Source organism: Paramacrobiotus metropolitanus, unplaced genomic scaffold (assembly GCF_019649055.1).
Source record: "Paramacrobiotus metropolitanus isolate TYO unplaced genomic scaffold, Prichtersi_v1.0 Parri_scaffold0000049, whole genome shotgun sequence".
In the NCBI taxonomy this organism is placed as follows: Eukaryota; Metazoa; Tardigrada; class Eutardigrada; order Parachela; family Macrobiotidae; genus Paramacrobiotus; species Paramacrobiotus metropolitanus.
In genome coordinates this window covers 1-1,043,520 of record NW_026570269.1, presented here as the reverse complement: position 1 = coordinate 1,043,520, position 1,043,520 = coordinate 1, and the positions used below count along the sequence as shown (strand labels likewise).

The 1,043,520-nt window shown below is 41.6% G+C and overlaps 185 protein-coding genes, 15 long non-coding RNA genes and 3 pseudogenes across 340 annotated transcripts; 91 read left to right on the top strand and 112 right to left on the bottom strand.

The window, feature by feature from the left end:
- The first annotated feature begins 3,511 nt into the window (after positions 1-3,511).
- LOC129591846 (uncharacterized) lies at positions 3,512-8,498 on the top strand. Its single transcript, XM_055487679.1, has 2 exons — positions 3,512-6,565; positions 6,649-8,498. The coding sequence occupies exon 1, from the start codon at positions 3,774-3,776 to the stop codon at positions 6,513-6,515; it is 2,742 nt and encodes a 913-aa protein (XP_055343654.1). The 5' UTR covers positions 3,512-3,773; the 3' UTR covers positions 6,516-6,565; positions 6,649-8,498.
- A 421-nt stretch (positions 8,499-8,919) lies between these two features.
- LOC129591847 (anaphase-promoting complex subunit 4-like) lies at positions 8,920-13,816 on the top strand. Its single transcript, XM_055487680.1, has 16 exons — positions 8,920-9,013; positions 9,289-9,542; positions 9,607-9,712; positions 9,844-10,057; positions 10,307-10,327; positions 10,381-10,431; positions 10,545-10,650; positions 10,706-10,798; positions 10,861-10,944; positions 11,011-11,336; positions 11,555-11,708; positions 11,778-12,140; positions 12,221-12,642; positions 12,861-12,995; positions 13,166-13,268; positions 13,325-13,816. Exons 2-16 carry the CDS (start codon positions 9,396-9,398, stop codon positions 13,448-13,450), a joined length of 2,451 nt encoding a protein of 816 aa, XP_055343655.1. The 5' UTR covers positions 8,920-9,013; positions 9,289-9,395; the 3' UTR covers positions 13,451-13,816.
- Positions 13,817-14,329: 513 nt separating this feature from the next.
- Positions 14,330-17,295, bottom strand: LOC129591848 (sarcoplasmic calcium-binding proteins II, V, VI, and VII-like). 2 transcript variants are annotated; one of them, XM_055487681.1, is made up of 4 exons: positions 17,126-17,295; positions 15,905-15,968; positions 15,433-15,812; positions 14,330-14,465 (listed from the first exon to the last, which is right to left on the bottom strand). In XM_055487681.1, the coding sequence occupies exons 2-4, from the start codon at positions 15,960-15,962 to the stop codon at positions 14,352-14,354; spliced, it is 552 nt and encodes a 183-aa protein (XP_055343656.1). In that variant the 5' UTR covers positions 15,963-15,968; positions 17,126-17,295; the 3' UTR covers positions 14,330-14,351. The 2 variants fall into 2 exon arrangements, with proteins under 2 accessions (XP_055343656.1, XP_055343657.1); XM_055487682.1 differs by lacking the exon at positions 17,126-17,295 and having other exon boundaries at positions 15,905-16,189.
- A 1,884-nt stretch (positions 17,296-19,179) lies between these two features.
- On the top strand, positions 19,180-21,484 carry LOC129592015 (solute carrier family 2, facilitated glucose transporter member 2-like). Its single transcript, XM_055487955.1, is given in 3 exon segments — positions 19,180-19,454; positions 19,818-20,115; positions 20,117-21,484. Coding segments are annotated over 3 exon segments (1,278 nt in total). The 5' UTR covers positions 19,180-19,297; the 3' UTR covers positions 20,940-21,484.
- Positions 21,485-22,958: 1,474 nt separating this feature from the next.
- Positions 22,959-25,434, top strand: LOC129591939 (zinc finger protein 26-like). Its single transcript, XM_055487830.1, has 2 exons — positions 22,959-23,899; positions 24,151-25,434. Exons 1-2 carry the CDS (start codon positions 23,147-23,149, stop codon positions 25,210-25,212), a joined length of 1,815 nt encoding a protein of 604 aa, XP_055343805.1. The 5' UTR covers positions 22,959-23,146; the 3' UTR covers positions 25,213-25,434.
- A 1,538-nt stretch (positions 25,435-26,972) lies between these two features.
- LOC129591954 (solute carrier family 2, facilitated glucose transporter member 3-like) lies at positions 26,973-29,998 on the top strand. The gene is made up of 2 exons (XM_055487851.1): positions 26,973-28,005; positions 28,557-29,998. The coding sequence occupies exons 1-2, from the start codon at positions 27,525-27,527 to the stop codon at positions 29,705-29,707; spliced, it is 1,632 nt and encodes a 543-aa protein (XP_055343826.1). The 5' UTR covers positions 26,973-27,524; the 3' UTR covers positions 29,708-29,998.
- A 1,635-nt stretch (positions 29,999-31,633) lies between these two features.
- LOC129591976 (solute carrier family 2, facilitated glucose transporter member 3-like) lies at positions 31,634-33,936 on the top strand. 2 transcript variants are annotated; one of them, XM_055487885.1, is made up of 2 exons: positions 31,634-32,314; positions 32,521-33,936. In XM_055487885.1, exons 1-2 carry the CDS (start codon positions 31,819-31,821, stop codon positions 33,705-33,707), a joined length of 1,683 nt encoding a protein of 560 aa, XP_055343860.1. In that variant the 5' UTR covers positions 31,634-31,818; the 3' UTR covers positions 33,708-33,936. The 2 variants fall into 2 exon arrangements, with proteins under 2 accessions (XP_055343860.1, XP_055343859.1); XM_055487884.1 differs by having other exon boundaries at positions 32,512-33,936.
- Positions 33,937-34,075: 139 nt separating this feature from the next.
- Positions 34,076-35,984, bottom strand: LOC129591977 (solute carrier family 2, facilitated glucose transporter member 5-like). Its single transcript, XM_055487886.1, has 2 exons — positions 35,396-35,984; positions 34,076-35,319 (listed from the first exon to the last, which is right to left on the bottom strand). The coding sequence occupies exons 1-2, from the start codon at positions 35,883-35,885 to the stop codon at positions 34,217-34,219; spliced, it is 1,593 nt and encodes a 530-aa protein (XP_055343861.1). The 5' UTR covers positions 35,886-35,984; the 3' UTR covers positions 34,076-34,216.
- A 477-nt stretch (positions 35,985-36,461) lies between these two features.
- Positions 36,462-39,146, bottom strand: LOC129591978 (uncharacterized). Of its 2 annotated transcripts, XM_055487888.1 has the most exons (4): positions 38,723-39,146; positions 37,438-37,931; positions 36,851-37,355; positions 36,462-36,608 (listed from the first exon to the last, which is right to left on the bottom strand). In XM_055487888.1, exons 2-4 carry the CDS (start codon positions 37,914-37,916, stop codon positions 36,534-36,536), a joined length of 1,059 nt encoding a protein of 352 aa, XP_055343863.1. In that variant the 5' UTR covers positions 37,917-37,931; positions 38,723-39,146; the 3' UTR covers positions 36,462-36,533. The 2 variants fall into 2 exon arrangements, with proteins under 2 accessions (XP_055343863.1, XP_055343862.1); XM_055487887.1 differs by having other exon boundaries at positions 37,438-39,146.
- Positions 39,147-40,799: 1,653 nt separating this feature from the next.
- On the bottom strand, positions 40,800-43,502 carry LOC129591870 (shematrin-like protein 2). Its single transcript, XM_055487718.1, has 5 exons — positions 42,299-43,502; positions 41,745-41,879; positions 41,122-41,636; positions 40,939-41,061; positions 40,800-40,871 (listed from the first exon to the last, which is right to left on the bottom strand). The coding sequence occupies exons 1-5, from the start codon at positions 43,287-43,289 to the stop codon at positions 40,800-40,802; spliced, it is 1,836 nt and encodes a 611-aa protein (XP_055343693.1). The 5' UTR covers positions 43,290-43,502.
- A 188-nt stretch (positions 43,503-43,690) lies between these two features.
- On the bottom strand, positions 43,691-47,919 carry LOC129591937 (nuclear protein localization protein 4 homolog). The gene is made up of 14 exons (XM_055487828.1): positions 47,776-47,919; positions 47,577-47,698; positions 47,434-47,514; positions 47,255-47,376; positions 46,571-46,843; positions 46,365-46,508; positions 46,185-46,308; positions 45,944-46,123; positions 45,518-45,676; positions 45,267-45,393; positions 44,624-44,952; positions 44,376-44,486; positions 44,176-44,293; positions 43,691-44,023 (listed from the first exon to the last, which is right to left on the bottom strand). The coding sequence occupies exons 2-14, from the start codon at positions 47,598-47,600 to the stop codon at positions 43,893-43,895; spliced, it is 1,923 nt and encodes a 640-aa protein (XP_055343803.1). The 5' UTR covers positions 47,601-47,698; positions 47,776-47,919; the 3' UTR covers positions 43,691-43,892.
- Positions 47,920-49,539: 1,620 nt separating this feature from the next.
- LOC129591938 (streptavidin-like) lies at positions 49,540-51,630 on the bottom strand. Its single transcript, XM_055487829.1, has 6 exons — positions 51,242-51,630; positions 50,974-51,139; positions 50,511-50,578; positions 50,399-50,438; positions 49,924-50,014; positions 49,540-49,847 (listed from the first exon to the last, which is right to left on the bottom strand). The coding sequence occupies exons 1-6, from the start codon at positions 51,332-51,334 to the stop codon at positions 49,796-49,798; spliced, it is 510 nt and encodes a 169-aa protein (XP_055343804.1). The 5' UTR covers positions 51,335-51,630; the 3' UTR covers positions 49,540-49,795.
- Positions 51,631-56,650: 5,020 nt separating this feature from the next.
- Positions 56,651-58,122, bottom strand: LOC129592052 (uncharacterized). The gene is made up of 3 exons (XM_055487991.1): positions 57,581-58,122; positions 57,331-57,401; positions 56,651-56,997 (listed from the first exon to the last, which is right to left on the bottom strand). The coding sequence occupies exons 1-3, from the start codon at positions 57,863-57,865 to the stop codon at positions 56,946-56,948; spliced, it is 408 nt and encodes a 135-aa protein (XP_055343966.1). The 5' UTR covers positions 57,866-58,122; the 3' UTR covers positions 56,651-56,945.
- Positions 58,123-60,010: 1,888 nt separating this feature from the next.
- On the top strand, positions 60,011-61,512 carry LOC129591996 (uncharacterized). Its single transcript, XM_055487924.1, has one exon. It carries the CDS (start codon positions 60,163-60,165, stop codon positions 61,249-61,251), a length of 1,089 nt encoding a protein of 362 aa, XP_055343899.1. The 5' UTR covers positions 60,011-60,162; the 3' UTR covers positions 61,252-61,512.
- Positions 61,513-62,339: 827 nt separating this feature from the next.
- Positions 62,340-63,842, bottom strand: LOC129592048 (uncharacterized). Its single transcript, XR_008690918.1, has 3 exons — positions 63,495-63,842; positions 63,101-63,235; positions 62,340-62,764 (listed from the first exon to the last, which is right to left on the bottom strand). It is a non-coding gene; the product is annotated as an uncharacterized LOC129592048 (long non-coding RNA).
- An 834-nt stretch (positions 63,843-64,676) lies between these two features.
- LOC129591931 (ubiquitin domain-containing protein 1-like) lies at positions 64,677-68,828 on the bottom strand. 2 transcript variants are annotated; one of them, XM_055487815.1, is made up of 7 exons: positions 68,592-68,828; positions 68,181-68,530; positions 67,527-67,706; positions 67,074-67,133; positions 66,661-66,795; positions 66,457-66,595; positions 64,677-65,230 (listed from the first exon to the last, which is right to left on the bottom strand). In XM_055487815.1, exons 2-7 carry the CDS (start codon positions 68,317-68,319, stop codon positions 65,107-65,109), a joined length of 777 nt encoding a protein of 258 aa, XP_055343790.1. In that variant the 5' UTR covers positions 68,320-68,530; positions 68,592-68,828; the 3' UTR covers positions 64,677-65,106. The 2 variants fall into 2 exon arrangements, with proteins under 2 accessions (XP_055343790.1, XP_055343791.1); XM_055487816.1 differs by having other exon boundaries at positions 68,619-68,828.
- Positions 68,829-69,543: 715 nt separating this feature from the next.
- LOC129591911 (uncharacterized) lies at positions 69,544-81,623 on the bottom strand. The gene is given in 19 exon segments (XM_055487786.1): positions 69,544-70,334; positions 70,393-70,718; positions 70,859-70,993; positions 70,996-71,123; positions 71,201-71,263; positions 71,439-71,525; positions 71,631-71,737; positions 72,002-72,140; positions 72,229-72,351; positions 72,469-72,599; positions 72,663-72,783; positions 72,997-73,077; positions 73,229-73,414; positions 73,518-73,722; positions 73,788-73,936; positions 74,079-74,170; positions 74,250-80,394; positions 80,694-80,855; positions 81,160-81,623. Coding segments are annotated over 17 exon segments (5,874 nt in total). The 5' UTR covers positions 77,919-80,394; positions 80,694-80,855; positions 81,160-81,623; the 3' UTR covers positions 69,544-70,202.
- Positions 81,624-82,845: 1,222 nt separating this feature from the next.
- On the top strand, positions 82,846-85,931 carry LOC129592043 (homeobox protein ceh-30-like). Its single transcript, XM_055487986.1, has 6 exons — positions 82,846-83,548; positions 83,993-84,136; positions 84,666-84,883; positions 85,228-85,257; positions 85,359-85,399; positions 85,629-85,931. The coding sequence occupies exons 1-6, from the start codon at positions 83,359-83,361 to the stop codon at positions 85,714-85,716; spliced, it is 711 nt and encodes a 236-aa protein (XP_055343961.1). The 5' UTR covers positions 82,846-83,358; the 3' UTR covers positions 85,717-85,931.
- Positions 85,932-86,746: 815 nt separating this feature from the next.
- Positions 86,747-89,161, top strand: LOC129591983 (glutaminyl-peptide cyclotransferase-like). Its single transcript, XM_055487896.1, is given in 4 exon segments — positions 86,747-86,966; positions 87,698-88,010; positions 88,238-88,841; positions 88,844-89,161. Coding segments are annotated over 4 exon segments (1,191 nt in total). The 5' UTR covers positions 86,747-86,919; the 3' UTR covers positions 89,071-89,161.
- A 1,260-nt stretch (positions 89,162-90,421) lies between these two features.
- Positions 90,422-94,073, bottom strand: LOC129591948 (protein AF-9-like). Of its 3 annotated transcripts, XM_055487839.1 has the most exons (5): positions 93,995-94,073; positions 93,824-93,935; positions 92,946-93,746; positions 91,274-91,834; positions 90,422-91,143 (listed from the first exon to the last, which is right to left on the bottom strand). In XM_055487839.1, the coding sequence occupies exons 2-5, from the start codon at positions 93,885-93,887 to the stop codon at positions 90,563-90,565; spliced, it is 2,007 nt and encodes a 668-aa protein (XP_055343814.1). In that variant the 5' UTR covers positions 93,888-93,935; positions 93,995-94,073; the 3' UTR covers positions 90,422-90,562. The 3 variants fall into 3 exon arrangements, with proteins under 3 accessions (XP_055343814.1, XP_055343813.1, XP_055343815.1); XM_055487838.1 differs by having other exon boundaries at positions 93,824-94,059; XM_055487840.1 differs by having other exon boundaries at positions 91,274-91,717; positions 93,824-94,059.
- A 4,081-nt stretch (positions 94,074-98,154) lies between these two features.
- Positions 98,155-104,055, top strand: LOC129591875 (flotillin-2-like). Its single transcript, XM_055487723.1, has 18 exons — positions 98,155-98,447; positions 98,549-98,575; positions 98,686-98,760; positions 98,992-99,060; positions 99,888-99,925; positions 100,070-100,106; positions 100,279-100,362; positions 100,446-100,507; positions 100,641-100,698; positions 100,813-100,862; positions 101,474-101,536; positions 101,597-101,638; positions 101,696-101,773; positions 101,974-102,161; positions 102,267-102,346; positions 102,423-102,553; positions 103,035-103,184; positions 103,656-104,055. The coding sequence occupies exons 1-18, from the start codon at positions 98,426-98,428 to the stop codon at positions 103,701-103,703; spliced, it is 1,302 nt and encodes a 433-aa protein (XP_055343698.1). The 5' UTR covers positions 98,155-98,425; the 3' UTR covers positions 103,704-104,055.
- Positions 104,056-104,060: 5 nt separating this feature from the next.
- Positions 104,061-108,575, bottom strand: LOC129591876 (calcium/calmodulin-dependent protein kinase kinase-like). The gene is made up of 6 exons (XM_055487725.1): positions 107,677-108,575; positions 106,514-106,717; positions 106,283-106,452; positions 106,072-106,115; positions 104,791-105,188; positions 104,061-104,536 (listed from the first exon to the last, which is right to left on the bottom strand). The coding sequence occupies exons 1-6, from the start codon at positions 107,883-107,885 to the stop codon at positions 104,383-104,385; spliced, it is 1,179 nt and encodes a 392-aa protein (XP_055343700.1). The 5' UTR covers positions 107,886-108,575; the 3' UTR covers positions 104,061-104,382.
- Positions 108,576-110,650: 2,075 nt separating this feature from the next.
- LOC129592030 (sodium- and chloride-dependent transporter XTRP3-like) lies at positions 110,651-115,868 on the bottom strand. The gene is given in 11 exon segments (XM_055487969.1): positions 110,651-111,014; positions 111,213-111,375; positions 111,502-111,661; positions 111,740-111,941; positions 112,060-112,079; positions 112,082-112,248; positions 112,443-112,795; positions 113,053-113,475; positions 113,632-113,672; positions 114,282-114,332; positions 115,263-115,868. Coding segments are annotated over 11 exon segments (2,115 nt in total). The 5' UTR covers positions 115,519-115,868; the 3' UTR covers positions 110,651-110,735.
- Positions 115,869-117,565: 1,697 nt separating this feature from the next.
- LOC129592029 (programmed cell death 6-interacting protein-like) lies at positions 117,566-123,227 on the bottom strand. The gene is made up of 12 exons (XM_055487968.1): positions 122,729-123,227; positions 122,171-122,289; positions 121,501-121,782; positions 121,285-121,394; positions 121,086-121,202; positions 120,608-120,833; positions 120,421-120,544; positions 120,178-120,355; positions 119,724-120,105; positions 118,968-119,248; positions 118,722-118,890; positions 117,566-118,419 (listed from the first exon to the last, which is right to left on the bottom strand). Exons 1-12 carry the CDS (start codon positions 122,935-122,937, stop codon positions 117,986-117,988), a joined length of 2,631 nt encoding a protein of 876 aa, XP_055343943.1. The 5' UTR covers positions 122,938-123,227; the 3' UTR covers positions 117,566-117,985.
- A 228-nt stretch (positions 123,228-123,455) lies between these two features.
- LOC129592031 (E3 ubiquitin ligase Rnf157-like) lies at positions 123,456-127,427 on the top strand. Of its 2 annotated transcripts, none has more exons than XM_055487971.1 (11): positions 123,456-123,587; positions 124,262-124,382; positions 124,477-124,595; positions 124,691-124,779; positions 125,133-125,255; positions 125,319-125,436; positions 125,514-125,580; positions 125,696-125,853; positions 126,033-126,427; positions 126,573-126,765; positions 126,843-127,427. In XM_055487971.1, exons 2-11 carry the CDS (start codon positions 124,292-124,294, stop codon positions 127,086-127,088), a joined length of 1,599 nt encoding a protein of 532 aa, XP_055343946.1. In that variant the 5' UTR covers positions 123,456-123,587; positions 124,262-124,291; the 3' UTR covers positions 127,089-127,427. The 2 variants fall into 2 exon arrangements, with proteins under 2 accessions (XP_055343946.1, XP_055343945.1); XM_055487970.1 differs by lacking the exon at positions 123,456-123,587 and adding an exon at positions 123,687-123,992.
- A 274-nt stretch (positions 127,428-127,701) lies between these two features.
- LOC129591869 (oviduct-specific glycoprotein-like) lies at positions 127,702-132,319 on the top strand. The gene is made up of 11 exons (XM_055487717.1): positions 127,702-128,137; positions 128,229-128,459; positions 128,533-128,657; positions 128,979-129,105; positions 129,208-129,393; positions 129,739-129,861; positions 130,032-130,065; positions 130,154-130,452; positions 130,753-131,166; positions 131,198-131,443; positions 131,730-132,319. The coding sequence occupies exons 1-11, from the start codon at positions 127,835-127,837 to the stop codon at positions 132,156-132,158; spliced, it is 2,517 nt and encodes an 838-aa protein (XP_055343692.1). The 5' UTR covers positions 127,702-127,834; the 3' UTR covers positions 132,159-132,319.
- Positions 132,320-132,335: 16 nt separating this feature from the next.
- On the bottom strand, positions 132,336-137,666 carry LOC129592032 (lipoma-preferred partner homolog). Its single transcript, XM_055487972.1, has 10 exons — positions 137,396-137,666; positions 136,465-136,743; positions 135,152-135,367; positions 134,889-134,990; positions 134,144-134,211; positions 133,956-134,003; positions 133,435-133,521; positions 133,118-133,161; positions 132,801-132,905; positions 132,336-132,720 (listed from the first exon to the last, which is right to left on the bottom strand). Exons 1-10 carry the CDS (start codon positions 137,544-137,546, stop codon positions 132,591-132,593), a joined length of 1,230 nt encoding a protein of 409 aa, XP_055343947.1. The 5' UTR covers positions 137,547-137,666; the 3' UTR covers positions 132,336-132,590.
- Positions 137,667-139,339: 1,673 nt separating this feature from the next.
- LOC129591896 (medium-chain acyl-CoA ligase ACSF2, mitochondrial-like) lies at positions 139,340-145,076 on the bottom strand. The gene is made up of 12 exons (XM_055487756.1): positions 144,757-145,076; positions 144,539-144,692; positions 144,303-144,440; positions 143,842-144,110; positions 142,973-143,216; positions 142,405-142,672; positions 142,152-142,317; positions 140,852-141,003; positions 140,666-140,773; positions 140,394-140,542; positions 139,897-140,173; positions 139,340-139,834 (listed from the first exon to the last, which is right to left on the bottom strand). The coding sequence occupies exons 3-12, from the start codon at positions 144,386-144,388 to the stop codon at positions 139,637-139,639; spliced, it is 1,917 nt and encodes a 638-aa protein (XP_055343731.1). The 5' UTR covers positions 144,389-144,440; positions 144,539-144,692; positions 144,757-145,076; the 3' UTR covers positions 139,340-139,636.
- Positions 144,956-149,122, top strand: LOC129591898 (sterol-4-alpha-carboxylate 3-dehydrogenase, decarboxylating-like). Of its 13 annotated transcripts, none has more exons than XM_055487762.1 (7): positions 144,976-145,102; positions 145,326-145,418; positions 145,509-145,613; positions 145,893-146,312; positions 146,715-147,090; positions 147,489-148,816; positions 148,893-149,121. In XM_055487762.1, exons 4-6 carry the CDS (start codon positions 145,917-145,919, stop codon positions 147,827-147,829), a joined length of 1,113 nt encoding a protein of 370 aa, XP_055343737.1. In that variant the 5' UTR covers positions 144,976-145,102; positions 145,326-145,418; positions 145,509-145,613; positions 145,893-145,916; the 3' UTR covers positions 147,830-148,816; positions 148,893-149,121. The 13 variants fall into 13 exon arrangements, with proteins under 13 accessions (XP_055343746.1, XP_055343737.1, XP_055343733.1 ...); XM_055487763.1 differs by having other exon boundaries at positions 145,017-145,154; XM_055487758.1 differs by having other exon boundaries at positions 145,326-145,613.
- A 193-nt stretch (positions 149,123-149,315) lies between these two features.
- On the top strand, positions 149,316-153,339 carry LOC129591897 (uncharacterized). Its single transcript, XM_055487757.1, has 6 exons — positions 149,316-149,783; positions 149,933-150,122; positions 151,626-151,829; positions 151,964-152,260; positions 152,407-152,494; positions 152,555-153,339. Exons 1-6 carry the CDS (start codon positions 149,605-149,607, stop codon positions 153,007-153,009), a joined length of 1,413 nt encoding a protein of 470 aa, XP_055343732.1. The 5' UTR covers positions 149,316-149,604; the 3' UTR covers positions 153,010-153,339.
- Positions 153,340-157,435: 4,096 nt separating this feature from the next.
- Positions 157,436-160,390, top strand: LOC129591985 (probable proline--tRNA ligase, mitochondrial). The gene is made up of 11 exons (XM_055487903.1): positions 157,436-157,863; positions 157,963-158,143; positions 158,207-158,280; positions 158,634-158,717; positions 158,772-158,844; positions 158,920-159,027; positions 159,090-159,221; positions 159,315-159,471; positions 159,541-159,676; positions 159,741-159,923; positions 160,012-160,390. The coding sequence occupies exons 1-11, from the start codon at positions 157,657-157,659 to the stop codon at positions 160,180-160,182; spliced, it is 1,506 nt and encodes a 501-aa protein (XP_055343878.1). The 5' UTR covers positions 157,436-157,656; the 3' UTR covers positions 160,183-160,390.
- On the bottom strand, positions 160,217-161,682 carry LOC129591986 (uncharacterized). Its single transcript, XM_055487904.1, has 4 exons — positions 161,460-161,682; positions 161,140-161,217; positions 160,850-161,039; positions 160,217-160,570 (listed from the first exon to the last, which is right to left on the bottom strand). Exons 1-4 carry the CDS (start codon positions 161,609-161,611, stop codon positions 160,406-160,408), a joined length of 585 nt encoding a protein of 194 aa, XP_055343879.1. The 5' UTR covers positions 161,612-161,682; the 3' UTR covers positions 160,217-160,405.
- A 1,085-nt stretch (positions 161,683-162,767) lies between these two features.
- Positions 162,768-164,418, bottom strand: LOC129592027 (uncharacterized). The gene is made up of 4 exons (XM_055487966.1): positions 163,963-164,418; positions 163,788-163,900; positions 163,217-163,323; positions 162,768-163,079 (listed from the first exon to the last, which is right to left on the bottom strand). The coding sequence occupies exons 1-4, from the start codon at positions 164,226-164,228 to the stop codon at positions 162,972-162,974; spliced, it is 594 nt and encodes a 197-aa protein (XP_055343941.1). The 5' UTR covers positions 164,229-164,418; the 3' UTR covers positions 162,768-162,971.
- A 1,703-nt stretch (positions 164,419-166,121) lies between these two features.
- LOC129591960 (uncharacterized) lies at positions 166,122-168,566 on the bottom strand. Its single transcript, XM_055487858.1, has 4 exons — positions 168,204-168,566; positions 168,022-168,083; positions 166,781-167,884; positions 166,122-166,559 (listed from the first exon to the last, which is right to left on the bottom strand). The coding sequence occupies exons 1-4, from the start codon at positions 168,229-168,231 to the stop codon at positions 166,413-166,415; spliced, it is 1,341 nt and encodes a 446-aa protein (XP_055343833.1). The 5' UTR covers positions 168,232-168,566; the 3' UTR covers positions 166,122-166,412.
- A 323-nt stretch (positions 168,567-168,889) lies between these two features.
- LOC129591961 (uncharacterized) lies at positions 168,890-170,035 on the bottom strand. Its single transcript, XM_055487859.1, has 3 exons — positions 169,801-170,035; positions 169,384-169,566; positions 168,890-169,230 (listed from the first exon to the last, which is right to left on the bottom strand). The coding sequence occupies exons 1-3, from the start codon at positions 169,856-169,858 to the stop codon at positions 168,938-168,940; spliced, it is 534 nt and encodes a 177-aa protein (XP_055343834.1). The 5' UTR covers positions 169,859-170,035; the 3' UTR covers positions 168,890-168,937.
- A 1,516-nt stretch (positions 170,036-171,551) lies between these two features.
- LOC129592023 (uncharacterized) lies at positions 171,552-173,032 on the bottom strand. The gene is made up of 3 exons (XM_055487963.1): positions 172,822-173,032; positions 172,344-172,526; positions 171,552-171,980 (listed from the first exon to the last, which is right to left on the bottom strand). The coding sequence occupies exons 1-3, from the start codon at positions 172,883-172,885 to the stop codon at positions 171,724-171,726; spliced, it is 504 nt and encodes a 167-aa protein (XP_055343938.1). The 5' UTR covers positions 172,886-173,032; the 3' UTR covers positions 171,552-171,723.
- Positions 173,033-175,930: 2,898 nt separating this feature from the next.
- Positions 175,931-177,341, bottom strand: LOC129592005 (uncharacterized). The gene is made up of 2 exons (XM_055487941.1): positions 176,657-177,341; positions 175,931-176,573 (listed from the first exon to the last, which is right to left on the bottom strand). The coding sequence occupies exons 1-2, from the start codon at positions 177,062-177,064 to the stop codon at positions 176,142-176,144; spliced, it is 840 nt and encodes a 279-aa protein (XP_055343916.1). The 5' UTR covers positions 177,065-177,341; the 3' UTR covers positions 175,931-176,141.
- Positions 177,342-178,039: 698 nt separating this feature from the next.
- Positions 178,040-180,812, bottom strand: LOC129591934 (heat shock 70 kDa protein 1-like). The gene is made up of 2 exons (XM_055487824.1): positions 180,638-180,812; positions 178,040-180,554 (listed from the first exon to the last, which is right to left on the bottom strand). The coding sequence occupies exon 2, from the start codon at positions 180,548-180,550 to the stop codon at positions 178,415-178,417; it is 2,136 nt and encodes a 711-aa protein (XP_055343799.1). The 5' UTR covers positions 180,551-180,554; positions 180,638-180,812; the 3' UTR covers positions 178,040-178,414.
- A 2,854-nt stretch (positions 180,813-183,666) lies between these two features.
- Positions 183,667-185,764, bottom strand: LOC129591953 (uncharacterized). The gene has a single exon (XM_055487850.1). The coding sequence runs from the start codon at positions 185,477-185,479 to the stop codon at positions 183,881-183,883; it is 1,599 nt and encodes a 532-aa protein (XP_055343825.1). The 5' UTR covers positions 185,480-185,764; the 3' UTR covers positions 183,667-183,880.
- Positions 185,765-186,894: 1,130 nt separating this feature from the next.
- On the bottom strand, positions 186,895-191,163 carry LOC129591944 (heat shock protein 70 B2-like). Of its 2 annotated transcripts, XM_055487834.1 has the most exons (8): positions 189,472-191,163; positions 189,222-189,395; positions 188,889-188,981; positions 188,477-188,629; positions 188,098-188,364; positions 187,725-187,944; positions 187,352-187,485; positions 186,895-187,276 (listed from the first exon to the last, which is right to left on the bottom strand). In XM_055487834.1, exons 1-8 carry the CDS (start codon positions 190,924-190,926, stop codon positions 187,112-187,114), a joined length of 2,661 nt encoding a protein of 886 aa, XP_055343809.1. In that variant the 5' UTR covers positions 190,927-191,163; the 3' UTR covers positions 186,895-187,111. The 2 variants fall into 2 exon arrangements, with proteins under 2 accessions (XP_055343809.1, XP_055343810.1); XM_055487835.1 differs by lacking the exons at positions 186,895-187,276; positions 187,352-187,485 and having other exon boundaries at positions 187,792-187,944; positions 188,240-188,364.
- A 169-nt stretch (positions 191,164-191,332) lies between these two features.
- On the top strand, positions 191,333-201,500 carry LOC129591932 (atrial natriuretic peptide receptor 1-like). Of its 6 annotated transcripts, none has more exons than XM_055487819.1 (16): positions 191,333-191,405; positions 192,293-192,984; positions 193,081-193,122; positions 193,314-193,338; positions 194,094-194,404; positions 194,486-194,529; positions 194,896-194,934; positions 195,045-195,122; positions 195,255-195,392; positions 195,470-195,520; positions 195,746-195,937; positions 196,094-196,232; positions 196,354-196,435; positions 196,613-196,748; positions 196,874-197,040; positions 197,116-197,253. In XM_055487819.1, the coding sequence occupies exons 2-15, from the start codon at positions 192,627-192,629 to the stop codon at positions 197,030-197,032; spliced, it is 1,794 nt and encodes a 597-aa protein (XP_055343794.1). In that variant the 5' UTR covers positions 191,333-191,405; positions 192,293-192,626; the 3' UTR covers positions 197,033-197,040; positions 197,116-197,253. The 6 variants fall into 6 exon arrangements, 5 of the variants coding, with proteins under 5 accessions (XP_055343794.1, XP_055343796.1, XP_055343792.1 ...); XM_055487821.1 differs by lacking the exon at positions 191,333-191,405 and adding an exon at positions 191,735-192,013 and having other exon boundaries at positions 192,689-192,984; XM_055487817.1 differs by lacking the exon at positions 191,333-191,405 and having other exon boundaries at positions 192,073-192,984.
- A 99-nt stretch (positions 201,501-201,599) lies between these two features.
- On the bottom strand, positions 201,600-204,035 carry LOC129592017 (decapping and exoribonuclease protein-like). Of its 2 annotated transcripts, none has more exons than XM_055487956.1 (7): positions 203,492-204,035; positions 203,354-203,427; positions 203,156-203,276; positions 202,667-202,912; positions 202,461-202,599; positions 202,126-202,220; positions 201,600-202,026 (listed from the first exon to the last, which is right to left on the bottom strand). In XM_055487956.1, exons 1-7 carry the CDS (start codon positions 203,878-203,880, stop codon positions 201,900-201,902), a joined length of 1,191 nt encoding a protein of 396 aa, XP_055343931.1. In that variant the 5' UTR covers positions 203,881-204,035; the 3' UTR covers positions 201,600-201,899. The 2 variants fall into 2 exon arrangements, with proteins under 2 accessions (XP_055343931.1, XP_055343932.1); XM_055487957.1 differs by having other exon boundaries at positions 201,887-202,026; positions 202,387-202,599.
- Positions 204,036-204,205: 170 nt separating this feature from the next.
- On the top strand, positions 204,206-206,244 carry LOC129591884 (NAD-dependent protein deacylase-like). Its single transcript, XM_055487736.1, is given in 4 exon segments — positions 204,206-204,903; positions 205,298-205,480; positions 205,482-205,513; positions 205,691-206,244. Coding segments are annotated over 4 exon segments (1,023 nt in total). The 5' UTR covers positions 204,206-204,492; the 3' UTR covers positions 206,088-206,244.
- Positions 206,245-206,561: 317 nt separating this feature from the next.
- LOC129591883 (cytoplasmic dynein 2 heavy chain 1-like) lies at positions 206,562-225,012 on the bottom strand. Its single transcript, XM_055487735.1, is given in 49 exon segments — positions 206,562-206,880; positions 206,883-206,950; positions 207,108-207,307; positions 207,373-207,576; positions 207,790-208,445; positions 208,749-208,989; positions 209,192-210,280; positions 210,387-210,642; positions 210,719-210,913; positions 211,201-211,334; positions 211,396-211,609; positions 212,009-212,251; positions 212,321-212,626; positions 212,889-213,205; positions 213,269-213,411; positions 213,475-213,703; positions 213,874-214,106; positions 214,165-214,555; positions 214,626-214,770; positions 214,841-214,983; positions 215,081-215,461; positions 215,620-215,718; positions 215,779-215,934; positions 216,000-216,129; positions 216,189-216,484; positions 216,591-216,767; positions 216,825-217,149; positions 217,203-217,609; positions 217,667-217,785; positions 217,855-217,994; positions 218,051-218,214; positions 218,290-218,394; positions 218,467-218,577; positions 218,711-219,295; positions 219,479-219,869; positions 219,947-220,150; positions 220,224-220,429; positions 220,869-221,018; positions 221,109-221,352; positions 221,419-221,546; positions 221,722-222,093; positions 222,162-222,321; positions 222,448-222,840; positions 222,922-223,097; positions 223,198-223,407; positions 223,477-223,716; positions 224,019-224,251; positions 224,313-224,597; positions 224,894-225,012. Coding segments are annotated over 49 exon segments (12,156 nt in total). The 5' UTR covers positions 224,904-225,012; the 3' UTR covers positions 206,562-206,728.
- A 458-nt stretch (positions 225,013-225,470) lies between these two features.
- LOC129592018 (zinc finger protein 593-like) lies at positions 225,471-226,442 on the bottom strand. Its single transcript, XM_055487958.1, has 3 exons — positions 226,093-226,442; positions 225,913-225,975; positions 225,471-225,854 (listed from the first exon to the last, which is right to left on the bottom strand). Exons 1-3 carry the CDS (start codon positions 226,290-226,292, stop codon positions 225,656-225,658), a joined length of 462 nt encoding a protein of 153 aa, XP_055343933.1. The 5' UTR covers positions 226,293-226,442; the 3' UTR covers positions 225,471-225,655.
- Positions 226,443-227,394: 952 nt separating this feature from the next.
- Positions 227,395-236,171, bottom strand: LOC129591979 (beta-1,4-N-acetylgalactosaminyltransferase bre-4-like). Of its 6 annotated transcripts, none has more exons than XM_055487889.1 (7): positions 235,047-236,166; positions 232,865-233,026; positions 231,611-231,961; positions 230,199-230,803; positions 229,971-230,069; positions 228,661-228,918; positions 227,395-228,328 (listed from the first exon to the last, which is right to left on the bottom strand). In XM_055487889.1, the coding sequence occupies exons 4-7, from the start codon at positions 230,779-230,781 to the stop codon at positions 228,063-228,065; spliced, it is 1,206 nt and encodes a 401-aa protein (XP_055343864.1). In that variant the 5' UTR covers positions 230,782-230,803; positions 231,611-231,961; positions 232,865-233,026; positions 235,047-236,166; the 3' UTR covers positions 227,395-228,062. The 6 variants fall into 6 exon arrangements, with proteins under 6 accessions (XP_055343864.1, XP_055343865.1, XP_055343867.1 ...); XM_055487890.1 differs by lacking the exon at positions 235,047-236,166 and adding an exon at positions 233,308-233,524; XM_055487892.1 differs by lacking the exon at positions 231,611-231,961 and having other exon boundaries at positions 235,047-236,171.
- On the top strand, positions 235,533-236,306 carry LOC129591980 (uncharacterized). The gene is made up of 2 exons (XM_055487895.1): positions 235,533-235,659; positions 235,718-236,306. Exon 2 carries the CDS (start codon positions 235,719-235,721, stop codon positions 236,103-236,105), a length of 387 nt encoding a protein of 128 aa, XP_055343870.1. The 5' UTR covers positions 235,533-235,659; position 235,718; the 3' UTR covers positions 236,106-236,306.
- An 860-nt stretch (positions 236,307-237,166) lies between these two features.
- Positions 237,167-239,154, bottom strand: LOC129591913 (uncharacterized). Its single transcript, XR_008690893.1, has 6 exons — positions 238,688-239,154; positions 238,484-238,589; positions 238,278-238,346; positions 238,059-238,112; positions 237,774-237,841; positions 237,167-237,451 (listed from the first exon to the last, which is right to left on the bottom strand). It is a non-coding gene; the product is annotated as an uncharacterized LOC129591913 (long non-coding RNA).
- An 804-nt stretch (positions 239,155-239,958) lies between these two features.
- LOC129591912 (testican-1-like) lies at positions 239,959-241,360 on the bottom strand. Of its 2 annotated transcripts, XM_055487788.1 has the most exons (4): positions 241,154-241,360; positions 240,624-240,859; positions 240,458-240,539; positions 239,959-240,281 (listed from the first exon to the last, which is right to left on the bottom strand). In XM_055487788.1, the coding sequence occupies exons 2-4, from the start codon at positions 240,814-240,816 to the stop codon at positions 240,209-240,211; spliced, it is 348 nt and encodes a 115-aa protein (XP_055343763.1). In that variant the 5' UTR covers positions 240,817-240,859; positions 241,154-241,360; the 3' UTR covers positions 239,959-240,208. The 2 variants fall into 2 exon arrangements, with proteins under 2 accessions (XP_055343763.1, XP_055343762.1); XM_055487787.1 differs by lacking the exon at positions 241,154-241,360 and having other exon boundaries at positions 240,624-240,957.
- Positions 241,361-242,205: 845 nt separating this feature from the next.
- Positions 242,206-243,295, bottom strand: LOC129592026 (equistatin-like). Its single transcript, XM_055487965.1, has 3 exons — positions 243,005-243,295; positions 242,641-242,722; positions 242,206-242,470 (listed from the first exon to the last, which is right to left on the bottom strand). The coding sequence occupies exons 1-3, from the start codon at positions 243,279-243,281 to the stop codon at positions 242,392-242,394; spliced, it is 438 nt and encodes a 145-aa protein (XP_055343940.1). The 5' UTR covers positions 243,282-243,295; the 3' UTR covers positions 242,206-242,391.
- An 838-nt stretch (positions 243,296-244,133) lies between these two features.
- On the bottom strand, positions 244,134-247,184 carry LOC129591955 (uncharacterized). The gene is made up of 3 exons (XR_008690902.1): positions 246,707-247,184; positions 244,944-246,492; positions 244,134-244,621 (listed from the first exon to the last, which is right to left on the bottom strand). It is a non-coding gene; the product is annotated as an uncharacterized LOC129591955 (long non-coding RNA).
- Positions 247,185-248,419: 1,235 nt separating this feature from the next.
- Positions 248,420-249,942, top strand: LOC129591959 (uncharacterized). The gene is made up of 4 exons (XM_055487857.1): positions 248,420-248,691; positions 248,755-248,907; positions 248,988-249,068; positions 249,158-249,942. Exons 1-4 carry the CDS (start codon positions 248,640-248,642, stop codon positions 249,235-249,237), a joined length of 366 nt encoding a protein of 121 aa, XP_055343832.1. The 5' UTR covers positions 248,420-248,639; the 3' UTR covers positions 249,238-249,942.
- Positions 249,943-250,284: 342 nt separating this feature from the next.
- Positions 250,285-254,939, top strand: LOC129591957 (annexin A5-like). Its single transcript, XM_055487855.1, has 8 exons — positions 250,285-251,612; positions 252,127-252,221; positions 253,421-253,534; positions 253,601-253,679; positions 253,776-253,855; positions 254,069-254,306; positions 254,383-254,573; positions 254,691-254,939. Exons 1-8 carry the CDS (start codon positions 251,423-251,425, stop codon positions 254,832-254,834), a joined length of 1,131 nt encoding a protein of 376 aa, XP_055343830.1. The 5' UTR covers positions 250,285-251,422; the 3' UTR covers positions 254,835-254,939.
- Positions 254,636-256,498, bottom strand: LOC129591958 (LITAF domain-containing protein-like). Its single transcript, XM_055487856.1, has 5 exons — positions 256,215-256,498; positions 255,579-255,750; positions 255,320-255,411; positions 255,214-255,247; positions 254,636-255,136 (listed from the first exon to the last, which is right to left on the bottom strand). The coding sequence occupies exons 1-5, from the start codon at positions 256,228-256,230 to the stop codon at positions 255,061-255,063; spliced, it is 390 nt and encodes a 129-aa protein (XP_055343831.1). The 5' UTR covers positions 256,231-256,498; the 3' UTR covers positions 254,636-255,060.
- A 1,717-nt stretch (positions 256,499-258,215) lies between these two features.
- On the bottom strand, positions 258,216-262,103 carry LOC129591885 (phospholipid scramblase 2-like). Of its 2 annotated transcripts, none has more exons than XM_055487738.1 (7): positions 261,656-262,103; positions 260,592-260,791; positions 260,059-260,283; positions 259,695-259,912; positions 258,992-259,159; positions 258,729-258,887; positions 258,216-258,568 (listed from the first exon to the last, which is right to left on the bottom strand). In XM_055487738.1, exons 2-7 carry the CDS (start codon positions 260,728-260,730, stop codon positions 258,527-258,529), a joined length of 951 nt encoding a protein of 316 aa, XP_055343713.1. In that variant the 5' UTR covers positions 260,731-260,791; positions 261,656-262,103; the 3' UTR covers positions 258,216-258,526. The 2 variants fall into 2 exon arrangements, with proteins under 2 accessions (XP_055343713.1, XP_055343714.1); XM_055487739.1 differs by lacking the exon at positions 261,656-262,103 and adding an exon at positions 260,888-261,130.
- A 2,705-nt stretch (positions 262,104-264,808) lies between these two features.
- On the top strand, positions 264,809-273,680 carry LOC129591987 (thyrotropin-releasing hormone receptor-like). Of its 7 annotated transcripts, none has more exons than XM_055487908.1 (10): positions 264,809-265,024; positions 265,085-265,192; positions 269,132-269,637; positions 270,183-270,340; positions 270,432-270,463; positions 270,963-271,423; positions 271,974-272,111; positions 272,262-272,281; positions 272,908-273,197; positions 273,412-273,680. In XM_055487908.1, the coding sequence occupies exons 3-10, from the start codon at positions 269,413-269,415 to the stop codon at positions 273,477-273,479; spliced, it is 1,392 nt and encodes a 463-aa protein (XP_055343883.1). In that variant the 5' UTR covers positions 264,809-265,024; positions 265,085-265,192; positions 269,132-269,412; the 3' UTR covers positions 273,480-273,680. The 7 variants fall into 7 exon arrangements, with proteins under 7 accessions (XP_055343883.1, XP_055343880.1, XP_055343882.1 ...); XM_055487907.1 differs by lacking the exons at positions 264,809-265,024; positions 265,085-265,192 and adding exons at positions 268,334-268,533; positions 268,855-268,978 and having other exon boundaries at positions 269,135-269,637; XM_055487910.1 differs by lacking the exons at positions 264,809-265,024; positions 265,085-265,192 and adding exons at positions 268,334-268,533; positions 268,855-268,978.
- Positions 273,681-280,620: 6,940 nt separating this feature from the next.
- Positions 280,621-285,653, bottom strand: LOC129591871 (VPS35 endosomal protein-sorting factor-like). The gene is given in 7 exon segments (XM_055487719.1): positions 280,621-281,303; positions 281,682-282,232; positions 282,708-283,205; positions 283,440-283,521; positions 283,523-283,895; positions 284,072-284,538; positions 284,806-285,653. Coding segments are annotated over 7 exon segments (2,844 nt in total). The 5' UTR covers positions 285,280-285,653; the 3' UTR covers positions 280,621-280,904.
- Positions 285,654-291,855: 6,202 nt separating this feature from the next.
- On the top strand, positions 291,856-294,015 carry LOC129591872 (proteasome subunit alpha type-7-like). Its single transcript, XM_055487720.1, has 7 exons — positions 291,856-292,011; positions 292,163-292,302; positions 292,652-292,778; positions 292,863-292,987; positions 293,117-293,239; positions 293,425-293,607; positions 293,759-294,015. The coding sequence occupies exons 2-7, from the start codon at positions 292,198-292,200 to the stop codon at positions 293,858-293,860; spliced, it is 765 nt and encodes a 254-aa protein (XP_055343695.1). The 5' UTR covers positions 291,856-292,011; positions 292,163-292,197; the 3' UTR covers positions 293,861-294,015.
- A 43-nt stretch (positions 294,016-294,058) lies between these two features.
- LOC129591874 (probable nuclear transport factor 2) lies at positions 294,059-296,001 on the bottom strand. 2 transcript variants are annotated; one of them, XM_055487722.1, is made up of 6 exons: positions 295,987-296,001; positions 295,750-295,861; positions 295,302-295,562; positions 294,889-294,960; positions 294,678-294,773; positions 294,059-294,474 (listed from the first exon to the last, which is right to left on the bottom strand). In XM_055487722.1, the coding sequence occupies exons 3-6, from the start codon at positions 295,413-295,415 to the stop codon at positions 294,364-294,366; spliced, it is 393 nt and encodes a 130-aa protein (XP_055343697.1). In that variant the 5' UTR covers positions 295,416-295,562; positions 295,750-295,861; positions 295,987-296,001; the 3' UTR covers positions 294,059-294,363. The 2 variants fall into 2 exon arrangements, with proteins under 2 accessions (XP_055343697.1, XP_055343696.1); XM_055487721.1 differs by lacking the exons at positions 295,750-295,861; positions 295,987-296,001 and having other exon boundaries at positions 295,302-295,743.
- A 9,289-nt stretch (positions 296,002-305,290) lies between these two features.
- Positions 305,291-308,323, bottom strand: LOC129591991 (tumor necrosis factor alpha-induced protein 8-like protein). The gene is made up of 3 exons (XM_055487915.1): positions 307,934-308,323; positions 307,533-307,613; positions 305,291-306,127 (listed from the first exon to the last, which is right to left on the bottom strand). Coding segments are annotated over exons 2-3 (603 nt in total). The 5' UTR covers positions 307,534-307,613; positions 307,934-308,323; the 3' UTR covers positions 305,291-305,525.
- Positions 308,324-309,000: 677 nt separating this feature from the next.
- On the bottom strand, positions 309,001-309,407 carry LOC129592059 (uncharacterized). Its single transcript, XR_008690924.1, has 3 exons — positions 309,277-309,407; positions 309,153-309,203; positions 309,001-309,093 (listed from the first exon to the last, which is right to left on the bottom strand). It is a non-coding gene; the product is annotated as an uncharacterized LOC129592059 (long non-coding RNA).
- A 599-nt stretch (positions 309,408-310,006) lies between these two features.
- On the bottom strand, positions 310,007-311,992 carry LOC129592020 (uncharacterized). Of its 2 annotated transcripts, none has more exons than XR_008690908.1 (6): positions 311,576-311,992; positions 311,071-311,152; positions 310,823-310,905; positions 310,635-310,706; positions 310,427-310,487; positions 310,007-310,338 (listed from the first exon to the last, which is right to left on the bottom strand). It is a non-coding gene; the product is annotated as an uncharacterized LOC129592020 (long non-coding RNA). The 2 variants fall into 2 exon arrangements; XR_008690907.1 differs by lacking the exon at positions 311,576-311,992 and adding an exon at positions 311,210-311,504.
- A 165-nt stretch (positions 311,993-312,157) lies between these two features.
- On the bottom strand, positions 312,158-314,570 carry LOC129591990 (coiled-coil domain-containing protein 130 homolog). The gene is made up of 5 exons (XM_055487913.1): positions 314,242-314,570; positions 314,036-314,169; positions 313,694-313,868; positions 313,240-313,497; positions 312,158-312,942 (listed from the first exon to the last, which is right to left on the bottom strand). The coding sequence occupies exons 1-5, from the start codon at positions 314,242-314,244 to the stop codon at positions 312,502-312,504; spliced, it is 1,011 nt and encodes a 336-aa protein (XP_055343888.1). The 5' UTR covers positions 314,245-314,570; the 3' UTR covers positions 312,158-312,501.
- A 597-nt stretch (positions 314,571-315,167) lies between these two features.
- Positions 315,168-322,424, top strand: LOC129591984 (P2X purinoceptor 4-like). 5 transcript variants are annotated; one of them, XM_055487898.1, is made up of 11 exons: positions 315,168-316,464; positions 316,565-316,657; positions 317,716-317,860; positions 318,979-319,065; positions 319,138-319,313; positions 319,403-319,483; positions 319,964-320,111; positions 320,430-320,560; positions 321,278-321,437; positions 321,608-321,700; positions 321,806-322,424. In XM_055487898.1, the coding sequence occupies exons 1-11, from the start codon at positions 316,397-316,399 to the stop codon at positions 322,226-322,228; spliced, it is 1,605 nt and encodes a 534-aa protein (XP_055343873.1). In that variant the 5' UTR covers positions 315,168-316,396; the 3' UTR covers positions 322,229-322,424. The 5 variants fall into 5 exon arrangements, with proteins under 5 accessions (XP_055343873.1, XP_055343872.1, XP_055343874.1 ...); XM_055487897.1 differs by having other exon boundaries at positions 318,979-319,077; positions 319,144-319,313; XM_055487899.1 differs by lacking the exon at positions 318,979-319,065 and adding an exon at positions 318,873-318,944 and having other exon boundaries at positions 315,169-316,464.
- Positions 322,425-323,286: 862 nt separating this feature from the next.
- Positions 323,287-324,520, top strand: LOC129592014 (uncharacterized). The gene is made up of 3 exons (XM_055487954.1): positions 323,287-323,447; positions 323,576-323,843; positions 324,007-324,520. Exons 1-3 carry the CDS (start codon positions 323,334-323,336, stop codon positions 324,327-324,329), a joined length of 705 nt encoding a protein of 234 aa, XP_055343929.1. The 5' UTR covers positions 323,287-323,333; the 3' UTR covers positions 324,330-324,520.
- A 512-nt stretch (positions 324,521-325,032) lies between these two features.
- LOC129591868 (solute carrier family 2, facilitated glucose transporter member 2-like) lies at positions 325,033-326,871 on the top strand. Its single transcript, XM_055487716.1, has 2 exons — positions 325,033-325,519; positions 325,733-326,871. The coding sequence occupies exons 1-2, from the start codon at positions 325,033-325,035 to the stop codon at positions 326,869-326,871; spliced, it is 1,626 nt and encodes a 541-aa protein (XP_055343691.1).
- A 664-nt stretch (positions 326,872-327,535) lies between these two features.
- LOC129591964 (out at first protein-like) lies at positions 327,536-331,464 on the top strand. Of its 2 annotated transcripts, none has more exons than XM_055487865.1 (4): positions 327,536-327,877; positions 328,072-328,230; positions 328,641-329,259; positions 329,566-329,689. In XM_055487865.1, exons 1-3 carry the CDS (start codon positions 327,743-327,745, stop codon positions 329,130-329,132), a joined length of 786 nt encoding a protein of 261 aa, XP_055343840.1. In that variant the 5' UTR covers positions 327,536-327,742; the 3' UTR covers positions 329,133-329,259; positions 329,566-329,689. The 2 variants fall into 2 exon arrangements, with proteins under 2 accessions (XP_055343840.1, XP_055343839.1); XM_055487864.1 differs by lacking the exons at positions 327,536-327,877; positions 328,072-328,230 and adding exons at positions 330,333-330,705; positions 330,990-331,464 and having other exon boundaries at positions 329,122-329,259; positions 329,566-329,984.
- Positions 331,465-331,882: 418 nt separating this feature from the next.
- LOC129591867 (uncharacterized) lies at positions 331,883-333,379 on the top strand. The gene is made up of 3 exons (XM_055487715.1): positions 331,883-332,263; positions 332,365-332,623; positions 332,873-333,379. The coding sequence occupies exons 1-3, from the start codon at positions 331,883-331,885 to the stop codon at positions 333,295-333,297; spliced, it is 1,065 nt and encodes a 354-aa protein (XP_055343690.1). The 3' UTR covers positions 333,298-333,379.
- Positions 333,380-334,032: 653 nt separating this feature from the next.
- LOC129591963 (metaxin-1-like) lies at positions 334,033-336,556 on the top strand. 3 transcript variants are annotated; one of them, XM_055487861.1, is made up of 9 exons: positions 334,033-334,049; positions 334,232-334,592; positions 334,691-334,840; positions 334,899-335,000; positions 335,076-335,261; positions 335,324-335,400; positions 335,466-335,632; positions 335,859-336,013; positions 336,153-336,556. In XM_055487861.1, exons 2-9 carry the CDS (start codon positions 334,503-334,505, stop codon positions 336,237-336,239), a joined length of 1,014 nt encoding a protein of 337 aa, XP_055343836.1. In that variant the 5' UTR covers positions 334,033-334,049; positions 334,232-334,502; the 3' UTR covers positions 336,240-336,556. The 3 variants fall into 3 exon arrangements, with proteins under 3 accessions (XP_055343836.1, XP_055343835.1, XP_055343837.1); XM_055487860.1 differs by lacking the exon at positions 334,033-334,049 and adding an exon at positions 334,133-334,151; XM_055487862.1 differs by lacking the exon at positions 334,033-334,049 and adding an exon at positions 334,133-334,151 and having other exon boundaries at positions 335,859-336,046.
- Positions 336,557-336,598: 42 nt separating this feature from the next.
- On the bottom strand, positions 336,599-337,434 carry LOC129591965 (acanthoscurrin-1-like). Its single transcript, XM_055487866.1, has 2 exons — positions 337,294-337,434; positions 336,599-337,035 (listed from the first exon to the last, which is right to left on the bottom strand). Exons 1-2 carry the CDS (start codon positions 337,343-337,345, stop codon positions 336,731-336,733), a joined length of 357 nt encoding a protein of 118 aa, XP_055343841.1. The 5' UTR covers positions 337,346-337,434; the 3' UTR covers positions 336,599-336,730.
- Positions 337,435-338,216: 782 nt separating this feature from the next.
- On the bottom strand, positions 338,217-339,530 carry LOC129591866 (uncharacterized). Its single transcript, XM_055487713.1, has 3 exons — positions 338,970-339,530; positions 338,446-338,610; positions 338,217-338,369 (listed from the first exon to the last, which is right to left on the bottom strand). The coding sequence occupies exons 1-3, from the start codon at positions 339,456-339,458 to the stop codon at positions 338,217-338,219; spliced, it is 807 nt and encodes a 268-aa protein (XP_055343688.1). The 5' UTR covers positions 339,459-339,530.
- Positions 339,531-341,438: 1,908 nt separating this feature from the next.
- Positions 341,439-349,204, bottom strand: LOC129591877 (GTP-binding protein RAD-like). Of its 4 annotated transcripts, XM_055487729.1 has the most exons (6): positions 349,067-349,204; positions 348,821-348,921; positions 346,729-347,477; positions 345,110-345,207; positions 343,341-343,536; positions 341,439-342,659 (listed from the first exon to the last, which is right to left on the bottom strand). In XM_055487729.1, exons 3-6 carry the CDS (start codon positions 347,468-347,470, stop codon positions 342,376-342,378), a joined length of 1,320 nt encoding a protein of 439 aa, XP_055343704.1. In that variant the 5' UTR covers positions 347,471-347,477; positions 348,821-348,921; positions 349,067-349,204; the 3' UTR covers positions 341,439-342,375. The 4 variants fall into 4 exon arrangements, with proteins under 4 accessions (XP_055343704.1, XP_055343703.1, XP_055343702.1 ...); XM_055487728.1 differs by having other exon boundaries at positions 348,821-349,195; XM_055487727.1 differs by lacking the exons at positions 348,821-348,921; positions 349,067-349,204 and adding an exon at positions 348,523-348,675 and having other exon boundaries at positions 345,110-345,204.
- Positions 349,205-358,387: 9,183 nt separating this feature from the next.
- Positions 358,388-360,755, top strand: LOC129591909 (uncharacterized). Its single transcript, XM_055487783.1, has 3 exons — positions 358,388-359,004; positions 359,277-360,097; positions 360,162-360,755. Exons 1-3 carry the CDS (start codon positions 358,576-358,578, stop codon positions 360,679-360,681), a joined length of 1,770 nt encoding a protein of 589 aa, XP_055343758.1. The 5' UTR covers positions 358,388-358,575; the 3' UTR covers positions 360,682-360,755.
- LOC129591910 (charged multivesicular body protein 4b-like) lies at positions 360,730-363,172 on the bottom strand. 2 transcript variants are annotated; one of them, XM_055487784.1, is made up of 6 exons: positions 362,904-363,172; positions 362,514-362,722; positions 362,276-362,453; positions 361,590-361,704; positions 361,381-361,504; positions 360,730-361,205 (listed from the first exon to the last, which is right to left on the bottom strand). In XM_055487784.1, exons 2-6 carry the CDS (start codon positions 362,695-362,697, stop codon positions 361,120-361,122), a joined length of 687 nt encoding a protein of 228 aa, XP_055343759.1. In that variant the 5' UTR covers positions 362,698-362,722; positions 362,904-363,172; the 3' UTR covers positions 360,730-361,119. The 2 variants fall into 2 exon arrangements, with proteins under 2 accessions (XP_055343759.1, XP_055343760.1); XM_055487785.1 differs by having other exon boundaries at positions 362,514-362,701; positions 362,904-363,171.
- A 1,408-nt stretch (positions 363,173-364,580) lies between these two features.
- Positions 364,581-367,586, top strand: LOC129591889 (solute carrier family 35 member C2-like). Its single transcript, XM_055487743.1, has 6 exons — positions 364,581-365,479; positions 365,682-365,896; positions 365,956-366,028; positions 366,115-366,367; positions 366,737-366,903; positions 366,983-367,586. Exons 1-6 carry the CDS (start codon positions 365,165-365,167, stop codon positions 367,292-367,294), a joined length of 1,335 nt encoding a protein of 444 aa, XP_055343718.1. The 5' UTR covers positions 364,581-365,164; the 3' UTR covers positions 367,295-367,586.
- A 1,012-nt stretch (positions 367,587-368,598) lies between these two features.
- On the bottom strand, positions 368,599-369,664 carry LOC129591890 (39S ribosomal protein L52, mitochondrial-like). Its single transcript, XM_055487744.1, has 3 exons — positions 369,454-369,664; positions 369,209-369,314; positions 368,599-369,064 (listed from the first exon to the last, which is right to left on the bottom strand). The coding sequence occupies exons 1-3, from the start codon at positions 369,494-369,496 to the stop codon at positions 368,734-368,736; spliced, it is 480 nt and encodes a 159-aa protein (XP_055343719.1). The 5' UTR covers positions 369,497-369,664; the 3' UTR covers positions 368,599-368,733.
- Positions 369,665-369,954: 290 nt separating this feature from the next.
- LOC129591851 (probable cysteine--tRNA ligase, mitochondrial) lies at positions 369,955-373,256 on the top strand. Its single transcript, XM_055487689.1, is given in 7 exon segments — positions 369,955-370,668; positions 370,932-371,109; positions 371,229-371,326; positions 371,328-371,471; positions 371,809-372,050; positions 372,219-372,768; positions 372,771-373,256. Coding segments are annotated over 7 exon segments (1,860 nt in total). The 5' UTR covers positions 369,955-370,287; the 3' UTR covers positions 373,038-373,256.
- LOC129591852 (ran-binding protein 9-like) lies at positions 373,256-377,839 on the bottom strand. Of its 7 annotated transcripts, XM_055487697.1 has the most exons (10): positions 377,366-377,839; positions 377,116-377,167; positions 376,910-376,937; positions 376,688-376,838; positions 375,897-376,354; positions 375,635-375,717; positions 374,972-375,480; positions 374,695-374,906; positions 374,507-374,618; positions 373,256-373,834 (listed from the first exon to the last, which is right to left on the bottom strand). In XM_055487697.1, the coding sequence occupies exons 4-10, from the start codon at positions 376,821-376,823 to the stop codon at positions 373,584-373,586; spliced, it is 1,761 nt and encodes a 586-aa protein (XP_055343672.1). In that variant the 5' UTR covers positions 376,824-376,838; positions 376,910-376,937; positions 377,116-377,167; positions 377,366-377,839; the 3' UTR covers positions 373,256-373,583. The 7 variants fall into 7 exon arrangements, with proteins under 7 accessions (XP_055343672.1, XP_055343671.1, XP_055343673.1 ...); XM_055487696.1 differs by lacking the exon at positions 376,910-376,937 and having other exon boundaries at positions 376,688-376,867; positions 377,153-377,167; XM_055487698.1 differs by lacking the exon at positions 377,116-377,167.
- A 270-nt stretch (positions 377,840-378,109) lies between these two features.
- On the bottom strand, positions 378,110-380,386 carry LOC129591853 (RWD domain-containing protein 1-like). Its single transcript, XM_055487699.1, has 7 exons — positions 380,176-380,386; positions 379,917-380,033; positions 379,333-379,472; positions 379,100-379,243; positions 378,776-378,896; positions 378,609-378,671; positions 378,110-378,400 (listed from the first exon to the last, which is right to left on the bottom strand). The coding sequence occupies exons 1-7, from the start codon at positions 380,243-380,245 to the stop codon at positions 378,291-378,293; spliced, it is 765 nt and encodes a 254-aa protein (XP_055343674.1). The 5' UTR covers positions 380,246-380,386; the 3' UTR covers positions 378,110-378,290.
- Positions 380,387-384,924: 4,538 nt separating this feature from the next.
- LOC129591920 (carboxyl-terminal PDZ ligand of neuronal nitric oxide synthase protein-like) lies at positions 384,925-391,837 on the top strand. Of its 2 annotated transcripts, none has more exons than XM_055487800.1 (8): positions 384,925-385,349; positions 387,175-387,418; positions 388,467-388,538; positions 388,698-388,888; positions 389,389-389,497; positions 389,783-390,149; positions 390,362-390,654; positions 391,133-391,837. In XM_055487800.1, the coding sequence occupies exons 2-8, from the start codon at positions 387,230-387,232 to the stop codon at positions 391,451-391,453; spliced, it is 1,542 nt and encodes a 513-aa protein (XP_055343775.1). In that variant the 5' UTR covers positions 384,925-385,349; positions 387,175-387,229; the 3' UTR covers positions 391,454-391,837. The 2 variants fall into 2 exon arrangements, with proteins under 2 accessions (XP_055343775.1, XP_055343774.1); XM_055487799.1 differs by having other exon boundaries at positions 384,925-385,577.
- LOC129591921 (uncharacterized) lies at positions 391,826-393,246 on the bottom strand. Its single transcript, XM_055487801.1, has 2 exons — positions 393,087-393,246; positions 391,826-392,614 (listed from the first exon to the last, which is right to left on the bottom strand). The coding sequence occupies exons 1-2, from the start codon at positions 393,130-393,132 to the stop codon at positions 392,016-392,018; spliced, it is 645 nt and encodes a 214-aa protein (XP_055343776.1). The 5' UTR covers positions 393,133-393,246; the 3' UTR covers positions 391,826-392,015.
- Positions 393,247-395,153: 1,907 nt separating this feature from the next.
- On the top strand, positions 395,154-400,323 carry LOC129591908 (rab3 GTPase-activating protein catalytic subunit-like). Its single transcript, XM_055487782.1, has 16 exons — positions 395,154-395,363; positions 395,431-395,483; positions 395,639-395,714; positions 395,954-396,143; positions 396,365-396,464; positions 396,540-396,665; positions 396,732-396,897; positions 397,094-397,254; positions 397,331-397,399; positions 397,478-397,551; positions 397,728-398,044; positions 398,109-398,801; positions 398,907-398,994; positions 399,124-399,245; positions 399,299-399,493; positions 399,700-400,323. Exons 1-16 carry the CDS (start codon positions 395,307-395,309, stop codon positions 400,123-400,125), a joined length of 2,913 nt encoding a protein of 970 aa, XP_055343757.1. The 5' UTR covers positions 395,154-395,306; the 3' UTR covers positions 400,126-400,323.
- Positions 400,324-403,498: 3,175 nt separating this feature from the next.
- LOC129591850 (ubiquitin-conjugating enzyme E2 J2-like) lies at positions 403,499-405,807 on the top strand. Of its 2 annotated transcripts, XM_055487688.1 has the most exons (6): positions 403,499-403,741; positions 403,809-404,003; positions 404,352-404,638; positions 404,864-404,902; positions 404,983-405,072; positions 405,373-405,807. In XM_055487688.1, the coding sequence occupies exons 2-6, from the start codon at positions 403,946-403,948 to the stop codon at positions 405,424-405,426; spliced, it is 528 nt and encodes a 175-aa protein (XP_055343663.1). In that variant the 5' UTR covers positions 403,499-403,741; positions 403,809-403,945; the 3' UTR covers positions 405,427-405,807. The 2 variants fall into 2 exon arrangements, with proteins under 2 accessions (XP_055343663.1, XP_055343662.1); XM_055487687.1 differs by having other exon boundaries at positions 403,499-404,003.
- A 104-nt stretch (positions 405,808-405,911) lies between these two features.
- On the bottom strand, positions 405,912-410,097 carry LOC129591849 (zinc finger CCCH domain-containing protein 18-like). 3 transcript variants are annotated; one of them, XM_055487686.1, is made up of 11 exons: positions 409,974-410,097; positions 409,650-409,726; positions 409,336-409,425; positions 408,960-409,084; positions 408,099-408,673; positions 407,889-408,014; positions 407,562-407,831; positions 407,234-407,450; positions 406,599-407,012; positions 406,439-406,532; positions 405,912-406,344 (listed from the first exon to the last, which is right to left on the bottom strand). In XM_055487686.1, the coding sequence occupies exons 3-11, from the start codon at positions 409,373-409,375 to the stop codon at positions 406,145-406,147; spliced, it is 2,061 nt and encodes a 686-aa protein (XP_055343661.1). In that variant the 5' UTR covers positions 409,376-409,425; positions 409,650-409,726; positions 409,974-410,097; the 3' UTR covers positions 405,912-406,144. The 3 variants fall into 3 exon arrangements, with proteins under 3 accessions (XP_055343661.1, XP_055343660.1, XP_055343659.1); XM_055487685.1 differs by lacking the exon at positions 409,650-409,726; XM_055487684.1 differs by having other exon boundaries at positions 409,650-410,088.
- Positions 410,098-415,502: 5,405 nt separating this feature from the next.
- On the top strand, positions 415,503-418,131 carry LOC129591935 (mucin-2-like). 2 transcript variants are annotated; one of them, XM_055487826.1, is made up of 8 exons: positions 415,530-415,634; positions 415,692-415,819; positions 415,930-416,118; positions 416,207-416,537; positions 416,597-416,984; positions 417,158-417,187; positions 417,266-417,335; positions 417,394-418,131. In XM_055487826.1, the coding sequence occupies exons 2-8, from the start codon at positions 415,754-415,756 to the stop codon at positions 418,009-418,011; spliced, it is 1,692 nt and encodes a 563-aa protein (XP_055343801.1). In that variant the 5' UTR covers positions 415,530-415,634; positions 415,692-415,753; the 3' UTR covers positions 418,012-418,131. The 2 variants fall into 2 exon arrangements, with proteins under 2 accessions (XP_055343800.1, XP_055343801.1); XM_055487825.1 differs by having other exon boundaries at positions 415,503-415,819.
- On the bottom strand, positions 418,109-420,251 carry LOC129591936 (elongator complex protein 4-like). Its single transcript, XM_055487827.1, has 2 exons — positions 419,619-420,251; positions 418,109-419,202 (listed from the first exon to the last, which is right to left on the bottom strand). Exons 1-2 carry the CDS (start codon positions 420,034-420,036, stop codon positions 418,457-418,459), a joined length of 1,164 nt encoding a protein of 387 aa, XP_055343802.1. The 5' UTR covers positions 420,037-420,251; the 3' UTR covers positions 418,109-418,456.
- Positions 420,252-421,722: 1,471 nt separating this feature from the next.
- LOC129592022 (uncharacterized) lies at positions 421,723-422,704 on the bottom strand. 2 transcript variants are annotated; one of them, XR_008690909.1, is made up of 2 exons: positions 422,424-422,704; positions 421,723-422,302 (listed from the first exon to the last, which is right to left on the bottom strand). It is a non-coding gene; the product is annotated as an uncharacterized LOC129592022 (long non-coding RNA). The 2 variants fall into 2 exon arrangements; XR_008690910.1 differs by having other exon boundaries at positions 421,723-422,263.
- A 1,989-nt stretch (positions 422,705-424,693) lies between these two features.
- LOC129591892 (uncharacterized) lies at positions 424,694-426,086 on the top strand. Its single transcript, XM_055487747.1, has 3 exons — positions 424,694-425,095; positions 425,374-425,506; positions 425,621-426,086. The coding sequence occupies exons 1-3, from the start codon at positions 424,831-424,833 to the stop codon at positions 425,718-425,720; spliced, it is 498 nt and encodes a 165-aa protein (XP_055343722.1). The 5' UTR covers positions 424,694-424,830; the 3' UTR covers positions 425,721-426,086.
- LOC129591891 (beta-catenin-like protein 1) lies at positions 425,762-429,220 on the bottom strand. The gene is made up of 12 exons (XM_055487746.1): positions 428,843-429,220; positions 428,436-428,621; positions 428,228-428,334; positions 428,004-428,143; positions 427,749-427,846; positions 427,503-427,688; positions 427,271-427,420; positions 427,059-427,207; positions 426,763-426,944; positions 426,382-426,698; positions 426,087-426,159; positions 425,762-426,029 (listed from the first exon to the last, which is right to left on the bottom strand). Exons 1-12 carry the CDS (start codon positions 428,870-428,872, stop codon positions 425,926-425,928), a joined length of 1,722 nt encoding a protein of 573 aa, XP_055343721.1. The 5' UTR covers positions 428,873-429,220; the 3' UTR covers positions 425,762-425,925.
- A 1,596-nt stretch (positions 429,221-430,816) lies between these two features.
- LOC129592010 (tectonin-1-like) lies at positions 430,817-432,050 on the top strand. The gene has a single exon (XM_055487950.1). The coding sequence runs from the start codon at positions 430,988-430,990 to the stop codon at positions 431,783-431,785; it is 798 nt and encodes a 265-aa protein (XP_055343925.1). The 5' UTR covers positions 430,817-430,987; the 3' UTR covers positions 431,786-432,050.
- A 693-nt stretch (positions 432,051-432,743) lies between these two features.
- Positions 432,744-433,667, bottom strand: LOC129591865 (uncharacterized). The gene has a single exon (XM_055487712.1). The coding sequence runs from the start codon at positions 433,665-433,667 to the stop codon at positions 432,744-432,746; it is 924 nt and encodes a 307-aa protein (XP_055343687.1).
- A 2,395-nt stretch (positions 433,668-436,062) lies between these two features.
- Positions 436,063-440,735, top strand: LOC129591858 (ectonucleotide pyrophosphatase/phosphodiesterase family member 3-like). Its single transcript, XM_055487704.1, has 10 exons — positions 436,063-436,751; positions 437,000-437,354; positions 437,555-437,711; positions 437,921-438,126; positions 438,267-438,821; positions 439,002-439,211; positions 439,338-439,476; positions 439,612-439,816; positions 439,905-440,076; positions 440,336-440,735. The coding sequence occupies exons 1-10, from the start codon at positions 436,576-436,578 to the stop codon at positions 440,489-440,491; spliced, it is 2,331 nt and encodes a 776-aa protein (XP_055343679.1). The 5' UTR covers positions 436,063-436,575; the 3' UTR covers positions 440,492-440,735.
- LOC129591859 (uncharacterized) lies at positions 440,571-443,407 on the bottom strand. The gene is made up of 6 exons (XM_055487705.1): positions 443,393-443,407; positions 442,942-443,177; positions 442,566-442,784; positions 442,260-442,386; positions 441,980-442,161; positions 440,571-441,780 (listed from the first exon to the last, which is right to left on the bottom strand). Exons 2-6 carry the CDS (start codon positions 443,048-443,050, stop codon positions 440,699-440,701), a joined length of 1,719 nt encoding a protein of 572 aa, XP_055343680.1. The 5' UTR covers positions 443,051-443,177; positions 443,393-443,407; the 3' UTR covers positions 440,571-440,698.
- Positions 443,408-444,586: 1,179 nt separating this feature from the next.
- LOC129591998 (very-long-chain 3-oxoacyl-CoA reductase-like) lies at positions 444,587-446,994 on the bottom strand. The gene is made up of 8 exons (XM_055487926.1): positions 446,606-446,994; positions 446,481-446,527; positions 446,204-446,279; positions 445,905-446,015; positions 445,703-445,812; positions 445,213-445,395; positions 444,982-445,131; positions 444,587-444,916 (listed from the first exon to the last, which is right to left on the bottom strand). The coding sequence occupies exons 1-8, from the start codon at positions 446,793-446,795 to the stop codon at positions 444,794-444,796; spliced, it is 990 nt and encodes a 329-aa protein (XP_055343901.1). The 5' UTR covers positions 446,796-446,994; the 3' UTR covers positions 444,587-444,793.
- A 487-nt stretch (positions 446,995-447,481) lies between these two features.
- Positions 447,482-449,699, bottom strand: LOC129591855 (dnaJ homolog subfamily B member 12-like). Its single transcript, XM_055487702.1, has 3 exons — positions 449,220-449,699; positions 448,195-449,164; positions 447,482-447,963 (listed from the first exon to the last, which is right to left on the bottom strand). The coding sequence occupies exons 1-3, from the start codon at positions 449,356-449,358 to the stop codon at positions 447,861-447,863; spliced, it is 1,212 nt and encodes a 403-aa protein (XP_055343677.1). The 5' UTR covers positions 449,359-449,699; the 3' UTR covers positions 447,482-447,860.
- A 154-nt stretch (positions 449,700-449,853) lies between these two features.
- On the top strand, positions 449,854-455,616 carry LOC129591854 (vesicle-fusing ATPase 1-like). Of its 2 annotated transcripts, none has more exons than XM_055487700.1 (10): positions 449,854-450,147; positions 450,247-450,362; positions 451,612-451,708; positions 451,769-451,884; positions 452,173-452,318; positions 452,662-452,717; positions 452,819-452,913; positions 453,527-453,983; positions 454,095-454,421; positions 454,536-455,616. In XM_055487700.1, exons 2-10 carry the CDS (start codon positions 450,259-450,261, stop codon positions 455,376-455,378), a joined length of 2,241 nt encoding a protein of 746 aa, XP_055343675.1. In that variant the 5' UTR covers positions 449,854-450,147; positions 450,247-450,258; the 3' UTR covers positions 455,379-455,616. The 2 variants fall into 2 exon arrangements, with proteins under 2 accessions (XP_055343675.1, XP_055343676.1); XM_055487701.1 differs by having other exon boundaries at positions 449,854-450,151.
- Positions 455,617-458,195: 2,579 nt separating this feature from the next.
- Positions 458,196-460,381, bottom strand: LOC129592011 (uncharacterized). Its single transcript, XM_055487951.1, has 3 exons — positions 459,886-460,381; positions 459,326-459,490; positions 458,196-459,035 (listed from the first exon to the last, which is right to left on the bottom strand). The coding sequence occupies exons 1-3, from the start codon at positions 460,025-460,027 to the stop codon at positions 458,911-458,913; spliced, it is 432 nt and encodes a 143-aa protein (XP_055343926.1). The 5' UTR covers positions 460,028-460,381; the 3' UTR covers positions 458,196-458,910.
- Positions 460,382-461,343: 962 nt separating this feature from the next.
- Positions 461,344-465,966, top strand: LOC129591922 (5-aminolevulinate synthase, non-specific, mitochondrial-like). Of its 2 annotated transcripts, none has more exons than XM_055487803.1 (7): positions 461,344-461,525; positions 462,664-463,069; positions 463,896-464,080; positions 464,281-464,460; positions 464,584-464,748; positions 464,934-465,202; positions 465,326-465,966. In XM_055487803.1, exons 1-7 carry the CDS (start codon positions 461,495-461,497, stop codon positions 465,605-465,607), a joined length of 1,518 nt encoding a protein of 505 aa, XP_055343778.1. In that variant the 5' UTR covers positions 461,344-461,494; the 3' UTR covers positions 465,608-465,966. The 2 variants fall into 2 exon arrangements, with proteins under 2 accessions (XP_055343778.1, XP_055343777.1); XM_055487802.1 differs by lacking the exon at positions 461,344-461,525 and adding an exon at positions 462,234-462,508.
- Positions 465,967-466,129: 163 nt separating this feature from the next.
- LOC129591970 (atrial natriuretic peptide receptor 1-like) lies at positions 466,130-475,088 on the bottom strand. The gene is made up of 23 exons (XM_055487874.1): positions 474,903-475,088; positions 473,035-473,866; positions 472,192-472,216; positions 471,804-472,108; positions 471,445-471,488; positions 471,344-471,382; positions 471,199-471,279; positions 470,974-471,117; positions 470,830-470,880; positions 470,476-470,664; positions 469,876-470,029; positions 469,519-469,609; positions 469,141-469,441; positions 468,742-468,930; positions 468,336-468,663; positions 467,707-468,025; positions 467,403-467,595; positions 467,318-467,344; positions 466,978-467,125; positions 466,808-466,856; positions 466,677-466,726; positions 466,404-466,501; positions 466,130-466,268 (listed from the first exon to the last, which is right to left on the bottom strand). The coding sequence occupies exons 2-23, from the start codon at positions 473,420-473,422 to the stop codon at positions 466,218-466,220; spliced, it is 3,264 nt and encodes a 1,087-aa protein (XP_055343849.1). The 5' UTR covers positions 473,423-473,866; positions 474,903-475,088; the 3' UTR covers positions 466,130-466,217.
- On the top strand, positions 475,072-480,547 carry LOC129591971 (uncharacterized). 2 transcript variants are annotated; one of them, XM_055487877.1, is made up of 13 exons: positions 475,072-475,805; positions 477,322-477,398; positions 477,521-477,589; positions 477,721-478,013; positions 478,098-478,202; positions 478,266-478,520; positions 478,583-478,815; positions 478,886-478,966; positions 479,045-479,094; positions 479,156-479,454; positions 479,520-479,763; positions 479,827-479,980; positions 480,047-480,547. In XM_055487877.1, exons 1-13 carry the CDS (start codon positions 475,179-475,181, stop codon positions 480,224-480,226), a joined length of 2,667 nt encoding a protein of 888 aa, XP_055343852.1. In that variant the 5' UTR covers positions 475,072-475,178; the 3' UTR covers positions 480,227-480,547. The 2 variants fall into 2 exon arrangements, with proteins under 2 accessions (XP_055343852.1, XP_055343850.1); XM_055487875.1 differs by having other exon boundaries at positions 478,098-478,520.
- Positions 480,548-480,608: 61 nt separating this feature from the next.
- LOC129591974 (uncharacterized) lies at positions 480,609-482,699 on the bottom strand. The gene is made up of 4 exons (XR_008690903.1): positions 482,304-482,699; positions 481,863-481,986; positions 481,534-481,670; positions 480,609-480,996 (listed from the first exon to the last, which is right to left on the bottom strand). It is a non-coding gene; the product is annotated as an uncharacterized LOC129591974 (long non-coding RNA).
- Positions 482,700-483,121: 422 nt separating this feature from the next.
- On the top strand, positions 483,122-489,339 carry LOC129591972 (ileal sodium/bile acid cotransporter-like). Of its 5 annotated transcripts, none has more exons than XM_055487880.1 (6): positions 483,122-483,292; positions 483,613-483,641; positions 483,828-483,909; positions 486,419-487,097; positions 487,286-487,457; positions 488,318-489,339. In XM_055487880.1, exons 4-6 carry the CDS (start codon positions 486,486-486,488, stop codon positions 489,043-489,045), a joined length of 1,512 nt encoding a protein of 503 aa, XP_055343855.1. In that variant the 5' UTR covers positions 483,122-483,292; positions 483,613-483,641; positions 483,828-483,909; positions 486,419-486,485; the 3' UTR covers positions 489,046-489,339. The 5 variants fall into 5 exon arrangements, with proteins under 5 accessions (XP_055343855.1, XP_055343854.1, XP_055343856.1 ...); XM_055487879.1 differs by lacking the exon at positions 483,122-483,292 and adding an exon at positions 484,058-484,178 and having other exon boundaries at positions 483,361-483,641; XM_055487881.1 differs by lacking the exons at positions 483,122-483,292; positions 483,613-483,641; positions 483,828-483,909 and adding an exon at positions 484,711-485,022.
- Positions 489,275-505,182, bottom strand: LOC129591973 (zinc finger protein 236-like; annotated as a pseudogene).
- A 4,062-nt stretch (positions 505,183-509,244) lies between these two features.
- Positions 509,245-511,737, bottom strand: LOC129591857 (uncharacterized). The gene is made up of 4 exons (XM_055487703.1): positions 511,512-511,737; positions 511,073-511,299; positions 510,628-511,010; positions 509,245-510,561 (listed from the first exon to the last, which is right to left on the bottom strand). The coding sequence occupies exons 1-4, from the start codon at positions 511,655-511,657 to the stop codon at positions 509,401-509,403; spliced, it is 1,917 nt and encodes a 638-aa protein (XP_055343678.1). The 5' UTR covers positions 511,658-511,737; the 3' UTR covers positions 509,245-509,400.
- Positions 511,738-513,778: 2,041 nt separating this feature from the next.
- LOC129591997 (uncharacterized) lies at positions 513,779-516,172 on the top strand. Its single transcript, XM_055487925.1, has 7 exons — positions 513,779-513,967; positions 514,079-514,157; positions 514,442-514,587; positions 514,749-514,823; positions 514,913-515,298; positions 515,418-515,618; positions 515,822-516,172. Exons 1-7 carry the CDS (start codon positions 513,889-513,891, stop codon positions 515,912-515,914), a joined length of 1,059 nt encoding a protein of 352 aa, XP_055343900.1. The 5' UTR covers positions 513,779-513,888; the 3' UTR covers positions 515,915-516,172.
- Positions 516,173-516,309: 137 nt separating this feature from the next.
- Positions 516,310-517,433, top strand: LOC129592049 (uncharacterized). Its single transcript, XR_008690919.1, has 3 exons — positions 516,310-516,782; positions 517,214-517,282; positions 517,381-517,433. It is a non-coding gene; the product is annotated as an uncharacterized LOC129592049 (long non-coding RNA).
- Positions 517,434-517,556: 123 nt separating this feature from the next.
- LOC129592050 (uncharacterized) lies at positions 517,557-518,574 on the top strand. 2 transcript variants are annotated; one of them, XR_008690920.1, is made up of 4 exons: positions 517,557-517,691; positions 517,853-517,906; positions 518,124-518,191; positions 518,512-518,574. It is a non-coding gene; the product is annotated as an uncharacterized LOC129592050 (long non-coding RNA). The 2 variants fall into 2 exon arrangements; XR_008690921.1 differs by lacking the exon at positions 518,512-518,574 and adding an exon at positions 518,328-518,342 and having other exon boundaries at positions 517,853-518,191.
- Positions 518,575-519,349: 775 nt separating this feature from the next.
- On the top strand, positions 519,350-521,121 carry LOC129592070 (uncharacterized). Its single transcript, XM_055488015.1, has 7 exons — positions 519,350-519,532; positions 519,641-519,871; positions 519,962-520,036; positions 520,108-520,217; positions 520,470-520,562; positions 520,714-520,848; positions 520,936-521,121. Exons 1-7 carry the CDS (start codon positions 519,460-519,462, stop codon positions 521,002-521,004), a joined length of 786 nt encoding a protein of 261 aa, XP_055343990.1. The 5' UTR covers positions 519,350-519,459; the 3' UTR covers positions 521,005-521,121.
- On the bottom strand, positions 520,982-526,205 carry LOC129592071 (quinone reductase-like). Of its 3 annotated transcripts, none has more exons than XM_055488016.1 (8): positions 524,186-526,205; positions 523,101-523,271; positions 522,993-523,044; positions 522,675-522,882; positions 522,067-522,303; positions 521,663-521,746; positions 521,451-521,584; positions 520,982-521,319 (listed from the first exon to the last, which is right to left on the bottom strand). In XM_055488016.1, the coding sequence occupies exons 4-8, from the start codon at positions 522,814-522,816 to the stop codon at positions 521,281-521,283; spliced, it is 636 nt and encodes a 211-aa protein (XP_055343991.1). In that variant the 5' UTR covers positions 522,817-522,882; positions 522,993-523,044; positions 523,101-523,271; positions 524,186-526,205; the 3' UTR covers positions 520,982-521,280. The 3 variants fall into 3 exon arrangements, with proteins under 3 accessions (XP_055343991.1, XP_055343993.1, XP_055343992.1); XM_055488018.1 differs by having other exon boundaries at positions 523,105-523,271; XM_055488017.1 differs by lacking the exon at positions 524,186-526,205 and adding an exon at positions 523,680-523,889.
- LOC129592069 (inositol oxygenase-like) lies at positions 524,239-526,244 on the top strand. The gene is made up of 2 exons (XM_055488014.1): positions 524,239-524,894; positions 525,544-526,244. The coding sequence occupies exons 1-2, from the start codon at positions 524,436-524,438 to the stop codon at positions 525,964-525,966; spliced, it is 882 nt and encodes a 293-aa protein (XP_055343989.1). The 5' UTR covers positions 524,239-524,435; the 3' UTR covers positions 525,967-526,244.
- Positions 526,245-526,321: 77 nt separating this feature from the next.
- Positions 526,322-529,429, bottom strand: LOC129592072 (ubiquitin-conjugating enzyme E2 variant 2-like). Of its 3 annotated transcripts, XM_055488020.1 has the most exons (8): positions 529,308-529,429; positions 528,922-528,949; positions 528,708-528,836; positions 528,199-528,252; positions 527,632-527,795; positions 527,399-527,524; positions 527,147-527,331; positions 526,322-526,794 (listed from the first exon to the last, which is right to left on the bottom strand). In XM_055488020.1, the coding sequence occupies exons 4-7, from the start codon at positions 528,218-528,220 to the stop codon at positions 527,191-527,193; spliced, it is 453 nt and encodes a 150-aa protein (XP_055343995.1). In that variant the 5' UTR covers positions 528,221-528,252; positions 528,708-528,836; positions 528,922-528,949; positions 529,308-529,429; the 3' UTR covers positions 526,322-526,794; positions 527,147-527,190. The 3 variants fall into 3 exon arrangements, with proteins under 3 accessions (XP_055343995.1, XP_055343994.1, XP_055343996.1); XM_055488019.1 differs by lacking the exon at positions 529,308-529,429 and having other exon boundaries at positions 528,922-529,013; XM_055488021.1 differs by lacking the exon at positions 529,308-529,429 and having other exon boundaries at positions 528,915-528,991.
- On the top strand, positions 529,155-531,086 carry LOC129592068 (uncharacterized). Its single transcript, XM_055488012.1, has 5 exons — positions 529,155-529,353; positions 529,563-529,682; positions 529,779-529,893; positions 529,982-530,105; positions 530,273-531,086. Exons 1-5 carry the CDS (start codon positions 529,276-529,278, stop codon positions 530,730-530,732), a joined length of 897 nt encoding a protein of 298 aa, XP_055343987.1. The 5' UTR covers positions 529,155-529,275; the 3' UTR covers positions 530,733-531,086.
- A 3,533-nt stretch (positions 531,087-534,619) lies between these two features.
- LOC129591952 (T-box protein 12-like) lies at positions 534,620-542,483 on the top strand. Its single transcript, XM_055487849.1, has 7 exons — positions 534,620-535,886; positions 535,958-536,216; positions 539,119-539,392; positions 539,452-539,589; positions 539,677-539,715; positions 540,060-540,139; positions 541,783-542,483. Exons 1-7 carry the CDS (start codon positions 535,769-535,771, stop codon positions 542,228-542,230), a joined length of 1,356 nt encoding a protein of 451 aa, XP_055343824.1. The 5' UTR covers positions 534,620-535,768; the 3' UTR covers positions 542,231-542,483.
- A 3,909-nt stretch (positions 542,484-546,392) lies between these two features.
- On the top strand, positions 546,393-549,967 carry LOC129591914 (beta-alanyl-dopamine/carcinine hydrolase-like). Its single transcript, XM_055487790.1, has 7 exons — positions 546,393-546,838; positions 547,058-547,255; positions 548,086-548,187; positions 548,374-548,593; positions 548,854-548,950; positions 549,040-549,213; positions 549,533-549,967. Exons 1-7 carry the CDS (start codon positions 546,482-546,484, stop codon positions 549,822-549,824), a joined length of 1,440 nt encoding a protein of 479 aa, XP_055343765.1. The 5' UTR covers positions 546,393-546,481; the 3' UTR covers positions 549,825-549,967.
- LOC129591915 (translin-like) lies at positions 549,861-551,765 on the bottom strand. 2 transcript variants are annotated; one of them, XM_055487791.1, is made up of 6 exons: positions 551,470-551,765; positions 551,313-551,406; positions 551,084-551,183; positions 550,735-550,850; positions 550,473-550,552; positions 549,861-550,369 (listed from the first exon to the last, which is right to left on the bottom strand). In XM_055487791.1, exons 1-6 carry the CDS (start codon positions 551,554-551,556, stop codon positions 550,103-550,105), a joined length of 744 nt encoding a protein of 247 aa, XP_055343766.1. In that variant the 5' UTR covers positions 551,557-551,765; the 3' UTR covers positions 549,861-550,102. The 2 variants fall into 2 exon arrangements, with proteins under 2 accessions (XP_055343766.1, XP_055343767.1); XM_055487792.1 differs by having other exon boundaries at positions 551,084-551,180.
- Positions 551,766-551,884: 119 nt separating this feature from the next.
- Positions 551,885-555,141, top strand: LOC129591989 (phosphatidylinositol glycan anchor biosynthesis class U protein-like). Its single transcript, XM_055487912.1, has 12 exons — positions 551,885-552,316; positions 552,451-552,515; positions 552,748-552,819; positions 552,912-552,974; positions 553,119-553,222; positions 553,291-553,391; positions 553,475-553,581; positions 553,787-553,947; positions 554,007-554,150; positions 554,214-554,338; positions 554,397-554,539; positions 554,652-555,141. The coding sequence occupies exons 1-12, from the start codon at positions 552,187-552,189 to the stop codon at positions 554,763-554,765; spliced, it is 1,329 nt and encodes a 442-aa protein (XP_055343887.1). The 5' UTR covers positions 551,885-552,186; the 3' UTR covers positions 554,766-555,141.
- A 73-nt stretch (positions 555,142-555,214) lies between these two features.
- Positions 555,215-559,234, bottom strand: LOC129592001 (uncharacterized). 6 transcript variants are annotated; one of them, XM_055487930.1, is made up of 3 exons: positions 559,096-559,214; positions 558,582-558,912; positions 555,215-556,855 (listed from the first exon to the last, which is right to left on the bottom strand). In XM_055487930.1, the coding sequence occupies exon 3, from the start codon at positions 556,722-556,724 to the stop codon at positions 555,954-555,956; it is 771 nt and encodes a 256-aa protein (XP_055343905.1). In that variant the 5' UTR covers positions 556,725-556,855; positions 558,582-558,912; positions 559,096-559,214; the 3' UTR covers positions 555,215-555,953. The 6 variants fall into 6 exon arrangements, with proteins under 6 accessions (XP_055343905.1, XP_055343907.1, XP_055343904.1 ...); XM_055487932.1 differs by lacking the exon at positions 558,582-558,912 and having other exon boundaries at positions 559,115-559,234; XM_055487929.1 differs by having other exon boundaries at positions 558,582-559,195.
- Positions 559,235-561,164: 1,930 nt separating this feature from the next.
- Positions 561,165-572,240, bottom strand: LOC129591956 (xylosyl- and glucuronyltransferase LARGE2-like). 2 transcript variants are annotated; one of them, XM_055487853.1, is made up of 15 exons: positions 571,246-572,240; positions 570,352-570,505; positions 568,835-568,937; positions 567,933-568,050; positions 567,147-567,318; positions 566,132-566,262; positions 565,694-565,855; positions 565,156-565,278; positions 564,706-564,849; positions 564,415-564,564; positions 563,850-564,045; positions 563,151-563,275; positions 562,670-562,861; positions 561,854-562,158; positions 561,165-561,730 (listed from the first exon to the last, which is right to left on the bottom strand). In XM_055487853.1, exons 2-15 carry the CDS (start codon positions 570,467-570,469, stop codon positions 561,538-561,540), a joined length of 2,232 nt encoding a protein of 743 aa, XP_055343828.1. In that variant the 5' UTR covers positions 570,470-570,505; positions 571,246-572,240; the 3' UTR covers positions 561,165-561,537. The 2 variants fall into 2 exon arrangements, with proteins under 2 accessions (XP_055343828.1, XP_055343829.1); XM_055487854.1 differs by lacking the exon at positions 571,246-572,240 and adding an exon at positions 571,008-571,157.
- A 513-nt stretch (positions 572,241-572,753) lies between these two features.
- On the bottom strand, positions 572,754-577,144 carry LOC129591895 ((Lyso)-N-acylphosphatidylethanolamine lipase-like). Of its 5 annotated transcripts, none has more exons than XM_055487752.1 (7): positions 577,083-577,144; positions 576,664-576,759; positions 575,616-575,707; positions 574,249-574,818; positions 573,698-573,812; positions 573,313-573,499; positions 572,754-573,242 (listed from the first exon to the last, which is right to left on the bottom strand). In XM_055487752.1, exons 1-7 carry the CDS (start codon positions 577,103-577,105, stop codon positions 573,141-573,143), a joined length of 1,185 nt encoding a protein of 394 aa, XP_055343727.1. In that variant the 5' UTR covers positions 577,106-577,144; the 3' UTR covers positions 572,754-573,140. The 5 variants fall into 5 exon arrangements, with proteins under 5 accessions (XP_055343727.1, XP_055343730.1, XP_055343725.1 ...); XM_055487755.1 differs by having other exon boundaries at positions 577,079-577,105; XM_055487750.1 differs by having other exon boundaries at positions 575,616-575,793; positions 577,083-577,099.
- Positions 577,145-577,727: 583 nt separating this feature from the next.
- On the bottom strand, positions 577,728-579,313 carry LOC129592013 (uncharacterized). Its single transcript, XM_055487953.1, has 5 exons — positions 578,882-579,313; positions 578,649-578,731; positions 578,428-578,512; positions 578,308-578,368; positions 577,728-578,191 (listed from the first exon to the last, which is right to left on the bottom strand). The coding sequence occupies exons 1-5, from the start codon at positions 578,968-578,970 to the stop codon at positions 578,030-578,032; spliced, it is 480 nt and encodes a 159-aa protein (XP_055343928.1). The 5' UTR covers positions 578,971-579,313; the 3' UTR covers positions 577,728-578,029.
- A 558-nt stretch (positions 579,314-579,871) lies between these two features.
- Positions 579,872-584,689, top strand: LOC129592003 (putative gamma-glutamylcyclotransferase CG2811). Of its 4 annotated transcripts, XM_055487936.1 has the most exons (5): positions 579,872-580,074; positions 580,675-580,825; positions 581,204-581,466; positions 583,812-583,890; positions 584,130-584,689. In XM_055487936.1, the coding sequence occupies exons 1-5, from the start codon at positions 579,956-579,958 to the stop codon at positions 584,157-584,159; spliced, it is 642 nt and encodes a 213-aa protein (XP_055343911.1). In that variant the 5' UTR covers positions 579,872-579,955; the 3' UTR covers positions 584,160-584,689. The 4 variants fall into 4 exon arrangements, with proteins under 4 accessions (XP_055343911.1, XP_055343910.1, XP_055343913.1 ...); XM_055487935.1 differs by lacking the exon at positions 583,812-583,890 and having other exon boundaries at positions 579,880-580,074; positions 584,130-584,686; XM_055487938.1 differs by lacking the exons at positions 579,872-580,074; positions 583,812-583,890 and adding an exon at positions 580,323-580,441 and having other exon boundaries at positions 584,130-584,684.
- Positions 584,690-585,576: 887 nt separating this feature from the next.
- On the top strand, positions 585,577-587,840 carry LOC129591917 (uncharacterized). The gene is given in 4 exon segments (XM_055487795.1): positions 585,577-585,769; positions 585,920-586,129; positions 586,585-587,079; positions 587,082-587,840. Coding segments are annotated over 2 exon segments (966 nt in total). The 5' UTR covers positions 585,577-585,769; positions 585,920-586,129; positions 586,585-586,646; the 3' UTR covers positions 587,615-587,840.
- A 64-nt stretch (positions 587,841-587,904) lies between these two features.
- Positions 587,905-597,432, bottom strand: LOC129591916 (polyamine-transporting ATPase 13A3-like). Of its 2 annotated transcripts, XM_055487793.1 has the most exons (26): positions 596,267-597,432; positions 595,737-595,904; positions 595,210-595,274; positions 594,991-595,048; positions 594,650-594,816; positions 594,285-594,354; positions 593,715-593,773; positions 593,364-593,638; positions 592,685-592,846; positions 592,434-592,579; positions 592,288-592,360; positions 591,861-592,050; positions 591,573-591,738; positions 591,258-591,353; positions 591,018-591,177; positions 590,775-590,892; positions 590,371-590,632; positions 590,178-590,300; positions 589,972-590,066; positions 589,882-589,909; positions 589,647-589,790; positions 589,440-589,502; positions 588,940-589,333; positions 588,779-588,867; positions 588,600-588,683; positions 587,905-588,354 (listed from the first exon to the last, which is right to left on the bottom strand). In XM_055487793.1, exons 1-26 carry the CDS (start codon positions 596,312-596,314, stop codon positions 588,097-588,099), a joined length of 3,561 nt encoding a protein of 1,186 aa, XP_055343768.1. In that variant the 5' UTR covers positions 596,315-597,432; the 3' UTR covers positions 587,905-588,096. The 2 variants fall into 2 exon arrangements, with proteins under 2 accessions (XP_055343768.1, XP_055343769.1); XM_055487794.1 differs by lacking the exons at positions 595,737-595,904; positions 596,267-597,432 and having other exon boundaries at positions 594,977-595,048; positions 595,210-595,256.
- Positions 597,433-599,386: 1,954 nt separating this feature from the next.
- Positions 599,387-603,795, top strand: LOC129591888 (calbindin-32-like). The gene is made up of 11 exons (XM_055487742.1): positions 599,387-599,948; positions 600,474-600,592; positions 600,829-600,924; positions 601,379-601,465; positions 601,697-601,753; positions 601,918-602,001; positions 602,289-602,344; positions 602,440-602,485; positions 602,585-602,647; positions 602,926-603,136; positions 603,278-603,795. The coding sequence occupies exons 1-11, from the start codon at positions 599,816-599,818 to the stop codon at positions 603,346-603,348; spliced, it is 1,023 nt and encodes a 340-aa protein (XP_055343717.1). The 5' UTR covers positions 599,387-599,815; the 3' UTR covers positions 603,349-603,795.
- On the bottom strand, positions 603,698-611,766 carry LOC129591887 (polyamine-transporting ATPase 13A3-like). The gene is made up of 27 exons (XM_055487741.1): positions 610,963-611,766; positions 610,187-610,357; positions 610,056-610,120; positions 609,798-609,861; positions 609,392-609,558; positions 609,184-609,253; positions 609,054-609,112; positions 608,924-608,981; positions 608,619-608,835; positions 608,343-608,504; positions 608,101-608,246; positions 607,928-608,030; positions 607,738-607,865; positions 607,604-607,680; positions 607,350-607,521; positions 607,178-607,267; positions 606,960-607,113; positions 606,707-606,824; positions 606,283-606,556; positions 606,105-606,221; positions 605,883-606,005; positions 605,675-605,818; positions 605,557-605,619; positions 605,001-605,493; positions 604,672-604,760; positions 604,341-604,430; positions 603,698-604,199 (listed from the first exon to the last, which is right to left on the bottom strand). The coding sequence occupies exons 1-27, from the start codon at positions 611,041-611,043 to the stop codon at positions 603,975-603,977; spliced, it is 3,720 nt and encodes a 1,239-aa protein (XP_055343716.1). The 5' UTR covers positions 611,044-611,766; the 3' UTR covers positions 603,698-603,974.
- A 3,389-nt stretch (positions 611,767-615,155) lies between these two features.
- LOC129591941 (uncharacterized) lies at positions 615,156-618,010 on the bottom strand. 7 transcript variants are annotated; one of them, XR_008690896.1, is made up of 6 exons: positions 617,941-618,010; positions 617,589-617,855; positions 616,567-617,514; positions 616,396-616,498; positions 616,133-616,327; positions 615,156-616,051 (listed from the first exon to the last, which is right to left on the bottom strand). It is a non-coding gene; the product is annotated as an uncharacterized LOC129591941 (long non-coding RNA). The 7 variants fall into 7 exon arrangements; XR_008690898.1 differs by having other exon boundaries at positions 615,156-615,717; positions 615,782-616,051; positions 617,589-617,990; XR_008690899.1 differs by having other exon boundaries at positions 616,567-616,818; positions 616,926-617,514; positions 617,589-617,990.
- A 99-nt stretch (positions 618,011-618,109) lies between these two features.
- On the top strand, positions 618,110-623,713 carry LOC129591903 (histone-lysine N-methyltransferase met-2-like). Of its 3 annotated transcripts, none has more exons than XM_055487777.1 (6): positions 618,110-618,247; positions 618,317-618,483; positions 618,793-619,108; positions 621,610-621,967; positions 622,207-622,484; positions 622,781-623,713. In XM_055487777.1, exons 2-6 carry the CDS (start codon positions 618,345-618,347, stop codon positions 623,355-623,357), a joined length of 1,668 nt encoding a protein of 555 aa, XP_055343752.1. In that variant the 5' UTR covers positions 618,110-618,247; positions 618,317-618,344; the 3' UTR covers positions 623,358-623,713. The 3 variants fall into 3 exon arrangements, with proteins under 3 accessions (XP_055343752.1, XP_055343753.1, XP_055343751.1); XM_055487778.1 differs by having other exon boundaries at positions 618,127-618,247; positions 618,324-618,483; XM_055487776.1 differs by having other exon boundaries at positions 618,143-618,483.
- LOC129591902 (fas-binding factor 1 homolog) lies at positions 623,698-629,764 on the bottom strand. Of its 2 annotated transcripts, XM_055487774.1 has the most exons (6): positions 629,259-629,764; positions 627,602-627,646; positions 626,546-627,304; positions 625,637-626,072; positions 624,950-625,348; positions 623,698-624,804 (listed from the first exon to the last, which is right to left on the bottom strand). In XM_055487774.1, exons 2-6 carry the CDS (start codon positions 627,620-627,622, stop codon positions 623,861-623,863), a joined length of 2,559 nt encoding a protein of 852 aa, XP_055343749.1. In that variant the 5' UTR covers positions 627,623-627,646; positions 629,259-629,764; the 3' UTR covers positions 623,698-623,860. The 2 variants fall into 2 exon arrangements, with proteins under 2 accessions (XP_055343749.1, XP_055343750.1); XM_055487775.1 differs by lacking the exon at positions 627,602-627,646.
- LOC129591907 (gamma-glutamylaminecyclotransferase-like) lies at positions 628,842-630,570 on the top strand. Of its 2 annotated transcripts, XM_055487779.1 has the most exons (3): positions 628,842-629,202; positions 629,295-629,496; positions 629,764-630,567. In XM_055487779.1, the coding sequence occupies exons 2-3, from the start codon at positions 629,299-629,301 to the stop codon at positions 630,109-630,111; spliced, it is 546 nt and encodes a 181-aa protein (XP_055343754.1). In that variant the 5' UTR covers positions 628,842-629,202; positions 629,295-629,298; the 3' UTR covers positions 630,112-630,567. The 2 variants fall into 2 exon arrangements, with proteins under 2 accessions (XP_055343754.1, XP_055343755.1); XM_055487780.1 differs by lacking the exon at positions 628,842-629,202 and having other exon boundaries at positions 629,209-629,496; positions 629,764-630,570.
- Positions 630,571-634,205: 3,635 nt separating this feature from the next.
- On the bottom strand, positions 634,206-635,512 carry LOC129592009 (uncharacterized). Its single transcript, XM_055487949.1, has 2 exons — positions 635,271-635,512; positions 634,206-634,909 (listed from the first exon to the last, which is right to left on the bottom strand). The coding sequence occupies exons 1-2, from the start codon at positions 635,439-635,441 to the stop codon at positions 634,424-634,426; spliced, it is 657 nt and encodes a 218-aa protein (XP_055343924.1). The 5' UTR covers positions 635,442-635,512; the 3' UTR covers positions 634,206-634,423.
- Positions 635,513-636,523: 1,011 nt separating this feature from the next.
- On the bottom strand, positions 636,524-639,227 carry LOC129591968 (uncharacterized). 2 transcript variants are annotated; one of them, XM_055487872.1, is made up of 3 exons: positions 638,830-639,227; positions 637,980-638,310; positions 636,524-637,195 (listed from the first exon to the last, which is right to left on the bottom strand). In XM_055487872.1, exons 2-3 carry the CDS (start codon positions 638,290-638,292, stop codon positions 636,882-636,884), a joined length of 627 nt encoding a protein of 208 aa, XP_055343847.1. In that variant the 5' UTR covers positions 638,293-638,310; positions 638,830-639,227; the 3' UTR covers positions 636,524-636,881. The 2 variants fall into 2 exon arrangements, with proteins under 2 accessions (XP_055343847.1, XP_055343848.1); XM_055487873.1 differs by lacking the exon at positions 638,830-639,227 and adding an exon at positions 638,445-638,816.
- A 315-nt stretch (positions 639,228-639,542) lies between these two features.
- On the bottom strand, positions 639,543-650,570 carry LOC129591864 (uncharacterized). The gene is made up of 15 exons (XM_055487711.1): positions 650,117-650,570; positions 649,688-649,830; positions 649,346-649,390; positions 649,134-649,243; positions 648,796-648,864; positions 648,506-648,566; positions 647,218-648,153; positions 646,936-647,059; positions 643,784-643,926; positions 643,670-643,714; positions 643,201-643,310; positions 642,700-642,768; positions 642,534-642,594; positions 640,101-641,024; positions 639,543-639,819 (listed from the first exon to the last, which is right to left on the bottom strand). Exons 1-15 carry the CDS (start codon positions 650,187-650,189, stop codon positions 639,667-639,669), a joined length of 3,066 nt encoding a protein of 1,021 aa, XP_055343686.1. The 5' UTR covers positions 650,190-650,570; the 3' UTR covers positions 639,543-639,666.
- Positions 650,571-652,091: 1,521 nt separating this feature from the next.
- On the bottom strand, positions 652,092-654,175 carry LOC129592044 (uncharacterized). The gene is made up of 4 exons (XM_055487987.1): positions 653,295-654,175; positions 653,038-653,160; positions 652,881-652,978; positions 652,092-652,421 (listed from the first exon to the last, which is right to left on the bottom strand). Exons 1-4 carry the CDS (start codon positions 653,393-653,395, stop codon positions 652,297-652,299), a joined length of 447 nt encoding a protein of 148 aa, XP_055343962.1. The 5' UTR covers positions 653,396-654,175; the 3' UTR covers positions 652,092-652,296.
- A 182-nt stretch (positions 654,176-654,357) lies between these two features.
- On the top strand, positions 654,358-656,151 carry LOC129592039 (uncharacterized). The gene is made up of 3 exons (XR_008690916.1): positions 654,358-654,571; positions 654,670-654,789; positions 655,172-656,151. It is a non-coding gene; the product is annotated as an uncharacterized LOC129592039 (long non-coding RNA).
- A 2,161-nt stretch (positions 656,152-658,312) lies between these two features.
- On the top strand, positions 658,313-665,800 carry LOC129591975 (inhibin beta C chain-like). Its single transcript, XM_055487883.1, has 8 exons — positions 658,313-659,638; positions 661,435-661,644; positions 662,105-662,281; positions 663,032-663,104; positions 663,269-663,322; positions 664,184-664,271; positions 664,713-664,815; positions 664,886-665,800. Exons 1-8 carry the CDS (start codon positions 659,299-659,301, stop codon positions 664,945-664,947), a joined length of 1,107 nt encoding a protein of 368 aa, XP_055343858.1. The 5' UTR covers positions 658,313-659,298; the 3' UTR covers positions 664,948-665,800.
- A 4,160-nt stretch (positions 665,801-669,960) lies between these two features.
- On the top strand, positions 669,961-672,106 carry LOC129592067 (Golgi apparatus membrane protein TVP23 homolog B-like). Its single transcript, XM_055488011.1, has 7 exons — positions 669,961-670,272; positions 670,361-670,502; positions 670,564-670,653; positions 670,967-671,035; positions 671,117-671,173; positions 671,243-671,368; positions 671,643-672,106. The coding sequence occupies exons 1-7, from the start codon at positions 670,205-670,207 to the stop codon at positions 671,733-671,735; spliced, it is 645 nt and encodes a 214-aa protein (XP_055343986.1). The 5' UTR covers positions 669,961-670,204; the 3' UTR covers positions 671,736-672,106.
- Positions 672,029-677,478, bottom strand: LOC129592066 (exocyst complex component 7-like). The gene is made up of 20 exons (XM_055488010.1): positions 676,514-677,478; positions 676,000-676,165; positions 675,787-675,871; positions 675,501-675,606; positions 675,154-675,431; positions 674,812-675,093; positions 674,566-674,600; positions 674,424-674,509; positions 674,242-674,346; positions 674,007-674,186; positions 673,849-673,944; positions 673,711-673,774; positions 673,527-673,631; positions 673,348-673,468; positions 673,092-673,187; positions 672,940-673,027; positions 672,841-672,870; positions 672,732-672,773; positions 672,534-672,667; positions 672,029-672,433 (listed from the first exon to the last, which is right to left on the bottom strand). The coding sequence occupies exons 1-20, from the start codon at positions 677,177-677,179 to the stop codon at positions 672,280-672,282; spliced, it is 2,919 nt and encodes a 972-aa protein (XP_055343985.1). The 5' UTR covers positions 677,180-677,478; the 3' UTR covers positions 672,029-672,279.
- A 1,939-nt stretch (positions 677,479-679,417) lies between these two features.
- On the top strand, positions 679,418-685,340 carry LOC129591863 (nuclear receptor subfamily 2 group F member 6-like). The gene is made up of 5 exons (XM_055487710.1): positions 679,418-679,740; positions 681,228-681,617; positions 683,571-684,143; positions 684,527-684,661; positions 685,102-685,340. Exons 1-5 carry the CDS (start codon positions 679,701-679,703, stop codon positions 685,338-685,340), a joined length of 1,377 nt encoding a protein of 458 aa, XP_055343685.1. The 5' UTR covers positions 679,418-679,700.
- Positions 685,341-687,755: 2,415 nt separating this feature from the next.
- On the top strand, positions 687,756-689,402 carry LOC129591930 (uncharacterized). The gene is made up of 3 exons (XM_055487814.1): positions 687,756-688,217; positions 688,297-688,662; positions 688,898-689,402. The coding sequence occupies exons 1-3, from the start codon at positions 688,107-688,109 to the stop codon at positions 689,279-689,281; spliced, it is 861 nt and encodes a 286-aa protein (XP_055343789.1). The 5' UTR covers positions 687,756-688,106; the 3' UTR covers positions 689,282-689,402.
- Positions 689,403-689,434: 32 nt separating this feature from the next.
- On the bottom strand, positions 689,435-691,927 carry LOC129591929 (NADH dehydrogenase (ubiquinone) complex I, assembly factor 6-like). The gene is made up of 4 exons (XM_055487813.1): positions 691,083-691,927; positions 690,915-691,022; positions 690,348-690,784; positions 689,435-689,959 (listed from the first exon to the last, which is right to left on the bottom strand). The coding sequence occupies exons 1-4, from the start codon at positions 691,166-691,168 to the stop codon at positions 689,544-689,546; spliced, it is 1,047 nt and encodes a 348-aa protein (XP_055343788.1). The 5' UTR covers positions 691,169-691,927; the 3' UTR covers positions 689,435-689,543.
- Positions 691,545-694,554, top strand: LOC129591928 (uncharacterized protein F21D5.5-like). Its single transcript, XM_055487812.1, has 6 exons — positions 691,545-692,091; positions 692,173-692,542; positions 692,948-693,012; positions 693,082-693,174; positions 693,237-693,605; positions 693,848-694,554. The coding sequence occupies exons 1-6, from the start codon at positions 691,909-691,911 to the stop codon at positions 694,031-694,033; spliced, it is 1,266 nt and encodes a 421-aa protein (XP_055343787.1). The 5' UTR covers positions 691,545-691,908; the 3' UTR covers positions 694,034-694,554.
- An 876-nt stretch (positions 694,555-695,430) lies between these two features.
- On the top strand, positions 695,431-698,185 carry LOC129592004 (uncharacterized). Its single transcript, XM_055487940.1, has 3 exons — positions 695,431-695,767; positions 696,036-696,206; positions 697,402-698,185. Exons 1-3 carry the CDS (start codon positions 695,698-695,700, stop codon positions 697,740-697,742), a joined length of 582 nt encoding a protein of 193 aa, XP_055343915.1. The 5' UTR covers positions 695,431-695,697; the 3' UTR covers positions 697,743-698,185.
- Positions 698,186-698,628: 443 nt separating this feature from the next.
- Positions 698,629-700,067, bottom strand: LOC129592038 (uncharacterized). 2 transcript variants are annotated; one of them, XR_008690915.1, is made up of 4 exons: positions 699,821-700,067; positions 699,532-699,714; positions 699,079-699,363; positions 698,629-698,969 (listed from the first exon to the last, which is right to left on the bottom strand). XR_008690915.1 is itself a non-coding variant. In XM_055487981.1 (3 exons), exons 1-3 carry the CDS (start codon positions 699,900-699,902, stop codon positions 699,116-699,118), a joined length of 513 nt encoding a protein of 170 aa, XP_055343956.1. In that variant the 5' UTR covers positions 699,903-700,060; the 3' UTR covers positions 698,629-699,115. The 2 variants fall into 2 exon arrangements, 1 of the variants encoding a protein (XP_055343956.1); XM_055487981.1 differs by having other exon boundaries at positions 698,629-699,363; positions 699,821-700,060.
- Positions 700,068-700,668: 601 nt separating this feature from the next.
- LOC129591923 (protein catecholamines up-like) lies at positions 700,669-703,787 on the bottom strand. Its single transcript, XM_055487804.1, has 5 exons — positions 702,899-703,787; positions 702,282-702,688; positions 701,851-702,046; positions 701,507-701,792; positions 700,669-701,236 (listed from the first exon to the last, which is right to left on the bottom strand). Exons 1-5 carry the CDS (start codon positions 703,377-703,379, stop codon positions 700,909-700,911), a joined length of 1,698 nt encoding a protein of 565 aa, XP_055343779.1. The 5' UTR covers positions 703,380-703,787; the 3' UTR covers positions 700,669-700,908.
- A 368-nt stretch (positions 703,788-704,155) lies between these two features.
- Positions 704,156-707,779, top strand: LOC129591882 (Golgi phosphoprotein 3 homolog sauron-like). 2 transcript variants are annotated; one of them, XM_055487734.1, is made up of 4 exons: positions 704,156-704,777; positions 704,883-704,931; positions 705,630-706,188; positions 706,994-707,779. In XM_055487734.1, the coding sequence occupies exons 3-4, from the start codon at positions 705,631-705,633 to the stop codon at positions 707,474-707,476; spliced, it is 1,041 nt and encodes a 346-aa protein (XP_055343709.1). In that variant the 5' UTR covers positions 704,156-704,777; positions 704,883-704,931; position 705,630; the 3' UTR covers positions 707,477-707,779. The 2 variants fall into 2 exon arrangements, with proteins under 2 accessions (XP_055343709.1, XP_055343708.1); XM_055487733.1 differs by lacking the exon at positions 704,883-704,931.
- Positions 707,780-708,568: 789 nt separating this feature from the next.
- On the bottom strand, positions 708,569-713,402 carry LOC129592057 (uncharacterized). Of its 2 annotated transcripts, XR_008690923.1 has the most exons (11): positions 713,151-713,402; positions 712,891-713,060; positions 712,764-712,823; positions 712,252-712,476; positions 712,130-712,178; positions 711,165-711,247; positions 710,644-710,820; positions 710,425-710,559; positions 709,940-710,134; positions 709,269-709,469; positions 708,868-709,008 (listed from the first exon to the last, which is right to left on the bottom strand). XR_008690923.1 is itself a non-coding variant. In XM_055488001.1 (10 exons), the coding sequence occupies exons 1-10, from the start codon at positions 713,218-713,220 to the stop codon at positions 708,754-708,756; spliced, it is 1,419 nt and encodes a 472-aa protein (XP_055343976.1). In that variant the 5' UTR covers positions 713,221-713,402; the 3' UTR covers positions 708,569-708,753. The 2 variants fall into 2 exon arrangements, 1 of the variants encoding a protein (XP_055343976.1); XM_055488001.1 differs by lacking the exon at positions 709,269-709,469 and having other exon boundaries at positions 708,569-709,008.
- Positions 713,403-713,609: 207 nt separating this feature from the next.
- LOC129592058 (dihydroorotate dehydrogenase (quinone), mitochondrial-like) lies at positions 713,610-717,492 on the top strand. 2 transcript variants are annotated; one of them, XM_055488003.1, is made up of 8 exons: positions 713,611-713,999; positions 714,114-714,286; positions 714,760-714,972; positions 715,803-716,002; positions 716,196-716,448; positions 716,536-716,646; positions 716,791-716,941; positions 717,009-717,492. In XM_055488003.1, the coding sequence occupies exons 2-8, from the start codon at positions 714,275-714,277 to the stop codon at positions 717,287-717,289; spliced, it is 1,221 nt and encodes a 406-aa protein (XP_055343978.1). In that variant the 5' UTR covers positions 713,611-713,999; positions 714,114-714,274; the 3' UTR covers positions 717,290-717,492. The 2 variants fall into 2 exon arrangements, with proteins under 2 accessions (XP_055343979.1, XP_055343978.1); XM_055488004.1 differs by having other exon boundaries at positions 713,610-714,286; positions 714,791-714,972.
- Positions 717,493-717,623: 131 nt separating this feature from the next.
- Positions 717,624-735,463, bottom strand: LOC129592056 (protein spire homolog 1-like). 5 transcript variants are annotated; one of them, XM_055487997.1, is made up of 15 exons: positions 734,828-735,463; positions 734,065-734,530; positions 728,296-728,354; positions 727,866-728,108; positions 727,571-727,696; positions 727,250-727,330; positions 726,981-727,139; positions 726,496-726,576; positions 726,120-726,249; positions 719,767-720,026; positions 719,375-719,524; positions 719,206-719,316; positions 718,968-719,101; positions 718,315-718,725; positions 717,624-718,250 (listed from the first exon to the last, which is right to left on the bottom strand). In XM_055487997.1, exons 2-15 carry the CDS (start codon positions 734,429-734,431, stop codon positions 717,872-717,874), a joined length of 2,691 nt encoding a protein of 896 aa, XP_055343972.1. In that variant the 5' UTR covers positions 734,432-734,530; positions 734,828-735,463; the 3' UTR covers positions 717,624-717,871. The 5 variants fall into 5 exon arrangements, with proteins under 5 accessions (XP_055343972.1, XP_055343973.1, XP_055343971.1 ...); XM_055487998.1 differs by having other exon boundaries at positions 734,065-734,525; XM_055487996.1 differs by having other exon boundaries at positions 734,926-735,463.
- A 768-nt stretch (positions 735,464-736,231) lies between these two features.
- On the bottom strand, positions 736,232-739,172 carry LOC129591992 (regulator of chromosome condensation-like). 2 transcript variants are annotated; one of them, XM_055487916.1, is made up of 4 exons: positions 738,959-739,066; positions 738,233-738,902; positions 737,405-737,823; positions 736,232-737,079 (listed from the first exon to the last, which is right to left on the bottom strand). In XM_055487916.1, the coding sequence occupies exons 1-4, from the start codon at positions 739,019-739,021 to the stop codon at positions 736,573-736,575; spliced, it is 1,659 nt and encodes a 552-aa protein (XP_055343891.1). In that variant the 5' UTR covers positions 739,022-739,066; the 3' UTR covers positions 736,232-736,572. The 2 variants fall into 2 exon arrangements, with proteins under 2 accessions (XP_055343891.1, XP_055343892.1); XM_055487917.1 differs by having other exon boundaries at positions 736,234-737,079; positions 739,031-739,172.
- An 84-nt stretch (positions 739,173-739,256) lies between these two features.
- Positions 739,257-741,608, top strand: LOC129591993 (uncharacterized; annotated as a pseudogene).
- Positions 741,609-744,361: 2,753 nt separating this feature from the next.
- LOC129592053 (neural-cadherin-like) lies at positions 744,362-764,880 on the top strand. Of its 2 annotated transcripts, XM_055487992.1 has the most exons (26): positions 744,362-745,053; positions 746,903-747,093; positions 747,537-747,913; positions 752,436-752,704; positions 753,370-753,530; positions 753,920-754,146; positions 754,204-754,247; positions 754,320-754,365; positions 754,426-754,827; positions 755,191-755,438; positions 755,517-755,856; positions 756,074-756,171; positions 756,314-756,501; positions 756,561-756,950; positions 757,082-757,914; positions 758,245-759,029; positions 759,105-759,462; positions 759,557-759,977; positions 760,193-760,625; positions 760,876-761,374; positions 761,795-762,602; positions 762,818-763,222; positions 763,279-763,511; positions 763,571-763,846; positions 763,911-764,131; positions 764,301-764,880. In XM_055487992.1, the coding sequence occupies exons 2-26, from the start codon at positions 746,939-746,941 to the stop codon at positions 764,349-764,351; spliced, it is 8,268 nt and encodes a 2,755-aa protein (XP_055343967.1). In that variant the 5' UTR covers positions 744,362-745,053; positions 746,903-746,938; the 3' UTR covers positions 764,352-764,880. The 2 variants fall into 2 exon arrangements, with proteins under 2 accessions (XP_055343967.1, XP_055343968.1); XM_055487993.1 differs by lacking the exons at positions 744,362-745,053; positions 746,903-747,093; positions 747,537-747,913 and adding an exon at positions 751,704-752,305.
- A 581-nt stretch (positions 764,881-765,461) lies between these two features.
- LOC129591994 (alpha-(1,6)-fucosyltransferase-like) lies at positions 765,462-769,209 on the top strand. 4 transcript variants are annotated; one of them, XM_055487919.1, is made up of 7 exons: positions 765,462-766,090; positions 766,628-766,830; positions 767,195-767,303; positions 767,583-768,070; positions 768,287-768,460; positions 768,533-768,674; positions 768,814-769,209. In XM_055487919.1, exons 2-7 carry the CDS (start codon positions 766,691-766,693, stop codon positions 769,099-769,101), a joined length of 1,341 nt encoding a protein of 446 aa, XP_055343894.1. In that variant the 5' UTR covers positions 765,462-766,090; positions 766,628-766,690; the 3' UTR covers positions 769,102-769,209. The 4 variants fall into 4 exon arrangements, with proteins under 4 accessions (XP_055343894.1, XP_055343893.1, XP_055343895.1 ...); XM_055487918.1 differs by having other exon boundaries at positions 765,462-766,094; XM_055487920.1 differs by having other exon boundaries at positions 765,462-766,117.
- A 27-nt stretch (positions 769,210-769,236) lies between these two features.
- On the bottom strand, positions 769,237-774,159 carry LOC129591995 (uncharacterized). The gene is made up of 8 exons (XM_055487923.1): positions 773,963-774,159; positions 773,360-773,691; positions 772,577-772,745; positions 771,980-772,164; positions 771,065-771,251; positions 770,276-770,662; positions 769,942-770,126; positions 769,237-769,863 (listed from the first exon to the last, which is right to left on the bottom strand). The coding sequence occupies exons 1-8, from the start codon at positions 773,985-773,987 to the stop codon at positions 769,765-769,767; spliced, it is 1,569 nt and encodes a 522-aa protein (XP_055343898.1). The 5' UTR covers positions 773,988-774,159; the 3' UTR covers positions 769,237-769,764.
- A 3,513-nt stretch (positions 774,160-777,672) lies between these two features.
- Positions 777,673-780,719, top strand: LOC129592000 (uncharacterized). The gene is made up of 12 exons (XM_055487928.1): positions 777,673-777,813; positions 777,872-777,943; positions 778,267-778,287; positions 778,357-778,439; positions 778,658-778,950; positions 779,117-779,190; positions 779,271-779,690; positions 779,790-779,950; positions 780,048-780,186; positions 780,255-780,322; positions 780,390-780,503; positions 780,568-780,719. Coding segments are annotated over exons 1-12 (1,497 nt in total). The 5' UTR covers positions 777,673-777,812; the 3' UTR covers positions 780,619-780,719.
- A 94-nt stretch (positions 780,720-780,813) lies between these two features.
- LOC129591999 (glutamate receptor ionotropic, NMDA 3A-like) lies at positions 780,814-792,625 on the bottom strand. Its single transcript, XM_055487927.1, is given in 16 exon segments — positions 780,814-781,838; positions 782,013-782,331; positions 782,675-782,715; positions 782,784-782,810; positions 782,894-783,041; positions 783,135-783,203; positions 783,269-783,342; positions 783,422-783,497; positions 783,580-783,625; positions 783,738-783,876; positions 784,091-784,432; positions 784,673-784,830; positions 784,833-784,871; positions 784,931-785,148; positions 785,506-786,107; positions 791,362-792,625. Coding segments are annotated over 16 exon segments (3,576 nt in total). The 5' UTR covers positions 791,779-792,625; the 3' UTR covers positions 780,814-780,977.
- A 2,511-nt stretch (positions 792,626-795,136) lies between these two features.
- On the bottom strand, positions 795,137-799,954 carry LOC129592006 (long-chain fatty acid transport protein 4-like). Its single transcript, XM_055487942.1, is given in 9 exon segments — positions 795,137-795,540; positions 795,651-795,797; positions 796,370-796,464; positions 796,880-797,421; positions 797,768-797,882; positions 798,141-798,623; positions 799,014-799,044; positions 799,047-799,254; positions 799,555-799,954. Coding segments are annotated over 8 exon segments (1,668 nt in total). The 5' UTR covers positions 799,144-799,254; positions 799,555-799,954; the 3' UTR covers positions 795,137-795,382.
- A 398-nt stretch (positions 799,955-800,352) lies between these two features.
- LOC129591947 (long-chain fatty acid transport protein 4-like) lies at positions 800,353-804,384 on the bottom strand. The gene is made up of 9 exons (XM_055487837.1): positions 803,738-804,384; positions 803,198-803,440; positions 802,881-803,057; positions 802,579-802,848; positions 801,897-802,011; positions 801,287-801,828; positions 801,050-801,144; positions 800,823-800,969; positions 800,353-800,714 (listed from the first exon to the last, which is right to left on the bottom strand). The coding sequence occupies exons 1-9, from the start codon at positions 803,932-803,934 to the stop codon at positions 800,557-800,559; spliced, it is 1,944 nt and encodes a 647-aa protein (XP_055343812.1). The 5' UTR covers positions 803,935-804,384; the 3' UTR covers positions 800,353-800,556.
- Positions 804,385-804,643: 259 nt separating this feature from the next.
- LOC129591946 (striatin-interacting protein 1 homolog) lies at positions 804,644-810,282 on the bottom strand. The gene is given in 16 exon segments (XM_055487836.1): positions 804,644-805,211; positions 805,358-805,731; positions 805,859-805,959; positions 806,050-806,176; positions 806,344-806,441; positions 806,495-806,569; positions 807,123-807,181; positions 807,184-807,550; positions 807,795-807,986; positions 808,044-808,338; positions 808,400-808,517; positions 808,596-808,724; positions 808,804-808,956; positions 809,016-809,091; positions 809,477-809,839; positions 810,084-810,282. Coding segments are annotated over 15 exon segments (2,814 nt in total). The 5' UTR covers positions 809,831-809,839; positions 810,084-810,282; the 3' UTR covers positions 804,644-804,915.
- A 2,130-nt stretch (positions 810,283-812,412) lies between these two features.
- On the bottom strand, positions 812,413-815,126 carry LOC129592012 (uncharacterized). Its single transcript, XM_055487952.1, has 4 exons — positions 814,444-815,126; positions 814,114-814,204; positions 813,258-814,048; positions 812,413-813,049 (listed from the first exon to the last, which is right to left on the bottom strand). The coding sequence occupies exons 1-4, from the start codon at positions 815,017-815,019 to the stop codon at positions 812,870-812,872; spliced, it is 1,638 nt and encodes a 545-aa protein (XP_055343927.1). The 5' UTR covers positions 815,020-815,126; the 3' UTR covers positions 812,413-812,869.
- A 239-nt stretch (positions 815,127-815,365) lies between these two features.
- On the top strand, positions 815,366-820,393 carry LOC129592061 (diacylglycerol O-acyltransferase 1-like). The gene is made up of 11 exons (XM_055488006.1): positions 815,366-815,916; positions 816,320-816,407; positions 816,540-816,580; positions 816,645-816,783; positions 817,111-817,213; positions 817,506-817,673; positions 817,731-817,894; positions 818,703-818,828; positions 818,896-819,074; positions 819,202-819,289; positions 819,848-820,393. Exons 1-11 carry the CDS (start codon positions 815,753-815,755, stop codon positions 820,070-820,072), a joined length of 1,485 nt encoding a protein of 494 aa, XP_055343981.1. The 5' UTR covers positions 815,366-815,752; the 3' UTR covers positions 820,073-820,393.
- Positions 820,394-820,661: 268 nt separating this feature from the next.
- Positions 820,662-824,546, top strand: LOC129592062 (putative ammonium transporter 1). Of its 2 annotated transcripts, none has more exons than XM_055488008.1 (6): positions 820,662-821,528; positions 821,717-821,806; positions 821,899-822,135; positions 822,676-823,118; positions 823,209-823,472; positions 823,871-823,993. In XM_055488008.1, the coding sequence occupies exons 1-6, from the start codon at positions 821,375-821,377 to the stop codon at positions 823,901-823,903; spliced, it is 1,221 nt and encodes a 406-aa protein (XP_055343983.1). In that variant the 5' UTR covers positions 820,662-821,374; the 3' UTR covers positions 823,904-823,993. The 2 variants fall into 2 exon arrangements, with proteins under 2 accessions (XP_055343983.1, XP_055343982.1); XM_055488007.1 differs by lacking the exon at positions 823,871-823,993 and adding an exon at positions 824,004-824,546 and having other exon boundaries at positions 820,666-821,528; positions 823,209-823,439.
- A 1,285-nt stretch (positions 824,547-825,831) lies between these two features.
- On the bottom strand, positions 825,832-828,243 carry LOC129592063 (RNA-binding protein with serine-rich domain 1-like). Its single transcript, XM_055488009.1, has 3 exons — positions 827,512-828,243; positions 826,578-826,950; positions 825,832-826,114 (listed from the first exon to the last, which is right to left on the bottom strand). The coding sequence occupies exons 1-3, from the start codon at positions 827,950-827,952 to the stop codon at positions 826,002-826,004; spliced, it is 927 nt and encodes a 308-aa protein (XP_055343984.1). The 5' UTR covers positions 827,953-828,243; the 3' UTR covers positions 825,832-826,001.
- Positions 828,244-829,253: 1,010 nt separating this feature from the next.
- On the bottom strand, positions 829,254-833,408 carry LOC129591966 (arylsulfatase B-like). Of its 2 annotated transcripts, XM_055487868.1 has the most exons (10): positions 833,268-833,408; positions 832,911-833,156; positions 832,197-832,359; positions 831,862-831,974; positions 831,747-831,783; positions 831,602-831,675; positions 830,946-831,231; positions 830,300-830,785; positions 830,170-830,203; positions 829,254-829,939 (listed from the first exon to the last, which is right to left on the bottom strand). In XM_055487868.1, the coding sequence occupies exons 2-10, from the start codon at positions 833,154-833,156 to the stop codon at positions 829,567-829,569; spliced, it is 1,812 nt and encodes a 603-aa protein (XP_055343843.1). In that variant the 5' UTR covers positions 833,268-833,408; the 3' UTR covers positions 829,254-829,566. The 2 variants fall into 2 exon arrangements, with proteins under 2 accessions (XP_055343843.1, XP_055343842.1); XM_055487867.1 differs by lacking the exon at positions 833,268-833,408 and having other exon boundaries at positions 832,911-833,256.
- Positions 833,409-834,815: 1,407 nt separating this feature from the next.
- Positions 834,816-836,756, top strand: LOC129591880 (uncharacterized). The gene is made up of 2 exons (XM_055487732.1): positions 834,816-835,648; positions 836,223-836,756. The coding sequence occupies exons 1-2, from the start codon at positions 835,321-835,323 to the stop codon at positions 836,426-836,428; spliced, it is 534 nt and encodes a 177-aa protein (XP_055343707.1). The 5' UTR covers positions 834,816-835,320; the 3' UTR covers positions 836,429-836,756.
- Positions 836,757-838,372: 1,616 nt separating this feature from the next.
- Positions 838,373-840,416, top strand: LOC129591879 (uncharacterized). The gene is made up of 3 exons (XM_055487731.1): positions 838,373-838,741; positions 838,905-839,324; positions 839,710-840,416. Exons 1-3 carry the CDS (start codon positions 838,630-838,632, stop codon positions 840,249-840,251), a joined length of 1,074 nt encoding a protein of 357 aa, XP_055343706.1. The 5' UTR covers positions 838,373-838,629; the 3' UTR covers positions 840,252-840,416.
- Positions 840,417-841,062: 646 nt separating this feature from the next.
- On the top strand, positions 841,063-843,462 carry LOC129591862 (pancreatic triacylglycerol lipase-like). The gene is made up of 12 exons (XM_055487709.1): positions 841,063-841,172; positions 841,303-841,507; positions 841,565-841,622; positions 841,712-841,850; positions 842,046-842,134; positions 842,231-842,298; positions 842,372-842,441; positions 842,520-842,565; positions 842,694-842,731; positions 842,843-842,920; positions 843,038-843,096; positions 843,157-843,462. The coding sequence occupies exons 1-12, from the start codon at positions 841,063-841,065 to the stop codon at positions 843,355-843,357; spliced, it is 1,161 nt and encodes a 386-aa protein (XP_055343684.1). The 3' UTR covers positions 843,358-843,462.
- A 1,419-nt stretch (positions 843,463-844,881) lies between these two features.
- LOC129591878 (pancreatic triacylglycerol lipase-like) lies at positions 844,882-847,687 on the top strand. The gene is made up of 12 exons (XM_055487730.1): positions 844,882-845,129; positions 845,226-845,430; positions 845,521-845,578; positions 845,667-845,811; positions 846,147-846,235; positions 846,332-846,399; positions 846,527-846,593; positions 846,664-846,709; positions 846,774-846,811; positions 846,935-847,012; positions 847,161-847,219; positions 847,299-847,687. The coding sequence occupies exons 1-12, from the start codon at positions 844,906-844,908 to the stop codon at positions 847,515-847,517; spliced, it is 1,296 nt and encodes a 431-aa protein (XP_055343705.1). The 5' UTR covers positions 844,882-844,905; the 3' UTR covers positions 847,518-847,687.
- Positions 847,688-848,663: 976 nt separating this feature from the next.
- LOC129592034 (uncharacterized) lies at positions 848,664-849,844 on the bottom strand. Its single transcript, XM_055487974.1, has 2 exons — positions 849,454-849,844; positions 848,664-849,052 (listed from the first exon to the last, which is right to left on the bottom strand). Exons 1-2 carry the CDS (start codon positions 849,722-849,724, stop codon positions 848,856-848,858), a joined length of 468 nt encoding a protein of 155 aa, XP_055343949.1. The 5' UTR covers positions 849,725-849,844; the 3' UTR covers positions 848,664-848,855.
- A 563-nt stretch (positions 849,845-850,407) lies between these two features.
- LOC129592036 (equistatin-like) lies at positions 850,408-851,504 on the bottom strand. The gene is made up of 2 exons (XM_055487978.1): positions 851,196-851,504; positions 850,408-850,872 (listed from the first exon to the last, which is right to left on the bottom strand). Exons 1-2 carry the CDS (start codon positions 851,380-851,382, stop codon positions 850,715-850,717), a joined length of 345 nt encoding a protein of 114 aa, XP_055343953.1. The 5' UTR covers positions 851,383-851,504; the 3' UTR covers positions 850,408-850,714.
- A 1,267-nt stretch (positions 851,505-852,771) lies between these two features.
- LOC129591894 (uncharacterized) lies at positions 852,772-855,598 on the top strand. Its single transcript, XM_055487749.1, has 3 exons — positions 852,772-853,395; positions 854,019-854,593; positions 854,975-855,598. The coding sequence occupies exons 1-3, from the start codon at positions 853,055-853,057 to the stop codon at positions 855,316-855,318; spliced, it is 1,260 nt and encodes a 419-aa protein (XP_055343724.1). The 5' UTR covers positions 852,772-853,054; the 3' UTR covers positions 855,319-855,598.
- Positions 855,599-855,617: 19 nt separating this feature from the next.
- Positions 855,618-858,657, bottom strand: LOC129591893 (uncharacterized). Its single transcript, XM_055487748.1, has 4 exons — positions 857,920-858,657; positions 857,515-857,596; positions 856,575-857,446; positions 855,618-856,428 (listed from the first exon to the last, which is right to left on the bottom strand). Exons 1-4 carry the CDS (start codon positions 858,514-858,516, stop codon positions 856,297-856,299), a joined length of 1,683 nt encoding a protein of 560 aa, XP_055343723.1. The 5' UTR covers positions 858,517-858,657; the 3' UTR covers positions 855,618-856,296.
- Positions 858,658-858,853: 196 nt separating this feature from the next.
- LOC129591919 (DNA repair protein REV1-like) lies at positions 858,854-865,283 on the top strand. The gene is given in 9 exon segments (XM_055487798.1): positions 858,854-859,715; positions 859,994-860,644; positions 860,647-860,697; positions 860,859-861,140; positions 861,590-861,845; positions 862,567-862,846; positions 863,000-863,952; positions 863,954-863,978; positions 864,272-865,283. Coding segments are annotated over 9 exon segments (3,753 nt in total). The 5' UTR covers positions 858,854-859,129; the 3' UTR covers positions 864,941-865,283.
- Positions 865,284-865,335: 52 nt separating this feature from the next.
- Positions 865,336-866,367, bottom strand: LOC129591918 (saxiphilin-like). The gene is made up of 2 exons (XM_055487796.1): positions 866,084-866,367; positions 865,336-865,928 (listed from the first exon to the last, which is right to left on the bottom strand). The coding sequence occupies exons 1-2, from the start codon at positions 866,271-866,273 to the stop codon at positions 865,729-865,731; spliced, it is 390 nt and encodes a 129-aa protein (XP_055343771.1). The 5' UTR covers positions 866,274-866,367; the 3' UTR covers positions 865,336-865,728.
- A 704-nt stretch (positions 866,368-867,071) lies between these two features.
- LOC129591950 (uncharacterized) lies at positions 867,072-873,049 on the bottom strand. 6 transcript variants are annotated; one of them, XM_055487847.1, is made up of 6 exons: positions 871,232-873,049; positions 869,268-869,666; positions 869,106-869,176; positions 868,874-869,041; positions 868,524-868,714; positions 867,072-867,873 (listed from the first exon to the last, which is right to left on the bottom strand). In XM_055487847.1, the coding sequence occupies exons 5-6, from the start codon at positions 868,621-868,623 to the stop codon at positions 867,263-867,265; spliced, it is 711 nt and encodes a 236-aa protein (XP_055343822.1). In that variant the 5' UTR covers positions 868,624-868,714; positions 868,874-869,041; positions 869,106-869,176; positions 869,268-869,666; positions 871,232-873,049; the 3' UTR covers positions 867,072-867,262. The 6 variants fall into 6 exon arrangements, with proteins under 6 accessions (XP_055343822.1, XP_055343821.1, XP_055343819.1 ...); XM_055487846.1 differs by having other exon boundaries at positions 868,874-869,176; positions 869,268-869,304; positions 869,381-869,666; XM_055487844.1 differs by having other exon boundaries at positions 868,874-869,176; positions 869,268-869,538; positions 869,615-869,666.
- A 1,950-nt stretch (positions 873,050-874,999) lies between these two features.
- LOC129592037 (uncharacterized) lies at positions 875,000-876,831 on the bottom strand. Of its 2 annotated transcripts, none has more exons than XM_055487979.1 (2): positions 876,043-876,831; positions 875,000-875,854 (listed from the first exon to the last, which is right to left on the bottom strand). In XM_055487979.1, exons 1-2 carry the CDS (start codon positions 876,177-876,179, stop codon positions 875,365-875,367), a joined length of 627 nt encoding a protein of 208 aa, XP_055343954.1. In that variant the 5' UTR covers positions 876,180-876,831; the 3' UTR covers positions 875,000-875,364. The 2 variants fall into 2 exon arrangements, with proteins under 2 accessions (XP_055343954.1, XP_055343955.1); XM_055487980.1 differs by having other exon boundaries at positions 876,092-876,831.
- Positions 876,832-877,228: 397 nt separating this feature from the next.
- Positions 877,229-884,628, bottom strand: LOC129591886 (protein unc-45 homolog B-like). Its single transcript, XM_055487740.1, has 11 exons — positions 884,035-884,628; positions 883,592-883,767; positions 883,046-883,309; positions 882,775-882,940; positions 880,344-880,757; positions 879,998-880,209; positions 879,218-879,610; positions 878,606-879,018; positions 878,205-878,322; positions 877,993-878,142; positions 877,229-877,753 (listed from the first exon to the last, which is right to left on the bottom strand). The coding sequence occupies exons 1-11, from the start codon at positions 884,255-884,257 to the stop codon at positions 877,460-877,462; spliced, it is 2,823 nt and encodes a 940-aa protein (XP_055343715.1). The 5' UTR covers positions 884,258-884,628; the 3' UTR covers positions 877,229-877,459.
- A 443-nt stretch (positions 884,629-885,071) lies between these two features.
- LOC129592008 (uncharacterized) lies at positions 885,072-887,669 on the bottom strand. Of its 5 annotated transcripts, none has more exons than XM_055487945.1 (4): positions 887,113-887,669; positions 886,877-886,920; positions 886,161-886,647; positions 885,072-885,814 (listed from the first exon to the last, which is right to left on the bottom strand). In XM_055487945.1, the coding sequence occupies exons 2-4, from the start codon at positions 886,883-886,885 to the stop codon at positions 885,564-885,566; spliced, it is 747 nt and encodes a 248-aa protein (XP_055343920.1). In that variant the 5' UTR covers positions 886,886-886,920; positions 887,113-887,669; the 3' UTR covers positions 885,072-885,563. The 5 variants fall into 5 exon arrangements, with proteins under 5 accessions (XP_055343920.1, XP_055343921.1, XP_055343919.1 ...); XM_055487946.1 differs by having other exon boundaries at positions 886,877-886,952; positions 887,161-887,669; XM_055487944.1 differs by having other exon boundaries at positions 885,072-885,867; positions 887,161-887,669.
- A 138-nt stretch (positions 887,670-887,807) lies between these two features.
- LOC129592019 (uncharacterized) lies at positions 887,808-890,096 on the top strand. Its single transcript, XR_008690906.1, has 4 exons — positions 887,808-887,950; positions 888,221-888,293; positions 888,610-888,682; positions 889,222-890,096. It is a non-coding gene; the product is annotated as an uncharacterized LOC129592019 (long non-coding RNA).
- A 790-nt stretch (positions 890,097-890,886) lies between these two features.
- LOC129591900 (retinal homeobox protein Rx1-like) lies at positions 890,887-894,985 on the bottom strand. Its single transcript, XM_055487772.1, has 3 exons — positions 894,597-894,985; positions 894,211-894,488; positions 890,887-891,680 (listed from the first exon to the last, which is right to left on the bottom strand). The coding sequence occupies exons 1-3, from the start codon at positions 894,748-894,750 to the stop codon at positions 891,186-891,188; spliced, it is 927 nt and encodes a 308-aa protein (XP_055343747.1). The 5' UTR covers positions 894,751-894,985; the 3' UTR covers positions 890,887-891,185.
- Positions 894,986-897,664: 2,679 nt separating this feature from the next.
- On the bottom strand, positions 897,665-901,342 carry LOC129591901 (retinal homeobox protein Rx1-like). Its single transcript, XM_055487773.1, has 3 exons — positions 900,983-901,342; positions 900,500-900,837; positions 897,665-898,409 (listed from the first exon to the last, which is right to left on the bottom strand). Exons 1-3 carry the CDS (start codon positions 901,098-901,100, stop codon positions 897,963-897,965), a joined length of 903 nt encoding a protein of 300 aa, XP_055343748.1. The 5' UTR covers positions 901,101-901,342; the 3' UTR covers positions 897,665-897,962.
- Positions 901,343-905,325: 3,983 nt separating this feature from the next.
- On the bottom strand, positions 905,326-906,258 carry LOC129592024 (ctenidin-3-like). The gene is made up of 2 exons (XM_055487964.1): positions 906,156-906,258; positions 905,326-906,012 (listed from the first exon to the last, which is right to left on the bottom strand). Exons 1-2 carry the CDS (start codon positions 906,208-906,210, stop codon positions 905,558-905,560), a joined length of 510 nt encoding a protein of 169 aa, XP_055343939.1. The 5' UTR covers positions 906,211-906,258; the 3' UTR covers positions 905,326-905,557.
- Positions 906,259-907,654: 1,396 nt separating this feature from the next.
- On the top strand, positions 907,655-908,911 carry LOC129592021 (uncharacterized). Of its 3 annotated transcripts, none has more exons than XM_055487961.1 (3): positions 907,655-907,793; positions 908,002-908,113; positions 908,186-908,911. In XM_055487961.1, the coding sequence occupies exons 2-3, from the start codon at positions 908,068-908,070 to the stop codon at positions 908,755-908,757; spliced, it is 618 nt and encodes a 205-aa protein (XP_055343936.1). In that variant the 5' UTR covers positions 907,655-907,793; positions 908,002-908,067; the 3' UTR covers positions 908,758-908,911. The 3 variants fall into 3 exon arrangements, with proteins under 3 accessions (XP_055343936.1, XP_055343937.1, XP_055343935.1); XM_055487962.1 differs by lacking the exon at positions 907,655-907,793 and adding an exon at positions 907,796-907,871; XM_055487960.1 differs by lacking the exon at positions 907,655-907,793 and having other exon boundaries at positions 907,878-908,113.
- A 186-nt stretch (positions 908,912-909,097) lies between these two features.
- Positions 909,098-912,889, bottom strand: LOC129591942 (aspartate aminotransferase, cytoplasmic-like). The gene is made up of 5 exons (XM_055487831.1): positions 912,661-912,889; positions 912,443-912,548; positions 910,849-911,274; positions 910,021-910,137; positions 909,098-909,943 (listed from the first exon to the last, which is right to left on the bottom strand). Exons 1-5 carry the CDS (start codon positions 912,706-912,708, stop codon positions 909,411-909,413), a joined length of 1,230 nt encoding a protein of 409 aa, XP_055343806.1. The 5' UTR covers positions 912,709-912,889; the 3' UTR covers positions 909,098-909,410.
- Positions 912,890-914,453: 1,564 nt separating this feature from the next.
- On the top strand, positions 914,454-916,198 carry LOC129591943 (group 3 late-embryogenesis abundant protein, mitochondrial-like). Its single transcript, XM_055487833.1, has 2 exons — positions 914,454-914,789; positions 915,443-916,198. The coding sequence occupies exons 1-2, from the start codon at positions 914,616-914,618 to the stop codon at positions 915,887-915,889; spliced, it is 621 nt and encodes a 206-aa protein (XP_055343808.1). The 5' UTR covers positions 914,454-914,615; the 3' UTR covers positions 915,890-916,198.
- Positions 916,199-917,343: 1,145 nt separating this feature from the next.
- On the top strand, positions 917,344-938,866 carry LOC129592045 (ATP-dependent RNA helicase A-like). The gene is made up of 3 exons (XM_055487988.1): positions 917,344-917,792; positions 917,973-918,216; positions 938,511-938,866. The coding sequence occupies exons 1-3, from the start codon at positions 917,747-917,749 to the stop codon at positions 938,617-938,619; spliced, it is 399 nt and encodes a 132-aa protein (XP_055343963.1). The 5' UTR covers positions 917,344-917,746; the 3' UTR covers positions 938,620-938,866.
- On the top strand, positions 924,892-925,581 carry LOC129592046 (uncharacterized). 2 transcript variants are annotated; one of them, XM_055487990.1, is made up of 3 exons: positions 924,892-925,171; positions 925,235-925,378; positions 925,484-925,581. In XM_055487990.1, exons 1-3 carry the CDS (start codon positions 925,061-925,063, stop codon positions 925,499-925,501), a joined length of 273 nt encoding a protein of 90 aa, XP_055343965.1. In that variant the 5' UTR covers positions 924,892-925,060; the 3' UTR covers positions 925,502-925,581. The 2 variants fall into 2 exon arrangements, with proteins under 2 accessions (XP_055343965.1, XP_055343964.1); XM_055487989.1 differs by having other exon boundaries at positions 924,892-925,378.
- Positions 938,867-939,407: 541 nt separating the features above from the next.
- LOC129591924 (protein CBFA2T3-like) lies at positions 939,408-944,000 on the bottom strand. Of its 3 annotated transcripts, none has more exons than XM_055487805.1 (6): positions 943,374-944,000; positions 941,537-941,826; positions 940,799-941,046; positions 940,345-940,697; positions 939,927-940,135; positions 939,408-939,785 (listed from the first exon to the last, which is right to left on the bottom strand). In XM_055487805.1, the coding sequence occupies exons 1-6, from the start codon at positions 943,552-943,554 to the stop codon at positions 939,612-939,614; spliced, it is 1,455 nt and encodes a 484-aa protein (XP_055343780.1). In that variant the 5' UTR covers positions 943,555-944,000; the 3' UTR covers positions 939,408-939,611. The 3 variants fall into 3 exon arrangements, with proteins under 3 accessions (XP_055343780.1, XP_055343782.1, XP_055343781.1); XM_055487807.1 differs by having other exon boundaries at positions 940,799-941,004; XM_055487806.1 differs by having other exon boundaries at positions 941,537-941,820.
- Positions 944,001-945,276: 1,276 nt separating this feature from the next.
- On the top strand, positions 945,277-950,036 carry LOC129591926 (sodium/potassium-transporting ATPase subunit beta-2-like). Its single transcript, XM_055487808.1, has 4 exons — positions 945,277-945,937; positions 948,286-948,408; positions 948,658-948,839; positions 949,243-950,036. Exons 1-4 carry the CDS (start codon positions 945,658-945,660, stop codon positions 949,618-949,620), a joined length of 963 nt encoding a protein of 320 aa, XP_055343783.1. The 5' UTR covers positions 945,277-945,657; the 3' UTR covers positions 949,621-950,036.
- LOC129591927 (uncharacterized) lies at positions 949,963-953,129 on the bottom strand. Of its 2 annotated transcripts, XM_055487810.1 has the most exons (4): positions 952,189-952,284; positions 952,043-952,114; positions 951,758-951,975; positions 949,963-950,839 (listed from the first exon to the last, which is right to left on the bottom strand). In XM_055487810.1, the coding sequence occupies exons 3-4, from the start codon at positions 951,825-951,827 to the stop codon at positions 950,328-950,330; spliced, it is 582 nt and encodes a 193-aa protein (XP_055343785.1). In that variant the 5' UTR covers positions 951,828-951,975; positions 952,043-952,114; positions 952,189-952,284; the 3' UTR covers positions 949,963-950,327. The 2 variants fall into 2 exon arrangements, with proteins under 2 accessions (XP_055343785.1, XP_055343786.1); XM_055487811.1 differs by lacking the exons at positions 951,758-951,975; positions 952,043-952,114; positions 952,189-952,284 and adding an exon at positions 952,940-953,129.
- Positions 953,130-955,116: 1,987 nt separating this feature from the next.
- On the bottom strand, positions 955,117-956,676 carry LOC129592041 (uncharacterized). The gene is made up of 2 exons (XM_055487982.1): positions 956,212-956,676; positions 955,117-955,905 (listed from the first exon to the last, which is right to left on the bottom strand). The coding sequence occupies exons 1-2, from the start codon at positions 956,462-956,464 to the stop codon at positions 955,325-955,327; spliced, it is 834 nt and encodes a 277-aa protein (XP_055343957.1). The 5' UTR covers positions 956,465-956,676; the 3' UTR covers positions 955,117-955,324.
- Positions 956,677-956,815: 139 nt separating this feature from the next.
- On the bottom strand, positions 956,816-965,862 carry LOC129592060 (chromodomain-helicase-DNA-binding protein 4-like). The gene is given in 6 exon segments (XM_055488005.1): positions 956,816-957,507; positions 957,752-958,088; positions 959,950-962,583; positions 962,866-963,724; positions 963,726-964,302; positions 965,703-965,862. Coding segments are annotated over 6 exon segments (4,794 nt in total). The 5' UTR covers positions 965,824-965,862; the 3' UTR covers positions 956,816-957,241.
- Positions 965,863-966,840: 978 nt separating this feature from the next.
- On the bottom strand, positions 966,841-968,215 carry LOC129591861 (uncharacterized). The gene is made up of 2 exons (XM_055487708.1): positions 967,670-968,215; positions 966,841-967,074 (listed from the first exon to the last, which is right to left on the bottom strand). Exons 1-2 carry the CDS (start codon positions 967,937-967,939, stop codon positions 966,841-966,843), a joined length of 504 nt encoding a protein of 167 aa, XP_055343683.1. The 5' UTR covers positions 967,940-968,215.
- Positions 968,216-969,964: 1,749 nt separating this feature from the next.
- LOC129592042 (uncharacterized) lies at positions 969,965-973,890 on the top strand. Of its 2 annotated transcripts, XM_055487984.1 has the most exons (3): positions 969,965-969,984; positions 972,354-972,533; positions 972,946-973,890. In XM_055487984.1, the coding sequence occupies exons 2-3, from the start codon at positions 972,401-972,403 to the stop codon at positions 973,521-973,523; spliced, it is 711 nt and encodes a 236-aa protein (XP_055343959.1). In that variant the 5' UTR covers positions 969,965-969,984; positions 972,354-972,400; the 3' UTR covers positions 973,524-973,890. The 2 variants fall into 2 exon arrangements, with proteins under 2 accessions (XP_055343959.1, XP_055343958.1); XM_055487983.1 differs by lacking the exon at positions 969,965-969,984 and having other exon boundaries at positions 972,133-972,533.
- Positions 973,891-974,690: 800 nt separating this feature from the next.
- LOC129592055 (uncharacterized) lies at positions 974,691-975,476 on the top strand. Its single transcript, XR_008690922.1, has 3 exons — positions 974,691-974,792; positions 974,925-975,243; positions 975,329-975,476. It is a non-coding gene; the product is annotated as an uncharacterized LOC129592055 (long non-coding RNA).
- An 8,494-nt stretch (positions 975,477-983,970) lies between these two features.
- On the top strand, positions 983,971-985,267 carry LOC129591860 (uncharacterized). Its single transcript, XM_055487707.1, has 2 exons — positions 983,971-984,975; positions 985,088-985,267. Exons 1-2 carry the CDS (start codon positions 983,971-983,973, stop codon positions 985,265-985,267), a joined length of 1,185 nt encoding a protein of 394 aa, XP_055343682.1.
- A 3,235-nt stretch (positions 985,268-988,502) lies between these two features.
- Positions 988,503-989,687, top strand: LOC129592028 (uncharacterized). The gene is made up of 2 exons (XR_008690911.1): positions 988,503-988,987; positions 989,235-989,687. It is a non-coding gene; the product is annotated as an uncharacterized LOC129592028 (long non-coding RNA).
- Positions 989,688-990,611: 924 nt separating this feature from the next.
- On the top strand, positions 990,612-994,021 carry LOC129591951 (uncharacterized). Its single transcript, XM_055487848.1, has 4 exons — positions 990,612-991,460; positions 992,067-992,174; positions 992,244-993,014; positions 993,446-994,021. Exons 1-4 carry the CDS (start codon positions 990,894-990,896, stop codon positions 993,788-993,790), a joined length of 1,791 nt encoding a protein of 596 aa, XP_055343823.1. The 5' UTR covers positions 990,612-990,893; the 3' UTR covers positions 993,791-994,021.
- Positions 994,022-994,303: 282 nt separating this feature from the next.
- On the top strand, positions 994,304-997,181 carry LOC129591967 (uncharacterized). Of its 3 annotated transcripts, none has more exons than XM_055487870.1 (4): positions 994,304-995,286; positions 995,534-995,704; positions 995,787-996,481; positions 996,602-997,181. In XM_055487870.1, the coding sequence occupies exons 1-4, from the start codon at positions 995,065-995,067 to the stop codon at positions 996,756-996,758; spliced, it is 1,245 nt and encodes a 414-aa protein (XP_055343845.1). In that variant the 5' UTR covers positions 994,304-995,064; the 3' UTR covers positions 996,759-997,181. The 3 variants fall into 3 exon arrangements, with proteins under 3 accessions (XP_055343845.1, XP_055343846.1, XP_055343844.1); XM_055487871.1 differs by having other exon boundaries at positions 994,306-995,286; positions 995,534-995,635; XM_055487869.1 differs by having other exon boundaries at positions 994,308-995,286; positions 995,534-995,635; positions 995,718-996,481.
- A 219-nt stretch (positions 997,182-997,400) lies between these two features.
- On the bottom strand, positions 997,401-1,018,688 carry LOC129592035 (cAMP-dependent protein kinase catalytic subunit alpha). 5 transcript variants are annotated; one of them, XR_008690914.1, is made up of 10 exons: positions 1,017,743-1,018,688; positions 1,002,983-1,003,044; positions 1,001,450-1,001,581; positions 1,001,082-1,001,180; positions 1,000,932-1,001,014; positions 1,000,369-1,000,591; positions 999,860-999,982; positions 999,625-999,789; positions 998,939-999,275; positions 998,203-998,343 (listed from the first exon to the last, which is right to left on the bottom strand). XR_008690914.1 is itself a non-coding variant. In XM_055487977.1 (9 exons), exons 1-9 carry the CDS (start codon positions 1,017,786-1,017,788, stop codon positions 998,215-998,217), a joined length of 1,062 nt encoding a protein of 353 aa, XP_055343952.1. In that variant the 5' UTR covers positions 1,017,789-1,018,686; the 3' UTR covers positions 997,401-998,214. The 5 variants fall into 5 exon arrangements, 2 of the variants coding, with proteins under 2 accessions (XP_055343952.1, XP_055343951.1); XR_008690913.1 differs by lacking the exon at positions 1,017,743-1,018,688 and adding an exon at positions 1,010,802-1,011,090; XR_008690912.1 differs by lacking the exon at positions 1,017,743-1,018,688 and adding an exon at positions 1,005,536-1,006,153.
- Positions 1,018,689-1,025,882: 7,194 nt separating this feature from the next.
- On the bottom strand, positions 1,025,883-1,027,318 carry LOC129592047 (uncharacterized). Its single transcript, XR_008690917.1, has 3 exons — positions 1,027,188-1,027,318; positions 1,026,737-1,027,055; positions 1,025,883-1,026,647 (listed from the first exon to the last, which is right to left on the bottom strand). It is a non-coding gene; the product is annotated as an uncharacterized LOC129592047 (long non-coding RNA).
- A 3,130-nt stretch (positions 1,027,319-1,030,448) lies between these two features.
- Positions 1,030,449-1,031,777, bottom strand: LOC129592033 (uncharacterized). Its single transcript, XM_055487973.1, has 3 exons — positions 1,031,338-1,031,777; positions 1,030,661-1,030,929; positions 1,030,449-1,030,616 (listed from the first exon to the last, which is right to left on the bottom strand). The coding sequence occupies exons 1-3, from the start codon at positions 1,031,468-1,031,470 to the stop codon at positions 1,030,449-1,030,451; spliced, it is 570 nt and encodes a 189-aa protein (XP_055343948.1). The 5' UTR covers positions 1,031,471-1,031,777.
- A 1,670-nt stretch (positions 1,031,778-1,033,447) lies between these two features.
- On the top strand, positions 1,033,448-1,034,804 carry LOC129592054 (uncharacterized). The gene is made up of 3 exons (XM_055487995.1): positions 1,033,448-1,033,723; positions 1,033,878-1,034,456; positions 1,034,643-1,034,804. The coding sequence occupies exons 1-3, from the start codon at positions 1,033,565-1,033,567 to the stop codon at positions 1,034,727-1,034,729; spliced, it is 825 nt and encodes a 274-aa protein (XP_055343970.1). The 5' UTR covers positions 1,033,448-1,033,564; the 3' UTR covers positions 1,034,730-1,034,804.
- Positions 1,034,805-1,036,828: 2,024 nt separating this feature from the next.
- Positions 1,036,829-1,042,995, top strand: LOC129591945 (chromodomain-helicase-DNA-binding protein 3-like; annotated as a pseudogene).
- The last annotated feature ends 525 nt before the right edge of the window (positions 1,042,996-1,043,520 follow it).

Genomic DNA, 1,043,520 nt, shown 5'->3' with positions numbered 1-1,043,520 from the left:
TCAGGTAAAGCAACACCAGCTGAGCCGGCAAAGCCACAAGGCCAGTCAGTGGGTGAAAGAGCGCGCCACCACACCAGCTGGAACAGAAGGTCAATTCGATTTCAAGTGTAGAAGCTACGGCCAAGTACACTGGCGAAGATATAGAACGAAAAGGTCACCGCACGAATAGTCGATAAGAAAACGAACAAAGAGATCGACTCGTATAATCCCCTCGCGAGATAGGTCAGTCAAGGATGCCATTGGAAAAGAGTCAAAAACGATAGTCAATGAGGCGCTACAGTTTATTCCCCAGAAGAACGTCATAACCCAAAGTTATCGTTCAGATGATGAAGCACGTGGTATCTAAAGTTGCAACCGAAGAAGACGCATGGATCCGTATCCAAAGTGGGCACAGATGATGACCACGTGGCATATACATACACAACGGACGGCAAACTGTTGATCAAAGAGAGAACTCGCTCAAAACCGACGGCGGATCCAGATCCGAAGAAACGATCGTCAGATGATTATGAGTCGGTCTGAGATACAGAGGCGACAAGCAGAAAGGTCACCCTCAGACTTTTCGGTGGTAATGGAAGCTGTGCAAACCATAACTGCAGTGATAGTCGATCCAATAACAGGAGACCCGGTTCCATATGCTCCATGGGACGTATCAGAAGAGCGCCCGAAATGCGAATCAGGCAGCCGTTGAGCAGTTATGGGATCTGATACGAAAGTGACCGGACAGATGCCGTGGTTCAAGCGAGTACACTGATCAGCATGATGCGGCATCGAGCGGAAATCGATGGAGCACATTCCGACTCACAAGACAGATGGAAGACGGATCGTACAAAACGGTATTTTACGACGCTAAGAAGAACCCTTTGTGGGAGGTCGCCTCACAGGGACAGCTGACAGAGACACTACATTTGGAAATCCAGCCCCCGGCACAAGAAGGCGGAGCCGGAGAGACGGAAGAGCGCAAGGCACGTCGGCAAATGTAACTGAAACGAGGGCCAGACGCTCTCTACAAAGAGTGTTAGAGATTGCCCAGGGAAGTCATGAGCACCTTCAGTGTGATAGACAAACTGTGCCCATTATGTAATCCACCTGGTGACGACAGACCAGAGTCGGAAGACGAGGACCCACCTGAGGAAGAAGGCTCAGACAGAAGAAACGGCCGATAAGCATAAAAAGCCCTTAAAGGTCAAGCCCTCAAAAGTCAAACCGAGAAAGCGCCCAGATTGGAAGAGGCCATGAACCGTGACAAGGTTAAGAAGGCGATTTCCTCAAGAAACGACAGGAGGAAGAAGATAAGAAGAAAACAGGAGGAAGAAGATAAGAAGAGCGGTGACGAAAGCGATAGCACAAGCACCAGGAAGAAAAGATGAACCAGCGTCGCATGATGTCAGATGGACGAGTCAGTTGGCGAAGTTGAAGAAAGGTCATCGACACCTACGAAGTCAAGAAAGTTATTCAATCAGCTACAGCAGAACCGTAAAACTCAAAGGAAAGGTCATAGCGGTGAAACAAGCTGTCCCCATGTCATTTCCGCATCCGCCAAAGGCGCAAGGACAAACAGATTCGCGAAAAAGCGAAACAGGAGACGTCGCGTGAATCAGGCATCGGAAGTGAGCCTTCAAGCACTTCGACGGTCAGTGCAAGGTCACATACAGATTCGAAAACAACGATCAAGGACTACTGAGCCAAGAAGCTTGGAGGCAGGATAAAGACAAAAAGCAAAGAAACGAAGCCCGTTAAGACCGAAGAAGAGTCAAAACAACCATGAAAGTTGATGCAATGGCAATGATCAATACGCCGAACCAGATGGAGAGAGTGAATTGGACTTCACCTCAGACGAAGAATTTGATGGTCAGATGATGATAATTTGAACACGGTCGATGAAATAATCAAAGCGTATAACGGGCGGAAAATTTCATACGAATAGGAACAGCATCGGTGACATCAAATTTAAATCAGGCCTGAAGACGTATTTGAAGAAACAACATCGTAGCTTCACTAAACAAAAGTTCGACGTCGTATTGGAATTCGCGCGGAACGCAGGAAAACTTATACAGAAACGCGAGTTTCTCGTATGAGGCTAAGTTGTTCAGACCAGCCAGTTCGGATAAGGCGCTGACAACCCCGAATGAAGCGGTCCCAATGCGAGTAGAAAGGGCAATCGCAGGAATGACAAGCCCATTAGGGTCAACGAGTCACCGGATTAGCCAATATATCAACGCAGTTTGGAACGACGGAAATGGAATGATAAAGGAGATCGACACGGCAACCGAGCGCGTATTGCAAAGTTGATTAAACAGAACGTCCTTACGACAAATGCACATAAAGGACACCCGATCCGATATACGAGAGTCGGTCTAATACCACCGGAAAGACAGATCCACTGTAATATGTCCGACAGTCAGGACATGGAAAAGGTCACAGTTTCATCGAAGACAAAAGGCCCAATGGATTCGGAATCGGAAGGCGACGATGACGCTACTATAACGGCTCCTTCTGGACCTGCGACAGAAAAAGGCGAACAACCGAAAGGTCAAGAGACATCTGAAACTACCGCAGAAGTTCAACCGAAAGGTCATGAAGCTTCAGACAAACGGGAGAAAGAAAAGGTCATGCTCCCGATGGATAAGGCAGCGGCAGAAGCTGAAGCGGATTCGGCGCGCCAGGTGTTTCACAAATCACTGTTCATACCATTAAAGGACGTCTTTGAGAAGGAACGATCGAAGTCGGTCGGCGATCTAAAGGTCAAGAGACTTTGCCACAAGAGGAAAGAAGACAGCGAACCAAAATCGGCGGGGTCATCATCAGGATCACTGGCAAAGCTGAGGATCGACGAGACAGCGACGGCTGACCCAACGGACTCGACATCCTCCCAGAAAGTAGCGGTACACCGGCAAAGGAGGCTACAGATTACATGTTAGGGCCGGCATTGGACGTGAATAATCGTACATGGAACGAAGTCCAAGCTGCACTCCAGATTATTCGGGAAAAGGAAATGCTTGGGACAGACCTGAAAAGACAAGTGGCGATAAATACGAACGGAAGGTCGTCACTTAACATGACTGAACGAGTCTTGAAACGAGCTTATAAGGAAGGAAAGTTGGGATGTAAATATAACAAGGACAACAAAGTCGTCTACTACCTTCCGAAACAGGGCACGGAACGAACGCCCAGACTGAAAATGGAACTGGAGGCCTGGAAGATAGCCATCACAGATGTAGCTCTGGACGCCATTGGCGGTACCAATGGAGCGTCATGGAATGACCTTTCAAACTTCATGGCCGTCAATTACGAATTGGGAGATTTGAATATTGAAAGCGATAAAGAGTGGATTAGGAACGCCGTCGAAGCCTTGATCGCGGACGAAGTGCTTCATATTAAGCCAGATGGCCGAATCGATTTCAAGCCGTATAAACCATCATAAAACAGAATCCGAAAATATAGTGTAATATGCAGCGAGTAATGAACCCTGCATATTACAGAAAAAGCATAAAACAGTTTAAAACGAAAGCGAAAAGTGTTACGAAAGGTCAACTGAAAACAGTACTAGGACTAATAGAAAAGGTCACAGTAGTCAGAAAGTGCTGATAACGTGAGAAAGGTCACCACGTTACAGTGATAGAAAAGGCAGCAGGAGCTAGGAAAGTCTCAGCTCAGAAACGGAATAGGCGTAAAAATGATAGAAAAGCCTTGATATGGATAGGAAATGGAAGGATTAACGTGGAAAAGTTAATATGACGGATTGTTTTATAATTACAGACTGAAGCGGAAAAATGGCACAGAAAGGTCAAGCCACTCCTAAACGTACGGGAACGGCGGCAGACATCGATCGGTTTACGGGCTACAATCCAAAGTGTCCGGACTGTCTACGCAATAACAAAAAGGTTGACAAGAGATTTCCGTGCTACGCATGCATTCACAAGCTGGATGACCCACATATCGTCTCACTTGTTGGAGTCTCGGAAGCCAAACGCGGGAACCTGGATGTCTTCCGCAATCTGATAAGCGCAAGGAATTACGGCAGCATCCCAGTGGAAGAGCGAATGCTACTCGAGGATCGCTACCAGGAAGCGATCCGGAACAACGAACCTGGTTGGGATGACACCTTGGAGCCGTTGAAGTGTCCACATACGGACGCGTATCGGAAGAAATTCGCAGAGGACCAGGAAAAGATGCGAGCTCAGCAAATGGAAGACGAACTCCGCGCGAAAATTAATGCGCAAAATAAGAAGGCAAGCGAACAGGCCGCACGGGAGGCGTTGCCCAGTACGTCGGGTCTAGCTGCACCCCCGGGCATGGCCAGCCTTAACGAAGACGAAATGCAACTCGTACGACAGTCGCTTATCATTCAGATTGAAACCTTAACGAAAGATCCGGCTGCTATGTCAGACGAGATATTCAAAATGCTGTTGCGGGAGAAGAAACGATTGCAAGACGGGTTCGCGCCGGCGCCATACATAAAGAAGGAAGTCGAAAGACGTATGGATAATCTACGTAAATCTCGCCGAACTGAAAGCGATGTGCTGCAAGCACTCAGAAGCTTCAAACGGGATGAAGGCTTCATACGGCCACGATCCCCTCCGCATAGAGAAAGGTCACGCGGACATTCACGTGAACATGAACGGATTTCTGAAAGACGGAGCGAAAGGTCACGTGAACACTCTCGTGAAAGGACACGTGACTACCACAGTGAAAGGTCACGCGAACGGTCCCGCGACAGGGATTACCGTGGCGGAAGAGGATGGGTACGCCACGGCGATGAAGTAACAGAGATGAGCATTCAGAGGAAGATCGACACAACGAAGTTATTGGCAGCGACCAGAGAACGTGAAGACAAACGGCGCGCGGAGACATTCCGTACAGAACCTGAAAAGGAAGGACATCAGGTGCCGACGGAAGTTGCTTTCCGTAATCGTAACGTTAGGATGTCAACACCCGAAAGGTCATGGGATAGAAGACGCGAACATACGCGAAATCGAACGCCCGACCCACGCGATAAAAGATGGCAACAGAGGGCTGCATTCTACGCGACCTTTGACTCGGGCGCAAATAAAAGGTCATCAAGCACTGAACGGGAAGATTCACCCCCAAAGTATCAGCGGGTGGAGTCAGTGGTTCATGTAGTGGATCCAATTGTGAGCGTCGTACAAGAAGACGATGCGATGGAAGGGACTAGCTCGATTGCGGAAACGTCTCAAGAGAACGTGACCCATCGACGAAATGTAATTCTGGATAGTGACCTTCAACCGGAACAACCGGCGAGTAACGAACCGTCGCAGCCTGAGTCAGGAGAGCGACGGGAACCAGAAGGTCAACGAGAACCGGATAATCATCGCCGGGCTGATCAGCGACAGAACTCCAGATTTGATAACCGACAACCGGATACCATCGACATGGAATATAATACGACTGATATTGATGAACAAACGGTCGAAATTTGTCGATACTTTGGACTTGAGCCGGATTCGGTTGAAGCCAACAAAATTGGCACAATTCTGAGACAGTTGAGCCAATTCCTACTCGACTCGGGTTATGCGAGAGAGATTAAACAAGGAGTGGAACAAGGACTTTTCCGTCAGTTATTCATCCACCGCGACTCAGTACGGGACTGTTATCTCCCTATTCGACGGAATGGACTACATAGTTTGGTGGATTTGAGTTTATTGGATGTACCGCTGGACACAACTGATCCAATCGGGATGACACAGTTCTATTATAGAGACTATCCCGAACGCCAAGAATACGTGGCTCAGTTTGTTCTACGACATGTGAACCCAGCTTTCAAGTTGCTTGCAGCAAGGGCGTCGATAGGACTACAGGTGGATCCTAAGGACTATGCCGCAAAAAGGATGGGGCAAAAGGTCTTTGCTGCGAGACTGGCACATTACAAGACACAAAACCAATTGGTGTCTAATACCATGAAGGACGACATTCCACCGTTCTTCCGAGCTCATGTCGCTAAATTGGGACAACCGATGGAACATATCAGCATAGCGCATACGGCTCGCAAGGCGCTGAAAAAGTGCAAGACACGAATGGAAAAGGGCAACTTGACACAGCGCCACGCATCCCAAGTAGAAGAAAGGATTAATAAGATTAAAGATTCCCTGGGAAGCGACTACGTCGAGCCGGTGGACGGAATCGAAACTTACATTGATGATTTCTTAGTGAAGAAAAGTGACCGTCGTCCAGACCGTGCGCCTAACCAGATGGGACGACGCGGCATCCGAAACCAACAGCTGCGGGATAATCTCGCCGACGTGCAGCGTCGATTGGCGGAAGACCCTGATAACCGCAGACTGCGACTCGAAGAGAATGACGCACGCCATCGACTTGAGGCGGTTAGGCGCAGCCGCCAAGGTAAAGGTCGTGGCCAGCGCGAAGTTGACCCGACAAAGGTCATGGAAGTTGACTCGACGGAACCAGTTGACCGAACTTCCGACCGAAACCAACCGGAAAGCGCTAAGAAACGCCCGCCGAGAAATGATGAGGGCGATTCAAATGAAATGGAATAGTGTTGACCTTTAGGATCACACTATTAAAAGGACGTCTACGGCATTTGTCGGTACGTCACAAAGATGCAAATGGTGTTGTATAAAGGACGTGACATGTTAACATAAACTGTATTTGTGTATTTGTTGTTTGCAGCGTTTATAGCACAGAATTGCCTAAAAGAAATCATGTGGAGTATCTATTGGGGTTGAAATTGATTCGGTCTATAAAGCCGGCCCCAAGGGAGTAGTTACGGCAGTTAGCCGGCTCTCCTCTCTAAGCGACTCAGTGTTATAAATGCACAAGAGAAACAACGGTAATCAAGCCGGATCTCTTGAATACGAAACGGGGCCACAAGCGGCGAAAAAGAGAAAGACAACAGGTGGAATATTGATGAGGTTAACTTAATGCGGCAATCAGCCGGCCTCATTAGAGTTGTTACGGTAAACTGCGCCGGCACTCTTCTTAAGCGATTCAGTGTTAAAGGTGAAACGAGAAAAACTACGGTAATCGAGCCGGATTTCTCGTAATAACGTAAGCCACAAGCGGCGAACAAGAGTAAAAGATTAAATGTGGAAATTTCATGGGGTAAATTCAATGCGGTAACTAGCCGGCCCCATCAGAGATGCTACGGTAAACTTGCCGGCACTCTGGCCGCTCGAGGCATACTGAAGTTGGATGTGCGACGGAAAGGTCAAACTGCAAGTTTTACCAGGGAGGCAAGCGAAGAAGTGCTTGAAAGCCGCAGGAAATTGGCTAAGTCCCTCCATGACCTTTAACGGAAATTTTGACGAGTGGGGTGACCTTTGGGATCATCAATTGCCCAACAGAGTCACCGTATTGGAAGTTAAGTCGCATGACCTTTGGGACCATTAACCCAAAATGAGTCGCACATCTCAACGGATCATCTCAACAAAGGATGACCTTTACTAGGGAGGAAGCGAACTACGCTTGTCTTCATTGACGTCCCTCCATGACCTTTATGGATCTCATTTTGAAGTCGTACAATTGATACGCACCATATTCCAAAGATGAAGCAGTATTCTTAAGTCGTACTTGATACGCACCTGATTCTCAAGCGGATTGTGATGAAGTCGCATTACGGATGCGCAGGATTGCTCAACGGAGCGGAATGGGCCAAAGTGCGGAGAACGGTGGACAGGACCTGTGACCTTTACGAGTCAGAAATGGAGGATCCTAGTCTACAATTTGATTAATACTTTTGTTGATCTGTTACTGTTGATCTGTTCTAATGATTTGATAGTATTTTTATAATTGGATCTCTTTATTCACATCGTATTAAAATGAAATTGTGCCTTTATGTAATTGATGTGATAAAAATGGATTAAGAGAATTTGATGTTTTTGAGCACACACAGACACCGGCGACCGTCGTCTTCTCGTGGATTCGGGAGTGTGTCCAGCCTCACAGGAGCTCGGCATCCCCCCAGAGGCATGTGAGACCGGGATCACTAGCGTTCACGTCAGTGGCGCTAGGCGCTACGCCTTTGGATTATGGCCTGTGTGTGTCTCTCTTCTGATTGGCTTGTGTTTTGTTAGTGGGCGCGGCATAGCACGTGCTGCACAGCGTTGCACGCTGTTGAATGGGCTCCACGCTTTACGATCGAGCTGCGCCGATCAGTGTTGATTTTCTGTTGTCGGAATTTTCAATATTATTAAAAGTCAGCGATTACGGTGCGACGTTTTGTGTTTCCGCATAGCTCGCGACCCAGATCGTGTCGCTCACTCCACGGGATAGATTCCGTTTCTGTCTCCGTCTGTGGATCCATTCTGGATCTACCATTAGACTACGATTGTTGTAGAAAGGAAGAAAAGCCCCTCCCTCCTACCACATCAATCTACAACAAATTTTCCGAAATACAACATTTTTCCTGGAACTGTCGCGTCCATACTTTCGAGAATTACAACAAAAAATGCTACAACAAAGCTGACTGTCGTGCATACTTTTTCTACGATTGTTGTAAGATTTCTATTGTATTCCGAATTACAACTGAAGTATGGACCTAGCATAACCGGGTGGGGGTAGTAAAGCACCAGATCTAGATTTCTGATACCGTCTACCCAATCTCCGCCGCAAAATTTAAACGTCGCCGGGACGAAATGCCATCTTTAAGACCACAGAGCCAGCTGTATTTTGTCTGTCTTTCCCTTGGACTTGCTCTAGACGGCTTCAGTGTTGAAACTTGACACGGGTGCGGTAAACAGAATTATGAGCCCGCGAGTGTGTCTACGCAGGTGGCATCCAAGGATAGAGGTTTACCGCTTTCTCATGAAACCGCGTGATGACGTCCGGCATTTTGTGATCTTTCACGAACAGGCCTGCAAAATGCAAGTAAAGACTTATTTTTAGTAATGCTTATTGCTTGTACACTCGTACTACTACTAGTACTCGATTAGTCCTTTAGTTTCGGAGATATTCCATATTAAAGCAGTCCGGCAGTCAGTCCGCTCAACAAAATGTCAAAGCCTAACATGGTTTATTACAACTTGAAATGTAAAAGGTATGTAGTTGTTTTGGCTATTTAAATCTACAAACTACAATGTATAAAATCTACAATATTTCGGCGGCATATCGATGTCGCCGAAATGTATGTACATGACGTCACTGCGGAGGCGAGCCCCACCCGGAAATGGTATTAAACCCCGGTCATATTGTAGAGTGCCGATGCCCGAGGGCGGTCAGCTTTCGCGGTACATATGTTGTAAAGAATTTATCAATCATACGAGTAAAACTGTAAAAATGTAAAATATTAAAGTAATGATGTTTATTGTTTAGGTTTTAAATTTCCTATCCGTACTTTGTTTAAATTCGTTTGGAACTTTGGACAGTCGCGATTGTCACGGATTGTGCATCTATATCTTTGACCTAATACAGTTGATCGCATGATGGAGGAGGCAGAAACTGAACCTGTTCTGCCACCAAAGGAGGTTTTGTTGCTCGTTCAGGATCGGAATGCTGGCCAAAGCATCACCAAAGTTGCTCTTTCCACACAGCAAGATCTGATCGCGTACGCCACTGCCAAAGGAGAAGTAAAAACTTTATTTTTGCGAAAACCTTTTATAGTGGTGGAGGCTGACACTTGGTTTGTTACAGGTCAACGTTTATAATAACGACTGGATGAAAGTTGCCAACTACAAACCAGTAAATTTCCTCTCTGGCGATACCGTGGCTTGTATGACTTGGCGTCCCGACGGACGAGGTATGTGAATTAATAGTTTTAGAGTTTTTGCTTATTAATTCCACAAAAGCAGCTTTTGTTACTCGAGCATGTTGCGTAATTGCAGTATGAGTTTGACGGTATTTATAATTGAAGTGCATTCCCCTTTGCAGCCTTAGCCATTGCATATTCCAGTGGGAAAATCGTAATAAAAAATGTGGAAACACATGAGACGACCGTGGAGTTGAATGTTGACGATAAAATCGAATGGATTGATTGGTCGCCACCGTTTTGGACACCAGAGGAGATGACGGCAATGCAGGATAAGCGGCAATTTGAGGATCACATTGAGCGCTATGTCCAGGATGTTTTTGTCCCGAAAACAGCGTAAGTGGAAAGTTGTGATTTTCGGATCACTACTTCGACCGCACATTTCCGGTCGACCGTTTATTAGCGACTTGCTGTCACTTGCATGTCATTTTGCGTCGAGCACATTAATTATGCATCAGTAAATTTGGAGGGAAAGTTTTTTTGCACCCAGGTTCGTTGAGTTGTTTGGGCTGTCCCCAATTGAAATTGTAGGTAACGTTCTGTGAGTACCTTGTTCACTTTGGTAAATTGTTGTTTTTCTTTCAGAAGCCAAACAAGCGAAGCTAGGTAACTTGCATGCATTTGCTGCACGGGAAAGCGTTTGACGGATATCGTTGTAGCAAAGACCGGGAACGAATTAATCCGACGTTGCAAATGAAAAGCCAAAAGACGTAAGTCAGCAAATGTGTTTTTGTAGGCTCTGGTAGTGATTGTGATGAAGTCCAGGTTATAACGTGATAACTCACTGCTACAGTGGTTAATAATGTAAAAGGGTTCACTTCAGATTGTCTATTCTGTCAATCGTTACATCTTCCTACAATCTTCATATGTACGCCTATGGATTCTTACCCGTGGCATTTGTGGATCTCCAAGAATATCTGCCATGCAAGGTATTTCAAAAATATGTATGTTGTCTTTTTCAGTGTTAACCCCGACTTTATGCAGATTGCCCATATGTGTGCTTTCCATTTGAATAAAAATTTTGAAGCCGCGGTGATTGTTATACGAGATGAAACCGGCATGTATCAGGAGCTCGTCGTAAGCTATTTGAACACTTGTTTAACTCGTAATTCTGTTTCGTTGATTGCCAATGATTGCAGTACGATACCTCTATAATTAATCGCCATTTCGAAGAGATCGAAATCTTAGCCAAACACAGCGATTACTTGTGGTCATATAGACGAGTGAGTACGGTTTTCGTTTTTTTTTTGCCTCCGAGTTTTAATTTGACCGTTTGTATGATGTGCTAGGCTATCGAAAATTATTTTAAACGCTTAAGCTCCGTAAAGGACGAAAATCGTCAGGAACTTGAGGAGAAAGTACGGAGTCTGTTGAAGGAATTTGAACGAGAATGCAGTCGCTCCCAAGAAATACGTCCTGATTTAGCTACACAAGAATCCGCAGCACATTTCCTGCTGGCTGCTCTAATGGAGCAGCTTGTGTTGGGAACACTACATCCGGCCTTGGAACATTTCTTCGAGCACATTGCTACCACGCAGGACCTGCTGAAGTATGAAGCAGCCCTGGACCAGTCGTTAAAAACTTTTCGGGTCGATGTGATGCTTCCATTACGCAAGTGAGTTTAGGGTTTTCGTATTCGTAATCAGCAGGATAAACAATTCAATATAGATTCACATTCGGCATATGCAGTCCCCAGCGATGATAAATTCAGTTGGTTATGACTTCTAGTACGTAGTTAGATGTGTACGATATGTTGATTCTGTTCGTAATGATGCGAGTCTTATGGTTAGTTTTACTGGTAGTGATCATTGGAGAAAACTTTTTTATTCTTAGAGCGCTTGAATGCTGTATGGTATCGCTTGTGATGCTGGGCCGCTGGATTGCAAACGGTGAACGCTTTGGCGCGGTTGGAGCAGTGGAAAGCCACTTCGATCAAGTGCTTCAAAACTGTGCATCTTTCATGCTCAAAATGTTTGAGCTCCAGTACGTAAGTTATTCGCCCATTTTCTTGGCGATTTGATAGTATCTTCCTGGCTCTTGCATTATTTTACGTCAGATGATGGAAACGGAATCTAAGCGCTGCTTTACAGCCATTCAGTGGTTGATTATGCAGTCTGAATATATTAACCATGAATCGGTGAGCACGGTGCGTCGACTGAGCGAAGAGGATCTGGATGACGTCGTATCTGTGTTGCAAGACCTTTTTGGACCGCTCGTCATGCCATCAACCAATGATATAGAGATAAGCGAGCCGCCCGAGTGGCGGATGAAGTTCTTTGGGGTCGATGCGTACTTTCTGGATAGTGATTTGCCGGAACCGTTAAATCTTAGTCGCAGTGATTTCCAGCCTTACTATAAGGAATGGCTCACGGCAGATTGCGAGGATATGCGAGGGCCGTTTCTGCAGGCGCACGCACAGGTAAAAATCTTATATTAGATGAAACTTGTCAGCAATGGTTGTCGGTTGGTTGTCCTTATGGGGTCGAATTTCAATTGTAGATTGCCTATCGACCACCACCGAAAGCCCTGTACATCCATCGGCCAGAAAAATCGGCCAAACAGGAGCTAATGGCTTTCATCAGTTCGCTGGAGTTAGCCTTTTTCAATATTGCCACTGTGGTGTCGCGGGAAATCGTAATGATCCGCAAATATGACGTTTATAAAGCGGACGGCCCAGATGACAGAATAAATTTCGCCTATATTTATCCTGTTGCCTGTGATAAAGCCAACAACGAGACGACTCCGGCAAACATTCCATACAAATCCGCTGCACAAATTATCTACGCTACCGCCCAACATCCTGCGAAAATTGTTATTCGCCAACATTATTTACATAATACTGATGAAGAGCAAGATCTGGAGCTTTCGCTTACTGTCGATGCCGGCACCGTGCATTCTTCGAATAATCAGCCTAACGAAGCGTAAGCATAACTATTCATTTAATTGGCATAGAAGTGGTTTCAGGGTGGTCATGTTGTATGAAAATCAGTAGCTGTGGAGTAAATTAGCAGCCTAAACACATTGCGTTTCGAAACATATTTTAGTCTACTGCCGTTATTTTTGAAAATGCATTTAAACCCCGGAGAAAAGCATGAGAACTATTTGTCGGATGCCAGTTAACGGCATGTCGCATTTTCAGCTCCCCGGGTATCAACCTTCTAGGATTTATTAGAACTCGAGCCGCCGACGTCCTTCTGCTATCTGGTTTAACTGATGGAGAAATCTGTATGCTTCCTTGTGAAAAACAGGCATTTATCGCCAGCAAGGAAGAAAGGTACTGAGGCTTTAAAAATGTGGATTGTAATTAGCCGACTAAATTATCGAGTCGGGCGTTCTGTAAAAGCGAACTGATGGTCAGGCCACAGTTGTACGTGTTCGTTATTCGCTGTCTGTTATGTCAGCGTATGTATATTTTTTATGTCTTTATGCATCTTTTATTGTCAGGATTCTCATGTTTCCGGAAATCAGTTCGGCCATGAAAAGCATCAGCTTAACATCGAAAATGGATTTCTTCTGTACCAATGCTTTGGGAACAGTGGTAGCATTGGTAAGGATAAGTGCGCGGGAACGCTGTTCATGTTTAAAAATGGTGTTCTATTGCAGGTCAGTAATGATACCAGAATACGCATCTTTCGTATTTCCGGCGTACCGGATGTGGAACTTATGGACGACACAGATGTCATTGCTCAAGAAATGCGACCCGATCTCAATGCGGTACCAACTGTGTAAATGGCATCTATGTATATGCACTGCAAACAGTTGAATTCTGGGGGTAGAGTTCAGTAGCACCTGCCATAAACTGTAGAAGTACAGTATAGGCAGGCGACAGTATTTGCATGTGAATTTTTCCTACCGTAGTTTTCTAAATGCTATTTGGGTCGTGCTTTTATTACGAAAAAATGGAATATGTAGAAAAACGTAAAATGCTGGATAGTGGTAAAATAAAATTAAGCAGTGGAAGTGTGAATCGTTTGTTGCTTTGGATTGTCTGGGTTCTGGTGATCGATGCATTGTTTGGCGTGCACGTAGAAGCAACGTTAGTCGCTGGATTATGTTCAGACTCAGATACGCCTGCGCCGGGGGACGTTATAAAAAATTTATTATTTGCTCAGAAATCGGACTTCTTTGATTGATTTTCTAAGTTTTCTGATCCATCCGCTGGAATCTCCCTTGTCCGCTGGCTCAATGAGTAAATCACATAAGTCTATTCTTCAAACATTCTCCAAGTGATCATTGCTTCAAGAAGGGACCAGAACGGTGTAATATGCATCTTCTAGCCCGGCAACAAGGGGTTGTGGTAGAAATATTGTATGACATAACACAGGCGAACGCACATACACTTCTGCGTTTGCCCAAGCAGAATGAATTCCTATTTTAAATCTTTAACCGGATAAACTGCCGGAGATCGATTTTATATCGGAAACCGTTAGTCACAAAATCATCATCGACTTGCACTGTATCTGTGCCGGTCGCAAGCGTGTACAATGGTATAATGAGTTGTCGCTACAAAAAAATCGTTGAACATCCATGTAACACTTCGTTCGGGCCATTTTCCACGGTAAACCAAACGTAATTTTATTTAGTCAGTGTAAAGTAAATTGTCAAGAAACTAATCAGGCATTTATTAGCTTTAAAAATTAGTCGAACCAAAAATAGAATTTCCCGGCGCGCTCACGTCGCTAGAGGAAATAAACTCCTGGAAGCGCTTAACGAAGAGGTCCTTCGTGATAACCGGCGATCCACCCTGAAATAAAACATAAATGGATTTACTAAATTCAAAAAAATTGTTGGATTAGTTGCGTCTATCGTCCATCATACCGTATTCTTAGTAAGATGAATCATGCATGAAGCCTTTTTAATGTTTTTACTTTTAACAGTTTCAGTTATGTCCACTGGTGTGATATGTTTTAGTCAGGAATGGGAATAAGATGCACCTTGAAAAAACCTCAAGTTGTTCAGTTTCTTTAAATTTCAGCAAAATTATCTAACGGTGAACTCTATTCAATAAAACCAAACGCAACCTTAAATTATTTTAATGCAGCAAAACTCTGATATCGCAGACCTGGTGCACAGTAAGTATTGTGCATTTTTTACTGATGGGACATGGATGGCATAGCATCATTACCGGCTTATTCATTTATCATGTGCCTGTGCAGCCGAAAATAGACATCATAAATACGTATGTACTGTCAAAGATTGCGAACAATGCCTAATACAATGATGTTGTAATTTAATAACAACATCTAAAACGGATTTCAACACTTGAGCTTGAGAATAAAAAACACTCTCCCATCTGTTAAGTGCTAACCCCTGCAATCAAGCATGCCTGCAAGGCTCAGACAGGGCGCATAATATACGTATCTGCAGTTGACTGAATACGAAACAGCAGCGAACATACGTATATATGCATATATGTCACATCTACACTAAATGCTACTCACTCACTTAAGAAATAATAGAAAGTAGCTTAGAAATAAAACATTTTCATAACGAATGAAACGGTTGTAAAATTGCATTATCTTAATATGTGCTCTGAGCTGCACACGAGTTATGATCGAATCTGATCTATACTTATGCACATTTTTGCCGACGTTGCGCCAGCCTGAATTTTATGCTTTGGCACACACTAAAGTAGCCAGCCTTATTCAAAATTGTTTTACAAAGATAATAATTAAAAGGTTTTTGGGAAAAAATTTTTAGAAGTTACTCACAGCAGTCACGGTTTTGAACGCGTTGGAGCATTGATCCGCCGGTACACCTAGCGACGTGAATAAGGCACTGAATTCGCCTTCGTCAACATTTCCATCCCCGCTCGTATCCTGAGCGTCAAAAATGAAATCCTGATACAACTGAATCCACTGGCCGTTGGACTTGTTGAAAATGACATCTGACCACAGCTTCAGCCATTCCTTTTCGGAAATCTGCCCATCACCATCCACATCGGCTTTCTTTAGTTCATTCCAAATACCGTCTAGGCGCTGCTGTAGGGTCGCGTACTGGCTGCTACCCGCTGACCAGCCGCGGAGTTTGCTGATCTTGCTGAGAAGCAGGTCAAAGTCGTCCTTCTCAATGGTACCATTGTTGTCAGTATCTGCATAAGTAATGCCAGTTACATGGATATTTCACAAAGGTCACTATCAAGAACGGCTATATACAGCCTAACCGATGTGCATACATACATACCGAAAAAAGTTCTGTACAAGTAGATGAGCTTCTTTGTCTGGAAGTCGGACAGGGCCATATTGAACTATAATGAAATTTGTCCGTGAATTCTATGTGATCGACGAACACCAGAACAACGTTAACGGCAAACTGTGGTTGCGGATGAAAATGCGGATAGTAGCGCTACGGTTATGGTTGAACCTGGCAGCCCGCTCTTTGCATATGGTAATGTGTATTGCCGCCGAAGCAAAGGGAGAATCACGAAACGGCACAAACTGATACAGCCTGTCTGGAGTTTCAAGCAGCTTCGGACTTTTATATGGATCATCCAGCCGTTTATGCCCCTCTGTCACTTTATGCCGGGAGCGTGCTTTGTTAAACGCGTACGTGAGGTATGCATAGTGTTTTTGTTTTTTGTGCGCTGAAGTGGCAAATTTTGTCGATTGCTAATTTCTCAAACGCAGGGAACAATGTAACCAAATACCATATTACGAAATATCCCACTACAATATTCGCGCAAATGCTGAAATTCAAAAAGTTTTGAACATAATTTTTGTGTCTGTTTGTGCTATCAGTGTACGGCATCACTTAACTAAATTTATGTCTAGTTTGTGTCAGCACAGCTGCACCGTGTGGTCAGCAGTATAAAGCGGAACTGTTTTAGAAAATGCTGAAAGAATTAAATCCAGCACTATGGTTCGTCCTAACCATAGTACTGGATTAAAGGAAACGAGTACAAAAGTGCGGTGGTTATATTATATTAAAACTTTCACCGAATGGTTTTCTGCCTGGCTAAGAACGAAAATCAGAATCCGATGCATAACATATAAAAACACCATACTTGCACAGGCATGGTCGTTTTTTGTCCCATCACGCTGTGCCAGAAAAAAATCGAATACATTATGAGAAACGCTGCATTGTCAACTCAACATCCTTCAACAACGGATAATCATGATCATATCACTGTGGTTTTTCATCGTTTTTTTCAATTGTAAGCCCAAGTATCATCCAAACAAGCGATTCGAATTCACACAAATCAATAAGCCTGATCCCATAAACGTCGTACATTACGGAAGGCTTGAAATTAGGTATGTATGATAGCGCACATTGTTGTCGACAAATGCAATTATTAAAATTATTAAATGCTGTAGCTGTTCAATTATATATTGAGGACATATTATATCTTCAAAGTCAAAATATTGAACTCTACACATCATAATGGTATAATACTGGAGTACTTACCTGAACAACAGTTTAGCGCGACGCTAAAGCACTACAAACTGAGTGTGCGATGTCAGATATTATAACGAGTATACAAATTACTGGATGAAACTGCAACGCAATGTTATCAGTATTGCTGCTACTGAATCTTTGATGTAACAAACCCATAATATTATGAGTTTATATATGTAAGGGTTAAAAGGATTTCTATCCAGCAAACGTAATGTACGTTGTACAGCTGTGCGTTGCGTGGCGGAGTCACGGACACTAGAAATAAAACCGGTCTTATCGAATTCATTCTTCGTAATATCCATATCCCGACGATAAAATGTACTTACAGTAATTCCATACACCTCATTTACCGGTAAATTCAAAGGTCAATTCAAATTAGCGCCGATAAATCAAAAATAACGCGTCAATTTATGCTGTGTTTACCATTATAAGGGTACTATGCTTTGACACGTTATCACAGAGTTGGTGGTCAAGGGGGAAAATACGACGTACCTGGAAGCAACAGGAGGTCCTGCTGACAATATGACTTATCAGACTTGTAGCAGACGGATTTGTTTTACAAATGTTGATAAGTACTGGCAAAGTCTAATATTATTACAGCATGTGTCGTCACTTATAACAGCTTGCTGTCAGAACTTTGAATTCGTTACTGGCAAAAGAAAATGTTAAAATTTGTTACACAAGTGGTATTGAAGTAAATACTCGTATAATATTGTATCAGATTACTGAAGAGTAACTGCTACATCAATTTAATTGTCATAAATTTTCAAAAGTATATATTGCGCTTGATTCGGCAACAACGAACAAAAATTTCGTGGCGCATAACTACAGATACGCTTGTTGAAAATAATTTGTCGTTATTTGCCAAACAGCAATTGTGTTACCAGCCGAAAGTCTGAAAGTTATTCTTGTATGGCAAAATCTGAATATTAAGCCGATTTAATTAATCCCGCTTTGAATATTCCGCTGTCATTTTTTGGGTTTATATTTTTTCATGGCAGTTGAGGCGCTAATTGCTAAAGGCAGTAAGCAACGCACCGTTAAATCTATTAGGAAGTAGCTGCTAACAAGAAAATAAGTTTCAGCGAAATAGTTCATGTACGTAAGTTCTGCTGTGGCTTCAGGATGTGCTGCAAGAATAATACTCGAAATCAGAACAGTCCATTGAAATACAGATTGAGCAGTCATCTACAGGTGCGTACTGCGTAGTACTACTAATTTTCAAGTAGCTGTACATACCTATAATTACAAACTCTACGTAGAAAAATGCAGTTCCTGCACATTTGCGCGTATGATCTGACCAAGAAAGTGTTTGCCAAACAAAACAAAGCTGATGACGACACTAATATGCTACTACTATAGTTACCTACTCAGAGTCACCTTCGTCTACAATTATAAGCAAGTATATGTTGAATCCGAAGGGTGGTGCGTAATCGTTGCCGGTTTTGCCGGTGACATGACGAACTTATTATAGTGGCAAATCTGATCCAGCCATAAGCACAACATACATACTGTCATGCACCATGACACGGTAATTTACTTTTCTGCATGCGGTAGTCTTACCACGGATTACATAACTAGTGAATATTACCACTAGAGCCGCCTGTAGCAGATTCCTAGTACACAGGATAATAATCATTACAACTATTGTCCACTGGGACAATGGACAATTATACAGCGGTATTTGTATTTTTAAAATGGTGCCTATATACGTAGCTATACTAATTAAAGCAGGAGTGTTTGTATACATATTTGTGTTTGTTTGTGTACCAGTTTTGTAAAAGTATAACACGGGGAACTTTAAAAACTGCAGTCAGGATGTCTGCACTAAAGGTCACCACCAGCGCCAGTTCTTGTCTGAAATCACATAATTCCTTAACTGCAACGACCTTTCTCTCGACACTGATTGCGGCATTGACCACATGGTTCAATGCTGGCTACAGTTTTGCGCAAATTAACGTCCCGCAGAATCTGATCATACGATGGATTCGACAGATTCAGTGTTTGCGTACTTCAACATCAACCGTTGCTTCTGGGCAACAAAGCTGGGTGTTAACCTCTAACTTAACACATCCCGAAAACTTGTTATGGTGCTCTTTTGTCCCAGACAATGAACTATCTTTGCATCTGCGTCATAATAGTAGTCTGAGTGCTATTTGGGGTCTGACAGGATCTTCGGTGATGCTAGGAGTGTCCGTTGGAGCACTATTGACGAACAACTTGGTCGAACGGTTCGGATTTCGCAAAACCTTTTTGATCAGCAACGTAGTTGGAGTTATTGGAAGTGCTGCCGCTGCATGTATTGTATTTGCCCCGTCATATGAAATGTTCATTATAGGTATAATCGTATGCTTACAGATAGATATTTTTTCATTGCTCGTACATCTTCTCATGTTTCTGCTAGTGATTAACAGTTACAGAACTTACAGTAACTACTCGTTGTAAGTGCGCAAACGAATTATACGAGTTATATACGAATTATACGAGTTATGCGCAAACGAATTATACGAATTATATCGTACAAAACACTTTATATATAGGGGGAAAAATGTGTCTAGCCGAACTGGAGGTTGGAGAAGCATTTTATCCATTATAGTTCTGTGCAACTCAAACAGCAACAGCAGAGCTAAATTATTACCTGCTTAAATCAAATTTTTGCAGCAGAATATTTTCCTAGTTTGTTGATCAATACATTTTGTAGGACGTTTAATTTTCGGAGTGGGAGCCGGTTTCGGAAGTTCAGCCTGTGTGGTGTACGCTGCCGAGATCAGCCCAATAAAATATCGCGGTGTGCTGAGCGTCCTCATCGCCTCTTCACTCAGTTGCGGGATGTTAGTGGCCGACGTGCTCGGGCTGCCGGCGTTCCTGGGAAATGACAATTACTGGAAGCACATGACTTGGATACTTCTGTCACCCAATATCATATTTTTCTTGTTGTACGTGCTGTTACCGGAAAGTCCGCGTTGGCTGGGCCGAAATGTACGCGGCACTGCAGAATTGACAGCAACTCTTAAAGCGTCTGCGTCATACGGACAACGTGGACACTGAAGTCGCCATTATCGAAAACGAAGTGCAACACGCAAAAAAACTATCGCAGAAGCGCGTATCGATTCTTGGTCTGTTTCGCGATCCATTTCTGCGCAGGAATATTGCGGTGTGTTTACTGGCTATCACTGCCCAACGGCTTACTGGGTATCCCGCAATTTATGTCTATTCAACAGAAATCTTTCGCACGTGTGGTTTAGCCAAAGAGATCTCGTCGTATGGATCAGTAGCATTGGCGGGACTTCAAGTTCTGGTGGCCATCCTTGGTTCACTATTGTTGGATAAAGTCGGGCGGCGACCGGTTCTGTTAACCGGTCTATTCGGTTGTGCCCTTTGTACAGTTGCTATGGTCATCTTTGCGGCATTATCTGCATCCAACATCTGCACTGAGTGCCGTTATGGAAATCTAGCAGCGTTGATGTTCTTCATGGTTTTCTTCGTTATTGGACCGGCCAGTGTGCCCTATCTGCTGCCGGCTGAGATGTTCGGACTGACATCGCGACAATCCGCATCCGCCTTGGTGCTGGTCGTCAGCCTGGCCTTGTCAACAATTGTCACGGCGGTCTTTCCTATTATGCAGGTGTATTTGATGGAGTGGACCTTCGCGATTTTCAGCGGCATTACGCTAGTGCTGGCACTTTTCCTTTCGGTTACACTGACCGAAACGAAAGGGGAATCGTTTCTGGAAATACAGAAAAAACTCGAGGACAATTTTTTCGGGAACAAGGGATCTTTAGCGCCTAGCAGCAATGACAGTACTATTGCACAGTCTGTTTGACCGGTTAATCCTGGAGTTACATACACAAACAACAGCAACCAGGATGCCCAACGCTACACGGCGCTCGTGCTTTACCGCCCACGATAATTTAATTGACACATCATAATTTTTACCATAGATATTTACTCTAGGTGAACGCGCCTTCCACCTATGGTAGTTATTTCGATTTTTCTCTTCGAGTTGGAACTTTAAATCTTCGCTACGAACTTTAAGCGAATTTGCACAGGGTTTTGTATATTCTGTGAACACGCTACTTGTTGCTGTGTACGATTGGTGGTTAATTCTTGTTTAGACAAGTTTCTAATCGAAACGCAACGATGTACAGTACTCGTACATATGCCTAGAGATGTTTACGTATAGATATGCATTTTTGCTGGTGGTATTCTTGGTGGTCAGTTGTTTTATTTTCGATGCGCCGGCACATATACAAATTCGGTCGAGCTAGAGTCACGTTAATGAAAAGTTATGAAAATATGGAAAAATAGCGTGGCACACTTATGTACTGTAATGCAATCTTCCGCTGCTCGATATCGAACCAAGTAAGTACGTAACCTGACAATTTGGAGACTGGAATCAATGGTATTTACCGGCCAAATTCGTTCCGTGTCAGAGGCGCAGGAATACTAGCTGGTGAATCCAGATTCACTGCAGAACCAACCTGCTGCAATATGCAGGCTGCTAGACCATTTTTTTTCGCTACGTCCTTAGTCCTTACAATTCCTCACTTAATGAAGCAAGTACCGGTAGTCCGGTACTTTAAGCAATGCGTTTTGTCCTTAAACACCGTGTGGCAGTTGCAACCACCACGCTGACCACGGTCGGCGGTGTTTAAGTACTCGTACTCAATTTTTTGGTCCGGTGATAAGGCAGTAGCTACCAGACCTGGGCAGTTAATTTTAACTATTTAACTTAACGCGAGTTTTTTTCGAGTTAACGAGTTATAACTTAACTTTGAAGCTTAACTCGCCAGGATGAAAACTTAACTCTAGCGCAACTCAAAAATAATATAGCGCAACTCGAGTTTAACGTAACTCTGGAGGTTTCAGTTGAAAGCAAAAATGAAATTAAAAAATAGAAAATATCAGAAAAAATGTTATGTTAACCGTGGATCGCATAAATTGCCATAATTACAAAAGTATCTGTACAAAATTTCTCGAGCAGACGTACACTACGACCGCCCAAGGCTTTGACTAGACTAGGAAAAATGCACGTTGGCGTGCATTTGACAGACCGGAGCGCAGCATTTCCTTTGAGTACAGTATACTACATTTTATATTACAAACTGTTTAAGTATTTTAATACTATTTTTATATGTTGAATAATGAAATTTTATATTATTTTGCAAAACGACTTAGGAACATAAGCATAGACTTCCAGTTACTCGTTGGAAATGGCTTACGTGACAACCTTTCGTAACGACCTTTCGTAACGGACACAAATCAACGAAAGTATGTATTAATCTACCTTCGCTACGCTTCGGTCGATGAATATGCATCGGAGAGTCCATGCTGACAGTGAGTGTGATCGTTCAATTTGAGCTCAATTAACAGCGTGCAGAGAACGTAATTTTTTGCGGAGCAAAATTTTGTCAACGAGAGGACAAATCATGTTCCGCACCAAAATCACACGGGAACTGATCGTCTGTGCGCTACCTGCTACCTGTAATTGTTCGCTACCTGCCCATTAGGGAAGCGTAATAATGCGGTCAACGCTGTCAAACAGCTACACTAACTTCGGTAGCCATGTGAAGCGAAATCTTAGTAAAAAGTTCAGCGTTGCCGGCGCTCGGTCATTCCTTTCTTAAAAGCCAGGGTCAAACATGAGGGAGAATTTATGTCAGATAAGTCTCAAATCTATCGGTATATGTTGAAGATGATTCATGAAGAAGGTTAACTCTAGTTAGCAGCTAACTTAACTCGTAGCGTAACTCGCGAGCTGCGATTAACTCTTAACTCTAACTATGAGTCGAAATCTCATAACTGCCCAGGTCTGGTAGCTACGAGTAGTCAGCCTCAGGGGGGTACGTACTTAAAAAATTATGACTGCGGTATTTGTAAAAGTGGTTTGTTCCTCTACATACTGCGAACTTTTCAAACTGTCTCCATGAATTTTTTAATGTATCTTTGCAACCATAATGAAGATTGGGGCTTAACGTGGTATACTGCCTAACGGCCAGCATCTTCTTGTTGATTGCCTGGTAGTCAGTCATGTTGGGCGTCCGACGAAGTCAGCGCTTATCCAAACTCCAGCAAAACCACCCGACGTCCAGCGACGACTTCGAGGTAACCAGTGGGCAGTCCATTTTGTTATCTTTACTTTCCCAGCCAATTATACCAAAGAACGTTTTATGGGATCTGGGAGATATTGTGGATGCTGGCAGCAAGAGAACTCAGAAGAAAGGGAAAACGGATAGATCTCATTTCTCTGCTTGTGCATCTAGAAATAATGCACACTGGGATTTGTCACAACAATCGAAGAGTGGAAAAAAGAGAGGTACGAGGGAGAAAAGAGGGCGAAAGCGTCGAGTGAAATCCGTGGACGTTCCGGATAATGGTTTGCCATCTTCGGAGCAGGACGCGAAGGATGTTTGGACTGCACTGTTCACCAACGAATCCCCTGCCACTCAAGCAGACGCACTATTAGATATCACTGAACCCACTGCAAGTCAAACTGTTGCATTTGGGGTTATTGCTGCTGGTTTGGTAACCGCTGGCGCTGATCAACACAATGCAACATCAGATGCACCAGGAAAGCCAAAAGAAGGCTTACCAAAAGGACAGGAGAAAACTGATCCCCGACGGCGAAAAAGCTGTCCTGTTTGTGGGATATCCACTGTTGGATTGACTAAGCATCTTATAACGCAACATCAAGAATATTCAAAAGAAACCATGAATCACGTTTGCAGCCAGTGTAATGCTATTTTCCGTGGCGATGAAGGATTAAGAAATCATATCAGTCAGGTGAGATGTACTTACGTGTTTTTGTCTTTACTTTTTTACTTACAAATTACATTTAGACGATTTAGTGTTTCTGGCCTTATGGTTCTGTGGATACAGCATAAACGGTATTAATTATTTATTTTTACAGTTTTTATTTTTATTGTTTTATTTTTAGACGTTGGGTATTGATTATTGAATGTTTTGTCAATGGTACATTAACACTGAATGGTGCATCAGCGTTTGTTTTTGGTTTTAAAATTTCTATTGTACAGATGCATCCGACATTTGCCTTCGTTCCTACCGAATCCGATCGGGCGGCAGCTATTGATTATATCAAAACTACGGGATTTTCCAAATATTTTTGTTCAACTTGCAAGAAAACGTTTCCTAGCCAGTCATTATTGGAATTGCATTTTTATAAGCACGATGGGTTGCTCGAAGACGAAGCTAAGCAGATGGATCTGGCATGTCCGGGATGTGAATTCTCGGGAAAGAACTTCGCAGACTTAGTGGAACATGTGTCGACCCATGTCTTGCAAAGAAAAGCCGAAGTTGCCTGTCTGATATGCGGACAGTATGCCGATAAATTAGGCCGGGGGAAAATGAAAACCCACATGGAAAAATCTCATGCCGAGGAGCTGAAGTTCATCCAGGAAGACTGGCATCATGAGTGTGATGCATGCGGAGAGAAGTTCTTAAGTAGTTCCCACTTGAAGCTCCATGCGTCGGCTGCCCATAAACGATGCTGTTACTGCAATGTTTTCATGGATAAAGGGTTTACGTCGCACACCAAGCAGCACGCAGTCAATGGTTTGTATCCGTGCACTGTCTGTGAAGAGTCATTCCCAACGTACCGTCAGGTCGGCCGGCACTGCGCCAACTGGCACAATAACGATCCATCCCGGAAATGTCTTTTGTGTGGTCGTTTGTGTCGCAATGCCCAGAGACTGGAGGTTCATGTGAGGACATGCGTGAATGGTGTTAAGCCCCGCAGAGCTAAAGTTTCGATAAGAGTGAAAGGGCCGTACACTGCCACTTCTCTGGCGGAGCGACTGCCGTGTGATCAGTGTGGCAGGCTGTTGTCGGGTACGGGATCTTTGCGCAACCATATCCGCACTGTCCATGGAGATTATAAGCAGAAGCTGGCTAAAGTTAAGGAGGAAAAGAAGCGTCTGGGCCTCCTCTCTAAATATGTCCCACCGCAAAACCGCATGAAGTTTGAAGAGTTTCCGTATGGATGCTCCGAATGCCGTATGGGATATATGTTCAAAATCGGTCTGCTTAAGCACAATCAAGCTAAACATCCCGAAAAATCCAAGTTCTCAGAGGGTTAATTGAGTTTTTTAATTTTGTTACAAGATGTGACAGACACGTCTATGTCATTATCTTGTCCACTTTAAGTTTTCTATTTATAGTTTCTTTTCCGGTGTGTGCGGTTAACGAAGATATCGAAAATTTCTGGCTAGTCATTTCTTCTCTTTATGGGAAACGTTTTAATTACAAACTCGTGAAGTGTCGATCTCATAAAAAACTGGTGCTTTACGAAACACAATGCTTAATTGTGGTTTTTTCCGATTTAGCAAGAAAAACGAAAAATAGGTCTTGTTGGAGTGTAGTACAAAGCGGTGAGTCGGCGACATCGTTCAGAGTCCAGATTTGCCAGACTGGTATGGTAAAAAGGCTTTGACAGAAGGCTGGAACAATGGAAGAATTTCGTGGTGTGGGATTGCAAGCACATCCTTATTAGCCTCGGAATATTTAAATGCAATAATAATATTCCCATAATCGCGTTATCCAAATGCACATTTTACGGAAGATTGTGATCCTGCGAGCGCGTAAAAGATTTGTTTGATTTGCCGGTTGAAATTCATTTTATTAGCATTTTATTAGCAACCAAACTTCTTACCGTCAGGCCATCCCACACTTCGTATTCTTCCGTTATCATGAAAACGCTCTTCCAATGGAACAAACCATCACTGCAAACGCTAAGAAAAGCGCAATGGTTAGTATCGGAAACATAACTGCACGCCGTAAGTTTAGCAGACTTCGACCAGAAATCAAAATCCTCCAGGCTTTGTACAGACTGTAGTGTAATTTGGGAGAGTGTCGTTCTTTATGTTGTGGTATTTCAGAACTTTCGTTCGGAAATATCAAGCTAATTTCTGCTGTGATTATAGGTAATTAACTTTTGAAAGCACAAGCCACGTTTTGAAGCGTTCGTAAGATATCAGAAAATTCCACCGTAAAGCTAAAAATATAGCTTGCGCAATCCTGGGTTCAGTACATGCTGTACCTTTGAAGTCTGCACGAGCAGAGACAACCAATAATTGTGTTAAAATGCGTATAAACAACATGTACTACATTGCCGCACCCTAAGGCAAATTGCAAAAAAATTACCAGTTGCTTCTATTATTTTATTTTCCATTGGACTGATTGGCGTGAAGTTGTGAACTGCCTGTGTACGTACAGTACGTAGTCGCATACTACATAATATTTAAAATGTGTCCGCACTTTGCACGTTACTGTAAAGGTCACAATCACTCTCCTGCAAGTGTGACGCTTTGCAATTATGGCCGAGTTCGAAGTGGCAAAACAGGGCGTGTTAATGGCTCAGATGCTCTGTACGCTTTGTTCTCAGATCGAGATGTATTGGAATGGCACTTACATACATTGTATTAATGTTAGCACAAAATATGGTACCTATAAAAGGACAAGGTTACAAACAAAAGCTGATCGAAAAAAAGTTGAAATTTTTTGGGAAGATGGCTTTAGGCAGTTCTGGTCGATAAAGCGCTGTATTTCACAAAAGATATGGATTTGTGGACTTAATATCCATTGCGAAAAATTCACTTATCGTAATCTTGACAATGCCGCAAACCTACCTAGATGACTCGGTATACGTAGTTTGTGCAGTATATCTGAAACTGATGCATGAAAGTGAAAGGCTAATTGTAACGATAACGTCGTACAGGATGAACGTTATCAAGAGGATACTTGAGCCAAATTGCCATACCTCTGCAGAAAATCACCTTGCAATTTTTTTCCCGCTGTGTAAGACTGCAAAGTGCAAATGCAAACAACAACAATGTGATATGCGTAAAAACATAGCAAACATCCGGCTGGAAGTCGTGGCGGTGTACTTGATGTTTCCAGGCACATCGAAGGCTATCTCTGCTCTACGCCTTCGAATTGATCTAACCTTATAATTGGATTTAATAGAAGCGCATTCAAGAAAACACTGGATTATTGGATCTACATATTTTTCCATTGTATGCCGCATAGTCACGTACCGGCCAGGCAGGTGAACAGCATAAAAAAGGCATTGTCATAAGTGTCAGAAATGTCAGGAGGCAAATATCGTTCAACAATTGGGGTGTTTTTTTCGTCAGTTAAAGTTTGCCAATGTTCTTATTGACAGTTTTCGACACGTACTTATTAAGTAATTGTGACAGTTGGCTGTTGTAAGAAATTGGCTACATATATATCGGAGATAGATTACGTTCTATTACTGTTTATTTATATTTACACCGCTGTTGCCATCGTATGAAGTATCTTTACCTGCAGTGGAAGGATCAGCGAGACGCTTGACTTTAATTAATGCGCTGACTACAACATATGCATTGTTTTATTAAAGAAGTCATTTTTCATGGCACCCATCAGCACTCAACACCATGGTCAGTTGACCCCCGTTGTATTTATGTCTACCATTATCGTTTCCGGTTTAGTGTGGTTCTCAGCCGGATACAGCGTTGTCCAAATTAACATACCACAAAGTTTAATTTTACGCTGGATTCGTCAAACCGAATGCAATCGCTTAGGCCCAACGGTTGGTCTGTATTCTGCGGTCAACAGAAGTGACCATGATCCGGCTTATTTGTGGTGTAAAATTGTTGCCGAAAACGAAACATCCGTGCAGTTGCGTGAAAACGGCCGGCTGAACGCCATATGGGCACTCATAGGTTCCGGGATTACTTTGGGTGCCACATTCGGTGTTTGGATTGCCAACTATTTTGTCAACTGGCTCGGATTCAGAAAGATCTTTTTGTTGACAAGTGTGCTGGAGATTGTGGGGATTGTGCTCAGCGGGATCACAGTTGCAACACAATCATACGAAATTTTCATTATTGGTATGCACTCATACAGAGTAATTTTCATAGTGTACAATACAACATGTTATAATGCATTGGTACGACATCATTGTGCTAGTCTGTAATTCGTAACAGTAACGATTATTTGTTTAAAACTACTTGCAGGTGGCCAATTGCACTTTTTGGACGTTTTCGATTTTTCAATTACAACGCTGCCTTCTTTTGCAATAAACATTTTTAGCTTTATTACGACCGCCGTTCTTTAATTTTGTCTGAGGGAAGCATCGGGGACTCAGTATTTTTCTAAACATTAACAAAAAATAATGATTTTTCAGCCCTTTTTGGCAAACTGGGGACAACTTCTCACGTACTTCGTAGTTCGTACACCACGTGCATTTGAAAAGACCGGCCTACAAAATGAATATTTTTATCACCATATGCATACAACCAGTTCTACATATACATAATTATATGTTTCATCTTACATATTATCATCATTTTTAATAAAAGATAGGGAATGTAGGGAAAGCGCAGGCTTTTTATGAATAGACGTAAAATTTATTCATTCTTGCAAAAATTCTTTGTTTTAGGACGATTAATTTTGGGATTCGCCTGTGGTTTTGGCAGCGCTGCCGGTGGGGTCTACGTGGCGGAAATCAGTCCAACAAACTTTCGAGGAGCACTAGGTGTTATCAATATCGTGCTGTTTAGTACAGCTATGCTTACGGCAGCAATTTTTGGCTTACCTCAGCTACTAGGAACCGAAGCCCGCTGGACCCATTTGTCTTGGATAATGTTACTGCCAAACCTGACCTTTCTTACCGCCTACCTGTTCCTCCCCGAAAGTCCAAGATGGTATTTTAAGAAGACCCACGATATAGACAGAACAAGCCAAATACTTCAAAAATTACGCGGAAATCCGAATGTCCAAGCGGATATGCGATTAATCGAAAAAGAAGACGAAGCAGCAAAGGAGGATGGAGCGTCCGTTAAAGTGTCCATCAGTGGACTTTTCCGGAATGGCTTTCTCCGGCAGAACATTATAGTCTGCATTGCCGCAATCTGTGCGCAGCGTCTAACAGCCTACGCAGCCGTGTATTCCTATTCAACGGATATTTTTCGCCAGTGTGGTTTATCCAGGGAAATCGCAGCGTACGGAACAATTGCACTTTTGATACTACAAATGTTGTTTGCCATACTGGGTTCGTTTCTGGTCGACAAGGCGGGGCGACGAACATTGCTGTTGGTTGGACTATTCGGATGCATGGTGACCTTATCATTCATGGTACTCTTTGCTGTCTTAACAAAATATGGAGTCTGCATTGGATGTCAGTACGGAAATTTGGTGGCCTTGTTCCTGTTTATCATGTTCTACACAACCGGCCCGGCCAGTGTGCCCTTTGTGCTCGTGGCGGAAATGTTCAGTCTTACATCGCGGCAGTCCGCAGCTACACTGGTGATGATCTTTTGCCAAGCCGTATCCGCCATAGTTGCTGCTGTCTTTCCGGTGATGCAAGTCAATCTCATGGAATGGACGTTTACTGTCTTTGCTGGAATCATTCTTGCCTTGGCTACATATCTGGCGACGGCGCTTGTGGAAACGAAAGGGAAAACCTTTTTGGAAATACAGGCGCTCTTGGAGAAGCGATACTACAGTAAAATGAAGGGCGATAAAGGAAATGGCTTCGATGCACCTTTGACAGGAAACAATTTACCTAAAATTCATCCACACCAGAATTAATTGCCCAATTTCTCTTCCCCTTTTCGAGTTAGTTAGTTTAATCATAAGTAGCTCTGGTGAATTTTTTTGACGTAGTAATGTTCTGTTTCGCATTGATCTGAGTAAGAGTACCTTTAATAAGCAGCCCAGTAGTTACTTTATGTCACAATCAACTGAATCCGTTGTGTCGAACAGAGTATCGATTGACGAATTGTAATTACAAAGTCGCGCGCCAGGTTAATGATAAACGAGCTCTGTAACCGGCCAGTAAAAATGTGATTAATGATGGGTGTGGGTCTGCTAAGCATAAAATAATTTTTACCACCAAAGGCGATCGGGAGCTTCGTTTATATTGTATTCATTGTTTTAGATATCAAAATAATAAATTTTTAAAATAAAATGTCATAATATACAGATATATTATGCCGATGCTGTGCGTAAAATTATAAATTTTTGCAACGGTTAACAAAATCGAGTCAAGACCGGAAGTTGAGAAATCCTTCACGGCCCCGCCCGGAATATCATTATAATTGATTTGAGCTCAGTTTTCTAAATTTGAGATAAATTTGCAATCTGTCTAGCACAAATTTAATGGTTTCGTTCTACTTACCATTAGTGCTTTTGCTGACTGGTGAGTGTTGCATCGATCTTGTGCATTGTGCAGTACTAGTACAGTACTGTACGTCGATTAATCATACTATATTAACTGACTGTAAGCGCTGTGTTTAAGTTTAACAATGGAAGTAATTCACAACGAGTCGTCGTGAAGAAGTAAAGAAGATGTTTTAAAACTTAGAACAAGCAAGAGAAAGACGCATTAAAAATCAACGCATTACTACAGCACTATCACATAACCGCTTGAGACAGAAAATTTACCTGTTTTTTTCCTCGGTGGTGTTTTTAAATGTTCCCAGAACGGATACGGAACCCGTAGGATTTCTGTGCTAATCCGCTGGCAGAACCGCATAGGCAAAGCCTCACCGGTCTCAAGCCGCGCAATTGCAGATTACCCAGTTTCGTGTTCCAGAGCTAGCGTCCAAAAGTACCTCGCTGTGGCTAGATTATGTATGCTATTGTTTTTCATGTTTCTGACAATTAGATCCACGGTGGCAATTTAACTATAGCCGAATCCAGCCGTTGCAGAATTTAAGAGTGGGACTGGATTGGCCAAGCGTACAGCACTGATCCCGCTTTCTTAAAATCCAGACTTAGCTTAAAATGACAAAAAAATTTCTAAATGTTTTCTCTACCTAGTAAACCCTTTTGCAACATCAGTATGAGACACTTATTCATTTTTTCACATTTCTCCGTACACTGCGTCTCGCCTGCCTAGACATCATCTCAATGAAAAATCCATTATGTTCATTCATTTTTCCGTATCTGCAGATTACTTAACAATAATTAGAGTAAACAATATAATTACGAGGATAATCGGAAGTAATGCTATGGAAAATTGGAATAGTTGATATCACGAGTACTGATGTCATCCTTTAGCATGATGATATCATTCTTTTCTCGTGCTTGAATCTACTGCGTAAAAAATGTGATTTTGCGCATGCTACAAAACGGCACAATCAGGTACTAGCACTGCACAAATACTCGTACGACTGATTATTACAATTAATCACTAATAATGAGTTTAAGCACGATAACTAGACGGGCAAGCTACGGTACGAAGCGACGGAATGTCGATATTCGGGTCAAGATTCGCTACACTACAGTACAGTAGCCTACTGCAGCTACACTAGAGCAGTTTTACTACTCGCGCGTACTGATTTCGCAAGTCATGATATCCTAGAATGACAAAAAAAGCGCCAAACGGTTTAGTGGAAAATCTGAAAACGCTATAATTGAAGCAGACGACTGCGACTGGTACGAGTATCCGTACCAATGCGTGCAATATAGAGATACCACAACAAAGGCACATGTTTGTCCGTGCTACCTAACACTACTTAAGTAAGCTGACGACTAAAACAGCGAGATATTGTTGCATATCGGCACAAACGTTCTAGATCATTTACTTTTTTAAGCAAATTTTTTCAATGCGCGCATGGAAGAGTTGATTTTGCATATCATTTGGCTATAACTTTTGATGGTAGTAGTACATAGCCGTTCACTGTAGAGTATTAACCATGACAGGGATCAGCACGAAACATTATGGTCATTTAACTGGCGTCGTTGTGTTTTCCACCATTGTTCTCGCCTTCTCCATATGGTTTCCGGCGGGTTACAGTGTTGTCCAAATCAACATCCCCCAAAACCTCATTCTCAGCTGGATCCGGCAAACACAGTGTGCTCGTTTAGGTGGGCGTATAGAAAACATCAGCAGCGCGGAACATGGTGCTGAAGGGAGCGGTTTTGCGAATCGCTCGAACTTGTGGTGTACTATCATCCCTGAAGATGAAGTGTCGGGTCAGTTACGCGAAAACAGCCACCTGAACGCTGTATGGGCCCTAATCGGTGCAGCTGTTACACTGGGTGGGACATTTGGCGTATGGACCGCCAATATGCTGATTGACCGGTTGGGATTCCGTAGAATGTTTTTCATCACCAATTTGTTCCTCACGATCGGAGTGGCGCTGAGCTCGCTTGTGGTAGCCATTGGATCGTACGAGATATTTATAATAGGTGATTTAATTTTTTGTATTTATGTGTTAAATGGTCGGCACACTATTTTTGTTTAGCGAAGACGCACGCTAACGTTAATACAAAATTATTTTTCTAGAATGAAATGGTATCAGGTTTCCTGGCCTAAATCTTTGTTTAAGTATTCCGGAAAGTACGCGACGATTTACTTGTATTCATCATTTATTTTGTCGGTGTAGGCACTGTAGGGCGCTTCCTTTTGGGTTTCGGTACTGGATTCGGCAGCGCCATCTCCTTTACGTATATCGCCGAAATTACTCCGGCCAATTTCCGTGGCGCACTGGGCGTGGCTCCGATTATTTCCTTTAGCATCGGGATGCTGTTGGCGGCAGTATTCAGTCTACCCCAAATCCTGGGAACTGATGACTACTGGTCATATTTAACGCTGATTTTGATTGCCCCCTGTGTCTGCTTCTTCGCTTCGTACGCCTTCCTTCTGGAAAGTCCCCGTTGGGTTTTTAAAAAGTCCCACGATGTCCAGAAGACTACGCAGATTCTCCAGCGGCTGCGCAACGTATTCAATGTGCAAGCGGATCTGCAGATGATTGAGGAGGAAAACCGTGTAGCTAAGGAAAAGGGCACCAAAGTATCAATTATCGGGTTGTTCCGTAACGGCTTTCTCCGCTATAACGTGCTGATTTGTTGTACGGCTGTCATTGCACAGCGGCTCACCGCCTATCCAGGAGTGTACACGTATTCGTCCAATATTTTCCGTCAGTGTGGCCTTTCAAAGGACGTTGCCGCTTATGGAACTATTGGTCTACTTGGACTGCAAGCGGCATCTGCAGTCATCGGGTCGCTGTTAATGGATAAAGCCGGACGGAAACCGCTGATGCTAATCGGATTATTCGGGTGCGCGATGAGCTTGATCGCCATGGTGACCTTTGCAGCTTTAACAAGTTACCGGATTTGTGTTGGGTGTGAGTATGGAAATTTAGCGGCATTGTTCGTTTTCATCATGGTGTACGTTTGTGGGCCAGCTAGTGTTCCTTTTATCCTGCCAGCGGAAATGTTCGGACTACTGACCAGGCAGTCGGCCACCACACTAATCATGATGCTGTGTCAAGGCGTAACAGCCGTCGTATCCGCCGTCTTTCCGGTTATGCAAGTGTACTTATCGCAATGGACCTTTGTAATTTTTGCCGGTGTCACTCTGATATTGGCGGTAATCCTGTCCCTGACCTTGATGGAAACGAAGGGAAAGACCTTTCTTGAAATTCAGGCATCGCTGGAGAAACGTTATTTTAGCGGGCACAGAAAACGTTATAATAACACTGCAGTTCCGATTACAATACCCAGTATCGCAGACCTAAAAGCTTTACCACGATCCATCAGCAACATGAGCACAAATTCTGGAATGAAAAGATTGTACTGATTGTTTTTTTTTTTATTGCACAAAAATTCATTTGAACTATGATACATAACGCACCACTGCGAAATGGCTGTATTTTCTTGTTAGCCCCATTATTTCAAATCCTTCTTTACTGTGATTGTTAATCGCCTACGAGTAATGTATATAATTATATCTTACAGATTGCGACTCGATTTTTAGAATTGTACTTGGTGTACTAGTTTGTCCATTTATTCAGTATTGTATGCTCATACTTGTTGTCACCATTATGACGAATAAACGCAGTGCATTTCTGCCTTGCAGCTGTTTACGAGATTTCTCCGTTTCAGGAAAACTACAGTATGTGGCGTATACCAGCAAAAAACTTTATTAATAATAATTGTACACGTGAGTGCCGCTGACAGAAATACGTACAACTGTACAAGTACTCGTACAAAACTTTAATCGCACACAGTACAACGCAGTACTTTTCCGGTGGTTTGCCAGTGTCTAAATTTTGATGAATAATTGTTTATGAAGGCTTATCGCCTACTCTACGAGATACTTGGCACAGTCTGCGGTTTCGCCACTGATTCCCCGTAGTATCGTTTCTCGAGTTTGGCTTGGATTTCCAAGAATGTTTTCCCTTTGGTTTCAATGGTGACTTTCGATAAAAACAGCGTCAACACGATGGTCCCTCCCGCAAAAATGGCGAACGTCCATTCCAGCAGATGCGCTCGCATAATGGGGAACACGCCCACAATCAACGCCGTACTTCCCTGTATGATGACCATGATGAACGTTGTGGCTGATTCGCGTGAGGTCATTCCAAACAATTCAGCGCTCAGCAGAATGGGAATAATGGCCGGACCGCATGCATAGCACACCATAAACATAAACATCGCCACCAGACTACCGTACGCACACCGGTCACATAAACCGTATGTGAAAAGAGTGGTAAGTATAACAATGGCTGTCAAGGTCAGCGCGCATCCGCTCAGGCCAACTAACAGGAGCGGACGTCGACCCACTTTGTCGATTATAAGCGCTCCCACAGTGGCCGCCACAGCCTGCACACTTACCAGAGCAGTTGTCCCGTAGATGGCGATTTCGGTGGATAAACCACACTGCTGAAATATGTCATATGAGTAAACACACAATGGGGAGAAGCCGGTGAACCGTTGTGCCATCACGCCGGCGATGCAGATGAGAGTAATGTAGCGCAGAAATGGATCGCGAAACAACCCGATTATGGACACTTTAGCGCCCTGCTCCTGTGCTCGTCGGTCCTCTGCTTCGATTAACTCCATATCTGGTCGCACATTTGTGTTGTTCCGCAGTCGCTGGAGAATCGCTGTTGTTTTGTCCACGTTATGTGTTGTGCGGTACTGCCAACGCGGGCTTTCTGGCAGAAGAGGGTAAAACAGAAAAAACGCTGCACAGGGTGCCAGTAACGGCCATGAAATATACGGCCAACGTGACGCTGTCCCCAACACCTGTGGAAAGCCCATGATGGTCGCCAACAGTGTTCCTACGCTGAAAAATGCTAACGGAAACGCCCCCAAAACGCCACGATGATTGGCCGGTGAAATCTCAGCGATGTAAGAAACCGTTAGAGCGGTAGAAAGTCCATATCCAATGCCAATGAATAGTCTCCCTAATCATAAATCACTGAGTCAATTACAAACATAAGTCATAAGCACTCAGTATACCTATATGCGATGTGACCTTACCTACAATAAACACTTCATACGACACTATCGTTGCAATTAATCCAGACAGAATCGCTCCGATGGTGCACGAGACGTTGGCGATAAAGAAGATCTTTCGGAAACCTAGTTTAGGAATAAGAGCGTTGGCTATAAATCCAGCAGGAGTTCCACCCAAAAGCGGAGCGCTTCCAATTAGTCCCCATATAATGCTTAAAACTGTATTGGTGCGAAACTGAGATGACACACTGGGCAGGTATTTGCACCACAGCGCGACTTTGGGATCGTCATAAAACTGACTAAAATTGGATGTGACGGAAAAAGGAATTTCTGGGATTCCATACAAACGGATACAGTATGTTTGGCGTATCCATCGCAGGATGAGTTCTTGGGGGATGTTGATCTGCACCACAGCGTAACCGGCCGAGAACCAGCAGAAGAATGCAACAATGGAAACGCTGGAAATGACTAGCGCGGTTAAGTGACCGTGGTGTGGTGTGCTTACAGTTGTCATTATGAGTTAGTTATGGCTTTTGCTATGGAATCAAAAAAATATTGTGATGCTTCGAATTCATCTCTACACAATCAGTGTGTGGCATTTTCTTCCAAAATATTGTTGTTGTACGGTAAGCGCATTTTAATGTATTTACGGATAGAAGCTCAGGGAGCCGTGCATTTTCTGCTTCCAAAAAGATTTCGCACTATCTGACCAGTAAAATTGTTTTATGCTCGCGATAACAAGGTTGTTAATGCAGCCACCCACATGTCCTCATATAATACGTTATAGTCTGCAGTTGCGTTACGATTACTTATGGCACTATCCGTATGTACCGGTACTCGGTCTATCATGTTTTATGTGAGTACATTGTAGGTGGGCTCCATTTTGAGATGCTTTTAATTTACTGTACAGCTTAATAAATTAATATTAATCTAGAGTTTCGTTTCCTTTGTACTGCATTGTAAATATTGCCGAATCTGCAGGTGTGTTTTTGGTACTTTGAGATAGTGATTCCTCTTAGTTGGTATGGTGCTGTCGAAAAACAACGATTTTTAAGACATTTCGATCTATTTTGCATGATTAGTACGCCGAATTTGTTAAATATTAGCATGGATTAAATTAGGTCTAACTACATCTAGAACAGAAGAGCGTCCGATATTAATATTATCTGCAGATAACTGTCCAAAGCAAATCCCGTATTCTGTGTCGGTATTCGCGATTCATGGACAACAGGATAATCTAAAAATAAAACCAGTTTGTAGTTATGAAAATTACTACTCGTACTAAAATGTATCTTTTGCAATCAATATGCAAACTAACCTGCACATAGTTTTCTGATGCAGTACTTGATCAATGATACATGCAACGACACTTCAGGATGTTCAAGGAAAAGTTACTGAACTCAACCAACCATCCGCACTCAATTGCAGCAAAAAATTTGTGTTGATTCTTTTAATTTTTTCAACTCGTTACGAACTTACCGGAATAAGAATATGAGCCATTTGCGTTAACGTTCTCATCAACAACTGCAGCCAAGTATGAGTGAGGAAATATTCGGCCATTGTGGACTGCACAAGCGGCATTGGCAAAATACAAACGGTGTAACAGCAGAACATCACAAGAATCGTAATGAACATGCGATGGCACCGTTTCAGTTTGGATGCATGGTAATGAGCCAGTTCTGATCCATGCTCTGTCACTGTCTTGATCACCTCCTGATCGATTAGATGACCTTTCCATCTTTTCCGTAAGAGATGGACCACCGCTATTAAGTACAGTATGGCCGTAATCGACACAGGAGCAAGTAATGAGACCACACCGGAAAGCAAGGCGGCTTTGCCAAAAATGGCGAAAGCGCACATATTGGCCGGTGGGATCTGTTTGTAACTCCCGCGAAAATCAAAAATGGGGAGAATGGCGCTGGCGAAGGCGGCACTCCATGCCACTGTTAGAAATGCGGCCACTGTTGCTCGCTTCTTAAATATTCTGATAAATTAAAGATTATGAAGACTGATATACCGAATTTTGATAGAATATAATAATTATACTCAGTTTTCTCGTCGCTTACCTGTAGTATTGGGGTACGCATAGTGCAACGAAGCGATTAATGCACAAAATGAGATCCGACCAAGTTATGGCATCGTACGATAACATGTGGAAAAACATGATACTTTTGCATACGATTTCCGAATGACTGTAGACGACCTTCCCCGAGTACAGGGTAATCACAAACAATTTCGACGAGCTCTGCATCAGCACAGCGGAAACTAAGTTGAAAATCAATGCCTCAGAGGCTGATGGCTTAACTTTCTTTGATAGAAATGACAGCAGTACCAGAGTATTCAAAATTATCGCACAAGAACTCAAGGAAATTAGCAATGCAAACCAGCCGGTATCTATTGGCGCTTGAGAAAGGTTACTATGCCCGAATACTTTGGTATAGCTGTGTCCGTCCGACACATTCAAGGATTCATTTATCTTGTGCCACGGCCTTCGAAAAGGGTAAAGGGCATGCTGTCCGGGGTTGTCAGTTAATTGTAGAGACATGGCATACTTGTAAAGCTGAAAGGTCAGCAAAGCTAAAGCATTCACAGATCACGTTTGCTCTATAGAATGTTTAAAAAGCTAGAATCTCATAAGGACATCCATCTACAAAATCCTAACTGACACTAACACATGGTATTATAGTATCTGGCGGTACATTCATTTTATATCCCGACCACAATAAATAAAAGGAGGAAATAAAGTACAGCTTAGGACAAAATGGTCGCATAGGCCCAAAACCCGAAACAATGCGTAAACGGCCATTCGCTGTTCAAAAGTACGCAGTGCGCAATCGGCCGTTCTCTGTTCAAAACTACTTCCGGCTGTCGACTGACCGTCGGCTCAAGCAAATTAAATATAATAATAATGTTGATTTTATTAAACTTCTAACTTCCGTTTCTGCTTTGTTTTCTTTTTGTTTATTTCACTCGTTCCGTAAAATATGGCGGTAGAATGGTTCGCGGCAGATATGTTGATGCAGATTTAGTCAAAACTGTTTTTACGTTGTACGAGAAAGAAGGCAGTTCAGCCAAAGTCAGCAAATATGTCCGAAAATCGCAAAGCTGGGTGATCAGGGTGCTGCATCAATACGACAAGGAAACGGGTGAACGCAAGGTGAAACATAAGAAAGGAAGACCGAGAAAAACAACAGCCGAAGAAGACCAAGCAGCCATAAATTTTTTGAAAGAAAACCGAACACTGAGTGCAGTTAAAGCAGCAGCAACTCTTCAACTCCCGCACAAAACCCTCCTGCGAAGACTGCAAGAATACGGTGCACGGAGAAGTCAAGCAGTTGCTGATGAACTAACCTCAAAGCATAAAGAAGACCGAATCTATTGGTGCCTGTGGAAGCGGGAACAGCTCCTTGAAAATCCTGCTTTTTTCCACTCGGTGATCTTCTCGGACGAATGTACGTTCAAGTTGTCAGGGGGGCGAGTCGAGGTATGTATGAAGTGGTGTTCACACTTACGAATACGTACGTAGGGCTGACTAGCACTTCCAGGCACTGAAAGATTCCGTTCAAAGTTTTTGCTTTTTAAACAGATATGGCTCTTTCCTAAAGAAAGCAGATTCTCCGAAAACCTCCAAATCAAACAGTCACGCCAAAACAAGGGAGGAATCGCAGTGTGGGGTGCGATCTGCGCTGCAGGCCCAGTTGCGTTGGTGCGATTCCAGGGGACAATGAATTCCGAGAAGTACGAAGAGGTGTTGTTTGATCAACTCCTTCCTTACCTGGACGAAAACGGTCGCGATCTCACCTATCAGCAGGATAACGCACCGTGTCACACCTCCGCAGCCATGAAAAAGTTCTTCGAGACGGAAGACATCAACGTGATGCCGTGGCCAGCAAGATCGCCTGACTTGAATCCGATCGAAAATGTGTGGGGACAAATGAAAGACGTTATGGCGCAGAAATTCCCGAAAAATTTAAGAGAACTAGAACCTCTGATAAAAGATGCTTGGGAAGAAGTGTGCACTCCAGAATATTGCGATTCGTTCCATGAAAAATCGCCTAAACGCGTGTCTCTATAATGGCGGGGCACGCCGCAAGTACTAAAATGTGATACTGTGATTTGCACCTGTTGCGGTGGTAGAGTTAGTATACGAGTCAATGGAGATTTATTTGTGCGCAGTGGTTGTTTTTCTGTCGTACTCTGTTTGGTTTTGTTATTAAATTTTGGGTGGGTATGTGACCATTTTGTCCTAAGCTGTAAGCAGAAAAAGGGCATTATGATTACCTGCTGTCTTATTCCAAAGGTGATTGTGCGCAGTTGACTTTGCCTAAAGTCAGCGATATTAAGGACTAATATCTTCACAGTCTTCTGTGTACATTTAGTGTCAATTTAAGCGAAATTCTTATTTCTGTCCTTTTATTATTACAATGTTGTTACTAAGAAATATTTGCACAGATTAGTTATGTTTACCGGGAATCTGTCCACCAGTAATTATACGGGTACGTCAAGCTGTCTCTGCCTGTTTCCTCCTCTTTCAATAGAGAATAATCGAGTTTGCTTCATGTGCCAATTCCAATCGGTCTACCTTTGCCGATGGTAAACAGGGACCATATTAAACTAGACTGTGGAAACCCCTGTGGAGCTGTAACCGATGGTTATAAGTTACCGTAATTATCGAATTTGAAGCCCCCCCCCAAAATACAAGCCCCCCCCCGTAATTAGAGCCCACCCCTAAGGCCGTTTGAAAGTTATAAGCCCCCCCCGAAATAGAGGCCCATGGGCTTAATTAAATACCGTAAACCCCATATTAAAAAATGCCAAAAAGCTGGTTTGAAAAATTGAAGCCCCCCCTAAATACAAGCCCATGCCCGTAATTGGAGCCCACCCCGTGGGTCATTTGTATATTTGTAACCCTGGGCTTCTAATTCGATAAATACGGTATCAAGCAATCCCGACACTAGTGTCAAGCAAGGGCTTTATAAACGCGTAACTTTAAGCAGAATGGCAAAGAATACGTAACTGATAGATGGCTCTTAAGAAAACAACTTTGTTAAAAAACAGAGTTTTTAAACACGTTTAGACGTAGCGTAATTAATTAGCCCTGCTATTTTGTAGAAAATTATGCAGAAGTAGTGAAATTTCGAATAGAATAATTGGTCTATTCAGATTCGTTTGCTTATGCTGGTACAAAAAGATTGTTTGAATGCAGAAATAACATAAAAAAGCTGATGTAAAAAGTAGTTTTGTGTGCGTGATTCTGGCTACAGTTTCTGCATTTTTTTCCTGCATTCAATTTTCGGTCAGTATTTGTGCAGTTCCAAGAAAAAGGAAAGAAGAGAGAATTTCCATCCGGCGGAAATTACTAACTCTACAATTGCACGCGCATTGCTCACGCCAGTAAATAGTATCACTATACATTTAACAAGTAAAATCATTGGCTTTTTAAAAGCTTCTGCAGACAGCTGGTGGTCAAATCCGGCATATTGGTTGCATCATCGCAAACCTAAAAAAATGCAAGAGAACCTGAATTTTTTCTTGTAACTGGTAAAAAGATCACCTTTCCTGCTCACCGGTACTCGCGGATTAAAAACTGTTTTTGGTGGACATTTAAAATAGTAACCAGTGATATCCCCGCTGGTCGATTTCCAGCACTGAGCAAACTGAGTGCAGTCAAAAGGGTGCGCAAAAAAGCCCTAAGCCACAACAACGCAAAATATATAATCACGTCGTCGAATTATTATCTCCCGACTTACCACACCCAAGCAGCGGGGTCTAAAGGTGGCTGTATCTTCCCCTCCTGTGATAGCCAAAACTTTTTTCCTTGGCTTTCTGGTGGTAAACTCATCTCCGTTGAAATCGATATCCAAATTCTTATTGCGATCGTCGTCGTTGTATGACGAGCCGTATGAACCGGCGGATGACGCATAAGTTCCGCTCCCAAGGACCGCGCCCACACTGTACCCGCTACTACTGCCACCATAGCTCCCACCACCACCCCCATTGTAGCCACCACCGGTGCCGCCGTAATTCCCACCACCCCCACCGTAGTTACCACCACCACCTCCGTAACTACCACCACCGCCACCATAAGCGCCACCGGAATAACTGGCACCGTTATATCCCGCTCCGTGACCAATGCCCACTGGACCGGGGATTGCAACGGGCACCGCCGGCACCGGAAGTGGAAGAGGTGCTGCGACGTAGCATGTGCCGGCTTCTCGTTGATACGGCCATACGCAAACCCATACCATAATGGAATATACGGTACCTGTTGAAAGTACAGATGCATCATGCATGTAACACGCAATGTGGTAAACATCAAAATTAATCATTGGATTTATAGTACATAACTGGACATGGTGGTACCAAGCAATACCTGCGGGACAGTTAAATTCATACACTTTGAAGGCAGTTCCGGTTAATGTCTGCGACACGTCCACGCATCGATAGAATCGATTACAGTCTACTGGATGGCGGTAATAGCCAGCACCGCGAGGACAAGGAAGTGAACCTAAGCGCGAGAAGCTGTTGTCAGTTGTCACGTATACTAATGTACTAGTACACGTTTTCCTAATCGGTCACAACAATTGAAAATTGTTGCGAGAACATTAATTGATTAATAATAACCAGCTTCAATCGCCAACCACTGCAGCCGGGAATAATAACTTTTTGTACGACATATTATACAGAGGTATATTTTTTAGATATATACTTTAATTTCAGATAATTAAGCTCATATATCACTGTTTACGATACAGGCTTACAATCTGTATTCTTGATATATAAACCCTACCACAGGCGTAATTATTCAATGTAGAAGCTACGAAGCGTTTAAAAGTACAATTACTATGAACAAACCGGATACCGTAATTACTGAAAGAGCTAACTACTAGTTTCCTAACGACGATGTCAAAACATTGACAGTTTTACCGGCAATAACGGGCGGCGGAGCGACCAATGTGGGTGGTGGCGGTGCCACTGCCGACGTGACAACCGCCAATCCACCACCACCATAGTTTCCTGCGCCTCCGCCCGTGGCAAACGAATTTCCACCAGCACCGTAACTGCCACCTGTCGTTCCAATGTAACCCCCTGCTCCGGCACCATAACTGCCGGTGTCGAAATCAACTACCCGGTTGTAATCGCCTCCACCACCGTACGTCCCTGGCCCGGCTATATTCCCTCCGAACGTCAGCACCGGTCCAACTGAAAGTCCGTTACCATTGTATCCACCGCCTCCACCATAAGTTCCCCCTCCTCCCGCATACGTGTTACCCCCACCAAGGCCTCCCACCGGTGCAACCAGTGGAGGTGGCGGTGGTACGGCTGCCGGCACAGATATCACAGCCGCGCCGTTACCGTTGTAACCACTGCTACCGCCCACCGTCCCAATGACTCCCACACCGCCACCGTAGTCCGTGCTGCCACTAAAACTATTGCCACTACCGTATGCCGATGATCCCCCGAAACCTCTGGAACCGAACGATGGAAGCGCCGGGAAGATACTGCCGAATCCTACACTGCTTAGCTGACCAGTGGACAACAGTGCCGTTAGAGCATTCAGTGGTACAGCAATATATATCACTTTCTGGAATGACTGTCGGTAGCTGTTGGAATATGCACCGTTGCCACCGGAATAGGTGCTGTCCGTATTATCACCTGGATAAGGAGGATAGTCATCCAGCTTCTCACTGAAATTCAGAGGGGGAGCGGGAGCAGACGAGCTCTTTTTGTTGCCAACAAGCATATTGCCCAACGTGTTGAACATATTTCTAGTGCGCTGGGAGACCGACGATGGCTTCGGGGTGCGTACCGGAAGGTCATACGGCCGGTCATCGTCGTCTGCGGTATCGGAATGGTCGGCAATCACAGAATTTGATAATATCGAAAATAATATAAAAGCGCAACATACTATTTCCATTTTTAGATGCGAAATCTTGAGAAACCTACAGATTCATAAACATTCACCCAAAAGGGGCATGATCACAATATTACAAAATCTGGATCTATGTTATCGGCCACTAGTATATACTAATGAATGTGCAAGATTTTGCGACTAAATGATATTAAATCGAAAAGAGATCCTATTTGAACGGCGAAGACGCCACCATGATGATCTCAGCACAGCCGACGATGCTCTTTGGCATCGTTCGCCGTTCCACATATCACATTACTGGATGAGACGGATGCAACCGGACACAGGCCAAGACCATCTCACCTAGTCCACGCACCACCTGAACCTTCACCGTAACAAAAAGCTCTTTTCACCTGATAAACTGACGACCACGCCAAGTGGATGCGGATGATTGCACGGCAAAGCAGTTCTTCAACGCATCATCTATCTTCTTGAAATCGCAAGCAAAATCAAACCATGAACATAAACCTCCACGGAGGTAGTTATATTTTACAAAGATAAATCTAATTCAGAAAGTATCAAAATACAAAGAACTAGCATAAAGATTCCAGGATACTATTATAGAAGACAAGACACATTATAAGGCATCTGTATTTTAAGCACCGATCATCACTGCGGAAGTCCACACATCTCACACGTGCCGCCAGTTCCGCTGTTGAGAAAGGTACAGTGTCTGCACATCCATTCACCATTCGATGTCGTTCCATTATACTGCGACGAAGGTCCAGCAGCTTCTTGTCCTACACAAAATATGCCAAAGCAAATTTATTCGTCCACTTTTTCCAGTATAGTTAATAAAAACAAAACTAGAATACCAATACATAAAAAGTTCAGCCATAATCAACTGCAATTTCATGTCATTACAAGTTCGTGCAGTATTTCGTGCCCAAACCTGGAGTAACAACGAAACGCTGAACCGCCTGCCAATATGCACTTCCGGCGGCCCAATCATTCGCAACTGAAGCATCCTTATTTATCACAGCAGCAGCCAGAATCTCTAATTCATCATCCTGCGCACACAAAACAACAGCAACATTACAACACATCCTAAATCTCTGGAAGCAGCTTCTTTATGAGATTAATACAAGTTACCTGCAGCGTAATGTCCTCCGTGGTAGCCATAAAAAGTAACACATGGAAGTCGGAAATCACATCCAAGAACGAACGGAACTGAGATGCATATCTGATCAACGTGGCGAAGTCCTATGTACATAATAATTTATTCAAACTTGTTTCAGCTGTTTCTTACAAAATTAAACATCATCAAACCTATTTAACATAATTAAAATAAGTCCCCAAATACACATTGATATTTTCGTCTACGTCTTGTTTAGACCCACCTGTTTCTGATCAAGGCGATTTTCGACGGGAAATGGCGTCTTCCCATCATTCAACTTGAAGGTATATTTGGGTTCCTTAGGCATGGAAACGGGTAGATCCACGATCAGGTACTCAACAGGCAGCGGGCGTGCCAAGCGTGTCACCTCATTGCCGTAATTGTCCTTCTCCTTATAAAACACATCCGGGACATACTGTTGACTAGTAGATTCTTTCACATAGGCTAATTCCGGCGCATCATACGTGGGCACGAGACAGTTATCCCGCACGAGAGACATACACTGCTCCGACACCTGGTAGCCCTCGAAATGGATATGATTCGTATTATCACCTGGCGAAGATCAATAAAAAACGAATACGTAAAAAAGGAGACGACTGTAACATCCTGTAATATAACATACATGTATACCGTGACTATAACATAACAAATTATAATATTATAGCTACAATATAACACAGCATAACATTACATAACATACTGTAAAACGAACAGAACTACGTTGAGTCACAACACAACGTTTAAAACAGGGACAGGTATTATGGTTAATTTACCGATTCGAAATAACCAGAATTTAGCCATCACTTATTCAGCTCATCCGTAATTCATCTACAGTAGGGTACATATCGCTGTCAAATCTTGCGCACCTGTTACGACAACTGTGACGAACTTGGATCCAAATTGTCCAGTTGGAGACAGCTTACAGGGGTTGGGATTCTGGCACTGTAATGTTCCGGCGGTAATGCATTCTTCTGCGGTTAAGAAATAAGTATCCTGCAATAAAACTGTCATCAATGGCCGCACAATATAATTATCGTGTAACAGCATTAAATACGACAGATTACATTCCGACTTCAATTCAGGTATTTAGAGCGCCTTATTTCTCAAGTTAGAGCACCTTATTTCTCAAGAATTTCACTGTTCCGGCGCGCACATCTTCCGCCACCAAATCCGTAAAAATCCAGCCAACACGGCGCAACCCCATCTTTCCAGCCACGCAATCTATAACTTCCCCATTGGGATCCTCCTGAAGTTCTAAACTGTTTTCCGAATTCAACTGAAAAAATTACTATTCATCAACGCCGGCAAAAATGTTATGTGAAATACACTGATTAGTTGATTGCAGTGCATTGTTGTAAAAATCTGAACAAAGTTCAACAAATCCGACTCCGCAGTTAAAGAGTGGAAATGGAAAGACAGCAGCAGAGGGTATGGAGGATATATTTTACGCTCATTTAAGCCGATAAACGCTGAACAATGTCTCAATATCGAATTATTAATTTTGGTATTTTTACAAATGCTTAGTGGAAATCAGAAATTTTACCTGAGGTGGTTCGTAAACAGCAGCCACCGTGGCTCGAATTCCTAAAGGCACATCCTTATGCTGTTCATATTTTCCATACAGGATTCCAACACGTTGCAGTCCAGTTCGCCGCCAATAATCCAAAAATCTCTCCACTAATTCCGCGTTTTCGAACATAATACTATCGACATGACGGTATCGCTGCAATAGCCAAATCTCAATCTTAAACCACGCTGCGCTACAAACAAATAATAATACGCACCTGACGATTCAACGTCAAAGCACTGGGCTGGCATTTAGTACAAATTCCTTCTGGCCAAGGTAAATGGCTCGGACAACCTGGCTTAATTCGACAGGAGACTTCACTCAAAGCCGCAAACTTTCCCCTAGAAATTGCTGCATTTTTTAACTGGGGACATCAACATATACACTGTAAACCAACTTGGTAGCTCCACTGGTTAATTTCCTTAGATAGGCATGGAAAGACATGTGCTTAATGGGTGGATTTCGACTCTGGAGATACTCCTCATCAAACGGCTCAATGGGAATACAATAAATGCACTTGCCACTCGCTCCGTGCTTGCACCTGTAACGAAAACAATCAGCTGGGCAATCCCATCAAGACCAACAAGAATCCGACCGACGCACATGCGCTCGTCTTTTGGTCGTTCAATGGCACCGCTCTGCTGCCAGAGCAACTGATCCACTTCGTCCTCCACAATATCCGCTGTCGGCGCGCTCTCCGACGAACGCGGACTACCCGCTTCACTAATGAGGCGGTCCTTCGTCAGTGGCGATACTCCCAAGGCTGAAGAGAAACTAGAACCCGTTCGCTGACGGGCAATTTCTAACGGCGACAGTCCACTGCTCACATCCATCTTGGCATCGGGAAGAAAATCCAGGTACAGCATGTCGCCTTGCCTATTTCAGATCCAACCAAACAGAGTATAACCACCAATTCGTTCAAAAAATATAATTTTATACTACAAAGTAAGATAAAAAATACAGTAAAAATACTGCACTGAAAAATTTAAAAGCCAATTTCCTTCGAAAAAAAGGATATAGAGCTATATATCTGTAAGTAGTAAACTATATGCGATTTTTTTAAAATAAATGGAAATGTTAGCAGCCAGTTTAACTCTTACACACTTATAAGAAATAAATTAAGTGCCAAATTAAGAACAACAAAACTGCAGTGCAGCATGAATACCTCTATACTTAAAAGATTCGCAAAAAATCTGCGTCCAATTCCATTTCGCCAAAACAAGTAAAAAATCCCACTAGATGTCTGGTACCGAGAAACATTCTTGACAAGTTCACCAAGTGACTCACCGTAAGCCCAGCTGCTGAAGCATTTGGCGACCCATGAAGATCTGCGACTGAGGAGTTTTCGCGCGATCTCGAAACAGGCGCCATGTGGAACCACTTCCGGGCAAACCGAACGCTTCCCCAACCTGGAAGTAGTCGTAATACATACACGCTCCGTTTTTGAAAGTATTTTGCGGGCTTACCAAGCGAAGAAGGAACTCCGAGTTGGACAGTTCTGGAACTTCGATTCGTTTGGTTCCATCGGGAGACTGCACTCGTAACAGCTACACAGAAAAACGCGAATAACGAACCAGCTCAAATAATTCAGAGCACATGGCACACTAACTATCTTCTGTTCCCGATAAGCCATGTCTTGTTAAGAATACTGGCAGAAGATGGATCTTCCAGTTACGATTCCAGTACGCCAGGACTCCTTGACGACGGGATCAGACCCGGACTGATTTGAAACTGGAAGGCACACTGATGATTACTCGCAGGCTCAGAATTCGTGGAATACTGTCGCTGTCCAAGTTGAGCTTACATACCTTCTGTGGCTGTTAAACTTCAAATAAATGGTCTGTTTCTAGTCTCTACTATCCAAGCGGGCGCTTTTAACTTCAAACTGTATCATTGGGAGTTTCTGGAAGAAACCGTAAACCAAGTAAACCGTAATGTGTGTGAAACGAAAGTTGCCAGATCATGCATGATTCATTTAATACGGATCAACTTGTTACGTATTCTTCACGTAATTGCCAACTGGAGTGTCAAGGCCTGAATAGTACACGTAACTGCGCTGCGCAGTGCACATTAGCGTTACCGCATTGTTGGTGAAATTACTGTATTAAACTAATTAAAGTTACTTTTAGTTCAAATTCTTGTAGTTTCAGTAGAAGTAGCATTTTCGTCACTTCGTAACCTAAGTATTTATATTTTGATGGATTTTTTTTATCAGTCTTCATAAAATATTTCCATATTCAGTTATTACGCATCTGCTTCTGCTACTTTAAGCGCAGGTCCCTGTGACCGAAACTCCGTCACCTCATTAATTTGCCTTAAATAATTTGCAAAACCACTTTGTTCGGTAACTCTAATAATGCTCTAATAATCATCGCTCGAAAATAATGAATGAATGAAGAATCTGTCCCAGAATCCCGTTGGCATGAGAGGGGACTGCTCATTCGGTATCTGAGACTTAAGACGGCACGCGCGATGTGCGGCATCTTTTAAGGGCGCACAGGCACGCGACACGTCACAAGACGTTCTGTTCTGCAAGGACGAACTTAAACCATGACTAAAGTATAACTGTAACAATTATCTCATTGAAAAAATACTAGTTAATAGAGCAGATTTTTCGCTTCACAACGATGTCCTGCTTGTGTTCACACACAAATATGCGCAAGGAAATATTATTTAGCTTATTAGCAGCACACACCGCAACCTGCCGACTACAGAATTTTATAACAGCCGCCGGTATGACTTCTGTTCTGATGAGTTGGTTAGTCCATCTTACCACGGTCTGTCGGCTGTTATTTTGTAAAGGCTGGCATGGGCGATGGTGATGCTGCCCGGAAGCTGGCTAACGTTTACAGGGTGATAACGGCTGGGATGGACGATTATCACATTGCGCTTTTAAGTAATGTGACGCAAGGTCATCGCAAGAGTTGTTAGCAACTGCAAGTAGGCAAAGCATAATTCAAGGAAGAAACGCATAAACACGGGATAAAAAGCGCAAAATTAATGGCGCGGTTAAAGAACTAATTAGCAAGATTCGGAGCAAGCTGTAGCAAGACTAATTTAAGGGAACTGGCCCGGTACGTGGTGCCAAATTTGTGTATAGGCTGCATGAAAACTTTCACTTTCGTGCACCCCCAAACACTTTTTTGCCTTGTTTTATGACATTTCTCCCCAGACGTTTAGTATACATATTGGCGTGAAAACCATTTGTGCGCGCAACATAAAGTTTTCGTACATGATATGCACACGAATTTGGTACCATGTCAGGGTCATCTGACCGTGTACGGTGTAATGTGGTTGGTAAATGTTGGAAAATTAAGATCCTGATCTTTAATAACATAAAAACCAATACAATTGAAAAAAATTGCGATGTTTTAAATTATTGCGTCATAAGTTGTACACTCACTTGTACGACAAGGGAATAAAACAATCATTAGATTCATTACCTTTTGTATGGCATTTTCGTTTACGATCTTGCGGTTGCGATTGACGTTAAATCAACAAAATGAGTGCTACTTAGAATTGTGCACCTTTCAGACAAACCTGATCCATTGGAATTGTGCATAATACCTTTACATCGATGTGGCCAGCATTTTAATTTACTACAAACTAATTGTCCTTCGCGTACGTACGTACGTAGATTTGCACTGAGTTTTACTCATTGCCCAAACCTGCAACGCAGGCGCTGCTTACGATTTTCATAAGAACAGCACCCATTGAAAAATAGCTTAATGACCAGCAAAAGGAAACACTAAAAACTCGAAGTCTTTATGTTACTTCAGCTTTTTTCGCGTGGTGTGCTGCCGTGGTGCGCTTAGTTTTACCAAAGGACTAACTGAAGTGGTGGAGCCGCTTGCGCCTTGTAAAAATATCTTGCCCCGATCTAAAAATCACAAAAGCGAAATGTAAGAGTGAAGCAGTTCCGTTTATAGTGAATATCGTCTGTATGTGGTGTGTACCTAAAACCTTTCCATGCATCTCCGATGGAATGTTGTTTTTCAGCAAGATGCCATGCTGCTATAAGGATTTCTCCGTTTTCATCAGGATAACCTACACATTTTTTCAAGATTAGGGCGTTCTATGAGACGCCTAGTGTTATTCCCAAAATTTCTGTAATAGCGGACTTTTTTGTGCACGCCATGATAATCAATCATCAGTTTTGAACTCAGTTTTAAGTCGACAGTGCACAAAACTGTTTTACACGAATACGCGAAAGCACACTGTACAACTAAGTACAGATCTAAAGCCGCATACTGTACATGTTATACCTACCTAGTTTTGTGTAAGCTTAAGGCTACTGTAGGGCAATTGCTTCGCCATCGCCGGGTGAATTACCACACATTGCCGATCGTCGAAGCATAATTGTAATTAGGGTTTAAGTTGGTTAATCCAAAAACCAAATCTACTGCAAAAATTTAACTTTAAAGTACTTACAATTTCCGGAATAAGCTGTGGTCTGGTTAGACGCGTTGTCCTACGATATAAAAAACTGTGCATATGGGTTTTGCTGAACTTTTTTTACCTCCTCATTTCGTAATTATGGTACCCAAATGACGGCAAATCCGAATGAACCGTCCCTTTGGAGATACCCAACCAGCTTTCCGTTCACCGGATCTGCATATAAAGCGAGCTTAAGCTTGCAGTTAGTTAATTCGAACGTCACAATAATATCTTATCAAAATTCGCACTGCACATTCATTTAATCCACCTCCACGTGTATGCACCCCAGCGTTTTTCGCATTATGATAAAAGGTCATAATAAATTTTACTGTGTATATTCTAATTTACAACCTTCTTTCCTGATGGTGCTGTGTACAGTGGTATGCGTAGTAAATAAATTAATTAATTATTAAATTAATTAGTTAAACTGCTTATGCACGGGCAAACTTTGACTTTGTAAACGTCTTCGCTCTAACCGTAACAAATGTAGGCTAATGCAGTCATTACACTGAACTTCTTTCCGCTGCACACTATTGATGATGCTTTAACAATTTTACTTCGGTTACTACCTGCGGTGGGCCTTTTGTTCTTGTAAAGGCTAACAGTGGAAGCAAATGTTCCAGAAAGTGAAGATTTGGCACCAGGAGTAAAAATTATTTCCGATCCATGTTGGTTGTACCAGTTTCCGGAGATATCTGAACAAGCGGCGTTAGTTGCACGGTTCGATTTTCCGCTCTAAAGATTCCGTATAATTTAACTATCATTAAGATAATTATTTTACTTCACGTACAGTAAATCCCAGACCTGTTAACAATAATGTAGAAAGGTCAGGCTTACGGATAACAAATCTTTGAGGGAATTTGATTCTTGATGTGCCGTAATTGTGGTCAGACTGACAGACAACGCAATAAACAGTAAAAAAAGATCCATTTCCAACAAGTCGAGAATCGGACCCTGTTAATTCTATACCCAATAAAAAAACAATAATGATGTTCTATGCTAGAATTAGAGAAATATCAATATGATTTCGGGGTTTGCGCATTGCAAAAACCATAGTACCCTCAAAACCAGAAGCGCTATTTTATGTGACAAATCTTTTGTATATTTTGTGTGGTAAATTTTGACTGTACAGCTAAATAGTGCGAATACGGAAGATGTTAGATCAGCCGATCATTAGCGCTAGACTGTTTACTGGTGAAAAGCAACCGGTGAAACTGTTTACTGTAGTTCAATGGTCCCCTTTGGTGCTACTACACAGTACACACAATGCAATTTTTATCTTCGCGATCGGTTCATGTTATCGGGATCAAGCTATACGTACTCTGTACACGGATAATAGCATTCAGCAATGGAGGGATTTGTTATACTTCTACTGGTTGGCAATGACTGTGTTTTCGAACGTCGGAAACGTTCTCGGAATAATTTATTCAGTGAGTAATTTGCACCTGTAATTGTTAAATTCATTATTTACCGCACCTTTCACAGTGATTGATATAATTACTATGACTAATAAGACAAAAACAGTAAGCAAAAATTAATGCGCATGGGAATTCTTCTATGATAATGATAATAAAAAATTTCGGAAATTTGCTAGACAATGATCACGTACTCATGACAGTCAAGCAAACCATAATTAGGTTATATAAAAAATTATATCAAACATTATTATTAAGTACTTGCAGTACTTCATACGTTACACAATAGAAAACAATTACTGGTTAGTTTGTAGAAGCTTTATTTATTTAGATATCTATTGCACTAGGGCGATGCAAGTATCGCGATTCAGTGGCGCATGTAGAATATTAGCGCTTTCGTTTCGCATATCTTCAAAGTGCATCATTCAGCACATGTACAGTACAAGGATCATTTAGTACAAGCCAATTATTATTACACTTGTAATAGTTTATTTATTGCTCCGACATCCCTCCGTCACAATTTTTAGTCAGTTTACAGCACAAGTACGAATAAAAATTCCTTCCTCCACCAAAGTGACGACTACGCAGATGACATGCGCAGCATATGCCCATACATCTCTTATGTATACATTCACGTCCGCTCTAAGCAATGGCGTGTTAATGTTGTCGACGGCAGCAACGGTAGGATGAGAAATTACATTACACAGTCAAATGTACAGTGCACACTAATCATTCTTAGTCCAACAGAGTCCCTCGACATTTTATGATGCTTGACAAAAACGAGTTTTTCATAACATTCTTCATAAAATCATCAATAAAAATGTCAGCTGGATGGTGCTGTATATAGATAGCCGTGGCCAACGTATTCCACAAATGCCGCTTATCCGGTCCGCACACGCAGGATTTTATGACCTAACCAATGCCCGTGCGTAATGATCCAGATCATATAAATTATTAACTATCATACGTATCTGTTATAAAGCGTCCAAAATTTCTGTCATGGAATTATGCCGGCTGTTAGTATTTTGCATCGGGTTGTATTGCGGAAATGCCGGTTTATATGTGTACAGCGATCATATTGAAGATTATCACCTGATTCTTACTAATAATACACACAGACCGGAAGAAAGGTTACTCTGCTCTTCTCAGTATGCTGCACTACTACCAGGCAGTGTTTCGCAGCCAGAGTGCATCTTGCAAACAATGTTTTCGGCCAATACTCTCCGGGATTATCATGCCATTACTTGTACGAATCCATCGTACGACGCTTTGCAACAAAGTCTAGCATTTTATTTGCAGCATGACTGCCAAAAAAATATCTCCTTGTATATAAATCAAGTATTTTTCCCATTGCACCGCCATTTACTTTCGCCTATTGCTTCCCGCCTAATTGCTTTAACCATAAAGGATATATCTCCGGAAAACTTGTGCGCATACGAGCAAGATAGTCCGTTTGCCGATTTGGGCAGTTTAGAAATTCTGGATGTATCATTCTTGCGTAATGGTTATGACAGTGTATTAATGCCAATGGATGCTGGTTGTTTTTATGGCTTACATTATCTACGGGCATTGCAGTTCGAGCACTTACCAGTTACGGCCGTGTTTGACCCCAATCTGTTCTTTTCTCTTACCAACTTGGAATGCTTTGGGATTTTTCAGTCGGCACTCAACTGTTCGTGCGATGCCGGCGGATTTCGGATGTTGAGCGAGTGGTTGCGCAACGGCCACCGGAGAGTATGGGCCGGAGAGGGGATAAACTACATAGATCAAATGTCCGGAACGGTTTACTTTTGTCGAGTCGATGCGATCTGCCATTTGAATGTTCTCGGATCGGCAGTGCAGAAAAATTTGGACGAAAGATTGTTAATGGACTTGTGTCCCTATGTGCCACCGAGCACAACCACCGACAGCACAACGACAACCGTGACCTTTGCACAGACATCCAAACAGCTGACTGTAAACAGTAGAGTGCCACTTTCGTCGGCTGTGCCGGTTGATTCGGCGGGTCAGGAAAACATGACCAGCCCAGTGAAACAGCGGGTGCAACTACCAGAACCAACCGTTTCTTCAACCGACCGTGGAAGCTCCAGTTTTGCCTCCAGAATAAACAAAGCGGTCAGCAGGTTGAGCATTTATTTATTTCTGATCACGATGATCTTGGTTTAATTAAAAATCTTAATGTTCGGAAAGCTCAGCCGCACTCAATCGTGTTATACCTCGTATCTACTTGTTTCACGCTGTAGCTGGATCCTTTACATTTATTGGTATTTCCACATGCCACAGCCGTAATCGGTTTTGTTACTTTTGTACATGTGCTATAATACCTGCAAACTGTTTATAAAAAAATTAATAGCTAGTCCGGAAATAACATTCGCGGAATGAATGACACCAGCCGTATTGCTGTGATTATTTCAAGGACAGTATAAAGTTGAATAATTTAGTAAGTTCGGTATAGATATATACACCAATCCAAATTTTATAGTCAGTATTAAAAGCATAATATTATATTGTAGTACGTAAAAAAATACTAACCATATGAAACCCAGTTAGATGTGCAACTGGGAACTGGATCTATGCGGCTAGCAATTTAAGATGATCTGAAGTTCTGAACGTTATTAATTTCAAATCGACTCGAGACAAACGTGTTAATATCATCAATATTTTAAGTCTGCGTAAAACAGATGTGCGGGAAAAATTAATTCGGTTTTTTAGATACTTAACGATGTTGCCCGCATTTTAAACCATTATTTGATTACTAGCCCGCATTTCAGACGATCCCATTATATTAGCCTACATTCAAAAATACAAATTTGCCGGCACAGGCTTTAAACAAAAAGTATACTTCAGCATTCAGCAAACTCGTCGCATATTACTGTTCATTAACCATATAGCAAATTTACAAAATGTAACAAATTTCTGTACGTAGCAATTCAAAAAAATGAATTTTGCAAGTGCAAAAGCGGAGCAGTAGTCGCGAGTCGTTGGTTTCCATGCAGCCCACGCGCTACTGACAATGAGTAGGATGTATACCAATGCAACCTGCGAGTAATAATATTATCTGAAATGCCGGCTTATAAATTTAAGTTGTTCAATATGGCTGCAAAATCGGAGTCGCTGAGGCCTTCTGCCATATGCTGCTTGCAGTGAAAGAAGAGCATGGAGGGTGATGTTACGAAGGGTTAAAAAATTAAATCCCAACGGAAAACTTGGAGGAAGTGCGATGTCTGGAGGAACTTGTGAATCACTAGTCTACCATTTCCGCAATACCTGCGCGTACGCCAAGCAATGTTTCAAAAAATGTATTAAAGGAGTAGAAATATATTTCTATTCCTTTAATACATTTTTTGAAACATTGCTTGGCGTACGTACGTACAATTTTTTGTAATTAGTTTACAATTTACAATGAATTTAATTATTAGAGGACCTTCGCTGTGCTCAGGTCGATAATAATTAATCGTCTTTCGCTTGCATGCAACATTATTGTGTTGTATATATAATTGTAAATTAAATACAATATATATTGTACAGACTGTTAAGTGTACGTTAGTACTAGTACTGCTACTGCCCAGAGGTGTATGTACATGTAGTTACAGTGGAACCTCCCGACCCTGAACACCCTCGGTACGCAGTTTCTTGTTCAGGGTTCAGAGGTGTTCATGGTTCGGAGGTACTGCCCCGGGGCAGAGACTTTCTTAGGGGGCCCCTGAATTCGTATAATATATATGTAGCTAGCTAATAAGCTTAATGTATGATTTGTGTCGTGTTGGGGAAGATAAAAGCTTAAGACGTCAATTACAATTCAAAAAAATTAAAATTTAATATTCGTCGGCCGAAAAATTAGCGAGAATAGATTTTTTTTATCAGAATGAGCAGCGGTAAACTTGTCTGGGGCGTACTTGCCTTGATGTTCATTTAAAAGCTAAAAATTTGTTCACGAAATAAAAATACCGAACGGCAGACGAATGGTTACCGATGATCTAAGTGAACACCTTGAACACTTGATCTTCCCGGATGTTTTGCTTAACTGCTCTGTTCATGTCTGGAGGTCTAATTTACTATGTAAGCATACTGCGGTACATAGCCGAGTGTTCAGGGTTCAGAGGTCCCCCCTAATGCTATACATTACGAGAAGCGCCGGTACGAAAAAAGTTGTTCAAGATTCAGAGGTGTTCAGCGTTCGGGGTTGTTCAAAGTAGGAGGTTCCACTGTACTTACTACTCACGTCTGTAGTTCTATCACATGTACGCAATAATAATATTATGCAATGTAATATATTTGTATTTTTTATCCACACAATTATATCTGCCCCGATCCCAAGCGAATCTGCCCCGATCCCAAGGCATGATTTCGTAGGCTCGCCTAGCGAGCACAAACGGATACAGATTTCGAGCACTCAGCGGATCGCTTGGCGAATACGCAAAACTGTTTGATTCAAAATGGCTATAACTTTATTCTGCCATCATGCAAGACAACTTCTTTGGTATCAAAAATCTTCCCACAATTTTCCTCATCTTTTGACGCATTGGTTCGCAGACTTCATCCAGAACTAGATCCTGTTTTAACGGGATCTGGTTCTGGATGAAATCTTTTGTTATAACAGGATCTGATTCATGAAATCTGTCAACCAAAGCGTCAAAAGACGAAGAAACATTTGGGAAGATTTTTGATACCTGAGAAGTTGTCGTGTATGACGGCAGAATAAAGTTATAGCCATTTTGAATCAAACAGTTTTGTGTATTCGCCAAGCGATCCGCTGGGTGCTCGAAATCTGTATCCGCTTGTGCTCGCTAGGCGCGCGTACGAAATCAAGCCTTGGGATCGGGTGCCGGAGCATTCAAAAAGGTCAGCAGCCCATACAGCACGGCACGGTGTGCAATCATAACCGTCGGAATTCGGATTTTTCTGCTTTTAAAATGGACGATATGACAAGATGAGGCTGATGGCTCGTGGTGTCTTCGGGATCACTCCCGGTGATTCAGTTGTAGTCTCCACAGCCGTAAGGTCAACTGCCTGCTCAGGTCGGCGCTTAATCGGTTCGACGGTGCAGTTCCAAAAGCGACTCACACGCGATACCTTCAGCTGGTCTATGGTTTAGCGCATGGAGAAATGACACAACTTCCGATATTTTAGGTCCAGCGGCAGAAAGTCAACAGAATATTCCAAAAAATCGACGTAACCCTAAAATTTCAATCATTTAGGTATTGGACAATAGAAGGTTTAGCCGGAAAAGCTGCGGTCGTAGCAGTCAGCTGTGGCAGAAACAATCGCCATAGAAGTGTTGTGCCTACGATTAAATTAATGTTCCAGGCTCACTTCCAGCCATACTCATAGCCATATATTGCATTGGTGATAGTATGGTTAAAACTGCCAAACTTGACTGTTATACATTGTATGAGGTGACTGCTGTAAATTTTAGTTGTAGTTATAGAGGCTGCGTATAATACTCGTAATCCTATGGTTCTTTGAAATAATTCGAAATTAATAATATGTATATTATTTTAATCGTTTTACCAAATTATACGGCCGAGTTGGCACGTTCCTGGGAATAAGCTCGTCGTCATCATTTCGGACAGTAGATTTTCCTAACACAATAACAATACACTTGTGACTGAATTTATTTACTTGAACGTACCGTAATTACGAGTCTTTAAACCATCAGTAAAATTTATGGAAACCATACAGTAGTAATAAGTACGTAAATCAGATTTTAAACGTAAAAATACCAAAAATTATGCAATAAAACCAGCAAACCCCCTCTTACCCATGCAATTCCAGTTTCGTCAACATTTTTGCAGAGGACGAGATGTAAGTCCAGTGTCCTTCGTTTTTTCCCACACTGATGGTCTTTGTTGCTCGATACCATAACGAGCGAAAATTCTTTCTCGTTACCACAACCAGCAAGTCCTTGTTCGTTGGAAGCTCTACAGTGTGCTTTCGGAACTGATGCCGCCACTGCAATGTCGTCCAGGCAGCCGCCGGTAACACCTGCTCCCACTTTCTGACATCCAAAGTCCATTTTTTGCCGGCCTTGATCTTCGCCCCACATACGTCAGAGCCCATCGCAAGAACTTTAGGAGGATACTAACACCATGGCCGAGGCGGGCTGTCCTGCCACAGCGCCTGCACTGTCTCGCCGACATTTGCCCGGAAGCGACCCTTTCTGAATACTGAATCGACACATGTGCCAAAGGGAACACTTTCTGAGCGGCAGTGAAGGCAACCAAAATTAACCACAAAGCCGTTTTCGGGATCCACATAGATGACTACGCCGCGGCGTATACGTCGATTTAAGAACAAGGTCTGCTAGTTTGACATCAATTGCGCCATAATACCAAAGGTCACTACTCTGTTTAAGCATTTTTCACTATCGCTGTTTGAGGACCTAGAAGCAGTTTAACTAAGGTCACCTCCAACTCTTCAGGTATGCTGTTGCCGATGAAATTTAAGGCTCTGAAGGCCAGTAAACTGCCTAAATACCTTGCAAGTTTTGATTTAAATCAAATGGATTTAAATCAAGTTTTGGTTTTGATTTAATTTTTTGATTTGATTGGTCGCCAAATTTGGCGACCAATATGGCTTGTTCACATCCTTATTTTTACATACTGCCATAACGCGGCACCAAAGTTTTCCAACAAGTTGGATAATAACTTAAATGGATCCGGCATTTAAAACAAATACGAGGGTACTGGAATTATTTTTTTTTGTTGGCATGAAAAATAATGAAAGGTGTTTTTCATAAACTGCTGTAGTCATTATTACGATAGCTAGTTTTCAGCAGTTGTGTAAAGTCATACGCCATTCACTGCCCATCTTTGTGCAAGTCGTATCTACAGGACAACTCGTGCACTTGGCAAATAACTACAGTATGGATGCATAATAATATTTCACAAAACATTGAATTCCACTATGTATGTCAACAAGCATAAATTCGAACAAGCTTATCAAGTGGCCTGCACAAAGCCCTAAATCTGTCACGATGAGCCGATACCTTTTCGATTTTGATACCGCGTACGTAATATACAGAGTAGAACGTGAAACATGATATCGGAAAGGTCAACCATGGAAAATTTGATTTCAGATAATACTTTACCTTTCGCTATGCATATCGGTTTATCAATATGTTTTGCAATTACCATGGAGCAGCCGAAATTATTACTTCCTAATACGAGCATAACGAGATCGATGCCAATTTAAAAAACAATTTAAAAACCCCTATAAAAAATAATACCATTGCGCGAGTATTAAGGTCACATTCACTTCACTGGTGCTTGACTGGTTTATTACAAAATTTGCTAATTAAATGTCCATACCATCTTTCAAATTTGCAAACAAAATTAACGCGTTATATGGTTTGCAATACAGATATGTAGTACTAGTTATAAGTCATACTCCAAAACGGATTAACAGTATAAAGTAAAACCTGGCACCAGTTGTTACGCGCTGCTTTGTTGCTAACTGCAGGCAAGCCGTGAAGCATTCAGTCTACTAAATGTAAACTCACTCCTTGAATACTTTTGTTATAAGTGATTCTGCATCCAAACGTAATTAATTACAAATACTAAAATACAGTACGAGTTCATTTTGCACTGTGGCAAAGCGCTACAAACTGTCGAACTCCAAGATCTGATTAACTGTTTTGACAAATTAAATATTTTTCTGGCAGTTCCGTTGTACAGAGGACTACAGAGCGAACGAACAATCAATTCGCTGCATCTTCCTGTGCAGAGTGAAGCGGTGAATAATAGTTTTCTCAATGGTTACACTCAAATTGCGTGCACACTCGTATTCAAAAGAAGGAAGTTTTATTCATTTTATGCTTAAAGCCTTAATGCTAGCTGCAGCCTGCAGGTAATGTTTAAAAAAATTACCTTTTCACATTTTTAACATCATAACAGTTACCTGGTAAGTGGTAAAATTTTTTTGAGGTACTGTAATTACACGGTACATGCAAGCCTCTACAGATTCGTACAGAGTACGCCACTGTTTTAGCAAGTAAGTCGTGTTGTTACAGAATACAGTATGTATCACTTATTTAACTCGAATTATATCAGGTTCGGCTCCGGTTGGCGCATGTTCAGGTACCTGGATTATTTATCTAACGGTACTTATCTAAGCTTTTGAGATTATAATTCCCAACCGCAAACAATAAAGTTTAAATTTCGCACAACTAGCAGGTCATGCATTCAACGGATGGAGGCTGCTTTCGCAAAAATTAATCTAACGATTCCAGTACACATTTGTACCGTAGCTCAACACTGTTGATCGTTACCAATAATACTAGAGTTCGCAGTTGCTTTTAACAATGTGTTGGCTCTAACGTACACACAAGGTTTAGTCTTAACCATGGATTCGTCTTGTAAATTTCGTATTTTAGTGTTTATTCTTACGGTTTCAGTAATCATGATCTCGCGTTTTCGTATGGTGACTTCAGTACCGGTTGACCCGTGTACGAATACGAACCAAGAAGGAACGTATTTGGCGGAAATGTTAAGCGACGCTTGTATTTTATTCGATCAAATAAGGGAAGTGGACAACGCTCCGTACCATAGTATATTTTGCAACAACCTGTCCTACGATGACCTGAAGAATTCCTTCAGATTGTACAAAGATCGCCCATGTAAATTGCCGGTCAAACTGTACATTCCGCGGTTGAATTTCCTCATCGACCAGTACTTGTTTGAAGATGTGGCGGAATACATCCATACGCTGATCATTAAACACTGGAACCCGTTTCCGGAAGCTAACGGGACCAGACCGGCAAAACTGGATCTGGGAAGTCCGTTTATAAACATGAACAACCTCAAGTTACTGGACATAGCCTTTGACTACTTGGCCAGTTTCCCAAAAATCCCTAAGGAATTTTTAGACGGCTTAAATGGATTGGAAGCTGTTTTGTTTGAACACTTTCCCTCGGGCACAGTGCTCGAGCAGGGATTATTCGACCACGTCATGCGCACGGAGTCACTGCAATGTGTCGGGCTGCTCGGTTCCACCATTCCCTGTTCGTGCGATAACAATGATCCCGGTCACTGGCTACACACATGGCTACATCATCATCAAGAGTTATGGGGCTCTGCTGGGCGTGGCTTTGTTTCGTACTCCGATCGCACAACGTCCAACGGTGACTTTTTTCTTTGTGAAGTCAAGATCAAGTGTAAGGTCACCGATCTAACGGATTCGGACAACCCGACAAAAATAATTCCTTTTCATGATTTTCGCTGGAAGGAACGCTGCACCAAAACCACCACGGAAAGCATTACCCCTGAGATCCTGGAACTGACACACCTTCCGGTTCAGGAGCACGACTATCACATTCAGAACGAGAATGGCGAGATTGTCGTTATCGCACAGGCGGTTAGGTCAGCAGCGGTTCAAATGTTCGTTCCAACGGTTATGACCTTTATTGTTTATGGCATACACCATTTCCTTTAATTGATCGGTGGAGAATGTTGTCCAATTAGCAGCGGAATGTACAGCAATGATAAGGCGCTCTGAGAATGTGCATTACCTAGTCCTGAATGCGTCACGATCCATTGTGGAAGGATGCCGTATTCATTATGATCTCATGGTACAGCTGGACACTGTCCAGATTTATATTGGTGAATGAGGATAGTATTTTGGTAATATGGATTTTATTCCGTTTGTTCCGATATTTTGACTCTCATATTCCGAAGCAATAAAGTATTTCAATGTTTTGATTATGGTATACGTATTAATTATTCGTTTTTACTGCGTTCGAACAACAATAGTTTGTTTGAATACTGCACCGTTCTCTTCAATATATAGATATTTGTGGTACGTAAATGCAGAATATAAATAGTGCTTACAACTCCAAATACAAGACATTCATACACAAACCGTTTTTTTCAAGTAAAATCGTTCATTAGCTTTCAGATCAGAAATTAATTACAGCAAAGTTGGAGCATTATAACTACGTAGTTATATTGCCCTAACTTTGCTGTAATTAATTTTAATGCTGTATTAAATTGCAAACAGTCTCAGTATTATTTTGCACTGGCTGTAATCTTGACCCCGGAAGCTGTCGCGGACAAAGTGACCTTTGACAGCTTTTAGCTGTTTTCTGCATACATTATAGATTTTGAATAAGTTTGGTTGCACATATTGATTTACTCAACAGTCCAAAATCCACCAGCAACTCTTTGAAAATATTGTTATCAGCGAAAATTTATGAGCTTACGCAGTATTAGCGGATACTGATAGTCCCTAAGCGATACGTGTCACGAATCACGATGTACATACACAGTATCTACGTTTTCAATGCTGAGAACATACGAGCGCCTTAAATCAGACGAAATAATAAAACCGTATAGGCATGTCATACTAGGACCTACAATTGTTAGGTAGATAAGACTACGTTAAGCGCTACAAGAAAACATGCAAGGAAAAAAGGACTAAAACCTCTTCGTGTATGTAGTAGTCGCGGTTATTATTGTTTTAAAATTACGAGAAACATGCGCTTACAGTACTTTGAAATGTCTGCCAAATTTTTAATTGCTAAGTTCACTTGAGGCTTTCTCTCAACACTTCACGTACTAAGTTATAGTTTCCTTATAGCAAGCACAACAGTTACAAGTTCTTACGAGTAGCCTAAAATTTTGGTACGTATGCAAGTGTAACTTTTAAAGCAGAGTAAACGCCAAGGGACTAACGAAATGAAAGCTGCAAATTACAAGTGCCTTGCACCTTTTGTATTATAAATAAACATAGTACAACAACGACTGTGAGCGCTGCGGTATTTTCCACAACAGTCAGTAATTTGTTTAACACCTATGTGAGCCATCAACGATGCTTTAACGTGGTAGAACCAGATGTATTCACCAAATTTGCTCAATTCACCTGCCGGGGAGGCAGATTCCGCAGTTTTGTATGCAATACACCGATATGCCGACGACTTTCTCGAGTTCCTGGGTTAGTGAACATTGTGCTACAAACAGACAAAATTTACGTCACAAGGCATTAATTACAATGGAAAATATGTAAAATGTTATGAATTATATAGATATATAGTTTCGGCTTAGCGAATGAAAGCATAGGAACTAAATATCTTTGCCGTTGAATTATTTTGACGAGAAACGCACTAGAGCGTACTGCTAGGCGGAGCACTACGTAATGATCATCAGTTTGATTTGGATTAATGGTAAAGCGATACGTAAACCCAGGGTAAATCATAAAAATTATTTTTGGAGCAAATATGGGCCTTCTCTGTATGAAAAATGTAAAACGTTTACAGTAGCTATGCAGTGCAGTGCCGGATACTGACCACAGATGGAAGTTTGGCAGTTGGAAGGCACACCGCTACCACCAACCATCGGATCGACGCGAGAGGCAGCATTTCCGGTGCCTGCACTGGTACTACCTGATGGATTAGCACCGATAGAAGGGACTGGATTTGCAACTAAAACCCAAACGATTATAATTATACGGTTTCCAACATTGTAGGGTATATTGTCTGGTCCAGTACGTGGGAATCAAATGTACCGGTAGCACAATAAGCCCTTGCATGAACAGTACGTACTCATATCTACGAGTTGCGTTTAGGTACCTATCAGCGTAACTTACAGAACTCAAGATTGATTAAGTAAAGAAAGTGTAACATACAGAAAGCTTTAAAAACTTTCCCAACATAAAAATTAATATTTTCAAATATTTCTTACCCAGTACAGGAGTCGCACTGTTTGCGGGCAGTGGCACCGCATTAACCATCGTAGATTTTGTCATAGTCAGAATTACCATTGAGGGAACGATAAAATTCTTTACGATAGAAGTACTCATTCTAACGATTGGTTTTCAATAAGGAAGAAGTACTCACCACTCATATAAAAAGCGCAAAATAAAAGAGCTACGTTGCCTCTCAAAGTGAAATTTAATATTAGCGGAGCAGCTTTTGCTGTAAAAAAAACTTGATTCTACAGATTTTGTACGGGAACGTCATGTCAACGTGACGGACATCAAACCGCAGCAGTACCTTCGAATTCACTATCAGCATCATGACAAATTATAACTATGTCAAACATGTGGCACTCGTTTTCTTTGTTTACACAGACACTGGCGCCAGTGTCAAAAAATTTTTTGAAGAAGTTTTCATCGACCACTCACGTAATTACGTATGACCACGAGAAATATGCGGTGTTGCTACACAATAATAAGCCGTATTAGGTATAAATTACAGTTGCACACCGGGATTGACAACAATAGCGAGCAGTATGTACGGTATGTTCGTAAATTTCTATAGCACTTCACTTGTCCACATTGTATTACTCCAAACGAATTCGGTTTCTGTTTTTGAAATAATTGATGGCTACTCGCAGTTGATGGTATTATCGCGGCTCCGAACAAGTACGAGTATGTAATAACAGTGCGCTACACGCATTGAGTGTGTTAATTAGCTGCAAATCACTTAAAGAATTTGAACACAAAAACGAAATATCTCTACTTCAAGTACTTACTTGTAAAAGTAAAATATATAACGTAACATCGTCACGTCGCGCTCCTCGTGGTAAGTAAAGAAGTGAATCGGTACTGCGCCCCGGCACCGCCCACTGTAAACGTAGAACACACATGTATAAAAATGAAAAATCGGATATACAATTTACACTGTCCGAATATTGCACGCTTTATTGTTAAGCTCATCAGATAATATTTATACTCATACCCTACTACAGGGTGGTAATTTATCGTATAATTATTGAAACTATGCTTTTTTCTTTTTGTACACTTTCCCAGAGTGGCTTGCTTGGCCCCAGTGGCTGGACAGAAACAGCGTCCATTACTCGACGAATTGAGATTTTTTTAATAGCATACATGACTGCGTATTTGAGTTCACACGAATGCCTAGCCGAGACACTGAAATATCTACTGCAGATATCAACAAATCAAATTAACATCGACGGCAACACTGACCATAAATCTGGCCAGCTTAAAGCCAACCAACTGTAATTGTACAACAGATCCATGATAAAATTTCAAAGTGATGAGACATTTGATAAATATGTGCTACCTTAAAACGGAACACATTCCAGTCAGTAACAACCTAAGCATTCAAAATCAAAAACAGTTCCAAAACATTTATACCATTAAAACAAAAACAGAACACAAGCGAATATCATAATACGACGAATGAAAACGACTGGGGAATTACTGTACAAGAAAACTGCTAGAAAGAAAGCACCATCGAGGACTAATGGAAGAAATCCATTTCCAAGCATTACCAGAAGGATTCTGCGTGTAAGCGAACAGCAGCCAACGCATAAACGCAACAAAACCATATCACGACAAAGGAGAAGAGGCTGGTTTGGGAGCTTTAACAATAATTTGTATCACATATCCTGGTCGGATTTTAAACTCTGACAGTCGGGACCGATCCTGTAATAGTTTACCCCCGAAAAACCACCTAAAGACATAACAAACAGAGTCAACATTCATCCCAGTTTTCAAGAAAATTCCAGGCTATGTCATACCACATCCCCGAAAAAATATTGTTTCTTTTTGCAAACATCAGCTCTGAACATTCAAGGGCAAACAGCACAGAGTTTAATTAAAATCAATATCTCATGTTGCTGATATCGTGGCACTTCCAATAAGAACTACAGGTAGAGTATTGATACGAAAATGCACCAAACTACCGGTAATTGTGCAACAGGAGACCACCATTTAATTCAAAGCCATGTACTGTATTAGAACGTAAACGCTAGCACAACCACACACTAACAATACGATTACTGATTCAAAGTTTCTGTTTTAAAGTAGGGGTAAAAATAACCGATATCACACCATACTTTTTGTTGGATACAAATATTTTTTATAACTCTGATCCCATATCGGGTAAAACTGTCAGTAGAAAACGATATAGAAAATGATATGCTAACATGCCCCAGAAAATTTCACCAAAACAATCTGAATATCACGATCGTGTTCGTCATCACTTATACAGTTATTCCCATTAAAGCATCCAATGGCTTTATCTGCGTAATCGATATGTAATAAGCCAGCAACATTAGATCGATTAGTTTTCTGCTATGTATGTGTCACTAGTACTTGAATAAGGCGTCAAGCAGTAGTCTTACGTGTACAGAGATATGCCAGTGCACCACATCATGATTGCGCAATAAAATTCGTGACGGTGAAGATTTGACGCTGGCCCATAGACACATATGCTATAACTCAAATTTTCAAAAATTCATAACTTTGTTAATTTTCGCGTTAATGTTTTTGAATATGCTTTAAAATACAGAATAATATATACTAGTAGGCATAACAAATGTTTTTCGATTTTATTTTAGGGTTGCGCACTATGTGCCTACGTAATTAGCATGGCTGTCTATGGAGAAGTCATTTAATTTGATTTAAAGATTTCGTAGGCGGCTATGTTAACCACGCTCTCAGTGCCAAACCTTAAGACGGAAACAGAAAAAAATCGTTTTGCCTAATAGTAGATATTATTCTATATTTTTAAAGCATACTCACAAAACATTAACGCGAAAATTAACAAAGTTATGAATTTTTGAAAATTTAAGTTATAGCATATGTGTCTATGGGCCAGCGTCAAATCTTCACCGTCACGAATTTTATTGCGCAATCATGATGTGGTGCACTGGCATATCTCTGTACACGTCTTACCGCTGATCGAGTGGATCGACATTCCGTACAGACTGATGCACGCGTTTCTTCAACGACGCAATAGATTCTTCCGTATTAACGGGGAACTTCACATCTTTATCAGAATCGGAGAAGCGCAGCTTGATAGCCACATCTTTTCCTACAAAATAGAATTCTTCGAACTGGATTCCGCAATTCCCAAAACTCATACAGGGCATTCTTTACCAGTTTTAACGGGAGTGGATTTATTTTCATCTTTGCCGAGATCAGCGTCGGATATCAAATTAAGCGGAGATGAGAGACAATACGGAGGAATCTGGTAGCGAGTTCCCAACTCGTCATAGCAGTCCAAAAGCGTACCTACAAAAGACCAAACGCTATTAAGGTTATTAAGATACAAAATGCTGCACCGTACTGCCACGCGCGAAAACAGAAAACTATCAGCATTATGGATGTTCACTTAATCCCAGCATGACTGATTTTAACGCATGACGTTATGTTCCTGCTAAACGCGGCGCGATTGATTCAACAGGAAGTACACGATAAATAAAAGAAAAGGCTAATTACACACTGTGTACCGGTACAGTTCCTTTATGTGACATCGATCTAGTCCTGTTCAGACATGCTTGAATGCTCACCAGAAGGTATTGAAACTCCCACGCCATCGATAATTGCCTGTGCGAGAGCCCAGTCGTTGGCTGCAACAGACCGAAGATTACTGTACTGCACTTCCGCAACTATTCAGCCATTTCGCATAACGAAAGATCAAACTCCTAGCATGTCGTGTTCAATTTATTGCGAAATGTCCTACAAAATACTCATGAGGGAAAGTGGATCACGAAAAGGACAGAAAAACATCAACAGCAAAATGCCGATTTAATCCAGCGTTTTGTGCAAGTATTTTGAACAGGGAAAAGCTAAATAAATAGCAAAAATCGTTTGAGAAAAAATCAATTATTCATTCAGAAATGGACTTTTCTTAAAAAACTGATATTTTTCATATTTTCAAACTCACGTTTTAATTTTTTTGCGGAAAATCTTCTCAAAACTGCACAGGCATATACCCTAAATATCTGGCATAACAGGCTTACTTTCAGCAGCTTGGGCTGCGGCCCGGAGAGCGTCCCATACTTCTTTCTTTCCTTCGTAAGCTGGAGCCGTTTCCCAAAATATCTCACGCTTCTGCTTCAGTTGACCTTCCGTCATAGCCACTTGACTGCGCCACCGCAGACGCTCTTTCTTCAGAGACTGATTCTTACCAATAGCTACAGCTGCAAGATAAGATAAACCATGTACACGTACGCCATAAAAGAATGTCAACATGTTACATGCCCGGAAAGATCATAACAATGATCATACAGAAAATCAGAAATCAGAACAGATGTAGTGCATCGCAGCACCATAGATTCACAATGCACAATTTCACAAATAAAATTGCAGATCCATGAACCATTAAAAAAATCGGGAAAAATCAATTACGTCAAATAAAGTACGAACATGTTAAAATCAATTACGCACAGTAAATCCTGAAAAGGCAATCTGCTACCTCCGGCCATCAAAATTTAAAAGATCGAAAATCAAAAAGGTGTCTGATGATATCATGATTTGCAGAAAACAGTGCCCCCTTGATCTTAAAGCGTATGCTTCTTCGAAAATCATGAAAGCAGTAAGAAATCAGGATAGATTAAGTGGTTCATATTTGTGGAGGGGACATATTAATTATTACTCCCGAAATCTGAAGTTACCTCCTTCATAGCGACTTCCATTGGTGACTTCCCGACTTTCGGAGTTTGCGCTGAAGTTGTTGGCTGACTGAGATTCTGAGACTACTCGTCGAACAGGCTGAGGACTGCGTTCCCTTTGCGATGTTATACACCCACCCATAATCCAGCGAAAACAGTGCCCGCGATCCCTCTGGCTCGATGGGCCAGCTGCAGCATTAGCAATCGCCAGCTCGAATTCGCAACACAAACCAAAGGCTGCCTCAAAATCTCTTCACACCACCGTTCACCACAAACCAAATCGCGGGCAATCTCTCAGTGCACGTGTTTTGCAAGTGTGGTGTAATTGTCACTGATGAATAATCAGCACATGGCTACAATTAGACGGTCATTACAGTAACAACAAATGAAAATCAGCAAATCGCACACCCGTACCCAAAGGGCCACAAGCTAGCACCGTACTTCGTAGTGAAAGTTTAGAATCGTAATAGACGATAACAAAACCGTGCCATCAATCATAACAGGCACTTTCTTTCGACAGCAAGATAATACTGACAACTAACTAAACTGCTGATCTTGAAAATTTTCACGAGTTATGGACTTAATGGCGCTCATCTTTCAGATAAAATTAAAAATGTAAAATGCCACAAACTGGAAAAACTACCACTGCACTAGCTAGTGTGTAAAATAGTGTAAACCCTGGCAAGCAAGCCCGCTGGCAGCTGATAATGGTTATCCACACGTGAGTTTTGGCATGTGGTTGTACTGTACGTAAGTGGGGCTGTGTCTGTGGTCTGCCAGAAGGCTGTCGTTCCAGACTCCATGGCCAGTACGTGTACTTTGTACGAAGTTACGAATATGGCAGCAGGCGGCCTGTCAGGAGTAGGGAGTGTAGAGACACGCTGTCCTTATGGATAGTTGCTATCTAGTTTTTTAATTTAAGAATTTATTCATACATTTCACAAACTTAAATAATTTTTAAATTCTGAGGGAAAATTTGCATACTGTACCAATCCAATAGTTCACTGTTGTACAACGAGGCAGTACAAGTTGTGCAACCAATATTATTGGTGTCCATAATCTCTCTGGATTCTCTCAAGTACTGTACTTACAGTGTGAAGTTGCAATTCAACTTGTAATATGTTTTTTGTTGTTGTAATAGATAGCCTAATAGAATGTCAGTATAAAAGTAAAGTATAAAAGTACAGTTAGATTACTATATGCTCACAAGTCACAAAGCAAATGACACATCACAATTCTTAAGCCGATGTTATACTTCCATATGACGGCCAAAATGATGGCGCGTCATAAGCAGCATACGACATAATCATATTCAACATTTAAAACACGAAACCAAAAATGATTATGCCGTATGTTAAATGGCAATATGCTATCACCAGTAAAATGAAACGGAAGTATGAACCAACTCGTCAGAAATGTGTTAACAAACCGTTAACCGCCCGTGGTGGTGATATCGCCACCTACATGGGGCGACAGCTTTTACCTAGCATATTGTTGACATAAAAATATGTCGAAATGAGCAGGTTCATTATGACATTTTTTATGTAGCATAGTCAACATGCGAGCATCATGCGCTCATGTTAACATTTTTTATGCAAACGATTCATACTTTTATGTTCAGCATAAAAAATGTGCAGCATAAAAGTATGAATGCCGATCACATATATGACAGCGTATGCTAGACATATTGGCCGTCATGTGGAAGTATAACATGGGCTTTAGTATTGTAACAACGAATTTAAGCAATTAATTGTACTTAATTTGTATCGTACTTACCGGCGATGTGCCGCGTAGCACTAATAATATATTTTACACAGCAGATGAACTACCATCAAAATGCAGGTGGTGCAGTAGATAACTGCCCACGAAATTGGAATAAATTTAAGAATATTTTTATATGCCCGCAAAATTGGCACTGGAATACAATGAACTGGAATATATTTAGGCAAATTTAAAAATAAGTAATAAGAATAAAAACATAATAATAAGAATAAGATATACGTAATTTAAGAATAAGACATTAATTTAATCTGGCAAAGGGGGAGAAGATTCTCGCCACGACGAATGTCGCTTGGATGTTAAAGGTCGTAATAGTTCGTACCGGCGCAGGATGGGAGCTTCGTATGCTTGTGATTCGGCCATGGGATCAAATGAGCCCTGTAAACGTATCTCTATTCAGATTTCAAGCTATCGACAGAGTACAACCAATCCTGACCTCATCATCGTCTTCGTCAATGTGTACCAGAAATTTGCTTCCAATGGCTGTCGAATGGATTTTTTGAAATTTACCAAACTCCTCCCGCCAGGAAATGTATAGTAGAACAATTGTGTACACAATGGCGGCAAGTAACATAACTCCAGTGCCAACGTTTCCGACACGGATGGCAGTAAAAAATATCATCATGATCAGCTGTAGCAGCACACAAAATAAAAATATATTAACTGCACTCCGGTGGACGGGATTTGGTGTTTCGGAGCGCCGGTTAATGAAAAAGATGCTGTATCGTTCCGCGACATGGTTCATCATTAATGCCAACAATCCTATAAAGTGCACAGGATGTAAAACTGCATAATACGTTGCTGAATAAATACAGCTAACATAATTATTTCAAGAACTTGAGCGTTAAGAAAAATATTCTTTCTTCGATAGAAAAGACGACATTATTAATGTGTTGCCGTACCTAATGGCGAAACGTAAGGTGAAACAAAAGCAAAAACAATCGTGACGGCAAAGAGCACCAAATTTCGAGAGTATCCCGCCGTAAATGTGAATGGTTGTTTTCGTTGGGATAGAAGCCAACGTTCGGCGTTGAGCGAGCATTGCATCGCTTCAACACCAGTATTTGCAGTTCCAATATTCGGGAAAAAACCAGGCTGGAGCCGAATAGCGACTGGAATATAAGAAAGGTCACGAAAACCATCCCGTAATCAGGAAGGAACAAACAACTGCAAAATAACGAAGGGTACATGAATTGTTTTAATTTGAACAAAAATTATTAATCACTTTATATACAAGCACTTACGCCCAGTTGAACTGTCCGGAAGAACTGCTGGACTGTTTTAAATAGTCATAAAGGGCCTTCGCACTAGAAACAGACGGCACAATGTATCAATTTGATACGAAAATATTTGTTTTACAGACAACTCTGTAGAATATAGCTCACTTTTGGAACAAATTGAATACAGATACAACATTTAAATAATATATGCCACTAAGCTTGCTCGGTATATATCGTTTTAAAAATAAGAGAAGTTTGTTACCTTGTTAGACCAAACGTTGGCAGAAGAAGCTGCGCAATTAAGGTGTAGCTGAAGGTTCCTTTCAATGCAACCATAAATTCGCGAATTCTAAAATTCCAGAATGTTTTTGAAAGCCTTTAATTATTCTTGTATCTGGTACAATACAAATGTCGCAAACTGGTTATGGTCAAAGTTACAATACATATGGTTTACTTGTCATGGTAGCGGGTCTGCATAGTCACAGATTTCATAAGAGCGCCAATAATGAATCCCAGCTCCACCATTAAGATGCCCGGAATAACTTGATTCAAAATAACGAGCTGCAAAATAAAACGTTTAGTAAATTCATAAAAGTATACAAAATGATAAAGATACGGTATTTACTGCACAAACATCGTCAGCTAATGTAGTTTTAAGAATATTAATGAATCGGTCAATCGGCAATTAACTAACAAGTAAAGTGGGTTATTTATATATTCTGATCAAACTGAGACTACTATGCCCGAGAAAAGATGTGGATGTGTGCGAAAAGTGAACAAGTATGAAAAATCCTACAACAATCCTGGGCTCGATTAAGGACTTACATTCTTTGCCCACTGACTAACGCCAAGAGCATTTAGGATAATGATCGGGCTGGTAATGAAAAAGAGAAACAAGAACAGGAGAACGTTCAAAACAATCGCCCTAATCCACCAATGTAAGCCTCCAGTTTCCAAATTTTGCCTAGCGGCATCAAAGGAAACGCATAATTATAATTTACCACTTTTGTGTGCGCACTCTGTATAAACAGTTTAATGTAAGTTCCGGCTACCATTTTATTAGATCCGGAAAAGGTGCAAACTGAGCAGACCACGATTTAGTTTGCAATTCCTTGGAGAATTCCGTCCGTGGACTGTGCAGTGCTTTCATCGGGTTACGATATTGTTTTGCGACTCTGTCAGCATAAACAGGTTTGTGACCTTCTCAAATTACTGTACTTGAATGATGCGTTTTAAAAAAAATACTCGATAATTACCGGATTTTCACCTTAAGATTACTGCATATCACTTACTTTTCTGCCATTTCTTCTTCCTCGAAAGTAACAAAGAAAGTTGCGTTGGGAAGTCTGGGTCGATCAATCAGTTGTTCAATCCGTATTTCCAGCTCTGCAGCTCGATTTTTGTAATATTCAACAGCATCAATCTGTGGAAAAAATGGAAAATTAGCGTTCTTAAAAGCAGAGTTATTCCAGACGAGGCTTCTTACCGCAACGTCACAGCAGCAGCAACAACATCGCGTGCACAAGTTATCTCTAGAATATACCGGCGGCTCCGACCCCGGTCTTAAAGTTTTCTCATAGTACTTCGAACAAGAGATGCACAGTTGTCTGTAATTAACAGAAATATGCTTACTGGATCAAACGCATCGTATTAACAGCAAACAACAATTCTTTTCACCAGTAACTGGTACGCTTTCGAAAAGGTTCATGTAGTAAATTAAATAAATACTTGCGGTCGATATTGGTTAGGCTAGCGAAAATTCCCATAAAAACCTGACATATGGTGCGCACAATATGTGCCGGTTAAACTAAAAAACTTACAGTTCTTTATCCAACCGGTGAAGTTTATTAGTATGATAAGATAGGTTAATCTTGGAGACTTCAACGTCCGGATGACCCTCCCTAAACACAAAGCCCCTCTAAATATTAATACAAAACGTCTTACGTTTACTTGTACATGTTTAGCTATAGAGATGGTACTCGTACATAAGAACTGCAAAAGCAAACTCTAAATATAGGGAGTAGACTTACATGTTAGATCTAGCAAACTTACTCGAAATGTCTCCGGATTTTGTCTTCCGACGCGTACCGCGTTCCCAAGTTAGTTATCATCAATGTCTTTGTTGACCGATCCGGTTTACCGTACCCGCGAAACGTCTGAACGAACCTCGTGGCAAACAATAACGCCAGCGGAAACAAAAAGATCGAAAAGATCACATGGATCCATAAAATATTTGATCTGCAATTTCCCCATAAATAACATTACAGCAGTTTCGAGCATCCAGGTGCGATAGTTTGACACTTTTAACTCAACTAGCTTCTGATGTGGTTATCAAACTCACTGCGGATCAATGTTGATAATAGTTGTCCGGCCAAACTCCAACCTGGTGGTAATCAAGGATCCGTGAAGATTGATCGGGAGAATGATAAGCGTGGAAGCAATGACCACTAAGGATGCATAGGCAATCAAGTACTCCGAAAACCGAAGATACTGAGTTGCCGATTTGCCACAGCGTCGCTCCATCTCTTCAGTTCTCCAAAACCAAACTGCGGAACAAACGTTGAAACGATTAATATTCACTTTGCTAGCTTGTTGACTGAATGTTTCTTACAGACGGGAAGGAAAAATCCGAGTTCCGCTGAAGACGCATCATTGACAACATCGCTAGCAGATTCCGAGCTGGTTCTTGTCGATGTAGCTCGTGTCACCCCGGTTGGTTTCTCTTCTACCATCTTTTGAGAATAAAATGTTTTTACCCAGCTGCAAACAGAAATGATTAGTCTGAATAAGCCAAATTCGGATAATTTTTTTATTAATACTTATAACCATTAAGCATGGCGGATCGCTAGGAGTGGAAACGGAACTACTGTTACGGAAGATGACCTTTACTTTGTCCACTTACTCAGAGCCAGTGCTCATGCGTCGCTCCAGAAGCTGCTTTCGCTCTTGTTTATTGGCGCCTCTTGTTGCAAAATAAAATATAGCCATTCCAATCTGCAATAAATTTCTCAAGTTAAAAGCGTCACTAAGTTCAAAATGAAACACGTTTGTATGGATTTAATTTATCACCTACCAAAAATAAAACAAAGGACACCATTAAATTGTAGCCAATCATGGAAGTTCCGACGGTAGAACTGTGGCTCATGGAGCACTGCATTAATTCCTGGAGCGACTGTGAGGACTGTGTGGACATGTCCATTTTACTGGACATGGAGGTCGCATTTGGATTGTGTTTGTACAGGTCAGTTACAAAAGGGGACGACATCGCTGCCAGTGCTGGTAAAGCACCTTTCCACGTTTTATTCCCCCATGCAGCCGTGGCATCGGGGGGAGGATTTGGGTACTCGGTATACGCGTACGGCTGATACGCAGCTGCATCACCACCAGCCGATGCGGGAGAGACTGGTCGTTGGTCTGCCTCAGGTTCGGAGCGACGGGACTTTGCTCTTTCCGTATTCGAAGATTTCAAAGGGAAGAACGCTCCGCCGGCGAGTGGTGTTTTCGAATCAGCTTTTTGCGAGGGAGTCGCGTCTCGGTGTCTGCCGATCGCATCTTCATTGTTTGGCTTCGCTCGGCCACTATGACCTTTCACATCATCGCGGGGACTCACTCGGTTGTTCGGTGCAGTTTGAAACGCAGCGTCTGCCGTGCGGTCAAGATCTTGTCCTGATTGACGGTCATGAGTTAAACCGGCGCTGTCATCGCCCTGGAACGCGGAAACGATGGATGGATGTCCACCGAAATCTACCGGTTTAATTATTGGAGCTTGCGTCCAGGTAATTTTCTCATTGAAAGGTTGACGATACGGGTGGAATTTCGGATCAGGATTCCTTAGTACTGGGTTATCTTCTCCATACAATCTGTCCACATTCCCTTTATCCGGTAACATCCCATGACCTTCTAGTCCTGAAGCCCCTTTGGGCACCTCTGGATTCGGGTACTCTGCTTGCATGCCCGGACTCTGATATCCTGGTTCTCGATCGATATCTCGAAATTTGTTGTCCATAATATTCTTGGTATAGTCTGGAGAGGTGTGGCCAACGAAAACGTTTCTTGGATGATCCTGTGCCCAGTGTTCGTCTGACGGTGAGACGACGAATTTTCTATGGTCAGGCTCGAATGGCGGATGGCCGTTCTCTTCAGATATCGCAGTAGCACCATGCACGTCCCAAGGTCGAGCGGAGGGAGCAGTGTTCAGTCTTTGGTTTACGTGGTGCATTTCGTTATCGAAATAATTCGGGTTTTCCAGCGCAGGTTTGGCGTCTTGTGGTCCGCGTTGATTAACTGGCACATTTCCCGGCCTTGGCTGAAAATGTGGAAAATCTTCCTCCGAAAACAATGGCTCGGAATCTGCTTCACCAGCAGAAGGTGCGGCTGATTGCGGAAATACAATAGGCGCAAAAATTGTATTTCTTGTTTTTTCTGTTTTGCCGAAGGAGTCAGTAGGATAATCAGCAAAGTTCTCTCCCTGACCATGGTGCAAGTAAGGTGGTATATGTTGATATCCATATGAAAGAGACGCATCGAAGGCCCGTGGCTCGTGAGCGACCGCTGGCTGTTCTTCAAGTTTCCTGGGAGAAACTGGATAGCGTTGACCTGCCGGCAATTGAGGCGGGGTAATCGTCCTTCCCTGTTCGTGGTGAGAATTTGGATTAGCTCTTGGATGTTCCGAGTTATAAATGTTTGGTGGAAAGGCGGATAGTCCTGCTTTGTGAGTTGACAATGGGTAACCGTTAATGTGTGATGAACCGCCTTCCGGTTGGGTATTTTCATGTAACGAACTCTCCAAAAGTTGACCATGAGGACGATGTTTATAAGTGCCTGCAGCTGGATAATTGTTAGACGAGCCGATCTGCTGTAATTCTTCGTCAGCTGTCGGATCTGGTGAAAATCCCGCCGGCTGCGTAAAATGATTCGGTGTTCCTAAGTTTTCCATTCTTTCATCAGCTGCAGTATTGATGTTTTCGTCCCCACTGGGATTAGGTAGTCCCGTGTTCTGGAGCATGAAGTTGGACATTGGCTGGTGATGGTGATGCGGAGTTAGTGGTAGCTGATCAGGAGTTTCTTCTTCAGCCCTGTTCTCAGTTGCACCAGGCTTGTCAGGAAGTCTTTGGCCAGGAGGTACATTTTTTAACTGATCAGGAGCCATTTTAAAGGAACGATCCGGAGGAGCATGTGCGTTGCTGTAATCTGCAGGATATCTGGCTAGGTTGGCTAAATTATCAGGCTCGCTATACGGTTCATTGTTGGCTACGAAAGCAGGGTGGCTAGCGCCGCCATTGAGATTGCGCTTGTGCTGATAAGGGTCAGTCGGTGGACCCATATGTCGGGGTGGATGAAGAAGCTTCTGACCATGTTGCGCGTCCTTGTCGTTCTGGTTTTCATTGGGCAGCTTGAATATATCTGCTGTCTGGGGAACTGGCTGTACTGGGATCGCTTTCGCATCGCTGTAATTATCATTTTTGTTTGGAAAATGCCGTGATTGAGGATTTGGTGTGTGATATTCAGCGTTATCATTTCCACGAGGGAAAAGCGGCAAAGCCGACATGGAAACTAATGAACCTTGATCTTCAGATGCCTCAGGCATTGCTTCGGTATCTTCGCGATGCCCTGCTATCGGCCCAAACCGAAGTTGCTTATTTGCAGGAATCTCTTCGTAGTCCATTTCAGGAGCTTTCCAGCCAGTAATAGGTTTCGCATGCCGATGTCTATAATGATCAACTGGTTCATTTACATATGGCGAGTCGTTCATTTGCTCGATAGCCGGCATATATGCGATGGGAATTGGCAATACGACTGTCCCTTTTGGCCCGCTTTGACCCTTTCCATCCATTGTCGCATGGGAATTTTTGCTGTTGTCTCCTATCCCGTTGAATGGTTGCCTGTCACTTGCGACCGAACGGTGGTGATAGTGGTCGGCATTTGGCACGCTATATGCAGGGCGATCGAACTCATTGGAATTCATGTAACTATTGTCATTTGGTAAAGGTCGCGAAAAACTTAGTCGTTGCTGCTTGTATTCTGGAATAAAATTGGTAGTGCGATGGCCGTTACTCTGATTCCAATTCCCAAAGGATGTAATTGGCGGAGGCGGCGAAATTTCTTCTTCGTTAACTGACAGGTTTGGCTTGTAATTAGCACTCTGGCCGTGGGGTTTGTGCTGATACGCGTCTGCTCTGACTGCTGGAGTAAAAGCCCCTAAAAACGGACGGTTGCTTTCTTGGAATTCCTCGTCATTTCTCGCGAATTTTCTGGGTAGCTCATTGGTTGGTATCACACCAACCGTATCGTGCTCGCCTGCTGGTTCCGACGAAGCCAGATTTCGATGCCGATTCACGTTGCCGTTTTCGTTTGCCGGTAAAACAAGTGGCCGAGCTCCATCTTGTGGCATATTACTCAATCTTTTACTGAGTACGTTTTGGTTCATGGTACCAGTTTCCTTTGGCATATCTTTAAACTCTTCGTCACTGTGATCAAAATCAGCTTCCTCTGGTTGAATTCCTTGATCAGAGTCATAGCCGGTTAGTGTAGCACCAGGTACAACAGTCGGATGACTGTTGGCCAGCTTACGATTTTCAGTTCCAGTCCACGCTTCATTGGCCAAGCTGTTTTTAGCGTTACCTTTAGGCTCGAGATGAAAAGAGTCATCCCAGATGTTTGATGCAGATTCCTGCCCAAAGTTGTTGCCTTCGTTGTTGCCAATTACGCTTGATTCGGAAAATTGTGGTGGAGGAAAAGTCATCTCTGGAGCAGCCGCAAAATGTTTATTCGTTTGTCTTCCGGCCAGTGCTGCAGTATTTTTCTCACCTGCTCCAAACACATCGTGGTCGAGTTGGCTTCCTGACGGTGAGTTCGGTTTAATGCGATGACGATATAAATCGGGTTCGTCATGTATCGTATGCCCTAGCGGAAAACCCGTCTCATGCGGAATTTCGCCCTTTTTGCGCTGACTCAGATTTTTATCCGGAAAATACACAAATTCATTGTTGTACTGCTCGGTATCGCCACCAAATGGGCGATTCAGTTGTTCATGGTCCGATATGGTTGGGAAAATTGCTGCAGCGACATGTTGACCTTTCGCCCGCTCTTGATTTTTGGGATAATGAACCCTGACACTGTGCGGTCGTTCGTTCCATAATTCATCGTCCTGATTATTCTGCGCTCTGTGATGATGATCGTCGAAAAGCGGAACATTCTTCACCGATGCTAACTGCGTGCTTAATGTATTTTGAGCTTGGGGCCGACTGGGTACAACTGGGGAAATGCCAGCACTCCCGGTTGTGTCTCAGACTGCGGCTCAGCGGCAACAGGTTTCTTGTCGTGGCTTGGTTTGTGCTCTTGATCCATCGCAATCCCTTCATCGGATGGAAAATTTCTGGCCCTGTGATGATAGTGGTCGACAAAAGAAACTTCGGGTTTCGTTCGGGAAGGTCGCGCATTATTCTGCGGCATACTATCCGCTGTAGGATGGTCTGCGTTAAGATACGCTATACCTATTTCCCCTGGGAAATTTGAAAACTCTGCAGTTTGCTGATTTTGATTTGGAAAATCAGTATTATTGACTTTATGATGCGGTTTTTGCCCAGCAGCCGATGTAGCGTTATCAAATGGAGGGGATTTATGATGATGAGCAGTTTTGTCATTAATCTTCTTTTCCGGCCAGAAATTATCGTTTTCTAGCGGCGAAGTAAGTGACATCGGTAAAACTAGCGGTTTCGCAGACGGTGTCTGTTTGCCACTCTTACCGTAATCGGGTATCATTTCTCTTCCGCCTTGGGGCAACTTGTTTAAAAATTTGTTTTCATCTGGACGGCTATCATGTTGCGTGGTTTTAGGGGGAGCACGTTTTGCATCGAAAATTTGTGACATTCCGCCGTCGCCAATTTCTTTTCGTGATGGATTTTGGTCGATCTTTTCCTGATTACCGGTGCCCAGTGCATGATCGGCAAATTCATCGACAGCTGCTTCTCCAGGCGGGATATCAGGTGTGTTTCTGTCTAGCTCTACTTCATCGTGTTTTGGAAAATTTTGGGCATGTTCGTTGAATCCGTGGAGGTTTTTGTGGTGATAAGGATGGCGTTGCCTTGGAGGCTCAGAAATTTTGTTCCCATTGTTAGTATTTTCTGTATGCACTAGCGTTCCTACAGTTTGCACTGGAAACTCAGCAACAGGATGACTTATTGCATTTTCTCTCTCTGATAATCCCCCCTTCTGGACAGGTTTTTCTGGCTGCAGATTTGATGCACTGTTTTTGAAATCGTCCGATATCATATTCTTTCCTTCCGGCGGTAATTCGTGCGCTGTTAGTTTGCCGTTGTCGTAAGCTATACCATGTGTTGGATTCTTTGGAGGTATGGCATGGAATTGATCCCGATGGCCATGCCCTTTTACCGGTTCTGATTCAGATTTTGCTGGTTGGTTTGACGCATGCCAAGGCGCGTCCACTGCATTTTCTGGTATTTCTTTGTTTGTTACAGGAACCGGAAACGCTTTGCCGTTATCTTCACGAACATTTGCTGGCTTGACCAGTTCAGGCTGTGAACCATCGTGAGCAAACTGCGAAATGTTCCCAATTTTGCGCACTGCTTGCGGCTTTTCTAGAACTGACCGTTCTGTCATTATCGGCTTTGGCATATTTCCATGTTGGTTATTTTTAATTTCCACGCTGTTAGTGTCTTCCAGTGCTTCAGGTTTACCGCTAACGTAAGGAACAGCAGTCTCGTAGCGCTGAGAATATGGTGATTCCTGCTGGTTGGCATTCGCAGCAGTTGCCACTGTTGTCGGCCTCGCATTGCCAGGCTGGACTGCAGTATTTATGTTGTTTACATGGCCACCAATATCGCTCTCCTGCCCGAGGGCATTAGTGTTCCCGAAGCCTGCCGGCCTATCTCCACCCATATTTGGAATATTCATATGGTCGCGATAAAAAATCCTTGAACCGGGCGGTGGCTGTTGGTTCGAGATTTTAGGCGGATGCGCTGGGAAAGAGCTGGAAGCTTCTGAAGTCTCGGCGGCATTTTGAACAGGAGCGGAAATCGTGTGCTCTGTCGTTACCGCTTCCCCTTGAAAGTAGCCTTTTCTTTCCCCGGTTATCGCAGCAGGGACGCCAAAGAGTTGTGGAGCATTTTCAGGTGATGGAGCAAAATGTGGTGGAATTTCTGAACTGGCAGAAACTGCGCCCAGAAAACCATTCTTATTTGGTGAATTGGCTGATCCCACTGCAGAAAGAAATATTTGCGAAAAGGAGAATACTGCAAAATGCATGCGAGCATACGTATACTGTATAGTGTGTACTGATAATAACATGCATATTATATATTTGATAGTAACAAAATATTTTATCTATATACATAAATAAGTACGAGCAAATGAAGTAGTTTATTTAATATTTCATGATCTACAGATTTGTAATTATTAACAATATGAACAACATTTTGCGGAATTCAACGCCTGCATCAATAGAAAATACTAATCCTTTAGCCTTTTCATTACAGTATATTAACGGTTCTGGAAATACCGGGAACTTGCTCCTTTCGCGGCCCGTTGGTGTTTGCTCGATCTGGGACAGAGTGCCTCATTGGACTGTGTCCTGGCAGGAATACAACCGAAGGAAGGTTTACCACGTTCGGATTTTCTGTCTCCTTTTCGCTAGCCCCGGTATTCTTTTCAGCGGATGCATCTGTTCGAGGAAGTAATATTGTGTTACTTATTAATCTCAAGTTTTATCTTCAAAATGCGCAAGGAAATGAATACTACATGAGTACTTAGGGAGTTTATCAAGCGTTATTTGCGCCTTAAATTTGTAATACTGTATTTTTGGTCGCAACGTGCGTATTTAGTCGTCAGTTTAAGACTTGCAAGTGCTAGTAAGGGTTATATCTGTTTTTCTTGATTATCTCTTTACGCAGTTAACCGAAATTAGGATTTAATAGCTATTCCTCAGCCAACAGCTCACTGTATATCTTTTGCATTTGAAATCTCACCGCCAGGGTGCTGTCGTTCGTCTTCCCATGATGCAGCAACATCGTCTTCATGGCGTATGCCATTCTTTTCCGGTACCACATTCCCGATAATATTTCCCGGAACATTTTCAAAACTGCTTGCAGGAATAGTTCCGCCAACAAAAACCGGCGCTTGAGAAAGTCCTGGAGAGTTCAGTTGGTGATTATTCGGAGCAAGATAATCGTGTTTTCCGTGTACATCCGTATGCTGGACGGTGATGGAAGACGTGTCATTGTGTCCATTAATTATGGTGCTGTGTGACACCGTCTTCTCTATCGTGTCTACCTCAACCATTTTCTAATCTGCAAAAACCTGCAATTTCCACAACCGTAGTTCCTACATTGTAATCACTAACTTATCGAGGATCTGAACACGGAAAAATGCATTCTCGAATTCGAACTAAACCGGTCGATTATGATATCGCCCTAACAGTCCATGCGAGGATGCGCAACTTCCTAATACCACACAAAAATAAAACTGTAAAGAACGCAAAGCACTGCCTAAAGGTTTATGCTTCAGGGTCTCTGCCGTAGACGCAACTGCATTTTTCAGACATGATGCTAAATAAAATCATAGCGGCAACTGGCAAGCATAGCTGCAGGTATAAAACAACCGCTTTATGATATTCGAAAATAAACTAGGGAATATATAGTATATACCATTGTGGCACTATGTTACCGGCGGCAGTTGCGTCAGTTCAGCGCCTTATTGAAAATCTTGTTACATATACTATCCTAGTGGACCAGTAGTGGTGGTTGTTAACTATGTTAAATACTTTTGAAAGTGAAAATCGTTCCAGAACTATTTAAGTTCACAATCACAACCGACATTTGTATTAAATTTGGCAACTTTAAACTCACCAACATGAAACGGGGCAAACTAGAGTTTCTGTATGATGACACAGAATCGACTGTACAACCTACGTATTGTATAGTACATATAAATATTCAGTAATTCTCGATGTCGTTCCCGCGCATGTATGTAAGTACGGTACTCGTAGTAAATTACTGAAAAACTTTCACCTGCATGACATGTATTGTAATTCAACAAAACCGTTAGCAAACTCCGCTTTTTTTAGATACCATACACAATGATTGTGTTTTACTTGATAGATTACGGAGGCAATAAGACAATTAAAAAACTTTGAATACTCTTGCTTTAAATTAATATTGTGTGCATGAAACTTCCCTTTTACTATTGCAGATATGGCACCTATTACATATTTGATTGCAGTTTTGGTACTTACCCGTGCTTGGTATTTACTCAAACTGTCATTTACAATATGGAATGTGAACATACACGTATAGTGACAGCCCAAAGACGACGAATACGGTTCTATTATGTTATCCGGCACTAGGTTACAGTCCTTGCTTCTTGCGGTCACCTCTTACAATTTACCCAGGAATCTTTAAAAATCCATGATGAAATTTGAAGTGTTGCAATACCAGAGCTATCAGCAGTGCTCTCGCCAAACTTTTCCAGGCAGGGAAAATAAAGATCATGATAGCTTAATGTATAATCCTAATATTGCTTTGCCGTTTGCTTCTGGCCAACAGATGGAAGTGACAACAACGCTAATAGTTTTAGCGTTAGCGCAAATGGGAGGCTTCCACAATGATTTGCCGTAGCTGTGATTGTACAACAAATTGCCATTTACACAAGGAGCTGTATGTATGCATGATCTGAACATTCATGCATACTTCATCTCAGAATAAGTTTGTAGATACCAGCAAGTTCGAGCAAATTCGAAATGCAACATATAAACTTCAGATCTTCCTTACAAGTGCAATAATTTATTAAGATCAACATTCTAGTTTTATTGGTAATCGATCTTGTTGGGAGAACCGCTTACTTTACTACACCCTAATTTGTTTGTATGCGATGTGAATGCGGCAAACTGATACTGTCGAAATTATGCACACTAAATGCATTGATGTTCTCGTATGCTGTACAAACAAGCATAAATAGTTTACTGCTTAAATGGTTGCTGTGTTGTGAAAGTTAAGGAGAATGTCAAATGCGAATTTGTTATTTGGTGGAGATTTGTACGGCTACGAGTTTGAGTGGTTTGAAGATGTCGCGCAAGAAGAAACTGTTTCGGGATCTCGTTCTTCGTTGTGTATTCCGGCTGACATGGATCTGCCAATGAATAATAATCTGCAGGTACCGCTTCCTGTTAAATGGCCCGTTGGTGCACATTTCCTGGCATTTCTATCTCAAGCGTCAACGTTGTGAAGCCAGAAATTCGACATGGTGACGTAAAGGTCATCACTGCTCTACAGCAGCATTTGGCGCGCCATAATGCGCTGCAAGACGCGTTTGATAGCAGTTTAGTGCTAAACAGAAATCCTATTCCTTCCGGATTGAGAAGTAAGTTACTATGCGTATTATTAATAACTCGTACAGTACTTCACCATACAAACTAATGAGGTACAATCATCTTGATCTGATAACAGTTTCATTTTTAAAAAAGCGCTGAAGTTTGGTTTTCGGTAATCTTTAAAATATTGCATATTTTTTCTGCCCATTGTCTTCAGGTTAATCCTTTATGTGTCCAGTTCTAAACCCCCAAAAGGAATAAAATCAATAAATTTGAAAATTTAGGCAGTGTCTTTTATCCTATGTTTTACAATGGTGAGCGCACTGCAAGTGTAACAACATGTACAATACACATTGCGCCAGAGTAACCTCCTTACTGTCAAACCGTCTCCTCCTACGTAAACTTAATACGATTGCAAAAGTATATATATGCGCTTTGCACTTGCAATATTCTAATAAGTCGGCTGGTAAAATAGCAGATGAATTGTTTTACAGAGCATGGAGCATTTACAATACTCCCAAACACAAAACTGTCCACAATTACAGCGCTTGACGATCTTATGCTTCATACAAACTTGGAATATAGTTCAGAGTTAAATGATTCCGCTCAACATTTGTCGTCTCCAAAACACTGTCCAGGTAACGTTTCTTTTCAAAACACATGTACTATAAATTGCAGTCAAGAAACGCATGATACCCTAAGTAGTTATACAAATTAAACTCAACTGCGTTTTCTTTATTTATTAAACTAATCAAGAATCTGAGCTCAATCATTACATTTTAATAAAGTCAGACACATAAGGATCGAGCCGTAACATAACCGGTACGCGTATACTGTTTCTTTACCAGCGCACTCCAGCACTAACTACTACCTAGTAGTTGTAATGCTAAAATTGTAGGAACCGGGACGCACATAAGCTTTGAAAACTATAGCAGTTAAGTACATGAACTCTGTGTATCGAAATATTTTTTTTATGTAATTGCTAGTTTTCATGGCTTATGACTTATGTAGGTACTGGTTTCTACAATTTTTGCATAAAAATTACTAAATAGTTAGTGTCACCTTCGTTCTACAGCAGTTAATTTTTCGGGTACGGATAGTGTGTGCAAAGTTATAGTTTCAACGCTATTGGAAATAATTATTAGGAACGGTAATTTGTTTCCTTAGACTTAGTGCGGCCAGTGGTGACCTCAACGACTTCATGGACGCGCAATCCAATGTTATGGTCTAATAAAACACCAAAGCCCAGGCGTGGAATATCCCGCAGAGCGGTATTTTCTGATCTACAACGTCAGCGTCTGGAAGATCGATTTCAGACGCAAAAATATATCAGCAAACCAGACAGAAAAAAGCTATCCGAGACACTGGGGTTAAAAGATTCCCAGGTAAACCAATGTACAGTTTTAAATCCAATATAAACGTGTGCTACACAAACAAGAACTACTAACTCGAGCGCATTTTTTGTTTATCCTTTGGGCGTATGACAGGAGGCGCGTGTCCTTTGGGCGTGTACAGGAGTATAAAAAATATTTCATGCACGTACAGTTTACTAGTCATTGCTACAGAAAACTAAACAATTTTGCAGCCATTATTTTTGAAAGTAATATTAAGATACATACCAGTTAAAAATAAATTTCTGGAAATCGCATTTGTTGTTATTTAGCAGTTGCTCTGACGTAAAATAAGCGGACCAATTATTAATGTATTCCATCATGGCTTGCTTTTCTAGGTTAAAGTTTGGTTTCAAAACCGCCGAATGGTAAGATTAAATTATCGTGACTTCTGCATTCGGGTGTTCGGCAGCAAAAATTTGGTAAATACTTAATTAAATGTGTCTTTTCCTGCCAATTTTTGACTCAGAAGTGGAGAAATAGCCAAGAAAGGGAACTACTAATTTGCCGGTAAGAAAGCATTTAAAACCACTGCTTGCAATTTTTAAGGTCTTTTAGGTTGTTGCAGCCTCAACAATCAGTATTAAACAATAATATCGTCACCAAAACTGTGAACAGTTATTGGCTGCGCTATTCTAAAATTATATAATTATAATGACGGTATTCCCTTGTCCTTGCCGATAGGAAAGGAATCAATGACCAGCTACTGTAATTATGGCAAAGTAATTTCTGGCTATAGAAATCGTGCTAAAAACACTGACGAAAACACCAGAAAACTGCTAAAGAAAGGTCACCATGATTTTGAGGATCAACCACAATGGAACTGATAATACTTATGACCAAGTCTGGCTTTGGACCGTATTGAATGAATAGAAAGGAGGATAACCAGAAGAATCCAAGCTTTGAATTGCTACGGTGTTGCACTTGCCACTAACTTTGGAGTTTCAGGAAGAGGCCATAGTAACTTAATAATAAATAAAGCTAAGTTAGGATTTGGACCGTTTTGTGTTTATGTACTAACTCTCACAGTCAGTATAATATACTCTCCATACTACCATACTGTAGTTCTTCGCATATGTTCTTTTAAACTTTTTGTGATTAGTTTTCAGACTGGCTGGATAAACAAATAAATAAAACAACTTTGTTAAATACACGCGACTCGCCGCGTGTATTCGCTAAATTTCGAAAGACTGATAACACGATCTTTTGAATTTTCTATAGTGTTATACGTAATCAATTATAGTTTAACCACCACAAAGCAAAAAGGGCATAACAAAAGTTAACGCGGAACAAACAAGCGGTTCATTAAACGGTACTCCTTCTAGCTATACCAATATAATATTGCTCACTGCATCCTATAATAATTGTGTAATCAAATTGTACAGTAAGCATGCTTTACACGACGACAAGAACAGGAGCACGGTTTGATTCCTGCAACTTGTACAGTAATACGTACATACTACAGAGTACTAGATTTTCTGCGGTGCAGTAACTGAATACAGGGGCTTGAAACACGTTAATAACTGCTTTTTACACCAATGTTAATGTAGCAGTTAATACCGAATTTCATTTCGCTAAATATTTTCAAAAGCTTTTAACATAATAACCTTTACACCGTCAACTATTATTACGGTACTTACTTATATGAAAACTCATTATTAACTTAAGAAAACTGCTTAATTCCCTTAGTTTATGCATAGCAATTTCTGTGCCGTACGTTGTCCTTTCTTATGGCTTTCGTACCATGTTTAACAAAAAATTAGTCAGCAGAAATTATTGCTTTCCATGTCGATATGCAAAACGCGTGCTACGCAAAAATTTTGCAATATTAATTGGATTTCGCAAAGGTAAGGTCGAAACTTTCGTGTTATTAACTCTCGATAGAGCAAGGGTTAGTAGCATTATAGTATGGTTGTTGTACTCGGAGCGTTACAAGTCTTAAGCCAAAAAAATTCTGCTGCCATCGTTTATCGGGAGACAACGGGATTTACAATCGGATCTAAAAGTCAGCCGCCCAAAGTGTACAGATAATGGAGTTTCTCGCCTTCTACGCTGATTATAAGGGGCAAGTTGCTAGGTATGCCAAAAATACGTCTGCGATGCATATACGTGCTCTAAAGGTTTGGGAATCAATTCCTGTAAGAAAAAACAATTTATAATAAAAGACTAACAGCGGTTCTAAAATTTTTTTAGTTTCAGTTTTCGTGTAAATGGCGCACTATAGCGTTCATACCATAACAGAAGAATCTACTAACTTTAACACCGTCAACTGTTATTACGGTACTTGTCATACAGCTATGATTTTAAAAGTGCTACCAACAGTGCTACCACTGCATAGCAGCGTAAACCGTAGTCTAGAATGTCAATTTAGGAATTTGGGAAAGCTTTTTTGTTATTAGTATTAGGACTGCTTTTGACTTCCCGCTTTTTGGTTAATTGTACATACCGTTATAATCTTTTTTGTACTCCCTTTCCAGATTCTTTCGTATGATACCTGCTGTAAATCAATGTGTACTACGCATACTACCTTTAAGGTGACAGGGTGAATATGCCGGGTATTTAGAAGTGAAACGTTTATTCGGGTACAATAGTTTCATATTTCATTTCGAATGAGAAAATGGTAATGTAGTTATCTGAGTGAAAAGCTTATTCTGTTTGCAAATACAGCTGACAAAAATTTGTTATTGTTTATATGCACGTTGAAATTTAATTTTGAAAAACAATGAAAATATAAGTTATGCGAAGTGAACTAAATAGCGAAGTAAAACTACTGCGAAGTGAAATAAACAGCTGCGTCCGGTGTTGCAGGATCATAATCATTTTATTATGTGCGTCGTCTCTTCGTGCCCACACGTACCAACACGATCTGGAGAACTCCGAGAAGCTGAGACCGCAAGAACATAGCGTCCATGAGGACAAAGCAACACTGCGTAAAGTCCTTCGTTCCTTGCTGCGTGCGGCACCGGAATGGGTGGCGGCACAGAAGGTCCACGCACCAGCCACCGTGGACGATGCGGACACTCTCAGGATCCTCAGTGACCTTTCAAATCAGGAACGCTTTATGAATTATCTGAAACCGATCGCCATTCCGCGATTTTCTGGCAGTGCTAATAATGCAAAAGTACAAAGGTACGAGTACAATATTTACCAGAAAATATTTGCAACACACAAGTATTTAGCTCAATTAACATGTTTTTCACTAATCGAAAAACAATCGTAAAATCTAAATATAGAATCTAAGTTTTACTGCGAGATTAATTTGATTTAAGTGTATGTATCAAAACACTGTGCATGGTGCATACCACCTGTAAACTTGCGTGTATTACACTAAGAAAACGCTTTTGACAGTTTTTGATATCAACAATGGAAGGTTTAGGATACACTGTGGAGCAGCACAATTTCATGGCGAGTCCACCGGCATGGTTTGGTGGAGCTCGCAACATGACCAATATCTACGCGACACTGGATCCCAGTGCGCCGCGGCGTCTCGTTCTGGCTTGTCATTTCGACTCCAAATACGATCCATATTATCAGTTTATCGGAGCCACGGATTCCGCCGTGCCGTGTGCACAGATAATCGACACCGCGGCCGTTCTCCAACCGTTCCTGAAACAGCGCGATAAGAAACTCGATGTGACCTTACAGATACTGTTTCTCGACGGCGAAGAGGCGTTCGGCGAGTGGAGCGCCACTGATTCCCTGTACGGTGCCAGAAAGTTATCGGAAAAGCTGAAAAACACTCGTAACCGTTTTGCTCCGAATGATGCCAGCATGGACGAACTGGATAGCATGGATTTGCTAGTTTTGTTGGATTTGTTGGGTACAAAGGACACAACATTGCGGAATTTCTATTACAATGCTCGCGGACAGTTTGCCCGATTGAATGCGGCAGAGACACGGCTGACGCAATTGAGTTTGATAAAAACGTGGGGAAGAAAATCGGTGTATTTTGACACGACCCATTGCCGGCCAAGACCTGGGTGGACGACGATTATCGGCCGTTTGTGGAGAAGGGCGTAAGAGTATTGCACTTAATTTCGACACCATTTCCCAGCGTATGGCACAAGAACTCTGATAACCTGGCAAACATTCATTATGACACCATTAATGATTTGAATAAGATTTTCCGTGTTTATGTATGCGAATACCTACATTGTCAATTTATTAAGAAATTCTACTGAAGCAGCCTTTCGATTGACTTTTGGTAGCTGGACTGATTTATATGCGTTTTTCAACGCTACGGACTATGATATTAAACAGTTGTGTTATATGACTTCCATTAAAAAAATGGTTTTTGGTATCGTGAATCTCGCTTATTTGACATTCTTGATCCGATAATTCACAGAATTATTAGCATTCACATGCGATTATTGGGAACATGCAGAGTCTTACAATATTTCTTTATTGATGTTCATATCGCGACATAACAGTCGTAATTCATATCACTACCGCACAACCGCAGTAATGTCACTCATTTGTCATAATTATTACCTTTTAGCATTCTGTATTTCCACAAACACTGCATGCAGTATAACAATGTACATATTATATTCTACAGCTTCTCTCCTAATAAACATTCCTTATCCGAGACAATCTGGCCTACAGTAACATTATGACGCAAAATAAATTATACAACACGGCAGTGCTTGCAATTTTCACAAAGTCATATCACTGGAATCAGTCCACTTCCGCTTTCGGACATATAATTAAAGCGGCAATTACGTGACAATGGAGGAAGGGTAAACTTCATGCTGGTACTGTAGGTTCGAAGATGAGAGATATCCAGTTTTCAAATCCTTAACTGGACACACTGTTTAGTTTTACGTACTTTCTCGTGGTTTGAGCCATTCGACTGCCCATCGATACTAAAGCTAGTTTTGTTCGGAGAATTCTTCTAAATTTTAAATACAGCTTTTGTGGTGTATTAATTATATTTGATCAGTTACTGATCAGAATGTCGGCAATTAAAGTGATGATTCTTGGACTTACACTACAGCTGGCCACAGGTACTATAAGCTGTTACGTCTTCTAACTAATCCAGATGCATTATCTATGTTTCCAGCATTGGCTATCTAGTGATGCTATTTTGCCAAAACGCATCCATTTTTTGCTGACATTATTTACATTCCAGCAATTCGGTGTGAGGCTGGATGCGCACCTGCATTCGGGCTCCGCCATTGCACCGGATGGACTGTGGCTGGATGGGCATTACCCAGGGGATGCGAACAGCGAGGCTGCTGTTGGCAGAATTTCAGCCATCACATTCGCTGCTACCTCCCTACTTCCAAATAACTTGTTTCCAATTAGGCAGGGTGTTCACATACAATCTGGCGATGAAATTACAACTGCTTTATGACTTTCTAGTGCTTAATCTTAACAGCGTGCGCAACATCGTGACCTTTGTAACCAGCCTATTTCAGACATTCATAAATTCTTCCGTACCGTTCATTTAATTTTAATATTAACAATAGATAACAGCTACCTCGGTGTATTCTCAAAATGTTTATTCCTGCATTTTAAACAAAACTAATAATCTGTAAGTACAAGTATCTACAAAACAACAAAATACCCTGACACCAACTGAGCAGGACCGACTGAAACGGCAGAACCAGCTCGATCAAAACAGATCCTCACGTGTAGCAGGCAATACCATTGTGCAATAAGGCAGCAGGGTTATTCCTCCGTTTCAAAGGTATACTCCTCAAACCGCGCCAATTTCTTGATAATCTCCACGGTCGGCTTTTCCAGCATGGAGGTGTTAAACGTCAGAACCCCCTCCTTTTCGTCAACATTGAAGGCTCCTAGAGGGACTAACACGTCCACAATACTTTGAATCATTGTGCGATCAGTCAACTGGCTCAGCACCACCTGCAGCTTATACCGCTCCAACTCCTCAGCCGGCGACAGAGCCCGCGGCTTTATATCGTTCACCCTAACGGGGTCCAATGCTACATCGTCTCGTCCATCCACCGGACTGATGGGTTTATGATTAATCTGGACATCGCGTAAATCCGACTCCACTGCGCTGAGACTAACGGTTGCTGGTGTGGTTTTAGAAGAGTTCTTTTGTTTAGATTTCACCGGTGGTCGGTGTTGCGGGGACGGTTCAGGAGATGTGTCACTAGGATCGGATATACCGGAGATGAAGCCATCGTTGGTCAGATCGAGGAGATAACTGTCAGGATTATGAAGGGAAGAACCATCTTTTGGCAATCCTTGCGCGGGAGAGAAGCCCGTAGAATCGCGTCGAGGGCCTAAAAAATGCAGTGGCCTAAAGCTAAATAAAGCTCCATACGTATTTCTCTCAGTAAAAAAAAAAATTATAAAAAAGCTGCCATACTGAAGTATCAGCAACATTCTGTCGAACGGTCACGGGCAACTTACCAGGAGTCAGCGCTAAATCCTCATCCACGGATGAACCATCATTGGGATAGTCTTCCGGTGGCGATAACGGTGACAACATCCGCGGCACACTCGTCTGCTGCCGAATTTCGTCATTCATTTCATCGGACAAGTAGGGAGTGTGAGGTGTTAACGGTTGGCTGGAGCCCCTCGGTGTGGTTTTCCTACTTGGCGGAGTCATAATGCCCAGTAAGGAAGCGGATGCAGGATTAGCCACACTATCCGCTGAGGAAGCGGCAACGTTGTGTGGCGATGGTGATACATCGGATTCCGCGGGAATATTAACATTATTATCAGGCCGCGAATAACTGTTCGATGATGGTGCAGGCACTTGAGCAGTGTGAGAGTGATTGGAGGTGTTCGTATCAGGTTGCAGCAGTACGGACTTGGCAGTTCTGGTTGCGCTTGCTGCCGATGTGTTGATGCCTGAAGGAGATAATGCTGTTTTGTTACCCTTTCTATTGGATTTGCTGCTTAGCGGCTGGTCGGAACCGCTTATTGGACGCTGCACTTCACTTTTCGCTGGTAGTGCACCGATAGAACCTAAATTACAATTAAGAAGATTAGTGGCAAATTGACAAACAATAATAATTATTGGCGCGTCCAGGGCTGCGACGATACATAGCAAAACAACCGATGTGGCGTTCCGCATTGCTCATGGCCTCATATTCGCAATTAAACTTCACTTAAGACATTAAAGAACGTGCTTTAAACTAAAAACAAGTCCACGTTATGTACAACTATTTTGGCATTACCACAGCCTGCAAGTACAATTGTAATCGCATTTATTTACTTATTGGAAATAAAATTCAGCAAGCATGTCTGTTGATAATAAAATTCAATTCATTTTACCGAAGTTAATCAAAGAATGAAGACGTTCACGGTAAAGGAAACATGAAAACATCAACTTTCGAGAATCCTCACTAAAACATTTCTGATAAAGTTTTGTCACACTAGAATGCTATTACAACCATTTTGCACTAACTGCAATTTAAAAGAACAGATTTAAAGAAACGATCCATGAGCCTTTCAGTAATTATTGTACCATTTACGGGGCATTACAACAACATCGAAGTCAAATTTGACACAAACTAAACCTCGATAGTGCCCTATCAATAGCTACAACAGTGCGGGACGACTTAGATCGGAAGCGCGTATACGGAATATAGGCCTAATTCCATGTTAAATCGCAGCGCCATCGCATATCAGTACCTCTATCGTCAACTCATTATCGCAAACATTACCAGCCTGACTTCACAGATAAGCAATTGTTGCAGAACCATAATTATCCTATCAAATGTTTCCAACCGCGTTTTCCTTATGGAGAGTAAAACTTGAGTTAGGAGGGTCTCATTGAATCCCCATTCAATAAATTTGAAAGACTGATAGAGATAATTATTACGAATAAAAGAAAAATTCTTGAATCATTCTTGAACTTGGAAATTTAACAACCGATAAAATAAAACACAAAGCAAAACACTTTTTTCCACCCATTGGGAGCAAGCATAAGCAAACCAAAAAAGAGGATTTCCTAGCGCAAACCCCATTTAAAAATCACTGCTGTTGTTCGATCGCTAAATTACATGAAAAAAGGAAACTAATTCTGCGGAAAATTAATGTTCGTACAAGAATTGATTATCCACGTTTCGCTCACCTGGAGGACGATGATTTTCCCCCTTGGAAATCTTCACCGTTTTCCCCACTGACTCCAGCGCAGCAGCCTTTTTCTCTCCTTCGTTTTTCTTTTCAGCAACAGGCGCATTTGGCACCGGGCTTCGCACTGCCGCGGCCGTCGTCTCCACGTTCTTCTCCCTTTTCGCCTTTTCCTCCGCAGGCGCCAGCAGACGCTTGGCTTTCTCTCCCGCCGTCGAACTGGCACTCGACCCACTACTGGCCTTCCGTATGCGCTTTCCGTCGGCCGTCTTCGCTTGATTTTTCTGCGTGGAAGACAGCGTCATCTTGAAGAGCCGGGCAAACTCCTCAAACGACGGAATCCCTTCCAGCTTCCCGGCGTGCATCCCGTGTCCCGCGGCCGGATTCTTGAACATCTGCACCAACCGTTTGCCCGGCATCACGGCGTCCAGATCCGTCTCCAGTACCCCGCATCCCCCGCCTTCCAGCAGTTTCCTCCGAAAGTCCACCGAGGGATTGCGGAAGGTGATCTTCTCCGTCTGCAGACTGTTGATGGATTCGTTAGGCGGAATGGTTAGATCGTAATCGAAACGGATCCGGTACGGCATGTCATCGCTGCGTCCCTTGAAGTAGATATCAATGGGTAGGATGAAACCCGCATAACCGGATTCGCGGATCTCATACGGAGGTTTATCCACCACGCGGATCGGATTCTGGAATGACGGGTGCAGCGTGAAGACCACCTTGCGGATGATGGTCTGGATGGCGCTGGGATTCTCTTTTGGTCCGCGCAGAAATACCACCCAGTCGTGGGTCAAATGGCCTGCATTGGAGAGCAAAATTCAGTGCCTATCTAAGCGCGATAGGGAATTTCGTTTATCTGTTGATGCTTACAATTACCTTCTTGACGACACAGGGCTGTGTGGCCTAATTCCAAGACCACTTGAATGTTGTTTGTGGCCATAATAATCAGATTTTCCAAACGTACATGATCAGATAGTTTATCCAAAATCTGTGCTGATTTCAATGAAGTTACAAAATTATTAATATTATAAAAAACTGTCCACTCACGTTCGTCTTGTCAAAAGGTTTTGGAGTTCGCTCAGTAATAGTTCCTCTGCTTCTACAATGCCAAGGTGTCAACAGAGGATGAAATTCCTCAAAAATTAAATCAGCACACAATTAACCAACAAGTATAGAAGGTCGTAACCGCCCTTAGTGCAAGCGAGCGAGCGTGTAATTTTTTTGTTGTAAAAGACTTGGCAGGGTGAGACAACAACCTAACCAAGTAGTTGAGAGTCTACCTAGCTTTTTTGTATCTTTTGCATATGCCGAGTTATCAACAGATCTGCTCAGATATCTGCGGATGCAATTGCACAACGATTTACAAAAGAAGACGCGAATGCCGATGGAACCGCACTGGTTCTGAAACGCACCGGCGGAGATTTCAAATTTCTGTGTCCAATAATTTTCCACTAATTTGCTGCGGAAACGATTTATCGTTTCAGTACTTCATTCAGTGCTTGGTGGCAATAATCCAGGAATGGGAGTTTTACCAATTTTTCTTTTTTCGTGAAAAGTGACTATTAAATGCGACGCTTTCTATAATAATAAAAACCCTTGACATGGATCTTTATTATTTTTTCTCAGTAAAGAAAAAAAATTTTATCAATTAGGTTTATCTTATTAATTTTCAAAATAAACTGATATGCAATTCTATAAATGAGCTCATGTTAGAAGTTGAAAATTAATGGTGTAGCACAAAATGAGAAACTTTGATCAATCACTCAAAAAATTCCCATTTTATTTGCAAGAATTCAAGTTTGCACTTTGATAGAGTTATCTTTAAAATCTTGTTTTTTTTTAAAACAAAGGCTAAAAGAAAGCGAAAAGAAAAAGAAAAAATTCGTTACGTTTTACTTGCTGCTTTGCTTCCAGCGCCTAGTCTCTCTCGCGCTTACTTTTGCCGCTAGGCGTCGCTTCGGCCCCGCTTCCGATTTCTTTAGAAACAATTACTCGCTACTGTACAGTATCATGACGAAAAGTAAACATTTGAACTGAACTGTAGACAAAACCGTTTCCGAAGCCTTTGTTTTTATAAATAATAATCCTTTGTTTTACTTGCTTGCTGCTCCGCTCGCTGCTGCGCTATCACGCCGCAGCTCTGCGTCGCCTTCGGCTCCGCCTTCGATTCCCGTAGAAACGGTTATTCGCCTCTGTCCCATCGCTACAATGGAACGTTTGAACTACACCGTAAAATCTTTTGGAAGAAAGACTTTGGTTTTACTTGCCATCGCTCGCTGCGCTACGCTTGCTCACGCCGCAGCTCGGCGTCGCCTTCGGCTCCGCCTTCGATTTCCGTAGAAACGGTTATTCGCCTCTGTCCCATCGCTACAATGGAACGTTTGAACTACACCGTAAAAAATCTTTTTGGAAGAAAGACTTTGGTTTTACTTGCTGCTCCGCTCGCTGCGCTACGCTTGCTCACGCCGCAGCTCGGCGTCGCCTTCGGCTCCGCCTTCGATTTCCGTAGAAACGTCTATTCGCTTCTGTATCATCGCGATAATGAAACGTTCGAAATACACCATAAAAAATGTTTTTGGAAAAAGAAGAATCGAGCCGTTTGGTTTCACTTGTTGCTCCGCTCTCTACGCTGGGCTTGCTTAGGCCGCTGCTCGGCCATTGGCTACGCTTTCAGTTTCAACAGCAAGGGTAACGGCAATCCGCTAACAATAGTTGTTACGGTAGCCCTTACGGTAAAAGAAACTGAGATAGTTACGATAACATGTTATAGTTATGGTAGCGTAACGTTTATTATTGGTAACGCAACAATTAGAGTGGTGAAAGCTGGTAACGCGTTACCAGCTTTCACCACTCGAGTCATTACAAAATGAAGGCAGTTCAATTGGTCCTGTAAAGTCAGCGCTAATGTAGGTAAAAATTGCTAACGATAGTGGCGGTAGTAACGGTTCCTGACTTCGATTAGCATGGTTTGCTACGTCATCGTTTCAAGGTAATGTTACTCGGTATGATCTTATGGTGACGTTTGGCTTGAATGACCGGACTCAACTCCACTGGTCTACAAAGTTATATATTGGTTGAGGACCTTCGAGTATTTCCAACATTTGCTGAAGGCCTTATAATGTTGTGAATCATGTTACAAAGGTTTCCATCGCAGGAATGCGTTTCTTAGCCGTATCTCTACAACTACACACACAACATGCAGGCTTCGGCAGGGCGCAAGCCGCAAAATTCCCCTTTAATGAATACCGTGGTTGTACATTCAGTTAACTTTTTGGGTTTCGTATTAGTTTTTTAGAAACAAAATTTGCTAATGCCAGCGAAAAGAAATCAAATGTATTTCTAAAAAAGGAGAAACGAAGTGGTTCCGCTGTACTTACTGCGCCAGGTGCTTTGCTGCGCTTATTCATGTTTGGCGTCGCCTTGAGCCCTTTCTATAAAAACGGTCAATTCTTAAAGCATCAGCATTTTATCGCTGTATCTCCTTACGCTAACTGTAACAGTTACGGTAATACGTACGGTAAACCGTTACGGTAACGGTAACAGGTAACAGTATAGCGTATCAGGGTAACCGTAGAAACGGTTATCTCTTACGCTAGCAAAAAATCGTTACAACAATTTAGAAATGGTACTCCGTTGCGAATAGTGGTTGCCCGTTACAATGCACGATAATCCGCGGCAACTGCAAATGTACTGCGGATACGTTAGCGGTAGTGACTGAACCGCTACGGTAACAGCGATAAATAACTTTTCACGGGTACGATATTAGCAACAGTGTTTAGGTAATGATAATATAAATCCGTTACGCTAACTCTTATACTGAAAATGTACCGAGAGGGCCGGATAAATTTCCGGACAGGGTCCTAAATATCTGACGCCCTATTCATATGTACGGAAGGTTCGACAAAAATGCCCCGGTGGTTCCCCGCATGTCGGTTCCCCAAAAACGCACCAACCGGGGCGGGCAAAAATCCCGGACCGGGTTCTCAAAAACGGACCCACCATACTATATGTATGGCGGGTTCGTGAAAAATGCCGCGGTGGTTCCCCGCATGTCGGTTCCCCAAAAACGCACCAAGCAGGGAAGGCAAAATTCCCGGACCGGGTTCTAAAAAACGGACCCACCATACTATCTGTATGGCGGGTTCGTGAAAAATGCCCAGGTGGTTCCCCGCATGTCGGTTTCCAAAAAACGATCCACCCAGGCCGGTCTGTATGAGTGTACCGGGTCCAAATTTACGATCCCCTATGCATTTACTGCACCAGGTGCGTCAAAAATAACCCGGTTAGTTTTCGATTTTTCGACTACCTTCTCAATTGCTTCAGCGGGGGCTGCGCCCCCCCGCACCCCTGCTCATTGGGGCTCTGCCCCAAACCCCTGGACCCCGGGTACCCAGCTCTCCGCATGTCGCACCGCAAATTAAAAATGCTCGCTCGCTTCGCTCGCTCGCTTGATTACTACGGCGGGTTCGTCAATAATGACCGGGTTATAATTTACGTCACGGTTCCCCAAAATCGCTCCAATTGGGGCTCTAAAAAAATCCGGACCGGGTCCAAATTTCCGGACCCACCGTACATTACTACGGCGGGTTCGTCAAAAATGACCCGGTTGAAATTTACGTCACGGTTCCCCAAAACCGCTCCACCCGGGTGCCGCTAAAAAAATCCGGCTTGGGTCCAAATTTCCGGAACCCTTGTATATTACTACGGCGGGTTCGTTAATAATGACCGGGTTATAATTTACGTCACGGTTCCCCAAAACCGCTCCACCTGGAGGTCGCTCAAAGAATCCGCCCCGGGTCAAAATTTCCGGACGCCCCGTACATTACTACGGCGGGTTCGTCAAAAATGACCCGGTTAGGTTTTGAATTTTAAACTACCTTCTCAGTTGTTTCAGCGGGGGCTGCCTGCATATTGGGGCTCCGCCCCGACCCAACCAGGGGCTTTGCCCCTGGACCCCGGGAACCCGGCTCTTCGGTTCGTCACGTCACACATTTTAAATTAAAAAGGCTTCGCTCGCTCGCTTGACAAGAAGACGCTTTCGTAGCGCGTCGAGCAGTAAACTCTCGGCGGATTACCGAGGGGGTTAAAAGCGATATTACCCCCACTAAAAGTTACGTACGTAGCTCGAGGCGGCTGGCTACCGTACTGCAATTGAACGTACCGTACGAGAGCTCTCGCAAAATATCCTGACGGCGTTTCAACTTATTTACCATTAGGTAGGTGGCTGTAATAAGCGTAAGTACTGCATCGCACTTCGCGTTGGCTTCGCTTGCGCTATTTTTCGCCATTTGTTTGAGAAGCATTTAATTTGATCTCAATTTACAACTTCGGGCATCTGTAAACAAGGTTTCGGTTGTGGACGTTTTGCTGCATCCAAAAAACTTGCGGATTGTTGCTTCTTTTGAAGTTCAGTACGATCACTTTGACTCTGACCAATCAGTCAGTCATAAGCGAACGTTCCACTTTTTAGTCAACGAAATGGGAAATATTCACACCACAGGTAAGAACCGGCTGATGAAATTAATGCATTTTTTCTACGCGTATGTTTTGCCGCTTAATTTCTTACAATATCGAATGCTTGTTCATGTGGCTTTCTTGCAGGTCCTAACGAGCTCCTCGTTGTTTCTGGTATGTGACGCAAATTCGATTACACCATTTCCGGGCGTTTTTGCTCATCGATGCAGGCATTGGATTAGTGCCATACATAGTAACATACCTTTGAATGTGTTGTCCTACAGGTGGATGCTGCGGCGCTGAGCGGCGCACGGTTATTCGCGAAAGTGGATGGGCTTGGGCTTGGTGGTGGGTGTCAGGTAAAGTTGGCTTTGAATTAGCTCCGGAGATAAATTATCGTTAAAAATAATAAATTACTGCGATTTTCTCTGGGACACATTTGTATATCGGGTTTCGCGGCTGTTAAAATCATTAAATCACTGTGTAAATTTATGTCAGTTATTAGATTTCGCAGTTTTGTTTGGTTGCCTTTGTATTTCGACTCATTTTGATTTTTTTTATTCCATGCACTTGCAATATTATTAATATAGACGTTTCGCGTCTGACACTGGAAGTGATGACACTTAAACCCCAGTGTAACGCCGTGGAAACTAGCCAAGGTAAGTGCGACATGCATGCAGTCATTTTGTGCTCATCGATTGACGTCATTACGCAGTGATGTCAGATAGTTCTGAAAAGAGAGTAGCGGCAAGCTGTGTGGCTATGAATTGTAATCTGTCGCCTGAATTTCGGTAGTGACAAGCGGTTGGTTGAAATCTCTGTCGGTATTTGCACTGTTTGATCAGTTGTTATCAGATTAGATTGGATTCGGTTAACAACGTTTTCCAGGCCTTTTCCAAAGCGATCAATACTTCGTACATAATTATGTACTTTAACCATTATTTGCTGAAGGTTTTATCATTGGCAGTATTAAAAATGAGAATTATTACTTCCTTTTCAGTTGAATTTTTGCTTTGGTTCGAGCTTGTTATTTATTAACGGATATCACACTCTATTCAATGGGCGTAGAATTGTGAATTCCATAATATTTACAGTTTGTCTGGCTAACTGATAGTTTTACTTACTAAGAAGTTTAGTTTTAGTTTAGTCTAGTTTAGTTTAGTTTAGTTTAGTTTAGTCTGATAGTTTTTTAGTTGATAGTTTTTATAGTACTCTTAAGGTTGTGCTGGGACGGTCGCGCCACATTTGTGGCTTCGTTTTTGCAGAGTTTTGAGTGTTGATGTTGAGCTGCAGCAGATGCTGTGGTATTAACGCATACGATAGTGTTTGTAGCATTTATGACAAGCCGTACTTCAAGTAGATTGCCGGCACACTCCGCTTATTATGGTAAACAGAGAGTGTCGGTTACCCCAAAATTGGGGATCATAAGTTCCAAGCGATCGATAAAAACTGCTTGTGGCTTACGCGTTTTCGTGCCTGGTTGTAGGTGTCCAGCTGACAGTGACGGGCGTAGCGCAAGTCAAAGTAAGTACATACACACTGGCTTCCGCTCTGTTTTGTTAACGGATTAAATTTGGTAGCTAGAATGCTACGGGATAGAAACTGGAGCATGGTTTAATGAGTTTTCCCACACTGTACATATTCTGTATGTTATTTCCTGTTTGACAGGTTATGACGCGATCGGAAGAGCTTCTAGGAAACGCAAGTAAGACTCCCAGTCACTGTAACTATAAAAAATTAATAATATGGTCTGCAAAATTTTTCAAGTAGCGTCTATCAAATTTCGTGTCAAAATTATTGTGTTTCTGTGAAAAATAAATTTAAGTGTGCCCGGTTTCAGAAATATTTTTCCCTTTGCTTAAATCAGTGTTTTGCAGTTGTGCAGTTTTTGGGACGCTCTGTTGAGGAGATTAAAGAGGTCATTCTTCAGACTATGGAAGGTCATTTACGCGCTATCTTGGGTACGTTTTGCAAAACTTTTTTCACTTACCTGTAAACAAATATAGGTTTTGGTTTGTGAAACATGTTTTGTTCGTCTTTGTAGGTAGCTTAACCGTGGAAGCGATCTATCAAGACCGAGAAAGTTTTGCTGCCCAGGTCACGGAAGTAAGTAGCGCGCATAATTACTTAAAGCGCAAAGCGCGTTGAGCGTACATACGCAGATGGGAAACTGGGAGCACGGTGTTCTGGAATGCACGCTTTCTGTGAAGTTGGTTCTAGGAAGTTTCTATATTCTTAGGTAGCGGCCCCGGACGTGGCAAAAATGGGCATCGAAATCCTTTCTTTCACGATCAAAGGTAGATTAATACTTGTTGCCAGTTGTTGGCTGCGTATCAATTACGGCGACTGCAGAATTGTTTAACCCTTCCGTGTACCATCTCGTCATTTCATTTTAAAACTGCTGTTTTTAGAAATTTTCGATCACGTCAACTACCTGTCATCACTGGGTCGTGCGCAAACGGTAAGTTATCGTTGTGGCGATTAACTAACATTATTGTCTTTTTTTGTTGTGGCAGTTAATTAACATTATTGTCTTTTTTGTTGTGGCAATTAATTAACATAATATTGTCTTTTTTGTTGTGGCAATTAATTAACATTATGGTCTTTTTTTGTTGTGGCAATTAACTAACATTATTGTCTTTTTTGTTGTGGCAGTTAATTAACATTATTGTCTTTTTTGTTGTGGCAATTAACTAACATTATTGTCTTTTTTGTTGTGGCAATTAATTAACATTATTGTCTTTTTTGTTGTGGCAATTAACTAACATTACTGTCTTTTTTGTTGTGGCAATTAACTAACATTATTGTCTTTTTTGTTGTGGCAATTAATTAACATTATTGTCTTTTTTGTAGTGGCAATTAACTAACATTATTGTCTTTTTTGTTGTGGCAATTAATTAACATTATTGTCTTTTTTGTTGTGGCATTAACTAACTTTATTATTGTCTTTTTTGTTGTGGCAATTAACTAACATTATTGTCTTTTTTGTTGTGGCAATTAATTAACATTATTGTCTTTTTTTGTTGTGGCAATTAACTAACATTATTGTCTTTTTTGTTGTGGCAATTAAAGGCTATTGTGAAAAGGGATGCTAACATCGGTGTGGCGGAGGCGGAGAGGGACGCTGGTATCCAGGTGCGGGATAAAGCAGTATAATCCATATCGTTGGGGCCGATCTGATATATTTCTCATTAGGAAGCGGAAAACGAACGATTGGCATTGGACGTCAAATTCAAAGTACTCTGTTGTCTTCGTGTGCAAGATTGCGTGGTTATACGCGATGTTTTGTAATAGGCTAGCACGAATATTGAAAACGCCGGACGTCTGTACCAGCTGCAGAAGGCAGTCTTCGAACAGGAAGTTAACACGAAGGTCAGCAGCGCCTACTGTCTCGCAATCAGCCCAGAAATGAAAAAATGTTTGGTTGTCCGTCGTTCTCATGCGTGGGGGCTGTATAGTTAATAGTATCTATATATCTCTGCCGTTCTGCTCTGCGTCCATTTTATGCGTTCGTGTTTATTTTTTTGTTCAGATTGTTATAAGTCGTTGAAACTGAATTTTGATCGTTTCAGAAAGCCGAGTCTCAGCTGGCGTACGAATTGCAAGCGGCTCGTGAAAAGCAGAAGATTCGCTCGGAAGAAATCAACATTGAAGTGGTGGAACGTAGGAAGCAAATTGAAATCGAAGAAAAGGAAATTCTTCGTCGGGAAAAGGAGCTGAAAACGGTAGTCACGTTGCCCGCTGACTACGAAGCCAAACGGTTCGTTGTGACAACTACTAACATTAAATTAATTAATATTATATAATATATACTAACATAAATTAATTAATAAATATAATATTGTAATATACGTCCGAACTTTAGAGTGGCTTTAATCGCTGAAGGAGACCGTAACGGACGCTTTCGTGTAGCCGAAGCTGAAGCTCACCGGATTCGTGCTATTGGTAAAATATTATTTGTCAGAATGCAATCGCAAAGATCTGCAGAATTTCTCAATAACAACGCTCTTTCTTTTGTCAGGTGGGGCGGAAGCTTCCACAATTCATGCGAAAGGTCAAGCCGAGGCTGAAGCCATGAAGATGCGTGCCTACGCTTACAAAGAGTACGGAAATGCGGCTACAGTTAGTCTGATACTGGATGCACTGCCGAAGGTAAGCAGCGATACAGACAATTTGTTACGTGGTCGCCATTATTTTAAATCAACTGACTTTAATACTGGCTACATCAATCCTGAGCTGATGTTAAGGAACAAGCTGGTATGCTACCATGCATCTATCTTACCGTATCGTAGTGCAAGTAGCTTCGGTTCAGTCAGGGCCTGGTTAGTGGTGGACAACTTTGAGTTTTGTAGACACTATTCAAATAATTGTGAGACAGTGCTGTATTGAAAGCCTCTTCGAAAGTTGCAAAAAGAATTGTTTTACTGTTTCAAAAAATGTTTACGTAGCGCTCTATTTGCGGAACTGCCATCCGTATGTTTCGATGTTTTTTTTTCACTTTTGGACAATCCTCACAGTGTCCATGCAGCTCGACGACGAAAACTTACTTATGCTACCTCTTCGTAGAAATATACTCGGTGATTTTACGACCAATATTAAGTTTATGAGCCGTGATTCTGAGTTTTATTTGTAGATCGCGCACGAAATTGCCGCACCGCTGGCCAAAACCAATGAAATTGTGGTTCTGGGTGGTGCTAACGGGGATTTATTAACGGGTTTAACGAAGGCTATCGCCCAAATTCCACCGGCTATCCATGCCATCAACGGTATCGATTTGTCCCAGGTAATAACATGAAATTTATTTTCCCTTGGATACTCGTACAATTTGCTACGTTAAACTTTTACGACGCAGCCGAAAGTTTATTCACTTGGAATGCTGTTATTTGCAATAATTATTGGCATTTTAACCATGTGTAACACGATGAGTGTGTCTTGTTTCAGTTTACGCGATGATCCAAACTTACGCGATTATTATATAGAGATTATATAGTGCTTTCTCTCTTACAATGGCAGTTATCAATCGAGAGCAAAATTTTTGAAACCATTCCCAACCTACATTTTCTTGAAGGTGTATATTTATTTATTATCATCCCTGATATCGACGGATTGATTGGCTCGCAATAAAAACTTTATAGTATTTTTGTGACAAGTAACCAAGTATATGCAGTAACATCCATATTCGTTGCGACAACTATTATCATAAAATAATTAATATTCCATATACGTTCCGTTGTGACAACTATAAAACTTGCAGACTCTGGCGAAAGTCCCCGGCGCGAAGGTCAGCCCGCAACCCCACTGACGCTGAGTACGGTCAGGAGTTTGCTTTATGTCTTCTCCTACATGTCGGCGAGACGTAGTATCTTCAAAAATCAATTACAGTTTTGTTTTGTAGAAGTTTTGTTTTGATTTTTATGAGTATTCACTAGTGTGGCTGTCGTTGCGCACATTCAGTTAACTGGTCACTGCTGGCCTCGTCAGCATGTTTCCGGTGATTTTTCACGTTTTTTTCTTCTGCGTACAATCACTACAGCGTCATTGCCTAAAGGTTCGTTCCAAGTCTAAATTCATTGTTGCAGTTTTTTTGGATTTTTGCTGCTTGTATCTTTGTATTCTTCGTTTACAATCAGGCGCAGATAAACACTCTAAAAATGTTCTGCTATTCGTTTTAATAATGTTTTTTCACGAAATGTATTCCATATCACAAATTATAAATTCAAACAAACTTAAAAATTTTACGGTTGACTAAAGAGATATACATTCTGCAGATAAAGTTAACTCTAATCAGGCAAAATTATCCAGATCTGAAAAATAAAAGCTAAAAAGTATCGATTTAAGCCGAAAACGTCAGGTTGCACATTGTTATCTTAATCGTTTCGCAACCGTCACAATAAAACAGCTGTCTGAATTTGGAAAGACTGAATGAAACACATGAATAAATGATCTGAATAAACTCGAAGTTGATTCCATATGAAGCGCACTCATACCGGAACCGGATGGCAAGATTTAGGACTATAATACTGGCAGGTCGTACAACGCTCCGGAAGATAATAGGATGAATTTTTCCAAAGGAACACCGTCGAAGACAAGATATCCTTCAACTTTAAGCGCTCTTTAACATTCTTTTCCAGCATCCTGCAACAACAACGACGCATCAAGAGATCAGTTGCAACTATATCATCTCGAAAGTGCAAAAATTGCATCCTCCTCCCAAACAGTCTGTGACGAAAGGAAGATTCAGTGACGGCAATGGAATTTTAACAGAACAAAAACAAAGGCAATTACTAATTTTCCACAAGCTTGCAAGCTAGTATTAACGGGGACAGTATTAACAGAACTGCATAATTACTAATTAGCAATACTCATGATATTCAATCATCACTTCTCACCCTCTTAACAAAACACGGACATTCAGCGAGATGTGACAACATGTTTTGGTGGGAGTAACAACCGGGTCTTCCTGGATCATCCGGTAGAGTTCAAAGAGATTATCGTGATAGAAGGGCACCTGTCCAAACAGCAGTGCAAACAACGTGACACCCAACGCCCACATTTCCATGGCTCGTGCCGAATAGCCTTCCGGTAATTCTCCATCCAGACATTCCGGAGCAGTAAACGACGGCGTACCGTAGGGTAGACGAGTGATGTCATTTCCCTCTTCATGGACGAAACTCAATCCAAAATCGATTAACTTTACCCTCCCAAAGGAATTCAACAACATGTTTTCCGGTTTGAGATCGCGATGGATGATATTCTTCGAATGCAGATATTCCACGCCGTACAAAGCCTGAGAAAACAACCTCTTCACAACGGGAATCATGCAATGGAATTACGTATTTTTAATTAAAATGGAACTGACGTGATCCTCAATTAAAGGCCACTTCCATCGTCGGTATTGACGTTCGCAAGTAATTAACTCACGTGACTTTTGATAGGTATCAGCATGATCATGAAAAGTCACCCGGCTTACAACACGCCTCTGGCAAAGCCTAACGCTCGGTATTGCTCGCTCTAGGAGGAAAATCGTATGTGCTTTCGCGAAGTACACCATTAGTTTTCCACAAAATTATCTCAAATCCAGACGATTTTTGCCTACACTGACTTATAAAATTACAGCCAATCAAATCCACCCTGTCTCATGCAGTCATGCTAACCAGGCTGCACAACCACGGTCGATACTGGGATAATGTGACGCGTCACCTTGTCCCTTCGATATGCTAAAGCCCGCAAACTAAACAAGTAAATCGCCAAAATCGTATGACTTCCGGTGTGGCACTATCCACTACGTAAAAGATCCCTTTTAGTGAGTCTCTACAGAGAAGCACTTAAAATTCGAAATGCTGATCGTCCGACTTGGGAGGAAAAATCGATACCTCCGGCGATAGTAAAACATCAAATAAACTTTAGTTCCGCTAAAGAGGACTCACGCTCGCGTGAATGCAAATCTATCCCAAGCCGTAAACAATATCAAGCTGCTGCCAGCGACTTCTTAATAATATTTCTTTGTTAACCAGTTTCAAGTATCACTGTATCACTATTAATACCTGATGGCTGATGGCATCCAATACGATTACTGTAACTTAATTTAGGTACCACCATAATACCACTGTTTAGTAATATTACGGTACCACATAATCGCAAATATCATAACGGGTGTAATAAGTACTTACATCGCGCATGTACGATATGGCCACTGATTCTTTCAATGGAGTATCTATAAATACACCAAGGGAAGTTTATTGCTCTATATTAAATACTGAGAACACGTCTAACAACGTTTCCAGTTACCACCACTCGAACGCTTCCGCGAATACATCTGGTCCGCTGATCAGTGCTCGCTACAATGCGGCATGCATGCAATAGTTTAAGAAGCTTGCTTACCAGTTGGAATGGTTAAAATGCAACCACGGTCCATGTATTCGAATACAAAATACATATTGTCTTCTTCCGGATCGTCCATAATCTCGAATAGTTTGACGATGTTCGGATGATAGATTTTCTTTAGTATCGATGTTTCCCTCTCAATGTTCAAAAACGGATTTTTTGACTGTCTGAAAATTGGTCGTAATGAGTGACATGCATTCTTATCATAAAATGTCAGGCAATGCTTACTTGAATAGCATGGAGTTTTTCTGAGCTTTTCGTTTGGAAATTGACTTGATAGCATACAGCCCATGATCTTTTGTAGAAGATGCCAAACGAAACGTATAAAACGATCCACACCCTAAATCGCTATCCGGCTCAATAAGGAAATCATTAATCTGAATAGTTCCGACGTCAGCATCGCGGACCACAAGGCGATCCGTACAAATAACCCTACATTATAAATTTGATAAATTAAACAACACCAAAAATCAAAACATCCTCGCAGTCTAGTGACAGCTCATGTGACATTTCGCAGTAATTAACGGGCTGAAAAGAAATCTTTGTTTAACGATGTCATTCCTTAGGCGATAGATTCTGCGCACTGTGGTGTCATGGGCAAATTGCCCAGAAGTGTTTTTTTATTAATCGTGCTCAACGTCACATTCACATGACAGCGTAAAAACAAAATCCTTTTTCTTGCCGAACACATTGATGTTCCAACTAACAATACAACCATACAACACATTCAACAACCGTACTCGAAAAAGGTTTTAACATCCAAAATAATAAAGAAACCAGATGAACGCAGAAACTAATATCACAAAAAAATATGTAACTGGGTTCTTATAAAGCATCAAGCACATCAAGACAAGAAACATGCTCGATATGCAGTTCACATAACAACTTTCTCTTGATCACTAATGTTGTTTAGCACTTATTGTTAATTACGAAATTCAGCATGTCGAAGTCCAAAATACTTCACAAATTGTTGACAGAAGTTGCTTAACTTTGTTGTTACGTTACAACCTCATGCGTAAACAACGGAATTTCGGGAAAAATAAGTATCCCTTCAGGTAAATCCAATTTTAAAATGGAAGATTGCTCCATTTTTAACTTTTTTTGCTTGCAGTTTCGGCATCGTTAATGCACCCGTCTTAATACCAACACAGTCATAAATCAATATAAAACTCTAAATATTTTAAAAGTTTGCAAAAAGATATCTATCAAAAAACAAAGCGTACAAATTTGGCAATGTGTAACACTTCTTTAATAGCCTTAGCCATATCCCAGTATATTAGAGTGCAGTGTATGAATAGTTGGCGGCGTCAGCGCATTTACAATTTTGACACAAATTACCAAAATTAAATACCAAGAAATACGAGAGGAATTAAGTGTTTACGCCTACTTACTCGGGTTTTCTATCAACGAAAATCTGCACCTCCCATCCACAGGACTCAATGGCCACATCACCTCCAGCGGGCCCCGTAAAGATTTCCGTATCCGACGGCGCATCCTCATACACCTTATAGCGCGGACAAAGGAATTTCGCCACATGGGCCCGCGGCGTCGGTGAGGATGACGATTCCCTCGCGGACAGCCACGACGTCGGTCGCAGCATCTCCACTGCACTCAACACATTAGCCCCGTCCTCAAAGTCAACACCGTCAAAATTATCATCAAACTCTATACCATCGATATCCCCGTCAAAATCCACACCCTCAATATTCCCTTCAAATTCCACATAATCAAAGTGGTCGGTACCAGGCTGCGATGATCCCGACTCGTAGCCGGATTCCCCGTTGGAACAGTGGGGAACCGCGCGGCAGGCGCAACTGCCCCGCACTCGGACTGGACACTGGTATCGGCGGTCATTCTGCAGGGCGCACTGCCACTGCAGCCAGCATCGCTGCAGACCTGCTTCCGGGAGCACTGGCAACGATCGCCGTCGATACCCTTAACGGGACTATCCAAGCACATTTTTGAGCGCATGGACATCGGGAAATAGCTGTTACACTTTGCAAGACATCCTCCCGACTACACACGTCCGGTCGACTGAATCCCAGCCGAAAGCGCGTCGGTTGTGTTGCGGTGGTGAAGTTATTTCGGGAATAACTGGCTGGGTTATGAAACATCGATCGTCGCTGGTGGCGTGATTGGTGCGCCTTAACGCCGATGGGAAGGGTAATCGATCTTCGATGCGAAATCGCAAGGCAGCAATTAAACAATAATGTCCCTTATTTGCAAAAAGAACTGGTTTTGAAATAATAGCGGATGCATATTGGTTTAAGAAAAACATCTAGAAAACTGATTGTCTCTGATATTTAACTGATCTTATAAACCTGTGTTTACGCTTTTGTGGATGTACATTGTACACTCATATCGTACAAGTTAGAGTGCAGTGATCGATGCAGGGCGTAGCGTGACGTAATACGTGATGCGTACGCCCTAAGTTCCTAACGAAAATGTACAGCGAGACAATAGTTAGGCTCAAAATTCAGTTATGAAGATATCAGCGAAGGAAATCTGTGACACACGCTTAAAAAAATCGAACTTTGAACCTTAACAAACATCAAATAACTGCACGGCAATGATGCATCACATATCTGCATCGAGCGGGCAATTTTGGGAGCGCAAAACCGTGCGACATTTTGCTTTATGGTGTGTTTTCATTCCAGTCTGTAATTTTACTTTGCAGTTTGCACTTTACCTATAAAATATGTATTGCCTACCGAATTCAGTGCTTCAAATTAATGAAAAAAATAAAAAAGTTCCTGTAATTAACGATTAATTTAAAACAGTTAATTAACGCTACAGTTGCAAGTTAATAAACGTCAGCCGGTCAGCGAATTAATCAATACTCTATACAGTGCACACCATTTATCTGCAAAATTTTAAATTCTAATGAGCCCGTTATTAATTAATTAATTTTAATTAGACATTTTAACATGTCGTGGTAACTTATAAGTTATGTTAGAGACTTATGCGCCCTACGCGCACTTTCTGGTTTACGCTACCAGAATGTGTTCGCATGAGCAATTAACACTAATTATAATGTTATTAATTACTTAGTTATTACGATTGTGGACGTAGCAATGCCGACGATACCCGATAGGCGTTAGAGTACTTATTAATGGATAATTACGGAGGTGTACGATTACGGAATATCGCGGTGAAATGTAAGCATTAAAATGTGTGCACAGGAGTCTGCATGAGAAATATCCAAATTGGCGACTTTGACGCTCGAATATTCTACTCTCGAGTAGCTTTTTCTAGAGCAACATTTACGAATATTTGCGGCGTGGATACAAACATGCAAAAGACACCTCATCGCAATTTGGACCAGTTATGAGCGCTTATCTTATCTCGTGCGTTACTCAGCTTTTGCAGAATTCTCACAATTGTCAGGATTTACTAAATTTCCGGTCTATTTTGAACCGGACTAATACCAAAAACAAAAATTTCTAGCCGGCTTTTATTGTTTTAATACTTACCGGATCGCCGTTCTTTTACTTTACTTTTTGTGTTTCTTTCTGTAAGGTTTGCTGTTTAATTTGCTGTTTACTGCTGATCCGATTCAGTAAACTTAGTATTACTTAGTAAACCCCTTAGGCTCCCAATTTCGCCGGCATGAGGCGATGAGAGTACTTTCACGGTGCTGATCGCCTCCACGCTCTTGCGCTTATCTCAATGGACAAATTGATGCTGATGGTTAAAACGGCGCTAGCTCAACTGTCGCGTTCATGTATTTTCTTATTATTGTATGTTACGGATGTTGCCCAACTGGACACTGCGTCTTGTAAAAATGGAATGAAATGAGTTAAGTGAAAAAGTGTGCAATTGGCAAGTAATCATCGTTGTGCTTGCTTTGTAAATTTTTGGGAGTTGAAAAAATTGTGCATGCAACGTTATTTAACGGACTGCAGCCGATATAGGGAGTTTGATTTTAGGGCTGGAATCGAACGTCAAACGGGATTCGTTTCCCTCTCTACGAGGACGGGAATCGGGCCGGTCGTGGCTTAGGCCATCATTGTGAGACTTGTAATTACGGCACACGGGCCGGGATATACCGGAAAGTGGGTCCCGCTATGGGACCGGCGGGGAATTCGAAGGACTCAGCCGTATTGTGTACAAACGGTGGCCGGCTGTTCACTTTTGGGAGAAACTCCTGAGCTAACTTGTAAGCTAACAATATATTTGAGAGTTTAGCCTTTTTAAGTACTGCTATCATTGTTGCGCCAATTAATAAAATTTTAAGCGTTGAGTATTATGAAGAGTCGAAGAGTCTTCGACTCGATGACTACAATTTATGTCGGCTTATATGCAAAACGGAACTCATATCTATATAGGTACATATATATAGGGTAACCTTTAATATAATCTCCGCCAAATCTTTGCATAACTTCGCTCCAATTAATTATACTTTGTTTATCGCAGTGAATTGTGAAAAAAAGCGCTTGCAGTTGTTAATCTAGTGAAGCTGGTCCGCAGTGCCTGTTGTTGTGGGAAACAAGTAAGTCCCATACGTCCGAGGCTCATTGTCAAGGTCATCTAGTCCACTGCGCACAAACATGGTTGTGGAAGCTGACGTGTTGAAGCCGGCATTGACTAGACTGGGATCTGGCTCGTACTTGATCAGTCCAGTCATCCGGAAGAGTGCCACGAGCACAATCGGACCTACGCCCACGATGACCAGTAGGGCGCACATGCACTGTGCCCACGTGGGGTACGCCGTGGAGTGCATTAAGCCCTACCATAAAAATTCATTGTTCAATCTGTGACGTTAGGTACTTGATTTGTACCCAGTTGTGTAAGCTTCCAACAGAAGGTTTATGTTTATGTGATTGTTGAGGATGACAGACTTACGTGTACAATAATAGTGATAGCACCTTATATTATAGGTATACCGCATGATTATTGAAATTACTGGCCAAAAGTGGTAACTCACATCTTCCGGACTGTATACCAAATACGAAACGCCGTTTATAAAACGCATGGCAATAGATGCTCCAAGCACGACAATTATCAATGCCGGGGCGATGAATCGAAGGGTTACGGACCAATACCAACTTAGTGCTTGACCGGTCATATCCTTTACGTCAGCAGCAAATCTGTCATAAAATATTTAATAGGTCACCAGCGTAGACAATAGTGCATCCATCGTAATCGAAGCAAATTGAACAGTCAATGTTGTTCTACAACTCTTAATTAATTTCCCAGTATACCATGCTGCATACCTTGAGTATTTAAAAATCCAACAAACTCCAATCATTTCCAATAAAGCAATAATAAGCAGCGAAAAGGATCCGACAAAACTGTCAAACAATCCGATCCAATACATACCGGCTCGGCTTACAAATATCAGTCCAATTAGAAAAGAGATCGCGCAACTGATGGCTGCAAAACAGTCGTTAGGATTATCTGTAGTGTTTATAATCAGGTTGCGTGTGCCAGTGCTAAAAAGCATAATCATACCTGATTTGACTTCTCTTCTCATCCACGGAAGCAGTTTGAGATCCTCAATACTGGCCTGGATACCGGCAACGTTGCCGAACATGGAGCCCATGCCCAGAGCCAGCAGCATCATAAAAAATATCACTGACCAGAAAGGGCCACCGGGTAGCTGGACCATTACTTCTGTAAAGACGATGAACGCTAAGCCCGTTCCTTCAGAAGCCTGCAAAACATTCACGAAATAAACAATCAATGCCGCTAGATTAATTATTGCGGTACCAGTAATATTTCACGGTGACACAGGTAAAAGACAAAGCTGTGTTTACTGTTGGAACACTCACCTCATTCAGAAACTTTTGTTGGTGCATGTAGCATTTGTAAATGAATCTTTGGAAATTCCGTAGGTAGCTGGATTCGATTCTAACAGATGGTAGTATTCGACACACAAATCTGAAGTGCTAATTATGTTCTGGTACTCGACGGCTGGCCACGGGGTCATCGTCAGCGATGGTCCAATATCGGAAAGAAATCTAAACAGACAACAAGATCGAGCGTGTGGTGAAAATCTTAGAACATTACGCTATGTCGCACCTCTCATGCGAAACGTACTATATTACAATGAGAGCAATTTAAGGTCTTATTCGTTCAAATTTAATCTATTAAGCGCAGACAATTTTAAATACTCGTACAATATATCCAATTTCTGTTTGCTTCGGAAACTTACCGGCAAGCACAGTTTTCAACGGATAATGCAGCTTTGAATCCCAACACAGCAAACACAACAAAACTAGCAAATATCCCAGTAAAGGCATTGGTCAGCGAAACAACCACCGCATCTTTAACAAAGTTGTTTTTGGTCGGATTGTATGAACCAAAAGCAATAAGAGAGCCAAATCCCAGTCCAAGACTGTAAAATATCTGCGTGGCAGCATCCAGCCACACGATGGGATCCTGCAGCTTATCCATTTGCGGGGTGACCAAATGCATAATTCCTTGCGATGCCCCTTTCAACGTAATGGCGCGCCCGAAAAAGATTAGTAAGACCAAATACGGAAATCCGGCAGTAAAGTACATGATCTGAAATTTTTTACAAAGTTGCTTAAGGTGTAATTTATTATTAACATTCTTTGTCAACAAAGCTCCGACGTAAGGTCACCACTATTTGCATGCAACTTAATATGCAAAAGCATCCATCGTTTGCAGAAGAAAGAATTAAGTCACGATTGTCACGCCACGATTATTGTAAATACTCGTGGCATATGCATGTTGAATTACATTACGAAGCGCACGTACGACATAGTCATTGCATAGAATGCCTGTATGGCTGCATGTACCTTGCCAGAATTTTCGATTCCCCTCGCCATACACGCCCATATCGTGATCCAGGATAAGGCTAGCGTTCCCACCAACTTCCATTGTATTCCTCCAAAGTCGTCGATCCCGTTGGTGATATTCAGTGCCTGGCGGTACCAAAAGTACGATGTCGGAGACGTTCGTTCGCATTCCGGCTCGATGGTGTTATTGGTACCGGGTACCACTGGGCACTCCGCCCACTGGAGATCCGTACGGAAAGAACTGAGGAAATAGAAGAAACACCAGCCGATAATACTGGTGTAGTACATTCCAACAAGGAAGGCCACGATCGCACTGGCTATGCCCAGCCCACCCAAGTACGGATGGATTTTGTTCCATACACCGATACTGCCCAACCGCAGACGCTGCCCGATGCCCAGTTCCAAAACGCACAACGGAATTCCCTATTACAAAATAAATTAACTGCAAGAAAACGATTTTGCGTCTGCTCGAGAAACATAATTTTCATATCATAAAAAGACATCCGGATCCTTATCTTTGGATATAGACAACCTGAGAAAAGTTTGACCTTTCTCTCCCTCAAAAACAGTGCCACGAACCTCGATAGCGAGCATGATGAAATAAGGTATCAGAAAAGCGCCTACAAATATAAAAAGTGCCAAATGCAAAATTTATAATGAATGTATAATAAATAGCAGCATATGGTAGAGATAGATCGCCGTGTGCAGATGATATTCTTACCGGCTGTTCAAAACCTTTCGTGACGGGCCATTTATTATTTATTACTTATAAGTATTGTACAATTGTACGTGTATTATGTCGTATGTGATCATCGATCTTGAACGTGATCTTTTAATCATGGCTCCCGTTCCCGCATAAACTACTTATAACACAATCTAAACGATTATGTTGAAAAACAGTATCGAAAACAGGACCTGCGAAGTTCAGTACAACACATAAACATGAAAGTTAATCGTATCTACTCCCAAAACATCCTTGCATAATCACATTCGATACACTAAACATCGTCTTAGTCATTTGGAGCGGCTTCTTCGCCGCGTGAATACAACTTATTTCTGTAGCGGAAGAGTTATTGTGAGTAAATTGGTTTTTTAATGTGTACTTTGGGGCATAAAGTACTGCTTTAAAAGGCTGTCAATTGAAATCTTTGTATGTTTAGCGGTATTGATTATCGCTCAAACACCTTTTTTACACTGTTTAATGTTGCACGCATCGCCGTTTGCCTTACCTCCTCCATTCTGTTGACAGAGGTACGGAAATCTCCAAACATTTCCCAAACCTGTGCATAAAAGTATACAGTATCAGCAAACAAACCAGAGTATAGAATGCATTACGTAATATGAAGCATTATTTATGATAATTAACTGCCCGCCTAATTTTCTTGATATGCTGTGCAAATCTGCGATCCCAGAAGTCAATTAACCGGATCTTTGGCTACAGTTCTCGAATACGTTCAGACACCGCGTGGTGCAATTGGAGCACATTTGTCATTGTTTTGACTGTCTCCGGTTGCATTAGCCGTCTCGCTGCCAGGGTTCGCATGCTTATGTCCCGACTCCCTTAAACATGCTGCGTTTTCCCGTTACTCCATATTTCAAAATGCCCTATAACGCCCTGGCTTGCTAAACCGAGCCGGGGGTTATCAGCGAAGCCGTCCAAATTTGGACAGCTTTGCTGTAATATTCCAAATCCAAAGCAAAAACGCACTCTACAATACAGTATTACTGTACTTATACTAGCCTTAAAATGCAGTCATATCAGCGACACAGGCTTTAAAAAAGTATCACCAGTTTATGTGGAGTATTCTACCTGTCTGGAGAATACCTTGTGTCCTTGTACATATATATGTATACCGAGACACCCAAAGTTTATATTTTATTCATAAACTATCTTTAAAAATAAGCGGTTAACGTTATATTCCGCTTATTTCACAAGCAAGAAGCTAGTTTAAATCGAATATCATGTATGTGCTTTTATTTTTGATTAAGCATACTTTTACAGGTAATCTAATCTTGATTACTCTTTGCAGGAAACAATATATTACAGAATAAAAAATTGGTTAGGCTCTGCTACAGCTATAACAGAAGATACCTGATTTAACACAAATTTTTCAGTAGGTGCATTTGACACAATATATATATGTGTATATATGCCGCAATCGTTATGGTCTGTTGTTATAATTATTCTACCATATAACTATTATACTCACCCACTGCATAGGCGATAACACTCAGCAGAAACTGCACTTTGCTGTCCCACCCTTCGCGGTCATCCTCACCCGGTGACCCTCCATTCTCCACCACATCCAGCTGTTGGGCCAGCACTGCTTTATCATCGACTGCGGTATTACTGAGTTGGAAATTCAGTCCATTGGCCTGTTTGAGGATATCGTTTTTCAGTGGCGTAATCTCCACCGGCGAGTGCTGATCCTCCTTAAGCCGCTGTTTCTTCCCCGTGGACGTCATGATCTCCCCAATAAAATAATTGGCCTATATCCGTACACTTATAACCAATCCTCCAAAAAGTACTGGTTTGGCTTTCCTCCGTCTACGTTAGCCGTATCCATAGACGTCCCTCACTCACGATCGCTCTCCTTCACTGCCCGACAAATAAGACGTTCGTTGCAGTAAAGTCACGGAAATGTATTTTATCGATCCCGCGAATATACCGTACAAAAGTTTTTTATAATGCTTTATGCGCGAAACGCGTCACCAGCAGCTGCTATAATGATGGATTGCAGTCGAGTCGGCAGCGACGTCCGACGTGGATATTAACGCTATTAAATGTGAATCAAAGTGCTGCCGTTCGCAGCATTTCTTTTGATTCGGCGGGAAGCAATTAAAGAAAATAATTTGCTGCGACGGGAAGTGGCGGCTTTAAGAGGATTCACTGCAAACCGGCAAAATACATTGGTTGCGTATTTCGTATGGAACGGTGATGCGTTGAGCAGTGCTTGCGCAATAATTGTCTCGCTATGTGCACTCAAGTGCATATTAAGTATAATTAAATTGGCTCACTTGGATATCCAACGGTAGACGATTCCTAATGTCAGACGCTGATAATGTTAATTGCTAATTAGATGGCGATGTCGCGCGTACGCGGTAGTTAATGTGTTACATCAGTTTAACTTTTTCTAACCTCGACGTTCCAAAGCCGATTAAAATTTCGTTACATTGTATGATTCTGGTATAATCCCGATGCTGCGTGAGCATTGTACAGCGTAAATAAGATTGGCATTTCGTGGGTTCGCCGTTACGAACACTTCCGCTAAGTGGGTTACTTGATACAGGAAATGCTCGATCACTTTTTTATTTTGTTGACTACCGCATGATAGGCGATTAGCATATGTTCATGTAATCAGCGGAATTGACCTTAATGACAAAAAATGCACCAGCGAAATGCGCGAGTGTTAAAGCAAGATTCAGAGAACACCGAAGCAGCTGTTTTCTCGTATATAATCAGCAACTTGTAAAATATCCGCGGAATTACTTAAAAAGATTGATCATCTCAGTGGACCAAGATTACTGCGGCAATATAATTCCGAAACGGCTGTGCTTTGCCGGTTTTGTTTTTTGCCGGACCTTTTTAATGTGTTAGCGAATATCAAAAGGCGGGTGTTCGTTGCCATTCGTGCTTTTAGAAGATTACTAAATCGCACAGTGCGCAGAATGGCATATAAATTGTCAACAAATTAATGAATTTATATGCTGTGCAAAAATGTTAAGCAAAGGACCTGGCACTGTTAAGTGTTAAGGACTAACTAAGATCGTGTTGTGCCTCACAGAACATTTCTGCATATACAGATGTAAAGAAGTATCCAAGAAACTAAAGCCTAACATTCAAATATGTATATTGTATATCTGCACAAAATCTAAAATATCCATTCTTTCGGAAATCTTTAGACTTTTGAAACGTAGAACTTACAGTATTGTGCACAGTTTCGTTGATCTGTGATTGCATTTCCCATTTATGTGTTTATACACAGCCTCTGAAGTTCTGAACATATTGAAATAATGAAAATGAGTAAAACGAACGTTACTTCACATTATCGCATTACCGTTTTGTGCCGGAAGATATGGGTCTAAAAAGTTATTCATCGGAAATAACCAATATAAGAAGAATAATGCTTTATCGTATTTGCACTGCGAAGTTAAATTACATGTATACAGATATCCGTAAATTAATTTTTTTGATTGCACATAGTTGTAGAAATAGCAAAAAAGCTTGAACTTCTACTACCACGATGCAACAATGCTGTATATGAAATTTAACGGCTACCCGAGTAGGTGATTTTATCGGACCGGAAAACTCATTCAACTACTCCCAAGTATTCCAGAAAAGAAAGTACTGGAAAACAGACAATCCCTAAATCTAGTAAAGGTTGTGCGTGACCTTTACTCTCGTACCCGTTCTCTGACGTCTACATCTGAAATGCACGCTGTGCGGAATCAGAATTTCGCCCACCTAGTTTAGTAGTATACAGAAGTTTCGTACACACGACATTTTTTCCAGATTATCACAATTTTATCGGGTTAGCTCATTCGCCATCGGTGGTCGGCTGTAATCTGTAATTATACGCATACATTCAAGCGCTATAAATCTAGTCTGCAATTTTCCATGCTGAGTTAAATAACGGTAACTAGACAATAAGAGCAACAATATGTGAAGTGAATCACGAAAAAGCATTCAAAATTCAAAATTATGGCAAACGATTAAAACATTAGTTACGACGAACGGTTAACAATAATTAGCTTAAAAATCCACTCTGAATAACTATTTAGCACCGCTAATTAAAAAGGAAACGAAGCGAACTAAAAAAATAAACCAAACCGCGCCGCCAGTCAAACCAAACAAACAGTACTGGAATATATAACCAAAATCCAACCCATCCTCCCCATAAACACCAAGAAAAAATGATCCATTATCAGCATCTCACGATGGCCGGTATCCTCCCTGCTGCTGACCTTGCTGCCAGTGTTCCATTCCCGGTTGGGCCGGGGGGTAACCCGGTGGATAAGGGTTTTGGTAAGGATACGCCGGCGCCGGTGGATAAGGATAGGCCTGTCCGCCCGCTCCCGGATACGTCATATTATACGCCATATTCGGATTGAAAGAAGGCGGATTATACGCGCCAAAAGCCGGATAGGGCGCTCCAGGAGCCCCGGCGTAGGGATTGTAACCCTGATTGGGATAGTTCTGTGGCGGATAGCCTGGCGGCATACCGCCCTGATGAGGTGGATATGAGGGAGGTGAGCTTGTGGCGTTTGGTGGTGGATTAGTGGGCTGGCCAGGAGCCGAGGCGCCGGGGCCGCTGCTGGGCGGAGGAGGTCGTGGCGGTGGAGCAGTTTTTGGCTGACCTCCGTCCCTGTTGACAGAAGCAAACGTTTATTGGTTAAAATATGAAAATCATTCTAAAAAATTTAAAATGTGAACGAACGATGAAGCATAACTAAAACAAGGCAATGGTCGATGTCGCCAGAAATATAAACAGGCGAACGCAAAAATCTCGCATCCATCATTTGGCATGTATTTCATAATAATCTTCATCACTAAATGATAAGCACTTAACCCAACCTTAGAACTTGGTCGGAACTGCATGAAGCCATCAACATTTCATACTGGATTTATTACAGGGCTATTCCAACAAGCTTGAAGGAGTTTTGTTTACCTTCATGGAACGATGGCGCTTTAGGAACGCCTGAATCACTTGTGGGCTTGTTGATGATATTAGCCTGCACTGCCCGCAGCAGTTCCTCTTTCTCGGCATTCCGCGCAAAGCAGAAATCACCAATCTTGCTTTGGAATTTCAGCAACAATTCGGTCAAGTCACCGTAAAACTGTAACAAGTCCATTAACATTCGTCATGGATAAAGTAAACATTACTGACAAGTTAGTTAATCCCCACTCAACATACTTTGGCTCCTTCATTCAGGTTGGCCTTCAACTCCATAAATGCATCGTAAGCGGCAGCCAGGTCCTTGAGTACGGTCTCGCGCTGTTCAGCGCTTTTGTTGGCGCTCTTCTGTTGACAGAATTCAGCATTCAGTTGTTGTATTTCCGGCATTATTGTCTGCTGTAGGGTGAAGGTCTCGTGGATGCTCTTTTGAATAGGCCCCAGGACACGGTTCAACTCCTCCACCGACAAAGCATATACGGCATCTGCCGGCATACTGGGCTCTTGAAGAAGACGTGGTTCTGCAATACAACGGGATTATCATCATGATTATAATTTATAGCGATAGTTTATTTTTCTGCACCATCCATTACCGTGCAACCTGCTAGATAGTGAAGCCACATTATTGACCTGTTGAACACTGCTCCACAAGTTGACAAAAGAAATTACAAACAGAACCACTGAACTCCACATAGAGCAACAAGCGCATTACTCATAGGTGCGTTACAGACTATGACTCACATTTTCCAATGAAAAATTAACTTGCGGCGCGCAAGCCATTTTTCTTATGACTAACCCAATTCGCGCCGACTTCGACTGCGTTTCTGTAACCATTGTTTGCACAAAAAATACACCTAACAAGGCAGCAACTACTGATGCAAGACCTCTACCGAACAACTAGTAATTAAAAAGATCGATGACGAAAGCCATTCAAAGTATTGCAGAATTCTTAGTAAACATGATACTTTTGCTCAACTTCTTAACCGGTCAACTTACTGATTTCAACAACAGCAGCCTTTAGATCGTTCTCCGCATTCTCCCGCGTCAATTTAATAGCATCGACAGTGTCCAACAATAGGCGCAGTTTACTGACCACCGGGCTACTCAGCAGGCCCTTAACGGGATTGGCCGATGGAACATTCTGCACCAGCTCTTGATCTGAGCAACTCAACAAGTACATGGCGCGTTCGTGCTTTTGAAATTTGTCTCGCACAATGGCATCGGCTTTCTCCGCATTGGAAACGATGGCGCGATACTTGGCTGATTCCGTTCGCAGTGGTTCACTCAACTGGCTCGATGGCATTCGATTCCAACGTTGACCAAACTGCGATTTGAGCTGTTCATCGGAAGTCAGTTCCTCTTGCAGAAGACGATCACACTAAAAAAAATCGTTAAATTACTGTTTACATCCCAATTCCATATTAAACGCGCCACCATCAGCATTACAAACCTCATTTAGTATATCCTTGTTACGCTGCAGCATATCAGGTAAAGAGTTCATGGTGGCCTTTAGTGTATCCAATCCGCCTTCTTGTTTGATATTAGCCGCCTTCTGACGAACACTTTCGGGTACATCAACACCTGAAGAGTCCTCCAACGCAGCCGGCAAGTTCAACGAAGCCAACAAACTGTGACGTCGAACATGGGTCCGTTACATCACTGACTACGAGGTGTAAAATGGTCAGTCACTTACGCATTCATCAACTGCGTTTGTTCGCGCAAGTTAGCCACTTCGCGGTTAACCAGCTCCTGCTTTCGCGTGTTATGTGCGGTAGTAGCTTGCTGAATTGCCACTGGCACCAAAGCGCCAAATAAATCTAGAACAGAATTTTGTCAATACCGACACTGGCAAAGTATATATTCAGAAAACGAAAGCTCACCAACAAATTTATCTGAAAGCGGAAAAGAAGGAAGAATTGGTTTCGCCAGTGGAGCACGGCCAATCGGCTGCAGGCTTTTCATATCAGGAACACGTGCATGGTAAATGAAATCGTTATCCTTGCGCGCCGCATCGTAATCCCGCTGAATGATTGTTTCAGCGTACTTAAAGGGAAAAGCCGGTGTGTCGTACTTCTTCCGTGCATATTGAATCAATTCCAGCGCTTGCTGCATAAAACATAAATCAACTGCCACAGATTTCAATGGAACATTAGAAAACACTTTCAAATGCCGCTCAAAAATGAACAATTCCTTAGTCATATTTTTATCACACAACAATACACGACTATCTGTTCGCCTATTGTAGAATGAGCAAACGTGACAAAGTGACATATCGCACATGTAGAATCCATTTCACGGTTCACTGATTATACTAACGGAACTGATGCGTAATTCATGTTCATCGTCTGACAGACTTACTTTCAAACGTGCTACCTCCTCGCCGACTTCCTTGTTGGCTTTGTGGACCAGAGCCTGATAATACTCGGCAATGGCGTGATATCCAGCTTGTTTGCAAGCGATAATGTTCAACCAGTCCTGTGGCGACGCAAACTGTCAGTGTGTAGTGTACTTGTCACATTCCATAAACTTCCTATAAAATTGTCATTAATTTTAATACCTTCTCCCAGCACATACGAATGCTTTCCCGTTGCATCAGTTTCATGGCATCGGCATAATAATCCTCTGTCTGTGCCGCGACCTTGGCAATTACACCATCCTTCATCTTCTCTGTAACATTATCAACAAATGCTGAAATTTTAGTGATAAAATTATACAGTAACAAAAAATTATTACCAGAGTATATATTATGACTTTACTGCGGAATCGCTGATACCTTTAGTGGCCTTCATGAACAGGACTTCTTGTGCTTGAGCGGTCATTAGAGTGATCAAAGCACTCAGGCAATCTGGGTACAGATCTGGAGTGGGATCCTGCTGAATGGCAGCCAACACATGATCTTTCACGTAGTTGAATACTCCAGCCGCCTGCTGGAAATATTTGGTGGCAGTTTTAAGACCGTCATCGAATTCCACATTTTGATTCGCCCCAATCTGACTCAACATGGCTCCGATGTTGAACATAACACAGATTTTTTCAAATCCCAGAGACGCCTGAGCTGTAAAACCATGAGAATAAAAAGATTAAAATATGTAAATTAATAACAACTCCTTTCAAAATGTTTATAAAAACCACATCTTCCTTTATCAGAAATAATAATTTTAAATAAGATAAAGACCCAAACAGTGTCATTTTTAAGGCAGTTTCAGCCAGAAGCTAATTAGTCCTCATGAAAACAGATTCAGTATTTTCGATATTATCATTAAAATTTTATTTAGTCATCATAACTAGTCAAAATATCCGTCCACAGACCAGAATAAGTTTGGACTTCTGCTAAATGTCACACCAACAGATGTATGCGACACGATCAGGTCAAGGTACTGTTTACTGATCGCGACCTGGCACAGATTATCCTGATCAGACTATCAGAGGCCCGTTCCACCTACTCAGCGACATCCGGCCGACAAACAATCCTCCCTTATCGAACGCATCCTTCCACTTAAAGGGTATCTGATGCTCCGCTGATGGGAGTTTCATCTCCAGTGAATGTAACTGATCATAATACCTACAACCATAATAATTTTTTACTGTTTACAAGTACACGTTATTCACACAGTTAATTAGTAAACATTAATACACTACACATCACACAATTAATTAACAAACATTCCGCAATTCGATATACCGTGCATATGTGGAAAAAGTATGCTGCTAATTAAGTTTATACACTATCTGAAGCATACTCTTAATGAGAGGACAAAACAATTTGCACAATTTGAATTGTTTAACTGCCACAACAGTTTGTTTCTCTCCACGTTAACTAACCGCTAATCCTAGGAAATCTTGGAAACGTAACGTTATGTGTAAAATCATCACATATTATTTGTAAGTTAACTTATTCATATCATTTGCGTGTAAAGTAAAAGGTATTTAAAATATACAATCGTATGTACAAAAAAATTAATAAGCAATGATCTGTGATCATGTTTTTACCCCTTGCTTACTTGTACAAGATTTCAAGGGATGACTCATGGCGGTCCAGAATGCGACACACAGCATTTTTCCTCAGTTTATCCAGTTCATCCAAGGACTGGTTTATATCCTGGATACTCTCGCCAGAATACACTGCTGTTATGGCATTAGATAGAGGTTTTTTCAGCTCCGCTTCTATCGTCGGCTTGGTTGGAATGGTGATGAAGCATTTATCCACCATCGTAGTTGTTGAACTGTAACAACAGGTGAAGACGGACGAGGAACAGCTCTACTGTAAGACAATCGCTGATAGCCGCGAACTAACCACAAAAACAATATCTATCACGCGATCACTGTTTTCAGACACACTGAACGTTTGGAATCCAGAAGCAACTATAAACCTTTTCACCTTGTTCGCTCTCGAGCAAAATCAAAAACGACGAAAGAAATCAAATCAGCACCTCATCGGGTTTATAAACCCCGAAGCATACGTAGTGGCGGCACTGCTAAACTGGGCTGGAAAATCTCGTCATCGTTCGAATCGGCGCTTGGTGCGGTGGCTGTACTGCCTGTACATGTAGATCACGCCTCACGGCACGTACACTACAATAATGAGTACATACGCGCTCTACCGTACCATAACGTCGAAGTACGCGCTCCTTCGGCTTTACTGATCAATATTTTTCGCCCAAGTAGAGTCTACCTACGGTGCAAATTATTTGTTGGTAAAGCACACCTACAGGACAGATACAAAAACCGCGGAAAACCGGTTATGATAATTTTGTTTGATTCATAAATAACTACGAGTCTGTGACTGTGACTTGTGAAAACGCAGAAAATTGTGGAATTATCATGCGCCGTCGGTCGGTGTTATTTTCAGGTGACTCAGTGGTATGACTCATCATCTATATAGTATACTCTGTATGCGCAATATGCTCTGCTAGAATGGACAGAAGGAATGAATTAACATTCATTCATCCATTCATTCATTCCTTTTGTATTCCTAGAGCGCGGTTCTGGGCCTGTACTAGCAATAAGTATAATATAAAGTCTTTTTACTACCCATTGTATTAATAAATAAATAAAATATACCATAAGCCATAAGGCATAAGTGCAGACTGCAGAGTAGAGAATATTATTATCAATAGAGGAATAGGCTAAACCATTTCTAATTTTTTTGCGCACCGGAAGTTCAGCATCCTGGCGGGAAACTTTCGGCTGTTCTGACGAGAACGGATAACAATGAATGAAACTATTTAAACGTTGTGACGTCATCGCGAAATCCACCAAGCAAAGGCAGGTATTCACCTGGTAGTATAATAATGCAGTCAATGCTTTTCGGTCTTCCGGTTCGTAGTTCAACGGCAGGCACTTTCAAGTCTGTTGGTTTTACTGAGAGCGCTGAATTATACCAGCATGCGTCTGCAGCATCGCTCGCACGAGTGTTTTTCCTGATCGATTAGCATTCCGTGTTAAAATTAATGAAAGAAAGATGATGTTATTGTTATGATTGTTAGAGGTTGGGTTGCTTGTGTTTTGCATCAAATTCGCTAGTGTTGTTGCAGCGTTAAAACGTTCTGGCTCAGTAATCCACAATGGGAGCCATATTATCTAGAACTTCCAGAAATCCCGAAAGCAGCGATCCTGGATCTTTGGCTAATGCTTTCCGTTATCCACCAAAAGCTGGTAAGCAGAAGCAATACTTTCCAGCAAGCTGCAATTCGTTTGTACGAAAGTTGGTTATTCTGCTGTGCCTTAACGTTTGTTGGTTTGCTTGTAGGCTCATACTTTGCTACGCAGTTCATAATGGGAGGGGAACGGTTTGACTCTCCCCAGCCAGAAGCATACTTGTTTGGAGATAACAACGATTTGAATTTTCTAAATACAAAACCAGTGCCAGTAGGTTTTCGCTTTGAAATACGGATAAGCATGCTTTTTCTGGTATTGGCCGTATCGCTCCGAAACGAAAGATGCAGTTTTTACTTATTTGCTAGTTTCCTTATGTGATGCCATCGACTAACGATCTTGCGAAACCGTTGAAATGCGTCGTGAATATCCGACGGGAAAGTTTACGTCTTGTGAGGTAAGCGCTCACAATTATCAATGATAAATAATAACTGCTCAGTTGATTTCAAAACCTGATTTCTGGTACAAACTGCGGTCAGATACATAGTAGTTATTATTGAAAATTGTTCAGAAATTTGTGGTACAGTTGTTTTAGTTTGGCATTCTAAAAAAAGTGCCAAATTAAAAACTAGCACAAATTAAAATTTAGATTTTCATTTCCTAGTACAGTTGTATACTTTAAACATTTACGATGAAATGCAGCCATGTCGTCTATATTTTTTATTAGAGCAGGTTGCAGTGATAATGATGTCTGTGTGTTTTATTCTTTTAATCATTTTTGGAATTTCTGAAAATGTCTTTGGTTTTCAGAATTCTTAATGATTACGGCATGGGAACTGGATACAACTTGGAATTCAATTTCGATGTGGATGTTCCCTGTTATGTGCGGATTATGTATTTTGCCAAAGAGGACGCCACGAATCATTCGCTATCGTACGTTCGTATTTCCTTTGAATCCAGCGTCAAGTTGATATTTTCGATTGCTTGTCTTTGCAGTTACACATCCCGTGATACGTCGCTGAATTCCGAGAAGTTTTACTATAAAGCCGGAGCTAACCAGCTGTTCAACCAAGTATCCCACGTTTTTGATCCGAGTAGATTTTCGGAAGATGAGGTGCGCTTCAAGTGGGCTACTAAAGAGCCAGTCTGTCGTAGTTTGTCCGATGTACAGTTGTCTGTTGTTCCGTTTAGCTGCTCTATAACGAGGAAACAGAGGTTATTCCTGTGGTAATTCAATGCGCAACTGAGGATGAAGAAGGTACGCACCGCTACAACTGTTTCAGTGATCGGCGATTAGCACAAAGCTGTTCAACTTAAAAGGAGCCTATGCACTCTGATGATTGATGATTGAAAAAACATCTTCTCTGATCTAGATGGGCGGCAGTGCCATGCAACTCTTGCCGTCATTGAGAAATCTTCGGACGGAACATATTCGTTGAAGGCCTTAAAGCAAAAGTTGTACATCCAAGGCTTAGTTTATCTTCTACAGGAAGTTTATGGAATTGAGAATAAAACTGCTGGCAGCACTGAGGTATGTAAGTTTTATGGCAGTTGGTACGGCGTATGCGATGGGACCACAAAATATTTCTGAAAGTACAGATCGATCCGATCAGCAGGCGGAATTAATAGCGCATGCCAGTTGCACTTTCACTGATATATTTTACTGGATCAGAATTTCGATGTTTTATGCGCTGGTGTTTGTTTTTGTAGTATGACTCTGGTGATGAGGAATACGAAGACAGCAGTGGAGATTGTGTGGTGTGCATGTCGGACACAAGAGATACGTTAATTCTTCCCTGTCGACATCTGTGCTTGTGTAATGGGTGCGCAGAATCTTTGCGATATCAAGCCAACAATTGTCCAATATGCCGAGCGCCTTTCCGAGCGCTCTTACAGATAAGAGCCTTGCAGAAGAAAGAATTGGGCGCAGGTGATCACGGAGATGCCGATGAGAACGTCCCTTCGGGTTACGAAGTGGTCTCCTTGATTGAAGCTTTAAATGGCCCCAACGCAGTGCACCCTACCAGACATCAGCGCAGCTCTCTGGATTCGCCGACCCTGTCACCGAAAGGCAGTGGACCACGGCACCGAAAAAGATCGAAAAAGTATAATGTCGTTTATCGTGTCCAGTAATAATTGCTGTGTTTACTCGCATCTTTTAAAACGAAGAATTCCCTTTCGGTATAGCTTTAATTTTAATTCCTGCACATGAACGCCACTTTGTTTACCAGACGACTTCTGTTTTTCTAGGCCATCTATTCCGAAAATTGTGGCAGCTGGCCCATCGGGCGATGCTGGTGGACCGGTTTCACCTGGTGCATCGAGTTTGAAGTCCAGTGGTGGGAAACATGTTACTGTTGTGCACGAGACGGAGCCTCAGTTGGAACCAGGCAGTCCGACACAGCCTCAACGACTGCGTGATCATATCGAAGTTATTACGGAGGTATTATTACATCGGCGTTGTTATAACAAATTTCTTTCGGGTAGACGATTCGCGTTCAGCACGATCATTTGTTGCAGATTCCAAGTAGAAGCATCATTCCTGTTCGGCATATGGACGATGAGGAAGACAACGGAAAAGATTCTGATCAGACGACTGACAGTAATTCCAGTGCACGGAGTTTCAATACTCTTCTCCGGCATGGCTCACGGGAATCCATTAATGAACCGGATGACGACAAAGATCAACCGGATGATGAAAAAGAAACTGAGAATCTCCCGAAGATATCCTCTCCCGTAGCAAAGAAAGGGGATAAAGATCTGTGAAAACCTGGTTGTGAGGTTTGATCAATGAAATTTGAAATGCTGCTTGATTCTGATCTAACATTGCTTACAGCATCTCATACTCTGTGCTTGGCTTTCAGTTTATTCCAGTTCTGTATTAATGGGCACTTTATGGCAGCTGTTTTATTATTATGGATTTCATTCAGGTGCGCGCTGGTTACATCGCAGTGTACAAAAGTTTAATGCGTGGAATATCCGTCCGGTTTTTAGTAAACATACAGAATATGTCACTTGTTTGTCGACAGTTTTTGAGCATCACACCGCTATGTAAGGTAACAGATATGTGATTATGGCATTTCCTACATATAACTAATGTGTACTCTAGTCTCTAGGAAATGAATAATTGAGTGGAATATTAAAGGAAGTCCAAGTCGCTTAATTAGTGAGTGTACACTGTTAATTTTGAACGTTAAAAACAGCCAATCGTTTGTACGATAAATAAATGGAGCGAGTCTTTTAGGTCAGCGTTGAAATTAACGTGGTCGGTCAGTTGGTTTCTAGCCGATTCTGTGAAGTCGTGACATTATGAGTATGAGTACATGCAACCTCAGTACATTATGAGTTGATTGTTCTGCTACAACCAGAAATTTTTGAATGTTATCGAGCGTTAACGCAAAACCCGCCACACACGCAGGATGCGTTCGTTCTAATAAAGGGCACATTTTAAATTGAAATTCTCTCTGAACAAGGATGCTGCGATTTGGCAATTATCGAGGATTAATCGCAAGATGAATTGTCGGCAAAATGGAGCTAAAATTTATCAGTCTGTTGCATGTTTACTGACGGTATCGTTTTCTTTGGTTTTTGTTAATGCATCATATAAAACCGTGTGCTATTATGAATCCTGGGCGGTGTATCGCCGAGTCGATTCCAGACTGGGTGCAGAGTTTTCCCTCAGCCCACCACCATGCACGCACTTAATTTATGCTTTCGCCATTATTAAAGACGGAGAAATTATTTCTTTTGATCCACAAGTTGACCTGGATGGGACGGGTCAGTATGGCGGATACCAGAAGTTTAATCAAATTAACGTAAGTGAATGCTGCAACAAAACTGGTGGTTATTCTATTGAGTAGGCTAAATGAGCCTAAATCCCCATTTGAGAGTGAATGTTAACTTCAGAGAGGGTCAAAACCGATAAAAACATTACTGGCGGTGGGCGGGTGGAATGCCGGCTCGAAAGAGTTTTCCGACATGGCCAGTTCGTCTGACACGCGCGAAGCTTTTGCTCAACAAGCTATTACGTTTCTGCGGAAGTACGGCTTTCAAGGATTAGATCTCGACTGGGAATATCCGGCTGACCGTGAAGGATCGCGTCCGGAAGATAAGGATAACTTTTCTGATCTGCTGCAAGTGGGTTTTTCTACAAAGTTCCAGGGGAAGTGCCCTTCCCACGGCACAATAATATCATACCATTTGTACACAGGATTTGCGCAATGCTTTTGATGCCGAGCAGCTGGAGAATGGACAAGAACGACTTCTCCTAACAGCAGCCATTTCGCCACATCCGGATAAATTTGACAAATCTTACGATTTGAAATCTCTCGGAAAGTAAGTTTGATACCGCTATAATGCTATCTCACGTTGTTTTTATTAACGTATGCAAGGTACTCTTTTGTTTTATGTACCTGTAGCTTTGTATTAGTTTTGGTTTTATTGTATTCTGTACCTTGTACAACTTTGATTTATTTTGTTAAGTTTAATTAACCCTTCCACATATTAAAAAGTTCAGTGAATACGTATTATATTTATTCAACACTAAAACTACTCTAGAGTTTTAGCGTTGAACCAAATGGTAAATAACAGAAATATATCTGTGTAATGATAATTCAGTCATGAAAACGAACATAAACCTTGTGACCTTTGTGTTAGGTACGTAGACTTTGTGAATTTAATGACGTATGACTACGCGCGAGCGTCGTGGTCATCGGAAATCAAGCCCCATAATCCACTGACGAAACGACCGGAAGATACATCGTGGCAGTCGCAGCTGAACGCGGTAAGGCTTATATCTGGGAAGAAGCACGAGGGATAATTTTATTTGTCGTGTTTGTCTTGTGACTGCGGTTGGTAAAACAGGATTATCCTTTCGATGCGCTAGGAATGGGCGTGCCAGCGTATGCTGCAGGAGGGAGTACCCAGTGAAAAGATAATTTTGGGAATTCCCACATATGCCGTTACATTTCGAGTGTCACGCGATGCAGCGCCCGTCGTGCACGGCTCACACGAGGGATCTGGCGATGCCGGACCGGTCACCAAGGAGAAGGGTTATTTGGCGTTTTATGAGGTGCGTACTCAGCAGTCTTAAAACCCTAATCACTGTCCTTGTCGCGACTCGCTGCAAGTCTGTAACAACAATTACTTTTAAGTGTATCATAAAGTTAAGAAATGTATGAATTTTAATTCACTTTTGATACCGTTGGTAAAGGATTAATGTCGGCAAAATTCTTGTTGCCTTCGACATGAGACGTATATAGCTGCCTTTTATGATAAGGTCAATTTGAACCAAACGGAACCGTAAAAGCACCCATATAAAAGTAGCTACCAAATTTTTTAGAGTGTTTCAGTGGATTTTGTATATTATGCTTTATGAAAGGCATCCAGATATTTTTAACAACATGGATTATTGTAGATATGCAGAAGAATGAAATTGGAAAAGGGTTGGATTAGTGCCATGGATCCATCGGGTGTGCCTGTTTGTTACCGAAAAAATGAGTGGGTCTCGTATGAAAACCCGAAATCAGCCCGCTCTAAGGTATAACTCTATAATTATGTTGTAGCGTTAAGCAGTTTACAGGATTTCTACATTGCCAATGGTCAGACAACTATATTGTACAGAAAATGTATCATTTTGCACTTGACATTTTAGTACACACTGTGCATGACAGTGGTATAAGTATTAAGTGTCGGTCGTTTTTTGTGTAGGCTCTGTATATCATGCGGAACAAACTGGGCGGAGGTACGGCAAGGCACACATAGATTCTAACCGTTCTACTTTCTATTCAGATCAAACTGTTTTCCGGTTTGACCACTGTCACTTTTCATAGCTATGATATGGTCATTAACGACTGATGATTTCAATGGATTCTGTTATGGAAAGAAGTTCCCGCTGGTTCAAACGTTACGTGATACATTCGATGCCGGCTCGAAATTAATGAATCGTGCTTATGGGAATGCGTATGATTATTCCGAAACATCGAGCAGCCAAAATATTCCGCAGTACTGTGTTGCGGATATTACAAAAAAGAAGGCAACTAGTGCGCCGGAAACAGGCGCATGTACAACGCAGGTCTACTGCCCAAAAATCAAGAAGCCGTTCCTTCCTTACGAATATTCATGTGTTCAGGTAAACTACGGTCTACATACTCACAGTATGCTGACGAGATACAGACAGCGGTTTTAACGATCTGTTTTTTGGACTTGCTTTTATGTGTTTACGTGATATTTGCATAAGTACTTTTAGGGAAAGGGGATGCATCGAAAATGTTTAAAACTGCTTTCTCGTATCTTCAGTTTTCAAAAAATCTGCAGTTAATTTTGTCGATTTTTTTTCACTTTAGACTTTCCATACTATTATGCAAAACAAATGAAATATTTCTGCACGTACATATATCCATTTACCGCTAGGGTTTTATTTCATTTCCAGGTATTAGGAAAGTGTTCGTATCCTAAAATGCAAATTTGTGATGTACCGCGACTTGCAGCGTCAACTGCGCCTAAATACGCTTTATATCTGGACACCGGGAAGCCTGTAAATATTACTTGCCGCATTAGTGCATCGACCACTCCTAGCGCAGAGGTCACTGCAGTGACTGTAGTTGAAAAGTGCGGGAAGCGGAACTTTGTCTGCGAATCCAATCAGCTCGGTGGTTTTAACATCATCGATTATTTCTGTCCTCCGTATTCCGACTTTGACACGACTTTGCGAGTATGCAAACTATCCGAATCAGCAGACCCCGATATGGAAGATGATTCGTGCCAACTCCGCGGAAAGCATTACGCCACCTGTTGTCAAGCCCAAGTACAAAGAAGTGATTCCGCCAAAATCTGGATATTACGGTTATGCTGCTATGATGGATAAGAGCCGGTATCGAACGACGACCGGTATGTCCGTGTTGCCGCCACAACAGCGACTAATATTCAAAGGTGACCGCAATGATGATGCATTTTCGAAACTAAATGGCAACGATAACGGTGACAACCGATTGCAACAAACTGGAGATGATGAGCTCGGCCCAAAACAGCTTCCACCGGCAAAGATCGTACCATCTACAGTTGTGAAAAGTGTACAAAGAATTCCCATTACGCCACCACCAGTACCGTTCATGAAGAAGAATGTAAGAGCTCAAGCCGCAATATGCATAAATTACAAAGGACTGAAAATTTAAAATTGTTATTATTACTAAATTTGAAGATTAGTGTATAAATCATAATAAATTAATTATGTAGTTTAGTTGTTTACCAAGTGATGGAATTACGTTCAATTAACGATTTTGTAAAAGCTGTCTAGACTGAGATTAATTAGCTGTAGTGTACTGAAGTATATATATTCAAGTACTCTGAATCTAATTTTATTTCTTGTTTTCAAGCACTGCTTAATTAAAGTCGCGTTTTTTCTAATAGAATGTCATAAGCCTCGAAGAACAACTGCGCCGCAGTAATCTAGAAGACCAGCTTCAAGGAAACAGTGCATCCATACCTCAACTGCCACCACCGGAGACCGCTACCGAAGCGGCAGATTCTGCACCTGTAATTCCGGAGACTTTAGAACCTCCATTGCTTCCGCCGCCACCGCGGAAGTCTGTACCGAAACTTTTCCTCCGCGAAAAGTCGCAGCGCGTGCAGTACGTGAAAGCACCCGGCAGTAAACAACAATCCTTCGGTACCTGCTCTCCCATCGGCAGCCGACTACAGAATCCAGCCAAACCATGCAGTTCCAGTTTCCTGCTGTGCTTGACGCCTTTCACTCAGCTAGAGTTTAACTGTGCTAAAGGTTTGATATTTGACCAGAGTCAGCAGATTTGTGTTCCTAAAGGTTTGGTGCCTTGTTAATTTTTGAAGAAGAATACCGTACTTGTTTTCTCACATTATAAAGGCCGTTCGTGTTTATAAACATTTGATAATTTATAGTTTCAAACAGCCAACAAAATACAGCAGTCTGATTTTATTTGTTTTCATTCGGCACATTATATGACTGTGCAATATGCATAAACCTTTTTACTGCCCCAGACCGACCCCGCTTTATATAAATCCACATCACAGTACACCAAGAATATGGTCAAAGCGAATAAAGTATAGTATAATTGTAATTTCGATAAAGAGTTAAGTTAAATTCTGTAAGTGCAAATATAAATTCTCTCGCAGCATTTTATACAGCAGTCAAGTTAATCATAAGGCATGACATAATAATTATGGTTTAGCGCAAGTTTTATTCTCAGGCACAAATTAAAAACCGCCAAATAAAAGTAATTAAAAATCGGGTACTCAGTAGTTTAGGGCTTGGACACGCTTGATGTTGCAGTTGTGGCACAACACTTGTCCATCCATGGGATAACATCCACGGCCTTCTTCTTCCGAACTCAGAGTTGTCTTGCAGTCCACACAACGATAACACCTACAACGAATTTGGCAATCTGTTTAATATACAGACACAGACCCCATACAGTCAAGGTAAAATAAGTGATCCATGCTTACTTGGGATGGAAATTACGATCCATACAAACTATCCTCACGGTCTCTTCTTGACCTTGTTCCGGTACGATTGGATCACTGCATACTGAACATCGCGGAGCAAATTTTCTGCAGCAAAGGAAACGTAAGCCCATTTTATTTCTCTAATACTATAACTCTGTAAGATCACATTATTTACTACCAGGTTCAATATTTTTACTGTAATCAACTTATACATTTTTTACCCAGCGTGCAGTTTAGGTTCATATATTATTATTTTAGGTTAATACTATGTGTATTTAATTCTATGTAATAATGTCTCGTGAAATTATTACACTTACCGATGGAAATCGTCTATGCAATGAATCTGGTTGTTGGCATCAACCTGTTGTTAACAAACAAATCAAAGATATACTGTACCCGCGAACACCAATAAATATTGACACAAACTGGAATGTGTCTGTACACAACACAACATAGAATATAATTGTACTGTAGCTATTACAATCGATCTCGCAGTTGTAGCATACGCTACTGTAGTGGTATTTGAGCAACAAATACCAATTGTCATGCAACTTGTCTTAACGATAGTCAATTCGTCATCCATAAATTAACCAGTGAAAAAAAGCTGAAGACTGATCGCCTGCCAATAACTCACCGTAAACGGTATGCCATCCAAGCACTGCTTGCACGCAACGCACACAAAACACTTCGGATGAAAGGGCTTCCCGGTAGCGCGAAGAATCTAAATCAACCGGCAAAGGCGCTTAGCGGGCAACATTTCTCCTTTAGTATAACTAAAAGAGACTCACGAAATGTGCTTCCGTTTTCATTTTAACAACACTACAGTACCCAATATAGCCACGCTTTCAAAAACCAGCTGGCAACTTTTCTCACGCCATTCCGCCGGTTGCACAGGCGACAATTTTAGCCTTATGTTTGCTCTATTTACTATCTGTTTAAATTTGCTGTTCCTTTGCTGACGTCGTCGGATGAGAGAAGTTCACCCCAAGATATATCTCTTGCGCAATCGCTGATGTTCATCACAAAGGCAGTTATTGTAAACGTTCATTAGAATATTTTAACGATTTCTAAATGGCCATAATTGGTTTCAAAATAGCGCTGATTGTTTATGTAATTATGTAAGAGATGCATATGTTTGTTTGAAGATGCACTTACGCGCTCTGTAATGGGCTTTTTGCAGGCTGCACACTTTTCAAGGCTGTCCTGTGGATATTTAAGAAATTCAGTAAACAAATGGCTACATTAGCTTACACAGCAGATCTATAATCTTAAGAAGTTCATGATCAAGGGCAACTTAAGACAGGAAATCGACTTCGAAAATACTTTTAGTGACTATTCCTTACCATGTAGTCAGCTTCGCACATAGCCTTCCCATCGATCACATAAAAACTACTTCCTCTAAGGGCTTTTCCTGCAACATACGACGTAAATATTACTAAAAGAATCGCTACAATAAGCAATACATCTCCCATCCCCTTGAAAATGGTCAAAATAGATCGTTGAAATAAAGGTCACAGAAACAGCAAATCACGGTAGGTGTACTTGCAAGTCGCACCAAAAGCATGACTACCCTGCTCACACGCATTTCAAGCTGTGGACAAAGGCGCAACCCGGTGCAAACTTACATATGCATAGTAATCGAAAATTTGCGAGGGTAAAGTGACGCGGAAAAATTTACACACGGGAAACTGTACATTTTGAATTTCAACGAAAGAAGAACCATAAACGTCAATTTGTTCAACTGTTCGCTGCATTAAGTTTCAGGCACAGAATAAAACATATTAATTGTCATGCAGTAGAGGCGGCGCGTTTTCGGGAAAATAGAAACGTCTCCCAAACAAACTGTATCTCGGGTGAGCAGTGCCCTCCGGCACCGCTAAGTGAGCGGTGAGTGGTCTCTCGACTAAAAAAACACTACACTCCAATAAACCGCGCTATCCCCTCGTAGAACACATTATTATGGTAATTCCCGTCCCTGGGCAGTCGTGCGTCATCAGTGGAATAAACTGATAATCTACATGCAAATTAGCCCGGCAACCCGATAAAGACGCGTAACCATCCATAATTAAAAACCTTCATGCGACTCACCACACTTTTCACAGCAGAAGCAGCGGGTATGGTATAACGACTCCAGTGCCGTACATCCTTCCTCTTCGAATCTAACCGATCGCAGACACTTTGTGCACAGACCTACAAAAACACACACGGTGTCGCGGTTTAAATAGTGCAATGGAACAACACCGGACACGCCAAGTGAACATTGATCATTGGGCACCTAATAATTAGCGCATCATGCGCTACTGCGCTGTGTTACGTCTAGAGGCGGATAATGTGTAATTATTCGGGCGCACCGTAAGAGTTGGGATCCAGTGGGATGTTCATCTTCGTGACCATAAGATTGGTCAATGCATTCACTTCCGCTTCTTTCTCAAACACCGACCGTTCCAGTTGTTTTTTCTTCGTACCGGGCGCCGGTAGTGAGACGGGCCCGATAGTTGGTGTACTGCGTGAGTACGCCGTACGAATGTCGGAGATTTTTTGTGGGGTTCTAATTCCGCCTTGCAGACCTACAAATCATATTTAATTACTACTGTAATCTCACCAGCATGCTTGTAAGGCGGTTCAGTCACTGATTTACATTTTACATACTGACGCAGTCGCGATCGGATACTTTGCGTTGCCATAAACATGCTATCAAATATTACATATATAGTATAACAGTGCACTTTCGGTAAAATGACGATAAATTAAAATTAATGTAGCACGCAATACCTAAAAGAGTTTTTATATAATGCCATCATTTCAGTATCTACCGAATGTGCGCGGACCCTGTTCTACAGATATAAGCAATTTACCTGAACTGTATTCAGAAACTTCCGTAACTTCGGAATAATACATTTTTCAAATGATTAGTGGAATAACTGGACTTTTGAAAGCACAGATCGAGCGTCGGCAGAATGAATTAGAGTATATTTTAGCAATTAATAAGGAAACCAAGATTCCGACGAAACCACGGTATATCAAACACGTATTAAACTATACAGCTACAAAGGATCAACATTTAAAAGCGACCAAATTTAATGGAAAACGTTGGGGCGGATTCAGTAACGACCACAGAAAACTGTACAATGTCTGTTGGATTTTGTATAACGTACACATCGAGCGTCGTAATAGAATTACAACCGCAGTATTGTTCATTTGTTTTTGCTCGGAGCCGTGCAGGAGTAAACAATAAACATATAAGGAAATGTTTTGGCGCGAGCGCAGGGTACATAAATTAGCACTCGAAAGCGACATGTGCGGTTACTTCTTATTACAGAAATAAAGCGTCGGTTACTGTATCTTGCGGTCACAGGTTTAACATAATTACGACAACTGTTAAAAGCGCAATATATATTCTGTCATTAATTGTACCAGGCATAAATGTTTTTTTGCAAGAGTTTTTAAATAATGTTTTTATAATTCTAAGAAAACGACTGTTATCAATTGGGTTGAATTCTTTTATGCAATAGTAGAAACCCTATCCTAATTCATAATCGGCAACTACAATTTCACAAGCCAAATCGCTCCATTTTGATATTGACGCAATTATGCAAAATAGTGGCACATTGGTAAAATCAATTACACCCTAATCCACGCTAAGCAGCGGCATTAAAAAACTCACTTGTCCCATTTCCGGCTGGATAGACATTCCGCCGGGTGGTGCGTTCCGTTTCCCATCGTTCAATATTCCGTTCCAATCGTTCGCGATCCGTGGCAGAGCGATTAGATCCTGTCGGTGATGGACTGGCCGGAATGGAGAAATACTCGTACGTTAATCCATTCTGCGACGGTGATCGGGCCATCTCCCGATTAGCCGCGACATTATTGCCCAATACCATGGTCATCGTGGCTGGATTAGGGTGATAATCGTCGTCCGCGGAATTATATTGCGATATTGGTCCTGGGGAAAAAAGCCCGTGTGAGCATAAAAACGCTTGAGTTTGACTGCCGCTTAGTAGGTGGTCCCCGTATAGATGGCAAGTGCATAAACACACACAAAGTCAAAAACCTCTTCAGTCTTTACTATGCAGCCACAGGTCTATTTTTGGCTTTTGTGTTTTTTTGGCACTTTCTTTTTATTATATGGTAACGTAACGTCAAGCGAGCAAAAAGTGGGCTGGGAAGCCGTGGTTACGCTACACTCATCGGCACTACCGCTGTTTTTTAAATATACCATCGTTGTCGCCGTACGCGTGAGTCATCGCTATCCAGCCAATAAAACTGTAGCAAATTCTAACTAATATTTTAAAGCCAGTATATAAATGCTAAACGATTTGGACACAGTGCACAGTTCACAGATACAAAAATGTATTTTAAAACGTTTAAGAATAGCTCTACGGAAACTGTTTAGATGTTTCCATTCCGATCTAATTTCACGCATACTACTAGCCTACTAGCTGGTCCACGCATCCTTTTTTACGGATGTCGGTCAATCGCATAACTGACGATTGATATTACGCGCAATGACAGGAACATCCCGCTAATGTGAAGCGATGAAATTCTCTTCCCGCTCACAAACAAATCGACAAGTTTCGTGCGTAGATCTACTTTACCTGGACCCGTCCGCGGCGCAGAGGGATTCCTGTTGGATGCGGTCATGGTTTGATTGGTGAAGACGGGAAAACAGTCCGGCTGCTTTGTACGAATGATAGAGAATGAGGCGGCCGTTGGTGGCGGTTTTACATTGCCGCTATAAACAGCCATGATAATTATTTCATCAACTCAAGCGCAAACAAAATCACTGGAGAGAAAAATCTTGAAGAAAAACGCCAACGACAAGAACCTCTCAAGCGCGCACTGCCGCGGTTTATACTTTATAGTGCAGTATGCAGTTGTGTTTGTGTCGAGGAATGTACGCTGGCGATTACTGCTGTCTTGAATACAAAAGCCAAAAGGGAAGAACAAGTGTGCGTCCATAGCCATGAGGCAGATAACCGCGGCAGTCTTGCGCAGCAGTCTTTTACGGCCAAATTTGTACTATTTTGTAAGCATTGTCTTGCAGCTGCCCGGGCGCCGGGCCGTACACATGTACAGCGACATTCATAATTATCATTCTGACTCTTGAAAGACGTTTACGCGCATTTCATGCACTCTTTGCTATAACTTTTCATTTTATAGTAGCCAGTTGCTGTGCTATCCACAATACGAGATAACATAATTATGCGAGATTCTTTTTACTGTGTACGAGATTCTGGTATTCTGTTTATTACGATTTACTGAGATTTGTACGATCCTATTGTCAACTGTGGCACTGTCACAGGAACAGATCCATCATTTATTTGCAGTCATTTCGACTATTTCTACGAAAATTGCTGTGGGATGCACAGCATTTATGGGTTATTTGCTCACCGATGTGTAGGCGAATACTCTTTAATTTTCGCATTACCAGGCTACTTGAATGTCGCAGTTCACGCTCTAGTTGTGGCTTTTAGCACTTTTCTCAATGGAGAAAGAATGGTCAATAAGCGGATATCATCGTGTCATAATCGAATAACATTTTAAAACTGATTACCCGGCATCAGAGAATAACTGACAATATGCACAGCAGTCCAACAGACGCAACATTAAATGACATGAAATGTGTACCGACCGCAAAACGCGGAAGGTCGGTTCCCTAAAACTCTATTAGGATAATACTATATGTATTGTACTCTAAACCGTACAGTGGTATAAACTATAAAGCATAGCAATGTTCCATTAATTTTGACAAATTCAACACTATCTTCCTGTACAACTGACCGGCTTTCGATATTACTAAACCTTCATTTAGTATCTTAGGCGAAAAATATCGCAGTTACTTCATATGACAAAAACGCACAAAAAATACAGAATGACGTAATTATTGGTCTCTAACGCAAAACACACCGTTAATACCAATAAAGTGTTGTTGGAAGAACAAAAACTTTCTTTTGCCACTTTATTCATTATTTGTCAGCATCGATATCATTCCAAAGCTTGTGGTGCAGTACCCGCGAAGTTTTATTTTCAGTATGCCGTATTTGAGCAAAGATGTCCTGTGAGAACCAAGATATATAAAACTTATTTTGTAATACTTGCCGTGAAAAAAAGAAAAATCCTGCAAACTTTGAAACATGTGATAATTTTATTACTGCACAGATTATCAAACAAAAGTTTACAACACAAGTTCATGGCTAACATGAAAGCCGGAAACCAATATAGTTGTATATTTGTACATAAGCATAATATAGATATATCTACGTATAGCAGTATAGTGCACTTCCAGACACGCACCGTTTATAATTCACTACGGCTCAAATGCTGTATGTTTGCCTAAGCAATTTTGTCATTTCGCAATCTTTGGCGAAGTCCATCGATTATTGTCTAGTGATATGAGTCGAGCAGCTCAACTTGCTGAAATCGAAAAACAAATCAAAAAAGGAATACGGAACCGGTGATTTGATTTCCGTTTGACATCTCACCAATGGCTGACGTATCAGTCAGCCCACGCGACACTTCCGAACACTTGTCACGCATAATCCACTCATTCCGCTCAGCAGTTTTTAGCGGACCTTTTTATTCCCACTTGGAATGTGAACAATTCGGGTGCATTACTTCATGGCAATGATTCTTGTACAGCAAAAATGATACCACAGAAAACCAAAATTTCTATCATAGCTCAAGTACTGGGTAAAACAACCAAATAGCGGAATTAATAATGTCTTTTTAGTAATACTATAAGTGAATCAATGACAAAATAAAAGACTGAAAAAATAAAATTTATACACTTTTGGAGCAATTGATTGGCATGCAGTATGAGTACTTCAGTATACGTGTTAATTAACTGCAGCGACCTTTTCTGGCGCAGCTGTTTTGTTCTCTGCATCCGATTTTTCAGCTAGCTTATCCAATCCAAGCTTTGGGATCGCCAGTTCCGTCAAACGGAATTTCTTCACCTTTCCGGTAACGGTCATGGGAATATCCTCATTTGATTTGAAAAATACGAAGTATTTTGGCGTTTTGTAATTCGCCAGCTGCAACATCACGAACAAAATTAAAAGAAATTTATCATAAGTCTCGGAAAAAAACAACTCACGTGTTTCTGACAGAAGCACCGCATCTCGTGTTCAATAATTTCTCGGTTTTTGGGATCGTGTTGATATTCACCCGGTGTCAGTCGGATCCATGCACAAATTTCTTCGCCCATTCGCTCGTCCGGCACACCGCACACATGCACATCGTCCACGAGACCACACTCGTGAAGAACATTTTCGATTTCCACAGGGTAGACGTTCTCTCCTCCGCGAATAATCATATCTTTTACTCGACCAACGATTTTCAAATATCCGTCCACGGTAAGGGTTGCCAAATCCCTGCAAGAATAATTACGTACACTTCGATAATGCAGTACAGTTCGATGATCAGGAGAATAAATAAACTTACACCAGGTAGAATCGTGAGAATAAATTGATCACCAGGTATAACCGCGAAAATAAACTGACCCCCAGGTATAATTGCATAACATGGAGACTCATTTCTCGTGTCTGCTACCGTATTCAATAAAACATTTAAAATAAATTATAGGCTGTTTACCCGGAATACATCCATCTATCAGGCCGTATGGTCTCACTAGTTTTTTCTTGATCCCCCCAGTAACCCAGCATTGTGCCGAACGACCGTGTGAGAAGTTCTCCAGTCATACCAATAGGCACAACTTTTCCATCGGCATCCACAACTTTCGCCTAGACAAAAATTGTCACATTATCGTTTGTTCCTTTCTTGAAAATACAACAAAAATATTTCACAGTGTCAGTGGCGTTGTCGCTTTTACTTGTGGCTCCTGTAGTATGGTTTCGTGAACTCACCTCAACGTGGTCTAAGGGAAAGCCTGTCGTGGTTGTGTACACTTCCGGTGGATCTCCCAAGTAACCAACGAAAGTCGACAGTCCTTGTTCGGTTGAGCCATAACCACACTTTGAAGTGGGTAAATAAGCAGAAAGCAAACGACTGAATTTCATGCTTTCATAAAACATAAAACTGATCAAACTTACCGTAAAATGTTCAATGCCCATTTTCTGCTTAGCTTCCCTAACCAACTCAGGAGGACAAGGGGCACCGCCCATAACGCCAAATTTCAAAGACGTTAAATCCAATTTCGCTAATTCCGGATGGTCCAACATATCACGCCACATTGTTGGGACACCTGCAATAATAAAAACTCATTTATCCCAAGGCCACATCCTGGCACCCACTACAAAGTGTATCTGATACTAACTCAGGGGCTCCACGAGACCCCTGACGACCTCGGGACATTTTTTTAGAGCAAATCTGACCTCGGGATAATTTTCAGCGCATTTTTCTGATATAGAAACCATTTCTCAAAATTTTTTTCGGAAGAAAAAATTTCTGACTGCCGGGGCCCCACACGCCCCTCAAATACCTTGGGCGGTTGCAATGGCGGCACAAAAACATCTTTTATTTTGGCCTTTTGAACACTTTTTCTAGGTAAATCGATATCGCTGATTCTGAATATGTTGTCAGAAAAATTGTTTTAGTTATACGAAAGAAGAATTTTAAGTTTTAAAATTTTTGGATTGATTTCGCAAAATTTTGTTTTTATCGAAAAAATATTATTTTCTTCGAATTAAACCATTTTTCTGATAGCATATTCAGAATCAGCGATATCGATTTAAATAGAAAAAGTGTTCAGAAGGCCAAAATAAAAGATATTTTTGTGGCGCCATTGCAACCGCCCAAGGTATTTGAGGGGCGTGTGGGGCCCCGGCAGTCAGAAATTTTTTCTTCCGAAAAAAATTTTGAGAAATGGTTTCTATATCAGAAAAATGCGCTGAAAATTATCCCGAGGTCAGATTTGCTCTAAAAAAATGTCCCGAGGTCGTCAGGGGTCTCGTGGAGCCCCTGTACTAACTCACCAAAATGAAGACTGCAAATGAGCAGCCACTGAAAGCTATGATTACCGTATTAAATATTTATCAACTAGTGTTCTGGAGTTACCAGTGTATATTTTCAACCCCTCAAGTATGGGACCCTATTTAGATCTTCCAAATAGGGGACCCTCGTGAGGGTAGTTTTTGCAGACCCTATTCGAATGGAAGGGGGAAACTATTTGATAAAGTACGGGGTCAATGCCGTTAAAGGTGACCCGCTTATGCAACTAATGCGCTGACCGGTGTGCATACAGTCCAGTCTGTAGCCGCGGTTTACAGCAGCAAGAAAACGTTCATATCTGCCGCACTGGCCGAACATAGGGTAGTAAGTTAGTAACGGTAAATACTAAATACCACTATACAACAAATTGTAAACTGAAAAATAATAATGACATTTCATTACCTGAAACCGTGTTTCCTTCCTGATCCTGAATGGCTTTCAGTGTTGCGCCTGCTTCAAATTTTTCAGTAGGGAACACAACTTTTACTCCAAATATTGTCGCCAATACCAGATTCCCAACACAGCCAAACACGTGATACAACGGTAGGGGGCAGACAATTGAGCGCGACTGAAAACATTAACATAAATCTATCGCAAAATAAGCAATCAAAATACAATTATGTACGTTAATACGGAACCCACAAAATAACTTTACCTCAGTTCCAGCACCGAGGCGATGACCGGAAAAATATGCAGCATTCATCAAGCCGAACGAAGATAATGTAGCGCCTTTCGGTGATCCTGTCGTCCCGGAAGTGAATTGAACGTTGAATGCAGCATCAGGCTGCAGTTCCTGATTGATTTTATGCACCACTTGCGTATATTCGTGCGTTGCCATCTTCTGAACTTCGGAGTAAGGAATCGTTCCCGGGAAGTCCCTTGGACGGTTGGTCATCATGATGACGTGTTTAAGATGAGGAGCTCTACCAATATAAAATACAATCCGTATTCTATACGGCGTATGCATTTGGTTATTATGAACTTACGGACGAAAGCAAAGAAGCCTTTACAAATTTATCCTCGAATCAGCATTCTTCTATATTCAACGTTTTCGTGAAAGATACACGACAAAATTTCGCTAGACAGCTATATTTGTCATTATCTGCAAATGATCAATCTATCCTTTTGTACATTACATTCTGCCTGACAATATGGCCATGAAGGCATTCCTGCTTGAACCGTTAACACGTCGCTTGTAAGAGATCACTGCTCCCGGTTTTTACCTCGTGCTTCGTAACTTGTGAGGATCACTTTTTTCAATATCGGGGAAGATTTTTTTCAAATGATCGTAATACTTTAGTGTGGCCACACCTTCTGCCGCGACAATAGCTTTCACTTGGACCTTGTTCAAGCAGTACTCCAACTCGGAGACTTTGTACGCTGGATTAATGTTGACTAATATCAAACCGGCTTTGGATGCCGCAAACATCGTAACGATCCATTCGTACGAATTGGGACCCCAGATGCCTGACAACATAAATAATTATAATCAATCAGCACTTCAGCAGTCAGCTGCAATAAAGTCAACTACACTTGACCGATAAGCAGCGTATCTGTATGTGCGATACTGCGATAGCGTAATACAACGTATACAAACTACCGGTAGTGTATTTCGGTCAAAGCTATACAACTCAAAAAATTTTGCGAGTCATGCAGAATTAATTGTAAAGTAGTTGTTTTTGGTAAAGCAAACATCACGGAATAATGCAGAAACCCCATACGCGTTCCAGTGTGCAATTGTGACTTGTTTACCGAACCATGCGCTCTTTACTCAGAAGGCAAACGATTCGTTGGCACATGAAATTACTTTTCGTAGAGGTGTTTTAATATTTCAACGGTAATTAAAATCGCAAACGCTAGCCCACTCTGAACGGGGCATCATGTAAAGTTTTATAATATCGAAAGAAATAAGATTAAAATTCTATACAACGCAAGTACGTATGTAAATAATTATAACAACATCATTAACACCATTTCAGCGCAATTAAGTACTCTATAGTGATAACCAAAACAATGAGCAAACAGCATGAAATTGCATTAAAAATTAGAAACATGCTTTACATGACTTGATATAAACACCTGTTTTACTTACCCAGTCGATCGCCTGGGCTGAGCCCCAGCGCAAGCAGTCCACTGGCCAGCTGTTCTGCATCCTGTTGCAACTGGGCGTAGGTCCTTTCCACGTTCTGGTAACTCACGACATAACCAATCTGATCTCCGATTTTTTCCGCTTGATAATCAATTAATCGACCCAATGTAGTCGCCAGGTAAGGAATTTCAGAGGGCTGATGAATATAGCTCTCTTTCAGCTTGATGTCAGGACGCTTTTTGTATTCTTGTGGAATGCAAATATGGAGAGAGCTACAATTATGAAAAAGATTTGCACTACACTTAAAATCTCCAACTGCCCTGTGGAATCTAGAAATCCAATGCAATACATAAGCATGCAATACATAGTTATTAGTAACTGTTATGCACCTGTTGCGTTGCGAACTCGTTACGATGATTAGCACAGTTACTTTAGGCTTGCTTCACATTAAATGTATTTCTTACCGAGCTTGAGGTATCAGCTGGGCTCTGTGTTGGTTCCAGATCAAATCCGCGGTTCTAAATACTCTCAGCACGCTTGACTGCCGCATTTCTTTGTGTCCACTTTAACTTGGAAATGACCAAATTTCGGTTGGATTGGGCCTGAAATAATTAGAAGCGCAACTGGAGTAAGAATTGTGATCCGCGAAAAACTGCCCAAATCCTAAACCAACGAGTAAAGCTAATGCGTGCCTGCATACCGTGGTGGATCCTGTGGGTAGGATTTGTACGATGAATGCTGGACACAGTAATAATATAACAACGGAAAATGAAACTATGAAATATTAAAGAAATGAGTGTACATCATCAAAAAAGTATGAGCAAAAGCCAGGAAATTACATTTCTGTCTTTAACCTAAAAGATAAAACAATTTTATCGTAATCTTATCGTAGCGCAAACAAAAAAGTGTCGTACATACCTGCAGCTAGAGAAGAATGACACGTTCACAAAATTGTTATCGTAGCGCATTCTATGGATGCAAGCTACGGTATGATACAAGCAGAGCAGCTGTTTCATATTTATTTTGTACAATATGTTAAGTGTATTGTGTATGCGCTGCGGGTAGGTGTGTCTCACTCACTGTCCCAGCACCGCGATATTATTACAATAGTTAACAAAGCGTGCTTATTGGCGGTTTCCAACTTTTCAAATACACAAAATCTGGTATTATTACAGCTTATGGTTAGTTAATTGAGCTCAAAGGGTTTGCCCAGCAGGATATATTTTTGCAAAGATTTCCGCAAGGAAAATAAGTACTTCGTAAAGTAAGTGTAATCGAAAGAATGCTTGCGATTATGGCCCTTCCGGCATGCTGCTGTAAGTACTTATGGCATATCGTAAAGCGACCTGTCAAAATTTTCACCTTATTTTATTCTGTTGAATGCATCCGGTGTCGTATTAGTTGCAGTTGGTACATGTACTCGTACTATTATTCGATCTTTGAAGTTTGAGCCATAGCGGCATATTATTAAGGGTTACACTTCACAGGAAGTGAATCGAAACAGCTGATCTGTCTCATCGACTTCTTGGCTGCCGCGCTGTAGTCGAGCGGCGCATGCAATTCACAACTTAAACGAATAGGTACGAGTACTGAAATTTTGAGTAAGTAGTATTAGGCGCGAATTCTCGCATTTTTCTACTAGTAATCTGATTACCTGCTACCTGCATTAGGTATGGTTCTACGTTCCTTGAAGTAAGAAAAGCGTCAACGTTTTATGAAGTAAATCTTGTGATTATACGGGATACCGGGATAGCATAATTTGCCAGAGAAATTAAGTAAGTGCTTAGTAAGTCAACAGCTTGTTGCACTCACTTGTCAAGTATTTTTGACGGATCCGATTCAGTGCATTCGTGCTTATCCTGCAAAGTATTCCAGGTCTTCCCTTTTTTCGACAATTCTTGTCGCTGCTTAAAATGCGATGCTTCGTTGCGATGAACGACCGACTCGCATTGTCGATGCGAGATTCTGTCACGGCAGTCACGCTAATTCCTTATTTCGTTACTGTGTTAAAGTGTGTTTTCCTTTCAGTGTCTGCTTAGCTCTGCATTCTGCAGTTTTAGATACCGGTGACGGCTGAAATGACTCGACCACGGAAAGATCGCGGCGATGAAGCAGCACTGCCAGCAGACCGACAGCCGACTTCGTCAAATCGTCGAACATCCAGCAGTCACTCGGATGAGTCTTGCTTGGTAATCGGAGGCTGCGGATTTCTCGGGAGGCATCTCGTAGAGGAGCTGAAGGAGCGCGGCTGGCATGTGCGCGTATTTGACATTGTGCAGTCCTTTGAGGACGATAAAGTGGAGTTCCACGTGGGAGATCTCTGTGATAAGGCCCTTCTCGTGCATGCCATGCACGGCTGCTCCGTCGTTTTTCACTGCGCGTCTCCTTCTCCGGCCAGTAATAACGAGGAGTTGTTCAGGAAGGTTAATGTTGAAGGAACGATTTCGGTGATCGCGGCTTGCGAAGCAGCACAGGTACGACGGCTATGTAGATAAAATTTGATAGCTATGTGCTGTGGATTTTAATTTAGTGGTATTAGAATCCGCGCACTTTTATGCGCGCTCGAACATGAGTGTTTAAGTTTTTTATTAATGTTTGACGAATTTACATTTGGTAGATTCACCTTGTCCTTGATTAAAATACAGATATATGGAAAAAATTGTTAGTTGTTAATTAAAAACGAGTAGTGAAAATTGCAGAAATTCAACTTTTATTTTCCTTCTGTTTTTGATACAATTTTTATTCCGTAAAGTTGAAGGCTGAAAATTGATTTCTTATGAGTGAATCGAAATTGTTTGCTAACTTTGCTCAACAAACAGATAATTCTGTTTTTGCGACTTGAAATGCGATCTGAAATTTTCGCCTGTAAACCACAGGTTAGTCGACTCGTCCTTACGAGCAGTGCTAGCGTCGTGTACGAAGGAAAAGATATCCTCGGGGATGATGAAGATACTCCCTACGCCGTCCATCCCATTGACGCCTATACAGCAACCAAAATTCACCAGGAACAGTTGATTTTGCGAGCGAACATGTACAACTACGGTCGTCTTTTGACGATCGCCGTCCGACCGCATGGAATTTTCGGTCCACGGGATCCCAATCTTGTTCCGGTGCTGATTAATGCGGCAAAAGCCGGGAAAATGAAATATATAGTTGGGGATGGGCATAATGTTGTGGATTTTACTTATGTGAAGAATGTGGTGCATGGATTAGTTCTGGCCGCGGAAAAGTTGCGGGAAAATCCTTCCTTGGGTAATTATGAGACTTGAGAATTACTCTCTTCGCTTCTTGAATATTTATCGTTTGATGAATTAACTTCCTTTATCTCAGATCTCCGTAAAATTCTAAATGTATCACTTTTGGAAATCTGGTTTAGTAAACAGTAAACCTTTTCCGTAGTCATTCGTTCATAATATCCATACATATTTTCATAATCATTACCCTGAGTACGTTACATCGGTACAATAACCTATTGTTCAGCACTATATTTACTTGATAAAAATTTAAAATTGTGTGCCGTGTGGGGTATTCATTATTCATAGCTTCGCATTTCGTTCCTTTCTCCTTGTAATATTCTCTGATAGTTTTCTTTTTGTGTCGATGTTGTTTAATTTTTATATTTGTTATATTTTGTTTTTTTAACTTGTTAGGTGGCCACGCATTCCATATAACAAATGACGAGCCGATCCTGTTTTGGGAGTTCATGTCGCGCATTTTAAATGGCCTTGGGTATGAATCGCCAAAGCTGTGCATTCCCCGGTGGATCGTGTATTTTATTGCTACGATTCTGTCGTTCTTCAGCCGGCTGATCAGTCCTTTCGTCAGCTGGCAGCCCACCTTTACGCCTATGCGAGTGGCACTTATTAGCACCCACCATACTTATTCATGCGAAAAAGCGAAGACACTACTGGGATACCAGCCAGTGTATACCTTGGACCAAGGAATAAAGTTGACTCTAGACCATTTTTCTTATTTGAAAAAGCTTTTATGACCTTTTTGTGTTTTTTTCTTAAGGTTCCTGCTTTGCTCAAAAATTGCATACTTGATACTGAGCGACACTTACAGTTGTAGTTCCATTTGGTTCAAAATGACATTTTAAACGAAGCTTGAAGTACGGATTAAATTTTTACGCTAAAGAAAAAGGTTAAACAGCAGGGGAACCATCGTTCTTTATGGTAGTACAGCAACAAATAACGAAAGAATCACTTATTATAGAACTGAATACTTAATAGATGTAAATACTTCAGGAATGATACTTACTTACAATTTAATTACTGTAACCAGCAAGTGCCAGAAACCCAGTAGTCTTAAAAGACTGGAACTTCTCAATTTAAACTCCGAAGGTCAGAAGTCCGATAAAAAGAAATTGGGAAAGTTATTCAAAGTGGCAGTATGTTTCGTAGCTTTGCCTAAAGAAAATGACGGGAATAAGCGCAAATTCTCTTTATTACCGTACTTGTGCAGTCATTACGATGGAGTATGTAAAAAATATAATAATACTAAGGATTGTTTGGGATTTTACGTGAACGGTTTCGTTCCGGCCATGGAGGCATTGATCAAGGGAAAGCAGTATTCTGTGATCCGGTGGAATTCACAGGCTTGCTTGTTCCGGAAAATTGCGATAAAAATTTATACAAGTCGCAGAAATGAATCTGTTTTAAAATTAATGGACTTCTTTCACTGTGGCATGATTGTGTTCTTGATGTATTAGCTCTTCATACTACTATTCGATCCGAGTGGGCAGTGCTGTGCATGGAAGTTTGGCAGATGAACGCGTCTTGTTGCCAGTTGTTGGTATCCATGGAATCCATGGCATGGCATGGATGTTGCCAATCCTGAAGCCGGTGGTGATCCATCCAATATTGCGGATGTTACTGACATTTTAAAACATCGCCGCGATCTGTAATCCGATCATAAAAGGAAACTGGACAGTACGGAGTTTAAGACGCCACCACCGGCGATGCCACTGCCTGTAACTGTAAGTACCGTCTCTAATTTCAGTTCCGTTACCGATAAGTTATGTTAACATGCCATAGTCGGTCATCTCATCATAGGCACCTTTGACGCCGGCGTCGTCGTGCAGTGCTCTGGAACGGGGCGAAGCTGAAGAGCCCACAAAGACACCAGCTCTGACCTCCGCTGTCGATCTCGAGCAAACTGAACAGTTTGTTTACAGGCTGTATGCCCGCTATGGTTTTACGCGTAATATTTCTCTATTCAGAATTCGGTATTCTTTTTCGTCCTTGTTGGGATGATGTGCTTTAAATTTACTTTCCCAGTTTTTTAAATGAGTTTTTGGTTTCCGTGTAACTTCAGTAAACTGCCACCCTTTGGGTGTGTGGATTATTACTGTATTTACAAGGATTATTCGGCACCATGCGGTAATGAACGTTGAGGCGGTTGTGCAAATTATAGAGCGCATTCACATCAGCACCTGTATTTTCCAGAATGCATCAGGAGCCGGTAAGGAAATCTTTTCACAAAAAACACGGACCACAGAAATTGTGACAGAATCACAGATACGACTGTTTGGACCGTGCTTTGTGCAGCGTTTGTGTCGTTTGTGAACTCACTGAACTGCCTCGGCTTTCTGTTTCGTCCTTACAGTCCTGGGTGAAATAAATTGAACATACAAATATATTGTTAAATATACGTTTTGTGCTGCTTTTAGCCTTGCCTTTTGCAACAATAGAATTCTTCTTTCTGGTATTTTATTAAGAGGCAGTTCACTGCTGGACAGGTTTTGTCACATTTTCCCATCTTCACATGGATACCTTGATTGTGGACGTCAAGCAGTGGTCGGGAGTTTCAGAGTTTCAGAAAGAATGTTACCGCGAAGGAACCCTCCATGACTTAATCATTGTTGCAAACACCAGAAAGACTCAAGGGGAATATGGCAGTGCAGCTGACGATGCGCCGATGACCACGGAGATCTTGTGTCACAAGTAAGCCGTAAGCAGACGCAACCTCAAGCTGCACCAGAATGCACTCATTATATAATTTATATTGATGCAGAATACCGCGCATTGGGATCTCAGACAATCAACAACCTCATCTTCGCATGTTTTTCATCCAACGACTGCTTGTGTTCTAGGTTGGTTGTTGCGTCCTGCTCGAAGTACTTGAAACCCTTTTGTCGTTCGACGCTATCACGAACCGTGGACTTGGACGATCACGTTCCGTATGAGCAGGCTAGATCGTGGATCGATGCCATGTATTTTGGATTTCTACGTGCCAAATATGCCGATATACCGCTGTTGATTAATGCTGCTAAGTTTTTAGAGGTGGGTAGGCCGATTTTTGAATTTATTTAGGCGGCGAGTGTTGTCACTAAAGGTAGAACTTTCTCTGGTTCTATGCATAATCAGTACACTGCTCAGTATCATTTGTAGGCATTATTATTACGACAGTGCTATGCGGCATATGCGCCCCAAAATTTTAAGGCGCATAGTTAATTTGCTATATGCCCCAAAAATTGCAGTTAGAATTTGTTATTTCATTGTTTACCTTTTTGTTACCTCTGTTAGTAAAAAAAATTAATTTTGCCGCTGGAATCTATTTTTGGAATTTTTTGTTACTGTGTTTAAGTTTTCCGCGAAATTTGATGCATTTTTTCAGATTCAGTTTATTAATCGTGGTTAGTATGTCGTTAACTGAGATTTACCAAACTTACTGGCACATTTCGGATTCATGCTACTGTATTAGTGGTACACCGTTGACATCTTCTGACTGAACTTTAACCGGTACGATTACATTTCGTTTTACGCGAATGTTATAAGTTTCTTTTGTTGTTACTATTATTGATGATTTTCTGAGTCCTGAGATCAGGTTTTTCGTGGTTATTTGGGACGCGCTTTCGACTCCGAGGCGGTTTCCGTATTTATTCAGCGTGAATGATCTCGCTGGTACACTGCCGCAACTATAGAGGTTTATTCAGTCAAGTGTTTTCTGGTTTTGGGGAAATTAATTGTAGCAATCTCCGCACCGATTTCGTTTCCTCTGCTGTTGTATCTGATCGTGAAAGAACAGTTTTCCCTGCTGTCAGCTTTATTGGTTTTCGCGAAACCCAAACTGGTCTGCAAAATACAGGAATTTTTAAGACTAAGCCATTTATGGTGTAGGTAATTAACTGGCGGAGTGGTTGATCACCCTTTCAGTATAAAATTTGATTCATTTTGTAATTTGCGCATGCATATTACAAAATTTTAACATAGAGATTGAGTGAAATTTCATGGTCATCGCGGAAAATTAAAGCATTTGTATGTTTTGTTAAAAAAAGTAAGCGTTTTCTCTTTTTGTTTTCCTTAATGCGGCAGTAAACCTCGCAAATTCACTCAATAATCGTGGAACATTACGATTTTCTTGCCTTGTATCAGATTAACTAAGAAATACTGCAGTAATTTCTATTGAATTAAAAACGTATTACGCCTGGCTAGTGGGCCATACTAATTATAATGTTTTGCACTGCATTGTACTAGTACAAGATTTGTCATTTTGCAATGCAGAGTACTTGCTTCGTCTGTACTTCTATCACGTTTACACCAACATTACGGATTCGTTGCTACTATGTTTTACCGTACTATAACACTTTAAATTATTGACCATTTTATTTAGACCGGAAATTTTTGGGGCGCATAGAAGTGACTTTATTATTATTGTTCCTTGATTTAGTTTGGTTTGATTATTCATGTGCCGAAATGCCCTTTGGCATTCCACCCCTGGTTTATGGCTTCGTGATTACCGTTGATAAGTTATATTTTTGTAAATGCTGCCAACTTTCATTTTAGATTGATGATGAAGTTCTTGTTGCATTTGCGGTATCTTTGGGCAATTATCGAGCCAGAGCCTGTTCTCCTTTGGAATATCCTGCACTGATCCAAGTTTTGGACTTATTGGACACTTTAGCTACGGACGACGCGAAAGGACAGTTTGGACTCGCTTGCAAAACAGCCGCCTACGGCGTCGCTGTGGAATTGGCCAGTGTTTTAGCTGTAAGAGGATGCAGTCAAATTGAACTTGTACTTTATGCTGTCGTTTGGGGTGGAATGATTTGACGAAAAAGTCTTATCGCACATTTGCTTACCATGAATGTGTTTTGGAATTTAGTGAAATTTTGTGATTTTAGGCCCAGGAGAAACATGTGCTGAGCGATCTGAACAGCGTATCCTGGAAATACATTCTGGAAGTATTTAGTGAAAATTTCCCTACGAAAGGGGCACTGCCCGTTGCTTTGGCTGAAGCATTTCCTTACACCGTGAAGGACGAAGGAGCCGTGCGAACATTCAGTGTCGGCGATTCTGCTTCGAAAAACGCGGAAACCGCCAGTGTCAGCACCGATGGCGGCTTGGTGGATGATACGTGGACGTTTTCCTGTTCCCCTGGCATCATCCTGTTAAAGTTTGCAAAATGGACCCTGGCGCAGGTACGTGCATGCTAATTGCAAAGACTTCAAAAATTACGGAACTTTTTTTGTAGTCTGATGAGGTTTCATTTTTGTCAGTTTTTTGTTTATTACGTAGTTTATTGCAGCTATAGAATTATAGTTTGGACTGAACTGAAGTTTTGCAGAGCCTGGAGGACGAAAAAGTTGTGGAGTGCTTGCAATACGCAGTGCAAAAACTCGCGGTTTCACCAGAAGAAAAACTTGCGGCTTTTGGTATTTATAAACAGCATTGGTTTTGACTCGGTCACGTGTTAAACGCTAAATGGTTTGTAGAAGCCTATTCGCAACGACCTGGTCTGGGGCCGAATTTAGTGTGGGCTGCAAGTTTTAAAAAGGTTGGTGAAGTTTCGGCCAATAAGAAATTAATTCCGGACAACACATTATCATTATCCACCGTCTCACCGTCGTCTCGTGGCACAGTGGATTCGCGGGAGGATGTCACTGTCACACCGGCTGAACGGGAAAACAAGCGGAAGCGGTCTGCACCTGCTGAAGTGCCGGTAGCCTTGAATCCCAGAAAGCGTCTGACACTCGGAAGCGGTTCGCCTGCCGTAGTACAACGCTTTCATTCCGTTGCTTCCAGTATTCCGCTGCGGTCTACGAACATGAAAAGCGAGAGTGTTCCGACTGAAGTAGTTAGCGCGCGGCCAGTTCGTCGAGCCAAAGAGCAAGCCTTGAAAGTGAACAAAGTTAGTCTGCGAGCGACTGGACGCAAGACGATGGCTTAAAAAGCAACTTCCTTGTTTTGGTTGACGTGAGGGAAATAGAGGGTTCGATTGCCTTTGATGATTTCTGACTACCCAGTAGTAATTTTTATACCTGATGCGAAAGTTAATTTCGGCTCATGTGGATAGGCTTTTTATTAGAGTTTCTAATTTTACGGACAGTGAATTGAGTGATAATTAGGATCTTGCGTTTACAGTATTTTTTATGGCGAATCTTTTACAAATCATGGATATCTTCAGTTCATTTTCTTTTATAATTTTTATGGTGCTATTGGTATTCGGTTTTTTTTAAATGCGAGAATGGTATACTGGCAAGAAATAATAAAAACAATGATCTGATTTTTGAAGTGGTTTTTATTTTTTAAGGTAGAAGATAGCGAATTAAATGATCTCGGCGTTGTTGTTTGAACTTGTTTCCACATTGTCGCGTCGCCCGCTCGGGTTACCGGAAATCTAGTGAACACTACTGTCTACAGTATTGTAACAGTGGCCTATCTGGCTACTGTTCTAGTGGGGTGGCGATCAGCCTTTACCACGATTAAACGGCTGTTGGTGTGAAAGGTGGCACGGCCGGCAACGATGCTGGCCGAGGACGCTCTTACTGATGTACACAATTACACAGGTGGCTCCGATTGGGATGACGCTAGTTCATCCCAAGCGGTCAAACGCAACAACGTAACTCAAGGCATGTTTAATGACAAGGGAATCAAGAACACAGCAAGGTTGTAAGCAAGGGTTTCAGCAAGAGGAACAATCAAGTAGATGCAAGCTGTAGCAAGCTGAGCACAAGACTGAATTCTAGAAGTCCATGAGAAAGGAAACTAGCCGGTAAAGTGGACAAATTCATAACGCGATGGAATGATTCATCATAACTGGGCGGTCTTATCGTTCGTACAAATACTATCGCTACATCCCTCACGGTAGCGATGAGATATACCTGTCTCATCAAGACAACAAAACAAAAGAATAAGAAAACAGGAAAATAAAGCGTTAGGAATTAGTAAGTATACAACACAATGGTCCGGGATGATCCTTAACGTACGGCGTGGTGGTCCCTCACGTTGAACTACCACGAGAATCCATCCGGCGATCGGAAGAATCCTACAATCAGGTTCCGCTGGATATGTCCGGGATTGGGAAGGGGTCCCTCACGGTATCCGGAAATTTTCCGCGTTTATCCGGTGCTGTGGGGAAGTAGTGGAGGTTTCGTGCGATGTCGGTGCAGTTGCGTTTGGGAAAATAATATGCGTTTGTCTCATTAATCGCTGGTAAAATGAAGACAAGCGAATACTTTGTATTATGGAAACCATTTCCTTTAATTTTTCTTTTAATATCATTGGTGGCGAATATTTAATGTTTGGCACTTCTTGCAGAACGGAAGTGTGTGTTGACTGCGAAGATGCTTTAGTCTCGGTTGTCGGTTGTAATGTAGGCGTTAACAGTTCCGTTAAAATTTCACTCAGTAATGTCTCACATAATTCCACCTTCTGCGGAATTCGTCGAATGTGATACATTTTGGTTTAATTTTGTGATGTAGGGTGTCCGCGGTTTTAACAGATCAGGTTTGTTCATTTCTGCTTTTTGTTCGGCTAACAATTTTCTGCAGCGAGATGCCGGGTTATCTGAGCGGCTGCTGTAGAGATTAATTTCCGTAACACTGTAAAACACGGGAGGTACATAGTCATATCCGTACGTTTCTCCTTTCCTGTAGGTGTTCATTCTTTCCACTGCCTACTAAATAGAAATGAAGTTCCTTTGCGTTCCACCGTGCAGTTAATGTAATCGTCATATTCTCCTTGAACATTAACTTTAATGTCATCAGGGCATATACGCGGTATGGTATATTTGTCATTGGTGCTGTAGTTGGTGCATTCTCCATACGAATGGAAGAAATCCAGACATTTAGGACAAAACAATTTTCCATTATTTAATCTGTAGCTGTCGAAGTCAATAAATTTAGGATGTATTCTCTTTTCCGCATTGTAATTTTTTCGATTACAGTATTTTGTGTAGTCACGTTTGGGCGAAGGACTACGGTGCTGGTCACGATAATGTGTGTAACGACGATCACTCTCGAGTGTGTGGTTGTGGTGTTCCCGGTAATGTGTACGGCGATTATCAGCGCTGTAATCGCTGTCGGGCGAGCAGGGACGGCGCTGAGCACGGTAATTCGGGGAACGTGAGCGGCGGCGGTGCGCACTGGGTGACCGGTTGCCATTAGTATTTCTACGGCTGTGATAGGAATCAGCACGTACAAGATGCCGTCTCGGGCTGGATGACCGATGGTCATCTGAAGCATTATAATGTTCCTGGCGAGTACGGTGTCGCTGGGCGTCGGTAACCCTGTTGTCACTGTGACGGTTACAAGTGTCGGAGAGTTTAATTTCAGTCTGATCGGATTGTACAGTAATGTTTACTGCGGTGTCGGCAGCAGCTACTTTTTCAAGTACAGAACGAGCTTCAGAGAAGGTAACTGCGCGAGAAACTATAAGATATTTCCTGTATTCTGGCATACTGTAAAATGCGCGGTGAAGTTCAACAAGTTTATGCGAATCAGACATTTGAGGATCTATTTCGTTAAACAGAATTTCCAAATCAATCAGAAATGTCTTTATATCCGACCCTTTCTTAAACACCTTTTTTGATAATTCAATGCGTTTCTTCATTAAGTAATCTATAGGGAAAAAGCGGTCAATTAATTTGCATTTCCACTCTTCATAATTTAATTTCGAACATGTGGGCCAACTGCGCTCAAAATACAGACGTGCTTTATCACCAAAGTATGTAGGTAAGATACAAATTCTATCTTCTGAACTCCATCCAATTGCGTCAGCAGCTCTTTCGAATTGTTGAAAGAACGCAGTGATAATATAATCAGGAGTATCATTAAAGACTTTAATATTGAAATCTTTTGCAGTATATCCGTAACGCGACTGTAACGCGAGCACTTGTACCAAGCGGTTAATATCAAGCGGCAGTTGTACAGTAGTAATGTTTGTATCGGTATGAGCGGATGCGGCGTGCTGCGCGGCTGTGTGCGCGGCATGCTCTCTCTGTGCGGTTGCTAACGGAGCGCTGTGCAAAGCAGTTTGAGTGAGTGACTCATCGGAAGGCTCATCATCTGAAAAGGTAATTATTGTTTCTTCCTGTTTATAACGTTGCTCCAGTCTGTCGTGTCGAAGCACCGGTTCTGTGTGGCTGATGTGAGTGCATGCTGTATTCCCACGCACTGCGCTCTGTCCACTGTTTTCCCTTGACGGTGCATGTGTAAGGCTGCGGGCCGGTTGGGCAGAGGACCAAGACTGGACAGCAGACGTTGACGCTGCGTGTAATGTCGACAGGAAAGCGCGTTAATCTTTCCAGTGTTATCATTGTTGATACAAGTGTTCGGCAAAGTAATGTTGTGCTTTAACATGTAGGAAGATAATTTATCAACATAACCTGACCTAGAGACTTTCCGATTAATGTACACGTTTAGACTGTTGCTGATGTCCTGCAACTGCGCCTTGGTGAGTTCACCAAGCTGAGACTGCAAATTTATTTCCTCAGATTCCATTGAACTGGTGGACCATGACAGTTAATGTTGTGCTCTCAGAGCATCTAGACCAGTGTTTACGATACACAAGGAAGTTTTGGCGCGAACCAGACCACGGCGGCACAGCGGCGCCGGGTGAACAACGGTAATATAACGGTTAGCCAAAGCGCGAACAAATAATGCAGCAAAAATTATTTTTCTATATTTGCAGTTTTAATATATTCTGATAAAATGGCATCGCAACAGGAACAGTGATGTTAATTAATTTAGCGTTCGGAAAATTAATATAAACTTTGATGTTATTAATGTATCAAGACCAAACAAAGCAAATTTCACGGCTTTAACTGTCACTGTAACACTCACGAAACGGCTATCCGTTCCGGGACTTCCGCTGGTTGGTGTCGGAAGTGGCGATGTTACGAAAATCGCTGGTACAGGCTGCAGGCGTCCAGGTGGAATGGTTCTTTACAGGAGCGCCATGTAACAGTGGCCTATCTGGCTACTGTTCTAGTGGGGTGGCGATCAGCCTTTACCACGATTAAACGGCTGTTGGTGTGAAAGGTGGCACGGCCGGCAACGATGCTGGCCGAGGACGCTCTTACTGATGTACACAATTACACAGGTGGCTCCGATTGGGATGACGCTAGTTCATCCCAAGCGGTCAAACGCAACAACGTAACTCAAGGCATGTTTAATGACAAGGGAATCAAGAACACAGCAAGGTTGTAAGCAAGGGTTTCAGCAAGAGGAACAATCAAGTAGATGCAAGCTGTAGCAAGCTGAGCACAAGACTGAATTCTAGAAGTCCATGAGAAAGGAAACTAGCCGGTAAAGTGGACAAATTCATAACGCGATGGAATGATTCATCATAACTGGGCGGTCTTATCGTTCGTACAAATACTATCGCTACAGTATGTACTGTAGAGTTTCATTTTATGGACTACTAACCATGGTAAAGTACGTTTTTCACTAAAACTGAAAATTTTAATCATCGGATGAAACACGAGTAACTACCACGGATTCACATTATATAATTTGTTGATTTGATGATCCTTATTTCGCATTTTTATGCGCAAATCTTTTGAACTGATTAGTGGTTGGTTGCCGTAATTTGTATGCATCCTAACAACGCTGCGATGGTTGCTCGTGCCTCGTTTGGAGTGTCTGTATGCCAAAACTTCCGTGCCTCACGAAATGCATTCACGAACTCTCGCAGATTGCATTATGCACGGATGTCGGAGACCTTCCAGCCGTGCATTGCTCCAGAATACGGAAAATCCCTTGAAAGTGCTCCGGGTGGTATGGTTTCCAAAAGTCAGAAGGTAGTCAGAGACTCAGAGGGCTGCAGTAAATTGTCCTGGGTGTGCATTGTGCAGTATTGGTAACTACAGTTGCAGTTCTGGTAATCTGGTTTCTCACAGCTTTTACTGGAGACCGGCATGATCTGTCCCGCGCATTCAACCGGAACTTTCAATCTGCTACCATTATTTATGAGATCGTTGGAGAAGCTCATTCGTATCATCGATGAGGAGATGCGCGCGATTGGATGCCAGAAATTGTGGATGCCTTGTCTGCAGGATGCCTCCATTTGGAAAACGTCTGGTTGGTTGGGATAATGTGGAGCGCCGAAGAGTGATTTTGGATTATTTGCTTGTGATTCTGCAGGCAGGTGGCAGACGTTTGGTGGGGAGCTTTTCCGAGCGAAGGATCGTGTAGGAAGGGATTTGTGTGTAGCACCTGTAAGTAAATTAATAATGGATGTTTCTTAAGTAACACATTTGTGTCACTTGCTTTGCTACTGTATTTTTATTTGGAAAAATCGGTCATTATTCTTACAATTACGGGCTTGAGTTCACCTTCCTTTACGTCAATGATAGCGCTTTTTAACGTACATTATCAGATTTAATTTTGTGTGCTAACCAGATTTTGACGGAAATTTGACACTTGATTCAGTAATCAGTAAAATTCCCTTGAAAATTATATCGTTAATTGTTTTTGACTTTAAATATTTAGCTGAGATTTAATGCGAGTATTCGAATAAAATGCTCCGTGTGTTTTATGATTTTTACGATGTCTTATATCTGCATTGCAGACACACGAGGAATGCATCACTTCACTTGTTGCTTCTAGCTTGCACCATCCATCGCGAAAGCGCTTCCCATTACGTCTGTATCAGGTATTGTGGCTGGCTTTATTGATGATGACTTCAGTGGTCCAACAAATGTGATAGATTTCCACAAAATTCCGAGATGAAATGAAGCCCAAGCATGGGGTTTTGCGAGCGCGAGAGTTTTTGATGAAAGGTGTGCTGGTTCAAAGTTTTCGTAGATTTTCTGGAAGTACCCCATTGTGTATTATTTTTTGTATTCTTTTTCTAGATTTATATACTTTTGATACGTCCGAAACCAGCGCAAGGGAAAGTTATAACGCAGTTTGTTCTGCCTATGAAAGGATTTTGAAAACATTGAGTGTCCAGTATATTAAAGGTTGGCGAGCGGATTTTCGTTTTTTGCTGGCTGCATGTGCGCTCCATACATATGTTTTGTAGCTTCCGCCAGCACCGGTGCCATGGGGGGTTCGGAGTCCCACGAATTCCTTCTTCCCTGTGAGTCTGTCGGCGAAGATCTGCTTTGGATCTGTCAGAGGTGCAATGCGGCATGCAACGAAGAAATTGTCATAGGTGGGACTGTACGAGCATGTTTTGCTCTGGAATAACTACGTAGCTTGTAAAACCATTGAACGCTGAACATTTTACATTATTTTTTAACAATAGATTCCGCTAAATCAGGCCCCGTGAAATGCCCCTCTTGTTCCATTGAGAACAGCTTTAACAAAGTGCACGCAATGGAGGTAGCCCATGCTTTCCTCTTGGGCGAACGGTACTCGAAAGCATTCAAAGCTAATTTCGTCGACGTCGACGGAAAATCCCGGTATCATTTCCCATGCTGTGCGGTTACGAAAGAAAATTTACACGGACTGCTTTTCTTTTCTCTGTTTAGGCCGCTTATTATGGGATGCTTTGGGATCGGTGTTACGCGGTTAGTGGCTAGTGCGGTGGAATGTCTTTCGTCGGCGGAACAGGTCCGATGGCCACTACGCATTGCGCCGTATAAAGTGTGCGTTGTTTCGCCTAAAGTACGCACGCGCGTTCGCTTAGACAGTGTTGACAAACATCGATTACCAGATCTTGTTGTCTTAGTCCGGCAGTAAAGAAGCAAGTGCCATTGGCCCATTGACTCAAATCTTGTGCGATACTTTGAGCGAATTGCCGGAAATCGCCGGAGATGTTCTATGTGATGATCGGGATGATTTGACCATTGGACGGCGTTTGAATGATGCTAATAAAACGGGATATCCGGTTGTTGTTATTGTTGGCAAAGAGGTGAGTGGCTGATTCGTTGCCACTGCATTTTGTTAATTAAATTTTTGTCACAGATTTCTGGCCTGATCATTGGGTATTATCCTTACAGGCAATGGCGCAGCAGCCAAAATTTGAGGTTCATTGTGGTCACGATCCGCGACAAAGATTTACGTTTCTCTTGCAGGAACTGATTAGTTTTCTGCGATACAGTAGTGATCTCACCAACCATGGTGCGGCAGAACGCGCAAATGAGCCGGTTAATTTTAGTAAAATAAGGTAGAGGTCACCAGCTCTTTTGTGATGTTTACAACTGATTGTTGACTTTCGGGGATTTTTTATCTGTATAAAATGCTTTTTCACAGCAAAACATGTCGAACACTCGTTACCTGATTGAGCAAATATGAAAGGGTTTGTGTGTAAAACGGTTTGCGACGATTTAAATAATGTTCGTCGAAAAGCCCAGCGTGTTGTTGCATTTGAAAGTAAAAAACATAAAAAACCGTTTATCGTCGGCGTCGATACTGGCTTCGCGATCCACCGTAGTCGCTGCGACGGCCGCTGTATCCTTGTTGCTCACCATATCCGCCTTGTTCGTAGTTCTGCGATCCATAACTGTTTCCGTTGTAACTGTACTCCTCTTTGTATAAGGGCATGCAAGTGCGGTCAATCTGTTGAAAGAGAAAAAGCGTGTCGAATATTGAAAATTTGGAAACACATTTGCTTTAAATTATTGTGAATATGGCGATGCGTACAGTTCATCCCTAAAATTTCATATTTACGAGCCACGGTTTTCTCAGACCACGAGAAAAAAACTATCTGTACAGATAAGTATGCGTATGCGAGCACCCATCCGTTGTATCCTTACCAATTAGAGCCGTAAAATAAAATTAACTTATTATTATGAATGTATTGGGAATACAATAGAAATTCCTACGTTTACTCCGTACCTTGTCTTCCCAATCGCACACGCCGAGGTAATTATTGAAACGGGTCTTTTTCGGACAGTACAAGGTGTCTTGGCGTCCATCAGCTTGGCACACATGGAAGATGCGGCAATCGTAATTCCCATCACCATACAGCGCCGGTGCTCGTCCATAACAATTAAATCCGTAAGCGAGAGGGGATGATTCGTAACCTCTAAATACATTCCACTTTGGAGTTTTTCATGACAGGTTGCAGACTCGGATATCATTTGTTTATACTACGACTGATATTTGTAACATCTGCATGAGCGTACCCATTTCCACCGTAGCTGTCAGAATTTCCGCCATAATTCTGCAGGGAACCGTAATTCTGCATGCTGTACCCTCCAGATCTGAAATATTTTATATGCACGTTTCCATATTTTAGCCTCATAACCTTTACGTTCGGCAGAATTTTAATCAAATCCACACACAAAAGGTCAAGCCACTAGCTATCAAAATGAGATATGATAAATAAAATAAATACCTAGCAGAAATACTGTTAGTATGGGCTTCCTCAAGTGAAAGTCTACAGGGATATTTCTAATGAAAAACTCGTTAAGTGCTTAAATTAAGGTAAATAGCACTACAATACCTCAGCTGTTTGGAATGGCTGCTGGCCGCTGCCTGTAGAGGTATCTCCATATTGGGCTGCGCCGACCCCGCATTGCCGTTGCTGGTTTTACCTTCCGACCGTACACTGGACATAGTCGCCAGGCATAACGTGAGCACTATAATGGACCGCATCTTCTAAAAATCTACGAACCGTTGCGACGGAAGCTGCACTACCGAAAACGTTTGCAACGAAATAGTTATGCTGATAAGACAACGGTGGCGAGACATTCTAACCGGCCCCCGGTTTAAGTACTTCCTGGTTGTGCGTAATGCTAACCAGGTGTTGACTAAACAAATTCTAAAATTGATATATGGACATTGTCAAGAGGCTGACGAGTGTTAAGTTGTGCTAATGCGCAACAGCTTAATGCCCATTCGAGGAGAGCTACGGTCGTCGGAATAAACAGTTTGTATATATGGTTAAACCGTGCAGATACTCATAATCATAATTGACGTAAAATTCATTGGCTCATCAGTAAGGTAACTTTTGTTTTGCGGTCCTACGGGGTGCGCTTACAATGACACCTAAATATATAACAGACCGTGCAAGGATAAGGACGTTGTCTTAAAGATTATTCGTCCGTTCTAACCAGTTAGACTTTACTGCGGTCGCATCCATGCTCACAGTCTCAGATGATCATGGCCAGCATTGTTTTGTATAAAAGCTGGCATCTGTTTTGGATTGAATTAGTGGCTTATTTAGTTTATAATGCTACTACCCGAGTCGACATCTTGCATATCTAACTTAGCCAATTTAATGCAAAACTGAATGGCAAGGATAAGTTAGTACACAGGTGCATGGATATAATGCGATCTTCCGCAGTGACCTTTTTCATATGTCACAGAACAATTTCACAGTTTTTTGTTGCTGTTTTGAAAGGCTCTGTAGTGCATAGGAAATTTAACACAAGGTGCAAAAATGCGACCAACATGAAATCAACTACATCAGTTACCTGTATTATCATTTTGCAGTGATTGTTTAATCAGATGTACGGTAGCTTCTTTAAAGTGACCGCTGACCGTACCACAGTTTGATCGGTGCGCTCCTTTCGAAATTTGGTGCACTTAATATTATACTCCTAAATTTAAAGTAAAGAAATTATTTTGGTGATACATCATTCATATAATTTATGACCTTGCGTAACACCATTGCATACAGAATATATCGCACAATTATTGTAATTTAAAAGTATCTGCATATATAAGCAACTGTGTAAGTAACTTTGTAATTGTGTGATGCACACAAGGATGCGATCCTGTTAGCAATCAATCATGCATGCTGTTTTACAATTGTTGATTTATCACATATGCCTGACAAATAAATTACCGAAATCTTTTCGGGTGACGGCAGTTAGACGCAGATTTTGGTAAGTAACGTACACCGATAGTGAAACGCATATCAAAAAAATTCGCTACTACAAAAGAGACTATTTCGGCTTTTAGGAATGACCACATAATATTTTGGCAGTGAGATCAAGTGAAAACCACATAATTAATATCCACCGCCGCCTTGTTGATAGCCTCCAGAACCGCCTTGGCTGTAGCCAGATCCATAACCATCACCTTTGTAATCGGGCAGAGGGTTGCAGTAATTGTCCACCTAAAAAAAACCAAAAGTTATTTGAATATTATGATAATATTGCTGAAATCGTGACACCGTCTTGACCTTTCTCAAGCACATATTAACTGAGTCAATAAATGCAAACATCTCCACACAAGAGCTAATAACACTTGTACCTTAAAGTGCCAGTCACAGATGCCCAGGTAGTTGTTAAATCTTGTCCACTTTGGACACTTAATTGTGTCCGATCGTCCATCGGCTTGGCATACATGGTATATCCTGCCTACAATGGACACGTAAATTACCCGCTTAAAAGTTTTGTTGTGATGAAAATTGTTGCAACCAATTCCAGCATCCCACATTCTTCGACAACTTGCTGCATGCAGTAAGTGCTGTAAGGTTATTTAATCCAACAATACAGCAGTGGTTATTTATTCCAATAAAGCGATAATCAAAATTAATAAAACCACAAATAAATATTCAGTACTGCATATGACAATACTGCATACGACAACAAAAGCAAAAAAATAATTCACAATAGTAATTAATTGCTTGAAAATGTAGTAGTACTCGTACGGGAGCTTAGTGGAAAATCTGCGCTAGAATGTAGTAGCTGTAATATTTAAGACGCGTTTTCCAAGCAGTAAATTTTGTTGTAAAAATTTAATATTTTATGGCAATAAACCATATGTAACCCGTTATCCGTTTTTCGTAAATTTGCTTTGTAGGACTTTTTATCGTACGTACAGTCATAATTGGCATCGCCATAAAGAGCGGGCTTCTTTCCATAACAATCAAATCCATAATTGTCACTGCTGTATTCCGCACCGCCACCATAATTGCTACCGCCACCACTGTAGCTGCAATGTAACCGAAACTGACTGTTATCAAGAGACATACGTACGAAAGATCAAAGCGCTACCCTGGAGAATAGGATTCATAGTTGGTCGCTCCAGCCGCCACTGGACCCGCTTCATGATGGCTCTGCTGGTTAATGTTGGGATTGGGCACGACGACGGGATTGGAAGGAGGAGGGTTGTGGTGATTGGTCGGTGTATTGGGATGACCGGCGCTGACGTGCAGCTGCATCTTGGCCGGCTGTTGGGTTTCCGTCGGTCCAGGCGGTGCGGCGGTAACCAGGGCGGCGGCGCAAGACACCGCCAGGATGAGACTATTCCAGGTGGACATGGTTGTAAACGGTGGCGGATAGCAGGCAGGAAACTCTTAGATAACAGAGATGATTGCTCAACAACTGACTGACAAGATAGCGACAGTAGAGAGCCTTATAAAGCGCATCGTTCTGTCAAAATGAGATTGTCCAAGCATTGGTCACCGCGAATGGGTCGTGACTAACTAGGCAAAGTACCTCCCGGCTTTAAGCAGATTTTCCAGTTGTTTGCTTGATCCCAGCTAATAATACTATCGCTTTTGATTGAACGATATGTCTGTATGTTGTACATGTATCCGCATTGATTAGCAATCGTTCAACGACATGGAGTACACGGCAGTTAAAGCTTACTTGGACGAAGACCATATGGAGACAACAACAGCAGGGACTGCACATAATCGGGTTGAATGTGCGCCAATTTCCGGACCGGTTGGACAATTAGGGTATTACTATGCTAATTAATGGCCATGAGTGATTGAACGTAGCATGTCGCTGTCACGTTTGTTGGATTGATCTTGCGGGCGTTGGGGAGCACAAGCAGCATCTTGTTTACTGTTAATGAGGCATGGCCACTTTGTTTAACACGTTGCGACGTACGACGGCCGCCGGCAACAGTGGTAGCCAGCACATGTGTCTGTGCATAGTGTTCTTATTCCTGACTCGTGGAGGTTTACGCTTAACTTATCCGGTCGATGAGGTGCATCAATAAGTGATGCGGCGGTTGTTGTTGTTTATCCATCTAATATGCCTCACTCAGAACTGTGTATATAATACGATGTAAACTTGCTTTGCCTGGGACTTGTACCCGGTTCGATTTCGTAAAAAGGCATTCATGGATTAGATGTGCCGAGCACCGTCAAAATACGGAGCCAGGACGGATGCGTTTTAATTGTAACAATTTCGTTGTAATTTTACGTAGTCTACGTACTCCAGACGTACCAATTAACGTCAAACATTGCGCGATAACTCTACTTAAACATACTGTCGCCGTCACGTCTCGGGTCTGCACAACACACGTCAAAAAAGTGCTACCTGGCGAACCGGGGTATTCCTTATTTGTTTACGTGCGCGCAGTAATATGTCCGTAGCCTGCAGGTGACAGAAAATAATTAGCAGGTTAATTTAATTCTCGTATTTTACTTGGTTGCAGAATATTTCATTAATTCTCTTATAGCAACGATATACAAAAATCTTCTGATTTTTGGCTAAAATGTCTCGAGGCTTTTCACAAATGGTTTTTTGATTTTTGTAGCCATGTTTCCGTATATTACTACTGCAACTATTTGAATGTGTTGCAACAGATATTAAATTTGTTCGATGCGGGATGGAGTGGGTGCGCGGTGCGCGTTAGTACGTAAAAATATAGATACGGTATGTAGTAAAATGAGTCGTAGTAAAACCAGCTTATATGTATTTTAATATGGGCCCTTTGGTAAAACTAACCAAATTGCCAACCACCAAACTGCTGAGTTTGCGTGGTTCCACAGTCTAACACGGCTGTGGAGTTTGGGTCGACTGCATCATACTGCCTGTCCATATATAAAAGGAAATCACAAAAACAAGACGTACGTAAATGTTTTCGGAGATTTCCCTCCATAGAAGTAGTACGCTGACTTGGTGCCGATGCGCATCCTGTTGCTACAACTTGCGGTAGAATAAATCATAATATACTATTAATAAAATAATACTGAGCACAAGATTGAAAAAAATGTATGCTCTATGTGCTTACACTCGACGTAGTACAGTAGCTACGTATGCGTATTAATGTGGTTTAATACGTGGTACGAGTACATTGTTTCGCAGAATTGCAGTATGGAGCACAGGCGTAGTAGTTATGTATGTAAGTGGTTTACTTGGAAATTTTACTTTTCACAGAACAACGAAGAATAAGGAGCGGTGCAAAAAAAGTGCGAAAATGCGCCTCACGTTAAAAGAAACCGCTAGCCCAGTGAAACGCTGGCATTGTACAACGGTTGTCGCGGTGTTGTTACTACGTAATGTGTTTCCATTAAAACAGGAAATGCAACATGCATCATCTTCCATGTCTGTGTATGTGAAATGGACACGCTGAAGCTGGTGCATTCGTTCACGGGTATCGGATGTCACGACATAACGCTCTGGCGCTGATCTTGACCGCTAGGTGGGCTTTGTTTACGCGAATGACATTGAATGAGATCTATTGAGGCACGTTACGGCAGCGGCTTTTATCTTCTAGCGTCTACCAGTCCATCATCCAAAGCTTTACCCGGTTTCTTTCCTTTTCCACCGGCGGCCACCCCTGGATCAGCTACCGCGGCCGCGCCCATGGGATCGTTAAGGAACTTACTGGATAGTGCGCCCAATGGATCCAGCTGTCAAAAAATTATCGCACTGAAGAGTCATTTACAATTACAGTAAAACTGTACGTAGCTCAGGACAGTAAGTCTCGTACGCTTAATATTAATGAAAATTAATTACAACACTTTCAGCCAGAGTCAACAATTTAAAATTTTAGGTTCTTTAAATGTATTCGACCCAATTTTACAGAAAGAATCTAAGGAAAGTGCTACGACAGTATAGTTTTGTTTCGTACCGGCGTTCCCGATGCCAACAGCGAAGCCATTCGTCTTAAATGCGGTTGATATGGATTCTGCATGAGTGATCGCATAATTGGCTTCAAAGCTTCCACCTGAGCATTGGGTCCAGACAGCGGCAGTCCGGCGCCGTTGATTGACATGGGCAACTGATGTCCGGCTAAAGGTGCCGCACCCTGCCCAATGGCTCCGCCGATAGCCGTTGTCTGATTATGCATTGACAGCTGACCAAACATGTAAGCATGTCCGCCCAGCAGATGCGGCGGCACCGGTCCCGTATCGTATGACATCATTGGTGGACCGCCTTGGAGATGGCCGCCGGGTGGCATCATTCCCGCCATTCCCGGGTCTAGTTGACTGACTCCCGGTGATGGCTTGGAGCGACGGTGCGCCTGATTATTGGTAATCCCAGGAGACTCTCGTCCCCGCGACATTCCTTCTCCCAAACTTGCGGGGCCGCCACCCGGAGGAGCATCGTTAAACACGGGACGGTGACCGGCACCGGCGAGTGGTTCCACATACGGCGTATACGACTGCTGTCCGGGCATTGGCGGCGCACCGGGCTGCAAGTTGATTTGAGCGGCTGGCAGGTGACCTTCACCTGCCACCCGCAGGAAGGACTGGCGCACACCAGAGGGGGCGGTGTTAACGAAATCCGTCAAGTCCTGCTGACCGGCTAACGGTGGAAACAATAATGCCGCCAAGAAATCCATGGGATTGGTTGGCGGGGCAGTCGCCGTAGCGGGAAGATTGTTGGCTGATAGGTGATTGTTTTGATGACTGCCCACATGGTACGGTGCCGGCAGGGATGGCTGTAGTGTATATCCGGCATAACCGGAATAAGGCGGCGGTGGGTTAGCTAGATTCGTGGCAGAACTGGAGAGAGACATAGATTCTTGAAGTAGAGCGACAGGCATCGGGCATGTCACACTGTTCCATGTATCACATTGTCCGCGGCGCTCATCGAAGAGCATACCGAAAGGACACGCGAATGTCTCCCGAGATGCATCGGCATGGCAATAGAAATACGTTTCGCATCCGCTTAGAATATCAGCCTTATATCCCGGAGAGCCGACGGCGCATACATTTTGATTGTATCGATTCTACAAAGCAAAAATCGCAAGATCAGAAATTATCAGAAATTACAAAATTATTATTAGCAAAAATAGAAATTAAGTCAAATAAATCAAGTCTAACAAATCAAGCATGTTCCGTCTAGGTGCAATATAATACAAATTACCTGATACCGTGCGTTTCCACTTGGAACCAGTAGAAAAAGAACATAAAAAATTATTTGGAATCCTAGAATAAAAACTCTTAATGAATGCATAATTCACAGTGCTAACATAACCATTATATGATCGAGAAACATGCAATTAATTACAGTAAACTGTACAGCAACATTTACGAAAGCAATCTCACCATAAAACTTCCATCTGTCTTCCATCATTATTAGGCACCGAAAACAGATTGACCGGCACTCATTCGTTTATAGACAACGTGGTCAACTCTTATTGTCCAGGCCAGGTCGTAGGATAGCGTTTTGCTCATACGAGGGTAATTAAACTGTTGTTGCTTCCGGTCAGTTAAAATCCCCAAAAAAGTCTATCGTGGTGAAACAATGCGTTTGGCCGGTATATGACAAAGTAACAATCGCGTAGCAGTTGAGTTTAACGAGTAACTGTGCGCGGTGAAGTGATAGGAGTCGCACCGCGATTCCGACGGTTTATGAGTCAAGGTTGGTGGACCCTACATTTTCAATTGTTAGTCAGATTGGATTGCTAGACGTCGTTCCCTTACGGTAAAACGGCGCACGCCGGTAAAGGATTTAGACATTTTTTCGTTTTATTCCACTTAAAAAAATGACAGTGAAATGCCAAAACAAGACAGAAACGTGATCAAAATGTCAGGGTGTCGCAGACTGACATAATGTGTTATAACTGGCATCAGTAGACAGTTGATCAAAAAAGTAGACGGTAAGCGAAATCCTGTACTTTTTCGTCTTTTTACCATGCTGTAATAGTACTTTAAAATTATTATTTTGCATATAACCTTTTTGTAAGCGCCGCTTTTTCCGAGAGCTACGAAATATCGCACATTGCTAAACATTTTTTACAGTTTATAACGGTGGAAATTCCTTTATTAATTTTTTCCTGTTAAATAAGACCAAGCAACACAGCCAAGGCAAACACCAAGAATGCCGGAATGACAACCAAAGTGTGTCCGGTATTTCTGCCTCGCGGAGTTCGTGTCGTGGTACGCATAACTCCGCGGTCTCCCGTGTTGCAGTTGTCTTCATCGCACAGGCAGATTTGTCCATCAAAATGAAAATAATCGAATGCCAGATAATTGGTTTTCGTGATGTTCACTTCACGGCACCCTGGCTGTAGATGTGGTGTATCAAAGATTTCGTAGCGGTCCAAATCAAACTGGCATGTTCGGCGGGGCCCTGGAGCAAAAAACACATTTCCGCTAAAACAGCACAGAGGATTTAATCACGCCATGAATTAACAGTAATTAGCGTGCTATTATTTTATAGTCCTACACAAACTCGTTATTATTCACATGAAAAACCACGAAAGAACTTTAAAAGGATCCTTACCGAGCGCTGTTTGGGGATGTTTGCTGGTCACTGTCGTGTAGTTTCCGTTCAGGATCACACAGAACCTCGCTCGCGGTAGTAAACTGGTACAATTTCGTGAAGTATACTGAGATTCATTTGGACAGGCTGTTATAGTATCTTGGGTAATGGAGTTGCACACATGGCAGAACAGGTCGCCCTTTGCTGTCAAAAACAAATATTTTACGCAACTGCCGCTGAGATTAAGTTACAGTATTTTTTAAAATTTTGCTGCAGCTACAGTGTGCATCTGCAGTGACTCGACGATTTATTTGTCTTATTATCCCAAATCTCACAGGGAACCTTGGATCATATCCAATAGTTACTTGATATATTGAAATATGCACATCCAACATCGCTTGTACCGGCTTACACAAAATATGATACAGTTAAACTTACCGGGACTAGTGCCATATGACAGAAATAGAAATGTCGACACTGCCAAGCAAATCTTCATGATGTACCGGAGTCCTACTAGATCTTTTAGGTTAATGTAAAAGTTTTTCAAAAGGTCAGTCAACAATTTTCTTGAGTAATTTATTCGAGTGACTGTGTGCTCGCGCAAACTGTATATTCGTAGAATATTCTGCGAGATAACCGGCAAGTCATGTTTGTGTAATGTCTACAAAACAGGCGGAAATACGTGAATGCAAACTTTTCATGTAGGATTAAACCTGTTAAGAATATCACAGGTATGTGTATTGTCGACCACAGATTTGATTATGTGAAGCATATCGGAGAATGACTCGGAGATATCATTATTGAAAAGCTGTCTGATAAATTTAGCAAAGTGTAGAACACTTGCAGCATTCTTCATTGACACGGCGCTTCGTTGACATGAACACACAGTGCCCCGCATAATATGTAAAACTACTACAATGTATAATACGCTATTATTTTAGTGTTTGTTACCATATTTGTTGGTACGGTAATGATAGAAAATTTTCAACGCTTTAAGTTGTCCACACATGCAAAAAATTTAAAGAGTGTAAAAAAATTAAAGAATGATAAAAAGGCAATATTTTGGCGCCGGAATGAAGAACTTATCTTCTGCTACCGTCTTATGGCAAAGTAGCTAGCCTTATGACAAAGTAGTTGTTACTCTGGTGCCTATAATTACATGATTTCTGACCTTTGGAATCCATAACAACTGATACATAAGTTCGGATTAATTTGTGTAATAATTTATGTCATCGAGCAACTGCTAGCACAGCTTGTGCAGGTAAATACACATTGATCGGCCTTTTGTTAACACTGGCAGTGCGAAGTGTGAACTCGGCATCATCAACCGGTGAACCAGTCATATTCGTAGATTAGCCAGCGTTATTTTAAATCTGCAGTGGATAACGATGATTTTATCCCATTCCCACGTAAATTCTTTTCCGATAATTTGTTTTTGAGTTGGACACTGACCAAACAACATGTCCGCATCACCGTGTCGAACCGTTCTCATCTTATACCATACTTCCAGACTTCCATGCCATCTTTTTCTGTGGGCGGCCATAAAGTTCTTCTGTACAGAGTATTTTTTGTTGACAAAATTAATGGCCACCAAGTACCGTACAAAATTTAAGACGAGTAATCAGGAAATCATAAATGCCCTAATATATACTTACAGATTTTTGGAATGGCGTCGATTATAAATACGAAACCATACAGATAACTGATATTTTGTATTGTACTTTCATACAAATGAATCGCCGGCTATGAACGCCGCGCGGTAGAAGTACGAGTACTGATGGAATTCACTATTTAATAACATGACAAATCGACTCATTGATCTACTCTGTTCGTATAAATCTAGCGAACGTCAATCAGTTATCCCTTTTTTGATACTGGAAATGGCTATTCCCACCACCCTGGCACCTCCTTTGGCACAATCGCGATCGGATATCTCCTCCGATCGCGAGGAAGGTCTGGGGCAAACAGGCAGCAATGGCTCGGGTATCTAGTACCAGGGTCCGGAAGGTTCCAAACTGCCGGAACATTTCAGTTCATGGCAGGAATTCAACTCATAAGTCAATGCAATATATAAAGAGGTGCGAATAGCCAAAAGAGGTGTGCGAAGGCGGTGGCAATAGTCAAAAGGTGGGGAAAGGTCGTGAGAATAGCCAAAAGGGGATGCGGGTGGTGGGAACAGCCACACCCTTTAATATATGGGTAAGATATTTATTTAGGAAAAACGAACTAGTTCAATTGAGACTTGAGTGTACGGTAGGGGCGCGAAATCCGCGATCGTATAGTGCAGCCATCCGAACCGCATAAATTAATTTGTTGGTATTTTAAATTTCACTTCTTTTGTTTTTTGCTAATAATTGTAGGTCACATTTTGAAAACAAAACAGAACACTCCTAAAAGACCGCCAAGAAATACAAATCGTTCTGCCGATTTTTGCATGGCTCCATTGCAAGTTTCCGTATTGCATGTGCAAAATGTGCCGGAAAAAGAAATTTCAATGTCTTCTTCATTTTCGATTAGTTGGTTGTTGACTTCGACGTGTTTGCAGGTTCCGCTGTCAGTAGGGATGGAGCCAACAAATGCCTTAATCCAATTGTCTTTGCCACAGTTGCGGTAGGGACCTGTTCGGCAAACACGTACCAAAATGAGCCAAATTAATGTACAGTAATTGAAGAAAAACATTAATTCAGTACCGTACATACTGTAGTGTTAAACTACTGTACTTAAAATAATGACCGAAGTTTTCGTAAGCACGTTATTACGTACTTCACGAGCTTGCTAATGTCTGTACTACTAATCACGGTACTACCTGCGGCTCATTGTATTGTACTGTGCAAGTATCTACGTGAAGACTGAAAAACCATCATTAACATCAGAAATCTTGTTATATAGGATTTTACAACACAGCCCATGGTCAAGCGCCTGTACGTCAGCCAACGTATAGGGGCATTTATATTTTGTAAGGGCCCGTCGTAATTTGTTACCTTGTCCGGCCCTTCGTTCCATTGATGTTGTGTTTGTGACGACGTAAGATCCATCCCACTTCAGACAGTATTTTACAGAATCATCCATGCAGTCCATATCGTGATATTCGGGATTGTCTGGACATGGTCCTGCTACGGGGCTCTTCATGAAAGCGTTGCACATGAAACATCTTAGTCCGTACGCTAGAAAGTAAAGGTTACAAAGCACAGGTACATTAGTGTCCGTGTATATACAGTGCACTCGTACTACAATACTTCGGAGATCATATTGATCTGGTAAACTGTACGCCAACTTGATAATGTTAAAGAATGATGCACTGCATTGCGCGTTACCAAATGAAACGCAAACTGTGTAAGACGTATTTCACCTGGAACGCACTATTACAAAACGGATGCCCTTTTCAAATTCAGCCCAACTGCCCAAGGATAATCATTAAAATCTTTTTTCTTATTTTTCTAAGCAATAAAATGAACTTACCAGCTGGCGTTAAATAAGCAACAACGACAAGGACGGCAACGATATGGCTTTTGGTAGTATTCATTTTTCGCTTTTCGACTGCCCGTTTTACGAAAATAACCTCAAACAAAGTAGCTGTCAGCCCACCTTCTCATCGAAGAAGAAAATATTTTCCTTTGATTCTGATTGCACAGTACATTATCAGCATCTTCGGCAGACATTTGATGTGATATTTGCCACATATGTGTGAGTTCAGGTCGTGTTTCCTCAAGCTTCTGAGACTGAAGTCCGGAATCATGACCCCATTAAGATAAGATAAAATTAATATATAGATATAACAGCATTAATTACGGCAAGTGCAGTTGTCAAAAGTTAAAATTATTTAGTTCACCGACTCCCGGTAATGTGAATGCTACAATGCTATGCAATTCAATCCTTATTACATGCAAACTATTTACACTTACAGCACTGTGAGCATCCTTTGCTCTAGTTACTGTATCGGTGTAGGGCAAAATGGAAAGAAAGTATGTTTAGACAAGGTGAGCGATGACGGGCTTTCTTAATTTTCCTTCTTCTATAGTGTTCCTGGTAGCAACACAGCCAACACTGTAAGTGTCGACGGATGATGCAGTTGGATTATTAGAAACATTAATACACCTCAAAGAATTATTCAGTCCCGCAGTACAGCGCTATAACTACGCGTATTGCACATAGTTCTATAGTATAGATATATACAATATACAGACAATACGAGTATACTATATTATATATGTAGTCAATACATTATGGGTTTGGCATCTCTGTGGCTGACATGTTGTGTCATTTGCATGTACCATAATGTACCTATCTGAGAAAACTTGAATCACTGCACCATTAATGTAGACCAAGCTCATTCCATCAAACTTGTTGCTTCGTTTTCGTAATAACGAAGTATGATTTAGGTTTGTTTAGGCTGTTGAGGGAAAGATGACTGGAAAGTATTGTGTTCCTTTGTGGCGAACTGCTGCAATGTTTCCGCGCCCGTGCTTGTCACGTTCAAGCGGCTACCGTTCCATCCGTTTCGACGTGCCTGCAAGGTTCAGTATTTTTAACTTTCATGTAACAGATTGTTGCAGATTTTGCACCTTTAGATTACTCGTGTAGCACACTAAGGAAACATTGAATTAACCCATCGTGATCGGCTAACGATGCCCATTGCCCACTTTCGAAACTGCAGAACTTATGTACGCCCAAGTCAAGGGACAAGGGCGCTATCGCCGTCCGCAGAAGAAACCATCGAGAGTCTAAAAGCCTGCATCGTGGGTCGACCGCGCGTGAGTTTCGGTACGATGGATGTCAAGGCCAACGAGTGCGGGCTGTTCTATGGCGGCGGTGATGGCGAAATAGGGTACGCACGCTGTTCGTTGAAGTTGCACCTGTTGCTGACGCTTGCTGTTGCTGATGATTTGATAGACATATATTTTTCCAAACGGCGGACATCTGTCAATTGAATGCACTGGCACAGGTCTGCATCCGCCTTCATAAACACGGTGTGGATACTTCTGAGCACAGCGTAGGTTACCTGGAGAGCGAGCGTGTGGCGAGCAAATTCAACGTGGAGCTAAGTGGTCTGCTGCAAAGTATTCGCGATGATTTACTGGATCCCACCCAGACCAAAAAGTCCATTGCGTCAGAATTGACGGGGCTGACAGTTCACTGCATGTCGCTAGCTTCGCTATTGTGTCGGCTTAGTAAACTGGGAGGTTTGTTAATTTTATTATGCTAAAAAGCCTCTGCTCCTAAATAGTCACTGGTCCTTCCGACGGCTGGCAACTATAGTTGATACAATATGAATCTTTTATCTTACACTCAACAAATCTAACATTCCTCTTCACTGAACAGGTAAAAGTAACGCCTCGAAACCGAATTTTGCGCCAACGGCCGCAAAGGGAAAGCCTTTTGGATCGTTGGTCTCATCTTTCCGACGCCGCATGTCGGTGGCCAGATGATCCTTAGTCGCGGCAGCCAAGCATGGACCTTCGACGTAAGCAAAGATCTTTCCGACTTGTCCAAGCCAGCGGAGCCGCGCTTCGCTTACGTTGCGGTCTGTAGCGACGTCCGGCAGGAGGTTACGCGCGTGCACTCCGGTCACCGTGTCGCACTGACTTACGATCTCTTCCTGCGTGATGACGACATCCCAAAATTCTCACTCCAGCTCAGCCCTTTTCACTGAGGCCAAGCGCGTCTTCAAGCAAGGCTTGCAGAACCTGTTGAGTGACCCGACGTTCGTACCGGAGGGTGTCCTCATTGGCTTCGGACTGCAGTACCAGTACCCGATCAACGCCCAAATCGATCTCAATGCACTGATAGAAACTCTTAAAGGCAGCGACGCCATCGTCAAACGCGTCTGCACGGAATTAACGCTACCTATCCGACCTAAGGTGCGAACGCGCTTTGACGTGGATGGGTGCCGAGGAACGCTTCTTACCAGTGGTTTCATAAACATTAACCCTGAGGGAGCGGTACAGATCGTGGACGATCTCCTATGGAAAAACAATGATGCTATTTTTATCGGATACGACAAAGATGATGGGGATAAGCTAGAGGATGCGGAACCGGGCGTTCTGGAAATGTTTGATGAAAGAGAAAAACAATGGGCGGAAAAGAAGTCTCCAAGTTGTGCACTGGATCGCCGAATTAACGAATTACTCCCCCGTGAAGATGGCATATGCGGCGCACGGTAACGAACCGGCACTGGGGCACTTATATAGCTCCGTTTGCCTGGTCGCACGTACTGGGCCGGCAGGTAAGCGAGTGTGACAGTAACGGGATCGAGTGCTGGAGCTTGTCGCTGGAATTTTTGTATTTTTACGCATTGTTTGAAAATGAGTGCAGCACGGTGTCCATACGATTACGGTGGCGGCATTATTACCTTACCTATTACCTCATTGCATATTATTACTATTGTTATCGTTTGGTAATTATACCAGACTATTATTTTTGTACATAACTTGCTACGTATGCATCTACGATTTCAAAGCGCACAATTAACAGCTGGAGTTTCCATCCGCTAATTACTTTAGGTTTCATGTACAATCCGTGTCTCCATGTAGCTCTGCAATTGCCATTGTTAAAAAATGCAATCCGACAATTTCGATTGGTTAATAATTTATCATTATTTTGTTTGAAACGTACTGCGCTGCGAGCAAAAGAAATTTACCATTAGAGTTTGACAGCGTCTGGTACGGCACATGATTGCTTTCGTGCCTATACATAACAAGATTTGGTGCAAATGGAACAAATATAATATAGTAAGAGCAACAAGCTAAATTCGTTAATTAGTCTCCCGAACTCCTGGGTTTTTAGATAGGCTTGACAACCGGGAATAGATCTGGATCAGTGTTAGGTGGATCGCCCACTTTAAGCTTGCCGGTTACGGGTGGCGATGGCACCCACGGCCGTTGCGCCATCCGCACATCATCTCCAAACCAGCGAGTGGACAATATACGGCGATTATTCGCAGTCATATTGCCTTTTGCCCCGTGCAGGGTCTTCATGTGGAAAACGATGCAGTCTCCAGGCTGCAGTGTCCACTGTAGGATCTCGCTTTCTGGGATGTTGGCTATGTCTGGCACATCCCGATATTCATGGTCCAGGACTGTTGACGTTAGAGAGTAATTTAAGGTTGTAGCAAACTTTCGTGGATAAAACCATCCCCATTTATGCGATCCGCGAATAAATTGCAATGTGGTCGGTAAGGCGACTGGATCAACCGGCATCCAGATTGAGCACGCCTTTAGTAATAATGTGTATCTGTACAAAGTGTTACTACGCGTATAAAATTATGATTATGTTACAAATACAGTACAGCACTTACCTGCTCGCCGTCGAAGGGATAATAGCTCTGATCATGGTGCCACGGTGTTTCTTTTGCTGCACCTTGCTCCTTTATTAAAACATGTTCGTGATAGAATGTTACTGTTGCGGTTTTCAACAGCTGTTGTACCACGTCGGCAGCCGGGGAATGATATACATAATCTTGAAATTCGGGAATGTTTTTCCAGTTGAAGTAATCGTTAAAATATATTCCTTCGTTGTAAATTACAATAGGACTGGTGGAGGAATCCTTTAGAAATTCGGAATAACCACTGGGATGCTTCAGGTTCTTAGCAATACCGCTTTCCACTTTGCGCACCCACTCGGGACTGAAAACATTTCGCAAACAAACTGCGCCGTCTTGCTCAAACGTGAGGATATCTTCGGCTGTCACTTTGAATGATTCCATAATATTAATGTCGGGATAAATTGCAACAATGTTTTCGGTTAATAAAATTGTACGGTACGAGACGAGTCACATCACTATATCTATATACTACTTCTACTGTACACTATCTTCTACACTTCCGTAAATATATAATATGAAGCAATTCTGTGCCGCTGTTAATAATTACGAGCAGCAGATTTGCAATTCCCGTAATATTATTAGATAAACGATTTGCCAAAGCACTCTTAGCATTAACTGAAATTATCACGGTAAGAAAACGGCCGGTACGAAGATTTCATAAACTGAATACATACGTACTGTACGTACGAGCACAGAACACAGAATGGACAGATTAAGATGGGATGTCGACAGTTAACTTATAATTATAATTATCTTGATTTGGCAACAATCTGCGAGTACGAAGGTACTCGAAGCTACGTTTGATATCATACTGATAAAAACACATACACATGGTATTAGGTTCGCAAACAAGCCTATAGTAGCTCTTCTGTTACAGCTTATTTAAGTTCACAGAACTACACAATACTACATAGTACTCACAGAATTTCCTCTTACCATGGTTAGTAGAAGTTCGTAATTCAGTAGGTAAAAATGCATGGAATAGAAGTATGTACGGCTGCAAAGGTAATAATCGCCGTCGATTTTGCTCAAGAAAGATTAAGTCGAACCTGCAGAACAAGGAAGCCTGATGTTTACATACGGGTGCGGAGTACTTACTTCTCTTGGGGGGAGTTTCGAGAAACTGATGAGAGAACTGAAAGGTTTTGTATTTCCGTATTTTGTGAGCAACAAAACAACATTTAAAAATGACACTTCACTTAGTACACTCCCTAAGGCAGTTGAATAAAATACTCTCCCTATTTATATACATCTATATAAGTCAGATCGATGTACAATTTTAGCTAAAACTGTGTACAGGGGAGCTGAGTTTCCAGATTTTTAATTAATAAACATAATGATATCGTACGGGGGCAGTACTAGTGTGCAGAAAGTCATGCACATGATACTCCACTTCAAATAATCTGCTAATTTAATAAAAACTTTGTTAAAACAGTTTTGCAAGTTATGTACAGAATACGCTACAAAATGGCCTACAAACACATTGATTGTCAGACAAAAACAATATCTGGAACGCTTACAAGCTACACCAATGGTCAAACTATAATAATAAGTTTGTATTAATAAGTATTCTGTTTATCTAAAGTATGAAATGTAGAAAAATCCCGACACTGAAATTCATGCTTTGTTCAGCATACGATACTTTATTTTCCTTAACAAATTCTGAACGGATACCAATCAACTGTTGTATATAAAGAGAAGTATGTTAAAGATTGCTTGTTTCGGGTTCGTTTAATCGTCGTCCCCGTTTCCTCTTCCACATGCTAGGATTGTATCGAGAAAACTCTTTGGTTTTGTCTTCTTCACCGTCCTCGGTTTGCCATTGCCATTTTCTGACCTGCCACCCAGGTCATTGTCATTTGCCGCTCGACGCTGCTTGTTTCTACCATCAGGATATCCATTGCGCTGGTCAGCCTCCATTGGTTCATCTTCCGTATGTTCGATATCTTTGTAATGTTGTGTCCAGAAATTAAATTCCTTCGCTTCGTACCCGGTGTTGAACTGCACTCGGGAGAGAGCGTGCTTATCGTGAAAAACGTTAAACGTCCTTTTAACAAGTATGCCTTCGATTAGTCCCGCTTCGATCCTTGTCGCAAAAAACTCATGCCGACTTTTTAAATCCAAGAAAGCGAGATATCGCTCTTTTTTGTAAGCTTCACGATTCCGTTCGAAGACTTTTACCATCGCCCGGAAGTTGTCTTCCGTGTCGCCCTCGATGTATGCGATGTCGGCTTCCGCAGAAAACCTTTCTGTCAGTTGCTCTCTTGGTGGCAATTTATTTTCGACCGAGGAGGACTGACGTTCGGCAGCGGGCGGTTGGGTCACTTTTTGAGCTTCCTCATTGTGAAGCGATCGTGGTCGCTCATTCACTACCGGCGCCGGCGGGACATTTTCCACGTCAACGGTTCTAATAGGCGGAAGTGGTTTATCATCGGACACTGATTTTATTGTTTTATCGTTGAAATCTCCGATTCCATTATCGACTTGCACCGTCGCTGCCCAGTTGGGCCGCAGTCGATTACCCGGTTCGACTTCCCTGATCAACTCGTTCTGAACGCGAGTGACGACGATTGGAATTTTGGACTTCTGGTCAGTGACCACTTCCGGTTCGTACACATCACTGACGTACGTTGTCCGCCTATGAAACAGCTTCTCATTGTCGCGATCGTTTAAGTACGCATAAAACTCCGGTGCAGCGGCAACATTGGCCGCCCCGTACAATGAAGCTGCGTCCGCGTACGACCGAACGGCTTGATTAATTACGGAAGAACGAAAAATTTCCCGTATCTGTTGCTGAATACAAGGCATCCGTGTTGTTCCTCCAAACGGCACCACCTCGTAAATGTCGCGCAGGTCAATCTTGTTTACTTCGTTGTCAACATAACTGGCGACTTTGGCGATTTCTTCGCTGCAGATACTCTCCAAATCTTCCCTTGTCACTTTCCACGCGAAGTCTATGCTGTTAACAATGTTGGGGATGTGGATAACTGTTGTTTTCGCCGCGGTCAGTTCTCGTTTGGCTTTTTCGCAGTGGAAGCGTAGTCTTTCAATGGCTGACAGATTCTGGTGACCTCGGAGTAGATCGATTCCATATTCCTGGGCAAAGCGAAAACAGCAATGGCGCACCATCTGGCAATCAAAATCCTCCCCACCGATTTCTATCGGTACGCTTTCATATAATTTGTGGATTCGTTGATGAGCGATTCGAAAAACTGAAATCTGCGTCTGCGCTGCGCCAATATTCAGTGTTAAGTAATTTCCATGAACCACTCTGCGTTCTGTACTCCAGCCAATAAAACATGCCAGATTTCTGCTGACTGTGGAAGCGTTTAATCCGGCTAGCTGCGCGACATGTTTTATAAACTCGTCTTGTAGATATGACCAATTTGGTGGAACGGAAAAAACTACATCGGTTATTTCCTGTGTAATGACATCCGTGTTGTATCGAGCGAAATCTTTGACCATGGCGAAAATCCTCTTTAAAATTCGGTGCATGGGCCAAAACTCTGGAAAGTCGTGATTTGGTCGGTTCAATTTAACGCCAATGTCCCCGTTTTTGTCACGATCAACGTCAAATGGCAACATATACTTTCTTTGTTGCTGGACAAACTTCTCTGCGGATAATTCGTTGACAAATTTGCCCAGATCAAAAACACAACAATCCGGTGCAATAAAAGAGAAATTCTGCGCATCTTCGCCCAGTAAATAATCATTCTGCTCATCATTATTCAAAGCGTAATAAAAAGGAACGCTATCACTTCCCCACGGATTATGAAGAATGATGTACTGCCCTTTTATGTATACTGCGCAACGGATACATTTGGTTCCTAGGTGTATACCGATGGCTGGACTCTTCCTTGTACTCATTTTACTGTACACAAGAAAACAGAGAACCATTCATTTAAAGTAGCACATATAACCGAATTCTCACTAAGAATGATTTAATTATTTTACCTTTAATTTGACGATTTTCCAACTTTTCATCAAACATTCAGTAGTGACAACAAACAATTTTTCGGAAATAAGAAAAACTTTTTTTCGAAAATATTATATCGAAACGTGTGCTAGGGCACTAAGCAATATGTGAATTTTTGACTGGCTGAATGTGTTTCGCGTTCAGGTTGTAGTGGAGTTATGTTCATATACCGTACATGGCTCACTATCCAGCAATGTTTCCTTATCTAACTGATAACACCTGCTATTGTGGCAGGCATAAGCATTCACCTTATGAGTTTACGGTTGAAGATTTGCAAAAGCCCCATACTGACTGCAAATATTTGGAAAATGAAATGACTCTCCAGTAAAATACGGCACTGGGCTTTGCAGTTTGCTCAATGAATCGTAAACAAACGGTGAGATTACAAACACAAACGCCAAGCATTCGCAATTTCAAGGGAGTTATACTGCTGCAGTTATTCATGCAGAGACGCACTTAACCTTTGGCCCGATAACTGCAGCACGAAAACGGAAGAGCGGGATCATGGATAATCACCGTTACCTGTGCATTTGTCATGTAAAGGGTTTTACAAAACGAAGAGTAGTTTGCTCTTTCTAACATTCTGGGAATTTCTGGCATTGTTAAACGGCTGAACTCGATTATTATTAAACATATAGATATACAGTACACTAAATGATTTGTGTGTAATCATACGCAATGGCCGGCTACCAGATCTAACAAAAATTCGGTCGCTGTTACACTGCGTGATAATTAAACTTCTGATGTTTCTATTAGATTTATCATCTTTTTCGCAATTCTTGTTACACTTTCTCTTTAACCGACGCTAATAGTGTAAGCGAATAGAACTAAGTACATACTGCAACATTGCAAAATTTGCAGCTCGCATGCCTGTACAGCCAGGAGGCGATATACCGGTATCTCGTAACTAGAACTCGCTTACGCGTAAGGTTTATGCAGGTTGCAAATTTCTTCAAATTATTAATTTTAAATGCTCCAATAGACCAGATATACGAGTATTATAGCGCAGTTATTTCGATTGCACTCGAGAAAGTCGCATTGGTGTCAGCGGCATCGTCCTGATCTTCTTCACACAATTCTGGTACATTCGCTTCTAGAGTGTTTTCGGAGTGAACGCCTTGTGTGACAGCAACTTCTTTAGCAGTTACACATGATGGACCATCTGAGTCGTGAATTTTCTTTTCGGAATCGCTCAGGCAAATCGTTTCGGCTCCCGTGGCGTTTCCGTATGTGTTTAGGTCTACTGTTGTTCCTGTCGTAGAATCGCCCAAATCATGATGCATATCCATAGTGATTTTCTGGATGATTTGGTCAGCAGCTGGTGAAGAAATACGGTTTTCGTAAGAGCAATCATTTTGGTTTTTACTTTCTGTATCGTCATATTCAGTTTCTTCAGCAGAAATGGATTCGTTTCTGGCGACAGGATTGTCGCTTTCTTGAATCTTTCCTTTGTCTTCCAGGCTCTTATTTTGTTCTAATTTTTGAACCGGTTCCGTATCCGTTCGAGCGTCTACAGGCCGATATGAAGGGTAAGGTTGTTCCAAATCATACTCGTGGGCGTAAAGGGCAGCTCCTTCGGCGGCAACGATATCCGCGTAGCCCAGAACAGCAGCGTTAGGTCGTTTTCCCAATATATCTACAACGATATCTTGAATTTTGGGATCCGCGCACTGCTGCCAACCAGAGCTATGTCGGAAAAGTCTTGCAAATTGTTGTGAATCAGTCGTAGGCCTTCTCTAAAGTGATCGAAGAGGTCACTGCAGATTAATTCAAACGTGCTTCGTGTGAAAGTAAACCGGTGAGCAGGTTGTTGATCAGCCAGGTCGTTAATGTAAACAGAAGCGGTTTTGTTTGCACTCAGTTTCACTTTGGCTTCCTGGGCGTGTTTGCGAAGAATTTCATACGTCTGCTTATCCATGGTCTCTACTTCCTTTCCCATAATGGTAGCGAATTCTCGTACAATTCTCCTATCAAAATCGTTTCCGCAAACGATTTGCTCTAGAGTTTTCAGAGGCATCTTTTGCACGTCTTTGCCAACTATCTTGTACAACGCCGCCCCGGAAAATGCTGCTCCAATATGGATAACAAGCACTGTGTCCCCTTTAATATGCGACAGACTTCCCCGACACGCTGCTCGTGTTTCGGGAATGAGTCGAGAAAATAGTATCCGAGTATTTTCTGCCAGGCTCCAAACATCCGTGTTCGCTGGCTCGTTTTCAGTGTGCAATGCATCTGGAATGGTGATCCAAACCGGAAATAGGATCGGTCCCTCGACTTGAAGTTTTTCTCGTATGGTAGCGGCCGTTTCTTTCAATAAAATGCGCAAAGCTTTGCGGGCATCTATCTTGTGTGCTCCGAAAAAACAAACATAATTTTCTTCGGCTGTAATTGCAAATGGAAACCGATAACGTTGGATTAGCTCATTAGACTCACTGGAACTGATTCCCAGGAAGCGTTTCATGCAAAAAAGCACATGGTCGGGTTCTGTCAGCACGCTGGCTTGCGCATCTTCCCCAATAAAAACTTCTGTGTTCAGATGAGCTACGAAAGCAGGAAGCTTCGTGCCACCTTGTCTGGTGTCGATAATGGTGGGTCCTCCGGCTTGATCGATAATGGCGACTGTAACATTCAAACTGCCCAAGTCAATGCCGATGGCAGCTGTTTTCGAAAGTTTAACGTGACTTGATCGCCTTTCGCCAGAAAAAGAAGCATTATCACTATTTTCACCTGACATTTTCAAATTAAACAGTTCTTGAGGGGGTACCTTAATAGGTTACTCGGCGGGTAATTGACTGGAAATACGCCGTGCACAGTTTTGGGGAAGCGGTTGCGCGCGAGACAGCACAAGCACTTGTCACTTGTCGTACATGCTTTTTGTGCCCTTTATCAATGAGATAGCATATTATCATATCATACCCACGCAAATATTATACCTTTCGACTGATGAAGCGTTTAACTCTATTATTTGCGATCGCGACAAAATATGAACACACTGCTCGCGCCGAAGAACACTTTGATTTTTATTACACGTTACAATATCGAACTATTTATTAATCTTTGAAATCAACTGTACTTTGGTATTTCTATGAACTACGGCACTTATTTCAGTAAGTATTACAAAAAAAGGTGCAAAATGAGCGAAATTTTAACTTTGCGGCGGAAAAAACTACGAATAGGGGTTCAATATTAACATTTTGATTGCAAAATAATTACTAGCTAGGTCATGAAAGAATAGCCTGTAAAATGCGTCCCCATCTCTCGTAGTGCATCAGAGGGAAGCCGATATTTTTCGTCGCTTCGAACCACATGACTAAACATTCTACGCGGATCAACCGCTGCTCATCACGTGCAACATCCCGCTTGGCTCTATCCAGCGCGTCTTGCAGTCTTTTTTTAGCTTGCTGAGTGTTGCGATCGTCGGGTGGATTAGAACCTGCTCCTCCTTGAGTGTGTTCCCTAAAGGTCATCGACATCTTGTTCGCGCCCTCCGAAGCGGTGACCATCAATATCCCACTGGTATCTACCTTGAAATGAATTGTGATACACGGTTCCCCTTTCGGTGCGGGTCGTATACCGGAAAACTTGAAATTCCCTAGATAATGGTTTGACTTGGCCCGAGAATCTTCTCCTTCATAGACGTCAATATCAATGTATTCTTGATCATTTTTAAAAGTTGTGTAATTCTGTTCGTTTTCGGCCGGCAATCGGGTCCCTTTAGGTATCAGTGCGCTCATAAAACCGCCGAAAACATTGACCCCGAGCGTTAACGGGGTCACATCTTCTAGTTTCAAATCCAGGTTGGTTCCACCTAGACTTATCGAGCTGGCCAACAACGCGGCACCTTTTGCCACTGCTTGACTGGGGTCGATGCTCTTTCGTAGCGGCACGTCGGGAAAGTAAGCTGTCAACAGTTCTCGGACCTTTGGAATATAGCTGCTACCGCCGATTAAAATCACATGAGCTATGTCTTTTTGTGTCATTTTTGCCATTTTGAGAGCTTCCCGAACGGGTTCAAGCGTTTTTTCAAATAAGTCACTGCAGATATCTTCCAGCTCTTGGCGAGTAAAATTAGCAATAAAACTTTTGGTGCCAAATAAATTTGCAATTGCAATTCTTTTGGAAGCTACGGAGCTGAGCTGCCTCTTAACGGCCTCGCACTCGTGTTTCAGCCTGATTTTCAGTTTTTCATCTCGACTTGCATCGATTCCGTACTGGCTCTTGATAACTTTCAGCATGTGCTGCACTATCCGCTGATCGATGTCCTCTCCGCCTAGCCGCATATTGCCGGCTGTGGCTCGAACTCGGAAACGGTTTGCATTCTCAACTTCCAATATGGACACATCCAGAGTTCCGCCACCGAAATCGAAGACTAATAAATTTTGTTTACCTTGTAAATCCGCTCCGTATGCCATAGCGGCTGCCGTCGGCTCATTCAAGATCTGCAACACCTGTAGACCAGCCATTTCGGCCGCTAATTTAGTTGCTTTCCGTTGAGCATCATTGAAGTTAGCTGGTACAGTGATGACAGCGCTTTTGACTTTGCTTCCCAAAAACTCTTCGGTAGTGCGTTTCAAGTACGTCAGCAAAATTGAGCTGATTTCCTCTGGGGAATAATCTACGGGTTGTCCGTGTTCTTGAACACGAATGCGAGGATAACCATCTTCGTTGACGATATCATACGACATCAGACCTTGTTCTATCCTCACATCGCTATCGGTGAACTGTTTGCCGATTATGCGTTTTACATTGTATATACAATTTTTCGGCTCAATAGTTTGATGCGTTTTTGCCCAAATCCGTATAATAGTTCGGTAAAACATCCACTTGTCTGGTCAAATCCAATGCAGCTAGGGATAATTTGTAGTCCACTACTGGGCTCGGCAATCGTTTCCAGACGATCAAAGCGATACACAACGACGCAGCTGTTGGAAGTGCCAAGATCAATACCAACAGCGAACTCCTCGGCCATCCTTACTAAATTTACACAACTACTTTCAGCACAACCCGATGCAGAAATACATAAAAATATCACGTAACTTAGGTTCGTTGGATAAAAACTGAGCCTTGAATTTTATGTACAAGCTTCTTCGAACATTTAATGCGTCGCACACGACGCAGTATCTACGTGTTAACTGTGAAACAATTGATAACCTATCAAGGCTTTCGCCGACAGCTCATCTACTTATCTTACAGAATTTAGCGAAAATACCGGAACTTTGCCTTTTAGCCTTTTCTTTGATTAGTTTCAGAATACAACATTCCCGCAAAAGGTTTAAAGCGGTTAAAATTTTCCAGTTAATAATAATTCTGAATTGCGCTGAGTGGAGAAACTGGCGCAATTAATGGCGGCTAGTTGAGTCAACGTACGGTAGCATTATTAATATCAAATCATGCCTTTAATAATGTTGTCAGTATTAACTTCAACAATCATCCAATATTTTACGTTTCCTTGAAAAACCAAACTACAAGAACATTCTATATATACAGGCACACACGTATATCTCTGTATTTATTTTTCAAGTGGTTACAACTGTCCCATTCACGGCATACGTCGCGACTTAAATAAATGGGTGTGGCTATTCCCACCACTTCGCACCACCTTTTGGCTATTCTTACAAACTTTTCCCACCTCCTTTCGACTGTTCCCGCCTCCTTATATATTTATTATTATGCTTTAAGATACTTACCTTAAGTTGCTACGGAAATCTTTCTTTTTTAGAAGTGAGAGTAAAATTATATATTAATTTTGTATAACATATTATACGTTCACGACCTTTGGAAACCGGTATAAGTAAACCCGCTAATATTTGCCGGTATTGATAAGCACTAGCAGATTTACATAAAAGTTTCCGGTCGGCGGTGGCCCCAACCGTAAAGAAAATGCCCCGCTAATGGCAAGCTCTGATAATCTGTCACGAAGTGTTTTATGTGTAAAAAACTCACTGTGTAAAAAATGTAATAAAAATCTGAGGATAGCCAAAAGAGTTGTGCAAACGCGGTGGCATTAGTCAAAAGGTGGTGTAAAAACATTTTTAAAAAGGGGTGCGAACAGCCAAAAGGTGGTGAAAGGTCATGAGAACAGCCAAAAGGAGGTGCCAGGGTGGTGAGAATAGCTATTTCCTAAATAAATAGAATTCAGTTTAAATGGAGGCATTATGGAGCATACAAGATGACAGAATTTCGCAGTGCAAAGCATGGTTGCAATCCTTTTTCCAATCCTTAATCGTTTTTTTCTCAGTCGCTTTTTATTTTTGTTTTGCTATCAAAAATTTCAGATAGCACAGAATACAATTGTTCACAGAACAACTCTGATTAACTATAAGACATAGCAAATGTTTTACCTCACTTACTGTGACAAAACATCGAAACTTCGGTTCATTAAAAGCAAAAATTAATATCACATCAACGCTGCTAGTTTCAATATCAAATTACGGTAGTTATACAATGCAGTCCTAGATCAACGAGTACAAAAAACAGAAGTCATTGTATAGGCGCGTACAGAGGACACCTACTGTGCGCAAAAGATATGTGCTGCTAAACTTCGAAATAGCGATTTCGTGCGTTACGATCTTGACCTTGGTGTTGCAATCGTTGTTGCAGTTCAGTACGCACATCATCTGAAAATCAGGAAAACACGAATTAATACCAAAGTCTCAGCAGCGACATCTACACAATTTTACAAAAATTTTTACCTGGTAGAGTAAGTGAACCACGATTATTAGGCCCATGGCGTGCCGGTTGGTATAGTATAGGGTCAGGTGGTCATCACTCCCATTGTTATAATCCTCACGTGGAAAATTCGTCACATGAATTGTATTGGCGCGGTCTACGAAGAAAACATTGTGTTACGTTTAGCCTATTCAGAATATGGGTAATCCAGCAACCTTTAAATTACAGCGCAGTTATATACTTTACTGTTAGTTTGTTCTGACAGATCTGTCTTAAAGGTCACTGGAAGCCGTACTTTCAGAATGCAAGTAATTTGAATTCCTAAGCAGTAGTATACAGTATGACGCGCTCCGATGCTTGAAAAGTTCGTAAATTATGAAAATTTGGGGAGCCAACCTATTAACTTGGGAACTGGCCTTCTTTGGAGTCTCTGTGGCGCATGGTGGGTGGCTTGTATTTCTAAGATCCTTCTAATATCCTTCACCCATGAGCGTTTTGTTTCTTCGTCTTTCGCTTCGCACTCGAAAATGTTTTCATCTCGAGTGGTTCGAATGAAAACTTGAAAGACCGATGCGTTCGATGCGTTCGGATCCTCCACTAAACCGATCTCATCAGTCTGAAAAGTGAAAAACGGTATGTAAAATTATTTTGCCAATTAAAAGCCAGACTTAGCGAACGAACTAATTATGCTGTGCAGCCTGTACCCCAACTGCGTTAGACGTTCACAAGCATTGTTTGGCTTTTATCAGCGGAAGCCAGCTTGACTTACTCTGATATGTCTTTTGTATTTCAAACACCTGTCCTCATTGCCGGCTTTCCATTTTGTAAGGATGATCATGTTTTCGAAAAGAAACACTACTCGGCGCCGCGGCCGCTGCATAAGCCGGCTTCGGCGACCGACCACTACTAACATTTCATTTTGGCGCAAGAGCCTTCCTTGCTGATTAAGGGCAACACCGGCATGATCCACAATTAAATCTTGATGAGCGAGATCGTCTCCATGGTGCAAAAAGAATTCCATTTTCTCCAAAGCCGCCTACTCAATACAAAATTCAATAACATGGTTTGTTATTCTTTATTCACCATTTCAATTATCAGTACAGTCTTGGATACACAGGCTGAAATGGTTTTTAGTATCGCCTACGTACTTGTAATACAGGAAGATCCTCATTGAGCCCAGCTTCAAGACATTTTGTAATCAGCCTTTTGAGAAACTCTTTATACTTCACCAACCGTTGAAAAGGTTTTGTTAAACATGTGCCTAACCCGCCATCCTCTCGTGAGAAAACGAATTTCTGGTCCTGTAAAAAGTATGAAAATTTCACATGCAACTTAAAAAAACTAAAAAATAATTCCGATTTCGTACTTGGTTAGCTAACCAGGTTAGATTGAATTAACCATACAGTTCCTGAATTGACAACACAACTATGACTTATGAGTACTGTACCCACATCGCTTTCTGTTTACGCGACTGCAAATTCGTATTTACGATACATTCCCAAAGGTCATAACAAATACAACATGTGGACAATCTGTCTGCCTCCGTTTCAGTGTAAGTACCTCGAAGAACCGATTCGCCGCCGCAATCAATCCTTTCCGGGTAGATTCTGCTTGTTTTCGACAGAATAGCGCATGCTTCTCAAATTCTTGTTCCTGGAATATCACTTTGTCAGACTGCAGTACTAGTACTACTAGTATGGAAAATGCTAAAATTTTCGGAATGTCGTTACCGAGCCCGCAGTACAAATAAGACGCATACAGTTAAATGGCAATTAGAACGCACTTTTGAAAGCTAAAACAGAACTCTAGGAATACCATACTTGGAATTCTTAAAACTAGTATAAGTTGTAAAACAAATTCCAACTTTACATAATCCGTTAGGCGAAGGCTTACATATCGACAAAAAAGATGTCCAATGGTGGAAGGAGTAAGTTCGCAGGATTCCATGTCCGTTAAGAATATGCGATGAAAAAGATAAATGTCTTCCAAATTTGCAAAAATCAAGTGTCGCCTTCCAATAACAGAGGGAGCAAGCAGCTCATTCTGTTGAAAGTACGGCATGCATTCCTAAAAGATGACTATTAGCTTTCATTATGGTACTGACAATAAACCCTATTGCAGCGTGACTTCTTCGAAAACTTACGGAAACTATGAAATATAAATCTTGGACATATTTTCGTTCTGTAGTCAGTAATTCGTTTCCAATAAACCGGAAAATATCAGGCTGTTGGGAGGCCCTGGATATTGAACTGGAACTGGTATTGTTTGACGATGTGCTTCGACTGGAAACACCAGACCGACGAGATGGTGTCGGACTCAGCTGTTCCAAACCCCCGAAGCCGGACTCCGGTGCAAGAGGTGCGGATTCGAGAGTTCTCCAGATTCGATCTTGGAGATTGAGTTCTTCCGGTCCTCGATTTACGCTATAACAAAATTCTTCCGGGAAAGCCGCTTTTGCCCGCAGAGCGCCACCGTACACGACCGCATTATTACACAGGTTCACGTTAGTTGTTATCTGCACGTTCATGCCTTGAGAACATTCCTCAATAACACTTCTAATCTTTGGCGTCCGACTGACACCACCGGTTAAGATGATATGGATAGGTCGTTTCGTTTTCGACACCGCCAGCTGCAATATGTCTCTTAAAGTGTTTCTCAAGGCCGTCCACAAATCCGACATGCTCTCGAAGAATTCACGATCCACTGGTACGTTGGAAGAGCTCTCCGTGCCCATTACACTACCAACGTCCACGGATGCTTCCCTTTTGTTGCTCAGTGAAATTCTGGCTGCTTCGCATTGTAACCTCAAATTCTGTTTTAAAGATTCTGCACTGCTTCTATCTGAGTGTATGGCACTAGTGTTCATGGATCGCAAGCAGTGCATTAATAATTTTTCGTCCAGTGCGTCGCCGGTAATATCCAGCAAGGTCTGTCGTCGCAGGACAGCAAAATCGTTGTTATTACAGATCTGAACCAGAGCTATTTCCGACGAGGATGCCCCGAAATTGCAGACAATTACAAACTGTTCGTTCTGCAGGTTGCGCATATGGTAGAAATAACTAGCGGCCGCAATGACTTCGTTCATGGTTTCCACCTGCGTAAATCCCGCTAACCGTGAAGCACCTTCCACGGCTATTTTTTGTTCGTTTGAAAAATCGGAAGGAATAGTCACCACCGCGGTTAAGCACTGTTGATCCAGGATGGCTTCGACGCGCTCTTTTGCCGCTGCCAGAAAGGCGCCGTATATGGCGTGCGCCGGCACATTCAGTCGTTGGTTGTGATGTTGCACGCGTACACTGACTTGACCGCCACACCTGTCAACCGGAAACGGAAGGGTCATCCTTTCCAGTTTACGGTTGAACAGGTATTTAATATTGGTCAAAGTTTCATGAGGTTCAATTGTGGAATGGTCTTTCGCCTCTTCGCCAATGAGGACAGCGCCAGAATGAGTGACTGCTAAATACGTCGGAAACTCGGTGGGATTGTTGTTGAATCCGATTTCAAAGTTTCGAAAACTGCCGCCGTCATACACCGCAGCCGCTTTGATGCTGGAACTGCCAATATCGATGGCCAAGCAGTACGGCGCGTCAGATCCCATTTTGAATTTGACTAACCATAACAAAATAAACTTATTCCACAGCAACGTGCACGTGCCGTGGTACACGTGCCCTTGTGTGTCAGAATATGAAGCACTTATAGACTCAAGCTGACTACAAAAGCACCTCACCAACCGTACTTTATAATGTAGTGCGGTCTGCAGACATATACCAGCGTAATGTGTTAACGTTTTGAATTAAAAGAGGAAAATTAAATCACAATTTTACAGGTCATTTTTGACGAATGTTACAGTTTGAAGATTTCAGAAATGGCGCAGTAACCTTGCGCGCACACAAATTTTTATCATTTCAGATAAGATAATGCAGAAAAGTAGCAATACAATGATCGAACGTTTACCCTAATCTATTTTGCGCAAGTAGCGTATGTGAGCTCCAGTCTCAGTGCATGGCAGTAATCTGATTTGTAGATTATTAGGTCTCTAATAATTTTTAATTAATGAAACACAGCCAACGAAGTTGGGTAGGTGTCGCCTGATAGTTATCTCCTTGATACTACAGTACGACCATTTATGGGGGGCGTCGGGGATTCGGCACACACAAGTAGTAGCCGTTGTCTCACGCGGTGATATCAACGTGATGTCATCTGTGTGCTACAGCAACTCTTGATTTGCAAAAATATAATGCTATTATAAAGCAAAATTTGATGTCTGTCATGGAGCCAGCTAGTTCAGAACGTCAGGGTTTCCTAATTTAAACGATCAGAGCAAGATTCAAATAAATATGTGAGGGTCAGAATGCAAACTGCAAGGTCAATCGCCAGTTTTCAAAAGCAGTTGTTATCCAACATAATACGTCACTCAGCTCATAGTACTTCTGTTCATTAATTTTGGTCTGAATTTTCTCTTTCAAACTTGGCCCTAAACGTAATGCCACCTATCTGTCGGCGCTGAAATTTTTTCTCAGAGTATGGTTCTCGAAATTGTGGATACTGGACTTTGTTCTATTTAATTTAAAATGGTTTCCTTTTTTGCTTTCTCAGCACTTAAAAACCTACAATGCCGCAAAATGTGGCGCTGTACTGCGTCCATGCTGCTATACGAGCCTATGTACAGGATTTGATCAGTCCGGGTAAGGCATCAAGGTAACACGTACAATTGTATAGAAGTATATTATGGATGCTCGTCGATGCAATCAATCGATAGTATTAGTTTGGGCGTTCAGTTGTACAAGTACGTAGGATCACAGTAAGGATTGTTTTGCGCCTCCTGTTTCGTCTTTGCCAAGGTTGCGTGTTCCTTGTCACAAATACCACTCAGCAATCGAAATCTCCCAACAAGAGCTCTTAAGAATGATTAGGAACGATGCTGCAACAGAGTTCGGCTAATTGACGAATAATTTATTGCGCAGTACGTATAGTGCACAGGTAGCTCGGTTGTCGGTTTCTAGTGGAGAAGTCTACATTTCACCTGCACGTAATCTTACCTCCTGAAGCCTACATATACCTGGAGAGGAGTAAACACTTCTCACTACACCGGTCACGGAAAGCATGTGGAACCGTAATCGCTTACGGGACTTTTTCAACTCTTTTTTCCATTCAACTGTCCATTTATTTGTGGGTTAATGCCGAAGCCGGTTCCTTTTAATTGCTAATCCTCTGTAATGCCAATCATATCCTCGATTTGCGATCACCTTTTTTTCAGTATGCGAATGTTGATTATCGGCATTACTATCATCGCACATTATGACAACGGAAAATTTTTTAATATTTATTAGAAACTTTGTTTTGGTCTGTATGATTATCAGCGGCGCCCTCGGCGGTTCTGTGATTAACGTGACCTTTGTCTGCCTTATGCCTTATGCATCCCTTGCCTCCAGCTATGATTATTACGGGCCAGTTACGGATATGGCCATTGAGCAACTGAATGTTTTATACCCCAGATTTTACTTTGAAAAGGTCAATTTCATTAGTCCATCCGTAAGGACATGCAATGATTTAGAGGATATTGTGGTGGATGACTTGTATCAATATATCCGCAATAAAAGTCACCAGCGGGAAGCTGAAAAGTTGCCGGCGGGGGTGACCGTATTGTCAAGTGCCGGTACGTGTCAGGCAGGGATTTGCATAGCGTCTGCGTCAATGTCTAGCGCGAAATCCTTCAAATGTTTCTCCAATTCACTGGTATCATGTCTTTTAGCATGCAGTACTGCTCTCCGCTGGATCGGAGATCTTGCCCGAGGTATGTCTGCGCAGCTGCGACGCGCTCGACAACACATAAACAAATTAATCCAACAAATAGCTTTGGAGATTTACTAATGCCTTTAGCACTAAAAACTGAAGACCATAAGAATTGTGCAATTCCCTTAATTTACGTCTGATTATTTTACAAAAGATATTAATGATTTCATCATTATAAATTGTTTATTTCAGAATTGAACCTTCCCTTAATTTCGAGGTAAGCTGTTACAGGAAATTGCAGAATGCATTGAAGGTCGTTCAAGATCATCTAGCAGAGCGGTAGAATTTACATTCCGTATCACCCGAAAATTAATTCTGACAATAAATACAGCGACAGTTCCGTTCATGGTAACCATTTACACATATTCCCTTAAGTCCTGGAGGAAAGAAAATTTATTTCAGCAGGTCCGTTCGAAAGTCCTCTAAACTTCATATCCGATTACAAAGCAATGTAGGTAGTCAAACCGGTAGAGACAGGAGAGTAATCATAATGGTACAGTACCACTTCCGTCGCTAACGCACACCTGCCAATAAACGTCAAGTTGCACGGTTTCTTCCTACAAACATCATGACTAACAAACTACGTATCAGTTATGACGTTGCGCAAGAAACGTGACCGTATTAGAGCAGTGCAATTTACTACTAAAGCAAATATTACAAGAATTCAAGCGTTTCTTACGCAAATTGCCCTTTCACAGGAAGGCACGTTGGCCATGTGCCATGAAAGCAAGTTTAAATAATGCAAAGAAATAATTAGATACATGCTCTCTTTGTTTTGAACCGATCGTTCGATATTAAAGGCAACTTTAATTCCTAACTATAACGTGCCGCAGTGCTATATAATTAAAATTGCACCTTGTAGAGTAGTATGACATGATTTCTCTTTAACATCTCATTAATGGTAGTAGAAACTAGAATATTAACTCGTCAATTATTATCATGCCGGAAAAACATGATGCCATTTAATTACAGTGGAGGGTCGAGTGATTATTTGAGTGATCCATTACGTTTTCCTACAATGTTGCGGCTCCTGGTTTATCAACAACGAACTATCAGCGTCGTCATGCTGCAATTTCTTAGGCGGTTCAACTGGACTGCTGTGACTCTAATCTGTGATGATAATCCCAGTTTGGGAGATTTTTTTATTTTGACCTGTGAAGGAGTGCGGAAGATAGTAGCAGTCGAACCGGATATGAACGTCGAAGATTTTCATTTCGACAGCAGCCGCACACTGGTTGTGGACTATCTGGATTATCTGAAGAAATCTGCAGCCAAAAGCAGGAGTGCGTACAAGTTATTGCATTGCTTATTACGGAGTTATAATAAATGGACGTTAGGTCACTGGGTGGTTTTATTTTTTCCAGTTATAATTATCTTTGCTCATGGGAATCGAACGCGAGATATAATGGCAAGTATTATTTTATAGAACGGTTTCAACGCATGTAGTAAATAATAGTTCATTAACCGGCAAATTATCTATTCTGTTTTTCTACCAACCGGCTCATTAAAGTAGTGCAATTTCGGGACAAAATTCTTCGTCTGCAAAATATTTAACTGTTGCACAATCAATTTCACCGATAAAAAATTAAGAGTCTTCAAAGAAAAACTCGTAAAACTCTTAAAAAGTTGTAAAAATGTATAAAAAAACCTGTAAAAATTTGTAAAACTCTTAAAAAATTTAGAGTCTTAAAAAATCTCCCTTGTCCACCTCTCCTCACCGATAAATTATTTCATGAATTATAGATGTGTAATTATTATGAATTGTGATGCCTAGGTTACTGCTAATCAAAATGGGATGACCAACGGAAATTTTGTAAGTGGCTGGCTGTGGGCAGCCTTGCCGCAGTAAAAGCCTGAGTTTAATCAGAATTTGGACATTTGCAGTTCCTGAAAGCCGTTTTCGTGAGCGCTCCTTTTGTGTAGGTGTACATCACAGCTTATCCCATGGAGCACCCGATGTATGGTTATATGGGTTGGCAATTGAATGATGGTCATGACGACGTAAGAATCTTTACCAATTTGAGCTATCAATCAAAACTAAAAAAAAGGAAGGTGAAGGCTTTTTAGAAATAGTTATTATTACATACAAAGTATTACAAAATCTGCAAACATGAACGCTTGACTCATTTGCAGGAAGCTCAGGAAGCCTATAAGTCACTATACTTTGTAACACCGAAAACGGTGCAAGGTGGAGAATTCATCAATTTCGAGCTTGAAACAAAATATCGTGCCTATCAAAACTATCGATTTTTTTATGGGTCGAACGAGCGGGTAAGTAAAATTGAAGCTAATTAAACGTGAAATATTGAGGATTAATATTTAGTCTGTTGAGCGCTTATCCGATTTAGGTCAGTGCATTTACTGCCTTGGAACATACAGCGGTCTTATTAGCTGGAAAGGTAATTAATTTTATGATGCCTATCTGTTGTTTATTTTGCCCAATAAACAATTAAGTTAGCAACATCCCGATTTCCATACATTTGGTTCTTATAAAGTTGCTGTTTTCTGATTTTCTCTACATATACCGGTACCATCTATCTTCCGTACACACTCTAATTCGTCGTTGAAAAACTATGTAAATGCCGAAAAACCGAAATTGATCGTAATTGTACTTTATAATACAGTTTATAAACGAAACCGATACCGACTGGGAGCAAATTTCTGACCGGGATGGAAAGGGGCGAGAAATTATGGAGCATGCACTGCAACGGCAAAAAGTATCGTCAGTAACTGGTGATTTTATACTGGACCACGGCGATCGGGAACTCTACGTCTATGTTGTGATTGCCATGAATCACATCACATATGGTTTTGATGTAAGATGAGTTTAATATGCATTTTTGTAGTCAATCCGCTGTCTTTTATTTCAAGGTCATAAATAATTATTGATCTTGGTCATTTTAATAACTGATGTGTATCTGCACTATTAGTTTCACGTCGATCGATTTTTCTAGTTGGTATTATACTTTTAGGAAGTTTTCTCTTATGATACCATTCGAAATCAACTAATGCCATCTCTTGTCCACAATATTACCTGGGTTTACCGTAATTCACCGCCACCTAACAGACCGGAATGTGGATTTGACCACATTAGCGACAACTGTCACGTTTGTAAGCTGTTGTTTTACTATATTCATGTTTTACTTTGTTGACTTTTGATAGATATCTTTGCGATGTTAGTAAATAAGTTTACGCGCTATAGTCAATATAATGCAAGAAAAATTCATTTCAGCCAAGCAAGAATTAACTGCCATTTACTGTGGCGTTGCGATTGCGGCTATTGTTCTCGGAAGTGGATTAATCTGGTTTGCTAGGTAAGTACGAAGTAAATGGCTAAGTAAGTACCGGCAACCTTTGGATACCACAAGGATGGGCATTGTATGTCTCGGCTTATGATTGTATAAATCCTATTGCTATTTAATATCACCTTCAACGCTGCTTCTCAAAATATTGTTGTGATGAATGACCTTTACAGGATTTTCAATTTACAGACGCACCAGGAAAACCACTGATACCCATAAAGACTCTCACTGGTATATATCGTACCATGATTTGATTTTCGACAATCCAGAAGGGCACATGAATGGGCATGCCCACCGTGATGTGGCTATTTTTAAAAAAAGCGAGGTAAAAATCGCCTGGTACATGAGATCTACTGTAGAAGAATAAATGAAGAATTATGTAGCATATCTTGTGTGAATGAATGTGTCAGATAACAGTCACATGTTGGTACGAGTATGTTGTGCTGATAGGATAAACGCCGCGATCGACAACCCCTGTCGACAATGACATCCGTGCACAGTTCCCATGTATCTCCCAGATCAGTAGTCACGTATCGTGGACGCCGGTTATGGTTGCACAAAGTGCCCTGTTGGCTAAATTCAATCCCACTGTGCAGGATGAAAAGTTGATACTCAAGGTCAGAATGTTCCATATTATACAACCTTCTATCTTACCGTATTTGCAGAAAATGCTGACTCCGTGTGTCCAACAGATGAAGAATGCCACATCGAGCAATCTGCTAAAATTTTACGGCTTTTGCCCTATGGATACGGCGATGGGTGTGGTTTGTGAGATCGCATCCAGGGGAAGCGTGGCTACTATTATGCGCGAACAGACCATCAGAGTTGATGCAATAATAAAGAATTCCATAATTTCTGACCTAACTAATGTAAGGAAAATTATACTGAATTTCTTAACCGATACCAATACTAATCTAGTGCGGATGGGACAGGGTGTACAGATATGCTCAAAAATCAAGCCTTTTATAAAAGCCGGAACCAATTACGTTTAGACTCTAAACCATGTCCTGACATGATAAATTACGATTTTGTGATTATAAAAATGATGATGATGATGATGATGAAATGATGTGCGATAAGACAACCGCGTCACCAGAAAATTAATTTTGTCAAGAATACATTACATTAACTATAATTGTGCATTATCGCATTATCCAGTTATGTCGGCTAGATGTTTCCGCGTGATCGTCATAACTCTAAAAAAGACAAGCTGCAAATTATTGGCGCGTTTTCGCCGCTCCTATGGACTTTACAATGCAATACTTATTTCACAGGCTCTTTCATATTTGCACGGATCATCAATAGAATACCACGGTGCCTTATCCCGTGAAAATTGTCTCCTTGATAACCGTCTGGTTCTGCAAGTAGCATACTTCCGCTTGGACATCCTGCCGCGTCCACAGCCCGATTTCAATCAACGCAGTTCCGCTAATAATGTTTTCATTACGTTTGCACCTGAACAATTGCGGAACACTGTCAATATCTATCAAGGAAGCCGGGAAGCGGACATTTACTCTTATGGGCACGTAATGGCGGAACTGCTTTGTGAAATTGAACCGTTTCAAACGGAAATCGAAATTGCCGACTATAGCGCAGAAGGTATGACGGAGCACGTGTTGAATGCAGGATAAATCAAATTATTTTATTTGCATAAATCTTCTGAGTAATACCAACAACATATTTGCTTCTCAAAAAGTGCATCCGCTACCGACGCACCGCAGCAGTCTGGCGCGTAAACAATATGCCGTGACTAGCTTATGAATGGTGCACCGTCACATCGATTATTTTGGCATTTTCCAATGGAGCGTGATGTCTTTGTGATAAGTTTTACCTTTATTCCAAAGTTAACGGAAACGCTAGCCGTAGCCGTAAAGTCGCGTGATCTTTTGACAAATCATTTTTTGTCTCTATCAGTAACATCATGTAAACTAAAAAGTAAAAACAAAAAGATAAATTGGAAGATTGTAGTGAGCTGAGTTAATTTTTAATTCGTTCTATCGAAAACAAAAAGTTTTACATAGAACCAACCCAAAAAAAACATCCCTTCGCAGTTAAGTCTTTTGACAAAGGTCTGTTGGCATGTATTGTAATAGCATGCTTGCAAGTACATGCACAGTATTGACAATCGCACTTTTAAAAGTTTATATGTACATGTATAGCATGACTTTTAAATGCCCGGTTACTACACACAGTGTGTTTATCACATACATAACTTAAAGCGCAGTTAATTTTTGAATAATCTAATATTACATTATTGACTTTTAGAAATCATTGAAATGATACGCCACGAAGGAAGGACTCCATTTCGACCTAAAATCCCGCTGTACAACGTCCTTCCCAAATTTACCGAACTGATAGATCGTTGTTGGGAGGAGAAGCCCGCGGCCAGACCCTCTATTCAGCAAATCTCCTATCAATTAAAATCCATACCGGGATTTGAGCGGGAGTATAATCTGGTGGAGGAATTACTGAAACGTCTTAATGCCCACGCGGACGCTCTGGAAATTAGAATCCAGTCGGCTACTCAAGGCGCTACGGAAGAGAAAAAGCGTGCCGAGGAACTGCTTTTACAAATGCTTCCTAAGTACGACCACAACTTTTGCTAATTTCTATGGTATATATATGTACATAATAAAAAGATTCTCAGAACACAGTTAATTTGAAAAAACGCCGGCTTAGTTTACGTACATGTGAACAATAGCGATCCAGTGGCCTCTAATTGTTTGCTTAATTTGCCAGTATATCCCACCTTTACCGGTTGATTTGGAATACAATTTTTATGTTATGTTATGTTATGTTATGTTATGTTATGTTATGTTATGTTATGTTATGTTATGTTATGTTATGTTATGTTATGTTATGTTATGTTATGTTATGTTATGTTATGTTATGTTATGTTATTCTAAAATAGAAATATAATTATTCGTAATGAGTCGGTATTATGGATTAAATTGTCGTATTACTGTCGGTGGGCGTTTAAGCCGACAGACAACGATGTGAAAATGTTTCAGACACGTCGTGAGCGCTTTAAAAAAGGGAATAAGGATAGATCCCGAGGGATTCAATTCCGCGACCGTGGGATTCACCGCACTGGAAAATTTCGGACTAATTGTGGCCACCAGCACGCCACTGCAGATTGTGGCTATACTGAATGACCTTTATTCCATGTTTGACGCAACACTTCCGCGCTTCGATGTTTACAAAGTAGAAACTATTTCGGATTCATACATGGTAAGCGAATCTATATTTTGTACACGGATTGAAATAACGGTACAAGTTATACATCGCACGCAATTTTCCAAACAATTTGCCTTTCCATCCATATTGAGGAAAGCCAGTCACAATGCGGTAAATCGGTTTGTCGTAAAAGTGCCGTTGACATAAATGCCTGCCTGAGCACAGGTAAAACCTTTCAGGGGCAGTGATTGTAACAAATGGAATGGAGTCGAATAAAAATAATTTTGAATTTATATACCCCCAAATTAATAGCTCACAATCAAATTTTCTTTTAATCTATGACTAGAATTAAGTGTAATTAAGAATGAGGTGATCTTAGATCTGTCGGCAGAAGCACAGTCGCAGACGTTTAATTGAAGCATCTTGTTTACTTTGTGCTTGTGCTATGCTATGCTTGTGCTATGCTTTGTATGTTTAATGCCACCTCATGCGTTATGCATTGAATGTGCAGATTGCCAGCGGTGTACCGGTGCGCAACGGCCAGCAACATTCGCGAGAAATTGCCAGTCTGGCGCTGGAACTGATGAAGGAAGCGGAAACATTCCCGCCCACATGCACCGGCATGCTGGATGGGAAGGACAAATTGCCGGCTGGAAACACAATTCAGCTATTAATGAAAATTGGTATACATACGGGATCGTGTGTGGCCGGTGTGATTGGTCAACGGATGCCTCGGTATTGTTTGTAAGTGGATGCTACTCCAAAAATTATCAATGGATTCCTTTTTTATGATGTATGCATCGAAAAGGGACAGTGGATACTTACGTGTTTTTATAAACATTTATTTCTTGTTTTTACTACAGAAGTATATTTCATGTCAGAAGCCAGTCATATCTGTATGCCACAAGTCTATAATCATGTCAAGACTCAGAAGTAGAAGTATATATACAGAAGTATCTGCTTACTAATTTATTTTTAAAGCAGTAGTGTCTGCTGGTTGCAACTGTAATGAAAATACCCATTCGTACGTCTAACTGATTCCGGTTTTGTTTCTATTCTTCTTTCAGATTTGGTGACACAATAAACACCGCTTCCCGTATGACTTCTTTTGGGCAAGGTGATTTGCAAAAACTATTTATTTTGTTTTCGCCGGCACATAGCGAAATCTATTTTCATTTTCCAGCAATGAAAATTCAGATCAGCGCGGAAGGGCGGGAGCACCTCTTACGAAACTGGGGGAAATTTAGATTTCAGTTCAGAGGAGTGATAGATATTAAGGTAAAGATGATTATTTTGTTCACACTGAATTTAACCTAGACCTGAGCATATAGCAAGCTAATCTATCCGTAACTAATTTAAACTTAGCGTATTTACAGATATTGATGCCATTGCAAAATTAAACATTAGATGATTTATATTGGAACTGATGTCAAGTTCTGAATTAAGCAAAGTGTTTTAGGGTAAAGGTCCTCAGCCATGCTACTGGTTGTTATCCGAACTGGGATCGGAAGTGCCGGTTCAGCTGCACAACGAGCGGGAGAGCTCAAGCGGGTCAGAAGTTTTTGTGGACAACGTTCACGCTGCCACCGAAGCCGGTGATATGAAATTCTTATCTTTGAGTGATACCAAAAGGCGATTATCGGAATTGTCGCTGCCAAAACTCTTCCACAGTGCACGCACAGTCATTTCTGAGGAGCAGTCCAGTGATTCTTGAAAAACAAATTCTTGCAGTTTTTTATAAGATAGCACTGTCTTTCTCACATCATGTAGGTAATATAGCTTTAAATTTCAAGGGCAATATGGTTAATTTGTGTTCAAATAGCTCTGATGATCTGATATTCCAGTGCGCCGTAGTACTGCATAATGTCGTTGCGGTTAGCTGGAGAGTAAATAAAATACATTCTGGCTAGCTAGTACGAGTAGCTCACAATTAACCGGCACTCATTGCTTCCACTTTCCTATTCCATACAATCAATCAAGCACATCCGAGATTCATTTGATAGCCTATTGTATTATTCATGCAATGAACAAAAAATGGGTCTGAAAAAGCAACTGGATAATGCGTAAACAGATCAGGCAAAAAGGCGCGAAAAATGGGCCAACACTCGGAGATATTATGACAATAGCAAGATACGCGATAACAAATATAGCCTTCTATATACTTAACAGAACCAAAAAAAGAACAAGATGGTGGCACGTACGTAGTTTCACTCCGAAACCAAATTCACTACTGGCAAGTGCAAGTGCATATCCATAACCCTTATTCACCATCCCACCATTTGGTGGTCCACCAACAAATTTATCCACCATTTGGTCGTTGTTCCACGTACCAATCGGGAAGAAATGTCCATTTCGACTGCGGATGCCATTTTTCAACAGTGATTTTCCACTTGTCTAGAGGATCCCATTCGAATTTATATACAGCTCTACGATGTAATTTCCGAACCATCAGACACTACTGCAGTCAATTTGTGACATTTTGTGTACACTTACAGTATCTACGGTACATGATGATACAGACTTACCTCTGGCAATCTTCTTTTACGTATTCTTTCACCAGTTTCAGAAAGGTGTCAAGAAAATTGTTGCACACCAAAGTGGACCAGCGAGCACCATACTTCTGCAACCCACAGCGTACAGACTTATTACATCAACACGGCGTAATTATTTTATTATAAATTACCTATGTGCTCGTTCGAAATTTCTTCGATAACGCCATCATATTACACATTTCACTTGCTGAAAGTATTCGTTTTGTAAATACAAATGACTTGTCATCATAATACCGATTAAGTACTGGAGTTTCTAACGCCGTCCTAATTCGAAGAAAACAAAAAGGGCACACGATTTCGCTAGTAACCTGCGCTATCGTAGGTATTCGTCCAGTTTGGAACTCTTCCGTCGAAACGCAGACGCCGGCATCATCTCGATAGCCAACGATAACGGTCGGAATGCCGGCAATGGAACATTGCGCCCACACTTTGCACATCTTGTGATTGCTAGAATTGAGCAAAAAAGTCATTCACTAAAATGACTGTTGGCAGCAAGTTGCCTCCGTCGTCGTACTAAAACTTCGACTTATGGTAATCAGTGTACAGAAGCCGCGTGGTCTTCAGCTCCCCATAACATCCAGGCGCAGGAGTGTCCTTCTGCAGCGGATCCATGCAGTCCGTTTCCGCGCCAAAAAGCACCCGCGTTCCGCCAATCTTCCGCTTCAGAACCGCAATGAAGCCATTAAAGTTGTTAACCGGCTCGTCATAAGAGCCTCTGACCTTTGGATTATGCGTCATGTACTGCTCGAATTTATAACCCCTAAATGCGGCAGCATTCCAAACTGAATGACACAATACAACAGAATGAACAGATACTACAGTACTACTGTATTATATATATATGCAGCGAAAGCCGTACAGTACATAAAGAGGTACACAAACAGAGATTACAATGATAATTTCTGATTACCATGCAGTCTCTTGTAGGCCTCCAGATGACACAACTGGTGCAATAAGTTCCAAACGAAAGTGAACAAAATGCATTCAAAAAACAGTAACTTACCAGTATTCGAAGCGCTCCTGGTTCTTGATGGGATGCTGCTTGTGCTGTGTTTTCTTGACCGTATCGAAATTTGTCAAATAAATCACCCCATCCATTTTGCAGGCGCAGATAATCCAACCCGCTGCAGATGCGTAACAAAGTAAATGCTGCACAGCGGGTGTCAAAAATTTGTAACAAAAGCTTGAAACGCATGCTTACGGGAAAGCTCAGTAGCCTCAAAAGGCGAAGACATGATACTGTCCAAATGCCCGCGCCAACAAACGATTTCCGGCCTGCGACAAGTATTAACAAATGCAAGCCAAAATTAATGCATATTGTAGTTAATTATGTGCTGACCTGAACGCCAGAAACTCTTGCGGGTGATGGGAAATCCAGTTGAGCATGTGAGTAACATGTTCTCGCTGAGAAAGATCGCGAGCGTCCTTCCGGCGGATGAAAGTGTTATAGCCTTTATCTAACGGCATCGATAGACCCTGAACAACGCTGTATGGTCCGCGTCGGTACAGCTGCGACATACAGCTGCGATCGTTGTGAAATTCCCGCCGGTGTTCATAGGGATCATCTTTACTGGCTGTCAGCGAAAAGGAACCCACTTCAGCTGGCGGCTCCATACTGCAGTGTGCATTTTCCAGATCTTTCCGTTTCATGTAAACGTCGAGGGTCCATGCAAATTTCCCGGATGCCGCGCCAGCAACATCTTCGGCTGATTCCGGTTTTTGCTGCATTGTGTCATTAATCAAAACAAAAAAACAGGAAAGAAAAGATCGGAAAGACCTAAATTCTTATAAACTACAAATAACAAAGTCAAAACCAATCAAACTGAATGCCAAAAGCAGCAGCAGAAATGCCAACACAATACGAATGGTGAACTGTCATGATTCATGAAACAAGGGAGAGCACACAAAGAAACAACAACGGAAACAGAACCGCCACAAAAAATATTATAATAAAATATAGCTACTGTGCCGGTTTCAGTCACTAATCCAAGCGCCCCCGGACCGCGCTTACCGACTAAATTACGGTTTCGCTGCTTTTGCATGTTCGCTCCAAATTTGGCGATCGGAATTTCCGGATTGAATCCATACTTTATTCCACTGCCCGCGATATTCGCAGGCAGTACCATCCCGTTTTCCTGTGTGGAAGTGTAATTGCACTCTGAGATGTTGGTTAATGCATGTGTCTGATTGCTCTCCTGCATGTGACTTATAAAGTTGCATATGAACTGCAAAAGGGATCTATAAAAGCGCGGTGAGACTGATCGGATATTATACTGCTCCCAGTTCCTCCTATCTCTCGCCTGAACCGTATCCATTGATGTTCAAACACTTCCGATCCCCATGATCGCGCCTCGCTCCTTCAGGACGCTGTTGTCGGGTTTTCGGGCCTCCAGACGCGGCGGCCAGCCCATCCTGCCGGCCCGCATTGCGCCGGAGACCTTCCAGATTCCGCAGACAATGGCGGGGCTCTTTATGAGCTCCCTGCACGATGATCTCAACATTAGCAACCAGAACGCCCAACTGCAGGCCTTCCAGCAGGAACTGGCGCGTGCCAAGAGAGTTGTGGTGTTAACGGGGGCGGGTATCAGCGCGGAGAGCGGGATCTCGACGTTTCGGGGAGCGGGTGGTTTCTGGGGGAAATACGACGTCACGCAGTTGGCCACGTACCCGGCCTTCGTTGACAACCCTTCGCTGGTGTGGCAGTTTTATGCCTATAGACGGGAGACAGTTCTCAAATCCGCGCCCAATCCCGTAAGTAAAGTGCCGTGAATGGTGATATCGTATCGTAGTTTCAGAAATTAAAATGACTGGGAATTTTTTCGTTTAACTCGCTTTAACTTTTTTAGTTTGTTGTTGTTTTCACTTTTACGTGTATGTTTCCTGTGAAATTTGCGTGGCGGCATAGGATTAGAGCTCAGAAATCTTTTCATAAGTTTCGGAGTGTCGTACCTATGCAAAAGTAGTGAATGGGTCCATTTTGGTGAGCGTTGTTAGAGACGCGAGAAGTTTCGCAGCAATTTTCTCGAGGGACTGATTCGGACATGGAATTTTATGATCAACAGAGCCACATTATCAATTAAATTAAATTTTGAATTAAATTTTGCGCACCCAAATCCGAGTAGAAAATTCTTGTTTGGCATTTTAGGGACATGTTGCACTAGCAGCGGCCGAAAAGATCCTCAAAAGCGACAAACGTAAATTGACCATTGTAACGCAGAATATTGACGGTCTGCATCAAAGAGCGGGCTCCAAGAACGTTATCGAAATCCATGGCAGCCTCTTCAAAACACAGTGTATAAAATGTGGAACCGTGGAAGAAAATGTTACCGTACCCCATCACACCTGCCCTCGTAAATCCTACGTAAGAAACAAAGAGTATTAGAGTAATCACATTTTGTAGCGTATTTCATCTTTTTTTTGGACCGCTGTTAGTTTAAAGATTAGACATTTCTTGCCTCTGATTGCTGTCTGATTTGTGACCGTTTTGTATCCAACAGAAATGGTCATATAAAGGCTTTTTTATAAATTTTTTCTTTAGTCTCCCTGATCCGGACCAGCCTGTGGATAAAATCCCGGAGAAAGATTTGCCGCGCTGCGGCGAATGCGAAGGCTTGCTCCGACCGCATGTAGTGTGGTTTGGTGAACCGCTCGACACAGCTGTGTTAGATGCGGTATACTCCGAACTGGATGCCTGTGATCTGTGCCTGGTCGTCGGCACTTCTTCCGTTGTGTACCCGGCGGCCATGTTTGCTCCTCATGTGGCCGAACGCGGCGTTTCCGTGGCGGAGTTCAATCTGGAGTTCACACAGGGCGCCATGACGTCCAACTATCTTTTCATCGGGCCATCTGGATTGACGCTTCCTAATGCTTTGAGACCGATCACCGATAAACAGGCTCCGCACATCCAGAAGCACGATCAAATTATCACAAACTGAAACTGGATTTGCAGAGTTTAGTGGATTGTGGACGTTATGATTTTCATGCAACCCCACTGTTTCGGGGCTGTTTGTGCACCGGTTATTTATTTACTGACTTTTTGAGGAGGAGTGCATATGCTTTTCCCCTTAAACTTTTTAAAGACATTTGCTCAGAGTGGCGTTGATGCTAAGAATGCAGAGTTTTACGGTTTACAATTTCAGAGTCTTTTACACTATTAATTTATTGTATTCTAAGCAAGTTATTGCACCATTGTTTGCACAAGGTTTACGTGAACTTTAAAAAATAAATAAAATATATGAGATCAAGAAAATCGTCAGGCAAGAGTTACAATATACTGTCGCGGACTAGGACTTAAATCAGTAATCATAGAATGATATCTTATCACACTGCACCTCGGAGTTCGAACCACCCGAGGCCAGCAGAAATATCAATAGGTTACAAAATCAGACATTATTAAGGAAAAAGGCAGCACCGGCCCGTAACCATCTGGACGGATTTCCTTCACATGGAACCATTAAGTAAAACGCTAATTTATCGCGGGCAGGCGTGTTGAACACCGGTAGCCGGACTTCGCTTTTATCCGGCTTTGGCACAATTTTCTAAAAAACAATAGATAGAGCTGCTTTGATTGCCTCGCTCAGTTATCCGTTATCCGTACTTCTGGTAACCAGGCCACGTGACAAGGTGTCACCAGATTGATTCCCGGTGAGCTGTATTGGCATTCAGTCAATATCTTCCCATCGAACAGCGCACCTTCCAAATGCAAGCCGCTAACCGCGGTTGTGTAGAAACGGATTTTAGCGCACGGAGTGACCACTCGTTATAAAATACTAATGTTTCCGCGGGACTACCGGTTTCTCTGCAAAATGGTAGAGTTAAAGCTGGATAAGTCATACTCATACCAATTTTCGCTTCTCGTTAAAAAATGAAGCACTGTGACGTGAAAACGAGGGAAACATTTGCAGAAACAGAGCGACCTGCATGCAAGGAAAGGAATGATTGAAAATATATAGTACCTGCTGGCAAGTTGCCGCAGTGACGCAATAAGGTTTTCAGGATTGAATAGTTCGCGAACATCAATCGGACTGGCATACAGATTGTTTCGCCGAACTTTTGCCATTCCTTCTGCAACGCCTTGAGATAACCTTTCCACCGCGCGGTTATACGCTGCGGGTTCTGCAGGGCCGCACCACAAATTTTGCCAAGATTCCGGAGTCTAAATAATTATAAAGGTAGGGATAACACGGTGCAGAACATGGCAGTTATAATAAAATGCAGTACTTCGTGGTGCAAAATGCTCTTGGCGGTGGCTTGAACTTCTTTCGGCAGGGCGTCCAGGTTACGCCCATGCGAAGCGATGGTCATCAGCTGATCTTGCATGTAGGCAGACAAATTCAAGGCGAAAATGCCTTCGTAATAAAAGTACCATGCCACTGCGCTGATTTGCTCCATTTCTCCATGGTCGGACACAAACCTTTCCAGTTTCTACCACAAAGCAACCGTTACCTTTATATTGGTGTATTACGGTACGAAACAAGATGATAATTGATCTTCAAATGAATTCACGTCGAGTTCAAAACGAATTAATCGATTGCCGGCAAAATTTTGTTTAGCTTTAGACCCTCTAGCAGCAAATAAATGAAACTGGCGGTTTACAACCGTCACTAATTTGCCTTGCTTTCTCGTGCAGCGTATTACCTCTTTCGTCTTCTGGACGACATTCAATAACATGTTGACAGCCTCTACAGAATCGTCCCCAATTTCAGTGAGCTTTGCTTCTTTGAAATGTTGCAGTAGCTGCAAATCTTTCACCACCGCCAAGCCTTCGTTAGCCTGATGCGATGCGTCGATATTTGCCGGTAATCCTAACAGTTCCGGCTCATCTATTTCCGGCAGAGAGGTCTGCACGTAGCCGTCAAAATCGCCCAGAGATTTCAAACTGGGCTGAAATTTTCCACTCAGTTCTCTTCCCAGATCATCTTTCGATAGGGAATCCCCCGAAAAATAGCTGCGAACGAATGAGGACAGCATGTTGTAATCGCATGGCGAATCAACACGGCCGCCATAAATGACAATCTCCAATAAGCCGCGAATGTACTCTTCCAAGTAGCCACCACTTTTTGCACCCTTTCCGTATTTGCCAATTATCCGAAGTGCAGCGTTTAAATCACTACTGGTGAATTCGTAAAACTTGGTCCACCCCACCGGCAGGTAGTTGCGACGTTCCTGGAGAATGGCGTTGAGCCAATACAAAATCAAACCCGGACGAACGGATGAAGACCCGGAAAGAGGTTTGAACAATTCGGACGATTCTTTGATAGAACGCAGAATGTTTTGCTTAACGCCGGGAGGTGCTAGAAATTAAAAGAAAGAAGTCAAATACGGTATCAACAAAACTGCAAATATATACACAACATGAACTACAAAATTCGGTGAACGTTTATGAGACTTAACTACACTACCAATAGACTTGAAAGACATCAGCCCTGACAATACCCCATTTGCAGTGTTTAAGTGGTATTGTATTTGTACGTAATGTCATCAGTCAAGCGCCAAACTCCAGTTACTAAATTACTCCACACTGACTTGTGAGTCCACCGTTTTACTAACGACCAACTGGGAATTTTGAGTACTTATAAATTTCGTAGTTTACTAACCTTCGTAAACACACTTGAGCGATGTTTCCAGCAAGAGTGATGGGATATTGCTAATCGCTTCTGTTGTTATCCATAAACGGAAAGATGGAGACGGCTGACCAGCGTCCTTAACCTCCTTTAGTATTCGGTTGAAAAATGTCGGCAACAAATGCAGATTCTTCAGGTATAACCAAAATCCCTTTTTTGCTGCTTCTTTAATCGCATCGGCTGCGTTTTCATCCTCTTTGTGGCCCATTGCGAACTGTTCAAATTGCGTAAAAAACATTCAGTACTTCCAAAGATTTAGAGGATGGGAAACCCAATGTTCTAACACTATCTGTATTTCAAAAAATGGACGTCGTAACTTTTGCGGGAACATGCACTTACTGAACCAAAATTCGTTCACTCAATCGACATGATTGATGCAACAAGTAATTTTTACAACGATCTAGCGTTTTTATTACCTGTTGGCACTGAACATTTCGTTCTTGTGCTAAGCCGAGAATTTCTTGTGACGGATCAGAACCAGCGGAAACCAGAATGAGAATCGGTATAGTTTCTTTGCTTTCCCCAAAAACTGTTTTCAATGTCGTATCCGCCGCCAGATCTGGAAGCTTCAGCCCTTTCCCCACAAATCCTGTCAGGACACTGATCATTCGATCGGGTCGCAGGACGGCGATGATCAACACCTGTTGGAACGGTGTCAGTTTTGCCCCAGCCGGAAGCGCTGTCTCACAGTGCGAATGTGCCATGAATTTGCTCCAACCGGTCGCGTCTTGCAGATCCAAGGCGTCCCGTACCCCCGGTAACCTTCTTACAACTTCCGCTAACATACCCTGTTTATCCTTCTCTAACCAAGGCGCATTTACCGCTTGATCCGTAGCAAAAGACGCTCTAGTTTTAAGCGACAGAAGAAAATCCCACTCTTCGTTCTTAATCAGTTCCGGTCGCACAGATTTGATCAAAAGCAAAAGAAAGGTCAGCCGGTCTTTCTTAAAAACCGCGCGTGCGACGTGATGATAGACGTAATGAATGACTTGGTAAAATGCCACCGCACAGAATTTCTGCAGCTGATCCTTCACTTCTTCGTTTTTGGCCAAATTCTCCACAGCTTTACGGAAAATGTCGATAAAGGTCTGCAAACTGAACCGATACAAGTCGTTCAGTTGGTGCAGGTGTTGCAGAGCGAAATAAATACTGCAACATTTTGTAGCCAGTACGGAGAAGATCGCCTGATCGCGGTCGAGCGTCTCCTTAATTTTCTTGGATTCGTTAAGATTTTTCTCAACAGTATCCGACGAGGATTTCGTCTTTGCCAAAGATTCCCGCAATTCAGTATTTTCAAGAATATTCCCTTGGCTGTTGGACAATTCTAACAGCAGAGCGTTTTCCAGTTCTGTTAGTTGGACGCGAAGCGACTCCTGCTCTTGGACCAAAGCGCGACGGCGCTGTTCAACTTGCGGCAGCTTGCTTTCGATCACGAGACTCAACAGCTGATTGGCTAAGCCGGCGCGAGTAGCCGTAAAACTGACGACGTTGATTAACGATGCAATCTGCAAATCAAAATGAAATGTAAAGCTTTAATTTTAGCAACCCTCAAAGTACAGCAATCCTGAGCACTAAAGATATCCTAAAAAAGCAACATAAACAGTTACTTACTTGTGGATGCAGTTGTGATTCAATCGAAGGATTGCGGGAAATGAGATACAAGCGGAATTGCGGATGATAATCAATTAATTTATCGCCCATTTCCACCTGCATTCGACTTCCCTGCTTTATAAGGTCACGGCGCAGCAGTGCCACCAGAAACCCGTCCACAGCATCAGCCACCTCAACGATCAGTGATTTACCAAAACGGACGGCCATCTCCACAGCCGACTGAAAGTTGGCATCCTCTTGGTCCACCACCTCCGCGCTAAATTATTCGAAAAACTGTTTGATGAAATAATCTGAAGATGCAACAATACTAACAAGTAAGAAGGTTAAAATACTTCTTTGATTTCAGTGATGCTTTGAGCCAGACCAGAATATTTCCGGTCGGATCGACAATCAAACAGGTTGATAGAGCGCACTGGAGGATAACAGCGTTCTCCACAGATAGCGTATCCGCCGCCAAACCCTGCGTACGCCATTCTAGGCGCGTTGTCTCTGTTGTCAAATGATCAGCCAAGTCAAAAGACTCCACTCTAAACAAAACAATTAAAGCCATTCAAAACTTTTTCACTTTAAGTTAAAACCAAGGCCATTAAAGCAGCATGCTGATGACATTGCCTGTTCCAGTTTAAACTACTGTATGAGACATCAACGAAAGCACAACTTCCGTTAACATGACTGTGTGGAAAGTATATAATTCACAGACCCTTTCTTCCTTCTTGTGGATCAGCGGCATAATAGTATTTCCGATTATAAATTCAGATGCAACTGATAAGCCGAGCCAAATTTCCAAATCTATTTATCTAAAAAATTATCGTACTTTAAGTTGTCTTTCCAGGAATTTACATAAGCCAAACGCTCGTCTTCGCTGCAGGATGCCAAGTAAACGATAAAACCGGCGGCAATAAGGGCGTTGTTTTGAACAGCTTTTGCGGCTTCGGCATAATTTTTCAACTGAAATGTTTAAAAGCAAAAAGTGAAAAAAAAAACAATATCCAGCAGAGCGGTGATGTACCTGACTTGACCACCGCGAGTATTCGCTTTCCAGCTTCTCCACGAGAAATTCCGCTACTTTGAGGCGCTCTGTCAAACGGTTCAGTTCCAGCTTCATGAACGCAGCCTCTTCCGTCAGTTGCTGAAATCTGGCTTGCAGCATGTCGATCCGGGTGCTCAGGTTGCCCAAATCCTTATCCGCGCTAGTGACCCTTTTTGCGTGCATTTCGATTGTACTGCAACAGGGGTACCGGGATCCATCAATAATAAAATTTAAAGAAACTACGGTATTATTATAAGTTTTCGAGGTTTATGCTAGGTATGTCGCACGCTTCCACTCTAGAGCCAAAAATTAATTCATTAATAACTACAAGTAAGCAATTATGCTTTACCAGCTAGAATAATTGTTACATTAAAAAAGACTAGTTCGGCTGACCGCTAAAAAACTTTGATTTTCGCTTAGCGGAAATTATTCCAGTTAACGACATACAATAACAGCAGATACCGAACAAGACACTTGACTACAACTTGTGGCACTTAAACGTGATCACCGGATGGTTTATGAAAGTTCTAAAGCAATATCTGAAAACCTATATACAGTATATCTGGCAAGTTTCCAAAGTCCATAATCTGACCTTTCTAATTTTCGTTTTTCCTGGGCCAGCGGAGCAATCTTCTCATGAACTTCGGCATAGCGACAACAAGCGCGCACCCAAGCGGCCAATGGCGCTGCAGCCGCGGAGGCCCTTTTAGCTGTTTCCTCTTCGAAGGAAGTTCGATATTTCTCGAGCAGCTGCTGCGTTAGCTTAAGGTGCTCCTTGGACACCTTGTCGGCGTTAAAGTGCACGATTTCCTCTTTAATCGTCGGGCTAAGAAACCTGGAGCAAAGTACTGTTGAAACACCAAACCCCTACAAATTTCGTGATAAAGATCCTGAAGCGACCTACGCGCGCATTCCAGACCATGATGTATCCTTGTTTCCAAACAGCTTCAACACACCTTCCAAGATATTATGGATAACCGCCGGTGGCGCTCGAAGTGATTTAATTTCACTGAGATCGGTTGTTTTAATGGCTGTTACGGACTGCTTAGCCGCTTCTAACATGGGGAGTACATCTTGCAGTTCTTTGGCGATCAGCTGCTCCCGCTGTTGCAATTTGACCTTTTCCGCTTCCAAGTCCGCACGTAGTACCGTCACTTCCTCCTTCTGTGTGTTCGCGCCTGCCATGCTTTCTCGAATCTCATCCATAGCTCTAAAAAATTGTAAACAATTTTCAGCTGATTACATCACTTGCTACTTAATTGCAGTTACTATGTCACATACCGCACACGGCCAAGTGTAATTAGCCACATGTACAACAGCACAAAAATGTGTGAGGCCGAACCCTGAAGCCCTGCTATTACGGTTTCCTGATGCTAATTGTGCACTGCACGTTTGTGGTGCGAGAATTATATATCATCCGATTTTGTTACTTATCGTCATTACTGGCATTCGGCACCACTGGACGTACCCACCTGCGAGCTTCTTCTTGCTTATCTGCCAAGGCGTTATGCTGCTGCGTGACTTCCCGTTTCAGTCCCATCACAGCGTTCTGTGCCTTATTCAATTGATCCAGGCCGGCCTGGAACCGTTCGCTAGCCTTCCGGTTGTCGGCCAGCATCGTTTCTCTAACGGCACGGTATGTCCGAATTAACTGAATAAATCGTGAGGTCGAGCGCAGTTTTTCTGGGCTGTTTTGATGAATCAGAGTCAAAAAAGCTGCTAATTGAGGTGACTCAACATTCGGACGGTCTGTAGTGGGACTTCCTGCAACCATGATCGTTTCCGGGATCTGGAAAGTAAAATCTTAAGTATGGCAAATTCCATTAAATTGCAACTTGGTATGCTATTCTACCGTTGCAAGAACTGATGTAGCCAGGCTCTCCATCCAAACAATGTGGAATATTGTCGTCAAGACTGGAATGCGCTCAAACAGCACCGGTGCCCGGCGGGTGTTTGTTTCCAGAGTGAAGATACAGTGAAAGTTCCTCCGAATCCCTGTTGACGTAGAACACTTTTACATCGAGCTATAGAGAATTTGAATGTCTGGAATATTCTCACGATTGTTTATAAAGGCTGCCGGTGTTCCATCAAATCCCTCTTGCGCCAGCTCTTCCGCAACGCTTCCATACAACTTTTCCAATTCCTCATCCGTGTACAAACCTGGATAGTCGATTTCTCCACTTTGTAGAATCGTGCAGAGTATTTCCAAAAATAGCGGGTCGGTCAGCTGATAGTCTTCAAGAATGAACACCGTGTTCTCATTCCGTTTGTAAGCAACTTCTAGTTCCTGTGGGCAATAAACGATTAGAACTGTTCAATTAAATTTTTTTTGCATTTTCTCGATATTTAATTTTACTTGCACAAAGTTATTTTGATGACAGCACAGAAACCATGGAAATTACCACCTCAGCTCTTAAAAAGAAATATAACTGACTGGCTTGCTCATGTACTTTATACCTTCTTCAGATCCACTCGAAAGTTGCGCAGGGAATAATCCCTGACGATTTTCGGCCGACAGACCAGCGCCTGCTGGGATTTACAGGCGATGACAGCCATCGACCGCCGCCCACATCCGCTCGGTCCCATTAACAATACGGAGCCGCCCGGCACACCCAACCAATGGTCAGTCCGCAATACGCCCTTGACTACGTCAGAGTGGACATAAACTTCCATATCAACCGATTCCCGATCTGAAAAAAAAACAATATCAGCATAATTTGTGTCACAACAGCTTTCGTTCGGCCATACTTATTCTTCGCACTGCGTTTGCAATAGACAAGCGCACTTCCTCTTCCTTGGTCTTTCCAAGTGGACGTCCGAACTTCGGCAGAGGAGCCCCGTCTACCACGCCTCCCGCAGACGCACCCATGCTGCTGAACAGCGTGTCGAGGTCGATACCTGCGGTCGGCCAGTCGCGTTTGAAACAGCTTAGTAGTGCTGCATCAAAGAAGGCGCCGTCACTGGATGTCATCAGTTTATCCCGAAACACGCGTGATGCTTCAAAGGCCGCTGCTGACAGTAAGGCCGTTCCGTTCTGATCGGCCCAATCGTAACGAACGAGATTGCTGATCCATAGAACCAAATCTTTCAAGGTCACGGAATAGTGCAACGGACCATTCTGGCCGAAACGCTCAAACAACTAATGTGCAAAATCGCAATGCAAAACATTTTTAAATTACGAGTATAAAAACGGCGCAATCAGGACAGACCTTGGTGAAAACTAATGTCACTGTGGTAGCCAACTTTTCGATATTCCGTAGCTGCGACCAAACAGGATGGCTTTTACTGTTGCTGGTAAGAACTATCTGCAGATAACCGGTCGATATGGCTTGCAGATCTTCCATATCAGGATTGCTACAGATTGAACCTTCCAGTTTATCAAAAATATCACAACGTTTTTCAAAAATCCTAAAAACTTAGTCACCCCAAATACGTCACTCGCATGACGGAAGTCAGACGATCGGAAATAATTCCGCTGCTCTCGTTATGGCTTGTTGCAATAAACTGCACACCGTCCAATTGAATCCAATCCGCATTAGAGTCGTAAAATCCTCCTTGAGAAATCATCTATAACAGAAAGTGTGTGTATTGCATATACTCAAGGGCATATGGCTGCGCAATAGGAAGATGGCTTGAGTAAACCGAAAACTATTCTACTCTGTACCTGGCGCAGTAACGCCTCGACTTGCGAATGACCCCAACGATCCCTTTTAACAACGTGCAAATTCTTAACACAGACCACCAATCTGTCGGAGCCTTTGGGGCGCATAATCCGCCCATTAGCAGCCGGTATCGACAAACAGTTCTGCTTCAGCTTCTGAATAATGACCTGGCCCGAGGTGGAACTGCTGCAGTAGATAACGATAACACTGCGAATCTGCAGCTGCTGAAAAATCTGCTGTAAAACACGGCTTTTTCCACATAAAGGGGGACCAAAGAACAGCAGACTCTCCCCAGACGCTATCCATGGTAAAATGCGCGAGATGGCCAGTTGTTGTGTGATGCAGGGAAAATATGGTTCAGTGACTTCCAGCGCTTTCAGATCCTATGGAATTTTAAAATCCCGAAATATCAAGCAAATCAACAACCATCAAACAAACGCAGCACCGAGCAAACTTTACAAAAAATGTAATACTTCTACTGACTAAATCAAACAAGCTCAAACTAAACTCCATCCGTGAAGTAATACCTGACGTCACTGACCTTTACTCGGAACGATCTGAGCATGCCATGGTCAGGGTCGTAGAACACATTAATGGGCCGATGCATGTCTACGGGCTCATAACCAGCCAGTTTCAGCATCTAAGATATAATTACACTGTACGAATGGTAAATTTTCCGTATGCAAAGCGAACTCAGTACCGCAACAACGAAATCGCTCTGCTGTTGATTTTTCAATAATCCACCCAGGCTCTGCACCGTACGGACAACCAGGTCAGCGCGATCAGTGATATCCACGAGATGAGACAAAATATTGGTACACAAGGCGACTTCTGTCAAAGTAGCGGCTTGGTCTTCCTAAAAATGTATATTTTTAAACTGGTAATTAAAGCGGTAGTTTTCCGAAAAAAGAAGAAGATCACCTTATTTTTAAACATTTCAATTATCTGAAACAGCAGTGAAGTGGTAAATTCCTCTAAGACAGTTTGAGAAGTTTCCGGCTGTTTCTTAATCCACGCTTCCACAATGGTTCTCATGACCACGTTCTCGGAGCTGAAGTAAACAAACAATTGGTCTGACAGTTCGGAGTCATTGTAGATTGAATCTGGTACCTAAGAAAAATCATTCCCATTCGCGACACGGTAGCTGGCGAAGCCGCTGACAGATCGTTAGTTTCGAAGAGGAAGTTGACATTAGCCGGAAACCGCAGTCGTTCCCCAGAAGCCAGTGTCAGCAACCGATTGTCGTCGAGAACCGAATTCAGCGACTCAATCCAGTCAGGATCAATGTCGCCATCAAACACAATCCAGGCTGGATGTTCAGTGGCTTCTTTAAGGACTTCTCGCACGCAACTTGTTAATACGCCATCTGTCCATTCGCGCGTGGATTCATCCACCGAACCAAGCAGCTATAATAAGAAACTAGGTATATGGCCAGCAAGATACAACTATTTATAAGAAATAGTGAGAGCACTTAGCGGTAATTGATCACGACTTCCTCAGAGGTCTACATGCCTGTGCTTTTGGTATGGACGTGGGATTTAAAAGGTGGAAAGTGACCGGTGTCTGTAGCGTTTTCATGGCAGTGGTCAACAGTTTCCATATGGTCGTCTTGCCCGATCCTGCAGGCCCAACAACTACCACACCCATCCGCTGCGCTAATTGTGCCGACAGTTCCAAAGCCTTTTGAACCTGCAGGCAAATCTTACAAAACTGGGAAATCTCAGCAGCGCTTCCAGAACAATTCACCTGCGCATCATTGACTACCAGGCGTAACTCCGCGAACGCAGCGGTGAGTGCCGCTTCCAGCTCCGCATTCCCCGCTTGGCTACCACCTGAACCGGGGAAAATATCCCGCACCATTTCCTCAAAACGCTTCTGGTCTAAAGCGGTTAATTTGGATACCACGTTCGATCTTAGCGCATGAACCAAAATGGCCGTTTCCTCTGTCTCACTGACGCGCTCTTCTTTGGACTGAATTCGATGTCGCGCAATGGCTCGTCCGCCCATCTGGACCGTGGACTTGATGGCCCGTAAACCCCAGTCGTAATGTTGTTGCTTCGATAAAAGTTCCCTAAATCAAAAAGTTTTACCAGATATCTTTTGCCACTATCTGGTCAAACCCACTTGGAGCAGCTGTATAAAGTTGTCAGCTTTTTCCCCAGAATTCTGGCAGACTGGAATCCTTCGGACAGTAAAACAACTTCGGCTATCAGTTGCGCATCCGGTACGGTCATGGCCACCGGTCGGAAGAGCTGCTTCAAGTTATCCGGTAATCTAACCCGTCCGCCGTATCCTTTTGAAGCCGGGTTCAAAGTAATGAAAATACCGGCATTTTTGTTGATATCCACTTTGCGTTCGAGAAGTTCCAGTTGTTTGGATGAGTCCTTCAATGCTGCTTGAATGGCTAAAATTTGTGTAGAGATAGCGGATAAAGTTAGCTCATCAAGTCGGTTGAATTCGTCGAAACACCCCCATGCACCGCATTTCAACAATCCGATGAAGATGCGTCCCATGGATTTAGGATCGATGCCCTACAGTGATTGCGAAAATAGTTTTATGTGAATAATTTTCACAGATGAAAAACAAACCTCATCGCAGTTAAATACTAGCACTTGTCGACCCAGCTGTGCTCCAAGCTCTTTGACCGATTCAGTTTTTCCCGTGCCGGCGGGCCCATAGGGATTTCCACCCAGCCCCATCAACATCGCTAAATACAATACCATGTGACACAACATTAACACAAGTAAGACTATTTTGTTCATATACAGATAATTACCTTGAGTTAATGTTAGGAAACATTTATCGGTCAACGGCGTGTGTACCAGTCCGGGAAAGCATCCCTGGTACTCGAAGCTGTAGTCGAATTCAGCATCCACCATGCGAACGACCACGTTGGAATTTGCCTCACTGTAAAACCTGTAAAACAACACCGGGTTAGCAGATCGTATTTGAATTTTATGTTTCGAAATTACCGAAGTTGCTTCTGCCACAACCAGCTTTCGATACTGTTCACTTTAGCGGTTACTAATGTTTCCAGAACTTCCAGTCGGTGTATTGTGTCCAAAATCAACGACTGAACAGTAGCGGTTTTGACTTCCGTGGCATTGTTGTACTGTATCCCTGTCAAATCATTTAACTGCAACAAACACAAACGCAGATCAAGGGACGCAAAATTTAGCGATACTTCTATCAAATTGCTCGAGTCAGTCACCTTTTGCTGTTGGTCAGATCGCAGTTGAGTCAGATCGCTTTTTCCTGACCGGAGTGTTGCCTCAACTTCTTTCGTGAACCGGATTCTATCGACCAGTCTTAAAATCTGCACAAAAAACACCATCATTGACAGAAAGTACCAGCTTAAGGTTTATAACCGCTGATGTTAAAGCCGTACTTGGGCGGGATAGGCAAAAATCAAATCTTTTTTGGCGGATTCCAGCAAGCAGTTTTTTAATGAGATCTGCAGAGTGCGCTTCAGTTCTTCCGATAATGCCGCCAGCCATACCTGCCCCCGAAACAAGCAGTTAAACAACATATTCTCTTGGAGAATTCTATGATTATGCCATAAGTACAGTACAATATCCTATTAACAAAATAAGTGCGCAAAACAATACTGATAGTGATCACACAATATGTACCTCTACAAATCCGGTAATTTTAACCGGGCCAGACAGTTTCATCACTTCCCCTTCCGGCGAAGTCACGGCAATGATTTCCGTATCACCGGGATTGAAAGCCACCGACCGAACACCGGCAAACAGTTTCTTAACATGCGTTTGCACAACTTTCGGATTCCCACTCTGTCCGAGAATTTCTAGTAGATCTTCGTCACCAATGAAATAAAATCTTGGGAATGCCAAACGTTTCGTCTCGAGGAAATCACTCAGCGCTTTCTGGCAGCGCTGCAGCTGGTCCAGCACACCGGGCAGTAATCCCTTGAGGCCAGGTCGCATCCACGACAACAGACGTGAATCCTTGGCGACGTCTTTCATTACTGACCGGAAGTCGCTGTCGGCGCGCTTAAAGCGACCTTCCTCAGACGGGATAGTGTTTCTAGAGCAAATCGGCTCCAGATAGATCCATTTTCGCTGGATTTGGTGTAAAGTTTCCAGGAGAAAGCTGAGATCACCGAGACGCTGCTCCCATACAGCAATGCGGTCCGAAAATTTCCCGTAGTGCTGGGAATCTTTCGTTGACTGGATTAGCCGCTGTTTTTCTCCAACCTAAAAGCGCGACACTTTTTATTCTCCGTTGCACGATAACCTTGACCGCATTACCTTAGTACTGTACCAATCTACAATGCTGTTGCCTTGTAAAATAATTTCAGATATTTTTAAAGCCCTTAATCAGGTTAATCACATCGGTACATGAGTTACTGATACCGTCAAACGAAGATTTCATCTTACAGAGGACAGCAGAATGGTCCACTCCTTAACAATCGAAATGGAATTATTTGCGGCATCCTTGTAAGCGGTCAGGCTAAAACCGGCGGTGGCGCCCCATATTTCCAGTTCCCGCAACGCTTCACGGATGGATATCTCTGCTTGTGCACGACTAGCCAGATCCCGTATGGTCTGGGCGTTATTTCCCAGTGCCTCGGTGGACCGGAGGAAGTCACCAAAGGTCAGCATATCCAGGTTGGTATTGTTCAGTGACAATATCCTAAACAATTCTCCCCAGTGCTCATCAGAAAACGCATCTCCTCGACACGTCTTAAGCACGGGTAAAGCAGCCCGGAACCTGTCCATTTCCGCCTGGATCCGTAAGGTGAACGAAGTAGGAACCACCGGTTGCATTCTGTGGAATAAATTTAACGTAATTACGACTACTATTTGATACTCATTTACCACAGGCGCCGAGTACATGCAACATACTTTATCGTCCATGTTTTGAGAAAGTCCTCAAACAGGTACAATTTATTCCGGAAAATTAACCAGTCTTCCTTCAAAAATCCATCCAGCTGCTCGACAAATTCCAGAATATCCTTCCAGGATTTTTCAGCTGCGTCCATTTCCTTAAGTAATTCCGGGATAGCGTTGTTGGGCAGAATGTCCATATCCAGCTGATTACATTGTGCTCTACAATGCCACAGGAATGGCAACATCAGAATACAATGTACTCCATTCTGCTTCATTCCATAAAATGACCTACAGGATTTCATCGTATCGTTTAGCCATAACCTGCAGGTCATCCCGTCGAGTCCGGATGTTCTCCGCTACTTGGCCCATTTGAAAAATGCTGAGATCATCCAGAAGAGAAACACTGGGCCGATTCAGTTGCCAACGCGCGGCGAATTTCTCCACATCGTCATTGAATTTTTTAACATCTTTTTCAATCAGCAAACGCAAGGATGCCGTCTGCGTTACAAAAGCACTCTTGCATCATTTTTTCAATAAAGCATATGAACAAATATCGAATCGGGATGGTTCAGGAGCGCATACGGTCGCAACAACCCCCTCTGACAGCAGATTAATGCTACAATAGTGCCACACAGTGGCCTTTAAGAACGTCTCGATTTGTTTTCCACCAAATGATTTGGACGTACGCACAACAACGAGTAAAAGAAATATGTCTAATTTTTGTAAACAGGATCAGGGCATTCAGAATTGCTGCATTCAGCTATATGTACAAATTTGGAACCCAATATTACTGCACAGATGACCTTAAAACCCTTCTTGTTTGTAATTTTTTCATGAATATCAAATTAATATTATTGTTTGCATTTGACAGGACGAACTTTAAAATGTCAACGATAATTTTGTTAGTATTTACCGAAGAAGCAATCTGTTTCCCTACCTGGTCTCTCATGACAGATTTGTGATCTTCCAGCATTTCCATTATCCCATTCCACGAGCGAAGGACACTCTCGGACTTCTCGATATTTCTTGCACCAACTGATTTCAAGAGCGCACCCTTTTCTTCAACAATGGAAAAGCGAGGCTTTATCTAGAAGCAACACATCATATTTTAACTGACTGTAAGTATAATTGTGCAAGACAAATACAGCAGCAACCCTGCACACTTCCATATACTTACTTCTTCCGAAACTTTAAGCAGACGATAGTACTCTGTAGACAGCTTATTTAATTCCTCCGTCGTTGCCGGCCGGCTAGCCAGCAAGGCCGTTGCTTCTGTCACGAAATCCGCCGCCGTTTGAATATCGTCGGCAATGGATTTCCGAAGACTGTCCACAAGCGCATCGTAAGTATTCTGCAGAAGGCCATCAATGGCCATCCGCAGACCGCCTAAATTGATGGTCATGCTATCCACTTTCGTTTGCCTGCCGCAAATTCGATGTCATTATTACAGCAAAAACAGTTGTACCGCGGAGATGGGGCAAACTAACGTAGGGATTTGGTCCACTAATAAACCTCGATACTTCAGCGCTTTGAATTCCTGATCCCAGTCTTGGACAACACTGACACGTGAATTCACTAGTGCAGGTATATCAACGGCACCCAATATCACATAGGGCTAAAACAGAAAATAATTTTAATGCGCTTTCAATTTTCCCAATACTTACTGTTAGTTGCACTGTACATAAAAATAAAGATTGTAAATGCATTGAATTGATGAACTGCGATAGCACACTTAGATAGCCTAACGTTGCAAATTTACTTTTAGTAAAACAAAGGAAAAGTGTCAATACCCTATATTCTTCCATTTCTTCGCCGATCCTCTTTAAAACATCATCAAAATTCCGTTGAGCCATCGCCGCTTCTATATGACAATTTTGTGCCGCTTGTTTGAATAATCCGCGTTTCTCACTTATCTCGCTGAGCGGTTTCAACGTTGCCGGAACAGCAAATAATTTCTGCATGTGCTGTGAGAAGGTTTGCCGCAGTTCGGGAATGGATGGCTTAACTTGCAGCATCCGGTTGCGATAGACAAAGTCAACCTGCTGTTCCGGGAGATTTTCAGCCAAAGCCAAAAGACTACGTCGCAGCTGAATCTCAATGGCTTTAACAATTTGGTTATCGATGTGGACACGCCATGACAGCATATTTTCCGGCGGATACCTCTGCAAAATGTTGTATCGAGTTTCAAAATTATGGCTGATAATTCCATAGTGGCGACAGCAAATTTTACCTGGGCATCAACCGCAACTGACGTCACAATTTTATGAATTTCGTTCAGTAATTTTTTCCACTCAGTTGTCTTCTGCGAGAGGCTTGTTCCACTCATCTGCGCAATCAGAGAGATGACCTTCTGGTGCAGAGAACGCAAACGGCGATTTTCTTGGGTAAATCTGGAAATATTGTACTGTTAACACATAAGTCAAAAGTTACAGTTCGTAAGAGAGCAATAAAATAAAACGAAAGCTTAGTCAATTATTAACCTAAAAATCAGTATTAATTTTAAAAAGGTTACATACTCCATAGTTGCATCGTGCACATCGTTAACATAAGCTTCCACCCGTTTTGTATCGCTCCATCGAATTTCCGCACCACCTCCAGACGCATTACCCTTTCCGTGGCGAATAATTTGTTCGAAGCGTTCTGCCGACTCAATCATCATGGGCTTTTGACAAGGAATCATCTGCTGATCAATGGTATTATAGAAATGCGCCACTTGCATTAACACAATCCCTGATTCATGGAATTTCTTCGCCAACTGGCATCGCTCCATAATCTCCGCTGGCACTCGATACCCGACGCTCTCCAACCAGCGCACTTCCCGGATCAACATAACCAGGCGATCGCTGAAGTTCACCGTTAGCCTTCCGTCTTGCTGCTCGATTTTCATGAGATGACCGGAAGTATCCAAACTAACCAAATATAATCCATTGGTATTGAATTTTAGTTTGACAAGGTTATAATCATAATCGGTGTGACCTTTACTAAGCTACCTTAAATCGCCTCTGGGATCTTGCAACATCCGCATCAGATCATCGCACCATTCGTCGAAAACCCTCTGCAAAGTCTCCTTAACATTGTCTTTGAGTGCCGTCAATCGTGCGTACACTTTATCGAATTTGGGCAAATCAGACAGCGCGTTAACCAGTCCTGTGTCCGTTTCTTCGATCTGAGTATAATAACATCCATTAAGGCCATGGCTAGTTCGGCTTCAATCCTAATAGGCCATTTTGCAAACAGAAGCCGCTATACAGATTGAAGACTGTTACCTTTAAGTTTACTTGGCGCAGCCAAATCATCCTTGAAACCGTTTTCGACTGATTCATATACGTAGACGCGTCACTTTTTGCAAACTCTTGCTCATAATCAGATATAATATCACCCAGTTGCGACAACATGATTTCTCTTTCCGGCAACAAATCCTTCCTAATCCTTGGTCGTTTCAAAAAGCTGGCAAATTTTTGAAATTCGACGAACATCTAAAAAGTTAACACCGCAACGGTAAACATCTTTTGTAAGGGTCTGTTCAAGAAGGAAGATGATTTTGCCTGCAGTGGAGTGGATGTGACCTTTCTCAAGGCATTCCGCAGATGCTCAACAATCGCTTCGTCGTAGCTTCGAATTCGGGCTTCGAACTGATAGGTAGCATTGGCCCACGCCGCGTTTCCAGATGTCGAAAGGTCGAAGCAAGCCGCACCGCTGCTAATAAGAGGTTCCAGAGGTGACCGTTTCCCAAAAGAACCCAAAAGATCTTCGGCATCGCGCACCACCGTACGAATATCCCATATCTAAATGATAATAGATATATATCTCATGATCAGTACGGTAGTACAGTACTCAAACACCGCTGTGACCGTATTTGACACACTGTAGGCAAAATCACCGCGATAACATTTATTTCCAGTTCGTGTATCGGCTCATTCAAAGCACGTACGCATATGTCTCGAAATTTAAAATTACATTAAACATTTACTTTCCTCTATTGTGAGCAGACTATCCAGACAAAGCACTTGGCCGTAAAACAAACATTTCTGCTCATTTTGGACTTTAACTTAGTACTTAAAGCTCAATAGTTTGGATTCCTTAATACCTCTCTGACGCGAGCCTTCATCGTTTCCAGCAACTGACACGTGACCGGCCCCGATGTCCAGCTCCGCCGGGAAAATTCGGCCCACATTTCTTCCGTCAAATTCCGACACAAGTCCAACCACTTATCACAGACATCGCGGCAGTCAGTTAAAAACTCTTCCACCTCGTAGAAACTACCGGACCACACGTTAACAGTTGCGCTGGCATTTTGAATGGCCTGCACTATCGATTGTTCTAACAAAAAAAGTAAACTTTGCTATGTGAAAAATTATTTGTTTTTCGGCAAATTTCCTACCGAAATAGCTGAAAAGGATGCGCATACGATCCTCCGGAAACGCCGCTATCTGCGATTCCTGCCAAAGATCCGTCAATTGTACAGCCGCGCTTTCCGCCAGTTCGGAAATATCCTTCAGATTGGACTGTTCGATCAGCTGGCATGTTCGTTCCAAAGGCACCAGGAATTTCAGAAACACCTGAGCCGCACGGGCATCGCGCGATGTACCGTTGGCCAAAGCAGTCCAGTGTTTGGCTTCGGCGTCCATTTTCACGTCGACGAATTGTGACTCTGAGCGGCTACCGCCTGTACAGAGTTACCGGACTTCAGACAAACAAACGGAAAACGCAGTTTATAAAAAAAAGGTATTTAATCTGACATCGGCTTAGAGCCTACTAGTCGTAGGAGTTTGTCATGCACAAAGGATCAATGTAAATCCAAACCCATTTTGGAAAACGTAATTACACTGTAAACTTATCAGATTCTCCCAAACTTTTGTGCAGTAATAATAACAACCATGATGGGGCAGATTTCCCAACACAGGTTCACTCTGCGCGTTTTAAGTAGGTGGAAAAATGTGATCGATAAAATAGACCACTTACCGGCGCGCATGTCCACGGGATGCTCTCACCTGTTCTGATTCGGAAAACGAGTGGGAATGATCAATAACTACGGCAATGCCGAAATGCGCCATCTGCAGTACAACCACAACTCATCCACTCATAACAGTATACAGTAAAAGTACTGCACACTAATTAAAGAGATTCAAACCTTTATTTGGACAAAATTTTTTCGACATCAGTAAATCAAAATTTTTTTCGACATTTCGATCAGCTATGAATAACTAAACACAAATATTGTTTCAGTGAAAATGTGAATTTCGGTGTTAATATTTGTAGAACAAAAAAAACAATAATTGCACTGCAGTATGTGTGTTTTAAAATTTCGTACTAGTTGTGCAGAAAAAGGATAACTATCAAAAAGCAATTTGCGAGAGAAATTCACATTAATTTCAACAGTACAGTACTCGTACTGTAGTGTTTCAATATCTGGTACAGTTCACATCTACATCCTAAACGCTAATTTTCCGGCTCGAGATCACGTCATCTGCTGATGCCTGCAAACAAAATACTAAACCAGTACATTATTTACTAATAACTGCGAACATCTGGCGAAGAATCAGCAGCCGTTCTTTAATGTTCTCTTGCTGATGTTATCTGTGAAATAGAGTAATACCAATATTCCGCAATAAATCTCATCCACAGGTCAACATTCAACAGTTTATAGCTCTCTTTTAATTGAACTTGCAGAAAGGATAAAACAATTAAATTCCACTCAAACGAAGTCAAGCAAAGCGGCAGACGCTAGAACAGCTTTATATCTTCGATCTGTTTGGCAAACTTGGTGTTTTCGCTCAGTTCACTTGACGGAGATGCAATATCCATGGAGAATGCTGGGGATGCTATCGTTTCCGGCCTAGGCTGGGGGGCGAAATAGGAACCCATGCCAGCAGCTGCTTCCGCCTCCTTCTGGGAAAACGGTACAGTTTTCAGCTCGCGGACCCTGCACGAAAATGTTCATTAAATGAAAAGCAATGCAATGATCCAATTTTGCAAAATACCTCTGCTTATGAACTTTGCTTTTCTGGTGGACCCCTAGAGCACCGGTATCCACGAAATAGCGCCTAGAAAACAAGAAAGCTACAAGAAATTCTATCTATAAAAGGAAAACTTTGAAGCAGCGAAGAGTGGTTCGCTGAGGGTTCGTCGTCAGGTAATTACTGTTTCACGTCTAAACTTACGCGCACTCAACGCAGTAATGCTGTCCACCTCCAGGAAGATCCAGATCTAGAGGCTGCTCAGTCTTTAATCGCTTCACAGTTTGTGGTTGGAGATCCTCGTAGATCTGATCCAAGTCTCGTGCACGCCGTTTAGTCTTGTTAGCCTTGGTTTCCCTAGCATCGCCGCGGTGAAACTTCTTTCTTCGCGTTGGTCCACCCATTGCGTTTGAACACGATTCAAGACCACAAAAAATCTAGATTACTCCAGAAACCGCAATTCAGTGGAAACGACTGAAGTTGGAACGTTTATGGAACAGATACAGAACAATAAGATCTACGGTCAAATTAAATTAAAATTTAAATAATACTGAATCCTGTATTAACTGTTAACGATAAATAGAGATGCGTCGTGACTGTGAGTTCAAATGTACGACTTTCAGGAAAGCGCTCCCCCTATGGGGGAATGGAATCAATTATTACGAGTACATAAGGGATATCATTCATATTGATTTTTAATTCTAAAAAACAGGAAAATTTTGTTGAGGAAATTTTCACAAAAAATTTTCCCCAAAAACATAATGTGTCTTGTGTCATATAATGTGGTATAGTGTAACATAATGTGTCATATTTGACGCTCTTTGTTTTGAATTTTCCATTATTTAACATCAACTGGCTTACTGGCCGCTTGTTGTAACTTACAGATTTAATATTTCATGAAGAATCCAATATACAGAGTATTACTGAAATCAAACCCAGGACATAAATAAAAATTCGGTTCATGTGATAAAACAGAAGCAAAAAATATTTTTAATCTGAATTAACGCTTGTCAACGCTAATCTTAATTAACGCTTGTTATGGATACTGGATGCAAACCCGCAGTATAAACAATAGAGAGATTGTACTTACTACGTTTAGTTTTATGTACTGCTAAGTTGAGTGCTAACCGTGGGTCTTACTTACTGTACATTACGATTAAAATTATTTGCAACTGCATTTGCATTGGTTTTATTATTGCTTTATGAAACGGACAGCGTCCAATTATTTTGAAGCGTTGCATACAACATTTTGGAATGTTTTCATACAGCTGTTTCGACCGAAACGATCACATTATCGGAAAAATTTAAAATCTATGCCGTTTGCGATATGCAGTAAAATCTCACCATACGAGGTATGTAATAAAACTTTAATTATATAATATGATAATAATAATATGATATGATAATAATAATTGCAGTGTGTTCATGCAAGTTAACAGACTCGTATACTGTGTCGTAGTCTACTCTGTATGAACACAAAGAAACACAGCAAACGCCAACAGTCAGCTTATCAAGCAAAATCTGTTTAATTTCTTTGCCTATCTATCACTTTCAAATTGCAAAAACCTTGTCTATCGACAAATAAAATCACTAAAGAGGCAAAATCATTCGCAAAAAAAACATAGCAACGTCATTAGGTACAGTACGTACTACAAGAACAGGTGACCGAACTACAGATCAGCATAAAATGCCAAGTAATAATAAATTAGAACATTATGGCGATTGAGCTCCGCAAAAAAATCCCAAACTTCGAATTACTGTACTCTATAATCAACCAGGTATTATCATTAGTCACATTCTTTTAGGAAACAAAACCGAATCAGAGGAACCATGTAATGAAATACTGATGCAAAAAAAGGACCATCTCATATTTAGTCGAAACATGAGAACGCTTTGGTATGGAAATTCAAGAAAAACATAATATCCACCAGTGGAGTTTCCTTGGATCACGGCATTCAAGTCCTTCCATAATCATGTACATACACGCACCACGTACGTCATGGAAAGGGAAACATTCCCGGATTCACAATTGAGCATTATATACGCCGTTTTTGGACAGCGAGTTTCACTTCCAAAGGATATTTTTATGTACCTAGGAAGCCGCTAGGCAACGATAATCACGCGCTGCCGGTAGCAGCTCGGACAGTGGATGCGCGCCAAAGTACTAGCGGCCATTACGAAGGAGCATTAATATCCACAAGTAACCATGTGTACAAAGGCTTTAGTCTGGAGTCCAATACTTTATACTTGAGATTCGACAATCCGTCCGTGCTGAAGCGTTTGGCTGCGGCGCGTAGCAGATCAAAACGGATGGGATTGGCCGGATTGGAAGGATCAGAGCCATGTTTGATCATTTTATAACGTGCCAACTCAGCCGGATATCGGCTTATGTTGAAACCACTACTCCGCACACGTAAAGATAGATCATCATCTTCGCCACCTGTGTGAACGGAAATATGGTAGCACAGGGCAATTAAGTACTGCAAGAAACGTTCACAAGTATCACTTGACCGTGTCAAAAACGCCGGTACTCAAGTCACCTCAAATAACTTTCAGGTGAACAGATACTGTACTTTCGTTTTCACCTACAATGAGTAGGGGGGGGGGCAGGGGTTTCACCTCGAAACCCCTGCCTGTTAGCCATGATGTGCAAGTTTTACGAATGTCAGCATATTTTGGAAAACGAGTACAATACAAAATTGCGAAAAAATTAACCGGAAGTAAAACTTACTACAATATTAATAAAAAATATTTACGGTGAGCATCTCGTACCCCATCCCCAATACACATTGGGGAATCCGTTGATGGTTGAGAACTGTTTGTCCGTGAAGGCTGACACACCTCCGAGAATGGTGTTATACGGTAAGTGATAATTAAATTTGTCAATGGCCACCGACATGTGTCGCGGTTGATTAGGGCACGAGTAGAGATTCCGATCATTTTCCGGTAGTAAATCGACATCATGGAAAATAAAACAGTCGTATTCATAGGATTTTTTCGCTTCGAGGTAGCCCACATTCATCAGCGTACCTGTATTCAAGGACAAACCAGACTGTAACGGCTGAGTATGCAAATGTGCTACAATTGTATCAATGGCATGCCTCAAAAAATTCCAAAAGCATAAATCAAGACAGCACTTGACATGTGTTTAAAAACAACATCACCTTCAAAAAATTACGTCGTCATAAGTAGCACAAAAAAACACATAAAATGCGATTACCTGCGATGCGAGAAAGCAACAGCAATGAAATTACGATTGTTAGGAATGAGTCTAAAGAATCCCTGCTCGTACTTATATTACTGTGCTTAAGCAAGACGTATGATATTATAACCAGTTTCGTACACTCTGTGCAAAAATGCTACATCATGACTACGCTGTCTACGCACTGCGCCCCATGTTTATATATTCCCTACTACAGCCATTAAAAAAATACAGTTGGGGTGACTTAAGAATTTAGAATAACGAAAACGCTTACAGGACATATCTTAAAATGTTGATGCACAGGCAACATCCTGTGCTATTTCAGTTCAACTGAAAATGGACAAATAAAACCTGATCCAGTTAATAACGTCAAATTACATTATTCAAATTCGCGTCAGTCGCGCACATCAATTTCGGCGTCTAGGGTCGGTCTCGCAGAAATGTTACAAAATGCCGCAATGGGCAATTCGATCAAAACCTGCTACGAAACGTACACGCAATGGGCAATTCGATCAAAACCTGCTACGAAACGTACACATCAAACTGATGCTGTAATGCCATCTCTCTTCGATAATTAAATTGTATTTTCTCTTCCGCAATCTTCATAACCCAGAGGACATAGGAGGCTGCCACAAAAACTCATAAATCCCCCCACAATTTATGCGTACGGATCTTTTCTCACAAAAATAACTGGCATGAGCTATGGTTTTTGCCTACTATACCTATCGATTATTTTGTACGGTTGAACAAGCAGCCATATGACGCTAGCAGTTTTACACGGATCTCATAAGCAAACGGCTGTATATGCACTTAGATCCACTCAACTCCATCAATGTCACGCAGCACGAGAAAAAGGATCGCTGTGTACACCATCCCTTACCTCGATTGAATTTGCCTGTGCTTGATTGCTCCACAACAAAAATCCCATAATCCAGTTGTTGTCGCTGAAGAATGGGATGCATATTATTGAGAAACACCCCTGCAAAAATTTGCGAACATATTCAACATACACAGATCAATAAATCCATTCATTAACTACGATCGATAAATTTCCTGCAATACAGCCGTGATGTTTCTCATCAAAACACAATAACCACATTGGTCTTACGTAAATGTTCGCCACGATCCCGAAATGGCAGAATAACCGCAACTTTATGTCGCGACATACAATCTCTTGGTCGAAATCTTCCACCGGGCTCCAGCTCAGGATTGTATTTTAGAATTCCGTCTTCAGACAGCTTTTCCAGCAAAACTTTTACCGGACCAACAAGTTTCGGCGGTGTTGACGGACACTGCGACAACCCGGATACAGCGCGCACCAACGCATCCGTCCAGTTCTTCCCACTGGTCAAGTTACCCTTGTGAGTGGCCGCTGCTGGTTCCGTAACCACATCATAGGCGTTACCAAACTGATCATAACATCCGCTCTTATTACAGGAAAGCACCCGGGGATCAATCACAATCGTATTACGGATACTCCATTGGGACAACGTGTAGCGGGAAATTGATGCCGGCATCCAGGGGGATTTTTCTGGGGACAGGAACATGGACGAGAATTCAAACAACACCAGAAACAATAATATGACCAAAATGCCTTTGTACAAATGTGTCCGGCAAAAACTGTGCGCAAAATGGGACGTGCCGTTGGGACTACTGCCCCGTTCCTGCATTGGAAGATACAAGTACGTCATGGCGAAGGTCGTGCTTTAAAACCTGTCGAAACCAAACACAACCGATCAACAACGAGAACTGCAAAAGCAACAGGAACGGCTGGTTATTTGATATGGAATAATAAGCGCTGTCAAAGAAGCCGCTATTGATTAATGTGAAAATTATTGATTTTGAAAGTTCTTTAAGTGCCCTATAAGCATTTTCCCCAATCTGACCATACGCAACACCAATCACATTCGTTCTTAACCAGCACTACTGAAGTTAGCAGCAAAAATCCCGGGTGGCGTACATTGCAGATAATTTATACATACTATAGTCTTACCGTTTAAAATTATTCGCAGATCCAACAGTTATGTAAATACAAAAATCATGGCCAAACTAAAGGACCACCAAAATATCAAGCGGTGGTAAAAGTATTAACTTTTTACAAGAATGCTCTTTTCGACTAACATTTTAAAATGTCATTTCCAATATTTGTAAAGCTTCGAAAAGTCCAAGCGTTTTCCATTTTTAAAACTTTTGTTGTAGTCCACAGCAAACAATTACTACAGACTGTAGTGTTCGCGCACTCGAGCGGCACGTATGGAAACGCACTCAAAAATACCGCCGAAATCAGTCGAGGACAATGTTAGTATTCTGTGCAAATTATCCATTGCAGTACTGACTTCACACACAAAAAAATGAATGAAAGATATCAATTTCCTGCGTTCTTCTCATAGCATCAGGCCAACTTTTTCCTCTTCATCAATTTAAAACCATCGCTACGCGTGAACAAGCTCAACACACAATAAATAACCCGCTAAACTGGTCGACGAACAGAAACAGTGCGAAATATATTTCTCATCATACCGTGCATAGCCTAAACCGTGCGGAATGCTCGTCACTTGGCAGGCGTCGTCCAACCGATCGTCGATTATCAGTTGTTAAGGATCTCGGTAATCATTATCCATCGGATTAAGAGCCGCATCAACCTATTGCTAGCACCTCCCGATTAACAAATATCACCAATTGTATCTGGTTTCATCCCGGATTTAGCGATGCGCTTTGCCGAAGAGATCACAAGTGAAGAGATCGTCCATAAAACGCAACGGTATTCGCGATAAAAATCGGGGATACGCAACGAGGACGGCACCGCAGGGAAGGCCCAATATATCTGCAGTGCCTCTCACACTATTGACAGATCGTGCACAAACTGCCAGCCTAAGCAAAACACACCGGGATCAACACCACAAGCTCCAGGCTCCAGCACTCTCTCTTAAGTAATGTGATACTTTAAAAAAAATTTTCAACTGCGCGTGTATGTACAATCCGCCTCTGCTGAAAGCGTAAAATGAGGATTAATGAAAAATTTAAATATTCTGTAGTTTGGTTAGTTCAAATTAATACTCATGCAACACTGGAGTACACTTTCAAGATTATTATTTGTAATTTTAAAGCTGCAAGCCGTACGTGCGATAAAAATCAATTATGCGGAGCCCTGTAAAAATAAATTTTTCAAAACATAATCTTCCTGATATATACCACTACAATATACCGTATGTAATATACAAAGTTACAAACTGCTGCAATAAGTAGCCACTACAGTAACTGTACAGCGATCAGGAAACCACAAAACAAAACATACACCGTACGATTACGAGTGCAGAGTCTGCAGACAGACACAAAAAGCAGTACTGTAACGTACCATTCATGAAACTTTGTAGAGACCTGGCTAGTTAAACCAGCAGGCGTAAAACGATTACTCGTTTTAAATTTAAACCGGTTGAATGCACGCAAACATGCATTTCTACCCAATTAAGGGAATTCCCGATAATTTTAAACAGTGGTCCATTACAATAAAACATTCACACCCACAACCGATCGACTGATCTCACATACTCGAGATCCACGAAGCGTTCTCCAGATGGTCATTAACCATAAGGTGCATGACATAGTAAAATTAATCAAGTACCATCTGACTTTACAAAAACACATGGGAAAATTAAATGAAACGCAAGCATTAAGGGATAACCCAATTTTCCAAATAGTCTATACTGCTTCACTGGCAAGCAATTTTATCTGTAGTTTACACCGCTACCGCAATCAATTTTTGCGAATACGTACCAGGCCTCCGGAACATCAATAACCATACAGGAAGGATCAGCGTTTAGAGCTCTCAGTCCGTCAATCGCACCAATATACTATTGATCAGCGATACAGCACAATATTTCCAATAATAACTGCGCCGAGCCAAGGTAATTCCTCCAGAGATCACCGTTATTTTTCCTTTAGAAAATAAAACGATAAAAATGAAATACAAATTCGGTTTATCCAATAGAAAACCACAACCAGACTGGACCAGCACTCATAAATCAGCACGCCGAATTAACTGCTACTAAATCGATGGTCATTTCGGAATGCGGCTTCGCTTCATGCACTGTTCAAAATTTGAGCTGATCAATTGATGTCATGAATGATTACGATGCAAACCCACGCCTGTGCACCTTGGAACGGAAATTAAGCCGCCTAATGCCTTTACACAGTGCACAAATTTTCTTATTACTTACATTTAAGTAACTTTACACATGCACCGTACTTCACCGTAAACCATTCACTAGAGTAGTGTCTAAAAACATTAGGGTAGCTGTCTGCGCTGCCGCTGGACTACAACCTACGTCCGCGCGGTATCCGTACATTAAAAAACGTTACATCAGGGTCAAGGCAATTTGATTCATTTCCGTCACACAAAATAACACCGAGTAAGTTGACATCGTACAACAGCAGTCGCAGATTACTACTTGTAGTCCAAATCCGGCCATATGAGTCCTGCATTTTACCATACAACTGGTTAACAGCTCATAAAAAGGGTTGACGTACTGTACTACGGTCTACCGTATACAGATCTCGACTGCATACTTTACAAATAAACCACTTTCATTTTGGACGAATAGCAATACCATAACACAGATACAGACAAAATATATACAGTAGCTATAACTAAATACAATTGTAATATACACAAATGTTCCATGCATTAATGCTATTAGACAGATATTGCTGTTGAACAAGTTCCCATCACTAATTGTAAGTTCATCGGACTCCGACAGTTCCTCAAATTATCACAAAAGTACCGGTACGTGTAAGAAAATAAAATACGCAATCCGCATTACCTAACTATAATCCCAGACTTATTGTTAGTAACTTACGCAATCATTTGCCATTATTGACGGGAGGTATTAAAAATCCCTTTATTTGATTAATTATTGAAGTGTTGACGCTTTTCATTACAAACGCATGTATGCGAATACCGGCACTCGTAATCATCAACAAAACCGAGATTTAAGCAGATTATTGAATGCGTTATGCGGGATACTACTGTAAGTACTTAATAATAAAGAATAAACAAACATTACGGCCCCAAATGCAGGCCTGCTGTCATTTTAGGCTAATTCAAATTGTGCACACAAACTGCGAAAATAGGAACTAAATACTTACGTATTTTATTACGTATACCAATGCTAGTGACGATATACAAGTATCCACAAAAGAGTTCAAATTAATCATTAAGAGTTAAAAAAGTATCAACAAATCCCAATGTAAATATATTTGAACTGTACTGTTATACACCACATTTCCCGTAACTATCTCTAATTCTACTGGCCAATAAATACACAGTTACATACTACTTACAATTACGATTACTTATCAGAGAAAGGACAATGAATTAAACCTTAAAGAGGCTTTTTATAAGCTTACACAACTGCAGCTACGAGTAGAGAAAGTAAAAAACCTACGTTAAGAAATTAAACCACCATTACTATTTATTTCTTGTTCCGAGAAATAATCTACATCCCAAAAGCCGAACCGTCCAAAATTTCAAACACTGATTTTTGTTCAGTTTGTTGCCTAACAAAGAAAAGCATAAATACGAGGCACAAACTTGTCTCCTCAACAATAAATTTCTCAAGTTTCACCGGACAAAAATTTGCATTTGCAAATTTGGATTTGCAGAACAAACATCTACTTCTAACAAGGGACTCTTCAGTGTTACTGTGTTAGCAATGTTTGAAAATCATCAGTCGTATTTTTCGAATCATCTTCCTTTATGACTTTATCTATCTGATCCGTCTGTATTGAATGTTTAATCAGTTTAATCTTTTACCGACTTCTAGAAGTATAAGATAATAATAAGCAGCAACACAGTAAGTAATTCATGTTTCCGTTAATTTTTACAGCATTAGCGGCTTGCAGTCGTTCCCATTCCTTGTAATGTACGTTCTGTAAGTCGGTAATTAGTACTAATTACCTAATCAGCTTTCGTCGTTTACGACCAACTGGATTCGACGAAATATCCACTGGAAACGGCAGAGTGGCACTCCAGGTGATCCAAAATCCAGTACGAAATAATAACTCAATAGGAGGCGATCGCTCGGATTCGCTCCTTGGTTTCAAAATGGCTTGATACTACTTGATAGCAACCACAGCATTTGCACGGAATTATCGCTTTTATATACCGATGTAGAAGACTATTTTGTAAACAAACAATATTTTGCATATGCATCATAAAACATGGCATCTTATGTTTACCCAAATGCGCCGCATTCTGCCTCATGAAAAAGAAAATCAATCCTTTTTTGCAAGTCCGAAAATAAAAGCGACCGACTCACGCTAAAAGAGTAGCCAGTCGAAGTCGCGCTGACTAAGTGTGATTCCGTCAATCCTCGTCAGAGTCACCGTACGAGCCACTTCGCCTTCGCATGTGATTCGAGACGAGCTGATCACCACTGGGCGACTTACATTTGTAGCGGAAATTGAAATAAAAATCATTTTTAAAACTGGACGATACTACGATAGTAGTAAGTAGTATTTGAAAACTTAACATTTTTTGATTTCTTCGAAGGGATTGTGAGCCCTACAAGGTAAACCGAAAATTTAAGCTGTGTATCGTTCTTACTGATTACATGTGTTCGTATACAGGATGTCGGAGGAAGGCATGAGCTTGGCGCGGCGTACCGCGATAATTACCCAGAAACCTCCGACGAAACCTCCACCAAAACCCCTTTTGCCTCCCGCTGCGATTTCCCCTGCGATCCGCGTGGCGCGATGGACTGCACTGATTGCTGGATTAGGTTATGGTTTCTATCGTAATCGTCGACTGGAGAAAAAAGAACAGCGTCTGAAGGAATATGAAGACAAACATCGTCCTGCACGTGAAGCTGCTGCTGCTCGTGAGAAAGCCATTAGAAACCGCGAGGAAATGCTTCAGCTGGCAGCCCAACTGAACATGCCCATCCCTGCGGATTTTGATCAGCAGTATAAGATCCCTGACAGTACCGTCACAATCGTTCAGACGAAGAAGCACTAATGTATCCAGCGGATGGCTTTGATGATTTTGAATATTACTGTGCAACTGTAGAGGTACTTTGTGTAGTTGTGTGAATTGCACTATTGAATCCTTTCGAAGGCGAATTGAGACATCATAATATTATATTGGTTTGATCATTGATGTGTTTAGACTGGCTTTTACTAAACTATACGGGAGCTTCAATAAATTGAGCGTTATTGGGCTTGAATATCTGAGTTGTTTATAGCTTCTAACTTACGAGCGCAAAAGAATATGGATATTGATAGATAGAAATATAGATTTATCCATTTATAATTTATTCATTATTTATTCAGTTTCCCACTACCACGAATACAGTATCGTGAAATTAACGTAGAAGACTGCAGTACGTAAAAGGCTAAAAGTCTACTAAAAGACTAATTTACAACTGCTGGCAGATGTACATTAGTTTTAGTAATTAACAATTCCTACTTCGTGTGGACTCCGAAAATAACTTGAATCCACCTAACAAATACTCGCCAAGTCGTAATTGGTATTAAAATATTAATAGATGTTTAACATATCTTTTTGGCTTCAAATTCATTTTCTACAGGCAGGCGCGTAATCCTTAATAATGCTATTTTTCCGCAATCAACCACGAGTGCGCAAAAGAAAGAATGCTTATACAGAATTTTACTAATATAAGAAAGCTGTTACAGCTAAAGCCTAAATACCCAACAGGGTCTGCAAAGTGCAAAAGAATACGGAAACTAATTTGGCGGAAATACGCCAAATCAGCCGATAATTGCTCCCGTATGAAAGTAATTGCTGAAAATCCATCAATTTTAGGCTTATTTACAATAAAATTTACGCAAATCCCAGTGTGGAATTTTTGTAGTGAGTTGGTCATCTCAAAACTGCAGCGGAAGTGTCGCAAAGGCGCGTTTTAGGGACTTCCGGTATGTTTTTACGGGATGATATGCGGACTAATTGCGACTTATATACGGCGCATTTGCGCAACAGAAACCTTTTTTAATGCATTGGTACTGCAGTTCAGGGAAGTACTATAATTTATGGATAGTCTGTACCACCATCACCGTACGCAAAGCACACTTTTATTCTCCCTACACAAAAAAAATAGGTTTACCTAAGAACTAAAAATACCGAACAAAAATTCTGAAACGAAGAGCAAGTTTGGAAATCCTTTAAATTATTTACCGAAATAAAAACAGAGCACGGCCAAGATCTACTGAAAATTTTTATAGATTCTGGAGGTTGCAAACAGACACGGATATCCAAATTAAACCATCGAAAACAATCCTCTTTCCAGCGATTTTTTCAGTCCCCGAAATCCGGCGCAGCCTCTTTCCCAGAATTTTCCATAAAATCTAAAATTAAATAAATCATGAGAAATGCTAACTCAACGTAAGTACTTATCACAAACGGATTTTTTATTCTTCCTCTAACATTTTCAATCAGGAAATTTGGGAAATCCAAGAACAATTTTTGAATCGTAGCGATGATAGCGCTCCTATTTTGCGAGCTTGTGCATCGGACCCAGAAGAATGTTGCGCGCTGTATAGCACACTGCTTTTAAAATCATGATCTTATTTTAAATTAAATTAAAAATAACCATAATAACCATAAATTATTTTTTGATAAACCTTAAAATCATCGCAAGGGAAACAATTTTCTAAAATTTGTTCTTACATTGTGCTGCCGTACGATCGTTTTAGAAATCTTCTTGGAAGTCCGAGTATTTTCAGGCAAACTTCGTCCTGCAAACGGCAAAAGCACATAAATACACACGACTTATTTTTTTTATTTATCATTTGTGGATTTCTAAGAGCTTTGAAGCAATTTGCTAACGTAGCAACTGAAGAAATAAGCATCCCTACACTGATTGCACCCTTTTCAGCGTCAGCTAATAAAAACACTATAAAAAGCACTGTAATAAGATCAATCACTATAAAAATCTGGAAATCCAAACTTAACATGAATTTAATCGCTATGTGACTTGTGACGGCGTTTGCTGTTTGCGTATAAAACCTGCAAAAAGAATACGTGCATAAATAAAAAAATTTTAAAATGTCTGTAACTAAAATTCAAAAAATCTGCAAGTTCTCTGTGGTTAAATTATCCAACCACAGAAAACTTATAATTTTATTTTCTCTATTCACAACCAGATTTTTTAGAAAAAATTATTTTGCGTACCTCAAGTTGCTCCACTGTTAAATCATCTCTTAAGTATTATGGATATCCAAGAGTCACTCAGATATTTTTCTGCAACATGAGCAAATGCAAACGAATAACACTAAGCATCTCTCGCGCGTCTACCGTTCATTAATCACTAAGATTCCGGAATTCCAAAATTTACGTTTTTAAAAAAAACACATAAACTGGAACGCAAAGAAGCTTACCGTTTGAGAGTAGACAGGTTACTGCTGCCACTTCAAACCACAACAGTGTGAGTGCACTGGAGCGCAGGCGCTTGACGTTTGCTGGCATTAGCAAAACTGGCGCCACCTATGAAAGAATGAACAATATTTCGAAATATTGTTGCAGACTTCGTATAACTTTTAAAAACACGGAGTAACACTGTTTTCATTCCCGTAATAACTTACCCGTAAGGGACGTTTCTTTTTCACTGTGCGTAGGCTGAAAGACTTGGAAATCCGTGTTGTCGAAAGCACCTGCAAAGTACGATTCATGTTTAAAGTGTTGTTCTACTGCCTTATTAAAATAACTGTTTTAAAAAACCCAACGTTTTGAAAGAAAATCCTGGAATAAGTGTGTGAAATATTTTGGAGACCTGCAAAAATGGCGGACGTAGCTAAAAAAGTTCAAAACTGATCAACTGACTTAAACCTTGCAACGGCAAGCTGCTTGTTCACTGACATTGCCAGTGAACAGAAATGAACGAGCTGAAATATGCTTGACCAATCAAAAAAAGAGGGTGGTCTCCGCATGAAACTGCCTAATTTCACATACGTAGTTATTCATAATTTCACTGAATGTGCAATTGTTTTTGCAAAAATAAACAAAACATTTATTCTAAACACTTAGAAAAATTAAAATAAATTTTCCAGTATGAGGTTTAACCGATAACAATTAGTATAGTCAGTTTTACCTGATGGCAATCGTCCGGGTTAAAGAAAATTGAGTCAGCAGTTTAACGTAGTTCCTGGAAATCCAAGTTTTTTCCCAAATGAATGATTGGCAGAGTTATATGGTAAGTGGATCATCATGAAGCACAAAGTCAGAGGAAGTGAAAGGAAGAATGACGATGTTGGAAAAGGCTCGTCATGGTGCTAGCTCGCGCGCAAACCTGAGCGCGCGTACATGCGTCTGGCTATGAGAACTACTACTTGCTCTTGGATACCATAACAAGGCTTTGTTTTTCACGAGTTCTACATCGTGGTCTTTCAAAAAAGCCCTAATATTATAAATATAACCCGCAAACGGTTTTTGTATAACAAATACTGGGAAATCCAACAATATTAATCGAATTCTACAAGGCCATAAAAATGCAGAAAACCTCCTGTAAATTATCGGTTTTAAAATGGCATTTTGCAGAACTCAAAATTTTACTTGCGGATTCAATGTTGGTATACTGCTGTCGCCACAGGGCGGACGCAATGCTTTTGTGCGGGGCTTACCATTAGCTTTTTGGATTGGGTTAGGTCAAGCCGTCGCTGAGGTATTGCCCGCCATGAAGTGGTTCTTTCGCCTCAATTCGCCGGCACATTTATGGTTATTTCAAATTTCAGTGAACACAAAATATACACTGCAGATGCAACACACACAACAGCACAACACGAAAACCTTGTCATTTGTTTGTGTTTTCAGTTTTCAAATTATTAAGCGGTACGAATGGAACGAAATCAGCTATAAATTCCGGTTTTCCGTCGTTTTTCTTCCAGTACTCATTCGTAACAGTTACCAGGTGTTAGGATACCTGTGAATAATTTCGGAGTGCACATCAGAGTGGGCAGCTGCTGCATTGCGATGTCAACAATTCAAAACAAACATCAAATTTTTGCATTATTACTTAATGTGAACTTAGAACAGCTGTAGTTCAGACAGAAAAAGGTGTGAATCTTCGTTTCTGTTGTGGGATCATGAAGACTGATCGGGATCGGCACTCAGCAGTTGAGGTTCGGATGGCTACCACGGAAATTGGTTTCGGAAATCTGGTGGCCGTGCTCATCCACACACCTGCAAAAATCCCACAATGCGAAAATACTGATAATACTCGTAGCTAACAGTGGTAAGCTAGTACTTTTTATAATGCAAAGTACTTTTTATAATGCAACTGATCCAAGGAAACGCTCGCATGTCAGATTCAAATAATTTGGGCAGAGAAACACTTTCATTAAAAAGCCTGCACGTACCATTCAGACCCGACACCACCCCACCCTTGTCGGCGATGGAATTTACCGTGTTCGTCGCATTGAGGGACATAGCCTCCGATCCCTGCGGACACAATGACATTATGTAAAAACAGATTAAAATTTACATTTTTATCATCAGTCGGTTGGTCACTGGCACACTGCTCACTTCCGGGTTTGTTGACTAAGTTACGAGCCTCCGTGCACGTGCAGCCGCCGACGTTCTTCCATCCTTGGATTTTGTTATTACTACCCGCCACGGTGATATCCGCCCTTTCCAAGCATTTCTTTTCTTCGCAGACAATGTGGTCAAGTAAACAAAAGACAAGGGCAAGGCTAAGGATCAGCTTAAGACACGCCATTTCTGTGGTGTATTTTGAAAATAAGAAATGGGACACTGCAAGTCTGCAACAGAATTTAGTAATTATACAGGAAACGGTTTCCCGATATATATACTGGCTCTGTACAATTGTGGGAAAGCCGTCAATTTTATCAGTTAAGTTTTAATCTAGCTGCAGTGAAGTCTTATTATCGCGGCTCAACATCTGCAAAATCCTCGAAAACTACCGTTCAGGTTAACTGGCAGAGAAAAGCGCTCCAGGTATCTTCGTACACACAAACGAAATGTTTGTTGATATATAGTACTTGATACTGTCGATATGCGACATTGCAAAGGTCAAGATTTCTGAGATTACTCACCGTTGCACACAGAATTCCACCAAATCCAAATACGCATCAGATATGCCACTGATTGTCTGAAATTACAATAAAAATATCGCCAGAATATTCGAGGTAGAAATAATTAAATATTATTGTAACGGTTGTGCTTCTGTAGCGAGTAACCACTGCAAACATAGGTTTCCACGATTTTGGAAAACTCTTTTAAAATTACCACAGAGAGACACTGTCAGATGTCAGTAGTAAGTTAACAGATATGTTATAACTTATAAGACCTAGAATATATCTACAGTACAGAGAACTGCTTACGTAGGCTACGCTACTATTTAGTTGTCGCAGTTTATAAGTATTTAATTCCTGGATCTATGCTACGAACCCCTCCACAGCAAAGCCAATGTTTTCGCTGAAGTGTTTATGTATGTAGTTGCTGTATATGGCCGTGGTTGCAGACGCAGTTGAGTGTTTTGAGGCATGCACAATCGACTGGTAATATATTATGACAGTATGCATTTGTTTGTGAGTATTTATGCCCATCATGTAAATATTTCTGCGCAGTACTACTCGTACTAATTTATTTATGATGGGCAGCAATAGTGATAACACAAGACTACAGTAATTGCAAATACAGTACTTAAGAATACTTAGAACAGGAACGATAAGAGTATTTATTGTGTTGCACGTTGTCGTGCTTCTTTGAAAAGTTCTGTGAGGTCAAATAACTAAAACCGCAAACACAAAATGTTTTAATTTCGAAGTAAATGATTGCCCTTCATGGTCGGGAATTCTCTGAACTCCGCGTATGTAGATGTTACTTGGTAAATCATTGGCAACTTCACTTCTTGCGTCGGAAGCTCAGAAAGTCGGCCACCGCCTTAGTGAAAGAAATCGGCAAGCGATTTCGGAATCCAGATGCATACGGGTGAACCTCGCTTTCAGGAATTTCCACGCCGACGTTTGTCGCGTGAAATTCAGCGAGGCAATGCCGCTTCCCACTCGGAACAATGGAAGAGGTGGCGGCGTTAAATGAGCTTTTGTTGTTTTTGTAAAACTGTTTTTGTATACGAATTAACGAATTAACATTGTACACGAATTAACTTACGCTGTCGTAAATTTTATACGCGGCACGTCAAGCACTCGAAGTTCAGAAATTTACAAGCTACCGGGCAAGCAATTCGGAAGCATCGAGAGTGCAAAAGGTTGCATATAGAACACGCCTTACGAAGACAGGTTCGCATTACAGCAAAATATGCATTTGTAGTTTAGCAGTTCAGTTTGACGTTGGAGCTTCGTCCCGGTGGTTTCACTTCCGAGATTTGGTTTCCGCGATCGTCCACACACCTGCACAAGACAACGCAGTTTTAATACTTACGTTATGTTCGAGTATCATACCTCTGAAGGATTTGTTTAGTTATTGTGGAGCACTTTTTCAGTTCATTTTTAAACCATACTCCCGATCAAATCATAATACCCTAAAACGTTTTTGTACATGTAGGACAACTCTTGCTCACCATGAACTGCCGGTACTACCCCAACCTTGCCGACGTTGAAATTTGCCACTTGCGTCGCACTGGGGAATGTACCCTCCAATCCCTACGAGTAGAGTATAGAAAATGATTATGTACAATAAAGGTTGCACTACCGCTTGTGCTTAAATCCTGTGAACAGTTTGCGCTCTTAACAGTCATAACGAAGCTCGAAAACCTATTATTTGGCAGTGTTTACGTGTGTACAGATCCGAATCACATTACATCTAGGTAGATGCACAAGCTTTAATTTAACGGTAGATTGTCGAATGCAAACTGCCGCCTTACGGTTCAACAGTGCACAGCGTTAATTTACGGGCTCCTAGAATGGAAAATTAAGAATTCTTACTTCCTGGCTTATCAGCCTCCTTCCTGGCTCTCTCGCATGTGCAGCCGCCGACGTTCGTCCATCCTTGGATTCTCTTGTTGGAACCGGCCACAAAAACGTCTCCCTGGTCCATGCATGTCTTGGGCGGCTTGGCCAATATGGCCTCGATACAGAGGCAGAACAAAACACTAGCGACCAGGAATTTGGTGTTCGCCATTTTTGAAATTCGTATGGGATCGTACAGAATTTTGGATGTAAAATTCTCAATAATTCTTTTACGTGTATATGCAGTCGTCATTCTCCTCGGGGGCTTAAAAAAGCGTTACACAATACTGCTTACAACTGTAGCCAGTTGTTGTAACTGGCTGGCAGCAGCAGATAGCCGCCAATTATAATTAACCGATGCCTGGACATTATATAATAATGTGGTTTGGTGATAGAATTACCGAAATACAGTTGTATGTGGACGGTTCAAATACGCAAACAAAATAATACTTCTTACTAGCTTCTTGTATTTTTAAAGTTGTTGTAAATAAATCTTAATACGTTTATTATCTTCTTAGTCCAAAATTATAAGGTAGTTTGTGTAGTGTTGCCTCATATAATTGTTCGTAATATTGTTAATGTTGTTGTTAATTAATTAAGCTCGTATAGTTTTCTAACACTTCGGTTGGGTTTGCTTCGGCTATAGTGCAGTATATAGTGCGTCTTAGGAACGCTAAATAAATGTTAACTTCATTTCCGTTATATGATTTTGCACTGACGGAAACTATCGCTAATTTAACTATGAAAATGCACTTTGGCGTGCATTGGCAGACCGGAGCGCAGCTTAGTCGCTTAATTAAGATGTTACAACTGCTTTTACCATCTTTTTCAATTGTTTTTGGTAGACATCCATCTTCTGATGGAAGTGTCGTCATAACGAATCAAAACTTTCGTAATGTCTCTACAACTTCAAAAATGCTTCCTACATGCCCAAAGCTCAAAACTTGACTTTCCAAGGGAAGAACGTAATTTCCACCTGGTGCGCGCTTAAACTAAATGAAACCTTACCATTTTGCACCAATTTTAAGCACATTTCGAGATACGCGTGTGACCAGTAATAATTAGTTAAATAATTACGAATAGTAATCATTAGTTAAAGCAGGACTTAAAATTTTTTCCTTGTTCATTTGACTATTTACCGACATGATTATCATCCTAACAATTAGCACGCAAAGACGTAATCAGAGACAACGGAAACTCAATATGCGATTTTTGTGGTTGCAACGGCAGCAAGCTAAAGAAATTAAAGCAGCTAAACTAATGCTAAAGGAATGGGCTTTTAATCTCGACAAACAACAAAATCTGACGGGATCAATGATTTTGTTTGAATTTCTTAAGCAAAATCGTTTGATCTTTAGGAACCAATATAAAGTCGCGCAAGTGCAGCAACGTATGATTTTCCGTAGCAGAAGTGTGGTTATGCAGCTGAAGGCATGCAGGGAATGTTACCGACGCCTCGGAACCTTGTTTCTGAATTCTGGTTTCCCGTTACGGGATCGACACACCACGCAGATCCCACAGCGCCCCAGTGCTGGTACACTTGGAAGCGGTCGGGGTTGGAGTCGTCGCAATTAGGCGTGAGTTGTCCAACCGCTGCAAGTGAATGCATTGATATTAATCATATACATGAAATAATAGAATAATATCATCATCTTCGCTTCACTTGGCATGACATTTAAATTAACTTGAAGGTTCAACCAATCGCTTATGATTATCCAAGAGATTACGACGTTTTATAATCCCTATCGATAAAATTATTAAGTACTATAACGCATTTAAAATATATAGCGTATTATGTGCATACGATTACACACAATTTGATTTGCGACAAATACATTTTTTCCATGTAATATGGTACTGTTTTTGATAAATTTAATGGACGACGAACATCGAGAGCCAGTTTTAAACCACTTACTCCGCTTATCGACGTTCAGAGCTCTTGCCCGAGCTTCCGCACATGTACAGCCGCCAACATTTTGCCATCCCGAAATCTCCCTGGGTCCATTTGCGGTTGTCACAGTTATCAGACCGGTTCTAAAGCAGAGTGCAGCTGCTAAGCCATGGAAAGAGAGTCCAACAACACAGATGACTAAAATCCTGCGCTGTTGTTCCATGTTTTTGTGCTGATCCACTAAATGAAAAATTGAAATCCGCGAGTCCAGTAGGAAAGTTTCCGACAAAACTATCACAGACCTAGAGTTGTGTATCGCATGCGTTCTAGTATATATTTGACCGACTTCCACTTTAGTAGTAATTTATACGATATTTTGCACAATAGAATTTTCGGCTCTATGATTTTGCAATATTTATGTGGCTTTTCTTCTTATACATTCCGGGTTCAGAAATAATTACCCATCATCACTGGTCAAAAGTTCCAGGAACGCGTCAAGATATGGAAATAACACTAAGGTTTTGAGCTTATTCGGCAGATTAGTCAGATCAGTAGTGCTTTGACAGGCAAATTATGATGCAGCTTACAAGTGTTGTTCACTGGAAGCATGCGTTTTATGTATGAATGAAAAACAGCGCAATATTGCCGCTACACGGAAAACAAAACTTTCGTGCTTATAATATCAACAATAAATGTACGTTAAAGGTCACGCCATATATAAAAAACTTCTATCACCGCACAATTGCAGACTTATATGCTGACTGTCTTGTTCGAATGCTGTGTATAGAAGTACAGTGTAAATATAGTAAAATTTAATAATATTCATAACTATTTGCCTTCTGCCCTTTCTGGATAGTGTGCGAGTAACCACAGCCTGCTCACTAAATTCGGTGATACTTTATGATCCAGTATTACGCACGTTCCATCAAGTGCGGAAGTATCTAGAAGGATTGAAAAGCAAACCTCACAAGATTTAGTTATTATCCAACGTTGTTTCACGTTCCATTCTTGCCAAAAATCAGCTTCCCTAATTACAGAAGGCAGCAGCAATAAGAAATTTGGAAGAGCGGAATTTGTGAATTATATTATATCAAGGTGACCCTTTTTATACTACAGATATAAAGAAGTATAAATCAATATACGTAGTATTCACTATCATTCAGTCAAATTTAGGCGCTTTTCCTTTATACCTGCCGGCCTGATGCGGTCAAACGCAGACAACGACTTAAATTGACGAGTACTTTTATATGTAATCACATCATGAGATTGTTTATGTTATAAGTAATTTTTTATCGCAAAGCTTTATTAAAGCTTGCTATCTACATAATATAATTTACATTCTATATATAAATATAAAATGAAAGAACCCATCGTTAAACTTCCAAGCATTTTCAGCTGTATCGTGGTGGTGGCGGTCAACATCTCGGTATGAGATCTGGCTTGATGTCTGCGGGTTCAGTACGGGGATTTCCAGTTTGATCCACACACCACCATTGATTCATGAAATTCCATTTCTGCGTTTTGTTAAACCCGGTACCACCGGAAATGCACTGTGGGACAAAATCGGCGATTCCTGAAATCAGAAGCAATTTGAGTAACCGAGTATGTAGTCTAGGAAGCATTTATTAATGCGCCCAAATTACCATCGCTGGCTGTTATTTGAAACATTAACATGAGACTTGTGGGTTTAACTAATTTGTATTCTGCGATGTGCAATAAGTACAATTTCTGTATGAGCTTGTGCGTAACCACTAAAACGGCATGGAATTTTTTACTTCCGTATTTACCACGTCGAATGCTGGCTTGATCCGCGGCCCCTTGGCACGTGCAGTTTCCAGCGTTATGAAATACCACCACAATTTTTCCTGCTTGAGGAATCCGATAGTTTTCGCGCACAAAGCATCGCACATTAGGAAGGTTTAAATTTCCTCTGGAGCCGTTCAAAGGGGTCGTCAATGCATTGATGCTCAAGCAGCTAATGATTAGCGTGCCTACTCCAATATTCAGAAATTTGATCAAACGAGACATTTTACAATTAGCCGAGTATAATATAACAAAAGGTCACAATGCTTAAATAATTTGCCAAAGCTGTCCAGAAAAGTTAATATTCTGTTAAACAAACATTCAATGTTAAAAAGTATGACAAATGTTGGTTACGGGACTTTGGGTTTCCCCAATAGTATTAATTTTGTATTTCGCCAAAAACAATTTGCACAACTAAACCGGAACTGGATTTCTTATATGTCGGGTACTGTTTACGTTTACGTACATTAGTATTTGTGCTTCACTGTCAAACAAAAGCCTTAATATTTTGGCTCATCTTCATGTCACATAAACTCATTTTTAAAAAAAACCTGCTTGTCCCTGGTGCCTAGCGCGGATTTTCCAGCGGCAGAAGAGATGTCAGGTTGAAATCGTGTGGTTCAGAATATGCTGGCTTTGCGATACATTGGGGATAATTCTATTGGATTACAGTACACAATCTGCAAGAATTTTTGCTTGACGTCTTTAGTCGGAACATTAGCAAACCGTGCACATAATCGTACCGGAATCATAGTGCAGTCGCACGCAATTTTTTTTAAATTTCAAACGGTTTGCTGAACTAGGCGGAAGTCTTTGTTGGTTCCGACGACTCAACGCAGCCTATATAGGGATTTGACACATAGGGATTTAACTTTATGAGATTTAATGCGAAGATATGATCTCCAGCCAAAAATTTATAACATTATTTTAATATAAATTTTCTGGTACGCGTTGTGAGCAAATTTATCCGCCTTTGGGAGGAAAATTTCACATTAATTTTCATGTTTCATTTCATGTTGTGGACTTTGGTGTATTATGAAATTTTACGCTTTGACGGCTTCGTCTATAAAACCTGTACTGCATGTAGTCTTAATTTTTGCAGTGGGTTATGATTTGTCCATCGCATTAATTACTACGCGCAATTTGCGCGGGGTCTGCTAGTAAAATGTAAAAATTTTACTTATAGTAGCCAATCGTCTAAACCCAAGAAAATCAGTGCATAGTTTTTTTTAAAGCTCACAAGTCAATGCTTTTGAGCCACGCGAAGGTCATTCTTTACATGCATTAATTAAAAATGCATAAGACAAGCCCGCACGGTTCTAACGTCACTAAAATACGTACTGTAATGCAAATTGTAAAGCAGCAGGCGTCGCTAAAACGCTTTCTTTCTAAAACGCTAAAAGATGCACGGCGAATTGGCAGAAGTGCAACGGACTTTACACGGACAATCTTGGAAAATCTTGCCTTTTGCTTGTGATATGCACACTAATTTCAAGGCGCCCAGCTACAGCTCTGTAGTATAACTGACAAAGCGACAGATCTAAAACATTAACTATTAAGCTGCGGTTTTGTTGTAAGAAACCAAATCATGGAAACTCCCGATCTCCTCTATATATGGCTGGCGAAATTTCGCTCTCAGAAAAGACTGCCTACAAACAGATTGGATCGTTCAGGATATCAAACTTTAATGGAAATTTCTTCTCAGGCCCCGACAAGAAAATTTTGCCTCCATAGTGTACGATAATAGTACGATAATAGCGCAATCGTTGACATCAAAAAGTACTTCAAAACTTGTTGATTAAACCGTTTACACTTTAGCAAGCAATACTTATCTGTGCGGTTATTCTTTGGGTTTTTTGTCTTTGCGCGCCTAAGTTTGTACTTTAAGTTTCTCAGATTTTCTTAATTTGCTCAAATATGGCAAAATGCGGTATTATACTTGGTATAGTAGTTCTGGCTTCCGTCACTGGTAAGATAATGTAAAACAAAATTGATGTTGCAGAAACGTTTTAAGTACAATACACATTTTCAGCCATTCTGGACGCTGGCGCTGCGGGTACGATGGAGTGCTACATTTGCTCTGCCGACCAGCCGCAATGCCTGAAACCAGGGGCCGACATGAAACAAACATGTAGCGCGGATAACGAAACATTTTGTTGGAAATCTGTTACGAAAGTTGGCAGCGGTAAGTCAGTAAATGCCGCGAATCGTGAGTAGAGTGATATTGCTTCTAACTTGTAAATCGGAAAAATTGTCTTGTTGTAGGTCAAGCAGCATCTCGGGGTTGCGGGAAATATCGTGGTATAGCAAACGTTTCGGTTGGCGATGATGAGTGCAAGGAAACAGGTGAGCACTACGACGTCATGATAGTTTCTTTCCGTTAGTTCAAAGCATATGCATCTAAGCCATTAAATTTTAATGTATGCGCTTTTCAGAAGTAACAGGAGCAAAAGTCACTGTATGCAATTGCAATAAAAGCGGATGCAACGGGGAAGAGATATTCGATCTTAAGTAATCGCCAGTTTTTCGTGTAGTTTCTGCTGTAATTTCTTTGCGTTACCGAAGTAATTTGCTACTGCGCTGAAAAGTGTTCATATACGCCGATAAGAATTATGGGACACAAATATAAATATGCAAACCCAGATAAGCACTTTTGTTCACGTCACAACGACCTCCCCTTTACGGCAGTTGGTCCATTTTGCGTGACGCAAATATGCAGAACTTGCATATCCCGCCCAGAATAAGCAAAATAAAGAAACTACTCCAGAGTAGTTTTTTTGAGATGGCAACTCAAATAAGCAGCTTATTTGAACGTACATCGTACAGAAATGTGTTAAGATCAGGAGGCTTATCAGCAGGTTCCTCACGTTTTCCGTGATGTTCCTTTCGCATACTAGTGCTGTTATGTTTGAAATAGTTTTGTTTAGCACCTAACCATAAGTACGGTAGTCTGTAACTCCGTCTTGTTTCTGAACTAATCATGTTCTGCTCTTCGTCTCCGAGCCATCAGTACCTGAACCTGTGCCTGTTCCTACCCTGTTCCTACGGTGATCACAGTTCGGTCTGAAGAAAATACATAAACTGGTCGAAACATAAAGACCAAGTTTTAGTTAAATGGCGGCAGAGCAGCTGATTTTGGTAGATGGAAGTCATTTAAATTTGGTAAACATCACGAGGCAGGGATTGGTTCTAAAAGCGACGGAGAGAAACCCACTGCCGTGGCCCGCATAATTGCTCGAATTTGAGATTTTGACAAACGAAAAACTAAAAGAGCTGTAGTTTTCACACATTTTAATTAACATTTTAATTTATTAATACCGTGCTTGAAGGGAGCTACATTAAATGCGTTGGGAAGATTTTTGTTACAGACCGCAGTAATATGCTTACAAGCTACAGTAAAGTAAAATGCAGTTTTGAAAAAGGATCACAAAGCTAGAAAGTGCGCATAAATTACGCAACGAAGATGGGCAACGGTTTATTGGCTGGTTCCGTTTTGCCTGTGACGTGGACAAAAGTGCTTTTCTTGGTTTGCATATTTATATTTGTGTCCCATAAATGACAATATTGCTGGTACGCTATCGTTGTAAATAAATTGTCTGCAGCAGTTAAGCAGCTCATATTACTTGTATGTAATCTTTTTAAACAAATCTCAATTAAAATGAAAGAGAAGGTTAAGGTTTTTGGATTCGGATTTGGAAACTGTGAGCATCAGCTCTGACAAAATATAAAAGCACTTTGAAAAATATACATGGACTGCGAGACAGCATCGCGCGACTTTAATAGTTGCCAATGCCAGCATTTGCTTGTTTATCCGCACGTGTGTACAAACTAGAGATGGCAACGGCTGGCTTAACGGCTTATCGGCTGGCTGCGGCTGGCTAAAATAGCGAGCCGGCTCGGAAGAGTCGGCTCACCTACCCGAGCCGGCTCAAACGGCTCGGCTTTGAACGCGAGCCGGCTAAGCCGGCTCCGAGCCGGCTTAGCCGATAGCTTTTTAGCGCGGAAAAACTCGAGTCTTTTTTTCAATAAAAAGAAATGTTTACAATTTTTTCTGTTCTTTTTTAAGCGAAAAACTGTTTTTGATCAGTTTCTAATGGGAAAAGGGATCTTTAAAGCAAAAATTCAGCGCTTTTTTATAAGATTATCGAGTTTCAAGACTCAAACTCGGCTTTGAACGGTCCAAAAGAGCTAAAATTTTACCTGCTGACGCATTTTTCCCGACAATACGCAAGCCGTTAGCCGACATCGGCTTACGGCTGGCTCGCGGCTGGCTGAGACTCCGAGCCGGCTCAATCGGCTCGGCTGACATCGGCTGCGGCTGCATTTTTGGGTCGAGCCGGCTCAGCCGAAGCCGGCTTAGCCGCGGCTCAAACGGCTTCGGCTGAGCCGTTGCCATCTCTAGTACAAACGCTTCGGGAAATAAATACTTTGGCTGATTCATTGTTTACGGATGTATGATGTACGTCCACGACATTAACCTAGAGGCAAATAAACAAGAATGTGAGCAAAAAGCAAAACGCTTTTCCACAATTATGAGCGATTTTCAGAATACTTTATATCTGGCTGGGAAGTGCCAAATCTTGTCGGAAAGTACCATTTAAATTCGGTTTGCCAAAAGTTAATTTTGTGAAACTATTAATGTGTGATTCAATCTGAAACGATAATCCAAGATAATCCTAAAGAGAATTCAAAGCTACACAATGGCAGAAGGTCTTATGGCAGTCGAAGCATTCGACAGGGAAAAACATCCCGATCCCCAAACAAGCAATAAGGTTGCCGGCCAAATGGGTCCCTATATTCGTCATGCTCCGGCCATTGTCCCGCGGATAGATATCAGCGATCTTCGTGCAGAAGCGCATCACCTGCATTCGCTGCTTCACCATATGAAAAGTGAGTATTTACAATAGATATCAAAACTGTTTATAGTATTGACTTCTTGTAAATTATGTAAACACAGCGCATCCCATTTAAACTGTCTATAAACTTTAACTGCTCCCGCGCCCCTATGGTAAATCAAAATGTTAAGACGCGCGTCTGACGTGGATTACCGCCTATTAACACATAGGATCGTAGAAGACAGGAAAACAGCTGAACAGCCGCGTGTTTTGCCGCTTAAACGCGCATTTTACGTAGATTTATTTATCACAGGGGCGTACGACTTGAATAATTTAATGCCAAACTTTTTAAAAATATACACAGTCTGTATAAGCACTTACCGGTTCGTGCAATGGTAAGCACATAGTCATTGGCTATTTTTTACACTGACCCTGTCCTTCGTTATTGCATAACGCTATTTTGTTTCAATCTGCATTTGACCTGGCAGAAATGAGATATTTAGAACGTTTTTACCAAACGTGTACGTTATAAGTATGGGACGAATTATTCGTACGGAAACTGGTTGCAGATGTGGAATCGCCACAATTAGTGGAATCATTACTCTGTCTAACAGCTTCACAAAGAGCAGATGTGGTGGAAATGTACGAAGAACTGTTCGAGAAGGTACTGTACATGTTCAAAAGCAAACTGAAGTTGTCCCACCGCCGCTGTTACTGTATGTATTTATTGTATACAGACTGTATTTGTACATATAATACGCGTCCTCAATCACCTCTGGCTTTCTTATCTCCGGTCTGGTATTGTTTTGACCAGGATTATGATTCATAACATTCCGAACCGATCTGCTTTTTAACGGGTCGAAGGAAAGATACGGCACGTTTTTACAAATACCCGCGTGAACAGCTCCGTTTTGCAAATACGCATCACGGCATCAGGCGTGCAAGTCATGAAAACAATAGTCTACTACGCACATACACTTTGATACATATATATAAACGTCTAAATGAGCAATTAAAAATTAATCCATTATCAGACTATTAGGTAATTTATCTGTACGTACGTTAATTACAATTACAGTTTACACTGCGTTAATTAATTCAGAAATGTGCTTTACCATGTAGGCTAACAACGGTAAACGTTTCCAGTCAAATTCAGCGCTACAAAATGAACTGACACTCAATTAGCAACTGATCTGCTTAATTAGTTAATGGATTTTCTTAATTAATTAATTTTTGACAAAGGCGAAACCTTCTTTGCGAAAAATATCCCAGCATATTTTTCAGAAGAATGGTGCAAAACATTCTGATCCATCGCGCTAATTGTTTCCCACTTATACGTGCAATTAGCAGCGTAATACGTAGCTTCTCTGTAGAAAATTTAAAGCGACAATTATTTTGTAAGAAAAATATGAGGTTCTTTTAGTCAAAATTCTTGAAGTATCATTTCCTGTTATTTCTCATTCTTTATCCCTCAGCTGCTCTTCGAGTCTCAAGTGCCGCTCATGCAAATCGTCTTACGATAAATGCATTTTATCGGTAATGCGTGACTAGTAAGCGTAGCATTCAAACATCGCTCGCATAAGTCCAACGGTATGTGTTGTTATTGGTTATTGCTTATCTCTTTGGACTTCGAACCAAAAAAATTGTTAAAGCAATACCAGACTGGGAATGATAAAGCTGGATATGCTTGAGGTCTGCTAATATATATAATATATAATACTTCGTTAATACTGCTGGAGCGCGGCGTTGGTTGAACCTGCCTTGTTAATAGTTCTACACTGTTATATTAGAAAGGAAAAACATCTGAAAAATACAACAACAGCTGTAAGCCGGTAGTCATTACTTCTTAGCTCTTCATTTTAGGGTTTAGCAGCAGATTTACAAGAACATGACCTACTTGATGACCACCCAGTAATTGCCGCCCTGGTTCTGCCCCATGTTCTTTACATTGCCGAAGAACTGCATAGAAATATCCAGGTAAACCAGAGCACCGAAACATATTATTAAGTATTGACTGTATATAATAGCAGACGAAACGTTTAGGATGACCTAGTGATTTTGGAGATTCTGTATACGATGTACGACCCAGAACGGAAACTAGTGAACGAAGCTTACGAAAAAAGTAAGAAACCTTTCAATAAGCGTAAACTACGACCGTGCTTTTTGGAACTCTCGACTTGGAAAATACCTATATTTTATTGGGCGTCTGTAATTGCAGTCTTTATGTTGAAATTTTCGAACGATTTGTCGCACCATTACGAAGGGGAAGTTTTACGGATGCTGGTGTCGTTTGCAGAGGTGCAGTACAATTAAAGTACTACGCAGAGCACACTTAAGGTCGCTTTTTTATACACTAACAATGTGCGCTGTTGCGCAACATGACTTAACAGTTAAGTTGAGTTAACATTAACACTAAACTCAACTGGTATCATACATTTTGTTGCAGACGAAGTTGTTTTTCCATAATTATTGCACTAAGTACTGGAATCTATCAAAAACTTTTCTGCCTAGGGTACACACAGCGATTCGTATGTAGTGGAAAAGGATCAAATTGAAAGCGACGCCAAAGCCTTATATGAGGCCGGGCAGAATGAGGATATCGGGATATTTGCTGACATTTTCGCCACGAGAAGCCACGCGCAGCTATTCGATACCATTATGCTCATGCCCAGCATAGCTAACACCGAAATCGAGGATATTGTCCATTTCCGGCTGCAAGGACCTCTTGTTCCCATTCTACTGGCCATAAGTGCGTTAAGAGATACCATCCTAATTTGCATTGTTTGCTATATGCGATTCTCTGCATGTATATTTTTGCATTTTAGTTAGTTTAGTGCGGTGTAAAGAATTATTTTTTGCCAAACAAATCAACAAAGTCATGGAGAGTGAGGCCAACGAACAGACCAAAATTAAAGATCTTCTCCGGATATTTTTGCTACGGGCAGAAAAAGATCTCGTAAACGTGGAAAAGGAATACGAAAGGCTTTATGGCATGAACATTGTGAAAGTGATTCAGGTAAATAAAATACGCGTAGTCGCGTACCTTTACTTGTGCAGCTGCCACTCTGCCACAATGCATAAGCCATAAGGTGTACTGTACGTATATTATTGTTATACAACCATAACTTTGCAGGAAAGCAAAGATTTTTCTAGCACAGCCAAGCACAATTTATGCCTGCTAGTCCAAGGAACGCCTGAAAAGTTTCGCTGGGAAGCCAGACTGGACCATACCGGCCAACTGGGAATCGTTGCTGGTGGACTTATTCGACCGACATAGCGTTAAAAATTCACCTTGTTAACAATTGCTACAAATCAAATCATCGAATCAGCGTTTGTATAATTTATTAATTAACAAAACGATAAGAATTTTTCTTATGTATTGCATTTCACATGCGGGCTTCAATACACAAACACTTTCAGACATATCCTGACATATCCCTATGAGACCTTTAAATATTACCAGCGCAAACTCAGTGTCTATATATTCTCTAATAATAAGTAACCTATAAACGGGAAGTTCGTCCAATAACGTGTTGGCACTTGGGACAATAATGGACAGCATCCTTTAGTCCGTCAATACTAAACAAAACTCAAATAAATTTATTAGTTACTCGTTTGTACAAAATTTATAATGTAAATGATTCAATCCTTATTACCATAAAGGAATTAAGCAGCAACCCAGAATGCACACTGAAATGAAGTAATTTCCGTTGGTAAAAATTAAAGCACTAGCTGATTCCATCGGCAAGTTCAACAACTCACAGAAACAGATGCACGCGCCAATTGCGAGGTATGTTGCTAAACCGTTTTCATACTGCGTAACGGTCATAACTTGTTGACCACAGTGTGGACACCTAGAAAACAACAAATGCAAATGCAACACCGAATAATGTTATTTTTATCTTTGAGTTTCGGTGAATACGCTCAAAATACTCACGTATGGTCAACCGTCAACCCATGCCAAAGCATTGTTTGTTATAGTTATCTCGTAAGTGAAATTTTTTAATAACCCGCTGCTTACGTAACGGTGACAGGGTCCAGTGACAAGAGGACTGGAGTAGGAGCAGAGGAGTAAATAACGGTGGTTGTCGGCCTCAGAGGCACATACGGTTGTCCTGGTGCACCCTGTCCATAATGCGGCTGCGCTGCCTGGCCCGGAAAGGGATAAGGCGGTGATACACTAATATGAGTTTCTGTTGAAAATAAAGCTTAGTAAGAAGTAAGAACTTCGTATCAGTTGGCGAACTCGGATTAGTAAAATTCGGTTTATAAAATCGCCGTAAAAAATCCACTAGGCCTTTAATGGGAAGTTCCTATAATATTGTACAGGCATTTATAGAAGATGACAGAAGCGTGAGCGAGTAACGCTGACAGTGCCAGAGCCACCTAAAACGGGTTTGGCAATACGTATATTTTATAGACTAACAGATGAAGTATCACATAAAACTGCTGCTAATATTTTCTATAGATAAAACTTAACTTACAATACATAAACGTGCCGGTATAACCGTATAACGAGCAATACACAGGATCTGTACTTGATGCTAGCAAAATGATTCTCGAGATTGTTACTTGCGAGTTGCGATCTTGTCGTCTAGGGTAGAGTAGAAAAGGTCGTAGAATTATTAAAGTATTTTAATTTTCACCATGCGCAAACCTGGTTTTGTATCCATAATTTATCAGAAAACCATTTAATTCCACTTGCTGCCATACAGCCTCATTCGCTCCAACAATGGCTTATTACATATCTCTTGACGTTCAGAAAAACACTTCCTATTAAGCGATTTTTTTACCAGTGCCGGGTGTGTACTGGCTAAGGAAATTTGCGTAATTAACACCACTTCAGTTTCTCCTGTGAAAGTGTGATCCTCGCTCAAAGTATGATCTCAAAAGCTACTTCAATAGCTGGATACATTTTTGCGAACCAGAGATGGTGTATTTCTATGTTTAACATTTTAGACGACATTGATACGTGTTTTTAGGTTGTCGCGCATACGTTTCGGCGAGACGTACTTGGCTTGCGTTAAATTTTTTAAGAGCCATAATGTTACAGCAGGCTTGCAGTTATTGCACATCTTTGCTGAATCTGATCTTCGAGTTCGTGGTCTGAAAACCGAACTGCTCTTAAAATAGCTACTAACAAGGGCGCAGATACCGGTACTACCAACTGCCAGCTAAAAGCACTCTTCGGCAGCTCTAACTTCGATTCGGCAGTGCCGAGTTGTTTCTGGAAAATTGTTGTACTCTTGCTGGAAACTGGGCAGATCTGAACTCTAGATCTATCTGGAACCATTACAAAAATTTTGCACAAATTGAAAAATTTGATATACTAATTTAACGAAATGAAATTGTGACATTTGAATTCGAAAACGCATGGTTGTACAAATGCAAAAGTAGTCGGTGGATAGTAACCAAGGCGTTTGATGTGGCCCTGAAGGTTGATTTTTTGCAACGTTAGCGGCTATATTTCATACGAAGTGGACTGGTTGGTGTCAGATTTATCATACTCTAGTACAGTACTTGTATCTGATACCATCGATTAAGAAAACTTGCTGTACCGAACAGTGAGCCAAAAAGGCAGATATGAGATGAAGAACTGATTACAGAGCCATACTTCCGGTCACTGCGCATCTCATGAATATACGGAGATCTACGTATGGAGAGTACAGGTAGAAGTACTAATATTTGCTTAACAACCACTGAGAGCGTTAAAGTGTAATGAAACCATTAATTTTAACACCGCACTCTGTGGTGCAACGTTACCGAGCGGATACAGTGCTTATAAATACGAGTAAACTAGACTCTTCCTAGGGTTTTTAACGAGACAGTATCACTGAAATTATTTAACCTAATAAAACTGAAAGATTTTATCATTACGATATTGTTTTGTGCTTGGTTGCTAAACATGCATGAGAAAACGCTATTATCTGCCATCCTAGTTTTGCTATCAATTTGGACGCAAACGGCGGCACAGAGAAAAGCCACATCGCATTCCTTCACAACCATCGAGAAAGGTGTGAATGTAACGAATATTATTCTGGACCATGGTAGTGAACAGCCACTTAACTGTGTTTTGAGTCCCACCCGGCCGCTGATAATGATATATAGCGCCTATTACGGCCCGCGAGAAGTAACGGGAAGCTATCAGCGAAAATGTCGCTCTACTGTGGCACTGGAAGCTGTCAAAAAGTCCTGTCACGGAAAGTCCAGATGCTTACTCAGAGCAAGAGATCCCTCGACCGAAGTTGGTTGCACCGGACGTCCACTGCGCGTACGATATCGTTGTTTCAACAAACCGGAATATTGAAATTATGTCACGGATTAAGTAATATTTCCCAGCAGATGTGGTAAAATTTACGAAAGATTTTGTAGCATACGTGATGCGGGGAAGCAGAAGTAGCAGTACCGTATAATAAAATACATATAAGTATGCCTGTAAATCACGGATGTGCATTTATGATTAGTAGGTCTTATGGTTAGCTTATCACAATGTAGGAAAATCTGTAGTAAAACTGTAACAACAGCGTGTTGTAAAATACGACGATTTGAATGCAGATATCAAGATATTGGTAGTTGACTTTTGTCGTACTACTCATAAAATATTAACTTTTCAATGCCAAAATTTAGCAAAACACTCATGTCAGTGTACAACAATGACGTCATCTTTAATAATTCACAATTAACTGAAATTAATTTACAGTAAAATCAACAACCAAATAAAGTGACTTAACAGGTAATTACATTTACGGGGGCAAAAATTGAACATGTTTGCAGTGTGCGAATCGTTTGAAGCAAAGTATTTGTACCTCCAAAATCTAAACCGTCGTGATCAAAAGTGCGACAACATTGTTTCAAAATCCACCAAAACAGTAGCAGTAAATACAATACAAACTTAAGCGTACAAATGCGTAAAAAATAAATCAGATTAATTATAACCGCTGCCACTCCAAGCGTAGCGGTTCATCTCTTTCAATTGTTGTTGTTGCCACTTTGTTCGTAGTACATGAAATCCTGCAAAACCGAAAGCCATATATAATGTATATATGCACGGCCGAAATCGACTATAATCCTGAAGACCATAATCCTAAAGGTTACCTTAATGACTATGCTAAAGATAATCTGAGTACTACAAATTCAAATCGCTCCATAAAATATAAAAGACTAAACGTACAATCAGGAAACATGCTGCAACCAGTGTTGCTTTAACATGCACGTCCATATCCAATGGAAATGTAATTCCGAAGGTGTCGGCATCAGTATAGAACTCCTTAAGGCCTCCCCACTTTTTCGAGATTTCACCTATTTCTGCTTTCCCATCGGCCGTTACAACCTAAAAAATTTAATTATGGGGAAACTTTTCACAGAGCGAATGTTGGGTCCAAATACCAACTGGCAAATACACACTGTTAATACTCGTAAGTAATGTATGCATACCTTGAATTTAACATCATTGCCACAACAGCTGGAAGTGCAACACGGTCCCTCGATCTTCAGAACCGGCTCGCCGTTCCTGTTTTTTATGGTGAATCGCGGCAGACAGAACGACCAGTTTTCTTCAATTTGGCCAATCGGATTGCCCGGTGGAGCCTCTACTTGCATGGTCTGCAGACAGCGTATTCAAATGATTTGGTTCAATAACTGCACTCGTAGTTAATATGCGATAAAACATTCCGAAAATATAATTACTCTGGTATGAATTATAGTGAGTAGCCAAATCAGTTGTATGAGTGACTTCTAATTTATTGTGCATAAAATGCCGAAAGAATCGCTAAATACGGTGTTGAGTAGTGTAGCAGGGTGTACTGAATAGGCTACATACTTACTGTGCTTTTTTCCTATTTAGGATGAATGTGAGATGATTGTGATTTGTGACAAACAGTTGCCTTCAGATGATATTGGCTACTTTTGTTACTTTTGATTTTATGTTGTTCTGATGATAAAAGTGGTGAAAGGTAGCTCGGTTCTCGTTTGTTTACTTATATTTTATTAAGATCTATAATTATTATAATCATAATTATGAGCCGCATTCGTAAGGGATAAGTGTAGTCCCGGGGCAAATCACTACAGTAGTATCTTGAGTTCGTGAATTAATTTCGAAAAATTACTGTGACAGACCGAGTTCCGATTATGTACGTACCTGCAAGCAGCACGGACAGCAACATCCGGTACAGTTGTACGGCCGATGAATATTCATCACCTGCCGTTGCGCATTATCGTACACACCCAGATCAAAAGGTCGAAGAGTACCCAAACATTGCCGGGAGCAAAAATCCGAATTTTCCACGGCGAAATACACGTATTGCCCCATTTTGTCTCGGATCACATATTTGTTGGATGTCTCGAATCCACTGAACACTGTTAACAACATTTTTATCAAAACAAATAAATGAATGATAATCGATAAACCAGTAAATACGTATTCCATGCAAAATATCGATATGGATATTAGATATCGTTAGAAACCCATAAAATCGTCTTTGAAAAAAGCAATAAATTCATACCTTCCAACCACTCTTTTTTCTGCTTAACATCCAGCGAATCCATGGCGTACAAGTATTCCAATCCGGGCGGACAACCAGGTATGGGTTCTGGCATAGCCACCCACACGACCTGTCCTGGTGGTATCATCTGACCGGGCTGCATCACCGTGTTGATCTGGACCATTCCGGGTTGTGTGTAAACCACTCCGGGACCCTGCTGTGTATACACCACATTTTGCTCATATCCTAAATGAAAACAGAGACACAGTCATAAAAAAGAACAAGATGCCGGGGGTAAAACACTAATAATACAGGACTGAGACCGGTGCACAGTGATATACAGCATATAATAATATGGTGAAGTAACGCTATTCCTTCGTAATGTACGAGTATAATTTATAGGACCCAATGTGATTGTCACAAAGTAATCCGCATTTGTAACAAGGTGAATATATCTGTAGCCCGCTATTTTATTACATTTGTTTTCAACATCATTCATTATAATACTACATTATGGCAGATAATTATTTCCAACAAAAGTCCTGAAGCATTACCAGGTTGTTGATTATGGTAATACACTGTCTGCCCTGTTGGTTGTGGCGGTTGTGGTTGGTATGCCGGGTAAGAATTAGGGCTTTCAAATTGTGGATCTGCAGGCGGAAAGGGATTACTTCCAGACTGTACTCGCGGCATGGTGGGGAGGTCGCCCGTAACCCACTACAAGCTGTGGTATCACAACGGGGTAGTTGCAAGCCTGCAATACAGATAACTAACGACTAACATATCAAAGCGGGCAATAGAACTGCCTGGAAAAACTTGTCTATCACATGTACTAAGCTCGTCCTCGTACTGAAACATCATGTTGCTTTTCAAATGCTGTAGAGAAACACAGGCCGGCTTGACATAATTGGCTTGACGATGATTTCGAGTAGGGCAAAAACTGTCTGTGAATTTAGAATGTTCGACAAGGAAAGCGATACATAATATCCAAGTAAATTTATGAGCAGACCATCTTCCTTCAGGCAAAGCAAAAAATGTGTTAACTTTCTCATGTGCTATTAAACTTACATAATATCAAGTTATCAACAGCTAATAAATGGCTCGCTGTTCCAGTGAGCTCGAGCTTCAACAGCCGACTCTACAATAGTCTACAGAGTACGCCTAAAACTTTCGGCACTATACTGGGACACTGATTCGTTACGTACGTCAGTATATCAGTATCGAGCAGCACCATACGTAAAATGCTTAATGTAAATTGTAAAGCATGGGGTTTTTGCAAATGGACCTTCTGAGTTTAATGGCACATTAATATCAGTATTAGATTAATTTTCACTTTCCAGCAAAAAACACCTTACTGGTACTGCAGTCTTCAAATAGGAAATACGACAATGCTGGTGTACTTCACGCACTTGCACAGAAGTGCGCATACTACGGATATATCGTATAAATACATCGCAATAATCGGAATACTTTGGTGAAAATGTTACTGTACTTATATTGTTAGTGCAGACTACTGGAACTCTTATATATATATCACAGAAATCCTCCACAATAACGCAGCGAAATTTGAAAGAACAATGCAGCAGATTAGTTAGGATGAAGTATGGTTGCCACTCACCTGGATAGAAATGCAGTAACAATTTTAAAAACGGACTTCCAAAACTTCCGGTCGGTTCGTACAGTATATGTATCTCGCTTGTGCTAGAAGCTTTAAGTTGAAAATGCTAACTAATCACAAATCACTAAACTAAATCCCAGTAGCTAGTGCGGGTGATGAGCAAGCTAAGGCAAAATGACGAAATTTGCAAAGGATAATAGCTGAATGCAGAACCAAATTTTGCTATGGTTCAAACGTCAAGGTTCGTTGAAGCGAGTATGGCACTGCCGCACAACCACGTTGGCTGCAGCACGGTACGTATCTACGTACTGTACTGTAAGGTATCACAGCCCGTTTCATAACGCGAACTCATAAACCAACGGCGAGACCGCTTTTGCGGAACAAACATACGATATGCATCTAACCAGTCCAAATGTACTGCACTCGTATCCCTGCATACGATACCCCCTTTCAGACCGGAAGCTGATCGATCCTCTGCTTATGGGCATTCGATGTATTGTAGCAAAGGACGCAAAGCGGTGCTCGACAAAAAAACCGGTTTTGTGAGTTAATACTATGGTAGTGCCGTGCACAGTGCACACACCCACTGGAATTGCGCATACTACTGCTGCAAGCGGGCATCGAGTGTTTTTGAGGTGCCTAAAAAACTGCTGTAGATGGTTAATGAAAAGTTGGAAACTGCAAGCCGAAGACACCGCAAAGTACAAACCGTGAAATTAGGACATTGCGCATTAAACTCAATAGCAGATAAAATTTTTAATTATATGCGCGTCTTTTCGTGCAGTCATGTTATTGAAAGTTCTGGCAATCGACTTGCTGTGCTTTTTAGCCAGTGCCCCGGTATCCTACCCGGCCCAGTACTCGGTTTGTCTGCATTACTGTAGACAATAGTCCACTGAAATCGGTGTTGTAAGCAGCTAAATTAAACATGAGGAATAAGCGTGTCTACCACACGTTTGCAACCTGAAGATTTGGTGAAAATACGTTAAACTCGAGGAAATATTATAGACGTTCTCTATAGCCTGTATTGAATGCTCGACGACTCGTCGCCATAAAGGTCACTGAGTGACTACTTAAATGATCTACACATCTGACCTTGATATGGGGTTCGAATTTTAATATAATTATGTGGTTCTGAAATTTGACCAATCTGCTGGCACACTACCGTGCATCCGCATATGTGATGGTGTGAGCAATCGTAATGCGGGTTCCTAAACTGAAAGGTCAGCACACTATATGGATGCCAACAACCACCGTTTCCCACGTGACGAGCCTTCATAAACACCGAAAACAACTTGCACAAAGCGAGTGAAAAACATGCAATTGATATAACAGCGATCCGATCGGACTTTAACGGAAATTTAGATCAAAATTAAAGATAATTCTTTTAAATTAAAGATAATTCTCAAAATTAAAGATAATTCTTGAAATTTTATGCTCATTCAGACTGTTAATAAAATTTCCCCCAGCCTTCAACTTACTTCTTAGTTTGAATTCGGCGCAATTCATATTATTTATCTGGATGATACTATACGCACTCCTCTCCCGGTTACTGTAGCCTGTAGGCAACCCTTTTTGCACCCAGTTTCAGCGGAGGCTCCCGCTCCCGTTTTCAGTTGCATAATGCACGCATCCCGTATAGTGAAAAAACTATAGACATCACTGCAAAAAGCTAATTGTTTAAGGCCTTGTAATACCGGCCTTTATTCGGTTTCGTACTAATTGTAAGAACTATCAGTTCTGCGGAAAAGCATCATATGTTCGAGTATTTTACATTACTTTTAGTAATAATCTCGTCTGACACTATTTCAGTAACAGGTGTGTATACAGGCGTTTTCTGTTCTGTAACCTAGTACCTACCCAAAGATAACGCGCATTCACATAATGAACTGTGAATGCCAAATTAGAGCGTGGACTGACAGAAAAATTGTCAAAAACTTTTAGCCAAACAAATTGCTTTGTAAATAAATATCCACAGCCCACGAACAAATGGGGTTAAAGTATTAAACAATACGTATATTGAACAAAAAATTTTCGAGGTTAAACATAGCTATCATAAATAACTGAAAAGGGCCGGAGTGCATAATAGTGAACGGGGCAGGAAGGGCTTATAGCCGATTCTTATTCAATTAATTTTTTAATGGCAAACGTGGGACTCGAGCTACAGAGTACAACATAATTATATGAATGTTTTGTCATACGTGGAATATAATGAGTAAAATACTCCCTTCGTCTTTGATATCTTCCCAGATGGTTATATAAATTAACGATCTCAGTGTGAGCTGCGCAAAAAAAACCCGGCATGGGTTGACCGGTAACGTTTTGCGTGCCGATTTTTGCAACACTGTACGTGTAAAATGAATTTCCAATAACACCTATGTCCGCGTATATTTGTACTAAGTCACCGGAACGAGAGCGCGTTTGTGGACTGACTTCATTGACGTTTCGATTGCCATCCCGACAATTTCACTTCACAGATCATTTCTCCGGTGAAGGCGGTAAAACCACAGCCATTGTTCTCATTGAAATCGGCTGATTATTGGGGTTCTCCACCGCTAACACTCCAGCAACCGCGATCGATGCTGCCAAAGGCCTTTCCTAGTCCATTAAGAATGTCTTTTGTCCATCAAACAGATCTTGTTTACACTGCGATATAAATGCGTGATCGCATGAGATTTTTGGTTGCATATGTGTATTTACGTACTCCCGTTGTCACAGCGTTGCATACTCCCTGGTTTCATTTTTTTCCAGGCAATATTTGTACTCAGGATAATGTAAGGCGGCATACTGATTACCATAATTACAACAACACTATTTCCGTGCCAGTTTTAAGCGTCTAGCACCATTTTTCTTCCCAATAAAAGCCATATACTGTCGGGTATGTCTAACTCATATGAAATCTCAATAACACGAGTACGTTCATGATGCTTATTGGATTGCAAGTATGCTGCCGGAAGTTTAATAACAAATTTACAAAATATTGGAGATCGAATTACAAGTTTCATCGCCAACGCTTGGCAATATTGTTTGACAATACTGTTAGCGCTGCTGTGCGACGATACGCTTAATAAATACACCCGCATATCGACCAACCGGGATGTAAATCAATGGGGAATCGTACACCAGCTGTTGTTTCTATATACGATCCAAAATCTTCCTGTTCGATGAGAAACCTTTCCGTTTTAATGATGAGACGTTCTCACTTTCTCGATCTGTAGCGCGCTTGATTACCCCAATTTGTTAGACACGGTGTTATCGAAAATATTATGACTGATTAGTCAATTACGATATCAAACTGCAGTCACAGCAGCGCGTGTGCTTCTGAACTTATTGTATTACAAAATTACGAATTTTACTGCAATTTTGCCGGTGAGCTACATTTGTACAAAAGACTGAGCGATGCCGCAATTAAATTGTCATTCTCTGTAGTCATTAAAGGTTATATGGACATTGGTTGACTACTGTGCTACTCAAGGCGAACTGTTTAATTAACTGGATCCCCTATTTGTGACAGGATTTCTGACGAATCTGCAGGAGGTAAGAAAACGGGTATCATCGTTAAAACATTTCATAGATGTGAAAGTACCAGATTCAAAAATACAAAGGAGTTAAAGAAAGTACCGTTGCAAAACTGCCTTTCGTTTTTGTATTTTTCCCAAATCTCCTTGTGTAACATTTTTGTAAATGATTTATCGTAAACTTAAAAATTAATGAAGTGTTACGCTGCTATTTGTTAAACGCACAAATTAGCATAATGATGACGCAAAATCCGCGCAGGGCAGAAATATATGACGAGTTTAATTTAGTCAAAAACTGAAGTAAGTCATAAAGGTGCTTTATGTTTTAAGCAATGCCGCCAAATGGCTCAAAGTAAATTACGAACATGGAATTTCACGGGTGTTTACGATATTAACAGCGACGACAAGTCAAAATTTCATCACTTGATTTCATGGTGCACATCTACACAGAAACATGATTGACATGATGATGTATTAATGGGCTTTTACGAAACGCTTTGGGAAAAGGGAATTCTGATAACCGATGCGCATGAAGCATGATGAATGTAGTATTTTGTGATAACGTTTGTAGCTTCAATCTTAAGGCTATAATATGGCGATTAGGCGTAACCTGCCAGTAAATACAGTATAATACCAGGAACTCTAAACTATAATGCACCGCTATCGGCATCGTTTTACGATGCTGCCCACCGTGTTCGGCTGCCTTACTAAACGCTACATAAATTGGTGTGGAATTGGCAATGCCATTAAGATTTCATTTTGCAAAGTTCATTCCACCAGACCGGGGCATACGATAGATATTAAGATCAATGAAGATATAACCTTCAATCATGAGAGTTGTCCCATATGGCGGATTAATCGTAATCCCATGAGACTCTTAAATACAGTAACGCCTTAGTTTTAAATTGTAAGTGATGTCCAATCACCCGTGAAAGAAGAGTTGAAATCCTTCTTATCTTAGGCATAAAATGGTAGTTAGTGGGCAGCTCGTATGATGACTTATTGTACCCTGTTTTTTCAAAAACAGGCATTAGGCAGTGCAAGAACCAATTAGAAGAAAAGCGCTACGGAGCCTTTTCTACCTTTTTTCTCATATTAATCAAAACAGTTTTTTTAATTTGCTGTGTCAACGCCACTGCCGAATGATAATTTTCCGAATGAGGAGGTAACCGGAAACAATTACCAGTGCGATCGGTGGCCTAGTACCGCACATGCAACTGTGTAAATGATACTTGATGACGGATATGGCGAACAAATTATGGCAAAACTGTATGCATTTGGCCCACCGCTGGAATTGATCCCAATATTCCTATGGGATCATTAAACTATCGGCTGCCACTCTGGTCCACAGCGGCATTTTTCCTCTGACATTTTATTAATAAATATATTAATCACAAACTCTTATCGGGCCGTGTCGTGCTGGAAAATCTCAGGTGTCACATTGTGTTTGATTAAGAGTGTGACCTGCTGACACCCACACGGCGCCGGATGTGCCGCATTTTCCCCGCAACACACTCAGCGCACACTTGTCAGCCGACGATCAGTGGATGTCAGCTTCAACTTCGACACGATAATATGATAGGGTCCCAGCAGTTTGTTCAAGGACTGCAGGCTACATATAACACCAACACAAAGAACACAGCGTGTCAGTTAATGTGGAAAAACAAATGGCAATTATCAGCTTGTCGTCTGGATCATCAAGTTTTTGCTCCGCGTAGTAGTTTGACTAAAGCCTCTTCGTGAAATGTCACGCCGTTAAGATGTTTATTTTGTGTTCATGTTTTTAACGATCATGTATTCATAAGGTACTGTGTATGTATTTTTTAAATACACTAACACGTATAATTTACTGAGTGCCATTGTAATCACACATATATACAGTAATTGAAGTTTTTAATCTAGGAAAGCGTATTATCAGGGCGTCAACATGGCTGAGGAGTGGTCAGAAAAGATCTTCTTCAGACTGGTATTGCAGGCTGTGATTAAGAATCGATTTCCTGTAGCGAATTACGCACACATTGTTGCCGGATACGGTAGCATCTTACAGTGTACTGTGTATCAGTGTATGTGCGTTGCGTCACACTTGACACATGCAGCGCTTTACCCGTAGATCGATTTTTTGAAGTTAGCTTGATCAGGAAAACACAGGCCGTGATATATGAAACTTCGATCTTTTCCAGCCATTAATTACCGCGCATACAAAGTTTAGCCCTTGACAAGCGATCATGCCCGAGAAAACTTCAGGGCATGGCAAAGAGGAAGCAAACGATACCGGTCTACGATTGATATTGTTAATTGTTACGACATCATTCATCTGTCCTTGGACGTATGCCGAATATCAATCAGTCACTGTTATTCACATGAGAATCTGCAGAAATCGTTTCTTAGGTTGTTTACTAAAACAGACCTGCAGACTGCAAAACTTACGATCACACTCCCAAGACGTTTGAAAATTGATAAATTCCTTCTCGATTGAAGCGTGCATGCTCACCGGTTGATATGTTGGCTAGTCGGTGAAAGTTTTTTAAAAAATTAAAAACATGATTCACATACCACTACAGCAAAAAGTTGGCATACTAAACCGCTTTTAAAGTAATCTAGTAGCCACGAAAATTAGTTATGATATTTGAGCCTAATAACTCTAAAAATACAACTCCGCACGCCGTGACCTTATTCTTTACGATGTGCTGATGAGACATGTGCCGGGGTGTCCATTCCAGAATAATGAAATTCCAGCGTATTTGATTGTCGCAAAAGCTGCGTGCGGATTAATTTTTTCACATTTTGACATTAATTTAAAGTTTTCTCCTGTGAAGGGTGCACTCGAATTTATTGCTGTTCTATTATAGCTTTAAGTTTAGTTCAAATTTACCGCTTCCCCTAATTAAGTTAACCGATTTTATAATCAATAACATAACAACACCGGTACGGTTATCATTATCTGTTTGAATAGTGTTCGCAAACATGTTAAACCATCCAAAAGGATAATCAAACGTAACACACAACAGGAAGCACTGTTGAACGGGCACAGTGGATTAAGCCGCGAAACGCGCATCCGGGCGCAATGTAGCGGAATTGCGGATTGCATTGGTCTGCGCGTGAGCGACCGGCCAGAGTTCCGGTTGGGAAGATCGAGGTGGCACAGCTTGTGCGCGCGCCCCAGCGCCGGCACACGATGGCGACAGTAATAATGTTATTTTGAATACGCGCGCGTTCTTAAGGACGCCCGTAACCACAGTGTAGTCGATGAAATCCCAAATCATATTTGACGGATGCCTAATCAGCATCCGCAGCAGCCAATAAGCCATAATACCTAGCTATGATTGACAACGATTTCCCCTTTGGATACTTGGTTATCGGGTATGTTGTCATTGTAGCTGCTCCTCCATGATAAGCGCTATCCTACTGTGTGGGTGCGCGCCGTACTCTGAGGTGGTTTGCATTCATATATGCTATCCTTCCTCAGCATGAATGTGTTATTTATAATTTAGATTTATAATGATACGCGCACAGGGCGTTCACTTATCTGCTCCCGGTGTGCACCGTTCGTACCCGCTACTTTTAGGACCATTTCCGCTGCACGTTTCCCTGCCGATATCTGATGGCCAGTTTGGCATGCACCGGCACAGTGAGGGCATGTTGGCTGTTGCGGTACCAACTGTGTCTGTTTTTCTGTCTTAGGTTTCGACTTTACAGGAGAATTATTGATGTAATACACTCGCAGCGGAATATCTCCGGCATTTCAAGTGACCTTTGTATAATCTCGTATTACCGATTAATTATCTGTACTTCTACTATTAATATGGTGAGCTAGCTCGCACATGAACTACGTACTTCATCCATTTTACTTGGCCGTTCGTTTTGGCCGTAATTATCTTGCCATCTAAAGCAGCTTCCAATTTCTGCAGCCTCTAAATTCAAAGTAATTCCAGTACTGATGTTAGATTTTTGACTGTAGCAGACATGGCTGAATGGTGACTGATCGCTCCGTACCCCCAAGGATAAACTGGATTGGATGTCTTTGTGATGGTCAATACATCATTTGAACGGGAAAATCGCCGGCTTGCTGCCACTGTCGATCGTGTTGACGCTGATTTCAATCATTTGGATTTTTTTATCTGCACGGATCAGTTTGAATGGATGGTATTATTTAGGATATTTTATGCAGTCGCATAATTATTCCTCTTTAGCTGTGGGAGATATTATGCGCAAAAACGTCTGCAAAAGCGCTGAGTGGAAATGCTCAACACCACGGATGTGCTTATTGGCATTATCAACATCACGTCCGTTAATCAGTCCGCTAATCCGAAATCTGCACTTCCAACATTTTTTCCTGTGGAGTATCGAATTGTGGCCACTATTATGCATGTGTTGATTTTTTTTACGGGAGTGTTTGGAAATATTTCTCTTGCCATTGTCGTGCGCCGAACTAAAAGCATGCATACTCCGACTTATTGTTATTTAGTAAGTCAAACAATTAAACTGCAAGTGGAAAGCATGTCTTACCGAGAAATCATTTCTCTGTAAGACATGCCTTCCACTTCTCAGAAATCAATAAGACATTATTATTAATTTTTATGTACTCGTAATATCTTTGTAACATTTATACGATCAAACCTGATTTCCCGGATTAACAACGTTTATCTTGTAGTATCAATTAACGCCTGCATATTTTTTTGTTTGAAGAAGTATGGCTGCATTAATGCAGTGTGACATTTAGACAAATATGGGTATACTAGAAAAGAATTAGAAATTAATTTCTTCAGTTAATCGTATTAAGTATCTTATTGTGGCACCTAACCCAGTCTTTTTCAGTACGTACACATTTTATATTCATGACAATCTAAACTCCGCACAAATTTAAAGGTCAACCGCTCGACCCTTACGATTGTTGAAGATCTGGGTTCTGGCTGTTGACGTATCTGTGTGGGTTATGGACATACAACATTCATGTACTCATCTGCGTTACATGGTTTAATTAATATAAGTATGGCTTGGCTTCTTTTCAGACATCATTGTCAATAGCGGATCTGATGGTTCTCTTTTCGGCTATGCCAGAGCAGCTGCTTTCTCATTACCTTTATAAGGGACAGTGGGTTCTCGGGCATGCAGGTTGCTCCATACTTCAGTTCGGCAATTTCCTTGGTATTAATGCCAGCAGTTTAAGGTTCGAGAAGTAAATCCTTCATATAGAATGATTCCATAACAGAAAAGCAAATGACATTTTATTTATGATTTGTTATGCTTTGTGGTTTCAGTATATTGTGCTTTACAATCGAACGATATATCGGTAAGTGTCTGGAAAGTCAGCGAAAGAAAAATCATCAGTCTATGCTCATAAACTGCTACCATTACTACCCAGTACTAAGTTTTGTTTTTCTGTAACCGTGTGCTTACGTGACGTGCAATTTGCAGATATGTAGTGGAATAGTTAACAAAAATTCGTTAAAAGGTTTTATTTTATTTATACTTCAATTTAGAGTTATCAAACGGTAGATCTAGAGATGGTTGCGGTAAATTAATCCAATGTTAAGGCTGAATCTGATTGACGATCCAGCATGTGAACTTGAATATGTTTTTTGTTTAAATTTAACTGCTTTCACAAGCCAAAGCAATTACTTTGCTAATGATGATGCATGTCGGAAATTATTGTGAAATCATGCTTCGGTAGAGCGTTCCATCTGATGCCTGGATAAAATTTTAATTATTTTTCTAAGATTATTTCAGACATGGCGAGATAAGTTTTATGTGATTCTGCTTACGCTTACTTGTATTTGTTTAATTTACAGGCATTTGCCACCCTTTATTAGCCCAAAAAGTCTGCTCTGTAGGCCGCGCTAAAAAAATCATTGTCGGCATCTGGATTTTCGCAATACTGTACTGTGCCCAGTGGCTGGGATTAACAACCATTAAAGCAGAATTACATCCTGGCTATCCAGTCCTGTACAAGTGCTACTTCCGGTTGGAACGCGAACAATATGTATATATGTTCATGGCGGATTTATTGTTTTTCTACATTTCGCCTCTTGTGGTCTCGGTAGTTCTGTACATTCGAATTGGGCTTACCTTGAGAAAAAGCGCAAAAATGCATAAGAATTTGGGAAAGGGTGCATTTAAATCCAAAACCAAACTCTCTCGCTTGAACGGTTGCAACGCTAACGGAGCTACGCCACCGAGCGTAATAACTCCGAAAAATGCCGGTAATGCAGCAGATTCGAAAGCATCTCAGCAAGATAAAGCACGCGTACAGGTATGGTTTAATATGTGATTAATACCTTTTCGTTTCCTTAGCAGCTTTCGTAAAAACCCAACCTGCTGTAATTCTAACAGCTGTAATTAAGTACTGGTAGAGTAGTGTTGATTCGCCCACAATGTTTGCATCGCTTTTATCGTAGCATGGATGACAGAATTCATAGCTTAAATTCCTTACTAATTACGAATTACTAATTATAAATTGTTTTGAATACTTCCATTGTTCGAAAAGCCAGGATTCGCAAGTTTACAAAGATTTCTTGGCTTCTCAACAGACAGATAAACAGATTACTACCTATTTCAATTAAAATTAGTGTCTATATAAGCCATTGTCTGTGATTAGCTGTATTTCTGGTTTCACTTGTTTTGAAAACGTTCCAATAGTATTGTATTACGGCAGAGTAAGAATGGTATAGAAGTATCGATAAAGTAAGTAGTAGTGTACCGTGTACGGTAGTATTAATTAAAAAGCTCCATATCACAAATGTATGAACCAACGGTATCCTGCAAACTATGATGCTCCATAATGTCCCTCCTTTCTCGTGCAGATTGTGCGGATGCTTGTGGTGGTTGTCACACTGTTCGCTATATTATGGCTACCATATCGAGGGCTGTTGGTTTACAATTCCTTCGTGTACGAGCCTGGGAAACGATTCGTAGACATCTGGTATCTACTTTTCGCCAAGGTATGTATTGTACATAGGTACAGTATATATATTATTGTTTATTCATTTGAGGCATATGCATACGCATAGTGATAACTTATAAGGGATAACTATTAGTCTAGATCGCAGCTGACCGCTTATACAGTTCACCGATATCTTTGTTTTTTGCAGACTTTGGTCTACATGAACAGGTAGGCATTTCGTACGCGCGCAGTCATATGTTCTGCATACATCCACGTGCACGACCTTTTGCCAGGGCCCCGACATTCAAAATTCAAAAATTCCCGGCCTCCGCTGTAAATTCAAAAATTTCCATCTATTGTGTGAAGATAGAGCAACATTAGGGTAATCATAAAAAATATTTTCCAGTAACGGTACAGCGTATGATGTGCCAGATGTGGTGGTGGCCTTTAGGCTACGCCGTTACATCATCGTGTGGAATTTCCTTCTTAATTTTATTTTGTCCACGCCTGTTGGCGACAGCAGCTGAAAATATTTTTTATGCTTACCCTAATAGTACTCCATCTTCAAACAAAAAAATTAAATTTTTTAAATTTTATAGCCGGTGACGGGGCTCTGGTTAGAGCCGTGAACGTGTTAATTATAATTATGCGACCATATTTATTTTAAGTTCAATTTTTTAAGATATCGATGACAATGCGGTTCTTTTTCACCATTCGTAAAAATATTGCAATTATCATAATGAAATCAATGAATAAACCGGTTTACAAGTTACGTTTTTCTCTAATTCGGTACAATAGTAGCGCATAGCAATCTGCGTTACATTCTTGTACAGTACCCTCGTCTTTAATTTTAGTGCAATAAACCCGATACTATACAATGCCATGAGTAAAAAATTCCGAAAAATTTTTCTGTACACCATATTTGGGGTTGGCATCAGCGAAACGGCCCATACCGCGCAGACGAGCGAACCGAAGACAGTCACGACACCGTTATTGCAGCGCAGGACGGAAGGAAATCCGCTGGAGCGATCCGAAGCCGACACCGATCACGCGGTAAAGCGTCCCAACTTTCCTTCGCATCGCTGTGCGAGTCAAAGTAACCTTCAGCCGCCTGCGACATACAAAACGATTTGTCAAAAAACAGGTGATTAAAATATTTACGTTCGACCACATCTAGAGTGCAACAAATAAATAGCCTAATTTAGACGTAATCCAAAACAGTCCCACTTGCAATAGGGACCTAACGCAGGCAAATGATACCTAAAGAACACCTTACATCGCTATTAGAACAATCCTCTGCGTCCTAAATCAAGAACACCGAAATGTCCTTGATGTTGAAACGGTGATTTGATTCGTAGGTTCTGACGGCCAACTTGGAGTTTATGCAATAATTGATCTTCCCATGCTTTCCGCAACTGCCGTATGAACCGACGACCGACCGACCGGTGTGCTACAATGCAAGGAAATTTTTTAACGAATTCGAGGTTTTGTTGGGAACCGTTGTGAATGCATTTATGATGATTGCGGTTCTGAGTTACGAAAGTTTTTACCCCGCTCATTGCAATTTTTTAAGAGATCCCCTTCAAATTCTAACAATGAGTTTCCTCAGAAAACTGATCTCATTAGAGCTGCGAAATAAAATTAAATAAAAGCGCATACATGTTCGTGCAGGATGTTTGTGCATGAACAAAAAACGACGCCGGGTTTGTAAAACATTGTCAGTCGAATTCTCACACTGGTCAGTAAGGTACAGTACAACCAACAGTATGAGACTAATTATCACGGTCTTCTACATCACAGAAATTTTGGAAGATTGGAATGGATGGTAAATGCTAAGTTAAACTTCCTGGCCATGGAGCATGCAAATGCAAGTGTTAAAGCCGGGTTACTACTCTAACTACTGGAATGATACGCTATAAGTTTCACTTTTTCACTGCAAACAGTGCAGGGGTTGTATGCAGTTGCTCCTTACGTCTAAAGCAACCGGGAGGAGAAGGTCGGAAGCCAGAATGTATTTGAAATTAAAGAGCGGAACGATTTCCCTGGGAACGATCATATGGACCACGAGAAAGAATGTTTCAGCTCCGTCTCTGAAGCCAAGGCTGCCCTTGATAAAATTATTTCTTTTGTTTTGCAAGTTATTTAGTTGTTGTTGTTTGCTGCTTGTTTTAATTATTATTATTTTGTTGTTGTTTCTTGTTTTAAAGCTATTTCTTTTGTTTTGCAAGTTATTTAGTTAGTTGTTTTGTTTGTTTCTTTTGTTTTGTTACGGTACTTCCGAATTGACCTTCAAGCGTAACTTTTTGCCAAATGGCTGGATGTTCAGAAAACATTCCCGTTTCAACTTCGATGCCAAACTGCATGTGTTAATTTCGATATATTTTGAGCAAACTCTGTTTGCGCCAACTTGCATGAGTACCGATTCAAACGCAGTGCGTTATGGAATAGGTTTGAATGCCCATTCCTTAATTTTCCGTCCACTCTTTGTCCTTTGAAATTCTGGAACACTGAACGGTACGCGTTCGACAGGACAGGCATTTAAAGTATGAACTAGTACTTGTACATACAGAGCATATGAAGTGAAATCTCGCGCTGGTCAAGTGCAAAACAGGACACCCAGTTCCTGCTGTCCTTCTCTTTCGACGTCTCCCAAACGCACGAGCCTGTTAAAGCCGGTATCGTTGAAAGTTTCTTCGGACAGTTTGAGTGGTAGGTAGTAGGTACTACGTGCTCGCGAGGGTGTTTTCTGGGCATAATTCCGTACATATAAATTTCCGGTAGTAGTTGGCCGATCTGAGGAAGTTGTCGTGCAGTTCTCGGATGTCATGTTGCGCAGTGGCCGCTACCTTTACATCATCGGTCTGGACTCCGTCTTTGCTGAGGGCGTGTCCGAGGAACGGGAGTTTATCCGACGTTTAGAGCGACCGTGGCTTGATCGAACTTTGTCCAAGCGAACGCAGCTACCGTAAATATTTGTACTACCGTAAAAACAGAATACCGCAGACTTAATTCCCCGAGATTTGTACGTTATCGTTCGTGAAGAAGCGGTAGATGATCGCTGTCGAGTTTCGAAGCCGCAGATGCTGCCACCGGTCCATTGGAGAGGTCTTCGCCACCATTTTGGGTTCGAGGAAAATGTTAGGAATATTCTATTAATAGTTTTGCAGATCTTGTGACAGTTGAATTTAAGTTTTAGACGTACTTCTTACCATTAGAAGCGTTTTTTCTTGTTGCGCAAAGTTCTTCAGATTTACTTTCGTAATTACAAAATGGCAGATCGAAGTTGCGCTGACTGTTGAGTCTTGCAGCTTATTTACCATCTTTTCATATGAATTTTATCTTTTCATATTTTAAAATTCGTTCAGAAGTGCGTCTGATCTGCTTATATTTTGTAAAAAGATTTTTTTGCACGAATGTTTTTACTGCTAATTTAAAACAAACCACTCGAAGCTGATAATTACAGTTTACTTTTTTTACTTGACCACGCCCTATTGACCATTGAAGATATGCCCCTTCTTACCTTAGTAAGGGGCATCTATTGAAGATGAAGCGTTTTTGAGCATAGTACTATGGTAGTTATATACTGCCTTTCTACAAAAAATAATACTTTTCTGAATTTTGACCCGGTCTATGTGCCCTCGTCACCGACGACAAATAGGGTTCTTTAATTTATAATGGACAACGTGTCACAGCATTGATGACTGAGGAATTCTCGAAAAAAAGGATGCGCAGCGCCGAAGACGGTCGGAGGAGTTTTCCAGATCGGCAAGAATTTATTAATGAATGAGTGCCTTGCTTGATAAGTTTACCTTGAATGAGTTGGTTAGCTATTTTATCGCTAAATACTGAGTATAATACACAGTATAGTTAAAATATACTTTATGGTATATTCATAGTTGCACATGTTGCATAGTTATTTGTTGTTTCTTGAAGAGCCAGTTTTCTCGCACCTTTAATCTTTAATTTTCCGTTGTACTTTCACTACTACTTTGCATAATCCATTAGACATAAATTTATCCATAATGCGATACAAATATGAGCTAACGTTAACTGTATGAAAGATTTAAGTTAATTTAAAAAGGAATATACCTATATTACTAAAGCTGTAGCTGTTATAATTATTGATTATTATTATTCAGACCCTACCTACCGTGACTGCTGTGGCGCTTTACGTTCTCAGCAGCATGTTGTGCCTGCTGGTACAAATCACTATGCGCTTGTTTCAGGTCAGATGCGTTTCCCGTTTTTTACTCAAGTCTCAAAGGCCGGTAGAAGCACGCAAGCGATGTTACAACTTAGGACGCAACAGCAATGCAAGCTTTGATTGGCTCGCGCGGTGGATAAAAAATGCCCGATGGTATCCGTATAAACTACACGAATTACTCGGACCGGAAGTGTGCTTTCCACATGAATGTCCACAAAAAAATCAACCAAGCCCTCTTATCGACCAGCCGACCGGATAAGCCCAGCGCCGACATGATAGACCGTCGAATTCCCAGACAAGTCATCCATCTATCATGCAGAAAATTAAAAACATTCACAACTTTCAATTGCCGGCATCATCTACATAAACTCTGCGGTTTATTTCTTTGGGCATTTAATCAATAGGGATGCCGGTTCATTCGGATGGAAACTCACACAGCCATCCCGTACACTTATGATCTGTCGGCGCCCGTAGCAGCGGCAGGATGAAACTAAAGATTACAATTGGACTTGACCGGCACACCGGGCACTCATCGCACTAAAAAAACTTCCCGCGCCAGCGGCGTGTGTGCAATCTGATCAATGTTCATTGGGGAAACTCAAGAGACTTCGAAATCGATCATGATCTGATAACCCGCAATTCTAACGAGGGAGAATCGCGTTGGACAGCTGCAGAAACATGCTGGCTCAACAATGGTGCAGAAAGGACAACAATTTATGGTAAATGTGCAACAGGATACTCTATAAACCTGGTACTAGGCCAATAAAAAAATTACGAACATTGGACGCAGTATGGGGTCGATAGAAGAAGATGTACTGTTTTACACATGCCGTAACCCTTTTGATGTGTGTCATATGCGCTGCCTTCGTTTTCGCAGCATTTCAGTTTACAATTAATTTTTCTGCAGCATGCAGATATGCGCAGTATATCTAATGGTATATAAGTATCAGATCAAACATTTGGTGACCACAATAAATATTCACATAAATACTCATATGTAACTGATTTACTATAAGACGTATTTTTTACGTCGATAAATTTTATTAAATTGCAGAAACACAACGCTAACATATGAACATATTCGTCATTTGAACGACGTAGCCAAACGCTTAATATCGAAAGTTCAAAGCCCAATAAAAACTAAAATGCCGATGTATACTCGTATTGCAATAATTTCCGCTGGAAGCGTATATTTAGTATAAAACAAAAGAAACTCGTAGAGATGCACCTACAACACATAGCGATGCTTCGCTGCGACAAGTAAGAACGATACGATCCCCGCAAATAATTTTATAGTGCAATAATTACAAGTCACGCATTCATATTTTTGGTTGAAAATATTTAATCAGCACGAGGTAAGACATCACCATTACGAACGAAGCAGGGAAAATGGCGACAGAAGTAACTGATGTAGAAACTGCTGAAGACGGTGCAGGCGCTTTGAATGAAAAATTATCCTCTTTGTTGCGAGTTGCTATGCTGCATGGGCGGCGCGGCGTACAGCGTCCAGAAACTGGTAATGCGGTTACCGTTGGTTTTGGTGATGCTGGACATGGCCACCACCCGGTAGCCGCGTGCTTCCAGTTTATCCAGCACCCAACGCGGCCCCTGGGCGCAGTCGTATGTTCCATATGGGCTGGGTGCGGCGCGCAGATAGGCCATTAAATTACTGTCGGAGCTGGCATCACCCACGGTCGTCGGGCCATTGGATGTGAAGTACTCCGAGGGCGTGCTGCAGCTGATTATCATGTACGGCATCCTCAAAAAGTCCGCTTGACTTTGTGTGGGACGATGTGTACTGTGTGCTAATCAAATTCTGCAACAGGAATCAGTATCAGATAACCCCGGACTACTGCGGTGGATAATCCATTAAGCGGGAAACATTGATTTGTATACCAGCATCTTCGGCTCTGTGTTTGACACCAAAAATTTACAATACAAATTTGAGTGGCGCGGTGTAAAGTTTGCGAATCACATAACAAAAGTCACTAGGATCGCTGTTGACCTATGTTTTATGTAGCAGAAAAATGTCTTCAAACAATACTCTAGTGTTAATCCCAGTAACATTCTTATATCAATGTCAGTAATATGTATATAGCGAATATGGGTAAACTTATATCAAATTCAGATTTCATTGCATTGCATTGATTGCATTGATTGTTAGGTATAAAACGATCGTGGAAAATTTTAATTTCAGAAATGATCACAGAAAGTATCATACACTTTTTCTTTCTGCGACAGAAACAACTCATAAATTACGAGTATATGCTGCCACTATCCAATACATACTGGCATCTACATTTTACTCGTGTAACACAATTGCTGTATATACACCACAAATTTGCTGTCCTTCTCTAACCCCTTCAACCAAATTAATTTCAGTTTTGTACAACGTTAACTCTGCGTAGAGCTTTCTCGAATGTCTCGAATACGTTATACCAACGAAAAAATTATTCAAACCAATTTAAAAGTACAAATCGTGCCGAAAGCCAAAAAGCTAACGTATCCTGAACAATTTACCGCTACACTAAGCACAATTAAGCCCTCTGACCGTGACACGGAAACTGGACATTTACCGGTCATGCCATTACTCAACTGATAACAAATCGATTTTTAAAAGGATATCCAAATGCATCAATCACGCAGAAACGGAGAGCAGTTTCTTTACGAATTTTAGTTTTATACAGAAGTACATATGTATGTAGTTTCCGTTATATTTCAGTGTGTTCTTAGTTTCCGTTATATTTTAGTCTATTCTGTTTTTTCTGAATCTGTTTTGCTGCACCATTGCATTTCAGCTGGCGGTGTATACGAGCTACCGGCAGTGATGTGTCGTTATCCCTGTTTCGCTATGTGCAAGCAGTTGTAAGCAAATTCGGAAGCACCAGTAAAAACACATTTATAACTGACAAAGCTGTCCTTACCTCTTGATTACGAAACCAACCGAGATAATTCTCAAATCAAATCTTGCAGTTTATGGCACAATGGACATAACATAAATACTAATTGGCAAGAAAACGGCGCTATCCGAGGGGCTTTAAAATGTTAAATTCTTGTCCGCATGTGGAATATAGTGCTGTGCGCTAGCGGATTACCAGCGCAAGAAAAGCGCAGCTGTCCCGTGTATGGAGGGGATGATTGGTGATGATATGTTTGCCGGGGAAAGTCTACCGGAAGTACGGTTAATGTGGATAGTGATTTGCGACAGATGGCTGACTATCCGTTCCTCACACAAGTCTGTATAGTCAACAGAAAAGGGAAACACTTGAATGAGCGAGGAGCAAATTTGCAAATTGAGATACCACTGAATTATTTGTGCATATATCTAAACGAAGGAAACGAGTCCCGCACAGAAAAAAACGACAGCTGCTCATGTACACAATACAATATATACCCGCTGCACAGAGGAATCGGCGCCGGCCAACAGATTACAACAGGAGATAGAATGTTATGGCTTGCTGATGGCTGGAAATCCGTTTGTTCCGGAAGAAGGAGGATATGATTCTGCGAGCATGCAGGAAAGCCGCATGCGCCGGTCGACCCTTTCTTATACAGCCGGCCAATGCCGTGCAACCCAGCGTTTTATTGTCGAGCCAAATAATCAGTTAGGCGGGCCGGTTGCCGGGTGCGTCGGCATCCTAATGCTTTAGTGCTCCAGCTTACTTCCGGCAGCCAAATGTACTTCGCATTAAGCCGCGGCGGATTAAATCTTAATGCTTTTACTTAAGCAATTTGTCCTTGCTGCAAATGATGATTGCGACGGCTTACCAACGTTAACGTCAACTGTATCTCACTTAATTCTTCCAAGTAAGCACAACCTTAGCAGGGGAATTTCACATCGTTTTTGATCACTTAATTTTAAAGTTGTCCAATATTTTTCCCAGTAGCAGTTTAGTAATAGTATGAGCGCTGAGCAGTTTCCTTTAAACCGGCAAATAACCGAGACTGCAAATACTACATATTACACACGCACAATTGATACAAATTCTTCAATTAATACAGCATTATAAATCGTATTTGTACAATACAAACTTTTATGCCTGCGAATTCAGATTTATCTCATCACTTAAATACGTGCAGTATGTTGCTGCAAGCCTGCAAATGATATTATTATCTTCTGGAAACACGTTTTGGTGCTTGTTCACTTGCCTTTTATTGAGCCTTTTTAAAATAAATTTTCTGCTGATTAACATGGTTCATTTCGCTTTCGTAGCTCTCGTATGTCTCTATTTGTAGCGAGGTCTTCTACCTGCTTGAACTAGAGGCATTGCTTGCTCCTGAAATTAGCATCGTTAAAGCAGTGGATTCCCCACTCTTTCAGCTCTCCTGCAAACGGTTACTAACTAAGTACTGAAAACCATATTACTCTTTAATACCGTCCACACACATAATCACTGATTAGGGTATGGTTTACCCTGGTTTTTATGTTTTTCGATGGTTAAAAGTTCAACACCACCGCAGAGAAATTTACCAACGCTTTAAATTAAACGGCAATGTAAAACCAAATTACAAAATGAATCAATGGAACAGTGACTAGAAAGAAAGCACAACGCAAACCAACATCCATAACCCTACCCCAACATTCAGAAAAAATTACTCTGCACAAAGGAAAACCTCTTTTAGAGCAACCTCTTTGCACAATCTCTTTTAGAGCAAATCACCAATATCACTTGCCCAGGGCCTACTCCGTATTACACTACGCAAACTCTGCCACCTTTTCCCGTCTGAAGCTGGCAATTGCTGTCCGGCGCTCTTCACCACACCGATCATCACTTTCAGAGCTCCCTTCACACGCCCCACATCCCCATGGCTCATTAGGACATCGATCACATCCAGCGCCAACTTCGCCGCCTGCCCCGCCTGCTTGGCACACTTCAGCTCATTAACAATGCTGATCAGGTGGGACAGACAGACACCACCCATCTCCTGGATCTCCGTGACGAAATCCGGATCCCCGCCGTACAGGCGATCATTGGAGTCCACACCGTCCACATGGTAGATGTAATCTTCCTGTTCCGCAGCGGAACAATACACCAACAGTTGTAGCTGTACGGAGTAAAAAAACACTGCCCGTGAGACGTGAGTAAACAATCGAGCATCCGCTAAGGCACTATGAGCCAACACTAACAAATGCGTCTATGCCGCCAAATAGGCGAAGCAATCGATCTCGTTATGTGCCACCAGGGGGAACAAAACAGTTAAATGCCAAAGCAGAATGTCAAGCAGGCTGCAGTATTCTGTTTGACTAAGTCCAACCAAGCGACATCCTTCAATGTCGCAAGTACGGCCAATTTAGCGATGACAAAAGCCTTGAGCACTCTCCGGCTACTAACAACATTAATGTCTATGTACTAAGAAGTAGCAAGCCACGCACTTGCATGTTTTAACTTGAATTAATTAATCTTTATAGCTTCTTAACGATACCTGTAATGCCATCCTCACTTCGAGATCGAATCCCTGAATACTGTTCATCAACCCTCTCACCAGGTACAACATGCCTTGTTCAGGCGGATCCGGGACAATTAACAGTAACCCCAACAAGTCGCTGGCAAATTCAATGACAATGCGATGCACCGGATGCATTTTCGTGGCGAAGGATTCCAGTTCGTCCTTGGAACTATTAAACAGCTGGATGGCTGCCTTGATCAAGGCCTCTACTTGGCCGACACACTGATTCGCCAAGGCTACTTGGGCACACTCAAGGTACAAATGAAGTTGGCTGGGAATGTGGTACAAGGAAGGAACGGTAATAAACGAAAACGCTACACAGGCTCGTACAAAGGCTGCGGTCCGCCGATTGTGCTGGCCTTTCTGGATTGCCCGGGTGGACATGGCCAGATGGTTCACGCAGTGTACAAGGAACTCCGCCACGTCGTCCAGATTGTGGAAGGCTTCGCGGCATTCTCCATAAAACGATAACTGTCGCTCAAAATCTTTCCCGAAATCCACTCGCCGAATAAAACCACATATCAAAGCTGCAAGATCAATGATTTGCCAGCATCTTAGACGAATACTGTTCCTCCAAAAAATTTCAGTGTTTTACTAATTTCATAATACAAAACGATTCAGCTTATCTAATTCCATCCGATACATAGTCAGCAGCTGTACTGCTGTACCATTCTTTATAGATTTCTGGTATTCGTTTAAGATATCGTATATTCAATTGGCCGGAAATGATTATTACACATACGCTTAAGTTTAGCACGGCAATTCCGTTATACAGCAGCTAAGCACTTGGTTGGTCGATGTCATATTTTGCACCGAGCGCGAGATGCTGCAATAACTGATCGTCAAGAGCTTAAATTTGTCTGACGCCACGAAGAGCGTCACCGCTCACTTTTCCAATTCGACAAACCCAGTACCACTACTCAGTGGTATTGGCGCTCGCGCTCGTGCAATAATGTGGTTAACAACCACCGCTAGTATTAAACTATTTCAAGTCAATAATACCTGCCGCTGCCCGCTTTTCGTCATCCGAAGAAAGCGACGAAATCCCATCGTGTATCACTTTGCATGCAAACATGGCACCGTTCAACACCACAGGATCCGATGTGCTGTCTCGCTCAAATTTTAAATAGGAATCAAGCAGCAATTTAGCAGCACTCATCCGGATGTCTTCCTTTTGCAGTAAATCCAGAAAGGGCATAAATTTATCCATGCTCAGTAACAGAGTGAAACTTCTAGTATGGCGAACAATTTTCTCGGTAATTTGTAGCAGAGTATTGGCACAGCTTTCGTACGCACGATCGGGAAGTAGGCGCGATATGATGTCACTTAAAATGCGATTAACTTCTTTGACAGTGAAGAACTTGGCGGCAAACTCCACCCAAATTTCGGCAGCCGAAATGTAGCTTTGGGAATCCTTTTGTTCAACAATCATGGACCAGATTTCATTCATAATCTTTTTCCGCTCTTTGGGATCCGTGTCCGCTCCCAGTAAGCACAAACCTGGCAAACACAAAAGCTTATTTGCACGGTGTTGATGCGCACATGACAGCTGAATCGTAATAGGATATGTACAAGTCAGTTGCACGCATTTCTGTCTAAAAGTTTTATCTAATCAATCTTAATTTAACAACCGTCTAACAGGAACCTGAAACAACAAACGTCCAAATTTTATAACTTAAGTGAAAATATGTGAGTGGGCGACCAACGTTCAATCCATACGCAATTGATGCATACCTAATGTGCGGCAGAGGATATGTGTAGGGAAGACTTCATCACTGGAATTACGAATTAAGGCACAGATGAACATGGGTTTTTTGAGCAACGAGATCGGCTTTAAAACTGGTCATAACGCAGTTCAACAATAATCCTGAATAACGGCTGCCTTCAGCCAAGGCAAGTAACTGCTCCATTCCTCTGGCTCCGGTTTGCTTAGCATAGCATTCTGTTATCCATTCCAGCGCTGGCTGGTGAAGCAACAGGTAGGATGACATGTTCAGTTTTTGTTCCGACAACCGGGATTCCAGCATCTTCTCTCTGTGCAACTGCTGAGTCGTTATCACAAAATCCTCAATAAGGATAAAAAAATGTGGCACACTTTCCGGCGCCACCTGCAAAATCATTCGCGCTAGGTAGCAGCGCATATACGAAGCGACGAGGTGATCACCGATCCCGCGGATCATTTTCGCAAACCTGGATGTTGTTAACAAAACAAGTTTACTTATTACTGATACACAGTAAATTCAAATTGGAAATTCTCTCAAGCAACTTGTTCAAGCTTGAGAATAACTGTACAAAAAGGAAATTATCAGCATGCTCACGTTAGTGAAATTGTGGAAGATTTTTCAAAATAACCCACAGAATATTACCTAGGTATAATTTCCAAATATGTCGTTTTATCCTCCAGAAATGAGCTACATCGCATAATAGAAATCTCCACATATAATCTAGGTAGTAGCTCGCGAATGCTGGCAACCTTGAAAAACCAATTCCTGCAGGTTTCCTTGGCTGCTTCCGGTGTCCGATCCGGGGAGGAGTCGCCGAACACCGTACCCGATTTATCCAGAATTCGATCATAAATTAGCTGTCCAAATGTTTCCAGCACATCCGTCAGCAGGACAAATTTACTGGGATAAAACTGTAGCGGATACGTGTCGGACAATAATTTCGCCAGCTGAATGGATATCTTCAAGGCCGTCACACGCTGATCTTCGCGCCAGGCCTGCTGCAATTTATTGTGCAGCTGATCGATTTTGCTAATGTACTCCTGCTGGGATAAATTCATCATTTCCTTCATGGATCCGGCTTCGAAATTATCCAACTGCTCCAACCGACTCTGTCAAAACCACTCATTTACGAACCGAAAACGTCCAGGAACATTAAACGACGCAACATGACGATAAATAATAACAAAAATCAATAACTTTGCAGTTCTAACAACAATTCGACATGTGCAAAAAATCAAATGATGGATGCATGGCAATAGGTAACTGCAAATTGTTGGAGCTGTTCAAATTTTGCTACCTGCTATGGTTATTGCCGAAAACTGCTAGCGCGCAAACATGAATACTACAACCAAAAAATGTTAAGCCTACAGCTTTACCTGAATTTTGTCAGCCACTGCGCTCGATTTCGTAACTGTCACTACACGATCATTGTCGGAAAGGTAACTGGATGTCAGTGTTAGTTTCTCCGTCGTAGCAAACTTGCTGAGAATGTTTTCCTTTTTTGCGGCCCATGGCCCCAAGAGTCTCTCCCTATCCTCTGCCTTCTTGTTGCTTTCTCCACGGAATGCCCCCAAATCATCCCCCAGAGCCATCTGTGATAAAGGATCAATGAAACCCGCTGGCACCGAAACGCGAGGGCTGCTGGACGTACTGCTGGTCGTTTTCGGCGCCGAGGAGGTGGAACGGAGAAGCGGGCCATTGGGGACTCCCACCGAGGTTTCTGACGAGGCTACAGGTTTCGGAGCGATGATCAGTGGGTGTTTTGCCGTTGAATGGCGGTCTAGTGCGAAATCCCGGCGTTCCCGCAGATAGTTGCGAGGCCGAGCCATCCAAACGTACCCTTCGCTCATGATGCAGAAATTCTCCACGGAACGAGTGTTACATCCCAAATTTCGAAGAGCGCTGCATGTCGCAAGGAAACTTCAAGACGCTCTTGCACGTTACTATGCAGTAAGCATAGAATTTTTCGAATTTCGCCCAGTGAACAGCACAAGGTTGCACAAGATAAGTTGTTACACTTCAAAAGTTGTTACCGATAACTGAGATAAGATCATCACTCAAACAACCCAACTTACGAGACGTACTGTACTGTATGCTCGAAAGCTCGATTTGTGCACTCGCTCGATGCTCAGCACGCTGACAGACCGGAAGTCAACTGTGCATTTTGCCGAACTGCAGCAATGACTTGCTTAACCATTCTCTCAACATTTTGATCGTTTGCGTACACTAGTATATTGTCGAATTTCGACTTTTCTTCTTATTTTGAATGTTGTGATAGCAATTGAAGATATGCATGCTAATTTTAACCAAAATTTGGTATGAAAGTTTGGTTTGAGGCTTTGGGTTATTTCGGTCTCGGGCCGGCTTTGTCGAATCCGGTGTAACGGTTTACAGTCCGACCGATGAACTCACCCAGTCCGGCGCCGCATTAACCGTGGGTCTGACAATGCACTTTTGTACAATACATACATACATAGCAGTGCCAAAGTGACTAATATTTAAAGTGTCGAGGGAAAATCGAATTTACTGAAAATCAAGCGTAACTGGCATTCGACTCGGTGATCGGGGAGCACAAAAATAGATAATATACACTCTGCGGTATTGTAAGTTTGTATACATGCTCTGGTGTGTGACGCAGTGCCCCATGACGTTTTCCGAATTGATTGCGTCTTTTCGATCGGTAGATCTTATCTTTCTTGAAGATCTGACTTTTTTCGAAATTAACGTAGCGGATGTTGGAAAACGCAATATTAAAGAAATAAATAAAGCCGTGTCAATAGACGTGTTATCCTTGGATTGTGTCTTCGCGTATCTATTCTGTTTTGCCACATTGACATCGTACTCATTTCTTCTCTTCGTCATACGGCAAGTACGTGACTGCGCAACAGGTACTCCAGAGGTTCTTGAACTTGTATCCGTTCTTTTCCGTCCTTTCACTTCGTGCATGCACGCATAACCGCACTGTACACCAGTGTCAGTATGTAAAAACACAAAGTGCATGCATTTTGTGTTTTTATAATATGAGTACACTGAGAGGAAAGTGGCATTTTCAATTTTTTTTAAAAAACACGTGACCAAAAAACCACGAGACCAAAATTACGTCATCCGCACCAATACACAATGCACAGTGAAGCGATAAGGTGCAACTTTTGTGATGGCCGATACTTTCCGATAGGCGTCCGTAAATCTTGCCCGGGGCAGATTCCTACTGCGGAGAAAATTTCGGACTGCCGGCTCCCTGACATCCTACCGTTACTATGGGCGGTAGCAACGTGGCCACCAATACAATTATTTTTTATGCGCTTTAAACACTCAGTTTTTTTGATTTGTGTTTATTTTGGTACTTCGCTTTTCCTCATATTCCGGTCACTTTTAGCGTATGGTTTCATATTCCGATCACCAAGTAGTTAAATTTTCTGACAAAATGAAGTTCACAGTGATTATTAATTTTTATAAAAACGATTTTTTTCATGAAATCTAACCGTAAACATCAATGAATTTCTATGGAAAACAAAATAGATACCAGAAACTCTGAATCGGGTGAGACGCAAAACACCGGGCCTTTTCGTTTATTATCTTATGCAAATGAAATTTAATTGACCCCTGAGAATGTGAAGTTGGAGTGGACCTGCTCAACGAACTGCACATTTGACGGGTAGCTAAAGGCAATCCGATTAGCACTTGTTCATGTAGTGCGCCACATGTGCGGTCGCACCAGTGACCGGTGACCGGAATATGAAACAATACACTTAAAGTGAGCAGTACATAAGAAAAAGCAAATGAGTAGTGTGCTAATTTCAAATACAGTGGACATCAAAATTTTGTTATGTTTAGTCCGCGACCGACATTGCCTAGGACACGGTATTAATGGTCTTAATTTCTGTAATTCTGTAGAATGTCTTACCGAATCCCGAGAATCCCTGAAAAGACGAAAGACGAGATGGAAGCGGAAATTATTACGCTGAAAAAAGACCAACAGCGAGATGCGGCTAAGATCGCCGAGATTTCGAAGCATAACAGAGATTTGACCCATCAGAACATCTTGTATCAACATCAGTTGACCAAAAGCAAAGTTACTCCCGATGAAGTTCTGGCAACAATTGCAAATCAGGCTACGTGTGATGGCTGGATTGAATATTGGTCTGAACGTTTTATTGTTCTATTCGAAAAGCGCATCAGACTTACGCCAATCGCAAAGGCTCATGTGTGCTGGCGAAAGCAAGTGGCCACCGGCACCATTCCGGAAAATCTGCCATCAGATTTTCGTTCCCTGGTGAACGCCCCAGGGGTGCTTTTCCCGGAATATGTGAGTCAGGAAGAGTTGCAGCGCCAGCAAGACGTGCGCTGGGGATTTTTGTTGAGCGTACTCGATGATCGCTGCACAAACATTGATGTTGCACGTAAAAAGTTTGACGAAGAAGAGGAAAGCAACACTGATTTTGCCATTAAGAATATGGGTTTTGAGAACGTGGTAAAGCTGAAAGTTCGCTGTCTTGAATTAGCCGATGCGCGAGCGCATGATAAGCCGGCGCTTGCAAAATTTCAGCAGCTGCAGTAAAACTGTTATCTTGAGTTGTCGTTGCTTGTTGGCCTGAATTTTTGCTTCTTGCTTGAAATAAAGTTTCTTGTTTTCTAGTAAGTTATGGTTGCGTTCAGTAAACATATGCTACAATCAGATTTGATGCATTAAAAGACATAGGCCTTACAGAAATATTGTGCCCTATCCCCAATAAACCACAAATTCCAAAGATCATGTTCTGCAAGCAGTATTGGGGTAATTCGATATGCTCATAAATAAACGCATCTGGGCACTCGAAAGAAAAAATATTTTGCATGATTGCAGAGATAATGGGCGGACGCAAATGTATTGCCTGCCCGAATTTCAAGTCAGCAAGTCTGGCAGCGGCTGAATGCTTGCAAACATTCCACAAATTTCCTGATGCGAGCGCTGACGGTGTGCGGTCTGCCCTTTGGATAGCTTTTGCACGACAGGGCCCATCATGGAAGCCTACACGTCATTCTTATCTGTGCTCAGATCATTTCCACAATGATTGCTACGAAACTACGGCGAAAGGAGGTCTCCGACTTAGATCAACAGCAGTACCGTCGATCCTTCTTGGGCATATCCCGGCGGAAGAAAATCAGAGCTTCCCCCTTGAAATTTGTCAGCGGAAAGCAGCTGAATCACCAAAATTGGGCGCTCGGAACCGCTGCTTGTAGGGCGCGGCAAGCAGCAAATGAATTCATCTGGTGAGCTCTCACGTGTAGATAAGAAGAAGAATTTGAACGACAGCATAAGTGAACTTAACGCTAGCTTTGGAGGATTGTCCACGTGTGAGCCAGTTGAAATTGACCTTGAAAATGTCGTGTTCAGCTTTAAAATGCTGGAAAATAATCTGGACTTACTGCGCCTTCCTCCGTTTTGGGTCGCATTTGTAGTGGAAAGCGAGAATGCTGTTGTCGTTCTTCGTGTTAATCCGGTGACCTTTGAGAACATTTTCACGATTGGAATCCAAAGCACGCTGCATATCACACTGCGCATTCGCAACAAGTTGTATACCGGTAACGAGATCACTGTGACTCAGATTTCCAGCTTTCAAACAGTCGTGGATCTGGCATCAACTCATCTGGCACCAGCAATTTATGTCCGTCGTACGAAGCGAATGCTGGTTGCGAACTAGCTTACCTGGGAAAAAGGTCATGTTGTTTATCATGCAAGGAATACCGGAAGCAGTACCTGTCAACTGCGGATTACGTGAAAACCCTGCGAAGTCGCTCCGAGTCCGCATCTAAAACCCAGAACGCGCTGAGAGCACGCGTCAGTCGACGGGAATCAAAAATACGCAAGCAAGACGACGAACTGGAACGATTGCGGGTAATGGTTAAAGAGTTGGAAGAATCCAAGCTAGTGCCTGCAGAGTCGCGTAACCTTTTGACCGAATTTATGGACATTTCTCGCAAAAATAAATTCGACAGAACCAAGTATAAATCTGATTATATGGATTTCGCTGTGCGCTTGCACTTTATAGCCCGAGAGCTTACGCATTTCTGCGCGATCGTGGAATTCCGTTGCCGCATCCGGAAACAATACGATTGCGTGTAGCCCGTTTCTCCAAAGACACCGGTTTCGATAAGCTAGTGCTCCATTGTGTAGAAAAATGGGCTGAAAAGCGACCTAAAGGCGAGCAGGATTTCATGATGACCCTCGATGAACTGCAGCTCAGCAGGAAAAACTATCGATACGTGCATTCTGAAGATCGTGTTTTGGGTACGGTGGACTTTGGTAAACATAACGCAGAACTCACGGAAGAACAACTCATGAAGCCTGCCGATCACGCCCTGGTTGTTGGTGCGAAGTATAAAGCGAAAGCTATTTCAACCGATTGGCATTTTTCTGTCTAATTCTCAGACTCCTGGCTTCATTCTGAAAAAGATTATAGAGGAAGGAATTGAACTTTTGGATCAGACTGGAATACAAACGCGCGGGTTTATCGTGGATGCCGGTACAAGCAACATTCAAGCCATTACAAAATTCGGATTTGATTTCGAAAAATATGATACTCCAACTGTCACAGTTAACGGAAAGCCGAGATACATCATTATTGACCCACCACACGACTGGAAAAACGTCCGGAATGGAATGTTTAAACGCAACAGTGAAATGGGTGGAATTTGTAGCCGACAGCTTAAGGTAATAACGCAGGTTACACCTCTCGATATTTTCCAACCATTTAATGTTGTTATTAATTATTAATAGTTCATCGATGAGAGCGGAAACTTCTATACTGACGAAGACGGTAATGTTCTCCATGTCGATTTCGGTCATTTTCGGCAAATGTACGACATCGATACTCACACTGATCGCAAAGGAATTAGAATGCATCCCAAACTGAAAAAGCCCATGGTTTATCCCGATGGCTTCAATCAACAGAGGGTAAACTATGCGGCTGTACTGCTGTCAGCATCAAGCGCACGCACACTGGAAATGCTTGAGGATGCCGGGCGTATGAGTAAAACCCTTTGCACGCGGCGGTATTGTGAGTTTTTTAACGGCTGCATCGATCACATGAACTCATCTTTGGCCGATCCTCATCCTGGGCGCACTCCCATTCGCTTCGAGAATGATGTACTTGACAAGATCCAAGCGGATATTGATCGATTGGTGCGTTGGAAGAAAACTGTTCACCAGAAAGACAGGCTCTGCAACCGTACAATTAACCACCTCGTTGTCACCCTGGATAGCATAAAGAGGCTTTCTACCGAACTTCTCGCTGAAGGCATGCTTTACGTTCAAACGAAGAATTTAAACAACGATATGCACGAGGTAATACTCTACCATACTAGGCAAACTCTTTATAGCTTTTCCATGATTCTTTGTTTTCTAGAGGTACTTCGCACGGTGTCGACAACTGGGAGGATCCTGTATCAATCCAACAGTTGAGAACATGCTGGTTATTTTTCGAATTCTGTCGTTCCATAATATCCAGAAAGCTTGCGAGCATTTGAAAACGAATATCGAGCAAATCGACGATGAGAATGTTATTGGTTCAATGAACATTTTCGACTTGTCCGAAGAGTACTCGAAAAAGCTCGATGCGGCTAAGACCCTGGCGCTGCTGTCACAATCAGATCCAGTTATTCCAGAACTAGAACCTTTACCGAAAGGGTTCCAGCTAGATAACATTGTCAAAAATGTCGTTTACTATTTGAGCGGATTCACAAATAAAAGAAAAGAGCTGGAGGCCGAAGTGTGTGATTCTTGTCGGTTGGAGCTATTTTGGTTAGATTCTTCGAAAGGGACTCCTGATTTTGCCCAACTGACAGAAATGAAAGACGACGGAGGTTTGAACTTTGTTGGGGTGTCTTTTATGACATGATGTGCAGTCTTGAGCGGATATTCCAGAAACAGATTGACGAAGTCCTTTACCTTTCTCCGCGCCAATTACTTCTTGCTTTCGCTGAAAAATACGCCATGGAGGATTTCGTTACCAGAAAATGTAATTTACGGTCCCCATGCCTTGCTGATTGCTCTTGGACCGAAATTTTTCGTAAAAGTGCAACTTATTATTTCCAAATACGGATTCATTTTTATGTCAAGTTGATGAACGATAAGGTTGGCAAAAATGGTCAAAAAGTGACGATTCTAAGAAGCGAAAGTTGAAAATTCTCAAGGGTGAATGAATAATATTATGCAAGCGTTTACAATGTTTTGGATTGCTATTTTTTGGTTTAAATTTTAATCGAAACTGCTAATAAAATTGTCAGACATGATACGGAAAGTTGCGTGTGTGAAGTGCGTTCCGTAAAGTGTACGCAACGTAGCGTATGCAGCAGCGTATCGTCTCCCCGATCACCCAGTCGAATGCCAGTTACGCTTGATTTTCAGTAAATTCGATTTTCCCTCGACACTTTAAATATTATTCACTTTGGCAGTGCATTGAAAAAGTTCGGTATAGTCACTGAATGTGAGTTTCGTTTTGCACTTTTGCTGCTTGAATTTATGTGAAACATCTCAGATTTCGCTGGAAATCTCAACTGAATTTCGATGTACCTTGGAAGCTGCTAGTGGGATAGCCGAATTCGTAAGTGTAATTAAAGTTTTAACTGTGGAAACATGAAAGTGCGCAGAGAACTGTTGATCTTGCCTGATTGACTGCCTTCGGGAAATCCTCTAGTCGAAATTTGAATCGCGTTCCCTTGCCAGCTGCAATCTCATATCGAACTCGATTCCAGGTTCCAACAGATCTTCTTCCGCGGAGTACTTCAGAATGGCTGGCAATCGGTATGATCGTGCCGTAACAGTCTTCTCCCCGGATGGGCATTTGTTTCAAGTGGAGTACGCACAAGAGGCAGTCAAGAGAGGCTCTACAGCCGTAAGTTACCGTTTACGTTGTTTAGAACTTTAGAGTTTAGCGTCATTGTTTTTTATATTCAGCAAAGTTTTCTTGGTAGTAGTTGATACCTTAAGGTTTTATTGACGAAGCTTTGGTGAACTGTTTCATTTCTTCGTTTTGCATAAACAGTGTAAGTCAGACAGTGTTTTCTAACCAAGTACTGTACTAGTGACTACTACATAAAGTTTGTTGCACATCTACAAGGCTTGCTAGTCTTTACAGTTTACTTAGTTTTCGACTGCGGTTCTCCTTCTTGAATTTTGATGTTTTTGTTATTTGTTGACACAAAGTGAAGTTCGCAATGTTCCAGCTTTCCTTCGTGTCGTAGATTGGTATTCGAGGGAAAAATATTGTTGTTCTCGGAGTGGAGAAAAAGGCCGTACCGAAGTTGCAGATCGATCGCACAGTTCGGAAGATCTGTTTGTTGGACGATCACGTCGTGATGTGCTTTGCTGGTAAGTGGTTATAGATAGAATTACATACACGGGCGTATTTTTGCCGGATTTTTCTGGATCCGCTGGTCTTATTTGTTGCGCCAGGTCTCACAGCGGACGCTCGAATTTTGGTTGACAAAGCCAGAGTGGAATGCCAGAGTCACAAATTAACAGTGGAGGATCCCGTTACAATGGAATATATTGCCCGATACGTCGCTGGAATAATGCAGGTACTGGCTTGTTATTGAATATATCTATATTACAAATTCAATGATTAAGCGCTTGTGTATCCGGATACCGTAAAAGATTATACCTCCAGGGTAATAGGACAACGCTTGCGATGTTTATACATATTGCAGAAATACACCCAGAGCCGTGGACGCCGTCCATTTGGCTTATCAGTGTTGATGGCCGGTTTCGATTTCGACGGTTCACCACATTTGTACCTCTCCGATCCTTCTGGTTCGTACTACGAATGGAAGGTAGGTACATACTGCATAGAGTGTTTAATTTTGCAAATATAGATACTTCTACCTTAAAATTTGTTAAGATGAACTGAGTAAGCTTGTTAAATTAATTCCATTTGGTCCAGATGATTCTTAATTACTTGTACGTAAGGGCTTTTAATTACTGCACTTGAAATACGAAATAATTCTGTCCATTACAGGCCAGTGCTATAGGACGAAATTCCAAGACAGTGGAGGAGTTTTTAGAGAAGCAATATAACGATGACGTCGCAAACTCCGACGACCAGGTTGTCCGTCTGGCTATTCGCGGTTTGATGGAGGTCGTGCAGTCCAGCGCCAAAAATATCGAAATCGCTGTTCTTAAACGAGATAAACCAATGGAGGTTAGCTTCCGTTTCCTATGCTTTTGATTTTCCTGTTTTAATGCTTTACCACTTGCTAATTTAATGAAGAGGGACTGTAACTGCATGATTCATTTCGTTCTGACTTCTGAATCAACTGACGCCAGTCATATGATATGTGTTGTTTTCGCAGATGCTGGATCATGAGAAATTGGAAAAAATTGTCAATGAGATCGAAAAAGAGAAGGAAGAAGAAGCAGCTAAAAAGAAAGCTGAACAGGAAAAGAATAAATAACTTTTCTTGGCGCGTATTTTTTCATTTTTTTGATTTCGAAATGTTATGGTACTTTGTAGTTCATGTTTATGTCAGTTAATCTTACTGCGTTTTCCACCGATCTTTTACTGTTATGAATTTTATGCCGAAATTTCAAATAAAACATGGCTTTGCAAAATGTCATGGAAGTGAATTGGCAATATTGTGTCCGAAATTACAGCATAATAAACGTTTTTTGGGTCAAAAACTTCGCAATGCAGTCAGGGCGAAGACTGGCTAGATAGCACAAGCATTCGAATAGCATTCGCAGTGCAAGAAAAAGTACTTTAAAAGAACATGGTATACGCATGCATCGTGCCGAAACACAAAACAAAAACACCCATAAGAGCCAGAATTACAAAACGAATCAAATAAACATCTTAGTGTCTAATAAGTTTCCTTATCAAGAAATTCATCAATGACGGAGCCGCTCCGCGGGCAGAACAATTTTGCACGTCCCAATATCCATCACTTAATCCTTAAAATCACATATGGTGCAGAACAAGACGGAAAACATTGTTGGTGATGAAATAATTCCCGCCGCTCGCTTTCAAAACAAAGCTTTCCACATAGGACTGCGGCTGATCTTCATCCGTCTGCAATCAAGAAACTTCTGGAAAACCCTCGCGAAGCTAACTCGTCAAGTTTGCAAAAACTGTTCGCTTTGTAATATCATGGTGAATGAATTTCAAAGAAGAACGTAAATTACATTCAAACTAAAATCTGGTCAAATACAGGAGTTCTCAACTATGTAGAAAAGTCGCCGACAGCTTTTAAAATAGTTGATTTAAGAGCAAACCTTCAGCTGTCCGAGAACCACCACCATGATACCATCCGGGAGCGGCTGACAATCCACCGATGTGATGCTCCTGGCAATTCTTTGGAAGGTCAGCGCCTACAACCCAAACTGTTCAATGCTCGCAAACATATCTGCTACCTATTTATCACATTTGTGACGTTCCAAATAAATTCTACCGGATGGTTTTGCGGTTTTACCCTTAGAAACCTACCGCGAGCTTCTGCCTGATGGCATCGTGACCGGCAGCCTGATTGCCTTCGAAGGTCTGAAAGCATCCTTGTTGCTGCAACACAATTACCCATAAATTATCACATGCTATTGTCGAATGCAGTCAAATACCACGAAAATGGTAAGTGTTTAAAACCATCAACAGAATACAATCCGTTGCAAGGTTATTCAAACTCCACTCTCCATCCGACATGACACAGCACCAGAAACAACGCTCTAACAGCATCCCAAGTGCGGCGCTTGCATAGCTTTGAGTCTGGATTCAGGACCGTAAAATTACCATGCGACCAAAGACTTGTGGTGCCGTCACCAGTGAGTCAGTGACTAGTCCCATATTAATTTCATTTCACAGTCCGCAGTATCGACAAGACGACCAAATCAAGAACCACAACTTACATAGTACATATTGATCAGGCTTTCGGTCCGCGACTGTTGATTATCGAACAGTGTGTAATAGTGCTTCACAAATGCCTGGCCGATTTGTTCGAACTGAGTAAGATGATCAGCCATTATGGAAAGCGCGTGGTACTTTCTGTTTGGATGAGAATGCTCTGAAGCCCAACGCTAACGCGGCAGCGACTTGCCAACAATGCAGAACACCAGAAAAGCTGCTCCGAAGTAAGTCCAACGTGAGGTACCAAAGCAAAAACTCTGAAACTGAAAGTGTATTCCTTGTAAAACTCAGTCCAAATATCGTGCAAGACTCAGCAAGAAACCCATAAATCAGTTTACGAGTGTGAAACAGTGAATGCCAAACGCTGAAAAACTCAAAATTCTGAGATTCTCACAACTCTTTGCAGTTTGCACCGCGTTAGAACCGGAATCAGTAAAAGTAAGTAAGTACCGTAGTTTGGTAGTGAAGGTGGTACGGACGTTAATGCTCATCTTGAATGTACATCCATTTTACCACCGGTGCCCACCACCGATCCCGTCGTGCAGGCCGTTGACATTACAACCTACGTAATGTAATGCTCATCTTGAATGTACATCCATTTTACATAGTCTCCTTTAAATATATATATATATATATATATATATATATATATATAAATATCCACTACTTGTGTGTAGACCCATTTACCGTTAACGTCTGCGACCAGGTTCCTGTATAAAATAAAACAAGTGTTTAAACTGGAACCAAAACCAGCCTGCAGTAAAGTAGGAGGTGAATCGATATTGTCTGTAATTTCTGCTAAATACTAAACTTTGTCATTGTTATTAATGAATGCATAAAGGTTAAGCCTGTTTATGACTGCACCGTACCAGGAGGCGGTGGATTGCTGATGGTTATCTGTCCATTGACGAGATTTATTGCGAAAAACGCGTTACCACCTTGTATGGAGTACCTGGTACAAAGCGCATTTAGACGAGGGCTACTGGTAAGGTGCGAGCTATCAGCAGTCTTATAATGCTTACTGCAATCCGTCGCCAAAGAACTGTGCGGAAACGGTGCCCACCACCGATCCCGTCGTGCAGGCCGTTGACGTGAACTGATAATTGGTCTGGAAGAAGTTTGACCGGGCTGGTAACGGCACCGCCTCCGCCACTGGGGGATGGTGTAGGCACACCACCGCCTCCGGTACCGCCACCCGGACCCTCCTGTCCCTCTCCTTGCGTTTGTGGGTTTGGGTGCGTGCGCCACACAAAATCTCATTATGCGTGTATCTGACGTTTTCTGGTGGCCGCCACAAGAAGTACACATGTTGCTTATACGTGATGGTTCCAGTCTGTCAACCGAAAACCCAACATTAACCCGATAACAGTACTAACGTTTTCTTAGATTACGATTTTCATAGGGGTCACAACTTCGTTAACAGTTCGTTCCTTGTTAAGTTGTACATTTACCCGTGGTCAAAGCCAATTTCTCTAGACAACCGCCATCCAGAGCGGTTGTCGATCAAAATGTCATTTTGATCCAATTATCTCATCCCATGCATAATGAGATTTTTTTGTGGCGACCACAAAAAAACATTACACTACCGGCATCATGAGATTTTTTGTGGCGACCACAAAAAAACATTACACTACCGGCATAATGAGATTTTTTGTGGCGGCCACAAAAAAACATTACACTACAGGCATAATGAAGTTTTTTTGTGGCGGCCACAAGAAAACACCACATTACAGGCATAGTGAGTTTTTTTGTGGCGGCCACAAGAAAACACCACATTACAGGCATAATGAGTTTTTTTTGTGGCGGCCACAAGAAAACACCACATTACAGGCATAATGAGTTTTTTTTGTGGCGGCCACAAAAAGTCTGTCATAATGCAAACATATCTGTTTGTGTGGTTGTCACCAGAGTTTGCCCATCTTCGACTTTTCCCATCCCCATTTCATCCCCATCTGCCGTGCGCAACTTCCATCCCAGCCCATCTCCAGCTACCTTAGTTTACCAGCCCTGTCCAGCTTTGAGGCCCCATTTTCAGCCCATTTTTTTTAACAATTTTCAGTGCTATAAATTGTTGAAGATTAAAAAAAGCGAAAAATTAACGTGTAAAACTCAACCCGTAGCCCAAAATTTCCTGGCGAATTTAGAAGCTTGAACAACAGACAGCTTAAAATCCGCGCGGAGCGCGGAAATTTTGTATTTTTTCGACTGAAAAGATGAATTTCGGTGAGTTTTTAGCGAAGAAAGTTATGAAAATTTAAAAAATTTATTTAAAAATCGTTTTTCTTGATCCCATCCCATCTTCCAACCTTTTCATCCCATCTCAGCCCATCCGCTGCTTGTCCTCATCCCATCCCCTTTTCATCTAAAAAATGGTATGGGCTGGAAAAGATGGGGAAAATTTTCAGCACAACCAAAAGATGGTCAAAGTCTGGTTGTCACAAAATTCCCACCGCATTGCTACTATGCGTTTTTCTGTGGCCGCCACAAAAATCGCACTAATGTGAGATGTTAATATATTTGTAGTGACAAACACATGTCTCGTAATGCAATGAGTTTTTTTGTGGCGGCCACAAGAAAACAGCACAATACCAGCATCATGAAATTTTTTTGTGGCGGCCACAAGAAAACAGCACAATACCAGCATCATGAAATTTTTTTGTGGCGGCCACAAGAAAACAGCACACTACAGGTATAATGAGTTTTTTTGTGGCGGCCACAAGAAAACAGCACAATACCAGCATCATGAAATTTTTTTGTGGCGGCCACAAGAAAACATTACACTACAGGTATAATGAGTTTTTTTGTGGCGGCCACAAGAAAACATTACACTACCGGCATCATGAGATTTTTTTGTGGCGACCACAAGAAAACATTACACTACAACGTACTGCATATCGCCCTCGTATGGCAGCTGTGTTCCGCAATTACTTGCAGCATGGAGTCTTTGTGACCGTTATGAACCACATGTTTCCATATTTATTAGAACGTTCATCTGCCTACTATTACCAGTGGCGAATTTAAGGGGGGGCTCCCGGGGCTAATGCCCCCCCCCGTAACTTGGACGTCAAAAAAATTCTTAAGAGGGGGGTACGTTGCGAATTTTTTTACGCCCGAGGTCGCCGAAAACGCGAGAGAATACTCCCCCCTTTGGTGCGAGTTCTCTAGCCCTCCCGTCCAAACTCGCCTAGATTCGCCACTGACTATTACCACATGTTTTTGTTATAAGTTGGTTCACCTTTTTTCTGAGTTATAATGTCCCGGAAGGGTGGTAATATTATTGATAAAAGCGAATCTTTTCGTACTCGCTATGCGACAACAGTTAATGCTCAGTTTGCTCAGTTGTATTATCAGCGATTGACTGTGCTGAGACCTCGCATGTTATCGGTGGTTGAAGCGACATGGGGTAAGTCCAAAGCGTTGGCAATCCAAATGACGTGCTCTGTGGAGTCCTTTTATCTGCAACTACTGATTTATCCACTACAGGGTACAAGTACAGAGTATGTACCGTGAGCGACGTCGTGGAGAACGAGACAGTATGCCTGATTGGAACACTCTACAAGGAGATGGAGTTAAAGCCCAACATCTTGCGGGAAATGCACGAAGACTTTGAAATTCATGGACAGATTGTGCTACCACGCTACATTAGTGACACTGACACCCTATATATAGAGGATGAATCACAGCGAATCATCGTTGTGGGAAAGAATCTGGATCTCCAAATGGTGGTCACGGGGGTCATTACGGCGCTGATTGGATGGAAAAACGGCACTGGAGCGTTCGTCGTGGAGGACTACAGGTTTCTGGACATGCCGCCGCAGCCGCATTTTGATCTTCCCGAGTCAGACTGGTGTGTACGAGACGGCGAGACGAGACAAGTTCACAGTTATTTTACGATGTGTGTATCTGAATTATGTTATATTTCCGGTACTAATGTTATTACGTTAAATACCCAGAATGAATTCCGTGTGTGTGTGTGATGGTTATATGGCTGATGGTTATACAGTATGGTTATATGGCCGTGGATGGCTTTCGATATTTACTCCTTTCAGAATACGCTGCATTATTCATACTTCGATTTTTTTCATGTAGGGGGAATTTTACTGATGAGGCCAGCACTCCTGTACTTGATGTCGTCAGCCGCCTGGAGTGTGACGTTACGGCAATACATACGGTTAAATCAGGCGCGGTACATAAGCACCATGTTTAGCCACAACGTAAAACTCCAGCCGGCTGACGGCAGCACGTACAGGGAGTGCTGGCATCAGCTGTTGAATTCCCCCTATATTTCGGTTACTTTAAGGGAAATGGCCCGGTACATGGTGTCAGATTTGTGTACAGGCATGAAAAACTCTCACTCTCACGCGCACTCCCAAACACCTTTTTGCTTTGTTTTATGACATTCTGTAGCCAGATGAACTGTATACACTGGCACAAAAACCGTTTGTGCCGCGCAACATCCGGTTCGGGGGTTATGGCTGTAAGGACATTCCAAAAAGTTTAAATGCTTTCGGGTGTACCAAAAGTCTCATTATGGACCAATCTTTTTTAAATTTCGCATATAATTGCACGTATATGCATGAAGATCGTTCTTACACGGTACCACAGCTCGGCATTTTTTTCTCATTTTAAAATGAATTTTTTCAGTTTTTTCGGAATTTGAAAAAATGTCGCAGATCTGGTTCGGTGTAAAACCGATCTTCAGACTTACATCCATTTGTGTGGCAAAATTTAAGGAAGATCGGTTTATAATGACCTTTGGTACTTAAATGCAATTAAACCTTTTGGGAATTTTCACAGCCATAACTCCCGAATCGGAAATTGCGCGCACAAACGGTTTTCACACCAGTGTATACAAATCATCTGGCTATAGAATGCCGTAAAACAAAGCAAGGTGGTGTTTTTGAAGTGTGTGAAAGGGAAAGTACTTGTACATGTGCACGAAACTGACAGCATGTATCCGGGTTACTTCCCTTAAGCTTAGAAGTGAAACAGCAGAATTAAACTGGATGGCTCCTTAGTGAACGGCATCGTGGCGGAGGCGTTGCTGCACAGCCGACAGGACGATCGCATCATCTTGCCGCGCCTGGCCCCGAGCGATGTCGTGGCGGACAGCGCGGTGGTCCGACCGCGCCTTGGAGAGGACGCGACGTTCCACTGCCGCGTTCCGACCGGCGTCGACTGGCGCGACGTGCTCTGGCTGCACCAGGACCGGGTCGTCTTCGAAGCCGGGGAACCGCGTCCGCTGCAGGATACGGACCAGACCTGGTCAGTTATAACTTAACTCTTTAAGTTAACGCGAGTTTTTTGAGAGTTTTTGAGTTTTAACGTAACTCTGAATCGTAACTCGCTACCCAAAAAACTTAACTTTAACGTAACTCGCGGAAGTTTGTAACTTTGTATATATTGTATATGTATAACCTCCACCAATATTGTCTATGGTAGCGTAACTCAGCGGTATAACTCAGCGCTCGGTTTCACTTGCATGAATAGCGTAACTCGTAGCGTAACTCGCATGCTCCCTGTAACTCGTAACTCTAACGGTGGGTATATTTTCCATAACTGTCCAGGTCTGATACAGACACCACGGGACAGTCCTACAATTTCCGCCGCGTCAACGACACCCTGATCTTCGTCGTCCGCAACGTCACCTTGCGCTCCGGCGGCCTCGTGAAGTGCGTCGACGGACACGCTGGCCCGTACACGCCCCACCGCCGCATCCTGCAGCGCTTCCAGCTCCTGCCACTGATCACGCACCGCGACGATGTCTTCGCCGCGCCCGACGCCGCCTACGTGAGCGCCGTCGAGGGTCAGCGCGTTACGGTGTCCTGCGGGATCCGGCTGCCCCTCCCGCACGGCGTCCTCACAAATCTGGAGAACCATCTGATGTGGGTCCACCACGGCCGCATCGTCACCGGTCCCTGGGAGGAGCCATACAGGCTCCCGCGGGCCGTCAAAGAACCACCGCGTGACATCTACTCCGGCGTGGAAGGTGTCACCAACAGCTCCGGACAGCTGGTACAAGCTAGACTGTATTTTGCTTCCGTTACACAAGCGGATGGAGGATTTGTGCAGTGCCTGTTCCGGCCGCACCAGGGCGTACATGAGTGGATCGTCGAGACGACGACGCTGCTGGTTTATCCCAAACTTAACCCGAAATGGTTTCATTGAGTGTTTGTGTACGGTACCGGCGCATGCCTCTATTTGCGCTTGGCGAATTCGATGATCCGCCGAATAATGGGCAAATTAAAAAAACTATAGGGGAAGGCTTCGATCTCGAGCCACTTCTCACGACCACAGTCTCCCGACGTAGTGTTGTGGCAATGTTCTTAGCGCCATTTCTTAGCGCCTGTTCAGTCCTAATGCATACTGCCATAAATTGTATTCCGTTATTCGGGCTTGTACTGTTTTTAGAAGAAATGGATCGGCACCGGCTCTGGCACCTTACGGAGACTCATGTTAGAATTTTTTCAAGTGTCACTAGTACGTGTTATTTTAGAAGTCATAGGTATTCACAATTCAGCCGCCAGTGCAACGAGTTTGCCCGCGGCATCGTTATGTGTGAAATGTGCAGTAGATTCAAACGTGCGGTAAATACATTAGCGCGGTTTTCCATGGTCCGTTTGTCTGGCTGAGAACTCAGACTGGCTTAATTGTAGTCTGGTTAATTCCGACAACGAGCGAGACTCTAGCCTGCTAAACAGCCAAATGATTTCACTATGAATGACCAAACAAGATATGCTCTTACTACTCGTTTGGTACGCCTTCTTGTACAGTACATACAATTTCTACATACACAGTTACACACCTACTACGTACTGGTTACAGAAACTACTGTACATTAATTTTGGCGTGAAAACTGCAGTCTATGTGAAAAGTACGTAGTATGAATGCTACGGACTATAGGTAGCTGGCCCACTTGCCCGGGCCACAGTTTAGTGCTCGTACGGAGGCCAGCCAGCAGCGCGGCGAGGAGCCCAGTAGCATTCTCGCCAATCAGGGCGGAGCTGATGTAAGGCGTCTCATAAGGAGTCAAGCCTAAAAGTTTCCCACGTCAGCACCGAAGGACCAGAGAGGGTCTGACTCATAACAGTTTCTCGCTACCTTCGCTCCTATCGGCGGATTAAAGATTTGGTGACCACTCCGTACGCACCTTTCACAGCCTTTTACTCCGTACACAACCTTTTGCACTACCTTTTATTCCGTGCACAACCTTTTCGGGCACTACCTTTCATTCCGTGCACAGCCTTTGACACTACCATTCACTCGGTGCACTACCAAACTTTTATATATATACTGTACTTGTAATCTATGTTACTACAGAAATCTATATTACGGACAGGCTCCTTCAAAAGCGGCACTGTCCAAACCCTGCGAAGAAAAACCGGCACAAGGGCGCCTAGAACTATTTTCTCATATGCATGGGAATTCGATTTTGTAACTGCCGATGATGCTGTGAAATATGCAGCAACAACTGCTGTTAACGAAAAAACGACAGTTCCAGGAATAACTTTGTTGTGAAAAAATTTTTAAAAAAATGAAAAGGTGATGCACGCAGATAAAGGTAGTGCCGAATGGTTGTGTACGGAGTAAAAGGTAGTGCTCAAAAAGGTTGTGCACGGAATAAAAGGTAGTGCAAAAGGTTGTGCACGGAGTAAAAGGGTGTGAAAGGGTGTGTACGGAGTGGTCACCAATAATTGTATAATAATTAATATTATTATTATAATAATAATTATTATTAAGTGATTGTACTCTGTGCAATACTGTACCGTACTGGTATACAATACTATAAAATAATTTATTTTATTACCATGTGTACAATACTAATGGTAAGTATATTTTGTTACGTGCCAATGGTAGTAATATGGTACCATGATATTACTACTCGTAAAATGTATAATCGTAAAATGTAAGTTACTACACACAATGTCTCATGCCGAAATGTCGTTTTACGGAATGGTTAGACCAAGGTGGATAGGGCCCACCTTGGCTGGACTATTTAGGAATTTCGGACCCGTCGAACTGCTGTTCATCTGGCCTGCCATAACAGATTTTCCGGTGCCCCCATTTATTATTGTACAGATGAAGGCTACACATCCGCGACAATCTCACCTTCAAAACAGAAATCCAGTAAATATCTACATTAGTATTGTTTTGTTTGACCAAACTATGGAAAAGAATTTTTGTTCGTGCCTTTTCCTCTACGTTGTACAAGTAATAAGGGTTTTTGCCGCATAACAGCGAACGGAACTTAACAAAGGTTGAATATGTACAAGCCCATCCAACAATTCTTTGACCGCTGTAAGCGCAGCGCATATAAATCGCGCACAGTAATGCAAATACGCATCGTAGCGTAGTGGCAGATATATTTATAAATATTCAACCAATAATAATATATTAGATCGCAATTAATAGACCATTATTAGACCAACGTGGAATCAATCATCTTTAGCCCGGGCATGTTGCAATCAGTAATTTGAAAGCAATATGGATATTAAGTACCACCGCGATATTGTATTGCAAAGCAAAGATAATACTGATACAAAAGCATAAAATTAATATAAATTATGATGGCAATAAATAATGCTAAACATATTACGTTGTATATCACAGATACAGTAACTGCAACACATGCAGATTTGTTGCTTATTTACGCTGAATACGCAGACCCATGTGGCGTGACGTGTCGAAGCACATTAAATGGCTCAAGCCCACGTTTCTTTAAATTCCCGCTTACAGCGGTCAAAGAATTGTTGGATGGGCTTGTAGTATGTACAGTACAGTCATAATAGACCATGTGCGTTGGTTACTTGTATGGCCGACAAGTAAGGATCCATCTATACAAGTTACGTCATGACCGAACCCACACCGCGGCGATTCGCTGCCGCGCAAATTAGATGTATGCGTGTGTGAAGGCGGTGCCAAAAATCCATCCACGTAAGGCCCTTACGTGTATGCCTGTAACTCCACTTCTTTGCATGCATACATACAAGTAGCCGATCCAGCTGCCAGTCAACCTCGAAATTTCAAACGCTCGTTTTTCGTTTGCTTCTCAACGGATCTTCCCAGTCGACATATCAGAAGATGGAAAATTCAATTTAAAACTTTTTGGTATTTTGCAAGTGGATATTTATGGCGAATCAAGAAAGTTATGACTGTTTTGGTTTCTCGTAGACTTAACATAGGATGCAAGCCACCGCCTCCTTTCACGGGCCTATGCTAAGTCTACGAGAAACCAAAACGGCCATAACTTTCTTGATTCGCCATAAATATCTACTTGCTAGATACAAAAAGTTTTAAATTTAATTCTTCATCTTCTGATATGTCGATTAAAGATCCGTTGAAGATGTACGAAAGAGAAGTTTTCAAAATTTTGGAGATCAACGGGCAGTCAGATTGGCCACTTGTATATGTACATGCGAGGCAGCTGGCACCTACACGCGTGCCGCACACCAGCTCGCTCAAACACGTTACGACCCATACATACAAGCCAGTTTTCAGGCGGTTCTAACGTTAGTTGTACTTACTTACTACTTAAACGCTTTTCACCGTTTCAAATAAACACAAGCAGGATGTACAAGTAGTGTTTCAAAAATTGACTTCCGCTCGATCTACAGCGGGAAACTATGATCAACGAAATCTAAAATAATACTGTACTCTATTATCTTCATATTCTACAAACTTACCGTCTAAAACGTAATAAACTGTTTCTAATCATCTTATGGACTTGCCAACGCATGGTCAGTTTAAGTCCTGTTTAGTCTTAAAAAATTCCATATTTTCCATCAAAACATTCCATTAAATTTTGAATAACTATGTGTGCTTGCTAACAAGTAATAAAAGTATTTACTGTACTATATCTGCATACCGCTGGTGAGCGTTCAATTCAACAACTATTTTATCGTGCGTGCTTTACGGTTAAATACCTTGCTTGGCTTTGTTCGCTAATTCTGATATCTATATGTTTCCCAAGTTTTTAATACTAAATTTGGACTTTGGAGGTTGACATTCGCTAATCGACAAAAATTCGAGTTTACTACAAAATTTTGTGTGAAAGTTATTGCGCATCAAAATTTAGAATGACGTTGCAACTTGGAAGGCACATAAAAAGGTAGGCAGAAGGAATTCGTGCAGACAATAAAATTAATCTGATCAGTAAGTACAAAATTACGGGATCGCCGAGGCAAGAAAGACACAATGGATGTTTAAAACAATTTCCAGAATTCTCCTTAAATGACGCCATCTCGCAATAGCTGATGCAAATCCATAACCGCCGCGTGCAGACTATCACGATGCCGACTATCCAGAAACAACCACTCCAACCAAACATCATCTCCATAGAACTTGAACACTTCATCAATACGATGCAGTGATTTGCCGGTTAGATGCATTTCAACGACACCTTTCAACAGCTCCCCGCAATCCTTCATAATCTCCCGCAAGTATACCTTATCAAAGGAAAAGTCCACCTCGTGAAAGCTGATAAATGTCACAGCCGCCTGATGGAATTTACGTCGAAACTCCCCGCAGCGGACCAGCTGCGCGTCGGTCAGTTGTTCATTGCGAATCAGTACAGCCAGTTTTATTGCGGTTTTTATGGTGTAGTTGAGCAATTTATCGGCACGGCGCTTATTGTTCGTGTATTCGCGAGTCAGTTGGTGGAGAATATCGAGCAAGTGCGCTGACCGGTCGTCAATGAACAATTTCACAACGTTCTTAGTAGCCACTGAACCAAGAATTTTCTTTTGGGCACGTAAAGACAAATTTCTGGCCGTGGATGGAGCCGGATTTGGGAGCAGAGGAAGTGGAGCGGTGGCCTGCCGGTCGGTCACTGAAATCATAATTTTATGAAGGTCAAATGACTGTTCTGCATGGGCAAAAGTAATGTCTAAGGAAAACGAGTCATTCGATAACAATCCTTTTCCTTAAGATCCTATTACCACAACCAAGCTTACGTTATTCAGCAATGCGTTCCGCCTCTGAAGCACGAATAATGCACGATCCTATAATTTAAACTTTCCTGTTGATTCCACATGTTCCGCAATTTTCAAATAAAATTGTCATATTAAAGCTACCGAGCAAATATAATATGTCTACAAGAAAAGCCTGACAGAACGTTTTATCATGTAAAAATAACGTTACGTTATCGATCACCCTTTCGGTATCACTTCTCCGTAATTTCATGGTGGTATAATTTTATACGTACCGTATAATTTTTAACAGAAATGTATGCACCGTATCTATTATACCGTATCCATTATACCGTTTGTATGTATTATCCAAACTGCAAGATCGGGTTTGTATGTAAATGACTTGTGAAGTTCACTTCTACTAATGGTAAAGTTTTAACTGTGGTCCAAAATATTTGCGATTACTAGTATTCAATCCGATGATGCTAAAAAATACACACTGAATTTGTGATCCCAGATGCCCATTGGTAGCCAACAATTTCATGGAAAAAAACTATGAGTAAATGATTATACAAAAATATTGTAAGGATTTCTTTGCGAAGACGGAATTATGAATTATCCATACGTACAAGTATTTGTATTATTTATTGAATTTTTTACTGTATATTAATACTGACTAATGCAGACGTACTTAAAAAGTACTTTAAGCATGGCAAAACATCAACTAGCGCAAACGAATCTGCTGCCATGCTTTAAGCCTTTAGCTGTATGTTTTAGTAAAGGTCGTGCAGATAATAATTAATACTAATAATCAACAATATTTTGAATGGCGCACTGAAGTACTGTGCGCGTACATAATTTATCTTCATCTACCGTAAAAACTACTTATGGTTACTAATCTAGTCTCGTGCCTCCTACCGTACGATAAATGCATTACGCAGTTATATAAATACTGTACTAGTAATTTCCCAAAAGAACGGCTATTGTACTCTTTGCAGTTCTTTTTTTGACCGAGCTAGAGGCAACCGATAGTGGTAAAAACCATATTACGGTTATTGTTATTTGAATATCCTATAAAAAATTCGGTGCCTAAACCTTTAATTTCGAAGCTTTCTATACTGAAGTATGGTAACTTTTTAAACCCAAGATCTTTCATCTGAGGTAAACAGTGAGGTTAAAAAACAAGCAGTACGAGTACTTTAATCGTAAATAGGTGCACGCACGATGTAGGTACTGTACGTGCAAATTGTAAGTGCCGTAAATCGTAATTACTGAACTAATTTTTACGATGTCACAATATTGCTTATCCTGACCAGTGGTACTTACTTTTGCTCACGAAGGCTTTGAAAGCTACAGTAGTAAAAGCTGACGAAGAACTTCAGCTGTCCATCCACAGATCACTGCGGTCTGCGAAGAAAAACTGATTTCATTTGTGAATTATGATAAACCTGCAGCTCTTCTATCCATCCAGTAGCTGGCAAGACATTCGGGCTTACAAGTGTAATAAAATTAATTCTATCAACTGAAGCAGATATCGTTCTCAAAAATGGAAAAGTTTTGTAAGCAGTAAGGAAGGAACTATCAAAATTAAATTGGAACATGGTCAACTCTCACTGACAGCCACAGTGAAACGGTTGCGAATGTCATGCTAACGTAAGCAAGCTGTAGGTCGTAATTCGACCATACGATACTGCATACGTTAGCTACAGCGCGATAATTTAACATACCTGCTCGATCGAAGGACGATTCTCAAAGATTGTCACTATTAATAATCATCGATATTCCACAGTTACAGGAAATAATGAAGGGATGCTGGATGCAAAAATGACAGCAAGAGCTGCAATCAGCAATACACTTTAATTACCTCACATCAGTTCTCAAGTCACAAGGCAAAACCACCCGCCTTCAAAATCGATCGCAAAAGGCAAAAATGTAAGTAATTCTACAGCAAATGTCTTATCTTTGCAAATTTATACTTCAATTAACACCTAAATTAGGCCACTTTCAACGAAAAAAACAATGTTCTTGGTTTTCGATTACGAATCGGCAGTGGCACTCGGTATGGCTCCGTTTTGAAATGACCGCACTTTCAAACCGAAAACAACCGTAGTGCGCACTGTCGGGCCTGACCATGAGTGCCGGCTGCTCTCTACAATACGGTTTTCCATATTGCACGTACTGTACGAGTAAGTAAGTACCCTATACCGTCCTTTCTACAAGCCCATCCAACAATTCTTTGACCGCTGTAAGCGCAGCGCATATAAATCGCGCACAGTAATGCAAATACGCATCGTAGCGTAGTGGCAGATATATTTATAAATATTCAACCAATAATAATATATTAGATCGCAATTAATAGACCATTATTAGACCAACGTGGAATCAATCATCTTTAGCCCGGGCATGTTGCAATCAGTAATTTGAAAGCAATATGGATATTAAGTACCACCGCGATATTGTATTGCAAAGCAAAGATAATACTGATACAAAAGCATAAAATTAATATAAATTATGATGGCAATAAATAATGCTAAACATATTACGTTGTATATCACAGATACAGTAACTGCAACACATGCAGATTTGTTGCTTATTTACGCTGAATACGCAGACCCATGTGGCGTGACGTGTCGAAGCACATTAAATGGCTCAAGCCCACGTTTCTTTAAATTCCCGCTTACAGCGGTCAAAGAATTGTTGGATGGGCTTGTACATACATACCTGCTATGGTACTGTATTGTACTATTCAGTAATCACTACATACCCGTATTGTGATTAATTTTGTGGTCGTATTTTAACGTTTTTCTTGATCGTGTTTGTCAACGTCCTGCTGTGGATCCATTGGGATTGTGCCTCGAATATGTTCAAAGATTTTGTGACCATACTTCTGCAAATGGAATTGCTTATTTATTCATATTTCATATACAATTCTTTAAAATAATTTACTTATTCAACCAACGAGTGTCATTTGGCGGTGGAGTAAGAAGAGTCCGCACTCTGCAGTGTAAATGTGTAATTATTATTACATGTGGAATCGGAAGCTTAAATTTCAGTAATCTTGTAGACATACTCGTAATAGGTGGTAATTACAGCGCTTATTTTTCAGCTTCAGTTCTAAAAACTAAAATAATCAGCAAATCCACTTCCGTATAAAATATGCGCGTTAAACAAACTTAACACAAACTTGAACCTTGTTGCCGGTCGGCCATGATTTACAAACATTCAACACTAACAGAAGAGATTTGAAATTACTAAGCATTGCCGATGGGTAAATATTTGCATAAGTTATTGAATTTTCTGATCTCTGCCCGTTACTTCTGTACTTCACGCTACGCTTGCACTTTTACAAGCCATAAAACAGCGCTCCGTTACAATCCAACAACAATACTTCACAAGTCACCATAAATCACGAAATGACACAATTTATCATTGTCATTCCGTATTCTGATTGTATTTCTTTTGTGCTCAGAATTTCCCGACACCCGCTAAACCAACTCAAAAGTATAACCCGCATGATAGTAATTGCAGAAAATTTATGAATTTTAGGTTAATTTATACTAAATTTTACGCAATTTCGAGTGTGGAATTTGTGTAGTTAGTTGGTCTTCGAAAATTGCAGCGGAAGTATCGCGAAGATGCGTTTTAGGGACTTCCGGTGTGTTTTTTCGGGATGAAATGCACATCATCTGTACATCATTTGCAGCTTATATATGGCATAATTTACGCAACAAAAATCATTTTTATCACATTTGCCCTGCAGTTCTATACGGTTACTTCTTAGAATCTGCCCCACCATAGCATTTGCAGTTTACGGTTTTATTCTCCTTAAAGAAATGACACTCATTCACCGGAAAATATTATTAATTTGTGAAAAACTTTAACATCAAAATCAACGTTTTGGATTTCCAAAATTCAGATTCTTTGCCGTCACAAATCAAACGCTAAAACAATAATGAAAATTATCACTTGTTTATAAAACTGACACGGATATCCAAGTGAAGCCATCCAAGGTACTTAAGAGTTTTCTTTGGTGTATCGTATCTTGCAGTTGCTACTATATTTGAAAAAGGAACTGGTCTCCCCAAACCCGGTCGAACCAACGCGTCGTCTATCAGTAAATTCTCCTCCAAATCTGTAATCAGTAACGTTTTAAAAACAAAATTTTTGAGAGGCTGATTTTTAATAAATTTCCTGTAAATCTGGAATTCCAAAAATATTACCTTTGAAAAAGTCGTAACGAAGATGCCGTTCCTGTTTTGGTTGCGCGCTCACGCTTAGAATCTGCGAAAACCAATACATACTTGTGAAAATGTGTTTGAAAGTAGCAAGCGTTGTGATCCCTTCATTATGCAACGCCAGGACATTAATAAAAAAGTGCCTTACTTTATTTGACCATTAAAATTTACAACCACGAACAAGTTTGCATACCTGCTGAAGTTATACCGCTTTTAACCATCTTCACAAGCTACGGAAATCCAAGAGTCATGCAGCTGATATTCCCTGCAGTATATACAAAAAACATTGAGGAATTTGACGAGAGCCTGCTACTCATTAGCCACTGTAATTTCTGGATTTCCCAAATTTATGCTGTCAGAGTTTATGCCGTAATAGATTACCTGAATAATTTAATGCAGAGACATTCCCGTCTGAAAGCCAGTATGCTATTTCGGCCACAGGAAACATCAGCAATGCGCAGAAACTACGATAGAAGAATTATTTGGAAAACGATGCTGCAAATTGTATATAAGTATCAAAAACGTTAGGATTCAAAAGTTCTGATTTAGGTAATCATTTAAGTAATCAAATAAGACAGTTAAAGTTGAGTTAAACCTCTTAACTGTTAGTCATTTATCGTAAGACTCACCAGAATTGGACGTTTTCTTCTCAGTTCACACTGTGTGTATGCTGAAAGGCATGGATATCCAGGTTTTCGAAAGTATCTGCAACTGATCACGTTTAAGGTTAGCAAACTGTTACTACACTGTAAAAAAAGCAATTTTTACCATAATCCATCGTTTTATTCAGAAAAATGGAAGAACAATTGAAAAGTCAGAAATCACATCTGGAGTTAAAAAATTCAGACTGATCAACTAACTTTTGCTTCCGCAACGACAAGCTGCTTCTTCACTAGCAGTGAACGAAATGAACTTGCTGAAACATGTTCCGCCAATCAAAAAAAGAGGGCCGTCCCAGTAGTAAACTGTCCAATTTTTTTGCTTTTTTTAGATTTGATTTATAATTTAATGAATTATTAACTGGTTTTGTCAAAACTTATCAAAAAATTTTAAAAGCCCATACGTGTTGTAAAATAAAATTTAAATTTGCCAATATCAGAATTAGATAAAAATAATTATTATTGGCATTCTTACCTTATGGCACTGCGTGCAGATTAAATCAAATTAAGTCAGTAATTCGTCATAGCTCCAGGAAATCCAAGTTTGTTTCCTCGACTTATTACTGTCAGGAGTTGTATGGCAAGAGCACCATCATGAAATCCAAGTGATTGGAAGAACAAAAGGAAGAACGATGGCACTAGGAATATGGTGTGCGCGCGGGAACATGAATTCGCGTGTACGAGTGTATCTGTATGCTTTGGCAACTACGATTGCCAGCGCGCTGCTCGTTGCGCTGATTCCAAAATAGGCTATTTTATTCATAATTCTCGATAATGGTCTGTTAGAAATGTTTTAGATATAACCCTGAAACAATTTTCTATTACAAAAACTGGGAAATCCAACAATATTTGACGTATTCTACAAGGCATAAGAACGCAGAAAACCGTTTGTGTTTTTATGGCTTTTTGCAGAACTCAAAATTTTACTTGCGGATTCAATGTGGGCATACTGCTGTCGCCACAGGGCGGGCGCAACGCTATCGTGCGGGTAAATCATGAAAATTTATGCAAAACTTGACACCGATCTCGCTTGGGATTTGGATCTGTCCATTTTTAATAAACACAACTAAACAACTAAAATGTTTTATCATGTAAAATGTTTCAGCACTCGTACTCCTATTGCCGCTGTTAAAAGAGAAACGATAAAAAAGGTTAATCGGCACTGCACATTAAATATTAATGGTCACAAAATCATAACGGAGGGTGCCAAAATTTATACCGTTGCTCATTTACAATACACATACTTTTTCTTTACTCAAGCATTTAGTTGCTATTACGTACGGAGTCTACGGACCGTACGTACAACCGACCATTAAAAGGTGAAACCGACCATCTGCTCAAATCTCACAATATAAAAATAATATCACAGTTGTAAACACTTTTAAAACAATTTTTCCATATTTAGTCGCTGTCGGAACTCCCATATCCGTCCATTACCAACGACAGCGAAGACTTTCCTGGTTGCATCTGACAATGAGTAGAAGCGGATCCCTCGCCGCTAACACGATCTCTTTGTTCCGTTTGGACTTTTTGCCCTTTAAGGACAATACCCAAGGCCGAAGGAGATGGAAGCTTCTCGGGCTCCATCAAGTGGAAGGAGAGATTCTTCATCACGGTCGTCGGCAGAGGTGAGGCGACACTGGATGGCAGTACCGGTCGCTCATCGATCTCCTCACGTTTTCGTTTCTGACGTTCTTCCATTGATTCACTCTGCATGTACTTCATTAACGACGCAGTGCGGCGATCTTCTTCCGTTTCCGGCACAAGGCTAATGCTAAGGCTGCTCTTTTTAATCAAATTTCTGTCGATATCCTCGGCTAATTTTATCTTTTTCTTCTCGGACTGCAGAAGAACAATCGATAACATATATCTGTACGCACAACAGAAATTAACAAGCATGCGCACCACAACATGAAACGTAAAATGACTAAACTCCTTCCGCTCACTTGTCAGGCATGAATAGTTCAACGTATCTATACTCTATAGTCTATAGTGTTTTTTCTTAACATTACTAGTCTCTATGGTAGTGAATCAATACTTACCACATAATAACATGAAACATCATTCTAATCAATCCGGTCAAAAACGCAGATCTAAAATCTACACTATTAAATTAAATCGGACGCATCACACTCATACCCGGAAAGCGCTCCGTAGTAAGGAATTTTGTTCATAATCGTCTTTCATGCGGGACTGATAATCCGTCAACTGGTCGATGACAGGCTTCGTGGTCGCAGCCTTAATCTGGTCATCCTTTCCATGTTCCAGCTTGAACATGGCATCGGTAAGCAATTTTTGTGACGTGGCTTTATCCGTAGCCACCACTGCTTCGGTGCTTTCGGGATCCCAACGTCGTTCCTGACGTCGCGCGCCGCTGACCACTTCATAATCGAAATTCTACAAGCGCAGATCAGTATAACGTGTGGCGTAAATTCAATCTTCTGACAGTGCGCTAAGTAATGAGGTTCCATTCTGTAGTAATTTCAGCCAGTACAGCATTATATAAAATTAAGCAGGTATATTTTCTAAGAATTGCGCGAAATGAGTACTCCGTACTCGTACAGCACTCATGAACAATATACAGAACACATACCTTGGGATCCGTGCGAAATTCGAAATAATTATCACACAAATGACATTTCATCCGGAACTCCCATAGCGGGGTGGTGTAATACATTCCAACTTTCCGTTTCTCGGCGTTGTACCTCACACCCATTCCGATATGGTTACCACATCCATCGCACCAGATGTTGAATGGCATCTCAAACCTAAATGAATACAATTCGTACTGAAAAATTAAAAACACAAGATACAAGCACAGAAAAACACACAGCCAGAACACACGATCCGCAATAACCTCACATTCCGCAAAACGAGATCTGACACCCTTAAAGACTCGCAAAAGCACTAGAAATTTCCAATCTTTCATTAGTACCTAATTGTAAGGATGCCCAGATGGATCTTGCTGGCGCGTTCCGCCAAGGCATGAGTGCCATGGAATTTGTTCAATCCGCCGAGTTCTGGACGCCAGTCGGGCGGGTAGTACTTGTTCTGGCCCTTTCTCTCTCCCTGTCAGGATTAGAGCAAATTATTAAACAACGAAACAAATTCTTTATGCTCTTGTAAGAATCCTGGCCTTACCATTTCTCAGATGAATTTATACGGGAGATGTAGAAAAAACAACACAATACGACTACCAGCCAGGAGATGCACTCCAGTAAGTCCAGTCCAGATGAATCATAAATGATAAGTCCCGACCAATCCACGAATACGGATACTCGGAAGCAACGCCAATCAAACCAAGGAGTTTCTTCCCATGAAACTGATGCGATACCGAAAGAGGGAAAGAGAAAATTAATAACGATTTAAAATTTCAAATCTGTTTGGTGGCAGACTTGCAATGAGCCTAGAGTCTTGACTGCGTAAAACTTAGTACAGTAAAAGTTGTTTAGACGCTACTCGTAGCCTCGTAGGGTAGACTGTCACCGTAGACGTTTGCGAAAGGTCCGTAGTACCCGGCCGTACGGACAGGTTTGACTGCGACTGCCACCCGGAAACAACATTTCCTCGTGCTTGTGCGGTACCATAATTATTATGTATTGTTGACCAAATATTATTAATCCTTAAAGTGTCCCCGTGTCCAGTGGACTTTTAGGACAATGCGATTTCTTTGTAGGCTGATAAACAGTGTTTTACCATAATGGTTTTATTACGCTGTCTTTTTCGAAAGTTGTTGTCTTTTGTGAAAGTTAGCCGATGCTGCGTCCAGCGGCGACATTTAAGTGCAGTAATTATGCTAACTTGTAACTCACTGCATGCTAGCAAACAATATGGCAGACAATTTTATTCAAATTTTCTCTGTATTCGCAATTTTGAATAACTTTCTTTTGGAAATAGACGCACAAACTCCAAATGGGACCACCTTAAAGGACTGGATTATAATAGAAGATGTACAGTACTTGAGGCATGAAAGCCTGGGGCAGACAGTTTTACACCCTCTGAATCCAGCGTTAGTACTGTATTTGTAATTATGCAATTGTATTTCGGTTAGGCACCCATTGCAGAATCCAAATGTTTCGACCACTACGCAACCGTTTCTGGCTCTCTTTTAATGAAATGTGCAGACAAATCCAATGGGAAGGAAACAATTACCGTATTTGCATATGTGAGTGCTCGTTTTAAATTACTATTAAATTCAATTACGATACGGACAATCCCGTTGTCGGCATCAGTGTGCGGTACTGCACTTGCACGGTGCATTCTGTGCTGGCTGGACGACAACGATTTTCCCGAAGACGTGCGCCCCGGACTAACTCTACACGGCACGAATATTTTCCGTTTTTCGTAGAGTTTACTCGCTGATGTTTCAGTTTCAATCCCCCCGAACGCTTCCTGCTGCATACGCTAATATGTAGTTTGCATTACATAATACCATGTATACTTGTATGGAAGTACCGTCATTCTTATTTATTTTCACTGTCACGACACCGATTATATTTCATTAAGCTTTGATATTTCACTTGATATTCCGGCACCGCGCTCCAGGGAAATAAAGTCTGCGCATCGCGAATATCTCGTACTTGTACACATGTTTGTTGTCATCGCAATACTGCGCTAACGCCGAGTGTCTCTGCATCCTCCCCCGAGTTTTGTCCGCGATACTCGACATATTTTTAGGATCGACGATGAGTTACCAGATGTTACGCCAACTGAACTTGCAGGACAAGTTGTGATTAATATTTTGGATGCAACCACTGACGACCGTTTATCCCTCTCATTTTCCGGTTGTGTAATTGCATGGACATCATGAACGAAAGTTTCAAACGCGCCGTAACACGACTTGTATGCAGCTCAAGCGAGGTTCAACGCCGTCAAACATTTTTCCTAAAATAAACCCTGGACAAATCGTTAAGGCTGTTGTGCGGGGCTGACATTCGTGTCAAACGCCCCGAGAATATGCCAGTGGGAATGTTTACTACTACTGCATCGTAAAATAAAAAATACGGCATCGTATCAATGCACATCATGAAAAGCGACAAATCTAACAAGTAACCCTGATCATGAAATCCTGCGTTTTATGCCGCTACTCAACGGATCGTTTTGTTCATTCAACGACTCTAGAGCAACATCTGATCCCCCAATTAAAACAGCGGCAATTTATCAGTTGTCCATCTGATTCGGGATATGAGATGTGTTCCCCTTTGGTGTCAGTTTAATTCCAGCGCAACGGCAACACGTATACTACACGGTCACAAAACACGCTGCATTCCGCTTGCAATAAACAACCTATCGCGCAATGTCCGGTTCAACATTCTGGAACAGGATTAAGCTTTTCTACTTCCGCGTCTCACCGTCCCTGCTCGAGTACGATACGCATTTTCGAAATGGATTTGCAGTTTTAAGGTTTTGGATAAAGAAATTTGTATTGTATACTTTGTAATGTTGTGGCATTTTTTTGGCGCAGGTATCACACTCCAAGAACGCTTCTTGTCCGCTGCAGATATCTGGGAATGATCTACACGCTGATGCGCGTACTTGTTCTAGTGTATGTTATTGGGTAAGTACTGCGCAAAAAAATATGCAGAATATTCATAAAAATGATTTAATATTTAAATCTCCTCCGCCTTGTAATGCTCGCCGAAATGCCGGACATGGCTGTGCTTAATTTGCCAATGACATTATTAGCTTATAAACTTTTGTATGTGCAGGGAGCTATAACCAAATTATGTGTCCGAGTGCATCTGTGCTTTTGATTTGGTAACTGATATACGAGTACAATACAATTATCGAACCCACTCAGTCGGCTTGAATAGCGAAGAAAACAACAATAAATGCATTCGCGGTCATCCTACGGGAAAATTGCACACGTTTATTAACTCTGAATCGAAAACTTATGGTGAATTATCAAACCTGCAAATATATAAAATAAACCGGATATGGCTGGTCATGCTCACCAATGCATATTTCGTAATATAAAATTGTACTCTCATAAAGTTGCAAGCAAAGTAGGTAGTTATGCTGTTCAAAAGATAAAATAAATCGACAAAAGAAAACAAGTTTTTTATAATTAATCAACAGAAATTATAATCGACCAGCGCATATGGCATCAAAACTCAAGCAAGCCGTCATATTTGCAAGTTGATGCTCTGCCACAACATCGTAATTTGATTACTGTAAATAAACTTTATCGCCCATTTTTATATGAGAATTCCGTATATATCACAAATCACAAATTCCGTATATATCACGAAGTCCGTATATATCACAAACTAAGAAAAAATCGTGCACTGACAAATGAGATAAAAGCATGCACAAGGTTTTATATGGATTCTACTACTAATATAAAGTGAACCCTGTCCCAGTAGTGCGAGAAATTAATTTGCCGGGGCTAGATATTGAAGCATTGGTGCGACATCACGCAAGTTCGTGTTGAGAACTTATGATAACATCCGTTCTTCCTGTCGTCGCTATATTATTTACGGAAGTTACTATTGCAACAGAACTAGTTATTTCGCTACTATTTCCACATTTGTAACTCATACACAGTATTTCTCACTCGGAGGTAACTCATTTAAGGCATATCCCTGATTATTTACCGCTTCTGGTTTGATTTAGATATGTATTGGTTCATTCAAAAAGCTATCAGTCAATCGATGAACCCGACAGCAGCATCATTTCTAAAGTAAAGGGCATCTTAAGGCGTCACCGGAATGGGCGAGAAGAAGTCTGGGACAGCCAAGATTACGTCATTCCACCAGTGGTACGGTAAGAGTATTGTAGTGTATAAAACTGTAATGATTACGTACGGCGATATTTAATTTCTACATCAGCTGCAGAGCCGCTGCATTCAAGCTATTAAACCCGATACCGCCGTAAAAAGTTGACAATTTGTCTCTCCAGTTGTACGTACAAGCCCATCCAACAATTCTTTGACCGCTGTAAGCGGGAATTTAAAGAAACGTGGGCTTGAGCCATTTAATGTGCTTCGACACGTCACGCCACATGGGTCTGCGTATTCAGCGTGATGATGTTACCGCTTCTTGTGAACAGTGATGTTACCGCTTCTTGTGAAATCAATAAAAACTGTATTCAGCGTAAATAAGCAACAAATCTGCATGCGTGCTGCAGTTGCGTCATCTGATAAAAGAAGCCTGGGTGATGTCTGCCACAACAAAACTCTGCCAGAATCTTTACAAATCTATTCCAGTGCCATATGAGAAGGTCTTCCACGCGGGTGGCGCTCGAATTGAGTACTGATATTTCGTTCCATATTTCGTTTTATGGATGGTAGTTCATATTTCATAACTTCATAAACTGATCTGTTTCTTTTGTAATTACTGATAATTTAACTGTGATAATTCTAACTGCGATCTGTTTGGTTTTGTTGATTAACCTGATAATTTTAATTGTGATGATGCTTTATCGGTGATTAATTGTGATCTAATATATTATTGTTGGTTGAATATTTATAAATATATCTGCCACTACACTACGATGCGTATTTGCATTACTGTGCGCGATTTATATGCGCTGCGCTTACAGCGGTCAAAGAATTGTTGGATGGGCTTGTATTAAGGCTGTAGCAACAATACTACTGTAGTTGCATGGAGCTTTGATATTCTTTGAATTTCTTTCTTAATATTATTCGGATATTACGATTAGATCAAAATAGTCTTCGTGAAAATTCATTTACTTGATAGAAACGCGTCAAATAACGTACCTTGAGTTACATATACTGCTGTACATACCGTACATGGCGCTGGTTTTTCTAGGAGAATAACGCAATTTTCATCGCAACAAATTTTGTTTACACCTACAACCAAACCCAAGGAATTTGTGCCGAGGTATGCAGAATATTTCCTGTCTTTAATTCTATAGTTGGGAGTTAAACCATTGGAGAGGACCATTAAACATCAAGTTTTGCCCAAGGATGAGTCGCTGAAACTATTGACCATTCACCTTCAAGTGAACATGCATGTGCAGTCAAAATAAATCTTACAAATGAGCAGCATTGGCGCGTGTAATAAAGTACTCTAGCCCCAGGATATTGGCTCTGGAACGGGAGAAGGCAGAGATTGCACCCGGGATTCTCACTGCACGCGAGATAAGGAGGTCAAATACGGAAACGGCATCCAAACCGGGATTTGTAACCGAACGACCTCCACTTGCCAAATTCGTGGTTGGTGTCCGGTTGAAGTGGACACACCTCCCAGGTAAATAGCCAGTGGCCAAACAAAAGCGGAATGCGATAATTAATGACTATAAAATTTGCGCAAAATATGTGTTTTCTTTTCGGTTGTAGTAAACCAACCCTAAGCGGTTTCGACACCGTCACCATCATGGTCAAAAATTATATCAATTTTCCCAGATTCGATGTGCGCAGGTCAGTGAAGTTACGAATCAGCAAAAACGTTTTATGAAATCATATGTACGCACGTCCGCTTTACGATCAATTAATTGTGGGTGTCTTCCATGAAAATGAGCATATTGTTGCCGGAACTGGAAGACTTCTGGGCGCAGGCCCGTCAGCCCCCCTTTAATAAAACAACCATCAATATGAACAATACAGGTGAAATGAATGTAACAAAAACAACCAAACAAGAACAATGCAATGGGAATGGGCGGGAGGGAGAAAAATTCCCTTGCCAAAACTGCAAAAACTGATTTCAACACAGCACACGACTCTCCAGCAACAAGGAAACATCTCAGAATCTCCAACTCGGAGGAAACGAAGCCACTAACAAACCAATGAAAGCCGACAAATGGCCATAAACACGAAAAATGGGAGGGATGTGCACCCACAATTAACGATGATTAAATACATTTAATCATTCATTATATATGTGTTCATTCGTTTTCGTAGATCCAATATGCTGTCACACTTCTCAGCAGAATACTTAAAAGAGTGTCGCTACCACCCAAAGGACGATCCATATTGTCCAATTTTTCCTCTAGTACAAATTGTAAAAGATGCCGAGAAAGATCTCGACGTGGCCAAGATAGCCGTTAAGGTACGGACTGGTTTTGCTATTTTCTTTGGAAATCGAAACCGCTCAGTGTTCACTGTTGACGAAAAACACAAAAAACACTTTCTAGCAGAGATTCGATGCACCTACAGATATCATGATATGTATATTATATTTTTGACCGGTACGGTGTTTTAACTGAATGTTTCAAATCGATTCACATGTAAAGGACTCGAGAGTTTTCTGTTGCTTTTTTGTCGTATCGCATTTCCACGGGGAATTCTAATTTATGGCGAACTTGTCTTCTCACATTGCCTTGTTTACACTTGTATGCACTTGTAAGTTTTGATTGAATTATTCTAGGGAGGAGTGATCTCTTTCAACATTGAGTGGAAATGCGATCTTGACTATGATGAGGAATATTGTCGTCCTAAATACTCTTTCAAGCGTTTGGATGACCAGCATGCTAAAGTTAGCACCGGCTGGAACTTCCGGTTGGCATAATACTAGCGAAATGTGTATCTTTTAATGAGAAATATTGTATCTCTATCTGCTATAATCTGCTCGATATTATAAATTACAAGAAACTGCCTCGGCTTCGCCTCCGCGTTTCTTGTGGTCTACAGTCGCAGATCAAATTCTAACTTAATCACAAGGTGGCTGTTAATTGCGCGGCGAATACAGCGAATATAGTTGTGTTGATTGTTTGGGTTATTTCTTTAAATTTCAAATTCGGTAAAGTTCTCTCTGTAAAATACTCGTACAAATTAAATACTGGAGATATTGTGAAGTACAAACTACACACTGAGCACACCAGGCCTTATTACGGTGAACGATGTTTAGATACCGCAACTTGCAGGATCGAAATCTTGGTTGTTCAAGTTTAGTTTATCAGACAGTTCAAGTTTAGTTTCTTTTCCCATCGGAAATCCACGATACCCTTTTGGGCCTTTTTTATTATGTTATGTTTTTTTCGATCTCGTTGTCTCAGGTTTTTTCTGTAGTTATACGCGTATTATAGATTTTGTTTCTTGATAAGATTAACCATACCACTCATCCACTCAGTAAAATACTCATGATCAATTCTTGTTTAGTAATTTTCGAAGGCGCGTATATACGTACTCATATTGTACTTATGCAACAGCATTATTAAAGTTTGTATGCTCAAAATGCATCATAATAATTGTGTTGCATACATGGTTTTTTTGTAGGCATCCTTATTACTATTATGATCGCGACAATGTTTTTCGACGAGATGTGGTGAAATTCTGGGGCATTCGCATAGTGTTCGATGTACATGGAAAAGCCGGGAGGTTTTCAATAATATTGATGCTCATCCATGTTGGCTCTGCCATGGGTCTGTTTGGAATTGTATGTGCAATCAACATTCTAGAATCTAAAAAAGTAACTTTAAGACTGGTGTATTGCGATAATATGTACATTACATAATTCCGATTTTTGAAAGCGGGTGCCCACATTTTAGTTATGCCCAAAATACATTTGAGTGGCGCTGCATTTACGAAAGTTGTGCATCTTTTCAGGCATCCATGGTGTGCGAATTCTTGCTGAATTCGTGCATGATAACGCCGACTCTGGATGACCATAAAACATTGCGCTTAGAAGAACTTTTGGAAGTACGCACACGTCCAATAGATCGCTTAAAGCGATGAATGCTTCCCTGCTTAAGATTCCAAACGGTCAACCTTTTTTTTGCAATTGTCGCTTTTATTGCATTGCAGTCAATACGTCCTCCTCGGCCGAACAGTCCACGACTGAGCATGCAACGACAGATCACTACCACCGATTCCTTCCAGCTGCGCGAAAAACTCCTGAAGCCATTCAAGACGGACTCCTACGACAACGGCAAAGTTAACACGTGGATCGACCGTGATACGCGGACATCGGCTACTTCACTGGCTTCTGTGAAGCCGGTAGAAACGTATATCGATATGGAACCGGTACATGATACGTGGCACCGACCGCATAGTGCTCCCACATCGCCCCTCTATGACGCCCGGACAGAGACTCTGCGCAACTTATCACCGAATCGGGAGCCACGACGACCCCCAGACTCCCTGAATGTATTAGTCAACCGCAACGCGGTTATGAATGAACTGCGAAATCCGTACCGGCATAGGAATCAGGAACAATACTGGGTGTAAACTACCGGTAGAATATTTTGTACGTAATCGTAACGGAGTTTGACGTTCGTCGCAAGAATCTTGCCGGATGCAAAGATTTTTCTTGTTAGATTCCAATGAATCAATAATTTTTTGGTATTTTGGAATTCTCTAAAACACCTCCAGCTGTCTTATTCAGTATTGTATTTATCCTGGAGAAGTACCATTAGGAGCTATAGTTGACAACAATTTAAAAATGGGTGAAGATGCAGACATTGTATTAACAATTTTGCAACCGAATCCGAAAAATTTACGCAGGTAGATAATCAGTCATAAGAATAACAAACATCACAATTCAAGGACGTAGCTCCGCCGCTCCGGTCACCACTAAATCAGTTTAATTACGCATAGTACGAGATTATCGTACTCGAACACAAGATTTAATAATTTATAGAGCACAGACATTAGTACGGTATATATGTACACTTCTGTAATGAAAAGCTTAATTATCCTTGTACGATACGAGATTGCCCTTATCCTCGTATTACCACCAAAGTGCTAATGCACTTGACGGGCAGATGTTTTTGTTTAATCAGTCTAAAATTTTGGTATTCGTTTTACATAGCTCTATTCATTGTGCAATACAAGTAATCGTATAAAAACAGTAAAAAAGCCAATGGGCAATGGCGATAAACACGGATAGTCAAAAATTTATAATTATTGCCACGTTTAAAGGCTGTGTACGTAGGCATTCCATTCCGAAAGTAAGTGGGTGTGCACCAATACAAGTCGTTTCGTCGTCTTAAAGTGCTGGTCCTCACTTTTAAGGACTCTAAATTGTGCAAAGAAAAGCATTCTTGACAAAATTATTCCAGTTTTAACGGACAACATGCGGAAATATCGCTCAAAATGACGTACGTATGGTTCTAGCAGCTGCGCTGACACTTTGCGACCGGTAATTTAACTGAAACCTCAGTTTATGTTATACATAATACGGAAACGTGACACACTCCATAATTTGCGTACGGTAAAATGCTGACCAGAAGGTTTGAAAGGATGTTCAAAGTACCATATAAAGGAACACTACGCAAACGATTTACGGTCACACTTTGAATAAAACATTGCAGTGCTCTACCTTTTTAATAAGATGGCGTACGCAAAAGTCTTGACGGTGCTTTTTGGGTGTTTGGTGGGAGCAGCAATTTCTCAAAACTGCAGAATGCCTCTGTATCCTTCCGGAGTCTCGATAGATCCTTTGCGGGTAAATCACGAATTCCATAATTCAGTTTTATTTTCAAGTGCTGCATTACTTTTATAGCATGCATATAATAATGATATACTGTAATCGCATTCACGATACGCCATATACTAAATCAAACATTCGTGTAGATTGCCGGTGTATGGTATGAATACATGTTCTATGCTCCTGGCACTTCCGATTACAACTGCATTAACATTTACACCCCGTTGAACGCCACAACGAATTCAGTGACCGGTGTGACCATCGCGTTCAACTGGACAATCACATTTTCCATTAAACCACCTGGAAGCAGTTACCAATGCATTGGCATGTGCATTGTCGCTAACGTTACAACCGACGGAACAGAGTCAGTGGCGGCTTGGTTGCCACAGTCCATTGGAGGAACCGGAACCCGCAGTAAGTCCGCAGTTTCACGAAACGTACAATCAGCTCAGAAAGGTCGTGATAATTTATGTTCCAGTATGCGATATCATTTTATTTCTGTAAATAGGTTGTTTCTGGCATTTTTATTTTATGGTGTCCTACTGTCTTAGTAAAGATCTGGTGGGTTTTATTTTAGCAAACCTGAACTATAGCATCCTGTACACTGACTATAACCTGATTGAAATCGCGTACCGGTGCGCTAATCCTGTCACAACATCGCTATATTGCGACTCTCCGTTATTCTGGATCAACCTCCGCAGCAAGCCGTCCGCGTTGGATAAATCCACAAAGGATTATGTAGCAAGCACAGTGAATAATGTACTGACTCGTTACTGCTTCACCACCGCTAACATGACCTATACCAACTGGGATGACACCGTGCCCTTCTGTGCTCCGACCCCACCAACAGATTGTGCAGCACTGGCCAATGCTTCCATTCGGAAACCACCGTCAACATAATAATGTTATGTAATTAGCATTTGCCCAAATGAAAGGCGCACAGCATTTGGCTAAAAGGTTGCATTGCCCTTTTAATTATTTTATTTAGCGATAGCTATTGTACTTTATGTATTTGCAATAGCTTACGTAAAACTGCAATACTCGGCACGCCATTATTGCAACGAATCGATAACATACAGTGTCTAGTCCTGCTACCATTTCCGGGCTTTCTGATAAAATTAGCTACGCTTTAATCGCAAATCTTGAGAATTCAAGGCCGCTAACTGCCGGTACCTAACTGTTACCGCTTATCTTTCGATGGCTTGCTCGAAAACATATTCAAACACTGTCGTCAATCAAATCGCTATACTGGGAACAATTTTTTACGCGCTGCAACGATCCAGCCACATAATGACGTGTTCTGTATAGACCGTATACTATATTCGTATCTTCACATAGCTGTTTTTATGCACATCGCTTGCAGTATTTACCGACTTGCTCGGCACTTCTTGGAGAAGATATACAGATACAATCTATAAGTACATACAATAAATTAAACACCGCAGCGCCGCATTAACGTTTGGGATGGTAGGGTGTACATGAATACCTATATAAGCGCAAACGAAAAATTGATACCAGTACTGATATAGTGCGCTAACAGTCCAGATATTGCACCATAAGCAAAATACATTCTCACTGCGACGACGTCTCCATGCACAATACAATGGGACAAAAGGCTGTTGCCGTCAACCGTGACCCTTTAACAGCTACAACATTTTTCGCGTCCCTTATGGCGGCGCTTTCCACATGGTTTGCAGGAGGCTACATTGCTGCTCAGGTGAATGTCCCCCAGGATCTAATCATCAACTGGATTCGCCAAATTGAGTGCGCTCGCATAACGGACCATTTTGCCACGGTCGGGGTCACTAGCATGAATGATACGCAAACAAACGCTATTCTTTGGTGCTTTGCTAATGCTGAAAACGAGACGTCCCTGCATCTGCGAGAAAACGGTAAACTCGGTGCCATATGGAGTATGGTCGGATGTGGGGTCATGTTGGGCGTGTCCGTGGGAGCATTGGTCACCAATTATCTAGTGGAAGGGCTAGGATTCCGCAGGACACTTCTGTTGTGCAACCTGCTGGAAATGGTGGGGAGTCTCACAGCTGGATTCAGTGTTGCTGCTAGATCACACGAGTTATTCATTGCAGGTAAGAAACACAGCTAATGTGGCTTGAGAACTAATCGACTTATATAATTGTACGCTTTCGGTGTCCGCACCGTACTAATAATTTTAAACGATTTCACTAGGTCAAACCAGACTAAAATAACCATAAAGGACATCGACCATAAACATAACGCTTTTCACAATAAAATTGATGTCCTTTCGAGCATGTTAAATACATTATACTTTTGCTTCACAGGACGACTTATTTTCGGTCTGGGAAACGGTTTCGGATGCTCAGCCTGTGGCGTATACGTATCTGAAATAAGTCCTGATAAACATCGCGGAGCTTTGAACGTCGTTGTTACAGCATCATTCAGTATTGGGGTACTAATTGCGGACATTGTCGGATTGCCGCAGATACTCGGAACTTCGGCCAACTGGCAGCATATGTCATGGATACTCCTTTTACCAAGCATCCTTTTCGTTGTATCATATTATTTCTTGCCGGAGAGTCCGCGCTGGCTCTGCAGGAAAATGCAACATACCGGGAAAACCGAAAGCACTCTGCAACGTCTTCGTGGACGGCAGAACGTGGAAGCCGACATTCGCCTTATCGAAAGTGAATTAGAAGAAGCCCGAAAACTAACCATCTACAAAATATCCATGTTGGACCTATTTCGTGACGGGTTTTTACGGAAAACTACGGCCATATGTTTACTGGCCATTGCCGCCCAGCGGTTTACCGGCTACTTAGCGGTTTATGTCTACTCAACGGAGATGTTTCGACAGTGTGGAATAACCAAAGCGCTAGCATCCTACGGAACAATTATCCTCACGGCGCTATCAGCCGTGATTGCCCTTCTCGGTTCGCGGCTGTTGGACATTGTTGGAAGACGGATTATGCTCCTCGGCGGCCTGTTTGGTTGTTCGCTGTGTACGGCGGCCATGGTGGCGTTCGCGGCACTGACGAAATACGAAGTATGTTTCACCTGCCAGTATGGCAATTTGGTGGCCATGATACTTTTCATGGTGTTCTTTGCGCTGGGACCGGCAAGTGTGCCGTTCCTGCTACCGGCTGAAATGTTCGGCATGACCTCGAGACAGTCGGCATCGGCCTTAACGTACATCGTATGTCTATCTATATCGACGATTATTACAGCGGTTTTCCCCATAATGCAAGCTCATTTAATGGAATGGACGTTTACGATCTTTACCGGAGTTACCGCAACTTTGACCATATTCCTGTCGAAGATGCTAATAGAAACAAAAGGCAAATCGTTCCTAGAAATACAAAAGGCCCTGGAGGATCGATTTTGTGTCAAAAGGAAAGGATCGCGGGAACCGATATTTTTTCAGTGCACTGTTCCTGAGCGAAATTCATTTTCAGAGAAATAATATTAGTGAGAAAAATTCATTTTTTTCAACAAAATGTAAATTAACTGTAAATTTCTGGGAATGGGTTGGAACGCCTCATGTACACTGACCGCGCCTGTTTATAAGTACTTTGATGGCAAACTGCGCGCAGGTTAAGTTTTGTAATTAGTTTTCTCAGTACTTGTAAATAAAGTATACGTTTAATTTCTTGACCAGATCAAATGAATTTGATAGTATGTGTTTATAGCCATAACAGGATATAGATATAGATATAATCAAGTAAATTATGTATCACCAATTACCAAAGATATGTGCTAACTGTACTTACACTGTACTGTGTCCCTGTTCGTACTACATCTACGGTACCGAAACGAGACATGCTGTTCGCATTGAAAACATTCGGAGTCATTTCGGACCATTAGCTGTTACCATTCATATCAAACCATTAAAGTATGGAAGCAAAAAATGGAATCAAAGAGCACTGGGAGCTTTCGCTAGTTATTTATTGTAGATATACAGAGCACTAATAATACGACTTCCTATCTGGAATTCGCCTTTTTTTGTCCGAAACTAGAGATATCGCTGTTACTAACTACCCACCCTGCGGGGCAGTGTTCTGCGCAGTCCCTTCTTGCTTCTTGTCACTTTTCTGTCTGGCAGTTTAGAACTTGGGCTTCGTGCTCGTTTTGTTTTTTTGTATTTAAACTTTAACGTTATAATTAGGGTATATTTATCAGCTGCTTTCCTTGTATTTGCAATACAAAATACAAATACTTGCTCTCAGTATCTGCCAGGCTTGCGGCTTCGGAAACTAGTATACAATGACTGAAATCTAATTGATTTGCAAAGAGGATCGTTTTGGCCGTTCATATTAGGATCAGTTAAATAAAGGATGTTGAGCGCGTCCATTGCCATTCAGAATAATATTGTTTTTGTCTGGCTATGGAGTGGATTTCTCATGATTTTGAACGCCAGTTCGGAGCCATTAGTGGTGAACATTGCAAACAAAGGCGGCGATGTTTTGCAAGTAAGGAACTGCATGTGCTTACTGTTAGTACTGCTTATGCGTTGTTTCCGTGAATCGTTTGTGAGGAAGGCTTTGATGTTGCGGCATTTGATATCTTGTACGAGTATGCATTCTCTGAATTTAGATATATGTACGAGTATACTTGTTCCAAAACGGCAGATTTAGATTGTTTCTAATGCTGCATGTCTTATTAGGAAACCTTCGACGCGAATGTGACAGATGATACCATAAAGTTGAGCTTTAAGCAGTTCGATGGAACATCCATTAACCACCTGATTGATTTCCCAACGGCCATGCAGGGCTTTCATCTTTTGCTTCCTCCTACCACCAATAAGGGACAAATGAACAAACAGGTTTCTTTTTTAAATTTAATAGTTGCAATTTCTGTATTCCAAGACTTTAAATGGTCGGTGTATGACTCGCACTTTGATTAATTCGGCAGTAATTCTTTAAAGAAAATATTGATGAAGTACTGTAGATGCATAGGTGTAATGGTTAGGATCAGTAAAAGCAATGGTTGCCTTTGCTAAGAATTTTGAATTTGGAGTTGGTTAACGGTCAGTACTGTAATATGAGCATTTTCAGCCAAGCGCAGGCATTTTGATAATTTCAAAATGATTTTGAGCAATTCCAGAAAACTTGGAAGAAATTCGTACTCGTTAATTCGTTGTGGGTATATAAATTATTTGTGTGCAAACGGTTATCGTAGTATGTATTGTATACTACAGAAAGCGCAGCGTTTATCTTTGTTGATTGTTTTCAGGAATTTTGTTTTATCGTCCCACTGGGCAGTGAGGAATATATTTCCTCTGATGCCATCTCTAAGCTGCGCCAGAAAAATCCGCACACTGTACGCCGACCAGAAGAAGAGCTACCGCCGCAATCGTTTTACATGCAAGCGACTTTCAGTTCTGTCAGTGTATCCCACGCCTTTCCTCTGTGTAGAAGAACACTGGTCCAAACATTTTTCCTAATTCCCGAAGAATCGTTAGCCGCTCGCAACACCACATTACCCACTAAATTTGAGGGAATTCCCGCTTGTGATATTGCGTTGGGACTCAGTGGACAGCCGTGTGTTTGTTCTTACAACTTATGCATTGTTTGGTATCCGTGCGGCTTGAAATTCTGTCAGACCACGCAGCCTAACGGTGAGATTGTTTCCTACCGCTGCGGCATTAAGACTTGCAAGAAATGTAGACAGTTCTTATTTGTTGCCCAAAATCGGCTGGACTGTCCACCAGAGTTTTATGTGTGATTGTGGATTGTGATGCAGCGTTTCCTCGTACTTTCCGGTGAATCGGTGATAATCAAAGAAAGAGTTCACTATGATAATTCCAGTGCACGGAGAGGTCGTTCGTTGGGAAAAATGTGCGACTGGAGTGGTAAGTAGATATTCTTGTTCTTTGTTGTATTAAAGGCCGTTTTTTTTAGTTTCGCTAGTTAGTAGATTTTCTTGATAATTGTTTGAGAAATTTTACTGTTGCTGGGTGAAAAAGTTGATGTTTTTCGAAGTATGGCAGCCGATTAAGCTTCCCGATAGGCAACATCATTTATTTTAAACATCTTGCGAAGACAAAATTTACATCGGTTTGATAAAGGTTTACATATTTGAAAGAATAATAAGTGCTTCAGCGCTTTTCTTTAGTTTTATTTTGTTGAACTGAAGAATTCATAATTGTGTTTTTAAGGAATGACATTCGCGTTAGAAAACGCAAGGAACTGTTAAACACGATCATAGCGATGCGGAAAATGGCAATGGGCGAATGGGAGATCTTGTGTGGTGAATGTGATTCAACAGGAACATGACGATAAATGATGCTGCTCTTGATAAATTCTCACCAGACAATGTCAAACTCCATCCATCGGCTGTTTATACATTCCTCTTTTTATTCCTGGGATTACGCATGTATAAATCATGCTGGGCGCCATTATTTCGACATTCCTCAGTTAACAATTCCGCCAAAAAGATTGCTTTTCTCAAAATCCTAATTGTTGTGCAGTCTGTTTGCATTGGAGCTCTTGTTGATGATCTTATATTCCAACATGTGCAAGAAGTTGTCGTTTTCCCCAAATTACCATTCCTTTTCATCATTTTCGTTGGATTTATGTACGTCCGTATCTACCTATTTACCGGTATCCACCTAGCGATTCTTATTGTGTAAATGTAAATGAATGTGTAAATTAATTAGAATGCACATCAGACTTCATCGAGGTGCTTCAAAGTCTTGTGTTAGCTGCCTGTTTTAACCTTAATCTGAAAAATATCTGTACAAGTAGTTCTCGTAATCATAATGTAGCTCACAATTGTGACAGTATTTCAGAATTAAATTAAAAAGAAATCGCTTGCTGGGCGCTTTTTATTGGAGTTACCATCAGCGGTAGTTTTTGTCTGCAATTGATTCGATTTCCGATTTGGATTTAACCAGTGAGTGTTATGCGTTATCATAATTTGTAGATGTGAAATCGTCTTTGCCCTTACAAGATCTTTCCGGCCCACCATGGAGCATGCCGTATTGTCTCATTTTGTACCTTTTCTGTTGTCCATTATACTACATATCGGGTATCTGCGACCGGAACCGTTCAATGAAGAATGGGAAATAATCTCTTTGTATGTTGCGTCGGTATTGGTGGTGTTCTGGTCTGATGTACGAGTGGCAACCATCTGGGAAAAGGAAGCTTTAGTTACATTGGGACAAGTCGGAAAAACTGTTGTGCTCCAAACGGCACGTTCATTGGAGAGCTTCGGTGAAGGCTTGTCTACGCTGAGTGAGGCTACGACTGGTTTCCGGACTCTTACAAATAGTGTGGTGAATTCTCCCATTTTGAGTGTAAGGATGCTTTCTGTTAGTAACAGTTGAAGCCCTTTTTATTGAGTTGATGAATTTTTGTCGCAATTTGCTGTTTATAGCCATATAGTAATTTTGCCAAAATCAGCAAACTGCTTTATAAGTACTACGTAATTTTATTCAGTGATTATTTCATGGCAAAAATTGTTCTTTATGGTTTTGACAGTTAATCGAGATCAGTGCGTGATGAATTTTACATATGTTTGTAATTGTAGATAATTGTAACGATTACATTGTGTGTTTTAACTGTAAGCGCGTTTTTTTAGCTCCGAAGCGGTAGTTGGAACCATGAAGATGGCTCGAACGGGTCCGTTAACGCTAACAGATCCAGCCCTTCCACTGCGACGAATAGCGGTTCGGATGGTCATAGTAGTAGCGATGACGAAGGTAGCAGTCGCGGCAGTGTGGCTTCTTCAGTTTCGACAGAACCTCCGCCTGTTCGACGTTCGGCTCGACTGGCCCACGTTAAGCGAAATGTCAATTACCGATCGTAGATGAATTTGATCTACTTTAGAGCTGCGGTAAAGGTTTTTTTTCACGCACACACATTCTCCCTTTTGCCTTATTTGGCAAGTATCAACTAGAATTTGAGTTCCTGAGTTTTTGTTATTGCTTGTTGTTATTTTCATTGTTTTTGTACGTTACATGTTTGAAAAATAATTATTTTACAAAATACGTGTTTTACAAAATGTGTGGACGATGTTTGTTTCTACTAACGCAGAAAAAAGTCGGTCATCTGTGGATCCAGTAAAGTGGCTCATCGTTTATGCGGAGCAGACAGTGCCGGAACTGCAAGGTCACTTGTCTGAAAGGTGTGACAATAGATCCGGGCACCAAACTGATGCAATAACTATAACAATTGGCCAAGGACGTAAACGTACACTGTTCAAAAGAGGCACTACAGCAGTCTACTAAATTGTATGTCTTGTTCTTTGTTTCAAAACCACACTGCACACAGACCTCCCAGAACGTTCATTTATGTGACCCCTTAGCATCAGTGTCATATGAATATATTATACACGTGCCCGGCTGCCGGTCAACCATACCGACTGAAAGCTTAGCGAGTTTTCAATCCTAAATATTTGATCTGAAAATTTCTTGCTTTATTTTTTGTTTATTAAGCCATTGGTATCTTCCATCTGAAAAAAATTTCATGAAAATGCACAAAGCATGTGTTATTTCACTAATTCTCCAGGCGTGCTGCGTTATCTACGCGTTCGCTGAAACGACAATCAGCACTACGCTGGCTTCAACGACGACTACCGCCGCACCGGTCTCCACCACTCTCAGCAGCTCCTTCATTCCCACCACCAGACCGCGCCCGGAAGGCCGGTCCAGTGTTACCAAGGATGACATGGGCGTTAGCGAGCTGACAGAGGAGCGCAAACGGCAGTTAAAAAGAGAATTCCACTTGGAAGAAGCCTATAAAAAGCAGTTAGCCAAGGAAGAACGGGAAAAACAGGAAGCAGCCACCCAGACAACGTCACCTAAATGGGACGCCGCTGAGCAGATTTCGAAGTCGGCTGGATTCCCGCAAGAGGTACAGGCAGTTAATTTAATCATGAAAAAGGATAATAAATTTATTGATTGTAAGTAAGAGTAGGCTTATGTGCACCGGTGTCAGGCGCATGAATATTGCAGAAGACGAACTTTCAGCAGTTTTCGCCTGCCGGACCAACGGATCCAGCGGGCCGCTTCCCGGTCGCCGGACCATTTATGCAAGGTCAGTCTTTTCCAATGCAGCTGGGACAGCTGCTAAAAGGGAATACACCTAACCAGATGCAGCCGACCACCATGAACCAGTTCGCCCAGCAACCGCAAACGCAAGGTCAAGCGCCGCTGCAACAAAATTTTGTACCCGCCCAAGGGGACATGTCCTCGCTCTTCGGTTCCGGCGGAGGTAACCAATCGCGATGAAATATTGATCAGCCGTCACCACAAAGAGACATAATTTTCTAGTCTAAAAAATAAAATTTCGTACCGCTGAATGAAGGCTAAGTAAATACCGAAGCAGTACTTGACCTTAACTGTAACTTCCAATTGCAATATTTTACAGCTGGTCAGGTATAAAAGAATTAATGTACATAGTATACCACTATACCTTTCATTTACGCAGTGTTTTCCAGTCTGATTTTGCTTTGCTTTACAGCTTTGACCAATATTATGCAGCCCCATATCGGATCGCCCCAGGCAGCCGGTCAGTTGATCCCCCCGCTGATGGGCAGCGGTGTACAGCAGGGCCTCAACCAACTGCAATCGCGGCAGTCCAACATGCAGTCCTTAATGCAGACGCCCCAGCCGATGACCTTCCCCGCCATGGCCACCAACACCATGCCCATGCTTCAGGGAATGGGTCAACAACCCCAGCAGTTGTTCATGCAACAGCCCAACGGAGCCCTCTCCCCAACGGGAATGAGCGCCATGCCCATTGGCGGCGCATCCGGTCAGTTCAACGGAGCAATGCTTCCCAGTGCGTCTGGTTTCAATTCGGCGCTGTATGGCAACAATCAGATGCCTCTGCAGCAGCAGGGCTTCATGGGTGGTCAGCCGGTCAATATCGGTTTCCAGGGATAAAAAGTGACTGATGATTGTGACTTTTCAAAGATTTTTTGGCGCAGTATGCTCTGTGTGCCGTATGGAGGTTTGCTTTGTATTTTGAAAATTGTATATGCGGTTTTAACAACCAAGTGGTGCACGCTGCATGATTGCATCAGATCTTCATGAGATAAATGCTTAATTTGTTAATGGGTATAACTATCTATATAATATCGTCTCTTAGAATTTATATATGGATTACGTGCGAACGTCAATCTAGGCAAATGGATTAAGTATCTATAAAAATTATTTACCGGCTGCTTATTGTGGCAAATTTATTGCAAACTACTGTAGGGTTTTGCTTGTAATATGCCGATACAAATCGACATCCGGCGATAAGAGTGAAGTTTCCAGAGTACGCTCGAGTAGGTACTGTACTGTATGTAAACTGACAGTGAGAAAATTAATAACCTACGTACTTGTATATCGAATATTTTATTTGTCTTATCATGTGTGCATTGATCACGTTAGGTCTTTGCCATTATTCACGATTAGCAAGAAGCAAAAACATCCTCATTATCAACAGTGTCATTAAATGTTCCAAGAACAGGGACTGCATTTCCCCGTTGTATTGTAACTCTATACTGATTTTCTGACGCAAAAACTCTCCTGAACGAGGATTACCAGTACAATCGCTAATCTTTCGCGACAGCTCTTTGACAAATTTCTTTGTGAGCGGTCCAAATGCGCCCGCCGTTTCGAACGCGAATAACCTATAAGCAACAGTCAAAGTACGTAATGGCAAATGGTCAGTGAGCAGCTTTATTAATAAGCGACCGCGATGTAGAAACCAGTAAGCATGTAAGAGTTATTAAACCAGTCAGCATAAAAACGTAAGTACAGTAATTATTTGTAAATGCTATTAACGTTATTACTTATTAGTCAACGTTAGTAACTTTCGTCCTCTCTGCAGAAGCTTTCACAAATCACAGTCCGGCTTTTGGTGGAATTTTTGTATTTGGTGAACGTGACTATCACCGGTGGCGCGGGCGTCTAACACTTTCTGTTACATTTGATAAAGCTCGTTATAAATTTATTTTTCCGTTTCGTCACTTTCGTGTTTTACTCTTTGTTTTCTCTCCAGTGAAACTGGTTATATTTGCTAGACTCTTGGTGTGCGCTAGTCCTGTTTCAAATTTTGACATTTATGCACTTATTGTTAGTAATCTCCGTTTCATGGCAAAATGCCTGCGAAAGATGGAAAGTATCAGCTGACAGTATGGAAAGGCAGCTGGGATATACCATCGGTGGATCCAGAATGCCTGCGAGCCATCGTAAGTCGTTTTGAGCGGTTCTGCACGGCACGAAACTGTTTCTCTTTAACTAAAAGCTACAAGAAAGAATTCTTCATGCAGAGTTACATATTTTTTAGACTTTTGCTCGTTTATCCGACGTTCCTGTGAGTTTGATGGTTGACAGCGCTCCGTGGAAAACCGCCAGTCAGACCTATCCCATTCTCACAATCCCAAACGGATACGAGTACCACGGAGCTGAAAATGTCGTTAGATTTTTGCAAACCGAGGTAAGCAAGTCGTGGATTATTAATTTTGCGTTCTATATGCAGCTAAAAGAATTTCTAGGGGTATCGTTGTCCGTACGAAGCAAGCCAGATGACGAGCTACGAATACGCCGATGCCTACGCACTGGAAACATATCTTCGATCAGCATTGCTGCCCTTGCTTGTAAGTGGCACCGCGCGCCGAAGCTCTCCATCCCCACAATGACTGCGCGTTCGTGTATCTTTGCTTGACCATTAGGATTATTTGTGGTGGGTGGATGACGAAGTCTTTCGGCATGTGACGTTGCCGTTTTATCAGAAGGAACTGTCGTATTACGGCCAGTTCGTGTGGATGCATCAGCAGCGGAAGAAAGTCCGAGCGCGACTGCATTTGACTCCAGATGCCTTGCTCAACCCTGATAATGTTGATCAGATTCGTTCGCAGGTACAGCTCAGTTTTCGGTTCAGTCTGTAAGTAGCCACTATCCTGACTTCCGTTTTCCATAGATTATGAAAAAAGCCAAGCGGTGCCTGGAAGATCTTTCCGTCAAACTGTCCGATAAAACCTTTCTCTTTGGATTAAAGTTAGTGACGTGTACAAATTTATGGTATATTCACGTGCGGTTTTACGTTTGTTTCTTTTTTATAGGCCGTCCGCGGTGGATGCAACCGCTTTCGCCTATCTTTCAGTGATGTTTTATGTGCCTTGGAAGAGCAAACATTTAAATAAAGAATTCTTTTCCGATCGCGAGACCACCGACAAGTTCCGTAATCTCAAAGCATTTGTTGACAGAGTTCGGAAGCGATATTTGCAAGGTGAGTTGGATGCGTTAAAGTATAATTTGAACGAGCCACTGAACAAGTTATTTTCGTTGAAGATATATATGGCTTTTTTACTGGCCAAAATTACAAAATATAATTACGTTTGATAAATTGGTTTCTTTATCATTGTCTGTAGACGCTGTGGAACTTGTTATTATTCGTTTGTTCTGAGAATCTGTGCTGTGGGTTTGTTCTGATGGCGTGTGATTGAATGTTGCAGATTGGTCATTCGTTGTCGAAACGGTAGTGCATCCAGTTTACTGGTATCATCGATTTCTTAACAAAATCCGAGAGCACTCGGACACATTGGTCTTCTTGGCAGCAGCTGCGGCGCTCAATGCCTACCTCTTCCGGCGCACCATCAAACGGCTACGAGTATGATTTGCTTTCAGCCGTAAAGCGATTCCGGTAGAAAACTTAAGCGTGCCTTCCGATATCCTTTGTTGATTTTGTTTTTCCCCTTTGCTGCATCTGTAGTAGACGAATATCATCCAAGACGCTTCGGTTTTTGCAGTTTCGTTGGCCCGGACTGGACGAGCATGCCCGCAATAAGATGCAAGAGTACTCGGACATGATCAAGAATCTGGGAATACCTGGATAGTTGCCCCGTCCGAATGGTTGATGCGGACTTGCGGGAAGCGCGTTCGACGTGTGAGCGTTGTATTTTGTGTTCAATAAAACGACAGTTCTAGTTTTGTGTTTGATTGATTGCAATGAAAAGCACACGGCGCATGTCTTGCACTTGATTTTCTGTTACGATTCAGGACCAACAATTCTTTGTTTTGTTGTCTTCGCTCCGACCTTGCTCAGTTACCGGTGGCAACGCTCGTTGTTCATTCGTGTTTTGTTTGCGTGTTCTTTCACCGCTCTCATAAGGTCTTCGAACAACGTGTGAATAAAAGCGAAACGAAAGCGAAAGCCGCTTCCGGTAAACCGCCTTTCCACCCAATGCGTTAACACCCTGCAGATTATTATTATTGTTTTCTTTTTATTCCAACCATATTCTTATATTAAATCTTTTCACAATAAAAAAATTTAAAAACAGCAATAAATAAAGAGGATCATCACAAAACTGAGAAATGACTTGGGCGCTTATTTCTTCTTCTTCTTGAAGAATCCAAAATCTCCAAAACCACCATAGCCACCGAAACCGCCATAGCCGCCGAAACCACCGTATCCGAAACCTCCCAAGCCCCAGGCGCCCAACCAGGGCCATCCGAACATCCATGGCCAGATGAACGGGTAGCCCAGACCAAAGCCTAATCCACCGCCATAGAAACCATCTCCGTAACCGCCGCCACCTCCCCAGCCGCCGCCACCGCCGTATCCACCACCACCGCCGCCTCCGTAACTACCACCGCTGCTACCGCCACTATAACTCTGACCCTGGATTATGCCTGTAAAAACATCAGAAAATTTAGATAATCCAGATTCCTTTAAAAACAAAACATAAAAATATAAACTGTTTTGTTTTTATACAAGAACTGTAATGGTACTTATGAAATTGTGTAGCATTGCGAAACGAAATGTTGCTTTCGTTTCCTAATTAAATTTAACTACCAATAAAACTTTACTTACGCTATTTAGCGGGGGAAAATGGCTATCTTAATTTTAGCCATTTAAGATAATTTACGATTAATGAAATCTGGACTCACCCACACAGGCGGCGAGGGCCACACCGGCCACGGTTAACCACAACATGCGCATGATTTGATGTGATGAAAGAAATGCCCAATTAGGAGTGTTGGTCGTTTGGCGCTTATATACCGGCAAACTAGTTTCGTTACGAACTTGACTTTTGGGAATATTTCTGTCGAGTAACACCGCAATCGTGATGTCACCTTTTACAAACTGTTGATCGCGATGTATAACCTTGCAATTAATTCGTCCGAAGTCTACGCTACCGGCGGTTTACGTGATTCTGCGGTGTCAACGAAATCAGTCTCTGCTCGTTCAGACCAACTGCCATATGCATCTGCTCTGCAAAATCTTAAAGTTTGCTGGTGCGTTGTAGACTGTGAGAGCGAAAAAATCAACGTTCAACCAAATATGCTGTGGATCGGAAGATTTCGCACTAGCAGCAGCAACAACAGGGCGTAACGAAATATCTTTTTCTGCTTTTGTAAAATTGCATTGTACAAAAGTAGATATCCATACCTGAATCTATACCTGAATTATTCGCCATTACATAATTGGATTTACTTTGTAAAGTCTATTGAATCTCGTATTATTCTCTCCCCATAAATCCCCAAAAACAATAATAGTATATATTGCGCACTTTTTTACTATCGAGTGGACACCTGAATATTTATTTACCTGCTCGTTAACGTTCTCAAGCAAGTTTGTGAAAATTGTTGTATGCGTAAGGTGTTTAACCGTACATACTTCCGGTACGTCAGGAGCGTATGGTTTGATTTCGAAATGATATATATATTCGTCGAGAAATTCGACATATTGGTTTCAGTTGTAATAAGTTGCACTGAATACATTCAGAGCGAAGAATAGTGCTCGTCATATTCTGCAAGACTTTAAATTGGTGATACCGTAACATGGCCACCAAAAAGTTTACGAAAATAAATCAATGTACTGGTGCATGCCGTATTAAGTTATCTATTTTTTCTTGAAGAACAGCAGTGCTGTTAAGAATTAATTTCGATAATTCCGCATTGTCGTGCTTTCCTTCCCATGCCTGGTACACCAACAGAAAATACGTCAGCAGCAATCCACAGCACTGAAATCAGCATAGATCATTGGTAGTTTATAGCAGTATTTTGTACTGCACAATCGTTAAGTTATGTGGGACATACTTTGACAACATATTCTTTATTCAGCAAAAAGCAGCCAGCGCTAGAGAGCGCATTATCGTTGTTGGCTATTTCGTTGCAAAATTCCTTTGTGTAATCGACCCTTTCCTTGTTCTTGTTGTCCACGAAGAGGAGGTTTTCTTTGATACGATCTCGCATTGCTTTTGCCTTAACGTCAACAGATATTTAATTCCACTTTAATATAGACAGTACATTACAGTGAAAGAGAATTAACTGGGCACAAATCATATAAATAAATCTACACATAAATAAATGGATGCAGGTCATATTTATGCATTTAAGATTTATCTGGAGTATGTTACTGTACATGTACGTACGCAAACATGGAATTATCCTCGGTAAATAACACGAGTTTACTCTGTAGTTGAGAACTCACTAAAAGCAGCTTACAAGATCGCACTGTATTGTCTTATAAAACTTAGCTACTGCATCCCGGTTGATTTTCAGGAACTTTTACTAGTATATATACAGCTCTGAATACCGAATGAAAAAGAGGGAACACATACCTGTTCATCACAAAAAATCGATGCCGAAATTCTAAAGATCATATTACCCGCCCCGATTGCTTCAAAAACAATTCTTTGGATGCTGTCGTCTTGACGGCTTTCACCGATGCGTAATAAATAAGCCACAATTGCGACGTTGATCAGCAATTCTACTGCACAATTCACCAAAATTATCATCGAAAACGCTTCATTTAGCACGTGCAGAATACGATGGCTATCCCGGTATTGTTTATTTATGAGGCGTAACTGCTCTGTTGGTGTTTCTGTTGTGATTTGAGAAAGGTCAGCATTCAGCTTTTTCCATAAACATGCTAGCATAATTATACCAAGCAGAATGATCATTTGCGGCGCTAATAGCTGTAGCGTGCATAGTAATTTTCCAAAGGTCATACGTATCACGTCTCCTAAAGCAGGATGGTCGGGTTCGCCAGCTATCGTTTTCTTTGCAAAGACAAACCAAGTTTCAACCTCTTCTGGATTATTTGGCATGTACAAGAGGTAAAAAGTGTGCAGTACACTGTACACCACACCTAAACAGCAGCACAGTCCCCAAATAAGACAGACTATTTCCGTAAACCGGACGATCGATCTGCATCGCTTCAGGGTGAAATTTCCTCCTTTTAACAATTGAATTAACTGCTGAATTTTTCCGATTTTACATAAGCACAACAGTGCACTTAACGGTCCCGCTAATAACACGGATGAGCGAAAAGTTCCCTCCAGTATCTCAAAAAATTCCAATCGACTCCCGTTTCTGTCACGATCCCGAGTCCGGTCGTACGCATATTCACCAGCAAAATATAAGTTATGTATCGTCAGTATAGCTGCCCATATGGACAGCAACATTGAGTGCGTGTTTTTTTCGGTTCCACCTGGTGACATGGATACGTATTCTCCTGCAAGCTGCAGAACATACAATAAACCGGCGGCACACAGACTGGAGGATTTGGGATTTCGCTTCGAACAGTCATTTTCACCAGCTGAATTGTTTTTTGCACAACCCAGACTAATATTGGTTTTCATGTCGATGTTTAACACATGTTTGCGTAGAACACGTTGAGGAATTGAAGCACTATCTGTACAGCAGCTATACGACCAAAATTTCACATATTACATTAGCCGGTAGAAGACTTCATCTTACGCTCCATTTCATATTTATACGTAGTTCAATACAGTTTTCAGAGTTTTCATGTTCGTCAGCCTACGCAGGTAACTGTTATTCATATATGTAGATATTACAACAATTTTGGTGGACCGAGTCCTGTTACATTATTTACAGTTTATACAAATAGCATTTAATGCGTCGTCTGCATCAGATCCATCACGTGAATTATTCTTTCGTATTTGCTACATGTTGCTGCTGTAGTACTCTTGATCTCGTGGGTGGTTAACGCTCATAAAACAGTATAAAACATCAGGATATTTGAGAACATTTTATATCGGACAGAGTATCCGCGTGGGAAACTCATCCCCAATTGATCGCAGCCAGAATAACCTTATGCGGTATTGAACAAGGTGCAGCATTCATCAATAAAACCGCCGGAATCGGGTCCAAAACCACTACTATATATACATTATGTATTAAAAACTGGAGCCCTGTTTAATACTCCTACTAACTACCACTGTGCAGTGCACATGCACACCGTTTTCTTTGTTATAGTTTCCAGCGTTCTTGTGCTTCTGGCAGAATTTTCTTAGGTTTCTTAGATTCTTAGGTTTAGAATACCATGCTGCACACGGAGCCGAAGGATTTATGGAAAACTTCTGATACTGAATGATACAGTAGTTGCTAATCATACTATATGCCGATCGGCAGTCACCCGAATGGGCACACCCATTCAATCAACCGACCTGCCACCGCATGTGATGTTGTGGCAAAGGTTACGAACCTAGTAATCATCTGCACAGAACAATCCATCCCACATTCTCACGCTTGGCCTACATTATTGAAAAAGAATGACGTTTTTGTCTGAAACGACGAGGTGCGGCAAAGTTGCTTTATGCGTTTTTGGGATTGGTTCCGTTGGTTCCCTGCCGTGATAGATGTTTCGGTTGTCACGAGATGTGTGCTCCATGTAGCGTACGCTCTGTATTGGTCATTCAAATGCGCATTCTATGTAGAAGAATACGAGCCAAAATACTTTACCTATCTGTATTGGGAAAATCGTGAGTAAGAATTTTTTACATAAGAGGCTTTTATTGGATCGAATGCGCTGCACGAAATGCATTACACTATTAATTTAAAGGTCAATTTGGTGTTTTACGAGTGTGTACGGATGTGTGAGTATATCACGGCAAACGTAATTGTAGCGTGTTCAGTTTCACTTATCAACTATGGCTGTTTTCGCGCCTTGTCCGGAAAAATACTTCGTCCGCCAGCTGAGAAATTCTCCATAACATTCCGAACTAGCGGAAATGCAACTACAAATATGGATAACCTAACGCCAAAAACGCCGAGTTGCTGGAGAATTTGGTGTATTAATTTCACTAATGGAGCAGTATCCGATGAACAGTTTGTTGACAGAAGACAAGCGAGCGTACAAACGTAAAATAGCCAATTTGGCGATGATCTTGACATATGTACAAAATACACATGGCCTTTTGAGCCGCGCAAAAGAGAAGCACACTTCCGGTCAGTAACTCACCCAAGCCAACCCATTCAAAATTATTTAAGTTAGTATGTACAAGCATAAAAATATCGGTTCTGTGACGGAAACACACACACCAGCCAAAAAGTCCGAACCTCAGCCGTTTGTCAGCCTTGAGCGTCGTCGGTCGTCAACTCAAACCAGAAACAACAATTCCAAAAATTCAATACGTATCAATTTATCTTTATCTGCCCATCTCACTTTCATCCCAACGGCTTGTGCCAACAAAAAAACAACACACACACGCACAGTGGTTTTAGCTAAAAATAAAGCCAAGAGTTCTTTGCGGTTTTGTTCGCTCTGGCCGAAAGGCGATAATGAGACGAGTAGCTGGCGTGCGAACGTGATTGTACATCATGGATAACATGCGTCGTCGGTTGGTTAATTGCCAGTGCCATTAATATACCCATAAGTCCAGGAGTTTTGTAGCTCATGACATTTCCGTGATGTGTGATTGGTCCCCGCGCGCGATTGCCGCCGCAAACCGGATCTATATCCGTGTGTCTCTGTGTGTGCGAGTTTTTTGAACTTGCACACAAACGTTGCCGAGTGCCAAGCGGCCATGTGCTTGCCATGCCGTGTTCTGTTGACGTTTCTCCCTCCATCCTTCCATCCCGACGCTTTACACCACTGAATAAATGTGGTCATTTACAAAGAGTAATAGAGAACATTTTGTCGAAATTTATCGTCCTGTCCGTTTCCCCTCGGGACAAAACCAGGCCCGCGGTGTCTCGGAGAGTCGATGCCACATCAATAATTTATAGCACATGGAGATTTCCACAGGATTTGGAAAGACTGTTCCGCGAAAGCAGCTTCGATAGCAAACCCATGGCTTTCTCGTAGCTGCTGGTTAGCGAGCGTTTCTCCTTGGCGCGGCCTTTGTACTTCAACACTTTCCGGTTCTTGTTCTTCTTGGCCGACTGCTTCTCCTTCAGGCGGATCTGCGAGAGAATCCCCACCAATAGTTCATCGACTTGATGATTGAGTCCGGCAGAAGTCTCGGTGAATTTGCAGTCGTAGGACGCTGCGATGGACTTGCCCTCTGTAAAATCAGATTCACATTAAACGCCCTGCAGTTAATCCCCATTTTTCATTGTAATCCTTGTAGTGCTTTTTGTATGGTTAAGCGCAATTCGGTGGTGCATTGCAAAACTGCACTTTGGATATGTACGTCAGAGTTACATAAGCTGATTAGCAGCCTGCGGAGTTTTATTAGCGATGTTAGTCCCGATCATTTAATGAACAAGCGCACCCGCTACTGCGGCGTCCAAACGAAAGGTCAAGCTATTGTTCCTCTTACAAATGTGGCATTACGATCAAGTGTCAAAATGATGTAATGAAATATAGATGGAAACACAATACCGACTAAGCTGTTATGGAATAAATTCCAAAAACACTAATATACCGGAACGCCATTTCCGGGTGGTTATCTGAATAAGGTTGCATAACAACCTTGTCCTAACTCTTTTTATAAAAGCATTTAAACATACAGATATGAATAATTATTCCGCTTTATTACAGCAGATTATCAACTATCAAAGTTGTATAATCTTAGCTCAATGTGGAATATCATAGTTATAAAGTGGTCCCTTAGCACTTATGTAAGCATTAATTGTGTGCCGTATAGTCATAGGAATTGTGGATAAATCAACCGTTTACGACGTCAGTTAAACCCTGCAGCCTATAGAATATACGTGATTGTTGTAATATACACTGCACGTACCGTCTTTGGAAACGATTCGTGCACGGACCAAATCGGATTTGTTGCCGACGAGAATAATGGCCTGATGCTTGGTTACTTCGGACTGCTTCAGCTCAAACAGGATATCAATAGCCTTTTCGAAGGACGATCGATCGGCCACACTGTACACGATAACGTGGGCGTCCACCGGGTTGGATTCCCACAGTTTATCATCCATCTGCAACAATACACCATCAAAACAAAATCGCCGTAAGACCTCAGACCACACTCTTGCTGCATATAAAAGACTCAGAGAAATTTATCATTTTCTCTTCATTCCCGCTAACCCATGCTGAATGCGCGTTGTGCTGGGAGGCTTTGTCAGTAATAATTCCCGCTAACGATGACAGGGAGTGTATGACGTAATTCGCTTTTATATCATCCACAGCATGGGTCAGCGCCCGCGAACAGTAACTGTCAACTGTCATTTCACCGGGCCAGGCTTTTTTATCGGTATAGCGTTCTATTTGGTTTTAATGCCAAGAAAAGGCTTTACTTAAAAGGCCTAACAATTCCCAGTGCCGGCTTTCCAGACTGCAAAAATCGGGATGATCGCTGGCTTTAACAAGAAGTTCCGATTGAACTTGGTTCATGAAAATATTCCCCTGCATTGACACTGAGTTGCGGATGTAGTGCTGAGAAACCCACAAGGTCACAAAAAGAGTTTAAAATCTCTTATTCACGGGGACAAATGCTGAGCTGTTTGGGTGAAGATTGTGCACAATGGTCGTTTTGTATCGTTCATTTTGAAATGATCTAGTGCGATAACAACCGGCAGTTGATTATAAGCGTCTAACATAATCGATTGAAGACGTCCTTGGTGACCGCATATATAAGCTGTCATCTGCTCAAGTGGCATGGATTTCTCCCAGTGGATTCTTATCCATGACATTTTCCATGTAGATTGCGCGGAGTATTAACCAAACAATAAGCGGTACACCGTGCTTTAACACAATACTGTACTGTACACAACAGGCGCCTGGCATTTTCAAGCATTACGCTTACGCCGCTTCCCTGGATCACGGCGCCGGGATGACGCGCGTAACACGTTGCTGCGGTGTTTGATGGCAGTTTACCGGAAACCGGTGTATCATTTCGCGGTTGTTTGTGTTTTTCGCTGGCGTGTAATAGAAACCTTATATGGTGCAGCAGCTTATGACACCTACCGTCCCAAGCTACCAGCTATTTAATCGGAAGCTCAATAAAACCAGCGGGGAAAAAATTTATATTGGGTTTGTGCTTACATCATATCTGCCGTGCCGAGTGTATCCAAATAAATGTTGTGGCAACTGAAGAATTAATGTGGATGTTGCGCGTTTTTGCGCATTTGTAACGGACTCACTTTGCCAAAATTCAAACAAATCAATAAAATATAATTAAATGACGGTAACTTTAATTAATGATTTTTTTTTCAAGAAAATGATAGTGCACAAGTGCCAGTTGTCTGCTGTACAAAAATATAATTAATTTAAATTATGCATTCTTAAGTGAAAATCATTCAACCCAGTAAAAATATTTCCTGGAAGTAATGATTTTTCCAACCAAAGTTTTTCTTCGAGGGCACTGCAGGAGTGGTGCTCCTCAAAAGTCAAATATGGACTGTTACAACTAACTTCCGGTATGTCCCAGCTCTCTGCCTACGTGTAGTGTTGGGTAAGTTTTCCATTTGCTTTTCTGTGCACTGAGAGTCTCGTTGATCGAATTCTTATCGTAATATATACCTTTTGAACAAGATGATCCAATGCACTTACATAAGATGCGGTTGGGTCCGGATCTATGAAATCCAATTCAGATTCCACGGCATCCAGTAAGACGGAGACGGATTTCTCTGTGGTCATTTCGTCATCTACTGAAGAAAGGTCAATGCAGTCTAATGGCACACATTTGCGTAAAAAGTTCAACATGAGGAATCTGTGAATTAACTTTTCTACTCCAGTCGCACGCATCCCACATGTCATTACATCGCTGCCCCACAATTTGTTACCATTAATATTACATAATAATAAATTTATTACCAAGAATCATATAACGGGCTGAAATGAGAAAACTGATGGTTGTGTATGGTATTGCGTAAATGCAATGTTTTTTGGCTGTACAACACCCAGAGTTTCGTATGGAATTCTGCCCAGTGATTAGCCTAATTATCGTAAACCAATTAGGCAATAATTTATGGGACAATAATTCTGTTTATACTATCGTTTACAGTGCGATGCCCTGCTTCGTAAGAGCGAGACGAAGCATGGCGCTCTTATGCTAGCGTAAAAGTGTATATTGGGAAGGAAATTGTGCAAACATATGCAGCCTGACACACTTATATCAGACCATGCGAAACATTAATTATGCCATGACGTCAGCAGCGGAAGAAAACTAAACAAAAAATCTGTCTATGGCGGCTAAGAATACTTCATGCCTATCCAACGAAGATGACCCTACAATTAATGGAAGAAACGAGCAAAAATTATTAAGCCGTACGTGCTGCAGATGCATTGCGACGGCCCGAGATTCGGTTTCCAAAATGATGACGTCAAACAACTATCAAAACTTGCCGGCTGGGCTTAGAAATGAAGCGCACTATGATGGACAGCTCCGCTCAGGAGAAAAAGTTTGCCGGTCAAAGAAGCCATGAGAGGGACCGAGAAAAATGAATTTCAATTCCTTGACAAATTTCAACTAAAATGGTCTTGATTTTCCTTGAGGAAAGAATTATCGATTTACGTCAGTGCGCTAGTTTGCTGGCTAATGGTCATTGACGGGCCAAATATGCCAGCTTAATGCATATTATTTCGTAAAAATAGTTAGCGCTACGTGCCTTTTTTGACTCTATTGGGCTTTATGCAGAAATTTATTTACTGCATTCTGATTGCAGTTTGATTTAAAAACTATGATAATTTAAACTAAAGAACTGCAGCGCACTTTTAACATGCTGCGATCAGAAAATCTGCCGCACAAAACTCTATTGTCCACAGTGTACTGGATGCAGACTACAGCAGTGTTTTGCGTTTCTTGTTACATTTTACTACTCTCCTTTTTCTGCATCTCGTTACAAATGGTACGATCTGAACTAGCTAAACTGATTCCGAAAAATCGTTAGTGCATCCAACAAAAATTGCCCTTTTCAAATGCATATACATTTATGCACAGTAAAGGCGCCTGAAAAGTTATAGAATTACCGTAGCTTTGCAAGATTAACGATTTGAATGCGCAAATTGTAACTGGATTCTTTGCGATGTTACATGACTAATGGAACATTCATCTGGTGTACTAACTACAGTAATTAAAAATCAGGCATATAATGAGCTGGTGACTCAAAACTTGTCGCTGATGCGATATCGCTATTACCGGCATATTACCGCACAACCGCTTCACTTACCCGTAAACGATGTCTCGTAGGCATTCATGTATTCGGACGTCAAAAACTGATTAGTCAATGCTGACTTTCCCACACCTGGCGCGCCCAACATCAACACCCTATAGCGAGGATTCTGCGGTGAATTGGTCTCTCCGCTTAGACTTGTCTCCCCGGTGGAATACGCACTGGACACCGACAGCCGCTCACCCCGGGGGAATTCCATAAACGTTCCATTGTGGACCGGCGTGTTCAGGGAACTGTAACTCTTGGCCCGGTATGAATCGCCGCGATTGACCACGCCCTTGGAGGTCACTTCGAAATTGCGCAGCCGGTACAGGCCCGCGGCATCGTCTTGACCTTTGTCGACGAACGTCGAACTGGCTCGCGGCCGGGTCAGGGCGGCATCCAGCGACAGGAGGTCGAGATTGAGCGGCGCCGGTTTATTTGCTTTATAGCGTCCGCCCGGCACCCGTACCGACTGGGAGCGACGATGGTGGCCGTTGGAAGAGGTCAGGGAGACCGGTGAACGGACTGGGGAGGGTGTGCTCTTGGCGGTGGCCGGATAATGGCTGCTGCCGGCCGACAAATAGGCGGGGGAGGATTGTTTGCGGATCTGTTTGTAGCGGGTTTCCGATGAGTCCCGCGATGACCCCGTGCTGTCCGGACTGTTGGACGATGTGCTGGCGGTACGGTGACGAGGACGGTGACCGAAGTCGTATAACTGGGCCAAATGCTGGCGTTCACTTTCAGGGATTATTGCCATAGTGTGCCTGAAATTAGGTGTCATTTTTATATGTTGATATACACCACTCTAATGTGTTTCCGTATTGTACAGGCGCCGGGACACATTGCACGCAAAGGATTTGAAAATAGCAGCGAACATGCATTATAAATGAGTAGGAACGCGCGGTGTGTGTATGACATTGTGTGATTCACCAGGGGTATGGAATTACACTTGTACCCTCATCAAGAATTCATTGTGCTGTACAAGTAGCACGGATGAATAACTGCGCGCGTCATTTGGCACGTGAACTCATTGTCGGCATTTTGGCTTCAGAAGACACATTAAAACTATCAGCTTAGATGAATCAAGTTCAACTTTTCAGTAACCAAAGTAGTAAAAATTATCATTGCGCTAAAATAAATTTATCATTAATACTAAAAAATCGGAATGAGAGCAAAAAAGCAGTTTAATTCTGCGCGTCTGAGTTATTTTGTTTAAATTGGACCTGGAACAGTAGCATTGCCGGAAACATGCTGTGCGTATACAGTACAATAATACAATTTTTTTGTATTCTCGTCTACTTTCGCACAAATGTTTTCGGTTCCTTAGCTAATCACAGCAGCGTACACACGTAGAAATCTATATTTACACAACTGATTGGAAGAACGTGTTCCCGTAAATTCGGAATAATTATCTCGAGTACGCTGCACAGAGCGCCGGTTCATCAAATTCCCCTTAGGAAGAAATATGCACAAGTTACATGATCAATCGCTTTTTCAGGTTAGAAAACACCCACCAGATGAAAACCGGCACTTAACCCATATTTTCAAGTATATTGCGTGTGCATTAGCAGTTAGCGAGATGATTACCGCATACACATTCACACAGAACTCCACTAAATGAATTCCACAGATTTCCGGTATGCATAAATGCGCCAACGCAAATGGTTTGTACACTATACCGGTTGGAGTATAATTTGATTTGATGATTTATAATTTAATTATGGGAACTGCATGCAGGTCAACGATATTATGTAAAAGGCATGGAAGCACGCAAAAGTTTGCTACAATGCCGCAAATTCAATTACGCACCGCTGCATTCTTGGGAAAGCATGCGCACCGCTGCGCTCCCCGACCATATCACGATAAAAAGGCTTAATTAAGAATGAAAGATCTAAGTTTCGCACTTATACACAAAAAATAAACACAAATTAGGCTGTAGATGCTGAAAGAAAAATATAACCAAATAATAATTTTATTATTGCAGCGGTCAAATCGAAGAGACAGAAAATTATCAACTGACAAGCAGACCGATATTTATATGCAGTGCCTGGGAAAACAAACTGCCAGTAATCCTCAACATAACCCAAATTGAATCGAAAAACCCTACCTCTCGTTATCTTAACAGTGTCCACTTGATGGAATAGTCCAATGCTGACGGGGATGCTATAATTAGCGCGGCCCGTCTCGATCTGCCCGAATGGCCTTCGCCTTAAAAACACACAAACACAAAAATGGACCCAGACGGACTCTTAATGTTTATATAGGAATCTGACCAAAATATTTTCACTAATGCGCCGAAACGCACATCCATACAAAACGGTTAACAGACCAGTTTATGTAAATCTTAACGAACTTGCAGTTTATCAGCTCTGGAAAGAAAAAAGCCGGGTAGTGTCGTTCGCTCGAGAGTTTGAAAATGTCCAAGTGATGCGCATGCAATCGGCTTTTATAAAGATCACCGCGTGCGGCACGGTAGCATGTGTGTGAAGCGTTTTCATCCGGAAATTAAATGAGGGGATCATGCAGGCCGCGAGTATGCCCTTGCGTGTGTATGTATGTGCCGGCGGCTGTATGCAGCCGGCTACCCAACCAAATCACCGCTTCCGCCCATTCGTTTAGTCCCGTGCACGTACATACCGCAGATGACGGTATACAGTAGTTCTGTAGTGTGACGTTGATCCCGGCAGCTGAGCGTCTGTGTAGCGGCGAAATCGACCGTTCCATGCGTACATACACATTAAATTTTGGGAATAGACGCTGCTGATAAACCTGATCAAACTATTCTAGTAATTAGCTGCGGAAAATTATGTCTTTTTTGCGTAGTTTTTTGGGAAACAGGTAACCTTAGAAAGGTTACGCAAACTATTTTGCTGACGTTATGGGTTTATTTCACCGTAATTGGCATGGATGTGTTTACTGAACTAAACGGTTTACAGCTATCGCAACTTTGATATTTGAAATTTATACCGGTAAACTCAGCGAAAATTTACAGAAATAATAAAAGTAGCATGTAGAAATACATTTATAAGTTTTTTTTTATTACTCGGACATCGCTGCTGTTTTGTTCTAGTTTTGCGAAATAGTACAGACTGGATGTCAGTCATATCCAGTGTTTGATGCGTACTAATGAGATTTCAACTAAGCAGGTCGACAAGATGGATTCTCATCACGTTTCGGCACAGTAGACAAAGATGAGCAATATGTAGAACATTATAAAATAAATATTCTAACATTCATGTCCCCATTTATTAAAAAGCCAATGTCAACACTTGGACTGTATGCATGAGCAACAATCCCAACAGTTTTCCACAAAACCCTTAAGGGTCACGCGCACTCGTGCTTGCATACTGGGAGCGGCATGACTGTACTACTGCCACTGACAGTTAAGCCTAACGCGGATAAAAAAAAATCGATCACCTTTAATCGTAAGTAGCTAAGATAATAAATCGCCTTGCAATCTCCACAGTCCACACAGATACACACACTGCCAGGTTAGGAGCGCGCTGTGCATGCCGCTAATGCATCCCGCGATAAATTCGTGTCAGGCTGATGGGATGGAAAGTGCTGGAAAGCAAATCCTGCGAATTAAACTACATAAATCTATCTGGTCAAAATAGGTCACAGTACGGCAACAACAACAATCTGGGTTTGTGTAACCTGAAATCTGATCATTCGTGCATTCTATGCGGTGTAATTGCATTTTCTTGGCGGATGAGTATGCATACATATATGATTTCAGATATGCAAAACAAAGAATGCCACAGGGCTATAGTTTTATGCAGACCTAAGTAATTTGCGTATATGTTACTTCAAAAAGTTGCTCCTGTATTGCCTGAAGCAGGTCGACACAGCAAAGCAGCCTAATAAGCCCACAAAATTACAAGATGTAAAAAACAGAAAGTTACAAAACATCCCAGCTATTCGACAAGGTCACAGACTGACATTCGTAATTTCATGAAGTGGACGTGATTATAAGTAAAATTGTTAATTTGGTGTTTAATATATAGTATTGAAATCTAGCTAATTAAAATTCAACGGAAAAACCGTAACGTCATATTTCTTAGATTCAGTCGATCTGCTTGCAATATTCACTGAAGTGCATTCCTGATTTGCATTAGCATACAGTAATTGAACGTCAGCATGATTTCATCGCGCAATACCCCTTACACAGTCAGTCTGTACTCTGTAGGTTAGCAGAATTATTGGTACAGGCTCTTTACATTCCACTAACTGTCACAAGTCGGTACAAAATATTTACTCACAACCGCACACTTCCGAAAATTTATTACACAAATCAAACGCCGGCACCCAACTTTTCCCGATCATCTTCATGTTTAAATCTCTCAACACGCTGTCCCTGTAGACACAGCATGTCCGCTTAGATAAAGTTCACCCGTGAGGAAACGGCAGCCCGGTACAATGAGTAACATAATTCCGTTCCTAGTCATTGGGTATTCGTGCGCCGTATGTGTGTGCTTTGGCCTTGAACTACTTCCTCATGTGCAACTAGCCAGATCAATGTGCATATGTGTTTTTTCTCTCTCACTCTCTCTTCCTGCACTGTGCATGTGTCCCAATGTGTTCGGCGCAGTGAGCCCGAACGGTCCCAGGATGACAGGTAGTTCTGTCATCCGGAAATGTAAATTATGATGGATATTACTTGTCGCTGTGGATGCCCGGCGCTCTCTTTACGCGGTAAACTCAGTGCGGGAAATTTCCCTCGGCGACGCTATGCAATCGAGTTTTCCCAATAATTATACCGGGTTTCCTAGTGACATTCGATGTGCCTGGATTTCCGTGATGGCTAATACAGACGTAATCCATTCAGCTAGAAAAGAATTGTACCGTCACTTCTCGTTTGTATGCATCCTTTTCAATTGATGTTTAAGAAACATGAGCAAACACAGCGGTCAATATTAACACATCGAGAACAAGAAAAAAAATAATGTGCGTGTTGGAAAAAATTTTCAAAATTTATTAATGTTAAAAAGCCATTTTGAAACAGGCCCGGGTTTTTCGTCCAGCAAAATGTTGGATTTTTTAAAAAAAAGCTAGTTTTTTGTGTCAAAGAAAACGTTGTTGCGTAAGAGTCCTCATTTGCACGTTTTGTTAGCATCGCGGCGAGTGCTTTCCCGAAAAGGGATTTACAGATTTAGGAACACGCTTTAATTACGGTCACGACAGCGCGTGCTCGCGAGTGTTGCACTCTTCAGCCTAATCTCTTCATCATCGCCTAATCAAAGCATCATGAACGATGCTCTTGATTAAATCAGTACGGTTTGATGAAGAATGTGCAGTTAGCTGGAAAAAACCTCGCGATGGGATTAGCGGATTCAGTCCATTAAATGCACACGGTGTGTTGATTACGCGCGCGCCAACAGCACGTAGCAGGCTACGCGCTGACGTGGGCTTTGTCCTTCTAATTAATTACGGCGGTTTGATGCCACCATTTCCCACTACAGTACGCGCGTATCGGAAGACCCCGTGCCATTGTCAATGTCAAGAAACCGTACCAAGACGCAAGCCGACGGATAATTAAATCAGCATGTGCCCCGGCCGCAAACACACACTGGGAAAAAACATTTTCTCATTTCCGCTGCAGCCGGCATTTAAACCGGAACAGATCATTACTGCCGCTTCAGCCTGTCGGATATCATTATTTAGCTGGGCCTAACACAGACTGTCGACTCTCGTCCCCACAGGACGGTGTTCTTGGCGAGCGGCCAGCGTAATAGAAAATCGCTCTTAGCGGGCGCTGAAACAAAATCTGTTGACTTGATCGTAAATACACACCATCCGTGTGAAATGGCCTATTTGGTTAAAGGGATGAAACACGAGGGAAGCAATATGAATAAATGATGATTCTTATATAAAAGCGACAGCAACAGCAGTGGGAAAAATATGAAATTGTTCCCTGGAAGTTTATAATGCAGTAGCGGGCGTGCGGCTATTATGGCCTATAATCGCGCCAGTGGCGAGTTCGCCCATTCGGGGGAATGTATCAGGCTGTGACATTGATGGGAATTTTTACACCGAAGAATCGATAAGCACTATATGAATGCGCCGATTTCCCGGTCATTCTACACATAAATGCATACGAGTATTAAATGGTGCTGTTGACTACGCTTGTTTTTCATGCCATTTCAGGAAAGTGTGCACCGTGAGAATAACGCTACTGCGTGGTAATTATTTGTGGAAATAATTGATTGCACGGTTTACGGTTTTATTCTAGAATAATATGTATGCATTTCGCTACCGATGACTCTGTAAGCGAGACACGAAATTCTCAGCTAACTTCTCTCGAAAAGAGCGGTAAAAATACTGAATCCCAAAAACTCCTGTTAGATGTACTGTACCGAAAAATCGTTTCGTAGTACTATATGACATCATTATTGTTTCTAAAAAAGGTGCCGTTACTATCTAGAGTTTTATACTTTCCCTTTCCAGCTTTAATTTGTGCGTTCCCTCAGGCGTTTTCCTCAAATACACCACTTGACGCACGGATGTATTTTGCGCTCTTAACAGTGATTTGCGTTTATGTACCAATGATTGCACAGGAGATTGTCCATAATAACGAAGCTAATTGACGGGATAAATCGGGCCGTTAATGTTCTAAGTTCCCGTAAACATCGCCATGTGCACTGCGGTTTTGTGGTTTGTGTTGTGTATGATTAGGTGATGAAATCCTGCCTGTACATGCGTATCCGGTCTCAACGCTTCTCAAAGTCTGAGTCGTTCTCGTTGGGGACCAGAATAGCTCTGACCGGAATACGGTCATGCGTTGATGCTTGTTTTATTAAATAAGCCACAATGTCGCGGTAGACACGCCGGAGCCAGCGATAGATAGATCTGTAGTGCGTACCATTCAGAACTAATGGTCAGACGTTTAATTCTGTAATAATGCCATGTTTTCGTCTTCCACCATAAAGGTTACGATGTAAACATGATACATATTTTATCTGATAAAGGGAAACCATGACATGTTTTGTCCTTAAATTTTAAATATGGATCAGAATTTGCACATTCAGGGCATTATCGAATACCTACGTTGTTTCTTGATGAAAAATGCATGATCAGTGTTACACACCAAGCGCGTAGTTTTACACATCCGGCCCATCCCTGTTTAATGCAGCTTTAAGCACAATCATAAAGAAGTCAACAATAACACACTACGGTGTTTTTCATTAGATGTTTTTAATTCTTGTAACAAGCATGGCTGATCCATCAAAATGGAAGAATGTAATGGAGTTATCATCTTGTGATTACGATGCAATAGACTAACCATAATTACCGGCACACCTTCGTCAGCCAGCTGCTTGGTATAAGAACGATATGAAAGAGACCCCGCTGACCTTGTTGACAAAAAGAGAATAACAACAATTTCTCTTGGTAATTGAAAAAGGTAATCCAGTACTGTTGTTTTACCTAAACTACATTGAATATTGATTCTACTGGCAAATTACAGCCATGTCAGACGCCTTGCAGTTTTATTTCTGCGTGTACGTTACGTAACACGAAACAGCAGCGCTTTTAAGCATATACTCGTAGCTCTGTACTTCGTGTTTCAGTAGTGGGAAAGTCCACCACCTTATCACCTTTGATTATACAGTGTCGTTTTGATCGCTTTTTCCTTTTCATTAGGTTAGGTTAGGTTAGGTTAGACTTTTTTATTAGGTTTTGTGTTTGGCTTTGTTTGGGAATTTTTGTTTAATTCTACGTCTCATAAAAATGTCCCTACTTGAATGCGTGCGAGTATACAAATAGAGTATGCGAAACATTAACAAATTTAACATGTATATGAAATTACAAATAAAAACTCAGTTGCAAACACCGGTACAGTAAAACTTTCTATGCATTATACAGCTCACACCTAGCTTTATGTCATTCCATTTTATTTCAAAGTGTCCATGTATGCGTAAAGTGCCAAAAATTGCCTGCGTATACATTGAATGTACTTGGTAAAATCCGTTGTTACTAATTACTCATGGAACTACAACTCATCTTTGTGTATCCTTGTGATAAAACAGATCAGCTCGTTTGTTGTTCCGCTTTTCAGGAATCGGGAATGTGTCGAGTGATAGGGTGATGAGGACAATTTTTTGGTTAAAGCACAAGGTTTACGGGGCATGTGTGCCGGACTATCATGCACATTGACATTAAGTAAGCCCCTAGCGCTGAGTTCTCGCACAGCGGGCTATCTGTCAATACACGCCGCATTGACGTCATCCTGGGATCAGTTCACCGTTTGTTACATATTTGTTAACGATTTAAAATGACTATAAAAATAAGGACATTTTAGCACTCACCAGTCAGCAGTCAAATACTGAATTTTTATAATAAGTAAAATGAAACCCTGTATTCAGTACAGTAGGTTACAATTTCTTCACGGACCCTCGCTAAGGGAATTTTGTTGATAGTACTGCACAGCAGAACCCATTAACTATCTCGTTGCCGACAATGATCCTATGTGCACTGCAAATCTTTTTTATTTACCCAAAATCCTGCTCCTGTGTTTTTTAACTCATAATGTGCACGCTACAATATATACTCTTTACATGCAGTATGCTACAACGCGCGTAAAGTTGGCTCGTTACATGTATATATTTCGTAAATTATAATAATATGGAATAAACATTGATAATTTCATTCGTAAATGTAATTCCGCAAATTCATAGACTATACTTGTATCGCACATTTTCAGTTGCATAAATATGTCTGCATACTTCTACCAGTGAAATATACTCTGTCTTTCACGATTTATAAAATATACACTTCTCCTATATGTATTTATGTTTGCCGATCGTTAACACTAATTAAAATATAAAAAATCCCAATATTTACTATGTAGGACATCGCAAACAACCTGTGCAGTTTGCAGGCTAATGGCAGAGGCGTTTCATAAATCATTTGTGCCGTGCGAATGTTTATAGACAACGTTCGTTAAGTAAGAACTACGAACGAACGTACAGCCCACTCCCCGGCGATATTGCCACTGTTGACAAGTTGCGTTGACCTTTAGACAGCAGGGATGGCATGCGCACCAATGTGTATGGTATGTGTGTATTAGTTATTAAAATTAAAATGACAGTGATGGACAGTGGTTTGTAAATTATTATAACTAACAACGTCATTCAATACCACTCCGTGATTTCTGACATTTATAAAGTTTAATTCATTCATACGAAGTGTGAAATTGTCAAAAAAGTTATCAACATTTTTTAAATTTTAAACTTCAAGAATTATTTTGATTTCCTTAATATAGCTACCACAAAATTAGAGTCATGCGCAAACTATTCAAATTAAATTTGTAATACAATTGATACAATCTAATTAAATCTAATTACCCACAACATCGAAGCTTGGCGCAATATTTTGTACATATTTTGCTCAGTTACTTAAATTAAGTTTTAAAATTAGATTTGCCCCATTTTGTAACTGTCCTCTTTTTGTTTGTAAACTCTGAGCAAAATATATACGAAGACAGGCATATGTTTGAGGATGTTTTGAGAGGAGTCTTCTGTTTTGCTCATTGTTTTTGCGAGGAGAGAGGATAATGTACTGACTAGCACAGACATCAATAAAAAGTTGCTATGTGATCGTGGAAGTGACGTTCCTGCGTACTGTACCGCAGGCGATGGGTGAGTAAATTTCTAAAAAATCCATAGGTTTACCTGACTGTTAAGTGATGAAATACGCAATTTGGTCCTAATCTTTTAATTGATGACAATGTGCGACTACTCATAAACGTCATTTTAAGTGTAAAATCAGCGAACGCGAAAGAAGCCCTTAATCGTCTACGCATACTAGGAGGTTTTCCATGTTAAATGTGATTGACCTTTTGGAAATTAATTATTTCTGGCGGGGAAAAGAGCAGTAGGACAGGAGATTCTAAGAAATAATCACAACATTTCCTTTCTAACAACGGTACGGAATCTTTTTTCCAGTTACATTGCGCTAGCGACAGCAAGCCCGGGCAGATGTGTAGGACGTCCAATGACCGTATTTTAGGCGGGGTTTATTATTGTTAATGTGCCGTAATTATGTCCCGGATATTCCCCGTCATACAATTACCTACTTCTAGTACATGTGATGCCCTTTCGAAAGGCGTTATTTTAACCTCAGCTGCCGCGTAATTCGCACTTATACTGAACCGCAGCCATTATTCCATTGCAGGATCAAATAGCGTGCGTGGAACGCACTTTGCAGAATGAACCGGCGTGGCCTAATCAGTGATATAAGGACCGACTCGGGAATTACCGTGAACAAAGACCTCTCTAGCCTCCCGCCCGTCAGTTCCCATGTGGATCAGCATCCGGACCTCATTGCGGGTGACCGCGGAACGACACTCAATACGGCCACCGGCGCCAACCATCAGTTGGCTCCGCCGGTGATGGAGGGGCCGTACACCAGCGCCATCAACGCTAAGATGCAGGACACCTTTGAGAAAGCCCCGCCCATTACGGATTACGATCGGCAGGAGGTGCAGGATATGCTCAGGAAGTTGGATGGCCTACTGGAGCGTAACCAAAATGTTAAACCGAATTAATCACAAGTTCGATGTTGGGCGTGAGGGTGTGCCAAGAAAGGGAAGAGGAGCTCGGCTGTTTTGCGCTACGCTATCCTTTACAACCAGCTGCACCCTGTGCAAAGCGATTACAGCGGTCGGTTACAGAAGGTCGATTACAGCACGCAAGTCAATGTTGCGCACTGATCCGTTTGAGGTCAATATTTCATTATAATTATATACCATTACCGCTGATAAATGTGGATCCCAAAACTATCATATATATAAATATATATACCCTAAAAAATAATATAGTATACGACTATACGTGCCTGTGCACAACTGCACTTATGTATTGTGTTATACATAAGTTATAGATACGTAGCATTTGCACAAGCCTTTTTTAGCCCAGTATGGATGAATTGATGTAGGTTCAGAGTTACTACCAGAGACACAGTTTTTATTGCAAAAGAATTACACACTTTACGGTGTACATAAATGTTAGTACTGTAACTCAGTCAGGTCAGCGAGTGACCATGGGTTTCCGGGGAATCTGCATCTAGATGGTAGGTAAAACGAGAACCCTCATTTGTCGCCCGCTTTATATGCCGGGAGCATTTTAGGAGTACAAAATTAAAGTACTAGAACAAAAACAAAGTCAAGTTCATGTATGTCTCTGAAAATGCGGACATTCAAAAAAGAGTAGGGTAGGTACTGGTAGTACATTCCAAAAAAAGAGTATAAAGACGTGTATTGCGGTACCATGCCCGGTTTCTGGTACCAACATCAAGCTAGCTTATGTATGCGTGTTTGTAACTTTGCACCGGTAGATGTGATACATTGTTCAGCTTTTTTAAAAATTAATTTGTAACAGCCCTGATTTCTTAACCGTCTTATCTGCTAGAGTTTTAAAGTAATATTATATAGAGAACCGTGACGTACGAGTAGGTACAGTATAATTGTATTTGTGCGATACGCACTTATCATTTCCACAACAAAGCAAAAATTTCCGGCTGCAAATTGTCGATAGCAAAAGTGCGATTTTTGATAAACTATCGCTGTCGTTATACAGATATAAGATTTCTTTGGCATGATAATGTTATATACAAATTAACTAGAAAGAAAAACTGATAAATAAACAACAGGGATTTAGAACAACGTTATTAAAAATAAAGAATGACCGTAAACTGCGCTTGTTCGATTATATTATGCACCTCGTGCACAAACAAGCTGTCACAGTGACCAATATTAATGAAGCGATGCTGCATTCATTTTAAGGAAGCGTTGCAATTTTCCTAACCGCTTGGTCATCGCTCAGCAGTTTGAGCAGTCCAACACCATTATCCCACAATCCAGACATGTTGTTTTACAAAGTATTACTTCTTTCCGCTGCATTGCTGATGACCAGTGCGGTAGCCAAACGCCTACCGAAACATCTAACCGAACCGGAAGGCTTGGAAATCGAATCCCGCATCCTGTCCAAAGTCATCCATCCTCAGAATCACAACCGTGGCGGTGTCTTCCTGGGCACCGCCTATGATCTGGTCCAGGGTAATCCCCATGGAGGGGATCTGGGGAAGGGCGGCATGGATCCCGGGCTGAAGCGAACGGTGAAGGTGCTCAAAACCACCAACCAGGGCAACCCAAATTCCGACTGTCCCGATCAGGCCAACTGTGTGCCGGTCGGAACGGTATGCTCGCGAACGGTCGAGGAGAGTCTGATTCTGGACAGCCGGGATTATGTTGACTCCTTCAGCACAAGCCTTAATCTGGAAGGAACTGGGGTGGTACGACTTTAAAAAAATACGTACAATTAAACGATATTAATTTTACATCCGGTTACGCATGCACATACGGCAACCGTAAAATAGTCAGACTGATATTTAGCAGTAAATCAGTAATTTAGCTTTTTTAACAATAAGTTTAATTCAAATAAAATAAAATTCGTAAAGTGATTTGGCTGGCTTTAAGAACGATTATTGGTCATTATTATAGCGGCACACTCCACAATCTAACGTCCGCGTGCGACGTAATGATTAATGTATCTGATCTGTTACAGGGTCCAGAACTCTTGACTCACACGGGAGGCGTTAGTCTGGGGTTCGAGCGTGCCGTCGAACTCTTGGAGCAGCGCAATAAGAGCATCTTATTCAAGAAAGCAGTCTGCGTCTTCGGGGAAAGCGGTTTCAAGAGTGACCGTGACCTTCTCGAAATCGAACTGGACGAGTACTTCACCGCGGCCCTCTGCCGGCTAGCAACTCGCCAAACCGACGACGACTTGTTCCGCTTTTTCAAACAATGGGGCACCCACGCTATCGTCGGTCTCACGGTCGGTACCAAAGACTATGAACACTCCGAAGTGGATACGGTGGAGCTGATCCGGGCCATGCAGACCGACTACACCGGAAGCATCTTCTACGAAGCCGGCTGGTTTCAGCTGTTCACCGCCCGTGTGACCTTAGCCGCTAAGAAGTCCGCAAGGGAGTACATTCAGGAATTCCATGCCTACGGCAACACGCTAAACTTCACCTCCGGGACGGAAACGTTCCCGGAACCGGTCAGTCTGCGTTTGCGCAGCCTCGAGTCATTTATGGATGCCAAGTATTTGCCGCGCTCGGCCGATCAAATCTGTCCGGGTGTACGCAGTACAGACACGATGGCTAATTTGAAGCAGGCTATTACATACGGTCTGGAGAAGTATCCAACGTGGCTTGGAGCGGAACAGGCGCTGCACGAACTGATGAGAGAAATCCCGGCGCCGAAGCACTGGCCAACGGGTTACTACGGTTTACTCAAGACCAACGAAGAGTGCCAATTTGACTGGCTGTACGGAAAACGATTCCATGACACGGCAAACGTGAATACTCCTGATAACAGCTGGTGCGTTTGGTTGATTAAAATTATGAAACTGACCGCAGAATAATGCCGATTCGTATGTTTTCAGGTCACCGGGATTTGCCTCCCGCACTTCCAGTCAAGTCTGGGCCAACGATGTTGCCCTTGATTTCTGCATGAAGGAATTCAATGATCCAAACGCCCCGCGCAGTGAATGGCCAATGGGCTCGTACTGCATCTACAAATCCAAGAAAAGTCCTTGTCCGTTTGGATTCAGCGAAGGCACATATGAACATGATGACGATGATTACTACAACAAAAACTTCGCGGTCGGCACGCTTCCTGATGGCAAATACAATCACAACACAATTTACAAGTACTGCTGTCGTGATGACTCCAGTCCATTTAAGCCCATGTTCCTGCCGGTGGAGCGCAGCTTCATTTTGATGCCGAAACGCGGAGTGTGCCAGGAAGTGTTTGGGATGAACGCGGAAATGCACTACATCCATCTGGACTGCGAAAATCATTGGTTTTCCACCTGCGAACTGAAAGGCAGCACACCGTACGGCTATAAACTGCATGATGGAGATCATGAACTGTTTTTCTGCTACTACTCGCGAAAAAATTAACTTGCCCTTATGGTTAGTATTGAAGTTCAAACTTATCATTACTTAATGCGTTTACACATATAAACTGTTTTTTACTCTTTGGAATCGGATCACAAACACCGTCTGAATTCCCGAAATGACAAAGCAAAAGAAAACCATGTATTGCATTAACGTTCGTTACAACCTGCAAGCAAAAATAAAAGCAAAGCAATAAACCTGTTTAGAACAGCGGCCACTCAACAAGGTCAGCTGCATATAGTATGCAGGTTGTTCAACACGATTTCAAAATCACGTAATAATTAAAGCAGTTGTCGTCCATGATAACGGAGCAGCGGGAATAATGCAAGACGTGATAAACGGTCTGTCATGAACCAAAATACGACAAAACTACGACAATCAGCAAAAAGCCAAAATTAATATCCATAAAAAGGAAAAAAGGACTGATTTAGCAGAAAGCGTTTAGCTAGCCCATTGTGCCAATTCTTTCATATCATCATCCTCGTGGTCGGCCACTTTCGTGGGACGAGCGGGAGCCCGAGCACGACCTACAACGTTTACAGAGATAAAAGTAGATCGGATTAAAGCTCATCGCCTTACAAGTTTTACTGAAAATATTAAATGCCAATCAAATAAAAAAATCATAATAATGTCTAATAATAAACAACCACTTCCAAATAAAAAGGTCCGGAAATATTCAACGAATCGTGCAGAAGCACTTACTTGCAGCAGCCGGTTCGGACGTGGGGACAGCCGGAAGTGAATCTTTGGTGGCGGGCGTGACATCCAGCAACTGTTTATCGAGTTCTTCTTGTTCAAGTTCTTCCAATTCCGCCTCCAGCTCAGCCTGAATTATATTAATTAATGTAAACGCGGATCAGCCAATTGAACGGAACCGCTTTCTTATTCTTAATCTCTTTTTCTTTGCTTACCTCATCAACATCGTTCCCGAAACCAACCGGATGCGATATGGCTTCCGAAATTTCGTTGGCAATCTCCTGCTGTTCGGCGACTTCGTCCATAAGATCATGCACCTGATCCACATCCCTGCAGCGAAACAAATGGCCAAAATCACAAATTATGCCCGAAAGTGTTCATCCGTGTGACGACGTTAAAGTGATTCATTTTCTCCTTGACATGCAAATATTTACAAGTTGTAACATCATTCTGCAATACTCATCCAAGTGTGACGGTTTACGCTGTCCGCCGCTAACCACTTAACCTCAACTCGTACATTGTCAGCCATAACAATTAAACATTTGTATCAGACACGCTATTTTAACTCCTTTTTCCTAAAAAAACTGTAAAAATGTGGCAGATTACATTTAAACCTGAAGCAAATGGGCCGAAACTTTATAAGCATGCGGTACCGTTTACCATTAAAAAAAATACAAGATGTTAAAAAACTGAGCAAAGATTTTTCAAGTCATTCAAATTATTATGGCAAAATAGAAAATTCAAAATATTAATGTTATAAACAACATTCACCATACACTGTAAAAACGACTGTTTTGCTCTGGAAACAGCGTGAAGGAAAATTTCCCTGTTTATCCAGTTATGATTAACCGGCCGAAACAAGGAAACAACTACGGCCGCAGTTCTATAAACACCCACGTACATGTTCTGGTGTGCTGATTTCAAGGCTTTGGCCGCGACCCCCATAATCTTCAAAACTTCCGTATTCGTGTTGGCATTTTCAAGGGCTTCCCTCTGGAACTCAATGGTAGAAAGGGTGCCATCAATTTGTTGCAGCTGCTTCTCATATCGCTTCTTCCGCTTCAAGGCAGCAATTGCTGCTAAAAAAATCAGCTGCTTTTAGCCCCTGATAATGACGTCAAGTATTTTTATTCGCCTACCTCGCTTATTCTTGGTTCCGTGCTTTTTCGCTAAGGAAATTTCTTGTTGAACCTTGTTTTCAAGAAAATCTGATTTCTTGGTTAGCATTTCCTCGGTTTCGCGAAGCCTTTGAATGGCATCCTGAGGCGTCACTGGGTCATCCTTCTTTTTTCCCCCACCAAATGCTTTTGATATCCACGACATTTTCCTGGAGGAATACGATTGCCAACTGCTCAAATTTAATAAGAGATTCACTTAAGAATGTCTAAAATGAACAAGAATTACGGTACGAAGTACTTGTATTCCATCGAAAAATTCAAAAATGATAGTAAATTTACAGTCTGCTAAACCACAATACGATAAACCACAATACGATACTCGTAATGAAAGTAGATTACACTTCAACTTACCTGCAGTTACGATTCGAGGAGTGGCGAAATTAACCTTATCCGTCAAGCAACCTTCCGTCTAGCGTCTAGCTTCTTGACGAAAAAGTAAGCAATCCAACAAATAACAAATTATTACAAATTACTCAGCAATTAAATGGCACAAACAGTTTCACACTTGAAAAATATAGATATTATACCAGTATGTAAATGAAGCAAGTATTGTACCTCCTGAACGGTAAACCTTTGGGCTTCGCAGCTTTCCCAACTGGTGAATGCGCTTCCGTGACCGTCTCGCTCGCAGTGAGCCAGCAAATGACATACAGCCGATTCAAAATACGTAAGACGATGAGTCATATCGGGCAAATAGTATTTCTGCGTTCGTAACTTCGTATGTTATCAGAGTCAGCTAATCAGCTTATCTTACAATACAAAATGATAAGTATAATATATCTATATTGAAATTTAACATAATTTATATGTGTTGTAACGCTGTAAAAAGAACCATAGACGCATTGTGATTAACTACAATAATTATACAAGTAGTGGATGCATCATGTAGGGTTGAAATTCAAACGACTTTAGGCCGTTTTTGAAATGATTTGAAATGAATTTGATTTGGAATGAAATGATTTGAAATTTGAAACTTAAAAATGAATTATTTTAATTGGTTTCTATTTGGTTATTTCGATAAAATTTTCCTTGTGTAAGCCATCATGTATCTATATCTATAGAATAAAATATGCGCGCATTATGCGCGCATTATAAAAACTTATTACGATTAGTGAAAGCATTGCTGTTTTTACAATTCGCAATCACGATTGACATCATCGTGTAACTTACAATTACAGGCAAGTACTGCAAACTTCAAATATTGAGTAGCTATACTTTTTTGTTGAGACTGTTTTGCACAGGACCACAAACAAATTGCTGGCGAATACCGGTACATACATCCAAAGATGTTTGTAAGTAAATGCTGAAATTATGGTCTGTATACAGTCCCTGCAGCAGACTGAAATTTACCGAAAGCAAGCGTAACTGAGTTTCTGCTCGGTGGTCGGGGAGCGCTCTGATTTCACCCGATGTTTCAACATAGAGAGAGTATATCGGAAGAAGTTGGTACACACGCTCTGTATGCTGCAGCTCCTATCCGTCCCCGTCCCCCCCTATCAAAAACTCGGTTACGCTTGGTTTTACAGCATTGCAGTGACTGTATATGTACAGACCATGTGAAATGTACATACCACTAGAAGTATTAGACTCATATCTATACTCTTATCTATAGATGTAAGTCGTCACCGCAAATCATGATTGCGAATTTGTAAAAACAGCAATGCTTTCACTAATAAGTTTTATAATGCTCGCATACCCGACATACATACATTAAACTTTAAAACGATTAATGTGTTATTTGTAATCTTTCTCCGTTTTGTTAATGCAAGTTCATCCAAGCAGTGTAATTTAAACGGAGTTAAGAAGGTATTATAATTACGAAAAATGTTCGGTACTAGGGATTTACACTTAAATTACTTACACTATTACAGTAATAGACGTATGGTTTTATAAAACTGTACGTACTTAAATTATGATACTTAAAAATTATATAATTTTATTATGTCAAACAGGTTGCCATGCTATGCGCCATTACAGTAATACAAAGAGTCGCGGCATACGCCGCATAATGGCACAAAGTATTTTTAGTGTTTTAAATTAAAGACTAAAAATTAAAAGTGTAAAACTTTTAATTTTTTATTTTTACGGTCTGGTGACACCGTGTAATTATTAGCACTGTATTGATGCAGTCCATCGTGTTTGCGAAAAACAGAAACTGCAGTTTTTGTTTGTGAATATAGTGTGTCTGTTTGCTTGGAGGCTGACTCACATGTCAACCAGCCTTGTTTATCACCCCAGTGTAATGAATGTATTATTAAAAGCTGTAATTTTTTGCATTTCCGTTGCTGACTGTGCGCCCCTGCCTGGTTTGTCCTCGATAATTGTTACTTCAACTGTTCCGATTTTATCGATGGAGCTACAATTGCCGAAATAAGGACCAGTTTCGAAAACACCACGCACTGAGAAACACTTTATTGTTTTCCAATCCAGATTTACCATATTATCATAGGTGATTTTAATCTCTAATTTGTCGTTTGGTGGATCAATTTGCACCCGTTTTCGGATGGCTGGTCTTGATGGCTATCTGCGAAACCCTCTATCTTCCTGATTACTTGGGGTCCATCGGAATTCGTCGAACGTCCGTGCGGACTCTGTGAACTGCTTACTGCAGCATGGTCCAGAAGCGCATGCTGGCGTATGCTCGCAAACGTCGTGATAAGCTAGTAAAGACATTCAGGAACCTGTTCGGTTCCTGCAATACGAGCACACCTGTGGGAATCACGCTGACTGTCATGCCGTCCAAGGCGAAATCGCTCCATGATCCTTTGAGAAGGCTGTCTGTTACGACATCCGCGGTGGATGATCTTCGCAGAGAAGGCATCTTTTCCAAATGGTTCCTGATTTACGCCATTAAAACTGTTCTTCTCATTTTACTCTATTATATCTTCTCCATCGGTTTGACATTTTACCAGAAAAAATTTATTCAGGTAGGAAAATCTTTGCCGTTTAGTAACAAATCGGTAATAATTTTTAGATGCTGCAAATTATTGAAACGAGAGATAGACCTATTTTGAAGCGGAGCAGTTTTACTTTTTAATTGACATCAACTCGGAAAGCTGTTGCGCAGAATTCATTATGCTGTACAGTGTATATCTGTTGTTAGTGTTGTAGGAAATTTTTTTGTTTCAGATTTTTGAATTTCCCCTGTCGATAGTAACTGGGCATTTTGCTATCAAATTCGTGTTAGCCGCGCTGGTTCGCGGCTTGTGGTGCCTTTCATCAGGCGCGAAACGGCCATGCATGCCTTGCGGGACATTTATTACACGGATGGGGCCTCCCGGAGTCGCAGCGGCATTGGATATTGGATTATCAAATTGGAGTCTTGTCTTCATTACAATCTCATTGTGGGTCTGTTTATCGTATTCTGTTGGAACCTCACTTTAATAATTTTTCTGATACGCAGGTACACGATGACCAAATCGTCCACCATTGTTTTTATTTTGATTTTTGCGTTGGTTCTCAGACTGGAAAAATTTGTAAGTGCTGTCTGTGTGAAAGTTTTCTATAACAATTTTGTTAATTCACAAGACCTGACGTGCGTATTATTTCATTCAATTTGCAGAAATGGTCCTTACTGGGTGTCGTTATACTAATATCCTGCGGCCTGTTTCTCTTCACGTTTGAATCTACCCAGTTCAATCTTTTCGGATTTTCTTTGGTAATGGGAGCCTCAGTATTATCTGGAATTAGGTGGACGCTGTCCCAAGTATTAACTCAGAAGAAGGATTATAACTTGAGCAATCCTATTGATATGATTTTCCATATCCAGCCGTGGATGTTCCTGTCATTGCTGCCTTTTGCTGTGATTTTTGAAGGTGCGGCGCACTTTTACTTCTTAGATTTAGCCTTCGCTAGTGTTGAAGTACAGCACTACGTACGGGAACGATCTGCATATACAGAAGTATTTTTTTTGGCTTATTATTGCCATTTAAAGTACGTACTCGAGTAGTCAGTCTACCGAACGTGGTTATGCTTGTAATTTGCAAGCAATACAGCAAATAGGCATACGAGTACTTGTACATGTACATAAAGTCAAAAGCGGTAAGGTACGGGATAGGTTATGATAGGATATCCAGTTCAATACATTTGACGTAGCACATCCGTATCCAGAATCAGCAGTAATTTTGCTGATAAAACAAGTAAAAGTTGGATATGGTTTCCAGTTTGTTATTTTTTTTCCACAGGAAAAACTGTTCTGGAAGCCCAGGCCTTTCATAATCGGGATGAGACAATCCGGACGCTTCTGCTGACCGCCGGTGGCGGTGTTGCGGGATTTCTTATGGAAGTCAGCGAATACGTGCTGTTAACTCATACCTCTTCCATAACTCTGAGTGTATCTGGTATAACAAAGGTACATTGTTGTCTGTTGACAAACAGTTTACCTTCCGGTAATCTGCTCTGTGCTTACTGACTTTGTGTTCTGTTTTTAGGAAATTCTGCAGTTTGCTCTTGCATATCAGTACAATGGTGACAAGATAAGTCCTATGAATTTTGTGGGTTTGGTAATCTGTATGGGCGGCGTGGTGTTCCACGTTGTACTGAAACTTATCGACCAGAATCGGAAGTTGGCTCATCTGGATGCAGTAATTAATAGTCACACAATGGAGAACGATGTGGCGAACACAGCGGTAACCGCTGCATTGCTGACCACTACGTACGAACAGGATGAATGGGATGGTTTGGAAGAGATTGATCTGAATGATGCAGTGGCATCTCGACCGGCTGGACACGGCGGTCAATAGTGTTTCGAAAACTCGTGATCGGAAGCTGAAACCGTCCTTTTTATCTCAGGGTCTTTCAATGGGATTTTCATCCCACGCTTTCCGTGCAGCGTTTTTGATTGGTTGAATGTTGCAAAGTTGTCAGTTAGTTTTCAAAGAATTTAATTTTGTGGTTATGGTTTGCTCAGGGTTTATGGTACTCACTTACAAACGCATGCTTTTAATTTGTTTTAACGCCGTATATTGTCCACTAATTTAATGCTGAATAATAATAAAGGGGTGCTACGCTAAGTTCGGGCACCTTTTTCCAAAACCTGCCACAAGTCACCAACTACTAATGGCTAACTCATTACATTTTTGTAGTATTGCCGTATGTATCTACTATCTTTTGGGCTATCGCTGCTTACGCTGAGATCGTGTTTCGAATTGCAGTGCATCCGAAACTAGAGCAGACCAGTTTCAAAATGGTGTTCGACTCATGTACCTTGGGAGCCTTCCTCCGAATCATAAATCGCTTAAAAATTGCACTGACGTCTTTATTTAAACTAAATAAGTCTGACGTGTTCGTCATTTAAGGCTCTTGCGAACTGTATCCTAGGCGTTCGATTCCAATCAAACCTACGTGACCTTTGGGATATAACTGTGGGCATAGTTAAAGTGGAGAGTGACCCTTTGTACACGCTTGTCCTGCAACCTAGTGAAGTTTTCGACGACAATTTTTTATGAAGTCTCATCTGTAGGATACTGAGTGACAGTTTAAACGTTTCAGTGCCCCCAGTAAGCCAGAGACAAGCTGGTTTAACAATCTCACGGCAACCATCACTTTTTTTTCCTGTCGCTTTGTTAGCTTTGCCTTCCAATTATCCGGTGCTTTCCTCTCCCGACCCACGCAGTAGATATTTATTGAAACATTAAAATCGTTTAATGTGGACCATGTTCCATCCGCGAAATATATCAGCTCGACGTTACTTACGCCTCTGTGCTAGGCAACCCCATCTTTCGGTAGGTATGTTATAACATACAAGCCTATGGGAGTTACAAGTTGTTTCGAGGTAATCTCAACCACCGATGATGCGAGAATCTTTTCGTAACCCAAAACAGAGACCTTTTGGGCCACTCGAACGTTTCCAAAAAATTCCGTGCAAAAATATCGTTTGGGGAATTTTTTATGAAGGATGTTATAACCATCCTAAAACGCCCACTGCCCCTCCCCCTTATTAAGCGCACAACTCGTTCCTGACAGATTTAAGGGATCCGATTTTAGTAATGTTAAATTTGCCATAAAAAGTTGCACTCGAAAAGTGCAAAACAAGAAACGAAAAGACCAACTGGAATTCTTTATAATTTATTTTACCAAACTGCCCGAACTTGGAGTAGCACCCCTGTAACACAAACATGAAAAACAAGATTCTCTAAAAGTTAACGAAGTAACGATCCCGTAAATCAAACCAAAAAATCCGTCATCTTTCGGCGGAATATTGTGGATCGTTCTTCAAAATTTTTTTACGTAAAGGAGCAAACATGTTGCGTACTTGTTCGCTTTTGGCTCTAAGTTTATTCTGAATAATGGCATCCCGCTCTGCTTGCCGTTGTTGTTCCATTTCGGCATGCGTTGCGACGGCTGAGTCGATCTCTTTCGTTAAAAAGATGCTGCGCTGTGCATATTCCTCCGATTTTAAAAGGCGAGCATGCTGACCGCGAGATAATGGAGCAGGGCTGCCGTCGAGGAATCGAAAATCGGGTAGATCAGTCAGAGGACCATACTCCGTACCTGTTCGGGGAATGTCCCGACTGAAAATGCAAATGCAATTGGAAACTCCATAAAGCCAGCCGGCGGTAATAATGATACAAATCGAATAATAATTGCAGCCGACTACGCTACATTCATAATGCATACGGGATCTGACAAGGCTGAAATTTGCAAAAACTGCTTACTCTTCGCGCCATTTGTGAATGTACATAGGTTTTCCTTTTGACAATACTCTGTTCCGCTGGAGCATCGCTGACGCCGAAAACGATCGCACAGCATTTAATCCATGTTCTAGAAAGCACACATTGGATTAATTCACGCAACCCGCGTCTTCTACTGGACCCGAAACGGTCCTAGAAGTAGTTCCAGGGTTCGCTACTAATTTTAAATGTAATCGTAAGTTATACGGCGACGAAGGAAGAGCGCTTACCACAACACAAGATCCTTGCAGGTGCAAGAATTCCAGGTGCCATTGTAATCAAATTCAAATCAGGTCTACCAAGTATTTGTACGTACGTACTCGTGCTAACTGTCACGATAAGAATCGCTTAAGAGTTTGACAAGTCACAGGAGCAAAACATGGGATGCCGAAGATCAAAATAAAGTGGCTCCTAAAAAGTAAAAAACAACTGAAGAATGAAGATCTGACGGTTTCAATCTCCGAAGAGCAACCAGAAGCAGAGATACTGTACCTAATGCCTAGCCTACGCGCAATGGCGGTTGCCAGTGACGACAGAAGTACAATAACAGCACCGCCCGCTTACGACGACTAGAGTTGCTTACGCAACTTAGTTTTCACGGGGCTGGCAGCGTATCACTAGGCGGTCGCTTCAGCATTATCAGAAATGCAATGCTTACCGCCGTCGGACAGTCTAATATCGAAATTAATCCAGTCAGCTGAGTGAAATATTTCTGTCACTTGTCAGTAACCGTAAACATCCCGAATGGCAGGCAGTGCCAGGGCCTCATTGTCAGGCACACTTTTTTTTACTTCCAGTACTATCTTTGCCTTTTTTTGCAACGCAGTATGAAATTTTATGAAGTTATTCATACAGTAATTATTCATAAACAAGCGACGTTAAAGACGATAATTTGAGTCAGCGTGTGGGTTCTTGATAAGCGCACAACCTGCGCGCTGAATGCGATGGAAGGTATTCTTGCTGCTGCTTATTAATACCGCCAAATTCCATCAGTGCGCAGTTTTTGGCTGATTTGCTTCTTTCCGGCCTTTCGTGGAATTTGGCATTGGTTACCGGTCTATACTATGAGTATCTTAAGCAAATTATTGTTGGATTCATATCTTATCCGGCGATCGTTCAGCCTTCTGGCCCCGAGATGTGGTCCCGTTCCGTTCAAGGTGAAAAATTCCATGACGGGGAAACTGGAGACCGTTACTCCTACACACAGTCCGAATTTGACTTGGTATTGCTGCGGACCAACGGTGTACGACAGCGCTCATATGGGACATGCTTACACTTACGTCCAGTTCGACATCATCCGAAGGATCCTACAGCAGTTCGGCGGATATAATGTTGTCTTCATGATGAACATTACGAATATCGACGATAAAATCATACAACGAGCGCAAGCGATGAAGGGGCAGCGGCAAGGAAGCGAAGCTTTGAGCACTGAACGCTCCGACCAGGTACACTCATTGTCACTCCTTACAGTTTACTGTGCAGACCACAGTGGCATAGTTTTAAACTGTTAAAGTTATTTTCCCTTAAATTAGTAATATTAACTTCCATAAAATTTGAAGTATAACAGAAAACTGTATATTAAGCGTCTACGGCAAGATTACACACGCGTCGAATACTTCGTAGTTACTTTACTGAATGTTTGAGTGTTTGCCTTATACTTTCGTTTTTTAATGATTAACCTCGTTTTCATGGATTTCAGCCTTTTTAGGCTAAGTCTGACTGGTTAAGTGTGGCCAACAAGTATGAAAGGGAGTTCTTTGACGACATGCGTTCACTGGGCATCATGGATCCCACGATTGTCGCCGATGTTACGCGCCACATGCCACAGATCATTTTGTTCGTCGAGGATCTGCTTAAAAAGGGGTTAGCTTACGTTGTGGACGACGGTACGCCTTAGTGTTAATTTGTGGTGCAGTAAATAATGATAATAATTCACTTCTTGTGGGCCTTACATTGATTCGGAGCGCCGGTAAATTATGTTTTGTAAATTATCTTGTTGTTACAGGGAGTGTATATTTCGACGCTAAAGCATACGGAAGAGGTGGGAAATTTCGTCAAACATTAGATCCCTCCTTTATGCGACCGGATGAAATGTCCACTAAAAAAGCGCTCTCCGGCTGATTTCGCCTTGTGGAAAGGCGCCAAGTCGAATGAGCCTAGTTGGCCCGTCCCGTTCTCACCTATCCCAGGCCGACCGGGCTGGCACATTGAATGTTCTACACTGGCATCTCATTTCCTCGGTAGTAAGGTACTTACAGTTAGTTACTTACTTGAAAATTCCGCTGTGCATTTGTAGTGCATAGGGTAATATTTACCCTTTACTTGGAACATTTCATGGATTTATACCGGCATCGCTCTATGAACTGTATCACTTTATATTCGTATACTTTTCGTTTTTAAGTCCTGCTTATCACGCTATCGTCCTAATCTTCCTTCAAAACAAAAGAAGGCGTAACTTGGGTCATAATTTTTTTATAACTGCATACTGCAGTTTTTCTTTTTAACTGTTCAGTCGTTGTAAAGTAGCACTTAAGTAACTATCGTGCGTTTGTGGAGGTAAAAATTCTTAAAGAACTTTTTGGTAGATTGACCTTCATTCGGGAGGAATGGATCTTACGTTTCCTCACCATGAAAACGAGGAGATCCAGTGCTGCGCGTTCCATGATGTGGATCGCTGGGTTAGCCACTGGATGCACACAGGTCATGTGGTTTTAGACGATGATACGAAGATGTCCAAAAGTTTGAAGAACTATGTCACCATTAAAGACTTCTTGGCAAGCGACGACCCACAGGCTTTCAGAATATTCTGTATGCAGCATCATTACAGGTAAGTACCGTAAAACGGTAAAAGTTCTTGCTGTTACAGTGCACTATCGCAATTAGTCAATTGTTCTTGTTTGTAATTGCGCCATTAGAAACAGCGAACGCTTAATAAAGCTTATTGCTTACGTGGGCCTCTCGAAATTACATTTTGGGTTGGCAATGTATATTCCAGATCAAACTGTCGGTTTTCGGAGAAGTCTACGAAGGCGGCTATAAGCACATATGCTCGTTGGATGACATTTCTGAATAACGCTGATTTTTACCATTTGGGCGTATTCGATCATCTGGTGGGTGAAATTGATGATAGAGCCATGTTTGCAAAGCTGACGGAAGTGCAAGAGAGAGTTTCCTTCCATTTATTCAACGATTTTGACGTACCGGAAGCCATGCAGGCTCTCTCGGAATTGGTGGATCAGGTTTATCCGATAATACTGAACCCGGAACGACCAAAGATCTCTCGACTGGACAAAGCCATGCCACTGTCCGGCGCTGTCCCCGCCGTGGCCAACTATCTGAACAAGTTCCTGTTGAATCTCGGTGTTACGATGCCGATCCGGGCCAATCTGTTTAACATGATTGTGGATGCAGGTGGAGCCAGTGACTTTGGATCCGTTCGCAGTGCACTGGATCTTGATGTGGCCAAGCTAATGGACGATGTAATACGATTTCGCAGTGCCGTCCGGGGAGAGGCTCGACGGGGAAAAAAGGCGAGATCTCGGGTGGGAATCTTCTCAAGTATTGCGATGAACTGCGTGATAATCTGCTGAAAACCGGCATCAGTGTGAAAGACCATGGTAATGACTGCGCTTCCTGGGATTATGTGAAGAAGACACGTAAAGTTAATTCAGTGGACTATAAAAAACAGCTTTTTATCATTCTGACGATGATTTGGGCGATGCTGAAAACGACGACAGTACTGAGCGTAACGACCTTGTTAAAGCTTCTGCTGACCAGAAGTCGTAGTAAACTTGCATTGTTTCAACTGAACTAAGCTTTTCTTCTGTTTCTGTTGTGATTGTTTAAAATACCGATGGTTTTGTGTTGCCGAGTAAACCGATTTTGCTTTATTTCGGATATGTCCAAACTGACTCCAAAGTGTTGTAAAAGGGAAACGTCGTGACTGTGTTCCATGTCAAAGGTGGAAAATTAATACTGTACTGTACTTTTATGCTGGTGCTAAGTCTAATCAGAAATTTCATGCGATTTGAACAGGCATCTGTTGATTTATGCTTTTCATATTATTCATAACCGCAAGATCTGCATCCACTCCATTGACTCCAATATCCGTTGCCACTTGCCAGCAACCCACAAAACAGATCCAAGCCGTGTTACTCCACAATCACATCCACAAGCATTTAAAAACAAAGAACCATCAAAAATAAAAAAGAAAAACAAGAAATCCCGTATCCAGACATTAAACACCTACCATAACCGCCATGATACAGAGCCTAATTGTCGTGTAATAAACCGGCTGATAATGATCATACATGTAATAAAACCATCAAGAACTTGCTAGAACCATTCTACACGGCTTTTCTCATAGAGTGATGTTGGCATCAGTCGACATGGGCAGCAATCTAGCTGACGCATAACTCGAATAACTTCGACCGGAAGGTCCGGAACCGCTGCCTGTCAGAGCCGGCTGTGGGGTTTCTAGAGATCGCAGCAGTTCAAAGACATTGGTAAAGGCAATAGCACCGCTGCCCTTTTTGGCCATCAGCGGGAACAGGCGTTTCAAATGGGCAACAATAATCTTCAAGGCAGGGTGAGATGACTGCCGATCAGCACCTGTCGAAAAAAGGAAGTTTCGATTGGAGGAAAACATCACATTATTTCAAACAGTATTGAGAAGCATGGCTGAATATAACCTAACATTATTTTTTATAAAACATCGTTTTTACAGATATACTCCGAAAAAGTGCAACGTAAACAATTCAACGCCTGTCGCCGGAGATTCCGCGGGGCAATGAGGCGTCTGTTCTCGAGATCATAATTGAGCGTTAAATTATTGAGATTTTCAATAATTCTATTGAAATTATTGATTAGCTTCTGCATCTTGCTTACTGCTTACCGCACGAGCTACGAAAAAAAGTTTTCTATAAAGATTCAAAACATAAAACAACCAAATTAGAGCCCTTTTGGCCTCATCGGTACATACTGCTCAATGTATTACGCGCAAAAGCAAAACTATAACAAAATTAACAAGTTACTAAAGCAAAGCCGACAATTCACAATTTGTAGCATCTACAATACTGTATGTTTCCAACGCACGGCATCACGACGCAAGTATCTAATATTTTACCATGCAACACTTGACAATAAACTGTACTGCATACTAAGCGCACCGTTCAAACGGCAGTTAGAGCGCGAATGAATGTAAGTCAAGCTGCTAGCGACATTGCGTAATCAATTCGCTATTAAAAGCTTCCGTGTTCACTGTTAACCACATACGTACAGTACCTAAAATGGCGCTGTTCAGTGCGGCACAAACCGGTTCCCTCTGCAGCTGTTCCAACATATGACGATTAGGTGACTTCCATGGGTCTTCGTATGCGATAAAGCTAAACGCATCCTGTGCAACAAAACCCAGAATAAACAATGTGCTAAACTAAGTCCGCATTGTCCATTTTAAACGCGCTAAAGCTAACCGATAGTAATTTTTGGTTTTCGCTGTCTCTGCCTTGGTCCATTCGCATATCAGTGTAGAATTCTTGCAGCTGCTTGCCGAAAGTGAGGATCCTGGTAAGGAGAATAGGATTACCCACAGGAACGCGATTTTCCTCGTCTTCGTCTTCGAAATCCATGGCTTGTGGCGTACCGTTGCTTTGCGTAGCACCATTCACATGGTAATCACTTGCCCCTGAGAATTATTGCACATGTCATAATGCTCATGGCGGTTGCACTTAATGACAACACCGTACAAACCATTGCTCGTCAAACAATCCACATCCATATCATTGTCCAAAGATCCATCTTCGGAAACAATCTCTGTCTCCATTAGATTATCGTACACCACCCCCAGGCCATTGGGTCGCTCTTCCTTGACAGATCCGTTCGAGTGATCGTGCTTCCGATGGATGTCTCGGGGATTGGGACTGGGTGTCCGGCTGTGCCGCAGGGATTTAGACAGTCCACTGCTGTGGGTGGACGTCACCGAATCAGACGCATGCCCCGGATCGCATCCGGTAACCATTTCAATAAACTGGCGAACTTTCAATCGGAAGAGCAAATTGGGATTCTTTTCCAACAGGCCGGGATAGAGATCCTGCGTCAGGGCAATGGCCTCACTGATCTTGCCATCCAGAATCAGTTTTTGGATAGTCTGCCGGTTCGACATGGAGGTTATCTGTTCCTTAATTTCGATACCGGTAGATTTGGCGAAGGATTCAGCGGCGGAATAATACCCGTTATGCACCAGATAATCCGAAACGATCCTGAAAATACACCAATATCTGCTGTAATTTCTTAATCAGTCTTCAAAATTGCATTACGCATGGTACTGTGCTGATCATTTATATAATCAGATAGATAAGAATAATTATAACATCATGCTTCGACCATAAAAAAATTAGACCATCATCAACCGACCTCTGCATGGCCTGTTCCCATTCACCACGTGTCAATTTAGGATGGTATTTGGCGATCATATCGCGAGACTGTTTTCTCAGTTCCTGCAAACAAATTACAACGAAATATACAGTGATATTCGAATGGATAAAGTAAGTTTAAAATGAGCCATTACTACGAGTACGAAAGATTTAAGAAAAACTGTGATACACCAGCACTCCAAATTTCTAAGGCAAAAAGCTAAAGATTCCGTTCTTAATCAGAAACGGTTGACATTCAGTACCTTCCGCAGATCCGTCAAGTCAAACATAAATTCCGTCTGACCGAAATTCGTCTCCACGTTTTCTCCCACCGACTGTAGTCCAACACAAGGGTACAAATTGGATGGCAAGTTTTCAAAGGCCACTCCCAGCATGAGTCCGTTCTTGGTGTAGAAGCACGAATTGTTCACCAAATCCACTCCGCAGCCAATGACATCATTGGTAGTGAACGTGGGTCCGTACGAGCGTCCCGTACCGGAGCTCCAGAATGAGTGTCCATCATCGCCGTGATAACCAAAAGAGCCTTTATCCCAGCCGGGCAGACGATTGAGATTAACATCTTCCAAACACAAACCCACGCCAATATAGCCTTCTTTGCCCTTGCTGATCACCTTCACTTCGAAATAAAACAGGCCACAGGATGCGGGAATCGGGTGAGTGGCGCGGATAGCAGAAGCGTCTTTTTGTGACTTTCCCGGACCTGTGAGTGATGACAAACAACGGAAGAAATCAATATCGATTCGTCCTGTCGTGTCGCAGCACCAAAGGCTTAAATAAAGCGACTTTTGATTATTTTCGACCGTATGTTTCTCAAGCGAAGTAACAAGAAAACAATTAGATTCATCAAAAACTACAAAATGTAATACCCTGATAAATATGATCATGAAGTAAGGATCAATAGCAGACAAACCAAAAGAGTAAAAATCAGGCTTCACGTGCGTGACAATAAGTACACAGTACAGCCAGTGAGAAGATTTAAAATACTGCATAACTGCTTTGAAACCATAAGCCGTTTCATCATTTTTTCACATACCCTTGTACTGCAACCGTAATCCATTGGCTCCGACGATGGTTATGTACGTGTGCCTGTCTTTGGTACTCCAACCCACAGGAATCGGAGTTTCCTGCTGGTTCACCCAGGGATACATTTCGGCAAGGCGCTGTTCCATACTATTACTAACTGGCTGAATGGAAGACCCGGTTGGGTACATTACTACAAAGATAATGAAAAAACAAAATCTTCCTAGTTCCTAACCTGAAGTTGGCAAATTCAGATCGAAAACCTAAAATGTAAAATATAAACTGAAAAATTAAGAAACGAATAAGTAATAACTTATCGTAACTAAAAACAAACTGGCTGACAACATCGACAGCCTGTACTGCCGTACGCATTTACCGCAACAATCTACACGTCAAGTTCCGAGTGAAGCCAAAACACGATTATAACAAGCAGAAGCGTACCGTGTATACGACACAGCAGTCCGAAATACGCTCTTACATCATAAAAATGAACCTACAAAAGCCACCCAAAACTGAACGACATCGACATCAGGGAAATACAAAGTATTAATACGAATAAAATTCAGGAGAAAAAAACGTTGCTGCGAGAAACGGTGCAACAAATGAACTAAAAGACTAAAGAGTGCATGGTGATTGTCTCTGCAAGGATTGGGCAAAGGCGGTTGACTCGTAGTCTCTGTTGCTTTCTTACCTTTCCAGATCTGGTCGAATCAAAATTAGTGATGATGTAAAACCTAAAAAAATTAAAAAAGTATTCACAATTTTAATCCTAAAAAACGAGCCTTGGAAAATAAAACAAAAAGTGTCCAAATTCAATTCAGAAATTCGTGTAAAACAAAGTAAAAAACGGTGCACCACTCTGGCTTCGGCGCTACCACTCACAACCCCAGGTTCAACAAACTCGTAAGGAAATAAACAGTCGCGAAGCAGAGGAGAGGAAAAACTGAAGCGGTAGGTTATTTCCCAGTGTTTCATTGTCTGTAGACGCATAACGAGAGTATTATAACAGGGATCGTACTGCTGAAACGATATTCGAGAGGTATCGGTTGGATCAGCTGATGTTCAAACAGCTCAGCACGAGGAAATGAGATGAATGCAGGACAAACGTTTTGCACTTTGGTGGTTTGTGCACACATCAATAATCATACAAAAAAACAAAATAATATTAACGTTCCCAAACTCGGGACCTTCAAGAAGTAGAGCCAAGAGTATGCGTATTGCGTACTTCCATCAAGCTCCTTGTGGCAAGCTCTCGTATACATATACTTCGTATTATTTGAAGTATTTTCTATCTTTCTTACTGTTTAATAATACGAGTTTACAGATACATAGAAGTATTTCTATGTGTACTACAAATGCCGTAGACATAGTGCGACTCCGCCACAAGAACGAACGTAAGTAACTGCAGTCCAAAACTAAAAACACATAAAATATATTTATTCATAAAATATATTTTATTATTCTAAATTTTAATAGTATCTAAAAGGCTACACTATAATACCGGCATCTCTACAGTACCAGTAAAAGTAAGTAGCAATGATGTTTACGTCATAAGTAAACTGTAGAAAAGCGTATCAAAAGTAAAGCAGAGAAAACCGCTAAAAACGACAAAATTGTTAATTATCGTTTTCCTCATTAAGTAGTTCTTGTTCGAATAATTCTCGGTCGAAATCATCATCCCCTTGTCCAGTCTCTTCTCGTTCATCAATATCCGCACACTCTTCTCCTAGACAAAAAAAAATTCGTAAAAACGCAGCTGGCGGAACAATGCAAAGACAAGCTCCTCCATAATACGCATAATAACATTAAACAAGCATAAACCAAATACTGTCCTTGAATAATAACAAAATTTGGTTTCAAATTCACAACAGACAAAGAGACAAGGGGCAAACTCACAACTGTCAAACCAACAGTCGAATTAAAATTAAGGCTACCTTCTTCCATTAGCTGCTGATCGGAACTATCCAGATTAGTGTTTTGTTCGAACATCTGGCGACCTTTGATAAGCAAAAGAAAAACAAGTGTATATTACAAGAGAAATAAACAAGTGACTCGTAAATAAACGAATTCGAGTTAATGTTATACTCATTTTTGTAAATACCGGTTAAGCGTTTCACTGCCGTCGTTTCCGGAGTTTTTGTTTTCTTTGTACGTTCGGCATCAAACTTAGCCTTCCATACAATAAAACTCTCCACATTGACTCTAGTTCCTTCAATTTTCCGCTGTTGAAATAAAAGACAGCAATAAATTTTTAAACCGCAAACGTATAATTAGATACTAGAGTAGTACTGCTACGGCGGCAATGTAATCCTCTTATGATAAATTTGTAGCTCGAATTATGCCATGAGGAAAGTTAATAAAGTTTTTATCCATAACAAGCCGTAGCCGTAAGCAGCAATAACCATAGCAGAACTTATCCGCGTACCCTTTCTTCCTCTTCTTCTTCCCGCTTGGCCCGCAAAGACATCTCTTTAAAACGATTCAGGCAATCTTCAGCATGCTTGTTAAGGTAATCCTGTACGGCAGAAACAACGGTAAAAACCGATGCCATACCGATGCTCTCTTGTGCCTGGAAGAATTCGGTCAGCGATTAGTGATGGTAAGTAATCCGTCGCAGAAGGTGATGGCATGTCGAAAAATGAAACTGAATAAACGCACTGCTGCATCAGCGACTTTAGAAAGTTCGTCCTTGGAATCCGGCGGCATTTCTCCAGGATCGATCAAGCGTATTTCAGGCGCAACATCTGGATACTCATCCGGAAAAACGAACTTCCACAGCGTAGTTATCACAGATCCAGCTAGAGGAATCAGTTATCATGCTAGTAAGAACTTTCCAAATTCGTTTTATGTTTTTCAAAAATATCAAAAAATAAAAACGTGATTTTTTATTACACCGGCGACCGGAAGTTACCACAGTACCAATATTGAACTGGTTACTAATAACTAGTAAAACATTTAAAAAAGCATGAAATACTGTACTTCTCGTAAGTTCTACCAAAAGTTTAGTAAACGCATTAAAGCTCAACTCTCGTGGTGATTCGTACTGTGCAATGTGCATATCATCGCCGGAAACGAATCCGCAATCGTTCACTAACGGTGTTTGTATGTATGTTACCAACAACACAAATAAATGGAGAAAATCAGAAAATGTGAGAAAACAGATGTTAATGTGACACCGCTAGATCACGGAAGTTTAAATCAGATTCTGCAATCAGTATTATCAGATCAGTGTAGTTTCAAACCTGAATTTCCCACCGCTGCTTCAGACGACGAAATCTTTAATGTAAACTGAATTCTTTCATCACCGGGATCCACCGCGATTTCTGGGATTTCCGGATCGGAGTTTTCGGAAGTGAGAACTGTCAAAAAACTTCGTCATAGGTTGTTAAGCGAACTGGGCTAGCTTTCATTAAGCGTGAAACCCACAAAATCCAGAAAAATTCCGAAAAGCCGTCAAGATAAGTAAGCCTGCAAAGATAAGTAACACCAGCGCACACGAACCTGTCAGCTCGTCAGGGTAAATCGACAATAGGCTGTCAATTTCTATTTGTTGTTCTTCCCTTCGATCCATGTTTCTTGCGCAGAAGATAACAAACTTCAATAGAGGTAATGTCGTGTGCCAGATTTACAAAGTCTTTTTTTAATTCAAAATTTTACCAGTATCACTATGAATACTCGTCTTGTTTGACAAAAGTTAAAAATCTCAATAAAAGCGAAAACGTGAAAGACTGAACTTCAAACTTTCTCGCAAACAGAAGCTCTCATGTGTAAACTGTAAACTGCATCGAGCGGCGGCTTCCTTCATATAGCGCTGTGATGGGAGGAGCTAAGACCAGCCAATTATTACAGTGGTTTCAGACTTTTCAGTAGAGCGTGGCAGATCCAGGGATTTTCTATTTTTTATTTTTTTATGCATAACTTCTGTTTTGGTTTTTGTTTTTGTTTTCCGTCTATTCATTGTATTGTTTAAAACTTTTGCTTCAGTTTTAGGTTAATGAGCTAAACAGCTGATTCGTTATTACTGCCGTTTTTAACTGTGCGGCTCGATCTCCCTTTTTATTTCAGTTTTCAGTTTTGCTTCGCAAGTTTCGCAGTTTCGCACCCTCTTTTTAGTTTTTACGGTTTAATTAGTTTTGTGGTTTTCGTGCCGTTTACCTGTTAGTTTTATCATTTTTATGTTTACAGAATAATTGCTGTTGGTTTTAAGCTTTAGTGATGTTTGTTCAACCATAATTTTTGTAATCTGCACTTCTGCAGGGCTGAAAAACTGATGCAAATTGAAGCAGAACACAGGTTAGTAAATCTGTTAAACTGAATTACTAATAACTAATTACTTCATACATTCGAGACTTCAAAGATCGTTCGACGTTCTTAAAAAGATGTACCTATCTGCTGTGAAACAGTGTTCGGAAAAAACACTGCCGGTGTTCACTATTCAGCCGTAATCGCAATCCTTAAATGCATTTCGGTGGTGTAAACTGTTGACTGGATAAAGCCACTGCAACTTAGAAGGCACATCGTGGTAAATCGCTTATACGTATTATGTAAAAATTTATGTTGCAGAACACTAATCCGGAATCAGTATTGTTTTCAAAGGAATGGCGCGGGACGCGAAAAATTTTAAAGGCGCCCCAGTGGACGATTATAGGCGGAAAATTGGTAAGGAAAACTTCCTGATAAAAAGGAAAGCGCTGCTTCGTTTCACACGAACACGTTCGTTTCGACACGCGAACTAACCGTAACCGTCCATAGATAATTAATAATATGGGTGAAACCCTTTCACTCCCGTAGCCCCGTTAACTATAGGCAGTTAGGCACCCCCTTTCGCACCCCGTTTTTCTATAGGTACAAACTACACCTTCTGAAACAGAAAAAGTATTTATTTGTTGCCATGCTATTCGGTCATATTTTTTGACCTAAGCAAAAATACAATGCATTTATATTGCATTGCCGGCTTTTTGAAATATTTTTTGCATTTTAAGGTACTGCACATGAAGTTTGACGAATTCTCCTGTGGGGATAATGTCGTGGTCTGATACTTCTGTACTAAGTACTAACTAAGTAAACTAACCTACTACAGGAGAATTTGTTAAACTTTTATAAAATCATTAAAATGCAATATTCACTACCGGAATGTATTCACTCTGCGTACAGGCAAAAAATAATTACGAATTTGCATGGTTGGTTGTGTTGTGTTATTTCGAATTAAGGTTGCATGTTGATTATGAGTTTTTCGTTTCAGGACATCACGACCGTAAAGTCGTTCAGAAAGACGTTAAACAGCATCAGCGCCAAATAGAGAAAAAGCGAAATTTTGGCGAATCTGTCAAGGTAACCCATCCGACTACCGTACCGTTTGAAATTTGCATAAAACATATATGGATATAGGGTGCTCGTATAGACCTTATCCTAATTGATAATTTGAATTAATTTCTAACCGTACAAATATTTGGATTTGATGTCCCTGACTTTCACTTTTGTAGATCAGGAGTTTTGTAGATCAGGTGTTTGTAGTTTTGTAGAGTTATTTAGTTTATCGCAGCTTTCTGCATAACACCATGGTATCATGTGTCGAACATATGATAAATTTGAAGAAAAGCATTTGTACTGTACGCAACATGTAGAATTGCATCTGTATTAATTTGTCTTCACAGCAAACGTCTTACATAATCCTGGCCGTTCTGGGGATTGTCGTAATTGTCACCTGCATTGTTTACGGTGCGTTGGTACGCGTACCTTCGTGAGAACTTCTGCAATGATCCATTTCCGGCTTTACGATGCCGCGGTGGAGCCCGGTTGTAATGTTTAGGGCGCAGTAGGCAGTGCTGTTGCTGATCGGTAATTTAGTGTCCTACTGTCGGTGTTTTAATATATTTAAATTTTATGTTGTTTTGCCGTTTTACCTCGTTGTTATTCATTGTTGCTCATTTCATTTTGAGACAATTTATACGAATCTTTTCCTGTTACGCACATGGTTGCCGCGCTTGTTAGAGTTTGTAATTTGTACTTTTTTTGCTTGGTTTACAATATTAATATGAATATTGAGCTCGCGGAGCAGGCAGTGTGATTGTGAGTTTTGGTGGCCGAAATATTGATTATTCTTCGAAATTATGTGCATTCCATTCTGTTGCCGAAAACCTGATCTGCGTCAGTGTCGTTATATATGGAAATTTTTTACAGTGAAAGGATAATTGGCCGGAAGTGTTAATTTAGTAATAATTTATAAGGACTTGGAATCCATTGATTTATGATAATTTAGTTTATGGATGTAAGTACTTTATGATCGACTGCACATTGTTTTCTTTTCGCTCCTTTTTTATAATGAACAATATTATGCGTTTTTTATATCCGCTGTTCAGTGCTTGGAAACAGCAAAACAAGTGAACAATAATTAAACGGTGTATGACAGAACAGCTTTTTTGTCAGTAATAAAAATATCGCTGGCACAAGCATCGGCAGCATTCTTACAATCAGTTTTAAAGAATTCTTGAGAGAATTGCATTTTAAGAAAAGGAATAGAACGACGTAAAGATAACAGGGGCATCGATTTTGATGCATGTGGAGACAATTACATGGTTAGTGTCGCTGTGCGGCGGATATGGAAGAGCTTATTCACCGGCGTCGAGTGGAAGTCTTCACGCTGAGATTATGTTTTGGCGCTGCAAACCAAGTGGCTCAAATGGACATTTAATTTCAGGCGCTCATCTTTATTAGCAATCATTACTGTACTGTTCGTTGTGGAAATGGCCATTTCGCGGTGTTAATTAAAATCTGTCCAGGAATTTGTACGAGTCGATATATGACGAATGCAGTTTCGACGCGCCGGTGAAACCGTGATTTCGAGTAATATGTAATATTTTTTTGTAATTGCTATCGTATTACTACATGTGAGAGTATCGGCACTCTTTATTTAAACAATTAGTAGACTGCAAAGTGCAAACGGTGCCAAAGCCCAACAGCGGATTCGTCTTCAACAAATACGAGCTACGTATCTTAACCTTATTCCTAACCATAATATTAAATTTTTACAAGCAAAATTTATTTTGAATTCAGTGTTATTTTGAATTATTCCTTATTGCATATTTATGACAGAGTAAAATCGTTTATTCATACTCGCAGAGTGTACATAAATATAAATTTGTTCTGCATTCGCAGTAGTCGGGACTGACAGTGACATCGACACGGTATGAATGTTTAAATTGGTTCAGGTGAGCGGTTGCGTGCAACCATGGAAGTTCCATAAGCATAAGCAAAACCGGTACGTAATGCTCAGCCTGTTCCTTTCACTTCTTTTAACTGAGCCATTAATTTTGTAAGCATGTCATTTAAGCTTCGATCTTTACTATCGGGGAAGCATGATTTTGTATGAAAAGTGCATTATTAGAACTAATACGCATGACCATACACCTCGTGCAATTAAATTTAAAGAATCTACTGCAATGCATGGATTGTCGCTAGTCGCCACTGTGATGGCCACTGGCCAGTACAGATAGTGTTCTCATCCTTCACGCTTCCGGTTTATCGTTTTATATCCAATAATCGAAATAATACTCGTACAACACAAACACTATTAATAAAAAAGGTTTTTATATGGTACGAAGTTATGAAACACACTCTTACATCTCCACAGATCCACTTTCACTTTAATACTTACTGTATTCGTGAATTCACTGTAATATTATAAATAATAATGATTTATTTGGGTCTTTTGCGATCAAGTGCAAACACTATTACTAATATTATTATTATTCGTACAAATCCCAAGGACTCCAAGTGGCCCTTTGCATGGTACAACACAAATCGACGATATCCTCGCTAGGGACTTACTTTCCCAACTGTGAGGCAACGCTGACCATGACATTAGGAATATACTTGTCACACAAAAGAAATTTCTTAACTTTTATGAGCACATTCACGGTCACAAAGGGATATAAAAACTACACATATGTGCGCTGTACACCATCGTCCAAGGGAAACTGCCGGGCTATCATTCTCCAACCGACTGACAAAATCGTCACAGAAACGTGCATTACGCCGAATCCCAGGAGGACGTTTTACGTTTCGGGCATGTAACTCCACACTCGGTTCAGTCGGATGCCTGTGGAGCGTACAGTTTCGTCATCGCGCTGCCTGTTCCCGCTCAATCTCAGACTCCCGCACGGCGTACAGAAGACTGAGCATCTGAACAAATATCTCGCTGTAAATGCCATGCAGTAAGTCTGAATCCTGAGGTCGAGAGAATGGAGGAAATTTAGCGCAAAACCCTGGTTTATTTGTTATGCGTAAAGATGTACGGCGTACAATACAAGATGCGTATACCGAATAGTTGCATATGATCATTATGATGCAATGGTCTGCTCTTCGTTTATAACGGATCAAATAATGATATGGATGGGGCAGCGATGGCGCAATAGCGATCAGCCGATACGAATACTGCTGCTTTTCTCCTCTCTGTATGCCGTTAAACTACTACTTCTACTCAATCTACTGTCATTCAAAACAGCCCATCATATTAGCAGTCTGTCTTTAATTGCTCAACACTTTCTCCATTCTGCACTATTATCGTCAAGAACCCCTTTGAGGAACAAACGTGGAAGCGCTGTTGTTTGGAAAACGTGCCGAGCTTGCTGTTCTTGACCACGTCGTTTTTGTTGAGTTCACTTGTTCAACTCGAGGTATACTGTTAAGCATACGCTATTAAAAGCTTGCCAGTTGCCACTTCTGGACGCGGTAGTTTTGTCCCGTCATGCGTGAAATTACCAGAAATTCGTATGGTTAGCGATCGTTAAGTACGGTAAAAATACTTTTTGGTACCCATCCGGATAAGGAAGTTTTTGTTATGATCCCTGTTTCCTAACTTCCGGCTGGATTAGCGCCACTTGCTGTACGGCAGTACCAATAAGGTATGTACAATCGTCATAATTATAAATATGTGCTAGCAGTTTTTAATAAGTATTGCACGGAACTTGTAAATTAAGGTTAGCGGTTTGTTCCAAAATTTTGATGGCTCGATCGAACTGACCAGCGAGATACGTAGCTTTCTGACCCATCGGTTTTAATGCAATCACATTTTCAAATTATCGAACTGTACCACCTTTTTTCGATCAACACCTTCTCCTAAAAGCAATTGGAACTTACAAGTAATAATGGGCTGACATGTAGCGTCCGTATCCCAACCTTGAAAACAATTGCGTTTAGTAGGTTCTGGTTTTTTAAACCATGTACTCTGTTGTTAATAGTTATACAGCTGTATGAAAGCGAAATAGTGACAAGATAATAATGGGATGACAGACGTGGAGATTTGAGAAGCTGTGACATTTTTGGGTTATCGCATGGTGTGCCAGCTGTTTACACATGCTTTGGTTAATCGTATACAGCGGCATATGTGTTGACTTGCAATTCATACCTTGTCAATTGTATTTGTTATAACGAACCACAGTAATTAACTCTGCTCCGAATGCGAAACTCGTATGGAGCCAGATATTGCTTTATGAACGAATTTGTTCATGCAGTACTTGCTTTGCTTCCTCATCTACAAGTTAGTTTACTCGTAAAAAGATGGCCCAGAGACTGTCTGTCCATAAATTCTTTTACTCATACTAACAATAAGAATCCCGGTATTAATGGAACGGCGAACTAATTTTTTATCATTTTTAACAATTGATTTTGAAATCTACAAAAATTATGTTTGTTGTAATGTACTGATGAATTTTGTTTGCTACAACACTGTTACTGGAAGGAGCTGTTTTGCATCAAAGATTTGCTGCTGGCATGCGTTATCCCTTGCAGTATGCGAATAAAGTTTTGATATGGTTCATCACCGGAAGTACCATACAGGCCTGAAATCCTGCTCCTTGGGAAGTACAATAGGCTGCAACTTGCATATTAGCCTGTTTATTCTGCCTACAGTGTGAATGTGTGCGTTAAAATCCCATCAAGCCAATCATTTAGTAATTTTTTTCATCATCACGTCGTTAAGTATGTAGATGAAGCAGAAAGGACCCTCTTAACGCTGATTCTTGTGATTGTATTCAGCGTCCAATTTACATGTCAGCTGACAAATGCACAAGTTATCTGCAAGCACTTTTTAAGATGCTAGCTAGAAAAATATGATTATTATTCGGCGTGGCGCATGCTCACCCGGCGTACGCATTATCCGCCGGGCACTATCTGGGCGCGCTTCCGGTGCGCTGGCATCCGATTGATTCCCAGGCTGCTCCACCCACTGGGTTTCTGACTCGTCCGGACAGGGAGAGTGTAACTTTTGCTTGTCTTCATTACAAATTAAGCTCTCTTTTGATGCAATAAAAGTCACTTCTTTTTGAGCATCGATTTCCATTCGGGCGTTGAGATAGTGGCGGAGATTTGCCGGTTGATTAACCCCGCGCTACACTGTCACTTGGTGCATCTTATCAGTTGCCGCTCAGAAAATTCCATTACAAGCCAGTTTATCGAATACCGAAATCAGATGAAAAAATCATTTTGCAATAAATTTTGCAGATTGCAACCCGGAACAGGATTTATTTAAAGAGGGAAGTGCAATTTGTACGCGGAAATGGAATCACCACCGTTGATTGCCAATCGTGGACGCATGTCGGCAAGGTTTGGGAGTAAGAGGCTGATGGGGAGGTTTTTTCCGTCGTTGAAACACTCAAATGTGCCCGCAAATGCTAAACGTGATGTGGATGATACGGTTATTTACCCCGACGAAGCTTTCCATACCGGCATTAATTTTGAGGCAAAGGTAATTATATACTATATGCCAGCTCTGTTACCTCTACAGGGTACGCACATACAGATACAGTACAATAAATCGTATAGCTCCATATATTTATATATGTATCTTATATTTTGCCATTCGATAATTACTTAAATTTACTCTTATACTATAATTCTTTAAGACATATTACAACAAGCTAAGATTCCGCTTCAGTAACTTGAAAAACAAATTTACAAGTCTGGAAAAATATTACAAATGAAACACATAATTTTTAATTTTTAAAAAGTTGAGTATGCAAAATGAAGTAATTCAGAATTCCACTTTCTTTATAGAAGTTTCCATGAAAATCGAGTGCCATTAAATTTTGCTCTTTATCGTACGGCGTACTCCTTTCGTCGGAGGGTTGGTTTTTCACCTTTTCATGGAGACAACTATTAATTTTGTTTGATGCGTAGTGCTGTTTTTCAATATGCATAATACAGTTATGTGTACGCAAACTTAAACAGGGAAAATGCATTATATATGGCTTTTTCATGAAAGTTCGGTCAAATACGGTCGATGATTTGTCTTCCGCTTTACGCACCGGAAAGTGATTTTACTTTACCAGTTTATTTGCACTTTGTGCAATCAACTGCAAATATTTTACCGACTCGGATATCTTTCTTTCTCGCCACTTACGGAGATTGTTAAGTACAGCTAGAATCGCTTATTGCTAATGAAAACTTCTATCGAAATTATCAGCCCATCGGCATCGAGTGAAATATTCATACGAAATACGGCGCAATTATTTCATAGGCTTAGCTTTTTATCTGTTTTAAAGCCTTCAGTACTAATAATAAGTTTATGAAATATGTGAAAGTTTCCTGTCGATTGTAGAATTCTAGTGGAAATCTATAAATAATTTGTTTTAGTTTTTCGCCTTCTGAAGTGAAAAAAACCGCAAATTTCCTTTAGAAGAAATTAAAAGCGGCAGTATCCCCGTTTGCATTGCATATGGCAAACCAAATTTGCAGAGTGGAAAAGTAAACATTCTCTGTGTGGTCGAAAGAAATGCTTCCATTGTGATTTGCAGTTGGTTGGTGTGATGGATATTCCGCGGCCACAAACTCGATTGGAAATCGTGGCCGCCATGCGCCGCGTCCGGGTGCGTATACACTCTGCAGCACAATCGCATTACAGTAAAGCGTAATAAAAAATCAACATACACACGCAAGTGCAATTTCTGGATGAAACAACCACATCCCCCCGGCAAATCACGCACTGCTGCCGCGATTTAATGAAAATAATCATTTTAATTGCATAGTTCGAGCACAAGACCAAGGGCACTGGCAAGCGGAAAGTGGACATAAAAGTCAGTGTGGAGGGTGTGCGTGTCTGTAGCCAGAATAACGGCCAGCATCGCCTGGGATTCGGCCGGGTGGAATATGATAAGTTGGATAACTTGGTGGCCTTTGACAATGACGAGAAGACGATCCTTCATCATCCTATTCACAGGTATCGCCTTCCGGAAGCGCGTTTTGCTATTTAATTCGCTGCGCTCATATTCATAGATTATATCTATGACGTGTTGTGCAGATGTTTGCTGATGAAAAAAGTTATCTGTACAAATATGTGATGGATATTTTTTCAATTACATTTCACATAACCGTATATAGCTTCATCCGCATTAAAATTTGTATTCTGCGATCAAATTACATTGGTTGCTTTCGTGTGATTTATCGGTTTTAAATATAGCTTAACCTTTTAAGATATTACTTCTTTCTTCTTTTCAATATACAGATTTTATTCAGGTCGTTCTTTGACAGTTTTAAAATGGGGAAAGATCAAGCGTTAATCTCTTTTGGTTTTGTATTTGAAACCTGATCGTCGAACGTTTACGTTGGTGCTCTTTTGCACAGTTTCAGCCCTGCTACTGTGCCGGCCCTACATTGATCGTCTGTAGGCATCGTCGATTCAGAGTGCTTAATCCGAGGCTCATGGTTTTGTTTTTCCAGGATTTTTTATGTCTCACACGACTCTCAGGATCTCAATGTATTCAGCTATATTGCCCGGGAAAATCAGAACGATCATTTGCGGTGCATTGTGTTCAAAGCTTATAAAAAGGCAAGTGCACTTTGTCTTCAAAAACAGGCAAAGAGAATTCTACCCAATTCGGCGCTGTTTCCACAGCTTCATGCACATCCAGTGACATACTGATATATTTCAGCCGTTAACATTGACAAGATTTTATATGAACATTATTAAGCAGAAATATACTTAATTGTTATCACTTTTTAACAGTCGCTGTGATCTGAATTATTATCAATAAATATTCGCCTACTCCACGACAAACCGGCCTAAAAAGCAAACAACGAACATTTTTGGAATAAGAAAATTTTCTGTGAATAGGCTGAAGCGGTACAAATTGTGAAGACAATTGGCCAAGCCTTCGAAGTGTGCCATCAGCTGCAGCAACAGCAAAAGAAACAGCAGTTATCTAAACCCAATAGTGTTGATTGCTCTCCCAGTCGCAGTGAACGGCGTAGTCTCTTGGGCGACACTTCCGGTGGCGGCACGCTGCAGATTCCCCATTCGCACACCATTGGTCATCCGCCATCGTTCTTGTCAGTCGCCGAAACCAACCGCGGAGCCGAAGGATGCGGCAAATACATCAACGGTGTCGATGGGCATTTCGCTCCGATGAAGAAAAGTGTATCGGAAATGGGTCATAACTACAAGCACTTGAATGCTCAGCGATTATCCTTGGCATTATCAGGTCCGTCAGTACACATAACATGGTGCCGGCGTTATTGCATGCTAAACGAAAAGAATACAACAATAGAAAAGCACTGGCAAGGTGACGGTGCTCTGATGAAAAATAATTGAAAAGCATAGTATGTCGCTGTAGCGCTGGCCAGGCGTCGTTCTACGCCGAGCTAACGAAACTGCTCATTACCGTTCTCCAGTTGAACCTCGCTGTCTTTGCAGGCACTAGTTCAGGCAACGACACGGTGGGTAGCAATTTGGCGGGTGCCGTCCAGTCGAGTCCATACGACTCCCATTTCCGCTTGCCCACTTCCGTCTCAGAAATCGTTCTCCCAGCTGGATCATCAGTGACAGCGTCAGCGGCTGATGCCAACGGGCAGACGGCACATTCGCCGGTATCCGTCGTACAAGTCCGTCTGGAACATGAGCTGCAGAAAGGCCGGGTGGCTAAATCTCAGATAAATTTCTTAAAAAGTCAGCTGGCATCCGAAACGGCGGCGCGAATTGATGCACAGGTAATTTTTGCATCAGGTTTTTACGTTTTAGCAGTTTTGCGTACACAATTCAAGCACTGGTATCGTTTAGGACAGAATTCGAAACGCTCTCGGTAGAATTTCATGAACTACGATTACACAAATCCTGATTTCCCTTTTGATGCTATAATAATATACGCGTATTTGTTGCGCAATATGAATAATTATGCATTCACCGGTATCATACACTTCTATGGACTGATTTTGTAAATTCGTGATGTCGAGAAAACTAAAAAGACTTGTTACGTGCTCAAAATTTTTCAGAACCGAATATTTTACATTTGCGCATGTATACATTTACTGTTGCTCTATAAAGCGTTTTGCATAAGTATTTGCTCCCCGACCATGTATTGTTCGAAAGACGCTTGATGCTAGCAGCGATTTGTTTATTAAGGATCTTGAAATGTTTTTTCGATTAATAACACGGCACATATATCATTTAAATGAGTTTTCATTGCAGAATCGAATCGATGAATTACTGAGACAGAACGCACTGCTTCTCGATGTTATTGAAAGTTTATTGGCCCCCCATGGAAGTTCGAATAGTGCCGGAAAAGACACTTCGGACTTGCTGGCCGAGACGGAAATTGCACAGCTGCTGGGGCCGAATATGCCTAATCTCACTGCTCCTCCGCTGTTACCCAAAACCGCCATGACTCTAAAGTCCTCCTCCAGTAACAGTAGCGGATCAAACGAACACCATTCCGGGTCGTCACCTGACAGCGGCGTCAAATGCTCTTCATTGTACATGTTGCATGACCATGATGATGAAACATTTTGATCTGTTTTTATACAGATAGTCTCTCGAGTATTACTGACCTGCCGCATTTTAATACTTAAATTTTCTATTCAAATGCTTCTTATATGGTTCGATAATTTATAGACGTAATGCAGCTATATATAAATTTATAAATAACAAATAGAATCTGGTTGTTCAGAAAATGTTGTTTGATGTTGGCGGAAATAATATCTGTTATCATTTTGTGATATTGGGAAGTTCCATAGCAGCAGTTGATTTTAATGTGACGGTACGATTTTTGATACTTTGGTTCGAATGTGTTTATTCGATTTGTTAGCGTACATAACCGCGCAACCTTTTTTGAGAGTCACCTTGCGCGCAAATATGGCTAATCTACTTTGAAACTTGCTTAGATAAATTGGGGTATGTTTTCTCGCTTCCGGTTTCCAGTATCGATAGTACGGTTCACGAATTTCGTATAAACATATCAATGGTGCATCTTTAAAAAAATGTATAAATTAGGAGCTTCGTCTGTGGATGAAATGATCACAATGTATGACCTTTCCTGATCGGGAACGTTATAAAAAAGTTACGACACAAAAATTTACATTCTCATTCCACGGTTACGGTTGCGCATTCCGCGCATGCGCAGGGGTCGGCCGCGATTGCGGTTAATCCTGGAACGCTGCACCCGTCGCAGCGGGCGGTTGCGGCGGACACCACGGCCGCGACCGCGTCCACGGCCACGGTTAGCCTGGCGCTTATAACGCCCACCGCTGGAGCTGCCGTAGCTGTTGCTGTTACTGCCGTAGCTCGATCCACTGTTACCGCCGCTCAACCACGACAGCGGCAAACCGTTGCTGGACGGGACACCATAGAACTGGTACAGAGCATTGTCGTAGCCCAGGTTGAAGGCGGTGTTGGAGCCCATGCCGCTGCCGTACATGGAGCTCATGGAGTTACCGTAACCGCCGCTCGAGGAACCGTAGCCGCCGCTCGAGGAACCGTATCCGCCACCGCCGCCGCTAACGCTGTTATCATCGTCGGAATAGATGGCTCGCACCATGTTGTTCAGATTGTAGTTGGCCCAGATGCCAAGAGGGAAGCCACCGCCGCCGCCGCCGCCGCCGCCGCCGCCACCGCCGCTGTAACCGCCGCCGCTGTAACCGCCGCCACCGCCGCCATAGGAGGCCAGTGCGGGCCCTTAACAAAAAGGTCATTGCTGTTGTTACCAATTGCAAGGTTTACACATTAATGCAAAATTAGCACCTGTTTCCCCGTTGCTATACACAATTTAGCTTTTACATCCATTAAATGAAATACAAGATCAAATTAAACTTTAAAAAAATGCAGCAAAGGATATTTGATTTCAGAATGCTGTTAATGCAACCGACAGCGCTAGCAGCAACCTGTTAATTTTCGCTTTCGCAAAACTGTACGGCATGCCAATTTAACGTTAACAAAATACGCGTACTTCAGTTTATCAGAACGCAATTTTACAAGACAGAACTGGATGTTCGGATAAATTGATCTGATACCGCTAATTTTTGGTTAAAAAAATATCTTAAATGTCGTAAAAATATTGTCGTAACAAAAGAAATAAAACATGTTATTCGGGTTATCGGTCAGTGCTAGTGTTGCCGGTATATTACTCGTATGTCCGCTATCGTCTTACCGGTTGCGATCAGTGCAGCGAAGGTCGCAACAATGATATTCCTCATTCTTCTCGAGCTGACGATCTAATACTTAAAAATGAGGAAAAGAAAAGAACAAACGAAGCGTGTTGTTATGATTTCCTGGTTCGATCGTTTCTTTAGTTTTATACTTGGTGTTTTTGGATGATAAAGTGTAAAACACCTTAACACACTGCTTATTAAGTCATCGTTGTGCATTGACTGCGAAGAATCGTAATAATTATTTCCACAGCGTACGGAATTGGTGAAGTATCGATTAACCTCGTGCATTCCTTTGTTCACGGACACTTTCGCTTTCGTACAGTGCCCCTTATGTAAGCGCATTAATATATCGCGGTAGCCACTGTTACTTCAACTGGCCGGAAGCGTCAATGTCAGCGTCGTTGCTAATAAGAACGTGAAACATATGCAGCTTCGGTTATTTTTTTAGAAAAAACACTGTTTGCACCTCTAATGTATGCGCGACATTCCATGTAACGCTGCTGCCATTGAATAACGGCATCGAACGCAGAAGGTGACAAGTGCCCTTTGTCAAATGTTTTAAGAACGTAACGCAAACGGTTGCAGTAGATCGAGAACAAGACGTAAGTAACAGGTGGCCACAAATCATTTTTATCAATGCAATATGATTACCGAACGAGGTACCGTCAAAACAGTATTACAATAATTGAACAACTAGGACTTTTCTTTGTTTTTACCGATGCATTACACGGAATGCAAATTAAGTAAATAGGTTTTGTTATATTAGTCGTTAATCTCAACTCTCAGGTATCAATACTCTACTCTACATCCGTATACCTCTTTAATTTGGCGTAAATCAATGAGTGATTGGAACAAAAGATATTACAGTTTTTACTTTAATTTTGCGTGCAAGCGCAAGCGAAAATGTGTATTTTGCGTTTTCCGGAACATGAAGTAACTGTTCTCGCAGAGTATTTCAATAATTTCTCTATCTGTATTCTCTTTACAGAGCCTTATGAAAACTTTTCCCGTCGATCATTACAGTATAATAAGAGAAAAAGAAAGGAAACCGTACGTTAAAGCCCCCCCCCCTTCCACCTACATTTATTATAACCCATTTTTAATAAATGATAATTTATATGTGAACTCAATTTTTTTACATATTTTATTATTAATTCTTATGCAGGCATCCACCCCGCCCGCTCTCAGTTAGCTACGTAAACGAATCAGACCATGGCTGTACAATACATACTCGAGCTAGCGCCGGTATGCGAAAAAAACTTTCTATAACCGACATATCTACTAGTACTAACTTTCTACTCATACCGTCATACGTGACACCCTGTAATACTGTATTCGCTAAAGCTGCGGCCCAAGAAGCTGGTTAACGGAAGCCATAGTGTAAGTCGGAAGAATTCCACAATGCCCAAAGCGACCAGAAAGGAAACCAGCAAACGAGCTGAAAAAGGTTGCAGATGGCCGGATGACCTTTCGGTCATAACATGGAATTGGAAGATGTGTTTTGAGGTCGTTCTATAGATTTGTCCGACAGGCCAAATCATCCCATTATCGGCAGGAAGTTTGACAGTCTAAGATAGTTCTTTTTTCGAAAAAACCTTCCAAATATCTGTATATCTGCTAATATCTGAAAGTCTGAAACTAATACTATTACATGTGCTTAGGTGCCTGTGATAAACAGAGTGCTAAAAAAGGAGTGCTTGTAATATTCCGATACCCGGCCATAAGGGAATCCAAAACAAAAGATTCTAAAACCAAAAGCTGAAATTATGATAATCATTATATTATTCAGTTAAATACGTAAGATCAGAGAATCAGTTGAAGAGTTTTCTAAGTACATAGTACTACACACCTAACGAGTAAATATATGTAGCACGATTATTATTTCTTTTGTTGATATGCATTGTGCACTGTGCAGTATGCCAAATTTGAAAACACCGATAACTCAGAAAAGTAGCCAGCTGACGCCATCCCGCGGGAGGCACCTTCACCGCCAGTTTGTACAGCGGCGCGTGCTGCAATCAGTGCAATGCGTGTAATTGCTTGCTTGTTTGGATTTTTTTAAATGGTCTCAAAAAGGAAGGTATCAAATTTTTAGAATGATTTTGATGGATATTTGTAAATTAATCATGAAAGGATCTTATTAGTAATGCCTGTCATAATTATTTTGATCGATCAGTAACGGTTTCTAATTTTGTGACCATTTAGCGGAAGCGTGAGAAATGTTATCCCAAATGGACTCTAAAGTCAAGTATCGCCACAAGGACGATGCAATGGATGTTAGTGAGAGTGCTTCGTTCAATTTCGCACTCCCTCTGTGTTTAAGCGTTCGTTCCTTGTTTCTAGACCACAGATGTTTTCGAAATTACGGACTTCACGACCGCTTCAGATTGGGAAAGGTAAGCGGAAGTCGCAGGATCTGTTTGTTGTGCTCTCTGCTTTGCCTTGAGTTTTCTCTTGAGAGCGATCGCAGTTTGACCAAAATACAAATTGTCGTTCTCCGTCTTCATTGCCGTGCTAACACAATTAAGTAACTGCGAAGTTAATTTGGCAGGATTATCGCAAGACTAGAAGACGTCATTCATGAATGGAAACTGCCTCGTTACTCACCGGAAACCAAATTTCCCAAAGTATGGTTGATTGTGGATAATAGAAATTACGTTTAGATAAAATATGAAAATCGTATTGCTATTGCACCACTGCAGTATTTCTACTTATCAGAAACAGTTTCTTTTTCCCGCAAGTTTACAATAGCCTTATTTACATTTTGAATCTTGGTGTTGAAGTTGTTGTATAAAATGCTTTAATTGTTCCATTTTTTCGTGTGTCTGAATTTGCTTTTGCATTATTGATTTTCCTGGCATTTTAGGATAGTTTCACCACTGGGCGATGGAAAGAAGTATCCACGAGCATAGCGGATGTCCCGGATTTTGAGTTCCATGTGAAGAGATATCGACTCTGTGTGGCGGATGAACCGGACAGCATTTCCAAGGATGCTAGCGCAACCAGAGAAAAATCTCCAGGTCTGAACGATCCCAAGCGTCATATGCTTCTGAAAAGTAAGTTGCGGCGGTCTTCGTTTTAAATTTTCTAATCTTTCTGGGAATTGAAATGGTTTAATTCAGTCTGTTTATGGATGATCCACCGGAAATTCTCTTGTTTGTATGAATAATTTTTAAGAATTATGGCCAGGAGCAACTCGTGCTATAACGAATTGTATATTTTAAGGACATTTTTAAGCTATACTAGTCGTGTACACGTTGGTTTTTTTACATTGTAGCATCGTTTTCCGTGGGTGATTTTCCAGCTATCTTTGAACAACTACTATCCACAGAAAATGATTTCCCTCTGTCTCCGGCTTTACATCCTCTTGCAAAATGGTACGTGTTTTTTGATTGTGATCGAGTGCACAAGTTTTGTGGATTTTGCTTTGTTTTTCAGTTATGATGTTCTAGGTTTGGGATAGCTGATTTTTTGGTGCTGTCACCTTCCGCATTCAACGATATCGATTCTACGGTGTCTGAAGATCGCTTAAAACTTCTCAACAGCTGCATTTCCATTGCTGCATCTAATACGCGATGGTACTCATATAAAACTTGCAGGTTTTGCTTTTCTTGTTTTGCATTTGTTTTCTCAATTACTTTTAGTCCACTGCCCGTCTTTGTACAGTTCGACGTTCAGCAACGGCAAATGTTTTTCGGTGTATCAGAAATTGGTGGATTTCGTACCGTTTACGATATCATTGATCTGGAAAAGATTCCTGATCGCCTCCGAAACCTCTCAGGCCTAATGGAAATTTTCAAAGAAAAAATTGTGAGCCCTGACTAAATGATGAAGCTGTTGATACTTAATTAAGATTACCCGGCATTAGGAACTAAATGTTTTTGGAAGAACTGGTTTAAATTATTGACAGTAGACAGTGACCGATAAATTTGATAAACTAGAAAATGTGGTAAAGTGCTTACTGTTAGTTGTTACTAAAATACAGTCAATCTTGAACTAACTTTAGGGAATCATGGATAGCTCGATACTCGTGAAAGCATCCGTGCAGCTCACTGTCACCTTGCGACCGGATGCGGTCAGCGCGGATGAAGAGGATGAGGATATGATCAAGGCAAAAACACCAAAACTAGGAGAGCTCCCGTTCGGATCAATGGAATATGATAATTTGTAACTCTTTACTTGCTTTGCGATTGCCCTCGTCTAATCAGATTGCATTGCCTGAGTTGGAAAATGTTTTCTGCAGTTACATTGATCTGCTCGCAACTTGGCCTAACGCCAATGCTGATGCCTTGGAAGACACTACGGTGCATTCGTAAGTATAAAATTTTGATACTTCTATATTAAACGTATGACAGTTATGCATTTATTGTACATTGAAAGTTGTGTTAAGGGATTTGGATCCGTTGCAAGCGCCGAAGTGGGCTGTCCAGTTATTTTTGAACGACAAAGCTTCGCAGAGACTCTGTAAGAACTGAGAACTGTATTTAAAAACAGAGTGGTTGAAAATTGAGTTACTAATGTAAGATTGATTGGTTCTTCCAAGTTTGCTTAATAAGAAATTAGTGCTGCTAGTTGTTCCTTCTTATAGTTTTTGGGTTGCCATGACCGTAATAAATGATTTTTTTCATCGGGTATTTTAGCGGACGCGTTAAGAAAATTTGCCAAGCAGACGCATCACCAAGAAACAGTGCAATCTTTGCTGGAGTACTTGGATTCAGACGCGAATTCCCAAGCTCAAAATGTCGACACCGCGAAAAACGCCTTGAAACGTTTAACTGGTCCGGAGCGAACCCATTTGTCGACAGCTTTGTACAAGCGAATTCCCCGCTATCATCTCGATGTTCCCATTGCGGAAGAACCGTTGAACGAGATTCTGGCATACCTCTTTCCTGATTCAGGCTTAGCCAAAGATCTGGAAAACAGTAATTCAGCTGGCAGTACTGCAGATTCTGAACAAGTAAGTCTATAATAGAAGAATTTTTTATTTGAGCTGTACGAGTATCTGTAATTATTTAATTCAGGTCTTCGGCAATCTGAAATCCGCTCCCTACAACAGTTTTCCGTACAGGCTGTCCTTAGCCGTTTATTATGTGCTTGAAAACCTTGGCGGACTATTAGCCGTCGCCTATCTGTGGCACGAAGTGCTGCTTGAACTCCGTTACCGATGGGAAAATTCTTTTCTTTTAACCGATATTCAACCAGGCTACCCTAACCACGGAACCTGCCTGCTTCACCAGAAACTCCAGATGCTGAACTGCTGTATAGAAAAGCGCCAGCAGAGCCGACAAGCCAACCCGAAAAAACAGGTCACATTTTCGCGGAAGAGTCCGGAACGGTTGATTATCCCGGCGAATAAAAGTTCAGTGGATTCCATTACGACCCTGGATGGAGAGGATTTGGTTACCGAGGATGAAGATGAAGAGTTTTACGACTGCGAAGAGGTGTTTGGGGAGGAGACGATGGTGGAGGAGAAAGAAAAAAATATCAGTGTCAAGCCGGAAGGCAGACTGCACGAGCATACCAGCCTGAAGCTGCTGAGTGATGGTGTTACGCCAGTATTTATCCCGGTAACGCAGGAGGTCGCGCCGATGACGGAGGATGCAGCCGCGGCTCATTTGGAACGCCTGGCGGCCACGGATGACGACGAAGTGGGACGGGCGCTACGGATTAAATTACAAAGTGCAGCGCTTGTATCTGATATGTCAGCTTTTAAGGTCAGTCTTCTTAAACAACTTTTGCCAATTTGTTAGCCAGTTCTTTGTCGGTTCTTGTACAGCAATATTTCAACAATGTTGAACTGGGTTTTTTATGATCTTTAGGCGGCAAACCCGGGATGCTGTTTCGAGGACTTTGTGCGCTGGCATTCACCGAGAGACTGGGAAGAAGATCCAGAACATGCAAGCGCAGGTATCTCATCCAGCTACTGTACCTGTCTTTGTTGTCTGAATTTTCATATTTAGATAAAGCCTTCACCTTTATTTTAATTTCTTGGCAAATTTCTGTTCCATAATCATTGTTCAGATGTTCTCGTTTTAGGACATCTGAGCGAAAGGATGTCGCATGCTGATAGCGCTTGGTCGACTGCATGGGAAACCGCAGAGTGCAAACCAGTTCGACGACAGAAAAGATTATTCGATGAGCGCGTTGAAGCTGAAAAGGTACAGTAATTTAATTCGTTCATTTGGCGGTTTGAAATCCTCGATATTTATAGGTATTATCATTTTTAAACACGACCGTTGGTGACGTGTTTCGGCATTTATTGCCTGTGTTTGCTGAAGCGGTGCTGATTAAACTGATAAAAGAAATGCACGAGGCTGATCTTCGATTACCGGTTGATCAAACGATGCTGACAAAATCGCTGTCGCGAATCCTCTCGGATCATATTTTTAACTGGGTGGATTTTGAGGTATATACTGGTGCCAGAAATAACAAACACTTACACGCAATGATTATGCTAAACAGAATGTGGCATTGCAATGTTTTTAGTGCTTGTATAGTCTACATAGACTGTGTTGTATGGATTGAATTACGTATTCTACGTCGAATATAGTGAATTTACATAGCCGGACAAAAATTCCTTAAGGGGATATTCATACTTGGACATAATTTTAGAAATTCATCAAAAACGTAGCGAGCAATGAACAGAGTGTCCACACGTACCGCTCGTTACTGGATACTGCCAAACGATCTGACGATTTACCAGAGAAAGAGCAGTTTCATCAGTTTATAAAGAGCCTAACCAATTCGCGACAATTGACCCCCGTTCCGGGTGCATCTCGTAGTCCACTGGGACAGCACATCCTCAAAACATTCGACCAGCGGACGCCGACCTTAGACTCCACGGAAGTGTCCATGCAGCAGCTGCAAAACAGAAAAGCAGTGCTGCCCAAAGTGGAGGTGAAGGAATTCTTATTGCGGACCATCGCACCTCGGCCTTTTAGTTTCAACCGACCCGGTGTGCAGAGGTTGTATGCGTGTATGAAGAAAGACAGTGTGCGCATGGCTGGTGCCTTCTCGGAGGATATTCTGTATGGTTGATGCCGTGTGATTTATTCGGGTTCAATCAGTTTAGTCACAATATCTGTGATGTTTAACCTTCGCGTACATAATGGTTATTTTGATATTAATACGTTTCTGATTCTCGCAAAATGTTATTGTTTTAAAGTTTGCCGTGGTTATCTCCAGTCTCTCAACTGCTGACAAACAAAAAAAAAGGCAAATAATAGTGCTAATCACCGTCAGTATTCCAGCTGAACAAAAAGGAGCGTCAAAGTGTTTGCAGGATTGCAAACATGTGATATACTTCGGATACCGCATTACAAATTTCGTCTAATGAAAAACGCGAGAAACCCTTTTATTTCTATATACATTGTACTTTTGGTCTAACCGGGTTTTTTATTACAAGCATTCCATGCAAAAAGGCAAATTGAAACTGCACACCAACTTTTAAAGATGATTTCCACGCTGGTAGCTAATGTATACAATTATTTTTTATACAATACGTCCTCACATGCAGCAAATAATGCACAAAGCTTAATATACTGTACAAAGCTTTATGCACAAAGCTTTATACTGTATCTGTACAGTAACTCGCTAAACAATATTTTCCTTTGAGCGTATATTGCGACCTTTGTGTGCGAGCACACGAAAACGTAAATTAAGCCTGTTCATGTTTGGGGCACTTTTAGTACATGCAAAGCGTGAAGTCGATCTGATCCTCCAGAATGTGTCGATTTTGTTGATTTCGAATTATTCGGGAAAGGCGGATCGCGATCGGGATCATTGTCGATTTGGTTTGAGGTTGTTTTCTGGAAACTAATGAACCGGAAAAGCTTCACCACACCCAGACGATATTCCACGTTCATTACGAAAAAAACGATCTGCAAGTGCAAGCCCGCATTGTATCAACGTGCACACTGTCACTGTATAAGATTAAATTCGTAATGTATTTCATACAACAAACAAACTTCGGGAATTTTTTATACCGGTGTTAAAATGTAACCAGTAAAGAACACCATCCTTATCCACAAGCGCGTCATGGGATTGGCAAAATACAGCTTAGGGAAGAACCCTTGCAGGATGGGAATCAGAGCAAAACACGCGCAGTAGAGAAGCGAGGACACGAAGAGAATCTTGGTTAGCATATACCGCCGCGCCAACCGTTTAGCTGCTCTGGAATCAGTAACGGAGCCGATTAGGTGGTTGTTCCCGGATTTATGCGATATGGCCATTTTGACGAACAGAACAATATAGACGCCGGCTGCCGCCCCGAGAGGGCAGTATGTGCTGGCAATCGTTGAAATTTTAAAGGCTAAACCTTGACCGGCGAAGCCACAGTTGCCGAACGGTGGTGTCGCTGTGAATGAATTAATTCCAATTTAATTGCAAGCAACATTTAAAAAAAACGTAAAAAAATGAAAGTATTAACGGTAAATAAATATGTGACTGCCTGTTTTACGCAAGTAGAAAAGACTTTCAACAAAAATATAGTTTTTGTTTAATTTTTTACCAAACCCGCCAATTTTATCTTTATGAAGCACCAATTTCAAAATTGAACAAAAAACGTTTTCCTATGTAACGGAACGCGGGGAATCGGATTCCGGGAAAATCAGGCTGAACAAACGCCATCTGAACAGTTTTTGACTCGCTGACAAGTAAAAAAATTTCACCAAACCCGCCAGTTTTATCTTTATGAAGCACCAGTTTAATTTATTTTTCGCAAAATTAATTTGTTGTTTTTATGCAGCATTGACCACCACATTCGTACACATGCAATTAGTATTGTTTGATTGCTGCCCCTCACCTACGAATCCGCCGGCGCCACCCATGTAGAAGTAAATATGACAAGCAATCCCAAAAACCCAGCACATAACGATAGCCAAAGCCAGTGCTTTTTTCGTCACGAAACGCTTATACTGCAGCGGATGGAAGAGCGCGACATAACGGTTGACCGCCAGATTGAAGATCCCAAGTTGTCCGGCCGCCGTGTTGACCATGTAGTAAAGGTAATATTGCCGGCAAAATTCATCGCTCAAGTAGAACGTATGCGTGTTGAGATTGTACTGGTACGATGTGAGAATGTACACGAAATAATGGATCGATGCCATCTGACCTTCAGTAATTACCTGATGGAATACGAGGAAACCAGCACCGCTACGCAGTTGATTCTGCATAATCAGGGAACATAACAACAGCGTAAACAGTATACAGGCACCGCTTAACTGGCATGTGTTAACGACCAGCCAGATATCCATTGTATTTTGCGTCGGCATCAAATTCGGAACGTGCACATCATAATGGCTGGCACTGATGTTACAACTGCATGTGGTATTATTGCTATATGCAGTCATTTCCAGTACATTTTAAAAAATTATTTTTGATACATTTAAACATTTGGCAAAATAACCGCAGGGAAACGTTTATGTTCTAATTTTGCACATACAGCTTTACCACAACTGCTATATACCGCTCCGTTTAGAATCCCTGCAGACATTTTTCATATGACGTTTCAAGCTCATAAGATCAATAAATATCAATATCACCAAAGAACAGTTTACGGGGAGCACATTCCCACAATTTCTGCATTACCCCATTTCAGGATCGTTCCATGTTGTTTAAGGCCACTAGCATCAGGTGAACACTTAATTAATTCAATTACTCCGCAATCCGTACCTGGGAGCGTGCCTAAGAGCAATTACTGATATGGTTACGTATTTTAATATAGAGATGAGGCGCTTTAGATGTACGAGTAGCTTTACACGATGGGTTACATTTACAGATACAGGCAGTATTTTTAGAATTCTGTATGTTAAATCAACCAAAATATTACGATGAAGAAGAGGTGCGTCTGTGTAATAGTATACCACATTTGCGTAAACGAGCGAAAGGTCACTAGGCAAGCTTTTTTTGATACTGCCCCCAGCATGTATCCAATCTTTGTCAAGTCATGATGAAAAATTTCTTGTTCTTCTGTTAATTACCAAATCTGAAACTCTTACATAATTCTGACCATATACTTGAGTATGCGTAAATTTCTTGGCTGCTTACTTTCGATATAACATTAAGCAGCCAGTTTCAACATTACATGAGCAACGTAAAACGTAACAATTAAGTGCAACAGCAAACATGAACACAGGCCAACTAGTTTCCGAATTCGTATCATAATCGCTGCATTATGACCTTACATTCTGTCGTCGAATCCTTACTGTTATTAACATCCGACAATCATCCTTAGTTATTCTATATGTATTAAGCGCAGGTTACAATATAGACGAACACGACTAGAGCAATTATATTATTATGGAATTTTTTATTAAGTAATAGGACATTCTGTTATGCACAGCGATGGCAGTGAATGCGGTATCGGTAACAACGACCTACAAAATCTAATATCACGGTTTTCGAATTTCGTGCGCCCAATTGCACGAAGCGGAAGTGTCATTGCCATTGGGTACTTCAAGTTCAGCATACTGACGTTCCGATTGTAGAACTACGGCGCTCATTTGACCACCATCTTCTGTACCCCACCGGGTGGTAGTCGGACAGCACACCCTCAATGCCCACGGGCTTTTCGAATTTCCACTTGACCACTTATTTACATATAGACGCATATGGATGCTAGTCGTATCGTGCACGTTTTCTTCCCTAATATCTAGTAAGATCCCTGCAAGGAGCACATCCACATTGTTCGGATTTCCAGTTTTATATTGGAAACTTTCCAGGAAGTCCCGAACGACAAACTGCCAGTGGGATTTGTCATATGGTTGCGGCGATTACCTAACGATTTGAAATACCGTAAAAGTACGGATCACTGGATGCGCTCCAAACTTCAGGGACTGCAACATTTCGAAGCAGTGAGATGGCGGAACAATTTGCAACCACACGTCTCCAGAAGGAATTCATTGAACTACTTCAAGGTAAACCGATGGTGGCATCAACAAACAGTTTTCTCCGCGGCTGATATTTGAAAATTTAAAGAAAATCTTGTTAATTTCAGTACAATGCCGTTTTGTTTACAGCACGTATACTATTATCAGTTTATAATCAGTCTATATTCAGAAAATTTTACTGGGGCCGCTCAACTGATCGAAATCAGAAAAGCGGGCAATTCCGCATAGTTTAGTTGTGTACTATCCCTCTCTAATTGCACTGCTATTATGCTTTGAAAAAATTTTCTCCGTTGCTGGACGAATTATAAAGCGTGCGCGAGAGTTATCGAAACCTATACTTGACAGTGTGAAATTTACTATTTATTTGTAAATTAGACCCGGTGCCATACGTATCCGCCGCTCCTAATCCGAATAATCTCTTGGAATGGTACTACGTGCTGCGTGGCCCGGAGCAAACACCGTACGACGGCGGATATTATTTGGGCCGACTGATTTTCCCCTCGGAATATCCCTTCAAACCACCGGCCATTTTCATCCTGACGCCAAACGGCCGTTTCGCGGCAAATAAGCGGCTGTGCTTGAGTATCTCCGATTATCATCCGGAAAAGTGGAACCCGGCCTGGAATGCTGGCACTATTTTGCACGGATTGCTCAGCTTTATGGTACAGTATCGAACATACGCACTTGAACTTGTTTGAATTAAGGAAGCTAAAATGCTGAACTTCGCCGCATCATAGCTAGCATGACACATATTAGTCGATTCCACTCTCAAGAGTTGTGTGCCGTAGTATAATTTCCCTTCCTTTTATCCTTTCCATACAACGAATTCCAGCGAAACTCTTGGGTATTATTTTCACAGTATTTATCTAAACTTTACCATTTTTCAGACTGGTAAAGGATCTACTGTCGGAGCGATAAATTCCACCGTAAGATGGCCACATCGATGTACTTATTGAGAGATCGGCGCATGTGAACTTTTATTTCATCCCAGACTTACTTGTTCCAGGACGAAGATAAACGTAATTTGGCCCGATCAAGCATCAGCTGGAATCTCGGTAACGCGACCTTTTGTCAACTCTTTTCGGACCTTGTCCCCGTAAGTCGCAGTGTTCACCATTTTATGTGATTATACTTTACATATTATAGTGAAATTTAACTTTGACTGTGTCCGTAATTTTTTGCGCATCATACAGGCATAGGTCTGTATTGCCTTGCGAAAGGAAAACTAAAATATTTTTCTATTTGATTTCGATATTACATAAAGGAATTATGTATTTAGCTCGTGCTGTATTTGGCTTAATTATTGTTAGTTGCAATAAACGTATGTGGTAAATTGTGATGTCGAATGTGCCATTAATTTTATGTTTTATGAACCTATGAGATGTTTTATGTTTAGGCACTGGAAAAGAAGCAAAAAGAGTGCGCGTCAGTGACGGGGAACGGAGCGTAGCCGTACAAAAAAGACCTCGATAAAAGAGCTTAAAGAGTTTGTGAAACACAGAAAATATTTGGAAGAACAAATAAAAATCTATGTACGCAAGTACTTTTTTGACCGGAGTCAAAATTCCTATTGATCTTGTTTGATACTTGGTGGATATTAGCAGTATTAATTTTCTTTGGTAATTGTTAGCAGTTTGTAATTTTTGATACCAATAACTTCATTCACTTACCTTTCCGGGAGCTCTAGAATATGTGAGCACTGCTCCGTGCCTGCTAGTGTTTACGTTCAAGTTTTTTTTATTTCGCTCTGTGTTCCTTATGTTCATTATTGCATAACTGCTGCGCATTCTGCATGAACAGGCTAACATCTCCAAAAAAGCCACACCTACAGTACTTCTTACCCTCATGGTAAGTTCTACCCAAACGAGATTAACTAAGGCTTCATAGTCAAACCTCTAAAATTTAAAATTCCTTCACGTTTAGGCACGACACAGACCACTAGATACGGTATTTATAACAAACCGAGCTGTCTTTCAGGATAACAAATTATTGAGACACCGAAAATAAGCGAAAAAATAAGTAAAGAGGGCCGTCGCGCAAAAAAAAATTCCAAAAAATACATCAACAACCACAATTTCAGTCAACAAAGCCGTGTCAAACCAAAGATGAATAGTACACAAAATGTTCAAAATAAAAAGATCCATCTAAATGTGGACAATGGTGCATCATCAATCTGCCACCTTTGTAGCTTTTTTCCGTGCAATAGCCTCTTCCACCGCCCGCAACTGCCGCAGCAGTTCTTCTCGTTTATTGGCTTTCTCCTCCGATCCAGAGGGCGCTACTACAGGAGCACGCTTGGGGCTGGAGTCCTCCTCCGCTTCGGAAAGGGGACTGGAGCGGTCTTGATCTCGCTCGCTAATATTCGACTCTGCAAAATACGTACACAAGCACTGCATTAATAATGCATACGTTCCACAGAAACAGTTTCACTGTAACCGAGCACGAGCAGTAAGCACACTTACGAGCACGAGGCTTGACGTTCAGCTGGACAGCTGAATCTTCATCCATCTCTTCCTCCACCGCTCCGAATGCCGCATTGGCAGCACGTCGCTCCGTCTACACAAAAAAACACAATTTCAATACTACCCATCCCAATTCAGGTAAACGTTTTCGTAAACTAACCTTGTTATTTAAAGTCAACTTGACCGGTTTGTGCCCTTTTTTAATCTTCTTCTTCACCGGTTGATCGACATCAACTGACGCCTCCTGATTTGGGCGGCGTTCATCATTATCATCATCACTGACTGGTGACTGGGATGGGGAGCGCTTCGACCGCGAGCGAGCGGTCCGTTTCCGGTCCACTTCATCGCGATCATAGCCGAAACGCTGAACCTCTTCTCTGGGCGATTCCTCGTCACCCTCTTCTGGATCCGGAGGTGGCGTTCGTGGTCCGTCATCCTCCTCATGGTTGCGGGATGAGACGCTACTGAGCGATGGAGACGCTTTATTGCGCTCGTCAGCCTGGTAATGCTTACGAGAAGAGGCACGCTCTTGCTGTGAAAGACGACTACCCGGCGATCGACGCGCCCGCGCATCCTACCAAATAAGAAATTCTCCAAATACTGTGGCTTATCAACGTCGGCGAAGTTGTTGTTCAAACAGCTTACTAAAAATTACTACTTACAAAGTACAGATAAATTACCCTGTTCAGTAATGCTATTCACATAAACGAAGAAAACCGAAAGGTTACGGAATGGAAGTGCCAAAGTTATTACAAATTTGCAGTAATGCAGCTAAAATTCTACAATGATGTTTACCGATTCATGGCTGCTCGCGCGGCCAGCCTTTTGCGGAGCTGCAGGTGATTTTGGAGATGAAGAGCGTGACAAGGAACTATGAGATGAACTAATAGGACTACCCGATGGCGCCCGTTGGCGCGTGGCGTTGCGTCGATCGCGTTCTCGCTGCTTTGCACGCATGCTGCTGCTTGCTGAGCCACTACGTTTCCGAGCCTGTTTGTCCTTGGAGTTGCTTCTGAAAGTACATGATATGAAATTGAAAGTTTGTTCGCACTATTCATAACTGTTTTTAGTATTCTAAATAACTGACCAGAACGTATGTTGTTCATTCTGAGAACGGTCTAACCTGGAATTAAGAGATTTCTTTTGAGAGGGACTACCAGATCTGGAGCGAGAACGCGATTTTGAGTGTGATTCGGATTTGGAGCGGTTACGGTTATTCCAGCGTTGCACAGGCCGGTTACGGCCACCACCACCTCCACCAGCCGACCGCATCCAGGGATCATGCCATTCGTCGGCTCCCCGCTGGCGCATCATAGGTTCACGTGGACGACGATCCATCATGTTCTCACGATTATCGATCGGAGGACTGCGGCGACGCTCGAAACGACCGAAGCTGAAAACAGTTTTTAATTGCATATAAACCATCAGAAACAGTCTGCAAAATTCTTACTCGTTCATACGACGGTTCCTTTGCATAGGATCAAAATCGGGTCGCATCGGGAACGAAGGGAAACCTCGCTGTTGTGGTTGCTGCTGCTCCGGGAAAGCGTAATTGGTTTCACCAAAATGCTCGTCTCTACAGCATCGCCATTAAATAAAAGTAGTGTTTTCAAACCCGACCGATTCACACAGCAGGCAAAATCAAATGCAGCAAGCTTACTCGAACTCCGGATCAAATTTCTCATCCAGTCCATGCATTTTGTCCTCGATAGCGTCCCGTTTCCTGGCCGCTGCCTGCGCTAGCGTCTTGGCCTGTCGCAGTCCGCGCTCCCACATAGTCTCCGCCCGCGGCGGTTCCGGAATGGGTGGGAAAAAGTCCATGGGGAGTCGCGGCGGCAGTACACCTGGCAAGGGCATCCGCAAGGGCAGAACAGGGGGGATCAACTGGGGACTATTACGACGCCGTGGCGGCAGGACCATGGGCGGGCGCACACCGGGTTGCGGCACCATTAACGGTGGTCCCGGGGGCTTGAGGGAATGAACTGGCTCCGGTGGGGGGTTTTTCGCTGGTGCATTCTCAAAAAGGCTGTAATTGCCTTTATCCACCGAGCCGGGATGCATGAATCGGCAGTGCGAGCCCCACGTGCACTGGCCTTTGTAGAAGTACTTGCAGACCGAGTTCTTCTGCTGGCCACCACCGTCCTCATCATCATCCACTTCCCCTTCCTCCAGTTCACCCTCTTCACCGTTGTTCTTCTCGGTACTGGTGTCGATTTCGCCATCATCCGACGCCTCCTGTAACGTTTCAATAACCACCTTACATAAATCAGTATCAAGTAACACTGTACTGGTAATAATAATAATTAATATTGGCTGTACATTACATCAGGAACTAATTAAGTTCTGAACTATTCTGAGATAACTTGTAATTTGCTTGCACGACTGCAGACAGAACGTATTGATCTTCGCTCAGGCTTCCTAAGTGCACAAGAAAGCCAGTTAACTTTATACTGATGCAATACTGATCTTCGTTTAGACTGTAATTTATGTTTAGACTTTAATTTGCAACGCATGCACGCACCCCTTCTTCGTCGGACTCCTCTTTGGTTTTCCCTTTGGAAAGTGCTTCGGGTTTCCGCGAATCAGTGCCATGCATCCCATTTTTCACTGGCTCCAGCTCAGCTGCAGTATTCGCGTCATTCTCGCCTGTTAAATAAGTTCACTGTTAAACAAATCTGCGGTGTGCTGACTGTGCTCTATTTTCTATAATTCTATACAGCACCGTTGCAGTATACGCAGATGTTGATAACCACATATTCTTATTCTTTCTTATACTGGCAACAACAAATTAACCAAGGTAAGACGACACGACAAAACGGCTGCACACTGCACAGCCTGCACCGAGAGATTCCAAATTACTGAAGTAACTGAATTGCAAAAACTGAAAACTTACTTACCAGCGCTTCCCAAAGAAGCATCACTATCTGTGGCCGCCATGGATTTCCAGTCGCCCCAGTGGCAAAGTATGCCAAATCAACAACTCGCCTCTGTAAAGAAAACTTTTCATCTAACTATTCCTAAAAGCGCGACAACACGTTAACTGCAGATCCTTCGCAACAAGCGACAAAGGCGCAGTAAATTTTTTTTCAATCTTGAAATTCTTCATGTCCATGCTGAGAAGTGAACACCAAATTCTTTGTACACACAATCACCATCATACTATCCATACAGGGAAATCATAACAACCGCTGGTAATGGTTAGCGCTCTTACCATGCATTTGCAAGAACCGAAGTAATAAAACGAGGCGACATTTACAAACAAACAGAATGCATAGCCTGGCAATTGCACTGAAAATTAGAATGTGCCTCATAATCTCAACGTATGATTGTAAACACGGAATGCTCAATAAAACACCATAACACTAATTAGTTCAAAAACCGTGTGCTAGGAATAGGATTAAATGAAACTAAACAAAACTAACAGACTAACTGCTTCAGGAGTCAGAATTAGAAACGAACAGGATCAGATCATTCAAGACTTGAGCTCGCTGATTGTCAGAAAGATAAAAAATGATCATCATATACAAATACTGACCTTTGATAATTTATTAAGGATAGCAAACAACTAGATCAACAAAATTAGGATTATGGACAAAATTAACGAAAAATAGTATAAAAATATACAGGACGATAGGTTCTGGTGAAATCTTTCTCCCCGGTTTTTCCAAGTTGTTATGATCGGTCGGTCGATCAATCAAAAATCGATGCGCCAGTCGTGCAGAGGATGCAATGCACAAATGCCACAAGATGCGCGTATGCACGCACTTGCAGGTAAGCACAGTACGTTACTACCGTACACTGTACAGAAGCATGAAGTGCCATGCTTCTCCTATCTGCAACTCCGGAGTCAGGCTATTGGACCCACGCGCTTCCCTCGTCCTCAGTCGGTAACCTCCTGGATCGACAACGAGTAGTTTCGGGTCGCCTTCGCAATTAGAGATGGCACACCGGCGTCATCCGATCATCAATGCAGGCCTGCGGAAGCGAAGTCTCCACGGAAGGTCATCATGGTTTGAATTGCAAGTTTTCAGCAGGAAGACGGTCTAGCTAGACAGGACTGCATCAACGACATCCTGCGCCGGGCACTGGTTTCCGCAGGTATCACCGCTCGAAAGGAACCAAGAGGCATGCACCACGAAAACGAACCACCCCCTGACGTGGAATCACCACCATCCCAGGGACAAGGGGACTTTGCTTGGCATGGGATGTAACCGTTGATGGCATGGTCGCCCGTTCTTACTTGGATCATACAAGTGCAAATGCCGGAGCGGCAGCTGACCTGGCTGGAGCCGGGAAAGCAAGGAAATATAGTTTCCTGTCACGACGATATATATAACTATACGAGGTCGCTGTCGATCGGCTTCGAAACACTTGGCAGTTGGGGTACATCGGCAAAGAGGATTGCCAAGGTCGGAAACCGGCGAGATTCGTAGTCTTGAGTATTTGAAACCGAATAGACAATTCGGGCAAGTTGCGGCAGTAGCAATACCAATGGCAGTAGCGGCTATTTCGCCAAAGATGCACTATATAGCAAAATAGCGCTACTGTAACTGGTACTATTACGGTCGCAGGCTCGCAGCTTTGCCCAAATTGTCTAATATTTCTGTAGCGATTCAACGTGGTAATGCTGCTTTTGTAATACTGTACTTGGTACTGTTAACTGTAACTAGACCTTGATATTGTTATTCGCGCTATTGAAATAAAGTGCACTGCCATAGGGACCACCAAAGACTCGGGCTCTCATTAGTACACGTGTAAAAAAAGTACAGTACAGTCCATTATATAGATACAATCTAGTAATACATTACTTCTACAGTTATCACACGTACCGCAGTTACAGTTAAACAAATGCAGTTTTGAATAGGCAAATATTAAATATATTACGTGTTAATTCGGGCTGCTATGAAATTATTTTTTGAGCAGATTATTAGCAATGTTATAGTTTACGACTTTAGCAGTAAATTGTTTTGATTTGATGATTGATTTTTGATAGGTAATAAATAGCCTAGCTAATGGGTATAAGCAAGGTACAGAAGAAATTTATCGCTTAAGTATTTACTATTATATATACAAAGCTAACTGAGCCGTTTTTTCGGCCAACATCTCCTCCTACACCGTTCGACACTAATTATTACACGATAGCTCAAAAAATCCCTAAAATCATGTAGTTTGCGGCAACGACTTTCGTTTTTCGATCTTTTCATCCTCCGATTTACGAAACGGCTCCAAAGCGAATTTCGCTGATAGGTCGATCATTAGAAAGTAACAGAGGATTGGCGGAAATGCGTAACTTTCGAACCTAAACCGCTGACTCATGGCATATGTACGAACATATGTATACTACAGTATAATTATGCATATTAATAGAAGCTTTGAGCAACTGCTCCACTTAACCATAGCCATACACTTAACCAGACTATATGGTTAAGTGCGAGCGTATGGTAGTGTGAATACCATACAAACGTGTCGTATGGTGATGGACTTTCAAAGGCTCCCCTTAACACCTGCCCAATTTAACTTCCCAGATATACACTTTTGAATAGAGAAAATATTTTTGAATGTAAATGTAATTTTTTGGAAAGAGATCGTTTCACGCAGTGCGAGAAAACAAATTAAATCTGAAGGGACCCAGAGTCAGCTATGCGCCTTCGCTGAATACTTTGTACACTGCTACCTCGATGGCGGTCGTCCAACTAAACGATAAGGGATGGTTAAGGTATGGTTATGGTGTTTTCTGCTCAAAGCCTCTAATAGAGGCTTTGTTAAGCCAAAGGGCATACATTTAGCAAATACACACTGACACACACATACGTACTCGGTTTGTCCACTCGGTTGGTTCATTCTACGGGAATGCAAGTTTTGAATGCAGCAGAGGAAAATAATTATTATTTTGAAACAGTTACTCTTACATCGTTCAATACTTATTTTTACACGATAGCTCGAAAAGCGCCTAAAAGCATGTAGTTTGCGTCAACGACTTTTGTTTTTCGATCATTTCGTCCTCCGATTGACAAAACGCATTCGAAACGAATGTCGCTGATTGGCTTATTGTTAGAAATTAAAAAAAAGGATTGGCGGAAATGCGAAACGTTTCGAACGAAAACCGCGGACTAATAGCATGCGGTACAACGACACTTAGGAGCCAAAGAGCACTATACGGTTAGTTAATACTGTTAATATTGTGGATATAGTGGAAATACAGAAATGCAAAAAAGCGTTACGTAAAACAGACTGATTGATGTGACACTAGCGTGGGGGTAGCCTGGTTATAGATGTAGTCATGTACATATTTTTACAATTACTATTATTTATATAAAGAGCTAACTTGGCCGTTTTTCATCATTTTTCTCCTATCCTTTCGGCGCTGATTTTCCCACGATAGCTTAAAAAGCGCTCAATTAAATCATGTTATTTGTCCTTTTGACTTTAGTTTTTCGATCTTCTCGTCATTCGAATAACAAAGCATGACCAAAACGAATTTCGCTGATTGGCTTAACATAAGGTAACTAATAGCTGATTGGCAGAAATGTATAATTGGTGAGAGATAAGGGAAGGGATTTTCGCCGATCAGATAAAAATACAGGGATTTTCGCCGGTCAGGTAGAAGTATAGGAATTTCCGCCGGTCAGATAGAAATGCAGGGATTATCGCCGGTCAGATACAAAAACAGGGATTTTCGCCGGTCAGATAGAAATACAGGATTTTCCCCGGCCAGATAGAAATACAGGGATTTTCGCCGGTCATATAGAAGTACCGGGATTTTCGCCGGTGAGATAGAAGTACAGGAATTTTCGCCGGTCAGATAGGCGTACAGGGATTTTCGCCGGTCAAATAGAAATACAGGGATTTTTGCCGGCCAGATAGAAACACAGGGTTTTCGCCGGTCAGATAGAAGTATAGGGATTTCCGTCGGTCAGATAGAAATTCAGGGATTTTCGCCGGTCAGATAGAAATACAGGGATTTTCGCCGATCAGATAGACGTAAGGAATTTTCGCCGGTCAGATAGAAATACAGGATTTTCGTCGGTCAGATAGAATTACAAAGATTTTCGCTGATCAGATAGAAATACACCAGTTTTCGCCGGTCAGATAAAACTACAAAGATTTTCGCTGATCAGGTAGAAGTACAGGGATCTTCGCCGGTTAGATAAAAGTACAGGGATTTTCGCCGGTCAGATAGTAAGGATGGGATTTTCGGCGGTTAGACGGAGATGTAAAGGATTTCGCCGGTCATATAAAAAAGGGAATTTTTTCAGTCAGACAGAGGAGCAGGGATTCGGTCGATATGTTAATAATAATTTTTTTTGGCCGATATGCTATTTGGCTCGACCTTCTTTGTGGACGACGATTTTAACGATGGCACTTTCATTAGTACATGTATATGTTTAATATTTATGGTTGCCTCTTTATATTAATTTTATAGCTCTGTTTATTATATTTATAATAAGATATCAACGTAATAATTCAATTACTGATTGCGTAACACGAGGTTACTAATGCTAAGCGCAATTTCGCTTTACGCCTTGCGACGTGGTTATACCATAACGGGAAAACACAGTAAAGCAAAAAGAAATTTTACACTTTCAACCGTCTACCGAAATAACTAACTAACTTAGCTGAATTCTGTAGCATTGAGTACTTAATGACGACAATGAAAATTCAAAACAAACCGCATTTCCAATCCAGTTAAATTCCTTTTCCTAAATATTTTTAAAACTACCCCATTACTTTCTTCAATTCTAAAAATTCTCAACCGAGGCCGGAGGCCGAGGCTCCGGCCTCGGTTGAGCTTGTAGATATAACTACAGTACATAATTACATATATAGTATAAATACCGTATATTGGTATAATACAATACATAAGTAACCGTATAAAAATATCTTATTATACTGTAGATAATTATATTGTATATATATCGTATTTTCAAGTGCATCGCTCTTCAAGTCCAGAGTATACTGTACTGTACTGAAAATAAATTTAGCGTTCTCTACGTAAAAAGAGCTTTAATTTTTTATCAGTCCCAGTTCTATTTCTTTTACCGGACTAGTCCTTATATCTGCCAAAAGGACAACCGGGGTTTTGCGGAATATGTACTGCAAGTAATCAAAATTGAAATTTGAAGCACTCGCGCACTTCTGCATGTCTTCACTTGATTTGGCATTCGTTTTATCACTAATCCTATTGTTCTCGTAATGATTACGTGGTTGATTCTTTGGAAAAAGGTGAGAAAAATTCCGTCGATGCGCGCCAAAAACTTGATCAGCAGTCATGATCAATTGCAACAGCTCTGCGCACAGATATGCCCGACCCGTATTGTTTACTACTTTTTATAAAGCCAAAAGCTACTGCAGATGTTTACAGTTTCAAAGACTATAAATAATAAGTAAACTTATAAGGAAGCTTTCGCAAATGAACACTAATCCTGTCTGTTGTAGACGATCATAATAATTCCAAGACGGATGAGAAACTCCAGTTTCCGGTACTTCACTGGTCAGCTTTCCGGTTACCAAATATTATATAGATAGAAGTACTGTGTATCTGCAAGTATTTTTTTGTTTTAAAATTGGTGATACTTTTTGATATATCCACCGTACTCTTTAACAGCACTAAAGATAAACGGACGAGATATCATCAGTTATCGTAGTGATACAAATGCAAGTATAATTCCTTAATAAAATCAATAGATCATCAAATAAAAAGATTAGAATACTGTACCTATCTGTACTTTACGTTAATTTATACTACCTTCGAGTGAGCCGGTAGGAAAACAACCGACAGTAGCCCACAATGTAAGTTTCTGTATGACACTACAATGTACATACCAGTACAGTGCAATAGCTGTTAGCAGGTTCTTATAATTTTCGCAGTATGAGTTACTTAACACCTACTCTACTTCGTTGGATCTCAACTGACGATGCTCGCATAACTGACAGTATTTTTGGATCGATGCTACACCTACCTGAGTTATTACGTATAATCCCCGCACCATACTCTGCATAAAACGTTGCCGGAAGGCTACCGGCAATGGAGACGACAACAATAAAATCCTCCAGATCTTCGATATTTAATAAGCAACGGAAGGTTGTCGAAGATCATTGCCATCGCCGAATTCACTTGCAACTGCATTTGCAAAACTGTACCTGCTTGCTTTTTCAGTGCACAGTGCCCAACGATCTACAGTACCTATAAGAATCGGTAATACGTATTGTATTTTGCTGATTATTGTCATCCTTTATCAGTTACCACCTATAGATATTGACGTATCACGTTTTGATTCTGTATTCTACAATCTCCCGCATTAATCTTGTTCCGAAATGGACTTCCTTAACCCATTAGGCTTGATTTTCTTCGTTTTAATTGGTTACGCTGCCAGTCAAACGGTAAGAGCAAGGACGTTAAGAAGGCCATCGTGTGCGTTGGCAAAATTCTGGAAAGCCACTGACAGCTGAATGCAAATGTTTATGTATAATTTTTCATTACTATATAACAGGCGGTTAACGAAACATCGCCGGTACCGGCCTTAAACGCCACGGTCCCTGTTGACAGCAACAATGCATCCACAGCTAATTCCAGTGCAGTGCTCTCAAACAATTCATCAGTTCCGGATACAAACACTCCAGCCGCCAGTGCAACCGTAGAATCGTCATCCAACGGCACGAACGCAAATTCTAGTCTTCCGGTAAGGTAGCATAGGGAACAAGCCGGCTGTTCTTTATCCTCGGCAAGAAATTGAAAATCTAAACAACTCAGATGCTGTTTCGTTCTAGACTACCACACCAGACGCCGGAAGTGACGCTAACGTCACCGCTGCTCCCGTTGCTCCCCAGGCGACGGATGCCTCCATAGCTGAAACAGAAACGTTGTCATCCGCTGAAGCGCCCGTTACTAGCGCTTCCGGTCCCGGAGCCGGTCCGACGGTATCGATCGTTCCAGCAGGAAGTGATGCCATTGAACCAGATACGGTCACTCCTGTTGCCGTTACTGAGCCACTGCCGACGATGCCACCGGCACCTGTTGCGCCTCCTGTGGCTGCACTGCGTCCGGTATCGAATCCAAATCCCCCAGCCCCGGCATCACCCGTGGGACGCAATTTGGCCGGTATGAGAGCACTCCGCTACAAATTTTCATGTTAATAAAGTGGTTGCTGCTTGTCACAGATATTGCCGCTACCAACGCAAATCGTCCCAGTGCCGGCTTTCTGTTCGGTGTGGCCTTCAACCCGAATCCCCAGTGGTCAGCGGTAGGCATGCGCAACTTGCAAGTGCCCGAAGTGTGGCAGGCGTTGGACTCTCTGGGCCGCAAATCCGCCTTGGATGCTCAAGCCCTGTCGGAGCTGTTGATCAGCGCAGTAGCGGGCAAGGACTATCCCATTCGTGCTGATATTCCCGACATCCAGTCGTTTTCCTGTGAAAAGGTCAATCAAGCCGGTTTCTATGCTGATGCCGATTTCCAGTGCCAAGTGATCCGTCGGTGTGATCTTAATAATATCATGTGGAGCTACATTTGTCCAAATATGACCGTTTTTAATCAGATCACCCTTACATGGTAAGAACTTTTACTCGTATAATCACCTGGTCGCTGTAAGGACGAACGCGCATGTAAGGACAGAGTAAACACGCTTTACGATAGAAATCAAGTTAAAATTACACGTTTTTGCAACAAGACACGCAGTGCGACTTGATGCTGTAAAAATGCCTCAACAGTTCAACTGTTTACAGTGACTGGTTCTTCAATGTGGACTGTTCTAAGTAAGTTTGTTTTTTTCTGCATTTCAGAAAACTTATCAAAATTTGCCCATGTTGTGACACATTATCTTGTCCTTGCAGAGCTCAAAACTTTTATGACTATTCCAACTCTCGTCTTTATCATGACGAATGGGTGCTTCTTGATGATTCGGTATAATACTATGGTTATCGATAACAACAAACTGTTCTGTAACTTCTTCATATTGCAGCAAGTCACCCAACAACTTGGTGCCGTTGCCGAACCTCCCCGTGCCGTAGTAGCACCGGCCGCCGTGCGCCCACCTGTTGTCCCCGCACCACAACCGTCACGACCGAGCGTTGTCGCTGTCCAGCCATCCCGTGGATATTCCATCCCTCCCGCTACCACCTCCCGCCCGGTGCCGCCGCCTACACAACCACCACGCAGTAGTGCTCTCGGAGGGGCACAGCAGCCAGTTCCCAGCCTACCACGCCCCGTTGGCACTCCTGTCGCACCGCAATCCGCACCATTCCGAGGCAATCAAATCCCGCCGACAGCTAGCGTCACTAGCAATCAGATTGCCGGAGTGTCTCCATATCGACAGACTTTCACACCGACCAGCAACCAGTTTCTCTCGGGAGGACAACGGACGGGGTCACAAACGAAGACCCAGACTATAGGAGGGCAACGGCAGTCGATGACCATGAATCGCATGAGTCCTATGAGTTTGACACCCGGTGTTCTTCCTACTCCGGCTGCCAATACTTTTGGTCGCTCGGTCAGTCAACAGTCCAACACTGTTGCACGGTCCGGCTCTCCAAGTCCATTCCCTGGTTTCAATCGATTCGCCCAAGGAAACCAAGGATAGATGAAGAGATCATCAACTTTGTTTGCCTTTTTGTTTTTTATATCTTCTACTTTTCCGTTTTTGTAACATATCGATCCTTTTATATGCGCAGAAGTACTTGTTGCTTTTATATGAAATAAAATTTTGATCCAAGTCCAGTCATTCAACCAGCTCTACCATTCGATACATCCAACACGTTAAAAGGTTAACGCATTTGAACACAATCAGAATTTAGAACTAACAACAAATACATAGAACTACAGAACAAAGGGTTTCCAGTTTCCACAACCGGAAACAAATGCTTTCAAAATTAACTGTGAGAAATAACACCATCGAGTTAAAAAATCACAAGTTAATAACAATTAAAAATAAAGCGAAGACATCACCGATTTGAAAAGGCACATGGAAGTGTTAAACGCACTCAAAATAAAATATCCAGTAATACTTTAGAAAAATAAATTCCTTATTAGAAATCCAAATTACGCTCCGTCGCAGCCTGGCATCCAAGCTGATTACCAACAAGGCCACCGATGGTGCTTCTGATTCCACTGGGATGATCCGTGGTTTCTCGCTGCGCGGTTTCTGGTAATGCTGGCGGTAGGTGTAGCCTTTCCAGTAGAACTCTCCTCCTTTTAATTTTAAGCCCATATTCACAATCCAAAATTACCGGCGGACGAAGAACATTGACAGCGAAGGTTTTTTCAATGCGGAATAGCGCCTGATAGTCGCGATACAGCGCGTGCTTTTTCTCGCTCTTTAATGTCTCCAGAACAACGTATGCGTCGCTTAATCGCCGTATCCGGAACAAATCAGCTGGAGAGTGCAACGAGTGGGATATGCTTAAGGAGATTATTAAACTATTTTGCCGGGCGAGAGTTCGCAGCTGAAAAAGGAATCGGAAAAATTCATGAGAATCATGGAAATTCCATAGCGGAGAATCTACAGCGGGCAGGCAAACTCGAAGGACATTTTGGCGAGGAATTTTGCCAGCTTCATTAAGAATCCACTCCAGAAGCCTGTGTATTCTGGATGGAACAGCGGGCGATGAAGAATGCGAATGCGTGAAATAGCCGACTGTTTCCACTTGAGAAGCGTCAATTTTTCTTCCCAAATCATACTGCGGTTCAGATGGCGCGGAGGCATGGGATGCGCCCAGTACGGAATCAATTTTCGGAAGGCTTTCATACCGGAAGGCAATTTTTAAACCATCCCCTACAAAAGTCAGAAAATGAGAGTATCAAGTTACTAACTATACTTCAAGTACCGCATTTTCCAAATCCAGCAGCAAAGCAAAAACTGAAATAATCACCTCACATTTTGTAATTCAGAAGCAACATATCTAGTTTTGCGAAACAAAATTAGAATAAAAAACGCGTGCTTCTAATATACAATATTTAATTTAGCGTTCTGTCCTTAATAACGGGAAACAAAAAAGCGGGAGGATCTCTTTTCGTAGACCCGTCTTGTCGCACAAATCCAGAGCCAGGCTGCACGAAGGGCGGTATGAATTATTATCTGGGCAACCAAAATGATCGAATAATTATTCGATTAGAAGTTTAATTAAAAACGAAACTGTGATTTATTCCAAATAAGATTTAAATTAGTAAATTATCAAGTAATCCCATTACCTTGGCGATCTCCAATAGACTCAGGAAGTGGATTCCGCAAACCTTCATTCAGACCAGAACTCTCCTCCCCCGTAACTTTCCGAGGAATATCCGAGATAAACTCTTTAATCTCCACCGACCGCGCTGCGGCTACACATACGCGATGACCAACGGATAAACCCTCCGCGGCAAACAGCAGCATAAAGTGACGACTGTACAGATGACATGGTCTATCCTCGAGAACCACAACCGTGCCCACGGGTACGCCGCCGTTGAAAATCTGATTCAGTCCCGGCGATCCGCTGGATGTTATGGCCTGTGATGTAATCAAGGATGATTTGCATCCTTGCAGAACGGTCTGCGATAACCCACTGGCTGAACGGATTTGCGGCGAAGAATGAACAACGGGCTGTATGCCTCGATCCATGCTGCTACACATTTGGATTTCACATCACCGGCGGGCGGTTAATGCATTTCACTGCGCAGCAGGCAACATCAACAAATCTTAACAACCACAGAATGCCTCTCGATAGTCGATATCAAATAATTTGTCAAACCTAACCTGGTACATATCACTAAGTATATTTCGCTCTTTAGCCTTTATGATTTTTTAACTGCTGAATACTGTTTTGTGTTAAAGTTACAACAGCATTAATGTACAGTACCAGGGCAGATCTCAATACAGGCAATACGAGTGCACAATAATATATTTAGGGGGCATCCATAAATTACGTACGCAGAAAACCACGATTTTTTCACCCCTCCCTCCCCCTTCGTAGCGGTCCGTCACATTTGCTTGACCCCTCCCCCCTGGTTCGTTCAATCGTAATATATGGAGCTGACCACCCCCTCCCCCCTGGGTTCGTCGAGGCCGTCACAGCTTGTCACGCTTTTTGGACCCCTCCCTCCCTGGTTCGCTGCGTACGTAATTTATGGATCCCCCCTTATTGTGCACTCGCAATACCACTGATATGATATTATTATTATTTATTATTGATATTTATTGTGCACTCGCAATACCACTGACTCGTTACGTCATCACTAGAGTAGCTCGCATATTAGAGCGGCTATAGTAAAATGCTGGGAAAAATCGGTTTGCTCCCCTTTTTCTGTTTCTGTTGAATGGGATTCGAACTGCAAAATATGCGTATTAACTTCCTCTATTTTTATAAATAAAAAAACCTTTAAATGTGTAACGTGCATGACTTAAAATCAATTTCCCACTATTTTTTAATAATTTTCCCCAGTGTGCACTGTGCGGTACTGTGTGCAACTGTTCATATTACGAGTAAATTACCGATGCGTGACTATATCTCGGTATTCTCCATGTAAATTATTACCAATTAGTTCTTTAATTTTTCACATTGTTCAGTTCAGTATCTGCTTCATTTTTTTCTTAGAGTTTGAAAAGTTTCGTTGGAATAAATCAATAAAACCAACTCGTGCAGTAATAATTTTGCCGTATACCGGTAGAAACCAAGTTGCCAACAGCCGCTTTGCAACTTGCCGCACCGTACTTAATCATGTTGCCTCTTCCCATTGCTTATTTTATATTAGAAATAAAATCCCAACTGCAATAAAAGAGTGAAAACGACTAAAGAAACACAAAAAAGCTTTGAAAAGCTTAAAAAACTCTCGCTTTTACGGTGTTCTTCGGCAATTTGGGCTACGCTAGCGCTTTCGTCATTGCAAATCCCGCCCTCAGTGGGGTTGCCTGTATTGAAATCTGCCTTGACAGTACGTATTTGTATTTTGTAACAAACAGGAAGACCACAATCTATCTATGATGTCATGATTCCGTGATGTACGCAATAAGTAACTAGTGACGGCAATAATATAAGTACTTACTACAGTAGGCATTCTAGGGTTTATTAAGGTGACTGCCGCTGCCGTTGTTAATGTAACTTATGTAAGTAACGGTCACCAGTGACCACGGACCACCACTGACCACGATTTTTGGTCATTTCGGAGCACACGGCTATTTGCAATCTGCCTGCTTTTGTAATGGAATTTTCGGATTTCGCAGCAGATAGCTGATAGCTAACAATACTTTATTTTGCGACAGCTTATCGAACTTTGTGGTCGCCTTTTCCAAACAGAACAGAAGAACAGAAAGCAACAGAAGCAAACAAGATAGTTCTTGCGCAATTGCACCCACCATGTACAATAAGTTGTATGTAGCAACAGTAGCAAATTAGAAAACTTAAAATCAAATGGGGTAGTTATAAAAAACTATTATAACAACCAAACTGGATTTAAAAATCAGTACATTTACAGCAAAATGCCAGCCGTTGTCACTATTACGGCAAATATCGTCATATAGTGGGTGTAAGGCATATAGCCACGCACGTTCCCGCAGCGATGACGCAACCTAGTCCACCATATGCCAGCAGGCAGGCACAGAGTAAAGGTGGAACCGCTGTCAGTGTGGCACAGGCACCACCGGCAGCCACGAGGGAGGCGCACGCTTGACAGGCGAATGTTACACATGCGCCACAGGAAACGGGACCGGCGTGGGCCTTGGGCAGACCATAGGCGATGAAGAGCATAACGGCCAAGGCGACGGCTGCCTTGGTCTTTGCGTGCGGATCCATGGCCGTCCGGGCCGACTGCCGGCGCATGAATTCCATCCACTGTTTTCCAAGATTTTCCATCGTTGCAAGGAGCTTTGTAAAAGAATGCAACGTACTGTAACTGGGTGGTTACTGAAATTGCAAATAAAAAAATTTACCGAATTAAGTAAACCGATAATGGTAAGCGAATTCAGCAAAAATTATTAATGGTAAGGTTCATGCATACTGCAGGATTTGTAGAAGGGTTACTTACCTTTCCGAAGTGTGGATGCGAGGAAAAACAGGATCAAAGTTCGAAATGGAGCGTAAACACAAGCAGATTAATTTGTTGAACTAGTAGATTTTGCTATTATCACTGTTGGATTCCAATTGTGAACCGCACTTCCGGGAACGGAAGTCTAGACAGCTTATATACGGTACTTCTATGAATAGCGAATCTTCGGAGGCGGTGCAAGGGTGTCTGTTCTCTGTAGCGAACGCAAATTCGCGAAGCAGTAAAGAAATCACACGCAGTCAAGTTTTCTGGAGCGTCTGCTCTCTGTTATTGGTTTGTTATTACCTCAGATGATGTCAGAACGGGTTAATTGAGCACTATGCAGCTAGCACTGCAGATCATGAGGGGTAACATACTGTAGCAGATGATGTCACGATGATTTGCTGGTCTGGTACTTACTTTGGCGAGCTATAGTGCAGATTATTATTTATAGTGTAGCAGGTTCTAGACAGATATGCCATAAATGAATATGCCGGTCAAACTGATGTCACCGTGGCATTGGCATATTAATGTCTGCGTTTAATATTACACTAACAGCTTAAGGTAAGTAACAAGTAACAGCGTCTACAGCTCTGTATCTCTGTAAACCCTAGAGTAGGATATCACAAGGATTTTCCCAAGGACGCCCTAGAGTAGGATTTGCCAGGCACGCGCTCATCGCTGTAATGTTTTGTTTTCAAAATGGGAAAAGCTTCTGGGAGACTGAAAACTTTCCGGAACAACCAGTGTGGAAATGCTCTAGCCGCACAACCGCTCTACACGCACAGGATTTCTTTTCCATTACAGTTAATGAAGGTCTTTGTATATCTACCACATTCAGATTTTCATAGTAAGCTCTGTATCTTTAAATCCTTAATTGTAGAAAACCTACTGTGATATTTATATTTGTAACTATGCCGCGAAGGGAATCAAACAAAATCGGCTAAAAAACCTGAATATCGGATAGCAAAATGCGAAATTATACACCACTAGTACTGCAGATCTAAAATCTACAGTATATCCTACAGATAGACATATATATTTAACCGATTCTGTATGGTAGCCTTTTAAAAATGTTAAGTATAAAGGACTTGGACCACTTTGTACCTACAGTGGTGCCTTCCCTTCTAGCTTATTCGGTAATGGTAGGAAGTTTGTTCTTGGCTTTCGGATCTGGCAGTGGCTTGTTCTTGTTGCTCTTTCCGGTTTCGATGAAACCGGCAAAGAAGGTCAGGCGCAGTGTCAACACGAAGAACAGACGTAAAAGAGAAACTCTTCCGAAAAGCGCGTCAGTAAACATTGCAAAACTATTAAACGACTAACATGACTAACGATGCGAGAAATGTTTCTGACTTGTAACGCAATTTTTAATAAATACCCTGGTACCTGCTTTATATCTACTTAATTTTTTTATGCTCTCGAATGTTTGTTTTTTTAGACGCTTGGGTCGAAAGACGTCCGTTTTGAACGAATGTTTTATAAGCATTTTTCTTCGCACAAGTAATAAGCAATACGGAATCGTAATGTAAGTTTCTTATTGTTAGTATTTCGAATAAACTACTTGGCACACAGACCTTTTGGATTATTTTGTGACAAATACTTCCAGGGGCGCTTTAGTTCCCATCTGCAAACAATGAATCATATTTCTAGCATATGATTGCTGCAGCGCGGTCAACCTCCAGTCTTAGACATGTTTGCAGACGCAATCAAAGACAACATTTACATAAGTACAGTAATTAATCAGCGCTCAACGATAAGTTGGACAACAGCGATGTTCTCGATAACAATTTACTTATTTACAGAGAGTGTTCACGTTAAGTTTACTCGTAGTTCAAATTCGCCTCGGACCTTTGGTTGATAGAAACGCTTTGGCTAAAGTGAAAAAATGTTATACAAAGTAATTTTTGCACGCCACGCTTTAGGCGACCAGTGCCGCTCTACAATAGTGCAGATTACTGACGTCGTAGTCTGCACTCTACACTATTAATTGTAGGGCGGTAATGGCATAAGATGACAACATCAACGATATGCATCGAAAATATAGAACACTATGCTGTTAGTTGGTAAGTATACTACCTGTACAATAAACAGTACTGTACTAAACTTAGGTATTTACAAACTGTGTTTGGTACGCATCTAAGAAAAAGGCATAATTATATCTACACCTACTTTAACCTTTACTGAGTTCGTGGAGGTGCCGCGTATGTACTATGTAGTACGTAACTCCGTTCATTAATTTTACAGTTAGCAACGTAAACAATTCTGAACGTTGAGCGCTAAGCAGTATGTATTACACACTAATTTTCCCCAAAATTTGAGGGTGTGACTAGGTCTGTTGTAACTGAGTTTTAAATACTAGTACCTGTTTCTTACTCACTCTGACGTTTAAACATGTACGAACTGCAAAATGGTCCCCGCAAGAAAGAATGCTGGTTCGTCAGAAGATACCATACATTTTAGCGTGCTAGATGAGTTCAGACCACGGACAGTGAATCCCCCAAAAGAAATAACGCAGGACTCCTGGGGATCTCGTTACTTGATTATCGCAGCCATTCTATGTTTAGCCGCAATTCCTTATTTCGCAGACGAAATTGGTTTTCTGTGCGCTTTACTGCATGCTCATGCCGGCGACGCCGATTCCCAGCATATGGTCGCTCAACACTTTCTGCAAGGTGATGCGAACAAAACATACTACAATCTTACCTTTGGACCGCATTACGCTAGTGTTTTATACTGTACCTATGGTAGACGGACCGGGATTTACCGAGAAACGGTCCCGTTCTCAGACGTGACCTGGCCTAAAACTTACGACAGTAGCTTTTTGATAAAAAGCTAAGGAGTAAAGGGGCTAACCCTCACTGCAGGTCTCAACTGGTGCTCAGTCAATACGATGGTTTTAATACCGTTTTATTACGGGGACATTTTAAAAATGCAAATTGAACTGTTATAGGTGTTGGAATTACACAAAACAAAGAGCACGCTTCCAAGTGGTTTCGTCGTGCTTCCGATAACGGAGACCACCGGGCAGGATACAATTTAGCACTCTCCCATGTGCATCGCACTCACGAATCACTCCAGCCTGGGTACTGTAATTTTTACTCGGTGTTTTACCAATATTGTTACGCTTTTCATAGTTTTCTTAAAAGAAAATTCGGTTGTGTTGCATTATGCCTAACAAAAAGCGTCCACATTGGTAGGGAAGCCGAAGTTCTGATAAAACGAGCAGCGGATGCCGGACTGGAAGAAGCTATTTATGCTCTAGAATACACATGTGCCGGAGGAAAGTGTCGTCGTTAATTTCAAATTATGCTCGATAAAGAAAGCAGGTCCGGCTGATGGACTACCGTTATCGGTTTTATTCTCAAGATTATGGAAGGAAACGTTCTATCCGGCAAAGCCACGCCATAGAAATTAACCAACAAGTTAGCTGTAAAAATCACTCAAATAAAATTAACAAAATGGAAAATCTCCATCAAATGTGTACACACGAACTCTAACGCGATTACGATGGAGAATCCATGAAACGTTGTACAAGGAGCGTCAATCGTTTGAGATCTCGCTGTTTACTTGAGTCATTTTTATCGTCAGCAATTTCCTTCACATATTCTGAAAAAGACATAGTCCGTTAAATTTTACCAAACGACTGAAATGAAATTTCCATACCTTTAACGACATTGGTAACGGTAGATCGACTGGAATTTCGCATCGAAATAATTCGATCGATCCGTTTTCTGACCTGAAAAAAGCAAAACTCACTCATCCTTAAAACGCCAGACTTTAAATATGCGATACGAGTACACCAGCAAAATACTCAATGGACACTTAGGTATTCTAACAGACACAAAAGCAAAGATAAGGGCTCATAACCTGTTTGACTTCTAACTTAATTTTTCCGAAAATTTCTGCAACCGGTATCTGAAGTCGATAAAACTTTGGGTTAATTTCAGTGTGAACTCACTTCTGCGGCGGCATCGTCGTAAACTTCGACAATCCCAATATCAATCCTCTGCAGCGTAAAAAGTCCATTTTCCAATCGTCTGAGGTCAAATTCCACTTCGGTATCATCGTCAACTTCAGCCCCCGTTTCCCGTAACGCACGTTTTTCGCGTGCTATGTTAGCCTCTTCTTGTGCAACTTTGTCTGAATACTGAAAATGCAGTTCCATCAGCCGCTCCACTTTCTCCAGATCGTTCTCCAAAAATTTTCCCATAAAGCGCTCACGTTTATCGCCACGCGAATTTCTCGCCAACGATGCCATAATCGCGCAAAGGTATTCTATAATTGAGCACAATTTCTGCCGGTTTTTTTATAATTTTTGCCAGCTTTTACTCCCACGCACCTTCCGTTTCATCCCGTGTTGGACCACGCTTCTTATGTTGCTTGGGCGGCTTCATAAATAAAGGGAATATTGTCCGTAAACCAAGGATTTCAATGAATTTATCGCATAGATCGACTCCCTCGTCGCTGGACAGCGCATAATCCAGAACTTTAATTGCGCTATTCCGTGACTGCTTCTTTTCTCTAAGGCAGAAGTAGGACCAATGCGACAAATGCAGAAAAAAGCTTAAAACGTAAAACAAAGACACTCGAGCAAGTAGCAACAGGCAACTGACTTACACCTCAGTCCTCACTGACCTTAACATCAGATTCATTAACTGTAAACCTTCACCGTCCAAAAACAGTTTTCTGTTTGGAGGGTACATCAGAGCTGAACACAGACAGTCGAATAAATTTTCCATCATTTCGTATTCTTCTCCCGTGCCGGGATCGTGGCGCTTAAAAACCTGTTACCGACAGCTTAACAGTATTGCAACCGAATTTTCAAAGCTACAATAAGAATAACATACCGCTAACTGGTGCAACAAAATGTCAATTCCATCCGTGTCCGTGCGTTCACCAACAAGTTTTTCGCCCAACATTTTCCGATTTTCTTTGATTTGCAGTAAAATGGATAGGATTTCACTCGCATATAATTTATTAACATCGAAAGCTTTCATCTAAAATATATCATCAAAACACATTCCGCAATATATATTTTGCAGTTCTCCTCAGAAATACATACGAATATTCACTGCCTACCTTTATTCGTTTCAGAAGCCATCTTAACAAGCCCATTCTTGCCAGGCTTTCCGAGCTTTCAGGTTTAAATTCCAGAATATTTTCCATTACGGACAACGTGTTGTGCACGCCGTCGGCTTCCTCTTTCACAGATTCATCGAGTCGCTCCATGTTTTGCAACAGACTAGCGACGACTTGCTGCTGCAGCTAATAACAAAAAGGCCTTTAAAACGGGTTACAGCTTCAGGTAGACATCAAGCAGTTTACAATCGCATCGACAAGTTTCGTAGCATCCTCCACAGATTCAGTTAGTGTGTCCACATCGGTTAGCTCTTGAAGCAAATCAACGACTGCTATTGAGATATCTACAACATCAAACGTCTGAAGAATAATGAACAACGAAAGCGTAATAAATTTTAACAAAATACAGGTGAAATGATGCAAAGACATTCAACCTTGATGGAAAAAAATAGTATTCAAGCGCTTGAGCTTTATGTACAGATACTTGCAAGTGCACTTCACCTGTGTTTTCATGAGAAAGAAGCTGCGTCAAAGTCTGCATTGTATTCATCTGGAGAACGACGGAATAGAGGTCCGGCTGTGTAGCAATAATGTGCAGTTCTTGAACAGCATCATTCAATTCGATCTCAGAATCCATAAACCTATGGGACATTAAAACCGCTGCGTAAAAGCATACGAGTAGTACAGTACCGTACAATACACTGTTCTAATTCACAAGCACGTACTTGGCCGGATCATCAGAATATTTTACGCGATGCTCTTGGTTCTTTAATGCTTTTCTCTCGAACGCATTGAGCATCTTCCGCAATGCAGTGTCATCAAACGGTTCCGCCTACCAAAAATTACATGTTAAATCCGTACCCAAAGTTGCGAACGAAACGACTAAGAATATCAAGTGAAGACAAAATAATACGAGACATTCGAATTACATACACTAGGCGCTGATTCAATTTTCTTCATAATTTCCTGCGTTTCCGCGTCGAAGAAATCGGCGGGAAGGTCGCCGGGGCTACTGGGAATCGGTTCTTTCTCTCCATTGGCGATCTTACGGCTTTTGGCAGGCGATCCGAGCTCCTTATCCGCAGTCTCGTCATCACCATGCTTCCCAGGCTTTTTTGTCTACAGATTCATACCAGAGCTTTGTAGATTCATACATGTGCATTCTACGCCAAACCAACAACTTAAGAAAAAGATTTCCTTATTCTAAACGGCAAAGAACGTATAATAATGATATAATTTTTGGGATTGAAAACTTTTCATCCTTTTGTCAATTCGTGTGATCTGCAACAACGCAGATGCTTTGAGACGGTCTCGGTACCACTGCCATCCAAGTACAGTACCTTAAAACGTAGGATATCGTTGACATTCATAGTTCTCGCAGGTTTTAGTTCCTTCTATCCAATAATTTTAGAATAATGCGACACCGGACAAAAGGAAATGACCGCAGCAAACGATTACAACGGCCTCCACATGCACAGATCCTCGACCCGACCAAGAAGTCGTAAATTTGTAATCACTAACCCAACTGGCAACTATAATGGATGTGTGTCAACCATACTGCACGCTGCCTTCAATTCCGATCTTACTGGAAAAATCCCAGTTGTTCAAACGATTGAAAAAAACCGCATTTGTAAGGATTCTTACAAGTCAAGAGAAAGGGAGAATCGGTGAGAAGGAAATGTTTCGCAGTGGATGAGACTCCCTAAACCTAAATATAAGTTTTTCGACTATGTATGTACAGGGCTTTTTAAACCTATCTGATGTACCTACGCTGGTATGTAGTTTCAAAAAGTTGCTTGCTAACCTCCTGAGCGGGCAGTCTTTAGACTATCTTGACCCGTACTACAATTTCCGCCGCCGACTGTCGAGGAATTACCCTACACGGGCCTACAATTGGAAAAATGTTTCATATACAATACTTACATATATGAAAATACTTTTATACTCGTAATAACATATACCGGTCAGCCTCAGGCATTCTGTTTGAAAACTGTCCTTGACGATTTTGTTTTTTAAAGTGGAAATGTGCTGCTAATTAATAAAAACGCCCCTTGAGGTTTGAAATACAGTTATACAGCTGGACAGGTACAATTCTAAACGTTCGCCTGGCAGAGAAAGATGTGCTTACGTTAGCGTGGGATGTCACTGACTTATTTTATTTCAAACCAACACTTCAAACTGTGTTAAGAAGCAATCAGAAATCACGATGTCACTTGTGTGGACATGGCTGCGCCTTCCCACATCAATTCTACGGCAGCAAACGCAGGTGCAGCGGCGTTGGAAGCGGAAGAAAAGAAGTCCCGGTTTTAGTTGTACTTAACCTAAGAGGCAGATACGTCTTTGCGCCGATAGATTTCGAATCAACGGGCCCTTGGGGACCGTCCGCTATCGCCATTATTAAAGCACTGGGCAAACGACTCTAGCAACAACCACGCGAAACCCGTTCTCATGAATTTTTACGCCAAAGATCTAATTGTCACTAGAGATACAGCGTGGTAACGCGGCATCGTTAATGGGAACGACGGAAGGAGCAGAAAGTTTAATGAAATTTTGATGTTGTAAAAATTGCTGAGTTTCTAATTATTATAAAATAATTGTACCACTGGTAAAATAAAGAGACAGTAGCGAGAAAAATGTTAAATGGTGCAAGGCCAAGCAGGTCGGCGACGTTGTGTACAATGTACTTGTACAATACACTTTGCTACGTCCTTGCGCAGTAACGGGACTATCTAATAAGCCGGTTTCAGATATGTATCTACTGCAATAAAATTCTGAAAAAAGCACCTATACGTGTGTGTTTGAAATAGGCGGTGATCTGCATAATAAATAACAATTGTTCGAATACTGTACAATCTGGAAATTTGCTAATTTAATTTAATGTCCACATGTCTTACAACATTACGCAGCTGTTGATGAACTTCTTGTTAGATTAATTTGTACAATATAAATGAGAGATGCATTATTTTTATTGTTGAAGACATTCACATTATCATAATATCACTACTAAACGCAATAATAGTGTTCGGTGATATTATGCATTTTTTACGTACTTTAATGTTGGTAAATAATGTTAGCATTTTTTACGTATTTCAATGTTAGTATATTTTAGTATACAATGTGAAATGTATTGCACCTACAGGCTACAGTATAATATACTTGTATTGTTTTGTAACCATAAGTACTGTACTTGTACAGTACAGTACATACGTACTGCTAACGCGCGAAGTAATACTGTAAGAGAACTGGGTATGACTACAAGCAAACTGCCGGAAGAAAAATTTTTCTACGATGCTTTTTCGCCGAGAACGAAATTTTTTTTAATCATTTTGCTTAGAACACCAAATTAAGATTATGACATTCACCTTTTACGCAAGCCAAATGGTGCGGATGTTGATACGCGACTGAGCATCGATCTACCGCATTTCCCGCTGATTTTACTCTTATATCACCGCTTAATAATAAAACTACTTACATTCATTTCAATCATGCATTCCTTAATCAGACTTCTAATTGCCATGATTTACATTACGACCCATCTGGAGCAGACGGGCGGACAAATATGGACTCGTATGCCGCGTTTATGCGATCAGATCGCTGCGCGGGATGATCAAGTATGGTGTGTAACGGATGACAAGAATCTGTGGCGTTGGGTATGGGGACTACACGACTGGTCTTGGGTGGATGCTGAGAAATATCAGAATAAAATGCAGAACGTCGGTGTGGGATTCGACAATTCCGTCTGGGTCGTCACCGTTGACGGTGAAGTACGGCGGATGGTCGGGCAAAACTGGACAGTGATGGGCACCATAGCGACTTTTAACGGATCGAAACTAGTACAAATATCCCCACTCGACCAGTATGAGGCTATGGCCGTCGATAGCAACGATACAATCTGGCATTATGGCAATGATTCCTGGCGGGAATTCGCGGGTTATGCGCAGTGGGTGACCGTGGGTAAAGACGCCAGTGTGTGGTGTGTAAGACGGAATCAGGAAGTGCTGCGATGGAATGACACCGACTGGGAAGTGATGCCGAAGGTGGATATGGAGATGACTCGGATTGATGCGTATGATAACAGCCGTATTGTGGCGACAGACGCATGGAAACGGTTGTATTTGTACATAAATGCGGGAGAACGCTGGCTCGGTGTTGGGACACCAGAGTGGCCGCCGGGACCGAAGTGGAAACTGTTGCAACAACCTTACCCTAACTGCAAACAGGCGGTCGCTTCGAAACTAAACATTTGGTGTTTAAGTGATAATGGTTTTGTTAATAAAGCGTGATACGATTTAATTTTTATGATTCAGAGAGAATGCCGACACAGACGATTTTCGGTTCACAAGGTTTTGCAAAGCACAACAATTAATTTAAAAGTTAGGCGGTCTTATAATTATTAGCACAGGCTGTTTCCGTTACAACAAATTCACGCTCCACATCGCTCGGAATTTCATATTCAGCGGAATCTGCGTTTCAGCTCTTGGATCATTTCGATGTACACTTGCACAGGGAAAACTGTGTGATACCTGTGATGACACCTGTGATGTAACCTTGAACAGCTGTATTATGCAGTCTTAACTTCGAACGAGTATGGAGCACGAATGCTGCGGTTTCCAGCTAATACGGGCTTTTATTTTACACATTTAACTTTCGTTTCACTTTATTCGCGACACAATAACCGACTTGAGCACGATCAGATCATGCAACGTTTGGTAATGCACGTAGCAGATGTGGCCCGCGGCAGTGACATGGAGTCTGCATGACGTAACGTGAGTTATTCGAGCAACTCAACGGAACAGGCAAACTCGTACTCATACAAATGGTTGCATGCTTACCGTTAGGTATAACTTTCGCTTTTTGCTTTCACCTTTCTGCTTCTCTAAGATCTTTACCTGGAATGTTGTAAACCTAGAAATGAAAAATTAATGTCATTTCCAAAGAATCTGTTTCAAGGAGAATTTTTCCGCCAGCTTCCGGTGCACACCTAGGGTAGCTTATGGTTAGTTCCGGCAAAGCCGAGTGCAGACTCTTGCACTGCCCATCTGTTCCGAACTCAAACTATATAACACTTCACTTTTCGATCGTATATAATGAATCTGTTTTTTTTTATTTAACTCTTCCTGTCAGGAATTAATCTATTAAACTTGCCAGTACAAATACAGTACAATAATTTATCTTTGGAGTGACCTGCCACAATAACTATGCATTCACGTGAGTCTGCAATCAATCATGTTGATTAGCAATTTAACCGATCACACCAGATGTAACTGCATAAATGCAAGAGGTAAAATTTGAGTGAACTTCACTGCCAGTAATACTGCGGTACATTATCACATTTTCCTCCAGCACGGTGCCACATAACCCCTCTACCAATTCAACTGCCGGCTTATTGTCAGCGAAAACTTCCATCAGGACACCACGGGCATCCGGTGCTCTGCTGAGCAGAACATGGAGGATCTTTTCCGCAGCTCTGCCATCCGTCGCCACCAACGGTCCAATCTTCCACATTCCATTGGCATAACACCGACGAATTATTCCATATCCCAAGAGTCCGTCTCGTGATTTATAGGCTACCGCAACGGCTCCCGGCTGCCGCATCCACGCTTGCAGGAAATTTCCCGGCAGATGAGCCAGACCGGTGCTTTGATTGAATACAGTCAATTCCTGGAGTGGCACCGTGTTGGCATCCGTGATGCTGTCATCTTCTGGATCATCAAAACGATCCAGTTGACCAATCTTGTAGATTAGTACCTTTCCCATTGACTGGAATCCATCGCGTTGGTACCGCTTAACCATTGTCTCAACGGCGTACATACCAATGCAGCGTTTGCCGCAATGCGCCAAAGCAGCCTCCCACAAGCGCGTGCCGTAACCCCTATTTCGTAGTTTGGGATCCGTTATGAAAGCGCCGATGAATGAGTTAGTTTTGGAGTAATTTATCGCAATGAGAATGCTGACGATGCGACCGTTAAGTTTTCCTACCAAACACCCATCTGGATCTATCAAACTGAAGAGAGGAAAATCGTTGACACCGGATGACCATTCCAAGGCGCCTTGGCTGTTCCATAATGAATGCAGTTTGTTTAGCTGAATCAGATCAAATGGATCACGGACTGCGCCAATCAAGAATTCATCCTCGTCGACATTGAAAATTTCAGGATATTCCATACTGACTAACAACAGACGCGCGCGATGTGTATAAAGCTTAAGATTTTCACAGTTTTGCCACCAGTCAGCTGGCACACAGATCATGTAGTAGACCAAAACCTGGTGTTGGAAAGCTTTTTCCGGAAACCACCCAGTGTAGCTATAGCACAGTTTTTCCTCTATCGTGATCCAGTTTTGACAGCTTGGAGTCGATGCACCGCGTGGTGCAACACCGTAAATTTATCGGAGGCGACACTAGACTCCCATGATCGATAAAGTCACACCAACTAATTTTAACGCTACAGTAGGTATTGCCGTATCGGCATAATACCGTATCGGTATTGCCGTATCGGCATATGGACTTCAACTCCAAGTTCAGTAACGTCAGTTACGGTACTTTAACTGTATACTGCACACGTGAACGGTGAAACCATACTTTTTGTAGTCACCCGTATAACCGGTTGATCGTAGATATTGTACACACAATACAGTGCGCACTGCAGGTACTGTAATTAAATCTGCATTACGTAACGATATGCATGGCCGGATGTTTTACACCTGGCATAACATTTCAGAGTTAACGAGAAACGATAAGTACGAATTATTGATAAGGATGCCAAATGAAAGAATGAATTCTGTAAAAGAACGAATTCTGATTCTTGATATTATATCAGTATGCACTGGACATTTATTTGCTCCATTGAATTATGAATATTGCAATTGAACTTAGGTTGCCTATATGTTGACCACATAAATTCTCGTATTGATCGTAGCAGCAGTCTAAATTGCAACGATAACTTTTAAATAAATTCTGGGCTTAAACATATAATTTGCTGGGTTTTGCTAATGTTATTTATTACTTATATATCGGATGTATATGATTTGAAATAATTATAGTACTCCTCCACCTGCGTTTTTTATTACTTCATCTTAATTATTTGTCAAAGCCTCGTTGGAGGCGCAGGCAGTTCCTTTGCGATTTTGTGCAGGCAGCTTGTTTGGACCCGCATGAAAGGGCATCGTTATCATAAACTGACTGCACCCTAAATATGTAACTTTAAACTCGAAATGTGTCTGTATGATCAGATAATAATTATTAACATCTTCTGCCGCATGGTCAGCATGCAGAAAACGTTTTGAAAGTATTCTGTAACTATTCTGCCAATGCGGATGTCGTCCTTACAATCAGTCCACGGGGGTCGCTCCGGTGTTACGACCTAAACAAATCGGCAGTAAATAATAATTATTAAGTTACGGTCAGCCGGTCAGGTACCGGTATCGATATGCCTGATATAAAGGCAAATATAAAGTATGATTATATGTATCGGTAAGTTTGCGGAATTCATGGTTAAAACCCGGTTCGTCGAAGTCATTTATCTCGTCGGTAATCGCTTTTGCTGAATAAATTCAGGAAGTGTTCATATCACATTTACGTATTGAAGATATGTCGCTAAAAAACTTTCGTACAAATTTTGCAGCTATCCTTGCTTAACTGCCCGGATATGACGCGTAATTAGGAGGTCGGGACATTATATAGACATTAGAAGCAAACAATTGGTAGCCCAACATTCCAAAAATTTTTGCTTGCGTATGAAAGACCGGCATCAAAGAACCATCACGTTACATAATACTGTGCAGGCCCACTGTCAGGCATTCGGATCGTACCGCGTAGGCCTACCACATTAACTTCTGCACAGGAAAGGTTGCAGTACTTACGTGCTGCAAGGATTTACAAACGAACGGTCTAGACTTTATCATGGCCTTTGCGAAGATCCTAAGCTGCTTTTTCATTCTCTGTGTAGTTGTATCGTTCTTGTGGATGACTGTGATTTCTGCGACTATTCAAGAATCAAGATGACCCCAGCGCAATGGAGCTACTTCGATCCAAGCGTGGAATCTGTGACGACCGATGTAGGTGTGACGGGATTTGGCAGTTTGGAACATGCGTCTGCAATTACTGCAAGGGCTGAAAGGTCACCGAACAGTCCATCAGTTGAAAGGTCACCGATCAGTTCATTGGCTTAGTATATTCATACCTCTACGGAAGGTTTCCGATTTTTTTTTGTGCAACGTTGAAGCAAGATTTTTGTAGCTAAATTAAATATGCTGTCATAAACTCTATGCATCTTCATATCAAGGTCTTCGAACCTTGAGAACGCACCAATGTACGCACGACGCAATATTTCGGATGTCTACAAGGGATTTGATTTCACTACTTCTACACAAAAGACTGCTGCGAGAAAGGGTTTGGAGAAATCACATAAACGTACGACTGAATTCGCTGACGGTGCAACCATACTTAAAAAGCACGTGCAATGCATAATAGTCGATACGTATTGCAGTTTAAAAAGTCCAAGGACAACCGGTGCTTCTATTGTACTCGTACGTAGAACATTTTTGCACTTGCTTAACTTCTTACCACCAAAAACCCTCGAATGCCAGAATGCTCGAAGGCTTTAACTTGCGCTCAATTAAAAATTTTATTACTGTTTTTTGGTGTCGTACGGAAATTGTGGAACACCAAAGTTACATTTTTATCCCACGCAAATGTCAGACAGACATACGGATATATAGATATACAGATATTCGTATAACGCGCAAATAGACAGATACAGTGCATCTATTTGGTATGCGCTAGTGTTTTATATGTTTTTACAATTATTCTGACAAGCGGGATAAATTGGCACGTATTGCGTGACTCATTTGATATTGTCGATCCATGCAGCTACAGTTCATACTCATAGTAACTGCGGCGATCGACATGTTCGAAGCAAATCTGGATCCGAAACCGAATTCATACTGCGCAGCATCAGTTCTGAACTCTGGAAATTAAGGCACATGTCCAACCGATCAAGGGGTGTTCCGATTAGAGATGCGTTAAACACTGAGCTGATACATCAAAAGTTTTATTCCTTCTGGGCATTATAAGATGATCGGAGTATCAAGTTTATTTCTGCAAATCGTTTGTTTCGTGTTTTGCGGTGAACTGGCAAATCCGTCCAGCTTGCGCGTGTCGTCGTACGATTCTAGGCAATCGCCATCTGGTAATTCCTGGCAGGAAACAGTCAGCCAGGGAGCTCCAAATTTTGAACGTTGTGCAAAAAAGTATATACGGAGATTATCGTTGACATATTATTTGAGTAAAAAAGTCGGAGTAATTCAACTTTTAATACCCGTGTTTTTAATATACCGTGTCAGTATGCATACGAGAACCTGTAACTGCCCAGTGCGTAAAACCAATACAGTAGTAGTGTTGTTACGTTTTATATGTTATAATACTAATTGTAAGTATAGCGCGTGCAGCATAAGCCAACAGAAATCTAGCTGTTGCAAGATAATTTTATTTTGCGCAGGTATGGATTTGACCGTCCACTCTTACTGGTGCAGTCCCTGGATGGATTTGCTACGCGCTTTGTTCCTCACGTTCCTTCCGTTGCGTTCCTATTTCAGCAGGCGCTGCACGCCAAACACATGCGCCCGGTGTTCCCTACCAGCACCTATCCAAATCATTACTCCATCGTCACAGGCCTGTATCCCGAGTCACACGGAATAATAGACCAGACATTTTATTCAGCGGACAACACCTCGTTCTTTGTCAACTATCGACCGAGTCATGCAGTTAGTGACTTCTGGAAAGGTCATCCAATTTGGGAAGTTGCGCAACAACAAGGGAGAAAGGTTTTCACAAAATATTGGCCAGGAGGCGACGTAAGTTTGACCAATGACGGTAGCCATTCTGTAACTTTTCCGGCTTGTATAATATAAATGTGTTGTAAATACGTAACTTATACTTGGATATTAACAGTTAAGTTTTCTATTGGAACTTTACCTGTCTAGCGCTTGGCTTCGAAGGGCATCTGTTTGTTCATTAATTGGTCGAAATGATTTTTATTCGTGATTAAAATTAGGTTGTCATAAATGGCGTTCGTCCAACGAACTGGACCACGTATTCCGATGTGGAGCCTTTTGATTCCATAGCCAACACCGTTATAAACTGGATTCGTCTTCCAGTAGAGCAACGTCCGGATATGATTTTAGCGTATCTACGAGAGCCGGACTCGTCCGGTAGGCTGGCAGTGCGCATTCGATGCTAAAATAATCCACCAAATAAGTAAAATATAAAAACATTTTTGGAGGGTTCAATTCAAAATGCGTGCAATCTTAAACGACAAATATAGATTGTCAGTGTGCGAAATAATCTTTAGCATACGCATCTATTTACGACTAAGATTTAAACAGACCTTACAAACCAGTTGTATGTTGAATTTGCGCAGGCCATGCGGCGTTGGAAAACAGCGCGAAATTCCAAAATGCTTTGCAACAAGTGGAAAATTATATGACGATGCTCATGAATGGGCTGACAGAAGCCGGTCTTGTGGATTGTGTGGACCTTATTGTCCTGTCGGACCATGGAATCGCGCAGTGCCTAAGTACTGTGGATCCGCATGCCGAGCGCGCCAATCCTGTGGATGCTTACAGGGTAAATTAATTAGGAAATTCAAAATTTGCATCATTGCATACCGAAATTATTGTTGAGCGTTTTGACTATTCTCAGTTAATCACATGGAGGTCACATAATTATGGGTAATACAGACCAAATAAACATACATAACTTTGTAGTCTAATGGTGCCATGAACCGGGTGACTCTGGCAAAAAATGCCGACGTCGATCAAGCGGTGTCATCGCTGTCTTGCCCATCGCAGAACTCTCCTTATCAGGTTTACAAGAAGGAAGACTTGCCAGTACGACTGCATTACGTCAACTCGGCCATCATTGCTCCAGTCATAATTCTGCCCAATATTTCGGATATCCTCTTTCCACCCGAAAGCAATCAGACATGCATTGACCGCTTCCAAATGCATGGCTGGGATAACCTGTACGACAAAATGCAATCCATTTTCATGGCGTATGGGCCATCGTTTAAAACAAAAACCACGGTTGAACCATTTGAAAATGTGGAGCTGTTCAATTTATTATGTGATCTGCTGAATATTCAGTGTGTAGCTAATAACGGAACGCTTGGCAGTTTGCGCCACATAATACGCGAGGCAAAAGAGGAGACAATGCATGCCTACCACAACGAATCGACCAATTTTTACCCGGTGAATTTTATTTCCTATCCGCAGCAAAACGTCAGGGCCGGTGTAGTTTGCAAAGAAGGTTGTCGCGAAGAGGTAAGCCAGACCATAAATGTACTACAGTTTGCAAAACTTTAAATGCAAATCATAGAGAGAAGAGAGATTCATGAGTGCTAATTAAGCAATTTAAAAATAACAACATGGGTCGTTGCAGTAATTAATTAAAAACACGAAAAAGCGAGTTCCATTCAGATAATTGCAGAGGTAAATTCACAGGTTACTTTAAGCACGTTACCGAGCGATGTTCCCAGAAAAGACTATAATCCTCGGCCTGCCGGGACTTCCGGTGGTGTTCTGGATACGGATATCAGTTATCTTTCCAACTCTGACAGCGACACTGGGTACAACACAATTCGTCAAATCGCATCCTGGGTATCTTTTGAACTACCACCAGTTTCTGGAAATGAACTCCAGGAAAGTTTGAAAGTAAGTTGTTTTAGCAGACGGTAAACATACGTGGTATCACGTATATGATTAAAAATCGTTACTTGTAAATACGGGACAAGTGGATTAGATTTTTCTCTGCATTTCGTAATGAGCATGATCGCTTAGAGTGGAAAAGGAGTTGACTGCATCTATAAAGATCCAAGGGTCAACTCTAGTGCCGCGTTTTCCTTTCCGTGTGCTGGTTTGAATGTTCCTAACACAAATGCTACTGACAAAGTTGTACCTGTTTCGCTATTTCCGCCAGGTAAGCAATCAGCGGATGTCAGCTTAGAGAATTTACAACAGATCGGAATTGATATGGCACTGAAGTCGAAGAACAGTTTTTAATCTATACACAAATGTATTTGTTTGGGTTGTGATGAAAATATTTAAACGGTAGAACTGGCAACCACAAACACCTCGCGAATTGAATCCATTCTGCACACCAATATAGTGCCGATGTACCGATCGTTTTATGAAGAATACTGGAGGCGCTTGCTTCAACTGGTAGCTAGCTGGAACAGAAAGGAGACACCGATGCACATTTACGTTGGACCTGCATGGGACCGGAAACCGCCGTTTGGCGTTGCAGACAGTTATTTGCGGTATGGTATAGTTACAATAAAAGCGTTGAAATTGGAACCTCACATACTTTGTAAATATACAAGATAAGCTCGAAGTTGTCCTGTGAAGGTCTCGGGATACCACTACAGAAAAGGATGTGCTCGACAACACTGTTCCGACTCATTTTTATTTGGTGGCTTGGAGACAACGGACGAAAGAATACTGTTTGGAAGACGAATGTTCACATGAAGTTATTTCGTTCATTTTACCACACCACATGCAAACGCAGAAACCATGCCAGGTAGAAAAAATGCATAGATTATTTAAATTTAAGGCCAGAGTTTATTGCTTTACTTTATTTTACATAATAATATTAAAGCAAGCGGCGCGGCAGTTGCTTAGCGTGTGTTAAATTAACTTCGATTTATATTTTCCAATGTTGAATCTTGCGAAGAAGTGGGATATGGAAATGAGATACAAAATAATGCCTCCGATCCTTTAATACTGGCATAGCCAGTGTATGTTTTCATCCACTAACCATAAACTATTGCTAAATACAGCCGGAGCGATTCTACTTTTTGACCAACTCAGCCACTATAAAAGATGTGGAACGGCTAACTGGATTTCAGTGGTTCCCAAATTTTTCCTGGCAGCAAGCGGCTCGTATGCGGACCTCGTTAACGGATTATTTATGGGATGATAAAAACCCTTTGTAGTCTTTTAGTAGGAAATTAGTTAACGCTTTTGTTTTAAAGTTTCCTGGTTTTTCCTCTGTTCGAAATCGAAGTTTACAAGTCTGGCGAAATGTTCCTCGTTTTACTGGCTTTTCGTATGACATAAATAAAGGGTGTGCAGCATTTATAAATGAAGATATAGACACTTCTTGGAATGTATTTGCAATATTAGCAATAAAATTAAAAGATTTAACACTGCACATTTGTCGAGAACGTACCCACAGCGTTATAATAAATTGCCCTCTCTGTACTTCTGGCACAATCAACTGGGATAAAAATACTCTTTTTTGTATACGGTATACTTCCGCGATTTCCGTACTGATGTATTTCGCCCCATTGTTTTTCCGCTATCAAAAACGGTTTATCAATTAGAATGTCGCGGAGCCATTGATAATCGCAGCTGCAGTGTAACTTCCATATATACTTTGCTTGTGATAACCGAAAGGGGGGCTCCACATCATACTCCAACGCTAATAATTTCAAGTTTGGTAAACTCGATATTGCGGTTTGACTCATGAAATCAACTGTGCTGTCGCCGAATTCCAGCATTCGCAGATTCTTGTATGAATACAACGCGTCATCCGGAATATTAATATTTTGACACTGCCAGAATCCCAGCCCAAGAAGATGTGGGAGGTTTAAATTTTTTAAAATATTTCCGGTGATTCCATTATGATAGCCAACTGTTAATTCAATAACATAATTTCGAACCGACTCAAAAAGATGTTCGGTTAGCACTCGGTTGCCCTGCATTTCTATCGTCAAGGGGCGACTTTTGCGGAGAGTTGCAAACTTTCGGAAAACTCCCTGAATTTCATCGTTTGTTGCCGAAATTCCACAGGCAATGTGTAGGATAGAATCTTTGCAATCGTTGGACTGCGAGGAAACGTCACAGTTTCTGCTGTTAAGACTTCTGCATTCAGTTGCAGAAATGTCATCAATCTGTATTACCGGCAAACTCAAAGCACCTGTGGACTTCTTTGTGGATGCAGGTAGTGTTGTTCTCGTCGACGATACCGGCGCGGTTGACGCCATTGTAGTCGACATCGGCACTGGACAGTTGTAAGCGACCATCAGTTTAACTGCATCGTACATTGTCATGCCGTCCCGTTGTCCCATTTTAGCTTTAGCGTTTTCGTCTCGAGGCAGAATCGTTGGTTTTTCCGAGTCAACAGAAAGGTCATTCCAACCATAGTGCATAACGGAGCCGATATCGTAAGGAACGCCATATGTTGCCATCTTGGGAAGGATTTGGAAGTTGCTTTGCGTTCCTGTTCGATGCATTCGCTTAAGTAAGAAAACTCAAAACAACTACAAAAGGCTCTATATATTTCTGTACTCACAATTAATTTTGTTAGGTGCAGTGCTGTATCCTATTGTTTTTTAGAAAGTTTATACTCATAATACCGCACAACTGAAAAGCAGCATTCACGCTGGTCGTACCACTTTTTTTTATGCAACGTTATTTACCCGGTATAATATTCTCTTCAAATATGACGATATGTTGATCGCGATCGGGGCGCGATTGCTCATGAAAGATGCCCAGTGCGTGCATGAGCTCGTGCTGAATAGTCCCATGTAACATGCAATGTTCTCCAAGATTCAGTACCTGCTCACCAGTCCGCCGTCCAATTATGGAGCTGCACATTGTGCTGTAGCAGAACGATAAACATTGAGGGAAAACAATGGTTAATTCAATTCTTGATAAATAATAACAAAGCCATTTAAAATAATCATCAGAGCTTCATACCTAACTGGAGGGTAGACGATGTATATGTAATCCGGCTCATCGTCACGTTCTTTAAAATAAATGCATCCCGAAACCTGCCGTGTTAAATCATCCATTGCTTTCCGTATCATGATTTGTTGTGACACATCTGGAATGCGACTGTGAATATTTATGCAAAACAACTATTTCTGTAATGAGATTCTTAATAGTCCTATGAAGCATACTACAGATATACGAAGAACAGGTACCAGTATTATTATAATTCAGCTATTTTAAATTTACGCGCAGCAACACACAGGTATGTGTTTGTGATCATCTGCTTTATACCGAAATTGTCAGATATTTTGTAAGGCACCGGTGTTCCTCTGGGCCAATATTGTTCGGGTTGCAGTTCACCGGTAAAGGTGAGCGACCCATCCATAAAGGCGCTATCAATGATAATATCGCCCTGGAATAATTGCGCCGTTTTTCGCAATTCCGTTCGCGTGCACACAAGCCGTTTGCGCAGTTTATTGAAAATGTCCTTATCCAACCGTCGTTGCCATCCTAGAAAATATCGAGTTTTACTGCGAAAGTGAACAATAATGAAACTTGCGGATTTACCGCAAAATATGCCGCTTTGTGCCTACCACTGGATGCGCAGATTGGAGATATGTACCTCTACAGAAAGTCTCCCTTTAATTAACTGCAAAACTTGAATTACCTTTTGGTACCTTGGATCGACGTACAGCTGCCGCATTCCCCAGCAATTCCACGGAAATAAAAAAAGCAGGGAATAGCAGATTAAGGAAAATCAATTGCATCTGCCACATTCTGCCGAGGGCGTTATTGCTGTATACTTTGGAAGGCGCCAAACTTGCCGGCACAACCTCTCTTATTGAAGAGGTAATTGCTGATTTAGGCTTGCGTGGATGGAATAAACTTTTACATAAAATTGCGCTAGAAATAAAACAGCTGCGAAAATTACTATCAAGATTTATAAGTATGTAAAAGTCAAGCTTTCAGTGCTTGATGCTGCGATATTGTAACTTTAGATATTCAGAAATCTCATTATTGTAACAAAGTTAGGTTGTACTCGTACGTGTGCTCTTTGTCCCATTGAGTACTTGTATAGTTGCTTCAAATAATGTTAATATTAATCTGACTTTACTTACATTTCTGTGCGTATTGCAGTTTCTAACCTAAGACAGGTTTTATTTCATGTGATCTGGCGACCTTGTACACCTTACAAAAGATAAGCATCTAAGATTCTATCAGTTCTAAAAATTCAGATTAAATGATCAGAAATGATAATAATGATATTAGTAGTACTTGCAGGTAATGGTAGGTTAGATGAAATTGCGGTTGAGTTTATGTTTAAATAATGAAGATCTAGCTTGTAGTTTCGTTGTTGCGCTCTTTTGTGGGCTTGCATAATTGTGACAAAAATTATAATACAGGCTACAGAGTACAGCTGCCACGTTGAATCCTGTTTTAATGTGCGCTGTCGAAAACTGCGAATTAATACAGTTGTTTCATGATACAAGAGAACAATCAGATAACGAGACGTTTTAGTATTTTGTGATACGTACCTTAATCAGCGTTGCATTAATGCTGATTGTTAATTGTGCTTACTGATCGACTGGTCGGAAAAAAATCAAGCTAATTCTGAAATGTTTAGATTAAATTATTAGCTTATCATAGGAGTATTGAAAATTACTGATTCCGGCTCGTCTGTGGCGCTTTGAGGTCGCTCAAGTTCCCAACGCCGTTTTCCGGCTCGCACTGGGACAGTAAGAAACCCTTCTAAGGCTCTAACATATGTATCATTGCAACTATGCGACCGACCATTTAACGGTTATGGTGTAATGCAGTATGCAAACACTGCATACTCTACTCGGATAGACGTACATACTCTGGTTAATTAACTCAGTTAACTGTGCAATGTATATCCGTGCAGCAGGCTGCAAGTATAACACATTTTATGCGAAGTCAACCAAAAAATACCCGTGGTCAGTGGCCAAGATTTGTCCCGGCTGAGTCTGACGACTGACGAGCACTTTCTTATACAGTACATGAACGACAACATTCAAATCTGTTGCAAGACCTTTACTCCAGAAGGCTCCGGTTACTTGCGATATTCGACGATAGCAAATCAAACTCTGTGAAATCGTACATAGTTTGAAAAAAAATATTCAGTTTTAGTTAGCGCTCCGACTTTTTTTAACAAGACCATAAGCGTCAGTATTTACGAAAGTACTGTCCATGTAGACCGAAAACTATTGCACATGTGTCAGGTTTATATCTGACGGAACTCATATTATTATTGTTGTGTAAATTACCGGCCAATGGGCTCTACAGCCGCAAAGCAGTAGTCTATTTTCATTTTTTTAGTCTCAACATATCTCCTGAAATATTTATAAGCGGCATTTTGGGTAGAGAAATTATGCCAACTTATAATGAAAGCTTCGCTATCGAAAACGCCACAAAACTATCACATAAATGCCGCATTTGAGTATAAGTACTGCAACAGAATAAGGGAAAACGTTAAAACGCGGAGAGTCAAAATCATTTATTTATTCTCCTTTGTATTCGCCAGTTTCTTTCAATTTGTTAATGTGTCTGGTTCGTCCTTTCTCCATAATTTTGCGCAGGACCTTCGAAAATATTCCAGACGGCAGATGCTCAAATATCCAGTTCTAAACAACAGATCACGGGTTGCACTTAACAAAAACACTGACTAACTGACGTGACGCTCAGTAACCTGGATGCAGTGTGAAGGATGTCCGTTGGTCCGTGAAAAAAATCCCACGGAATTAAGACAACTTCGGGCATATGCTTCGGCATTCAGCATAAACAGGTTGGTCTTGCTTCTTCCTGACATATTAGTTGCCACTCCGTAAGGGAAGATCACCTAACCATGAAGTAACAGTGTTTTGATTGCCGCACCATGAATTATGCGACAAACATAGTCATCGGTGCACAGATTTTTTACTTGAGAAATTATCCCTTTATCGTTATATTCGTGCTGGAGGGCTCTTCCCAGAAAATCGTTGTAAGCTTTAGTAGCGGAATATTCGGCCAGAAGCGGAATAGGGATGTTTCCGGCGGCAGATGATAAATGAATGATTATGCCTTTGTTTCTTGCAACCATTTGAGGCAGAATAATTCTGGTCATCTGTGGAATTTATACGAGTACATGTTATTATAACTTAATAGCCGTACTCGTAGTTACATTGCGTATTCAAATAAACACTGCATCCATATAAACAGCTCACATATATTAAATATTCTATAATTTATATTATTTTCATGAAAAAAGACTTCCGCATACAGAAGACTCCATCCAAAGGAACGTAAGCGTAATCAGTAGGTTAGAAGTTTATAAGGAAGAAATTTTTGTGGGATACTAAAGATTAACGGAAACTTGTATCTACGAATCACCACCTAAAGCACAGTTTTTGGCTTATTTTGGTTATGCTTACCATAGTTTGCGCAACACAGTTAACGCGGATCATTTTCAACATAGCATCAATGCCACCGGGAGCACGATGGAAGATGTCTGGATACAGCAAGGCCATGCCGACGTTGTTGACTGTAATGACAATCCAAAATAAAATTACAGCACTCACAAGTCATAAACAACATCGAAGTACGATGCCGATAGCACATGATAGCTTTGCATACCCAGCGTGCCGATCTCCAAACCTTCCAGTTCCGTGCGGATTTTTTCGTATATCCGTTCGTCGGAACCAAAATCAGCCACAACAATACGCGTGAGAACATCATGCTTTGAAGCTATAATATACAACAGGCTCGATAATCATTATCGTTCAGTACAAATGTGCACCTTAGTTCGACTGAATAGTGTGACATTTCAGAAAGTCCCCGGCTCACATGCGTGGCCAGTGGCGAGTGAATTTCTATTGATAAGGTATATCATTATATGGTATGCCATACTGTTCTATCAGTTTCAACGTATTTACCAATTTCCTTTGCGACACTGTTCAGTTTATCTTCACTCCGGCTAATCAAAACGATATCGCATCCTCTTCGTGCAAGCTACAAAAATAAAGGGACAGTGAGAAAAGCCAAAGCTTTTAAGGGATATACATATTTGAGATCTCAGGAATATTAATAAATGATAGAAGTTCTAATTGTATCAGAGGTAAAAAACACGTGGTCAGTAAAGGCTATTTCATCAACCACTAAACAGCAGGCGGCACGGAGCATGTTTAATTAAGAAAACAATCAGTTGCTTACGTCAAGTGCATATCCCTTTCCGATACCATCTGTAGCGCCGGTAACAACTGCCAAAGGAAAACAAACTATGTGATGCATTCTTTTACTCGTATATTGAAATCCAGGCCTTCGAGTTTCAGCCATACCTGCCCATTTTCCGAATTTTCTGAAGTCGACAGTTTTACCCAGACGTTCTGCTAAGAAATACACATACACATTTTTCCCAAAAATATACAGCGTGCGAGCTAGCAGAAAGAGGACAAGGAGAATCCCGGTTGCCGCAAAAGAACTTTGACAGGAGCCCAGAAAAGACAACAAACAACTTAGGGATGCCATAATTCTTTTAACTGGATTATAATTTGCAACCAGGCCGCAAACCAAAAACGTTAGTCTTAAGCTTGTAACCGAGTTACCAGTTCCTCAACTTTGCACTCATGTGCCGTATGCTGCAGCACGGCTGCACTTCGTGTTATCGTTACTTCTGTCGAAATCAATTATACAAAAGTCATGCAAAACGCCTATACCTATCTCTGCAGTCCGTAGTTGATAATGTAATATAAGTCTATCCTTATTTTAACAAAGATACCTACGAGCGATCAGCTCACAAGTCGCTAGACCGTAGTTATTGGATGCATGCAGCGTATGCGTATAAGTACGTATATACGTTTGTATAATTATTTAAAAATTAATTGTATCGTAATACTTTGTATTTTGCAACTGTGTACCGATTGCATTCAAGGCGAATCACTTGCGAGGGACGGGTATTACTGTGCAGTTGCCACCTGTGGAAAGAAATTGGTAAAACGTTGGTTATAAACTTGTATGAAGGAAGTGCTGGTTTCTGCCTCCGTAATCCGTATTCACGGTTGCCGTTTCTTAATTCGAATTCCGAACTTTACGTTTCTTAATTCGAATAAAATTATTCAGTCACTTTAATATAGGCAGGTATCTACGTCAATATCCAGTTTTCAGTAAACTACGGACATTGTGATTCGTGGAACATATGTCACCGTCTCATGCTGTCCATGGATATTCAGAGTTCATTTTAAAATAATATAAAGCACAGTAGCTCACAATAACTTCCAATGTGACCATAATATTACCAAAAAGAGGGCTTATGTTATCAGAGCAAAAGCATCACCTGACGTAATATCGTCAGAAACTTAACTTTGGGCAAAAGCAACGCCTCACACCGGGAAAAATGATAAAAACAACACGAAACCAATAAACAAAACATTTGACAATCAGTTCCAGAGACACACGAGAGTACGGTACTATGATCTGTCATTTATCAAAATGGGAAATGTCACAGACGCTAATCAGTGGGGGAACCAAAGGAATTTCTGACTGCCATCTTTTGTAATGATTGTACATCCACATTTCCTTCCTTAGAGCGCTGTATCAAGCTGCATGCGCTAATTTTTCATATGCAGAAGCTAAATTGTCACACGATGGCGTGGTCAAGTCTTTGCCTTTGTTGATTAATTTCACATCGCCGTACAACCTGAAAAGGAAATTCAAATCCTTGAACGATTTCTACTGCAGTGTCACCCACTAAACCCAGAGCCGATCCAAAATGTTAAAGATGTAATATCTATATTTCACTGTCACTGTTCGTAATACAACTATATGATCACAAAATTATTACACCAGGTGAAATTACATCCGCATCAAATTTTTCTATTAAATACCGTAAAATTCAGCTTAAGCTGCAGTCAAAACAATGTCTACTTACTTTCCTCGCCAGATAACATTCTCCTTGTACGCCCGTTCCCGCATGCAGTTCTCTTTCAAATTGCTCATATACACTTCCTCCACATTTCTCTCGATATTATACCAATCTTTACTGGTCAGCTTGTCCAAGTCGTCCTTGTAGTAAAATCTTACTCCTAAATCGCGAGTATTTTTCGGATTGGGATATTTGACCGACTGATGGAGACTGAACATGGGCTCCGTGTATGTCCAGGAACTCAGGGCGCTTAACCCAAGGAACAAGAGCAGCGGGGACAACTGCAACAGCAACGTCACGATGCTGGTTTGGCGCTGTTGGCCTCCACCAGCATTGCCTTGACGCGAATAGTCGGCCCGGTCATCGTCCGCCTCCTGATTGAACCTCTGGAACCCCGTTCCGAAGAACATATTGAAGATGTCATCGGCCGACACATCGTCCTCGTAGAACATGAAATTCCCACTACGGTAATACCGTCGTCGACCCGTACGGCGCGCGGATGATTGTTCATACCGCGTTGTCTCGTAATTTTCTCCATGGGTGTCATAATCCACCTTTTTCTGGGGATTTGACAACACAGCGTAAGCTTTTCCGACAATCTTGAACGCCTCACCAGCATGTGGCGCTTTATTTTTATCCGGGTGTAATACTAAGGCCAATTTTCTGTACTGCTTTTTCAGCACCGCTTCGGAGAAGTTGGTCTTCTCCACTTGGAGCACTTCATAGAATGTCGTACACTTTTTCACGCGGATCACAGCCTGATTCTGTTCGTCGGTGTACTCTTTGTGAGTATCCGATCCGGGACGAGATTCAGCAAATTCCGGAGAGGCCGGAGGTTTACGACGCTGACGAGGGTGGGAGGAGGAACGAGATCGTGATGGCTGCTCAGGGGACGGTTCGTCCGGATTGTTCTCCTGGTTGTCATCCGGACGGTCCTGTCGCTCCTGACGAAGCTGGGCCACCTCGTCCAAGAGATCTAATGAGCAGCACATGTAGCCGATTAAAGCAAATTCAGCGGAAAAAGCGTTTACCTTGGGCACGTGAAGTGGGGAACAGTTTTATCGATTTTTCCAGGAAGCGAACAGCCTTCTCGAGATCACCTGCTTCGATACTTCGCTGGGCAATTTGGATGCAGCGATCACTCTCGTCTCTGTTCATTTCTGTTGCCATAACCCAGATGACTACGGTTATGGTCACTTAGGCCCTCGTCAATAAGGATGATGCTGGACAGCCCAAACCAGATTGGATTTGCAGTTTCACAAATTTTCTGGTGTGCACGAAACTCGCCAAGTTCAAGCTGCTAATCCAAGGATCCGTTTCCCAGATATCGAGCCAGCGTGTGTTTTGAAGATCGTGTACGTGTTTTCCTGGATAACAGATCCAAAAGTATCATAAAATTAAAATATAATAAGAAACAATCAAGAGAACCACAGATTGAATCAAACTTGTAAGCGAGTTAACGGTATTACCCAGACTGGTTTCTGGTTTTGTAATCAGTAATCCAAAATTCCAAAGCTGTCTACAGTCTATAGCACGCAGACGCAGTTGCTGATTCGCACACGCGTATACGTAAATTAGCGTAGCCTCTCTCGAGACTTAACAACAGGCGCAAGCGCGTACGCATACGCTGTCGCAAGTGATGGCTGCGTATGCCGTCTTATCCCAAAAAATCGATTGTTTTCAGTTTTCTCTCCCCCGTTTCCACCTTCCGGAGTTTGTTGTATAATCACACCCATATAATTCCGTCGTCCCTCTGTTTTTTTCTTGCGCTATGGTTTAGTGGCTAGCAGCTAGTCGCTCGTATATTGTACGCAGTGAGGCGAGCGTGGAGCTGTCGTCATCCTATCGATCACAACAACCTCTGGATCCATTTCTGCGTTGTGTGCGTGGTCGTGCACTAACATTATCATTCCTTTCCAGCTTGGCAGCGCCAGCATCACGGTGAATACCAGCTGACGGGTGAGTGTAGAGTAATATAAACCATCGGCAGGTATTTTAGCAAGATATTCGCGACTAAAATTTGCGTTGCGCCTTGTGTGAGCATTCCTCTTGTGGTAGATAAAGACGACCATGGCGCAAATGCGGAATTTTCTGGCCTCTAAGAGTCCCAGTCAAGATCTCGTGTACACCAATTGTGCCATTGTTAATGCCGCCGACTGGGATTCCCGAGTGCAGTAAGGCTTCTTTCTGTTCTTATATATATCTGAGATTTAGCTTTGTGAAATGTGCAAACACTGACGGAACGTGTTAATTTTTTACATAAATATTTATTTCTTTTATTTTGTAACAAAAATTGAAAAATTCTTCTGAACATAAATGTTTTTGCAACTTTCTTGTGCGCTTGAGCATTTTTTCGGTAGTACAGTATCCCTTGCGATGAGAAGTTGAAAAATTTATCAGAAATTGCAATTTCAACGTATGAATCGTAGAACTGTAAAGGAATTTTGTGAATATTCCTGTACCACGTTGTTGAGTTCTTTTGTTTCCCATGTAATTTGGGTAACGTGGTTTCTTCATGCGGTTATCAATGCGATCATGTACGGCAGGTTAAGTTGTAGTAATCCGTTCTTCTTCATAGAGAATTTTAAGGAAATCGATCGGGTAGCATTAAGTGTTTCCTCGCTGCGTACATTTTTTATCTGCAGACCGTTGTGTGCATAAAGGCAACTGGGCAGGGCTGACGTGTTCCTGGCTGCGTCAACAGCTCGGGCTTGTGAAAGGGTCGCGAAACAAGTTGATCGCAACAACGAGTCTCTCGGCCCTAGTCAGTCTATTCACAGAGTGAATCTTCCCGCGGAAATCGATATACGGCCCGGGCTGCACGGGAATGGGTTGGCGGCATGAGGCTGACAAAAAACGCTGGCGCGGCTTTTTTACTTGGTTAAAACTGATGGGCGATAGTCGGAAGCACGAACAGAGGATGGGCAGAATCTGATGAGGTTACTGGGAAAAGATACAGTGGTTAATGACTACTTATCGTGAAAAAGAAAAGAGTTAGCAGTGAACCGCTACTGCTGAGCGGATGAATTGGCTCTCCTTTGCAGATTAATAGAGTTGACGTTTGCGTGGTGCTGCCGGTGCGGAAATGCCATTACGGCCAATTCGTCCATAATCACACCACTGTTGCTGGACTAGATGAATAAACTAAATGACCCGGAAAGTTATGGCTGCTGTTTAAGGGCCGTGAACGTGCAAGTTCAGTCTACAAATTTGTGATGCGAGTCGTACTTTTTTCGAAATCATTTCCGGTTGTAGATGGAAAATGCTAGTGTCGCGTTATGGAATTTTTTAAGTTGCATTACAGTCGAGTAAATGTTTAAGCATAACCAAATGTGTGTCTTAATAAACTCTCAAAAGCCAAGCTGGTTTTTAAAAAGAATGTTAATCGGGGCCCGGACCATAATTTTAGAATATTTTTAATAGGCATATCCTACTACAAGCCAATGGAAAAGACTTCATATTCACGATCAGACCAGATGCCGCTGTGAAACCCGGAGAAATTGGTTTTGGCGATCCTCAGGTAACTACGGGCGCTTGGTGTGGTTTGTCATCCTTAACAGTGCTGATTTTTGTTTCGCAGAGAAAATGGGCATTAATTTCCATTGGACAGCACGTTCATGCCCGCGCATTTGCTTTCTATCCCGAACAATATCTGGCATCAGTAACTTTGGAAATCGATTTTTATTCAAAAGCCAAGTGAGTAACCAGATTCTCCTACTGATTCATACATCAGTTTTACCCAAATTATGTGCGAAGTTTGTAATTGTGGTGGCTGAGTATGACAGTCCGAAAAAAAGCACATCTTGAGATCTATGTAGATTTTACGAGCTGCTTTTGAAAGTACTGTACAGCTGTATAGGTATCCGCTTTTTCACGCTAGAGCCAGACAGGATTGGCACGTTCTGTTACTGTACTAGTGTAAAAGGATTCATCAGCATATGCTTTTCTAATTAATTCTTTCTAATGGGAAAATTAATCTTGCAGAGTTACACAAGATCCACTTGATACGGATAAAATGGCAATGGATTTCCAGCAGCAGTTCCCCAGCCTTGCAGTGACCAAAGGACAACTGCTTGTCTTTAGCCATGGCGGTAAACCGCCGCTACGTTTACTCGTCAAATCTCTAGGCGGTAAGTGCAAAATGGAAGTGACCTGTTCCTCATAGCCATGGTTGTATTCTAAGTGGGTTCTTTTTTACATATGTTGTGCGATCCTTATCCGCTGCTTTGAGTCCTTATCTGCTGCTTTGTGAACATTTAGACTTTGTGAACATTTAGACTACTTCGGTTTGATTGACCTTTTAGATTTCAAAATACGATCGAATTAAATGATAATCTGGAAATGTTTATTATGTTGACTGAGTACTGAGCGTCCCGTCTTGTTTGCGGGATTGAGAAGTTGTTCCTCATTTTATGGGATTCCATCAGTGAACGGTTGTCCTTGCAGTAATTTGATGATTGTGATATTTTACAGTTATCGATCTGAACGCCGTAACCGGCAATGACAAGCAGAAGGCAAAATCGTCGGAGGTAAGTACCTAGTCCTACAGTACTTCTAGTCGTAATAAGTCACGATGTCTACTATAAAATGCATTGAAAATCAGCTTAGCTCTTGATGGTATTTGATACAGCCAGCGGACGGGATTGGAGTGACAACACCCAATATCCAAGTCAATTTCGAGAAGGCTGAGGGAGCTGTTATTACCCTGACGGGCAAATCGCTTGCGTAAGTCTTTATTTGCCTTAGCTTGAACATGATGCGGTGTGTTGGCTTTGGCCATGCTTGATAGATCAATAGGGGTGCCACATTATTTCAGCAGGTTTTACATACAGATTATCCGTGATACTGTTGAAAATGTTTTGGATAAAATGAAGCACAACGCTTAAACGCGTGTCGAAAGCGAATTTAACGACTGTGCAAAGCGTAATTCGATATACGCAAGTTGAATAATTAATGTCCGTGCGCGTTAATCCGCTATAAACATTCGTAGTTCTTGACGTGCATCTTTAGTTATTAAGCTTATATACCATTTGCTAATTGTAAGATTATACGAATCATTCTACTTCATAAAACTTATTTTAACGGTTATTGCTATGGTCTGCGTTAAAGTACTCATTCTTTGCAGTTTGTTTTGCGAAGCGATGATGCATCGGTGTTATCAAATATCATATTGCACGTATCATGTAGTTGTGTATTGCAATAATCATCTTTTCGAAATTATGGAAGATTTGCCATTCACGTATTGATCTGTTAGTACTTTGGTAGTCTCTGCTGAGCAGCATAGTGAACTTATCTGATTCCATTACATTCGTTCAAGAGTTGAATTCTGATTTTACAGGCGTGTTCAGCGTACGAACATCTTGAACCCTGACTGGAACTTCGAAAAAATGGGCATCGGTGGGCTTGATAAGGAATTCTCCACCATCTTTCGACGAGCATTTGCTTCCCGCGTTGTACCGCCTGATCTCATTGAGAAATTAGGGATTAAACATTGTCGCGGTATGCTGCTGTATGGTCCACCCGGAACCGGTAAAACTTTGATCGCCCGCCAAATTGGCAAAATGCTGAATGCCAGGGAGCCGCAGATTGTGAGCGGACCGTCAATTTTGGATAAGTATGTCGGTGAATCGGAGGCGAACATTCGAAAGCTCTTCGCTGCCGCTGAAGAAGAAGAGAAACGCATGGGTCCGCACAGTCAGCTGCATATCATCATCTTCGATGAAATTGATGCCATTTGCAAAGCTCGAGGGTCTGTTGCGGGTAATACAGCTGTCCATGACACCATCGTAAATCAGGTACAAATCACCGCTAAATAATTCGCATTAGAGATCAGTTTGACTCCGAATTGAGCAATTTTCGGGAAGAGTGCGTCCCTTTTTTTGATCGAAAGTTTTTTTCTGATGTAGTTGCTGGCTAAAATGGATGGTGTGGATCAGTTGAACAATATTCTGGTGATCGGCATGACAAACAGGAAAGATATGATCGATGAGGCTCTGATTCGACCAGGGCGCATGGAAATCCAGATGGAAATTAGCTTGCCGGACGAGTATGGCCGAGTGCAGATTTTAAATATTCACACCGCTCGTATGCGAGAGCAGAACAATTTAGGACCGGACGTGGATATTAAAGAGCTTGCGGAAAAAACAAAGAATTTTAGCGGTGCGGAACTGGAAGGTCTGGTGCGAGCTGCCCAGTCTGTGGCAATGAATCGGCTAGTCAAAGTAGGCCAAAAGGTAAGCAAATGCAAAACTGAGCTCTCTGGTAATATTTACAGTATTATTGAATGATTTATTAGCTTACTTTAAAGTTGTTTTCTTGAAAATTTCTGTGCATTTTGCTTGTATTAGGCATTGGTGGATGAGGATGCACTTGATAAATTCAAAGTCAATCGCAACGATTTTCTCCATGCCTTGGAGCATGACATTAAACCGGCGTTTGGTCTTAACGAAGAAGTTCTGGACCGTTACATAAAGAATGGCATTATTGTGTACGACGACTCAGTGACTGCTGTTCTGGAGCTGGGCAATCTGTACATTCAAACCGTCAAAGCATCCAGCCGCGAAGGCCTCATCAGTCTGCTGCTGGAAGGCGCTCCTTCATCCGGAAAATCCTGCCTGGCCGCGAAAATCTGCAAAGACTCTCAGTTCCCGTTTATGAAAGTATGCACGCCCCGCGATATGATCGGCTTCACGGAAACGGCCAAATGTATGGCTATTAAGAAAGTCTTTGACGATGCGTACAAGTCGGAGCTATCCTGTGTCCTAGTCGATGATATCGAGGGCCTGATTGACTATGCTCCGATTGGTCCGCGTTTTAGTAATTTGGTTTTACAAGCCCTCCTGGTACTGATGAACGATCCTCCACCAAAGAACCACAAACTGCTGGTACTTGGGACCACCGCATGCCGAGGCGTGTTGGAGGAGCTGCGTTTAGCGCCCATCTTCACGCGGACAGTGCATGTAAGCAATATCTCCACTGGCGATCAGATTGTGAAGGTGTTAGAGAATTTGGACATCTTCGCTGCGGATGACTTGAAGTACATCGGCAAACAGCTGAAGAACCAGAGATTATGGATTGGAATTAAGAAACTGCTGGCCATGTGCAGCGCTATGATGCAGGTGGAGAGAGAAGAGAGAGTGGTGCGATTTTTAAGCGAGTTAGAAGCCGAGGGCGTTTCCCGTGGACAATAATACGTACGCCGGTACGCGGTGTAACAGAAGGTTGTGTTTGTTGTTCTGTCGAATGAATGGTCTCAGGGTTTGCGATTGCCCTTTTGTGAATTTCTGACATGATCATTCCTAATTTTCCTAGTGATTGTGTTTTGACATGATATAAGTAGATATACATTCGAGAGCCTGTAATAGAGTGTGCACGTGACACATTTAATTGCTAACAATTCTGCATTAAATACAACTGTAACGTTCAGAATGTCGTCGTCAGTCGTCGCTATGTCTAATTGTGGACTGGACATAATTATTTGTAGCCTACAAATAATTATGTCCAGTCCACAATTAGACATAGCGACGCAAACAACTGCAAACAACTGCAAACTGCAAATACGAGTAATTTCGATCAGTTCAGCTGTTACATATTTAACAGTACTCTGTATTTTGTAATTTCTTCGAGCAATTGAATTATAACTACAAATGCAACGGTGAATAACTGCAAACTGCAACTGCAAATACTACCTACAAATTGTATTTTGTAATTTCTTCGAGCAATTGAATTATAACTACAAATGCAACGGTGAATAACTGCAAACTGCAACTGCAATACTACCTACAAATTTGTAAATGTAAATTGTTAGCAGTACTTACGGAATGTAAATTCTGGAGAAGACAAACTGGTTTGGATGAATTTGTGGTTGGGCATATACGCCAGGATTACGACATAATTTGTGTTTTTAACGATTTAAATTGTCAATAGCCAGCAAACCATCCGTTTAATTATCAAATCCGTGAGCGACAGGTGAATGGTGGATGCGCAGCCACTGAGTGCGTGAACAAACCGCCGGCGGAATGGCGTTGTGGTCGGCGACAGTTACAGGTGTATTAGATCGCATTTTTTGTCATCCGTGGCGTCGACAAGGTGCCACACTGCCGAAAACGTAAATGGACAATTCTGAGTGATGAATCACTCGGAATATTCGGCAAACGATTTGCCTTCATTACCAGTAATAAAGCAGTGACAAACGATAATTATTGACCGGACTTCCCTAATACTTAGACATGAGGGAAAAGATGATTTGGTTTTTCATATATAAATTCCATTGAGGTTGCTTGTGTCTGACTTAGTTCAGAACTTCACTGAAAAACTTCGTGCGAAGTCTTAAAGTTTCTGCAGCGAATACTTGTAGATGATATACTAGATTGATATTCACGATCGGTGCGATGGGTTTTTTAAATATGAAATGGATGGTTGCCGCATACGTGGTGGCTTATTTAATATCTTCCAACTCACTATGCAACGCAGAGGTCAACAGCAATGATGACACTGCTGATGATATTGCAGTATGTGTTGGTAAGCACCCCTTTATGACTTTCTATTGCAAATGCATATTATAAATAAACTGACATTTGTATTTATTAGTGGCCTGCGCCAGATGTCATGATACCCTGGGAAACATTTTTGATCATCTCAAATGCAGGTAATAAAACACAGCGCCCATTTTCTTTAAATAGGCGAATATTAGTTTTGATTTAACCGTCACGGTAGGCCGCGGTGCAGCAATGATCCAGTCCGACTGGAGAGAGAATGTGAATAAAACTAATAAACCGTTCGAAAACTCGCGTAATATTACTTAAATGAAACGCTTTTGTGACCTTTAATTTTTTTATGCAATATATTGCAAGACGCTAAACTTTTTTTTGTGATGTGGTACATCCATTTTTGTCTCTTAAAAGTTTAAAACAGCTTTTTCTTTAAGTACAATTTACAGTATTGCGTTATTTACGGTATTCCGAAGCCGTATGGCGCGACCTTTACGTCTTGAACGAGAAAATACTCTTGAATAAGCGTGCCCATAGCTGCAACACCAAATAATTAGTGTTGCATAATAACGATAATTATCGTTATCTTTTATTGCTTGATGTCGTGTTATGGATGAATCAGGGATTGATTATTGTTATATATAGCCGGCAATGCGTAAAGCGTTTGGGATTCTCCATACCGGACTGCTATAACCCACGAAGCATCAGAAGATATCTGAAACTTGACTCTGAGGATACAGTTTGATAACCAGTAAAGAGTGAAAAACTGCCAAACATTGCTGATCTCACGATGGACACGACGCAAAGATATGGCTACAAATGTATGCTGTGTGAAATATCTCAATTGTGGCATTTGCTAATGTGGTAGCCCCACCACCTTAATTACCGGGTTGTCGTCTGGGCGAATGACTCACCTGCGAAAAAAACTGACTATGAATTTCGAATTTGTGATTTGTCATTCTTCAATTATGACGGTATACAATCTTGCCATATTTTACTAGTATGTTCCTGTCACTGTCCGTCCGCCAAAGAAACTGAAATTGCAACCGGATTTATGAGCATATGTGAATAATATGCCACAATGATGTTTAAATCACGGTTAACAAATTGACTGAACAAGCGGACTGTCTGCATTAATTTAAGTATGACTAATTCACTTCACCAAACAAACTAAAGTGTCTAATCTATAATTAGCACGCTTTTACGACGCGCTTCGCATTACTAACGTCATATTTGTACACACACATGATAATGATGATAATATTATCGATCATTGAACGGCAACAAAAGACGTTAGAGCAGATTTAATTCGAATAATAAAAAATTTATTACAGCGATACAACTGATACAAATAGTATCGCTAAACAATGTGAGTTTTTAAATTTCCAGATTTCTGGTTTCTTCTGGTTAACGTTTGGGTTTCAAGTCAATATATAATTATTTTCTACTTTTAATAGCCAATGATGCTCAATGCATATAGTAGGGATCATTACGTATACACTAAACACTACAAGTGGATAAGGTAACCGATTCACCGGTATTTAATTCCAGCAATTTCAAATATGGCACAACATATCCTATTGAAAAAATATTAACCGTACAATTAAAAAGCCGTTTGTTTAAACACCTATCTGACCAGATATTCGCTTTTGAATATGCAAGAAAAGGGTGAATAACAGCACATCTAATACTAACAGGAAAGGTCAAATTCTTCGCATTTTGTACCTGTCACCAGTATTTATGTGCAGGATCAGCAAATAAAGCATTATATAAACAAAGGGTTAAGATAACTATGTGCCCTGCTTTAATAAAAGTTGGGTTATAATAAAAATTATTAGACCACGCACACCGAAAGAACGTCAACAGATACTATGCTGTAATTAGGGCCGAAAGTGTGTGCAGGCTCCTGGAGCGTGATCGCACACCGTGCGCTCGCTTTGGCGAATTTGCATAGGCGGCGCCTCCTTGTCGGCAATAAATAAAATTGGCATAAAATTAAATGGCATTGTCGTGTGATGCAAATCACAAACAAATTTGATAATCGTATGAAACAATAGACTTTGGCGGTAGCAGCCGTGTGCGTGGACCTACTTCTCACATAAGAATGCAATCATTGCCAAGATTCGTCAGCTGATGGCCGATGATGATCTATGTACATGTAGGCTATGTATACACGATAAAATAACCAATGCTAGCAAAATCGGTGTATACCACAAATTGTATGGTTTGCGGTTTACAGCAGCTTTTCGCTTTTGTCAGATTTTTTATCGTGCTGTTTTGCTTGGAATATTTGCAATTCAGTCGGAACGACCACGCGCGGTAAAGGATATCGCATAAACGATGAACCTTCATCATCATCTGAAATATGACAAACCATAAACGCGAATGAACCTTAATTAATATGTAAGGGTACGTTCTGATATAAGAAAAGTGTCAAACTGATTGCCTAGCTGAGGAAGTTTTTAGTATTTTTAGTTAATTTATGTAGCTATTAGAATTGTACAAAAATAATTGGCATACTGTTATGCAAGAGGGGCTCAAACGTTCCTTTCAATATATAGCAAATCCCTGTACGGATATTTAAGTTTTTATTCGAAAACAACAAATGGTAAGCAGTTTTAATCTAACTTATTCACCAAAAGACTTACAGCAAACATAAGACGGACAGCATCTTGTTACTGGCGTAACCTTTGCACAACTATCCGGCACTTTTTTCGAACAAAGTATTTCCGCACAAATTAACCGCCCATCGATACATGCACACATCGGGCGGCATGGATCCTTACTTTCAACTTCACCAACATCATTACATGCTGAAATACAATGCATTTGAGTCCCAGCTAACAATTACGGTAGCATTATTATGCATTACAACCTCACATCTAGAAAACACCTGTTCATGACTCAGAAAACAAGTACTGTATTTTTCGTTTTTTGCTGGAGTTTAACGTTAATTATGTTTAACGTTTGAGTTTATTTTTTCGTTTTTTATCCCGTTATTTGCTGGCATAAATACAATAGACTATACCCAATAACGGATTCGGATACGCAGCTATAGTATACTAGAGTAGTATTGTACACAAGTTTTAGCGATATATTACACTAAACAGATGCGCGATCTCTAATTATTGCAGTGCTTATGTTATTAAAAATTCCTAAAATACGAAATAAACATACCGAAAATGAGACGAGCTGGCTTACCCCTTACCTTCGTTGACGATTTTATGTGCCAAATTATTTTGCCGGTATAATTTCCCCTTTCCGTGCACGGGGAGTAATAACGAAAAATTCCAGATAACCAAAGCAATGGTATACAAGGATATAGCGCGCGAAAAAAAATAGGAATTCATGGTTATCCGTAAAATTTTTTGGCTGATACCAATGTTACAAACAATTTCCAACTTACATAGGCGATGTTAATATTAAGTGTTCATCTTTTAAGAAAACCTAATTGTGACAATACGACAATACTATGCAACAGTGATTTGGACAATATGGATATACGGTTGTATTAGAAGGATATAATGGCATGCGAATATAATTCAAAAGTGTAAGAATAAAACGTTCTGTGATGGAAATAAATGAATCTGTAAATCAAGCAAGATTCGAATAGTGTGAGGGGATTTGAAAACGGAACCGTAAATCCAATGGAAATGACTAATAACTTTTCCGGTGTTGTAAAAATTTATATCTGCCATCTGTTTTGGCATTTGCCTGGCTGCGGTCTGGATAGACCATATGAGTAATAAACTCTAGTCTCGTTTTTAGCATTTGAATTTAATTTGATGTCAGATCGGATGCATCACCCATACAGTATGGTCATGATCTTTTACATAGTGCATCTCATACCGCAGTGTGTCCGGAAATGTTGTATACTCTGGAATACTGTATACTCTATTCTCAGATGTGGTGCAAAAATCTCTCACGGAGTATTTCGTATAGGACGTGCACATGTTCACGATGGGCGCAAATTATTCGGATAATTCAACTGTGTGCCATATAAACGATTGTTAAAAAAAACCTGAAATAAACGCGTCCGTAACACTGCCCCTGATCAGCTATAAATCTGAGGTTTTTTTTTGTAACTTTTGAGTTTTAACCCCTGCATCACTTAATTTGATGATCATACATATCATAACTTCTAAGTTCTAATTAACCGCTTTTTACAATTAGCGGGATAAATGGAATGCAAAAACTCCATACGCCATCACAAATATAAATACTGTACAGCTTCGTTACAAATGATAAATTAGATTACGAATTTACTGCAGAAACGTGATTTCGTAGTTGATTACTCCATTAATTGCACCTTATCTTTTACTGTTACTACTTCGTAAAGTCTGTGCACAAATGCATTAGTAATGAAACAAGAGAACATATTAGTTTATTGTGCCAAACCGCATTGCATCATATTTATCCTTATTTTTACCAGAGCAGTAATATTACTTATCAAATTTTATGGTGTTGTTCAAGGATTCAAAGATAAATTAAGGAAGTGACGCTTGCTTTCGCTGCTAGCATCCGTTTGTTGCCAGAAAAAAGATAACAGAAATCGGTATTTGGTATTTGAAGTGCATGAGATTTAGCCCCACAGGAAAAGCAAAAACATGATCAACAGCATAATAATAAAGACGCTATCGGTATCATATATAACAGAAGGGACACGGATTATTTATATACACATGCTTACTTATATCAATTATTTCCACTATTCTAAGTATTTTTTTTGAATTAGCAGTTCATCTTATCTTTATTCAGCGAACCGAACGCGTTCTACGACTATAATAACAGTTGTTTGTGCTTGCAGTTGTGGTAATATGATATATTTCAAAAGAATCTTTCAAAGAGGTAAGACATGTACAGGTTTATTTGCCTCACGGAATTCCCGCCAATGCATAGTATTATAAAAGTTATTAAAAAACAGATTCATACATTTCAGCTGTCTATACAGATTATGGAGCTTTCACTAACGCGATTCTCCTGCATTTTATAGTACATAGAAGCACGAGTTCTTTGGTATTACAGTATGTACAGTAATACCACATAATATTTCGCACTCCGGACACCTTGCTGCATTAGGAGAAGCACCAGCGTGCGGTGATATTATAGAAACGCATCGGGTTATTCAACGTACGACCGATTTCAAAATATGTACAAATAGTTGCTGCGTTTCTCGCTAGGGCGTCTGCTAATGCAGCCAGGTGTTTGGATGGGGAAATAAATGTATTGAGGAAATGCCCAGAATGCAAAAACAATCGAAGTTTTTGTAACGCAACACCGCAGGTCTGTGGAAGTGTGAATAAGCCCTGCTTATGTAAAACTGCATGGATAGCAAATACGATGTAACCGGTAAAAAACAATCTTGGTTGTTGCAATTGGATGGCACAAATTCAACAGGCAGCAGTTTCATTTAAATGGATACATTTTTTTTAGTATCTTTGAAATTTATCGCACCAGTTGCGGGTTACGTGGCGGCTAATGTCCACGAGGTCAACTGATCCACACGGCGATAGCGACGGACATTGTCTGCGTGAAATATTGTACAAACAGGCACTGTTTTCGCTAATCCATGCCCTGGTTAAGACGATCAACGGTTTTCTCTGCAATAATAACTTTAACGAATCCAATGCCCCGTTCACATTTTCATACAAATTATTTATTGCATTCACAGTAAATTAATAAAATGAAGCTGACTTGCCCTCTGCTTAGCCGATTACCATCCAGTGTAGTCGGCAGTTGCGGACCCCTTTTAGCTAAGTATTATGGAGAGAAATGCCCGGTTTTCACGTCTTATATGCAAAAAATTCACGCCCATACCAGCGCACCAAACGGCAAGTTCACTTTGTGTAGTAGTTTCTTCCCAAATTTCGAATTCAGTGCAAAATCAGTTTTCAAAAAGTATATGCAGATTGTAATACGCATGTCGAACGTATTCACGAGTCACTAGCATTATGTTTTTGAATTTACAGAAATGTTTAATTTGTAGGAGTGTCCAGCAACACACTGGCGACGAATCCGGCGGCGTGCAGCAAATGCCCTTTCTTGACGCAGAACAGCATCAGCGTGGTGCGTGTTAAGAACGAAGAGGTCATTAGCGTGGAAGATTATGGAGATCCAGAGCAGAAGAAAACGAAAGCAGTGGAAAGCGAATCAAAGAAACAACAGCTCAGTTTTAACAACACCCAAGCGTTTGATTACGGAAAGTTCATGCAAAAGAAAATTGATGACAAGAAGAACGACCATTCGTATCGCATCTTTAAAAAGGTCAATCGTAGTGCGCAAAATTTTCCCTATGGACGCGAATTCACCGGAGATGAGAAGAACATTACTGTCTGGTGCAGCAACGACTACTTAGGGATGAGTCGTCATCCAAAAGTACTGGAAGCTGTCAGGTAAAAGCAGTTTTAAAAAAGTCCATCTTTTTCTTGGAAGTTTCACCCTAAAGTGAGTTTATTGCAAGAATTATTATAGCTTCTAGATAGCGGACTTTAAATTTATAAATATTTTGTAATTTAATTGATATCTATACGTCATCACATATTTGTAACGCAACAAACCAACAGCCCATTTATCGTTCTAATTTAACTGTATATAATTATTATTATGATGTACACTTGGATTGTGACCGTATTCATGCACTGATCCAATAAGCTTTGCAACATTTGGAAACGATCGTTATAGTTTAAGTGTGTTTTAATGCCAATAGAAAGAGCCATTTTCTCTGTTGGTCGTTGTAATACGTGTTTGGTACGATTTTATAAACGTTTAAAACAGTACGTACACTGCAATATTTGCGTTACTGATGTATGTATTTACCTGTAAACCGTTTGGATAAATTAAACTGGTCAATGTATATGGTATTAATATGCAACACATTTTGGCGCCAACGGCCGGTAGTCGCAAAAGTCGGTGAAAAGTGTAACAAAGTCCAGTTCCCACTGCTGGGAGCAGCAGAACATTGTCCAAGATCAGATGTAGGTATGTATGTGTGTTGGCGCGTGCAGTCTGTCTGGAATAAATCAGGGAGATTGCTTCTAAAGATTACTCGGGAATAGTTATCAAGTTTCTTGTGCGAAGTGTAATTACATTATAATAACCTGGCAGCGCAAAAGGCTTTTTACCTGCAAAAAAAGCAAGTGTCTTTTGCAATGCGCATACATAAGTTTTTATTCTTGATACGTATCTCTCAACTAAAAGTACATCCGTTCTTTTTTTCAGTACCGCCTTGTCGAAGCATGGCTCCGGTGCTGGAGGAACACGCAACATCAGCGGCAATTCCACTATGCACGAAGAACTGGAAAGCGAACTGGCAAAACTGCATAAGAAACCCGCGGCGTTGCTTTTTACATCGTGTTATGTGGCCAATGAGTCGACTCTTCACACTCTGGGTCAAATGCTCCCCGGTATGCATTATGTAACATTATTCCAGAAATACAGAGTTGTTCTACGGTAACTGTTGTTGGTGGTGGTCGACGAAAAATGGTCGGGGTGAAAGTAATAGTACTGCATCCCGTAAAAAGCACCTCTTTATGAAATATAAATAACGTAAAAATTTTAGCAAGGTTCACTTCTGTTCAGCATCTGCCAATTTCTGCGTATTTAGGCGTGCATGTTTATTCCGACGCGGGCAATCACGCATCCATGATCCATGGTATTCGAACCAGTCGCGCGCCTAAGCATGTCTTCCGCCATAACGACCCTGGACATTTACGGGAAAAACTGCACAACTCTGAACTAGGAAGGCCAAAAATTGTGGCCTTCGAAACGGTCCATAGTATGACAGGTAAATACTTGTCATTCAGTTTTTGACAATGGCAAAAGTACGGTACACATAAGTTAAGTAATTTTAAGGAATTTTCCTATCATGAGGTTTTTATGGTTTGATATATATTTTTCGTTTGGGCAGGTGCGATCACGCCTCTAGAAAAAATGTGTGACATTGGACACGAGCACGGCGCATTGAACTTCGTGGACGAAGTACACGCCGTGGGATTGTATGGTGATAATGGCGGAGGTGTGGGTGATCGCGACGGATGCATGGCCAAAATGGATATCATTTCCGGAACTCTTGGTAAGAACTATTTCAAGGCTCTTTTTACGCTACTTCGCATCGAACATTCGTTAACACATGTCCGTCCTTAGAATCAAGCTTATATACCTATCTGCACATACATTATATACCTATCTGCGCTGACTTTTCAAAAAAATTGTTTTGTAATTGATTATATTACGTGTATATGCGTGTGCCAATTGCAGGCAAAGCGTTCGGCAATATTGGAGGTTACATTGCGAGTGACGCTACTCTGGTGGATACCGTTCGTAGTTATGCCAGTGGCTTCATCTTCACCACGTCGCTGCCCCCGACCGTTCTGGTGGGAGCTCTGACGGCCATCCGGGTGCTGGCGTCCGAAGAGGGCCGGCAATTACGGGCTCGACACCAGGAGAACGTTAAATACATTCGTAATGCGCTGAAATCCGCTTACATTCCGGCTTTGAGCACTCCGTCACATATCATCCCGATCCACGTAAGCAACGATTTAATTTACCAGTGTGCCTGTCGTTTCTTTATAATTCATACACATATTGTTCACAGAGCCAATACGTAAAATGTGTTGCAGTTTTCCAGTCAATACAATCTGGTGTCTTAGGTTGGCGATCCCAAACTGTCGACGGAAGTATCCAACCGGCTGATGCACACCTTCGGTCACTACGTGCAAGCGATCAATTATCCCACTGTAGCGCGCGGCGAAGAACGCCTTCGATTAGCTCCGACTCCGTTCCATACGGAGCCCATGATGGACAAATTTGTGGATGATTTGGTCAGTATCTGGAAGGAAGTCGGCGTTGACCGCTTCCATTTGAATAGCGGTACACTGCAGTCCTCGGCCGAAGAAGCACCTCGGGAACAGTACGTTATGGCCGCGGCTTAGAAAGAATAAATGCGTAATTACAGCCGTGCAAACTCCTGCATTTCGCTTGTTTTTTGAGTACTAAGATTTGCTCTATGAGTTTCGACCTGTCCGGTTTTTAATCATGTCATGCCTTTATTTAGTAAACAGCATCAGGGGTAACATTTTTACCCCGGTTTTTTTGTGAGTTCGACACTACTCGTACAGAAATGTTTTTAAGTGTATTCCAAGAAGCTTCTGCGATAGCCGAATCACTGTCCCAAACCTGGAATCCTTTTTGTAACGCTAAATTCATAATGCTGAATGCTTTTCACTTTTCTCATTGTGCAAATAAATTTCTCAACCGGAAAAATGGGGCACTTATGGTAAATTTTGCCCTATAATAAAAGCGTTAAATTAATGCCTGAAAAATGTACGTATTTGATATATAAAATACGGTATATAACTATGTATTTGATATATAAGATTCTGTTGTTACAGTTAAGACTGTTTTTGTTTCTCAGACATATAACTGACCGCCCAACAACCCCGGGCAAATCAAATGCGTTATAAAAAATTTCTCAACAAGCAGTAAAGCAATGTTCTGAATCTCTGTACAGAAAGAATTTAGAACCAACAAACGTTTATATTGCTATGACCTTCCTGGTTTATCAATATAAAATGTCCGCATCTTCCCTTTGCCCTGCAAATACAAACTGTTAGATTTAACAGTTTCAGCATCAACCGCCATGCTTTTATGAAAGTAGTTTTTAAGTTTGTTAATAATTGTACTTATCGCACACAGGTGCATGCACTCTTTGGTAATATCACTAATTACCTTGACTTCCGCTTCACCGCGAAAGGCTATGCTAAACCTATCTTTGTCGTAGTCTTCCAGAAAGGATTTTGTGAATTCACTGATTTGTACACGTTGAGCTGAAAACCAAGTATGTATAGAAGTATTATATAAGCAGACAATTACATGTTAAATTTTTGGAATTGCAGCAGCGCCTACAGTTCGAGCATTTTTGTACAGAGGACGCCGTTTAATTAAAATGTGGGCATGGAAAATGTCTTTTTCTAATCATGCATCTCAGTTCGTGCATTATACCTTCGCCAGTAGAGCACATCCTAGATGCTGTATTGATTGTATCTCCAAATCTATTAAGGAAACAATTCATGACCCTTGCATAATAATACGTTATATTTATTGCCGGTGCTGCTTGACTTAGAATTACTTACAAACAGTATCTGGGTGCTTTCAAACCAATCACACCGGCTGCCAGCATGCCTATCAACGATTTTGTGGTAGTAAGCGCACTTTATGATACAGGCTTATCGATATAATCGACACATCACGTAAAGGTCATTGAGCACAATGGCCTGACGTAAGAGAATCGCCCTTAGATTACCGGTATGAATTCCCACTTTCATCTCCACATCATGATTCTCCATATGCTTGATCTTAATGGTTTTAACGGTATCCAACATATCGAGCGAAGTAGTACCGATTTCAGAAGCATGGGCGCGACCATTTCGATCTGGAAGCCCGCTAGCAATCTGCAACGGTCACAGATAATCAAAGCTACGGTAATAGATGTGTTTTCCATTCACACGAGCTTCACGATTCACGGCTTTAAAATTTTCTAGTTAATTTAAACAACAGAACAATAGAAAGGTCATCCCATTATGATGGTACTGTGTTACGCTGGCTGCATTAAATAGCACTGAACATTTTGTAATGTTCCTTACCACATAGGAATCTTGAATCGTTTCAACCTGCATAACCATTTATTAACTCAGACAGGTTTAAATACCAACATTCATTCTATATTACCTTATAGACATCAAAACGATCTATAACTGCGTCGAATCTAATAAAAAGTTCGTTGAGGAAGGCCACTATCTGGTACGGAGTACTGTTGTGGGCAATCATGGCGAAATCTATTATCGCGGTAATCCCCAACGTAACATGGTCGAACGACTCGGGCTCAATAATTATTCCCCGCTTGAACTTTTCCAATATGGCCCTGTTAATCGAAAACCATAAATAAATAAGCGCCTTGATCGATTCCGTGAAACGTACGAGCGTTGTCAACGTCATGTGCGCGCAGCTAGGTGGGAACTGCATATATGCATACTTAGGCAACATTTGGGCAAGAATTTCCTCCGATTTCTTTTTTTCCTCAATCAAACCGGAAGTGGCTTCTCGCACTCGGTGCTCTAGTTGGTTATTGTACTCCTCCATTTTGCCCAGAATGTAGTCGAGGTAGGTCTGCTTGCCAGCAAATCCCGGTGTTCGGTCCAGGGTGGCGCCTAACGCTTTGAAGGTTGGACGTTCGGCGGGATTTTCCGCCCAGCATGTGCGCATTACGGCCATTAATTCCGGTGAGCATTTATCAGATGGCACTTCCGGACGGTGAGGTTTTCCAGATTTCTGAATTAGTAGGTGGACGACTTCTGCACAAGAAAATTACTCAATTTTAATAGAGCCCAGATAAAATTACAAAATGAATGTAAGGAAAAAAACAACCTATTATGTAGATTGCGTTAAACTGAATCATTGTATCACTGGACCCTATCATGTGTCAAGTTAACAGGATTTTTTGTTTTAGAACCGTTTTTATGCACCAGTTAAAAATACTGTTTCCGTTTTTGCGAAAAAAATTCTCTTAGCAAGTTGCAAACGTTTGTGCCTGTTAGGAAGTACACGACACGACACACGACAAGGCACACGACATTTTACTGTGCGGGCTCGCATGTGCGTGACCTTTTGGCAATAAGGCAGAATTCGTCTGGAAATCGTAGTACGGCTCGGTTTGGGTGAGGATTTCTTGCAAAATAATGGCAAAACTGTACACATCCCCTTCTTTGCTTCCCTTGCGCACACGAATGATCGGTCCTCGCAGAATCTCCGGTGCTGTCCACAGAAGCCCATGGTACAGATATTCATCGGCTTCAACGGCTGGTGGATGAACAGGAAAGACATTTAATCCATAATCGGTAATCTTGATTGTAAATCGTTCACTGATTAAGCAATTAGGGCTTTTTAGTGAGCCATGGCAGGCAATAAAAGAATTGTGCACAAAGGTCATCGCCTGTAACGAGAAAAGACTACCCTAGTAGTGCAAATCACATGTCGTATTATGTTTCAGATGTTGCATTATGCAGCTCACCGCAACAATGTCACGAATAAATACGGCTTTCAGCGGAAAGGAAAAATCCATGTCCTCCTGTCCGATGAGATCTTGAAGGCTTCCTCGTTGATAGTATTCCATAACCATTTTCATTTCGTACACCAAGGGATCACTTGATAGCACCACACCCAAAAACTGCGCCATACTTGCGTGATTGAGACGCCGTGCCTAACCACAGTAACGCATAACGTGTAAAAACTATGTAGATATACGTATATAAAACTTGCGAGATTGTACTGTACAAGTTTGATATAATTACTAGTCCTCTGCACTCTGCACAAACGAAATTGTATATAATCATATATTTTCTTAAATAATCCTTTTGCTTAATTATGGAAGCTAAATACGTAAGCACCACGGATTTCAGCTCCGTTTTACCTTTTGAATATAGATTAGTGTTTCGCCTTCCGGAACAAAACTGTACGACAATTCCCTGGACTTGACCCATACATTACGCCCCATAAAGATGTGCACTTCGGGTTGCATCTTTTGTATCTGCGTTGCGGTGGAGCCGACGACAGAGGCGTTTAGGGAGATGCGTGACAGCGCCCTTAGCGATTTGGCCATCGTCTGGTTAATCGCCGGACGTAATTCTTCTTCTTTGATTTCCCATTTGGATGGGTCCAGCTGCTCGAATTGGTTGGATTCTGCCGCTACAGCCGGTTTCTTGGTTTCTTCTCTAAGGTAGTTGCATTTTAATTTAAGTCAATGTCACCCCCGTTTTCATTAGTTTTTACTACTGTACATATTGCGTACCCGGCTTCTTTTTTCCGCTGGTGCAATAAGTAAGCAATGCCTATGATGATCAGAACACAAGGCGCGGCAATAATGGCCATAATGGTATTATCTGGAAACCAGGCAGGTAATGTAAATATGTAAGCAATACATGATAGATTTTGCCTAATTTATGTCCTCGATCATTATCCCAGTTGGAACATTTACCTAGCACTTTATTTTTATGCCTTATGTTAAGTTATGCATGAATATCGAACAAATTTATGATGATCGACTACAGTTGTTCTTATACAGAGTACGGTGCTGCTCGATCGGTGCTGCAGTCGTTCACTTTGTCCGATAAGCTTTATAAAACTAGCTAATATGGGATGGGTATACCTGCTGCTTGGCATTGATCAGCATCGTTGCGGAAGCCACAGAAGGGCACGTTAGGCGGCGGAAAAGTACCACCCGGCCATGTTGCAATAAAAGTGTCTCGGTCCATCACCACATTCAGTCCCTGCGCGCTACTCGGATCGAATTCGGCAAACACCTACAAAATCTCGTGGTCGTGACATTGATCTTACAGAATTAATACAGAATAAGCAAAATATGCACTTCGTCTGTATATTTAAGGTGTACAGATTTTCCAAGTGTTAGGTTGACAAAAAAGTCAATAATTCTTGGATGCAGAACCTGGTAAATTTTTACAAGTAGCCGTAAGGGATACAACTCTGCCGGAGTGCCCCGAAAATTCCGAAAAATGAATCGATGCGAATTGTGTGATTAATACAAAAAGATTTATGCACACAAATCGGAAAATGGGGAAAATTAATTTCATTTTCTTGCTTACAGTTGTCTTCAGCACTAGAATTTCTTTACCGATGCACTTTTGGCCGAAAAAGCTCTGAAGCTCTGAGACACAATGACGCACAAACGCTCGGTCAAACTTCGTACCGGAACTCAAACGAAAATATGCAGAGCTCAGCTAATCCTTACCGCCAATGAAGCATCCGCGTCGGCTGCGGCAACTCTTTGGAAAGTCACCAGGGATTTCGATGCGGCCCTTCTGGACGCCAAAAGTGCACTTTGCATGCCGCGGATAAGAAAAACATAGGATGCAGGAATGGAACAGTTCCAGGTGTTGTGGTTAATGGACTGTTTTGGGCTCTGTTCTTGCTCCAGAGCCTGTATAGGTTCATTTTAATTTGGTTTTATGGTACTACTTTACTCTTTTTATAAATCCTCATGAAAACATATATCTCGCAAAGCATCGCTACGGCTTCAGTTACTAAATTTTTAATAGTTTTTTACATGATGAAAATACACAAGCAGAATCCATGTGCAAGGTACCTTAGAAAATAAATCCATAGTGCGTTGAACGGACGCCAATGTTAGTATTTCCTGCAACAGCAACGATTTACAGAGCACGGGGTTTTTAGTGGGACAAACGTTAATTTACAATGTGTTGCGTTGTACATTAGAGAGACAACTTACTTGGTGTGAGAACAGCGCTGGATTGATCTTAATTTTGGCAAGTTTTTGTGACATCTCCGTAATGTCGTCCAGTGCCGCCGAATTGGAATAAACAAAGAATACTTGAGAAAAAAGGTTTGTTGGCGGTGGCACGGTTGATAAACCCTGAAGTCAGAATTGAAGGCTTTAATGGCAATTCAGACAAACAGACATGACGATTCAGAATGACTGGCTAGAAACAGATACCGTATTTGCCGATGTATTTGTTGGCGTATTTGTCGCAAGTAAGGATTCTTTTATTGTCGGAGATTTAACCGCAACAAAAACCTAACGAAAGTTAGGTAAACTAGTGAGAAAATTTTCATAATGTGTCGCCATTTTTTCCACTTACATAACTTCCATCCGAAAAGCCCATTTGTGCTGCACTTTCCTACACACACGGCTGTTAGGGAAACTGGGCATGTTATAGCGGAGAATCCTTGGATATCTTACCAAGCATGACTTTAACAACACATCCGGCAATACGAAAGTAAACGCTAAAAGCAAATGACACGCGATGTTATATTTATATTTTGCTTGTGGAACGATGTAATGTAATACAAAAGCTGAACCTGGTAGCTTATACTGCAGTATTACTTCAGGAAATTCCTAGGAAAATGATAAGCGTATTTTTGTCATTTTGGTTATTTGCCGAACATGTAAACTCTCTTTTTATTAATGTTGAATCAATAGAACACGGAAGGTATTAACTGATTACAAGAAATGACATGTCTGGAATATCTGCGGGAGTGGGTAAACTAAAGCTAACGCAACATGTTACAACATCTACTATATACGCAAAGGATGCTCACCGCGCGCAGCAACTTTCGCTTTCTGAAGCGCATCGCCACATCTATCATTTCCGCGTTGATTTTCCGGGATTTCCACATAGATCACATCGAATTTCTCTTGTCTGAAGACTAATAGGGAATAATCACAGGTTTGTCGAAGGAAGATGTCCTTTTCCTGGGCGTCACATATTATTGCAACGTTGCTGAAGAGGTGCAGTCGGAAGAAGGCAAGAAGGGCTTGAGCGACGTCGGCAATGTATCCGATTTCACTATTGACCACGAGGGCATCTGGTGGCAGGCGCAAATTGCGTCGACTACTCCAAACACTAGCACAGGAAGTAATTTTCACCATGGAAAAGCATAATCACTTTATAAACATTCAGCAATATGCTATATTCACCGCACTTACCTCCTTATCACAGGGACTCGCCATTCTGAAAACAATGATGCGCGTTTATTTGCTAATACTGTATTGGATACGTACTGTGGTGATAGGGGCTCATGCGACAGAATTTGAAAAATCAATAAGTTCCATTTAGCCGGGATAATTTGACATATTTGTATTATTTGGCCAAGTTTAGACAAATGTAAATCTACATATTATATGCATGTTTGTTGCAGACAAATGGGTGAATGATGCACATTCACCGCCTCCAGTGTGACCGCGCTTAGATCGTACTCATTAGTTTTATTTGTACGTATGAAAAACAGCTGTTGTTCACTTTCAGTTTTCAGGTATACGTATAAAGCATTAAATTTCTGGGAATATCTAACAATACAAGATGAAACATTGCAATGGCAATTTGCTTAATTATGGTTTTTACTTCATGCACTTAACTGGTTTGACGTATATATTGTGTATACCATTGAAATGAAAAGTTATGCCATACAGCATCTTGTTCATCTTGCAATAAGATCTCGTACGATAGCGACCAGCTAGCTACAGAGGCATACTATTCATTCCGTTTTAGATATTTTACGATATTTGCAAGTTGTTTTCTACGATTTTTCATATTGTTTAAATTTTAGTGACCTTGTAGGCACCGCGTATGCAAATATTATCATCCTGGCGCCAGAAGGCAATTGCTTAACAAAATAAAATATGGATATTGCTATAAATTTATTAGCATGTTCTTAGCATTAAAAGGGAAATCGTGAATTTGTGCATGCAAATTTAATCAGTATAGGAAAAACCCTGCGTTAGCTGAAAGCTGTTAACGTGGGCGAGACAGTTACAGCGCCATCTCCTTACCGCGGGCCAAGCCGGCCACATCCACCGCCATGGGTTCGCTAAGCAGCGGAAGTGCCAGAAAAGGTGCACTTTTTCCTACTCCATAGTAATAACTGGCCAACCGGCCAACTTCCGGCTCGTCTACAATTACCCTCCCGCCTGTTCCGCTGAGCGGCGCAGACGACACATTAGCCGATAGATCCACCAACTGGTAGAGTGTATTGGGCCGGCGCTGCACGGTCGTCAGACTGCGTTCCATTTCTCTGACCAGCAGCGAACTCATGGCCGTAGGTGCTAGCAGGACAAAGCGCAATTCGCACTGGTCAGCGGATATTGTATGCATGGCTATCAGGCTGCATCCAAGGATAACGACGCTGTAATACATTTTTTCACATTGCCGGCATCCCATTCGACACACGACAGAATATGATTAGCCGGTCAGGAATAAATGCAAAAAATGCAGTTAACGCCGGAAAGGATGCGCTAATGTTCAATAAATGATCCAGGCATTGATTCCCATCGTCTTTGTTCGTACATTGTGCGTGTACTTTCCCAGAAATGGGATGCATGATGGCTGGATTACGTAAATATGCTTTCCGTAAATGCCGATGAACGGATCAAAGTCACCGATTAATTTTATTGTCAAGTTGGATGATGAGTCGTAGATCAAGAAATTTGCGAAGAGTTTTGTTTGATCTATCTGCTTATTGAGCGCATTATCCCAGGAGTCACTCGTGGGGGAATGTCGATGTGCCGCGGATCACGCGCAGTGAGTACGGTTCCCGTCACATGTATAGATATCCAGTCGATACAGTTAAATAACGCCCGTCGTCAGGTTCATCGTTTCTCCCTCCTGCAAATTGCTGTGTCTTGTATTTTGTAGTATGATAAGCAGACAACACAAAAAAAATGCGTTGAACGGAGACTACATACACGCACTCAAAGTCACTGAGGCGTGGCTTTAACAAAAGATTTATGAGTATTTTCTTTTCAGTAAATTATATATAGGTGCACGCGTTTTTAGGGCAACATCATCTCTCTAGGACACGGGACAACAAATATTAAATTTGCGATTTCATATGTCACGGTGCGTCGGAATCATCTCAAAGGACAAAATAAAAAGCCCTAGGAATGTTGGGCAAAACACGAAGTTCTACAAATACATACCGGTAACTGACTATACGCGGTAATTCTCTATCTGCGATGAAAGAGAATTTAGCTGTTTCGAAATCTATGACATATCATACATGAAGTACAAGAAAAACGTACCTAAACGTACAGTAAGATTGACTGACCAGCATTCCGAAGTCCCACGGATTTAACAACGGTAACTCCACTTCCATCAAATAAGTTAATAACCAACCGATTTTTACTTCGGCATTACTGTACATTCTCTGGGCAAATGTGTTTGCAACAAAATTTTGTTCATGCAGCAAGGCACTAATTTAAGTATTGTTAATGTCCCTAATATTTGCGAGTCAGCAAACTTAAATAGCTGCTCACTGCAGTGTGACAGTGTGCCGCTGTAATTATTTTTGCCGCAACAATTTCTTGAAGACTGCGCAAATATATATTCATACTGCAAAGTATGCGTCGCAGCGGGCTGCGGCCACAAAATTTTCTGGTCAGTCAACTGAAATAATTTCCCAGCTCTATTAATTATAAACTGAGGTTCCCTTTACATCCGATTTGCTTGGAAAACTTTAAGCAGTTGTGGAAGGCGTATGGCTCGTACATTTATTAATTTTGCTGATAATTTTGCTTATTCATTTTGCTGACAATCCGTCTCTGCTGTTACGTTTGTAACAATTAGAGAGTCAAATTGTTTATTTCCCCTATGCCATTAATGGCGAGAAAGGACCTTAAGAAAACGAAAGTCATTCACAAACCATATTTCTGTCATCGACGTCTGAATTATGCATCTCCCATTGGCTTCATCGAACATCGAACATGTGGCGTAACATGAGCAACCCAGTCGATATCCGATACGTCAACGGGAACACCAGCGTAACTGCCCAACTATCCATACCGTCGATTTGCTAAGTATGAAGACCGACTACCTGCAGTGCCGGTATACCCCAAATGTAACAGCAATTATCGGGAGTTCAGTTTAATTTTTCCTTTAATATCTCATTTTCATCGTATTTCATTTTTTAGATCCCAACATGTATACAGCAAATTCTATCGTTTTGCTGGCCATAACACTGCACCAGGCTAATTATGCCACCTTCCAAATTATACCGGCGAATACAACAATTCCCATTGTGGCTTCAAGTTCGCCAGATTTTTCATCGATAACGCCAAATGCACAAACCCTCAGCAATAAAGTGGCCGTTCCAGATGCGCAACTGGTCAATCCTGGCACACCGGCCGCCGCACAGACAACAGTGGCGAATGGCGTTAGTGTCACAGGCGACACATCCGGGTTGACCACTACACCACCATCAGCAACTGATACATCGAGCCAACTATTCTCTGATTCGACCACCGGTGCATCGGGTAGTACGCAGACTGAATCATCAACGGACACCAGTTCTGCAGTGTCCGCTAAAGCAACTACAGCTGGCACCTCAACAACTGCCAAATCAGCAGCAAAAGTCCCCTACTACAAGACCACACAGACATGCAGCCGGCTAGCCAATAAATCCGCCGCATCCATCAAATCTGCTGAAGTCTTCCGACCCAGTATAGAACTATGGCAAGCAATTCTTATGCTCCTGGGAATTCTTGTTGGATCAATCCTTGTGGCGGAAAGCTTTATGGTGATCCGGAAGTATGTTTACCGTGACAAGGTTAGTGTCAAAGTGAATTTGTTGTCACAAAATAATAAAAGCAAGTCTCACCGCAAAACAGATTTCTTAGCATTTAACGTTGTTTGAATATGCCGTATAGTAGCTTGCTATCCACGAGTCAGAGCTAGCTAGATACGAGAATGATAAAATTTCATTGACAAAGGTATCACTTACATATTGATCGGGCTTATAAATTAAGTGTACCGTGCACGAGATATTTTAGCTTTCCTAACGTACTTGAGAGTCAAATGTCACCAAATAGGCGTAATTACGGCTTTTTCAAATAAATATCCAAGGAGGAACCCTCATCGCTGCACATATCAGGTTCACACAATCTATCACGATCTGAAACAGATTCCGAATATCCGGTTTCCTGTAACTTTAACGCCTTTTTTGCACCGGGTATATGTACTGTATTTACTTATGACCCGGGGATTTCTTAATCCACTAATGCGTACAGGTTTACTGGGGACACAGATAATTTGAATTTCAGCAAGCGGCTCATTTTGCAGTAACATTCAACAGAAACAAAGCAATTTTATTGAGAAATCTAATAACTAAGTTTTAAGAGGAAGCTAATAAGCCTTTGCCTGATTCAGCCTTTGCCTGATTTGCTATGATATTCAGTTGACAGCCATAGCCATGTTGATGATGTGCCTTGACCGTAGTGATAAAGTCATCACATTAACCAAATTAATTACGAAATGTTAGTTGCCGCTATTTGTAACATGCAATAGTTTTCTTTCAGCTCGGTTCTGTGGTACTGAACGTTAACATGTAATATGGGCTAGCTAAACCGCTGTTGCTGTTTTTAATTTTCTAAATATGAGCAAATGTTCCTCGGGTACTGCAACCACGCAATATGCGTGATAGCAGACTGTATGAATTACAGTACTACGCTTATATTCAGAAAATAAGACCTCCAGACCGCATGAATCGCATGCCGTTTACGCATACATAACCGCAAAATATTTCTTTTGAGTAACTGCGATATGCAAAAATTAATATGAGTGTTTCACGGTCGATCAATAACACATCAGCCAACAAACCACTCAGGTATTACGTGGTCTGCCGGTTAAACGAAGGCACCCAGAAATGTTATAAAGTCTACGAATAACGAAGCAAACGTTTATTGGTTATAATACGATCACGTTACGATTGTAATTACTTCAAATTGGTTTCACCATTATTAGCATTTTAATCAGTAAAAAGTTACAATGATCACGATATTAAACACTTTGGAAAATAGGATCGTGGACATCCTTATCACATTAAAAAATATGCTTTATGGTATCACAAAAAATCATTTGAATAATTCGGTACGAATTGCATCACCTAAATGTGACCGCTGATTAAGTGGGACAGAACCTTTAGTCAAGGGACACGCACGGAAGCATTTTGTGCCATCGAGTAACTTGTGGCAGTTGGTAGACCTTCTGCGAAAGCGCACTTTCTAACATCAGTTACATATTATATTTGACAAATTGAATTATATTGGATTATATGTGCATTTCAGAATTCAATCGAAACCGCTTTTGATGCCGGTGGATCCATTTCGGGAGGTCTGACAGCCGCAACGATTGTGGCTCAATGGTACAGTATATGAGTTATAATATGACTGTGGTCATATGACGTACTCATACAGGATTACCGTTAATGCGGTTACATCACCGAGAAGCTACGCAAGCAGGTGCTGTTATGGGTGACCTTTGTAGGACATGGGCGGCTACACTGCTGCAGTCAAGCAATGTGGCTAGTAAATTTGGTGTCTCTGGTGGATTTTGGTGAGTTGGCACACATTTCACCTTTTACGTTTTGACCCATGCTCAGATTATCAATGAGTAGTGCATAATGCGCTGATCCCTCAAAATTATTAGGATAAGCTGTCGCTATAATACTTCTATTTGTTTTACAGGTACGCGTCGGGTGCAACCATTCAGATCCTCCTGTTCGCTATGTTGGCCATTCAACTGCGAATACGCGCACCGGGTGCAAAAACCTTTCTCCGCGTCATCCACTCGCGCTTCGGATCAACAACACACATTGTCTATGTGTGCTTTGCACTGGCAACGAACCTGATTGTCACCGCCATGTTGATGGCGGGAGGCGCGGCTGTGGCCGTGGCTCTGATTAAAGACTGTTCGGCGGCTTTTGCCAGTATTGCCATTGCAATTATTGTTTCTTGCTACACTTTAATTGGAGGAATGGGTAAATAATCAAATAAACAGACGGGTAGCAACTAGCAAACATCTGTCAAAGGTCAAATATGCATTCACTCCGCTCTCTGCACAGGTGCATTATTTTACGTGTCCTACTGCTGTGCTGGGATTATTTTGGTGGTCATCATGTATTTTGCCTCCCAAGTGTTTTATGTTCGAAATGTCAATAACGGCTTGGGTAAATATTGTGAAAGTTTGAACAACCCACTGTTTTGTTACAAACACTTAACACTTCTTTCAGGATCAATAAAATCGGTATACGAGCTGATCAGCTGCATCAACGGTCCCGAAGGCAACCGCGATCGTGCCTACCCCACCATGATTTCGCAGTCCGGCTTCATATTCGGCATTATCAATATTGTAGGGAATTTTGGTACCGTTTTCGTCGATCAGAGTTATTGGCAGATTGCTGTAGCCAGCAAGCCGCGGCAGGTCGTGTACGGGTACTTAGCTGGAGGACTGGTGTGGTTTGCGGTTCCTTTTGGCATGTCAACGAGTAAGCGGCCGGGTTGACACGCAAAACGAAAATAAACTATTGTAGTCTTTTTTCTTTTGTAGCAATGGGCCTGGGATATTTGTCGCTGAGCTCAGAGCGTGGCACACCGATGCTGCGTCCTGATGACCAGGACGCCGGTTTGGTACCTGCCATTGTTGCGCAAACACTATTAGGCACGCAGGGCGCTTTCATCATTCTGTTGGCGCTGTTGTTAGCCGTCATTTCGACGGCTTCCGCTGAGGTCATGGCTGTTACTTCCATTATTGTACATGATTTGTACCAAGTTTATTGGAAGGTTAGCTGACAAACGCTTACTGGTTCTCGCAATTCGCTGTTGATTTCTTATAAGCCATGACAATCTTTAGCCGTTCCGATTGGTTGACGACATCAATTCGTGCGTTCTGTGCGGCAAGGCCAGAGGCCGTATGGCGAACCCTGTTGACAAGGTACTCTACCTTGTACATTTAGGATATCAACAGTCGCCGCTCTTACTGAACTTAATTCTATCGTTCTTTTCTTTACAGTGCCATTGTCAAAGTAAAACCAAATGCAAAGATTGCAGTTTGGATGATAGGTAAGACTGTCGCTTCGCCTATTCTCTAATATGATTACATTTTACACGAAATTTTGTACAGCGCGCGATCGGAGAGTAAAATGGCTGTGAAACCCGATTTTAAATGCCCGACGCATGGTGAATACCGCCGGTACACGGAGTACATGGACGGGTTAAAAAATTGGTGCCTTATCCTGTGCAGTTTCGGCCTCATTCCATTGACCCTTGTGATAGATGTACTGAAAATTCGCCTGGGCTGGTTGTACGAGTTCATGGGAGTGGTGATCGGCTCAGCCGTTATTCCGATTTCCTTGAGTATGTTCTGGGAGAGGCTGACTTCGGAGGGCATGATTGCGGGGGGAATTGGAGGATTGATTGCGGGTAAAAGCTTTCACATTTGTCCTAACCTTTCAAAATTGTGGTTATACGAGATTTGCACTTGCTAGGCATGGCAGTTTGGCTTGGATTGGCTGCCCGCCTGGAAAACGGCTTGGCTCCATCGACATTCTACCAGAATAGCGGTGAAGATTTCGCCATGCTCGGCGGTAATTTGGTGGCCATATTAGGAGGCGGGCTGATCTGCGTACTGGTCAGCTACTGCACTAAACCACCCATTGAAGTGCACGACATTTGGAACTACACGTACGACATTGACAATCCATTGCATCCATGGGCGGAAATGTACCAAAAGTATGACGAAAGTGATAAGACAGTTTTGTTACAAATGTGCCTGTATGTGCTTTCTTCGCGCAGTGATTTGGGTTTGGTCGAGGGAAACAAACTGGACAATCGTCCAACCTTTCAGAGCGTCTACACTACTTTCAAGAAATTGGCATGGGCAGCCAACGGTTTGGGAACATCGTTCACATTCATTTTGGCGATTGTATGGCCAGCGGCAATGGTCGTAGTAAGCAACTCTTGCAATGCATTTCGGCCAAGAAATCTCGTAGTGCGTAATGCCACTTCCTTACAGGCGGGGGTCTTTACTGATGTTGTTTTCTCAAACTGGATCAACATGGTCTTTGGATGGGTGACAATAGCGGCCATGTTTATTATAATTGCTCCCGCTGTAGAGGAAATGCGAGCGGCTTATCAGGCGTACAAAAACAACAAAGTTAACATCCAACTCACCGGCATCGACCAACCAAACTAAAGTGGAAATAATTTAAGCATTTTAAAACGAAAGTTTATGGAGTACGTTCTGTAGGCCTACCCATGTTTTTGGGCTTAAGAGTGTGCAAACTGCAAGGGCGCGCATTTGGTACTCGTTAGTTAGTGATTATTAATATTATAACATCACTGCGATATTCGTATACTATGTAATTCGATGCAAATCGCAGAAACGTCAGTTTTGTGACCGCTACAACCGCTTCCATTCATTCATCAGTGAATCTGAAATGTTCTTTCTGTTGTCTGCAGTATACAAATATACTGCAGGTACCTGTACCTACTTTTGTTTAATTGTAATCCAATAAAGCCGAGCATACTGCATAGTGCATACAGTATTTTATTAAAGTATCACCTACTAACGAACATGACATTTTATAACGAATGAATGACTAACGAACATGGCATTATAAAATGTTGCGGTAATGTTGCAATTCTTGCCCAGATAGGTAAATTAAATTTATATTCATGGCCGGGCGTTTAGAATCAATCTACATATTAAAATATCTATAATTAAGTAAACGTATTTAAGCGACAGATATAACTAAGCGTTACGTTTATTCCAAAATTCGGTAGCATAAGCATCAGCCTGGGCAACATAGAAATTTCCCGCTAAGGGTGGACCGAGATTACGTTGCCGTACAAAGTTTTTTATATCGAATCGCAATCGTTCGGAAAAGTCTGGAGTGGCAATCAGCGGGGGTATTTTAAACGACGCGGTCTGTGGAAACACTAGAAACACATATCGGTGCAGACCTGCAAAACAAAAAAAATGTATGTTTAACTACATTTTGTAGCCGTACAAATGAGATCTGTAGTGAAGATGTACATCTCATTGGTGCTATTTCAACCGGAAACATCTGAATGTGTACTTGTACGAGATGACCAGTTCTAACGTGGATTTTTTCTAGACTTCTGAGATTGTCTGAATGTTCTGAAATCATTCTTGCTCTTGCCCTTGCCCTTGCTCTTCCCCAATGACTTTTCAGCTGATTAAAAATGTTTGTGCACTTTGACAATCGCGCCGGTATCGGTTAACCTGTTCGCAATTGCATAACTGATTTTTGGGTAATTCGCTAACTCGCAACATCACCGACGAACCATCAAACCTCGTTTTATCGTGGTACGGGTGGATTAACCCACTCCACTAGTGGCAGCTTAGAAGTTGCCGTTGCAATATTATAATACAAGCCCGTTCGGGGTAGACTGGACAGTTACATATAAAAGGGAAGTATCGCATGTAAAACGGATAGCCACTGCATGGACACCTCGTAATAAAAAAATATACTGTACCGGAGTTTGGAAAAGGAGCACTTCCCATGTACGATGCATATTCATGGCCTTGAGTTAAATTTTCCCGGGTATGTTGTAGATTAACCAATGCAGAACAGATCTTAAAGAAGAGTCCGTGGCACTTGGAGCGTCTAAATCTGCAAACGAATATGCATGGAGGCTTGAGGAATATTTGGGGTGTTAGGCAATTATAAACCAACGTTACTAGCGCGAATAGAACACTGGAAAACTGTCGCAGAACGTACCTAATTGTAAGATAAAACGTAAAAACCGTAAGTGTTGGTTACAAAATCTCGTCATATCTAACAGTAAGAAATTTTGAAGCACACCCAATTCCACAAGGGTGTACAGCTGATCACTTCTGGCTGACCACTGCACAGTAGGCTGCTTGATCACTTGAACAGGCGCGAGCTCTTTCCCAGGCACGACAGCAAGTTTTCCCTCGTAACAGACCTACCAACATTTGCAACTTTTCAGCGTATTGAAAAATAGAGAAGTTCGCATTGATTCTCCCGTCTTGTTTCTTTTCTCGGCAGTAGAGTGTTAGTCTTATCACTATACCTATAGCTATGGCTTTAATGCGGTCTCTAAAAATCTCGATTTTGAATAAGCTTTTTTAAGTAAGTTGCAAAAATAAGCGCTTTAGAGGCTACCCGTAGTTGTTATGTACTCAGTTGTACCGCATGTACTACTCGTATACATTATCAGCTCCTGCTGTAACGCACTAGACAAAATCTAACTCACGACAACAATGTACTATATTTACAAACCTTCAAAAGTTCTTTGGGTGAATGCTCAATGGCATCTGAAATAATCCGACTCTCAAGAAATGCCGCTGACACCTGTTTGCAGTCCGCTGATCCTTTGCTACAAAGGTCACCTTTGCCACATGCGCGACCAGCGCCGGTAGTGCAGTGCTGACCAGAATGAGCCATGAACTAAGGTTTGTTTTTGTTAGTTCGAATGACAGCTTTGTTAATAAAATTATTAGAGTTTAATAGCATCAATAAAAAAACGAATTGGGATTATGACACGCTTGCGATCATTAGTTATAACTTAATATAGATGCAGAACTTGGTTTTATGCATAGATCTTATTTTCCATGCAGATCGAGGAACTACTCAGCTATCACATAAATATCAGATATAAAAATTTAGTTGTACACTCTGGCGACTGCGGACTGCCGGTATTATACCACCCTCAATCATCTCCTAAAATCAGAAAAATCAGAACGAGTTTTTGCGAATTTTCATGAGGCAGCACTTTCCCAGACGTTGTTTACCAAAGAAATGATAATCGAAGTTGCTGACGCTTGGTTAGCTAATGGTGGGCATTGAGCTTGCCTCAATTCACGTAAATCCTTGTGCTTGCATAAAATCTGTATTTACGATTTCGTTTTATGTTCCTCGTAACATAATAATATCACTAAACTCATGCGTTTAGTGACATTATGCTCGTAATTATCGAAGTGTCTGTTGTTTGATAAATAAATAATTTATCTCTAACAGTTTTGAAATAATTATTACACGCAAAGTTGATCCAGTGATTTATTCACTGAATCAGCAAAAATCATAACAAGAACAATTATTTTGCCGTTTTAAAATTTAAAATCATTGAAGTGTATTTATTTTACAAACAAACGCCACACAAATTCAGACAAACGGTTTATCTTATTACAGTTGGCTTTCGGTTGCCCTTCCTCCGTAAGCCAGTTCCCTGAAAAACTACTTCCGGCTGATCCGGCTCTGTTACGTAACTGGTATGTCGTAGGCAATATTAGGGATAGGTCCTTCAGAAATTAGCTACTGTATAAGTGCCTATGAAGTACGAACCTGTCAGCTGTATTACGGCCATATGGATTCACTTTCTTCTTTCCTCATTTGTGCTAATTTTGGACTTGGGATGTTCCTTACGACTTAACCAGTATGATTTTATACGAATTTCTTATAATTGTGATAAAATTTTAATCCGATGTCGATATGCTTTTTTAATCAGTGTTTGCGTTATGTATCTCAGTTGCACGAACGTATCAGCTGGAAACGTTTCATGCGTACGTTTCATCGCTTGTTTGTTTCTCAGTTTCTCACCTGTGAAGCAAAATTAATACTGTAAGTGTGCTTCTTGGTCATTCTTCAAATCCCCAAGTTTTGGCTGATCAACATTCAACAGTGATCTTTATTTTAACAAGGAGTTATATTGGTGTTAGGAAAGCTGTGAGAAGAAACATTTTATTGTTACATCCTAAACTCGTTGGTGGAAAAACGTGCCTGATGTGGATTGAAAATTCTTTGCAGATTAAGTTTGCTGAGCTTTATTATACGGAATCCGTCGCTTATCCTACTGGCTCGGTTGTCTAACAGTCGACATAAAGAAACGGTAAGTGCTTGACTTAGGTCGGGCGGATCCTGTTTAACCTGGTGGTGGATACTTGATTCGTCTGCTGAACTGTCAGCGTCAGCGAACTAGACGGGGTTCGCCGAAGTTGGCTGTTCCGTTCATGCGTCACTAGCATTTGTTGACACAGGTATCGTGTGCGTAGAAGACAGTGAAGGCTCTCTAGAAGTCAAATGCTGATGCACGGTGTTGGGGTGATGCTCAGTTTAATGAAATTTTTTTAAATCCCAGGATGATGTTGTGAAAACCAGGTTAGTGTTTAAGTGCCTTTATCGATGTACATGTATGTACAGATACTGTAACCGTGACGCAGTGAACTGATAGTCAGATAGACTGTAATAAGTGTGCAATACAGGAGTCATTGTGGAAGATCTTTTTAAGCACATCATTTCAAGTTTCCCCCTTCCTTGCTGTGTTGGTGCAATATTTGCTTAAATTTAAGGATACCAGCGCGTTTTCTGCATCAGTAAGACAGTTTATATTATTTATTTTTTTAGCGTCGTTTCTAGTGAATGTACGTAGAACATTTAGCAGTGTTTAACTGACAATGACGCTATTATTAATTAAAGCAGAATGGTATTACGTGTGAATAACAATGAATTGTTACCTATTGATTTGATTTTCCGGTTAGATAGTTTATAAGGGATACGAGGGCTCCTTAGATGGTATTCTTGAGAACATGCACTTCTCTTTCATATCGTTTGCTTGATGCGGTAACGTTATGTAGATTTATGTCTTGTGTCACTGTTAATTACGGTAAATTGCTTAATATCGATTACGTGCACTTTACAATTGTTACGCACGTCTGTGAATGACTTTTGACAGCGCTGGAACTGGTTTTTCGAAGTTGGTCGTCGTCGAGATAGTTACTTATATCAGTTATATGCATTGGTTTCGTGCAAGTATTAGTCGTTCTGTTCGTTTGAGCAAGTAATTTGCTCACTTGCACTTTCTCGTGTCAGCATGTTAGCCGCATTTAACCTCATGCATTTATTCACGGTTTCACCGACCTCAAATCATATTGAAAATTGGACTTTTTCCTTTTTGTTGAATTAATGTTCGCGCTTGACGACCAAGTTCTGTACGGGAGTTAAAGTATGGATTCATAAATGACACGAGTAAAGTTAACACAGTGCGAGAATAGAGCTTAAAACTTCCTCAGCGTCATAACTACTCCACACGGCCATTTTCTGTGAGTATTAGCCTATTAGGTAATTTATAACTATATTGCAAATTTAATATGAGTATTATTAGTGTTATCCTGTTTTAGCGGTTTTATAGGCTTGAGATATGTTATGTTGATTTATGGTCAAGATTATTGTTTTTAAGCAATATTTGACCGACGATTTCTTTCGCTGACGCTTGATAAATAGATAGATGCGATAGTACAGATATTTTACGTATACAGGCGGTAGCACAAATATTTTGGAAATTTTTGCTGCTGTTAGTAAATGACTTGAGAGTTACGATAATTAAAATGCATGTACTGTATAAGCTGCATGTACTGTTTTAGATATTGCGTAATTTGCGTTTGAGAAGCCGCGATAAAACTTTTTAAGTGCGAACTGCTGTTTGGTTATCGTGTTTACTGTTGAGGCACAAGGCGGAAATCCTTATAGCGCTATGATATGTTCCGCCGTCTTTGTTTGATGAGGGATAGTGAAATTTACATAAGCTTATTCGTTGGGTGATGAATAGAATATGGCCGTGTAAAGTTTTTTCGATTTCAGGTCAGATTATTTGTGCTAATCCATGAATTCGTTTGATATATCATTAATCTCCGCATTTTTGTGTTAGATTGGTTTATTATGTTAGATTGATAATCAGCTGTCGGATCGTTCGGGACCACTTTTTGTGCTTAGTGTGATGCAATCAGTTGTTGGGACAAACGATTTAGGTGACCATCTGGACATCGGCTGTCCTTTTTGTCAATGGTTTGCAAAGTTTTTACAAGATAATCTTTAGCCAAGAATATTACTTGTAATGTTTTCGTTATAACCGCGTTTTATTTTTTGTCGTTGCGCTGATGTTGGGCGGGTGTAAGCTGGCTGCGCATGCGTTGTATAAATATGCGTAAAGAGCCCGATCAGCTGTACTCTACGTTTCATGTGAACGGTAACAATGGAATTTATGTAATTTTTATGTGTAATTCCAAGATTACACAATCAGAAATAACAGTGGTCGTGTGCTTTTTTGGTGGTCGCGTTTTTTACTAGAAATCTTCTTTCATGGGTTTTTAGAATTCTTATAAAGTAATGCTTCTCGTTTCAGATAAGTAGCTGTCTGTTTTGTATCTAGGCGCACGTGAATTCTTACAGTACTGCACACAAAAACGCTTACGTTAGAACGAATATTTATTTGAACCAGCCGTTCGTAGTGCGTAATTACCGTTCGCGCCGATGCATATCTCAGCGTGCATTTCTCGTTTTTTTGTACTTACGAGTACACGATTAAAGATCGCCGTGTTGTTATAGTGGCGTGTTTTTTGCAGCTACCAACTGGTTGAGCGTGTTCGTTGATTTGAGTGCAGACAATTAACCGTATCCGGCGGCGTAAAAATGCATCTAATCTGTGTAATCGGTACTCTCCTACTTATGCTGATTCCCTACGCCATCTCCCAAGCACTAAACGGGATCCGTTCATCCAGTGTGGGACATCGCAGATTGAACTGTACATTCAACCCGTCCATTGAATATGGTCTGGAAAAAGTCCACGAAGAAACCACCGCCAATGTCACCGTGGAGTGTGTGTGCTCGGCTGAAGCGGTAACTGCAGGGAAAGTTATCTTATTACAAATTCGTCCAGCTCGATCGGATATTATTGAACTCGAGGGTGAGGGCGAAGAGCAGTTGCACTGCCGCGAGGATTTCTCTCGCACAATATGGGTGCGGGGGAAATTTCTAGGTCGGGATAATCTGCTCATTACCGCCACCACGCAGGATGAAAAAGATGCAGGAAAAGAAACGGAACTGGTGGATGTGTTCCCGGTCAGTATTATTCGGGCACCCTCCAAATTAGATACGGCTTTTGTGGCTATTATCGCTATCCTTGTGGGGATCAACACTATTAACATGGGCTGTCACTTGGATCTGGAGGTGGTGAAGGAAAATTTAAAGAAGCCCTGTGCGATCGGCATTGGCTTTACTAGCCAGTACATGTTTATGCCATTGGTAAGGAATTTACAGCACTCGTTTTTGACACTCTTTACTCGATTACATGGTCATGAGTTGGATTTCGTTCTTTTTATGGCAGAATCAGTACTAGTACCAATGTTTTATATACTTACTGTTATGTTTGGACCTTCGAATTTGGTTCTTCTTCTGGGAGATTTATTTTTTACTCAAACTGATTGTTATAGATTGCGTACGGGGTCGCAATGGCATTGTTTCAAGAGCCAAATCTCCAGCTTGGTTTGTTTACCATGGGATGTTCGCCTGGAGGTGGCGCTTCAAACTTTTGGACACTACTGTTAGAAGGAGACACCAATCTCAGCATAACGATGACTTTCCTCAGCACTGCGTTGGCTTTAGGTGTGAAAAATCTCCTCTATGCATTAGTAATTAAAATCGAGCAGCGATTCGTTGATTTCTTTGGTTGAACTACATAACAATTGGCTGAACTAAAACATGCGCTTCTTGAGAAATCAATTCAGTTAGACTACGCGATAAAGTATTCTTTACCCCCGGTTCAGGGAAAAGTTTTCCGGTTTCCATTATGCTGAAATCAATATATGTTGTGTTGATTGTGAGTGACACCGTAATGAGCTAAAACGAGTTTGGCAGAAAGTGACTGGTTTGGTGGTGCGTGTCGAAAATCATTTGCGAGTCTAGCAATATTAAGGCTGACCTAGGAAATTCGTTTTTGTGCAACTTCATGAAGCAGATGTCGGTGAAAATTTCACCTACTTCTTTGTGGTTATTCCAGTAAGCTTGCAGTATTTAGAAAACCTGACAAGAGGTTTAATTTACATCGAAAAGTTTGCTACCAACTACATATTTTGCTTGTATACAGTCCGCTTTAATTAAATGGAGAAGGAGTTTACGTAAGACGTTGTTGGTAGAGCATGGTGTTCTGCAGATCAATATGGCAGTTACTGTCTAAAAATGCAAGAAAAGGTGTATTGCGGTAGTTCATGGAAGCTTATACAGATTGTTCCTTGTATAATCAATTGACTAGGCAGAATTTATTGATAATTTATTTATTGATAATTTATTGATATTGATACTTGTTGATTTCCTTACGATTAGTGGCCAATGCACCTGTACTATTAACTACGCATTCGAATAACATCGTAAACGTTGCTTGCGGGTGTTGACGGTGTTTCTGCGCATGATCAATTTTACATCCGCGTATTATATATGCGTAGGTCTCACAATTTGAATGCTTCTAGGAATGATGCCGTTCTGGCTGTTCACTCTGGGACGCTCCCTCTTCGGCAATCTCCAGATTCGCATCCCCTTCTCCAACATTCTCACCAGTCTGATCGCGCTGACCGGCCCGCTGGCCATCGGTGTACTGATCCGTCGTTACCGTCCACAATGGGCCAATCAAGCCGTGAAGTGCATCCGCCCCTTCACCATCCTGATGATGCTGTTCATTTTCACCTTCGGTGTTTACGCCAATCTGTACATGTTCTACGTGATGAACTGGCGCACCATGTTGGCCGGATTGATTGTCCCATGGTGTGGATACGTTTTTGGTGCCACATTGGCAGTTATCTCCAAGCGCAGTAAGGAGCAAGTGATTGCCATCTCCGTGGAGACGGGAGTACAGAATACAGGAATTGCCATTGTTCTGCTGCGATACAGTCTGCCGCAGCCGGATGCGGATTTAGGTTCGGTGCTGCCGGTGTGCGGATCGATTATGTTGTTTATTCCGCTCTTCTTATGGTTCTTGGGCTTGACGGCTTATAATCGGTGCTGCAAATCGCGAGTGATGGAAGTGCGAACGGAGGAAGGCAGTCTGGAGGAAATGGAAAATGGTGTGGGGCCGGTAACGGAGGAAAAGGAAGAGAAGAAACAGGCTAAAATTTTCACCGGGTTCTTTAAGAAGAATCGAACTAATTCCCTTCCACTGCCGCCCTCTCAGCAGGAGTTACTCAAGCCGATTGAGGCTTAATTCCTGCGGGAGGTTTAATATTAATTTTATTTTGGTTTGATATTCTACTCTTAAGAGTTTTATCTGTTCTGCGCTGTTTGAAATGGTTGACCATGCGAGTTTTATGTAATAAGCATTAGACAGTGTTTCATGCTAGGTATATGAGGTAGGTATGTAGTAGCAGTTTTCTTGAACCAGAGCATGCTTACGCAAGACTGGTGTTTTTGCAAACAACGAAAGATCTTCAGTGTATCTGCTGAATATTTATAAATCGGAAGAAATACAGCCGGAATTACAACGTTTAAACAGGAATGTTGACTTGCAGACATGTGCCCGACGGTAACAAAATTAAACGTACCTAATACACCAAAATGGAAAAACTATATACAATGGACAAAATCCCATTCCACCGCTCAACACAAACCGATACAAATGTAACCCGACAAAGAATAAGTAAAGAACTGGGACCTGAAGCAACAAAACATGGTTAAGAGAAAAAATAAAACGTCTCCACCAAAATAAACGAATAACTACCGGAGAAATGTGCTTCTCCTCACAGGAATGTGTAAATCTGCATTGGATATGTTCTCGTACAGGAAATACGTGCTTATCACGAATAAACAAGAAATGCTTCAAATACTAATCCCAAAAAATTTGGTCCGCTTAACTGGCTCAAGCGTCCACGACCAGACTGCCGCTGTAGGACGAATTACTGTCCTGATCATGCTGATCATCCACATGCATGTCCATGCTGAAGTGATTATTTTCTTCATGCAACTGCAAATCTTCCGTGTTGTCGAACGATGACGGACACTTCATACAGGGGATAATACATCATTGACTTGGCCGCATCACTGCCCTTTCGGGATCCCTTCTGTCGTTTCACCTTGCCCATCGATGCCGGCTGATCACCTTCCACGCTGCCTTCCGCTCCACTGCTGGTCACCAGATTCTCGTAATGCTGCTTGTGCACATCCAGACAGTGTCGTTCGCAGTTAATCTTATAGGCAAACGTCTCCGCACACAGCGGACACTTAATCGGATTTCCAGGATTGCGGCGTTCTTTGCGCGCCTTATTCAGACTCTTCCCATGGATACGCAGACAATGGCGCTCACAGTTGGACTTGATGGAGAAACGCAGGTCACACCACTTACACGCGAACGGCTTCATCCCGGTATGCGTGAACATGTGACGCTCCAATGAACTCTGCCAAGGAAACGCCGCACCGCATTCCGAGCAGACGTGGTTATGAGGCGATGCCGAGTAGGAGTTGATCTTCAGACGCTTCTTGGAGTTATTCGACGACGTCTCATCCTGATTGTGCGAACCATCACGATCGGAATCCTGCCCGACGTCGGAATGCACAGGCTGGGGTTCTTCATGACTGCCGTGCTCGTCAATGGAAAGCGGGCGGTGAACCGGGTCAGACAATTCTATATCTTCATCGTCGTGCTTGATGTCGCCATTAAACAACACTGGTTGAGCAGGACTCGGAGTGGCCATGGAAATCAGCCCGACTTGCGCAGAGTCCAGTGTGCTATCTAGTTCTTTAGCGTCGCTCTCCGAATCGCCTTTCTTACCGCGCCGCTTTGAATTATGTTCCGGATGTTTGTGGCGGAAATGCCGATACATATTGCCTATAAAATAAAACCATAAAATAATTACCACACCATACCGATTACAAGGTTACGGAAGTGCGTTAGCCTGTTCATCTTTGAGTCATGGCAAAATAATTTAAATTTGTGAAGCACTTGAGCTTTACCTCGAATTGTGAATCCAATCCCGCAGTAAGGACAAATAAACGGCCGATCCCGTTTTCCCGGCCGCTCTCCTTCTTGGCTCATCCGTTTAACATTGGCGCTACTCTTCAGAGGCATAGGCGCAATCGGCACCGGGCTGCGGATATCATTCCGCGGTACTGTCCGCTCCATTAAACTAGCCACCGTAATCATGCTGGCACCGTGCTTCTTGCTTCCACCAAAATGGTCGACCATGTGCGTGTGCACGGGCACTTGCGCTTGCAGCTGACTGCGCGAAAACCAGTTGGTCGGCAGTGAGACAGCGGCCCCGACCATTGTCATTCTTTGGTTTCTTCATGCTCAAGTCCAGTGGACCATCACCACACTCGTTGAAGCATTCACTTCGCTTCGATTTGGGAATACTCAGGTCCAGGGGATCTTCGAAGCGGCTCAGGCGCAACGGCATCGGCTGTTCATGGTGGTCCATGTCGGGCGAGAAGGCCGAATAGTTCTCCGGTGAGTAGGCTTCCGAGATGGCCTCGTCACGGTCCGTACTGTCCGCGTCGCCGCCGGAATTGTTGCTGCGGACGGAGAAATTCACGTCAGACGGTCCGGGGAGAGGAATGTGCCCAGCATGGTGGGTGGAGACATGTCATCCTCTTCAACTTCCGGTGCTTCGTCATCCGCTTGGGAGACCGGCGCGTTCAGCACTATTAAGGATTTGTATTCGGATTTGCGATCCGGGTGAAGATTGGTGATGTGTCGGATGCAATTATTGCGAGTTGAAAACGTCGCCTGTAAAACGAAAAGCATTCTTGAGGAAGAGTTCAATAAAATTGCGCGCATACCGAGGCTGGCTACAACTTTACAAAAACGTAAAAAACCCGAAAACAACCTGATCTTACACAAACTCCTGCTCGTTACGTTTGGTTCGCCTAGGTGTTTACATATAACGAACACAATGGAAGGAAAATACTGTGAAAATCCTGTCCTAACGGCTAACGAAAATTTTAAACACCTCGTTTCTTCATTTTTTTCCCAATGTGTTCCCAATTAGAATATTTATCAGCTTTCCACCTCTACCAAAGAAATTATACTCTGTACTAATATCACGTATGGGGTTGGAAAAAGTATAGCAGAATATCGGCTTCATCAGAAAATCGGCTTTGTCAGTTTGTCATTGACGGAGCCGACAAAGGGTCAAAAGATACGGAGGCAGACGATATAGAAAACCACAAATACTGGTAATATTATAAAGGAAACACCATTTGGTTGCCAAAGCTCCCATTATAAATTTATCCCAACTACCCAAATTGTTACGGCTCAGTTCTGTTCAAAATTTTGAGAAAATACGAGAACGATTATAGGCGCTATTTTGCAGTGTGAGTCCAAAAAAGTTCGGAATGGTTCATGCTGGTCACGCGCATCGTCGCTATGGTAAGGGCTTACCAAGTGCATAAACATCTCCGAAGCCGCAGGAATCGGGGTAAAGGTCAACAACAATGAATTATGCGATGCTGCCATTCCGATAAATAATCAAAAAATAAAAAAATAAGAACAGCTCATAAAAATTCAACTAATAAAATAATATTCAACACAACATTGAAAACAAAGTTTAAAAATATTGTAAGGGACGAAAACTGACGAAGGCAGAGGACAGAAGTCAAAGAAGTGTTCAAGCGCCCATTAATTAAGTACGCAAACTAAACTGGAGCGATGTGTGCATGACTAGCTTTAGCTGCACAATGGCCACATGCGCTAAAGACACAATGGTGCCCGTCGCCCTTGTTGAAAGTTGAAACCTCAGGCCTCAAGACGATGTAGCAAGAGCTAGCGCCACCTCCCGATAGAAAAGGCTGCTTTCGGAGTTTCGGTTTCTCAAAAAATGAAAAGCCAAGCAAATTTTTCTGTTTTGTTTCTTCGGGTCCTCGGGATCAGTTATTATTGTCGTGGCTTGTTAGTGAAACTCGTATATTCTTGATTTTGAACAGTATTACTTAACGGGCGGGAGCAATCTGCCTGGCTGGCGACTATCCGTGACCTTAGCAGGCTTCAGGCTCGCAAGTAAACAAGTCTCATCATCATTCCTATATCTGCTTAAATTATCTGCTATACCCCGCTTTTTGTATTTCCATTAATTTTATGAATCACTAATGACTGAATCAGTCTAAATGGAGTGTTACTGTCAGTTTGTGAAAGTTTAATGCATGTTCGTTGGCTATTGGTAAATTAATCTCTTGCGACTGAATTTTTGAATAGCTGATATTGGAAATGTCTTTGCAAACAAAGTCGGACAAACTTTCACACGAGCGATTCGACGAGTTCGTGCAAATTTGCAGATCCAGAGACGAAATTGTGATACTTGGTACTATCCTGGAACATGGAATCGTGATTTTGCTGTTGACTCAATACTGAAATGAATATTTCTGTCTGAGAACGAAAAGGTGAGATTTTAAAACGCTAATGGCAAAGCTTTATGTTCGCGTAAGAAGTCGTTCTTCCGAATCTTATTCTTGTTTCTTCCGAAAAACATGTCCCGAATTTTCACTCAAAATTTTGAAAAAATTAATTTTGAAAAAAATTAAGTTCAGAAATTTTATATTACATACGTATTACTCATATTTAAAATTTTTTTGAGATACGTATCTTTTACTGGATGGGTTCATGAGTTGAAAAAATGTGCAAAAACAGCGAAGACAATACTCGTACTCAAATTTGAAGAAATTAGAAGTACAGAGTACTCAGTAGTGAGCGTTCTAGATTTTAGACCGTTCACTACTGATTCCTTGAATCCAGAAGAATCAAACAATTTGCAATGAATCGAAATTTATATTAATTTGTACGATTTCCATTGTTGGAAAGGTTCCGAGCTTTAACCAACCATCAGAACTACAGATATGCAGCAAATCTCAAGGTGGTTAACAAATTTAAAAATTCTCTGTACCGTACCTGTTGTAAAATAGGTACAAGCTACGTGACAGCAAACTAAGTAGGAGTTGTAACTTCCGGATGTTCTTACTTGCTGGAATAATGATATCAGTTCGAGAAGATCGGGAAGAATAATGCGCTCGTAATAATTAAAGTTTAAAATGAAATTTCTGGAGTTTGCGAATATGGTTGCTTAGAGTGGTTATTTGACGCACCTCACAGAGTTTGCAAGCAAACGGTTTCCGTCGGCAGCTGGAGTATGGTGAGCGCAAGTGGTGTTTCAGCATCTTACTGGAAACGTAATCTTTTTTACAGTACTTGCATACTGCATGGCTATCCGCTGCGTTCTTCGGGATGAACTTAATCAGCTTGACCAGCTCCTGTTGGTAGGGATGCCAAAAACTTGAATTAGTAAACAGTAGCTTGACTTGACTTTTGACTCTGTTTCCATAAAAGTCAAAATTTTTAAACTGCTGGGACATCCAAGCTGACTTTTTGGACTTGACTTAGAAGCTCATTTCAGGTAATCAATTACTGGAAGCCGACTTGAAGTCAATTAAAAATTAATACGAATATGTGCTGTATACAAAAAACACTACAGTAACTAGTAAGTATTGTTACCGAATGTACCGCCAACCGAAGAAAGCATATTAAAGACACCGGTTGACAGTACGGCACTGGTGCCACCTTGCTACTTTGCAGAGGTTAGTGCTAATAATAATTTTAACGAAAATCATCTAAGTTTTGACCATGTGCTTTAAAATTCTTAAATTATTACAAAAGAGTATATGACACACTCTACCTGTCGGGAATACGTCTTATCCGAATGCCGATTACGGATGTGGCGTTCGCAGTTGGTTCTCGTGCTGAAGACTTTGTCGCAGAGCGTGCACAGGAACGGCTTATACTTGGTCGCATCGGGAAACTCCGTCTCACTGCCCACTTGGTTGTGGCTGTCCCGGGTCAGCTCATCGTTCATCGCGCTTTTTGGTAAGATGTCGCGTTTAGTAGCCAGTGCATTTACCAGTGAATTAGGCATTCGTAAGCTGACTGGACTTTTTGCTGGGCGCAGATCCTTCGCTGTGGGATCCATTTTGGAAAGACTGGACTCGGAGCCGTGTGCGTCGTGACAACTCTTCAGGTGACGTAAGAGGTTGCCGTTTGTAGTGAAGCAGATGGGGCACAGAGGGCAAGGAAACGGGCGTTGGCCGCTGTGAGTCAGCATGTGTCGTTCCAGAGAAGTGGACGTGCTCAACAGACGGCCGCATTCATTGCACTGGAACCGACGGGTGATTTTTCCACCGGCATCCTTTTCCATCATGGAGCCAGCCATCTCGTCCTGTGTAGAGTGAACATCGGTAACATACTGTAAAATGAAAACGAAACCAGTTAACATCTATTTTTTACATATTACATCTTCACCGCATGAAATACTTTGAAAAAACTTGCGCGCGCTTCACAACGCCTACTTCACCAACTAATTAATCAATTCTTATCGTAGGAAGTACTCGCGTGACCATTTAAATGCAGAAAATTGCCCAGTAATGAATGTCAAACAGTTATAAATCTTTAAAATCGTAGCATGTTTACGAATAATTCACCCTCATCAAATTTTTGACGCTACTACTATTTTATACATTCTTAAAAATGATCCACAACGATTTCAAAGCTCATTTCATCGGCTTTTTTAGCAGTTGGTAATAAATTTGCTTCATCACAAAATGCTGCTAATTCAGAGATCAAAGAAACGGTGTATTGCAAATAATTAAGTTAAAATTAAGAAGAGCAATTAATTTATGCATAAAAGACACACAGGTTTCTCAGTAACTGATTAAAAACAAATGATTTTGTCTTTCGCTCCAACAAATAAAACTGAAAAAGCTAGATCTAATTCCAATGAATCGCTTGTGCGCTTACTCGTACCTCTTCCTTCATTATATCTTTTGCGTCCAGAGAGCGGACCAGCGGATGAAAGGATCCATCAGGGGAATGGGATCCTGATCCAATAGAGGATTTGGTATCGGGCGACGGCACCGTGGCCACGTTCAGGAACCGTGGAGGACCTGATGTCGCTCCGCTCTTGGACACAGGTGTTCCGGACCGGATCGGCTCCTGGGAGATGTCCATGTCTCCGGCTTTAGAAATTCCTGCCACAAAAGCACGGTAATTGCGATTTGGGCAGTTTAAACGGCTCATTTTAAATATAACAATGCTTGTGACCCGACGGGATGCAACTGGTCGCAGCAATGAGCACAGCGCTGCAGCATTGCTGTAGCAAATTGCCGTGGTGTAGCCATCCCGAAAGCGCATCTGAAAGCGTGTTCGAGGACACTGTAAAATTTCATGAATTCTCGGGAAGTATGATAAAGATTCATGCCACACTGGACTAACAGAATTTTCTGCGCTGGTACCGCCGGACGAAGACGGCCCGGCGGCTTTATAGCCTTTGTTTCTCATAGGAAGCAAACTGAACGACATGAAGCGCAAACAGATAAGTCAACTGCCGTGGGCGTGCTTTTGGTCCTCTAGGAAAGGACACACCAAGGGGAATAACACCAATGGGTGTGAAATGTTGAAGCGGGTGGAAAGCAACAACAAAATTCACTGCGAGAATTTCTGGATTCACGTAGGAAAATTTCACAGAAGTACTATGACGCAGTGTACTCGTACATATCTATATACAGTAGATGTGTACAGCGATAGCACCATACCACAACGTCAGGCATACCCTCTGAGACCGACCATGCAAAATGCCGTCGGTTAATTTTACGTGGACTCGGTTTGTTACGCATTTTGATCGTTGATGGAAATACAAATGATACAAATGATCAAACAAAACCTCGATGTTCCAGAAGAGCTAGTGATCAGCACATCGGTTAATTTGCATGTGGCCGTGTGCAAGATTTTAAACTGAACGGGCGTTGCTGACTACAGGGCCGTCATTTTTACCGGATTTTCCGGCGACGCTTTTTGAGCGGGCGTCTGTGTTAGAGATAGCGATCTTGCGCTTCGCCACTCCTGCAACGCATTCGGGCGCAGTATATGCGTAACATGTTTAATCTATTGCTTTAATTATTTTCTATTGCGTTAACGGTAACTGAAATGTTAAATATTCGAATAACGGAAAGCTACAAGGCGCTTGTACAACTGCACAAGCACACTTTCATTTTTTCGATTGTTCTTTAAAGATTCTCCCGAAAATTAGACGGAGAACAAATTTTTAATTATTATTGGGATTCTGCCATTTTTTCACAATATAAGGTTGGATAGTACAGAAAAGGCACCTGTAAAATAGACTAAAAGCAAAGTGCGGGCTTTACATTTTTCGAAATATGTACAAGCGTAAGCAATTTTAATGGGTTTTTGCCACTGTTGTTTTACCAAAACTAACTTGCGAATTATTCAGATACGCTGCTAGATGCACAGTAGTAGACAGGAAATACTACACTCCCGTTCGGAAGCAATACAGAAAGTCACGACAACAGGCGGAAATCATTCTGGATTACAGATAAGAAGTAGCCTGGATTACAGCTGATAAAAAGTTTTTGTTTTGCAAGCAAACGTAGGAACGACTTTTCCAGCCGTTCGTACAGTTAGTACGTGTCAACGATATTAATTTATCGAACAACAGGTAGTTGTTTTTGTTTATTCAGATTGCCAACTTACATTCCTTTTTTGAATACGAAAATTTTAGCCATTTATTACCGCAGTGACATTAATCAACACCAGAAATGCAGCAAAACACAATATTTAATAGAAGTATAGCAGTAACTGCTGCTCTCTGGGCTTAAAATGTTTAGTGCTGTTATACTAACGAAACTTACCGCTTAACCGGAACGTCTGGATCGGTCAAAAAATGTCACCTTTACGATTATGATAAAATAATTCGTTAGGCGATGACGATACAAAATGCCAATTACAAATACTATCGAAAGGCCTAGTGAAATGGCCACCAGAAATACAACAATGCAAACATTCTACTGGCACATAATTCATCAAAACAATAATTATCGTAGAAGTAACACATATAATTGTTGCATATACGGCATTCGGCAGGAAAATATTCCAAGACTAACGTGCATACGGGAGGCTAGAGCAAATTGAGAAAGAAAATCAGATTCAGGGCTACTTATTGCTACCGTGGAAATGAGATCCTACATTCTCCCGTATCTGTGCTGATAAGTCCCGCATGTATACGAGAGATCATAGAAATGTGCCCTGCTGCTCTGCTACGGCCAAAGTTTGTTTAACTAGCCAGTACCTCCGCTACGGCGCCGTAACTGGTCGGATTCTCAAGAGGGTTAATAGACTCACTTCTCTCAATCAGGGAAATCGAGGACAGCGAGAGAATGTGTCTGCTTGGATCAGAACTGATTGTCGGAGCAATTAAAACATCCTATCTACTTCCCGGCTGCATTCGAATCTACCTACATACTATAAATGCCTATTCACCGGGTGCGGGAGTTAAGCAATCTGGAAGGCATAGGAATGACCAATGGACGGTCTGCGTACGTGCTGTACACCTGCATCTCATTGTCGCTGATATATCAGAGTTTTGCATACGAGTACAGAAGCGAACTTCGACAGACAAGCACTGATGTTACTTATGCGAATGTAGCTGCTTAAAATAACCAAAGCCGGCCTAACATCAGCACAATTTCATTAATGCTGTGTTTTCAGCATTTTCGTTTCTTAAAAGTTTTAATATCTGGTGATCTCACTGTTTTCTAAAAAAAGTATCCGGTGCGGCATTACTATCACTACTGGGAACCGCCGTACAAGTTCAAGTATACGACATGACTATGAGTAAATTCCTTGATATAAGTACGGCAAATACTTTCCCTCAAAATCTTCTGATCGAATTTACCTGTTAATACATTTTAAGTAATTGCTGCAGTACCCGTCCTCGACATCCTATTTGCTGTACCGTCGCTGAATTCGTTTTTAAGAAAAACAAGGATTGGTTTCTAGCGAAAAGTAATTATTTACTTATGATTTCTTTTTTGCTCATATTTTAACAGAATTCCCAAGCAATGCTTTTGTGAGAAAATGCTGAGAAATTCCGTCCTCCATGCCCACACAGTGCAGCTGCCTCTGGCAGCACAGTTTGATCAGGTATGCTCTCTTGTTTATGCATGTGCAGGATCTGCTTGATCACTCTCGCATCTTCTCTCTGTGAACAGCTTGCAGCAAACGAAAGGGACATTCCTATCAACAGGCCGAAATGAGGGCACAGGGAAAATGAAGTCTACCTGTTGAGTGCACGAAAGAGAGAACATAATATCCATCCATAAGAATCAATTTTCCGTACGGCGCCAACTACGGCATAATCAGCCTAGGCGAAAGATGTGCCGACCGATCCGCTGAGAACAGACCGGTGCCGGGAGAGCAGGGAGGGAGAAGAAAGACCAATCCACAGGTAATATATGTTTAAGCAGCAGAGAAAGAAAAGCGGATCACATTTCGATCATCCATCCGTGCAGCCACGGCGGATTATAGTCTGATAGGGCTCAGAGCCGGAAAAGTGATGAGAGGGAGCGTGCATCTCCGTACCGCTTGGATAGCGGTCCCGGATGTGCTAATTCGAGAGAGTGATCACAATGATTGCTGCCCCAATGTGCTTTTCATGTCACGAAACCTGACAATCACTGCGCATTAACATCTCATACACGAGACAACTTTTCCGACACAGAATATGGACAATTGCAATGTATACTTCGTATACTTTATGAAAAAGGTAATTTTAGAACACTACGTGCACTGTATGCATAAGCAAGAAGATCGGTGATGTGACCAAAAGTGCGACCATCAAAAACTGCACTGGGAAGGTGAACCGACGGTCAATGCGTACTTATAGTTATGATTTACTTCGAAGTAGTTATATGGGTCCCATTATTCGTTTTTTCATAGGATCTTTTTCGTCTTTTCTACTGCATACTTTGCGCACAGATTGTCAGGAAATGTGATGGACTGTTAACTGACCAGTTAAACGTGATACACCTGCACCTGGCTATTAGCGTATCTGCACGCAAGGCATCTGCGAATACGCTCTCCATGATTAATGATCCTCATCACAAGCAGTTCCCGTATACGATGCAAATTCTGATATAGGTTACATGGATTGTACGCGTGGTTGTAAAGAAATCTTTATAGTATACATTGTTTCTAAAATTCAGTCGTACATAATCTATTATGGTGTAGGCTCTGCTTTTTAAAATGCTTTATAGTTTTTTAATGTTATTCGGCGCCCTTTCGGTTACGTATTTATTTGCCAAAATTTGCTGCTCTACTATACGCAGCACTTATTGCTTATTCTGTTTTACTTAGTTTATCAGTTTACAAAGTAAATGTATTTATATAACTCGACTGGATATTTATATTTAATAAATGTACTTTTATAACTCATATCATTATATTATATAAGTTCAGTGTACATCCGGTTGACATGAAATATTATCAGTTTGTATACGGTATGTATAAATTAAGTTATGCACATGCGATCGCCGGTCGTAATTAGATATGCCGGTAACAGCTGAAATTTGAACTTCCTCATCTTTGCAATAATATTGACTACGTTTTTTGAAGAGATTTTCGGGTTTCCCACTTGTTACCTCGTAACACAATCATTGTTCGCAATGTGTGCAAATGATACAATATTTTTTTCACAACCCTTACATGTTAAGATATATCAAGAGTGTATTAAATTTTCGAAATGAAGCAAGCACGCTAGAAGTTCTGCGGGAAACGTATCGATGAGCGGAGCAGTTATATCGCCAGTAACAACTTCTCGGCCTTCCTGTGCCATTGTATATAACACGTAAGCATTGAGCAACTACACTTGTTGGTGTATTTGTTGAAGTATACATTATACACTGCCGGAAAATCAAGCCAGATATGTAGCTGCATACATTGATCCTGCAATCTTCCGATCGCATTTGTTCAAGCACGACCATTTAAGCGAGATAAAAACTGGCTCATGATCAAGAATCATGGTTCAAGCCACTGCACAATCACCGGCAACATCCGCCCGGGCCGCCTTTACAAATACCATTTCTCCGGCACTGTCGCTAATTGCGCTTTAAACATTTCCACAGCCACCAGTTGATTTACAGCTGTGATCGGTTTATATAGTACGAGTATGTTATGTACCAGGAAGAGATAGATCGATGCCTGGCTGTGAGTAAAATGTTAGAAGAAATGCAACCGGCACAGAAGATGATTACAAGCTGATAAAGGGGTTTGTCCGGGCTACTGACTACTGTTAACACAGAACGTCCTAATCTGTATCTTTGGCTTACGGAAACACATCCGAGCTGAAAGTTTGTGCATCGCGCAAAATATTAATGACGATCGCCGAGACCCGGGTGAAATTCAAACACGGCTGTCGCCCATTTTTATCACTACTAGAACAAATGTAACTCACTAATCGCGATGACTTGATACAGTTAGCAATTGCAGAGTGAGAACAGCGTGTGGTTTGGGTGATAGATGTACTGGGTGGATATTCAATCGCGTGCATCTATTATCAGACTTTAATTGATGCGTAATTGTTTAACAAATAAGCAAGAGTTGGTAGATTAGCCTGATGCTAGTTCATAAATCTTCGATAGTTTATGAGCTTTGTAAACAAGTAGCACACTCCCAAAACCACCACACTGCCAAACTAATTCAGACTCATTAACATTCAGACTCATTCAGTTTTACATTAATGAATTTAATTACCAGTAATAATACGCCATAGTTGTCTTGTTAGAAAAATAATTTGAATTCATATGAGTTTCGGTATTCTTAAAAAGAAGGCGCTTTATTTCGCTACGCAAAACGAAGAGATTTTTAAATGCTTGACCAGTACAAAGCAACAGATATTGGGCTATGGTATAACAGTATCACTATAGCTTGTGCGTTTCTATACGGACTACAAGTAGTATTGCTGTAAACATGTATACCATAACTGCCTATAAGTGTAGAGCGACTATTTTGCGTTCTGAAGCATCTTACAATGTAGTTAGTAAATTACGTTAAAATGCATGCGTTATTTTGAGTGGGCGAATATAGTATACTGTGACCACATACTAAACGGAACACCTTCTACCAAAATTATAATTTTGCGTTTCTATGGATAACGTTGATGTGAAATGGGATTTAACCGTATCTAACATATTGCAGCCTGCAGTCACGTTTTTTATGTATGGTAGAATTGCTGTGGTATGCCCAAACAGGTGCTGCATTTCCGGCTTATACGAGATTGCATGCCACAGTACCCATGAGATGAAATACAAGACAATTTGTTTTATACAACAGACAACTGCGTTAATTCCTTTCCCGAAGATCTTGGCAGACGATCAGAACTCGAGCACACAAACGAACGGTAGAACACAACAAAAACTTCACGCTGCTGCTGGCAAAGACAGAAGACAACTTTGTATACTCGGTAGCAGCGGAAAAAGAGAGTTTGAAAACTCGATGCCGGCTACGAGTCTCGGCGAAACTTCATCAAGATAATATTCCTGCAGGGCAAAAACGCAGGACGGGCGAAGAGATTAGATTTGTTTCAAAATGCCATATTCTGCATATAGCTTGGCTCAGTACAACTACCGACTGCTATTGTTTGCAGCACCAACTCCGTTCGCGATAACGAACCGGAATACTCTACGACGCCGGCCAACGTTTTCCGTTCATGCATCGCGCGGAACATCGCGCAATCTTATTATGCTCCGGTGAAGCAAAGAACACGCAGATGTTTCGCTGTCTTCGCGTTAAATGGGACAACGCCCAAAGATTTGACCAAAGGAAATACTCTATCATAATATAACATTTGTAATAATAGTGAATTAATTATTAATAAAATGTTATTTGATTAGCCAAGCACAGAGTATACGATGTACGCTATTTTTTGCAAGGTGTCACAATTTATGTGATTCATGTGGCTATGACACTAATCAAATTACGATGACCACTTTGTTGCAGAAAGATAATTTTTCTGATTCGGAGAACGAATGTTGCAATGCACTCGATGATCAAGAAGAAATGTTCCGTGCAAAATCGTTTTTCCATTTACAGTAATTTTTAGGGAAAAGAGAAACACTCGGCATTCGGCACAATCCAACATTCCGTTCCTGTTGAAAAATTTCATCTGGAAAACAACTACCAGCGGCCAAGTGCCGGTACGTTGCTAAACAAGTTCGGCGAGGATATCTCACAGCTGACAAAGCAGGAATCTGTTAAGCGATATTTCGCCAGGAAACTTGGAAGCTTGACAACAAGCAATTTTCTATATTCAAGCAACTGCACACACAGACGCACACATCACCTACACAATCAACCCGCCATGAATCGCCTCACATCACACACAACATACATCGAATTATGATCATGTTTGCTAGCATCACATGTTAGAATTGCGTTTTTGCCGGTTTTGCGCTTGGAAGGATGTTTGTGCAGCCGGTGAACCTCGATCCAGACATATAACAGCAAAATACACGCATGCGCATTTGATGCAGCAGAATGTGTGATGTTGATGGGAGATATCGGACCGAAAAGCGATTTTGTAGGAGGGTAGAGCACAGAAAAATTGCGAACGATGTTCGTGATGTGAAGCAGAGATTCGGCAGTGCTAAAATGCAACAACTTCCGGCCAGTAGACCGTACTGTGGGTACATTCAGTATAGGCGAGTGTTGAGTGCTTTCGCGTTTTCGCGCCAATCCGCCGCCGATAACATCGGCTTATTTCGCTCCAATCTCATACTGTTCTCATCTTGTCTACACTAAAGGTCACCTTCACAATTTCCACCGGAAGGTTTCTCAGTAATGTTGTATCATGATATGCTAAACTAACCTCCGGACTAGTTTTATAGAATTCTGAAGGTACTCCATTTATTGTGATGCGCTTATATCGGCACATTAATCATTGGTTAGAGTACTGTCTCATAAAAGACAAGGCGCTACGCAAATAAGAGTGAACACATTTTTTGGCAATCACAGCTAAGATTTCGCTTGAATGTTTTTTCCTTCTATCATCTCAGCCGAAGCGGTAAACACAATGAATGAAAACCGGATTTTTGGTCTGTAGTCCCAGGAATCCTGATGAGCAAACATGCGCAACAAGTGCATATGCACATTGGATGTTTCGCCGTTTTTCTGCTGCTCACTGCGACACTCTCAGATACACGTTCTGAATCACATTGTTACGCCCTTGACTCAGGCATGCATAGAGCGCACTTCTGAACTTGTAGGACTGTTTTCCCAACAATATTTACGATCTAAAAACGTAAAAATGCCGGAAACTGCCTTGTGGTTGTTATTTGCTACTGCAAGCCATAATGCCACATTACTAACAGAACTGCGGCAATTTATGACCAAAGTCAGTTCTTTATAATAATATATTCATCGAAATATTTCTGAATGCTATCGAAAATTAGCTGCACATGCTCGATTATCAAAATATATATAATTTTAAAAAGGTGAAGCGCAAGCTAATTTAATTATATCGTTAGTATAAAACAAACGTCATGAGTGTGGGTATTGTCTTCTAAAGAATACAAACTGAATAATCAGCACGTTACACACGATTTGCATAATTTGCTTACATGCTCAAGAGCGGTATAGCAATTAGAGACTGAAGATCAATGAGTCACTCTAACATTGGTGCACAGTAAGCGCCTAACGCACTTTACGTACCCCACAACATACACCGGTATAACTTTACCACAGCAGCTACTGTAGAGTACAAAGATACACTGGGAATTCTTACCTGAATGGGAATGATGCTTGGGATTCTGCTGTTTCCGTCGGCTGCTCTTCAGATCCAACCCGGCATCGAAACTGTCCATTTCTAAGGCCATTGTGCAGCTGCCGGAGAAAACGGCGGCTCCGTGCTGCGGTCTCGGGGCAAGTTGAGAATTTTGGCGGTTAGAGCCGGTGAGAAGATCTAGAGCAACATTCACGATCATCAAGCTTGTGTCTGTGTAATTGTCAGCGGCGCTCGTGTGTGCACCAGCCGCTGGTGCGTTCACACAGATCCTGCCCATCAGGTGAAAGGAAAACGAAAAATGTCCGAAGAAAGCGAAAGTGAAAACATATGCACCGATACTAGTATGCCAGCTAATCACGACACTTACCGCGAAGGAATGCCGTAAAAGACGTTCTTAGCCGGAAATGTCTTCACACATCTTTCCACATCACAGTGCTGCAGTGGGTGATGGTGATTGTAAAAGGGGGAATGAGCGGAAAGGAATGAGACTGTGAAACATACACACACATGTGTACAAAGAACTACTGATATGCTCGGTTGAACGTGTTCGTGTGGAAGAAAACTCTGCCGTCCATACACGGCAGCAAACGAAGGGAGATGGAAAAGATGCAACGCGCGTGTGTGGCGTTATCAGTTGCGGAACAGCATGAGAATGAGATTGCGATTAGCTCTGTATATGCAGTGCTTGCACTATACGCAATGGAAAGTGGAGCTTCGCTTTTCCACTTTATCAGGCTCAGACATACCTACTGTCCTAGAGATAGTTTTCAGTGATACGAGAAACTGTACAAACAGCCGGTCTTCTACTACAAAACGTACTCTTGGTTAATTGAATGTATGTGGTTCGCGTAATCTTCGGAATTGCGATCGATCACATTTTGCTTCCAAAACGTCGTCGCTGCTGTGCACCGGCAAATTGGAAGTTGCTGCTGCTGCTGTGGCGGAGTTAATCAGATGTTGTACGTCGCGTTGGTCGGCGGCGGCAGCTACGGCAAAAAGCGAGCAGTTTGTCAATTAGACTATGGACAAAGCGTATATGTATGTGTTAATGTGTATACAACAGGCAACAGTAATAATAGTGTAAGTATTCAGCGCATTATAGCAGAGCAGTTTTGCCGCCCTAAAGCGACAACGCGGAGCAAAACTTACCGTAGAAAAAGTGGACTAGTTTACTAAGGCGCAACAAGTGTAAACTGGATGGTTGGATACTGTTTGCCAAATGCGCTGCCAGAGAGTGAAAGTGAGAGAGACAAGTGCAATTTTGGGTTGGTGTGAGAGCAAACGTTACAAATGTTGCCTGGCGAGGAAGGCGCGTGAAAGAGAGAGAAGTACACACATACAGGGCCGACAAATATTGTCGGCAAAAAGAGAACTCGTACACGAAGGATTTACAGCTGGATGGATGCAGCCGAATCAGAAAAGCTGAGAGCAACAAGTGGTTTATGCATGGCGTTTTTGATGATTAAGCTCTGGCTGGATCGCATCCGCTGAATGGGCTTTTGCGTTTTGAGTGCTTCGCAGGGCTGTGTACGAGCCGGGGCAGAGTTGTTTTGTACGTGATATCTCCGGCTTCGTATACTCCGCTGTATGCCGGGTCAGAAAAGATGATGCGCACTTTTTTTGCGATCAAATGGATATCGTGGAATAAAGGAGAGGCTTGTCCGCTTCGAGTTACGTCACAAGATTGAAAGCTTGACAATGCACACAGATCACGATCGCAGATTCGCAAGCGCATTACTCCGCATCCTCTCTTACTTAGCGATATCTACAATTCTACATCTATGGTGACGAATCTTGAAAGATTTTCAATTTAAAATCTGCAAATAACTGGCATCTTTTTCGACATAATTCTGGTAATGTGTTTACCGCAAACAATATCCCCCACTAAAACCTTTGAGTTTATCAGGTTGTATTCCATCATTTGAATATCGCTGCGTTGCCCTTTCTCGTCACTGCCGGTGTTTATCGGTTTTAAATATACAGTATACACTACAGTAGTTTTTCGCTTAACTGGGGTTTTGTCTACTGAATAATATATAGAGTTGAAACGGGAAAGCAAAGCGAATTTCGATGATTGTTTGTTATTAGCGCCATAATGAACCAACAAGTGAGCGCAAACTTGTGAATGAAATTATGAAAATAATAACGAATGCGGTAAATGACTCGTTCGATATTCTCATTCAGTCCTGATACAACGGACAATGAGCGCCGACGCTGGTACTACAGTGGCTGTTAAAAGATGGCGTCCGAATGGTCAGTGGCGAAGTTCACCTTTCTGCTTTTGAGTGAGAATACTGCTGGTGTTCAAATGCGGCTCGATCACAGTTCTATAGCTACGTTGTTGTTCTCTTTAATTTTGCACGAGAGTTTTGCGCGTCTGCAAACATTACAGGTTTTTAATCCCTCCTGCACTTTAACACATTATTATGAATAATTGTGGGATACATACTGTAAGTATATTGTGATGCACTTACGGTACGTATTGTAGCCTACGTCTGTACGGGTGGTGTGTGGTGATTTACCGGTATCCAGACAATAAAAGCTCGCGCAAAAACACACGAACCAGTACGCACCACACAATGCACATCTGCCATAAAGCAGTCAATAAATCAAAGGCGAAGCTTCCATGCAGGAAACGCATTCTCAGATCTACACTTAAGGCGAAATTACTCTCAGTACTTGGTAAGTATTATGCAATCGAATGCCAAGCTGCATCTTAATGTTAAAATTTTATTTCAATGTGCAGCGTTTTTTGTTCTTCACAACAGCCGCTCGCAAGAAGCTGATCTGCCAAACAGGTTTTCCCAATTATATTCTTCACAGTCTACTAGCGCAATGCTGCAAGTGCACCCGTCCTAATGCCAAGTCAAGAGCACGAGCTTTTGTGGTGTCTATAGAAAAAAGTTAATCTGGAGAAATACTGGTAATAAATTGCAACACATGACAAGGCGTACATTAGCAGGAATCTCGTGGATAGAGTTGGTATTATACTGGAATACTGCTACAAAAAAGTTATTCAGGTGTCGGCCCCAATTAGCAGCTGATGCGCGCCGGTATCCTGGTGTCACAACAGATCGGTAATAGGTACTACTGTAGGTGGACGATGCAGATTGTACAGATGACTATGATTTTTATGCCGATTATGCATACTTCTATAAGAGAAACAAGAAACATTACTACAGTCTTATGTTCGGCATGAAGATTTTACAAAGGGTTCCGGAAGTAACCAATTTTCAAAACAGTGTATATCGGACGTAATCGGTTATCTACTGAAATTTGGTGAATTTTAATTACGAATACTCCAACAGAAGGAAGAGCCGGCATACACTTTTGCTCGTGAGAAGTCAACAATAACGTTTCAACTGTTGACTGGTCACATCATACTTGGAAATTCCTTCCTGCAACAAATTTCCTGTGATTGTGTATGATGCGTTTTTGCTGTGGAAAAATATTTCGAAAATAGAAAATTTGCCGGAAGTGCTTTGAGATCAGTTAGGCACTGCCGCTTACACCGGCATTTATGTGTCGGCAGTCTACTTGAAAATGGAATTATACCTGACAGAGCGTCACAATCAGCTGATCTTTAGCAGATGTAAGCAAACAGTTTCTAACAAAGATATCAAGTGCGAAGTGTGTGCTCTAGCCGGCTACATTTTGGATGGAGACCGTGAATGTTATGTAATGCCCGACAGCTGTATTACGAAGCCACATCATAGGATGGCACGGCGGAAGATTCTTGAGGAAATTTAAGTTGCAGTTATAAACAGGTTTTTCAATGCCAAAAAAACGTTAAGCGCTTCGCCGGTTGGCTGCTCAAGACTAGGTACCTAATCATTTTGAAAGAATCCATAGAGTACGTAGTGAAAAGATTCTTTATGCAATGCTGTGTCGTTTATGATCAAAGTAAATTTCTCGCGGATAGATTCGTTGTGAATGAGTATGTACTGTACACTATAAAGGAAATCCTAAATCGCATAATAAATTCGAAAAATATTCCCTTGTTTTTAAATTCTTGAAACTGTTTTAATAATTAAGGTACAGCAATGGTACAATACAACCTGCATAATAGTGTGCAAACCTGAATAAGATTTGTGCAGCTTAAAACGCTACCACTGGTACATAATAACGCGTGCATTTAATACCGATGCACAGTTTCCTCGACAGCGCTGCTATCCTCGCATCGACGTATACTGTACGTCATTCCAAACAAAAATTATTTCTGGTTATGAACCTGATCTATGTAAATTGTTAGGACCTGCATATGTTCGCACTTTAGTACTTCGCACAGTCGTATTTTGGCGCATTTTCTTTGTGTTCTTTATAACTGAAAATGTTTCTGCTTCTGGGTGCATGCAGTCTTTCAAATGACACATACGTTTGCCTATTGTCTATTAATGGTAAGTACAGTAGAACATGAAAAAACACTTAATGTATTGTTACTTGCAGCAGAACTGTTTGTTTCATAATCCTGGCGCCATTTATTTTGAGTTGTTGGCTTTCGAGTAAATAAATAATCTACTCGTATTTTGATAATAATTAAGAAATACTGTACATGTACGGTTGTGCCGTATGTGTACTGTGCACATATGGAAGAATTCGCAACTGTGTGTACGGGGATATGGTAAATTTTTTCCGAGCTTCTATGTGCGTACCAGTTCAAATGATTTGTATGCGAAAAAATCTATTCAATGCGTGACATTGCGCTGTTCAAAGTTTCAAACTTTTGCCAGCTCACTATTCAGTTTGAATTAGTTTGTACTGCTTCATGAACGTTTGAGTAGCGAGACAACTGGCCGAGGAAATTTCGTCAGATCTTGGAGTTTTAAAAGAACTGCGTTGTGCTTTCCTAAATAATACAGAGATGCTGAACAACAACCGCGAAATTCTCGTTTAGTCGATTAGCAGTAAACTTTCTACAAATATTTTATCCCTTGCTTCCGGCGCAAGTTCAGGCTTATTTAAACGCGGCGGCTGTTCATGGCATTAATGACAACGCTTCCGAGTTCCTGACCGAGGACTTCTAAGATGATGTTGTGGATGGCACTGGTCAAACCAAAAGGTTTAAGGAAGTTTTGGACCCAGTCGATGATCTGCGATCCAGCGATGACATTCTCGAGACCACCAGCCTGATCAAGGCAGTGAGCGATTACGGGGTCGTTCAAAAGGTCAGCGTTCAGCTGGTTGTTCTGGCTCAGGTGTTGCACCCATTCAAAGGTGACAGTCAAACCATTCTCCTTCAGGCACTTGTAAGAAGAGCTGGCATGCACCAAAGCGACAAACTGTGGGTTGGTAGCAATTTGCTGGACGATGGGCTTGAGGTAGGCAGGGATGGCCCGGGCGCTGCGTCCTGCATGTCGGCTATTCATGGCGTTGATGACAACGCTTCCGAGTTCCTGACCAAGGACTTCTAAGATGATGTTGTGGATGGCACCGGTCAAACCAAAAGGTTTAAGGAAGTTTTGGACCCAGTCGATGATCTGCGATCCAGCGATGACATTCTCGAGACCACCAGCCTGATCAAGGCAGTGAGCGATGACGGGATCGTTCAAAAGGTCAGCGTTCAGCTGGTTGTTCTGGCTTAGGTGTTGCACCCATTCAAAGGTGACAGTCAAACCGTTCTCTTTCAGGCACTTATAAGAAGAGCTGGCATGGACCAACGCAACGAACTGCGGGTTGGTGGCGACTTGCTGGACGATGGGTTTAAGATAAGCGGGAATAGCACGGGCACTGCGGGCAGCCTGACGGGAAGTCCAGGTAGGAATGTACAGACCGTCCCAGATGGCCGTCAGCTGGTTGACCACATTGTCGTAAAGGTGACCCAGATCGGAAGCGAACTCCGACAGGTAGTTGATGAATTCCTGGGCCGCCTGTTGGGTGGCAAAGTGGGCCGTGGTGATGGCACCCTGGAGGAAGGCAACTGCCAGCTGCTTGATGATTTCGAATTTCTCCGCAGCGGAGTTGAAGGTCTCGGTTGCCAAGGTAGCAATGTACTGGCCGACATTAATGACGCCCTGGCTCAGGTTGTTCCAGGCGTTGACAGCGGCTCCACTGACACCGTCCCAAATATTCACGGCAGCATTGGAAACACCATTCCAGATGTCACCGAAAAGTCCACGACTCTAAAGTAAATAGTTGCCCCATGAATGTACTGACTGATTGAACCAACAACAAAGCGGTTGTATTACATTAATAGCGGCAATGATCGCGCTTCCTAATTCTTCACCAAGGACACTGATGATAGTCTGGTCGATCAGGGCGCTAAGTCCCAGTGGCTCCACAATGGCCTCAACGAAGTCAATGATCTGCGATCCAGCGACGATGCTTTCGAGACCGCCACCCTGTTCGATGCAGTGAGCGATGACGGGATCGTCCAGAAGGTCAGCGTTCAGCTGGTTGTTCTGGCTCAGCTGTTGCACCCATTCAAAGGTCACAGTCAGACCGTTCTCTTTGAGGCACTTGTAGGAGTCGCTGTTGTGCACCATCGAGACGAACTGCGGGTTGGTGGCGATCTGCTGAATGATGGGCTTCAAGAATGCTGGAATTGCACGTCCACTGCGGTCCTTACCGACTGCAAGGGAATTGAACTGTCAAGAGCGAACGAACTATGTGACTGAGAGGAAAACTGCTTACAAAGACTGCCAAACAAGCCGCTGACGAGGTTGCCAATGATGGCTTGGCCACTTTCCACGGCGCTCTGGCCCAGAGCTTGGAGCTGGGACACAGCTGCGTGGAACTGGCTGACAACGCCCTGTGCCAGGGCGTTGACGGCATCGACGGTATTGTCGATCTGGTTCAAGATTTCATTGGCGTGGTTGTTCAGAGCGTTCACGAATTCAGTTTGAAAGGACACTTCGGCACTGTAAGAATAATATTCAAAGTTTTCATGCTATTTATTCTTCTATTTTGGTCAGTGTATTTTATCTCATTATGTAAATCGTGTTTGTTATTGCTATTAATATGATTTTAAAATAGCAAATCGAAAATACTTTCAAAATGCTTTTTGAAAAATGCTCTTTAAAGTGATGCATGCTGCCGTACGCGTTTAAAGCTTTAGAGTATTTAAACTTACGAGCTGCGAGCTGGAGCTTTGGCGGCCAAGTCAGCACGGACCTTGTTGATGGCCTGCTGGACAACTGGCTGGGCCTGCTGCCGAAAGCCAGAAAATCCGGCATTCGCAGCGGTCAGAGCCAAAGCGAGAACAATCAGGACCTTCATGGTGACCTTTGCAGGAAATCTTAAAAACTGTTTTAGAAAACTTGTTGACTCGCTGAAAGCTTGTTGTCTAACTTTCTTTCCGGTTGCTTATATATTTCGATGGCCAACTTCTTGACCTTATCAATGTAGAACAATGGTCACGCGAAAACAATTGGTATCGTAGTATAATTTTACCTGTTTCCGATAAATGTTTTATCGACAGATTCCGATATGTAAGCATATTTATGGCTGATTTTTAAGCGCAATCTTTTTAAGAAAGTAAGAACTTTGGACTACGGTTCATTGTAATACATATACACTTGCATGCTATGTGCCATTTAATGTAAGCATACGAAAAACGGAAGGCGGTATACACCTTTAAATCTTTTTATGGTCTGATTGTTTTATCAATGTATTTCTACCGTATCTGTTGAATTAAACGATACTGATATCTGCATATTTATCAGTTTATTCTGGGGAATGCACAAGCGAATTTGGATTTTGGAATAACAGCGGGCAATATTGTCAGCCGCGTATGGTGTGATAATGGGAGGACATGAACCGTGAATTCTACTGCCGATTAGAAAATACTGTACCTGCACACTTCGTGAAACGAGTAAAATACGCAGCGGCAAATTATAGTAAAATTTGATGATTCACATGTTTTGTGTAAAACTAACATCCTTGTAAATTGCGTTTACGGACGTTTTGGTGTGTGATGAGGAGGAGAATCATAGTGCAAAGGTGGAAGTGAACTTTGCACAGTTACAACAAATCCTGAGAGGATAGGACACTATGATCATTAAGCTCATGATTGATTCTACTACAAAGTTGCCATACGGCAGCTACAACGATCGGTGTTTGTAAATAAATTTTTAAAATTTTCGGCTTGTCAGTGTCACAGGCATTGCATAGACTACCGATAAATATTTTTCGGCATGTACAGTACTAAATCCATATCATGATTGCCTTACCAAGTGCATAAAAAAGAATGGGCTGCGGCACACCCTATTGTCCGCTCCGAAAAAGACGTTCTTGAGAGATATACTCGTATCATAATTATAGAGATTGCAGATATTCATGAAAACTTTCTAGATTTCCAAATCGTTTGAGAAAGATTTGTGCTATTTTTTTCTTTCGTGAACCGACAACAATTTCAGACCGACAAGATTTGGTTGATGTCGATTAAGGGCAGAATGACATGCAATGCATATCTGTAAGCGGAAAACGATGTCTGTTTTTAAAAACGTACGGAAAGCGAAATTGTTTACATCGAAAGGGATCCGACCCACTGTCGAGTAAATTTCTCTATGATTACAGATCAAGATTTACAGTCAACAACAGATGTGGACAGAATTGCAACTCATTAGAAATTTACAACTCATTGCTGTTTCTGTCGTCTTTGAACATCTTCGATCCAAGATGGAACGGTTGTTTGTTGTACCCATTGGTACGGTACTTAATACTGCATACAGTACTTCATATTTCCGGTGGGGCTTCGCTGAAATGGCGTTTATTTGCTCCAATAAATTTACAGTTTGGTATTTGTTTAATTACCAGTGTTTCAGTTTGGTTTTTCATACGTATAGGTCTCTAACAAGTAACACAACTCCATTTATCGCAGTTGTGCTTATATACAAATAATAAACCACTTGCCGGTCTTAATCGGGGCGCTGGTTCTGTTTGGATGCAATTAGGAAGAATTTTGTTTCAAAGCATTATTGGTGTAGAAACATTTAGATTCTTGTTATTTTTAGAGGGGATTGCTTTATGAAAACTGGTAAAATGCGCTGTTTTTCCAAATTAACCAAACCATCCTCAATGTGGTCGATTGATTACGGTAATACCTACGTATCAGATATGAATATCGTAAAAGTAGGATAATTTAACAGATTGCCATAACTGACGCTATACGTAAAACTACAATTATAAGAAATTTGTTCATTTAAGCAGCGCCACTAATGTTGAGTAACAAGCTAACGGCAACACTATTGACGCTTTAAAACTGATTAACTGATAATATTTTATGCGCAATCCGTAATGCAAAGATGCACTGCGCTTTCTTAACAAAAGGTTGTGATAAGGTTATCTCCATTTGGATAACAAACAGGATCGGAAGTTTTCTCGAACGTAATTAGTTTTACTGGAGCGAAGGCTGTTGTTGATATGAGAGTAGCTAGTTTGATATGACTAGAGTAGGCAGTGTACAGTAACACTGAAAAAAGAAAAGTTGAAATTACAAACAGTAAAAAATGAAAACCCTAAGCCTGCTTTGTGTGTTTGCGCTGGTGTACATTGCGGCTGGTGGAGAACTTCCTAACCTTTCCCAGCGTGAGTTACTTGCTTACGTAACACCTTTAATTTATTGCATTTACAGTTTGTATACTTGTACAATAATTGCCACTATGCAATCGAAAGCACTTCAACTGCTTTGGGATACAGGTGCATCATCTCCTCTGCATGCTGCCATAAGCAAGTCAAGAAAACTGTTTCCGGTGCAAGCGTCCGGCTTAGATACCAGGTGCGTGGACTGCTTACTAATACACGAAGGACAATCTTCATCTGCGTAACGGTTCAGATTCCAGAAGATTAACTCAAATCGTTTACTTTCTGGAATGAAAATAACTAAGATTTGCCAGTGAATAATTTTTGGTTGTGCACTGTGCACCAGTCAGTTACTGATGCATTAATTAATTGAAATTGCACAGTAGTCCAATAATTATTTCGTTTCGGTTTTAAGAGAACATTTTTTACAACAGGAATGCATTAATTGTAATAACTTGTATTCAGTATCTAAATGTTTAGATCGGGAGCCGTAACCGACATCGCACAGATTCTGCAAAATAACGCTGAAAGCATCTTGCAGTTTCTCCAGCAGACTGCCGCATTATCACAACAATATGCTGAATATATTTACACAGTCGTCCAACATGCGCTGATCGCCTTGCAAGGTACGGTAAAAATGGTGAATACTGAATTGCAGTATAACTCGAATTTAACGGCAAGTAGAAAAACATATTAGAGCGACACTCTTACTAGTGGCTTTTTTTGCACGTGATAATTTTAATCAATAATGAGAACATTACTGCCAGCATGTCCTGTTATTCTCTAGGTCTGGGCGACAATATTTTCCAATATGGAGAAGCAATCCTCCAGCAGTTACTAACCACTTTGTCCAATTCGAAAGGTCAGTCTACAGTTGCCTAAACAGAGCTCCGTGCTTAATTTTATCTTTCTGCATGGTGTGCGGTGGAATAATAAATATTAACTTTGCAGTGAGCCGAGATGGCAGCGCACGAATTCCATGGTTGATTCAGCTAGTCATCAATGCGCTGACGTCATCCGCGCAGTTCCAGGGACTTGTAGCACAAGATCCCGTCGTGCAGTGCATCGAGGTGCACGGCATTGAGTGCAACACCGCCCTGGTCATCGGTCTGATGGAGAACAATCAAGCACTGGACTTCCTGTATCTGCCCATGGTGCAGGACTGCTTGACGGCCAACGGTGGCATGCAGAATTACGTCCAGACGTCGCCGGTTGTTGGATGGGCGTGGACCATTGCCGGCCAACTCAGCGCCACGGAAGCGGTGACACAGGCGGTTCTGGAGCATTTGGGTCATGACCTTGGCAGCCAGGTTAACCAGTGGTTACTCAGTCGCCCGGTAGGTTTGTCAGCTGCATATTTGCTTAATGTTGTACAACACCAATAAAATTAAAGGCGGCAGTGCTTTTTGTGGCTAACACTTAACTAACTGTCTTTATAATAACCGTTTTTGCTTAGAAAACCCGCTTTGTTGATCTTCTGGATATCCCGATCCATCTGATCGACACCAAGACCGCTCTGTTACCGGCTATTGCCAGTCAGTTTGCACAGGTGGAAACCGTCATTCAAAACTTTATTCACGAAACGATTGGCCAGCTCAACGACGTCCTACATTTGGTGGTGGATGAATTTGTGGAGTTTTTAAAACCACTGCAGCAGGTACGCTTGGTTATATAATATACCTAGTACCTACGGCTTACGGGTACTTCATGAAATCTCTGGTTTATTGTCTCAGATGCACAACTGTATGTGGTCGGTAACTGTATCTGAAAATGCTGATAGCATCAACAGTGTGAAAAAAATTCCATTGAAGTTATTGTGCGCTGAATTGCCTAAACTTTAACTTTACGTTGTCTTTGCAGTATTTCCCCACACTCATCCAGCAGATCACTACCCAACTGAATACCTTATTTTCTGGACAACTTGACTCGAAGTTGAAAAACAAGAAGCACTAGCTAGGATTCGAAATTCTTCTAACACTCTGATTATTGCAATACATTTGATGAATCGAATACGTACTGGGTTTTGTGATCGAAGGTCACTTGACTAGTTGGACTGAAATATACACCATATGTCACAAAACTGGAAAATCTGATGCCCTTTGTTATGTGACTATTGTGAATTTGTTTTATTGTGCGAGTATGGCCTTGGTTAACGGCTAAAACCACGCCTGACAAGAAATCTGGGGCCAGATAAATCTATGTTTGTAGTAACTCTCCCTTGAAATGCCTATAGCATGTATATTACAGTATGCGGTTCACAGTCGCAGTTCGTTTCGGTGCAAAATTATGAACATATATCCCGCACAAAAGCATTGCGTCCGCCCTGTGGCGACAGCAGTATACCAACATTGAATCCGCAAGTAAAATTTTGAGTTCTGCAAAATGCCATTTTAAAACCGATAATTTACAGGAGGTTTTCTGCATTTTTATGGCCTTGTAGAATTCGATTAATATTGTTGGATTTCCCAGTATTTGTTATACAAAAACCGTTTGCGGGTTATATTTATAATATTAGGGCTTTTTTGAAAGACCACGATGTAGAACTCGTGAAAAACAAAGCCTTGTTATGGTATCCAAGAGCAAGTAGTAGTTCTCATAGCCAGACGCATGTACGCGCGCTCAGGTTTGCGCGCGAGCTAGCACCATGACGAGCCTTTTCCAACATCGTCATTCTTCCTTTCACTTCCTCTGACTTTGTGCTTCATGATGATCCACTTACCATATAACTCTGCCAATCATTCATTTGGGAAAAAACTTGGATTTCCAGGAACTACGTTAAACTGCTGACTCAATTTTCTTTAACCCGGACGATTGCCATCAGGTAAAACTGACTATACTAATTGTTATCGGTTAAACCTCATACTGGAAAATTTATTTTAATTTTTCTAAGTGTTTAGAATAAATGTTTTGTTTATTTTTGCAAAACAATTGCACATTCAGTGAAATTATGAATAACTACGTATGTGAAATTAGGCAGTTTCATGCGGAGACCACCCTCTTTTTTTGATTGGTCAAGCATATTTCAGCTCGTTCATTTCTGTTCACTGGCAATGTCAGTGAACAAGCAGCTGCCGTTGCAAGGTTTAAGTCAGTTGATCAGTTTTGAACTTTTTAGCTACGTCCGCCATTTTGCAGGTCTCCAAAATATTTCACACTTATTCAGGATTTTCTTTTCAAAACGTTGGGTTTTTTAAAACAGTTATTTTAATAAGGCAGTAGAACAACACTTTAAACATGAATCGTACTTTGCAGGTGCTTTCGACAACACGGATTTCCAAGTCTTTCAGCCTACGCACAGTGAAAAAGAAACGTCCCTTACGGGTAAGTTATTACGGGAATGAAAACAGTGTTACTCCGTGTTTTTAAAAGTTATACGAAGTCTGCAACAATATTTCGAAATATTGTTCATTCTTTCATAGGTGGCGCCAGTTTTGCTAATGCCAGCAAACGTCAAGCGCCTGCGCTCCAGTGCCTCCACACTGTTGTGGTTTGAAGTGGCAGCAGTAACCTGTCTACTCCTCAAACGGTAAGCTTCTTTGCGTTCCAGTTTATGTGTTTTTTTAAAACGTAAATTTTGGAATTCCGGAATCTTAGTGATTAATGAACGGTAGACGCGCGAGAGATGCTTAGTGTTATTCGTTTGCATTTGCTCATGTTGCAGAAAAATATCTGAGTGACTCTTGGATATCCATAATACTTAAGAGATGATTTAACAGTGGAGCAACTTGAGGTACGCAAAATAATTTTTTCTAAAAAATCTGGTTGTGAATAGAAAATAAAATTATAAGTTTTCTGTGGTTGGATAATTTAACCACAGAGAACTTGCAGATTTTGAATTTTAGTTACAGACATTTTAAAATTTTTTTATTTATGCACGTATTCTTTTTGCAGGTTTTATACGCAAACAGCAAACGCCGTCACAAGTCACATAGCGATTAAATTCATGTTAAGTTTGGATTTCCAGATTTTTATAGTGATTGATCTTATTACAGTGCTTTTTATAGTGTTTTTATTAGCTGACGCTGAAAAGGGTGCAATCAGTGTAGGGATGCTTATTTCTTCAGTTGCTACGTTAGCAAATTGCTTCAAAGCTCTTAGAAATCCACAAATGATAAATAAAAAAAATAAGTCGTGTGTATTTATGTGCTTTTGCCGTTTGCAGGACGAAGTTTGCCTGAAAATACTCGGACTTCCAAGAAGATTTCTAAAACGATCGTACGGCAGCACAATGTAAGAACAAATTTTAGAAAATTGTTTCCCTTGCGATGATTTTAAGGTTTATCAAATAAATAATTTATGGTTATTATGGTTATTTTTAATTTAATTTAAAATAAGATCATGATTTTAAAAGCAGTGTGCTATACAGCGCGCAACATTCTTCTGGGTCCGATGCAAGCTCGCAAAATAGGAGCGCTATCATCGCTACGATTCAAAAATTGTTCTTGGATTTCCCAAATTTCCTGATTGAAAATGTTAGAGGAAGAATAAAAATCCGTTTGTGATAAGTACTTACGTTGAGTTAGCATTTCTCATGATTTATTTAATTTTAGATTTTATGGAAAATTCTGGGAAAGAGGCTGCGCCGGATTTCGGGGACTGAAAAAATCGCTGGAAGAGGATTGTTTTCGATGGTTTAATTTGGATATCCGTGTCTGTTTGCAACCTCCAGAATCTATAAAAATTTTCAGTAGATCTTGGCCGTGCTCTGTTTTTATTTCGGTAAATAATTTAAAGGATTTCCAAACTTGCTCTTCGTTTCAGAATTTTTTGTTCGGTATTTTTAGTTCTTAGGTAAACCTATTTTTTTTGTGTAGGGAGAATAAAAGTGTGCTTTGCGTACGGTGATGGTGGTACAGACTATCCATAAATTATAGTACTTCCCTGAACTGCAGTACCAATGCATTAAAAAAGGTTTCTGTTGCGCAAATGCGCCGTATATAAGTCGCAATTAGTCCGCATATCATCCCGTAAAAACATACCGGAAGTCCCTAAAACGCGCCTTTGCGACACTTCCGCTGCAGTTTTGAGATGACCAACTCACTACAAAAATTCCACACTGGGATTTGCGTAAATTTTATTGTAAATAAGCCTAAAATTGATGGATTTTCAGCAATTACTTTCATACGGGTATAGCATTGTATTTTTTATTTACGGGCCAGGTTAGCGAATAAATCAGTAAAGCAAACTATTTAGTGCCGCAGCGATCTCATCAAAAGCATTTATGATCGAATTGTTATCCTTGCTTTAATGTTGGCGGTAAGCTTTTCTACTATCTGCGGCAAATTTAGTGCGATTATTACAATCCAAGGTTATCATTTCACGTGCTATTATTAATTTTATTGGTTTGATATGATTAGCTCACTGGAAATCAGACGATTATTGTACCAACCGGCAGTTCTAAGGCAAAAATTGGTTTACAAATCAGCTGCCACTATCTCATTAGCACACTTCCAAGGGCAAACTGAGCTCAGGTCACGGCGTTCCCGAAATTTAAAAAAATGAAGTCTATTCTTGCCATCGCCCTTTTTGTCATCGCCTGCGCCGGCCTGGGGGAAGCGTACTTCTCCGGAGGTATACAAATTGTATTATTATTCTTAATCCTGTACGAGTACTGTAAATTACTTTTGTCAGAACCTGCGTTTTTTGGCATGCTGGTGATGACACGATTGTGAGTTGTAGCGCTGAAGCCTGTGCTGAAAGATGCCCTTTTGGAAATGCGCCAGGAAGTCTATCAGGCATTTAACACCGATGCCCGGTCGGACAACAACAAAGTCGCCGAATTCGTAGCGGCTCTGGTGGACGAAGAAGGCAATAAACGGGTGCAACTTTTTGAGAACTATGTGCAGGAATATGAAAAGATGACCCAAGAAGCTAACGCCATGCTCCACAAAGCCACTGAGCCTCTGCGCAGTACGTACAGACAAAATTGTCGAAAAACGCTCAAAAGTTTGAGTATATGTACGGTAAGCCTGAACATCCGTCATGAGATTCCGTATTTAGACCCGCCAATGGAAAAAATCAACTATGCTGCCCTGGTTGCGGAAGAAGTCATCGGCCTGATGCCAAAAATTAAGGGTTTGCCACTAAGATTTTGGCGTGTTCTACAGGTATATTGCTGCAAATACACCTTCGTTTGATTCTTTTAGAACTTAACGCTCACGCCCAAGTTGCACTGGACAAAGCAAAAAACATTGCCATTGATTTCACCCGGATGAGCATGTTTAATGCTGTTTCTGCACGAATGGTCGATCTTCAGGTAAACGACTAGGGTATAGTTATTGTATTTACCCGTTTATTTGTTTGCATTTTGTTAGATATAAGTACGGTAACATGCAGGCAAATGTTAGTAATAAGTTGTACCTCTTGCATATCACATATCAGCTTTCAATAACGTACAAAAGCAAACAAAAGCCGAACTGAAGAAAGTTATTAAAATCAGATTTTCACGAAACCGTATAAAATTACTGCTAACTTTTATATTAATTGATTTTGCTTTGGGTTTTGATAGAGCCGCGGTCTTCTGGGCTGGATTGCCGATGTGATTACCGGTGGACCAACCTGGATTATTAACAATCTAGCTACACTTGCTGCCACGATTATGGTAAGACGTCGGATCGCATGACGCAATGCACTCACATATTCGGCGAAAATAAAATATTTATATAAAGTATTGTCGCTATCCCGTGATTCGAACAAGCTATCCTCGAAGTTTTTATCATGCTAAATTGCTAAATGTCTTTCTGTATGTTCAGCCCGACAGCGCTTTAAGCATCTACTTCGTTCAAACGATCGCTCAAACCATCGTCGATAATTTGGCCTCGCTGGGCAGCACCATCACGGAGGCGGCTGCTGTTAACCTGCTGGCGTTTTTGGGACCTTTCAAAGAGGTAGATGCTATGCACATTTTCGTAATGTTTGATTACAGAAAACTACGACTTGCCGCAAGCATCCTATTATACGACTTAATTTTGTAGCCACTCGGTGACCTTTACGACCAAATCGTCTTCTCCCTCCAACAGACCTTTCCATGGATTTTTAAATAAACATACGAACACTTGACAACCAGAAAGGTCGCGGCATAGAAATAAATACATGCCGTTCAAGAGCAAATCGGTGTAGTTGTAATTCTTCCAACCAAATTAAAAGTACTGTCAACAAAATTAATGCTATAACACGGCAGTAAATCGGAAAAAAATTGGTGCAAATGAAGAAGAAAAAAAGCGAGTCACAAACTGGGTTATCAAAAATTTGTCAAAATCAGAGAGTAATATTAACAAAAACGTCTGAAACACAAGGTTTGCGGTGCTGGATATCGTTGCTTATAGGCCAATTCCGCTTGGCGCTGGAATTCCCAGCTCCTAAAAACAGCTCCATAAATAATATTGTGCTCATTGCGCGGGTGATTCTCAGGAAGAAAAAAAACTTGCGCGGGTGATTCTCAGGAACCGCAAAAAAACTTGCGCTTAGTTTAAAATAAAGAATATATTACCAGCTTTTCATTCTTGAGCGCACGGGAGTACCATTCCAGCTGATTGAATAAAATCGTGGACATTTTCTGCATTCTGGTGCGTCTGGACAACACTTCGCCGTTTTCGTTCAAAACTTGCTCCACCATAGGAATCACTGCAACATTCACCCGAGCAGCATTGGTAAAGATCAATTAAAAGATTAAAAAAACAGCAGCCCTGATTAATGTATTACTGAATATATGGGGCAAGGATATGGTGGTCAGATCGGACAAGAACTGGCGCAGGTGAGACCCGGCGCGCATCCCACCAAAATTCCCTGTAAAAATAATACTGTAAAACCACTTAATTAAATTACACAATGCACAACGGTTAAGTCTGGCAAAATATATGTATCAAAAGAAATAAACATTTAGAAGACAATGCAACAAGGTACGTCAGGTTAGATATTATCTGATATTACAGAAAAATATAAATAGTAGTAAAAGGTACAAATTTACTTCTACAGATAGATCACGTAATCCAAATTTAGTTGTCAAGAAAATTTATGGATATTAAGCATACAAAAAATGCTGTATTCAGAAATTTTTTAATTCAAATACGCGGTGTGCCAATGCTTCCTTTCCACATTCCACCTACCGAGAGAGTACGTGACAATAGCTGACGGGCGGTATGCGAAGGATACCGGTGGAATATTATCCATCATACTGCACAAGGCAGGCGGCAAAGTGGCATTGTACTCGGGTGAAATAATGATAAATCCATCCGCTTCTTGTATTTGCTTATTGATTTCTAACACATTGGCTGGAGCTTCGCTGGGATCGGGCATGAACGCTAAGGGCGAGATCACCTGGCCCAAACCGACATCCAGAGGATCTACAGTACATAAGCACTGAGAAATGTAATGAATATGTTGAACATATACTTAGCATATTTTCACAACACTTATGCCACAGCGTAAACAATTACATCTATCGATTGGTTAATGATTCGGTATAGCCCCACTTCCAGTGCATATTTATTCAGCTTTCCTGTTGCAGTCTCCTGGTCAATGCGGTGACCGCAACCAGTAAGAAACAGAAACTTAATTCTCAGAAAACGAAGTTTTTTGCCTTAATACTATTGATATGCATCGTTCATACGCTTTTAGCTGGGGTGCACATTGCACAATATGCATTGGGTAATCTGAAGTACATAAATAAAGGTCGGAAGCTGTATTGCAGTACGGCAGATTGCTAATGTCTTACCGATAATAGTGATGTTGTGATTTCGTTCTTCCAGCAGTCGTCGAATATATTTACCGACACGTGTGGCCATGCGTCCTTCGCGCGAACTGCCCAAAAATACCACAAAATTCAGCGAATCCATTTCTGTCACCTGGCGCGGCATGATCGTGTTGTCGTGGATGCCGGTGATAGCGGCGAAGGTTGAGATTTAGAAAACCTTCGAAGAGTTCTGGAAAGCAAACAGACTGAGGCGCTAATAGGTTACATCAGTGCAGTTAAGAGGCAATAGAATACACCACACCGCTGAGAAGAAATACCTACGCCCGCCTCTTATATTACCTGCATCATGCATGCAACCAAGCCGAACTACCGTCCGAGCGCACAAATCCACCTAACGAGATTAATAAAGGTGTCAGAAATACAATGTGCGGTTCATCTATCACGTACTGACGCGGAGAACATCGCGTGCCGGTGGAATCTGAAGAGCGGGATTAACTGTTCCTCCACACATGCACAAGGGAGAGAATGCCGGTATCCCTGCCTTTATCAGGTGCATGTGTATCGTAGGCTTTTCTGAGATCCAGCTGATCGATCGATGAAGGGATCGCTCGTTATTTCCTGCAAATCGTACTTAAATTACGTGGTCATACCAGAATTCGAAATGAGCAGTAAGCATGTGTCGATACTACAAATTTGTAAGAGGCGAAAAAGATGATTACGTAATGCTTTTCAACCTTATCTCACGAAAACAAACAGCTGGCAGAAGAAAAAAGAAACATATTAATACACAATATACAACAGTAATTTTTGTTGCTGCAGAATAGGTCACCGCGAAAAAAATAAATTTTGTCGGTTTTGTAACTGCGCCCTGGAAGTAAACCGGAGTCGCTGGTCGGTTTTAAACAGGTTCACACTTGATCGCTGGTCCGAATATGGTACAGCAACAAACCCGTATTAAATTTCAGTTTTCGAAAAACCACACTGTACAGTATAATTGAACGAAACCAAACCGGGACAACTATTCACCTTGAAGTAAATACTGTACACGGCCAGTATGCATTATAAAGGAAACTTGGTTTCCAATTCTTCTTTCAGTTTTATGATCGACGACTCAATATTTCGGTGAAAACAGTCATTTCACCAATGAGAAAAAAAGGGGGATTTAAACTCCACAAATGTATCTCGAGATACTCATAATATTTCCGAAACCCATGTTTCACTAAAAAAGCAAACTTGATTTTAGAACCGTATTAAGTACAAATATGTTACTCGCGCATAACGCACAAGTTTCGTAGGAATTAAGAAAGATTACAAAACGGCTCATGTGATAGTCTCATAACTTTCCGTGTTATTACTGTATTTATGGGAACAAATCAAGATTTAAGATTATGTTTATTTCACTGTTTTTGGAAGCACAATTCTTTTATAATGCTCCGAAAGTACATAACAGCCATTTCATTTACAATTAGCTATATATAAACCTTGTGACCACGCATAAAGTCAACCTGATTTATCTCTAGCCAAGATCTTACCATAGTTCCCAATACGTGCAAACGCTCTGCCAACAAATTTTTATCACGGTCAAGTCCTTCAGATTGTTCGACGATAGCACACATCGGGCGATTGTTCGTCGATCCATCATTAACGGCAGCAACGGCAGCATCGCCTCCATAAGTACTTTCACGCTCAGTTCCGTCTGAAAAATCATTTAACTGCAAATCGTTTTACCACTTTACATCGTATAAGTTGACGTCTGCAACTTGCTTAATATTTTGCATTGAAATGGGCAAAATAATCCTCGATGACCCATCCGAATTCCGCCCGGAACCCATCCACAGTGACCTTCAGCTGAAGTTCACCCCGGAAGCCAAGCCAACCGAGCAATTCCGCGATTACACTGCCGCCAACCAGTATTTCGATCGGGTAAAGAAAACCTACCTGGACATTCACACCCATCAGACCGTGCAGTTTGTGGAGCGAAAGATAGCGGAATGGGGTCGCTTCGACCGTTGCAAGATGACCATTATGGAGGCACTGGATTTGTTGAATGCCATGGTGGATGAGAGTGATCCGGATATCAATCTGCCCAATATCGCTCATGCTTTCCAAACAGCCGAACAGATTCGCACAGTATGGCCGGAACACGACTGGTTTCATCTCACCGGCTTGATCCATGACCTGGGCAAGGTCATGGCGGTCTGGGGTGAACCGCAGTGGGCCGTTACCGGCGACACTTTCGTGGTTAGTAGTAACAAACGTCTCAACATTTACGAAACTGAATTATTAAATAACAATCCTCATTTCAAAAACCTTATTCTGAAATAGATGATTTGACGAAAAGGTAGTAGTATCGCTAATTGCAAGTCTAAAAAGTGCAGCTAATACTAGGTGTATTGTAGCTAGTTAGCTTGCTTTAATTCCCTACGGGTTGAATGTGCGTATTAATTTTGGCACCCTCATAAAACTAGATTTGGTCGTGGTGATTTGTTTACATAAGGATTCAAGTTATTCGGCTGCTATGAAAAGTAGAATCAGTGAAAAGCAGTATACATATCTTTTCACTTTGATTGCTCGTATTGCTTACTGCTACTACTCTGTTCTAGTACTTGCCTGGCCATTTGGCGCGCAATGCATTTTCCTAAAGAGAGCAATAAAATTACTTCTCTAAGCAATATCTGTTAGCTAGCAGATAATCAAAGATTTTTATCAAAAGCGACATTTGTGTAACCAAATGATCGCACTGACTTTTTATCCGCACTGTTACTTAATTTTTTATCATTTTGCGCTCATTGTTCATTTTTTATCAAGAGCATCTTTACTTGTACGTGCTTAGTTATTCATTGCCCTGCGGGTGTGTTCATCACGTAATTATTGTTTCGCACTTTTTCAGGTTGGTTGTGAATTCGTCAATTCAATCGTATTCCGCTCGGACACGTTCAACCATAATCCGGATGGGTGCAATCCAAAGTACAACACAAAATACGGAATGTACCGGCCGAACTGTGGTCTGGAGCAGATTAAACTCTCATGGGGCCATGACGAGTACTTGTACCGAGTTCTCGTGCACAACAAGTCTACGCTGCCCAAGGAAGGCCTCAGTATGATCCGTTTTCACTCTTTTTATCCTTGGCATACCGGCGAGGACTACATGCACCTGTGCAACGCCGAAGACATGGAGATGCTCAAATGGGTGAGAGAATTCAACAAGTTTGACCTTTACACCAAATGCGAACGCTTTCCGGACATTGAGGCACTTAAGCCTTATTATCAGGCGCTTATCGACAAATACATGCCCGGGAAACTGGAATTTTGATAATGAGTGTCGGAATCCAATGTAAGCAGAAAAGATCGATAAAACAAACAAAAAAGCAGCGTTTTTGAAACACAAGTAATCGTACTGTGCGAAGAAATCCAGATATAAAATCTTTTGACTTTCGTAAACCCGCTTCGCCAGCTATTTAACTGTGGAATTATGCCTGTACTGTTTAATAATTTGTTGTGATTAATTTTTACAACACAACCGAACTGAACAATATTCGATGCACTGTGCCTGAAAATCAGGAAATCAATAAATTCGGTGCGGCGTAGTTACGAAGCCAAAATACTACTCTGTAAACTAATTTTTTACAGTTATCAACGGTAGATTATGGGCTACCCTCGCAACAATGTCCAACATTATCATTTTAATCGAAAATGGTCATAAGCCAAAATCACAAACGATTCCAGTGAACATAAGGATCGCAGATTATCCGCTTAAGATCAAGAACAATGACTCGATAACGCAATTAAACTATCAAAGGCACCAGCGCTCGCGTATGCCTCTGTGCGTAAATGCACAAAACCATGAAATGTCTAATGACGAGATGACAACCACACAACTAACCAAAAAATACAGTTAATAATATTCAATTTCATTTGGAAAAAAACTGCATTCGGGCAGTTTGAGGCGGTTTGAATCGAACATTAAGTAAATTATTACACGACCGATCCGTCCATTACCCAATAATGCCACACAGAAAACAGATAAAACCACTCCCCAATCGTTCTGTATGCAACCCGAAAGCGTAAGGATGCGCCAAGAATTATAAAAATGAAAGGAAATGTCAGTAATCCCAAATCGATGCATTAGTTTCCATAAAAACTGCAACAAAAACGTACAAACATATATATAGGTTACAGATTCAAAAAATGGGTATTCGTAAAAAACCAGACTCAAAACTGTCGAAAAATTTGTACACAAATGACTCGATTTCTCAAAAAGAAATTAAGCATAAGCTTAGAAGCAGTTATTGAAACCGTCATAACAGCAAGCTGCAAAAAACAACCGACGACCATAAATCACAAGCAAAAATGTTGACGAGGTTCTACTCGAAGTGATTGTGAATACTAAAAGCACTTGTCTGATATTCATTCGTATATTGACCTTAAGATGAATTAAGCCTTGAATTCGAAGATAGGAGATGTTTCCCAAAACGATTTGGAAGAACACTTACCTTGTGTCAGCCCTTTAAATTCCATGCAAACATTAAGGATATCACTAAAACGTAGTATTTTCGGGAGGTTGTGGTAATTTCTGATTTTCCTTAGCGGCCATCATTCGTCGCAGCTCTTGTAAAACGGTCTTGATAGTATAGGAACGCTGCCAACGTGATAATATGGGCACGACACGCCGATCCACCTAACCACAAGAAAATCCCACATCAATGTAATTCCAGCCACTGTTCAGAAGCGGAAATCTTCCCTACCATGCCCGTATTACTGTGCACACCCGTCATATTGATTCTGGTGACAAATCGAATGGAAGGCGGTTCATCTGGATATTTATCACCACATTCCACGCGTAAACTGTAAATCCGGTTCTCGAACACGGTCTGCAAATTAATGCAAAAGTGAACCAGTGAACGCCGTCTACCGACACAAAACGAAATTAACAATCAAACAACTTAATTCACAATTACACATGTGGGTGCACACTTACTCTAGGAGGTCCCAAAATCATGCCATTCCATCGTGACAAACTCATATCATCATCCGATTCCAAACCCCAGCTGATCGTTCCATCACCTACACCTTTCTGGCCCTGCTCCAGTTCGTCCAGTAAGCGGAAATTCCGAGGAACAACCGCACCACCTGCAGCTGCGCCTGAAACAATCGCAGGCCGTCAACCTAGTTCAAAGCTATAAAGAACTTATTTAATTCTTCAAAGTTTATCTGCTTGCCAGAAATGATTAGAATACTAAAAATCCACTAGTTATTTCTTGAGCAGCTGATGACAAGATAGTCAGAACCGTATGGAATCCGGCAGAAATTTCTTAAAATTTTTTTTAAATCACACGCAAAGAACATAACATTTTAAATTTTTAATCATCTAATGTCATTAGATTAGATTCTAATCACCACAAATAAACGCTGCTCTTTTCAGAGTAAGACAACATTTAACAAGGGATTAAGCTGAATTATTGACCGAACCAAAACCCATGGTACTAAACTATACAACCTCTACAGAAAATTTCCCAGAAACCCGAAAATATCGTACGTCTTTTACCTGCTCCAGGAGGACTTGCCATATTCGCGGTCAATGGAATGAACGCGCACCCCCCTATAAATTAGAAATTCAGTTACTGATAATGAAAGTATTATTATGAAACGTACCCTACAATAAATTTAGAATCGAAATAAAACAAGAAATCGGAAAGAACATATAATATTTGGAGATAACCCGTGAAGGTTCATGGAAATCAGCTAATTTGCACAAAATCGCAAACTATTACTTACTACCGTATTAGAGTGTCTGCAGCCGTTATGGAAATCACTGCGCCTTTTCACAGGCCCTGTACATTTCGTGCTGTAAAGGCTGGTAATGTACATGGACACAGTCGACTATTTAAAGCTTTCACGAACCACAACACTGCCGTCAACAAGATTTACCACCAAAACTGTCCCAACTTTTCAATAAAACGATTACAGATACCAGTTGCGGAAACGAGTTCATTATTAAAAATTTGCATTGCTTCGACTATCAAATTCTTCTGAGTTAGAAAACCAACAATGTACCGTTATCTTGAGGATGAGTGTCCCACGAAAAGAGCCAGCAGGCAGGCTGAGGCAGCAGAAATTCAAGCTCACTGACAAGGTTTCGGTAATTTGGTGTCGCTTTCGAATCAGCCAAGTGCTTTGCAGCAACTAACAGTAAACAAAACTTCCTACAATGGCTGCTCCAAATTGTATAAAACGATTTTCGATAAAAATTATTAATTATACCGTATACCGAAGTGTCCGGAGTAGCCACCTTGAACCTATCAATATTCAAAGCGAATAAATGTTGAGTTCCACTTTCGGGAACGAGTTGCCGTAGATAGATAGCTCGGAATAAAATAGAACAGCACCATAAGTCGCCCGCTGGCGGTTAGCATAACTGAAGACAAGCCAACTCAAGCATTCAGGTAACAACCTACGCAAGTGGCGGTTGTCGTATTTCATTTTGCCAGCACATTTTTTGAAATTTGAGTTTCTGTTCGTGTTCTTAAATGTATGAGTAAATCTTATTCGAAGTTATCTTTTTTTCTAGAAATTAAAAGTAAGGTTATTTTCTTCCGAAGCACCTGCTGCTCGAAAATTAAGAATGTCAGTTACTCTGAACGCTGAACAACTTACCCAGGTTCTTCCAACGCTTAGATCATTCCACCCGAAGTCATTACAGGTAAGAGATATCCCAGATACGATAATATTGCTGGGCCGCTAGTACTGACGCACAGTCTTACTACTTTCGTACGCCTCTTTTGTTGATATTTGGTTTTCCTAAGTTAATTTTTGAACGTTATTTATAAACTTAATACAGGAGTACGGTAAACACCAGTAATACTGAGCTGAGTTCACTGTCATCTTCATTGTTCGTTTTTCGCTCTGCAGATTGAAGCCATGGTCAGGAATCATTTATCGGGAATCTGTGCATGGCCTGGTGTTGAGTTCGTGGCCGATCAGTTTCCAGATTACAGAGTTATTATCTGTCGTGTGATCAAGAACTCGAAGGTACGGCTCTCTGTTATGCCAGGGCGCTGACGGCGCACTTATTTTTTGTTGTTCTGTTGCAGTCATTGTTGTGCAGCTAACTTGTTCTGTTTGCAGGAATTCGTGGGACGCGCGAGCGTGCCAGGCATTACCCTGCTTTCGAAAGATGACGCAGTATTAGCAGAGATGTTGGCTGATTGTGTTGACTGGAGCACTGAGCTTATTTTTGTAGGTGGGAAGTAGTGAATTTTAATATTTTAGCTCCGTAGTAGGAAATCAAATAAAAACTGTTGTATAGGAGTTATTAAACTGTTGTATAGGCATCCCGAAGACGATATGTCCAATTGTGGAGCGCATAGGCGCAGTCAAAGGAACAATTTCCGAAAATCACGATGACGCATACTGTGTGGCGTTCACATTAGATCCTGCGGAAATGATTTTACGGTACGTTAACAGTGCACACGGTGGCGGTTGTTTGTATTGTAACGGGCGGCGTGTTGCACGCCATATCTTGTGCGTAACGTAACGAAACCTTTGTCATATTGTTCGAATTCAGTCGGATTTCTTTGACTTTTAGTTTCCAGTAAAATAATTTTTTGCGTGTTGTGCAGACCGCTGCCTGCCGGATTCGTGTTAGGGGAACTGTCGGAACACCATGCCGAACAGTTGTGTTCAGAGTGGAAGTATGGCTCGGCTGCGATGCTTCCCTACTTCCAGTTTCTGCTCTGTTCCAACTTTCCTAGCGCTGCAGTATTCGAAGAGGGTAGCGATGTTCCTGTGGCATATGTTATATACAGTCTTGGTGACGGCAGTCTCGGAACCGGTTACGTACATGAGAAGTACCGCGGCAACGGATTGTTCCACATTGTCTGCTACCACGCGGCGCTGAAAATTCGAAACATTGGCCAGGAAATCGTATGGGTATATGTGGAAAAAGCTAACCAGTCATCCCTAAATGCATTCCGAAAAATGGGAGCAAAGATGGTTGACCCTCGAGAATGGTCGATCGATTGGATGATGTATGCACCGAAATTTTGCGACGAAGATTCTAAGGACATTGTGACGTCTTAAACTTTAAATCCGAGTTTCGAAATTCTGGTGAATTGTAATACCGTTGAAATTCAAGGATATTTCCTTACCTGGTGATGGTTTGTGCTGAAAACGTTTAGGTGAAAAACTGAAATACCTTGTTGTGAATTTCTGGTAATTTTTTAAAGAAATAAGTATTTTTCATGAAGGTTTGGAAAATTTTTTCGATTTGTGTTAGATATAGTCTTCCTTTCAGTGATAGTTTCCTAGAATAGATGTGCTCAAAACAGTCCCTGATAGTTTATTATATTGTTGTCATTGCTATAAATGAACGATATTTTGCGAATTGTACTCGTATAATAAATCGCTCCCGTAGCCACTCGTTGTTGTTAATTTACTAATAAACCCTTTGAACGATGTGTACCAAAAGCGACCCGTCACTGTTTGCATTCACCTTTTCATCCCTTTCGGCAACGGTCAGTTACTACACTGCCATGAATGGAATGAATGACCCGTTAAAAAGAAGAAACGAACATTTTACGAGGGTTAACAGTAAATCGGTTGCCCATTTATTAGACCGCTCTGCGTCCTCATAAAAAAGATACTCAGTTAATGGAAAAGTATGTCTGAATGGACTGCAATGTATTAGCGCTACTGATTGGCATGGTGGTGCGTTGTTGCGGCGGGGTTATTAAATGTTTAAAGTGAACTTGCGACAGACATGATGCCGACTGGATACCAGATCCGAAACATGTTCATGACCCTGTTCGGGGTGGTATAATCGTATAAATTCTTCATGTTTTGCACATCTGTCCTCATAAATTTGCACTGCGGGATGCATTATGACCCTATAACAGAGCATTCTCCAGACCCTTGTATTATATTAATTGTACTTCTACGATGCTTCTACGGTTAACGTTGAACAGAACTATCTATAGTTAATAGTTCTATACAATATCTTGCTTGAGTTATAAGGAGTGGAACATAAATTTAGTTAAAACTTTAATGAATCAGTTTTGTTGTAATGTTTACAATTGTTATCTTTGTTTCGGGTGTCTCAGACTCCATTGTTTAAAATTGTTAGCTTTGTTTCATCTCGACTCCATCGTTTCATTCTGATAAAAGCCGTCGCAAGTTGAAATTGCTGTATTTTATACAGTTGAAATTTTTCACAAATTCCGCATTGCTGGAGTTTTCCCTCTGTGTTTAACATAATTTGGAAATATTCAAGCACGAAAGCAGCTTCTGCCACAGTTATATTAAAGGCCAAAAACTACTTACATGCCGGTCATATACTGCATAGTGACACAAACCCAGGAACACTAATTCGTAGGGCGGTAATGTAAATCAGTCCTTAACACAAATTGAATACTTAAATGTAAATGCAGGAACTGATAGTTTTCTGACACTGGAACTTGATTAAGAATTTAAGATACAATTGTTAAGATAAATTTTTCCCCGAGCTGGTAAACATCACACTGGAAACAAAACTGGAATAACTTTTAACTACACATATACTGTAACGGCTAACGAATAAATTATATTGCAGTTTCCAAATATTCTCACTCGTGCTATTCCACGTGCTTGCTTGTCCCGCAGTGCATTAATCATTTTGTAACGTAATAACTGGTTTAGTTCAACTGAAACATAACATTATCGCTCATTACGATACGTTTGTGAATGGTTGGAATTTATAATTTGTACATGTAAATCACTGTCAATGAGAAAAGCGCCCATGGTCAGAGACATGATGACCACCCAACAGCAGCCATCAAAGTGTGCGCTGCATGCATGTATCGAATATTTCTACTTGGCGCATACGCGATTAATTTGTAGTTCCAAGATATCATCAAATTTTTCGGATTTTTACTTTATGTTCAGCATCTTCCGCATGCCATTAGATTACTTGATTTCACGACTAGCACTCCATTAAGGAATAATTAACTGTTCTGTTTTGTATAGGGTACAGCTGAGGACGATTAACTATCGCACCGGTGGCGCACATCACTAAGCTATTGTTTAGTAAAGTGTAGCATAACCAAAGTAAACATGTCAGTGAAAGATTTCTCATGCATGAGCGGGACCGCACACAGCTTCCTTTTGCTTAGTCGATTTGATTAAAGCGTAAACGAATTAATTAAAGAGACCGAATGCCAGGGAAAACCTGTTAATCATCAATGAGCTTGTTGACTTTCCTGCCTGACACCTCGGGATACTGATACCCGAGCCTCGGTTGATAATCACTACTATCAATTAACAGACTGTCGCACTGTCACATCGCCGAAAGATACCGAAACAGGACACGCACAACAGCCTGGTGACCTTAATTGTCCTAATTAATGCAGCCTGTAAAAAAACTGCTTCCCTGGTGTTTCACGCTGGTATTCCCATATGAGATGTCGACTGATGAATGTTGTTCAGTTCTTAATCTGCTATAATCTGAACGTGTAATATTACTGTAATCGTTTTATATGTACCGTACAGTGCACGCCTTACAATTAATTACGCTTGGCCGAATGAAACTCGAAAATTTCTATAAGGGATATTCAAAATTTTAAACTGAAGTACTTTACACGCAGCCTTCTAAACGCAGGTTAGGCAGCTAACGTAAGAGAGTTTTACACGGCATTGCAGCCTTGCAGCCATGGTAGAAGAAAATGCATTAACTTTCCGGTAAACCTCAAATCATCGCAGTCACCACAACCTACTTGTACAATGTAACGTCATTAGATCGGATTCTGGTCTTATTATTTTTGCCCGGAGCATGACATAAATGTGAAATGTACGTACCGACAAGGATGTACCGAGGGGTCTGCCACTACCTGAATCTGCAGAATGAATTTTCAGATGGCCAAATAGTTATATAATTATACTTTAGGACTTCATAAAGAAATAAATTATGTTTCTCACGTTTGTCTGGTTGGAATTCTCAATTTCAAAATCTTTCGTCTCCGAAAACGACGGGCGTGGATGCCGGCACACTTTTCATTTTATCTTCTGACAACATGGTCCGACTCGGATACCACAAATAATATTCTGGCCCACAATATACCAACACGAGTACGGAATCGCGCACACAGCACAGAGATTCACATAAAATTTTTATTTTTTAAACAACAATGTCAATTTGTTCATAAGCATATGCATGTATTAACAATAATTTCCCAGAATTGCAATTCACAACACTGATCATGAACAACAGAGATCGCTCGCAATTATATCAACTTACAGTACATGGCCGCAAAACCGGGCTGGAAAACTCAGATGTGATATTTACAATAAGCACCGATGTGATATTTACAACTTACAACTCAGATGTGATATTTACAATAACTTATTGATATTTACAATTTACAATATTTACAACTGCAATAAGCACCTATTGTACTAATATTGATTTACACACTAAACTTATAAAAAGGTAAATGTACCCGTTGAAACAGTTGGTGATTTGCGAGCAAGCTATCAGGAAATTAAAAATTTTGAGGGTAAAGTTATTAGAGAGACAATAGCTATTTATGCAATTTTCGTGTCCTAGCAGTATCCGTAACAGCAATATGAAGTTAACCCGGAGGCGGTCGTGTAGCAATTAGCGATAATGCCACACAGCGACACAGGTGATGAGGCAGTGTCGTATGTGTGCTAACGTATTTATGTCAAAAGGACATTAACAACGCAACGTTGATTGCCGCTAACGATCTTGTAAATTCTTATACTACTTGCACAATTATCGTCTAATGTCGCTGGAGATTAATATTTCTGTAGCTGCTCTGTTTATTTGCCGGTCTAGCCAATGCAATCGTAAATCGTGCACGTCGACTTTAGTAACTTTACCATAGCTCTCTCTATTTATGCGGTAGGCGTAATTTAATTCGCCAGAGTGTACTTAGAATTGTAAACTTTTCCCTGCGAATTTCGTAAACTAATCCAGTGCACTCGACCGATAGTTCATTCATTTGGTGCAAAATTTCTTGTTACAGAGTTTATGCTGGACTGGATCAAATTATAGGAATATGATGCCGTAAACCGCGCGGCAACAGATCCGACGTAACACATTATCGAGCAACAATTTACCAGACTTTGCACTCGATCCCAACGACACACCTCACTGTCGACAAACAAGAGATCTTTCTTGCACATCCTCGCAGTTATGGGATATTCAATATCGATTCATAACCCCACTTGTCAGTCGCCCATTATTTTTGCATGCTTTCGAGTGCGACGTGTCAAGTACTGGCAAACTAGCAGATACACAGCGAAACGTGAACACATATCAACGTAGTCATATGCATGAGGAGGAGGGAATAAAATCTAACTGACCAATGGCCATCGGTCGGTCCACCTGATTTGCAGGTATTTTTATGGTTCCCGGACCACTGTAGCACATTGGCCATGGAGGCGGTAATTTTGACACATTTACCAATCAGCGGCCGAAACATGATTTCTGCAAGTAATTAACACCTTCACTGAGGACCGGATTTTACAGCACAGTTGGCGGTCGCACTGCCATATTTCTGAATTGTTCCAAGAGGCGAGCGCGCATAACAGCTGACAGTTGCGTTTATTGTATTTCTACGACTTGTCAAGAAACTTGTCGTGCTACTTTACAAGTTGAACTCGATAAACTGCCATCCATAGCGAATTTTTCCTTCACCGATTTTTGAGATTGTGTTATGTGCTGTGTTACACTGGAGCTGGGCAGGAAAAGACAGTTTAACATGATCATCGTTTGACAAGATCGAATCAACTGTGGAGTACGCAAAGAGATCGAGTGCAAAACCCATTTATCTTGATGGTTCCCTTTCCTAACGTTCGTCCTCCACAATATGTGCCCTTTTCTAGCTTAGCACAGCGTTAGCGCTGTTGGCGCTGCTGTTGCCAGTTGTACGCTGTGCATGCCGTGCTGTTTTCAACAAGGTCGTTGAGTGTGGCAAATTTAGCCTGCGGTAGCTATCGACAGCTACTATTTTTTTGCGCCCTTGTCCGCCACAACTCAGCGTAGTTATCTGGTACACGCGCCGACAACAGCCGTACCAATAAAGTATCTTTCGTAATTATTCGACATATCCAATAGCGCAATGGAACCTAATTTTTCGTCAGCACAATTGACCGGTGCCAATCCGAAGCCGAAGAAAAAGGTCACCGACTTCTCCATTAAGGCCATCATGGCTGAACGGGATGAAATTGTCAAAGAAGGTAAATAATATAGCAGAACACAGCCTCTTAAATTTCCATTTTTTGTGGCGTAAAATTGTTATGATTTGCAGTGAAAAGTGAGAAAATCACCGCATTCCGTAAAGTCAAGTCGCCTGTCAGTCCTAAATCGCGAGATTCCATAACACCGCTATCGGTTTCCGAAACCCCAGATACAACAACGTCAGACGATGTTTTGCCATTAGCCACCGTTTTTAAAGAAAAACCTTGCAGTCCGGAACTGGTAAATGTCCAGTGCCATCTGGAAGTTAAAGAATTATGGGAAAGGTTCAATGAGCTCGGCACGGAAATGATTATCACCCGTAGTGGCAGGTATGATTCTTTATAGTCATTGGCACTTATATAATTATGTTACAACCTTATCGCACAATTAATTTCTGTAAAGTTAATTGAGCTGCTAGCCATTGAAGTAATTTTGTTTTTGAAATATACGATTGTTTAATAATATCAGTTACATTATGCCGTGCTATTGCCATGCATATGTGGTATACATGCCTACTATTCGAATTTGAATGTTTAGCTAAGAACTGTTTACATCTTTTGCGCATAAAAGCGTTGTACGTGTTTATTATTCAGGTTGACGATAGCTGCAGGTGCAGATCGTTAAGGTGTAATTTGTGAATTGCTGACTGATTTTTTTCTCGTTTGCCGTTTATGGATCAATACGTCCTCAACATATTTTCGGTTGCAATAATTGAGCTTTGACAAACAAACATGCAACACGCGGGCAACAAAGTGTCGAAGTTTGATGAAAAAACACATTGTTAACGCCCGCCTGCACACAGGACAGCATAAACTAGTAGAAATGTCATTTCTATTGAGTCGGACGCAATTCGGATGGGTCCGACAAGGAAATTATTTATTCAAGCGTGAAATGATAGTTCAATCGACAAAGCGCCGAGCGCAACACATACTCGTATAAACGCGTTAAGCGGGCGCGCGCTGCTTTGTCCCAAATGGTACTGCATGTATAATACAGTAGCCTTGTGCACATTGTGCCGTGCTGCCGCTGACAGTGAGCTTGATTTGACATTATCAAAAATTAATCGTTTAAATATGGATAATGTGATGGTAGTAATATGCATTGAATGCCCATTGGCAAGCCACTCCATTCCCGGGAGATGATCCAGTGAAAAGCGGGTGTAATCTGGGAAAGTGCATCCTCCTTCATCGTCCGGATGTATTATTCAACCACACAGACCAGAGTTACGTATACAGGCGGTGTGTGTGCGCGGGCAGTGATAAGTGTGACAGTCAGTGGAATTGTTTGGGTAGCAGTTAGCAATGCAATAGGCCAACCTTATCAAATTATCCCCATCCACTGGATTAAGTCTAGCAATTCAGCCCCGGCCACAATTATTTCCATAACAGCGCATTAGCGGGGTGGTTGTGTGTTGTGGTTGTGGCATAAAGGGGACATTCATGCTACACAACACCGTTATGCCATGACGGTTATTTCGTTATTGTCCACAAGGCAGCATAATGTGAATAAAGCCCCTATTGACTAACTGACACCGCATTGACTTCCGCCCTTTTGTTCACATGGACTCACTAGTGATGGCACAAGAGCAAAGGGATCACACTCGGTTGCGCTCCAGGAGACACTTGTTCGTCTGACATTGCATACAAATTAGTTGCGATGAAAAATTATCACTAACGATCGCCACTTACTCCCAAGGGGCTTAAATGGGAATACAGCGGGAAGCCCAAGTTCTGCATCTAATAAACACGGCTTTTTAACGACTAGACAAAAGCAGTACCAGTACATCCTGTAAATATGTAGACGAGTTAGAATGTTTTCTTCCCGCTTGGTTTGACCTTTAGTAAGGGGCCTTTAGTAAGGTGCTTGAAGGTTTATTCATGAGCACTGGCATATATAAAACGTTTCGTAATACAAGATCACGGTGATATGTAGATGCGTCTAATTCTGTGGAGTATTTGGAGACTAAAAAATGCACCAGAATATCTAATGAAGATTGATTAAGAGGGACGCTGGTTTGCGTGGCCAACTTGCTTTGGAACAATCCCGAACAGTTTGTGTAATCAGATCATTGCGTAAATCGCCAAAGAGGTTTGTGATGAAATCGAACGTCTAATTGATCATCGACAAACTCATCGCGATATCGCCACAAATGCACTGACGACTTTGCGTCCCAAATGCATTTGCCGATTTTCATCCATCCACACTGCAGGGTTTCCGTCAGCATGAGTTGGCTGAAAATGAGTGACTGCATTCCAACGAGAAAATAATGACATAGCGCTTCAGGACTTATACAGTCAGCCTAGGAAAAAAATACGTGTAAAAGAAACACTACGCATTATGCTATACGAAATACGAATACGTGGGCAAGATTTGTCAGCCAGTATAGCTAATGAGAGTCAGAAGATAAGTATGCATGCTATTTCGCTTGTCGACGGTGAATGGCAAATGTACAAAAAACTTTGTTTTGAAAAATACGGATTATGTAAAATTCTGGATTGATTTGCGCATTGTGGCGACGCACAACAGCTACGATAACTTACTTGTGTAAACATTTAAAACGACTTCCTATAATAATATGTATAAAGTATGTTCACTGCTACTATGTTGTGTCATAACTCGTAAGTCAGAATGTTCGAGTATTTTCTCTTAAACATATCGCCTATGCATGTAACCTTTTGAAATGCGCAGCGTGGGGCGATAGGACGTCAATAGCACGACAGAAGCCGGTATTTAAGTGGCAGGATAGTGGTGCATATAGTTTGACTTGCTGCTTTGACAGTGGCATTTCCACTTTGTTAACACAATACCAGTGTCCACCCTTTGTGGTGTGAGTGGTAAATACGGAATTTTACTCGTAAGACATAAGTAATTCAAATAATCATTTACACGTTGACCAGTAATATTTCATGCATACCTTGTCAGCCTCTTTTCCACAAGCTGTAATTACCGGTGCTTGTGTCTGACCTTTAAGTTTGCAACGGAATAAATGCACGCAATATAATATATTGATTGCGCGTTAAAACTGGTTGTTCTGCAGCAGCCTAACATTATGAACCGTATGCTTTGGAAAACTTCACAGAATGATGCTATGAGCGCCATGGAAGTTAGTGTGAACTGTGAACAACTTTTGCGAAAACGAAAGTTTACTCGACAACAAACCGCAACTTCAAACTGTCTGTGGTGGCACGAGACTAATAACAATTAACAAGTTTCCTATTTTGTTATTTGCAGGCGTATGTTTCCTACAATTCGCGTCTCCTTTTCCGGTTTGGACTGCAAAGCAACATACATGGTACTCATGGATATCGTTACCGTAGACAATAAACGCTACCGCTATGCATATCACCGTTCCTCCTGGCTGGTGGCCGGAAAAGGTGATCCAGCACATCACAGCAAATTATACCCGCACCCGGATGCTCCTTTTCTTGGTGAACAGCTTCGTAAACAAATTATCACGTTCGAGAAAGTCAAGCTGACCAACACGGAAGTTAACAAACCCGGCTACGTAAGTGCAAGTACAGCGCAATTTTGGGAAATGATCAGCTTTATTGTCTATGTTTTCAGATTGTACTAAATTCCATGCACAGATACCAACCTCGAATCCATTTAGTCATGATGAAGGGCGAAGACGATTTAGTCAAATCCTTAAAAACTTACGATGATCTCCAATTATGCGCTCATAAGACATTTGTTTTTCCCGAGGTGAGCTATATCATGTAATTTATTCATACTCGTGCATTTACTCTTTACGAGCAAAACACCGATTCTAATCGAAATATTTTTTTGCAGTGTGCATTTTATTCCGTTACCGCCTATCAAAACCAACTGGTAAGTTAGCATTTTTTCATTTCTAATAATATCTTGTAATACCGTATTTTCCGTGGCATACCGAATATATCACACTGTTATCTTAAGGGCATACTGTAAGCGCATGAAGCATTTGCACGTTAACAATTGTGGAAATATAATTTTACGAAACCCCCCATTGCACGACATCACTCTAATACAGTTGAAATGATTTTTACCGCTCTTCGTGCATATGGCCTGGGTTGGCGACACGGCGCCTTTGCGTCATTAGCGGCCGGCACATTTGCGTCGCTATCCCCCCGTGTCGTTTTATTATGTATCCACCACTGTAAATTTTATGGTTGTTCATTTTAAAATCATTGCAGATCACCAAACTGAAAATAGACTGCAACCCATTCGCTAAAGGATTCCGCGATTCGACTCGCGTGATCACCGATTTGGAACGGTAAGAAGGCTGACTTTTGTGTGTCTTTAACGCCCGTGCTGCTCATGATGTGGCATATCATAATCAAAGTATACGATCACATAAATAATGCGGTATAGAGAAAAGCCGTTTGTACCAGTTTGTAATCAGACGCCGCATCGTCAAGTGCAGCGCCTCATTAGGAAGAACGCTGATCATATTTTAAGCTGTGACACAGAACAGTTATGCGTGGCTAATTGTCCGACGGATAAATGTTATCATTTCTTCATGATCACATTGCCGGCTTTCACACTGGCTGTGCGTACACAAACGGATTATTCAAATTGTGACAGTTTAGAATAATATTTGGGGTTGGTCAGATTTTGAGTGATGATCCACGGTTAGCGAGCAGCTCTGGGCCGCAAATTACAACGGTTTGCGGCAAATGTGGACGAATCAGCAAATCAAACGAAAACTATTTTTGAAAGCCTTGCATCGGAATAGACACTTCATCTGACATCTTATTACCGCTGCATCTTTGACGCACCTTTTGAAAGTGTCGCTTTTAACAAGAAAACGTCGAGATACTCTAATTGTACGATAACACTACACTAGTAGCAAGAATAAATGGAAATTTGTAAAAAGCGATTGATTCTGCTGTACACATCGTATGCATTGTATTACTTCAGTAGGCGCCAGAATACTTACAAGTTACAAGTATTGTACATGACAACAAATTGCTAGAATCTGATATACAGAACATAAGATGCATTGTATAGACGGCGTAAAAGTGATGCAATTAACGACGTGGAACATCAAGCGATGCGAAGCGTTCAAACTCCGAACCTAAATCACGATAAAACGATCGCACAAGAAGAATCGCATCTTCACCCGCAAATCGGCATGCGCCATATATGGCAAACCGTACAAACCATAGCAATCTCTTCAGTTTGAGAATGCACCAGCAAACAGCCGCTTGTGCGGACGATCATTCGTGTCATACTCCAATACTGGAGCGAGTAATTGGGGGCGTGCTGGACAGGGATGAGAGGGAAAGAGGAATAGCAGGACCACCGAGTCAGTTTGTGACAGACGGATTTGTGAGCCGCACGATAGCTGATTTGATTTTCCTGATTATCGATAGATTTCTCCACCAGACCGCATGCAGGATGATACAGTACATTACAGCGCTTACGATTTAGGCATTTCTACGCTTGACTCTAAAACAGCGATATTAAGTGGATCAGATTCTATGTGTCCGGCGGCAGATATGACCTGATTACGGAGTAATTAGGGTCGATCCTCAAAATATGAGTAATTATTGTCGATTATGTGATGGTACCGTACAAACGATTGGCTCTGCAACGCGCAGCATTCAGTCACCGTAATTTTTCGTGAGCATTTATTACCAAAATTCCAAATTAGCTGCATTTACTTCGTTTCAGTTTAAGATTGCTAATTTCTTCCCTTCTAAGTTTTTTCCCATGACACAGATAACCTTTCTTTTATCGGCGACAAACCGTAGACGAAGTTCCTTTTACAAACTCGTTTGGCGAAACAAAGTTTTACAAACATTTGCGTTTTCACAGTGTGGACGTTTTCGTACGTAACAGAAAAATAGATTTGTAAATCCAAACTTTCTAAATTTTTGGATGAAGCGTATATAAATTGGGGTGTTTTTGAAGGGATTCCTTAAACAACGGCGGTATGCTGCCCGACAGTACCGTATTCCCCTATGGAAACTGCAGCATGTCCCCGAATGAGCCAATGAATGACCTCGACGCCGCGATTTTCTCTCAGAAATTGGCGCAGTTTTCCCGTATGATCCCCGGTGCGGCGTCCGACAGCCAGACCATGCCAATGTATGGCGGCATCAAGCCCTTTCCCATTTCTCCTACCTCGATTCCTCTCGGCATTCTGCAGAAATGGAGTCTAGCGGGGCTGAATGCTGGTTTGACGATGGGTGCTAATTTAGACCAGCGTCACCTCTTTAACAACGGGAATATGTCACCGTCGGATTTCGCCCGGCAGCTGCTCTTTGGCAAGCCAATTCCGGCCGGTCCGTTTTATCCGTTTATTGGCATGGATCATCAGGAACTGGCGCAGAAACTAAAAGAAAATGGGAACTTTTGACCCGATGAATTTCTTACCAAAAATCTTGAATATGCCGTTGTCGATGGCTTTGTGTGCACGTGACTTTTTTCGTAATGTAAATGAGTAAATATGCGTAATAAGCACGAAAACACACCATGTCACCCATATTTTTCGTTACAAACGGTACAATCATGAGCGACCGAAATGGAAGTGCCGGAAAAGTTTTTGCGCTGACTATAGTGACTAGACGCTTTGATAAGACGCATGTGTACGCTCTTTGTTTTTTGAATTCATTAGCTGTTATTTTAAAAGATATAAACTGTACGCTGTACGTATAAGCGGAAGTACCGTACGTGGATTATTACGGTGGATACAACAGACGGACACATAAGTAGAAGTAAAAATATTTGAAATTAATTAAACCACAGATAGAAGGAGTACAAAACTTTTAACCATGAAAAATATACTTAACCTTATTATAACATTGTTTATTTTTGAGCAGTCAAACCCAAGGGCAACACGGTAGAATCGACAAAACAGAAAAAGAACAAAATCGTTATACGGAAAAGAACAGCCGCATCAACGCACTTACTGCAGGAGATTTTAGTATTAGATCGTTAAAAAGAAGATCCAGGTTAATAAAATGAGGGCTATTTAAAGCATTTTCTCCGATCACCGTACAGTTTATTAATTAATTGAATATTATTGTGCGAATTATACCTTTTTATTTTGATTACATATTTCGGTGTTGGCCAAATAAATAATTATTAATTGACCATTATCGAACTGTTATAGCATTGAAGTACTGTTAACGTTATAGCGTTCGAACTTCCAAGTGCTCTTTTTACCTTCAGATTAGTATACGATCTGCCCACTTCCGGACGCACCTCTATGGCATTGTCTCGCTCCTGCATAACTAACTAAGCTGATGCAATAATACGAGTATTATATAATTCATAGCTCGATAATCATGCTTTTTTGCAATTTTGGTGAGTGAAATTTTTTTATCTAGTTTTATATACAGTACAAGAAGGTTTGTAGTATATTTGCGCGCGGTTGTTTTCTTTCGGGTCGGAAATGTTTTTTTAAATCACAGGTCACTGGTAGAGCCAAGTGCTAACTGTTAAGGCGAAAACAATTCTGAAGAGTAAAGCATGTGTGCCGTCGCCCATGACCTTATCGGCAACGTATGCTAGCGACGAAAGAGGTGAGGTACCTTCGATGAGCTTTGACAAGTTGCGACAGTTAAGTTTGGATATCCACCTCCTGCCGCCAAAAAAGATACCAAACGTAGCGGAAATTGATAAATGTAAATAATTTTCTAGAACACTGTCAGCGTCGGTTCACGCTGTACATAAGAGTGGCGTCTGGCGCAGGAGGAACTGGTGGTAACAGCAAGCTAGGCAGCGAACATGCATTCGGCTGAAACGGAAACGGCCCTGTAATCGCCTAAGCGAATATATAATTAGCAGTTCGGATCCCGATAGTACTAGTGGGAGCAACACCGGTTCGGGTTCGGACAACGAGTTTTTTTATATTCATTTTTGCCACGGTAATGATTTGAGCCCGGGTTGTTTTTTATGCCAGTCGACTTTTTTGTCAATAAAATATATGCTACCGGTATTTTTTTGTTTGAAATTTTCGAAAGTTGGCCAGCAGTGCCATACACGTACAAGCTGTTTTAAAGTGCGTTTTGCAGTTTGCAAAAATTTGATTTTTTTAAGTTTTCTCTTTGCTGGCAGCACTTTCGGATAGGAACAATGGCGGTCCGGTTTATCAAGGTGCGCAACGTTTCCAACCTACAAAGGTTATGTTTAACCAATGTAATGCAATGGTTTCAGTTTCTTGTGAATTATTTTGGGAAAATGGGGGACGTTAGAGGATGTGTTGGGACTAATTAGCCGAATTTCCCAATTTTCAAGTTAAAAATTGCAGTAATTCAACTGGGCGAATATGGTTAGGGGCTTTGATTCTCGTTTTTCTTTAGTATAAAAGTGCGATATTCTGTTGAACGCGTTCGGCTACGTAATCGAAAGATCTGCTACTTCGCAAACGTCGCTTTTCGTGAAACGCAGTTACAAGATTTTCGAATATAGACTTCAGTCAGCCCAGCGCTTCCCGAATTGATCTAATCCACACTTGCATCTGAAAGAGCAATCAGTTTGCTACATTGACAAAACTACTTTGTTTTATTGCAATGTGTTGGGGAGCAACAATTTCAAGCCAAATTCTTAGAAAACGAAAATAAAAAAGCAATAAAAAGCCGCATTATTTTTGAAAAATCACAAAATGCAATCAGTGACAGCATATATAGTTCATCCAGCGCATAAACCGAGCCAATCACTTCTTTTTTTAATAAAACAAAATATGATATCTTTATTACTTTTACGTCGCGACATTACAGTCATGAGGTGTTTTTCTCTAAAAACAAAAGGTGTTTTTCTCTAAAAACGGTCGAAAATATTCAAATATTATATCGTATATACGGGAAAGAAGTGGCGGGAGTTTCTGTGTTTTGCGAGCTGGGACAAGATAAATTTTTAGGAGACTTTAATAAGCGCTGTAATCAAGATGGACTTGGTTTTTTCTTGTAGCTACTGAAATTGTCTATCGAGATCAGTGTGGGTACTGTTATGTCACGTCAGTACAACAAAATGAACAAATCGTTGTGAAAAAACAGATCAAAAGAGGACATCGCCACTGTTTTCAGCCACCCGGTACAGAGGCAGATATAGGTTGGAAAATGGAAACTGTATGAAAGCATACACTAATGGAATAAGAGTTGTGCATATTAAAGATATAAGTGCGAGATACAAGTATATCTAATAATAATCATCTTTAGGCTTTATATAGTACTCTTATAGTTCTATGAATCGGCTAACAAGTACTCCTCAGAACGTTGGATTTTACAGTATATTTGCTCAAACTCGTGACATCGAATGAAATTAGTTTTTTGTATTGCTTTGTAGATTCGTCATTTATGGAAATCAGCTATCGTGTGGCCTACATGATACATGTGGTACAATGGTTGAATTTTATGGACGTCGGTTTTTTCGTCGTTGCTGACCTCATCATATATTGTACTTTTTTACCCTTAACTAGATGACTTCCACTGCGTTCTCAGTTTTTTGTGAGTTTATAATCGATAATTCTATGCAAATAAACGAAATAGGAAATTGATGTTAAAAATGCAGCAAGTCGATGGCGTCTCTCTGAAGTGTGCATGAAGCACTTATATGCGCCGCAGCCGTTATTTACGCATAAACATTGACAAAAACTTACGTTAGACCAAACAGTTCAAAACATACTGCCTGTATCTGCAACAACAGGCATATTGGTAGTCGTTATGCCCAATGTAAACACTATACACATCGTTCATATTAGAGGAAAATCATATCTAAATCTCATCAACAATCCACCCATAATCCTTGTTGTACGAGCAACTCATAACACCGCAATCCACGCGTGAAGGATCCCGTCGACATCTTTTTGAGACCAATCAACCGCATTATAAGAAACACACCGACATACTATAATGCAGCACCTGCGTGCCAGGTTGCCAACCGGTATTTACCAGCAGTGCAATCAACGAATGCACAGTACACATTACGGTCGTCAGCGACTGGCGGTAATTATACGCATATTATTAGCGTATATTTTATTTTGTGCAAATGCAAAAATGAAAAATGTGCTATCCCGAGAAGTGTTTCGGATCTCTACCGGATTAAGTATAACCGTAAAAAAAAAGAAATTCGTTCTTCTTGTGCTTTTTGTATTTTACTGAATAATATTATTTTGTTTTTATTCTCACCATTAGGCAGTATAGCAGTATTTGCTACTACAGCGAAGCATGGTTAATTTGTGAATCCACTCCCCTCTCTGCAGTTAGCTCACAATACAAATATTTTTCACTTTTTAAATTGCCGGCGTGGAGATTGTAACTTTTTGCGATGAAAGCGATATACGTATACGTACAATATAAGTGTTGCTGCATAATGAAGGTACAGCCCCAAAATCGAGAGTACCATGGTGTAATAGTTCTCACGAAGCATCTCAACACAAACGCGTCGCTCTTCCCGCCCCACTTATAATCTCAAGACTGACCAGTCCGGCCGCTACGCTGCGCGCTGATCGACAATTCCTCTGTATTCCCACTCAAATCATTGGCTGTGCTGGTAAAATTACTGAAGTGAAACTTGATAGTCAACCAAAATTGCTCGATTAGCGGTTCGATCAACTAGTAACTTTCTGTTTAGTCCTTTCATTATTGTTTTGTCTTACAAAAGATCAATGTTTTTCTGGACAATGCCGGATAGATGGATCGGGCTGGCCCATCTGGTGGTTTTTATATTCGGTGTCCTTTTCAATGGACTGCCGCATGCGGATGGCAGTGTTATAGTGCCTTTCTGGCCCTTGCAGATGCGCCCATTCAATACGCCTTCGATCAAACTGCCTCCGCAATTAGCCCAACAACAATTCCCGGAGCCTCTCGTTCGTGCACTCCTTCGCACATGGCGTCCGTATAATATCCCCAAAAGCTATCAGATCCAGCGTAGAATGACCGGAAGTAATCCGTGCGCTTCCGGGAGTCATTCCCTGCCGCTAATCAATGTCCGCGGAACGAACTATCAAGTTGGGTTCGAAACGGTACGTCCTGCTGTTGTCTTGACGGATCATGTATCGTTGATATCGTTGTTTAAATTTGGTATTTCGTTCTGAGAATTTTTCATTTCTCTATTCGATCTTCAAAGCGTTATGGTACATGGGCGTATCATTCACAAGGAAAATCAGTGCTGCGCTTTGTGTGCGTTTTGCTGACAATGAGGAATTAGGGGAATATTTTGTGTTACTGAGCACGTATTTTAGGGGCGATTGATGCGCGAACACATTCAGGCATTTTACGCCAGTTTTGCCCCGATGCACCACAAATTCCTGCCTTTCATTCGCACCGACAAAGGACGGAGGATATTCGATGGGTATTTAAATGCTGTGCGGGATGTTGTGCCGCAGTATTTGGAAGAAATCCGTGGCATTTCTGACGGAAGCGGAGTTCCGTTTGAGCAGGCGAGTGGCAATTTAACCAATTTAGCTTCGGATTCTAATTTACTGTTACGGTCTAAAATTGGCCGAACATTTGCTTAGTATCTGCTAAACATTCCAACATAATCTTTATTCGGTGACAATACGTACGAGTACTGTTTATTAAATTGAAGACTTAATGTACTTACTTTTATGTTCTGTTATGTATACTGTTATATTTTAATATCGTAGAATAAAAATCGAATAGAAATTAAAATTAGGTTTGTGTAGCTTTCAGCAGTGCCTTGATACATATTTGATATTTCGTGCCTTGTGGTAGCCAGTGTTGATTTATTACTAAATTACATAGTATTCCTGAACGCGCGAGGACCACCTGCATGGAATAACTTGATAAACATGCGACAGAGTTATATTAATTAATCGTGGTGCGGTTTTTATGGTATTAGTTTGTTGATTTTTCTGGATTAGTATATCCAGCTTATTCCAGCAGGCGTAAGCCAGTGTCGTCTTTTTCTGCTCTTATTACAATACACTGTGTACTCTGTAGTGAGTCTGTACTTGATTTTAATAAGTGGTTACTGAACAGCGAAATGCAGTTGCTGGTGATGCAATTTTTATGCTACAATTATTTTCTGGATAAGTTTACGTGTTGCACCTGATCCTTTGCTTACCTCACCTGACAGTAAGCTTGATTAAGGATAACAGTATGCTTTCTTAAGCTTTATTTTTAGAGTTTATTTTCTGTAGAATAAGTTTTATCTTGACATGTGCGGTGGCAGTTGCAGCGTTTTGGCATACTGCGTGCGATATTTTGTGAATACTAACCTGGAAATTCAAATTGATGTTATTTTTAGGTTTTCTGTATGCATATTCGTTCGGAAATCAGTTTGATTTTGCGTCAAGGTCATTACGAGACGCCGGCTTGCAGCACCGTATTTGTTAACCGACCAGAAGCGGTGAGTAGTCGGCACTCTCGGTACAAACTGACAGCTCCATTTGCAATTTTGCGACAGGTGTAAATTTAGGCGGCTATGACAATTAGCCACCGCTATGTATACAGCTTTACTTTGTAACGTAATTGGCAAATATTCAAATATTTTCGGCGGCCTTGCTCGTGGCGATTAATCGTTCGTGTCTGACAGGAGATTGTTGGACATAATGAGGATAACGACCCAGAGATGAAAGCCAGAAGCTATATGGTGTCAGCGGAAATTCTGGCCGAAAATGGGACTTTGCTGGAAAAATTTACAGCTTTCTCATACCCTGGTTGTCTTCCGGGGAATGCTTTCAGTTTTAATCGGGCTGGGATTATTTTTACTGTTAACTCCGAATCGCCCATTGAGATTCCCACAAATAAAATCCGTGAGTGCTACTGAAATGGCATACCAGAATCAGGATTGAAAACGTGCGATAGTAACACTCACATTTTATTCAATTATTAAGCAGCAAGCTAGTTTTGCTTATTGGTGTAAATGCGCACTTCTTTCCGCGGAATCGTGACTGTCTTGTGCTAGTAGGACAGTAATGTAAGATCCGATGCCGCGCACATCTGTTTTTTAATTGTTCAGTGGTTTAAATTTATCATTGTAACATGTTACCAATATGTTATGGTACGATTGCAGCTCGGTATATTATGAACCGTGCTCTGTTGTCCGCGGAAAGCCCCGAAGATTTTGAGAGAATAATAAGTACGCCACCGGGCTTGGCGCAGGGATGCAGGTCTGTTGGTTTCTGTGATTCCGCCGTTAGCGGCGGAAGTTTTTCGTTTAGGGAGTGTGAGAACTTCCGCTGAACTATTCTTGTTGTAGTATAAATGTGGTCTTCACAAGAAATCCTAATGATTCCATAAAAATGCGGAATTACGAACTGCTTGGAAGTTTCGACGCCACAATTCCTACTGTGATTGATCGTGCAGCAACATTTCCCTACGATTTATCTAAGCCGAATATGGAGGGCAACGGATACATGTACCACTGGAACAAGTAAGACTCCTTTGCCCTTTGTGCAGCCAGAATTTTGATTCGAATTTCATTCCCTTTGTGTTTCTCTGATTTTGGGTTGACGTAATGAGTCACAGATACGAGTTATATTATGCGGTCTTCTCGGTAGCGCATTCTAACAGTAAACAGAAAACGGATAGAAGTAAACTTTTATTCCATCTTTATTATTGTTGTTTGTTATTACGCGGTGTACCAAGAAAAAATCGCATCGAGAAATCTAATTGTAATTGTAGTGGTTTTTAAATTTCCTGATTCGTGCAATCGTGCTGTTTGCTAATTGTGAATTCGTGCCCTGTTATAGATACGAACGGATACGGGTTAAACAAAATCCCGACAACATTGTCAGCTCCGTTCATCGCCAGAATCGAGCCAAGCAATTTCCGGTGCCACAGAATGTTGAAAATGTGTTGAATATTCTGGGTGATACCGCTGACGCTGATTACCCTATTTATCGCACACCGAACGAGAAAGATGGTGGATGCACCATCGCTGTAGCCCTTTTTGATCTCAGAAACATGACACTTTCGGTGTATCGGGATAATCCAAAAACCAGTTCACCGCTGCTGACTTTGCCAATCCCTAAATTATTTTGACATTGAAGTGATAGTTTTTTACCGGTGCCTTTTTGTTATCAATCGTTTATTTTGATTTATGGACCAGCCTGATACTTAGCAAAAAGTCGTTGCAAAATAGTTACAAAAATGTGTTCATTAAATTAAATTCGTAACTGACGACAGTCCAGTTAGAGCGCAGTCTTAAACGCAGGAAACTAAAGCACATACGTAAAAAACAAAACTGTTTAGTTCTGTGCAACGTGAGAAACAGGAATACTTACAGTCGAATAACTCGAAAAGAAACATTTCTCAGCGAATTACTCTTGCATCGAGCTGGAATCAGCGCTTTTCTCCTCAACCGCCCCAGATGCGCTGCTTTTATTCAATAAACCCCGCACTGAGAGATCATAAATAACCTCCTCCACTTTCTTCTCGTCGTATTTCAGGCTATCAAAACGTCGACGCAACTCGTTGTTTTTGAGATTAAGCAAGCGGAATCCGGAACCCAGTTCGCTGATAAAGGTGAAAATTTTCTCGGGGCTTTTATAGTCGCCAGCAGTCACGCGGTTCACACAGTATCGCGACTGCAAAGTGTACAAGAGTTACTGTATTTCAAGTTCAGACATTTGACTCCGCTAATTCTCCACTAATAATACATTCCCTTCACAGCAACAGACGTTTACATACCAGTTCACTGGCCAAGTTCAGCAGACCGAACAAGTAATCTTCCAGATCCAAATGAAATCCATTCTTTCTGTCACTCTTCACTAAACATATTGCAAATGTAGTAAATACAATACAGACGTGACACCAAGAATGAGCCTAAAGCCAGGTGTCTATTACGGTCTATACTCTGTACGTATGTGCTGTAAAATACTTCTGTGATTAATTCACATTAAAAATTTAGGTATTATAATATTTTCACCACTATATACGTAATAATCTGTACCTCCAATCGCTTGCGCAACTTCCTCCAATGTAGCCACTCGGCATTCTTTCAGATAAACAACCAAGGCGATTCCCAGGACCAGCTTCTGGAATACATATTTCCAGCTTTCATGGAACCTAAAGCGTGAAATAAATCACCAAACTGAATTATCGACAAACGTGTGGAAACCGAAAATATCTCTTAGCCAAAACGGCATAAACCGCTGACTGTCATTATGTCATATAGATAAAAATAAATCAAGAAGTCGGTCCTTGAATTCGAAGCATCCCACAGCGCATACGCGTACAGCGGGAAATAAAAACGCTGAGCGGCATTAAATACGACAGTACACCGTATTTTGGAAACTCACACATAGTACTGATCCAAGGGAACTTTGACAATCAGCTCTTGAATGACTTTTCGAATATTCGCCAGACGATCTTCGGCTTGACTGTAGATTTCAGGCACTACTGATACAAAGCATTTCGCAGGTTAACAATACTGTAAAACACAAAGAAACATGGTAATAATGTCTTCAAACATACGACGTCATTAGTGCATTAACTGCATTTGCGTAAGTATTCGAATTTCGATCGTACTTCGAGACGCCGACTGGCTCAAATGGATTTCCGAAAGACCAACGATTAGCTCACGGCTCAACTTTTCCACATCCTTCACGCTAATTCTCAGGTTCTGAACAGACAAAAGACTGATCAACAGATGCAGCAATTTTGTATTTCTCTAACTGTTTCTCACATCTCGAATATCGGCTTCCTTCTCCAGGTGGCAAACAAATCCCGAGAAAACCGCGGAAACCTGACGAGAGCAATCAGCGTCAGTCATGTTTTACAGTTTTACAGAAGGTACCATCAATTCAGTCGTTGTTGCAGTGCAGTTAAAACAGTTTCAGAAGTGATGCGTATTAAAAGCAAACTCATGCACCAGAATGTTAACCTTTCAAGATCACCAAATACTGAAAACAGCCATTTACAAAAATGAAAAATTTATCAGAATGTTGCAAAACCGCATGTCCATTGACCATTGATCCTATGCATTTTATTCTGGTCTGAAGATCTGAACCAAAACACTGCATTGTCGCATGCATCCTACAGCAGGCGGCGCACACGTATATTTTCCGTGCAGTCCGTTGTGACGTCGCTGTTACTTCTTTAAAAATAAAACTTTTTAATCATAATTGATAATTTTATTGGGGAAACTAGTTAGAAGTCTTCCGGCTTTCTTATTTTTAGTTCAAATTTGGCGACAGTACCCAAGTCAATAAACTGTAAACGCTCGCTCTTTTGGTTACGCCGTTCCGGCGCAGAAACGTCTTGCTCATTGAGATCAATTGATCAATTGACTGCATTCCCTGATTCCCACAACTCTGTGACAACTGTTCACGGAATCGCCAGGAATGTCGTACTGTTTCTGATCCATCGTGAGGCATCTGCTCTTGGACTGCCAAAGATAAGAATGAAGTTGCTCTTTATTGCATTAGCATTTATCGGAGTGGCCGTGCGTTTCGCGGTCTTCGTCTCGCCCATCCATGAATTCGCCTCCCAACGAGTCGAGTTCTCAGTTCCCACCAATTCATGGCGAAGAGGTTTGTTGATGCTTTGAGAGATGCGAGTAACTCTTTGAGCAGCCAGTCGGTCACTGTACGGCAGTAAACAATGCAGTTATTGCAAATTTATCAATGAACATTTGTTTTGACGTGGTATGTATTGTTGGGCGCAGTGTCGGAGGGCTTGTTTTTGTACGGAATCGGCGTGGATCCATATTTAGGGGATACATTTCATGAGGTACGTTTACAGGTTTACTGTTTAACAGTTTACTCATTTTACTGTTTAACGTTTACTGGTTAATACAGCAGTGTGTACAGTTGTTTTGTTGACCTGAATGTATGAGCTTCAAATTTATTAGAATAACTATCCAGTTTAACAGTTCGATCTGACAATCAGTTAGGTAAACTCTGGAGAACGGAGAAAAAGATTTTGCGGTCTAAATAATGAATGCTTCTTTTATTACTGACAGACACCGTTTTGTTTGGGTTTGCTGAGCAAGCTTCATCGTGTGAATCCGTTGATCATTGATATTTTGTTTCCGGTGAGTATTCGTGTCGCTTCGCCATTACTCATGCGATTTATGCTGTACTTGCGAGAAATGCAGAACGTCTATTCGTAATTGCTGTTTTTCAGGTTGCCGATATTCTTGCTGCAATTCTGCTGTATCTGTTTGCCCAGAATTTTTTGGAGCAGAAGGCATGTGTAATGTGTCCCGTTTTAATTTCTGGAGAATTTTAGAATTTCTTCTACTTTGTCGAACTATTACTGTAATATGGTTGTAATTATCATTACTTGATAAGATTCTTGAACGAATGGTGATCAGTAGTGTACATGTGGTAGGTGGTGGAAGAGCACAAAGTCAAAACAAGCTTCAAGAAAGAAAGCCAAATTTTGATGCTCAGCTTCGATTGTATACGAACTGTTCCCAAGCTCGTTGTTTTGTGGTAAGATGGAATTTGCGTGAGGTAAATTAAGTTATGTATTACTAACATAACGCTGTTTGATTTCGCAGTTATCTGTGTAACCCGTTGACTGTTGGATCCTGCTGGGCCAAAACAACCACTGTCTTTACGAATCTGTTAATGGCAGCCATGCTGCTGAGTGCTTCGCAAGGTGCGAGGCTGATGTGCAGACTGCCGTAATTTCTTGTTGCCTTAATTTAATTACTATGTCATTGTTGCCTTGTTTTCCGTTAGGAGCCTGTCGGTTCTATCGATATATTTCGTTGGTATTTTTGGCGCTGTGTACGTATCAGACATTCTACTACGGATTGCTTTTTCCGGCTCTGCATCTTTATTTCGAGGTAAAGAACAAACAGCAAATGGTTTGTAAAATACTGAAAAATCGAAGTTGTAACTGTTTCCGTGATGCCACTATGAGGAATGTGTGGGCGATGTAAAAAGCCTTGAAGCAGTATTTTATTGTTATAATGTCGTTTTTCCAAGTACAGTAATTTGAATTGGGATGGAATATACTTACTTACTTTCATCTCTCATCGATTTCGGCAGAATTTTGCGGGATCGAAAACGCATTGCCGGTCGAGAGGGGATTCCGTTTTTGGACTACTGATGGACGGTCTTGTTTTTATCGGATCATTTGCGATAATGTTGGTTGTTTCCAGTCATATCATGGGATCATGGACTTTCCTGCGTGGCGTTTATGGATTTCTGTAAGTAGAAACTCATATTGCAGTCACAGTGTGTTTTTACCCCGAAGTCCGTTTTTAAGGATCTCTGCTCCTGATCTGACACCGAATATCGGATTGTATTGGTACTTTTTCACTGAGATGTTCGAACAGTTCCGGTCGTTTTTTATTTGGGTTTTCCTGATTAATATTTGCATTTACTCCATTCCGGTATCTGTGAAGCTGCGGTAAGACATTTCCTTTGTCTTTACAAAGGGGTGTGGTGAACAATTTTGGCTTGTTGTTTATAGGCATCACCCGATGTTTGCGCTGTTCACATTGTTACCGTTAATCACGGCTTTTAAGCCGTACCCCTCGTATGGTGACATCGGATTGTATTTGAGCTTATTTGCCGTGTGGAGGCATTTGATACCACGTTAGTGTTTTTGGGATATCGTTTTTGAGATGTAGTGATTACTGGGACTTCTTTGTAGAAATGCGCCAAACGCTCATAGTTAGCGTCATGCTCGTCCTAGCGGCTACAGTATTCCCTGTTCTGTGGAAGCTTTGGCTGGAAGTCGGCAGTGCGAATGCGAACTTTATTTATGCCATCACGTTGGTACTGGCCACTTCTCAGGTGAATGAATTAATCTTTTTATGATTGCTGTGCCCGTGCAATTAACGTTTACTGGGTCTGACACGTAGTGTCAAGAATAAAATTTTAAATAGTAACTTATGTATATCCGCAGGTGTTTTTTGTAACGGACGTTATGTTGGCTCATGAAAAACGGGAATGGCACCTGAAACACGGCGTGGAAACGGTTGACAAAACCGGCAAGCGTTTGGAACTTCATTTGCAATAACATTTGCAGTGATAATGCAGATTTTTGTTCCTTTTATGTTGGATGATTTCGTGCCTTCTGTAGTTCGCTTTTTTTATTATTTATTGCGAAAACAGCGGTGCTCCTGGCCTATACTTATTATAGGTACTGTGTGCAGTTTGAAAGCTGGTGCAAGCAAATCAGTGCTTAACTCTGTCTTTGGGGATAGCAACCCTCAAATGAATAGTAATTGATTGATCGGGGTCGGGTTTGATTTGGTCGGGGTTTTCCAACTTGAATTTTTCGGTATCATTAATTCTTATTTTGGTATAGGGTGTATAAATAATAAATGGAATCGCATGTACAATTCCACTCACTTTCTAGCATGAGCGGGGCAGAGAGATTTAGGTGCGAGTACAATAAAGGAAAACGAGGGCATGGTGGATTTTGCTTATTATTTTTCATTTCATTCCACATCATACGATGCAAGTTACAAAAAAACGGAAACACAAACTAATACAAGCGGTATTCATAAACCAAAATCGGCACACATGAGTAGAGGTCGAATTAACAGGACAGTGCCAAACACCGTAGTAATAATTATGCACCTGAAGCATCAATAGAAGTATGCACCACAGCAGCAAAAAACAAGAAACTATGTGCCACAGATATTAGTATTGTCAAAATTAATTAACATCGAGATTCGCTAAAAAAAGTGGCAATGTGATGTGCAAGCCAAACAAAACATAAGTAATATCGTAACAATATTTAACACGGTATTACGTGTTTACAGTAACAAAGTGCATTAAACAGTTCCAACGAACAACAATCAGTAATTAGTCAACACCGACTTGACACCGAAATGTTAGGATTTCAAAACTAAGCAAAGTGAGTAACAGACGACTAATTAATACGTTTAAAGTAAGGTAACAAGGACGTCAAGCGGTTACACAAAAATTTTACCGGACCAATTTTTTTCCCAATTTATCTTTTTTAAAAACCTTTTATCTTTCCCGTTTTCAGAACATCTTTATTGGACTGCAAGCAATTTTTGGTTTTCCTTTTTTTTATTTTATAATGTTTGTATTTTTTTAATTTAATTTGTTTACGCAAATCGAAGATGAAATTTTTTTCTTCTCGCTCGGAATCTGCTGTACTGAAGCTGAACGCCTCTGGGCCGGCAATCTACCGTATTTAGAACAGCGATCCATCATCTACGAATCCAAAAGGTCAGAAATCCGTCCATTCAATCTTGAATTCCGGTTCTGTTTTCCACTCGAACTGAAGTTGTTGAATAGTCTCCATTGGTTCCGTTTTAATTTCCGGGGAAAACAACTGGGTGAAGCCGGGGTATCCCGCAAGGTCCTTGGTGACCGTTAAGATGGCTTGTGACGAGACTAAGGTCATCTTGGCAAGTTGGCCCAATCCGCCTTCCAGGTTGAGTTCCATCTGTTCCTTCGCGACCCAAACGGTGCCGGCAGCCAGAGAGTCCGATTGACGTCCCCCAAGGAAAGTTCCGATGTCATTCTCAATGCTACCCAGAAAACTGACAACCTTGTCGCGAAGGTTTTTCGGCAAATTCAAAGTGACACAAAGCCTATTGGCAACGTCCTTCGCACGCGGGCGGTGGTGCTCGACGTTTGGTTGAACGTTTTCCTTGGCTGTTTTACGATCGAACGTACAAATCTTAGAAAAAGCTTTGTGCACGTCCTGAAACTCCACAGCAGGATCGTGAAAGGAAGAAACTACTTCTTTAAGCGACCGAGAGTCAGCAGCATTGCTGCGCTGACTGCTCCAAGCCACAGCTGCATAAGCGTAATGCATGCTAACCCTGGCTTTGTGTTGAACTGTTCTTGAGCCAAGTAATTTAAAGAACTTTGCTAAGGATTTTCCATGACACAATGAAGACACGCCAGTTGCCCTGACAATTTGGGCAATGCGCTCCACTGCATCAGAAAACTCCAAATGCATGTTCCGGCTCGAATGTTTTCCGTTGGGCATTGTCGACTCAGTGCAATGTACCTGCCGGTACGATGTACTGCAGTGCGCAAAAAGATCAATGACTTGGTTAGTAAACTGCAACGTGTCACAAAGGCGAGCCGCTGGTCATTATCCGTGGGGCGATGATGAAACTAGTGGAATAAAAACACGCAATCTGTAAATACTTATTGAAAATACAGTTTAAAAATCATAAGTATTCAACAAACTCAATTTGTATTACTATTACAATTAGTAATAACAGTGATAAATATCCGTACTCCGTACATCAATCCGTAGCGTAGCAACAAAATTTGTTGACAAATTAGTTCCGACTGGACAGTTTAGATAACAGAATTCATTAAAAAAGGGCAGGCTACATCACTCGAAAATATTCTTCAGAGCCTTTGTTGACCACAGGCTAGTCCGAGATATCAAAATTATCAAGCATCACTCCTTTTTTGATCTCGTCATAGGTAAAAAAACTTATTTTGAGCAACATTGTCAAATAGTCGTTTCTTCTTTGCAATTGATATCATGGACGAAAAAGGAGCGGTCAAGAATGTTATCCCTGTATTTTGGTCCGTATTTCTAGCGAGATGACCAGATGTACTTGCGGACACTAATGGTAAGCACAAAAAGCAGCCTCAGGCTACGAACAATTAGACCGCGCGCTTTAGTGCTGTACATCACGATACGTAGCTGTCTGGTTTATTATTTTATTCGGCAATGGTCACTTCATAGAATAAAAAGCCAGCGCTGATACACACTAATTAAAAATAATGATAGAAATTTTTCTGGTTGTACAGTACACGACACAGTCAAATTAACGATAAAAAGTCACGTTCTAACTTCTCACGGGACAGTGTACAATACAGAGTACGTGCCTAATTGTCAGTACGATATGTGCCATTAGTATTAATAAGACTATATATAGATATAGCTATTAGTTATATGCCTGTATCTATATACTATATTCAATTTTATATTAGATAATTAGGAACAGACTTTTGCATTAGAAACAGAAAACTGAAAACTGCGGTTTTCATAAATTCAGAGTCAAAACGTTGAGAATTTTTGCGCTACACACATACAATACGGTACTGTACAAAATGTACTGCAAGTAGTGCGCCTTTTTGTCACCCACCGCTGTGTGGAGTAGATTCTGTTTGAAAAGGATCGTGTGTCCACTCAGAACTCGAAAATGACTAAAAATTGTAAATGCATTACGACCGCGTTACAACTTTGTTTAGTTACTTATTAGCCAGATAAAGTATTGCCGCTCCTACTGAACGAAGAGATTTATTAAAGCCGATACACGTCACACGATTTTTAAGCTTCCATTTTTTGCTTCCGTACTTGGTGCTTCTTATAACAATGGCAACTGTATTGACGGCATTACATTTGACCACGATCAACAACCCTCAAATTAGCAAATCAAACAAACTTCATCAGTCTTCTTTTTTCATTTTTAACAGAACAGAGAGGCTTGCGTAAGTCGGTATCTTTTAAAAGTCCCAGACTACGCGTCGGCTGAGCGGTCCCAGGGGTTGTACTGTAACCTTTGTGTCACTGTCCTTATATTTATTGAGCAAATCTTTATAAAAAATATTTTTGTAGGTAGAAAGTAACAGTGGGGCCGCTCAAAACACAGCAATGCGAAGCGCAACGGTTTTGTTAAAAATTTAATTTTTGCGTCTGATGACGCAAATTTGCGCAAATTTTGTTGTTGTTAATTATCCAAAATTTGACAGTTAGAAAAATGGCGTAATGCATCTCGCTTTTGATTTACTGATGTCTGCGAAGTATACTTAATTAGGAAAGGTCACCAAATTTAGATAAAATTTCACCAAGTCTGCAATATACAGTAAAACAGCTCACCTGTATTAATGGTGAGGCTGTGAAACTCTGGACTATCGATCCATCCACCCAGTGGTGTGCCGTGTGCGTTTTAGATAGGACGATGAAAAATTAACAATGCAGCACGTACGTATTTGTACTATTCAGTTGTAAAATTAAAAAGGTTAATTTCCGAGGCAAGACTGGTGTAGATCTACTCAAAACGATTTAAGCGAAATGTTAGTTACAGCCATAAATTCCAAGGGCGGGAACAATGGACGGGCCGGCGTTTGAAATACGATCGAGAGGACTACCGGAAGGAAGTGTTTAAGCATCAGAACATCATCTGACGAGAAACTGATTGGCCATTGACCTCAAAGAAAAACAAACTTCTGGATATCGGCTGTGATCGCATAAGGATGGTGCAGCAAAATACAGTAAACAGAGGCGAGTACTGTGTACAGTTCCACTTGTAAAGTAAAATAATTCAGAAAATCAGAATACAGAGAAGACTTTAAACTTAAAAGCACAAAAAATTAATTTGGGTGGTACTCACCCTTTTACTATTTCTATACCGTGCAAACGCAGAATACTGAGCTGTAGTAGAAAGGATTAAGGAACTGAAACGACATGCACTATGCACTATGCAGAGAAAGATCCTCCAACTGATCTTCGACAACGGAGTTTAGTTCTCTACATTTTTACGCGAGTTTAAAGTGTGCACCACGTCTGTAGCGTACGTGACCGTTATCGTAGTTACCAACATAAATATAACCTGGGATTACAAAACAATCTGGGAGCGTGTGAAAGAAACAAAAATACGTGCGCAAAGCACCACACCAACCTAGTTAGAGTACTGTACTGTTATAGAATAAAGCAAAAGTACTGCACATTATTATTGTTCCTACGAGTAGTAGGATCGCAGAAGACTTTGCACATACCAGTTTTATTATGCTATATACGTAATATCTAGAGTAGTAGTAATCTTATGCTCTGGAATGCAAATTATTAGAACTTACGTAAATACTATAGTAAACTGCGTTCGCGAAGTGTCCATTTTGCGTTATTAAGATTTGCGGCTACCCATACGGTTCAGCCATGCAGTTCATCTTGATTTCTTATTAATTAATCTGTTTCAGTTCAGCTACAGTTCATTTTCAATAAACTCATACTATCATAATTTTTTCGTACGGACACGGTACGAGTACGGTGAGTACTTACTGTATTAAAGAGGTAGTATTGTACTTATCAATATTGTGCTGCGAAACTTATTTTATTAGTCGCTTATGGTTAGCATATTGGCCATCGTCATGCGGTCAGAAATATCGCCATAAGAAATATAAATATAAAGAATGAATATTGCAGTACAGCACATTACGCAAATTATTTTTGTGTACTCTTACTAGTCATTGGATCAAGTTTAGGAAAATAGCTCAATGTCCGCTGAAAAAGAATTTCAGACTGAAATGAACCAGGTTCAGCATGACAAAATCGCACCGATATAAAGCCGCGGTGCGCTTTAATAAACCTGAAGAAAATCATGCCGACAGACTCTAAGTTGAAATTACCATATTTATACAATTTATACATACAACCTTATGCTTATTTAGAAATAACGTTGTCGGGGATTCGGGGAGCTTGGTGCTGTATCTATTTTCTGACAAAAATTGCTTTTTTTCAAGAATGTAGGGCGACAAGATTTCGCAGGCGAGAGCCATTTCATCCAGAGAGTGGTCACTCCATCCAGGGCGTTTACGCGAAAGGTCACCTTTATGGTGTAGATTTATTGCAGTTACACAAGTGGTGGTACCAGTGTTTTTGTAACTGACTGCATGTGTACTTTCTCATGCCGACGATGCAACGGCTATCCAGGTAAGTAATCTATTAATTATTAATATATATTAGGGGATCAATATTCTATACAAAAAGTTTTGTTATTTATATTACCACATGGTTCGTGTGTTTGCTGATAGAAAATGTTTGTTGCATACGGCTTGCGGTTAGGAAGACGCTGATTAGGCAAACTGCAGAAACTTGCCTCCAGAAAATTATTTTGATATCTGTCTCCTGCTGCACTTGCGCTGATTAAGTACACTGTACATTTACTACGAGTACTTAACCACTTGAGTAATGCAACAGGTTTCGACAACTGTGTCCCGGGTGCCGCCACCGATTTGATAGGATCTAATTACTGCCGTGTAATTTCACAGTATTTAGTAGGGAATAATTTAAAAATCACCATATTCGCGTCAGTTACGATAAATAACGCTCACGGATGCCTTTGTCTGTCGACTTGTGATGAGGCCGCAATGGGCAAATTAATAATGTGCGCATATTCTTCGTCGATTCAGATAGAGTACTGGTTGTTCTTGACTACAACTTTTTTGTTCTTCCTACAACTTTTACGATTGTGAATGATGCCTCGAAGAAATGTTGTAAGGAGCTGTCCTTTTTGTGGCAGCTGTTCTTGAACGGTTGTCTACAACCTCCTGCAGGAACTATTCCTGATCGTTGTACACGTTAAGCTGATAAAACAAACAAACAAACAAACAAACTGGTAAGTTTCAAATTTCTATGTGTGAATTATCCACATTCCTAAGTTTTTCAATGCAACAGTTGCTATTTTTTCAGCAAGTAATTTTATTCCATTGCAAAAAAACCAATATTCTAAAAATCTCTTCTAAAACCAACCAAAAAATACATCACCGAGACTTCAAAATTCATAATTAAAAAACTACCCGGCAAGCGGACAAACGAAAATCAGCTGCAAAACAAATAGAGATCATTTCTAAAAAAGACAAACTATCTGTCTGCTTTCATCCACCCATTATCACGTGAATGCACTCCAATAGCTGCCGACCAAAGGAGATTGCGGTACAAAATGGTTTTGGTCAAGTCAGGAAGCCAAATTATCGTTGTTTCGTGTTGACCGCCAGTTGTCCACGTTTTGGTCAAAACCTATGGCTTAGCGCTGAGTGCCCAGCCGACAAAGCCAGTGTTATCTCTTGTCGTCAATTAGATACTTTGTGGCTTTCATGCCGTATATTTTGGCCAAATCACGGACAAAATCCTGTTTGAGTTTGTTCAGGCACCGGCGATACTTAGATTTGGAGCGGAATTTCGCAATGTCGATGCTAGGCGCATGTGGCATGTGCACAATAAACACATCTGGCAGAACGATCAGTTCATATCTGAAAAAAACATTGAAACCATTACTGTACGATTCTAGTTTTCGAAAACAATTATCTGGCGATACAGATTTACCATTACGTACAAGAATTCTAGAAACTGCCGGAACTCTTTACAACAATTACCCTTTCACGGCCAGATCCATAAGGTGCGATACTTTATTCCACCCGAAACCGCCAAAGCGTTGATCATACCGCGGAACGTCCCGGCTGACAACAATGTACGGTTCGTAATCGGGTTCCCATTCGACGGTATAAGGAACACTACTCTCCAACCAACGGGAATAGTTGGTTGTAGCGTGACCCTTCGGCCACACATCCCAGCGGAATGACACAATATCACCGGTTTTTACCATCTGAGCAAGCTCGCTTTTGTTGGACGGAACCGATACGCGGTAGCGCTGAGTTTCGAAAGCTGGAACAATTAATGCCTGGAACATAGAAACACCAATTAATCACTTTATCCATTGAGAACGAAATGTCACGGTTTTTACTAAACGCTGCCGAATAAAAACTTAAAATTTTCAAATATCCACTAAATCCCCACCATTCAAAAATTCAAAAGGCGCTGACTGTGAAACTCATATCAAAATCAGGTTGCCCGGTCTTTGTGAGTAGCATACGAAAATTGCTTTTCCAAAAACTTTTTTTCGCCGGTATCAGAAGCCTTCATGTGTAAAATTTTTATAACATCGAAAAGTAAGAAAGAAAACAATAAAAATAATTTCTATAAACTCAAACCTTATCTTAACAAAGAATAAGATTACCCTAGTGAATAAACCGGCACAACAACGATAATACCCAATCAACGCCCAATTTAGTATAGAGGGAATGGGCCTGAAATAGGCAATTCATCTATTATGGATGCAAAATGAAAAGCAGACCATCACTGCAGAAGAATATTATCCCCCTGTTGACCAGCGGCTGGGGCTAATCTCTCACCTTGGCGTGCTGCACACTAAGGTCATGGCCCTCCTGCGTGGCAGGGTGGAGGAGATGCGCGGGAATGATGCTTCCCTTTAGTCGTTCGTACAGATCCAACATGGGCAAGAAATCAATATCACTGAGAAAGACAAACCCCGTCCGGGCCTGACTGAGCGCCACGTTGCGCAAATAGTTGACCGGATAGACTGTCTGCAAAAGAAGGCATACATACACAGCACGCCGGGGTTAAACCAAATCACCCACTGCTCCTGGGGAATATTCAATACAGGGCTTTGTCCACTGTGTATAAATCGACCACTTGTCACATGAATAATGCACAACAGGTAAAAGTGAAACAGTGAACTTCCAACAGGGAATGAACATTTAATTGAAAAATCGATGCTGTTTGCCGACACATTTTGGGGACAAGTGCACGGTAAATGGCTCGATATTGGGACCACAATCTTTTCCTCCCTTACAACGAAGACAAAACACTTACCCCGTCTTTGTAAACCACGTGAAAGCCCACATTACGCCGAGCAGATAAAACGTCGGAATCGTACACAAAATCGGCAAACTGCTGTGCTTCTGGATCGGACACATATAAAGCCAAACTCATTGGTCCTACGGAACAAAAATACGAGTATTAATTTTAACGTAAACCATCGCACATTTTTGGATCAATCATCAGTTAACCAATCTACCCCTTGCAATTGTTCACAAAAATATAGCCTAAACACATAAAACGAGAAGCAGGCAGAACGAAGCACTTTACTGCAATTTCATGCTTTCAACGCAGGTCCGCATTAATTTTCCAATACTAACTCTTAAATTCCCAAACTGTCGAAACTGAGTTTGCAGGAAAATTCTATTTCAAAACCAAAACAAGCAGTGTCAAACAGCTGCAACAAAATCGATCATTTATAATCTAATCAACGAGCGTTACCGACGCAGAAAAAAAACTTCTATGTCAATTCCCTAGCGATAAATTTTCCCCTCGGAAACGTGGCATAAAACCGTTTCCGCTGCCACTCATCCCATCCGCGATCAGCCAGCCTCGTTAAGGGACATTCTAATGCCCCAATGCAATCCAGCGATCTTTGTTCGATTAGCCAACCCGCGACATTATTCTAATTACAGCCGCGCTTCTTTTGTAAGTAAAACAAAATTTTCTTCCATTTTTACGCCAACGTCTTACCGCTCCAGTGCTGGCATAATGACTCCAACATTTGCAGACGATCGAAGGACAATTGGGCCACCAATGTAACATCCGTATCACCCGTTGGCTCGTAATCATATTCCGTAAAGTACAAATGTGTACGGAATTTCATTTCCGCCAATCGTTCAAAATCGTAGCAGTATTCATCGTATGTATCCGATGACATTTCCGATTCCTATAACAGCGGTGAAAACATTTTTAACTACAAATCAATTCCTCCAATCAGAAAGCTGCTTTAAAAAACACTAATTTCATTATCTAATTTTATAAAAAATTAAAAGTTTCACAAGAAAATAGCGAGAAACTGTTCAAAATCCACATCGGTTACTCTACCAAATTAATTCCGCATTCTGTAAATTATTCTCCAATTAATTTCAATTTTCAAACAAGCCGTGTCACTTATTCGAAACTATCCAAAACCGAAAACGTATCATTGTTAACTGGTTTTGAATTTTTCTCCGCTCAACGCCAGCCAGATTAACATTTCCAAAGCGATCAAATTAGCAGCAAGCCGGCACGGGAACAGCGACAACTGCTTTCCTACCTGAACGAGCGAATTAGCTGGAGTGCAGCCCAACACGCCACGCCGTAGCAAATTCCCATCGTGTGCCACAAATGTCAAGTAATCATTCTTATAGTAGCGTCCCAGTCGATGTTTGACCTGCATTTTCTTTGGTGAATTCCAGTGAATAATCTACAGAAAATAATAACAATTAGGCCTAATCTCTACCATCTTGGATCATACAGAGAAAACTAGTGGATCAAGTTTATCGATATTGAAAGGAGCAAGCACCCATGCTTTCCCTTTTTTTCGACGTGCTGTGGATTTTCTCACCTTAAAACCTGTCAGACTGTCACTGTTCACACACAGTTCACGGCTTTTTGAATGATCGGACAGTTGTGCGTTCCATTCACACGGCAACACGTAAACCAGTTCGGTGTTCTCTTTCAGGACAGCGTTAAAAATATCCTGATCGGCCTAAAAATAATACTGTATATTGTTTTGATGTTTCGGGCTTCGTCGATGTAACAGTTTATCAAAATAAAGCGTTACATAATACGGGCGAAGCTTAAACTAACTAATAACACAAAAATATCTGCAATACAACAATGCTACAAATGTACGCACAAGAATACGATACCATTACGGCCCTTTTCATATCTCATATGTTTAAACTGCTAACCCAGCAATATGTGGAAGTTCAAAATTAATCTGTGATTTTCCGAAATAAAAACTTGTAAGTCTTCCTCGCACGCAACTGACGTGGGCATAATAACACCCTACCAATGCTGTGGCTTGCATAATCGGCAGTTCGCGTTCCGTCACAGTCTTCCATTTCTCCATCCAGTGGATCTGACGCAGTTTAGGCAGATCCATCAAAATTACCCCCGTATTGTAGCCACGACCCTGCTCATCAAAAGAAACCATTCATTTGACATCATGTCAACAGCTAATTAGGACCAACCACAGATGCTCTCCTTTCCGACTCAAAGACAAGGCATAGTACAAAACCACAAAAAGTTACACAATGTTTTGTTTTATCACAGATTCTGCTTCTCTATTTATTTCAAGCTGTTACTGTTTACTTAATTTTTAACAAATGCACTTTCTTATTTCTCTTGTAATATGAAATGTTCTTTTTCTGGTTTTAAAATTATTAACTACGAGTATTAATCAGAAACCATTTACTTTTGGTGTAATTCATCAATCTTTTTAATGGTACGAGTAGTTTGGCTGATTTTCCAAGTAATCAATTCCATTCTAATTAGTACGTTTGCTATTTCCGTTTAACCATGATACTGATATTTTGAGTAAAACGTACAGTTGCCGGCCATGCTTTGTAATTCTTCCATATTCCACCCAGATACCAATCGCTCTGATTCTCCACCAGGCCGATCGCCTGCTGCTTATTAAAGCGTCGAAACAGTTCCCATAACTCGGTCACATCCGATGCGAATATGATATCGGTGTCCAATACGATCACCTTCAAACATATTTCACACATGCAACTCATTGAATAGCGCTGCGCTAATCGTTCTTAAACGGCCACTTCCGTTACACAACGACTGAAAACCGGGCCAAGACGATGGTGGTATAAGGGAGAAAAAAGAGAACTTGTGTCATTTAACAAGAGAAGGAGATACAGAGAGAAAAGAGGATTTTTGATCGATTAATGGGCTTTTTTCCAGCCCATTTCATTTAGGCACATTTTGCCGGGTTACATTAGACACGAAACATACAGGCTCCGCATAGCACATACTTTATGGAGATGATCGGGGAGGATTTGTGGGAGGACAAGCTTCATAAGACCGTAAATACCCGAATAATGCTTGTTGGGAATCCATGAAACATAAGGTTTTAATCCATCGGTCAAGTAATAGCTGGCCGTCCCTGCAAATAAATAACGTAATAAACAAACATCCCTAATTTTAAGTCATATTTCAAATTCCTTGCCGCCGGTTCAAAACGTACAGCTTGCGGCCTATTCATTGATTATTAGTGAATGATATTGATATATTATTATAATTATTACTGTCATTAAAATTCTGAATCGCTTAAAATACGCTCATGCTCACTCAAAACATTCCGATGTTCAAAGGGCATCACCAACCGTTTTCAGTATCATTTTCAGCAAAGCCAAACTAGTAAACTTCAATCACGTTTTACAGATTTGTGATTTTCACAGAATTTACTGCAGTAAAGAATATTAATTTCACACTAAGATTCCGCAGAAACACCCCTGGAATATCGTTTTCCCAACAGGAAATTGACAGTTCCGGCAGAAAAAGCCAGACCACTAAATGGAAATGACATTATAGCCGTAAAAACATGTTTGCCCGCGAATAAAATTTCCCCCCAGACACTCCGGGGGGATCAGATGACGAAAGCAAATTACCCGATCGCGCCCATCTCTCATCGTTATGCACCCTGAACTCATATAACACCCTATAATAACCCAAACAAAATTTACAAGTGCCAGGAAAACTGATACCCAAAATTCGCCCGACTATTATAGTCCAGCCGGAGCAATATATTCCAGCCGGAAATGTCCCCGTATTATCGTTCACAAGAAACACCATTCAAAAACTGTAGAAAAATGGGTAAAGATGTGTTTCACCCTCTGTTCTCACTTTCTCTGGTTTCCGGATCATTTGCCCGGCGGCCTACATTCTGGCGCGATTCTTTACCGGGACACGGTGGGAATGTTAATGCGGAACATTGGTTGGTCATTTTCTCTACTAGTCATCGGGGTCAGGTTGGTTAATAGCACTTACAATTTGCTATTTCCCACGTTTCGAATAATTTTGCCCAAATCTGCTGAGCTGGCGCATCGACAATCAAGTGCAGATGAATGGCACTACTCCGGTAGAAGAGCAAGCTTTTTATGAGGGTCGTTGCCGTGCGGGTGCTGTTGTATCCGGCTGATACAATGGCGATCTCTACCAACTGCAAACAGGAAAAAAATACTGCTATTCATATGCAACAAGAGCTATCAATAAGATTAATGCGTACTGCGCCAAGAAAGATTATTCACCAATAGGGTAAACTGATCTTACAATTCCTATAATAACATAAAACTGCAAAACCAGCAATGAAATAAAAAAATTAACTGTAAGTGACTATACTTGCACCTATTTTTTCAATTTTCTCAGCAGCACAAGCCAAATCACGAAAAAACCAAATTAATTAAGGACATTATTGGAGAATTTTTTTTAATCAAGAACATTTCGAAAAATAAAATATTTTAATTAATTAGATTAAAGGAGTAAGAAAAATTACACAAGCAATGCAGTGGAACAACGCCCTTCCTTCCTTGCCAGGCAAAACGAGGAAAAAATGGCGACCATAATGACTTTTTCGCGCTTCAACTAATCTTTTGAGACCGCAGTCCCCATTTTTCCGGTCCAAATTAACTTTTTAACGACATCCTTACTGCTGCCGGTGTAACATCCGGCAGCCCCAACTTAATCGAGCGCACCGAATTAAATTCCGCCAAGCGGATATACCGTCTCTCTTTGCAATACTTAACGAATCCCTATCACTTCTTCCCGCAAACTTACTTGGCACTTCCCCCGCTGGCTTTCATCTTTTCCAGGTCGGTGAGCTGCACCAACTAATGCGTCCTTATCAACAGGATGCTGGCTGTCCTCGCCAATGGCTGAACTGTGCCGCTGCTCGCTGTTAAAACATTTTCTTCAATGTAACCTTATAAGGCTCACAGCTGGGGATGATTGCTGGGATATTGGCCAAATGAGCCGTTCGAATCGCGGCGGGATGTAATAAAATAGACAAAACTCATAACCGGCTCAATATAACGCACGGTTGTCAATCAGTATTACGTACAACACGCGTTGTTTCTAAATGTACATAAAGACGAGTAAAAAGTCACATAAATTCAGATTTGGATATTCGAATCGCATAAAGTAAATCCATCCAACAAATTTAAGTTTTGCTTGTCGAAACTACCCTAACATAATGTAAATTAATTTCCCAACAATGTTTTCACCTGAAGCAATAAATTCAAGAAAAACCGACAATCAACGAATGAATAACATTTTATAAAGTTTACTCAGGCAAGAACATTCATAATTAATTCCAAAGGTTTCTTAAAGAATATACTGCACTCATGGTCAGAGAATGAATTCGTGATGTAACATAACTCTAAAGTTTCACAGTTCTGTTTCGGATGCTTATTTTCTCATCTTAATTTGTGTTTTCTTTCTGCTTGATTTAGCTTCATAAACTCTCCAGAATATATCGTATTCGTAATTACCTTTTGGTAATACCAGTCATCCGTGATTCACTGAAGAGCTCGGCTTTATTTACTTTTGTACTGAGCCCATACACCCGTGAGCCTATATTTAATTTCTTATTAGGCTAATCAGGGTGGACAAATTCCTCCACACCGCATTAAGAATTTCCGCGCAAGCCCAGACCAAAGGACGAAACAGAAGAGACTAACCCTGATTTTTGATCCACTTCCGGCGTAGATTGCGTACGCTGTCCGTTTTGTGGTGCGACTGGCACGGCTTCCGCCGGATACGGATACGCTTCACCATGGACATCTGCAGCACACCGAGCCCCAAATAAGCACGCTTCACTGGTTGTCATTCTATCTCTTAGCCGCACACATACATACTCGTACACAAGTTTCTTGTGCCATGAAATTATCAGCGTCCTGAATTGAATAAATTGATTTCCCTTTAGCCCGAAAAAGTGTATCTGCACTGACTATACATTCAGATCGTTAACAGAGTAAGTCGCACTTTTCCCTTGGCCCTTCCGTTGGGAACAAGGAGAAAAGCTGGCAAGCATCTTAACTGGATTTAGGTAATTTTAAAACTGTTTACCCTCATCCGGCGACTTGGAGTAAAAAAATTAAGTGCCAACAGAGTGCCGGTCAATACTCGTTGTTGAACAATGCAAAAAACGACCCCCGGCCTCCCTGCGCGGCCTAAGACACGATAAATCCATTTTCAAGTGGACTTTTAACGCTTTGCAGTTTCGCACAGCCATTTCTGTCTGGGGCCCCGTAATGCAAATATTTGACTTTAATCAGAAAAATTCCGAAAAACCGGTATTTTGCGCACTTTCCTGTCGCAGAAGAAAATATTAGTCAAGCTTATCACTTGAGTCAACTAGGGAACATTTTCTGTTCTCAGTTAACGTTGAGCGAAGTTAGTTCCGTTGTCCCTCCTGTGGATGCGATAAAATTTGTAGTAACAGTTAAACACCGTTAATGCATTTGTAACTTTCACTTAAACTTAAGCAAACTTATGTTACCAAACTTATATTCTGCGTGACGACCGCCACAATTCAAAAAATGGAAAATAAACTGAAAAACTCGAAGTCGTAGTGGCTGTATTTATTCTCAAATTATCCTACAAAAAGCTGTAGCTAAACTGCATTTCAGTATTTTATAAATTTACTGCACCTGATTTAAGTAAAAGATCAGACGTTCCGTTAATTTGCAATTTTATCATAACAATTGCAGACTTTGACAACTATATTATTAAGCTAAACCACAAAAATATTATAATACGTCTTCCTATATGTACTGTGTAAATGCGAACCTATCCAACATCACTGGAAAACACCATACGTAATTTTATGTATCTAGGAACAGGTAACAAAATCTGCCTCCAAGCACTACATCTGCTTCTTTTTCATAAAATGATTATTTTATCGAACTTCGAAAATGCCCTCGGCAGTGGCATTCGGCACTTTGTAAATTTTACCCCGAAGAATTTGCAAAAAAATGTAGCTGCCTAAACGTTGCCAATGTTAGATACTTATCACTGTATTTCATCTTCCTGGATTATAAAAATTGTTTTTCTCTTCCGCTCAACAGTTAGAGTCTAAGCAATTCGGCAATTAACCATAACCCCTCTTATCAAACGCAATAAGCCGAAGGATAAAAACACTTCATTATTTTCTTCAGTTTTATTTTCCTCTTTTTTCATACGCAACACTACTCACCGCTTATTCCGCCGCGATTCAGGTAAATCGAGATCACAAATACTCCAACAATCAAAAACAACGCCAGCCATCCGACCCGCCGCAATTTCATGATATTCCAACAATCCGCAATGTTCATTTAGCATCCACATCCAAGAGAAATGCGCAGTAAAAACTAAATAACAAAATAAATGGAGACGGAAATATACGGCGCCGCTGCCAGCAGAACAGCCGGCGATTCATAAACTACTGTAGCAACAGTGTCGCCGATTCCTCAGACTACAAACAGCTGAGAGAGCGACGAGAAAAAACACTCAAGCGACGGCTTCGTTCGTCATACAACAGAAATCAGCAACAGCAACCGAACTTAACTGTAAATAAATAATAGGAGAAATTCTCTCGCAAAATCATAAAACACGCCAGTTGAACCGGTTCACTCTTATCTGGCAAAAATGTGAATTTTCTACCTCGCCTAGCTTATGTAGAGCAACTATGCAACAGCGGTGTCAAAAGTCAAGATGATCATTACCGCTGCAGCTATTTACGCGGTGCTGCCAGCTGAAAGTGAAACCCCAACAGTTATTTATAATTCATCATCATTAGCATTTGTCAATTGCCTAGCTCAATTTAGTCTAAATTGTCCAATGCAGTTTGCATCAATTGTCCAATTCACATACTGTACTTCACCGAGGGCCGGCGCAACCGGTATCAGCGCAGTTAAGTGACATTAACAACAATAATCCATTTACAGGGAAATTATTCATTAAACTATCACCCTCATACAACAGCAGAAATCATAATTTGTTTGGAATTCAAAAGCACTGGTTACTCAGTTTACTGTAACTGTCTAGCCACTGACACAATTGGTTGACAGTGGACACACGGAAATCAGGCCGTATTACTTGTTAGACTCACTTGGTGAAAAGAACCAATTCTCCGTCCACACAACATCCGGTTGGTGTTCCCTCTGCGTTGGTGACTGGGGAAACGACTAATCAACTCAGTACATAAACACATTGGGGCCATTTCCTGCTTTAGTTTGTAATCTTTTAATTGTTCGGTCCACTCCTGATTCAATTCCCGCAACACAGAGTACGACTTCACAAACAGTCAGCCCGCGCTTCGTCGCCGCGCTACATCATGACGTGCAGCATCCTGACACAGCCGATCGAGCGAATACGTGTACGATCGATAAGATTTATCGGGATTACCAACACTTGCATCACTGCTTGGGAAAAGGCACCGGTCACGGAAAGTCAGAGGCTACGCCGCCGTACGTCGCAACACGCCTCGAAACTCAGTCGAAAGTCGAATCCGCGCAGGAGCAATCGAGCATACCCATACAAATGAATTAGTCAGGTTGCGATTATTAATTTAGTTTAAGCGTCTCCGAGTGTAAAAATAGGGTGGTTTATTGCCCGGGCAATATAGCCATAAAATTCCAATATTTATGATTAATTCACGATGAGGAATATCCGATAAATAAAGTCGTAATCAAGTATGAGTATGACAGATCAATGTTCGCGGTGGAACTTATTTCAAGGACCAAACTTGTTACACTGCGTTATGCATAAAATATTACGCATTTGGCACGCGGCACGCCGTTCTGCTGCCACCGTTCAGACGGATTAGTAACAACTTTGCAAGTTGTTATCAGAGATGGCCAATTATTTACATTAGGAAGGATTGGAAAATTCGGATTATTTCGAGATAAACTGAACTTTCAAGAAATCCAAACAGAGTTGTTATAAATTGTGCATCACCGTTTGTACTCGTATCTTCGCTGGGATCTCATGAAGACATGAACATTACAGTCCACTTGGGAGCTGTTGAATCGTTTTGAGCTCGGTTTGACTAAAAACCCAAACAGAGAGCTAATCTGGCCGCAGCCAACCACAATTAAGGCACGCCTCTTGGGTCAGATTTTCATCAGCCGCCGACCGCGGTGGTAATTTCTGCTCCGCCCATACTGTTCATCTGCCACATCTTTGATCGTTGACCCATGCTGTGGCTTGCTTGCAGATGCACAGAAATTATTACGGAATACACTCACAGATCAAATTTATGCTCTGCACTAAATCAACCGGAAATCTATGATGTAGTGCAACTTGAAATGTACCACAATACTTAATTTCAGATTATTCTGAGCTTGTCAATTAATAATTTCCTTTGGCGGTGTCGCTGTAGAGGACGATAACATACTGGTTCCACTCATTTTTATTTGTAGGGCTCGGCTCCTACGGATTACAACTTCAAAATAGTTTTTTCAAAGTTTCAGATAGCTACATTTGACAGTAATTGTATATGTAACTAATGTAAGTCTGTAGCAAGTAACAACTGTTCGTAAATATGAGACAGCAACCGTACTATAGAACAACCTACATATATCACCGTCCGCAGATATTGTATGTTTCATGCAGATATATTTCGATTTCTTTATTAGGTTCAATACCCACTTGGCCATTCTGGTCCACAAAAACGGGAGTTTCATGGTAATAACGTTCAGATATGACAGATGCAACAAATAAAAGTAACGAAACCCAAGGAAAGATTTACAAAAACATAAACATTCAACAGTACCGGAAATCTACGATATGCGTAATAGGCATGCCACCGGTCATAAAATTTATAGACAGTGAGTCCAGATAAGAAGGTGCTCAAATAATTACCAGGTAACATCCTTATCAGAGCCCGTCTTGCAACAACTTCTATGAAAATATATGTTTTGAAAAACTCCAGACATAAAATCTAAAAAATACAAAAGGGGCTCCTGCGAAAATGCTCCAGATCACAGGAATCATATGACGCCTCTACAATTCGTCCCTATCGACTTGATTGCAAATTCGATTAATGGCTTCGTTAAATTCATGCGGTCGGTCAGCGTACACATGGTGTCCCGCTCCATGTATCAGCTGCAAAAACAATAATCCGTTTGGATTTCTTCCCAAGAGAAGCAACACTCATATTCTCGTTACAACTTACGAGAACTTCCGTTCGGGAATTCGTACGATTCTCTTTGACGAGATAAGCAACTGTGTGATCTATCCATGACCGCGATCCATATACAAACGATATAGGAACTTTGTCTTCGATTTTATACATGCGCTTCAGCATGGCATTCTTGGCCCATCCATAAGGCACTGTCATGTGTTTGAATGCAACTTCGCCGCTGCAACCAAAAAATGCACATTACACTGTAATAAACACTATCTGTAAAATCGAGAAATCTTTACAAAAATCAGTAAGTATTCGTTTGCAACAATCTAACTATGGAATATTGGGAGTGGAGAGTCCAAAAACAGCGCACAAGCCAACAGCACGCAGAAAAGAAATCAATAAGTCAAAACTTTTCCACCTGTCAAAATACCTTGGTGTTTGCGCATTGCAGTGATAGATGTAGTCAAAAATGGCATTCTCTTCCTGAATGAGGTTGGCAAACTTCCGCTGCAAATCTGGACGGAACCTTCCGACCAAACGAGGTCCTAAAAGCGAAGAATTTTTTTAAAAAACTGATAAAATACCTTAACAAAAAGACAAAAAATGCAGCCATATAAATTATTTTGATCATCAAATAACTTCCTTATCCCAACGAAATTCGTTGATTCAACAACAATAGCCAGATCAAATAAAAATCGATTTAACTTTAAAAGAGCTGTGAGAGTGTCGATGGGAACCACAGCCCGGAAGTGTTATCACGATAAGCAGCTACAGTACAGTACAAATAAGCGCACTCGCTGAAGGCCTAAAGCGTAAGACAATCAGTACTTCATAGTCACAGCTGATTACACTTACTGGTAAGATAAGCACCATTACATTTTGTTCTTACTTATTAGTACGTAACTTCCTATATTCTTATATGGACATACACATACGCTACACATATGCCGCTGCATGCCGAAAATTTGAAAATTTTCATACCCCATGGTCCAGCCACGCGTAAACCAGCTAAAGGGTTAAACGGCTGTAGCATCGCCGCCGCTGTTCGAATCCACAAAGGAGCTGAAAACTGATGGGCATCTTTTTCCGATGGTCTTTCCGCCAATCCCCACGGATCAACCATGATCAGATGCCGGACATACTGTGGAAACCGTAGACAATAACTAGCAGCAATAAACGCACCCAGACTGTGGCCCAGCAAAATAAAATCCTTCAATCCTTGCTCTTTTCTCCAGGCCTCAATGGAATCAACAAATTGTTGCTCAGCTATCTCGGCGTTGGTGCTGAAGGATGGCCGTGAGGAACGTCCAAAACCCAGGAGATCGAAGGCGTACAATGGACGCCGACTGGCTAATTCGTCCAGATTGAGCGCCCACATGCCCACGCCACCACCGAAGCCATGGACCATCACCAGCGGGATGGGAGAGATTGGATCCTTGGTGTTAAGGGTAACCGTCCAAATGCGATGCGATGCCTTGTGGGATTCGGGGCGCGAAACGCCGGCTTCCGGTTGTAACGTCACGAAATATCCCTCGTATGGGCTTTTCAGATCTAAACAATTTGCAAATTTCTTTTTATCAGCTAAACTGCTACGTCGCAATTTTCCAATGAAGTACAGTACTCGTATCAATCACTTTTCAGTTTTTAAATACCTGGTTAATTTTGGTAAGGGGGGAGCAAAAATACTAAGAATTCGTAAAACGTCTATTCAAGAAACCAACAACAAAAACTAATGGCGCGAAACATACATAAGACGACTGCTAACCGCTTCCATAGAACACATAATAATAATATCAAAATAACTTGCTCACAAATCACAGTCAGCCCATTGCTCGTACCGTGTGGTAAAAATCTGCAGATGTTGGTTCACTTGGTTGTACGTATTCTTTATGGCGGCTTATGTTTTCTATGAACTTTTTTTTGTGCGTACTATACAATTCTTTGGAAACCGAAAGTTATAATTCAACAGTGTTTAACAGCTAGTAAAAAAGGTTGTTAATCAGGTCAAGTATCGTACAATAACTGTTGGTTTAATTATTTAAAATCAGTGCCACTGCCGATACGGCCGCGCCATCGCGACTACGCTGACACACAAGTAAAATTCACACTGTAAACAACAAATCAAAACGCACCAAAAGCCAACACACCTTCTCGACAGTCTACATATTACTATTGGTCACATGCCAGAAACACTGGCTGCTGCCATGTTATGTAATTAACGACGACACACTGTAGGAAACGCAACTATAACTAGAATGCATTCGCTTTGAGCTTTATAATTTTAAAGATAAGTACTTCCGACTGCAAAGGCGCAAACTGCATGAAAAGTAGACAACTTTACGGCTTACACGACAGAATTTTCCGTTCAGCAGCAGCCAGAAGATCGTCAGACGTGGGAATCCAGCGCATCCACGAAGTAGGCATCCAGCTCGTGGCTGCCCTGAAAACATTGTAGCAGAAGGTAATAACGGCGTTCGACACCACCGACAACTTGGACATGGTTGCGAGTGTCACATGGGATGACTGCTGAAAAAAACCAAAACACCAGCGCCTAGTTCGTATTAAACACTCAAGCGGGCTGTACGTTTGATTCCATGAAAAATGCTAAGCGATTGATAGCTGATTCAATGTCAACAGAAACTGATCGATAAGGCTGGTAAACTGCTGGTCCAGCTGTGCGCAGCTGACAGCGGGTTCGGTGATATAGCACTTTCTACGCATGCACCGTTTGGACGGTATATGAGTACCTTATGAATGAAGAAACTCACAGAACTTTCTCACGCTGATTGGGTATCAAAACCAGATTGATTACGTCACCGTATGCTGCCAAAATTTGAAGCAAGAAAATTACAACAAACTACAAAGCAATACTAGTATTACGGACGCACGAATACAAAAAAAGTAATTGTTTAATCAATTTTCACAATCAAAGGATTTTACAAAATGAAATTTTGCAATTTAAAGGGTTTACGATTCAGCACAGTGGAAATAAAACACAAAGTGGCAAACCAGCACAAGCACACGGAGTGGCGATGTTTTACTAAAACACCGGAAAATCTGTTGAATCTGTCAAAAAAGCGATTCAACAGAAATCTCTAGCAGTCAAGCTGTGGGTACAATAACAATTTTTCAAAAATCTGAAACTACAATGTACACTACAATAATAAAGAGAACTCATAATCGTCAACTATGCTAATTTTATTGCAAAATCTGAAAATGCAACACCAGATTTTATAAATCACCGTGATAATAATTATCTATATTATAATTCCATAGAAATGGCACTATAACCCAGCTGACTCGAAAGCGAGATAATTTCTGCCAGAAACTATGAAACCTCATTACTACAACATTTTCATATTAATTTTATACAGTTTTAAAGGGATCAGTTTTTACCTGGATTCCAGATTGGAGTCTGACTGCGATGTTCGCAAGTGGCATTTCGAAGACTTTGAATCCGCAGCCATGGATGGCAGCCAAATCAGATCGTAACTGGTGAAGAACGAATAACCAACAAAATAAACAATCTGAATCCGATACTGCGCTTTAGATACAGTCTTAAAGACCAGAATTATGCAAAATAATTAGTTTAAAGAAAGTTTAAGACACAGAACTGGAACGAGTCGAGTTTGAATAAGTGCGTTACAACAGCCGTCACACCGAGAACGTAAAAACGTAAACGGTAAACCAAAAAGTTTAATTAATCAGTTACTAACTTATTGTTAACAGTACGGTAGGAAAAGCTTTTCGGAATAGTAAATCTGTAAATGAAACAATTTGCAAAAAATTCTGACTGAGAGAATATACGTACTTACGTACAGTAACGTACGGTTAACATTTAAAAACAACTCAGGCTGTATTAAAATGGTGACTAAAGTCTAAAGTCACTAAACACAACCCTGGCGACTGCAAAGCTGGAGCGAAGGAATCTGCTGGCACCCACAACGCGAGCGGCACCTACTTTAATATGCACAGTGCTGTATTTTCAGATTATTTCTGCAACGCAATTCAAATTTCAGTACTTCTATTTATTTTGTTTTCTTGCGTGATGGCAGCCTCAACTTTTCAATTTCACTGCAGACGAAGATTGAAAACATGTTGTCTTCTTCAAATACTGTAGCCGTGCGTTCAGCAGTGCTCTCGGTTGCGTCAACAAAAAACGGAGAAGTTCGTCTGTACTGATAGCTTACCATTAGGCCACCTTCGTTGATTCAGGCGACCAAAGCAGTGCCGGACTGAATGAACTGATAAGTCAGAGCAAATTGCGAAAACGACATCTCAGGTAAAAAAATTGTTCAAATGTCTGTTCGAACATTGAGCGACCAGATTTCAAGACCCTTCGGAGTTGTCTGCTGCTGTGCAGCCTGTGCCGTAATGATGATAATATGCTAAAAATAGCAGTAATAAATGTGAGTAAACCTCATTGTCAGCACATTTGCATAAAAAACTATCCTAAAACTTTATTCAGATTCGCAAGGTGCTGCGTGAGAACATCTTCGTCACCCGGACAAAAAGGACTATACAAAATAACCTACTAACGGGAGGGCCCTCGATGCTGATGGAAATCGTGGAACAACATTGACTTGGCATGCAGAGATTACTTCCAACTAGAGCAAAAGCCGAACGGAACACGATACGTTAACCGTGGTAGCAGGGATTAGCAAATACGCGCAACTGGAGTTTCCTAGAGATCTGAGATTACGAAATATAAAAGGAGGCTAGTGCGACAAGGCCACATTTAGGTCCACGTAGGCCGTCCACTTTAGGCCACCAGATTGCGCAACCCATTGAGCGCAGAACGGTATTTGCATTCGGCGACTTGATAGTCGACAGTGCTGCATTCTTCCGAGTGTTCCAGCGCTTCCAAATGATGAAGACACTGTGTAGCCCATTTCACAAGCTGACGGAATGTAGTCGTCTTATCCTGCAACGCACCAACAGCAACAATAAGAAATTACAACATCAACAACCATCCGGAGAAAATCGTTTGAAGTATCTGCAATAAATATTCTGCTGGATACCCTTTCAACTGTCAAGTACCTCGAAGCTTTCATCCTGTAAGTCGCTGGAGCTCGCTGAAAGCTTTTCCCGGCAGAAGCGCCTGTTAAAAAAAAGTATATCGTGAAATCATAGGATCACGAGAAATCTGGGAACACTTACAAAATCCCTTCGTGCGAGTCCTTCAGGCTTTGCCCACTATGTAACTCATCCAGAACTTTCGTGGTTGAATTCGCAGCATCGACTTCTAGAAAACATTCTGCTGAATACTCTTGCCGTTATCAGGTGCACTTGGAAAACTATGTGTTCGACATTTGCACTAGCAGTGACATGAACTTATTGAAAATGCAACAGCAATAGTCAATACTGCACTCTATCGATACCTGACGTTTTAGCAGCAATCTTCTCCACCAGTGCTCGGTTAGCGTTCCGGTTGGTGACGTCATTTAAACCAACTTTTTTCGTTCTGCAACCACAAACTATTCCCTTTAGACTATACATCTAGAGACTGATGCTGTCTTCAACGGGCCCAAATTTTATAAAGGGATTATATTTTGTCCTAGTTGTTAAAATTTTGATGCCGCAGTTTGTCCCTGCCGCTCTCGTGAAAACTTACCCGGTCAGAATAGTATAATCGGTTGTACAACTATCCGAGTAAATCGCTACTGACACTTCGGAATTATCAGAAAGTTTTCGATTCCACATTTTTAGACAGAGAGGAAGAAGCTGCGGGAACAAGTCAGTGTAAAATATCGTGGAACCCTATCGGACCACAACCACTCAACAATTAGCGATCTGAATCAGGAATGCTGCATTGGAATGAGCTGCTGGATTCAGCCCAGCGCTGGCATCCCAGTGAGATTTTTCAGAATTCAATGCCGTCGGGACAAAAGAAGCAGGACAACCGTAAAATTAATTGTTTATATTCTTGAGTGGAAACAAGAACTTCATCACTTGTGGAAAGGATAACTCTAGAACTGACAAAAACGAAGTATGCACAATGCGGTTCCTTTGATTTTATTTGCTATCGGAACCGTTAACAACGACAGCTGACAAGAGCAAATTTATTGGTCTACAGTGACTCTACACGATGTTGGACTTGCCCGACTTGGAACGATGCGCTACAGAGACGTAAAAACAGCGGCAAAATTTAAACTGAAAAACAAAAGCCGACTACTTGCCAAGTAGTATGTACTTGGTATGATTCGACTCACGACGATTTCGTACTGATTCGATTCCATTCAGTGGCCACTATTCTAGCTCGTAGCCACGGCCCACGCATGATCGGCGGATGGAATCGATTCTATTCTCGATTTTAAACTGAATTCGCTTGTTGTGCTCTTCCATATACATAAGTAATGAAATAGATTTAGATTTTCAGTTCCTTCAAAAAAGGTGAACCGACGCTGTCACCACGCAGTTAAATCAGTTTTGTAAAGAGAACAAATTTATAAAATTATTTATATATATATAATTATTTATAATTGAAATTATTCATAATTATGATTATTTACTCGTTTCGGTGTTTGCGGTGTACAGTAATTAGGTTAGGCTTGATCGTCGAGAATATCGTTAGTCACAATGGGCACTGCGCGTTTCATTTTAAAATAAATGAAACGCGTTTTTTAATAAATTATTAGCCAATAAATATTGTTACGCACGGTACCTTATACCACAGTCGGCACTTGTCATGAAATGTGTTTCTCTTTTATGGAATATGCCTTGTGACACTTCTGTCCGAACACGGGAGAATCAGTTTGTTTCAACTTTGTTCCTGTTGTCATTGACCGCTAAAGTCGGGTTCTATGGGTATTTATGAATGTACAATAAGTACTTATTGTCCTTGCAGAAAACAGAACAATGAAATAATTATTATGTCTGTGGCAATAATCGCATACAGATCTCTGTGGATCTATTATTGCAATTTGTAAAAATACAAGTTGATTTTTTGAACTGTTTACTTGGTTTACTGTTGCCGAACCAATGCACATAACCGGCGTTTGTACGTGGGTCCGGCAACAGTAAACCTATGGCGTATATAGATAATTAGATATGTAATTGTTAGATGTGCTGCTGTGCAGCTGCTTGTTATTAACTTCTTTTCCTGGTGCACCTTTGATGGTCTTGCGCAAAGTAGATAACCAACCGTATGATAAGCCAGAATTCCAGTCGACAGGTACAGCAGAATGTTGAGACAGTGCGATTAGCATGCACTGCATTGCTGGTTCTCGCAAAGGAACTGGTACCTGACTTTTCGATCGATTAGTATTAAATTTTGCCATTTATAGATTTGCTTTTCCACTGATTCTTTAACTGCCTGCAGAATTTTTGAGTTTATTTATGTGGTTCTAAAATGAATACTACACCTGATAACGAAACACTGGTTTTTGTTTACGGTACCCTCAAAAGAGGCGAGCCTAATTATTACATGATGGAAAAGTGCGACGGTGGACAGAGAGCAAGATTTGTGGGTGAAGGTGAAACTGTGCGAACATTCCCGCTGGTCATTGGTTCACGGTTCAATGTTCCGCTCTTGATCGATCTCCCGGGAGATGGCCAGGTTTGTAATCTGCCATGCGTTTCTTCGGCGCGACGGTCCTAATTTGAATAACTTTGGAATGATTCGTTAATTGACTGGAAAAGCGCGTTCTACTGCTTTTCTTAAGCAACGCTTTAGTTTGGCTGTTATTAAGAGAAACGCTACGGCTGTTAAGTAAGTAAGTATCTTTTAACCCACGGGAGAATAAAGATTTTGGTTGTTTTTTAATGTTTAAGTTTTAATTGCCAAGTAGTTCACCCGCATCTGCAACTTTTGTTATTTTGATAGCTATTGCCTATTAAAAAGTTTACTTTGGAATAACCAGTTACCAATCACATTATTTTGGACATAAAAGCTGTGTTTTTTGTTATTCTGAACTTGTTATCTGCTCTGCACTAGAAAATTTCCGGGGAAATTTACGCTGTGAACAAAGAGAAGCTATCGGTACTGGATGAATTCGAGGGCGTGCCCAGCTATTACGTACGCCGCCAGGAGGAAATCCTGATGCGACCCAAAGAACGGATTGCTACTGACAGCGAGGAGCAGCCTTGTACTTACTTCTGCGACATGTATTTTATTCAAAACCATAATCCCAAATTATTGCGTTTGCCGATGATTGGTCGGTATTCCTCCTTCGATTCCCATGGACTCAGATACATTCCGTAAGCACAAAGCTGATACCACAGAAACTTCACTACTCCGTAGTCCGTAGTTACCGACTTTTATACCGCGGCTTACGTAGTACGTTACGTATGTTTCTAATAGAACTAGAAAAATGCACGTTTGGCGTGCATTGGCAGACCGGAGCGAGGTTAATGTGACGAAAAAAGTCCACTACGAAAAAATTGTCCAATAAAACATTTCTGTCGCTTATTTTTTATAAAGGGGTTGGTAAGTGTTGACAGTTACGGCTGAGGCAGTTCTAATACTCGTACGGATAAAAGTATCCCTCATAACACAGGTTGAGCAACTGGTAAAATTTCGTTGGCTTTAAATGAAAAAGATGAAGTTCAAATTTTACATTCAAAAATTGAGCATTAACGTGTGACAAATTAACAAACAAAATCATTTTTACAACGTTTTTTAAGGCTTTTTAAAAGTTGTTTGTCCGAAAACCCTATTTGCGCTAGAACGGTTAAGAGATATCGTTTTGAAACAAGTGGTCAAGAAGGGAGTTTTGACATGTTACATACAGTAACTTACCAGGGCACATAGGCATCCTCCAAATTCAAAAAATTCTAGTATTTTGTAAAATGGTAGTGCACTATTATAGATTGCTTAAAAAAAATACTTCTATCTGCTATCGTCAAGGGGGCGTGGCTATACAACAATTAAAAGTTTGCATACAATCACTGTGTAATGCAGTGCAGTACAGGTTATTCGTAATTACTATTTTAACTTTTTACTGCAGGCAGCACCGTGGACTTTTGTAGCCGTCGAGTAGAGATGTAAAAGTAGCCCACTTGGGGCGGCTCGTGCCATTGCTGCCTGTGTGCACATTTTCGAAAATTTGTTTCTAAATACAGCACGTATTCAGATCTATTCATTAGTGGTAAAAAGTATTTTGCACAAATGATTGTTTACAACACAAATCGATGAAAATTTTTCGAAAATGTGTACTCATGCAGCATTGGTCCGAGCCGCCGCAAGTTGGCTTCTTTACATCATTTAATACTCGACGGCTGCAAAAGTTCACGGTGATGCAGTAAAAGTAACATAATATAATTACGAATAACCTGTACTGCACTTCATTAATTACACAGTGATTGTATGCAAACTTTTAATTGTTGAAGAGCTGACGATGGCAGATAAAAATATTATTTTAAGCATACTATGATAGCACACTAACATTTTACAAAACATGAGAATTTTTTGAATTTGAAGGATGCCTGTGTGCCCTGGTTAAACGAAACCCCAGGGTTACTTCGGTTTCACAAGTGGACTGCAAAGATCGGGCAGTGGAGGTGGTGTTAGGGCTGATAAACTACTTGGTAGGAGAAGCCGCAAATTTCCCGAATATTGCATAAAAATTATGAACGCGCGACCTTTAGAGATAAAACGGTATTGTGAAAATTATTTTATGAAGTGAATAATAACCACGGGTATAGAGGTGCAGTTATAAGTTTTGACCTTCCAACTGACAGAAGAAGAATCAAATCACCAAGGTTTTATCATGAAGCTCCTTGATATCGCAGATTATCACCAAAAGATTGGTATTTCAACCATGGTATCTTAGGAGACACCGAAAATCGCCAGTGGAGATCTTTTTGCCGTGGTCAGTGTTGCCGGTCACTCTTTTGTGCAAATACATGAGATGTATTTGCACATCAACAGTTCTTCGTTTCTTGCGTAACGAACAAAAATTATTATTGCAAGAACTTCCGCCTAGGTCCGCACCAGAACAACACTTAACAATGACATCACGGCGGTTACCTGCGGTAACTATTTCCGTAACGAATTGACAGAATAAAGTGCTGCAGTACCGCTGTATGAATCGACTGTGACCGTGCAGTCAGATGAGTTGCCCATAACGTCATATACAACGCCTGCAGTGACGTCATAGCGGTCAGCTGCGTGGCATACTGAGTCACGCCGTGACGTCACGTGTTACTTTTGTAACACAGGCCGTAACGGACAGAAATCAATGGCTGCAGTGTTCCTCTATAGGGCCATTACAGCATGGTGCCAGCGATGACATCATTGCTGTCGGCTGCGATGACGTCATACTATTACTTCCGTAACGGAATTCCGTAACGAATTTCCGTAACGGACAGAAATCAACGAATGCATTGGTCTTGAATTAAGAGGACCTTCGCTTCGCTCCGGTCGAATATTCTATATGAAATACATAAGTTAAAGCACGCAAGTTATAAAAACACGTTTTACAATTTACGTAGATTGTATCTGTACTTCTATAGGTAGATAGAATTAGACTATATCCTGTTTATAGAAGTGCTTACTGAAGTGCGTTGCTTTGGGTGTAATAATTATTTAAATTCTCGAATAGTCGAACTGTAAACGGCGGACGAGAAAAGACGGAAGATATGATCCGATGGGATTCTTTCCCGTTTGTTGCAGTTACTTTGGTCAGTTGCGTTTACGGCGACATTGTTTATGGCCAGCATTCCTTACACTGATGCTAATACTGGTTCTACTTTATATGTTGATACACTAACCACAGCATTACTACCACGAATACTGTCTTAACAATTACGTTTAATTCCCTATACATAGTGCAGTAGTAAGCTTTCCTTTCAGAGCAGACAAAATATATATTTGGAGGGATTCTAACGTAAATTACTTACTGCATGTATGTACATTGTAGTGGAGACAGCGTGGAAGATGTTTGGGATGAAATACATTCACCGGAAGTGCACCTTCCAACCTCCACTGTACCTCCTCCTCCGTGGACGGCTTACAATCCGCCGAACCAAAGATAACTACGATTACTGTAGTCTGGTGCATCTTCTTCGTTTTCCAAATCCCTGAAGTCATTCTGGATGAATGTTACCAGCTTTTTGCTGAATTTTCCGAAGGTGCATTGGAGGTTTGCATGTGAGGAAATGCTGCTTGCAGGAAATCATGTTGTTTGTACTTAAACTTTCTGGCCGTGGTTGTTGCTTATATCGGAACGGCACTCTGTGCTCCTTGTGGACTGGATGTAAATAAATCGTGAAAATTCTAAAAACAACATTATTCCGTCTGTTGCGTGCAAACGCTCTGTATCTGTAAAAGCATCTTGTTGTCTTGCTGCTGTATCCGTTGTACTTGTAAGTTGTATGTACACGAATCTGAATTCGCTGACGCGTGCCACTTGTTGAAGTAATTTTTTATTTTTTTGCTTATATCTATATAGATATAGACACAGATATAAATATATGTAAATACGCATGATACAAGGACTTACTTAACGATACAAGTATGGCTACTGAAAGCTTATCAAAACATCGTTTGCATGGGAAAGTGTTGGTACCTGTTGTAATGCTTGCGATTAATAATTACTAATCCTATACGCACAATAGCGCGAATAAGTATATATAGTATACAGTACTCGTATTAGAAATGCATACATAATAATTTACATAATATCTTGGTATTGTACGAGTACATAACCGCTGTCGTGCAGAAACTGCGGCAGAAGCTGGGTAAAAGACAGATCGGAAAACTAATAAAGCAAATCAATTTTTTCCGTATCATATGCGTAGAATGGATTGCACCTTCCTGCAGTAATCCTTCCTGCATCTGAAAAGTGGTCATACTGTATCTAATCGCTGCTTTTGAGATACATATGCTGCTTTAAAATTGTGACAAGTCAAAAAATACAAAGCCGACAAAACCGCAAACGTATCAGCGATTGGACTAGCGAAAACATTTTAAAAACCGGCACGCGGTATAGTATAAATAATGCGGTGCATATTCTCAGAAATTTGTAAACAGTTATCTAGTTCTGTTACCATACAGGTGCAACGCTTAAACTGATATTTTGGAATCTACCGTATGTACTGTAACACTGAACCGTGCACAAAAAGCGCTGATACTTAATTCTTGCGTGCGATTTTTTATTCGCCGCAAAAGTTGTTCGGCGTTAAGTAGCTAATAACCACATTCATGACCTGTATGAGACATGTCTGCCGCAGAACTGTGCCATAAAATGATGTGTAATGTTTTAACTAGAACACGAAGTCGATGAATTGTTGGGTACGTTGTCGTTGAGCCATAAAAATTTACCATTCTACCCATACCGGTTAGTGCATTTGGGGTTTTTTCGGCATTGTATGAGCGGCATATACACACAACAAGGTGGTTTCTTGGTCGCAAATTTCTTTTCCGCCAAGGTGACGTTTGCTACCGACTGGCACAGTAAAGAATATTGTGCAAGCGTAGAGTTTTACGCACATGCCGTATATGGAGATGCAAGCTTCGACATTGGAGATTTTTAATCCATCTGCTTCTTCTGGATAGTCGGTTCGTATTCCTGTTTCCTGTTTTCTAAAGTATTCTGTAAAAGATATCGGGTAACGTTCCGTTTAACAGCGCAAATTTTGTTGTGAGACCTGTTCCCGACTGCCCGAGCTACAAATGCAAGGCAACTGTGCCTTTTGCTATCTTTTACAGCTTGTTCCAGTTGGAGTTGAAGTCGAGCGTGCATATAAAGTTTCATGTTATGCGACGCACCTGGAGTTCTGGGAAACCTGGTAGACTGATTTTCATATGACCGCTTACTTGCGCCCTCTTTAACGAAAAGATGTATTCGTACACTTTCGATTGAATGCGGAATCCGCATCATATTGATATAATGAAAAGTGAAAGCGACCTATATTTTTGGTAAGCAAAGCCAAAAGCAACAAGTACATATATAACTCATCTTTACGAATAAATGGCGCATACTGAACGCCTATATTTTATCTTTTGAAATGTGAAGTTGGATATTATGAAAGCGTTCGTGTGTTCAGCTGTTTCTTAAGAACATACTCTGTAGCTTCTAATTGCGAGCTAAGACACTTAAGTACGTGCTATTCACGTCAAAGATGACTACAATTCTAGCAGCGCGGTAATAAGCACCTTATTATTATTATTAAATGACGATTAATAGCAAATTGTCCACCGAAAAGTGCTACAAAGGATTTCCAAACTAACGTCACATCATTCTTCTCTTATAAATTGTATGTACATAAAATTTGAATTGATCGTGAATAAAATATACATGTGCACTATCGTGCAGAAGCGTGATCGAAAATGTATAAACAACGAAATTTGTTGTTGACTGCTTATTGTTTCAGGATAATACGTACACGTCTGCGTTATTTTGGATGATAATTACCAAAATCATAAGCATCCAATCATGCCAACACAAGTGACCTCGGAATACAATGAATATCCACTTCCCAGTTCGCGCCAGCCTTATCATCTTTCGCAGATGCCGCCGCCCACGGGCGCGACCCGGCTAGACCACTGGAACGGCGGTCCTATATCCAATCCTAGCATCGCTCCCACCTCCCAGACGGTCCAAACTATCCGTTCAACCAACCAGAAAATTCACTCGTACACTAACGCCCACCGGCACCATCTCCAGGAGAAAATCCCGCCCAATAAACCCTACATCGGGCTGCGACCGGCTTACCGCCCGGGGTACGCTATTTGTGTCCTGATCGCCGGCGGTATCAATCTGATCAGCGGCATCCTGATGACTGCGCTGGCATACTCGCGGGCAGTGGACGAGGATAATCTGACCGCCCGAGTACTGCGAGTTCTTGGGCCGGTAGCCATAGTAATCGGGGAATTTTTCTCATCTGTGGTTTAGTATTATTATTCCATTTTCGCCACCGGAAACGGAAAGAGCGGTTGGCCCGCGAGCGCGGACACGGGCCGATTGATCGGCCGACGCGTCGGCATCGACGACCGGAAGTGCCGCGGGAATACCAGAATCGGCATGGCACTCAAATGCCGGCCGAATCAGCTGCGGACGACTACAGCTATTATGATAGTATGCCGAAAACGCACATACGCACCGGCGGAAGGGAGTCCGGAAGACTGCAGCGGCCACCCGGAGGCGATTGGAAATATGTCAGTGATATCAAAGACGCTACACTGTCGCCCAAGTATCCACGAGAGGAGCGGAAACCTCTGGATGCCGCTGCAGGATACAGGTTTAAAATGTATCCGTACGATCAAAGTTTTCGAAGTCCGTATTCACAGACGGCAGCCGTGCCCGAAAGGTCAGTGCCAGCTGCAGCGTTACCGCCTCTTCCGACGCCACGGCAACCGCCTCGAAGGGAAACGCGGCGGGATTACGATGACCGACGTTACTGAACCATGGTTACATTTTTTTCTTACACCAAATGCGGCATTCTACCGATGAATAGGTCAAGTTTTTACAAATTATGCTGTTAATAAAACACACTGGGTGTTAATCATAATTTATAAAGTCAACTCTGAATTTTGTGCGAACGAAACGTATTTGAACTTGGATATTCAAACACCACAAACGTTATTGCATGCGCGAACGCGCCAGTAAAGTTATTTTGTAAATGCTGCGGTCGCTAAGCAAACCACCCTAAGGTTTTAAGTTATTATCTCACTGTCTAAGATTTTTCATAATCAGAACAAGCTTTTTATCATCGACTCTGGTATTGCCATCAACAAATCAGTTTTGATCTGTGGTTGTACCACTGCGGTACGTTTTCATTTCATTGCGTAACGTACATGGTACATTCATATATGCAGCAATAAAATCTCTGTCACAGTTTTGCGCAACATATAAGCTATAGAAAAATACTTTGTGAAAATATCTCTCAAGTAAACCCTTTCTCTTTTAAAATCTCTTCATCACCATCTGCAGAAAGCTCGTTCAGCTGAAACGTTGGATTGGAATAGCAGGCCGTCAGTCCGTTCATACCGTTTTTACCAACACCAAACGTTTGCTTATGGTTGATCTGATTGTCACGCACACTCCGGCGAATGCCGGACTCTACGTCTTCCGACCAGCCGGAGCGCAGGAAGCGCATTCGGGCAGCCAACACTTGCGATATGAGAATGTCCAGAATTACTTTCTGGAGGCGAAAAAAAACCAGAGTTCTATTTATCTGGCAGCATAGGGGAGTACATGTCAGATGTACAGACTTCAAACTCCTATCAGAGCAGCATAATTCTCTGACTTCTCTTATTAAGATATGTTTTGGTTACAAATTTAACTTACAGCATACGTAACAACAATCAATAATTTTAGCACATATGATAGACATAGCGTACGTGCCAATGCTATTATGGATGCACCTTGTTTAGTGTTGATACGTACCTCAAAAAGCAACGCGAGGACGAAGTATGCGATGGTAATTCCCAGGAGGACAAAGCGAAATTTCAGATCCGGCGGCACCAACAACTGTATCCAATAGAAGGATTGCTTGAGCCATCGAGTACAACTCGGTCCGCAAGCAGATTATTTAAGTAGTTCCAATATTATTTCATTCATCGTACCTGCAGCCAGTTTGCTACGGGTTCTGGTGGCCCAAGCATGCACAGAAGGTCAAAGGTCAGCGTTATTACAACTAAAGCCACGTGGAACGCTACGAAAAAGGCAGTCTTGATACTAGAAAAAATTTGTAAGATGTGCAAGATTTTCAGTTCCCGCTTCTTACGATTTGTTATCATTATTCGACGAAAAGGCGCCCCTCTCGCGAAAACCAATGACAGTAGCACAATCTGGATGGCTCCAATGGTCCACACGCAGAAATTCTCATAGCACCGGAACCGATCATTGTCGGCAATCGTCGTCTGGTTGGCGTGGAGCTGATCGAACGACTGATACCACGGTTGGTAGGCGACAATCTTGAAGGCCAGCGTCTGCGCCGCTAACACCAAGATTACATGGCCCACAAGAGAAAAGATGGAGCGGAAGGATTTAAGACTGCAGGGCGGATGGGTATTTGACAGACACCGGTACGGTGCGGTATACCCAAAGGCAATGGAGAGAATGGTTAACTGGAAGAGATCTTGCCACAGATACTGGAAATCCGACAGATTGCTCCGAATCTAAACAAGGTTTTTTGGTAATGAACAGTGACCTTTTGCGTAATGCTAAAACTGAATTTTCTGCCTAATGCTTGCTTGAATGTGTGGAAATCAAGATAGTACTTACCCAGGCTAACAGGACGGCATTGCTGAATTGGCATAGACTGTATGTGGCCATGAGAAAAAAAATCTATAAGCCCAAAAATGCAAGGTCTTTTAATATGAGCAACATCCAAATCCAGCTACTCTTGCAATCATTGTGAAAATCAAATTATCGCAAATATTTTATTAATAAATTATTGTGCACGGTTCCATGATGTACTGATCCACTTACGCCAAAAAAGGTTACCAGTGCGCAGCGCCCTTCGCGAAGTAAAAGCGGAACGCAGATGATACTGGGATTGGTGCTGGTGAATGGAGCAGCAGCGGCAGCTTCCGTCTCCGATAGCGAGATGCCGGCATTAGCAGCTTTTAATGCCTGTACCGAAATACAATCCTGGGTAAGTCGCAACATGCTTTGCCATTGAAAATCTACAAATGTAATAAACCGGCAAATGCAGTTTACTAACCCCGCAATCATTGGCCCCGTCGCCACACCTGCATTGATATGCATTAGAAATATAACGAAGTGAGATAATCTGCAGTGGTTACTTATGTACATCGCCACTTGGTAACCGACGAACTGCAACTGCTCCACAACGTATTGCTTTTCAATCGGCGATACCCGAGCAAAAATTGTTCCCTCTAACAAGAGCTGTAATGACAGGCAAAAAATTTATTTAAAAATAGAAAATTCTCCCAGACGAGTGCATTTTTAATAAATTTTCGCTGCTTGACGTATGAAAGTACGAAATAAGGTTCGTACAAGCGGAATGAGATGGTTGTGATATGTTTTGACGGCCTCCAGTGACGGTCCTGTTATGGCTATGTGGTGTTTCAAGGTCACCGGAGTTTTACAGTTGTAAGCCAGATTGCCGTTGACAGTTTTCTAAATTATGTTTTAACATACACTGTTAGATTTGATGTTATCGCGCTTTTAAAAAAACAGTGTTACTAACCTTTGAGTAAGGGTCATCGCTTTCCACTGGTGTCCATGTAACGCCCTCCTCTGTCGCATTTAATATGGTTAGCGTGTCGGTGGTTTCCAGAAATCCGCATGTCCGTCCCACGCTGATGGCGGTCTGTAAGTTGTCGCCTGTCAGCATCACTGGGCGGATGTTGGCTTTCTGCAGCTCCCGGATGACACCGGGTGTATCTGGTTTAATCTGATTTTCGAATATCACCAACCCCAATAACTGAAGATTATGCTCGATTTCTTCCCTGTAAAAAAATTTAGTTGCTTAATTTAAAAACTGCACTGCGCGCGCATTACTATTTGAATACAAACCAAACCTGCGTCATGAAAAATTACGCATATTGCAAACAATACGATGATTTCTCTATGTGTTTTGCGATGAATGACCTTTTGACTTTGGCTATCACATGTGGTTCCAGATGACCAGCCGGTTTATAAGCTACCGCAATGACCCGATTGCCCACGCTTGAAAAATGTGCTAACTGATCCAAGAAATCGACCGGAACTGTAAACAGATTAATGCCTACTCAAACAGTGTTTAATGAAAAATAGCATACATTTTTAAGAATGTTCAGGTAGAAGAATAGATTCAACTTGGTGTATCTTTTCAGCTGCAGTTTTGTTGCATACCAGAGTGAGGATCGCACATCGCCATGACCTTTTCCGGTGCGCCTTTTACGTAGAATTCTACTTCGGCGTTAGGCTGAACTTGTGCAATGACGGCCATGCGTTGCAATGACGATGTAAAGGGAAATTCTCGCAGCATTTCCACGTGCGTACCGCCATGACCCTGCATCAGTTAGCGTTTTGCGAATAGTCCAAAATCCAACAGCAATCTGTCAGAACGATTTCTGGTTTTAACTTACATACTTTTTCAACTTGGTCCTCTTTCGGTCTGGCCATTGTAATTTTTACTGTTTTTGTCCCTTCGCTCACATTTCTTATGACACTTTTCTCTTCCAGAACCTAATGAATACCTGCATTATATTTGTCGACAGAACGTATGTTATGCAATTTTTAAATTTGCTACATCTGTAAACTGATAGAATTATTTAACATCGGAATTTTTTTCGTTTAGTTTACTGCATCTGCAGTATGCATACGGGTATGTACACTTAGTCACTACACTTGTTATTTTATTACAATGCGTCGTTGAAATGCTGTCAAAAGTTTGTCAGACTTTACCCAGCCTGTACTTTCGAACATAATGACATCCAAAGGATCGCCCAGAAGCTTTCCTTGTACTTCCACCAGAGAATGGCAGGCAGCTAAAGCGCGAATCAAGGGCGAATCGGCCGATCGCGGTGTTCCATCGGTGCTGTTCTGGAAGTCTTCTATGGGTTCCCGAAATCTGTTCATTAACGAAACATCGTTACATAAAATATTCTGTTTGTTCGTAAATATGCCTTAAGTGGAGCATCCGCCCACATGCTGTGCAACTGTGCATAAAATCGTGGTACTGTTCGTACGCACTTGGCGTCCTTTGCCGGGAGCACACATTTCAGGCCTAATCCGTCCTCAGTGAGAGTTCCGGTTTTGTCAAAACACACTAGATTAATCAAGCCACACATGTTGATGGTGCGCGGGCTGAGACAGTGTATGTGCTGCTTCTTCAGACGATGCTGCGCGAAGATGATGCCGATGGTTAATGCGGCCGGAAGTGCTACAGCAAAGGTGAAGTACAATACAGTATCAGCAAGTATACTAACACGGAAATACAAAACAGTGCATCGTTTACGAAACCCTATAACGTTGTACTTCGGTAACGTTAACTTCGGTACGTTTTAATCTGTATCATTTGGGCGGAATTTATCGCCTACGGGCACCATATTAGGTACAGTATTATTTTGCTAATTAAAACCTTTATTTCAGTGTAGCACTTAAAAGGGAAATAACGCACCTGGCGGAACTGCAACCGTGACGATATCTAACGATCGGAGAACGATGTAGCGCGCTTCTTCTCCAGCCAGAATCTGGATACAATAACTTTTAAGAAATAGCAAAGTGTTCGTATTTCTGGGGTATTAGCTGTGCTGTTTTATATACCTTGACCACAATGGAGTAAATCATGCCGATTAGAGCTATGAAAGCCAATGCTCCAATGTAATAGTATGTCTGATTTTGGAAATGAAAGTCAACCGGTTTCGGATACATTATACTGCGTATGATTTCACCCTTATTCGTCATAAATCCTGCAACGGATTAATTTAATTAGCGATACGCTTGCTACTTATACAATAAAGTACTTAGTTATTTTAAATTCATTTTCTGCCAATAACGATTTATTTACAGCCTACCGGTTCGTACAACAATCGCCGTTGTGGGAGTGTCGCCATCTCCTCGAGTCTGCAAAACTTTGGTTCCCGAAAAGAGAATATGCCGACCGTGATGGCGTATGCTGAATCTCTCGTTGGTCTCGGTTGTGGATATGGCGATTTTCGGTACCGGAATACTTTCTCCTAGATACCGAAACACATTGGATGAGGATGATAACAGAAAAAGATGTAAATAATTATTTTTTATTGTAGTATTGCACAAGGGTTGGAAGATACAAATAAACTACGGGGATATCTCAACACGAATATTTTTTGAAGTGCTATTGTTTCAAACAATGCACACAAATGACATAATATTTGTAATAATTTTGTATTATTCGATCATAGCGGCCAGAGTGGTACCGCCGGTACCGGTGCTAGTACCATATGTATCGTGATTGTACTACATATGCCGGCAAAATACATTTGAAAGTCCTCTCAAAATAAGCCGTACGCCGCTTCGCAGCTCATGAATAAATCAGAGTACACTATAATAAAATTGCAGTTGTTAATAATACCACAAATGAGTTCAATTTGTCTTGAAAAGAATTAAACAACCGAAAACTCTTGGCCAAAAGTTCCAAAACAATTTTCGCTCCCACAATAGCCTAACTAATTTATTTGGCGATTCCGATTTCGACGGGAAACAGATTTAACGTACCGGTAAGAGAACTTTCATTAACGATGCACTGGCCGGAAATAAGTACCGCGTCACAGGTGACCGGTCCGCCCTCTTTGGGCAAGACGAAAATGTCGCCTGGCACCAGGCCGTGACTAGCCATAGGCTGCACGGTGCCTTCGCGTGTCATCACATGCACCACATCCTGATCCTGCACCCGGTCGTGTAGGGCGCGCTGTTGCCGGCGAATCTGGAAGACTTGCACCGATAAGGACACCAGGGAGATGCCCAGGATAATGCCGGCATAGTAATAGTATCTGTCATTCACGACACGGTCAGTTTGTTAATTTTTTTTCCGGTAACGCCGGCTTCAAGCAGTAAATGCGTGCTTACTCGATGTTAAACCACAGGATGATACTGAACAGTTGAAAGAGGTAGAAGGGATTAAGAGTCTGAAAACAATATCAGGTTAAAGAGACAGTTGATTTTTTGAGGCCGCTACACAATATACACGTATTGCCTATAAAAAAAGGAAACAGCACGATGTCGGTATAATAAAGCGGTGAGTGCCTTTCGCGATTATCATCATCCAAATACTTGTACAACACATTTATTCCAGAAGTCTCTAAACTGGCACTTCATGTCGTAAGTCACTGTTTTCGTACCTACTCGTATACTGTGTGACGACAAACGGCAACATCATTTTAATTAAGCACATCTGTTTGTTTAAAAGGTTTTCTCTAAAGAGTTTCTAATTTTGAAGGCGTTGTCACGTTGTTTTGGTAAGGCACGGTTACGTACCTATTGTACGAGCACAGGGTCGTATCTAATATAGACTATATTCATTACAGTGCAAGGCAGTTAATATTAATGGTTTAATGGTGAATAAAGCCAAAAACACAGTCAAGTGTCGAGTGCGATCGTAGCAAAATCATAAGTGTTTAAAAATGCACACTTGTTTACCTCTTTCATCAATATGTGCGGAATGGTGCTGAGCTTTACCACGATTGCGTTGACGCCAAAAAGCTTCAACCTGTTGAACAATGCACGTGCGAACAAAAACGGGCAAATCAAGTGGCAGGGTCCACTGCCAATACAAGCAATATTCTACCATCACAATCAAAAAACTATTTCATCGGTGTACCTTGGCCAAATCAAGAGAAGCTTTCGAGTAAATTATATTCCAAAACCTTTTATCAGTTGTACTGTGTACATAATTCCTTAGAAGCATGAGCTTAACGCTACTGATAACTAATATCATAGCTAAATGTATCATAATTTCTAACACGGCTTAAAAAAGTCGTTAGTTCTGTACATGTACGTCGTACCGGTGGGAGCGTTCGACTTTGCTGAGGCCTTTTTGTGATAACAGGAAATCTGTCGATACATCATAGTTTCCCGACAGTTTTTCGAATTTCTCAGTTTCTTCATCCCAGATGTAACGTACGCGACGACAGTCAAAATACCGAAGAGATTTAACAAGTAAAAAGGAACCCTGAAACGTTTAATGCGGTAAAAATCAGGTGACTCTAAATATTTGCTTTCGGTGCATATAGTGTACAACTACGTAAAATAAAATTGCATTTCAGTACATAATATCTTTATATCCATATTAATTTTTTATTTAATATAGATACTGCATTGCATAAAAGCACCCCGCATTTGTTACTTCTGAAGACGGCCTCAAAACACGCCCGGACTCCAGAATGGTGTCTTCTGGTGGCTCCCTGCAAGTTTTGAAAAAAGTATTTAGTCTCCAGGTTCAGATTTAATGGAAGATGGATGGTGTTATGCTATTAGCACATTTTATCACAAAATTTTTTCATTTCAGCTGTTTATATTTTATAAATTTTATTACTGCACAAAGTAGTATTGCACTGGAAAGTACCTGTAGAATGTCAGCTTGTCAGCGAGATCATAAATATGACCAACAAAGAGCTGGTCATAACTATCCTGAAAATAAAGAAATGCATAGCAAATTTTCGTACTTTGGAAATGATTTTGTACCTTTATATTACTTTAATTTTGTAATAGTTCATAACTTTTGTGTCTTCTCGTCAGATTGGATTACTTAGGTTAACTGCCGCTGTGCTAGTGCTTGGTAGGTTTGGCTTTAAAAATACGTACCAAATCAATCTCGAAAAAACACATTTGCATAATTAGCTCGAATCGGTTTCTAGGCCCTTAACGATGATTGTTGCACAGAACGTTTTTAATCGAAATGTTTCCGTCTCGTCTATACGGACATGCACTGAGAATTCCGGTGGACATGCACGATCGTAGAACTGACCTCTTTCCACTGGCTGAGATAGTATTCTTAATTAAATTTTTGTGCTCTTTCAAGGCTAAAATTGTTTTCGAAATCCACATACAAAATATGCAAAATTAACAGGGTATACAGAAGTGTGTAAATACCTTTAATATTAGCGTGTCGGCATCTTTCAGCGTGGACTTTCTGCACGTCAATCGGACATACCAGTCCTTCCGCCAAAATAGTAAAATGGCAAAAATTCCTCCGGTACATATTATACATAATGCCAGCACAAACTGTAAAGCTGAACTCTTCCGAAAAGGCAGCACTTCCTGTTGGAGAAATAAAGCGCATCAGTGTCATATTCACATATTAACAGCCAAACGGTGACAAAATTCATTTGGTGGCAACACGATTTTGGCAATCTGGCAGTAATAAATGAAATCAGTACGCATAAAATGCTAGTGCGCAAAAACATTGCAAAATGAAAAGATAACCAGAATTTATGTGCATGCTAATATAGAAAACCTAAAGTTCAAAAAATTACGAGATCAGTAAATGTGCGGTACAACCACACAGTGCGGTATGTTGCGGTTGTCATATACAAAAAAAGATAGAAAACAAGAAGTGTTGCTAATAAAACATTTAACTATCAAAAACAACAGCGAATTTTGGCTTATTGCTATTAATTTACCATGCGGTCATCTTCGCCATTGTTGAGAACTGTGACCTCTTGCTTCATGCTGCACACAGCAGACTATCCCTACTAAACCCTGCTAGCACGGGAACTGCTGCCGGTTAAAATGTACAGAATGCAATAAAAAGACAGCCGCACAGTCGCAACCAGTTTCCAGACAATCACCGCATTTTCGAAATCCGCACATTTACATCCATTCATCCACAATCCCCGACAATGCGATAATACCGGTGAACAATAATATTATCTAGTTAGAACCGAGTTACAGCTGAACAAAAAAATATCCTTAAAGGAATCATTGCACATGTGCACAAGGGAAAATACTGTGCCTGGACAAACACAGCGACATCAGCGTTCTGCCGGCTTAACCGAACAACATTGACAAAATGCATGGTTTGTGATAAAATTTCAAAGAGAGAAGTCCATCGCGGAAAAAAAAACACCGTAATGCAAATATGCGATTTTTATTCGCCGTTGTTGGTTAACAAACGCCGCCATGAACGATGTACATTGTTGAAATGTATATTCCGGGCGCACGTTAGTATGCGATGCTGCTGCTTCAAACGGAAATCAGCTGAATGCGCGAAAATGTAAGCCACTCTTATCGCCGCGTCGGCGGGAAGTCGCTACGGTAAAATGATCGTAAAAAACCTCAAAGTAAACGTCACTGCGGCACCTGTCAGTCAGGAACTAACATAAAAATATAGCATTCCAGATAACACCGGCGATGCGTGCACATCCGTCTTCCGCGAAACCGTTGCCTGCCGGGAAAAACTGCAACATCACAGATTGGAAATTTCTTCAATGCCCGACTTATGCCACAATGTTTCGTCATAAAATTTAGTATTTTTACTGGACAACTTGTACTGCAAACGCAAAATCAAACAGTCAACTGTTCTGAAAGAGTTCGACTGGTTTATGGAGTAAAGCTATATTGAACGTTTAAATGAAAATCTTAAAATATATAATCAGATACGAGTGTTGACCAAAGCGTTGAAGTAAGCGAAAATCGGCGAAGAGTTAAAGAGTACGATTATATTCGGGAATAAGAACATCTCTTGTCAACGACACTTGCAACTGTTTTACAAGCTTGACGCTTGGGCTTGTTTGATTAGCAGTTTAGCAATTACTAGATTTTCGAATGCCGGAGACGTTTATGTTGTTCCTCTCAACATTAACGAAAAATTTCACTAATGCAGGAATCACATACTATTGCTACGTAACAAATATATGATAGATAACGGCCTGTCGCAGTATTATAGGATACAATGCACCTGACCTGCCTAAATAGTGCTTTTCATGACAAAAACAGAAGCAACCAAAATCCCCGTAAGTGCGGTAAATGTGCAAACTTTTGTGCAATACAAAACTAAAAACATACGTTTATCCGGTTCGTGTTCGACAGTTACAACAAGCATCAAACAATCTGTAATAAACTAAAACGACCCTATAAAACGTTCGCTGTATTTGCTTAGGTTTATGTGGTCTCGTTTAACACTCCATGCAGGTTTACAAAGGTCACTGAATGCACAACGGTAAAATTTTATTACCATATTTTATTGGCAGTACATGAGAGCGTTTAACACCAAGTTCGTAACCCTTGATTCAGAGTTCCGTATCGGTTATTATTCGAATTAATGAATCTCAGACGAAACTGGATGAATTTCTACCATTGTCTAGGGATTTATTTTGCGGAATGATCTAAAAGTGCTTGATGGGCGTTTTCAATAAATGCAGTGGCAAATAGGCCAAGATATTCTGTTCACCCGCGAATTTCGAACTGCAAGACCTTCATTGCAAACTGTTGTACGGTACTCGCATCTAGCACCGGGAATAATGTTACTGGATACATGAATGTTTTATGTGACAGCTGTAAGCATCTGTAGTGAGTAATTTTTGGCACTACAGAAAGCTGTAATTCAAACTTATAAGTAAAAAAAACTTTAAGAAAAACTAAACTTATTGCTTTACAAAAATTATAGCTTAAATAAACTTAGCTTAAACTTATTGCAAACTTAAAATTTAATGTAAGTACTCGTATAATACAGCCCGTTGCTGATTGTGCGGATTGAGTGGTTGCAGCTCTGACACAACACCAGTGCTTTACGACATGCAGGGTTCATTTCATTCTGTTAATGCCGAAAGGCTTTTTAATTTAAACAAAATGAAGCTAATTAGTGTTAGTTGTCACTGATTACGAGTTCACAGCTTTTTTCGATGAATTTGAAAACAGAAAACGGTAACACCAATTAAAAAAATTGCTGTTTTTATCTTAATACTGCAGTGTGGAAATACTGTACAATGCTCATCGTTAATTGTTTTACCCTGAAAAATTCAAGATTTTATCCTTGCGATACCACCTTCAATCTGAAATTTGGTAAGAAAGCTGTGCAGTAGTACCTGCACACTGCACAGTATCTGATCAATATTCTACAGTTTTTGTTATTTTCACTGGTTTCCTGTAACGATAAAGTGGCCGTTAACGGATCCGGAACAAACAAAACTGAGGAGGTTGACAACTGAGGAGTAAGTGAGGTTGGGAGTGGCGTAAGTTTCGTAAAGTACTATAGTAGTAGAAGCCGTATCCAATCGCAATCGTTTATTATACCGGTTTCACACGCGTTACATATTATTTTCGCATCTAGCATGACGTTCCACATCACAAACATGTAAATAAATTTTTTTTGGATTGTTCCTTGTGAGAGGGTTTTCAAGTGCGAAGAAGTTGAGACCTTGGTTTGCGATGGCACGATACAGCTCTGGAGAAGTCATGATCTGAAATTGCATTGTTGTCAGAATTATCCTTGATTATTTACGAGCAACTAATGTGCCATAATGTCGGCATACGAACAATTAAGACTCTAAAGCCTCTTGGTTATTGGCAAACTCTGCTGAGGTCACCACAAAAAACATGGATAGCCAGAAGCGTTTTACTCTTTCTAAACGTGAATCATTTTGTTTACGTACAATTTTCTTAGCTCTGCAAGTCTGCCGTTACTTAGAATAGTAGAATACAATACTTACGATATAATTATACTAAGTATACTTCTTTTGAACAACCTGTTACTCATTGTTTGTTGTATGTGCTCCGTGCTCGTATGTATGTTACATACAACAGTATAGAAAATTCGTTTAGTCTACAGACTATACGAATGTATTGTACAGTACGGTAGAAACCTAATCTAAACTTTGTATCTACCATTTAAATACTTACACGGTACCAGAGAAACTAAAATTCGCCCGCCGGTCACCTACATTTCTTTGCCGCTGACGCTCAATCTTTTCAACTATGTCCGTGTGTTTGGTGGAAATTGTCATCACGCCTGGTAATAATCGCTGTTTCCAGCTGTTTCATGTTTTTTTTCGTCAGTTTTCACGGAGAAGCACTCAAATTAGTCGATACGATTTAATGATTTTGGGCAGTAAACATATTTATTTCATAGGTGCCTGATTTTTGATCTCGCATATAAAGTGTTGGTGATTACAGAAAATCAATAGTTTCCTTTATTTTGTCAAACTAAAGTAAATAATCTACTTTTGCTCACAATGGCTGAGCCAAAACGCAAAGGATGGAAAACCCGAGAATTCATCGAAAGCAGATGGAATATTACTCGTGACAATATACAGCCGGTTACTGCAACGGGATTTCTGAAGATCTGGACGAAATATGATCAAGACGGTAATTCAACAATATCAGGGTACATAAGTTATTGACAGTAAGTATGTACGAGTGTCTTTATTTTGCGCGATTCCTTATAACACCATACGGCATAAGGGTTCTCGCGTTAGTGTGAGGTCATGAACATGTCCACAATTTACTGCAGTTAAATGCATACGTCTTTAAATTTTTGTGATTACTTATGCTGGTTAGTTATTCATGTAAATTTGACTGTTAAAGTTGTGATTTATTTTTTTATTAAAATTTTATTTTTTCTATGAATTTTTGTTTATTTTCATATAATATTTTTTAGCTCGATTGTCTGCATGGGTTTGGCAGCCTTTTGTATTGTATGTACTCTGCACATCTGGCGCTTCGATACATTCACAATGAGGCTTCATTAACTCCCCGTTCACATAAAATGTTTGTATTTCAAAACATATGATTGTATTGTTCGAATTCGTTATGACTGGAAAAAATAATGAAAATCTTCAAGCAATAGTTAAAAGCATACGTCTGCAATTATATAGTCGTGTGATAATGTAGCAAATCGTTATCTGGAGCGGGAGGAAATTTCACGCTTCTTGCGGGACTTCATCAATTCCGAAGCCAGTAGCCTCGCACAGGCTGCTGAGCACGGTCGTTCTGTCACATCCGCCAATAAGGTTAGTCAAATAATTACAATAAAAACCAATTTTTAGTTTTAAAATTTTTTACAAACAATCTTATTTATCATTTTCGTGGCATGTGGCATACGTTTTGATTGGATTAATGGCTCCGCGCAATAATCCCGTCCGGCCGTCTGGAACTTGGGAAATCACTGGATGTGGCCAATATTTTACAAACCGAAACTAGATACCCCGTACTTCTTCAACGATCGCAAATTATCTTTATGTTATAGGCTAGAACGATATCTGAAAGCGACTTAAGGGAACTTACTCAAATTTTCATGGAAGAATTTGATCAAGACCGTGATGGGAAAATTTCCATAAGAGAGGTAAAAGTTCTAACCGTGTTAAATTTTTTACGACAGCCTTGGATGGTAAAATTTTCTACGTTCATTTTAAAAACAAAAATGCTTATATAAGCATCGTGATGTCGCTTTCTGCTTTCTTATACTTTCAGCACATAACTGCGTCAGTTTTTTAATAATGTATTCTGATAATTTGATTTTATGAGCGCTGTGTGTCTCTTACATTAGAAAAGCATAAAACTAACTTTAAGAATTATACTTTGCAGCAAAACGGAGAACAATTCAATTTGTATATATACTAGTGATGTATATAATATTTTAGTGTACTGATAGATGAAATTGTCGAGAACGATGCACAGATATTCAATATCTGTGCATCGTTCTCGACAATTGTACAGATATTTTATGTGCATCGTTCTCGACAATTGTACAGATATTTTATGTCTGGAGAACAATTTTAACGGTTTTAACTTTGCAGCTAACACAGATTTTACCGGTGGAAGAATGTTTCCGCGTAGTTTTAGACCATGAAATGGATGCTGCTTCCGGTCTTGACTATGTCAAAGTAAGTACGTAGGTGCAAATATTATCGTACATTGTTTATTGTACACTGTGACAATATCCTCTTATAGTCAAAATTATCAAATATATTGAAAAAAGTCTAAACTTGTTCACAAAAATTAAAAGTTTCTTGTTTTCAAAATTATACTATGCCAGAAATAACAAATCTATGTAGTGTTTATTAGAATTCAATAAAAAGACCGTAGTGCACAGAGTATTTACAGAGTATTTGCAGATATGGCAAAAGTACGACGTTGACGGTAGTGGACATTTGGAAATGGAAGAACTAAAGGTATTTATGAAATTTTCGTTGTTGATGCGAAAAAATTTCCATTTTGCTTTGGTGCTAATACTAATACTAAATTTTAAAAAATATTATCGATATTTGAAGGTAAAATTTTATTCGGTGTAGCTTTCTAACAAATACTTAGGTCAGCTTCGCATCTCCACTTGCAGCTGTTCTTACACGATCTGATCACTAAAAACCACCCCGAACGCCAAATGGATCCCAAGAAACTAACGGAACTTGCAAAAATTGTTGTAAGTACTGACTTATCCATCTTTCTGTTCGTATAATGACAAATTTGACAAACAGATATTTAACTAGTACTGGCGCTAGACTGCAGCCGAAGGCCATCTTTGAAATGTAGAACGAAAAATACACTGATAATCCTGAATGCGCATGTGAGGCAGTGTCGTGCGCTCATGAACTGGTTTGACCTTTTTTACAATTTATGAGATAAAAATTGGTTGACCTTTCATGGACGAATTGTTTTATATTGAATTTTCACTGCAAAATGCAAATTAGCATATTAAAATTTTACCAGATGACCTTATATGACACAAATGGAGATGGGCGACTGGGGCTTTCTGAGGTGGTTCGGTAAGTTTCCATGCGGCGTGCGGCAACTTGGGTAGTAGGGTCAAACTTATATAGAATTTATATAGTTGTCAGCATGCAAAACTGTGTTCTTCAAGGTTACTTCCGTCTCGGGAGAATTCGGTGCAGCTAGTGCTGGACAAGGTAAAAATCATCGCCAGCATAATACAGCGTGCGCGCACATAGCTTTTTCCAAGATCAATCAATGAGCTTGAGCTGTTATCAACTGAAAGATCTGTACAGGCGCGACAGTTGCAGCGGTTAACACAATCAGACATCAACAAAATATTGGAGCGATATGACCAGGTAAAGAATATCGAAAATTTTCGCGCATAATGCACAACAAGAAACGTACACATACCGCCTGGCTAGTGGTTAAGTAAAGTACAATCGGTTTCTCGCACCAAACTGGGTGGATGATAATTTTAATAAAATGTAGTTTTATTGCATGCATTATAAATTTTCTACAATTGTCAGTCACTATAAGCCTCAGATTATTGCAGTTTAGTCAGCTGTATTTTAATGGGTGTACGAATGTAACAACACCTTCAAAGAGCGGTTGTTGAAGACGTACATTTTATCAGGATCACAACGGGACGTTAGACGGGGAAGAACTCGAGAATCTGCTGGTTGACCTTTTGGATGCCATGCAAGGCGATAAGAGCTATTCCACCCACGATCTTAAAGAGCTGAAGCGAGCCGTGCTTAAAGGTTGTGATATGGATGGAGACGGGAAAATCTGCAAGAAGGAACTTGCGGTTATCCTCTTGGCTGTTGTCCAGTCAGGGCTTAGCGGTAAGTGTGCAATATTACTTGAGTATCGTATCTATACCAAATGATTGCGCGAAATCATAGGCATGCCTTTCGCAAGCAACTTAAGTATATCATAACACAACAAGTAACATTGCAGCATTACCTGTAACCAATATTTTTTAGCGTTATACGGCGGTATTGGCGATCCAGTCCGCAGTGCTGTGATGAACAAGAAACCAGCCCAGAAAAAATAGCAATAAATGTGAATTCGTACAAAGATTACCCCAGAATCCCGGTTTTTATGTTGCATGTGATCAATACCTAATCATGAAAATAAATTTAGTATGCTTATCAATGTAATTCGTGTGTTTGGATTCTTTGTTGAAGAAATTTCAAGTTTTGCAGTTCATCTGCGGCGGGCGTTAGTTGCAGAACTTGCGATGTTCTACGCTGGAACTACTGTTCTTTTACGCTTTCTATTTGTACAGCATCCCGCAGCTGCCAGTGTAATGTAGTACTTGTATGGAAATGGTAGGTAACAAACTGCCTTCAAAAGAAAAGGTTGAAAATGCTCATTGTATTTTTGAGCCAGACGACTTCCAAGTTCAACTTTATTTTCTCTTTAATAAAAAACGAATATTCGGCAAGCTGTCACAGAGTGGGACAATTTATACTTTCGGCAAAACGCCTGGAATACGAGCATCATGACTATTAAAAGTTCCAACTACAGTATTCCTGAATAAGACAAACTCTTTGCAAATTACTGCCCTTTTAACGGTAAAATTAAAACCTGTAAAACCGGAACGCATATCAAACTTGTAAATACAAAGTAAAACTCTTTACATAAATAAACTCTGGTACTCGCAATCAAATATAAGTCTCATCGATCCAGTCGCGTTAAATTAGCTGTGGAACTCTCGTCCGGCACGAAAGCTTTGTTTTGAAAGGTCACGCCATTAGCCGGTCCGTCCTTAGGACGATATTCGGCTCGGTCGGCCTTCAGCCGTAATTCCTCTTCCACATCGGCACGCCGCCGTGAGCGCCATTTTTTGAATCTGGTACTTCTATCCAGCCAACGAACCACTAGCCGTTCCACAATCAGCATCTACACAATAATCTGGTGTCGGTTAAATAGGTCTATGATTCTGTATCTACCAGTCATAACTAAATCAATACTATTTGCGGCACAAGCAAGAAAAAGAAGTTTTTCTAGCACATTAAGTAGATTAAGTCATTTATAAGTTACCTCAAAAGCAGCTGCTAGTATGGCCCATATAATCACGATGGCCAGAAAGATGAAACGATATCCAATATATTCGGGTGGTGGCGCATCCATCTGGAATATACGAGTAATATAACATGAGCTTTTGTCTGCAGTGAAAGTTGTCAAGATAAGTAAGTAATACATAGGTTATTATAACTGCAAAGTTGTGGTACATAAGAATTCTGAACTACTAGCTGTTTCACAATTAACTTCAATACATATGAAAATTGAACACCGGCTGTTCAAGAACGGATTTAGCAAAGCAATTACGCAGTAAAACAAGGCGGCAATGTTAATGCTATCACGATGGCACCTGTATTCCGTAAGCCAAATTGCGATCAGGACCCAGCATGCACACCAGATCGAAAACAACCATACCAACGGCCAAGATGACATGGAGATCTGTGGAAAATATGTATTAATAAAACAAATTCCCCGTTGAATAGGATGTTATACACCACATCTGATTCATCTATTACGTCTTACATTCTGGAATCCTTCATACATCTTGCATTCCAGTTTTTCAAAAAGAAGAAACGTAATGGGAATTCTAAATCAACAGCGGACGGGAAGCACTGTACTCTACTAACTCAAGCGTATTTGCACAAAAACTAGGCCATCGTCCGCTCTATCAGAACTTACAATTTCTCCAGAATGGTCGGCGAAATGGCGGTCCTCGGGCGAAGATAAATGACAGCACCACAATCTGTAGAATGCCCACCGTCCATACCGCGTAACCTTCGTACGAGCACCCCACCTCGGCAGGTGCTGTGGCGTTATCCGTTGAATTCCCGCTAGTTAAGTTCACCGCCAACGCTGTTAAGTTAAGAACCGGAGCCGGCGTGGTGGTTGCGTCGCTGGCTGCATCTGCTTTTACTTGCGGACAGACAATCGTTGTCCCGTTAGGATTACACGGTACCAGTGGAGCAACTTTGAAAGCTACAATCTGCGCGGCTAACAAAAGGAGGACGTGTCCAATTAAGGAGAACAACGAGGGGAAAGACTTTAGACTGGACGGGACGGAATCGGCCGTCAGGCGGTTATAAGGTAAGGCACAACCAATCACAATGGCCAGAACGGTCAGTTCAAATAGGTCTTCGTAGAGAAACTCCATATCCGTGAGGGTTTGTTCGATCTGTTGGAAGATTGCGATCAAGAGAGCGTAATAATTTGAAAACACTTTTCTCTCGAAATTTACCCAGTATAAAAGGACAACGGAGATAAACTGACACATGCTGTAGGTCGCCATCAGGAAGAAAATCTGCAAAACATGTCGATGTTAGTAATACAACTGACCTAGATGAAAGGTGTCATACCCCGAAAAAGGTCACCAAGGCACAGCGGCCTTCTCGCAATACTCGCACAACGCAGTGAATACTCGGGTTGGTGCTAGTGAAAGGTGCAGCGGCTGCGGCCTCGGAATCCGACAGAGAAATACCGGCATGAGCAGCTCGGAGTGCCTGCAAAAGTGCCATCATCAACATAAGTTAAATGTTCCACAATATTGCCAAGTGTGTTTCTTACACCGCAGTCGTTGGCTCCATCACCACACATGCCCACTTGATAGCCGGCACCCTGGAACTGCTCCACTACATACTGTTTCTCCAACGGTGAAACACGGGCAAAAACAGCCGTCCGCAACATAATCTGCAAAATCATTAATCATTTATATGCCTCAGTATAAACGCACAAAATGAAATTTACAAATCAGATAACAGGAGAGCTCTGCACAAAATATTGAAATACCTGCGGTAACAAGTGGCTATGGTAGGTTTTCACGATTTCCAGCATTTCACCGGACACCGCCAGCACCTGGTGTTCACCGCTGCCCCCGAAGGGATCCATATCAGAATGCTTTGCTTCCTATGTAGGAAAGACCGATTAAACCTAGCCCAATGCATGCTCTTGTGATTTGTCTTCTCGCCTTATGGCTGCCATTTTTGTCAGATGTGACTTGCTCCACAGGAATATAGTTGATAAATTTTTCATCTCCTTGAACAATTGACAGAGTTTCACTGGCGCGGACGATACCGCATTTTCCGGCCACCGCAATAGCTGTATGCATATTGTCTCCCGTTAACATAACTGTTCGGATATTGGCTTTCTCCAGTTCGCTTATGGTAGATGGGGTGTCCGACTTAATGCGGTTCTCAAACACGATAAATCCAACAAAACGCAGGTCATGTTCGGCCACTCCCCTAACAGCAAGTACGATACGTATTCGCACCCGTAGTCGATTTGCCATAATAATAATTATTGTAAAAAGCTGATGTTGGCCTATATCTATGGCGCTCCCGTAATTCTAGATCTTACGCCCCCCGTTATAAAATTACAGAGATACAACTTACCGAGTAAGTTTTCCCACATTATTAATGTCCATCCCGTCCAAAACTCGCCATGCCAGAGCAATAACACGAAACCCCTGGGAAGAAAACCCTTCCAATCGAGAGAGAGCATCAGCGGGAACTACAGAAAAGGTCTTTGCAATGGCTTTCAACAGGTCATCAACTGCTCAAGTTAACTTTCTTCGGCACCTTCATATCGCATAATTCTTGTATAAGCATCGATAAGCCAAAACTCTGTATAGGATGTTAAAATTACCAGTGTCTGGATTACAAAGAGGAATAATTTTTTCTGCTGCCCCTTTGGCGTAAAACTCAAATCGTCTTTCCGCGGTGTTGTAACCAATCATTCCCATTCGCCGCATAGTGGATTCGAAGGGATACTCTTTGTATAAAACGATCATGGCTTGCTCCTATACCGCGTTTCGTAACCAGTTAAGTACAACGTCAGTCATAATTCATTATAAAATTACTCACCTGAAATTTCCGTCCGATGGTGGCTATGGTGGGCGATACCACACGGTACAAAATCTTCCCAAACCCAGCGACTTCCGATTCACTGAGTTTCTAAATGCAAGCAAACACTCTTAGTAATAACTTGCAAAACAATGCCTATTTATGCTCACTGCATTCGGTACAATGTTTTTACCCAATGGGTGTGGTTAAACATGATCAGATCCAGCGGATCACCAACTATGGGATCTCCATGATAGTCCAAAGAATCGTCTTTATCAATGATGGACAAAGAATGGCAAGCTGTCATGGATCGTACGAGCGGCTTATCAATATCCGTAAACTGGGTTGCCTGTTTTTCAATAAAACTGCAAACAAATTATTGTACGTTTACTACGTTATGTAACTTCTTGAGAAGATAAACAGCCGCGCTAGCAGCTGGTTCTGTACCGAGAGCGACCGGTTTCAGTGGCTTCGGCTGGAAGAATGGAATGCAAGTCCAAACCATCTTCCGTGAGAGTACCTGTCTAAAATGTCACAAATCAGTTGAAGAATAAAAGATAGCATTAAAATCTTCACAAGACCTTATCAAAACAAACAAGGTTGACCAATCCGCACATGTTAATGATGCGAGGACTGATACAGAAGATCTGTTTTTTCTTCAGCCGCCACTGGGAAAATATAATTCCAACCGTTAGTGCGGCAGGTAGAGCTGAAAACAAAATGTCTCTATAAGGCAGGATGCTGCAGATAATGAATCTGGGTGTTGGGTACCAGGAGGGACCACGATGGTGATGACATCCAGTGTACGAATGGCTATTTCGCGGCGTGCCGCTGTGATTTCTTCCGGTGTAACAGCGGTATACAGGCGTGGCAACTGAAAGCACAATTTGGTTAGTGTTGTTGTTCCTGTGTTGTTGTAGCGAAATGAACTGGAGGATACTCACTTCGACTATAATAGAGTAAATCATTCCAATAAGAGCAATAAACCCCAGCACAGCAATGTACCAGAACGTTTGATTTTGGAACTGGAAATCAACTTGCCGGAAGTACATTATGCTGCGTATCAGTTCACCTTTGGATGTCATGAATCCTGAAAAAATCCATAACATCTGCCACAAACTCATAACGGATTTTTTCATTTAAACTTAAAACGACTTCCAAAAAGTAATAGTGGTTCTGGGCATACCGGTTCGTATTACACAGGCCTTTGTATAGCCATCTGTCCCAGCACGCGATTGCAGAACTTTCGTTCCACAGAACAGAATATGCCTCGTCGAGCTGCGCGCTTTAAAATACTGTTCTTTATCCGATGAGGCCAAGGCAACTTTGGATACGGGAATACTTTCACCTAAATCAAAATCGTGTTACAATTTACAGTATTAATTACTGCAACCTGGAAAAAACAGGTGTTAGGTACAATGCCGGCGTCATACGTAGAGTTACACTCTTCCAATCAGCACACCTGTTAAGGAAGCTTCATTGACAATACAATGACCACTGAGGAGAACCGCGTCGCAGACAACTTTGCATCCAGTTTTCGGAATGATAACAATATCCCCCGGTACCAAAGTTTCGCTTTTAACCGAAGCAGTTTCTCCATTCTTCTTCATGATAGTTACTAAATCGAAGTCCTGTACACGCTTGTGGAGAGCAACTTGTTGGCGTCTTGTCTCGAAAACCTAAAGAAAATCAATCGAAATTTATTTTAACCTTTTCAGACATTCAGTATCCCAAAAACGTAAAGGTCATTCAGTACTACAAGTTTACCTGTGATGCCAACGATAACAAAGAAATGCCCAGAATCACCGATGCATAAACGGTGTACCTGGCAAAGGTTAAAAAGAATATTTTGTTGATAGTTGTGGTTTACGAGTAAGTACTCACTGCTTTCACTTACGGTTCGCAGTACCACAAGATAATGCTGAAGACTTGAAACGCGTAAAACGGAGTCAATCCCTGCAAAGCTGCACGTTCACCATGCATTTCCCCGTAATTCCACAACGAAATCGCGTAGGAGGTTTGCTTACCTCTTTGATCAAAATTTTCACCAATGGATCTATTTTGATGACAATAGCGTTCAGTCCAAACAATCGCAGACTACAAAAAGAGCAAACATTCGGCGTCCAACTAACAATATGTCATCAACACATTTGCCAAGTCAGCTTAGTTATTTGTTGCCCGAAATGTTTTCCTTTATGAATCCGTCAGTTAGAATGTTTACAATTACCGGTGTACCGTTCAGAGCGCTGTATGTCATCCAGACCCTTCTGCTCATCAAAATAGTCCATCGGCACATCGGGAATGCCCAACAGTTTCTCGTACGCATTCGTATCCGTATTCCAGATGTATCGCACCCGTTTGCAATCGAAATACGTCAGCACTTTCACTTCCTCGAATTCACCCTGCCAAAGTGCCAAGGAATACGGTGAACCACGGAAAACCGGTAATTTAATTCACTCGTTCTGGTCTTTACCACTCCGAGCTTATTCATTTAAACAAAAAAATTACTAATTTATTTTTTCAAGCAACTGCGGTTTGTACATCGATGGTCTGCCATAAATACACGTATGGATAGTATCTAAATAATTTTTAGATTTTTCTAACAGCAATGGATATCTATAGAAGTAGTATAGATACATACCTTTCGGCCGTTGATGGGAGCTATAAGCGGTGCATTAGAAAGAATGCTTCCTTGTGGCGGCTTTCTATAAGAGCAACAACATCTGTTCTTCAGGTTATCACAATTCGTATAAAGCTGTACTAAAAACTTCATTATTACGCAGAACAAATTCCATTTGGGTAATCAAAATACAGCATTGCAACGCAAAAACTTGTTTCCCCCCACGCGCTCACTTTAATTAAAAACAATTCACTAATGGCTCTGCAAAATGTTCCTTACCGGTAATACTTTTCTCGGTTGGCCATATTGTACACATAGCTCACAGTTAGTTCTTCGCAAGCATCCTAAAAAATTCCGTTATTGCTGATGCCAGAAATTAAAATTCGCAAAAGTTGTATGTAAGCGCTCACCTGGAGTATAAAAACATTGGCATGTTCGACAGTAGTCCGGCGGCATGTTAGCTTCACGTACCAGTCCCGTCTCCATATAAGGAGCACAACTGCCAAAATTCCCACGGATGCCACGATCAGAATCCAGCATAATATCTTCTTAAAGAGGACGGTGGCGTACGGATCGGCGTACTAAAACCATCACATTTACCTTTACCGTAATAATTTACGGCAATGATCAACCAAACATATTTCCACCACAGCTGCGGGCACAGCATATGAATTTTAAGTCAATAACAGATTGCCGCTAACGTGATCCAAAATACACATGCCATCGGCAGCCAAGCGGCAAAATGTGCGGATGTTACTAATTGTGGAAAACATGTAACGATTCGCGTTAGCCACAAGTTTCTACCTGCAAACGCGGATCGTATCACTGATGCGGGACTGAATTCCGAACGTAGCATACGAAGGACCTATTTTACACATCGTTTTCCCAGCAGATAAATATGATTTCTCAGAAATACGCAAGTAGTTGGCAAGCGTTTACTACACACCGAGAACAGGCGAACCGAATGACACATTTAAATGGATTCGGCAATTATGTCTGGCTGAAGGGCACGGCTCCCTGACGGGAAATCGGGAGCAGCTACCAGGATTACACTGGACAGTGGACACTAACTGCAGGCAATTCCAACAGCTTGATCTTATCGTTCCAAAAGGTTTAGACGGCTAGGCTTGCCGTTTTCAAGATTACAGTCAATAAGTAAAGACAAACCGCAACATCAAGCACTTACCATCCAATCATCTTCGTTTTTGTTGAGCACTTCGCGTGGACGATGGGTCTCGTATACACTGGATTTGCGCCGTCTCCACATTGTTCTATACACCGTGTTGATGGTATGGACTCCACTACTGCGATCCGCACGAAAATGTGTATTAGCAAGTTATTCAAAGCAACTGATCGCTGATCGTCCGTAAAAATCCGCAAAGTAATAATCAATGGCCGCAAGCTGTGCGAGACATTACAGCCAATTTGTTGCCGCTGCGGGCTGCATTAGTAACATGCATATCCGTATGATATGGGTTTTGCGTTGTTCATGAATCTCGATTATACCTTGACGGTAACCACTAGCGTAGTTTCGGGAAGATCAACAGCTCATAAAGGGGATAAATAAGTGCTTACAAGCTATGCCTATGCTCAAGTGTAAGCTGATAAATAAAGCGTTAAAAAGATCAGGAGAAAACTCGGCCGCTTATTTGCTCCGCCACGCCATTGCCGAGCTAATGTCAGTACGATAAGTACTGCAGTAACTGGATATCCACGAAATTAAAGCTTACAGTTTACAAAGAAAAACGCAGGCATACGGTAAGTACTTCTATCGCTTTTAATTAAACATCGGATACGGATGCACGTAAGTTGTTGTACCTCCAAACTTGCGGTGAAAATTAATGTCCTCACATGCCTGTAAGCTAGGCTACTTCATCCTTTCGGAACACTTTTACCCTTTTAACGAACCATAAGCCCTCAACAAAATTATATGACGTAGTTTGGTACAGGCAGTGACTGTAAATTTGTACAACTTATTACTTGTAGTTATGGCTTATAAGTACTATAAACGTTGGAAAGCCGCGGGCGAAATGGCAGCAAGAACGGTTTGGCGGCACTAGTGGCATTGTTGATTCTTTTGTACGAGTACATAAATACGAGAACGCGAAGTACGAGTACAATCGTATAACTCGATAAAATTAATCGTAAATAACCATAAACTGTGGTGCTGCTGAATATTAATTAATATGGTATGCCCAAAATTACTGCACGAATTAAATGCATTGTGTTAACCGCGACATGACTAGTAACAGCATAACGCCTGCTAACCGTAAGTGCGCATTTAGGTACTGTACATGAATAGCAATTACAGCATGGTATCTATATTTATATCTGTACTGTATTAAACTGGTTTTTGAGACCGGCCAGGAGTCCATGACTATTTTGTGCATGCATAAAAACTAACATAATCTACGTATACGTCGACCCATGTACTGTACAGCAACTGTTCAATACCTGCTATACCCTATAATATTACGTAATCTACGGTGTGTACTGGACAGTGTGGACTATAACAATTAATTATTGACCCTCCTCCCAAAAACGTGCTTCCAAGAGCGCCTCGCTTTAGAGAAAAAAAGACGGACTCTATCCTGGAACGCTTGCAAATATTAGTACACTGCTGATACCGGTAAGGCCGCTGTCCATGCCGCACGCAGTTTTATCGAAGACGCTGCAATTCTGAACAAGCCACAGGTTTTCCTTAAACTAGATGTCAAGAACGCCTTCAATTCGCTTGACCGAAACTACATACTTAAATCTGCCGAAGAGTTCATGCCGGAGTACTATAAGTTTGTGTGGCAGTGCTACGCTGAACCATCAATACTGTTACACGGCATGTACAGTGTATCTTCACAGGCGGGCATCCAGCAAGGAGACCCTCTAGGCCCGCTACTGTACTGCCTTGCAACTATTGGACCCCACAAACGCCTGAAGTCGAAGCTGAAAGAGTGTTTTCTTGACGATGATGCGCTCGGCGGAGACCCTGAAGATGTCTTTGACGATCTCTGCTCACTGCAGGAGGCGCTACGAGTGCGCGGGCTAGCGCTTAATATAGCAAAATGCGAGCTGATGGTTATCGGAGGCTCCGAGGAAGAACGCCAAACCGTGTACGACGCGTTTCTTCATGCGTACCCAGACCTGCTTTGTCCCCAGCTGAAGGATCTGCATTACCTCGGTGCGCCACTCCACGATGATGCGGTTGCAGGCGCACTCGTCAGTGCTACGGAGGTAATCGCCCGAATGACGGAGCGGCTAAATCTTATACCGGCCCACCAGGCTCTGTACTTGTTAAGATGCAGCATGGGCACAGTAAAGCTGATCTATAAACTGCGCGCCAGCCGATGCTACCAGCAGAAAGCCCTGTTAAAAGCATTTGACGATATCATTCGGCAAAGCTTGACTAGCATTACCAATGTCAACATTACTGAAGACATATGGATGCAGGCATCTCTCCCGATAATAGAAGGTGGTCTCGGAATTCGAAGCGTCGAAAAGCTTGCCCTTCCGGCCTTTCTGGCCTCTGCTTATTCGGTGGCTCCATTAACATCGGAAATTATCGAGTTCCAACCACAGATCTACTGTCGTGATGCTGCTGCAGAATGGCAAGAAGTAACCCAACAAGACCTCCCACACCATGACGCGCGACCGGTCCAGAAGGTATGGGACAATCCTATTGTCCAAAACACCGTTGAACGATTACGAACGGCAGCTGGGAACGACATCTCCGAACAGGCAAGATTGAACGGTGTTAGCACGAAAGAAAACGGCGCATGGTTGGGTGCGCTTCCGGCTGCCTCCCTTGGCAACCTCCTTACAGACTCAGCAGTACGAATCGCCGCTGGTTTACGGCTTGGAGCACCGATCATCACCCCACACCGCTGTGTATGCGGTGAGTGGGCGGATGCCCGCGGTTACCACGGCTTAAGCTGCAAGAAAAGCCGCGGACGAATCCCTACGCATAAATGCCTGAACGCCATTGTGAAGCGCAGCCTCGCATCGGCCGGCTTTGAAAGCGAACTAGAGCCACAAGGTATCTTCCCTACAGACAGCAAGCGCCCAGACGGCGTTACCTTGACACCATGGGAGAGAGGACGGATGTTGGCATGGGACGCAACGTGCGTCAATACAATGGCCATATCGCACATCGTCGCGACATCCGCACGAGCGGGAGCAGCAGCAGCACAGGCCGAGCAGGGCAAGATCGAGAAATATCGCGATATCGGCCAGGACTACCTATTCCGTGCTCTGGGCTTTGAGACGCTCGGACCACCCGGACCGGAAGCTGTCCGAACAATAACGGAATTCGGACAGAAAATACGTCAGGAAACCGGCGAAAAACGAGCCACGGAATATCTTCGCCAACGGATCAGTATCGAAATACAGCGAGGAAATGCTGCATCGATCATGGGGACGGCGCCGATGGGAGCGAATTTAGACCAAATTTTCTCTGTGATTAGGCCGCCGCTGTCGATTGATGCTTGATGAGTGATAGTTTCCGAAGCTTTTGTTAAAAGTGCTCGTGTTGTAATTTGTAATAGAAATTATGTTTGATCCCGTATTCATCGTCAGGTACCCTGGTCCCTGCCCGTGGTACCGTACTTCAGTATTTAATTGTTTGATTGCGCGCATTGTCTATTTTCTTATTTTTTTTAGACTTGTGTTTTTTTAGACTCCAGTCTCCGGACTCCAGAGTATACCGGTATCACAGAGTTAACGTTGCTGGGCCGAGCTAGGACCGTTGCCTAAAATAAATTAAAAAATATTCCCATACATAATCTGGTTCCTATTTTTGTACTTTTTTAGTATAACTTTTTATTACCAATCCAACAGTGATATAGCTAAAATCGTTTGATGTGGTAGTAAGGAGCCAGGTGTGGATTAAGAGGACGTGGTGGTGGTCAGTTTTCGGCCACTCGTATAAATGCAACTCTAAAAATTGCGCAACTGATAGTTCTCCGTGTACGGTTTTTAAAACTATTGCGTGACCCAAAAAGTTTGCACTATTGGGCAGCAGAAAAATCTTATCAGTGCTCGAGTTAACCTCGAAACACGGTGCATCTACGTACCAAAGACTTAGACGTATTACTATTACCTACTCGTACTAGAGTAGTAGAGCACCGATTGCAATGCAATCGGTGGCAAGGTGGTAGCAGTAAGACTGTGAGTGCGTGTTACGACTGTTATCGCCTAAAACAAAATTATTGTATTGATTTTCCCGGGATTGTTTCGTTGCTTTGGCAGTTTATGACAGCCGGGAGAATAACACTTAAGTTAGAATAAACACTGGTAGATAATTAGTTAGGTATATGTCAATAACTTAATTAGACAATCAGGAAAATATTTATCCTGTTGACGATTTCCTTAATGCAGTACTCAGATTTATGTTTTATTTTATTAGTAAACGCGCTTAATGTGCTGTCCGCAGGTAGGAAAGCACGCAAATGATTGTATTAAAATAATAACTGTTAAAGACCAACTGTAACAAAAAAATGGAAAGCCCGGTCACTTTATTGCCTCGCAAAGCTACATCAATCAACCAATTAACCACGGAATCAATCGTACCGCCTGTTGCTGTAGCTGCCGTCCCTTGTCCGCCCTTCAGAAGAAAATGGAGAATGTTGAGCTGCAGCTGGGAATGGTAAAGGATGCGGTTAGCACCGGTTGGCAGGTGACGCGGCTGCACGGCCACTCCGTGGTCGCCACATATCCACTCGCTGAGCATGATGGCAGTGAATGCGAAATGTTGTGACAACTCCACGTCGGAAGACTGCAGCGCTTCGGCCACATATAGACACACATCCGGGCGTTCCGGACGCATGCGAAGCATTTGACTAGCGACAATGATTCCACTAGGAACCGGCAAGATCTTCTACAGTTGAATGTGCCCTTTCGCCGATCAGTTACCGATAGCAATCACGCTGTCGTATGGCAGACGGAGTGGCTTCATTCAGTCGAAGAAAAAACCAATGCAGGATCATGCCGAATCAAATTCAGCCAAAACTTACTCGGGCATAGTATCTATACTGCCAGCATCCACACCGCCGCTTTGCATCAACCAGTACAGCTTCACGACTCAGCGCAACAGCTGCACGCATCCACTGAATTGTGCATCGCCAGCATCCATCTCAGCCAGCACAACCATTAATCCGTCGGCGTCCTTCTAGTTACCCAGTTGGAAGTGCACCAGCAGCAAGAACAAATAGTATGCTGCCCCGTGATGGTTCCCCTGCATACTTCTTAACATATCCAGAGCTTCACTGTGCCGGTTGACTTCGCTATAAAGTATAAACACATCGTTCTCGCGACTTCACCACTTTTATATCCTTGACAACCAAAAAGAAAATCTGCCTTCTCACCTCAAGAACCGTGCCATATAAAACTTGTGGATGCATCCACAAGTTTCTGCTGCAGCTCGCGGAACGCGACGCCAGTTTCGTCGGCGCACAGTTGCAGTGTATTCTGGGCCTAATCCAATCCGGTCCGCAACAAACCCGCCCATTCTGCGAGAATGCAGGTCAACATACAGGATTTGCTGCTCTCGCCCATAATATCTGTAAAAAGCAGAAGCTGCGCTTTTGTTAACCGGGTACAACCACGTTTTCCTTACGCTTGTACTGACCAAAATAGCTATAGTCTAACGCGATAGTCTAACCCTCCAGGGCGTTGCATGCATCGCTTGGAGCGTCCACACCATCACAGACACATTTCCGGATAGGACAATTCTGCAACACAACCACATTATATGCCAAAAAAGTTGATAAACATTCCTTTGGCAAACGAAAATTTTTACTCGGTTAAGAGATCTACTGCAGTTTGAATGGCTTGCAAGGTTTTTCGCGGGCGATACTCCTCAAAGGCCAACTGCGCTTTCCCAATGGATAGTAAGATCAGGTTCTGCAGGCCCATATAGCGGAACCACGGCAACTGCTCCCTCAACTGCACGAGCTCCAACTCGGCCTCTTCGTCCATCGTTTGCTTAATGATAACGCCGGACGCCGGTAAAAGCTATATGCGGTCAGCTCAGGAGCGCTTCCGAATTCCTCTACAACATTCCCGAAAGTCCATTACGCATAACCGTAATTTCCACGGAAAGCCAGCGCATTACCCATTAGCTCTAGAACCAGGCTATCAGAAACCATTAAACGTTACCGTCAAAGCATTTCCGCTTGTAGCATTTAAAGTTGCAGACTGACCGTTCTTGGGGAAAATCTAAAATACTCTGTCGCAGGATAACTGATACATTCCATCCACAGTTCATTCAACTTTATTGCCAGAGCAGAGCAGCGCGAGCAGCAAGTGCATCCCATCGAGCAGCTTCATTCCAAAACACCCGACTGCTCAACGTTTGTTGCACAATCTGCAGCGTTTCGGCATCCTTGTAGGCCACCGTCAGATAGTCAGTGAGGGTTCGCACGATAACAGGATCGACGGGCAAAAGAGCATGGGATTTCACCAAATGACTGCGCGCCACCTTATGTATTTCAAGAAGATAGCACAGTATTTACAACAACATGAGCATGAAAAGTATCGTCACCACGCCGTACTCGATGTCGCGATCCTGCAGTCAAGTCCACAAACCGGGATACATGTCCGCAACAGCGAATCAGCGTAGTGCTGCAAGGCGCGTTTGAGATATTTCGGAGAATGTCGTGGATCCCGCTGGAGCATCGCACAGGCAGCGGAATAAGTAATAAGGAAGAGATGATTGTCTTTGCGCACTAACAATGCACTTTCCAATCTTCAAAGGAACAGCAGACACTCAACCAACTATATGCAAAATTTCCAAGCCAAAGGTTGGTGAAGCACACGTACAAATCGGCGGCAGCCTGAAAGTCCCCGCGGGCAAAACAAAAGATTCCCTTAAGGGTGTCCACCAGCATCTGCTCGCTTCTGTACTGTTGCCAGTAGACGTCAGATCCATTCTGTTGCTTCCGCATCCGCTTATCCGACCGAGAAGAAACTCTGCGGAACCCGAATAAAGATACACCTCCCAGTCCGGCTATCCTTGACGCATAAACTGATAAACAGCCATCATCGTCACGGCGTCTCCCAACGGTTCACGGTCGACGCAAATCCAGGCTATGGGCAGATATTTGCGACATAACAGATCCATGTGCGGTAGAAAAACGGAACGAAACAGAAATTAACTATGGTTACCACTTACCAGGTTACGTTTTCTTTTAACATGTAAGTAATTAAGTTGTAAAAAACTATTCTGGCTTTCAAAAAGTTCATCCACTGCCGTCGGAAAGCTAAATGTACTGAGCGGGCAGTTACGTAAGTAGAAATGCTGTGCACATGGCAGCCGTCACAACATGGCAACGACGCGACTTGTTTTATCTGGGTATTGCTTACTGTAACTTCCATATCTTGCTCGGAAGTCAACTGTTCGGCTGCGTTGTGGTAGAATTTCGTGTAATTTTCCTTTTTTTTGTTGTTATTTAAGCAATTCCTAGAAGCTGCTAAAGCAGGTTAGAGAAGTATAATCTTCGTATGCATAAGCTTTTTTGTCTGTGATTGGTGATTTATCGGTCGGGTAGTTTGCAGTTGGTTGGACTGTTAAGCAGAATGCCACCATCCCGTGCTTCAGCTATCCAGGAGCAATCGATCTCTTCCACAGGATCCCCGCCTGGATCTTCGTCGAGCTCTGGACGACAGACAGCCAGTTGTTCTCACACACAGAACGGGGCATCTTCTCATGTTGCAGGTAAGTAAATTATTAAATCTCGATTAATGCTCAGCAGAGTATTCAGTAATAATTTAATATACTACTTACAGTAACTACTATAGTAACTATACTCGCTATGGTACGATTCTTCCATTCATGATTACGAAGGGCTTTCTATCTTAACTATCTGAGACACTCCTTCGAACTTTCGTGGTAAAAGATTTCTAGGATATTTAGCGTTCATAGGTGGCATTATTTACATACGAGGACGTTGCAGGGGTATTATTATTTTGTTGTTACCAGTAAGGTTGACATCATCACCCGTCATTTGTTTTCTTTTACTATCAGACAAAATGAAAGCTCCATCCTCACCAGGCCGTCCTGTAGTGCGGAAGACCGCTGCCATCCCATCGGAACCAGTCAAGCGTCCGCATGCAGAGGGTGATGATAATGCAGCGGCCTTGAGTAGGAAGTCGATGAAAGGGGCGATTCCAAAAGACGGTCCGTCAACATCGAATGTTAACGGAACATCTGCCCCCATCGCATCTCCTTCGAAGAGCCTTTTTCGTCTACCGGCCGACCAGCCTGCTGCGCAGGTGATCAGTGCCAGCGACGTATCCGCTACACAGGAATGCGGCCGAATTATCCATGCTGATCTCACGAAGTAAGTACTTTGCAAAAGTTTACGAAACCAAGTTTCGTGTTTTTTATTTTATATGATGCATCCTCCGATTTGGTGCAGGTATTTATGAGGCGCAGCTTGTAATAATACGACTGTATATGGACGGGTGCGAAAAGGGGACTATAAAAAATGGCGGTGGAAAGCTGTGGCTACAGAGGTTTCCTTATTTTTTGGGTAACACTATACTCTATAGCCACCCCGAATACACTCGCTTTCTGTAGCCACCCCCTTTCCGCACCCTGTTTATTATAGACATTTTGAATTATTTTATTCGTTTAGCACACCCTGGTTTTTTGTAGGCGCCTTTTTTGCAGTTAATACTATGATAAATTATGATAATTAGTGCTTTTGTCTTTTGAATTGTGATGCACGCGTTGCACGGTTACAATCGCAGAAAGTACTCTCTCGCACGTTCAGAAAAGTAAACAAACTTTTATTTAAGATCGGCAAAACCTATTATATATTTTGTTGTAGTGATCTTCTGATTCTGGAATAATTACTATTGTCATCAAATTCAGATCCTGTAGGGAACCAGAAATGCCCTTCTGTTCTAATTTATCTTGTAGCAGAACCTGATGGTGATCTCACCGACGAATACTAAACGTTTACCAGCTTCGAAAATGATTTCGAGCAATACCAGGCAAAGACTTTGCAGAATTTTTAGGCATGAAAAGGTTAACAGGCAACATCGGTGAAATGCCATAATGTTGTGTTTTGGAAATAAGGTTTGAAATAATCTGTTCTTTTGATCATATCAGAAATAAAACAAACTAAAATGGGGCCTATAAGGACCAACAACAGGGTGCATTTATTTAAATAAACGGGTGTCTATAAAAAAAACGGTGCGAAAGGGGTGGCTGCAATGATCTCCTAATTTTTTGCAGTTTTTGAAGATGCTTATAAAAGATACCAAGCAAGTTTCGTCGAGCATTATTTAAAGCATTATTTATCCGACGGTCCTGGAAATTTCCTTATCTGATGAACCGAATAGACTTAATGCTGGTTGGAAAGTTTAGGAAACGACTTTGTGTTGCGCAGGGAACGATTTTGTGTTGCGCAAGAAGTGGTTTTGCTCAAATGTGATCGGCATGTGTAAAATAAAATGGGTGTCTACTAAAATCAATAACCGGGTGTTTTTTAATTGACAGTAAAAAAGGTGACTAAAAATATAGGAAATGAGGGTGCATAAGCTTATGAGTATATAACTGTGATTTTCTAAAATAACTGGTGATATACCGAGTCGACAGTGGCGTAGCACAGGTGGCGATAGGAACCAGATCTGGTATAAAGTTGCAATGCGGTGCCTTCGCTTTTATCTTTTTTGGTATATAGTATATTTTTAATTTGTCTTACGTAAAATAGCAGTTAATCGGTTGTATTGCTAACTGCTATGCATTGTGTTCGGGCTAGACACCATTTTGGTTGAAAAACAGGAGCAAAGAATCCAGGTTTAAGTTCAGGAATCTGTAGGACACAACTTGCTTCGATGTGAAGTTGCAGTTTCAAAACGCACCGATTAAGTGTAGCCATGTTACAGTACGTAATATCGTGTCTCGATGGTATTCTGCTATGTGAAAGCAGTTCAGTCACTGAATGCGTTCTGATAGATACTTGTATTATGGTTTCAAATTAGTTTTCGATACGAAAATGCATTTGCGACTTTTGTTTGGAATGCATAGTGCATTGTTATTGAGGTAACCATTTTCCTTAGTTTTTAAAAATTTGGGGATCAGTTCGTCTGTGTCCTGCGTAACAGATGGCGGCGACACTAATTTCATATGAAATCATGAAGACGACTCATCTTTTCCCCATAAAGAACCACGAAGGATCAAGTTAATAGCTCTTGTGGCAGGCAGCACTACGTACGCGTAAAACTTCTGCGGAAGGCTAACAAATTGCAAACGGCGTTCACGATTTCAGTAAACGAAAGTAAAACCGCAGAATGCGCTTGTCAATAAACTATGCAAGTATTTTATCCTCAAATTATCAAAAGGAGAAGTTTTGCATTAGCGAAGGATGTCGCGAGATACTGTACACTTTAATAAGAAATTCAGGCTAATCAGTGATTGCTTAGCACATTTCGCATCAAATGAATACAGGTTACCGGTACGTACTGGACAACTTGGCCAGTCTCACCTTTGTGATCGCACTGCATAAATGTCGATAAGGACATAATAATTTTTGTTTTACACTAATATTACGGTTATGGTTTGTTTCTTTTTCAGTGTTTGTCGTTTGTTAACCGATTATTACTAGATAAAAGATTTTATTTGTAATGTGAGATGGTGGTTTTATTTTAGGCATACTCGATCGTTAGAATAATGGATGGGTAAACAGTTTTCCGGCCTGGGCAGCTTATTGGTCTCAAGTGTGGATATCCATTTTTGCGCTTACTTTCTTCTGTACAGTTTCTGCTGTAGCATTAAGCATGAATCAGTCGGAAATCAGTATTTCTAAATAGAAGTATACTTATCTTTTTACAGGTATCCAACCTACGAGCGAGCTGCCCATCATGCTCATGAATGCTCTTCCGCGTGTTTATTCAAAGAGTCACACCGCGGCCTGATGGAATATGCCAAAGTTGTCCATTCACCGCTGGTTATCCCGTTGCTGTTTGGCTGGACCAGAACCACGATTAAAGCCCGCCGATCTAAAAATGATATCCGTGAAGATCGGATTAATTACAAGATGGTGTATTACAGTCCCTGTGGTGTGCTGATTCGTAGTGAAGCCAAGCTGAGCGATTATCTGGTCACTGTCAAGTCCATTCTATCCATGACGCTTTTTTCCTTTCGTTCCGATGTGGATATCACGCGGAAGTTTGTGGTTACTAAAAGCATGGTAAGTTCGGTCGGATGTCATAATGCGCCGGGCCGCCGGCCGAATTTACAATTAAGACTTCAACAATGATTTGAACAGCTGCTAATTACTTTATCACGTTGATTCGTGGAAAGCTGTTTGTGATTTTAATTATTCTTTCGGTGCAAAATTCTCAAGATATATCTTCGCATTCTGATTTACTTTTTCCGGTCGGAAATGAGATTTACAAGAGATATCGTAACGTCTATTCTTTCTCGCAGGTTAAAAAGTACCGAGAAGACATCGCGGATAAACAGCTTCTGCCAGCCAAAATCCCGTTGATTAACTGTTTTTCTGATAAACTCCCGGACACATTTAATTATAGTAAAAAGTGTGTCAAATCCGAAGCGGTGGTTAAGCTGATGGAGCGATTGAGCATCACCGAGCGTTCGCAGGGATGTGATTGTCAGGGCGTGTGCGGTCCGGGATGCTTTTGCATATCTTTGGTGGAAGACGACTACGGTTATAAGTCTTCGCGGCTGCCTGAACGATCTCTTTAGTAAGTTTCTACCTGCAGAAAGATAAGCAGCTTGAAAAGAGTTTAGCTTTCATGAATTTTATTTGAATTACCTCGGTTTACTTACATCAAGACCTTTATGGTCGGTAAATCCTGTTTTAAAGTTGTGAATTCATTGTTAATCATTTAAGTCCTTGTTCTGTTTTCTTTGTAAAATTGCAGATGTCACGAATTATCGTGCATATTGTAGCGGCACGAGTACCACTAGCAGTACTGACAAGTGTCAGCACTACCACCAGCAATGCGGAAATGATCTGTTAATTTGGCTTCTCTTACAGTATTGTGGAGTGCAATGATCACTGCAAATGCGGACCTAATTGCGGCAACCGTGTGACGACAAGCACTGTACAGTTTCCCGTGCTGCTGTATTATTATCCGACTAAAGGCTGGGGCGTCCGAGCGCTGTGTGACATTCCTATCGGAACATTCATGGGATTTTACCTTGGAAAGATCATCACTGACCAAGAAATCTCGGAGAACAACGACAAATACCTGGTGGCTCTGGACTATGAGAAGACCGTCGACCGCTCTCATGTCACTAATCCAGATGGATCCATCAGTACCACCGCGGCCGCACCCATTGCTGACGAAGAGAATATGTGCAACATTGATGGGCGGCAGTTTGGAAATGTGTCGCGTTTCTTTAATCATAGTTGCGACCCAAATCTCTTTGCGCAAAATATCCATCGGGAGATGTTCAGCTCGCGCGTCTATCACATTGGGTTTTTTACCAAGAAAGATGTGAAGGCTGGGGATGAGTTGTGCTGGGATTATGCCTACACGCCGCACAGTATTGATGGTCGGCAGATTAAGTGCATGTGTGGAGCAGCCAACTGCCGCAAATTTATGCTTTGAGACTGGACGGCGGTTGCGGATTAGGGCTTATGATCGGTTATGCCCGTGTATAACTGGCTTTTTTATTACCACGTATAATTGTTCTGCATGCTGTAGGAATCACTTTTGCCTCTTTTATGCTGGTTTTCTTCGTTTTTCCCCCATTTGGGGATTTTGTCGTACTGTTAATTCCGTCGTTATGGAAAGTGCTGCCACTATAAAATATTTTGTTGATTTTTTTGCGAATGTTATTTTGGAACTGATACTTCAAATAACAACCAGTTGACGGTTATGAATCTACCGGTATTACTTCTTTTGTGTGGATTTATCGCAGTTAGTATTTACTGATAAATAATATTGTCGTTGTCCGAATTTCTTTTCTCGTAATTTTATTAAAGCAGTATGTCTAAAGAAGCAGAAGCGGAAAGATTCTTACCGGTCAGGCGATCACCATCAAGCACCAAACATGATGCTCGAGTCACAAATCTGATTACTCGTACACTAGTAAATTCGCTGCCTAGTGCCTACGAATTTCTTTTCGAATTCCACGGTGCTCCTCTGAGGGCATCAATATATTCCTTCTCTTCCTGCCAGTGACGTTGTGCTTCCTGGTCGTCTTTTGCGGGATTTGGCAGCAGCTGCACTCTTACTCCGCTTGAACTCATTCCAGCACCAGCAATACCCAACCGATACGGAAGCAAATTCAGCGCTGTATTCGCCCGCCGCTGCCCTACGACGCTGGTCTCTACGGCCTGCCGCATCAGATTCATCTCCCGATCGCGCAGTTGCTCCAGAAATCCATTAAGTTTCGTCACCCGCATTTTGTGTTCTTCATCCATGAATTTTGCTTCGTTAAACGCACGCTCGCCTTCTTGTTTTGCTCTATTGGCTCGCATTAGGGTGTCTTCTGCTGCTGACTCCCTTTTGGAAAGGTCATCGATGGCGCGTTCTAGACGATGTTTCCGCTCTTGCAGTTCAGTCTTGTCGCGGTCCAGCCTTTCTCGTTCTAGACGGACAGCCGCAATTTCCTTATCTAAATTCTGGTGTTTCTCCTCCCAGAGCTTCTTCTCAGCTGACACCGCTTCCATGGTGGATTCGAGGTTCAACTGCTTTTTCTTCAGCTCTAGGGCATATTTGTCCTCAATTGAACGAATGGTGTCGGCAAGTCTTCTCTTGTCAGAATCAAGGATGTGCCGTTCTTCGGCCAAATTTTCCAACGCGGCTTGTTTGTCCTGCAGTACTTCTTCCATGCGCTTTTCTAGACGCTGTATTTCTTTTGTATGCTGGTTGCGAATTTTGTTACGCTCGCTATCAAATTCAGAGCGATCGCGTTGCAGAGCATAAGCTTGCTCTTCCAGTTCGGCTTCTCGTTTGAGCAATCGTTTGGAATCTTCGTCGATACGTTTCTGCATTGACTCGCGTTCCAGTTTGAAAGATTGGTTTTGCCGCTCAATTAAATTGGCCAAATCTATCAAAACATAGACTAAACAGTATAAGTATTTTTGAATTTTTTCAGATAGCAGTACTGAAGCATACTTTTTTAGCGTAATCAACGGATGCACGAAATGTCTCATCATCTGATCACAGTTTGCATAATTCTGAAAACTGATTACCTTTTAACTGATTGTCACGAACTTGTAACTGGTGGTCCTTCTCGCGCATAGCCACTTCATGTTTGTGTTCAAGTTCAGTACGCCACAATGCGAAATCGTGCGCCGATTGCTCCACGGTTGACCTTACTGCATCGATTCCGCTTTTTGCCGACAGTGCGTCTCGTAAGGAATGAATGGCTTCGGTATATTGTGATCGAACATTTTCGTGGTTGTTCTGCATATTGGTAACGTATTCAAACTGTGTTTGCAACATCCGTTGCATCGCTTCTTCGTGTTTTTCACGAATTTGTCGCATTTCCTCCCAATGTTGCTGCTCTAAAGTCATTGTCTGATCAGCATAACGGCGCAGATGCTCTTCGCGATCCTGAAGTCGCTTCTCCAGTATATCTACTTTTTTCTCTGCAACAATAATTCGCCCAAACTGTTTTTTTAAGCCAATCTATGCAAAATGAATTCAGTTAACGTTGTAGCGCAATGAAAGTGCATTCATTCATTGCGAATAAGTAAGTACTCACATGCGCAGAGCGTAGGTAAATAAAGTAATTATTGGCAATCTGCATGTACAGTCTGTAAATACTTGTACGTATTTTATCAAACAAAACTGATACAGCAGCATTCAGTACTGTATCCTTTTTGTCAAACAAATCATAAATTGCTAAAAATGAAACAGCAGAAGCAAAACCGTACCGAGGTTATCCAAATTTACTCTGTTTGATTCCAAATCGACTCCACTCTCGCCGGCAACTGCTGCATTCAGAGGAAGTCCCGTTCGGAGGCGTTGCAAATGGATATCTAGCTGCCGGCGGTTTTCGGATAAATACTGCTTCAAAAATTCTTCCGCTTGTTGCTGCTGCAGTTGTGCGGCGTGCTGCGTCTGCTGGCGAATAAACTCGTGATGACTGGCAACACGTTTGTGATCTTCGCTTTCAGCTGTGTTGATGTCCCGGATCAATTTGCCGACCATCTGGTTGGTGGACGTGTCCACTTGGGACGTCAACGGATGTCCGGGAGCCGGAAACGCAGTGTGTGCATTAGGCTCTACGGAGGCCACTGGTTGTGCTGAAGGCGTTGACATCATGCCGGAACCGCCGAATATCATACTTCTTCGTAACCTTTCCGCTTCCTGGAGAAAGCGATATTAATTTCACAATGCATTATGCAGGTTACTGCATAATCCATTTTGCAGCAGGTTCATATTGTCTAGTACTGCCATACATGGCCCTACTATCATAATTATTGTAAAATGTTTTGCTGTTACAAACTAAATAAACATTACTTTTCTCACATTTCGAGAATCCTGGTCCCGTAGAGTTTTACATGTAGGCACAATTAAAGAGAAAGTAACTGCCTAAAGCCGGTGCGGCCATACGACTAATATTTATATGTCAAATAATTTACTTTGATACGATGACTTTACAGTTAATTATACTCGTACTACTCGTAGTATTCTTGGTGTTAGACCGATAACTTAATAAACTACTTCTAATAACTGTAACACTGTCTGTTAGAATTTATAAGCTGTGCTTCAAGACAGGACTTCTATCTCTTCACCGTAATACTACAGTATATGTACAAAGTATCAATGTTTTTTCTTACAGCTCTATCATTCAGAGCAGCATCCATCGACGAATGTACGGCTGGTGGGACGGGAACAGTGACAGCGGCGTTCGTAGCGACGGATGGGGCCGGCGCAGGGGCACTCGTGGCTATCGGTGCGATTGCCGTATTTGATGCAGTGCTTCTTTCCCACGGTGGCGTCGCCAAATTCCGGAACAACGTACTCCTCGCCGGCCCGCGATTATTCGTCGTACTGTCCGTGCTATCAGGCACTGTAGCCCTGGGTAATGGAACCGCCGCCTGAGCGGTGTCGCTGTTCGTCCGTATGCCCAGACCACCGACACTAGACGCAGCGGTAACCGGACGATTACTGGCCGGAGTGGCCGCAGGCGAAGGTGGCCGCGGGACCGAGCTGGCCGCCGTGACCGGGCGTGTGGGCGCATTATCCTCGTCGTCTCCCAAGCCGAGGCGGCTACTGATAGACATTTCTCGTGGTAGCGCGGCCGTGTCCTCCATCGAAGACACTGGTTTGTTGGGCGTGGATGGTCGCCGGGTGGTTGTGTTTGTGAAGGAAGGAAAGAGGTTATCTTCGTCTTCGTCGGAAAACAATCCATCCAAAGGGATCTTGGTCGAACTGACCGGCGCGGGAGCGGGACGGACTCCCGGAAAGCGCAGTGGCGGAGGTTCGCGGCTGTTTAAGAGACTGATAGGATCCTCCACGGATGACTGCCGACCGGCAGAAGAAGTGTTGGTCTGGGATCCCAGGCCGAAAGCCATCTCATCAAATTCATCAAGCTCCTAAAACGCAAATCGCATGTATAGCATTATGCATTATATTAATACATAATACATTATATGCATTATATTAATGATAAAAACTGAAGGGGCGGCGTACTTCCTACTGTATTTGCAAAAGTCTGAATTTCATGTTAAGTCAGGTTAATGCACCAGCCCGAGCACGGTATCAAGAAAAATTAGGATTTACATAAATCAACGTACAACGTTTTCTTGCGTAAGGTCACCCTACAGGAATTCGAAGTAGCGGTCCACCAGTACTTCTACGGTTTTTATTCAGTCATTAGTTGCATCACTTACAATTCTGCTGGAGAAGCTCATCTTGCTCGGGTTATGGGACCGCTCCTACACCATGAAGTAGAGTAATAAAAGTACAGTTCTGCTTAACGCTGGCTAAGCCACCAAACGTATTCAAAAAGAAGTTTTGCCGTCACGTTTTAGAATCAGCAGTGACGAAACAGCCGAAGCTCCCAAATGATAATCTATTATTTAAGTAAAACTGAATCTCACACAGGAAAGTACGAAATTACAAGCCCTGATAGATTTGCTGGTAATTCGGGCGTAATAATTATGCTGTGCGGAAAATATTGGGAAACTAATCGATGCCCTGACTGCATGCGTATATTGTACAGGTGTGCTAGAATTGTACAATGTATGTACAGAGTGCAACATATTAAAGGCTTAGCGTTGGGAAGCACTATATATAGATTCAGGACAGCTAGGTGTACTTCCAACAGTTTTTTTTTTAATTTACTAAGCCAGAACAAACAAATTTCAAAAGCCAGTGAAGTAACTGAAGCAATGTGTACAGCAAAGTGCAACGAATTCTTAGTAAATCAATTAAGCAAAGTTAACAAAATGCTTGCTTTATGCATTGAACAGACAATCGACATGCTACAGTTCGGCGATTACTGGTTCATAATCGTATGTACCTGACCGGTAAGGAATGCTGTTTTAATAACCATATAACGTAGATAATTGCCGGGAATTTGGGACACGGTCAGTTACTCGCGCATATATTGTTAGATAGTGGATTAGTTTGAAAACACTTCGAAAACATTGCGAATAACAAAATGCACGTAAATAAATTGCACGCATGCATTGAACAGCCAAAAGAAATCTGGCAAATGAAATTTCTCGTAATTCAAAAGTTGGATTACTGTGTAACTGCGTTAAGAAATAACAATGATAACAATGACAGTAACTCTAACGCTGAAAAGGTGAAAGACTACAGTACTTACTTTCTGTCTTTCTGCTAACTGTATAGACTGTATAGTACTCGTACGCTAATTTCTGGCGTCTGTTACTATAATTCTGATTACAGTTCTCGCTTAAACCTATTTTTGTACTAATATACATTTTTGAAAAAATTTATATTAATTTATTTTCTTTGAGAAAATTTCTTTCTGAATGTCATCATTTCTTAACATTGTAACCTGTAAGTTGAATGAAAACGATTTCATCATTTGCTAGCAATCAGAAAGCTTCAAAGCCATCGTTTACCATCCATCCGCCTTGGATGGAGACCTCGATTGTAAAGGTGCAGCGATATGCACTATGGCGACTATGCAGTACTGTACTTTATAATACTGTACATTCGTACATTATTAGCTCTATGGCTAAAGTATAAACAGTAAACTGCTTTCGTTCCTGACGACTGTAAATTAAAGTGCTCACTTAATCCAGCCATTCTATTAGAAACCCAGTTCTCCCATGGGAAACTGTTCCACGGATGAGGGACACAAATTCATCCAGTTATCTCCTAGTGCGCGAACGCCTTCGGTTACGCCTTCAGTGCATAATATCTTGTTATTGATCATAAGTTGGGCAAAACCCTACACCCTACGAGTGGCTTTGCAATTTTATCCCTACGGCCTACAGTAGCTTGTGTCGACTGTCGAGTACGTAGCGATTTTGCATTTTCGCAGAGGTGTCAGTTCGGAATATACTCACTTACATTAACTGTCGCACGCTACTTTTGTGTCTCTTCCAGAATTATGTCACGTCGCCATTACATTTTCGTCTATGGGACGCTGAAGTCCAATGAACCCAATCACCATGTTCTGCTGGATAAAGGATATGTGGATTCAAATACAGCGTTCGTAGGGAATGCCTTGACAATCGAATATTATCCCATGGTTATCGCCACACGGTATAATATCCCATTTGTTCTGGATAAACCTCATAATGGCCATGTAAGTGCTGAAGGTTTTTGATAATTTTTTCCAATTGTTGACTGGATTACGCCATTACGGGCAAATAATTATGCGGATAATGTATAACCAACTCAGCTCAGTGAAATTCTGAAGTCATTCTGCAACTTCGTCGCAAAAATTTCATGTGTTTTGCTGCGACAACAACTCTTGCTTGGTCATAACATGGGTATCGGGACTCTCTCGTGGTTTGAACTTGTTTAATTCATTGCCAAATTTATCAGTTTCTTTTTGTCCTCAACGTTTTAGAGAATTCACGGCGAAGTGTACCTGGTAACGGAGAGCACACTCAGTCGCCTGGATGAGCTGGAATGCCATCCGCATTATTATGAACGCCGCCCGGTGCAGGTTGAACTGCTGCCCAGAGATCCCGACACCAGCAGCGAGAGCGATTCCGATGGACAGTCGCACGTCGTCACCTGTGATATGTACTTGTTCCATGGATTTGATCCGAAGCTGTTGGAGTTGCCCTTCATCTCCAACTATTCATCAACCGGATCTCACGGGTTGGAGTATGTCGTGTCTAGTAAACGGGTGGCGGAGGAAGTGATGGCCCACAAAATGGAGGTCAAACTGCCCATCCCCAACCCGAAATAAGGCATCCGCGGAAACAAGTCTGCAAATTGCGAAGAATTTTTGGGCTTCAGTGTCTGGTTATTTGATTTGTTGTTTGAGTCTTTTGTTAAAAAACGCTTGTGATTTGTATTTTGTAGAGTGGTTAACGTGGCACTGCTAGCATTCCTTGCCGCTGGAATTGGGATGACTGTATGTGCAGTCTGTATTGATAGAGCTGCTTGTATGTGCACTGTGCAGGAAAGTAGTTTGTAGAACAGTCATTTACGCACTTAACTGTGTTAAAAGTATTTTGTGACTTGTGCAAAAGGTATTTTATCTGGGAATTGTCTGGTGTAAGTTTGTAACATACAAGATCCGTACAATTTAGGGATTCCGTTTGTTTTCTTTCGCTTGGGAAACACATAATCCCACACCCGACTGACCATCCGCCGTACAGTTCTTCCTTTCCCTCTCACTTATGCTCACTGGTTTTTATTTGATCACCAGTGTCGAATGCAGCTCTTTAATTCCAAAGCAAAAGTTTTGCATATGTTGAGTGTAGTCAACAAAATAAAAAAGTAATCTTGTAATGATTGTATGAGTGCAATTCCTGTTGTAGAGCGCTACAGCAAGATGTACAGTACTGTAATTATTGTAAAATTCCACTGGTAATTACGATAGGACATGGATACGAGATTTATGGACAGTACATGCATACGATCGTATAGAAGTAAATGTAATGCAACTAACTAATGCAAAATGCCAGTCTTTCTGTGCATTATTACACATAATTAACAGATATAACCAGATACAACTTAATCGATATACTATATAACCAGTATATAATATATACACTATATATATATATATAAATATATATATATATATATATATATATATATATATATATATATATATATATATATATATATATATATATATATATATATATATATATATATATATATATATATATATATATATATATCAAGGTAAAGATCTATATTACAACGGAAAACCCCGTACGATCTGGTCAGAACAAATCAAAAAATTAATCGAAAAACTGCTAACGCCATTCGATTCAGCATGTCTGGAAACTGTGTCACATGCATTTTGTTTTGGTAATTATCCGCTCCGGCTCCCGTTCACAAACGCCGGTGCCGGTAGAGCTGAAAGCTCAAGGTGACCTTGAAAACAAATTCAAAGTCCGGTTGCATAGTGCACAAAATCAGTTAATTTAAACTGGCCGTACTTTTTTAGATCAACAAATTAAAAAGGTTTCACTGTAACTCCTACAAAATTTAAAAAGCCAATTAGCAGTAACACAGACGATGCTGCTAGTGGATGGCTTCGAAAACATGACTTAAGGATAAGACCGCTCGTTAAAAGCCGTTTAGCTGTGACTGCGACCAAAAGAAATCGTTCAAACGGGCTGACCTTTCGTTACAGTCCGAGCAAAACTAAGGACAGTGAGTAATAATTAATCAGCTTATACCAGTCCTTAAATTATTCCGTATAATACGGAATAATAATACGGTATCTGTATTCTAGGTTTTTTATTACCACAAAAAATGAAAAGGGATACGAGTACACGAACCCAACATTCCCGTACAGAATCCGCAGAAAACATTTCCATAATCTGAATGCCCATATTCAAAAGACCGGCGCGGTATTACATTCACTGAGCCCGTTAGGTAAACGAGTGACCGAAGTACCACTGCAAGCATTCTCTAGGTAAAATTTAGTATCTGGTAGTCTCAGAGTCGGGAAGGAAAGTTAACAAAAACTTCCTGCTGAGTCAAAGGGACTGCATCTGAGTGCACAAAAGCCATAAATTCACGTTTTATCTTATCTGCGTTTTAGCGCTATTTTCGGACCATTTCGTTTCGCTGAAGGAATAAGGTGTTAACTAAATAGCTGATCGAAATCATTTAAATAAACCGGCCGTAGACTTTAGACCACAAGAAACGCGGAGGCGAAGCCGAGGCTGTTTCTTGTATATATATATACATATATTACTTCTTCATCGAATTTCGAAAACAGCTGCTTCCACCGTGCGGGTTTAGCATGGGGTTTCAAGACGTTTGCGCAGAGTTGTTCGCGGGATGGCGTGGATTTTCGCGGCTTCGCTGACAGAAACACCGTTCTCTTTTACATCAGCGCAAGCTTGTAGAATGCGTTTTTCCATTGTGCTGCTTTGTTTTCGCTTGTTACTCTCACAATTCTCAACACACTGACGCACTGTGAAGTGTGAACGCATAAAATAACTCTGTAGGAAAACAAGTTTGAGTGCTCGCTGCAGCCGCACATACGTGATTAATGAGTGAAATAAGCTGGCGTAGTGTAGTGGCTCTCGGGGCGCGGCTTAAGCGTTTTGTCTCGGGTTTTTTGCAACATAAATAACGAAAGAACGGTACAACCGATTTAACAATTTTAAGTACTCTGTAAAGAACAAGTTGAGCTGAACATGCTGTACCAAAAAACCGGAAGAAAATCGGTTCTGGGGCCACACCCTGGCCACTTTAAGGTATGTCGCCCATTGACTTAACATAGGTGGCCACTTGAAGGTATTTACGTGGGTTTTTTCAACAGTTGTTTTGGGGAGATTGTATACTTACTTCCACCATCAACTACTTGTCGGAATTTATCGTTCGGAAACCAAGCGTCCTCCGGTGTCCTTGACGTTATGCTTCCAAAATAACCTGGCAGCCTGTGTATGTTCTACTTTATGACAGGAATATCACAGTCGCAATGTCGTAACTCGTAACTACAGCCCTGGGCAGCCAAGTTGGGGCACTTTTGTAAAACAACCGGCAAATATTTGTAGGCCTTGTTCTGTTCTTATATTTAGACTTATCCCGTGTAACTTTTTATCGCAAATCCAGAAATACTAAAATTGGACTTTTTTGATCGCTCAGTAACGAGCCGAGCGTTGATTTAGGGGGAGAGGTAGCAGTCCTTTTTGGGATGCTTACATCTGCCGCTCTAATAAATTCCCCAGTTCATATTTTCGTGTGAGGTTTTCTGCTAACTCTTGGGTAACCCCAAAGGTATTTGCCACGGGAGAGAACAAAAATTTTGCGTGATCAGTGGTGGGCTTAGCGTTGCAACAAGGGGCATCGCCCATTGACTTGTATGTTAAAAACGGCCTACCGAAGATTGTGGTTGCCTGGCGCACAGATTGAAATAACCTAAAACTATTACTTTCAGTGCATAAGTTGTAGGCCCTGTTAGTTGATTTTCATGTGCAAAGGAATACCCGCCTCATAGACGGGGAGGTGGGAGTTCCAGAAGAGTGGAAGAAAAAAACAGCAAAGCTGTTGCGACAAAAAGTTATGGTGGCTGTTGACGGTTGGTTGAGCCGACTGTCTTCGGCTTGTTACGTGGATTAAAAACCTGAAACTGACGCTTAATGCTCTGGGAGTGAGATTTTAAGAAAAACGGTCTTCTCTGGCATTCTGCGGGTGCGCGACGAGCTTGGAAATAAGGTCATGCTTCATTTTAGCAGTGCTCGCCGACGCACTGCAAAGGTCATTGAGGCTTGACTGAAATCGACTGTTGTCATGCACCTCCCTTAGTAGAATTGGATGGTGAACAACTATGGTTTATCATCTTAACACTATGGCCTTAGTGGAATTTAAAAAAAAATTTTAAGTGCGAGGAGAACCGTCACTGCATACGAGTTTAGCGGTATTTTGCTGCTGGTCTGCCTCAGTTTTCAGCTCACTGCGATTTCATGCACGTTCTAAACATGGATACCTACAGTTCAAAAGATGCCGGACACCTTCGGCAATAATGTAAAAAATAAATATTTAATTATTTATTAACAGCAGACACGTAGTGATTTTTGGAAGAAACTGCCCCAACTTGGCTGCCCAGGGCTGTAATTTTGGAATTCGCCCATACACTGGCTGAATTCGTTGCGAGCTGTTGCTCGGATTTTTCCAACGTGAACATTAATAAAATCTGTACGTGTAACCCGCGCATACAAATGGTCTATTTATGCACAGACGTCTCGATTGACAATCACACTTTAATTACTCGTACATAAGTACTACACTTTTATTTAGAATGGTATTTTATGACTGTGTTGTAAGCATTTATCTTACTTGTCCGGTCTGTTTTTGAAATGGACAACTGCAGTACTTTACTCAAGTTAACCTCTCATAACGCACTCACTGGTTCCGCATAAATTTTTTACAATTGCATGTAATGCGTTAGCTGCAGATGCACCAAATAAAATGCCGGTAAAGCGGCCGGACTATTCACCGATGCCAAGCGAAAACGCCTAATTATTTTCCGCCTGGGGCGCTGATGCAGGAATATGAAAAACTACCAGTACAAGCACAACATTCTAAGTTTTGATTGGGATAATTCGTTTTGCAAGATGGATCACCCTGGAAGCCGCAGGAATAAGCACTGCATGTTGGTTTATTTCCGGATGGATTACTTTGCTGTTGTTGTTGTTGTTGTTGCTGCTGCTGTTGCTGGCCGTTTTGCTGCGAACCGGCACTATTCTGCTGTTGGGGAGGTCCACCTGGTCCTCCTGGTCCCCCTGGACCTCCTGGGCCACCTGGCCCGCCTGGTCCGCCTGGGCCGCCTGGACCACCTGGACCACCTGGACCAGTCGGAATCGACGAGTCTTTTCCCGCACCCCCCGTTCGGGATCCACTGGATGGTGTTCGCTGCTGATTCGTTCGAGTTCTTGTATCGGATTGTTGTCCATAGCAGGCACATTTGGAGGAAAAGTCATTTTAAGGGCAGTAAAGGATAGCAAAGTATATAGTAAAGGAGAACAAATACTAGTAAAGCAAAGTACAGGACATAAAAAGAACTTAACCTGTAATGACAAAAAATACAAATTTCACGCTACCGAATTTTTGAAGCAGTATTTAAGTGTTATTATTCACCGCTACTGGACTCTGTCCACCGCTATTGGCCTTTATATTCACCGCTACTGGACTTTGTCCACCGCTATTAGCCTTTATCGGCCTTTATCCACCGCTACTGGACTCTGTCCACCGCTATTGGCCTTTATCGGTCTCAATCCACCGCTACTGGCCTTTATCGGTTTTATCCACCGCTACTGGTCTCTACCCACCGCTACTGGCCTTTATCGGCCTTTATCCACCGCTACTCGACTCTGTCTACCGCTATTGGCCTTTATCGGCCTTAATCCACCGCTATTGGTCTCTACCCACCGCTACTGTGCAACTCGTGCAACTACAACTTTTCCTCCGCGTGTGCCTGCCCTCTTGTTGTCCGTTGGAGCGGCCACGTTGACGATTCCAGTCCGGCTGACTCTTAGCAAAGGTCAGCTGCAGTGCGCAGCAGCCGACCAGCGCTAAGAGAACAATGCTGGCGGAATGCATAATTCACTACTGCAAAGGTGACGTTTGCAGTAGGGTGACACTTAGTGGCAAGCGACTGAACAACGCTTCGAACCGACTGGAAAGCTGAGCGAAAATGCAGCGTTTTGACGTGCGATTTATATAGTCCCCGGTAGTATTGATGTGTCATCGGTGACCTTTCTTTCTTAAAAAGTCTCTCCAGCCCCAGGCTGTCGCCTGGCCATGGTATGCCAAGTTACATTGTTTGTGTGCCAGAACGGGGAGTGATTTAGGAGAAAAAACCGAATAGTATGCTGATAGCGCTGGTCTGGACGCCATTTCTCCAAGAAATGTTGTTGCTGTTCTTACTTGACTGACACCTGTCGAAAAAACCCGACCAGATTGTACTCTGTAGGCATATGGAAACACCGTTGGCCTGGAGCTCAGTTTTAACTTTTAACTTGCTGCATAACGAGAAGCACTTCATTATGACCGGCATGTGATTCAATTAATAGTCACCTTTTCAGTTTTGTTCCCTTGCGCCGATAGTTATAATTGTTAATGCTGCTGTTACTGCAGCGAATTGCCTGTAGCTGAACAGAAGTCTGATGTAGCACGTAGCGAAGTCAGTGTTGAACCGTTGCGACCTATATCACTTTTAAAGGATTTTAAATTTTAAATCAAGCTTTGTGTTGCCTTTTTTTGATTTGTATTATTTATCGTCTATCATAATTATTGTATATCCACTTGCTAAATGTGATCAGAGAAACATAATTCAAATTAAATTTGTTGGTTTGATTAATCAGCCTGCCATAAAGACATCTATGCATTACCGACATGTACAAGTACAGTTACTACAGTCTATAAAGTTAATAAAGTACTGTTTTCTGAAATGGTTGAATTTGAAAGAGTAATACAGATTTCGTTGTTGTAGTGTCACGGTTCACCGCTTTCTGAAACGGACTTCTTGACTACTAGAGCCCAGCGCAATCGAACAAGACTTACGATTAGTAGTTTAGTACGTACTTTATAGAAATACGGTACCTGGCACTACCTGCAATACGTCGTAAAAAGTGAATGCAAGAGTAACTTATTGTTACAGTACAATCACTAAATCTTTGTAATTTCATTCTGATCTACAAATTTAATAGTATACCAAGCCAAAGGTAGTACAAATAAAATGGCAGAATGTACATACAGTCTCTAAGCCCCAATACAACGAGAATTTATCACAAAAACATGGAGTGAATACTACTGAGGACTTTGATTAAAAAAATCAAAAGTGTCAATAATTATTAACAATCATCATATCTCAGGCTTGGATTGAGCAGCAACAAAAACGATCCAATTAACCACACTTCAACTGGCAAAGGCAAAGCGAAATCTAGCAGCTAATTTCCCAAACCATAATATAAAACTTCAAACTAAAAAAATCAAGATAAGGAAACATTAGCGAGCCTATTAATATATGGCAAACAAAACTCATGCTGAGGAGGCAATAGGATTCGCTACTTCGACAGGTTCGATACTGACATCCTGGCGGGGCAAACAAAGGCCTTTCACTCTCAAGAGATCGACTACGACGAATGCGATCACCGTCACGCCATACAGGGCGCCTAGCGTGACCACGATTACGCTGGTGTACTGCTCGGTTAAGGAAGGCATGGCGGCCGAGGCGTACTCCGCAGTTCGCAATGACTGGATTACCATTACGAAAATCCAAGACAACACTTGAAGCAAATGGTCAAGAGGATGGAAATCCTCCCATTTGTTCGTTTTCGCCAAGAACAAGGTACCTACGAAATGAACACGGCATGAGCAACTAGCGAACCATTTCTGCTTCTGCAATAATCTATCCTGATAGATGACATTTTATTTCATCTTGTCATCAGCTTTTGGTTAAGTTTCTATTTGTAAATAAAATTTGATTGACAGTTTCGATGTCAAGAAAAGACGAGCGTATCCATAATGCAAAGTAATTTACGCTATGCCGAATTAAAAACCTACAGAATCGAAAAAAGTAGTGCAAGACGTTGGAATTCCTATGCTTTGCAAAGGATTAATGAAAACTTAATGCGGTACCCGTTTCTGAGTAGCCATACAGAATTCTATTTTAACGAAAACTTGAATAGTACTTAGTAATTGCAATACGGAGCGATAAACCAATAATAAAAGAAAACACAGACGTTAGTAGCTAACTGCTAATACTTTGTCATGTCCTGAAGCAAACATGCGTCACTAACAATTCAGTGCTAATTTCAAAACGACGGGACACGTTTTGTTGCACGCCTAGGGCGCACCTCGGACTGCACCGAATGCACTCTCGATCCTCCATCATGCCTAGCACGTACGTTATGCTTAAAAAGCAAAACAAATGTCAACAAACGAAAAAATACAAAGAAATATTTTTGTTTAACAGCCCTCCATTTCAAGAAAATCACGGGAAACTCCGAAACGGGTCAGCATTACGTTGGTTCAAGACTTTCTAGTAATCTTTCATAAAAGAGAGCTACTACAACCGCACACTAATCACCCCCCAGTCGTTATCAGAAAGTAGAAAAATTTTTGGCTTTGACGTACTGATAAGATTGGCTGTCCATGCCAGAATGGTGAGGACCTTCTCCGTGTAGAACAATGTCTGGTAGATATCGGGCCACATATGCCAACGGAACTGATAGAATAACTCAATCAGTGGCACGAGGGCCAGCCAAAGAGCAAAGGCCAGACGGAAGGAGAGCACGATGTGCTTGTGCTTGTCGTAGCGGAAGGGGAGCACGGCGGGGAAGCTGCCGTGTGCGAAGCCAAAATGGAACGTGGATACCACCAGCAGGAGAGCGTGCACGAAGCTGGACGCCACGAAGAGGCCGTCTTCTGACACGGGTGGACTACCCATTTCCACACGATTGGGATGCTAGAACAAGCAGATAGGGAATCATTAGCCAATTATCTCCGCAGTGTGATGGTAACAACTCAACGGTGGAAACGCTGATGCGAGTCGAAAACCCATTAAGAAAACACGATAATTGCCGCTTTAACAGCCTTTACCTTCGTAATTCTGTAAATCAGCTGCAACGACAGGAACGTCAAATATTTCCACAAACAGTATTAAAACTCCTGATTTTTTAAAAATTCCTCTCGTTGAACGTGCCTGTTCTGATTTTTCACAAACGCATCTTCAGTAAAGAAATCAATTTAAATCAAGCCCAAGCAAATCAATTTAATTTTTGCAAAGCAAATCAATTTTAAATCAAGTCAATCAATCAATTTTTTCAACACCAAAATGCCAGGTATTGGTAGGATTTTGAGACAATTGTGAATTGCGCAACACTCGTTACGGAAGCAAGAGAACACTGATATACAACAAAGCAATAAGGATAAAACACAACACTCATAATCATAACAATCGTCATAAGCATGCACCACTACTTACCACACCAGGCAAAAACTGATTCCTTCTCGATTCCTACTAGCTCGAATCGTCCTGCTTTAACGAAAAACGAAGAGATCACATCTAAATTATGAACTGCGATATGGTCTACAACTACAAGGCAAAGACGCGTTATCGTGCGGGAGTGGAATTCCTAGAGGAGAGATAAGCACACGTAGGTCCCTCACTGGCTCATATATCACTATCGCGGACACGGGCAGTTGCCGAAGTTCCCAGGCTGTCCCTTACAAACTAGACCTTTATTAGCACAAATCAGCATTAAATGCTGTACAATCAGATAGAAATCTCTATAGCAGCTACTGTATCTTTTCAACAAGGGAAATCAAGAAAATCGAATTATTTGAATTTTCTGAATGCACCGTAAATGTTTACGCAGAAGTGCAGTGAGTGTGCCGTATGCGAAAACAGAAACGTGACGAAAGCATCGGAAGGAACGATAACGTTAAAACAAACACACGGAAGCGCACCCCATGGTGTTAGGGAGACTTACCGGTGAAATGTATTACCGGAAATGGGTCCCTTGCCGCTGGTATCTTTATGTTAATCTTACATATCAAACTGTTTCTTGAACTTTCTTTCAGTATTTTTGGTTGGTCAAGTTCATTTGATCCTTAATTTTTACGTTTTATTAATTTTATTTATTTTACAATGATGTTCACTAATTACTTATGGCTTATGGCCAGACACGCCAGCACCATAAACCTTCCGCAACGTATCGGGATTCACAAATCACAAATGTGCGTTGCGCCAAACTAGCCAAATGCATTTGAAAGAGTTATCAAAACTGCTGGCAAGCAATTCCAAAGTTGTTCATCATGATCAGCCTGCAGTTTGTTGGGGAGTTATCACAGGGGCAAAAATGTAGGGTGAATCAAGAAGAATGCTAAGGCATCCGGCGATATTTCCGGCTAACATTATCCATAGTAAAAGCCGGTCTGCCACCATAGCTGCATATTTCCAATCATCGATAACCTAAAAATATTAGAACATAGTTTTTCGTAATTACACTATGCCGGATGAGGTGCTTGCGATACCAGGTATATATATGAGAAAGGTATATAATGTAGATAATCGTATATATATAATGTATCCATATATATGTACAGTATGTTATCGTTAAATGGGTACGTACTGTACTCGGTACTATGTAGCACTATATTGTTGTTAGATAGCTACTAATCTAGCTACTTACGAATGATACTTAATAATGAAAATTAATATGTTTTAGTACTTCAAGCCACGAAATTGTATACCTCGGTTTCATGTTCGCCACGCTCGCAGTTCTTGGCAATGAACGCAACACTCTCTAGCGCATCCTTAAATCCATGGAAATAAGAGAAATACTCAGCCAAGTAAACGGCCATCTGCTCACCCGGAAGGCGTGTTCGCTTGCGCACGCTTCGAGTCGGATAGAAACTGGACACTGTCTGTGACCTTTTCCTTAATCGCTCCAGTGAGCCGTGGTATCCGGCGAACTGAACTCGCCGCGGTCGCGGCGGAACATCGAAAGAAGCCGATACGGGTAGCGATACTGTATTCGGTTTACCTGCCGGCTGGCAGGCATTACTGGACCGGAAGAGCGTTCTTTTGCTCTTCCGCTCCGGACGTTCCAAACAGAGAATTTTCGGTAGAAACTCCAGACAAATCTTTCTGGTCCATGTGCCCATCCGATCGGTCTTTTGACTGCGATAACTCCACTGCACAATCACTGTTGTCAGAAATGCCGATACCAGATTACACAGAAATACAAAGACGAGAAATCGCGTCATAAGTGGCAGTGATTCCGATGGAGGCAGGATCTCAGTGAGGATCAGCAAGAAAACCACAACCGAAAACAGGATGGATACGGAGATGCAGAGCTTCTCCCCGGAGGCAATCGGTACAAAAAAGATGAGTACGGTCAGCAAGGCGATGCAGAGGCAGGGCAAGAGGAAAGTGACTACGTAGAAGTCCCATTTGCGGGCGACAGTCATGTGCAGCTGGACGGTTACGATTGGAACAGTGCCATACTTGCGGCGTTCAGCGCGATAGGATTTCTTCAGCGGGACATCGGTGACATCCCAACTTCCGCTGGGCTGCTCAAAGTAGTCCTTGAGGATCATTTCTTTGTCAATCTCAAAGTCCACTTCGTTGGCGGTGTAGGTTAAGGAGCGGAATACCATGTGGCACAGCTGCCTCTGTCACAATAAAAATTACAAAATTTTAATATTCCATTAGTTGGCAATTACGCTGTGTCATTCGGCAGTGCTGCCTGTCACCACAAGACATCGCACATAACACTTTATACCGGCACAGTCGTTCACTATTTTCATCTTTGGGTTGCACCGTCCCAAATCAATTTAGCTCGTGTGCGCGGTGTAGAGATGCAAGGTCACTATTATTAAGGGCTTACTTCATACGAATTTACATCTCCATCCATCGTATAAAGAACTATACTTTTATAAAAAAAACATGAGTTAAACAATGAAATGATCATTTTGTTGAAGGCAAATTGCGCAGTCCAAGAAATATCGAAGGGTTATTATTTTGATTGTTTCATCGAAGGCGTATGGCAGCCTGACGACATGATGATGTACTGTACACTGTACAGAGTTATTATCAATCGCTGTCCGCTGAGAATTACATACTTATGAATTTATGAATTCAATACCGGAACATGTTACAGTTAAGGGAACACATTTATTCCACGTAATCATCCATGTCCACCGCTATAAACCGAACGGGAAAAAAGATACACCGCAACGCTGGGTTAATACGTATCTGTATATTGTCAGCTATTCAGATTTCGGACAAATTTTGGGTACATTTGATGGCATTTCAACTGTAAAAACTGGACGGGTACGCGGTCAATCGTTTAATACACCAAGCTCTCATACAGCAAACGGTTCGGAATTCTGGATTCTGGACGAAACGCAGTCAAATTTGGACTTCTTAGCACATGCAACTTGCAAGGATTATAGCCAAAAAGATTAATTTCTTAACAAGAATATTAACACAGACACTGCAATAAAATGTATTCATAATTTTACCATTTTTGTAAGGTATCGCAGTTTTGCAAGGTATCGCAGAAATTACCTTAAAATATTTTATAGGTTTGCCAACACCAGCACAATGTGCTGTAAACATGTACACGCTGCACACGGTATTGTAGTTGCATACTATGTAGAAAGCATTTCTGCGATACCTTGCAAAACTGCGATACCTTACAAAAATGGTAAAATTATGAATACATTTCATTGCAGTATCTGTGTTAATATTCTTGTTAAGAAATTAATCTTTTTGGCTATAATCCTTGCAAGTTGCATGTGCTAGGAAGTCCAAATTTGACTGCGCGCGATTCTACCATGCCGGTCTGTAAAGCATATCAGTGCTGGGCACGCAGCCGCACGCTGGAATATCTCTTAGGAATTGCGAATAACAATCAATCGTGCGCCTGATTTGTTTATTGATACAAAAAGGCATCGGAATGTCTATTAAGATTTAAACGTAAACCGTTCATAGGCTTCTGCCACATTTGCTAAATGGGCTAGGTCAATACTTTAAATAATTGATTTTAAAAGACGATTTGAAATTGTAATATGATACTAGCCAATGTAAATGATATTAAAACTTAAGTACTAAAAATAGATCACGGTCGAACCAGAAAAACAGTTAAAGGAACTCGGGCTAAGTCAATTATGACTTACATCGAATGGAAAATAATATGGGTCGGTTTCACAGGTGCTCTTGTAAATAAAAGGCGGCGCCCTGAAACATTTTCGATAATTGGCGATAGCTTCATGAAATCGCGTCACTGGGAGCCCAACTAGAAATATCTCGTGGAGTAATTATCACTTGCCAAATTAGCATTACCATTGCACTGTGCCGTCATGAGAAATTTGAACATTGGAAAAATAATTGGGATAGAATTGTCCATCCACACTGTAAAAAGGCAGCCAACAATGAACAAGAAATCGGCAATGTTTCTAATTAAAGATGCAAAGTACAGAAACCAGAAAGACGCTCATATCAAGTAAACAGAAAGGGTATTGCCGAAACAGCAGGGAATTATGCCGATATGGATAAAAAAAGCAGTAATATGTACGCTATCTGAAAGTGCTATAAAAAGTTTACGAAATCGAATCCAGCTTTCGAGAAGCACAACGCTTTTCATACCTTGCTCATATTATAGTACCTTGAATACAAACTTGGATTATAGTACCTTGAATAAAGCTAATTTACAATAACAAGCAGGGTAGCATAATAATAGGTTTAATATTTAATATTAATTTCGTAAATAAATAAATCTTTTTATTGGCATAGTCTAACAGAGTTTTGGCGTCCCTGTTGTTAGCTTTCGAATTTCTGGCATACATATTGGTCAACGCAATGTCTGGCTGCCACACTCGCTGGACAGGGAACCGGAATGTTTCGATGTTCCCATAATCAGCCGGTTTCCATTTCAGCCGCATGTCGGTCCATGTCTAATGAATGTTCAAAGCGGTTGTAGCAGTTTTTATTACAATGCAATAACATGCAATAACTAGAAAATCGGAAACAAAAAAATCGATCTAATCGATTGACCTACAAGTGAAAATGCGTAATCTCTTACAACAACAATCACTGCAATTGGGTACTGTTGCAGACGACTTGCAAGTACTGCGGACATATATACTAACCGTAAGATAAAAATAAATAATTTGGAGATATGGCGTATATGCGGTATTTGATTTTATAATATGCTAATCTATAAGATGCAAATATTGTTAGTACAAAAATGTTCCTAAGTCTACATGAAAAGGGTCTTTAAATCGAGATGGTATATCCAGGACACAACACTTACCAAGTGAAAATAGCCATTGGTTTTCATCACCTGGCCTTGATCACTCTAACGTAACCCAGTTTAAAAATTAAAAATTCTCGATGAAAGAGGGAAAAGGATGAATTTTGTCCTTACCACAAACACAAGTATGTTTAAAGTTACGCTGAAGTGTACAATCAATTTCCGGCTGGGATGGTCGACGGGTCGGCTTAAGTGGTCGTATCGGCGAACGAGGAACAGTTCTCGGATCAGATTATGTTGTGCTTCCGATGCGTTTACTGCAGATTTACATGCAGTTATCAGAAGACATCATTCGCAAAGTAGAGTAGTGGTTACTTGTCAAAGCCCTGCTTTAGTTTATTAATTCTATACAAATTAGAGCGGGGTTTTGTTATTATTGTATTGTACGTATGCGTATGTTACAGATATAATGTACTTATACGCATATTGTGTTTTTCTTTCGAGTTCGGTTAAATATCCTCGTAGAAACATACTGTACATTAAGAATGATTACATAATTATAAAAGATAATACGCGTTAAACATCAACAATAATCTGCGAGCAATTCCACTAGCTAATTTTCCACCGCAGTCGAGACTGTCGAGTACGTTATGTGCCAATTTCTGAACAACAACACTGACGATTACAATTAAACCGGACAGAAAACTCATGCACCTACTGAAAAACACATTCTCAAAACTCGGTTACATGTACGTAATTGTTAGAGCACAAAAGAAATATTAAGTAGGCGAATAGGCGAGGCGTTTTTATGTTATTTGTCCTTAAAGACTTAAAAGGTGTAAATATTGCCATATAACGAGAAATTCATCAAATGACAAGTACGTCAGAAAGTAACCTGGCGATATTATTCTGTACGCCGTAGTGGCGCGTTAGCATCATTATCAACAGCTGCAGCAGTTTGATTTTGTAATATTGGTGTCTAGACGCTAAATATCATCTTCGGTATCAAAGAAGCAACTCAAACGGTCATCGATTGCTCTTGACGATCTCTGCGCTCGAGATATACTGTTGCAGTTCAAATATATGCTGTCATGCACTAACAACAAAATTACGATAATCCTGCAGGCATAAAACAATACTTTAAAGTTCTGTTTTGAGAGGTAGTTCCCCAGCTTACCTCTCGTCAGCAGCGCCAACAGCGTTGTAAAGCGAATCAAGGCACTAGGTAAAAATTCCGTTGTTCTTCCCATTTGAGGCAGTCTGCCATCCGCAGATCCCGTTTATCAGCACTGCAGCAGGATGCGTTCATTCAACAATTTAATTGCTCGGAAAGAATCCCCGGCATTGTCTACTTAGGATTCGAGCGATAAGTACGCGCTAGCAGTGTGACATAGTAAGATTCGCATCGCTGCTTCTTTGACAGAAGCTTGTCAAATTGGGCGTAACCGCTTCGGATTAATTTAATTAAATATGCCATATCCGTATAAGAGTATTCGATATGTACGTACAGCATAATTCATTATGGTGTACATACACATAACATACAGCTTTGTAATAGTTCCAAACCAGATTTCTAAGTTTGCATTCCAACAAATTACCGCTATATATTAGCTGTGTTTACGCAGCGCATAGCATAAAATAATAGACTGGGAATATGAACAAATCGATGAAATCCAATGGTAAACGTACGGAATAAATGTGCCCTTTCCATATAATTGTTATTATATTGCACATTTCCACGCGCAACTATAACTGGTAGCTTCCTTTCTGGATTGACAAGTGTAATCCCAATTCCCAGGGTTTTCGTAATACACAATTCGTGCCAACTAACTATAGCCCAGAAATATTTTTTGGAAACTCTATACAGTACAATCCTACGTCGATAGTGGGCGGTTTCTTACTCTGTTGGTATGCATCAGCATGCATCAGAGCGGTCTTGTGGAGCTGAAGAACCGTAGTGATTGTCGTAGCGGATGACTGACAAGGGAAGGCTGGAAGTACTACTTTCATGACCACAAATTTTACCAACCGCCACTCTGTGTGAGACTGCGCTCCTTAAGAAATATATATGCAAAAGCTCTTAATCTTGTCCCGTTTCTCTATGATGATAAATGATAGGGGGTCGGCACTATATCCAGGGAAAGTTATCCGGCCAGAAAGAATATTGCCGTATATGTGGTGCACAGCACTTTAATACTGCAACATGCACTTACCTTTACAGTCTTTGTATACAGACAGCAGCATCCTATTAAACTCAAACCCACAGATGTAAGATGACCTTTATCATACGGCCTTGAATTTGGAATTAAATACTGCAGATATTGGTCCATGTACAACATTTTAAACAGGTATATGGCAGATAAATGTTTGCGCTGAATACATGGATAATATTCAAATGCATCAGGTAAGATCAAACATGCCTAATTTTGCGAACTCTCCATTGTCAACAGTTATATTAACAGGTATATTAACCGTTGTCAGTTCCCTGCTAAAACTGCCACAAATTTGTGCTTGGGTGTGAGTATTTCATAAGAAGTATGCAGGAACTTCGCCTATTACTAATGGCATTGAATCACTATTAATTAAATATCAGTGATTCAGTAATTTATACAGTACTATATGTAAAATTACCAAAATATTTAAGTCAACACGTTATCAGTACATTCAACGAACCATGGTCATAACTAATCTACTACTGTTATATTGTACGAGTAACAACGTTTTACAATTATGGCAAGTACAGTAACCTTAGTACCGTAGATCCATTGTCATGGTCATGCTGACAGCATAACTAGCAAACCCGGTAAAACAGAGTTGATTAAAGCGATATAAGACAAGTTGTTATAAAAAATGGATACACGAAAAAAGTCAGGTTTGGATGGACAAATATAATAAAAATGGATACTACACTCTATATATAGTATAACATTACTTGTGATCGCCTCTCGCAGCAACTGGGATCAATTAAACTTATAATAAAATCATTGTGCCAGAAATCGCATGCGACGATGAAAACAACCTTGCAGTGACAGCAAGGCCGCAGAACGTTATTCAACGCGAACGAAAACTGTAACAGCTACTTCTGTACAGCATAATTAAATTGTACTGCATAATAACTCAGTGGTCCGTGCCCAGTTGCTAAAATACAGATAAGTGAATACATCAATCCCCGAGTAAACAACTAAGTAAAGAAGCCAATTTAATGAAAAGGTGATAAACGAGTATAAAAAGCAGGTGATAAACGAGTATAATCGACAACATTTATACAGAAGCGAGTGCGTACAAAAAATAGCTATCTGCAGCGATTTTTTATTGTAAATCTGGTAAAGGTTCGAACAAATAAGGTGAATCCAGCAATATGCTCAAGGAACCGAGAATGTTTCCCATCAGGAATATCCACAGCAGTAGCCGGTCAACGACCATTGCCGCAAATTTCCAGTCATCTGTGACCTGTAATTGTAAGTGTCACCTTAACATTATTTTTTACCACAAGCAAATTAAAGAAACAGGTTTTTATATATAGCTAGACGAAGAGTTTAATTTTAATTTTGCTTCGGATTTATAAACTTATTGGCATTCAAAACATTTGTTCGGCTATCGTATCATACATCGTTATCAGCGTCTTGGTTTTCCAGATTTTTCGCAATATATGCAACGTTTTCAAGGGCACTCGGATATCCGGGAAACTGGGTAAAGAAGTGTCCCAGCTCGTGTAGTTCGTGCAGTATTGCCGTCCGTTCACTATTCACCGCTGCATAATATGCTGTATTTTCAAAACAACTTCGATAGTTCGGCAACTCCGCACTTAGAGGAAATTTATCTGCATTTGTCGTTCCCGGATCCACTGATGGTTTTCCTGAAGAAAAATGCACACTGCGACCCTTCTTCCCCAGCTGAGCAATTTGTGTGGTAGGTTCGAATGCTGCTTCCGGTTGGTTTTCAAAAAGTTTCTTCTTCACCGGCTTTTGCGGTCGCTGCATCCGCAAATATCTCGGTAAACGGTCCAAAAATATTTTTCTTATCCACAATGCCATGACGTGGGTCTTCTTACTTCGAAATGTCCAGTTAACAGAGATTGTAGTAAAGAATGAGGAAATCAAATTGCATACAAATGTGAAGACAAGAAACTTGGTCATCAGGGGCAGCGAGTCGGAAGGCGGCAGAATTTCGATCAGAATTAACAAAAACACGACGATGGAAAACAGGATCGATATGGCAATGCAGAGCTTTTCGCCGGAAGCTATTGGTAGGTAGAAAATAAATATTGTAAGCAGAGCAATACAGACACAGGGCAACAGAAAGGTCATAACATAAAATTTGGTTCTGCGGGCGGCCTTTAGGTCCAGTTGGACGGTGACAATGGGGATTCGGCCATATTTGCGGTTTTCAATACGGTACTGCTTTTTCAATGGAACCGCCACAACATGCCAACTTCCGCTGGGTTGCTCGGCGTAGTCCTTCAGCATCATATTCTTTTCCGTCTCAAAATCTACTTCGTTGGCATGATAGGTCACCGATCGGAAGACCATGTTACACACTTGTCGCTGTAAGATCAGAATATTTCTTAACACTTTTTAACCTTAATTACACAACACCCCATACTTCATAAAATTTCAACCACGTATCACTAATATTCACCATGCACTTTATAAAAATTTTATACAGTATATACTGTATAATGGCGAAGTTATCGTGGTTGTATTCCTTAAATTTTTCAAACATTTGGTTATTCTCGCATCAGCTTACCCTTGTAAAATTTAGGAAATACGAATAACAAAATACGCTTTAGATCTACCATTTTAACGGAATATGGTCAGGACACACCGAGGCGCTTTTGCAGTATGACGACGCTCATTGTATATGTACGGCATCCATGATATCACTACGAGAACTTACATCAAATGGAAAATAATATGGATTTGTGTCGCATCCACTTTTAAATATAAATGGGGGGACCCTAAAAAGGGAAAACAGAAAAAAAGGTTGTGAAAGGTATTTGATGACTTTTACCTGTTGTGGTGTGAAGTGTAATACCGCCTATACAACAATAGTGAAAGACGATTTTAAAAGAGCCAGACGCGTAACTTAAGTGATGACCATGTCAAAAAAGTGCTTCTGAAGTTTTCCAAGGTATTTCTACGCACAGATATAGTTTTCCATATCGTATTTGCATACCATTCACCTACCATTGTACATTGCCATCGCTATAAATAAGAGCGTTTGATTTATAGCTGGGCCAAAATTGACCGTCCACACTGAAAAAATTAACATCGTTGGGCGAAAAAGTCAATGCAGGACGTCACCTCGACTTACGATGACGTAACCAGAAAGAAAAAGTTAAAGGTCAGCGATGTATATGCAATACGTCCACATACACCGTTAAAGAGTTGCAAAACATCTATACATGTAATAGTTTGTGGCTTTCTACAGTACTTGGCTGTTCTGTACGAATTGTTCTGCAAATTTAGAACTAAAGACTTCCAGCACACTACGGGAGTACAGGTACAGCGTAGAAATATCCTACGTATTGGTTAGGGCGATATCCGGTTGCCAGACTTTCTCTACAGGAAGTCGCAGGACTTGGATGCCGCCGTGTTCCGCTGGATTCCAAATTAAGCGTTTATCACTCCAGGCCTAATTAATTGTAAGTTACTTAGTCTATAAGACTACGCTGAATGAGTAAATCTGAAATTATGCTCACTAAATTAATGAACAAAGTTTTTCGAAAGTAGCAACAAGATCGAGATAACCATTGGTTTTCATCACTTGATCCATATCATTCTGTTAACAACCAACCAAATTTCATTGTTTTTACGGTCAAGATGTACCGTTTATAATAAAATAGCTTAGCCCGGTTAACTACGGTTAATTGCAGTAGTTCCGATTAAATTTTACCGTGCTTGTTCTTGTTGATAACTTAAAAGCTCGATGCTACTTTGTACATCTACCAATGATGTGGTTTCTCAAAGTTGGAGTTTCACATATAATGTTCTGCTTACGGACTGTATCTCTGCTAATGGTAGTTGAATTTGCTGCTTTATTAATTTTTTTATTCTTCACTAACTTTGCATCACTTACCACGAAAACGAGAATATTCAAGGTTAGGTTAAAATGTACGATGACTTTTTCGCTCGGATCGTCGACGGGACGAGTAAGGTGATCGTAGTTGCGGTTGAGGAACAGTTCCCTGATGAGATCGTGCTGGGCGTCGGAAGCCTCCACTGCTCACGGTCAGAAAAATGCTTATGCATGTATATTAACGCTCACGTCGGCTACTCTCGCCGTACTTTGTAGTTTGTAATGATCAAAAACATTAGCTGATTATTATTAATTTTGTTACAAGAAAAAGCGTGCAATATTAACGTTTAACAAGCGTCATATATCGATATTTTCAGAGTTGTGCACGTGTTATGAGAAGGAGTTTGTTTCCTATCGATCCTACTGTTATAAGCACACCCAGAAAAGCTCTAAATTTGCAATTTTTAATGTTGTCTTGGACTCACGTACCTATATGGTTTCCGCAGAATAAACATTCCAGTAAGCAAATTATATGCATATATTTCTCAAGTGCGATGTTCATATTTTATAATTATTATATCAAACGTTTTTGCGGCACGGTCCTAAATTCCAAATATGTCCCAAAAGGCCAACAGTTCATAATGGGTATCGATAACACCGTACCGAACTTTTTCACCTGCAGTGCAGTACAGTACTTTCTGCGTGCTTAACCATAAGTATAACTGCAAAAGTTTTGCGGCTATGCAATATGAATTTGTTTATTAACAGTACTGCAAAATAGAAATTCCTACAATTATCTCGGAAACGGATGTGGAGCGCAAATTTATCCGAATTATGTGGACGGAAACGTGAGCGGCACTTCAAAATGATGATGGCAGGTATTGCATAGCTTAAGTTAACCAGACATAAATGTATTGGGAGAAGGTTATCAGTGCTATGTTTATTTGGCAAGCGGAGCGGATAAAAACACTCTTAAATCCCCGCTCATATTTGTTGATACAAAATCCCGAAGCGGCAGATACGTTAACACTTGTGGGGTGTGTTTAAGAGTTATTTGTTAGCGCCTGTTGTGGGAAGAGTCTATTAATAAACTAAATATGCTGAAAGAATTCCTCATAAGTGTCATCACTCATAGATCTACGACATGTACATTTGCACTGTCGGTGAAATTAATATTGCCAATATACATGCCAGCTGATTGCATGTACCGCACATTAAGACATCCTCAATATATGCAACCGGCGATTTTTCCGACATGACCCGCGGTCAGAGGCCATTTGCGCCCTTATGTAAACAGCTTAATATATCATGGCTGTGAAAAATGGCGGTAATATTTTTAACCTGACTAAGTGAATGCAATTAGTGGCGTATGTCTGACGTGTATCTGTATGAGAGTCAAAATCGGCAGCAGAATGCATACTACAGCGCATTCGAATGAAACATTAAGAAACGGAAAACGCCCATAATAATATTTTGGATGGTGTATTAATTCAGAAGTCCTATTCGTTCTATTGCACAAAAGAGATATTGCGAGAATATTGAAGACTAGGTAGCTGCATTAATCTGACTTATAATTCTAAATTCAACAGTTAATGGCGTCATTCCGAAACTGCTAAAAACCTATGCACAACTTAAAACGCTTGAAATGTCGGGAAATGTTTGAAGGTTAAACGTGCTGTTTCGCCCGTACAAAATAATTTGGTTTCGTATAACATTAATTATATATATAAACGGGTAACAGTACATATTTTTCGGGTAACATTTCGTAGAGTACATTTCGTAGTACGCATCATTCCCTTTTTCATAGAGCGAATAGTGCACTAGCATCTAATAGCAAATCGTAATTCATTTACCGTAGGTATTTCAGCATAATGGCGAAAACTACTCACAAACAAAACCGTTGCAGCGTACGGAGCCACGGACACAAATCCCAGGTCCAAATTAGACACGGCTTTTTTTCATAGCTCATCGATCAAATTTCTTTATGATTAATATACTCGCTTGGTGCGCATCATTCTTGTCAAATTTTATAGAGAAACTGTTATGACGTTATGAAAGTAGATCTGGCAAATCTGAAGCAGCTGTCCACTGCTTCTCAACATTCATTACATCCTAGAGTATCTCTACTGGTAGCGTTTGGATTTTACACATCCACTTTGCACCGGCATAGGCACTTATTAAACGCTGATACTTAATCTTAAATTTTTTTTTATAAATACCAACTACAGGTTTGCTGCTAGTTGCTACTTCCGTAATACTGAATTAAATTAAAAATAATATTGAAAGGCAATGAATTCAGTACACGTGCAGATGCAGAAACCGTTCACAACCGAATGTACTGTAATGTTATGTTATCTTGTTCACTCTGTTAGTGCTGTAAGAACACCATAATTGTATGATTACATGAAATGAGAAAATATGTTATTTACTGGTGGTTTCATTTCAGACAACAAGTCAACAGGAATTAACAGCAATTTCATTTCGAACGGATTATTTTGTATGAAATCTGTTGCTGTGCTGCTGGTGTACCGTACAACACAAAATACACGGCCCTGCAGCATCAGATTCTAAGCCAGTAGCGTCAATATTAATAAGGTTCCGGCACAAACGGTTATATAAAACTGTGGTCTCACAATAACAATAAGGGCAGCCAACAATCTGTGGCGGCGTCAAGGAAGATTGTGCGTCAGCTTTGTCTTTAGACGTGCGTGGTAGTTGTTTCCTTCCCTTGTGGTGACACTGGATCTTTCCATGGCCCTGTGTCTGCCTAGTACACGCTTCTTCCGCCCGGGAGCTATTCAGCAAAAATTGCAGTTACTAGTCAGCGCTTCCAAATTTTTATAATAATTAATTATTATAGACCGGTTTGATTCTAAATATTTAGAATCGCCTATTTTGCGAAACTATCAATACAGCGTAAATACAGCGCAATGATACCTAATTTTACTCACCATACTGTGAGTTGTACGTATTGTGCTTTGGGTGATAAATTAATGTAATCGGTGATACGTAAGTGTCAATATTGTTCAATACAGGTAGAAATAAGAAAATGTGCAGGACGATTGAAACGGGTCTCTAATGAAATTGTTTTCTTTTAAAATTTTGCAACGAATGTCAGGTTCATTTAGTGGTACATATGTGATATGTATGTATATTCTATGTTAATTAATGGATGAAATTGCCATATATTTTACCAAAATAAAAACTTGTAATAAAGTAGGAAAATCCTGTCGCATACGTTATAAATGCGTACACAAATGCGATTGGCTGTCCTCCAGTGCAACCATGCCGGTTCCCACGCGCGATCCTGACTGTGACCTTCCTAGACCCCAGTCAAGGGAGGCTGACGGCCTAGCGCAGTTCGTTTGTTAGCTGTTGAATTCAGTTATTAAAGAACAAAATGTTCTCACTCATAGTTCACATTTTCTGCTCTGTGAGGGTTACGGATGTCTTTCAGTACGGATCGAAGTAACAAATAACTTTCTCTGATACTGTCTTTTTTGGAGGATGGCAGTTTTGTAGAGCAATACCGGCTAAAAATGTAAACGAACAGTTAGTTAACCTCCAAGATAAGAACAGGATTTTCAGATCGATTGAATAGTGTTATTACACAGTTTACATGAAGAAACATACGGTGTTTATACGAGTACGTAGAGTAAATACTTACGGAGTGATCAGATTAAAATACGTTCCAGCGTTTCCAAAGCAATGTAAGACCATACACAGCGACAAAAGACACACAATCACGGGACTTTTACAATCCATCATGTGCACTGGAAATATAACACTTTAAAAGAAAACAGTAATGCACACGACTGCGCGCAGAGATTAGCGAATGTCCTGCTGTGAAAGGATAGTCGCGATTGTTATAGTGCTTTGCCTCAAATGCCGGAATCGACAAATTAGTTAGCCGTGGAATAAACCGGGAAAATGGGATTATATTCCACTAATGTCTAAAGGCACTTAACAGCGTCATTTAAAGGTGGCGTAATCAACACTAGCAGACATACACCGCACAAACGCGTGCATATGCATACAAGAGGAAGTATATGACAAAGGTCATTGATTAGAAATTACGCCGGTTAAACGTGAGCATGATGGGACGCATTAACTATTGCGATTGTTTTCGTGCAGATACGTGGATCCGGATTTGGACGGTCTAGGCACCGATAAGTAAGATCCGGGTTTTCAGTTTTAAAACGAAATAATAGTATTTCGAACATTTTGCACTATATGTACACAGATGAGCGTGATGGTGCAAATTATGGCCTGCAGCATTAAGCTACCCGCGGAAACAGAACAGAGGTCACCAACGTTAGTGACGTCAGCCTGGATTTCCGCCAATTTTAGGCGAGTCACTCTGCTTCAGGTACCCGTACTGCAACATTTGTATTACAAGCCCGACTTCCGCCCGCTGATGCTATGCCTGACGTGTTAGACTACGCGAGCGGAACATACGAAACACGCATAGGCAATCCCCGACATTGGTAACTGATACTCTAGGTATAAGTGATATGCAAAAAATTGTGAGATTGTAAATGTAATGGAGAAGGCATTGTTTGGTCTATATATACGCACAAAGCGTAGCTGTAAGTTTTTATATATGTGCACATAAAACAGGGATGGTTTGCGATGCCTGTAGGCGGTTGAGAGAGTTCCGGTACTGTAACAATTCAATTAACTTCCAATATCAACGGTCCTGAATAATTACTGCAGCAGTCTTAAAAAAACTTACGAGTGATGAAATTCTGCAGTAGAGTCTTACCTTAGAGTGTGCAACGTACGAATGCTTATGTATAAGCTACGGTAGTTTAATGTTTCATTGCAAGGATAAAAGTCGTATTCCCGTCATATTTGTTTCAATTACTGCCTGCAGAATGTTAAAAACTATTTTTAGCATGGAATTTGTGATTTTACTCGGACTGTCATCAATGCTCTGCGCCGGTAAAATAAATTCTATGAAGTGCCTCGACGTGTAATTTACAAGTGACTAAGAGGTATTTTTGCTGCAATATTAAAAGTTATTATTGCGAATTTCCCAGTTGGGCAAGATCCTGCTGCGCTACCAGGCAGTAAGCCAATCGGATATCCTGTGAACCCCTGTGCACTAGTCCTGTGCGCTCCATGCCCGCCACCGATAGCGACTGCTGGATCGCCGCTAAGTATGCCACCTTTTGCAGATAATACTGTGTCATATTAGCTGATATTTTTATCTTTTTAACGACGCTTTTGAAGCAGACAAGCGTAGGAATTATTTATTTAATGTAAGGTAATTTAACTTTCATTGTAACATACATATGTACGGGTAATCGAGCAAATATAGCGTAAGTTAACGAGATGGCAGCCGGCAGGTATGACAAGACACTGTAAAGGCCATAATTTAATTCTGATAATGATTTTTGACGCATGTAACAGTTAGCGATTTCAGTTGTCTGTTAGAACGTAACGCTCAAAAATTTTATTCCCACTTTGTAGTTAAAAAATGCACTAGAAAAGGGTCGGCTGTTGATCAAAATAAAACCAGAAATGATGTAAAACATTTAGATGCGGCAGTGGCTCGTCCTTATCCTCCAACAGACATCTCCAAGTGCTGCCAGTGTCCTATTGGATGATTAGTGGAAAAACAAAAACAAAAGATTAGTTGCCAAAATGCAACAAGTTATTACCGATATCGGTGCAGTTACAGATGAGGCTTCTCGTCGATACAGCATCAACGGAGTGCGTTTTCTGCTTTCGGCTTTTAAAATAATTACACAAATGCCTATAATTTCTAATGACTTTTTATATGTAATATAATACAACAACAATTTATTATTTTTTCATTTTTAAGCATGTATAAATTCTGTTATTCCCTTCTCGTACGATTTTATCTAAGGTATAGGAGCCATCGAAGCAAAAATCTAAAGAAAGCAAGTTACGCAGGGACAGTACTGAACAGTTCTTATCGTATTATTATGTGATATTTTATTGTTGTGGTAACCGTTTGCTTGTAATTATTATAAATGCAAATTTTTTTACTGGTTGCAACATGCAGTCAATTGCTACACAAAGGTCATCCTCTCATTTCACCTGCATGTATGACTCATCAGCATTTGCCTATATGACATCATTCGTATAAGGGCATCATCTGAGCTTCGGTATTTGTAAAAAATCTTTTGTCGAAAATACAAAGCCTCCTCCTGACCTTACAGAATTCAATATTTCAAAGCTGTCTCCGTCTGAGGTTTTGGATTGTATCGCGAGAATTGATTGTGACTTCCTCTTTTTGATTATATTCGGCACCATGCAAACGAGACATGAATCATCGATGCAGTCATAGACCGTGGGCAATAAAGCTACCGTACTTTATTCCGTAGCTGGTATCATGGTACATTGTACCGCGAACATTTTTGCAAGCGCCTAAAACAAAAAATAATAAACCACAACTGTGTATACGCTTTAAGCTGCCATTTTTTGAAATAAGTTTTTCCTCAAGCTTTTTTGAAATTGGGTGTCCCATAAATTTTTTGTTTAATGATCGACTTTTGTAGGACATAGTAAAAACCTTTAATGCCATTTATGCTTGATGACAATTTAAGGGATTTGGCCCGGTACATAGCATCAAATTCGTGTACAACCAGGGGAACTTTCGCTGTTGCGCGCTCCCAAACACTTTTCAGTATTGCTTTATGGTATTTTGTAGCCAGAAGAATTGTATACCTAGGTGAGAAAACCGTTTGCGCGCGCAACATCCGGTTGCGAAAGAGGTGGGTAACAAAATTCAAAGTTTAAATGCATTCATTATGGACCGATCCTTTCAAATTTTGCGCGTAAATGCACATGACCATGAAGATCGTTTTGACACGGATCCAGACTTCCACGATTTTTTTGAAATTTTAAAATGAATTTTAAAATTTTTGAAATTCATTTTAAAATTTGAAAAAAATGCTAGAACAGTGGATCCGTGTCAAAACGATCTTCATGGTTATGTGCATTTACGCGCAAAATTTGAAAGGGATCGGTCCATAATGAGACTTTTGGTACACTTGAATGCGTTTAAACTTTTTGGAATTTTGTTACCCTCATAACTCAGCAACCGGATGTTGCGCGCGAAAACGGATTTCACGCCTATGTACACCAATCATTTGGCTACAAAATGTCAAAAAGCAACCCAAAAAGGTGTTTGAAAGTGCGCGAAAGCGAATATGCCCGTCAATGTACACGATTTTAGCGCTATGTACCGGGCCAAAACTCTTAAACAACTCAGAAAAACTTAAGAGTACATATTATTTGTAGTTCACCGCAAGCATACAGATTACGGAGTACTGCACAAATCAGCTGTTAAGAGATGAAAGTTGATAGATAACAAGTGAATTTTAAAGCCAAAAAGCGAAACAGCTGATGGAATTATTCTGCTGTCAGCCCTGCTGTGGATGTTTCTGCGCTCCGTTGTACGGTAATGTCCACTCCTGCCCCACGGCTGGCGGCATGCCGGTCTTTTATCTACATATCAAGAAATTAATTTCGCATTTATCATCCGTCAGCGATCAAACTAGTAAAAATTCCTATCAGCTGATTACCGTCTAGGCAGTGAGCGTGATTAGATATTACAGATGGGCAAGCGCCAAGCGTGTAGTGGTGTATTTAAGTGCGGTACTTATTAACAATGTATATCTATACTTAAACTGTAAGTACTTCTGTTCGTATGCAGTCGCAGTGAGATCTGGCACATCTAAACGGTATCCCACATTTCTCAAATTAAACGGTGTCCGCTGTCCACTGTGATCGGCAGTCTTCCAAACGTTTTCGATACTTTCCGGTACAAGTTGACGACCTTTACACTTTTACAAGTCATGCTTGACGTCAGCTGCAGCATTAATTTCGTTTTTAATATGCACGTATCCAGTTTAAAGCAATGCTGCCTACCGTATTAATTTAATTATAATATTATGACTGTAATGTGCTTGATTTTAATCAATTAAATTAATATGTCAAAGCAATATTACCGCATATTTTGTTCAAAAAGTCCAAACGGATAAATAACCGTAATCCCAACAGCCTGAATTTTATAGATAAATTTATGATTTTTATCATCGATTTTTCAGATTTTATAGGTTATTCAGCTGACCATAAGTGTTTGGAACTCGTAAGTATGGTACATGTAAGTACTAAGTACCTAATTCTACAAAGTAACAGCCAACGGGAAGTGTTGCTTTGAGAAAAGTGTAGTGTACAGATACAGCAATATCCTGTAAGCGCCACTGTTGTTTTGCTGAAAATAATTGTTCACATGAAGAAAATGCAGTTTGCCATCAGTGCATCTTAATGCGTCGTAATAATAAAACGTTTTTATCGCTGGGAAGCTGTGTTTACCAAGCAGCTACGGTTGTTGTCCTTTGGAGTAACTTTACGCAGATGTCCATCCATTTGCTACGTCTTGTATATTAAACAAATTACTGTATTTGTACAACAATCGTATAATCATCCCCATTTCTACTGTATTGACGTCTTATTCAAGTTAAATATGTTCGAAAATTTATTTCTTGGACTTGTGACTGCACTAGGACATTATCGTGACGACTACGTCATTTCTCCGATTCAGGATTGGACATCCTGCAAACCGCGATAACGAATTAAAATCGATCCCGGAAATTCCACCGGCCAGCATTATAAAGTGCCTAGAGCAGACTCCGTGCATGTTTTCTGTGCGCTTCCGTTTGTCCTTGTGTTACATCCAGGAGACTCAGACCCTGAGCATGCGTGGACATTAATCAACGATGCGAATGTACAATGTTCATGGCCTTGGAACATTAAGCAAACAGTTTTGCCTATCACACTTTTCCGACTACTCCGATTTCTTTAGCAGCACCACTTGCTGTCTTGCACGTTTAGAACAACCGTCTTTATCGTTGCAAGCCTATCGTTCCATCATAAACTTGTAATGCTCTGTTACGTGAACCAACCTTAAATCGTGCAGTTGTCCGTAGAAAAAAGCCCTCGAAGATTGTGCCAACCAAAAACGGCACAACTCGCGCTGTTTTTGCCGGGGCAGGGAAAATGCGCGGCAAAATGTATCCGTTCATTTATTTCTTTGCGTCTTGCATGGTAAATGGCCAATAACGGTACACCGGCGGAGTGTGACGATTTTGCCGGCGGATCAAACGGTCAAGGTTCAGCCGGTTGGGCCAGCGTCCCAAAGTCCCTCCCTCCTGCAGCCAATCAGCAGCCAGGTGCGATGTATAATACCGACCGGCGCCGATACGTGTGTGTGATGTGTGCCCGTCCTTAACCACAGCTGATTTATACCTTCGTCGGCCAGCATAATCGCCTTACTACTTCCAATCTTTCTCTTTCCGCTGCAATTACATTTCTGCACTTTTTCCTTCGTGTGCGTGAGTGTGTTTGTGCGATCTCTTAGAACGTCTTTCCTTCGAACGTTGAGCGTACCCCCCGACAGCAGCAAGTGTCCACTGCATAAATTAATTAATCTCTAAAGTCGTTTATATTCCCAGCGCAGCAGACCATCTTTCCTCTCATCAGTTTGACTCCCATATTTATGACCGTTTTGATGAACATATTTGTTAGCGTCTCTTCGCTTCCCCGGTATTTTGTCCAGCGCCACCGCCGTTTGCCGATGATGACCTTATACCGTTTGCCGTAAATAAAAGAAAAAACCGCATCCCATTGCAAAAATGAACTGCCGTGTGGTAACTCAGCAATCTTTCGTTATCTATATTTTTTTTCTGGCTTGCCTGCGCAGTGTCCTGCCCTGCCGGACATGCAGTAATGCTCATTTTGATGATAAAGAACTGGAACGCAAACGCATCGAAGTGGTCAAACAGCGTATTCTCAACAAACTCAGACTAGACAGACCGCCCAATGTTGTCAATTCGCGACGTCAACTGCCAAGAAAACTGCCTAATGACGTGATGATGTCCATGTATGCCGATGAAGCCAGTCCTGTGGAGGAGGATTATGGAATGGAAGAGTTTTACGCAAAAGAAGGTCCAACGATGATTTTTGCCGATCCAGGTAAGAAAGCATATGTTTGGTACAATCGGCATTAGTGTCTTTTCCTGCAACTTCCTGCATCTGTTGCAAGGTGCTTCCGGTCATTGCTGCATGTTATAAAATTCTTGCACAGAAATTCTTGCACGATTCAGAAATTCTTGCACGATTTGCAAAAACCAGTTTTTCAAATGCATTTTGTAAAGTTTTATACAAATTACAAGTGTAACACTGCAAGTGCGTAAATCACCTTGTGTAATCAGCATTTGGTTTAATTTGCTTTAGCAAAAATTTGTAAAACACTACGTTACGAAATTTCGTATGTCTTCGTTTGGACAGTAAACACTTTCTGTGTGCAAAGTTGCTTCGCAGAAAATCGAGGGTAGAAAACAAGTACCAAGAACGTTGAAGACGGCCAGAACGTGTATTTTGTACCTGGTCGCATGCAAAACTCTACAGTCCAGCTTGAACTCGTTTCCTCAAAGTTGTATTCATATATGCGGGGTGTGGCTTCTCACCATTGCGTGCGATATCCGTGTGTCACACGCCGCACGAACAATGACGTTTTCTAGTAGCGTCTAGAAATTTGATATGTTTGGGTTTGTTGTGAATCATAAATTTTTTGATAGATCGCCATCCTTCTCCACAAATTCTTATCTGGGTCAAACGTGAAAAGAAAGAGATCGCGACAAAAAAATCTCTTTCGCGACAGAATTATAAACGAACGGTTTGTACCCGATTATAAACGGGTACATTACGTGATCCATTTTTGTCTACCAGCCGCCGTTTAAACCCCGTAGCGGTAACGTTAATAGCTCCTGGTAATAAAACGGAAAACCAACCACAGTATAGAGCGCATATAGAGTGGACAAGCTTATCGGATCTGTTCAATCAGCAGTTGCTGTGACCTTATCTGATGCTAGCTAGGAACGTTCAAACGCGCTTTTTACAGATGACCTTTGGCATTCATAATAAGAGCAGCGCGCTACCGCTGCGCTGCTATCGATGGCGGCATGTATGTGTATTTTCTTTTCGCGATTATTCACTATAGACGAATATGGCACCTTCACTTTATACGTATTGCGCAGCGCTACATCGAAGCTGCGCAGTCCTGGGCTGGAATTTGATACCCTTCTTCCGTAATCGCGAGATATAATCCAGCTCATTTCTGCCTTTTAAAGTCCGTAAGTCGGAACAGTACTGATGAGAAAAATCCCTGGTCGAAGCCGCCACTCTCCAGTAAAACTGGTCATTTCCAAGTTGCGTTTTACAGGGAAATCATGGTACGATGCTGGTATGCTTTCGCCGGAGATCACGTGAACTTTGCACTGACTGGACACAGATTTCCAGTTTTTATCGTGAAACCACGATCTTGCAAGTTTCTGCGCAGAAAATGAAAAACTATTGTTTCTTCTGTACATGTTCTGTAACCGAAAACGTTATGTCAATAAATTAATAACCCATAATGATAACAAATAATACTTACGACAACGTTTCCTAATGCAGTGTAAACGGTTAACCCATAATAATAACAAATTGTTCAAGAAAATATGTGAACCTTGTAGGAGTTGAATAAAAATCCAAGGAAGCTGCGGGCTTCAATAACGTTTAACATCTCTATTTGTACCTACTCTAGGTTTAGAGTTAACCATTTATCTAGGCTCAAGATAAGTATTTTCTCTCACCGGCGCATATTTGGACAAGATGAATGTTTTACGCCGGCGAGCACGAGATATAAAGTAAAAAACTTTTGAGTAGTATAATAGTGTTTACTGTAGAAAGCCAAAACAATTTATCATTTACAAATTATTCCATTTCAGGAGTTACAAAATGCCTGGGAAAAGGAGGATCATCGGTCTCATGTCTAACATTCACAATGCCGCAAATATTATATAAAAAGTCCGTACATTCGGCGGAACTTTACGTGCACGTGAAGTATCCCGGAAGCAAGCACGTTTTTGGGATAAAAGACCGAACAAACGACCAGGACTACGGTCTGGGCGTTTACAATCTGGACGCTTCAAAAGAAGGTTTGGGAATCAATAACTACAATTATATTGACAATTTCGACAGTTCTGTATAATTTTAAAGAATTGTAAATGGCATTTGCTAAATGGCATTTGCTAATGGAATTGTAAATGGCATTTGTAAATGGCATAATTTTAATTGTAAATGGCATTTGCTTGTACAAGGTTGAAATTAAACAAATATTTTAAAGAAATCGAATTCCATCAGTAATGTTTAGACGGGAATACAAAAGTTACACATTAGTTGCAAATAAAAGCAAAGCGCCGGCAAAAATTAAAATGTACCTATATGCGATTGTTTTTATGTATAATTTTGTCCACCCAAGCTGTACCAAAATTAATGCGAACAGTAGCGATGTTATTATTGTTGGCAACCTTCTGCCTGTGTTTGTGTAGATCTTACGCATGTAATTATATGTTGTCAGAAAACGCATTTCCGCATAAAATGGATCACGCTTTGCAGGATGGCAGTCGGTACACGTAAAGGACATGGTGGCACGCTGGATCATCCGGCCATCACGTGTTGCCCCCAACCCCAACACAAATGTGGTGCAGGTTTCCTGCGACAACTGCCACAGCGACATTCATACACTCATATCCGCCGATGGCGACTATGTGCCCTTTCTCGTCATCAATACCGGTATGCAGGACCTTTTACAATTACTTACATCTGGCTCCCGCAATTTTTTTCTGTAATCTGGTAATTAAAAGATATCCCAGTTCAGTTTAGTTTGCATAATTTCTAAAAGAATTGCTTCTGGTTTTTTCCTCTCTACAATGTGTAAGGAGCATTGAATATCCCAAACCCCATTGTCAGTTCATTTGCATACTTAACATAATTTGCTCCGTTGGATATACATAGCTGCCGTGAATTTTTTGTCGAATCGCAGTAACGATGAGTTACATAAAAGATTTTATAACGCGTCCTGAAAAATGTAATCGGTCAAAGTGTTGCTAAATGTTATTTGTCTTGTCTATGTCAGTGCACGGCATGTACCGTAAAATTCTTCCACCCATCGGTGACCGATCATAGAACTTTGTATTCCTTCCAGATGATTTCTAGATTTTTCCGTAATACTGTGAGAAATTACACTAACGGTTATCTTTTGGCTGCATCACGAGATAGGGCAATTTGCAAAAAAAAACCCTGCATCGACCACTCAGGTCATTGCCGTTACAAGCAGTATAAAGACCTACATATATAATGTCCTGGATTGCATATATACATAAACATGTGTACTCTTTTATTTATAGCTGTTACTGTACATTGCATATAATTAATTAACGCAGCCAGTCTGAAAGTAATTAGCACACTATTGCCGAATAAAAATATCTCGTTTACTGAGAAACTGCTCGTGTTTTTATTGATGGCGCTTGTATTTTTGCGCAGAAAATAAGAAGTCTCATCGGAATCGACGGGGTATCCAGTGCCAACAAGGATCCCTTCACTGCTGCCGCGAAAGGTATGCGCTTGTGTGTAATTAAGATGGCAGTGTCTCCAGCGTAATGTAATTAATTGTTTGATCAGCCGCGTTACTCCTGACGAGTCGGCGCGTGGCGATTGCGTTGGGGGGTTGTCTGTTGACTGAGAGGAGCCGGTAGATTAATCAGCGGGTTCTATTTGCAGTTTATACATCAATTTTACCGATATCGGATGGGATAGCTGGATCTTGGAGCCACGGTAAGTCTCACAATCAGCTAATCAGCTGGACAGTTCGTTTATCCGAGCAAACAGACGCCGGTTAATTATAACTAAATACTCCAAAGAATTCCTCGCTATATTAAAAACAATCCGGGGACGGCGTCGGCCGGATATTAAGCCAAAATCTGTACTTAATTAGGCTAGCATTTTGAGAGCCTTCGCTTAAGGATTCGACTGGTCATATTAAATAAGCTTACTAAACAAAATTTGCAATGCTGATTAGTAGTTGATGAATGATTAGTGTTACACCATGAATGATTTATAACTATCTTTAACGCACAAAGCAAGGTTGCAAATCAAATAAGTAATTGCCAATTTGGCGAAATTTTGCATGTGGCAAGCAATGCAGGACAAAATTAATGTATATATCTATTTCTAACAACGCATAGCTACTTTATCTGCTATGAAAATCAAAGCAGCGGCACGCGTCCCATTTTGATGATGGTCAACCGGGCGGCGGGGGGAGTCGGATAATTTTCGACTCGGGTGTTGAAAATGCGCGTGCGATATCGTTTATCGATAACAATCAGCTCAGCTACCTTAACGGAAACATTTGTGACCTACCATAAGCATCTAGCGCTACCGCTAGAGACAGGAAAATCGGACGGTGGAATGTCTAGTATATATTGGCGGAGTCTATTATAAGATCGGATAAGCTACTCGTCTGGTATTTACATTTCGTCCGATAAAACATACGCAACTGGCCGTCTGGCGGGTAGACTGACCACTTAATGTTGTCTGCTGTGCGGCCGGTGTCCTTTTTAGACGGAGATTTTCTTTACCACTGATCGCCGATCGCGCCACAATGTATTAACAAGCTATTTTTGGCGCTCTTTACAGGGGCTATATGGCTAACTACTGCAAAGGCCAGTGCGGTGGCTCCGGGGTCATCAATTTGCCGACATTTGCACACACGGCTGTCGTCCAGGTAAGATACAGATAAGCTTTATAGACGTTTCAATAATAACGCTAATAGCCTTCTGTATAGTTATCGCGCATAGCGGAAATGTAGATGTTCTAATTTTCATGTTTAGTTTACGATAGTTATCAGTCTAGTCGGGTAATATTTTTTACTGTGGTTGGGTTACTTTTGGTGATGTTTCTGCAATATCCCTACAACTTCGTGTAGTACATAGTACATACAATGTTTAATGAATATCTAAGTCAGCTAAATAAAACGCCCAAGGCTAAAGGAAGTTTTAAGGAATGTAGCTGAAAGCTGGCGCATTTAAGAATTTGGATACAGATTTGCAGCTGTCACAATGCTACGTTGAGAACTAAGTTTTCGTTGACAGACGCAGTAATTATTTTATCGTTTTACGGTATGGAATTCTAGTTTGGCGTATTCACAGTTTGCATTTTATTGCAGAGCCATTCAGACAATTTAGCCACGAAAGCCCGCGTAGATCCACCAACCAGTTGCTGTGCGCCTACTCGAATGTCCGGTCTTTCGCTATTGTTTTACGATGGTGGTGAGCGTCACGATATATTTTATTTTATCTTGTAATTACTTAAATTCATAACGAAAAGGTGTACTTGTAGATGGAGCAGTACACAAAAGCATCTTACCGAACATGTCCGTTGAATCGTGCGGGTGTGCATAAATGATACCAAATTGATCTCTCCAAATTACGTTTAAACGCTACTTGTAATCCCTTCTCTGAATACGGATCCCATGGATTCTTTATACCAACAAACACATCTGGGATTCATCGTACTTCTTCCCTGTTGGACTTCCTGTTTAACTCCAGCCATCCATCCCCACTGACCTTTCAAAGTGTATCGTGACCACATCGTGTACCTATGCTACCGTGGCTGGATGTGTGTAATGATATAAATGGACAATTCCTACGGTGCAATCAGCTCTTACAACCAGCTGAAGCAGATTAATGGGGCTCATATAGAAATCACCAGTTGAGCTTCTTCCAGTATCAGAATGACGTGTTTTTAAATAACTGTATGGTCGGTTTCCGGTGATTTATCATCCAGTCTGAATTTGCTGTCATCGATTATTGCCGCTCACCGCGCCAGTCCCAGTAAATTCTCATCTGGAATTTGCTGCTCTCGCCTGCTCAGACACAGTCATGGTCGACTCTTCCGACCGACTGTAAGTGTGTGATGTTAATGACCTTTCCTTCCTTTTTTTGCGGATAACCGGCGTGCTCCCGCTGCAGCGGTTTGTTGATTACCAAAGCATTCCGTTGCAGTACACGCAAAGCCGATCTCATTTTCTTCTTCTACTGTGCTCTTATACATGGAACGACAAGGCTGCGCTTCTCCTAATCCGACGTTGCGGTCTGCTATATAAATATATACATAATTGTTTATGTATGGATTGTGGTTTTTGGGTTATTATAATTTTTCGTATCCTGATCGGTGTTCTCGGCTTTTTTCTTCTTCTCAGTTGTGATTCGACTGCTGACCGTGTTTTTTGTTTGACCAAGGATGCATTTATGATGTTGTTTGACTCGAAACATATAGTTTTATTATATGTTGGGTTTTGTGTGTGGCTTTGGGGGGCGAATGCTGAAACTTTTGATCATTTTGGGCGTTATTTTTTTGGACGTATTGTGCAGTGTTTATACAAGTGTTCCGTAGCGAGCCGGGAATTTTATATTCGCGCCAGGGTTTTCGTCAGTATTTCCCTTGTTTGCATTCCGCAAATAAAATATTTTTGACCATTTTAATCTGCTTCTATTCAGTACACAAACTGGTATTTTTGTGAAACAATTTGTCTGGATTCTCATCATGCTTATAGCATTCGTCTTACATTTGTACAAGAAATATAGAACTTCAAACATTAGTGTATCTTATAACGAGATAAAAGGCAGATGATTTTATAGTGCAGAAAAAATTTTCCGAAGACGACGTGAAATACGAGTGTATGCACGCTGCCATTACAACTGCTTATAAAACAATAATTCAATACTTCATCTGCGGCATATAAAAAGAAATATTCATAATTATCTAAGCAATCTTTGCCAATCTGGATAACGACCGGTTTTTGGCAAGTTGTACTACTTTCAGATTAGACTATGAATTTTGACTCTGATCTTTGACGCGTCTGTGCCGAAAAATTTTATATAGGATTCATCCGGTTGTACTGTTTCGGCGAACTGTACGAAAATGATTTAGTGATGCCAACAAGTAGATTACATACGATAGGCCTTTTGGCTGTAGTCTGTAGACATATCTGTATACTATATAGAATTTATTTACAGAGTACAATCATCTACACAACTAACAAACTAGGTATCTGGAATTCCTCTTGTGTATTTTTGTGATGTTAATAATTCACACATGACCAAAACGAGCGCTTGTTAATTGAGCAATAATAGCAACAGCAGATGCTCTGCATCTAATGGAACGAAAGCCGCACCAATATTCGGTAGCTACTTTGTACACACCAAATCGTGCAATGAATTAGCTTTGCCTATGTACCGTACAAATACTTATCGACAGACGAGATGATAGGAATGTTTTATGAATGCAACATGGATATGCAAAGCTATCAATAAACTTAAATTCGGAAACGCTGTAAGGTAAAAATTCTTTGTTTGCACTTAAAGTCATTCCTTCGAATGTAACCCACAGTGAAGGAAGCAAATGCAGCAAAAACCGCTCTTGTTGCCGTGGTCCAAGATTACACAAATCTTGTAAAAATAATTTTAAAGCGCCAGCTTTAAAACCAAATCTAAGTAGCGTCTTCAGTTCAGCGCTGGGCCGAACTATGTACATCTATATGTGAAGAGTATACTAACAATGTAAGACATTACAAATTTTCAAATTTAACCTTCGAATTTACAAATTACAATAATGTTCATGCTTATGCTAACCGGTCGCTTTGAATGAGCTGACCTTTTCGTGTATTTTTTAAAACTGTTAGGTCTGTTTTGGATCTCTTTTGTCAAATCATGTTGTAGTTCTGTTATGCAGTACGAGGCGAGGTGCACAACATTTATCAAACTTGTGCGCCTAATTGAGACCCCTTGTAAGCCTGTTTCCGCTGAACCATGGATTTAGACGAGTTGGACGTTTCTATCTTTGGAAAACTGATTTATCCCGAAATACAGCGCCTCCTGCTGCAAAAAACAGAAACTTTTACCAAAAAATTAGTGAAATAGGGGATGTAAAGCTGATAATGGCGTATTTAGCATCGACGCCACATGCATATAAAGCGAACTTGCTCGTGATTTCAGAATCCTGAAACGTTGTACAGGTAGAGTCCAGTTCTACTTTGATTCCCCAGTTATCAAAGGGAATGTAAATGATTGCCGAATATTGCTTAGACGCCAGCTGCATAGCTGATATTATATAATTCGAGTGCGCCAAAGGTCACCTTTTACCTGCAGCTTGCGTTACATACGTAGAAAATGTAAACAACCCTGGACACGCGTACGTCCAGCTACCTGTAAGTTTTTTTCGTATTTGACTTTATTTTTGGCAGACTGTTATCGGTGTCGATTGATGGCAATAAGGATATGTTCAATAGTTATATACGTTATATGGTGCATTGAATAAGTTGTAAACAAACCATCGTGGCACTGGGTTTCTGTTCCTCATTCCTATATGTCACCTGCTCGATCTGAACAGAAAACCGTTTAACACGCCGTGTCGCTAGTAGTGTGTAGGTTAATCACTGAAAAGCTCGTTGCAAGAGTTGTAAGTATGCATGTTCGATCTGTGCGTTCAAATACTCTGTACGTGCGTTGAGAAATCGCGAATTGCTCCAAATTTGCACAGGTCATCGTGCGCCATCTAAACCTGTGCCCACAATTCCTTTTCTTTTGCCAATCAAAGATTTCTTGCTGTTCCGAATCCCGACTGGCTATAAAGGTTTAAAATTTCAACCTTCAAGTACAGTACTGTACAAGATTTTTCCATTTTATTACCTAGCCGCTTCCCGTCATGCTGCCGTGCAAGTCAGTACTCTGTATTGTACGATTAATGTGCAATATTGAACGAATATTAATACTTACTGCACGAATATTAAAATAATTTATTGCACATACATACATGCTAGCCAGCAGACAGGCAAACGGTACAATTAATACAGTAGTACTAGTACAGATACAGTACTTAATAGATCGCGTACTGTACAACATGTTCGTCATCAGCCAGCTTCGAAAAACAAGCAAATGCCGGAATTATTAACGATTAAGTTATTCTGGTTGTATTGTACAGTTCTCGCACGTGGGTACTTTAAGAATTCCGACAATGCTAAGGCGAATAACAAATGGCTTTATTAGTTATTTTCCATTTCTCTGGAAGTTTTATCGTTCTTAAATTCGGTTACTCAACAAAATTCTCGGACGCTCATCATCGGCTCATGGCGGCGCATCTGCAGTACGCGGTACAAGTGTGCTGAACAAGCTAACATCGTAAATATTCGATCGGAATTCAGCAAATTAAGGCCTTCTGTAATTCATCCAAAACGCAAACACGGATGTCCATCTGTTACGGAATGCACCTGTACATCATCCCGGTTATCCCGTGTGACCTCACTTGGTCTATACAGACGACAACCTTGAAGTAGGAATGTCAACGTCCCTTACGAAAATTTACATTACAAATACATGTTCGTTATAGGAAGTAATACATACGCCTTTTTAGGAGAAATTTATATTGATGCTTGGGCTAATTTATAGAATTCAAAACTGGCAGCACAAAATAAAAAAGATTGTTTTCAATGAATTAAATCAATTTACACGATAAGTCGGTCTAACGCACGCTAGTATGCTTCTCCCAGTTTAGACAAAAGAATGAAAAGTAATTACAGTGGGCTTCATAAAGTGCTTACACGTACACCCACAGTCGTATAGCGCTCTGCATATGCGTGGGTACGCAGTAACACCATTTTTAAGTCCAATATATATGTTCGCGTGGGTTTATGGTTTCCGTATACGTGACGAAAAACGTAGTCGGAACATCGCCTGATCGGTTTCCGGTGCGGTTTCCGGAACCAATTCGCCTGACCAATTCATTCTGGTGTTACACACCGTAGTCGTATACCTAAACCATATCGTACCTATCTTAGGCCTCGTCCCGAATTCGAAGCGAATCTCGTTGCGATACAGCAACTCCACCTCGCGAGGTGGCTTCGCGTACCGTATCTGTAGGCGTGGCCACTGCATACAGCCACCTCGTGCGGTGGAGCAACCGTACCATAGCGAGATTCGCTTCGAATTCGGGACAAGGCCTTACAGACTTACCGTACCTACCTATACTATATACTGTAAATTACTTATGATTACCTGCCGCTATGGTTATGAGTTTATACTCTGTTGGTCACAGTATACATATTTCTTGAGCAATCCTAAAAAAATTTCTCAAAGCGCAAATATCGATCCTGGCAGAATCTCGAAACTTATCAGCAAAATTTAAATTTCAAACAGAGACAGACTACTGTAAAAATAAATACTACCTAAATACGACGCTCGCGCTGTCGCGCAGTCGGAAAAGCCAAAACTAGCTTAAAACTCCAAAGAACCACGTAACGATCGCATAGGGGGGTTTATCGTGCGGATTCGAGGTGCTGCAGTGTGGACCACCGGACACGGAAATGCAATACAGTGCGAGTAGTAAGCACACTAGCACAGATATGAGATACCCGATAACTGCGTTGAGATCTCACCCATTATTTAGGCAATTTTTTTCCAGATTTTATAATTTTCAGGTTTCGACATTTATAGATAAATTCGTTTTCCGTTTGGTACAGCATGTTACACTTTTTTATGAATTTTAAATAATACTGAATAGTGGTTCTTATCTGTAGACTGTAGTTATTTTGGGGCGATGAAACTATCGTCGGGATAGATTTCTGTTTTGATTTCCACTTTCCACCGTTTCACACTCACGAAAATGAGTTCATACGAATTTGGTGTTGGAGATGATCAGATGACAGTGAACAATCAAGGCGGAAGATTCCTGTAATTATTAATATTTACTTCGATGTTTGTATCAGTCATTGAAAATTTATGGTTAAATGACTTAAATCGCTCGTCTTTTGGGTTTTAGTCAGCCTGGATACGTCGCCGTGCACTTGTTGTTCCGCATCGCTGCTGTGATCACATACCTTATCTGCAGTTTCGTCGCTGGTTTCGTCACCAGCTTCATTGTGATTGTCTTTCTCCTTTCCATAGACTTCTGGATTTGTAAGGTATAATTGATGAGGGACTTAATTCAGAATGTTGTAGGTAAGGGGAATGTCTGTCTTTTAGAATGTGACGGGGCGAAAGTTAGTTGGATTGCGATGGTGGAATTATGTAGATGACGAAGGCAAAAGCAAGTGGATCTACGAATCTAGAAAGGTTGGTCAAGTGCTCATCAAATGAGGGTTCCAAAAGTGTTTCATTTTGTGAATTTGTTTACTGATGATCTAGATGAATTTATTGACATTCTAACAAGAGTTTTACGGGGAAAATCGCATAAATAAATGTTGATTTGTTGAAGGAATTTTGGCACGAGTATTAATGTATTATTACTTACTCTGGCGACGATTATTTGCACACACTGTTACAGTGTTACGCATTTCGTTTTACTTTTTCGGGCATTTATTTCAGTTGTGAATTTTTAAAAATTTATAGTATTTTAGCTGGTATATCACTAATAATTGATTTGCAGCCGGAAGAAGGAAAACCGGTTAATCCAGCAGAATTGAAGATATTCTGGTCAGCATTAATTATCGCTCAAGTACGTATCCACGGCATGATTTCCGATTCTGCCGTCAGCAGTTTGTGCTGCAGACGTTTGGATTTTTCTGTTTTCCATTAGGTTGTATGGGGGATATTTTTCTTCTGGAAGTTAATATCATTTGACATGCGATGGCTGGTAAGTGCTGTTGTCTTTTATTTATATAAAATGCGATTGTTTGATTTTCGAATTGTCATTAATTTCTAGGTGCTCGATTGTATAGCCAATTTTCTGAACGGTGCCAATTTATTTGGATATTTGCGCTGTAAATTCGGCAAAAAAGACGCCGAGAATGCCGCCATGAAATATATTGCTCCACAGATATTTCGCAATGTGAGTTGTCGGTATATGCGGAAGATTTCGAAGTATCTTGTTAGATTGCTTATTATGCCAGTAAAACAGACTTGAATCCTCCAAAGTAGTCTAGATTTTAATTTAGGGCTCATTAATCGGTGTAATTAAATATAATAAGTAATGTGTTAAATCACCGTGAAAATTCTACAATTGTGTTTTGTTTACTGCTTTGTTTTTGAAGGTGTGGTACATATTGATGTTAACTGTCAGGCGCTCGAATTATTGTCATCGGGATTTTCGAATTGTTTTCCAGGCATGGAGTGGCATGACATCTCGTTTCTCACGGCAAGGCAACGCAAATAACAGAAGAGGAGACGATTACAATAACTTAACGGATACACGATGATTTTCCCGATTGTTACGCAGTTGGATCGCTGGATGTGCCGAAATTCCACGTTTTTAAATTTAACTCAGTTGTTTTACGCACCGAAATTGTGCAGCGGTGATCGTCGGTTTAGCCTTCATTCTGCTGATTATCATGTGGGATCGACAAAACTTGTTTGGCTTCTATTTTTAGGAATCCATGTGTTATTGTCGCTTTTGTTGACCTTTTTATAATGTTTGAACCGATGGCTTACTTACTCTTATTGTGTACTGCAACTATGGCATCAGGTTCTGGACTTCTGGTTTCCGTGCATCTCTGCGTAGGCATCTTTAATTTTCTATCACTACACCACAAACTCGAAATGGTTCGGGAAAGAAAACGGTTCGGGTTTTCGTAAGCATCACAGAATTGTCAAGGAACCAATGAAAAACTTAAACATTCTAAGAAAACTTGTATGTTCATGGCTAAAGAAGTCAAGGCAAACGAATCTTAGTAATAAATACTAAAACACACCGGGCGGCATGTGCAGCGCAAGTACAAAGTATAAAGCAAAAAGATCGTAAAATTACGCGTCATCGATTCGGAAGGTCTGACTGGCACTGTGTAAAGCGGATGAAAATGCATCCTGGCTGAAAAAGTGTTCCAACATATTGGACACTTGGGCAGCGGTGTAGGGCAGGTACTTCTCATGATGAGTCGTGAAAGGAATGTGGCTGTATCTTAAATTGAATGAAAGAACACGTCAGCCTTCAGGAAACCAAAATGTCTATCCAAATATTTTTGTTTTATTAAGGTACAAGTTTAAAAATGTCTGAATACCTTTCACGATACGTGGTATATAACGATAAAATTGTATCCCGGTTTTGTTGCTGTAAGCTTAGACGAAGATTGGTATCCGGCACGCTGTATTTCTCCTGTTTTGCGGCTTGTTGCTGAAGCTCTTTAATAATAGCCTACAAAAGCATCAAAGTAATCATTTTAGAAATACGTACTTACATACGAAGACAACTGACATACCGTGCATCGCTCCTTAATGGCATCTCGATCTTTGGGTTTCAACTGGAAGAGCAGGCATGTTTAATGCGCACATCAAGCGGAGTACCACACTCATAATGTAAGTACAAACCTTAATGTTGTAATCACTGGTGGTAGAATGCTGGAAAACATTAGAGACAACAATGAAGACTCATTAGACATACAAAATAAGAGGAACAAAATTAAATACCTTCAGCGACAAGTCGTTAGCAGCGGGCGTGCGCAGCAGGCCAGCATCTCCAATGGCCTCGGTAAGTAAACGAGAAAGCACATTCCAGCTATTGAAAAGCTTTTTTGTAATAAACACGTTGAAACATCCGGTAGTAAACTGTATTTTCTTACCATTCCATATATGCTTTGCGCTGCTCAACAGTGCGTCCGCCAATAAGTTTATCAATATTGGGGTTATCCTCCTTCATAACCTCAATTATTCCAGCTCTGTAAAAGAAAAACTGACGAATTACAATGCCGACCAGAGGCGATTACCATTTATTGCGCAACTCGTTACTCCCTTTTAAAAACGGTTTCGTTTCGTGTCTGAGATTTAAACCAACTCATGAACTGGAGCACAAAAGATTCCAAAGCGTTGTAAGCTTACTGTTTCAAGTAGTTGTACATGTATGTTGTATTGTTTAACAGGAAAATGGCTTTTAATGTGTAATCGCTGTAATTCTCCGAGCGCACGGTTAAATTAGCCAGCAAGTGCGTCACAACGAAATCTGCAAATCATAATAATCATTCACAGACCAAACAAAATACAATTACAAATAAACTTACTAAGATACTGCGGAAAATTGTGACTGATATGGAAGGCGCCTTGTTTAGCATATGGAGCATTAGCGACGGCACTGGCAGCGGCTTTCCCATCCTTTTTTGCACCTTCTAAAACGCCCATATACAAAAGTATCAAAAAATTGTACTTCAGAAAAAGACTTCCAGAAATTGCTCATCCTTTCATTACCGTCGGCGGTCAAGGCGTCGAATAATGGGCGATAATCCACCAGATTAGACAAAAACGCAATCGTCTAGAAAAGGACAAATTAGCGCACTGATTTTTCAGCGCGGCGAAGAGACAGGAAAATTCGATTACACTACTTACATTTGTAGTCAACTCATGAATGCTGCCATCTGGCGGAAGTCCCCGATCGTTGCTTTGCTTAATAGATGCTAAAAACCCATCCATAGTTCGAATAACCTGCAGCATAAACTGGTGAGTTACTTCTTCGCCAGATCCGATCCGTGGTATGCATTCCTCACCGCTGAGCGGAAAACCAGATGAACATTGATCCAGTTGTGCTGCGTCTGCTGTGTGCATCCCTCCAAAGCTCCATTAAATAACGGCTGCAAATCTTGGAAATGTTCCAAAATTTGCAGCAAAAGAAGAACGGCAGAAAAGTCTCCGTTTTGAACATGGTGCATAATTTTTCCAGCTAAATCCTATACAAAGCCAGAATCAAGCACTGAATTTTTTCAGAATAATTTAACTTGTTACCTTGCCCATCTTCTCGAACCTTTCCATAGGCTGTTTAATAATCCGATCGAAAACTTCCCGCATATGCTCAATGGGTATAATGCCGTACATTAAACTTACTTCGCTCTGCCAATCATTGAAAAGAACTTGCTCATAGGAAAAAAAACTCGCGTAACTGTGAAAACTACGCAAAATATTTGTACCTCAACAAGTTTGAGAAATGCCGACACCAGTGCCATATACACTTCCACTTGTTGATACGTTTCTTCATCAATCCCAACATGCACCCCTATGCCAAGAATTACAGTGTTAGATAAGTAAAAGAAAAAAATATCTTGCACTAACCAGTAGCTTTCTTGGCGGAATTTGGTTTGAGCTTTCTGAAAAGATAATTTCAAGCTTTGACAATATGAAATGCATAATTTTGACATCTTAGATACGAGTACCACTTATAATAATCGGCTTTAACTCAATAGAACGAGTATAAAATGTACAGTCAAGCTCCGACTCAAGCGCACACGTTAGCAATGGATGTAAAACTCAGAGCCGAATAAATAAGGACGATTATGGAAATCCTCATTCCTCACCCACCTGAACTTGCGGAAAAGCGACGCCGTGCCAGTCCCAGCCTGCGCCGCCTTCTTTCGGGGTGTGCTTTTCATAGCCCGCTTCAGTGTCCCCGTGCGCGGATTATGTGAATCGTCTCCAACAGTGGCCAAACTGCGCGAATCATCGTCATAACCGATCCGCGACTGAGCGTCACCCGAGTGGCCGGACGTCTTTCCCATGGAAATATTTAGACTTTTTCGATCCACGTCCAGATCACCACCCAACTCATTGGACGACAGGTTATCCTTGTAGAATGTACGAAATCTACAAAACACGATGACCACACTTCTGCGAATATTCTGAGCGTAAAATCAGTCTCATTACTGTTCGAGCGCATCGATCATCGTTCCGGAACGGAAATTGGCATACACCTCCATGAAGTCATACTGATCGTTGGTTTTCAGGAACCACTGCGTCACTAACTTCAAATCATTATGAGCAGACTCGGCGAAGTGGGCCAATTCATGGCTAACACTGGGATCACGAAGATTAAGAACGATGGCGTCTTTGATCATTACGGCCGGAACGGGCTTGCTGTGCATGCGCAGCAGTTCACGGAATTCTTTGATTAAATTCTCACGGCCAGTTCTGTATAAACCCGACTACGAATAATAGCAAATGATCGGTTAAGTTAAACTCTTGATGGTAAAAATATTTTTTAATCCACTCACCACTTGCTCGTATTCAGGCGTTGACGTGTTGAAATCGGCAAAAAAATCGGCTGATGCTTTGACTTTCTCCAGTGCAGCACAATAGGCTGGCAAATTTTTTACGGGACTGACAATAAAAAGGTACTGTATAGTAGCTCAGCACATTTATCACCACAAAACAGAATCGTCAATTTAAAGTTCATCTACTCGTACTAAGCATAACCATACATGTTTTCATTCTAATTCAAAATCGAAAACGAACATACCACAGCTTCACAAATCCTATAACATATGGCGTAGTGCCTACCCAGCTTGAATCACGGCCGATAACTGCTCCGGAACTTTATAATGATACAAAGCAGCGTCAATGGCTTCGATAGCCCGCTCCGCATCTACCGAATATACACCACCTTGCTAACAATCAGTCTCCCCTATCCTGATAAATTATTTATGTTTCAATAACGTTACTATGAAAAAAACTGTACGCAATTTCGCATGTGTTAATTTACTCGATGCTTACTGTTTTTGCATATTTGATGACGGGCAGATTCATTGTATAACGGAACAAGACACTGTTCTAGAAACTGCACCCGCAACTTGGAAGATTCTGCTAGCGTATCCATTCGAACAGCCAACGAGTCCAGTGCTTCGAAACCTTTCTCAAAACGCTTCACACGGGCATTCATCTAAGAAGCGAGAACCACTGACGCATCATTTAAACGCATCATTTAAAAACGCATAAACGCATCATTTAAAAATTAATTTTTTCGATACAACATTACAAGTGAATAAAATGGACGACATCACGTGATCGTAAAAGAAACAAGGTAAAAAGAAAGAATTAATTGTCCAAGGCTTACGCTAAGTTCCTAATTAATTCAAGCGAAAACTGTCTAAGCGATATAAAAACGTACGCAATTGAATCGCACGATTACCGGAAAAAACCGGCCCAGGTCAAACTAAATGCAGGATCAAACTAGAAGCTACCGACCGGTTCGAAACGAAAATGGCACATTAGAAAGCGCCCAACACACCTGCTCCATTCGTGTCCGCAAATGCTGATTCCGCTCAGCAATCTCCTGCTCCAGTGCACTGGTGAACCGCTTGGACCGTCTCTCCTTTCCCCGTCGAAAATTACGATTAAATCCCACCACCTTCAAATCATCCAACAACTCCTGCAGATCCTCGTCATCCTCTTCCCACTCGAAGGCGCCCCCCATCTTCCCCCCGGCGTCCACCGCATCCTCCATCACCGACGCGTTCTTGGACTGGAACTGCAAATCATACAGCTTCTCCTCCGTCTTGGCCGCATGATGCCATGCACTGGGCAGCGCGCGTTTCCGATCCACCGTGCCCTCGCTCTCCCCGCTGCCCCCCACACGCTGGTGGGGATGCAAGCCCATCCGGGGCACATTGGCGGCGCGCATGCCCAGTTGCGCCACAGCGATGGGCAGCCAGTACACTTCGGCGGTGTCGGAGGTCTCCGGGGCGAGGGCGCGCAGGGTCTCTTGAAGAGCGTAAGGGTCCGAGGGGTTGGGGCCGCCGTATTCCTTCTCCCCCGACGCATTGGGTGATGCGAAGGGCAGTTTGTCATGGTCTTTGGTGGAGGAGCGCCGACGCGACAGAGAAATCTGTGGAGTCGCGGAGAGGGGCAGGCTGGGACGACTGAAGGGGGCTTTCACGCTCTGTTCCGAATTCATGGTTGGATAAACACTCAACAGACCAAGAAAACCATCACGGAGGGCAGATGTTTACCGTTCGACACGATACTCGGAAGTCAACTCATTTCGTTGAATCCAACACCAGTTCGGCTTACTACAAAGATTTGATTGATTTCATCAATTACTACACAACGAATTTCCAGCCAAAGCTAACAGTCTGAAGTCTGTAACCAGAAAAAAAGTATGCATGCCATGCAGTTTAGTATAATCAGCTGTAACTTAAATTATTTTTGTTGTGGTAAATTTCAGAAGTTGTGAAAAAAAAAAGAAAACAAACGTACTCGTTCGGGTAACGAAGTGGGGCAGAGGAATCGCAAATCAAACTCCATGTAGCCTGCTCCCGAGGGCGATGGGCGAGTATAGCATCCTATTTTCTTCCAGCATTATTTACATTCCCAGAACGCGCGAGGTGGGAAATGACCGGCAACATATCGCATGCGATTTGCATATCGCTATTACCCTATGGCGAATCTGTTGTAAAAGTAAACAGGAAATCGCATCGTAATTATGAGATACCGGCGAAGTTTGCCGGTCCAACGGGAAGGGTAATTACGGAATACGACCGAATGCAACATGGACGCGCGCCTTATGGCAGTTTCTTTTTTTGTATCGTTTGCGCTCAATGATTTCAGTCCTGATTTCCCGTTTACACACCCGCAAATAATTTTAGCCATTTGTAGGCAGATTTTTTAAAGTTTTATGGGTTTGTTTGTTTTTTACCAATCTTATTAAATTATGTATATATACCTGTGGTCTGCATGCAACACTCTGTTTCCTCGTCAACGTAAAAGCTGTCACGAACTAGGAGCGAAGATTACTTATTTAAATACTGATGGACTGAACACGGGGATCCCTAATTACAAGATAAAGTACGTAATTATAAGAACACATCCGTGATTACGATGATCAAGGTTCCGACACGTACGAATTCACAATTTCGTTCGGTCCAAACGTAATCCAATCCAAACCCTTCTGTTTATGGATAACGCAGTCTGTTTATCTATTTATGGATGACACAGTCACACAAATTGCAAATTACTTGCTCTGATTACACTTAACATAATTCATTATGCAATCTTAAAAATCACTTTGTCAGTACTAATTTATTAACAACGTATTTTAATTTTAATATCAATTTCTATAATAATATATGCACAAACTTGTACTCGTTTGCAACAGACCGATGTTTCTGTTTTCTTTAAAGGTATGTAACTTCAACAGCTTTGCCTTTGCCAGCATTTCTTGAGCATATGTATGGTTGACCTTTATCCTCCAGTTTTCAGAAAACTGAGTTTGATGCTCTCTGAGTGTAACAGCCATGCTATTTGCAGATTTTTTTTACGTTCAAAGTATTTATTTGGCAAACAGGTAGCATGAACAGAATTTCATATTCTGCCAATTAGAGCAATAAATACTTGCGGTTATTTAAACTGAGTTTTGCAACTATAACTGTGCAGTTTACAGCAGTGCTTTCGATCCGGTTGAAACATGTATAAGTACGAGTACTGTACTTGCAATATGCTAGTTTAGCAATACTGTCGATAAACAGTTAGATATAAACACCATTCTCCTAATAAAGCACATCTGACTTTGATTTGTATCTTTCTGTATATATTGTTTCTATAAGCTATGGAGAAAAATGCCTTTTCCTAGAGTGGAAAAGTATTAGTGCTCGTGTACATTTGTCGCTGAAAGCGTAATCCACATGGATGTGGAGATAACTTAATTTTTTAACTTGCGAGTACCGTGCAGAAGACTGCGAATTGATTAGTACTTCCGCTCGAACTTTTTGTTTAAATTTAAATAAAGTCCAGCCTTTCAAATACGACACCATAACATGCCCACATTGATCAAATGTATAGCTTGCAGCTTTCAAAGCGCAAGGATAAGTTATAGGGCGATGATATATAAGGAATTGTCACATCTGTCGTGCTTCCCACGAGAGCAAACTCGCCAATACAAACTCAACAAGCAATACGATCGCCTCTGAGCAACAAAACTGCTTTTCAACATGGCCAACTGAACATGATCATAATCGAATAATTAACCAACGCCACACACATATAACAGCATATAGAGCGCCACTGCGTACGGCATCTTATGCCGACATGACCGGATACGATCGGATCGAGGATAGCTCACTTTCTTCTTCCTGACTTTTATTAAACCAGGACAATGCGCTGAACATGCTATCGGTACACAGACACACAAGGCATAGCAGGATGTCATGAGCGTACTTGCACTGAATGCTGTCGATAGTCCTCTTTTTCATCCTTTCCGTTCCTTTATTTACGTATCCGCCGCTGCCACCGCGCGACCGAATGGCAAACGATCGGCCTGGCGCTGGTGCGCTTGACGATATCTTTGGATCTTTCCTTTGACTTTTCTGTCAAGTAGATTGAGCTTTAAGGCCCAAACAACTAGCTCAAGCTAAAGAAAACACGATTACTTCGGCCTACACAGCGGATCGCCTGGAAAGGTCACCATCATCCATCCGGCAATGTCCTCGCTCTCTCCCGTGTCCGATACCGGTCAGTCAGGTAAAGAATCCTTTTTAATCTCTTGTCAACACTTATAATTAAAATTCGATTATCGATGCATGTAACGGCACCGAAGTTTTTCTCCGTGGCTAAAGGACTTTTGATTTTTCCCCTGGAGTGGTTATGCCGTTAAGACCAGTGTGTCAATCATTACAGTAGAAGTTGGCGTTTAAGCGGGCGTGAAAATTGGTCACGTAATGTCATATTGCCGTCATTTCAAGTCAACTAGAAATCACTCAGGCAGTATTGAAATTTAATGTGGTCATGTCACTCCAGAGTCGTCAATAGCGAAAAGCGATGTTGCCGGTGATTGTAGCCAGATATATGTTCCTTTTGCCCGCTCCTGTGATCACTGGCTGCCCCGATAGAAGTCGCAGAACACAAGTAGCATTCACGAGCAAAATCTTTAATCTTCTAGCTACTTGTAGAAGTTTGTCCGTAAGTTGAGGATTGTCTAGGGATGGAACCCATCAACTTTTTTAAGTAACTATGCATTATGCCTTTAAGCAGTTCACCATGCCCGATTCCATAGTCATAAGGCAAACGTTCGTGAGCAGACAACAGCAGTCAAGCACCGCGTACTGGTTTTTGCTACCGCACTGGAAAATCATTTTTTTAATTTACAGTAATATCTTGCTTTCCGGACGAGAGTCAGGACTCAGGTTAGTGTGTGCGTGACTAGTTAGGTTAGTAAGGTCAGCACTAATATACCGTTATTTGCGCTTTAATATGCTATATTTTACTCAGTTATTTACGCTTATCATGCACAATTAGCCGGCCTAATTATTTCCTAAGCAAGGCATTTGCGGTAAAAGCAGCCCAATAAAATGCACATTAGCAACTTAGCAGTTAGCAGTATATTGGGTCACTATGAGAAAAATCCTCCATAATAATACTGTTTGTTGCCGGAAAATGACTTAGCTTTAAAATTAAATCCACTGGATGTTTTCATGGCATTTTTTTCTATTTTTCATCCATAACGATATCCATTCCTTGACACAACTCAATCAGAATTTGGATATTTGTTGCTTGATTGTAAACCAATGCACTAAACATATTGAGTGATGAATGGTTAATCGATAGCCTATAACGTAATCAAGTATATAAGAAAATATCCGCATATTTATTATTTGTTGTGATCAGGTCAAAGTGGCTTCTGTTTTGGTCGAACATATTGCATACTACATACCTCCATCTATCAACGCTAAATCGTATTAGCACTTCTAATTAATGGTGATGCAGTTCTCTAATTAATGGTGATGTGATGCACTTCTCTTGATGTAGATAGATGAAAAACCTACTAAAATAAAAGCGGCATTCAAAGTTTCGTGGGCAGTTTAATTATTGACTGTAATTAAAAAGAGATGAGATATGTTAACATTAGAACTACGGATATATGCCAGTTTGGTTGCACACAAATGCTGGTATAATTGTACTCGTGTATGGGAATCCGTTATCATGTGATTGTTTGTTTACCTTTTGCACAGAAATCAAAAAGCCAAAACTTTCACCGCGACTTAACGATTTTGCGGATGATCATGAGAGTTGTGATGAGCAGAAACCGAACGTTGGGAGATTTGTCGATTCGCCACGGCTGACATCGCGCTCGTCTAGTCACGGTACACTGACGGGATCTGCGTCCAGTAACAATACCACGCACAGTCAGCTGTGCCGCGTGTGCGGCGACAAAGCATCCGGGAAGCATTACGGTGTGCCCAGTTGTGATGGATGCCGAGGATTCTTTAAGCGCAGCATCCGTCGTAATCTGGACTATGTGTGCAAGGAAAACGGCAAATGTGTCGTTGATCTGAACCGGCGTAATCAGTGTCAAGCCTGCCGATTCAAAAAGTGTCTTGAGGTCAAAATGAACCGAGACGGTAAGCCAAAGCAGATGTGACCTTTGCTTAAAAATATCGTAGAATGTGCTAGTGGCGCACTCACCATTAATATGGGTGCATGCTTAACAGTAATTTTGGAGATCGCCACTCTTTAGTTTTAGCATATATAAAAGTTGGTTCTTGCTCTAATTGAATTGCCGTACATGTTTATAGTTTCCGGGCTGATTGAAAATTCATGATGGTAATACACATTATCAAGTGGAAATAAGAATTTGACGAGTGCCTTTCAAATAATCACAATTCACTGTAGCAGTTATTATGTATGCTTGATGAAAATGCCCATCGATCTGACGGTGGCGCACACAAACTGTGGAGATGAATAGCTAGCATGTCCAACTGGACAGGAGGAAACAGTTTGGAGAGGTTGTTTGGTTTTGATCAGACGGTTAGCCGTGGTTATACATCAACGGTAATTGAGGCCGGGCCTAGTCTACTAAATTATTAGCAAACTCTCCCGATCGACACCCGCGTCAGCCGGTGGCATTCCCACACGTAAACCGCGCCAGAAATGGTTTATCAGCATGTGCCGCGGCCGAATGCATATCCATGATTCCTATGGAGTGATTCCAAAGAACACTCGATCAATGTTTGTGGCAAACAAGCCGAGTTGCGGCCGGCCACAGTCACGACGCGCGCGTCTCTCTGGCACTGACTTCTGCTCATCCCTTTCCACTTGAAGCAATGTACTGGATGCGCGCGCGGCCGCCTCTCTTGCCTGCATTATTTAAGCCGGCTGTGTATGGACGGTGTATTAGTAGCTAGTTGGTTCCGGTTGACGCGGACGAATGCCGGGAAGGAGCGATGTGATGTGCAGGCACTTACGGTGGGAATGGCCAAGCTGTTTGACGGGATAGCTCAACAGAGCAAAGGATTAGGTTACTTGACATGCTAACATTTCCTTAAGCCACATCCATTGTGCAATACAATCATCCTATGCGTGCGCACGGACGCACGACCCATCCCGCTGACTTTGCACTGTGTGTTCGTCGTCTTGAAAGGAAGAAAATGAATAAGTGTGCCCTTACGGTTATGACTGGAAATTTTTTCCATCAAAGCCGCTGCAATGCTAACCTTTAAGGTTTTTCAAGTGGTTGCATTTTTTCCGCGCGTACGTCGTTTATGACCACTAAAGTAAACCAGCTCCAGGAATCGCTACTTATTATCATTGAATGACATGGCAGTCGTAGGTTGCAGAACAATCTCGTTGCTTTATAATAATCTGCTTACTTCTGCTTCCGATCTATAAGTCTGTTCCTGCTTCTACTTACGTTCTTTCTATAATTACTTACTTTTGCTTCAACAGAATGACATGCAAGTTCCTAAAGTCCCGGGCCCTTGTTTGATTAAGCACAGAAATGAAGCTATTTGATTAGTCCCCGGCTAATATTAATTATTATCAAGCACAGAATTGCAGTTCTTTATCTTTTGAGAGAAAAGTATATTAACCACTGATGACGGCAAAATAATAATCTTCATCTCACCGAGCAAAAATGCCGTTAAAGCTCAATGGCGCGTAAAGCTAATACCGTGTCGTACTTATAGGTAATTACATAGGTAATTACACAGCGCGAGTCATGCGAATTTTAATATTAAACCAAATTCTACATTCATACGTATTTTTACTCGTACTCGCGTATAACACTCGTTTTTTATTTGCGTGCAAAATATTAATAAGTATGCCGTTGTGCAGTATGCGCAATATCTACATTAATTAAGTATATAGTGTACTGTAACTTATAAGATGCGGACATAGCTTATACGAGCTCGAGCGCAGTGCAATGGTAGTGTTCAACGATTTCAATCACATTACCACAAAAATACCACAAAAATCATAAAATTATTTACGAAACGAACGAGCGGCAAACAGATATAGTAATCTTTAGGTTATTTTCGGTACTTGAATAAAATGTGCATAATATTTTTTCTGCTTAGCCGTTCAACACGAGCGAGCACCACGATCCTTCCCGTATCGGCGCTCCTCATCGACAGCATCTCCGATATCTGAATCCACTTTCTTCCCCGGTCAAACATGTTCTTCATCCGTACGCTCCGGTGCTTCTCTGTCCGGTGACCCTTTTCTGGACTCCCTCTCCTCTTTTATGCTATACAGTTCTTCTAATGGAATTCCGCTGCCCTTTCGTCTTCCACCTTCCATTGCGCAGCCGGTGCCGCTAATTAAACCGAAACTCCACACTACCTCGGCTGCAATATCCTCCAAACCCGCCATTGGATCATCCAATACGGCGTTTTCTCCGTACAAAAGCGGGGAGGTCCCGGAGATGAACAGTACGGGTCTGTTGCCGGGTTTCTCCGTGGACAGTTTGATCCGCACGACCGGTAATACACAAGCGCTGCAGCACAGTTCGGTGTGGATAATTTACTCGGCCGTGCGATGGGCCCGCTCGGTGCCATCATTTCTGCAGTTGCCCTTTCACGACCAGACGTTGCTGCTAAAAATGTCATGGTTGGAGATGTATGTCTTTACGTACACTCAAACGAAACCCGGTAAGCATGAGATAGAACCTTTTGTGCAAAGAACAGCTGGCGATAATTTATCTGCAGGAGAATTCTGCGCACAGAATTCGAAAACTATAAAATCTCGAAACTACGTAAACGTAAGTAGTTCTCAAGCAATAAGTAGGAGACAACACTAGAAAACGTAGTACGAGTGCCCACAGTTTCTTACTAGTACTATAACATGTCCACGATTAGTGATTACTAATATATAATAAGGCATGTACGAGTATTATATAGGAAGCTATTAATAACGTTTTGTACAGTCCTTCTGCTTTTCAAAATTGAGTAATATTTCATATAGACTGCGCGTCTATTTACACTTATTAGTTGCAGTTAAGTATGGTCGAGTTGTATGCGATTTTTCTTTCCAGGTTATCTTGATGTGATTGCGGACAAGACCTGCAAAGAAATGCAGCAGCTCTGCGCAGCTTTGTCCAAAATTTCAGAACATCGTCTTGATGCGACGGAAGTATCCCTGATAAAAGCAATTGCGCTGTTTCGAACCGGTGAGCTGATAACTTCATAGAAACTATACAAACTTCATTTCACATCGGTATTAGTCCTCGTATTAGTACATTCACGCCTTATTAAATAAAAAAATCACGTTTTTTTATGTATTCTTCTTTTCCGGCAAGTAGATTAGGGTGAATAGAAGCAAATCTGTTTAGCGCGCTTTGTATAAATTCGAGTACAGTAATTTCATTCACGCTGACCCGCAGGTTGCAACATAAATATCAAAATGAATTCATAGCTTACAATGCAGTTACTGTAGAAATAGTGCAGTAAAAGTATAACGTTGTAGTAGTCTAGTAGGATACGCCATTTTGTTTTATGTGTCAATGCTCTGCTACGCTTTGTATAATTATAAGGCCATGTTACAGTAGTGACTAGCAATTTAAATATTTTTCACTCGGCAGGTATAACATATTTTTAAATTGTTTTGCAGATGTACAGGGCGTGAAAGAAATGGCTCTAGTGGAGACGTTCCAGGACCAGGCCCAGCTGGTTTTGTCCGAATACACAAACAGCAATAAACTTCGCTTCGGCAAGCTGCTTTTGTTGCTTCCAATGCTGAGAAGCATCAGTTCCGGTGCAGTATCCCATTTTTTATTCAAAGTTTTTGGAAAGTCTGTAGAGCAGCTAATTGATGAAATGCAGTTGGCCTGCACGCCGCCACCTTTGTGACGCATCGCAGGCATTGTATGTGTTTCAGTTTGTGTTAAAAGTTCAGGAAACTTTAGTCTAGTAAACTTAATATCGTTTTTAAAGTGCAGTACGCATTGGAATAATTACATTGTGTACTTTGCAAAGTAATAACAGTGAAAACTGAAATCTCTGCTATGCAGCCAGCATTGGCTATTGTAATTTGTACATGCATCATTCGCCTATATGTACACAGATTCCGTATAACTGATATGAATAGATAAATTACGGTCCAGGAAAAATGAAAAGGTCAGAGGCTCCGCGTAAATACAAACAGTGTGGCGCGCAGCGGAAAGCTTACAAAATGATTAACAAAGACACCGAAAACATGCATTTAAACAAACAACATGATTGAGCAATGGTAGACTTCGATGTCGGGAGACTTTCATGCTCGGAGGTTAATTCTGCGAGGCTACCCAACCAGGACAACATAGAAGAGATATTTCATTTATAGAATTCCATTGTTGTTACAAAGTATGCCCTTTTTTTACCTGCAACATAACAGCAGTGCCACTATGCCCAACACATACCCAACAAGTAGTTACTGCAAGATAGAAATTATTATTGCGAAAGGGCAACAATATTCTGATCGCAGATCGTTCTAACAAAAAAGACTAGATGGATCATGAAAGCGATTTGATACTGATTACTTGCACATTCTAACCCTTAACCGGCATACAATATTAACTGACCATCAAGCTAAAACTGTGTGTAAAGGTAAACGTCTGTAAAAGAGCTAAATGTGTGCTAAGATACTGTAATTTAAAAGTGCGAAGTATGTATTGATAGAAACCCGGCTTACAGTATTAATCCGCCACCTGTTTTTCTGTGGCCACCTGTTTTTCTGTTTTTCTAAAATATCTGTGGCCAGGGCGAAGGACATATTATTTTCCTAGCTTCATGCATTACAGACCACAAAAACGGCTCGCTCGGCTCGATGTCCAGTTCTGCATGTATCCAGATAATTTTGCATCAGAAAAATGGTTGAACGAAGCTGGCTGGTGTGCAATACAGTATTAACGTTGCAATAAAAGACTCGTTCGGGTTTCTTGTACGTGGAATATGGTGCTTATTCAAATCTCAGAAGCATCCACAACTATCAAAAATATAAGAAAAATTTTTTATTAAAGCCCCCATCTACCAGTCTCTGGGCGTACACGCACAGAAACAAGCATCACAAGTTGAAGCACTACGGAATGCAACACTTATAAACGACCATTTAGCTATAGTAAGTTCTTGACTGAACACACACCCGGTATTAAAGTCTTAGTCTTCCAGCACTAAAGTCTCCCCACATTACAGTCTCCCCGCATTAAAATGTTCCTGCATTACAGAAAACATTCACAAAATTAAAGTTACCCGGGTTTAAAGTTTCCCAGAAACTTTAAAGTTTTCGACCGTCTCCCAACAATAAACATCCCAAAATTAAAGCGTTCCCATTACGCAGATGGCATGCATACCATCTTTGAATCTGAATGAATAATCGCTGCCGGAAGAACACCTTTGATCGCTGTTGTATGGTTGCTGCGGCTAGGTTTTTCCCGATTTTGTCAACTAGCGCCTTGGTGCCATCTCCCCAACGGCCGTAAATCTCAAACGCAGCGAGGACAAAGTCATAACGCGGCAAGTTGGCAGCTTGTGCTTGGCCAGGTTTCCCCTTTCAGCCATTTGCCCGGCGTTCACTGAAGTGAAGTCGACGTATGAACAATGTGGCTACAGTGTCCACGCAGGCCACGTCAATGGCCAGTGGATTACCGCGCGTCCAAGGAACGAGGGTCATGACATCCAGTCACCTAGGGTCTTTGACAAGCGCGCAGACAAGCGCTTTGATTCCATACTGCAGGGGAAACCGGCGGTCTTCAAACCACGAGCAAACTCTTCACTTATGCCGTTGTGTCTTGGGAGTTTTCCGGCCGGACGTCTACAACGCAAGACCATGCCTGTAGAGTTCATCGACGGGTTCACCACAGACACCAGTATGCGGAGTGACGATCGGCGCTGCCAAACGCAATGCGACGCCGTTTTGAAGTGCGGTTTCATCCAGCAGATTGCGCAGACAAGCGGCCAGTCAGGCATGAATCCAGAGTTTAGATTCCGGTACCGAAATCGCTCTTCGGTGCGCGACTTCTACTGCGGAGTTGTGGAGATTGGTCAGCTTATGGTTAGAGAAGGCACGAAGCGTTGCCAGTGTGTCCCAGGCTTTCTGGATGTAGCAGACGTTCTTCCGGGAGGTCGTCCGAGCCGACGAGAGTCTTCCATGCGCTTGTTGTGGCAATTCAATCGGTGGGCGCTAGGGCAACATGTACGGTACATACGTAACGGTAGTGTGGGCAAACCCCCTGCGGGTTTGATGCTTCTGAGCTTCTCTGATTTTTTCTCCTGTCACAGTTTCACAGTTAAATACACAGCAAGTTTCGGATTGCAAACTGCAATTTAACAGCAAATCTTAACGATAAGATTTATTTTACCATTTAAATTAAATGATAAAACCTTTACTGTTTACGTTTAAGAAATGCAAAGTTCGATCCTTTAAAAGGTTGTTTTTCAAGTTTCAGAATTTATCGTTGAAGTATATATGCGGCGTATATGCATATCCTAGAAATGTCGAAGTTTTTTAAAGCTTGACATGTTGTTCTGCCTTGGTGGAACTCGGAAGTGATGTTTAATTGGGTTGCGGTCTGCTTGAACTGCTTTAAACTGTTGGTTTATGCAGTTTGCTTATCTGTCAGATTGTAAGAAATCGCTGAAATGTCTTGCTTTCGCGTTGTATTGCGGAATTCATTGAGACTCATTCCAAAACGCGGAATTCAAACCTCATCCGTGACGTTCTGCGGTTTGCCAGGATCCGTTTGTGTCCATGTGAGTTATTTGCCAGCTGCATCGCGTTTATCATCTGGCATATTCTGAGTAGCTGCATTCTTTATTGTGCTTTTGGTAGGGAAAGTCGCAGCATTACATCCACAAACCAAGCGAACACATCTTACCCGGGTTCTCCAGTTTTCAATCCTATCGCGCCTCGAATTCTCAAGGTTTTGCATCAAATGCCGCAGTCTCTGAAGAAGCTGAACCCGCCGAAGATGAGCAGCTTGCTCCCGAAGACGCGCCTGCTGCAGCAGGCAAAAAAGTTGCGGACAGCGAACGCGATCCGCGTGATCGTACCCGTTTGATACCGTGGCAAACCAGTGCGGAGTATCTAAAAAGTCAGGCCTATTTCAACACGTACGGCCAGCAACCGGTATGGAAGCCCTACAGAAGACCGCACAAGGGTGGCATTCCGCCATCGAAGACTAGGCGAATGTGTGTTGTAAGTACTGTATCGCTGTTGGAAAGTTTTTATGTTTTCTTGACATTTTATTTTCTTTATTTTTATTTTCTTCCGTAATGTAATTACGTTAAACTTGCCTTTTCCACGGTTGGCTGAAGTATTATTATTTTCTGATTGCTAAGCTTTTGCTGTTTCCGTCCTTTTTAAAACAGCTGGATATTCTGTTCTCCATACAGCACTGCGATGCTATGGCCCGTTCTGTTTTTGTTTATAGAAAGAAGGCAAAATTGCGATTGGCAGTCCGTGCCCGATATGCCGTGATGAGTATCTTGTCCTGGATTATCGCAACACCGAACTCCTAAAGCAGTTCATTTCACCATATTCCGGGGAAGTTCTTAGTTATCAAGTGACGAATATCTGCCAAGCCATGCATAATCGGCTTTTGGTGGAGTTGGCCAAAGCCAGCCATTTCGGAACGATGTCCTTCAAGACACCTTTTAGAACATATGACTATGCTGATTATTACAAATCGGGTAGCAGTAAATTCACATCCTCGGCAACACGAAATCATATCGAAGACAGTCCTTCCTCTGCGGCGGTGCAAAACAGCAGTATGAATAGAGGACCGGAAGTACAAGCAACTGTGCAGAGCTCGTAACCCTGTCTGATCTTCTTCGTGAACCGGCTGTTTGTTTAATGTCCGAAAATTGAAATAAAGGCGGCTTCTGAAGTCTGATTATCCGTTGGATAACGATAATGTCGTGAACTGGTATACAGTATTCCCTTGAAATCATTACAATAATAATTGTCACGCTTATGGCATTTTTACTGCATTCATAGTCGTGTCCAATCAGTCCACGTTAAACAAAATAAACATCACAGAACAGTACTCGTCCATTCAATGTTTTGGACGAAAACGGTCAAAATTTTATATTGGCATGCCACCATAATTTAAGAGGTAAAAGGCCATCTCGTTGCCGCAGACTGGGTTGGAAAACATCAAAATTATTCAGTTTTAATCTATTAATAAATTTTCTACATGATACTGTCGGCAAAAATATCGTTTTAGCGTTAGGAGAGCCAACCGAACCGGTTTTTATCAGTGCTGCAGCCTTTTCCATATGGTTATCACATCTTTCAACTAAGCCAGCCGTTAAGTCTCGAAATCCTTTTCGTTTTTCCTCTGTTACGGGCATTCCCTGGGATACATCGACATTGCGCCCAATACGGGAAATAACGTCAGCGGATAAACGATGCTTTATTAATAAATCCACAGGGATCAGCACAACTCCGCGTTGCAAGTTATAGGGTACAGAGCGCAGTACCGTTTTGATACCTGTAAAATTCACAAAGAATTACACATAAAGCAATGTAAACCAAAGATGAACAGTAAAGTGAAAAAAATAAATATTTAAGGTGTAACAGAACAGTTGAAACGTTGGATGTGGTACACCACAATTACACACTATAAACAGAATTATAGAAGTATTAAATCGCAAATACTGCTCGGGCGTACAATAAGTAACAAAAATGTGTAAAATTGCTTAAAATACGAATTAAAATTCAGACCACGTTTTCACGGTAAAAAAAGTTTGCTTTTAAAAAAAGGCAGAACATCGCCGCGAAAAGTGTTGTAGCAGAGCTGTCAACTGCCAAGCTTACTTAGCAGGCAAATGACAAATCCAAACAGCACCGCACTTCCGGTGACGTTTAGTGTTGCTTACCTATGGCTTTAGCTAGATATTGCGCTGCCAGTTGTAAATCTTCATTCTGCACCTTCATGGCCTCTAACAGCAAATTAAATGCCGGAGAAATTGCTTTTAGAGAGTACGCCTCCACGGCATCCACACTCCGAAAGGGTTTATTGTGCAAGCTCTCTTCGCGTGCATCAATTAAATCTCGCAAACTAGCTTTCGACATCGGTGTTTTCTGCACTGCACGGTAAAGCTCCTGGGCAACGGGTGTTTGAGGTGGATTCCCGGAATAAATTCTTTCCAGAGCATCCTTCCAAAACTGCAATCGCATCTTGCCGATACGGTGATCCGAGATGACATCGCGGATCTGAGCTAACTCCACATTGAAGGCACGAATGGCGAAGGCGGTAGAGCGAACTGGGGCTGGTAACAGCAACGTGCACAAGTAATTCTCATAATCGGATTTCCTGCATAACGAAGGAATATCTCTCATTAGTTAGGAATCCATGTAACACGCACTGTCGCACTGGTAAAATTCAATAATGATTAACTGATTACTTATTACCATGTACAAATGTCACTCATGTCAGTACTCACTTCACCGAGGCGATACAATATTCCGAAGTCGACTGCTTTTTATTCCATGTTTCGGTTCCGGAAGTGTTTGCATACCGTTTGACGAAAAAATACTGCGCCTCAGCTTTTCTGCAGCGTTAAAATATTCAATAAGTTACCTAGTGGGCTAGCCTATGCACCATTGCAAACCTCGGAAAACCGCCGCGAAGCTGCGCAGTTAGAAATATACATTCCAATTTCAAAGCGCAAACGCCGCTTCTCCGCAACGAATCCATTTGTGGCACCGATTTACACTTTAAAAGTACATAACTACATAAGTTCAAGTTTCCTCCGATAATAGGGTACAAATCATGTATGCTGGAGACATTTAGATTTTAATTATCAAACTATATCTATTAGAACTTACAAACAAATTTAAAAGTTTGCACAAATCAAAAATTTAATGACAAAAATCAAAGCGGACTGGAAGTTCGGCCCGCGCTACTTCTAGGTTTTCTTGTTTTGGTAATTTGGAGTATCGAGCGGAGCATGTGGACAGTGGGATTTTTACGCCTGCGAAAGGACGAGCCCAAGGGCGGCTGCTCCATTCGCTCGCCTTCGTGTCGTCGATCATCTGTCAGATTCCTGTTCATGCAAGACCGTTCGTGTTTCTTTTGTAGGCGTCAGCAAATTTTCATTTCGGCTGGAGACCGCTTCGTATAAAAGCGAGCGGGGAATCCCAACTATAAATGATAAATCATAACGATTTCTCAGTTTATGAGAGTATTTCGGTTTTCGCACAGCTAATCGCGAATTCGAATCGGTATCAGGACAATTTTGTGTCTATTTGGCCGATTATTGCGAGCGGACTAGGTGATCGTCTGGAATTTCGTGATTTCACTTTGCTCTCATCTTCTCCTCTGCATCTGGGATTCTTGCGTCTTTCCGTACGTTTGAGATTCTGTGGTCGCTGTGGTGACACCATCCTTTTCTGTTTCTGTGATAAGTAGTTCAGATCTCAAAGAACTGTCGTAAAATGCCACCAAAGAAAGCTTCGCCCAAGAAATCTGCAGTTGTGCACAGTCCTAAGCGCAAAAGCAGCGACGATCACTCTACCGACGAACCTAAGAGCAAAACGATGAAGACATCTCAGTGGAAGGATCTGGGAGAGGGATTGTTCGTTTGGTCTAGTGAGAACAGCATCCAGCCTCGTAAAAAGGTAGGATAAGAAATTCATTTTGCATGCGTTAACACCTATCCGGGATAACTTAATCTATCGTTGATTTGATTACGCTTGCAGCTGGCTGGTTTCGATTTGGATGGAACACTGATTACAACTAAATCCGGGAAAGTGTTTGCCACTGGTGCCAGTGATTGGCAGTTCCTGTATCCCGAAGTTCCTAACAAGTTGAAGGATCTCTACAACAAAGAGGATTTCAGAGTTGTCATATTCACGAATCAGGGCGGTGTGTCAAAAGGGAAGGTGAATTTTGGGGAATGGCAGAAGAAAGTGGAGGACATCGTTAAGAAGATTGGCATCCCGATGCACGTCTTCGTGGCCACCGACAAGGGCATGAATCGGAAACCTTGTCCGGGAATGTTCCACACGTACGCCAAAGATTTCAATGGAGGGATTGAAGTTGATATGAAGAACAGCGTCTTTGTAGGAGGTATGTGGAGAAGAGTAGGGTATCTTAGCGCTTGGCCACATTATTAAAAGTATTCAGACTGCGCTTGCAGTAATATAAACGGTTATAATCACTTAATTTTTGGTTGAGGATAGCATCATGATTTACGACACTTTGTTTTATTTTTTGCTTAAAATTTGTCACTATGTATTTTGATAGGGTACCTTATTACGATATTTCTATTTACTGCACTTTTGTCCGATCCCCTTTCGCATATTCTTGCGAATATACCGTAGGATAAAATTAAGATGTTGTAAATTTAATTGTAATAATATTCAGTAAGTGATTCAATAATCAATAGGTTATATGACGGCTAAATCAGTGGCTTGTTATTTTGTAATTTTGTTCTCATTATTCATTATTTATGTGTAATGCATTACTTTACAGATGCTGCTGGAAGACCGGCAAGTGCTACCCAGAAAAAGAAAGATTTCTCTCTGGCTGACCGCTTGGTATGGCTTGGGATGTCAGCCTTCATAGCCTGCTGTTTTCAACGCTTGATTTTGTCTTAATTTTTCCAGTTCGCATTGAATTGTGGATTGCCATTTAAAACACCTGAAGAATTTTTCTTGAACCGCAAACCGGAAAAGTACGAGATTACGTCTTTCGATCCGGTACGTCACTGTTGTTAATGACCATTTTCACAACTTCCGTCAACTTCACACGTTTTACACAGAAAGCCTACTTGGCCGATGTTGCTGCTGGGAAGATCGTCTTGTTATCTCCCGCTGTGCCCCTTTCGCCGGCCTCGCAGGAAGTTATCGTTTTGGTCGGCCTGCAGGGCAGTGGAAAGAGTCATTTTGCTCGGGAATATTTGAAAGCCGGCAGCTACGTGCATATTAATCGGGACACCTTGAAGACGTGGCAGAAGTGTGTGGCGGCAACTGATAAAGCTCTGCAGGAGGGCAAGAGTGTCGTGGTGGATAATACCAATCCTGATAAGGAGTCACGCGACCGATATATCAGTTTGGCTAAAAAATATCACGTGCCATGTCGTTGTTTTGTGTTCACCACTTCCATTGAACATGCCCAGCATAACAATACGGTACGTTTTAACTGGTGACGTTTAATGACAAACTAAGAACCATTGTTTATTTTAGTTCAGATTATGGTCGGAATATGTATCCGAATACGTTCGTTATTAATTTTGTGTTAGTGCCTTTTTTGTTTTGTATGGAGTACAGCAAAACACCTGCATGGTTGATCAGCTTTTTGTTTCAACCGTATATAAGAAGAACTTCTGTCGATTTTCTATTTGATTATAAATTTTACCGTTTTCCTTTTCAGTTTCGTGAAATCATCGACCCAACCCATGACGTAGTCCCAGAGATGGTCTATAGAATGTGGAAAGGCAAATACACCTCGCCGACGGTCTCCGAAGGGTTTTCTGAGGTGGTTCAAGTACAATTTATTCCCAAATTCACCAGTAAAGAGCATGAAGAGTTGTACAGCATGTTTCTTATGGAAAAGTGATACTGAGAGGTGTGAAACTGGATAAATTGGTGCATTAATGGTGATAATATTACGTACTTCTGATATGGAAACGTCATTTTTTTCTTGGGATTTCTTTCATGAATGGTTATAGTTACTTTACTGTAGTTTTTCTAAATACTGTCGTAATGCCGGCAAATGGGGTTAGGGGGCATCCATAAATTACGTACGCAGAAAACCACGATTTTTTCACCCCTCCCTCCCCCTTCGTAGCGGTCCGTCACATTTGCTTGACCCCTCCCCCCTGGTTCGTTCAATCGTAATATATGGAGCTGACCACCCCCTCCCCCCTGGGTTCGTCGAGGCCGTCACAGCTTGTCACGCTTTTTGGACCCCTCCCTCCCTGGTTCGCTGCGTACGTAATTTATGGATCCCCCCTTATATGTTAGTTTGTTGCTATATGGCGTTCTGCACTTGGGAAACAACTTGGAGTGGCTGTATAAATATTTATGGTTCATGTTTAAAGCTACTTCCACTGATCTGTATATGTTCTAAAGCTTTGTAACTTCTGTACCGGTAGCCAGTGTTAGTGTTAGGAGGTATCCGTGGCATTAGTATTTTACGTCGTATTTGCATAGATTCTGGGGCTTCAGTTTTTAACAAAGTAGTAATTAACTTACGTACTTGCCCACCTCAATCTAAATGTTTTTTCCACACTTAAAAGGTTAATACTTAACTAACGAAATCCATGTGTTCCTCAAGCGAACGGACACGTGTGCTTAATAGTATATGATTTTTGTGCCCTACGGTCGGTAAAAGCAAATTTATTAGAAAATAATGTCAAGAAAGCAACTTGGATATGATTAAACATTTTAAACGAGGTCATCCTGTATGAGTAACCGTTCTGGCGTACAGCGGAGTTCTGCGTTTTAGAAAAACAACAGTTGCACCCAAAAATAAAAACACATCACCTACTTATTCTGTAAAGATCAAACACGACAGGACATTTTACTACTGCAAAAATCAAAGAAGCGTGACAGGTTCTTTTGATCATGTCGGCATGATTCGATCCACTTTAATAATCAGCACAAACAAGCTCCACTCCTGCAGTTTTGTGGTTGGTAATGCATATCGTTTTAATATCGTTTGTACACATGTACAGGTACAGGTGTACCACTGGTCCAACAAAGTGCCATGTAACGTTCAGCGCATACTACTGCGATTCTTGAACAACAATTCAACAGGTCTATTTGGCTAAAAACTATGATTCAACAATTTTATGTGTCTGTAAATTTCAACATCAAAAGGGAAAAAAGCGTCCAGTGTGAATCACTAACGCTAATGTAAACAAATTCATCCGCACTTGAATGCTGCACACATATCGTAAAAGTAGTAAAATTGTATGTTGACAGGTGTGAAAGTTTCTATACCGGTAGCCAGTATGATCCACAAATGCATGACGCCGACACTTTGTGAGTGATTAAAAGGATCATCATAATGAAAATCTGGCATCAGATGCCGGTATAAAATGAATGGTGGTTTGATTTTCAAGGAGCGCAGATCAGCACATTTCATGCACAAGTTTCACTGCGTATGCAGATTGTCGTCTTCGTATGCTTGTTGACCAACTGGATTAGCAATATAATTATTATCTTTTCTACTGGTCAGTCGATTACTTGCTGCTTGTAAAACGCTCGGAAATCGCCATGGAGAAAACGGTTATCTTGTTTCACTTTTGTGTTGTAATTATCACTGTGATCGGCCCCAAATATGTCGGTAAGCGTATTTTGTTAATTTTTTTGTCGCTGTTATTATTTAATTATTGTACATGCGAATATACGAGCGTATGTGACTAAAAAACGTTTTATGGTGGAAAAATGTTTAACTACAATCGGAAATACATTAATCAAAGCATCAATAGATCTTAAAAGATTTCAATGTTCCGTAAAATATACTGGAGGCCCGTATGCACGGAGAATACTATTTATTACTAAAAATTGTTTGAAATTATAACTTGCACGCTTTCATTTTGCTTTTTTTGTAGAAGCGGAAAATTGTTACGTCTGTAGCCAAATACTGCCACAGGGAGATTACACAGCGCCAGTGGACTGCCGTGATATGCGCAATGCGGAAAGGCGGCAATGTGGAAGCGGAAGTAGTGGATGTTATACGTTCAGAGGATTTCAAAAGATAGGCGACCGAGTCCTCTCTGACGGTACGTACCCTCCCTGATTGTGTTGCCATAGGTTTTACTGGATCTAAGCAGATCGTATAATTTAATCCAATTTAGACATACACCTATTTAAGTAATCATGGCCGTCTTGTCAAGAGGTGCGCGTAACGCGGTCACGCGTGGGTAGTAAGTTATTAACCGAATGGTTTCAAATTACATAATAGTACGCAACAAAACAAATGCCGGATCGTGACAGCGTTATTTAGCTATCCAGCAATCATTATTTGAGTTAACGTTAAGTGGCACAAGACCTGTGAAATAGGTGAAATATATAGAAGACACGGAATATAATGAATGGCCTTCTAATTTCTAAATCTCTAATCCTGTAGTAAATTTTAATGGTTTTTCAAACCGGAATGCAGCTTGAAACGTATTAGCGTCGATTTTCGGATACCTAGCAAATATTCTTAAGGATGATACACAGAAGCCAGGGCGAGTAACTAAATGTGGCAAAAGGCCATGTATACATACGCAACCTCATAAGTACTTAAAATTAGGTATAAGCTTAAGGTTCGTAGCCCCACGTAGAGTAACAGAAGCGGCAACGCCACAGCCTTTTTCCTCTGCTTACTGAAAATTTGTAAACTCTTTTCTAAGAATAACAATCTGTTTACGGACTTCACCGATTTCTTCCGTACAACTATGGTGTTTGGATAGGATGATTAGCGTTGTCAGCCACGGCGTTGCCCAGCTTGTTGCAGCGCTGCAACTTGTAAGGCAGTGTTTTTGCTTTCGAATTCCTTCGCGCATTCTTAGATCGAGCTCAGTTTTTGCTGATAACAGAACAGATACATTCTGACATTCACGAAAATTTTATTCAACCATTGTCTGGTGACAATATGTAGTAGAATCTATCATAACCACAACTGTTAACGCAATTGTCGGCCTATTTACTGAAAATAATCGAAATGAAGAGAACAGGGTTCATCATGACGTACAGGAACCGGCACAACTTCAAGTGGCACGGGCGGGGAAATCAATTATAAATATTTTATACATATGAATGATATGGTTAAGGATATGTAATTATGGCATCTCCCTGATATTTTTAGTCTACCGTAAAATCCTTTATGCTGGTTATTACATGTGGTTATTACATGTGCCGTAGTATTACAAATAAGAACATAATAACAAATATTACATTTTCCTTTCATGTTTATTGTTTGTGCTACTGCAGGTGTTCTCCGTCTCTGCAACGATCAGAACACCCGTCAGATGTTCAACCAACAAAGCAGCTGGTTTTGGCCGGTGCAATCGCAACAACAACAGTCTACTAGCTGCAGCTCCATCAGTATCAGCAAAGCCAGTACGATGGGCGCCAGTGTCCAGTTGAATGGTCAGTTGTGCTCGTGCAGCGGGGATTTCTGCAATACCGATACGCCGGTAACCGGTGCCACTGGGTTGACGGGAACGTCGGGCAATTACGTATACTATTCCGGATCAGCAACGGTCAGTCCGTGGAAGGGTTTATGGCTTTCCGCAGGACTGCTCATTCCTATCGTGCTTTTCCGGCATTGATCTTGCGTGCGACTCGACTCGTAGTTTTGTTGGCTTCTTTTCACCAGTCGTGTCGTATATTACGATACGGTTGAATGTATTGTGTTGTAAAAATTATTCATCATGTTGTATGGTACGGTGTCAGCGTTCCTCGATTTTTCTGATTACATGGCTTTTGTCGCCGTGAGTTCATCAACGCAAAAATTCGCTCTGATTCTCGTTTCTTATTTTCATTGAACGGAGTTTCAGTTTCTTTGTTGAAAGTCTGCGCAATTTGATTTTGCTTGCGGTTGCAAGGCCCCAGCTTTCAAAATGCTTTCATTGCTTTCGTGACCTTTAGCTGCTTCAGAACAGTTATTCCAGTACAAACTGATTCTGAGCACCGTACTTTCTATTGAATTTCGCATAAGAGTACTGGTCACGATACTTGAGCCTATATTTGTGATTTATTTTTTTTTCTTTAATCGGGCATCTGCCAGTACACATAATAATACGCCTGCGCGGGTTTACACTAATAAAAGTTACGAATTTTAAACATTGAAAAAACATCCAAAACAGGCCCGCCACAAGGATTTTGGAAAGGGGGGGGGGCGGGCTGCCGGACTCAAAGTGTGGCGAAAAGTAACACGTGACACGCCGGCCAGCCTCGCCCCGCCCCCTTCCAGTACTTTAAATGCGCCCCCCGGGCGGTCAAAAATCCGAAAAAGGGGGCACCCGCCGGTGCGCCCCCCCCCCCTATCTGGCGGGCCTGATCCAAAAGCATTAGCGTGAGTGAGTTTAGGACGTGCGTTTAGGACGTGCCTGACTGATCATGACACGAAATGACACGAAGCTTGCGGCCGACGAAACGGATTAGCTCTGTCATTTGATTTAATTTTCAACTAACTATCAAAGATGCTTACCGCCAAAAAGCACATCTTCCACAAAGACGTAGATGTTAATTATAGTTCCCAGTAAAATGTGTCCGTTCAACATGTGGCGCCTGCGACTGCAAAGGGTTCATCAATAACAGTTACAAATACGTATATATTATTATATAGAAGCGCACCATTATTATTAGTTTTTTATGTTGTTATGCATAACAAATTTAAGCGGGTACGGGAAAACAGGCATGGAGATCGACATTGAAACCACCGAAAGAGTCAATATATCGATAAACTACTTTACTAAAAAATATGCGGTCTCAGATCGACAGTCCAGATCGAATAAATGGATAAATGTGTCGTGGTAGCACGTAGGGTAATAAACCTGAAAATACCAATTTTTCGAACATTCCATGTAGAGATATCCAGATTTTAATGCTTGCATAAGTATGATATTAGTTCGGATTTCTATTTGTTTGCGCGCACGAAGTTACCCTCATCTCACAGAAAGCTAACTATACGGTATGGTGCTCATGCGAAGAAATAATCAATGATCCGATCAAGAAGCCCTTTTGACTTTTGTTTCAAATGTTCTCCTTTGGAGTGCTTTGGCTGTGGCGGCAATCCATCGCTGTTGCAAAGGTCGCCGGAACACGGACACAACGTGCCTTTGTATTCGTTATGAATGCTGACAAAGATCGACTGGCATGTGTCACCACCGAAGAAGTTGGAATCGAGGAGAGCATCACCTCGATCATTGCCACATAATCGTAGCACACCTGAGAAAAAGTTCACGATCATGTCATGGATTGCTTATATACGCGCGCGGGAGAACCTTCTCAAAATTTTATGCACCCTCGGCATATACGAGTATTAATAAGGCTAACAAGCAAAACGTATCTGCTGAATCGTTTTACTAGAAGTACTAATGTCCATAGGCTCCATACCGTTTTCAATGACCTTTCCACCTATCTGTTGTTTGCCTCTGAAAATGTAGCACGTGCTTCCCTTCCCACAGTATCGGCTCTCCGTAGCGTTAATATCAGGACAATGAAGAGGCTGCGTCATAACATCAGGATCCGTTGGATTAGTAGTGGAATTATCCTTGCAAACGTAGCACCAGCCAGCCTCTGTAAAATAATTAAAGACAAGCGCTACAGTTATTCACATTTATTTCTATAACATTTATGAGCATTCTTAATTTCACCCAAAAGCAAGCCTGCTAATTTCACACACCCGCGCCAAAAGAGTTGAAGCCGAGAACAGTTATGACAGCGAAGTAATACATAAGTGGCTTGTGTTTCATGAGCGGCCACATTCTGATTGTCGCACGTGTGCAGATAAGACTTGAGAGTACTTAAACAAAAAATAACTAGAGAAATTGGGACGAAGAGCGGATCAATATACTGGAAGGTTTCGATTGATCGGATTGTTAGTTGTAGCAAACGGTTTTTATAGGTAAAGATACAACATGGAGGTTAATGTTTTTCTTGAAAACGTTTGATTTGATGAGAATTCTCCTGATAGAGGATATTCTAAAGAAATCGCCGAGACTGAAGACATCCGCAATCTGTTATTAACACAAGTAAAGAATGTACTGGGACCCGGGACCGGGCAACTAGGCCGGTAATTAATTACAGCCACAAGGTACTGGAACCGGCAATTTCGGGAAAAAGCCGGAACCAACATTGCACCGCACGTCACACATCCGATCCACCGATGTTATACCTGCAGGCTGAATGTAACAGTCAACCACCTTCGAAAAATTCGCCTTAGGTTTATGGTAACCTTAGAACGTAGGGAGCTACGATGGCTGCACCGGCGCTAGCATCCTCAGAGCATGAAAAGGTTACTTGTACTACCAAGTAACCTTTTCATGCTCTAGCTAAAGCTGCAGTTAACATGGTTTTTTCCGCTGTTGTCTGCGGCACGGCCGTAGTAATGGTACTCATTGTCAGTCAGCTTTGATATCATTTGACAAGTGCAACCTCTCCAAATTCTTCATTTCCACACGAATTCGCGATCAGTGTGATTCAAAGAGCGTATGCTACTGTGCTGCATGCATTAGTTAATATAGGTTCCGCTTTGAACAGTAACAAGCTCTTTATACGATTCAAACGTTTGAAACTGGGAGTCAAACCTCACGCAATACCCATACAGCGCAGTTTGTAATAGTAAACATCTGCCTGAGAGTGAATAGAGTAATTCAGGCTCAAATATCGCACTGAAAAGAATACTCATAATGTAAAAACAACAAGAAAAAACCACTTTTGCCATAAAGTCTATTTGTTGAAACCATAAATTAGTCAATTTAGCTCCATCTATCAGTGCTGATGCTGACTTTCTTCGATATAAGCAATAACAACCATCATCCCGATGCCAATAAACAGAGCCATCACTTCTTTAAAACTCTGCCACAGCGTGGATTCTTGGAGCAATTCGGGGATGACGCTCACAGTGGCGATGTAGATAAATCCACCAGCGGTAAACGGCAACACCCACGAGATTTTCCCCTCTACGTCGGCCGCGCCAAAGGCCAGGCTGACTAAACAACCAGCGAAAGCTCCCAGCGCCGTTACCAGCTGGAGCGCCATGGCTTTGGGTTTGGAGCAGCCGGACTGGATCAGCAACGCAAAATCACCAATTTCGTGCCTGCAAAACATAACTCACATCAAAACAAAACTTATTAACCATATCTGGATCCGACGATCCCGAAAATTAAATATTAAAAAAGGACTGCATTGCACCGTCGAAACTCCAAAGCTCAAAACCCAAAAACAAAACAATCAAATAAACGGCACATTTTTCGAAATGCTTTTTCTTTCAAAAATGATTTGAATTTTTCTGTTGGTAGAATTAAAATGATGAATCGATCTACACTGAAGAATACAATTCCAAAGAAAGACGGGTAAGAAATCTTACGGGATTTCGTGGAAAAATATCGTTAATGTCGTAACAATCCCAATGCTCTCTCCAGCCATATAAGACGCTCCAATGGCCAATCCATCGGTGAAATTATGTGCGAAATCAGCCGCTAGGTTAAGATATCCACCCACTTTAATATCCGCTGAGACCTCTTCGCTATGAACAGCGGGCGCCACTTCCGGGTTAATCGCTTCTTTCTTCTTCTCAGACGTTTTGATCTCCTTCATGTGCTCAGCTCGTTCCTCCTGCTGCTTCCGCTGACGGAGTTTTTTGCTGACTACTTCTACAAAACACTAATGTTTCTGCAGAGATACACAAAACGAAAAAGCGAAACAACGCACCGAAGTCGGCGTCATCTTCGTTTTTCGAGACAACTTCCGCTTCGTCCGACGAACTTTTTCGCTCCGGAACGGCTTCGGTGTTCGTGGATGTGTCCTTGTGATCGTGCGAGTGATGATGGTCGTCTTTTTTGTGATCATGAGCGTGGCTGTGCCCGTGGTGGTGATGATGGTGGCCGCCTTTCATATGCCGAATAACCTGCAACCAGCAAACAATAATCTGAATATTGTATGATCACAACTATGTTTTGACGTAGATTAAATTCACATCCATATTGAACTTAAAATGGATGGTGTTCATAAATTATAGTACCAGAATTGTCATTGCTTTAATAATTTACGACATAGTAATCTCATCGCGCCTTGCGTACACCTATCGTATTGCCGCTTAATACACACAGTTCCGGTCTTAAATAATTAAGCAAAATAAATACCTTCTCGACAATTAGGAACGTGATAACTCCCGCCAACACCCACATTCCAACAATTGTGTACGTCCAGTGATCATGCCCCTCTTCGTGCTCGTGATCATGGTGATCGTGCGAATGTCCGTGGGAATGTGGTACAGAGTGAGGAATCAAATGCAGGAACGCATCACCCAACAGTCCACCGGACGCAAATGCCAAAAAGACGCGTAAACGCGGCTCATACTGGGGACTGTTGGCATCGATGGGGATAACGAACAAAATTAAGAACGGGGCCAAACTGATGGCCAACGTCGAGCCTAAAGCATACAACCAGATTCCAGAGGTTGTTGTGGATTTGACTGGAGCCTTCGGAGTGGGCTTGGGATGAGTATGATGGTGGTGGGCATGGCCTTGATTATGGGAGCGAGCGTGTCCTATCATCGCAATGGAATTTTTAGTGATCAAATCAATTTCATAATTAATCACAAAATAAATTACCAAATACACGGTAGATCAACAATTCTTACAACTATTAATTTTACAAACCCTGGACACTCACAAAATTTGATAAAGTTTTGAAGTAAAAAGAATTAAGAGTAACCAAACATGATTTTAACGCAAAAAAGTTATTTGTATGTCGTTACCATGACCATGCTGGTGTGCATGTCCGTGCGCGTGTCCGTGATCATGTGAATGCGCATGCCCGTGCTGATGTTGCTGGGCCTTCCCCGTTGGAGGACTGGGCACTTTCGCCTGTGCTTTGGGTGTATTGGCCTGCTTAGAGTACTTGAAAGCGGCAGGTTCCGCGTGGTCGTGATCATGATGGTGGTGATCGTGGCCGTGGTGGTGATGATGATGATGCCCGTGGTGGTCGTGCTCATGCGGGTCGCGAGGCTGAAAATGGATGTTCTTCTCGCCATCATGCAGATGCTGGGGTGCGGGGGGTTCCGGTGGGGCTTTGTAGACATTGTGGTCGTGATTATACTGCGGCGGATGAGCATGATCATGATGATCATGTCCCGCATGGCCGTCTGAGAAACTTCGCAGTAGGAAGAAGAATGTGAAGGAACCGAGGAAGATCCATCGTGGCGATACGTGCAATATCCGACGGAGGGCTGGAATCATGGTTAAACACCGCAAGTGCTGAGATCGTAACAAAAGGATGAGGATTGCATGCAGAGAACGAACGCGCGAAGAAGCGTTTAGTCGAAGAAGGCTATCTCCGCCAATCCGGTGAGATCACGTCAACAGATAACGTAAGATAACGTGGATGAATCAATAAGCGCTGAAATACAAAACAGCCACTGTTTATCGGTCGATCGGCGGTGGGCTACGTTGTCAACCACAGTCTGCGTATATCGAGAAGTAGAGGAACTCTGACGAGGGTGTGAACTGGCCAACGACCAAGAACAAGCCGAAATATGAGATTAATCTTCAAGGGTGACTTTTCACTTTTGCAGACACCAATTTAATAAAAAATCTATGCTCCATTCTGTCACCGGCATTTTGGCAGGAATTTGTATAAATGCATATGATTAAGTACTTACTTATAGAAACGAGAAAAACAATTTAAACATTAAATGACCAATTTTAAGCCGGTTCGGCAACCGCTATTACCAAACGCAAAAGTCAAAACCGGCACGTGTCTGAAACGGTTTACAAAGATTGGAGAAAACAAATCACGGTTTGTCGTCCTCTGGGCTGCCCTGAAAACAGCAAAAAATTTTCTGGATGGAAGAACGAATTTTTACGGAGAATTTTCGAAAAGATAGGATTGATAAGTTGGCAGATTTATTTGGCTTTGTAGTTTGTAGCAAGCAGTATATGCAGCGCCATCTGCTGCCCTTGTGCATCCGTTTTGCTGTTGTAGCACACAACACAGCGCACACGCCACACAGCCGTCAGGCCCCCTTTGGCATTTTCCGGTCAAAATGCAGCGTTTTTTCTCGAGTTGATTAACAATTTTCAGAGGGTCGCAGTGTGTTGTGTATATGTTTGAAGCTGTTGATTATTACTCGCTGACGATGGCTGTGCAGCCAGCCAGCGAGACCCCGATGTAGAGCTTGAAAATAGCTGAACTCTGCAGCATGTTTAAATTTCGTCTTAATGCCCAAGCGACTTGATCGATTTCGTTGAAAGCATCAGCAGCACCGTGTTCTTCACCGTTGCCACAGTATCTACCCGCACAGTCCATTATGCTACCTGGCTGAATGGGTGATTGTGTGTGATGATGTGATCAGTGATTGTGAAATGTGTGGGTACTACACGAATACGTCAAAGACCTCGCCACGTTGAACACTGCCACTATTGGGGCCTTTCATTGGGAAGTTCGCATTGTTGTTGCTGGCTGTCCCTGGTAGTCCTCCTGCCGTACCATGATCTATTAAGGAACATTCCATAAAATCCCTGTATACGGGTTTTATCTGATTCTAGTCATTCTCTGCTGTGCTGATTTGTTGGATTTTTATCATTTTGAAACAGATCTATTTATTGATCCACCTTCCTGAATAATCCGTTTTTTAGGTGGGTAGTGTCTGGCGTCTGATACTATTCAGTAGTGTCGCTTATTATGATTATCGGCTTTATTAGCCTTTATAGAAGACGTAAAAATTTGTGCATGCTTCTTAGGTTATTTGCATGCGAGGACGCTAACCACCGTCCACCGATAATCAATCGGGTAATGAGACTTGATCGCTCTTAATCAGTTATGTCTAAAAAATCTTAAAATGTCTAGTTATGTCTAAAAAATCTAAAATGACGAAGAGGTAAATCATGTTTTTCTGAATTTTTGATCCTTCATGTTTGCTTACTGTTTTGAGTTTACCTATTTACTTTGGTTTGAAGCCAAATCATGTTGGCTAGCCAGTAAGACTGAATGTGTGTTGCGACTGTTATCCGCTAGTTATCGCTTAAAATAATTATTCTTATTATTGTATTGAGTTTCCTGTGACATTATTTCATTGCTTTGGCAGTTTATAACAGCGGGGAGAATAACACTTGAGCTAGAATAAACATTGGTTGATAGTTAGTTAGGTATTTTTAACTTAATTAGACAGTCAGGAAAACGATTTGTGAAACAGTCAATAAAATGATCTGTAAAAATCTTCTCAGATAGCCTACCAGTAAGTTTAATGTATCAGTACTAATTACAGTATTATCTATTTTCTTAACCTGAGTAATGATGATAAACGTTAGCAAGCTGCTCCTATTAATCTGAATCATTCACTTAAAGATTTATTGATTTTAATAGATTTTTAAGGTATTTGAATCAGTCTAGTGGCCTGTCTAAAATTATGCTTTCGACGGGGTGCTTGAGCGAACAACTGAAAGCCGACTTTCCCTCTGTCTTTCTTTTTATGATTTTCTATCTGTCAGAATGTCGGAAACCGGTTTGAAACGACGCGGTAACGCCAGTGCTGCCCGCAGCCAGTTAGACGGATGGGACTCGGACCCCACCGACAGTGACCGCGAGATCGGCAGCCGTCGCCTGCAGAAGGATTCATCCCGTGGGCGTGATCTGGACAGCGCCATCCGCGACGATGACCAGCTAGACGACGACATGGAGGACGCCGACTCTAAGGAGCAGCGCCTGACGCTCATGGAAGAAGTACTGTTGTTGGGATTGAAGGACAAGGAGGGGTACACCTCCTTCTGGAATGATTGTATATCCTCGGGATTGCGGGGATGTATTCTGATCGAACTGGGATTCCGAGGGAAGATTGAGCTGGAGAAATCGGGCATGCTAACCCGGCGGAAAGGCCTGTTGAGTCGGAAAGTGATGTTGAAGGACGAGGGAATGACGGGTGATGTCATACTGGACGAGGCGCTGCGGCATATCAAGGATACGAAACCGGAAGAGACGGTGGCCACCTGGATTGAATACCTCTCGGGGGAAACATGGAATCCTTTGAAATTACATTATCAGATAAGACAGGTAATGGCATATGACTGCACGAATTTGTTAACTGAATCTTTTTGGAAGGAATCCTTGTTTGTTACATATCGAGTATTTTGCTAAATTTAGCAACTATAAAGGTTTTCGATGGTGTTTCATCTGATTAATCCGAGTTTCGAGGCAGTTCAACGGAACTGACATCCATTACCTTCGGTTTACCGTTGTTACGTGGTTTCATATTGCTGAGTTTTCTGACTTTCTTGAATCTACTGTAATAGTGCTTTTTGATATGTAATATTCGTTTTTGCCGAAGTCATTTTAGCTTGCAGGCATGTTGTAGTTCCTCTTGTCTATTACACGTGCGTCAGTGGGTTTTAAAATTTTTTTACGTGGATGTCTTCGGGTGGTTTTGTGAAGGCGCAGTTACCACATCGGGTTGTATGGTGTAATCGCTTAGAATGTGCCAAAATTTGCGGAATTTTTAGTAATTTTTCTGTTTATTCTTGGTTAAATATAGAGTAGCTTAATCAGTTTCACATGATTGAGATCTACTGTTTTTTGTTTGCTTACAGCTAACGTAGTGCCGAAATTTGCATTCTAGGTTTGCGAGCCTCGTTTTGTTTAAAAAAGGTTAAACCTATTACGTATCTGTTTTCAAGTAAAATCATCATTTGCATTCAGATTAAATCACCACCATGGAAAATCTCGCATGGGTTTCGTCGTTTCTCTTCGTGAATCGTGATTGTAGGCTAAATCAACCGATGTGTACAATAGTACACTGGCCCTTCCTCTGTCTAAATTGCGTCTTTGTCGCAGAAATCAGGATGAGATTTATTTTTATTAGGTTCGTGAGCGACTCGCAAAAAATCTTGTGGAAAAAGGCGTTCTAACCACAGAGAAGCAGAATTTCGTGGTATTCGACATGACCACCCATCCCGTTGTGGATTCCGGTTCCAAGCAGAAGCTTATCAAGAAAGCCCAAGATGCTCTGCTAACCAAGTGGACCAACAATGTTCAGAAGATGAACCGGCGTGTCTTGTCGCTCCTGATGCTGTCCAATGCGGCCGATGTGCTGGAAAACGCCCTCGCCCCCCTCGGAGACGACGACTATGATCTTGCGATGCGCCGGTTGCGGGAACTGCTGGATCTGGACTGCGAACAGCAGGCCCAGAAGCTCATCCAGATGAACATGAGTAATGGGGGCGCCGGTGGGACGACCGACGAGCAGCAGGGCACTGAAGGACGGGGTACGGCCAGTTCGCGGGTGGCGGCCATGGTGGCTGGCGGGGAAGTGATGTGGGCTGTTATTGCTGCCTTTATTAAATAATAATTCCCGGGTTGATGTTGATGAGTTCTAGATGTTATGTTATGTTCATTTGGTTGCTTCAGATTGGTTTTATCTTGGTGGTCTTGTGCTTTTTGGCGGACATCATTTCTTGGCTTTTTTGTATAGCCTGTAATACTGGTGGTTTAGTTGATTTCTTTGTCGTCTGCTCATGATTTCTTGCAGCGTTTCGGATATAACGAACGCAATTTCTCTCCATCTGTTTTACAAAAATGCCAGTTCCACATAATTATCGATTTGGATTCAAGAAACAAAAAATTTAATTGGTTGATAATTAATCGTTGATTTGTTTTTCTGAGCGTTTGTATTGGCACTATTGGATAATCGGGAGCGAACTATTTATGAGTCTTATTGCTAGCTGAAAGTACAGTATTGGTTTAAAAAAGAGCACAGCAGATTCAACATAAGACTTTCGGAACAACGTCGACACAATACAAAAAGCGAATAAGTACAGCAATCTGATCAATGTTAAGTTAAAATGTCAACCGATGTTTGAAAACAGAAGTAGCCCGAAGTTACCAAGGTGGATATACCTCAGTGTTGTCCCTCCTGGGTAATGGGCCCGTCCCGTACAGTCCCGAACGACACCCGCTTGACCCGACCCGTCCCCGATACTCAGAAAAACTTTCGACCCCGTCCCGACAACTTTGAAAAAAAATTTCTAATTTTTTATGAGCAGTTTTTTGCACCAAAAAATTATAAACTTTTTACTGCCCGTTAGTAGTAGTACACTTCTTCTAATCAAGAAACAAATTTAACTTTACGCTCCGCGCGAAAATTACATCGAATTTTTTTAAACTTTAAAGTTTTTTTTGGGTTTTAAGCTGTTTTCTATTGAAATTCGGTGTCATCTCGCCCAAAGACGAGAACGGGAATCGGGATTTTCTCGACACCCGCAAAGGTCCCGTTCCCGACATTTCCCGCCCGACGGCGAGCTTTCCCGACCCGTTCACGACGACTTGGCGTGATCGGGATTTTGTCGGAACCTGTTCCGCCCGTCACTTCGTCGGGACAACACTGGTATACATACCCACCACTGAAGAGCTACAGCCGGTCTGTTCGTATAACATTCGTACGCTTCAAAATGAGGGGATTGCCAAACTCTTTTTCAAGTGAACTCTCGCTCGAACGACACATGCTCAGATTTCGCTTTTCATTTAATTCTATACGGTATACGAATACTGCAAATCGGTTTCTAAATACATACAACAAGTGCTTAGTCATACCAAGTGGCAAATGCTGCTGATCGACATGATAAATTAATATTTCACATTTAACAGAAACAAAAAAGCGAAACTGATGGCAGAGTCGCAGATAAACAGATGCGCGCCACTCAGGCCCATATCGTACGTTCCTTTTAAAAACTCCGCCCATCCTCCGCGAGTGAAACAAAACAATGATGAATGTTTCCTCAGTAACGCCGATGAGATATTCACATGAAATGAAGCAGGGACAACGCGACTAGCGTCTGTATGGGTGGTACTGCGCGGCGCCTCCTCGTCCACGCGTTGCTCCTATAAACACAAAATTTGTAAACTGGTTTCAGGTCTCACAACCCATAAAACCCTAATAATTTCAGGATTGCTTAAGATTTTCTAACGCATTGGCTCATTAAAGCAAAACAACAGAAAAAGGTATGCATTATTGTTGCAAAACATAAAAGTTAGCTGCCGTGTGCATCTACTCGGACGGGACAACAACGCATGCTTACTGTCGTAACCACCAGCGGCAGCGTTCTGTCCGTCCGATGACAGCGATGTTTTTCCGTACCCACCGGCCCCTGCTGCTGAGGATGGCGCGCCATAGGGTGATTGGGAATTCTGTGCGGGCATTCCGTAGGGCGGAGCCGCTGCGCCTTGCGCCCCGGGATTCGCAGCGGGAGCAGGTGCAGATGGATAACCAGAAACACTGCTGGCACCAGGACGGCCATTCGCTGTGGCGGTCATTTGTCCCGCCGCGGCGGTCCCGTACGGGCCTAGAACGGACAACACTACTGCACGCAAGCAGCGCAAACGCTACTAAAGCTCACAACATGCAGCTTCCAGGAAAAATTGAAGTTTTGCTAATTACTATTACAACGCCTGGCCATTTCTTGAATTGGCATTAAATACATGGAATGTTTTATCTATGGGGATCCTGTTAAATTACCACCTTAAACTCATTATGTCTGTTTCCGTAAACTTTACGCCGTTTACGGTATTGAGTAAAAAAGGGATAAGTCACTACAGCGCGTCATTTACCGCAGATGAAGTGTAAGAAAGAAGTGCAGTCAATCTTGCACAGTTAAAGTGTAACGGGTAGAAATACGAACCACTGCGCACGAGATTATTTGGTGATACAAGGTTCCATGTTCAAAAGGTACGAATTTTGAGATTGTTGTAATACTAAGCGCAAGTCCAAACATGCTTCCTTAATTTATTACGGTAAAAGTCTGTCCAATCGTACCTGTTGCTGCCGGAGCCGCTGCTGCGGCCGGATATCCCGACGTTGCATAGGCTTGCGCCGCTTGTGCGCCAGCAGCCGCGCCGGCCGCCGCGGGATCGCCGTATCCAGCTGTCTGTGCGTAGCCGCTAGTTTGTCCAGGCTGCGGATATCCAGGATAGCTGTACTGCTGAGCGGCAGCTTCGTAGCTTCCATATCCTAAATAATGCAACCCAAAACTGTAGGGAATTTGATAACAAACACTAACAGGGTATACGTTAATGTTCAACGCCAAAAATCCATATTTTGTACGCCCAGTCTGACGCTCATGTCGCTACTGTTGAACGGCACAAGTAACACATAGGCGGAAATTTCTCCAACAACTACTCTCCTTATTAATGTATAATTTGATTTCTAAAAAAGTTTAATTACCGAGTGAACTTTTCGAAACTGCCCAGAACATGGCCTTAGTGGCACGTAAAGCACAAGTCAGAGAAAATACTGCATACCGGTTCCCGCGGTTGCTGCAGGATTATATCCAGGGTAGCTGGGATATCCAGGATAACTAGTTTGCGGCTGGGCCTGCCCATATCCTGGCCACTGTTGCTGTCCCCATTGGTTCTGTGGCTGCTGGTACTGTGGAGCTGCAACGGAAAAACGTCAGACTAACCACACAAAATACACGAAGTATATTCGTAAACTATCCGCTCTAAGCTGAACACACTTACGCTGACTATACGCCTGCTGGCCCCATTGTTGTTGCTGGTCATAACCAGGCTGCCCGCCGTATCCGTTCGTGTATCCTCCTCTGGCCCCGCCACGTCCGCCACCACGGCCCCTCGAAAACCACCACGTGGACTCGCGTCACCAGCTCCTCCACCAGCTGTGGCTCGCTTACATTCAACCTACATTCAGTAATTCGTTAATAACAGTCAAATATGACAGCCCAAGTGAAAGATGCACTAATTACAGGAGAAAAACTGATCCTGCCACACAGCAGTGCATGCAAATGACCTAAATACCTGTCTTACGAATTTATGTTTACAACCATACTGGACCACAGAATTTAAATACCACTGCAAACAAAGCTAGCAAGATACGAAAAACCGACTAACAGTCTTACGCTACAATACATTACGAGTTATAATATTTTTTAAAAAAATAATACAGCCAAAATTGTAAGTCTTACATGCAGCTGCAAATAGTTCTATAACTGCAAATCAGCAACATAAGAAACAAACTTACAAACCTTCTTATTTAAGATGGTAACATAATGTTCTCGACAGGAGCGTTCAACGCCATCATCAGAATCAAATGTTACAAATCCAAATCCTATCCCAAATACCAATACACATGGACATTGAAGCTATGATGCACTGCATACACTTGCGCTTGGCGGATGCCGCAGAACTTCGTACTGGATCGTTGAGAAATCATACATCATACTGCTCATTACGCTTTGTATTGAGCGGGTAACGGACAAATATAAATACAAGTGTGACAATCAAAAAAACAACAACTATCGCTGCGGGAAAAATTGAACTTCACGAAATCGAATATAGGTGAAAATGTACAGCAAAGGCGAAATGGCACCAACACGAAGTAAAATAAGTAACTGGCAAGATGATCAAGTACAACCTAGCATACGCGCACGTGTCCGTACCCGCTCAACGATTATACTTCCTGAGCAGAGCAATTACGATGTGTCTTAAGTTACAGGCTGGTAACTTAATCGTACTACTGTAAACCATACCTAGAAAATGGTAATAACATACACTGATTACTCGTAAATAATTATCATTGGGAGACAACCCGGTCGATGGGATGGATCCTGTACAAATGCGCCGTTTAATACGGTGCTCTAATTTACGGAAACTCATGAATTTTAAATAAACACTACTTGGGATATAACGGTGAGTTTTACGTTTGTTTGAAAATTAAATGTATCGAATATTTCATTATTATCCCATCGGACAATCACCACTTTTAGCGCAACTTGCTTCTTTGTGATAAAAATAAAGTACGATTCTGAAATAAACTACTAATTACGTAACTACGATTCAAGTTTGAACTATGATTAGATTTCACCAAAACGACCAAATCTGGATAGTCACTGTAGAAACTGTTTAATTAGCAAGTCCACCCATCGACCAGTGCTGTCTATATCATATCTGACTTTTCTGAACTGCTCGGTTATAATAAATTCGTTTTTACCTTTTGATCGTCCGGTGCTCTGATCCATCATGACAATCGTATCCTTTACCTATTCACCGAAAAGCAACCGTATTCGGTATTATCCACCATTTAATGTTTGAAGAAGCGCGCAATATACATACATTGCCATACATCTGGAAGGCAGCAGCGAGATCCGCTTCGGTGCATTCAGCCGGCAGACCGCCAACGAAGATCTTGTTCAGTGTGCTCTTATCGCGGCCGCCACCAGCGCCGTTTGTGGCTCCAACGAACCCTCCTCGCATCGCACCACGACCGCCACGGTCCGCTCCAAAGCCACCGCGACCGCCACGGCCTCCGCGACCCCCGAATCCATCACCGAACCCTTGCTGCAAATGAAGATACCATTACAGCACTACTAGGCATGGAGTAAAAAATGAAAACAGGCATGGAGTATGCTAATCCTATCAATAATCATACTGCACAAAATTTACGGCAGTACATGAAAACCGAACGGTACGTATGAAATATTCGATTCAACATATAAATTATATAAAAACTCATTCGAGTTCGACTATATCCCGAAAGTAGGGCAATAACACTGCGTATCGAAATGACTCGGTATACGATGTAACCACAGCAGATATGGCTTCCTACAGAGATATCGGTCACTTACGCTGTATTTTCCCGATGGCGGAGGAGCTTCTTCGCGACTCACGCAGCGCTTTACGTCAACCTATACCAAAATCGAATTCACTATAAGTCTAACTATCACACTGAATAAAAAAGCATTTATGACGCACCGCTTTGCCGTCTATGACATGGGATCCCGTGGGTGAGGAGAGAACAACTTCGGCGGAATTCGGATCGGCGTAAGTAATAAATCCGAATCCACGGGGCTTGCCGTCTCTTTCTTTCATCACCACACTGTCCTTGATTTCACCAAATCGAATGAAATAGTTCGTGAGGGATTCTGCAGTGAACACCACAAAAAATATTAACAATATTCAACAGGAAAAAAAAATTGTGGTCCACAGTTCCAAGAGCTTCAACGGGATCATACCGTCTGTGGTGTTGTACGACAGACCGCCGATGAAAATCTTTCCAGCTTCTGAGTCTCGCACGGCGGCCATGATTGTGAACTCCTCAAAACGTCAAAACTATAACTTTTTCTGAAAAAAATCACAGCAGAACGTTTATGTAATTTAATATATATCTTCCGAAACGACGGAAACGTCGACTAAAACATAACTGGCGGATAATTTTTAAAAAATTATCAAAAAGCGAAACTGCGAATGCACAAAATGGCGATGACTCGTTGCTGAATGCTGTCAAGTGTCAAGACGCCGCTCGGCACCGGATGCGATCGCACAGCGCCATCTATATAATAATAACTGCCGCTCTGATGGCGGTTGTTATTGGCGAATTACTGGCAATAAAACCAACCTTTTAACGGGTGGTTGGCAAACAAATAATTAATAAACGATCACTTTAAAATCAAAAGTACGGTATTTATTTTGTGTTTTTGTTAAACAATCAAAAATTGGAAAATACCGGTTACCGGTAACTCAGTGATTTTGAAAAGCAGTTGCGAGTGTCATTTTCCAGACTCTACAGACTGTCAGTTGTAAAACGCTAGAGCACTGAAGAAAGTAGAAAAAGAAACTGTTGAAATTCGAAACTTGATAACTGTTCCTTGTTTAACTTTAACTTGTTCGTGTCACATCATACAGGCGCACTGTCTGCACTCTGCAGTGTTACTGCTGTTTCTACATATGTACTTCCTGATTAATATCTGATAGTTTGAATTTAAGAATTTTCAGCTGTTTCGTGGCTTCAGCTGCTTTGTCAATTGTCATCATGGGTCCGTGACCACTCGCCCGCACTCCACTGGATGGATTAACGCTTGATTGTAATTTGCGATTATTAATACATCGTTCTGTACGGCACCACTTTGCGCCCAGGCACGTTGTTTATTTCGTTGTGCGATTTTGATTTATCTTGTCACTTTGACTTGTGTTTACAGAATTCGTGTCTTGGCCTTCGAGCGATGGCTGCCAACGAGTAACGGATTCTTATTATACAAATCTGTCAGCTGTGGATTGTGACTTCTACTTTGACTGTTGCAAGCTGCAAGCCTAAAAACTTGGTGCATTCTTTGGCAGATTTTTGTGGAAACAGTCAACTATGCCCTTTTCGGTGAGTTATTCCATAATTTCGCTACTTTGTATGATGAATATTAGAATATATAATTAATTACAGTAATTTATTGGTCACTTACGAGATCACGCTGGCCGGATGTGCGGTGAATGAGAATTTAGTCTGTAATTCAGAAATAGCTGGTGTTAATAAAATTACCATTTTAATGCGGATCTGAAATGTAAGAAAATCCTTACTAAAATGTAAGAAATCAATTATATGTATTACTGATTCGTAAATTCGTGTTACCGGTTTGAAAGAAATGAACTTTGTTGCTGCTGCATATAACATGTGCTTTTCAACTTCAATTCAATCTGTCTTAGCGTAATAAATTGCGGAAGTTAATTACACTGATAAGTAACATAGTTATTAACATAGTTATTATAGTTATTAACATCTCATTCGCTCATCTTATTATAGTTATTAACATCTCATTCGCTGCTTATAGTTCTTATTGTTAATCCTACACGTAGAAAAAGGCACGTTCCTTATTGATCGCCGTAGCTGGCGGACACGGTGCGCTGTTCGGATATCTGCTCTGCACCGGAAACGACAAGTTCTATCAGGATGTGGTCATGCCTGTTGCGCGATTGGCGATTTCCGATGGCGAAAAAGCCCACAGTGCCATGATCACGTTGTGCAAATGGGGATTGGTGCCGAAATATCAGTGCGCAAACGATCGCTTGGTAAGAACACGAAACGATATTCTAGAGGACCGCATTCGAAAAATTTATTGTTTATCTATGTAGAGTTGTTTCTCTCAAATTTCCGTACTTTACGAAATTGTGATTTAAATTTTGTTTTTAATTGCGGGAATAAAATTAAGGGAGTTACTGATTGTTTAAACCAATATTGTTGCCGGTTACGTAAGTAATATACGAGTACTAAATTTAACTTTAAAAAAATAATGCTAAAATTGCATAAATATTGTAAGTAATATCATCAGTGTCATGTGTTACTTTATAAAAGTTTACGCAGCAGTTAGTTGGAGGTTAATGGGAGCTTTCAAATTTACGTGACTGTACCCGGACTTCCAGGTGTGTTTTGAAACGATATTATATAAAACGCGGTTCAGGAAAAATTGGTTCGCCTCGATGTTTATCAGAAAAGTCGGGCAGCTAACCGAAAAACTTCCGGACTTGCTATAATCGTTCCAGAAAATGTAGTGTTTGTTTGCTGGCGCCGCCGACTGCTCGTAATCTTGATGACAATCTTTTGACAAGCTGCTTTATATTTTTGAGACGACAAGAATTAAGTTAATTAAATGTGCGCATTGTTATCCTGGTTTCTTTGTTGTTTGAGTTGTTAAAAGCGGTATTTCTTAGCGTAAGTCACCATAAGGCTGCCATTCTCTTTTTTCGACGATAAATTTCAGCGGAAACGTTGATAAACGTTGTCAGATGAAAGTGGACTTGGTCTTGTTAGAAAGTTGCAAGTACTGTAATTATAAGGTATAGGTGTTAACGCAATGGTTCATTATGCCGTTTTAGATTTATTCAGATTTTTGTTTTTATAGCAAACACGTGTCTTTGGACTCGATTTTTGCTCTCCCCTTGGATTGGCTGCGGGATTTGATAAACATGGAGATGCTATCAAGGGAGTGTATCGGATGGGATTTAGTCACAGCGAAATCGGCTCGGTGACGCCCCAACCGCAGCCCGGAAATCCCAAACCTCGAGTATTTCGCCTTGTTGAAGATCAGGCTATAATTAACCGGTAAATTCTCACGCAGATCAGTTACTTGTTGAGTTAAGAGTTTCTGTCTTTCGGATTTCGTCGATGGTTGAGATTTGTGCTGTTTGAAACCGTGGTGATGGACTTCTGTGGTAATAACTGACTTATTGAAGATATTCATTTTGTCTTTGGGTTTGTTTAGTAAAAAATACTTAGCAGATTTTATTTTGAGTAGGTATGGATTCCCAAGCGTTGGGCATGCACGAGCCCATGAGAACATTCAGAAAGGCATCAGATATAAAACCGGTCCATTAGGAATTAATTTGGGTGCCAATAAGACCAGCGCGAACGTTGTGCAGGATTTTGTGGATGGTGTGAATGCATTTGCTGATTTGGCGGACTACTTCGTTGTTAATGTCAGTAGTCCCAATACGCCAGGGCTTCGAGTGCACCAGAAGCGGGAGAAACTACTGGAACTCTTGACTGCGGTATGCAGCAGTATCGGCAACGAGTGGCGTTGATTAGGGATAATTTATGACTTTATATGTTAGACGTTTGTGTTGCTGTTTAGACAGGTTTTAAAGGCTAGAGACGCTCTACAACGAAAAATACCTCTGTTGCTCAAAATTGCTCCTGATTTGACCAAAGAGGATAAGGAGAGCATCGCGCAAACGGCTCTTGAACTCGTAAGAAATTTGTAGTATGCATACAGTATGCAAGAAAACTTAATACAAGACATCTTAATAAGTTCTGTTCTTGAAAAACGATTTCCGCTGCGTCGTTTTTCCTTGCGTTGTTATTGCAGGTTGTTAATTATCTCGCACTTGCAGAACGTCGACGGCTTGATTGTGTGTAATACCACCATTTCCCGACCGGAAACGCTGAAAAGCATTCACAAAAACGAAGCCGGCGGGTTGAGCGGCGACCCGGAAAAGGACGTTGCAATGGAAACACTGCGGGACATGTTCGAATTAACCAAAGGTGAACACGTTATTGCGACGAGTTTTATAGTTAATAACTTAATACCACTGACGCTTTTGAGTTGCAGGACGCATTCCTATAATTGCGCTGGGCGGCATCAGCTCCGGCGAAGAGGCCTACCGCCGTATCCGAGCCGGCGCCAGTCTTATTCAAGTGTACACGGCTTTCACCTACCAGGGTCCTCCGCTGGTCAAGAGAATAAATGACGAACTGGAGGCGTTTCTGAAACGGGATGGCTTGCGAAACATAGCGGATGCCGTCGGTATTGACCGTTTGGGACCGTCGCCCAGCGGGTACGGGGATCGTTTGATCACCTTGGAGGAACAGATTGCCGCTTCGAATGTGTGACCAGCTTGCAGACAAAGTTCGGTGATGCTTTTTTTACTGTCTTTTTTGCTTTCGCATTTAGTGCTTCGCTTTGTGCCTTAAAACGCTTCTGTTTGCAGTAACTGTTTTAAAATCTTTGTTACGTCAGTTATACGGGCATTTTCATTGTTTCTGCTCTGACTTTTAAACCAGAAGTGAAAAATTTATAAAGAAACTTTATGTGGGATGTTGCTGACTTTGGCGATTTTGCTGTGAATAGTGATGATTTACCTAAATTTAATCCACACGTTTTACGCATGCGCTTTTTCCCTCTAGTTACTCTGCCAGAGTAGTTGTCGGGGTCTCAGTGTCAGGTAATATCATTTTTTCATAGAAACCTGTGATTAACACTTTCTACAACGCAATCTTTAACATCTAAAAACTCACAGACAGTTGGAGCTTAATCTCTCGCTTTCTTAAGATCGTACCGTTCTGCAGTTGACTGGTACCACAGCATTCGTAAAAACTTTCAAAATATTAATTTTGTCATTCGGAAATTAGATTCACAGTTCATAAGTCCCAACATACAGAGCTCTCAAAATAAATCAAAATTTCAGTCATTTCTCAAATATGGTTAGTAAAGAACACTGCCGGTTTGGAAGACGATCCGCACTCCGAATTGGAGGCGGATGTTGTGGAATCGGAGCGCGACACGGACATGGGCGACGTGGAGACCGCCACGCGGTCACCCACCGGCAACTCGTCCAGGAAATCTTCCATTTCTTCGTTGTTGAGATCATCGTCCAAGGAATCGCTATGCGAATCGCTCACCACACTGGAAGACGACGTGTAGAAGGCCGGCGCCACTGTGGCGTTGCTGGGCACGCGCGGCAGGCAGCCGGCACTGGAGAGCGAATAATGGGAGTTACTCCGAGAAGGATTACGGAGATCATCATACAATGATGATGAACTGGCACGGAAGGCCGTCACCAACGCTTTACCACTAAAGAGCCAAAACAACAATTTAGAACAGTGCCTTTACTACAGAAACAAAATAAACAACATACGGGTTTCGAGCCGATCGACTGCCGATACCGATCTGAACCAGGCCTTGTTCTCGTCGCGGATAAATGGCCGCCAACTGGCTCTGGCTTTCCACGATGGCATGATAGAGAACGCTGTGGCATTCCACGCACACCTGGACGATGATGCGTTCACTATCGGCGTCGTTTGGTAGACTTCCGCGTTTATTCGTACTATCAGGAAAAGATGAGGCCGTCACATCCAGTGACCTCTCTGGCACGGTACCGTTGACGGTCATGCCGCGCTGCAGAGGGGGACGTTGGCGGACGGTAGATTTGGGAAGAGTCAAGGACGCCAAATCCTGCGTCTGGCTACGCAGTAAACCGGGACGGCCAAAGCTGCGCGGTCGAGGCAACGTCGCTGAATAAGACGCGTAACCGTGGTTGGATAAGGGCCTAAAGAAAAAAATAATAATAATGGTTCAAGCATGTTATGAGCCTCTTACCGCCTGACATAAAGCACAAATACAATTGAAGAGCATGGAAAGTTGGAAACTAACCAAATTGAAAGTTTTAGTTGATATAATGTGACACTGGAAGAAATCAGGCATTTATGGAAAAAATAATCGGGAAGCAGAAACACAGCAAATTAAAGACTGAGAAAGCAAGATTTCAGTGACTGGTGCGTATTTTCGAACCTTTTGTTCAAGAGATCTTGACTGACTGGCTGGGCGTGTTGCTGTAGATGCGGAAATGGTTCATCTTCCGGTGCAATCGTAGGACTTAGCGTGTAAACCGGAATACGATCCAAGCGCTCTGTCGGCAGCATCATCTAAGCAGATCGCAGTATTTCACACATTGGGACATTATGCAAATGTTAGTACATGTTGCTGAAATTGTGAATACTATATCTGTTGATTTTACACGTGCACGCACCTCGCGAGCACAAGCCAAACAAATGGTGTTCTGACACAGGTGACACTTGATGCCGGTGTCCCGAAAGAGCCATGAGAAGGTAAACTTTGCGCGTTTGCAGCTGTAACACACCTACAAGCACCATAACATCAGCTCTTCCGTGTCTACGGTGAAATGACAAGAAACCCACTTTCGATCGTCGGATGGCGTTGTACAGCGCAATATCCTGCTCTTCCAGATTCTCCAGTTCCGCTTTGGCCAGCGCGCCTCGAATTAAAGCGATTTCATCCAGTGTCAGCGAAACGACTTCGGAATATCTCTGTTTTGATCTAGGCAGATTCTACGAGAAACAATCCACAGATAATCAAAACCGAAATCTCGATTGTGGAAATGACGCGTATCTCCACAAAACTAACGCTGTTTTGTTTCTGTCCACACATCTTTTCAAATAATTCACAGACACTCCAGTAAATATTTTTCATTACATTTCCATTGATTTCTTCAGCGTTTTGACTGCCCATTGGCCTTCTTCTTCTTCATCACAATCAACGAATCGACCGTTATCAATCTGAGCGGTCTTACATGTTCGCCCGGCAGATAATCCCCATCCTCGTCGTCACTATCATTCTCCACCGTCTTCACCACTAGTAGATCATCCTCTTCGCCCACGGAGGTCAGGAAGTCTACCGGCGGAGCGGAATCCACATCCGGCAACACGAGACGCCTTTTAGGTGCGTTAGTCGCATTGTTTATGTCGGGAACAATTATCTCGCTTGACTTATCCATCTCAAATGATGCACCAGGTTGTATAATGGATTTCTCGCGTCGTACTTCTGATTGTTCTAAATAAAACGTTACAGAATAAATATCCATGGTTTTCCTTACGCGTGAAAACTTTACGAGTATATCTCTGATGCAAGGATATTTTGCAAGTAGGTCAATTAAGCCGTAACATGTTTCACGGTGACGGTACTGTGCAACTGAGTGGCAATCGTTAAAGAAAACATCAACCAGAGGAAACGCCTTCACACAGATAATACCGGTCATTCACCAATAATACGGTGTCTTTTTTCGCTCAATACTGTCCAAATTTGATTAGGATTTGACGCGACTTTTGATCCGTAAAGCTGGCTTAGTACAGTCAAGCACCGATAGAGGACGAATGTTGGCTTAATCCAGATTACCACTCAATAAACAACGACACGGAACCTATCGCTTTTCAGCCCACAAACAAATACCATTAAGTATTCTTAACGAAAATTTACGATGTACAATGGTCAGGGAGAATGCGATCATTCTGAACTGACAAATCGATTATTATCGTAAATGTTATGCTAACAATAAATAAAAAACGAAATCAGTTACCACATCTACCAGCGATCGAACTACAAATTAGAAATCCGAGTGGTTGGCGAAGATGTTGATGTACTGTTCGATACAAAGCACAAAAAGATTAATAGTTACTAGCATAAAGATTTTTTCGCAGGTCTTTCTTTCCCTTATTGTTAGTTTGAACTTTACTATTTTCATTATTTCGCATAACTTTTAACAAAAACTATCCGTACAGGAACGATGCGCTCTAACCACCCAAGCTGATCGCCTCCCACTGATGCACGTGCTTGTCAGCGACGCGTTATAATGCGGCTAGAGGCAGTGAAGGTCACCGGCTGATATTTCGCCACCATTAAGAAAAGATGGTGCTGCTTTTTGTCGCCGACCAAGCTGTCTTTTCATTGTAAGTACAAGCAAAAACACTGCTTATCCATACATCGTGTCGCACCGGCCTACTTTTCACCGCCGTGAGAGCAGTTGTCAAATGTTCAAGACAACCTTGATTGCCAGCTACAGAAAACAATCTCCCTAAACGACCGGTTCTTCAAGCTCCACTAATTAATCAAGGCGGACTACAAAAAACTGGCCACCCGACGTCTTGAAACAGCCAGCGCCTAACCTAACAGTAAGCTTCCCTCAGCACCGCACGCTAACGGTAAATAAACACACAACAGTAGCATGTGCAATACACTATCAAGAAAAATGAAAACCATGCGTGGCTGATAACAGCATTTAAAACGCAACTTAGAGGAGGGGGTAGGTTAGAAATCCGAAAATGTACTACCATGTACCAAGGCTCAGACAAATTTTATTGTACACAATTTGCAAAATGTTCTTAGAGAAACATACATACCAGAAATGTTAAGGAGACTGGCCAGTGAGATGCGAAACAACCCCAGTTAGTTTGTCCGAAAACTGTTCACTTATAACTCAACAGATGATTGCATAAACTTTAAAGCTACAACGGCGCGAGAAAATCGAAGTTAAAATTGCTGTTCACACAAGAGCAGCTCAATAACAGCAATAATTTCTAGGCGATTAATCCATCAGTTACAGAATCCGTCATTGACGGCGAAAAAAGTGCCGATAATGAAAAGAACTTTGTGCAGATATAATCAGCAAAACCCTCCGCGATGGCGATGCTGAACCTTTTTGATAATCCGACACGTCACGCCTGAGGTACGATACATAATCGGAAAAACTGTACTCGACATACAAAAACGAGATGCCGGCGGAACAAGATACATTAATAATCATGCCGATGTTCACCTGATGGTCCTGATCGTATAAGCATACTGCGCAAAGAGACGGAAAATCTGTCAGCAGTTAAAAATAATCATTCAAGGATTGAGAAGACGAAAGAACAAGTAGGCGCTGCTGACCTCTTTAACACAGTCCAACAAAACATATACGAGTACCGTATGTTTCACCAGCAGAGAGATGATGATGAAAGGTTTGTACACATAAATAACATTCGCAGCCGGTTTGAAGCTAGAAACACACAACAGAAACCAGCCGCCAAATTTCTACCTGTTGATTTGACAAAAAGTGTCCCCGCTGGCCAGTATATATATATGATACCTCGAGTAGTGTGTTCAATATCAGCACCGGTTCCGACACGACTTAGCGTTTTCTATGCAAACTAACATACTTTGTAGTCTGTACGCAGTATTACACAAAAAATACAGTACGTCCTGCATAAACAATTAGCAAATTTCCAAACATTAGCAATTAAATGCACTTCACTTAACATAAGCGATTAAATGCATAAAAATTAATCTCGAAAATAAAAAGACGTACTTCGTTTTCTACAGTCAAATCCTTAAAACGACAAATACTCGTATTGTAACCATGCAATTTTTTCGTCGTCCCAATGCGTAACCACTAACCAGTAAATAAATTCCCAAACGTAAGCGATAAAATCCAATTTTTCAACAAAACCATTTCCTGAACCTGAAGGGAAATTGTCAGAATTCTCATTCTAGGCTCATTGTCAGAATTCATAAATCAGTAAACACACACGATTCCTTATGTCTACACAGTACACGTTCATTTATTTACGAACAACGCGATCCGCAGCCCCCCATTGATCCTCACAAAGCCCAATTAGTCAGTCTGCATAACATCACCATGAACCACGGGTAACAAAGTAAAGATATGGGACAAATATTTATTCGTTAACGCCTTCCATTATAGCAAGTTCATTGCTGTCGGTATTATACCCTTTCATTTTGTCTAATAATTGCCCACCACTTGACAGCACTTGCACGCATACAGCTGTTTTGTATAACGGCCCATAATTATTCCGGAAGTGGTTGATTATGGAAACATAACCACACCACTTGAAGGCCATCGCACCACGACAAGCATTAAAACATTCTACCTAATCACAGATAAATCCCGTCATAAGGGTTTCGTTCTAAATTCTATAATGCAACACGAGAACTAAATTCTTGCATCGTACTGCATTGGATTGCTTTACTTGTCGTTTCAAACGAATCAATTATTCTAATGCAAGGATACCCCGCACTAAATACAGCATACTTACTTTACTATCAAGGAACTAGATCTATAATGTAACTACAAAAAAACTGAGGCATCGAGATCGGAAAAACCAGAACCTAATAAAAAAAACTGTTAATGCCATTAGATTCAGCATGTTCGGAAACTGTGTCACATGCATTTAATTTCTTAAAAAAATCATTTATACCCGTCCCACCGATGCCGGTTTCGGCAAAACTGGCTTCGGTTAAGCTTTCAAGGTGACCCTGAGAATAATAGCAGTGCCAGTTGCTTAGAACATTTATTAAAGTGTTAAGTATGTACTACAATAAATTTGTAGTTACTTTATTTGCAAACATGCTGAATTTTAATCGCCTGATTGCTGTTCAAATGCTCAATGTTCAAATGCATAAAAAATCCGATTCCCGAACCATGATTGAATTAGCCCAAGTTTCGAAGGAAACAAAAGCTAGTGAACAAAACTGCTAAGGCAGTGAGTGACCCAGCTACCGCCACTGTCCAGTGAACAAAACGAAATCACTTCTCTGTAGCTGAGTGATGATCGAGCAATAAATCGCTACCCTAGGTGAACAAAATTGCTAGACGAGTAAGTGACTGAACTACCACCTCTGTCTAGTGAATAAAATCGTTAGGTGGGTGACCGAGCTACTATCGCTGTCCCCGGAACAAAATCGCTAGATGAGTAAGTGACTGAGCTACCACCCCTGTCCGGTCACAGCCCAATAATACTACTACGTACTAGTACGTAGTAGCCCGTGTACTTAACGTGCAGGCTGAAAATGATGGCCGATAATCTTAATGAGTGAGCAAACAAAGTGCCCCGATTTTGCAACAGCCGTTTGTGCACGTATGGACAAACTGTGCGCAGCGTCAGACAGCTGCCCACTGGCGGCAGAGCACCGCTCGCTTAAAAACACTTTCAGCCGCAGCCGGGATTTGTCCACTGCCATTGGATAGCCGCTCAACGCTGCGCACAGTTTCTTCATATGTGCACAAATCGCTGTTGCAAAATCGGTGCACTTTGTTTGCTCACTCATTAATATTGCCGGCGCTCATCAAATCAAGCATATAATGGCACATATGGAGAGTCGGGGGGCTATGTTACTAGGCTGTGGTCCGGTAAACAAAATCGCTAGGTGATTGAGTGACCGAGCTACCACCACTGTCCACTGAACAAAATCGCTAGGTTACACCGTGAGTGGGTGACCGAGTTACCACCACTGTCCAGTGAACATAACTAGATGAGTAAGTGACCGAGCTACCACCACTGTCCGGTGAACAAAATCGCTAGGTGAGTGAGCGACCGAGTGCCACCATTGTCCACTGAACAAAATCGCTAGGTGACACCGCTAGTGAGTGACCGAGCTACCACTGTCCAGCGAACAAAGTTGCTAACTCAGTGAGGGACCGAGCTAGACTCCTTGCCTAAGAAGTTCTACAATAACTGCTAAGGCAGTTAGTGACTTTACTAACGAATTAGTGCAAATGGAATGATTTGTTCCAAGCGGCCGTGGATCACAAGAAACGCGGAGGCGAAGCCGCAGCGGTTTCTTGTAACTGCTATAACATTTTTACGCATCACAATACTGTACATATTTCAGTACTCACCGAAAATGTCATGGAGGTAATGAAACGATAAAGACAGATTTCAGGCAATGCAACTCTGCATTAAACGGTCCGCAAAACCGTTTCACGTTCTTAAAGTGGGAGGAAATACCTATGCTAAGAATAACATCCAGTCTAATACACATACTTGTGGAAAATAAAGTTCGATGGCAGTCAACTATCAAACCTAATCACAAAATACTTGATATTATGAAATGTATCAGTAGCTTCAAAATTCCACTCCACCGGAACCACGTATGTTTTCCTTAAAAGCCGCCCTAACATGCAGCCGCAAAATGTATTTAATCCTGCAATACTAGTACAAAAATCTTAAATTTCAAGCGGGACTCCCTCTAAATTAAGCAAATTAGTATTACCTTTCACTGCTCAATCACCACCAGCAATTACGCTAACGTAATATGCGCTAATAAACAGTCGCAAATTAATCCATTTCGAACATATAATTAATCCAAAAAGCAAAGAGAGAAACCTCGTCCGTCCAGTCAGTGAACGAGAAAGTGACCGAATAGGTGAAATGAACGCCAATCAAGTGTAAAGTGTATCAGTTAGTTAGTAGGCATCGGGGCCAACCATATAAATTTTACCAGCTTTTATAAGGTCTAATTATACTGAAAGTAAATCAAACACTGTTCACATTACTTTCATTAACGCAGAAAGTGAACCGGAAACTATGTGCGTTCCGATCAACTTACGCTACATTCACTTTTCAAGGTGTTACATTTTTTATAACAAAAATAAAAGGTTAATTGAGTCGCTATTACAGCAGCAGTGAGTATAATCGGGAAAGCAGTTAGTATCAGAGAACAAATGATGTTAAAAATCTTTCTCAAACCGCCATTCAATCTACCAGCAGTGCAGCACTATGATAAGGTTAGGTAATGGCAGTAGAACGCATATCCGAAAAGTTTTAATGATAATTAATTGTGGGTGTCTACCATGAAAATGAGCATAATGTTGCCGGAACCGGAAGACTTCTGGGCGCAGGCCCGTCAGCCCCCCTTTAATAAAACAACCATCAATATGAACAATGCAAGTGAAATGAATGTAACAAACACAACCAAACAAGAACAATGCAATGGGAATGGGCGTTATTTTATAGGATGCACATAACTAAGTCCGTTAGACGACGCTGATAAACGTTGCTGGTCCTCAGTTCTTACTACAGTTTGATAATTTCGTACATTTTCTGTAGTATTACTACTACTGACTAAGTTTTCTTTGCTCTCCTTTGGGAAGAATATAATAATGATCGGATTCACGAGTATTTCAATACAAACGCAGTACAAAGGTGCGATGCATATAACAGTACAATGCCCTCGATTTTCGCTACATTTTTGGGCGCCTGAATCCTGTATGTTCGATACTACCCTTCCCGGCTCCGATTAACAGATTTACCACAGTGAAAGCACTGTAACTAGCATTAGGCAAAATAGCAATTTTAAATAAAAACTAACCTCCAGTACGATTAGCCGGTCGTGGCGGAGGATGGCGAAGGGTTCCTAGTTTGAAATGACGAATACTGTCCATTAGCAGTTCTATTGCTGTGAAGTTCTCTTTCTTAGGACGCAAAATACGATTGTCGACCTGTAGAAAAAAAACATTTCCCTTATTTTAAAGCGGATAAATATCAAAACTATTTTTATTATTTTTATGTTGTTTACAAATTACAAAAGCGGTAACTGTATTACAAGGAAGCCAAAGCAATGAAGGATTTAGCATTTATTTTAGCCAGCACACAGCATGGCTATACAGACAATTCACTAGTACAGAACAGTACAGCAGGCAGCATCTAGAGATGTTCTATTCCAACAAAAAGACACAGAAATTTACCGAACTGAGTGGTGGTCGGGAACGTATGTACTCCAGAATAATATCGTGGGCATCCATTTTCCTTGGTGATGATTCTGGAGTCTGTAGAATAAAACAGCAGAAATATTAGTTAAACAACATTAACATCTACGGTGCCCTTTGCAGTTTGTAATACTGTAAGATGTGTTACACAGGTCTCACATTCTACGAACAACGGTTCCATTTTGAAAAAAAAAGACCACTGCCAAAATTAAATTATAAAAGTATACTTTACTTACTGCAGCAACAGATAACACAAAACGTAAAATGCACAAATGCGCACAAAACAAAGTAAGTAATTATTTTATCAAAGCGCTTACATATCTATACAGCGTATACAAAACAACTGTCAAAAGAAGCAAAAGTGAAAAATTATGCAAGCGTCAAACTACAGTAGCAGTCGGATCTGGTTTCCGGTGCTAGACAATTTACAACATTGTAATCTAATTCACCACATGAAGACGCACCGGTGTATTTTTGAGAGAGTAGCGCCGCAACCTGATGTCTTCCATGAGCATCTCATAAGGCGTCAGTTCGTACACAATGGGCGCCCGGGCCAAAGAGGCCACTTTGCGCAGTTGGACTCCCTCTCGTAATTTCCCCACAACCTGCATCCATAATTTGGCCTAACAAGCAGAAAAAACACATTCAAATATTAGATTATGCATGCCCAGCATGAGTTGCTACATTCAAACAAACAGCTTCAATAATTGATAACCCAGTTTTCTCTGCTCACCCAGTCACGAAATTCGTCGGCCAACGACATACTGGTCCTGTCAATTTCCGCCTCATGGGCTCCACCCATTTTTTTCACCCTCTGGAGAATGTTCAAACATCTCATTAACAATTTAGCGTTCAGTGATACTCTGTTCACTGTCTGTAATATCTTAATCAGAAGTGCTATCTAAAATTAAATGCAGTATGCATTTATTTGCAGCTGACAATGAATCAAGAACTAAGATCTATTACAAGTTATCGAAGTACAAGAATCTGAAAAAAGCATTAAATTACACAGTGAATCACTTACACAATCACTTAAAATAAACTCATTCCTTACCGGTTTCTTAGACTGCACCCGCTTTAAAAACTCTATCAAGTCCAGACATTCCACGACAAGCGCGTGACAAACTGCTTGATAATGCGTATCCGCTTGCGTTGTTTCTTGGATCCGATCCGCACATACCTAAGGAAACGCTGCAGTATTTTCACCAGTCTGTCCCATAGATTCGATAAAACTGGTCACAAAAAACTATAGAGCCCGAATCAAAATCAATTCAAAGAGAAATTGTTGGAAAGACTCTATAATCTAAGCCGTTATTGACAGTCAAGGAATGTTTTTAACAAACGCTCACTTGCACGACACGATCAATAACTCGAAGGTTGACATCGTCCGAAAAATAATCCTCTTCTTCCGAACCATTTCCGGGCTCGATCCAGTCCACCGGTTCAACATTCCCAGACCTTTCCGGTTTAACTACAGTCCTTTCCGCTTCTACAGTCTGCGTAACTTCTCCCTGGGCTAAACTTTCCAGGAAATTCGTTAACTCTTCCGAAAGACTAGCTTCTTGTCCTTCTGTTAATCCGAACTGGCATGCCTATGGATTGCAATAAAAGTTATACAAAATCGCGAGAATTCTATCGTGCACTGGTCAGACACAAACACTAATGACGGCATCACATTTCCAGCAGACACCATGCACAAATGAATAAACGATACAAGCGCCAGTTACTCGTACTGCAGTACCAAAAAGGCAAAAAATGTAATAAAGGTCATATATGTACCTCAAACACAGTAAAGGCCAATTTTTCCAGAAAGACCTCCGGCTTCACACGTTTCTCTCCTGCAAAATATAACTTGTGTCAGTAAGAGAAAAACTGTTGCCTATTTCAGTTAACGCAGATATTAACATACACGTAAACAACGGTTTTGGCTCAAATACTGCAGCTGAATCGAATATTACCACATGGTATACAACCAATATTATTTTGAAATCCTGGCGCAAGCTAACAATAAGTGCTAAATCACTCGGTAACCACAAAATTACACTATTTTTCGTTAAATTTAGTTACCACACTCGTGTATGTACTTATTATTCACAGTTCCCTACGTCAGAAAAACCGAGCCATAAAACGTGCAAGTACAGTACATATAGATATTGCAACAGCAGCCGGTTAAGCTGCTGTTCTAGTGGGATGGTTTATCCACCGTACCACACGATGTGGCGGCTGTTAAGGCTAACTAATAATCAAAAGGCTGGCACGGTCGGCAAGATGCTGACCGGAAGGAAGATGACAATTACACAACTACTGTGTGGGAGATGAGACGATTCATCTCAACGTGATTACAAACAACAACGCAAGACATGGCACTGATGGCAGTCACGGCAAGATTCTTATTAGCAAGTAAACTGGGCAAGAAGGCAAAAAGCAAGGTTAGCTAGCTGGCAAGAAGCAAATCCAAGAATGATTCTAGTGCGCAAAAGTAAAAGTCAAGAGCATCGAGATTGTAGCAGTAAAGCGGTAAGACAACGAGAAGCTGATTCACATGATCTTAATGAGGAAGACCAGCAATGAATGAACCAATAACTGATGTAGAAAAGCAATTAACAATCCCAACTGGCGGATACAATTTTCTATCGTTACAATATATGATATACCTATGCAACAAACAGTTGCCTTTCTTTTGATCAAGTACACGATTCTGTTTCTTTCCGTTTATTTAACCATGTTCACGCTTTCGTTTACCCCCGTCCTGTGAAGTTGGCGCTTTTTGCTAGCAACTAAACGCACTTACGCTAAAACTAAGGAGGTTCGACATTTCAGAAAATTATAAATCGTGTTGGAAGGTAAACTGTATCGCTTTGCTACAGTATCACGCAAACCCAAATTTTTTTAATGGTGTATTAAGTCAATAACAACGACCCACAATCATGCATTCGAACTTCGCTAAGCATGAACAAACTTTTTACGGCTTTACGGCACCGTCGTTTAATATGGGCACTTTACGGTATTTGCCATTATACCATATTCCGACATAACAATCCATAATTTGTATTACAAACGGGCAACAAAGCCGCCGCATCCAGAAATAGGTCAGTCGTAATTATTTGTCACCCGTTGAAGATAATGTGGTAACTGGACCATGCGGCTGTTTATGCAGATTATTTAATCCAAAAGGTCCATTTTAAATGCAATTGATCGTGTTGCATTACAGCACTTCCACGTCTGTTCAAAGCAACATCGTTAACAAGCAAAGCACGGCGGCTGCCTCTACAAAACGAGAACTCTGACCAGTGAGTCCATAGCGAAAGTTACAAAAACCAACTTTCAACTGATTTCAAGCTGAACAAATAGAGTGTCTGTAGTCTGCACTTGCCTACTTTCGAGAAATCGGCTTAAACCTTCCAAAAAAATAAAAGAAGAGCATCGCAAATTTTTGTGTCTAACCAGCGTTTGTAAGAAGGGTTTTGTAAGAGGATTACGAGTTTACGTTTCGCCATTTTCAGTAATTTATGTACGTTATATTAGTAAAATCTTCAAAATACAACAAAATGCAGTACACACCACCCGCATGTCAAGAGTGTTTAGAAAACACCGATAAACTTCGCATCTGCATCAACTTTACAAAATTTATCCAGTATTAGACGATTATTTGGTGGGGTTATTAAAAAATCATTTGATTATTTAAAAAATCAATCCTATCCAAACTGGTTTGAACTTGAGGAACACTAAAGAAACGCTCATGATGATGATATTATGCGCTCTTGTTCCGGGAAGAACTACTGCAACGAGGCGGAAGGGCGGGAAACTATTTGTGCAAATAGCCAAGGCGACTCTTTATGCTGTCGCAAATGAGACTTCCATGCAAATACGTAAGCCTTTAATGCTAGCAAGCACCCTGATAAACGCAATCAATATCCAAAAAATGCAACGCATCAAGGGGGTAGAGAACTTCAGTATGCATAACCACATCATCGATTTTTGTACTGTGAAAAATCATGGCACCAAAATCCGAGTCGGAATAGATGCGTTCTTTATCGACACAAGCAAATAATTATATGAAAACTGAATTGCAAATATGCAATGCAAGAGGATAATTGGAGGTCTTTGTACGAGATATAAACATGAGCCGTATTAATTTGGTTATTTTACCGCTGCAAAAAAAAACAAGGTTTTCCACAATCTCCAACCCAACCTCAGCAAAACGCGATAATCGTGCGTTCACGTTCATCATTCATTACTTTTGCTTATCATTTGCTTTGCGGTTTCCTTCTTTCACTAACCATAAGATACCAATTACGAGTGTTAACAGTTTATGCAAGAAGAAAGTCGAAACGTTGCTCTTGTCTTATATTTCCGATTGCCTTTAAACTATGCCGCCTTATTATTAGCCTTCTCCAAATAAAAAAAAGAAATGCGATAACCTCGTCAGGAATTCTGTAACAAACCAAAAAAATTGTCTGCAGCGGAACTTATGTGATCTGTTAATTCTGTTTGCCCGACTTCAGTAATAAAACTTTTAAAGGGCACTGACCGCTGCTAATTTATTGGATTAATCTCTCACAATCATGAAACCGACTTTACGATTCTGGCAATCACATCCGCACAACCAAGTTACGTACATTCTGTTAAAATCCCAGTGAAGAAGAATAGCAACAACTGCGCTTTCTACAACGCTCCCCAAATCAAAACGATGTTACGCGCTCTCCAGCGTAATCTCACTCAATTATTCAGTCAGCCAGCCCGCCTGTCATCCAGTGTTGCCCCGCAGGAAATACAAACGGACAGGGTTGACAAAATACGAATTAGCAGGATTGTCAAGCACCGTATTAGAACTGACGGGATATGCAGAACAACTCAGACGCCACATACTTCCACTTCCGTAAATGAAAGTACACACCGATGTTCTCAAAACAAAACAGAAATTTTGTCTGTAAACAGTAAACGGCATATCTACATTCGTGTCCAGTTGGTGGAATGCGAGTGCACCGCAGTAATTTCGAAGCACACGTGATTTTAATCGCACAAACGCAGAAACGTTCGTTATATCAGCTGTTACTGCTTAATTGCAAACAAATTTTCTGAGTAAACCTTCCCCTATCACCCGTTGAAGATAATGTGGGACGAGCAAGAACAACGAGCAAATGCTTGTCAGTTAGTCTCAAAGCAAAACATGTACAACGTATGTAGTATGTACAGTACGGATACACAATATTATATGAACAGGCTTGTTGTGCTCACTACTCATACAATGAAAAACGCCAGAGTATTATGTAATTATAAAACGCAACAAATTCAACTCCATTACTGCTCCAGAGCATCGACATTCCCAGCCATGCCGGATTCCTGATTTCCGGTCACATTATTTTACATAATCCGCCTTGTGAAGTGGTGGGAAATCTTGATTTCCCCAAAGAAAGATTAAGGATAACTGCCGCCAACGCCATTAACGAGCGTATTCGCGGCGTTCCAGCCACTTAAACATCCCTAGTTGATAAATAAATGACACAATCATGTCCCCGCATCACGAATCTCGATCACAGGGGGTAACTATTTTTACAATCCGCAAAAAATGTTTTTGATCAAGTGATGATTGGCGAGACCGCAAAAACCGGTTTGTTCGATGCGATCGATACACAAGACGAATCTGCGTCCGACCCACGGACTATATTGTTATGACCCTTGTCCTTGGACTCAATCTGCACCATAATCATATCAACGGCCAACTTTACAAACGTAAAACATTTTTCGGCACGGAATACATTAAATCGTTTTTTAAATGAGATAATGCAAGCAACAGAATCGGAAATGCATACCTGGCTGGCCACGTGAAACTGTTTGAAAGCATAAAAAATTATTATAAACATTCTAGAACAGTTTCTATCAGAAGTCTTTAATTAATAATACGCACCCACCTATCCGCATTGCTCGAAGTTTTGCGTAAAGATTTACGATAACTGAAAGGATCACTCCACTGCTGGTATAAATTTTAAAAGAACAATTTAAATACAAAACTCAAGAGTTCGAAATCGATAAGTTTCCCTAATTATTGGTCAGCGATTCAAACGATACAAATTAATGAAACAAATGCTTTCATTCTGCATCCCTATCTACTGAATCATTCGAATATTTCTCATTTCTGGATTACGCATTTACAAACTATGCTGCTCAGCTGCAGGAAAAACGTAAGAAAAATATGGAAAAAGACCATCGGATTGAATATTATAATGAGACTTTAACGCATACAAACTCATTTGAGGAGTAGTTAACGTTTTAACCACGTTTTTTGAAGTTTATCTCTGATGACGTTATTTGATCTCGAAGTGAAACCTACCAATAGTGTGTAAACCTACCAACAGGCATTAGTCACCTACAAGGTAACTTAATCCATTTAAAACGATTATAACGGTATACAAAACAGCACCTCATTCACAACCAATCTATATCCATTCACTTCGCCGGTTTTAGCAAATAACAACCAGAAATTTTAGTGAATCATCGCCAAAAAACAGCGCTTCAAATTACCCATGATTGTGCCAGGAGGTAATTCGCAACCGAGTCATCTAACGGTCAGTGTGCAACACTACTTCCGCTCAAAGACCTCTGACCCGCTGATCAACAACATGCTGGCCAACAAGCATATTCTGTGTATTTTCCATGGAAAGGTGCCATTAAAGTTGCAAAATTTGTGTTTGTAAAATCACATATTTATGGTTGGGTGCGCAAAAACAAATGACGATACAGAGTGCCGAACAATGTAAAACATTGTTGAATTAGCGATAAGCGCCATGTGGTTATCTTACGCTTTATGATCATCGTCAACAAATCAAACAAAACACAGACAACGCCGTGTGTTTAACCAGCGAGCACGATACGTGAACTACTCAATGAGTGCAGGATAAAATCAAATTTGATGAAATCTGTGGCTTGTGCTAAATTGCCTAATATGTGATCGTGAATACTTCTGTTATGGCCAACACATTTCTACAGCTAACAATAAGCACATTTTTACAGGATAATTTAAAACATATACTTGCCTGTCTTGACATGAAAATTAACTGCCTGCAGCTGGTAAAATATCACATAACAAAATCTTTAATTTTTCGCAAAATCCGATAAACTGCAAAGAAAGAAAGTCTAGAAATTAAATTAAAACGACGCTATACGGTTGTTTAGTACAAACACTTTGAAGAGTTGAATAAGAAATTATGAGAACATAAATGCGATATTGACAACCACACCAAGAGAATAGAGATAGATATACATCAATCATACCAAAAGGATTTGACATTATCGGCCACTGGCCGTGATGCTGAATCGCTGACAACGCAATATGATACCCTTCTGGACTTACAATAGCTCGTATAAATACGAAAAGAATGCGAAAGAATTATAAACAATAAATTTGTTTATAAATTACGGTAGACAATTTCTGAAGCTAAAACATCTCACACTAACTGAATTTTAACGAAAATCAGCACATAAAATCAATTTTAACGCAGGCAAGGCAGAAGATTATCCCTTTTGCTATGCTTTAGTTTACCGTCTTACCATTATTATCTCCGGACATTTGTAGAAAAACACCGCCATCACGCTCAAGAAAGAGGTTGTCCATCTCGGGCGCCGCCAGACAACCGCATCCGGAAGTGCTGTCGGCGGCGGCATTAGTGGCTAATCTCTTGTCTGACCGGTTGCTCTGGCTGATGATGGATCGCCTGAGGTAGCCGGTTGTCTGGTGGAGTATGGCCCAGGCCTGCTCTTCATTGATCCCAATCCCGAAGGCCTCCACGATCCTCTTCAGAGTCACTGTCTCCGTCATGTTCTGACAATCCCCGCTCACGGAGCCGACCGGGACGGTGTTTTCCTTATCGAGATCCGCTCCGGCTTCCGCCTGGTTAATATCATTACGATCCATCATAGGCGCCACTCGCCAGTATCACAGTGGCAGATGTTGGGGATCAAATTCCGGGATGAATTTAAATACAGGGAAGGCGGTATTGATTTTGAGAGCTCTGCTCTAAAATTTCACAAACAGTGTATCCGAAATCGCATGTCAATTCGGATTATGCACAAATCGGTTAAACTCAATGAAACTGGCACAAAAATTTTATGTAATAGCCCAGAACACCAAGAACTACCCAGATAATAACAAAAAAACCACATAGTTCTTTCACGATTGCACATTAATATGGTCCATACTCGGTACGCCACATAATAATCACAATACCACAATAAAAGACCTAACTTTAAAAAATAACGATAACATTAAAGTCATTAGTCAATACGTAAATGCGAGATTTAAAAAGTTTTTTACCGTTCAATGGAGTGAGCAGTTGAAGCAATGATTACAAGCACAGCTCCACAAATGCATTCATAATCTCACAAAAATCCAAAATTAAAACAATTATTTACCTTCAAAATTTGTTTGAGGGCATCACCCACAAATCACAATAGTGATCATGGCGCATGGGTTCTCTGTTAAATTACCACAAGCAAAACGATAACTGCGAAAGCAGAGAAAGTTAGAGAAACGATAACTTTTCCCATCCGTACAGTATAACTCGCGGCACAGTATTCTGCAAGCTCATAGCGGAACATTGTTACACGCTGTTAAACATGTGTAACAAGATAATCATCGTCTTTATGACCAAACATCTTACTCCATCGATGAATGCTTAATCATTAACACACGGCAAAAAAACGAGTGATCTCTAAAGTCCGATGAGATTCAAGGATTTGTTGCGACTGTAACGCGGCACAATCGAGAGAGAAACTCAGAGAAATACCTCGAGGAGCGACCAGCAACAAAGACAGCTGGTGCGCGTGCTGGCACGATTGGTCGGAGCGGCTCGGGGGCGGGCTTACCACCGGAAATGAAACGTAGAGCGCAACATTTGGGAGATAGATTGTGTAAATAGGGATCGCTTTTATCGCTGAACATATCCGAGTTGTTGCGTCATACGACAGTTACAATAAATATCAATGAAAACGACGCTTTTCCCATGGCAACGTTCATTTGCCTGCATAATACGCTCCTAAAAATTAATGGTCGTATAAGGAAAAATTTTTTTGGTATAAGGAAACCATTTTAAACCATTTAAAAGGGCCATTTTAGGACCACACTGTGTATGGTACTTATGCAACAACAACAACAACGCTCCTAAAACAGATAGGCCTGTACTGCTGTAGTCTATAGGTGCCAGGTAGCAGCCAGAGGGCACTGTAAAACACCCGTAAAAGTACAGTATAAGCCCCAACTTGTAAGCAGTATACCGTGACTGTATACGGGATGACTACCGAGTAGATGTCCCGTAATTTTTAACTGGAATATCGTGCACCGAAATTTTTACTGATTTACTAAAGCAGTTTCATTTGAAATAACTTTAAATTTTACGCCAAACATTTTTTTTGCAAGCATTGGGTAGATGCTATTTTAACCTTACCGTCCTTACGTATCAATAATCAAATCACTATTACATGGATTGAAACTTTTAATTTTCATATGAATGCCATTCGAGTGGAAAACGACTGTAGAAGTACTCGTACTTATTATCATGCCGCCACACGGAATAAAAAACAGCATGACGCATGAGTTTTCGCAAATTACCAACGTTCGCAGATGGTCTGATTCCTGATCACAATTCAGTGTTACAAGGTAATTCCGTATTTAATACAAGATTAATAGATTACGCAGTTTGAACTTAGAAATTTTGCAGGGCCTCCACTTCAAGCATTTTTTCGGTATGTAATGCTAATCTGCACCTACAAGCACTACCATGATACTGCCAAAAGTTAACTGCGTGGCACCAGCAGTTTCTGAACCGACGGATCAGAAGACTTATTAGAACAATGAAAACGAGAACATCACTGCATCGTAACCGCATGAAACTCCGACATTTTACATCAGCAATTCAGTTTTCTTAAGCAAAACATTTTTCGCCTCAGTTATGCACACAGAAAGTCAGAAACGGTTTGAAAGTAAAAAATTGCATTTATTAACAAAGCCGCTGCTACAAATAATTCTCAAAATTAGAATATTAAGACAACATTTACTGACTCTTACACGACACTACTCGCTGCTTCCTTCGATTGTCCGATCATTAAAACATGGAACGCACCAGCAGCCACTTGCAACATCTTAAAATCCTCGAACGGCTTCCTTTTTTGCTGTTCTCCACCGTCATCTTGTATCCTTTTAGCCTGCTGCACAGCTACAGCATCATCATCATCCTTCGGCAGTCCAAGTACCGAGCTGGCAGGAGATCCCCATACAAACACGTCTCCAGTGTCTGTGATGCAGATTACTGCATTGTTACTTGAGCAACTAACGTCCCGCACCTTGTTAGCGAATGGATGAGCAACTGGAGTGTCGGTGGGGCCCGTCTGAGCAGTATCGGCCAAACCCAAATACTCTTTGTCACCACAGACATACAGTTTGCCATCGGAAGACAGCGCTATGGTCTGAATGGCGGTGCCTACAATTTTGACGATGCTTTTATCGCGAAATCCCTCAATTTCTTCCCATCCAGTTTCAATATCAAGCTTTTTCCCATCTTCTGATTCCTTCTATAAATTGAAACGATTTGTTTATGGGTTAAGGCATATAATACATAAGAACACCGGGCAAAAAAGTAACCTTCAAATGCTTCGATCGTAACTACTAATTAGAATAAACTCGTACGGTAGAAAGTCACTATGACCAACACTTCAGATCTTCTGATGCATATTTCTTTTCGCGCAGTACCAATTCAAAATATATAACTTTATGAGAACAGTGTGCAGAATCTGCCTTTCCTAACAATAAGAGCCAAAAATATCATACGCTATCCTACAATTCCTGTATGGAATTCCATACTTAGAAATCTTAAAAGAAAGTTTCAGATATAAATACCTGTGGAAATCCAAGCTGATTTCTGCCATTATTTCCCGATGCAAACCAGCGATCTTCAGTCGCACTCTTCACAAATGTCGCATATGGTGTACACCAAACATCAGCGAACTTGAGCATTCTTCGTCCCGAAAACTTGCAAACTCTGCGTTTGTTTAGAAAATAACTCTTCCCCATTCGACCGCCGTCATCTCGATACGACGGCACATATCCTAATTGCCCGTTATGGTGATCACCAATGGCGTATACATCACCTCCACCACTTAAATACGCCAGATGGTTCTGTCCGGATGAGATCTTCACAGCGCGATCGTTGCGGAGATCGGTTCGACGAGGATCGTGATACAAGAACGGCACATACTCACAGGTTTCTTTGCTGTCGCTCCGCGAACCAAAAGCACCGCTGCTATCCCGCATTGTGCCTGAAAACCATTTATTAAATCATTATAAATGTAAGCAGGTAATTTGTAAAATAATAACAAGTCACAGCAAAGCTGCCAAGAAAAAAAAAACATCGGGCACGAATCATATAAGTCGTAATTACTGTAACTGTAACTTGTACATGTACATAATGTTTTCTGCGCCGATGATCGTACTTATAACTTACTCGTTAATACTTATATCGCACAGCGGATATACAAGAGTATCAGTTAAAAAAGCTCATAACAACATTCCAGTTTGTAATACAAAATACGTATATTTCACGATTAAATTATTAATCAACTTTTATGTTTTACAAAATTTTGTAACTTATGTCATTCTATGAAACCGTGAAGCGCGACGATAAAATTAAAAAAACAATCTTTCTAGGATTACTGACTTATGTCTTACCAGTTAAATATATTTTCCCATCTTCAGTCAGGAAAGCCGTATGCGAATCACCAGCGGAAACACTAACAATTTTGCCGTCAATTCCCTTCACCTCTTTTGGTTCATAATTTTCTTCGTCATCTTTTCCAGTTCCTAAGGCCCCTTCGTCGTTGCATCCCCATGAGAACACTTTCCCAGTTTCGCTTACAGCCAAACTATGCAGTTCCCCGCAAACTACCTTGGCAATTTTTTCATCACCAAATTTATCAGCGGGAATTCGGAATGGATATCGTCGCGCTGCCATAGGATCCTCCAGGGACAGCTGTCCTGCATCGTTAGTTCCATGGACGAACAGATGACCGCTGCTGCTCGTGTCTAACGTGAGTTTTCCAGTTGGTAGAGCTTTGCGAATAGCTTTCTCGATTGTGGCCTTTTTCGGAGGGGATTGTTTCAGTCGCGCCACGGCAGTGGTAGGCTGTATCGCTTCGGTAGCCCGTGGTTTGCGCGAGAGAGCTTTTAACGGGGAACTTTTCGGTACAGAAGCGGATGCAACTGTGGAGCGCGTCCGTTTGGCTCGCTCCAAGGGTTCTTGAGTTACCGGGGTGATTTTTCGTTTAGGCATGTTTGTAATATCAAAGAATATTCCAGTCTGGCGTGAAATCAACAGAATCCAATAATCTGCTCGTCGAATCTGTGAATCACAATAAAAAGTTGAATCACAATATTTTTTTCGTAATTCGTCGGCACCTCTTGATTAGTAGCTGTGCGCTGACTCGTACACGCTACACACTGCACTGCTACTACACACATTATACATACACAGTCGCAATAATTTCAGCACTGATCCAAAATCCACAGTCCAAAAAGCTTCCCCGGTATGATTCAAATTTCAAAGTTTCAAATCATTCTAATGTGTATGCAGGCTCGTACACCTACCTAGTACGCGGTACCTTACCGTACTGCGTATGATTCACTGCACTACTGCTTCTTTAGGGGCGGGGCAGAGATAGCGAGCGCATTGACGTAAAAACAGGGTTGTTTCCTGCCGTTTCACAAGGCACCAGTGCACCACCCAGCTGAGAAGTTTTCGCGCACAAAGTTAGAATTATAGAGCTGTTCGTTGAAAGTGGTGAGTTATAATTATAATTTAGAAATACAGACCTTCCTCTTTGAACATCCACTCTACACGCCTGCACTTGTTTGGATTCTTTTATAAGCTCTAAATAATTTAAAGGTATGTCGCCAAATGCATTGCGTTTTACTGTTGAGACATAAATTTTTAGATAGAAGCCGTGGGCGCTTCTGTGTATCCTTTCGACCTTGACTCACTCCAGCTGAAGCTGGCGACGCTTGTTAGCTCTTGTTACGGCTGACTAGTGAGCGAATCCCACAGTAGTTTTTTTTGTTATTTCGTTTTGTTCTCCTAGATTAGCGGTGCAATCATGTCATATCCTTCTAATCCACCTCCTTATGGAGCCATATATGGAGGGAACAGCACTCCCCAGCGTCCCGTAAGTGAAGGAACTCTTTATCTTGCTCCTCGTAAATCGTGTACGAAGTACAGATACTCTGTATGCTTCATTTTCATGCTGGTTTTATGAATTTATTGAACTAGGCCGTTATAGACTTATTGTTGTTTGCTTTATCGGTTACTCTGCTGCTTGTCCGTGGCAAGAAAAGACATTTTGTGGTTGCTTAGAATGTTATTCGTTTGTAGTACTTGAAACACAGTCTGGAAATTCTGGAAAGCCAAATGCCACCCGAAATGGAAAACATCGCTGTTCAAGTGGCGGACAATGCGATTGACACCATTCGCAACCGCGGGGGAGATTTGGCCAACAGCGATCTGGCCAAAAGATCTCTGAAGAATTTGCCCGATCAGTGGGATACGGCGAATGGAACTGCATGGTGTGGAGCGGCAAATTATCGGGGTCGGATCTCAACTACTTTGTAAGCATGATTTTAGTATGCACCTTAAAAATTTTTTCCTGTGTCGTACTTCCGGCTGCTGGCACGGAAAATTAGCGAGTTAGCTGGTAGCATTATTAACAACGAGACTGATAGTAAGGAATGTACTGTACACCATGTTTTAATGTTAAAACGAGTACATATGTATATCCTTTGGTTTGTTGCCATAATGATAATGATGCTGTTTTAATTTTGTAGTTCCGCTTTGGGGATAACAGCTCAATTTTGTTCGAATTGGGCTCATTTGTCGTGTCATTGTACACCCAGTTTCACACCACTGTCTCTCCGCAAACCGTACGTATTTCGTTGAGCTGATAACATATTCCTGTACAAAATAACAGTCATTATTGTGATTACATTAGTTCATTATTGTGATTTCATCAGTCCATTATTGTGATTACATCTCCGTACGAAGTCGAAGTGCTTGTAAATGTTCTGCAGTAAGTTGTTTTTTTTCTACAAAGGTACAAAAGTTTGTTATAAATTTTATAGGGGAATGTTGAAGTTACAAAGACCTTCATGCCTGAATCCATGCAGCGCACTACCATTGATGTAGTCCGTGATGCCATGCAGCGCGAGCGGAATGACAGTTCCGGATCATTCCGAGCGGTGGCGCACATTAAGGATCGCATGGGCGAGATCTACGGGAATCCTAAACGTTGGCAGTGTGTGCGTGGTCCAGCACATCCCGACTTTGACTTTGAGGTAAGCGTTATTCCCGATCGATAGGGCCATGCAGAGTTGCAGGCGGCGGGACCATATAGAATACCACGTGTTCTCCTTTCTCCCCGGTCATTTTCCGTTGACGAGGTGCATAATATAATTCTATATTCAAAGTGTCAAATAACAATATTTCATAATTATGTGATGCGTAGATACTCTTACATACAAATACATGAGATGAAAGTAAATTATAGTGCATACGAGTACAGATATGTATTCAATTGAAATTTCATTGTTTTTTTCTACAGTTGGATACCGACGGTGACAACTTTATCGAGCTGCGTGTTCAAGATCGTAGCTACGTCATATTTCTGTCGGAGCGCTCTGATGTTTGAATCCCCGAACTTTTGCTGCTGTTTCAAATCATTTCAAGGTTATGTCATTGATTCGGTTTTCATTGGTTTTACTGGATGAATCTCGTTCATTCCTTGAAAAGTGTTCATTTTTCGTGGCATTCGATAAAAATTATTTTTGTGACGTTTTGGGCTTTTCACGACCTGGACTTAAGTAATGTTTTTCTTACATCAACCAACAGCACCGTAGTTTGCTTACCTCAATCCCTGCAGATATTGTGCAGAGCGCAGATGTGTTATTTTTACGATATTTTACCGTGTTTTGCGCCTTTTGTAATGTTTTATTCTCGTGACCTGGCTAGTTGTTGTGATTCAATGGATTATGGATACCTCTATAAATATTGCTACTCGGAGTCGGCACTAACGTACAACGGCAATAAGGGGCTTGTACACTTGCGAATGGTTTTTCGTCTACCCCAGTATTTCTAGGTTTTAAAAATCACAATATGTACATTGAATTGATGTTTCTGCAAGACGAATGCACTTCGTACTATTTAGTATCTTATTGTTAGTTGAGAACCTGTTTGCCGAGACCCACGATGGAGCAAATTGCTTCGCTGATGGGAACTGCAAATGATACAATGAAATATTTGCACTGGAAACGGTTAAAACAATGCGATATGCAAGTTGGAGATGCCGTACAGTCTCACACCCGTGTCTTTACACTGATAATAAGCAAGGTTTTTCAAATATCTCTTGATGTTTAATTGAATGTATATTATGTATTTAATTGTTTTGTTTACTGCATCCTCCTCGCGTTATGAAGGTTCCGTGGCTCGTGTCATTTTGTCAGTTAATCTTAAGAGCGTGTATAAACCGAACACTAATTGTAAGTCAACCTTTGGATTTATTTGATTTATTTGTATGTTTTAGCTAGCACAAACAGCACCGAGCAAATTGTGTAACTGACCTGTGGCCAGCCAAGCCACGTACGGTACACGGCAAAGCACTGAATTAAATTAACGCTAGACAATTCGTTAGCAAAACTCTTGAAATGCCACTTTTAATCACGATTCACCTCGTACTAGCCGGCGTGCTCGGGCGATTATTGTGTCGGAAAATGTGACAACATGAGCATTTTTTCTGTGCTCAAGTAGTTTCGCGCGCGGCCCATTCGCACCGCTGTAAGTGCGGATCATTCTTTTCACATGTCAAAAAGTCAATTATGTTCGGCTTTACCCTGACACAGAGAAGCATTTTTCATGCCTATTCACCTAAAGTGCTGCTAATTATTTCCTCCCACAATGTTCAGCTGCGATGCAACATGTTTTAATTACATCTTCGGCATTGAAAAAGGAGGCTTTTTTAGTGGTCATATCGCTTGCTTCTTTGCGGTTATGCGCCGATAACTGAGGGAGTCCAACTGCGCACGCTGCTTAATTAACTTCAAAGTTAGGCGTAGACTCGCTCGAAGAATGCTGCGTAGTGCGAGCAATGCTTCACGAATCACGAGTACGTTGTTTTAAATAACGTAGTGCTCGCTTGTGAAATGAGTGAAATCTATACAGAAGAATAGTACGAGTATTTCTACAACTGCAAGCACATCTACTTACAAAAATATTCTTATAAGCGGCGCGAGTACTTGACTGCCTCAACATTCAGATTTAGAGTGAAATAGAAATATTTTTAGATATCAAAATATAAAACATCAGAATAAGGAATCGCAATGCGAAATTACACGACCGAATAATAGAAACTATCTCGTCTAAATTGGCCGGATGGTGTTCTCAAACCTAGTCCGATGCCGCCTGCACTCCCACGCTGGTCTTCTGTGATGATCCGCGGATACAAGAACTTTTTTAATAATTACGTCGTCTTTTTAATAATTACTAAATTTTAACAACTTTTCCTAAAATAATTACAGAGCGCAGCGGAGCGGGTATAATAATTGGGAAGACTTCTGTATCGTAGAAGCACACAATCAATAAATTATGCTTATCATTAACACAACTCCACTTTTTCCGCGGCACATTTTAATTGCTCGTTACGTGAAAACGTTTTTCACCTGGTTGTAACCAACTCCGTCACTATCAAAGAAATACGGAATTAACTGTCGTGTAGTTTACACTCGCGCCATTCTTGTAGGACAGGTATTGACCTTGTAGATTTAATAAATAGCCAAATAAAGTCGCATGCGCTTCAACCGTAAACAAAGATCGGTAGTATTCAATACGTAAACACCTGCCGCTGTTTTTGGCTGTACAGACTCACAGAGTACTAGTACCTGTTCCTTTCAAGTTTCGTGATTATCGCAATTATTTATTGATCGACTAGATCGCTTACAAAACGGCCTGGTGGCCCACGATGACGCTCTCTCAGCTTGCGAACACCGGTAAGGGCATAAGTAATTTGCGCATGTTGTGCGCGCTAATATCCATAAAACGAGCACCGGTTTATTGAAGTTAAAGCGGCATTTCACCCTGTTTTTAATAAAGACGCCATGGGATATTTCTCCCCAATGAAGGGAAAAATCGATGTTTAAAATTATATAAGCCAAGACTATCTTGGCGACTTCAGAGTACGGTGGTAGTAGAAGTGTTTCTGGAGTAAACCCGTAACATAAGCAGCACCTCGTTCCCGGGCGTCATTGAACTGCTCATGAATGGCCGAGCAGAGATGTTTCTCTGACTGCTCTGCTTTTCCCATCCCGGTGACGCCCAACCACGCTGACCCAGATTCCCGCATGCACAGTGCAGCCTCACAGTCTCGTCGTTCCTACAGCGTATTTTACGAGCAGATCGTTATCGTAGACATTTGCACACCGGCACCAATCAGTGATCATCAAAGCCTCCGTTCAGCCTGTCTGAAAATATTATTCAGATGAAAATAACGCAAAAAAATTTTTATTGAGCAAGCAAAATACGATAAAAATCGTGAATTATCTGAATAAGGTAGCGAAGCAGTAGCCGATGAGTCAGAAAGAAGCCGGTTTGCAGAAACGAAAAGTGGACCAAGTGGTACACTGGTACATGTACGAGTGCAGCCGTTGCATCATTCCATTGTGAAAGCCGTATTATACTGCGGATAGAAACGGTTCACCGTTCATGGACCAGTGCGATACTGCTGCCGGCCTCTTGTATCAGTGCAGTTTTTGCATCATCGGCGCTGTATGGTCTAGCGTGTGGAGAGCCTCGATCGAAAGACGAGCCGAGTGGTCTTGGTCTGCTAATCTCAAACGTAGCCGCTTGCGAATCGAGTTCATGTCAAGGCATCCGTCACGCTGAGCTCTCCATTTTGCTTATAAGCACGATCACTCGACGGCTCGTTCGAAATCAGGAATATATTTTTTTTGGAAATTTTCGTAACATTCAATATTTTTTCTTTTCCGCGATAAACAAGTTGCAACCCCTGCGAGACGTGACAACCGGACGGTGGTCAGCATACTGGTCATGTGGACCGGTCTAAAGCCGGATGATAGTGAACTGTCCAGGCTAAAAGTGCGTACGAGAGAGGCAATCAATCAAAATGGCCGACGGTCATTCAGGGTCTGCACGCCGCATTACGGGCTTGGTAGCCACTAGCCGGGCAGACATAGCGTTGAGTGAGCAGTCCCGCTGATCGTACGCATTCTTTATCGGAGTGCAGCGCAGGCACGCGTGCAGGCTTCTTTCATTTTGAATTCTCCCGATCTTCTGGAATGTGAATTTTTTGCAGCTGATTAGGACATCGCTGTATTGTTTCTGCATTGTTTGGATTTTTGTTTCATCTTTGGATTTACGTGGATTTATTGTGCTTGCTCATATTCGCTATTCGGTAGCATTTTATGCAGATTTCGGAAACGTTTGCAATCACACTACTGTAAGTACCGTCGAATGTGATTAAAATTTGCGGATGAGGAACTCGTTGAGTCCGACATAAATCACGTTATGGTTTAATCGTGCCATTCTGATTGCTGGTGGTATAATGACTGACTGTGAGCTTGGTGGAACGGTAATTACAGCATTTGGGCAATATTTGCAGAATATAAATCGTTTGATGTGTTTATTGATCCATAATAACGGTGCTGCTTTCACGGATTTTCACTTTTGCTAGTAATTTTTAAGTACATTGAAAAACATGTTTCCGCTGAACAGTTCTTAACTGTATTTTTATAAATCCCAGTTATCCACGATGCTATCATTTTACGGGTTAATTTACGTAGTAAGTGAATGGTATGCAAAAGAGTAGTTGAGTACTGTAATAAATACATCTCGTTGCGATATTCATGCAGTGTCCATTCGAATTCGGGCCATTCCAGAGATTCATTTAGTTATAGAATAGGGAATATGCGCGCTGATTGTGAGATGTACAATTACATTGTACAATACTCTGCGTCTGTAGTACCCTGTACCTTGACGTTGAATTGGCTGAGAGTTTGAGAAGAAAAAGATGTCCAAAATTTACTGTACTAATTTTTTACATCTATATTATAATAACATGTAAGGTCCATACGAGTACCACTGCAGCTCTTAGACAAAATTAATTTCATTAGTGAGTAGAACACTTTGGCTATTTCGTTTTGACTTCACCTACTGGTTGTAACTTGTAAGCAATCGCCGTTTAATAATCTTTCAACTCGATATACCGGTTTTTTGTTGCGGGAGGGTACCGAAATAGCTGCTAATCGGTCAGTCGAAAGATATTTTGAGCCCGATTAATATTCTTTAACGTGCGGGTTGATGACTGGATTATCGGAATGCATTTGTTGACTGCCTGATCAATAGAACGACTACTTGAGAATTTATAAAAGTAATTATGGTAGGCGATTTGGAATTTAATTGGAAATTCAATTTCTATTGAGGAGAGCAAATAGGCTGGCTATTAGCAGCGAGACCTGATTACTGGCAACCACCGGAAACTGGATAAAAGCTAGCACGTCCGAGCACGGCGGTGGGAAGCAATACCGTACGAGTTGCTAAATTGCTAACGTAAGGGGGAAAATAAATTAGGCTGCATTAGGTCTGGAGGGAAGGCTTTCCTAATTGAACTAGGTCATTGTTGCTGTTTTGCAGTACACATAGTCTGATATAAACATCTTGAAGAGCGAACGCTTCCTTCTGTTTTACTCAGTCGGCAACTTGAAAATTGCTTGCAATTTTTTGGAACATCGCAGTCGTTTCCATAAATAATAATTTAAGTAGTCCTGCACTGGAGTTTAACAATATTGCATTGTAGCAAATACTGAAATGTAACAAATTTGATATTCTAATTAGTAAAACTCACCATCAAACTGACCGCGTATATGATGTTGGGAAATCGGAATTATTTTTTTCCGAAAGATCCATTTTGTTTTTATCTTGAGTAAAAATTTGTTGGTAATAAAGCCACATTATGACTCTGTTCACAATCAGGACATCAACTGGTGGCGGCGTTGTATCTCCGTTTGATTTATTATTCTTTTTTGGCTAAATATTTAGCTTTTCGTTTTATTGTCTTTCGGTATTTGTACGAGTCGTGTTATGTTCAAGGGTGATTTATTTCGCTGTAATGCTGTCCACGGTGAATTGCTTGTTTATACAACCGTCTCCTAATAAGTAGTCGAAAATCGCTTCAAGAGTGTCATGAAAAATTTATATGTTTTGAACATGTGCGTCTGAGTTTCAAAATGGAAATGGGATTAGTTCTGGCATTAGACCCGGCGTGCATACTAAAATATTCCTGTTTGCAGAGGAATGCCAAATCAGAAGCATAAGAGGATATCCTCATGATAATCAGATCCAACTGGACCATGCGAAGTTTGGCGAATTTGTTAGCCTTCCTGTGGACGGTCCGGATGGCAACCGGACACCAATCCCTCAACCTTCCATGCCCCAATAATCCCTTGTCTTACAGGGAAGCCGGCTTCAGCGACTCTCAGAGGTATTATCGCCACTTCGTTAAATTATACTGTCTTATTCATTTTGTTCGTTTTCATATCAACGAGTGGAATAGCTTCTGGTTTCCATTTCCACTTTTTAATATTTACGGTATATAAAAATGTTATTTGCAGAACTGAATAATTGCGAACTTTTAATGTTTTATGCAGTTTTGGCCGGTAGTATTTGGTTTTGTTAGTTTCATGAAATGTTTTTCTGCGTGCGTAGTTTACTTTTGCCTAAACGCTAATAATAAAACTAGAAGTCACAATTTTGTTGCAAGGCAGTCTTAAATAAAGCGAAAATGCTTTACTTAAAGTTCAAAAATACGATTTCGCTTAAAATTTTAGTTTTCAAAAGTCTTGATGTTTGATTGCGTCATAAAATGGGAAAACTACTTTTGCCTGATGGTTGCGTACTTATTAATCCTCTAATTCCCGCATCCAGGGAATCGCCGGACAGTATCTTGTTGACCCGGTCAAAACGGGATTATCGGCTGGCTAAGCATGCGGTCGATCCCTTATTGTCCGGCACAGAGAGCCGGGCAGCACACTCCCGTCATCGCCGGAAACGGGCCGATCTCAATCCTATTCAAATGACCGTTAAGGAAAGCGACTATCAGATTGTGGGCAAAGAGATCCGCCGGCTCCAGCCGACAGGTGGCAGCCGGTCATTACGTTACTATTTACGTGCAGAGAATCCCTGGGTGGAATTACGCCCGGAAAATGGAGCAATCATTGTCAAAAAAGCCTTCGATTACGAGGGATTGGATGCGAGCAAGTCTATTGATTTTTTCGTTCTCATCAACGATACACTGACCGGAGGTAAGGAGAACACATCTAAATTTCCTGTGCTTGTGTAATAGAGGATAATCTGCCCTGCGTGTCAAGCCTTTCTGGGTTAGTTTTGATGGGAAATTGCATGCTTCGAGATGGGGGGCGATCACTACGGGAGATGAAGACTGTTAGTGGACGGTTTTTTCTTTTTGGCTCACTAGTGGGCTCTTGTACAGGAAACGACCTTGATGGGGTGCACGAACATGATGAACTGTTTCAACAAGGCGCACATTGTACTTGAGCGTTCACTGAGACTTGAATTTCAGAGCAAACGCGTTTTACGATTATGGCGTACTGTTTTAACAAACGAAATTACGGGAACATCCAGCTTTTAACAGAAGCATGTTAAGCAGCAAATTTACGCAAAAAGCCGCATTTTATACGACTTACGAATGGCTTACAAGTTAGTAAATGAGGGGCGTCATCTAAAGATGAAAATGTGTAGGTCCAGTTCCATAATTATTCACTATACGGACACTTTACCAGAAGTGTTTGACTTTAGAAGTTTAATTTTTCTGTTTCTAATTGAACGAATTTGTAAAATAATCATGTACTTGAGTGATCTTAATAAAATGAATGTACCTATCGGTTTTTATAATGGAATACCATTTGCGTAGTCACATGAAGAAAGTGATTATAAAAAGAGCTTATTATACGCGTATATGATTCGTAATCGTTCCGCTTCGATATGATTTTCCCACGGAGACTGGAAATAAATCTCATTCAGCATCTTAAACCGCCAAACGAGGATTCTGACCGCCCTTCTTTTGTGATCCATTTTCGAACAGACAGGTTCGAATCCTTCCCCACACCTCTGTCACTTTTATTTAAAAATCGAAAATCCTTGTGAATGTGTGCATTGAGTTAAAATGTGTCACAGATTTGTACGGATTTGAACCATGCATATTTTTTCCACAAATAATCCCTTTCATGCACAACGAGCCTGAAATAAGTCAGTCAGCTTCTAAGCTGTTATTCTTTTGGCATGTATTGATGATCCCTGTACAGTCAGAAACAGTTCACAATACCCGTATTTTGTAAAGAAAACTTTCGGTTTAAATTTTTTGCAGTAAACGTTGTGAAAAACATTTTCTAATTCGCAAGCGATGGCCTTCCGATCGAAAGTGGGCCATGTTGACTGTGCGATTAATGTTTTCTATTGAGCGACTCTGTTTTGTGTTTGGCATCACGCTGATCAAGGAATATCAACGCACCGAGTCTATTCGCATCGTAGATTCGCAGTCTGTCCTTGAGAAAAATTACAGTGCAAACATTGATGTACGTCGCTCGTAATTACGGGTTTACTGCTTATTTTAACTATGCTTCATTTCCTTGACGAGTTTTATGTGTATGCAGCTGATGTTTTTTCTTGTCTGTTGAATTTTTGCTAAACAGAGTGGATAGACGCTGTGATTAATCCGTGATATTTTCGTAAATTCATGTTTGTTTCGCAAAATAGCCATCGATCGCCAGTTATATAAACGTTAATAACGCTTTCGTGTGTGACAAGTAAAAACGCAAATCTGCTTTCTTAAGAAAGTGCTTCCGGGTGGCAGAAAATACTTATCTCTTATTTAAATCGATTTTTTTCATGTTCTTGTATTGCAATTGACCAGAAAGCTTATTTGAAAAATTATATCACAATTTTAATTATCGTATTAGCACGTATTTGCGTCAACCGTTGCAAAACTGGTGACAGTAAGCTGTTGCGATTAGACTGAGTCAGATTTTACATTAATTTCGCTTCCATGATATTGTTACTGTGTTTTGATTTACTTACTTTCATTCATTTTTAAAATTTTACGAATTTGGGTTTTCTGATTTTGACTTTGTCGTTCAATGGAATTTGTTAAAGAGATTAGTGGTAGATCATTGGATTTCCGGTGTGGGATGAGTGGATATCAGATTTCCTGGCAAATATATAAAAATATGCATTCACATGCCCGTTAACGTTTGGCACACTTTTGCCGCACAGAAAAGAAACGACGTGCTTAAGTGGTGAAAGAAGTAAGCCAGTAGGAGCATTCAGGGATTTTTGGGTGAGAGAGATGACAGCCGGTGAATTGCTGTCAAGAAACACAGGAGCGGATGCGGGAGTGATCATCACGTATGGCATCGCGAATATTAGGAGTACTACTGTAGTGCAGGAAATTGCGCTGCCTCATGTTATCGCACAGCCCAAGCGTTAACACTGCATCTCGTTGAGTGTGAAAACCTTTCAGCAACTTCTCTTGTCGATAGGGAAAAAACCAAGGGAGCGCTGATTTGGAGTATGTGTACAGATTCCGTTGCGGGCAGGAATTTGTCTAGTTGAGAGGACGTTTTGTCCTTCCAGGGAAAAGTCAGCGAACGCCTTGTTTAACGCTGCTATTCAAAGAATGTTGCGGCTATGTTTGGGATTTTTGTTAGGAACTAATGAATCTATTGACACTCGTCATGTTGCAGGCTAGGTCTGTAATCATTTATTTCGCGCTGTCAGTCACTTGATATTTACATTTCATGAGTTTGGAATTTTTTTCTACCTCTGAAGCATCAGACTAATTTACAAACTTGATGAAAAATAAGATAAGGCGGCAGCAGTGCAGTAAATTGGGGTGGTAGCTAATAATTTTGACCCGAACTGAGAACATTGCAAAAAGAAGTAAGCTTACATAACTTCACTCTGCAGTCTCTTCGACCATAGAAAAAATAATACTGTAAAATAAATGTTTTTGCTATGCTTCGACTATTGATGGTATATTTGACCGCTGCGCAACATAAAGAAAGTTATAAGGCTCGTTCAGCTGTTGGTGAGGAAAGTTATATTGGATAATGATTTTTTAAATTGTGCAAATTAATTGACTTGCTAATTTTTGTTTTGGTAAGAATGCAGTCAGAACTTCTTTGCATATTTCTGTCGTAAACGATGAGTAAGCGGTGTTTTATTGTGCGTGGATCTATCGCTTCCATATTATTTGATAGGATCGTTACGAAATCTGAGTATTGTCGTAAAGTGAAGAGGAGACATTTTTGCGTGACCCGGTAGATCGGCACTTGCTTGTGCTCGCGGGGTAGATCGTGTGAAAGTAGTTTTCATTTGACCAGACCGCTCCGACTCCAATCCCGACCCAGGACGGGTTTTTTGGGCACACATGTTTTGCGTAATTGACATGCGTGAAGTTGGGACCGGCGCTCTCTCCTCCTTTTGCACATATTGCGGATCATTCAGCTGGATGTGGCACATTCTCATTTAGACCGTTATAGACCGCCATCGATTTGTCCTATTTTGCTCTTTGATTTGCTGCTGGGGAGTTGCGGAGGGGAAATTTAACGGGTTACCCAAGTTTCCTGCCTACTGATCAGCCGCAAATAACATACTGTACACTACTGTGATTTTTTACTTTCATGTCAAGTTGTCCGCATTTGTAATACGGCAGACGCTCGGCCGAAAATCAAGTATCGCAGAATGCAGAGAAGAAGGATGACGGATAGCGGTGACTGGTCAACTGGAGGGAAAAACAATGTTAGCAAAGTGGCTGGTCTAATCATGAGAACGTTTGTTGACATTTATGCGTTGTAAGAGTCAGATCGCACTATGCAAGCAATAAAAAAGTTTTACATGCATCACGCTGATCTTGTCATTGTAAACTACTGTCGGAAAGATACAGAATTCACAACACAGCACCGCTCCAGAATTTTGCGAACAAACAGTCAGCAAAATATCTGCTGCGTTTTCAGTTTGGGGAAAGAAATCGTCTTTGTTTTGTTGGTCTGTTTTTTTCAGTAAGCCACAACTGATATGCTGTGCACAAGTTTGAAAAACCGTTAACGCTGTTATGCGACATTGAATTACGAACACTACAATTACCGTTTCCGCATTATCTTACTGTTAATAATTTTAATTATGCATTGGCATTAAATTTTGGTTTTGGAAGAAAGCTACAGTAAATACATCTGCATAAGTTTCTGTGCTTTTCCTAAGGGAAATAATTTGCAGATGCTTAAAACCAAATATTAATGTTTTTATATTCATCAAAGGATAGCTTGCCATAAATTTCGATTGTATCTGGCTAAAATTTAACGAAAGCGCTCATGAATGATCGAAGAATTCGGAATCCATGAATGCCCTGATTCGAAGTGTTGCAAATAGTTGAATGCAATCGGGGATAATCTTTCACATCACGTTTGCTGAGATGGTCTATTTTTGAAAATAGTCCGGAAATATTTAAAGCCAGTCGACTTTTTAATCCATCTGGCATTATCAATTCTGAGAATGATCCAGTGGTCAGAAGAGTGATAATGTGTTTTTAATAAGGCCATCTTGACAAATTCCCCCATCTTGCATAAAAGGGAAGATGAGCCCATCAAGAAGACAATTGCCAGAACCGTTTTCCTATAGCGGTCTGTGGGGAGTATTACAGGGGGGAAATAAATAAATATTGGCCTAGATTTCAAGTCTTATCCCAGCTCTAAAATGGAAATTGACAGTCTGGCACATCTGGATGTGAATCTCTGTTTGTCTATGTTGTAGCTGTGAATACGCAGCGAGTGACGATCACGGTGCAAGATGACAACGATACACCGCCGCATTTCATCAATGCGCCGCGTCCCTTCCAAGCTGTTGTGCCCATCAATGCGCCGGAGAACTTTCCTGTCTTCCGGCTAGAGGCAATCGATCCCGATGCTAATGCCCAAATCCGCTACAAACTGACCCGCGACCAGGCCGATGGCAAGTTCACTGTCGACGAGGTCACCGGTGATATTCGGACGACGGCAGCTGGCAAACACGATATTATCCAGGTTGGTATTATTCCTACCATGTTGTTGATGGCTGAAGGCTATTGATTGAAATTGTCCACTGGTTAAAAGGGCTGTTTTTCACTTTGTGGAAGAAATGAATTGTGTTGACCAGTTGAACGTAATGTAATTATAGGATGACCGTCTTTTGGAAGCGGAATAAGTAATACTGTGAATAATGTGATGAGGGATTGTAAGATTCTTAACTGGTCGACAGTCGGCAACTAATCAATTTTTCTTACCGTGATTCGCAGCATTTGCCCTTTTGAATACAGTACAGATAATATTGCAAACTGACTGTACGGTATTTAAATAAAAAGCTTGTATGAATTGATTTTTGCAGATAAAAGTTGATAATGATGCTGAATTTTTAGTATTGTGTGCTATTCTTTATTACTCTTTTGAACATTCTTATTGTAATCGTATGGGTACTCTTTTGTCCGCATGCATATTTCAAGAGCTACCTGCAAGTAGTTACTGCAGAAAGCTGGGTTATAGAAAGTTACTGTAAAAAGAAAGCTTTTTGTAGTTATTCAATGTTGATTCATATTTTGATATTTACATTGGAATTAGGATTATGGATAGAAATATGGTTGAGCTGGAGCTTTCTCAAATTTTATTTTTGCTGTTTAAGTAGCTTTGTCACTCAGACAGTGGTTGTTTTCCAGGATCGTGAGTATGTTATTTACGTGCGTGCAGAAGACCGCAACGGAATTAATCAGAACACCGAAGACGAGCGTGTAAGCATCGTGGGCGGACGCCGACCACCACAGTTTTACGAGCAACAGTATACCGTCAATGTACCGGAAAACAAACCGCCGAAATCGAGGTAAGGTCAAGTTGCGGGGGCGTTCTCTCTTGATGGCAGTGGGTCTGTTTGGCAAATGTCCGAAGTGCTAGGCACTCTAAAACTTGTAAGATGCTCATGACTTTTTGCGCCTCACCGACCATGTCCAAACTGCTGGTTGGCTGGTGATACGTGAAGAGCCTTTTGTTTGGATGCATCGTAAAGAATTTTTATCGAGAGAAATCTGGATTCAAAATTTAGAAACAATTCTTATTAGAAGGGTTAAAATAAAAATAAACTCAACCGAAAATTTTAACTATCTGATTGATTATTAATTAAAAATCCTTTGAGGTTCTCGCTGTATTTCTGGTTAATGGTTTCCTAATATTATAATACATCACAGTATGAATTTTAAATTGTTTCGATTGTAGTATCATTTCCGTTCGGGCAAGAAGCTTTGCGGATAAGCAGATCTCCTACTCACTGGACAACGACGATTCAAATATGTTCAAAATCAATCCAACTTCCGGTGACATTACATTAGAAAAGCCATTGGATTATGATGACCCTCGACAACCCAAAACGTACTTGTTGACGCTCTTGGCTAAAGAGAGCGGTGGCATGAGCACTGCCGTTCGGCTAACGGTCAATGTTAAAGGTACATAGCCCATTCCCGGTCTGGGTTGCTTTGAATCACTGCTTTTTTGTATTTCAGATGTGAACGATAACGCACCGAAATTCGGTTTGCCAATTTATCAGGTAACATGAAACGCGCCAATTTATCAGGTAACATAACATGCTTATTTATATGCTTATTTAAAATTTTTTTAGGGATGGGTTGACGAAGATATTTCCACAGAAGCAGAAATTTTAACAGGTAATTTTGCAGCAGCTTTTCTGAAAAAGATGTGGTTTCAAATTATTTTCGCCATATTAGTGACGGCGAATGATCCTGATGAGGGTGATAATGGTTTCATCGATTACTCTATCAACGATCCAAACTTTAAAATCCGTAAAGCCGGTAACTCCGGCGTGATCTATGCTGCGAAACGATTGGATGCCGATCGGGTCAAACAGTACGAGGTAATCGTAACCGCCACGGATCGCGGATCACCGGCACGTTCCAGCACGAGTACGGTGCGCATCTTTACGTTCAACACCAACGACGAAGTTCCCACGTTTAGCCAGATGGTGTACACGGCTAGTTTGGAAGAGAACGCTCAGCCCAGTGCTGTCGTTGCCACAGTATATGCGACGGATATCGATGGGGATAAAGTTTCTTATGGCTTTGTCGGCACCGGGGCAGCGGTCGGACAATTTGTCATTGATAAAGATACCGGTATGGTTTGGAGAATAACGCGTTATACCTAGTTGTAAATACTTAGTAATTGTATTCGAGACATTTTTAACGTTTTATTCTTTCTGGTACCAGTAGGGTTTTGTGGTAAAAAATTCATACTATGACACTTTTCTTTTTTTTCAAATTCCTCCAAAGTCTAAATGGGATATTTTTCGAGCGCATTGGATAATCCGATACTACTGTTTACAAGCAGCAGTAATGACAATTAACAAAAATTTCGTTTCAAGTGATTTGAGCTGAAGCAAATCGTTACAGCGATAAATATTATCGTGATTGTTAACAACTGCTAATAAGTGGCGGGAAGTGTGTCAACAGTGCGACTTAACGCTACTTATATTTCAGGTGTGATACAGTTATGGAATCAGCCCGTTAAACTCGATTTGGACAAGTATGAGCTGAATGTGACGGCCACTGACGATGGGAGCTGTTGTAAAGCACAGAATGGTCTGCGCCACACCAGTACCGCGTTGGTCATTGTTAGTGTAACGGATGTCAATGACAACAAGCCCGTGTTTACCAATTGTTCCGATTATGAGCGCAAACGTCCGACCGTGATGGAAGAGAAGTCGCAAGGCACTTATGTCACTACGGTACAATAACTGCCGATAATAGTGTTAAATCAGAAGCTAACAAGGCAAATCCGCTGACGCGAGTGATGTCCTTTCTAGGTCCACGCTGTCGACCAGGACAGCGGGATGAACGGCAAGATAACGTATGAGATTGAGAAGGATTTCCAACAGGCCCAGCGCTTTGACATTGATCCGGAAACCGGCGTCATAACAACACGTGGCCGGTTTGACCGCGAGAGTAACCGCTATGTCAGTGTGACTGTCATTGCGAAAGACGGTGGCATGCGACCGCTGATTGGGATCTGCTCGTTTCAAGTGGAATTATTGGATGAGAACGATAATCCTCCCGTATTCGAAAGAACGCAGTATGAGACAACCGTTAGACAGGACAGGAAACGCGGACCGGTCATTGCCGTAATTGCTACTGATGCTGATGCAGGTTGGAAATATTTTTCACCGGGTTTTTTTCCGAATTATTGCGCTTGCGTTCGAAATTGAATATTGTTTGGGAATTGCCTACTCAAGGATTTTAAAAGACATTAAAACGTGCACGTCAAAAAGCTGAAATGCCGTTGTTAGCTGTCAATATGCTGTTACTGTTGCAGTTAACTTGATGCATTCGTCGTTACGTTAGCTCTGACCTTTAATTTTTATAGGTCGGAATTCCGAAATCGAATATTCTTTGGATGCTAATGATCAGCTGACCCAGAGATTATTTGGCGTCGATAAAGATACCGGGTGGATTTATCTAAAGGTACATTTATTTTTCTGTTAGAAATTATTTTGTCGCTTTTGTTCCGCGATTGATTCGAGTGTAAGTAACAAAATCTGTGCGATTTAAAAGCTGTTTGTTGGGCGAGTTTTACTGTCGAATAAGGTTTACGATTTCTTCGTAGGATTCGCTGCCGGCATCACCACGCCAGTATGAAATGACAGCGGTTGCTAGTGACAAGGGCGAACGATCTCTATCCGGGCGAGTGCCGGTGATGATTCGTGTAACAGATGTTTCATCACGACCTCCAAAATGGGTGCAAGTTCCGAAGTCAATCTCGATTAACGAAACTGTCCAACGAAATCACATTTGGTATTTGTATTTCATCGCTGCGCAAATGATCTTATGCATATTTTTCATAATTTTTGCAGTGCGACGATCAAAGCAACTTCCGAAATTCCCACTAATAAGAGAATATTTTACGAGTTACTGAACGGTAACACTCTGGATCGTAACAGGGATCAACACTTTCTGTTAAAGCGACGAAAGGACGATGCCGGCGACGATATTGCTGATCTCGTGGTGTATAAACCCTTGGATTTTGAAACCACTCCGCGGTTCAATTTGACCTTGCAAGCCAAGAATGATCTTGATCCGCAACTGGACGAAACCATCAATATTGTTGTGGATCTTATTGACCAGAACGATGAGATACCGCTGTTTGAAAGATCACCGGTGTTAACTGTCTTGGAGGATGAACCACCACTGACCATCGTTGGGCAAGTGAGAGCCAAGGATTCGGACGGAGATGCTCGATTTAGGTAGAATAGCGAAACGAAGTTGTTGTAGGAAGCCGTTAGTTGGTGGCACGGAACTGTTTTGTTTTATGCTTGGCATCTTAACTCTTGCTTCAATATAATAAGCTTAAAATAACCGATACTTCTGTATTTAGATCGATTACATATTCGATTGACCAAGATTCGTCGAATGGAGACTGGCGTTTCTTTGAGATTGACCCCAAGGAAGGGATTATTCGGACTAAAACCAGCTTTGATCGCGAGCACAAATCTAAATTCACAGTGTCCGTTGTAGCGTCTGACGGTTTCCCTTCCGCAATCCCAGGCGTTGTCGGTCCCAATACTAACAAAATTTACGTGCGAATCGAAATCGGAGACAAGAATGACAACGTACCGTTCTTCGAACAACCGCTGTACGAGGCGTCCGTTCAAGAAAGTGCACCGGTTGGCCATACAATCATGCAAGTAGTAGCCAAAGATAAAGACGAACTGAATAACCTTCGCTATCAAATCACACGCGGAAATGTGGCCGGTGTCTTTGCTGTTCAACCATCAACCGGTGTAGTATTTCTGAACGGAGAACTGGATTATGAGACGCTCAGGGATTACAACCTGGTTCTGGTCGTGTCGGATGGTGCGCATCAGAACGAGACTCGTCTTCATGTTGTGGTGCAGGATGTCAACGACATTGCGCCGGTGTTCACCAGTAAAAAATACACCACACAGATCATGGAAGAGGATGCCAGTGGCCTACCAAAAGAGCTGCAGTTCAATCCGAAAATCGAAGCTACAGATGGTGATACGGCGCGAAACGATCCGATTCGATATTCCTTGGTCGGACAAGGCGTTGGAGAAGTGTTCGTCATTCCGGACGATCGGTATGCGAAGATTTTGATCACTAAACCGCTTGATCGCGATCCACCGAAGGGAGATCCGGTGTGGACTTTCACTATTCTAGCAAAGGATGAAGATGGCAAAGGACTTACGGGTACAAAAAAAATTTTGGGAAAGCAGATCGTACTTATATGAAAAGCGGCTACTTCGCTGTTTTGCTTGATATAATGTACTGTAACTACGTGTCAAGTAAGCAAGTAACCCATGTGTATAGCTTATTTCCACTCCTTGTTCCCTAATCTGAAATTTATTTCGTAATGTGCGTCACACCACCTAGTGTTATTAGTTTGTATCCGAAAAATCTTTTCGACGCACCGGTTTCGATTCCGGTTTCTTATTTTTTATTGTGGGGTCAGTTGAATTGCACTGTTCCTGATGCACTTTCAATGCTGATTAAATGTTTCATGGAGACTGATTTCTGCAGGTTACGCTGACGTCGAGGTACGTTTGCTGGACATTAACGACAACGATCCCGTATTCCCTTCGGTAAAGACGGTGGGTGCGGTCAAGGAGAACTCGCCAGTGGGTACCCGCGTGATGACCATGTCGGCACTGGATTATGATGACCCCAACGCCGATCGTAATGCTATCGTCCGCTATGATATCCTTCGTAATGTGATGGGCGATAACGGCCAGCCCATCTTCGAGATTGATGCAGAGTCGGGCGTGGTGAAGACCGCTTGGGCTGGGTTGGACCGCGAGCGGGTGGCATCGTATCAGATTGTTGTTCGTGCAACCGATGGTGGAGGCCGCACAGGAACCGGTACAGCGACTATTGATCTGCAGGATGAAAACGACTCCCCGCCTAAGTTTCAAAGGAAACAGTACTCGCAGTCGATTGATGAAACTCCAGGGAGCATCTTGCCGAATAATGCGGTGCTGGATGTCGGAGTAAATGATGCGGATATAACCAACAACTTCGTTTATGATATTGTGAAACCGTGCGCCAAAGATGAATATGGATGCGAACACTTTTACATAAATTCAAATAGTGATGGGTCAGGATCGTTGTTTGTGCTGGCACCATTGGATTTTGAGAACGATCAACACCGTGCTGGGTTCAGGTTCAGGATTTTCGTGAATGATCGAGGCGATTTGACCAAACCAAAAGATACCGCCCAGGTGCAGATTACATTAAACGATATCAACGATAATCCACCAAAGTTTGACAAGCCAAACCAGCGCGTTGAACGCCGAGAAGATATTCGGGTAAAGCAAACTGCAGACACCAAGTTCGGTTATTGTATGAGCATTGTTTTTAATTTTTTTGGGTATTCGATGCAGGTCGGGGAGGAATTGGCAACTTTCAAAGCTACTGATGCCGATAACGATGGAAAATCGCAAGTGTCATACCGCATCAAACGATCTACTGATCCCGGACGTCAGTTCACGATCGGCCCGGAAGGCATCGTGCGTGTCCAGCAGCCACTGGATCGGGAGAAAGTTGAAACGCACTATGTTGAAATTCTGGCTGTCGATGATGGAACACCAAAACTCACGTCCACGGCCACGTTGACGGTTCACTTACTGGATGTGAACGATAATCCGCCCCAGTTCGCGGAAGACTATAATCCTGTGGTTTTCGAGAATGAACCTCCAGATCAGCTGGTTGCCGAAGTTAGCGCCATGGATCCAGACTCAGGTACGCATTCGTTGTGTGTTTTGCATCGTTTTATGCTGGTTTTGGATATCGTTACCATCGGACTATAATTACGTATTGTATATGCTAACTGTAGGAACAAATCACGGCGGGCCTTTTACGTTTTCCTTCCCTCATCCCAACAACAATCCGGCTCATAATTTTTTCCGATTGGAGCCGAAGAACTCTGGTGGTGCAAATGGCAATGGCTCGGCTATGATTTATACTACCCAGACATTCGATAGAGAAGATCGGAAGTACTATTATGTTCCCATCATCATTGAGGATGTTGGCGGAATGTCTGGAACCAGTACGCTCACGGTGACCATCGGTGATCGTAATGATAACGAAATGTTCCCGGGAAGCAAGGAGATTTTTGTATACAATTACATGGACAAAATTAATAATGTGGAAATCGGGCGTGTGCACGTGGAAGATAAAGACGACTGGGACCTGCCGGATAAACAGTTTACATGGGCCATGGGCACGGAGCCGAGTCCGTATTTCGATTTAAACAGGTGAAAAATTAATGTAATAGTTTGATGCATTGAAACTAGTATTAACAAAACTTCTGTATCTTCTGCACCCGCAGTCAGCGACGGCACTAGCATTCGGTCATAATGACTGCACAACAATAATAATATGATATTATAATATGATGAACCGTATAAAGATTTTAGCGAGCGTGGTTGAGTACGTTTCTTATGCTATATTACATCTTCGATTCACATAGGGACACTGGTATGATTACCATGAAGAGAGGAGCTACCGAAGGCCAGTATCGTTTCTCAGTGGATGTTTTGGACAAAAAATACGAGAAAAGCGTGACATCGACGGTTGTCGTCAACGTGATGAGTGTGACCGAGGAAGCAGTGGCCAAGTCTGGCTCCATACGTCTTCGAGGCATCTCAGCTGAGGATTTTATTCAGATTGGACCAGATGGAAGCTCGAAGTACGACAAATTCAAGGAGCTTGTCAAGAAGTTAACCGGTGCCAAAGTAGTGGAAATATTCTCGGTCATATCACCGGACCGGACCAAACCGCCGTATACAGATGTGCGATACTCTGCCCACGGATCACCACTGTATTCGCCGGTATTGCTGGATGGAGTGTTGGAATTGAACCGAGAAGATGTGGAAAACACGTTAGGAGTGAAGATTGATATGGTAAACCTGTAATTTACTATTCAGAGACTCTAGCATGGACCAGCTTAACATATGTCTGTATCTATGAATAACTTAGTGCTAATAATACGTTTCTGGAATATGTGGCGGATTCAGAAATGCAGGAACTTGTTTTAAGTCGGACATTAGTACGTATGCGTCAAAAATCAGTGGTTAAAATTTGTTAAAAATAAATTAATACCGTTACCCATTTATTTTTGAATTTGAAATTTTTGTAAATATTTTTTTTCAGGTTCCTATAACATTTTGTAACGATGACATCTGTGAGGAGGGCTGCACAACACTCCATTCTGTCCCTTTGGATGATGTTGCCACTTTGATAAATGCGAATAAAACTTCCCTCTTGGCCGTAACGATTAAACACGAGCGCCAGTGTGTTTGTAAAGCCACCGATTTCAGGAAACCGGAGTCGTGCGCTACACTGCAGTGCTATAATGGTGGCGTTTGTCGCGATGATTGGGAGCCCCATCCCTATTGTGAGTGTCCTGATGGCTTCGATGGACCGCGATGTCAACGAACCATGCGAAATTTTAAAGAAAATTCATTCGCATGGTTCCCTACGCTTGAACAATGTCAGGATTCGCACTTGAGTTTTGAGTTCATGACCGAAATACCGGAAGGATTGTTGGTGTATAATGGACCGATTGGAACCAAGAATGGCGCTAAGACAGATTTTCTGGCAGTAGATTTATCGAAAGGTCGTCCCAGAGTGCATCTTGACTTGGGATTCGGTAAGTTTCTCTGTTATTTTCGGAGTTGAAATTTATGACGACAGTTGATTGCTTTGTTTTCGATGTCTAATTATTAATATTTTATTTTATTTACTGCAAGACGCGCTAGTCGTACGTTTACTATGTGGCAGCAGCAGTAAAAGACGCTTCAGTTAATATTGAAATCGATTGAATAAATACCTTCGTAGTTCAGGAGCAAAGGCAGCGACTGCGAAATGTAAAGTGTAAACAGTCACTACTACTGTGATGCGGTTTTTGTCTTGTACGTTAAAATTTTTAGTTTTGGTTGCCTTAGTGGAAAATTGTTTTCTTGTGAATAAACTTGAACGGTTGTTTTCGTTTCTCGGAATTTCAGTAATGGTTTCGATCATATTACATTTGAAGCGATGTTCGTAATTCTGGAAATGCAAATGATTACAGGAACGCCATTGAAATTGGAAGTTGCAACGCGTCGACCGATCAGCGATGGATCATGGCATCGTTTGGACATCTACTGGTCTGGTCAGAGCGCACGTATCGTCGTCGACTGGTGCCGTGACTCTAACATCACCGATCCCGAGGAAACTTCTGGAACTCCCTCAAATGACCTTTCTGCTTGCGAAGCGCGCGGCCAGACGCTTGGCTTTCAGACCGGACTGAATGTCCATCAGCCGTTGCAGTTGGGCGGACTGTATGGCGTTTCCAGCTCATCCACGCCCTTTTCACAGCGGTCCTTTGAAGGCTGCATGCGGAATGTCATCTACAACGGAAATATGTACGACATGCAGTCAAGTGGACACGCTAAAGAATCTGCACCGGGCTGTGAGCCGTCGGATCGCATGTGCGGCGGCGGACCGAACGAGATATCCCGGAAGTGCATCAATGGACAGTGCATCGGGACATACTATGATTACCATTGTGAATGTTATCCGGGATTCAGGGGCGAGCAGTGTAATTTCCGGACCAAGGAGAAGTCGTTTGAGAAGCGGAGTTTTATGCGATTGGAACTGGCGTTTGACATCAACGAATACTCTAGTTCGTTGCAGCTGATGTTCCGGACCCGGAAAGCTTTCGGTCAGATATTTGCGGCGACCAGCATTAGCGGTGGAGAGTATTTGATCTTGGAGATCAGAAATCATACGCTGCATTTCCGCTACGACCTGAACCCGAATAAAAACGAGGAATACATTTTGACGTTGGGAGATTTTCCAGTGGATGATGGGCGATGGCACACTGTCAGAGTCAACCGGTAAGTTAAGACTCTTGATTGTGAACGATGAATTATTTATGTGTCGTGGAAAAAGAGGAAGTAGAAGAGTCCGTAATGTTATAAGTGACATGATACTACATCCGTTCAAAACATGTTGACTGGTGTATTTTTTATCCAAAGATTTCTCATATGCAACCAGTACAATGCGCTGAATTTCGGATTGATACACTATTAAATGTTCATTGATGTTATAGATATGGTGCGGATGCGGTGATGACCATTGACGGAGGCGACGGACGACGGTATGGAGAACTAATTTCTCCCACACCTGCATCCCATCGGAAGATGAAACTACAAAAGGAAGCTACCTTGGGGGCTCGCGTTCAGGAACGCGGCATGTCGGAATTCGAAGTGGTGTTTGACTTTGAAGGCTGTATGAACGATGTCCGCTACGACGGGGAATCCCTGCCGATGGATCACAACGAACAAAGCAACCGAGCTAGAATTCTGACGGCTGTCAACGTAACCGACAACTGTGAGTCCAAAGATCCCTGTAAGGGGTTTATCTGCCCCGATCCGATGATCTGCGTGGATCTGTGGCGGCTGGCATCGTGCCAGTGTCCACCTGGATTCAAAAAGTCCGATGACGCTAGTGACAGGTACAATTGAGATTAATAGCCATTGAAGTAGGTTTGCGTGACGATTGTGATTGTAGGAGTAACTGCGTAGATGTCAATGAATGTGAAGAGGATCCAGGGATATGTCGAAATGGTGGAACATGCCAGAACTTTATTAAAACTGACAAGACGGATCGCAGTCCCGGATATGCGTGCATGTGCCAGCCTGGTTACGTCGGGCAGAACTGCAATGCGGCGATGAAAGAGCAGCGGCTAGGGATGTCGTACGGTGCTATCATTGCGATGGTGATATCGGCAGTCGTACTTCTATGTAAGCATCGGTAACAGTTTAAATGCAGCACATGTTGCAGATTTTTTCTGTTTTTGCAGCGTTCTTTGTGTGTATCATTTTCTACACGAGAAGACGCCGGGCCTACGACGAGAAAATGGCTCTGACCATTGATCCGGATGACGACATTCGGGAAAATATTGTCTCGTACCATGATGAAGGCGCCGGTGAGGAAGATATGCAGGCGTACGATATCACGCCGCTGCGCATTCCCATCGGGCCGGGCGTGTTGCCGCATCCCGGCAAGGATGATCCCAGTCGAAAAGCCATCCTTCCGCCGGAAGGTCTCCGGCCTGGGCAGGTTCCCGGAGCCAGACGTAAGTTCCACAGTACTGTTTGTGGATTTTCTTACTGATCTTTAATAAATTTATCGTTATTTAGCCATAGTTGCGGGTGATGGTGGAATGCCTGACTTGCCGACACTCCTGCAGCAGCGCTTGCAGGAAGCCGATAACGATCCCATGGCGCCGCCATATGATGAGCTCAGATTGTACGCCTATGAAGGCGGAAACGATACTCCAGTTGATCTCAGTGACATCGAAGACCGTGACGAAGAAGAGGGCGATTATGATTATCTGAAATCTTGGGGACCAAGATTTGAGGTTAGTTTGTTAAACTGATATAAATTTTGTCGATTACACTGACGATTAATTTGCTTGTTTTGCGGCACTTCTTTCTGTGTTTTGCAAGAAAAGACACTGGTATCGCCAAGAGTTATAAATAAAGCAAACACTCAGGATTTTTTAAGATTTGGTTTTCTTTATTTTTCAGAAACTGGCCAAATTATATGCAGAAACTGCCGAGGACGATGAGAACCTATGATCCATTTTTAAAGGATTATCGGTTGATTTCTGTGACTGTCGGCTTGGTGCAAAAGCAAGCCGGCCGGTGATTGTGAACATTTCCTACTACACTGCCAAACCTTTTATAATCAGTGGATAGCCATGAGTTTTAGTCAGAGTTTTGCTCAGTTATCGTTGGGCGTTGCAAGTCAGTGTACAGTTGGACATGGGGTGGCTGCCTCGTGAGAGGCACATTGGGGGTGCTCTGTGCGACCAAGATACGTTGCATTTTTGTTGTTTTTAGTTTCTAGTACAGCCATAAGGTTGTCGGTTTCTTAGTACGAGTTCAGAATGATGCTGAGTAAATGTTTCACTTGTTTTTTGACCAAAGCCCGTGATGAGGTCTCTCCTGGTATTTTGTACGAATGTGCTCGTTAGTATCGTCTGTACTTGCATGGGTTCTGTACAGATGGCGTTTTTTGAATCCTTTGTTTGTGTATTAACAAATTTTTTTGTTTACTATGGTTGTATTGTTAACTGATCTGATTGATTAAACACTCGGAACATGGGATTTTCATGGAAGCAACAATTAGCGGAAAATTGTAGTAAAATAAGCGGTACTTCTATTTACGTAGTAGTAGTAGTACGTAGTTTCTTGACTACCAGAAAAAGCCCCAAGTGACCTTCTTCCGAATAATATTGCGTTTGTTTTGTGGAACTCAAAATCGAAGGAGAACGATCTTTTGAAAAATAGATCGCAAAAAAATTAGAAAAATACTCTGACAGATGGCAAAAATGGTTGTATCAAAAAATTCCGGGACCAAAACAAATCTGCTGCAAGAATAAGCTTAGGAGTCGTACAGATATAATGTATTATGTATAATGTAGGTATTAATTAGATGCTGCACCGTGCTTATTTCGTATTCACAGCATGTAGCGTAAAATATTACTAAATGTGGGCGTAATACAGTATGTATCACTCACAGTATCAGTATAGCAGATCTACGGTCCCCATTTTTTCATTAGTTTGCGCCTTTGTGGCGCATCAGCGGACAATGAACCTTCCGGCAGGCAAACTCATCTTACGTTTTTAGCTGTACAACGTCTAAGTCTCCGCATCACCTTGACAGTTCGAAATATTCTTTCCGGCATACAGGTTTTAGATTCCGTTATGGATATGCGCATTGAGCGACGCGAAAATAACAAAACAAACCGCAAGTCATATAAGCAGCTTTAAGTGACTTAATACACAATACTGTGTTGCGTCCATGCGCATGTCTGGTCGGAAAACTTTACCATTAGTATTGTGCTTATATTATTGTGATACTGACTGACTTCTTTTTATTTACCAGATTATTGTCTGGCAGTGACGTGTGTTTGTGAACATTTGACATTTTGACTGTATCCATTTACTGAAAAGACTTGCGACTGACAGCTGGAACCGGGAATATTCACAATTCATGCTACACATAAATTTTTCTTACCGGCACAATTCCTGTAAATTATTCGTACAACTTTTGGCGGAGGCGTTGAGTCGTTGGTTCGGTTTATTAAATCACAAGGAATGAACGTCAATTTTTGTATATGTTTATTACTAACGTTCGTATGCCTCGTGTCGGGTATCATATTATGGAATGCTCATCGCCTCCTTGAAAGGCTTCTGGCCAATGATTTTGGGAAAGCCCGCCGCTGCGTGCCAATAACCGTTCCGGCGGTGCAACGTTACCAGGATATCACAAACAGGATGCGCAATTTGGAGCAGCAAGTGCAAAGCTTACAGCAAGTATCCCACATAAGCATATACAAGTAATCACATTGCAAGATGAACCTGAAATACAAAATGTGCAGCAGCATATTTTCGTCAACAAGTATTATGCGCATTAAACAGAATCTGACCTGCTGAGATTGCCCACAAAAAGAAAGCGCAGCTAAATAATTGTATAATAATACTTGGTAGCAACATTCGCCATAACAATTAGCCGATATGCGATATGTTGTAGATAAAAATTACTTTTCCGCCATTTCGAACGCTTTGTTTCCGTTGTCATCACAGTACCAGATATTATTACAACAACTACTGTCTCTTATGTTTCTATGTCCATCTCGGTGCAGGTTCTGAAAAATTCACACGCAGTCCCCTAGTTAAGTTTTAAATTTGTTTTTAATTGTATCGATATTATATTAATAAATAGTACGCAGTTTGATATCAATAGCACGTATCGATAGTACGTAATTTGTAATTGTATACACCATGAAAATTGTGAACCATGTGTAGTACATATACTGGATAAACTGTAAGACGCATGAACATTGCAGAACATTGAATCTTTGGTGATATCCGGTGAGCGCGACCGTGTGAATAGGGGAATCTTGGAGCATATGGGCAAAATCAGAAAATTCCAAGTTGATTGGAACGACGGATTGTTTAATGCCCTGGAGCATTGGTCGGCTAAGAAAATCATTGGCGATTCACAAAGAAACGCGCTTGAAGAACTGAAAAGCTATGAAACAAATTTTCTGTTAGTTCGTGCTTTTATAGTGCAAATTGTCATAATTATTATATTTTACTCACGGTTTTCAAGCTATTTAACTGAGCACTTGCATACTCACACGATTAGTTGATATCATTATTGCGATTACAAATACAAATGTGTAGCTCGTAGTTCGGTAATGTATCGTAGGCTCGTAGCATCAGTATTTCATGTTCATGTTTTGACTTTCGGATTTCTGGGCTGCACAAACTCGTAATGATATGTTGGAATACGTAGAAAAATAATAAATCTGTATAAAAATATTTTGAATAATATCACATAGTCTGTAAAGTAAGTACTGGGGGAAAATTAGTTGATCTGTACAAGGAAGAATTATTGCTCGATGTTGCAGGCTGCTAAAGCGCTCGCTACGTTCTCTGCGAAATGTGCATGAAGGCGCACGTACTGCCGTACTACAAATGGAAACCACGAAAGTCCAAAACCGTTTGTTGGATCTTCAGGTATAAGTAGGTTATCCGTTGCAAAGCATTTCATCTTAAAAGAGTTTTGCGGGAATTCGATGACATCAGTGTCATATCACTTACCTACTTCGAAGTAGGGAAGATTTTGCAGTTCCGGCAGTTTTTGCATCTTACTGTAAGCACAGCTAGGAATATATTAATGTCGGTAGTTTCATAGGCTGTTCAGGTTACGTACGAATTCTACAGATTGTGCTGTGTGCATGTATAGATACGTAAATATTGCGCTTAATTATATATGGCAGCACTGGTAATTTGCAGCATCCGCAAAACTGTCGGAAGAAGAAGAAACTGATTTGTAATCTGAACAAAAAATGTGGATTCGGTTGCCAAATCCACCATGTCCTCATGTGTCTGGTCGCCGCAGTGGCACTGAATCGCACCATGATCTTGGTGTCCAGACCGTGGAACTACTCACCCAACGGCTGGGAGACATTTTTTCTTCCTGTTACGCACTGTCAAGAAAAGAGCTTCGATATGGACACGCTGCCGGTAATGAATGTGTCGGATCCGTTGACGCGCAGCCGGCATAAGTTGCTGCTCTATCCATTCTTTCCGGATCCTGATCCACAGTGGTTGCCCTTTGCTCTCCCCGATGATTTCCCGGGAATGGTGCACCGTGTCCACGAAAATCCCAGCTTGTGGTGGATTTCGCAAGGGCTGACGTATCTCTGGAGACTGCAGCCAAACGTCTCGGATTTGATTAGGTTGCAGGCGGGAAAGGTCACCCCTGTTACTCCTTTTGTGGGGTGAGTGCAGTGGCTGGATTTAATCTAAGCACCCTGCACTGTCACATAGAACCTCGTTACTTGTTGTATATGGCTGATGTACATATAATTATTGTATAATTATATAACCGTAAGTGCATAATGCATGGTCATATTGTAGGTTATATGGATGTTCTCATTATTAGTAGGATATTTTGCAATGTGCATATAAACAGTATTATGCATTACATCTTAAAGAATCCATGTCAGACGAACGGATAAAATTCAAGCCGAGGCCAGGATCTACGATATTTCTGAGTATGCCAAGCTAGCCGACAAGTATTGGGATGAAAACAATATCACTAGTGCCGACCAAAAGCGCGTGTATATTGCTTCAGATGATCCCAGCGTGATAAAGAATTTTCGGGAGAGGTGAATATGCTGTTAAGATTGCAAATCCATGGTGCCAGCTGCTGCTTTCAACTGCTGTGATTACTTTTGTAGATACGGGAAGAATTATACTGTTTATTGTAATGCCAATGCAAGAAAACTGAAGCGATACAGTGAGCCTTCGCTGCTTGACTTGCTATACGATGTTCACTTTTTATCCAAATCAGAGCATCTTGTTTGCACTTTTTCGTCGCTGGTAAGTCTCAAAAAATTTACAAAAGATCTTTACGACGCCACACTGCTTATGGATGCCAATAACTAATGTCAGACCTGAAGTCAACAGTACTGTTTCTTTTCGGATTAAGCAGCCCGTAAGATTGCACTTGTTTTTGCAGATTTGCAAAATGGCGTATGAACTGAAGCAAACTTCTCGAGATGAATATAAATCCTTTGATTCATTGGATCACCATTACTGGCTACCGGGATCCGGAGGACGATTTTACTCAACAACTATGGATAACATCAAAGATTTACACTTTAGAAAAGGCGATATGCTGTTTGATGTTCGCTCTTTAAAGAACGGTTTTGCAGTTGGTAGCAATATGCGTACAAAACTCAATGGCACTTTTCCATTTCATAAAGTAGAGGAATTGTTTTATAAAGGAAACTATACTTTGTTTTAATATGCGGAGATATATGAACGACACAACTAAAAGGCTTCCCCCGGTTTCGCTAGTTCTTACTATTTTTAATAAGATAAAGCGATCTGATTCCTCCAGATGTTTGTAAATTAAGTCGGTGGCCTTTGTTATTTCAGCCAGAGCAGCAATAGTTTTATTTTTTATTTCACCGTTTTCCCAGGAACATATGAGTGAACACGAATCTTCCCATCGCATTTCGCAGCCACACACAACCCACAACAGACCCGACAGAAAACAACAGCCAATCACGTGCTGGACAGATGGTTGACAAAAACGCTAATGACGCTGGCGTAACCAGTTGGCACTGCCGGCTAGTTAAGCGGATTACACGTATGCATGCATACCAGAGAGTTTTTGTCATTAATACAATAATGCAGCACACAAAAACAACCAAACACAGACAACATCTCTCGGAAGGCGGTGCGCTGGGGGAAAAGGAAGGAAAAAACGTGTTTATATAACAAGGCAGGAAATTAATCATGTCGTCCAGGTGCACTGTAGGCGTGTGTGCCGCTCAGTGTGCACATTGACATACACGCGCGCTAATGCGGATACGTCGAGCCGTTCAACTAGTTTTTGTAATTGTGTTTTTGTAGAAAATCTCTTGGCAAAGGAAGTACGAAACGTGTTTGGGAGGGCAGTGTTTTACCACATCACACCGGTGTTGATGAAGGAGTTGGGATCCTCTTTGGACTGCGAGAGACCGGATAGGCTGCTGCCAAATATGACATGACCAAAGTCCAGCTACAAAAAGGCCGACCATTTATTCATCACGTGTGCCGAAACTTGAAAGCAATCACCCGGGATGTGCATTCTGCATACCTTATAGTCAGCGCAATATACTGCAAGAGCTTTGTAGTCTGAAAGTTTGGTTCCGGGGTTCAGTCGGATAATGATGTCCTTGTTAACGTATTCCAACAGACCGTCATTGCTGGTTCCCCATTCGTCAGCCAAGACTTCCAGGGGATCTTGGATCAATTCGGTTTTGGAAAGAACAAATTTACCGTCTGTAAAAAAATTAGTGTCACGGACAACAATTCCGCACAACCGACCACGGACATTTTATGACCTTTCGACTTTAGGTTACAGGCCGTGATAGAGCTGATACACCTATACCGTACATAATTAGGCTTGGCTTGTTTTAAATGACCTTTACCTGGGCTGGTTCCGTCATAGGAGAATCCCTTAATAAACAGCGTTGTATCATCCAGAGCGTACACCTCACCGGAAACGTTGTGCATGAGTGTGCGGAAGGAGCCGAGTTTGGAGGCGCCGGCCAGATTGGCTTTGGCCCACATAAGCGGGTACGTGGGCTTCTTCATGGACTGGGTGGGGAAGAAGACGTGGCCAAAGTCCAGCTTGTACTTGGCGCAGTAGATGCTCAAGCCCTTGAAGTCGTCCAGGCTGGTGCCGTGGTTCAAGTTGACGAAGATGTCACGGTTGTTGTACTTGCGGAGGGGTCCCTTGTTGGTGCGCTCATCCCCAATGATTTCCACTGGTTCAGCCACGACGCCGGGTTTCTGAGTGAGAACGAACTGACCATCTGCAAAGAAGCTGGTATTGCAATATATATTTTTTAACAATTATAAATTATTGTTTAGGCGCCGGAAGCTGATAGGTATTTCATAGAATAACTTCGTCAGAAAAGGGCAGCGTTTTAATGAAAACATTTTGAAAAACGTAAGCACAACCAAGATTCATCTTCTGCAACTGGTATTTGCTTGTTCAGTGCTGATGATCAATGGTTGTTATTGGTGAAGAGATCAACAAAACACTAATAAACAATCAAATCATTAATCAGCAATTCATGTACATATAAAGTATTTTTATACTCATCGGCGCCGGTTACTGTGATTTATACCGGCAATCAAACATGATTTGCTGGAAATTGATATGAATCACGATTACAGATTTGTTGACAAAGTCAGGGAGAAATATAGCATACCTGGGCTCATGCCGTCGTAGGTGAAGCGGGTAATCAAGATGGTTTTATCATCAATTTTGAAAACGTTGCCCCCAACGTTATGGCTGTTGTTCACCAACGGACCAAGGAAAATCGGGCGTTCGGACGATTTCTTGGCACCACGAGGAATGCGCATTTTGAGCGGGAAGTCAACGTTGCCGAAATTAAGCTGTAAAGCGTTGTAATTAAACGTTATGTTAATTACTGCAGTCATACGATTAAATTTATTCTCTTACATGTTGTTAAAATATTTTGAAGGCTTAGCTACATATCATAACTAAAAGGGCAGATTTTTGAATTAGTTTAAGTACTGTCCTGGGAAAAGAGGTTTCGAAACAGATATTTGTGTTGTGTTATGCTAATTACGCATTAAATCACTCGCTTTACTCATGACTGTGAACACATAAATCTCACTGGTTTAATAACTGTTGATATTATTATGCATGCGGATCTATGTGACTAGATTTATTGCAAAAGAAAGAAAAGAAAAATGAGCTGACGGAAGTCGATGACTGGATTAATGGTGATTTTACTGCCGGTAATTTCTCATCACATTAATGAATAATTTGCTCGTTTAGTTTTTCCACCGGAAAGAACAATTCGTCTATTGATCTACTCACTTTCACTGCAAAGTGTCATCAGCCAAGAAGATTGCATTAATTAACCCGAAAATTATTGTCTTATACCCTTGAACCCGTAACCTAGCTGCATGATGACCAGATAAAATTTGACGTTTGCTCGGCATTAAATTATCATTACAGCATAATTATTGGCTTTTACAATTTTGAACTGCACTTATATGGATGTAAGTAGTACACATCGTTGAAGTTTTAAGAAAAATTGTTTTCGTGTGTCAATCTATTGCACTAATTATTAAAATTTAACTTGAATACTTACGTTGTACTTGCCACAGTAGACAGCAAAGCCGCGGAAGTGCGAGATTTTCTTTCCGGCTTTGATTCTAAGAATGACATCCATATCGCGGTAGGTGACCAATGGATTATCCGTACCGTCTTCATCGTCAATGATTTCGCTGGTACCGTTGATATTCTTTCCATCATGGTAAAGAACGAACTGACCATCTAAATATGTTCAATAAATTTTAAACACGATCATAAAAATCATAAAACGACCAGACTGTCTGCTATTGTCTTGTATGCAATTATGTAAGGTCATCGGTTACGTAATTGACAGGGAAAAAATTGTAGGTGTCACTTTAAAGTTAAAAGTGTAAAAGGTCAAATACATTCGCGCGCATCTACATATGCCGCATACTAATCACCGGTCAGGTTGTGGCCGTCGCGTACGTACGCACGTTACTGTCGCCACGAACGAGCAAAATTGAGCGGGAAATTCTTTTTTCTTAGCGGTAGTGTATTCGTTAAGTAGAGTTGATTATGTTTTCAATAAATATGTGTACATGTTTTCTGGTTCAACATGTCAACGGTGTGTTGGTATGGACGAGGAGAGCGAGATGTATGTAGAACAACAAACCTTCACTTAATCCGTCGTAATTGAAACCTTTGAGTAGCAGAGTTCGTTCATCAATGGCGAACACTTCACCGGATACATGGTGGACGGTGTTAGCGAGTTTGCCCAGTGAGACCATGCTGCGCACGAACGGTTTGGGGAATTTGTTGAATGTCACCATTCCGTAAGCTTGCTGTAAAGACAAGGAACCTGTTATTCTTAATTACCGATTTGAAAGTAGTGAACGATGCTGCTACTATTCATTTTTTAAGTTTTTAAAATGTCTTCACTTTTAACCCTCATTCGCCTTAGAAATTAGAGAACTGTGTGATTTTAATAAAGCGACGATGCGTTGAAAAAAGGCGGAAGTCACCAAATGCAATGCTGTTAGCGAGGTTATGTAACAAATCGGAAAAATTAGCTGTTTACAAAAGAAAGAGAAAGTGAAACGTGTTTCTCAAGTGGTATCCCCGTAAGCAAAAGAGGTTTCTCTGAATTTTTCCTGCATGCCTTCATGCCATACCAAGACTAAGTGCCGCTAATCGCAATAATTAGCATTGTTTGTGGGCATGTCATTCATTTTCGCAAAAACGCCGGTGCTTACTGTTAGCTGAAATAAATTCATTCATAAGACGCCGACGAATTTCTCACGATACAAAAGTACATTTTTAAATTAAATTTTAAACAGCTTTTGCAGTCGGAGTGCCTTCGTTTTCTGTTTCAAAATGCTAACACATGCTGCAACTGCAGTGATTTCTTGGTTTGTGAAATTAGTGATAATAATTAAAATTTATCTGATATGCTTACCGAGCATTTCTGGCAGTAGACGCCGAAGGATTTATAATCGGCAATGGTTTTGCCGGGATTAAGTCGCAATCGGATGTCTTCGTTCATGTACGTGGCCAGGCTCTGCCGGCTGCCCACTTCGTCAGCAATGTACTCTAGCGGTTCTTCCAGGTTTTCTCCCTTGGACATAACAAAAAATCCGTCATCCGTCTCGCCATCATAGACAAAGGATTTGATCAAAAGGGTGTGGTCATCTTCGGCGAACACTTCCCCGTTGACACCGTGCGCCAGTGTGTCCAGGGTGCCGAGCCATGTACTGGGATCATCGGCATGTACCGCTAATATTAATGCACCTGCACACACATGCATTTACAACAACCGTATCAAAATCATGCGCAAATGCAAAGCAAATAAACAAAATATACGATAATTAAATTTTACCAACAAGCTCATTCAGCGCGACAACAAAAATAGGCATTCTGCCTATTTTTGTTGTCGCATAGGCGCATAAAAATAGGCATTCTGCCTATTCCCTTAAACTGCCAGTAAAAATATTAGTCAGTACCAATATTTATATATGCAAACATTGTCAGATATTTGTTAATTAGTATAAATGGACATTACCTAGACTGAAGAGTGTGGCGAGCATGGTTGCAGGTAATGGATAATTTCACCAGTGTGCTTCTACCGAAACTGTATCGCGGCCGGTGTAAGCACAAAAGAAAGAAGAACAATGCGTCGAAAAGTGAAATGAGTCTGAGTGAATGCAGTGCGGTGTGTGAGATTTTTATATTAAATATGCCTTTCACTTTTTTGCCCACTTAGAATGATTCAGCCCTGCAAGACAATTGCAATGCCAGGCAGAGAAAAGAATTTCGTAATTACAAACATAACACCTGTGAGTGAAAGAACGTCGCCCGCGGCCACATCAGTGCTGCCAGTAGCGACGAACCCGGCAATTTCAACCCTCAATATGCATCAAATGTTTTCGCGGTTGATATGCTACATCATTTTGCAAATTCACGGCTTTGGCAGTTTTTAAATTATTTATACCTAATTAGTTTGGCCATTGTTATTTGACGAACTATCTCGACGTTCTGCAATGGTAGCGTTAAAATCGAAACTCAAACCTGAAATACCAAAACGAGAAAATAGGCAGTGTCAGTGAATGCAGCATGAAATTATCTTTGCAATGTTCTGGCAGAGCAAAATATTACATTTTCAATAAATAATTCATAATATTATTTTTAGATTTAATTCCCTAAGCTGTGGCATGCTTATCCATCATTTCACACATCGTCTGCCTCAGTACACACAATCATCACATTATTTTAGCAACCACCGTAAGTTCTGGTAACTGCAAGTTCTCGTAACATTTTAGTTTTATAGTCAATAGTTTAATATTACTGATTAGCAGTATTCACAGTTATTAGTGGTTAATAGTGTAGGCGTAAACGGTTACATGATTGTGGTTTATTTCGGAGACGAATACAGCGAAAGTTTTGCTCCAAATCGTGTGGGATGTATACGTATGCATTAGTTGTGCTGATTTCACAACCATTTTGAGTGGGTATAAATGATAATTATTTTCACAATATAATTTTTTGAGCCCCTAACCGCAGTCCCACAACATACGTAATACAATCGGATGCGCTCACAAGCGGCAGCCGCATGTAATTAAAGTATATTGAAAAATTATACATAACGCGAGCTGGCCTCCTCATATTGCCAGTGGTCTTACAAAATCTCTTTACGAAATTTTCATGCATTGTAAAATATGGACCCAAAACCAACCACAGTTTAGAACTTAATTTAAATTATGCATAAATGCAGAGGCGGTATGTTTGGTTTTCCATGATACTGCAGCGTGGGAATTTCATAATCATATGTCGGCTACAGTCGCATGGAATTCAAGTTCAATATCTGCTTTGCTTGTCGCGTCGATTATGAAACTCGGTAAAAAGTCAATAACACACAATCAAGCGTGCTAATTGCATACCTCAACCGACAAACATTTTAAACCGTTATGTAAAGCGACTGCTTGATAAGTTCCGTAAAAACCGCAAAAATTAATCAGCCATAAATGTATTACCGCATCGGGCATTGGCAGGCGCAGATGCGTTTCAGACCATTCAGAACTCTGTCCAATTCACAATTAACCCATTTGTTAACGCAGACAGCGAGCTAATTTTTTGAGCAGAATAACAAGGAAGTTTTTAGGAAATTTTCCCGCTGCTTACGCCAACTGGACCAGTGTTTCATTGCTTGGCGACATATGCTAACAGGGGTTAGTGTAACAAATTGCAGAACGTTTCTATATAATGTATCGTTTCATCATTTATCAAAATATATTTTTGTTACATTGTCCGAAACGGAAGTTAAAATGGATGACAGTTTGTTGTCGACAAAATCTACACCGCGTAGTACCAACAAATGTCAAATTACTCAGTAGTTTATGCTGGCTTGATCAAATTTAACAGTTTCTCGAGTAAACTAACCTACAAGACAGTTTGCATATTTGTAAGAAGTATCAATTTTTTTGATTTTCTTAGAGGTGTTTCCTTAAATGTTGGAAAATATTTTAGCTGATTTGTCGTAATGGGACATCGTCAACCCACCCAAATTTTTTTAAGCAATTAATCTTTTGGATGTCTAACGAGTTTTCTGCGATTATTTACGGTTCTTTTCTTTACATATCATAGACGTTTCGTGCGCTATCGTGCTGTGACTTTGAATACCAAAAATCTTTTAAAAGCTATATTTAGAACAAAAAACGCACATTCCTGTGCAAGCCCCTCTCATCGGTTTCGCACATTGTTGTTAACCGTGTACTAGGGTTGCTGTGCATAAACATGCGAACCGGCACTGTGTGCGGCAAAAAAGAGAGTTGTTTGCAATCATTCTTTTATGTTGCAGATGGGAAATTGATTAATATGCATGACACTTAGTGCAGTCAGGTAGTAATTAACGTAAATGAAAGCACCAACATGTATCACGTGCAGTACGTGCCGGTTGCAGCAGTCGCAGACGTTATGTTTTTGCATGTATTTCATCAATACGTTTGATACAACTTGTCATCAGGGTCGCACTTGCCGTGCACACAAACGTTCCATGTGAAACCACATCAACTTTTATTTAAATTAAAAGTATTTACGTATGAACAGTAAGCGCTCGAGTTTGTGCGTAGAACTTAATTAGGTCTGTAAAATTGCAATAAATGCACGATATCATCATTTTATATCATCGGACTATGTAAATGCAATGAGCTGTTGTTAAAAACAGGGATCCGTGTCTGTGCATTTTGTTCAAATTTGTGTTCAATTAGGACTGACGGACTCGGCGCGGTTCGGTGTGAGTATTTACGCGCTGGGTTGACAACAGTCGTAATCATGGTGAGTAATTAAAACAATGCGCAATATTCATTCCATTAATAAATAGCGCGCGCGAAATCGAGCTCATCCATTATATATTAATTTATCAATGCGTACTTTGTGAGCGTAGTTTAGCGTACTTTGCAATGCGTAGTTTAGCCTAAAATCATACTATTTTTTTCCAACAGGGGCTAAAATCAAGTATACCCGGAAGTAAGCATCTACAAAAAAACATCCCGTTATATGTATATTAAATGACGTTATACAAGAATGCACGGAGTGGGCAGACATTTTTGAAACTTTGCAGTACCAACAATTATGTACGTACGCAGTGTTCAAAAAGGTCAAAGCCGGGTCAAGAAAAAGCACTGCTCATATATTTCAATCACAAAAGAGCAGGATCTTTTATTCTCCTCGTTTTCCGCCTTCTGTCATTTTCGAATATTCTGGGTAACTTGTCAGTTTTGAAGACCGTTTTTAAAAATACTGCTTACCATTGGAATCCATAACGCACACCCAGCGCAGTAAAGTATTTGCCTAATTTAAAAAAATATAAAAACTACTGTAATTCTTCTGCTTTTGTTGTTGTAATTTTAAAAATGTCATCGCAGCTTTTATTATATATTTTATTGTTATCCTGGATGAAATACTTAATTTGTGACCGCTTTGACGAAGCACTGCGGCTGAATTTAATTGGTAAGCTAAATATTATTATTGTCTATATTCACTTCAGTTACACATTATTGTATAATGATCTTGTTTTATTGCAAATTTTGCAAACAGCACCAAATGATTTGAAGCTTACTTGAGGCCGTATTACATTATTCACACAATCGTACTCGTATTATGCATGATTTGATGCATTTCAACTTGTCCAATCATTGAACGCCATCATTTATGATCTGCCTTATTAGAATACAACATAAAGACTTTCCAATTATCTTTCTAATTTGCAATGAGCGCAGCAAAGTGCTATAGTCAAGGTGATGCCGATGGCCCAGATTTGTCCAACATCTCGAAGAGCGTCACGTTATCCAATATTCTCTTTCCAGTGCTACTGGAATTCACTCTGTGGTTAACTAGTACTTGCTAGTTTCAACCAAAGTGAGCTACTCACAATTTATTGTAAGTTTCTTACAACCTTGTAAATGATATTTTGCAGTGGAGGCCGACAGATACACCGGCAGTAACGACCAGCTTCAGAAGCAGGATAGTACTAACCCGGGCTCAAACGGTAAACATTACACGAAATCTTGACGAAATTTCAGTGTCTTGAAGTATTTTACACAAAACGGATTGTGTTAATCGTAGCAGTAGTAAGTGTACGGCAAATGCGATTGTATATTCTTGTTGTTGCATACGTATGTATTGTTTTATAATTTACGAGTGTAGTAGCTAAACAGCCTAAACTTATCCAATTGCACATCACAAAAATTCATAAAGACGTACATCAAAACAGAATGCCTGAGTTTAATAAAAAATAACAATTAAGAACGTCTCGAAGTGATATATAGACAAGGAATACAGAATTACATCAATCATGCTTTATGTTCACAGTTAATGCAGAGGAACACAACGGTAAGCTGCGGGGATTATGAAAAAAATTCGATTTGCATGCTTCGTTTATAATGTTAGTCATTATTTCAGACCATTTACTCAATTTCGAAAAATCCGTCCTAGAAGGCGATATACTGGTAGCGCCGCATCAATGGAACAACAGTTCCCTAAAGGTGAGCGCTTAGAATAAAAGTACAAGTACTAGTACTGCGCAGTGTCCTGATATAGCTGAAAAAAGATTGCTTCTAACGTAGATCTCGAGCTAAGTAAATCTTACTAGTCCTCGACAGTATATTAGAGCTTACAAGTTAGTACGAGATCTTTCACAGTTTGGCTGACTTATATTACATATTTCCGCTTCTGCATACTTACACATTTCCGCTTCTCGAAGGTTGCCAAATGGCCGAACGGTATCATACCCTTTATGATTGACCCCAAAGCCGAGTTTAGCCGCCATGAACGTATTCTCATTCACGATGCCATGCTGGAATTCCACCAGTTTACCTGCATCCGCTTTGTTCTCCGAACAACCCAAAAAGACTATTTGCACATCTCGAGCAATTCCAGAAGAGGATGTGCTTCATTCGTCGGAAAGATTGGAGGCGAACAGAAAATGCACTTGGAATCTTCCAAATGTGTGCAGGTCAGCGGGACTATTCTACATCAGCTGATGCATACACTTGGGTAAGGTTCTATTAACGATAGATACAACACTAATTGCACAATGACATTACATAGCTTGAGCCAGCTAATATATGCACAAATTATGGCAAAAATCAAACCAGTATGATGGCACCTAAGCTCGGTTATTCTTATTATATAAATACTTATCTAATTTCTGTGCTTTTAGGTTTTTGCATGAACATTCCCGAGCCGATCGAGATACGTACGTGGACGTAGACTGGAACCATGTCGCTTGCATCGGTAAGAATGACCCTGAATCGCTTTTTCACATCGACAAGAAAATGTTGATCTGCACGATTTTAAAATCAAAAACGTTTTAGCCGATGATCGGTCATGTGGCATTACTGCGAATACATTGAGCGACAGTCCGGAATCGGCTAACTCTCCGTACGATTATGATTCGATCATGCATTATTCGTCAACGGCATTTAGCAAGGATGCAGCCGCTGGTTTAGCGACAATAATTCCCCGCCACACCTCGTCCGCTCGTATTGGCCAACGGAAGCAGTTAAGTTCAGGTGACATCGCCAAGGTCAACAGCGCATATAACTGCCAAGCAAATCTAAAAGTTTCGACCAAATTTGTCGACCGACTTGTTCCCGAAAAGCCACTGGAACAAGTATTTAGCCAAATGCAGGAATACTCCCAAGCGAAGGATAACAATCTTCTTTGCCAAGGATCATTGGATTTTATGCCAACGTTTGGCCTCAAAACAAAGAACAGCATTTACATTGGAAATGGTAATGCTCAGGCTGTGTGCTTGTTGGTATTAATGTTAGCCATTTAGCATCTACTCGTACGGCATCAGTATATACAACGACATTTGTTGCCATCAACAGGAAACAAAATTTGGGAAGTGGTCGAGGGAGTGTATAATGGCTCCACCGTTTTTTTCCCAAAGAACGTCGCATCGGATACTATTCAAAAACGGTTCCATGAGTTGCTTCCCAAGGATATCGACAGTGCTGCGGAAATAAACAGCGATGTATACTTTTTCAAGGTACATTCTTGCGTGACCTTTGGTAGTTTTTGAAATCATGTTGGCGCTTCATAGAGGATGCAATGTAAGCAAGAGATTAATGGGAAACAATTTGCAGAATGCATCAGTTTGGATTTTATCCGGCCAAGGCGACAAACAGCTGCTTGACACAGCTCCGGTTTCACAGGTGTTTCCTGGCGTGCCGCTACCGATTAAGGGCGTGTTTAAAAGCTCGAACATTCTTAGTTTTTCCAACGGTAACTAACCTCAAGACACAGACCTATAGGATTAGAACAATGCAATATTTTGCTTGTTCGTGTTTCAGGGTCCTCGATAGTTCGGTATGACCTTATTTCGGATCGATTACAGCCGAAGACTCCATTCAATTTACTGGTGATTGTTAGCTGTTTTCCTCGGTGTCTAGAATAGGTTGTTTCACAATGCGATGATATTGCAACAGAATCAGCACACCGGATGGCCCACCGAAGTAAATTCCTTTTTCGATATTGGAAGGAATCGACTGCTTATTTTCACCCACAATAAGGTGTACCTGACTAAACAAAATGGCTTTCCAGTAAGCAGAACATCAGTTCCAGAGCCTGTTGTATATTGCTCGAATACAACCCTACCTTTTATAGATGGACTACGGATATCCGAAAACTTTTAAGGAAACATTTTGCACCGCATAAGCGTTGCAGATTTTTGACTAAAGAAGTTTTGAACTGCTTTTTTGTGTGGTATAACCTTGTACAAATAAAGACGTTTTATTAGCGTATTTTAATTTTCAGTTATTACTCCTTGAATGGCTATATTTTGTCGTGCTTGATAACTATCTTTGAAACGCATTTTAAGTACTTCTATACGTAACTCAAACTTCTCAAATTTTTAATACGTATTTTGTGAGATGATTCTGCCATCGCGCAGCAGATGAGAGCTTTTGTTCACTGGCATTGTATGCACCGAATAAAGATTAACAGATTTCTCTGCCATCACAGTCAAAAATAAATTATCACCCTAAAAAACACCCTTTGCGAGTCAAGAGAGCGCCCTAGTGCATGGAAGTTGATTTTGTATTGAATGAGCCACGATCGCGTCGACCGGCGCGCTTGCCCTTTTCCTCCAACAGTTCATTCTTCTCCTTCGCCAATTTCTGTATCTGTAGTCGCAGATCACATTCCGCTGACTGCCACATTTTAATCAGATCCTGCTTGCTAATATCCTCAATATCCACATCATCCCAGTCCCGTAGTGAAGTGTACGGATAGTGTTCGTCCAAAGGTGACGCGGCCTTATTGGCCGGTGCTGCTGCCGCCAGGGGCGTGGTCGGGCTACTGGTTTCGTCGTCCGACATGCTATTGGTCGCCGCGTCCCGGGTCACCCACACCGATTTCTTCGGTGCATCTGATGGTGTAATACTGGCTTGTTTCTCCGCTGGCTTCCGCGGTATTTCTTTAAGGATATTGATGGCGCTGGTGGAAGCTTTGGACGCGTCTTTTAGTGAACCCACGCTGATCGTCGCTTTCTTGATGGATTTCTGGAAATCCGGGAAGGAGCGGATGATGTTATCATCTTCGGTTTCCGATGAGCCCGTTTGGACATGTTCTTGCCGGCTGAGTTTCTTGGATAAGATGGAAGGTTTTTTCCGTTCGGCGTTTTTCACAACGTTCTCGCTGTCAATGTGGCGGAGCTGCTGCAAAAGGTCACCGTTTTGTGGGGTTTTGGAGGTCGGCTGGGCGTCGGCGAGGATGTCGTCGGTTTCCGTGGACGACTGGGCGGGAAGGGTTTCGCGAAGATTGCGCGTCAGCTCATGGATGGTCTCGAAGAAGTTTTCGGCGTTGCGGGTGCGCTTTTGCTGCAATTCTTCCTCCTTGGCGCGCTTCTTGACACTCTTTTGAAACATTCCAATAAACTAGACAGAAAATAAAACGTTTATATGAAACATTCTCTGACCACTTAAGTATAACTTTGCAGTTAAGCGTAACTTCTGGTACGCACAGCTCTACGATTCACTGTCGTTGATCGAATCTTGGACTATGTTTAACCGCATCGCATAATTATCTGAATTCGATGACTTGGTGTTTACCTGTCCTTGTTTGAGCGAAGAAGCAAATTCTTTGGCACTGGAATTGGGCGACACCAAATCCACGCAGTTGATGAAGCGATAAAGCTTTTGCGAAAAAAACATCACATGTCGGCTACGCCAAATACTGTTCTTGGGAGAGCGTCTCAGACGCGGAAGACAGCGATACACAACGTGCTCCAATCCCAGAATGAGAATGCCCACCGCACCGCCGGTGGCCAACAAGACAAAGACACCCGCGAAATCCTCTAAACCCAAGGCACGCGGCTCCAGCTGGTCGATTGTGGCTTCGGATCGCAAACTGCACGGTAGTCCACCAAACCTGTCAAAACCAGAAACATATACTGCAAAAGAGTTTCAAATTTTAATACAATAAAACCTAACTATTCTGAAATTGAATGAAATTTTTCACTCGCAGTTTATGCATGTAATAAATGTGTGGATGGAACGTCAGTCGTTGCGTGCTGGATACACATTTGCAAAAATGTTGTCATTGTTGTGCTTGGCCTTAAAATAATTTATGTAGTCACTCAGGTGTTAGCAAACGAACGTTAGTTGTTTACAGATGTATCGATTAGATTTTGTAAAGTAATAATATGTACTGCTATTGTCAAAAAGGTATATATATATATATATATGTATATATATATATATACAGTATTTACCATTTCCGATTAAGGTCATCCACAAATCCATTCTCCATGTACTACAAAGGATTCGCGTCAAATTAACCGAGCACTGAATTTTTGGTTGAAGGTTATTGCAGATCTTTACCTTGAGGATTGCCATGCTGACTGATGTCTGAAAGTACCAGCAACAGGGGTAATTATTATTCGTGCAAGAAAACATCACAAGAAATTATTAGCAACAAATACTTTTTTTACCCTAAGCCATGAACCCTTTGGAAACGCCACAGCATATCCCAAACTACCAAACGCAGCTCCGGCAGTATTCAGAGAGCAGTTTTTATCATTGGCTTGCACGTAGTCCAGAAGAGCTGCGTCGTAAATGAATGCATCCAGGCTTCCATTTCTGTGTGAGACCATAAGCAAATTGTTAGGTCAACTATCCACGCCACGGCATCCCGGTTACAATTGGTAATTGCTTATATTCTGCTAATTGTACTTGAGCTTTTCCACTGCCTCCTCGACTGTTTCCACGAAATATCGATGTTGTTTCATGTGCGCATGTAATCTAGTTAAATCCGACAATTCTTGCTCCCAGTATTTAGAAATACTGAAAAACTTTACAAGACTTACTGTGCATTAATATTTTTGATAAATATTTCAGCAGAACTTCCTTTTATAGTTGCGACTTTCCTTGCTAACAAATCCTAGAATAAAGAATATTTGCCCTCACTATGTTCCTTGAACGAATTGGTTTTCTATGTGAACACAGAGTAAATTACCTACTTCGTTGTCGAAGATATTATCGAAATTCGGTTTATTGCTTAGTCCAGCGTATATTGCGGCATGGTTTGCTGTGTAACTGAAACACCAGCGTTGCAGAGTTTTCCAGTGATAGACACGTACTTGAAATGTACAATAAACATGTTAACAGCTTTTGTTACCTTGCTAGAATGATGAAACAAAAACTCCCCCAGAAATTAATTAGCACTGAAAATAAAGAAAGCATTACGTTTAATATATCAGTTAGCAACATCGTAAATTTATAATAGCATTCTGTATGTATGTATATAATAGCATTTATAATGATAACTTGTTATACCTTTGTTTGGCCATGACTTTGGTGCCTTGAAAGCCATAACGTGGCTAAAGAATAAACTGTAAACCGTTGTCAGAGCCGTAGCTAATGTAAAATTCTGACTCCTCATTCTTCCGGTTGGATTTAATCCGAATGGACTTATCTGCAATTTATTACAACGATGCATTTCACCAAAATTCTGTTGGCTATCCTCACATGCATCAGAATCATCAATAAATGTATTTTTTATCCGTTGGCTATACTCACATGCATCAGAATCGGTATTACGCGTAAACATGCCGTGTATAATAAGCACAGAACTATTACTTTTCGTTTATTACCAGCTTTAAGTTTAAAAGTGGTTGATTTTATTATACCCATTCAAATATTGCGGCAGCAATCGCAGTGGCATGTAGAGCAGAAAAGATGGCAATCCATAATTTCCAACTGAACGGCTCAAGGAATGCCGATAATTTGACTTTGGCTTTTGTTGTGGCTACCAGGAAAGAGAATTTGGAATAATAAAAGGGACTGGAGAAGTCCACCGAGTGTTTGCGGTGGGTGGTGACACTGATTGGCCCAATGCCCATGTGGGCGGCACCGGACACTACGTCGCCGACGATGCCGTCCCACATGTTGGAGTGCTCGGCCAGCGTCCCGTCCTTTCCGTCCGCCACGATGTACGTGTCAAAGTCAAAGCCAACATCCCGGCTGAGGGCCTAAAAGGAACTGATTTAACAAAAAATTTCGCTGATTTTTGATGCGTTCAGATTTCCGGTGCCTAGAATAATGTCTAATACGTTTGTGAATACTGTAATCCCGCCTGTACAAGTATATACATTACGTTCTAACGAACTTCTAATATATTGTATTAGAAGTTCTAACGAACTTCTAAATATTCTAACGAACTTCTAAATATTTTGTAACAGATATTTTTGCATATACAACTTGTTGTATACTTGTAGTAACTCCATTGCCAAGCCTTTGCAACACGAGAAATTATATCGTCCTTCGCTGTTCTGCAGACCGTTCTCGAATTCAGCAAATATATCCCTAAGGTCATCCTTGTTCTTGGTAGCACCAGCAACGTTACCATTCACCACCGTCACGTAATTCCGTCGCAGACATCATCCTCAATGGTAAACGGATGACTTATTCCTTAACGTAGACAGTTTTTCTTAGCGGTTGATTTATATACAAAATATACGAACTCTTACTAGTCACAACACGCAGATGACCCCGGGACTCGGTCAGCGCACCGGCCATACGTTCGGTCGCCGCCCATGCTACTGCAGCGGGTGTCTGCAGACCGACGGATGTGATGTTGCCGATGCGTCTCCAACGATGGCGCGTTTTTGCCTGTATCAGCCCCATAATCTCAAACGACACCCGGTCTCTTTCAGTGAATGCCTTCTGCATGGACAACTGAATTTCACTGCAAATCGCAAAAACATTTCAGCAAGATAGTTTGCTTTCTTAGGTCAGATTACAGCGGACAATGACTGAACCGGTTAAGTTTTGATTTAGCGTATTTACTACGTAGTACGTAGCTGTATGTACAGATACCCGTTATCACTGCCCCGACAAGGAAGTTGAATAAAAATAACACATGCAGCCCTAATCAGTGCCCTACGTAGCTTTCATTTTGTAGTACAACAGAAGCACGGTTAAATCACTTGAAATGTAAGAACTTTATCTATTTAAAAATATAAAAATAAATTAAGGCGAAATTAATCAATCTGAATTGCATTACCAACAAAAAAACAATTTTTACGTACTTCATTAAACCTACTCTGTATAGTTTTTGAGGGATTTCTGTACATTAGCCGGCATTTGCGTATCAGTCCAGCAGCTGAGTGGCCTAACCGTTTTATCCTGCAGCCGACTGATAAGCGGTGCCGGTAATTTGGCCGCCGCGCCGGATACGGCGTCCAGTGCCGTTTGGCTAATCTGGCTAAAGCTCGGTTCGCGTAATTTCACAGCCAAACTCCCGTGGGGATAATTTTCCAAGGCATCATCGCTGGTTGTATAACTCCAATCGGTGATGATCCACACCCATCCGGTACCAATTAGATTCAATCGTTTGGCCACGTGGAAGATCTGCTGCGCCAGACCTGGCTCACAGAACAAGACCAGCACGCGACTCTTGGACTCCTTCACCCGCGACAGCTTCTCGCGGACCTCCATCTCGTCCGGATTCTTGGTGAGATCGTGGACATACTGGACGGCAGAGCGCCGTACCAGCTCATCACGGAACAGCCGGCCGGCGGCGGTGAAGTCGATGAAGGCCGTTGCCAGGATGTCCCAGCGCTGGGCCCGCAGGAAGACGGCAACAGCTTGTGCGATGTGGGCGCTGTTGGGGTTGATGGGGACGTAATAGTCAGGAGCAATATCCTACGATCATCAACAACGAAATATACGTACGGAAGCAAAAGAAAAAATTATTAAGCTGATCTAAAATTTAACATTCAAGATGCTTCATATACGAGTATATGCATGGCAGCAATATGCCCCACAACATTTCCGGTGCCTGTTACCCATGTACACAGTACTCCTTCAAACGTTTACGAAATGCAGTTTTGTATGTTTCAAATGCAAAACAGCAAATAAGGTTTTGTTGTTAAATGACAACTGGTCACCCCCATGATCACCTGTAGTTCCGTATGGATTAATAATTAATCCATACGGGCTAGCTGCCTTGATTTAGATTTGCCAGTACACTACGATTCGCCTTAAATTGTTTTGCTGTGAAACTGGTTTCGATTTCCACACAACAGTTTCCAGATGCTAATGAAGGACGCCCATAACCATAAGGAATGACAGCGGTTCCCACGAACAGGCACGGTATAACATATCCTGTTTGGTCCTGAGCTATTTGTAGTTAATTTGTAAGTACTGATCCCGCAAGTTGTTTTAATGTTATGGCATGAAACTGCATTACACATACTGTATAAACATAAATATATCGTTATTCATTAAGTTTGTGACATAACATGCACACCATTGACTGAATTCTGGAAAACTAACCGACTACAGCGCCGTTTGCAAATTTAAGTACTTAACCTTATTTTTTATTTTATTGCTATAGCACCAGAATTATTCGTTTTTTTATTACTAATGTTTTGGTGGTGCTGGACACAAGATTGTACGCGTGGTGTATTAAACTGTACAATAAATACGAAGTTTCGTTGGGTACTCATGTAATATCAACGCTGCGTTTAGCAAAGTGTTCGTCGATGAATGGCGTGATGCATTTTTTATGACGTAAAGGTCGGAAGACGCTGGCCCCGGCATCCTTAAGAGTTGAATCACTCTGGCTACATGTATATAAAGTACAAAAGCCAATGCAATCCTATATCGTCCAACTATTTGTTCAACTGACACAAATATATTGAAAAATCTCCAGGGAGAGATTGGCGTTTGGGTAAACATATTGCTTGTACGCAGCGCCGGCACTGCATGGCGCCGAGATATATCCGAGTGGACAATTCGATGGGAACAGACGCAGTGGATGCCGTGATTGCCGAATGATTAGCCTGGATAGCATCTGTATGTGATGGGATGTAGATTATCTGGGAATAATATTCCTGCACTGTATATATATACGGTACATGAATGTCCAGAAAAGATCGACTCAGGCGCGCTGCATGTCGGAAATTGTAGGAGAGTTGTTAGATGGGATAAGGAAAGAGCGGCGCGCGATGGATAATCGCCGTCTGAAGCATCATTTGTCAAGCAGAACTAACGCTTCTTTCATCAATGGCCCATAATAAATCCTTCATTTGCACTTTGCATTTTCGTCCCCGGGAACGGAACGAAATCGCAGACATGTCGGGGATGCCCGATAATTTGACTACCCTGTGCATCATTGCATTGAATTACATGGAGAGTTTTGCACAGCCATCGAGAGAAAACAAAGTTCTAATTTTATTCTACACAACAAATCCTATAACTCTGAGCACAAATGCTCATCTGAAACTTGCGCAGTCATTTAGCACGATACAAATTCTTAGCCGTTGATAAGTTTATGAACTGCGGCTGTATGGTCTAAAAACATCACTGGGCTTTACGAGATACGATATTCCCATTATTAGCAACAACGCGGGACTTCGTAAATAATATGCTAAAGCCTAAAACCACATTCATTAATTTGCAGTGAACCGTTTACGTCTTCGACACTAAAGAAATTGTTAAAAACAAAGTTTGAGATTTTTTTTATCGCTAAAGAAATTTTAAAAAAACTATTTTAAACGAGTTTCCTAACTGTAGATACATATATCTTGAGAGAGTTTTTCCAGTAATATTATGTTGTCGTAACTCGTACATAAGTCAGACAAAATTTTTTCTACGGATGCAAGAAAAAATTGCCAAACCCATTGAAATGCGGTAATGCACGCATATGCAGCAGCGCGTTGTGTTGATGTCAAACTAATTTGACGGAGTAGTTTGGCCAACAGTAAGGCCGCGTTCATCCACTGTGACTGCTTTTACATGAGTCTGATCTCTCAATGAATTTAATCACATTTGACACTTTGTTTAGCTGCGGCTGCCTGCTGCTGATCGGGTTACTACTTGAAAAATATTTCCCTCTTTTGTTCCACATCACGCTGCTCTAATACAGATTACATAATTCCGCTTTTCCTTTAAGGCCTCTCCAGCTGTACTCAACGCCGCACCAGCGTCCCGAAAACGATCATGCAAGGCAAACACTGGTGACCTTTCTGTGTCAGCATAAACCAGCTATATTGCAACGTCCTTGACAGACATTGAATAAACATACATAGAAATGCATAATTTATTCAATAATGCATGTTTACAGACCAAAATTAACTTCAGAAAACGCGCCAGAAACTTCATGCAGCTTATGTTCGGCTATTTTGAAGCTTATGTTGTTATCCAAAACTTGAAATATGTACAGGCAGCCACTCAGTTGCCCTGTATACGTAACAAGGTAGAACTACTTCTTGTAATTTCCGTTTATATTAGGAGCTGCATTCATAATTATGCCCGATTTCTGTTCATAATCAAAATTTTTACTTATCCGTACGTAGAATTTGCAATTCAAGTTAAACAAGAGCTGAACCTGGAGTGAGCCTAACTGAAGTTTAAGTGCCGAATAATAAATGAATCGTTCGTAAGCGGATCCCTAATGATATCATCCGTAATAGAAATTGGAATCTGCGGATTTTTATTGAACACAAAATTAAGACAAATGCACGCATTAAGCCACTTGAAGGTGTAGTACGAGTGAAATTACATTTAAAGTTTTCCTGCTACAGAAATTTACAATGCACACGGCTCCTTGCATGAAGGATTAAATTATTATTCTCACAAAAATGTTCACATAATCACGGATCATGGTTCTCTGTTAAGCGACATTTTGTGAGTTCTTTTTTGAGATTTCCTGTTAATAAATCAATTTATGTTGGAAGCGGAAGCGTCTCTTAATCACCAATGAGCTGTTTTGCAATTCAAATGGGAGTTTTGTTCTCTTCTTTTTCCCGTGTGTCTATGCCGGCAATTGTTTAGCATAATTAGATTTAACGCCCGGCTACATTAGAGTTTTTATTTGATTAGATCCAATCAACAAACATCAACCGGTGGCAGCTGGGGTTAGCGTTGATTAACGTCATTATAGGAGGAAAATTCCTTCTCGCTTTTACGAAACAACGATCCGATCTCGGAAACAACTGCGCACATATACGCAATTTCATTAAGGAAATGCAGATTATACAGCCTGGCGAACAATCCATGATGGTCGCATCTGTTTCGCGTAGCTAGCAATTTGATGTGACTTTAATTGCCAACGACAAGGATATTGCCGGGCTATTTATAACTCAATAAAGATACACTTTTTCCAATTACACTCTAAACTTCAAATATTAACGGCCCTACATCTGGTCAAACGATTCTAAATTGAATTTACACTGCCATTTGAGTGTAATCTTCCGGAATCTGATACGCGCTGTCTGCAAAAACTTATAGTACCAAAACGTTCAAAACTTTCCTCCACAGAATTTACTAAATTTTTTGCTTGACGGAAACACAGAAAATGCATAAAAAAATTTTTGTAAGCGTTTTGCGTGGCTAATGTAATTTTTATTTATTTTAATTGTCAATGTACTTTTATTTCTTCAAGTCATTATTCATAATTTTTAAGTTAGGATTAAAGATTTACCTAAAACGAGTCTTTCAGACATACCCACGCAAACTTATAAGATGACTATGGTCAGTCCAACAACACATTAAAAATGTATTTAATTAGAAATATTTGCATTCCTGTTAAATATTTAATCAGCGAGCGAAATTCTGACGGGTCTGGAGCAATAAACCCGGTAAATTATGGGTGACTTCGAAAGGCGCCAAGGCGTAGCCGGTATATATTCGGTGTTACCGAACGTAGCGGTTGATTTTCTGGTGCAGCGAACCATTAATTTGTGTTCCGTCCCGGCTTAGGCCGGCGCAGCAGCCAGATCCCGGGTGCCGACTTGAAATGTCCCAACATATACCCGAGCATATCCCGCACCAGTGTATTTAAAGAGGACAAAAATATTTGCATTAGTGCTCTTAGGCAATGTTTGGCTTTTCGACCCGACAAGCTTGTAGAGTGCATATGGAAAACACTTGTCAAACTGTTTTCCAATTCAAACTGCACCATCCCAACTACAACTCGGGCCGCCCTAATGCAGCGCGCCAGCTTCCACGGTACACAGATATATAATAAACTCTCTTCTAAAACACACTACCGAGCATCGATTGCCCGTGATGAATGCCACCCAGTTGACTGATGGATAAAAGACTAAATAAAAAAATCGTAGCCCTCACTTCCGGTTGGCCGGGGAAATTTCGGTGGCCCCCAGTAATGTTGTCACGAAGTTGCATTATGTGCGACTGTCGTCGACGCGTTGGGCTATTTGTAGATCACAGGCAGCACGTATTATGCAATGGAAATGTCCACAAATGCGCCATGCAATTCCGTCTACTGTACAAGATGAACAAGTTTGAATGGATCGGAGATAAAAAATGCGTTTGTATTAAGCGAGTGTTTGCCGTCAATACTGCCGGCCATACAGGAAACACTTTGGCGCTTTTGTTGGGAATTCTCATGGAGACTGACCTTGCAAATACGATGAAGAGCGTTTAGTGTGGCGGATGGATGGTCCCATGTGAATGTCACGTTCAGTTGTAAACCACTAGATATTTCTTTTTCTGTTCACTAGGTTAAAGTTAAATATTGTGTACTATTGATAACAGATTATTCGAAACGTTCTGGGGGAAATTAAAACCGCTTTCGAGACAGATAACTTTCGAAACAAACTACATTAATTCAAATCATTAGCCCAAAATTGTAAGCCTTGGCCTCTGTGCTTATTTAAAATTTATTAAATTAATTTTTATTTTAGTGTGAACAGTTTTGGTGATTAACGTAGGCTTCTAATAACCTTATGACGCATTTGTATTGACAAGTTAAGCATTATAAAAAGATTACAGGGCAGCTAGCGTTCTCACATACAAACGAATTTTACATGACAGCTGGCGCAATTTGTCTTAATAATCCCGCGCTTCGCATGCCACAACGCAACAGCAACACGTGCATTTGTCACACACACACAGAGACAGAACACAATCTCCGATCCCCTCAACTCACCCGAAACATTTCCGGCTGCAGCGTGTTGACATAACCCAGGACCGGAAGTGCCAGCTGCTGACCGGCCATGGCCGCGGTAAAGAGCGTGGCCGGTTCCGCCAGACTGATAACCGCCAGCCAGGCGGCGGACGTCGTCTCCGCACTACTGCACAGCGTCCGCAACAGACCGGCCACGCCGCTGCTGCGACCACTCCCGCTCACCGCCAGCTCCGTACTGTGCAGCGTGACACCGGCATACCGGCGCTGCAGCTCGGCGTTCTTGGCGTTGAGCGCCCGCGCAAAGACCTGCTGATCGGTGGCGAAGGTGGCCTCATTCAAGATGGTGAGGATGTTCAGCCGTTGCAACGGCTGCGGACAGACCGGGCCGACAAACAACCAGATCAGGAGGATGAAACACAGCGGCATCCGTGCCGGCATGATAGGTCAGCATAGCGGAATGTGGGGGATGCGGCAGACGGATAAAAGACCAGGAATTCCCAGAATTATCGATATAACAGGGGAGAAATGCGAGAGGCCGCGCGGGCGCACTCTACGGGCCAGGGTGGATGCCGGGGGAATTGAAAGTGGCAAGAGCGCGTTCAGCTGGATGATGGGCTAGATGGGTAATAATCCAGTGGACGTGTAATGATCATAATTACAGCCGACACGGCAATTGCCGAGCAATGATCAATGATGGAATCACCGGCCGGTGTCAAGCGAGTGTCTTGTAATGGAAACTAAAACGTGTAGTGTAATTGCGCTCTGCTCCCCTTTCTGCTTTGTACGACGAGGAATAATGCATGTAAACGGTGAACGCATAAGAATTTACTTTTTCGTCACCGAAGCACTTCCGAATTCGCAATATACTTGATACACTCCGCCGGTGTTTCCGCTCGTGTCGATAACTACGATCTTTCCCGTTAATAATTCAGGATTACGTTGGTCAACGGTAGCGTATACAGCGTAAGGGAGACTGACGGTGAATTAACCTGTCAAAACTCCGACCGCCATTCCTGTGGTACTTAACAAGCCGGCATCAGCTGTGATAGATCGTTATGGGAGAATTATCATCCGGCTAAAAAGGCCAATATTGCCATTGCAGCCGGCGTCGAGCGTTTTGGGCCTTTCTTGTTCTACACAAACGCATCATAACAAGTAAGGAGGAAAACTGTTTGGCATAGCCAGATTTATTGATAGACTATAGTGGTGCTCCATGAGAATGTACGTATTTATGGATAGCACAGGGATCAAGCGTTTCTCCGTTGTGTTGAATTACCGGCCTCGAATCGGTCGGTCGGCACTCAGCAGTTTCTTAAAACACCATTCACTTTTTATTCAGCTGTGTTTGTCTGCCTGGTAGTAGTACCGTAGTGGCTGTACAGATGCTGCTCTTGTGCAGCTCCGCCCATTACACCGTGAATCCGAACAGAAGCACACGCGTCTCAATCTTCGAGATGCGTCAGCCAATTATCGTAAACTAACGGTTCCAGTTTAAATCAGTCAAAGTTTGCGACATACAAAATATATTTTTTCTTAGCGGTAAATTTTGTTAAGTAAATCTAATGTATTTAAATTGACTTACACCCCACATTCGTGCAGTGAGGTCAGAAGGGTAAGAATGACGCGGTTGTCCGCAAAATATTCAAACATTAACTAACTGCTAACATACTCTTTACGAAAAAAACCAAATTTAGCTTGTTGCTAAACGCAGCAAAACCATCAAATCATATTGATATACGCGACTGAATTAACTGTGCTAAAAATGTCTGTAAGTTAAGTATTAAATCTGCATTGATCAGTGGCACATATTATTCTAGGAAAGTCTGAACCGGTGCCACTGCACAATGTGCAGTGCACATACATACTTCGTGCGACGCGTCTAACATTTTGAATTTACGAGTATCAACGGTCAACGAAAATCTATGGTCGGCAGGCTTAATGTTTGCACGAGAACGTGTTTTATTTTGTATAGAAAATCTTGTGTAGGTGAACCTATGAATCGAGTCTACTAAATGTTAGATTTTAGAAATTGTTACACTTCGAATTGAGTGTCCATATTATTCCGCGCTTAATGGAATCTAATGAGGAACACGTTCGCTGATTTGCCCCGCTGCACGGTGGCCACTTGACGCGGGCACCGTTGACCCATTTTCTCCGCATCGAGGTATTACACATCTGCGGCGTCGATTTGCGCTCCTCGTTGTGTATTTGTTTTTTCAAACGTTTCTATTTCTGTATCGGATTATCCGGCGGGCATCACTCGCATTCCGCGAATCCAGTCGTATTCCGAGGATGCATTACGCACTTGGGCGCAGCAGCATCACACACACGCGCGCCGAAGAGCCCACTAAACTCTTCGACATCCGATCGGCAAAAAACAAGCGCGTCGCTGCCGTACTAAGCGTGTGTACGTGTGGTGTGTTTTTCTCTCCAGCCGCGCCTCCTCATTTTAATCGCTTATGATGGCCATTTCCCCTGACTGATGCTTCTCTAAACGGGTGACTTCCGTTTCGGCATAAATGAGTAAAGCAATTGAGGATTGAGAATGCGCAGTGTGCTTCGCAAAGGAGATTGCGCTGCTGATGCTGCAGCGACTGTGTGTTTGTGCTCATGTGGCAGCATATGGGCAATTCGTTCCACGGCAACACATGCGTCCTGACACTGGGACGTAACGAGCTGGAACAAAAAAGTGAATTAAAAACCGAGGAGAACCTGTGAAGCAGGCAATTTGCCTCGTTATATATACGGCAGCTGCCGATTATTTGTGATATCCACGCGATCGATAACGGCCAACAACGCCGAAGCTGTTCTCTTTTTTCTACTTTTCTGCAATCCGACGCACCAACCGGGCTACTTTGATTTGTAGGGGGCCTCGCGGGTAAAAACCCTCCAAATCTTAATTATTTAGAAATGGCTGAACCGCACATGCAACTTTACCGTAGAGTTCAGCTGCAAAGTTTTAAATTTATACTTAAGTAAAATGTGTTAACTAATTACAAACGCACTCCAACGCATGAAAATCATAATAAATTATTGTTTATTGTTAACCAGTCCTTAGTGATTTATTACTGCCTTTTAATTACTAGTATAGGTACAACCTGCAGCCTGCAGGTTATGTGAATCTCATTCAGCACAGTGAAAACGAATAAATTAAAGTTCTCATGCGCATGCTCATGTTTGTTAGAAAAAAAAGATATATAGCGTTACTATAGGGTTTCAGTACCTTTTTATGCGATTGAAGGTTTTATCCAAGCGGTGCAGTGAATGTTAACATGACGAAGTTAGGAAAAGGTCATAACTTATTCCGCTGATGACCTTTTGGTGCAGGGCGAACCGGATGCCGAATTTCAAGTGATGAAAATAAAGTTGTATTTGCTCAGTTCCTGTAATCGATGATGTTACTCGTATATGCGGATCTTGGTGTTGTATATACATTTTACGGTATTTTTGTACACTGCACAGGACAGCCAGTGCAGCGGCTTGCGGGAGCGCATGGCGGAAGAATAATCGATGTCGAATGACGGGTATCTGTGCCAGCTGAGTCCATTAGGAGTCCTTTTCAGACATGTTGCCGAATCGGCGCTTATGAAATTCAAATAACATTAATCCAATTGTATCTTTTGTTACGTGGACAATTGCGCTGTTAGTGGGCCGGAAAGGGGAATTTAGCGGCAGCATGTGCGGAGTCTGCAGACATGCATCCGCTTTTTTCCGCTGCTGATTGCCACAAACACGGTTGCTGGATTCGGCAAGTGTGTTGCAGCCACCATGTGATGTATCAAGATAAATCTGCTTTTGTAATTTGTTTGTTTTAATACTCTTTGTGCAGACATTCATTTTGTTTCATTAACCGTGAAGCAGAAAATTTAGAAACTATTCAAGGTACAAAGATCACGATACAGTATTACGGACATCTTGGATAAACCATGCGCCAATACAAAAATTGTACATTATAAGTGCATTTCACAGTTATCAAATGAGGAATTATTTGTCACTGCAGTTGCCGATTTCTAATACGAGGAACAACTGAAGAAAATTTTGGTTAAAACCGAATTTGACCTTTCATAATTTTGTCATAGGATTCTTTGTTGAGCGGTTCATACTGAGCATTGGTCGGATTCCAGAAATAAAGTGGATCTGTGACTTTCTCCACATTAAATCCATCTTCTTTTAGAGCGGCTTTCATAATTTTGAAAGTTCCTGAAATGCAGCATCACTGTGGCAGCATTTATAATGAAAGCAGCGCAATTTTAAATGTATTAAGTATAGTTTCGTAGCCTGTATTTGCGTTCCATGAGCTCATATGTTACCTGTGATCTGCAGCTCGCTTTGGAACCGTAGAAACAATGGACGAGCAAAAGATGCCAGTTTTTCTTTGACGCCGGCGGTAAGCTTGTTGAAGTCCACATTCGCAGCGGACGTACCAATGCATGCCATTCCGGCGCGTCCTTCGCATCCTTAAACAAATAGCAAAGTGTTCTGCATTAAATTATACAAGTAATTACTTGTATGCAATTTTTGTTGCTGGACTAGCGCAGATGCATTACGCTTTGCTGACCAATCCTCTTCTATTAACCAATGAACTTTTAAAAGCGGAACATAGAGTATAAGCATTTAAAATATTATACGTATACATATTAATGTAAGGAAAGAATGATAATAAGCTTCGTATTACAAGATGTGTGATCCGTCACGCAGATTGCCAACGGTAATTTCCAAAACAAGTTTCACGTTTAGGGTATAATTTTTGTTGTACTCGTGATAAACTATTGCTCTAGTGATGTACAGTAGTCCATAGTTGTACAGACTACAACGTACAGACACTCGAATTGCACTCACAAGTTGCAAGGCAAGAGCGGTACCGTTAATTTTATTGTGTGTACTACGTATATTCAGATTGTCGACTGTACAAAGCGATAAATAAAAACACATTTTTACTGTGATAAACAACATAGCACAAACATTACGATACATTTATTTCAATCACTACAAATTACTATAAAAATTACAGTACTACTTTTGGTCATACCGGGAATTTGGACGCCCAGAACAGCAACGTCTACGTCGCCGCACAGCCGGCTCATGATACCCTCCACTTCCGTAGTCGACACGTTTTCACCTTTCCTGTAATAAGGAGGGCCAGTTTTCGGATGTTGCCTGATTTTCTACTACTTCGTATATTTGTGGCAAATTAACGAGTTTATAACGTTTAGAAAATTTAGATTTGTCAGTAAGAATCAAAACTGTAACGTAAGGTATTGCTTATTAGTTTTATACTGCAAAACTGCAGGTTGAACTTAAAGTGCAGTTTGCTTTTGATAATTACAATTTTTATACAGTTATCCATGCAAATCAGGTAATCATTCACAGGTAAGCACATGACTGAAATATTTCATTGCTATTCTGCCAGAACAAAAATACAGGAAATTATTACTTACTCATTACTGAAACTATTTAAACGAGAAACTGTTCACACCAATAATATGTGGTCCTCTCGTAGGCAGTCAGTAACCTTATAATGCACCATATCGGCACTCACCATCGGAAGGTGTCTCCAGTCCGGTCAACAAAATACACATAGCCCACTTCATCGAAGTACAAAATATCCCCTGTCCTGAAGAACAAATCGCCCTTCTCCAGTACGTCCCGCAGATACTTCTTCTCTGTAGCATCTTTTTGCAGATACCCGTCGAAACTACTGAACTTCCCTTCGCTGATTTTGCCCACTAGTTCACCCGGTTCGCCGGCTTTGCACTTAACGCACAAGCCATTCGGACCACGTAACGGCTCGCCGGTGACCATGTCCACTCTAATAAAGTACTGCTGTTTGGTGTATTCCACGACCTTTGAGGTGAAGCCAATGGCGCCGGGTTTGCCGTCAATGTTGGAGAAACCGGCATTGCCTTCGGTCGAACCGTAGCACTCGCAGACGCGGGGAATGCGGAAGCGGCTGACGAATTCTGACCAGATTTGGGGGCGCAGACCGACGCCGTAGATAATGCGCAGCGAATGCTGGGTCTCTTTGGGACTGACAGGCTGGGCTAACAAATATCGACAGAGTTCGCCGACATAATGGAATATCTGAAAATTCATTTGCGTTAGTATAGTTTATATGCGAAAGCCGAAGCGATAAATTAACTTATTAATTTTTATAAGTATCGACACTTGATGCAATCAATTCCTTGCAGATTTTTAATTTCCTGCGGTTGTTTTCACTTAGAATCGGAATCAGCATTAGAATTTTTAAGTGCCCTAACTCAACGAAGATCTTAAGCTCCGATCAGCAATATGTACGGTAAAAACCAACTCAATGTTCGCATGAAGTTGTTGGAATATTATCATTTCAAAAGTAATGATGGGAAAAAAGCGGATAAAATCATTCGATTGCAATAAATTTTGCATACAATTTCCAAACTGGTGATCTTACCGTGCATTTGTATTTTATTACATCATCCCAGAATTTTGACGCTGAAAACGATTTCCTCAGAGCAATGGTATTTCCAAACACGATGGCTTGACCAACACAGATGGCGCCGCCAGCACTGCAGTAACATACACAGGCGGTTTAAACAGGCCTTTCCGGAATTGTTAATGCTCGCCTTGTACAGCTTAATAGGAATTATCGAATTGAAATACTGAAGATAAAATGATTCCCGCCCTGTAATTTTTCTGCCTCACAAAGAACGCAGTTGGATTCGATTGGATATCATAATTCGTGCATTTAAATTTATGGCACAAAAATTTTATAACTAGTGCTTCCATAAATAATTACTTCAAACGCTACTGCAGGAATCGGTTACCTGTGATAGAGCGGCAGCGTGCAGTAAAGTACATCGCTGTTGCTGAACTCCAGAATGTAATGATGTGCGATGGCGTACACGTACATCCGGTGCGAAGTGATCACACAGGGTTTCGGCAGGCCAGTGGTTCCGGATGTGTAGATATAACAAATCGTATCAAAGTATCCCGGCGCATTGGTCATTACCGGGTCATGCGTCGGCATCTTCTTGATCAGCTCATCAAACCAAAATACTTTAGCCGAGTCGAACTTGAGGAAACTCGGCAGTTCTTTCCCTTCGGAGAAGACGAAGGAATTGCGCACTTCAGGAAGATTATTCATAATCTCCAGATAATTGGTGATCACGTCTGTCCCAGCGATGACGATTTTGGAATTGGCCACAGCAATGGCGTGGCGCAGGGCTTCGTCTTTTACATTGCAATTTATGAGCGCCGTGATGCAGCCAATTTTGTTCAGGCCCAGCCAGATGGCCACATATTGTGGGCTGAAAAATAAAAATTATTCGGCTAAAAAACCTGGAAAAGGGTAAAATAAACTGTATTCGGTCAATATATTTACGTGCAACAAAATTTGTTCCCGGAACGTATACTACTCTGTACAAAGTAATCGGTGCATTACGCTCGCTCTCGTGCGTGAGCCGTTAGGATGTGCACACAAAATATATACAGTACGTAGAGCACAGATAGTCATCGCACTACTCGATAATTATCGGAGCTGTTACTTTGTGTTTACTTACAAACAAAAAGTTTTATAAAATTGCCCGTTTTAGGAGAATAATGTTGAGGAAGATGCAAAATAGTGGTAGCGTAATAATAAGGCACCGTTTGAGTTATTGGTAGTAACACGCAAAACTACGAGGCATTTCTAGTCGTACCAGGAAGTTGCTAAAAGGGCCACAGTATCCCTTTCTGGAGTTTTTCCACGGTGGAAAAGTAATGGGCAACCTGGTTGGCATAATGTCCGATCTCCTCGAACGTCCATTCTTTGTCTTCATAACGGAACATAGCCTTTTTCCATGGCGTCGTACTGTATCTTGGAAATAGTGTGATACCGGTCGATTACGTTTTGTCGCTATAAACGTCTGAATAGCAACAATAATAATGCCTTTTAACGCCCTAAACAAAACAAAAAGGTAACCTGATAAATTTCCGTATGGTAAATCTGAATAGGTTGGCTGTAAAGTGGCGCTGGACACAGTATTTACCCTTGCATCTAATATCACGGGCTAGGAAGTCTAACTAACATGTACAGTAGCACAACAGCACGAAAAGAATTATACACTTAATAATAACCTCTAGCTTTGCGCATACAGAGTGCAGAAACTCATGAGTACAGATAATTCCTAATTTAAAAATATATACCTCGTATCTTTCGACAAAACGAAAGGCCGCCAGAACTAAATATTAGGCATTTACCGTAACTCGCGCCGGAACAGCCGATGGATGCGCTCAGGTGCATATTGTTTTGCCAAGTTATATAATACCGGTAGCAGCAAAAAAGTCAGGGCGATGTACAACCGAAAATACAGCATAAGCGCCGCAGCAGCTACATATATTGTCAACTGACTTGTTTCCATTTTAGCGGAATAAAATAAAAGATGAAAGTAAATGGGTAACACAACCACCCGTAAAACAATCACTGATACAAATGTTAATTTTAGAAACAATAATACAATTTTTCAAGTTCAAGTGACTTGCAAGAAATTCTTTAAGCGCTGCACAGGCTGCATGCATGTGCTGCGGCAATGTGAATGCATCGAGCACAACAATACGCATCGTATTAACGTTCCAAGTAGCCTGGAGCTATTATCGTTTTTATTCCAGTCTTGTGATAAAGTATTTGCCACTATCCGACCTCGTATCAACCCATTTTTATAGCCTTATCAGGAGTGCAACAAATTCTACACTTTGGACTGGACAGCGCATGCTGAACAAAGGAAACGGCGACGTTGTGTCAATGCACGGCATCGTAATCGCGCACGCCGGCTACTCTAGCCGATCTGATGATAAGCGTTTGTCGCGTGTGTCAAGCATATGCAAAATCAACATCGTGCAAGCAGATTTAGGATTATATGTATACGGATACAAAAAAATTCTAGATTTTGTAAAACGAAGAACGAACGTAAGAGAGGTTTAAAACGAATAGATGCCGAAAAGGTCAACTGCGTAAGCAACGGCATACTTCTGCGAGGTGGTGCTCATGGAAATAGCGATCTTCATAGTTTCGTACAGCTCAATGCAACAAATTTGGTCCCCATTTGAACCAATTTTGCAATTTTCCTAATGTTAACAACTTGAAACAACACAATAACTAGTGCGAATTAGATGTTTCCTTTTGCGAAATGACAAGGTTGCTATAAATAGGTATGTACAAAAACAGCAGTACTGTCTCGCAATAGTGGTCAAAACTATTTCTAATCAGAATCGGATTCGCCCTCGTAGTATTTCTTCGTATTGCTCGGAATGGAGTTTCTCGTAATTCGCAGATTTATTACTCCAGAAGTAAACAGGATCAGCGGTTCGAGTCACGTTGTAACTGTCGTCTTTCAAAGCGGCTTTTTGGATTTTAAACGTACCTAAAACATATTCGTATGATCACACATTTGCAATCATTCTAAACGGCAAAAGTACAAAGAAAGAATCGAATCTGATTTATTTGATTTTTTAGAAACTGAAGTTATTACCTGTTGTGCTTAATTCACATAAGAACCGCAAAAACAATGGACGGGCATACGCCGGCAAGCGTTTGGTTACTTGCTCACTAAGCGTACGCAAATCAATTCTGGCGTCACTGCACCCGATGCAGGCCATGCCCGCCCGTCCTTCGCAACCTGGTAAAATAAATCGGCACATCGACACACATACTCAATTTTATTAGTACCACAAAATTCGAGTAGATTAAGGGTTTTACCCGGGATTTCTACGCCAAAAACGGCCACGTTGACATCATCCAACAACCGGCTTATTACACCTTCCACTTCCGATGTCGACACATTTTCACCTTTCCTGCAATAAATGTGTTAGTATGAGCACTTGGTACACACAAAGTGTATGCTTTCCAAGAGAATAATGCACGCTTTGTTGAGAAAACTGTCAACGAATTACATTACGCAATTTTGTCATCCAGCCATCCAAATCCAAAACTTACCATCGATACGTATCACCGATTCTGTCCATAAAATACACATAGCCCAGGTCATCGTACACCATAATATCCCCGCTTCGAAAATACACATCCCCAGGTTTTTTCACGTTTTCGATATATTTCTTCTGTGTCGCGTCTTTTTGCAAATATCCGTCAAATGAATTGAACTTCCCGCTCGTGATCTGACCCACTAGTTCTCCGGGTTCGTTGGCTTTACACCGGATGCACAAGCCTTCAGCGTCCCGAATCGGTTCCCCGGTGACGGCGTCCACTTTGATGAAGAACTGTTTCTTGACCGCTTCCACGATGCGCGATGTGAAGCCCACCGCGCCCGGCCTACCATCAATGTTGGTGAAGCCGGTATTGCCTTCCGTGGAGCCGTAGCATTCGATGATGCGCGGGATACTGAAACGCCCGGCAAATTCCCGCCAAATCTGCGGACGCAGACCGACACCGTAAACTAAGCGAAGCGAGTGCTCCTTTTCGGCGGGATGAAATGGTTGCGCTAGCAGATATCGGCACAGTTCACCAATATACTGGAATGCCTGCAAAACTAAACCTTTAGAAATACCGATAATATCGTTACGAACTCCGTTAAAGTAATACAACCCACGGTGCATTTATTCTTGACCACGTCCGGCCAAAATTTTGAAGCCGAAAATTGTTTTCGCATCACAACCGTCGTGCCAAATATCAAACCCTGACCTACGGCAACAACTCCTCCAGCGCTAAAAAAAACACAAAATAAATAACAAACGTACACCATTCTACGTCATTGTACTCGTATATTATACAGCGATATAAATTATATTAACCAGATGACAGCAGCGTGTTAACAAAACAAGCTGGCTTTCCACATAATCAAATTTAAAACTATAGCTCAAATATTATGACTTATTTCCACTCTGCTCGGCATCTAAACAAGACAAAGTCTCAGCATACCAACGTAAGTTTTTCTGAACTTTGTTCTTTCTCACCATGGTGCGCGGTACAACGAATTTGTGAACGCTCACGATATAGATCATAAACCTTGACCTTTTGGCACTCGCACACGCCTTCATCTAGCCAGACCATGCTCGTCTATCTATTTCGCAATAATACAGAGCAGTTGAACTATCACGAAAAGTAATTAAGGAATTATGAAGTTTTCGATCGATTAAAAAAATGGTTCGACAACTAAGGTGAATAAAAGTTTCTTTTCAATATTAGTAGCGTGCAGCAAACAGTTGCAGGTCTATACTGTATTGTACAGTGTACACTTTACAAAGCCACTTTGAATTTCGTTAAATACTGACCTGTGATACAGCGGCAGTGTGCAATACAGAACATCGTCGCTTCGGACGTCTAGAATATAATGGTGCGATATAATATACGCATACATCCGATGCGAAGTTATCACACAGGGTTTCGGTAAGCCGGTAGTTCCCGAAGTAAAAATATAGCAAACTGTATCGAAATATCCCGGTGGATTGTCCACTACCGGCTTGGTCTTCAGCATCTTCTCAATCTCCTTATCGAACCAGGAATAATTCAAACTGCGTAGCCGGCAAGGTTTTTGGAAGTATCTTTCCTTCGGAGAAAACCATGGTCCGTACACCGGGAAGTTGATTCACAACGCCAATACGTGGAGAACAAATCCACACCTACAATGGTTGCTTTGCACTTGGCGACGGTGATGGCATGGCGCAGCGGTTCGTCTTTCAGGTTGCAGTTAATGAGCGCGGTAATGCAGCCAATTTTATTCAATCCCAACCAAATTGCCACATACTGAGGACTATAAAAATACCAACACCATAAAATTATAAAAAATCCCTGATCATATTGAAAACAAGTTTTTCGAAATGATAGATTCTTCTAGCGTTGCGTAACGTCCAACATGAACCACGTGCATTTATGTTGGAGTTTGACCTTTACCATGCGGTAGCCAAAAGCGCCACACATTCGCCTTTCTCCAGTTTTTCCACCGTGGAGAAATAGTGTGCAACTTGGTTGGCGTACTGATCAATTTCCTCCAGTGTCCACTCTTTGCCATCGTAGCGAAAAATGGCTTTTTTTCCATATCTCTGAACAGCAGTTTCGACAACTCGGGATATCGACTGATTACGTTTAGCCCGTAAGAAGGTCTGGATGGCCACGGCCACGACACCTTTGAACGCTCTATAAACAACATGTTTTCATGTTTCCACGTTTCAGAAGAAAATCGGCTGCATAGCCGACCATACTCATGCAGTCGAATGACGGAAAAAACAAGATAACGAAAACCGAAATAGGCAAATGCATGTTATTACCTGCTGGTAAAGGCATAAAGCAGTAACTGTCATACAGTGTACAATACATACGGCAGAAGTTGAGCACTATTACATATTTTAATTCATAGGATGCTTACAACGTGTCATCAGTATATACTCGTAAATAATCTTTTTCTGATTTCAGATCATGCAAAATTTAAAGTACCTGCACTCTCGTCGTCTGAATATGGCAATTCTTTCCGGTAAAAAGCCATCAAATTTGTTGAATGATGAGTTCCAAAAGAGGAGATTAAGCCAAATGCACAAAACAGTGAAATAGCATTTCCAGTGAACCAGTATGGCCAGCAACAAGAAATACAGCGCCAAGTTTACTGCACGGGTGGAAACCGTAATGTTCAGCATTCCCGAATTTGTAAGTGTACTACAGAGTACTAACTACTTATTTATGTGCACGAATAAAACTATATGAAGTATGAACTGTGATAAATATATTATCAATTTAGCGCGTCATAAGAACACTAATGCTACACCTGCGTCCACTGTCCAACAGTTTTCAGAAATTCGATGCAGTTTTAGAAACTTCAAAAATGAAAATAGACTTGAGAACTTCGTACCAAGGCGAGTGATTCAGCTGACCAAATTCCCTCACTGAACACACACACGCTCTATACCGAATCCGGTATAAAATTGCCCAACTGACTCACGGGGCAGTAGCCAACAAATGTGGCTATTTCAGCGATTTCGCCGATTTGCCTGATACAAATGATGTGTGCAGACTGTAATCTCAAATTATCTGAAAGTGTTCACAAAAATGACAAAATCGGCTGCACAAAAATCATTACAGCCAGTCTGCGGAATAGTTTTCTACTTCTGATTCGTTCCATAGGTCAGCAAATCAACAATATGATGACTACCATAGGTCACTACACCGGTAACCGTTAAACCGGGTTTGCAGTTTTACGAGGTAGTGACAGACTTGCTCATTCCCAGTATTACTTAAAATTTATATTTATCACACCAACTCCTAATGTAAAATTATAAACACACTTAGCAGCGGATATTCACTTTTCGGGGCATTTCTGCTCGTGATTATATTGGGCATACGGCAAAATAATTAACGTTTTTCATTTGGTGGAGTGAGCCAAAGCGAAACTATACAATATAAACTTTATCAAGACAGACTAGCACACAATAAAATACAGGTGGAAAAACTGTCTTTTTACAATAAGGTAACTGAATTTCTGAAAGGTCACAAGATAGGATGAAAATTATAATTAACTTACGGTAACGTATAAACAAAAAGAAAAAACCCAGGGCAGTAACAGGAAGTATACCAATCAACAGACGGTGAACAGACATACCATAATCGACAAAGCGCATATCTTAACCGATATATCGAGCATCAATGAGCTGATCCCAATCGATTTCAGACTGGAAAACCTCTCGTTCCAACCAGCCCTCGTAGTCCATATGGAAATGCACAGGCAGCCGGACACGCATGGACAACGCCCGGGACAAAGACGAATCCACCGGTTGAAATTCTTCCAAACCTGGTTGAACATAAGCAACACTGGGACGAAGGAGATCATGATAGCGGCGATTATTAAAAATATCCAGGGTCACGCGCATCTTTCGCTCCTCTAACTGGCAGTCCACCTTCTTCACTTCGTGCTCGGGAACTATAAAAACCAGAGGAATCAAGTTTCAATAGGAGATAAAAAATGGAAACGGTGAAGCTTTCTGTGATTTTCAATATTAACAAAAACATTGTTGTGTCTGTGTGATGCTCACATAGAAACGCAAATTATGCAAAGGTTATACTTACCATTTCCATACGCCCAATCATCCATTAACCGATGGCGGACTTTCTCATAAATGGCCGACATGGTTTTCATATTCAACCGGCGCCACTGCCGTCCAAGAAATTTAGACTGTATTTTTAAAGCCTTCAGTGTATACAGCTGCATCACAGGATGACGAATACGGAGAGCTCTTTTCAAAATGGCCGCCGATTTGAACAAAACCAGTACGAGAATCCTCGAACGTTTCCATTTGGCAATTTTATTCAGAATTCGAATTAGATTAATACACGAATGCAGGTTCCGCCACGACAAGCTCTGGTCAGATGCCTCCATATCCTCTTTGGTCAGTTCGTAGCTTGCCATAAACAACATCGATGGATAGCTCAAGACTGGGATCCTATACAAACAGAAAAATCATGCCTAAAAACGTTTACGAAACAAAAAATTGAAAAGGAAAAGCAGAAACTCAATTAAAAAATGCAGTGCCACAGAGAACATTCTAGTTTATTTCAGTATTTACTTACTCATTACGTGCCAAAACATATCCCAAGATATTTTGGTTCAAAAATTTGAGTATCAGCGCCATGCAGTTAGCCATAACCAGATGCTGAGACACCGTTTCAAACTGCAAAAAATATTTACCGATTTTTAAACACTTCACGTAAAATTAGCTACAAAAACCGCTCCATTCCGGAAGGTACCAATTTATCCATACCTGATAAACGTGGCCGATTTTAAAATGCTTTAACAACAACAATATCGTACTGCTTATAGCTTTAACGATGATTTCCTTATGCCGGTTGGTATCCATTCCCATTTTCATTGTTTGGATCATCGTTGTGCTATAACCACAATAAAGAACTAGTCCAAAATCCCTGCCACAGTGCCACTTCTCAACAATGAAAAATCAATGGTATGTGCGCTTATTTATGGCCAAAATGCAAAATGCAATACGAATTTAAGATTCTGGAAAAATGAGTACATATCACATGCTGAACGAAACTCTTACGGCATCGTCTCAGGCATCACGTCAGTGAGAACATTCAGAGATTCTGTTTTGGGTTTGCTTGTTGGTGAGCAAGCCAGTAACACCTTCAGTAGTCCGATCTGCAAAACTCAGACATAAAAAAACGAACAGCAGCACATACTCACTGGCGTACAATTTGGTTTCCAATTTGTGGGAGCAATGCCTGGTAAATACGTTCCACAGGAGTTTCTTCAAAAACATCCTCCTTCTTTAATTCAAACAACTTTATGGTTAGCAGTCAACATTATACTGTGCGACACTAATGAATTCGAACGACGTGACTGTTACAGACTGTACTCGTACATTTAATTTAATTTAATTTGAGTCAGTGCAGGCAGCCCATATCCGGCTAGGATGACATCTAGCATGGGATTTTAAACCTGGCTGGAAAACAAAATGTTGGTGTCGGTGCTTAATTAGTGCTGCTTATGTTAATTGGTGCTTAACATTATTTTTTATGTTAATTGGTGCTTAACATAAAAATAATGTTGGTGCTTAAAGTCACAAGTCGATGGCGGTATCACACAGTACAGAATTATTACAAACTGAGAATTGTGACTTAAAGGAAATTACTAATTCTTGCCGACCCATGAATACTCAAAGATAATTCAACCAAGTAAATCTAAGGTTAAGCACACTGCACTTTGTTAAATTTTTTTATTCGCGTAATCGGAAATTAAAGATATTAAACACTCACAAAAGCTTCGATAATCAGCGAAGCCTTATCCACTACCACAACAGCAAGTCGCTAGCAGAATTACCTGTGACATGGGATACTTAGAAATTCCTTCCTCCTTGCGAGTCTGCACATCGCTGAGGAGGTGTAAACATATTTCTGCATGACTTGAATACTCTCTTCAATCGGTTTAGGTAATCCAATCAACGTCCGGGTATCTTCTGGTAAATTTAAACCCACATACTTCTCCCGCGACAGATAGATAAACCGATGAATATCTTCCTCTCGAATTTTCGGTGTCCATGGAAGACATTTGGACAGCACAGTTTCGGGGCGAGGCGTAAATGCTTCCGGATGCGAATCGGTCCGCTTTGTTGGATGTTCAATGTGCTTCACCTCCAGGTCTTCTTTATCGTCACGATCTTCCAGTGTGGCATCTATGCCGGGTGGATCGTCGCTTTCGGAAACATTCGTGAACCAGAACGCTCCATCAGCATCCTTCGCCGGTTGCCCCTAAATGACAATGATGCCAAAACAATAAAGTAAACACTTCAAAGACAGTACACAAAGGTCGTAAAAACTGTCGCACGACAAACATACAACCTTATCTTAAAAATGCGGCGATGCAAAACACAGGAATTATCGAAAAAGCCGCATGTCTGCGAAAAGTTTCAAATCCACTGCAACATCCAACGAGAAGATGCAGATAAAATGAGAAAGGCTAACAAAATCCAGGTAAACATGATTTTATACTAACTTTGTATTTCGCGAGAGACCGCGCTTGCCGGCCCTTCCCACCTTCCATCATGTCCGAAACCGAAAGCGGCGGGGTGCATGCGCGAAGACGCTTGGCCACTTCCAGGGTATCTTCAGTAACGGGAGGAAGTCCGGCTTTCTTTCGGGCAACGTTCTTTACTCTCCTTAATTCATCAGCACCGCCACATGTCATCTGTCAAAACCTGCGCTCTTAACCATCCAAAAATATTTCCAATAAAACGAATAGTACCAGAAGAGTTTTCCAAATCAATAACAGTATTTTCTTTAGAGGAAAATGCGGAGCTAGACCACTGGCGTAGCGCATAAAAAGATCAAACAGGTGGCCAATAAAGATAGTCTTCCCGAAAACCACGCTGCCGAGGTCGTCCGCAAAATCCGTTCGCAGCTGAATATCCATAGGAGTATCCTTTGTGCTTGGCGTACGAATCAGTTCAATCATGTGATAGAGAATGTTGCAGATAATGCGGAGATTATGACTATCAGCAATGGAAAGAGCCGGCGTGCGAAGCAGATTTCGCGGAGCACTAAACGACAAAACCTCATTAAGGAGGGAGAAATAAAATAATGGTTTCATGGAACACGCACTCAGCTTCCAAAAACAACAGCTGGACAAAAGTCTGGAGCGCTCCAAGACGGTAGAATCGGAAAGCATTGTCACGACCGACTTGCAAAACGTCAGGACCATGCGGAATCACAAAACAGCCTACACAATATCAGTCTGCAAGTTTTGTTCGGAAACACGTGAAGTACCTTAAAATTATACATCATCTTGCCAAAGTACCTTGAAGAAGATGCAGTACCGCTTTTAGCACTTTATTCCGAACGGCCGGCTCCGACCGCTCGCACTGCTCCAGAAGAAACTCAGCAAAGCAGTCCTTTTCTTTGGCATTCAAAAAATCCCATGCATATTCTACGAAAAATTTATAATTAATGTAGAGCGCAAGGTATAAAAAGTTTTCGTCAAGTGCAGCAAATACGGAGATGTTTACCGATTTTGACAGGACTGTCTAACGATCCGCTGTTCGAGAGTCTGATTTCTCCGCAGTTTTCAAACTGACGGCCGGAACACCAGTTAGTCCAGATATCAAAGAAAGCATGTTCCGTTAGAAGGAAATCACCAATTTCGGAATAGCTGTACAATTCTGCACAAAAATTGCCATTCAAAAATGTTCCCAAGCGAGATAATCTACAGTCATCTTACCACCCAGCTCCACCGACAACACATCGGCATCGTCATAAGCGTACACCAAATCTGGTTCGCTTTCTGAGCCAATGTTCTGCAAACCGAAGGCACACTTTCATTATTTTTCTTCTCTGACAAAATGAAGTTTCGGATACCGATAGAAAAATATTAACACTCACATAAGTTGAAAATAATGGTACAGTAATTAATTTTAACGTAAATGCAGCAGGAGGTACACTTCCAGAATTACAATATTCGTGCAATACAAATCAAAAAGAACTCTGAACAGAATTCTTTAGTCGAACATTTTTGAAAAACGGAAACTGCCTTTTTCGAAAGCAAACCCAGGATGCGGAGCAAACTAGCACCTTGTGAAGTCTGATTTAGATTTCGGCTAATGGCTCATGTAATATTATTGCGAGAACAAAACGCTGAATCAGAACGTGGAGTGAATGACGTAACCACTCGAGCAATCCCACCTGATAGTCAGCTTCCCCGTTATTGGAGTCCCGACTCGATCGACTGGAGCCCCAAGATCCGCCGATACTGAAGCGTGCTGATCCACTACTGCTGGACACAATATCCGGAATCTCGGGCACGGCCCCAGCGCCCCCGAACGGACTGCTGGACATGGGCAACGTCCGCTCGCCCGCCGCCACACTGCCCGAAATGGTGCTGACACCCACGGCGTCGGTGCTGTCCTCCCCAGCATCCCCACTGTCCACCGTCGTCAGTGTCAGCGGCTCGAACTGGAAGACGGGCGCATGGGCCAGCTGGCGTGTGTAGATGCCTGGACTGGGGGGACTGCGGGCGCCGTCGTTCTCGTCGGACATTGCGGCAGACTGCAATGACAACCGACAGATATGCACTGAATCCACACCACAGGTTAAAGAGCGCTACAGTGCTCCGCAGTCTGCTAGCGTCAAACAGCGCAGAAGATCGAAGAAACAGATCGTTGTGTGATTGTGAATGTGGATGCAACACAAGTTACACTACGGAACGCCAAAAAGGGCAACATACAGTACGTAACAAACTGCAAAACTTTCGCAAACCCTGAAATGCATCTGTTTTGTAAGATAATCATACCTTTCGCTCAAAATAAGTGTAGTACGGTCAAGTATCGTGACGATTACGAGACATTTAAAACCAATACAGTCGACCAGATTACACCTTCCAAAACGACTGTTCCAATATTGAAAAAACGATAATACGTACAAGTTTCACCTGTTTCCAAAACAAATGAGAAATCTTTAAAAAGGCAGAATGCATGTCAAAACAAACTCTGCATGTCTGTACAGTGCACACACGAATGTGACACGATGTGAACCGTGTCTATTCATTTTGTCCACCGTTCATTTTGTCCACCATTCATTTTGTCCACCATTCATTTCGTCCACCATCCGCTTACAACGTGTCTTACAGCTTAATTGACTGCTATACTGACTTTAATTCAGCAACAGTACAAGTACAGTGAAGTACGATGATAGCATGACAAAGACAACGTGTAACATTCGTAAATCTACCGAACACTAAAGACAGTCAGACAAAACAATATCAGCATAAAACTCAGAATCTCCACAAGCCACACCAACTAGATCACTGGTTGAATGGCGAAAACGCGCCGAAGCGCTTTGGGGTAATACTCGCCCCAGATCCCATCGGGCATGACACACAGAGACTCCGAATTTACACCTCCACGTCCCATCCACCCATCCAGAGGGTTCGGGGAGATCCACTCCACGGTCCAATGTGAGCGAAACGACAGCTTCCAGAATGAACATCCATGCGTCCCCGAAAACAGAAAACACAGAGCCCCCGAACGCTGCACCAACTAGGTCACTGGTTGAACGGCGAAAACGCGCCGAAGCGCTTTGGGTTAATACTCGCCCCAGATCACATCGAGCACAACATCCAGAAACCCCAGGCTCCCCACCCTCAGGCCGCATGAATCCGGAATGCGAAAATGACGTATGCAAGCGACGGCAGGTCTCGGAGTCAGCGCGGCTCCCGAGCGCACATCCACGGTTTCCAACCTCACCGTTCCCAAAAGCAAAAACAGCAGAATCCCCGAACGCTGCACCAACTAGGTCACTGGTTGAATGGCGAAAATGCGCCGAAGCGCCTTGGGTTAATACTCGCCCCAGATCACATCGAGCACAACGTTCAGAAACACCGAGCTTCCCGCCAACAGGGCCGACGAAGTCTTCTCCGCGGGATGAATTCAGGAACCGATTCAACTCCATGATATGAGAGACGGATGAACAAGGCGAATCAGATCCAGCAGATGAGTATGGCGAAGTGAGATGTTACACGGGTGCTAGAGAGCCTCCAGTGGCGGATGCTGGCAGAACCCGACCGTGAAAGCGCTCAGGACTTGTCCCTGCCAATCTGCTTGTACCACACAAAACTGTATTGAACGATTAGGCTGTATTGATCTGTTCGCCTAAGAATTTTTAAGCTTGATGATGTTTTCTTATGGTTTTCTTATGTTTCTTATGTTCTCCAGCTTGTGGTTTCTTAGGTTTCTTAAGTCTAATGTTCTCCTTTTCTTATGTTTCCCTACGTTTTCTTATATCTTCGCACGTCTTTTTGTTTATTCTTAGGTTTTTTGTTTTCTTATGTTTCCTTACTGGTTGTAAGAAGCCAGTTTGACTTAAGACACTAGTGTAAGGCCTTGGCTCAAATTCGAACCGTATCTCGCTACGGTAGGTGGCTCCACCGCACGAGGTGGCTTGGAGAACTGTACCTGCAGGCGTGGCAACTGCAAGCAGCTACTTCGTGCGGTGGAGCTACCGTACCGTAGCGAGATACGGTTCGAATTTGAGCCAAGGCCTAAGTTTGCAGTTGCAGTTCAGTGTGCGCTGTGGGCCGCATAAATCGAACTCGTTCACGCGACGTATCACGTCAAGGAATTCGATTTGCACTGCAGTACGCTTACAGTGTATACAAAACGTACGGTGGACAAAATGAATGGTGGACAAAATGAACGGTGGACAAAATGAATGGTGGACAAAATGAATGGTGGACGAAACAATAGGAAGCCATGTGAACACTGAGCTATGGATATGTAGTGATTATGTACATACTTTATACAAAACGCGCTACAATAATACTACAATATTATATACAGTGTACTACTGTACTCTCTATTCTGTATAGAGTGCAGGCGGCAGTGGTATTATTTTTATGACTTACGGACGGAGTGTTTTACTGTCTTGTTTCGGCTTTCGCGACATAGCAAACTGATAAGCAAATGTACATGTACGAAACAACTTAAGAGAGTTCAGAAAAAAATACGAAGATCTTGACCATTCTATATTGGTTTTGTGTCCTTTATCATGAAAACACTCATCCATCCGATCTGCACGACATCCATCCTTACGAGATTGTTGACTAATTGTTCAAATGTTGCTTTAATGGACATCAAGACATCGATCAACAGAAGCTTATGGTTAGTTCACTTTAGTTGCCATTCCAGCCATGCGCTATCGTTTAAAGGAACAAGTTCATCAGGGCAGCCGTTGATTATTTCCATAAAGGTACGCAGAATTCACAAAACAATTAAAAAATTCAAAGCACCACTTAAAGCCGACAACTTTTATACAAGCAAGCACTTTATACACGCATTTATATATTTTATACAAGACAACTTTTATACAATTTTAAACAAGTAAAGCGCGTATTTTCATACTAAAGCGGTAAAGCCGACAATAGAGTATCCAAACTAGTATTTCTAGATTCTATCAACCAGGCGCAAGCCGTGCAAAGGTGCGTAAATCTGTGGACAAACACACTGGTAACCAGAAGCCGACAAGTTTAACACCGGAACCTGCATCCCAATACAGGTCGCATTCAAGATCAAACAGGTCAAGTCAAAATGGGAGTTGAAAGTTCATGCCATTGACCTGTACGCCTCCTGTCGGTCGGGGACGGAGACGGTATTGCAGTGCGTACAAGGTGATTTTCCTTAAAGAGGTTAACTTTGGACATTTAAATGAGCCATTTTGCTCTGGAGCCAACAAGGGATCATCCAACTGCCACTTTCTCAACACCTGCAAGTTTCGATCATGTAGCATCAAGGAGAAATCGAGACAAAAAAACGATAACATTTCGTGCACTAACATACAACGAACGCTGAGAGCAAGAGCCTGTTTTGTGTGTAGTATCGGTCTCACTGGACTACTACAATGTACGAGTAGGTACGGCGCACTATGCAGTGCCACTTATTCAGAAGCTCGTCTACCCTAGACATCAACCCACCTGCAGAACAAGCTCATCTGATTGCGGTAATCTTTTCGCCAATTCGGTCTCCATTGATCGCAAATCCTGATTGCTCATTTCCGGACACAGACCATCCAACGCATCCAGCAAAGACTTCGTGTTCATCGCATCGAGAACAATATTGGCTGGCTTCAGCTTCACTCCAAAAGAATTCTCGAGAAGGCGGTCGCATTTAAAAATAACTGGAAACCCCGGTACGACCGGAAGGCGGTCCTGCGATTCCACCAAAGCCCGCACATCCACGTTTATCAAAGCCAGCTTGCCACAAACATCAAGCCATTCGGGACGCAAGTACACCCGGAGCGGATCGGAATACTCCAACAGATCGCTAGCCCAAATTGTGCGCCGGTTAATCACAATCATCGGAACGAACACGTTCATAGCTTTCAACATGGCGGTTACGGAACGAAAAGGTGCATACTGCCATTTGCCAAAATATTGTCCGGTGATGATTAAAACTTTGGTAGCTGGGCCGGCCGTTTTACAGAGTGATAAGGGTATATGCACATTTTCGCGCTGACAACCACTGCCGAACACGGCAGGAGAACGCATCGGAAGATTGTCAATGTCAATTTTGATCACCACAGGACTGGTAAGCAAATGGTTCCAGGTTCGGCAGACTCGACGGCACCTCTGCTGGTTTGTTATATCGATATCGCTCAAAATTTCAAGAACAACTTCCGGCAACACATCAGCAATAGTGAATCCCTGTATGTTCGCAGGTGGCAGAGCCATGGGCATTAACACTTCAGACTTTGACCTTTTCTTACCTACCCCAAAATGCATTGACATCATTCCATAACGAAACAAGCAAGCAACACCATAATGCAAATACCATGAGGAAATGCTGCCTGGAAGGGTCGCTTGGCCGGTTTCCATTCATCAGGTCCGATTAACAGGCCACGCACGGCATGAAGAAAGCTGGTCTGAAATTATACAATTAGGACATCTTTCATTTTATTACCAAGTTCACAAAGCTCACACTGCCTTGGAATCACGTAATTATTTGATTTATGACAAGGGACAAAATTACAAAATCTAGCAAATGAGATAATCTGTGTCAGGAGTGGAACTAACAACTGATGAACCCTGGTGACGTCATTTCAATTCAAGTTATGGATACCGCCATGTCCCGTGCACCACGGGTAACCGCATTTTCACTTACGCACTGCGTTGTTGAGAGCATTGTCTCGTTCACAGTAAGGTAGCTCAATGTTCCAGCGATACGCTTCACCGCAATAGTATCTGCTTCCCGGTTCCACCAGATTCCGAATCGTGGACGTTCAGTTAAAGAAATCAGTTCTTGGTCGTTGGGCAACTCAACACTATATTTGTAGTAAGTCCGCATTTCAGACTGGAAGTTTTCCAGTTCAACCGCATTCTCCACTCGGTCCGTCGGCAGGACATCTCGAACCAGCACCCCATCCACTTCCATTTCAACAAACGCGAACTCCTGCCTCTCGTAGGCGAGCAGCTTTGCTGGATACCAGCGCCACGGCTGGTCCGCCGATCGCTGAGACAACGCTCGTACTTTGTTTCCAACAAAAATGCTATCGGTGTAGCCACGATCTCTGCACTTGCTAAAAGGGATCACATCGGAACGGTGACCGGGGAACCCGAAATCAATCACGAGGTGTTCGGGATCCATGTCGGCGATAAATCCATGGTGGAGTGAGCGGATCCCGTTTGTTTCCACCAAAACGTCAACGGCACCAGCGCGCCAAACATCTTTTTTGAACATTTTCAGATAGTAAATTCACAAATTCAACAATATTTTGGTTAAATCAAACAGAAAAATATTCACGCCAGCAAAGGTGGCGAATGAAAAAGTAACCTGAGAAGCTACTCAAGTTTCACCATTACATTGATTACAGTACCGGAAAATCCACTCGTGTTACTCCTCAGAGGCCCAAACAACAGCGGCAATTCATGAAACCACCACACTGTGGCAGAAAGTCTTAAGGTTCAGTAAAAGTGTTTGTGACCGCCACGAGCAGCGCATCTTGTGTTCCGTTTTTACTAAGCCAGCCCACCGGAAGATTTTGTCTTGATTTCGCCTTTGGCCCTCGTTGTTACGGACAAAACCGCTGTTGCAACTTTTACTTGTATTTACGTTTTTCAATTTTTCCGGAAAACAAATTATGAGACTGTAATGTTGTGATGTCTCACCCGTTCTGAAAAGCTAGATTCCCGTCTGACTCCTTCTTTTGTTTTGCTTTATTGTTCTTCCGTTTTGCAAAACTCCCGAATACGCACTAGCAATGCCAGAAGCGTCATCTCACAATCAGTTTGCATTTTATTTTGTGCAACTTATCCTTCGGTGTTTTTAATTTACTATCTTGAACGGGAATCTTGGCAGCATTCCAGTTGAAACTATCTCGCTTCGCGTCGGAACTGTGCGATCTCATCCAGTCAACCTTGGCGGTTCTTGCGCACGGACTACTTTGTGTAAAACGTCCTCTACCTTCGCCACGATGCAGCGAAAACTCGTAGGTAAATCTCAAAAATCGGAGGAAAACCTCGATAGCTCCAGTTCTGACGAGGCGACGGTTCCGAATGGACAAGCGGAAGTCAGCCAAGAGGAAGAAAACCAGCAGAAAGATGACAGCGAGCCCAGATTCCGAATCTTTGACAAGCCGTAAGTGGTCTGATGTCTTGACAGACGCTCACGTTTTCTGGTGGCGTTGGATCCTTAAAACGTTTTTTCGATTCTCCAAATGTTACCGAATAAAAAATGCGGTAGTTAGCTGCTGACTGATTGTCAGTTGAATTTATATTACAACAGGAATAATATTAATACTGCTAGTTTGTTTGCATGCGTAGTAGCTTTTGGCTTGAAACATTTTGTAGCGTCAAAATAAAATCTACAACTGGCGAGTACAATTTGGTGAAATGAAATCAATTATTACGATCGTTCAGCAGTATTTATTTATCATTTATGCACACTATATCTTGTATGACTTATCGCATGTTTTGCTGGTTGCTTTCTTGTTATGCCTATCTTACCAGGGAATATTCAGTTTATTTTTTTCCGGAAACAGAATCCACAGGCCCCGGGAGTCCCTGTTCAGTGTCGCCAGTGGATATAACAATTACAGAGGTTTCCTAAATTTGTGCATCGTCTTGTTGGTGAGCATTTGCCATTTTGTTGTTTCTTTACATTTTGGTGTTTACACTTATTTCTACGTATTTAATCTGCCAGTTTTGTATTGCATTCGGATCGCATTAATTTTTTCTTACGTACGATGTTTTATTTTGCAGATTCTGTCAAATGCACGATTATTATTGGAGAACGTAATGAAGTAATGCGGAGTAGTTTATTTAGTCGCAGATGTTACTGGCGTTAACTACTGATATTGCCTGCAGATACGGCATTCTTGTTGATCCAATTCAGTGGATCACCGTCATCTTGGCCGATCCGCATCGATGGCCTTGTTTCACCGTTTGTATGGCGTCCAATATTTTTGTATTGATCGCGCTCAAGATAGAGCAAAAACTGTGCCAAGTACGTAAAAAGCCGTTTTTACCTTCTTTTTAGTTCCCTAATTAGTAATTGGTTAGAGTTTTGGATAAAAATTTAAAATCGCAAAACTCAGAACAAGTTGCAGAATTTATTATTGTTGCTCGGTGTGGCGGAGAAATTCTCCAAGTGTAAACGATAATTAGTTTTAACATATAACGAATGCTACATATAACACGATTCGAAGGCAGTTACACATACAGTAATGGCATTATACAATGTAGCGCCTCTTATCAGTAATACAAGTTCTCGAAATTCTTTTTGGCCGTTGAACATATTATCAGTTCTGGTGTAGGATTATCATATTTTTAGGGTGCTGTGAGTGAACGGATGGGAACCGGCCTGCAGATTGCTAACCTGTCATCCGTCTTAATATTTCCCGCTGTGGCTGTATGGTTTCTGCATTCGTATCTGCGTAAGAAATAATAAATATTTGATATAAATAACATAAGTGTCATAAGTACATAGTTGTGAATTTTAAGGCTTTCTGTTAATTTTGCAAACGGCAGAATTAATAGTTAAATGTGTTTACACAAAAGGATAAACAGTTTAATTGAAAATTTTGATATCGTCGGTAAATGTATATACATTTACCGAAATACTGTCTCCGAAAAACTGCCTACCGAATAAGATTCCGCATTTATTTTGCGGACCGTAATTAAGGGAAGTGGACTAGTGCTGTACATTATTTTTACGTATCGTTTCAGTGGCCGCCTTTACCACAATGATCATCTACTCGTGTCTATTCATGAAATTAACATCCTACGTCATGGTTAATCGATGGTATCGATTGGCCAGGCGGGGGAAGATCTCCCCGGAGCATTTCCAGCACCCTTACAGCAACCCACAACAGCTGCGCGAGAAATGGTCTAACTGTAAGAGAGCATTTCTTGTTGACTGTGTTCTCCGCTTAACAAATGAATGATTCATAGCTTCCTTTGGTGCTTACGATGAACCGGAAGTGGCCTACCCGGATAATTTGACGGCTCGGAATATTTATTATTTTTATGCTGCGCCTACTCTGTGCTATGAACTGAATTATCCACGAACGCCTGGAATAAGGAAGGTCTACTTGGCTAAAAGAATTGGCGAAATTGTAAGCTACATTGCTGGTGAGCTTTTTCATACGTTTGTTGTGCGCATATGGACGATATTTTTCAAACCATGTACTCTCGATGAATTCAGTGCGTATTAGTTGTTCAACGTAGAAGCGGCCAGATGCCGGTTCAAGTATTTATGACAACCTTATTTATTTGCCATACTCACCGTCTTTGAGCACTGTTTTTTTGAATCCGACATGTGTTCCCCTACCCGTAGCAGTTGTTAAAAACCCAAGAAATCTAACGTGTCGCATGATAGATTCCCGACGGAAACCGTAAGGGTACATTGGGAACACCAAAGGATGTACAGAAGGATACTGTAAAAATACTGTGGAATACGGCAGTTAAAAGGAAAGACCACATTAAACAAAAAAGCAAATGCAGAATACGTGTTGCTTGTGTGCAGGATACCAAGACCTGTTTACACGTTTGTTAGCTCCGAATCCCACAGTATTCCACTGTATTAGCACTCTGTCCGCCCAGAATCCCGCATGTGTCCTGCTATCTGTTGACTGTTTTAGTAACTGTATTCAGTGAGGACCAAGCACCGATATATTGAATTAAGGAGAATACTTATAATTGGGGGTTTTTTTAAATGTAACGTGTGCAAACCGTGCTAAAGGTGCTTGTAAAATTGAGCGGTTATGTGCCAGCGTAGTGTCCTGATTAGGTTTCACTTCAGGATAGAATGCCAACTTTTTAAATGCCAACCCTGTTTAAATTCTTTTATAGAACTTTTGTCAAAGCCAGATTACTTATGTTTATACCTAATTCCCCAGGATTATAATATCGTTTATGTTTTAGTTGTTGTTGACACAACTGGAATTAGCACTGGCTCAACAGTGGCTACTTCCAATCATGCAGAATTCTGTGGCACCCCTGCGCGATTCCGATTGGTCGAAAATCATGGAACGTCTCTTAAAGCTGGCGGTATTTTGTTGATTTTTTATTTCCATTACATGTATGTTGTGCGGTATTCATGAGGCGTTTTGATTAGATTCCAAATCATTGCATGTGGCTGATTGGATTCTATCTGTTTTTCCACTCGGCAATGAACGCTATAGCGGAAGTGATGCGCTTTGCGGATAGACAGTTCTATAAAGATTGGTGGAACGCGGAAACGGTGCAGGATTTCTGGCGGAACTGGAACATGCCGGTCCATCGGTGGGCCTCGAGGTGAGTGGGGGTTGCTCGTCAGTTTGCAGGCTTGAAAATTGTTTTACGTAGAGTTAGGTTGCCAAACACTCATATGCTGGATTTGAAAAATCACTATGGGGTTCCTCATTCCTTTTAATTTTTACAGGCACATGTTTGTTCCGCTTCTTGACAACGGTTTTAAGAAGTGGCAAGCGGCATTGTTCGTGTTTCTGGTGTCAGCATTTTTTCACGAGGTACGTACGTAATCGTTTAAAATCACACCTGAATGCAACTACTTACAGTTAACATTTTCAGGGCAGCAAGTTTTTTAGTTTGGCTTTAAAAATATGGTAAAGCGTAAAGCTAATGCAAGACGTGGCAGGAGGTATGATAACGCTGGTGGCTAAAAGAAATGATAGGTTCTGCAGAATGATCGCATTCGGATGTACAGAGTACGTCTTACGAGGGATATTTAATGTTGAGTTTACGTTGCATATTTCTGTATGTCGTACAGGCAGATCGGTTGGTTTTGCACTGAAATTGCACCAGTGTGGTTTAAATGGCGCACTTTCAACCTGCGATGATTACAATACTTCCTTGTGTTTATTCTTGAGATTTCAATGAAAGTGTAGCACAAAATCATTTTGTGAAAATAATCGAAAAGAAAAACAAGATTTCTAAAATCTTTCGAAGATTCGAAGACTGAAAGTCCACTTATGTGTGACTTGTGTGATTTTAACAGCGTATTGGACGTGGGTCTGTGAACCTATTCGTTGGCATTTCCCTGTTGTAAAATTTTTTTCCTCTTGCAGTACGTTGTGAGTATTCCGCTGGGGATCTTCCGGTTATGGGCTTTCATGGGAATGTTGATGCAGATCCCCTTCGCCATGTTCGTGCAGCGTTTCATGAAGGGCCCACTAGGTAACATGGCTGTGTGGATGTCGTTGATTGTCGGTCAGCCACTGGCCATTCTCATGTACTTCCATGATTACTATATTCTGGAGACTAAAAGTGGACATGATGTGATATTGGCCTGAATGTTTTGTCAATGCTTCCTCGGCATGCCGCACAACGGATTGTTACGTGGAATATATAGTACTACTGCTTTGAATTTCTAAAATTTACTGGAAACTCATGCGGGTCTTCTACGGACGGCTATGTTTTGGGTGTCGGGTGGGTGTCGTTTTAAGGGGCTGTTTTTACTCGTACCAAACTGTCTCGGTGATTGACAAAGGAATTTATCTGGATAACTTTGTTTGAATTTGTATTCTTATTTAACGTTTCTAGAATTAAACGAATGGTTAAAAAGCAAAACAAAACTATCGGCAACGTTTCCGTGTCCAGTCATGACTGTTGTAGCTGCGGATTCATGCTACAGATTTATGACTTAAATTTGCCGTAAATATTTGATTTAGAAACCGATCTGTATAGTCTGCTCACTCTGCTCCGCTGCGTCACAAACTAATTTTTGAGTCATAAAGAGAGTTCGTTTTCCTTGAATCATTTTGATGCTGAGCGACAATGCGGAAGTGGGAATGACTGTACAGTGTACTTATCGGAATGCTTAATCCACAGTTTCACGGCGTATACAAATTATTACAGACACGCCGTGCAGCTCTCAATTTTGACTATTATGCTGCACCATCGAAGAAGTAGTTACGGAAAATTTTTTTTTAATTTCGTGCTTTGATTTAGCGGAGAAGGTGTTTATCGGACGTTAGCGAAATCTAGTAAACCTATATCGGTTTATTAATTACGTGCGCAGCCAGTGTGTATGTGGTCACATGAGTGTTGTTTCTTCTTTATTTCAAAAGATTGAATAATTTTTATCATATCAGTATATTCTGCGGGCGATAAAGTTGGCATAATGCGACACATACAGTCAAGTGTTGTTGAACTCGTTAACTCGTTACGATTATTTTATATTTTCTAAGCTAGTTAATATTACAAGTATTTGCTGCAGTTTGTATTTTAAAGTGCCGTCGTGGGTATGTGTTTGCGGAAGTGCGAGCTAGATTGATGGAAGCCTTTACACCGCATTGGTTATACACATAGGGAGGTGATGGCTTTCTAAAATACTCATTTAAAATTAAAATACTCAAATGATTGTTCGATACGGGAGGGTCTGAAGGAGATTAATATGATGCAGTTTTCATACTTCTACAGAACCTTGTAGTTGGCGAACGGTGGTAATCAGGAGAACTGAAGAAAAATCGCTTCCGAAGGTTATGCACCGTAATTTATGCACCGGTTTGAATTATCGTTTCGTTTTGTTATTTGTGGATCGGAAACTCGTCATTATCAGTGCTAGTGCTAGCTAGTCATTATTTTTGTGAAAAATGATTTTCAAAAACGGTGTGCATCGGACGTACACTTACCAAAACTCCAGCGGCAACAATGAGACCTTTCCATGGACGGAAGTGCAAATCTTGCGCGGACTGCAGGAGAATGTCGATGTTATGTTTCTGCTGATCTGTGGCTTTTTTATATTCTGTAAGTACGTGCAAAAGACCGCCGGTCAGGAATTAATAACAGCTACGCAGACTTAATGAATCCTTACAAGTTTATTTATGTAAATAACGATTACGTTCGAATTCGAAGTTTTTTGTTGTCAAACTAATGTCATGATCATTTGAAATTTACTGATCAGTGAAATACGCATGTTTCCTTGGTATTTACAGTTATGAAAGCTGGATTTGCTTTTTTGGAAGCCGGCGCGGTGCGACGGAAAAGTGTTGTGAACAGTTTATTTCGAAATTTTATGGATTTATGTAAGTAGAGACTGCACGTGTGTAGGAAATGTCTCTCGAGCACTTTTTTTTATTTTTTTACTAATTATGCGCGGCGGTGTTTTCCGATGCAGACATATGCGGGACAGCGTATTGGTTGTTCGGGTACGGTCTGGCGTTCGGCAATACCGGTAACCCTTTTGTTGGCCATGATCCCCGCTATTTCGCACTGGCCTGGGTGTCCACGACGGAGTATGCCATGTGGTTCTTCCAAATGGTCTTCGGTGAAGCCGCCGGCACCATTATGTCCGGTGCAGTGGCCGAGCGAGCCAATTCCCTGGGATATATTGTTGCCAATTTTATGGTCACAGGTATTTAATCCAACTTGCTTGTTAATCTCCTAAATCGCAGTTTTAAATGCCCTTTTCAATTTTTGCACAGCTTAACTTAAAGCATGCTATCTGAAATTAATATTTTGGAGTCAAGGATCATCTCTGTTATCCGAAGCCGGATGAACAAAATATGGAAATCAAATCTTAGGCAGAATTACAATGGCTGCAGCAATAATGGTGATTCGTTCCTCGCGTTGAGTAACCGTTGAGTAACCCGGAAATGTTGCATGGCTCTGTGTTTTAGTGAATAATTATTGTTAGGATTTCTTCTACGGGCTGATCGTAGCGCAGTGCTAGGCCCAGGATTTAAAAACAGATTTTTGCCACCTAAGGACAAAAAAATAAGTATTATAGCTGTAAGTAATTGTCGGTAGTCTGCAAATCAAACTGCGAAAATACTTGTTTAATTACTCACTTTGAATGAAAAACTTTGTGCAGGATGTCATTCAAAAAGTTACAGTACCATTCCCGATTCTTGCTTCTCACAGCATGCTCATCAAAGTTCCATTCTGATTTCAGGATTTGTGTATCCCATCGTCACACACTGGGTGTGGTCACCGGATGGGTGGCTGATCAACGGCGACGGCGTCGTGGGCTTCACCGATTTCGCCGGAAGTGGGTGTGTCCATGTCGTCGGCGGTGCGTGTGCGCTAGTGGCCAGTTTATTCGTGGGGCCGCGCATGGGACGTTTTGATCACAACGGTGCCTCACAAGAGCTGAAAGGCCATAACCTGCCCTTCACCGCTCTGGGCGCCTTGATTCTGTTCTTCGGATTTTTGGCCTTTAACGCCGGGTCGCAGAAGAGTATTTCACAACCGGGTGACGGGGCCATCGTCGGCCGGGCGGTGGTCAACACCGTCGTTGCGGCATGCTCCGGTGGCTGGGCGTTGACATTTTTAGTGAAAATCAAGGAAAAGCGATGGAGTTTGATGCAGGGATTAAACGGAGCTTTGGCGGGAATGGTAATAATTTCAAGAAAACTAACACGGGCTTGACTTTTAAAACAACTAAAACAGCAGTTTGTCATTCTTTGATGAGAGTGCATTTTTAAGGTGGCCATATGTGCCGGATGCGCCTCCATGCACCCGTGGGCGGGCTGTTGTACGGGGATTATCGCTGGATTTGTTTATTATTTCTATAGTCAAGTCACTCCCCGCGTCCGCATTGATGATCCCGTAGATGCCATTGCGCTGCATCTGGGAGGAGGCTCATGGGGCGTTATGGCCTACGCTATTTTTGCTGATGATGGAATTCTGCTTAATTGGAGCAAAGAATCGTTTCTGGTGCGGTTATCAAAATACATAAGGCAAAACGCTGTACAAAACGCATTTCTACGCAAGCAATCGCAACAAAACGTTCGCTAAATGTCCGATTTTGACGATCTTTTATGTACCGGGTTGCCCATTCCGCCTTTTAAACCACATTTTTATTATTAATAATTGCTTGCAGCAACTGTAACCGTTGACTACTGTCCTGGGCATAGGTTAAAATAAGAAGCGAATACGTTTCGCTGTGTATGTTTTCCATAAAGATTTGATAAGCAGCACGGAAATTCCAAAATTAGGAGATTTTGTGCGTCTGTCTTTGAAGAAGACGGCAATGGAAAAAGGATATACTCCAGGGTGGTCAATAGAAATTTACAAAGTTAAAGCTGTTGAAGCCCATGATGGCATAACCATGTTCCGAGTGGAAGATTTGAAACGTGAAATGTTAGAAGGACGATTTTACCGCCACCCTACCCGGGTAGTTGATATTTGGTAGTAACCGCTTTTATCTTAAAAGCTGAACTCGAAACTTCTCGTCACGTTTGCCCTATTTTGATTACGTACTTACTTTGTTCAATGCAGATTCTGGGATGGCAAACGGCGGGGTTGGTGGCCATCACGGCATGGAGTATGGGCGTCACCGCGCTGATCTTCGCCGTGTTGAAGCTGCTCGGTTTGGGCGTGGTCTCGCAGGAGAAGCAGCTGCTTGGACAGGATGTGCGCGTCCATCGAGAGTCCGGCTACGGCGAAGACGATCTGTACTCCTCCAGAAGTTCACTCATTTCGCACTCTCAGGCCGAGGATGGCGAACCAGGAGGAAGACCACGTTCGGACAGTATCGTTTCCGATCTGGCATGATGTGACATTTCCCATGTGCTCTGTTTTTGTGATAATTCGATTGTTAATTCATGTTATATGATTGTTACGTATCCAGAAAGCTGAAAATAATTTGTGATAATTTGGCCTGGTGTTTTGGTGTGCTCTGAAATGCATTTGTTAATGCCCTACATAATTATGTTGTGCAGACTGTACTCTGCATGTACAGCACGTGTAGTTATCACGCCGCCGTCGGTAGTTAACGTTGCTTGCGAAATGTTGCGCTGAATTGATTGAATTCGGTCTTTACACACAGCTGCACTTACAATAGAGGTGTTATGTTTTTATAGTAAGTTATTATATACTTACTACTTACTTCGATGCAGTTTCAAATACCGGTTTCAGAAGCGTTTAATGCGTGTGCGTTGTTCCGTAATATAAACGAGCGGTATCGTAGCCGTAATTGCGGTTTCCGGTGCAAACTTCACAGCTTGAGCCTGTGTTGCTTCCACTTGCTTGTCTGCCCCTACTCGATTGTCGTACAGTCGTATTGCACTAATACGGTATTTCTTCTAATGGGCAAGATAAACTACCCGTACGTGATTTGAGTCATGGAGTAAAACTTTTCTGATCAGTGAATGAATTATACATAAACTCATAAGAGGTTTATGCGAACTTTGCATGGAAATCTCAAGAACTACGGCATCAGCAATTATTATAATTATAATAACAAATTTTTTTAGCCATACTGCGTTTGTGCTCGGCTTGATACACTGCTTTAATCCGATGCGGTGCAGCTGGCGATTGGTACCTGTTCAAATATATATCCCAGAGTTTCTCCAAGCACCTTACAACCGATTCTGCACATGGAAGTTTATTAGGATTTTCATTGTGACCAAACTCCTCTGGACAATCGTGCTGCTCACTCTAATACATTATCTTCCGGAATCTTCGTTGCCCTGGCCACTGAATCGATCGCACAATCGCAGCATCAGCCATGAGAGTTCGCAAGCGCTGATCCCTAACCGAGAGGATCCGGTTCGGGCAGAACACCCGGAAGTCAACGCAATAAATGATCGAAAGTGGGAGCAATATAATGACGTGGCTGTACATAAAGGAAAGCACGATGAAGAAAGGTTTTATCAACCGATGAACGATCGTCCACCTCTCGAACTGCATGATAACTTGGTGTGATACTGACGACGAGGTATAGAATGATCTAAAGATCTAATGCAACTAATAAAACGGTAATGCCTTTGATGCAGTTGAAATTGTTTACATAAGTACAATTTTCGCACTGTGTTGTACCGCATGTCTCTAACCATAAGGTTGTTACTGCTGACTTTCAATAGTCCAGAAATTTGCTTTTTCTAACTCATGCTCAAACCAATAAAGCGAAAAGTAACTTTCTCTCAGGACTGAAGTATTGCATATCGGTTGTATACAGTAGTGTATCGCTTTTGAGTAACGCTGTATATATATGTAAGTACGAAACTTTGCGCGAGCAGACCATAAAAACTTATGATTTGAAGTGCAATACGATTAAAATAACTTGCATAACGCCGTCAAGAAAAAGCGAACGAAATTCCCGTAGCAGAGACCAGTCAGTTAAGTAATGTTCCGATTCAAAACACATCAAGCCAAAAACTGCAGTGCAGAGATAATACAGCAAATACAACGCACAATAAAAATTAATGAAACAAAACGACACATCCACTTCATTTTATGGTACAAAGACTTATCCATGAGAAAACGGAAAAAGAGTCAGCGACGCGCACGGGGGGAATTGCTTCGCGACCGACGCCGATCATTGTAGCGGCCAGCGGGACTGCGCGAGCGACCCTTGCCTCCCGGAGGACTACGCCGCCCAATGCGACCTGATCATATAAATATATCAAACATCAATGATTTATGTAAGAAAATGTTAGTATTAACAACGCTTGCGTACGTACTACGCACATAATTCATAACGCTGGGTACGGTACACTTCGCTACCGTCTTATTTTTCAGTTCACCAATCTACATATCTTCCAAATTGTGGGATTCACATTGTCTAATTAAAACTCTCAGTCGACTTTACCGTCATAATTTATCATCAAACCCATACAATACAAACCGAAAAACTCTCACCAATGCATTCAACACTGTTAGCTTTTTAAGAAAACTCATAATACACATGTGAAATCTCCGGACACCAACTCACTACTGTGCCACTACTCAAGTTTCAAAACGCTACCGGGGAAATAATTATTCGGATTCGAAAAAATTCGTGCAGCTCGCAACCTCCGTAGTTCAAACCTTCAAATTCAAAACACCTAAAAAATCTCGCAGACTACTGACCTCCACCGAATCCTCCATAGCCGCCTGATCGATTTCGTCCACCCCCACCGAAACGTCTCATCCCGACGCCACCTCGGCGCTCAAATTCATCCGCAAACTGAACATCAATACTCTGACCATCAATCTGTCCGCCGTTCATGTAGTGCAGCGCCTGTTTGGCATCTCCAAGGCTTTCGTACTCGACGTAGGCTATTTTGATGTGCAGGGTAGGATGATCGCGATCCATGGGCATATCCACATTCTTTAGCTTACCAAATTTGCCGAATATTTCTACGACGTGGTCTTTGGTCACGTTGAGGGTCAAGCGGCTAACAAAGAGGCGAGCAGGCTGCGTGGGAGATGTGACTTCTGGTTGTGCGGCTTGGCGATCCTTCTGTAAATCAAAATAATAATAAAGACGACAAATTTATTCACTCATATCAGAAAAACTGATTGTGACTTAACACGTAAAATGCTGCCATGTGTGCAGATCTGGATGACTGTCTTACAGCAACTAAAAACAGATTCGATGCTCTGGCATGTTGTCTTTATTAAAATATCCAAATCAATTTAAACAGGTTAATGCCCTTAATGAATTCTGGAACAGGTTTCCGATGCCTGGTAATGCGCTTTCTAAAGTCAACAGTTTTGCAGATACCTTTTAGCCTTCTTAAATTTATAAAAACGAATTTAGGATAAACAATATATGCCGCAGTTATATATCCAGCTGACTGAATACTGACTGAATTACATATTTTTAAAAAAAAAACCTGCTGACTAGATACATTTTTTTACTACTTCCACTAGTCACTAGTGAATAGCCAGTTATTTCATAAAAAAAGAAGCCAAGTAAATTTCAAAAAATTTACTGCTAACTTAAAACGACAATAATTGTCGTACTGCACTTAATTCATAATAGATAAGCCGCGATGAAATATCGAAAAGTTACGCCAACCTGCAAGGACGGCGATGGAGATTTTCCCTTTGGCTTGCTGCGTGGCGACCCCGATCTCCTCTCTTTGCGCTCCTTGTCCGCTTTCACGCCATCCCCTCCGGCTGCCTGTGCATCGCGCGCTGCCTTCGCATGAGGCGATACTGAGCCGCTGCCTTCGGTATCGCTTTCCGAGCCACTGCTGCTCGAACTAGAATCCGAGCCCGATCCGTCACTGCCACTGCTGGAACCAGATGAACCCGACGAACTGGAACGCGAACTGCCACTGGAAGATGCAGAACGACTGCGTCCGCGTTTGGTCGCGGGCAGGATGGGCTTATCTTTCTCTTTCTCTTTGGCATCTTTAGGTTTAGGCGGAGGACTGTCTTGACGCTTACGCCGCGATCCACTCTCAGATCCCGAAGAGGAGACACTGTCCGTGCGCTGCTTTGATGGTGGTGCCATATGAACGGTAGGGATTACTGGCTGCCAAGAACTCGCTGTGCAATGCAAGGCAGGACACAATACTTATTAGGCAGTATTAGGAAACCGTACTCTGTTTTAAGCACTAATCTGCGATCTGCATTATGTCAGTCTAAATTGGCGACTAAAGAGCTTATACTATGCGAAGTTTAGAACTAATGGTAAGGTAAAACCTGTACAATCAATCGAAAACGAAAAAATCACTGTAACGGTAACTCGCAACGATATCCCATCGATTTGCTGCTCCTTGGTATCTGCCACCTCTAGCGGTAAGGCAAACAGACAACATGTCGGATAGAGCGGTCATTCGGTCCAGTATGAAAGTACTTAAGGACCTTGTGGAGGCGCAACTAAAAGGCTACCCTAGTGGAGAAGGTTGGAAGCGGTACAGCGACTTCCACTGACGAAAGAGTTTTTTAAGCAGCCATTATCTATCCAAATACAACGGGGAAACGCGATTTGTGTAATGGGCACGATCCCCGATCAGGATAGCATAGAGGAAGTGTTCCTGTTATAATAATTACTTTGTTTTTGGTACTGAGTTTGTATCCGATGTCCGATACTTATTCCGTTTTTTTTAAAAGTACTAGTACTGTAAGTCCATAATAATAATATTTTTTGTTACAAAATGAAGTGCTTATTGCTGCTTAATTGGTTAAAGTAGAATAGCCAATATTTTTAGAGCGACGGTCTGCTGCTGAACTTAAAATATCCACCAGTTTATTTGCTGAAAATATTCCTTATTAATTTTATTGTTTGATACCCCTTTTCTACCCCTTTTCTGCCAAACGGTTTTCGGTATCCATTTATCTCAAATTGGTGGCATGACGCATTTGGAAACATTGTAACAATAATTATGAATATCACTTCCCGTCTTAATAATATGCGCTCAAAGCGACTGAAGCCATCTACAGGGTTTGTGTTGTATTAGATGCAAACAAAAACTACAAAATGCATCAAACTGTGCACATTGGCACTTTCGAGCGCAGCACTTCAAGTTGAAGGCGAAAACTTGGCAGTATTTTGTTTTGGTTGCCTTGTTTGGCCCACTTATGCACTTTATCAACAAAAATTTTCAAAGATTTTGTACTTCAGGATTAAAACATTACGAACAGTACTTTACAGTACTAATATTTTCCTACAGTAGTACGTGATCCCGGATTTCAGAATTGTTTACTACAGTATGTAGTTTGCTTTTTTCGACCGTGTCTGCAGACTATAGAATTAATATAAGCAAATGAATTTGAGTTCTGTAAGACTGTAACTAAACTCATTTACAGAGATATTAACATTTAAATCTTGAATTTCGCATTCGTGTTGCTATAAAATATAAACGCCGGTTTTGCCAAATTTTGAGCTTGAGGTTAATTAAAATGCAACGGCAGCTTTTGATCAGGGATGTTCACAGTGCAGTACGTACATACTTAAAGTAAGTACTACGTTCGTGTACTAAAAAAATTAATTATACCATGGCTATTGTACATCTGTGAAAGTACTTGTGGCCGACATTCTCTGATTTCCTGCTGACTCCGGTTTGATAACGCTTTAGGAACTTAGAGTCTCACACAACCGGTCCGGATAAAGACCATAAGGATTTTAGAAAAACGATGTCGGTATGAAGGTGCTGTACGTCAACGGATCAGCGTCGTACACCTCGCTAGGATCTAGCCAGGGTGTCCACAATCCTTGATGCAGGTCAGGGTGGGAGGCGGGATCGAAGGGCTTGTTTTGGAAGGGGAAAACTGACTGATTATAAACACTGATTTTCTGTTTTAGCGTTTGTAGTAGATTCGGATAAGATGAGGCGATATTGTTGGTCTCGCATGGATCGTTAATGAGATCGAATAAGCAGTCACTGAGGTACGGTCGACATTGGGTAACTTCCGTACCTTCGGGGAAATTGCATTCCACCGATGTGGGTGTCCACACTTTCATCGGGTTGTCCAGAGTGGTGCCTTCCGTAACTCCCCTACAATAAGTCTGCCATTTACTACCGAACCGTGAATGCGGTACTGAATTCCAGGCGAGATGAGTAAACCGGGCTCCGTATGGTCGTGTTCCTTTCGAACACTTTTTGGAGGCTTGTCCAGATTGAAAATTGTTCTTTAAGGTTCTAAGTACAGATATTTCCAATAACCTTGTAATCTGTACCACATAAACAAAATCGGACTACGTCGGATCGGCTTCTTTTAAACTTACCATCCGAAATAATTATTCATGTAAAGGTTCCCGCCTGAAACGACATTAATATTACTCGTGATTTTGGCATGACTGGCCAAATACAAATGGAGATGGAGCACAGATTAATTGTCATTCAGTCAAGACTGACCGTAAATTTTATACATTCCGCCGTACTGGTCTTGGTAAATCATGGCGTATGACCCCCCTCTTGAATCGATGTTGTTCACCAGTTCCCTTCTTGGCCCATAATTTTGCCCCTGCGTCAAGGATGTCCACTGGCTCATGCCGGTAATGTCGTTCTTATCAAGATCGGCCAGGTTTCCACCGGCTGCCTCGTACAACGTCGGCAGCCAATCGGTGATGTGGAATAGCTGGTTGGTTATGTGACCGCAGCGCTGAAGTAATGGTGACCAAATGAAGGACAACGTCCGCACTCCTCCCTCGAACAGCGAACCCTTGCCCAAACGCAACGGCCAGTTACTGCCGCGGTTGGCGCCCCGTCCGATTGCGGACGTGCCCAGAAGCGGCGCACCGTTATCACCGATGAAAACTATAATGGTGTTGTTAATGGCGCCGGTGTACGCCAAGGCGTCCACTATGCGTTTGAATTGTTCATCCAAGACTTGAATAAGCCCTGAAAGTCAAATTTCAAATACGAACGTGACCTTTAAGCTTTATTTTTTAGTTAAGGTTTGGTTTTGCTGTACAACGCGTAATGCTAACTATAATGCTGAAGGTCATCGGTGCGCGTGATTTCAGAAAAATTGTACCATGTTGTAGCCATACGATCGTACCAATTTGTTTTTTCCGCTCGGGAAACTTGTCAGTGAACGAGCGAACTGGTGGACGCAGTTGATATTTGGGCATCACCTGCAATACTGCTCCGAACTGATCAATTCCGGTATGTGGAACGGGTGTGGTGAAGTAGAGGTAGAACGGCTGACTGGGGTCTTGATCGTGTATGATTTGCTCGGCCTTGGCCGTCATCATCTCCGGAAAGTAGAAATTGTTCGTTATATTGGCAAACACCATGTTGTCGTTCTCGCGAAATGCCCGTCCGTTGTTCGGAACCGGCGTAATCTAAACGTCGTTGACGGTTTTTTGGTTTAATGGTGGTAATGATTTATGGTTAGTTGATATGCACGCCGGTTAAACTACCATAAATCATAAAAGTATCCAGTTCATGCGCATTTCGAAAGTGTATCACTTTTGAATTGACTTATTAATGGTGCGCAGCTATTAAAAAATCTTGGTTTCTGACCAAGGCCAAGTTTCTTGACAGTAATTTTGTTACGTCCGTATGGCACTGAGTATTTGGATCGATAATTATAAACGATTGATGATTGATATAATAACAGACATGATAAAAATGCAACAATGAAAACAATAAATCTGAAATCTGGTTATGGTATGGATCCAATAAGCATAATTTAGCAGTCGTATTTCTTACCCATCCAGCAGTGTAATTAAACCAGTTGATATCACCACCATGGAACCAGAACGAATAATCAAAACCACGATGATCTGCAATCAATTACCGCACGCTGTAATGATTAACCAAAAGACATAATCCATTAACTTGTGTTTCCTCTCACTAGGAAAATGGTCCCGAGAGTATGTGCCCAAATGCCACTAATAGAAAAAGAGAACAGTGATCGAAAGTAAAACCTAAACCAAAAAAATATAAAGAAAAATTAAGAACAGCCGTACCTTTCCGACGATGAATGTCTTATATCCCAGATCTTTGAAATACTGCGGTTGAATCTTGAATTGTACTGGAAGTCCCCAGGGTTCCCCTTCGCTAATCACACTAGATTGCATTCCTGTATAACCATGTACAAAGGTGTATTTCCGGTCCAGACTTTCTCGTACTCATGAACGATCATATATATATATAGAACATTTAGTTCGATTAAAAGCGTATTTATCAACAAAAACTTGAAACTCAAGCTTGCCAAAATTAAGGTTTTGCCGTTTTAGCTGCACTTTACATAGGATATCATGGATACGTTTACGTCCTAATGTAGTTATATCAAAAGACGTACCAACTCTCCAAGCGTCTTTGCCGGTCATTAAGGCTGAGCGCGTCGGTGAGCATATGGGGTTGGTATAATGACGATTGAGGATGATGCCGTCCCAGGCTAATTTGTCAATGTGCGGTGTTGGTGTCTGGAGGTTGCCTTCCGAGTAACTGATATCCGCATGCCCCTGTGAATTATAGAGTGATCCCAAAATTTAATAAGTATATGAAACAATTACGCAACTCTATATATGAAACATTTACGCAAGGTCACGCTGGCACCTGGATTATTGTTACTGAATTAGAAAATTATGAAATGTCATATATCGCGATGGCAGTGCAATGCCATCGCGATCGGCTAACAATTTAAGACAACACCGCAAAATTAATTAGTAAAAGCATTGCAAATTAATACTAGCGTAGCGCAGTTTCTCAGATTTATTTGCCATGGTAAAAGTAATGCTGTTGATGGATCCACGATACATTTTTATTGCGTCGACATATTACCGAATTTAACTCGGGTGCGACAAGACACTGATATATAAATATAAATATACAAAAAAAACAAGAGGCAACGTCACCCAGCTTATGACTATGATAATAATATCAGCTTTAATTCCAGTAACTATTGAAAGCGCTTAAATATTGACATGAAAAATTCTCTTTTTGCTTCCATGCATAAACTTTCACTTTATTGTTGTTGTTCTACCAGGATCATATAATTATCACAATAGCTTACCAGGTCATCGGCAACAAAAAGGACAATGTTGGGTCTGGGTGTGGTGGCTTTTTCTTCAGCTTCAATCCGGTCAACATGCCTCGCCTGTGCTTGTGCCCCCGGATTCCAGGCCTGCGCTTGTCCATACCGGAAACGTCGTCTAATTGGGTGTCTTGCGTTATGTCTCCGGCTACAGTCACTTAATGCAATCGTTAATGCTATCAGGACAGCAATCCGCGTACAAAAGGTCGTGATAGGTTTTGACATCTGGAATATAAATTGGTGATGATAAGCTAACAGTTTCACTGCAAGTTGTCCACAGGCGTGCATAAACAAGCCGATAAATGACAGGCATAACAGTGTGAGAATTATTCTTACCACAAGTACAACTAGCTTCAAACAATTGACTTTGTGTTGAGCGTTTTTGGCTGCCGCTGCGTTTACGCTGGTGGTTGAAAGGGTAAAAACAGCATTTTGTTGCTGCTGTAAAAGGTATTATAGATGTGCATTAACTGTAGCCTACGGATAAATTCTGATACAGTAAGTGCGAATAGGTTCTAAGGAAAGAAGCATATCCAGCTCAAATTTATGATCGTCATTTGCAAGTGTTTGATCATAGCGCAATTTGAGAAAAAATTGCATAACAAAAGCGGCGAAAGCAGCCGAATATTTTAGCACTTCGAGTATTTATTATGGTCCTGTACTTCTACAGCCACAATTGATCTAATAATTTAGTTAGTTCACTATCAGTGCATGTTCAAAGGCAAAGCGCCCTTTTCGATGAATTACAGCTCTAATCGAGTAATATGACGAAAGGTAGAGATTTGCTTCACGCATTTTGCAGAGGTTAAGTAGGATTATGTTATAATTACCGTGCGCTACGAAAATGCAAGCGGATGTAACAAAATTTTTGGGGTGCAAAATCAACTACTCTAGCTGAGTTGATCAAAGCTGGGTTGGCTTTCGGTTTGACGCCAACGGATCGACTGATTTGTGTACCCGGTGTTCCCGTCACGCTTTCTTGGGTTCCATGCAGTTGGCAATTTCTTAATTAGAACAACATTATTTATATTACTTATTTTTGGTCCAATACATTTGCAAGAAACAGTAAATATTTTTTGAAACAGTCGTCTGTTTAACTACTGATTGATTTGTCCCTTGCAGATTTAGCATGTTGGTACAGTACTGACGACAATACAGTCGTGAGTACGACAGAGTACCGTATATACCATCAGTGCTTTACAAGTTTCTGTTATTGCCAGTTTCCACTGCACTGCGCTGCTAGTCTTTACTTTCACGGATATTAATGATAATATTAGTACTGAAAGGATAATACAAATATTAGGATGTTTTATGTCGGTGAAGTACAGTCATGAACATTTCAACAAGTTGGCGGGTTCTACGCACGACTACTGCACACGCATGCAATGTTGCGAAATGTCTGCTATTTTTCTTGCAATACACGAAGCAAAAAAATTTTATAGCTAAAATTGTGTTTGATGGAAAAGTATCAGTACGCGCGACAGTTCTTCTTACGAACTAACTTAATGATTAATAAGTTCCAAAGAGATTTTGTGCTAATTAGAATCTAAAAGTCAGGGAATCCAAGCTGGATTATCCGGCCAGTTTCGCCTCACAGTACGGTAGTACGGGTAGACTAACTACTCGTACAGTACGTGGGTTATTACAAATAATTATGAAAGATATACTGCAGAACAGCCGTAATTACCGGTACACTTTATAACCGAGCTAGGTGTGGTTTCATGTAACCTTTGTGCAAATTAATTCTTGCGTAAAACCGGCAGGTGTCGCATAGTCAAAAGAAACAGACACAAAGCACAAAAGGTTTAATTGGCCGCCGCCTAATCGGTATGTTCCAGCTGATTGTACCTGGAAACCCCACAAAGCCCCGGTGATTAGCTGACGACCAAAGCGACAGAGCATTGTAAATACTGAACCCTGCCAAACGATGTCCAACCGCTACAGGAAGCCGCCAGATTCAACACATGTAAAGGTCTTTGACGTGGGTGCCCTGCTAAATTTATACGTGCTCATGTATGCGAGCGTAACTGATGGATCAGTCGGCAAAAACCAATTACGAAAATCTGGAAGAGCGGAACGACTCTGTATGCATAATAGCCGAGGATAAGCTGTATACACATGCATAAGAATTGTTTGTGTCGGTTAACTGGGATTCCCGCTACGTTTGTGTCCGGTCATATATACTTACGCTCCTTTTAGTCCTTTATGTAAGAAGTGGATGCGTATCTGCAGACCGCATGTGTATCTGTACGGCGCACAACTGGGATTTATAAAGCCGCGACGCGTAACCAGTTGCATACGGATGAGTTGCTTCTGCCATCTTAGTGCAACTTTCAACACGAACTTTTTTTCGTTTTAACTTTGCTTTGAGTGGTTCTACGACACAACTATGCATATGATTAATCATCTTCCTACTGGGTTTCTCTGTTTTGCTCTGTTTCGGTATTGTTGTGGTGCCTCCCTCAAGAGTGACCTCGATGATTCTTTGACTGTTGACTATGCCGGTGAAAACGTAGTTGAACAGCCTCGAGTGGAGAAACGGTTGTTCCACTATCCGGTGTATTCCTCACCAAACACCGCCAACATCCGAAAGCCATGTATCCTGCCCAGTGGTCAAATTCTCGCGCCGGATAAACCTGCAAGTGATAACGAATCAACACAGGAAGAGCTAGCACAGAACAGTTTTGGCAACGGAGAGCAAAACAAAGATCAACGCGGTACGTATGTCATCAGCTTTTGAGTCGTAAATTGCCTAGAATTTATCTGCATAATTTAGAAAAAATTTTTCTGCCGAAAAATGTCATTTTGAATTGCTAATCTTTTTAATTTTCTTGTCAAAAATTCTCAGTGAAAAAAATATGCTAGTGCATTGTATGTATTACGTATACGAATGGGCATATACTACTACCGCCATAAGTAGGCAAAGTACAGATAAGTCAGTTCTTTGTAATTATGTTTGCAGCTGCTTGTTAGAGCGCTTGTGATATTTTAGTAATATTTAAATAAATTTATCGCGAATAAAATTATTTTATATTAACGGCTTTACTTTTCTTGCTCCTTCTTCCGCTTGAGAGGTCACACATCCGCTCTACAGAATGACGCACGCTCGTCACCGGGTAATAGCAAAGGATATGCTATCATTTCAATTTTTTTTTGCGAAACCCATTTTCGAACGCGCGTCAGACATTGTAAACATCACATTAGCGCTTTTATGCATGATCTCATATTGTAGCATCACATTCGCTATACTATGGGCAGAGTATTACAACAGGAAACCTTTTGTTGTTACAGATGTGTACGCTGTGCTCTCAACGCGCTTTCAAACCTTGAACGGCTTAAACCGATTACGCTTACGACCGGTGCGTGACTTCATGGACCCAGAGGTTAAGGTGTACCCGCGCACCTACTACGTCCGCAACGCCAGAGCCGCAAAAACGGCATTTCCCCTTCCTCTACGTGCGCTGCGTTCCCTACGCCGCTGTATCCGTGGAGCGTAACCTGACACGCAGGTTAACTATGTTCATGAAGGCGCGCTCTTCTTTGCCGGTTGTTCAAAGATACTAACTGGTGCATGAAATGCTTCATTGTTGTCTGTTGTCAAAAATAAAACGCATCTCCATTGCATGTACACAAATAGATACGGTTTGGCCCTTATACATACGTAAGGAAAGTTGCACATGTTGTAGTTGTGACGTTTAGCAATAAATCTTAAGCGTATAAGAATGAAACTGCACACCACAATCAATATTCTGCGTTGTCGCAGCTTAATGGCCAGCTTATGCAGCAGTTTACCAACATCTTGCGCACTGTGACCTTTGGATGAAAGCAAGCTTTTTTATGTGCCACAGTGCAAATACTAAGTCGATTTTTAATACACCAAGTTATTTGTATCGCTTCAGTAACCTCCCGGGGATTTAAAAACCGCTTTTTATTTTATGCAGTGTAGAGATGCGTTATCGTCTGTAATGTTGTCAAAGCGGCATTTGCTGTTCTGTGCATTAGAAATTTGAGCTATTGTCAAAAGTTTTCAAAATATTATTACTTTGCATCATTTTTTCTTGCTTTTAGTGCTTAGGATCTTGGAACGTGCTTTTTGAGCTCGTTATCTGCAAGCCACCTAACCCGAATTATTGTAGTACCAAAACAAAAACTATGAAAGGTCATAAATGAGAGTAATTAACTGGTATACAATCGCAACTGTTTCAGTTAATACCTTGCAGAATTTGCTTAGTTAAAAACCAGTTGGATAGATAAAGATATCACCTTCTCTAGCGCTATCACTATTTAAATTAATAGATTCAAATATAAAAGCAAAATAAAACAGTACACGATCGAGAGTTTTCATCCAAGTCCGGCTATAAGCTGTCATATAATAATCAAAAGTATTTTTATTTCAAATTTACTTTCTCGGCAACCGACATTGGCTGCTAATGTGCTATGTATCGTTATCATCGTTACTTATACAATTATCGTAGACTTTTATGCTTTTGTGCTTATTAACTATTTAGAATCTTCGAAACCAATTACAGTGCTAGTACGCTGAGATCCATTGTTACAGTACCATTGCAGCTCGATCTGCGAGACTCAATAAATACAAAGTTTGTTATGGTTGCCGTGCTTAAATTGCGCAGCACTTGTGTACTGCTTAAACACCAATATTTACAGGCATTTTCACCTGAAAATATTTTTCATTGTGCCATCAAATTCACATTAAGAAAATAGTCATTGAAATAGCTCTGCGCATGCTGACTTGCGAAATTTTGCTGGTTTTTACATCCAGTTATCATCTGGCTTGACTACGGTACATTTTCCAGACCGGATAGGACAAGACATTAATCTGTGTACGTTTGTGTACGCCTTAGGTGAAGCACGTTGTTAAGTGCTGGCTAATAATGAAGATAAAAAATTGTGATGGCTACATGTACAATTTTGTGCTAACAATTACGGGTACAATTCTGTATATAGAAAATGGTAAGTTTAAAATATGGCACAGTCGAGCCAAAACTTCAAAACTTTATCAGCAAAGCTTTACCAAACCGAAATAGATAAATGGCGCATTTGAATTAATAAAATTAAGAAATCTGATAAATTTTTTTATGACGGGCACGAGTAATTCGGAAATGACAAATGTGTTACCGGGTAGCCTTTAACAACCGGTTTCAATTACTTTGTAAAATTTGTAACTCTTGACAATTACATGTTCCCGAGACAAACGATATGCCGCTATGCAGTGTACAAACTAGACATTAGCGGTAAGCAGAATTTCGGCAAAATTTACCACTTATTCTTCCTGTTTTACCGCGATATGAGGGATGTTAGTACGTGTTTGCGAAGAAACCGGTAACTCCACACGGAGAATATCCTCCGTCACATGTGTTTAATGTGAATGTTGCCTGCGGGATATGTATACAGTTAAAGTGTGCAAGTCCACATGAGATAAACATCATTCTTCCATGTACACAACAATCACACCTGATTAATCTGGAAAAATTGGTTGGTGTATGTTTTCAGTCATTGCGACCATAAACAAACTAAGTTTACTTATTGATTCACAATTTATCAACTATTAAGTCTTGATTCTCTGTCACTGTGATTTGTCACCTGTAGATGCCACAACGAGGTCCGGCGTCCTTTACTTCCCACTAACTGATTGTTGTTAAATCTTGAATTGTTCTGTTTTCTGCTACACAATCCAGGCATGATGCAGCAAAGTTTGGACATTTCAGTACTGCAGTTTGTTTCTTTGTGCATGTGCTGGATAGGAAATCACGCACAAGCAGTGTATTGGAGTGACCCTGGAGATTCAACGTGTACGTACGCCCAGTTTCGTTCGTATTACGTATTTTCGTTCTGTTACAGTATTAGCATGGCATAATAAAACTAGCAAGTTTAATTATGCCATGTTATTAGCACTGTACCTACATTGTAATACTATATTATAAAGTAGCCCAAGTTTTTGTTTGATTATTTCAGTGGTACTAGAAGCAGGCGGAGAGATACGGCCGTACAGTACTCCCATTTACAGTCCCTCCGGAAAATACAAAGTTATGGTGTCGAGCTATGCCTTGATGGTTATGCGACTGCCTGTTAATTCGAAAAAGCTGTCCTCCACGGTGGTGTGGAGCACGATGGCCGATGGGCATTCGGTAAGCCGTCTGGAGCTGACGCAACGGGGAAATCTGTATTTGTGGGGCACGATGGACGAACGCAACAACGCCACGCTGTGGCGGTCTAATTCGCCGCTGACCCGGACCGGTTTGTACCAGCCCGTTCTCTCGCTGACCGATGACGGATATCTGCAGTTGAGTATCGATGGCGAAGTCTACTGGGAGTCGACTGGATTAAGGGAATATGCGTGCCTGAATAATGCTTCACTTTCCAATAGGTCTGCAGGTAACTGGGATAGCCAGCCAATTAAAAATTCTAAAATCTATACGTTATAAATCTCGACTGAACTTTGCGCTCGTTTTCGGTCAGATCGTATCACTCAGTTTGTAGGTCTAACAATTATTATTTGGGAGGTTATTTTTTCGTCACCACCGGCTGATGTTAAACTCGGTTGAATATGGTCATCAGGGTTATTTTATTACTTAGCTTTGGCTTCTAATTGGCTTGCTAATTTCCGAACTGCCAAAATAAAAACTGTATGCAGACTTAAGTCACCAAACGTATGACGCACACACAGACTGTGTGCATTTTTATTATTCCATTAGCATTTTTACCATTCCAGTTTTTAGTGCCACTTACAGGATGCTATAAAAGTTTTTTTATTATGCAGAGGTACTGCAAAGGGGCCAAGTTCTTACTCCAGGGAAAAAGTATTACTCTCCAAATAAGAACTTTTATCTGATTCTCCAAGACGACGGGAACATGGTGGTGTACCGCGACTGCGATTCCACGCCGACATTCAGCTCCTACACCCACTCGGCCACGCCCGATAACGTGACGGTGACGTCGCGCGGGGAATTCATCTACTATGGCGACATGGGCGGATGGGGCAGTATCCAGATGTGGTTTAAGGAGCCACAGTTCAAGTACGGTGAAACCGGGCGACCCAATTCGGAGTTGCGGTTAGCGGACAATGGGCGCTTGTATCTGTGTCAGAGTGGTGACTGCTACTGGCAATCTGGAATACAGTATGTGGATGTGGATGATCTAACGCATCTGATCAAGCTGCAGGAGGCACCGAAGGGGACAGAGGAGAATAAGGCGCCGGTCGCCGCCCGTGCCATACAGGGAAATGCGGCCGCACGCGATTTTGCTTCGGCGTTGGTCATTACTGGATCTGTGCTGGGATTGTGGCTTCTGTTGAAACACTAATAAACAACCAGTTTGAACTGTACCTTTAAAAATTAAAGCTGTGATGTGCATATGTGACTGAAGATCTTGTAAATTAATTACTGACAATGTGAGACATTAATTCTGTTGAATTATGTTAGAATTTTATTATCTCCAGTTGCGATTGCTCAATAAAAAATCAAATCAACCGACAACTGCGCACAGACTCTCGAATTTACAGTATATATAGAAATCTATATTGAAGTCATAGTTTGTAAAAAAAGCAATAATGGATAAAAATTAACAGCGATTGCACTTAGTCATGGTCGTACACTTTTTCAGCACAAGCGCTTTGGTTTTTTTAACACACCTGAATGAATTTCGCACATTGCACTAATATTGCAGAACTGACAGGAATACAAAACCATGTATGTTGTGTGTAGCGGTCAGTGGCAAACAAACCTGCGTGCACCCTCCCCTGGAGCGTTATTGCCGTCGTCAGCATAAGTGCACCACAAAGCGCGTCATTCCACTTAAAACGTCTGCGATAGATGTATTCCATGAACGTCCGTAACAAAAGATGGCAATAACTGTTTTGCATATAAGAGCGTACTTTTGAGTTTTGACATACACATTATCTAAGGTAAGACTGATTCGCTTTTTCTATGATCGGTCCAGTAAATAAAGGAATTTTTCCTGGTATTGGTTAGTTTATTGTACTTTAGTTTGCTCTTAAATTTTTTACGTGCTACCAAGCATGTACGCTTTAAAGTTCGTTTTAAATTTTATTGTCCTTGCCCAGCTAGGAACTTTGCATAATGCGGGAGGCGCAGCTGATCAATCTATTTCGGCAATGTTGTTGGCCGATAGCATCCTCTTTAACGCAACCACCAAAGCGAGCGCTTGCTGCGGTGACCTTGGGTGCTTTGACACAGCCAGCCCTTTTTTCGATGCAGTCAACCGGTACGCTATGGATTAGCTTCGTTGATCAGGAACGAATGCGAGAATAAGAAAACATTAAGAAATTTTCAAAATTCGGTCTGTATTTCCGTACGATACTAGCTATATTATAATGAACTGCTTATCTGGGCAGACCAGTAAGCTCTCTCCCGCTCTGCTCCCTAACCCCGCTTTTGAAAATGCGACTGAGCACACGAAAGAATCCCGATAGTCAGCAAACACAAATTCTGAATCCTGACGATACAAAGACCATTCAGCAATCCTTTTTTGACCCTGCTAAGAAGACTTTCATTCTGATTCACGGATTTAGCGATAGTTTTCACTATGCCTGGTGGCAGGTAACCTTGAAAGTGTTTTCACGCATAAGCATCCTGTGACCTTTAACATGGTTCCAGAAAATCGTAGAGGAGCTGCTGGAAAACGGAGATTACAACGTTATGAGGATGGATTGGTGTAAGTGGTTGAAATGGCTCAACTCTTTATTTGCGGCAAAGCCCAATTTGAATGGTAACACTGAATTGGAATAAACGGTTTTCGTGCAGCTGCCGGCAACCAAGTTCTTTATGCTCAAGCCACCGCCAACATCCGCTTAGTGGGAGCGTACGTGGCCAAATTTCTCATACATCTACAATCACAGTACCGAGTCGATCCTTCAAACGGAGTCCACTTAGTGGGACACAGGTAATCACAGTTTATATTGCGCATCCATGCAAGGTCCCCCAGCAGACAGAACAAGGCGCTTGTGTACTTCTAGCTACAGTATTTCGGTGGCAGTAGGGGCTAATTAGATCATGATAATTTCTTTCTGCTTGTGCACGATGTACACAAGTCATTAATTACTCGTACCTTTGAATTGATTGTTATTTGTTTATATAGTCTCGGTGCACATGGCGCCGGATATGCAGGAAGTATTATGCGAAGGAAGGGATTTCCTCTTGGTCGCATCACGGGACTTGATCCGGCAGGTACGTACTGTATAATACGTAGTATTTCTGCTCTGTGGTACTCCGACTACCTTTCCCATGTCAAAAGCTCCAGCCTTTTTTAATATGTAAATTTAGGTCCATATTTTACCAATACTGATGCGGCCGTACGGTTGGATCCCACTGACGCTATGATTGTCGACACGGTAATATGCCAACATTTTAAGAAAATTTGAATATAATCGATCGTACAAGAGTACCAAAAATATGGTGCTGCAGATAATTACGGATGGGGAATCGACTATCCTAACTGGCAGCTATGGCTCGCCCCAACCTATGGGTCACATAAGTCAGTATACAAAACTGGACTTTCTGAACTGAAATACTGTACAGGTAATATAGTTACAGAAGGCGTTTCGACTTGCAGATTTTTTGCCTAATGGTGGACTTCGGCAACCTGGCTGCGAGAAAGGGTACGAGTGCAAGCTGCTAAAGCAGGACAGATAGAGCTTTATTTTCCACTGAAAAATGTTGCCCCTAAATGGGAAAATAAAATAATGGCAACTTTTTCATCTGAATCGAAACAAATTCTTCGATTTAGATTGTTCCACGTTACAACTATGGATACCAGCACTTTTAGTAAGTGATATCTCAATCAGCATAATTACAGATTCCATATTATGACAAAAATCAACAAAATTTGTTCAATATTGTCAAACTCTAAATTTTTAAGTGTGTCAAAATTAATAGATCTAATTGGATTGGCTGAAGCAGCCGCTTTCGAACTGATTTGCTGCAGTCATTCTCGGGCCATTGCTCTATACACAGGTACAAAATGTTGGCATTTTCCTTGCAAAACTGCTTTCTAAACAGCTAACATTTGTAGTAATTTTTTACGTTATGTATATTCTTGTACACCTAATGACCGTAATTGGTACGTTTCAGAAAGCATCAATTCCAAAACCTGTGCCATGACCTCTCACCGGTGCGACAATTACGAAAAGGTCTCACTGGAAACTAAAGCTGAGAAAGGCTGTTTGTAACTTCACATTTCTTTGTTCCAGTTTCGGAGAGGCGAATGTAATTCCTGTGCGGATGACAACTGCGCCGTGCTGGGATTCAACGTGGAAACAAACCGGGCACAGCCCAACTCAATTCTGAATTACTACACTGTTACTGCCAGGAAGTCACCTTTCTGTTTATCCGATGCAGCAAAAACTGAGCGACAAACATTGCGGCAGATCTATGAAAGGTTAAAGAATTAACAGAAACCTTAAATTTTACCTGACTAGTATTTACTGAAATTGGTGTAAAACATTTTGCTTCAGTGCGCTGTTTACTTATTAGTTAAGTACTCTTTTCTCACGGCTGCAGTATTACGAATTGCGAGTATCATATCTGTCCATTAATGGCTGTAAATGACGATCATACGAGATTATAGGCGAATCTCTCATTTTTGTGCATCGTTACTACGGAAAACGCAAAGCACGTACTTTATGTACTTTTCGTTCGTTCCCGTACAACATTTTATGTTAGGTATCATCCCCAAACGTCCCTCAAAATATCTACTGTAAGAAATTACACAAAAAAACATGATTTTCTCCAAGCTTTGTACCCAGACATAGGGAATTAAGCGCGATCTGGTTAAAAGATGCATGCACAAAACCAAAAGCAGCAAAACTATAAAACTGTGTTAGCGAGTATCTGTAGTAAAGTGCCGGAAAATACTTATATAAGAGAAAAATATAACAAAAAAGTAAGGAAACTAAACCATTGCGCAATATTTAAGCAGTAGTATCTGCTTATTTCGGAAAGATTGCTCAGACACAAAAAATTCTTACGTAGCCAAATGCATGAATTATCACACAGGCATTACTTGAAAAGGTATGCCACCTTCGCTTTTGTTCTAACTTCATTATAAACGGCTTTAAGTTATAAAATTTGCCATTGATGGATTAACTTTGAAGTGATTACTGCAATTAAGTAAAATTAACCTGTTCGTTCCAATAAAACTTCAATTTAGCACAATTATCATTGCCATTAATTTTTCAACATTATAAAGTACGCACATATACGGTGGCATATAATTGTCAAGCTAAAAAAATGTAACGATTAAAGATTTTTTAGACCTGGGATTCTAGATGCACTACCTTTTGCAACGTATTACAGAGCACAGATATTTGCGGAAAAATCTTTCTGGATAAGGCCATCCTCTAGAGCCTTATTCGTAATTCTTGCGCTGTTTTGACTGCATGGAATAAGAAACTGTGGAATAAATCGGTAATCCGTGAACCTGCATGGCATGCATTTTTAAAAAAAATTCTTCACAGTATATCACTCATGTACATACAACAATAACCGTATTTCGAGGTGGGAAACTGTAAAAACTCCTTATTTTCAAAGCTACGATACATAAAACGTTTTTCTATAAAAGAGACACTTAATGCGCCCTTTTTCGAATTTCATACACGTGATACACCCTCGCGAGTTATTAAAATCTACGTTGCGCGTGTACTTGCGCACGACATCTTTGGCTTCGAAATTTCCATCAGCGTGACCGTCAGCGGTGTAGAAATATCGTAGCATGTTATACTTACTTAAATTACCTGTGGTCAGCAGTTTGTCACCGCAACTTTCCGATCCACTTGAAACGTCTACGCCAGTTGTACTCCACGAACGTGTGTAGCATTGCCGTTTATTCTATTAATTTTATATAAAAGCGCAGATTTGTTTAAGAGTTGCACTTTGTCCCCGCTCACAATTGTTTCGCCATCTGTTAAGAGTTTGCCCTTTAATTTTCTAATCTTTTCAACATGCATGTTTTAAAGGTCGCTGTAACATTTGTCGTTATGACCATACTCCTCATGAATCTTAGCAATGTGGAAAGCGCTGCCGTAACGCTTACGTCCCGACCACTGACAGTGACGGCGACACCAGAAGTAAACACTGCCGCCGATTCAACTAACAAAATGAGCATGTGCTGTGGTGACCTCGGGTGCTTTGAAGCCGCTGGTCCATTCTTCGATATTGTCAACAGGTTAGTAATGGCAGAACAATATTAATAAAGCCAGAAATAAATAAGGTATGAATGCATTGTAATCACTGTTGCTGCTATATAATAAGCGTTTTGCAGACCAATAACAGTTCTTCCTGTTTGTCTCCTGACTCAATTCTTGAAAATGCGCCTAAGTACAAGAAAAAATCCCGGCAGCTTGCAGACACAAATTCTCAATCCCGATGACACGAAAACCATTAAGCAGTCCTACTTTGATCCTGCGAAAAAATCCTACATTCTAATTCACGGCTTTGCTGACAATTTTCAGTTTTCTTGGTGGCAGGTATCTATTAATGGTTTACTTTGAACATAGGCCAAGTAATCGACAACCCACGGTAAAGATACTAAAATTAATGTCAAAATTTCATTCCAGGAAATTGTGGAGGAATTATTAAAAAACGGCGACTACAACGTTTTAAGAATGGATTGGTGTAAGCTCCTGTATATGAAGCTGTCTCTGTGATAGCTGGAAGGTCACCTCTAAAGTGCTTTGGTAAAGTTAATTTGTTGAAATTGCAGCTGCTGGCAATCAGGCGCCATACGTGCAGGCTACAGCCAACATCCGCTTAGTGGGTGCATACGTAGCCAAGTTTCTTCTGCATCTACAATCGCAATACAAAGTGGATCCATCAAACGGTGACAAAGTTCATCTGGTCGGCCACAGGTACGCAGTTACGCTAGTATTTTAAAATTTTTCGGGTCCAGCTTCTTTGCATAAAAAATCGCAGCATTCATTGTGCTTTATCAAGCAACGTGATTTGTAGTCTCCGTGCCATGGTGCTGGGTATGCGGGAGCAATTCTGCGCAGCAAAGGGTTCGCTCTCGGGCGCATTACTGGACTTGACCCCGCAGGTAATGGTTACTAGCCAGTAGCCGCTAAGTTATTTAGCCACATAATTTAAATAAATTTCTGCTGGATCAAAATTGATATACTAGTTTTTGTATTAGGTCCATATTTCACCAATACGGACCCAGTTGTAGTCACGGACCCATTTGTAGTCTCCGTACCCATGGTGCTGGGTATGCGGGAGCAATTCTGCGCAGCAAAGGGTTCGCTCTCGGGCGCATTACTGGACTTGACCCCGCAGGTAATGGTTACTAGCCAGTAGCCGCTAAGTTATTTAGCCACATAATTTAAATAAATTTCTGCTGGATCAAAATTGATATACTAGTTTTTGTATTAGGTCCATATTTCACCAATACGGACCCAGTTGTGCGGCTAGATCCCACTGATGCAAAATTCATCGATACGGTTCGTACAGTCAGTTCTAGATCTAGTGAGCAAAACAGCAGCAAACTGTTCGCTGCTGTTCGCATGCAGCGCGAATTACACAGTGAGTGGGAGAAAAGTTTATGGTGAAATATTTTATATCACGCAGATTGCAACGGATGGTGAATCCCTCTTTCAAGCTAGTTTCGGATCTCCCCAAGGGATGGGGCACTTAAGTACGTAGTTATTGGATAACCACATTTCCGAGGTTAATTAAGCTAATTAATTTCAAAAATTGTTTGGCAGATTTTTTTCCTAATGGTGGCTTGCGTCAACCTGGCTGCGATAAAGGGTATGAATCAGATAACGCATGCAAAAGTAATTCAAGTTCTCATTTCCTTCAATCTGATTTTCAGAACCATTCATCCGGCGACAATGAACACAAGCACTTTCAGTGAGTACTTAACTACCAGCTTCTAATCGAAAAGTGTAAAACGGCATTCTAAATCCAATCAGGCAATCACTTTTTGTTATTTTTTCTTACAACACAGCACCAGTAAAAAGGCGTATTTTACAGATTTGATTGGAGTGACGGAAGCGACAACGTTTGAGTTGTTTGCGTGTAATCACGCTCGAGCTATCGCCCTCTACTCAGGTAAATTTTGTGTTGATTGTGTTGTCACTGTTTGAATCGTCGGGCATAGAACTATTGGCATTTGACGTACGGTACATGAAACTGAACTGCGGAACGGACCTGCACAAATTCAGTGTAAGATTTGTAAAATTGTGACTTTGTTGTACAGAAAGCATTAATGCAAAGAAATGTTCCATGACCTCTCATCGGTGTGAAAACTATGAAAAAGTAAGATGAGCATTAATCAGTACACCGGCAGTGCATGGTCTGTGGACTGTGCAGGTTGATGCATGTGTTTTAATTGCAGTTTCGAAAAGGCGAATGCAGCTCCTGCGCGAATAGCAGCTGTGCCACTTTGGGATTCAATGTAGAGACAAACCGGGCGCAACCAAATTCGGTCTTCAGCTATTACACGTTAACGGCCAACAAATCTCCCTTCTGTTTGCCGGATGCATCCAAAGCGGTTAAACGGTTAATTTTGCAATTTAAGGAAACGTTGAGAGCTGTTTATAAAGATTTAATATAGTGGCTCACTGACTGGCAACAATTGAAAAATGTAATAACTATATTATCGTTTTCAACACTGCTGTATGTCTTGAACATGGAACTTTGTTATTATTGCCCTCTGCTAGTTTGTTATTCTTGCGCTCCTGCATCTTGCAGTTTTGATATTGTGCCATAAAAACAGTGCCATAAAACCGAAGAATCAGAAACACGTCAAAGTTTGTGAAAAGAAAGAACGTAAAACTTTCTTGATGCGTACAACTTTAAGGGCACGTAAAAAACCGGATCTGTTCGCTTAATTGAAATCGAAGGTTTCTACATTCTATCAACATAAAAAAGTATACAGTACGCAGCATTATTGATATACATAAAAATTTTCAATGCCTGAGCTTAGTCGCCGTCACAACTTAACAAAAAGTACACGGAATCCATGCCAATGGCCATGCATATACAAATAACATATTTTGTAATTAACATATGTGTAAAGATAACTACCCTCTTCTAATTAAAGAGTGCCGCCACACAAGGATGAGCTTTTGTAATCTAAATTCTACCGGGAATGTGTAAATTACGACAAAAGGGAAACTTCTATCGTATAAGGGAAACGCTGCTGCATAAATCGTGGGAAAATCTAAATATGCCCTGTGCAAAGACTGACAAAACGAACACCGTCTGTGCCGAGATGCTCCACTCGTAAAGCCTGCACGTACAATACACCTTGCGCGTAAGTGTATGACGAAAAGCGCTGTGACGGAAAGTCGGAAATGCGTAGCGGAAGTAGCGGGAACACGCTACCTGATGCTCGCCATCAGGTGCGCATGAATACCCAGTACACTGGCTGGCGTATGCTAAGCCAGTGTATTGTACGTACTGGGCAAGGTGTCAAAGTCCTTCGATTAAGCTCAAACATTTAATGAAAAGGCTAACAATTATTACTTCGTTCGGTTTGCCGCTCTTGGTAAATTTTCCAGCAGAACAATGTTTAAACTGGAATAAACTGTAAGTTAGTAAAGTTACTGCATAAATCAGAGGGCTGATTTTGTTACTTAATTACTCTTCCACGTGATACTAAATTTTTCTTTACGTAATGTTCTTTCACGCAACTTTGCTTCAACGTAATATTCCTGGTCGATGGTAATAAAAAATTTAATGACGTACACTTATGGCGAATTTTACATACACTTTACTGCAATCAATCGGCTCCGTTAAGTCATGAAGTAAGGTAGGTAACGGTAAATACTCTGTATTAAGCCGGATAAGAAAAAACTGAAGCAGATATCACCAAATCCTATTCAAAATACGAATATTTACAAAACCGTGCTATATCAAAGATAAGCTTGAATTCATAGATAAGTCGATGTTAACCGCGGTGAAATCTGAATTTTTGTCCACTTAAACCAGATAATGCGGCGTATCCTCTTGTTGTCTGTGGTGTGCCGGGAGTGGAAGAACCACGCGCCGATGGATTACTGGCTAATCCTCCCGTCGCCAATCGGCGTCCCGGATGGATGTTTTGAGAGACAAACCGCAAACGCTTCTGCGGCACTGCATGAATATCTATAAACCACACCAAATACAAATTTGATGGATGAGTGCCACATGAGTGCTATATTAGCAACACTAAAGGCACAAGAACGGTTCGTATTATAGAAGTACGTTTCAAAATTTAACCCAAAACACAGCGTTTATTATATATGATACTACACAGATTTTCGTATAGAATTGCTCAGGCATATAAGAATTAGGTATACTTAATTAAGTATACGTATAAGAATTAAAAGGCTGTGCACATTGTACATGTGCCTTGCGCAGGAAGTGTATGTCACAGATGGCACAAATGACAGCAACTGGGAGCGCGAATTAAGTATACGGTTTCTTCACTGATATTGCTTAAAGGTCATGCACATAAATTTGTTCTTAAATGAGCCGCACTGATGCCACAGACACCAAACACGTACCATCAAATCCATAGCCAAAGGAGTCTTCATAAGCCGGCAGATCCGATTCGTAACTGCTGAAGGGAGCGTACTGTCCATCCACCACTGACCACACATCTCGCTTCTGGATCTTCCCGTTTCCCACGGGAGGTCCGCCATTCACAAAAACACCGTGATGGCTACTCATGGCCACGGCTTGACTGTAGGTCAGTGGCAGCGCTTGCATTACTGACATTTCTAGCGTGACCAAGCAAATCACACCAGCCATGATGACAAGGGAACATAGCGACATTTTTCTTTTTTCACACGAAATAAGAGAGATACGGATCGCGAAGTCTGTGGCGACTGGCAACACCAGCGCGTATATGTGGGCGAATGCGCCGTTAAGACATCATCGGAAACAGTTGGCGTCTCCTGACGCAATCTCTTGTGTGTCTGGCGCATCTTGTTCTGCGCAAGCTGGTGACGATGATCCTGCACGGGCGCGGGATGCGATATTGCGAGGAAGTTAATCGTTTAATCACCCGGGTCACAGTTGCCGGCCAAGCGTCTTTACATTTATCCCGCTAATCAATTGGTTTCTATTCGGATAATCCTATCATTAAAGCCTCCGATTTGCTACTGATATGCTGGAAATGGCGAAGAACGATAGTGTTAATGAATGTTTACGAGTCTAAAGACAGAGTAATGATTGAAATCAGCGGGATTATTGCGTAAATGGTTCGTTGTGGAGAAGTTATGTGGAACATGACCAACGTTTGCGCGATACGTATATATGCTGCGGCGGCCACGTTGAACCGCCTGCGCCTAACGATAACTGCGATTCAGGGCAAATTAATCATATGCAGCATACTCTAGGTTTTCTTATATTATATCTTGCCATAGGTTTTATGACGTTTTTAAAACATTTCCATAGCATTTTTCAAAAAGCAACATAGCAGTTATTCGGCCGTTTAGTAACAAAAAAGTGGCTGCACACGCAAATTTCTTTATTTTCCAGCACAGAGAATGGTCCTGTAGTAAATGACTTCTGTAACTAAAGCAAATTAGAGATGAGTTCTCGAACTGGACGTACAGGAAGAGATGGTGCACGGATTTTGTTCATTACAGTCACATTTCATGAAAATGATCTGCTGCAGCGCCCACCTAACGCTATATGGTGTAATTTAGTTCATGGAGGTTTTATTTTGTTTGCAACGCCAACGTGCAGCATTCAGACAAACAAAGCACGTTTGCGCGATTCGTGGTAACAGGAACACCATACAGGTGCAGCGTAATCCATTCAACAGTGATCGGGAGTGGGCGATCCTGGATTAACGAATGCTTTGATTTGATGGCCGGTTTCCTTATCAACACACCACGACTGTCCGCTACTTGCGGAGAATTGCCGCTCACTGTATTTTCCATCCGAGTCACATGCCGGGATGTACGTCCCGGGAGCTGAAACATTTTAAATTATATTTCAATTTAACGGTTACAGTTTCACCAAAAATATGCAAGCTACCTTACAGTGACACAGTCTAATCAGCTTGCGGAGTCTTAATTAATAATACGCATTAATGCTGCGCTGAATGTTTTGCGTAATAATTATATAAGCCTTCTTCAGCTTGGTAACTGTCTGAGTGATTTCTACAATTTTAATATTTTGCAAATGAAAGGTCAACAAATTTCGATCTTTTACAATTGAATAAGTCAAGGATAAGTTAGAAATTACATAAACAGAAATCAATGTTTGACTACTAAGTGATAGCAACACAACGTACCGCCGACCGCTTCAGCACCGCTTTTAGCTTCGTGGCAGGTGCATTGGCCAATGTTTTTCCATCCGGTGATTTCTAAATTCTCTCCCGGTAGGGTAACCTTAGTCAAAGTAAAACATTTGCGCTCAGCTGCTGCCATGACGCTCAATGTAAGCGCCCCGAAAAAGACTAAAGCCATGCCACTCTTCATTTTCGCGAATTAAAAATTGAATAATTCTATATTACAGTGCTTAATGGCCAGTTATATATGTCTGCTGAATGTCTACAGAACTGATAATAGTTCTTTGGCTTTAATTTATATATAACGCGCAGCAAACGACGGAATGGGTGTATTACAGCTGTACTTTTACAGTGCAGCTATGCGCATTCGGCCTTGCAGATTTAGATAAATTAAAGAAAGCTATGCCAAGTAAGTTTGATCTCTAATCGATCCTTATCTGTAAATTAAAATATTTAGGTTTATCAAGAAAACTCGATTTAATTTTGACTCATCACAATCTACTTATATGGCGATAAAATCGGCTTTTAATACACTGATCTGTATGTGCTTACCTGAAGTACGTCGACTCTCTTGGTTGTGCCAAACCACTTTATATTTATAAGTTGTATAGTCCGCTGTGCCGAACTCATCACAAACCACAAACCACGGCTCTGTCAAGATTTCGGTCGCACTCGCCCTGTACCATATAACAATTTATGAGCTTTTTAGAAAATAACACACATTCGTCATCTTAATTTTTGAATCTCAAATCTGGATCGTGCAGTATTTAATTTAATACCACATTCGTGACATTAACAAAATTTTCAATACTGGGACAGTGTTTCATGAACACTGATCAAATGAATACGTTACCGGCATACTTTCTCCACTTGGTTCCAGACACAGTTGGTATAGGTAATTTGCATTATGAATATCACTGCTATGATTAATGTGTACTGTATCTGCAGTATGGACCAAGTACAGATTATGTCATTAATGATTTTAGTAGTTCAGGACAATAATTACAACAGTATAACAATCGTTTTCATGTTCGAGGTTTTTGTTGAGCAGCAGTCCATGTGAACACTGAATTGAATCATGTGTTTATAAATCTGTAACTCAAGCATTTTCACTTCAGATTTATTAAAACAAGCATTGTTTTAATTTATGTATGAACTTACTTACTCATGCAACCATACTAACTGCATGCGCAAAAACAGAAAAATTGTAACAAGCCCTACGTAGGTTATTGCACCAAAATGCAAAAATAACAATACTTTTATAAGCTACTCTACAGTAGTTACCGTGGCGCACTGAGCGTATGCATTGGTGAGTTTTACTCAAGTCAACATGACCAACATTTTAATTCGGGAGTTAATTAATCTTGGTTATGGTTATTTGCATCACATTCTCCACAAAATTTTTGAATGTTACCGTCTCATAAAGTTTAATTACGTACATGGCAGTCGTGCTGCTTATCTTATCGTTATTTCAAAGGTCGTGCCTTGAAACACCCATAAAGCTGCTGCATAAACGTGTATTATCAGAGCTTCCGGAATTAATAAAATGTTCAAAGCCACTTCGATAAAAGATTTTCCTTCTACCTCAAACAGGTGTACAGAAACCAAACCAGACTCTCTTTTTTCCCAAGCGCACAAGAATAATTAAACGCTTAGTGCACAGGAAAATTCAAGCGCAAATGTAAATGTACATAGTTAGCTTGTGGCACCACTATTGATTTCTACTATGAGACTACATCGGCAGTGCGGAAGCAACATTTACTCGTCCAAACTATGCCGAATAATCATCAAATTGTTTTTCTTTAATCTAAACACAGCAAGTATCTGGAGACACCAACCGCTGTGAAGGCATCAGTCATTTTATGATGGAAGAAACACGGTTCAGTCGAGGACGACCGGTAAGCGTAAAGGACGACGACAACGCTGCTGCTGTTGCCGATGGAAGCGTTGGTAATCAGCTGCCAATTGCCAGTGCTCCCCTGCAGGACGATAACGATACTCACGATGCGGGAGTGGGTTACACGTATCCCTTCCCGCTACCGGCATCGCGGACGAAGAAACTGATCATTTTTGCAGTTGTATTTGTTGCTGTGATAACGGCTTCCGCCATAACGGTACTAGCGCTGTGGCTAAATGGCACGTTTGGATACGCGACGCACACTAGCGAAGCTCTACCGTCAACGGGAGTAAACAATACCATGAAGTGAGAATTTTTAGAAAACTTTTTTTATAATCAGCGTCCAAATTTAATGAATATAATTTGTAAAACATAATTTGCAATGTTATCTGTTTAGTTATCTGTTTTTGTATGCGTAATTATCGACTGTATTAAGGATCAGTTGACCGGGTCCATTAAGTTATTCCAAACGCATCATAGCGGAGTGTAGCAATTTACAATGCAGTACATAATTTATAATTATGGCGATCTACCGTTATGTGTATGTGTATCAGTGTATCTACCTTTTGGTAGAAGATCTACGGTAGGAACTGCTACAGGGAATTATCTGTATCGATATTATCCAATAATACTATCTGCAACTTTTTGAGTTTTAGGATACTTATAATTAAAGTTAGTGATTTACGGCAACATTGTAGTGATCGCACTTTGCACTGACTAGCTAATTAAAACTAAAACTGCAATGCGAAATTAGCTGCTAAAGTGCTAATCTGTTACTGAAGAGTAAGAGTACATACTGTAGTACGGTACTGCTATGAAAGTGACTGTAACGACTGTGCTTCCTCTGTAAAGAGCCGTATTTTTTTCACATTTCCGATTCTCTGTTGTCTCAATCTCCAGTAAATCTTTAGTTGGCCGTTATATTGCAGTGAGCGCGTGAACACTTCCGGAGGGGCACCTGAAGCCGTAACTCCCATAATTTTTTGGACGCCAGCGGTGCCCAACGTCCCCGTCCGTCGGATGCACGACATCACCACATTCCCGCCACAGCCGACCATAATCCTTCCCGATATTACCATCTACCCGCACAAATTCTGCACGCAAAATACATCCACCAACGGCAGCGATGTCGTGCTTCTGGCCGTGATCACCGAACCGGAAGACAGCGCTCTGCGCGTCGAATACCGGCACATCTGGAATCAGTATCTTCCCTATATCTCCGGCAATCTGGTGTTTTTCCTAGCGGTCTCACACGTGCCTACCATTCAAGAAACTATTAAGCAGGAAGCGTTGCAGAACGGGGATATTCTGCAACTGAACACGCCGACCAGTTCTACAGAGAAATACCTCAAGACCCTCGCTGCACTGCAGTGGGCAGATGAAAACTGCCCGCATAAGTTTATGTTGCGGATGAATGTCGATGTGCTGGTGCAAGTGGAATCGTTGAAAACGATGCTGGACAACGCGCTAAATAAGCGCTTGGACCACGCAGCAGCTATTTTGGGTAATTTTAATTTAAAGGAACGTGAAAATTAAATTGCTTATGTGTAGAGCCTCTACAGCTTTGATTTTATTAGAAATGTTCATAGTAAATGCAGCCTTCTATAATATGTTTAAACCGGCAATAGCTCGTTCTTTTATGAAAGTTCGTCGCGAATCATCGGCCATTATTTATGTCCGTGAACAAATCAGATTAACGTTTTTTTTACAATAACACACTTTTGAATGGATCTTATTACTTTTGAAAAACTGTAGATCGGTTATCAAGCTGAGCATCAGATTAGTTTCTGAAATTTAATGCACCAATATGTTTACAGTGTTACAAATGTCCATTACGTTTCTGTGGAAATTACTTTATTTTTAATAAATGTGATTGGCATTGCAGGTGACGTTATTGAGGAGGAGGGTGTGGCTGACACATCCAACTTCCCGAAATTCGTCCTGGGTTCGTTCTATATTATTACCCGGCCGGCCTTTCGTCGCCTCGTGGAAGCCTGTCAGCGAGTGCGTCCCATTTCCCTGGAGGAAGTCTACCTGACCGGATCGTGTGCGGATGCCGGTCAGGTGCTGCGCATAAAAGTGGAGGGTGTGGAGATGGAGAGGGAGTTGTCGCTGTGGCGCAAGATGTTCTCCTGCTTGCCAGTCCATGTCCTCAGTGTCAACGGCGTGGGCAAAGAAAATATCATTCACTATTGGCAGAAAGCGGTGCGCGCCGGCTGTTATGTGTGACGGTCTCCACTGGGAATATCGGAAGCGGTGCGCCGTTGATGGCTCTTTTTATGCCGGGTGGTTCAACCTTGGGACGAGGTTTATCGACGTAATTACTGCTGAGCCACGTTTCCGTCATGTGAAGACGGATTGTAATGATCTTCTTCTCCGGTGCAATCTCTTTTAGATCGTCTTTATGTCTTTATGTGGTGCACATATTCCTCCTTGGATGTTTTCCGTGAGCTTGAATTTGAAATGATTTTTATATGCTCATCATGGGTAATGTTTTCGCAGAAACGTACACTGGCAGATTTATTGGATTTTTTATGGGTTTGCTGCGGTTCACAGGTCAACTAATGAACAAACTATCCAGCCAATCAATGCTATACGTGACGAACTGATCCACCGGTTCACTGCGGCTAATACTTTACACAACAATGGCAGCAAAATTCTACTGCTGAATTTGAATACAGCCTATTTTCGGCAGCACAATATTTAGCAATGACCAAGTTTAATCACAAATTTGCAATCAGGGAAAACAGCATTCCGAAATTCCAACTCAGTGCGAAGAAGCAAGAGATATTCAGTGCTACAATACCGTTTTCCCTTAACCAGGCATATCCGTTGACCGTCTGTAACGGTCGCCAATACATTTTGTGTACGATATAAAAAAATAATCCATAGGTCGCTGATTTTTCGTCCGGTCAGCGCATGGCACTGCATGTTCATATTGGAAATCAATCTGGTTGTACAGGGACAAGAAAGCGGATTCTATAGGAGGAATCCCTTATTACCGTCTACTGCCATACGCATTCCTTTCACAGCACGGAACAACTGTAATTTTTAAGTTGCCCAGTCACAATTAAACAGAAACGGAGAACCTGCTAGCCGGTGCCCATAAGCCCGTGCATTCGTTGTCGACTTCCGGAAACAACTGCCTAATCTCGAGCACAAAGCGTACTTCTATGCATCCCATGGAATTCCATAACTACCATAGTATCAACTGAGACGGAGACGATATTGCAGCGCATACAAGGTGATATTCCGCAGAGAGGTCACTTTGAGATATCTGAAGTTCGCTTTGTGCTGTTCTGCTAACAATGGCTCGTCCAGCTGCCACTTCTGCAATACCTGCATTGACAGTAAAAATAGTTATAAAACTGGCCGACTGGATTTGATTGGCGTAAGTCTTGAATATTTAACGTAGCTAAACGTCACTCAAATGACGTCTTGCTGCTCAGCAGTATTCAAAGTCTACAAATGGATTGTACACTTACTTGCAGCAGAATTTTCCTCGCCCTTTTCGATCTTGTTTTCCACTGCAGACGAAGTGAACGCAAATCTTGGGAACTCATTTCCGGGCACAAACTATCTAACTCATTCAAAAAGGAGTCCGTGTCCATCGTACGGATTACGAGGTTTGCTGGTTTCAGCTGTACTCCAAAACAGTTCTCGCGAACGCGATCGCTCGAACCATAGCAATCCTTGCTGAGAAGATCCTGCGATTCCATCAGTGAGCGTACTTCAGCGTCGATCAGCGCCAACTTCCCACACACGTCTCGCCATCCTGAACGGAAACTTACGCGCAGCGGATCGGAATAGTCAAGAAGATCATTCGCCCAAATTGTGCGCTTGTTAATGACGATCATGGGAACGCGCACATTCATGGCTCTTAGCATGGCGACGATCGCGCGAAACGGCGTATACGTCCATTTATCATAAAGCCGTCCGGTGATTATCAGCGCTCTGGTCCTTTGGTTGACCATTTTAAGAAGAGTCAAGGGTAACTTCTCATACTGATATACACGGTCATACGAATCAGGAGCCGTATACACTTTCAAGTCGACTTCAACTTTGATCACTACAGAACTGGAAATCAACAGACGATTCCAGGTTGTGCAAACTCGACGGGATCGCTGTTGGTTAGTTACGTCGAGATAGCACACGATTTCCACAAGAATTTCCGGCAGCATAAAGACCATTTGACTGGAATCACGCGCCAACTGTACAAGGTTGGGTGTTATATCGTGATATGCAAAAAGTCCACGAAAAAAATCCGGCAGCAAAGGAAAAATAAGATTGCTCAAGACCGAGTGTTGCTCCGGCTCCTGCTCAGTGTCCGGCGTTTCAGCCTTCAGCTTTTTCGCACCTAACAGTGAAGTAAAATAGTATTTTTCGGCTAAAAAACGCGGAGTGCCTACAAAGATGCTACAGCACCTGTAGGCAAAGATTCCTGACATGGCCTCTTCCAGTCGTATCTGGAGAATAACGTATTTCGCACAGTTTGAAAAACACCCACCTAGAAAAAGAAAAAAATCATCAAACCGTGTATTGCGCACGTTTCGATTTCTGTATTCATAATTCTTCGTGGGAATTACAGTAGTACTTAATCCGTTTTAGTTATTCAATCAGTTTGTGTACGAGTACGGAAGGATGTACACTACATTCTGGATTTGTGTCAATTTACGCAAATCAGATTTTGCCGACGTTTGTATTGATACGTTCATCAATATTTATTACTTTATAACAAGTAGATAAATTTAAAGAGACGATATCAATACAGACACAGGAAATTCCGTTCAATCCCGTGACCCACAAAGTGACAAATTCTACGATCCTTACGCATTGTGTGGTGGTAATTGCTTTCGTGTCCAAAACAATATAGGTCAGAGTTCCTGCATCATATTTTCCACATCCAACCTTTGCTTCACGGTTCCACATCTTCCAGAATCGAGGATGGGACATCAACGATTTCAGTTCTTGATCATCGGGCAGTTCAATAGTATGCTTACGATATTTCTTCATCGCAGACTGAAACCCATCACCCACAACCTCCACTCTATCGGCCGGCACGACGTCCCGCACCAGCACTCCGTCGACATCTATCTCTACAAACGCATACTGCAGCTCATTGCCATTATCATAGACATCCTTTTGGTTATCATACGCCAGGAGCTTCGCTGGATACCAGCACCACGGATGGTCAGGGGACCGCTGAAACAGTGTGCTTACACACTCTCCCACAACCACGTCGCCAATGTGGCCGTGATCTCGGCATTTTGTAGTAGACACCACATCCGCATGGTGACCGGGGTACCCGAAATCGATCACGAGACTTTTGTCGGAAAGCAAGTCAGCAATTATTCCGTGCTGGACCAATCCATTCTCCTCCAGCTGAACATCTACGGCGCCCAAGCGCCAGACATCGTTTTTCACCATTTGGAAGCAGACCGCACAACCATGTAACTACGTACAATCTTTGAGCTATTGTCTCACAGAAAATTATTGAATCAGAAAATTCGGGGACCGCAGAAGTCCCTAATTTCGAACCATAATTAACCGCAAGGTTTCTTTGTCCAAAACTGCTCCTGCAAAGTGCAAAACACAAACCGAAACCAGACCAGCTACAGTGAAGCAGCCGCCCGATCAAAGCAGCAATAGCAGTCCCCTGAGACGGCAGTCACAAATGTTATCAGTTCGCGTACAAACATGAAAATGCAACGACGCAACGGCAATGTTTTGGTTTTTCCACTTTTTCGAGTTGTGTTACGGACCACGGTACAGATACAGTATACCAGTTTTCGACTTTTCGTCAAAGGTTTCCATATTTTGTGAAGTTTTAATTTTAAAAAGTAAACTCTATTTCTGGTTTAAATCTGGTTTAAATCGAATGTTTTTTATATTTTAGTGCAAAATATTTATAAATTTTTTCTAGATGTGTGTCATCCTGATGTGTTTAAAGTTTAAATTTTTAAAGGCTGAGAAATACAAAATGTGAGAGACTTGGACGAACGGGCACTTCAGTACTTAACGTGCTGTGAATCCCGTGATCATGAACAAGCAGCCTGATAAGGCGTCTGCAACTCCGCGTCTTTTCGACATTTTCAATCTCGCACCTAACCATGCCCCCGCTAAACGAGCGAAGGATGATTTCGAAGAGGATGATCGATGGGGGAATTTTAGTGATTATATGGCTGCCAAGAAGCGCAAGTTGCTGGATCAGTTTCACGGAGATGCGCACTACGCGAAGGCAGCCGCGCAAATGCAAGGTGCTAGTGAAATCTTCAAGGGAGTCGCCATTGCTGTTAACGGTATCACCAGTCCCCCCTCCGACGAGTTAAAGCGCCTTATGATGCTGCATGGAGGCACCTTCCATTTGTATCAGAGTACCAACACCACACACCTTGTGGCCACTAATCTGCCGTTTACCAAAATCAGGCAGCTGCGCGACGAAAAGGTTGTTAAACCCGAGTGGATTGTGGCGAGTGTAAGGGAAGGCAGACTGCTGCCGTGGGAGGATTTTGAGCTGTACCCCAAAACAGATCCTCTGCGCGCTTCCAACAGCGGGAAAGCGGATGCACGAAAGGATGAAAGTGCCAAAAGTAAGTCTGCTGCTACTCTCCGGATTCTGTCAAGAGGTTTGAGATTTCGATTAAATGTAATTTCGTAAAATTAATCCTAAAGATTTATTATCAAAAATTCGTTGTTACATGGCGGTAGTAAATGGTCCACGCTGTTTTATCCTGAATTTTAATTTGGAAGTTTAAATTAAGTAATTTTCAGTATTTGAACGTTAATCGTTAAAATAACGGATCCTTTGTGTCCACGCCTCCAATTTTTGTTACTCAGATGACTGTTGCCTGTTGAAATTATTACGAATTTCAGAAATTCGAATAAATGATCTTTTGTATTTCAGAACCTTTGGAAACTTGCAACCGCACTGATGATGTCCCTGGAAGTATTGTTGCAAATCCCAGAAAGGAAACAGTTGCTCACAAAGCCGGTGATGCGAATTATCTGCAGCAGTTTTATGCCCGTTCGCGTCTGCACCACCTCTCCATGTGGAAGACCGAATCTAAAGAGCTAGTCCGCAGCCTCCAACAAGCTTCCGACCGAACGTTTTCCGGTCGCCAGCGCCTGCGAGAAATGTACTGCTTCCGTGAATCCGTTGATTGCCCGACGGTTATCATGCACATCGACTTTGACTGTTTTTTCGTCTCCGCCGGGCTTATTTCGCGTCCGCACCTGGTCGGTCAACCTGTTGCAGTTTGTCATGCCCGCACCGGCCACGGGAAGGTGTCCGAAGGCGATGAGGAGTTCAACTCCCGTTCAGAGGTGTCTTCTTGTAATTATGAAGCAAGAAAGGCGGGTTTGAAGAATGGGATGTACCTTGGAAAGGCCAAGCAGCTGTGTCCAAATTTGGCGACGATACCGTATGAGTTCGAAAGGTATAAAGCGATATCCACCGTCTTTTACCAAATTATGGCCAGTTTTACACTGGATATCGAAGCAGTTAGCTGTGATGAAATGATCGTTAATTGTACGGATATTTTGCGGGAGACTAAAGCAACGCCGGGGAATTCGCTGCTTTTGTGCGCTCAGGAATTTACGAAAAAACCGGTGAGTTTGGTCCTTTGCATAGTGCAGTACTCGTATATGGAAAAACGGTTTTGCTTTGTTGTTGTTGTATTTAAAAAATTAAAGATCCAATTTGGTGAGCGCGGGAGGGGAGCGAATAATTGCATTTGCGTTAGTTATTTATACGTGTACTTATTAAACAGGTTGCCACGCATCGGCTGGACTGGGGGCTAATCAGTTAATCGCGCGTTTAGCCACGAAAAAGGCCAAACCGAATGGTCACCGTTATGTTCCCGACGAAGAAATTACTGCTTTCATGGCCGACTTTCCTGTGGACGATCTTCCAGGTGTCGGCTATAGTGCATCGGAGAAATTCCAAACTTTGCAACTGAAAACTTGTGGGGATCTAAGAAAAGTCAGCTTGAATGTGCTTCAAAAAGAATTTGGAAAAAAGAATGGGCAGAAATTCTACAATTTTGCACGAGGTACACAGCGAGACTCATCATCGGACTGCAGTAGAAAAAATGCAAGCACGGGCGCAGAGCTTGATGATTAACAACATCTTTATTCAATGAAAAGCTCAGTTTATTCCAGATATTACAGTGGTAATAATACTGGTCGTAAAGCGCTGCGTGGAAATTTGAGTATAGGTGTGATCCAAATTTGCATGGCTTGTGGAAACAATAACCTGCTATAATAGTGGTTTAATAGATAGTGTTTATTTAATACTCCATAAGGTTGTTAAGTATATACAAAGTAGCAGCGGAAGTATCAAATTGGTGAAACAGCAACTGTTTAGAAAAAAAATCTGAATGAAGCTCTGAAATTTTTGTAAAGGTCTTCGTAATTAGATTTGCGTAAGTCTGATATGACTGGCGTGTTTGTATTTCCACGTAGGAACACTACAAAGTAGTAAATCATAGTTTTTGTGCAGGGATGGACGATCGAGAAGTCCAGAATAAACTGCTTCGAAAGTCGGTTTCTGCCGACGTTAACTACGGAATTCGTATGAAAACCGTCGATGAAATGGAAAAGTTCCTGCAGGAGCTTGGTCAGGAAGTACGACGGCGTCTGCAGCAGGCCGGTGTGATTGGGCAGACAATCACGTTAAAACTGTTGGTCCGCCATCCGGATGCACCATTCGAGCCGCCCAAATTTATGGGGTGCGGACACTGCAACGCCGTCAACCGGTCTGTGTCATTAGATTGTAGTCGCCACACCGCTACGATATACGGTCCGGTATACGATACGGTGGGACACTGTACCGCAAGCATATCGTCGAGAAATCAGAGTAGTCGCACTTTTAACGGCCACAAACGGTATACGATATACGCTCGAGTCTTGCCTTCGAAGTGAAACTTGGAAATTTCATTCAGCCTTAGCGCGTTTGTGAGTCCTCTATAGCATTCAGCTCTAAACCCGATTAGAATTGAAACTTCAACTTAGTTTTTGGTACCAAAACTGCTAGATTCGAACTTTGGTGAGTTTCGCTATGGTCATTTGCAGTTAACACATGGCGCTTACGGAGTATCAGTGAAGAGCTTGTTCCAACTGCTCCGTAAGCTTTACATGGTAAATTCAAAAAGCTGCAGTTTCGTTTGTTTTCGAAGAAACTGCTCTCACTTGGTATCAAAAAACTTCTTAGAATTTTGTCTTAGTTTTGAATAACTTCACTCATTGATCAATAATCATCAGAACTTCATAAAACAATTCATAGTTCCGTGGTTTTGGCAACTTCAGCCGTTCAAATCATTGCAACCGCCACCCTGAGCGGTTGCTATTTCGCAGAGCTTAACGGTATGCCACACGATATCTCCGCCTTGTACCGTCAGTCCTATCGTCAAACGGTCCGGTAAGGGTACGCCGTGATGACGTGCAAGAGCCTACTGTATATCGTACCGTCTATCGTAGGCTCTTTTTTACGTGCGACTACAATCTATTGATCCAGGCATCCGATTCGGCGGACGTCGTTGCACGTGAAACGATTGCCTTGTTTAAGAAAAGTGCGGTGGATGTCAAGGAAGTGCGTGGGATTGGAATCATGATCACCCGCTTGACGGAAGTCAAGAAATCAGATTCAGGATTCATCGAAGGAGGTCAGGGTCGATTTGGCCGCGGTGGAGAGATGGATCATGTCAGTGCATTGCCAGGGTCTCCGGCGATGTTTTTGGAGGCTGATCTCGATGATGAAGTAATAATTACAACCTTTTATATCACGGTGGCTGTTGCTCTGAGTTGTATTATGAATTATTTTGTGGCACAGATTGCTTGTGTAATAATTATCAAGCATTAGCAGTTTATTTGACTGCTTTGAGAGGTTTTATAATTATGTTTTGTTTTGCAGGGCTTTGACGAAGCTGGTGAAAGCGCTCCTCCGGCAAGCGCAGCAGACGAAGTGCAGTCCGTTATTACGGTGCACCCATTTCCTAAAATGCCGGTCGATATGCCAGCTGTTGTAGAATCTAAGAAACCAGGTGCACCGTTGGACTTAGTAACGGAAGTTGGCTGGGACCGTGTGTGGAGCATTTTGGCTGCCAGATTTGCTTTAGTTTTGGATAGCAGGAATAAAAGTTCGTGCGCTGGTGACCGTAAACCTATCCTGCTAAACGAAACGCTGTTGAAGAAATTGTGCTGCGGCGAGGAAAGTATCAGTGAAGCCATTCTATCAATAACATCCCAAAAAGAACTTAGCGCCCCGGAGTTGCCTTCGGCGAATATTTCCGATTCTTCCAGTTCTTCAGGCAACAAGGTACCGTTAACGCAGCCGAAAACTTCGACAAACAATCAAAAAGAAGCCACTGATCATTGTGACAAATCTAAAGCGGACCTGGACCGACCGGCTGCGGCCGTATTCAAAGAAATGCTGGATGATGTTGAATGCAAGTTCTGGTTTAATTATTTCGACATTCCAGAAGAGTATGGTATGACAAAATTTCCGCCATCCATGTACGGTGCAACGCTGTGCTACCTGGATGAACCGTTCGTTATTCGCTATCGACAGGAAAAAAAGACGAAAATCACACCGCGGATTATATGGGCAACCTGGCAGCTGAATTCAGTGTGTGCCCCGGAATTTTTGGAGAATTGCTTTTATGAGTTGCGCGTTGTTTGGCGGACCAAAACAGCAGACTTTAGATTTGGCTCCTGTCACGACAACTCAAGCGGAAGGTCAAAAGATAGTCCCATTGACTGTCAGAGGCATCCCTGCCGAATTGCTCAGAAATGGCGGGATGGTGCAAATGTGTCTACGGGTAAAAACACCGCCCAAAGAGATTCCTTTGCTCAAGTCAGGCGTTAATATTGCGCTGCCCAGTCCATCTCAGGTATGGACGACTCTCTTAAGTCACATCATATTCGAAATTTCAGCATTCATTGGGCGGTTTATGGTGACCTGTTTTATGTTTTCAGGGTAGCTGCGTTTTTTATTACTAAACTAGGCAAATATAAACCCGAGCCATCGCTTTTCTGCTTGTAATATTGCGTACAGTTTTATAGATTTGCGTGTGTTTTGTTGAATCCTACAATTTAATTTTGCGGTTATACCCGGAGAAGCGCGATGAATTTTTGCTCTGATAATTTGTTTTTGTAAAATTCGTGCTCTGTTTTTTGTGAATAGGTTGACACAAGCGTGCTGACCAGCTTGCCCGAGGACATTCTGGATGAAATCCTCGTTGTCTATCAGAAAAAGAACGAAAATCCACCGCGGCAAGCTCAACAACAGGACGAGAGCGTCAAGCGAGCCGTTGCCCTGGCGAAACCTAAAAAACCGATCCAGACGACCGTAGTGCGGAGAACGAACTCGCGACGAAAAATCAAACCTGTCATATCCGGCCAGCGTTCCTTAGATGGTTTTATTCAGACTCGTAAAGCCAGTTTATCCCAGCCAACGGAAAAGCCCAAAGAGGAGCACAAGGAGAAACTGGGAGATGATGTGCTGGAGTTATCCATGACAGAGACGGTACCGTCCCGAACGCCGTGCACGTTGTTTGGAGTTAGTGACGACGCCGACGTTCAGGCTCTGCTGGGCGAACTGAGCGCATCGTCATGCATGGATGCTGACCTGCGCTATGCAATCATGTGTTTCGTGGATGAATTATGGGAATATGAGTATTTCTGCAAAGTGGACGCTGTGATGAAATCTTGTTTTAATGTCATTGGCAGATTGAGCGGGGCAAAGAAGGATGGATGGATTGCCATGTATGAAGAGCTGCGCGAGAAGGTACATATGAAATCCAGAGAAGAGTTTTTTGGCAGCACTCTGGTTATTGAAAGCTTCATTGAATAACTGGATTCAGCGGTTATAAATAACGTTTCAAATTTTGTTTTTTTTAAGTTTACAATTTGCAGTTTGTACAGTTTCCGGTTTTTCTGTGTGAGTTGTGCGAAATGACAACCTCTTTAAGTTATACTGTATATGGAAATTAATTTATTCTGTTGTTTACACCGCCGCTGCTCGCAGCCGATGGCTAGTAAAAAACTTATACCAATATGTAAAAGATAAGTCGATCGTTGTATGCTCTCGGTTGGTCTCCTCACTCTCGTGTAACCGCCACCGCAGCGTGTCTAAGTATTCACGAATCTTAATGCTTCCTGTTGTGAAATGTGCACAGAATGTAATAACAACCTGTAAACCCAGAATCATAAACATCTGCTTTTTAAGTAAATTTTCTTGAAAAGCGCCAGTTTTTAAGGATATCTTATTCAGCTTTTAGACCTTCGCCCATGTATTTACACAGTACACGGGGAAAAAAGGCGATTTGTTACCTCATGATATCGCGTTGTAAATGCAAACACATTTCTTATTCTTACAAGCTGGTGAATTTTGCGTTACGTTAAACAAAGGAAAGTCCTTTGTGTCCGTGCAAAGTCCCGCCCAAGTATTGTACTTGTACATGCATACTGTAGTATGATACTATGTCCGAAAATAACATACCAGGAATTTGTAAGCAGATTTATGTAGGTACGAGTACGGTGGTACATAATATTATAACAACATTATTGGGTAGCCCAAGAGCGTCATATAAATCACTGATCAGGATACCACAGTCGGAAGATAGTGTTTACGTAGTGAATTCAGCAGTCCATGCTTTTGCATCTGACGGTCAGATTCACTGTCTGAGCGCAGTTGGGGCGAGGTTTTCCAGGGCTAGCGAACGCCGTGATCTGCTGTCCGGTTTCAGGATTGGCGCACCATGACTGACCGGTGCTACCCCAGGACTGCAGTTTGTTGAATTTCCCTTTGGAATCGCATTGCGGCATATACGTGCCGGGTGCTGCAAATTTTTTAGTTCAGCTTAATTTATACTTGGTAAAGTATACGAGTATTGTAAGGGGTATGAATATCTACTAATTCCAATCATAACCGGCTTTTTATTTCTAATTAAATAAGGCGTTCTCGTTCAGTGTCCGATTAAAGGCCGGCACATACCATTGCGCCTCTGGGCTTCTTTTTTTGCTTCCTGGCAGGAGCAGCGTCCACTATTCTTCCAACCATTCAAGTCTTTATTTTCGTTTTCAGCTCCTGGTAGGCTTAGCTGCGCCATTTTGAAGCACTCCTTCGATGCAACATAGCTTCCGGTCAGGCACAGGACACCCACATAAATCATGAAATAGCGCATCCTGAAAGTTGATTCTATGTGTGGTTTTGCTATTTAGTTAGCTGGTGACGGGTGACTTCGATAAATATAATTAAAATTGACGCTATCACGAATAAAGCAGACGGTTTTTATTCACTCTGGGGTTTTACGAAGTAGTTCAAGGCTGCATCTGTTTGTTGCTTCGAGGTTATTGTTGTTAAACTGCAGGAACAACAGCAACGTCCACAGTAATAACTCCTTGTCTTACGTACAGTCTTGCTTAAACTACTTATGGTTAATCGGAAGGCGTACTGTTACTTATTATGAGTAAATTCCGCAGGATGCACACGTACACTGCACATTCTATAAAGTTGAAAACTAGTTTTTGTGCCTATACTGCCAACACAAAGCAATTAAAATCATCTGGGGACCTGCCATAACGGTATATAGTACATCATATCTATATACGCCCTGATGAATTTTCTGATATTGGAGAGATTGGAAAGAATGAAATTGGTTTCTTTATTCCAAGCAAACTGTTGCAAATTAATTTCCTGAAGGCGTCAGAACGTGCAGTAAAGGCTTGATGTAGCAGCTTATTCCTATATACGTTGTAGCATGCCTTGTATCGAATTCACGGCGTACCGTATACAAGCACTTTCGGTAAATTTACATTTACCTATGCCAGCAGCTGCGCAAAAATTCCGCAGAAGTAAAAATTCCGAATCTATTGATTATCCGATGAAAAAATCTCAAAAACAGAAGTAACTAATTACTGTGCACAACCGTAAATCAAGAATGTGAGCACCATTTGTCTGGAACCTTCGCAGGCATGCAGCGCAACGCAATAATGTATTAATGTGTAATTTCAATATATAAAAGTCCATACAAGTTTGTCAAGCCATCAGTGATATATCGCGAATCTAATACGTAGAAATCGTTGTAATGAAGTTCAGATGTTGAAGAATGAATCGATGAATGAATCGCCAGTAAAACGATGTATAATGATATTAATTACGGCGGCACCGTCATCACGCGTCTTCATGCACAATAAACTTGGCATTGTATGCCGGCGGATCGGAGTGCAGCATCCGCACGCGCTCCGTCTGGGCGTGGTATGTAACCTCCCCCCGCGACGTCGACGTCGTTCCGCGTACCTCTGCATCCTCACTGCGACGGCCGGCGTTCGGCGCCGCGGCGGTGGCGTCAGCGGCGTTTTGTGCCCCGTTAATCCAGATGACCGTGCTGAGGATGACCCCGAAAGCCAACGCCAGACGGGCAGCCATGAAGCTCAGATGACTGATAGTGTACATCCACTCCAGCCCGGTGACCTGGCCATCCGTAGGGCTGAGATCGCCCCACTCCTTTCGGCGGATCTGTCCCATCACCTGGTTAAGCAGACCACCGTCTTCCTTGCCGTACTTGTACATCTCCCCGAATCCCAGCATGATCAGGGCAAAGGGCACGACCATGATCACAATGAGACGACGCAGCTGGTCCGGCGACTGGATCGCGTCCCATTTCGCGGCGATGTCACGGGCGGTGACCGTGGTTAAGTAGCCAACGTACATAAGGAGCAGGCCCATAAAATAGCTGTAGCCATGCAGGAAGGCGAAGTCCATATACGGCAGCATGCATGTCACTGAAAAACACCATACATGATCTCTGAGATTCAGCGCTAGCTGCGATTTAACTTTCGAGTGCAGTATTGTACATAACTATGTAATAAGAGTAATACGGTCACTAATACCACACGAACCAGCTTCACTAGCCCTGTCCGATCAAGCAATAATCATTGTGGTATAATATAAGAGCGATGCGTAAAAATATTGCTGCTAATATAGAATACTCTTTGTGATAAAGAAATTTACACATAGAATAATTATTTACAGTATTGATAGATGACAAAACGGTTATAGCAAACACCACACACACGGCATGGTTGTGCTTCACGCTTGCCAACGGATTAAACCATGAATACATAGCGAAAATAGGGTCAGATTTAAGTATAGAACCAGGTGATAATTATTATGCTCATTCTGGGATCAGTAAGGTAATTGGCGTCGACAATGCACGTAATCGTGCATTAGGTCTTCTTGGAGTGGTACTTGTCTACTTCATAAATGCGCAATAGTACCATGTACTTGTACACCGTTTATAACTGTGTACTGTGTAGTGGTGCACTGTAGTAAATAAATCAGTATTAAACGCAGGCAACGCGTGATGCGTCAACGTGTCATGAACAGGCCCACAAAGATTATTAATGAAAGCACCTCCATGGAAATTACTTACATGGTACGGTCATGCCGAAGATGACAAATCCCATACCAGCCAGCAGAAATCCAACTCCTCTTAGCTCCTGGAGCCCGATGCGAGTGACCTTTAGAACCATGTTGTGGTCTAACTGGTCGGTTCGACAATCAGCCCAGTGACCAACGTTTAGAAAATCGTGTCCGTATTGCGACCAATAGCACTGCGATATCCTACAATTATCCAAAGTATCAGTAAACTAAAAATAAATGCTTTTAGATGGGAGAAACTGCAGTTAACGACAAAGAGCAGAGATGGTGCAGTGTCGAAATATGTGCCACAGGATCTAGTGTCTAATCGTGCAATTTCACAAATTAATCTGATTCATTCACCTGAGATTCACACAGCTCGGCGAGGAATGAGTGGAGCTGGTTAGCGGTGGGTGAAATCGATAACGTGTGCACGGTGATCTTCCTTCAGTTCCTTGTTTTACATTGTCGGATGGGAGCCGGTGGGCGTTCCTTGTGGTTGGTTATCTATTAATTTCTCCCAACATCTTGCTAAACACCGGCAGTATTGTAAGGTATGTAGGCAGCCGCAGCGGAGCTCCGGGATGTACTCTACCGTGATCCAGAGAATACGCTTGTTTTCGACGCAAAGGCGCGCGTTGTATCACTTCCGCCACATCGCACGGTCTAATTACAAAAATGGCTCAGACGGTACAAAAAGTCGGCCGCGGAAAGGACACTTTTTCTGTCCATCCGGCTTTTTATGCGATTAACTTACCATCCCGGAAGCGCTCGGTCTGGTGCACGCTGTTTTCCTGGATATGGGTATGATGATTATTGCAAACCGTTAATCTTGTTATTCAAACGCTATGTTGATCGGAAACGGCATACATGACTGCACTTTCGGCTTCCACGATGAATTACTCGCATGTCAGCGAATTGCAGTAATAATTAAAGGCGATTGCACATACTCCAAGCTCGGAAGAAATTATCATAATCCCAAATCGTAATCCAACAAGTCAGCCAGAGCAACAAGGAACAATCTACACCTGCAATTACTCTCGAGCGCAAGTATTTTTCCACACAATTTGCGCATTTTAAATACATTCGAGCACTTTTACTCACGCTGCAATCCAGACAGCGGATCGGAAGCCACTATAACTCAGACGAGATATATCTGTAATATAGAATATTTTTTCACAATAATCTGTAATTATAATATTTTTTCACATATTATTTTTTTTGTGCACAACCTGCTCAGACACAAAATTCCTTGTCTTGTAACTTGCAGAAACTAAAGATGCAAATTTTAAGCGGGAAGCGGTAACACTACCGGAAGTTCTGGAAACGATCGTATAACCAGTATTGGTTACCAGACAACTGCCGCCACATGGAAATACTGTATTACAAACCGCCAAATTGCAAGTTACAAATTGCCGCAGTTCGAGTACAATTTTCAGCCCTAAAAAAGGGATACATTGGATCTTTTTCTAACAAATCTTTCGTAAGACCATTTCAACGTTTCGGAAATTCGCCTACAAATGTATTACCGCTTTATTGCTTTTAAGTAAATTTTTTAAGTACCGCTTTATTGCTTTTAAGTAAATTTAGGTTTAAATTTTTTTATTGCTTTTAAGTTTGAATGAGTGTTGCCATTATTCAAAATTACTGTGATTTCAGCACAGCAACAGATAATCCTACCGGTGGCTTCAAGGCTGGTCGAAATCGATTTATTAGTTCTACAGACACACCTGGTTATGGATGCGCCTGCCGTATGTGCCGGTAAGGATACAGGAATAGAAGTATTAGATACTAATAGAAATACGAAGCAATTTACGAAGGATCATGGTACTAGCTGTGAAGAGCACACATCTTTCATCTTTGCCGGCCATGCATACAAAGACCATTTCGGTTTGATGTATAGATAGTATGCTTTGCTACGAGCACAACGTTTAGGGTTTGTCAGCTTACCGATCTCAAAATAACAAAATGTAAGTGCTAAAAAGCAAAGTAAAACCAAATACATGGTTTCTCATTTCTGCGGCAAATGTTTATTTATAAGTCACGTAAAATTAAGTCTTAGAAATTTTCTCGACTCTGCAGCTACAAGCAAGTACGGAACCGGAGCTGGTTTCAGAATGCTGAGTTTTCAGAATATTGAACGAAGCCATACTGTCATTTAATTGTTTATAATATTATAGCTATGTATTAGCTAAACATTAGCGCGTTAAATGTGTATCAATATGCGTAAGAAGTAAATCCGGGATACGTAGTACGGTATTTTTACTCGCCTGTTTTTACTCGCGGCACAAGGTATTAAGTATTCAAACAAGTCAGTTAGCTTTACCATTAACTGATAGCTGTACCAAGGTATATAAGAAATTAATATCTCCTTTATCCTTTATACCGAACCCGGTTCTATGGCAAGCAATTTTTTGACGTGCTTTAGACATCGTCGGAGCACAACACGCCGTCTTTAGAACGGTATACTTTTTATGTACATTTTCACGTCTAAAATACTTGGTCTACGGAACTATATTATGGCTTTTTGAAACTCAAAAAACACCCATCCAAAGGACATCTTTTGGATGAAGAATACATGGGCGCTTTTTTCGCGAATAGAACCGGGGAACTCCTTTATACCGTGGCTGTACGAGGATGAGTAATTGAGTACTGCACATTACTAGTCTTTAATATATGCAAAGATTTGCAGAGCTGATCTTAAATAAAAATATTACTGACCTTTAAGACAGTTTTCACATTATCAGCCGCACCCCGTGTCTTCTTCATTCAAAAGATGTCCTAGGATGGGTGCTTTTTGAGTTTCAAAAAGCCATAATATGGTTCCGTAGACCATGTATTTTAGACGTAAAAATGTACATAAAAAGGGGCTCCATAAGTATACTGAAACATGCCGTTCTAAAGACGGCGTGTTGTGCTCCGACGATGTCTAAAGCACGTCAAAAAACTGCTTGCCGTAGAACCGGGTAAGTGATTGCAATCACAGAAAACTGACGTGTCACCTTGCAGACGTAAATTGCTACAAAGTGCGTACATCAAACACGCGTCCTGCAGTGCGATGAACGTTCTGCATCTGACGAAACCTCGAGATAACGCCTAACCGGCGTCATTGCAGTCTGCAGATAATCATTAAAAATTTAAAAAAGATCATGTTTCTCCTGCTTTGTTTTGCTGTGCATAAGTCACCAGTTTTTGCTCTGAAATTCATGGTAATCGCTTTTAAAATCAAACAGCAGTCGACCGACCTGACTTTAAAGAACTTTAAAAGCAGTTAAAAAGTAGAACTCGTTACACAGCTAATTTAGTATTAGTTAAAAGTAGGCAGACAGACAAGGGGAAAAAAATAAAGGTAAAAGAGTACTGCCTCAACTCTTCGTGCCGGTATTGTTATGAAAATTCACCGAAATCAATATAGCATTTTCTCACAACTTATCGTTAGTGAACTCGCACTTGCATTACTTTTTTGTATGTGGATGGCTGATGCCCGTAACTAGATGTACCTTTTAGAAGAATTATCGTACTAAGTATACTTGTGGGATAATTCTGACTCGCTCGTTACACATTGAAATTTAAACCCAGATTTGAATCTTAGACCGTTAGCTCAAGCAGATTTGCGGCATAGGTATTTTGCAATATGTCAATAATTGTACAAAATTTTGATAACAAATGTTAACCATGTTATTTATGTAGTTCTAGCGAAATATCTATAGAACTGTAATCGTACGACAGCACGAAATAATTTATTAAACGGTTAAATTATTTTTTGTAAATATTGAGCGACTGTTAAAAAATACATTAAGTATAAAGTATATTATAGAAAAGATTTTATACCATAATGCGCTGCCATGGCGACTGAAGATATAAGAAACAAAGGAGGGAAAACACACATAAGTACGACTTAACGAGAATTGACTGTCATTAAGATGTATTGTACTTGAAATGTACGTAATGAAAATTTCAGATTTCGCAAGGTAATTTTTTAAGGAATTGTGTATATGAAAGCTGCAGTAAAATCTTCGGTGAAAGAAGTAAAGATCGAGTGAATTAAGGAAGAAATCCACACAATAACGAACGTATACCAGGAGCTAACCGTAAACAGAAAATTTTAGTAGATCCTATTTGCGGATTACCACTCGAGGAAGCCTAGAATAATACTAGTACGGTTAAATAAATTCCCTGATAAACATTAAAGGTCAGCCAGTGTAAGGAAAAGAACAAGCAATTGATGGGAAGAAATATACGAACGATTACCCAATTAAGTACAGAATTCCTACGTTAGCCACAACAGAGAGTTAAGATGATATAATAATAATACTAAGTAGTTATAATCATAAGACTGGTTAGAAGGAATAAGTGAAAATGACGTTTATACTGTACGGCCGTTTAGGAGGTTATCATTGACGGTGCTAGCTTCGCCACGATCTTCTGCACAGTATCGGCAAGTAGTTCAACATCGCCGTCGTTGTTGACCATGTGAACGGAAACTATTCCGGGGGGTTTCTGTGAGAAAAACAGAAGCTCGTGGTTGTGGTGTAGATCCTCTATATACTGTTGCGTAATTTTTGTCTTCTCCGGACAGCCACGGGAACGAATTCGGGCAAGTGCGTTTTCTGGCATTGTCCGGACGTAAAGAATATGATGTTCAGACGGGGATCGTGTTCGCTCATAATGCCGGTATGTGCGCTGCAGTTCCTCGAACGCTGATTGAGGCAGCCAGCCTGCACGGAATCCCATCCGAGCGAAATACAGGCGGAACTGTATGGGGATCGCTCTAGGAAAATCCGGTTATGTGTGGTTTTTCCCGTATTGATGATAGTACTGTATAAATTTTCTCTCTCGATCAAGGACTGCAGTGCAACACGCTGGAAATCCGCTCCAGCATGGGCGGGGTTCAAATAAAATTCATTCAGAAGGTTACGCCCATTCGCATTTTGCCACTGCTCAACGGGTTCAAAGACCACGCGCTCTCCCAGTTTCAGTAACTGGTTTAAAAGAGTTGTTTTTCCAGAGCCAATGTTGCCTTCCATGTAGAAAAGCCGCATTCTTGCGCGAAATTTTTACGAAGTCTGAGTGTTCAGTTGTTTTTACGATGAATAAGTACTGAGCACTTGCGGTACACATCGAACCCCTCTCCGATTTATGCGTGTCTCGTTGCTAAGTACTACGAGAGCTCTGCGTTAACGACATTTAATGCTTTCAGCATTAAATGGCTTTAAAAGCAGTTAAAAAGTAGAACTCGTTACCAATTCCCACTATAGCTGTTCTCCGAGTTTATTGCATTGTGTTCATATTTGCTTGTTGTTGTAGAGTCTATAATAACCATGGCCAGCAGAAATGTATTAGTTCTGGGTTTTGTGCTGGTTGCTGCAGTTTCGTTATAACTGCCGCGCATTTAATTTTTTCTCGAATAGAACCGGGTTATCAGATGCCCAAGCCTTATGCACCTTGCCCAAGCATACGGTACACAAAATTTAATAAAATCTTGTTGGTACACATCAATGTAGAGTAAGGGCAGATCGAAAGAGTTATTGTGTTTGTGCGACCGTAGTAACTGTACGAGTACTCGCCTTGGCACAACGTGAATCCTCCGTGACCCTTACGTCATTCCCTTTCCAAGTTAACCACACGATTTTAACCGCACGCAAGTGCAAAGTGCAAACCAAACTTTTGTGGTAATCAATGGGTTGGCGGCCGCATTGCTTGTTTCTTCTTTCGAGTAGAAGCAGACGCGGACGGCGGAAGTCTAAATGATGAAAGTCTAAATTGTGGAATACCAAAAACCATATATCTATAAGTATCTACGAGGGGACTTAAATAAGTAATGCGGATCGTATATACGATATGAAACTAGAAATATGACTGTAATTATTTTTATTAAATAGAGCATCCAAAACTGTATCAGTAGGCTCATGGCCGGGTCATTGCCCGCTCTCGGTGGCAGTCAGCATAAGTCAGAGCACTGCTCGATAATGCGAATTTTCACAATTAAAAATGACGCACATGCCGGAGCCGAGTTTTACATCATTATTAATTTTTTGTTTCTATCTTTTGAATCAGAGTACGAGCGCAAAAGATGCGTAAGGAGTGTATAAATAGTACGTTAAAAATATTAGATTAAATGTGTGCATCTTGGATTCCATAAAAGTTTAAAAGCAGTATTTATTTAAGTACCCTCGTATAATATTTTAATGTTCTTATCATATTGAATCTCATATTGGCTTATTCATATGATTGTTATTTTGAATCTCATATTGACTTATTTTATTTTGAATTGAACATTGAGCATTGGCATTGCTATATCGCTTTCGTGTGACCTTTCTCATCACTGCACATTATTTTTTTCGTTTTTGATGTTTCGTGTGGTTGTGAGATTCTTGGTGCTCATATTTCTTTAATGCTACGTCGGTATAAGAACCCTTAAACAAAGAGCAGTGTTGGGTATTGACCCCTACTAGCCAGTATTTCCAGACTCAGAAGCAACGCCGTATTTTGGAAACATAATACGTAAACTTAAGCGCTTTCACAGTGTTCATGCAAGTATTCGCAAGAACAGAAAAAACAATAAAATTTTAAAAAAGCGACATATAAGTACAAATATTCAACACGCACACGTCCAATTTTAAGTGTACCATGCTGGCACGGTGGCACGAATGTTATTACAAGATAGACGATATCATTAGCGGTATAGTTATGGTGAGTTTTAAGTATATATACCGTTAAAAGAGACGCATAAGCTTGCTAGATTCTACAAAGATAATGAATGAATTAAAAAAAAATAAGGGGTTACAAAATGTCTATGGGGCTGCCTATCCCCACTGCGGTGATAAGGTACTAGACCATCGTTATCCTCTGCGCTACGCCAATCCGGGAGCATTCAGCTTCACACGTTCGTTGTCAACCTTGTACATGGCAGTATTTCGTCCGCTTTCACCACCATCAGTGTCCTCCACTGGGCCGACCTTGTGGGTACGCAGGATCCAGATGGTCGTCGCGATCAGCAGTCCGAACATCAAGCCGTAGCGGATGACCTCGTAGAACAGGTTGATGAAGGTGTACAACCAATACAGCGTGGACACCTGCTGATCCGAGGGACGGAGATCACCCCAGTCTTTTTTGCAACCTGGTTCAGGACCTGATTGCAGAGGCTGGCATCGTAGAAAAACACGGCAATCAGACCGATTGCAAAGGTCATGCGCAGCATTAGCTGGCGGACGTCCACGCTCAGGGCCAGTCCATCCTGTGCTGCGAAGGCCACGCGGAGTGACGCAACAACAAGTATCAGCGGCAGCGTATAGTTCACGATATGCAGGAGGGCGTACTCGTGATACGGCAGAATGCATGTTGCTACAATGAAAATGTCGATGTGGTTACATTTTTTAATTGCTTTTCAAAAAAAAGGATAAAACCGTTGTGATTTTAGTGACTCTGAGGTTCAAGCAGCTTGAAAGCAAATGCTCTTTTACCAACTTCTAATTAATGTAAACTTCTTGATCCTTAGTTTAGAATTCTAGAAGCTGACAACTGAAAAGTACCCTAAATCCAAACCACAGGATCCATCCATACCAGCAAACTGGGACTTACTCGGAATAGCTAAAGCGATGATCAGCAAAGCCAGACCACCGCAACCATATCCAACAAACTGCAGTTCAGCCACTCCACCACCGGCCATTTGCAGGTGAAGATTTTATCAGATAAAGGCTAGTTTACAACTACTTCACACTGGAATTAGAAATATTTCCCATAAAGAAAAGTTATCGCCGTATACGTCGTAATACAGTTTCAAGTTAGCACGGCTTTTGTTTACTATGGGAGAACATTCGTGACCTTTCACAAATTCCATAAAAGCACCCGAAAAGCGGTAATACTGTAACACCAAAAAGCGGTCAGAGTAGTGACATGAGTAATGAAGAAAGCCAGCAACAAACGCTTTGCCTGTCGGGACTAGGAGCAACAACCAACGCGCTCCATAACGTTATGTTATCGTCCGCGCCGGCTGGATCGATTAGTAAGAGGTTGGATTCCGAGGTTGCCAATAATTATACGGTACAGAAAAGAAGAACCACGGCAAAAACGGCAGTGTACGACTGGAACGATTTGGGCTAATTTTGGTGAAGTAAAACTATATACCTACCGCAATTTAAAATGAATCAATGCAGTATCTACTATCTAGCATAGCACCCTTTGGGTACGGGATGTGGTGTTAGAATCGGTGCATGAACCATTATTTAAGAAGTACTCGTACGTTTAACCCAACTGTAAGCACATTCATGGGTAAGATTACAGGATATTTTTCCATCGCTACCTTGAAGACCACTACGTCTTTATCCACTATACACATTAATTAGAAGACTACGTTTGAAATACGAAGGAATCATTCCTACGTATTGCAAACGTAGTCTTCCGGAAGTGGTTTCCGTTGACCATTTGGGAGCGAGCATCCATCGTCAGCCCTGCGAAACATTCGCGAGCAACTTCAAGGTACTTGAAGACATCGTAATTACTGCTTAGTATATAATCAATCTGATTCTGATAAAATGACTTGTATCCTAATGAGAAAGTTCTTTTTACATTATGGTGTCACGTCTAATAAATTTTTTCATGTCGAATAAATTTTCACACAGCTGTTAAGGTAAAAATTATGAATGCTCGCCCTGCTGCTAGAATAAGTACTAAAGTGTCTGCTCAATTTTGTTATGCAGACAGCTATTTTCATGACGATTCATTGTCAAGTTTATTTACACTAAAAATATACTTAGCATAAAACACTCAATATAGGAACACCAAAAACCGGGACTCGGACAGTACAACCCGTGGTAAAAAGGACTAGAGCAGATCTAGACAGGTACACCAGGAACAAACAAGTACAAATCATCATTATCACACAAACATGCAATTAAGGCAGCTACATTGAGAATAAAACAATAAAAACGCAAAAAACCATCGCCGCATTCACTCCTCTTCTTCCTCCTCTTCCGCAATCATCAGATCGGGATTGGGAGCAATTAGCTGCTTCTTGAGAGCAGCGCGCAAAGCAGCCAGCGCTAAGCTCTTGGATTTCTCATTGGCGACGCCTTTTAGCTGCACTGTGGCCATCAGTATTTCCAGCAACTCAGAATTCGCAATGGCCTTGGCTGCATCATCGCTCAATTTAATCAAATTGCCCAAAATAAACAGGATGCGCACTCGCAGTTCGACATCGTCGGACATGGAACTCTCCTTCATGATTTCCAGCCACGAATTAGGCTAAACGCAACAAATATTGTGTCACATTTCTCGTAATACGCTTTATATTATGAGATTAACGCAGAAAAGCCGAAAAATTCTCTTTAAACAGTCCCAATTACTGTACTCTACCCATTAATGACAAAAAAACAACTTTCAGAAACATTTCAACATTTTCGAAAGTTCACAGAATGAACTGCTGAGAGATAAAGCTACATTTAACGCTGTCAACAAGGTTAAACGACCGCTACGATGATCACCTTGATAATTTTTTCGCAGGCTTTGGGATCTTGACTCAACATCGCCAACGCGCCGGAAGCAGCTCGTGCCACAGCGGGGTCTTCGTCGCCGCAGTATAAAACCAAAAGTTTGATACGATCCGATTCCACATTGATGTAAAGGTCTTGCAACTACGAACAAAACATCCAACTGTTTCAAAGTGCGCAGTAATCGCCCGGAAGAAATGACTTACATCTGGCGACAACATCAGGTTGCACACACACTCCGTGGCCGCCCGCTTCAACATTTCATGTTCCTCATACAGATAATGCTCAACTTTGGCTAATCCACCATCTTTAACAATACGCTGCCTGTAATTACACAGCAACGATTATTTTACAAATTCACTGCACAAATTACCAAAATATTTATTAACACTGTAACAAAATAGTAACTGGTTGGACAATGACATTCGCTGCTCTTCACAATTTCACCACTCAGCATGTTATTTCAATCAATCGAGTGGAATCAATAAGCAACGGTCAATTATCAACAAATAAAAAAACAAATGCACCAGGCAGACTTCATTAAGACTGTTCTGATTACAGTAACTAACAACACGCGGAAGGAATTAACCTCTAGAGTTGCACTTACCGAACACTCTCGCTAAGCTGTGCCAGATTGGTCAACGCTAACAATCCCTCAAAATTCTGCAATGCTCCTTTATCCACATCCAATAAATTCAACAACGGTCGCACCACTTCCGCGGACCTCTGGCCGGGAAAGGCAATCTCTGGATTGATGCTGATGCCGATCCGGGCCAATGCTTGCGATGCCTGCTCCTTCCCGGCCGGTGTGCCATCCAACGCTAGCTTGATCAGCACTTTGGCAGCCCCCTGTTGCACCATCATGCCACGATGATCTTTATTCTCCACGATGCCGTTGAACACCCGAGATATTAATTCCCGGATGTTTTTCGATTCTGACTTGCTGACAGCAACCAAGGAGCTTCCGATACCCTCATCAACGAGCACCGCGATTCGCTGTGCAATAAATTCGGGCGAATCCTGTAAAAAGTAAAAACACAAGAATATAAATGCTTGAAAATATAAATTATTTTTATTTTGCTTTAAATACGACGATAAACACCACAAACAAAAATGTTTCGAACTGGCACTTGATTTATCATCATAGAAACACCAAAGACCTACAGCCAGCCTAATCTGCCATCACGTATCAACAATATAAGGATTTGCTGCTGTTTACTTTTTGATGTTCCACGGGGACGTGTTGTTTAGCAAACTTTGCCAGCTCCTTCATTTCCGGGACGACTTCTGGTTTTTCGTAGGCATTGCACAAATTAGCAAACACAGACACTACACCGTAGATGACGTTCTGATTTCCTGTTCGGCCCAAATCAATCAGGCTTCGCAGCGCTGGTCGGTCGGCAATTAAAGATTCTTTAACATCGGCGTCCAGCGTCAGATAGGCTAATCCCTCTGCCGCCCATCGGCGCAGATCGAAATCCTTACTGGCATTCAATAAGAACTTTCGACAAGCGTCGGCCAACTTTTCCATCATTTCTTTGGACAAGGGGCGATTAGATGCGTCGATACCACCAGAAGATCCCACTTTGCATAAACCAACCAGAGCACGCACCTGCGTAAGTGAATTCTAATGATTCTATACCCACAACCATACAATGAAATTTGAGAAAAATCTTAAAAATTTGAAATTTATAAAAAGCTCATATCACTGTTAAGCGTCTGCAGTACTTCTATAGCTAGACGGTACAAGTTCGCATGGGCAATCAAGGTTTCAGTCACTACACTACGCTATGACTGCAAAATCATCGGAAAAAAAGTATTAATCTGTAGATTCAAACCTTAACTTAAACACTTTAATAGTGTTAAATACCGCAATGACATTACTGATAAGTGTCAATAAAGCATCAATACTGCGAACTTTGTTACTATTTACAGAAAATCCGCTCAAAGCAGAAACTGGAAATATGTTAATAATTATGCCCGGCAAATTTCATCATACCTGAACATTGTCGTTAGGTGACTGAGCAAGTTTCTTAAGCAGTGGCAATCCATCCCCCAAAATGGCTGCACATTTATCTTTTTTGGATGCGGCATGAACCATAGCTTCCGCGGCTACCAGCTGTTGATTAGCATCGTCAGAACTGGCCATGGCCAGCAGTAACTCCAGAATTCCTTTAGTTCCCAAAAGGAAATTTCCCACATCAAAAGGCCCTGTAAAATCAGCCATCGGTGTATTAATAATTTACTCGTATAATTCTAACAAAAATACATACTCCCATAACATAAATACTTGATCTGGTATGTAGCAAGTTAAAGGAAGGCACAAGTACAGATCTTTACCATACCTTGCAAAAGAGCCGTAACTGCTAGTACAGCCCGGATTTTCGCCTTGGGATCGGCATCGTTTAGTCGTAAACTGACAAACTGCTCGCATTTCTCTTTAAAAATATTCCGCTTCTTATCGCTATCCAAATCATCGTAGATCTTCTGCAGCGCCAAGGCAATATGCACGCGGGTTTCATTGGTAACCAGCAGATCGGAATCACTTCCACCTGGCTGATACACGGCGACATTAAGAAATTTCTGTATACCGTCGCGTTCCATGAACTGGTACGTCCAGCCTAATCCGGGGGACAGATTTTCCTGGATATTCTTCAAAATCAGATCAATAACGGCATCACGACCCACCGCCGACAAAACGGCACGGTCGGAGAGACTGACCAGCGATTCCATTGTGTGGTCGATATCATCTTGGTTTTCTTCAAAAAAAGTTACAATATTCATTAACAACATTAAACATAATCGATTACCGTAATTATCGAATTAGAGCCCCAGGGTTACAAATATTTCAAACGCCTCACGGGGTGGGCTCCAATTACGGGCATGGGCTTGTATTTCGGAGGGGGCTTCAATTTTTCAAACTAACTTTTTTGGCACGGTCTAATATGGAACAAACATGCCATGAAAATATACTAATACTAGCAGACCCCGCGCAAAATTGCGCGGAATAGCTCCGCGAAGGATTATTACCTTTTCATCACTAAACGCAAAACTATAAAATAACGATTGCAAAGGTAATTTTAATGAGCTAAACCTAGCGCAATTTAATTTTTTTGCATTGGCAAATGTTTCAATGGTTAAAGTCTCGTTGATTCGTTGGCTCTGAGTGCGGAATAACGTTAAGCATAGAAATTTGAAAGTTTGCCCTCAAAATTTGCCGTTTCCATGTGCATCTTATTAGTTCTACATACAGTAAATGAATATTACATAAACAAATTCAAAGATACCCCGTCTGCCACTCCCGATTGCCGGCCGCATTTTCCTGATCGGCGCGGGCGCCCCGCTACAGTACTGTTTTACCACAATCACTGCCGAAAGCTGTCATTGTCCAACTTCCCGTGTTTTCTTTTGTTTTTGTTAGGAAATCATATATAAAAAATATTCGAAAAAATAGAATCAAAATTGGCGTGTTTCTACGTCAAGCTTTTTGAATGTTCGACCAAAGCGTTGGAATTTATAACAAAATTCAGTCGTTTAATTTCCGCAAAGGTTACGTACTCGGCACTGGTATACAGTTCTTAATGGAATTTTAAATTTCATAGATAATTTTCATAAAAATCGTTAAAAGCCACAACATTTTTCATGACAGTTATAACAATATAATAATTAGGTCAACCCTTTCCTTTTCAAATTTTTGTACAGCAGGAGGGGCCGTTCGCCCAAGCATTGCGCTCGGAGCGAAATTTTTCGCTACCACTGCGACTTTTCCGTGTTTTTGACTTGTGAGCCGGTAGATCACGCGCCCGGCTCACTGTTACTACAGATACAGACTCTATTTTCCCCATTTTGAACTCCAAAACTGTCCGTAATAACAATCTGATTCCAGTATTCGACCGCCGCTGTTGCCCACGCTTAATAATAAAAAAAATCCAATGTAAAATTTTTCCAAGATGGCTGACCGACTAATTCCCACTGACCAATTACCTAACTATAACCGTGTTTTGCAAATGTGTGTCCCCCCAATGACAGAATTCCCGAAATACCGTTATCCTTTGTTTCGCCATGAATTTAAAGCTCTGAAGGAGCAGACAAATTTAACAAATTTATACTATCCCCAACCCCTTTAAACCCCACCCCCCCCCCACAAAACAGCGTCCCCTTTGGAAGGCCTTGCACAAATTTTGAACTAATTGGACACAAATCGATATCCTAATAATTATTAGTAATTGGCAAAATACGGCACCGTAACCCTGCGAGTGATTATTAAAAGCTGCCAGAACCAAACCACTTTGGGAGGCCGATGGAGTTTTGAGCCATTCGTAATGGGATAGCAAGTTGACTGTGGAGTCTTTCAAAATCGCCTTTTTTAAACTTCATTTGCTATATGAAAATGACTTTTTAGAAAATTTACCGATTCAGGGCTATCACTACAGAGTCATAACGGTAATGGCTGCTGTGAACTGTGGTGTGCTAACGAACCTGATAGCGAAATAAGTAAGCGAATGCATTGTTTGCATTTGCACAGCCTCTCGCACTCGAGGTGGCAGTTATAGCTTGGTTTTCATAAAACTGACTTTTTGGGGCTCATCTACACGCCTTGCGTTATCGAATGATATACAGAGACCTAAGTTTCGCTTACCGTGTCGCCCAGAAAAGGGAGACAGACACGATTTTTGTGCACCTTCTTATTCTTTTATTATAAAGGATACTAATATCTATATACTATAAAATATGAATCGTGATAGCAAGAATGGTCAATCAAGGATGACTACGAACCTTGGATCATTTTGCGATCAGGTTTTTCCTTGTCAATCCAGCCTGATAAGGTTCGTATGACATTCTCTACTGCTACACTAACGGCGGTAACAACCTCATCATTATCAACGCTGTAAAGATTCAACAGCGGTGGCAAACCAATGCGCTTTCTCAGAAGTTCACGACACTACAATAATAAAGTACAACTGATTAAGCACCGTTATTTATACTGCGATCCGTGAATGTCATGTAAAAGAAAAATGACAGCACTGATAAAACAGTAATTTCTTACCCTGGTAACATCGCCCTTGAAGAGCTCTCCCAGTGCACGAACGAGCGACAGTCGGACTTCTTTATCCAACGACGGATCTTTCAGGAACTTTACAAACTGCTCGGGAATCTTGCGTTCCATGAGCTTTTCGGCTCCGGCCTTGTCCCGCGCCAACACAATCAGATTGCTCGCTGCCTGACGACGCTTCTCCACATCCTTCACATCTGGTCCGAACATTTTCATCATTTCAGTGACGCGCTGCTCCGTGCTAGCTTGCTTTTTGCTCTACATGGGGCCAACAGAAGAAAGTCAACAAAAAGCAGTGAACGCTCGATCAGATGATTACCGAAATAATACAGAAAAACCCGAAATTACTTTTAAATCAAGCGCAAAAATTGAAATTGCTATCTCGAACCTGTGTTTTCTAATAAAGTGAAAAACACACTGTTTTACGGAGCAAAAAAGGCCATTTAGTCAATATTCAAATTATCGTGAAAATGCATACATCTTTTACTTACAACTGCTGTTGCTGGAACCGAACGGCGAAGCAGTAAATTATGCTCTTACCAGTTCTTGCAGCGTTCTGTGCAGTCTCATCACCGTTTCCTGCACATTCCCATCTTTTGGTTCTGCATGAGCCACAAGCAAAGCATCTTTGTATGCTTCGTCGATGCGGTTCAGTGCTTCCAGAGCCTGACAACGTCTGAACATCGCTTTGGGATCGTTAGGACTCAGATCCAGGGCTACACGTATTAAAGAAATAAAAATTCATCCACCGCCACCAGAATAATAAATCAAGTAACTTCCTGAACCGTCAGGATTCAAACAATCTCCTGTCACAAATTCTATATTGATTTCGGAGTCAAACCCTTAACCATTAAGATTCCCCGTTATTTTTCACACTCATAAACGAACAGCATAACAACTTTTACGAATTCCTTCGGAAAAGAACCACTTAAAAAGCGCAACAAGTGAATCGTTATGTGCGAATCTCAAGGTACCTTGCTTACCCTGAGTAGTTACTTTGACACAGTTGTCATAGTCCTGTAGTTTCAGGTAACACGCAGCTTCATTTTTCAATATCGCCAATCGTTCCTTGGGCTGATCGCTGCTGGTGAGCGAAAAGGCGGAGCTGTACAGGCGCAGAGCCTCCTGGAACTGGCCTGCTTTAAAAGCAGCATTCCCAGCCTCCTTTACTGTGTTAGCGTCCTGCGGCTGTTCACCGTTAGCCATTTCAATATTGGAGAACACAAATCCCAATACTGACAGCGATCAGAAGATAATCCATGCACGTCGCAGATAATAATGTCGACTCAGGACGTGTAGGCTGGTCCTTTTAATCAAACGTGTTACGTAGTCACAATTTGAAAACGTTCAAACTGCAAACAGGAACGAGCGAGCGTACCACGCAAAGATCCCAAGATGAGCGCACTAACGATTAGAGCAATTTAGCTTGCTCTTATTAGTCATGCATGTGCATCGTTCTAGAAATTACACGTCCAAGCTACAAAAGTCCAGTAAAATAACGTTCATTAGTGATTACATCAACGTCTGCGATTTCAAAGCTTGCAAAGAGAATGCAACAGAAAAATTTGTTGTTTTTATGCGCGAACCTGTATCTTGAAGTTTTGACTTTCTATAACGTGACGTCACAGCAGTTTCGCGCTGCCTTTACTTAAGTCACTTCGCCAAAATAGGAAGCAAAAGCAATTCTTTTAACGAACCACAGATGTGGCGGAAACCATATGCCAGTGTTTGTCTATAACGCAACCACCACTAGGTGGCGTTTTAGTTAGAAACTTACGGTAGGTCTTTTGCTTCGTAGCTGTAAATACTCGTGTTATATCTCTCATAAACACAGCTAGTATACATGTACCTTGAACTTTGAAGAGTATCTGTATTTGTTTTTAAAAATCTAATTCTGTATGTTTTCCAGTCGCTTTCAATCTTTTTGATAATCTTTCTTATGCATGGATAGTTGAGTTTGAGCACTGAATAGGTTTGGGCATTTTCAAGTTTTAACGTACATACGGTGCACTGAGGTAAGTACAGAACAAGTGTACAACTGTACAAGAACAGCGAAGCAAAACTTATGGAAAATGCACAGGAACGCGCAGTTATCACACATTTTGCCTTTACTGCTTTTTGACTTTCTAATATGTATAGGGTGCATTTCTAATCCGAAAACAAAAAAATAGCCAACTTTTTAAATTTCAGCTGCTGATTGTCGGCTCGGTTTTCCCAAATGAACACTCCAAGCTAGGCGGGCACTGCAAAAGTTGAGCCCGGTTCCGCGGTATACGGTTTTGAGCCAACAACCCATTTTATAAAACAATGATGCACTTATGCACTGTAGTTCACTGGTTTAACGTACGGGCAGAGCTCGGTCGGTCCTACACTCCACTAGCTAGACATTAATCCCAGTAAAAACTCCTTACTAAAATCCAAAATCGGCCTTTCTGAAAGCAGGTAATATGGTTGTTCGCGGTGAACACACTGAAAATCAGTGGGATAACCGTTGAATGTACGCGACGGAAGGTCAATACAGAGTTTCCTTTGTCGCTTCGGAATAGGAAGGCGGTGGCGGCGCAGTCGGCGCGGGACCTTTATCCACACGGCGGAACAACTTGCCGGTAGCGCGCCTGATTTGCTCCAAACCAGTATTAGCCGCATGAGAGTACTCATGCCTCGCCTCTTCCGCCATGAACGGCTGTGAGATGACCGGCACCGTGGGCACTGTGATGTACTGGGGCTGCCGGCCGAAATACTCATAAAATTCAGGCGTGGTCACTGGAAAAGTCCAAGATTTTTAGTGTTCCATAATCCGCTTCACTATGTGGCTCCTACAATACAGTTAATCGATCTTTAATTACTGGTCTGTAAAACTGCTAGGTAATAATTATTCCGCTTACTAGTTAGTGCTTACAATTGACTGATTTTACAAAATACTTAATATTGCTGCGATATTAGCAACAAATACTCCCTCGCTGCGCATGCAACAAATACTCCCTCGCTGCCCACCTTAACATGCAATAAGATACCCAACTACCCGTAGGGGGCGCATCGTTTTTTGAATCATCTCGAGGGAATATTATTTTGATAGCTATGACTTGTTTAAATATCTATAGTTAATTACCAGTGGGTGCAGCGCGCTGGGCTGCCGGTGGCTGAACCGGTGCCACCGGTCGCATGTCATCGTCGTCACAGTCGCAGTCACAATCGCATCCACATTCCGGACATAATTCCCTTCCGACCAAGCAGGCACTGACAATGCACAGGATCAGCAGGAGCATCATGAACGACAACTCCACAGCGCGAATAACGATGAGGGATCGGTTGATGGTCTGTTGCAGAGAAATGGACATCGGAAATGCGGTAACCGTCGCATTTCCCTGCATATTTACTACCGGATTGATAGGATTGATGTACTCGGCTTTGTCCATATACGATCGGAATTCTGTGGCCATGTAGATGCCCAGTCCAATGATTAGCATACAGCAGAATATGAAGAACACGTACTGGGCAGTGAATAAACACTTCCGCCGATAGGGCGTGGTGTAGCGCGACATGGAGCAGATGCCGAAGGAGGCCGCGGTGCAGGCCGGAATACCGATCCAAATGGCCTGTTGAGTTCACATCACTAATCAGATGCTTACGGTATACCGCCGCGCAAGAAAGATTGCAATTACAGAAAGATTTAAACTTTGTATTTTCCAATTCACAACACTGTGATCGAGTATGACAATCAGATTTGCGCAGCACAAATAGCTCTGATTACATTTATTATCCTCATAAATTGTTTTATTGGTTAAATCTGAGTATACAATCTGTACTTGTAAGTTCTTAACGTACTGGCATCATTGTAGAAATCGGATCGTCCTCGCTCGTGACACGCCCTGAAACGAGCCATTAAAGTACTTGAATTATCCTGGAAACGGTAAAATCACGTTAACTTCATTGGAGAATTTCACTAATTTAAAAGCTATAATTATAGTATTCGTAATGCAACGTAACGAATTATCATAATCAAATCAAAGCATCAAAATACGAACAGATGCTACTGAGGGGGAAATTATATGTAGCTTTACCACTATTATTTTTAAAGAATCCGGCAGTTTAGGCTGCACGCGTTGTACCGGCGATGTCCACAATCAGCACGCAAACGCTCGTAGCAATAATCAGGCTGTGCAGAATCCTGATCCGACAACGATGCCGTAATATTCGCGGGCGTGTTCCCATTATTCGCGCGGGATCAATGTTACTGACCATTCCTGGCTGCATGTTACTGTTATTAAACGCGGGAGCATTTGACACTGGCTCCAGTCCCAGCCCATTCCGAGCAAACGCCAAACACGAAGTAATCAGTCCCATCTTGTAGTTTTTTCGTTATAATTGTAATCATATGACGGCAATTTATTAATAATTTAGCAGGATAAACACAAGCTGTATGCAAATAAACAGTAACTTTTTAATATTTTGGGAAAACTTTCGCGATGCAGCTGGAAAAGCATACAAACGATTCTGCGATAATTTTGGTGCCACATGGTGATAATTCTTAAGCGTACGTATTATTATGCTTTAAGCTCCAAACTTTGTTATTTATTCTACATTGTACAAGCCGCAAAGAGGACAAAGATTTTTAAGATGTTTCTACTCCAACACGAAATGCACACGCACTCACGCACCTCTGCAGTACGTATAAGTTGCTAAGCGGAAACGATTAGGAAAGTCATTTAAGTAGGTCAATTTTACGAAACGGAAAAGGCATTCGAAATAAAATTGAGCAAATTAATTTATTTGAATTTATTTCAGCAAGAGTGATTGTTTGCATTTTCACATATATAATTTAAGAAGTCGTGTGGGCAGCCACAACCATCAAAACTGACAACTGCAAGGTGATGAGCCAACCACTCCATTACAAACAAAGTTAGTAATTTATTAACACAAACTGCCTACCTATGTTTGGCATGACTTTGTATTTTTGTTAAAAAATAAATTTCGACCTATGTACTCGTTTATGTTAAACTGTCCACACGTTTTGAGGGATATAATATTCATCATCTGTATATGATGCGCCCACTTTTAAGGCCTACATGCTATTTTGTCCAAAACATTATGAAAATCATGAAGGTTCATTCGGTACCATACCAGCCATACCTAAGTTTTATCATTTATTCGTTATCTTATTTACTGCAGTGCCTGCAACGCACTACTCACCATCGGCATCATGCAATTACTGCATATTCAAACCACTACTCTAGTTCTAGAAGTAAGCAGTATAAGTACCGATAGGGCTGCGCAGAATATTACTGCGGTGAGTCTCTCAATAGCGCTAAAATCATTTGCAAAAGCAGATAACTCGGACCGTTCAAACGAAATCAGAACGATTTTACGATATAAAAAGTTTGATAGTTCAATATCGGTGGAGGTACAAAATTTTATCTTTTATACTAACTTGTGAATGTAAGTAGTTAAACTTGCGATAATCAGATGAATTATTCCGATTAAGTGAACTGTTGGTGAAAATATGTCACAAGAAAGTTGCTTCCTGCTTGATTACAACGGCAAAAGCCGCATAATTACAGTGTATCCCGAAGCTGGGAGTCTGGCGCCAAACGGGATTAGCAGCCATTGGGAATTCGCTGCACTTATAAGCAGGTATAGTGAGGCACTGTTGGCCATAATCTAGTGTTACTACGGCATAAAGGTGCTATTCATTGAGTTAAGAGCGAATGATAATCATCACAAGCATAATCAGTTTATCCCGAGCTTTCCATTAAGCACTGACAAATTACTTAACACGATTATAACCTAATGTACTGTATGGTTCATAATCTCCCACAACAAAAGATACCAAATCCTAACCGGCAACTCCCATCACGCGGTAACGCCCCATCGATTAGCATACCTAACCTTAAGATGCTGACAAATTACCACTGATGGGATTATGTACCAGCACATATGTCATTTCTGGAGCTTCAACTTTCTATAGCATTGAAATATCCTGAATTTGTCCGCTTACTTTTTCTTTTTTTCGGACACCTTTTTCAGGATTTTTATTTACTTTCTTTTGCAACAATTTTATTTTTCTTAATGCCACGTATTTTGAAAAAACAAATTAGTGGAAGCCCTGTTAAACGCTACAAACTGTTAAAATACAGTAGATATCCAATTAACCGCTTCTATTCTTATTTTAGAATTTCCAATTAGATGGAACCGTCCATTATGAAGTTTTCACATTTTAGCCGGTGCAACGGTTTATATACGGAAAGGTCACTCAGATGGATAAACTATGGAAGGCCAGTCTAGTGGCGGATTATTTTAATAAACAAATACATTATTGACACTAGCTCGCGTTTTTGGCGTAGTGTGCACAGTGAATGGGCAATAAAAATAATTGGCAGTTAGAATTAAAATCAATGCTGCCAATAAAGGAGACATTTGGCCGGGAGTGTGTGCCGTGCGTCTGCCTGCTTTAAATGGGCATCCGACCGGATGGCAGAAATTAAAATGGCGTTTGGCTACTGCGTGTGTAAGTGGAGCAGAAAATTGTCTCCGCGATCAGTTTGATCAAGCATCCTTCAATTCATCCAATTCCCTGCTAGATTAACAATTTTACCCTCACCATCTTAAGTAAACTGTTGACATTCAGCTCAGTCGAGGGCTTATTGTACAAATTTAATACATTTTCTCCGCAAACAAATCGCACTGGCAAACTTTTTGTCCCCAATCAGACCGGAAATGCTAAAGGTCAACATAATAATTTTTAATTAACTACGGCATTTACAGACGACTCACTAAGCGACGTCCCCAGTTTTCATTTATTGCAAGAATTTCCACCAGACTTGCTTCTTTATTATTGTACAACTTGATTTTGTATCTTTGGTAAAACCTTTCGGGGGAAAATGCGTCTGTTTTTAAAATACTTCTGCACTTTTGAATACGATGTTGTGACAGCCGCACTGTAACTAACCAGGGAACATAGGCATCCTCCAAATTCAGAAAATTTTCATTTTTTGCAAAAAGGTAGTATACTATTGTAGTGTGCTTAAAAAAATATTTTCACCTGCCATCGTCAAGGGGGCGTAGCCAGATAACAATTAAAAGTTCACATACTATCCCATACTGTGTAATGGAGTGCAATACAAGTTAATAGTAAATCGCAATTATTATTATGTTAAGTTTTTACTGCATCACCGTGGACTTTTGCAGCTGTCGAGTAGTGATGTGAAAGAGGCCCACTTGCGGCGGCTCCTGTCATTGCTGCGAGTGCACACTTCCGAAAACTGATTATGAAGTACAGCACGTATTTGCTTATAAGTAGAAAACAGCTTTTTTTCGCACAGCTTTTTGTTTAAAACACTATTCGATAAAAAATTTTCGAAAATATGCTCTAAGGCAGCAACGGCACGAGCCCCCGCAAGTGGGCCTTTTTTACATCCCTGCTCGACAGCTGTGAAAGTCCACGGTGCTGCAGTAAAAAGCTAACATAATAATAATTACGAATAACACTTGACTGACTTTGCACAGTATGTGATAGTATGCAAATTTTTAATTGTTATCTGGCCACGCCCCCTTGACGGTGGCAGATGAAAATATTTTTTTAGACATACTACAATAGTATAATACCTTTTTACAAAAAATGAAAATTTTCTGAATTTGGAGGATGCCTATGTTCCCTGGTAAGACATACGCCATGTGGGCTCTCTATGGGCTCAACGATTTTACTGATACAATAAAGTTAACGTTTCCGGCGGATGGTTAGTGTAATGACCAAACTGATTCGATTAGTTTTTGTTGTTTGTAGTCATATAAGATAACTAGGGAATCACTACTGCAATGATCGCAGCCATCCGTCGCGTATGTTTTACTTTATTGCAAAACTCGTTTAGTTTGAAAGACATCCATATGGAGTGCATAAATCTGCTGATACGTAAGTAATGATAGATACACTATAATATCGTCAACTGGTAAAAGTCTAATGCTCGAACCTTAATACGAGTAAAAATTGCTCTGACAATGAGGACAAACAACACAAAGGTATTATTATAGTATACACACAGAAGTCACTTTATTGGTATATGCGTGTGCAGTTTTACTGCATTTTACGTAAAGATCTAAGATTCTTAAAACTCCTCTTGAAACAATCGGTCTAGATGCATCATGCATAGGCTTCTGATTTAAGAGTTGGTGTGCCGGTCTGCGGCCGCGGCCGATGCACCTTCCCACTGCCCAGGCTGGCGCTGTGCTCCTTGGCTTTGCTACGCAGCACATCCAGACTGTGCACTTTCAACGCATCCGCTCCCGTAGCATCCGGCGCCTTGTTAAGGAGTGTTCCGGGTGGTGGCAGTGGCGTTCGGTGAAGGGTCCCCGGGAAGAACATTCCGAAAAATGGGTGGCTCTTCATCATGGCCTCAGTGGTGGGGAAGGCCGGAAGGAAGGGATGAGGGGCAAAGGGTGCACCCATTGGAAATTTATGTGCGAAAGGAAAGAGATCATGAGGACGATTGGCCAAAGCGTAGTCCGGCGGAAGGTTGGCGGTGTTGGCCGGAAGGGGAAGGCCGGGGTGGAAGAGCGGGGCCAAAGCGCCGGGTGGAATGTCTGTAACTGTTTTTTCCCGCTTGCGATATTTGGCTCTACGATTTTGGAACCACACCTATCGATTAGAAATCAATATTTATTGCTGGAAAAAAATCTGGTTGCTTATCTTGTGTTTCTTACAAGTTGCTTTTACCTACCAACAACTTGTCTTTTTCTTACAGTTAGCTAATCTCGGGTGGTTACTGCACACTGACCATGGACATAATTATTACCTTTGCAGATACTAAACTAATTTCTAACTGCTAGCACAAAGCAATATCATGCGTATAACCGGCAATATCTTGTTCCGTTTTGTATTCGGCGTAAGTGATCAGTTCAGATATTTTGTTCCGTAACAAAGGACGCCTTTAGGGACATTCACTGAGCGCAGCTTATTAAACGTCAGCGCAATGTTTGATGCCGCAGAAAAGTTGGACAGATTTGCACCTGCGGCACTTTTCAGTTTGTGTAACATGAGACATTATTCTCTCGTCTGTCTATTGATCGAAAAATTGTCATAACAAGAGATTATTGGTGGCTGTGCACTGGCATTGTACGACCAAGCCGGCATTTTGGCTGTTGTACGCATCAGCTGTAAATAATGTATGCCCGATGAAAACGGCTTAATAAATCAAATTTACACAGAGCGCACTTCTCGTATCAAATGCGGCAGCACACTTTGTGTCGTAGAGACAAAAAAGAGGCCGTGGTAAATAATCAAATGCACGGGTGTTATGTCCGGATTGGACAATAAAAGACTGATTTGCTGTTGGGTTAATCTCTGTGGTTAATAATATAATAATCCACTGGCAGCACACAAACGGTCTATATTAACGTGATAATATTCGTCCACGGCAATTTTCTTGTGGTTGAATAGGCAAAAACCGGAAATTGGCACTTTATTTGTTCGATGCCGGGCCAATATCATGCTTAATTGATTGCTTATTTTATTGGATGATTATTTTCCTATATATGGCACATGGGACGTACAATACAGTACTCGTGCATTATACGGCCAAATGCGCCCGCTTGCCTAAACCGTTCAATTAACTCGCTTGCCAACTTTTCAATTGGGTTAGCGTCGATTTTATTGAACAAATCGCGAGAAAATTAATGTCCGCTAACTTTGTGCAAAGCATGGAACTGGGCTTCATGCACCCAGGGAGACACATGTTTTTGTACTTCCCAAATTTTCAAACACTTTCATATTATATCGTACTGGCAGCTGACTATGGATTTTTTTTAAAAAAAGTTGCCAGTAATACTGCCGACTGCCAAGGCAGGACTAGCCGTATGGCATAATTTAAAAAATTCACAGTTTCAGACTGCAAAATGCAAATCAAGTATACAACTAACCCAGAGAACCAATGCAGTACCATATGGCATAAGCATATATGGCCAGTCTGACAGCAGTCTTACCAGTTAGTCAAAAACTGCAAGCTTAGCTTATTCTTCTGTTTTCTAGAGAACGTCCCTTCTAAGGACGGTTGTGATAAAATATATGATTAAGGATAATTTACGCTGATGAACTTTCCCACAAGAGAGAAATGATTCCCGCCATTAACCGTGACCATTATGAATAATTTTTTCATTAAAAACGCCCGAACATCTTTCCACTTGAATACAAGCGCGCACTGCGCACGTTTGCGTCCTGCACTAAGTGGAAATGCCGATTGTCGGGATATTGTCTAATTGTCAAGTGGTGCCCTCTTCCCGATCCCAAGTGGACCGCGGCCCAATTATGCTGCCATAACAGATGAATATCGGATAATTAATAACGAAGGGCTAATTGATGGGATTACAAGGATATCGTTATGTCCATTCAGCTGTGCAGCTAATTAAATCCGATGGCCTATCTGTGATTAACATGCAAAACGGGTACTTAATTGACCCGTTGCTGCGGACAGAGCGGCCTAATTGCACTACGGGGTCAGACGCGCGATTCTGCTTGTGAGAGAGACAGGAACTGTATACCATGTCCAGCGTACGCATGCTGACAGAAAAAGGACAGATTTTTCCCGTTCGGCCTGACGCGCCGGTGCGGCGCTGCGAACGATGCGGGAGGCTGTTTGGACTGCTCAATGGGCTAATTTGCACGTTTAGGCTGCACTGTCACATCTAATCTTTTAGCGCTGGACAAGATGGATTTTAATCCTCAACTATTAAAGATTTAGAATTTCTAACCCAACCCAGCAGAAGCATATTTCGTGCAAACTGAAACGATAGCAAACCGCTCTTTTTCAAATCGTTTGCCCTTGTTAATTTTGTCAAAAACAACATACTCATAGATTTCGTCGGACAATTCAATATTTAAGAAGCTCTTTATAGAACCGCAGTGCATTAGAGCTGATTACGAAATTTTTTGTACTCCTGATTGCCATTTTAATAACGTAAGCATTTAAGTTACAGATTACGGCACAACGCGATCACGAAAAAAGTAAACTTCTGTTCGATGCGTACTTCCGAATTCCGATTCAATGTCCTTTATTTTACCAAATGTGGTGCACGTCTGTTTAATAATAGTGCTTATTCATTTGATCAAATTTATTAAAGTTTTTAGGGTACCATACGTATAGTGTTATTGCTTAATGTTTCCTTTGCATTACCTGAACGCGTGCTTCGCTGAGATCCAGTCGAAGGGCCAGTTCCTCCCGTGTAAACACATCCGGATACTGAGTGCGCTCGAACGCCCGTTCCAGCTGATGCAATTGATATGTTGTGAAGGTGGTACGACTGCGGCGAATCTTTCGTCCTCCGCGGTTTTTGTGCTCATCAATCGAGTTGACCTCATCCGAGATGGACTTCTCGCCATCGTCGCCATCCAGTTCCATGACATCGTCTATGTTGCCGTGGATGATGCTATCCGATGGCAGTGACTTGTCATCTGTTCATGGCCGCAACAAAAAAATTATATTAGGCTAGCATAACATATAAACTTTTGGACAAGTTATTAACATTACAGGTACGAAAAAATGCGATGTTTCACACTTACCTATCTTCCTGCAGTTGCTCGTACAACGTTGTGCGCCACTGTCGTTGTCGGCGCTCTTCTGCCCTTTAGTTTTTCCCGATTCCGGTCCACTGTTATCCAACATGTTAGCAATACTGTAATACAACGCACCAGAGTTTTTAACGCATTTCTCCATTGCGACTGGAACCAGATAGACAACTGCTACTGTTGGCCAGCACAACGCTAATAATCAAACAAATAAATGTAATCAGCAGCTGTCAAAAATAATTGCAACAAAAAAGATTGTTCGCCAGCAGGTTAAAATGAAACGGCTTGCCACGAGGAGAAGCCCAATGTTGTATTAGCCACTTGTCAGTTTCAATTACTCGCACTGATCAGCCACTACTGTGCAACCAACGCCAGACAAACAAGTGTCATCGTCAATTAAACGACTGGATAACTGGTGCAGTCGTTCAGGTCAACAAGCATGCAGTGGCAACACAGTGGTCAGCGGCTGATCCGACGGGTGAATGGGGTGGAGAGAAAAGGGCGGGAGTACTCTGCTGTAGTATGACATTCGTGTCTGGCATAAACCAATCAGAAGAGCTCTATATTATATGAAAATGCAAAATGTCTATATAAATATTAAGTACGGTATGTACAAGTACAGTACTACGTACAGCATTCAACCCATTTGCTCAGCCTCGTTGTTTCGGAAATCAACAACCATCTATCTGTATATACTGGCAAATTTATATACTGGCAAGCTTGAGTGTGAAAACCACAACCTGCATTCTGCAGTAACCGACTATGTAACCGTAAAAGACGAAAACAATAGTTTCTGCGCGCTACTGCAGAAATGCTGTTGTTTTGATTGTACTCTGCGCAAAGCGATTTAATTCTCGATTCAGCTAATATTGCACTTTTTCCACGACGACATTTAATTTAGTTCCAGCAGGGCCAAAATACCAGCACTAATCAACTTCGGCATCAAACACAGGAAGTTTCTCTTGGTTGATTAATCTTTAATGATAACAACTTTAAATTCCTGCACAATTTTGCTAAAACGAAATTCAAGCCCAAGAATGCGCACAGAAGCACAGAAGGCAAAAGACTGAACGCCATTTATTTATTACACTGCCTTGTCATATTTTCTTTCTGTATCACGTTGCAACAACGTGAACAAAGCATAAGTCCCGCGTCATTTTCTACTGTGTTATTCGAATCTCGCTGTTAAAACGAACTGGGCGTAGTCTGTCATTGTGTACCGAAGGCAAATCCGCCGTGAAACACAAGAAGTCCCAACAAGAAAATTAGTCCGGCAAATGAATTGTGAGAGCAGCGTCGGGTCTAAGTGGATTTAGTGGCTGGCTGGGGTCAGGGCCAGGCTAATTGAGTAGTTGATTAGGCTCATTAGCACCCGTTCAACTGTTAATTACTGAAGTGTGCTAATCCACTCCAGTCCATTATCCGGTCTAATAGAGTCTGCGCCTGACTCGGCTCACAGACGACCACTGGATCATGTTGCACGGCTGCGACCCTTCCCAATGGACATTTACTTTGTACAGTGCGCATTGCGTGAGCAGTTCTAATTTGCTTTGGGTCTATTTACTTCCGGCCTGATATGCATTTTGCCTAGTGGAGCGTATTGAACGCTAATTGTAATTATTTGATATAGCCGCCGTTGCGCAAATATGCATGTAGGATTACTGGATAGCTAATGCCATTTATAAAAGCCAGTTTTGCTGTCCAGCAAAACCAATTTTTTTTCGATTAAAATGCTCAATATTGCAATCGAAACTGTCACTGTGGGATACTGGGAGCTTTAAAGCAAAGCACCACTTTCGTCTCGCAATTTTTCGCAAGGCTCTCTCTGCTTGAGTTTATACACTTACAGTACATTAAAGTAACGTACTGAATTTATCTGTTGAAGTTTTGTGTATTCGCTTTTCAAACGGGTTTCTAGGTATAACGGCTAAAGTGACCCCGCCTCGCTAATTAAGACAGGCAATCATATGGTCAGTTAATCTATTATTCAGCCATCAACTTGACATCTTTTCTTTTTGACAAAACATTTCTTTGCCAATCCATTAAAAGCTCACGCATGTTCTTTGCTTAAGAAGAATAGGATACTTGACACAAGATTATCCAGGATTTAACCGTCTCTGTCTCGTATGAGTGCTGTCTGTGTGTAAAGAATGTTTAAACCTCCACTATACAGTATGCAGAGTAAAACTACAGCATTAATCGTAAGTATTAACTACCCTAGGGAAACAGCAGCTTTTTATGTTCAGCAGTTGGAGAAATGGCAGCTGATTGCAATTCGTACTGTACTTGTATGTAATGGGAGTCAAATGCCTTTAGGCCATAATAATTTATTAACATTCATTACAATGTGTTTAGTTCAAATAGTGCCTTTGCAGCGAGGACGCTTTATTGTATTTGCGTACTTATTTACGATTTCACATGCTCAATGAAATACCTATTAATTACGTAATTTACGACGGATTAGCTTTCAAGATGAGTTTGGGCTTCTCTTGTAGTGCTACCGATAAAGTATAATTATTTTTAGGAAGGATTTTTTTTATTCCCTGTGCGAAATTTCAGTTTAGCTGAACGAGAATGATATTATGTGGTTTTATTTACGTTAATAATACTCCTTATTTGCTGTAATTTTGTAACAGTTTCGGTACATACATATCCTTTGCACGAAACTTGATTTCGTAAAATTGTGAGATGAGATGATCCCTTGTGTATGATGAATGCTGAGAAACAGTGCGCGGATTTTCACTACGAGTACCTATCATTTATCATTTCGTTTTATATCTTTTTCAAATACAGTCGCTTTCTCTTGTACGAATAAAACTAAATTTAAAAACTAATTCGAGAAACTAATTCGAAATATTTAAAAGTTTAACAACTTTTAACTTTTTTAAAAACTAATTCGAAATATTATGGAGTTTCTTTTGTACTGACTACTGATAAGTGCCATTTCTTTCTGGACAACCCTCGTATATTTTAACTTTACTTGTTCGAACGTTTACATATGCTCGTATGTGATTTACAATTTTCACTCTGGGTACATCAGATATAATATCTGTACATGCCATTCGAGAAAAAGAAACACGAACTATCGTCTTAATACGTAATGCTTGTGTATAAACAGACAAATTGTCAGTAGTCGTCTATAAGTTTATCTAACTTGTAAATATTGTACAACAGCACTGCTTTAACAATAGCTGCCACATAGTAATTGATATTATTTTCACTACTGCATCCATCCATAATATTATTAGCCTGGTACGCACGCCATGTGCGTGCGTAAATTTCTGTTTGATATTATTAGCAGTGCTGCTGTACATCTGCCTTTATAATAGTATTACAGAACGGTACGATAATTATTAAAGTTCACAAAAAAATCTCTTTCGACATGAAGTTAACGTGCTCCCTGGCCTTGCGTCGCAGCACTTGGATGCTGGAACTAACATCGCTTCCCTCATTAAAGCTGGTTGTACCCGGAAAACCCGCCGGGAAGCCAGCCGCAAAGAAAGCATTGAGATGCGGCAGTGCCACGGGATTGCGGGCCGAGCCCACATTCATCAGGGTTGCAGCATCGGTGTTAGACGCAGCAGAGGGCGCTGCGATATCGCTTGGATTAGCTGGTGCGATGCCGAAAGGAAATGGCACCATACCGCTGGCCACGGCATTGAGATCGTGCAGATGGTTAGCTAATCCCGCTGCACTGGCCGGGGATGATCGGAATGAGCCCATCGGAAAATCGGGAGAGAATTTGAGATGCTGCGACTCCAGCTTCTCCTGGCGGCGCCATTTTGCACGACGGTTCTGGAACCAGACCTAAGACGATAACAGAAATAAAACCATGAGTGCACTGTGTACTGGCCGTTACTATGCGCTTTCTGGTATTGGTTCAGAAAATAAGGGAGCACCACAACTAAGAACAGCGAGTTTTGCTTCCTGAACGGGCATTGTAACCTTATGCAATTTAAAAATATACAGTTCGCTACAATAATCTTTTTTACTTTGAACATTTGATTTGATTTTTAGATAGGCGATCAACACAATAAGCAGCAGCCAGCCATAAAAATTAACAGCCAGTTCGGTTAACAGTTAACTACATTTGTTCGAAAGCCTCGAAATTGAAATGTTAAAAATTCCGACTATTAGCTAGCATATTTAAAAAAAATAAAACAACTCTACGCTTTTGCGATACTACAAAAATTATAATTTTACATAGACCCAGTCCTTTATTGCGACTTTGTGTACAGTAAGCAGTTAAGGAAACGCGATTCGTGTCGTCGAACGTTTCCATAAAGAAGTACCTTAGTACTCTAGCAGCACTGCACGATGGTATAACAACTACTGACAAATAACAAGTCCTTGGAATGTTAATTCATTCTCTACTTGCAAATGTCTAATGATGACATGCCATGCAAAGGTCATACCCGCAATTGCATTTGTCCTCTGATCATTCCGTGTAAAACGTCATATGAGGACATTTATACGGGCGTTACGAGAGTTAAATTAGCTACGATGAGTGAAAATTTTGAATAGGCTATTGCACAATTATCCAAACGCAGTCAGCTATGACGAATTTGACTACTTCACTGTCTGAGTGGATTACCCACGAACTTTGCGCTCTAAGTGGGGGAACATTTTCACGCTGTACGGCTTGGGTATTGCCCATGTGAGATCACGACATTTGGTCGAGCCATAATTGAAACATCAACACGAATCAATGTCACTCGGGCACAATATGTGTCACCCATGCTGTACCGGCACTCGCGCGCCAACCACTAATCATTCCACGTGGTACAAAAATGCCACGGATAATAGGTAAACTATTCGATTAGTCGCTTTAATAATTCAACCATCAATGCAATAACAGGTGCTGACCTGTCATTATCGGCCCTTTTCATTGCGTGATTAACTCAGCTGTATGTGGATTTTGTAAATATTCAACAGACGTAGCCGGCGTCACTTACCCTAATGCGTTAAGTGCTTGTTCGATGCGGCTGTTGTGACCAATTAATTGCTTAAGCCGTTTTTTGCTCTCCGGGCAGTTTTTTCTTTACCTATTGTTAGATATGATTAAATTAGCTGTACTCAGGCTGCTGTAAATCACTATTTATAAAGACATTGTGAGAGCTGGATGACAGTATTAAGCAGGCAGTTACAAATAATTTGACAAACCATCGTTATTTTGGATGTCAGTGACCTTTGTTTACAATGGAATTTATATCTTCTCTCCCTCTGCTTCGATCCTGTTTCTGAAATTCTGACTACCTCTATTAGCTAATTCCACTGTAGGTTTTAAAAGACGAAATATATAATGTCTTACAGTTCATATACAAGTATTTACGTACCCTAAATTTTTATAAAAATGAAGTTGCAAGATTGAAGAAACATATACAAAGGAAAGTAGCGATAATGATCCGATATTTTTCAGTGGCAGCCGCGACAAATTGCATTTTGTAGTATCAGCTCAGAATTCATAAATGCGACGCGACTAGTCGAACTTTCCTGTCATATCGATAAAATCGACAAGACAGTTTACACCTATTATCATGAGATAGCATCACAACAGCATTCTCGAACGGTTGTGCTTCTATTTGTGCAGTACGTAGGAGAATTCCGAATTCAAATTCAAAACAACAAAATTAAAGATTTTTCCACGGAAAAAATTCACGTATGATTTTGGTCACTGCTTTCAAATTACATCAATACAGTATAGGACGCTTTTTAAATGTTGTAAAAGCTGCATCCGTTCACTATGAGCTTCATAAGAGATCATTAAGACACTTGTCAGATTAAAAAACGCCACTCAACTTCAGCAATCTGGCGCTACTAAAGTAGCGATTTAGCAGAATTACAAAAACCGTTACAGATGCACGTTCGTTCGGCTTTAAAGATAATTTACTAGTTACCTGGACGCGCACTTCGGGCAGACAAACACGATTTGCCAGTTCTTCCCTGGCATACACATCGGGATAATGACTTTTATCAAAGGCTCGCTCCAGTTCGTGTAACTGATATGTTGTGAACGTTGTCCGGTTTCTTCGGTGTTTTTTACTGGATTTCGAGGCTTTATGTGATGCTGCTGGATGCCGCGACGAGACCGAATCAATACGCGACTTCCCTGGAAATTTTGGAGCTTCTTGTGCTTTCGTACTGAGATCCGAGTACAAACTTTCATCATCTGAGTCCACTATGCACTTTTCGCGATCCACGCAGTGCTTCTTTCGTTGATTCGAATTCCCGATAGCTGAAAGTGTTTAAGCATTTTTTGTATATGTATTATATTTAAAAATTAAGCCACAAATAATTTTTCTCAGCTTCTTCAACATTCAAGTAGTAACTGTGGATTAACTTCCTGAAGAAGTACAAGTCTGCCGATTCTACGAACACACCTTCGGTGGAGGTTGCAGGAACTAAATCATGTTTGGCCAATCGCAATCCCAAAATACTGTCAATGGAGTAAGGAACGTTTCCCTGACCAGGCAGGTTCATCGGTACGGAAAGCGCCATTTTATGATTTCACCGTTTTTAGTACAAGATTTTAAAAAACGTGCAAGCAGCAGTCTGAAAAAAGTGGTGCACACAGAGATCTTGTATGCACTTGACCTTTAATCGATAGGCTGCAGAACTGTTTCGTAAACGGTAGTGGCTCGTTGTAATCAACTGGCGCAGGATGCTGGTTTTACCGAGTTGTCAAAACGACATGAGAAATAAAGTGCCGCCGTGACATTACTCGAACACGACAACGTTACAGTGTGTTATGCGGTTGCTGGAAAGTGGTGTTTGTAGCGATGATTGTGGTGCATTTTAAAGCGATCGACCAGTGGCACCATCAGGATGTACGTAAAAGTGCTGTACTTACGTACTGTACTACTACGACAACGGACTAGTCGTTCACCCTGTTGGTAGCCTCGAATCGGAAAAGCGGTTGTTATTGGTAGTGTATACGTTATGCTTCCTAAATCACTAACTAGTAACTCCTAAGTTTTAACCGTAAGTTGCTTGCGCTTGTATAACCAAAAGTTTTACTGGACAGTCCGACACATGAAAATTTTGATTGCACAAGAAGAGCACAGAATTTCGGATGCCTGCAACGACATCAACTAATGACAACTACGAGTACATATTAAGCTCTCATACTTTGCAATTTTTTTCGACACACCTAATGATTATAATCATTCGTGTATTTTACACAATTAATCTATTATTTTCAGCACGAAGCGTTGAGTAGTTTCAGATTTTGATTTTATCACAGATTACAGCAACAGAACAGAATAAGCAGAACAAGCAGCGCCATGATAAAGTTATTTCCCTCCTAGCAGCACATTTATGATTTACCACTTCATAGCGGCCTGCTTCGAAATAAACATTGTCTTGCACAAAAAATCTTGCTCAATGACAAATGCGAAGTAGTTCATGCAACTACTACCGAAGCGAATCAATTTTCAGTAGTACTATAAATTTATAGTGGTGAGATACTACATTTTTGTGTGAAATCGCTCGTTATATTGGCACAGTTACAGTAATGGGATTGGTACAGTAACTCATTCACAAACCGAGAATAATTACCGTCCGAAACATGGGCTACTCTGCATGAAATGACTAAAGAAGGAGATAAATAACCGAGCGGTGCATCAGGGCGTTGAATCTAACTAATATTAAGTCGTTTGCTCATACAGCTGAGGACATAATGACATAATCATAATTATATTAATAGTGTGTCTCAATTCTAACGATAAGTAGCATACATTCGGTTTGCTTCTGCTTGTACTAACCAGCCTAAACCATAAGTTTTATAAACTTCGAACGGATTTGGGTGGCTGTGGTAAGTTCATAACCTCTCTCCAGGAATGATAGGTAAATAAAGTAACATCTGACGCCAGCCTTATAAGTAAGTTTATCGGGCCATTTTATTCGAGCAACGAACATTAATTGAGTTTGTGACATTTTCGATTAAACTTCAAATTACATCCCTAACGTCGTTTTAACCCGACCGAACAGGGTAATTTACTTCCATCCCGCTTCTTGCCCGGCCTGAGCTCTCTTTGAAAATGGAAAATTGCAAAATTCCATTACTGCTGCGCCACTGCTGTCTTCATCTGTGCAGTCCAGTCCATCCATACATACAGAAGTTGTGAGACACACGCTCAGCATGTTTATTCAGTCAGCCATGACCAACAATGCCCCCACGCAACATGTCACAAATCAGTCAATTCAGCCAATCAAGAGCGCCGTTGATTAGCTGATTGCTGATGGTGGGGGCGCTAATGTTATCAGTGCCTTAATCAATGGGTAAATAGCCGTGTCACGTCTTTCTCTCTCCTTACACATGTAGTCTGTGTACTCCGGCTAATGAACCTTCTCATGCCTGGTGGCCAGTTGTTGCTGCGTCGGACACGGGGGCGCTCAGGAATCAGTTTGTGTATGTGCTTGTGTATCATCTGTTTGTTGCGCTGAAAAGGGACAATTTCCTTCCGACAGCGCTTTGTTGCCGGTTCTGCATTTGCGTTACTGCCGGTTTGGGTGGCATTCCGTTCCGCCTTGCTTGTGTGATCTTTATGTTTTCATTATACGAGTAGTACTTTATACATGGAGTACAGAGTGTGCGAAAACAGTACGTATCATTTCATACACCATTACGTATTTCATACAACACATAACTTTAACTTACGTACAAGTATTAGTCGGATTTCGTTATTTTAGGATATTCGAAGGTTCGGTCACTTCGGTGGTATATTTGGTCGTCTTTACTGGCTACTTTTTATAAAATTTTTGCGAAATAATCTTCAATACTTATAGTAAATAATGGTAACTCGTTCGTTTTACAAAAACCCGCCTCCAGTTCTCCAGTTTTCCGATTTAAAATAACACAACAAGTCGTTTCCGGCAGTAAAAGAAATAACTTTTTTCGCTGTACGCTGGATTTACGCACGATTTTTTTTGCACGACAAGCGTCTCTTGCTTATTTAGTGAACAAAATCAAGCATTAGCCAGTTTTATTATTCTAAATGCTCGACATATTTATATGTATTACTCGTTCAATACCATCGTACATATTTTCCATGATATTACTGTATACACAAATTCTAAAGTACACAGCCGCCAGTCACGCAATTTCTGCCACGACGAGGATGTAACTAATTTTGGGACAAACATTTATTCAATTACAAGCAATTTCCTTTCTGCGCAAAACAGGATTACGCACGTTGTTAAAATGTTAATAAATTATTTGGCCACGCTAACGGAGGCAGCGCATTTCAGTTCCGGCATTAAAGATTCTATTAGGAGCAATCTAAACAGGAAACCAGTCCGCAGGTGCTCCGACGAGATCCGTCAACGGCGTGTTTATTGTTAGTGCAAGGTTGCAAGGTCTTGCTGTTTCTCCTTTAGCTACTGCGCATGCGCGCAGGACCAACAACAATCAACACCCCGATCGAAGACAGCTTACCGGCGTATGTGCAGTCGCAGTTTAAGTAGATCAGTTTTCAAAAAAAATTGAAATCTCTTTGCTAATAGACCGAAGTGCAGTGAAGGCCTCCCAGTTCAGCGAACATCAGTACATAATAGTATACAGTGTATGCAGACTGTATAAAAAAACAGAATTACAGCAGGCTACCAGTAAGTACAGCTAGTGAGCAAAAGGTCATGTTGTCTAAACATATGCAATCGTACATAAACCTTACTCGTTAATAATAGGAAAGTACGTTCGCATGCACTATTGGTAGACCGGAGCGCTGCAGTCTAGCCAATAACTAACAACATTACCAGTTCGAAAACTAATATATTTATGTTTTGGAAGTTGATTTTGTAGCAAACACCCATTTTGTATCGCTGTTATCAGCAGATCTTCGCTGGGCAACGGTTAACTGTACTTACTAAAGAATTTGGCAGTTGCTCTGCGTTCTTTTAAATCAACTGAAAATATGGCGTGCATACGTTAAGCTTTAGTGTGAATTACAAAAATACAAAGTAATCTAGTTTAATTATAAGTGTTATAATTGGAAAAGCCGGCCTTCACGGTGCTCGGGAAATTGTAGTGTAGGAACGTTTACAGTACTTGTAGCAATGCTGCAAGAAGCAGCTGAAAGAGGGTTGGGTTGAAGCCTAAGAAACTTGCAAAAATAATGACACTGAGTATGTCGAGTAAGCAAATTAATAAATACGAGAAAAAGCTAGTAAAAAACCGAATACAGTGCAGTTCTTAAAATATTATTATTATTGGGGCGGCACTTAAGTACGTCTGGTATGGAATAACATCTGTATTATTATAATTATTAATTTATATAATGATCGTATGCAAAGTGCAGCATCTGCTCATGAAGCAGCAAGGTCCTTTAATAGCCAGGAGGCAGCACTTCTACATAGTGTTTATGTGCATAAACACTTGCGTACAAAAACTACCGTAATCTATAAACTATGTCTGTCAGACCATATCTAATTTATTACATACTTGCGTAATAATACATTAAAGTTGCATGAATTTGTGGATGTGACAAACGCCTGCAAAATGGTAGTCAACGAACTACCTAAAACTGCAGCACCTTTTGTGCTCAAAGAAGTGCCACTGTGTACTTGGTATACGATTATGCTTATTATTACGTACTCATGGTTTACAGCAAAGCACCGGCGATGGTACATGTCTATATTATATAATTATATTCAGTGCATCGGTTCAATATTATGAAGGGTCGTACTTATCGGACCGGCAAACCGCAAAGCATACATTTTTGTTGCATAGGTATGTAGTTATTTATTTTATGGAATTCTTTGGACGCTCCATACAGCCATACAGATATCGCCGGCCGCAAACCGGTAAACGTACACAGCCGAGATAATTAAACACGTATCACCCCAAAAGAGCTATACGTGTACAAAGTAAAAAATCTTTGACAAAAAAAATATCACACGAAGAAAACTACCCAATAACCGGCACGCACACCCTGCCGACGAGATCACGCTTTGAGCTTTTATCCACCCAACAGTGCATTCGAAGAGTTGGCTACCGCGCCAGGTGGAATGACTTCCGCTGCAGCTGCACCGGCCGCTGTGGCATTTCCGGCTGCAACTGCTCCTGAACGACCAGCAGGTCCTCCCGCTCCGGCCCCACCACCGTACGCGTTACCGCCTCCTCCGTAACTACCACCACCGCCACCACCATAGCTGTCACCGCCGCCGCCACCGCCGTAACCGCCTCCCCCTCCACCGTAGCCGCCGCCTCCTCCGTAGCCGCCTCCTCCGAAACCACCACCCCCACCGAATAACCACGATCCCAGGGGGTCAAACCATGGCATTCCGAATCCGCCCCATAACGGCCATCCTCCAAATCCCCAAAGACCGGGCCAGCCTAATCCCCATCCGCCTAATCCCAGTCCAAACCCGCCGTAACCAAAGCCGCCACCACCGCCCCAGCCTTGTGACACCACTAAAAAACGATTATCTAGCATTATGCATTTTCATTAAACACAAAAAACGTGAGAAATAATTTGAATATAAACAAACGTACGCAGATAAGCGAGGCTGTCAGTCCATTGAATTAACTTCTGAGAACTTGTGTTAAATACTTACCAGATGAAATCACACTGCCAGATATCAATAGACAAATCAACGCTTTTGCGGTCATTTTCAGTTTTACAGAAAGATTTACCGACTGTGAAGACCTACTGTAAAACTCGCCATATATATACGGAAGTGAGCGATGAGAGTGCCGGTTACGACAGCAGATAAATTGGGATTCTACAGGTGTAAATTTAGACCGGAAGGTGTTTTCACACGATGCTGTTATATTGGTTGATTATGAAATGTTAAATAACTAATGAACTACCTATTAATCCTTCACTGAATCTGTATAAACATTGATACGGTGTAGCGTAGCGCCAAAATAATTGTGTTCATAGTTGGTACTGTATTTAACGTTAACAGCGACGTATTACATATGTAACGCTTTATTATGCCAATATTTTCGGCTTTTTTACGACACATTAAAAGGCTTTTTGTGAGGCATTTGTGTCATACTGCGAAGTTACTTAAGTTCTGATGCAACGCCGAAGACACATTTTACTTCTTTGCGTAGCAGACATCCGAGTATTACGATATTTTTGATTACGATCGTTATGATAAACCACCACTTATCGGAAAATATTCCGCTTGGAAGTTGACAAATAACTACTGCTCGCTCGCTCAGCTGCTACCATAGGTAGAAACTAATTAATAATACTTGCAAGTTAATTGCATGTGGAATTGGGCATAACATTAGTCCGGTAAATACTGCAAAAAAGCCATAAGGCTTATTAGATTGCAGCACAGGTACAGATTCATGCGATTTAGTGGGATGGTCATCACTTTATGCGTAAAATTAATACTCTTTATCATGCACTTCATTCCTAATTTTCAGCTGTTTCCGCCACATGAGACGGTAGGTTCCAGACCGTATGTCAACATATACGGCGCATCCCATCGTCAACTCTCTATGCCACTTTAAAAACCTCCAAAAAACAGTTTCAGTATCACATCCCTGGTTTTTTAGCAAGCTCAGATAGCGCACTGTTTTAGTTCCTTGAATCAGCCGTTTGTGTTCCTCGTGAACTGAAACCAGTGGTCAGTGGTCACTTACAAGTTACAACTAGAACTGCTCCAACGACTACTGGGGTACGTGTATTAGTCTCGTACGTATCTGATGTCTCATGACAGCAGATATAAATTTTTTCACACCTAATATTTTTAACGAAAATTAATCTAAAAGCGTTTGCTTGATTACATCACTGTATTGCACAATGCAGTAGAAGTATACAATACTGCATTACAAATTGTGCTTGTTCATGCAGTATAAGGAAAGCCATTCACCTACGTACGTCCACAACGGAATTGTACGTATCAATGGTATCGTATTAAACGTATAATTATTTTACGGGCTGAACTAAAACAGTATGCTCATTTCGCTAAAGTATATTTTCGTGTCTTTTTCACTGATGCACAGTGGCACACTTACCGTTGGACACATATAGATATTTAAATAAAATTTGGTGCACAAATCATACTGGGACATTAAACCAAGGAATTCAATTCTGCGGAGCAACGAACACATTCGTTGATATCTTCACGGCAGTTGCAATTTTTGATTTTGTACAGAGCTCATCTAGCCATCTAGGACTTGTTCATGGCCATGGTCAATGCACACGATGACGAACGAATTCAAGAACGAACACTGTAATTAATGTACAGCGGTTTCTTATTGTTAGCGGAAAGTAATGTGGTGTTTGAGTGGAGCAAGTGCTTTTCATTGAGGTGTATGTTGATTTAATTTATATTTTTAAGTTAGCTAGGCACGTACCGTAAACTGCTGGATGCAAATTGGATATAATTAGAGTTAGCCTTGTGTCCGGGTCAACTAGCGCTAAAACTACATATTGTAAAGGTGATCACACTGATAACGACACGTCGACACCAGATCGTGTGACGTTCCTTCCGAACAACCAAAGTCATGCACCGAGTCCTGGATATTTTAGGATGTCTGCTTGTAGGAACAGGTACGCAAATTACGTAAATACAGTTAGGTTGTGGATCACTGGTGTTCGTTTTTGTTGTTTTGCCGTTGTCAGCATTATGCAACAGTCAGTTGATCTTCCCCTGGATGTATCCGGTGGAATTCGCCTATTGGGCATTGGGCGGTCCCGGTATCGGTGCCGCTGTTCCTGATCCCGGCATTGCAGGGGGATATTTTGATCCCCTCAATATCCCCATCAACCCTTCCAGCCCTGATAGCAAAAGTAAATCCAAAGCGGCAGCCGTTGTGCCAGCCACCACCGATGCTTCCGCTTCCACCGGCACCACGACACCGCTGACCGCGGATTTCCATCCGCAGTCCGTTAATAATCCCATGGATCCCATAACGGGAAAAACAAAGGACCAACAGAAAAAAGATGATACGGGAAAAGATGAGGATAAGGGTATTCGAGAGGTTAGCGGGGCCACTACGACGGTGGAGACAGTGGAAGATGTCCTGGAGGAAGAAGACGACGACCGTAGTGATGCCGGCCAAAGCGAAAACCAGGCGTCGAACGCGAATGATCGCAAGAAGGTGCTGAAATTCTCTTTGATGCAATTTGCGAAAGCACTTGATAAAAGAAAACTGGCAAAGGCCAAAACATCAGTCGTGGCAGGAAATGTATGAATTTACCGTTACATAAACGGTCTGTAAATACTGTTCTTCTTAACCCTTCGAAAACCGAGAGGGTGGTGTGCATCTACCGTAGCATGTCGTATCTATAAACAGCAGCGTCAGTATGTTCGTTCTCAAGCGTTTTTCTGGTTACTGTTATCCCATGACCGGCGAGGAACGAATTGGTGATAGCCAATAGCTAATAGCCTTCCTACCACGCGTACCTAATCTAAATTTCGAAGGATACGAATCAGTACGAGTACCCGTAGTAATTAACCTACAGTAAGCAATCAACGTAAAATTCGGAAAATTAACCCAAATATGCAAGTATGCCTCTAATTCTAAGATCTAATCAAGCGCAACGCTTTCTTTATTGAAGGAATAACGCCACGTCGCCACCGTTAAGCACGGTTCCGGGAAAACATAAGAAATACGCGACTTTAAATTACGCAAGTACAGTACTTACTATACTCGTAAGCAAATAAAAGCACCTTTTGGCACTTGCCTGGAGCAAATCCACGTCTTAGCATTCAAGCTGTCACAACAAAATTAAAATTAATTAAAACCAGAACACATCACAAAATGTCAGAACCATCGAATACCATGAAAGCGCGGAAGCCAAAATAATAAAAACAAATAAATACTAAAGCGTTGTTCTCTCGTTATTACTTAACCGTAGTGACCACCTCATGAATGGCCTTGGCCACATAATCGGCATTCCCTGGCGCAATTCCACACACGTTAATCCGCCCGCTCTTCAACAAATAAATATGGTGCTTATCAATTAGCTGCTGGCACTGTGCCTCAGTCAGACCGGTATAGGCGAACATTCCAATCTGATCCGTCAAGTGATTCCACGTGCCCGGGGTCCCCAACGCCTCCAGTTTGCCGCGTAACAGCTGCCTCATATTTTTCATCCGGCCGGACATTGTGCGAATGTGCTCCTTCCATAGCTGCGTCAGTTTCTCATCATTTAGCACCGCGCTGACGATACGCGCGCCCTGCGCGGGGGGATTAGAGTAGTTGCCGCGGACGAGGATGGTCAGCTGCGATTTGATTTTGGGAACAGTTTCCGCTTTACTGGTGACCACAACTAAATTGCCTACACGGGACGAGTAGATGCCGAAGTTCTTGGCGAAGGATTGTGCGCAAACGAATTCCAGACCTTGCTCGGCAAAATGGCGAACAGCCCAAGCATCTGCAAATTATTCATATTTTAATCGACAAACATTATACAAAAGCCTCTCCTAACAGGTCAGCAAAAGCGATGTTTACCTGCGTCAAGATCACCGGAAGCAAAGCCTTGGTACGCTGAATCCAGTACTGGGAACAGTTTGCGTGCTTTGATAATTTTAACTATTTCCTTCCACTCATCACGGGTTGGATCCACTCCTAGAGGGAACGTCAATGCATGAGCAAAGGAAATTAGAAAAACTATTTTTACAAATTCGATCTTATGATTCACAGCCCGCATAAGCATAACTGATCTTCTACCAAGGTCTGTGTAATGCAATTGTAATTTATAAAATAACCAGCGGCTACAGAAGAAAATGCCAAATTTCTATTGCGATTCCATTATGAGCTGTTTCACAAGCTTAACAATCCCGGAAAATAAGCTCGCACAGTATCTGCCAACCGGCAGCACACATATAGCTGCCAGGAATCCGGCATTAAATCTCCACCATCTATTACTACATAAACTTTTAGCTTACGGTAAACTTACGGACTAACTGAGATAGTAAAAAGCCCTACGGGGCTATTTTCTTAATTAAATTATTTCGGATACATACTGCCAACTGTCCTTGGCTTATCCAATTTCTTAACGTAATAAATTATCCTTATCAGTCAGTTACAGGACATCCACCGCATGCAAAGACAATAAGGCGCAAAGTACGATGCGATAACAGTTAGTATGTCAAAAATAACAGACAAAGGCAAAGCCTATTAAATTTTCAGCAGTCAGAGCAGTGACTATTAAAACAAAATCGAATTGACGAGTATCCAGTAATAAGCCAACTGAATAAAGCTGGTCTAAGCCAACCAATTGATTAAAAAAGGCTAAAAAAACAGCAACATCCCAAAAAGTTCATACTTATATCTTACCAGTTGGATTATGACTGCAGGCATGCAGAATGACCACCGATCGTTCCGGCGCGTCATTCAAATCGTTGAGCATATTCTTCAAATCCAGCGCACGCTTCTCCGCATCCCAATAGTGATACTCCCGCACCTCATTAAATCCCGCTTTCAAAAACAACAGCCGATGGTTTTCCCAGGTCGGTGTGGAAATGTAGGCGATCTTCGTCACTGAAGGCACACAACTGGCCAGAAAATCCGCCGCCAGACGCAGAGCACCGGTTCCGGAGAGGGTCTGCACACCGAATGCCCGGTTCTCATTCAAAGCTGCACTGTCGGCACCCAGTAGCATCCGAGTGGCTGCCGAGGAGAAGCTTTCTAGCCCCAGGATGGGCAGATATTCGAAGTTGATGCTGGCATCTTCAACGATGCTCCTTTCCACTTGTTTCACAACTGTCAACAAACAACCGATGAGCCTGCATCAAGCATTTATAAACGAAATATACATGTAAAGTAGATGCGACTTCTCCGACTACATACAAGTACAGTACCTACTGCATTTAGAACTACGACGCACCTCGTAATATTGTTACCAAAATTGAATAGATCAAAGGCCGAATTATTATATTATCATTAAAGCATTTAGAAAAGTAGTGATTACTGATACCGTTTACCAAGCGAATCAAATTTTGCAATATTTCCTTGGACCATAACTGCCTAGGCTTTAGTAGCTTAATTGCAATAAGAAAACGATACTAAGGGTAATCAATCCTATGAGAATTATCTCACTGATGTTTTGCCTGAAGTGGGGCACAACGCTCCGTTGCGCGCCCGTGAAAGATAACGCGAGTTAGTCACACAACATTCCCAAGCCGAAAGCTAACGGCTGCGCTTATTGGTCCGCTACGTGATCCACAGATGAATTACAAAACGCAGCTTCGAAGCTGCGTTTTCTATTTCACATACACATTCACCTCCGTGGTTCAGCATAGCCAACGGAGCTTTACACAGTGGCCACCCGTAACATGTTGAAGAGCTTTCAGTTTATTAGCTAATTTACTAATAAATGTGATTGAGTATTAATCTGCATTACTAATTTATTAGACTAAAAGCTGCTATTAGTAATTAACTATTAGTGATTGACTGATTGCTAATTTAGTAATTACTGTTAGCTATTGCTATTAGTAATTTATGATGTAGTTTAGATTGCGTTACTGCCTAATTCTAATACATTAATTAATTACGCTAATTAATTAGTTAAGATACACTGAGTAAACGGAATTACATTAATCAGTTAAGTGATAAATTAATAATCATCCTCAAGCATTCGGATTAATGCGAGCCTGCGACTTTACAGTACAATTCATTTTTATGTATGCTGCAGTATGCAGGCTTAAAGCACGATTCATTTAGCAGTCAGTGCTTGCGTTTTATCTGGTGATCCACAGCTTATTACTGGCCCAACGCATTCTCGTTTTTTGCTATGTGTCATCCATCGGTGATCCATACAGAATTCACATTTTATTTCGCGATATCGTACTTGAAAAGATAAGTGTAGGATTGATTAGGCCTACTATTCGCATTTGAAAAACGAAATTAAGGGTTCAGAAAAATCACCCACCAGGTAAAACCCATGGCTTCAATTCTTCAGAGCGATAAGCGCCGATCCCTAAGTTCACTTTGTTGGTATCTTTATCCTCCAAAAACTTGCGGTTCAGCTCAAACACCTGAAACACCACCACTTCCTAGTTCGTAACTTCGTAATACGGTAGTAATATGACTAATATGACTAATGTCAGCAGAATTCAGAAATATATCACGATGTGGAGCACGACCAACCTCAATCGGAGGCATGCTCCCAACTTCATCGAACCAAGAGAACGCCATGATTGCGGACGTTAGAAGAAAAGATCAGATGGAAAAAGTCTGGAGGAACGTTTATAAAGTGCCTGCACCTCAAGTGCCTCCACTGGCTTGCAGACGTATCGGTGTTTGTTTGCAAAGGTTTGAAACAAACCCAAGTTGGCTGAATGCTGGCCACGGGCAAAATAATGGATTATAGAATGTGAATCGTACTTTATAGTTTATACATACTTACAGATCATGCATTGTACTCAGCCTATGTAAAGCTGATACGGCCAAAACCTACTGACAGCATGGAGTCATGGACTCCTTTAGGCTTTAGGATAATTATTAGGAATCAGTTTACCGTTTACGCATCATTACCTTTTTATTGAACGCAAACTGATTACACAATAAAAATCAGCATATTTTTTTACCTGAAACTGCCTTACTGACAGGCTGGAATACATTCTTATTCTTAAACAGTTTAATTATACAATACAAATACATACGTAGTGCATAGTGCATACAGATTCTTATACAGATTGGCTGGTTCAAAAGCTTCCGATTGGTTCCGGTTACCGAAGCACTCCGATTCCCGAGTATTTGTCACTTGTCACTCTCAGCGTCAGTACCAGACTGGTACTACCAGTGTTATGGATGTGAACGAAAACTCGGGACTTATGATTCTGTAAAGATACCATAAAAACCGAAAATGGGCTTTGAGATGGAGTAGCATTAGTAGAGTCTTAGATCTAGAGATGGTCCATTCGGTGCAAAACGTCAGTGTCTCAACCCCGACAGGAAGCAGTGTCTCAACCCCGACAGGAAAAAACAGACTATACTGAGTGATGTTGCGTTCCGGTTTTGTTCTGCTCGGCCTTTGCCGCTGTCCGGTTCGCGTGGGTGTTGCTGCGATAGGCGATAGTGCCGTCGTACGCACGCACGCACGTCACATCCCATATGTTAACATTTCGGAGTGACTATTTTGCCGCAGTTTTTGCGGCAAAATAGCCAACCAGCTATAGTGCCGCATATTGTTCTTACCGCGGCAAAATAGCCTTAGCCGTATAAACAGTGCCCGAAAGGTCCGTAATAATAATAGGACTTAGTACTGTGTAGTGTGTAGTTCATAAAGAATAATTGAATAAAGATGCTACAGCCACAGCGCTAGCATTATATGCGCTGAATAATTAATGCGCATGGATGGATGTGTAAACATAATTTTGATTTTTGAAGTCCAGTGTAAACATGGTAAAAACTTGTCTTGGGTCATGAGCTTTTGACAAAATAATACTGTATATGATATTTACCGTAAACATTCTAACGAAACGATTCTAACTAAACATTCGTAAATTGTTATCGTAAGCATGTTATTTAAACGGTTAACCGTATACTCGTACAGAAAACGCGCAGACTATCCAAAACTCCAAGTCCAAGTATTGTACACTGTCAAAACATCCGCCGCACCAGGGCGACTACGTTGCCATCAGTGTTTAACCCAGCCCTTTCGGTCTTTCTGACTCTTTCAATAAGTACAGTGAAGTACTCGTGTGATAATTGGAAATGGAACGATAAGAGAAGTATCGGGTATCCATTTCGAGAATCGAGAAGCATGGCCCGATGATGGCCGACAATGATTTCCAAATCCATTGACGTTGTTGGAAATTCCACTATTGAGCAACGTCATGGGATTTTCCCTGTCAGACCGAATTACGGTGTAGTCTACTGTCTACCCCTCAGTTCGTTGGCAACCACCGCGGAATGTTCCTTCTGTACTGAAGTAAGACTGTAAGACCGCACATGAGCATGATCATTGACTGTCTTGTGCTGGATAAATAGGAGTACGGAGCGTGCATTAACTTTTCATTTCAAATCATTCGCAAAAGCTTTCTTCAAGTTTTGAGCGTCTTTTGCCTTGTCTTTAACATAACTGTTTGCAAATTGCAACAATGTTCGTAGCCCGTAGCGCAGGACGTGCATGCAGCCGTGCGTTGGCTGTTAACAACCAGTACGCTGCGATCCAGGCTGCTACCTATGCGAGTGGTCCGAAGAGTCCTGGTTCCGCGAAGGATGCTGCCAAATCTTCCTGGGAACAAGTTAAGGCGGAAGCAAAAGATATTAAGGTGAGATGCGAGGTCTGCTGAACCGTTTAAACATTTCGCTGGCTGGTATTCAGTGAGGCGATAACGTGTCTCTGCATAGTCCATAAAGAAATCTATAGAGTATAGACTCATTAGACTGGTTTAAACTTTTAAGTACAGTAAGTACCGTCAGTCGGTAATTCATAACAATTGTAAGTAGTTTGCCGTTTTCGGTAAACTACTGTTTTCTGTTTTACCTTTCATAACTTAACTGTAAGCCCAAGGTTCGGGATTGCGTTCTGATACTGTAATGCATCGGTTAGGTACATTCAAACCGTTACAATGTTAAGTTGTTAATTTGTAAGTAGCGTCAGCGGCACGCCCAAAATTTTCAAACAGTATCTCTTTCCGGGTTTCCAGTTCTATAAGTCAGCGTAACACTGTAAAGCTCTCACCAGTGTAAATCAAGGTTCTAACAATAATAAGTTAACGACGGAAGACGCGAGACAGTCTTCGACATTGTGATTTATCCTGTTGAATTACGTATTGGTTGGAGTGCATGGTATTTCTGTTACGTAGATCATTAATTTTGCTAAAACAGTTTAGTTTATGTTACACGCTACAGTAGACAAGTGGGTAGGAATATAGTTTCAAGTGGGTAAGAATGTACAGAGTACAGTACCGTTTGGCTACAGGGTGAAGTGAAACATGAAGCTGGCAAGTTGAAGGACAAAGCCGCCTCCGCCTGGGACCAAACCAAAGCTGGTGCGGCGGATGTCCAGCGGAAAGTGGGCCGTGAGGCCGAGTATGCTAAAGACCGAGCGGAGGCCGGTGGCAATCGCGCCCAGGGTGCCGGTGACGATCTGCTATCAAAGGCCAAGGATGCCGCACAAAACGTGAAGGAATCTCTTTCACAGCCCGGTGGTATTGCCGATAAAGCGGCCAACGCCTGGGAGAACGTGAAAGAGAAAGCGGCGGATATGGCGGCGGAAGTGAAGCATAAGGCCTCTGATCTGAAGGACAAGGCCTCTCAGACCCTCCATGATGCCACATCCCGAGATCAACAGTCTCAGACCCGTGATCAGCAGCAGCGAAGGGACTCGGATGCTGGCAAGGGCCGTGATCCCAAGAATCGGTATTAGATGGGGGTAGTACTGTACGTTTTTGGCTAGTGTACATACAGTAACAAACTGAATGTGTTCGGGTAATAGTGCTGTCTCTTAGTTCGGTGCGTTCCATTTTACGCGGCGTTCGATCTTTGTTTTCCCAGAAGCTGTGTTTTCAGTGTTGAGCGGTTTTGTTTCTCTTTTTTAGCTGCTGATCCGAATTGTGAAGTTTAATGTTTTCTGATGATTTTCGCTTGACCGGAATTGCCAACGTGCTTGATGACTTGTTTGCATTTTCATCGTGGCGGCACAGTTGATTGCAAAATGAATAATCTTGAAGAGAAATCATTTATTTGGGTTTAGCACAACGTTGTATTTGCAATTATTTTCAGGTTTGGGATCCATTGTGTAACACTGTGTACGGTTCTTACGAGTGAGTGATAACAATACTGTACTTGCTGTACGGTAGAACCACTGCACAATGTATTGTACATTAATTTTCATAATCTCCCTCCTCCAAACTTCACCAGTCGGCAGTCAGTCCTGTGTATTGTTCGTATCTGCTTACTTATCATTCTAAGCCATCGCGGAAGGTACAGTACTTATTTCCATGTGGGAACGGGAAAATGTCGGAACTTGAAACGCTGAATACGAAAGATGTTCAAAAGGTCTGAAACTGATCGTCCGTAGTGGTATATTATTATATGATCTACACGCTCCAAGCCTCCAACGCTGACCGCTAGAAACGTTATTGTCTAACCGGATTTCTGGTACGGTGGTACCTAACCATCATCTCGAACTAAACAGTCATCGAGTTTTCCCCATTACTTTAATTAAAGCGACCACCGGTAATGCACTGCTCCGTGCAAATTTCACAGCATGTATGGTACTACAGCGCGCAGTTTTCGTCTGCAACTCTCATAACGTACGGTTTCCATTCCTTCTGATATTTCCTTTGTGTTGCTTTGAATTGTTACGAAATATCACCACTGGTGACATTGTATATAACTGCATATGTTAAGAATATTTTTGAAAGTTTTAGACCAGTTTATGAGTGGGGAAAAGTTCAATGTGCTGCTTCCGGTTTGAGATAAGTAACTATCTCCACATGCAGTAATAATTTTATAATGCTGTAATATAGATAGCAGTTTTATAAACAACGCGTAAAGGAACATGTACTAGTAAAGGAACATGCAAAGGAAAAAGACATCATTATGGCACATTGTAGACTATTAATTTTAATAGATTACGTTGTAAACGTTTTACTGCGTTTTCTACCATGAGTTGAAATACCGCTAATGTTATCGCCGGCGTCGCGATCGCCGCGAAATGTCGCATCAGTTAGCTACGAGTAGCTTTTGATGCGCGATGCTCCATTTTACAAGTTCGTGGTGCATCGCACATTGTCCTCTTTTAATTATAACCTTACAAAATCAAAATTTGGCCGTAATTATATTAAACAGGGTGCGTTGATTTTGGAACAAGGGCAAGTTCGTTTTTTAAACAGTAAAACATTGCGGCTTCGTTCTTACTGCGGTCGCCTTGTGCAATCGCAGTGCACACTGCATTGAAAAATAATAATAAAAGCGTGTTGATGGCGTTCTTCATTTTTTCGTCGCACGCTAGATTACAAACTGGATCCCCTGTAAAAGTATATTCGTTTGTTTAATTTGATGAAGAATCGCAATCTCCTTATAGTAATATCGATCATAGACATATGAATATCAAGTAACAGCTGTGTGCAATTGGATCCCCACAGATTTTAACCTTTATCCGTTCTCTTTAATTTGCGCAATTGTATTCCATTGCTGTACCGAACTCCTGTCGATCCAAGATTTATTTCAGTATATAATTAAGCACATAAATTCTGAGAAAGAATTACTTGTGTTGAAAATGCCCTGGACAGGATATTCCTTATTAGCCCTCGCCTGCATTTTTGGTACGTAATGGAAAGTCTCTCACAATCAAGATTACATTCCTAAAGTTCTTCAGTTATTCTACTAATTTTAATAATATTTTCATGCCACCTTTTGCTGTCTGCTTTTTATTACTGGAGCAATGAAATTCACCAGATCATTACCAATTTACCAGCAAACAGTATTTGTGTAATGCTGTACAGGTGTGGTGGTGTCATACGGTGGTGGATATGGCGGTGGAGGTTATGGAGGTGGGGGTTACGGGGGCGGTTACGGTAGCGGCGGCTATGGTGGTGGCAATGGTATTGGCGTTCCCCCATTCTTTCCCTGGTGGCCATTCATTAATCCCTACGTTGGATTAAGTTACACTCCATCATATAATCCCAAATACAAAGGAAACTATTACTATTATAACGGTGACTATGATGGACCGGTCAGAGAAGAGAAGTAGTAACAACAGCGGTTGATGGTAGTAACAATAGCGGGCTCTCCTATTGGTCGGTTTGGCCTAAGTACCGCCCCCATGCACTGGAGGGTATACGAATAGCGGATTATGGTCTGTGCACTGTACTGTATATACGTACAAATCAGTTTGGTCTGATGGTGTGTACGAATAGCGTACAGTTCATGTACTGTGTACAATAGCGTATTGGTCGGTTTGATCTGTATACCGCCCATAATGCACCGCGTACAACAGTGTATTGGCTGACATTATATTACGATGCCACTTTAAACCAGATGTGCAGTGACTTGTGATCAAGTGCACAGGTCAAACTTTCCAAGTCATCATTCTTAGTTTTCACTTCTGTAAGTCACCATCTAAGGAATTATATCTGCAGCACTACAACTGGATTAACGTGCGTGATCGTGTGCTATCATTATGAAAGTTGTTTTGCTGGAAACTGCAAAGATCGTTTGCACGTTTGAAAGGGTTTTATTTTAATGTTATCATTGTTGATGTCCGCGTTTTGTTAATTTTGCACTCGGATCGGTACTGATTTTGGACTATTTCTCATCTTGTACTGATTGACTGGCACGGAACAGCACGTGTTAGTGCTGGCGGAGTAGAGAAGTGTCCGCATTCTGGAGGGCTCCATACGGTAAGTGAATGTGTACGTGTTAAGTACTTTTTTCCGCACTTTCTCATAGTTTTCATCCCTGCATACATTTAGTTACACCAAGTTATACCTTCTTTGCGTCGTTCACAAATTCTTTCTTTGAGATTCTCTCTGTTTAATTACTGTCTCTCCTTCAACTTTGACGCGACAATCTCAAGAATCTTATTGTGCTACGAAGTGCATGGCGCCGCACCAGGTGCATTCTCACTTTCGCTTCTTTACTTTCCCACGTGCTTTATATGACAATCTCAACATTCCAGCTGCCTAATTATCTGTCCTGTGACTCTGACGCGACATTCTCAAGTTTCTTTCATGCTTGACGCGACATTTCAAGATTCCTATTGTCTTACCGTCTTGCTTGGCGCCACGCCGGGTGCATTCTCACAATCCTTACCACATGCTGCATAACATTCCACCTGTCTGATTCCTGTCTGTCCTTGAACTGTGCCTTGACATTCTGAGATTTTCTTGCTCGACACGAGATTCTCAACTTTCCTACATGTTTGACGTGAAAACTGAGTCGCTACTGATGGTGCATGCAATTTTTTGAGATGATAAAACATGGTTAAACTTCATCGGGCGCCACTTTTTAGATGATAACACATGGTGCAACTTCATCGGGTAGAGCTTCTGAAATGATTTTTTTTGTTTTTTTTGTTTTTTTTGTTTTGTTTTTTTTTTGCGAAACATGCAACACATGGTGCAACTTCATCGAGTGCAACTTGCACAACTTTCTAGATGATAACACATGGTTCAGCTTCATCGAGTGCAACTTTTTTTTTTTTTTTGCGAAACATGCAACACATGGTGCAACTTCATCGGGTAGAGCTTCTGAAATGATTTTTTTTTTTTTTTGGTTTTTTTTTTTTTTTGGCGAAACATGCAACCCATGGTGCAACTTCATCGGGTAGAGCTTCTGAGATGATAACACATGGTTCAGCTTCATCGAGTGCAACTTGCACAACTTTCTAGATGATAACACATTGTTCAACTTCATCGGGCGCAATTTTTGTTTTTTTTTTTTGACATTGTGTTTTGTAACCACAGGCCAATATGGGACGATGCAAGCAAGTTCCGGTACGAAACCGGAGTCGCAGAACGGTTTTTCTAGATAAAGAAAAGTCGCCAATCCTTTCAACACCGAGACCGTCTACTTCAATTACTGGACAATGTCCAAGATGCGGAACCATGGTTTCCAAGCCTATAAGTGCCCACATCTTGCAACACTGCTCGTATCTTTCCAAGTGTTTCAAAGAATTTGCAGAAAAAGAAAGTTCTGCGGCTAAACGGGCTGTGGATGCGCTTGAAACGCTGCACTATCCTGGAAAACGGTTTGTTAAGCAGTTGGATAAAGTGACCAGTGCCTTGGCTCATGGTTCAGGTGTTTGCGTGGCGAGAACATTCCGTGCTGACCAATACAATCGCTATATGACCGACAGGGATTTTACCGACTCTTGGTCGCTCAGCAATCTTGCTGCATCGCTGGACTGCGTCAACTTGAAAAGTCTTCTTCAGATGCTTGCAACGAAAGGCAGCTTCTTGATTCCTGTGTCAACAACAAACAAGCAAATGCACAAAGATCTTATCTCTCATGTGTCCGTGATGGTGCTACTCAATAACGGTAAAGATTTGTTTCTGAATTTCAATAATGTCATGTCATGGCATGTCTTTCGTAGGCCCAGAAATAAAAATCATGTTCTTCAATCCAAGTGGCAAGAAGTGCTCGTCCAAATTCATTGGCCGCGCCTTCATCGAAGCTGTTCTGGATGAGTCTAAGCCGTACCCTGAGTTGTATAACTTCTTCCATCATCAATGGCCGGAGATACCTAAAGACTTTCAGCACCTGCTGCCTGACAGCGTACAACATGGTGCAACATTGTTCAGTGAAGCATGCACGCACTTGTCTCGTTATTTTATCAACACCACTTTGGAAAAGGTAAGAATCGATATTTTCTTTCTTTATTCACTTTTCAATTATGATTTCTGTACAGGTTGTTTCTGGCCAAGATATACGATTTGCCATGCGTGACACAGCTGTCGAAATACAGCTGTTCGGTTGGCAAATTATTTATTCCCGTCATACAACGTTGGAAAAGAGCAATGCCCTGCGTAACCAGATTCAAAAACAAATTGGCTGCCACTACATTCTAAATTTGGCCGCAGATCTTAGGTATGGCACAGAATTCTACGTGTAAGCAGTACTCTAGCTAATCAAGGGCTTCTTTTGTAGTTCTGAGCCTTCAACATTGAATAAAGTGGATACTAACTACATTGCTGCCATGGATCATGATCTCATGGATAACGACAACGACTTTGACGACTACGGATATAATTTCGGCCAATTCTTCAATCCTTATTCACCGCCTGGTAGTCCATTCAACTGGTCACAAGTCTACACACCACCGCAATCGCCAGCCACACAATCCGATGAAACGCATGAACCCATGGAAGTTACTGTGGAAAACGTCCTGGATGTTGAAGAAAATGTTCAGGCAGGTGGTGCAGAGCCGATGGATGTCGACGTGCAAGATAACGACGACGATGTGGGAGAAGCTATTGTTGCGAATCATGTTCCATCCCAGGAATCACTTAGCCAACCCGTTCATGATGTTAACGTTCCTGAGTCAGGCCAATCCATACCGTCGGAATCAGACTGGTCCAAAGCTTTTACGCTCCAGAAGATAAGTCACAATCACAACAAAAAGTTCAACCACCATCAGTATTTCTACAGCCTTAAGATCAAATCTTTGCCGCAAGAGTTTGATACAGTAACTTCCCTAGAAGCATTGCCTGAAGTGTTCAAAGCGGTGTGGAAAGCGTGTTCTAAAGATTTTCAGCCGCACGACGCTGTGTGTATAACACTGTTCACCCGGACTATGGAAAATCCAATGCACTTGAAAATGCAATTCTTCAGTAACTTCAATCCGCGCGATTTGACTGAAATGGTGATGAAAATAAACTCTGGCGGACTCTTCTGCATTGACGATTCTTTGCGACTCGTTATTCAGCGTACGGTAATCCCCGCCGGAGGTGCTCGTGTACGTAAGCATATTCACTCGACGCATGATCGGAAACGGTTTGCGCGTTCAATTGTGCAAGTTGATGTCGGTTATAATCTGTGTCTGCCAGCATGCCTTGTGCTCGGAAGGTTCTATCACGATCCTGCAAAGAACATACGAAACTGGAAGCAACTGACTGATAAAAGAGAGAAAAAACTGCAAGAATTCGCAGCAAAACTAGTGGAAGAAGCTGGACTTACTGTCGGAACAAAGTTTTCCTTAAACGACATTGAACGTTTCCAAACAACTGCCCTTAAAGAGTTCCAGATCAAAGTTGTTGGAGCCGAGCAGGGGAACATCATAATTGCCAGGTGTCCCGAAAGGCAAGGGAAGCTGAAAACCATCTATCTTCTGTACGAAAATGGCCATTTCGATCTGATAACCAGTCCATCCGGGTTTCATCGACGTGGGTATTATTGTGAGTTGTGTGACAAGGCTTATGTTCAGAAAGAAAAGCATCGATGCCAAGGTAAATGCACCAAATGTTATCGCCCAAGAGAGGTATGCGTCGAGCCTGAAGAAACTAGCAGAATCTTGTGCACGGATTGCAATCGTGAATTCAATAACAACAAGTGCTACGATTTACATAAGAAAGCACGCAAAAACGGTCGGCCATACTGTACGGAATTGTTCATTTGCCCAAATTGTGGAGTTTTTGTAAGTCTACTCAATCGGAAATTCAAGAAGCACGAATGTGGTGAGATGTTTTGCCATCCATGCCAGGAGTGGGTTGATCAAGCCACGCACAAGTGCTATCTTAAACCGTTGGAGCCTCGTGTCCATGGATCGAGTTCAAATTACATCTTTTTCGATTATGAAACTTACTTGGACGCAGAGGGAATCCATCGGCCTTGTTACGTCGTGGCACAATACACTAGCGGAGAAGAGTTTCGCTTCCCTCCAGATAATGTGCCAATGGGAGGTTACGACGTTCAGAAAGAGTTTGGCCAATGGGTTTATTCAGAGCAACATCGTGGATACACCTTGATTGCGCACAACTTTCGCGGTTACGATGGACACTTCTTACTTTCCTATCTTCTGGAAAACAACCTCAAAGGCGTTGAAGTCATACGACGGGGCAGTCAGCTTCTTGATCTCCGTTATCCAGCTTTAGAGATAAAAGCGCGCGACACTCTCAACTTTGTTATGACAAAACTTTCCAATTTCCCAAAGGCTGTTGGCCTGACAGAGTGCGAATCCAAAGGCGATTTTCCTCATCGCTTTAACAAGCCGGAAAACTGGGATAAAGTGCTTCCGTTTCCCGATGTCGATGAATACATGGTAGACGGGCTGAAGCGAGCGGACCGAAGAAAGTTTGAACAGTGGCACGCAGAGGAGAAGCAAAAGAAAGGTATGGATGATGTGTGTGGTTTTTTTTTTTTTTTTTTTTTTTTTTTGACGAATATGTTTTGAAGGTGTTTTCAATTCCCGAGCGGAAATGTCCGACTACTGTTCAAGGGACGTTACTATACTGCGGAAATGTGCTCTCCAATTTCGTGAAAATTTCATTAACATGACCAACGTCGATCCGTTTCAAAACGTTACCATAGCTTCTGCCTGTCAAACGTATTACAAGACCAAGCTGTTAAAGGCTAAAGAAATTGCCGTCATATCTGCGAATGGCTACCAGCCGAATCGAAAGACAAGTGCCGAAGCAACGCAGTGGCTTGAATGGATCAGCATGAGTCATCCAAACATCGAGCACGGTAGGAACGGTAAAGAGCGGAAAATCAATCGCTACTTTGTGGATGGATTCGATCCGGACACTAAAACAGTGTACGAGTACAACGGCTGCGTACATCACGGACACCCAGAATGCACCAACGAAGATGACCGATCACCGTTCTCCTTGAAGAAAATGTCAGAAGTGTACGAGCAGTGGATACGAAAGAAACTTTTTTGGAAGGCATGGGTTATAATGTGGAAGAGAAGTGGTCTTGCGAGTGGCTACGTGAAAGAAAAGATCCGGATATACAGCAATTCCTCTTGAACCAGAACCTACGTGATCCACTGCAACCGCGTGATGCCTTTAAAGGTGGCCGTACCAACGCTTCATGTTTGTTCAGAGAAGTCCAAGAAGATGAGCAAATTCTACATTACGACATCGTTTCCTTGTACCCGTTTGTCAACAAGAAAGCGGAGTATCCAATCGGGCATCCAAAGATCATCGTGACCAACTTTAAGCCCGTAACGGAATATTTTGGCCTGGTCAAATGCAAAGTTCTTCCACCTGCAAGGATTCGATATCCTGTGTTGCCTGCCACCTTCAACGGTAAGCTTGTGTTCACTTTGTGCCGGACTTGTGCTGAAAACGGAATAAACGACTATTGCTCGCATTCCGATGAGGAAAGAAGTTTTGAAGGAGTATTTTGCACTCCGGAATTGCACATGGCGCTGCGACAGGGTTATCAAGTGCAGGAAATTTACGAAGTTTGGCATTGGAACGAAAAGCGTGCGGGCCTATTTCAAGAATATGTGGACAAATTCTTGAAGGAGAAGTTGGAAGCAAGTGGATTCCCCGCCGGCTGTACAACGCAACGTCAAAAAGAGTTGTATGTTCAAGAAGTTGCCTTGCGCGATGGAATTCTCCTAGACATTGATCGCATTGAAGATAATCCCGCAAGACGTGCAGTTGCCAAGTTGATGTTAAATTCATTTTGGGGCAAGTTTGGACAAAGAGACAACTTACAGCAGACGGTGTTCATCTACTCCGTGAAGCAGTATCTGGATTTAGTCAGATCCAAATCTGTTGATATACAGAGCGTTCACGCAGTGACTCCAGAGTGCATGATGGTTACTTACTCGCAGAAAGATGACTACAACGAAGGCAGTAACTGTGCGAATCTTGCCATTGCCGCTTTCACTACCAGCCATGCCCGCATTCAGCTTTTCAAAACCATGGCCAAGCTCGGACCTCGCCTTTTGTATTTTGACACAGACTCTGTCATCTTTGTTCACAAAGAAGGCAAATGGCTTCCAGAAGTCGGTAATGGACTTGGTCAATGGAGCAGCGAGTTGAAACCAGATGAATATATTGTACGCTTTGTCTCCTGTGGTCCCAAAGTCTACAGTTATGAAACAAACACCGGCCGAATTCAGCTGAAAGTTAAAGGCATGACTCAGAACGGGTACACGGAAGATGTCTTGAACGATGATCTGCAGCGCACTGGAGAGAAACTTGACTTTGACAAGTTGACCGAAATCCTGAAAGGCGCTACAATGCCGGTACGTATCAGTTATGTTATTACTTTTGTTTTAGTTCTTATTGATTCCAGTGGTTTAACACAGGTTGTGTACCCTGAGTACATCAAGCGGAACTTTAAAGCTCAAGAGATTTCCACTGTCCGCTTGAAGAAACATCTGCGCATGGTGTACGACAAACGGGTTTTGTTGGAAGATTTCACCACAGTTCCGTACGGTTTTAAGAAGCCGGTAAGGCAGACACTGCTTGAGCAGACTATAGTTCAGATGTCTATGGAAGTTAAATGCTGTGCGACACTCAGGATATAACACTTGTAATTCATTATATGTACACAGGACCCACAGCCGGCGTGATGGATTTGTATCTGGAGGATGCCACAACCATGTGGTACGAGATCAAGCGTGACTCGTACATGGGATTCCATAAGAAGTCCAAAGCCATTACCTTCTGCAAGACGTTTTCGACCGAAGGAGACCAGCGCTTTGTGTATACTGCCATGGAATTATCTGCACCGATCGTCGCGCGTATACTGGAATGCATTTCTGACGATACTGTTCAAGAGTTACTGGACTCTTCTGTTTTGAAACGTAAGCCGATGGATCTTTTCTTGCATGGTGACGGGACTGATAACTTGAACATAACATTCAAAACTGGGAGATTCTTCTGTATTTACTTCTCCCAAACCAAGAACAAGCATGTGGTTAAGTTTGCGCATGATAAGTTCTGCACTATCTTTCAACCATCCGTTCGCTCTACTGAAGAAAAAAAAAAAAAAAAAAACCTCATCTGTTTCTGTGTTAGGTTGATCTGTCACAGACAATCTGACACGGTTGTAGTTGAGGTATCACAGACCGATGGCAGATATCTACATGCCAGTGTTCACTGTTGTGAACTGTCAGAAGCATATGATGAATGCTATGACTTACAGTATGCGGGTACTGACCTATCGGGTAAAAAGGCATCCTTACTTACTCTAAAGTTTTTTTTCTCCACACATTCTGCTAAAATGGTTGTCCCTGAGGATCTTAAGCCTACGTTTACTCACGTTCGTCGTGACTATCAGGACGACGTGGTGATTTATAACTCGAACATGGCCGATGTGAATAAGCGCATTGAAACTTTCTTCGGGAATCTTAACCATTTTCCTGGTTTGGACATCTATTACATGTCTGACGCCGGCTTCTACTATATTGGTGAAGGCCGCCTGCATTGTTTCACATGTGGCGTAGGACTTGAAGGCTTGCTACCGTTTGAAGATATTAACGTACACCACGCCAGATACAGCTGGTCATGCGAGAACTATCTTGCCAGTAAAAAGTTTATCAGAAATGTGTTGGACGTCGATGAACAGTTGAGTGTATGGGCTAAAACTCAATGGAATCGAAAAGCGTTGATATTCCGTTGTGGGTGTGATACCGATGCAGAAGATCATTCTGATGGATCGCACACTAATTCCGATATGGAACTGGACAATCTGCCGGATGATGCAGTAGTTGTGGCTGTTCGTGGAGTAGATATCTGTCCTCCATATCCTTAATTATGCTATTCCTATAAGCAGAAGTAAATATGACGGATGCATGTTAAGCATTATCTTGCACGGTGTTTTAGTCGATGAAAGTTCACACTTGCTTCATTTTTGCACTGCTAGCAGTTAACAATACTGAATTCTCCGTTTACAATGGATTTCCCCGAGCTCAAGTATCAGTTTCAGGACGGAAACGTCAAGTGTTACGAGATCACCAGCAAATCTTCACTGTGGTACGATACTATCGGCAACACTGTCCTTCTGGCCCGCAGCCCTGCCTCTGATGGACTCATGACTGCCAGACAGAAGGGCATCATACTGGACTTACCCGCTATCAACAATCTTCTCCTATTGCTGAAAGAAGGAAAAATCCGACATGGTTTGGATGCAGCATGCATTGGACAATCCCCGAAGTATACACATGTTAAGGATGCTGACGATGCTGTCATCGACATCAAGTTGGCTTACCATACCGCTTTTGGACGCACGATTTCCATCTCCCTTGAAGGGGCCTCAATCATGCTGGGCTACCGGAATTTCCGAAGTGTGTGCAAGTTACTCAGTCAACTCGTTCCTAAAGCTTAAATAGTTCATGTGCTTAATTAGAAAAAAAAAAAAAAAAAAAAAAAAGGGCGTTGCCCCAAATCTGCGTTATTTTTAGCTTGTCTACGGCCAAGCTGAAAGTAACGTGGTTTTGGGTAGCACTCTGAAAACGGGAAAATTCCGGAATTCTCAAATAGGCGTAGTCTGCTTTTGGATTGGTTAACTGCGAACGGAAATTCCAACTATCGTTCAGTGGTAGGAACGATCGGGTAAAACGTATAAAATGACCATGAAGCAGGGCATCAGACATCAGTTTTAGTCCATTGTCGGTTTTCCTGCTTTGCGTAAAAATGATTCACCACTTCATAACCGTTGTTGTCTTTGACTGCAAGTTTGATCTGCAGAAAATTGCATCGTCCACCAAGTGTACATCTGTGAAGGATTTTAAGGCGCTTAATCTGACATCCTATGATGGTAGCTATTGTCAAGTTTTCAGTTCAGGCAAAGCAATCATCAATGGCGGCACTTCAGAGAAAGAAGTACGCACATTGTTGAAGCGATACCGGTTCCGTTTAACACATCTTGGCTATACTGCCAATGTCGTTAGCAAGCGCACTGCGAATATTATGGCTACGTACGACCATCAGCATCCGATCAACTTGTATAAGTTCGCGAAAGCACAGAAGTTGTATTATGAACCGGAGTTGTTTGACGCGGCAAAATGCGATACGCCGATTTGGGTATAACCGTGAAAGTTTTTAGTTCCGGAAAATGTACGATCCTAGGCGCCAAGAGTGTGAAAGCAGTGGATATTTGCATTGACCGTCTTCGAGCCACACTGCCATCCAATCCACCGCCGTCTCCTGACTTCGATGTAAGTGCCGTGCGCAAGAAGCGCAAATCCATCAATTCTGACATTGATGAATTCGTGCGAGTCTTGGAAGCAGAGATGATGCGTGAATCAGAGGGCCGCACAACAGTTAGTCAAGGCACACAGACCACACCCCGAAAGCGAAAACGAACCATTCCCCAAAAGATTGATGTAAGCCAAACAGTACAGCAGGAGAAGTGCAACGACATGGAAGAATGGCTGCAGGCAATTGAGAAGTGTGGAGAAGAGGAGCCCGCCCTTACGTTGACACAGTGCGATAAATTGGTTGCACAGTGGGGAAAGGATTCCAAAGAAACTGACCAAGTCGCCATGGAGCACGAGGAGAAGTTGGAAGAACCCGTATTCACTCTAACACAGTGCGAGAAATTAGTTGCACATTGTCCAAACAGATCAAGTGATGCCTTTACTTGGCCAGAAGACATCTTCTAAATGTACTGATTCGATGTGCGCTGTTCATACTTTTGCGTAGTTTTTTATGTCGCAAACTTGTAGTTTTTCGATTTGCTTTTTCCATAGACTTTGCATGTAATAATGTGACTTTCCTTGCACTTTTCCGATTGCAATTTTGGTAGTTTATTGAACGCAATTTTCTAATACAAAAAACTCCCGTTTTTATCCTGAAAAAATGTTAAAAAAAGAGAGCTGAATGCTCCAAATCGGTGGTAGTTTTAACTTGTCTGCGGCCAGGTTGAATCTACTGCTGTTTTGGGAATTTGCTCATTAAGCCATTCTACAAATCTGAATCACATGCAACCATTAAAATACTGTTTTTGGGAAAATGGAACGTGTAAATTTTGATTTTCGCTTCAAAACACCATGCTCGGTGTATGTGTGCGGCCCAACAATGTCTGGTAAATCCACTTTGATAATGGAGTTACTTAAAGCACCGCATGCACACTTTTACCCTTGTCCGAAACGTATAGTATACGCGTACGGAACTTGGCAGAATTTGTTCAAAGAATTTCCTTCGTCAATTGAATTAGTCTCTGACTATAACAAACTGTTCGATGATGGATTTTTCAACCCAAATGTCCCAACGTTACTAATACTTGACGATCTAATGGAAGAATTAGCCAACAATGTAAAAGCCTCAACACTTTTCACGCGAGATGTGCACCACAAGAACATCACTGCTGTATTTATATCGCAGAACTTGTTCAAACAAGGGAAAAGCATGCGCGACATTGCTTTGAATGCCCAGTACTTGATTTTGTTCAAAAGTGTGAGAGACATCCAGCAAATACGTGTGCTGAGTCGACAACTAGGAATGAAACATTTGGAAAATGCGTACAAAAAGGCCATTAAGGAACAGTACGGCTATTTGATTGTAAATTTACGACCTGAAACTCCGGACAACTTGCGACTTCAATCACATATTTTTGCTCATCGACGCATTTATACAGAATGAATCCAAGTGAAATCTTTGACATAGTGCGAGCGCTGCAAGCTATGTCACCCATTCAGCGTAGAGGCTTTTTTGCACATTGCACAAAGAAACAAGTCAATGCCATGGAAGAGGCATGTTTGAATCTGTTGAAGAATCCAAGTGGTCTAAGCAAATCACAACTCCAGCAAGCGAGAAAGTATGCAACAAGCATTAAGCGACTGGCCAGCCGTGATACGCCGCGAAAACGAAAACAGCAGATTTTACAGCAAAGAGGTGGATTTCTCGGTGCTTTATTGCCAATTTTAGGAACGCTATTATCTACATTCATAGCAAAATGAAGACATTCGTGCTCGTACCGGAGAGCGAATACAATACGGTGATGAAACCGTGTCCAACACCATGGACAAAGGCCTATCAAATTAGCAGTGAGATTGAGAGGCATTTAACACAAGGTCCAAAGACCAGTGCCGAACACAAACTTGTTGATTCATCAAATCCAATGCCGCAGACATTTGTACAAACCCCAAACCATGCAGATATTCCGCCTGTGCCAGCTAGTTCACGTGTTACTTATGATCACGCAGCACAAGTGGATACCGCACCGCTATTTGAATATGTTGCTGCGCCCAAACCTTTCATGGCAGACAGTCAAACACAATCGGACCCTATACAGCCAACAGTTCATTACATCGAAAAGGATCCTGTTTATTATCCTGTTCCAGTCCCGCAGTATATCAGTGCACCGGGCAAGTCTGTTGTGCGGCATGTTTATAAACCTCAACCTAAAAATAAGCGGATATCTAAGCAGAACCGTGCGAAAAATGCAGCCAGTACAATGCGTCATCCAAATGTGTCTACGATTACCAAAGGACCTGCATTGCCTGCCATCACATACGGCAATCAAAATCCGCAGCTGGTGTATCAGAATCCTCCATTGCTTCCAGCTGGCAATCCGTACTGGGAAATACGCAGTCCTTCGCCTACATTGGCTTTGGCTGACAACACGTCTGTACCAAATGTAGAATGGCCGGACAGCGATGATGATTTATCATCTTCGTATGCATTAGCTCCCGCAGCCGCAGTACCGTCTTTAACGCACGAGCAGCCGCAGTTGCCCAGCAGTGCAAGTCGAAAAGCAATCACATATGCGCAGCCACAATTGCCGGCGTCTCACCAACTGGAGGCTTTGACTTATGTGCAGCCTAGAATTGCAGCACCTGCTGCCAGAAAATCACTTACATATGAGCAAGCCCGTTTGCCAGCACCTGCGGCCAGAAAAGCACTTAAATATGAGCAAGCCAGTTTGCCAGCACCAGCTACCAAGCCAGCATTGACATATAGGGCGCCAAATAAAATTTCGGTCCCGGCAATCTTATACAAGCCCGATGAAATGTTTACAGCACGCAGCAAGAAAGCAAGAAACGATAATCAGCCTCCAACAAAGAAACATAAAACACAGCATCAGACAGGTAGTGGTTGGATCTCTTATGCATAATGGTTTCCTGGATGATCTATATTTGGATCCCTCCAATCCGGGCAGTTTGGGAGGAGTGGAACGTCTTTACACGGAAGCCAGTAAACACGGCTTTACAAAAGATCAAGTTGAACGATACTTGCAGTCAAAAGACACCTATACCGAGCATCGACCGTACCGCTCAAAATTCAAACGGAGAAAAATTATCTGTGTCGGTGTAAACGATCAACATCAAATTGATCTTGCCGATATGCAGAAATTTCACAAAGAGAACGACGGAGTAAAGTATCTGTTAACATGCATTGACTGTTTTTCGCGATATGCATGGGCCATTCCTGTGAAATCAAAGAAACCAAGTGAGATTGTTCGAGCGTTGGAAACAATCTACAGAGACTTACGTACACCACCGCTGCGGTGTCAGAGCGATAATGGAAAGGAATTTACAGCCAAGGTAGTGAGAGATTTTCTTCGCGACTGTGGAGTTACTTTCTTTACCACAAAGAACGATGACATAAAGTGTGCAATGGTGGAGCGCTTCAACAGAACACTCAAGGACAGACTTTACGTTTACATGACAGAGAAACAGACATACCGATACCTGGACGTGCTGGACGATGTGGTCACAGCATATAATAATAGCGTGCACTCTGCTACCGGTTTTGCGCCAAGTGAAGTGGACGTGCAAAAAGCTCGCGTGATACGGGGTAAAATGCTTGAGGAAGATGAAATGGATACAATTAAACCTCCTGGTTTTGCTGTTGGAGATTATGTGCGACTTGCCAAAAAGAAGCTTACGTTTGAGAAAGGATATGAAACAAACTACACGGAGGAGCTTTTCAAAGTGATAAAAGTTATTAAGAAAGGGAAAGCAGTGGTTGTATGCAGTTGAAGATTTGTCAGGTGAAGAGGTTGACGGCTTGTTCTATGGTCAAGAGCTGTCGAAATTTATTCTGACTGAACGAACAGGTCATAAAATATCACGCATATTAAGGACGAGAAAGCAGAAGGGAAAGGAACAATATCTCGTGCGATGGTATGGTTACGGACCAGCTTATGATTCCTGGGAGGACAAAGATAATCTAAAATGAGTTTTTACATGTCATTACCAAGTTCTGCATCCAAGACAATATTCCCGGATAATCGTCCTGGCTGCTATACGACACAACTTATCCGTTCAATTGACTTGGACGGAGAATGGGAGGTTGGACTTTCTGAACTAATTCTCCCGCCGATGGAAATGCGTTTTCAGTCAGATCTAAAGGTTGGGATAAGCAAACCATATTTGCCGACGTTTGAAGTGCGTACGCTGCCAAGGAAATTATTCTATAGAGATGAATATGATTTAATCAGTAGCGTAAACGAAATGCTCACATACAATCCGCGTTTCGCTCGCGATCTGGACTTTCGCTACAGCCACCACGACTTGATTAACAGAGAGCCTAGGGATTTACCCCAAACAACGGAAGACGAAAAAAAGCAGTATGAAAAACTCCCTTTTGCAGCCATCAAAATTCAAGGAGATCATGGACAGCTATTCGTGCGCGGTGACAGTCAAGTTATATTTGAAGGAGCGGAGTATACACGTGCCCTAGGATTACACAATAACTATCCTTATATGGGGATTGAAAAAGAACCTTTCGTGTTACGTCCACCCAAACATTGTCGCATTGTGAACATTTACTGTGATTTAGTGGAATATCAACTCGTAGGGGATGCAATGGTTCCTGTTCTGCGCACACTGTGTACCGAAGCTAGTTCGTACGATGGTACTGTTCTGCGTTTCGAGAATCCGCATTACTTGCCTGTTCAAAAACAGACATTTAGCACAGTGGAGATTGAAGTGACTGACGACAGAGGAGAAGAAATACGATTTCATAGCGGAGTAGCAGTGATTAAATTACATTTCAGACCAAAAAGATATTAACCATGGTATTGAAAGAGCACCATTTCAGCGAATCTCGCTACACAGATTTATTTGCCAAACAGCATGGCTTTGGTATGCCAAAATACCGAGGCGCCCCAGTTATTGGTGGCAGCTTTTGGGGACGGGTGATTGGATTTGCTAAAGGTCTATTTAGCAAAGCTGCACCTTACATTTCAAGCCTTGTAACCAAAGCACAACCTCATATGAAGACAGTTGCTTCTAAAGCAGTGGAGTCAGTCATAGACACAGCCGTGGAGAAAGTTAACAAAAAGCTTAAAGAGTCCGCAGGCGAAGAAATGGGCATTAAGGGAGGACGTAAACGACGACGACGACAACGAGTGCAAGGACACAAGGTCAAAACTCGCAGACAAGCAAAACACGTGACTAAACGTAAAGGGACAAGAAAACGAACCAAGCGACAGTTAGCCATCGACGCAATCGCCAACAGATTTTGACGACAATAATGGCGATGATTGAAGCAAATTCGGAGCCTTCGATGCTTCTGGAAAACCATCTCTTTTACTTACCGGCAACGCTGACAGAGAGATGGAACACAAAGGATTACGATATTGGACCAGCTCAAGCGACATTTGACTCAGCAAACGATATTGTTTTCACTATTGCGCCCTCTCTGAGCGAATTAGTGAGCTTGGCGGATATTAGATTTAAATGCGACTTGCACGTTACGAATAAAGACGGCGCAGATTTGAAAGATTCGGACTGCTTGGCACCAGTTAACAACATTCTGCACAGCCTGTTCCATTCGGTTACTGTTACCATCGGTGGTCGGAATGTCACGGATACAAGCACGTTGTATCGCTATCGTGCATACCTAGAATCATTGCTCGGTTTTACGGATCAAGCTCAAAAATCACAACTTACCCTATCGGGATTTGTATTGGATAATAACTGGGAGAAAAAGCCTGGTCATGTTACAGATGCAACAACAAAAGTGAATCGTTTCTGTAGCGATGGGTCAAACAAAAGACGGGATTGGCTACAGAATATGAAACCGTTGCAGTTGTCAGGCAAACTTCACTGTGACCTGTTTCAACAAGATAAGCCACTCTTGCCCGGAGTCGAGCTCACAATTAAGTTGGTGCGGAACAAGAACGAAGTGGTTTTTGTTGCTGACAGTGATAGCAACGCCCCGAAAATGGTGGCTATCAGAAATCCGCGCTTGCAAGTAAGAAAATATGAACCTTCTCCGGATTATTTTACCGCCTTGAGCAAAGAACTACTCAGCACCACTTCAAAATATCACATTGAGCGTGTGGTAATGCGTGAACATACATTGATTCTTGGTCAGCAACAAGCTGTTTGGTCCAATATTGTTATGGGTCAGCTGCCGAAAATAATGATTTTTGGCATTGTACCGAGCCGATCGTTTGCTGGTGAATACGGATCATCCCCATTTAACTTTACACATTTCAACTTGACCAATATCGTGGCCGAGATTGACGGCCAACTGTTTCCCACACAAGGCTACAATCTAAATTACGAGAAGGGCAGTTCGATACAAGGCTATGAAGGTCTGTTGGATACACTTGAACGTCTCAACGAGGGAGCGGGTGAATTGCCAATAGACCGTGAACAGTACAACAAGGGTGGATTCTGCCTGTACGGATTTGATTTTACGCGTGGACACACAGGACGAGGGGCAATGTCCCTGTCCCGCCATGGGAATTTGAATATACATATGAAATTCGCCAAAGGTTTAGAAGAAAATGCGGTGTGTGTAGCCATGTTGGTGTTCGATAACGTGATCGAAATTAACAACAACCGTCAGGTTATCTTTGATTTTGCACCATGAACAACCTGCAAATCCAAGCCGCATTACAGAAGGACCCAAAAATCCGAGATATTTTTGTGGGAGTGTATTCTGCAAACACACTACCGGACAAAGAATTTCCTGGTGCTTACATTGTCAACACAGAGGTAGACGGCAATCGCGGCGAGCACTGGGTGGCATTTTACTGTGTATCACCAGGCATACTAGAAGCCTTCGATTCTTATGGTAAAAATCCGGCCGTATACTCACAGCACATCAAGAATTGGATGGGTGACGACTTTCTCATTGTATCTAACACGGAGCGGCAAAGTGTAGACAGCACAGTCTGCGGTCAGTACTGCATGTTCTTTGTTACGCTACGTTGCTACGGATACTCATACAAGGATGTCATGTCAGCACTAACCAAGCATAAAGGAGTGAACGATGTGTTCGTATGCAAGTTTATTAACAAGTTTTTCAGTATGCGAACACGAGTAAAAGACCGCAACTTTATAAATGGACTTATCGCAAATTAACAAAAAGCAGGTCGTGGCCACCTTGTTCTGGGTGGTCATGTTTGGCCTTCTCATCAGTTTCTATTCCCCTGCAAATCTATCAATCCATTAAGGGGAAACAGAAACATTACGGAAATTGATATTAAAGCGTCAAAAGACGTGACAGAAGCGTTCCTGAACACTATGATGCTAACGGATACCAATAAATCAACAAGCTATAATGGATAAAAAGGATTTCATCTTCTACTGTATTATTTCCACATTGTGTCTCATTTTGTGGACACTGGAAGTGTACGTTCAAATTAAGATGACATCACAGCTGCCCAGCGATCCCATCATGATTCCCGAGGCCATGTTCAACAAAATCTTCCATAACGTGACTAGCATGCTGGGTGGAAAACAAATATACAGAATAACTGGTTACGGACCACTGACTGTTTAGACAAGTGGCAGAAGTAAAGCTGATGAGACTGTGCAAATCCACGAAGGTAAGAAGGTCAGAAGTCAAACTGTAAACTGCCTTGTACATTACAACGGCTGCATTCTGTCTTTTTTTTTGAACAGCCTGTTCCTTTTCCATTCTAGAACACTGAGAATGCCTGTAGACGCCATGTCTGTTCGCAAAGAGGAGAACGGCGTAAAGTATTTTCGCTTCAGCGACACTCTTCGTATGGAATGGCGTGTAGCTAGCAAGTCGTTTATACTTGTGCGTGTCAGTCCTGGCGGTCCTGCAGATGATGAGACTAGTGCTGGGTGTGAGCAGTGTATAGAGAGCATGGAGGAATATGACGTTCGTGTGGCTCGTAAATTTATCAGAATGGAGTTAAGCGGTGAAATGATCCAGGCGTTGAGAAAGTCCATTCTTAAATGGCAGCCTGTAGTTCGCGTGATCGTGGATGGCGTGCGCAAAGAAATTTTCATCAAAGTGAATGGACGTGCGGTGAAAGAGCAAGCACAGATCTGCATTATACGCCCAACCGATGGTGGACCTTTGGAACTTTCTGTGTTGGAGTTTCGAATCCTTTGCGCAACTCTAATGACTCTGGTTGATCAGTAATGGTAAGCACGCTTGTCAGAACTTAATGGGAGAAAGCATATAAGTTTTCAGTGTCAGATGTATAGCTGTTTTTGCGTACGCGTCGATATCAAGGAAGACTAGCAAGAAATAGTCATTTACAACATTTTCTGTCTTCAGCAGCAATCATGGAGTCTGATGGGAATGACGATTCTTCTTTGCCGTTTTGCTGCAGCGCTGACGATGTATTATGGTTTTGGTTAAGCGACAGTATACGTGTCGGTTTCAGACCATTAGATCAGCATCTTATTATCGCTTCACTGGTTACACACATATCCAGTTGGAGTCTTGTACGAACCATCGGCGAGTATGATGATACCGTTGTTAAACGCATGATAGAAATGCATGAAGACGACTCATTTCTTCGACTGTGGAATCGTGCCATCACCACACGAAAAACTCAGTGTTATCGGATCAGGGATGCCACAGGGAAATCTGTTCGGATCCGCTTTAGACCACGCTGTTCGCAGACAGACTGCGTGCGCATCAGTAGTGCTGGGAATGTGCCTTTGGATCTAACTCTTGTTCAGTTTCGTGGACTATGTGCGACATTAGCCGATATTGTTACTTTGTAAAAGAAAAAAAAAAAAAAAAAAAGAGGGCGCTGCCCCAAATTAGTGACGGTCTTAGCTTGTCAGAATAATTGACGGACAAGCTGACATCGTTGCTATTTTGGGAACCTTCTTTGCATTAAGGAGACACACACAGACACATACACAGTTAGCAAAACTACTACGCTAATATGGAATCGAATTTGGTAGAAATTAGCTACCCCGGCTATGAGGGGATCAGGACTTATCGCTTTGGAAATGGCAAAACATTTGTTTTTTGGCATTATACCGCAGGCAAAATGGTTTTGGCAAGAGATGTGCCATCGGTGGATGAGCACGGTTACAGGGAAGCTAAACGAACCGGAATAACTTTGACCAAGCGCGACTTGGAATTCTTAGAGTGGATGGTGCGAACAGAATGGTATACTCCGGATCTTGAAGAATCTGATTATACCTACAGACTGAATAAAAATTTGGAGATCAAGTTGAATCCTGTAGCTTCCATGTATACTCCGTCAGTTGAGTTCAGACAACAAGATCGCCAAATCAAGTTGTCTGTATTCACAATCATACAGATCGTGGAAGCGGCCAGCTAAACAAGATGACAGATGTCTGCCTGCATTTGCTTCCTCTATCCATCTAGGAACGGCTATGGCAGATAACCGGTAAAACACTTCTTGAAAATGGATATGTCAGACGTAGATAACCGCTGCAACAGCTTTGTCAACTGGCCATGTACTGAGTATTCCATAGCACGACTGGCGTTTGATGGATTCTTTTACAAGGGCGTGTACGACGAAATTCACTGTGTGTATTGCGGCCATGTTATGGGCGATTGGCCCAATTCTCGGTATAAGCCTTTCTATCGGCATCTGTTTGAGCGTCCGGATTGCCCTAACTCACAGGCAATGGCTGCTGGTGAGGATGACTTTGGTTCACAACATGATTTGCTTTTCGCTGCGCCAGAAATGCAAGATTACAAGACACGTTTTGCCAGTTATGCCGAATGGCCTGTAAGCAAGCAGCAACATCCACGAGACATGGCACACGCTGGATTCTATTACGAAGGAAATGGTGATTGCGTTCGTTGTTTTCACTGCGGCGGCCGAATTCACAATTGGGAAGCAACTGATGTACCTTGGGTAGAACATGCCCGATGGTATCCAAAATGCCCGTACCTTACGGAGACGAAAGGATCGACATTCATTGAAGAAACTCAAAAGAAATACGAAAAATCTGTTGTGTCTTGTTGTCCGTGTAGCACTGATGTTTAATACTGACTTCTGCTATTTCGATTTACTATATTGACTATCCAGATCAGCGGAATGCTGTTTTGCTAATCTCTGATTGAATAAAACAAAACAAAAAAAAAAGAGGGTGGGGGAAATCAAACAAAAGAAAGGGGCTAATCATAGACAGTGTACAAGCTAATACGCTATTGTACACAGTACAGCCAGAATAGGTTAAATGGTCTGTACGCTATTCGTTTACAGTACAGCATGTCTGTACGCTATTGTACACAGTACATGGCCTGTACGCTATTGTACACAGTAGATTGTAGGCGGCATACAAGTTAAACCGGCCGTTCCGCTATTCGTACACCCTCCAGTGCATGGGGGCGGTACTTAGGCCAAACCGACCAATAGGAGAGCCCGCTATTGTTACTACCATCAACCGCTGTTGTTACTACTTCTCTTCTGGTCAGTACACCGGTGTCGACGAGTTACGGGTCCAGTTATGGATCGTCCGCCTCTAGTTACGGCTCATCATCCGGTTATGGATCGGCCTCTTCGGGTGGTTACGGTGGCTATTAGTCAAAGAACGAACTACGATATTGTACATTAACGAACACTGCGATATTTCGAACCTGGTTTTCTAACCTGGTTGACCTCTAGATCTCCGTATTTTTCGCACGTGCGACATTCTCTGTAGCCTGTATAATTTTGTTTGACCGGATTTAACTTTCAAATATTATTGTACCTACTTCTTCCATTCCGATAATTGCTCGCTTGCAGATTCTATCTGCTGGCCAGAAGCTCCGCTAATAAATCTACGCTGAGACTTTTATAAGCAGTATCGACATTGTACTGAGCATGTAATTAAGCGAGTCCAATAAAATCAGACAAACTACCCGGGTAGGTTGTTGTACAGAGGCGTACAATACAAGCACTTGGGTTTGCAACACAGATAAAATATGCGCAGTATTTAAACGATTTAAGAGAATGCACACTGCACCCTAACCGGCTTGCAAAAAAAAGAGTATTGTGGGTACATACGTTTTATGAAGTCACCTGGACGGTTGGCGAAACTGACAATTGAGATAAATTTTAAACTAACAATGCGAGCCGGACCTCTTGCTTGTTACGCACGATGTAATCTGGGGCTAGTAATTCAACGCTTTGCGTTTGGGCATTCAGCCATAGAACTAGTTTGTGTAGCATGTGTGGGTTCTGTCTTTTGGATTTTCGTCAGTCTTGTTTGTCGTGTTTCCAGAGTCTGGTAGATTTGCTTGTGTGCGGAATTTGTTTTGAAACATGTAATCCTGAGTATCTGTAGACTGTACGTATAATGCTTCGCCAGTACCATAAGCGGTATGCCGCGTTTTATGATTTAACTGTACATATGCGTAGAAAAAAGGGTGTCACGCATCACAATGCGAGCATACTGAAGAATCATGCAGCACAAATCCACTGACAAGTGAATCACATGAACACGATTACTATTAACAACAACCATAACCATATGGTCATGCACGCAACATTCCAGCACCTACGTAACCGTTCCGTACCACTCACAAGAAGGAAATCTAGAGATTTCGTGGCGGAAGTAGTGTGGCCACTTTACAGTTGCGTCCGTGCACGGGCCAGTCATCTTCCTGACAATTCCGCTCGCAGTACTTTGCTTTCTGGCAACCGGCACAGAGCTTTTTTGCCGGTCGTCCACAACTCCAGCACGGCTCTCGCACGGCTGCAAAGCCTTTCTACAAATCAATGCCAAACACCGGTTTATATGTTTTATGCTGCTCGGTTCTCCGAAGAAGGATTAGAAAAAAAACCCCAGTAAAAGGCAGAGATTTGCTTTGCCGATGCTTTGCAATTTTAAAGTATAATGCTTTGCTAACCTTTTCACCAGAAGTTGTTGCCATACTACTGGTAGTCATTGCTGGTGCAGCGGAATTTTGAATTTTCAAAAAGTGTTCAGCTTCTCGCATATGCGCTGTTGAATGATCCAGTTGAGTTTTCAGAGTCATAAGCGATTTATGGATTTGGTTGATAATGTCGTGTTGTCCGGTTATAGTCGAGAGCATAGCCAGTTCAACTGTCATGCTTTCTGTTCGAAAAAAGATAAATGCCTTCGGTATTATGGCGGTACATTAGCTTTTACGGGGGCTCATCGGACCGGGAAAAAAGGTGTCATGATAAAGGTGACATTTTTGCCGAGATGTTAGCCGTACCCGTTGCGAGTCAAAAGGATTATGCCGTCGAAGCTTTGCGAAATTTATTATTTGTAATTCGTGTGCTTTTCACGTAAGCTAGTACCTGATTCCATTCTCGTTAAATTATGCATTGCCAGCCACTGCGCCCAGGATTTTCTGTATTGCTCCAGTTCGTTTGATTTCGGACTGTTGGTAAACATTTTGCTCGTTTCTGCTTTTTCAAATGCATACCACTGTAAGAGATGATTCAGACGTTGTGCAAGATTCGCTACACGCAGGGGAATGTTGTCCAGCCGGTTCAGGTCAGCAAACTGCGACTTCCGTTGTGTGTCGGCGGCAACATTTGTCTGTACCAGCGGTTTTGCATCACGTTGACCTTTGCTTAGCGGTTTTTCATCCCGCCCAGTTCGCAGATGGTGGAATAATTGAGGGAACATTGCGCTCGTGGACACGCACCTTTTTGCACAGGTTACTTGTGTTAATTTCGAGTTAAAGTTTTCAGTCAGTGCAGAAGTAATGCACTCGTATACAGTATCATAGTCTACTGTAGCACTTACGATGCTGGCTCGCGATGTATTGAAGGCGATATCGGGATTTCGTTAGCTGAGCCGGTAAACTGATCCTTGTTTGGACCCATCAAGTTTTCCGGTGTTCGGGTCAGCAACTGGGTGTGTTGAGATAAAAGAAGAAGCTCCCGTTGCAGATGGGGAAGATTGGCCTTGACGAATGGAACGATGAAGCGCTTAAGCGGCACATCGGCAGACTGGACATGTGATACAAATTCTTCAGCGCTGATTTTATTGTTCTGCATTCAAATTAAAGAAGACCGGCGTTAAATGCGTTCGCACTGGCCGCATAAAGAATTACATAATCAGAAAAGGGTTTGCCGGAAAGCATACCAAAAACCGAAAACCATAATAGCGAATTTGAGAAAGTTTAAAGTGCCACGTTTGCACCTAATTGTATGGTAACTAAAAAAACTTGCTATCGGTAAAGCATGCATTCTGCGGAAAATACAGATTAGCTCTTCGCAGCTAATAAAAATATGGATTATCATAGAGAAAACGGCTTTAATGCAAATTTAAATATTCATTCATATTTATTACCTTAACGACTCCCATATATAATCCTATCCTGCGCGTTATGATAAGTGTAAGGGCAAAACTTCCAATTAGAAACCTATAATTTTGTGTTTTTTGGGGTCGTGCAGACCTGCTTTTGAAATTAACCCAAATTTAAATGTTCTCCTAGTTGGCTAGTTCGATCCTAATTTTTAAAAGAATATGTAAACTTACCACTAGACTCCATATGGCCAGTCGCACTTGCTCCGCACTGCCACTGGAGACGTCAGCTGCAGCCTGCTGGATGCTGGTAAGAAAGCGTTTCAGTTTATTCAGCTGTCGGGCACCACATGTCGCCGGAAGTACAATATCCACATCGACCCCATCAGATCCTGAGTCACCATTACAAGCACCGGCCGCTATAACGTTTTCGTACGGAGCCCAGATATTTGGCTGCGTGCGAGGCGCATGATGCTTCGAAAGGTCAAGTGGTGCCGCAGTGCTGATAGGCGGATTTTCTGCAACTGTTGGAAAGCAGAACCAGAATTAACCAGTGCCGACGACTTGCCGACGATAAGCGGCCATTGTATGGCGATTATGATCGATGCAAATTGGTTACATGTACTCTTGCCCGAAAAAAACGTCCTTCAACTAAAACAGAAATTTTAGAAGCCCTTCGTATTCTGCGAGATTATTAAGTATTGCGGTTGCAGTCCGAAGGCTGTAAGCCTCCAATTCTTCGAGTTACTTATCCCTAATATCATGACTACCCTTTACAGCTGATGCCCCTCAAAAAAGTTCACCCATTCACTCGTTTTATCTACATAATTTTTCCCTGTATAACTGTGCTTATTTTTGTGGTTTCGTGTTCTCTCGGTGCATGGATGCCTTCTGCATCCCCACATGGATGTCGGTTCGTATTCATTTCGTTGACTGTTTAAGTACTACCGTAGTACTTAAATATTCAGGGTCAGATGTGGTACGACTGTATATATGGTAACTCCCAAATGATCCACTCTCACCGTCAGTTTTGCACTTGTCGATATTGCTTTTACCTTTAAATAGAATTTCATTATCCTGAGTCCTGATTATCTGTGAGTCTTTTTGGTGCGCATCATAAGTACCCTAATTTCATGATACGCGTGCCGCTGGTAGCACGTCGATTAGCAAATGCAATGCCGCCGTGACCCATGTTATCATTTAGCGGTCAAGAACAAATCTCAACCAGATTGCGGAACATACAGAGAACACTATACGCGTGAACTGAAATTTGATAAAGAGTTTTTTTCTGGATACAGTGCGAGTGAGTCGGAGTGACTAATCATCGGCCAGTCACCGTCGACATCCGGTAAGCATCTGGTAATAAAATGGATCTTGGTGAAAAAAATTAATTTCGTTTACCCAAATGCAACACAAATATCTTAATTAAGAATTTACGATGCGATAATATCGCAGATCGTCCTTATAAAGGCTCTACATCGGCGCTACATCCAGCGCTACATGTAAATGATATTATCATCATTTTATGTATATCTGGGGACATCAAAAACGCTCGCTTCTTTAATTCATTGGTGTTACGCCATTCTTTCGGTCTTACCGCTGTTGTCGATTTCGACTGGCTAGATTCTGGTGTCAAATGAACCTGCGATCAAAGTTGTATAACATTTTCGCTCAAATTTTTAAGTCTGCACTCTGCACACATGCAAAATATTAAATTTTGCTTGCCGACCGAGATGGTAATATCTCCTGCAGCAAATATCCGGCTATTTACAGGATATGCTGTACTCTGTACATGATTTGATGTCTCGGCGCAGCAATAAATACGTAAGGTTACGTGATTATTTTAGTACGGATGGAACAGTAGATTACTACTGAAATTTGACTAAATATATAGAAAAAATAAATTGAATGCATTCCTCCTTTAATTGGACTCTTTAATACTCGTACGTTACTATTCATAAAAGACGCGGATCTACTGATCATGATCGCGGCTTGTGGATTGTCAGTGAAAGCACTTCTTTGGATATACGGCTAACGGTGAGAAGCGGTGCTTTTGAGTGGGCTTACGTACCGGCTTTCCTATCCTCTGAACAAATCTCTGGAACATCCATGGCTTTTGTTGCACACTCGACGGACAAATCAGATGGATCATCGACAATCAAGGAGGAAATTACAGAGCTGCATCTACTGGAAGTATAACAGGACCCACAACTTGCGGGCGATGAATGACGGGTGCTGGATAGTTCATCCATCTTTGCAAAACTCGTGCAGCTAGCTAGGGCGAAATGGCGTGAATACGTTCGCTTGAAATGAGCACCAAATGCAGCAACAACAAGCCAACTGTGCAGTAACTGCAGTTACTGTTTGTTGTACAGAAAGAAAACAATAGTAAAGGTCATCCGGCAAAGCGATTTGTATATAAAATAAGTTGTAATAAATCAACTATGCGTGCACAGGGTAATTGGTCATTATTAACTCTGGCTTCGAAAACTTACTCCTCCTAATTTTAGCAGCTACCAAGAGCGAGTCGATAGTTGCGCCATGATAAGCATGCAGATATGGGCTATTTCGGAAGTTGCTCTGATTGGCTGTAAATTTGTATGGACATTCGGCAGCTTGTGTCCAATAACATATACGAATGCTTATTGTGCCCTGCATGTGCCGCGTTCAAAGATATTTACCTCGACATGCCGACCATATTGACATTATTGACATACCTTGCAAGTTGTCCTTTTCAATCAAACACAGCAAGCTGTCTACGAGGATTTATCAAGTATAAATTCTTCTGACGCTTCTGTTTGTATAAGAGTCAATACTCCCTCTGCACACAGTAACATTTTCAACTTTTTAAATGCAGATTTAATGAAATGTGTCCCTTTGTGCAAACCTCATGCAGTTTGTTTACACTGTAAACTTCTCCGCATCAATATATCCCACAAATGCAGCGGTAAAGCAGCGTGCTCTGGGTTTTGCACAGTAAGTACTTGTAAGTACTCTTATTATTGCAATAATTACTGTACGTGTCTCAATATCAGAATACACTTACGGACATTTTGCAACAATAGTTTTACATATTATTCTACTATTTTAATTTATGTACAGTATAAGGTGATAAAAATCAACGATAAATAACAAACTATAAACGAACAACTGTGGTTGATACTTGCTACCTATATGACGCTAAAGCTGTAGCGTCACAGTAATAAGTATGTAGAAAAAAAAGGCACACTTTGAGCAAGGTACATTGTATACCAGTAAAGGGATACCTTGCTTATCTCCTATATACATACCATGCTTTGAGTCTCGACAACAATGCGTCTCTGTAGTCTGCAAATTGCTGAAAAGTACGGTACACGTCGCTCAGGACCCAGAGAAAGACTACGATTACATTAATAATGTAATATATTATATTATATTATAAACATATTTTACACAGGCGTAATAGCTTGCCGCATCTGTTTTGGAGATCGATAGGACAAAACAGCTTCAAGTATTAAGCTTGTAAGGACATGTACTTCTATCGATCCATTTACGTACTTATACAGTAATTAAAGTCTGTTAAGTATTAAAATTATCTAGAGTCCGAGTATAAACCAAAACTGAGAAAAGTTAATTCCCGACAATTTATTCGGCAATTTCGGCACTTCCGGTCAGGACCTCAAATACACTAGGGTAGATTATTGTGTCTTTTCGTCATGCGCATTACCACAGATGCTTTTGACACTTGGAACACTTTGGAATACTACGGCACAATTCCACACGAGAACGCGGACATTGGGATAATACATAATATTACCTTGCAAGTTAAAAATTAATATTGAACCGGAACCGTTCGCTGCATTCAAGGGGAGCACGTCCATACGACCCGTTTTGCACGTATGGCCTACCGTGCACCAACCGGCTCGCCATATGTCTCACGCCAAGGGCGACTGAATACAGTAATCAGGTTTGGCATCGTGCAATGAATAATCGGTAAACTACGGCTGGTGATGGCACCCGTTTTCCCTGCAGACTATAACATCGGTGTTTTTCTATCCGATATTTCTCGAGCCATTTCATAATTCCCTCCATATCGCCAAATATTATCCATCAAACCGTCGTAAACCTTAGCTTTATTGCCCCGGTCGTTGTTGGAACAGCGCGGAGCCGCCTATCGCCCAAGTTATCTCCTATCGTGCTGCAGCAGCGCACTATTGCGACATTGCCAGATAACGCTACATAGCTACTAGCACAGCTCATTCCGATTATTCACAGCCGCGCAAAGCCCCACACTTTCCGCCCTTCCCGTGCGTCTGTGCTCCCTGTGGGTCCCGCTCAGTTCCTCCTTGATCTCTGCCGTTCCCGGCTCGCCAATTATGGCTTCCAAGACCACGGAGCATGTCACTTTCGTCGGCGGACAGCCCAAGCAGGCGCCGAGTAAAATGCGCGATTTCCTTAATTTCCTCTATGATAAATCAACGGGAAAGGTCCTGGGACGGACCGGAAAGAGCTGGCTACAGATTACCGTCTTTTATCTGATTTTTTACGGAGTTTTGGCTGCATTCTTTGCAGTGCTGCTCGTGCTCTTTCTCCAGACACTGGATACCACACAGCCCAAATGGGTGAAAGAGCAAGGCATTATTGGCAACAAACCCGGTACGTTATAGTGCTTCTTGTTATGTATTTAAAATTAAATAATTTAATGTTAAGTATTTAAAAGTTAAGTATTTAAAATTAAGTTTTTTGTCAAATTTTTTCCTTGTAAACCTTGAGATGATCAGGAAGTTGTTCGGATGGAAGTACTTGTGATGCTTATGATTTCGTTGATCTTGGCACTTGACTCGGCTTTGTCGACCTTGTTTGCATTTTGCATGCTCGGATTTTGTGTCATTCGTATTCCACTGGTAAAATTCTCAAACGTGCCATTTTTACTAAATCATTTTACTTATTGAGAACAAATAGATTCAGTTCACAAGACTCAGAGATGTTTCCTTCCTCAAATGGTTGGTTATTTGAAATTAACGTGGATAGTAGGGTAAAAAATTTTGTTTCGAACTTTCGATTGCACAACGTCAAAGTGAAATTTACTATTCTGTTTTCAGCTGTGTGGCATTTATGTTCCACTAAATTTGATTGTTCAAAAATTTTTGAAAATTAATGCTCCAGGGGGAAATTTTTTTGTTTCGAAATTGTTTTACAGAACACGAGTGCACTTCCTGCTGTCTCTCACTGTTGCGTATTTTGTGAGGTTAGAGTAGCCAGAAACATTTTAAGATTGCTTGAAATACGAATAGCGTTATGGTAGTAAATTATGCCAAGGATAATGGCAATTTTGAGCTTATTTCATGCCAATTGGTACATTTTGAAATTTCATACTCTGAAATTCCAAGGTTGTCAGTGCGACTCGTGCTTTACTTGACCGGAAGTTTCTACACTGTCCTTCTGCTCTTGAAGATAATAAATCGTGTTTTAAAATGTCTTCTGTTTAATTTGTTTGTTTGTGCTTTCCATTGAACACTTGCGTTTGCCTCGGTCATTTACTGGAAATCAAGCGGAAAATAGCTGTTGTTTATGACATTAAAAAACATTGCATCACCTCGTTAGCTACATTTAAATGTCTGCGTTATTTGAATGGCTTAGGACATTATCGCCAGCTTAAGTACGCACGTACTTAGCAGTTAACCGAGATGTCTTTTATGTGTGAATTTTGATAGCTCACACTTTCATTCGGCTCGGAATTATTTATAAACTTATGAATTCTAACGATTTTTCGTTGTGTTGTTTTGCTTCTGCATCTTGGTTATTAGGTTGCCTTTAAATTGCTATTCGTTGGTGCTTTTAGTGGTTACAGACAATTACAGTACTTCACCATCAGGCATATCATATGTGTTAGCTCTTCAAAGAATTGAGAGATTTTGAACATCGTCCTGTATGCCTGCGTATCGTACCATATAAATAAATGGAAGTGACGTAGCTATTTTATTTGTTTTTCACAGAAAAATTTGCCAAATGTTTCTTGATGTAATTTGTGCCTGAAGGCCTGTGGTACTTTCTGTCTCTCCGGCACTGAAAAATTTTTACTGAATGTACCCAGTGCTCACAGTTTCCCTATCATTCATTTATTACACGCATTTTTATTGGCCCGCGATAAATGAAGGTTATTGGAAAATTGCACAGAGTGATATGTTAGCGCATTAGATGGCACGCTGGGTTTGCACGCCAAATCCATATCGTGACATGCGCAGGTTTTCATTGATTTTTCGGTCTGTTGCAATAAAGTGCTCTGCGGGTTACTGGACAGTATCGCTGTTTAAAAAACTGCCACTGTCAGCCAGAAGACGTTGCAACATTATTTTGACTGAGCTTGTGAGAGACCGTTGATTTAGTTTTTTTGCGATTTAATCACTTATGGCGCCCTTTTAGAAAACATAATAGATAAGCTTCTGGTCAAAACATTTTCCGCTGAATTTCCTTTTTGAAAGAATGGATACATGTGTTTCGGTTATTGCGGCCCTTTATAGTCTTTATTTGGGCAGATATATAATTATGACCTGACTTTTAAGCTATAAAAAATAAGGTTGGCGTAATATTTCACATCATTTGACAGATTTTATGTGATTGTGATTGAATTTAAGCTCGAACGTATTGTATGGCACTGCCAAACGTAACATATATTGACTTATTTAATTTTACAAATATTCCCCGCACCTAGTTTGGTACCCTAGTAGTTGCACGCACCAATAGGAATCAAAGAATTTTAGGGATTGTTCTTGCCATGGGCATAAGGAAATGAAATTGCACAACACAATGTTCACATTGTGGTTTTTAGAAGTACAATGAGGGTCCAGATGCAGACGGATAAAATAAAGTTTTGCGTATAAATGTTGTTACCAGCGTTTTTCACCAACCAGAACCGTAAAGTGGCGTGCTGGTATATACAGAAAACAGATTTCGTACGACTCTGGTGGACTGGTGATGTATTGTCATTTGTCTATTGTTTCCAGGTATGGGTTTCCGACCGACCCCACCCGATACGGGAAGCTCACTGATTTGGGTAAAGACAACCAGTGGACAACCGACGGAAACGACTCAGAAATACATAGACAGTCTAAACGAGTATCTGTTAGGTAAGTTCTCCCATACTAATGTACACTGTATTTTCTCCCGTTTAGGTGAACATTATCCAAAAGAAGTGGTACCTTCTTTACACCGCATCCATATTGTTATAATTAATGTAAAATGAGAAACATTGCAGTGTTCAGTTTTGTGAGCGGTAGACTATTTACCTCGAATAGTAATCGCTAAAATTACTGAATTAAAAATTGAATAGCGGGCGAATAAGTATGTGTTTATTCAAAGAGCATGATCTTTTTCAGCATATGACGCTAATTCTGCGACGCATTCGGATGGCAGCAACATTGACTGCACCAACAGACGTCCGGATGAGAAGACGAAGGTTGTCTGTAGGTACCCCTTGGAAAAACTGGGCCCCTGCACGAAAGAAAATAATTACGGCTACAAGCACGGACAGCCTTGTGTTCTCCTCAAGCTGAATAAGGTGGTTCATTGAAAATTTTTGTTCTTTTACATCATTTAGCACTTGGTCGTACTATTGAGTGAACCCTAACTATATGACACAAAAACTGCTAAAATGTTGTCATATGCACTGGGCATGGTTTTCTTAAATTAACGAAATTTTACCTTTCAGCAACCTTTTAATCGCGAAAGCTTTTTTGAATTCAGCGGCAGCTTTCTTTTAAAAGATGACTTTATTGTACTGTTTTAAATTATCTCTGAACGGATTCAGGGAGCCGATAACTGGCTAAACTAAGAAACAATCTCAACAAGGAAAACTAAGTACATATCCACCAAGATAGCGACAAAAACGTAAAAGCGATCAATTATTATAGCACACTACTGACATACAGTACACGTAGAAATAAGCTGTGGGTTTGTTGTAGATTTTCGGTTGGGTGCCTGAGCCGTACAACGCGACGGATATCGCTAACAAGAACTATCCGGAGGATCTGCAAAGATACGTGGAAAAGCAGAAAATCACCTTAAAACCCGATCAACTGTACTACACGTGCAGCGGACAAGATTCCGTGGACAAGGAGAACATTGGTCCCATCCGCATCCATCCCGAATCCTTTTCGCCTAACTTCTTCCCATATGAGAACCGGCCCAACTATCTAACTCCCGTGGCCATGGTGGAGTTCCTCAATCCGCAGCAGGGTGTGGTGATCAATGTGGAATGCAAAGCCTGGGCCAAGAACATCGAGCACAGCCGGACAGATAAGTTGGGACAGGTGAATTTTGAGCTGATGGTCGATCGATAGGATCGTTGGACGGTGGTTGGTGTGTTCGTTATTATCGGTGTGGAATTGTCTTTTGATTTGTTGATGTGGCAGTGCACGCGCAGCTGGTTAGTTTTTGGGTTTTTTAAGTTTGGCGAGCTCGGCAAGTGGGTGAGCTCGCGGCGGCTTGTACGTGCTTCTTTTGACTGTGTTATGGTGTCTCCGAGTATAGATCATCCATTTTACAAGCATCCCTATTCTCCTGGTCTGTTGTATACATTTTTGCGTAGTCGTCCAATTAGACTTGACTCTATTTATGCGGTGTACTCATTGGAAATGTTACGCGTATATAAGGTTCCCTATTTCAGTGTTATTGTCGGTGTTTATTTCCATGATGCGCAAAAATATTGATTGTCTGTTATATGTGTTTAAAAGGTATTAAAGGCCATGTGTTTAAAGGCCGAAGGGAACGTTTCGCTGACTATTACTATATATAAACATAACATTACTATATATGGATTATGTACATATATGTAACAGCAGCAGATTATGTAGCAGTTTCCACGAATTATTTTTTGTAATGCTAAAAACATAGTATTATCAGAGATTGGTACAAAATATGGAAAGTGGTTGTATGGCTGCACAGAGAACCACATTCGTCGCTGAACGGAACTTCGCGCTACATGTAGAATCTAAGGAAGGCTTCGGCTTGTTGCGAAAGATTAGGAACCGGAAAATTCTCATGTCTTTTAGGTCGACTTTTTAGTAGTCTTTCGATCTGATGTTTTGACGAATTGTTCCAGAGACTGCTGAAGGATGGTCTTCAGCTTAATGTTAACCGGGACGGTATCATTCCGTCCATGGTGTTTAGCAGCCATGACGATACCCTCTTTGAGGTCCATTTTCGCCGGTTGACCTTTCAGTTTGATCTCGCGAGCAGTCTTAGACTCACCGGCAGCGCTAGCGCTGGCGACTGCGGCATTCTTGGCATCGGGTGGCAGTGTTGCCACGATGCCCATGGGGGGTTTCGTATCGGATGCAGCATCGGGCGCCGGAGTGGCACCCGCGGCGGGGGCCGGTGCTGCTGTGGCGGGCCCTGGTGACTTTGGGGGAGCGTTGTCGCGGATGAGACCAATATCGGCATTAGCTCCCATGATATTGTCCTGGGGGATCGGGGCGCCGATGCCTGGACCGCCCAGCGCCCAGTAAGCGAATTGCACCGGGTAAAACCATGGGAAGATTAATTGAGAAAAACATGTACCTGCGGTAATTACAGAAAGCAATCAATGATAATGATGAAATTAATAATTGTATCATCGGTATGATTCATATCAACATGCATACATCATTATTAACATGCATGTTGATAATGATACTGTAAGTTGTAATTCGGCACTCATAGCTCTTGTAATTTTTTATCGGATTCGGGATTCGCAGCTGACCATTTGATGATAGCCGCTCTGTTCGACTGTTCGTCATCCTATGGTAATACCGTAATGCCCACGTCCACAAACAAAATATATAAAACGTATATGGGCCTATGACTAGAATTTCGAACATTTAGCAAACAAAAACGCATGCACTGTTACCGTTGTTGTTATAATATGGGAAGTTGGGAACCGTAAGATATCATACTTATTAATTCTTAATACTTAAACTTAATTCCCCTAATAACCTGCATAATTAATTTCACTTGCATCGGTTGAATGCTTCTGATATTACTGACAACAGGTGCAATTTTGGTAACAAAACATTGTAACCCGGCGTATTAATTGCGAAGGAACATTTTGTTGTGATAAACTGTTTCATTTCAACAAAAAAGACTGATCATGAGAACGTTGGCGCAGAACTAAAAGATGATTACATATACCTAGCATGTGCCATGTGAACAGATTAACTATTTCTATACTTTTCGAAATTATTATTAAATCTCACTTCTTGCAACCAAAAAACCAACTCAGACCAACTGATACTTATAACTTCAGTCTGCTGACCATGATGTGACCGCCCAGTAATGTTGTATTTTTACAGTAGACCGAACAGTAATACTGCAACTACGTTTCACTGCACTACGAAAAACATTATTATTGTAGCGATAGAAATTGGCTTATAACTTTGCCCCCAGTAAGAGCGTTAGTAGTTTTTATTAGCTGTATTTGCCAATACAGTAATCTCTTACGATGGTCTCTTACGCTGGCCGCGTTACGCTGCGCTACCGTTGCTACTGGCGTTGCATAACCGTAGTACATTAGGTTGCTCGTGCATCCCAACCGTTGTTACACGTGTACATGGTAGTCAGCTTCCGGTCAGCAACGCTGCCGACCTTGCCAACCCGCCACCATGAACAGCCGACTGCAGATTGTGGTTACGGATGAATCGGAGTCGCCGGACCATGCACTAGCGCAGCAAAAAAACTGCTACAAAATTGTGTTAAGTACAGTATGTGGTTGTAGTAGTTACGTACTCAGTAAGAAAGATAAGAAATCCATGATCAGATCATCAGAGAGATACTTTACTTCATCCATTTGATGAACCACTGCGGCAAAGGTAACGTTAACACCGATACAGGATTATTGCCGATAAGTTTAAATTTCACCAAGTGTTACTTACAAGGCCGAGTAGGACTAAGTGCATTTTTCAGCCAACCCTGCATACTTGTGTCGCACCAAAGCCGCGCTAAGGAAGTACAGAAAGAACCCATTCTGTACTCTTCGAGAGACGCGGCATGGTTGTACTCCTAAAACTATCTGCATATTTTCTACTTGCATACAATTCCATGGTATTAGCACACAAAAAAGAGAATCAATTTTATTTCAGTTAGGAATGATTGCCCTTTGGAATTCTAAAGTCATGCACGTTACTCATTCAAGAGGAATGCATGTGCAGCAACGGTTAACACGTATTTACACTTAGAGTAACTACTTACTAAAACGGTTAAAAACAGGGCTATTTACAATTAGAACTGGAAAGTTTCAGTTGGCGGTTGTACTCGTACAATATAAATATCATTTGACAAGTTTATTATTGGTAATGAAGCACTGCATATGATTAACTGCAACTCCAATTATTCATAAAAAACTGCAACTACTGCATTGCTCTGGCTGAAAAGGATGACACGTAATAGGCGTAACAATATTACAGTAATACCGCTGGAATTTTATCAGCCTGCCACTGATCGTAAACAGAGTAGTGTACAGATATACTTAGAATAAGCCAATAAACTTTTATAATACTCGTATATAATTATAGATATATGTAGATATGCCCCACTACCTTTATGTATTCGTATGCAAGCAAGTTAAAACGTTTGCTTATTTTTTGGGAAAGGCTACTGCGAACAGCTATATACGCACACACTTGCCTATTACAAACGTCAATAATCCCACGAAGATATGAAAATCCATAATTGTTAAGTTTCGCACAAGGCAATACTTATATGTGAGCAAGAATTGCTAACTAATACGAATACTTCTTATTAAAAAATTATAGCAATTATGCAATGTACCGTGTACGTATTAAAAAAACACCAAAAATACTTCTGAACTACAAAACCAGCGTCCTTACTACTGACTTAACAATAAGTGACTTCATTCAGTGCATTAATTCCGATCGAGTATTCTACTTTGACAATTAATTATGCACTTCCAACGGACAGAAACGCTTTGACGTTGATGGGGTCTAACGTGCATTAGCATTTGCACACCAGCTCGACACTCGTACAAAAGAATTTTTGAAAAACCATTACGCAAGAAGTAAACTTACTCACCACATCATTAAGACACTTTAATCAACTTTCGACGATCGACCGGACGCTGAACTTGATTTGTGGGTGATGTATAGAGAACTTCATGTACAATGTAGCGAAATTTACAATAAAGTGCTTGTTTTGCCGCATTGTTATATAGCGAAACACAAGAACTCTACAATTGTCATTCTTGTGAGACACCGGTACAGAACACCTATGAGCGTGTTCTTATGTCCGAACTGGTTGTTTGACCCTGGATAAAAAAATTGTTGCTTAGTACTTACTACCGGCACTCAGGTTAGCAAGCACGCAGGCGTTTTGTATTACACATACTGCAATTAAAACTGAACAAATATCGCGCACGCTGCTTACATCAAATCTACTTTAGAAGATAAATTAATTATTAAAGTATGTTAAGTATGAATACATACGTAATTCAGTTAGGGGGCATCCATAAATTACGTACGCAGAAAACCACAATTTTTTCACCCCTCCCTCCCCCTTCGTAGCGGTCCGTCACGTTTGCTTGACCCCTCCCCCCTGGTTCGCTCAATCGTAATACATGGAGCTGACCACCCCCTCCCCCCTGGGTTCGTCAAGGCCGTCACAGCTTGTCACACTTTTTGGACCCCTCCCTCCCTGGTTCGCTGCGTACGTAATTTATGGATCCCCCCTTATTATACGCTTTGCTCGTCATAGAATATCTGTACGTTTTAGTTATCTACAAGTGGCTGTCTATCTGTCTGCAGTTATCTTTGTAGTATTTACTGAAACCCTTTTGGTTTAAGAAGAACAGTCCATATGTTTGCATATTTTGCAGCATTAATAACGTTGATTTCGCAAAATTAATGACAAATTTAACAACGACCGTGTGTGATGTTGAAAGCAACACAGGTATTGTATTACACAATGGCAAGTGAAGCTGTCTGCGAACGAGTACAGTGTACCTCGTTTACCTCGGTTTCTTTGATTACAGTACTTAATTTTCTGCATAACTGTGTTAATTCTATGTATGTATAACTTCTATACAACGGTCGAGTCATCTGTTATTAAAATACCAGCAACTGCAAGCACGACATGAAAAATTGATCAGAACCCGGTAATGTCGCTGTTGATCACTGCATGATGCATGAAATTTAATCATTTAAACCCATCCCACATTCCGCAAAAACTACCCTCTCGAGAGATTTTTTCTTACGTCCTGGAAATCTTTGAATATTGCATTCCCGGCAGTCTTTCCGTGCAACGGTGCCGACGATCCGCAAAGCAAAGCGCACAGCTGCATCCTGTTGTACGAGCACATAGAACAAGCTGATCCGCTAGTCTGGCTGCTGACATACCGCTGTTTACTTCTTGGTCGTACTTGCTTACCTGTGGCACCTAATGAAATTATGAAATCACGCGCATCTTCGATCCGGGAGCACCGTCGCTGTAAACATTGGAACTCTGGCTTACATATTTTCGTAAGGGCATAAGCGTATCCTTAACACTTGTGCTAACATTCATATGAACCATAGTAATTGATTCGCTTACGGCGGCCGGCGAGAGACATCGATCTTTACGGTAAAATTGGAATTAGTGACTTCAATTATCGCGGTGCTGTAATCGTACCAGTCTTTAGGCTTTCTCGGATGTCGAATATCTTACGAGTACATATCTTTGTAGTGCAAATGCAGAGTAAATGGTTTTCTGTTTAATACAAGTAGAATTTATCACATCAGTAGTCTAACAAAGCACCACAATTTCAATATATGTATTTACAAGATTTTTACGAAAACATCACATGCGTTAGGTATCTCTTGTTTACAATGGCATCTCAAAATCAAAACAGACCCCGGAGTCTTGCAATACCAAGAAAGGTCATGCCCACCTCTGCGCTGAGACAACTGTTTCGATGTGTACGAGGTTACAGTGATATGCCAAAAGGATATGACTACCTGAACAACAATTTCATCGATACAACCCGATAATTAAAACGAAGTTTTTACGTCGCAATCGTGGTTATTCGAAGTACTCCCTAACCACGATTTCAAAACAGAATGGCCAGCATCTAATGGTTTTGACCACGCGCCCTTGGCCAGGTGTGCCGGCAGCATCGCGAGCTGCAGTCGGGGTCGTCGCTGATCGGTCCTCAGTGCGTTCGTTTTTCATTTCCGCTCCAGCCGGTAGACTAGTGAGAGTGTTGATCCACAGCGTAGTGGTCAGAATTAAACTGAAGAGCAGTAGCAGATACACATTGGCATAACAGCCGGTCAGTCCGCTACCCAGCCATTGCACAGCCACGGCGTAGCCCTCCGGTAGAATTAATGCCGACGACTGTACGCGCTGCAGATCCCCGGTGACCTGACTGAAGACACCGTTGGTATCGCTGCGCAGTTGCATTGTTATCGCGGTGATTAGGAGGAGTGTGAAGAACGTTAGAATGGTCAGACAGCGGAGATGGCGGGCGATGACCTTTTGATTCTCCGTTCGCATACCGGTAATGCCCCACATTTTCGTGATCACAACGAGTAGAAAAAACGCAGTGATATAGTTGCAGACGTGAAGGGCAGAAAGTTCTTCATACGGAAGTAGGACGGTCGCTATGCAAGTATGCATACAGTAAGTAACACAATTACAGAGAAATAATAAGAAAAATCTGTAACCGGCAATGAACATAATTTAAGTAATAGAGTGAACTACTTAAAACTGAAAGCGGTCACCTATATTGTAAGCAATAACGAAATTAATAGACTCCGTAATTACTGTATATCGTATTATGTAATTTCACTTATCCTGTGGATTAATTTTTCAGTTCATTGGAATGCTTTAATGATGTTCTGTATTCGTAATTAGACGATCGCAACGTTCAAAAAGACGAATAGTTTTCTTGAATCTGCAGTACGTACTGGTAACGGTCAAGGGCACGATGAGGAATTTTATGCCAATGAGCGCGGTGGCAACGTGTCGCAGTTCTTTATAACCCGAACTGTTCTTCAGTTGTGGCAGTTTGTTGCATTCCTTAGCTGGACGACTGGCAACGGGTACGCGCTGAGTCTTGGTCGCTCGTTTGGGTCTGGGACTGGGAGAATCATAACAGGAGTAATTGTAGTTGTACCTGTCGCTGTCTATTAGGACCTGTGTGACACTGCCTCCAAACATTTTCCAAGGCTTGAAATATTGAAATCTGGATTACGGAACAACATGCACAGAAAGAGGGTAAAACAAGTAACGGGGTAACTGTAAGGTTGGAGATCGCTGCCCTTTTTAAGGCTGCTAGAGATCGCTGTGCGAGATAAAATTGTGTAAATTATTTGCGCAGGAATTTCATTTTCGGCTTAACATTATGGCATTGGCATCTGGTATCAAGCAAATTGCAGTTAATCAATAATGCGTGCTCGTCAGCGCATCGCTCAGCATCTGAAACGGGCTAATGATCTGGATCCCGGTATTGCCGGAAGTAATCCCCCACACAAATAATGCCGGTATGTAAATGCACATACTAACCATAAGTAACACCAATCTTAGCGCACTTTATTGCAACTGAACAAGTATCGCTCGCATGCCACATGAAACAGAGAGAACGTTATTCACACCAGCTATCGATCCACTAATCATAAAATACATTAAAAGTAACAATAAAAATTCAGGGACAGCCTCGCAGCATTCCCCATAACTAGGAGTGAACATGCACTGGTAAACCGGAGCGCTGCCAACAAAAGAAGACTCCACCACGTGATAAGCAAAAGAACGCTTTCGTAACAGCAAAAAAGGAAGAAGCAGAACACTGCTCCTTACAGTGCAACATCGGATCGCGATCCGGTGTAGTGAGATGCGTATAATACGACGCAATACAGCGCGTGCCAACAGAACTGACGGGTATAGAGTGTATCAATAAGATAAAAACGAATTAAAAATTAATAATATTCAGAAAGTCCACTATTTGCGCTTGTTGGACAGATCCTGCACTTCCTCCTCAGCCTCGTCCTCCCCTTGCTCCATGTCCACATCGGCCGGGGCCGCTGGGGCGGCGCTGTCAGCGCTGGATGCGGCGATGCTTAACGGTTTGGGTTCGTCTTCCTCTTCCACAGGGGCAGACGGTTCTTCCTTCTTCACCAAACTCAACGCGGACGAAGAACTTTCCTGTGATAAACTATCGCCCTTTTTACCAGATTCTTCGGCTCCGTTTTCCCCGTCCACTTCGTCTGAAAAGAAAATTACAACGTCAGTTAACAATAACGCGTTCAGTCTTCAGGAAGTTCGTCACAATCTACACTGAAAGGAAATTACGCTGTTTACTTCTCCACCTTTATACAACTGCGAGACTTACGATCCATTCTTGCAACTGCAATGTTACTAAAATAACCATATTTTCTAACTTAAACGCCCATAAATCTTCAACCAGCCTTTACTTTGCGTTTTCAGTGTAAGTAATATCATGTAATGCACCTTTAACTTCCGCTGGTTCATCCTGCGCCTTTTGCAGTGCCTTCAGATTGGCAGGCATATTATTAACCGGAATGGCAAACTGCGAGCCAGCTTTGTAGTAGTCCGTGATGGGGAAAGGACGATCCTCCGTCGGCGCCGTGGCCGAAGTCGACGGGACCGTTGCTGTTGCAGGAGCGGTAGCAGGTGGTTGCTGCTGGTTGCCCGTTAACTGTGCCAATATACCGCGCTCGGACATTCCCAAGCGTTTGCTGACCGACGGCAATGAGGCCTGCGCAACCGGAAACTTGGACATGTCGGATTTGAGATCACTTAGTAAGTCGTCCAGTTGCTGCAAAACCTGTAAGAAACGATACAGACATATATAAAAAGATGAATAACCAAACGATGAAAAAATCTTACATCATGCATAAACCAATAGTAAATGACATAAATTGTAAAAATATTTCATCAGCCATTTTGAGAGATACCGGGAGTTTGTTGCAAAATACTACAATCTGGCGGTTTTAATTAATTTACAACGCTAGCGATGGGACTATGGGCGGGCCTCCCTTGAGCGTATTGGAAAATTTTACACGGGTCATCGAAGGCGCCAAAGCAATCGGCCTGGATATAACGTCGGAAAATGCGAACTGTATGTTACAGGCGGACCTGAAAGTATCCAGCAAGAAGCAGTGGACAGCTTTCTTATACGGTATCCGCAGCTGCGTGTCATGTCAAGCGCTAACCTGACACTTCTTGGAGCACCAGTATTAGACGATGCAATCGCCCCGATGTTTACTGAAAAAGCAACGACACTTTTTTCGGTTTGTGAGCGAATGCAGCTTCTCCCGCGACACCAAGCTTTGTACCTCCTGAGACATTGCCTCGGCGCGCCTAAAATTATTTACATGCTGAGATGTTGCAACGCGTGGAGGTATCCGCAGCAGCTGTACCAGATAGACGAAACGCTACGCTCCTGTTTCCAGCAGCTGTGCAACGTCCGAACCAATCATGATGACTACCCTAGTTGGCGGCAAGCCAGTCTCCCGGTCAGCAGAGGAGGTATCGGAATACGTCGTTCGGAGGAATTAGCTCTTCCCGCCTTTTTGGCTTCGATTCACTCCGTATCTGACTTGGTATCTCGTCTATTACCCGCACGGCCGGCTGTGAACGTCACGGAGGCTCTAAACCTGTGGAAGCTAAACGCTCGCCAAGTAGAACTGCCCGAATCTAACTTCCGGAAATTGCAGAAAACCTGGGATTTACCGCTATGCAACGTATCTTTGTCTACCTTGCTGGATGTGTACCGCGACGATGAGATTAATAAAGCGCGCTTACTTGCCCAGTCACGGCCGGAAGCAGGCATTTGGCTGAACGCACTGCCCTCCGCTCACATTGGGAATTTACTCGACGATGACACGCTGAAGATTTCGGTTGGCCTCCGTCTTGGTGCAGTTATCTGTGAGCCACATGACTGTATGAAGTGTCACAAGCCAGTTGACAAATATGCACGCCACGGCCTATCCTGCACATTCTCAGCCGGCAGGCTCCCACGCCATGGTGGGCTCAATAACATTGTGTGCCGCGCCCTCGTTTCAGCCGGCTTCCCCTCTAAACTGGAACCGCGCGGCACCTCTCACACGAGCGAACGACGCCCAGACGGCTGTACTACGTTTGCTTGGCAGAGGGGCATGTGCCTGGCGTGGGATGTCACTTGTGTCGACACAGTCGCTGCTTCCCATATCAGGTCCACATCCTCGACTGCCGGATCGGCCGCGTTACAAGCAGAAGAAAGGAAAACTAATTTGTACTCGTATCTGATTGGGCGATACATTTTCGCTGCCATTGCCTTTGAAACAATGGGCCCATGGGGACCGTCAGCTACGGCCATTATCAAGGAAATCGGGAAACGTTTATATAATCAAACCGGAGAGGCTCGCTCCCATGAGTTTCTCCGGCAGCGACTGTCCTTGGAGATTCAGCGGGGAAACGCGGCTTCGGTTTTAGGAACAATGGATGGAGTTGAAAAGTTTATTGAACTCTTTCTGTTGTGATAATTAAGCTTTTTTCATTGTTTGGTTAACTTGCAAATGTTTATTGATTTGTACTCTGCCGTCGTTTGTCAATAAAGTGCTGTACGCTAGCTGCCCACAACTATAACACGGCAAACAAAAGTAACCGTTGAAAGCAGAAACGGTGCCAAAAAACCTTCTACGTACCTGACGATAAACCAGCTGTGCCGGGCGATTGCTGCTCATCCCGACCACCGCAATATCCTGGTGATTTTCTGCCACCGACTGCAAATGATTGAACGTCCGATACATCTGCATCAGTGGTCCACTGGGATCCTGTGTCAGCTGCAAGTAAGCAGCGCGTCGAATCTGCTCCTCCACCACCAAAGCCTGCTCCAACAGTTTAAAGCGGCGCTGCATAAACTTGTTCTTCAACTCCAGAAAGTTCATCTTGGCGGTGGCGGTCTTGAACGGCTCGTTGACAATGGCAAAACGCGGATCATTCTGGACGGCGTTGAACTGGCCGTAGCCGTGGTGGGCAATGCCCGCCAGCAGCCAGTAGTCATGCTTCCGGTTCCAGATCTCATGTTCGGGATTGGCGCGAATGGCGCGCTCCTCATTGAACCACAGCGTGTGCAGCTCGGTGAATCCCCCGTCGCAGATGTTAAACATGAAACGCTGTTTGGGTTTAATGATGGGCGGCTCCACCGCCACTGGAACAGTTTCTTTGAGATCTTTTTCCGATTTCTGCAAAGCGGTCTCCTCACGCTCCCCACTACCACCAGCCTCACCTTCAGCCTTCAGTTTGGCTTTCTCTCGCTCACGCCGCTCCGCATCCAGCTGCACTTGCTGAGCCTGCTTCTGCATGGCCAACAACAACTCCGGCATCGAATGTTTCCCGTTGACCGGTTCAAACTCCTTGACTTTCTTTTTAATCAAGCTGGTGATGCCAATCCGGCTGAGAATGTGATGTCGCGAGATGCCTTCCCGAGGCACACCATCACTGAATGTCTCCGCATTATCCGGACCGGGTTCGCACAAATGACGCATAAACATAGCTGCGTAAGCGCGGAAATGCCGTTCTGATTTGGCGCGCAGGTCACGCACGTTCCACTGCCATGACTGCTCATCGTCCGACGGAATACCATAGCGTAGCACCCCATTTAAAAATGACTTACGTTGTCGGGGATTGAAACCCAATACATCGAATGTATTCGGTGAGGTTTTGTTCAGCAGCGGCGGTAACGGGCCGTCATCCTTCTTACGACGTCGACCAGTCATTTCCTTCCCGCCTTCACCCTGTCCGAACTCATCATCTTCTTCGTCGTTATCATCCGATGGAGATGAGAACGACGAGTTGTCATCGGACTGGTTGCCGGCGGCGGATGTCCCTGCGCCTTGGAATTCTTCCCAATCTCCAGCCGCGGCCTTTCCCGTGCCATCCATAATATAGTTCACCCGTCGTCGCAGGCGTTTACCCTTTCCCAGGGAGCGCGAGATATCCTCCTGGTGCTGCTCAAAATGATGCCGCAGCAGCCGCTCCCAGTAGGCCGGGTCCGTACTGGGCTGGTTCTCTTCATCTTTGCTGGTGTCCGGCTGACTGTTTTCCTCATCGGCTTCCTCTTCTTCCGCTGGATTGACAATGTTATATGTCGCCACCTTAAAGGAGCTGAGATATTCATTCAAGCCCACTTCCTTCTCCTGGATACCCTCCAGCGAGCGGTCCAACAGTTTCTCCACAGCGTCATCATCGTAATGAATGGCGCCGGTACTCTCGCCCGTTTCTTTGTTAGTGCCTTCCCCAGTCGAACCATCCACATTATCATCCTTGAACAGCTCCTCCGTACCGAACTTGAGAATGTCATCCAGCTCTTTCTTACTGAACTGGGAGCCACCACTGCGCACCACCAGATGCGTCAACATCATCTTCTTCTTGGCCACCTGCGTGACGCGCTCTTCCACGCTGGCCCGCGTGACAAAGCGGTAGATCATGACTTTGTTGGCCTGCCCGATACGATGGGCCCGACTGAACGCCTGGATATCGTTATGTGGATTCCAGTCCGAGTCGTAAATAATGACGGTATCCGCAGTGGCAAGATTGATGCCCAGACCACCGGCGCGTGTTGACAAGAGAAATACAAACTGTTGAGCGCCTGGCTCATTGAAACGGTCAATGGCATCCTGACGTTGGCCTCCAGTGATCTGCCCGTCAATGCGCTCGTATTTGTACCCTTCAAACTCCAAGTAGTCTTCCAGAAGGTCCAACATACGCGTCATCTGCGAAAAGATCAACACACGATGTCCGCCACGTTTCAGCACTTTCAGCATTTTACTCAACAACTCCAGCTTGCCACAGGCTTTCACCAGCGCACTGCCCTCGTAGGCGCCATTGGGCATCTTCGCACCCTCTTGTCCGGCAGCGGAAATTAAGTACGGATGATTACAGCACTTTTTCAACTCCATCATGACGTTGATTAAACTGGATCCACCAGATTTCGTGTGTAGCGCTTCGTAGTTACGGGTTAGGATGAATTTATAGTATTTCTTTTGTAATGCTGACATGTCTACGCGCACAATAAACTCCGATTTCGTGGGCATATTATTCAAAACATCGGCCTTCAAACGGCGCAGCAGATGGTTGCCCATGATGTCGTGCAGCTTCTTCACTTGGTCTTCTTTGGATAAATCGGCGAATTCGCGTGTAAATTCCAGCATGTCGTTGAATCGATCAGGGCTGAGGAAATTTAACAAGTGGAACAGTTCTTCGAGATTATTTTGTAATGGAGTTCCGGTCAGCAGTAATTTATATCCAAGTGTGTACTGGTTCAGTACGCGGAAAAACTATATAAAATAAAATAATTATAGCCTAAACCGTAAATATTAAGTTATTTTTCTTTTTAGCATGTCCACATAATAAAAAGTCATTAATTTTTATTAATAAAACAATCCTAAACATCGGAACGTAACTTCAAAATTCGAAACGTTTTTCTAAATCACGAGCTTTTTAAATTCAAGTTACTTACAACTGTAGAATCGCATACAAATATCATAGATACAGAGCGGCCACTCTAGAATTCTTAACATTAACACTGCAAAACAAGAAGTAAGCAACATTTCTCTCACCTTTGACTGATTATTTTTCAGACGATGCGCTTCGTCCACAACCAATATTTTCCAATCAATGGACCCCAATGTCGGCTGATCCACGCTGATCATCTCCATGGACGTTAACAACACGTTAAATTTCACTTCAAATCCATCTCGCACCCTCGAAGCCTTCTGCCCACCACGAATCGCTCCTCTCTCAAAGCTAAACTCGTTTTCACGAATAACCGCTCGCGATTCTCGGTCGCCGATATACGTCACCACGTAGAAATCCGGGGCCCACATTTCGAATTCGCGCTCCCAGTTAATCAGCGTGGATAAAGGCGCAGTCACCAGGAACGGCCCTCGGCAATGTCCTTCTTTGTATAGCGAGTACAGGAACACAATAGTCTGTATAGTTTTGCCGAGACCCATTTCATCAGCCAGGATAGTGTCCGTGCCGTGCGACCATGAGTAACGCAACCAATTCAACCCCTCCAACTGGTACAAATGTAGTTCGCCGCCGGTGGAGGTAATGTAGTCCGGTTGCCGTTCATATTGCCTGCGAGGGTCACAGGTGGGTTTATCCGGGAACTGCCAGCGTTTTGGTTGTGCTTTGTCGCCTTTCTCTTTCTTCTCCTTTTTCTTCTTGGATTTTTCCGCAACTAAGCTGGCCTCCGCCTGCGCCCGGAGATCCCAGTATGCGTCCACACATTTCTTGAAATCCGGTACGTCTTTCTCCATGTCTTCCTCTTCCCACGACGACTGGTCGTAGTTTAAATCGCGCCATTTAACTAAGTATTGCATCTCACCGTTCCGTTTCTGCTGATGGTTGATAATGCGGTGCACTTGAATCCATTCGGGTTTGATACCATAGCGGTAGAAGCGTTTCCTCCAGTTCCGCCTCATCATGGTGACGAGCCCGTTTGGCTTCCGAGATCTCTTCCAATGGCGGCGGGTCATCCATGTTATTGCGCCGGAAATAGTTGCGGATCAGCTGTGGCTGATTAACGTCCAGCTGAATCTCTGGCACCCACTCACAGTGCCAGTAGGACAGATTGTCGTATTTAATAAAAAATTCCCGAATACGCGGCGGGCGCCTTTTGGGCCCTTTCTCCGGGTCGATGGGCAGGCCGGCCAGACCGGATGGGTCGATCCAGCGCCAGTGGAGGATCTTACTAACACGGGCGCGCAGCTGTGGACAGGTACAGCGCGGACATAACCATTCGCCTTCGGGAATGTCTTTCAGTGGCGGATTCAGGCAGTCCACATGGAATGCGGATGGGCACCCGTCGCATAACAGCAGCTCGCCGCCATCAAAGCACACACGACAGTACTCCATATTTTCAATGCTCCGTTCGCTGCGTTCACCGGCAGGCGGAGCGTCCACGTCCTCCTCTTCCTCCTCCTTGTCCTCTTCTGCTTTTCCGCCACCATTGATACCGTCTTGCTGACACTGCGGACAGCTCCATTTTCCTGTTAATACCAAACGCATGTTGAGATTGTAAATGCGCTTAATCACCATATCCTAAATAGTTAAGCCCCAAACAGCGGAGCTGCCATAGATTTCGGCCCTGCGCAATGGTTTGGTGGGCCAACAATCATACTGATGGTGAATCAAACACCGATCATACTATTCCTGGGAAAAATTACTAATTATGTAATCACAAGTTTAAAAATTTAACAATATGCAGAGATATGTATGGTTTCATACAATAAGGATTGAATTGTTTCTATTTGAACAGTAACGCGATGCGACCATAACCAATTCGAGTTGACGAACTACCGGGCATAGGCGAACCTCTGTTCACCATTATCATTACTAGTGATAAATTCGTTATCAACAAACGATTAAATATAGTTACAAAACGTATTAAATGAGATCCTATCGCTCTGACATAATACTATGAAAGGTAGGATGAATGAAAGTTTCGTCTGTACAAAAAGATAAAATAATACAAAGAAAGAAGTGTACTGAGTTCACTGTACGTAAATTTATTTATGTGCGCAAGGAGTTCTACTAACGTATATTAAAAATAATTGATATTATTTATACGAGTATATATATACTTCTACACAAAGTACATTTTTAATATCCCAGTATCCCATATCCCAAGTTCGGGGTTCTGTAATCGTGTTTGGGTCGGCTTTGGAATCTACGGTTATTATTAATACACAACCATATGCACTTTACATATATATATATATACTCTGTCACAAAATATACGTATTTTTAAAGCAGTCAATTCAAATGAAAGAAAGGCTTATGACGTCAAAAAATCTAATAGTCGTGTGCAAAAGGTGAACAGCCGTTGTCTGGATCGGAAAGATCCATATTGTTATAAGCCTATCCATAAAATCCATATGCACCACTGCTCGCACACAACTACTGCACTACATCACTTCTGTACACACATAATTAAAGCGTTTGTTGATTTCCGCAAAGCAGCTATCCAGGAGGCACAACCAAAAGAATGTGAGTACCCTTCCTAGACACACGGTTACTGCCGGCTGCCCACTATCTTAGACTATTCATCCCCCTATATATTCCCTATGCCGACTTGTTTCATGCTGCATACTGCAATAACTGCATAGCTATATGCAATCTGTATGCACACAAACAGAACGTTGGTGAAAAGGGCGCAGTTGTTGGCTAGTGGGCACCGGTGCATGATGTGCTGACGCTTAATGCAGCCGGTTCGGTGAAAGTAGCGTTACGTGTGCATAAACTTGATCTCTTCCGCCCTCTTGTCTCACTTAACACTTACATTCAAATGGAAAACCTGCTTTGTTTACTCCTTGCGAAAATCAATTAAATAATCGACTGGCGTCAGTCCATACTGGCTACTGCTGCTAACACCGACGAGAATGCTTACCTTCTGGAGCCTCTTCCAGTTCTGGATCTAAACAGACCAAATGGTAAGCCTTTGGACAGGTATCGCACAGAATAATCTCCCCGCCGGCCCCACACACTTCGCAGTAGTCCTGATTTTCCATCTCCACATCGGGCTTCTTGACAGCCTTTTGGCCGGAGCGGCTTTCTTCACCTTTTTCTTACTGGGAGCGGAGCTGCTCGGCGGTGTTCCACGGGCAGCCACCGACCGTTTCCGGCTGAACGACTGTTTGGAGGCCATTTCCTGCTTGTAGATATCATCGGCTTCTTCCAGCATCTTCTCGAATTCCTCATCGGAATTCCGATCATCACGCCCATCTTCATCCGAGCCTCCTCGTTTGCGCTTGATTTCGGTTTGCTGCTACTGCCTCCTTGGATTTGCTGGAGACTGTGCTGCGTTTTGGTTTCTTCGATTTGCTGCCAGGCGGCGATGCATCTTCCTGATCAATGGATGCCGCGCCTGATGTATACAACACGCTCTTAAAAATCGCTCATTGCCATTCACAAGCACAAAGAAGGGGAGAATTTTTTATAAAATCTGAATCAACTCTTTTGTGCCTGTTTCATAAAGAATACCGTATAATGCAGATAATTAATTCTATCACAAATATCGTTACGTACTTTCGGATACCGTCGGGTGTTTGGACATTTTCCGCACAGTTTCCGGGTAGGGATGCTTATCCAGGAATTCCCGCCAGTGAGCGCCAACCAGCGCTAGAATCTTAGCCATCGGGGCATTTTCGTTAGCCGACATTAAAAGCGGTCGCATATACTCGCTGAATTCTTTATAATTGGTCAACGTCCGATAATTTTCGTCTGTGTATTTGATCTCGATGTTCCTTAGGTTATTGTCAGCACAAATTTTATCGGACGGCTGTGAAATACATCGCTGCCATTAAAAATTAAGAACGGTAGACCATACGCCTGTACAACCTACCGATAAAACGCTCGATGCAGCGAGGTCGGCACTGTCTTTTTTCCGACGTAAACTACTGCGGCTTGCTTTCTGCTTGGTCGCATCGGTTCCCTCCAAGACGGGCTCCTCCACAGATTCCTCTTCAGCAGCCACTGATGGCTTCTCCACTTTCGGCTTGCTCTTTTTGCTGCTTTTCTTACTTTTTTTACTGCTCTTCTTCTTGGGTGCGTTCTTTTTCTGGCCGGTGAGCAGCGGCAGGTTCCGGTTCTTCTTCTTCCTCACCGTCGTCCGTGACAGCGGCCGATGCACTCGGCGAATCAGTGTCCTGCGATCGGTACGGATGCAGGTTCATGCTGTTGGCACGAGCGGACAGATTGTAGCCGCCATCATCATCCTCGTCGTCGTCGGCTTGGTCTCCCGCCCGGCTGCGTTGATTTCGCTACACAAAACACAGCGTTAGCGTCCACAGACAAACAGATACCATGCAACAATGCACACAGAACAGGCTGAGTGTGTGGTGCTTTCGTTAATACGCAAGTACTGACGCAAACGTAAAATTGTGACATTGTTTATCGTCATGAAATAATAAAAATCCGTAATTCTGTGTATCTCCGTTCCGTAAATAGTTCATCCTATCCCGTCCTAATCCCGTCCTAACCTATCCTAATCCTATGAGCATCCCGTCCTAATCCTATGAGCATTTCCATTCCATCTCAGTCCATAATCAAGATATTGCAAAGTTTTAGTTTCCAATCATGACGAAAAACATTATCTTTGCAGACGTTGCTTTAGTGAAAGTATCAATGGCGGTATTGGCAGTTATAATTAAAAAAGGTACTCGTATACTAGTGAATAAAATGTATTAATCTAGATGTACAAAGTAGTATAAACAAGTGCTGAACTAACATAACGCGTAAGTATGCTTCATTAGGCAACAAACTAATTTTCAAAAAGGATTTAACAATTAGATCAGTGAGTTACAAAGTGCGTTTCACAATGCACAAAGCAGCTCTTGCGAATCATACGATTCTTACCCCAGCGAGTTCTGCTTGGCGACTGCCAGCCACTCCTGGCCCCGCGCTCCCAAACAAACCCGAACCGTCCGCAGAGGCTCCAGCGTAATAATCAGATGACGTCGCACTGGCGCTGGCACTGCTACGACTGCTGCGTTGCTGCTGTTGGCGCATCTGCTGCTGATAAGCAGCATAATACGCATTCATGTCAATTCCGGCCGGCTGGGGTCGGGAAGAACCCTTCGCAGGAGGGGGATTCCCCTCTTCATCTGAACTCCGATCGGAATCCATCCGTAAACAGCTTCAGGACAGCGATCACCTTAATTCATCCCATAGAGACAATATCCAAGAGATGTTCCAGAAGAGCTCTTAGGAGTTCAAACGGCGATAAAACACCGTAAAGTACAATTTTAAGTTGTTAAACTGGAGAATAACAGTTGTTGTACGTGGCAACTACAGACACGAAAGAAAAGTCCTTCCCAAAATGTGCATCCAGATCAGGATCTGATAGCGGAGATCCACTGGTCCTTACCATTAGCCTCTTTACTACGGTTCTTTCGTACATACTCGCGCAATCGTATTAAAACATGAACGACAGTGCGTGCACTGGCATAGCTGCACGGTCGTACTACAATACAGAAAAGTTAGTGGATGCGCATAAAGCCACTTTCGTTCCAGTGGTTATGAAAGTACGGTACTGTATTTACACTATAGCTGTTAGGGAAATATTATTTAAGCGCATACTTGGAAAATCTCTGTATGGTATGCACTTATCCAAAGTGTTCGAGATGAGGTGATGATTGTGGTTTCCATTACCAAAAGGCAAGGAACTGTAGTATTGGAACCGGAACCGGAAGCAAAATGTAAGCCAACCTGTAGTAAAGACAGCTTGGACGCCCGTGTATGCACGGGCGTTTTTCCTTATAGTTGTATACCTTTGGTAACTTTTCTAACGATAAATAATTATTACGACCACATTTTTATTAGCTTGGCTTCTTGATCCGCAGAGGATTATGTAAAAAGGGATATTTTTCCAGTTGGTCCTAAATTGATCATTCAACGCATTTTGTTGGATGATCAATTGATGCAGCATACCGGATGTCTGTCTGGACATACGTACCGGTACTGTAAGTATGGGCTGTATGGACATACCGGTAAGTACCGTCCATATCACGATATACCTATTATTTATTAGAGTTTACAGTTAGAGCACAAGACTTGTACATAAGCGTAGCTATACTGTACTATAATATACACAAGTACGCATTCATTTCTTTTTAAAGTACCGTATGTATAAGGCTACAAGTGACAATAAATAACGCAGTGATTTCTCATTCTTTGGCTTCAACGATTTCAGCATTAAGTTTATACTCATGCAAGAATTCCAAACATTTCACTCCAGCTTCAAACAAACAAACATCGGCACTGCATCTTCAAACAAATTCAATTTTGCCACATGCTTACAGATGACAGTAATAAATCGTATTAAATATATATACATAATTCTTTTAACTGCTCACTCCTTCGCGAGGAACGAACGATCCCAAAAGTGCTGTCAGGGCCAGAAGAAAATTCCGATGCACGTGAGAAACTTTCTGGATCGAATAGCAGTCTTTAAGATACCCAAACAGCGGAATATTACGCAGTTAAGTATTTATTGTGGACTTAAGCGCGCCATTACCGCAGCCCCGCGAATTATATAAATTATGTAGGCCGCATAGGTAATACCTTATTGTTAGCAAAAGTACAAAGTCAGAAATTAGAAATCTTACTCTACGCACAGGCACAGAGTAAACAGGCGATTCCATGAACACACCAGCTCTCTCGTGATTGCCGCCCTCTAAATCATCATATTTTTCTGCTTCCTCCACAACAACGATATTATTATCTTTTCGCTCCTCTCCAGCAAGGACAGCATCCTCCAGTTGCAAATTCGATTGTGGGAGGCGGCATGACAGACAAGTCAAAATCGTGGTAGATATGACGAATCCCACAACCAGCGCGAAGTGCACAAATGTATAACACGTACTGATAAGGAGATACAGCAGTTCTAGAGCATCCATTTCGCTCTGTGTCGGATTTAGGTCGCCAAATGCCTTGCTATGAATGTGGTGAAGGACCTCCGTGAATGGCACCTCGGCGGATTGAAAATATAAGGCACCGTACCGAATCCAGTTGTTTCCACATTCCACAGGAAGGCGAACAGCTTCCATTGCAGGACAAAGAATTGCAGGTCAGACAGGATCGTCGAAGGACTTTCTTTCTGGGCACGCGAGGCCGTCTTCTTGCATGATGGTTGTGCCGTAGGTGGCCATATGGACGGCGGTGTATTTCCGGTAAGGCAGCAAGAACGCCGCTAAAGGTCAATGTCTGTATTTAGTGCAACACGGTGCTTTAAGTTAGCTAGTTCTCAAGTCTACCATAAACGGGAAACATTTATCTAGCTCACTCGTAGGTGTATTATACATGACTGTAGATTGTGCTATGAATTAAAGAAAAGCAAGAATTACCATACTTGGAATGACCAGTGCTAAGGTCAACGAGCCCAGTGCTAAACAAACGTACGCCACGCTGCGCAATCTGGCTAGTCCAGCCTTTGGTATGACATGCAGTGATGGTGAGTGGGGCAGTAGTGTACATTTCTCGCAGTCTTTCTTTTCGGGCGCCATTTGTAGATTTTGAGGACAGCTTAAACAGTGCTCTATATGGCTTTGCTGATTACAGCTTAAATCAGTAATAAAATGTTCAACAACATGCAAAAAACTCGAAATACTGTTTGCCCAATAAAATGCGTCTGCGTTACGGAAAGCAAGACATTCCTTCTGTCTATCCTTGTGCTGTAGTACTATTAAAAAATGTTATGGTCGTGCTTTCGAATAGCCGACCGCGTAGGCACATCGAACAGTCCATTACAATGTACACACAGGTACAATATAGCAAGACATAGTCGGAGGAAGTTCTTGACTTAATTTCGGGATATCATACCTAGATCCGTTGTTGAGCACCGCGATAGGCGGGGCCGATTCGACATTCGGCTCCTGCACGTCAGTATTGTTAGCCAGTTATAAATCTCTAACCTGACACCATGGCCGTGTGCCTGGTAAACAATGGTGCGCATTGCCGCGAAACGCTCCAAATGCCGACGCGCATGGTGACTTATTAATCAAAGGGTCTTTTATAACTGAGTGGGTGGATCAGTGATCACGATGCAACTGCATTCTATAATTCGGCCCTTATTGCCAGCACGCAGAACATTAGGTGGAGCGGATGAAATCATACAACATTAGTGCTTGAGACAGTGCTCTTTGGAAAAGACAGTTTTTCCATCGGGAATGGGGAATACGTAACACAGGCTGCGAGCCACCAGAAAATACGAGGGCATGGTCAGAACAGCGTTACAATAAAATCGTTACTGGCCAGTTGCCCTTAAAAATGCATAATATGCACAACAGATACATACTTGTATCCATATTCTCACTTTAATTTCAAAGCGCCGATTTACTGCTGAGCGGTCAATCCGGCTCCTTACACAGATTGGCTAATGGTTTTTTGCAAACACTAAAATATATATCAGGATAAGTAGTAATATCTTTCTATCATGACAGCCTATCCTAGCACTCGAATAATAACACTATCGTCTGTAGTATCGGTGGGATGTGCATGGGCGAAAAATTTGATCGCTCAGGACATATGTATAATGGATTTGTAGCACATACCAAGTCCGGTCTTCTGCACCTCAACAATGTCATCATCGCCATGCTTAGAAGAACTAAGTAGAAGTTTGTTCAATTCGGCATTTCATCAAGGAAATAGTTTTTATTGATTTCCTTTGTTCTTTTTATTCATGGTCTGCTTTTGTAAAAAAAACAACTATACTTTTTACTGTCATTAATTTTAGGCTATTTTTATGCACCTGGAAATTTCTTGGCTTGCACGTTCGCGAATTCTTTTATTATATACCAATAATTAGAACATCTTTTGAGTCAGTGGTGCGCAGTGCGCAATGAGTAATACTTTAGTAGCCATAAATTTTAATGCCCCGGATGTCTCAAAATTGCCCTTTACGCCGATTGTTTTCTTGTGGTGTCTTAAAATTTTAACGTCGGCAGCAGCCAGGCAGGCGAGCATCGAAACACAAACCCCTCAAAAGGATTATAAGATTGAAGGTTCGGCATTTTCTTGTGCTTAAGACTGGGATGAATGGTCACCTTGGAAGAACACCCACATACCGCGTAGAATAGCGACCTTTAGCGTGGATAGAACTCATACATCAAACGTGTTATGCCGGTATTGATTTTAGTATCGACTGATTCGTGACGGTGGCTCCGTTGCTTCCGCGCAAGAATTCTTTAAAGTTGACATGCAGTGTTACCAGTACTGACAAGAAAGACTAGGTCCTACGGTAGATAGTCACGGTCTTGAGTTACGCCTAAGAAGAGCATATAACCAGGCTGCTGTTGTACTTTCCTCCGCAGTCAGAAACTCAGAGTGTGACTTGCAGGGAACTGGGAAGAACAGTAAATGTCTCCTGATAATCTAAGCAGAGCTTAGTTTTCTGTAGTTACTGGCTTCCGATAACCTTTGTAATTACATAGCCAAGTATAATCGGCAGAGCATCCGATTTATTCAATACAAGTCTCCCCATTTAAAACAACACGATTTTCACCTACTTCACAATTTTATAAATATTTGTCGGTATTAACAGAGTCGGCATTCGACTGTCCGCTATTCCGGCCTATCAGCTAAAAGAGGATGTCCGAAAAATCCGTTGAAACCCTTAAAACACCGGCCAAGGTCGTACCACCGGCAGGATCCTTCGAGTTGCGCAGTGTGGCATGGAGTTTATTGGTCTGTGGAGGACTTACAACTGTTTTGACCATCGCAAGTAAGTGATATACATATAAATTGTGGTGTCGGCTCAATTAAAATTAGATTCATTCTCTTCTGTAATCGAATATCTATGTATTTATATCTATAGAAGTATACATAGTTATATACCTACGTGAGCGTGTATGCGCTCGTAGTTCACATACTTGTTGTACCTACCCAATAATAGCGCTTTATTTCACATAAGGCAGTTAAAATATAAATAAGCACTTCAAAAGAATAAAAATTATGATAATGTATACGTACAGCCAATAAAATGTATAACCTAATTTATACAAATACGCAGTACGAGTATACAATTTCATTCCGCATTGTCAGCAGTGATATTATGACTAATATTATGACGATGACTTATTTGAAGTGTTGTGATTTATTTGTTGTGATTTATTTTAAGTTTCGTTCCTTTTTAGCAATATATTTTTTACCATATTGGACATTTGCCATGCTACACGTGTACAACTGCCTCGTACCGCTTCTGCTGCTGGTTGTGGGAATCAAGATCAAAGCTGTGGCGCGCCGCCTGGCTGCCGGAACCTGGAATCCAGCAGAAGAGCCAGACTACGTGTCTTACATGGTCAAACGCATGGTTTGTCCTCTGGGAATCATTCTGGTGGGCTTCAGTGACTTCTTCGGCACCCCTTCTTCTCCCACGGGCCTCTTTAATCAAGTGATCGCCATGGTCCAGACCAAGAACTGGGGCCACCTCAGTCCGACCGACTGGCAGGTGGAGACACTGGGAATTTTGTACATGGGCATCAACACCTCCCATTCGGTGGCCGGGTTGACCTTGGCGTTTGGTGCCATCGTGGGCACCACGGTGTGGATTAGCCGCGCCTATGATGCGGCCGCTTCCGGTCAGGTCAAAGATGATAAACCCGATCAGAAGGATCTAGTTAAAGCTGTGGATGGTACGAGCTGCATGGTGGAGAACGAGATGGAAAGAGAGGAGGAAAACGAACACGACAAGATGTTGGAAAGTGCCGCTTAATTGGACACGATGGCTGGTTGATTTGCCCTGACATATTTCATTCTGCGGCGTACCATGTGGCCATGGCATATATACCACCAGGCTTTGCATGACTGATACCTCCCGGTTTTTAGTCTAATTTTGAGTTTCCAGCCTGCTTATTTTTTGCAAATTCATCAAATATCTTGAAGAAGAACCAAGTTTGTTCAGCTACAAAGCAATAGAGCTTATTTTTAACTGACATGTGAGCACAGAGATACATACAGTATCTGTACGTTAAGATATGACAGCGTATTTTGCTTTTTCTCGCAATTTTGAGTTGGCATGTAGCATTCATATGAAAATTCTGTATACGTTTTTGCCAAAACGGATTAGCTTAAATTATGTACGTGGATAATTATCGGAATGTAAAAATTTTTTGTTCTTTGTCTGTAAGCGCAACCATACAACGTTGATCGACAATCACTAATAGTTGTAAGATTGTACCAGTAGAACACTTTTTCAAAATCAATGTGACAAATTCATTATAATAGAGTTTGTAGTGCGGAAAATCCGAGCAGTCACCGCCACCTTAATCCTAAAATAAAGTTAGTAAACTAATGCACAAATAAAAAAATCACAGTTACGTATTCTGTAAACACTTTTTTCTGTTGCAACCCATGTTTCAATTCAAAAACATATAAAAGATAGCAGTACACTGCAAGCAATAAGCGCGAAGATTAAAATATGCTACTAAAGCTCATATTTCTTTATTGTTAGTTCCTTAACTTTTTTATTTTTGTTAATTCTAGCGACAAGAACAGATTGCGAAGTGTTCTATCAAAATTACATAGTATCATCATCTTTGGTATTCTGGAAGAACAATTGAGCAACCACAGTGAAAGGCGCGCTGAAAGAAAAACCAACTTAATTATCACACCACGGAATAGTCACGGATTACAATATTTCCCAAATTGTTATGCTACCGCATTACCACGAGAAAAGATCATGGGCACCCGCAGACAATATTTCTGGTAATGATTAGAAGAGTAATGATTATGCTCGCATAGTCTGTGCGTAGAATACATCCTGTTCCCTGCCCTTAACAATGGTGCTTATGTATACTTGTGAAACAGTTTCCGTCGCAGAAAAAGTGCCCTTTGCAAAAAATTTTCTACCCTTGAGGAATTTGTCAATAGGATGATTAGGATCAGCACATGTGTGCACATGATGTTGTGTATTTATGTACACTGACAGCAGGGAATTCATACATGCGCCCATTTCATGATTAGCCCACTCACATAAGCTCAGGTAATCAACCAAATTAATCACGCTCCTGGGTTCCAGCATCTGCAATGAAATATTCACGTAATCGTATACTTGCTTATTTTGTAATACGTGCTATCCACTTTAGGTCGAGCCGTTATTTATTATATTTTTCAGTTACTCTGCGACATTCTCCTCTGCAAGAACCATAAACGGCACTCGCAACAGGAAATTCAGACTCCGAGCGAAACGAAACGCATTTTCTGAAAAGGTCACCTCGACAGCTGGACTTGCTGAGCTGTGCACCGTGGCAAACATTCGCTTGGACCGGGTGTACTGGTTAATGTTTTGGTTATTCCAAGTGAGTTTCTTAATGGAATAACTAATCACGGTTTCTTAATCAATTAAAAGTTAATGTAGTATATTAATGATGATCCAGTCAATAGCGTCTTCAGTTTACCAAAGGGTTCGTCCAGGGCCAACCCAAATGCCCCAGGTAATAAGAAGCGAGTAAAATTAATAATCATTACACAGACGCAGTTTCACAAATTGTTGGTAATCTACACACACTTTTTCTTTAGTCACGCGTTGATAATCTGCATATGCTCCAGTGCACCTTACCAACTAATATTATGACTCTGATGGCATGCACATGCTAATCTAAAGGATGGACTCAGATGCCTTTCGGAGACAACAGCCGCTGACGTCGGTCTGCTTGCGATTTCCCAATTACCGTATTCGATGGCGTGCCGTTTTTTACATTTAGTTTGGGTTCGGCCAACTGACGTATCTGTGGAAAGCGGCATTAATGTTCAAAAGGTCTTCCCTAGGCCTCCATCGTGTTCGCAACGACTAATAGGATGAAGTGATCCCTTGTGCCGTGGTGATCGGATGTTCTGGGGATGCTGTATTGTGCTATCAGTGCAAGCAATGCTACGGTGCGTTTCGCGGTGGATTTCGGAATTGTCATAGCTATCTAGATGTGTGCGCTTCGCGAAACGGCAACAGCACATCCAAACCCAAGGAACGCTGTCATTAATACCAATGTGGTGAAAACGGAAAACGACCTGGTCGGCGATGATTGTGAGAGCCCAAAACACTGGAGGACACCTATGTTTAAAACTCATTTGGCACATCGATCGACGCTACGCTGGTTCTCTACCTTGTATCGCTACTTACTTTATTAATTGTTCACTGACTATTATTACAAAAACAGGATGATCAAACGATTTATCGTAACCTAAACAAGCAGCTAAGAAAAGGTCATTCAAATACCGGCCGCGTAACCGGCTGAAACAGTGGTTTTGCTGTGAGGAATAACTATACCAATCAGTTTGCATGATAAGCCAAAATTTCAGAAAAATTCACTGCCAAACTACAGAAATGATTTCAACTGAACACACCAACACTTCAGCAGCGCAGAAACCGCTCAGAATCTCAATCTCTCAACAAACAAAGCAACCAATGAAAGCTGACGAACAACCATAAACAAGAAATGGGATGGATATTAGCCCACAATTATCTATGATTAACTACATTAATCATTCATTAATTTTGTAGCACACTTTCTTAGCCGGCACGAGGCGGTATGTATTATACTGGTGCGTGCGTACAAGAGCACGACTACACTATCCTTTGTATACTGTAGATCCCTGATGTTTGTCTTAATTAAACACCGTGTAATTTCCATACATACTAATATAAATGATATAATGTATAAAAGCGTTTGTAAACATTAAATATATTGTACTTTAGTTGAGCTGCGTTAGTACTCTACTTCGCATTTTCAAATGGTGGATTTGCTTACTCCATCGATTGGATGATCGCATGTTAAGCAGGTAATCCATTAGCAGTCCACGATGATTGCAGTGTTTGGTGTGTGTGGTCTCAGCCTCAAGCGCCTGCACAGTATCTAGCGGTTCCTTTGGGCATTTGGAACTTCAAAAGTTTATGATTGTACTCAACTGCAGTCATAGGGTTGTCATCCCACCCTGATTTTGAGGTGTGATGTAATGGGAATGTGAACGTGAAGTGATGGGAATGGTGGGATTGGTGGGACGAAAATAAAATTAGTTTTAATGAATTATATTTATTAAGGCTATTTTGCCGCAAACACTGCGACAAAATAGTTACTTCGATTATATTTTGAAATAAAACTTATTTTGCTGTTTTCATAAAGTAAAATGTTGTAAAACACTTATAAGTTATCACAAGTGAAAATGCATTGTCAACCAAATCAAATGGACGGTGGTGGAAGCGGCGAAGCGTACAGTAATGTCCAAAATGCTAAAGGTCTTGCCTATAAATTTTCCCCAAGCAGCGCTAGCCTTAATTATAAGGAAGAAAATTTGTAGCGCACAAAGTTATGCAGCATAACCGACGCACAGGTAATTTTGGCACAAAAAACACACATTTCTGGCAATGGAAATCATCCCATCACTTACCAATCCCATCATTCATCCCATCACATTATCACGGCCACAGTTTTTTGGCATGATGGGATTGGGAACAGGAACAGCGTGATTGTGATTGATGTGTGATGACGTGATGACAACCCTAACTGCAGATCCGTATGTAACTGTATACCGTCCAACACTTTCTACCCCATTTGATATACCTGCTACGGGTTTCTTCAACGTAATTAATGGTTGCTTCGTTAAAAACTTAAAATATGCTGTAAACAAAGGCAACGACACATTCAAATAGAAGTATGGCTTTTGATGCATCTTACAATGACAACGTTATGTATTCTGCAAAAGACCGATCGATAATTTTGTCAAGTTTGCAACGCCAGTTCGAGTAACAATTTAGTTATTGACAGTCAACCTGCGCGGGATGCATAAATCAAAAGGGAACGATGGTTTTATTTGGAAGGTCACCATGGTGTGGGTGATCCTGCTGCAGATATTTGGCTATTTCCTCCATCCCTTAAAAATTGTCCTAAGTGGGCTGCTTTCACTTGCCACGTTATGTGCATTTATGTTTCACTTATTGCTTGCGCCACCGCCATTTGGCTGTATATCAACGTCCAATCCTATAACACCGGTGGCTATACATTACGGTTTTCGAATAGGTTCACACTGATGGTCATGCATCTGATCGATGCCGCTGATCCGATTTTCAACTTGGTTTGCATGCTGTTGATGTGGTCGTCGAGCAAAAACATCCTTGAACTGATGCAAACGTTTGACGCTCATTATGGGAACTTGCTAACGCAACGGGATCGCTGGATAACTGTTACCACTATGATAATTTACAATTTTGCTATGGCAGTAAAGAACGCTTATGCCCACTACCAAGAGCAATCCTATCTGGCTAACGCAGAATACCTTAATGAAATGAGAAATCTCACTTTTCCAACTTTTACAATGTACGATGCGGAATTCGTTACTCATATCGCTTACGGATTTCATCGCATTGCTATTGTTGGAAGGGACGTCTTATTGGGTTTTCTGGTTTTCATAATGCTGATAGCGAGCGCGATACTGCGTCGAACTACGCGTGACCTTTATTCGCAGTTGTTAGTCAAGGATGGGATTGTTCCTGTTGACAGCTATTTGCAGCAACTGGAACTAACCAATCTTGTGAAAGAACTGGACCGATGCTTGTCGATCGTCGCTGGCATCAGATTTTGTGCTGCTTTAGCTAATACGATAAATTCAACATTCGACCTTAGCGCAGAAAATGACGTTAACAGGCCTGTTAACGTTATGGCAACAAATATTTTTGTTCTCTGTTTCTTGACCGCAGTCTGTGTATATTCAAACGAACAGGTACGAATCCGATCCGTAACTAATTTTAGGAACGACTTCACGCGCAAATTTATTCAGTTACCGATAATTATAAATGCTCGGCATTGATTCCGATTTTTGGTTTACTTGACCAAACCAAATTAGTGCTAGAATAAAACTAGTGCTAGTAGTGAAAATGCTAGTGCTAGAATAGTGCTAAACTAGTGCTAGAATAAAACGGATATAATTTGTAGCACCTTCGTACACCGTAAGTACACTCGTTACTGGTAAATTAAGTGCAACGTGGCAGTGTCATAGGGTCAGCGCCATACATATGTCTCCAAAGCATGCCTGAATGTTGGGAGGTTTTCGGACTGGACAAAAAGTGTCTGGATAGCGATCAGTCTTCGAGAAAAACCCGGTGCACCGTGTTTTACTTTAGCCAGCGTAGAAATTACACGGGCGTGCGCATTCCAGGTACGGTAGTACGGTAAATACTGTGAATACTGTACGTCATATATGAACTGACCATGCATGCTTTTGAATGAAAACCGATTTCTAGCACTAAAAGTATCCATTCTGCATGGCCTTGAATGTTAATCTGGCTACTTTCTAGGATGAAATCTTTGTTTGTAGGTCGCAGCTGCTTTGGTAAGCACGTTACTGGTTTTGCAGAGTTGGCAAACGCAAACAAAACTGTGAGCGCGGATAAATCACGCTAACAGTAACTATACAGTGGATAAGCCATTACATACCACTTTTATCTAGCCTGTTGACAAGACTAGAAGATGTATTTTACATTATCCATGCTGTGTTATAACGCGCAGCAACTAATCATTTTCATTTGTAATTTCGTATGTTATAATATTACAAGATGGGGTTTAACTGCGCCGGTTTGCTGGGGCTCATAGCAGTGACAACGATTATTTTAATACCACCCGTACGCGAAAATCTTTAATTAACGTTTTTAAGCAAACCAAGGTGTTGGACAGCATAGCGGTGGTCAGGTCCGTCGCGAGACCCCGGCCCTGTGCAATTTTCAAAAAAAAAACTCCTCTTAGAGTTTTCATCGAAAAATTTTTCTGAATGCACCATTGGATTCGCCGTGAAATTTTGAACAAAATAGTTGAGACCGATTTTTGAAATTCGCATTTCCCCCAGGCCGTTACTAGGGGCGGTCGCCAATGCGGTCGCTAATGCGGTTGCCAATGCGGTCGCCGGTCTGGGGGAAATGCGAATTTCAAAAATCGGCCTCAACCATTTTGTTCAGAATTTCACGGCGAATCCAATGGTGCAGTCAGAAAAATTTTCCGATGAAAACTCTAGGAGGACTTTTTTTGAAAATTGAAGATTGCACAGAGGTCTCGCGACGGGCCTGGCCGCGCGGTGGCCAATAGGTTAGTATCTATCTGTAATGCAAGTTGATCTACGTAGTGAATAACGTCTGGCATCAAATAGTACTGTATGCGTTGGGTGTGTTTTTGTTTGTTTGCTCTTTCTGTCGTCGCTTACTTCTTTGCTCAGCTAAGTACGTAATTTGTTATTTGAAAACGGAGCACAACGCTTAATAATATGTGTTTGCTACAATCTTTTAGCTGCATCTATTTGAATTTATGACCTCAGGTTGCATTGCAGTTCTGTTAGAGTGCAACCTGAGACCGAAACCGCATCCAGAAGTACTAGTACAAAGTACGATTTTCACCACTGGGAGTTTTGAATGGATTAGCTTAATGATATACGATCATTATGCTTAATGATGCTGAGACCAGCAATGTAAAAATTATTATTACAGATGTGACGTTAATGCTGCAGCATATTGTATCATAGCGCAAAAGGAAAGTCAGCTGCAGATAGGAGTACGTATATACTATCTGTACATGTAACACAGGACAGCTTTTAAGGGATTGCTTTCATGATTTACAAAGATAACCCATGAAAAGCGAAAGTGCTAAAATTAGAAAAAAAGAAATTCGACGCGGACAGTCAGTAATAAAAGAGCACTCCGATTGGCTTACGTATACGCTCATTGTGTTTTGCGTTTAGCGAAATCCGTTCGTCATGATCTTAGACTTGCCAGTAAAATCGTAAACCTAATTTAAGCAAACATATCGGACTATTAAACTGCATGTGTTCGTTTCAAATTTTTCCCAAGCAGCCCTACATATAATCTGATCCGATATTATAAAATTCACTAAATTCACAATAACTTAATTATCAGTTGTCTATGCAGAAGAGTTGTTGGTGCTGTTTACTTGTAAGCAGCTTCCACATTGTCCCTGGCTATCACCAGCTAATTCGGCGAACACCAGCACACAGCTGATCAGAGCTGCTCCAGTCTAAAACCGTTCAGAGAATACAGCAGAAATTCGTGTAATTTCGCATGTATAAGTGGATAAAAATAGATCTTTCAAATTAAAAAATTTCACGTCATAGTACTGACTCCGGAACTAAAATTAATGATAACTTCTCCATAATCTAAAAAGAATGAATGGAGAAGCAAAACCGTTTTGGAACAAGTACCTGGAAAGCAGTTTCGCGCGTTACCACAATGCCGCCTATTGTGAAGTACGGCGGACGCTGTTGTTCCCGCTGCAGACAAAACTTGATCCAGTCGGTTTGTGAAAAATTATTTCTGCCTTCAACTTGAAGGCACGCTTCCACCGCTTCCGTCAATTTGTCACCCTAAGCGGCGAACCAAAATGATATTACTGTACGTACCGCCAATTTATAGCCGTTAAATTAATATAAGCAATCTGCGTATACCTGTTCACTGGAGTAAACGCAAGTAATGCCCAGGATAGTCAGAAAAACAGTGTATGTGATTATTACTAACGAAGGCTCTTTATCAGAAATACGACCAAAATTGAAGTATTCGCTCAGATCGAACGCCGAGCTGACGATGCAGCCGAATGCAGCACACACTCGAATAATCAGTATGACGGAAAAACATTCGTTCAAATCCCTTACAATGCCAGCAAATTCCACTTGCCGCATATATTCTTCACGATGCAGATATCCGTCGGTTTGCAACTGAAAGCGAAAGTTTACTGCGAAACGACGCGAGAGTTCACTGGTTATTAGCGCGATAAAAAAAATCAAGCCCGGTAAAAGGTGTCTTCCAATGAGTGCTATGCGGAGGACGCAGTAATACACACGCACAATGATCTCAATATTGTACTTTTGTGACAGAATGGGAAAGACCTCTTTGTAATACGTGAGATCATCTGCAAACCGCTGACCAGTGTCGCCGTGGTATATGGAATAAGTGTCACCAGAAAGCACGACCGAAAGATATATGACAGTGCTTGCGATGGTTACAAAACGATCTTTTCGGCTCATCGATGCTGCATATAATGTGTCAAGTTTTCGCAGCAGTTCCACAATTCGTCGGCTGAATATCCACATCAGTAACATACATGGTATGTCAGAAATACACATCAACGTATCGAAAAATCGCAGAACGATCAATGTGAACTTGTTGGACGATATTGAATCGTAGTTCGCGTACATATAATACAGTTCCATTGTTTCGTAAGCGAAGAGGGCGCTTGCTGAACCAATGACCAAGCCATAGACGCACATTGCAAGCTGTAGACATTTAAAGCGGATTGGATGGGTCTTTATTGGAAACAAAAAACAACCGAAGGCTTGCAAAAGCAATGTCCACAGTTTTGTGATTTTCCATATGAAACCACCGGTGTCTGCAGCACCGGTTAAAGGTTGTGACTTAACAGCAGCCTGATCATGGTCGTTGTTTGACGATTTGGAAGCCCTTAGATTTTGGCCTGGCATCTCAAAAACCAAGATTCACAAGAACTGGTGCGTTACTGAAATATTATATCGTCCGAAGTCGTTTTTTAGACTTTGTCTCACGTCTGTCTTTGTTCCTTAATTGGCTAGCGCTTGTATGTTTGCAATGTTTAACTGCATATGTGTTAGTTGCACGTAGATGCAAAGTTTTGACACCAGTGTTCTTGAGTTTCTGACAAGAGTGGATACGAGTTACAGTTATTTCCGTTCATGGACGCTGTTTCTACAAACAGTTGTCAAAATACCTATTTTATAAATTGGTGGCTTGTCAAATATTAGGGCCTCCTGAATTCTACAGCTATAGAATTCTGACTGCTGTGTGACACAGCTGCTGACTGCTGTGTGACGCCTTAAAGGCAAAAGCGCTAAGTATATAACTTGACCTTTTCTGTAATTCTTTAAAAGCAATGGAAGAATTGGTAAACCAGTGGAGGATACACTCAAAAACATAGGCGTGTCTGAGTGTCTCCATGGGGTCATTGTTCAGTGCCCGAAACTCGAGCCATGAGGCACGGGCCGGGGGCCCGGGAGACTGCGTCAGCCACAGTGTCATTGTAAGCCATTAAACATTATGGTTGAAGCCTTGGTTCGAAGTTCTTGCAACTTCAGCTGATGTTTTACAAAACAAGTTCGAGATTATCTCCATCGAATGCAATAACGGCGCAGCATGTTGTACCAGTGAACAATTCTGTGGAAGGTCACGAAAGCAAGATGGTATGTAGGTAGGTATCGTACTGCTTCAAAGATATTTTACACGCTTTTGACACACTGTAGGTACTCACACAAAATAGTCAGCAACAAACTTTGGAAAGCGGACGACTACACTATCAATATATAACTGACCTTTGTAGTGGCAGATTTTATGAATTATTTGGCGGCCATAGGAACCGGATAATGGTTTTGCTGACGCCCACGGCTTTTTGTATTTTCAAAATCTGTTCTTCTGCGCACGCTGCCGCACACTTAAAAAAGCACATGCTTTCAACTGTTTTAATCAGCTTGCATGAAGGCAGCGTAACTGCGGATGTTGCTACTGTATTTTTTATTACAAAGATTACAAAGGTTTTTATTTTCTGTTACAAAGTTGGCCTTTTCCCGGCTTAGCTTAGTTTACTATTTTTGACCTTTTCCCGGCTTGTTAATCAAAATCAGTTTGTTTTGATGACCCTAAACCCCTTTGCAAACTAAGCTTTACAGCCGATGCTTGCTTATCGAAAACAAAAATTTAAGCAAAAAGTGTCACATGAAATGCTCTGACGTACGGATCGAGTATGTTTGGTTGGCCGCGGGCCCGCGACAGCATACATCACAGGATCAGGTAACCATGGCTTATACTCCCATGACCAGCTGGACAAACTCTTGGTTGGTACTCGTACAGTACATGTATGTGTGTACAATGATCGGGTACCACCTTGTACAAACACCAAAAGAAACACAATTCGGTCTATAAAAAACTGCTTGTAAATTGTTCAGCATACTTCAAAGGACTTACTAAGGACTGCGTCACTTCTTATAAGCTGACACAAGTTTAATAAGGCACCATTCGAGAGAGTCCCAGCTAATACGATTAATTTACTTCGGGCATCTTAATTTTTTATTACACCAAAGGTCAGTCCACCGATAAAATTTTGGCTTTCCGACCTTTGCTACCACAACAACAACCTTTTTCTTGAAAACACACTATGTCTTCAAAGAAGGGCATTATTCATGTGGACGACAGCAGTTGTGATGGCATAAATAAGCATTCTTCAGCAGAAATCTGGTTGAAACTCGACCTTAAATTCATATGGAAGGCCACCAGATTCTGGATTATACTGCTGCAGTTTCTCGGCTGTTATATGTACCCTGCTGATAATCGTCTTATACGCTGGGTTTTACGTTGTTTGATGAACGTTTACGTATTGCTGATAACCTTGGCTAATAGTTTCTATGCTTTCGAGAGATTGTACGAAGAAGAAACTTTCATCTCAGCTAACAAGTTTACTCTAACAGTTCTGCGCGCTATCGATACATTAACGCGAATCTCTGATATACCTTGCATTTTTCTGGTGTGGTATCATAGCCGTCGATTCATCGAACTGGCAAAAAAGCTTGATGCTCTGTATGGAACGTTAACATGTCGAAAAGATGCCGTATTCATTGCTTTCGTAATTACCTACATTATTGCTGTATTTTGCAATGATTGTTATTCCATGTACAATGTCGATTCTGGCCAACAATTTGCGGACGATATTCTCTATTATAAAGTTACATTTTTTCCGCACTTATCGACAAATTGTGTTGAGTATATATTGCGCTTCTACTATGCCTTTTTCCGTATTTCTATTGTAGCACGTCACGTGCTGGCAGGGTTGATGCTGTTTCTCATATTGGTGACTAGCGAATTATGTGGCCGAGCAGCAAGTAATTTTCGTTGTCAACTGGTGCAAAATGGCTTCGTGCCGGTGGAGGAATACCTGCGCCATGTTCAACTGGCTACCGTCATTAGAGACTTAGACCGCTGTTTTTCCGCTGTACTGGGTATCAAAATCTCCGCAGCATTAGGCTTCACAGTTAGCGCTTCGTTCGATATCAGTGCATCATTTGGTGGTGGTCAGCTGAATAACAGAAACTCGGGAATGATTCTGATGTGGCACGTTCTGTTCCTGATTGCCATGACCTCCTTATGCGCTCACTCCAGCGAACAGGTAAATATTGTATAATTAAGCTTCGTAGCAGATTGTTGAATCAAATGTTCATCATAGTCGGAATAAACTGCTGTAATTAACCGATGTTCGAAGTTTCTGCTACATAATATAGGGCCAGAAAATGATGCAAGCTGTCGATGTGTCCCTGCAAATTGAAAGCAGTATCGACTTCAAACGGGAGGATTGGGTTGCTGTTTGCTTTCAGCGAGGTGAAAAAAATCCACCTTGTTTCACGATTGCCGGCGTAGTTGTCACCCGTGAAAATGCTTTCCAGGTGGGGAATCGGTTATAACTAATTACACAGTAGAGTATCTACATGTTTAACGAGCAAGTACTATTGTATGATGCCCTTTAATTTCTCGGAAATACGTCACTTTCAGTTTTTACTGAACCGACTCTTTCATATGCAGTGCAACAGTACGACTGACCTCGTTACACAAATGAACACAAAATACTTTAATCTAACGATGCTTTAATCTCAAAAATACTGTGGAAAAATGATGCATTTGACATTTTTTGTGTTTTAAAGATATTGCTACTACATATATATAGTTGGCATTTCTGATTATGACGACTTTGCGCTAATTGTGTCTTTTTTTACCGTAGGCAGGGGCAGCGGTAATCAGTTGTGTACTGGTTTTCGCTGAGTTGGCTGATAACAATGGTACTGCTAGATGCGGACGAGACCAACTGCAACTAAATAACACCGAAATTTCCGTTAAATAAGAAAACTGCTTGCGCCAACGTTAACTGGTGGGCTTAGCAGTGCGTTTTAAAATCTTGCGTTAGCGCCCATGGAAAAGAACTGTCGTTTCGACATATACTGAATCAAGAGTGCAAAAGAACCTAAATCGCCACCATCAACAAGTTTGCTTTCCCACGAAAAATTAAACGCTTCCGAGTAACCTTTAGAGATTGCTTTGGCTACTGCTGCTGGAAAACTAAAAGACGGTTGACGTGTTTTTCTAGATCTTTCCCGTGAAAGGTTACGATTTGTTTTGTTGCCACTCCCAATGATCCCATGTTTCACCACCGAATTGACAAAATGAGGACTGTAATGCGTACTGCACTTCAAACGTTTGAAACCAGCAATTTCATCGTTTTCGGTTTTTTGTTTGGTTTACCGCTGTACCACTTTTCTGCTAACTGATTCAGATACACGCTTGCGACAGTATTTGTACTACCATTAACAGTCCAGATGATCCACTGCATAACGCTATACTCCATATCTGTACATTCCCATACTCCCTGTATATAATCCATACTCCAGGTTGGACCAGATACAATGACCGCTAGCCGTTCCGTGGCATTTGACTTCAACACTTTCAAACGATTCCAAACAAGGCACAGGTAACGCAGAGTTACTCACTCCTTTCTGGTGACGCCGAATCAAAACTTAAGACCAACAGAAATCATAGGCTAGGTCGTCCCCAACGGGGCATGGCCTCGAAATTCACGGGATATCATCTAGTCATAAGGTCACACAAAACAACAGCCAGAGAAGATTTTGACAAGAGGGAAGCGAAAGCGGCGCCCAGTGAGCACGAGATCACTCACAGCGAGTTGAATCGGGATCGATCTGGATAGTACCACTATGATAGCAGGCGTCTTTTTGATAGCGATAAAACGAAGTAATGCCACCCACAGCGCTGCAGTATTGAATTACAATGAGATATGCAAGACACTTTTTGCTTCGATTCGGATGTTTACAGATGAGAGCTTATTGTCAGTTTAAACAAATAAACACGCCTATACTTCATACTAACATTTCTTATATTTGCTTCTAGAATAACACCACGCCGGGTACGGCTAAGAATTTGCATTGCACCACGCTTTGATAGTTTTGTTAAGTTCTGATTGACTACTTTGCTGCACATGCACACCTGGTATGTATATTAAAAACAGCGGAGCCCCTCCCTGCATTTGATCCAAAAGCTTTAAAGGAAAGATCCGAAGGCCTTTCCTTTAAAGTCTTCAGTTTGCAAAAACGGAGAAGCACAATCTTTTATTTACAATTTTCTCGACCAAAGCACGGCAGATTGCAGTGCGCATGCGAGATAACGCTTGTGGTGAGACTTATACGGTTTGACCTTTATTCGCTGTTATTTCCGGTATGCCTGTGATTAAAGGTCTAAATACGCATAAGCATGATATCAGTTTTCCTAAAGACCAGCCAAAGATGTATACCGCAACTACCACGCATGGTTTCACGTGGAAGATCATGCAGATATTGATGATACTTTTACAAATCTGTGGCTACGTTTGTTATCCCATCAAGCGTCCCAAACAATGGGCTACTGTTCTGCGCTGTTGGATGTACCTCTACGTTTTGCTGATCGTCGTAGCCAATTGGCATTTCCTACGCCTACGATTCCATCCAATCGAGCGCCAATTCCTTTTCGAATCGGTTTACGCTAGCCGTTTTAGACGTCATGCATTTCGCTGTTATCATTTCAGATTTACCGTGCATCTGCCTGTTGTGGTCGTATAGTCAAAAAATCGCTGAAATATCTAAAAAGCTGGATACTGTATATGGCTACTTGCTTACATGGAAAGACAGGCTTTCTTTGATAACCGGCAAAATAGTATATTTTCTGTCAGTCTTCGCAGAAAATTGCTACTACATTTACTATTTCGACAGCGGTAGACAACTGGAGAACGATATGGATTATCATCAAAAGCGTTACCCTCTAAATCTTTCTAAAGGTCAGCTGGAAGGAGGTGTTCGCTTGTTTAACATCGTTATCCGTCTCACGATTGTTGGCAGATCGATCATTTTTGGTTTAATTATTTTTACCGCAGTGCTGACCAGTTTGCTGCTTCGGCGTTTTAGAATCGGTTTGCGAAATAAATTAGTCAAGAATGGTTGCCTGCAAGCGGAAGAGTACATGGACCATGCGCAGCTAACGAAAATTGTAGCCGACTTGAACAAATGTTTTGCAATAATCGCCGGTATCCGATTTTGTTCAGCGCTAGCGTACACAGTGAACTACGCATTTGAGATAAGTTCTTCGTATGCAGCATGCCAGCCACGGGATCCTCGTAGTGTTATGATTTTGATTGAATAGGTTATTTTTCTGGTTATTCTGACGTCGGCATGCGTTTACTCAACAGAACAGGTACCATTCTATACGATGAAATAAACTTGCGTTGAATAATTATAATCACACATAAATCAAAACTTAGCAAATTAAGATGTTAAATTTACCACAATGTTTTTTGCCGCTATGTTCTATATTGAACAGTTTTCAAAGCTACACCATAGTGATGGTGATTTGATAGTTTAAGAAATATAGTACGTAAATACAGCGTTTTTTGGTCGTTTTATTTGCAGAGCCAAAAATTGGCAAAAAAAGTACGTACATTTTAAGCGAATAAATTTAGAATACAAATTTGATATTCAAATACACATAACGAATGCATGCAATCATTTGTAGGACTAATCGTAACTAGGAGTACGTTTCACTTACCGTGAGAATTCTGCATAGTATGCGTATGACTCATGGTGTTCGGTTTATGTTACAGTTTCACGTATGCAGTACTCTGGTTGTAGTAAAAAATTGTAATGTATTTTAACAATTTAGTTTCTAATTACCCTGAACTTTAGAGTCCAGACGGTAAATAGCATCTTTGCTCGATAAATAACATCTGTGATAATAATCAGCGCAAATTGTTCGCTGTTGAAAAAGGTGTTTCATGTAGCAGACCATTAAATTATTACTTTCTGTATATTCACTGGCAAATTGGCAATACAATTTGTCTGCGTGCCGGAAACGCTTGCATTTTCTGCAGGTAAAAATACCTGACTCTGTGGACATCGTGCCTGGCTAGTACATGCAGAGTACCGTAACTGTAGTCTGTAGATATTAAAAATTTGTGACGTTGGATTAGCAATCATAATTCTGCGACAGGCGTTACTGTTCCGAAATGAAGTTACGCATTATGTTTCTCATTTTCGCTTCATTATGGTGTTTCTCGATGGGAGCTCCAACCGCGATCCCGGACAATGCAGGTAGATTATGAACGTTGCCCCGGTGTTAAGGAGTATTAACAAACCAAAAGCTAATGTAAACAACATTATTGTGTCTCTCCTCTGCCGGTACATTATATAGTATTGAGAACAGAAGCATTCAGATAATAATCTCGAATGTTGTGTGCTTCTTACTTGTTAATCCGGCATTACATTTCTGATGCAATATTATTGTAGCAGACTTAAAGTGTAAGTATCAGTTGTGTTAGCCTAATAAATAATAATGCAGGTGATGATGGGTCAGTCCCGGAATCAGCGACAACCGCGTACCAGCAGCACGGCGGGACGGAGAACTGTGTTCAACATTTGTTCAGCACTTCACCCGGTTATCCGTCCCACTTCGAAGCCGCAAGTTCTTTTGGCAATAATCCAGGTTTTTAACAGCGATCCTGGAAGATCGATGATGCCCGATACTGAACGAATGCCATATAAAACTGTTCACAGTTAAAATAAATCTGTTTTCTTGTACTTATGTACTTGTTAACAGGCCTGTTAATAAGTAATGTATGCTTGAATTGTACTAGTATGGCAAAAAAATACCGTGCAAGGAGAAGCCCATAACCGCCATGGGAATAGGATTATGAATTCCGATGCATAAGATTTTGTGTGTTTCATATAAGTGTAGAATCTAAGTGTAGAATCTATGTTTCATATAAGTATCGAATGGGTAATAAGTTGATAACTAAGACCGTCGCCCAAAAACCAGAGTCAAATCGAGAAAAATTTTATAAGCTTACGGGAATTACATTTTACTGCAAAATGCCGAGGCACATATAAGAAATTAGTAACTACGCGAAGAATAAAACGAAGTATATACGCAGAAGAATAAAATGTGTTATCTTATATTTATATATGTTTCAACGCACCACTGCCATCCACGAAACTGAAACCACTAACATTTCACATATATGCGTAATAAAAAATGAACTCCACTTTCAAATCTCGATACAGGTATTGATTTATGCATACATCTTTATTTTCTAATTTCTACTGTACAGTATTAAAAATTTCCAAAACATTTAAAAATATTTCCAAAACTGACCCGGCGCAGCAGGGCCAACACCACTATTATTATTAGCATTCTATGTTTTTCAATATTCGAAGATTTTCCCACTTTTAATTCTTTAATCCTAATTCCATACTGGAAGTACCGCAAACCCAACTCGTCGCGGCTAGCGCTACCGATACTGCACAATACGTGTTAGCTTGTGGCTTGTGCCTTGTACAAACATATAATTAACATGAAGTTAGGAACTTATACCAAATATAAATAATGTATAGATATTGTATGTTCTTGTACATTCACGGCAAGCAGATCATGCATGTTTGGGTGAAATTTAAATAAAAGTAAATTCAGCAACAAACCAGAACAATGATTTGTTAACAAATATTTATTTAGGTGACACTCTGTTTTACATAAATTAAATAAGATAGCTTGTGCGGTTTTGGAATGGGTTCTGTAAAAATAGAACGCGGTGACAAAGCAAGTGACAAACTCAGCGGGGTGTGCGTCAATGCGACCAATGGTATGACGTCAGTTCGAGATTCGGAGATTTTTTTAGCAAGTCACAAACAACCGTATTCTACAGACATTAGTGAACTGTCAGTAGTCGACGGTACAGTACTGTACATACAGTTTGTTTTGGGAAATTCTTTTCACTTGTTAATTACTTAGTAAAAACTACGTAATTTGTATGGTTTCAGTTGTTTGGTGTCTTTGCGATTTGTCTTTTATTTTTATCTTGCGTGAGTATGTATTCTTCGTCTCTCTCAGTCTTTGGACTGGAAGTCGACATGTATCGCTGGTAAACAGTACGTGATAGTTCTTCCTAACCAACGACTGGCAACAAGTGAAATCGTTCACTTTAATCCGTTAATCGTGCTGGTGATGTTCGACTCGGACGTCTGGCGCTGGGGCGCCGTGGACGTGAAGGGAAGCGACGGACTGATCCGTCGCGGCATGATTCGCGACCTCGATCCCTACTGGGGGATGACCGTGGATTTCGATTATCCCGACCACCACGCTGACGTTGTGCCGTTCAGTCGCTGCGTTACACTGGCCAGTACGGGCACCTACACCGCGGGAGACGCCGTGGAAGTGCTGCTGCGACACTCTCCGCAGCAGCCCTGGTGCTGGCATGCCGCCACACTCCTGGCGGGATCGTGGAACACGTACGCCTTTGTGGAGGTGAAACAGGGAGAGGAGACGCTGCGGGAGGTGCTGGCGCTGGAGCGCGTGCGGGCGGTAGCGCCTCGCGTTCCTCTGCGCTGGAAAGATAAATTCCACAAGTATGAAGTGGACCTGCCGAAGAACTCGGGATTGTTGGCTGTTACGAAGGAAGATGGATTCTGGCAGAGGTGGAACGACGTGACGGGAACCAGGGGTGTGAAAATCGATGGGGAGAAGCTGGTGTATATTTCTGCGGCGAGAAGAGCCATGACCAAGCTAGAGTGTGTAAGTAATAATTTTATGGTATCCAAGCAGCGGTTGATAACTGCATGCTCCACGCACAGCTCTCAAAATTTCATTTGTTCGAAGTTGATTCCTCTCTTGCTGTCAGTTGTTCCAAATCGTTTTACTCTTAAAACTAGTAGACAAATCTTGCACCATTGACGAGGAAGATTTCCCGCTGACGATTTGTGATCAGATAGGTTCTTTCTTAATAATTGCCGAAAACAGGATAAAGACTTACGGTTGTGAATTCTGTATAAAGACTTGCAATTCTGTCTCGTGCTTACTGCTTACAATTAGTTATGCACTCCTAGCATTGAACATCTATTTAACGGCTACATGCAATTTTTCCTTACTGTCACCCGTGCTGCTGTAATTAAATACGAAAAGAGTTTCGCTGAAGCTTATTAAATCTGGAAATACCAAAAGCCTGTCATGAAAAAAGCAGAGGCAGATTAATTACTTCAGTTTTATTTGGTGACTTATTTCTTAGTGTACGCATGTACATGATAATATTTTATGATCAGCTAAGCTGATAGATGAGCCTTGCAGTATCTATTTTGTTGTGAGTAAAAAATAAAAAAATAATACAGTGATACTTTTCTGTAGACACAAGAGCTCCACCGCTTGACAAATCCACCAGCCGGTCGAGGAATGAAACGGACCGCGAACGATGAAAACATTCCTAGCCCCAACACATTACGCCAATTCACACTGGTAAAAATGGATTTAACACGAACGTGCTCTACTAGCTGTGAAAATGTTGAGCGAAACCTGTTGTTGCAGGGTGACTTTTGGCCTTCTTTCAAAGCCTTGGATGCACCTCCGCCCTGCATTAATACTGATTTACCCCCGGAAATGTTATCCAGGATCTTCTCTTTCCTCGACATGGACGAGCAGATAAAATCTCGCCGGGTGTGTCACACCTGGAACACCATGTTGAATTCCAGCCCGATCTCCCTGCGCGCTCAAATTGATGTGACCAACTGTACGGACCGGATGCTTGCTACCATCCTGCACAAAACCGTTACGGAATCCACTAAGATTTTGGTTCTAACTGGGCGCTTCGAAGGATATGATAAGTTTTCCCAGAAGGCCCATGCTCCTTTTCGCACTGCTATGGATATGCTGAAAGCGAAGCAAATCAAACTGTCCTGCATTGTGATTTCCGGGCGAGCGGTCTGGGCGGACGATCTGTTGGATTATTCCGACCGGCAGACGCTGAAATTTCGTACTGGCTGGCGCGATGTGTGTGAGAAGCTTGTGCTGGAGAAGGTGGGAATTCACGCGCTGTGCGAGGCCCAGGATCGTTGTAATGCGGGGTACGGATTGGATCGAGACGCAGACTGGGAGCGCTATGGTACGCAGTCAGAGGAGGGCGTGATGGTCAGTCGCGCCACTGTGCGTATGGATGGACGACACGAGCTGGGGACGTTGCTGGACCTTTTAGAAGAATCGAGTAAGGAGGTGGAAAATACCGAAAGGGCGCTGGTCGAAAAGAAGCTGCATGCGGATTATGGGAAATGCAACCAGAAGAAACGCGAACACCTGCTCAGTGTATGTGAAACGAACCAGAAGTGTGTTGCTCATGTAATTTTGGGCATTGCCTAATTACCCGTGGGCTCATCGATGTGTTATATGCTTATAATTTTTTGTTTACCCTTGAACGTCTGTATTGTTTTCTTCAAAATCTTGCTTTGGTGTAGTGACACAATATGTCCCCAAAACGAAATTTTGACCAAAAACTTGAGCAAACTATAATGTAATGAGTCAGATTGAGCACCTAAGCAGCGAACGTTTTTTTGATATCATTAAAAAACGTTTTATGTTCGGAGATTAATTCGGAGCTTAATCTGATTAATTACATTGTAATTGCTCGGCTTTTTTTGGTACGCATACGCATAAGTTTTTTGTGATACATTTTGTCGGTTTAGAGAGTTTCCAGTTTCGGTTTCCCGTTTAATTTCTGAAATGAAAATCTATTACAGGTGCTAAAGAAATGGCAGATTGGGGATGCACGTTTCCGACCTGACGTGACATGGTCCCAGTTGGATTTTCGTGCACTGGATGTGTCGTCCTTGCGAAAATTGACAGTGGCAGCGCTCCTGTACCGTACTTACATTCCCGCTGACGACGAGGAAGATGAAAGCGGTCCGGACGGTATTCACATTCCGTGGCAGGATCGTTACAGAGTGATGTGTGGCTTGGAGTATGACGATGACGCGCACTGGGATGCGGACGAGATAGAAGCAGACAGCGATGACTCAGGTGGAATGCCGGGATGGTGGGATGACGGATGGGATCCGCGGATGATGCATATGAATCATCAGTAGGCGATAAGAACGGAAACAAAAGCTGAAACTCAAAGATAATTTTTGTTCTTTTGTTTGTTTTCTAGTCTGTTGACATTGTTGTATAAAGCATAGAAGATGATGTTCTTATGTTTTTGCGTTTTCTGACAATTCGGTAACATGGTTTTTTGTTAATAACTTATTATTGTACAGTCTACCGAATTTTTCAGGACCGGTTGGTCGTGATACTGAAATAAGCTTCGCAACTTTTAATATCCCGATGAAACGCAACTGTACTGCATTTTTCGCATAACGAAACGAGACTCGTGCTGAGAATGCTGTATGATATTTTAAACATAACATCACTGTCATATCGTTCGTACTATACGTCGTTATCTTTTGTGTAGGACGACAACAATTCACAACCCATTAATCCATTGCTGTATCGGTTTCGAACTTTCGAGCTCTCTATGTTTTGTTGATGATTAGGATGATCATTTCATGGACGATTGCATTAAGTTACCTCACCCATTTGCACTGCTTCCACATCGCTACGTAAGTACAGTACAGTATTGTACTGTAATTATTAACTATTACAGCGTAATAGGCTAATAGCACGGTGGTAGTAGGAATATCTGCATCTCAAAATTTATGCGTTGTTAATGCTTGTTATCTAGCCCATATTTTGTATCAGGTTTTCCAATACCGTTGCTGTATTGCTTACTATGCTGGCGTTTATCGTCGATTAAATAAGCCGATTAAACAGCTCACGCTGAGGTGCGCTGAACGCTGAATCACGGTAACATTGTATTCAAACCTAAAACAATTTGTTGGATAACGTTGACGCCAACTTACGTGCGCTTCCATTGCGGCGGTACACAAAATTACTGTTCATCAGCCATTTGTGCACAAGTCCGGAGAAACGCTCTTTGCATCCTAAATTCGCGGCTTGCTAATGTTTGAAAGACATGTTCAGCGTACCGATGCCGTGGATGTCCGTGACGACAACGGTACCGTCCGCCGTGGAGTGATTCGTGACTGCGATGATTCCGGCAAACCCATCATCGATTTCGACTATCCCGGTCACCATTGTGAACTAATTCCGCCGGAGCGATGCGTGTTCCGTAAAGAGCAGAGGAAAAAAAGGAGACTGGCTAGGACAGCACGAGGTAGAGACGCTCTTCCGCCGTTCTGCTGACCAGCCATGGCGTTGGTATCCGTCGACGGTCCTGTCGGGAACCTATGTCCACAAATACCGCTTCGTCGAGCTACTCATCGATGGAGACGCAGACCAGTATGTGGTGGCACAAAAACGCATGCGAACAGCTAATTTGCCGATGGAACCCGAAAAGCGAAAGCTGCAAAAATTTTCTTCACCATTACCGAACGATCCCGATTTGTTGGCCATTGTTAACGGGAAAGCTCTTTTCGAAGTCTGGAACGCTAAAACTCGTACTATTGCAGTTGGAGTTGAAGGCAACACCCTGGTTTATCTGGCGTTTGCAGTGCAGCCGAAAGCCATGAGACGTGAAACTTTTGTAGGTTCTGACATTGTGAATTTGTTACTGCGACATTCATGTACAGACTGCGTGCCGAGCATCATTTAAACCAATCTACACAAAGCGTTGACGAAGATGAAAGCTTTTCTTAATTTTCTGCAAAATACTCTGGTCAGTTTTTCATTCAGTCTTTTCTGTTATATTTCTGCGAACAGGGTTAACCACCATTTACCAGTACACGGCTAATTCGATGAATAATGGCTGATGAACTTGGCAATCTTTCTAGCTTAAACACCTTACCGATGTCAGGAAAATTCTGGAAAACGGGAGATCTAGTACCGAAGGAAAAGACGAGCAAAATGACCTTTCATCAGTTGCTACCAAGCCGGTACGAATAAACAATGGCGTCGGTCTAGTAAAACAGCGCGCTGTACTTTGGCTTCTGAATTCACAACGCGTGCGTATTTCAGGCGATGAGTATTAACACCTATCTGTATCCAGAAATTCTAATGCGAATATTTTCATTTCTGGAACTGAAGGATCAAATCAACTCCCGCCAAGTATGTGCAAGCTGGAATGCCATTTTGAAGTCCAGACCAGTGCTGTCCCAAGTGCAGATCGACCTGCGCGATGGGCGTGCCCAAGAATTAGTTGCGGCAATGGAGAAGCTGATCTCCGCCAGCACCAAAACGCTGGTTATGCGCCGTGCAGGGTTTACCCGCGCTGGTTTTAGCGGGCCCTTCTCCCATCTGCCGTGCCGGGTGGTGATGACACTGCTTAAAGCACGAAAGATCAAACTCCCAACGGTCATTGTGGCGGACCTTAACGATCTTAGATTTTTCCATCCGACCGCTCTTCGGTTTGGATGGGAGGAGATCTGCGACAGACTGGTAATGGAAAACATCACGCTGAGCCTGTCATTTGAAACGAGGAACTATCGGGATGAAGGTGACCTTTTGAGGCCGGAGACGGGAACGCACTGCGTATGGGAAACGCGCGCTAAAGATGTTTGTATTAAACTCCGTGTGGATCACGCTGTCGTTGCGATGAAAGCCGAGTGTCGAATGGAAACGGTCCTGCAATGGCTGGAAGAGGCTGAAAAAATCCCGGCTGCTAAAACGACGATCGAGGATCGTGGTGCACCGTTAGTGAGGACCAGCAAAAGTCCATACAGAGGGCACTGCAGATGGATCATGGGGAACATAACCGGACAGTGCGTTACGGTGTGGTGGAAGTATGTGGTCGGTTTTGGAATTAGGTTCACTTAGATTCATTGTGCTTATAGTTGTTACAATGGATGATTCTGCGGGTTTTTATCGCGAGCGTATCTGTATAATTAAGGATTGTTTTGCAGATACTTAACAACTGGGAAGTGGGAAATTCAGGATGCCGTGCTCGTTTGCATGCCGATGATAATTATAGATTTTGCGACACTGGATCTGCAGTCGCTGAACAAGTTAACCATCTACGCGCTATTCCATTTTTTTGGTGCCGAAATAAATACCTGGTAGATTATGTAATGACCCTTTCACCGTTCACGTACGCAAACAGCCAACCGAAAGGATCGGAAAACTCATTTTGGACAGGATCCCCGAAAATCGATTTACAAAACAGCTTCGCGTCTGCTTGTTCGTGTTTACTTGCACGGTACTAAAGCTTTTGCCAAAGATCTTCAACGAACGGTGATAATCGAAGCAGCAACAAATAAGTACTCTCGCCAGTTCCTAAACTAAACGCACTGCCATCATAAGATGGGCAGAACCGGCAGATTACAGTAGATATTTTATACCCGGTCTTATCAACTTTGATTTGGAAAACACTGCGGTCGTTGACTGTATTCGCTTTTTTTGGATGTTTACGGCAGTCAGTCGAAAGAATGCAATGACAGTTTGTACTCGTACTATCTTTTTGAGTGGTTCTTTGCTGCACAAATACCGAACGTCATTAAATATTTTATTGAATTCACTACCACTTTCACCGGCTCTGATTTGGCCCCCGCTTTGCGTTTGATAGAGTTTGATAGCGTGCAGTTGTTGAAACGTTCATTAACAAAAAGGGTACCAAGCAGATTTTAGCAATTGTTAATTTGTTGTCATTTGAACTTGCGTTGACAGCTGTCAATTCATGCCCTGAAGGCAATGCCAACCGACATATTGCGCGCATCGAACTTTATTCATTAATCTGCGACACTACGCAGCAAAATATGTATATAAAATCCCAGATAAAACAAAACCAGATAAATATTACCAATTCAGATTACGGGCTATAAATGGACCAACTTCCGGTCAAACAGCACAACAAAAAGAAATTGCATTTTATAACCGCCTGACAGCGGAGATAACAGAAGAAACTGACATCGCAACAGACAAAATTAAAACCAGTTCAAACGAATTAACCTAAAAACTAAAATCTCTCAAAATCAACACCTAACCAACGCCGCTACAAACTGTCTTGAAAATCACAACTAAAACCCCCTAAGAACAAGAGCAGCAAAATACAACATTATTTTGCTTTTCTGTCGACAAAGAAATATTCTCTCTCCCTTGGCGTCAGGTATTTTTTAGATTTATCTGTACAAAAAGAGACGTATGGCGTAGCATGCGAAATGGGATGCAATTTATGCAAAAGAATTCGTGTAAATTAACTTATGAAACCAGCCCACACCCATCACCCCCCGAAAACAGCGCCTCTCTTCCGCCAACCAGAAGAAGCCAGAGTACAAACAAAAAAACGGATTACAGCAGAGGAAGCCGTCGGCAGTTGTCTCTTCTTGTTCGTGCTTGACCCAAAACGAATAAAACATATTGCGGATGAATATCGGTTCTGCGTCCGACCGAGAGAGAAGAGAGAGCACACCAGTTATCCAATTTCCCGGTCCATCGAAGAGTAGGTACAAGGAAAAGAAAGCTGTCCACAAAAGTGGTTTTCTTGATTGATCAAAATACGCTTAGTCGAATCATGGTCATGCTAAAATTCGGCGAATTCTTTGGCACATTTCTCCGTCGCGGATATTCTTAGCGGCTCCTCTTCGTACTCGTCGAAGTTGCTCGTGTCGCCGGCACCTCGGGTAATCTTGGGAATAAATGGGGCTTCGATCTATACGCGAAACAGAAAAATAGAAGCAAAAAATAATTTACTCCGTAGAACATGCACACGCAACGAAATTATTCGCATAAATAAATAATTTACAATTTCCAAGTGGCACCATATACAGTAAGTAATCTGTGTATAAATAAGTAATAACAATATCTTGCTACTCGCAAATGCAAATATCCGATAGAACAATTTACAAGTAACGTTAGAACGAAGTACATGATTACAGCATTATTATCACTGTCCAAATTCACACTGGATAACTGCAATGGGTAGCGGCAACCTAAAACTAAGTACTGTATGCGTATTGCGTACAAAGCTTACGAAATAATTCTACAGTACATCGGTAAATTGGGGACAGAAGGATGGGGAAACAGTTAAGGAATGGGCAGGGAATACGACCGATAATGCAAACGAATGCACACCCATCACCCAAGCCATAAACAAGAACACAAATCCGCAAACCATGTCAATGCACTCATAAACACCACAGCACAAGGAACGTCAAACAAACAATTCTTCCAGCTCAGTGCGCCTAACATCACCGGAAACCCAACGACACGAATTAGGAGAAGAAAAATGATTGTTAGTTAATTACCATGCCGAGAAAGAGAGCGCCAGTGGGGACAATGTAATGCGTGTCATGCAGATGCTTGTGTGAGTAATGTGTGTGCGAAGAAGAGGATTTGATAATGCGAAAACAGGAAGATGAGCAGAAATGGATAGAAAGGAAGCACAGCGAAGTAAATGCGTGGGAATTAGATTAAAGGTAGGCTCAGCGCTGTCCCGCTCTCTTGAGCTCAGAACAGTTCAAAGAGATCCCCATGCAAATTGAAGGCGGAATAGGAGACGTTGGTAGTCTCGCCCACCACGTACGGATCATAGTGGCGGGTATCTTCTGGATACTCTATGCGCGGAATGAAGGGTGCCGGGTCCTAGCATGCTGGTTGCATTAGTCAATCAACTTAAAATTACGCAGCACAATTCATGCAGATAAACAAACCAATGAAAGGTATCTGGCTAATGTTCCTAAATTACAAAATCAAGACTACAATCTGAACTAATCAGCCAAACCGATTAACGAAATTACAAAGTGGATAAACTGTAAATCCCAAATTGCAAAAATATCAATAAAGATTTTTTTAAAAAGAGACCGAAATTAAGATGTTAAGCCAAACAGCAACAGTAAAAGCTACAGAATAATGCTGAATAAGGCATCATTCCATGTTTAATACTTTCCCGTATTAAGAATATGGCTACGTATGCCGAAATAGGAATATATACCTTCTTCTGGTAAATTGCTATCCAGTCCGTGGTGGCGAACCATTTATGATTTTTAATATCGTTAACGCCGTTCTTCAGGTTACCAAAACGTTTGGTCAGATCAACTTGCAGTAGATTGCGCAGTAGATCTTTGAGGTCCGAACTAAAGTGTGAGGGATAACGCACCTGCAGATTTACACCGCATGACAGCAACAGTTAAAAAGGTTAACAACGTCAACTCAACCCAGTTGCTAACCTTGCCAGAAACAATCTTCTCATAAATCTGGATCGGTTGGTCCGCGAAAAACGGAGGATAGCCGGCGGACATTTCGTATACCAAAACCCCCAATGCCCACCAATCAACCGCTTTATTATAACCCTATAAAAAAACCTTGGTAAAATTCAAAGTTCAAACCATTCAAACCACTGGTACATTTCAAATTTCAAAGTTTTACTATCCTACAATACCTGTAGGTTTATAATAAGATTCAATCATAAAAATGTGTTTGGAACATACGTATAAGTAACAAAAACCATACTAGGAAATTAAGTTGGCTGTAGTTCGATGGATCCAGTTTTGCATAAAGTGTACAGAAACAGTATTATAATTATCACTACAACACAAAATCTTCCTGACTCGACAAATAAAAGAGATATCTATGTAAAAAACTAAAAATTTCTAACTCTGTGAATAACAAAATAAAAAAAATTTTAGTTTAAAAAGCAGCCACTAAAATTAATAATAACAGTGTACCGAGCGCTTACTTTGCTAAGAATAATTTCTGGAGCAAGATATTCGGGTGTCCCGCACAGCGTCCATGTGCGGCCTTTCACGCGTTTGGCGAAGCCAAAATCAGTTATTTTCACATAGCCTGTAGCATCAATGAGCAGATTCTCCGGCTTCAAATCCCGGTAGATTAAGTCCAACGAGTGCAGATATTCGAATGCAAGGACGATCTGAGCAGCATAAAATCGTGCGTGCGCTTCACTGCAAAAACAGCGAAATCAATCACGCACAATCTTAACAATAAGGTAACCTGACTACAAAATCTCTTCTACCATACCACACATGTGCAGATACTTCTAACAATTATTTCAGCAAATTTTATTCCTTCAGATACAGGAGCAATGTGAAACGATAAAATTCCCACACTATTTCCGTAAGCTATGGCAACTCTAGATCGAAACCCGACTGCGTCCAACATTGTTAGGCGTAAACGAAGGCTCGTGCGTATCTGTACTTGATAGTTATGAACTATACACCTAGAACATTCACTTTATAATGCATGCATATTACACTCCACGGCCATTAATCGCATAAGCCCTACCTGAAACGGCCAATTCGCCGCAGGTGAGAGAACATTTCACCGCCTTGGACAAATTCCAAAACCATATACAAATTGGAATTATCCTGCAAAAATTAATCGTTAAAATCCCTACAGCAAGCACAAAGAATCATAAGAGCTCTCCAAGTTTACTTTAAAGTGGTAATCGAGCTGAACAAGGAATGGAAACGAGATAGCTTGTAAAATCTTCTTTTCATTCAATGTGTGTTCCACCTGCTTCAATTTGACCACCTGTTCCAAAAAAATCATTAGTTCATACAATTAACGACATCTGCTCCCAAACAAAAAAATCTTGCGATTTATAAGCTATTTAGGACAAATAATGCAGGCAGATAAAAATGCAAAAATGTATCACTTTCCCTTAAGAAAATTCACACCATCACAATAAATAAGTGCGGTTGCAATGCCATAAAATTTCACTTACAAAATCAGAAAAAAACCAAATTTAAAAAAATGCCATGCCCACAAAACAATCAGTGCAAACACTAATATATCTGTACCTTTTGTTTATCCAAAATTTTCATTGCATAAAACTCGTTGTTCTTATGCTTATGCTTAACCAGCATCACGCGTCCAAACGATCCGGTTCCCAGCGTTTTGATCCGCTCGAAATCCTCCAGCGCCGCCGTATTCTATAGAAAACCAAAAATGCGCCCTTCAAACAGAATTACACCAAAAAGCCCCGTTTTGGCCATTATCGGTCGTAATCAAAAATCAATAATCAAGCATAAACTGGAGCCATGTCTCAGCATGTTCGTTCCTGTTGTTATCCAACCAAAAAACATTTTTTCCTCTTTCAAAAAATTAACTCAATCTAATCCGGATTACGAACGATTATATTACCGTTCCCTGATCTTCTTCCCCATGATGGTAGTCCCCTTGCTAATCCACATCCCGACAAACTCATTTCGTCTAATGCAATTACATCGGCCTGTCTATATATGGCACATTCCATTTTTCCCTCCCTCGCACAGCATTCACCCATCCATCGTGTGCATGTATGTACTTATATTATGTAACCAGTGCACTTTTCTTTCTACTCCGTAGATTTCATATAGCTGCTGAGAGACACAACACACGCCCGAGATTCACACCGCCACATGGTGCTCAGCATCCTGCCGCCGTTGACAGTCAATTCGCCTACTCGGGTGTATCCACAGGATCACCATCAAAACTACGACCGTAAATACACATACCACATACGTTGCATGCATGCATGCCTACGGGCTCTTAATAGTTCCATGCTGGGAATATTTCTCATTTTCGCAGCATGGAGATCGCGGGAAATGCAGCCCAAATAAACGGTGTGCCATGAATACCCCAATTAATACTGTCAAATTGCTTAGTGCTTTCGTTAACGGAAGAATATTTTGGTCAGTTGTAAGAGCGTTTAAACAGTCAAAGTTTTTCCTCTTCCGAGACATTCTTTCGCAATTAACGCGTGCTGATACGAATGAAAAGTCGTTACCATTGTTCCAAGCGCAAATACTGAAAAACAGGCAACTAAAGGGATTAATTTTGATGAAATCTCGTTGCCATTACAAACAAGATCAAAACTCGTAGAAAATATAAAATAAATTCAGCAGCATTAACACTTGCACAAAATATGATTCTCCATATTTTTCTTGTATAATGATAGTATTCTTGTATAATTCTCGAAATTTTCTTGTATAATATAAATCCGGTTAGACCGGTGTAATATTACAATTAGCGCTCAGAAGATATTCCCCACTAATCCTGTGGGCTCATTACACTTCGGTAACCCATACGGTGCTGCACTCGTCGTTCCGAGGATCAGACCGGAAATGAGAGGCTTATTCAATCCAGGTCTCTCTCGCACTCTCTTGGGCTTATAATTGCCAGTACGGGAGTACCTAGTACTACCTACAAGCAACGCCCCTTGCCTATACTGAGAACCTTTGACCTTTGCGTTTTGTCCTTTTGGAATAACAGGCAGAACAACGACTGGGGGCACGTCAAACATCTCCGCCGTCGCGATCATCTAATACAAGGCCCTTTTCGCTAATTCTCACCTTGGCCGGAGACTTCCATTTTTCCTCGAATTGCTCCTTAGCTTGCTCCAGAAACTCCTTAACTGCAAAAATCAGACAAGAAATTATTTGACAGCATGATATTCAATGTATCTCTTAAAGGTACGAGTACATATAATGCTTCGACAAACAGATTCCAACGATCTCTGACATAGTTTCAGCGACGCTTGCACCGTAAACAGTTACACATGTACATAATGTACAGCATTCTATTAGTATGGCCACCGATGCCTCCAGTAAAGCAAACGAAACAGTCGGTAATATGACTCGGTATATCACTTGCATCCCCAAACTCACAAAAACAGGGAACGACAAAAAATCTGTTTATGTAGATTTCCAGTTTCGTGAAATATGGATAACAATCTAGCGATCATTCCTGCCGCTACAAACTTATTTCGCATGAATACACAGGAGACTAGTTGGGTAATATTCCCCATCGAGCCTAAACAGAACTTCCACATTTGACTTTTTTAATGGTAATACCGCTTACAGTAGAATTATGTATTACCCGACAGACCGGATAATGTGCCAACAACGACTCCCCCGAGCAAACTCCGTAACATGTGTCAAAATGCGCCACAAAAACCATAAGAAATATACCAAGCTGTATCACCGAAGCAGAAACTTAACGAAACGTAAGAATAAAAAAGTTGCAAAATAATACACATAAAGAAATGTCGATTAGCTGCGCAATTAACAACTATAAAAATATTAAACAAAAATGCTTTCGCTCGTATTCAATAAACCAGACTTTAAAAATTTTGCAGTAGTCGTATAGATTCAAGTAGTAGCCATTTTATGCCTTTCCATAATATTATTGCGTAACCATTAAACTTATTAAACTTAAAGAACATGCCATCTTTCTACGCAGTCTGACTGTGAGTTCAGACCCATTAAACAGTAGCATCATGCATATGCATCATAATCTCTCCCGGTTTGTTTATTCAGTGACCAGACAAAACGCTTGCCCCTGAAAATCAAACCACGATCGACAGTCACTTACGCCGCGTGGCTGATAATTGTTGACATTAGCTCACTTTCCCCACACCAGCCTCTTCTCACACCGCATAAATAAACTTTAAACCCGACAGAACAAAGCTCACATTACACACCACCAAATTCCCTATACGAAGCCCCATTCATACAGATATGTGCGCCGCGCAGGAAAAAAAACAACTGGAAACAACTGTCGCACCCTGTCCTTTCCAAAATGCTGCTGTTAGAAGCAAACCCGCCTGCCATTTCTCATGACACCCAGCACGGAAAAAGTCCCCTAACGTCCACCATATACGCAATCGTGCAAAGGCGCACACACACACACGTTTAGGCACAGGAAGCAGTCAAGGCCTGACCATCGATTTTTTATAACTTAAGCACCTTCCCATTTGTAGTCTTTTATGACTAGCAAATAACATACATACAGCGAAGCTGCCACTTGAAACCCAAAGGAGCGACAATGTGGACGCAGGACGTCTAAGTAAACAGATCTAGGCAGGAAGATTTTACCTAAATACATGTCACAACCCAATCACGCGCCATGACAATCAGTTAGCGTAATTAAAAGAGATTCAAGAGTCAAAGGAAATACTCATGAAAATTTTCCAAACATTTTAACACACTAAATTAACTGTACCATATTGAAATCTTAGCAACATACTATGTGCCCGAAGCACGTGCATATCTTGATTACTAAAGCCTCATCGCAAAAATATATTTCAAGTTCAACCTTTAGCGGAAGCTGCTCACTGCGTTAATTTATACTCCAATTACTGCACGGGAAAATTTCCCTTCGCCACTATCCAGCAGCTAGCTGATCCATCATCATCTTTTCGCAAAAGACACAGCATGAACGAGCTGTCACAAGGAGAAAACAATCCGTTTAATTACAGTACAACCTCACATACACATATGCACAAGTAATACGTCAAGGCCAAGCAGAATTCATTGCAGAGAAAAATCCCATTCGACACATCAGGCAAAATAGCTAATCTGGTACATCACACACCAATGGCACCACCCACCCCCATTTCAACCAAATTGACCATATTCAATCAATTTTTTGCGCACTTTCGTTCCACTGCACAAAACATCAACAAACATCAGAAGCCGAAAAAATCTGCCATAATTTACGCCCTGAAATTTCCGATTCTGTACACGCATGTACTTTAGATTTCCAGTCACAGTCAGCATACCGTGGTTCCACTAAATAGAAATACGAAGTCAAACTGACCATTTTGAAAAAATGGTCAGTTAAATCTATAAAAAACGCACGATGCCTCCCAGGCGTTACTGAACTAGTAGCAATAACCAAAACCCGACCGCTCGCCAACCACACACACTGTAACCGTAGGCTTAATCATATCGCCACGATGTCGTTTTCAATGGGCGATCAAATCACTCTAAAATCCCTTATCTTTATTATGTTAGAAATTTTCGCTGATTAAGCAACGTACACGATCAAAGCCAAAAACTTATATCGTGTCGGTGTCACACAGGCTGTAGCAAAACCATAACATACAAAACGGCAAAACCTACATCGTTCATCGACCAACTGCGGCTCGTCAGCCCAGTCCTCATCCTGATGTCCAGTGGGCATATTGACCGGCGTACTGCTGACAGTTACCCCCGCCGCCCCGCCCATCTCATCATCCACCGCCGCCGGTAGCCCGAATTTGTTCACAAAAGGGCCCCCTTTCTCATGGTGAAGATGATGCGTGGTATTCATAGCATAATTAAACACAATGTAATGTTACGTTTTCCCACACATCGGCCCATAAAATTTATAAGATATTCCCGGATTATGTAAGTAATCCCGCAATGTCAACACAAGGATATTAGATACATTGGACGGCCAGGGTAGAAAATGATGGACACGTAAAAGTACCCAATTGTCACAGCCGCGACATCATATCGAATTCCACTATCACTGCACTTTAATCGCAACACCAAACAACCACCGCCAAATCAACCTGGCAGCGCCAAGAACCCCGACAATCGTTCGCAACCGATCAAAAGATGCAATGCAATATAATATTATGTGTGCGTGTGTTGGTGGTATAATAATATATCAAATAAATAACCCAGCGCATTACACTGTTCGAGCACACAATTTTCAAAACCCCCAACGCTGCTGCAGCAGCATTACTGCAACGGCAAGCCCACCCAGTAGCAGCTGCATTGGCTTATCAAGTGGATGACGTCGCGCTGCCAGTAGTTGTGTTCGCGAAGTCCGCTCGACGACGTCGCCGATCGAAGAGTATAGCTGGCATTAAAAGCGCGCTGACACTACAGATTTGGGATACGCTTGTTTAATGCCTGTAACATGTACTAAGACCTTGGACAATTCCCTATTTCTCTCGGGCTGCGACATATCGCGCTGATCGTACCCGACGCCTGTAAATGTGTGCCGGGCGCTTTAGGATTTAGATTTATGGATTGGGGGAATTTAATAGTGCTTCACATGCCGGGAATGTGCTGTGGTGAACATGAACGTAAATCACAGGATGGTATGTACGAGTACACTCACAAACGCATACAGCACATCCCAACGACGCGGCTTAATATGTAATATTGGTATTTAAGAAATCGGCCTTGTAGCACAGGGATCTGCTTTCTTTTCCATCCGTTCTTGTAGCCAATCTCTTCATGCCTTCCCTAGTCCAGGCACCGACATCCTGCCTATCGTGGGGCTATCAATCGATCGCACAGCGCATGTACCAGTGTAACCGAGTATCAAATTCATTTTACAGTACTCGTTACACTTTCGTTTGCCCTGCCTCATTAACCTGCACAAGATACCGCAGAATCGTAGGAACGTGGTGCATCAATCAAAGAACTAGGGTAGCATGTCCAAAAGTGCATGTTTTCCCCTCTTCTTCAAGAAATAAGAGTAACTACTGTAGAAATTGTAAAGAACACAGAAGTACATGAGCGACACGCAACATTTCAATGCGTACCTTATACCGGTAATACAGAATTTGCAATCAAATATAAACTAATTGAAAAACCAATCGCAATTAATCATTTCCCCCTTCGGAAGAAAATGATGGTTCCGATTTTTGTACGTACTTAAATAATAACATCACAACATTTAATCACATAATTTTAACGTGGAATCATGCCTAAGGCGCAAGTTACGACTACCTGTATTAAATCAGTTATCTCAGCTCCTTTACATATGCAGCCTCAGCTACGCTCCTAACAACAACTTTCTTCTCAAATTCTCACTTGTTAACCGGGACTAGTTCACAACTTTTGTAAGATAGACTGTCGTCTTAATGAGCTTCCGTCTACTTCCGCCATTGCGCACGGGAGGTACGGAATCCTCGGAGACAGTCCGAGTAAACCAAAACCCAGAAGAAAGTAGCTCAGAACAATGTACTGAAAAACGCACACCTTCGTGCTGCATTATGCGTTACTATTGGTACGAGTATGGTTCAGAAAACTGATTCATGGGATACATGTGGCCCATAGGCAGAATCATAACTTCAGTGCTCTTCAGCCCGTGCGTAATCGATAGAAAACCGACGGTGAAATGTGATCCCGATAGTAAGAAATACGCGTTAGAGCTCCCACTATTAGCATGTCGCGCAAATGAGTGAGACGAACAGCAAAATTTCTAGTGCCTGTCTTATATTAACGATACATGTAACATTTTTTCCCCATAAGTGCGCCGGGTATGTCGTAGTCTAGTAGACATGATGCTAACCAGGGTAAGTATGATGTACAATACTCGACATGCCTCAAGTCGACATTTTGATTTGAATAAGCCGAATCCGATGTCGGAATCGCGCTATCAGCATCAGCAACCCAAGCCTACTCAACGATGCGGAAAATTTCTTTACAAGAGGTTATTATTCTATTACGGTTAAACTTATTACTACCTACACAGGCAATACTTGGTGCGATTTTATATGTTTAGTCGTATGGCAGCATACCATGGATAGTGCGCAGCTACTTCTTAAATAGCCGGTTTGCCGTCATAGTTCCCGGCACAGTAGCTGGACAATAAAGATTATGTCACAGTACTTCGCTTTTCAGTTTCAGCAGAACTATCATAAGTCGAGGACAACAAAAGCACTAAATTGTACTTCCATAAGCGAAAACGCTTACAACTCTGTGCCGAAGACTCTCAAGGTCCGACGTTGATCTTATCGCATATACGGTGACATACCATAATTACCCACCAGGCACAGATTCATTATTTTGGTAAGTAACTCTACAATGTTTTATTTGCATCAAGCAAGGACCAAGACTTCAGATTCAACGTGGAAATGCCAGAGTGGTGGAAACATTTCTTAATCTTCCCATGTTAACTGAAATATATTTTGATTTATCTGCAGTTACTGCTACTGCAGATGGTGTCTGAAGTTCTGAACAGGCGCAGCCATTGTAAAAGTACGAGTACTTAACAAAGTCACACGCTTAGTGAATTTCTTTTACACAAAATTAATTGTGTAGTAAACGTATACCATAGCACATTTTCTACGGCCTGTAGATGGCACCACCAAGCCGTCGAGCTTTGCGGCCAAAAACCAGATGGCGCCACAATCCCACACGCTAACGGTTAACCCCACCGAATTACAGCCGATTCGGCAGGATTTTTGCCGCGTTTTCCTTAGCCTTAACTTCCGCCACAGTATCTTGCAAACTTCTTATCATCCGCATTCCGCACCATAGAAAGACATTGGCACACAGACATAAATCGCTACCGATCACCACTTAACCTCTGTGTTACCGCATACATAATGTGCAGTTGTGCACCGGGAAGACGATAGACCACAGAGCAGTGGAGCTATGTATATCTCTGGCCTAATGTCAGTTCGAGAAAGAAATTCCGATGGCGCCAAGAAAACCTACCCCACCATTAGCAGATCATCATTTAACCAAATGCCACTCGGAGAACCTTTGCCGTAATTTATTTGCCAGCTAATGACAACTGCGTGCATCCCGCGTTCTGGCACCGTTATTTGCCGGTTTTAAGCGGTCTGTAATTGTACATGGGCCTAAAGAACCCACTTCCAAATCCAATAACCATTCCTACAGGAAGGCAGATCATACCGGAAGTAGCCGGGTGCCAGTGGGAGTCCAAGTCTAACAAGCACCTCAACAACTGGACAGTCGACACTTGACAATTTCCACTGTAGAGATACAATCAGTCAAACCCTAACGTGTACCACAAAAACAAGCCATAGATAGAGTCATAGCACAACAAAGTCCAAGGAAGAGGGGGTCATTACATAGGAGACATGTACATAGGGGACATGAGCCACGGAACTACAATAACACGCACTAAGTTACTTAACACAATACGGATGTCAAATAATCGTTGAAAACATATCGCGTTTATCCACAACTTAAACTGCATAAAATCCTATCTAAAGTGTGGCGAGGAAGAATTTATATAGATATACATGTTGATTCAGACTTCACAGATAGTTTCATGATATTAAATATCGTGCAATGACGACGTGCATGCGAATTTGGTGTACTCTGTAGTCAGTACCAGACTTTGCCCATTTTCGCTTTTTCCACTTTCATCCCACCCCCATCTCCACCGTTTAATTCCCATCCCAGCCCACCCCCGGCTACTTAAATTTTCAGCCCATCTCACCTTTTCGATCTCATCTCCACCCCCATTTTTTACGGGCTGAACAAAGCTAATTTTGCAGGTTTTCCGCATACTATAGAGCTGCCGAGCGAAAAAAATTTCGTTATTAAAAAATATGCTCACGTGCGCGAAAATTTTGTTTTGGAGCTCGTATGCATACGTGCTTCTAGCCTGAAAACCGGTTAAAGTATCAACATTTTCTATTTTTACTTGGTCCCATCCCATCTTTCAACAATCCCAGCCCATCTCACCCCATCTGCGTACATCTCCTCCTCATTTTCACCAAAAAGATGAGATGGGCTGGAAAAAATGGGGAAAATTTTCACCTCACCCAAAAGATGGGCAAAGTCTGGTCAGTACGGTTTGTACATGTGAAATAAATTTCTACCGGTCAAGCGCACAACAAAAGGCTGGAAAAACTATCCTCTAAAGGTCTAATCACCAAAACTGCGCGTAATCATCGTGTCCGAAATGAAGATCACACCTGTAACTGCTGGATCAAAGCGAAACTTTAGCTGATCGGATACACATGGTAAAGGGAAGCGGACAGTCAACGTTCCAGCTGGTCAGCTATTGCTGTCCAAAGTATCTACACGTGTTTGAAGCTCGCAACAACATTGCCAATGTTTAAATGCCCGTCATCAGGGCCGGCGCAACGTTCTTCCTTTCCAATGGTGTTCCCTATAAATCCATCCCTCGAGTGTCCTTTAGCGAAACGAAAATACCCCGGCCGTCTTTCCACCACATCGGCGGGCCAGTACGGATCGACTGGGAGAAACGAGAAAGAGAACTGGGAGAACTGCATACAAAGGGCTAACGAAAGACAGTCACGAGACCTGGGCGTGCATAGATCGCCACTTCCATAAGAAGATAAAATTAAATGCACTGTCCAATAAGCAGACGATCATTTAATAAACATCCTCCGCGCAAACATGTGGACAAAGCGGGAAGAAGAAATGCAATATAAAACAACAATGCAACTATTAAAACTGAGTATTCTTTGAATATTCTCAAAAAGAAAATTGAAAACTGTGCTTTAGTGCGTATTATTTTGTTAGAAACTGCAAACACAACGGATAGTAATATGTATTATTTCAAATTATCGGTAATCGAATAAAATACAGGAGATACCCAATGAAGTCAACAAAATTAACAAACTAAACTTTCACACTTTTACAACACCTTACGTACCGCTTAATCCCAGCATGGTCCACGTAAATACGAGTACCTGACTACTGATAGACGATAAGTAGTTATCAGGTCGCAAGCAGTGTTTTGTAATAACAGCAACCGCAGTATTCATAAACATTGGCAATGCACATGACAGTTAAAATTTAAGTTTCCTCAGTGCGTTGTTCAAGCATGCCATGGAATCGAAAAGAAGCAGCTACAAAACACTGCGTAATTTCCTAACTGACTGTAATTCCACAATTTTCACTGAAATCCACGTGGAAAAAAGTAATTCCTTTGGGCAATGATGCAACCGACAACAGAACTACTAAAAACAGCCAACAGCCTTCACTGCCGGTCTGCAATCACCGTCAGGACTACGTACTTTATACCTGTTCGGTACGACTAAAAGCCCTCATTCCGGCAATTTTTCTTATCGCAATATCTTGCGAGTCAACAAACCTGTTCAAGCGTACAGATGACAATTATTATATTAAAATACATTGTCTGCTAACAATCTTTTCCTCCCGGGAAAACTTTTCCATTTCCATAACAGTTGAGTTTCAAACCGCAAAGCGCCCATATTTGCCGGTTGATATATTACTTACAATAAGTGACAGCTTACTTTATTTTATGTATTCATTCGTCCAATTTGAAAAAAATATCTAATCTTCTGTAAGAAAAAAACTAATAATAAATAAGAAACTATTAATCATACCAACAAAATTATGGTCAATTTTGGCCTTCGACTATTGCTAACACTTCACATAATTATTATAGCACGAGAGATTTCCAAATGTTTCAGTTTGCATGCGAACATCGTTTTGCTGCTGGTATTGCAATGACTTTCCAAAATACTGCTATGACGCCCAAAACAGTTTTTAATAACATAATTTCCTTCAAGCGCGTAAAAATATTAAAGGAAGATGATAATCTCCAAATTCAAAGCTCCTCTTCAGCAGACACGCACAACCTATTGCCTGTTTAGGAAACCATGAGCCACCAAAAAGATGCTTCCACTCCAAAACCACTTTCCAATAAAACTATCGATCCCTTTCGGTTCAACCGATAGGTACTTACTTATACACCACATGCAATCCCGTATGTCAAACGATTTTTGCCCAGTGTCTCATCCGCGCGATACGTATCTATTTTTCGCCCTGTCCCATCCACGAAACGAGCTATTTCCGTCTGCACAAGCACACAACTCTAGTACAGACGGAATGGCTGAGATTTTTGCTCATTTACCCTCAGCCCCACCCAAACGGCAATATTACATTATTCCAAAAATGCCCGCAGAACCAAAACCGATCGAGCGCAGGAAGATCGCGCTCTCCTCTGTACAATCCCACGCGAAATCGGCATTTTCAAGGGCAAGACAACCTTTCACTCTCCATCATTTCGTTTGTGTCAGTGGCCTCGAGATCCGCGCTCCAGACACATATGTTTTCGCAACTGCTCATCAAACATGAATGATGGGACACTGGGACACGTATACCGAGAATCAAAAGGGAAACTGTGATTACCAGGACGTTTAAGTGTTCAAACCAATCCACTATCATTCTGTGAGTCACTAAAATGATAACAGGTTACCCAAGACAAAAAATACCACCCGAAAACACTGTGCCAACTGCCAAGTGTAAAGCGACGCTTTTTTAAATCTCCATCTCACGATAAAACCTTCATCTCACGATAAAACTGAAACAGTTAACAATGACTATTCAAACCAAGGAGCAATGCTGAATATAAGTGTACAGTATAAAAGCAGTCAAGTTATGCATTAACTTGTAAGTTTCAAGTTTTTGATACTGTGAGCGATTAAATAAGAGTTTAACAACACAAAATATACAGACTACTACAGTACATCAGAAATGACAGATCTACAGGGTTCATACTTCTTAATAACAATTCACTGTCATAATAATTCAAGGCCAAATTATTGGTACTATATCATTTTATTTTCAGTTATTTCAAGTTTTAGTAATCACAACAATACCATCAATACTCATTTCGACATGAACTAAGAACAAGTATCCTATCTTAAATTCCGAAGCCTTTCTAAATTTTTGATTAGCAGAATACAAAATAAAGAAACAACAATAACGGTGTATGCTGTGAATTCCACAATTCATAATCTCAAACAGACTTGAAGTACAGTATACAAGAAGGTTTTCTGGAATTTTTAAAGTGTGGAAAATTCTCTGCTAAATTCTTAATCCATCCCTAACATTAATTCTGAACGTCGATATCTCAACACCGATCGTGTTTGCCAATAATATTCAGTCAAGGACTAAAAACATACAATTTTTGCTTCCAACAAAACAATCGACCGAGACCTTCATGAGAAAAAAGGCGCATGACGTAAAGCGCACGAAACATTTTTAACTTCCGTCATTATTCTAAGCGTATCGATTAAATTTCATGGTTGCTCTCGCTTTTTCGGGTGGAGGATGGAATGGAAAACTAAACACGAAACACCATCCATTACCCAAAGGAAAGTGATCACTGCAGATGCCGTTGTCCACGTATCAACAGCTGCCGAGAATCATGTACGCTTGCTAGGACGTACTTCCCGTGCCGTACAAGAAACCATTGAAACTTCAATTATTATTCAAATCCGTACCGCATCCCGCATCACTGTCGGCAGTTTTGTCCACGACAATGAACGATATTTACGCATCATAAAGTTTACCGACATCCATCGGCTTACGTAGGAATAACTGGACGCATAAATCATATCAATTTTGTTGGATCGGTGTTTCAACTTTTCAAAAACTGCGGTCCGAAATACCTCGTATATATATTTCCAAGTATACTAGGTGTTTCGTATATTTTGGTTTCGTGCGGATTATATATCCGAGCGAAGCTGGCGTAGTAATTAAGAATCGTCAGCAAGCAAAACATAAATACGTGAACAATAGTCACAGGGGTACAAACTAAAGAATCTCAATTTTATATGGCAGCAGCATCGTTCGAAATACATGCACGTCCCAAAATTTAATGACCGGGCTGAATTTTGATTTTCTGCGCTGTTGTATCGGCACGAGGGTGCGTAACTGTTTGTGAGAACATGATTCGGGTCCACTAGCACTCGAGAGCCACAACTCATGTGTTAATTCTTGTACTCCGCAATCTGCAATAGGTTTAACCATACAGCAAATTCATGTGTTATCAGTCACTTCCACCAAATGCTATAATACTCAGAAGAAAAACGCGGAAAAGAGAAAGCCGATCTGGGCAATCCTTATCCGGTAAATAGTGTTTCCGGTAAGGTCCTCAGTGCTAGGAACTGTCTTTGATCAGCTCCACACCATCCGCTGCCTTTAAAGAAATTGGATGCGCTTTCTTTCCAATCCTGTCCGCGCACTGGTCCTAAATTCAGCTGCTACCGCACGATTCAGTGGATTTTTCGTGTCAACAAGGTTAGTTAGGATATCTTAGCTTAAGCCTCTCCACACGATCGCAGCGGAAGCGAGCGGAGGTAATTTACGCATATTGTTGCCGCGATCCCTTTCCCCCAGGCCAGCCGCGAGCGGCTGGCACGCAATTATTCAGGATGCGCAGCTTAATAACACTGGAGCAAAACAGGGACTAATTAAATCACCAGCAACAAAGATTTGGTCGCAGTCTTTGTGCGTCTGCGATGTACACTTTACAGTTAACTTTTTCTGACCCTATATGCAAATCCGTAATTATTGCCCATTCTAAAATTACAGGAGAAAAACCACACAGAAACTTCAAAATGCAGACTAAAAAGAATAACACGAGATTTAGTTATGACTTATGAGTAACAAACCAGATTTCACGGAAACATCGGTAGCCACTTTTGCCACCTTTGCCCTTAAAAACGGAACTTGGTAATGCCGTTTTGCATTACAGAGCACAATCGCTATAATTTTGCAAAGGTTTAGTTTTGTAAACAGAAATATTCCAATCACCTCGGCCGTGCTTCTACTATAATTTGCAAGTGCCGAATATTTCTGCAAGAGTCATTTCTGTTTTCTAGTAGCATCTTTCATCACTCTTCACAGTCTTCAGTAAAGAAGGCTGGCTAGAACGAAATTGTGAACCACCAAATAATAGGGAACAATCAAGCGGAAAAGTATCATTACACCAAAGAGCAGCGTCGAAGACAAAATCTGTGATGATGAAATTTTATTTAGCAGATCAGATAGCACGGACACTGACACATTCATTGCCGATTTGTGCTCTACTGGAAAAACAGTCTTGCCAACCATGTCAGAAAGAGAAAACGGTCCTTTAACAACCAGAATATTAATGGCTCTCGGTGGCGCGCGCAAATCTCCCGCCAGCGCCTATCAATCGCCAAGGACAATACAATCACATTCCCAGATTTCCTAATGAACGAAGAATACCGACCTCCTGCAGCGCCACGCTAATCGCATCAAGAAAAAATGGCTCACCATCACATCTATCATCAAACCCAGAACAGTCCAGTTAAACCCGAACCCATGCAAAGGCGTAATTACCGCCTTAGAAAAAAATCGTACTAAAAATAATCACAGCTCATTCGCCTGTAATCGGATCAACTAATCCGATCGTGCATTGCAATACCAGTATATGATTACGACCAAATCGCGTCGCCTTAAAGACGAATAAATCCGCGTCAAATCAAGGTTTGTCAACTTTTAAAAGAGCGAAAAATCTATAAGGCGGTAAAACAGAACTTCATATAGATAACAAAGAGGCACACATTTGATTTTTAATAATCAAGCTGTCCGTTTCGTTGTCTTGGTGCCTCTATGTATTACTAAACCCATTCTTAGCTTTGATGTCTAGAATGTCGATATTCTCATAATAATATATTTGCATACGATTAAGAATTCTTAATTTCAACCTTGCTAGACCTAAGTGTCCCTCTTGCTACGGAAAAAAACTTTTCAACTACGTCATCGACTTATTGATTACTGTCATAACCGAAAAGAAAATCAGCGGCAATTTATTTGCCCAAGCCACGAGTGATTTATCGATACATCTACACAGTCCGGGGCACTCTTCCATATACATACAACAAATTCTACAGGCGCTGAGAAAAGCGCACCGGAAGCGATATCCATTGTTGGCGTCAGTCAGGCGACTGGCACGCCGTATTTATTACTCTGTAATATTAGATGGAGCGCCGTAAAACTAACGCTAACATACGGCCAAGTTCGCTGGGGTCTTATGCCCATTTTAAATATGCCAATATGTAGACACATTCCCCGCGACCAGTCCTGATCCGATTTCCCCGGGACTGATCGGGGCAAAGCGCCCGGCAGTCCGCAAATCGCCAAATGCAATTGCACCGGTTACGCAACGCACTCTCTCTCCTGTTCTCCACAACGCCTATATCCCCCGCTGGCAATGCCAAGCAAGGATTACACACGCCCGCATTTTGTGTATTTCCAGCCAACCCGGGTCGGAACGTGAGCCCGCTAACCGGTTTGGGCTTTTCATTATCCGTTCTGGTGCCTGCATGAGAATTTATTACAATTCACATTTGTGGCTCCCCTATAGCGCCGCACATTGGTTGGGTCCATGTGAGCAATTAAAGCGTCGGTGACACAAATAAACACCAGCGTAATAAGGCCGTGCTTATCATCGACCATGGACCATAACGATAAAAATGATATTATCAGGAACGAGCGAGAGAACGACCACCCCGTATCAGACTAGAGGATGGTAGCAATGTCGGGAATACGGTGCAAAATGTGTCAGTTCCGCCGAGAATACAAACTCTGCCGCCATTTCGTTTTTTTACAGATTCAGCAAAATTAAAATTCACAACTAAAGTTATTAAATATTAAGAAAACCCCAAACTCATGCCTCGCATTAGCTGCATCATATGCGATATATATTGAGATTAAAATCATCCACATATCCTTTTAGCTTGCATTCAGAAACCGGTGATATTTAGCAGTGATATTCTGAAAGATTTTCGGTACGAGTATTGTAACTTATAAACGAGAATCTGCAACTTCAGCATGTGTACGAGTAGGGCATTATCCATTCATAGCGATTAAAAACGGCATTCCAACAGGCAAACATGCACGGTGATTTACTCAAAATTCGAATGGCTGACTAACAAAATGGTGTACTAGAAGTAGTGCTAATAATTAAGCTACTGTGAGATACACAGTTTTGAGTCGTTTTTAGTTGGATGAAGAAAATTCAAATAATGCTGTCCAACAGCAAAAATACCCGCATTAATTTTAATTTTATAGCTAATCAGAAATTATTTAATAATTCAAGCGAAACAACATTATGAAATTTGTAGTTTAACAAGTATATATTCCAATGCTGCCACAAAACAATCTTAAAAAAGATGTTTTCTAAATCGTAAACGGCTGAACAGTATAAAAATTCACGCCTGCAAGAATAATAAATTTTCCATGTAAAATGACGCTTCGGGGCATCGACAAGTCGCTCTCAAAAGAAGCAATTTTCCTCCATTAAGAAATCTAGTCCGGGAGATGAAACACGTCCAAATCAGAAGTTAATTACTGTCGACAGCCATTTGTATGCAGCGATATTATTGTCCCACTTGAAAACGACGCAGTTTTGCATGCATCATTCATTCTGTTAGACAAAAAATTGCGGATCAGAAATGGGACATATTTCCCCATCACAGCCAGCGCACAAGGCCGAGTAAAAGGCTAATTTCCTCCGGGAGAAGCCAGAAGAAGCAAAAACGGGACAAGTTAATGGCATGGAACTATTCCAACCGACGTCAATAAAGTAGAGGCCCCCACTAAATTATTCACTACTCTTTCACACTCTAATCCACACTGCTCCCACCGCAGACAATTCCCATGTAATCCTAATTTCAGCCCCAATATCGCTTGATACATACATACACTATACAGTGCACACTTTTCAACTTTTTGCACCAGCAAGAATCGATCAGTGAAGCACAAGTTGAATTATATAGCGTATAGCGACATTTGCTGATGTTCACTTACCATTTTCAGCTGGATCGCCTTTCTTAACGGATCCCGCGTTGCCCATATTGTTGCAAATGTCCAGACAACTTCCCGCTTAGACAACCGCCTCAACCGTCGTGCATAAAAGGATCTCCAGACGCCGAGCTGCAGGGAAAAAGTTGCAAGTGTGCACGAACCGTTTAAATCACGTGGGTGGGCTATGGTATGTTGTCACATTAAGATGGGTCCGGTCAGGTCCCTGTAGTGGCCCAGCGCTGTGTAGGCAGAGTTGATACAGAGAAACAGCGGTGGCAGTACGGCCGTCGCTGTGCGGTAATGGATATGGTGCGGAAGACAAGGTTTATTTATTCCGATACACGAGATTAGCCAGGTCCAGAGGCAATTTACCGGAGAACCCCTACAAGTATTTTTGGGCCGAAGTTAGAACGGAAACTGGATCAGTGGTGATGGGAAGGGTGCGATGCGCGCGCGCTCAATAACAAACACAAGAGAGAAATCGGGGAATATGCGCTGCCGCTGCCGACGGATGCTGGAGCAGCCGCACACAGGCTTGACACTCCTCTCGTGTGTTGAGCGGTATGGTGCAAGTTTGCAAACCACCGGGATACAGCAGCCGGATGTCTATGGCCGTATACGTACACGGTATGTACAGACCGCGGTGTACAGTCTATAACTCACACCGACCTTCGATTGCGCCGGTCCGGGCGGGGATGATGGATCTGCAGGCAAATGTTACTGCTATAGGGTGCACACTGCTTGGAAAGTTTGTGCAAGTTTGGCTCTTGTCAGGCAACTATCTGGCTAGTTAAAGTTTGTCATGAAGAGCCAACACGAACGATGAATGATATCCGTAGTTCCGGCTTGATGCTAGGTTGCGTCGTTGCGATTTGCTGCATGTGTTGCCGGAGTGAATTACCCTATAGCCGTGCACAGTTCTGCCCGAGAGTGAAAAAGAATGGAAGTGTATCGTGTTCGCAACTTCTCGCAGAACCACCATCGTACTGCGAAGGTGCCTTATATTGCGGTACTAACGTTAACGATGTGCTGGCGGGTTTTCAATTGGTTGTTTAACTTCATTTGTGGCGGTGCGACTCCGATGATAATTTTTGTTGCCAAAGCGGAAACACAGACTCAACCGAGTGCCCTGCGCAGCAGTTGCAAGTTAAATTAATTATTATGTCCTACGGACTGCGGTAGCAGTTGCGTAGTCCGGTAGACGCAGTTGCGTAGACGGTAACTTCCTAGTACCTACACTACGTAGAGTAGTGATTACTGTTATCAGATATCTACTGTATATAATATACTCCTATGCCTAATTTTGTAAGTACAATATTCTGTAACTAGTTGCCCTTAAACGGATTAATTTTACGAAAGTGGTTTGCGCCCCAAAATTTTAGGGCGCACAGAAGTGACCTCAACTTGCTATTATTGTTAAATATTGTCTTTTTAGCACATACGGATAGGCAATAAATACATAAAATTAATGTGACTAGTTGTTTGTTGAATAATCCTATTAAGTAAATTATTACGTACCGGTACACGACAGTCGCTCGTGCGGTTTCACAATCTCGTCCGAAAATTATCAAATATTCAATATATAGTTTCAGCACGGTGTACCGTGTACCCCGTGGTTTCAGTTACATACTTCCAGAATTGAGAATTCAGGTTTAAGTTTATAAACTGCCTCGCCCACGCGAACAAAGTGAGCACTTTCAGTGCTAATTTTGTACGTATGCCATCTATATTCTGATACATAATACGTATAAGAATATGAATATATGGCTTACGAGTATAGTATGAGTTTTACGCTATAATAATATTCACGTCCATTTTGCAACCGTCTTCTCACTACTATACTATAGCTCCTAGCCTGTAAAAATAATGTACGCCGAAAGGACGGGAACAGTACTCGACCAGTAGGGGCTCCAACACTTTACTTTTCCTTATGGTTAGTTTGGAGGGCATTCGCGATCGGCTTTTACAAGGTTGCGCATACAAAAAAAACTCAAATTATTGCTGCATAAAATAGATGAACATAATTTTTTATCGTATATATAGTACACACTACACAGTTCAACCCTTTATGTTGAAAGATATTGCAATGACATAGAGTAGACTTTTAGAAAGTACAGACCCTGTACGATATTACAATTACTGCAAAATTAATGTATCGCTTTTGTACTGTGAAGGGAATCGTCCCTCCCTTTGCAGTTGTATGATACGCCGTTACGTATGTTCCCGTATCTCTGTTTCCGCCCCTTATTTGGGAGTATATATAGCGATGATGTGCACGAGTTTCATCAGAGTGTTAGTGTTTCAGTTCTGGTCGAGTATTAAAGTTGTTTGCCGAGTATTATATTTTCCCCTGCCGTTCCTCGCCACAGTACTCGTATTATCTTTTCGGAATATAACATATATTTTTGTGTGTCAGCCTTTATTGTCCTGTGGTTGGTACAATTCAGTTGACAACAAGGCATTAACATTTTGGCGTCGCAGTGTTACCTCTCGATATAAATTATCACCCGTGTTCTATAAGGATAAAGACCACCGATAACCGAAGGATATCTTCCGAAGGAACGCAAAGTTGCTTCGGAATGGTTTATCTTTAGGCAATCTAGTTTTGAAAAATCTACGCGCCACGGAAAAGAGCATCGGGAACGTGCTGGAATAATATGCATGCTGTACTTTAATATCAACTTGTTTCAGTTGGAGACCTTAGCTTGCTTTAGGACAATTTGTCTAGTGCGCATGCACAACGAGTAAGAATTACAGTATATATACCGCTCGTTTAGAAACTGAACCATTGTTGGTGACCTTTACGGCTTGTAGGCTTATGGAAGACCTGCAGTATTAATATGGTTTTCCGCATTATCCGAAACCAAATCAATACTTCAAAGCCCAAAATCAACTGCGTTGAGCGTATATATTGTAGCTTTGTAGTTTGTCCTGTTATAATTATCTTTACATACTTTTGTTTATTCATACGAGTGCATCTATGGACGTATAACTAGTCCTGGTGTGTGATGGGATAATTGTGTTTCTCTCCCTGATTAAAACTATATGTACATACTCGCAGAAACTGCGTATTTATATGTAGGCGTCTCCCTTGTCCCTTGCAGCAAATTTCAGGTTAATTGATTTCACAATAACTCGCAAATGCTGCGGACGATTTTGTTTTAATTAATGTGCGTTTCGGCACAACTTATACGCATTGGTAGGAATCGTGCCTTTTTTGCGCAAATCATTGGAAATTTGGTCAGTCCAAGATTTTTTGTTATCGCTGAAGGGAACGGCTATTGCTTTGGTGCAGATACAGTTGTGCGAAAAAGCGAATGAAATCAGAATGACCACAGCAGTTAAGTGATTAACAATACCAGAAATTACACGAATTTCTGCTGTATTCTCTGAACGGTTTTAGACTGGAGCAGCTCTGATCAGCTGTGTGCTGGTGTTCGCCGAATTAGCTGGTGATAGCCAGGGACAATGTGGAAGCTGCTTACAAGTAAACAGCACCAACAACTCTTCTGCATAGACAACTGATAATTAAGTTATTGTGAATTTAGTGAATTTTATAATATCGGATCAGATTATATGTAGGGCTGCTTGGGAAAAATTTGAAACGAACACATGCAGTTTAATAGTCCGATATGTTTGCTTAAATTAGGTTTACGATTTTACTGGCAAGTCTAAGATCATGACGAACGGATTTCGCTAAACGCAAAACACAATGAGCGTATACGTAAGCCAATCGGAGTGCTCTTTTATTACTGACTGTCCGCGTCGAATTTCTTTTTTTCTAATTTTAGCACTTTCGCTTTTCATGGGTTATCTTTGTAAATCATGAAAGCAATCCCTTAAAAGCTGTCCTGTGTTACATGTACAGATAGTATATACGTACTCCTATCTGCAGCTGACTTTCCTTTTGCGCTATGATACAATATGCTGCAGCATTAACGTCACATCTGTAATAATAATTTTTACATTGCTGGTCTCAGCATCATTAAGCATAATGATCGTATATCATTAAGCTAATCCATTCAAAACTCCCAGTGGTGAAAATCGTACTTTGTACTAGTACTTCTGGATGCGGTTTCGGTCTCAGGTTGCACTCTAACAGAACTGCAATGCAACCTGAGGTCATAAATTCAAATAGATGCAGCTAAAAGATTGTAGCAAACACATATTATTAAGCGTTGTGCTCCGTTTTCAAATAACAAATTACGTACTTAGCTGAGCAAAGAAGTAAGCGACGACAGAAAGAGCAAACAAACAAAAACACACCCAACGCATACAGTACTATTTGATGCCAGACGTTATTCACTACGTAGATCAACTTGCATTACAGATAGATACTAACCTATTGGCCACCGCGGCCAGGCCCGTCGCGAGACCTCTGTGCAATCTTCAATTTTCAAAAAAAGTCCTCCTAGAGTTTTCATCGGAAAATTTTTCTGACTGCACCATTGGATTCGCCGTGAAATTCTGAACAAAATGGTTGAGGCCGATTTTTGAAATTCGCATTTCCCCCAGACCGGCGACCGCATTGGCAACCGCATTAGCGACCGCATTGGCGACCGCCCCTAGTAACGGCCTGGGGGAAATGCGAATTTCAAAAATCGGTCTCAACTATTTTGTTCAAAATTTCACGGCGAATCCAATGGTGCATTCAGAAAAATTTTTCGATGAAAACTCTAAGAGGAGTTTTTTTTTGAAAATTGCACAGGGCCGGGTCTCGCGACGGACCTGACCACCGCTATGCTGTCCAACACCTTGGTTTGCTTAAAAACGTTAATTAAAGATTTTCGCGTACGGGTGGTATTAAAATAATCGTTGTCACTGCTATGAGCCCCAGCAAACCGGCGCAGTTAAACCCCATCTTGTAATATTATAACATACGAAATTACAAATGAAAATGATTAGTTGCTGCGCGTTATAACACAGCATGGATAATGTAAAATACATCTTCTAGTCTTGTCAACAGGCTAGATAAAAGTGGTATGTAATGGCTTATCCACTGTATAGTTACTGTTAGCGTGATTTATCCGCGCTCACAGTTTTTGTTTGCGTTTGCCAACTCTGCAAAAACCAGTAACGTGCTTACCAAAGCAGCTGCGACCTACAAACAAAGATTTCATCCTAGAAAGTAGCCAGATTAACATTCAAGGCCATGCAGAATGGATACTTTTAGTGCTAGAAATCGGTTTTCATTCAAAAGCATGCATGGTCAGTTCATATATGACGTACAGTATTCACAGTATTTACCGTACTACCGTACCTGGAATGCGCACGCCCGTGTAATTTCTACGCTGGCTAAAGTAAAACACGGTGCACCGGGTTTTTCTCGAAGACTGATCGCTATCCAGACACTTTTTGTCCAGTCCGAAAACCTCCCAACATTCCGGCATGCTTTGGAAACACATGTATGGCGCTGACCCTAGTATGACACTGCCACGTTGCGCTTAATTTACCAGTAACGAGTGTACTTACGAAGGTGTACGAAGGTGTTATATCCGTTTTATTCTAGCACTAGTTTAGCACTATTCTAGCACTAGCATTTTCACTAGCACTAGTTTTATTCTAGCACTAATTTTGGTTTAGTCAAGCAAACCAAAAATCGGAATCAATGCCGAGCATTTATAATTATCGGTAACTGAATAAATTTGCGCGTGAAGTCGTTCCTAAAATTAGTTACGGATCGAATTCGTACCTGTTCGTTGGAATATGCGCAGACTGAGGTCAAGAAACAGAGAACAAAAATATTTGTTGCCATAACGTTAACAGGCCTGTTAACGTCATTTTCTGCGCTAAGGTCGAATGTTGAATTTATCGTATTAGCTAAAGCAGCACAAAATCTGATGCCAGCGACGATCGACAAGCATCGGTCCAGTTCTTTCACAAGATTGGTTAGTTCCAGTTGCTGCAAATAGCTGTCAACAGGAACAATCCCATCCTTGACTAACAACTGCGAATAAAGGTCACGCGTAGTTCGACGCAGTATCGCGCTCGCTATCAGCATTATGAAAACCAGAAAACCCAATAAGACGTCCCTTCCAACAATAGCAATGCGATGAAATCCGTAAGCGATATGAGTAACGAATTCCGCATCGTACATTGTAAAAGTTGGAAAAGTGAGATTTCTCATTTCATTAAGGTATTCTGCGTTAGCCAGATAGGATTGCTCTTGGTAGTGGGCATAAGCGTTCTTTACTGCCATAGCAAAATTGTAAATTATCATAGTGGTAACAGTTATCCAGCGATCCCGTTGCGTTAGCAAGTTCCCATAATGAGCGTCAAACGTTTGCATCAGTTCAAGGATGTTTTTGCTCGACGACCACATCAACAGCATGCAAACCAAGTTGAAAATCGGATCAGCGGCATCGATCAGATGCATGACCATCAGTGTGAACCTATTCGAAAACCGTAATGTATAGCCACCGGTGTTATAGGATTGGACGTTGATATACAGCCAAATGGCGGTGGCGCAAGCAATAAGTGAAACATAAATGCACATAACGTGGCAAGTGAAAGCAGCCCACTTAGGACAATTTTTTAAGGGATGGAGGAAATAGCCAAATATCTGCAGCAGGATCACCCACACCATGGTGACCTTCCAAATAAAACCATCGTTCCCTTTTGATTTATGCATCCCGCGCAGGTTGACTGTCAATAACTAAATTGTTACTCGAACTGGCGTTGCAAACTTGACAAAATTATCGATCGGTCTTTTGCAGAATACATAACGTTGTCATTGTAAGATGCATCAAAAGCCATACTTCTATTTGAATGTGTCGTTGCCTTTGTTTACAGCATATTTTAAGTTTTTAACGAAGCAACCATTAATTACGTTGAAGAAACCCGTAGCAGGTATATCAAATGGGGTAGAAAGTGTTGGACGGTATACAGTTACATACGGATCTGCAGTTAGGGTTGTCATCACGTCATCACACGCTATCACAATCACGCCGATTTCCTGTTCCCAATCCCATCATGCCAAAAAACTGTGGCCGTGATAATGTGATGGGATGAATGATGGGATTGGTAAGTGATGGGATGATTTCCATTGCCCAGAAATGTGTGTTTTTGTGCCAAAATTACCTGTGCGTCGGTTATGCTGCATAACTTTTGTGCGCTACAAATTTTTCTTCCTTATAATTAAGGCTAGCGCTGCTTGGGGGAAAATTTATAGGCAAGACCTTTAGCATTTTGGACATTACTGTACGCTTCGCCGCTTCCACCACCGTCCATTTGATTTGGTTGACAATGCATTTTCACTTGTGATAACTTATAAGTGTTTTTACAACATTTTTACTTTATGAAAACAGCAAAATAAGTTTTATTTCAAAATATAATCGAAGTAACTATTTTGTCGCAGTGTTTGCGGCAAAATAGCCTTAGCCAAATATAATTCATTAAAACTAATTTTATTTTCGTCCCACCAATCCCACCATTCCCATCACTTCACGTTCACATTCCCATTACATCACACCTCAAAAATCAGGGTGGGATGACAACCCTATGACTGCAGTTGAGTACAATCATAAACTTTTTGAAGTTCCAAATGCCCAAAGGAACCGCTAGATACTGTGCAGGCGCAACTTGAGGCTGAGACCACACACACCAAACACTGCAATCATCGTGGACTGCTAATGGATTACCTGCTTAACATGCGATCATCCAATCGATGGAGTAAGCAAATCCACCATTTGAAAATGCGAAGTAGAGTACTAACGCAGCTCAACTAAAGTACAATATATTTAATGTTTACAAACGCTTTTATACATTATATCATTTATATTAGTATGTATGGAAATTACACGGTGTTTAATTAAGACAAACATCAGGGATCTACAGTATACAAAGGATAGTGTAGTCGCTCTTGTACGCACGCACCAGTATAATACATACCGCCTCGTGCCGGCTAAGAAAGTGTGCTACAAAATTAATGAATGATTAATGTAGTTAATCATAGATAATTGTGGGCTAATATCCATCCCATTTCTTGTTTATGGTTGTTCGTCAGCTTTCATTGGTTGCTTTGTTTGTTGAGAGATTGAGATTCTGAGCGGTTTCTGCGCTGCTGAAGTGTTGGTGTGTTCAGTTGAAATCATTTCTGTAGTTTGGCAGTGAATTTTTCTGAAATTTTGGCTTATCATGCAAACTGATTGGTATAGTTATTCCTCACAGCAAAACCACTGTTTCAGCCGGTTACGCGGCCGGTATTTGAATGACCTTTTCTTAGCTGCTTGTTTAGGTTACGATAAATCGTTTGATCATCCTGTTTTTGTAATAATAGTCAGTGAACAATTAATAAAGTAAGTAGCGATACAAGGTAGAGAACCAGCGTAGCGTCGATCGATGTGCCAAATGAGTTTTAAACATAGGTGTCCTCCAGTGTTTTTGGGCTCTCACAATCATCGCCGACCAGGTCGTTTTCCGTTTTCACCACATTGGTATTAATGACAGCGTTCCTTGGGTTTGGATGTGCTGTTGCCGTTTCGCGAAGCGCACACATCTAGATAGCTATGACAATTCCGAAATCCACCGCGAAACGCACCGTAGCATTGCTTGCACTGATAGCACAATACAGCATCCCCAGAACATCCGATCACCACGGCACAAGCAGGGATCACTTCATCCTATTAGTCGTTGCGAACACGATGGAGGCCTAGGGAAGACCTTTTTGAACATTAATGCCGCTTTCCTGGTATGCAGATACGTCAGTTGGCCGAACCCAAACTAAATGTGTAAAAAACGGCACGCCATCGAATACGGTAATTGGGAAATCGCAAGCAGACCGACGTCAGCGGCTGTTGTCTCCGAAAGGCATCTGAGTCCATCCTTTAGATTAGCATGTGCATGCCATCAGAGTCATAATATTAGTTGGTAAGGTGCACTGGAGCATATGCAGATTATCAACGCGTGACTAAAGAAAAAAGTGTGTGTAACAGATTACCAACAATTTGTGAAACTGCGTCTGTGTAATGATTATTAATTTTACTCGCTTCTTATTACCTGGGGCATTTGGGTTGGCCCTGGACGAACCCTTTGGTAAACTGAAGACGCTATTGACTGGATCATCATTAATATACTACATTAACTTTTAATTGATTAAGAAACCGTGATTAGTTATTCCATTAAGAAACTCACTTGGAATAACCAAAACATTAACCAGTACACCCGGTCCAAGCGAATGTTTGCCACGGTGCACAGCTCAGCAAGTCCAGCTGTCGAGGTGACCTTTTCAGAAAATGCGTTTCGTTTCGCTCGGAGTCTGAATTTCCTGTTGCGAGTGCCGTTTATGGTTCTTGCAGAGGAGAATGTCGCAGAGTAACTGAAAAATATAATAAATAACGGCTCGACCTAAAGTGGATAGCACGTATTACAAAATAAGCAAGTATACGATTACGTGAATATTTCATTGCAGATGCTGGAACCCAGGAGCGTGATTAATTTGGTTGATTACCTGAGCTTATGTGAGTGGGCTAATCATGAAATGGGCGCATGTATGAATTCCCTGCTGTCAGTGTACATAAATACACAACATCATGTGCACACATGTGCTGATCCTAATCATCCTATTGACAAATTCCTCAAGCCCTATTAATAGTTTCTGTGTTATCAGGCATACTTATGCGTTCTGGCTGAGTGAGTCACGAAAAAACTGATGTGTTTTAGACTCTTGCATATCGGTCCACAAAAGTCACGTACAATCAGGACATGCTAACGTGCACACAGTACTTTTTTATCTTGATCAGTACAGTTATCTGCGCTGCCACGACAAATTCATCGTCAATACACGAAAATTGTTATGATAAGAAGAACATGTCGGAAACAGACAATTCACGAGCGGTAATGTAATCTTATGTCATGTAGTGTTAAGGTAATTAACGAACAATGTATTTGTATTGTACAGAATGTTAAGGGTGCAGAGAGCTTTTTGTGAAAGACGATGGTGCAATAATAGTTATGTCAACTTTTAACTGAACATTATAATTATTCCAGCCACGATATGTAGTCGAATGGTGGGCTAGCGGTGTAAACTATACATCCAATTTGAGGTACCATACAGTTCATCTTGATATACAGTACCATCCTGTTTAATCGAATGGAGAAAAGCCCGAGAAAACCGGAATTTAATATTTTAGATTGTCCACGCAACCATACGTGTATTCTTTGAAGAACTTAGTCAGCACGAAATGCGATTGCTTGCCCAACATGACTGGCAGAGTGTGGTCAGTCTGCGCACCGGTTATGCCGGGCCTGCCGGCTGCAGGACCGTAATTTTAATTAATTATGTTAAAGGAGGTGACCGCATACGTATGCCTATTACATAATTATAACGCCACCATTAATCGACATAGCGCACAACTGCACATGCATGTACGCTTAGATACTACGTATATCGATAATGTGCAGTCTGTAGTTGTACTGCAGTGCATTCCGTCACGGTCGAAGTCAGAATGTTGAAAAAATCCCTCTATCAGCATTTCACGTCGCAACGGCTGCAATCCCATGAACTGTTTCACTCTATAGCAGCAAAATCAGTCTGTGATTTTACAAGTCCTTATGTGAAATGTCAGACGAAGACGCAATGATGCACCGCACTCGACCATTGAATTTCATTGTTGATGACTTGATGCGACCGGTGTTTATGCTTATATGTATTTCGGAATATACCTTATACGTATTTCGGAATATACCTATCCAGAATGCGATTCTACAGAAGCTGATCAAAGACAGTTTAAATTAGCGGTCTGTGGCGCTCAAAATTCATGAAAATCTGTTTACAGTTTTTCTGAAAGCAGTTTTTTTACAGTGTCTCTATCGTTCAGGCTTGCCGGTATTTTTTTATAACAGGACAAGTACTGCAGACACTTTTTGCTGAGAGGAGCAGCTAATCTGAATCGTTAAAATTATGCGGATTGGCTGATTGCATTAAAAAGGATTAAATTGATTCCATCGGCAACTCCAGTCAACACGTTATTTTTTGTCGATAAAACACTTCCGCTAATCAAGCAGGACAATCGCAACTAAACCGAGTGGTTACCAATTTTAGTATGCAGCGTTATCTTATTTTAAGTTACTGTTCTTACTTATTTATCAGTTTTTTACTTCTGCGATCTTGATTAAGAAAATTCGAACCGATTTACGCTGCTACTTTCACAAAGTTGAAAACTGTATATAATTCTACTAATTGTATAATTCACTATCGCAACCAAATACAATTCTATATCCTGATCAGTTCGTACTAATTATTGGTAGTGCCCCGATTAAAAACACACATATTTCCCGTTAAAAGGAACATTTTTGTACCCGTACAAAGCATGTCCGCAATACTAAAAATTGTCGATGAGCGGACAAATTTGTGTCGTACAGGACAAAAACGTGCCGATTTAAGGGGTATTGCGAATTACACGTATCACGTACGAACAAACGTACGAAAAAATGTGTCGAAAAACATACTCTTGACATAAAAACTATTAATAGGGAAGGGTAGAAAATTTTTTGCAAAGGGCACTTTTTCTGCGACGGAAACTGTTTCACAAGTATACATAAGCACCATTGTTAAGGGCAGGGAACAGGATGTATTCTACGCACAGACTATGCGAGCATAATCATTACTCTTCTAATCATTACCAGAAATATTGTCTGCGGGTGCCCATGATCTTTTCTCGTGGTAATGCGGTAGCATAACAATTTGGGAAATATTGTAATCCGTGACTATTCCGTGGTGTGATAATTAAGTTGGTTTTTTCTTTCAGTGCGCCTTTCACTGTGGTTGCTCAATTGTTCTTCCAGAATACCAAAGATGATGATACTATGTAATTTTGATAGAACACTTCGCAATCTGTTCTTGTCGCTAGAATTAACAAAAATAAAAAAGTTAAGGAACTAACAATAAAGAAATATGAGCTTTAGTAGCATATTTTAATCTTCGCGCTTATTGCTTGCAGTGTACTGCTATCTTTTATATGTTTTTGAATTGAAACATGGGTTGCAACAGAAAAAAAGTGTTTACAGAATACGTAACTGTGATTTTTTATTTGTGCATTAGTTTACTAACTTTATTTTAGGATTAAGGTGGCGGTGACTGCTCGGATTTTCCGCACTACAAACTCTATTATAATGAATTTGTCACATTGATTTTGAAAAAGTGTTCTACTGGTACAATCTTACAACTATTAGTGATTGTCGATCAACGTTGTATGGTTGCGCTTACAGACAAAGAACAAAAAATTTTTACATTCCGATAATTATCCACGTACATAATTTAAGCTAATCCGTTTTGGCAAAAACGTATACAGAATTTTCATATGAATGCTACATGCCAACTCAAAATTGCGAGAAAAGCAAAATACGCTGTCATATCTTAACGTACAGATACTGTATGTATCTCTGTGCTCACATGTCAGTTAAAAATAAGCTCTATTGCTTTGTAGCTGAACAAACTTGGTTCTTCTTCAAGATATTTGATGAATTTGCAAAAAATAAGCAGGCTGGAAACTCAAAATTAGACTAAAAACCGGGAGGTATCAGTCATGCAAAGCCTGGTGGTATATATGCCATGGCCACATGGTACGCCGCAGAATGAAATATGTCAGGGCAAATCAACCAGCCATCGTGTCCAATTAAGCGGCACTTTCCAACATCTTGTCGTGTTCGTTTTCCTCCTCTCTTTCCATCTCGTTCTCCACCATGCAGCTCGTACCATCCACAGCTTTAACTAGATCCTTCTGATCGGGTTTATCATCTTGACCTGACCGGAAGCGGCCGCATCATAGGCGCGGCTAATCCACACCGTGGTGCCCACGATGGCACCAAACGCCAAGGTCAACCCGGCCACCGAATGGGAGGTGTTGATGCCCATGTACAAAATTCCCAGTGTCTCCACCTGCCAGTCGGTCGGACTGAGGTGGCCCCAGTTCTGGTCTGGACCATGGCGATCACTTGATTAAAGAGGCCCGTGGGAGAAGAAGGGGTGCCGAAGAAGTCACTGAAGCCCACCAGAATGATTCCCAGAGGACAAACCATGCGTTTGACCATGTAAGACACGTAGTCTGGCTCTTCTGCTGGATTCCAGGTTCCGGCAGCCAGGCGGCGCGCCACAGCTTTGATCTTGATTCCCACAACCAGCAGCAGAAGCGGTACGAGGCAGTTGTACACGTGTAGCATGGCAAATGTCCAATATGGTAAAAAATATATTGCTAAAAAGGAACGAAACTTAAAATAAATCACAACAAATAAATCACAACACTTCAAATAAGTCATCGTCATAATATTAGTCATAATATCACTGCTGACAATGCGGAATGAAATTGTATACTCGTACTGCGTATTTGTATAAATTAGGTTATACATTTTATTGGCTGTACGTATACATTATCATAATTTTTATTCTTTTGAAGTGCTTATTTATATTTTAACTGCCTTATGTGAAATAAAGCGCTATTATTGGGTAGGTACAACAAGTATGTGAACTACGAGCACATACACGCTCACGTAGGTATATAACTATGTATAATTCTATAATTACATAAATATATTCGATTACAGAAGAGAATGAATCTAATTTTAATTGAGCCGACACCACAATTTATATGTATATTACTTACTTGCGATGGTCAAAACAGTTGTAAGTCCTCCACAGACCAATAAAGTCCATGCCACACTGCGCAACTCAAAGGATCCTGCCGGTGGTACGACCTTGGCCGGTGTTTTAAGGGTTTCAACGGATTTTTCGGACATACTCTTTTAGCTGATAGGCCGGAATAGCGGACAGTCGAATGCCGACTCTGTTAATACCGACAGATATTTATAAAATTGTGAAGTAGGTGAAAATCGTGTTGTTTTAAATGGGGAGACTTGTATTGAATAAATCGGATGCTCTGCCGATTATACTTGGCTATGTAATTACAAAGGTTATCGGAAGCCAGTAACTACAGAAAACTAAGCTCTGTTTAGATTATCAGGAGACGTTTACTGTTCTTCCCAGTTCCCTGCAAGTCACACTCTGAGTTTCTGACTGCGGAGGAAAGTACAACAGCAGCCTGGTTATATGCTCTTCTTAGGCTTAACTCAAGACCGTGACTATCTACCGTAGGACCTAGTCTTTCTTGTCAGTACTGGTAACACTGCATGTCAACTTTAAAGAATTCTTGCGCGGAAGCAACGGAGCCACCGTCACGAATCAGTCGATACTAAAATCAATACCGGCATAACACGTTTGACGTATGAGTTCTATCCACGCTAAAGGTCGCTATTCTACGCGGTATGTGGGTATTCTTCCAAGGTGACCATTCATCCCAGTCTTAAGCACAAGAAAATGCCGAACCTTCAATCTTATAATCCTTTTGAGGGGTTTGTGTTTCGATGCTCGCCTGCCTGGCTGCTGCCGACGTTAAAATTTTAAGACACCACAAGAAAACAATCGGCGTAAAGGGCAATTTTGAGACATCCGGGGGCATTAAAATTTATGGCTACTAAAGTATTACTCATTGCGCACTGCGCACCACTGACTCAAAAGATGTTCTAATTATTAGTATATAATAAAAGAATTCGCGAACGTGCAAGCCAAGAAATTTCCAGGTGCATAAAAATAGCCTAAAATTAATGACAATTAAAAGTATAGTTGCTTTTTTGCATGCAAAAGCAGACCATGAATAAAAAGAACAAAGAAAATCGATAAAACTATTTCCTTGATAAAATGCCGAATTGGACAAACTTCTACTTAGTTCTTCTAAGCATGGTAATGATGACATTGTTGAGGTGCAAAAGACCGGACTTGTAATGTGCTGCAAATCCATTATACGAGTACATATTATGTCCTGAGGGATCAAATTTTTCGCCCACACACATCCCACCGATACTACAGACGATAGTGTTATTATTCGAGTGCTAGGATAGGCTGTCATGATAGAAAGATATTACTACTTATCCTGATATATATTTTAGTGTTTGCAAAAAACCATTAGCCAATCTGTGTAAGGAGCCGGATTGACCGCTCAGCAGTAAATCGGCGCTTTGAAATTAAAGTGAGAATATGGATACAAGTATGTATTTGTGCATATTATGCATTTTTAAGGGCAACTGGCCAGTAACGATTTTATTGTAAAGCTGTTCTGACCATGCCCTCGTATTTTCTGGTGGCTCGCAGCCTGTGTTACGTATTCCCCATTCCCGATGGAAAAACTGTCTTTTCCAAAGAGCACTGTCTCAAGCACTAATGTTGTATGATTTCATCCGCTCCACCTAATGTTCTGCGTGCTGGCAATAAGGGCCGAATTATAGAATGCAGTTGCATCGTGATCACTGATCCACCCACTCAGTTATAAAAGACCCCTTTGATTAATAAGTCACCATGCGCGTCGGCATTTGGAGCGTTTCGCGGCAATGCGCACCATTGTTTACCAGGCACACGGCCATGGTGTCAGGTTAGAGATTTATAACTGGCTAACAATACTGACGTGCAGGAGCCGAATGTCGAATCGGCCCCGCCTATCGCGGTGCTCCAACAACGGATCTAGGTATGATATCCCGAAATTAAGTCAAGAACTTCCTCCGACTATGTCTTGCTATATTGTACCTGTGTGTACATTGTAATGGACTGTTCGATGTGCCTACGCGGTCGGCTATTCGAAAGCACGACCATAACATTTTTTAATAGTACTGCAGCACAAGGATAGACGGAAAGAATGTCTTGCTTTCCGTAACGCAGACGCATTTTACTGGGCAAACAGTATTTCGAGTTTTTTGCATGTTGTTAAACATTTTATTACTGATTTAAGATGTAATCAGCAAAGCCATACATAGCACTATTTAAGCTGTCTTCAAAATCTACAAATGGCGCCCGAAAAGAAAGACTGCGAGAAATGTACACTACTGCCCAACTCACCATCATTGCATGTCATACCAAAGGCTGGACTAGCCGAATTGCGCAGCGTGGCGTACGTTTGTTTAGCACTGGGCTCGTTGACCTTAGCACTGGTCATTCCAAGTATGGTAATTCTTGCTTTTCTTTAATTCATAGCACAATCTACAGTCATGTATAATACACCTACGAGTGAGCTAGATAAATGTTTCCCGTTTATGGTAGACTTGAGAACTAGCTAACTTAAAGCACCGTGTTGCACTAAATACAGACATTGACCTTTAGCGGCGTTCTTGCTGCCTTACCGGAAATACACCGCCGTCCATATGGCCACCTACGGCACAACCATCATGCAAGAAGACGGCCTCGCGTGCCCAGAAAGAAAGTCCTTCGACGATCCTGTCTGACCTGCAATTCTTTGTCCTGCAATGGAAGCTGTTCGCCTTCCTGTGGAATGTGGAAACAACTGGATTCGGTACGGTGCCTTATATTTTCAATCCCGCCGAGGTGCCATTCACGGAGGTCCTTCACCACATTCATAGCAAGGCATTTGGCGACCTAAATCCGACACAGAGCGAAATGGATGCTCTAGAACTGCTGTATCTCCTTATCAGTACGTGTTATACATTTGTGCACTTCGCGCTGGTTGTGGGATTCGTCATATCTACCACGATTTTGACTTGTCTGTCATGCCGCCTCCCACAATCGAATTTGCAACTGGAGGATGCTGTCCTTGCTGGAGAGGGGAGCGAAAAAGATAATAATATCGTTGTTGTGGAGGAAGCAGAAAAATATGATGATTTAGAGGGCGGCAATCACGAGAGAGCTGGTGTGTTCATGGAATCGCCTGTTTACTCTGTGCCTGTGCGTAGAGTAAGATTTCTAATTTCTGACTTTGTACTTTTGCTAACAATAAGGTATTACCTATGCGGCCTACATAATTTATATAATTCGCAGGGCTGCAGTAATGGCGCGCTTAAGTCCACAATAAATACTTAACTGCGTAATATTCCGCTGTTTGGGTATCTTAAAGACTGCTATTCGATCCAGAAAGTTTCTCACGTGCATCGGAATTTTCTTCTGGCCCTGACAGCACTTTTGGGATCGTTCGTTCCTCGCGAAGGAGTGAGCAGTTAAAAGAATTATGTATATATATTTAATACGATTTATTACTGTCATCTGTAAGCATGTGGCAAAATTGAATTTGTTTGAAGATGCAGTGCCGATGTTTGTTTGTTTGAAGCTGGAGTGAAATGTTTGGAATTCTTGCATGAGTATAAACTTAATGCTGAAATCGTTGAAGCCAAAGAATGAGAAATCACTGCGTTATTTATTGTCACTTGTAGCCTTATACATACGGTACTTTAAAAAGAAATGAATGCGTACTTGTGTATATTATAGTACAGTATAGCTACGCTTATGTACAAGTGCTTGCTTATTGCTCTAACTGTAAACTCTAATAAATAATAGGTATATCGTGATATGGACGGTACTTACCGGTATGTCCATACAGCCCATACTTACAGTACCGGTACGTATGTCCAGACAGACATCCGGTATGCTGCACCATCCAATTGATCATCCAACAAAATGCGTTGAATGATCAATTTAGGACCAGCTGGAAAAATATCCCTTTTTTACATAATCCCTCTGCGGATCAAGAAGCCAAGCTAATAAAAATGTGGTCGTAATAATTATTTATCGTTAGAAAAGTTACCAAAGGTATACAACTATAAGGAAAAACGCCCGTGCATACACGGGCGTCCAAGCTGTGCTTTACTACAGGTTGGCTTACATTTTGCTTCCGGTTCCGGTTCCAATACTACAGTTCCCTTGCCTTTTGGTAATGGAAACCACAATCATCACCTCATCTCGAACACTTTGGATAAGTGCATACCATACAGAGATTTTCCAAGTATGCGCTTAAATAATATTTCCCTAACAGCTATAGTGTAAATACAGTACCGTACTTTCATAACCACTGGAACGAAAGTGGCTTTATGCGCATCCACTAACTTTTCTGTATTGTAGTACGACCGTGCAGCTATGCCAGTGCACGCACTGTCGTTCATGTTTTAATACGATTGCGCGAGTATGTACGAAAGAACCGTAGTAAAGAGGCTAATGGTAAGGACCAGTGGATCTCCGCTATCAGATCCTGATCTGGATGCACATTTTGGGAAGGACTTTTCTTTCGTGTCTGTAGTTGCCACGTACAACAACTGTTATTCTCCAGTTTAACAACTTAAAATTGTACTTTACGGTGTTTTATCGCCGTTTGAACTCCTAAGAGCTCTTCTGGAACATCTCTTGGATATTGTCTCTATGGGATGAATTAAGGTGATCGCTGTCCTGAAGCTGTTTACGGATGGATTCCGATCGGAGTTCAGATGAAGAGGGGAATCCCCCTCCTGCGAAGGGTTCTTCCCGACCCCAGCCGGCCGGAATTGACATGAATGCGTATTATGCTGCTTATCAGCAGCAGATGCGCCAACAGCAGCAACGCAGCAGTCGTAGCAGTGCCAGCGCCAGTGCGACGTCATCTGATTATTACGCTGGAGCCTCTGCGGACGGTTCGGGTTTGTTTGGGAGCGCGGGGCCAGGAGTGGCTGGCAGTCGCCAAGCAGAACTCATGGGGTAAGAATCGTATGATTCGCAAGAGCTGCTTTGTGCATTGTGAAACGCACTTTGTAACTCACTGATCTAATTGTTAAATCCTTTTGAAAATTAGTTTGTTGCCTAATGAAGCATACTTACGCGTTATGTTAGTTCAGCACTTGTTTATACTACTTTGTACATCTAGATTAATACATTTTATTCACTAGTATACGAGTACCTTTTTTAATTATAACTGCCAATACCGCCATTGATACTTTCACTAAAGCAACGTCTGCAAAGATAATGTTTTTCGTCATGATTGGAAACTAAAACTTTGCAATATCTTGATTATGGACTGAGATGGAATGGAAATGCTCATAGGATTAGGACGGGATGCTCATAGGATTAGGATAGGTTAGGACGGGATTAGGACGGGATAGGATGAACTATTTACGGAACGGAGATACACAGAATTACGGATTTTTATTATTTCATGACGATAAACAATGTCACAATTTTACGTTTGCGTCAGTACTTGCGTATTAACGAAAGCACCACACACTCAGCCTGTTCTGTGTGCATTGTTGCATGGTATCTGTTTGTCTGTGGACGCTAACGCTGTGTTTTGTGTAGCGAAATCAACGCAGCCGGGCGGGAGACCAAGCCGACGACGACGAGGATGATGATGGCGGCTACAATCTGTCCGCTCGTGCCAACAGCATGAACCTGCATCCGTACCGATCGCAGGACACTGATTCGCCGAGTGCATCGGCCGCTGTCACGGACGACGGTGAGGAAGAAGAAGAACCGGAACCTGCCGCTGCTCCTGCGGCCAAGAAAAAGAACGCACCCAAGAAGAAGAGCAGTAAAAAAAGTAAGAAAAGCAGCAAAAAGAGCAAGCCGAAAGTGGAGAAGCCATCAGTGGCTGCTGAAGAGGAATCTGTGGAGGAGCCCGTCTTGGAGGGAACCGATGCGACCAAGCAGAAAGCAAGCCGCAGTAGTTTACGTCGGAAAAAAGACAGTGCCGACCTCGCTGTATCGAGCGTTCTATCGGTAGGTTGTACTGGCATATTGGTCTACTGTTCTTATTTTTTAATCGCAGCGATGCATTTTACAGCCGTCCGATAAAATTTGTGCTGACAATAACCTAAGGAACATCGAGATCAAATACACAGACGAAAATTATCGGACGTTAACCAATTATAAAGAATTCAGCGAGTATATGCGACCGCTCTTAATGTCGGCCAACGAAAATGCCCCGATGGCCAAGATTCTGGCACTGGTTGGCGCTCACTGGCGGGAATTTCTGGATAAGCATCCCTTTCCGGAAACTGTGCGGAAAATGTCCAAACACCCGACGGTATCCGAAAGTACGTAACGATATTTGTGATAGAATTAATTATCTGCATTATACGGTATTCTTTATGAAACAGGCACAAAAGAGTTGATTCAGATTTTATAAAAAATTCTCCCCTTCTTTGTGCTTGTGAATGGCAATGAGCGATTTTTAAGAGCGTGTTGTATACATCAGGCGCGGCATCCATTGATCAGGAAGATGCATCGCCGCCTGGCAGCAAATCGAAGAAACCAAAACGCAGCACAGTCTCCAGCAAATCCAAGGGAGGCAGTAGCAGCAAACCGAAATCCAAGCGCAAACGAGGAGGCTCGGATGAAGATGGGCGTGATGATCGGAATTCCGATGAGGAATTCGAGAAGATGCTGGAAGAAGCCGATGATATCTACAAGCAGGAAATGGCCTCCAAACAGTCGTTCAGCCGGAAACGGTCGGTGGCTGCCCGTGGAACACCGCCGAGCAGCTCCGCTCCCAGTAAGAAAAAGGTGAAGAAAGCCGCTCCGGCCAAAAAGGCTGTCAAGAAGCCCGATGTGGAGATGGAAAATCAGGACTACTGCGAAGTGTGTGGGGCCGGCGGGGAGATTATTCTGTGCGATACCTGTCCAAAGGCTTACCATTTGGTCTGTTTAGATCCAGAACTGGAAGAGGCTCCAGAAGGTAAGCATTCTCGTCGGTGTTAGCAGCAGTAGCCAGTATGGACTGACGCCAGTCGATTATTTAATTGATTTTCGCAAGGAGTAAACAAAGCAGGTTTTCCATTTGAATGTAAGTGTTAAGTGAGACAAGAGGGCGGAAGAGATCAAGTTTATGCACACGTAACGCTACTTTCACCGAACCGGCTGCAGTAAGCGTCAGCACATCATGCACCGGTGCCCACTAGCCAACAACTGCGCCCTTTTCACCAACGTTCTGTTTGTGCATACAGATTGCATATAGCTATGCAGTTATTGCAGTATGCAGCATGAAACAAGTCGGCATAGGGAATATATAGGGGGATGAATAGTCTAAGATAGTGGGCAGCCGGCAGTAACCGTGTGTCTAGGAAGGGTACTCACATTCTTTTGGTTGTGCCTCCTGGATAGCTGCTTTGCGGAAATCAACAAACGCTTTAATTATGTGTGTACAGAAGTGATGTAGTGCAGTAGTTGTGTGCGAGCAGTGGTGCATATGGATTTTATGGATAGGCTTATAACAATATGGATCTTTCCGATCCAGACAACGGCTGTTCACCTTTGCACACGACTATTAGATTTTTTGACGTCATAAGCCTTTCTTTCATTTGAATTGACTGCTTTAAAAATACGTATATTTTGTGACAGAGTATATATATATATATGTAAAGTGCATATGGTTGTGTATTAATAATAACCGTAGATTCCAAAGCCGACCCAAACACGATTACAGAACCCCGAACTTGGGATATGGGATACTGGGATATTAAAATGTACTTTGTGTAGAAGTATATATATACTCGTATAAATAATATCAATTATTTTAATATACGTTAGTAGAACTCCTTGCGCACATAAATAAATTTACGTACAGTGAACTCAGTACACTTCTTTCTTTGTATTATTTTATCTTTTTGTACAGACGAAACTTTCATTCATCCTACCTTTCATAGTATTATGTCAGAGCGATAGGATCTCATTTAATACGTTTTGTAACTATATTTAATCGTTTGTTGATAACGAATTTATCACTAGTAATGATAATGGTGAACAGAGGTTCGCCTATGCCCGGTAGTTCGTCAACTCGAATTGGTTATGGTCGCATCGCGTTACTGTTCAAATAGAAACATTTCAATCCTTATTGTATGAAACCATACATATCTCTGCATATTGTTAAATTTTAAACTTGTGATTACAGTAATTCTTCCCACGAATAGTATGATCGGTGTTTGATTCACCATCAGACTGATTGTTGGCCCACCAAACCATTGCGCAGGGCCGAAATCTATGGCAGCTCCGCTGTTTGGGGGCTTAACTATTTAGGATATGGTGATTAAGCGCATTTACAATCTCAACATGCGTTTGGTATTAACAGGAAAATGGAGCTGTCCGCAGTGTCAGCAAGACGGTATCAATGGTGGCGGAAAAGCAGAAGAGGACAAGGAGGAGGAAGAGGAGGACGTGGACGCTCCGCCTGCCGGTGAACGCAGCGAACGGAGCATTGAAAATATGGAGTACTGTCGTGTGCTTTGATGGCGGCGAGCTGCTGTTATGCGACGGTGCCCATCCGCATTCCATGTGGACTGCCTGAATCCGCCACTGAAAGACATTCCCGAAGGCGAATGGTTATGTCCGCGCTGTACCTGTCCACAGCTGCGCGCCCGTGTTAGTAAGATCCTCCACTGGCGCTGGATCGACCCATCCGGTCTGGCCGGCCTGCCCATCGACCCGGAGAAAGGGCCCAAAAGGCGCCCGCCGCGTATTCGGGAATTTTTTATTAAATACGACAATCTGTCCTACTGGCACTGTGAGTGGGTGCCAGAGATTCAGCTGGACGTTAATCAGCCACAGCTGATCCGCAACTATTTCCGGCGCAATAACATGGATGACCCGCCGCCATTGGAAGAGATCTCGGAAGCCAAACGGGCTCGTCACCATGATGAGGCGGAACTGGAGGAGCGCTTCTACCGCTATGGTATCAAACCCGAATGGATTCAAGTGCACCGCATTATCAACCATCAGCAGAAACGGAACGGTGAGATGCAATACTTAGTTAAATGGCGCGATTTAAACTACGACCAGTCGTCGTGGGAAGAGGAAGACATGGAGAAAGACGTACCGGATTTCAAGAAATGTGTGGACGCATACTGGGATCTCCGGGCGCAGGCGGAGGCCAGCTTAGTTGCGGAAAAATCCAAGAAGAAAAAGGAGAAGAAAGAGAAAGGCGACAAAGCACAACCAAAACGCTGGCAGTTCCCGGATAAACCCACCTGTGACCCTCGCAGGCAATATGAACGGCAACCGGACTACATTACCTCCACCGGCGGCGAACTACATTTGTACCAGTTGGAGGGTTGAATTGGTTGCGTTACTCATGGTCGCACGGCACGGACACTATCCTGGCTGATGAAATGGGTCTCGGCAAAACTATACAGACTATTGTGTTCCTGTACTCGCTATAAAGAAGGACATTGCCGAGGGCCGTTCCTGGTGACTGCGCCTTTATCCACGCTGATTAACTGGGAGCGAATTCGAAATGTGGGCCCCGGATTTCTACGTGGTGACGTATATCGGCGACCGAGAATCGCGAGCGGTTATTCGTGAAAACGAGTTTAGCTTTGAGAGAGGAGCGATTCGTGGTGGGCAGAAGGCTTCGAGGGTGCGAGATGGATTTGAAGTGAAATTTAACGTGTTGTTAACGTCCATGGAGATGATCAGCGTGGATCAGCCGACATTGGGGTCCATTGATTGGAAAATATTGGTTGTGGACGAAGCGCATCGTCTGAAAAATAATCAGTCAAAGGTGAGAGAAATGTTGCTTACTTCTTGTTTTGCAGTGTTAATGTTAAGAATTCTAGAGTGGCCGCTCTGTATCTATGATATTTGTATGCGATTCTACAGTTGTAAGTAACTTGAATTTAAAAGCTCGTGATTTAGAAAAACGTTTCGAATTTTGAAGTTACGTTCCGATGTTTAGGATTGTTTTATTAATAAAATTAATGACTTTTATTATGTGGACATAAAAAGAAAAATAACTTAATATTTACGGTTTAGGCTATAATTATTTTATTTTATATAGTTTTTCCGCGTACTGAACCAGTACACACTTGGATATAAATTACTGCTGACCGGAACTCCATTACAAAATAATCTCGAAGAACTGTTCCACTTGTTAAATTTCCTCAGCCCTGATCGATTCAACGACATGCTGGAATTTACACGCGAATTCGCCGATTTATCCAAAGAAGACCAAGTGAAGAAGCTGCACGACATCATGGGCAACCATCTGCTGCGCCGTTTGAAGGCCGATGTTTTGAATAATATGCCCACGAAATCGGAGTTTATTGTGCGCGTAGACATGTCAGCATTACAAAAGAAATACTATAAATTCATCCTAACCCGTAACTACGAAGCGCTACACACGAAATCTGGTGGATCCAGTTTAATCAACGTCATGATGGAGTTGAAAAAGTGCTGTAATCATCCGTAACACGCTGGACAAGAGGGTGCGAAGATGCCCAATGGCGCCTACGAGGGCAGTGCGCTGGTGAAAGCCTGTGGCAAGCTGGAGTTGTTGAGTAAAATGCTGAAAGTGCTGAAACGTGGCGGACATCGTGTTGATCTTTTCGCAGATGACGCGTATGTTGGACCTTCTGGAAGACTACTTGGAGTTTGAAGGGTACAAATACGAGCGCATTGACGGGCAGATCACTGGAGGCCAACGTCAGGATGCCATTGACCGTTTCAATGAGCCAGGCGCTCAACAGTTTGTATTTCTCTTGTCAACACGCGCCGGTGGTCTGGGCATCAATCTTGCCACTGCGGATACCGTCATTATTTACGACTCGGACTGGAATCCACATAACGATATCCAGGCGTTCAGTCGGGCCCATCGTATCGGGCAGGCCAACAAAGTCATGATCTACCGCTTTGTCACGCGGGCCAGCGTGGAAGAGCGCGTCACGCAGGTGGCCAAGAAGAAGATGATGTTGACGCATCTGGTGGTGCGCAGTGGTGGCTCCCAGTTCAGTAAGAAAGAGCTGGATGACATTCTCAAGTTCGGTACGGAGGAGCTGTTCAAGGATGATAATGTGGATGGTTCGACTGGGGAAGGCACTAACAAAGAAACGGGCGAGAGTACCGGCGCCATTCATTACGATGATGACGCTGTGGAGAAACTGTTGGACCGCTCGCTGGAGGGTATCCAGGAGAAGGAAGTGGGCTTGAATGAATATCTCAGCCTTTTAAGGTGGCGACATATAACATTGTCAATCCAGCGGAAGAAGAGGAAGCCGATGAGGAAAACAGTCAGCCGGACACCAGCAAAGATGAAGAGAACCAGCCCAGTACGGACCCGGCCTACTAGGAGCGGGCTGCTGCGGCATCATTTTGAGCAGCACCAGGAGGATATCTCGCGCTCCCTGGGAAAGGGTAAACGCCTGCGACGACGGGTGAACTATATTATGGATGGCACGGAAAGGCCGCGGCTGGAGATGGAAGAATTCCAAGGCGCAGGGACATCCGCCGCCGGCAACCAGTCCGCTGATAACTCGTCGTTCTCATCTCCATCGGATGATAACGACGAAGAAGATGATGAGTTCGGACAGGGTGAAGGCGGGAAGGAAATGACTGGTCGACGTCGTAAGAAGGATGACGGCCCGTTACCGCCGCTGCTGAACAAAACCTCACCGAATACATTCGATGTATTGGGTTTCAATCCCCGACAACGTAAGTCATTTTAAATGGGGTGCTACGCTATGGTATTCCGTCGGACGATGAGCAGTCATGGCAGTGGAACGTGCGTGACCTGCGCGCCAAATCAGAACGGCATTTCCGCGCTTACGCAGCTATGTTTATGCGTCATTTGTGCGAACCCGGTCCGGATAATGCGGAGATTCAGTGATGGTGTGCCTCGGGAAGGCATCTCGCGACATCACATTCTCAGCCGGATTGGCATCAGCTTGATTAAAAGAAAGTCAAGGAGTTTGAACCGGTCAACGGAAACATTCGATGCCGGAGTTGTTGTTATGCAGAAGCAGGCTCAGCAAGTGCAGCTGGATGCGAGCGGCGTGAGCGAGAGAAACCAAACTGAAGGCTGAAGGTGAGGCTGGTGGTAGTGGGGAGCGTGAGGAGACCGCTTTGCAGAAATCGGAAAAAGATCTCAAAGAAACTGTTCCAGTGGCGGAGCCGCCCATCATTAAAACCAAACAGCGTTTCATGTTTAACATCTGCGACGGGGATTCACCGAGCTGCACACGCTGTGGTTCAATGAGGAGCGCGCCATTCGCGCCAATCCCGAACATGA

Bases quoted from the DNA above. Each gene is read 5' to 3' on its own strand.
- LOC129591846 (XM_055487679.1), top strand. From the start codon at position 3,774: ATGGCACAGAAAGGTCAAGCCACTCCTAAACGTACGGGAACGGCGGCA.
- LOC129591847 (XM_055487680.1), top strand. From the start codon at position 9,396: ATGATGGAGGAGGCAGAAACTGAACCTGTTCTGCCACCAAAGGAGGTT. The intron at 10,799-10,860 runs GTAAGCTATTTG...CAATGATTGCAG, and splicing joins GCATGTATCAGGAGCTCGTC to TACGATACCTCTATAATTAA. The intron at 13,269-13,324 runs GTAAGGATAAGT...GTTCTATTGCAG, and splicing joins TGGGAACAGTGGTAGCATTG to GTCAGTAATGATACCAGAAT.
- LOC129591848 (XM_055487681.1), bottom strand. From the start codon at position 15,962: ATGGCCCTGTCCGACTTCCAGACAAAGAAGCTCATCTACTTGTACAGA. The intron at 15,813-15,904 runs GTATGTATGTAT...TTACTTATGCAG, and splicing joins CTTGTACAGAACTTTTTTCG to ATACTGACAACAATGGTACC. The intron at 14,466-15,432 runs GTGAGTAACTTC...GTTTTATTTCAG, and splicing joins CGTTCAAAACCGTGACTGCT to GGTGGATCGCCGGTTATCAC.
- LOC129591939 (XM_055487830.1), top strand. From the start codon at position 23,147: ATGTTGGGCGTCCGACGAAGTCAGCGCTTATCCAAACTCCAGCAAAAC. The intron at 23,900-24,150 runs GTGAGATGTACT...TCTATTGTACAG, and splicing joins TAAGAAATCATATCAGTCAG to ATGCATCCGACATTTGCCTT.
- LOC129591954 (XM_055487851.1), top strand. From the start codon at position 27,525: ATGGCACCCATCAGCACTCAACACCATGGTCAGTTGACCCCCGTTGTA. The intron at 28,006-28,556 runs GTATGCACTCAT...TCTTTGTTTTAG, and splicing joins ATACGAAATTTTCATTATTG to GACGATTAATTTTGGGATTC.
- LOC129591976 (XM_055487884.1), top strand. From the start codon at position 31,819: ATGACAGGGATCAGCACGAAACATTATGGTCATTTAACTGGCGTCGTT. The intron at 32,315-32,511 runs GTGATTTAATTT...TTGTCGGTGTAG, and splicing joins GTACGAGATATTTATAATAG to GCACTGTAGGGCGCTTCCTT.
- LOC129591977 (XM_055487886.1), bottom strand. From the start codon at position 35,885: ATGACAACTGTAAGCACACCACACCACGGTCACTTAACCGCGCTAGTC. The intron at 35,320-35,395 runs GTAAGGTCACAT...ATTTATGATTAG, and splicing joins GTATGAAGTGTTTATTGTAG to GGAGACTATTCATTGGCATT.
- LOC129591978 (XM_055487887.1), bottom strand. From the start codon at position 37,916: ATGTCTCTACAATTAACTGACAACCCCGGACAGCATGCCCTTTACCCT. The intron at 37,356-37,437 runs GTAAGCGACGAG...TTAATTTATCAG, and splicing joins TGCGTACCCCAATACTACAG to AATATTTAAGAAGCGAGCAA. The intron at 36,609-36,850 runs GTAAGTTCGTAA...TTTTATTTTTAG, and splicing joins TGGCTCATATTCTTATTCCG to ATTATCCTGTTGTCCATGAA.
- LOC129591870 (XM_055487718.1), bottom strand. From the start codon at position 43,289: ATGGAAATAGTATGTTGCGCTTTTATATTATTTTCGATATTATCAAAT. The intron at 41,880-42,298 runs GTAAAACTGTCA...TCTCGCGCTTAG, and splicing joins TCCGCCGCCCGTTATTGCCG to GTTCACTTCCTTGTCCTCGC. The intron at 41,637-41,744 runs GTATTGCTTGGT...TACTTTCAACAG, and splicing joins TGAATTTAACTGTCCCGCAG to GTACCGTATATTCCATTATG.
- LOC129591937 (XM_055487828.1), bottom strand. From the start codon at position 47,600: ATGGCTTATCGGGAACAGAAGATA. The intron at 46,124-46,184 runs GTGCGTATTATT...TGGCTATTGCAG, and splicing joins CTTTGACGTTGAATCGTCAG to CGATACCGTCATGTCGATAG. The intron at 44,024-44,175 runs GTTTGGGCACGA...TATTTTGTGTAG, and splicing joins GCGTTTCGTTGTTACTCCAG to GACAAGAAGCTGCTGGACCT.
- LOC129591938 (XM_055487829.1), bottom strand. From the start codon at position 51,334: ATGGATCTTTTTTTACTGTTTATTGCGTTGTCTGTCAGTCTGACCACA. The intron at 51,140-51,241 runs GTAAGCCTGACC...CGGAATCTTTAG, and splicing joins CCCTCAAAGATTTGTTATCC to AGCGGAAAATCGAACCGTGC. The intron at 50,579-50,973 runs GTAGTAACCGAA...CTTTATATGCAG, and splicing joins GAACAAAAGGCCCACCGCAG to ATCCGGTGAACGGAAAGCTG.
- LOC129592052 (XM_055487991.1), bottom strand. From the start codon at position 57,865: ATGTGGGGCGAAGATCAAGGCCGGCAAAAAATGGACTTTGGATGTCAG. The intron at 57,402-57,580 runs GTAAGAGGGGGT...TTATTGTGTTAG, and splicing joins ACGAAACTGGAATTGCATGG to GAAAATCTACTGTCCGAAAT. The intron at 56,998-57,330 runs GTAAAACGATTA...TTGAAATTTTAG, and splicing joins CAACTCGGCCGTATAATTTG to GGTTACGTCGATTTTTTGGA.
- LOC129591996 (XM_055487924.1), top strand. From the start codon at position 60,163: ATGGATTCGTCTTGTAAATTTCGTATTTTAGTGTTTATTCTTACGGTT.
- LOC129591931 (XM_055487815.1), bottom strand. From the start codon at position 68,319: ATGGGTGGGTGTATAACATCGCAAAGGGAACGCAGTCCTCAGCCTGTT. The intron at 66,596-66,660 runs GTAAAGAATGCC...TCTATTTTGTAG, and splicing joins ATCCACTCCCGTTAAAACTG to GAAAAGATGTGGCTATCAAG. The intron at 65,231-66,456 runs GTAAGACGTGTA...TTATGTCTTTAG, and splicing joins GTCGATCCACTCGATCAGCG to GTGGTTTTTCGGGGGTAAAC.
- LOC129592043 (XM_055487986.1), top strand. From the start codon at position 83,359: ATGGCCCGTTGGTGCACATTTCCTGGCATTTCTATCTCAAGCGTCAAC. The intron at 84,137-84,665 runs GTAACGTTTCTT...TTGTTTCCTTAG, and splicing joins GTCTCCAAAACACTGTCCAG to ACTTAGTGCGGCCAGTGGTG. The intron at 84,884-85,227 runs GTAAACCAATGT...TTGCTTTTCTAG, and splicing joins TGGGGTTAAAAGATTCCCAG to GTTAAAGTTTGGTTTCAAAA.
- LOC129591948 (XM_055487839.1), bottom strand. From the start codon at position 93,887: ATGGCCACAAACAACATTCAAGTGGTCTTGGAATTAGGCCACACAGCC. The intron at 93,747-93,823 runs GTAATTGTAAGC...TCTCCAATGCAG, and splicing joins AGCCCTGTGTCGTCAAGAAG to GCCATTTGACCCACGACTGG. The intron at 91,144-91,273 runs GTAAGTTGCCCG...TGCATTTTTTAG, and splicing joins GGATTTAGCGCTGACTCCTG to GCCCTCGACGCGATTCTACG.
- LOC129591875 (XM_055487723.1), top strand. From the start codon at position 98,426: ATGGGAAATATTCACACCACAG. The intron at 98,576-98,685 runs GTATGTGACGCA...GTTGTCCTACAG, and splicing joins CGAGCTCCTCGTTGTTTCTG to GTGGATGCTGCGGCGCTGAG. The intron at 100,363-100,445 runs GTACGTTTTGCA...TCGTCTTTGTAG, and splicing joins TCATTTACGCGCTATCTTGG to GTAGCTTAACCGTGGAAGCG.
- LOC129591876 (XM_055487725.1), bottom strand. From the start codon at position 107,885: ATGCTGCGACCGACGTCGTGGCTGTCCGCGAGGGAATCGTCATCCTCA. The intron at 106,453-106,513 runs GTAAGCATTGCC...ACCAATTTTCAG, and splicing joins AAAAACTCCATGCTATTCAA to ACAGTCAAAAAATCCGTTTT. The intron at 104,537-104,790 runs GTGAGAAGTGAT...TTGTTGTTGCAG, and splicing joins GTCCGTGTTTTGTTAAGAGG to GATGCTGGAAAAGAATGTTA.
- LOC129592029 (XM_055487968.1), bottom strand. From the start codon at position 122,937: ATGGTGGATAAATGCTTCATCACCATTCCAACCAAGCCGACGATAGAA. The intron at 120,834-121,085 runs GTAAGTCTGTCA...TGTTTTATGCAG, and splicing joins AGGAGGTAGCACGTTTGAAA to CAAGCGCTGGAATTGATTCA. The intron at 118,420-118,721 runs GTAAACAAAACT...CTTCTGTCAACA, and splicing joins AGCGCCATCGTTCCATGAAG to GGGACGGAGGTCAGCCAAAA.
- LOC129592031 (XM_055487971.1), top strand. From the start codon at position 124,292: ATGGGAGCCATATTATCTAGAACTTCCAGAAATCCCGAAAGCAGCGAT. The intron at 124,383-124,476 runs GTAAGCAGAAGC...GTTTGCTTGTAG, and splicing joins CCGTTATCCACCAAAAGCTG to GCTCATACTTTGCTACGCAG. The intron at 124,596-124,690 runs GTAGGTTTTCGC...CTTATTTGCTAG, and splicing joins TAAATACAAAACCAGTGCCA to TTTCCTTATGTGATGCCATC.
- LOC129591869 (XM_055487717.1), top strand. From the start codon at position 127,835: ATGAATTGTCGGCAAAATGGAGCTAAAATTTATCAGTCTGTTGCATGT. The intron at 128,460-128,532 runs GTGGGTTTTTCT...ATTTGTACACAG, and splicing joins ACTTTTCTGATCTGCTGCAA to GATTTGCGCAATGCTTTTGA. The intron at 129,862-130,031 runs GTATAACTCTAT...TTTTTTGTGTAG, and splicing joins CGAAATCAGCCCGCTCTAAG to GCTCTGTATATCATGCGGAA.
- LOC129592032 (XM_055487972.1), bottom strand. From the start codon at position 137,546: ATGGCTGTTTATAGCGGCAATGTAAAACCGCCACCAACGGCCGCCTCA. The intron at 136,744-137,395 runs GTAAAGTAGATC...TTTTTTCCCCAG, and splicing joins TGCGCCGCGGACGGGTCCAG to GACCAATATCGCAATATAAT. The intron at 135,368-136,464 runs GTGAGTTTTTTA...TATGATTTGTAG, and splicing joins TCCAGCCGGAAATGGGACAA to GTCTGCAAGGCGGAATTAGA.
- LOC129591896 (XM_055487756.1), bottom strand. From the start codon at position 144,388: ATGCGGCAGTCAAGCGTGCTGAGAGTATTTAGAACCGCGGATTTGATC. The intron at 141,004-142,151 runs GTAATGAAATGT...TTATTATTGCAG, and splicing joins GGAAGGAAACACGGTTTCAG to GTGTCCCAACAATGTGGCGT. The intron at 140,174-140,393 runs GTAAACAGCCTA...TTATTCTTGCAG, and splicing joins GATAGATGGATGTATTCCGG to GGATTTGGCAACCCTTACCG.
- LOC129591898 (XM_055487771.1), top strand. From the start codon at position 145,917: ATGACTCGACCACGGAAAGATCGCGGCGATGAAGCAGCACTGCCAGCA. The intron at 146,313-146,714 runs GTACGACGGCTA...TGTAAACCACAG, and splicing joins CGGCTTGCGAAGCAGCACAG to GTTAGTCGACTCGTCCTTAC. The intron at 147,091-147,488 runs GTAATTATGAGA...TTAACTTGTTAG, and splicing joins GCGGGAAAATCCTTCCTTGG to GTGGCCACGCATTCCATATA.
- LOC129591897 (XM_055487757.1), top strand. From the start codon at position 149,605: ATGGATACCTTGATTGTGGACGTCAAGCAGTGGTCGGGAGTTTCAGAG. The intron at 149,784-149,932 runs GTAAGCCGTAAG...CTTGTGTTCTAG, and splicing joins ACGGAGATCTTGTGTCACAA to GTTGGTTGTTGCGTCCTGCT. The intron at 152,261-152,406 runs GTACGTGCATGC...GAAGTTTTGCAG, and splicing joins CAAAATGGACCCTGGCGCAG to AGCCTGGAGGACGAAAAAGT.
- LOC129591985 (XM_055487903.1), top strand. From the start codon at position 157,657: ATGCATCCTAACAACGCTGCGATGGTTGCTCGTGCCTCGTTTGGAGTG. The intron at 157,864-157,962 runs GTAGTCAGAGAC...GGTTTCTCACAG, and splicing joins TGGTTTCCAAAAGTCAGAAG to CTTTTACTGGAGACCGGCAT. The intron at 159,222-159,314 runs GTGGGACTGTAC...TTTTAACAATAG, and splicing joins CAACGAAGAAATTGTCATAG to ATTCCGCTAAATCAGGCCCC.
- LOC129591986 (XM_055487904.1), bottom strand. From the start codon at position 161,611: ATGCGGTCCATTATAGTGCTCACGTTATGCCTGGCGACTATGTCCAGT. The intron at 161,218-161,459 runs GTATTGTAGTGC...AAAATATTTCAG, and splicing joins AGCCATTCCAAACAGCTGAG to ATCTGGAGGGTACAGCATGC. The intron at 161,040-161,139 runs GTACGCTCATGC...GAATGTATTTAG, and splicing joins GACAGCTACGGTGGAAATGG to AGGTTACGAATCATCCCCTC.
- LOC129592027 (XM_055487966.1), bottom strand. From the start codon at position 164,228: ATGTCCACCTGGAATAGTCTCATCCTGGCGGTGTCTTGCGCCGCCGCC. The intron at 163,901-163,962 runs GTAGCGCTTTGA...GTTACATTGCAG, and splicing joins TATGAATCCTATTCTCCAGG to CTACAGTGGTGGCGGTAGCA. The intron at 163,324-163,787 runs GTACGTACGATA...TGTCCATTGTAG, and splicing joins TGGCGATGCCAATTATGACT to GCAGGATATACCATGTATGC.
- LOC129591960 (XM_055487858.1), bottom strand. From the start codon at position 168,231: ATGATGGAAGACAGATGGAAGTTTTATG. The intron at 168,084-168,203 runs GTGAGATTGCTT...TTTTTATTCTAG, and splicing joins AGACAGATGGAAGTTTTATG to GATTCCAAATAATTTTTTAT. The intron at 167,885-168,021 runs GTAATTTGTATT...TTTGCTTTGTAG, and splicing joins GTGGAAACGCACGGTATCAG to AATCGATACAATCAAAATGT.
- LOC129591961 (XM_055487859.1), bottom strand. From the start codon at position 169,858: ATGAAGATTTGCTTGGCAGTGTCGACATTTCTATTTCTGTCATATGGC. The intron at 169,567-169,800 runs GTAAGTTTAACT...TGTTTTTGACAG, and splicing joins GTCATATGGCACTAGTCCCG to CAAAGGGCGACCTGTTCTGC. The intron at 169,231-169,383 runs GTAAGGATCCTT...TTTTTGCTCCAG, and splicing joins ACATCCCCAAACAGCGCTCG to GGCCCCGCCGAACATGCCAG.
- LOC129592023 (XM_055487963.1), bottom strand. From the start codon at position 172,885: ATGAATACTACCAAAAGCCATATCGTTGCCGTCCTTGTCGTTGTTGCT. The intron at 172,527-172,821 runs GTAAGTTCATTT...TTTACTTTCTAG, and splicing joins TGCTTATTTAACGCCAGCTG to CGTACGGACTAAGATGTTTC. The intron at 171,981-172,343 runs GTAACAAATTAC...TTTGCCGAACAG, and splicing joins GGAACGAAGGGCCGGACAAG to GTCCCTACCGCAACTGTGGC.
- LOC129592005 (XM_055487941.1), bottom strand. From the start codon at position 177,064: ATGGAATCATTCAAAGTGACAGCCGAAGATATCCTCACGTTTGAGCAA. The intron at 176,574-176,656 runs GTAAGTGCTGTA...TTATTACTAAAG, and splicing joins ATCCCTTCGACGGCGAGCAG to GCGTGCTCAATCTGGATGCC.
- LOC129591934 (XM_055487824.1), bottom strand. From the start codon at position 180,550: ATGAGTACAAGGAAGAGTCCAGCCATCGGTATACACCTAGGAACCAAA.
- LOC129591953 (XM_055487850.1), bottom strand. From the start codon at position 185,479: ATGTTTTACCGAACTATTATACGGATTTGGGCAAAAACGCATCAAACT.
- LOC129591944 (XM_055487834.1), bottom strand. From the start codon at position 190,926: ATGGGATCTGACGCGCCGTACTGCTTGGCCATCGATATTGGCAGTTCC. The intron at 188,982-189,221 runs GTAAGCCTTCGC...GTGATATTCCAG, and splicing joins GACATCTTTTTTGTCGATAT to GAACAAGAATTTGAGAAGCA. The intron at 187,486-187,724 runs GTTGGCTCCCCA...TTTTCTTCGTAG, and splicing joins GCCAGTTCCCAAGTTAATAG to ACCGCGCCAATACAATTCAT.
- LOC129591932 (XM_055487819.1), top strand. From the start codon at position 192,627: ATGACAACGGAAAATTTTTTAATATTTATTAGAAACTTTGTTTTGGTC. The intron at 193,339-194,093 runs GTAAGCTGTTAC...ATTTAATTACAG, and splicing joins AACCTTCCCTTAATTTCGAG to TGGAGGGTCGAGTGATTATT. The intron at 195,123-195,254 runs GTAAGAATCTTT...ACTCATTTGCAG, and splicing joins TGAATGATGGTCATGACGAC to GAAGCTCAGGAAGCCTATAA.
- LOC129592017 (XM_055487956.1), bottom strand. From the start codon at position 203,880: ATGCAGCAAAAACCGGAATCAGCCGAAGATGTTGCTGGCGCGGCATCC. The intron at 202,913-203,155 runs GTAAGTTACTGT...TGCCGCATTTAG, and splicing joins CAGGAGCGCTTCGAATACTG to GGGTTATAAATTCGAGCAGT. The intron at 202,600-202,666 runs GTACGACGACGG...GCTCAATTCTAG, and splicing joins TACCATAAGTCGAAGTTTTA to CAATCACAAGATGTGCAAAG.
- LOC129592018 (XM_055487958.1), bottom strand. From the start codon at position 226,292: ATGGGTGGACCAACGCGAAGAAAGAAGTTTCACCGCGGCGATGCTAGG. The intron at 225,976-226,092 runs GTAAGTTTAGAC...CTTGTTTTCTAG, and splicing joins CATTACTGCGTTGAGTGCGC to GCGCTATTTCGTGGATACCG. The intron at 225,855-225,912 runs GTATTTTGCAAA...ATTTTCGTGCAG, and splicing joins AGCAAAGTTCATAAGCAGAG to GGTCCGCGAGCTGAAAACTG.
- LOC129591979 (XM_055487892.1), bottom strand. From the start codon at position 230,781: ATGACGTACTTGTATCTTCCAATGCAGGAACGGGGCAGTAGTCCCAAC. The intron at 230,070-230,198 runs GTAAGACCAATG...AAATTTTTGCAG, and splicing joins GGATCGTGGCGAACATTTAC to GGGTGTTTCTCAATAATATG. The intron at 228,919-229,970 runs GTAAGGGATGGT...CCTTGAATACAG, and splicing joins CACAGGCAAATTCAATCGAG to GTACGCTGATGAATGTGGGC.
- LOC129591980 (XM_055487895.1), top strand. From the start codon at position 235,719: ATGTCGGAGGAAGGCATGAGCTTGGCGCGGCGTACCGCGATAATTACC.
- LOC129591912 (XM_055487788.1), bottom strand. From the start codon at position 240,816: ATGGCGTGTCTTAAGCTGATCCTTAGCCTTGCCCTTGTCTTTTGTTTA. The intron at 240,540-240,623 runs GTGAGCAGTGTG...TTGTGTCCGCAG, and splicing joins CTTAGTCAACAAACCCGGAA to GGATCGGAGGCTATGTCCCT. The intron at 240,282-240,457 runs GTACGTGCAGGC...GGATTTTTGCAG, and splicing joins GGTGGTGTCGGGTCTGAATG to GTGTGTGGATGAGCACGGCC.
- LOC129592026 (XM_055487965.1), bottom strand. From the start codon at position 243,281: ATGACGACTGCATATACACGTAAAAGAATTATTGAGAATTTTACATCC. The intron at 242,723-243,004 runs GTAAGAATTCTT...CTCTACTCGTAG, and splicing joins GGAGGCTGATAAGCCAGGAA to GGATTGGAGGGTACATTCCC. The intron at 242,471-242,640 runs GTGAGCAAGAGT...TGTCTTGTGCAG, and splicing joins GGTAGTACCGGCAGTTCATG to GTGTGTGGACGATCGCGGAA.
- LOC129591959 (XM_055487857.1), top strand. From the start codon at position 248,640: ATGGCAAAATGCGGTATTATACTTGGTATAGTAGTTCTGGCTTCCGTC. The intron at 248,692-248,754 runs GTAAGATAATGT...ACACATTTTCAG, and splicing joins AGTTCTGGCTTCCGTCACTG to CCATTCTGGACGCTGGCGCT. The intron at 248,908-248,987 runs GTAAGTCAGTAA...GTCTTGTTGTAG, and splicing joins TGTTACGAAAGTTGGCAGCG to GTCAAGCAGCATCTCGGGGT.
- LOC129591957 (XM_055487855.1), top strand. From the start codon at position 251,423: ATGGCAGAAGGTCTTATGGCAGTCGAAGCATTCGACAGGGAAAAACAT. The intron at 253,535-253,600 runs GTAAACCAGAGC...CGAAACGTTTAG, and splicing joins AACTGCATAGAAATATCCAG to GATGACCTAGTGATTTTGGA. The intron at 254,574-254,690 runs GTAAATAAAATA...ATAACTTTGCAG, and splicing joins ACATTGTGAAAGTGATTCAG to GAAAGCAAAGATTTTTCTAG.
- LOC129591958 (XM_055487856.1), bottom strand. The intron at 255,248-255,319 runs GTGAGTTGTTGA...ACTTCATTTCAG, and splicing joins TGGCGCGTGCATCTGTTTCT to TGTGCATTCTGGGTTGCTGC. The intron at 255,137-255,213 runs GTAATAAGGATT...AGTTTTGTTTAG, and splicing joins TGCTGCTTAATTCCTTTATG to TATTGACGGACTAAAGGATG.
- LOC129591885 (XM_055487738.1), bottom strand. From the start codon at position 260,730: ATGCCGCGAGTACAGTCTGGAAGTAATCCCTTTCCGCCTGCAGATCCA. The intron at 258,888-258,991 runs GTATGCATACAT...TAAATTTTTTAG, and splicing joins GCAATGATGTTAAATTCAAG to GTTGTAACGGCCGATGGGAA. The intron at 258,569-258,728 runs GTACGTTTAGTC...TCGGTTTTGCAG, and splicing joins TTGCAGCATGTTTCCTGATT to GATTTCATGTACTACGAACA.
- LOC129591987 (XM_055487908.1), top strand. From the start codon at position 269,413: ATGCTCAACACCACGGATGTGCTTATTGGCATTATCAACATCACGTCC. The intron at 270,341-270,431 runs GTTCGAGAAGTA...TTGTGGTTTCAG, and splicing joins ATTAATGCCAGCAGTTTAAG to TATATTGTGCTTTACAATCG. The intron at 272,112-272,261 runs GTATGTATTGTA...TGTTTTTTGCAG, and splicing joins GGTATCTACTTTTCGCCAAG to ACTTTGGTCTACATGAACAG.
- LOC129591872 (XM_055487720.1), top strand. From the start codon at position 292,198: ATGGCTGGCAATCGGTATGATCGTGCCGTAACAGTCTTCTCCCCGGAT. The intron at 292,988-293,116 runs GTACTGGCTTGT...TACATATTGCAG, and splicing joins ACGTCGCTGGAATAATGCAG to AAATACACCCAGAGCCGTGG. The intron at 293,240-293,424 runs GTAGGTACATAC...TGTCCATTACAG, and splicing joins GTTCGTACTACGAATGGAAG to GCCAGTGCTATAGGACGAAA.
- LOC129591874 (XM_055487722.1), bottom strand. From the start codon at position 295,415: ATGGCTGATCATCTTACTCAGTTCGAACAAATCGGCCAGGCATTTGTG. The intron at 294,774-294,888 runs GTAGGTTTCTAA...TTTGGGTTGTAG, and splicing joins CCATCAGGCAGAAGCTCGCG to GCGCTGACCTTCCAAAGAAT. The intron at 294,475-294,677 runs GTTTGCTCTTAA...TCTTGATTGCAG, and splicing joins TGGTTCTCGGACAGCTGAAG to ACGGATGAAGATCAGCCGCA.
- LOC129591990 (XM_055487913.1), bottom strand. The intron at 313,869-314,035 runs GTACTAATGAAA...GTATTCATTTAG, and splicing joins CTGGGCATCCTTACAATTAG to GTTTGAGATGCCATTCAACA. The intron at 312,943-313,239 runs GTATGAGTGTGA...GTTCTTCTGCAG, and splicing joins TACTACGGAGCGCTTTCCGG to TCCGAGAAGAAAAAGATAAA.
- LOC129591984 (XM_055487897.1), top strand. From the start codon at position 316,397: ATGTCCGGTTCAACATTCTGGAACAGGATTAAGCTTTTCTACTTCCGC. The intron at 316,658-317,715 runs GTAAGTACTGCG...GGTTTGATTTAG, and splicing joins GTTCTAGTGTATGTTATTGG to ATATGTATTGGTTCATTCAA. The intron at 319,484-319,963 runs GTCAGTGAAGTT...TCGTTTTCGTAG, and splicing joins CCCAGATTCGATGTGCGCAG to ATCCAATATGCTGTCACACT.
- LOC129592014 (XM_055487954.1), top strand. From the start codon at position 323,334: ATGGCGTACGCAAAAGTCTTGACGGTGCTTTTTGGGTGTTTGGTGGGA. The intron at 323,448-323,575 runs GTAAATCACGAA...ACATTCGTGTAG, and splicing joins TCTCGATAGATCCTTTGCGG to ATTGCCGGTGTATGGTATGA. The intron at 323,844-324,006 runs GTAAGTCCGCAG...GTTTTATTTTAG, and splicing joins TGGAGGAACCGGAACCCGCA to CAAACCTGAACTATAGCATC.
- LOC129591868 (XM_055487716.1), top strand. From the start codon at position 325,033: ATGGGACAAAAGGCTGTTGCCGTCAACCGTGACCCTTTAACAGCTACA. The intron at 325,520-325,732 runs GTAAGAAACACA...TTTGCTTCACAG, and splicing joins ACACGAGTTATTCATTGCAG to GACGACTTATTTTCGGTCTG.
- LOC129591964 (XM_055487864.1), top strand. From the start codon at position 329,680: ATGACGATAAATGATGCTGCTCTTGATAAATTCTCACCAGACAATGTC. The intron at 329,985-330,332 runs GTACGTCCGTAT...CATAATTTGTAG, and splicing joins ATCATTTTCGTTGGATTTAT to ATGTGAAATCGTCTTTGCCC. The intron at 330,706-330,989 runs GTAAGGATGCTT...GCGTTTTTTTAG, and splicing joins TGAATTCTCCCATTTTGAGT to CTCCGAAGCGGTAGTTGGAA.
- LOC129591867 (XM_055487715.1), top strand. From the start codon at position 331,883: ATGCACAAAGCATGTGTTATTTCACTAATTCTCCAGGCGTGCTGCGTT. The intron at 332,264-332,364 runs GTACAGGCAGTT...TGAATATTGCAG, and splicing joins CGGCTGGATTCCCGCAAGAG to AAGACGAACTTTCAGCAGTT. The intron at 332,624-332,872 runs GTAACCAATCGC...TTTGCTTTACAG, and splicing joins GCTCTTCGGTTCCGGCGGAG to CTTTGACCAATATTATGCAG.
- LOC129591963 (XM_055487861.1), top strand. From the start codon at position 334,503: ATGCCTGCGAAAGATGGAAAGTATCAGCTGACAGTATGGAAAGGCAGC. The intron at 335,001-335,075 runs GTAAGTGGCACC...CTTGACCATTAG, and splicing joins CAGCATTGCTGCCCTTGCTT to GATTATTTGTGGTGGGTGGA. The intron at 335,262-335,323 runs GTACAGCTCAGT...CGTTTTCCATAG, and splicing joins TTGATCAGATTCGTTCGCAG to ATTATGAAAAAAGCCAAGCG.
- LOC129591965 (XM_055487866.1), bottom strand. From the start codon at position 337,345: ATGCGCATGTTGTGGTTAACCGTGGCCGGTGTGGCCCTCGCCGCCTGT. The intron at 337,036-337,293 runs GTGAGTCCAGAT...ATGTTTTTACAG, and splicing joins GGCCCTCGCCGCCTGTGTGG to GCATAATCCAGGGTCAGAGT.
- LOC129591866 (XM_055487713.1), bottom strand. From the start codon at position 339,458: ATGCCAAATAATCCAGAAGAGGTTGAAACTTGGTTTGTCTTTGCAAAG. The intron at 338,611-338,969 runs GTATGTGTTCCC...GTTGACGTTAAG, and splicing joins CGATTTTTTGTGATGAACAG to GCAAAAGCAATGCGAGATCG. The intron at 338,370-338,445 runs GTATGTCCCACA...TGCTGATTTCAG, and splicing joins ATAAAGAATATGTTGTCAAA to TGCTGTGGATTGCTGCTGAC.
- LOC129591877 (XM_055487726.1), bottom strand. From the start codon at position 348,569: ATGGTCGGGGAGCGCAGCGGTGCGCATGCTTTCCCAAGAATGCAGCG. The intron at 345,208-346,728 runs GTAAGTGAAGCG...ACCTTTCTTCAG, and splicing joins CTACGAGACATCGTTTACGG to TAGATGACGAAATGACCACA. The intron at 342,660-343,340 runs GTACGTGCAGTG...CTGATTTTACAG, and splicing joins ACGAATCGTTTCCAAAGACG to AGGGCAAGTCCATCGCAGCG.
- LOC129591909 (XM_055487783.1), top strand. From the start codon at position 358,576: ATGTTGTTTTACAAAGTATTACTTCTTTCCGCTGCATTGCTGATGACC. The intron at 359,005-359,276 runs GTACGACTTTAA...GATCTGTTACAG, and splicing joins ATCTGGAAGGAACTGGGGTG to GGTCCAGAACTCTTGACTCA. The intron at 360,098-360,161 runs GTGCGTTTGGTT...GTATGTTTTCAG, and splicing joins AATACTCCTGATAACAGCTG to GTCACCGGGATTTGCCTCCC.
- LOC129591910 (XM_055487784.1), bottom strand. From the start codon at position 362,697: ATGTCGTGGATATCAAAAGCATTTGGTGGGGGAAAAAAGAAGGATGAC. The intron at 361,705-362,275 runs GTACGTGGGTGT...GTTTCGCTGCAG, and splicing joins AAATCAGCACACCAGAACAT to GGATGTGGATCAGGTGCATG. The intron at 361,206-361,380 runs GTAAGTGCTTCT...TAAACGTTGTAG, and splicing joins GTCCGAACCGGCTGCTGCAA to GTCGTGCTCGGGCTCCCGCT.
- LOC129591889 (XM_055487743.1), top strand. From the start codon at position 365,165: ATGGTCCAGAAGCGCATGCTGGCGTATGCTCGCAAACGTCGTGATAAG. The intron at 366,029-366,114 runs GTAAGTGCTGTC...TTCAATTTGCAG, and splicing joins TTCTCAGACTGGAAAAATTT to AAATGGTCCTTACTGGGTGT. The intron at 366,368-366,736 runs GTGCGGCGCACT...TTTTTTCCACAG, and splicing joins TTTTGCTGTGATTTTTGAAG to GAAAAACTGTTCTGGAAGCC.
- LOC129591890 (XM_055487744.1), bottom strand. From the start codon at position 369,496: ATGGCACCTGGAATTCTTGCACCTGCAAGGATCTTGTGTTGTG. The intron at 369,315-369,453 runs GTAAGCGCTCTT...TGTGCTTTCTAG, and splicing joins TGCAAGGATCTTGTGTTGTG to AACATGGATTAAATGCTGTG. The intron at 369,065-369,208 runs GTAAGCAGTTTT...TTGCATTTTCAG, and splicing joins ATTCACAAATGGCGCGAAGA to TCGGGACATTCCCCGAACAG.
- LOC129591852 (XM_055487696.1), bottom strand. From the start codon at position 376,865: ATGTACCCAACCGGGTCTTCCATTCAGCCAGTTAGTAATAGTATGGAA. The intron at 376,355-376,687 runs GTATGTGAAAAA...CATCACTCACAG, and splicing joins ATTACGGTTGCAGTACAAGG to GTCCGGGAAAGTCACAAAAA. The intron at 374,619-374,694 runs GTTAGCTTTAGC...TTTGTTGCACAG, and splicing joins AAAACCAAAAATTACTATCG to GATGCGTTTAGCTTTATCGC.
- LOC129591853 (XM_055487699.1), bottom strand. From the start codon at position 380,245: ATGGATCGAAGGGAAGAACAACAAATAGAAATTGACAGCCTATTGTCG. The intron at 379,473-379,916 runs GTTTGAAACTAC...TGATTCCTCTAG, and splicing joins AGCAGCGGTGGGAAATTCAG to CTGGATCTGTGATAACTACG. The intron at 378,401-378,608 runs GTAGCCTTAATT...TTTTTTGTCTAG, and splicing joins TCAGCAGCTAATGGAAGAAG to GAGAAGAGTGTGCGGATATT.
- LOC129591920 (XM_055487800.1), top strand. From the start codon at position 387,230: ATGGAATCACCACCGTTGATTGCCAATCGTGGACGCATGTCGGCAAGG. The intron at 388,539-388,697 runs GTGCGTATACAC...TTAATTGCATAG, and splicing joins CCGCCATGCGCCGCGTCCGG to TTCGAGCACAAGACCAAGGG. The intron at 388,889-389,388 runs GTATCGCCTTCC...TTGTTTTTCCAG, and splicing joins CTTCATCATCCTATTCACAG to GATTTTTTATGTCTCACACG.
- LOC129591921 (XM_055487801.1), bottom strand. From the start codon at position 393,132: ATGAGGAATATCATTGTTGCGACCTTCGCTGCACTGATCGCAACCG. The intron at 392,615-393,086 runs GTAAGACGATAG...CTTTTTGTTAAG, and splicing joins CGCTGCACTGATCGCAACCG to GGCCCGCACTGGCCTCCTAT.
- LOC129591908 (XM_055487782.1), top strand. From the start codon at position 395,307: ATGTTATCCCAAATGGACTCTAAAGTCAAGTATCGCCACAAGGACGAT. The intron at 396,465-396,539 runs GTACGTGTTTTT...ATGATGTTCTAG, and splicing joins TTACATCCTCTTGCAAAATG to GTTTGGGATAGCTGATTTTT. The intron at 397,255-397,330 runs GTAACTCTTTAC...TGTTTTCTGCAG, and splicing joins TCAATGGAATATGATAATTT to TTACATTGATCTGCTCGCAA.
- LOC129591850 (XM_055487688.1), top strand. From the start codon at position 403,946: ATGGCGGAACAATTTGCAACCACACGTCTCCAGAAGGAATTCATTGAA. The intron at 404,639-404,863 runs GTACAGTATCGA...ACCATTTTTCAG, and splicing joins ACGGATTGCTCAGCTTTATG to ACTGGTAAAGGATCTACTGT. The intron at 405,073-405,372 runs GTAAGTCGCAGT...TTTTATGTTTAG, and splicing joins TCTTTTCGGACCTTGTCCCC to GCACTGGAAAAGAAGCAAAA.
- LOC129591849 (XM_055487686.1), bottom strand. From the start codon at position 409,375: ATGGCGGCCACAGATAGTGATGCTTCTTTGGGAAGCGCTG. The intron at 409,085-409,335 runs GTAAGTAAGTTT...CTTATTTAACAG, and splicing joins TGCTTCTTTGGGAAGCGCTG to GCGAGAATGACGCGAATACT. The intron at 406,533-406,598 runs GTTAGTTTACGA...TTTTTTGTGTAG, and splicing joins AGTTGACTTTAAATAACAAG to ACGGAGCGACGTGCTGCCAA.
- LOC129591935 (XM_055487825.1), top strand. From the start codon at position 415,754: ATGGACTTCCTTAACCCATTAGGCTTGATTTTCTTCGTTTTAATTGGT. The intron at 416,985-417,157 runs GTAAGAACTTTT...AACTGTTTACAG, and splicing joins AATCAGATCACCCTTACATG to TGACTGGTTCTTCAATGTGG. The intron at 417,188-417,265 runs GTAAGTTTGTTT...TTGTCCTTGCAG, and splicing joins TTCAATGTGGACTGTTCTAA to AGCTCAAAACTTTTATGACT.
- LOC129591936 (XM_055487827.1), bottom strand. From the start codon at position 420,036: ATGTGTAGCAGCATGGATCGAGGCATACAGCCCGTTGTTCATTCTTCG. The intron at 419,203-419,618 runs GTAATGGGATTA...TGACTTTTGTAG, and splicing joins GTCTATTGGAGATCGCCAAG to GGGATGGTTTAAAAATTGCC.
- LOC129591892 (XM_055487747.1), top strand. From the start codon at position 424,831: ATGGTCCCCGCAAGAAAGAATGCTGGTTCGTCAGAAGATACCATACAT. The intron at 425,096-425,373 runs GTGATGCGAACA...GAACTGTTATAG, and splicing joins CGCTCAACACTTTCTGCAAG to GTGTTGGAATTACACAAAAC. The intron at 425,507-425,620 runs GTACTGTAATTT...CCACATTGGTAG, and splicing joins CACGAATCACTCCAGCCTGG to GGAAGCCGAAGTTCTGATAA.
- LOC129591891 (XM_055487746.1), bottom strand. From the start codon at position 428,872: ATGAATGTCAACGATATCCTACGTTTTAAG. The intron at 428,622-428,842 runs GTACTGTACTTG...ATGAATCTGTAG, and splicing joins ACGATATCCTACGTTTTAAG to ACAAAAAAGCCTGGGAAGCA. The intron at 428,144-428,227 runs GTACGTGCTTGT...AATGTCCCATAG, and splicing joins TATTCTGATGATCCGGCCAA to GTTTATGGATTCTGAGATCG.
- LOC129592010 (XM_055487950.1), top strand. From the start codon at position 430,988: ATGCATTCCTTAATCAGACTTCTAATTGCCATGATTTACATTACGACC.
- LOC129591865 (XM_055487712.1), bottom strand. From the start codon at position 433,667: ATGGAATATCCTGAAATTTTCAATGTCGACGAGGATGAATTCTTGATT.
- LOC129591858 (XM_055487704.1), top strand. From the start codon at position 436,576: ATGATCGGAGTATCAAGTTTATTTCTGCAAATCGTTTGTTTCGTGTTT. The intron at 437,712-437,920 runs GTAGGCTGGCAG...GAATTTGCGCAG, and splicing joins ACGAGAGCCGGACTCGTCCG to GCCATGCGGCGTTGGAAAAC. The intron at 439,477-439,611 runs GTAAGCAATCAG...TTTAAACGGTAG, and splicing joins TGTTTCGCTATTTCCGCCAG to AACTGGCAACCACAAACACC.
- LOC129591859 (XM_055487705.1), bottom strand. From the start codon at position 443,050: ATGTGGCAGATGCAATTGATTTTCCTTAATCTGCTATTCCCTGCTTTT. The intron at 442,785-442,941 runs GTAATTCAAGTT...GATATTTTCTAG, and splicing joins TCGATCCAAGGTACCAAAAG to GATGGCAACGACGGTTGGAT. The intron at 442,162-442,259 runs GTATGAAGCTCT...GTTCTGCTACAG, and splicing joins ATCGTCTACCCTCCAGTTAG to CACAATGTGCAGCTCCATAA.
- LOC129591998 (XM_055487926.1), bottom strand. From the start codon at position 446,795: ATGGCATCCCTAAGTTGTTTGTTGTCTTTTCTGGGCTCCTGTCAAAGT. The intron at 446,280-446,480 runs GTAAGCAACTGA...TTATTTTTGTAG, and splicing joins GAAAGGGATATGCACTTGAC to CTTGCACGAAGAGGATGCGA. The intron at 445,132-445,212 runs GTAAAAAATCTG...CTTCATGGTTAG, and splicing joins ATAAAGGGATAATTTCTCAA to GTGATCTTCCCTTACGGAGT.
- LOC129591855 (XM_055487702.1), bottom strand. From the start codon at position 449,358: ATGGCAACAGAAATGAACAGAGACGAGAGTGATCGCTGCATCCAAATT. The intron at 449,165-449,219 runs GTAAACGCTTTT...GCTGCTCATTAG, and splicing joins CCCCACTTCACGTGCCCAAG to ATCTCTTGGACGAGGTGGCC. The intron at 447,964-448,194 runs GTAAGTAGACAT...TTTCCTTTTCAG, and splicing joins AATGTTATCTGGCGAGGAAA to GTTGTACGGCGATGTGAAAT.
- LOC129591854 (XM_055487700.1), top strand. From the start codon at position 450,259: ATGGCGCAAATGCGGAATTTTCTGGCCTCTAAGAGTCCCAGTCAAGAT. The intron at 453,984-454,094 runs GTACAAATCACC...TTTCTGATGTAG, and splicing joins ATGACACCATCGTAAATCAG to TTGCTGGCTAAAATGGATGG. The intron at 454,422-454,535 runs GTAAGCAAATGC...TGCTTGTATTAG, and splicing joins TAGTCAAAGTAGGCCAAAAG to GCATTGGTGGATGAGGATGC.
- LOC129592011 (XM_055487951.1), bottom strand. From the start codon at position 460,027: ATGAATTCCTATTTTTTTTCGCGCGCTATATCCTTGTATACCATTGCT. The intron at 459,491-459,885 runs GTAAGGGGTAAG...ATTGTATTTCAG, and splicing joins ACATAAAATCGTCAACGAAG to CATGTAATGATGTTGGTGAA. The intron at 459,036-459,325 runs GTAAGTCTTTTG...GTCATATTTCAG, and splicing joins CTGTCCGTCTTATGTTTGCT to ATGATGATGAAGGTTCATCG.
- LOC129591922 (XM_055487802.1), top strand. From the start codon at position 462,361: ATGAAGCTGACTTGCCCTCTGCTTAGCCGATTACCATCCAGTGTAGTC. The intron at 463,070-463,895 runs GTAAAAGCAGTT...TCTTTTTTTCAG, and splicing joins AAAGTACTGGAAGCTGTCAG to TACCGCCTTGTCGAAGCATG. The intron at 464,749-464,933 runs GTAAGAACTATT...TGCCAATTGCAG, and splicing joins TATCATTTCCGGAACTCTTG to GCAAAGCGTTCGGCAATATT.
- LOC129591970 (XM_055487874.1), bottom strand. From the start codon at position 473,422: ATGGGATGCCGGCAATGTGAAAAAATGTATTACAGCGTCGTTATCCTT. The intron at 468,931-469,140 runs GTAAAACGGAGC...TACTGTGGTTAG, and splicing joins CACTAATCTATATTCAAAAG to GCACGGCGTCTCAATCACGC. The intron at 467,126-467,317 runs GTAAGGAACATT...TGACCGTTGCAG, and splicing joins CGATTCAAGATTCCTATGTG to ATTGCTAGCGGGCTTCCAGA.
- LOC129591971 (XM_055487875.1), top strand. From the start codon at position 475,179: ATGTATACAGCAAATTCTATCGTTTTGCTGGCCATAACACTGCACCAG. The intron at 475,806-477,321 runs GTTAGTGTCAAA...TGTGCATTTCAG, and splicing joins AGTATGTTTACCGTGACAAG to AATTCAATCGAAACCGCTTT. The intron at 479,764-479,826 runs GTATGACGAAAG...TTCTTCGCGCAG, and splicing joins TGGGCGGAAATGTACCAAAA to TGATTTGGGTTTGGTCGAGG.
- LOC129591972 (XM_055487880.1), top strand. From the start codon at position 486,486: ATGCATCTAATCTGTGTAATCGGTACTCTCCTACTTATGCTGATTCCC. The intron at 487,098-487,285 runs GTAAGGAATTTA...TGATTGTTATAG, and splicing joins AGTACATGTTTATGCCATTG to ATTGCGTACGGGGTCGCAAT. The intron at 487,458-488,317 runs GTGTGAAAAATC...GAATGCTTCTAG, and splicing joins CAGCACTGCGTTGGCTTTAG to GAATGATGCCGTTCTGGCTG.
- LOC129591857 (XM_055487703.1), bottom strand. From the start codon at position 511,657: ATGAAGGTCCTGATTGTTCTCGCTTTGGCTCTGACCGCTGCGAATGCC. The intron at 511,011-511,072 runs GTAAGCAGTTTT...ATTCCCTTGCAG, and splicing joins CGGCTTGTTTGGCAGTCTTT to TCGGTAAGGACCGCAGTGGA. The intron at 510,562-510,627 runs GTAATACAACCG...TATTTACTTTAG, and splicing joins CGATCATTGCCGCTATTAAT to AGTCGTGGACTTTTCGGTGA.
- LOC129591997 (XM_055487925.1), top strand. From the start codon at position 513,889: ATGAAAACCCTAAGCCTGCTTTGTGTGTTTGCGCTGGTGTACATTGCG. The intron at 513,968-514,078 runs GTGAGTTACTTG...TTTGGGATACAG, and splicing joins ACTTCCTAACCTTTCCCAGC to GTGCATCATCTCCTCTGCAT. The intron at 514,158-514,441 runs GTGCGTGGACTG...CTAAATGTTTAG, and splicing joins GCGTCCGGCTTAGATACCAG to ATCGGGAGCCGTAACCGACA.
- LOC129592070 (XM_055488015.1), top strand. From the start codon at position 519,460: ATGAAGTCTATTCTTGCCATCGCCCTTTTTGTCATCGCCTGCGCCGGC. The intron at 519,533-519,640 runs GTATACAAATTG...TGTGAGTTGTAG, and splicing joins GGAAGCGTACTTCTCCGGAG to CGCTGAAGCCTGTGCTGAAA. The intron at 520,218-520,469 runs GTAAACGACTAG...GGGTTTTGATAG, and splicing joins CACGAATGGTCGATCTTCAG to AGCCGCGGTCTTCTGGGCTG.
- LOC129592071 (XM_055488016.1), bottom strand. From the start codon at position 522,816: ATGCCGCGCCAGGTGACAGAAATGGATTCGCTGAATTTTGTGGTATTT. The intron at 521,747-522,066 runs GTAGGTGGAATG...TTATTTTTACAG, and splicing joins TATTGTCACGTACTCTCTCG to GGAATTTTGGTGGGATGCGC. The intron at 521,585-521,662 runs GTAATACATTAA...TGAATGTTGCAG, and splicing joins ATCCTTGCCCCATATATTCA to TGATTCCTATGGTGGAGCAA.
- LOC129592069 (XM_055488014.1), top strand. From the start codon at position 524,436: ATGGGCAAAATAATCCTCGATGACCCATCCGAATTCCGCCCGGAACCC. The intron at 524,895-525,543 runs GTTAGTAGTAAC...GCACTTTTTCAG, and splicing joins TTACCGGCGACACTTTCGTG to GTTGGTTGTGAATTCGTCAA.
- LOC129592072 (XM_055488020.1), bottom strand. From the start codon at position 528,220: ATGGCAAGTCCTCCTGGAGCAG. The intron at 527,796-528,198 runs GTAAAAGACGTA...CGATTGTTTCAG, and splicing joins GGCAAGTCCTCCTGGAGCAG to GCGCAGCTGCAGGTGGTGCG. The intron at 527,332-527,398 runs GTAGGGAAGATT...TCTTGTGGTTAG, and splicing joins TGCACAGTAATACGGGCATG to GTGGATCGGCGTGTCGTGCC.
- LOC129592068 (XM_055488012.1), top strand. From the start codon at position 529,276: ATGTCAGTTACTCTGAACGCTGAACAACTTACCCAGGTTCTTCCAACG. The intron at 529,683-529,778 runs GTACGGCTCTCT...TTCTGTTTGCAG, and splicing joins GTGTGATCAAGAACTCGAAG to GAATTCGTGGGACGCGCGAG. The intron at 530,106-530,272 runs GTACGTTAACAG...CGTGTTGTGCAG, and splicing joins CCTGCGGAAATGATTTTACG to ACCGCTGCCTGCCGGATTCG.
- LOC129591952 (XM_055487849.1), top strand. From the start codon at position 535,769: ATGGAACCTAATTTTTCGTCAGCACAATTGACCGGTGCCAATCCGAAG. The intron at 539,590-539,676 runs GTGAGCTATATC...ATTTTTTTGCAG, and splicing joins AGACATTTGTTTTTCCCGAG to TGTGCATTTTATTCCGTTAC. The intron at 540,140-541,782 runs GTAAGAAGGCTG...GTGTTTTTGAAG, and splicing joins GTGATCACCGATTTGGAACG to GGATTCCTTAAACAACGGCG.
- LOC129591914 (XM_055487790.1), top strand. From the start codon at position 546,482: ATGTTTTTCTGGACAATGCCGGATAGATGGATCGGGCTGGCCCATCTG. The intron at 547,256-548,085 runs GCGAGTGGCAAT...TGTTATTTTTAG, and splicing joins GCGGAGTTCCGTTTGAGCAG to GTTTTCTGTATGCATATTCG. The intron at 549,214-549,532 runs GTAAGACTCCTT...GCCCTGTTATAG, and splicing joins TACATGTACCACTGGAACAA to ATACGAACGGATACGGGTTA.
- LOC129591915 (XM_055487791.1), bottom strand. From the start codon at position 551,556: ATGACTGACGCTGATTGCTCTCGTCAGGTTTCCGCGGTTTTCTCGGGA. The intron at 550,553-550,734 runs GTACAGATTATT...CAATATGTTTAG, and splicing joins AGTTGCGCAAGCGATTGGAG to TGAAGAGTGACAGAAAGAAT. The intron at 550,370-550,472 runs GTATGTAAACGT...TACACTTTGCAG, and splicing joins TGAACTTGGCCAGTGAACTG to TCGCGATACTGTGTGAACCG.
- LOC129591989 (XM_055487912.1), top strand. From the start codon at position 552,187: ATGAAGTTGCTCTTTATTGCATTAGCATTTATCGGAGTGGCCGTGCGT. The intron at 552,820-552,911 runs GTGAGTATTCGT...GCTGTTTTTCAG, and splicing joins TCATTGATATTTTGTTTCCG to GTTGCCGATATTCTTGCTGC. The intron at 553,392-553,474 runs GTGCGAGGCTGA...GTTTTCCGTTAG, and splicing joins GCTGCTGAGTGCTTCGCAAG to GAGCCTGTCGGTTCTATCGA.
- LOC129592001 (XM_055487932.1), bottom strand. From the start codon at position 556,724: ATGCCCAACGGAAAACATTCGAGCCGGAACATGCATTTGGAGTTTTCT.
- LOC129591956 (XM_055487853.1), bottom strand. From the start codon at position 570,469: ATGAACATTGCGGATTGTTGGAATATCATGAAATTGCGGCGGGTCGGA. The intron at 565,279-565,693 runs GTACGTTTTACT...TTTGATGAGCAG, and splicing joins ACAAAGCATGGCCGGCAACT to GGTCGTGGCTACAATACGGG. The intron at 564,850-565,155 runs GTAGGGTGTTAT...TATTATTTTTAG, and splicing joins TTATGCAAGCCACAGCATTG to GCCGATCAGGATATTTTTAA.
- LOC129591895 (XM_055487750.1), bottom strand. From the start codon at position 576,708: ATGCCACTTGCGAACATCGCAGTCAGACTCCAATCTGGAATCCAG. The intron at 575,794-576,663 runs GTAAAAACTGAT...GGTTTTTTTCAG, and splicing joins GACTCCAATCTGGAATCCAG to CAGTCATCCCATGTGACACT. The intron at 573,243-573,312 runs GTAAGTTGTAAC...TTGTTTTTGCAG, and splicing joins ATTCCCGAACGGAAGTTCTC to CTGATACATGGAGCGGGACA.
- LOC129592013 (XM_055487953.1), bottom strand. From the start codon at position 578,970: ATGTGGAATCGAAAACTTTCTGATAATTCCGAAGTGTCAGTAGCGATT. The intron at 578,732-578,881 runs GTAAGTTTTCAC...TTGTGGTTGCAG, and splicing joins GATTATACTATTCTGACCGG to AACGAAAAAAGTTGGTTTAA. The intron at 578,369-578,427 runs GTAAGTGTTCCC...TTTTTTTAACAG, and splicing joins GACTCGCACGAAGGGATTTT to GCGCTTCTGCCGGGAAAAGC.
- LOC129592003 (XM_055487935.1), top strand. From the start codon at position 579,956: ATGAAATGTGTTTCTCTTTTATGGAATATGCCTTGTGACACTTCTGTC. The intron at 580,826-581,203 runs GTTTGTAATCTG...GCTCTGCACTAG, and splicing joins ATCTCCCGGGAGATGGCCAG to AAAATTTCCGGGGAAATTTA. The intron at 581,467-584,129 runs GTAAGCACAAAG...TGTACATTGTAG, and splicing joins CATGGACTCAGATACATTCC to TGGAGACAGCGTGGAAGATG.
- LOC129591916 (XM_055487793.1), bottom strand. From the start codon at position 596,314: ATGAAGCAAGAGGTCACAGTTCTCAACAATGGCGAAGATGACCGCATG. The intron at 595,049-595,209 runs GTACTTTCCAGT...CAAAACTTGCAG, and splicing joins GACAAGCTGACATTCTACAG to GGAGCCACCAGAAGACACCA. The intron at 591,739-591,860 runs GTGCGTACGAAC...GTTAATGAACAG, and splicing joins CTCCCGGCAAAGGACGCCAA to ATTTCGGGAACCCATAGAAG.
- LOC129591888 (XM_055487742.1), top strand. From the start codon at position 599,816: ATGGCTGAGCCAAAACGCAAAGGATGGAAAACCCGAGAATTCATCGAA. The intron at 601,466-601,696 runs GTAAGTACGTAG...GAGTATTTGCAG, and splicing joins CCGGTCTTGACTATGTCAAA to ATATGGCAAAAGTACGACGT. The intron at 602,486-602,584 runs GTAAAAATCATC...AGATCTGTACAG, and splicing joins TGCAGCTAGTGCTGGACAAG to GCGCGACAGTTGCAGCGGTT.
- LOC129591887 (XM_055487741.1), bottom strand. From the start codon at position 611,043: ATGTGGAGACGGCGCAAATCCAGTGTATACGAGACCCATCGTCCACGC. The intron at 607,681-607,737 runs GTCTTGTGAAGA...GTGACATTTTAG, and splicing joins ACCTTGTTTGTTTTGATAAG to ACAGGTACTCTCACGGAAGA. The intron at 605,819-605,882 runs GTAAGAAACACA...GCACTTTTGCAG, and splicing joins ATGGAGCCAACGACTGCGGT to GCACTCCGAGCTGCTCATGC.
- LOC129591903 (XM_055487777.1), top strand. From the start codon at position 618,345: ATGCCACCATCCCGTGCTTCAGCTATCCAGGAGCAATCGATCTCTTCC. The intron at 619,109-621,609 runs GTAAGTACTTTG...ATCTTTTTACAG, and splicing joins ATCCATGCTGATCTCACGAA to GTATCCAACCTACGAGCGAG. The intron at 621,968-622,206 runs GTAAGTTCGGTC...TCTTTCTCGCAG, and splicing joins TTGTGGTTACTAAAAGCATG to GTTAAAAAGTACCGAGAAGA.
- LOC129591902 (XM_055487774.1), bottom strand. From the start codon at position 627,622: ATGAGCTTCTCCAGCAGAATT. The intron at 625,349-625,636 runs GTACGGTTTTGC...TTATTGTTGCAG, and splicing joins AGTAAATTTGGATAACCTCG to AGAAAAAAGTAGATATACTG. The intron at 624,805-624,949 runs GTAATCAGTTTT...ATGTTTTGATAG, and splicing joins TCGTGACAATCAGTTAAAAG to ATTTGGCCAATTTAATTGAG.
- LOC129591907 (XM_055487780.1), top strand. From the start codon at position 629,299: ATGTCACGTCGCCATTACATTTTCGTCTATGGGACGCTGAAGTCCAAT. The intron at 629,497-629,763 runs GTAAGTGCTGAA...TCAACGTTTTAG, and splicing joins ATAAACCTCATAATGGCCAT to AGAATTCACGGCGAAGTGTA.
- LOC129592009 (XM_055487949.1), bottom strand. From the start codon at position 635,441: ATGCATTCCGCCAGCATTGTTCTCTTAGCGCTGGTCGGCTGCTGCGCA. The intron at 634,910-635,270 runs GTGGGTAGAGAC...TTGTCATTACAG, and splicing joins GCACGAGTTGCACAGTAGCG to GTTAAGTTCTTTTTATGTCC.
- LOC129591968 (XM_055487872.1), bottom strand. From the start codon at position 638,292: ATGGGTAGTCCACCCGTGTCAGAAGACGGCCTCTTCGTGGCGTCCAGC. The intron at 637,196-637,979 runs GTACGTCAAAGC...TTCATTTCGTAG, and splicing joins ATGGACAGCCAATCTTATCA to GTACCTTGTTCTTGGCGAAA.
- LOC129591864 (XM_055487711.1), bottom strand. From the start codon at position 650,189: ATGAACATCGCACTTGAGAAATATATGCATATAATTTGCTTACTGGAA. The intron at 649,831-650,116 runs GTACGTGAGTCC...GACCGTGAGCAG, and splicing joins ATTCTGCGGAAACCATATAG to TGGAGGCTTCCGACGCCCAG. The intron at 648,567-648,795 runs GTAGGTGAATGG...TTCCCTTTTTAG, and splicing joins AGCGATGGCAATGTACAATG to GGTCCCCCCATTTATATTTA.
- LOC129592044 (XM_055487987.1), bottom strand. From the start codon at position 653,395: ATGATGGATTGTAAAAGTCCCGTGATTGTGTGTCTTTTGTCGCTGTGT. The intron at 653,161-653,294 runs GTAAGTATTTAC...TTACATTTTTAG, and splicing joins TATTTTAATCTGATCACTCC to CCGGTATTGCTCTACAAAAC. The intron at 652,422-652,880 runs GTACGCATTTAT...TTTGCTGAATAG, and splicing joins GGACAGCCAATCGCATTTGT to CTCCCGGGCGGAAGAAGCGT.
- LOC129591975 (XM_055487883.1), top strand. From the start codon at position 659,299: ATGAACTGCCGTGTGGTAACTCAGCAATCTTTCGTTATCTATATTTTT. The intron at 661,645-662,104 runs GTTTGGGAATCA...CACGCTTTGCAG, and splicing joins TCTGGACGCTTCAAAAGAAG to GATGGCAGTCGGTACACGTA. The intron at 663,323-664,183 runs GTAAGTCTCACA...CGCTCTTTACAG, and splicing joins AGCTGGATCTTGGAGCCACG to GGGCTATATGGCTAACTACT.
- LOC129592067 (XM_055488011.1), top strand. From the start codon at position 670,205: ATGAGTTCATACGAATTTGGTGTTGGAGATGATCAGATGACAGTGAAC. The intron at 670,273-670,360 runs GTAATTATTAAT...TTTGGGTTTTAG, and splicing joins AATCAAGGCGGAAGATTCCT to TCAGCCTGGATACGTCGCCG. The intron at 671,174-671,242 runs GTAAGTGCTGTT...ATTAATTTCTAG, and splicing joins CATTTGACATGCGATGGCTG to GTGCTCGATTGTATAGCCAA.
- LOC129592066 (XM_055488010.1), bottom strand. From the start codon at position 677,179: ATGAATTCGGAACAGAGCGTGAAAGCCCCCTTCAGTCGTCCCAGCCTG. The intron at 673,188-673,347 runs GTAAGCTTACAA...TTTCTTTTACAG, and splicing joins ATGTACAACTACTTGAAACA to AGCTGGAATAATTGAGGTTA. The intron at 672,774-672,840 runs GTTTGTACTTAC...CTGCTCTTCCAG, and splicing joins CCAGTGATTACAACATTAAG to TTGAAACCCAAAGATCGAGA.
- LOC129591863 (XM_055487710.1), top strand. From the start codon at position 679,701: ATGTCCTCGCTCTCTCCCGTGTCCGATACCGGTCAGTCAG. The intron at 684,144-684,526 runs GTAAGCATGAGA...TTTTCTTTCCAG, and splicing joins GTACACTCAAACGAAACCCG to GTTATCTTGATGTGATTGCG. The intron at 684,662-685,101 runs GTGAGCTGATAA...ATTGTTTTGCAG, and splicing joins AATTGCGCTGTTTCGAACCG to ATGTACAGGGCGTGAAAGAA.
- LOC129591930 (XM_055487814.1), top strand. From the start codon at position 688,107: ATGTCTTGCTTTCGCGTTGTATTGCGGAATTCATTGAGACTCATTCCA. The intron at 688,218-688,296 runs GTGAGTTATTTG...TGCTTTTGGTAG, and splicing joins CAGGATCCGTTTGTGTCCAT to GGAAAGTCGCAGCATTACAT. The intron at 688,663-688,897 runs GTAAGTACTGTA...TTTTGTTTATAG, and splicing joins AGACTAGGCGAATGTGTGTT to AAAGAAGGCAAAATTGCGAT.
- LOC129591929 (XM_055487813.1), bottom strand. From the start codon at position 691,168: ATGGATTCGTTGCGGAGAAGCGGCGTTTGCGCTTTGAAATTGGAATGT. The intron at 690,785-690,914 runs GTGAGTACTGAC...TTCGTTATGCAG, and splicing joins TATTGTATCGCCTCGGTGAA to GAAATCCGATTATGAGAATT. The intron at 689,960-690,347 runs GTAAGCAACACT...TGAATTTTACAG, and splicing joins ATATCTAGCTAAAGCCATAG to GTATCAAAACGGTACTGCGC.
- LOC129591928 (XM_055487812.1), top strand. From the start codon at position 691,909: ATGCCACCAAAGAAAGCTTCGCCCAAGAAATCTGCAGTTGTGCACAGT. The intron at 692,543-692,947 runs GTATGTGGAGAA...ATTACTTTACAG, and splicing joins GAACAGCGTCTTTGTAGGAG to ATGCTGCTGGAAGACCGGCA. The intron at 693,606-693,847 runs GTACGTTTTAAC...TTTCCTTTTCAG, and splicing joins ATGCCCAGCATAACAATACG to TTTCGTGAAATCATCGACCC.
- LOC129592004 (XM_055487940.1), top strand. From the start codon at position 695,698: ATGGAGAAAACGGTTATCTTGTTTCACTTTTGTGTTGTAATTATCACT. The intron at 695,768-696,035 runs GTAAGCGTATTT...CTTTTTTTGTAG, and splicing joins GATCGGCCCCAAATATGTCG to AAGCGGAAAATTGTTACGTC. The intron at 696,207-697,401 runs GTACGTACCCTC...GTGCTACTGCAG, and splicing joins CGACCGAGTCCTCTCTGACG to GTGTTCTCCGTCTCTGCAAC.
- LOC129592038 (XM_055487981.1), bottom strand. From the start codon at position 699,902: ATGTGGCCGCTCATGAAACACAAGCCACTTATGTATTACTTCGCTGTC. The intron at 699,715-699,820 runs GTGTGTGAAATT...ATTATTTTACAG, and splicing joins CTTCAACTCTTTTGGCGCGG to AGGCTGGCTGGTGCTACGTT. The intron at 699,364-699,531 runs GTATGGAGCCTA...ACTTTTTCTCAG, and splicing joins TGGAAAGGTCATTGAAAACG to GTGTGCTACGATTATGTGGC.
- LOC129591923 (XM_055487804.1), bottom strand. From the start codon at position 703,379: ATGATTCCAGCCCTCCGTCGGATATTGCACGTATCGCCACGATGGATC. The intron at 702,047-702,281 runs GTATTTATTTTG...TGCTGGTTGCAG, and splicing joins CGTTCCTAATTGTCGAGAAG to GTTATTCGGCATATGAAAGG. The intron at 701,793-701,850 runs GTGCGTTGTTTC...AGTGTTTTGTAG, and splicing joins CGAAGATGACGCCGACTTCG to AAGTAGTCAGCAAAAAACTC.
- LOC129591882 (XM_055487733.1), top strand. From the start codon at position 705,631: ATGTCGGAAACCGGTTTGAAACGACGCGGTAACGCCAGTGCTGCCCGC. The intron at 706,189-706,993 runs GTAATGGCATAT...TATTTTTATTAG, and splicing joins TACATTATCAGATAAGACAG to GTTCGTGAGCGACTCGCAAA.
- LOC129592057 (XM_055488001.1), bottom strand. From the start codon at position 713,220: ATGGCCGCCGTGCGAGACTCAGAAGCTGGAAAGATTTTCATCGGCGGT. The intron at 710,560-710,643 runs GTAAGTGTGTTC...TTTCCGTTGCAG, and splicing joins CCAGCAGGCGTATAGTCAGC to CTCCACAGTACCAGCAGCCA. The intron at 709,009-709,939 runs GTACGATTGGAC...TTGTGTTTATAG, and splicing joins AGCGGCTCCGGCAGCAACAG to GAGCAACGCGTGGACGAGGA.
- LOC129592058 (XM_055488003.1), top strand. The intron at 714,973-715,802 runs GTAAGAACACGA...TTGTTTTTATAG, and splicing joins AGTGCGCAAACGATCGCTTG to CAAACACGTGTCTTTGGACT. The intron at 716,942-717,008 runs GTGAACACGTTA...TTTGAGTTGCAG, and splicing joins CATGTTCGAATTAACCAAAG to GACGCATTCCTATAATTGCG.
- LOC129592056 (XM_055487997.1), bottom strand. From the start codon at position 734,431: ATGATGGATCGTAATGATATTAACCAGGCGGAAGCCGGAGCGGATCTC. The intron at 719,317-719,374 runs GTGGGTTTCTTG...TGGTGCTTGTAG, and splicing joins ACGCCATCCGACGATCGAAA to GTGTGTTACAGCTGCAAACG. The intron at 719,102-719,205 runs GTGCGTGCACGT...CGATCTGCTTAG, and splicing joins GTTTGGCTTGTGCTCGCGAG to ATGATGCTGCCGACAGAGCG.
- LOC129591992 (XM_055487916.1), bottom strand. From the start codon at position 739,021: ATGTGTGTAGTAGCAGTGCAGTGTGTAGCGTGTACGAGTCAGCGCACA. The intron at 738,903-738,958 runs GTGCCGACGAAT...TGTGATTCACAG, and splicing joins GCACAGCTACTAATCAAGAG to ATTCGACGAGCAGATTATTG. The intron at 737,824-738,232 runs GTAAGACATAAG...AATGGTTTTCAG, and splicing joins TGGGAAAATATATTTAACTG to GCACAATGCGGGATAGCAGC.
- LOC129592053 (XM_055487992.1), top strand. From the start codon at position 746,939: ATGATAATCAGATCCAACTGGACCATGCGAAGTTTGGCGAATTTGTTA. The intron at 752,705-753,369 runs GTTGGTATTATT...GTTGTTTTCCAG, and splicing joins GCAAACACGATATTATCCAG to GATCGTGAGTATGTTATTTA. The intron at 757,915-758,244 runs GTACAAAAAAAA...TGATTTCTGCAG, and splicing joins AGATGGCAAAGGACTTACGG to GTTACGCTGACGTCGAGGTA.
- LOC129591994 (XM_055487918.1), top strand. From the start codon at position 765,876: ATGAACGTCAATTTTTGTATATGTTTATTACTAACGTTCGTATGCCTC. The intron at 768,071-768,286 runs GTGAGTGCAGTG...TACATCTTAAAG, and splicing joins CCTGTTACTCCTTTTGTGGG to AATCCATGTCAGACGAACGG. The intron at 768,675-768,813 runs GTAAGTCTCAAA...TTGTTTTTGCAG, and splicing joins TTTGCACTTTTTCGTCGCTG to ATTTGCAAAATGGCGTATGA.
- LOC129591995 (XM_055487923.1), bottom strand. From the start codon at position 773,987: ATGCTCGCCACACTCTTCAGTCTAG. The intron at 773,692-773,962 runs GTAATGTCCATT...ATGTGTGTGCAG, and splicing joins CGCCACACTCTTCAGTCTAG to GTGCATTAATATTAGCGGTA. The intron at 770,663-771,064 runs GTATGCTATATT...GCTTCTTTGCAG, and splicing joins CTACGACGGCATGAGCCCAG to ATGGTCAGTTCGTTCTCACT.
- LOC129592000 (XM_055487928.1), top strand. The intron at 777,944-778,266 runs GTAAACATTACA...TTATGTTCACAG, and splicing joins TACTAACCCGGGCTCAAACG to TTAATGCAGAGGAACACAAC. The intron at 778,288-778,356 runs GTAAGCTGCGGG...TCATTATTTCAG, and splicing joins TAATGCAGAGGAACACAACG to ACCATTTACTCAATTTCGAA.
- LOC129591947 (XM_055487837.1), bottom strand. From the start codon at position 803,934: ATGCTGAACATTACGGTTTCCACCCGTGCAGTAAACTTGGCGCTGTAT. The intron at 803,058-803,197 runs GTAAAGGTCAAA...GTATTTTTATAG, and splicing joins GCGCTTTTGGCTACCGCATG to TCCTCAGTATGTGGCAATTT. The intron at 800,970-801,049 runs GTAAAACCCTTA...TTATTTTACCAG, and splicing joins TTTTGGCGTAGAAATCCCGG to GTTGCGAAGGACGGGCGGGC.
- LOC129592012 (XM_055487952.1), bottom strand. From the start codon at position 815,019: ATGTTCAAAAAAGATGTTTGGCGCGCTGGTGCCGTTGACGTTTTGGTG. The intron at 814,205-814,443 runs GTAAGTGAAAAT...GTATAATTTCAG, and splicing joins TGCTCTCAACAACGCAGTGC to ACCAGCTTTCTTCATGCCGT. The intron at 813,050-813,257 runs GTGGGTTGATGT...CGAAACTTGCAG, and splicing joins CAGATGAGCTTGTTCTGCAG to GTGTTGAGAAAGTGGCAGTT.
- LOC129592061 (XM_055488006.1), top strand. From the start codon at position 815,753: ATGCAGCGAAAACTCGTAGGTAAATCTCAAAAATCGGAGGAAAACCTC. The intron at 816,581-816,644 runs GTAATGCGGAGT...TATTGCCTGCAG, and splicing joins TTATTGGAGAACGTAATGAA to ATACGGCATTCTTGTTGATC. The intron at 818,829-818,895 runs GTATTTTGTTGA...CGTTTTGATTAG, and splicing joins AACGTCTCTTAAAGCTGGCG to ATTCCAAATCATTGCATGTG.
- LOC129592062 (XM_055488007.1), top strand. From the start codon at position 821,375: ATGATTTTCAAAAACGGTGTGCATCGGACGTACACTTACCAAAACTCC. The intron at 821,529-821,716 runs GTAAGTACGTGC...TGGTATTTACAG, and splicing joins CTGTGGCTTTTTTATATTCT to TTATGAAAGCTGGATTTGCT. The intron at 823,440-824,003 runs GTGCGGTTATCA...TGTTCAATGCAG, and splicing joins GGAGCAAAGAATCGTTTCTG to ATTCTGGGATGGCAAACGGC.
- LOC129592063 (XM_055488009.1), bottom strand. From the start codon at position 827,952: ATGGCACCACCATCAAAGCAGCGCACGGACAGTGTCTCCTCTTCGGGA. The intron at 826,951-827,511 runs GTTGGCGTAACT...TTTGATTTACAG, and splicing joins CTCCATCGCCGTCCTTGCAG to AAGGATCGCCAAGCCGCACA. The intron at 826,115-826,577 runs GTCAGTAGTCTG...TTATATGATCAG, and splicing joins CTATGGAGGATTCGGTGGAG to GTCGCATTGGGCGGCGTAGT.
- LOC129591966 (XM_055487867.1), bottom strand. From the start codon at position 833,219: ATGCACGCCTGTGGACAACTTGCAGTGAAACTGTTAGCTTATCATCAC. The intron at 831,784-831,861 runs GTACGGCTGTTC...TTTTTCTATTAG, and splicing joins AGACATTCATCGTCGGAAAG to TGGCATTTGGGCACATACTC. The intron at 831,232-831,601 runs GTAAGAAATACG...AACGACGTTTAG, and splicing joins TTAATTACACTGCTGGATGG to ATTACGCCGGTTCCGAACAA.
- LOC129591880 (XM_055487732.1), top strand. From the start codon at position 835,321: ATGCATATGATTAATCATCTTCCTACTGGGTTTCTCTGTTTTGCTCTG. The intron at 835,649-836,222 runs GTACGTATGTCA...TTGTTGTTACAG, and splicing joins GCAAAACAAAGATCAACGCG to ATGTGTACGCTGTGCTCTCA.
- LOC129591879 (XM_055487731.1), top strand. From the start codon at position 838,630: ATGATGCAGCAAAGTTTGGACATTTCAGTACTGCAGTTTGTTTCTTTG. The intron at 838,742-838,904 runs GTACGTACGCCC...TGATTATTTCAG, and splicing joins TGACCCTGGAGATTCAACGT to TGGTACTAGAAGCAGGCGGA. The intron at 839,325-839,709 runs GTAACTGGGATA...TTTATTATGCAG, and splicing joins ACTTTCCAATAGGTCTGCAG to AGGTACTGCAAAGGGGCCAA.
- LOC129591862 (XM_055487709.1), top strand. From the start codon at position 841,063: ATGTTGTTGGCCGATAGCATCCTCTTTAACGCAACCACCAAAGCGAGC. The intron at 841,173-841,302 runs GTACGCTATGGA...TTATCTGGGCAG, and splicing joins TTTTTCGATGCAGTCAACCG to ACCAGTAAGCTCTCTCCCGC. The intron at 842,921-843,037 runs GTACAAAATGTT...GGTACGTTTCAG, and splicing joins GGCCATTGCTCTATACACAG to AAAGCATCAATTCCAAAACC.
- LOC129591878 (XM_055487730.1), top strand. From the start codon at position 844,906: ATGCATGTTTTAAAGGTCGCTGTAACATTTGTCGTTATGACCATACTC. The intron at 845,579-845,666 runs GTAAGCTCCTGT...TTGAAATTGCAG, and splicing joins CGTTTTAAGAATGGATTGGT to CTGCTGGCAATCAGGCGCCA. The intron at 846,812-846,934 runs GTGAGTACTTAA...CGTATTTTACAG, and splicing joins AATGAACACAAGCACTTTCA to ATTTGATTGGAGTGACGGAA.
- LOC129592034 (XM_055487974.1), bottom strand. From the start codon at position 849,724: ATGTCGCTATGTTCCCTTGTCATCATGGCTGGTGTGATTTGCTTGGTC. The intron at 849,053-849,453 runs GTACGTGTTTGG...TGTGGTTTATAG, and splicing joins CTTTGGCTATGGATTTGATG to ATATTCATGCAGTGCCGCAG.
- LOC129592036 (XM_055487978.1), bottom strand. From the start codon at position 851,382: ATGAAGAGTGGCATGGCTTTAGTCTTTTTCGGGGCGCTTACATTGAGC. The intron at 850,873-851,195 runs GTACGTTGTGTT...AAAATGTTTCAG, and splicing joins CGGTGCTGAAGCGGTCGGCG to CTCCCGGGACGTACATCCCG.
- LOC129591894 (XM_055487749.1), top strand. From the start codon at position 853,055: ATGATGGAAGAAACACGGTTCAGTCGAGGACGACCGGTAAGCGTAAAG. The intron at 853,396-854,018 runs GTGAGAATTTTT...GTTATATTGCAG, and splicing joins GGAGTAAACAATACCATGAA to TGAGCGCGTGAACACTTCCG. The intron at 854,594-854,974 runs GTAATTTTAATT...TTGGCATTGCAG, and splicing joins CCACGCAGCAGCTATTTTGG to GTGACGTTATTGAGGAGGAG.
- LOC129591893 (XM_055487748.1), bottom strand. From the start codon at position 858,516: ATGGTGAAAAACGATGTCTGGCGCTTGGGCGCCGTAGATGTTCAGCTG. The intron at 857,447-857,514 runs GTGCTGTAGCAT...CTTCACTGTTAG, and splicing joins TCAGGAATCTTTGCCTACAG to GTGCGAAAAAGCTGAAGGCT. The intron at 856,429-856,574 runs GTAAGTGTACAA...CTGTCAATGCAG, and splicing joins CGAGGAAAATTCTGCTGCAA to GTATTGCAGAAGTGGCAGCT.
- LOC129591918 (XM_055487796.1), bottom strand. From the start codon at position 866,273: ATGCGCTATTTCATGATTTATGTGGGTGTCCTGTGCCTGACCGGAAGC. The intron at 865,929-866,083 runs GTATGTGCCGGC...AAAAATTTGCAG, and splicing joins AGAAGCCCAGAGGCGCAATG to CACCCGGCACGTATATGCCG.
- LOC129591950 (XM_055487841.1), bottom strand. From the start codon at position 868,623: ATGGTTCTAAAGGTCACTCGCATCGGGCTCCAGGAGCTAAGAGGAGTT. The intron at 867,874-868,523 runs GTAAGTAATTTC...GGTGTTTTTCAG, and splicing joins CTTCGGCATGACCGTACCAT to TGACATGCATGCTGCCGTAT.
- LOC129592037 (XM_055487979.1), bottom strand. From the start codon at position 876,179: ATGGCCGGTGGTGGAGTGGCTGAACTGCAGTTTGTTGGATATGGTTGC. The intron at 875,855-876,042 runs GTACTTTTCAGT...TTTTCATTGTAG, and splicing joins TCCTGTGGTTTGGATTTAGG to CAACATGCATTCTGCCGTAT.
- LOC129591886 (XM_055487740.1), bottom strand. From the start codon at position 884,257: ATGGCTAACGGTGAACAGCCGCAGGACGCTAACACAGTAAAGGAGGCT. The intron at 879,019-879,217 runs GTAAACAGCAGC...TACTTTTTACAG, and splicing joins TCCCCGTGGAACATCAAAAA to GATTCGCCCGAATTTATTGC. The intron at 877,754-877,992 runs GTGATCATCGTA...TGTTGCGTTTAG, and splicing joins CCTGCGAAAAAATTATCAAG to CCTAATTCGTGGCTGGAAAT.
- LOC129592008 (XM_055487943.1), bottom strand. From the start codon at position 887,395: ATGGGACTGATTACTTCGTGTTTGGCGTTTGCTCGGAATGGGCTGGGA. The intron at 886,648-886,876 runs GTACGTTAAGAA...TGAACTCAACAG, and splicing joins CGATTTCTACAATGATGCCA to GCCATTTGGATCGGTATTCC. The intron at 885,815-886,160 runs GTAATTAACTAT...GGACTTTTCCAG, and splicing joins CCAGCGCGCTGCACCCACTG to TGACCACGCCTGAATTTTAT.
- LOC129591900 (XM_055487772.1), bottom strand. From the start codon at position 894,750: ATGGAGAAATGCGTTAAAAACTCTGGTGCGTTGTATTACAGTATTGCT. The intron at 894,489-894,596 runs GTAAGTGTGAAA...GGCCATGAACAG, and splicing joins GAGCAACTGCAGGAAGATAG to ATGACAAGTCACTGCCATCG. The intron at 891,681-894,210 runs GTAATGCAAAGG...TCTAATCGATAG, and splicing joins TCAGCGAAGCACGCGTTCAG to GTGTGGTTCCAAAATCGTAG.
- LOC129591901 (XM_055487773.1), bottom strand. From the start codon at position 901,100: ATGGCGCTTTCCGTACCGATGAACCTGCCTGGTCAGGGAAACGTTCCT. The intron at 900,838-900,982 runs GTGTGTTCGTAG...AAACACTTTCAG, and splicing joins TCCTGCAACCTCCACCGAAG to CTATCGGGAATTCGAATCAA. The intron at 898,410-900,499 runs GTAACTAGTAAA...TTATCGTCTTAG, and splicing joins TGCCCGAAGTGCGCGTCCAG to GTCTGGTTCCAGAACCGTCG.
- LOC129592024 (XM_055487964.1), bottom strand. From the start codon at position 906,210: ATGACCGCAAAAGCGTTGATTTGTCTATTGATATCTGGCAGTGTGATT. The intron at 906,013-906,155 runs GTAAGTATTTAA...ATCGTTTTTTAG, and splicing joins TGGCAGTGTGATTTCATCTG to TGGTGTCACAAGGCTGGGGC.
- LOC129592021 (XM_055487961.1), top strand. From the start codon at position 908,068: ATGCACCGAGTCCTGGATATTTTAGGATGTCTGCTTGTAGGAACAG. The intron at 908,114-908,185 runs GTACGCAAATTA...TGCCGTTGTCAG, and splicing joins ATGTCTGCTTGTAGGAACAG to CATTATGCAACAGTCAGTTG.
- LOC129591942 (XM_055487831.1), bottom strand. From the start codon at position 912,708: ATGGCGTTCTCTTGGTTCGATGAAGTTGGGAGCATGCCTCCGATTGAG. The intron at 910,138-910,848 runs GTAAGATATAAG...CGTTCCCTCTAG, and splicing joins CTGCAGTCATAATCCAACTG to GAGTGGATCCAACCCGTGAT. The intron at 909,944-910,020 runs GTAAACATCGCT...AATAATTTGCAG, and splicing joins TTCCGGTGATCTTGACGCAG to ATGCTTGGGCTGTTCGCCAT.
- LOC129591943 (XM_055487833.1), top strand. From the start codon at position 914,616: ATGTTCGTAGCCCGTAGCGCAGGACGTGCATGCAGCCGTGCGTTGGCT. The intron at 914,790-915,442 runs GTGAGATGCGAG...GTTTGGCTACAG, and splicing joins CGGAAGCAAAAGATATTAAG to GGTGAAGTGAAACATGAAGC.
- LOC129592045 (XM_055487988.1), top strand. From the start codon at position 917,747: ATGCCCTGGACAGGATATTCCTTATTAGCCCTCGCCTGCATTTTTG. The intron at 917,793-917,972 runs GTACGTAATGGA...AATGCTGTACAG, and splicing joins AGCCCTCGCCTGCATTTTTG to GTGTGGTGGTGTCATACGGT. The intron at 918,217-938,510 runs GTAGTAACAACA...TCTTCTGGTCAG, and splicing joins GGACCGGTCAGAGAAGAGAA to TACACCGGTGTCGACGAGTT.
- LOC129592046 (XM_055487989.1), top strand. From the start codon at position 925,061: ATGACTCAGAACGGGTACACGGAAGATGTCTTGAACGATGATCTGCAG.
- LOC129591924 (XM_055487805.1), bottom strand. From the start codon at position 943,554: ATGGATGAACTATCCAGCACCCGTCATTCATCGCCCGCAAGTTGTGGG. The intron at 941,827-943,373 runs GTACGTAAGCCC...GCTTTCCAACAG, and splicing joins TTCAGAGGATAGGAAAGCCG to TTGCAGAAAATCCGCCTATC. The intron at 940,136-940,344 runs GTACTAGCTTAC...TTTTTCGAACAG, and splicing joins TTTAACGAGAATGGAATCAG to AAAGCATGACAGTTGAACTG.
- LOC129591926 (XM_055487808.1), top strand. From the start codon at position 945,658: ATGGCTTCCAAGACCACGGAGCATGTCACTTTCGTCGGCGGACAGCCC. The intron at 945,938-948,285 runs GTACGTTATAGT...TATTGTTTCCAG, and splicing joins CATTATTGGCAACAAACCCG to GTATGGGTTTCCGACCGACC. The intron at 948,840-949,242 runs GTGGTTCATTGA...GGTTTGTTGTAG, and splicing joins TTCTCCTCAAGCTGAATAAG to ATTTTCGGTTGGGTGCCTGA.
- LOC129591927 (XM_055487810.1), bottom strand. From the start codon at position 951,827: ATGTACTACGGTTATGCAACGCCAGTAGCAACGGTAGCGCAGCGTAAC. The intron at 950,840-951,757 runs GTAAGAGATTAC...TAATTACCGCAG, and splicing joins GGCCAGCGTAAGAGACCATC to GTACATGTTTTTCTCAATTA.
- LOC129592041 (XM_055487982.1), bottom strand. From the start codon at position 956,464: ATGTTTGGAGGCAGTGTCACACAGGTCCTAATAGACAGCGACAGGTAC. The intron at 955,906-956,211 runs GTACGTACTGCA...ATACTTGCATAG, and splicing joins CGTGCCCTTGACCGTTACCA to CGACCGTCCTACTTCCGTAT.
- LOC129591861 (XM_055487708.1), bottom strand. From the start codon at position 967,939: ATGGATTCCGATCGGAGTTCAGATGAAGAGGGGAATCCCCCTCCTGCG. The intron at 967,075-967,669 runs GTAAGAATCGTA...TGTTTTGTGTAG, and splicing joins GCCAAGCAGAACTCGCTGGG to CGAAATCAACGCAGCCGGGC.
- LOC129592042 (XM_055487984.1), top strand. From the start codon at position 972,401: ATGTCCGAAAAATCCGTTGAAACCCTTAAAACACCGGCCAAGGTCGTA. The intron at 972,534-972,945 runs GTAAGTGATATA...GTTCCTTTTTAG, and splicing joins AACTGTTTTGACCATCGCAA to CAATATATTTTTTACCATAT.
- LOC129591860 (XM_055487707.1), top strand. From the start codon at position 983,971: ATGTCTTCAAAGAAGGGCATTATTCATGTGGACGACAGCAGTTGTGAT. The intron at 984,976-985,087 runs GTAAATATTGTA...TACATAATATAG, and splicing joins GCGCTCACTCCAGCGAACAG to GGCCAGAAAATGATGCAAGC.
- LOC129591951 (XM_055487848.1), top strand. From the start codon at position 990,894: ATGTTCGACTCGGACGTCTGGCGCTGGGGCGCCGTGGACGTGAAGGGA. The intron at 992,175-992,243 runs GTAAAAATGGAT...CTGTTGTTGCAG, and splicing joins CATTACGCCAATTCACACTG to GGTGACTTTTGGCCTTCTTT. The intron at 993,015-993,445 runs GTATGTGAAACG...AATCTATTACAG, and splicing joins AACGCGAACACCTGCTCAGT to GTGCTAAAGAAATGGCAGAT.
- LOC129591967 (XM_055487870.1), top strand. From the start codon at position 995,065: ATGCGAACAGCTAATTTGCCGATGGAACCCGAAAAGCGAAAGCTGCAA. The intron at 995,287-995,533 runs GTAGGTTCTGAC...CAATCTTTCTAG, and splicing joins CCATGAGACGTGAAACTTTT to CTTAAACACCTTACCGATGT. The intron at 996,482-996,601 runs GTATGTGGTCGG...ATTGTTTTGCAG, and splicing joins TGCGTTACGGTGTGGTGGAA to ATACTTAACAACTGGGAAGT.
- LOC129592035 (XM_055487976.1), bottom strand. From the start codon at position 1,005,725: ATGAATACCACGCATCATCTTCACCATGAGAAAGGGGGCCCTTTTGTG. The intron at 1,001,015-1,001,081 runs GTAAACTTGGAG...TAATTTTTGCAG, and splicing joins AGCTCGATTACCACTTTAAA to GATAATTCCAATTTGTATAT. The intron at 999,983-1,000,368 runs GTAAGCGCTCGG...GTTTTTTTATAG, and splicing joins CAGAAATTATTCTTAGCAAA to GGTTATAATAAAGCGGTTGA.
- LOC129592033 (XM_055487973.1), bottom strand. From the start codon at position 1,031,470: ATGTCCGAAAAATCCGTTGAAACCCTTAAAACACCGGCCAAGGTCGTA. The intron at 1,030,930-1,031,337 runs GTAAGTAATATA...GTTCCTTTTTAG, and splicing joins AACTGTTTTGACCATCGCAA to CAATATATTTTTTACCATAT. The intron at 1,030,617-1,030,660 runs GTCCAGACCAGA...ACCGACTGGCAG, and splicing joins TTAATCAAGTGATCGCCATG to GTGGAGACACTGGGAATTTT.
- LOC129592054 (XM_055487995.1), top strand. From the start codon at position 1,033,565: ATGGCGCCCGAAAAGAAAGACTGCGAGAAATGTACACTACTGCCCAAC. The intron at 1,033,724-1,033,877 runs GTAATTCTTGCT...ATTGACCTTTAG, and splicing joins CACTGGTCATTCCAAGTATG to CGGCGTTCTTGCTGCCTTAC. The intron at 1,034,457-1,034,642 runs GTGCGTAGAGTA...TATTCGATCCAG, and splicing joins CGCCTGTTTACTCTGTGCCT to AAAGTTTCTCACGTGCATCG.